An 857,298-nucleotide genomic window follows, 5' to 3' on the forward strand; every position below is an offset into this window, starting at 1 on the left:
CTTGGGTGGGTAGGCCTAGCGCCCGCGACAGGAAATGCCCCAATTTTTTGACAAAATACAGAGCTGTTTTTTGCAAAGTGCCTACCTGTAGATTTTGGCCTCTAGCTCAGCCGGCACATAGGGAAACCTACCAAACCTGTGCATTTTTGAAAACTAGAGACCTAGGGGAATCCAAGATGGGGTGACTCGTGGGGCTCTGACCAGGTTCTGTTACCCAGAATCCTTTGCAAACCTCAAAAAGTGGCTAAAAAAACAAGTTTTCCTCACATTTCGGTGACAGAAAGTTCTGGAATCTGAGAGGAGCCACAAATTTCCTTCCACCCAGCGTTCCCCCAAGTCTCCCGATAAAAATGATACCTCACTTGGGTGGGTAGGCCTAGCGCCTGCAACAGGAAATGCCCCAAAACACAACGTGGACACATCCCATTTTTTGACAAAATACAGAGCTGTTTTTTGCAAAGTGCCTACCTGTAGATTTTGGCCTCTAGCTCAGCCGGCACATAGGGAAACCTACCATACCTGTGCATTTTTGAAAACTAGAGACCTAGGGGAATCCAAGATGGGGTGACTCGTGGGGCTCTGACCAGGTTCTGTTACCCAGAATGCTTTGCAAACCTCAAAAAGTGGCTAAAAACAAGTTTTCCTCACATTTCGGTGACAGAAAGTTCTGGAATCTGAGAGGAGCCACGAATTTCCTTCCACCCAGCGTTCCCCCAAGTCTCCCGATAAAAATGATACCTCACTTGGGTGGGTAGGCCTAGCGCCCGCAACAGGAAATGCCCCAAAACACAACGTGGACACATCCCATTTTTTGACAAAATACAGAGCTGTTTTTTGCAAAGTGCCTACCTGTAGATTTTGGCCTCTAGCTCAGCCGGCACATAGGGAAACCTACCAAACCTGTGAATTTTTGAAAACTAGAGACCGAGGGGAATCCAAGATGGGGTGACTCGTGGGGCTCTGACCAGGTTCTGTTACCCAGAATCCTTAGCAAACCTCAAAAAGTGGCTAAAAAAACAAGTTTTCCTCACATTTCGGTGACAGAAAGTTCTGGAATCTGAGAGGAGCCAAAAATGTCCTTCCACCTAGCGTTCCCCCAAGTCTCCCGATAAAAATGATACCTCACTTGGGTGGGTAGGCCTAGCGCCCGCGACAGGAAATGCCCCAATTTTTTGACAAAATACAGAGCTGTTTTTTGCAAAGTGCCTACCTGTAGATTTTGGCCTCTAGCTCAGCCGGCACATAGGGAAACCTACCAAACCTGTGCATTTTTGAAAACTAGAGACCTAGGGGAATCCAAGATGGGGTGACTCGTGGGGCTCTGACCAGGTTCTGTTACCCAGAATCCTTTGCAAACCTCAAAAAGTGGCTAAAAAAACAAGTTTTCCTCACATTTCGGTGACAGAAAGTTCTGGAATCTGAGAGGAGCCACAAATTTCCTTCCACCCAGCGTTCCCTCAAGTCTCCCGATAAAAATGATACCTCACTTGGGTGGGTAGGCCTAGCGCCCGCGACAGGAAATGCCCCAAAACACAACGTGGACACATCCAATTTTTTGACAAAATACAGAGCTGTTTTTTGCAAACTGCCTACCTGTAGATTTTGGCCTCTAGCTCAGCCGGCACATAGGGAAACCTACCAAACCTGTGCATTTTTTAAAACTAGAGACCTAGGGGAATCCAAGATGGGGTGACTCGTGGGGCTCTGACCAGGTTCTGTTACCCAGAATCCTTTGCAAACCTCAAAAAGTGGCTAAAAAAACAAGTTTTCCTCACATTTCGGTGACAGAAAGTTCTGGAATCTGAGAGGAGCCACAAATTTCCTTCCACCCAGCATTCCCCCAAGTCTCCCGATAAAAATGATACCTCACTTGGGTGGGTAGGCCTAGCGCCCGCGACAGGAAATGCCCCAATTTTTTGACAAAATACAGAGCTGTTTTTTGCAAAGTGCCTACCTGTAGATTTTGGCCTCTAGCTCAGCCGGCACATAGGGAAACCTACCAAACCTGTGCATTTTTGAAAACTAGAGACCTAGGGGAATCCAAGATGGGGTAACTCGTGGGGCTCTGACCAGGTTCTGTTACCCAGAATCCTTTGCAAACCTCAAAAAGTGACTAAAAAAACAAGTTTTCCTCACATTTCGGTGACAGAAAGTTCTGGAATCTGAGAGGAGCCACAAATTTCCTTCCACCCAGCGTTCCCCCAAGTCTCCCGATAAAAATGATACCTCACTTGGGTGGGTAGGCCTAGCGCCCGCGACAGGAAATGCCCCAAAACACAACGTGGACACATCCAATTTTTTGACAAAATACAGAGCTGTTTTTTGCAAAGTGCCTACCTGTAGATTTTGGCCTCTAGCTCAGCCGGCACATAGGGAAACCTACCAAACCTGTGCATTTTTGAAAACTAGAGACCTAGGGGAATCCAAGATGGGGTGACTCGTGGGGCTCTGACCAGGTTCTGTTACCCAGAATCCTTTGCAAACCTCAAAAAGTGGCTAAAAAAACAAGTTTTCCTCACATTTCGGTGACAGAAAGTTCTGGAATCTGAGAGGAGCCACAAATTTCCTTCCACCCAGCGTTCCACCAAGTCTCCCGATAAAAATGATACCTCACTTGGGTGGGTAGGCCTAGCGCCCGCGACAGGAAATGCCCCAAAACACAACGTGGACACATCCAATTTTTTGACAAAATACAGAGCTGTTTTTTGCAAAGTGCCTACCTGTAGATTTTGGCCTCTAGCTCAGCCGGCACATAGGGAAACCTATCAATCCTGTGCATTTTTTAAAACTAGAGACCTAGGGGAATCCAAGATGGGGCGACTCGTGGGGCTCTGACCAGGTTCTGTTACCCAGAATCCTTTGCAAACCTCAAAAAGTGGCTTAAAAAACAAGTTTTCCTCACATTTCGGTGACAGAAAGTTCTGGAATCTGAGAGGAGCCACAAATTTCCTGCCACCCAGCGTTCCCCCAAGTCTCCCGATAAAAATGATACCTCACTTGGGTGGGTAGGCCTAGCGCCCGCAACAGGAAATGCTCCAAAACACATTGTGGACACATCCAATTTTTTGACAAAATACAGAGCTGTTTTTTGCAAAGTGCCTACCTGTAGATTTTGGCCTCTAGCTCAGCCAGCACATAGGGAAACCTACCAAACCTGTGCATTTTTGAAAACTAGAGACCTAGGGGAATCCAAGATGGGGTGACTCGTGGGGCTCTGACCAGGTTCTGTTACCCAGAATCCTTTGCAAACCTCAAAAAGTGGCTAAAAAAACAAGTTTTCCTCACATTTCGGTGACAGAAAGTTCTGGAATCTGAGAGGAGCCACAAATTTCCTTCCACCCAGCGTTCCCCCAAGTCTCCCGATAAAAATGATACCTCACTTGAGTGGGTAGGCCTAGCGCCCGCAACAGGAAGTGCCCCAAAACACAACGTGGACACATCCCATTTTTTGACAAAATACAGAGCTGTTTTTTGCAAAGTGCCTACCTGTAGATTTTGGCCTCTAGCTCAGCCGGCACATAGGGAAACCTACCATACCTGTGCATTTTTGAAAACTAGAGACCTAGGGGAATCCAAGATGGGGTGACTCGTGGGGCTCTGACCAGGTTCTGTTACCCAGAATGCTTTGCAAACCTCAAAAAGTGGCTAAAAACAAGTTTTCCTCACATTTCGGTGACAGAAAGTTCTGGAATCTGAGAGGAGCCACGAATTTCCTTCCACCCAGCGTTCCCCCAAGCCTCCCGATAAAAATGATACCTCACTTGGGTGGGTAGGCCTAGCGCCCGCGACAGGAAATGCCCCAAAACACAACGTGGACACATCCCATTTTTTGACAAAATACAGAGCTGTTTTTTGCAAAGTGCCTACCTGTAGATTTTGGCCTCTAGCTCAGCCGGCACATAGGGAAACCTACCAAACCTGTGAATTTTTGAAAACTAGAGACCGAGGGGAATCCAAGATGGGGTGACTCGTGGGGCTCTGACCAGGTTCTGTTACCCAGAATCCTTAGCAAACCTCAAAAAGTGGCTAAAAAAACAAGTTTTCCTCACATTTCGGTGACAGAAAGTTCTGGAATCTGAGAGGAGCCAAAAATTTCCTTCCACCCAGCGTTCCCCCAAGTCTCCCGATAAAAATGATACCTCACTTGGGTGGGTAGGCCTAGCGCCCGCGACAGGAGATGCCCCAATTTTTTGACAAAATACAGAGCTGTTTTTTGCAAAGTGCCTACCTGTAGATTTTGGCCTCTAGCTCAGCCGGCACATAGGGAAACCTACCAAACCTGTGCATTTTTGAAAACTAGAGACCTAGGGGAATCCAAGATGGGGTGACTCGTGGGGCTCTGACCAGGTTCTGTTACCCAGAATCCTTTGCAAACCTCAAAAAGTGGCTAAAAAAACAAGTTTTCCTCACATTTCGGTGACAGAAAGTTCTGGAATCTGAGAGGAGCCACAAATTTCCTTCCACCCAGCGTTCCCCCAAGTCTCCCGATAAAAATGATACCTCACTTGGGTGGGTAGGCCTAGCGCCTGCAACAGGAAATGCCCCAAAACACAACGTGGACACATCCCATTTTTTGACAAAATACAGAGCTGTTTTTTGCAAAGTGCCTACCTGTAGATTTTGGCCTCTAGCTCAGCCGGCACATAGGGAAACCTACCATACCTGTGCATTTTTGAAAACTAGAGACCTAGGGGAATCCAAGATGGGGTGACTCGTGGGGCTCTGACCAGGTTCTGTTACCCAGAATGCTTTGCAAACCTCAAAAAGTGGCTAAAAACAAGTTTTCCTCACATTTCGGTGACAGAAAGTTCTGGAATCTGAGAGGAGCCACGAATTTCCTTCCACCCAGCGTTCCCCCAAGTCTCCCGATAAAAATGATACCTCACTTGGGTGGGTAGGCCTAGCGCCCGCGACAGGAAATGCCCCAAAACACAACGTGGACACATCCCATTTTTTGACAAAATACAGAGCTGTTTTTTGCAAAGTGCCTACCTGTAGATTTTGGCCTCTAGCTCAGCCGGCACATAGGGAAACCTACCAAACCTGTGAATTTTTGAAAACTAGAGACCGAGGGGAATCCAAGATGGGGTGACTCGTGGGGCTCTGACCAGGTTCTGTTACCCAGAATCCTTAGCAAACCTCAAAAAGTGGCTAAAAAAACAAGCTTTCCTCACATTTCGGTGACAGAAAGTTCTGGAATCTGAGAGGAGCCAAAAATTTCCTTCCACCCAGCGTTCCCCCAAGTCTCCCAATAAAAATGATACCTCACTTGGGTGGGTAGGCCTAGCGCCCGCGACAGGAAATGCCCCAATTTTTTGACAAAATACAGAGCTGTTTTTTGCAAAGTGCCTACCTGTAGATTTTGGCCTCTAGCTCAGCCGGCACATAGGGAAACCTACCAAACCTGTGCATTTTTTAAAACTAGAGACCTAGGGGAATCCAAGATGGGGTGACTCGTGGGGCTCTGACCAGGTTCTGTTACCCAGAATCCTTTGCAAACCTCAAAAAGTGGCTAAAAAAACAAGTTTTCCTCACATTTCGGTGACAGAAAGTTCTGGAATCTGAGAGGAGCCACAAATTTCCTTCCACCCAGCGTTCCCCCAAGTCTCCCGATAAAAATGATACCTCACTTGGGTGGGTAGGCCTAGCGCCCGCGACAGGAAATGCCCCAAAACACAACGTGGACACATCCCATTTTTTGACAAAATACAGAGCTGTTTTTTGCAAAGTGCCTACCTGTAGATTTTGGCCTCTAGCTCAGCCGGCACATAGGGAAACCTACAAAACCTGTGCATTTTTGAAAACTAGAGACCTAGGGGAATCCAAGATGGGGTGACTCGTGGGGCTCTGACCAGGTTCTGTTACCCAGAATCCTTTGCAAACCTCAAAAAGTGGCTAAAAAAACAAGTTTTCCTCACATTTCGGTGACAGAAAGTTCTGGAATCTGAGAGGAGCCAAAAATTTCCTTCCACCCAGCGTTCCCCCAAGTCTCCCGATGAAAATGATACCTCACTTGGGTGGGTAGGCCTAGCGCCCGCGACAGGAAATGCCCCAAAACACTACGTGGACACATCCAATTTTTTGACAAAATACAGAGCTGTTTTTTGCAAAGTGCCTACCTGTAGATTTTGGCCTCTAGCTCAGCCGGCACATAGGGAAACCTATCAATCCTGTGCATTTTTTAAAACTAGAGACCTAGGGGAATCCAAGATGGGGCGACTCGTGGGGCTCTGACCAGGTTCTGTTACCCAGAATCCTTTGCAAACCTCAAAAAGTGGCTTAAAAAACAAGTTTTCCTCACATTTCGGTGACAGAAAGTTCTGGAATCTGAGAGGAGCCACAAATTTCCTTCCACCCAGCATTCCCCCAAGTCTCCCGATAAAAATGATACCTCACTTGGGTGGGTAGGCCTAGCGCCCGCTACAGGAAATGCCCCAAAACACAACATGGACACATCCCATTTTTTGACAAAATACAGAGCTGTTTTTTGCAAAGTGCCTACCTGTAGATTTTGGCCTCTAGCTCAGCCGGCACATAGGGAAACCTACCAAACCTGTGCATTTTTGAAAACTAGAGACCTAGGGGAATCCAAGATGGGGTGACTCGTGGGGCTCTGACCAGGTTCTGTTACCCAGAATCCTTTGCAAACCTCAAAAAGTGGCTAAAAAAACAAGTTTTCCTCACATTTCGGTGACAGAAAGTTCTGGAATCTGAGAGGAGCCACAAATTTCCTTCCACCCAGCGTTCCCCCAAGTCTCCCGATAAAAATGATACCTCACTTGGGTGGGTAGGCTAACGCCCGCGACAGGAAATGCCCCAAAACACAACGTGGACACATCCAATTTTTTGACAAAATACAGAGCTGTTTTTTGCAAAGTGCCTACCTGTAGATTTTGGCCTCTAGCTCAGCCGGCACATAGGGAAACCTACCAAACCTGTGCATTTTTGAAAACTAGAGACCTAGGGGAATCCAAGATGGGGTGACTCGTGGGGCTCTGACCAGGTTCTGTTACCTAGAATCCTTTGCAAACCTCAAAAAGTGGCTAAAGAAACAAGTTTTCCTCACATTTCGGTGACAGAAAGTTCTGGAATCTGAGAGGAGCCACAAATTTCCTTCCACCCAGCGTTCCCCCAAGTCTCCCGATAAAAATGATACCTCACTTGAGTGGGTAGGCCTAGCGCCCGCAACAGGAAGTGCCCCAAAACACAACGTGGACACATCCCATTTTTTGACAAAATACAGAGCTGTTTTTTGCAAAGTGCCTACCTGTAGATTTTGGCCTCTAGCTCAGCCGGCACATAGGGAAACCTACCATACCTGTGCATTTTTGAAAACTAGAGACCTAGGGGAATCCAAGATGGGGTGACTCGTGGGGCTCTGACCAGGTTCTGTTACCCAGAATGCTTTGCAAACCTCAAAAAGTGGCTAAAAACAAGTTTTCCTCACATTTCGGTGACAGAAAGTTCTGGAATCTGAGAGGAGCCACGAATTTCCTTCCACCCAGCGTTCCCCCAAGTCTCCCGATAAAAATGATACCTCACTTGGGTGGGTAGGCCTAGCGCCCGCGACAGGAAATGCCCCAAAACACAACGTGGACACATCCCATTTTTTGACAAAATACAGAGCTGTTTTTTGCAAAGTGCCTACCTGTAGATTTTGGCCTCTAGCTCAGCCGGCACATAGGGAAACCTACCAAACCTGTGAATTTTTGAAAACTAGAGACCGAGGGGAATCCAAGATGGGGTGACTCGTGGGGCTCTGACCAGGTTCTGTTACCCAGAATCCTTAGCAAACCTCAAAAAGTGGCTAAAAAAACAAGTTTTCCTCACATTTCGGTGACAGAAAGTTCTGGAATCTGAGAGGAGCCAAAAATTTCCTTCCACCCAGCGTTCCCCCAAGTCTCCCGATAAAAATGATACCTCACTTGGGTGGGTAGGCCTAGCGCCCGCGACAGGAAATGCCCCAATTTTTTGACAAAATACAGAGCTGTTTTTTGCAAAGTGCCTACCTGTAGATTTTGGCCTCTAGCTCAGCCGGCACATAGGGAAACCTACCAAACCTGTGCATTTTTGAAAACTAGAGACCTAGGGGAATCCAAGATGGGGTGACTCGTGGGGCTCTGACCAGGTTCTGTTACCCAGAATCCTTTGCAAACCTCAAAAAGTGGCTAAAAAAACAAGTTTTCCTCACATTTCGGTGACAGAAAGTTCTGGAATCTGTGAGGAGCCACAAATTTCCTTCCACCCAGCGTTCCCCCAAGTCTCCCGATAAAAATGATACCTCACTTGGGTGGGTAGGCCTAGCGCCCGCTACAGGAAATGCCCCAAAACACAACATGGACACATCCCATTTTTTGACAAAATACAGAGCTGTTTTTTGCAAAGTGCCTACCTGTAGATTTTGGCCTCTAGCTCAGCCGGCACATAGGGAAACCTACCAAACCTGTGCATTTTTGAAAACTAGAGGCCTAGGGGAATCCAAGATGGGGTGACTCGTAGGGCTCTGACCAGGTTCTGTTACCCAGAATCCTTTGCAAACCTCAAAAAGTGGCTAAAAAAACAAGTTTTCCTCACATTTCGGTGACAGAAAGTTCTGGAATCTGAGAGGAGCCACAAATTTCCTTCCACCCAGCGTTCCCCCAAGTCTCCCGATAAAAATGATACCTCACTTGGGTGGGTAGGCCTAGCGCCCGCGACAGGAAATGCCCCAAAACACAACGTGGACACATCCCATTTTTTGACAAAATACAGAGCTGTTTTTTGCAAAGTGCCTACCTGTAGATTTTGGCCTCTAGCTCAGCCGGCACATAGGGAAACCTACCAAACCTGTGCATTTTTGAAAACTAGAGACCTAGGGGAATCCAAGATGGGGTGACTCGTGGGGCTCTGACCAGGTTCTGTTACCCAGAATCCTTTGCAAACCTCAAAAAGTGGCTAAAAAAACAAGTTTTCCTCACATTTCGGTGACAGAAAGTTCTGGAATCTGAGAGGAGCCACAAATTTCCTTCCACCCAGCGTTCCCCCAAGTCTCCCGATAAAAATGATACCTCACTTGGGTGGGTAGGCCTAGCGCCCGCGACAGGAAATGCCCCAAAACACTACGTGGACACATCCAATTTTTTGACAAAATACAGAGCTGTTTTTTGCAAAGTGCCTACCTGTAGATTTTGGCCTCTAGCTCAGCCGGCACATAGGGAAACCTATCAATCCTGTGCATTTTTTAAAACTAGAGACCTAGGGGAATCCAAGATGGGGCGACTCGTGGGGCTCTGACCAGGTTCTGTTACCCAGAATCCTTTGCAAACCTCAAAAAGTGGCTTAAAAAACAAGTTTTCCTCACATTTCGGTGACAGAAAGTTCTGGAATCTGAGAGGAGCCACAAATTTCCTTCCACCCAGCATTCCCCCAAGTCTCCCGATAAAAATGATACCTCACTTGGGTGGGTAGGCCTAGCGCCCGCTACAGGAAATGCCCCAAAACACAACATGGACACATCCCATTTTTTGACAAAATACAGAGCTGTTTTTTGCAAAGTGCCTACCTGTAGATTTTGGCCTCTAGCTCAGCCGGCACATAGGGAAACCTACCAAACCTGTGCATTTTTGAAAACTAGAGACCTAGGGGAATCCAAGATGGGGTGACTCGTGGGGCTCTGACCAGGTTCTGTTACCCAGAATCCTTTGCAAACCTCAAAAAGTGGCTAAAAAAACAAGTTTTCCTCACATTTCGGTGACAGAAAGTTCTGGAATCTGAGAGGAGCCACAAATTTCCTTCCACCCAGCGTTCCCCCAAGTCTCCCGATAAAAATGATACCTCACTTGGGTGGGTAGGCTAACGCCCGCGACAGGAAATGCCCCAAAACACAACGTGGACACATCCAATTTTTTGACAAAATACAGAGCTGTTTTTTGCAAAGTGCCTACCTGTAGATTTTGGCCTCTAGCTCAGCCGGCACATAGGGAAACCTACCAAACCTGTGCATTTTTGAAAACTAGAGACCTAGGGGAATCCAAGATGGGGTGACTCGTGGGGCTCTGACCAGGTTCTGTTACCTAGAATCCTTTGCAAACCTCAAAAAGTGGCTAAAGAAACAAGTTTTCCTCACATTTCGGTGACAGAAAGTTCTGGAATCTGAGAGGAGCCACAAATTTCCTTCCACCCAGCGTTCCCCCAAGTCTCCCGATAAAAATGATACCTCACTTGAGTGGGTAGGCCTAGCGCCCGCAACAGGAAGTGCCCCAAAACACAACGTGGACACATCCCATTTTTTGACAAAATACAGAGCTGTTTTTTGCAAAGTGCCTACCTGTAGATTTTGGCCTCTAGCTCAGCCGGCACATAGGGAAACCTACCATACCTGTGCATTTTTGAAAACTAGAGACCTAGGGGAATCCAAGATGGGGTGACTCGTGGGGCTCTGACCAGGTTCTGTTACCCAGAATGCTTTGCAAACCTCAAAAAGTGGCTAAAAACAAGTTTTCCTCACATTTCGGTGACAGAAAGTTCTGGAATCTGAGAGGAGCCACGAATTTCCTTCCACCCAGCGTTCCCCCAAGTCTCCCGATAAAAATGATACCTCACTTGGGTGGGTAGGCCTAGCGCCCGCGACAGGAAATGCCCCAAAACACAACGTGGACACATCCCATTTTTTGACAAAATACAGAGCTGTTTTTTGCAAAGTGCCTACCTGTAGATTTTGGCCTCTAGCTCAGCCGGCACATAGGGAAACCTACCAAACCTGTGAATTTTTGAAAACTAGAGACCGAGGGGAATCCAAGATGGGGTGACTCGTGGGGCTCTGACCAGGTTCTGTTACCCAGAATCCTTAGCAAACCTCAAAAAGTGGCAAAAAAACAAGTTTTCCTCACATTTCGGTGACAGAAAGTTCTGGAATCTGAGAGGAGCCAAAAATTTCCTTCCACCCAGCGTTCCCCCAAGTCTCCCGATAAAAATGATACCTCACTTGGGTGGGTAGGCCTAGCGCCCGCGACAGGAAATGCCCCAATTTTTTGACAAAATACAGAGCTGTTTTTTGCAAAGTGCCTACCTGTAGATTTTGGCCTCTAGCTCAGCCGGCACATAGGGAAACCTACCAAACCTGTGCATTTTTGAAAACTAGAGACCTAGGGGAATCCAAGATGGGGTGACTCGTGGGGCTCTGACCAGGTTCTGTTACCCAGAATCCTTTGCAAACCTCAAAAAGTGGCTAAAAAAACAAGTTTTCCTCACATTTCGGTGACAGAAAGTTCTGGAATCTGTGAGGAGCCACAAATTTCCTTCCACCCAGCGTTCCCCCAAGTCTCCCGATAAAAATGATACCTCACTTGGGTGGGTAGGCCTAGCGCCTGCAACAGGAAATGCCCCAAAACACAACGTGGACACATCCCATTTTTTGACAAAATACAGAGCTGTTTTTTGCAAAGTGCCTACCTGTAGATTTTGGCCTCTAGCTCAGCCGGCACATAGGGAAACCTACCATACCTGTGCATTTTTGAAAACTAGAGACCTAGGGGAATCCAAGATGGGGTGACTCGTGGGGCTCTGACCAGGTTCTGTTACCCAGAATGCTTTGCAAACCTCAAAAAGTGGCTAAAAACAAGTTTTCCTCACATTTCGGTGACAGAAAGTTCTGGAATCTGAGAGGAGCCACGAATTTCCTTCCACCCAGCGTTCCCCCAAGTCTCCCGATAAAAATGATACCTCACTTGGGTGGGTAGGCCTAGCGCCCGCAACAGGAAATGCCCCAAAACACAACGTGGACACATCCCATTTTTTGACAAAATACAGAGCTGTTTTTTGCAAAGTGCCTACCTGTAGATTTTGGCCTCTAGCTCAGCCGGCACATAGGGAAACCTACCAAACCTGTGAATTTTTGAAAACTAGAGACCGAGGGGAATCCAAGATGGGGTGACTCGTGGGGCTCTGACCAGGTTCTGTTACCCAGAATCCTTAGCAAACCTCAAAAAGTGGCTAAAAAAACAAGTTTTCCTCACATTTCGGTGACAGAAAGTTCTGGAATCTGAGAGGAGCCAAAAATGTCCTTCCACCTAGCGTTCCCCCAAGTCTCCCGATAAAAATGATACCTCACTTGGGTGGGTAGGCCTAGCGCCCGCGACAGGAAATGCCCCAATTTTTTGACAAAATACAGAGCTGTTTTTTGCAAAGTGCCTACCTGTAGATTTTGGCCTCTAGCTCAGCCGGCACATAGGGAAACCTACCAAACCTGTGCATTTTTGAAAACTAGAGACCTAGGGGAATCCAAGATGGGGTGACTCGTGGGGCTCTGACCAGGTTCTGTTACCCAGAATCCTTTGCAAACCTCAAAAAGTGGCTAAAAAAACAAGTTTTCCTCACATTTCGGTGACAGAAAGTTCTGGAATCTGAGAGGAGCCACAAATTTCCTTCCACCCAGCGTTCCCTCAAGTCTCCCGATAAAAATGATACCTCACTTGGGTGGGTAGGCCTAGCGCCCGCGACAGGAAATGCCCCAAAACACAACGTGGACACATCCAATTTTTTGACAAAATACAGAGCTGTTTTTTGCAAACTGCCTACCTGTAGATTTTGGCCTCTAGCTCAGCCGGCACATAGGGAAACCTACCAAACCTGTGCATTTTTGAAAACTAGAGACCTAGGGGAATCCAAGATGGGGTGACTCGTGGGGCTCTGACCAGGTTCTGTTACCCAGAATCCTTTGCAAACCTCAAAAAGTGGCTAAAAAAACAAGTTTTCCTCACATTTCGGTGACAGAAAGTTCTGGAATCTGAGAGGAGCCACAAATTTCCTTCCACCCAGCATTCCCCTAAGTCTCCCGATAAAAATGATACCTCACTTGGGTGGGTAGGCCTAGCGCCCGCGACAGGAAATGCCCCAATTTTTTGACAAAATACAGAGCTGTTTTTTGCAAAGTGCCTACCTGTAGATTTTGGCCTCTAGCTCAGCCGGCACATAGGGAAACCTACCAAACCTGTGCATTTTTGAAAACTAGAGACCTAGGGGAATCCAAGATGGGGTAACTCGTGGGGCTCTGACCAGGTTCTGTTACCCAGAATCCTTTGCAAACCTCAAAAAGTGACTAAAAAAACAAGTTTTCCTCACATTTCGGTGACAGAAAGTTCTGGAATCTGAGAGGAGCCACAAATTTCCTTCCACCCAGCGTTCCCCCAAGTCTCCCGATAAAAATGATACCTCACTTGGGTGGGTAGGCCTAGCGCCCGCGACAGGAAATGCCCCAAAACACAACGTGGACACATCCAATTTTTTGACAAAATACAGAGCTGTTTTTTGCAAAGTGCCTACCTGTAGATTTTGGCCTCTAGCTCAGCCGGCACATAGGGAAACCTACCAAACCTGTGCATTTTTGAAAACTAGAGACCTAGGGGAATCCAAGATGGGGTGACTCGTGGGGCTCTGACCAGGTTCTGTTACCCAGAATCCTTTGCAAACCTCAAAAGTGGCTAAAAAAACAAGTTTTCCTCACATTTCGGTGACAGAAAGTTCTGGAATCTGAGAGGAGCCACAAATTTCCTTCCACCCAGCGTTCCCCCAAGTCTCCCGATAAAAATGATACCTCACTTGAGTGGGTAGGCCTAGCGCCCGCAACAGGAAGTGCCCCAAAACACAACGTGGACACATCCCATTTTTTGACAAAATACAGAGCTGTTTTTTGCAAAGTGCTTACCTGTAGATTTTGGCCTCTAGCTCAGCCGGCACATAGGGAAACCTACCAAACCTGTGAATTTTTGAAAACTAGAGACCGAGGGGAATCCAAGATGGGGTGACTCGTGGGGCTCTGACCAGGTTCTGTTACCCAGAATCCTTAGCAAACCTCAAAAAGTGGCTAAAAAAACAAGTTTTCCTCACATTTCGGTGACAGAAAGTTCTGGAATCTGAGAGGAGCCAAAAATTTCCTTCCACCCAGCGTTCCCCCAAGTCTCCCGATAAAAATGATACCTCACTTGGGTGGGTAGGCCTAGCGCCCGCGACAGGAAATGCCCCAATTCTTTGACAAAATACAGAGCTGTTTTTTGCAAAGTGCCTACCTGTAGATTTTGGCCTCTAGCTCAGCCGGCACATAGGGAAACCTACCAAACCTGTGCATTTTTGAAAACTAGAGACCTAGGGGAATCCAAGATGGGGTGACTCGTGGGGCTCTGACCAGGTTCTGTTACCCAGAATCCTTTGCAAACCTCAAAAAGTGGCTAAAAAAACAAGTTTTCCTCACATTTCGGTGACAGAAAGTTCTGGAATCTGAGAGGAGCCACAAATTTCCTTCCACCCAGCGTTCCCCCAAGTCTCTCGATAAAAATGATACCTCACTTGGGTGGGTAGGCCTAGCGCCTGCAACAGGAAATGCCCCAAAACACAACGTGGACACATCCCATTTTTTGACAAAATACAGAGCTGTTTTTTGCAAAGTGCCTACCTGTAGATTTTGGCCTCTAGCTCAGCCGGCACATAGGGAAACCTACCATACCTGTGCATTTTTGAAAACTAGAGACCTAGGGGAATCCAAGATGGGGTGACTCGTGGGGCTCTGACCAGGTTCTGTTACCCAGAATGCTTTGCAAACCTCAAAAAGTGGCTAAAAACAAGTTTTACTCACATTTCGGTGACAGAAAGTTCTGGAATCTGAGAGGAGCCACGAATTTCCTTCCACCCAGCGTTCCCCCACGTCTCCCGATAAAAATGATACCTCACTTGGGTGGGTAGGCCTAGCGCCCGCGACAGGAAATGCCCCAAAACACAACGTGGACACATCCCATTTTTTGACAAAATACAGAGCTGTTTTTTGCAAAGTGCCTACCTGTAGATTTTGGCCTCTAGCTCAGCCGGCACATAGGGAAACCTACCAAACCTGTGAATTTTTGAAAACTAGAGACCGAGGGGAATCCAAGATGGGGTGACTCGTGGGGCTCTGACCAGGTTCTGTTACCCAGAATCCTTAGCAAACCTCAAAAAGTGGCTAAAAAAACAAGTTTTCCTCACATTTCGGTGACAGAAAGTTCTGGAATCTGAGAGGAGCCAAAAATTTCCTTCCACCCAGCGTTCCCCCAAGTCTCCCGATAAAAATGATACCTCACTTGGGTGGGTAGGCCTAGCGCCCGCGACAGGAAATGCCCCAATTTTTTGACAAAATACAGAGCTGTTTTTTGCAAAGTGCCTACCTGTAGATTTTGGCCTCTAGCTCAGCCGGCACATAGGGAAACCTACCAAACCTGTGCATTTTTGAAAACTAGAGACCTAGGGGAATCCAAGATGGGGTGACTCGTGGGGCTCTGACCAGGTTCTGTTACCCAGAATCCTTTGCAAACCTCAAAAAGTGACTAAAAAAACAAGTTTTCCTCACATTTCGGTGACAGAAAGTTCTGGAATCTGAGAGGAGCCACAAATTTCCTTCCAACCAGCGTTCCCCCAAGTCTCCCGATAAAAATGATACCTCACTTGGGTGGGTAGGCCTAGCGCCCGCGACAGGAAATGCCCCAAAACACAACGTGGACACATCCCATTTTTTGACAAAATACAGAGCTGTTTTTTGCAAAGTGCCTACCTGTAGATTTTGGCCTCTAGCTCAGCCGGCACATAGGGAAACCTACAAAACCTGTGCATTTTTGAAAACTAGAGACCTAGGGCAATCCAAGATGGGGTGACTCGTGGGGCTCTGACCAGGTTCTGTTACCCAGAATCCTTTGCAAACCTCAAAAAGTGGCTAAAAAAACAAGTTTTCCTCACATTTCGGTGACAGAAAGTTCTGGAATCTGAGAGGAGCCACAAATTTCCTTCCACCCAGCATTCCCCCAAGTCTCCCGATAAAAATGATACCTCACTTGGGTGGGTAGGCCTAGCGCCCGCGACAGGAAATGCCCCAAAACACAACGTGGACACATCCCATTTTTTGACAAAATACAGAGCTGTTTTTTGCAAAGTGCCTACCTGTAGATTTTGGCCTCTAGCTCAGCCGGCACATAGGGAAACCTACCAAACCTGTGCATTTTTGAAAACTAGAGACCTAGGGGAATCCAAGATGGGGTGACTCGTGGGGCTCTGACCAGGTTCTGTTACCCAGAATCCTTTGCAAACCTCAAAAAGTGGCTAAAAAAACAAGTTTTCCTCACATTTCGGTGACAGAAAGTTCTGGAATCTGAGAGGAGCCACAAATTTCCTTCCACCCAGCGTTCCCCCAAGTCTCCCGATAAAAATGATACCTCACTTGGGTGGGTAGGCCTAGCGCCCGCAACAGGAAATGCCCCAAAACACAACGTGGACACATCCCATTTTTTGACAAAATACAGAGCTGTTTTTTGCAAAGTGCCTACCTGTAGATTTTGGCCTCTAGCTCAGCCGGCACATAGGGAAACCTACCAAACCTGTGAATTTTTGAAAACTAGAGACCGAGGGGAATCCAAGATGGGGTGACTCGTGGGGCTCTGACCAGGTTCTGTTACCCAGAATCCTTAGCAAACCTCAAAAAGTGGCTAAAAAAACAAGTTTTCCTCACATTTCGGTGACAGAAAGTTCTGGAATCTGAGAGGAGCCAAAAATGTCCTTCCACCTAGCGTTCCCCCAAGTCTCCCGATAAAAATGATACCTCACTTGGGTGGGTAGGCCTAGCGCCCGCGACAGGAAATGCCCCAATTTTTTGACAAAATACAGAGCTGTTTTTTGCAAAGTGCCTACCTGTAGATTTTGGCCTCTAGCTCAGCCGGCACATAGGGAAACCTACCAAACCTGTGCATTTTTGAAAACTAGAGACCTAGGGGAATCCAAGATGGGGTGACTCGTGGGGCTCTGACCAGGTTCTGTTACCCAGAATCCTTTGCAAACCTCAAAAAGTGGCTAAAAAAACAAGTTTTCCTCACATTTCGGTGACAGAAAGTTCTGGAATCTGAGAGGAGCCACAAATTTCCTTCCACCCAGCGTTCCCTCAAGTCTCCCGATAAAAATGATACCTCACTTGGGTGGGTAGGCCTAGCGCCCGCGACAGGAAATGCCCCAAAACACAACGTGGACACATCCAATTTTTTGACAAAATACAGAGCTGTTTTTTGCAAACTGCCTACCTGTAGATTTTGGCCTCTAGCTCAGCCGGCACATAGGGAAACCTACCAAACCTGTGCATTTTTGAAAACTAGAGACCTAGGGGAATCCAAGATGGGGTGACTCGTGGGGCTCTGACCAGGTTCTGTTACCCAGAATCCTTTGCAAACCTCAAAAAGTGGCTAAAAAAACAAGTTTTCCTCACATTTCGGTGACAGAAAGTTCTGGAATCTGAGAGGAGCCACAAATTTCCTTCCACCCAGCATTCCCCTAAGTCTCCCGATAAAAATGATACCTCACTTGGGTGGGTAGGCCTAGCGCCCGCGACAGGAAATGCCCCAATTTTTTGACAAAATACAGAGCTGTTTTTTGCAAAGTGCCTACCTGTAGATTTTGGCCTCTAGCTCAGCCGGCACATAGGGAAACCTACCAAACCTGTGCATTTTTGAAAACTAGAGACCTAGGGGAATCCAAGATGGGGTAACTCGTGGGGCTCTGACCAGGTTCTGTTACCCAGAATCCTTTGCAAACCTCAAAAAGTGACTAAAAAAACAAGTTTTCCTCACATTTCGGTGACAGAAAGTTCTGGAATCTGAGAGGAGCCACAAATTTCCTTCCACCCAGCGTTCCCCCAAGTCTCCCGATAAAAATGATACCTCACTTGGGTGGGTAGGCCTAGCGCCCGCGACAGGAAATGCCCCAAAACACAACGTGGACACATCCAATTTTTTGACAAAATACAGAGCTGTTTTTTGCAAAGTGCCTACCTGTAGATTTTGGCCTCTAGCTCAGCCGGCACATAGGGAAACCTACCAAACCTGTGCATTTTTGAAAACTAGAGACCTAGGGGAATCCAAGATGGGGTGACTCGTGGGGCTCTGACCAGGTTCTGTTACCCAGAATCCTTTGCAAACCTCAAAAGTGGCTAAAAAAACAAGTTTTCCTCACATTTCGGTGACAGAAAGTTCTGGAATCTGAGAGGAGCCACAAATTTCCTTCCACCCAGCGTTCCCCCAAGTCTCCCGATAAAAATGATACCTCACTTGAGTGGGTAGGCCTAGCGCCCGCAACAGGAAGTGCCCCAAAACACAACGTGGACACATCCCATTTTTTGACAAAATACAGAGCTGTTTTTTGCAAAGTGCTTACCTGTAGATTTTGGCCTCTAGCTCAGCCGGCACATAGGGAAACCTACCAAACCTGTGAATTTTTGAAAACTAGAGACCGAGGGGAATCCAAGATGGGGTGACTCGTGGGGCTCTGACCAGGTTCTGTTACCCAGAATCCTTAGCAAACCTCAAAAAGTGGCTAAAAAAACAAGTTTTCCTCACATTTCGGTGACAGAAAGTTCTGGAATCTGAGAGGAGCCAAAAATTTCCTTCCACCCAGCGTTCCCCCAAGTCTCCCGATAAAAATGATACCTCACTTGGGTGGGTAGGCCTAGCGCCCGCGACAGGAAATGCCCCAATTCTTTGACAAAATACAGAGCTGTTTTTTGCAAAGTGCCTACCTGTAGATTTTGGCCTCTAGCTCAGCCGGCACATAGGGAAACCTACCAAACCTGTGCATTTTTGAAAACTAGAGACCTAGGGGAATCCAAGATGGGGTGACTCGTGGGGCTCTGACCAGGTTCTGTTACCCAGAATCCTTTGCAAACCTCAAAAAGTGGCTAAAAAAACAAGTTTTCCTCACATTTCGGTGACAGAAAGTTCTGGAATCTGAGAGGAGCCACAAATTTCCTTCCACCCAGCGTTCCCCCAAGTCTCTCGATAAAAATGATACCTCACTTGGGTGGGTAGGCCTAGCGCCTGCAACAGGAAATGCCCCAAAACACAACGTGGACACATCCCATTTTTTGACAAAATACAGAGCTGTTTTTTGCAAAGTGCCTACCTGTAGATTTTGGCCTCTAGCTCAGCCGGCACATAGGGAAACCTACCATACCTGTGCATTTTTGAAAACTAGAGACCTAGGGGAATCCAAGATGGGGTGACTCGTGGGGCTCTGACCAGGTTCTGTTACCCAGAATGCTTTGCAAACCTCAAAAAGTGGCTAAAAACAAGTTTTACTCACATTTCGGTGACAGAAAGTTCTGGAATCTGAGAGGAGCCACGAATTTCCTTCCACCCAGCGTTCCCCCACGTCTCCCGATAAAAATGATACCTCACTTGGGTGGGTAGGCCTAGCGCCCGCGACAGGAAATGCCCCAAAACACAACGTGGACACATCCCATTTTTTGACAAAATACAGAGCTGTTTTTTGCAAAGTGCCTACCTGTAGATTTTGGCCTCTAGCTCAGCCGGCACATAGGGAAACCTACCAAACCTGTGAATTTTTGAAAACTAGAGACCGAGGGGAATCCAAGATGGGGTGACTCGTGGGGCTCTGACCAGGTTCTGTTACCCAGAATCCTTAGCAAACCTCAAAAAGTGGCTAAAAAAACAAGTTTTCCTCACATTTCGGTGACAGAAAGTTCTGGAATCTGAGAGGAGCCAAAAATTTCCTTCCACCCAGCGTTCCCCCAAGTCTCCCGATAAAAATGATACCTCACTTGGGTGGGTAGGCCTAGCGCCCGCGACAGGAAATGCCCCAATTTTTTGACAAAATACAGAGCTGTTTTTTGCAAAGTGCCTACCTGTAGATTTTGGCCTCTAGCTCAGCCGGCACATAGGGAAACCTACCAAACCTGTGCATTTTTGAAAACTAGAGACCTAGGGGAATCCAAGATGGGGTGACTCGTGGGGCTCTGACCAGGTTCTGTTACCCAGAATCCTTTGCAAACCTCAAAAAGTGACTAAAAAAACAAGTTTTCCTCACATTTCGGTGACAGAAAGTTCTGGAATCTGAGAGGAGCCACAAATTTCCTTCCAACCAGCGTTCCCCCAAGTCTCCCGATAAAAATGATACCTCACTTGGGTGGGTAGGCCTAGCGCCCGCGACAGGAAATGCCCCAAAACACAACGTGGACACATCCCATTTTTTGACAAAATACAGAGCTGTTTTTTGCAAAGTGCCTACCTGTAGATTTTGGCCTCTAGCTCAGCCGGCACATAGGGAAACCTACAAAACCTGTGCATTTTTGAAAACTAGAGACCTAGGGCAATCCAAGATGGGGTGACTCGTGGGGCTCTGACCAGGTTCTGTTACCCAGAATCCTTTGCAAACCTCAAAAAGTGGCTAAAAAAACAAGTTTTCCTCACATTTCGGTGACAGAAAGTTCTGGAATCTGAGAGGAGCCACAAATTTCCTTCCACCCAGCATTCCCCCAAGTCTCCCGATAAAAATGATACCTCACTTGGGTGGGTAGGCCTAGCGCCCGCGACAGGAAATGCCCCAAAACACAACGTGGACACATCCCATTTTTTGACAAAATACAGAGCTGTTTTTTGCAAAGTGCCTACCTGTAGATTTTGGCCTCTAGCTCAGCCGGCACATAGGGAAACCTACCAAACCTGTGCATTTTTGAAAACTAGAGACCTAGGGGAATCCAAGATGGGGTGACTCGTGGGGCTCTGACCAGGTTCTGTTACCCAGAATCCTTTGCAAACCTCAAAAAGTGGCTAAAAAAACAAGTTTTCCTCACATTTCGGTGACAGAAAGTTCTGGAATCTGAGAGGAGCCACAAATTTCCTTCCACCCAGCGTTCCCCCAAGTCTCCCGATAAAAATGATACCTCACTTGGGTGGGTAGGCCTAGCGCCCGCGACAGGAAATGCCCCAAAACACAACGTGGACACATCCAATTTTTTGACAAAATACAGAGCTGTTTTTTGCAAAGTGCCTACCTGTAGATTTTGGCCTCTAGCTCAGCCGGCACATAGGGAAACCTATCAATCCTGTGCATTTTTTAAAACTAGAGACCTAGGGGAATCCAAGATGGGGCGACTCGTGGGGCTCTGACCAGGTTCTGTTACCCAGAATCCTTTGCAAACCTCAAAAAGTGGCTTAAAAAACAAGTTTTCCTCACATTTCGGTGACAGAAAGTTCTGGAATCTGAGAGGAGCCACAAATTTCCTTCCACCCAGCATTCCCCCAAGTCTCCCAATAAAAATGATACCTCACTTGGGTGGGTAGGCCTAGCGCCCGCTACAGGAAATGCCCCAAAACACAACATGGACACATCCCATTTTTTGACAAAATACAGAGCTGTTTTTTGCAAAGTGCCTACCTGTAGATTTTGGCCTCTAGCTCAGCCGGCACATAGGGAAACCTACCAAACCTGTGCATTTTTGAAAACTAGAGACCTAGGGGAATCCAAGATGGGGTGACTCGTGGGGCTCTGACCAGGTTCTGTTACCCAGAATCCTTTGCAAACCTCAAAAAGTGGCTAAAAAAACAAGTTTTCCTCACATTTCGGTGACAGAAAGTTCTGGAATCTGAGAGGAGCCACAAATTTCCTTCCACCCAGCGTTCCCCCAAGTCTCCCGATAAAAATGATACCTCACTTGAGTGGGTAGGCCTAGCGCCCGCAACAGGAAGTGCCCCAAAACACAACGTGGACACATCCCATTTTTTGACAAAATACAGAGCTGTTTTTTGCAAAGTGCCTACCTGTAGATTTTGGCCTCTAGCTCAGCCGGCACATAGGGAAACCTACCATACCTGTGCATTTTTGAAAACTAGAGACCTAGGGGAATCCAAGATGGGGTGACTCGTGGGGCTCTGACCAGGTTCTGTTACCCAGAATGCTTTGCAAACCTCAAAAAGTGGCTAAAAACAAGTTTTCCTCACATTTCGGTGACAGAAAGTTCTGGAATCTGAGAGGAGCCACGAATTTCCTTCCACCCAGCGTTCCCCCAAGTCTCCCGATAAAAATGATACCTCACTTGGGTGGGTAGGCCTAGCGCCCGCGACAGGAAATGCCCCAAAACACAACGTGGACACATCCCATTTTTTGACAAAATACAGAGCTGTTTTTTGCAAAGTGCCTACCTGTAGATTTTGGCCTCTAGCTCAGCCGGCACATAGGGAAACCTACCAAACCTGTGAATTTTTGAAAACTAGAGACCGAGGGGAATCCAAGATGGGGTGACTCGTGGGGCTCTGACCAGGTTCTGTTACCCAGAATCCTTAGCAAACCTCAAAAAGTGGCTAAAAAAACAAGTTTTCCTCACATTTCGGTGACAGAAAGTTCTGGAATCTGAGAGGAGCCACAAATTTCCTTCCACCCAGCGTTCCCCCAAGTCTCCCGATAAAAATGATACCTCACTTGGGTGGGTAGGCCTAGCGCCCGCGACAGGAAATGCCCCAATTTTTTGACAAAATACAGAGCTGTTTTTTGCAAAGTGCCTACCTGTAGATTTTGGCCTCTAGCTCAGCCGGCACATAGGGAAACCTACCAAACCTGTGCATTTTTGAAAACTAGAGACCTAGGGGAATCCAAGATGGGGTGACTCGTGGGGCTCTGACCAGGTTCTGTTACCCAGAATCCTTTGCAAACCTCAAAAAGTGGCTAAAAAAACAAGTTTTCCTCACATTTCGGTGACAGAAAGTTCTGGAATCTGAGAGGAGCCACAAATTTCCTTCCACCCAGCGTTCCCCCAAGTCTCCCGATAAAAATGATACCTCACTTGGGTGGGTAGGCCTAGCGCCCGCGACAGGAAATGCCCCAAAACACAACGTGGACACATCCAATTTTTTGACAAAATACAGAGCTGTTTTTTGCAAACTGCCTACCTGTAGATTTTGGCCTCTAGCTCAGCCGGCACATAGGGAAACCTACCAAACCTGTGCATTTTTGAAAACTAGAGACCTAGGGGAATCCAAGATGGGGTGACTCGTGGGGCTCTGACCAGGTTCTGTTACCCAGAATCCTTTGCAAACCTCAAAAAGTAGCTAAAAAATGAAGTTTTCCTCACATTTCGGTGACAGAAAGTTCTGGAATCTGAGAGGAGCCATGAATTTCCTTCCACCCAGCGTTCCCCCAAGTCTCCCGATAAAAATGATACCTCACTTGGGTGGGTAGGCCTAGCGCCCGCGACAGGAAATGCCCCAAAACACAACGTGGACACATCCAATTTTTTGACAAAATACAGAGCTGTTTTTTGCAAAGTGCCTACCTGTAGATTTTGTCCTCTAGCTCAGCCGGCACATAGGGAAACCTACCAAACCTGTGCATTTTTGAAAACTAGAGACCTAGGGGAATCCAAGATGGGGTGACTCGTGGGGCTCTGACCAGGTTCTGTTACCCAGAATCCTTTGCAAACCTCAAAAAGTGGCTAAAAAAACAAGTTTTCCTCAAATTTCGGAGACAGAAAGTTCTGGAATCTGAGAGGAGCCACAAATTTCCTTCCATCCAGCGTTCCCCCAAGTCTCCCGAAAAAAATTATACCTCACTTGAGTGGGTAGGCCTAGCGCCCACAACAGGAAATGCCCCAAAACACAACGTGGACACATCCCATTTTTTGACACAATACAAAGCTGTTTTTTGCAAAGTGCCTACCTGTAGATTTTGGCCTCTAGCTCAGCCGGCACATAGGGAAACCTACCAAACCTGTGCATTTTTTAAAACTAGAGACCTAGGGGAATCCAAGATGGGGTGACTCGTGGGGCTCTGACCAGGTTCTGTTACCCAGAATCCTTTGCAAACCTCAAAAAGTGGCTAAAAAAACAAGTTTTCCTCACATTTCGGTGACAGAAAGTTCTGGAATCTGAGAGGAGCCACAAATTTCCTTCCACCCAGCGTTCCCCCAAGTCTCCCGATAAAAATGATACCTCACTTGGGTGGGTAGGCCTAGCGCCCGCGACAGGAAATGCCCCAAAACACAACGTGGACACATCCCATTTTTTGACAAAATACAGAGCTGTTTTTTGCAAAGTGCCTACCTGTAGATTTTGGCCTCTAGCTCAGCCGGCACATAGGGAAACCTACCAAACCTGTGCATTTTTGAAAACTAGAGACCTAGGGGAATCCAAGATGGGGTGACTCGTGGGGCTCTGACCAGGTTCTGTTACCCAGAATCCTTTGCAAACCTCAAAAAGTGGCTAAAAAAACAAGTTTTCCTCACATTTCGGTGACAGAAAGTTCTGGAATCTGAGAGGAGCCACAAATTTCCTTCCACCCAGCGTTCCCCCAAGTCTCCCGATAAAAATGATACCTCACTTGGGTGGGTAGGCCTAGCGCCCGCGACAGGAAATGCCCCAAAACACAACGTGGACACATCCCATTTTTTGACAAAATACAGAGCTGTTTTTTGCAAAGTGCCTACCTGTAGATTTTGGCCTCTAGCTCAGCCGGCACATAGGGAAACCTACCAAACCTGTGCATTTTTGAAAACTAGAGACCTAGGGGAATCCAAGATGGGGTGACTCGTGGGGCTCTGACCAGGTTCTGTTACCCAGAATCCTTTGCAAACCTCAAAAAGTGGCTAAAAAAACAAGTTTTCCTCACAGTTCGGTGACAGAAAGTTCTGGAATCTGAGAGGAACCACAAATTTCCTTCCACCCAGCGTTCCCCCAAGTCTCCCGATAAAAATGATACCTCACTTGAGTGGGTAGGCCTAGCGCCCGCAACAGGAAATGCCCCAAAACACAACGTGGAAACATCCCATTTTTTGACAAAATACAGAGCTGTTTTTTGCAAAGTTCCTACCTGTAGATTTTGGCCTCTAGCTCAGCCGGCACATAGGGAAACCTACCAAACCTGTGCATTTTTCAAAGCTAGAGACCTAGGGGAATCCAAGATGGGGTGACTCGTGGGGCTCTGACCAGGTTCTGTTACCCAGAATCCTTTGCAAACCTCAAAAAGTGGCTAAAAAAACAAGTTTTCCTCACATTTCGGTGACAGAAAGTTCTGGAATCTGAGAGGAGCCACAAATTTCCTTCCACCCAGCATTCCCCCAAGTCTCCCGATAAAAATGATACCTCACTTGGGTGGGTAGGCCTAGCGCCCGCTACAGGAAATGCCCCAAAACACAACGTGGACACATCCCATTTTTTGACAAAATACAGAGCTGTTTTTTGCAAAGTGCCTACCTGTAGATTTTGGCCTCTAGCTCAGCCGGCACACAGGGAAACCTACCAAACCTGTGCATTTTTGAAAACTAGAGACCTAGGGGAATCCAAGATGGGGTGACTCGTGGGGCTCTGACCAGGTTCTGTTACCCAGAATCCTTTGCAAACCTCAAAAAGTGGCTAAAAAAACAAGTTTTCCTCACATTTCGGTGACAGATAGTTCTGGAATCTGAGAGGAGACACAAATTTCTTTCCACCCAGCGTTCCCCCAAGTCTCCCGATAAAAATGATACCTCACTTGGGTGGGTAGGCCTAGCGCCCGCGACAGGAAATGCCCCAAAACACAACGTGGACACATCCAATTTTTTGACAAAATACAGAGCTGTTTTTTGCAAAGTGCCTACCTGTAGATTTTGGCCTCTAGCTCAGCCGGCACATAGGGAAACCTATCAATCCTGTGCATTTTTTAAAACTAGAGACCTAGGGGAATCCAAGATGGGGCGACTCGTGGGGCTCTGACCAGGTTCTGTTACCCAGAATCCTTTGCAAACCTCAAAAAGTGGCTTAAAAAACAAGTTTTCCTCACATTTCGGTGACAGAAAGTTCTGGAATCTGAGAGGAGCCACAAATTTCCTTCCACCCAGCATTCCCCCAAGTCTCCCGATAAAAATGATACCTCACTTGGGTGGGTAGGCCTAGCGCCCGCTACAGGAAATGCCCCAAAACACAACATGGACACATCCCATTTTTTGACAAAATACAGAGCTGTTTTTTGCAAAGTGCCTACCTGTAGATTTTGGCCTCTAGCTCAGCCGGCACATAGGGAAACCTACCAAACCTGTGCATTTTTGAAAACTAGAGACCTAGGGGAATCCAAGATGGGGTGACTCGTAGGGCTCTGACCAGGTTCTGTTACCCAGAATCCTTTGCAAACCTCAAAAAGTGGCTAAAAAAACAAGTTTTCCTCACATTTCGGTGACAGAAAGTTCTGGAATCTGAGAGGAGCCACAAATTTCCTTCCACCCAGCGTTCCCCCAAGTCTCCCGATAAAAATGATACCTCACTTGGGTGGGTAGGCCTAGCGCCCGCGACAGGAAATGCCCCAAAACACAACGTGGACACATCCCATTTTTTGACAAAATACAGAGCTGTTTTTTGCAAAGTGCCTACCTGTAGATTTTGGCCTCTAGCTCAGCCGGCACATAGGGAAACCTACCAAACCTGTGCATTTTTTAAAACTATAGACCTAGGGGAATCAAAGATGGGTTGACTCGTGGGGCTCTGACCAGGTTCTGTTACCCAGAATCCTTTGCAAACCTCAAAAAGTGGCTAAAAAAACAAGTTTCCTCACATTTCGGTGACAGAAAGTTCTGGAATCTGAGAGGAGCCACAAATTTCCTTCCACCCAGCATTCCCCCAAGTCTCCCGATAAAAATGATACCTCACTTGGGTGGGTAGGCCTAGCGCCCGCGACAGGAAATGCCCCAAAACACAACGTGGATACATCCCATTTTTTGACAAAATACAGAGCTGTTTTTTGCAAAGTGCCTACCTGTAGATTTTGGCCTCTAGCTCAGCCGGCACATATGGAAACCTACCAAACCTGTGCATTTTTGAAAACTAGAGACCTAGGGGAATCCAAGATGGGGTGACTCGTGGGGCTCTGACCAGGTTCTGTTACCCAGAATCCTTTGCAAACCTCAAAAAGTGGCTAAAAAAACAAGTTTTCCTCACATTTCGGTGACAGAAAGTTCTGGAATCTGAGAGGAGCCACAAATTTCCTTCCACCCAGCGTTCCCCCAAGTCTCCCGATAAAAATGATACCTCACTTGGGTGGGTAGGCCTAGCGCCTGCAACAGGAAATGCCCCAAAACACAACGTGGACACATCCCATTTTTTGACAAAATACAGAGCTGTTTTTTGCAAAGTGCCTACCTGTAGATTTTGGCCTCTAGCTCAGCCGGCACATAGGGAAACCTACCATACCTGTGCATTTTTGAAAACTAGAGACCTAGGGGAATCCAAGATGGGGTGACTCGTGGGGCTCTGACCAGGTTCTGTTACCCAGAATGCTTTACAAACCTCAAAAAGTGGCTAAAAACAAGTTTTCCTCACATTTCGGTGACAGAAAGTTCTGGAATCTGAGAGGAGCCACGAATTTCCTTCCACCCAGCGTTCCCCCAAGTCTCCCGATAAAAATGATACCTCACTTGGGTGGGTAGGCCTAGCGCCCGCAACAGGAAATGCCCCAAAACACAACGTGGACACATCCCATTTTTTGACAAAATACAGAGCTGTTTTTTGCAAAGTGCCTACCTGTAGATTTTGGCCTCTAGCTCAGCCGGCACATAGGGAAACCTACCAAACCTGTGAATTTTTGAAAACTAGAGACCGAGGGGAATCCAAGATGGGGTGACTCGTGGGGCTCTGACCAGGTTCTGTTACCCAGAATCCTTAGCAAACCTCAAAAAGTGGCTAAAAAAACAAGTTTTCCTCACATTTCGGTGACAGAAAGTTCTGGAATCTGAGAGGAGCCAAAAATTTCCTTCCACCCAGCGTTCCCCCAAGTCTCCCGATAAAAATGATACCTCACTTGGGTGGGTAGGCCTAGCGCCCGCGACAGGAAATGCCCCAATTTTTTGACAAAATACAGAGCTGTTTTTTGCAAAGTGCCTACCTGTAGATTTTGGCCTCTAGCTCAGCCGGCACATAGGGAAACCTACCAAACCTGTGCATTTTTGAAAACTAGAGACCTAGGGGAATCCAAGATGGGGTGACTCGTGGGGCTCTGACCAGGTTCTGTTACCCAGAATCCTTTGCAAACCTCAAAAAGTGGCTAAAAAAACAAGTTTTCCTCACATTTCGGTGACAGAAAGTTCTGGAATCTGAGAGGAGCCACAAATTTCCTTCCACCCAGCGTTCCCTCAAGTCTCCCGATAAAAATGATACCTCACTTGGGTGGGTAGGCCTAGCGCCCGCGACAGGAAATGCCCCAAAACACAACGTGGACACATCCAATTTTTTGACAAAATACAGAGCTGTTTTTTGCAAACTGCCTACCTGTAGATTTTGGCCTCTAGCTCAGCCGGCACATAGGGAAACCTACCAAACCTGTGCATTTTTGAAAACTAGAGACCTAGGGGAATCCAAGATGGGGTGACTCGTGGGGCTCTGACCAGGTTCTGTTACCCAGAATCCTTTGCAAACCTCAAAAAGTGGCTAAAAAAACAAGTTTTCCTCACATTTCGGTGACAGAAAGTTCTGGAATCTGAGAGGAGCCACAAATTTCCTTCCACCCAGCATTCCCCCAAGTCTCCCGATAAAAATGATACCTCACTTGGGTGGGTAGGCCTAGCGCCCGCAACAGGAAGTGCCCCAAAACACAACGTGGACACATCCCATTTTTTGACAAAATACAGAGCTGTTTTTTGCAAAGTGCCTACCTGTAGATTTTGGCCTCTAGCTCAGCCGGCACATAGGGAAACCTACCATACCTGTGCATTTTTGAAAACTAGAGACCTAGGGGAATCCAAGATGGGGTGACTCGTGGGGCTCTGACCAGGTTCTGTTACCCAGAATGCTTTGCAAACCTCAAAAAGTGGCTAAAAACAAGTTTTCCTCACATTTCGGTGACAGAAAGTTCTGGAATCTGAGAGGAGCCACGAATTTCCTTCCACCCAGCGTTCCCCCAAGTCTCCCGATAAAAATGATACCTCACTTGGGTGGGTAGGCCTAGCGCCCGCGACAGGAAATGCCCCAAAACACAACGTGGACACATCCCATTTTTTGACAAAATACAGAGCTGTTTTTTGCAAAGTGCCTACCTGTAGATTTTGGCCTCTAGCTCAGCCGGCACATAGGGAAACCTACCAAACCTGTGAATTTTTGAAAACTAGAGACCGAGGGGAATCCAAGATGGGGTGACTCGTGGGGCTCTGACCAGGTTCTGTTACCCAGAATCCTTAGCAAACCTCAAAAAGTGGCTAAAAAAACAAGTTTTCCTCACATTTCGGTGACAGAAAGTTCTGGAATCTGAGAGGAGCCAAAAATTTCCTTCCACCCAGCGTTCCCCCAAGTCTCCCGATAAAAATGATACCTCACTTGGGTGGGTAGGCCTAGCGCCCGCGACAGGAAATGCCCCAATTTTTTGACAAAATACAGAGCTGTTTTTTGCAAAGTGCCTACCTGTAGATTTTGGCCTCTAGCTCAGCCGGCACATAGGGAAACCTACCAAACCTGTGCATTTTTGAAAACTAGAGACCTAGGGGAATCCAAGATGGGGTGACTCGTGGGGCTCTGACCAGGTTCTGTTACCCAGAATCCTTTGCAAACCTCAAAAAGTGACTAAAAAAACAAGTTTTCCTCACATTTCGGTGACAGAAAGTTCTGGAATCTGAGAGGAGCCACAAATTTCCTTCCACCCAGCGTTCCCCCAAGTCTCCCGATAAAAATGATACCTCACTTGGGTGGGTAGGCCTAGCGCCCGCGACAGGAAATGCCCCAAAACACAACGTGGACACATCCCATTTTTTGACAAAATACAGAGCTGTTTTTTGCAAAGTGCCTACCTGTAGATTTTGGCCTCTAGCTCAGCCGGCACATAGGGAAACCTACAAAACCTGTGCATTTTTGAAAACTAGAGACCTAGGGCAATCCATGATGGGGTGACTCGTGGGGCTCTGACCAGGTTCTGTTACCCAGAATCCTTTGCAAACCTCAAAAAGTGGCTAAAAAAACAAGTTTTCCTCACATTTCGGTGACAGAAAGTTCTGGAATCTGAGAGGAGCCACAAATTTCCTTCCACCCAGCGTTCCCCCAAGTCTCCCGATAAAAATGATACCTCACTTGGGTGGGTAGGCCTCTAGCGCCCGCGACAGGAAATGCCCCAAAACAACGTGGACACATCCAAGTTTTTGACAAAATACAGAGCTGTTTTTTGCAAAGTGCCTACCTGTAGATTTTGGCCTCTAGCTCAGCCGGCACATAGGGAAACCTACCAAACCTGTGCATTTTTGAAAACTAGAGACGTAGGGGAATCCAAGATGGGGTGACTCGTGGGGCTCTGACCAGGTTCTGTTACCCAGAATCCTTTGCAAACCTCAAAAAGTGGCTAAAAAAACAAGTTTTCCTCACATTTCGGTGACAGAAAGTTCTGGAATCTGAGAGGAGCCACAAATTTCCTTCCACCCAGCATTCCCCCAAGTCTCCCGATAAAAATGATACCTCACTTGGGTGGGTAGGCCTAGCGCCCGCGACAGGAAATGCCCCAAAACACAACGTGGACACATCCCATTTTTTGACAAAATACAGAGCTGTTTTTTGCAAAGTGCCTACCTGTAGATTTTGGCCTCTAGCTCAGCCGGCACATAGGGAAACCTACCAAACCTGTGCATTTTTGAAAACTAGAGACCTAGGGGAATCCAAGATGGGGTGACTCGTGGGGCTCTGACCAGGTTCTGTTACCCAGAATCCTTTGCAAACCTCAAAAAGTGGCTAAAAAAACAAGTTTTCCTCACATTTCGGTGACAGAAAGTTCTGGAATCTGAGAGGAGCCACAAATTTCCTTCCACCCAGCGTTCCCCCAAGTCTCCCGATAAAAATGATACCTCACTTGGGTGGGTAGGCCTAGCGCCCGCGACAGGAAATGCCCCAAAACACAACGTGGACACATCCAATTTTTTGACAAAATACAGAGCTGTTTTTTGCAAAGTGCCTACCTGTAGATTTTGGCCTCTAGCTCAGCCGGCACATAGGGAAACCTATCAATCCTGTGCATTTTTTTAAACTAGAGACCTAGGGGAATCCAAGATGGGGCGACTCGTGGGGCTCTGACCAGGTTCTGTTACCCAGAATCCTTTGCAAACCTCAAAAAGTGGCTTAAAAAACAAGTTTTCCTCACATTTCGGTGACAGAAAGTTCTGGAATCTGAGAGGAGCCACAAATTTCCTTCCACCCAGCATTCCCCCAAGTCTCCCAATAAAAATGATACCTCACTTGGGTGGGTAGGCCTAGCGCCCGCTACAGGAAATGCCCCAAAACACAACATGGACACATCCCATTTTTTGACAAAATACAGAGCTGTTTTTTGCAAAGTGCCTACCTGTAGATTTTGGCCTCTAGCTCAGCCGGCACATAGGGAAACCTACCAAACCTGTGCATTTTTGAAAACTAGAGACCTAGGGGAATCCAAGATGGGGTGACTCGTGGGGCTCTGACCAGGTTCTGTTACCCAGAATCCTTTGCAAACCTCAAAAAGTGGCTAAAAAAACAAGTTTTCCTCACATTTCGGTGACAGAAAGTTCTGGAATCTGAGAGGAGCCACAAATTTCCTTCCACCCAGCGTTCCCCCAAGTCTCCCGATAAAAATGATACCTCACTTGAGTGGGTAGGCCTAGCGCCCGCAACAGGAAGTGCTCCAAAACACAACGTGGACACATCCCATTTTTTGACAAAATACAGAGCTGTTTTTTGCAAAGTGCCTACCTGTAGATTTTGGCCTCTAGCTCAGCCGGCACATAGGGAAACCTACCATACCTGTGCATTTTTGAAAACTAGAGACCTAGGGGAATCCAAGATGGGGTGACTCGTGGGGCTCTGACCAGGTTCTGTTACCCAGAATGCTTTGCAAACCTCAAAAAGTGGCTAAAAACAAGTTTTCCTCACATTTCGGTGACAGAAAGTTCTGGAATCTGAGAGGAGCCACGAATTTCCTTCCACCCAGCGTTCCCCCAAGTCTCCCGATAAAAATGATACCTCACTTGGGTGGGTAGGCCTAGCGCCCGCGACAGGAAATGCCCCAAAACACAACGTGGACACATCCCATTTTTTGACAAAATACAGAGCTGTTTTTTGCAAAGTGCCTACCTGTAGATTTTGGCCTCTAGCTCAGCCGGCACATAGGGAAACCTACCAAACCTGTGAATTTTTGAAAACTAGAGACCGAGGGGAATCCAAGATGGGGTGACTCGTGGGGCTCTGACCAGGTTCTGTTACCCAGAATCCTTAGCAAACCTCAAAAAGTGGCTAAAAAAACAAGTTTTCCTCACATTTCGGTGACAGAAAGTTCTGGAATCTGAGAGGAGCCACAAATTTCCTTCCACCCAGCGTTCCCCCAAGTCTCCCGATAAAAATGATACCTCACTTGGGTGGGTAGGCCTAGCGCCCGCGACAGGAAATGCCCCAATTTTTTGACAAAATACAGAGCTGTTTTTTGCAAAGTGCCTACCTGTAGATTTTGGCCTCTAGCTCAGCCGGCACATAGGGAAACCTACCAAACCTGTGCATTTTTGAAAACTAGAGACCTAGGGGAATCCAAGATGGGGTGACTCGTGGGGCTCTGACCAGGTTCTGTTACCCAGAATCCTTTGCAAACCTCAAAAAGTGGCTAAAAAAACAAGTTTTCCTCACATTTCGGTGACAGAAAGTTCTGGAATCTGAGAGGAGCCACAAATTTCCTTCCACCCAGCGTTCCCCCAAGTCTCCCGATAAAAATGATACCTCACTTGGGTGGGTAGGCCTAGCGCCCGCGACAGGAAATGCCCCAAAACACAACGTGGACACATCCAATTTTTTGACAAAATACAGAGCTGTTTTTTGCAAAGTGCCTACCTGTAGATTTTGGCCTCTAGCTCAGCCGGCACATAGGGAAACCTATCAATCCTGTGCATTTTTTTAAACTAGAGACCTAGGGGAATCCAAGATGGGGCGACTCGTGGGGCTCTGACCAGGTTCTGTTACCCAGAATCCTTTGCAAACCTCAAAAAGTGGCTTAAAAAACAAGTTTTCCTCACATTTCGGTGACAGAAAGTTCTGGAATCTGAGAGGAGCCACAAATTTCCTTCCACCCAGCATTCCCCCAAGTCTCCCAATAAAAATGATACCTCACTTGGGTGGGTAGGCCTAGCGCCCGCTACAGGAAATGCCCCAAAACACAACATGGACACATCCCATTTTTTGACAAAATACAGAGCTGTTTTTTGCAAAGTGCCTACCTGTAGATTTTGGCCTCTAGCTCAGCCGGCACATAGGGAAACCTACCAAACCTGTGCATTTTTGAAAACTAGAGACCTAGGGGAATCCAAGATGGGGTGACTCGTGGGGCTCTGACCAGGTTCTGTTACCCAGAATCCTTTGCAAACCTCAAAAAGTGGCTAAAAAAACAAGTTTTCCTCACATTTCGGTGACAGAAAGTTCTGGAATCTGAGAGGAGCCACAAATTTCCTTCCACCCAGCGTTCCCCCAAGTCTCCCGATAAAAATGATACCTCACTTGAGTGGGTAGGCCTAGCGCCCGCAACAGGAAGTGCTCCAAAACACAACGTGGACACATCCCATTTTTTGACAAAATACAGAGCTGTTTTTTGCAAAGTGCCTACCTGTAGATTTTGGCCTCTAGCTCAGCCGGCACATAGGGAAACCTACCATACCTGTGCATTTTTGAAAACTAGAGACCTAGGGGAATCCAAGATGGGGTGACTCGTGGGGCTCTGACCAGGTTCTGTTACCCAGAATGCTTTGCAAACCTCAAAAAGTGGCTAAAAACAAGTTTTCCTCACATTTCGGTGACAGAAAGTTCTGGAATCTGAGAGGAGCCACGAATTTCCTTCCACCCAGCGTTCCCCCAAGTCTCCCGATAAAAATGATACCTCACTTGGGTGGGTAGGCCTAGCGCCCGCGACAGGAAATGCCCCAAAACACAACGTGGACACATCCCATTTTTTGACAAAATACAGAGCTGTTTTTTGCAAAGTGCCTACCTGTAGATTTTGGCCTCTAGCTCAGCCGGCACATAGGGAAACCTACCAAACCTGTGAATTTTTGAAAACTAGAGACCGAGGGGAATCCAAGATGGGGTGACTCGTGGGGCTCTGACCAGGTTCTGTTACCCAGAATCCTTAGCAAACCTCAAAAAGTGGCTAAAAAAACAAGTTTTCCTCACATTTCGGTGACAGAAAGTTCTGGAATCTGAGAGGAGCCACAAATTTCCTTCCACCCAGCGTTCCCCCAAGTCTCCCGATAAAAATGATACCTCACTTGGGTGGGTAGGCCTAGCGCCCGCGACAGGAAATGCCCCAATTTTTTGACAAAATACAGAGCTGTTTTTTGCAAAGTGCCTACCTGTAGATTTTGGCCTCTAGCTCAGCCGGCACATAGGGAAACCTACCAAACCTGTGCATTTTTGAAAACTAGAGACCTAGGGGAATCCAAGATGGGGTGACTCGTGGGGCTCTGACCAGGTTCTGTTACCCAGAATCCTTTGCAAACCTCAAAAAGTGGCTAAAAAAACAAGTTTTCCTCACATTTCGGTGACAGAAAGTTCTGGAATCTGAGAGGAGCCACAAATTTCCTTCCACCCAGCGTTCCCCCAAGTCTCCCGATAAAAATGATACCTCACTTGGGTGGGTAGGCCTAGCGCCCGCGACAGGAAATGCCCCAAAACACAACGTGGACACATCCAATTTTTTGACAAAATACAGAGCTGTTTTTTGCAAACTGCCTACCTGTAGATTTTGGCCTCTAGCTCAGCCGGCACATAGGGAAACCTACCAAACCTGTGCATTTTTGAAAACTAGAGACCTAGGGGAATCCAAGATGGGGTGACTCGTGGGGCTCTGACCAGGTTCTGTTACCCAGAATCCTTTGCAAACCTCAAAAAGTAGCTAAAAAATGAAGTTTTCCTCACATTTCGGTGACAGAAAGTTCTGGAATCTGAGAGGAGCCATGAATTTCCTTCCACCCAGCGTTCCCCCAAGTCTCCCGATAAAAATGATACCTCACTTGGGTGGGTAGGCCTAGCGCCCGCGACAGGAAATGCCCCAAAACACAACGTGGACACATCCAATTTTTTGACAAAATACAGAGCTGTTTTTTGCAAAGTGCCTACCTGTAGATTTTGGCCTCTAGCTCAGCCGGCACATAGGGAAACCTACCAAACCTGTGCATTTTTGAAAACTAGAGACCTAGGGGAATCCAAGATGGGGTGACTCGTGGGGCTCTGACCAGGTTCTGTTACCCAGAATCCTTTGCAAACCTCAAAAAGTGGCTAAAAAAACAAGTTTTCCTCAAATTTCGGTGACAGAAAGTTCTGGAATCTGAGAGGAGCCACAAATTTCCTTCCATCCAGCGTTCCCCCAAGTCTCCCGATAAAAATTATACCTCACTTGAGTGGGTAGGCCTAGCGCCCACAACAGGAAATGCCCCAAAACACAACGTGGACACATCCCATTTTTTGACACAATACAAAGCTGTTTTTTGCAAAGTGCCTACCTGTAGATTTTGGCCTCTAGCTCAGCCGGCACATAGGGAAACCTACCAAACCTGTGCATTTTTGAAAACTAGAGACCTAGGGGAATCCAAGATGGGGTGACTCGTGGGGCTCTGACCAGGTTCTGTTACCCAGAATCCTTTGCAAACCTCAAAAAGTGGCTAAAAAAACAAGTTTTCCTCACATTTCGGTGACAGAAAGTTCTGGAATCTGAGAGGAGCCACAAATTTCCTTCCACCCAGCGTTCCCCCAAGTCTCCCGATAAAAATGATACCTCACTTGGGTGGGTAGGCCTAGCGCCCGCGACAGGAAATGCCCCAAAACACAACGTGGACACATCCCATTTTTTGACAAAATACAGAGCTGTTTTTTGCAAAGTGCCTACCTGTAGATTTTGGCCTCTAGCTCAGCCGGCACATAGGGAAACCTACCAAACCTGTGCATTTTTGAAAACTAGAGACCTAGGGGAATCCAAGATGGGGTGACTCGTGGGGCTCTGACCAGGTTCTGTTACCCAGAATCCTTTGCAAACCTCAAAAAGTGGCTAAAAAAACAAGTTTTCCTCACATTTCGGTGACAGAAAGTTCTGGAATCTGAGAGGAGCCACAAATTTCCTTCCACCCAGCGTTCCCCCAAGTCTCCCGATAAAAATGATACCTCACTTGGGTGGGTAGGCCTAGCGCCCGCGACAGGAAATGCCCCAAAACACAACGTGGACACATCCCATTTTTTGACAAAATACAGAGCTGTTTTTTGCAAAGTGCCTACCTGTAGATTTTGGCCTCTAGCTCAGCCGGCACATAGGGAAACCTACCAAACCTGTGCATTTTTGAAAACTAGAGACCTAGGGGAATCCAAGATGGGGTGACTCGTGGGGCTCTGACCAGGTTCTGTTACCCAGAATCCTTTGCAAACCTCAAAAAGTGGCTAAAAAAACAAGTTTTCCTCACATTTCGGTGACAGAAAGTTCTGGAATCTGAGAGGAACCACAAATTTCCTTCCACCCAGCGTTCCCCCAAGTCTCCCGATAAAAATGATACCTCACTTGAGTGGGTAGGCCTAGCGCCCGCAACAGGAAATGCCCCAAAACACAACGTGGAAACATCCCATTTTTTGACAAAATACAGAGCTGTTTTTTGCAAAGTGCCTACCTGTAGATTTTGGCCTCTAGCTCAGCCGGCACATAGGGAAACCTACCAAACCTGTGCATTTTTCAAAACTAGAGACCTAGGGGAATCCAAGATGGGGTGACTCGTGGGGCTCTGACCAGGTTCTGTTACCCAGAATCCTTTGCAAACCTCAAAAAGTGGCTAAAAAAACAAGTTTTCCTCACATTTCGGTGACAGAAAGTTCTGGAATCTGAGAGGAGCCACAAATTTCCTTCCACCCAGCATTCCCCCAAGTCTCCCGATAAAAATGATACCTCACTTGGGTGGGTAGGCCTAGCGCCCGCGACAGGAAATGCCCCAAAACACAACGTGGACACATCCCATTTTTTGACAAAATACAGAGCTGTTTTTTGCAAAGTGCCTACCTGTAGATTTTGGCCTCTAGCTCAGCCGGCACACAGGGAAACCTACCAAACCTGTGCATTTTTGAAAACTAGAGACCTAGGGGAATCCAAGATGGGGTGACTCGTGGGGCTCTGACCAGGTTCTGTTACCCAGAATCCTTTGCAAACCTCAAAAAGTGGCTAAAAAAACAAGTTTTCCTCACATTTCGGTGACAGATAGTTCTGGAATCTGAGAGGAGCCACAAATTTCTTTCCACCCAGCGTTCCCCCAAGTCTCCCGATAAAAATGATACCTCACTTGGGTGGGTAGGCCTAGCGCCCGCGACAGGAAATGCCCCAAAACACAACGTGGACACATCCAATTTTTTGACAAAATACAGAGCTGTTTTTTGCAAAGTGCCTACCTGTAGATTTTGGCCTCTAGCTCAGCCGGCACATAGGGAAACCTATCAATCCTGTGCATTTTTTAAAACTAGAGACCTAGGGGAATCCAAGATGGGGCGACTCGTGGGGCTCTGACCAGGTTCTGTTACCCAGAATCCTTTGCAAACCTCAAAAAGTGGCTTAAAAAACAAGTTTTCCTCACATTTCGGTGACAGAAAGTTCTGGAATCTGAGAGGAGCCACAAATTTCCTTCCACCCAGCATTCCCCCAAGTCTCCCGATAAAAATGATACCTCACTTGGGTGGGTAGGCCTAGCGCCCGCTACAGGAAATGCCCCAAAACACAACATGGACACATCCCATTTTTTGACAAAATACAGAGCTGTTTTTTGCAAAGTGCCTACCTGTAGATTTTGGCCTCTAGCTCAGCCGGCACATAGGGAAACCTACCAAACCTGTGCATTTTTGAAAACTAGAGACCTAGGGGAATCCAAGATGGGGTGACTCGTAGGGCTCTGACCAGGTTCTGTTACCCAGAATCCTTTGCAAACCTCAAAAAGTGGCTAAAAAAACAAGTTTTCCTCACATTTCGGTGACAGAAAGTTCTGGAATCTGAGAGGAGCCACAAATTTCCTTCCACCCAGCGTTCCCCCAAGTCTCCCGATAAAAATGATACCTCACTTGGGTGGGTAGGCCTAGCGCCCGCGACAGGAAATGCCCCAAAACACAACGTGGACACATCCCATTTTTTGACAAAATACAGAGCTGTTTTTTGCAAAGTGCCTACCTGTAGATTTTGGCCTCTAGCTCAGCCGGCACATAGGGAAACCTACCAAACCTGTGCATTTTTTAAAACTATAGACCTAGGGGAATCAAAGATGGGTTGACTCGTGGGGCTCTGACCAGGTTCTGTTACCCAGAATCCTTTGCAAACCTCAAAAAGTGGCTAAAAAAACAAGTTTCCTCACATTTCGGTGACAGAAAGTTCTGGAATCTGAGAGGAGCCACAAATTTCCTTCCACCCAGCATTCCCCCAAGTCTCCCGATAAAAATGATACCTCACTTGGGTGGGTAGGCCTAGCGCCCGCGACAGGAAATGCCCCAAAACACAACGTGGACACATCCCATTTTTTGACAAAATACAGAGCTGTTTTTTGCAAAGTGCCTACCTGTAGATTTTGGCCTCTAGCTCAGCCGGCACATAGGGAAACCTACCAAACCTGTGCATTTTTTAAAACTAGAGACCTAGGGGAATCCAAGATGGGGTGACTCGTGGGGCTCTGACCAGGTTCTGTTACCCAGAATCCTTTGCAAACCTCAAAAAGTGGCTAAAAAAACAAGTTTTCCTCACATTTCGGTGACAGAAAGTTCTGGAATCTGAGAGGAGCCACAAATTTCCTTCCACCCAGCGTTCCCCCAAGTCTCCCGATAAAAATGATACCTCACTTGGGTGGGTAGGCCTAGCGCCCGCGACAGGAAATGCCCCAAAACACAACGTGGACACATCCAATTTTTTGACAAAATACAGAGCTGTTTTTTGCAAAGTGCCTACCTGTAGATTTTGGCCTCTAGCTCAGCCGGCACATAGGGAAACCTATCAATCCTGTGCATTTTTTAAAACTAGAGACTTAGGGGAATCCAAGATGGGGCGACTCGTGGGGCTCTGACCAGGTTCTGTTACCCAGAATCCTTTGCAAACCTCAAAAAGTGGCTTAAAAAACAAGTTTTCCTCACATTTCGGTGACAGAAAGTTCTGGAATCTGAGAGGAACCACAAATTTCCTTCCACCCAGCGTTCCCCCAAGTCTCCCGATAAAAATGATACCTCACTTGAGTGGGTAGGCCTAGCGCCCGCAACAGGAAATGCCCCAAAACACAACGTGGAAACATCCCATTTTTTGACAAAATACAGAGCTGTTTTTTGCAAAGTGCCTACCTGTAGATTTTGGCCTCTAGCTCAGCCGGCACATAGGGAAACCTACCAAACCTGTGCATTTTTCAAAACTAGAGACCTAGGGGAATCCAAGATGGGGTGACTCGTGGGGCTCTGACCAGGTTCTGTTACCCAGAATCCTTTGCAAACCTCAAAAAGTGGCTAAAAAAACAAGTTTTCCTCACATTTCGGTGACAGAAAGTTCTGGAATCTGAGAGGAGCCACAAATTTCCTTCCACCCAGCATTCCCCCAAGTCTCCCGATAAAAATGATACCTCACTTGGGTGGGTAGGCCTAGCGCCCGCGACAGGAAATGCCCCAAAACACAACGTGGACACATCCCATTTTTTGACAAAATACAGAGCTGTTTTTTGCAAAGTGCCTACCTGTAGATTTTGGCCTCTAGCTCAGCCGGCACACAGGGAAACCTACCAAACCTGTGCATTTTTGAAAACTAGAGACCTAGGGGAATCCAAGATGGGGTGACTCGTGGGGCTCTGACCAGGTTCTGTTACCCAGAATCCTTTGCAAACCTCAAAAAGTGGCTAAAAAAACAAGTTTTCCTCACATTTCGGTGACAGATAGTTCTGGAATCTGAGAGGAGCCACAAATTTCTTTCCACCCAGCGTTCCCCCAAGTCTCCCGATAAAAATGATACCTCACTTGGGTGGGTAGGCCTAGCGCCCGCGACAGGAAATGCCCCAAAACACAACGTGGACACATCCAATTTTTTGACAAAATACAGAGCTGTTTTTTGCAAAGTGCCTACCTGTAGATTTTGGCCTCTAGCTCAGCCGGCACATAGGGAAACCTATCAATCCTGTGCATTTTTTAAAACTAGAGACCTAGGGGAATCCAAGATGGGGCGACTCGTGGGGCTCTGACCAGGTTCTGTTACCCAGAATCCTTTGCAAACCTCAAAAAGTGGCTTAAAAAACAAGTTTTCCTCACATTTCGGTGACAGAAAGTTCTGGAATCTGAGAGGAGCCACAAATTTCCTTCCACCCAGCATTCCCCCAAGTCTCCCGATAAAAATGATACCTCACTTGGGTGGGTAGGCCTAGCGCCCGCTACAGGAAATGCCCCAAAACACAACATGGACACATCCCATTTTTTGACAAAATACAGAGCTGTTTTTTGCAAAGTGCCTACCTGTAGATTTTGGCCTCTAGCTCAGCCGGCACATAGGGAAACCTACCAAACCTGTGCATTTTTGAAAACTAGAGACCTAGGGGAATCCAAGATGGGGTGACTCGTAGGGCTCTGACCAGGTTCTGTTACCCAGAATCCTTTGCAAACCTCAAAAAGTGGCTAAAAAAACAAGTTTTCCTCACATTTCGGTGACAGAAAGTTCTGGAATCTGAGAGGAGCCACAAATTTCCTTCCACCCAGCGTTCCCCCAAGTCTCCCGATAAAAATGATACCTCACTTGGGTGGGTAGGCCTAGCGCCCGCGACAGGAAATGCCCCAAAACACAACGTGGACACATCCCATTTTTTGACAAAATACAGAGCTGTTTTTTGCAAAGTGCCTACCTGTAGATTTTGGCCTCTAGCTCAGCCGGCACATAGGGAAACCTACCAAACCTGTGCATTTTTTAAAACTATAGACCTAGGGGAATCAAAGATGGGTTGACTCGTGGGGCTCTGACCAGGTTCTGTTACCCAGAATCCTTTGCAAACCTCAAAAAGTGGCTAAAAAAACAAGTTTCCTCACATTTCGGTGACAGAAAGTTCTGGAATCTGAGAGGAGCCACAAATTTCCTTCCACCCAGCATTCCCCCAAGTCTCCCGATAAAAATGATACCTCACTTGGGTGGGTAGGCCTAGCGCCCGCGACAGGAAATGCCCCAAAACACAACGTGGACACATCCCATTTTTTGACAAAATACAGAGCTGTTTTTTGCAAAGTGCCTACCTGTAGATTTTGGCCTCTAGCTCAGCCGGCACATAGGGAAACCTACCAAACCTGTGCATTTTTTAAAACTAGAGACCTAGGGGAATCCAAGATGGGGTGACTCGTGGGGCTCTGACCAGGTTCTGTTACCCAGAATCCTTTGCAAACCTCAAAAAGTGGCTAAAAAAACAAGTTTTCCTCACATTTCGGTGACAGAAAGTTCTGGAATCTGAGAGGAGCCACAAATTTCCTTCCACCCAGCGTTCCCCCAAGTCTCCCGATAAAAATGATACCTCACTTGGGTGGGTAGGCCTAGCGCCCGCGACAGGAAATGCCCCAAAACACAACGTGGACACATCCAATTTTTTGACAAAATACAGAGCTGTTTTTTGCAAAGTGCCTACCTGTAGATTTTGGCCTCTAGCTCAGCCGGCACATAGGGAAACCTATCAATCCTGTGCATTTTTTAAAACTAGAGACTTAGGGGAATCCAAGATGGGGCGACTCGTGGGGCTCTGACCAGGTTCTGTTACCCAGAATCCTTTGCAAACCTCAAAAAGTGGCTTAAAAAACAAGTTTTCCTCACATTTCGGTGACAGAAAGTTCTGGAATCTGAGAGGAGCCACAAATTTCCTTCCACCCAGCATTCCCCCAAGTCTCCCGATAAAAATGATACCTCACTTGGGTGGGTAGGCCTAGCGCCCGCTACAGGAAATGCCCCAAAACACAACATGGACACATCCCATTTTTTGACAAAATACAGAGCTGTTTTTTGCAAAGTGCCTACCTGTAGATTTTGGCCTCTAGCTCAGCCGGCACATAGGGAAACCTACCAAACCTCTGCATTTTTGAAAACTAGAGACCTAGGGGAATCCAAGATGGGGTGACTCGTAGGGCTCTGACCAGGTTCTGTTACCCAGAATCCTTTGCAAACCTCAAAAAGTGGCTAAAAAAACAAGTTTTCCTCATATTTCGGTGACAGAAAGTTCTGGAATCTGAGAGGAGCCACAAATTTCCTTCCACCCAGCGTTCCCCCAAGTCTCCCGATAAAAATGATACCTCACTTGGGTGGGTAGGCCTAGCGCCCGCTACAGGAAATGCCCCAAAACACAACATGGACACATCCCATTTTTTGACAAAATACAGAGCTGTTTTTTGCAAAGTGCCTACCTGTAGATTTTGGCCTCTAGCTCAGCCGGCACATAGGGAAACCTACCAAACCTGTGCATTTTTGAAAACTAGAGACCTAGGGGAATCCAAGATGGGGTGACTCGTAGGGCTCTGACCAGGTTCTGTTACCCAGAATCCTTTGCAAACCTCAAAAAGTGGCTAAAAAAACAAGTTTTCCTCACATTTCGGTGACAGAAAGTTCTGGAATCTGAGAGGAGCCACAAATTTCCTTCCACCCAGCGTTCCCCCAAGTCTCCCGATAAAAATGATACCTCACTTGGGTGGGTAGGCCTAGCGCCCGCGACAGGAAATGCCCCAAAACACAACGTGGACACATCCCATTTTTTGACAAAATACAGAGCTGTTTTTTGCAAAGTGCCTACCTGTAGATTTTGGCCTCTAGCTCAGCCGGCACATAGGGAAACCTACCAAACCTGTGCATTTTTTAAAACTATAGACCTAGGGGAATCAAAGATGGGTTGACTCGTGGGGCTCTGACCAGGTTCTGTTACCCAGAATCCTTTGCAAACCTCAAAAAGTGGCTAAAAAAACAAGTTTCCTCACATTTCGGTGACAGAAAGTTCTGGAATCTGAGAGGAGCCACAAATTTCCTTCCACCCAGCATTCCCCCAAGTCTCCCGATAAAAATGATACCTCACTTGGGTGGGTAGGCCTAGCGCCCGCGACAGGAAATGCCCCAAAACACAACGTGGACACATCCCATTTTTTGACAAAATACAGAGCTGTTTTTTGCAAAGTGCCTACCTGTAGATTTTGGCCTCTAGCTCAGCCGGCACATAGGGAAACCTACCAAACCTGTACATTTTTGAAAACTAGAGACCTAGGGGAATCCAAGATGGGGTGACTCGTGGGGCTCTGACCAGGTTCTGTTACCCAGAATCCTTTGCAAACCTCAAAAAGTGGCTAAAAAAACAAGTTTTCCTCACATTTCGGTGACAGAAAGTTCTGGAATCTGAGAGGAGCCACAAATTTCCTTCCACCCAGCGTTCCCCCAAGTCTCCCGATAAAAATGATACCTCACTTGGGTGGGTAGGCCTAGCGCCCGCGACAGGAAATGCCCCAAAACACAACGTGGACACATCCAATTTTTTGACAAAATACAGAGCTGTTTTTTGCAAAGTGCCTACCTGTAGATTTTGGCCTCTAGCTCAGCCGGCACATAGGGAAACCTATCAATCCTGTGCATTTTTTAAAACTAGAGACTTAGGGGAATCCAAGATGGGGCGACTCGTGGGGCTCTGACCAGGTTCTGTTACCCAGAATCCTTTGCAAACCTCAAAAAGTGGCTTAAAAAACAAGTTTTCCTCACATTTCGGTGACAGAAAGTTCTGGAATCTGAGAGGAGCCACAAATTTCCTTCCACCCAGCATTCCCCCAAGTCTCCCGATAAAAATGATACCTCACTTGGGTGGGTAGGCCTAGCGCCCGCTACAGGAAATGCCCCAAAACACAACATGGACACATCCCATTTTTTGACAAAATACAGAGCTGTTTTTTGCAAAGTGCCTACCTGTAGATTTTGGCCTCTAGCTCAGCCGGCACATAGGGAAACCTACCAAACCTCTGCATTTTTGAAAACTAGAGACCTAGGGGAATCCAAGATGGGGTGACTCGTAGGGCTCTGACCAGGTTCTGTTACCCAGAATCCTTTGCAAACCTCAAAAAGTGGCTAAAAAAACAAGTTTTCCTCATATTTCGGTGACAGAAAGTTCTGGAATCTGAGAGGAGCCACAAATTTCCTTCCACCCAGCGTTCCCCCAAGTCTCCCGATAAAAATGATACCTCACTTGGGTGGGTAGGCCTAGCGCCCGCGACAGGAAATGCCCCAAAACACAACGTGGACACATCCCTTTTTTTGACAAAATACAGAGCTGTTTTTTGCAAAGTGCCTACCTGTAGATTTTGACCGCTAGCTCAGCCGGCACATAGGGAAACCTACCAAACCTGTGCATTTCTGAAAACTAGAGACCTAGGGGAATCCAAGATGGGGTGACTCGTGGGGCTCTGACCAGGTTCTGTCACCCAGAATCCTTTGCAAGCCTCAAAAAGTGGCTAAAAAAACAAGTTTTCCTCAAATTTCGGTGACAGAAAGTTCTGGAATCTGAGAGGAGCCACAAATTTCCTTCCACACAGCGTTCCCCCAAGTCTCCCGATAAAAATGATACCTCACTTGGGTGGGTAGGCCTAGCGCCCGCGACAGGAAATGCCCCAAAACACAACGTGGACACATCCCATTTTTTGACAAAATACAGAGCTGTTTTTTGCAAAGTGCCTACCTGTAGATTTTGGCCTCTAGCTCAGCCGGCACATAGGGAAACCTACCAAACCTGTGCATTTTTTTAAACTAGAGACCTAGGGGAATCCAAGATGGGGTGACTCGTGGGGCTCTGACCAGGTTCTGTTACCCAGAATCCTTTGCAAACCTCAAAAAGTGGCTAAAAAAACAAGTTTTCCTCACATTTCGGTGACAGAAAGTTCTGGAATCTGAGAGGAGCCACAAATTTCCTTCCACCCAGTGTTCCCCCAAGTCTCCCGATAAAAATGATACCTCACTTGGGTGGGTAGGCCTAGCGCCCGCGACAGGAAATGCCCCAAAACACAACGTGGACACATCCAATTTTTTGACAAAATACAGAGCTGTTTTTTACAAAGTGCCTACCTGTAGATTTTGGCCTCTAGCTCAGCCGGCACATAGGGAAACCTACCAAACCTGTGCATTTTTGAAAACTAGAGACCTAGGGGAATCCAAGATGGGGTGACTCGTGGGGCTCTGACCAGGTTCTGTTACCCAGAATCCTTTGCAAACCTCAAAAAGTGGCTAAAAAAACAAGTTTTCCTCACATTTCGGTGACAGAAAGTTCTGGAATCTGAGAGGAGCCACAAATTTCCTTCCACCCAGCGTTCCCCCAAGTCTCCCGATAAAAATGATACCTCACTTGGGTGGGTAGGCCTAGCGCCCGCGACAGGAAATGCCCCAAAACACAACGTGGACACATCCCATTTTTTGACAAAATACAGAGCTGTTTTTTGCAAAGTGCCTACCTGTAGATTTTGGCCTCTAGCTCAGCCGGCACATAGGGAAACCTACCAAACCTGTGCATTTTTGAAAACTAGAGACCGAGGGGATACCAAGATGGGGTGACTCGTGGGGCTCTGACCAGGTTCTGTTACCCAGAATCCTTAGCAAACCTCAAAAAGTGGCTAAAAAAACAAGTTTTCCTCACATTTCGGTGACAGAAAGTTCTGGAATCTGAGAGGAGCCACAAATTTCCTTCCACCCAGCGTTCCCCCAAGTCTCCCGATAAAAATGATACCTCACTTGGGTGGGTAGGCCTAGCGCCCGCGACAGGAAATGCCCCAATTTTTTGACAAAATACAGAGCTGTTTTTTGCAAAGTGCCTACCTGTAGATTTTGGCCTCTAGCTCAGCCGGCACATAGGGAAACCTACCAAACCTGTGCATTTTTGAAAACTAGAGACCTAGGGGAATCCAAGATGGGGTGACTCGTGGGGCTCTGACCAGGTTCTGTTAACCAGAATCCTTTGCAAACCTCAAAAAGTGGCTAAAAAAACAAGTTTTCCTCACATTTCGGTGACAGAAAGTTCTGGAATCTGAGAGGAGCCACAAATTTCCTTCCACCCAGCGTTCCCCCAAGTCTCCCGATAAAAATGATACCTCACTTGGGTGGGTAGGCCTAGCGCCCGCGACAGGAAATGCCCCAAAACACAACGTGGACACATCCAATTTTTTGACAAAATACAGAGCTGTTTTTTGCAAAGTGCCTACCTGTAGATTTTGGCCTCTAGCTCAGCCGGCACATAGGGAAACCTACCAAACCTGTGCATTTTTGAAAACTAGAGACCTAGGGGAATCCAAGATGGGGTGACTCCTGGGGCTCTGACCAGGTTCTGTTACCCAGAATCCTTTGCAAACCTCAAAAAGTGGCTAAAAAAACAAGTTTTCCTCACATTTCGGTGACAGAAAGTTCTGGAATCTGAGAGGAGCCACAAATTTCCTTCCACCCAGCGTTCCCCCAAGTCTCCCGATAAAAATGATACCTCACTTGGGTGGGTAGGCCTAGCGCCCGCGACAGGAAATGCCCCAAAACACAACGTGGACACATCCCATTTTTTGACAAAATACAGAGCTGTTTTTTGCAAAGTGCCTACCTGTAGATTTTGGCCTCTAGCTCAGCCGGCACATAGGGAAACCTACCAAACCTGTGCATTTTTGAAAACTAGAGACCTAGGGGAATCCAAGATGGGGTGACTCGTGGGGCTCTGACCAGGTTCTGTTACCCAGAATCCTTTGCAAACCTCAAAAGTGGCTAAAAAAACAAGTTTTCCTCACATTTCGGTGACAGAAAGTTCTGGAATCTGAGAGGAGCCACAAATTTCCTTCCACCCAGCGTTCCCCCAAGTCTCCCGATAAAAATGATAACTCACTTGGGTGGGTAGGCCTAGCGCCCGCGACAGGAAATGCCCCAAAACACAACGTGGACACATCCCATTTTTTGACAAAATACAGAGCTGTTTTTTGCAAAGTGCCTACCTGTAGATTTTGACCGCTAGCTCAGCCGGCACATAGGGAAACCTACCAATCCTGTGCATTTCTGAAAACTAGAGACCTAGGGGAATCCAAGATGGGGTGACTCGTGGGGCTCTGACCAGGTTCTGTCACCCAGAATCCTTTGCAAACCTCAAAAAGTGGCTAAAAAAACAAGTTTTCCTCAAATTTCGGTGACAGAAAGTTCTGGAATCTGAGAGGAGCCACAAATTTCCTTCCACACAGCGTTCCCCCAAGTCTCCCGATAAAAATGATACCTCACTTGGGTGGGTAGGCCTAGCGCCCGCGACAGGAAATGCCCCAAAACACAACGTGGACACATCCAATTTTTTGACAAAATACAGAGCTGTTTTTTGCAAAGTGCCTACCTGTAGATTTTGGCCTCTAGCTCAGCCGGCACATAGGGAAACCTACCAAACCTGTGCATTTCTGAAAACTAGAGACCTAGGGGAATCCAAGATGGGGTGACTCGTGGGGCTCTGACCAGGTTCTGTCACCCAGAATCCTTTGCAATCCTCAAAAAGTGGCTAAAAAAACAAGTTTTCCTCATATTTCGGTGACAGAAAGTTCTGGAATCTGAGAGGAGCCACAAATTTCCTTCCACACAGCGTTCCCCCAAGTCTCCCGATAAAAATGATACCTCACTTGGGTGGGTAGGCCTAGCGCCCGCGACAGGATATGCCCCAAAACACAACGTGGACACATCCAATTTTTTGACAAAATACAGAGCTGTTTTTTGCAAAGTGCCTACCTGTAGATTTTGGCCTCTAGCTCAGCCGGCACATAGGGAAACCTACCAAACCTGTGCATTTTTGAAAACTAGAGACCTAGGGGAATCCAAGATGGGGTGACTCGTGGGGCTCTGACCAGGTTCTGTCACCCAGAATCCTTTGCAAACCTCAAAAAGTGGCTAAAAAAACAAGTTTTCCTCACATTTCGGTGACAGAAAGTTATGGAATCTGAGAGGAGCCACAAATTTCCTTCCACCCAGCGTTCCCCCAAGTCTCCCGATAAAAATGATACCTCACTTGGGTGGGTAGGCCTAGCGCCCGCGACAGGAAATGCCCCAAAACACAACGTGGACACATCCAATTTTTTGACAAAATACAGAGCTGTTTTTTGCAAAGTGCCTACCTGTAGATTTTGGCCTCTAGCTCAGCCGGCACATAGGGAAACCTACCAAACCTGTGCATTTTTGAAAACTAGAGACCTAGGGGAATCCAAGATGGGGTGACTCGTGGGGCTCTGACCAGGTTCTGTTACCCAGAATCCTTTGCAAACCTCAAAAAGTGGCTAAAAAAACAAGTTTTCCTCACATTTCGGTGACAGAAAGTTCTGGAATCTGAGAGGAGCCACAAATTTCCTTCCACCCAGCGTTCCCCCAAGTCTCCCGATAAAAATGATACCTCACTTGGGTGGGTAGGCCTAGCGCCCGCGACAGGAAATGCCCCAAAACACAACGTGGACACATCCCATTTTTTGACAAAATACAGAGCTGTTTTTTGCAAAGTGCCTACCTGTAGATTTTGGCCTCTAGCTCAGCCGGCACATAGGGAAACCTACCAAACCTGTGCATTTTTGAAAACTAGAGACCTAGGGGAATCCAAGATGGGGTGACTCGTGGGGCTCTGACCAGGTTCTGTTACCCAGAATCCTTTGCAAACCTCAAAAGTGGCTAAAAAAACAAGTTTTCCTCACATTTCGGTGACAGAAAGTTCTGGAATCTGAGAGGAGCCACAAATTTCCTTCCACCCAGCGTTCCCCCAAGTCTCCCGATAAAAATGATAACTCACTTGGGTGGGTAGGCCTAGCGCCCGCGACAGGAAATGCCCCAAAACACAACGTGGACACATCCCATTTTTTGACAAAATACAGAGCTGTTTTTTGCAAAGTGCCTACCTGTAGATTTTGACCGCTAGCTCAGCCGGCACATAGGGAAACCTACCAATCCTGTGCATTTCTGAAAACTAGAGACCTAGGGGAATCCAAGATGGGGTGACTCGTGGGGCTCTGACCAGGTTCTGTCACCCAGAATCCTTTGCAAACCTCAAAAAGTGGCTAAAAAAACAAGTTTTCCTCAAATTTCGGTGACAGAAAGTTCTGGAATCTGAGAGGAGCCACAAATTTCCTTCCACACAGCGTTCCCCCAAGTCTCCCGATAAAAATGATACCTCACTTGGGTGGGTAGGCCTAGCGCCCGCGACAGGAAATGCCCCAAAACACAACGTGGACACATCCAATTTTTTGACAAAATACAGAGCTGTTTTTTGCAAAGTGCCTACCTGTAGATTTTGGCCTCTAGCTCAGCCGGCACATAGGGAAACCTATCAATCCTGTGCATTTTTTTAAACTAGAGACCTAGGGGAATCCAAGATGGGGCGACTCGTGGGGCTCTGACCAGGTTCTGTTACCCAGAATCCTTTGCAAACCTCAAAAAGTGGCTTAAAAAACAAGTTTTCCTCACATTTCGGTGACAGAAAGTTCTGGAATCTGAGAGGAGCCACAAATTTCCTTCCACCCAGCATTCCCCCAAGTCTCCCAATAAAAATGATACCTCACTTGGGTGGGTAGGCCTAGCGCCCGCTACAGGAAATGCCCCAAAACACAACATGGACACATCCCATTTTTTGACAAAATACAGAGCTGTTTTTTGCAAAGTGCCTACCTGTAGATTTTGGCCTCTAGCTCAGCCGGCACATAGGGAAACCTACCAAACCTGTGCATTTTTGAAAACTAGAGACCTAGGGGAATCCAAGATGGGGTGACTCGTGGGGCTCTGACCAGGTTCTGTTACCCAGAATCCTTTGCAAACCTCAAAAAGTGGCTAAAAAAACAAGTTTTCCTCACATTTCGGTGACAGAAAGTTCTGGAATCTGAGAGGAGCCACAAATTTCCTTCCACCCAGCGTTCCCCCAAGTCTCCCGATAAAAATGATACCTCACTTGAGTGGGTAGGCCTAGCGCCCGCAACAGGAAGTGCTCCAAAACACAACGTGGACACATCCCATTTTTTGACAAAATACAGAGCTGTTTTTTGCAAAGTGCCTACCTGTAGATTTTGGCCTCTAGCTCAGCCGGCACATAGGGAAACCTACCATACCTGTGCATTTTTGAAAACTAGAGACCTAGGGGAATCCAAGATGGGGTGACTCGTGGGGCTCTGACCAGGTTCTGTTACCCAGAATGCTTTGCAAACCTCAAAAAGTGGCTAAAAACAAGTTTTCCTCACATTTCGGTGACAGAAAGTTCTGGAATCTGAGAGGAGCCACGAATTTCCTTCCACCCAGCGTTCCCCCAAGTCTCCCGATAAAAATGATACCTCACTTGGGTGGGTAGGCCTAGCGCCCGCGACAGGAAATGCCCCAAAACACAACGTGGACACATCCCATTTTTTGACAAAATACAGAGCTGTTTTTTGCAAAGTGCCTACCTGTAGATTTTGGCCTCTAGCTCAGCCGGCACATAGGGAAACCTACCAAACCTGTGAATTTTTGAAAACTAGAGACCGAGGGGAATCCAAGATGGGGTGACTCGTGGGGCTCTGACCAGGTTCTGTTACCCAGAATCCTTAGCAAACCTCAAAAAGTGGCTAAAAAAACAAGTTTTCCTCACATTTCGGTGACAGAAAGTTCTGGAATCTGAGAGGAGCCACAAATTTCCTTCCACCCAGCGTTCCCCCAAGTCTCCCGATAAAAATGATACCTCACTTGGGTGGGTAGGCCTAGCGCCCGCGACAGGAAATGCCCCAATTTTTTGACAAAATACAGAGCTGTTTTTTGCAAAGTGCCTACCTGTAGATTTTGGCCTCTAGCTCAGCCGGCACATAGGGAAACCTACCAAACCTGTGCATTTTTGAAAACTAGAGACCTAGGGGAATCCAAGATGGGGTGACTCGTGGGGCTCTGACCAGGTTCTGTTACCCAGAATCCTTTGCAAACCTCAAAAAGTGGCTAAAAAAACAAGTTTTCCTCACATTTCGGTGACAGAAAGTTCTGGAATCTGAGAGGAGCCACAAATTTCCTTCCACCCAGCGTTCCCCCAAGTCTCCCGATAAAAATGATACCTCACTTGGGTGGGTAGGCCTAGCGCCCGCGACAGGAAATGCCCCAAAACACAACGTGGACACATCCAATTTTTTGACAAAATACAGAGCTGTTTTTTGCAAAGTGCCTACCTGTAGATTTTGGCCTCTAGCTCAGCCGGCACATAGGGAAACCTATCAATCCTGTGCATTTTTTTAAACTAGAGACCTAGGGGAATCCAAGATGGGGCGACTCGTGGGGCTCTGACCAGGTTCTGTTACCCAGAATCCTTTGCAAACCTCAAAAAGTGGCTTAAAAAACAAGTTTTCCTCACATTTCGGTGACAGAAAGTTCTGGAATCTGAGAGGAGCCACAAATTTCCTTCCACCCAGCATTCCCCCAAGTCTCCCAATAAAAATGATACCTCACTTGGGTGGGTAGGCCTAGCGCCCGCTACAGGAAATGCCCCAAAACACAACATGGACACATCCCATTTTTTGACAAAATACAGAGCTGTTTTTTGCAAAGTGCCTACCTGTAGATTTTGGCCTCTAGCTCAGCCGGCACATAGGGAAACCTACCAAACCTGTGCATTTTTGAAAACTAGAGACCTAGGGGAATCCAAGATGGGGTGACTCGTGGGGCTCTGACCAGGTTCTGTTACCCAGAATCCTTTGCAAACCTCAAAAAGTGGCTAAAAAAACAAGTTTTCCTCACATTTCGGTGACAGAAAGTTCTGGAATCTGAGAGGAGCCACAAATTTCCTTCCACCCAGCGTTCCCCCAAGTCTCCCGATAAAAATGATACCTCACTTGAGTGGGTAGGCCTAGCGCCCGCAACAGGAAGTGCTCCAAAACACAACGTGGACACATCCCATTTTTTGACAAAATACAGAGCTGTTTTTTGCAAAGTGCCTACCTGTAGATTTTGGCCTCTAGCTCAGCCGGCACATAGGGAAACCTACCATACCTGTGCATTTTTGAAAACTAGAGACCTAGGGGAATCCAAGATGGGGTGACTCGTGGGGCTCTGACCAGGTTCTGTTACCCAGAATGCTTTGCAAACCTCAAAAAGTGGCTAAAAACAAGTTTTCCTCACATTTCGGTGACAGAAAGTTCTGGAATCTGAGAGGAGCCACGAATTTCCTTCCACCCAGCGTTCCCCCAAGTCTCCCGATAAAAATGATACCTCACTTGGGTGGGTAGGCCTAGCGCCCGCGACAGGAAATGCCCCAAAACACAACGTGGACACATCCCATTTTTTGACAAAATACAGAGCTGTTTTTTGCAAAGTGCCTACCTGTAGATTTTGGCCTCTAGCTCAGCCGGCACATAGGGAAACCTACCAAACCTGTGAATTTTTGAAAACTAGAGACCGAGGGGAATCCAAGATGGGGTGACTCGTGGGGCTCTGACCAGGTTCTGTTACCCAGAATCCTTAGCAAACCTCAAAAAGTGGCTAAAAAAACAAGTTTTCCTCACATTTCGGTGACAGAAAGTTCTGGAATCTGAGAGGAGCCACAAATTTCCTTCCACCCAGCGTTCCCCCAAGTCTCCCGATAAAAATGATACCTCACTTGGGTGGGTAGGCCTAGCGCCCGCGACAGGAAATGCCCCAATTTTTTGACAAAATACAGAGCTGTTTTTTGCAAAGTGCCTACCTGTAGATTTTGGCCTCTAGCTCAGCCGGCACATAGGGAAACCTACCAAACCTGTGCATTTTTGAAAACTAGAGACCTAGGGGAATCCAAGATGGGGTGACTCGTGGGGCTCTGACCAGGTTCTGTTACCCAGAATCCTTTGCAAACCTCAAAAAGTGGCTAAAAAAACAAGTTTTCCTCACATTTCGGTGACAGAAAGTTCTGGAATCTGAGAGGAGCCACAAATTTCCTTCCACCCAGCGTTCCCCCAAGTCTCCCGATAAAAATGATACCTCACTTGGGTGGGTAGGCCTAGCGCCCGCGACAGGAAATGCCCCAAAACACAACGTGGACACATCCAATTTTTTGACAAAATACAGAGCTGTTTTTTGCAAACTGCCTACCTGTAGATTTTGGCCTCTAGCTCAGCCGGCACATAGGGAAACCTACCAAACCTGTGCATTTTTGAAAACTAGAGACCTAGGGGAATCCAAGATGGGGTGACTCGTGGGGCTCTGACCAGGTTCTGTTACCCAGAATCCTTTGCAAACCTCAAAAAGTAGCTAAAAAATGAAGTTTTCCTCACATTTCGGTGACAGAAAGTTCTGGAATCTGAGAGGAGCCATGAATTTCCTTCCACCCAGCGTTCCCCCAAGTCTCCCGATAAAAATGATACCTCACTTGGGTGGGTAGGCCTAGCGCCCGCGACAGGAAATGCCCCAAAACACAACGTGGACACATCCAATTTTTTGACAAAATACAGAGCTGTTTTTTGCAAAGTGCCTACCTGTAGATTTTGGCCTCTAGCTCAGCCGGCACATAGGGAAACCTACCAAACCTGTGCATTTTTGAAAACTAGAGACCTAGGGGAATCCAAGATGGGGTGACTCGTGGGGCTCTGACCAGGTTCTGTTACCCAGAATCCTTTGCAAACCTCAAAAAGTGGCTAAAAAAACAAGTTTTCCTCAAATTTCGGTGACAGAAAGTTCTGGAATCTGAGAGGAGCCACAAATTTCCTTCCATCCAGCGTTCCCCCAAGTCTCCCGATAAAAATTATACCTCACTTGAGTGGGTAGGCCTAGCGCCCACAACAGGAAATGCCCCAAAACACAACGTGGACACATCCCATTTTTTGACACAATACAAAGCTGTTTTTTGCAAAGTGCCTACCTGTAGATTTTGGCCTCTAGCTCAGCCGGCACATAGGGAAACCTACCAAACCTGTGCATTTTTGAAAACTAGAGACCTAGGGGAATCCAAGATGGGGTGACTCGTGGGGCTCTGACCAGGTTCTGTTACCCAGAATCCTTTGCAAACCTCAAAAAGTGGCTAAAAAAACAAGTTTTCCTCACATTTCGGTGACAGAAAGTTCTGGAATCTGAGAGGAGCCACAAATTTCCTTCCACCCAGCGTTCCCCCAAGTCTCCCGATAAAAATGATACCTCACTTGGGTGGGTAGGCCTAGCGCCCGCGACAGGAAATGCCCCAAAACACAACGTGGACACATCCCATTTTTTGACAAAATACAGAGCTGTTTTTTGCAAAGTGCCTACCTGTAGATTTTGGCCTCTAGCTCAGCCGGCACATAGGGAAACCTACCAAACCTGTGCATTTTTGAAAACTAGAGACCTAGGGGAATCCAAGATGGGGTGACTCGTGGGGCTCTGACCAGGTTCTGTTACCCAGAATCCTTTGCAAACCTCAAAAAGTGGCTAAAAAAACAAGTTTTCCTCACATTTCGGTGACAGAAAGTTCTGGAATCTGAGAGGAGCCACAAATTTCCTTCCACCCAGCGTTCCCCCAAGTCTCCCGATAAAAATGATACCTCACTTGGGTGGGTAGGCCTAGCGCCCGCGACAGGAAATGCCCCAAAACACAACGTGGACACATCCCATTTTTTGACAAAATACAGAGCTGTTTTTTGCAAAGTGCCTACCTGTAGATTTTGGCCTCTAGCTCAGCCGGCACATAGGGAAACCTACCAAACCTGTGCATTTTTGAAAACTAGAGACCTAGGGGAATCCAAGATGGGGTGACTCGTGGGGCTCTGACCAGGTTCTGTTACCCAGAATCCTTTGCAAACCTCAAAAAGTGGCTAAAAAAACAAGTTTTCCTCACATTTCGGTGACAGAAAGTTCTGGAATCTGAGAGGAACCACAAATTTCCTTCCACCCAGCGTTCCCCCAAGTCTCCCGATAAAAATGATACCTCACTTGAGTGGGTAGGCCTAGCGCCCGCAACAGGAAATGCCCCAAAACACAACGTGGAAACATCCCATTTTTTGACAAAATACAGAGCTGTTTTTTGCAAAGTGCCTACCTGTAGATTTTGGCCTCTAGCTCAGCCGGCACATAGGGAAACCTACCAAACCTGTGCATTTTTCAAAACTAGAGACCTAGGGGAATCCAAGATGGGGTGACTCGTGGGGCTCTGACCAGGTTCTGTTACCCAGAATCCTTTGCAAACCTCAAAAAGTGGCTAAAAAAACAAGTTTTCCTCACATTTCGGTGACAGAAAGTTCTGGAATCTGAGAGGAGCCACAAATTTCCTTCCACCCAGCATTCCCCCAAGTCTCCCGATAAAAATGATACCTCACTTGGGTGGGTAGGCCTAGCGCCCGCGACAGGAAATGCCCCAAAACACAACGTGGACACATCCCATTTTTTGACAAAATACAGAGCTGTTTTTTGCAAAGTGCCTACCTGTAGATTTTGGCCTCTAGCTCAGCCGGCACACAGGGAAACCTACCAAACCTGTGCATTTTTGAAAACTAGAGACCTAGGGGAATCCAAGATGGGGTGACTCGTGGGGCTCTGACCAGGTTCTGTTACCCAGAATCCTTTGCAAACCTCAAAAAGTGGCTAAAAAAACAAGTTTTCCTCACATTTCGGTGACAGATAGTTCTGGAATCTGAGAGGAGCCACAAATTTCTTTCCACCCAGCGTTCCCCCAAGTCTCCCGATAAAAATGATACCTCACTTGGGTGGGTAGGCCTAGCGCCCGCGACAGGAAATGCCCCAAAACACAACGTGGACACATCCAATTTTTTGACAAAATACAGAGCTGTTTTTTGCAAAGTGCCTACCTGTAGATTTTGGCCTCTAGCTCAGCCGGCACATAGGGAAACCTATCAATCCTGTGCATTTTTTAAAACTAGAGACCTAGGGGAATCCAAGATGGGGCGACTCGTGGGGCTCTGACCAGGTTCTGTTACCCAGAATCCTTTGCAAACCTCAAAAAGTGGCTTAAAAAACAAGTTTTCCTCACATTTCGGTGACAGAAAGTTCTGGAATCTGAGAGGAGCCACAAATTTCCTTCCACCCAGCATTCCCCCAAGTCTCCCGATAAAAATGATACCTCACTTGGGTGGGTAGGCCTAGCGCCCGCTACAGGAAATGCCCCAAAACACAACATGGACACATCCCATTTTTTGACAAAATACAGAGCTGTTTTTTGCAAAGTGCCTACCTGTAGATTTTGGCCTCTAGCTCAGCCGGCACATAGGGAAACCTACCAAACCTGTGCATTTTTGAAAACTAGAGACCTAGGGGAATCCAAGATGGGGTGACTCGTAGGGCTCTGACCAGGTTCTGTTACCCAGAATCCTTTGCAAACCTCAAAAAGTGGCTAAAAAAACAAGTTTTCCTCACATTTCGGTGACAGAAAGTTCTGGAATCTGAGAGGAGCCACAAATTTCCTTCCACCCAGCGTTCCCCCAAGTCTCCCGATAAAAATGATACCTCACTTGGGTGGGTAGGCCTAGCGCCCGCGACAGGAAATGCCCCAAAACACAACGTGGACACATCCCATTTTTTGACAAAATACAGAGCTGTTTTTTGCAAAGTGCCTACCTGTAGATTTTGGCCTCTAGCTCAGCCGGCACATAGGGAAACCTACCAAACCTGTGCATTTTTTAAAACTATAGACCTAGGGGAATCAAAGATGGGTTGACTCGTGGGGCTCTGACCAGGTTCTGTTACCCAGAATCCTTTGCAAACCTCAAAAAGTGGCTAAAAAAACAAGTTTCCTCACATTTCGGTGACAGAAAGTTCTGGAATCTGAGAGGAGCCACAAATTTCCTTCCACCCAGCATTCCCCCAAGTCTCCCGATAAAAATGATACCTCACTTGGGTGGGTAGGCCTAGCGCCCGCGACAGGAAATGCCCCAAAACACAACGTGGACACATCCCATTTTTTGACAAAATACAGAGCTGTTTTTTGCAAAGTGCCTACCTGTAGATTTTGGCCTCTAGCTCAGCCGGCACATAGGGAAACCTACCAAACCTGTGCATTTTTTAAAACTAGAGACCTAGGGGAATCCAAGATGGGGTGACTCGTGGGGCTCTGACCAGGTTCTGTTACCCAGAATCCTTTGCAAACCTCAAAAAGTGGCTAAAAAAACAAGTTTTCCTCACATTTCGGTGACAGAAAGTTCTGGAATCTGAGAGGAGCCACAAATTTCCTTCCACCCAGCGTTCCCCCAAGTCTCCCGATAAAAATGATACCTCACTTGGGTGGGTAGGCCTAGCGCCCGCGACAGGAAATGCCCCAAAACACAACGTGGACACATCCAATTTTTTGACAAAATACAGAGCTGTTTTTTGCAAAGTGCCTACCTGTAGATTTTGGCCTCTAGCTCAGCCGGCACATAGGGAAACCTATCAATCCTGTGCATTTTTTAAAACTAGAGACTTAGGGGAATCCAAGATGGGGCGACTCGTGGGGCTCTGACCAGGTTCTGTTACCCAGAATCCTTTGCAAACCTCAAAAAGTGGCTTAAAAAACAAGTTTTCCTCACATTTCGGTGACAGAAAGTTCTGGAATCTGAGAGGAGCCACAAATTTCCTTCCACCCAGCATTCCCCCAAGTCTCCCGATAAAAATGATACCTCACTTGGGTGGGTAGGCCTAGCGCCCGCTACAGGAAATGCCCCAAAACACAACATGGACACATCCCATTTTTTGACAAAATACAGAGCTGTTTTTTGCAAAGTGCCTACCTGTAGATTTTGGCCTCTAGCTCAGCCGGCACATAGGGAAACCTACCAAACCTCTGCATTTTTGAAAACTAGAGACCTAGGGGAATCCAAGATGGGGTGACTCGTAGGGCTCTGACCAGGTTCTGTTACCCAGAATCCTTTGCAAACCTCAAAAAGTGGCTAAAAAAACAAGTTTTCCTCATATTTCGGTGACAGAAAGTTCTGGAATCTGAGAGGAGCCACAAATTTCCTTCCACCCAGCGTTCCCCCAAGTCTCCCGATAAAAATGATACCTCACTTGGGTGGGTAGGCCTAGCGCCCGCTACAGGAAATGCCCCAAAACACAACATGGACACATCCCATTTTTTGACAAAATACAGAGCTGTTTTTTGCAAAGTGCCTACCTGTAGATTTTGGCCTCTAGCTCAGCCGGCACATAGGGAAACCTACCAAACCTGTGCATTTTTGAAAACTAGAGACCTAGGGGAATCCAAGATGGGGTGACTCGTAGGGCTCTGACCAGGTTCTGTTACCCAGAATCCTTTGCAAACCTCAAAAAGTGGCTAAAAAAACAAGTTTTCCTCACATTTCGGTGACAGAAAGTTCTGGAATCTGAGAGGAGCCACAAATTTCCTTCCACCCAGCGTTCCCCCAAGTCTCCCGATAAAAATGATACCTCACTTGGGTGGGTAGGCCTAGCGCCCGCGACAGGAAATGCCCCAAAACACAACGTGGACACATCCCATTTTTTGACAAAATACAGAGCTGTTTTTTGCAAAGTGCCTACCTGTAGATTTTGGCCTCTAGCTCAGCCGGCACATAGGGAAACCTACCAAACCTGTGCATTTTTTAAAACTATAGACCTAGGGGAATCAAAGATGGGTTGACTCGTGGGGCTCTGACCAGGTTCTGTTACCCAGAATCCTTTGCAAACCTCAAAAAGTGGCTAAAAAAACAAGTTTCCTCACATTTCGGTGACAGAAAGTTCTGGAATCTGAGAGGAGCCACAAATTTCCTTCCACCCAGCATTCCCCCAAGTCTCCCGATAAAAATGATACCTCACTTGGGTGGGTAGGCCTAGCGCCCGCGACAGGAAATGCCCCAAAACACAACGTGGACACATCCCATTTTTTGACAAAATACAGAGCTGTTTTTTGCAAAGTGCCTACCTGTAGATTTTGGCCTCTAGCTCAGCCGGCACATAGGGAAACCTACCAAACCTGTACATTTTTGAAAACTAGAGACCTAGGGGAATCCAAGATGGGGTGACTCGTGGGGCTCTGACCAGGTTCTGTTACCCAGAATCCTTTGCAAACCTCAAAAAGTGGCTAAAAAAACAAGTTTTCCTCACATTTCGGTGACAGAAAGTTCTGGAATCTGAGAGGAGCCACAAATTTCCTTCCACCCAGCGTTCCCCCAAGTCTCCCGATAAAAATGATACCTCACTTGGGTGGGTAGGCCTAGCGCCCGCGACAGGAAATGCCCCAAAACACAACGTGGACACATCCAATTTTTTGACAAAATACAGAGCTGTTTTTTGCAAAGTGCCTACCTGTAGATTTTGGCCTCTAGCTCAGCCGGCACATAGGGAAACCTATCAATCCTGTGCATTTTTTAAAACTAGAGACTTAGGGGAATCCAAGATGGGGCGACTCGTGGGGCTCTGACCAGGTTCTGTTACCCAGAATCCTTTGCAAACCTCAAAAAGTGGCTTAAAAAACAAGTTTTCCTCACATTTCGGTGACAGAAAGTTCTGGAATCTGAGAGGAGCCACAAATTTCCTTCCACCCAGCATTCCCCCAAGTCTCCCGATAAAAATGATACCTCACTTGGGTGGGTAGGCCTAGCGCCCGCTACAGGAAATGCCCCAAAACACAACATGGACACATCCCATTTTTTGACAAAATACAGAGCTGTTTTTTGCAAAGTGCCTACCTGTAGATTTTGGCCTCTAGCTCAGCCGGCACATAGGGAAACCTACCAAACCTCTGCATTTTTGAAAACTAGAGACCTAGGGGAATCCAAGATGGGGTGACTCGTAGGGCTCTGACCAGGTTCTGTTACCCAGAATCCTTTGCAAACCTCAAAAAGTGGCTAAAAAAACAAGTTTTCCTCATATTTCGGTGACAGAAAGTTCTGGAATCTGAGAGGAGCCACAAATTTCCTTCCACCCAGCGTTCCCCCAAGTCTCCCGATAAAAATGATACCTCACTTGGGTGGGTAGGCCTAGCGCCCGCGACAGGAAATGCCCCAAAACACAACGTGGACACATCCCTTTTTTTGACAAAATACAGAGCTGTTTTTTGCAAAGTGCCTACCTGTAGATTTTGACCGCTAGCTCAGCCGGCACATAGGGAAACCTACCAAACCTGTGCATTTCTGAAAACTAGAGACCTAGGGGAATCCAAGATGGGGTGACTCGTGGGGCTCTGACCAGGTTCTGTCACCCAGAATCCTTTGCAAGCCTCAAAAAGTGGCTAAAAAAACAAGTTTTCCTCAAATTTCGGTGACAGAAAGTTCTGGAATCTGAGAGGAGCCACAAATTTCCTTCCACACAGCGTTCCCCCAAGTCTCCCGATAAAAATGATACCTCACTTGGGTGGGTAGGCCTAGCGCCCGCGACAGGAAATGCCCCAAAACACAACGTGGACACATCCCATTTTTTGACAAAATACAGAGCTGTTTTTTGCAAAGTGCCTACCTGTAGATTTTGGCCTCTAGCTCAGCCGGCACATAGGGAAACCTACCAAACCTGTGCATTTTTTTAAACTAGAGACCTAGGGGAATCCAAGATGGGGTGACTCGTGGGGCTCTGACCAGGTTCTGTTACCCAGAATCCTTTGCAAACCTCAAAAAGTGGCTAAAAAAACAAGTTTTCCTCACATTTCGGTGACAGAAAGTTCTGGAATCTGAGAGGAGCCACAAATTTCCTTCCACCCAGTGTTCCCCCAAGTCTCCCGATAAAAATGATACCTCACTTGGGTGGGTAGGCCTAGCGCCCGCGACAGGAAATGCCCCAAAACACAACGTGGACACATCCAATTTTTTGACAAAATACAGAGCTGTTTTTTACAAAGTGCCTACCTGTAGATTTTGGCCTCTAGCTCAGCCGGCACATAGGGAAACCTACCAAACCTGTGCATTTTTGAAAACTAGAGACCTAGGGGAATCCAAGATGGGGTGACTCGTGGGGCTCTGACCAGGTTCTGTTACCCAGAATCCTTTGCAAACCTCAAAAAGTGGCTAAAAAAACAAGTTTTCCTCACATTTCGGTGACAGAAAGTTCTGGAATCTGAGAGGAGCCACAAATTTCCTTCCACCCAGCGTTCCCCCAAGTCTCCCGATAAAAATGATACCTCACTTGGGTGGGTAGGCCTAGCGCCCGCGACAGGAAATGCCCCAAAACACAACGTGGACACATCCCATTTTTTGACAAAATACAGAGCTGTTTTTTGCAAAGTGCCTACCTGTAGATTTTGGCCTCTAGCTCAGCCGGCACATAGGGAAACCTACCAAACCTGTGCATTTTTGAAAACTAGAGACCGAGGGGATACCAAGATGGGGTGACTCGTGGGGCTCTGACCAGGTTCTGTTACCCAGAATCCTTAGCAAACCTCAAAAAGTGGCTAAAAAAACAAGTTTTCCTCACATTTCGGTGACAGAAAGTTCTGGAATCTGAGAGGAGCCACAAATTTCCTTCCACCCAGCGTTCCCCCAAGTCTCCCGATAAAAATGATACCTCACTTGGGTGGGTAGGCCTAGCGCCCGCGACAGGAAATGCCCCAATTTTTTGACAAAATACAGAGCTGTTTTTTGCAAAGTGCCTACCTGTAGATTTTGGCCTCTAGCTCAGCCGGCACATAGGGAAACCTACCAAACCTGTGCATTTTTGAAAACTAGAGACCTAGGGGAATCCAAGATGGGGTGACTCGTGGGGCTCTGACCAGGTTCTGTTAACCAGAATCCTTTGCAAACCTCAAAAAGTGGCTAAAAAAACAAGTTTTCCTCACATTTCGGTGACAGAAAGTTCTGGAATCTGAGAGGAGCCACAAATTTCCTTCCACCCAGCGTTCCCCCAAGTCTCCCGATAAAAATGATACCTCACTTGGGTGGGTAGGCCTAGCGCCCGCGACAGGAAATGCCCCAAAACACAACGTGGACACATCCAATTTTTTGACAAAATACAGAGCTGTTTTTTGCAAAGTGCCTACCTGTAGATTTTGGCCTCTAGCTCAGCCGGCACATAGGGAAACCTACCAAACCTGTGCATTTTTGAAAACTAGAGACCTAGGGGAATCCAAGATGGGGTGACTCCTGGGGCTCTGACCAGGTTCTGTTACCCAGAATCCTTTGCAAACCTCAAAAAGTGGCTAAAAAAACAAGTTTTCCTCACATTTCGGTGACAGAAAGTTCTGGAATCTGAGAGGAGCCACAAATTTCCTTCCACCCAGCGTTCCCCCAAGTCTCCCGATAAAAATGATACCTCACTTGGGTGGGTAGGCCTAGCGCCCGCGACAGGAAATGCCCCAAAACACAACGTGGACACATCCCATTTTTTGACAAAATACAGAGCTGTTTTTTGCAAAGTGCCTACCTGTAGATTTTGGCCTCTAGCTCAGCCGGCACATAGGGAAACCTACCAAACCTGTGCATTTTTGAAAACTAGAGACCTAGGGGAATCCAAGATGGGGTGACTCGTGGGGCTCTGACCAGGTTCTGTTACCCAGAATCCTTTGCAAACCTCAAAAGTGGCTAAAAAAACAAGTTTTCCTCACATTTCGGTGACAGAAAGTTCTGGAATCTGAGAGGAGCCACAAATTTCCTTCCACCCAGCGTTCCCCCAAGTCTCCCGATAAAAATGATAACTCACTTGGGTGGGTAGGCCTAGCGCCCGCGACAGGAAATGCCCCAAAACACAACGTGGACACATCCCATTTTTTGACAAAATACAGAGCTGTTTTTTGCAAAGTGCCTACCTGTAGATTTTGACCGCTAGCTCAGCCGGCACATAGGGAAACCTACCAATCCTGTGCATTTCTGAAAACTAGAGACCTAGGGGAATCCAAGATGGGGTGACTCGTGGGGCTCTGACCAGGTTCTGTCACCCAGAATCCTTTGCAAACCTCAAAAAGTGGCTAAAAAAACAAGTTTTCCTCAAATTTCGGTGACAGAAAGTTCTGGAATCTGAGAGGAGCCACAAATTTCCTTCCACACAGCGTTCCCCCAAGTCTCCCGATAAAAATGATACCTCACTTGGGTGGGTAGGCCTAGCGCCCGCGACAGGAAATGCCCCAAAACACAACGTGGACACATCCAATTTTTTGACAAAATACAGAGCTGTTTTTTGCAAAGTGCCTACCTGTAGATTTTGGCCTCTAGCTCAGCCGGCACATAGGGAAACCTACCAAACCTGTGCATTTCTGAAAACTAGAGACCTAGGGGAATCCAAGATGGGGTGACTCGTGGGGCTCTGACCAGGTTCTGTCACCCAGAATCCTTTGCAATCCTCAAAAAGTGGCTAAAAAAACAAGTTTTCCTCATATTTCGGTGACAGAAAGTTCTGGAATCTGAGAGGAGCCACAAATTTCCTTCCACACAGCGTTCCCCCAAGTCTCCCGATAAAAATGATACCTCACTTGGGTGGGTAGGCCTAGCGCCCGCGACAGGATATGCCCCAAAACACAACGTGGACACATCCAATTTTTTGACAAAATACAGAGCTGTTTTTTGCAAAGTGCCTACCTGTAGATTTTGGCCTCTAGCTCAGCCGGCACATAGGGAAACCTACCAAACCTGTGCATTTTTGAAAACTAGAGACCTAGGGGAATCCAAGATGGGGTGACTCGTGGGGCTCTGACCAGGTTCTGTCACCCAGAATCCTTTGCAAACCTCAAAAAGTGGCTAAAAAAACAAGTTTTCCTCACATTTCGGTGACAGAAAGTTATGGAATCTGAGAGGAGCCACAAATTTCCTTCCACCCAGCGTTCCCCCAAGTCTCCCGATAAAAATGATACCTCACTTGGGTGGGTAGGCCTAGCGCCCGCGACAGGAAATGCCCCAAAACACAACGTGGACACATCCAATTTTTTGACAAAATACAGAGCTGTTTTTTGCAAAGTGCCTACCTGTAGATTTTGGCCTCTAGCTCAGCCGGCACATAGGGAAACCTACCAAACCTGTGCATTTTTGAAAACTAGAGACCTAGGGGAATCCAAGATGGGGTGACTCGTGGGGCTCTGACCAGGTTCTGTTACCCAGAATCCTTTGCAAACCTCAAAAAGTGGCTAAAAAAACAAGTTTTCCTCACATTTCGGTGACAGAAAGTTCTGGAATCTGAGAGGAGCCACAAATTTCCTTCCACCCAGCGTTCCCCCAAGTCTCCCGATAAAAATGATACCTCACTTGGGTGGGTAGGCCTAGCGCCCGCGACAGGAAATGCCCCAAAACACAACGTGGACACATCCCATTTTTTGACAAAATACAGAGCTGTTTTTTGCAAAGTGCCTACCTGTAGATTTTGGCCTCTAGCTCAGCCGGCACATAGGGAAACCTACCAAACCTGTGCATTTTTGAAAACTAGAGACCTAGGGGAATCCAAGATGGGGTGACTCGTGGGGCTCTGACCAGGTTCTGTTACCCAGAATCCTTTGCAAACCTCAAAAGTGGCTAAAAAAACAAGTTTTCCTCACATTTCGGTGACAGAAAGTTCTGGAATCTGAGAGGAGCCACAAATTTCCTTCCACCCAGCGTTCCCCCAAGTCTCCCGATAAAAATGATAACTCACTTGGGTGGGTAGGCCTAGCGCCCGCGACAGGAAATGCCCCAAAACACAACGTGGACACATCCCATTTTTTGACAAAATACAGAGCTGTTTTTTGCAAAGTGCCTACCTGTAGATTTTGACCGCTAGCTCAGCCGGCACATAGGGAAACCTACCAATCCTGTGCATTTCTGAAAACTAGAGACCTAGGGGAATCCAAGATGGGGTGACTCGTGGGGCTCTGACCAGGTTCTGTCACCCAGAATCCTTTGCAAACCTCAAAAAGTGGCTAAAAAAACAAGTTTTCCTCAAATTTCGGTGACAGAAAGTTCTGGAATCTGAGAGGAGCCACAAATTTCCTTCCACACAGCGTTCCCCCAAGTCTCCCGATAAAAATGATACCTCACTTGGGTGGGTAGGCCTAGCGCCCGCGACAGGAAATGCCCCAAAACACAACGTGGACACATCCAATTTTTTGACAAAATACAGAGCTGTTTTTTGCAAAGTGCCTACCTGTAGATTTTGGCCTCTAGCTCAGCCGGCACATAGGGAAACCTACCAAACCTGTGCATTTCTGAAAACTAGAGACCTAGGGGAATCCAGGATGGGGTGACTCGTGGGGCTCTGACCAGGTTCTGTCACCCAGAATCCTTTGCAATCCTCAAAAAGTGGCTAAAAAAACAAGTTTTCCTCATATTTCGGTGACAGAAAGTTCTGGAATCTGAGAGGAGCCACAAATTTCCTTCCACACAGCGTTCCCCCAAGTCTCCCGATAAAAATGATACCTCACTTGGGTGGGTAGGCCTAGCGCCCGCGACAGGATATGCCCCAAAACACAACGTGGACACATCCAATTTTTTGACAAAATACAGAGCTGTTTTTTGCAAAGTGCCTACCTGTAGATTTTGGCCTCTAGCTCAGCCGGCACATAGGGAAACCTACCAAACCTGTGCATTTTTGAAAACTAGAGACCTAGGGGAATCCAAGATGGGGTGACTCGTGGGGCTCTGACCAGGTTCTGTCACCCAGAATCCTTTGCAAACCTCAAAAAGTGGCTAAAAAAACAAGTTTTCCTCACATTTCGGTGACAGAAAGTTATGGAATCTGAGAGGAGCCACAAATTTCCTTCCACCCAGCGTTCCCCCAAGTCTCCCGATAAAAATGATACCTCACTTGGGTGGGTAGGCCTAGCGCCCGCGACAGGAAATGCCCCAAAACACAACGTGGACACATCCAATTTTTTGACAAAATACAGAGCTGTTTTTTGCAAAGTGCCTACCTGTAGATTTTGGCCTCTAGCTCAGCCGGCACATAGGGAAACCTATCAATCCTGTGCATTTTTTAAAACTAGAGACTTAGGGGAATCCAAGATGGGGCGACTCGTGGGGCTCTGACCAGGTTCTGTTACCCAGAATCCTTTGCAAACCTCAAAAAGTGGCTTAAAAAACAAGTTTTCCTCACATTTCGGTGACAGAAAGTTCTGGAATCTGAGAGGAGCCACAAATTTCCTTCCACCCAGCGTTCCCCCAAGTCTCCCGATAAAAATGATACCTCACTTGGGTGGGTAGGCCTAGCGCCCGCTACAGGAAATGCCCCAAAACACAACATGGACACATCCCATTTTTTGACAAAATACAGAGCTGTTTTTTGCAAAGTGCCTACCTGTAGATTTTGGCCTCTAGCTCAGCCGGCACATAGGGAAACCTACCAAACCTGTGCATTTTTGAAAACTAGAGACCTAGGGGAATCCAAGATGGGGTGACTCGTAGGGCTCTGACCAGGTTCTGTTACCCAGAATCCTTTGCAAACCTCAAAAAGTGGCTAAAAAAACAAGTTTTCCTCATATTTCGGTGACAGAAAGTTCTGGAATCTGAGAGGAGCCACAAATTTCCTTCCACACAGCGTTCCCCCAAGTCTCCCGATAAAAATGATACCTCACTTGGGTGGGTAGGCCTAGCGCCCGCGACAGGAAATGCCCCAAAACACAACGTGGACACATCCCTTTTTTTGACAAAATACAGAGCTGTTTTTTGCAAAGTGCCTACCTGTAGATTTTGACCGCTAGCTCAGCCGGCACATAGGGAAACCTACCAAACCTGTGCATTTCTGAAAACTAGAGACCTAGGGGAATCCAAGATGGGGTGACTCGTGGGGCTCTGACCAGGTTCTGTCACCCAGAATCCTTTGCAAGCCTCAAAAAGTGGCTAAAAAAACAAGTTTTCCTCAAATTTCGGTGACAGAAAGTTCTGGAATCTGAGAGGAGCCACAAATTTCCTTCCACACAGTGTTCCCCCAAGTCTCCCGATAAAAATGATACCTCACTTGGGTGGGTAGGCCTAGCGCCCGCGACAGGAAATGCCCCAAAACACAACGTGGACACATCCCATTTTTTGACAAAATACAGAGCTGTTTTTTGCAAAGTGCCTACCTGTAGATTTTGGCCTCTAGCTCAGCCGGCACATAGGGAAACCTACCAAACCTGTGCATTTTTTTAAACTAGAGACCTAGGGGAATCCAAGATGGGGTGACTCGTGGGGCTCTGACCAGGTTCTGTTACCCAGAATCCTTTGCAAACCTCAAAAAGTGGCTAAAAAAACAAGTTTTCCTCACATTTCGGTGACAGAAAGTTCTGGAATCTGAGAGGAGCCACAAATTTCCTTCCACCCAGTGTTCCCCCAAGTCTCCCGATAAAAATGATACCTCACTTGGGTGGGTAGGCCTAGCGCCCGCGACAGGAAATGCCCCAAAACACAACGTGGACACATCCAATTTTTTGACAAAATACAGAGCTGTTTTTTACAAAGTGCCTACCTGTAGATTTTGGCCTCTAGCTCAGCCGGCACATAGGGAAACCTACCAAACCTGTGCATTTTTGAAAACTAGAGACCTAGGGGAATCCAAGATGGGGTGACTCGTGGGGCTCTGACCAGGTTCTGTTACCCAGAATCCTTTGCAAACCTCAAAAAGTGGCTAAAAAAACAAGTTTTCCTCACATTTCGGTGACAGAAAGTTCTGGAATCTGAGAGGAGCCACAAATTTCCTTCCACCCAGCGTTCCCCCAAGTCTCCCGATAAAAATGATACCTCACTTGGGTGGGTAGGCCTAGCGCCCGCGACAGGAAATGCCCCAAAACACAACGTGGACACATCCCATTTTTTGACAAAATACAGAGCTGTTTTTTGCAAAGTGCCTACCTGTAGATTTTGGCCTCTAGCTCAGCCGGCACATAGGGAAACCTACCAAACCTGTGCATTTTTGAAAACTAGAGACCGAGGGGATACCAAGATGGGGTGACTCGTGGGGCTCTGACCAGGTTCTGTTACCCAGAATCCTTAGCAAACCTCAAAAAGTGGCTAAAAAAACAAGTTTTCCTCACATTTCGGTGACAGAAAGTTCTGGAATCTGAGAGGAGCCACAAATTTCCTTCCACCCAGCGTTCCCCCAAGTCTCCCGATAAAAATGATACCTCACTTGGGTGGGTAGGCCTAGCGCCCGCGACAGGAAATGCCCCAATTTTTTGACAAAATACAGAGCTGTTTTTTGCAAAGTGCCTACCTGTAGATTTTGGCCTCTAGCTCAGCCGGCACATAGGGAAACCTACCAAACCTGTGCATTTTTTAAAACTAGAGACCTAGGGGAATCCAAGATGGGGTGACTCGTGGGGCTCTGACCAGGTTCTGTTAACCAGAATCCTTTGCAAACCTCAAAAAGTGGCTAAAAAAACAAGTTTTCCTCACATTTCGGTGACAGAAAGTTCTGGAATCTGAGAGGAGCCACAAATTTCCTTCCACCCAGCGTTCCCCCAAGTCTCCCGATAAAAATGATACCTCACTTGGGTGGGTAGGCCTAGCGCCCGCGACAGGAAATGCCCCAAAACACAACATGGACACATCAAATTTTTTGACAAAATACAGAGCTGTTTTTTGCAAAGTGCCTACCTGTAGATTTTGGCCTCTAGCTCAGCCGGCACATAGGGAAACCTACCAAACCTGTGCATTTTTGAAAACTAGAGACCTAGGGGAATCCAAGATGGGGTGACTCGTGGGGCTCTGACCAGGTTCTGTTACCCAGAATCCTTTGCAAACCTCAAAAAGTGGCTAAAAAAACAAGTTTTCCTCACATTTCGGTGACAGAAAGTTCTGGAATCTGAGAGGAGCCACAAATTTCCTTCCACCCAGCGTTCCCCCAAGTCTCCCGATAAAAATGATACCTCACTTGGGTGGGTAGGCCTAGCGCCCGCGACAGGAAATGCCCCAAAACACAACGTGGACACATCCCATTTTTTGACAAAATACAGAGCTGTTTTTTGCAAAGTGCCTACCTGTAGATTTTGGCCTCTAGCTCAGCCGGCACATAGGGAAACCTACCAAACCTGTGCATTTTTGAAAACTAGAGACCTAGGGGAATCCAAGATGGGGTGACTCGTGGGGCTCTGACCAGGTTCTGTTACCCAGAATCCTTTGCAAACCTCAAAAGTGGCTAAAAAAACAAGTTTTCCTCACATTTCGGTGACAGAAAGTTCTGGAATCTTAGAGGAGCCACAAATTTCCTTCCACCCTGCGTTCCCCCAAGTCTCCCGATAAAAATGATAACTCACTTGGGTGGGTAGGCCTAGCGCCCGCGACAGGAAATGCCCCAAAACACAACGTGGACACATCCCATTTTTTGACAAAATACAGAGCTGTTTTTTGCAAAGTGCCTACCTGTAGATTTTGACCGCTAGCTCAGCCGGCACATAGGGAAACCTACCAATCCTGTGCATTTCTGAAAACTAGAGACCTAGGGGAATCCAAGATGGGGTGACTCGTGGGGCTCTGACCAGGTTCTGTCACCCAGAATCCTTTGCAAACCTCAAAAAGTGGCTAAAAAAACAAGTTTTCCTCAAATTTCGGTGACAGAAAGTTCTGGAATCTGAGAGGAGCCACAAATTTCCTTCCACACAGCGTTCCCCCAAGTCTCCCGATAAAAATGATACCTCACTTGGGTGGGTAGGCCTAGCGCCCGCGACAGGAAATGCCCCAAAACACAACGTGGACACATCCAATTTTTTGACAAAATACAGAGCTGTTTTTTGCAAAGTGCCTACCTGTAGATTTTGGCCTCTAGCTCAGCCGGCACATAGGGAAACCTACCAAACCTGTGCATTTCTGAAAACTAGAGACCTAGGGGAATCCAAGATGGGGTGACTCGTGGGGCTCTGACCAGGTTCTGTCACCCAGAATCCTTTGCAAACCTCAAAAAGTGGCTAAAAAAACAAGTTTTCCTCAAATTTCGGTGACAGAAAGTTCTGGAATCTGAGAGGAGCCACAAATTTCCTTCCACACAGCGTTCCCCCAAGTCTCCCGATAAAAATGATACCTCACTTGGGTGGGTAGGCCTAGCGCCCGCGACAGGAAATGCCCCAAAACACAACGTGGACACATCCAATTTTTTGACAAAATACAGAGCTGTTTTTTGCAAAGTGCCTACCTGTAGATTTTGGCCTCTAGCTCAGCCGGCACATAGGGAAACCTACCAAACCTGTGCATTTTTGAAAACTAGAGACCTAGGGGAATCCAAGATGGGGTGACTCGTGGGGCTCTGACCAGGTTCTGTCACCCAGAATCCTTTGCAAACCTCAAAAAGTGGCTAAAAAAACAAGTTTTCCTCAAATTTCGGTGACAGAAAGTTATGGAATCTGAGAGGAGCCACAAATTTCCTTCCACACAGCGTTCCCCCAAGTCTCCCGATAAAAAAGATACCTCACTTGGGTGGGTAGGCCTAGCGCCCGCGACAGGAAATGCCCCAAAACACAACGTTGACACATCCAATTTTTTGACAAAATACAGAGCTGTTTTTTGCAAAGTGCCTACCTGTAGATTTTGGCCTCTAGCTCAGCCGGCACATAGGGAAACCTACCAAACCTGTGCATTTTTTAAAACTAGAGACCTAGGGGAATCCAAGATGGGGTGACTCGTGGGGCTCTGACCAGGTTCTGTTACCCAGAATCCTTTGCAAACCTCAAAAAGTGGCTAAAAAAAACAAGTTTTCCTCACATTTCGGTGACAGAAAGTTCTGGAATCTGAGAGGAGCCACAAATTTCCTTCCACCCAGCGTTCCCCCAAGTCTCCCGATAAAAATGATAACTCACTTGGGTGGGTAGGCCTAGCGCCCGCGACAGGAAATGCCCCAAAACACAACGTGGACACATCCCATTTTTTGACAAAATACAGAGCTGTTTTTTGCAAAGTGCCTACCTGTAGATTTTGGCCTCTAGCTCAGCCGGCACATAGGGAAACCTACCAAACCTGTGCATTTTTTAAAACTAGAGACCTAGGGGAATCCAAGATGGGGTAACTCGTGGGGCTCTGACCAGGTTCTGTTACCCAGAATCCTTTGCAAACCTCAAAAAGTGGCTAAAAAAAACAAGTTTTCCTCACATTTCGGTGACAGAAAGTTCTGGAATCTGAGAGGAGCCACAAATTTCCTTCCACCCAGCGTTCCCCCAAGTCTCCCGATAAAAATGATAACTCACTTGGGTGGGTAGGCCTAGCGCCCGCTACAGGAAATGCCCCAAAACACAACGTGGACACATCCCATTTTTTGACAAAATACAGAGCTGTTTTTTGCAAAGTGCCTACCTGTAGATTTTGGCCTCTAGCTCAGCCGGCACATAGGGAAACCTACCAAACCTGTGCATTTTTTAAAACTAGAGACCTCGGGGAATCCAAGATGGGGTGACTCGTGGGGCTCTGACCAGGTTCTGTTACCCAGAATCCTTTGCAAACCTCAAAAAGTGGCTAAAAAAACAAATTTTCCTCACATTTCGGTGACAGAAAGTTCTGGAATCTGAGAGGAGCCACAAATTTCCTTCCACCCAGCGTTCCCCCAAGTCTCCCGATAAAAATGATACCTCACTTGGGTGGGTAGGCCTAGCGCCCCCGACAGGAAATGCCCCAAAACACAACGTGGACACATCCCATTTTTTGACAAAATACAGAGCTGTTTTTTGCAAAGTGCCTACCTGTAGATTTTGGCCTCTAGCTCAGCCGGCACATAGGGAAACCTACCAAACCTGTGCATTTTTGAAAACTAGAGACCTAGGGGAATCCAAGATGGGGTGACTCGTGGGGCTCTGACCAGGTTCTGTTACCCAGAATCCTTTGCAAACCTCAAAAAGTGGCTAAAAAAACAAATTTTCCTCACATTTCGGTGACAGAAAGTTCTGGAATCTGAGAGGAGCCACAAATTTCCTTCCACCCAGCGTTCCCCCAAGTCTCCCGATAAAAATGATATCTCACTTGGGTGGGTAGGCCTAGCGCCCGCGACAGGAAATGCCCGAAAACACAACGTGGACACATCCAATTTTTTGACAAAATACAGAGCTGTTTTTTGCAAAGTGCCTACCTGTAGATTTTGGCCTCTAGCTCAGCCGGCACATAGGGAAACCTACCAAACCTGTGCATTTTTGAAAACTAGAGACCTAGGGAAATCCAAGATGGGTTGACTCGTGGGGCTCTGACCAGGTTCTGTTACCCAGAATCCTTTGCAAACCTCAAAAAGTGGCTAAAAAACAAGTTTTCCTCACATTTCGGTGACAGAAAGTTCTGGAATCTGAGAGGAGCCACAAATTTCCTTCCACCCAGCGTTCCCCCAAGTCTCCCGATAAAAATGATACCTCACTTGGGTGGGTAGGCCTAGCGCCCGCGACAGGAAATGCCCCAAAACACAACGTGGACACATCCCATTTTTTGACAAAATACAGAGCTGTTTTTTGCAAAGTGCCTACCTGTAGATTTTGGCCTCTAGCTCAGCCGGCACATAGGGAAACCTACCAAACCTGTGCATTTTTGAAAACTAGAGACCTAGGGGAATCCAAGATGGGGTGACTCGTGGGGCTCTGACCAGGTTCTGTTAACCAGAATCCTTTGCAAACCTCAAAAAGTGGCTAAAAAAACAAGTTTTCCTCACATTTCGGTGACAGAAAGTTCTGGAATCTGAGAGGAGCCACAAATTTCCTTCCACCCAGCGTTCCCCCAAGTCTCCCGATAAAAATGATACCTCACTTGGGTGGGTAGGCCTAGCGCCCGCGACAGGAAATGCCCCAAAACACAACGTGGACACATCCCATTTTTTGACAAAATACAGAGCTGTTTTTTGCAAAGTGCCTACCTGTAGATTTTGGCCTCTAGCTCAGCCGGCACATAGGGAAACCTACCAAACCTGTGCATTTTTGAAAACTAGAGACCTAGGGGAATCCAAGATGGGGTGACTCGTGGGGCTCTGACCAGGTTCTGTTACCCAGAATCCTTTGCAAACCTCAAAAAGTGGCTAAAAAAACAAGTTTTCCTCACATTTCGGTGACAGAAAGTTCTGGAATCTGAGAGAAGCCACAAATTTCCTTCCACCCAGCGTTCCCCCAAGTCTCCCGATAAAAATGATACCTCACTTGGGTGGGTAGGCCTAGCGCCCGCAACAGGAAATGCCCCAAAACACAACGTGGAAACATCCCATTTTTTGACAAAATACAGAGCTGTTTTTTGCAAAGTGCCTACCTGTAGATTTTGGCCTCTAGCTCAGCCGGCACATAGGGAAACCTACCAAACCAGTGCAGTTTTCAAAACTAGAGACCTAGGGGAATCCAAGATGGGGTGACTCGTGGGGCTCTGACCAGGTTCTGTTACCCAGAATCCTTTGCAAACCTCAAAAAGTGGCTAAAAAAACAAGTTTTCCTCACATTTCGGTGACAGAAAGTTCTGGAATCTGAGAGGAGCCACAAATTTCCTTCCACACAGCATTCCCCCAAGTCTCCCGATAAAAATGATACCTCACTTGGGTGGGTAGGCCTAGCGCCCGCTACAGGAAATGCCCCAAAACACAACGTGGACACATCCCATTTTTTGACAAAATACAGAGCTGTTTTTTGCAAAGTGCCTACCTGTAGATTTTGGCCTCTAGCTCAGCCGGCACACAGGGAAACCTACCAAACCTGTGCATTTTTGAAAACTAGAGACCTAGGGGAATCCAAGATGGGGTGACTCGTGGGGCTCTGACCAGGTTCTGTTACCCAGAATCCTTTGCAAACCTCAAAAAGTGGCTAAAAAAACAAGTTTCCTCACATTTCGGTGACAGAAAGTTCTGGAATCTGAGAGGAGCCACAAATTTCCTTCCACCCAGCATTCCCCCAAGTCTCCCGATAAAAATGATACCTCACTTGGGTGGGTAGGCCTAGCGCCCGCGACAGGAAATGCCCCAAAACACAACGTGGACACATCCCATTTTTTGACAAAATACAGAGCTGTTTTTTGCAAAGTGCCTTCCTGTAGATTTTGGCCTCTAGCTCAGCCGGCACATAGGGAAACCTACCAAACCTGTGCATTTTTTAAAACTAGAGACCTAGGGGAATCCAAGATGGGGTGACTCGTGGGGCTCTGACCAGGTTCTGTTACCCAGAATCCTTTGCAAACCTCAAAAAGTGGCTAAAAAAACAAGTTTTCCTCACATTTCGGTGACAGAAAGTTCTGGAATCTGAGAGGAGCCACAAATTTCCTTCCACCCAGCGTTCCCCCAAGTCTCCCGATAAAAATGATACCTCACTTGGGTGGGTAGGCCTAGCGCCCGCGACAGGAAATGCCCCAAAACACAACGTGGACACATCCAATTTTTTGACAAAATACAGAGCTGTTTTTTGCAAAGTGCCTACCTGTAGATTTTGGCCTCTAGCTCAGCCGGCACATAGGGAAACCTATCAATCCTGTGCATTTTTTAAAATTAGAGACTTAGGGGAATCCAAGATGGGGCGACTCGTGGGGCTCTGACCAGGTTCTGTTACCCAGAATCCTTTGCAAACCTCAAAAAGTGGCTTAAAAAACAAGTTTTCCTCACATTTCGGTGACAGAAAGTTCTGGAATCTGAGAGGAGCCACAAATTTCCTTCCACCCAGCATTCCCCCAAGTCTCCCGATAAAAATGATACCTCACTTGGGTGGGTAGGCCTAGCGCCCGCTACAGGAAATGCCCCAAAACACAACATGGACACATCCCATTTTTTGACAAAATACAGAGCTGTTTTTTGCAAAGTGCCTACCTGTAGATTTTGGCCTCTAGCTCAGCCGGCACATAGGGAAACCTACCAAACCTCTGCATTTTTGAAAACTAGAGACCTAGGGGAATCCAAGATGGGGTGACTCGTAGGGCTCTGACCAGGTTCTGTTACCAAGAATCCTTTGCAAACCTCAAAAAGTGGCTAAAAAAACAAGTTTTCCTCATATTTCGGTGACAGAAAGTTCTGGAATCTGAGAGGAGCCACAAATTTCCTTCCACCCAGCGTTCCCCCAAGTCTCCCGATAAAAATGATACCTCACTTGGGTGGGTAGGCCTAGCGCCCGCGACAGGAAATGCCCCAAAACACAACGTGGACACATCCCTTTTTTTGACAAAATACAGAGCTGTTTTTTGCAAAGTGCCTACCTGTAGATTTTGACCGCTAGCTCAGCCGGCACATAGGGAAACCTACCAAACCTGTGCATTTCTGAAAACTAGAGACCTAGGGGAATCCAAGATGGGGTGACTCGTGGGGCTCTGACCAGGTTCTGTCACCCAGAATCCTTTGCAAGCCTCAAAAAGTGGCTAAAAAAACAAGTTTTCCTCAAATTTCGGTGACAGAAAGTTCTGGAATCTGAGAGGAGCCACAAATTTCCTTCCACACAGCGTTCCCCCAAGTCTCCCGATAAAAATGATACCTCACTTGGGTGGGTAGGCCTAGCGCCCGCGACAGGAAATGCCCCAAAACACAACGTGGACACATCCCATTTTTTGACAAAATACAGAGCTGTTTTTTGCAAAGTGCCTACCTGTAGATTTTGGCCTCTAGCTCAGCCGGCACATAGGGAAACCTACCAAACCTGTGCATTTTTTTAAACTAGAGACCTAGGGGAATCCAAGATGGGGTGACTCGTGGGGCTCTGACCAGGTTCTGTTACCCAGAATCCTTTGCAAACCTCAAAAAGTGGCTAAAAAAACAAGTTTTCCTCACATTTCGGTGACAGAAAGTTCTGGAATCTGAGAGGAGCCACAAATTTCCTTCCACCCAGTGTTCCCCCAAGTCTCCCGATAAAAATGATACCTCACTTGGGTGGGTAGGCCTAGCGCCCGCGACAGGAAATGCCCCAAAACACAACGTGGACACATCCAATTTTTTGACAAAATACAGAGCTGTTTTTTACAAAGTGCCTACCTGTAGATTTTGGCCTCTAGCTCAGCCGGCACATAGGGAAACCTACCAAACCTGTGCATTTTTTAAAACTAGAGACCTAGGGGAATCCAAGATGGGGTGACTCGTGGGGCTCTGACCAGGTTCTGTTACCCAGAATCCTTTGCAAACCTCAAAAAGTGGCTAAAAAAACAAGTTTTCCTCACATTTCGGTGACAGAAAGTTCTGGAATCTGAGAGGAGCCACAAATTTCCTTCCACCCAGCGTTCCCCCAAGTCTCCCGATAAAAATGATACCTCACTTGGGTGGGTAGGCCTAGCGCCCGCGACAGGAAATGCCCCAAAACACAACGTGGACACATCCCATTTTTTGACAAAATACAGAGCTGTTTTTTGCAAAGTGCCTACCTGTAGATTTTGGCCTCTAGCTCAGCCGGCACATAGGGAAACCTACCAAACCTGTGCATTTTTGAAAACTAGAGACCGAGGGGATACCAAGATGGGGTGACTCGTGGGGCTCTGACCAGGTTCTGTTACCCAGAATCCTTAGCAAACCTCAAAAAGTGGCTAAAAAAACAAGTTTTCCTCACATTTCGGTGACAGAAAGTTCTGGAATCTGAGAGGAGCCACAAATTTCCTTCCACCCAGCGTTCCCCCAAGTCTCCCGATAAAAATGATACCTCACTTGGGTGGGTAGGCCTAGCGCCCGCGACAGGAAATGCCCCAATTTTTTGACAAAATACAGAGCTGTTTTTTGCAAAGTGCCTACCTGTAGATTTTGGCCTCTAGCTCAGCCGGCACATAGGGAAACCTACCAAACCTGTGCATTTTTGAAAACTAGAGACCTAGGGGAATCCAAGATGGGGTGACTCGTGGGGCTCTGACCAGGTTCTGTTAACCAGAATCCTTTGCAAACCTCAAAAAGTGGCTAAAAAAACAAGTTTTCCTCACATTTCGGTGACAGAAAGTTCTGGAATCTGAGAGGAGCCACAAATTTCCTTCCACCCGGCGTTCCCCCAAGTCTCCCGATAAAAATGATACCTCACTTGGGTGGGTAGGCCTAGCGCCCGCGACAGGAAATGCCCCAAAACACAACGTGGACACATCCAATTTTTTGACAAAATACAGAGCTGTTTTTTGCAAAGTGCCTACCTGTAGATTTTGGCCTCTAGCTCAGCCGGCACATAGGGAAACCTACCAAACCTGTGCATTTTTGAAAACTAGAGACCTAGGGGAATCCAAGATGGGGTGACTCGTGGGGCTCTGACCAGGTTCTGTTACCCAGAATCCTTTGCAAACCTCAAAAAGTGGCTAAAAAAACAAGTTTTCCTCAAATTTCGGTGACAGAAAGTTCTGGAATCTGAGAGGAGCCACAAATTTCCTTCCACCCAGCGTTCCCCCAAGTCTCCCGATAAAAATGATACCTCACTTGGGTGGGTAGGCCTAGCGCCCGCGACAGGAAATGCCCCAAAACACAACGTGGACACATCCCATTTTTTGACAAAATACAGAGCTGTTTTTTGCAAAGTGCCTACCTGTAGATTTTGGCCTCTAGCTCAGCCGGCACATAGGGAAACCTACCAAACCTGTGCATTTTTGAAAACTAGAGACCTAGGGGAATCCAAGATGGGGTGACTCGTGGGGCTCTGACCAGGTTCTGTTACCCAGAATCCTTTGCAAACCTCAAAAGTGGCTAAAAAAACAAGTTTTCCTCAAATTTCGGTGACAGAAAGTTCTGGAATCTGAGAGGAGCCACAAATTTCCTTCCACCCAGCGTTCCCCCAAGTCTCCCGATAAAAATGATAACTCACTTGGGTGGGTAGGCCTAGCGCCCGCGACAGGAAATGCCCCAAAACACAACGTGGACACATCCCATTTTTTGACAAAATACAGAGCTGTTTTTTGCAAAGTGCCTACCTGTAGATTTTGACCGCTAGCTCAGCCGGCACATAGGGAAACCTACCAATCCTGTGCATTTCTGAAAACTAGAGACCTAGGGGAATCCAAGATGGGGTGACTCGTGGGGCTCTGACCAGGTTCTGTCACCCAGAATCCTTTGCAAACCTCAAAAAGTGGCTAAAAAAACAAGTTTTCCTCACATTTCGGTGACAGAAAGTTCTGGAATCTGAGAGGAGCCACAAATTTCCTTCCACCCAGCGTTCCCCCAAGTCTCCCGATAAAAATGATACCTCACTTGGGTGGGTAGGCCTAGCGCCCGCGACAGGAAATGCCCCAATTTTTTGACAAAATACAGAGCTGTTTTTTGCAAAGTGCCTACCTGTAGATTTTGGCCTCTAGCTCAGCCGGCACATAGGGAAACCTACCAAACCTGTGCATTTTTGAAAACTAGAGACCTAGGGGAATCCAAGATGGGGTGACTCGTGGGGCTCTGACCAGGTTCTGTTAACCAGAATCCTTTGCAAACCTCAAAAAGTGGCTAAAAAAACAAGTTTTCCTCACATTTCGGTGACAGAAAGTTCTGGAATCTGAGAGGAGCCACAAATTTCCTTCCACCCGGCGTTCCCCCAAGTCTCCCGATAAAAATGATACCTCACTTGGGTGGGTAGGCCTAGCGCCCGCGACAGGAAATGCCCCAAAACACAACGTGGACACATCCAATTTTTTGACAAAATACAGAGCTGTTTTTTGCAAAGTGCCTACCTGTAGATTTTGGCCTCTAGCTCAGCCGGCACATAGGGAAACCTACCAAACCTGTGCATTTTTGAAAACTAGAGACCTAGGGGAATCCAAGATGGGGTGACTCGTGGGGCTCTGACCAGGTTCTGTTACCCAGAATCCTTTGCAAACCTCAAAAAGTGGCTAAAAAAACAAGTTTTCCTCAAATTTCGGTGACAGAAAGTTCTGGAATCTGAGAGGAGCCACAAATTTCCTTCCACCCAGCGTTCCCCCAAGTCTCCCGATAAAAATGATACCTCACTTGGGTGGGTAGGCCTAGCGCCCGCGACAGGAAATGCCCCAAAACACAACGTGGACACATCCCATTTTTTGACAAAATACAGAGCTGTTTTTTGCAAAGTGCCTACCTGTAGATTTTGGCCTCTAGCTCAGCCGGCACATAGGGAAACCTACCAAACCTGTGCATTTTTTAAAACTAGAGACCTAGGGGAATCCAAGATGGGGTGACTCGTGGGGCTCTGACCAGGTTCTGTTACCCAGAATCCTTTGCAAACCTCAAAAGTGGCTAAAAAAACAAGTTTTCCTCACATTTCGGTGACAGAAAGTTCTGGAATCTGAGAGGAGCCACAAATTTCCTTCCACCCAGCGTTCCCCCAAGTCTCCCGATAAAAATGATAACTCACTTGGGTGGGTAGGCCTAGCGCCCGCGACAGGAAATGCCCCAAAACACAACGTGGACACATCCCATTTTTTGACAAAATACAGAGCTGTTTTTTGCAAAGTGCCTACCTGTAGATTTTGACCGCTAGCTCAGCCGGCACATAGGGAAACCTACCAATCCTGTGCATTTCTGAAAACTAGAGACCTAGGGGAATCCAAGATGGGGTGACTCGTGGGGCTCTGACCAGGTTCTGTCACCCAGAATCCTTTGCAAACCTCAAAAAGTGGCTAAAAAAACAAGTTTTCCTCACATTTCGGTGACAGAAAGTTCTGGAATCTGAGAGGAGCCACAAATTTCCTTCCACACAGCGTTCCCCCAAGTCTCCCGATAAAAATGATACCTCACTTGGGTGGGTAGGCCTAGCGCCCGCGACAGGAAATGCCCCAAAACACAACGTGGACACATCCAATTTTTTGACAAAATACAGAGCTGTTTTTTGCAAAGTGCCTACCTGTAGATTTTGGCCTCTAGCTCAGCCGGCACATAGGGAAACCTACCAAACCTGTGCATTTCTGAAAACTAGAGACCTAGGGGAATCCAAGATGGGGTGACTCGTGGGGCTCTGACCAGGTTCTGTCACCCAGAATCCTTTGCAATCCTCAAAAAGTGGCTAAAAAAACAAGTTTTCCTCAAATTTCGGTGACAGAAAGTTCTGGAATCTGAGAGGAGCCACAAATTTCCTTCCACACAGCGTTCCCCCAAGTCTCCCGATAAAAATGATACCTCACTTGGGTGGGTAGGCCTAGCGCCCGCGACAGGATATGCCCCAAAACACAACGTGGACACATCCAATTTTTTGACAAAATACAGAGCTGTTTTTTGCAAAGTGCCTACCTGTAGATTTTGGCCTCTAGCTCAGCCGGCACATAGGGAAACCTACCAAACCTGTGCATTTTTTAAAACTAGAGACCTAGGGGAATCCAAGATGGGGTGACTCGTGGGGCTCTGACCAGGTTCTGTCACCCAGAATCCTTTGCAAACCTCAAAAAGTGGCTAAAAAAACAAGTTTTCCTCACATTTCGGTGACAGAAAGTTATGGAATCTGAGAGGAGCCACAAATTTCCTTCCACCCAGCGTTCCCCCAAGTCTCCCGATAAAAATGATACCTCACTTGGGTGGGTAGGCCTAGCGCCCGCGACAGGAAATGCCCCAAAACACAACGTGGACACATCCAATTTTTTGACAAAATACAGAGCTGTTTTTTGCAAAGTGCCTACCTGTAGATTTTGGCCTCTAGCTCAGCCGGCACATAGGGAAACCTATCAATCCTGTGCATTTTTTAAAACTAGAGACTTAGGGGAATCCAAGATGGGGCGACTCGTGGGGCTCTGACCAGGTTCTGTTAACCAGAATCCTTTGCAAACCTCAAAAAGTGGCTAAAAAAACAAGTTTTCCTCACATTTCGGTGACAGAAAGTTCTGGAATCTGAGAGGAGCCACAAATTTCCTTCCACCCGGCGTTCCCCCAAGTCTCCCGATAAAAATGATACCTCACTTGGGTGGGTAGGCCTAGCGCCCGCGACAGGAAATGCCCCAAAACACAACGTGGACACATCCAATTTTTTGACAAAATACAGAGCTGTTTTTTGCAAAGTGCCTACCTGTAGATTTTGGCCTCTAGCTCAGCCGGCACATAGGGAAACCTACCAAACCTGTGCATTTTTGAAAACTAGAGACCTAGGGGAATCCAAGATGGGGTGACTCGTGGGGCTCTGACCAGGTTCTGTTACCCAGAATCCTTTGCAAACCTCAAAAAGTGGCTAAAAAAACAAGTTTTCCTCAAATTTCGGTGACAGAAAGTTCTGGAATCTGAGAGGAGCCACAAATTTCCTTCCACCCAGCGTTCCCCCAAGTCTCCCGATAAAAATGATACCTCACTTGGGTGGGTAGGCCTAGCGCCCGCGACAGGAAATGCCCCAAAACACAACGTGGACACATCCCATTTTTTGACAAAATACAGAGCTGTTTTTTGCAAAGTGCCTACCTGTAGATTTTGGCCTCTAGCTCAGCCGGCACATAGGGAAACCTACCAAACCTGTGCATTTTTTAAAACTAGAGACCTAGGGGAATCCAAGATGGGGTGACTCGTGGGGCTCTGACCAGGTTCTGTTACCCAGAATCCTTTGCAAACCTCAAAAGTGGCTAAAAAAACAAGTTTTCCTCACATTTCGGTGACAGAAAGTTCTGGAATCTGAGAGGAGCCACAAATTTCCTTCCACCCAGCGTTCCCCCAAGTCTCCCGATAAAAATGATAACTCACTTGGGTGGGTAGGCCTAGCGCCCGCGACAGGAAATGCCCCAAAACACAACGTGGACACATCCCATTTTTTGACAAAATACAGAGCTGTTTTTTGCAAAGTGCCTACCTGTAGATTTTGACCGCTAGCTCAGCCGGCACATAGGGAAACCTACCAATCCTGTGCATTTCTGAAAACTAGAGACCTAGGGGAATCCAAGATGGGGTGACTCGTGGGGCTCTGACCAGGTTCTGTCACCCAGAATCCTTTGCAAACCTCAAAAAGTGGCTAAAAAAACAAGTTTTCCTCACATTTCGGTGACAGAAAGTTCTGGAATCTGAGAGGAGCCACAAATTTCCTTCCACACAGCGTTCCCCCAAGTCTCCCGATAAAAATGATACCTCACTTGGGTGGGTAGGCCTAGCGCCCGCGACAGGAAATGCCCCAAAACACAACGTGGACACATCCAATTTTTTGACAAAATACAGAGCTGTTTTTTGCAAAGTGCCTACCTGTAGATTTTGGCCTCTAGCTCAGCCGGCACATAGGGAAACCTACCAAACCTGTGCATTTCTGAAAACTAGAGACCTAGGGGAATCCAAGATGGGGTGACTCGTGGGGCTCTGACCAGGTTCTGTCACCCAGAATCCTTTGCAATCCTCAAAAAGTGGCTAAAAAAACAAGTTTTCCTCAAATTTCGGTGACAGAAAGTTCTGGAATCTGAGAGGAGCCACAAATTTCCTTCCACACAGCGTTCCCCCAAGTCTCCCGATAAAAATGATACCTCACTTGGGTGGGTAGGCCTAGCGCCCGCGACAGGATATGCCCCAAAACACAACGTGGACACATCCAATTTTTTGACAAAATACAGAGCTGTTTTTTGCAAAGTGCCTACCTGTAGATTTTGGCCTCTAGCTCAGCCGGCACATAGGGAAACCTACCAAACCTGTGCATTTTTGAAAACTAGAGACCTAGGGGAATCCAAGATGGGGTGACTCGTGGGGCTCTGACCAGGTTCTGTCACCCAGAATCCTTTGCAAACCTCAAAAAGTGGCTAAAAAAACAAGTTTTCCTCACATTTCGGTGACAGAAAGTTATGGAATCTGAGAGGAGCCACAAATTTCCTTCCACCCAGCGTTCCCCCAAGTCTCCCGATAAAAATGATACCTCACTTGGGTGGGTAGGCCTAGCGCCCGCGACAGGAAATGCCCCAAAACACAACGTGGACACATCCAATTTTTTGACAAAATACAGAGCTGTTTTTTGCAAAGTGCCTACCTGTAGATTTTGGCCTCTAGCTCAGCCGGCACATAGGGAAACCTATCAATCCTGTGCATTTTTTAAAACTAGAGACTTAGGGGAATCCAAGATGGGGCGACTCGTGGGGCTCTGACCAGGTTCTGTTACCCAGAATCCTTTGCAAACCTCAAAAAGTGGCTTAAAAAACAAGTTTTCCTCACATTTCGGTGACAGAAAGTTCTGGAATCTGAGAGGAGCCACAAATTTCCTTCCACCCAGCATTCCCCCAAGTCTCCCGATAAAAATGATACCTCACTTGGGTGGGTAGGCCTAGCGCCCGCTACAGGAAATGCCCCAAAACACAACATGGACACATCCCATTTTTTGACAAAATACAGAGCTGTTTTTTGCAAAGTGCCTACCTGTAGATTTTGGCCTCTAGCTCAGCCGGCACATAGGGAAACCTACCAAACCTGTGCATTTTTGAAAACTAGAGACCTAGGGGAATCCAAGATGGGGTGACTCGTAGGGCTCTGACCAGGTTCTGTTACCCAGAATCCTTTGCAAACCTCAAAAAGTGGCTAAAAAAACAAGTTTTCCTCATATTTCGGTGACAGAAAGTTCTGGAATCTGAGAGGAGCCACAAATTTCCTTCCACCCAGCGTTCCCCCAAGTCTCCCGATAAAAATGATACCTCACTTGGGTGGGTAGGCCTAGCGCCCGCGACAGGAAATGCCCCAAAACACAACGTGGACACATCCCTTTTTTTGACAAAATACAGAGCTGTTTTTTGCAAAGTGCCTACCTGTAGATTTTGACCGCTAGCTCAGCCGGCACATAGGGAAACCTACCAAACCTGTGCATTTCTGAAAACTAGAGACCTAGGGGAATCCAAGATGGGGTGACTCGTGGGGCTCTGACCAGGTTCTGTCACCCAGAATCCTTTGCAAGCCTCAAAAAGTGGCTAAAAAAACAAGTTTTCCTCAAATTTCGGTGACAGAAAGTTCTGGAATCTGAGAGGAGCCACAAATTTCCTTCCACACAGCGTTCCCCCAAGTCTCCCGATAAAAATGATACCTCACTTGGGTGGGTAGGCCTAGCGCCCGCGACAGGAAATGCCCCAAAACACAACATGGACACATCCCATTTTTTGACAAAATACAGAGCTGTTTTTTGCAAAGTGCCTACCTGTAGATTTTGGCCTCTAGCTCAGCCGGCACATAGGGAAACCTACCAAACCTGTGCATTTTTTTAAACTAGAGACCTAGGGGAATCCAAGATGGGGTGACTCGTGGGGCTCTGACCAGGTTCTGTTACCCAGAATCCTTTGCAAACCTCAAAAAGTGGCCTAAAAAACAAGTTTTCCTCACATTTCGGTGACCGAAAGTTCTGGAATCTGAGAGGAGCCACAAATTTCCTTCCACCCAGTGTTCCCCCAAGTCTCCCGATAAAAATGATACCTCACTTGGGTGGGTAGGCCTAGCGCCCGCGACAGGAAATGCCCCAAAACACAACGTGGACACATCCAATTTTTTGACAAAATACAGAGCTGTTTTTTACAAAGTGCCTACCTGTAGATTTTGGCCTCTAGCTCAGCCGGCACATAGGGAAACCTACCAAACCTGTGCATTTTTGAAAACTAGAGACCTAGGGGAATCCAAGATGGGGTGACTCGTGGGGCTCTGACCAGGTTCTGTTACCCAGAATCCTTTGCAAACCTCAAAAAGTGGCTAAAAAAACAAGTTTTCCTCACATTTCGGTGACAGAAAGTTCTGGAATCTGAGAGGAGCCACAAATTTCCTTCCACCCAGCGTTCCCCCAAGTCTCCCGATAAAAATGATACCTCACTTGGGTGGGTAAGCCTAGCGCCCGCGACAGGAAATGCCCCAAAACACAACGTGGACACATCCCATTTTTTGACAAAATACAGAGCTGTTTTTTGCAAAGTGCCTACCTGTAGATTTTGGCCTCTAGCTCAGCCGGCACATAGGGAAACCTACCAAACCTGTGCATTTTTGAAAACTAGAGACCGAGGGGATACCAAGATGGGGTGACTCGTGGGGCTCTGACCAGGTTCTGTTACCCAGAATCCTTAGCAAACCTCAAAAAGTGGCTAAAAAAACAAGTTTTCCTCACATTTCGGTGACAGAAAGTTCTGGAATCTGAGAGGAGCCACAAATTTCCTTCCACCCAGCGTTCCCCCAAGTCTCCCGATAAAAATGATACCTCACTTGGGTGGGTAGGCCTAGCGCCCGCGACAGGAAATGCCCCAATTTTTTGACAAAATACAGAGCTGTTTTTTGCAAAGTGCCTACCTGTAGATTTTGGCCTCTAGCTCAGCCGGCACATAGGGAAACCTACCAAACCTGTGCATTTTTTAAAACTAGAGACCTAGGGGAATCCAAGATGGGGTGACTCGTGGGGCTCTGACCAGGTTCTGTTAACCAGAATCCTTTGCAAACCTCAAAAAGTGGCTAAAAAAACAAGTTTTCCTCACATTTCGGTGACAGAAAGTTCTGGAATCTGAGAGGAGCCACAAATTTCCTTCCACCCAGCGTTCCCCCAAGTCTCCCGATAAAAATGATACCTCACTTGGGTGGGTAGGCCTAGCGCCCGCGACAGGAAATGCCCCAAAACACAACATGGACACATCCAATTTTTTGACAAAATACAGAGCTGTTTTTTGCAAAGTGCCTACCTGTAGATTTTGGCCTCTAGCTCAGCCGGCACATAGGGAAACCTACCAAACCTGTGCATTTTTGAAAACTAGAGATCTAGGGGAATCCAAGATGGGGTGACTCGTGGGGCTCTGACCAGGTTCTGTTACCCAGAATCCTTTGCAAACCTCAAAAAGTGGCTAAAAAAACAAGTTTTCCTCACATTTCGGTGACAGAAAGTTCTGGAATCTGAGAGGAGCCACAAATTTCCTTCCACCCAGCGTTCCCCCAAGTCTCCCGATAAAAATGATACCTCACTTGGGTGGGTAGGCCTAGCGCCCGCGACAGGAAATGCCCCAAAACACAACGTGGACACATCCCATTTTTTGACAAAATACAGAGCTGTTTTTTGCAAAGTGCCTACCTGTAGATTTTGGCCTCTAGCTCAGCCGGCACATAGGGAAACCTACCAAACCTGTGCATTTTTGAAAACTAGAGACCTAGGGGAATCCAAGATGGGGTGACTCGTGGGGCTCTGACCAGGTTCTGTCACCCAGAATCCTTTGCAAACCTCAAAAAGTGGCTAAAAAAACAAGTTTTCCTCAAATTTCGGTGACAGAAAGTTCTGGAATCTGAGAGGAGCCACAAATTTCCTTCCACACAGCGTTCCCCCAAGTCTCCCGATAAAAATGATACCTCACTTGGGTGGGTAGGCCTAGCGCCCGCGACAGGAAATGCCCCAAAACACAACGTGGACACATCCAATTTTTTGACAAAATACAGAGCTGTTTTTTGCAAAGTGCCTACCTGTAGATTTTGGCCTCTAGCTCAGCCGGCACATAGGGAAACCTACCAAACCTGTGCATTTCTGAAAACTAGAGACCTAGGGGAATCCAAGATGGGGTGACTCGTGGGGCTCTGACCAGGTTCTGTCACCCAGAATCCTTTGCAAACCTCAAAAAGTGGCTAAAAAAACAAGTTTTCCTCAAATTTCGGTGACAGAAAGTTCTGGAATCTGAGAGGAGCCACAAATTTCCTTCCACACAGCGTTCCCCCAAGTCTCCCGATAAAAATGATACCTCACTTGGGTGGGTAGGCCTAGCGCCCGCGACAGGAAATGCCCCAAAACACAACGTGGACACATCCAATTTTTTGACAAAATACAGAGCTGTTTTTTGCAAAGTGCCTACCTGTAGATTTTGGCCTCTAGCTCAGCCGGCACATAGGGAAACCTACCAAACCTGTGCATTTTTGAAAACTAGAGACCTAGGGGAATCCAAGATGGGGTGACTCGTGGGGCTCTGACCAGGTTCTGTCACCCAGAATCCTTTGCAAACCTCAAAAAGTGGCTAAAAAAACAAGTTTTCCTCAAATTTCGGTGACAGAAAGTTATGGAATCTGAGAGGAGCCACAAATTTCCTTCCACACAGCGTTCCCCCAAGTCTCCCGATAAAAAAGATACCTCACTTGGGTGGGTAGGCCTAGCGCCCGCGACAGGAAATGCCCCAAAACACAACGTTGACACATCCAATTTTTTGACAAAATACAGAGCTGTTTTTTGCAAAGTGCCTACCTGTAGATTTTGGCCTCTAGCTCAGCCGGCACATAGGGAAACCTACCAAACCTGTGCATTTTTTAAAACTAGAGACCTAGGGGAATCCAAGATGGGGTGACTCGTGGGGCTCTGACCAGGTTCTGTTACCCAGAATCCTTTGCAAACCTCAAAAAGTGGCTAAAAAAAACAAGTTTTCCTCACATTTCGGTGACAGAAAGTTCTGGAATCTGAGAGGAGCCACAAATTTCCTTCCACCCAGCGTTCCCCCAAGTCTCCCGATAAAAATGATAACTCACTTGGGTGGGTAGGCCTAGCGCCCGCGACAGGAAATGCCCCAAAACACAACGTGGACACATTCCATTTTTTGACAAAATACAGAGCTGTTTTTTGCAAAGTGCCTACCTGTAGATTTTGGCCTCTAGCTCAGCCGGCACATAGGGAAACCTACCAAACCTGTGCATTTTTTAAAACTAGAGACCTAGGGGAATCCAAGATGGGGTGACTCGTGGGGCTCTGACCAGGTTCTGTTACCCAGAATCCTTTGCAAACCTCAAAAAGTGGCTAAAAAAAACAAGTTTTCCTCACATTTCGGTGACAGAAAGTTCTGGAATCTGAGAGGAGCCACAAATTTCCTTCCACCCAGCGTTCCCCCAAGTCTCCCGATAAAAATGATAACTCACTTGGGTGGGTAGGCCTAGCGCCCGCTACAGGAAATGCCCCAAAACACAACGTGGACACATCCCATTTTTTGACAAAATACAGAGCTGTTTTTTGCAAAGTGCCTACCTGTAGATTTTGGGCTCTAGCTCAGCCGGCACATAGGGAAACCTACCAAACCTGTGCATTTTTTAAAACTAGAGACCTCGGGGAATCCAAGATGGGGTGACTCGTGGGGCTCTGACCAGGTTCTGTTACCCAGAATCCTTTGCAAACCTCAAAAAGTGGCTAAAAAAACAAATTTTCCTCACATTTCGGTGACAGAAAGTTCTGGAATCTGAGAGGAGCCACAAATTTCCTTCCACCCAGCGTTCCCCCAAGTCTCCCGATAAAAATGATACCTCACTTGGGTGGGTAGGCCTAGCGCCCCCGACAGGAAATGCCCCAAAACACAACGTGGACACATCCCATTTTTTGACAAAATACAGAGCTGTTTTTTGCAAAGTGCCTACCTGTAGATTTTGGCCTCTAGCTCAGCCGGCACATAGGGAAACCTACCAAACCTGTGCATTTTTGAAAACTAGAGACCTAGGGGAATCCAAGATGGGGTGACTCGTGGGGCTCTGACCAGGTTCTGTTACCCAGAATCCTTTGCAAACCTCAAAAAGTGGCTAAAAAAACAAATTTTCCTCACATTTCGGTGACAGAAAGTTCTGGAATCTGAGAGGAGCCACAAATTTCCTTCCACCCAGCGTTCCCCCAAGTCTCCCGATAAAAATGATATCTCACTTGGGTGGGTAGGCCTAGCGCCCGCGACAGGAAATGCCCGAAAACACAACGTGGACACATCCAATTTTTTGACAAAATACAGAGCTGTTTTTTGCAAAGTGCCTACCTGTAGATTTTGGCCTCTAGCTCAGCCGGCACATAGGGAAACCTACCAAACCTGTGCATTTTTGAAAACTAGAGACCTAGGGAAATCCAAGATGGGTTGACTCGTGGGGCTCTGACCAGGTTCTGTTACCCAGAATCCTTTGCAAACCTCAAAAAGTGGCTAAAAAACAAGTTTTCCTCACATTTCGGTGACAGAAAGTTCTGGAATCTGAGAGGAGCCACAAATTTCCTTCCACCCAGCGTTCCCCCAAGTCTCCCGATAAAAATGATACCTCACTTGGGTGGGTAGGCCTAGCGCCCGCGACAGGAAATGCCCCAAAACACAACGTGGACACATCCCATTTTTTGACAAAATACAGAGCTGTTTTTTGCAAAGTGCCTACCTGTAGATTTTGGCCTCTAGCTCAGCCGGCACATAGGGAAACCTACCAAACCTGTGCATTTTTGAAAACTAGAGACCTAGGGGAATCCAAGATGGGGTGACTCGTGGGGCTCTGACCAGGTTCTGTTACCCAGAATCCTTTGCAAACCTCAAAAAGTGGCTAAAAAAACAAGTTTTCCTCACATTTCGGTGACAGAAAGTTCTGGAATCTGAGAGGAGCCACAAATTTCCTTCCACCCAGCGTTCCCCCAAGTCTCCCGATAAAAATGATACCTCACTTGGGTGGGTAGGCCTAGCGCCCGCGACAGGAAATGCCCCAAAACACAACGTGGACACATCCCATTTTTTGACAAAATACAGAGCTGTTTTTTGCAAAGTGCCTACCTGTAGATTTTGGCCTCTAGCTCAGCCGGCACATAGGGAAACCTACCAAACCTGTGCATTTTTGAAAACTAGAGACCGAGGGGATACCAAGATGGGGTGACTCGTGGGGCTCTGACCAGGTTCTGTTACCCAGAATCCTTAGCAAACCTCAAAAAGTGGCTAAAAAAACAAGTTTTCCTCACATTTCGGTGACAGAAAGTTCTGGAATCTGAGAGGAGCCACAAATTTCCTTCCACCCAGCGTTCCCCCAAGTCTCCCGATAAAAATGATACCTCACTTGGGTGGGTAGGCCTAGCGCCCGCGACAGGAAATGCCCCAATTTTTTGACAAAATACAGAGCTGTTTTTTGCAAAGTGCCTACCTGTAGATTTTGGCCTCTAGCTCAGCCGGCACATAGGGAAACCTACCAAACCTGTGTATTTTTGAAAACTAGAGACCTAGGGGAATCCAAGATGGGGTGACTCGTGGGGCTCTGACCAGGTTCTGTTAACCAGAATCCTTTGCAAACCTCAAAAAGTGGCTAAAAAAACAAGTTTTCCTCACATTTCGGTGACAGAAAGTTCTGGAATCTGAGAGGAGCCACAAATTTCCTTCCACCCGGCGTTCCCCCAAGTCTCCCGATAAAAATGATACCTCACTTGGGTGGGTAGGCCTAGCGCCCGCGACAGGAAATGCCCCAAAACACAACGTGGACACATCCAATTTTTTGACAAAATACAGAGCTGTTTTTTGCAAAGTGCCTACCTGTAGATTTTGGCCTCTAGCTCAGCCGGCACATAGGGAAACCTACCAAACCTGTGCATTTTTGAAAACTAGAGACCTAGGGGAATCCAAGATGGGGTGACTCGTGGGGCTCTGACCAGGTTCTGTTACCCAGAATCCTTTGCAAACCTCAAAAAGTGGCTAAAAAAACAAGTTTTCCTCAAATTTCGGTGACAGAAAGTTCTGGAATCTGAGAGGAGCCACAAATTTCCTTCCACCCAGCGTTCCCCCAAGTCTCCCGATAAAAATGATACCTCACTTGGGTGGGTAGGCCTAGCGCCCGCGACAGGAAATGCCCCAAAACACAACGTGGACACATCCCATTTTTTGACAAAATACAGAGCTGTTTTTTGCAAAGTGCCTACCTGTAGATTTTGGCCTCTAGCTCAGCCGGCACATAGGGAAACCTACCAAACCTGTGCATTTTTTAAAACTAGAGACCTAGGGGAATCCAAGATGGGGTGACTCGTGGGGCTCTGACCAGGTTCTGTTACCCAGAATCCTTTGCAAACCTCAAAAGTGGCTAAAAAAACAAGTTTTCCTCACATTTCGGTGACAGAAAGTTCTGGAATCTGAGAGGAGCCACAAATTTCCTTCCACCCAGCGTTCCCCCAAGTCTCCCGATAAAAATGATAACTCACTTGGGTGGGTAGGCCTAGCGCCCGCGACAGGAAATGCCCCAAAACACAACGTGGACACATCCCATTTTTTGACAAAATACAGAGCTGTTTTTTGCAAAGTGCCTACCTGTAGATTTTGACCGCTAGCTCAGCCGGCACATAGGGAAACCTACCAATCCTGTGCATTTCTGAAAACTAGAGACCTAGGGGAATCCAAGATGGGGTGACTCGTGGGGCTCTGACCAGGTTCTGTCACCCAGAATCCTTTGCAAACCTCAAAAAGTGGCTAAAAAAACAAGTTTTCCTCACATTTCGGTGACAGAAAGTTCTGGAATCTGAGAGGAGCCACAAATTTCCTTCCACACAGCGTTCCCCCAAGTCTCCCGATAAAAATGATACCTCACTTGGGTGGGTAGGCCTAGCGCCCGCGACAGGAAATGCCCCAAAACACAACGTGGACACATCCAATTTTTTGACAAAATACAGAGCTGTTTTTTGCAAAGTGCCTACCTGTAGATTTTGGCCTCTAGCTCAGCCGGCACATAGGGAAACCTACCAAACCTGTGCATTTCTGAAAACTAGAGACCTAGGGGAATCCAAGATGGGGTGACTCGTGGGGCTCTGACCAGGTTCTGTCACCCAGAATCCTTTGCAATCCTCAAAAAGTGGCTAAAAAAACAAGTTTTCCTCAAATTTCGGTGACAGAAAGTTCTGGAATCTGAGAGGAGCCACAAATTTCCTTCCACACAGCGTTCCCCCAAGTCTCCCGATAAAAATGATACCTCACTTGGGTGGGTAGGCCTAGCGCCCGCGACAGGATATGCCCCAAAACACAACGTGGACACATCCAATTTTTTGACAAAATACAGAGCTGTTTTTTGCAAAGTGCCTACCTGTAGATTTTGGCCTCTAGCTCAGCCGGCACATAGGGAAACCTACCAAACCTGTGCATTTTTGAAAACTAGAGACCTAGGGGAATCCAAGATGGGGTGACTCGTGGGGCTCTGACCAGGTTCTGTCACCCAGAATCCTTTGCAAACCTCAAAAAGTGGCTAAAAAAACAAGTTTTCCTCACATTTCGGTGACAGAAAGTTATGGAATCTGAGAGGAGCCACAAATTTCCTTCCACCCAGCGTTCCCCCAAGTCTCCCGATAAAAATGATACCTCACTTGGGTGGGTAGGCCTAGCGCCCGCGACAGGAAATGCCCCAAAACACAACGTGGACACATCCAATTTTTTGACAAAATACAGAGCTGTTTTTTGCAAAGTGCCTACCTGTAGATTTTGGCCTCTAGCTCAGCCGGCACATAGGGAAACCTATCAATCCTGTGCATTTTTTAAAACTAGAGACTTAGGGGAATCCAAGATGGGGCGACTCGTGGGGCTCTGACCAGGTTCTGTTACCCAGAATCCTTTGCAAACCTCAAAAAGTGGCTTAAAAAACAAGTTTTCCTCACATTTCGGTGACAGAAAGTTCTGGAATCTGAGAGGAGCCACAAATTTCCTTCCACCCAGCATTCCCCCAAGTCTCCCGATAAAAATGATACCTCACTTGGGTGGGTAGGCCTAGCGCCCGCTACAGGAAATGCCCCAAAACACAACATGGACACATCCCATTTTTTGACAAAATACAGAGCTGTTTTTTGCAAAGTGCCTACCTGTAGATTTTGGCCTCTAGCTCAGCCGGCACATAGGGAAACCTACCAAACCTGTGCATTTTTGAAAACTAGAGACCTAGGGGAATCCAAGATGGGGTGACTCGTAGGGCTCTGACCAGGTTCTGTTACCCAGAATCCTTTGCAAACCTCAAAAAGTGGCTAAAAAAACAAATTTTCCTCACATTTCGGTGACAGAAAGTTCTGGAATCTGAGAGGAGCCACAAATTTCCTTCCACCCAGCGTTCCCCCAAGTCTCCCGATAAAAATGATACCTCACTTGGGTGGGTAGGCCTAGCGCCCGCGACAGGAAATGCCCCAATTTTTTGACAAAATACAGAGCTGTTTTTTGCAAAGTGCCTACCTGTAGATTTTGGCCTCTAGCTCAGCCGGCACATAGGGAAACTCCCAAACCTGTGCATTTTTTAAAACTAGAGACCTAGGGGAATCCAAGATGGGGTGACTCGTGGGGCTCTGACCAGGTTCTGTTAACCAGAATCCTTTGCAAACCTCAAAAAGTGGCTAAAAAAACAAGTTTTCCTCACATTTCGGTGACAGAAAGTTCTGGAATCTGAGAGGAGCCACAAATTTCCTTCCACCCAGCGTTCCCCCAAGTCTCCCGATAAAAATGATACCTCACTTGGGTGGGTAGGCCTAGCGCCCGCGACAGGAAATGCCCCAAAACACAACATGGACACATCCAATTTTTTGACAAAATACAGAGCTGTTTTTTGCAAAGTGCCTACCTGTAGATTTTGGCCTCTAGCTCAGCCGGCACATAGGGAAACCTACCAAACCTGTGCATTTTTGAAAACTAGAGATCTAGGGGAATCCAAGATGGGGTGACTCGTGGGGCTCTGACCAGGTTCTGTTACCCAGAATCCTTTGCAAACCTCAAAAAGTGGCTAAAAAAACAAGTTTTCCTCACATTTCGGTGACAGAAAGTTATGGAATCTGAGAGGAGCCACAAATTTCCTTCCACCCAGCGTTCCCCCAAGTCTCCCGATAAAAATGATACCTCACTTGGGTGGGTAGGCCTAGCGCCCGCGACAGGAAATGCCCCAAAACACAACGTGGACACATCCAATTTTTTGACAAAATACAGAGCTGTTTTTTGCAAAGTGCCTACCTGTAGATTTTGGCCTCTAGCTCAGCCGGCACATAGGGAAACCTATCAATCCTGTGCATTTTTTAAAACTAGAGACTTAGGGGAATCCAAGATGGGGCGACTCGTGGGGCTCTGACCAGGTTCTGTTACCCAGAATCCTTTGCAAACCTCAAAAAGTGGCTTAAAAAACAAGTTTTCCTCACATTTCGGTGACAGAAAGTTCTGGAATCTGAGAGGAGCCACAAATTTCCTTCCACCCAGCATTCCCCCAAGTCTCCCGATAAAAATGATACCTCACTTGGGTGGGTAGGCCTAGCGCCCGCTACAGGAAATGCCCCAAAACACAACATGGACACATCCCATTTTTTGACAAAATACAGAGCTGTTTTTTGCAAAGTGCCTACCTGTAGATTTTGGCCTCTAGCTCAGCCGGCACATAGGGAAACCTACCAAACCTGTGCATTTTTGAAAACTAGAGACCTAGGGGAATCCAAGATGGGGTGACTCGTAGGGCTCTGACCAGGTTCTGTTACCCAGAATCCTTTGCAAACCTCAAAAAGTGGCTAAAAAAACAAATTTTCCTCACATTTCGGTGACAGAAAGTTCTGGAATCTGAGAGGAGCCACAAATTTCCTTCCACCCAGCGTTCCCCCAAGTCTCCCGATAAAAATGATACCTCACTTGGGTGGGTAGGCCTAGCGCCCGCGACAGGAAATGCCCCAATTTTTTGACAAAATACAGAGCTGTTTTTTGCAAAGTGCCTACCTGTAGATTTTGGCCTCTAGCTCAGCCGGCACATAGGGAAACCTACCAAACCTGTGCATTTTTTAAAACTAGAGACCTAGGGGAATCCAAGATGGGGTGACTCGTGGGGCTCTGACCAGGTTCTGTTAACCAGAATCCTTTGCAAACCTCAAAAAGTGGCTAAAAAAACAAGTTTTCCTCACATTTCGGTGACAGAAAGTTCTGGAATCTGAGAGGAGCCACAAATTTCCTTCCACCCAGCGTTCCCCCAAGTCTCCCGATAAAAATGATACCTCACTTGGGTGGGTAGGCCTAGCGCCCGCGACAGGAAATGCCCCAAAACACAACATGGACACATCCAATTTTTTGACAAAATACAGAGCTGTTTTTTGCAAAGTGCCTACCTGTAGATTTTGGCCTCTAGCTCAGCCGGCACATAGGGAAACCTACCAAACCTGTGCATTTTTGAAAACTAGAGATCTAGGGGAATCCAAGATGGGGTGACTCGTGGGGCTCTGACCAGGTTCTGTTACCCAGAATCCTTTGCAAACCTCAAAAAGTGGCTAAAAAAACAAGTTTTCCTCACATTTCGGTGACAGAAAGTTCTGGAATCTGAGAGGAGCCACAAATTTCCTTCCACCCAGCGTTCCCCCAAGTCTCCCGATAAAAATGATACCTCACTTGGGTGGGTAGGCCTAGCGCCCGCGACAGGAAATGCCCCAAAACACAACGTGGACACATCCCATTTTTTGACAAAATACAGAGCTGTTTTTTGCAAAGTGCCTACCTGTAGATTTTGGCCTCTAGCTCAGCCGGCACATAGGGAAACCTACCAAACCTGTGCATTTTTGAAAACTAGAGACCTAGGGGAATCCAAGATGGGGTGACTCGTGGGGCTCTGACCAGGTTCTGTTACCCAGAATCCTTTGCAAACCTCAAAAGTGGCTAAAAAAACAAGTTTTCCTCACATTTCGGTGACAGAAAGTTCTGGAATCTGAGAGGAGCCACAAATTTCCTTCCACCCTGCGTTCCCCCAAGTCTCCCGATAAAAATGATAACTCACTTGGGTGGGTAGGCCTAGCGCCCGCGACAGGAAATGCCCCAAAACACAACGTGGACACATCCCATTTTTTGACAAAATACAGAGCTGTTTTTTGCAAAGTGCCTACCTGTAGATTTTGACCGCTAGCTCAGCCGGCACATAGGGAAACCTACCAATCCTGTGCATTTCTGAAAACTAGAGACCTAGGGGAATCCAAGATGGGGTGACTCGTGGGGCTCTGACCAGGTTCTGTCACCCAGAATCCTTTGCAAACCTCAAAAAGTGGCTAAAAAAACAAGTTTTCCTCAAATTTCGGTGACAGAAAGTTCTGGAATCTGAGAGGAGCCACAAATTTCCTTCCACACAGCGTTCCCCCAAGTCTCCCGATAAAAATGATACCTCACTTGGGTGGGTAGGCCTAGCGCCCGCGACAGGAAATGCCCCAAAACACAACGTGGACACATCCAATTTTTTGACAAAATACAGAGCTGTTTTTTGCAAAGTGCCTACCTGTAGATTTTGGCCTCTAGCTCAGCCGGCACATAGGGAAACCTACCAAACCTGTGCATTTCTGAAAACTAGAGACCTAGGGGAATCCAAGATGGGGTGACTCGTGGGGCTCTGACCAGGTTCTGTCACCCAGAATCCTTTGCAAACCTCAAAAAGTGGCTAAAAAAACAAGTTTTCCTCAAATTTCGGTGACAGAAAGTTCTGGAATCTGAGAGGAGCCACAAATTTCCTTCCACACAGCGTTCCCCCAAGTCTCCCGATAAAAATGATACCTCACTTGGGTGGGTAGGCCTAGCGCCCGCGACAGGAAATGCCCCAAAACACAACGTGGACACATCCAATTTTTTGACAAAATACAGAGCTGTTTTTTGCAAAGTGCCTACCTGTAGATTTTGGCCTCTAGCTCAGCCGGCACATAGGGAAACCTACCAAACCTGTGCATTTTTGAAAACTAGAGACCTAGGGGAATCCAAGATGGGGTGACTCGTGGGGCTCTGACCAGGTTCTGTCACCCAGAATCCTTTGCAAACCTCAAAAAGTGGCTAAAAAAACAAGTTTTCCTCAAATTTCGGTGACAGAAAGTTATGGAATCTGAGAGGAGCCACAAATTTCCTTCCACACAGCGTTCCCCCAAGTCTCCCGATAAAAAAGATACCTCACTTGGGTGGGTAGGCCTAGCGCCCGCGACAGGAAATGCCCCAAAACACAACGTTGACACATCCAATTTTTTGACAAAATACAGAGCTGTTTTTTGCAAAGTGCCTACCTGTAGATTTTGGCCTCTAGCTCAGCCGGCACATAGGGAAACCTACCAAACCTGTGCATTTTTTAAAACTAGAGACCTAGGGGAATCCAAGATGGGGTGACTCGTGGGGCTCTGACCAGGTTCTGTTACCCAGAATCCTTTGCAAACCTCAAAAAGTGGCTAAAAAAAACAAGTTTTCCTCACATTTCGGTGACAGAAAGTTCTGGAATCTGAGAGGAGCCACAAATTTCCTTCCACCCAGCGTTCCCCCAAGTCTCCCGATAAAAATGATAACTCACTTGGGTGGGTAGGCCTAGCGCCCGCGACAGGAAATGCCCCAAAACACAACGTGGACACATCCCATTTTTTGACAAAATACAGAGCTGTTTTTTGCAAAGTGCCTACCTGTAGATTTTGGCCTCTAGCTCAGCCGGCACATAGGGAAACCTACCAAACCTGTGCATTTTTTAAAACTAGAGACCTAGGGGAATCCAAGATGGGGTGACTCGTGGGGCTCTGACCAGGTTCTGTTACCCAGAATCCTTTGCAAACCTCAAAAAGTGGCTAAAAAAAACAAGTTTTCCTCACATTTCGGTGACAGAAAGTTCTGGAATCTGAGAGGAGCCACAAATTTCCTTCCACCCAGCGTTCCCCCAAGTCTCCCGATAAAAATGATAACTCACTTGGGTGGGTAGGCCTAGCGCCCGCTACAGGAAATGCCCCAAAACACAACGTGGACACATCCCATTTTTTGACAAAATACAGAGCTGTTTTTTGCAAAGTGCCTACCTGTAGATTTTGGGCTCTAGCTCAGCCGGCACATAGGGAAACCTACCAAACCTGTGCATTTTTTAAAACTAGAGACCTCGGGGAATCCAAGATGGGGTGACTCGTGGGGCTCTGACCAGGTTCTGTTACCCAGAATCCTTTGCAAACCTCAAAAAGTGGCTAAAAAAACAAATTTTCCTCACATTTCGGTGACAGAAAGTTCTGGAATCTGAGAGGAGCCACAAATTTCCTTCCACCCAGCGTTCCCCCAAGTCTCCCGATAAAAATGATACCTCACTTGGGTGGGTAGGCCTAGCGCCCCCGACAGGAAATGCCCCAAAACACAACGTGGACACATCCCATTTTTTGACAAAATACAGAGCTGTTTTTTGCAAAGTGCCTACCTGTAGATTTTGGCCTCTAGCTCAGCCGGCACATAGGGAAACCTACCAAACCTGTGCATTTTTGAAAACTAGAGACCTAGGGGAATCCAAGATGGGGTGACTCGTGGGGCTCTGACCAGGTTCTGTTACCCAGAATCCTTTGCAAACCTCAAAAAGTGGCTAAAAAAACAAATTTTCCTCACATTTCGGTGACAGAAAGTTCTGGAATCTGAGAGGAGCCACAAATTTCCTTCCACCCAGCGTTCCCCCAAGTCTCCCGATAAAAATGATATCTCACTTGGGTGGGTAGGCCTAGCGCCCGCGACAGGAAATGCCCGAAAACACAACGTGGACACATCCAATTTTTTGACAAAATACAGAGCTGTTTTTTGCAAAGTGCCTACCTGTAGATTTTGGCCTCTAGCTCAGCCGGCACATAGGGAAACCTACCAAACCTGTGCATTTTTGAAAACTAGAGACCTAGGGAAATCCAAGATGGGTTGACTCGTGGGGCTCTGACCAGGTTCTGTTACCCAGAATCCTTTGCAAACCTCAAAAAGTGGCTAAAAAACAAGTTTTCCTCACATTTCGGTGACAGAAAGTTCTGGAATCTGAGAGGAGCCACAAATTTCCTTCCACCCAGCGTTCCCCCAAGTCTCCCGATAAAAATGATACCTCACTTGGGTGGGTAGGCCTAGCGCCCGCGACAGGAAATGCCCCAAAACACAACGTGGACACATCCCATTTTTTGACAAAATACAGAGCTGTTTTTTGCAAAGTGCCTACCTGTAGATTTTGGCCTCTAGCTCAGCCGGCACATAGGGAAACCTACCAAACCTGTGCATTTTTGAAAACTAGAGACCTAGGGGAATCCAAGATGGGGTGACTCGTGGGGCTCTGACCAGGTTCTGTTACCCAGAATCCTTTGCAAACCTCAAAAAGTGGCTAAAAAAACAAGTTTTCCTCACATTTCGGTGACAGAAAGTTCTGGAATCTGAGAGGAGCCACAAATTTCCTTCCACCCAGCGTTCCCCCAAGTCTCCCGATAAAAATGATACCTCACTTGGGTGGGTAGGCCTAGCGCCCGCGACAGGAAATGCCCCAAAACACAACGTGGACACATCCCATTTTTTGACAAAATACAGAGCTGTTTTTTGCAAAGTGCCTACCTGTAGATTTTGGCCTCTAGCTCAGCCGGCACATAGGGAAACCTACCAAACCTGTGCATTTTTGAAAACTAGAGACCTAGGGGAATCCAAGATGGGGTGACTCGTGGGGCTCTGACCAGGTTCTGTTACCCAGAATCCTTTGCAAACCTCAAAAAGTGGCTAAAAAAACAAATTTTCCTCACATTTCGGTGACAGAAAGTTCTGGAATCTGAGAGGAGCCACAAATTTCCTTCCACCCAGCGTTCCCCCAAGTCTCCCGATAAAAATGATATCTCACTTGGGTGGGTAGGCCTAGCGCCCGCCACAGGAAATGCCCCAAAACACAATGTGGACACATCCCATTTTTTGACAAAATACAGAGCTGTTTTTTGCAAAGTGCCTACCTGTAGATTTTGGCCTCTAGCTCAGCCGGCACATAGGGAAACCTACCAAACCTGTGCATTTTTGAAAACTAGAGACCTAGGGGAATCCAAGATGGGGTGACTCGTGGGGCTCTGACCAGGTTCTGTTACCCAGAATCCTTTGCAAACCTCAAAAAGTGGCTAAAAAAACAAGTTTTCCTCACATTTCGGTGACAGAAAGTTCTGGAATCTGAGAGGAGCCACAAATTTCCTTCCACCCAGCGTTTCCCCAAGTCTCCCGATAAAAATGATACCTCACTTGGGTGGGTAGGCCTAGCGCCCGCGACAGGAAATGCCCCAAAACACAACGTGGACACATCCCATTTTTTGACAAAATACAGAGCTGTTTTTTGCAAAGTGCCTACCTGTAGATTTTGGCCTCTAGCTCAGCCGGCACATAGGGAAACCTACCAAACCTGTGCATTTTTGAAAACTAGAGACCTAGGGGAATCCAAGATGGGGTGACTCGTGGGGCTCTGACCAGGTTCTGTTACCCAGAATCCTTTGCAAACCTCAAAAAGTGGCTAAAAAAACATGTTTTCCTCACATTTCGGTGACAGAAAGTTCTGGAATCTGAGAGGAGCCACAAATTTCCTTCCACCCGGCGTTCCCCCAAGTCTCCCGATAAAAATGATACCTCACTTGGGTGGGTAGGCCTAGCGCCCGCGACAGGAAATGCCCCAAAACACAACGTGGACACATCCAATTTTTTGACAAAATACAGAGCTGTTTTTTGCAAAGTGCCTACCTGTAGATTTTGGCCTCTAGCTCAGCCGGCACATAGGGAAACCTACAAAACCTGTGCATTTTTGAAAACTAGAGACCTAGGGCAATCCAAGATGGGGTGACTCGTGGGGCTCTGACCAGGTTCTGTTACCCAGAATCCTTTGCAAACCTCAAAAAGTGGCTAAAAAAACAAGTTTTCCTCACATTTCGGTGACAGAAAGTTCTGGAATCTGAGAGGAGCCACAAATTTCCTTCCACCCAGCGTTTCCCCAAGTCTCCAGAAAAAAAAATACCTCACTTGTGTGGGTAGGCCTGGCGCCCACGACAGGAAATGCCCCAAAACACAACGTGGACACATCACATTTTTTCATAGAAAACAGTGCCTACCTGTGGATTTTGGCCTCTAGCTCAGCCGGCACCTGGGGAAACCTAGCAAACCAGCACATTTTTGAAAACTAGAAACCCAGAGGAATCGAAGCTGAGGTGACTTGTGGGGCTCTGATCAGGTTCTGTTACCCAGAATCCTTTGCAAACCTCAAAATGTGGCTAAAATAACACGTTTTCCTCACATTTCGTGACAGAAAGTTCTGGAATCTGAGAGGAGCCACAAATTTCCTTCCACCCAGCGTTCCCCAAAGTCTCCCGATAAATATGATACCTCACTTGTGTGGTTAGGCCTGGTGCCCGCGACAGGAATAGATCACACAACGGTCAATGTTGGTCCTTACGTGAGGCAGCTGTTGACCCTGGGGTGATCCATTCCTGACACAGGCACTAGGTGTAGGCACTCAAGTGGGGTAGTGTTTTTATCAGGACAGGTGAGGAGTCACTGGGTGGTAGGAATGTTGTGCATCCCAGCATATTCCTGTAGTTTGTGTGACAGAAATGCAAGAAAAATTGAGTTTTTTTCCCAACATTTCAGCTTTGCAGGGTATTCTGGGTAAGAAAACTTTGGGGAATCCACACAAGTCACACCTCTGTGGACTCCCCCGAATGTCTAGTTTCCAGAAATGTTTGGGTTTAGTGTGTTTCTCTATATGGCTGCCGATTCCAGGACCAAAAACACAGGTGCCTGCCTTACAAAACCAGTTTGTTTTGCCATAGATAATTTTGATGTCTCCACAATATGATTTGGGTGGTGGAATTTGGGGCTGAACTAAATTGGGGAGCTCCCAAGAGAGCACTCTCTCTCACTCTCTCTCTCTCTCTCTGCTTGCCGCCACATTCACCTGCTCTCTGGGTTGGCCTAACCCACTATTACCCAGTTGCACGAACAGCTTGCGAAGGGACAGCACGACTGTCCTCATCACCTCCCTCATAATGTACTGGAAGAGGAGTTATCGAATGGGACTCCTCTGACTGAAAAATCACTCCCAGAGTCTGCGCCATTGTCCTATCCCTCAGATGCTGTCTCAGTATCTGATGTCTCAGTCTCTGATCCTATGTCAGAGCGGTCCTCTATAACCCGAGTGCAGGCAGCAGTCATCCATCAAGATGCCATCTCTGCTATTGGCTAAACTGTTGCTCTAGAACACTAGCCTACGTAGACAGTCACAAAATCGATGGGGTGTGTGAGATACGTGCAACAGTAGAGGCCACCTTACCTGCGCTTCTTCCCTCAATCAGCACGTACTTTCAAGACACTCAAAAAACACCTTGTCACATACCATTCGTCACAGTCTTTAGCACCTCATGCGCCCAGTCCAACAATCATTATTGGTGCTCCCACTCCCTCCTCCTCGGATTCCCTCATTACCACCCAGCAAAAGTGCCCTTCATCTCTCCATAGCCGCCCTCCACCCCGCACATACATTTCATTGGTATTATAGCGCAGGTAATGGCTGACTTTACTAATGTACTCAGCTATTTACATAAAATACAGATTTGCTCTTTGCAGTAGGCATATAAACCTTCTGCGCTTCTTTATGGCACTAAAACTGCCACTAGACAAGTCGGACCCTTTTCCCCCCAGGGAAACCACACACATATTGACAAAAGTGATATATATATGACAGCCAACCACCTGAAACTCAACTCAAGCAAAACCGAAATAATCCTCTTTGGCCCACACAAAAACACCTGGGACCCCTCATGGTGGCCCACCACGCTAGGCCCTGCACCCACCCCCGCCAACCACGCACGCAACCTCAGCATCATCCTAGACTCCTCCCTTTCGATGACCCAACAAATCAACGCTCTCACCTCCTCATGCTTCAACACACTCCGTATACTGAAAAACATTCAAATGGATCCCCACAGAGACCAGAAAAACTGTCACTCACGCACTCATCAGCAGCAGGCTTGATTACGGAAACGCCCTATACGCCGGCACCACTCTAAAACTCAAGCGCAAACTACGCGCATCCAGAACTCAGCAGCATGACTCATCCTCGACCTCCCCCGACACGAACACATCTCTCCACACCTCAAATCCCTCCACTGGCTCCCCACTGACAAAAGGATCACCTTCAAGATCCTCATCCTCGCACACAAATCACTCCACAACAAAGGCCCTGCCTACCTCAATGAGAGTCACCTTCCACACCCCCACACGAAACGTCCGCTCAGCTGACCTCTCTCTCGCCTCTGTCCCCCGCATCAAACACACCACCACCGGCGGCAGATCCTTCTCCTACCTTGCACCCAAAACCTAGAACGCCCTCACAACCCACCTTCACAAGACCCAAAACCTACTTCTTTTCAGGAAGGGCCTCAAAACCTGGCTTTTCGAACAGTGAACCTCCCAGCCCCTTTCCCTCCCCCGTCTCCCTCTCCAGTGCCTTGAGACCCTCACGGGTGAGTAGCGCGCTTTATAAATCTTTGATATATATATAGATCTACCTCTATATATATATATATATCTACCTACATAGATATATCTATAGATATATATTAATGTACATAGATATATCTATCTACATAGATATATATATATAGATCAATATATATATATATTTTTTTAGTTGTTGTATGGTTTCACCCTACAACAACTAAAAAAAAATATTGCCCCCACAGGGGGTCACGCTGCCCACGGGCGACCCCCTGTCATTTTTTTTTTTTTTTTTTTATGTAAAAGACTGTGTCCCCCAGGATTGGGGACCATGGTACACTATCCCTAAGTTGGCCCCAGGGGTAGGGGTGTTTTTGGGCTTAGGGATGGGGCTAGGGGGGTTTGGGGGAGGAGGGCCGCATGCCCCCTCTTCTTTAATAAGATGTCAGCCCTGGAGGATGGGGTCCCCAAGGTCTCTTAAAGGCTCAGAATGGGGAGCCACGTGCCACCTCTTAATTATCATTGAACCACCCACCCATGCCCTGGTCCACCTGCGGAGTATTTTTTTGAAATGCATGGGCATTGTTTTAAAATTTTTACTGCAGACTGGTGGATACTCCACAGTTTGCTGCAAAATTAGAAACAAAAAATTGGCTCCAGGAGGCGACCCTCTTGGATCCCTCCACCGGGCCTAGTGCCCTCTTATACTTTTTTTCATACTTTTTTCTCAGGACTCAGAGCTCAGTCCTGAGTCCTAAGATTGCTGTTGTCACATCGTTGTTGATGTGGTGGCAGCCAATCAGACCTCTTCTTGAGATATGTCAACTCCGCAGATCCTGCGCAGTGTGACATTTTTGCCTTAATTACTCAAAAACTGCTGCACAGATTTACAATAAATCACAAAAGGCAGTCTTTCTGGACCAAAATCTAGCTTTCAGACAAATTTGGTATAAACTTGTACAGTGTTTTGGGCTGTAGCTGTGTCTGTGTCTAAAGTTCCTACTGAAAAATGAATGGAAAAACGTGTTTTGGCACACTCTTGACTCATCACCCGAAACTTTCCAGGAAGGAGCTGCGGTAAAAAGTTTTTGGGGGGAAAGTCTGTGAAGATTCGTCAAATGGTACCAAAGCTATAAGCAAACCATAAAATGCACAATCCTAACAATATTTACCCAGTGGTGACTGCCCCCTGTGTTTAAAAGTTATAGTAAGAACATAGTTTCGGTAGAAAAAGAGTTTTTTGACTTCCCTATATCTTTGGCGCAGCTTGACGAATTTCCACAAAATTTTCCCAAAACAATTCACAGTAATGTCAACTGCTGTCTGGAAAATTTCAGGGTGATCCGTGAAGGGGGGACCGATGAAAAACGGGTGGTCCAAAAAGGTGCATTTCCAATGTAAATTGCCTTAGGGATTTTGAACAGGTCTACAGCCCAAATCACTGGACGGAATTACACCAAATTTGGCAGAAAGGTAGCTGTTGGTTCAGAAAGCACCCTTTTTGTCTTTTGTTGTAAATCCATTCAGTAGTTTTTGGGAAATTAAAGAAAATCCAAATGTATATATATATATAGACGCGAAGGCTCCGCGAACCCTACCGATCTTGTGCTGAGGTCTGATTGGCTGCCAACAATTCAGCAAGGAAGTGTTGGCAGCCATGTTGGGACTCAGCTTCTGCCAAGTCCCAGGAAAAAAAAGAAAAGAGGCCAGGGTAGGGGCACCCTGACCCCTTAGCTCTGGTGCTGGGGTCCCAAAGGGACCTGCCTCCCCCCTAAGAGCACAAAACTCATTTTTTGAAAAATATTGCCAAGAGTTGCTGCGGATCAGCGAATCTCGTTGAAACTTTTTTTTTTAAAAAGAAGCATGGGCTCCCGTGATTGTTTAAATGGAACCTCTGGGCGGGCCAGGTCGCGGGGCCATTACAATTTTTAATGTGGATGGCCTTCAGGCCCCCCAAGCCACCCCAAGGACCACCATCTCCCCGGGGCTTTAAACAAAATAAATGCGCAGGGCTGCCAGGCCCCCCGTAGCAGCGGGGACTGCCACCTCCGTGGGGCACACATTCAAATCTAATTTGGAGGGGGGCCCTGGCTTCCCCACAGCCCCGGGGACCACCTCCTTCCTGGGGCACATATTTCTAATTAAGTGTGGGGGGGCCTACCCGGCCCCCATGCAACCCCGTGGTCCACCACCTCTTCAGGGCATATATTTCTAATTGAATGCAGTGGCCACCTGCCTCCCCACAGCTCCGCAGCCCTGGGGACCGCCGCCTTTCTGGTAGGGGGTCCGTTTTGGCACTCCTGCCCCACGAACCACCACCTCCCTAGGGCTATTTACATTGAAAGGGGGCACCACTCACCCCACTCGAGGAGCCACAGATGGCTTTGGGGACCGCCACCCCCCAGGTCTGGCTCCTGCTATGCCCCGGGGTGCCCCTCTTGGGACGTAGCTGTTTGTTCTGACTTGGCAGGAGTTTTAACAGCTCCCACCAAGTTAGAGCAAACACTCCGCTCGCAGTCAAACAGCTCTCCCTCACTGCGAGCAGAGGGTTCCTCTGGTTCCCTGTACACGGAGATGCAGGCAGGGAAACAGAGGAAACAATTGCTCTCACAGACAGGGAGCTGCTTTAGTACTTTGAAATGCAGACTTTCCATTAATTGCATGTGAATTTGCTTTAGATTTTTCTAATGTCAGGGGCTGCACGCATAACGCAGTAGCCCTTTTACTGTGGAGAGCCTTTAAGGGTACTTGCTGCACATGACAACTGCTCGTCGTCAGCTCCCTTTCCCCCTGTGCTCACCAATGGGGAAGCATTGTCCTCCTTCTGTTTCATTGCCTCCCAGAGCTCGGCATCCTCTCACGGTGGATTCTTGTTCTCCATCGTAGTCATCAGGTTCCTTTTCTTCAATTCCACATTCTGCTGCCATTAAAACCTGAAAAAGACAAGACACAGACATTATTTAAGCGGCAACCTTTACAGATCTGTAACAATTTATACTAAAAACAATGAAGGCCTACTTATATGAAGGAATCCTGTCGTAAAAGACTGGTGAAGTCAACCATTATTTTCTGTTCTTGTTTCTACCTAAGGAAAGAAAATACATTTATTATTGTTTTTCAGCAGAGTTTCTTATCCAAATATCAAGGACTTTCAATAAGGTTGCTATTTGTATTTATTTAGAAATTATTTTCTGTACAGTGACTTTTAGTTAGATTAATGATACGCTGTGTTTGTGATTTCAGGAGGTGAGAGACTATTATGCATAAGAATCATTATTTGACCCCAACCTGTTATTAGGGATATTTGTTTGATTACCTAAGTGTGTAACGCATATATACTTGAGTAGATGCTAGTATAAAATGTTATTTGCTTACCAATACCTGAGACAATTACCTCTGGAATTAATCATCTTGAATTTGCTTTTAGAAGTATTGCATAGCCAATTGAGCCTATGAGAAACAGCAGCTAAAGGAAAGGGAGAAGGGGCATTATGTAAATCAAGCGTGGATTACTTAAAATTGTGAAGAAGTTAAACTGAGTATGCTAGGCACTAAATGATGTTCTTATATTTACAGAAACCTAAAAAGACACCTGGCATCGCAAAGTGGAAGTCTGGTCTTTTCCCAGTCAAGGTTCGTCCCTTCATTCCCATGGGTCACCTGTGACTTCTTTTGGAGTCTGTTTGATTCATAGGGAAGTTGAGAACCACATTGTGCCCATTTCCCTGAAAAGTAGAGTCTGACATCTAGAGGCTGCTGCTGATGGTCTTGAGAAGGCACACTTCCTGCCAAAACACGAACCTCCATATTCACCTAGTGAAAACATGTTTGTTCAACTCCTTACCCACCCCTGACTGCTAACTGTCCTATGCTTTTATTTATGAAAAGTCATAATTTGGTCTTATCTGCCAGCAATAAAAGACACAAAAGTAACCAAATATATACTATAAAAAACAAATCATTTAGTGCTTCACAGCATTCTTTGCAAATCTAGAACTCTAAAGCTCTTCTTTGTCTGTACCATTCCAAAAGCCAAACCACAGCAGAGAACCTAGGGCCATATGTATCAAAGGGTTTTACCCATCCTGTGTCTATGGGCAAATGCGTTAGTACATACAGCCCCTAATGCCATTGAAAAGAAAGTAGGTGGCAGCAGCGAATTTGCTGATTGGAGCAGATCTCTTCCAGGTTGCAGGACCATCAACATCAAATTGCAACGCTGCAGAAAAAAAAAAATGAAAACTGGAATGGGAGAGATGATGTCAGACTTTAAGGTCTACTGGGGAAGTACAAGAATGAATTTACACGTTTCCTGCAATGCTTCCAACACCTGCCTTCCACTTGACAAAGAGAGGGGTAGTAGTGCTGTATCCAGACTGGCTCCCACCTAATCCCAAACTAGGCAAAATTTCACTAAATGTACAAACCTATTTTGTGACCAAAAACTCTTTGACTTACAAAATCACAAAGTTTGTGACTGAAAAATGGCTTTTTGATATATTCAATATCCATTTTACAAGTAAGAAAAGCATTTCCGACTCACAAAATGGGTTTACAAACCAATCCTGAATCACACCTAGGAAGGTGCAATTGCAGTCATAGAAATTCATTAATGACTCTTCAAGGAAGGTGATAACTAATGCACAAAAGGGAAGGTGCCCCCTTGGGACATTTTCCCCTTTTGAATGCTTTCAGTAGCAGGAGATAGGACTCTTCCAGATGTTTGTAAAGCAGCACCGGTTCCACTGAGAATACAGATGCAGAAATGGTTCTCTGCTGTTCCTCTGCTGTTCCTTGTAGGCTAGCTATCCCTCTATTTATAGCCAACCATGGATGGTGGCAAATAGCAACCTGCCTAATTTATATCCATTAGGCAGGTCAATCTGAGACCCCCTAAGACCTGTTAGTACAATGGGAATGTGCCGAATTAAAGACTGGTCACAAAACATTGGTGCTCAATTAGCAACCACCGCAGAGTGACCATGCAGATTTATACATTTTCTTGGTACCAGGAATGCAAGATAGATTCTGATGAAAGTCATGGCAAGAGAAAGGCTGCCGGATACCCTGTAAGTCATCATTTGAGGTTGGCCGGAAACAAGAGGATAGTAATAATGACCCCAACAATTGGTCCGATGATGATTGTAAAATGTAAGGAGGATCGGATAGTCCACTGACACTTATAGTAGTTCCAGGAACCAGACTTGAGAATTTCAGAATGGAGTCACAATGATCAAGGTCCCTAATTTCCTTTATACGTTTTGCAGGCACCTGGATATCATGACATTGCAGGTAAAAGCATACAGCAGTCTCAGAAACCAAGAACGAGGAAATGCTTCTGAGGCCAGACCTTTGGGATGCGATCATCAATTGAATAATTTGTAGGCCTGGGCATAGAACTCCACTCTACAGGCACAATTTGTGGAATTCGGGCACTTCGCGCTACATGGAGTAGCGCAGAGTTCCCAAATTCTGCACTCTGGAGCAGAGCAGAGTTAGTTTGCGCAGGCAAGATTGGGTTTTGGTGCTCTTTCACGAGTGTGACAATACTCCCAGCCTGCTACTGAGTATGCAAGACTTCGTGTTTCTTCCAGCCGTGCCAGCAGCCAAAAACAGGGCCACTTGCAAGCCCGAACTTACTTCTGAAGTAGATTTTCTACTCCAGAGCCACTCCATCTAGTCAAAAAGAGATTTTGACTAGATGTTTCTCCAAGGACCCTGCAATTTGTTCTTCAGATTGAGAAGCCTTTTTTTCACACAGGAAAGAAGTGTGTCAGATACTCCAACTTCCTCTTCCTGTCTAGCAGGCTACTCCCAGTGTTTTCTCCATCTCCTTGTCACTTTTCACTTGAATGTCAAGGTGGAAGGATCACTCTCTTTGTCTCCTGGATATACCTTTGGATAAGGACTTCGTTGTGTTGAGTCACATAAGTAAGTAAACTATTGTATAAGAGTGTTGTGTTTGTTTCCTTGGGTATGCACCAGTATTTATTTGGACTTTAATTTTATATTTGATTTTTAAATTTTATAGTGTTGGGTGGGTTGGAGCTTAAGTAGGGACCTAGGTATTATTTATTTTGCATTTTATTGTTTTTCATCTTTTTCAAAGGAAAATTGATGCACAGCTCAGTACCTTTTCTGCATGTATATAACATTTGCAATATTATTTTAGTATGTGGCCTAGTTTTCCAAAGGGCCATTTAGCCAGTAGGCCCAGTACTAGTAGTCATCAGTACATGAAATAAATGTTTCATTAGTATATGTTTTTTAAAATTAATTTAGGGCAGGGATGGCATTGGATTACATTTAAAATGTTGGCTATTGTTTAGATTTTATTTGTTTTCAAAATGTGTATATATTGTGTGGTAATAATATTTGATGGCATAGGGGGATGTTGTTTGACCATGTCGCTGGCAACCATCTTGAGCATGCAGCCAGTGTCCCTTTATCATAGGCTTGCATGTGTTCTTCGTTGTTCTCCTTGCTCCTTGCTGTTGTTGTTGTTGTTTGACCAGTGGCTGGCAGCCATTTTGTGCATGCAGCCAGTGTCCCTTTGCCATAGGTTTGCATGTGTTCTTTGTTTGCCATGCCTCCTTGCTCCTTGTTGTTGTTGTTTGATCATGTGGCTGCCAGCCATTTTGTCCATCATGTGGCTGGCAGCCATTTTGTGCATGCAGCCAGTGTCCCTTTGCCATTGCCATGCATGTGTTCTTTTTTCACATGCCTCCTTGCTCCTTGTTGTTGTTGTTTGACCGTGTGGCTGGCAGCCATTTTGTCCATCCAGCTAGTGTCCCTTGCCATAGTCTTGCATATGGCATTTGCTTGCCATGCCTCCTTGCTCCTTATTGTTGTTGTTTTATCATGTGTCTGGCAGCCATTTTGTCCATCCATCCAGTGTCCCTTGCCATAGGCTTGCATGTGTTCTTTGCTCTCCAAGCCTTCTTGTTTGCAGTTGTTGTTTGACCATGACCATCTGGCTGGCAGCTATTTCGTGCCTGCAACGAGTGTCCCTTTGCCATAGACTTGCATGTGTTCTCTGTTCTCCATGCCTCCTCCTTGCTCCTTGTTGTTTGAGCATGTGGCTGGCTAGCAGCCATTTTGTGCATGCAGCCAGTGTGTCTTTGACATAGGCTTACATACAAACATAATTAATTATTGATCTTTTTTTCCTCTATTTTAATTTTTTCTATTTACATTTTTACATTTTCTTTTAATTTTAATATTTTATGCCATTTTTTATTTCCTTTTTTTATTTTAAGTTTTCTATTTTAGTTTCATTTATTTTTTATATATTTTTTATTTTTTTACTTTTTTATATTTTATTTAAATTTGTAATTTTAATTTTTTAACTTCTTTGAATGTCTGTTGCAGAGCCCCTGGACAAGGTTATATATCCTCCAGAAATTACACAGCCTATGCCAGACAGGCCTGCACCCTCCCCAGAGCATAGCTCAAAGGGCAAAAGGAAACGAGGGGAGGTAAACTTAAAGAATAAACGGGCCCGTGTTTTGAACTCCCCCAATCATGCCGTGCCTATTCGGTCCAAGGACTGTACACCTGCCCAAGCTACTAATAATGACAGCCTAGACATAGCCTTCATAATAGATTTTATAAAAGATGAGCTCTCCAAAAAACTATACCCTATAACAACTCGCCTATCAGCTATTGAGGAGAAACTTGACGTTCTCATTAAACTTAATCAGCCAACTATCTCTTCCGCACTAGATTTACAATATTCGCAACAACATTTTCCCCCATGCCCTCCAGTCAACAGTGCCAGTAGCCTTCCTCTATCATCAAGCACGGTCCAAAATCTCCAATCACCTTGCCCTGATTCTTCGCATCAACCAGTGAAGGCTTCTACTGCTAGACTGGCCAATCCCCCTAAAACTTGGCACTTAAAGAGTGATCCCCTCTTCCCAAGGCGGACTGATGAAATTGCTTCTTCCATGAATACGGGCACAAAACTGCACAAGGATCATACCCACCCTTCAGCAGACCGGATGCATAGGGATTTAGGAACCAATATGAGAACTTTACACCTACCACCGGAAGCTTGCCCTTATGTGCTTGTTATCACGAATGTTCCTAAGCTTAAGGCTAATATTTCCGAATCATTTATAGAACTGAAAAATAAGGTCATCCACTGGCTACATAGATACGCTAGATTTGCTTTTTATATGATACCCTCAATATTAATGGTGAGGAGGGTGGGTCCACTCAAAAACCCCGGTACAGGGGACTGTATTGTTATTAACTTCGATGCGCCTTCCCTTGTCCAACAGCTTTCCTTGAATGTGTGTCATTCTAACCCTCTAGGGGGAGTAACCTCACTTTGTAGGCTCCAGGCTTTCTACCCTCACAAAGCTGTACCAGCTACTAAGGGGGTAACAATGTCACCCAGAGGTCCCACTAGGGTACAGATGCAGCCTAACTCTCAGCTGAGACGCAGCCCTTTCTCGCTCTCGCTTTCTGAAATTGATTGACTAAAAGCCAGCACTGAGTACAGTTCATTTCAGCCTCAAGGTTCAAATAATTGGGATAAAGAGTACCCTATAGTCGGAAATATTGAAACTCACGAAATAGGGCAAGGCAATTATGAGGTCGAACAAACCCCTACTGCAGACACCAGAGACCCTACGCCAATTTCTGCACTTGCTCAGCCAGATCTTTCTAAGATGGAAATTAGTATCTGGCTTTCCTCCTGTGCCCAGAGTTCTGAAATCTGTATTGGGGGTGCAAATAAGGAGCGCAAGGTGATTGAGACCAATTTAGCCACAGATTTATTAGACCCCAGTAAACTTGGATATTCACCACCATCTCAGACTCTCGAACTGCTCACGCCACCCCCCGATCTAGACGGGGCAAGAAACATATTGGGCAATACTGCAGTGGGAAATCCAAACGTGGCTGGTATAGATATGATTGAAAAGGGTATAAAACTTCCCCACGGTACTCCATTTGCAAGAGAGAACCCTGTGGCTGAAGCTCCCCAAGACAAAACAGATGGCCTAGATACCATCCTTAGTTGGAATATTGCAGGGTTGGAGAATAAAATGAACAACCCTGAATGGGGCAAATTCATAGACGAACATAAAATATGTCTTTTCCAAGAAACATGGGCACTGGAGCCCAAATACAGAATTGGTTACAAAAGTTAATGGGTCCCAGCAACTAAGGTGAATTCAGGGAGACCCTCAGGTGGGCTGCTTATATGGTCTAGCTGTTCCTTTAAATGTTGGATTGAAACAATTGACTTGGGCTGCCCTGATTTAATGGGTTTATCAATACCATCCCTCAGTGAGAAACCACTTTTAATAATCAAAATTTATAATAGGAGCCTGGGTAGCAAATATGAGTCCGACACATTGACTATTTTGGACAGCTTTCTTTCTTGTAAATCACCTTCCCACTTTATTCTTATTGCTGGAGATTTTAATTTCACTTTTGAACCCTACTTGCTGGCCCAGGAACTATACAAAGATGAAGACGCCTACTGGGGTATCCCTCAACTGGTATCAAGCAAAAGACCAAAAATAAATAGATTAACACATCAGGTTGTTGATATTACACTGGCACATGGCCTGCGGGCCTGCAATGGATGTTCCCGCTCGGACCCTAATCTTCACCCTACATTTAGGCACGGGACACAGAAGAGCCAGATAGACTATATTTTGCTTGACATCCGCCTGTGGGGCTATATGGTTGACATGAACATTGTAGAACATGAGGAAAGTGACCATGAACCGTTGATTTTATTTCTTAGGAACCTACTACCCCTACTTGAAGTCTCCTGTTCCAAGACCCACGAACAACAGTTCGCACTGACCAACAATAGACGAAATGTTAGATGGGAATCCCTGAGCACCGACACAGCCACCTTGGCATCTGTGTACAGGCAGTTGGCTGATCACATGGATCGTATATCTCAGCCTTTAGAAGATAGTGGTGGGCTTATAGCAGCCCACACACAATTATTTAATTCTTTAAAAAATCTTTTTACTAAAGAGTCTGCAAAAGAAGTTAAAAAGAAGTGCAACGCAAGGTTGTTCAACGCCACATGCAGGGAAGCACAAACTGCTGAGAGCTTTAAGAGGAGGCCAGTCAGATCATATAAGGGAAGCCAGGAAAGATTATAAACAGGAACAAAGTAGAGCCCGAAGGAGATGGGATGAATCTAGATGGGTTTCCCTCCTGGAGTCTGCTAAAATAAATGACACCTCGAAATTTTGGAAACTGGTGGCTGATGCCAGTGAAGAACCTAATTGTTCGCCTGGTGCCTCAATACTCCCTGTAGAGTGGACAGATCACTTTTCCCGATTATATTCTGGGATCACTGGTGTTACTACCAGGGAATTGACCCATACAATGATTACTGAGACCCCCAAAATTGAATTTACCCTGGCAGAAACCAAGGCTGCAATCGCTTCACTGAAATGGGGAAAGGCCCCCGGCCTTGATAAAATACCAGGCGATTTATACAAGACAAACCCAGATATATGGGCCCCATATCTGAACCTTATTTCCAATGCGGTAACTGCAGGAGCACCTGTCCCGAGCTCCTGGATGGGAGCAGAGATAGTTCCCATCTTTAAGAAAGGTAACCCCTCTAACCCTGTTAACTACCGCCCAATCTCCTTACTCGACAACTTCCAAAAACTTTTTGCAAAGCAAATTTTGTCCCGTCTAGAAGAATGGATTCTGGAAACCAATGCCATTTCTGATCTGCAAGCAGGGTTTAGGCCAGCAGTTAGTACCATAGATCAGGTGCTAAGATTTTTAACAATAAAATGGAAGACTGTGGAAGTAGGAGGGGGCAACCTTTTTGTAGTTTTTATTGATCTTAGAGCCGCGTTTGATTTGGTCCCCAGAAACCAGTTATGGCTGACACTAGCCAACATGGGTGTCCCACACGGCCTCTTGAAACTTATCACCCGACTACACGAGAATACTTATGCACAAACCAGGAGCAGTAAGGATGGTGATCTAACAGAAGCAGTGGCTATTGAGAGGGGAGTCAGACAGGGGTGTGTTTTGGCCCCCACCCTTTTTCTTCTATACATAAACAATTGTATTAAGTATTTAGCAAATTGCACTAATGACTCCCCAAAGCTGGCCGGGACCAAAGTTCCATGCCTACTTTATGCAGATGACACTATCCTCCTGTCTAAATCATCCATGGGAATCCAGAATCTGGTTAACCAGTTTGGTGTATTCTGCAGAGATTACGGGTTAGACATAAATGTTAAGAAAACCAAACTCATGATATACAGTGCCCCGAACAAGAAGCTTAGAGCAAATTTAAAGATGGATTCAATTCATCTGGAGAGGGTAATGGAATACGATTACCTGGGCATCAGACTATCTGATAAGGGCAGCTGGGATGCAGCTATAAGTAAAGGGGCACTAACAATCAGCCAAAGATGTGGAGTGATAGGACGTAAGGCTTGCACTGCAACAAGTCCCCCTCTGACCCTTATCTCTGAAATTTACAAAGCCCAAATCCGTGCCGCGGCCCTATATGGAGCGGAACTTTGGGGATCTCACAGACAACTGGATACACTTCAAATCAAAGAAAATAACTTCCTTAGGCACATATCCAGACTAGGGAAGGGCACGCCGATGCTCCCCCTAAGACTGGACCTGGGTCTAAATAGTATTAAAGATACAGCATACTTAAGACCACTTCTGTACTGGGTCAGACTATGGAAAACGGATGAACTCGAACCCTTCAGGTCAGCAGTTAAAGAACTATTGCAACCTTGCTATGGATGGGAAAAAGTACGGTGGCTAAGGGAGATGAAAGCGGCTTGGGTCAAACTGAATTTATCCCATTATTGGGAGAATCCCGAGATGATTCCTGGTAACGCTAAACGCCTGACCAAAGACCGTTATTGGGAAAAAATCCATGAGGAATCTCTCGGCTTAATTGGGTTAGGCCGGCTGACAGCAGAGTTTCTGCTGGTCAAGCACGAACCTCTGCCTGAAAGCTTCCTGGATCTCCCTATACCAGCCCGTGCTCGCTCTTTACTACTTCAGTTCAGATATGGAACATTGGCAGTCAACAGCTTCACGGCTCGCTGGTCGACCAATAGTTCTTTATCTGACAAATGCATAAACTGCCATCTATGCAAGGAAACTTCTGAGCATGTCCTATTTTTCTGTCCTCTGTACAAATGCCCTCGAGGGAAGTGGATTATCCCTCTGTGCAAAACACTGTTAACACAAAACCGAAACAGTGTATATAGAATATGCAAATATGACACTTCCATGCTGATAGTGAGTTCTGTTTCTAAATATTTGGCAGCAGCATGGAAAATCCGCAGTAGGATCATTACAGATCTTAATCCACCGGTTGAAGAACGGTCTAGAAGTTAGCGAACTAGCACCCTGTTATATCAGTCTGGGATTTTAAATAAAACTATTAGTGCGACCCATCGAGGATATAAGACTGTATCCCCGAGCATGTTGTCTAGTGGGTTACCCCAATTGAAGTGACTTATAGCTCCCCAGCATATATAATTTTACAAATGGCAAGATGCAATTTATTTGACCAACTTATTTAAGAGAACTGACTAACTTAGGGCTCCATTTTCCACTGGGTGACTTCTAACTTTTGCTAATAGGAGCTATTGTATGTAGTTTTTATGTCTTATTTTATGTATAAACCTGTTTTAGAATGGTTTTTATGCTTTTAACAATTGATCAGTATTATTTTAGCATTTAGCGTCTTGCACAGGGTAAGATTCAGAGACTATTTTGAGAGTCTTGTCTTAATTATTTATGAAACTTTTTTATGTAGTTTTACGAACCCTTTTTTTTTTTTCTTTATATATAAGCGGTGTATTAATTGCTAATGTCTTTTTTCTATTTTTCTATTATGCGATGGTTTATGGCTTCTATCCTTTTGTATGTATGATCACTTTTAACTTCTCAAATGGTCCAAATCTGGACCAAATAAACTATTGATTGATTGAACTTCTTTGTATTTTATTTTTATATTTTTTATTTTTTGTATCTTTAGTTTAACTTTTATTTAATTTTGCATTTTGCCTTGATCCAGCGATTCATTCCTCCATCCTTCAATCCACCAAAGATGCACAGCCTCACCATAGCATTCGGTTTCTTAGTGTAATTCCATTTCCTCCAGGACACCCTGGCTATGTAGCAAGGCAGAAAAATCTACAGGATAATTAATTTTGTTAATGATTCTTCCATTTCCCCTGGACCACCATGACACCATAGGTTATTTAAAGGATTATTCCATTTACCCTTGCACCTCTTTCTGACTACCCCAGGTGTCGCCTTTAAAACAGATGGAGATAAAGCAAAGAGCTAAATCTGCCTGTTGTGCTGTCTGATTTGAAATGTTATTTTTTTATGGTCTGGTGGTGTGGTTTGCCTTTACAATGTTTGATTAAATAGGAATATTACATAAGTAAACTATTGTATTAAGATTGCATTTCTCTGTACTATTTTCAACCTGCAACAATGCCACGTTTCACTAACTATATATTTTTCTTGCTTGGTTGTTTTTAGGGGCACAAGAGAAGAGACCCCACATCACCTGCAGTACTGCCAAAGAGAAAGCCTTACAGTTACTTCAGTCCACAGGCACTAAACTCTTTCACTTGTGCATCTTAGTGCCACTGCCAACCTAGAGCTCAAGATGGCCCCCAAAGAAAGTTGCTCCCAAGAGAGTGGTCAGTGAGAAGAAGCAGCTTTCTGTCAGTGGCATGCCAACTGCAACCATTTTTGGGAGACATGTGCCTGCCACACCGGCCTCCGGGGAGGAACCTGGGAGCAACACTCCTGCATCAACAGCACCACCCCAACCCAAGCACAAGACTATGGCCCTCATTACAACATCGGCGGTAAATCCCGCTTACCGCCGTGCAGAAGACCGCCAACACACCGCTGCGGCCGCGGAATTATTATGACCCACAGCTCGGAATAACAAAACCGACACCGTCACGCCAACAGGAATACGCCCACACTATCACGACCCACGAATCCATGCAGCGATCTTTCAGCCGCGGTATTCAATTGGCGGTGCACACCGCCGCACTCAAAATACACACACTCATACAAAACACAACCACATTGGACAAATTGAAATACACACACCTAATACACATACACACACCACTCCCACACACCCAATACAATATAAAACACACACCCACATTACCCACAAACCCTTACAACCAAAGATTTTTGAGAAGCAGAGAGACAGCAAAGCAAAGACCACACCAGCATTCAGAGGCATACAACACCATCACTCATACACCTTCAACACACAAAACACCTCACACCCCTAAACATCACCCCACACATCACAACACACACCACCTCACACATCACCCACACCACCCCATGGCACCGCAAAGACACCCCAGGTTTTCTGAGGAGGAGCTCAGGGTCATGGTGGAGGAAATCATCCGGGTAGAGCCACAGCTATTCGGATCACAGGTGCAGCACACCTCCATAGCTAGGAAGATGGAGCTATGACGCAGAATCGTGGACAGGGTCAACACAGTGGGACAGCACCCAAGAACACGGGATGACATCAGGAAGAGGTGGAATGACCTACGGGGGAAGGTGCGTTCCGTGGTCTCAAGACACCACATTGCGGTTCAGAGGACTGGCGGCGGACCCCCACCTCCTCCCCCAGAACTAACAACATGGGAGGAGCAGGTCTTGGCTATACTGCATCCTGAGGGCCTTGCAGGAGTAGCAGGAGGGATGGACTCTGGTAAGTCAAAGTTTTAACTACTTCATCCCCCACCCTACCTGCATGCTATCACATACCCCCACCCTCACCCTCACCCCCATCACTCCAACTCCTCACATATGTCCCACTATCACAAACCACACATCCCAACATCAAGCCCTGCATGCAACCACAAAGCATGGACACCCATCACCAATGCATGTCTACTACCCACACAGACCCCTAAACAATTTTCACACAAGGCCCTACACAGGAATGTAAGCACTGGGGTACAGGGTCACCCACCCATTACACACCATGGCACACACAGATGCAATAATCATGCCTTTACACCCCTGCAGGACCTCTACCCAACGTCACCAGACAGGAGGTTCCAGACATGTCCACTCCCCCCACAGAAGTGGCCCACAGTGATGACAGCAGCTCTGTCCAATTGGATCTAGATGACCAGCCCGGCCCATCTGGGACCTCGGGACAGTCGGTTCCCCTCACACTGGCACAGGCCACCACAGAGCCTCCCCCCTCAGGAAACCCCAGCACAGCACCCACCCAGCGGGCCCATACCTCTGTCCCCAGGACACGTCAAGCAGCAGTGTGTCCACCACTACAGGCAACCCAGGCTAACCCACCACCCCAAGAACAGCAGGGACCTGGGGGCAGTGGCAGTGGGCACACGGTTCAGGGGACAGAGGCACAGGAAAACCGGGGAACTGGGAGGTCTGCTGTGCGACAGGGGGAGGACAGGCCCAGGGAACCCACTCTCCACGAGGCCTTCTCCAACATCATGGGAGTGTACCATCATTCCCAGGAGACAATGGCAACGGTACTGGCCAAGTTCCAGGAGAGCCAGCGGCTGCAGGAGGAACAGTATTTGGGGTTCAGGGAGGAAATCAAATCCATCAACACCACCCTGGGCACCATTGTAGGGGTGCTGACGGACCTCGTGAACACCAGGAGGGACACTGTGGCACAACAAGGGGCCCCTGACACTAGCCTGGATGATGAACAGCACACCACCTCCGCCGGCGCTAGTGGACAGGAGGCACCGCCACAGGACCAAGATACCAGCACCCCACCCCCTGCAGATGCAGAACCACCCGCAAGCGGTCCCTGAGATCCAGAACAAAGACAGAGAACAATGCCAAGACCCCCGCCAAGCAATAAGACCACCCTGAATGTCATCCTACTGTCCCACTTTGTCACCCTGTCCATCCTTAAACTGCCATTGCTCCACTTCCTATGCCCCTTTGGACAATGCACCTGTGAGACAAATAGACTGGACTCTGCTATGGACATTCCTCCACCATCACCCCTGACCATTTACAAACCACTCCACTATTTTGCACTTAAATAAACACCCTTGAATCACAGAACAATCTGGAGTCAGTCTGTGCTTTCACTAATGTGTATTTGCAATAACTGAGGGAAATAGCAATGTTCATTGTATTGTCAACATACCTATGTCACACAGCTCTAGTCCATGAGGTAACATAGCAGAGGTCACACAGTGGGACCCACATCTGTGAAATCAAAAGGGAAAGTGACAAATCAGGGTCCATACACTGGGTGAAAGTGACAGACAGATGAGAGGTAGAACAATTTCATCAGATGTAGGAGGCAGTGATGTCTTCTTACCTGTGTCTCACTGGAAGTATTGCTGGATCACAGTGTTTCTGTTGTCTATGTCCTCTTCTTCTGCCTCCTCTTCTTCACTGTCCACAGGCTCCACAGCTGCCACAAGACCTCCTTCTGGACCATCCTCCTGCAGAAAAGGCACCTGTCGTCGCAAAACCAAGTTGTGCAGCATACAGCAGGCCACGATGATCTGGCACACCTTCTTTGGTGAGTAGTATAGGGAACCACCTGTCATATGGAGGCACCGGAACCTGGCCTTCAGGAGGCCGAAGGTTCTCTCTATAATCCTCCTAGTTCGTCCATGTGCCTCATTGTAGCGTTCCTCTGCCCTTGTCCTGGGATTCATCACTGGGTCAGTAGCCATGATAGGTTGGGGTAGCCAGAGTCACCTGCAAATGGCGAGGGACAACTGTTAGACACACACTAACCCTTATGGACAACCCCAGACCCAGACAACCATTCACACTGTATAGGGTCCTTATCCTCACCTATTAGCCACACATGGTGCCTCTGGAGTTGCCCCATTACATAAGGGATGCTGCTGTTCCTCAGAATGTAAGCATCATGCACTGAGCCAGGAAACTTGGCGTTCACATGGGAGATGTACTGGTCGGCCAAACACACCATCTGCACATTCAAAGAATGGTAACTCTTCCGGTTTCTGTACACCTGTTCACTCCTGCGTGGGGGTACCAAGACCACATGTGTCCTATCAATGGCACATATGATGTGGGGGATATGTCCCAGGGCATAGAACTCACCTTTCACTGTAGGCAAGTCCTCCACCTGAGGGAAAACGATGTAGCTGTGCATGTGTTTCAGCAGGGCGGACAACACTTTGGACAACACGTTTGAGAACATAGGCTGGGACATCCCTGATGCTATGGCCACTGTAGTTTGAAAAGACCCACTTGCCAGGAAATGGAGTACTGACAGGACCTGCACTAGAGGGGGTATCCCTGTGGGATGGCGGATAGCTGACATCAGGTCTGGCTCCAACTGGGCACACAGTTCCTGGATTGTGGCACGATCAAGCCTGTAGGTGACGATTACATGTCGCTCTTCCATTGTTGACAGGTCCACCAGCGGTCTGTACACCGGAGGATTCCGCCATCTCCTCACCTGCCCCAGCGGACGTGCTCTATGGATGAAAACAGCGATCAGAGGGTCAGCCAACACCGAGGTACTAAAAAAAACAACTTTGTTGCACACATTTGTCATTCTGATATGTACCTGTCTTAGTGTACATGCAAGGCCTAGATATGTGTGACACATTTAAAATTAATGCCTTGTGGCCCCCTGAAATGGCGGCTGCCTGACCTGTAATGTGGGACAAGGGGATATGAGGTAACTGCGCTGGCATTGCACACCGTCGCGGTAGGCGGTCGAAAACCGCGGCGCAATCCTGCATTGGTTAACATTGGACCCTATGGGTCCCAGGAGCCAATGAGGATGTACGCCGGCGGTGACGGTACGCACCGCCGTGGACGTGACCGTCATTTTCTCTCTGTTCACTCACTTGATACCTGATCTTCGACAGGAGAGGACCTACACTGCAAGTGCTGCTGTGACCTCAGTCTGGAAGCGACGATGGCTCATGTGTCTGGGGAAAGGGCCCCTGCCTTCACCACAGAGGAGTTGGAGAAACTAGTGGATGGGGTCCTCCCCCAGTACACGCTACTCTATGGTCCTCCAGACAAACAGGTGAGTACACTGCGAGCATGCTGTATGGGCAATGCCTGTTTGGAGTGGTGTGGATGTGAGATGGGGGGGTGAGGCCTTCATGATCCGAAGGTGAGTGTATGTGCGTCAGGGCAAGGGTGGGAACGTGGGTCAATGACTGTGACGGTCCGGACGGTTAAAGTTTTTCCTATTCCCCTGTACTATTCCTCTAGGTCAGCGCCCACCTGAAGAAGGATATTTGGCGTGCCATCGCCAAGGACGTCCAGGCCCTGGGGGTCCACCACAGATGGAGCACCCACTGCCGTAAAAGATGGGAGGACATTCGCCGCTGGAGCAAGAAGACGGCGGAGGCCCAGCTGGGGATGGCCTCCCAATGTGGGAGGGGTGCCCGTCGCACCATGACCCCTCTGATGTTCAGGATTCTGGCGGTGGCGTATCCAGAGTTGGATGGGCGCTTAAGGGCATCACAGCAGGCACAAGGGGGTGAGTAAAGTCACATCCACCTGACTCTGCGCGCATTGGAGGTGTCTGGGTGGGGGAGGTGGTCTGTGGGTTCCCCTAGGCTAGGGTGAGCCTTGAAGGCAAGGACCCTTTGTGAGGCAGGCTAAGTGGCACCCCAACCCCACCAGTAGTAAGAGCCATCTACACATAGTCAGGCTCCTGTGACTTCCATGTGTGCAGCTATCGGGCATAGGCCATGTACCCCATGCCCCTGTGATGAATTAGGGAACTCTAAGTGCATGGCGTAGTGCAGAGGGCTGCTGTGTCTGTAGTGTCCGCCAACGGTAGCGGTATTGCATGTACTGAACATGTCTTCCTACTTTCTTTCCCCCCCTTTTTGTGGTCTCCCTGTTCTTGTGTGCATTAGCATCATCAGGCGGAGGAGCTGTGCCACCGGAGCAGGAGGGAGCTGCATCCCACATGGCCCTGGAGGGCGACACTACGGAGTCAGAATTCACCAGTGGGACGGAGGGCGAGGGGAGCTCCACAGCGGGGACTGGAGCAGAGACCAGCGACACCGACTCCTCCTCTGATGGGAGCTCCCTTGCGGTGGCGGCCCCCTCTGTGCCCCCTGCATCTACAGGTACAGCCGCCACCCCCCCCTACCAGCACCGCCCTCCCAGCAGCCCCTCAGCGTGTGCCCCGTGGCCGCTCACCCAGGAGGGTGGGCATCTCCTTCGCCCCAGGCACCTCAGGCCCTGCCCCAGTCAGCGCTGCTGCCCTCAGTGAGGAGGCCATTGACCTCCTGAGATCCCTCACTGTTGGGCAGTCTACCATTCTGAATGCCATCCAGGGTGTAGAGAGGCAGTTGCAACAGATAAATGCATACCTGGAGGGCATTCATTCTGGTCAGGCAGCCCAACAGAGAGCATTTCAGACTTTGGCCTCAGCACTGATGGCAGCCATTGTCCCTGTGTCCAGCCTCCCCCCTCCAACTTCCTCTACCCAGACCCAATCCCTGGTACCTCAGCCTATCCCAAGCACACCATCAGACCATCATGCACACACCTCAACACACAAAAGTGGCTCAGGCAAACATAAGCACCACACATCCCACAGGCACTCACACAAGCATCATACCCATGCAGACATACCAACATCCACTGCCTCCACTGTGTCCCCCTCCTCCACGTCTCCCTCCTCCCTCCCTGTCACATCTCCACTCACACCTGCAAGCATTACATTCTCAGCCACTACCTCCATCACCAGCACGCCCATCACCACACACCGCTCATGTGCACTCACCACCCCCACTACCATTCACACATCCCCTGTGTCCTCTCCCAGTGTGTCTGAGAGCTCTCCTCCCAAACTACACAAACGCAGTCACACACCCACCCAACAGCCATCCACCTCACGACAGCCTCTAGCCCATGCACCTTCACCCAAAGTCAGCAAACGAACACCTCCTAAAACCACTACCTCTTCCTCCACTCCCAAACCCCCTCCATCTACCCGTCCCAGTGTGTCTAAAAAACTTTTCCTGTCAAACCTTGACCTCTTCCCTTCACCTCCCCTACCTCTTCCGTCCCCTAGGGCTGGCCTTTCCTGGTCCCAACCCAGCACGTCAGCCACCACATCACCAGGCACAGTGGTGCCGGGCTTCTGGAGTGCAGCAAGCAGCAGGGCTGCCAGTGTCCAAAGGAGCGAGCCCAAGGACATTCCCCCATCTCCTAAACAGAAGAAGTTGCCCACATCCCGGAGGGAGAAGGCTAAAACACCTGCCCCAAGGGCTCAGCCAGGACAACAGTTGGGAGTGGCAAGACAGCTGCGCCACCATCCAAGGTAGGGAAGGGCCTGAAAAAGGAAGGCAAGTCAACGTCGCCGCCAACCTGCATGGCGGACAAGACCGCCACCTGCACCGCCACATGCAGCGCCGCCACAGGCACCGCCGCCAGCACCCAAGATACTGGGACCTTCACCTGTACCGTAGACACTGTGCCCTTCAGCAGCAGCAAGCTCAGTGAGGCCGCCACCAGCACCGCCGCCAGCAGCAAGCCCAGTGAGGCCGCCACCAGCACAGCCTCTCAGGACAACGCCGCCAGCAGCAAGCTCAGTGAGCCCGCCACCAGCACCGCCGCTCAGGACACAATCGCCAGCACTGAGGTAAGAGCCCCCCACCAGCACCGCTACCCAATGAGCACTGCAAGCATCGCTGCTTCTGAGCCCGCCGCCAGCACCGCTAGCGGCCACGCCACTTCCTGAGCCAGTGGCACCACAGCAGACATGGCTGCCATCCCCAGTGGTCATTCATACGAGGCTGGTGGTCAGTTCCAGGGCCCTGGCCAGCTTGCATGCAGCACCACTGTCAGTGGAGTGTCACATCACTACCTCTGTCCTTGGCAGGATGAAGCACTCTGGGCACAAAGCCACCTCCAGAACCAGTGGAGACTGTTATACACTTGAGAGACTGTGGCTTTGCACTCCCCAGGATGCAGCAGTGGGCAAACCACCCACTGGAAAGACTTGTGAGACTGTGGCTTTGCACTTCCCAGGATAAAGCAGTGGGCAAACCACCCACTGGAAAGACTTGTGAGACTGTGGCTTTACACTCCCCAGGATGAAGCAGTGGGCAAACCACCCACTGGAAAGACTTGTTAGACTGAATGGCTTTGTACTCCCCAGGATAAAGCAGTGGGCAAACCACCCACTGGAAAGACTTGTGAGACTGTGGCTTTGCACTTCCCATGATAAAGCAGTGGCGAAACCACCCACTGGAAAGACTTGTGAGACTGTGGCTTTGCACTCCCCAGGATAAAGCAGTGGGCAAACCACCCACTGGAAAGACTTGTGAGACTGTGGCTTTGCACTCCCCAGGATAAAGCAGTGGGCAAACCACCCACTGGAAAGACTTGTGAGACTGTGGCTTTGCACTCCCCAGGATGCAGCAGTGGGCAAACCACCCACTGTAAAGACTTGTGAGACTGTGGCTTTGCACTCCCCAGGATACATGAATGGGCATGGAGCCCCCTCGTGGAGCTGGCATCGTGCACTCATCCGGCTGAGGTGCCCTCCCTTCCCTTGCCCCTGAGGTGCCTGTTTTATTTCGATCTGATGCCCCTGCAGTGTTCTCTCTGTTTGGATCGGGTATCTTGTGTGGGCCTCACCCATGCATTTTGGGCCCAGTGGTCCACGGACTATATGGTGCAGTACCTGGACTTGAAATCTTGGTGTACATATTTGTTAATAGTGTATATATATTTTTGAGTAATGGATTTTTCTTGATTAAAATCGTTGAAATAATTTCCTTCTGTCCTTGCATTCTTCCAGGAGGGGATTGAGGGGGAAATGTAACGTTTCAGCATGTAGTGGTGTGTGTTGTTGTTGTGGGTGAGGGTGGGGGTGTTGCGTGTTGCGTGTTGCGTGTGTGTGTCACTCTCTTTTCCTCCCCCCCTCCCCTGTGTTGTAGGTGCAGTACTTACTGTGGTCGTTGCCACCATTGGTCATACTCCTGGTAGAGGAGCAGGAAGACAATCGCAGGGAGTATTTGGAGTTCCGGCTCCATGGCATCCTGGTTCCTCGTGGGGTGTGTAGAGGTGAGCGTTTTCCCTTCCAAGTCCTGTTTCCGCCATGTTTTTGTTTGCGTTGAATCCGCCCCAGAAAAGGTGGCGGATTGGCCTGTTGTAATACTGTGGGCGGTACATTGTCTTCCGCCTGTCTGTTGGCAGTGACCACCATGCTGTTTGTTTGTACCGCCGTGGCGGTCAGAGTGTTAAAGTGGCTGTCTATGTTGGCAGTTTCCACCACGGTCGTGATTCAATTTTTTTTCTGCCGGCCTGTTGGCGGTGTTACCGCCGCTTTAACACAGACTGCCAGGGTTGTAATGAGGGCCTATGTCTGCCACTGAGGCAGCAACTGCAATCATAGCACCACCGACGAGTAGTGATGTTGAATTGGATTTGTCCCTTTTGCAAAGTAGTACCCAATCATTTCAGGAAACAGAGCAAAGTGGGTAGCAGCCACAGCCAGATATTCCCAAAGGTGGAGTAGAACAGGAGGTCGAGTTTCCTGCTGAGCAACAACCTCCTCTTTTAGAATCAATGGCTCCCATATCTCCAGCAAGAAAAAGGAAGGGTACTATTCCACCATCTTCTCCAAGCACCACTTCTGATGATGATAATAGGGATATGGAGTGGACCTCAGTACAGGCCGGGAGATGCCAGGAGAGGCAAGGGAAAATAAAAGTTCCAGAAAGCATTAGAATCATGGAATTGGATGATGATGATGAGGAGCCAGTGATTGTGGAAGCTGTCACAGAGGAGTCTGACAATAATATCCAACCTGCTCCGAGGGATGTGGCAGAGACCGCACCGCCAGCTCCCATATATGTAAGCCCACAGCAGAGACCTGCACCAACCCGTAACTCAGTAGAAGTATGCACTGCAGAGAGGCAATTGACACACCTACTTACACCCAGTTGTTCTTGAGGAATTGGCAGTGGCCCAATAAGAATGTACTCCTCCCCAGTTTGGGACTTTTTTTAGGATTAGCAAACAGGAGGACATTGCCATGTGCTCCATTTGCCTCACAGGTGTTTTGTCGAGGTAAGCCAGGTTCACATTATGGTACTGGAAGTAAGAGAACCCATATGAATAAACATCACAGAAACCAGTGAGAGGAGCCCCTTAAAAAAAATTTGCAATGTGGTTGCACTTGCAAAGCTGAGGAGAGCCAGGAAACGTCATCTACAACTGATCAAATCACAGTGGAAGGTGAGGAAGAAGAGGGTGACATCCTCATGCAAAACAGCCCTGTCCCCAGCAGTGCACCAGAATCATCCACCTCAGCAACCTCACAATGGCACAGGAAGACTCAGAGTCAGATGGAGACATCACAGAAGACGGTGACTACACCACAACGCACATTCAGTCTACTACCACCTACATCACAAAAGTCACCTGTGTCAGTGGCCCCATAAAAAGAAGAAAATCCAGGCTACAATTACCGGCATGTTTAGGCAGGAGGGTCCAACGACCGCAACCACCCAACAGCATGTTTGTACAATGGGAAGCTGACAAAAATGTTCTTCAGCCTACATACTCCAGTAAAGGGACAATATCAGTTAGCATACTATAACAACATTCATAACATAAAAGAACATGAATATTTATTTGTATCCTTGTTTTCCAGGTGATAGGGAAATATCAAAGTCATCTCAGTTTACAACTCCCACTCCATCTGAAAAAACAACAGCCCAACCCTTTAGCAGTAGCAGTAATAGCTGTGCCAACGATGAAGAGCTCAACAACCAACCTGTCCCAGCAGGTTTGGCTGACCAATGTCCTCAAAAGGTCCCTCTCCCTGAGGACACTGCATGTAGGCAATACAGCAGTATCCTGTCTCTATTGCTAACATTAATGCCTACACAAGCCACCTGTGGCGCCACCCCCAACAACTTTGACCACCACTGTCCACAGGCTCACAGCCACCACATTTGCTGAGTAACCAGGACAGTCAACACCTGTGGCCACCTAGTCACCATCACAGGGTGGTTTGGTAAGGGGTACGTCTGGTGGTCTTTTTGTTTTTGCTGTTTGTGTCAACTTTGCTGCCTATTTAGTGAGGGACCACCATTTTATGTAGCCAGTCTGTGTTTCTGAATATTAATCATTTTATTCTACTTTAAAGGCTGTTTTCTAGGAGCATTGATATGAGAAGAAGCCCACATCATTTGAGTTTATTGTTTTTTCCTAGTATATTTTTCCTGATTTAGGTTTTTCTGCATGTGCTTAATTGTAGTAGACTTTACAATACAGTTGTAGTTTTTAATTAATTTATTTGATTTTTGTCAGCCTACCTTGGGAGTACCATGGACCCTGAAGGTGCAAAAAGTATTTTGATTTAAATGTATTTGGTTCTGTGGCTGCCCATCCTCACCTAATCCCCTTCCCCCACCAACTCCCATAGAGGCTTCAGCTTTTATATAATTATTATGACATTGTTATGATGATGATGATGGTGATTATGGCATGTATTGCAAAGACATGAATTGCAATTCTCTCTGTCCTCATTTTCTTTTTTTTATTGCCTGCAAGTGCACAAGGGAATACTGACTCAGGCAGAGAGAAGTCTGCGAATTAGTGGACACCAGAGTCCAGAGATCCAGCTGCTAACCCATACAATAAGTAAAGAAGATGACCCTATGGAAGGAGGTTGCTGCCAGGAAAGTGGCCAGTGAGGAGAATAAGTCTGTTGCCACCAATGAAATCGAGCCCTCATTCTTTTTCCAGCAATGCAGCATACCTGCTGCTCCCACCTCTGGGCAGGAAGAAGTTGGGAGGATCACCACTGGATCAACAATGACACCACCATTACCACCAACACCAAAGTAGATGGCTTTCAGTCATTTAGTAATGACTGAGAGAAGTGACTGTAAAAAATTGATTTTTCCACGCAGCAAACTGAATCTTCTTCACAGGAAACCACAGTTTGCTACACCCGATCTTCCAGAGGGAGGAGCAAAGTAGGATGTTGACCTTGCTTATGAACACAATGTTTTTAGGACTGTTCGCCCATTAGACAAATTGTCTTTATGATCTCCTTCAAGGAAATGAAAGAACACTCTTCCTTCATCTCTAAGCTCCCCGTCTGATGATCTTGACATGGATTGGATCCAACTGAGACCCACCATGGGGGAGAAGGGAAAAGGATGGTTTAATGCCTTGGAAGTGATGAAGATGATGAACCTGTGATTGTTCGTGTGGAAAGTAGCACAGAGGAAGTGGATATCACATTTGTTCAACCATCTTGGAGTTAATATCCTCTGCTTATATGTTTTAAAGAACCCATAAACCTGCAGCAAGCACCACCACCCTTATCGCAGTCAGAAGCATCCTGGAGAAAGGCAAATCCAACTGCCTATATCCACCTTAAAAGTTTTTCAAACATTTTCTCTATATGAACGCTCTTCCCTACAGTTTGGGATTTCTTTACAATTAGTTCCCATGAGGAGCATATCGCAGAATGCTCACTTTGCAAAGAACAAGTTTGTTGTGCTAAGCCTGTGTACCGTACAGTACTGGAGGCCAACTGGTATATCTGAAAAAAGAATACACATTTGTGTGGTAAGAGCATCTCAAAAATATAATTGCTGGAGATACAGGAGAAGAATTTGAACTGATAGAAGGAGATGGTGGTTTGGAAGAAGGTGCCATCAGGCGAAGCAACCCTGTCACTTATTGTTTGCACACAAAAGGTGATGAGAGGAACACTAGCAATAAGTCTAACCTCTGTCAATCTCTCGGGTAGCATTCCAATCCATTGTTTTTGTGCCCACCATGCTGCCTCTGTTTGGTACCAGCCCTAAGTGGCAAGTGTATGCCTAGACATGGGTCCCATGTTCACTCTGCCATTACAGCAATGCGACACCTGACTGACAAGCCCCAATCAGGGCTCAACCAGCCTTGGGTTGATTCTGTTCCAGGGAGAGTCTGGCCTGGCAGTTGGGCTTCATTGTTCCTATTGGAGCAGGGTCAAGACTGATTTTCAAATGGCTGGGTCCAAACAGAAGTTCCATGGTGTGCAAAATAACAATGGACTGGAATGCAGCCCCAAGCAATTACCAGTGGCTGAGATTAAATCAGACATTCCATCTATTACTTTTTTGTATACTTCATTGTCACTCATGCTGCACAGCTATCACCTGCAGCAACTTTGACACGGACAAAGAAAAAGAGGGCTACAGTCACCCAAAGCGTGTGAGCAGCAAACCCGCTAACCATAGGTGACCTCACAAAGAAAACAGCCACAATGACTCACTATCAAGTTTATGTTCAGCAAGGAGTTGATGTACCACAAAACCAATGAAAATGTTCATTTATACAATGGGAAGATGGCCAGAATGTTAGCACTTGACCAACTGCCTTTTTCTTTGGTGGAAGAAGAGGAATTTTCTAGAATTTCTGGATGCCTTCTGTCCAAAAAAGAATGTTGCAAGTTGGACCTATTTTTGTCACTTTGACTGTGCCAGTGCTGCACCATCAAGTGCTCCAATTGGTCAGCTAGGCCATGAGGAAGAGTGCTGTTCTGTCTATCCACCTCACAGCAGACATGTGGACCAGTTGTTAAGCAACAGACTACATATTCATCGCTGCTCATTGGGTGTCCTTCAAAGGGGTTAAGCAAACGCTAGCCACTGGTTACTTTTGGAGGCATTCAGATGCATTCAATAGTTGCAATGTTCTCCATGGAAAAATCACTTACAGTCGCCAACATCTTGGAAGAATTTAATGCCAAAGTCTATGAATAGTTTCAACATAGAGGTGTTAGCATTGGATTTTTTGCAACTGACAATGGCAGTAATATTTTCAAATCAATCGCTGACCGAGAATCTTATATTTAGTGCATTCATCAAACTAATTGTGCAGGACTTCCTCAAAAAAGAACTACTAGTCAACACCATTCTGGCCTCCTGTCAGTGGATTTGTTCTCAATTCAATAATTCTTTCAAAGCCTATCAGCAGTTCAGGAACATACAGCATGCTAATAGAGGTCCCTGTAAAAGCCCTCATAAAGGAGATTCTGATTCATGTGAAACCTATCTTCTACATTGGTGTTCTAATTTACATGAATTAAATCATCAAAATTGTGACTGAACTAGAAGATGATTGTAGGAGGCTGGCCTGGCTTGTAGTGGGTCCCAGAGGTACTTACACCTTGTGCCAGGTCCAGTTGTCCCTTATTATTGTAGAAGAGGTGTTTCTAGCAGCTTAGGCTGATAGAAGGTAGCTATGGCAAAGCAGCTTAGGCTGAACTAGGAGACATGTAAAGCTCCTACGATACCACTGGTGTCATATGCACAATATCATAAACAAACACAATACACAGATATACTAAAAATAAAGGTACTTTATTTTTATGACAATATGCCAAAAGTATCTCAGTGAGTACCCTGAGTATGAGGATGAGAAATATACACAAGATATATGTACACAAACCAAAATGATGCAGGTTATAGCAAGAAAAGTAATGCAAGCAGTGTAAAGTTACAATAGATTCCAATAGGAACACATAGGTATAGGGGCAACACAAACCATATACTCCAAAAGTGGAATGCGAACCACGAATGGACCCCAAACCTATGTGAGCTTGTAGAGGGTCGCTGGGACTGTAAGAAAACAGTGAGGGTTAGAAAAATAGCACACCGCAAGACCCTGTAAGGTAGGTGTAAAGTGCACCTACAACCCCCAGAGAGCACAGAAGTCGTGATAGGGGGATTCTGCAAGGAAAACAAACACCAGCAATGCAACAACAGTGGATTTCCATACCTGAGTACCTGTAAGACAAGGGGACCAAGTCCAAGAGTCGCGACAGTGTCGAGAGTGGGCAGGAGCCCAGGAAATGCCAGCTGAGGGTGCAAGGAAGCTGCCACTGGATGGAAGAAGCTTGGTGTTTTGAAAGAACGAAGAGGACTAGGAACTTCCCCTTTGGAGGATGGATGTCCCACGTCGTGAAGAAGCTTGCAGAGGTGTTCCCTTGCAGAAAGACCGCAAACAAGCCTTGCTAGCTGCAAGGGTTGCGGTTAAGGTTTTTGGATGCTGATGTGGCCCAGGAGGGACCAGGATGTCGCCACATGTATGAGGAGACAGAGCGGGCGCCCAGCAAGTCAGGAATCCCTCACAGAAGCAGGCAGCACCCACAGAAGTACCTGAACAGGCACTTGGAAGAAGAGTGAACCGGAGTCCATGTGAAGTCACAAAAGGGAGTCCCACAATGCCGGAGGACAACTCAGAAGGTTGTGCACTGCAGGTTAGAGTGTTGGGGATCCAGGCTTGGCTGTGCATGAAGGAAATCCTGGAAGAGTGCACAGGAGCCGGAGCAGCTGCAAATCATGCGGTACCCAGCAATGCAGTCTAGCATGGGGAGGCAAGGACTTACTTCCACCAAACTTGGACTGAAGAGTCACTGGACTGGGGAGTCACTTGGACAGAGTTGCTGAGTTCCAGGGACCACGCTCGTCATGCTGAGAGGGGACCTAGAGGACCGTTGATGCAGTCTTTTGTTGCCTGCGGTTGCAGGGGGAAGATTCCGTTGACCCACGGAGATTTCTTCAGAGCTCCTGGAAACAGTAGAGAAAGCCGGCAGGATGAAGCGATACAAGGTTGCTAGTAGTCGTCTTGCTACTTTGTTGCGGTTTTGCAGGTGTCCTGAGCAGTCAGCGGTTGATCCTTTGGTAGAAGGTTAAGAGGGAGATGCAGAGGAACTCTGGCGAGCTCTTGCATTCGTTATCTGGTGATATCCCCAAAGCAGAGACCCTAAATAGCCAGAAAAGGAGGTTTGGCTACCTAGGAAGGAGGTAAGAGCCTATCAGAAGGAGCCTCTGACGTCACCTGCTGGCACTCGCCACTCAGAGCAGTCCAGTGTGCTACAAACACCTCTGTTTCCAAGATGGCAGAGGTCTGGGACACACTGGAGGAGCTCTGGGAACCTCCGCTGGGAGGTGCAGGTCAGGGGAGTGGTCACTCCACTTTCCTTTGTCCAGTTTTGTGCCAGAGCAGGGCTGGGGGATCCCTCAACCGGTGTAAACTGGCTTATGCAGAGATGGGCACCATCTATGCCCATCAAAGCATTTCCAGATGCTGGGGGAGGCTACTCCTCCCCAGCCTTCACACCTATTTCCAAAGGGAGAGGGTGTTACACCCTCTCTCAGAGGAAGTCCTTTGTTCTGCCTTCCTGGGCCAGGGCTGCCTGGACCCCAGGAGGACAGAAACCTGTCTAAGGGGTTGGCAGCAGCAGCAGCTGCAGTGGAAACCCCGGAAAGGCAGTTTGGCAGTACCTGGGTTCTGTGCTAGAGACCCGGGGGATCATGGAATTGTCCCCCCAATGCCAGACTGGCATTGGGGGGACAATTCTATGATCTTAGACATGTTACATGGCCATGTTCAGAGTTACTATTGTGACGCTGTACATAGGTAGTGACCTATATAAAGTGCACGCGTGTAATGGTGTCCCCGCACTCACAAAGTCCGGGGAATTTGCCCTGAACAATGTGGGGGCACCTTGGCTAGTGCCAGGGTGCCCTCACACTAAGTAACTTTGCACCCAACCTTCACCAGGTTAAGGTTAGACATATAGGTGACTTTCAGAAGGTTCAACCACTCCTAGAGCAAGCATTTTCTGAACCTCTTGTTTTATGCAGTCCCTGACATGGTCAGGCTGCCTATAGATTTTACTTTTGACAGGCATGCTGTCTCCAGTATCAATTGTGTGTTCACACAAGATGGGGTGCCAGGCACAGTTGAAAAGAGTTCAGAAAACTGTCCAAGGAGATTTATGCAGTTGTCTTTCTGTTCTGCAGTCAGACAATCTGCTAAAACTACTCCCTCCACTAAAGCATCATCTTCAGTGGAGGAGAAGAGATCAGGGAGAGGGTCACTCTCTTCTTCTTGTCCTTCATCTGTTGCCATGAGCAGGGTGAGATCAGCCCTGTCATAGTAGGGTTTTAGGCGGTTGACATGAATCACCCTAAGGGGACTCCTGGCAGTGCCCAGGTCAACCAAGTAGGTGACCTCGCCCTTCTTTTCAACAATTAGATGGGTTCCACTCCATTTGTCTTGGAGTGCTCTTGGGGCCACAGGCTCCAATACCCACACCTTCTGTCCTGGTTGGTACTGAATCAGAACAGCCTTCTGGTCATGCCATTGCTTCTGGAGATCTTGGCTGGCCTGAAGGTTTTTACTGGCCTTTTTCATGTACTCAGCCATTCTGGATCTTAGGCCAAGTACACAGTCCACTATGTCCTGTTTGGGAGATTTTAAAGGTTGTTCCCAACCCTCCTTCACAAGTGTTAGTGGACCTCTTACAGGGTGCCCAAAGAGGAGCACAAAGGGGCTGAAGCCCACTCCTTTCTGGGGTACCTCCCTGTAAGCAAAAAGGAGGCAAGGTAACAGGACATCTCATCTCCTCCTGAGTTTTTCTACCAGTCCATTAGTCTGTGGATGATAAGGTGTCGTGAATTTGTAGGTTACACCACATTCCTTTCACATAGCCTTCAAGTATGCAGACATAAGGTTGCTACCCCTGTCTGATACAACCTCTTTTGGGAAACCCACCCTGGAAAAGATTCCCAGGAGGGCTTTTGCCACTGCAGGTGCTGTAGTGGTCCTTAGAGGAATTGCTTCAGGATATCTTGTGGCATGGTCCACAACCACCAAGATAAACCTATTGCCTGAAGCAGCAGGAGGGTCAAGGGGGCCAACTATGTCAACCCCTACCCTTTCAAAGGGGACCCCAACCACAGGTAGTGGAATAAGGGGAGCCTTTGGTGTGCCACCAGTCTTGCCACTGGCTTGGCAGGTCACACAAGACTTACAAAACTCTTTTGTGTCCTCTGACATCCTAGGCCAGTGAAACAGGGGGACAAGCCTTTCCCATGTTTTGATCTGGCCCAAATGCCCAGCCAAAGGAATGTCATGTGCCAGAGTTAGGAGGAACTCTCTTTACTGCAGGGGAATGACCAATCTCCTGGCTGCTCCAGGTTTTGGGTCCCTTGCCTCTGTGTACAAGAGGTTGTCCTCCCAGTAAACTCTATGTGAGTCACTGACATCCCCATTTTGCTGTTTGACAGCTTGCTGTCTGAGACCCTCTAATGTGGGACAGGATTGCTGTGCCACACTCAGCTCTTCCCTTGCAGGCCCCCTCCACCCAAAAGCTCAGCAGTGTCTGCTGCCAGCTCATCTGGTGAAGGTTCTGCACAGGGAGGAAATTCTTCTTCCTCAGAAGGAGAATCATCTGTAGAGGGAGGGAAAGTGGGTAGGGATTTACCCTTGCTACCCATAGCTTTAGGGAGCACTTGGTCCATTGTTCCAGGATCCAAGTCACCCTGTCCTTTTTGCTTTTTGGCCTGAGCCCTTGTCAAAGCAAAAATATGCCCAGGAATGCCCAGCATTGCTGCATGAGCCTCCAACTCCACTTCTGCCCAGGCTGATGTCTCTAAATCATTTCCTAGTAGACAGTCTACAGGTAAATCTGAAGCAACCACAACTTTATTTGGACCAGTAACCCCGCCCCCCCAGTTGAGATTCACAACAGCCATGGGGTGGCTAAGAGTGTTGTTATGAGTGTCTGTCACTTGGTACTGGTGACCAAGTAGGTGTTGTTCAGGGTGTACCAGTTTCTCTATTACCATGGTAACACTGGCACCTGTGTCCCTGTAGGCCTGAACCTCAACACCATTTATTAGGGGAAGTTGCTTGTACTTATCTATATTAAGGGGACAAGCAACCAAGGTGGCCAAATCAATGGCACCTTCAGAGACTAACACAGCCTCTGTGGTCTCCCTAACAAGACCAACCCCAACTAAATTACCAAAAGTGAGCCCGGCTACTCCCTTGGATTGGCTATTAGTAGGTTTGCTCCCACCACCACTGCTATTACTAGGGGCACTAGAGTTTGCAGTAGGGGTTGTGGTAGTGGGAGGTTTGGTGTTTTTCTTTGGACAACTGGCATCAGTTGTCCAATGGCCTTTGACTTTACACAAATAACACCAAGGCTTTTTAACTTGATTTGAAGAGGATATGGACCCACCACCCCCACCAGAGGATTTTTGTGGGCCTGGTGAAGACTCAGTTTTACTTTTGTCCCCACCCTTGTCAGAAGACTTACCATCCTTCTTCTTGCCATCCTGGTCACCCCCTGTATGAACTTTTCTGTTCACTCTTGTTCTGACCCATTTGTCTGCCTTCTTTCCCAATTCTTGGGGAGAGGTCAGATCTGAGTCCACTAGATATTGGTGTAACAAGTCAGACACACAGTTATTCAGAATATGCTTTCTCAGAATAAGATTATACAGGCTTTCATAGTCAGAAACTTTACTGCCATGTAACCACCCCTCCAAGGCCTTCACTGAACAGTCAACAAAGTCTATCCAGTCTTCTGAGGACTCTTTTCTGGTGTCTCTGAACTTAATCCTGTATTGTTCAATGGTTAAGCCAAATCCATCCAAGAGTGCATCCTTCAAAACTGCAAAATTGTTAGCATCACTTTCTCTAACAGTAAGGAGCCTATCCCTACCCATTCCATTGAAAGATAGCCACAATATAGCAGTCCACTAACTTTGAGGGACCCCCTGTACCATACAGGCCCTCTCAAGTGCAGCAAACCACTTGTTGATGTCATCCCCCTACTTGTAAGGGGGAACTATCTTGTGCAGATTCCTGGAATCATGCTCTCTAACAGGATTACTATAAGAAATACTGCTGCTGCCACCATGGGGTCCTAACCCCAATCTTTGTCTCTCCTTCTCCAGGTCTAGGGATTCCCTGTCTAGAGCCAGCTGTTGCTGTTTAAGCTTCAGCCTGGTCTCTTCCACTCTCAACTTTTTGAGTTCCCTTTCTAACATGTGGTCTTCAGGGTGGGTGGTTTAGGAATGCTTGGACACTGAGGACAAATTGGAAACAACAGAGGGAGATCTGTCCCTAACAGCTTGGACTCTAACAACCGGGCCTCCAGGAATAAAAACATCCCTACTATGATGGGAGCTCCTATTACTACCAGCATTGCTCTGTGGTCTGCTGAGGGGCAGATTTGGAATAGAACCCTCCCCACCTCCCTCAAGGGGTTCCTCTGAGTCAGAATGGGAGCTATCTACTAACGTCTCAGTTGAAGTGCCTGCTAGGGATTTATCATTCTCAATGAGCATGTTATATAGAAACTCTCTTGTAGGGTTCTTTCCTATCACTAAACCTCTATCTAAGCAGAGACTCCCTAGGCTCTTGAAATTTAAATTGTCATAGGTAGTATTGACCATTTTAAGAGCAGTCCCCACATCAGACATGATAGAAGAAGGTTTAGAGACAGTGAGAAGAGAGAAAAAGTTTCAGGACTTTTTAAAGAACAGAGAAAAAACTTTTTCAAACTTTTTGAAACTTTTTAGAAGTTTTGGAGTACTTTTCAGCACTTAGTAGAAAGTGTAAGAGGAGAAAAGCAAAACTTTTTGGTTAAGTGTACATACACTGAACTTGCTTTGTATATTAGTCTCTTATGAAAAGTACACAATGACAAAGTGGTAAGTAGTTACAAGTACTTATCCCACCGCTGCACAACCAATGTAGGAGGCTGGCCTGGCTTGTAGTGGGTACCAGAGGTACTTACACCTTGTGCCAGGTCCAGTTATCCCTTATTAGTCTAGAAGAGGTGTTTCTAGCAGCTTAGGCTGATAGAAGGTAGCTATGGCAAAGCAGCTTAGGCTGAACTAGGAGACATGTAAAGCTCCTACTATACCACTGGTGTCATATGCACAATATCATGAGAAAACACAATACACAGATATACTAAAAATAAAGGTACTTTATTTTTATGACAATATGCCAAAAGTATCTCAGTGAGTACCCTCAGTATGAGGATGCCAAATATACACAAGATATATGTACACAATACCAAAAATATGCAGTAATAGCAAAAGGAAGTAATGCAAGCAATGTAAAGTTACAGTAAATTGCAATAGGAGCACATGGGTGTAGGGGCAACACAAACCATATACTCCAAAAGTGGAATGCGAACCACGAATGGACCCCAAACCTATGTGAGCTTGTAGAGGGTCGCTGGGACTGTAAGAAAACAGTGAGGGTTAAAAAAATAGCCCACCCCAAGACCCTGTAAGGTAGGTGTAAAGTGCACCTACAACCCCCAGAGAGCACAGAAGTTGTGATAGGGAGATTCTGCAAAGAAAACCAACACCAGCAATGTAACAACAGTGGATTTCTGGACCTGAGTACCTGTAAGAAAGGGGACCAAGTCCAAGAGTTGTGACAGTGTCGAGAGTGGGCAGGAGCCCAGGAAATGCCAGCTGAGGGTGCAAGGAAGCTGCCACCGGATGGAAGAAGCTTGGTGTTTTGCAAGAACGAAGAGGACTAGGTACTTCCCCTTTGGAGGATGGATGTCCCACGTCGTGAAGAAGCTTGCAGAGGTGTTCCCACGCAGAAAGACCGCAAACAAGCCTTGCTAGCTGCAAGGGTTGCAGTTAAGGTTTTTGGATGCTGCTGTGGCCCAGAAGGGACCAGGATGTCGCCACTTGGATGAGGAGACAGAGGGGGCGCCCAGCAAGTCAGGGGGCCCTCACAGAAGCAGGCAGCACCCACAGAACAGGCACTTGGAAGAAGAGTGAACCGGAGTCCACGTGAAGTCACAAAAGGGAGTCCCACGATGCCGGAGGACAACTCAGAAGGTTGTGCACTGCAGGTTAGAGTGTCGGGGACCCAGGCTTGGCTGTGCATGAAGGAAATCCTGGAAGAGTGCACAGGCGCCGGAGCAGCTGCAAATCATGCGGAACCCAGCAATGCAGTCTAGCGTGGGGAGGCAAGGACTTACCTCCACCAAACTTGGACTGAAGAGTCACTGGACTGTGGGAGTCACTTGGACAGAGTTGCTGAGTTCCAGGGACCACGCTCATCGTGAGAGGGGACCCAGAGGACCGGTGATGCAGTCTTTTGTTGCCTGGGGTTGCAGGGGGAAGATTCCTTCGACACACGGGAGATTTCTTCAGAGCTCCTGGTGCAAGAAGGAGGCAGGCTACCCCCAGAGCATGCACCACCTGGAAACAGTCGAGAAAGCCGGCAGGATGAAGCGATACAAGGTTGCTAGTAGTCATCTTGCTACTTTGTTGCGGTTTTTCAGGCGTCCTGAGCAGTCAGCGGTTGATCCTTTGGTAGAAGGTGAAGATGGAGATGCAGAGGAACTCTGGTGAGCTCCTGCATTCGTTATCTGCTGAGATCCCCAAAGCAGAGACCCTAAATAGCCAGGTTTGGCTACATAGGAAGGAGGATTGGCTACCAAGAGAGGTAAGAGCCTATCAGAAGGAGCCTCTGACGTCACCTGCTGGCACTGGCCACTCAGAACAGTCCAGTGTGCCACAAACACCTCTGTTTCCAAGATGGCAGAGGTCTGGGACACACTGGAGGAGCTCTGGGCACCTCCCTTGGGAGGTGCAGGTCAGGGGAGTGGTCACTCCCCTTTCCTTTGTCCAGTTTCGTGCCAGATCAGGGCTGGGGGATCCCTCAACCGGTGGAGACTGGCTTATGCAGAGATGGGCACCATCTGTGCCCATCAAAGCATTTCCAGAGGCTGGGGGAGGCTACTCCTCCCAAGCCTTCACACCTATTTCCAAAGGGAGAGGGTGTTACACCCTCTCTCAGAGGAAGTCCTTTGTTCTGCCTTCCTGGGCCAGGGCTGCCTGGACCCCAGGAGGGCAGAAACCTATCTGAGGGGTTGGCAGCAGCTGCAGTGGAAACCCCGGAAAGGCAGTTTGGCAGTACCTGGGTTCTGTGCTAGAGACCGGGGGGATCATGGAATTGTCCCCCAATGCCAGAATGGTATTGGGGGGACAATTCCATGATCTTAGACATGTTACATGGCCATGTTCGGAGTTACCATTTTGACGCTGTACATAGGTAGTAACCTATGTACAGTGCACGCGTGTAATGGTGTCCCCGCACTCACAAAGTCCGGGGAATTTGCCCTGAATGATGTGGGGGCACCTTGGCTAGTGCCAGGGTGCCCTCGTACTAAGTAACTTTGCACCCAACCTTCACCAGGTGAAGGTTAGACATATAGATGACTTATAAGTTACTTAAGTGCAGTGGTAAATGGCTGTGAAATAACGTGGACGTTATTTCACTCAGGCTGCACTGGCAGCCCTGTGTAAGAATTGTCAGATCTTCCTATGGGTGGCAAAAGAAATGCTGTAGCCCATAGGGATCTCTTGGAACCCCAATACCCTGGGTACCTCAGTACCATATACTAGGGAATTATATGGGTGTACCAGTGTGCCAATGTAAATTGGTGAAATTGGTCACTAGCCTGTTAGTGACAAATTTGGAAAGCAGAGAGAGCATAACCACTGAGGTTCTGGTTAGCAGAGCCTCAGTGAGACAGTTAGTCATCACACAGGGAACACATACAGGGCACATACTTATGAGCACTGGGGCCCTGCCGGGCAGGGTCCCAGTAACACATAGACTAAAACAACATATATACAGTGAAATATGGGGGTAACATGCCAGGCAAGATGGTACTTTCCTACAATGATCAATTACAAATTTGAGGCCTTAGCAGAACTAAAACTCTGCCTTCACTGTCGGACCAATAACAAGACATAAATGCAGCTGCAGAACTTACCAGTGGTAACACCATTGTCTGTTGCTAAACCCACAGCACCTCTACTTTCCAGATTAAAAACAAAGAAATAATAACACAACACAAATGCCTGCTATGCAAAAAAACAAGATACAAGTTTTATTTAAAGATATGGTGTCTGGGTAACTTAAATAAACTCAAATGGACCTATGTATAAGGCATAGATAAAAAAAACAAGTAGGGCACAGCTGTGACAAATTGAGTTGTTGGTTAAGTGGGGTGTTGACCTTGCCAAGCTACAGCCACAAATCCTTGCCCGGATGATCCACAAAAGTCAATAAATTAACCAGTGCTAATCCCTGTGGTAACTTGCCACAAAAGAAGTCATACGTAATTGAGAGGGAATGTGTGAAAACAGAGCACAGGAAAAATAAAACTCGAATTTAGAAAAATAGTAGGAGTACATTTTAATAAATTATTTGACACCAAAATGTCAAAAAGACAAACAGTAGAACCAGAGTTATGAATTTTTTTAATTTATGGTAAACGCCAGCACCTAAGTGACATCTAATTCTGCAAGACTGGGTCAAAGTAAAAACATATGGCTAAGTGGGATGGAGCAGAAGTCGGATAGGAAAAGTGGCTAGTGCCCAGTCAATTCTTACCTTCGGACTTAGATGAAATTCAGAAAAAAAACTTGTGAGAAAGTAGAAGTTCAGTGGGGCAAGGCTGCAGGCAGTGTACGAGGGAAAGGCGTCATCATTAGGGAGCTACTGAATGAACTCACTGTGAACATTTTTGTATGCGGATTTAGACTCTTTTTTGGAGGATTGAGGCTGTAGCCTCTGAGAGCTCCACGAGGCCAGATAACCCTTCAGAGACGGACTACTAAACAGGATTAACTGCTGCAGAGAAGAACTTATCAGGAGCTGCCATGAAGTCAGGTCAGGCCGACCAGCAATGGACCTTAGGAAGATAGACGAGCAGCTTGGTCCCAGTCTCCTCTCTGTTCTCAGAGCAGTTTTTAGCCAAAAAAAATCCTAAGTCCCAAGTTTTGGATTTTGGCTATCTGGGTACCTTTAGAACCACTTCCAAGGGCCCAGGGTGAGGAAGCACCACATGCAGGGTTGGGACTCACTCAGACTGAGCCCAGGTGAGAATTTAGGATGGTTGGAGCCTTTTCTGTCCCACTGCCTCTGATCAAGTGGCCAGCCAACTAGCCCTTGCAGTCACCCTGTTAGTCTTGGGTTCAGGAAGTGGAACAGGGCTCAAACAGCAGGGCATACCTCTGAGGGCTCAAGGCAGGCTTTAGGCAGCAAAGAAGTCTTTCAAGGTGCAGCAAAGCAGTCTTCTGAAATACACAGAGGGACACAGCAGCAGGCAGTTCTCTGAGAGTCCTTCCGCAGGTCCAGAAAATGAACTGAAGAGTTGGTCTGAGGGCCCTATTTTTATATCTAGTGCCTTCTTTCAAGTAGAAGAAGTTTCTAGATAATTAGCTTTGAAGTGCTTGGAATATCCTGACTACCCTGCTCTGGCTCAAGGCTGGCTGCATAAACAATTAATTGGTGTAAAGTCTTTAGTGTAAACAGCAGCCAAGTGGGCTGTGCCTAGCTCCACCCGCTAGTGATGGCCCACCCAGGGACACCTAATCCCTCTATGGTGTGACTGTCTAGGAGGAATAAACAAACTCCAACTGCCAACTATAATGTCATGTAACCATGGAGCAGGCTGGAGGCACAAAATAAGGCGAGAAAATACCAACTTCCTAAAAGTGGCATTTTCAAAATTGCGACTCAAATCTGACTTTACCATTAAAGAGAATTTTAAATTACAATTTCTCAAACACCAAGCATAACATCCTTACTGGCTCCCAATCAAGCACTTATTAAATGTAATAAGCCAACCCAATGTTATCCTATGGGAGAGATAAACCTCACAAACGTAGGAGGGGTGAAGGTAAAAGGTTTGGGGGTCACTCTGCAGAGCGGGCTAAGTCAAACAGCAGCTATATGCACTGATGACTAAGTAGTGCGCGTTGACAGAGAAAGAAAACCAATTCATTTTCAGGGTCAACCACAATCTTTACATTGGGAAATAAATGGTATCTAATTCAACAATGACACCTCCAGACCTTTTCCTGAAAAAACAAGATTTCTCCGTCCTAGGCCTCACCCTATGATTATTTTGACCTGACCATGCAGTGGAAGCACATTGTTGCCTTCTGCGTTTTGCTGCTCTCAACATGGCCAATGCACTCTGTTGCCACTGCCCATCTACCTCCTATGTTCCAGGTTGTTGACACTTCAACTGATGGTGCTCCAGCGCATGAGCCCAGACCTGACAATCCAGTGTGTCAACCCTGTGCTTCTGCTCTGAAAGAACAGCCCCTCCCCAGCGTTCTGCAGGACTGTGTACTGCCCAGCAGGCACCAAAGTAAGAACCAAGGGCAAGCTCCACTGCAAGCTGCTCCACAACATTAGCGTCTGGGGTGCAGTGTGAGACAGGCCTCTCCACATGGTTTCTAGGGCCCACATGCCACAGTCCAAAGACTGTTTTCTCTGCTCTGCCGCAGCGTTACTGCAACACATGATCTGAAATTGTGTTCCACTTTCATGCGTTCAAATCTTGCAGTATCTAGGTGAGGCCACAGACACTGCATCGAGTGTTCATAGCATACAAATACCTGCCAATGCCCAAGCGCCCCTACTAGGCAGGCTGCTCATCCTACACTTTGGTCTACTGGAGCCAGTAAACTGTCAGAGAACTAGGAGCAACCAAAATGCAACATTGTGCTCCACAATGCACACAACATTCAGTCATTTGTCATCGTGTCACCCCCCACAGTCTGTCACCGGCAGATTTTGTCACGACTCACGTGCTGCTTGCGCCTGGAATTTGCAGATCTGGTGGCGTGAATCTTCAATGTTCGGCTTTGGCCCAAAAAGGGGCGACTCTTTCTGGTAGCCACGGTGCTGTAGGCAATGGAGACACCAAGAACAGACCGTGCCCTTCAGAAAGTAGCGCCAGAGGGAAAAAAACCCTTAAAAAGGGGAAAAAACCTCCAAACAGGAAGACTCCTGGAGAAAAACAAGAACAAACAAACAGGAATCAAAAAGGAGCAAAAATCAGAAAACACAGAATGCTGAATCCAAAACCAAAAGGCAAGGAAATCAGGAGCGAAGACACTAACTGAGCAGAAAGTGTTGCAGCGCAAAGAAAGAGGAAAAACACAGCCCTTATATACCAAAAAACAGGAAGTGACCCACAGGAAGTAAAAGGACACCATCTTAGATAGGGAAACAATGCATAGAACAGAATAGTAGAGGAACCATAGAGAATAGGGAACAAGGAATGCTGGGAAAGCACAGGAATCTGGGAAGGAGGAAAAAACATAAAGAAAGGCACACAACAGACTGCAAAAAAGAAGAAGGACAAAGAAACGAAGAAAAACAGGTAAGAGGGTTCAGAGACCCCTGGGACAGTGAAAGGCAGAAGGAAGAACGAGGCCCCAAGCAAATCTGGGGCCTCGAAACGCGCAGGAGAGGCTGGGGTCTTAATAACGCGGTGCGCGGCCCGAGCCGAACGCCCGGCAGAAGTCGAGCTCTCGGCTCGCGCCGCACCACGCGGCGCGACAGTAGGTCCCCCTCCCGAAGGCCCAGGTTTAAGAGGGAATAAACGGTGAAAGCGTTGAATCAGGAGAGGAGCGTGAACGGAAGAGGCATCTTCCCATGAACATTCACTGAGAGGATAACCCTTCCAATGAATCAGATACTGAAGTCGTTTATGAAAAAGACGAGAGTCACAAATTTCCTGCACTTCATATTCAGGAGCATCATCCACAAGGACAGGAGGTGGACAAGGAAACTGACGTGAGTAAGGATCAGGCACATAAGGTTTAAGCTGAGAAACATGAAAAACCGGATGGATCTTCCATGTATGGGGTAAGTGAAGACGGACAGTGACAGGATTGACCAACTGGAGAATACGGAAAGGCCCATAGTAACGAGGTGTGAACTTGTTTTGAGAGAGACGTGAGGGCAAGAATTTGGAGGAGAGCCAGACTTTATCTTGCAGATGATAATTTGGATTGGTTGTACGTCTCTTGTCTGCAGCCTTCTTCATATACCTCTTGGTATGTAACAAATTAGATCGAATTAGTTTATGGAGTTGGAGAAGGCGTTTGGAGAAATAGTTAATAGCAGGTAGAGGAGAGTTGGATTGTGGAGAAGTAGGGAAAGACGTAGGATGAAAACCATAGGAACAGAAAAAGGGAGTGACCTTGGAGGCACTATGGACTGAGTTATTGTAGGAAAACTCAGCTAAAGAGAGGTAAGTGCTCCAGTTACTTTGGGTAGAATTGCAAAAGCATCGAAGATATTGCTCTAGTCCTTGGTTCAGACGCTCAGTCTGTCCGTTGGTCTGAGGATGGAACCCTGAAGACAAGGCTCTATTTATATTCAGGGTTTTACAAAAATGCTTCCAAAATCGGGAGATGTACTGAGGTCCTCTATCAGATATTATGGTATGTGGAAGTCCATGGAGACGGAAGACATGATCTATGAATATTTGACTTAGTTCTTGAGAAGTAGGCAGCTTTTTTAGGCCAGTGAAATGAGCCATTTTTGTGAAAGAATCCACTGTGACCATGATAACCCGGTTTCCTGCTGATGGTGGGAGCGAACACATAAAATCAGTAGAGATAGTATGCCATGGGGCCGATGGAACAGGCAAAGGCTGTAGTAATCCTGCCGGTCTGGTGTGAGGTATTTTGACTTGGGCACATATGGGACAGGCCTGAACGTATTTTTCCACATCCAGTTTCCAGGTAGGCCACCAGAAAAATCGTGAAAGTAGTTCTTGTGTGGCTTTGATGCCTCTGTGACCAGCTACAGGGGAATCATGGCTCATTTGTAATGCTTTCTTTTGCACCTCGTTTGTAGGGAGGAATATCAGGTCTTGGTAATAAAAATATCCTTGTTTCTTGTACAATAATGGTCTTAGTTCTTCTATGTCATGGTCCGATAGGTTGGCGTATTCTTGTTGTACTTCTTCCAGGAAAGACTGAGCCACTCCAATGATCTTACTGGGTTCTAGAAGATACTGGGATGAGGAAGGAGAACACTCTGGATATCGGCGAGACAGAGCATCAGCCAGAATGTTTTGAGATCCTGGAATATATGTAATATAAAAATCGTACTGACTGAAGAAAAAGGCCCAGCGGGCCTGACGACTATTCTGGCATACAAAATTTCTTAAACATTGTAAATTACGGTGGTCTGTCCTCACCTCAAATGGTTCCTTGGAACCCATCAGAAACTGTCTCCACTCAAGGCAGGCTGTTTTCAGAGCCAATAATTCCCTTTCAAGTACGGAATAATGTTGTTCAGCTGTGGAAAGGATATGAGACAAATAGAAAACAGGATGTTCAAGGCCATCATCCTCTTGTCGTTGGAGTAAGACAGCTCCGATGGCTCTCTCAGAAGCATCAGTTACTACTATAAATTGCTTGGTGGTATCTGGATGTCTTAAGATGGGGGCTTGGGTGAAGGCTCTCTTTAAGCTTTGAAAGGCTGCTTCAGCAGCCTCAGTCCAGACAAACCCCTTCTTTAAATTGTCCTTCTTTAAGGTGTGAGTTATGTGGCTAGTCTGACTGGCAAAGTCTAGAATGAATTGTCGATAGAAGTTTGCTAAACCTAGGAAACATTGTGTTTCTTTTATGGTAGAAGGAGAAGGCCACTCTAGGATAGCTTGTACCTTTCTTGATCCATAGCTATGCCGGTGGGACTTAAATGATAGCCCAGATATTTGACTTCCGTCATGTCGAACTCACATTTCTCTGGTTTGCAAAATAGTTGATGATCACGAAGTCTTTGAAGAACTTGTTTAACATGGGAAGTATGGAGTTCAGGATTTCTAGAATAAATAAGAATGTCGTCTAGGTAGATCACGACTGTCTGATTCAGTAGGTCTGAAAACACTGAGTCCATAAATCTCTGGAAGATTGCGGGGGCGTTAGTAAGACCAAACGGCATAACCCTATATTCAAAATGGCCAAATGGGGTCCTGAATGCTGTCTTCCATTCGTCGCCTTCTCTTATGCGTAAAAGGTGGTAGGCTCCTCGTAAATCCAATTTAGTAAAACGTTGGGCCCCTCTGATTGCTTCCAGTATGTCCCTGATGAGAGGCAAAGGATAACGATCTTTAATGGTAATTTTATTCAGACCTCGAAAATCCAGGCACGGACGAAGATCCTTAGTCTTCTTGGGCACAAAAAAGAGAGGGGCCCCAGCCGGAGACGACGATGGAACAATAAGACCACTCTGTATATTTTCGTCCAGATACTCCTTTAGAACTTCCTTTTCGGGTTCCGTGAGGGAGTACATCCTCCCAAAAGGAACAATTGTGCCGGGTTCCAATGGAATTGCACAATCATATTCTCGATGTGGAGGTAGCACAGGTTTTGACGGTTTTTGGAAAACATCCTGAAACTCCAAATAGTGGTCTGGGATCCCTTGGACCGTATTAATGGACATACCAGTGGCACCTTCAGTAGCTAAGGATCTTTTCGGAGACCAATACTTGTCGGAAGTAAAACAGTTCTCATGACAAAATTGCGAAGACAAAGAGACTGTCCGGGTAACCCAATTTATATATGGGTTATGTCTGATGAGCCACGGAATTCCAAGAATGATGGTATGGTTAGGGGACGTAATAAGATCGAAGGAGATGTGTTCTTGATGGTTTCCCACCTGTAGACTTAACATCAGGGTAGTGGTGTCTACAGGACCAGAGGATATCAAAGATCCATCCACAGTGTGTACCTGTTCGGGTACTTCTTTTGCTTGAGTAGGGACTAGGTTAGCAGCAGCCCACGTCTTGTCCATGTATATACCACTAGCACCACAATCTAGTAATGCCATAGTCTTTTCTTGACGACCGTCAGGAAGTTGTAACAGGACCGGAAAGATGAACAAGGCAGTTGTATTGTCATTAAAGGAGCTGATGGAAGGTATAGCTGTAGATCCCGTCCCCTCCCTTCTTACAGAGGACGGGAGGTGGCGTTTCCCGAAGGCCTGGACGGACGTACTGGACAGGTACGGAGCATGTGACCAGCAGAACCACAATACAGGCACAACCCTCTCTTGCGTCTGTCTTCTCGTTCACTAGCAGAGAGCGGACCTCGGGTAGTATCCACCTGCATGGGTTCCCCTTCGATGTCTCTAGCAGGAGTGCGAGGTTCCTCGGAACGCTGCAGGTATGCACGTGAGCTACTTGGCTGGGCAAACCCTCTACTCCTTTTCTTCTCCGATCTCCGTTCCTGAAGACGATATTCGATGGACAGTGCTTGATCCATCAGGCCACGAAGATCTTCCGCTCTGGTAGAATGCACTAGTTCATCCTTTATTTCTTCTTTGAGTCCTCTACGAAATAATGTTACCAGAGTACGTTCCACCCAAGTGGTCTCTGCCGCCAGCTGACGAAAACGGGTTATATATTGCAGGACGTCTTGGGAGCCTTGTTGGATGTCGCACAAGGCTTCTTCAGCGGAGGCTTCCAATCCAGGACGACTAAACATCTGTTTGAAGCGACTCACAAAGGCGGAATAGTCTGACAATACAGGGTCGTTGGAGGACACCATCGGGGTTGCCCAGGCCAAGGCTGGACCGGATAAGGCACTGATAAGATAACCCACCTTGATCCTGTCGTGGGAGAATTGAGTAGGTCGGAAGGCGAAATACACCGTTAAAGCATCCAAGAACTCGCGAAGCTTGGTTGGTTCACCAGAGAAACAAGGGGTAGAAGCGGAGATTGTCGGAACATCACTGGTGCGGAAGGCCAAAGCCTGTCGTAACGCAGCATTTTCATTACGTAGTTGTTGCAATTCCTGGGCTTGTTGCTGAATCGTGGTCAACAGAGATTGCTCCGGATCTGCAGCAGCCGCCACTGTATTATCCATGGTGTTTGAGGACGTCGGAATGGTTTGGCGCTGCAATCTGTCACGACTCACGTGCTGCTTGCGCCTGGAATTTGCAGATCTGGTGGTGTGAATCTTCAATGTTCGGCTTTGGCCCAAAAAGGGGCGACTCTTTCTGGTAGCCACGGTGCTGTAGGCAATGGAGACACCAAGAACAGACCGTGCCCTTCAGAAAGTAGCGCCAGAGGGAAAAAACCCCTTAAAAAGGGGAAAAAACCTCCAAACAGGAAGACTCCTGGAGAAAAACAAGAACAAACAAACAGGAATCAAAAAGGAGCAAAAATCAGAAAACACAGAATGCTGAATCCAAAACCAAAAGGCAAGGAAATCAGGAGCGAAGACACTAACTGAGCAGAAAGTGTTGCAGCGCAAAGAAAGAGGAAAAACACAGCCCTTATATACCAAAAAACAGGAAGTGACCCACAGGAAGTAAAAGGACACCATCTTAGATAGGGAAACAATGCATAGAACAGAATAGTAGAGGAACCATAGAGAATAGGGAACAAGGAATGCTGGGAAAGCACAGGAATCTGGGAAGGAGGAAAAAACATAAAGAAAGGCACACAACAGACTGCAAAAAAGAAGAAGGACAAAGAAACGAAGAAAAACAGGTAAGAGGGTTCAGAGACCCCTGGGACAGTGAAAGGCAGAAGGAAGAACGAGGCCCCAAGCAAATCTGGGGCCTCGAAACGCGCAGGAGAGGCTGGGGGCGCGCCGCGTCTTAATAACGCGGTGCGCGGCCCGAGCCGAACGCCCGGCAGAAGTCGAGCTCTCGGCTCGCGCCGCACCGCGCGGCGCGACAGATTTAGGACATGCCACATTCATTTTGAAAACTATGTCACAGCTATGAACGAGTCTGATTTGACAGAGAAATGATCTATTCTTCTTCATCTGATAGGGGAAGAAGTCCACAAAATGTTCCTGACTCTACCCAATACTGGCCTGAAAATGGACTACAGGGCATCTCTGGCTTCCCTATACAAAGTGTTCAATATGCTAGCAAATCCTCATTGTGAGAGGTTTATTTTATGCCAAGCAAAATATGGCCTATCAGAATCCATTGATACATTCTTTGCCTGATCGCAGTCTGTCAAGCAGGTGTGAATTCACAAACATTAACCAAGAGATAAGAGCACAGATCATTCACACTTGCCAATCATCCAACTTCTCAAAAGAAATTCTACGCACCACCAAAATATGACTATCTGACATGTTTACTGTAAGGGAATCACACAAGCTCACAAACGCAAGGGTTGTATGCATCGAATCGACCCTAGCCACCCAGCCCATCAAACTGGGCCCAGGTGAGCTGTGTGGTAAAGCACATGCCATCTCCAACAAACTGTCAGATAAGAAATAGAACAGAGCCTCTGGTTACTGTGGCAGTGTCAAGCACTGTTGTGTGTACTGTGACTCTGGTGTAGTACTACAAGGTTTGCTTTTCCACCAATGGGTTAACTTTGGTTTTAAGGCACCAGAGCTGAATGTAAAGGCCGGTTATTGTAGTCTTGCCGAACCCCACCCAATACATTGCTGAAGTGGAATCATTGCTTTTGGCTTGCTAATAATACCTAAACCGGGATCTGGGGCACAGTGGGACTGGAAACAAACCTATTTCACTCTTTACAATATCACACACACAAATGGCACTAAGAAGAATAGACACTTTTAACTAAAAACATTTATTGCAACTTGGTGAACCTGGTTCCTAACACATTTAAACCCACTACACAGAATAGACAAATAGGCACATTGTAAACAAAAATAACAAACTGAACAATTCTAGTATAGCTAAAATGGAATTTAACATTTAACACTAAAATCAACCTATATGCACTGTACTTAGAGAACATGGAAAGTGGAACTTGCAATTTATACTTTTGTACAGAGAAGCAGTACGCTCCATACCTTGTTGACACCCAAAGCAGTGGTCAAAGAGGTATAAAGGCAGTGTTCCCTGCTAAAGGAAATCTTAAACTGCAGCAGAGTGCTTTTTCCTGGACTCAGTTTGTCATCTGCATGAGGTGCAATGTAGCATCTTCTTGAAGCACGGGCAGCAGTCAAGCCTGTCTCCAGCAGTATCTTGTGTGATAATCTGGGCAAGAGACCTCTCCTCCCAAGTGGTCAAGGGGTAGCCGTATATATCAAAGCTTAACAGAGATTGGGATTTCTGATATAAGTTTAGCAATGTCTGATGGATTAAGATGTGCGTCTCAGATGTATCCTTATGAATATGTAAATGAAATGGATGATGATTCAATTACACTATTTTGGCTATGTGTCTGTGTTTGCTCTTATTTGACCCTGATATTGATAACTAGACACTTGTCCCGTGCTTAATGATGCATCAGGTGTGATATCTATATCACTGTCTGAAGTGAACACTTTCACAGTTCTTGGAGTGATAAGGTCAGATGACATCTACATCAATGGCAGACATGACAATTTGAGGAAAATGAGGAAATTATGACTCCTATTGCCTAAAATAAAAAACAATGTTGAATCATATTACCTATAATAGAGTCAGACCATAGGGGCTTTGCGTCCGCACAAGGAAAAATGTGCACTGCCAGGGAAAGATCAAACCATTTTGCTGATCTGCTGTCATTTGACAAACTGCCAACCAAACGTTCAACACTGCAACACAAGAAGCAACCCTCTACCTTTGAAGAATTCAGATGAAATTATGTCTTCAGACCAGGTGCATGTCCACCGAATAGCTGCAATCAATACCTTTTCCCTAGGCAAGTCAAAATTGCAACCTCAGTATGTATGAGTTGGTCATACACAGACAGAAAATTATCAGCATAATTGTCATAGGGGCAACTGTATATGCCACATTCAAGAATGACGGCTGGAAACTAAAGCCAAAAACTTTACTGAATCCTACTGCAACTCAAATTATGCATAAGGAAGCTCAACACTTATTTCACTGGCTAACATGATCAAAACAACAGTATCCTAGAATGGTCACACCATTTCAGCTTGATTTTCATAGAAAAGGTGAAAGGTGCCACTCTCATTAATTGCAGGGTGGAATTGCAGGGTGGCCAAAACACTAAAGCTCATCGTTTTCACTAACAGTCACCCCCAGGTTTGACGAGCATGCCGACGTCCTCAACTGCATCAGGTGCTTGAAAAGAAAAGGTGTGAATCTGCTCATTGACCATCCATCCAGCTCATTGCTCTAAGACCCCATTGGATACCGTCCCATGGATGAGACAAAGTAGAAGAACTAACAGAGCTGGAAAAGGCTGTAATAATGGGAAAATTGGACAGCTCCACTTCATGGGTGTCCATAATCATTGCGAGGAATCCAAAGAAACCCAGGGAAGTCTGCATAAGTGTGGAAATGACAGTCCCGAACAAAGCAATAAAACGAGCATCGCACAGACAGTCACATCATCATCACATGGTGTTCCAAAATTAACTTAAAGATCTGTTACTACAATATCAGACTCCACAGCTTTGTGCTGCATCACAACCTTCTCTACACATGTAGGCCTACATCGACAGTTTAACATCTGCATCTTCAGCACAGTGGAGGTATTTAAATACTGCTTCAAAGATGTGATGACCGGACTCTGTGAGTACTCAGTGTCAGCCATACATTTCTTGCCACACTCCCATCAGTTGTATAGCACAACAAGAGGCTGAGAGCCTTTTTAGAAAGAATCAGTTGCAGTGGTCTCATTCCACATAATGACAAATGTGAATTATACATCCAACATTGAATCCTTCAGCTATTGATTCTCTGTGAGAAGGTTTCCAGATTCAAAAAGGGCAACTGTCAAAACAGCCCCATCACCTAACAATGTGTCAGAAGGCCACACTTTATTGGGTATGACAGTCACTTTTTTTAAATAAAGTTTTATTGGTTTTCAAAAGGTAAAGCTACAAAACATCCCATACACACTAGATTCGCATCATAAATTCACGTGCAGTCTCCACTGTGGTAGGTAGCAGCCATTACATAAAATGTGCAATGCGGCATGGAGAATTATACATTACATAAAAATCAAACAGTGCTTCATGTCCCCTATCGTCCCCCCATACATACTAAGCATCAACAATCTTTTCAGGGCACAAATGGAAGAAAATACACACCAGTACTTGTTTAAGCTATGTCAAGGCAAAGCAGAGTCTAAAGTAGGTGAGTCGGTGCCTGTGCAGTCCTCCCTACGTCCTACAGCAGAAAGCATGGTACTCCATTCCCGAAGGTCGTCACCTAGTTTTTCATACGCAATTCCTCTGCCTCCCCCCATTCACAAACATCCCTAACCTACATTGTATGTTTAGGAGGCTCCAGAGAAAGCCAACAGATGGCCAGACGGCGCTTCGCTGGAGTGAGACAGAGTAGAACGAATTTTCTACTGAGTGACTTCTTGGCCGGGTTGGGTATGAGACCTTGTATGACTTGTTTCAGGGAAGGTGAGATGTGTCAACCGGAGGCCCTTTTAACGTCTTCCAATACTCGTTCCCAGTATGGGCTCAGCTTCACACAGCTCCAAGCCATGTGCACGAAGTTAGCACCTGGGGTGTCACATCGTGGACAGGCAGCTGGACGTGTATGATAAATTACATGTAGTCGTAGCGGAGTGAGATAAGTTTGATGTAAAAAAAATATACTGTGTTAATTTAAATCTGGAACTAGAGCTGGTCTGTCTCACCCCAGAAAAGATCTTCACCTATTCTGCCTCCGTCAGAGTGTCCAGGACCACCTCCTCCCAACGTGTCTGGACCCGCATCAGGGTGCCTGCCAAATTATTTCACAGTGCATGGTATATCTGGGACACTAACCGTCTCCCCTCTGGTTCCCTGAGGAGAGTGGAAAGGGTAGCCGAAGTCGGGGGGGATTCCGGGAAAATGGGCCCTAACTCCCTGGCAGGCGCTGAGATCCTGGAGGAACTGCCCTGGTCCTAAGTGAAAAGCATCAAAAGCTTCCGTCATGGAGCGAAAGCGACCCTCCGGACACAAATCCTCCAGAGAGACACAGCACACCTCCCTCCAGTGTCGGACCGTCATAGACTTTGTAATTTTGCGGAATGGCTGTAGGGCCCACAAAAGCGTGTCAGGGTCATAGGGTGCACAACGTATCACCTAACCTTATTTCCCCAAATCAGAGCCACATGACAAATCACATACGGGACGTCCTGAGGCAGTCTGGTTCTCCGCATTAACAGTGATGGCAACTCTTCCAGTTTACAAAAGCCTTCAAGCAGCTGTGTTTCCCATGAGGCATTCGGTGAGAACCAATATACTGCATGCTGCAATTGTGAAGCCATGTAATAAAATTCAATGTTCAGAACTTCCAAACCCCTTTCTCCCATGTATGCTGCAAAGTTGAGAGTCAGACTTTTTTGCGTTTATCTGCCCATAATAGGTCAATCATGATAGAGTCTATTTTCCGAAAATGTGCCCTGGGGAACATTGAAAAGACCCTTGTAAAATAAAAAGGCAACAAGAGAGTATTATCATTTTTATTATCGCGATTCTTCCCTTAAGATTCCGCCAGAATTTCTCCGATGACTGGAGACTTCCCACAACACTTCCTATATTGAGGTCATGAAATGCTTGTGCCATGGTTGCCAAACAAATCTCCAAATACCTCACATGATATCGCTTGATGTGGGAGGGCATCGAGCGGTCAGTCCGACAATGACCCCATGAAACTTTCTCAAACTCTGTCAGTAATACTATGAGATGTGGTAACGAAACCGATGGATCCCGAAGATACATCAAGGTGTCATCTGCATAGAGCGAAACTACATGTACCGTATCTCCTGTTCGAATTACCCACGGAATCAGCATTCGACGGAGGTGTGCTGTCACTGGCTCCATCGCCAATGCGAAGAGTAATGGGACAGGGGCACCCCTGCCTGGTACCCCTTCCAAGAATTAAAAGCAGCGAGTCAATCAGCCTCGTCTTCACCGTAGCACACAGGCCCGTATATAGGAGTTGTATCCATTGTATATAGGCCGCTCCGAAACCAAACCGTAGCAACACCTGCCACATATATGCCAGTGTAAAGAATCAAAGGCCTGCGCGATATCCAGAAAGGCCAACGCCATTCCTCTGGAAACTGTGTAGAATGGTATACATGGGCGAGCTGGAGTAAATTATGTAAGGTGCTGCACTTGGGGATGAACCCCGATTGGTCCGAGTGTACCAGGGAGAAGACATAGGGCAGAAGGCAGCAGACCAGAACAACGCTCAACACCTTGGTGTCGATATTCAGTAGTGAGATTGGACGGTATGCCCATGGCCAAGAGAGATCCTTGTTCGGTTTTGGAATCATGATTATAAGCGCCTCGCGCATAGAAGGAGAAAGCCAACCGAGAACCAGGGCCTCCTCAAAAACTTCCAGGAGCCTCTCTGCCAAAGCATTAGCTTATTTACGGTAGAACTCCGCTGGGAATCCATCAATGCCCAGGGTTTTCGAGGTATTAATTAAGCTGATCACTGAAGCCAGCTTCACCTTTGTAAGCGGGTGATCCAGGGTCTCACGTGCTTCCGACGATAGTACCTGAAGAGTTACCCTCGTTAAATATGCATTTACATCAGTGGCGCTTACCAGGGATGGGGGGGCGTAACAGGTAGCAAGGTGTAAACGGAACACGTCATTAATAGCTTCTTGGGAGTAGACTATTTGACCTATATCATCAGTAATGGAAAGGATAGGAGTGTGCGAGGTTTCCCTCCTGAGCAAACGGGCCCACAGCGTTCCAGCTTTGTCGCCCTCAGCGTGAAGACGCTGACGGTGGGCTGTATAAAATATTTTTCCAGCCATAGCCATGCTTCTAGTAATTGTTTACGAGTGTCAGTCCAGTCATCTAAATGGTCGGGACTGGTCGGGAGTACCTGTTCTATTCTCCCTAGGGTGTTTTCAAGCATACGTATGTCCTTATCTAATTGTTGCTGGAACCCGTGAGATGTCTTAATACAGACATCTCGAAGGACGGATTTAATTGCATCCCATTCGTGGCCCTACTACCCGTGGTGCCCCAATTTTCCCAAAAATAGCAGGTCAGGGTTTGCGCTATCGTTTGTTCAAAGGGCAGGTCTGCTAGGGCTTCTGCGCGCACACGCCACATCGGTATAGGTGAACTTCTGCCATGGTGTTCCAGGTCCAGAAGGATTAGAGAATGGTCGCACAAGAATTTTGGAAGATATTCCTTATTAATTATTGCAGGGGTAAGACTCTCTGAAGTGAAAAAGTAATTCAGGCGGCTGTGGGTGCCTGTTGCCGGAGTATAACAGGAGAACTGAAACGTGGTAGGGTTGCGAATTCTCCATACATCACAGAGTCCCAACTCATGTAACAGGGAGCAAAGGTCAGCAGTCATTTGTGGTTTAGTATGAAGCTTGGGTGGCACTCGGTCTAGATCACCAGTCAAGACACAGTTACAATCTCCCCCCCAAGATCAAAGCAGCATTAAGAAAAGGAGCAGCCACCTGAAAGACAGACGTGTAAAAGGTGGGACAGTCTACATTAGGAGCATATACATTAATTAAACAAATTTCCTTGCCATTGAGCAGACTATAAACATTCACAAAGCAACCCACAGGTTCAATAACATGCTTTTGGTGCACAAAGGGGACACTCTGGGCTATCCGGATCAACACTCCCCTCGCAAATCCAGAATAAGATGCAGCTTATAGTTGTCCCCTCCATCTTTTATTGATTGACCGAGTACAGTCTCCCCAAGTATGAGTTTCCTGCAAAAAAGCTATGGAAGACCAATAACGTTTCAGATAGGCATAAACCCACCTGCATTTCTCCAATTGAGCAATTGCCCTAACATTCCATTATATGAATTTAGTGTGTATGGCCATCTCATGTGGGAAAAGCGTTTATATATCTCCTACTAAACGACTCTGTTCTTCCAGTTGCCCTATGGGTAGCATAAATGAAAGCTGGATGTGAAGAAATCCATTTCAGACAAACGCACGAAACATGAACTGTTGAGACAAAACCCATTTCCCGATCCCCAACTGTAACTCCCCCCACCCTCTGGGCAGCCACACTAAGTACACCCACCAACCCTGTGGCCAGTAGCGAACCCGTAGGAACCGCCCCATTACCCAGTTGTCTGTATTCAACTAAGGTAAGAAAAACAACTGTGCAAAGGCTTAAGTGCTAAGCAAGAGGGGGGGACTCAGAGGGGTGCGGCTCACACGCTCCTCAGCCCCCGCACCATATCCCCCCACTCATAGGGGCAGGCCCCCACCCACACGGGAACAATAGTAACCAGGAGCAAAGACAAACATTTGTAAAGGTAACATGTAGAACATTTTCATGGAAAGCGCCCCGGACCTTGCCAAGCCCATCTCCGGATAACATAAAGGCGGTCATTACAACATTGGCGGTAAAAGCCGCTTACCGCCATGCAGAGGACCGTCAACACACCGCCACGCCCGCGGAAATCCGCCACAGCTATTATGACCCACAGCACGGAATCCGCCAAAATTCAGACACCCACACAAGTCCGACCACACCAAAGGTCAGTGATAAACTGGCGAAAACAAATCATCCACCATCAAGCCAACAGAAATACGCCCACACTATCACGACACACGAATCCACGTGGCGGTCTTTCAACCGAGGTATTCCATTGGCGGTACACACTGCTGCGCTCAAAATACACACACATTTACAAAACACAGCCACATTGAACAATTCAAAATACACACACCTGTTACACATACACACCCCACTCCCACACACCCAATACACTATAAAACACACACCCACATCACCCACAAACCCCTATGACCACAATAGAGAAAGAAGCACAGAGAGAGACACCACCATCAACAATACTAGCATCCACAGACACACCAGACCATCACCCACATAACTTCCACGCACCTCACACAACACCCCACTACATATCAGCACACTTATCACCACACACACCACCCCACACATCACCCACACCACCCCATGGCACAGCAAAGACACCCCAGGTTCTCGGAGGACGAGCTCAGGGTCATGGTGGAGGAAATCGTCCGGGTAGAGCCACAGCTATTCGGATCACAGGTGCAGCACACCTCCATTGCAAGGAAGATGGAGCTATGGCGCAGAATAGTGGACAGGGTCAACGCAGTGGTACAACACCCAAGAAATCGGGATGACATTAGGAAGAGGTGGAACGTCCTACGAGGGAAGGTGCGTTCTGTGGTCTCAAGACACCACCTTGCGGTTCAGCGGACTGGTGGCGGACCCTCACCTCCTCCCCCACAACTAACAACATGGGAGGAGCAGGTCTTGGCGATTCTGCATCCTGAGGGCCTCGCAGGAGTAGCAGGAGGAATGGACTCTGTTAAGTCAAATCTTAACTATTACATCCCCCACCCTACCTGCATGCCATCACATACCCCCACACTCACCCTCACCCCCATCACTCCAACTCCTCACAAATGTCCCAACATCACAAACCACACATCCCAACACCAAGCCCTGCATGCAACACCAAAGCATGGACACCCATCACCAAAGCATGCCCACTGCACAAACCCATACACCCCCCTAAACCATCATCACACAAGGTCCCACACAGGTATGCAAGAACTGGGGTACACGGTCACCCACCCATTGCACACCATGGGACACACAGATGTAATAAACATCCTTTTATACCCCTGCAGGACCCCTACCCAACGTCACCGGACAGGAGGGTCCACACATGTCCACACCACCAACAGAAGAGGCCCACAATGATGACAGCAGCTCTGTCCAACTGGATCTAGATGACCAGCCTGGCCCATCGGGGACCTCGGGACAGTCGGTTCCCATCACACAGTCACAGGCCACTACAGAGCTTCCTCCCTCTGGAAACACCAGCACAGCACCCACCCAGCGGGCCCATACCTCTGTCCCCAGGACACGTCAATCAGCAATGTGTCCACCACTACAGGGAACTCAACAACCACCACCCCAACAACAACAGGGACCTGGGGGCAATGCAGTGGGCACGCGGTTCAGGGGACGGAGGCCCGGAAAACAGGGGAACTGGGAGGGCTGCTGTGCGACAGGGGGAGGACAGGCCAAGGGAACCCACTCTCCACGAGGCCCTCTCCAACATCATGGGAGCCTACCACCACTCCCAGGAGAAGATGGCAACGGTACTGGCCAAGTTTCAGGAGACCCAGCGCCTGCGGGAGGAACAGTATTTGGGCTTCAGGGAGGAACTTTGTGGGGGTGCTGAAGGAAGTACTCAACACCAGGAGGGACACTGTGGAACAACAAGGGGCCCCTGACACTAGCCTGGACGATAAACTGCCCACCACCTCCGCCGGCGCTAGTGGACAGGAGGCACCGCCACAGGACCACCATACCAGCACCCCACCCCTGCAGAGGGAGAACCACCCCGCAAATGGTCCCTGAGATCCAGGACAAAGACAGAGAACGATGCCAAGACCCCCGCGAAGAAATGAGGCCACCCTGAATGTCAACCTTCTCTCCCACTTTGTCACTCTGTCCATACTTAAACTGCCCCAGCTCCACTTCCTATGCCCATTTGGGCAATGCACCTGTGACACCAATAGACTGGACTCTGCCATGGACATACCTCCACCATCACCCTCCCCATTTTGCAACCCCCTCCAATATTGAGCACTTAAATAAACACCCTTGAAGCACAAAACAATCTGGAGTCAGTCTGTGATTTCAAATTAGTGTATTATCAATGACTGTGGCAAAAAGCTCTTTCAATTGTAATGTCAACATACCTATGTCACACAGCTCTAGTGCATGAGGAATCAAAGCAGACACAGTGGGATCCACATCTGTGAAATCGTAAGGGAAAGTGACAACTCAGTGACCATACACTGTGTGAAAACGACAGACAGTAGAGAGGTAGTAGTGTTAAAGTACATGTAGTAGGCAGTTTTGTATTCTTACCTGTGTCTCACTGGAAATATGGCAGGATCACTGAGTCGCTGCTGTCGATGTCCTCTTCTTCTGCTTCCTCGTCTTCACTGTCCACAGGCTCCACAGCTGCCACAACACCGCCATCTGGACCATCCTCCTGCAGAAAAGGCACCTGTGGTCGCAAAGCTAAGTTGTGAAGCATACAGCAGGCCACAATGATCTGGCACACCTTCTTTGGTGAGTAGAATAGGGATCCATCTGTCATATGGAGGCACCTGAACCTGGCCTTCAGGAGGCCGAAGGTCCGCTCGATTATCCGCCGTGTTCGCCCATGGACCTCATTGTAGCGTTCCTCTGCCCTTGTCCTGAGATTCCTCACTGGGGTCAGTAGCCATGACAGGTTGGGGTAACCAGAGTCACCTGCAAATGGCGAGGGACAACTGTTAGACACACACTAACCTGTAGGGATAACCCCAGACCCAGACAACCATTCCCACTGACTTGCTTCCAGGTGCTCACCTAATAGCCACACACAGTGCCTCTGGAGTTGACCCATCACATAAGGGATGCTGATATTTCGCAGGATGTAGGCACATGCACTGAGCCAGGGAACTTGGCATTAACATGGGAGATGTACTGGTCTGCCAAACATACCATCTGCACATTCATAGAATGATAACTCTTCCAGTTTCTGTACACCTGTTCACTCCTGCGGGGTGGGACCAAAGCCACATGTGTCCCATCAATGGCACCTATGATGTTGGGTATATGTCCCAGGGCATAGAAATCACCTTTCACTGTAGGCAAATCCTCCACCTGAGGGAAAACGATTTAGTTCCTCATGTGTTTCCGCAGGGCAGACAACACTCTAGACAACACATTGGGAAACATAGGCTGGGACATCCCTGATGCTATGGCCACTGTTGTTTGAAATGACACACTTGCAAGGAAATGGAGCACTGACAGCACCTGCACTTGAGGGGGGATTCCTGTGGGATGGCGGATAGCTGACATCAGGTCTGGCTCCAGCTGGGTACACAGTTCCTGGATTGTGGCACGGTCAAGCCTTTATGTGATGATCACATGTCTTTGCTCCATTGTCGATAGGTCCACCAGCGGTCTGTACACCGGAGGATGCCGCCATCTCCTCACATGTCCCAGCGGACGGTGCCTATGAAGGACAACAGCGAGCACAGAGTCAACCAACTCAGAGGTACGTACCCACAGCTTACACAGAACACAAATCATAATCTGAAAAGTGGCCTGTATGTGTGTTGAGTCTAGGCCTAGGTATGTGTGACGCAGTTAAAAATGAAGCCATGTGGGCCCCTGAAATGGCGGCTGCCTGACCTCTAAAGTGGGACAATGGAATGTGAGGTAACTGCGCTGACGTTGTACACCGTCGAAGACCCCGGCGCAATGCTGCATTGGTTAACATTGGACCCTATGGGTCCCAGGAGCCAATGACGATGTACGCCGGTGGAGACGGTACGCACCGCCGCAGACGTGACCACCATTTTCTATCTGTTCAATCTCTCAATACCTGATCTTCGACAGGAGAGGACCTACACTGCAAGTGCTCCTGTGACCTTTTCTGGAAGAGACAATGGCCCGAGTGTCTGGGGAAAGGGCCCCTGCCTTCACATCGGAGGAGTTGGAGAAACTCGTGGATGGGGTCCTCCCCCAGTACACGCTACTCTACGGTCCTCCATACAAACAGGTAAGTACACTGGGAGCATGCTGTATGGGCTATGCCTGTGTGGAGTGGGGTATATGTAAGAAGGGGGGGAGAGTGCGGCGTGCATGAAACAATGGTGAGTGCATGTGCCACTTGGCAAGGGTAGGGATGGGGGCCAATGCCTGTGACAGTGCAGTTGGTAATAAGTTTCTCTTCCCCCCGTACAATTCGTGTAGGTCAGCGCCCACCAGAAAAAAGATATTTGGCGTGCCATCGCCAAGGACGTCCGGACCATGGGGGTCTACCACAGACGGAGCACCCACTGCCGAAGAAGATGGGAGGACATTCGCCGCAGGAGCAAGAAGACGGCGGAGGCTCAGCTGGGGATGGCCTCCCAACGTGGGAGGGGTGCCCATCGCACCATGACCCCCCTGATGTTCAGGATCCTAGCGGTGGCGTACCCGGAGTTGGATGGGCGCTTGAGGGCATCACAGCAGCCACAAGGGGGTGAGTACACTCTCATCCTGCTGATTTTGCGCGTTGTGGAGGGGTCTGGGTGGGGTAGGTGGGCTGTGGGTTTCCCTAGGCCAGGGCGAGTTTAGTAGGAAAGGTCCCTCCGTAAGGCAGGCCATGTGGCACCCCACCCCACCTCTGTAGAGTGCCAAGTACACCTAGTCATGCCCCTGTGTCATCCATGTGTGCAGATGTCGTCCATAGCCTAGTAGGCCATTTCCCAGGGATTGAACAGTGGAGCCCAAGAGCGCGGCTTAGTGCAGGGGGCTTCTGTGTCTGTCGTGTCCGCCAACGGTAGTGGTAATGCATGCACTGAACATGTCTTTCTTCTGTCGTCCCCCCCCTTTTTGTGGTATCCCTGTTCTTGTGTGCATTAGCATCATCAGGCGGAGGAGCAGTGGCACCGGAGCACGACGGAGCTGCATCCCACCTGTCCATGGAGGGCGAGACTACAGACTCGGAGTTCACCAGTGGGATGGAGGGCGAGGGGAGCTCCACGGCAGGGACAGGAGCTGACACCAGCGACACGGACTCGTCCTCTGATAGGAGCTCCCTTTTGGTGGTAGCAACATCTGTGCCCCCCGCATCTATAGGTACAGCCGCCACCCCCCGTACCAGAACCGCCATCCCAGCAGCCCCTCAGCCTTTGCCCCGTGCCCGCTCTCCCAGGAGGGTGAGCATCACCTTCGCCCCAGGCACCTCAGCCCCTGCCCCAGTCACCCCTGCTGCCCTCAGTGAGGAGGCCATTGAACTCCTCAGGTCTCTCACTGTTGGGCAGTCTACCATTTTGAATGCCATCGAGGGTGTCGAAAGGCAGTTGCAACAAACCAATTCATTCTGGTCAGGCGGCCCTTCAGCTAGCTTTTCAGACTCTGGCCTCAGCACTGATGGCAGCCATTGTCCCTGTCTCTAGCCTCCCCCCTCCAACTTCCTCCACCCAGACCCAATCCCCTGTAACCCAGCCTATCCCAAGCACACCTTCAGACCAGCATGCACACACCTCAGCACACAAGGGAAGCTCTGGCAAACATAAGCACCACACATCCCACAGGCACTCACGCAAGCATCACACACATGCAGACATACCAACATCCACTGCCTCCACTGTGTCCCCCTCCTCCTCGTCTCCCTCCTCCCTCCCAGTCTTGTCTACACTCACACCTGCATGCACTACATCTTCACCACTACTGACATCACCAGCACACCCACCACCACACCCCACTCACGTGCAGTCACCACCCCCACTACCATTCACACGTCCCCTGTGTCCTCTCCCAGTGTGTCTGTGACGCCACCTCCCAAGATACACAAACGCAGGCACACACCCACCCAACAGCCATCCACCTCACGACAGCCTCCAGCGCATGCACCTTCACCCAAAGTCACCAAACGAACACTTCCTACAACCACAACCTCTTCCTGCACTTCCAAACCCCCTCCAGCTACCCGTCCCCGTGTCTCCTAAAAACTTTTCCTGTCCAACCATGACCTCTTTCCCACACCTCCCCCACCCCGTCTGTCTCCTAGGGCTCGACTCTCCAGTTCCCAACCTAGCACCTCAGCCACAACATCTCCAGGACCAGTGGTGCCTGTAGTCACCGGAATCTGGAGTGCACCGGCCACCAGGGCAGCCAGTGTGGCACGTAGCCACAGCTGGGACAGTCCCCCACCTGTCAAGCATCAGAAGTTGGCCGGTGCCCGGCGGGAGAGGGGGAAGACTCCAGCCATCAAAGCCGCTCCCAGGTGTCCCGGTGGGAGTGTGGAGTCAGCTGCGACACCTTCAAGGTGGGGAAGGGCCACAAGAAACCAGGAAAGTCTGGGAAGAGCAGCACGGCAGAGGAGACCGCCATCATCCCCGCTGCCCAGGAGGCCACCGCCATCATCCCCGGTGCCCAGGAGGCCACCGCCATCATCCCCACTGCCCAGGAGGCCACCGCCATCATCCCCGATGCCCAGGAGGCCATCGCCATCATCCCCGCTGCTGAGGAGACCACCGCCATCATCCTTGCTGGGACAGAGAGGACGGCCAACACAAGCCCCGCTGGGACAGAGAGGACCGCCAGCACAAGCCCCGCTGGGACAGAGAGGACCGCCAGCACAATCCACGCTGGGACAGAGAGGACTGCCAGCAGCTGAGTCACTGCAAAGGAGCCCGCCGCCTCAAGCACCGCTGAACAGGGCACCGCCGCTTCTAGCACCGCTGAACAGGGCACCGCCGCTCCAAGCACCGCTGAACAGGGCACCACCGCTCCAAGCACCGCTGAACAGGGCACCGCAGCCTCAAGCACCGCTGAACAGGGCACCGCTGCTTCAAGCACCGCTGAACAGGGCACCGCCGCCACAAGCACCGCTGGCCCATGAGTGCCAAGGGCACTGACGCTACAGAGTCAGTCACGAGCAGGATGAAGCACTCTGGACACAAGGCCCCCTCCAGAACCAGTGGAGAGATACATCCACTACCTCTGTCCTTAGCAGGATGAAGCACTCTGGGCACAAGGCACCCTCCAGAACCAGTGGAGAATTACATCCACTACCTCTGTCCTTAGCAGGATGAAGCACTCCGGGCACAAGGCCCCTTCCAGAACCAGTGGAGAGATACATCCACTACCTCTGTCCTTAGCAGGATGAAACACTCTGGGCACAAGGCCCCCTCCAGAACCAGTGGAGAGATACATCCACTACCTCTGTCCTTAGCAGGGTGAAGCACTCTGGGCACAAGGCCCCCTCCAGAACCAGTGGAGACTGTCATCCACTTGAGAGACTATGGCTTTGCACTCCCCAGGATGGAACAGTGGGCAACCCACCCACTGTAGAGACTTGAGAGACTATGGTTTTGAGGCCCCCTCCATGGCTGATCTTTTGTCTGCAATACAAGCATCCAAATCGGACGTTGTACAAAAAATCAACGTGGTGGCCATTGAGGTTAATCTGCTCCGTGCAGATTTACCCAAGGTGTCGGTAGGCCTGGCACAGATGGAGAAGAATGTGGAAACGTTGCAACAAGGGGTGGGGGTGCTACACTCTAGAGTGGTAGATCTACAGAAGCTGTCAGCACGTCTAGAAGACAGAGTGGAAGATACGGAAGGCCGATCCCTGAAAAACAACCTCTGCTTTGTGGGGTTTCCCGAGAGGGCAGAGGGGTCATCTGCTGAATTATTCTTAGAAGAATGGTTGACAATGCTGCTCAAACCCCAAAAACTGTCAAACTTCTTTACGATTGAAAGGGCTCACAGAGCACTGCCCCCCCTCCCTCCAAGACCAGGGCCATGCCTAGAGCGATTATTGCTTGTCTGTTCAACTTTCGCAACTGAGATGTGATTCTTCAGTGGACAAGGGCCCATGGTCCGCCAATGTATCAGGGAACACTGATATTCATCTTTCCAGACTACACCCAACGAGTACAACATCAACGTAAATCCTTTCTTGCGGTTAAACAATGATTGCCTACCAGGAGCCTGAAATACAGCCTGTTTTTCCATGCCTAATTACATGTCCAGTATACAGATACAGTACACTTTTCTATAACTCCTCAGAGGCGAGCGAGTGGCTTGACTCGCTATCAAAGCTGCCGGACCGGGATCGACCACGGCGCACTGGAATGTGAACCGCGGGGCGGCCACGTCTGAACCGCCAGCCGCCTTCTGCGAGAGTGGTGGCTGAGGTCCATTCTCCGGGCAGGATTAGAGCATGCCCAGATGGTAGTCTGCGGGAGACAGGGGATCGGAGTCGACTGGATGATTCATCCCAGCAGAGCACTGGTGGCCCCGGTTCACCCTGTGACAGTGGCGATGGTGTCTGAATGTGATGGAAGCTGTCAACAGGAACATGGCCACGTAGGGTCTCCTTATGTAGCGGGCCCACAAGCAAAACACTGCTACAAGTCTTTGGTGGTCATTACAGCCCTGGCGGACGGTGTTAAAGCGGCGGTAAGAACGCCAACAGGCCGGCGGTAAAAAAATCGGAATTACGACCGTGGCGGAAACCGCCAACAAAGACAGCCACTTTAACACTCCGACCGCCACGGCGGTACAGACAAACAGTTTGGCGGTCACCGCCAACAGACAGGCGGAAGTCAAAGTACCGCCCACAGTATCACAACCTACCAATCCGCCACCTTTTCCGGGGCGGATTCACCACGGACAAAAACACGGCAGAAACAGGACTTCGAAGGGAAAACGCTCATTTCTACACACCCCACGAGGAATCCGGACGCCATGGAACCAGAGCTACACATTTTTCCAGCTCTCATCATCTTGCTCCTGTGCCAGGAGCACAAACGCCGGCTGCGAAGACAACAGTGAGTACTGCACCTACGACACAGGGGAGGGGGAGGGAAAAAACAGGGACACACACACGCAACACCCCCACCCTCACCCACTACAACACACACACTAATACATACTTATACATTATAGTTACAGCCCCCAACCCCTCTCCGGAAGAATGCAAAGACAAAAGGAAATGAGTGTAACCATTGTAATATAGTAAAATCAAGTATGCAAAAATATATATATATACACCATAAACAAAATATACACCAAGCTTAGTAGTCCAGGTAGTGCTACAATGAAGTCCGTGGAACCCTGGGCCCAAACGGTATGGGCGAGGCCCACACAAGATCCCCGACCATGACGGAGAGGACACTGCAGGGGCATTAGAGAGCAAGAAAACAGGCACCTCAGGGGAGGGAAAGGGGGGGCACCTCAGCCGGTTGAGTGCACAATGCCAAATCCACAAGGGGGCCACATGCCCACTGTTCAATCCTGGGGAGTGCACAGCCACAGTCTCTCAAGTCTCTACAGTGGGTGGGTTGCCCACTGTTCCATCCTGGGGAGTGCAAAGCCACAGTCTCTCAAGTCTCTACAGTGGGTGGGTTGCCCACTGTTCCATCCTGGGGAGTGCAAAGCCACAGTCTCTCAAGTCTCTACAGATGGTGGGTTGCCCACTGTTCCATCCTGGGGAGCCCCTACCCCACGCCCTCAGTAAGCTCAGAATCACAACCCAGGGCACACCCGGTAGGAGCAAGCCAGGCCCTCCGACGCACATGTTAGGGACTAAGGGTCCAGGCCAGGTACAGCCAGTCGGAGCCTCCACACCCCGCTACCGAGAGCAGAGGGCTCACCCCGGAGGCTTGTGGCCAGGGGGGTCTCAGGATTTTGAAGAATAAACCTGCATCGGGACGGGGACCTTCAGGGGCGCATCTAGTCGGCCATCTTGGTCGGCTCGTAATTCAACAGCCACTAAATACCAAACAGAATATGTCTCACCAAACTTCTACAAGAAATATTGAAATCCAGTGTGCTGTGTGAGTGGTCTGAAGAGCGGGACAAATCATTCTGTAGAACAAAGAAAGCAGTCTCCGCTGACACCACCACAAAGTTTTATGATTCCTGCCAAACAGACCTGGCCTAGACATTACATTGTCCCTCTGGATTTGCCTGAATGCTGACTTTTCCACCCTTCTTAATATCCAGCACCTTTTAGTCACTGTGGACAACTACAGCAAATACCCAGAAATAAAGGTGGCCAGGCCTACCTCAGCTTGTCAACTATTTTAGCTCCCTCAACATTGAGCATAGGATGACTACCCGAAGGTGGCGCCAGGCCAATTACAAGGATGAACAGTTCCTGCAAGCGCAGAATAGGGTACTCAGTATAGCCAAATTAGAAAGTTAGCACACTGAATGGGTTGTTTATAAATTCCTTCTGGATTATCAAAAATGCACCACAAACAGCAATAAGAAACTCTCCCTTCATTCTGCTCTAGCGCAAAAATGTCCCCTCGAACGCAAAATGAATGCGAGAATGTATTTTGCCCTAAAGAATAGCACCTAAAGCAAGAGCACATGAAGAGCGAGCATGAGTGTGATATGCACTTGCTCCGGTGAAGTCGCATCTGTACGTTCTCATAAATTAGTGTGATCCGTTTGTTCTAGCCCTTTCCTGGGACATCCTGGTCATGACTGCTTGCAATTACTCCCAATGTAGAATGTGAAATGCCTTTCGGATGTCGATCGGGTGGACCACCACCTCAGGGTAATAAGACAGAGGAGTCTCATCAAGGACTCAATCTAGCCGTCATATGTTGTAAGAGTTATTTCGCTGAGGGATGAATCTATTTTGGCGTATGCGAGTGGGTCTCCAAGCTATTGACCTATATATTATTTAAGATATTATAATCTAAATTTAACAAAGAAAGGGATTGGTAAACCGCCACAATGGTGATATCTCCGGAGGGCTTGGGGACAGAGACTAAGGGCCTCTCTAGCTGTGTCCAGAAGAGACCCACATTCCAATGCATTTGCGTACAATTCAAGTAGTTTCGGAGCGAGCATAAGTCTGGTAGATTAATATTCGAAGTCTCTACGGAGGTCCGACCTGCCTGGCCCCCTCAGTGTAAGCTGAGGTCAGGTATTAGTGCCTCTTCTGAACACATAGGGGGTCATTCTAACTTCGACGGGCGGCGGAGGCCGCCCGCCGAAGTTTCCCCACCAAAATACCGCTCCGCGGTCTAAAGACCGCGGAGGGTATTTTGGGATTTGCCCTGGGCTGGCGGGCGGCTGCCAAAAGGCCACCCGCCAGCCCAGGGCAAATCAACCTTCCCACGAGGACGCCGGCTCAGAATTGAGCCGGCGTAGAGGGAAGGTGCGACGGGTGCTGTTGCACCCGTCGCGTATTTCAGTGTCTGCATAGCAGACACTGAAATACTGAGTGGGGCCCTCTTACGGGGGCCCCTGCAGTGCCCATGCCATTGGCATGGGCACTGCAGGGGCCCCCAGGGGCCCCGCGGCACCCCCTACCGCCATCCTGTTCCTGGCGGGAGACCCGCCAGGAACAGGATGGCGGTAGGGGGTGTCAGAATCCCCATGGCGGCGGAGCGCGCTCCGCCGCCATGGAGGATTCTGCAGGGCAGCGGGAAACCGGCGGGAGACCGCCGGTTTCCCGCATCTGACCGCGGCAGAACCGCCGGGGTCAGAATGCCCTTAGGAGCACCGCCAGCCTGTTGGCGGTGCTCCCGTGGTCGGTGACCCTGGCGGTCACCGACCGCCAGGGTCAGAATGACCCCCATAGTCTCTCAAGGTGGGTTGCATGTTTTTCCCGCTCCTCTATCAAGGTGGGTTGGACCAGTGGTCGATCCAGAACCTTCCTCTCCAATACTCTGATATTGATTTCTATGGTGGAAAGGTTGGCATTTTCTGAACCCTTACTGATTGGGTGATGCAGTACGACCTTGAAAGCATCAGTGTGTGATATTGTATGGTGATTAATACAAAAATATTTGCCAAACGTATATGCCAGTGGGTTCTTGAAGGTTGGTTTGTGCAAATAAGTTGTAGGTAGCTGCCAAATGAGAATGAGCAATGCATGTCTGTCCCCGTGGATGCTAATGAGCAACAGATTGTGGTCCAATAGAGTACACTCAGGGACTCTATGGCCCATAATTATACTTTTTTTGCGCCGCATTTGCGTCATTTTTTTACGCAAAAGTGGCTCAAACTTGCAAAATACAATTGTATTTTGTAAGTTTGCGCCTTTTTTGCGTCAAAAAGTGGCGCACATGTGGCGCTAAAAAAGCATAAATATAGGCCTATGTGTGTGACTTGTGCAATGACCTCTAAGGAGCACACAAGTTCGTCAAGACAGACACACAGGTCATAAACCGGGGACAAGAAGGACTATTCTGTCCGACCTGTGTGCCTCAATTGCCATGCGTTATGGAGACCCCAGTGACCTAAACACTCCCTGAAACTAAGCACAAGTTTAACTGTTGGGGAGTCAACAAGGGGAGGAACTGATTTTTAAAAAGTGGTATCTGCAACACAATTATAGTCTCTCCCTACTATTAAGGGAGTGAGGGGTCTTTGGAGAGGACATATGCAAGCTGTGTGAGGAACTGCATCTGTACCACAATCGGAGAATAAACAATACCTACAGTGACCTGCAGCCCATTGAGCCTTTCCTCACTATCAATGTGTGCCTTCGTGACCTCCACGGAAATCCAAGCTTCACAAATTCGAGGGTCCCTCTGGAGAAGGAGGAGTAACTCGTGGCTGCAGAAAAGCCACATCAATGCCTCTGCACTTCAGGGTCACCTGGATTTTGTACCTTTTACTAACGGAACCCATCCCCTTGACATTCCAGGTGAGGAAGGTGTTGTCTGTTGCTCTAATCATCATTGTGGTAGTGACAATAACTTCCCCCTCAGTCTCACACCCCAACAAATAGTACCCTTATCCTGCCAGCGATAATGGCCCAATCCCAAGATACCTCCTAGCCTCATTACCTTCTGTTACATACGTCATCTCTGGTTGACAGTCAGTTTTCACTCTGTCCAAGCAGGGACTCTCACTCTAGTCAGGGTGAGGGAGACACACAGATCGGATAATCTCTGCTTATCCCCTTGATAGCTTGGCACAAGCAGTCAGGCCTATCTCAGAAGCAATGTGTAAAGTATTTGAACCAACACACACAGTAACACAGTGAAAACACCGCAAAAAGACTCCACACCAGTTTAGAAATATAGCCAATATTTATCTAAATCAAACAAGACCAAAACAACAAAAATCCAACATACACAAGTAAAGACATGAATTTTTAAAGTAAAAAGGGTCTTAATCCATAGAAATCAATGGATTTGTTGTTTAAGCATAAAGTACCTGGTATGCATCAAAAATAAATCTGCACAGGTGAGCGTGCGTCGGAAAAGCAAGCAATGCATCAATTCGTTACTCGCAAGTGAGGCTGTGCATTGATCCTTTCTCCGGTGGGTAAGCAATGCATCGATTTCCGGACCAGCAGCCTCGGGTCCGTGCGGTAATGTTGACAATTTTACTGCCTTGAGACAATGTATGGAAAATCCAGACTCAAGGCAGAGCTGAATCCACGTTGGTCTGTCGATGCGTTGATTACACCGGCACTGCGTCAATTTTTCAGCCATTGTGCAGGTGCTGCACCGATATTTCCGCTGCTTGGCTCTGGTGCGTGTATGTTCTCTCTGGTTCTGCCAGCTTTCCCCTTCCAGGAGCACAGGGACTGGATGTGGCACCACTTGGCAAGTCAAGGGGTCTCAGCAAGAGAGACCAGTCGCTGGTAGGTGAAGTCTTTGATGTCCTTGAGACTTTTTAACAAGAGGCAAGCTCAGTCCAAGCCCTTGGAGAAACTTCACAAGGAGGATACACACCAAAGTCCAGTCTTTGTCCTCTTTATGGCAGAAGCAGCAACTGCAGACCAATCTAGCAAAGAAAACACAGGAGAGTGGCAGTACTCTTCCTCCAGCTCTTAGTTCTTCTCCTTGACAGAGGTTCCTTTTGATCCAGAAGTGTTCTAAAAATCTGGGGTTTTGGGACCACTACTTATACTCATTTCTGTCTTTGAAGTAGGCTATCTTCAAAGGAAAGTCTCTGTTGTTCACAAGGTCCTGTCTTGCCCAGGTCTGGCCCCAGAAGGACTCCAGGGGATTGGAGATTGCATCATGTGAGGACAGGCAAAGCCTTGGTCAGCTCCTCCGTCCCCAGAGGTGGAATCATTTTCTTATAAAAAGAAGAGGGATGGGGCCTGCCCATCGTGGGCACACCCATTCCCCCAGCCAAATAAATGGGGACACAGTCTTTCTGCCCCCCTGGGGGGCAGATGGAGGTTATTACCCCTGATCAGCCCCACTGGGAGCAGGCAGCCCACTAGACACCAGTGAATAAAAAAATATTGAGGGTTGGGCATTGTTATGCTCCCACAACAGAAGCTGAAGTTGAAAACAGTCTTTCTGCCCCCAACCCCTGCAGACTAAAGCATCTCCTCCCAGTAGCAAGCAAAAGAACATTTGACTCTTTTGGGTGCTGATTTTACATTTGGGCCAGGAGAGCTTGACTAACTCCCAATATCGTCCCACTTGCAATGGTGAGCGGCTGCACTTTTTGGACTTGGGCACGCTGCCACCTGGAAAAACCTACCAGACTCAGGCACTTCTGAAAACTAAACTTCTGGGGTAGTCCAAGGTAGTGTACTTCACATGCAGCCCACATCATTTTCTTACCCACAATGCCCTGCAAACCTCCAACTTTGCCTGGAATCACACATTTTCCTTACATTTCTGTTATGGAAACTTCTGGAATCTGCAAGAATCCACACAATTACTACCACCCAGCATTGGCCCATCTGTACTCATAAAAACTCTGCCACACTTGTGTAGATGCCCAAAGCAGAGTCAGCATAAAAACACATGAAAAAACTGGCCTTTTGACCTGCTTTGGTTCCCACTCAATTTCTACAAGTTTTTGGCCTTTCCCTGTTGCAGGCACTTGGCCCACCCACAAAAGTGAGGTATCATTTTTAAATGGGAGAACGAGGGAACACTGGGTGATAGGAAGTTTGTGGCTCCCTCAGGTTCCAGAACTTTCCATCACAGAAATGGGAGGTAAATGTGTTTTTTAGACAAGTTTTGAGGTTTGCAAGGTATTCTGGGTAACAGAACCTGGTGAGAGCCACACAAGCCACCCCATCCTGGATTCCCCGTGGTGTCTAGTTTTAAAAATGTACAAGCTTGCTAGGTTTCCATAGGTGCAGGCTGAGCTAGAATCCAAAATCCAAAGCTAGGCACATTGCAAAAAGGGACAGTTTTCAGTGGAGAAATGTGATGTGTCCACAATGCATTTGGGCCATTTCCTGTTGTAGCCACTAGGCCTACCCACACAAGTGAAGTACCATGAAGGAAGTTTGTGGCTCCCCTCAGATTCCAGAACTTTCCATCACAGAAATGTGAGGTAAATGTGTTTTTTAGACATATGTGAAGGTTTGCAAGGGATTCGGGGTTATAGAACCTGGTGGGAGCCACATGTCAATCTATCCTGGATTTCCTTGAGTGTCTCGTTTTCAAAAATGCACAGATTTGCTAGTTTTCCCCTATGTGTCGATTGAGCTGGGACCCAAACCCACAGCTAGGCACATTGCAAAAAAAGGGTCAGTTTTGGGTGGAAAAATGTGATGTGTCCATGTTGCGTTTTAGGCCATTTCCTGTCACGGGCACTCGGCCCGCCCACACAAGTGAGGTAACATGTTTATTGGGAGACTTGGGGGAATGCAGGGTGAAAGAACGTTAGTGGCTCCCATCAGATTCCAGAACTTTCCATCACAGAAAGGTGAGGAAAATTTGTTTTTAGACACATTTTGAGGTTTGCAAGGGATTCTGGGTAACATAACCTGGTTAGAGTCACACAAGTCACCTCATCCTGGATTTCCCTAGGTGTCTAGTTTTAAAAAATGTACAGGGTTGCTAGGTTTCCCTAGGTGCTGGCAGAGCTAGAGCCCAAAATCCACATCTAGGCACTTTGCAAAGAAAGGGTCAGTTTTCAGTGGAAAAATGTGTTGTGCCCATGTTGCATTTTTGGCCACTTCCTGTCTCTGGCAATAGGCCTACCCACACAAGTAAGGCCCCATTTTTATCGGGAGACGTAGGGGAAAAGAGAATAGTAGAAAACGTGTTATTACCAATTGTCTTTCTCTGCATTTGTGCCTTCCAAATGTAAGACAGTGTGTAAGAAAGAAGTCATTTTGACAAATGCCCTCTAATTCGCATACTAGTTTGTGTATCCCCAAATTTGGAAATGTGAATAACCACTGCTTCTAAACTCCATATCTTCTGCCCATTTCGGAAATACATATGTTTTCTTGATACCTATTTTCGCTATTTATAGTTTAACAGATGAATTACTGTATATTCGTACGCAATGAAAAACCATTGCAAGGTGCAGCTCAGGTATTGGCTCTGGGAACAAACATAGGGTTCTTAATGAACCTACAAGCCCTGTATATCCCCACAACCAGAAGGGTCCAGTGGATGCAAAGTATATTGTTTTTGAAAATCTGCCATATTTACAAGACGTTACAGATGAAAAAGTAGACACAAATGGCTGGTTTTTTTAAAACTCAATTTCAATATTTTTTTATTTCAACTATTACTTTCTATACGAAAAATTTGAAGGATCTACACAAATGACCCCTTGCTAAATTAAGAATTTAGCTAGTTTTCGCGAAATGTATAGCTTTCTGGGATCCCTCATTGGTTTCACACCCATTTCTACCACTAACCGAAAGGAGGTTGAAAGCAGAAAAAATCGGAAAAATGGTCTGTGTCCCAGTAAAATGACAAAACTGTGTTGAAAAATGTGGTTTTCTGATTCAAGTCTGCCTGTTCCTGAAAGCTGGGAAGAAAGTGATTGTAGCATCACAAACCCTTTGTTGGTGCTATTTGCAGAGGAAAAAACTGTTGCTTTTATCTGCAGCACTTTTTTACCTGCTTTTCCCCCAAAAACTAAATTTTGCTGTATTGAAGCTAAATTTCTGGTCCCATCCAGCAAGAAAACACAAACCTTGGGTACCTTTAGAATTCCCAGGATGTTGGGAAAAAAGCCCGCAAATTTGGCAGGGATACCTCATGTGGACAAAACGTTATGCGGGCCTAAGCATAAACTACTCCAAATAGGAGTAGGGGGTAGGTGGAGCCTAGCAGCAAAAGGATGAAGGCGGGCAGAGAAGAGAAATAAATATTGTAGACTGGCTTACCGCAGTTCTTTCTTGACTGCAAGGAAAAAGGCCCTCTGTTGTTGGACTGCCATAGAATAGTCCCAGAAAATGGCAACCAAGGCATTAGCGACATGGCACCGGCCTGATATATGGGTCTTCTGTAATGTGAATTCTCTGTCCCAGTAGTGTAACAAACGCACTACCACAGGCACCCCTGGGGGAAGGTCTTGCCAGCACAGCCGGATGGAGTTTTTTCCAGCGGCGGTTCCTCCGTAAAATGGTAATACAATATTTTATTACCATTTTATTTTTTACTCTTTTGGCAAGCAGAGTGCGAGGGCAAGGCGGGTCCATTGTGTCACTGCTGCCAAAGACTGGCAGAAATGAGGAGTTGCCACTTCAGTTTGAAGTGCACATGTAGGATTGGCCGGCTACCTGGCATTTTGTTGAATTGATGTCCATGCAATCAGCCCATCACCCAGCAGCTTTAGGTAGGGCCTGCCCAACTAGAGGCCTTCGTACTTTTCTCTGTGGTCTCCCACCAGGTCACCATCCCCACTAGGGCAAGAAAGGCTCCTCTTCAGTGGCCGATGCTGCTAGCACTCACAGCTCCCTGGTGCTAATGGTACCTGACGTCATTGCTGGGTGTGTCGTCCAGAGGTTCCAGGCCCTCAGTTGGCAGGTGACAGATATCACAACAGCAGGGCTATGAGGGCATGGACATCCTCACTCCGTCCTTTGTTATTTAGTCCTGCACCATAAATGCACTATTTCAGTAAGTTGGGTGGCCCTCCATTGCAGCCCCTGCTGACAGCTTCCGCAGCCCCCGCTGCCAAACTCGTTGCCCACCCCCAGTAGGCTAGAGCCCACAATGGGTGATTTCAGGCCTGGCTATACCATTTGGGAGGATCAGAGGCTAGGGTTGCAAGAACAGGAGAGTGCAACCGTCTTGGTTCATGGCTAGCCATGCCCACCCCCTTTCTTGCTTGTTCTTTTAATACCAATGTCATACATCATACTCTGTACAACACTCTTTTCACTCTGTAGCTTCAGCAACCTTTTCTAAAGCCATTTTGATGTGTATAGGTAGAATTGATGAACAGTGAATCTAACAAACTCATAACTGTGGCAAGAACACATTTCTACACCTGGCATCTTCTTTTCTGGACCAGCCAGAGAAGCTAAAATTATATTAGAACATTGGAATGTTGGGAGCTCCATTGGAGACAATGAAATGCTCTGGGCTTTTACGGGCTCATAAAAGCCCGGAACATCAACATTCCAATGTTCTTTGTTCACAGCAACAGCTGTGAACAAAAGCCACACTGAGCCCAAGGGATAATAATCCCATCGGGCTCCATGAGTACTTTTATTTATTTATTAGACCATTCTGCCCTTTAGTGGTAGAATGTTTCTAATAGCATTATAGCCCTTCATAACCGGCCTATACAGCCATCAAAGTCCTGCTCCCTTGTTAAGGGCCCTCAATTTAAAACTGGAGCAGGCCTTTAATGGCTGGTAAAGCCCGCTATGGCAGACTCTAATAAGGCTATAGGAGACAACAGGCATCCTGATTTGTCTTATCATGTTTATGTCACTTTAAAACTGTATGATCCTGGACAGCAGCTCTTATTTTTCTTGCTCTATCGAATGCATTTGGCATAGTCGCACACTGCATTTTTTAGAAAAAAAGCTTAGTGCTATTGGCATTTAGGGCAATGGTCTGCAATGCTTTGAATCTTTCCTGCAGAACAGAATACATTTTGTACATATGGTCTCTTTTTGTTCCAATTTAAAAAAACTTAATTGCAGGGCCCACAGGCAGCCCCAATCTTTTCAATAATGACATTTCTCCTTTGGCTGATTTGATTGCCTCTTTTGGTTTCCAGAGTAATGGGCATGCAAAGGATTCCGAAAATAATAATCAGAATGGAAGGGACTCTGGGGGTTATTCTAACTTTGGAGGAGGTGTTAATCCGTCCCAAAAGTGACGGAAAAGTGACGGATTTACCACCAGCCGTATTACGAGTCCATTATATCCTATGGAACTCGTAATACGGCTGGTGGTATATCCGTCACTTTACCGTCACTTTTGGGACGGATTAACACTCCTCCAAAGTTAGAATAACCCCCTCTGTGTCAGAGTCACCAGATCCTCGGGGTCTGTGCACGTTCGCAACACTTCCACCACAAGACAGCTCCAATACTCTGATTAGATTGTCACAGAGTCTAAGAGAGTCCAAGTGGGGAAAAGAGGATTAGGAAGGGAACAGCTGGGAAGGAGAACTGTAGGAAGCAAAAAGGTTAAAACACACAATATCAAGATTACATCATATGAATCAATACTAGGCTATGACTCTAAGCATTGTCATTCTGAAAACATGGACAACCTAAGCATAGACTTAAAATGACTAGGCTTCAAGATGACTGGATACCTGTGAGGGAATCAAGAAAGGTTAAATGCAACTTTCAAATTCAAGTATAATCCTTTGCATGAGGATCAGGAAGCAATCTGAATGATTTCTAAACCATCATATGAATCATGTTTGAGAAACATATTAGGAACACACAACATTACATCTGGAACTCTGGCTTTTTTGTTCTCTCAAATTGCCGGAACATGAATTGCACACATTGCAGATTTTCACATAGGTAGTAAATACCATAGAATGATTGTGCACCATGAATAACACAAATTAGACTTTAGAAATAAATCATTCGACTTGCCAACTCGAAAGCTATCAAGTAAATGCCTTAAAATGGTAGCGCATAATGAACACCGTGATTTTAAACACAGAAAAGGAATCGCGTGGCTTGCCGATTTGAATGTCACCAAATAAATGTCAGGAAATGGTAGCATACAATGAGTAACATGAATTACACACAGGAAATGAATTGCGTGTCTTGCCGATTCAAGTACCACCATGTAACTGCCAAGGAATGGTAACGCACAATGAATATCAAGGGTTAAAGCACAAGAAAACGAATCGCTTGTCTTGCCGATTTGAAGGGCACCATGTAACTGCCAAGGAATGGTAGCGCACAATGAATAACATGAATTAAGCATGAGGAAAGAATTGCGCGTCTTACCGATTCGAATGCCACCATGTAACTGCCAAGAAATGGTAGCACACAACGAATATCAAGGGTTAAAGCACAAGAAAACGAATTGCGTGTCTTGCCGATTCCAATGCCACCATGTAACTGCCAAGGAATGGTAGCACACAATGAATATCAAGGGTTAAAGCACAAGAAAATGAATTACACGTCTTGCCGATTCGAATGCCATCATGTAACTGCCAAGGAATGGTAGCGCACAATGAATAACATGAATTAAGCACGAGAAAAGAATCGCGCGTCTTGCCGATTTGTATGCTACCTTGTAAATGCCATAAAATGGTAGCGCACAATGAATATTAACACACAAGTAAAGAATTGCGCGTCTTGCCGATTCGAGTATTCAGCATGCAACTGCCACGAAACGACCAACGCACATTCACACGCACAAGAGTAAAATTGTTTATCATGCAAAATTTACGCCCAAGAACTCGAGAGTCTTCGATAACAGGGTCGGGGGCCCAGCCCGACCTCCGTCTTACCGCCCTGATATAGGATCACCAATTAAAGTGAAAAGGGCAAGGCCTGGAGGATCAAAGTAGGCCACCGGAACAGGAGCTCAGGAAGTTGCTGCTGCTCTGCACCGGGACCTCTGAATAGTGAGCACATGGAGCTGGGCTGGCTCCCTTATATAGAGTCTTGGCCCAGCCCACAAACCACACCCAGGCATGCTGCAGGGAAAGCTTCTAGAAGGCCCTGGAAGGGGATCCCACCCTGACACAGTCTGAAAACCTGCAGCAGTACATAGCATGTGAACAGTATTTATATGCATGCTGAACATAAGTCTTTAAGATTAAACTCTGCAATGCAAAAGGTTAAACAACATCATATCAGCACAATGCATAAATTATGTTAGCTTTAAATTTTTTTTTTTTTGCATTCTAGTCGCCCGCCCTGATGTTGACACTCTGAGCTTTTGACAAGTTCAATTTAAAAGCTGCCTTGTGTAAGGGGCTGCATTGATGAATGCCAGTTCTCTCTGATTAAATTAAGAAAAAACAGAAATAGTGGGGCTTAGCAATTCTTCCTCTTGGTCCTCTGCATGGTGGCCTCAAATCATGAGGGACCAGACAATCACCGCTTGCAACTTAGGTGTTATATTTGATACTAAGTTGTCTTTTGAACCACACATCAAAAAACGTACGACTATGTGCTTCTTAATCATGAAGAAACTTAAAAGGATTCTCCCTTTCATCCCTCAGCAGTCTGGACAACCTTTAATTCAAGCTTTGATTTTAAGCAAGCTGGACTACTATAATGCCCTTATGTGGGTCTTCCAAGTTAACTGACACAGAAATTACAACTAATTCAGAATGCAGCAGCTAGACAGACTTTTAACCTGAGCATATTTGATAAAATGTCCATGTATTATAGGAAACGTCATTGGCCCCCTGTTCAGAAAAGGTGTGAGGGTAAGACTGTGTGCCTTGGTCATAAAGCTGTCTTTCAGACACATCATAATAACTATGTTTCTTATTTGTTTATAAAGTATGCTCCTACTAGATCTCTTTGCTCAGCCTCTCTCTATTTAATAGTTGTGCCTAAGTTTCAGAAGATAAGACTTGGACGACGTTTTCACGATCTGAATGCTTCTTACCGCGATTGTTTGTCAATCTCGAGGCACCACCTGGTCTCTTGATGGTTCTGGACTGACCAAGGTAAGGGCGACCCTTTCCAGTAGCCACAGTGCTGCTGCTAGAGTAACACCAAGCAGACAGTGACCTCCAGAAGAATTCCCAGAGGAAAAAACCCAGACCTGGGAAAAACCTCAGACGCAAGGAACTCCTGGAAAGGAGGAAAGAAATAAGTGAAGCGTAATATAAACTGTAAACAGCAATACTGCAGCCAAGAAAAAACAGGAGAAGTCCAAAAATCACCGGAAACAAGAGAGAGGAGCACCACCAGAATGGAAGTGTTTGCAACGCAAGGAACAGAAGACCAACTATGCTTATATACTGGAAAACAGGAAGTGACACGCAGGAAGTTCCAAAGACACCATCTTGAATTGGGAAAAGCCACATTTGAGTGAATGGAAAAATAGCCATGGTGTAAAAGAGGAAGCAAAGCATGCAGGGAAGGAAACACAGACTCCTGGGACGAAGAAAAGATGGCTAAGAGGAAAACCATAAAGAAAGAGAAAACAAGAAAAAGAAAAAAGGCAGAAAGAATAGGTAAGAGAGATTATAAGGGCAAAAAGCGGGCGCAACGCGAAGCAGCACCCAAAGAAAGATTGACTGGTCACGCTGTGGACCGAAAAATAGGCAGCGGCCCGGAATGCGGCTCAATATGCGGCCTGTGGCAGAAATGGCTGTCTAGGACTCAGACCGCCGATCTGACAGCGGTCTGCAAGTGGGGCGCCGCGGGTCCACGCGGCGTCACAGATGTGCCTTCTCAGTAGTCACTTCTCAAGTTTGGAATAAAGTCCTTATTGAGTTATGGACTGAGCTAAGCCATCTAAAGTTTCAGAAGGCTCTAGAAACATATTTGTTCAAATAAATGAGGTTGATCGGTTTATCTTTATCTTTAGAGCCAAGACACCTCCTGGTAATTGCACGCTTATTAAACTAATAGAAATAGAAAATAGTAATACTTTTGTGTGACCCATCAACTATTACAAAGGCTGTGTCTAGGCTGCAAAAAGAACATGAAATATGGAAAGAAACCACCCAAACTGTTTCCTGAGCATGAATGTGAACCTGAAATCCACTTGTCAGGAAGCATATTTAAAAGTAGGACCCAAATTACCCGCTTAGTTCCTATTTCTGGTTCAAGTCCAAGGATGGGAGTGCTCCATAGATCCATGCCTGGTGTCTGCCAAACATCTAGTGCCCCAGAGAGGAGGGGACATCACCTGAAATTTGCGCATCTTGCTGGACGATTTGTAGGTCTGCCTTTCACTAGTGAGCCTGCTTGACCTGCTGATAAGTGGTAGAAGTGTGTCTGACCTGCAGGAACAGATAGCCAGAGGAAGGAGAAGTCCAGCTGCACAGCCCAGGAGAGGCGCAACCCAGAAGACCAGACTGTTTGCAGGAGAATAATCATAGATGACGTGAGGCAGCTCAACTGTCTCTCGGCCGCCGTATGTAACTCTGCGCCTCGATGCGGCGTCTCTTTTTACATCCGTGGTCGGAACGCTCTGCCGATTCTCGGAGCGCCGTTCCCCGCGTTTTCTTGTCAATTTGGCAACGCGGCCCGGGAAGTGCGTTTTGCGCTCCCGATCGCGTTGCCCTTACCAACTGTAGGGCATTCTGGTCTTTTTCTTTTCTTTTCTTTCCATTTTCTTTTTCTTGCGTCTGTCTTCTGCCTTACTTCATGTTCATGTTGGTGTCCATATTGTCTTCTTCCTGTTTGCATTTCCCAGCATGTTCTTTTTTTTATATACTGCCTCTTTTTCCCTATTCTTTTCTATGGCCTTTTTCCCAATTCAAGATGGTGTTCTTTTCATTTCCTGTGATGTCACTTTCCCTTTTTCAGTATATAAGCCACTCAGTCTTGCTCTACCTTGCGTTGCAAACACTTCCCTTTGGTAGTGCTCTTCGCTCCTGTTCGTCGTTCCTGTTTTCGCCTTGGAGTATTTTTGCCTTGTTTTTTTCCCATTTTCAAGTCCTGTTTTTTCTTCTTCTTTTTAGGAGTTCCTGTTTGAGGTTTTTCCCCAGTCCCTGGTTTTTTTTCTCTGGGACTCCTTCTGGAGGGTACAGTCTGCCTTGGCGTTCCCTGTCGAGCGGTACCGTGGCTACTAGAAAGGGTCGCCCCATCTGGGATTATCCAGAACCTTCAGAAGACCGGGTGTGTTCTCCAATCCTGCATCTAGAGGTGAGAAGTCGAGTGCAGTTAGTGACAGATTGCAACGCCAAAAGATTCCGCGTTGTGAGGCAGCCATGGAAGGTCCACAGGGAGAGGTGGCAGAAAATACTCAAGCCATGCTGCAGACAGTCCAACAACAAGCTCAAGAGTTACAACAATTACGGGCTGAAAACACTGCACTACGACAGGTCCAGTCTTCCCGGTCAATGGATATACCACCCGTATCTGCCGCTACTCCTCGATATTCAGGAGATCCTCTGAAGATAAAGGAGTTTTTGGATGCCCTAACGGTTTTCTTTGCCTTTTGTTCACTTCAATTTTCCTCTGATAAGGCTAAGGTGGGCTATCTGATCAGCACCTTGTCTGGTCTTGCACTTGCTTGGGTGACTCCTCTGGTCTCTGCAGAAGATCCAGTCCTGACTAATTATCCTGCCTTCCTGACTCTTTTCAAACAGATGTTTGAGAGGCCTGGGGTGGAAGCAGCAGCTGAGGAGGCCTTGTGTGGTATACAGCAGGGCAATCAGGATGTTCTGCAGTATAACTTTTTTCAAACTGCTGGCAGCTGAAACCTCTTGGGAGGAACGCACCTTTATAACCTTGTTCCGCCGAGTCCTGCATGAAGAAATTAAAGATGAACTAGTACATTCTCCTCCAGCCTGTTCCATGAAGGAATTGATGGATCAAGTCATGAACATTGAATATAGACTACGAGAGCGCAAGATGAAGAGACGTAGAACGCAAGTCCCATACCAGTCTGGTAATTTTCATACCAGCAGTCGGCGAACGGAGGATGATCCATCTGAAGCTTCTCCATCCCCCACTGAAGAACCCATGCAGATTGATCTCATCCGTGGTCCATTAACTGAATCAGAAAGGGAGGATAGAAGGCGAAAGGGACTTTGTCTGTATAGTGGTAAAGCTGGCCTTCTGATTCGTAGTTGCGGGGTACGTCCATCAAGACCTGCGGGAAACGCCAACTCCCGTCCCCTGTAAGGAGGAAGGAGACGGGAGGAGCCGAAGTACCATTGATATGTTCCACCAGAGAAAGTGGGTCCACCCTGTTTATCCTCTCGGTCAAGTTACAAAGCTTTCAGGATCAAGAAGAACATCTCCTGACGCTCATAGATTGTGGAGCCAGTGGAATCTATTTGGATGAGACCTGGGCTACAAATAAAGGAATTCCACGTGTTCGTAAAGAGACTCCTGAGCAGGTACACACGGTTGATGGCTCTCCTTTAACCTCAGGTCCTGTGGTGGCCTCAACTCCTACACTCTGTCTGACATTTGGGGGGCACCAAGAATATGTTGCCTGTGATCTTATAGTCTCACCAAATCACACCATGATTTTAGGAATACCCTGGTTAACTCGACACAACCCCTATATCAATTTGGAAACGAGAACAATATCTCTAACGTCTTTGTTTTGTCAGGAGAACTGTTAGTCCACTAACTACTATTGGCCTCCTAAAAGGTCCTGTCAGTCAACTAATGATAATACTAACTCCATAAACATGATTCAGGGAGTCCCAGATTGTTATCAGGAATATATTTTTCAGAAACCCAGCAATCCCATTCTACCTCCTCATCGCATCTATGACTGTGCTATTTCATTGGTTCCCGAGGAAGTCGTACCTTTTGGTTGAATGTATTCATTGACAGACCAAGAAAAGAAGGTGCTCAAGGAATACCTAGATGACAACTTACAGAATGGGTTAATTGCTCCTTCTATGTCTCCTGCTGGGGCTCCTCTTTTTTCGTCCCCAAGAAGACGAAAGATCTGCGTCCATGTGTTGACTTTCGTGAACTCAATAGAATAACAATTAAGGATCGTTATCCGTTACCCTTAATTAGGGATATATTGGATGCCATTCAAGGAGCTAAGATGTTCACCAAATTAGATTTAAGGGGTGCCTATCATCTTTTACGGATCAAAGAAGGAGATGAATGGAAGACAGCTTTCCATACTCCTTTCGCACACTACTAGTACCGTGTCATGCCTTTCGGATTGACCAATGCACCTTCTGTCTTCCAACGATTCATGGATTCAATGTTCTCTGACTTATTAAACCAATATGTAGTAATCTATCTGGATGATAACTTGATATATTTCCGTGATCCTGAGCAACATACGGAACATGTACTGCAGGTCTTGGAAAGACTTAAGAAGAACCAGTTATTTTGTAAACCAGAGAAGTGTGAATTCCATAAGACCGAAGTGAAGTATTTGGGATTCAGTAATAATCAACATGGAATATCCATGGACCCTGACAAGGTCAGCGCCATCTTAGATTGGCCTTCTCCAGTGTCGATAAAGGAAACGCAATGTTTCCTTGGGCTATCAAACTTCTATTGCCAGTTTATTCAGAACTTTGCCCACCTACAAAGTTTCATTACCCAAACAATTAAGAAAGGGAATCTGAAGAAGGGCTTCATCTGGACCGAGGATGCTGAACGTGCTTTTCAAGAATTAAAGAAGGCCTTTACCCAAGCACCCATTTTGCGACACCCTGACATTATCAAAAAATGTATCGTTGCGACAGATGCCTCAGATAGAGCTATTGGGGCAGTTCTGCTGCAGAAACAAGACAATGATGAATTAGAACATCCTATCTTTCATCTTTCTCATATCTTATCAGAAGCAGAACGCAATTATTCAGTACTGGAGAGAGAATTACTTGCTCTCAAAGTAGCATGTAAGGAATGGAGGCATTTCTTGATGGGATCCAGAGATCCTTTTGAAGCCAGGACTGACCACCGCAATTTACAATATCTTCGGAGTTCCAGTGTCGCAACAGTCGTCAACAAGATGGGCTTTCTTCTTTAGCCAGTATGATTTCGTGATCACGTACATACCTGGCTCCCAGAATTCAGTGGCAGGTGCTTTATCCCGTAGATATCCTGACGTCGCTAAGAACTCTTCTCCACACATTATTGAGTCTAGTAGGATCATTGGCAATACACAGTGAGGTTACCCACTTATGGAACCAAGTATAGAATAGTGTGATGAATAGACAGTATCATAAGAGTCCATGGCTCATAGAGCAAGTTTTAGAGTCCATTGATGAATCCAAAAGTTTATTGGAAATATTCAGAACATCAAAGGTAGATTGCACTTCCAGCCACTTCCAGCCAACACGTGTTTCGTCTTGGGAAATGATAACATCCCTAACGACTTCTTCAGGGCTAGAAATCATAAAGATAACACACGAGTTAAGATCAAAGTTCTCAAACGCCCAGTTCACAACAAGTGTGTAACACAAAAACCAAAGGAAGGAGTTAGTGTTTATATTAACATATCAAAAAGAGGTTAGAGGAAATAGGTCAACAACAAAAACCCATCTAAAAGACGTTTGCTAAAACACCTGTGAATAATAAGAGAACACCAGCTACAACATGTTAACCTACACGTGAAAGACCAAAGACAGAACACCAAATAAAATCACCTATAGTCCATAGTATGTTAAAGTCCCAAAGAAAATTCAATTACACTCAAATACCTTATAAATCCACCAGAAATTCAAGAGACAAATAGTCATCAATATGTATCCATCCAATTACGTTCTCCAAACAAAACTGCTATCAATCTATGTTTCAAATCTAATCTGAAGAAAAGGGAGAAATAAATATGTTGCAATAAACTAATAGTTCGTGAAGGCAGATACTTTTATAGCTCTTACTTGTACAGAATAAACATTGACTAATAATCCATATTTGTGACACCCAAACAGGGATCATACCATACAACCGAGAGTAACTAATAAATCGTAGTAAACAAGTGCGAAAAAAATCTCCAAAGTGCCGATAATAACTTAATTTGTACATTTAAACTACTAGCATAATGTGCACATACCTAACAAGCTCCAAATATCATTATCGATAACTTACCCCAAATTATTCCATAAACATATAAGTATTCAAGAGAAAAACTGCGTCTTTCGGTATGGACGCCTAGCGTGTGCGCTAAACGCGTACACCCGAACCCGTAGGTTAAATATACTTCCGGGTTCGACGTCCCGATTGACCGGGGCGTTGACATCGAAGACGGACAGCCACTCCGTCTACCATTGTGGTTGTAATACAATTCAGTGAATCACACACACTAACCAAAAATACGAAGGAAACGAAAAATCGGGGGAGAGAAGAAAAAAAAGATACAATAAATCTTCATGAGTACGGAAGTATTTTGCGCAACACACATCAATTACTTAACCAATATCTAGACCCCACTATTTAAATTGAATTATCAAAAGAAATCAAATACAGCACAATAGCTGCTCGTTACACTAATGTTATAAGCCAAAACCACATTAAATAAAAATAAAATAAAATAAAATAGATAAGCCACCAGAAAAAATGCACAGATAAGGCACTTACACTATTAAAATACAAGTAAATAATAATCTTTCTGACAAACTGAATATATCATTTTGCCATTCCTATGCTATAAGTCACCTCCTATTTCAAAAGTCAAAAAGAAGAGGAATAAAGTCAAAAGGGGAAAAAGATCAAATCCCCACTTACTAGTTGTGAGTAATTGCACGTTTGAGAACCATTGATCATCACTTCGTATGTGCACAATATACGATGAAAGTCAGTAGTACACTAAAAGCACATTTGTGACACAAATTGTTTACAAGTATACAGGATAACGGATAATGAGAGCTAATCAATTACATCATACAGGAAGTAGTAGTTTTTCAGTCCCCTAGGAAGAATTCCAATTCCCTATCCGAATTCAATCCTGTTTCCACTGTTCTGAGTCTCATAATCCACAGTGCTTCTTGTCTGCGTAGACGCAACTCTCTATTGCCCGCTCTTGGATCACGGGGGACATGTTCCAGCCCAAAAAATTCAAAACATTTTTTGGTTGGTTGTGAGTCACAAGATAACATGTGTGCTACTAAGGGATATCTCACATCCCCATTCTTGAGTACCCGAACATGTTCTCCTATTCTGATTTTATGTGATCTTATAGTGCTACCAACATACAATTTAGAACATTTACACCGAATTATGTATATAACAAAATTGGAGTTGCAATCAATAATGGAACACAGAACAAATGTTTTACCGACATGACAGAATTCTTGCATTTTATGACATGCCCACCGACAAACCCCGCAAGAGCCACATTTGTAAAAACCCACCCCTCTCTGAGGTAACCATGTTTTTGTCGGGGAGATGGTGGTGTAGCTAGGACTCAGTATATTTCTCAAGGTTCTGCCTTTACGAAAAGATGTGGTGACTCCTCCAGTCACCACGTCCCTCAATGTCTCATCCTGCATAAGTAAATTCCAGTGCTTGTTCATAAATCTCTTTAGGATCAAGGAAGCATCATTAAAATCTGTTATAAATCTCACTACATTAGAAGTCTCCTTGGTCTCTTTTAGAACTTTGAGTTTTAAAGTCTCTTTTCTATCTATATGTCTGGCTTTCAGTCGCGCTTTCTTAATAATCTTATTAGAATAACCCCGTGCTGAAAACCTCCTTTCCATGTCATTCATCTGGGTCACAAACTCCGAATCTATGCTACAGTTACGTCTCGCCCTAAAAAATTCTCCAAAGGGAATTGATGCCACCTGATGTCTGGGGTGCGCACTTTCAGCATGCAGAATGGAATTACAGGCGGTCGCCTTACGGAAAAGCCTACTATGAATTCTGTTTTCAAATATAAAGAGTTCAACATCCAAAAATTCAATCCTAGCCGCACTATATTGGTACGTAAATTTCACATTCATAATGTTAGAATTTAAGAAACTACAAAATTCCATAAGTTTTGCTTCCCCGCCTGTCCAGATCATTATACAGTCGTCTATATACCGACCCCAAAACAGTATATGTGTTTGCCAGTTAGCAGAATTAGGGCCCCAAATCCAAGTGTGTTCAAACCATCCCATGAACAGGTTAGCATAGGATGGAGAGAACTTGGAACCCATCGCCACACCACATTTCTGTCGAAACCACATGTCGTTAAATAAAAAGAAATTATTAGTTGTTATCATGTTAACCATTTCCAATAACATCATAGTGTGATCCCACAAGCTTGCTGATCTTTTGTTTAGGAAAAATTTCAAGGCCTCTAAGCCCACATCATGATTAATACAAGTATAAAGAGATACCACGTCTAAAGTCACCAATAACATGTTACTGTCCCATTCCACGTCATTCAAAGTGCTAAGAATATGCGTGGTATCTCTAATGAAAGAAGGAAGATTATGAACCAATGGTTGTAAAAAACAGTCCACATATTCTGAAAGTTTCTCCGTAGGACCAAGTATGCCTGATACAATTGGTCTCCCAGGTGGGAAAGGTAAACCTTTATGAATTTTAGGCAAAGTATAAATGCACGGATAACGAGGATGGTGTATTTTTAGATATAGATATTCATCTTTATTAAGTAACCCTAGTTGTTGCCATATCATTAATTTGTTGTTAATCATATATGCAAGACTGGGACTGGATTATGTGTGATCCTCTCATAGCATGACAAGTCATTCAATTGCACCAAAATCTCATTATCATAATCTACTCTGTTCATGATGACCACATTCCCACCCTTGTCCGCTTGTCTAATGATGATATTTTTGTTCTGCTTGAGTTCTTGTAATGCAGTTAATTCCTCTGTACTCAAGTTACTGGAGGTATATTGATACTTATTCTTAGTTAAATAGTTATCAAAGTCTTCACAAACTATATCAAAGAACTTGTCTAGGGAATTCAAACCAAAGGATCTCGGAGTCCACCTAGATTTACTTTTAAGTCCACTAGAAACACTTCTGTTTGATGTAACATCTAGATCATCTAGAATTCTGGCAGTAATGTCAGGATCTTCATCACGTTCAGCTAGAGAGATTAAGATTGCAGTATCTCGAACATCCTCAATAGAAGTAGTACTCAAAACCGGAGCAGTAGCATCAATACTCGTGACGCTAGAGGAATTCTGTTGAAAGTATTTTTTAAGTTTCAATTTGTGGACAAATTTAAACAGGTCAATTTTAGATCTACAGGGGTCACCAAAGTTACTAGGACAATAACTGAGACCCTTTGCTAGGAGACTTTTAGTCCCTGTTGTCAATTCCATATTTGTCAGGTTCACTATATTGATAGATAACACATCATCAGAATTCATAACTTCTTGTCCCGAGATCTCGTTTTGACTCCCTCCATCTCTTTCATAACATTTACTCCTACCTCTCCTACCCCTCCTGGTTTTTTTGTATCTATTCTCCCTCTGTTTTGAGCATTTCTGCCTCGTTTCATCCTCATTAGTTCTAATAAAAAATTGTTACCACCTGAGGTTTCATGAGCAGAAGTACTGGCTCCTTCCTCAATTTCACTATCGCTTGTGATCGAGGTACTAACAGAAGTTGAATCAGAAAACTTTGACAGACCCGAACCACTGGGGACCACATTACTGTGAAATAAATGATCGTATTTATTAGAGAAAGTAAAAATTCTACCAGTCGAATAGTCTCTCTCGTCCCGTTTGAGTTTACAAGCTTTCCTCTGCATAATTTCTTCCTGATACTTAAGTAAAACTTGTTCTGGAACTTTGTAATTTTTCTCAGTGGCATCTTTAAGATTCAACCTCTCAATTTCCTTTTCAAGAATATCAATTACAGCCTGTAATTTATTCACTTTCCTCTCAGAGTTGATAATCAAAATATCCATAAGTTTCATAGAGCTACCAGTTAATTCCTTATCCCATAGTATTAGTAAATCATCATCCAAGTCATCGTAGGTGGGAAAAATTTGAGATCTCAAACCCCGGGGAATACGGTTGAGTTTCTTATATTGTTTTAATGTTGTCCCGTCCCACCATTTGGATAGCTCGTTCTTCTTTAACCTCTCTAATCTTATAAATTTGTTTCTAAGACCTTCCTTTTGTAAGTTGCTACCAGATAAATTCTGAAAAGTACCTCCTTTTGCTAAATTATCAAATAAATCTTCAGCTATTTTGATTCTATCCATGGTAGAGTAAATAATTAAAGGGTCAAACCCAAGCTGCCTCCTCAGATTAAACAAGAGAAAATTAATGGGGTGCAGAATGAGGAGATGAGGCGCTAAGGATGGCAAATTACCCTAAATATTATGACCGGGGAACCAAACAAGGGAAACACCCTACCCTTAGAGGCATAGATCACCTCAAAACAAGAACAATACACAGTGAGGTTCCCCACTAATGGAACCAAGTATAGAATAGTGTGATGAATAGACAGTATCATAAGAGTCCATGGCTCATAGAGCAAGTTTTAGAGTCCATTGATGAATCCAAAAGTTTATTGGAAATATTCAGAACATCAAAGGTAGATTGCACTTCCAGCCACTTCCAGCCAACACGTGTTTCGTCTTGGGAAATTATAACATCCCTAACGACTTCTTCAGGGCTAGAAATCATAAAGACAACACACGAGTTAAGATCAAAGTTCTCAAACGCCCAGTTCACAACAAGTGTGTAACACAAAAACCAAAGGAAGGAGTTAGTGTTTATATTAACATATCAAAAAGAGGTTAGAGGAAATAGGTCAACAACAAAAACCCATCTAAAAGACGTTTGCTAAAACACCTGTGAATAATAAGAGAACACCAGCTACAACATGTTAACCTACACGTGAAAGACCAAAGACAGAACACCAAATAAAATCACCTATAGTCCATAGTATGTTAAAGTCCCAAAGAAAATTCAATTACACTCAAATACCTTATAAATCCACCAGAAATTCAAGAGACAAATAGTCATCAATATGTATCCATCCAATTACGTTCTCCAAACAAAACTGCTATCAATCTATGTTTCAAATCTAATCTGAAGAAAAGGGAGAAATAAATGTGTTGCAATAAACTAATAGTTCGTGAAGGCAGATACTTTTATAGCTCTTACTTGTACAGAATAAACATTGACTAATAATCCATATTTGTGACACCCAAACAGGGATCATACCATACAACCGAGAGTAACTAATAAATCGTAGTAAACAAGTGCGAAAAAAATCTCCAAAGTGCCGATAATAACTTAATTTGTACATTTAAACTACTAGCATAATGTGCACATACCTAACAAGCTCCAAATATCATTATCGATAACTTACCCCAAATTATTCCATAAACATATAAGTATTCAAGAGAAAAACGGCGTCTTTCGGTATGGACGCCTAGCGTGTGCACTAAACGCGTACACCCGAACCCGGAGGTTAAATATACTTCCGGGTTCGACGTCCCGTTTGACCGGGGCGTTGACATCGAAGACGATCAGCCACTCCGTCTACCATTGTGGTTGTAATACAATTCAGTGAATCACACACACTAACCAAAAATACAAAGGAAACGAAAAATCGGGGGAGAGAAGAAAAAAAAGATACAATAAATCTTCATGAGTACGGAAGTATTTTGCGCAACACACATCAATTACTTAACCAATATCTAGACCCCACTATTTAAATTGAATTATCAAAAGAAATCAAATACAGCACAATAGCTGCTCGTTACACTAATGTTATAAGCCAAAACCACATTAAATAAAAATAAAATAAAATAAAATAGATAAGCCACCAGAAAAAATGCACAGATAAGGCACTTACACTATTAAAATACAACTAAATAATAATCTTTCTGACGAACTGAATATATCATTTTGCCATTCCTATGCTATAAGTCACCTCCTATTTCAAAAGTCAAAAAGAAGAGGAATAAAGTCAAAAGGGGAAAAAGATCAAATCCCCACTTACTAGTTGTGAGTAATTGCACGTTTGAGAACCATTGATCATCACTTCGTATGTGCACAATATACGATGAAAGTCAGTAGTACACTAAAAGCACATTTGTGACACAAATTGTTTACAAGTATACAGGATAACGGATAATGAGAGCTAATCAATTACATCATACAGGAAGTAGTAGTTTTTCAGTCCCCTAGGAAGAATTCCAATTCCCTATCCGAATTCAATCCTGTTTCCACTGTTCTGAGTCTCATAATCCACAGTGCTTCTTGTCTGCGTAGACGCAACTCTCTATTGCCCGCTCTTGGATCACGGGGGACATGTTCCAGCCCAAAAAATTCAAAACATTTTTTGGTTGGTTGTGAGTCACAAGATAACATGTGTGCTACTAAGGGATATCTCACATCCCCATTCTTGAGTACCCGAACATGTTCTCCTATTCTGATTTTATGTGATCTTATAGTGCTACCAACATACAATTTAGAACATTTACACCGAATTATGTATATAACAAAATTGGAGTTGCAATCAATAATGGAACACAGAACAAATGTTTTACCGACATGACAGAATTCTTGCATTTTATGACATGCCCACCGACAAACCCCGCAAGAGCCACATTTGTAAAAACCCACCCCTCTCTGAGGTAACCATGTTTTTGTCGGGGAGATGGTGGTGTAGCTAGGACTCAGTATATTTCTCAAGGTTCTGCCTTTACGAAAAGATGTGGTGACTCCTCCAGTCACCACGTCCCTCAATGTCTCATCCTGCATAAGTAAATTCCAGTGCTTGTTCATAAATCTCTTTAGGATCAAGGAAGCATCATTAAAATCTGTTATAAATCTCACTACATTAGAAGTCTCCTTGGTCTCTTTTAGAACTTTGAGTTTTAAAGTCTCTTTTCTATCTATATGTCTGGCTTTCAGTCGCGCTTTCTTAATAATCTTATTAGAATAACCCCGTGCTGAAAACCTCCTTTCCATGTCATTCATCTGGGTCACAAACTCCAAATCTATGCTACAGTTACGTCTCGCCCTAAAAAATTCTCCAAAGGGAATTGATGCCACCTGATGTCTGGGGTGCGCACTTTCAGCATGCAGAATGGAATTACAGGCGGTCGCCTTACGGAAAAGAATTCAGTGGCAGATGCTTTATCCCGTAGATATCCTGACGTCGCTAAGAACTCTTCTCCACACATTATTGAGTCTAGTAGGATCATTGGAGCTACTCAATCTTTTCAAGAACGTGTTAAATCTGAGTACCAGTTTCTTTCTACTTCGGAATGGGATAGAGTGACACCTTTTTTGCAGAAGAAAGCCGACTACTTCTATCATCAGCAAGCTCTTTTTTTACCTACCAAGAAAGTTCAGACGGAGGCATTACAAATGTGTCATGATTCCCCGATAGCCGGGCATCGAGGAATCAAGAAGACCCAGGAGCTGCTACAAAGATCATTTTGGTGGCCTTCGATAAAGACAGATACAGAAACCTATGTTTCAGCATGTCCAGTATGTGCTCAGACCAAGACACCCCGAACTAAGTCAGCAGGTTTATTAAGGACTTTACCGGTTCCCTCAGCTCCTTGGTGTACATTATCCACGGATTTCATATGTTCCTTACCTACCTCTTCTGGTAACCACGTAATCATGGTAACAGTAGATTCTTTCACCAAGATGGCACATTTCACAGCGTTAAAAAAGTTACAGACAGCCCCTGAAATGAGTTGCATATTCATGCGGGATATCTTTCCCCTCCATGGTCTTCCGCAAGAGGTCATTTCGGACAGAGGGCCACAGTATGTGTCACAATTCTGGAGAGCCTTTTGTGCCTTATTAAACATTGAGGTCTCCTTATCCTCTGGTTTCCATCCACAAATGAATGGTCAAACTGAACGAGTGAATCAGGAACTCCAACAGTATCTGAGATGTTACTGTAATGCCACTCAGAGTAATTGGTCGGAGTTTCTTGCCCTTGACGAGTTCTCCTATAATAACACAGTGCATAGTGCGACCAAGGCCACACCTTTTTATTGCACCTATGGATTTCATCCTAGGGCCATATCTACTGTTCCCAGTACATCCTCTTTTGTTCCTGCAGTCACTTCTTTTGCACATCGGATCTGCCAAATCCAGAGCCTACTTCATACAACTCTCTTAGCTTCGAAAAGAGCAATGAAACGAAAAGCGGATCGTTATCGACAAACGGCACCTTCGTATCAAGTAGGCCACAAGGTGTGGCTTTCCTCCAGATTTCTACTTTCCCGATTTTCTATCAATAAATTCAAACCACGTTTTTATGGACCCGTTCGGATTTTGCAAATCTTGAATCCTGTTGTTGTGCGACTGCAATTGCCTCATACTTGGAGGGTTCATCCAGTTTTTCATGTGTCCCAATTAAAGCCCTTTGTTCCTGATCAATACCACCGACAATTCCAGCTTCCTCCTCCTCTTTTCCTTGACAGCCAGCCTGAATATGAAGTCCAGGAAATTTGTGATTCCCGATTTTTTCGGCGCAGACTGCAATTTTTGGTTCACTGGAAAGGCTACCCTCACGGTGATTGCTCTTGGGAGGATGTCTCCTCCGTCCATGCTCCCCGTTTGGTTTGCCTGTTTTTTGCCCATCACCCTGACAAACCTGGGGCATCAGGGAGGGGACCTACTGTAATGCCGGGCCTCTACGTCTCTTTTTACATTCGTGGCTACTAGAAAGGGTCGCCCCTACCTGGGATTATCCAGAACCTGCAGAAGACCGGGTGTGTTCTCCAATCCTGCATCCAGAGGTGAAAAGTCGAGTGCAGTTCTTGACACCGTAAGTATTTCTATGATCAAGCAAGATGAGCCAAACCAGCTCACTGACCCCCACCACCAACAAAAGCATGCTCACTTCAGTGCCCACCAGCAGAAGAGGACAACAGACATGTGCTAGCTTTGTCTTCTGTACACTGAGACAGGGACCTGCACCAAGGACCAGAGCATGGAGGGTCAACTTTTAGGTGTACCAGGAACTTCCCCATCATAGTCAACTTCCCAAGGGTTACTGCCCCTGCACCAGGCCCGGTGCAAAGAGGAGGCAGAACCACTTGGTTGAGTCACTGCACCCAGTAGCACACCTGCACATCTACACAGCTTTAGGTTGGAGCTTGTTCTCAAATCTAACAAGCCCCCAACATCCCAGGTAAAACCATTGCATGAACTGAACATTTACAGTGAGCTTTCCTACAGATTAATGTGGAATCAATAATTTAGCAACAGCCCAACAGCCTAGCTTAAAAAAGAACTATTTAATATAGGAAATACAGACTGATCCGTGTCGCTAAGAAACCAGGCATTGAGCCTCCAACTGCACTGTAACTTAGTCTACTGTTTTCTATTTAGATAACGAACCTATGTGACATCTGTAGTACACATATCACACAAAAAACAAACGCGCCCCTGCCTCTGGAAACCCTTCTTCTAAACTAAAGGGCTCCACAGCTTGGACATAGAAAACGTTGTCTATTGTGAGTGTGATTCTAAGTCCTAGCCACCCACCGTTGAAGCATGCAGGGCATTTGCCAAAAATGTCATGCTTCATCGTTGACCATCCTGCGCTCGCCAAGTATACTGTAATGGCAGGCGGGCATTCGTCGTCTTACTGAGGGAAATTATCTAGGCAAAGGCAGAGAAGGGGGGACCACTCCAGCTAAAAATCCCTACCCACTACCCAGAGTGAAAGCTAACTTTATTCAAGGGCAGAGGAGAGATAATAAAAAACAGACATGTAAAGGAGATGCAATTCCGATGTCCTTGTCCCTCTTAGGTCGAAATGTTTCAGGCCTTCAATGGCGCCATGAGGGATCCAGGGCTTTTATCAGGACCAAACAGACCCTATGTGACCCTATCTTGTTTCCCACAGATATTAATTGTGCACATCCAATCTATAGCAGATCACTAATCTCTGGCCATTACTTATAGGCAAATATTCCTTCTTGTAGCAGTCCTATGACAAAAACATAAACATACATTTATGTGTAAAAATGTAATACAAGACAGACAAAAGTCACATTCTAAGACACAAAGGGGGTCATTCCGACCCTGGTGGTAATTACCGCCAGGGCCGGGGACCGCGGGAGCACCGCCAACAGGCTGGCGGTGCTCCCTTGGGCATTCTGACCGCGGCGGTTCGGCCACGGTCAGAAGAGGAAAACCGGCGGTCTCACGCCGGTTTTCCGCTGCCCTGGGAATCCCCCATGGCGGCGCAGCTTGCTGCGCCGCCATGGGGGATTCCGACCCCCTCACCGCCATCCTGTTCCTGGCGGTTCCGCCCACCAGGAACAGGATGGGGTTAGGGGTGTCGTGGGGCCCCTGGGGGCCCCACATTGTATTTCAGTGTCTGCATTGCAGACACTGAAATACGTGACGGGTGCCACTGCACCCGTCGCACACCCGCCACTCCGCCGGCTCCATTCGGAGCCGGCCTCCTCATGGAGGGCTGTTTCCCACTGGGCTGGCGGGCGGCCTTTTGGCGGTCGCCCGCCAGCCCAGTGGGAAACCCAGAATGACTGCCGCGGTCTTTTGACCGCGGTACGGTCTTCTGGCGGTTCCCTCCAGGCGGGCGGCTCCCGCCGCCCACCGGGGTCAGAATGATCCCCAAAATCTAAGAAAACAGACATGAACATAACGTTTGGTTGCCAGGGTCAACGTGATTGGTGGCAAAGTGAGATTGTCGCATTGGACATCCACCTGTGTAGAAATCATATTACATAAATATGACCCCTGCACACCTCAAATGGGCACATGCTTGTGCGAACCTCATTTAGCGCAGCGGTTAGCCGCAGGATGGTTCTCTCTTTTCTCCCAAAGTATTGGCCATCTTGAGGACTTGAGTTTCCTGAGGCCTACAGTCATAAGATGTTACCACCTACAAGAAAAGACTATAGGAGATTAATAAGGAAATTAACCAACATAAGGAATTCTTGACTCAGTCTTAAATAACCAAACTATAGAAAGATATAAAAAAATGTATCCATGAACCACTTACCCTTACGTCACAGATAAATACTATACCAACAATCCCAATAATATGGGGATCCAGATGAAGAAATATTACAAGAAAAGACTTACCCCACAGGACTGGTCATTCAGCTCTAGGAGCAGTGGGAGCTACGGCAGTGATGGAGAGAATCTCTGCCCTCCTCCCCAGATGGGTCCTCTCAATCCTGAGTTCCCAACAGGTTTCTAGCCCCAAACGTACCCACTATTCCCCCAAGGATTCTATTTTCAGTTCAACAGACCTTCTTTTTATGGAGAGGCTGTACAGACAAAAGTTAAGAGGAGGCCCGATGGTGCTGACTGCAGAACACCTTCAGATGGTCACAAGGAGCTTGCCCAAGGACAGCTGCTAGGAAAGTGTGAGTTGGAAACTGCCTCAGCAAATGATTCTGACCCATTACAGGATCAGTACAAACTAGACAACTCCCCGGTGGTCACTTTGAGTGAAGTCACTCTTAGTGAGCCTCGATTGGAAGTCTTGGAAAAAGGATTAGGGTTTGTCCCCACACCTAGGGTAGATAGATTCAGACATAGATGTGGACTGGCAGAGTTCCTCAGGAACATAAGCCCCAAGGACCTTTTGTCAATTCCCCTAAGAACAACTGTGAAGTTAAGAATACAGGCTTGGGGACTAAATCCAGCTTTCTGCCACCCACAGAGACAACTCCTGCGGTCGTTGTAGCTTTTGAGCAGGCAGTTAGCCACGAGGTGGAAGCCATTCAAATTGCAAATAGCTTTGATAATATATCAAAGAAGGAGAGGACAGCTCTCAAAGACTTGGAGCTTCACAAGAATATAATCATAAAACCAGCTGATAAAGGGGGATCTGTGGTCATCCTCCCTGTTGAAATGTATGACCAAGAATGTAGACAGCTGTTGGTGGAGATCCTGGAAGAGGATCCTACACCTCTTCTTTCCTATACCATAACACTTATAGTGGAGGAGGCCTTGAACCTGGGTTGGATCACCACCCAGGAGGTAAGCTTTTTGACACCTAAGGAACCGAGAAGGGCGTCCCACTGTGTTTGATATCAATTCCATCTTGGAACCATCATTGCAATTTTGTGATTGGTTCCTAAGACCACTGTAACCAAGATGCCCTCTTACTTAAAAGACACCAAAGATGTGCTTTGTCTCCTCAACAACATGAGCTTTGACTCCAATCTTGCCATACTTATGACTATGGGCATAGAGGCCCTAAAGACCTCAGTACCACAAGAATAAAGCCTCCAGGTCATTGCGGATATCATTAGGGAAACAGATGTAGGCACCATCACACCTACTGTATTCATACTTGATTGTGGAAGGCTGGACGTAACTGAATTTTTTTTGATATAAGAACATAATATACCACCGAATTAAAGGAATATCAATAGGAAGTACATTTACACCCAGCCTGGCCTGTCTCTATGTTCAACAATTTGAATGTGATCACAAAAATTGTATTTCCAGTCCATACTTTGCTAACATCAGATTATGGCATCAGTATATTGACGATGTTCTTATAATAAGGAGAGGAGATAAGACCCGCTATGGAATTCTTAACTTGGATCAATACTCAAGACCCCTTCCTTCATCTTACCTATACAATAGATAGAGACACCATCACTTTTCTGGATCTTAACATTAGGACTGTGTATAACACAATAACCATGGGGGTGTGTGAGTAACCTACTGATAAGAACAGTTTACTGCAGTTTGACACCTATCACACTAAGGGCCTGATTCTGACCCTGGCGGTAAAAACCGCCAGGGCCGTGGTCCGCGGGAGCACCGCCAACAGGCTGGCGGTGCTCCTTTGGGCATTCTGACCGCGGCGGTACAGCTGCGGGCAGAAACGGAAAGTCAGCGGTGTACCGCCGACTTTCCGCTGCTGCGCCGCCATGGGGATTGCGACCCCCATACCGCCATCCTGTTCCTGGCGGTTTCGGCCGCCAGGAACAGGATGGCGGTATGGGGTGTCATGGGGCCCCTGGGGGCCCCTGCAGTGCCCATGCCAGTGGCATGGGCACTGCAGGGGCCCCCGTAAGAGGGCCCCACTTTGAATTTCAGTGTCTGCTTAGCAGACACTGAAATTCGCGAAGGGGTCCTACTGCACCGGTCGCACACCTTCCACTCCGCCGGCTCCATTCGGAGCCGGCTTCCTCGTAGAAGGGTGTTTCCCACTGGGCTGGCGGGCGGCCTTTTGGCGGTCGCCCGCCAGCCCAGGGGGAAACCCAGAATGACCGCCGCGGTCTTTTGACCGCGGTACGGTCTTCTGGCTGTTCCCGCTTGGCGGGCGGCTCCCGCCGCCCGCCAAGCTTGGAATGACCCCCTAAGTCCCTGAGGGAAAACTTGCCCTTTGGCTAATTCCTGAGCATTAGGCGGAATTGCTCTGACATAACTACATACAATGAACAGGCTGACAGATTGGCAGAGAAATTAAAGCATGTAGATAGCCTTCCATAGAGATTTCACAAGCAAAGAAAAGGGCCTGTAACAACACTAGGGAGGCCCTTCTTGAAACTTGAAAGAACAGTCTCATGTACTAACATGAGTAACAACCTTTACACCAATGTCAAACAGGGTCAATAAGATAATTTCCAAGCATTGAAAATACTTAAAAGAACAGTTAATGAGTGGTCTCTCCCACTATTTTCATTCAAACGGAGTGCGAATTTGAAGGACAGTCTGCTACATACTCGTCCCCACAAATGACACACTGACACCACAAAAGGTACTAATATCCTCTGGGGCCTAACATGAGTAGGATGGCATTTTCCTTCTGGTAATTGTTTGGCATGCCCCTTTACTAAACACTGGAAAAATATGGATATTGGCACTGACCACCCATGGGTCCTTAACCATCACACTAACTGCAACACTGAGAGTGTGGTATTTATGATCACATGCCCCCGTAACAAGAGGTACATAGAAATGACAACTCAGATGATCTGATTGAGGATCAATGAACTTCGCAGCACGATCTAGTGCAAAAAGAGTGCTACTTGCATGACCAAACACAATCTGGAGAAACATCATTCAGACAGGGATCTCCTGTGGGGCATTTTGGAGGTCATTACACCCCACCTCGTGGGTTAATACAAGTCAGGTATTGCTAGAAAGAGATCAGCGTTGGGTTTATTGTTTGAAGACCCACAGATCCAGTTTGAACAATGAGATTCCCTGGTTACAAATACAGCCTTAATCTAATTCTTTCAGGCATCGCATCCTGCACTACTTAATAATTTGCTTTCACATACTGGTGCCTGTAAAGCATCGGGCAGTGATACATTTACCTTACATCTACATTATCTTGGTTCCTTCCAGAACCGAGTGGGTACTTGTAACACGTCTAAACACAAACGTTGGGAATTTGCGGCAAGAGTCTTTTTACCTGGGTGTTTTGGAAGGGTAGCATGGACAGGTCCGGACTCCATTTCCCATGAGGCAGCAGGGTTATATTTGTAGCACCACCTCCTACAGCACACCCCAAGACCACAGTCTGTGGTTGGCTTGTCACGATGCAGAAATTCGAGGGGCAGGCAACTCTAAAATATGCGAGACAGTAATTTGTAGAAGTAGATATTCACATCCCTGATTCTAAATACTAATTATGCATTTATGTGGCTTTAGTCTATTCACATGGGAGTGCTGGAATGATACAGTGGAAAGGACCACACTCCATATCCCATGAGGCAACGGGTTTTTATTTGCCGCACCACTCTCTACAGCACATTTTGAGACCGTGTTTCACACACTGGTGGTCCTCCTTCTTTTCTTCCTCTTGCGGCAGGCTTGCAAAGATGTAGGAACTTGGTGGGCAGTCCTCTCTAAAACTAGCCAGACATTAACACACCAAATTCTAACGAGGACAGGATACACTGCGACTACAATTTCTTTGGGTCATAACGCGTTGCACCACCTCTTTCATCACACTGTGTAAAGTATTTGTGCAACACACACACAGTAAAACAAGACCAAAATTACAAAAATCCAATCAGTAGAATTTGAGATATTCATTTTTAAAGAATAAAACAGAAAGAATGCTTAGAAGTCACTAGCGGTCAAAAGGTTACTTAAGGTCAAGAGGGATCAGTGCAAATACAAAGTTCTGGGCGACCACAATGGAGGGTAGGCCAGCTATAAAATCCACACAGGGTCCATTAAAAAGTCCCTTAAATCGAGCACAGTGCCAACGTCTAGGGCATTATGCTTTGGTTCCGATCTGTGCAGTTGGGTAGATGTGTTTCATTGTCAAACCTCGCAGTCTGGTCCCATGTCAAAGTCAAACTCCATTGAAGTAAATGCAATTTGTTGTTGTCGACTCTCACAGAGCGTCATCGTTGGGCTGTGTAGACAGTGAATCTACTGTCGTCGCAGAGCCTCTGCGTTGGCATCGAACGGTCGATGAGTCGACTCCAGCTTGTGCAGTGGTGACAATGTGTTAGTTTTTGCAGAAATCAACTGCAGAACCGGCATCTGAGGCCTAGGACTGGAGAGGGGCACCTCAAGAAAGGGTAGGACTCACAGATGACAGAGTTCAGCAGCACCAGTAGAGTTGCAGGCAGACTTTGATGTCCCTGAGACTGCAGGAAAGCAGGGGGCAAGCATGCGAGCCCACGGAGTTACTCTAGGTTCAAGTGAGATGGTTCCAGTCCTTGTCCTCAGCAAGGTAGATATCAACAGGCAGCAGGGCAGCTCAGCAAAGCAGAGAAGCAGTTACTTAGGACAGTCAGTGCAGGCAAAGTGGCAACCCTTTCAGCACAGCAGTCTTTATTTCAGGAGGGTTCTTCCCAGGTCCAGTAGTGCAATGATTTTAGGGGGGGTCCGAGACCCCGTACTTATACGCAAAAGTGCCTTTGACATAGGGGATGACATCAAAGGAGCTCACTGAAGTTCACAAGACTCCCTTTCAACCCAGCCGTGCCTGCCAGACTATCTGTGGGGGGTAATCAGTCCTTTGTGTGGGGTCAGGCCACTACCCTTTGAAGTGTAAGTCTGAGCCCCTACCATCCTTCCAGCCCAGAAAGGCTCATCAGTATGCAGATGCATGCAGATGTGGTTGAGTGTCATGTGTTGTGGCTGTCTAGAATGAATGTACAAATGCAGCTGTCTCCCAGCCCAGCCCAGAAGTGTATTGGAAAGAGACTGTCAGGCACACAGAGAAGCAAGAGCTGAAATGCCCACATTCTAAAAGTGTCATTTCTAAAATAGTAATGTTAAATACCAACTTTACCAATAAAGAGGATTTATCATTACCATTCCAGTGATAGGAAACATGATGTAACTACTCCATTCTGATCAGGAATTATAGCTTAAACATATATGAAGGAATTCCCAGTGCTGGAGCATGGGAAAAGCAGGCCTCACAGTAATAAAAAACAACTTTAGGAGTTGGTGTTTTTCACTACCAGGACATGTCAAACTTAAATGTATATGTCCTGCCTTTTGCTTACACAGCACCCTGACTATGGACTACCTAGGGCCTACCTTAGGGGGGACATATATGTGATAAACTGGGAGTTTAAGGCATAGCAAGAGGTTTTAAATGCCAAGTCGAAGTGGCAGTGAAAATGTACACCTAGGCCCTGCAGTGGCAGGCCTGAGCCATGCTTAAGGGCTACTGAGGTGGGTGGAACATTCAGTGCTGCAAACCCACAAGTAGCATTTAGCTTACAGGCCCTGGATATATAGTTTACCACTTTACATGGGCCTCGCAAGTAAATTAAATATGACATTGTGGATACACCAATATTTCCTTGTTTAAGGGAGAAGCACATGCACTTTAGCACTTGTCAGAAGTGGTAAAATCCTCAAAAGATGCAGCAAAAACAAGAGGTGAAGGCAACGTCTGGGGTAAGACCACCCTAAGGATGTCAGGTTTAACACAAGCCAAGTAAAATTCCATGTTCAGTGACCCGCTTAGAGCACAATAGATCATTATGGAATGTGTTTCTTGTGGCTGCCACACTGGAATCTCAACAAGGGCTCTCAAAACCTGCTTGTTGTATCTTATGATGCCTAACCCCAGAAGACTAGAATAAAAACAATGCCGTCCTTTATCACATATAGATACAACATGGAAATGAGTAATAGGCATGAGCTGTCTCTATTGGTACATTAGTAATTTGCCTGCACCTGTTTATTTTGAAGGTGTCTATAACAAGCTCATGCATGTGTAAGTAACTCCTGCAGGGAAAGCATTTAAGTCCATGATTATGAACCCTGTTGTCTGGCATAGCGTTTGACTCCTGATAATCTCAATATAGCACTAATTAGGATAACTGGGACCTGGGTATTAAAGCTAGAAGGATCATTTGCTCAGTCATGTTTCACCAAATCTTTTAAATCAGAACATCAGTACCAGTGGCTCCAGCAGTTCAGCACACATCCCTTGTCCCTTATGTATTCCCTAACCTCGATTGGCCAAAGAAAGGTTCCTCACATCTTTTGGTACCAGGCTCAGTACTATGACTATCAGGCCCCAGGCAAACCTCCAGATATACAAAGTTGAGGTAGTCTATTGAGTTGAAGACAAAATAACAACCAGAAGCAGTCTTCATTGTTCTTCAGTGCAAATATTGTTTGCTAATCCAAGGTTTCAGATTCAGTCCTCAAGAAAAAGAATACAAATTTGTTCTCATTTCTCAGTCCAAAATGTTTCACGATTCCACCAGGAATCTCCGATTTAGAATCACCTTCAATCTTCAATGACCCAATCAAGGATTAGGACTAACATATCCTTCTTAGAGGATGTCAAGATTTTCTTCAGAATTTACATCAATGACTTCTAGAACTGATGTTTCCAGTTCCCACAGTCAGATTCTTTAAGTCACATATGGAGTGCCCTCGAAGAACAAATGAGGATAGTTGCTCCTACATTTGAAGACAGCAGGTAAGGATCAGAAAGAGTCAGTGCGATGCTTTTAGCTCTGCCACAAAACAGCACAGAACAAATATCTCAAAATGGCCATTATGTGAAGATGAGTTCATCACAGTGCAGTGGTTCTGATTACATAACAATGATGTCCAAAATTAGTGATTCCCAAACAGCAAATTGCCATCCCAGTAGTCACAAAAAACATGCCACAAAACATGAAAAAACACAATACTCGCCTCCACCATACACCTGATGCCTTTTTATACAAAGGGACACAATGGTTTTTTGTGACCCCAGGGCACGTTGGTATTATAGAAGGGGCTGCAGGTGCCTGTGTGGCCCTTTTTATGGATCATACTGGCGCTAAGTGTGTACCAATGCAATCTCAAAGGCTAGTAGCCTGATGCAAATAAGGGAACTCTTTATCTTTGCGTCTGAGCCATATTACAGTGGGTGCAGAGGCACTGAGGCCATCAGAAGGAGCACTGACTCTGGGCATGTGGAGGTGGCTCACAGTGTGTCCCGTGAATGTGAAGTTTGGAATGAGGGCACTGAGATCCCAAGGACCCAACTAGATGTCTCACTGAAGGCGGGGGCAGAAATCCATTTTGGTATTTTCTATTTGAAAATAAAAAAGGAAATCTGTTTGATGCATGGCTCTGTCATGTTGATGGAGCCCAGCACCAAACAAGAAAAGTGGCAGGAACCACTTTGACAGCGGTTCCTGACACTGCTTTATAAAGGACCACTAGCTTGGCAATCATTTATAAATCTGGCAGGCAGTCCCTCCACCAGGGCGACACACTAATTTACTCCATTGTCCTGGCCAAACAAAGGGCTGTCCACCAGGAAATAAACTGCCTTTGTTGCATGCTACAGTAATGCAGAAATACTGGCATCCCCAGTAGAGCTCAAGAGATGCTGGAATTCCTGTGAGAGCCAAAGAAAAGACATGGGGTCTCACAAGATTTGCTGAAGATACCACAAGAATTGAACTCTTGCAAATGTATGGAGGCCTAAACGTGGTTGGACCACAAAAGATGCACTAGCACTTGATGATTATAAAGCTCCACCTGTTCTAATTTAAGAGACTTCGTTTACCTCTCTGGTCAAACTGTGAGTTACAGTTTTTAGTAAGGGTTTGTTGGCATAATAGGGCATTCCCAGCACAAAGGAGAAATGCAGGATTTCCACTCTGCGAGATGGAATGCATTGGTTAACACTATCCCACCATGTCATGGACAGGTCAACAAGGTGGGCCCTTGAACTTATATAGTGACTGTGAAGTACTGATTAGATACAGAGACTACTCTTTGCATTTGCAGCTCCCAACAAGGTCCTATCAATCTAAAAAAGGGAGAGCTGATGGTCTTCACATTCTTTGTGCATTGATGTTTTTGTGTATGCAGGGAGAAAATGGCTCATCATACACATGGTGATACTGTTGGCAGGTCAGACTTTATTTGGTTTCTTATCTCACGTTTATAAGGGAACACGTTAGAGATCCGATGGACCTTTTGACTACGTTTAAGATGTTCACACCATAAGTCCAAACATTCCATAAATATCATCAAAACAAACAATAAATCTCTTTAGAGTCAGTAACTTTCACACACCATTACCCATTTGGTCATGAATAACCACACCTTTAGTATAAATTAGAAAATGTATTTACCTAGATTAACGATGCTAGTATCACATAAATTAGTCTCAAAACCACATGGTATATATATAAAAACAACACTAGTTCATTAAGTCTTCTAAAGAATCTCAACTTGATTAAACCATTAATAATTAACCACTCCAAACCCAGAGTACAAATCAACAATAGTAATAATTGTGCAATGGAAATGACATTCATTTGAATTTCAGCAATTGAGTAACGTCAATAACAGAGTAATTTGATGGAAGAAACCTCACTATCTTCAGATTAGAATCAGCAAGTTTGGGCTTCAGGCAAAACATTTAGTCAACATGAATTTGGAAAAAATCTAACTATGGCTCAATCAAAAAGCAGCAGTTGGTACCTAGAAACAAAAGACAAATTAACAACAAAAACATGAGCATTTGTTATACCTCTACTCATGAATCAGCAAGATGTAATTATCTTTGTCAGCGGGACATTAGTACTATCAGCATCAGGACAGTGTAAGGTAAATGGTTCAGAATCGGGGACTCTAAGCTCTCCGAACTATTAGAAAGCAATGACTTAGGAATAGCAGCATTCAGCATCAGAAGTCTAAGCAAATTAAAGTTAAAGATTACAATTCTCTAAGTAAGAGAATCAAAGGCGAGTACACCTCATCAGTAGTGTAGGAAATCAAGAATGGGCAACGATAAGCTCACACCTCTTGATGATTTCAGGAAAAACGAGAATGAATAATAAGGTTTACACATCTCAGAGCGGTCAAGTTAAGTCAAGTCTCACGTTGTCATTGGTCAAAGAATCGTGCGATAGCCATTAGTACAATAAAATTAGTTTTTCGAATCTAAGAAATAACTAAACAGTCTTTCACACGTTGATGATTGGCTCTTTTTTTTCTGCGCACATCGTCCCACTCATCAGGAAACATTTTAGTATTCAGCCGTCCTTCCGTCCATTGTTAGTTCCTGTGAACATCACTTTCCCACACTTCAAGTTAACATATGTAACAGTTTAAAACATCAGGTTTCTACAAGCACTTCCTCACGAGAAACCATTTGCTACTGCTACGATTTGGTCAACCTTCAGTTAGAACAATACATCTTTATTTTTCTTTAAACATGAGATCATACTTTTATTCTGATGTTGCATTTTAATATGAGGCTGTGCAATACTCAGGCCCAGACCTAGTTAACTTAAGGCCTATAGTTAATTTAAGCAAATACATAGCATTTAATCGTAAATATGACACACTACTGCAAATTTTACATTCATATAAGTTCTGAATAAACATTAATACGCATTTAGTAAAACATTACATATTAGATAGCAGCCATTCAAGTGGGCACATTTTCGAGTTGCGCACTATTTTCTATGTTAATTAATTTTCTATGCAGATTCAAAATACTGAAATATATGAACTATTTATTAGTAATAAAGACAGCGCTCACAATACTGTTTTTGTTTGGAGTACCAAAGTAAGGGCTTGATTTAGAATTTGGCAGATGGGTTACTCTGTCACAACGGTGACAGATATCCCATATGCCGAAATATAAATCCCATAGGAAATAATGGGATTTATATTTCAGCAGAATGGATATCCATCACCGTTGTGACGGAGTAACCCGTCCACTGAAATCTAAATCAGGACCCTCTCCAGCTGTTGCTAAATCCATTTCCTAGTGCCCACTATGGTAGATCTTTAGGTGGGCAAGGTCCCCCAGGGCCTGATGCCTGGTAGTAATTAAAAACAGACATTGAAAATGGACCCAATTGGGCCTTATATTTATGTCCTTAACTTTACTGTTAATAACACTGATCAATTCCTGAACAATGAATGTAAAAAAAACGTTAAGGTGATCCATGTCAGCAATTTAGTTCTTGTTTATATATACAGTACGTCATATGGAGGAGTCAACTAACCCACAAATTGAGTGTGTTGGTTGGATTACTTCTGTGATAAGACCTCCTCAGTGTGGCCAGCTTGAAATCAGTGATGCCGACAATAGGATAGATGGTAATAGGCTGGGGTCTGGACTTTGGTTTTAAAGCCATTAACATGTTAGGCAGTGCTTTATTCCACTTAGCATTGAGATCAGGTAGCAAGCAGTCCAGTTTTCCTTAGCAAAATGTTATTTTTGTTTATTTAGAGCTTTTATATAGTGCTATGGGTCCCCTTTTGGTTATTGTTTTGCAGTTTTATGTTGTGCAGACTTGCCTACGGACATTAGAGAACTTTACACGAGAACTAGATGACGTTGCACATTTTATAGGCTCCAGGAGATTAAGCAATTAGCTGAGAATCAATTCAAGTCGAGTTAAGCCTGGGACTCCATCCTGATTCCATAGTTTCATGGTCAGTAGCTCTAGCTGTTAGGCCACATCGCCCCCATTTCTTGAGTGCATTATGCTAGCTACAGTACGGGGCATTTAGAGCAGTGGTTCCCAACCTGTGGGCCGGGGACCCCTGGGGGTCCGTGAAGCCTCCTCAGGGGGTCCGCGACTGCTTAGAAAATGTAATATTATTAGGTTCCAACTATCAGTAATTGTAATTGTAATTGTAATTGTAATTGTAATTGTATTTATATAGCGCTTACTACCCCTGACGAGGCGTCGAAGCGCTTTTCGATGAGTAGCACGCTACTCCGGTACCCAACAAGAATTAGTGATGGATTAGTATAATTTAATAAGGAGTACAGTTTTAGTATTATTATGAGTTAATTTGAGTTGCGGATATGAGAGTTTGTTAGTTAGATTGACTGGAGTAATGGAGGGGTGGAGGAGGAAAGAAATCCAGAAGTGTTAATTGGGAGTTTATCCTTCATTTGCTCAATCCAAAGGCTTGAGATGAATAAAAGGGGGGCGGAGGGGAAAGAGGATGTGGAAGGGTTAGGGAGAGCATAGTAGCAGGGTGAGATGAATGCAGGAGAATTTAGTAGGGTTGTGTGGGAGGTCACAGAGGTAGAGTGAGGTTTGGTGAGTTAGATGTGGGGGTGGAGGGATGAGCTTAGGCAGAGATATTTAGGAGATGGAAGTGGTCGAAGGGATTTGGGATGAGTCCGAGTGAGAATGGAGGATAGTTTGATAGAGACATGACATAAGAGCGATGAGTAGATAAGTGTGATAAAAAGAGAGCAGAAATTCATAGAAACATGCCAGGCACAGAAACAACATATATACATATATATATATATTTATACACACACACACACATGACTTATACACACACATCTGCACATACAATACATAATTAGAAACATGGGTAAAAAATACTTAGTCGTCCATCCATCATCCTGGTAAAAAAGGCGGGAACTCCCCTACCTACCTCGAGGGTGGACGGGGCGTGGCTCAGCGGGCGGAGCCCACAGGTGCTCCACAAGGGGAGAAACCCTCCACTCTGTGTCTCCAGCAGAGGAAGACAGAAACCGCGCGTCCCAGTCAGACACAGACCACGCTCCAGCACATCATCAGCTCACCTCCAGGAAGGATTCCAGATCCCCTCCGCCATGGGATCTCTGAGCGCACAGCCCCGCCCCGCCCCATCCCTGCTAAGCCCAAGAGCCAGGGTGGGCCGTCCTTTCCAGAAGGTGAGCTTCAAACACGGCATCTGCCGCGTCCACATTGTACACTAGGGTACGTGATGGGCCACGGGGGCAAAAGGTCTTCAGCAACCTTGTGTGCCCCCGGCAATGTCATTGCCACTATTGCGTCCCAGCGGAGAGTTCCTCGCGCCCCTGCGCATCAGCGACGCACCACGCTAGTCGGCGGCAAACGCAGTGGGGTCGCCTTGGAAAGCTGTCCATCATTCTGGCAAGAGGTGGGAATTCCCCTACCTACTTCGAGGGTTGACGTGGCGTGGCTCAGCGGGCGGAGCTTACAGGTGTTTCATAAAGGGAGAAACTTCTACTCTGTGTCTCCAGGAGAGGAAGATAGAAACCGCGCGTCACAGTCAGATACAGATTATGCTCCAGTACATCATCAGTTCACCTCCAGGAAGGATTCTGGATCTTCCTCTGCTATGGGATCTCTGAGCGCACAGCCTTGCTTTATCTTTGCCAAGCCCGAGAGTTAGGGTGGCTTGTCCTTTCCAGAAGCTGAGCTTCGACTGCGGCACCTGCTACGTTTATATTGGTAAGTGCTTCCTTTGAGGTTTAGTTTCTGTAAAATGAGCATCGTGGCCTACACAACCGGAGTATTTTCTACGAGTATGTCAGTAAGCGTTACCTAGCATGTTTTATATACCCTGTTTATTTTGTACATTAGGGGTACGTGATGGGCCACGGGGTAAACGTCTCCAGCAACCTTGTGTGCCTTTGGCAATGTTATTGTTACTAGTGCGTCTTTGTGGAGATGTCCTCGTGCTTCTGCGCATCAACAACACATCACCCCCACTGAGTAATGACTCAGTGGGGGTCCCCGGATTCCAATAATGATTCAGTGGGGTCCCCGGGCTCCAGTATTGATAAAATGGGGGTCCACAGAAGTCAAACGGTTGGGAACCACTGATTTAGAGTCCTGTCAGTAACAGGAGTGTCCTGCTCCAGTATTCATAAGTCAGTGCCCCTAGTGGGTAGAATGTCAGAATATAGAACACACAAATATCACCGTATAAAATATTGTAGCCAGAGCATCAAATACTGTAACATGATGAAGGTCATTATGAATAGATAAGGATATAAATCACCAGGGTAAATATAGATGAAATAAGGTACAGTAAACTTCAATTTACCATATATGCTGAACTTCACAACATTTTGGTGATTGATATTGTGGCTTAAATATTTTGGTAGCACAATAATTAAAACTCAATATTCAAGTTATATACTCCCCTTTGGGGTGGGTAGTTTACTTAAATGTTCTCTAGAATGATTTAGTTTTCAACCACTTTTTTTAATAGTTGGTCATTCAGTTATGTACTGAAGACTGGTTGCAGTGACAGTCACAGTCGGGGCTCCTTGAAACAGAAAGACCTACCTCAAAGTGTGTTCCACCCAACTGACTGATTGACAGTATCTACGAAGTACCCACCACCGACCTGGGACTTTTGGCATTGTGACTGGTTGCAACAGAATGCTTGCCACTGCTAATTGCAGATTTCTGTTGGATATGTACAGGGCAACCAGCTCCCACAGGTATCCTGGACCTCAACTCAATAAGCCTTGTTCATGGTCTAAAGAACTTTGAAATGTATTTGTCTGTCAACTGGAAGAGGGTGAAGTATGGTCAATGCAAGCTTCACCTGGTCATGCCACTGTTAATTCAGATTATTTTTGTAATTTTGTTCTGGAGTCTCTGACATCTGTTAATGGGATATTGGTTAGCCCAGTGAAAAAGATGGTAAAATAGACTAAGGGTGAGTTTAAGCCTCGCAAATGAAAATGTGTTCATGATAGACTCTGATGTTCCACAACTTTAGTATGGTAGGTATGGATGCTGACAGGACACTCAAAAGGCTGTGAGTTGGATTCCTGTCCTCCTACGATTAGGATTTCTGTTTGACTCTATTCAGACAAAGAAACTCTTTCATCAACAAAATACATGGTCCAGAAAACTGGAAATATTGGCTGGGTTCACCAACCTGCCTTCTAAATGAAAATTGATTTTACTGTCAGTAGCAAACAATTGGAGGTTTACCTGGTAACACTTGGTAGTCCATATGTTTAGGAGGTCAAGGAATGTTTCTATTATTTTCTTGGTAGATATGTTTCCAGGTGGCTTGAGGTATCCAAGAAATACTGTAGTTGTGAAAGGATGTGAAGGTGATTAGGTCACTGATGAAGATCAAATGAAGGTTACATGTTGGCAGTATACACCATGATGTTTTGCAGAGTATGCTTTTCTGAGTATAAGGCATAGCATTTCTTTAATGGAGGTTAAAGATTAGGTGTTGAGATGGAAAAATCCTCTGCATGGTAATGGGTGTGCACCCCAAGTATAGTGCCCAATTGTACTGATGTCTGGCTCCCTAATGCTGATTTGTTTTGTCAGCTGCAAACATTGATCATGTGTGTGCACCATGATATAAGCCTGCTTCACAGATTGTGGTATTGTTGGACCATGAGGGGAGCTCAAAGCTAATCCTTGCCCTACATCAGTTTTGTGTGAAGTGCTGTGCAGCGAAGGAGTGATGTATCTGTGCAGGTTGTATGTGTGCCTGGGAAGGGTACAATACATGTATAATGCAGTACTGCATAGTGCGTGCATGTTAAATGAATGCGCTGGGTGCATATGTGCCTATGAGTGATACAGTACATGAAGGATACAGTGTTGTGCAGTACATACATGTTAAATGAATGTGGTGAGTGTGTGTGTTTATGAGTGGTGCAGTACAGGAAGCATACAGTGCTGTGCAGTGCGCGTATCTGTATAAATGCACTGGGTGTACATGTGCTTTTGAATGGTACAATACATTGAGAGCCCTGGGTTCAATTTTGGGAGACCCAGGCCTGCATGTTGAAACATGAGGAGGTAGACAAATCCCCCAGACAGATTTGTGTATTGCTGCCTTCCTGTGAGCTAGGTGGGACACACACTGGAAAGGGGAGAGCCATGCTTCTCCAATACACTTAATAGGTGAGAGGTCACAAGGAAGAGGCTGAGGCACTTCTCAGGAAGGAGATGGGGCTGATCGAAGGGTCACAAAGAGTAGGGCTGGGGCCCTGAGCTACCCAATATACATATCATGTGTGGCTGACATCCAGGTGTGAACTCTGTTCACTCCCATGGACTGGTTGTGGGGCTATCAGCGTTGGAGTCACTGTGCCCCCAGACTGTTTTCATGAGGAAAAACAGGGCAGAGGCATGAGGACTTCAAAAGAAGCAGCCCCCAACATTCACATGAACTTCAAAGCCCCAAAATCTAAATCCTGATTTAGATTTCAGCGGAGGCGTTATTCCATCACAATGGTGACGGATAGCATGTCCACTGAAATCTAAATCCCATTGCTTCCCATGGGATTTAGATTTGAGCGGACGGGATATACGTCACCGTTGTGACAGAATAACCCCTCTGTCAAATTCTAAATCAGGCCATAAATCACATTTGATTATCAGGAAATAGACTATAAAAAGGGGAGTTTAAGACCTTAAAAATGTTGATCTGCCAAGAAGCCAGACAGGCTATGTGAGGAGGAGAAGCTCTGCAAGGCTTCTGTCTGTGAACAGGACTGGGAGTCAAGCCTACTAGTCTCCCTGCTGGGTGAGGAGACATCACCCAGGGAACCAAGTCCACCTTCCCTGGAGCCTGGAGCACCATCGCGGGCCTGCTTGCTAAGACCAGTGTGCTCTGTGAGGAAGAGGAGAGACTTGGAGGGAGCAAAGTCCAGTGGGGAGTCTTGTAAAGGGGATTACCAATGTGAGGTGTAAGGAAACAGCTTCTGTGCCAATCGAGTCATTGTCCATTTGCAGGATAAAGTTGGTTACCCCAGTATGCCAGGAGAAGGCCACCATGAAGCGAGCTGTGGTGAATGCTGTGCTGATCAGGCAGGAATCTGTGTGCAGTTAAGGCTCAGCAACTTCATAAGCAAGAAGAGGCTGCACTACGCAAACTTTGTTGAACGCTTTGCCATTTGGGCTGAGCCCTTGTACAGCTTAGGATCTGCAACTGTGTTTGCCAGGAGGGGCTGCCGTGCAGACACCTGCTGTGCTAAGGGGTTTGGTGCCTGTGTACAGTAGGGATGTGATGCTCCCTATTGCCATGGGGGTCACCGGATCTAGTCAGAAGTGAGCACTGTCCCTGAGAATCATCGGAGGAGTGAGGTTGCCATGGGAACCACCCATGCATCTACCACCAGACACAAGATAAGCAGTGGGAACATCTTGTCATCTTTGCCCCTTCATGGTGAGACTAAAAAGGCTTAACCACAACAATTAGCCACTAAGAACTTCCAGTCACCACAGGAGCATGAACACATGTGAAGGATATCAGGTAACAGTGAGTGCAGCCTGCCTGAGCCACACGCAGTGAACTCAACCAAACTAGCTGCTGCCACTCAAATGCCTGCAAATGGGTACACTCAGGAACCCCCGACCCTTCGAGCCTAACAGTGCGGGTAAGACTGAATTCGGACCAGTCAGCCCCAGGGGAACTTGCTAGCTAGAATAGCGCATTTGTGCTGGAACACTTTTGACTTTAGAACAGAATCAGAGTGGACTTTTGAGACTCAGACAACTGGTGGGTCTTACCCTGGATGTTGTCAATCGTGAATGGGGAATAACCACTATAACTAGAATGAGGAGGAAGTGGGACAGGGAACTGCCAAGGAAACACTAGAGCTCTGACCTCAGCGGAATGACGTCAAGGGAATTGTGTAGTTGCTTGTGAATGTCATATTTCCCTTTGTGTTGTTAGCAGTAGAAATAAAATACTTCTATGTTTCCAAAAAAGTGAGTATTTGGCTGGACAGACAATGATTTATTGTTGCTGCTGTGTGCATTTTGAGCTGTGAGCCTGTATTCACTCCACTGTATCTACACCTGCCCCTAAGGGAGCCTTGGACAGTTTCAACCATGCTATTCATGAGAGTCAAGTGTTAAACGGGTACTTGGCCCAGTTACTTATAATCTATAGTAGCCCGGGCCGCAGACATCAGGAATAAAAGGCATCAGACCTCATGATTAGGCTCATTAACCCCGGCTTGCCCCATGGCCTTCTGAAAGGGGTTCTGATGGTAGGTATTAATTTAAAATATATGTTTTTTAGGATGGAATGTGCATTGGGTAGTTGGTTTTAGTGAGCTGTTTGTGTGTGCATGTAATGTTGGTGACCGTGCAAGGGTAGTGTGGAAGCACACACATGATGGAGGCTACTTGTAGCCCAAGAGGTGAGTTCAAGCCCATCACCCATCCCAGATGCAAAAATGACCAAAGAGGACCACATTCATCTTCCCCCATAATTTGCTGTGGATACACGGGCAAACATACCTTAGGACGACGACCAGAGAAAGCTTGAGTGGTCTCAAGAGGCATGTAGGTTCTGATTGGTTCTTGCCTTCCTTGTTGGTGAGGAGGCACATGTCTTCACACTTCTGTGGTGCATGTGTGTTTCTGTGGTGCTGGACGGGTGACTTTCCAATATTCATTAACCTTTTGTGGATTGAGACTAAATTAGTCAGGACACTTTCCTTGTGTGAAGTCTCCTTTATAGTTGTTGTGCTTCTTTGTTAGTTGTAAAGGGCACCGTTGAGCATATAATTAATCTACCAGCAGTCCGTTGCAAACGGAGTTGCAAAAACTAAGAAGAGAGTAGGCAAATATCTCGATTGCTGTGTACAGTTTGAGTTGTGAACTCATTGTGGCTACAATCTTCGAATCACAGGAGTCAATTGACTTTTTAAAAACGTTATCTGGCCTTTAATTGCCTCTCATTTTATATATCAATGCACATCCTTGTTTTGGCCCCTCAAAATTATTAAATTAGTGCAGTGTCTTGCAATAGACAAATTTGAGAGCTGGCCTTCATCACAGCTTCAAAAAGTTGTCATCTACATGGGGGACACACAGACGCACACATTTGCAGATGCACACACGTGCGAACCCTTCTGTTGGTGATGCTATCTTATCTGATGATCAAAGATAAAGCTCCTAGACAGAATCGCAAGTTGAATGAGGCAATTTGGCCCTATAGACAGCAGATTAATAGCAAATAAATCAGCATAGTCAATTAAGTAAATATTTAAGCAAAAAGAAACGAAGTCTTCTTTAAGTTCGAAACTATGATGGTTTATTGAATAATTAAAGTACATTAAAGAAGCCAAACATAATAGTCACAATAAATAGCAAATCAATTTAGCAAATTAGTATTTCAATGCTCAGTAAAATGCAGCAGAGAGAGCAAGAAGTCAAGCCTCAGAGTAGAAAACGTCTAAATCCTAATCAAGAGACAAGCTAATGCATGTGCACTCTCCATGTCAGAGCCAGCCAGTCTTGGGCGCTCCTCCAAAGTCAGGTCTTAAATACACAATGAAAATCACAATGTCAGCATAAGGTGATCGTACATCATTTCACAAATTGCCAAATCAAAACACAAAAGGTAATACAGCATCATATGGCACCATTGCCAAAACAACCCCTAAATGTAAATTATACCAACCTGTTTGACCTAATGTCATTGGATGTTTCAGTACAAAGAGTTGCATTCAAAACAATGACGTTCTCACATAATGAATGGGCCTAAGGGAGTATTCAGAGGAAAAGTATTGAAAGTGTCAAAAGGCTTCCTCCGGAGTTCCTTAAGAACAGCAGTCACCAGCAGTACGTCCACACTTTAAATGTCTATCTTTTGAAAAAGTGACTACAGCACTTGGAGGAGGTTCCTGGCCAAATTCTCTGTGTGCACTGCACCCTGTTGGAGTCCCATTATGTGAGATTTAGAAATACGAAAGTGAAACATTTGAAAGAGCCAGGGGTCCCTTGTTAATCACAATGATACTGCATCAAAGTAGAATATGTAGCATTGATTACAGAACTGAATTTCTTGACGACAAAGGTTCGAAGATTTACTGTGCCTAAAAAGGCTTATTACATTTGCTGTATTTGTTTTTAATAATCAGTCCTGATTCGGTTTTTATCTGGTTCAGGGCCCTACATGATGTCATGAGGAAATAGCATTCACGTGTTACAGAAAATAAAAATGGGCATTCAATACAAAGGTCGTGGCATTAGCAGTGCAGTGTTAAAACACCAAGGAGCTCTGTCATGCCACTTCTGTTTTGTCATTCATGCAGCCAAGGAGGCCAAGGCATTAATTAAGATCCCTTCTTTTCCGGACTTACACAACAGAGGCAAGGATTCCCAGAAACCTATTAGAATGTAAGTCAATCCCCCTCAGCCAGAAATAGCAGGGGTCGTTCCTTAAGTATGGTGTGATCAAAGATGGCCACGAACATAACTCCCACTGTAATAACAGAGCATTGGCGCTCGACTCGGTGAGCTTCATTTTCTTTTATAAAAGATGAATAGTTCTTAGAAACTTTTAGATAAGGAGTGAAACAAAATGAAAACTTGCCACATATTAAAGGGAAGTTTAAAGGACAGTTGTTGCAAGGGCTTAATCTGCCGAAATATCACGTGGGAGGATTTATGGTTTAATATAATAAATTGGGGCACTTACTATGTTTTGTTTGATGTTGGCGGCAAAGAAACACAACTTCATATTTAATAGAGTATATTTCGAAGGATTTGATTGATTCATAGAGCACTAATGACGGATGGACGTCATACATAACCTCTGAGATTAAGGAAATCTGCGAGCTCGTTGTGCTCTTTAACGGACTTGAATGTAACTGTTCCAGTGGTCGAGACTACAGGCGTTCTGGAGTTCAGTCTTGTTCTCCAGCCCAGCCCAATAAATCCTTACTCGGATTTGTTTAAGCCATAAAACCACAATAAATAGCACACGAGGCACATTTAGAATCATAGACTAAAAAGAGCTGGATAATAACATTTATAAAAATCTCATTAATCAAATGCAAGTGTGCAAGTTATCACAACCATACCATGTTCTAATTTTCAGGGCTACACTTGTAAAAAACTGCAGATACTTTATGATGGGAGTTGCTAAATAAGACACATTGCAAATGTATAACTTCCAACATTTAGATCCTCAAATAAAGGGATAATAATTTGTTGCTATGAATATTTATACAGTTAGAAAAATAGCACAAGGTGCAAAGGGACAGATGTATCAAGCTCCTGGTTTGCATTTCTTAAATAGCGAATTTAAAGAAATCGCTTTTTAGAAATGCAAAAAGGGGATGTATCAAAATTGCGAGTAGGTATTTGCGATTTCTTAAAATTCGCAAACGTAATTTGCGATTAGCAAATACCGAATCGCAAATTATTTGCGAATCGGTATCTGAAATGCACAAATTGTGAAAACTGCAACCCGGAACAGCCTTATGACATCACAACCAGGAAGTGAGTCAGCCCATGCTATTTCCAGGAGCCACACCCACAGGAGCAGGCAGGGACACAGCCCAGCACCAGGGAGCCAGCTTTGTGATCCAGCCAGGACCAAATTGCAACATGGCCACTGATGGGAAGCTGAAGGACAAGGGAGACAGGAAGTGTAAGCTCAAATTCAGTCAGCAGGAATTGGAGGTGCTCACTGAGGAGGTTGTCAGGAACCATGACAACCTCTTTGGGAAGAACTCACTACAGGTCCCTGAAAGTGAGAAAAGGAAACTGTGGTTGGAAATCCAGACACAAATCTGTGCAGTGGGTGTTGCGCAGCGCTCTGTGAGGAAATATGCAAGAGATGGTATGACCTGCGTTCCCATGCCAAAGGGTAGCCAGCAGGCTAAAGGAGGCAAGGAGCACTGGAGGAGGACCTCCCACCCAGAAACCATCCACACCAATGGAAGACATGGTGGAGTTCACACTGCTTCCAGAAGCCATCAGTGGTGTCACTGACATTGACACCTCAGGGACACCCAGCACCAGCAAAAGTAAGGGCAGTATTGATGTGTATCCCCATATGTGCATGTACAAATGTCCCCTAGAAATAGCTATTAACTTGATGCAACGTGATAAGTAGTCCATGCCACATCTTACATACAACGCAACAATGCCTTATGGGAGTGATAGTCCACAATCCTAAGGTCAATAAACCACATTAAAAACAACTTGGTGTTCAGCCCCATAGAGAAACAACACACACGTCACAGTGATACTATGTCAGAGTACAAAATGTACTATTGTGCTACTTATTGTTTGATATAAATAAATAACATGCTGCACATTGTCATTGCAGAAGTCCCGGGCCCTTCTGCAGCAGAAGGTGGAAATGTGGGGGATGTTGAAACACAGCCACAATCCTACTCCAACACAAGTGAGTCTCTCAGTATTGCACCAACCAGACGTAGGGCAAGGGTGTTACCTCTCCCAGAGTACAACCTGGACTCAGATGTGATGCCGGATTAACTCCCCACACCACCCCAGAGGATAGATCCACAGGAACACAGCAGTCCCTGCCTCACCGTCAGTCAACTCCCTTCAGGAGGCGTCACGATGCAGGCAGATAGTGCACAGAGGAAGGAGAGGGCCCATCAATCTTTGGCGGCCTTGAAGCTTCTATGCTGAGAGTGCAGCGCCTGCAATGCAAACACATGAGGTCAATGCACAGGCAGTTGGTATCATTCAATCAGAACATGGGCGCAATGAGCAAGCAGTTGGAGTCACTGAATGAAGGATAGCAAACAGCAGCCGAAAACACAAGGACCTGACAAATGCCATTAGGGACCTCTGCACTGAGATTCAGCAGGAGTGTGTCAGCCACCGTAGGCACCATCACCAATTTATGAGAAGGCTTGATGGGTTCACCAGATCGGTCAATCGGCTTGCTAGCTCAACTGCCATGATCTGCAGTTGTGATGTTGCACAGGGCTTGGTGCAAATAACCAATGTCCTGGATGCAATGCAGACAGCATGCAGTGCTACAAACAGTGAACTGGGTGGTGGAGTTAGTGAGGAGTTCTCTAGCCTCAGCAGTCTTACAGCCCCTGTGATGGATCCCAGGCGTCGCAGTACCAGACACAGTACTGCCAGTGAACCCGCTACAAGAGGTGCCAGTTAGGCCACTGAGCACTCAAGTGGAGTGCGTGGACATAGGAAGTAATTTAAAGGCCTACAGGGGACAACTGTAACATGTAGCTGTACAGTTATACTATGATGCTAATAGTGTGACACTGTTATTTGCATATGGTAGCCTATAGTTCATGGCTATGTCCTATTGACACATACGTTACCTGAAGTCAAGGTAATAAAGTTGCCAACTACAGAAAGACATAAAATTGCAGTGGTGTTGTCATTACTTACATCAGAAATGGTTGTGCGTGATGTCAACACGTCATTGCCTGCACTCTGCTGCACTGGTCCTGTCTACTGGGTGATGGGGTGGTATGGGATCACCATCTTCATCTTAGTCCGGCTCCATTGTTTCAACAGGTATGCCCCTTCTCGTAATGTTATGCAACATTGCACATGTAGCCACAATTTAGCAGTTTGTCTCTGGGCTGTACTGTAGTGCCCCTCCATTCTTATGGATGCACCTGAAGCGACTCTTAAGGAGACCGAAAGTCCACTCTACCACACTGCAGGTTGCCCTGTGTGCAGCATTGTACCTCCTCTCTGCAGGCATTGCAGGGTTCAGGTAGGGGGCGTCAGTATATAGGTGCGCACTGCGTAGGCACTGTCTCCTGGAATGAACAGAGGGATAAATGAGTAATGTTGGAATCTGCAGTCAACATAACTTCAATGCAACATAGTCATCTATTACTTTATCCAGTAGGTATCCTTCGCCAAACTTCCCAGCTAGCAGTCTTGTGTGAATCCCACTCTGGCAAAAGATGTACGAGTCATGTGTGCTACCTGGGTATCTGGCCACAAGATCGGTAATGATGTTAGAGGTATTGCTAATCATCTGTATGTTTATGGAATTATGGTTTTTACGGTTGCGATAAACATACTCGGTAGCCGATGGTAGACAGATAGCTACATGTGTCCCATCGATGGCACCTATGACATGTGGGAATTGTGCAATCTGATAAAAATTGATTTTAGTTTGTTGTAATTCCTGTGGGGTGTTGGGGAATCTTATGTGCTCCTGTATTTTGCTCAGTTTGGCATTTAGAAATGCTTTGAAGACTCGTGAGGGAGCACTCTGTGAGACCCCTCCTGCTGCTGCTATGACCCCTTGATAGCTCCCTGATGCTAATAGATGCAGGGAGCATAATCCCTGCACATGGGTGGGTATGCTATTGGTCCTGTGTGTGGTACGCTGCTGTAGGGATTGTAGATTTGCTATCAGGTCAAGTATCATGGCTGAGTTTAACCTGTACTTCTCATATATCTCCTCCTCTGTCTGGTCAAAAAGGGTTATGTGCACTCTAAAAATGCACTCCTGTCTCCTCCTCCCTCTCCTCAAACCTGCCAAGATCCTCATTCTCCTTGCCATCACGTAGAGTGCAGCCATTGTGGAAGAGCGGGTGGGTCATTCTGGGCCTCTTTATATAAGTTGCACCTGGTTACCACCTGATTTCAATTTGTGGTAAATTGCATGTGCAAAAGGCCATTCTGCAAATTTTCGCAAATTGCGAATTTTTGATGCATCCCATTGTGACATGGTTTTGCGTGTCGCAATCTGCATTTCGCAAATTGCGCCAGAAGTTTGCAGATCACTATCTGCGATTCGCTAAACTGTGTTGCAGTTTGTGTCTTGCAAATAGCGATTCGGTATTTCATGTCGCTATTTGCGATACACTGATTGTGACATGCAAAACCATGTCATATTCGCTAAAAATCACAATTTTTGCAATTGCGTATTTTCACACTGTGAATGCCTTTCATACTTCGCAGGGACCATTTTTGCATTCGCAAACGGCCGATTTTTGCAATTCGCACTGTTTGCGAATGCAAAAAAGTTTGATCCATCTGGCCCAAAGTACTTTGTTTCATCACATTATCGCAAGGGTAAGCTAGAAGATTTCCAAACCAGATACCAGTCTTCGGAAAAGCAAATAAAAAGTGTAAGATATTCAACCTCATTCGGGTCAGATAAAACCTATACTCTTTATTACGAAGAAAAATTAAGTACGGTTCAATGTCATCAGACAGAGGCAACAGGGGATGTGATTGCACTGAGGATTTCCAGTCCTCCTTAACTTGTAGCTCTGTCATTGAGAAATTCAAAAACATGTGCTTCACTATCGTCTTCTTTATACCATGAATGCATTCAGGAACTGCAAAATAATTCGAGAGGCGAATGGGGGGCAACATATCAAGGGTTTGCTCAACATACTTGAGCCATGGAATAGCTGTCATTCTTGGCCCATGTGAAACTCCAAAGCAAAGTTTGGGGGAGGGGGTTTAATAAAATCAGTAAAATAGGGTTGACCCATTTCAGCATGGCAAATAGCATTTGAGCAGGATTTTGGCACTGACAAAAGACAGCGGATAAAATAATTTCCTACTCTCAAGGGGCTCCAGATTAATATAACCCCAAACTCCAGCCCCAAACCACCATACGAAGATACACTTGGTCTGATATATCAGTAGAATGACTTTCAGTGGACTGTCCACCGTCTTTGCAGCAAATCTGTTCACTGCCTCAATGGAATTTACACACTGATGTGCTCTCAGGGTAAACAGACGACTCCAATCTGCAGATATTGAGAAGGATACACCCAAATGGGTAAAAATTGTAACTCTCCCCAGCATTATGTTACCACTGTAATGAGTTCTAGTTTTGGCTGCTTTTGGGCCACAAGTCATAACAAATTGCTAAGGGTCTTGATTTAGAGACTGGCAGAAGGATTACTCCATCAAAAACGTGATGGAGAGCCCGTCTGCCATATTTCGAACTCCATAGGCACTAATGGGATCATAATATGGCGGATGGCATATCCGTTACATTTGGGATGGAGTATTCCCCTCCGCCAGGATCTAAGTCAGGTCCTAAGTATGATTAATATTTAAGTTTAGGTAATTTATAACAATGGCAAAACAGTCATATTATCATTTGCACCCATGCTCACTAATATCCTCACCCACTATTTAAGAAGTTTTTGGTCTTACTTGAAACATAATTTCTATCAATGTTTCCATGGTGAATTTCATTTTTTGTATTGATTTAAGTTGGTAGAGCTTTTGTGCGTTTAAATAAAAATGTGCACAAATAATAGTGTGCAGAGCAATGAATCTACACATGAATCCAGATATGTATACTGACCTAAAGCTACTGTAATTGAAACAAATTTACTACATGTTAACGTGTGTTTTCCTGGCTTAAGCTAACTAGACCTCAGTTAGGCCTCAACGCCATCTTGTTTAAAGTGGATGCTGTATCATTATGTTTATTCTCTCTTTAGATTTATACCTGACACCACATGCAGCAAGAAGTGGCTGTTTATTTCTGAATGACACAGTTCTCAAAGAGAGCCTACTGGAGGAAGCTTTTGTAACATTTTCCAAGGCATGTCTCCTTGCAAGAGGTATTACATCTATTCGCAATGGTTTAGTTATTTATGCAACTAGTTTGTTCTGACACCTCCGGACAACATTATCTCAGAAGGCCAAATCATTTTTATGTGGTGGGTTACTGCTGAAGTGATAGGGTAATATGATGGTTCATAACACTGTAACATGATTTCCCAGTAAGTGTAATGCTTTGCTCATACCATGCTGACTTTGCAGTTTCAAAGGATGTTGATGGAGAAAATTGCTTTATAAACCCTTGATTTTACTGTTTGCCTTTTACGAGGCATATTGCCCAATTTATTAGTGATTTTGCACCACAATGAAGACATTGTCTATCTCTAATTTTGCCTATTATTCTACATTGTTCTCATTACAGAGAGTCTTTATGCAAATTAGTTTATGCTTTTTGATTAGACTATTGCTGCATCTTCACTTTACTACTTTTGTATTGATTTTTTGAATTTTGTAATAAACCTTTATGGTTTCCCTAAATTCCACTCTAGAAATCAATTTTTGAATCGTCCTTTCATTATTGATTGTATTTTGAAATGCTGTTTTGAACCTTGTTTCTAGGACACATTGCCACATGATTTGAGGTTCACTATCCTAGATCCCCCCAACATGTGTACGTGCTATTGAATTATAGATTATGTAGAGGTACAGTGTGCCCACACCCTGAATATCTTTGCTTCCAAAATGACATAAATAGATGTTTTTCAGCATGAGAAGATGCGATATTGTCCATCCCATCTTCTCATGACATCACAAACGATCATGTGTGACCTCAGTGAGATCTAGTCAGAAGCCGGATATGGCACTCCAGTAAAGTGGCAGTTCATCTCACATCAGTTCTCTACCACCTGGCGCCCCTGCATTTCTTTCTTTCTTGCCCTCCTTGTGGGGGTCGCTATTCACTGTTTCATGGTCAGTACAGCATGATTTATGAATACTTCCTGAAAACGCCACCCATGTCCCACTGGTTAGCGTAGTATTGTGCTGCCTTTTATTACACTGCTGCTGTTTTCACCTCTAGCTGCCCTGTGAAACCTCAAGACGGAGGGAGAGGGCGAAGGCGAATCCCCTTCCCAGCGACACCAGCTGGCGGTCATGAGGCTTGCGGCGCTGATGGAGAGGGTACGCCTTGCTCTTGAGTGTGCAGAGGCAGGGATAATAGACCCGGAAGAAGTTTTCAGGGTGCGCATGCTTCAACTGTTACTACTGTTGGGGCGCTATGAGGAGGCCCTGCTCCTAGATACTGCAGACACCGTATATGACGTCCGTCGGGACGTTCGGAGGCGCCGCAAGCCTGCAGACAGACAACACTTGGCACATCAGCTGTACCAGGCCATTGAGGCAATTGCCAATGAGGAGGGTAATCCATGCTTGCCAGGAAGAGAGGGCACAAGTAGACATCAGTCAAATAAACCAGGAACAGGGTTAGATACCCCTGAGGAGATGGAATGCTGACCAAGGCCTGACGGACCACCCAGGGAGAGCAGGGGAAGGTGGCTGTGGAGGATCAGGTGAGATCTAGTTGCACTAGAGCACTCCCATACTACAGAATGAAGGATATGTGATATTCTGGACTGAGCAACAGAGTGGGCATGAAATAGGATGCTTGTGTTTCATTGGGTACCGTATACTAAAGTTTTTTGTTTGCTTTTATTAGCAGCTTTTAACAAGCCCTCCTCATGTTGCACTATAATGTATTTGTATTGCATTGGTATTTATGTAGCGCCTTCGATAACCTGTGTGAGAACTGGAGCACTTTCTGGGTGGTCCTGGTGCTTGATACTCCTGACCAGATTGTAAAGCACTGTTACTTGTATTGGGTTCCTTTTTGTTGCAATACACACATTTCTAATCCTTTAAAGCAGGGAACATGTCCTAAAAAATAAACTGAGGAGACCCACCAAGTTAGGCAGTATGCAAGTGACATCATGGTGTGTGACACCACAGTTGATGTCATAGTGTATGACATCACAGTGCGAGACATCACTGAAAGTGATATCAGATCTTAAGGCCTCACACATGTTCTGCAGGTCGATCATGAGTACACTTAAGCAAATTACGAGATTTAACAAGTGAAAGCTGATAAGTTTTTAAGCCTATAACTTGAGATCACTGTCCTCAGAAATTAACAGCCCAGATGCAGATTATGTTTGGTGTTTGACTAACGACAGTTGACAAGCCACTAAGTGCTACAAGCTAGGGCGATCAAAGGTAGCACCAAGAACAAAGCACAGCTCATGCATTACAATACAAATGCTAGAAACTGCAATTGTGACTGTAAACTTTATTAAGCAAAAAAAATACCACTATTATATACACTTATAATTATGAATACTTTGACCATTTAAAAAAATGTGCGTTGCACACTACATTTAGTATTCTGAGCATGGTGAACAATATTTTCCACATATATTAATACAGACATTAACGTATGACATTAGATTCCAAAGAGACAGAGGAGGGGCTTGAGATTTATGAAAATTAACAAAGAAAGACATGCAATACTAAGACAGTGCTGTATGGCATGAGAACAAGCTACTACACAGACCAGCATCAACCAAGGCCTGCTAGAAGGCAGTAAAAGGCACCATGTGCTACGCCTATTTATGATCCAGGTACCCTAACAGACATCTCCCCTAAGGCCTGAGCGTAAATGATGTCCATACCATGATTCATGCCAGTGCAGTTGCACACCTCAGTTTTTAAAAGAGCTGTGCAACCTGTACACTAACACTGCTTTCTCTGTATGCCAAGGTATGGGAATAGACGTCCGACAGTGCCATCATCAAGAAAGAGGTTATTAAAAGATATACAAGAATATGTGTAGTTACCTCGCTGCTTATTCGTGGAGCATAGGGGAGTGATGGAATTAAGTAGCCAAAAAAGTAATGGAACCCCCACTTTGAGCCAAATGGTTCAAATAATAGCACCAAGTAAGCAGTCCAACACTCCCCAGAAGAGCTATATATCCATTCATCCTTCCACCATTTCATTCACCTGTTCATAACCATTTCACCTTTATATTCTGTCATTTATTCTTTCTTTCATCCATCATTCAATATTTCACCATTCTGTTCAAGCAATTGCCATTCCATCGTCCATTCATGCATCTATTGTCTATGTATTGATCCACCCATACATCCATTATTTGACCTACCCCTCCATCACTAAAGCCTTTCATCCATCAATTGCTCCTTTTGTCCATCCACGATCTCTCAGAATTCCATTTACTCTGCCAACCACGTATCCTCTTAAATTTCCATTTACTCTGCCATCCATGGATTCATCCCCACAGATTTCCATTTACTCTGCCAACCGTGGTGGTTGAGGCCTTTTGCTCCTGATGTCCCATGACCCGACCTACAATGGATCCTGCTCAACTGGGCCAAGTTCGCTTCCTGCACTTGGCTCTTAGTGGTGGCTGTGGTTGAGCAGTCAAGGCTCCCTCAGCCTTTTCAAATACTTGCTGTCCAGCCAAATACTTGCTTTTATAAGAAAAAGTCGCATTTTATTTCTATCTCCACACTTGCAAAGAAAAACGACATTCAGAAGCAACAACACAATCCCTCTGCATCAGGAAATGAAAACTACTAGGCTGTACTCAAGAGTTCCCTTTTGGCTCTTCCGGATTCCATTCAAAATGTCTATAGTGCCGCAGCGCCTTCAGCAGTGAATCCCTTCAGGCCCCTAAGGCCCAGTCTCAGTCTTACCCACTCTGGCGGTGTGAGAATGTTCAGCGGTGTAGTGAATGCCCTTTTGTTAGGTGCTACCAGTACTGGATCCTGTATGGCGAGGTTGAACTGCTGACAATGGACGCAGCAGCACCGGGTAGTGCAGGCTGTTCCTGTCGAGCAGCGCTGTTGGTCAGCTTCAAGTGATCAGAGCTGCTCCAGCTCGGCATGCACAAAAGGTAAGATGCACTTCCCCTAGCAAGAGGAGGGTCAGTTCTCCAGGTCCCAGCTGGAGCTCCGGTGAGGGTGCGAGGTCCTAAGTGGCATCTTACAATCCTCGGGGAAACTTTCAGGTGCGGTTGGTGGGCTAGACTCGCTAGTCACATGAGTAAACCTTTAATCCAGCCATGACCCAAATGGTTGGCCACAGCTATACTGCAGCCCTTTCTGGCTTACAGGGTTGCCATGTAGCTCACTATTGGGTGCAGGCTCTTCAGAGCGATTGCTCTATACATAGCAGAAAAAAGTCTCAAGCTCAGGCCAAATTAAGTCACTGGTGGCCCCCTATGGCATTTGGGGACACTGCAACGAAGCTGTGTGCGATAAGCGCCCTCCATACAGCCATCAATACTTTGCACAGTTACGGCAGCCCTCTTTGGGTCACTGAAAACAGTCTTGCACACAGGCTGCAGCATGATTGGTACACAGCAGAATCCTCACACTTCACACTGAGAACCCTCACAGTTGGGCTGTCCACTGGACTGCATTCCCTCCAACACTCTCCTCTTCTTCACATGGCACACTGGTCTTGGCAAGCAGGCAGGTGCTGGTGCATCATACTCCAGAGCAGTTGGTCTTGGTTTCCCTGGATGATGCCCCCTCACCCAGCAGGGAGACTAGCAGGTCTTGGCCTACAGTCCTGGTCAAAGCAGAAGTCTTGAGGAGCTACCCCTTCTCACACAGCCCATCTGGCTGCTTGACAAATTTTTGGGGACTCAACCTCACCTTCTGATAGTCCTTTTCTAGACATCAAATGTAATTTAGGTCAGGGTCTTTGAGGTTTTATGTTGAGGGTTTACGTTTTTTAAGCTTGCACTTCTCCTTTTCATCTTCCTTCATGAAAGAGATCTACCACAGCAGGTAGAACTCCGAAGTTGATTGTGCACAACATAGTTATTTGGGAGGGACCAGTGCTTACACCTGGATGTCAGCCACAGTGATATGCGCATCAAAGGGTTAATCCCAGACTTCCAGTTCTATTCTTTATGATCCTTTTGTCAGCCCCATCTCCCTACCTGAGATGTGACAAGGCCTCTTCCTTGTGATCTGTCACTGAATCAAAGAGCAGTCTTTCGATTCATGTATTGTACTTCATGCAAACACACATACACACACATACACATAGTGTCCCTGTGCTTGCACTGCACAGCACTGCATCTCTCATGTACTGTACTTCTCTCAGGTATACATACACCCAGTACATGTACTAACCGCAAATGTACTGTACAGTACTGCTCCATCCTTATACTGTACCCTTCCCAGGCTCACATACAACTAACGCAGAGTCACCACCGCTGCACTGTGCTGTGCTCCACATATAGCAGATGCATGCCAAGGGTAAGTTAGGCACACAGCAGCAAAACTTTTAAAAGGGTGAGTGAGCCTGTAGGCCTCACCCCAGTAACACAGGATAAACTACTATAGATCACTACACGGTATACTGCCACCACCGCGCATGTGTTGCTTAGCTCCTGATGAAGGTAATAGTCTTCCACCTCTATTAGGGTAGCGCATTGGGAGCCCCTTCCGGTCCAACAATACCCCAGTCCATGAGACAGGTCTATGACATGGCGTATACTCATGATCCGTGTTTGCCTATGACAAAAAGTCAGCTTTAGGGATCTAGACCACAGTACAGTTGGGCACTAGAGTACACGTCTCTTACCTTTCAGAGGACCTTTCCATCCCAACAGCCATCTTTCCCCACCATCTACTCATTCAACATTCTATCATCCAACCATCCTTTCACCCACTCATCCACCCATCTTTCCCTTTTCTATCGACCCATTGTTCTTTCTTCTATATTGCATTAAGTATGAGTTTTTAATTTGCCAAGCTCCTGACAGAAGAGGCCCATAAGGAGCCCCATGTTCACTGTAGAAGCAAAAGTGGAGGTTGAAGACACCTCCGGATGGAATGCACCTCACTCCAAGCCCTGGGTTGACAGAATCTTTATACTGCTACTAATGAATCAGCATGCATATAGGTGGGTGAGCCAACAAATTAACAGGGAAAGCAAAGCCAGACCCAAGCCAAGTGTGTGGCTTGGCTGTAAGAGGCCATGCACAAGCTGAGCAATGAAAATATTTGGCATGTAAATACTGCAACACACATCATGTAAAAATATGGGTGGTCATTATGCTTTTGTTGGTCACCTGACAGCCATGGCAGCGGTGGTGATCAGTCCGCCACCAGGCCAGGGGTGAAGACTGCCATATCACGACTTTGGCGGTTTGGCCAAAGCCAAACTACTGAAACGCTGCCCATACCGCCAGGGCGGTCGGACCCCTGGGCCGTAGGCGAGTAACTCCGGCCAGGCGGTAGCCGAAATACCGCCATCGGATTATGGTTCTGTAGACTGCCAGCATTTTCATGGCAGTCGCACCACCATGAAAATGCTGGCAGTCATGCACCTGGTGACAGGAATCTCCATTCCTGTTGCCGGCAGACACCCCCCCACATGACCACACACCTACATAAATGCACCCCCACTCACCTACGCATTGACTTACATACACCCCCACGCATTCACACCCAAACACTCACTCAGATACACCCATTCACTTGCATGCACACACTCAGACATACACATTCACTTGCATGCACGCACTCAGACATAAACATTCAGTCGCATGCATGCACTCAGACATACACCCCCTCCCCCACAATCACACAAACATACACGCACTCACACACACGCACACACACAGACACCTCCTCCCCCCCGCATTCATACAAACATACACACACACACAGACACCCCCAGTCCCCACATTCACACAAACATTCATGCACTCACATGCACAGACACCCCTTACCCCCCGTATTCATACAAACACGCAGCCACCACTCACATTCACACAACGCTCCCCCCCACACCTTTCCCTTTCGGATGATCAAATGACCTGCTTCGGTAAGGTGGCCGTCCGGTAGGGGATGGGTCCCTGTTCTTTCCACCACCGGCACCACCCCGCCGTGCAGGAAATCACCACACCCTATTACGGGTCGTAATACGTGGGGCAGAGTCCTGTTGGCGTGGCGGTGCTGTGGTGGAAATCGCCTCTATTACAACATCAGCCAGGCCGACAGTGTCGGATTTCCATCCGTAATCGGGTGGAAATTGGGATGACGTCGTAATATGGCAGTCTTCAGACTGCCAGCACTGGCAGTCTTTTGGTGCCCCCCGCTTCCTGCGGACTTACAAAAAAAAACACTGAAGTCGTAATGCCCACCATGATGCACATTTGAAATGAAAAAAAGTGTATTTCTGTAACGTGCTCTACCATTTCACTTTTGTACATCAAATATATCACAGCATTGAGAGGTATTTAAAGTGCTAATTTTTAACATGAACATAGAACCATTCCCCTGCTTTGACGGGAATGCTACTAGTGAACTAAGAGACAAGAAAATTGTCATGCGTACTCCACATGTTACCTGAATTCTTCAGATACATAGGGCAAGGCTATAGTCAGGGCCACGGGTATCATGTGGCAGGGAAGGGTCAAACTGTGCAGCAGGGTTGAATAAATTATGCTGCAAGAAAAGGTAAATTATGTGGCAATATGCAGCACATTTTGTGATAGTATTACTTCATTTGTTTGTCATTTTTAAATTTGGAAACACTATCTGGGCATTAGTTGTAGCTCGTGAGAAACAGTTTAACACCGAAACATAGTAATAAGGTACAGAATGGTGGCCTGTCAACCTCTGCAAAGGTGCTTCCACTGTGCTACAACACATTTATACTAACTTTGGAACCTCTTGAGGTAGAAACTATTTTTTTGTTAAAATCTGCAGATTATGCTGCAGAAAATGGATAATGTGTCAAAGGCAGCAAATCTACAATTATGAGAAAACCACTGCGGCCTCACAATCGTATAATCCCAGTGTCCCTGACTATAGTCTATTAAATTAAACATGAGAGAGACGTTTAAGCAGCGTACACTCCAGATTTGTGTGTTTGAAGATGCCCTCATATGTAATAATGAAGCCAAAGAAAGCATGGTGAAATAAAATATTTGCCTAGAATCATAGTTAGGTCATGGGGAAGCAGGGACTGGTCCCTGTTTTTTTGGTTTAACATAGTGCAACCCACCTTATTCATTAACTCCTTTATTTCCGTCACAAATAACCTTAAAAGGTACAATACATACAGACACAGCTCATAAATATCCATTAGAAATATGACATACAAGTATAAAAGCAAAATAAGCAAACTAGAATCACAGAGAAACACCATAAAAGGATAATTGCTGCATAACTAAATTCATAACAGTTCCTAACAGCAAGAAAAATGTCTAACAAAAAGTAATGCATCTTAGTGCCAAGGATCAAACTCATGTAAAAGAAAGTGCAAAAGTGCAATATAAAATTATAGCAGCTTGCATAAATTTAAAAAATATTCTGTGCCGGCAATTTAACAAATTACTATAATCAGTGATTGTGAAAGGGGTACAAAAATGCAGTAATGGTACGTGACCAAGTTAAAAGCGTTTCTCAAAGAGAAAAAACAATTTCAGTTTTTACAACAGAGTGCCAAACCATGGCTAGAAAGGTTGCTGCAGACTATCAATCAATAAAACAATCAGGATTTATAAAGTGCGGCTAATCACTTATTCGAACAATCAGGTCTTGAGGGTCCTTCAAAATTCCCGAAGTGAGGTGATGGTCCGGAGGTGTGTGGGGAGGCTGTTCCAGATATTTGCTGCAACTTGAGAGAAGGAGCGTCCTCCACTTCTGCTTCGGTAGGTGTGGGTAGTATGGGCAAGTGAAAGGGGGGGGGGGGCAGAGCGTGGTCTTCTTGACGTTTGGTGGAAGTCTAGGTGGTGGCTAGTTTGCTATAATGTCCCAGAACAGTCCCAGTTCGCTATAATGTCTAAAAACCAGCCAGGTACACAAGTACTCTATAAAGAGAATAAAAATGTCACTGCAATAATTTATAAGAACCCAAGGTGACACCATCTTTGGAAACCCTCGAAGTGCTCAGTTAAGCACATATGGCTTCTGTTGCACAAACCTAGAGCAGTGCAACTTGAGAGAAGGAGCGTCCTCCACTTCTGCTTCGGTAGGTGTGGGTAGTATGGGCAAGTGAAAGGGGGGGGGCAGAGCGTGGTCTTCTTGACGGTTGGTGGAAGTCTAGGTGGTGGCTAGTTTGCTATAATGTCCCAGAACAGTCCCAGTTCGCTATAATGTCTAAAACCAGCCAGGTACACAAGTACTCTATAAAGAGAATAAAAATGTCACTGCAATAATTTATAAGAACCCAAGGTGACACCATCTTTGGAAACCCTCGAAGTGCTCAGTTAAGCACATATGGCTTCTGTTGCACAAACCTAGAGCAGTGCAACTTGAGAGAAGGAGCGTCCTCCACTTCTGCTTCGGTAGGTGTGGATAGTATGGGCAAGTGAAAGGGGGGGGGGGCAGAGTGTGGTCTTCTTGACGGTTGGTGGAAGTCTAGGTGGTGGCTAGTTTGCTATAATGTCCCAGAACAGTCCCAGTTCGCTATAATGTCTAAAAACCAGCCAGGTACACAAGTACTCTATAAAGAGAATAAAAATGTCACTGCAATAATTTATAAGAACCCAAGGTGACACCATCTTTGGAAACCCTCGAAGTGCTCAGTTAAGCACATATGGCTTCTGTTGCACAAACCTACATCACAGCTGCTCTAGAGACTAAGCCCATTTTAAAATATAGTACGAGCAAATACAACGGTTTCAGACGTGTCAGATTTTAATATGCGTAGTGCCTACTGAACCTGCTTTACTCCTACATTACAGTATAGGGGCAGAATTCACCTGGATCTCGTTTTTTATACTTACGACAGGGTTGCTCTGAGGAGTTATTTTGTGTCTCTATAAGACTACTTGACCCCCAAAATCTATGTTTTGACACCAAAATGAAGTATACAGGTCCTGAAATATTACATCATCACTGCAACACATCTGACATTTTAAAAAATGTGGCCCAGAAAACATTGGCCCAAATTAGAAAAGTCTACCCAAGCTAAATTACTTCTCTAAAGATTAAAAAACACAAATCAAAAATGAAAATCCCTGGAACTATTTTTTTACCGAGGTATATCAAGGGGCCAAAACTAAAAATTCTCCTGAAGACGTTTCTGTACCACTCTTCACCAGTGTCCGAGCAAGCATCCGGTTTGTGTGAAACACAAGTTATTTAATTCATTCACATTAAACCAATTATTTCAAATGTCAGTATGAATTGTTTGCCTTTTACTTTCTTCCAAGTAATATTTGTGAAAGTCAGATGTTTGTATTTCCCAGAAAGCATGTGACTTCCCGTCCATATCTGCAGAGGTTTCCAGTTAAAATCATGTCTTTACTGCCCAGTAGAAGCGGATTGTTATAACTTATAGTTGTAATCTTTGTTGTGCATTTCACTCGTGACATTGTCATTGTGTGATAACTGCACACCCTTATCTAGGGAGGAAGAGGGGAAGAGTGCATTAGACTCTGCAGATAAAGATTCAACTAAGGGCAAAGCTTTACAGAGTTCCCCCAAAACTGCCGGGTTAGTCTGCAACAGGCCTCAGTGTGCTTCCTGTTAGTTACAAAGGTACTTTTAGCTTGGCCACAAGTCTCACGGTCTTCCACAGTGAAGTTTGAGGTCAACATGATGACTACTGATTGCGAGTCTGGAGGGTACTAATAAGCAATTGGAAGTCTGTATATATTGCTAAATGTAACACCTTCAGCTATCCTGTCTTTTTAGCACCTTATAATTTGGGATTTGTAGCTTCTTTTAATAATTGAGATTATGGTTAGCTAGGCTGACCAAATTAATCTTTGAGAAATACACCGCTTTTCCATTCTTCAGTTTTATTTTCAGAAATCATTCATTGCCTCAGGTCATTTGGTGAACATTCTAAGTGCAGTACTTGGGGATAGGCGGCATAGGCCAAAGGAACAGATGAGAGAGCGATAAAAATGGGACAGGAAAGAAACGCCAGGGAGAGAAAAGCAAAGAATGTGAACAATAGGGCACCTCTTCCCCTATAACAAATAATAACACTTAGGCCCTCATTATGTTATTGGCGGTAACTACTGCCTACCGCCACAGCGACGGCCGCCAACATACCGTCGCCGTGGCTACCAGCCATCTACGCGTATCATGACCACCAACGGTATACCGCCAGAATGCTGGCGGAACACCACCGAAGGTTATGGCGGCGGACGGCGGTAAGGCAGTGCTGCTAACAGCAGCACCGCCACACTACGCCAGAAAACACCACTGACCGTATCATGACCAATGATACGGCCTGGTGGTGTTTTACTGGTGGATGCTGCTGCTGACCGCGGACCGTCTCCAGCCACAGGACCCCTGCAAGCAGGTAAGTCGGGTTCTCCGACAGGAGAGGAGAGTGGGGGGCGTTGTGTGTGCGTGGGGGGTGTGTGTGTATTTTTTGTAATGCATGCTTGCGGGTGTGAGTCCCGTTGAATGCGTGTGTGGATGAGTGATTGTGAGTGTGGTGTGTAGTGAATGCATGTGTGTGACAAGGTATGTTGGTGTGTGTTGCGGTGTGTTGATGTGTATGTGTGCATGCGTGGTGGTGGTGGGTATGCGTGTGTGCATGTAGGTATATGGGTGCGTGTGTGTATATGTGCGGGGGCAGGAGAGGGAGGGGGAGGGTGGGGAAGGGAGCGGGGAGACCCCTATCAGTGCCAGGGAAGGAATTCCCTGGCACTGATAGTGCCTACCACCATGGTTTTCGTGGCAGTAAGTTTGGCACGAAAAACATGGAGGGTAGGCTGGGTCGTATTCCTGGGGGTGGGATTATGACGGCCGCTGAGCGGCCGTTACCACCCTGGCAGTCAGTGTGTTAAAGTGGCGGTCTTTGATAGTGGTTACCGCCGGGGACAAAATCCATTTTTTTTTACCGCCGGCCTGTTGGCCTGTTGGCAGTATTAACGCCGCTTTAACACCGACCCCCAGGGTTGTAATGAAGGCCTTAATATAAAAAATGAATGGCAGGACATGTTGCTCTCACCCAACAAATTGTCAAAATGCAGTTTACAACTTGGGTGACCATCTTATAAAATTGGAACATCTTATAAAGTCGCACTTTGATACAGCATTAGCCAAAATTTAATTGTTGGAAAATGGCATATCTCTGCTTGTTGAATCTATAAATGTGGTAAGGCACCAGTCCACTAAATTTGTTGTCCCCACCCACGATCCTAAGCCTACAGTTGGTGCTGTTCTACCCCCTCCCTTATGTCTCTGACAGGCTAACAACATGACCTACCCAGCCAGAAGCATATACCACTTCTCTCGAAGAACGAAGCTGTGCTGGACAAACTACCATATCCCTGGAAATCATTAAGGGTCCTGGTGGGGTGCCGGGTAGTAATATACCATGCTCTCCAAGAACTATGACAACTAAAGACAATACAGAGAGAATAACAGTGTCAACACAGTCATGGGCTCACATCAAGCTTCCTCAAGTGATAAGTTAAATTTACACCTACCTCCACAGGCAACTCCGTATGTCCTAATACTAAAAAATGTTAACCCCTGCACAGTAACCATGTTGAGACATATGCTACCTTGAAGAATAAAAATGTTAACTGGCTGACAAATAGGGTTTGGAACTCTGATCGGCTCTCTAAAGACATTTTGTTAGTCTAAAAGGGTAAATTGGATTAGACACTCAAAAAAATCATGTACTGTGATTGCTTTGGAGTTCATTTTAAGAACCCAATTTTCGTGACCTTCATTTAAAAAAATATATATATATATTATAGCCCACAATTTATTTGTATCACAGTTGTTCCCATCAGCTATTTCTACAGGCCCATTGATGTTAATCATTGGAAACATATATCAGAGCACTCTGTGGTTAAGGCTTGAATTATGTTATGTATCATGTCAGAACCTATAACAGTTTTAAACGTTTAAGATCAACTAGTAGTTTAGATTGACTTACTGAATCATGCCAGGAGGACAAGAGACCTTCCCCTGAGTTCAGCGGTATAGAATATGGGACTACTAATCAGGGAAGGGACTTTGGATTTGAACTTCAGCCAACTTTGCAGCAATACTGCCAAGTGATTAAACCTGGGGGTAACACTAAAATAGGCACTTGGAACATGGCAGGTGTATCTAATAAACTAGGCAATCCTGATTGGTTGTCTGCTATTGCAAGATTTAGTATTGTTTGTTTCCAGGAAACGTGAGCTCAGGATACCTTTTATGTAAATAGGTTCACAACATATGTTACACTTGCACAACTCTCCAGAACTGGGCAAGCAAAAAGAGGACTAGCTATCTTATGGCCTGATTTAGAACATGGGTGATGGATTACTCCATCACAATAGTGACGGATGTCCTATCCACTGAAATCTAAATCCCATTATATGTAATCTGATTTAGATTTCAGCGGAAGGGACGTAGGTCACAGTTGTGATGGAGTAACCTGTCCACCAAGTTATAAATCAGGCCCTCAGTCTCCAGCCTTCTTCCAGTAAAATGTAGGTGGTTTGTTAATGATGATCTTTGTTTTCAACTGCTTTGTTTAGGAATTGATACAGGTACTGATATCATATTTTTTATTACAAATTATACAGATGTACTGGTAGGCCTGGATTTAGCCTTTGGTGAACACATTATTGCAATAAAGCATAAAGTTCATCTTGTTTGGGCTTGAGATTTTAATGCCCATTTATGCAGACATGATCCCAAGGCTGAGTGCAGTTTTGAAGATGATATGGGAGATGGACAAGTTCATTTTTCACATTCACCTATGGGGATGCTTTAAACACCCTATTGTGTCTATACAGTTTGAGATTTGATAGCGATTTTCAGCCTAGCAGTCAGAAGATTTTGTCCATCTTCACAGAAATAGGAGCTACGAGTATCATTGATGATGAGTATTAATCTCAGAGAACATTGTGTTGTTTATAAGTAATTTCTAAGTTATCCCTTCATGTCTGAGTGAACATAATATGATTGAAGGAAATCTCAAACTAGGGATCACCCGAAAGTTGATTACCCGATAGTAACCAACTTAATGTCTATTAGACCTAATGGGGTCTGTATTAAATTGTCTGGGATCTAACCTAAAATATACTTCTCTGACCTAATTTCCCAGAACAACAATAACTTTACAATCCGTTTAACAGATTATGGCAATCCCAAATAGATAGTAAAGTGATTTGAAGCTATCTGTTACACTATTAATGTGAAGTTAGCCAAAAATAATGTCCCACAGAGAAAATGTATTAATGATTGGTTTGATGATTCATGTAGGAAAGTGCACTCAAATTTGAAAAAGGTTTTAAAAGGTCATGCAAAAGATAGTGCTGCAATTGCACAGTGCAGAGCCCAATATCAGCATATTTTAAAAACCTGTAAGTCTATTATTGTCGTGGGTTCATTTTAGCACCTTGCTTGGGCACATTTATTTTAGCTTAGGCCTCCAGCATGCGCCCTTTTATCGAGTTATTTCATGTGTTTTTTTTATTTCATTGTAGCATGGCTTGCTTTTAGAAGGGATGTTTTATTCTCTAATCAGATGTTTTTTTCTGAGAAAGCATTGTTGTTAGTTCCTTAGCACAACATTTCACTGTGTACTTCTGTTCTAGGCTGTACATGATAGTGCATCTAGTATTACCGCAACAAGAGTATGGAGCCAGCCATTGACATTTAGACACATTAACATGTCAGGCCTGTTTTCAGAACATAACATGTTTTGTTATAAAAACATCACACAGGCCCAAGGAGGTTAGAGAGGTCTTGAGCCATCCTATGCTGTGTGTCACCTTGCAGCTTTGCTGAATCAGACCTTGTCGCTACAGCCAACTAAGGAGATGACCAGCAGCGACCTGTTCTCAGGTATGGGGTGAGGATTCCTTCCATTGACTAGTACGAGCAGAAAGGCCATCACTGCTGTGCTCTCACATAGATGCTCGGGGGTAGGTAGGAATTATTAGACATGTTTATTGCAGGATGTTGGGATTGTTCATCAGTTTTTTTCTAATGGTCGCAATTCTAACTATGATATGTTTCATCCTCCTAATAATTGCAGTTCATGTATTTTATCATGGATTGCAGTCTTTTCAATAAATCCATTGAAAACTGTCCTGCATCTCCTTGTCTGCCTTTGCTTGTGTGAGACTTGTGCTAATGAAAGAAAGGGGCGGGATCTGCCAACCGCAAGTCAGAGTGTCATATTTTATAGGCTGCCACAAATCCCCTTTACCCTCTAGGTTTTGGTGAGGGGCTGCTTGCTAGCCAAAATTCTTAGGCTCCAACCAGTGAGGGAATGGCTCAGTCATCCACACATGGTGGTGCTGCCACCCAAAAACCTGCAGTCTTGCCCCCATGGTAAAAGTCCTATGACATTACAAGGGAGGAGGCCTGTGCTAATTTGGTCAAAGATTGTGCTTTAAAAGATTTAAGGTTGCTCCAGTCCATTTGTAATCCTCCATCCTTTAGAGAGGAAAATTACCTGACCTTATACCAACGTCTTCCGGAGCACTAATGGATAGCCCACTATAACAGAATTGTTTCGATGACGTACATGGAGCTGTCATAGAAAAAGAATCTACACTGACCCCCTATGACTATCATTTAATTTTAAGTTTGGATGAAATCCATTATCTAGGAGTCATATAGGTAAAGGGATGTGTCCCAATAATAACCCTATTGATTTGTTTAAAGACAATGATGCGCTGTGGGCTCCTTCACTAACTAATGTGCAGAACTCTGTCAGCAAGGGAAGGCTCCCTTTCTCCCGGTCCAGAATGACGATTGTCCCAGTTTCAAACACAGGGAATTATGTGACCCTCAGTGCTATTGCCCAATTTCGTTGCTTGAAAGCTCAGTAGCAATTCTGGGCAGTGCGTTGTTGGAAAGTCTTGCAAATTGGGCAGGAGAGCATTCCATTATCTCTGATCTACAATGTGGTTTTAGGAAGGGATTAGCTACGTGTGCCCAAGTACACGAAAGCCAGGAATGGTTTCCTGTTGCTGGCCTTCATGGACATGAACAGTGTTTTTTATGGTGTTAACCACATTAAAGTATGGTAGATTATGTTTTTTTATGAGTGTTGACTATCATGCTACACACCTGTTAAATCAATTCTATCAAAATGTTACTGCTAGAGGCTGATTAGGTCCTGGAGGAGACTGTACCAGCCCATTTATTGTAGATAAGGGATTCAGAAAGGAGTGTGTTCTGGCCCTCTTCCTGTTTACATTGTATATAAATGTCCCTGAACAAGCTGTTTTGCAAACCAGCACTGATTTATCGAAGAAAGGTTCCAGGTTCATACCTATCCTATTGTATGCAGATGATGCAGTTCTTTTTGCCCACGCTGCAAATGGGCTACAGAAGTTGTTAGACTCATATACTGTGTTCATGGAATTATTTAATTTAAAAGTGAGTCTCTCAAAGACTAATGTTATGATTTGCGGGGAGAGTACTCCGAAAGTGAGGAAAGTTGCTGTTAATATACTGTGGTCCCTATAGTATCAACATTTTCTTGTCTAGGGGGCTTATTTGACAACCAAGGCAAGTGGTCACCTCAAATTGGGCTTACGTCCCATCTACTGAAGAAGACCACTACATTGGTCTTCCGTTTTGCCTCAAAATTGGGGTCCAGACCAATTAGAGAGATGCTTACAATATACAACTGCAAAAGCATATTGGTTGCCACCTATGGCTCTAGTATTTTGGGTTATGCTGATTGTCAGGTTTTACAGTGGGAGGAGAGTGCAATCCTTAGAAGACGTTTAGTTGTCTTACAAGCTCCCCAGCATGTATTTGTCATAAGGAACTGGGAATCCCTTATATTGAAGATATTATTAAATCACAACCAATGAAGCTTTGGTACTCCTTCTGGACAAAACCTGAAACTACCCTAAACAGGACATTAAATTAATTGCTAACTGTTGGTGTCTTAACTGATATTTTAAAATTGATTGGTTAGGATGTATTAGATTGATTTATAATTCCTTGGGTTTTACCCTGGGTTCCACCGATGAAAGTATTCTTCCCCACTCACAAAACATACTAAATTTTAACTTAGAGGAATCTGAAGAAAGTTATTGGAGATGCTAAGGAACACAGTGAAAGTGTCAAGAGTTCAATGTGGATTTAGCGTCTAATTCGATCTAGCCCTGGCTTGCAGTTTTATCTCTTGTATGTGTTAAATAGTCACCAATGCCATGTCTTAATCTGTTTCCCTCTGGGTATAATACATTTTATGGTTGCACTTCCTACGCCTGGATGTTGGTTTACAGGTGATAGATTATGCCCATGTGAAGGAATGTCTGCACAAAGCACTTTACATCAATTTTTTTATATAAAAAGTCGTCCAGAGCCCATTTTAAAAAGATTTTGTAATACAATTTAAGCAGTGTGGACCTGCTCTCATCTAACTAAAATCTTTGCATTCCCTTCCAACATCTCTGTTAAGCTTTGCAAAAAGTGCTCTGAAGATTAGGAACTCATTACTGGATATGCATGCAGACTGCATTTGATAATATTTTTTTACTTGTTTCTGAATTCATTATTTTATGCTAACTTTTATGGTTATGAAATATTAACCGAATAAAGATTATTTTGACTTTGATTAATGGCAGGTGAAAATGCACAAGAAACTAATAGTAATGACAGCTCCACCAGGTATAGATAATAATTCTTCAGTTATTCTCCAGGATGGTTTATGCAATCTTGTAGAATCTTTGTCTCTATCAGCTATCTACTCACTATTACACAATGGTAACTTAGAGCTCTTATCACAGTTCAAATCATGGGCATAGATAAAAGACTCTTCATTGGAAACATCACATTAATGTGAACCACCCACTTTATTGGAATCAAGTTGGTGAGGTACTTTTACATTTCAGACCTTGAACATTTTGAGACTTCTGAGAAACCAGACTTGAGAATAATGGCACCTTTATATAGTTGTTGCGTTTACCAACCTGTGTTCCTACACAGCCTTTGTCAACCTTGACAACTTTGAAAGGAGAACTTTTCATTAATCTCCACCTTTGAAGCTTGACCTTTGACTGTGTTCCTGCCATCATCCCCTGTGCTTATTTTATGAAAGAAAGAGTGCTGGTCCCCAAAGTTCAACTCAAAAGCTGGCAGCCAGAGCAATTAAATGTCGGCGCACCAAATACCAAGGGGCATATTTATACTCTGTTTGCGCCGGATTTGCGTCGTTTTTTTTAACGCAAATCCTACGCAAAGCTAACTCCATATTTATACTTTGGCGTTAGACCCGTCTAGCGCCAAAGATCTTGGAGTTTGCGTCATTTTTTAGCGTGGACACCTACCTTGCGTTAATGATATGCAAGGTAGGCGTTCCCTTCTAAAAAATGACTCCAAGGCATGTGCGCCTTATTTAAACTCCCGTGCAAAAATGACGCACGGGAGTGGGTGGGCCTTAAAAAATGACGTCCAGCCGCTTTTGCGTAATTTTTTAACGCCTGGTCAGGGCAGGCGTTAAGGGACCTGTGGGCTCAGAAGGAGCCCAGAGGTGCCCTCCCATGCCCCCAGGGACACCCCCTGCCACCCTTGCCCACCCCAGGAGGACGCCCAAGGATGGAGGGACCCATCCCAGGGAACTTAAGGTAAGTTCAGGTAAGTATTTTTTTTTTTTTTTTTGTGGCATAGGGGGGCCTGATTTGTGCCCCCCTACATGCCACTATGCCCAATGACCATGCCCAGGGGACATAAGTCCCCTGGGCATGGCCATTGGGCAAGGGGGCATGACTCCTGTCTGTGCTAAGACAGGAGTCATTTCAATGGGGGTTGGGAGTCAAACAAAATGGCGCAAATCGGGTTGAGGCCAATATTTTGCCTCAGACCTGACTTGCCCCATTTTTTGACGCCCAAGCTCCATTTTCCCCTACGCCGGCGCTGCCTGGTGTGGGTCATTTTTTTTGACGCACACCAGTCAGCTGCGCCGGCTAACGTCATTCAATAAATAAGACGCCCGCATGGCGCTTTGGAATGGCGTCAGCCGGCGTTAAATGTTTTGACGCACAACTGCGTTGGCGCAGTTGTGCGTCAAAAAGTATAAATATGGCCCCAAGTTCGGTAGTCTATAATCCACTACGAGACACACACTGTCCCTTTTTCTCGCTCTTGCAGGTTCCTGCTTTCCGATTGTGATGTATTTGTCGTCTTTTTCCTCCACCTTCTTTCCCATCAGAGTGCTTTTCCTTCTTTTGCACTCAGTAAATATCTGATACAGCAAAATGAGTGCCATTCTCCAAAAATGAGTACTAGTGCCCCTTCCCCCCATCAGCAACTACTAGCTCAAATAAGCAATGACCTGTTTGGACTTAAGGAGTTGGATAAATCCCTGCTGCTTTCATCAGCTTTCTGCTCACTTGATGCTCATGGATCAACAGAAAGTTGTTTTATTATCTGTTTTTAACCTACATGATGGCATTTGCTTACTACTTACCCCATCCTTGAAGACAACAACATGTTGAAGCCTATTTGACAGTCTTGCATACATCATGATAGCCATTTCCTGTACACCTTAGTCACCACCTTGGGAGCAGGGGTAGCAGAGTCTATGAAAAGCAAATCAGCAGTCACGGCTTGTAGTGGTACCAAGGGGTACTTACACTCTGCACCAGGTCCAGTTATCCCTTATTAGTGTAGAAGAGGTGTCTAGCAGCTTAGGCTGATAGAAAAGGTAGCTTAGCTGAGCAGCTTAGGCTGAACTAGGAGACGTGTGAAGCTCCTACTATACCACTGGTGTCATATGCACAATATCATAAGAAAACACAATACACAGATATACTAAAAATAAAGGTACTTTATTTTTATGACAATATGCCAAAAGTATCTCAGTGAGTACCCTCAGTGTGAGGATAGAAAATATACACAACATATATGTACACAATACCAAAAATATGCAGTAATAGCAATAGAAAGCAATGTACAGTCACAATAGATTGCAATGAGAGCACATAGGTATGGGGGCAACACAAACCATATACTCCAAAAGTGGAATGCGAATCACGAATGGACCCCAAACCTATGTGACCTTGTAGAGGGTTGCTGGGACTGTAAGAAAACAGTGAGGGTTAGAAAAATAGCCCACCCCAAGACCCTGAAAAGTGGGTGCAAAGTGCACCTTAGTTCCCCAGAGAGCACAGAAGTCGTGATTGGGGAATTCTGCAAGGAAGACCAACACCAGCAATGCAACAACAATGGATTTTCCAGATGAGAGTACCTGTGGAACAAGGGGACCAAGTCCAAGAGTCACACTCAAGTCGTGAGTGGGCAGATGCCCAAGAAATGCCAGCTGAGGGTGCAAAGAAGCTGCCACTGGATGGTAGAAGCTGTGGATTCTGCAAGAATGAAGAGGACTAGGAACTTCCCCTTTGGAGGATGGATGTCCCACGTCGTGAAGAAGCTTGCAGAGGTATTTCCATGCAGAAAGACCTCAAACAAGCCTTGCTAGCTGCAAGGGTTGCAGTTAGGGTTTTTGGATGCTGCTGTGGCCCAGGAGGGACCAGGAAGTCGCCAATTGCATGAGGAGACAGAGGGGGCATCCAGCGAGACAAGGAGCCCACTCAGAAGCAGGCAGCACCCGCAGAAGTGCCGGAACAGGCACTACAAAGAAGAGTGAACCGGAGCTCACCCGAAGTCACAAAAGAAGGTCCCACGATGCCGGAGGACAACTCAGGAGGACGTGCACTGCAGGTTAGAGTGTCGGGGACCCAGGCTTGGCTGTGCACAAAGGAAATCCTGGAAGAGTGCACAGGAGATGGAGCAGCTGCAAATCACGTGGTACCCAGCAATGCAGTCTAGCGTGGGGAGGCAAGGACTTACCTCCACCAAACTTGGACTGAAGAGTCACTGGACTGTGGGAGTCACTTGGACAGAGTTGCTGAGTTCCAGGAACCACGCTCGTCGAGAGGGGACCCAGAGGACCGGTGATGCAGTCTTTTGGTGCCTGCGGTTGCAGGGGAAGATTCCGTCGACCCACGGGAGATTTCTTTGGAGCTTCTAGTGCAGAGAGGAGGCAGACTACCCCCACAGCATGCACCGCCAGGAAAACAGTCGAGAAGGCCGCAGGATCAGCGATACAAGGTTGCAGTAGTCGTCTTTGCTACTTTGTTGCGGTTTTGCAGGCGTCCAGAGCAGTCAGCGGTCGATTCCTTGGCAGAAGGTGAAGAGAGAGATGCAGAGGAACTCTGATGAGCTCTTGCATTCATTATCTAAATAATTCCCCAAAGCAGCAGAGGCCCTAAATAGCCAGAAAAGGAGGTTTGGCTACTTAGGAAGGAGGATAGGCTAGCAACACAGGTAAGAGCCTATCAGAAGGAGTCTCTGATGTCACCTGCTGGCCCTGGCCACTCAGAGCAGTACAGTGTGCCAGCAGCACCTCTGTTTCCAAGATGGCAGAAGTCTGGAGCACACTGGAGGAGCTCTGGGCACCTCCCAGAGGAGGTGCAGGTCAGGGGAGTGGTCACTCCCCTTTCCTTTGTCCAGTTTCGCGCCAGGGCAGGGCTGGGGGATCCCTGAACCAGTGTAGACTGGCTTATGCAGAGATGGGCACCATTTGTGCCCATCAAAGCATTTCCAGAGGCTGGGGGAGGCTACTCCTCCCCAGCCCTGACACCTTTTTCCAAAGGGAGAGGGTGTAACACCCTCTCTCTGAGGAAGTCCTTTGTTCTGCCTTCCTGGGCCAAGCCTGGCTGGACCCCAGGAGGGCAGAAATCTGTCTGAGGGGTTGACAGCAGCAGCAGCTGCAATGAAACCCCGGGAAAGGTAGTTTGGCAGTACCCGGGTCTGGGCTAGAGCCTCGGGGGATCATTGAATTGTCTCCCCAATGACAGAATGGCATTGGAGTGACAATTCCATGATCTTAGACATGTTACATGGCCATGTTCGGAGTTACCATTGTGACGCTATATATATGTAGTGACATATGTATATTGCACGCGTGTACTGGTGTCCCCGCACTCACAAAGTCCGGGGAATTTGCCCTGAACAATGTGGGGGCACCTTGGCTAGTGCCAGGGTGCCCACACACTAAGTAACTTAGCACCCAACCTTTACCAGGTAAAGGTTAGACATATAGGTGACTTATAAGTTACTTAAGTGCAGTGGTAAATGGCTGTGAAATAACGTGGACGTTATTTCACTCAGGCTGCAGTGGCAGGCCTGTGTAAGAATTGTCAGAGCTCCCTATGGGTGGCAAAAGAAATGCTGCAGCCCATAGGGATCTCCTGGAACCCCAATACCCTGGGTACCTCAGTACCATATACTAGGGAATTATAAGGGTGTTCCAGTATGCCAATGTAAATTGGTGAAATTGGTCACTAGCCTGTTAGTGACAATTTGGAAAGAAATGAGAGAGCATAACCACTGAGGTTCTGGTTAGCAGAGCCTCAGTGAGACAGTTAGTCATCACACAGGGAACACATACAGGGCACACTTATGAGCACTGGGGCCCTGGCTGGCAGGGTCCCAGTGACACATACAACTAAAACAACATATATACAGTGAAATATGGGGGTAACATGCCAGGCAAGATGATACTTTCCTACACGGCTGCCAATCGATTATCCACATTCCATTCTGGTTCTGTGTGTGTGTGTGTGATAGTAGTCTTTATAATACACAGGACATGCCTGCCTCTTGCACCTTCACCGTCTCCAGAATGCAAAACAGGAATGGGAATAATTGAAGTAGAGGACTTTCAATCCAAACCTCTAGAATGGAAAAGCTAGAAACCAGAAAAAACCTTCCAGAGATTTCCAAACAGGCAAATTCAGGAACAAATGGACCCAGAAAGCTAACTGAAGGTAGAATTCATGGAGACGGAAGAAGCATTAGGCGATTCTTCTGGAGGGAGAAATAAACTATAACATGGAAAGTTGCAACACCACAGAGAATCTCTATGACTTTCATTTCAAATGGAAGCAAAGGGTATGGCCTGAAAGTCGTTTCACAAGATGGAAGAACAGTTATGATCACAGTTATGATCATTTTAATAAAGGAAATGGCAGAATGAACCTATCCAATTAGCATCTATTCCAAAGAGGAGAACCTGCTATGGATTTCACTGTTTTAAAAGGGCTTCCAACAGAGTACCAGTGACAGAGACCACTGACAATGGGCAGGAGCCACCAGACACTGGGAAAAGCAAGGGATTGTGGGAGCTCTCCCACAAGAGTTCACAAAATGCATACTTAAGGCACCATTCTGCCCAAAAAAACCTCTGTGCAAAGTGCCTGTCGCATCAGGCACATTGAATTGGGTGGTGGCCATCGGTATAAGGACCCAGAAGATCACAGCCATGAAGAGCTAGAGGAAATCAGCCACAAGCATTGGTATCCAGAAGATCACCACAGCAAATGCCAGGCACCCAGAAACAGCTGCCACACTTGTAACTGCCTATGCTTGGGAGGCCACAGCAGCAAAACAGGTGAGGTTAGCAGTTAGGTGGCTATCAGAGCCCAGACACAGGCATGAAGAGTCTGTCAGGTGGCCACCAAACCCTGGTATGGGCTTGTGGGTTATGTTGGTATCAACTGATGCTCTGGTACCGGCTTATGGTTCTGGCGGTCGCCAGTAGGTAGTTATAGGTAGTTATAGTTAGGACCAGTTAGGACCATGTTTCCATAGCAAAAGCATTTTTCGGCTTGCCTATTTTTATGGCTCTGTTTGATGAATCTTCACGAAATTTTCCAAAAAAAGTGTCCTGGTGATTCTTGTTGCAAATAGAAAGTTTTGGGGTGATTCGTCAAGCGAGGGCTGAGAAAAAGTGGGCTCAAAAAAAGGTTGCATTTCCCATGTTAATTTCCATAGGATTCTTTAACCATGACTACAGGCTGAAACACCGTACAAAATTACACCAGTTGGCAGAAAGCTAGCTGTTGGTATGCAGATTATGCTTTCGCTTATTTGATGTGAATCCGTTTAGTAGTTTTTGAGAAATTTAGGGGAATTCAAATTTGTATATCTCTGGCTCCAAAGTATTCGCAAACAAAGACGAGCTTGTGCAGGGAAATACACAGCTCCGATTGGCTGCCAAAACTTCAAACCAGGAAGTGTTGGCAGCCATCTTGGGACTCGGCTTCAGCCAAGTCCCAGAAAAAACAGTAAAAATAAAATAAAAGGGGCCAGGGTAGAGACACCCTGACCCCTGAGCACTGGAACACCCCAGATAAAATTTTGTAATAATTTTTTGCCACAAATTTGCGATATTTGTGCATTTGCAGCAACAACAAAAAAGTTTTTAAAACAAGTGTGGACTTCCCTGCTTGCTTTTCTATAGGCCCACGGGTGCGCCAGGGGCATTCAAAATTTAGTGTGGGGGCCTTCTGGCACCTGCTACTGCTTCAGGGACCACCACCTCCCTAGAGCTTTTGTTTCTTTATCAGCGGGGTGCCTGCTGCCCCCCTGCTGCCCTGGGGACCACCACTTTCCAGGGCTTTCCTTTATGAATATGCAGGGGGGGCCATGGTCCTCCTACTGCCCTGGTGACCACAACCTCCCCAGGGCTTTCAATTAGAAAATGCGGGTGTCTGCGGCCCCCCCACTGCTCTGTGGACTGCCACCTCCCCAGGGCTTCCTTTTCAAATATGGTGGGGGTCGGCTGGTCCCGGCACCCCGGGGACCACCACCCCCCAGGGCAAAGTGTAAAAAATAGAAAGGGGGTCCCTTGAAGACTCCCAAGCACTGGACACCACCACCTCCCCGGGGCTAAGTCCTTGTTGGAGAGGTGCCACGCGACCCCCCTCGTTGAGTCTCAGATGGCTCTGAGGACCTCCACTGCCCCCCCCCCCCAGGGCCAGTTCCTGCTATGTCCCGGGGTGCCCACCCCCGGACAGAGCTGTTTGCTGTGGCTTGGCTGCAGCGCTGCAGCCAAGCCAAGCCAAGCCACTGCAAACACTCTGCTGTTTGACAGCGGGCATGTAAAGCAGGTCCTGCTGCCAAACAGCAGAGCTTTCATCTCTGTCCCCTGGATGAGTCAAAGCAGCTCCGTGCTTGCTGAAGCACTGGCACTGCAGGGGAAGCCCCACGGCTTCCCCTGCAGTGTTAGGTAGCCCATAAGAGCAATTTAGTATAATTTTTTTGTTTATTAAAAAAATAAATAAATAAATAAGGAGGAACCGCGGGGGAGCCCTAAAGGGCTAAAAAAAATCTTTAAAAAAAAAACACCTTAGCTCAGTGTGAAGGTTGCAGATCTTCACACTGAGTTATAGGTGTTTGAGTTCAGCTGGACTCATTTAAATTTTTTTGGTTAATAAAACAAATTATTACATTAAAAAAATACATTTTTGATTTTAAATTGGAAACAATTCTTTCTAAGTATATCAGACAACAAAGACTAATAAACTCTATCTCTCTCCCTCTCACTTTCACTTTCTTTTTCTCTCTCTGTCTCTCTTTCCATCAATTCTCCCACCCACTCAGACACTTACCAACCCACTCACAGTCCCACTCAGACACTCACGCACTCACTCACAGACCCACTCAGACCCTCATGCACTCACTCAGACTCCAGTCAGACTCTCACTCACCCACTCAAACCCACTCAGATAGTTGTGCACCCCCTCACACACCCACTCAGACCATCACACACCCATTCACAGACCCACTGACACCCTGATGCACCCACTCACAGACCCACGCACATACTGATGCACCCACTAAAACACTGATGTATGCAGTCTCACACCCAGACAGACACTTATCCCTAGATACAGCGTCTCACAACTATTCTCACATCCAGAGAGTCCGCGGACAACCTCCGCAGTGTATGCGCAAAGGGCTGTGGATAGCATTGGGTTGGGTGGCTAGGGGGGTTGGCAGCAGGGACTGGCTGCAGTTCAGCCCCTCTGGGCAACCTCGACTGTGCACGGGAGAAGGCCATGCACAGTGCAAGGTTGGGTGCTTCTAAGGGGCTGGCCTCAGGGCCTGACCACAGGCCTCGTCCTGTGGTCAACTGCCACCACACACAGCCTTTGACCGCGCACGGTCCCTGCTGACCACTTACTGAATAAAGCATCTGATAGTGACTTCTGGCACTTCGGGAATTTCTGTATTCACCCACATGCTACTGTGCATAATTGCGGGAGGGAATACCTGGGTACTGAGGGTCTCAGTATGCAGTAGTAAGCCTTACTAATGCATACCACAGGGAATGAAAACACCCTCCTCAACATGGGGATCCCGGGGATTTCCTTGTCGATACCATACATAATTGCCTTACCATTGAGGGACTCCCGGGTTTCCATCTGGCATGTCATGGATGTGTGGTAGGCTGGAGTGAATTCCCACGGATTTCCTGAACATCAGGAGGAGATTGGCAGTTACTGCCAGCTATGAGCTGGTGGGTTGAGTGTCCTCTTGTCTCCATCATTTTGCCCCATCGCACCACGTAAAGAACTTTACACAGCAGGGGTTTTCAGGCTACTTAGGACATGAGACAGATAGTTCCATTTCCCTGGTGTTAACCCTAAACCCACTTCTGGTTTGGAAATGGCAGCTGGTTGGTAACACTTTAAAGGACAATATTGTCTATGTCAAGGTTTAAATCGAGGCCTTAGCAAGAAGATGAGACTTAGGGGGTTATTTGAATTTTGATGGGCGGGCCACTGTCCCTCCAGCATGGCAGAGGTATAACCTCCGTCAATGTGGTGGATGACCACCAATCATAGCTGTAGATTTCCACAAGCCTCGTGGAGATCTCTGTGCCTCCTAAGGAGTCACCACCAAGTTTCATGTGGACTATTTTTGTTTTTCAGAAACAAACTCCCAAACCAGGACTTTGTTTTAAAAAAACAAAAGGCTAACGACCTTGACACCCTAGGAGTTTTCTCTCAAGTTGTGGGGGTTATTTTTTATATTTTTATATTTGGGATCAGCAGGATTTTTCCGATGGTCCCAAACAAGAAATAGTCAAAGAGTCTGAGATTTTTAGACTAAGCCTGATGTCCATGGGGCTGTTAGTTTAAGGTTTTAGCAAGCATAAACAGGATTGGTCTGCCCAGCTCTAAATAAAACGGACAGCTGTCGGTTTGGTGAACAGGGTTCTCTCTGCCATGTTTGTGGCAGAGCACTCTTTTGGCCAAATGCTGAACACCCCCTTCAGTGGCCAAGTGTTTATTTTGGGCATTGAAAAGCTCGTTTGTAATCCTGCTTTGGGAACTTGACTACTTTAAATAACTTTATCAAATGGTAAATATGTGTATGTAAGGACATTTCAAAAACAGTTGTACGGGTATGCTGTATAATGCTGCCCCAGTAACATGATCCCACTCCAGGGGTGTAACAGAGGCCCCAAGCAGATCCCACGGTGCAGTGGGCGGGGGAGGGAGGGCAAGCTTATCCATACTGGTGGAGGCTGCACAGTCCCTACTGACGCGAGTGTGTGGGGGGGTGGGGGGGGGGTGGCTTCAGCATATTTTGCAGGTGCCCCCCATGGTTTGTTATGCAACTGTCCCACTCTCTCCTCCCAATCACATCTTCACTTCTGTATTCTAGCCTTATCTGCACACCACTGTTACCACCACCACACAACCACCCCATGTAGGAGACGTTCTACATTGTTGTCTTTTGTTGCCATTATGTCTGAAATATCTCCAGGATGCTGTGCTTTGGGTGACAGTCCACTTAACATTAACTCATTATTTCGTTCATATTTCTGTTCCCAATATGTACCTCCAAACTAGCTTGCTTAAATTTACAACAGGTCATTTTTTCATGTATTTTTATTTCCTGGTTCTTTGTAAAAAAAAAAAAAAAAAAAATTAAGTTCGATGTTTTAGTGAGGAATAAGCCTAGTCCTCCCTCTCCCAAATGAGTTGATGTATATAACAGCAGGTATGACCAGTTCTCCGAGGTGTATTGATTCAACAGGCAGCTAGGCAATGATTGGAATTAGTATTGCCTGTTGTCCCTGAAATAACAGCAGCCAGATGCTACTTCCCGCAACTGCTGCCTTAATCCTACCATGCAATCCACCGGTTCCTTTTTCATTTTAACTTTTTTCAAAGAAGATTTTTTTTAATTCGGTGCCCTATTAACATGACCTTGTAAGAGGCGACCAAGTTCACCTCTGAAAGGTTTGCTTGCATTGCCACTTTCTTGGGCTTTGGCTATTGGAGGATTGCAGTGGCGAGCACTCAGTGCTCACCCTTCGGAAGCGACTTGGGGGTAAAGCAACAAGATACAGACAACACTTGACGGTGAATAGATTGTCCAGGCACTATTATGACTATTTGAAAAGTATTATATTTTATTCTCAGTTAATGGATCAAAAAATTCCAAAATATATGTTGTTCCTACAGTAAGTTACTTCCAACACTAGATATACGAACAGTCTGGCTTTAAGAAGTATGGGAGAGGTGCTGTGCTCATTAGCACTATTTAAGAGGTGAGGTAAACACTAGAGGTGTCGCCCACGTTCAGTGTCTGGTCTGCAGGGCAGAACTGGAGATTTCCCTGTAACAGTTTGTATGAGTCTTACTGGCTTTCTGGCGGACGCATGTCTACGCTATGGCTTTCGTGTGTGTCCACGTGTACTTCAGGCGTGTTTCAGATGCACGCAGCCAGAGCTCTCAGTCGCCGCAAGTGCTTGAGGTGAATTCTGAGTCACAAACATTGTTAAGACCAACCTTTAAAATTCACAGCTGGTGCGTTTTGAGGTGTCAGGCAACCACGTCTATTCGTAAGGAGTCAACTTCCTAGGTGGAATACAGCATCAAAGAAAAGAAAGTGACCACAGTTTTAATGTGTGTAATTGTGGAAGTGTACTCCGGAAAGAAAGGGGGATATATTGTTTTGGAATTAATGTAAGCATGCTAAAATGTTGTTGAAGACTCCATCTGTTGTAGTTATTATGCCATATTTAATTAATGGTGTCTGAAACGTATAGGCTGAACTAGAGACCACCGTTGGGCATAGTATTGATCCCTTCTCTGCACTGTATGTAAACTGCTTGGAATGACTGTTATGGTTTTTATTAACTAGTACTAATACATTTAATCTGGATCTGAGCTCCTGTTCAGCCTCAGTCATCAGACGTCATGCGCCGAGATTGCTGTTGGAGGGACTGCAGCTATGGCGTTCTGATGCTTGCACAGCCATGGTCCTTCAAAGAAGGACATGCCCAACTTTGGTGCTGCTCCTCACAGAGGGATAGGTGTGCAGGCCTCAGGGCTGTGAAGCGACGTCTAGGCCGATCAGTGTGGCATTTGGGAACTATTCCGTTATAATAAAGATCATGGTTGGCTCACAGGCTGCATTATGATCTCTGTAGTTAAAAATAGCACCTCAGGGAAACCGCTCTACAAAAGCAGTTCTCCCAAAAAGGTTTTTGAGCTCTTCCCCCAAATTCCTGGTGGTTGATGACAGCTCTTGTTCTTCCCAGCATTAATCTCAGTTCGGGCTGGCAGGCCATTAGGGTCTCCCATCTCATCTATGCGTCTCCCATCTCATCTGTGGGAAGTGATCCTTATGCCAGTACCGGGGTCTAATTTGAGCCTGAGACCCACCAGGACTCATTTTTGGGGGCTTGCACTTATTACTCTGCATCAGACATTTCTGGAGAGCAAGAGAGGGAATGCATCCAAAGGAGGGTAAAAGAAGGAAGAGAAAGATTGTCACAAAGGGAGAAATCAGGAACCTGCAAGAGTGAGATAAAGAGCAGGGGAGCGCCTGGTAGTGAATTAAAGGAACAAATATGCAGCCTTGGTATATCACACTAAATATGCAGCCTTGGTATATCACACTAAATATGCAGCCTTGGTATATGGCACTGATATTTTTTAATAGCACCAACCGTTCACTTCTGAGCCGACATTTAGTTATCAGCACTCCAGCACTTGTTTTATAAAATAAGCACTAGCCAGTTAACCAGCAGCTGGAACTTGGTTCTGTAAGCTACCAAGCTAGGTTATCAGCAAACAGGAAAATCTACGTCTTTCTCTCCTCTAGTTCTCAACAATGCCAGCTTCTCCTCAACCTTTCAAATCAGATCATATTTTATAATGAAAGATGGCTAATCTGGTTGACCATTCTGTAGTCCTTGTTAAGCTAAGTGCAGAACATTATATTCACTGGAGGTAAAAGTGAACACATTTTCCTAGTTCATACAAGCAGTTTAAACCCTCAGAAAATGTGAGTGGAAGGAGACCCACCAGTGACACAGGATGGATGCAACACTTGAAGTTTTAGTAGAATCCAATCAGGCTAATTGTCATACTGCTCAAACTGTGGTTTGGTTTCTTAAAAATGAACATACCAATATATTCGCACACACCTACCCTCAGTGTAGGTAGACATCCAATAATTTCAAATTGGTTAGTGGAATCAACCTGTGACAGCCCTTCAGCCAGCCATTAACTAGTTGATAGCACTGGCTCCTCTTTGCCAGCACTGATCAGAGGGATGGTAATTCGCCAGTCTCACATGTTCAAGTATTGCTGTGGACTTGCCATCGGCCACAGTCTGTATAAAGATGATGCTTACTTCTAGACTGTTGTCTGACCTACCCCAGGTGGACTACTGACGTAAAAAAAAGGGACCTTGTGATGGTCATTGACAGTTTTGTGACACACAAGAACCTGCCAAAGGCAGAGAGGTGAAGATGACAAGTAGAACATAGACATAAAGGAAGCTAGTGCAGGCAGTGACCTCTATACCTATGTTGTTAGATCATACAATATGCCTTCTTGGGTCTCACATTTACTGAGGGGCCCACTGTCTAGGTTACCCAGCCTCTCATGTACACCTCATCCACAAACAAAGAACACAGGTGGAAGGATATAAATAAATTATGAAACAAAAAAGCAGGATTGGCTCACTCATTCATGATGAAGTATCTAAGGCAAATACTGTATTTTTCTTCTTCCCCAGAGAACATCTTTTTTCTGTTTGCAAGGTAAAAGCCAGAGTGAGGCCCCACCAAAATGTTGTGACCCAGGCCACGCAAAAGCTTCTGACAGGCCTGAATAAACCACAGACTTTGATGCCCCAAATACAGGGGATTGCTGGTCAAGACTTTACACTTAAAGGGTGTATGCTCTAATGGTATCCATGTGGACCACTGCACACCAGGATACAGTCTGCAGTCCAGTTTCTATCATTAGCAGGAGCCAACATTTGAAGGGGCACAACACTTATTAAGGACAGACTGGTCACCAGTCCTCTCCAGTGTGATCTGCAAAATGCTTTCACAAGGTGGAGGTTGACACAAATGTGCATCAAGTCCTCAGCACAGATTTACTTCATGACAGAGTCTCCCTTAAAAGTTCAGCAGATCAGTGACCCTGCTGAATTTGTTGATAACAGCATTATATTCTCTTTACTCCCCATTCATACTCTGCCGTAAAAAAAAATCAGCAGCATACTTCAGTCCCATTTCTTTGATAGTCCACTGGGCAATGGAGGAAGGGCCATGATTCTGAGTTGGGTGGTAACAAAAATCCTCTGAATTTTTAAAAAGTGTGAAATGTAGAGTCATTTCCTCCACCCTACTATCCCTGTGGTGGAATAGATTCCACCAGTGTACTTTACTCTAGATTTTGCATGGCCCCCAGAAATCGAAGGACCTCCAGGGAACACCCTATGGTACATCACGCACTGATTTGGGTTAATCCAATTGTTATAGGGGATTGAGGACGGCACCTCAGTTAGACAGTCCCTGACACATCAATAATTAAATAGGCCACTTGCACATTGTCCTTCACAGCCATTTTATGTCACTGTTCAAATTAGCCATAAAACTATTTCAGAAAACACATAGCCTCGCAGAAGGACAATTACATCTCAAATACTCATTATGCTTCTCCGTTGTAAAACACTGTACTTCTTGAATTACTTTTAAATTTCTTGCAGCTGATTTAGGACCAGAAAAACAAATAAACCACACCTGATACAGTAGAGAACACCTAAAGATAGGAGTGGCATAGCCCTCAAGTAGTCCCATCTCATTTGTTACATTGAGTACAACCTCACTTTGCACAGTCAAACTTAGAGGACAATACCTATGATGGAGAAAAAGTACGCTACAAGTCCCAGTATGCAAAGTGATTTTGGCAGAGAATCCGGGACTAGGTGACAGTGTCACATATGACAGCCACACTATAATCAGCTTGATCGGGCCACACAGCCAACCTTTTCACAACCAACATCCCCTTGCCAACAATACTTGGAGTCTTTGGTTGGAGATAACAGCCACAGTTTATTGTATTTTTAACCTATAACCATAGATCACAGTCTCCTCTCTTAGGCAGAAGATGCAAATGTCGCCTAACACTCTGATTGCACACTTGATATTTTGAGGCAGCTGAATCCAGCAAGTTCTAGGCTTCCTTTGCGACCAGTATGCAACCTCCTAAGTTGCCTACACTGTATCTGGGCTGCAAGTTGCTGTCTCTGCTTTGTGGCTACCTCGTGGCTCCTCTACTACCCCCTTCTAGTGCCCCTACCGTTAGGCATTCCAAGGCCCACCAATATGGCAACCGCACCCTTTCTTAGGACTTCCAGCCAACCTGTGGGTGTTCTTGTTACTGCTTACTGCTGCTGCCTCTTCTACGCTGCCAAGGGTTTGGCAACTCCTTCCTACTGCTCTTCATTATAGATGCTGCTTATAATAGCCTCCTAACTCCAGTGCTCAAGAGATGCTTCGGAGAAACATGTCCATGCCTCCCATGGGGGACCAGTTGTCTGAACTTGGCCAACTGCAATCGAGAGAGTGCACTAGCAGCATTAATACACTCTGGCCCATGCCTCGTCCTTATCTCTACATTCATGCTCTGCTAGCATTTCACAAAATAGATTGAGGACACAAAGACAACTAACTGGCTGTACCGTTGTTCACCAGCTGCAAAACTGCATGATTGTCTGCCATTACTATAGCGAATATTTGCAGTAATGTGATATTTCTTGTGATGCAATTATCCTTCCTAAGCTCAGACCACTTAGCTGTGCACAATGCAGTGCCCGAAACATTTGCTGCCTGCAGCACTGGTAAACAGCTCTAACTGTTCCAGCGTCGCCAATGGTTCCCTCCAGATCAAGGTACCATTGAAGTCTGATAGAAAAGCTATCCACATTGTTGACACCCCCCGCTATCAGCCTGACATGGTGAGCCTTTTTACTCACGCCCCCAGTGAGCTTCCTCAGCCGATTTGGAAAGATCCTGCCAGCTGGGATTACTTTCCCTGCAAAGTTAAGTTTGCTCGGGAGCCGCTGTATTTTGCCCAATGGTGCTTTCGCCTTGGCTGTTATGCTTTTTAATGCTTGCTCAGCTCGTCAACCATGCCTGAGGTAGCCAGTATACACTCTGAGAAGAGTAAAATCTAGTCTGGTCCCTAAGGTCAGCTGTGTTGTCTGGCCCACTGTCTTGCCTTGTGCTAGCAAGACCTCCAGCATATCTGTAAGTTGCAAAAAGGATTCAAGCAGGGTTTGGCATTGGCCCGAGCCTGTACTTCCACAATAAGGAAGTTGTGGACAGGATGCAAACTCCACCCTCCCTATCCGGGCCCATTGCTAGCAAGTACTGAAGGTCTCATAGTAAGAGTTTGAGATGGAGCAACCAATGGGCAAGCATTTATCAAAATGATAACCTCCTGCAATTGGAAGGCCAGGAGGTGAAAGGGGGAAGGAAGGATGCAGGGGTAAAAACCAGAAAGCTGATTAAAAAATGTCAGGATCTTTTTAGTGATTTACGGTGCTCTAAATTCCACAATGACCCTCTGCTGAATTCGAAACCATGTACTGCAGAGGTTTGTGAAATCAGAGCCAAGAGTACATTTCTCTGAGCTATAGCCCTTTGCAGTCACGGCTTGCACTGTGCGAAATAGGTGGGGCAGCGTGGGGGGCCTGATGGGGGATTCAGTGTGTATAAGAATTACATTTTTAAAAACCACTTACCTCCTCCGTTGTGCCGCTCCTCTCCAGTGCGCTCCCAGGCAGACTGGGAGTCTGTGCAGGTTCTCTCCAGCCCTGCAACTGTGCCACTGCTGGCGGGGGCAATGCTCCTCTGCCCTAATGGATGAGCCACCCCTGGCCCTTTGACCATGCTTCCTGGGCTTTTGGGTGCTTTGGGTCATCTGGCCCTCTTTGGCCAGTTTAAAGGGTGCAGGCCAATCGTGCGAGTGTGATGTTGCGCCCTGACCTAGATGAAGGGATTCTTGCTGACACACCAAAGATCCCCTCCCTGCTCTCCTACATTCCTTCTGCCCACCAAGAATTGTGGGAGTAAAGTGTTGGAGGGCACACTAGTGGGGGACCATCCGTTGACCCCACCAACCTCCACTGGTCGGCTCCTGTGCCCTCTTGCGTCTTAAACTCAGCCTCCAAAAGGCCGGCTGCGCCTGCAAGGCCTGCGCTTCTTTCCTGCGAATACATTCACAGCAATCACTACGAAAGGGCTTTCTGTGGGTATTGGGGGGGCGGGAGTTGTTTGACTGAAAATGCCCAGCACTCCATGAGTTCCAGATGGGATATTTGGAGCTCTAATTGGGGCGAGTCGTTGAGCCTTATTAAGCCCTCCTGAGACACATCTTATTGTGAGATCTTAATTCAAACACACAAAAACAACAAAGTACAACATAGAATACGCGATTTTTGCAAAAGCCCGAGAAGAAAAACCAAGAATATGAAGAAATAAAAGATATTTGAAAGTGTTCCTCTCACAGCAGGAAGTCAGCTGCGTGAATGGCTGAGTTGATCAAGGCTGAGCTGCCATTCTTTCAGTGTGTAGTTCATCATGTGTGACCTCTTCCCATTACTAACAGCTGCCTAGCGCCCATTGACAGACACAAAGAGCGAGTCTGCACTCTGCGATGAATGGGTGCTTTCTGGCTTGTCTGGAGCTCAGCTACATGCAGCGCACACTCTCCAAATCATTAGCAGTCGGCGAGCCCCAGGCAGTGTGCGGGCCTGGAAGCCAATGGATGTCAAATGGAGACGCCAGAGGGGAGGGGGAGTGTTCTATCGAGCAAGTTGACGGCGAAGAACCCTTAAGTCCTCAGTTCCATTGCTCGAGCTCATTTTGCGCTAAATGCGGATGTCCTAGTGGGAAGTTACAAAGTTCGCCGTGCGCGAATTAACCATAAATCTTTCAAATACTTACAATTGGACCAATGGTTTGCAAAGTCGTATGCCTGTGAGTAATCATGACTTTCGCGCCCCTTTAAAGTTGTTAACAGAGACAAAAGATGGCCCATTTTTGTATTTTCAAAGTTGTGAGGAAAACGGTTTCAAAGTTAACTTGCATAAAATAGCACATTCCTTTGCAGCACCACTCACAAGGAAATATTGTCTGTTTGCCAACAGGCATCAGGCACACATGCTGTAGACATCAAGTTCCATATTTATGGGCTTTTGACGGATGACAGCGAAGTCATCTTGCTGCGCTGTCCTGCATCAAAAGTAAAGGGCTGGAATGCGCCGTATTTAAGCAATCCTTTCCCAATGCGCTGGTGCCGTTTTGGCAGCCTAGCGCCAAAGCAAGCACCCTTGCACAAGGGGTGGTGCCTTCTCAATGGGGAAGGAGTGTTGCCCCACTCACTGAGCCAGCAGCTTAAAAAAAAACGATATTTTCCTATAGTTTTATTTTTCAGTTGCTAGCTCAGCCAGCATGTGCAAGGTGGGGCTAGGCCATGGGAGAGGGAAGGGGCGTGGAGGGTACCTAAGTGCGCATGTTAGTTTGGCGGGCTGTCTTAGGCCGGCCAGACTCACAAACACACTCGGTTTCTCCAACCCAGCTGTGTTGCACAGCCAGACTGGAGAAACTGCACAGACACCCATTCACTGTCTGAGTGGCAGACCAAGTCGCTCAGACCAATCCTGATGCTGTTCTCATGCTAGGCATAGCATCAGAGCAGCACCAGGATTGCATGGGGAGCCTTTGCTGGTGTCCCAGGGACTGCTGGGACACCAACACCATTGAGGGAAGAGGAGCTAGCGGCAGCAGCAGCAGCAAAGGTATGTTTTTAGGTTGAGCATAGCAGCGCGTAAGCACGGCTTTTCTGACGTGTTGGTATGTATCTGGGCTTTTATCCATGCACACCCATCACTATCACTCGTTCATGGGCTTGCCTTTCAAAAATCCTTTGCTTTCGTTGGTAACTACTTTAGGTTTGTCCCTCCGTAGGGTGGTTTTGTTACCGCCTTGGCCAGCGACCCTGTTACATGGATAATTGCACTTTTGCCGATAACTTTGACTGCAAGCGAACTTCTTTTTCCTTTTGTCTCTCTCTTTGCACTCACAACGGCATTTTCAATTGGCTTGCTTATGTCTACTGTTTTTCTTTTTATTTTCAGTTTCTGTGGCAAGAAAAGTACAGTTAGGAATTTACAACGCTCATAGCTCTACCTCAAGCAAACGTGAGACCCATTGCATTGCAAATTAATGTTTATTATTATTATTTTATTTTCACCCCTTCACCTCCTCCCCTTGAGATTTGCAGCGGCTGCCACTGCCTTTCACCATGGTGCAAGGGTGTCTGCATCGTAGGCAGGATTGTTTTTGTGCAGGAAGGGACACCTTCTGCACAAAAAAAATCCTGAGAGGCGTTTTCCTCTTTCAATATGTGCTGCAAAATGCAGTACACATAGAAAGAGGAAAAACAAGGAGAAAGAAACATATTTTTCCTCATTGTGCCTTTCATGGGGAGGCATAAGGTGCTAACGCATCCCCAGGTTTACAAGTGCTTGTAAATCTGGGGATGCGTCAAAATCCATGGATGTAGCGTGGGAACACCCACACCAACGCCCATGGAACACCTCCCTTGCGCATTGAAAGGCAATGCAGCGATTTGCGCTTGCACCACAGTTGTATCACAAAAAGTGACGAAACGGCGGCGCAAGGGGCTCATGAATATGCCGCCAAGTTCTAAAATAGTTGATTAGGGTAGGAACCCCCATTGTGTGAAGAAGGAACTGCTGCTCTCACCAAGTCACACAATCAAGATAGGAAGGCAGAGAAAAGCTTACCAGGGCACTATAGCCAACAGAAGCAAAGGTGCCAGCTGCCAGCAGTGCTTAATTTCTTAAAAACAAATACAGGGACCCAAAGCTTTTCTTAAGAATCTGTCACCAGTGCGGCAAAGCCTACCTACTCTTGGTTTCACTGAAAGCCGCTTTCTTCCACCGCCCTACACTTCATTTCAGTTTCTAAGTCGCTTATTGCAAGTCTCTTTTTCATCCTTGAATTCTCTTTTTGTCACTTTTTCCTATACTTCTCTTTTTCCCTCTTGCTAAAAATCTGATGTTGAAAAAATTACCTGCTCTCCACAAATGAGTGCCTGCGCCCAGCACCTGCAACCATGGAAATAAAATAAGTGTTGGCTCAGAACACCCACATTTTAAGCTTAACTCGCTCTTGCATTTTATCTGCTCTGTTTATGATTGGAAGCTTGCGCTGCTGCATCTGTGCTGTACCTGCTCTGTGTGTGAGACGGGAGCTTGCACTGATGTCCCCCTGAGTACCCCTTATAAGCACCAAGAATGCAACAAACATTGACAAAGCCAAAAGCTCTTGCCTATGCAATTGTATTTTAGCCATGTTGTACACCAGTGTCTACTGTCCAGCATTGCTAAAAGTTAGGGGACGGATAGATTGGAGTTGGGTAGAGTGGAATAGGGTAGATTGGGGGTAGAGTGGAGTGGGGTAGATTAGCATGGAGTGGAGTGGGCTAGAGTGGGGCAGAATAGTAGGGTGGATTGGGGTAGATTGGAGTGTGGGAGTTGGATAGATGAGGATGGTAGATTGGAGTGGGGTAGATTGGGATGGAGTGGGGTAGATAGCAGTAGAATGGGATAGATTAGACTGGGATATATTGGAGTAGATTGTACTGAATAAGGTGGGGTAGATTGGGGAAGACTGGAGCACATTGCATTGGAGTAGATTGGAATGGGGTAGTCTGGAGTGGGCTAGATTAGTGTGGATTAGAGTGGAGTGGGGGTAGATAGGGTTGGGCTAAATTAGAATGTAGCGGGGTAAATTAGAGTGGAGTGGGGTAGATTAGAGACGGGTAGCTTGGTGTTGAGTGGAGTGGAGTGGGGTTGATTAGGGTGGAGTGGGGTAGATTGAGGTGAGATAGGAGTGAGGTAGATTGTGGTACATTGGAGTGCAGTTGGGAGAACTGGAGTGGAGTAGTTTGGAGTGGAGTAGGATAGAGGGGTGTGGGACATATTGGGATGGGGTGGGGTAGACTGGAGTGGGGTAGATTGGAGTGGGGTCGATTGGGTTAAGGTTCGGTGGATTGGAGTGAAGTGAAGTAGTTTGGAGTGGAGTAGATTGGGGTAAATTGGAGTGGGTGGATTGGGTGGGGTAGATTGGGGTGGGGTAGTTTGGTGTGTTGTGAAGTAAGGTAGAATGGAGTGGGTTGGATTTGGACGAAGTGGGTTAGATTGGCCTGGAGTGGGGTAGATTTGATTGGAATGGGGTTGTATGAAGTGAAGTGGAGTGGGGTTTATTGTGTAAAGTAGAATGGAGAATGTGGTAGATTGGGAGTATTGAAGTGGGTAGATTGGAGTGGAGTAGATTGGAGTAGGGTGGAGTGGAGTTGGATAGATTGGATTGGTTTCGAGAGTGGAATGTGATAGATTGGGAAGAGTGAAGAGTAGTGGGGTAGATTAGGCTTGAGTAGGGTAGATTGGGTGGATTGGAGCAGGGTAGATTGTAATGGAGTGGAGTAAATTGAAGAGGGATGATTGGAGTGGGGTAGTTTGATTTCAGGTAGGTTCGATTGGAGTGGGGAAGATTGGAGTGGGGTAGATTAGAGTGGGGTAAAGTGGGGTGGGGTAGATTGCAGCCAGGTGGGGTTGAGTGGGGTGAAGTGGGGTAGAAATGGGGTAGTGTAGATTGGAGTCGGGTAAATTCAGATGGGGTAGATTGGAGTAGAGTGGACTGGGGTGGAGTGGGTTAGAGTTGAATGGACTGTGGTAGACTAGAGTGGGGTAGATTGGAGTGAAGTGGAGTGGGTATATTTGGATAGGGTGGATTATGGTACAGTGGAGTGGGATAGACTAGGAGAGTGGGGTAGATTGAAGTGGTGTGGGATAGATTGGAGTGGGGTCGAGTGGGCTAGAGGGGTAGACTGGGGTAGAGTGGGGTAGATTTGGGTAGAGTGGAGTAGATTGGGGTAGTTTGGAGTGGGGTTGATTGGAGTAGAGTAAATTGAATTGGGGTTGAATGGAGTAGATTGCGGTGGAGTGGGGTAGAAATAGAGTGGAGTATAGCAGATTGGAAAGAGGTAGATCGGAGTGAGGTAGATTGAAGTGGGGCAGATTGGATTGGAGTAGATAGGAGTAGAGTGAAGTGAGATAAGTTGGGTTAGTTTGGAGCGAAGTGGGGTAGATTGGGGAAGAGTGAAGTGCAGTGGAGTGGAGTAAATGGAAGTGCAGTGGAGTAGACTTGAGTGGGATAGATGGGAGTAGAGAGGGGTAGATTGCAGTGGAGTGCTACATTGAAGTTGAGAGGGATAGATTAGAGTGGAGAGGAGTAGACTGGAGAGGAGCAGATTGGAGTGGAGTGGGGTAGATTGGAGTGAAAGGAGTAGATTGGAGTGGAGAGGGTGGGGTGCATTAGGGTGGAGTGGGGTAGATTGGAGTGGGATATATTGGGTGGATTATGGTGGGGTACGTTGAAGTGAAATGGGGTAGACTGGAGTGAGATAGATACGTGTGGGATAGTTGGGAGTTGGGTAGATTGGAGTGGAATGGGGTAAATTGGAGTTGGGTAGATTGGGGAGTTAGAATGGAGTGGGGTAGATTGGAGTGGGGCAGATTGGATGAGGTTGATTGGCGTTGGGTAGTTTGGGAGCAGGGTAGATTGGAGTGGGGTTGATTGGGTGGAGTAGGTTAGTCTGGACTCGAGTGGGGTAGATTTGAGTGGCATGTTGTATATTAGAGTGAAGTTGAGTGAGGTAGATTGGGTATAGTGGAATGGAGTGTAGTAGATTGGGGAGAATGGAGTGTTGATGATTGGGTGGATTGGAGTGGGTAGATTGGAATGGGGCAGAGTAAGATAGAGTGAAATGGGTAGATTGGAATGGAGTGTGGTGGGGTGGAGCTGAGTGGAGTGGAGAGAGATTAGGAAAGAGTGGAGTGGGGTAGACTGGAGTGGAGTGGAGATGGGTTGTTTAGGGTGGGGCACCGTGGGGTACATTGGGAGGATTAGAGTAGGGTAAACTGTAATGGAGTGGGGTAGATTATAGTGAGGTAGATTGAAGAAAGATTATTGAGTGGGGTAGTTTGGAGTGGTGTAGATTGGAGTGAAGTAGAAAGGGGTAGATATGGGTGTGGTAGATTTGGGAGGGGTAGATTGGAGTAGGGTAGATTGGTGTAGAGTGGGGTAGATGGGAGTGGGGTGGATTGGGGTGGAGTGGGTTAGATTGGAGTGGAGTGAGGTAGATTTGGGAGGAGTGTGGTAAATTGGAGTGGTGTAGATTGGGGTGAAGTTGAGTGGTGGAGACTTGGGTAGAGTGGAGTGTGGTAGATTGGAGTGGGGTAAATTGTGGTAGATTGGAGTGTAGTAGATTGTGGTTGATTGGAGTGGGGAAGATTGTGGGGGGTGGGGTAGATTGAAGTGCAGTGGGGTAAAATAGAACGGAGAGGAGTTGGATAGATTGTGGTAGAGTTTGGAGTGGTGTGAAGTAAATTGGAGTGGGGTAGATTGGAAAGGGGTAGATTGTAGTAGGTGTACTGGAGTGAGTGGGTTGGACTGAGATACATTACAGTGAGGTGGATTGGGGGTAGGTTGGAATGTGGTACATTGGAGTGGATTGGAGTGTAGTGGGGTAGACTCAGGTAGTCTCAGGTAGAGAGCAGCAGAGTGTGATAGATATGAGGGGAGTTCAGTGGAGTAGGGGAGACTGGAGTGGGGTGGGTTTGATTTGGTTACATTGAGTGGAGTGGTGTTGTGTGGCGTATGGATGGTGTGGTAGCGCACTGCCATTTCAGAAACACATTTCAATTGAAATGCCCATTACATTTGCACCGCAATACAGTTTTACTGCACATAAACAACTATCGGTGCAAATGGCATCATCTAGTGTATTTGATTAAATTTAAATTTTTGTTCCCACCAAACCTCAGAATTACAAAGAAAATGTGTCTTATTTGTAACAATTCTGATATATTCTGAAACATCAGCACAGTTCATCTAATTGTTTTGTTGTGTGTTAAAAAAAGACAACACCCCTTCTCATCTTGCATGGTAACTCATCAGGATTGTCACATAAATTCTTTCACTTTGAAGTCAGAGAAAGAAAAATGAACACCAGGCTCCCAGGAAGAGAGAGTCTGACATTTGACCTCTGGCTTTGAATGCACAGCAAATGTGACAAGATAATTACAAGATTTAAAGGCCTGTTAATTGAAAGCGAGTTTGTGGAAGAATACAGTAAATGCGGTTTAGGCAAAAGGAGGGACAAACTGAACCTGGAGAGCCTCAAGCAAATAAAATCAGCAAGTAGAAAGCCAGAAAGTGTGAGTTACAAACTGCAAAGCCAATGGTAATCAACAGGTGAAATTTATTACCACGGTAACTTTCTGAAAGGTCCCAAGATGTCTTTAGCAAACCAGACAGCTGCGCTTTCTGATTGGCTGTGACCTCAGAAGGAAGTTCAGACTCCAAGCCTCCATGCCTCCATCCGCATTGCACTATTTAAAATTTAAAAGCCATGCTGGGAGGTTCATGTACTATAAAGCATAGCATCTGTGCAGAGAGGTCCTGGCAATATCAGTTGGGAAGATCTGATAATGTGCCATCAAAGGTATTTCACTGTGCTTAGATTTCTGCCCCATTATAAGTGCAGCAGCCATGTTGAGCGGTACTGGCACTTCCAGAATAAATACACAAGAACAACAAAAATGTGTGGATGGGATCACTTGAATTAATCTCCGACACTGGTAATTACTCTTTACTGCAATCCAGTCCATTTTTAGTAACCCTGCTGAGAAGTGCTCACTCTGTGCCTTTCCAGTTATTGCTGCCCTGCTACTTAGTCCACTTGCTGTGCTATGCCACAAGAAGGCCTTTTATAGTATACACAGCACAGGGCCAGACCTCAGTAACAAACAAGGACCGGTTGGCCTGAGCCTTTAGCTAAACAAGACATTCCCTTTTACCACAACAGTTATATTTTATTACTCCCAAAGCAAGATGGTGTTAATGTGCAAGACGATGCTGGTAATCCATAATTGACATTTCCCTAGTAAGAATTCTTAGAAGGTGTTTTTGCATTTTGGGGTATCCTTTAGACACTCTGGACTTCCATGGATCACGATTGCAATATATCCCCTGATGCACTATCTTCCAGTCAGATATTAAAATTTTAGACATGTTTCTGTTCTTGTCTCTTCTTTTGAGAAAGCTTGCCTGGCTTGGCACATTAGGTAGCATTCGAAAGTCTTTGGAGAGGGGAATGGAATGTTCAGCCACCATTGAGTCACAGTCTAACTTGCCTCAGTAATACAAGAGTTGTCATCTCTATGTCCTGTTTGTCAAGAAAGGAGTGTGCTGGTGCATGGTCTGTCCACCTATCATTTCCTCACAGGGTAGATTTGCAGATTGTGTTGACAATGTTTTTTGCTACTCAAGTACTTGACAGATCCCTTGTATGGATCCAGCTTCATAGCGGAACTTTGATCTTGTAGGAGGCCTTAGGCATGAGAAGCTCAAAACTGATACCCAGAGGATTTACTTGTTTGAGGAATGCATAACACATCACAAACAGATGACAAGGAGTCTCCTGGACATGAGTGAACTCAGTATCTCTGATCTGGTAAGAGCACCCTTAGACTCAAGAGGAATTGCAGAGCAATGGAACCACCACCACCCTCTACCATTCTGACATTTTCTGCTCTGTATTTTACAATGGACTTGTGAGTCTGTAAGTCCATTTGAGATGCTCCACTGTTTTAATGAGGTAGTACAGCTATGCGCTCATGTCTAGGGGTGTGCTCAAGTTGTACCCCATTCATAGTCAATGCTGATTACTGCCCCCTAAATGTATTGTTTCTCCTATAAGTGGTCTGTTGCTCCTGTTGATGAGACAACCACGGTCTCTTTGCACCTAAATATGTTCTACTCCTCACTGTGATTACACACTCCTCATAATGTTGCAGTAAGAACTATGTTTGCCAGCAAATGTGATTTTGCGCCTCAGGTCTTAAATTACTGGTTGTAAATGAGAGGTCACAACCTTGCTCATTTATCACCTAGAGCCTTATTGTCTCTGAAAGTGATTTTACACTGCTGGAGCATTTCAGGTATGCTCTAAATGAGGTTGACAGATCTTTTCACCCTAGCAAGGAGTAAAAGAGGTTAAGATCACAATGGGTCAACATTTAATTCACAGTATGACCAATTTTGCAACACAAGGAAAAGTCAAGTCGGAAATAAAGTTGAAGGGTTTTATTACAAGCTTATACTAAGGTTAATATAAACAATTCTCAAAAACAAACTATAGAGATATAGTATCACTATAGGGTGACCGAAATTGTCAGAAAAAGTTTCAACTCACTAACATGAGACAGACTAAACATTCAATAACTGTGATACAGAATATCACTAAGAGGACTTTATGCTTGAAAAATTAATGTTGTCCAACATGTCTAAGCACTAATGCACACTGAAATCTAAATAGCTAGCTAAACAATGGGAAATCTTTAAAGACAACAAGTCACTAAATGACATACTGGGCTACAAAACATCGGCACAAAAAGTAAAAAGGAAATAAAGGACCAAAAGAATTTGGAAAAACTACTTCTGGGGCAAAATGAACCTAACGAAGGCAAAAAGTAAGTAAATAGGGAAGGTGTTCGCATTTCAGAAGCTCTGTCAAGAGTCTTCTCATGGGTCAGGGCAAAAATCTAAGTTCGCTTTACAAGCCTTAGGAAAGTGTGGAGCAAGAGCAAAGAGGTCAGTCCCTCTCAAAGTCCAAGGGTTAGCTCCTCACGAGACTAACTGGAAATGGTAAATTAAAGTACAACGGGAATGATGATTTGTTCATGGGTAACGTCATATTGATGAAAGATGTTATTGTCCACTCATAGCACATCATACGATAGCCATCTGCAATATCAAGACAAGTTCCAAAGACTGTCATGGGAAAGTATCCATCTTTGCTCTCTTGTACAACTTTTGCAACAAATAACGAATGGGGTTGGTCTTCACAGTCTCTAATTCTCTGTATATCATTATCCAGGTTACTTTCTCAGACTCTCTATGAGTAAACCAATAGCACATCTATTTCCAAACTAACATTCTATGGGAATTACATCTGGAAAGAAATGATACTTCAGCAAAAAGAAAACAGCTTTTCCTACATTTTGCAAGACTGAGGCCTAGCAAATCAATATGGCTAAATAAAGCAAATAGAATTAAAATGGTACACTTTATTCATGTTTAGCAAACCACTTATAGATGTTGAAATTATAAAATAATTATTAATAAATCTTGTCAGTATTTCATGATGCAGTAAATTATAAAGGTGAAATAATTTGCTAATACATGTCATTAAGAATGGTGCGGGACTGCAATGTTCAGCATTAGCACATGATATTTAAAACATATTCATCAAGAAATTCATTATTGCTTCTATGAAAACTATTTCTTAATGTCATAAGGAAACAGTAAATCAAAATAAAAGGCTATACTTAAATTAGAATGGCTATACTGCATACATCAAATTACTAGGCTACAGTAAATGCACTTTAATATAGCCTTTCAGTGTACCACTTTACAGTTAGCTTGTTAGAAATTCACACATTATAATGTAAAATCTGCAACATATAGTTCATCATTGTGACGTCAAAGGTGACAGCCAAATCTCAGCCGCACCAACATTTAAAATGATGTGTACACCAATATTTAAATTGGCATACAAATGTGATATATCACATGAAGCTTTTCTACATGAATATTGATAAAGCTCCAGGGGTGGTTTTGCATCTCAATGTACTGTCAACCAAATGTTAAGACATACATATGTATACCGATCATGAAATCTTACTATTGCATTTTCTCTTTTTCTTGAGTAATGCACCTTGGCGTCATATTGTGGCTCTCCCAGGCTGATTCTCTTTCTCCAGGCACAATATTTTGTGTTATGTAATACAGATTTGTAGAGCAGGAGTGTAATATAGTGCTGAGCATGTGTGAGCCTAGCCATACCTAGGGCCTAGTGGATCTAAACGAAAAGTCAGGTCTTTATTTTCTTGTGGAATTCAAGAAGTGAGGAGGAAGTTCTTAGGTGTAGTTGCAGGTCATTCTATGATTTTTGAGCAATGTAGGAGAAGGCTCAACCACTAGATCTGGTTTTCCATATGCGTGGGATTTGTGCAAGTAGGAGCCCAGACAAGCAGACTTGTCTTGAAGGTTTGTGAAAGCAGATGCGATTGTTGAGCTATGGTGGGCTAGTGTTGTGGAGGGCCTTGAAAATATGAGTGAGCAGTTTGACTTGTACTGGTTTGTGAATGGGGAGTCAGGGGAGCTCCTTCAGGTGTGGTGTGATGTGAGTGTGACATGGGAGGTTCTGAGTGATTCTAGCCACCAAGTTCTGAATAGTCTGCTGTCTTCTGGTGAGTGTTTTGTTGATCCCAGAATAGAGGGTGTACCCATAGTCCAGTTTGCTTGTGTCCAGGGCATGGGTGACGGTCATCTGGGTGCTGATTGGGAGCCATTTGAAAATCTTCCCTCAGCATCTTCAGGGCATGGAAGCATGACGCAGAGATGGCATTGACTTGGGCGGTCATTTTTAGTTTATTGTTGATGATGGTCCAGAGGTTCTTCAGGTGGGTGGTTGAGGTGGTGGTCGATCCTAACTCTGTTGGTCATCAGGTGGAGTCCCACGGTGATGTGCTCTTCCAGAAGATCATGGTTTTGGTTTTGTCGGTGTTCAGTTTTAGACAGTTGGTCTCCAGCAAGTGGGCAATTTCATTCATGCAGGCATTAAACTTAAGCCTGGTATTGGGCATTTTATCTGTGAGGGTGAGAATGAGTTACAAGTGATCCTAATATTGTCACCATTCCTAAAACATCGAAGGCTTGCGGAATAGAAATACTACACATATAGCAGGCACAGAATGAGCCGGGTAGCACTGATATACTGCACCAACAATCTGTGCACACATAGGCGTTCCTGTGTTTGCACTCACTAGCAAATTAAAGCCAGAACTACTAGTGTTGCCAATGCTTGTTTGTTACTTATTCTTGAGAAGAAAAAATCCTTCCCAGATTCAGCCCAAACGCTGCCTGTGTCTTGAAATTACCTAGTGATTAGATCTTGCATTTGTGTTTTGTTGTAGTCTGGGTGTTGGCGTATCGCCTGCTGAATTTTATTGGATGGGGACGGAATTGTTAGCAGCTTTTATCACTGCTACCTTTACACATATCCCCACCCATTTTATGTAGCCTAAATCTTTGCTGTTTATCTTGCTAGCAAACTGATTAGATGGAGAGAGAGAGACATGCAAGTCTTCGGGAAGCATTACCAACAAGTGAAATAAGGGTTGTCAGGCTGCGAATAGCCTGAGAAGGGCGAGTGGGTTCTTCTGAATGGGTCTGACCTACCTGGTCTAGCCATGAGAACCAGCTTTGGTCACTCTCTTGAGTCTGCTGCCTCTTCGCTGTTTCAAGGACATAGATGCTTTCACTAGGCCTGCTTGCCCTACATACCTTTCCTTATGGGTCCTCACTCGTGGTCTTATGCAATTCCCATTCTTCACCCTCCCCATTACCACTGTGACTTCCTCTTTGAAGTCTCTGCCCTCCCTAGATACACTGAGGCCTGATGAATGCCCAAAGCATGACTTCCGGCTGTGACTTCCGGTGGAAGAATTACTGACAGTGAACGGACCTTGTGAAAACTGGCGCCAGTATCACGGAGCATCTTTCTCTGACTCATAAAGTCATTTGTCTCGAGCCGAGAATGCACAAATGGCTCTTTAGTTTTCAGAAGTCACATCATTACGTTAGTTATGAGAATCCCCTCTACTGTTCGTAGTTGCAGTAAAGTCGCATGCTGTCTGAAGTAAAAAAAAACTGTCAGGGGAGTCACCTCAACGTCTTCATTCTTCGCTTTGGAGATCCCTCCACCCACACGCTCTCCATAGTTATGTTGGCACAATTAGTGACTCGTGATATGCTCAGGTCCTTATCATCGACACACTTTACTGATCCTCTTAATCACCAATTAAATACCCCTGGAAACATCTTGCCACTGCGCCTGCTTTGCTTTTTTTGTCATTACAACAGCTAATGTTGGAAAGTACATTTCAGAAGCAAATAATAACACTGACTGGAATATCTTCTTCTCAACAGAGACTACCAACCGGGCCAGCGAGGCACTCGAGGCGGGTGACACTTGTCATCTGGACGATGGAGGGAGACATTTCAGACATATCCTGGTGATCGTTGGAGTGTTGAAAATAATATGACAAACAATATAAACGATGAAAATAAAATTGTTGGCAGAGGACTCATGATCATCAAAAATGCGTGCTACGGCTCGTCATTGATTCAATGAACGAATGAACCATTTATACAGTGCACAGCTGCCAGAAAGGCGCCCTGGCTCTAAAGGTTTTCACCGATTTACAGTTTGCTGTGGGGGTCTGTTACGATTTGCCATGTATTTCCAAATAAGGAATTTCGTCACTCGCAAATTTAAGGGGGCGGATTTGTGGGATATCCTGGAATTTCATACCTGCAAAATGTTTGACCCACTACAAATTTGTTGGTATGTGTATATTCGCGTGCACCTTGCATTCAATTTTCCAACACTTATTTGGGACACACGTATTAGAAGCACTCACTTATTTACTCCTGCGAAGGCCGTAGCAAGTACATTTTCATGGTGGTAATGTGGAGGGATCAACTCCATATTTAAAGGATTGTGGTGAAAGAGGTTCCTCCAAAAGGAAATATTCGCCACATGGAGAAACAAAACAAAATGAAATGTGCAAATTCACAGTTTGGGCCATATTTCCAAATGCAGAACATGTCACCTGGTGCAAATTCCACATGCTGACTTTTAGGCCCGAATTCCGAGTTTGTCGGAAATTCAGGTGCTTCTATCACACCAGATAAATAAGGATAACCAGGGGTACATTATTTACCGAGTGCCATAAATAGTATCTATAATGAGTTTTTTGGAAACACCGCACACGTGTTCCATGTTAAATTCCGACAGGTTAGACTTGCCACACTTTAATAACGGGTCAACTATTTAACGCACTTTGTAATTCTGATTCCAGTGCAAATGGGTTTATGGAGGGGTCAGAAAACACAGACCTGCTGTAATCGTAAAACTTTGATGTTCATTGTTTCTGAGACTGCTATAGAAAATCACTGTAAAAACCTGATAATTCAGAAATGTGCCACAAAAATAGAAGTAATACATTCCCCTTACCCCTGCCTGTATTTTTTTTTAAAAAATCGGGACTTCTTTTCCTCTCCGGAAAACAAGGTTGGTGCCAATGCACGGTCAGAAGTTATTTTTTCATTTTTATTTAAAGACTTGCTCTTAAATGCTTCTCCTAAACTTTGTCAGACTCCTTTTGTTTTTCTACAATGCATGGTTTGACGATTCCTGAGCCCTCTGCGGTTGTCATGGCTGGAGGTAATGTGTATCAAGAATAGTCTGACCTAGCATTTCAAATGGATGTTGCTACATAATGTTATAATTTCCAACTCATTGCTAAACAAGGCAATTGTTGAACGAGGCCTACATAAGAATGCTTAATATTATTCATTGCTAAATGCATCTTTTACACAAATATGAAGCCAGCTTCAGATCCCATCAATTTCCCAGCCCTTCATCTCCTCTGTGTGCCTGAAAAAAGAAAGAGGGTTGTGATTCCATCCTCATCCTGACACAATTTATTCTCATCCTATTTTCTTTACTACATTCCGAAGCTCTCTTTTCTAATTCACTGTAGAGATAATGTAACTCACCACCTTTTTTCTTTATCTGGACATTAGATTTCCTGCATGTGGCTCTTGGAACCTACAAGTGGCAAAACAAAATAGCTCTAGTTGCCACATTAGGAGATAGGCGGTTTCCAACTACCTACGTGTTCATTAGGCCATGTCTGTAGCTGCCACTTCTCACTGGGCTACATTGTGGGTCAATGTAAGAAGTAATTAGGTTGTAAAGTGGAACATTGATTCTTGAGAGCAGAGACGTTTTAGGGGATGGACAAAGTATGCAATTGCCCAGGGTCCCTTCTTCCAAAGGCCCCTCGGGTAAAGTGAGCGGGACAGTCGAAACCCCTGCCATAAGACTGCTCATAAAACCAGCTTATTTTTCTAATTTGACAGCTGAGCATGTGAAACAGAAATGTAGTGTCATGCATTCCCTGCACAGCCTTAATGTTTGCACCCATAGTCAGTTGGTGGTATTTAAATTTGAAAAATAATCTTTCCATGTCATGTCTCTCTCCCTTCCTCATCTCACATCTTCTACCTTTCCACCCTGCCTTAACCTCTCTCTCTCCCTTTTGCTCTACATTTGCCCTCTCTGCTCTCTCTAACTCAGCTTTGTTTACCCCACCTCTCTGTAAATATACCCAACATACCTCACTCAGATTTATCTCTCTGTGCCTCTTTATCACTCTGTGTGCCTACCATGATATATAACACTCTTGGTTCCCTCCCACTACTGCAACTCTCTGTGTACCTCATCCCTCCCTGTGCGTACCCCACTGCTATTTTTCTATCTGACCTCCTAGTGTCTCTCATCCATCTACTCCACTCCTCACACAACCTCATTTCTATCATTTCTTCACCTCTCTATCTTTTTCTTCGGGACTAGTATCTTAACTAGCCATCTCGTCACTATCTCTACTTTACCACACCCCCACCTCTCTCCTATTTCTCTCTCCACCGCGCATCTCTCTGATTACATCACCACTCGCTACCTCACCGCTGTCTCTCCCACTACTCAACCTCTCAACCTCTCAACTTATCCCACTGTTGGTTCACTACCTCCCATCTCATCTTTCCAGCTTTCTATCTCTGTTCCTTATCCTTTGCCTCTCTAAATACCTTACTTCTTTCTGGCTACCTCTATTTCTCTACCTCTACCACTTTTTCTCTATCATCAACTCCACTCTCTCACCTCTCTCTCTACCTCTATCTCTCTCTCTCTCTCTCCTTCTCCCTCTCCAACTCTCACTTTCTCTCATACTGCCCTACCCCACACACGCACATACATATACGAACACATGGATCTCAAAGTACATATGTCTCCATGTCAACTCACTCCCTCCACCTCAGCTATGTCTGTTTACCTCTCTTTATTGATCTCCTTACCTCACTGTCTTCTCCTCTTTCTCTATTGCCAACTCTCTCTACATTTGTATAAGTCTCGCTTCTCTTACCTGTATGTCTGTCAACTTCCTCGTTTTTCTCTACACCCCATTTCTCTTTCTGCCCTTCATCTCTATCCCTCCCTTTCTTTCTCCATTTCTCTCTTCTGCACTACTCTCATCACCTGAACCTTTTTCCAATACCTCATCAACTTGCTGTCTGTCTGCCTTCATCTCTTTATTGCCCTTACTGCTCCCTGTCTACCGCAACTACTCACTACGGTTACCTTTCTCTAATTCACTTCTTTTTCTACATTACCTCTCTCTCTCTACTTCACCCCTTGGAGTAATGTACTCCTCTGCCTCGCTCTACATTTTAAACTCCCTAGCTCTCTTTTTCTTTTTCTTCTTCTCTCGCTCTCTTTCTCTCTCTTACACTAAAACCTTACCAATTTTCTACCTCTCTTTCTCTATCAAACACTTCCTCTTTCTACCTCTATTTCTTTCAGACTGGTTAAATCACCTTTCTCTATTCACTTTACTTCTCTCGCTACCTCACATACCTTTGTACATCATCTCTATCTTTACAGCTTATAGATCTACTTCATGTCTCTCCCTATCCTGTTCTCTTTACGTCTCCGTCCTTCTCTTGTATTCTGCCCTGTCCCAATACTCTGTAGGACCACGGGTAACTGTGTAGCCAGGTAATTTCCAGCATGCTAAAAGGAGAAGTGAAAAGGCAGTAGGAAAAAACTATCGGATAGTAACCAATGCAATGGTGTAAAACCTTAGGGCAGTGCTTTGAATTTCACTGTTGAAGCGGGAACCCCGGTAGTGATTTATGATTACAAATATCCAGCATCTAAATCTACAGTTTCAAGTGCTAAATGCATGTTTGTCATTTAATCTTATTCACTAGTCAAACAAACATCTACCAACTCACTTTAGAATTGTTGTTCTACGGTGGGAGTAACAAGTTGGTTTGGCATTGAATTCCACATAAAATGTTGTTGCAAGTAAAACAAGTCCAAACCCAAGCTCAAAAAGAAATGGCTTTATCAATGCGTGTTCAAGCTTTCTTTTGATGCCATTTGGCTGGTGGACAACAGGCAGCTCGAGCTTTTGGTTGTTTTTGCATTCCCCTATTTCTGAAATCTTAACAAATAATACAATATTGTTTGTCATCATGAGGGTTTGAATGAGCTGCAAAGGGGTATCAAATTCAAAATTGTTCCAAAGGAGGTTCCCAAAATATATCTTGCTTGGAGCACCACCATTTTTTAGATTGGCACTGATTGAGAGCCCTACTTGAACTGGGGCAAGCAACCCGAACAGCCATACTGAAGATTGACTTGGCATTGATGGGATCGTCTTTGTCGCTTTTCCAGCTTGTCATGAGTGGCACTGTGCTAATCCAATGCTTAAAAACGGCTGAAAAACCGACATTTGTGGTCAGCACATTTAGAGTGTTGGTAGAGTTGTAAAGTACTCTATATAAAGGAGCTGCTCTCCATCTAAAACTTGGGACCCTCCTTCTCTTTTTTGGCTATTGTCGACTACACGTTATAAAACCCATATACGAATGAGGCCTCAAACACATGCAACACACCTGCTACTGCATGGGGGAAGTGAATGCACTCACAGGACTCCACCACACCCACCAACAGGTTAAAATCTCTACAGCTTCACACTTTGTGGAGACTGTAGGAACCACGAGCCCCAAGAAGTCTTGTGATCCAGGAAGGGGCGGAGGAGGAGGAGGGCCCTCATTTACCTCTGTGAAGTTCTGTAAAGCACCACTTCATCACTGCTGTGGAGGCCGTGTCTGGGCACAGCCCCGATTCCCAGGGTGCCCAGTGCCCGTGATCAGTGCCCGTCAGTGCCAGAAAGAGACAAGGCAGGGCCACCACCCTAAGCTCTGCTAACGGTCCTCAGCCCTCCTTGACTGGATTGAACATCCCTGCGAGGTAGTTTCCTAAGTGTGTGCACCCTGGCTGCTGTCTTGGTCTTTTACAACCACTGATTCGGAGCATGAGTGCATTCTTATATACCCCTTCTTTTTATGAATCAGCTGTTACAGAGTTTGGTTATAAGTTTTTGGGGCTGTTAACAAAAACACTTTTTCTTACAACTGGGAGGGCTATCTTTCAGTCTGTAGTATTTGTATAGTGTTTCTTACTAGCCCTGTTTTCCAGTTGTGGATCCAGAAGACTGGAATATATGTAATATAGAAATAATTGAAATCTAATATTATTGAAATCTTGTGTTGTGCTGGTAGAAATTAGCAGGTTGCAAAGGCCCATGGAAACAGTGACGGGGGAACTGAAGGCAACTGATAAATTTGCCAGGGAAAGAAATATAAAAAACTTGCAAAACATGCTGCAGAAAAATGCACAGTAATTTTTTTTAAATCGCTACAGTTTCACCAATCACATTTGTGTCACCAGTTCGCTGAATTTATTTGCTGCCTTGACTCTCATTCTGAGGATACATTATTTGGGAAGGAGAGAGGAATAAAAAATTCCTGCTGCTCCAAGATTATACCACGTCAAAACAATGGCTGTACTGCACTACCCGGCATCTGGAGTTTTCCAGAGGGTTAGTGGTGACACTAAGACCATCTCATATCAGGCACTGAGATACATCCCTGCAGAGTATACCAATTTGTTGCCCTGTCATAGTTAGAAATACTCCTGCTCTAGATCTTGCAGATCCCATATTAGATATGGGGACACTATGCCAGAAAGGGAGAGTGAATTGAGAACAATTCTACCTATCTAGGAGTGATAGAGGATATGTGTGACGGACTTATAGCTAATATCTGTCTTTTTATGAAAGGTGGGGTGAACAGAATGGCATGAGTGATGAAACAAGCACCAGTACCAAGAGTGAGGTGTTGAGTTCCTACCCGGCCTGACATTGCTGTTTCTTGGATTAGACTGGGCATGTAGCAGGTCATGCTGCATGGTGGTGAGTACAGTCACCTTTGGGTGGATGAGACTGGAGATGGGATCTAGGTCAGCTTCTAGAAAGAGCATTTGCCAACTATAGCCTAGAAAATCTCTGCTTCATCTGTCTTCTGTTATCCTACAATTTTATCTTGCGGTCCTACACAGTGTATTCCTCCATCACCAATGCATTGACATAGTCTGTCCACTCTTGCCACGTGGCAGGACCCCTAACATTGCGAGTAGGTCACCTGTGGGTGCAAACAACAGGACTAGAGGAAGACTGGGTATATTTTAGCTGTGGAACTAGGACACTTGACCGCTAATCTTGGCTTCATTACGTCACCTAACTATGATGATGATAAACAGTCTATTCTAAATCTGGACAAGGCCCATAACACAGGGAGATTTCCATGTGACAGCAAGTCCCTTGCCATCAAAATCACTGCCACCCTTATTGTGGTCTAGTTGGATTGTTAGACATGAGTTTCAATCCCGACCTCACAATTTGTCCGAATTGTGTGCTTCTGGGCAATCACTTTCTGAACAAATGCATCTGCTCCCATGTGAGAGTATTTAGAACCATATAAAAGCTGTGAGTAACTGTGTGGTTAAAGATACTGGATTTGATATTACCTCTGGGTGAGAGGCCAGTGTCCAGCCTCTCAGTATATTCACCATAATGATCCTACTTTAGCACTCACTTTAGCAAACCCTGCTTTAACAAATCATTTGATCCTGGGCAAATCATGCTGTCCCTGTGTCCACGTCCACTAGCCTGACAATATGCAAGCATTTTGAAACAGGCTTAAGGGAAGTAATAAACACCGACAGCGTATTCCTTGTACAGGACATGATTTGCATCTCTATCACCGAACATGCCCCTGACTTTGGATTGTGCAGGACTTGTTCTGTCTTGCTGCTCTTCCCTCCCAGTCACAAACAGGCTCTCCCTGTACAGCTCCTAAAGGGCTGAAGGAATGAACATTGGTGGCCTGCATTGCCTCTGCGTGAGCAGGAGGATAGGTGAGGTGAGGATGATTGCAGGGCATACCTGCATATTTCAGCACAGATGGCCACCCTTGTCGACCTCTATAGTCGAGGAATTAAGGAAGGGGCCCCCAAAGGCATCACTACCCATAGCCAGCTAATCTCATGTGGGTACAGAGGCAAGGAAAGTGAGGTCCAGAGCCTGTTCTGTGACCTGGAGGGGTGTGAAAAGTGTACTATCAGAGTTTGCATAGGACTACTGTCCATGCCCTGGGTTAGTCATGTTAAGCAGTAGGAGCAGCTTTTAGAGTGTGCTCTACCGGCCTTACTCTGATTTACACGGAACCCCACACATCTGCATTGACATTGAAAGTGCGTGTCCAGTGGATGTAAATGAGTAGCACATGTTTACTAGTAGGGCTATGTGTGTGTGGTGAAAGGTGGAGCACTGTGACCAGAAGGATCCATTTTGGATAGTCCCTAGTTTTGCATAGCACATGATGGAGGAGGGATAAAGCATCCCTAGACAGTGGAAAATTACTGTCTACATTCCAGTGAGTGGAGGGTGGAGACCCAGACACTGAAGTTAGGCAGAATGGAGAAAGGACCACCCTTAGAAATGAAATGAGGACCTTGTTAGCAAAGGACAACTAATTAGTTCTTCCCTAGCACTGCCATTTAGTAAATGGTAACTGGGACTGCAGTTTCTGCTGTTCGTGGTAAGAATGTGTCTAAGCAGGGCCTGTCTTTCTGTTTGCCCTTGTTAACTGCTTCAGGACGGCTGACAGCCAGGTGCAGAGATCTTGAACTTCATTTTGCCCTTGTTTTAGATACTCCTGAGCTGAATCAACATTATGCTACCTGTTATAAAAGCCATCACCTTGAACAAATGCTGTTTCTGAGAGACAGAAAATGACATTTGAAAGAGAAGCAACCCAAACTGGTTCCACAGTCTTAGACAGTAGGTTCATATCACCTGTCTTAACAATGAGAATAAATGAGAACCAAACCACAGCACTTTGTTTCAGCTCTGAGGATCTGAAAGTCTGCGTCGCACCCAGAAGCCTGATGCTGAGGTAGGGAAGGAGGGTACCTCCCCCTGCAGGAAAAGAGGCTCTCCAGTAGGAGATGCCCAGAAAGTTCTCAGCATAGGGAACCCCCAGAAAAAGGTGAATGTCCATGGGAGCGATGGAAAGGGTAACATGTGTTGTATACGGTCTCCCAGTCTACCTGAGAGGTTCACGTTATGAACAGCACCAAGCTATACAAGTGAGAAGCAGCATCATTTTGTCACTATGTTGTGTGCCCAAAGGTGTTGCTGCTGCTTGATGTCTGAACTGTTCCAAGAAGAAGGTCTATCATTGCTGATGCAGATGCCCTGATGGGCCTGGAAGGCAGGAGCTGCCAGAGATGATCAGCTGCTGAAGACCTGGCCCGGAGGCTGCAATAGCTGTCACTAAGTGACCATCTGCATTCGACTGGCAAGGCCATAACTGCTGAAGACATGTGCTGCTGTGAAGAAAATGGCATGCTGATTCCTTCCTGCAGTCTGTAACCCGAGAGAAGCTGGTGCTGGAGCACCGCATCCCTTGCAGCTGTTGCATCAGGAACCTCTTTGGTGAAGGCACCCGCCAGCACCACCAGGGCTGCAGCTCAACCAAGAAGGTAAAGCAGGACCCAAGCATACATAGAAAGGCTGAGCTTACACAGATGTCTGATGTGTGAGCAAGAGACTTTTTTTTGTGCATGTGGTTTTTTTTGTGGTGAAATCAATTGATCTGATCTACTCATTAGCCAGTGGAATAATCCAGAGCAAACTGCATCTCTGCTTGATTAAAGCCTATGGCCATATGTCATACCAGGGATCATAGGGATTAGAATTCCTACAGAGGGAATAAGTCATTAGAGAGGGTTGTAGCACCTTTCTGAGGATCGTACATTGCAACCATGCAAATGTACTTTTATTGAACTGTATTCTATTTTGTTTTTTTCTGTGCAATAAATACAGGTTCTTTTAAACTTAAGATGGTGTTGTGGCTAAGCGTACATCTCTCTGCTGCCTTAGAACCTGATGCTGTCACCAGATGTGCTATAAGAATTCTTAAGTGTCACCTATGATGTTATGTCATTCCATGCTATTCTGATCAGGTTTTCCCTTCATGTGGCTAGTTGGTGGTCCCTTCATCTGACCTTCTTTGCTTATTAATGGAAACAAGACTTCTCTGCGTTACTTTTCTTCATTTCGGAAGCGCAACAGCTGGACATTACATTATTGTCACTTCACAGAGGGAGAGCGAGAGAAGATCAACCTAGTTGCGTTCTCCCAATATCATATCTATAGACAAAAGGACAACCATGTTTTTAAAAAAGGACAAGGAAACTCCTTAGATAACCTACTGGAAAATCCAAAGATTTTGGAGTAGACTCCTCACCCACTAATTAGAGGCATGCTTCATCATCAGCGCCTATCCACACCCTAGTAAGATAGTACCACCAGAGCAGACTTGACCACAAATTATCTCACTTCCACCAATGACCTGACCAAAGACTCACTAGCCACACACTGCTGGGTAAATAATGCCCTTGGCACCTGAACATATAATCTTTTTCTGATTATGCTACAACAGCGTCTTGATGGTGAGGATATCAGGGTGGTTATTCAGGCAACAATTTACTGCAGGCTATAAAAGTACTCTACAAATCTAACAATCCTTCCAAATGGTTCACCTGCCCACACAAATAATCCTCAAAGTGGTACCAGCAATTAAGATAGGGTACCATCACTTCTATTTTTGTTTTAATTGTTGTAGTAAATGGCAGAATAATTTACAAAACATGAATTGGTTATTTATTAAGCTAAGATACAGTACGTCATTTCCTCTAAAATACAATATAATTGTCCCAGGAAGGCGTCCATGAATTCATTATTTATGGAATGTGGTGGGCACTTCAAGTCTGAAAATCCCTGACCAGAAACTGATCTTCGTTATCCATCCTCCTACAATATTACGTGGCCACACTAATGAGTTGCTTATGAAGAAGTTTTTGAAAAACAATTGTACACATTTTCAGAAAAAAGGCATAATCGCATGTATGGAAATAACATTTTCTGCATAGGTGAAAAAGATAGCAGTGGGCATGGTTCTCAAGTTCTCTGCTCTAGTCTTAGAAAGAGGCATAAATCGGCAATCACAGATTTTACTGTTTTGTACAGGTGCAGATTTATAAACTCTCCAATCTTATCTGGGTTATGTCAGCAAACCTGATCGTGTGACAGTTTTCCAATCATTATCCTGGAAACATTTTAAGAATAGCATTTTCCCAAATTTTCAAAAAAACGTCCAAGAACTACGGGTGGGGGTTTGCATTTCCACCTGATCTTTCTTTTACATGTTTTTTCTAGTCACAAAAGTGAATTTGCAGAAGTATGCCAGGGAAGCTGAGGCAACAGAGGTTTACAAGAATACTTCTGGGTATGACATATGACTTTCCCTTGAGGCTTCTATTCCTCCATGCAGAGTTCTTAATAGTGAAGGACTCTACAGTGAAGAACTCTGAATGGAGGAAAGGAGACTCATGTGTGTTGGACCTGGCCCTCTCTGCAGGGTCACACCCAAACATTTTTTCTTCACCCCTCCTGTTTTGCTGAATTTGTTTTTGTTGGTTTTAGGACTCTGTGCGCTTTAGCAGGCTAACCATTGCTAAAGTGCTTGCGCTCTCTCTTTTAAACATGGTAACATTGGCTTACACCCAATTGGCAATTTACTTGTAAGTCGCTAGTAAAGTGATAATACAGGCACACCGGGCTGTAACTTAAATGCTACTAGTGGGCCTGCAGCTTTTATGGTGTCACCCACTTAAGTACCCTTTTGAAATGTGTCAGCCCTGCCATTGCAGCCTGTAGTTTTAAACTGCCATTTTGACCTGGCAAAAGAAAACCTTTGCCAGACCTAAACCTTCCGTTTTAATACATGTAAGTCACCCCTAGAATAGACCCTAAACAGCCCATAGGAGAAGGTGCATGTTTTTTAAAGTTTTATATGTCTGTGTAGTCAAAAACTCACAAATTCATTTTTCACTACTGTGAGGTCTACCTCTCCCATAGAATAACATTGGGTTACCTTATTGCATTTAATAAGTCATAACACTTGTTTGGAAGCAGGTGGAAATGTCACGTTTGGTGTCTAAGGAATTGTAATTTAAAATCCACTTTAATAGTAAAGTTGGATTTTAAGTCTCTACTCTGAAGTTGCCACTTTTAGAAAATTGGTATTTTCTTGTCCTAACTATTTGGTGCCTGCAGCCTGTTCGTGGGTCACGTAACAAGGTGTATTTGGAAGTTGACCTTTATTTATTCCTCCCAGACAGCCACATAATAGATGGACTGGGTATTGGCAGGATGGGCCACCCTGACTTGGTAAAAGGGGCAGAGCTATCACCCGTCACACTTGCACTTCAAAGACATTGAATCAGACACTTTAACTGGTTCTGTGTTGCGGATGTAATGGTTACATCCTGCGGCACAGTGCTCCTCTGCCAAGGACGTAACCATTACGTCCCGGCACCAGAGCTCGAAGGTCGTGGCCCCCCCCCCCGGGCAGGGCTGGTACGAGACCCGCTTTCCCTTCCACCCAGACCCCCTTCATCCCCCAGTGACGTCTGATGACGTCAGCATGCGACTGCGTGCTAACTTCATCAGAGGTCACCTCCCATTGCGCTGGAAGCATTCTTCCAGCACAGTCCGGAAGAGAAATGCTAAGCATTTCTACTCCGCTTGGGAGGAGGGGGCAGGCAGGGACATCAAAAGAAAGGAAAGGCTTTTCCTTTCTTTTGATCATTTTGAGCATTTCTGCAGCCCGATCGTAAAGCGATCGGGCTGCAGAAATGCCCACTAGACACCAGGGAATTTGTTGTTGTTGTTATTTGCGTGAAAAGGGAGTGACCCCTCGGGCAAGGGTTACTCCCTTGGGGGGCATTTTTCCTAAGGCCATGTCTGCCCTCCTGGGGTCAGACAGCCCTATATTGATTATGCTGATCTGGCCCCAGCGGGGGGCAGAAACCACTAGGCACCAGGGATTTTATTTTTGTTTTTTTTTACATTTGGGAGTGACCCCTTAGGGAAGGGTCGTTCCACTGGGGGGCAAATTTATTGTAGGCCATTTCTGCCCACCTTGGGGGGAGATCGGCCTATTTTTCTTAGGCCAATCTGCCCCCACAGGAGGCAGAAACCACTAGACACCAGGGATTTTGTTTTTGTTTGCTCCAATTTCACGCAAGGGGACCGACCCATTAGGCAAGGGTCGCTCCCCTGGGGGTCAAATTTATTTTAAACCATTTCTGCCTCCCTTGGGGGCAGATTGGCCTATTTTTGTAAGGCTGACCCCCCCCCCCAGGGGGGCAGAAACCCCACCAGACACCAGGGAAGAATCTTCTTTAAAAAAAAAGAGGGTGGGGGCATTGCCATACCCCCACCCTCAATAAATGGGGACAAAGTTGTTCTGCCCACCAGTGGGAATATGAGGCAATTACCCACGATCCACTCCCGGGGGTTGGGGGGGGGAGAAAGCCTACTAGATGCCAGGGAATTAAAAAAGGAAATACTGGGGTGGTGGCTACCAACCAGTATGGGCATGGTTATGCCCCCACCCCAACTGAAGGGGCTAACAGTCTCTCAGCTCTCCCTTCGCACACTAAACATCTTATCTCATGGCAAGCAAGTGGATGTTTGATTATTTTGGATTTTGGTTTTACATTTGGACCATGAGAGCTCGCCTAACTCTCAAAATCGTCCCACTTGGAATGGTGAGGGCTGCACTTTTCGGCCTCTGGGTCGCTGCCATGTAGAAAAATCTACGAGACCTAGACAAATCTGAAAACTAAGCATCTGGGTGAGTCCAGGGTGGTGTGCTTCACATGCACCTCGCACCATTTTCTTACCCACAATGCCCTGCAAACCTCTAACTTTTCTGGAAAGCACTCATTTTTCCCACATTTTTGTGATGAAACCTTTCGGAATCTGCAGGAATCCACAAAATTCTTACCACCCAGCATTGTCGAATCTATATCGATACAAATTCTGCCCCACTTGTCATCCTAAAAACATTTTTTTCAAACTGCCCTTTTGGACCCACTTTGGTTCCCCCTCATTTTCTTCCCTGTCACATGCACTTGGCCCACGTACACAAGTGAGGCATCATTTTTACTGGGAGACTGAGTGGAACGTTGGGTAGCAGGAAATTTGTGCCGGTGCAGTGATCTCACACAGAATTTTGGAAACATCTGGGTTTTTTTCGCTAAATTTGAGGTTTGCTGACGATTCTGGGTAGGAAAACACTTGGGGAACCATGCAAGGCACTCCTGCCTGGAGCCCCTTGAGTGTCTAGTTTTCAGAAATGTTTGGGTTTGGCAGCTTTCCCCATTTGGCTGCTGAGCCCAGGACCCAAAGTGCAGAAGTCCCTCCGCAAAAACAGGTAATTTTGTATTTGATAACTTTGATGTGGCCATATAGAGTTTTGGGGCATTCCTTTTGCAGGCACTAGGCCTACCCATACAAGTGAGGTACAGTTTTTATCAGGAGGCTTAGGGGAATGCTGGGAGGATCCTCTCAGATTCCAGAACTTTCTGTCACCGAAATGTGAGGAAAAAGTGCTTTTTTGGTCAAATTTTGAGGTTTGCAAAGGATTCTGGGTAACAGAACTTTGTGAGAGCCCCACAAGTCACCCCTGGATTCCCCTAGGTGTCCAGTTGTAAAAAATGCACAGGTTTGGTAGGTTTCCCTACATGCTTGCTGAGCTAGAGGCCAAAATCCACAGCTACGTACTTTGCAAAAAAAAAGTCAGACTTCAATTTAAAAATGTGATGTGTCCATGTTGTGTTTCCTGTCGGGGGCATTAGGCATACCCGTGCAAGTGAGGTACCATTTTTAATGGGAGACTTGGGGGAACCCAGAATAGAAGAACAAGTGTTATTGTTCCTTTTTTTCTCTACATTTTTTCCTTCCAAGTGTAAGACAGTGTGTAAATAAGACACTATTTGAGAAATGCACTGTAATTCACATGCTAGTATGGGGACCCCGGAATTCAGAGATGTGCAAATAACCACTGCTTCTCAACACCTTACCTTATGCCCATTTTGGAAATACAAAGGTTTCCTTGATACCTATTTTCCATTCTTTATATTTCTGCAAATGAATTGCTGTATACCTGGTATAGAATGAAAACCCATTGCAAGGTACAGCTCATTTATTGGCTCTGGGTACCTAGGGTTCTTGATGGACCCAAAAGCCCTATATATCCCCACAACCAGAAGAATCCAATATACGTAATGGTATATTGCTTTCAAACATTTGACATCGCAGGAAAAAGTTACAGAATAAAACGTGTCGAGAAATGGCTGTCTTTTTCACCTCAATTTATTTTTTTATTTTAGCTGTTATTATCTGTAGGAAAACCTTGTAGGATCTACACAAATTACCCCTTGCTGAATTCAGAATTTTATCTACTTTTCAGAAATGTTAGCTTTCTGTGATCCAGCATAGGTTTCATACCCATTTCTGTCACTAACTGGAAGGAGGCTAAAAGCACAAAAAATAGTAAAAATGGGGTATGTCCCAGTAAAATGCCAACATTGTGTTGAAAAATGTGTTTGTTCACTTCAAGTCTGCCTGTTCCTGAAAGCTGGGAAGATGGTGATTTTAGCACCCCAAACCCTTTGATGATGCCATTTTCAGGGAAAAAAACACAAGCCTTTTTCTGCAGCCCTTTTTTCCCATTTTTTTAAAAACAAACATTTTGCTGTATTTTGGCTAATTTCTTGGTCTCCCTCAGGTGAACACACAGACTCTGGGTACTGCTAGAATCCCTAGGATGTTGAAAAAAAGGATGCAAATTTGGTTGGGTAGCTGTAAGAAGCTGGCTCTGTATATACTATCTCAAAATGAGAGATAGTGTGCACAGGGTCCAGGAGTTCCCCAAGAGGCTTGACAGAGGCAATAATAGATAATACTAATGCTCTATTTGTGGTAGTGTGGTCGAGCAGTTAGGCTTATCAGAGGGTAGTGTTAAGCATTTGTTGTACACACACAGGCAGTAAATGAGAACACACATTTAAAGACTTAACTCCAGGCCAACAGGTTTTTATATAGAAAAATATTATTTTCTTAATTTATTTTAGAACCACAAGATTCAGATTTCAAGTAAGTACATACATTTTAAGGTACTTGGCATAGGTAAATATAGAACTTTGAATGAAAACAGTAATATACACAGTTTAGCATAAAATGGCAATAAGCTATTTTAAAAGTGGACACTGCAAAATTCAACAGTTCCCAGGGGAGGTAAGTAAAGGTTAGTTTGTCAGGTAAGTAAAGCACTTACAAGTTCCGTCTGCGGGGCATAGGCAGCCCTCCGTTGGGGGTTCAAGTTAACCCCAAACACCCAGCACCAGCAACACAGGGTCGGTCGGGTGCAGAGGTCAAAGACGGGCCCAAATAACATAGGCACCTATAAAGACTAGAGGTGCTCCGGTTTCAGTCTGCGTCCTCAGGGAGCAGACCAGGGGTTTGGTAGAGCACTGGAGGTCCCAAACATGCACACAAAAGTGGCACAGGGGTGGCTGGGTGCAGTGTGTGAACAAGGCATCGGGTTTTGAATAGAAATCAATGGAGGGACCCGGGGGTCACTCTGGCGATGCAGGCAGGGCACAGGTGGGCGTCTCGGCCAGCCACCGTCTGGGCAAAGATAAGGGCCGCCTGCTGGTCACTCTTACACTGGTAGCTGGTTCCTCTCAGGCCTGGGGGTTATCAGGTGCAGTGCTTCTTACAGGCGTCGGGTTCTTTGTTACCGGGCAGTCTCGCTCAGGGGGATCCTTTGGATTCTCTCTGCAAGTGTCGTCGTGGGGATGCGGGGAGGTCATCTCAGGGTGAACACGTCGTTGGAATCGCCTGGGGGTCCTCCCTGCGGTCTTGGTTTCTCTGGACACGGGCCGGGGCGTGTTGGGAACTCACGCTTCAGGAGTGAGGTGAGAGTCCCTTTAAAGATAGTTTTTTCTTTGTTGCTTTGGACAGAGCCGCTGTCCACAGGAGTTTCTTGGTCCTTTGGGCTTGCAGGGCAGTCCTCTCAGTCAGCAGAGGTCCTTGGGCCCACTGGTTGCGTCGCTGTTGCAGGTTCTTTGCATCTGGATACAGGCAGGTAGGGCTGGGGCCAAAGCAGTTGTTGTCTCTTTATTCTCTGGGGTTTTCAGGTCAGCAGTCCTTCTTTTTGTTAGGAATCTGATTTCCTGGGTTCAGGGTCACCCCTAAATACTAAATTCAGGGGTGTGTGGCTATACCCTCCTTGTGCCTCCTCCCTTTGGGGGGGGGGGGGGCACATCCCTATTCCTACTGGGCTGAATCCTCCAAAACAAGATGGAGGATTTTCCAAGGAGGGGGTTACTTCAGCTCTGGTCACCTTAGGGGTGGGCCTGACTGAGGGGGTGACTCCTCCTTTTTTTCTCATTATCTCCCACGACTTGCCGCCAAAAGTGGAAGCTGTGTCCGGGGGGCAGGCAATTCCACTACCTGGAGTGCCCTGGGGCATTGTAACACAAAGCCTGAGTCTTAGAGGCTCACTGATAGGTGTTGCAGTTCCTGCAGTGGTGAGGTGTGAAGCACCTCCACTCAGTGTAGGCTTTGTTTCTGGCCCCAGAGAGCACAAAGGCTCTCGCCCCAGGGGGTCACCCCAGGGGGTCAGAAACTCATCTCTTAGTGGCAGGCTGGCAGAGACCAGTCAGTCCTGCACTGAAGGATTGGGTAAATACAGGGATTTCTAAGATGCCCTCTGTGTGCATTTTTTTTTATAAATCCAACACTGGCATCAGTGTGGGTTTATTATTCTGAGAAGTTTGACACCAAACTTCCCAGTATTCAGTGTAGCCATTATGGAACTGTGGAGTTTGTTTTGACAAACTCCCAGGCCATATACTCAATATGGCCAGACTGTACTTACAATGTCTAAGAATGGACTTAGACACTGTAGGGGCATATTTTTTATGCAGCTATGCCCTCACATGTGGTATACTGCACCCTGCCTTAGGGCTTTAAAGCCTGCTAGAGAGGTGACTCACCTATGCCACAGGCAGTGTTTTGTGTGCATGGCACCCTGAGGGGGATGTCATGTCGACTTTGCCTTTTTCTCCGCACGTACACACACAATCTGCAATGGCAGTGTGCATGTGTTAAGTGAGGGGTCCCTTAGGGTGGCACATGACATGCTCCAGCCCTCAGGGACCTTCCCTGGTCACAGGGCCCTTGGTTCCACTGGTACCTTTTACAAGGGACTTATCTGTGTGCAAGGGGTGTGCCAATTGTAGAAACAATGGTATATTTTTAGTGAAAGAACACTGGTGCTGGGGCCTAGTTAGCAGGGTCCCAGCACACCCTCAGTCAATTCAGCATCAATATCAGGCAAAAAGTGTGTGTGTGTGGGCGGAGGGGGTAACTGCAACAAGGTGCCATTTTCCCACAGTAGCTTATGTGGACAAAAAGTTATGAGGACCTAAGCACGAAACTGCCCCAAATGGCCAAAAAAAGGCTCAGCACAGGAGGGGGAAAAGGCCAGGCAGCGAAGGGGTTAAAGACATTGAACTAGACATGAATAATTTCACACTGAGCTTTTGTGACCCCAGATTCAGGGGAGCCAGGGGAGGGAGGTAGGAACTTGCAAAACCAGATATAGGGGGAAGTCTGGAAATGTCTCCAACTTCAAAGCTAGCACAAGGTACAAATATTGGACCCTCTGACCAACTCTCCGCATTACTTCTGGTCCTGTAGAAGACTCAGAATAAGGATTGCTCTGCTGCCCTGCTGCTGGAATGACTTTTTTGCTGTTCTGCTGCAAGAAAAACTGCCCTGCTATCCTGCTGCCTGAGGAAGGAAGTCTGGGCCCGCTCCTTGAACCCAGAACCACTAGAGTGACTCCAAGGGCTAGCTGACTTCCCTCCTGTTCTGAGCCACAGGGACATAATTGTAATTGTATTGTATTGTAATCGTATTTATATAGCGCTTACTACCCCTGACGAGGCGTCGAAGCGCTTTTCGATAAGTAGCACGCTACTCTGGAACCCAACAAGAATTAGTGATGGATTAGTATCAGGAAATAATGAGTCAGTTTTAGTATTATTATGAGTTAATTTGAGCCGCGGATATGAGAGTTTGTTAGTTAGATTGACTGGAGTAATGGAGGGGTGGAGGAGGAAAGAAATCCAGAAGTGTTAATTGGGAGTTTATCCTTCATTTACTCAACCCAAAGGCTTGGGATGAGTAAAGGGGGGCGGAGGAGGGAAGAGTATGTGGAATGGTTAGGGAGAGCATAGTAGCAGGGTGAGATAAATGCGGGAGAATTTAGTAGGGTTGTGTGGGAGGTCACAGTAGTAGAGTGAGGTTTGGTGAGTTAGATGTGGAAGCGGAGGGAAGAGCTTGGGCAGAGCTATTTAGGAGATGAAAGTAGTAGAAGGGATTTGGGATGAGTCAGAGTGAGAATGGAGGATAGTTTGATAGAGACATGACATATGATGATGAGTAGATAAGTGTGATAAGATGAGAGCAGGAATTCATAGATATCTAGTATAACAACCCACCCAGGAGCCATGCAATGATCCATGAGCATGCCAAGCATAGAAACAACATATACATATATATATATATATATATATATATATATATATATATACACACATATATATATATATATATATATATATATACACACACATACATACATACATACACACACACATGAATACACACACCTATGCACATACAATACATAATTAGAACCATGGGTAAAAATACTTAGTCAAACAGGTTTAAAGAGTGTGTGTGTGTATTTTATTGTTACGACATAGTAGCGATACATATTTTCTAAAGAAACTATAAATAAATAGAAATATACACATAATCTGAAAAAATATTTATCAACATAGGCATATGCAGTTCATAGTTGTTTGAATATGGTGGTTATGAAGGAAAGAGCCAACTCTTGAGTAGTTTTCTGAAGACAAGAAAGTTATCTGTGGCTCTTATAGTTGGGGGTAATGAATTCCATAGTTTGGCTGCTTGGACGGAGAAGGATGTACGACCTATAGTCTTTTTCTTGTATGGTGGTGTTCTAAGGCGAGGTGCCAATCTTGAGCGGAGGGTTCTTCCTCACATCACAGCCCTTGGAGCTCCTCATCAAAACCAACACAGGACTACACAACACTTCGTATCAAGGACACAAGGTACAATGCTCAACTGGACTAATCTGGTCCCTGTATCCGGCCCCCACTCCATCGCCGTCAGACTGAATTTGTGACTTTGTCCCGGACAGAAAAACCAGATGACCACATTTGGATTTGTGCTTTAAGGCCCTATACTTACTTTAAAACTTTGAAACTACATATCTTCGGTTCAATGTGGTGGCCCCAAATCGGGTTCCTGGCTTTCATCGGGGGCTGTATTCTGTTGAATATTGTCAGTTATTCTCACTCATACATCAGACAGACATCCAGCTCTCACAGATATCATGCCTTTAGGGTCGCGTTTCGCGAATACGTGATAGGTGAGGTCCTATAAAGTAAATATAGAAAAAACAATGCAAGAATTTAAAATGAACAGTTCATGTAGTTTAATGCTTTAGATCAATTTACAACGTGTGTGCTTGATTGTCACTGCAAAAGCACACACGTGAGACCCTTACACTACACCCCTAGCAATTCTAGTGGTGATCTATTCCCCTTTCCATCCAAGGATTTACTTCAACCCTTGCTGGTGTAAAGGTCCAATCTTTCCTGATGAGAAAGGCTTTGGAGAAAAGTTTGGGAGTACTCACCCATGTACATGAATGTACGTGTTCCAAAATATTCCAGGCAAACCACGCCTTGAAAATCCAATGTCTCACCACCAGGTAGAATTTACTACTGCAGGTTTTCATACCCTTGTGGCAGAGAAATCCACAGAAACCAATGCATTTACACACACTAGAAATCCCTTTGTGATGTCTAGGTAAGTGTAAAAAGCTATTTTGGCTGTAAAACAGATATTTAAGACTGAAATTATCTTTGTGAATAGAGGCCTTGCAAAAGTGCTTGCTAACTTTTTCTCTGCACCGGGACAACAATTTTCCATGTGGACAAACGCCTTTGCCTACACACCCACCAGTTTTAGAGGGTATTTCCTTCCCCTGTCCACTGTGGAAAGCAATATACTACTGCTATTGTCAGAAGTTAATGTCCAGGTATTTCCATGGCAAGAAGGGCACGAGGGGAGTTTGTGAATAACCAAAAAAGTCTCAGCCTCCCATCCTACAGGACGAGCATCACTCACTTTAGAAACTCCCTGTGACCTACCTTTTGCAAGTGCAAACAATACTTCCACTCTTAGAAGAAGCAATTTGACATTTATTTACATCAATCTTATCCTTGTACAAAGTATTTTTGGAATGTCAGTGTTTAAAGTTTGAAATTTCCTCATGTAGAATTTGGTAAAGGTTTGGAGCAAACTCCTAAGAGGTAGATTTCATTGAAACCATAAAGCCTATGCATGCCCGTTCTCACCTGATAGAAACATGTACTGAAAAGCTCCACCTTTCATTTGCTTCTCCAGATGAGAAGATATGTTCTATGAGGAGGAGCCCCTCCTCCTGTATTCCAAGTAAATATGGGAATGTTCCCTCCACCATTCCTTTGTGAGGAGCTCTCTACAAGTTGTATGTAAATGCCCATCCATTTGAGAGTTGGTTGGTGGGCCAGATGTATTGGCTTCATTATATCCGTTCTATGTTCACAGTATACCTTCCTTTCTTAAAATCTGTTTTTCATAACTCTCCAATCCCCCACCACCCAATCTTATTTTGTCAAGTCACCCTCACCGTCCTCACTTACTCTATATGGATGATTAAAAGAAATAGACATAATACCATGGAAACTGTAGACTATGGGGTTATTACAACTTTGGAGGAGGTGTTAATCCGTCCCAAATGTGACGGATATACCACCAGCCGTATTACGAGTTCCATAGGATATAATGGACTCGTAATACGGCTGGTGGTATATCCGTCACTTTACCGTCACTTTTGGGATGGATTAACACCTCCTCCAAAGTTGTAATAACCCCCTATGTCATAGCTGAAGGTGATGCCCCAGAAACAATATGTGTCAGTCCAAGGGACAAGGATTCTGTAGCCGACACAAGCACTTTGCAGCCTTTGTTGAGGTGCCTTGCAGATGTTAAAGACCAACCGGTCGAAATGTTGGTAGCACCCATGTAGGCATACCTAGTGTGAGAGAGAGGATGAGAGCTCCTGCGACAAACCCACTAATCCCTTTCCAAAATCCACAGGGCTCTGTCTCACAGTTGAGTGGTCTAGAAACATTGTGGTCAGACTGAGAAACCCAGTCAAAGGGCATATAGGGATCAGATACTTTGAGACAGCTGATATTTTTGGGAATACACTAAATAACATGTTGTGACCCTTTTGTTGGGAGGTTTATAAACCAGTTGTAGGACATTTCTGGATCGAGCTGAGCGGTGTTTTAGGGGTTCAAATGGGTAGCGTTTTTTGAGGACCATATGAAGGAAAAATACTTGAAAACTGAGATGGGCAAAAACGGAAACTTTAGAGGTAAAACAAGCTAGCCTTCCATTTAAAAATAATTTATATTAATGGGCAAATCAGGGAATTTTGTTTCAAAGTGAGGATAAGTTTGGAGGTGGGGTTGAAATATGAATAATACCTTTGCTGGAAGGGACAGTCCTCAGATAAAATAAAAGGAAATATATTAGCCAAAACCGGTGACATTTCAGTAAGGAAAGGTTATCACCCTGCTGGTAAAAACAGAGGTCCAAGCCAGTATCTACCGATCTGCCAGTATCTGATCAAATGTAAAGTAGATGTATGCAGGCTAATCCACTTAGATCACAATGACACATGTACCAATAAAATACAGTTTTAACTGGATGATACACTGTACTGCAATCAAAGGACATAGGGGGTCATTCCGACCCCGGCGGTCAAGGACCGCCGGGGCCGGGGATGCGGGAGCACCGCCAACAGGCTGGCGGTGCCCCGCAGGGCATTCTGACCGCCGCGGTCAGACAAGGAAAACCGGCGGTCTCCCACCGGTTTTCCGCTGCCCTGGGAATCCCCCATGGCGGCGCAGCTTGCTGCGCCGCCATGGGGGATTCCGACCCCCTCACCACCATCCTGTTCCTGGTGGCTCCGACCGCCAGGAACAGGATGGCAGTGAGGGGTGTCGTGGGGCCCCTGGGGGCCCCTGCAGTGCCCATGCCTTTGGTATGGGCACTGCAGGGGCCCCCGTAAGAGGGCCCCACTTTGTATTTCAGTGTCTGCTGTGCAGACACTGAATTACGCGACGGGTGCCACTGCACCCGTCGCACATACCTACTCCGCCGGCTCCATTCGGAGCCGGCTTCCTCGTGGGGAGGGGTTTCCCGCTGGGCTGGCAGGCGGCCCTCTGGCGGTCGCCCGCCAGCCCAGCGGGAAAGCCAGAATGGCCTCCGCGGTCTTTCGACCGCGGAGCGGCCATTTGGCGGCTCCCTCCAGGCGGGCGGCTCCCGCCGCCCGCCGGGCTCAGAATGAGCCCCATAATCTGGTAGGGACAACAAACAAATAGTTGCACATGCGTGCACATGCCATGCTCATCTTTCAGAGCAGGGTGCGTATAATCCGTAAATAAAGAATGTGGAATCGTGACTAAAGAGGCACTATGCCATTGTAACAAGCCAGAGTCAAACCAAACCAAGTTTTTATTTTTATTTTTATTTAATCCTGAGTCCTGAAACCAGGGCACCTTTACAGAGCCATGTTCGATTTTGGCATATATGAAGTTAGAATATTGGTAATTTGGAAAGGTTTCAAACCAAAGTGACAAAACTAGCAAAATGAATATGACACGAGCTAGAACGAGAACATTATCCTTTACAGAAAGGAGGCAGAAGTGAAATCAGGAGAATGCCCCTTCACCCACTAAAAGTGAAATTAAAGTGAAACGCATGTTTAAAGTGTGAACTGTTAAATTATTGAAGTGCGACCTTGAGGCAGTAGCTAAAGATCCATCAATATTTTATGTACAGATTGGATTAGTTCTTGGAGTGCCATAATTTTATTGAGTCTTTAGCTGATAATTGTTTTATCTTGCTATGACATTTGTGGGAAGAAGTATTTTTGGCTTCATTATATTGAACATTTTCAAAGCCTACTTTAGATATGTATTTTATTTTAATTCTCCTCATGATTTCTCTACTACATAGTTGTGCAGGTGCTACGAATTTCAATTTGAGCTCAGAATACCTGCTGTGAACTGTGTGCTTTAGGCTTCACCCGGGTACGAGAGCAATATACAAATACCAAAACTATACAAACCAATAATGTCATTTGAGATGTCATCAGTGATGTCATGAACACAGCATGGTGAGGTGGGAGCAGGGCTGGCTTTAGGACTGGTGGTGCCCTGTACGACAGTTTATTGTGGCGTTCCCCATCCCATGACCTCCTCCTCGGTTTCACTCACTACCACCTGGCAAATGTGCCCCTCATCTCGCCATCGTTCCCCTGTCACATACGTTCATGTGTTTTAAAGCACTTGTGAAGGCTGGCTTTATTAATCCACTCAGCTAGCCATTTAAAATATAGGGGCATATTTAAGAGCCCCTAGCGCCATTCAACAACACATTAGCGTCATTTTTTTATGCTATTGTGGCGTTAGAAGGCCAAAAACGCCATGCCATATTTACAAAGTGGCAAAATGCATGCATTGCGCCACTTTGTATCCATTTGCGCTACATTATGCTTGCGCCAGGCATAATGTATGTAAAGGTGGCATTCCCCCGTTAGGGGGGCCCAAAAAAATGTCGCAAAGAAATTGGACAGATTTCTTTGCATCATTTTTTTCCGGCACTTTTAACGCCTGCTCAGAGCAGGCGTTAAAAGGAGACTTCTGTTAGCTACAATGGGCCTCTCGGTGCTTTGCAGGATTAGCATCAACATTTTTTATGCTAATCCTGCAAAGCGTCGGACTAGCATTAGAAATTCTGACACTAGTCCCCTAACTACCACCATGTTGGGTCGTATTTTAAATACAGCGCACACATGGTGGCATTAGGGGAGTGCTAAGGGGTGCATGAAAAGTGGTGCAGCACTGTGTGCCCCATAGGGCAGTGCTTAATTTGTAAATAAAAATGTGCCGGTGCCCAAATCCCTCTTCTTAAACATGCGGCTGCTGCAATTAAATGTGTGAACACAGAATACAGAGGCAGCATAATCCTGAAGCCATATCAGGCCTCTTCAATCCATTTACAGGCACTCCCTGCCCTTCAGCTCACTCCTGCGGATTTCTGCTTTTTCCCATTGTGATGCTTTTTCGTTTTACTCTTCCTCCATCTTTTCTATATGTGTCTTTTTCTCGCAGTAAATGCTTGAGGCAGAAAAATAAGCCCTGGCCCTCAAAAATAAGTGCCGGTGCTCCGCACCAGAAACATCAAGCACAAATTAAGCACTGCCATTGAGGCATCTTTAAGAGCCCCTAGTGCCATTCTAACGCCACATTAGTGTCATTTGTTTACACTAATGTGGCGTTAGAAAGCCAAAAACGCTGGACCATACTTACAAAAAGGTGCAATGCATGCATTGTGCCACTCTGTAACCCTTTGCGCTACATTATGCCTGTGCCAGGCATAATGTATGCAAAGGGGGCATCCCCTCATTAGGGAGGGAGGCCAAAAAACATGACGCAAAGAAATCTGTCAGATTTCTTTGCGTCATTTTTTTCCCGCCACTTTTAACACCTGCTCAGAGCAGGCATGAAAAGGAGGCTTCCATTGGTTACAATGGGCCTCTGGGTGCTTAGCAAGATTAGCATCAACATTTTTTACGCTAATCCTGCAAAGCGTCGGACTAGTGTCAAAAATTCTGACGCTAGTCCCCCAACTACTGCCATGGTGTACTGTATTTTAAATGTGATGCACACATGGTGGTGTTGGGGGGTGCTAAGGGGTGCAAGAAAAGTGGCGCTGCACTGGGTGCAGCGCCACTTTTCTTAACTATGCCCCATAGTTCTGTTTTTTGCAGCAGGCATATTAACCCTCTATGCTACTTTATGTTGAGTCAAAGCTCCCACTAGGCAAAACTCCCATCCCTCTCTCTCTAGCAGGAACATTAATCACAAGAAGTATCTTGACATTTGAATCGTTTCTTGAAGACTAAACGTACAAGGAACTTTTCAGCAGGTGCTTTTAAATCGCAGGTTTTGGAAATTATTGCTAAACACAGCATCCCCCGGAGGTCAGCACCCGGTGCGGTCGCACTGCTCGCACCGCCCGACAGCCGGCCCTGGGTTGGAGTTATGGCTCATGCAGCTAACTACAACCAGCCAATTTCAGGGGCTTTAATTTGTTTTCATAACCGTGACCTCACTTTAACTATTTTTATAGTGAATATATATAGATCACTCTTCAGAATAGTGAGTTAATGGCTTGCACCAAAAAGGAACAGGTGCCCAGCTCTATGAAGAATGCCCTCCTCATTACATGTCCTTCTTTTCTTGCCACTATTCATGATAAAGAGGCCAGCACTCAGAGGTTAAAGTGTCCATGTAGTCCACTCAGCAAAGGGTAAGGCATTTCCGCTACCTCGTGCCCTTGCTCACAAAAAGTAATTTTCCAAAGGATACGCCAACTCCGCTCACAAGGGTGAATGTACATCAATTTATTGATCACATCAAAGGAATTCTCTAATAAATTGGCTTATACAACAAACGGGTGTCTTTGCAGTATAGTTATATTTGGGACCTAGTTTCCATAGGAAAAACATTTTTTTGTTTTGCTATTAACTTTGGTACCATTTGACAAATCTTCACAAAATGTTCAAAACTAGTGTGCCAGTCGCTTTAGCTGCTGTCTGGAAAGTTTCAGGATGATCTGTCTAGCAGGGGAAGACACAAAAGGTGGGGTCCCAAAACATGTATTCTCCCGATATACACCAAATTTGGCGGAAAGTTAGATCTTGGTCCAGAAAGATCTCTCTCAGTAATTTGGTGTAAATCTGTTCAGTAGTTTTGGAGTTATTAAAGAAAAACTATTTATGTGTATTTGGAGACACAGGTCTACAGCAGATCCTCCACAGCTCCAGGTGGAGTCAGGCATCCATGTGCCAATAGCAATGTCATGATTGGCTGGCTGCTAACTGAGAGGAAAGTTGTGGCTGCCATTTTGTTCATCGAGACTCGGTTCCCAACGAGGAAACTAAAAGCTAAAAGTGATACAAGACTAGGGTTTAGAGGTACCGTGATCCCATTAGACTGATGGAGAGGTCTATTAGGGAGCCCTAATGGGCAAGAAATTGTCCCAAAATTTTTTTTTAACCATGCGAGGTTCCGAGGATCCACCCACTCACAGACCCACACACCTGCTCACACACTCACAAACACATCCACTTACACATCCATGCAACCACTCACATCCCATACGGCTACTCACAGACCCTCAAAACAACTCACACACCCACTAACTGACCCACACAGCACTCACACACCAATTCTAACACTTGCACAACTATTTATACACACCCACAACCACTCACACACCCATACAACCACTCACCCATACTGCCACTCACAAACCCACAAAATCACTCAGTCACAGACCCACTCACACAGCTACTTACACATCCAAAAACCAATCACATACCCACTCACACACCCACTCAGAGACCCACAAAACCACTCACACACCCACACAGTGACTCACACACCTACTCACACACCCACACAGCCACACCCACGCAGCCAGTTACAACACAGACTCACACACCAACAACATGCTCACACAACCGCTTGCATACCTACTCACACACACAGGTTACAGGGGCGTTATAGTTAGGAAATAGAATTAGCTTTTTTTCAATGAATTTATAATGTTTTTTAAATGTTATTTCCTAACTATATTATCCCTGTAACCCTTGCTTTGTTCAGAAAAAATATATATACATACGTATGCACTTAGGAAAACAATGGTTAAAGTATCATTACAGTTAGGTGAATGTCAGTGACAACGTTAACATTTTGAACTAAATAAAGACACAGAAATTAACCACTTATGAGTCATTTGAGATGTCATCAGTGATGTCATAAATGACGGCACAGAACATATCATGAGTGATGTAATATGTGATTTCATAAGCGATTCATGGTGGGCTCACAAGTTATAGTTAGCTATACAATAACTGGTGAATTTCTGTTTTTTTTAGTTCAAACTCTTAGGGGGTGATTCTGACCCCGGCGGTCTTAGACCGCCGGGGCCAGGGTCGGCGGGAGCACCGCCGACAGACCGGCGGTGCCCCGCAGGGCATTCTGACCGCGGCGCTTTGGCCGCGGTCAGTGCAGGAAAACCGGCGGTCTCCCGCCGGTTTTCCGCTGCCCGTCAGAATCCTCCAAGGCGGCGCAGCATGCTGCGCCGCCTTGGGGATTCTGACACCCCCTACCGCCATCCTGTTCCTGGCGGTTCGCCCGCCAGGAACAGGATGGCGGTAGGGGGTGTTGCGGGGCCCCTGGGGGCCCCTGCAGTGCCCATGCCAATGGCATGGGCACTGCAGGGGCCCCCGTAAGAGGGCCCCGCTTGTATTTCACTGTCTGCATAGCAGACAGTGAAATACGCGACGGGTGCAGTAGCACCCGTCGCACCTTCCCACTCCGCCGGCTCGATTACGAGCCGGCTTCATGGTGGGAAGGTCGTTTTCCCCTGGGCTGGCGGGCGGCCTTTTGGAGGCCGCCCGCCAGCCCAGGGGAAAACTCAAAATACCCGCCGCGGTCTTCCGACCGCGGTACAGTATTTTGGCGGCTCCCGCCGGGCGTGCGGTGACCGCGCCCGGCGGGAGTCAGAATGACCCCCTTAATGTTGTCTCTGCCATATTCACCTAATGATAAAGTTACCTTAACCTTTGTTTTTTTTGTGAATTTCTAAGTTTTTTTTAAAAACAGAAACTGAACCTTTTATCACACTTAACTGTAATGTTACTTTAACCTTTGTTTTTGCCAGTGAATTTCTAATGTTTTTTACATTTTATTTTCTAACTATAGTGTAAATTATTTATATATATATATATATATATATATAGATAGATAGATAGATAGATAGATAGATAGATAGATAGATAGATAGATAGATAGATAGATAGATAGATAGATAGAGGGATATATAGATATATATATATATAGATATATTTCTTTTACTAAAAAATCAAAGTTTACTGGGATGCTATAGTTAGGTTCAGATTTTACATACATAAAACCATAGAAATTCAAGTGTTAAAGTTAGAGTTATTTCAAGTAACTATAACTTGTGCCCTCACCACGTACACTTTTCTCATCTATAACTATACTGCAAATATTACAGTGATATTATCAATGATGTCTTGGAAGATCTCATGAGTGATGCAATATCTTGTGTAATTGGCAGTGGATGGGGCGGCGTGAGTTAAAGTTATCTTAGGGCATGAGTTATAGTTACTTGAAATAACTCTATCAGCTGAATTTCTATGGTTTTGTGCGTGTAAAATCTGGACCTAACTATAACGTCCCCGTAACCTTTGTTTTTTTGGTAAATTTCTAAGGTTTTTTTAATTCTAGTTCCTAACTATAACTTCCCTGTAACATTTGTTTTTCCAGTGCATTTCTACAGGTTTTTTTAACGTTAAGAAACCCATTGCAAAGCACGGTGGTGGGTGGTTGGACTCAGAGCCAGGTTCCCTAATTTCCTTATTTATTGCGGTATTCTCAATAGAAATGTTTTTCAGTTTTTCACTTCAATTCCATGAAGATGGCCTTCCGATGTGGCACACTTCTGGCATAAATTCTGAATGTTAGCACTCTTGTTGCTGATTAGGACAGTGTAAGCTGCTGATCACCAGGGAGGTAACTGGCAGTCTGCTGCTGGTGGTGTTGAAAGCGCATGTTTCAGTCCACATGTCAGAATGTTTTAATGAAATAGAAGAGAAGGATATTTGAGAACTCACTTAAAATGTGCTAATTTTTCTTTCTACAGCACAAACCATAAGTTTGGTGACAAAATTAACCCCCTCATTCGGTTCCTTTCTAAAGGTTTTCAATTTTACCAGTTTGATTCAATCAAGATGGCTTCAGGTGTGCCACACTTGTGTCATAAGTAAGACCACAAGGGAATCAACTAAAAGGCTGCGCCTGTTGGAAGTACAAAAGGAAGATATTTTAGAACTCACTTAAAATGTGTCCTAATTTTCCTTTCTACAGCCGTAATCATAATTTTCCGACAAAATGACCCTCCTCATTTTGTTCTTTCCTAAATTAAATGTATTTAGTTTTACCAGTTTGATTCAATGAAGATGGCTTCTGGTGTTCCAAGTGTGTGGTTTTGTCATAGGTAAGATGTCGGGCTTCAGGTGTGTGGTTTTGTCATAGGTGAGAATGTTAGCACTCTAGTTGTTCTTTAGAACACTCTGGTAGGCTGCAGTAGAACACAGGGGAATCAACTAACAGGCTGCTCCTTTTGGAAGTACATGTTTCACTGTGAATGTCTGACCTCATTCTCATATGGCTGAGAAAGATAGTGTGAATTGACAGAAAATATGTTCTCATTTTAGCTTGTGGTGCACCTTCCATAACCTCTATGGGAAAATCATGAGAAAACTATTTTTTCTCAAACATGTGTCATGAAAACCTAGTATGGTAAAATCACCTTACAGCACACCACAATTCCTAAAATTAGTATGGTACCATCAACAAGTGATTTCTATTGTAACTAAAATGTGCTAGCAGCCTTTATACATTCTCCTTTTGTGTCTCTCAAAACCTGCCATTCACTACGACACAGTTTAATGGGGTGCTGTCATGTATATTGGTCCCAAGACGGCTGCCAGCACTTTCTAGTTGAAGTGCTGGCAGCTAATCGGACCTCACTATGAGATCTGGGCTTAAGGTCTGCTCAGATATATAAATTTGGTTTTCTTTAAATATCTTAAAAACTACTGAACGGATTTACACCAAATAACAAGAAAGCTGTTTTCTTGACAAAGAGCTACCATTCTGCCAAATCTGGCATAATTCCCTCCAGCGGTTCGGGCTGCAGTGGTGTTTATAATCCCTATGGAAATTAACATGAGTAAAAGACGTTTTGGGACCCCCTTTTTCTCAGCCCCTGCTTGACAGATCACCCCCGAACTTTGCAGACAGCATGTGAAGTGAGCATCCAATTGTTCTGGAAAATTTTGTGAAGATTCATCAAGAGGTGTGAAAGATATAGGCAAATCAAAAATGCTTTCTCAATGGAAACTACGTCCTAACTATAACTACCTAGTGGTGACCACCACTATATAGTATATATATATATATATATACATATATATATATATATATATAGGTACAACATAGATATGTGTGTTAGAAATGGGTTTTTCTAGTTGGCAGTGGTTTGTCCCTTGTTCAAGTAGGGATCCTCATTATGGTCAGGGTAAGAGAGTCAACCACCTAAGATACACTCACACACACACACACACACACACACAGTAACGCAATGAAAACACCACAAAAGAACTCCACATTGGTTTAGAAAATTAGCCAATATTTGTGTGAGTTAAACAAGACCATAACGACAAAAATCCAACATACCCAAGCAAAGATATGAATATTTATAGATTAAAGCTCAGTACAACGCATAGAAGCACAATAGCTCCAACTAGGGCTATCGTGGTGCCTTGACGGAGTCGTTCTGAACAGTCCAACGCCACTCATGAGGAAGTGCGGGCTGGTTAGAGTCGCCTTTGAAAACGATGAGGGAACAGAGATGTTGTACAGAGGTTTGGGGAGGTGAGGGGTCGCTCGAGCCGGTGCGGCATCAGTTCCTTACTGCTACCTGGGAGGTCAGACATTGGTTCCTTACTGCGAGGTGGGGGGGTGAGGCGTCAGTTTCTTACAGTTGCAGGGGAAGTGATGCGGAGTTTGTGGTGAGGCATCAGTTCCTTACAATCAGGTGAGGTCGATGAATCCAGCAGGTCAAGATGCGAGGCTTCGACTTCGCGGTGTTGAGATCCTTCCATGGGGCCACAGGTGCTGTGGAGTCAGGTGTCATGGTCCTCAGTGACACGGCACTCTGAACTCCCGCTGTGGTGGGACTTCAGACGCACTGCAGCTGCATCAGGCTTGCAGCGTTGGTCACAGTTGCTACAGTCAGTGGGGGTCCACAGCTCCAGTGCAAGCAGCATCGTGGAGTAAGACAGTGGCGCTAGTTCCGAATCCGTTCTGGAGTCAATGTACTTGGTTTCTTCTTGGTTACACCAGAACTCTCTCCCAATGGCCCAGGAACTGGATTAGGCACCACTTGGTGAGACAAGACTCTCAGCAAGAGAGCCCAGGTGCTGGCAGATGAAGTATTTTATGTCCCTTAGACTTCTAACAGGAGGCAAGCTCAGTCCAAGCACTTGGAGAACCTTTGGAAGCAGGTTATAGAGAGCAAAGTCAAGTCCTTTCACTCTCAGGACAGAAGCAGCAAGCAGCAGGTCAGCACAGCAAAGCATCAGGCAGAGTGTCAGTCCCTCCTACAGCATCTATCTCATCTTCCTGGCAGAATGTCCTCAGTCCAGAAGTGTTCTAACTTTGCAGGGTCAGAGGCCCAGTATTTATACCCATTTCTGCCTTTGAAGTAGGCAAACTCAAAAAAGGCTAAGAAGGTAGCCGAAACGCATTGTTCTTTGTCAACAAACTACCTTCACTGGACTACAGTGTGCCGCTATTCTTTGTCAGTGGAAGATTTTTGAAGAGTATTATAGGTGGAGGAGTGAGCAGCCACTGGCACCTACATCATGAGTAGGGAAGCGGCTTGCTTGCTGCCATTCTGTGTTTGTCACATATGAACATATATATTGATATATATAAATAGATAGATAGATAGATAGATAGATAGATAGATAGATAGATAGATAGACAGACAGACAGACAGACAGACAGACAGACAGACAGACAGACTGACAGACAGACAGACAGACAGACAGACAGACAGACAGACAGACAGACAGACAGACAGACAGATAGATAGATAGATAGATAGATAGATAGATAGATAGATAGATAGATAGATAGATAGATAGATAGATAGATAAATAGATAGATGTGTATATATATTCACTGAAAAAACAAAGGTAAAAGTATTGTTACAGTAAGGTGAATATGTCAGTGACTGCGTTGACGTTTTGAACTAAAAAAAATCATAGAAATTCACCAGTTGTAGTTAGCAGAGCTAACTGTAAGTCTTCATTTGAGATCTAATCAGTGATGTCATGAATTATGTCAAAGAACATGTCATGAATGATGTAATATGCAATGTCATAAGCAGTGCATGGTGGGGGCACAAGTTATAGTTAGCTGTCCTATAGCTTGTGGACACCCAAGCCCTGGGAACCGCCATCTCCCCGGAGCTTTTTTCACGTAGGGAGGGAAGCCACATGGACCCCCCTCCGGAGGCTTACAGAAGCCCCAGGGTCCCCACCTCCAAGGGGCTAAAGTGAATGTAAAGGAAAGTGTCCACGCAGACCCTCAACCCCATGGACCCCCACCTCCCCAGGGCCAATTATGAACTTTAAAATAGGGAAGGGGTCATATGTGGCCATGGGGACCACCACCTCCCAGGGGCCGGCCCCTACTAAAGAAAGGAGAGGGTCTGTGCAGCCCCCCTTCTGGTGCCATTTATGACCCTAAGGACTGCCACCCTGCAGGGCCAGTTCCTGCTACCTCCTAAAGTGCCCACCCTCGGAGACAGCTGTTTGCTTTTGCTTGGTGGGAGCTATGACAGCTCCCATCAAGCAAAAGCAAACACTCTGCTTCCAGCAAGCAGGGGCTGTCAAATTGCTCCCGCTTGCTTGAAGCAGAGTTTTAATCTCTTTACCTGCCCGAGATGAAAGTATTGCTCGCACATGGAGGGAACTGCATTTCTAGCAGCTCCCTGAGTGTGGGAGCAATGCTGGCTCCCACAGGAAGCAGGGAGCCGGCTGGGACCGCAGGAGCCTTCTGGTTCCCTCCACGGTCCTCTCACTTTCTCTCTCATTCTTTTCAATCCCATAATGGGTTGGAAGAGAGAGAGAGATTATAATTGCAATGCTCTCGCCATACAATAACTTCAAAGCATCAAACAACCATGATATTTGATTCAAATTTTATAGTTACGTTTGAATGCACAGTGGAGCAGGGTTACTTCTGGCCTACAGTTAAAACTCTTGTACTGTCACTCAGAAGTTTGATGTTTCAAATCCTGGTATCTCATTGCAGTGCGACTGTTTATTTACTCGTGTTTTGAGTCTTTTTCCCCATCAACAGCTTTGGTTTGGATGTCATAGATATGTCTGGACAATGCACAGTAAGAAGTCACCTGTGGCCTAGTGGTTAAAGTCTCAGACCATCACACAGAATGGTGAGGGTTTCAGTCTAAGTGAGTCAGACGTAATTTCTCAGCTTTAATTTATGTTCAACTTTAAATATTTAAGGTACATACACAAAGTTGATCCCACTCTTTTTACTTGTCAAATATTTTTTTTCAAATTATCAGAACATTTCTCATTCTATGTATATCATTAGTCAAAGCCTAAAAAATCTCTCTTTCTTTCTCAATTTCTCTTTGCCAATCTTTTTCTCTAAATGCATCTCTCTCCCTCTCTTTCTCAATCTTTCACTTTCTCTCTCTCTTGGTTTGTGTGGTTTTAGGAGTAGGATGCAAGGCCTGGCCTGCCCTGTGGCCTGTGGCTCATCCCAGCTATGCACGTTCAGAGGCTGTGCACGGACTGGGGCTGGGTGGCCAGAGACCTGGCCTGCATCCAACCCCTGCCATGCACGGCCAAAGGCTGTATGCTGCATAGTCGTATTAATGTAAAGTCATTAAAGTTACTTAGCATTTAAAAAAACAGAAATCCACTGAAAAAACTAAGGTTAGAAGGACTTATAGATAGGAAATAAAACTTTAAAAAACTTAGAAATTAGCTTAAAAAGAACAAAGGTTACAGGGATGTTGTAGTTAGACTCGCATTTCAAACTTACAAAACCATAGAAATTCAGCAGTTAGAGTTATTTCAAATAAGTATAACTTGTGCCCTAAGGTAACTTTAACTTGCACCCTCACCTTGCACTGCTAATTACCCCAACTATTACATCAGTCAGGACATCTTCTATGGCATCCTTGAAATTATCACTGCAACATTTGTAATAACATCATTGATGAGAAAACTGTGCATAGCAGGGGTGTGAGTTATAGTTACCTCAGAGCACGAGATAATAATGCACTTCCCTCATTGTAGATTGTTGTAATTGGTGCCTCGTGAGAGGATGATGGACTCTTGTTTGCCAGAGGTAAGCTCCAGCTTCCATTTTGGTCCAGGAATAGTATTTGGTGACACTGACAAGCTGCCAAAATAAAAACATTCTCTCTTAAGGTAAAATTGTCTGTCAATGTGATTGAAAGTTTGAATGACACCGTTCTCTCGAACAAATTGGTAAAACGGCTTTGTTAGGCTAAGAGGATCCAAGCAGGTCATGAAAGGCTAAAGAAAATGAATAGATCCAACAGCACAGGTACTCTTATGCTGCCCAGTGTGTGATAATTCCTTACAGACTTCCGGCTCACGTGGTCATCAGCGTGTTTGTTATATTGGCCAAATGAGTAAATTACTTTTATGAAAGTAGGTTACAGCTAAGTCAGCTAGTTACATCATGAGCATGGCCAAGGGTGAAATAATTACTGAACATAACTCGTGCTGAGCTTTAAAGGTCAGCGAAAGAAGACCTTATGTGCACAATTCACCGCTGTACTCTGCCTGCTCGCAGTTTCCATGAAAGTCTCTGGACTGTTTTTGGTACTTCAGCAACCTGAAGTTAGGAAAGATTAAATAATTATTACGAAACCCCTACTGGCTTTATTCCTACAGGTGTAACAACGTCAATTACAAGGCTTAATCATATTTTCTATAGACTCGATCATGTTCCCAGTTTATGCTCGTTTATTCATAAGGCAATTAATATAGTGCTAGGGATATACGGTTAATTTCTGAAGCATTTTTTTATGTCAACCAGGTAACAGAGTCCGAGACCATCTCCTGTCTCTCTCACAACCATGTATGTTATGAGTGAATACGGTTAAATGCTAAGTTGGCCTCAGTGAAATCTGTACCATGTTTCTGAAGTGCATGCAGTGCACACGGGATGAAGAACTACAGTTACGTGATCATTGTTGAACTCTTCCCTCCTCCCCCCTATTGTTGCTGGTGGGTTTAATGCCTCGGGGGCATGTGCTGCATGCCCTCATGTAAAGGGCAAAAGTCCGAATTGTGGGGAGTGGGTTGGGGTGAATGGAATTGGGTGCCGCCACCAGTGCCTCATTGTGAACACTGCCTAAAGAATCTGCCTTCCTCCGGGCAGCCAATCAGCTCCTCCTGTGGTCGTCAGCAGAAGCCACAAGCGAGCAGGTGCAGCTGTGACGTGTATCATCATTCGAACTACTCGGCAGACATCTTTATTGCCACATACTTTGCAAAGTAGACCTGGCAACCGTCCACTGGCGTTGAGATGTTTCCATGAAGGGTAAAACTTTTCCCTTTGCCCGCAACCATGGACAGCATATGCTCCTCCTCCATCTTGACATGTACTGCTGAAACAGGGCCGCTCAACTGCTGGAGCACCTGGACATGGCTGCGGAGTCTACGAGGGCTGCTTGAAAGTTAAACCAAGCCACCGTAGGAGGAAAGAGACGCCATGGCAGGCTATATTTCAGGTATTCCTCGAGATGTTAAGAGGTCCCCCCCCATTTGTTTGATATCATTGGCGGTCTGGGACAGAAAATACAAACTGTCAAGAAAAGAAAAGTACCTTCCATTATCAAATCAGATATCCAAGAAAAGAGATCAAATTGTGCAATTCAGGGCAATTTTGCACCTGTAAAAACATGCTGTGTAGGTGTTTTGCAAGGTATTGGACATTATACGGATTTGACCTTTCTGCAGGGACTGTTTATGGTGATACCAGAGAATTCATAGTAGAAGCTGGCCCACAGGACCATAAAGCAGGCCCACAATCCTCCAAGAAACTGGCCCCTGCACTGACCTATAAGACTAGCCCTTCTGGCACTCGGGGGCATATCTTCAGGGGTAGTATTTTGAGTGTGGCAGCCCCCAAAAAATACATTCTTGGCTTGTTAGTTGGTGTGGGGGATCTGATTTGGATCTGCTTTGTCTGTGTCGGTTTTTCTTCTATTTCGGATTTGACTAAAAGGTTTTAACTTGTTCATTTTTGTACTAGGAACTTAAATATATTTAGGCCTTGATTTACAAAGATATTGGGGCGAGGTTGCATCACCTTTTTGACACAGCCTTACGCAAACTCCTTTTTGATACTTATAAAGTCATGCAAAAGTCAATTTATGTGGCTTTGTAAGAAAAAGTATCGCAAGGCAGCACGTTTGCTGCCTTGCGTTACTTTATGACAGGTAGGCATTCCATGGGTGGTGCATTAATATTCAAGTGTATCCTCCCGTGGATTTTGAAGCAAACCCATATTTACAAAGAGTTGTATACACTGGTTTTGCACCAAAATGGTGTGCTTGCCTGAGCCTGGTGTAACAAGGAGTGATGTATCCTTGATAATTCCTTGTACATGTGCTGCTTTCTGCAGCACGTATACGAAGGGGAAAAATCCTCCAAGGATTATTTTTGTGCAGAAAGAGGTACACAAAGCTATTCCGATTATAACTCACACACACTTGCACTATGGCGCAAGGGTGCCAGAGCTGACTGTAGGCAGCCCAAAGTATGCAAGCACATCGAAAGAGCAGAACTGTGCCATTTCTTTGAAGAGATGCCCCAGTTCTGCTCTCTTCAGGTGATACAATGCAGCACAGCAACTTTGCTGCCTTGCTGTGCTGACTTGTGCCACTTTTTTTTTAATATGTCCCTTAATAAACAGTTTATCAAACAAGTAGCAAATTTGCACTAGAAGTACTCTCCTTAAATGTATGCAAATGTACTAATTTTTAGATTTCACAAATATTGGCCAGCTTGAAAAGTTACACCAGTCTCAAGTTTCCAGGGACACTACCAGCAATGAAACATCAAAAAAGGTGATGGGACGTTCGCTTGAAAATTGTCTAACCACTGGCAATCCCTCAACTCCAAAGAATTGTTTTTCATCCAATGTGCCACTCTAGACTCAAAGGGCCTACTTTATGATTTAGCAGATAGAGGAAAGGCAGACAAGTGGCAGAGGATTTTACTGCCTATACTTCACCTGCCAAATTTAGAGATGGCCTCCAGTGTGGTGAACATCTCTACACATTGGGAGGAACTGCCGTCTTTGTGGTTCCTGTCAATGTAGGAAAAGTTTAACAGATGACTCTGTCAGACATGACGGCTGGCTGCCATTAAAACCAAGCTTCCAAAGTGGGAGTTTGTGTTTTGAAAAAAAAAAAAAAAAATGACCCCCACCCCCAATACCGTTTTTTCTCTCATGATGTGGGGATCATTTTATTTTGTTTTACTGCCCCTCAATTCCGGAATGGTGATGGACAGTTAAAAAAAAGAAGCCATCTGACCAGCCACTCTAAATAGGGCAGACACTTGGATGGCATACTTCTGGGCACCTACTCGCTTGGTCCTTAGAAGGTTTTACATTGACAAATTAAGTTTTATTCTTTCTGCATAAAACACGCGGTTGGCACAAGAACACCTGTTTGGTAAGCTCTAAATCAGCCCCACAAACACACCTAATGCAAATCAGTACTGACCCTCCTCCTCATGGGAACCGTCCACCCCAAACCTCGGGCACCTCACACATTCACCCTGTGACCCACTGCTTTTTTAGTTGGAAATTTTGAGATTCCTGTCCCCCTAAATCTCTGTGACTAAGCTACACCCCTTCTGGCAATACTGGATTGGCCCATAGTTTAACAAAAAGGAGGGAGCCCCAGTGACCCCTTGTGAGCTCGGGTATCAACCAAAGTAAAGGTAATTGGCCAACAAGGGAGTAATTTAAACGTGTGATTCCTGAATTTATAGTAGATTATCTGTCATTACAGATGACAAAACTAAGCATAAAGCTTATGGCTGTAATGAATTATCGTATGGATTAGTCCAAAGGAAACAGGCGTACACAATAATAGAATTAACAGTGATCTCTATATGCTTTACTAACGATAGAGGATGCAAAACCAACAAATACCATTATACACTAACCGTGTGCTTCGGAATATAATTCAGAATTAATATTGCAAACCCATAGATCAATGAATGCACAGTTCACTCTTTGTCTGATTGGTATCAATCCATTATATAGGCAAGTTGATTTGTGGCTGAAGATCCAGAAATGTTTATGGAAATGCATATGAAAAAAGTGGACGCTGCGTTGATTGTTCAGTCTTGAATGTCAGCAGTGTGTGAGACCATCCTCAGGACCATGATGGTAAAAGGAATTTAAAGATGACCAGATCAACATGCATAATTCTGTGCAAATCACTTAATCTCCCTATGCCTAAAAAGTAATTGTGACCTTGTGTAATGTAACTGGTTCTCATGTAAAGCGGTCCTGTACCTTTGGGATGAGTTTGCGCTTTGTGAAACAGCAAAACGAGACAGAAAATTGTTGTATTTTGTTAAATGAGTAAACCATTAGGTTTCCATCAGCAGAGCTTCGGCTAGTTCCACCTTGAAACCTATAACTTTGCCACCTATCTAAAAAATGGCCTCTGGGTAAATGCGCCAGAATTTTGCATGGGGTTTCTCCCCTGGAGTTATGCAGTCAATGTTCAAAACTCCTATACTTCAGGCAACACTCAGTTTCCCAGGTCTATAGATTGGCTGGTCCACCATGATTTTTCTGTGTGAACATGATTGCAAGTCCCAGAATCCAAAAACCTGACGATGTGAGCTTCTCAAGGTCGGACCTTGAAAACCTGGGCGTGCGGGGCAATAGGCTCATTTGTAACTGATCAAATAGGACGTTACCAATGAACAAACAATACATGCATTTATGAAAATGGCAATGTTTTAGCAAGCATCAGGAAGCGGAACAGATGTAAGATAAACAGAAACAGCAAAAGTTGAGTAGTAGCTGTTTTTTCTTTTGGGGTTGGGGCGTGCGTGTTTGGTTTAATGTCACACGTTAATGGTTAAAAGTCTCAAGGTTTTTTGGGCGCTGAATGGTGTCTTGCAAGCCTGGGCGCTGCTCCGGTTTACTGCACGGCCGTCGCCCTCCCCCCTGACGGTCACCTGTGTAAATCCTGTGGGCGGAGCTGCTCCAGGTGGGCGGAGCCGGGTGAGAGACCGTGGGCCGAGCGGCTGTCACTGGGCATGAGAGCAGCGCGGTGAAGGGGACTGAGGAGGGCGCCGCGGGCACTGCTAGGATCAAGTGCCCTGCAGCAGAGGGATGGTCACGGTAAGAGGCCAGCGGCGCTGCGTGCAGCCTCTCAGCTTGTGGTTTTGAGTTGGAGGGCACTCTTACTTTTCATAAAAGCTCAGGCTGCAACTATTTGGACTGCATTTTTCAGCTAGTGAATGACGCCAACTTTTCTAATATAATCGTATAGGAGCTGCAGCGGGCTCGCGACGGTAAACACTGGGGCCAGCTGTTCCTCATTAGTTTATATCTATAGCTTTCTTTTTAAAATCTAATTTCCTGATGTGAAAAGACGTTCCCCTTTACTGTGGAAAGCAGCCGGGCGTTTGTGTGCGCGTATTTTTATTTTTGACAAAACAGAAACTAAGTATATCTCCTCCGTTGGGAAACCGCTGTCTGCGTGCAGCAGGTAAGTTTCTGGAAGTAGGGCGGCAGCGCCTGCTGCTCTGCTGTGGATGTAAAACAAACAGTTCCCTCCCTGGCCCTCAGCGCCTCGGTGTCCTGCCGGGTCGGGCAGAAGGAACGCCGAGTAGGGATCAGGGTTTGAGTGGTTCAGAACTCAGTCGTGTATGTCTGCAGGATAGAGAACAAGGTTATTATCACTTGAATGATGTACACGGAAGATATGTCGTGTATTGGGTAGAAGCGGACATGTTGCAGTTTCTAGCACTGGGCATCCTCACAAAATTGTACAGTGTGTAGGAGGCGAAAGCACTTGAAAATTTGTGGATACAGAGATATATGGGTTTCCCTCGTGAAATTATGTGCATCCTCCAGTGGGCAGTTCCCTTTGCATGCTGGTATTTGTAGTCCTGCGGTTCTAAGAAATCTGCCCTTAATCCGTACCGTGAACCAGTAGTGGACGAGTTGCTCACACGCCAACACTGGCAGAGCTCTCAGGTTTGTGTTTGTTGGGTTTTTATAAAGTTCTGTTGCGTTTTTATGAAGTTCTGTTTCATCCTGGTCCTTGAAGTTTTGCTTTTCCCGTTCTATATGCAGGACTGTCTAAGCACCACTGCCAGAATACAATAGGTTGGGGGTTTAGTGAGGGTGCGGGGTAAAGGTGCAGAGGATATTTTTAAGTGCGGGGGAGCGGGGGTGTCATTACTTTATCTTGCTGCAGCCACAAAGTAGTGAAGGGAGGTGTAGTGTACTGGTTCTGTGAGAATTCCCACCCACCCTTTCAGTTCGGCTTTGAAGATTGTGTTCCAGAGGTATTCTGGTGGGTTAGATTCAGTTTTGGTGCCACAGTAGGACTCCCTGTAGTTTCCCAGGGTGGTAATTTTGGGGGTGGGGAGTCAGGTGTGGGCGCATCCATCCCTTTGGGTAGAGTGACCAGATTTTGAGGAGCAAAAACCGGGACAGGTCAGACATAAAATAAGGACTAAAGACATTACTCACTTTTATATCTGGCCTGTCCCGTTTTTTGCGTAGCTTTGTAAATGTGTGCCTATACATGTTTGTGTGTATACATACATATATGCACACGTACAAGACTACATATATAAAATTAGCTGTGGCTTGACCTCCCACCCTGCACCCCCAACCCGCCTCCACCCACCTCTACCCACCTCTCTCTGCTCCCCACTCCGTCTCTCTGCTCGGAGCAGACAGAGGGACTGTGTAGCCTGACAGTAACAGATAAAATACTTTAATTATTTCATACTTTGTAGGTCTCTTTAACTTATGCATCCCTAGATGATCTGACCTTTGTCCTAAAAACCGGGACATTTATTTAATAATATGACCTTTGTCCCAAAAACAGGGACATTTATTTAAAATTAGGAGAAGCGTTGTTACACCAGGACAGTCCTCTAAAAACTGGAACTGTCCGGAGAAATCCGGGACGTCTGATCACCCTACCTTGGGAGAATAGTGAGACACAGGGGAGGGGAAGAGGAACTTTGAGGAGATGGAAACAGGGCTAAGGAGACTGCTTTTTGTGAGGAAGGTTTGGGTTGGGTGAGAGAGATTGCATTATGTGAAGGATGGGTTAAAGGAATTAATGACCTTGTGGGGTATTGGGTGTTTGTTTGGGAGGATGTTGCATAGGTTGGGGATTCAAGGGAGGGGGGATGTCAGCGTTGGGTTATGCTTTAACATTTTTAGTGTTTAAAAGTTTTAAATGAAGAAACACTGTTGATCTACAAGCCTTTCCTAGTAAGGTGGCCTTTTCCGCTTTGTCTGGCTTGTGGGCATGTTTTTTTATTGCACAATGATTATCTTTCCTCTCACAAAATCACTCACCCAGTAACTGCGCAAATATCTCCTCTATCAGGGCTTACTTTTGTGGGCAAGAGCTGTGGTTACAAAGAGGAGCACAGCTAAGGGTGTCTTATAGGGAGTACGTCCTCCTACATGTTTCTGCAATGTGACTAGTGTCAAACAAGGGCCCTGTGGGGGAATACCAGACACACACTTGCGTCCCTATTAATTTTCACATGCATGAGATATCAGATTGGTTGACTCAAGATGACATCTAACTCCATAGTTTCTTTTCTCGCTGGACTTTCTAGGCTGTCTCAAGTCCGGTGCGATCCACAGCATGGGGGCTCAGTCACTAGCTGGGGGATGTTAACAGCCTTGCGGTAGAGGCAGTGAGGGAGCTCTCCTTCATTTCTCCTCTTTAAGGAGACTTACCCTAGATGTCCGACCAGAAATGATCCAGGCTTGCAGCTCCAACCCAGCCAGACATCCAACAAGAAACCCAAGAAAGCACTACCATTTTGACTTGCCATAAGGCAGCACAGAGGGTTAATATGCCTGCTGCAAAGAATCTGTACAGTGCAGATCATAAATCTGTAGTTTATGTGGATAGCTGAGTGGATTACTGCTTTTTTCACAGAGATCCTTTTGTTACCACAGTTCATCGTATACAACCCTTATATAGAACAGTGACTGTTAACAACTGTCATCAAAGAGCTCCATGCAAATTTTATAAAATAGGCTAGGATGATATGTCCCGTTCTCCCACCCGTCTTCCATTTTCTAATCCTAGTGTTGCTAAAAGGATTCTTTTGGGTAGATATACATTCTTTTCAGCAAAGCCCACTTTACAATTTTTTTTAAAACTAGTGACATGGATGCGAGAGAGGACCTATGGAGAGATGAGGGGCACTTTTGACCAGTGGTAGTGAGGGAATCTGAGGAAGTGGTCTTAGAGAGGTGGCACCAAAAATGATTGTCATACAAGGCACCACCAGTACTAAAGCTCCCTCTGCCTCAGATGATTATCTGGAGAGGGAACCCAGATCACACCACCCCCCTCATAGTACCAAGCCCACCACTGGCCTCGTCAGTGCAGTCCCGTACTCACAGGGCGAGACCCCTGCATAATTTGTAGAGCAGAGATGGGGTGCCATTCACATGGCATGTGGAGTTATAATGGGACACATTTCCTAAGACCATGCACAGGGTTGTTTTTCCAAACTTTGACAAATAAGCACAGGTTTACAAGTTACAAGCAAGGTTTGAAAGTAGTGGCAGATAAGGGAGAGTTGAATGGGCCGAGTAAGTTATTTGTTTTGAACCACATACTTGAAAATACCTGGATGATCAAAGATGGAGCGAGTGTTCTTTAAGGGAGTGTACTTTATTTTCATATAGTGATGAGCAAGCTCTTATGTAAAGTGTTTGTTTTTGTGCGCGTTTTCGCAATAATATATTTGACATGGTGTAGGTGATGCACCCTGTCTACATACCTGGAACATCGACGCTGCCTGTAATTGAACGTGAATTTTTGGGGGCGGGGGGCGTGTCTCGCAATTTGTGTTCAGAAAGTGAAGATTAGTACAGAAAGGCCGCCTGCGAGTCGTGCGTTATTTAATTGCTAGGCCTACTTCTTGCTACGGACGCGAGGTGAAAAGCTACGCAGTTGTAACATTTTGGATAGTCACTGCTGTTGTGCAGTTCATTTTCCACTCCTGCGTTCTCATAAGTGATTCTGAACTCACGAGAAGCTCACTAACATTTCTAACTTATGTGGGAAAGGATGTCAGTTGGCACCGTTTGGAGCCAAGCGGGTTGTCCCCGGATTTTTCCACTACTTCTGTTTCTTGTTAACATGAATGTGCGAGGCTGCGAAATGTCACGGCTATCGAGGCCAAAGTGTATTTTCTGCTTTGCAAGTTGAAAACATTCTGTATTTAAATGTTCTTCGCATTCAAGTAATGTCCTTGGAAAAACGTGGTTTTGCAGTGAGTGCAAACACAAGGAACAGACAGCCCGGATAGTCTGAGAGGTACCATTGTTTTAAAGTAAACAATGTTTGTACTTTAGCTGCGATCTCGTTATCGGTATGCTACATCCAAGTTCGCCTTTAGCTGCCCTTCTATACTAGCTCAATTGTAATTTATTATCCAGTGTGCTTTCCCCTGAACCTGTTCTGCATAGGTTCAAATAGTGGATATTCTGGAAGATACAGTGAATTTTTTGTTGTGTTTTTCCTGCCTAAAGGATTGACCCAAACCTGCCAGCACACATGATGCCACTTGTAACATAATTAATTGCATCTCTCCTCACAGGGTCTCCTGGTGAAGAGCCGATATCGCACTAAGGGAAGGTGAGCTGGAAACCCATACTTGGAGAGGGTTTCCAGTATAGCTGATGCACACTAAGATTTTTGCACCTTCCATAGGGCATGTGTGTTACTTTAGAATCTTTTGTTTGTGTTTTTGGATGAGAGCAGGATAAGTGAGAGGTGAGCTCTAAGTCACGCCCCTCCTCTTGGCACACCCACCGAGTAGGCCCCACAGCAGCTGTTAAGGCAGTGACTGACTCAAATCCGTCCTCCTCCCACCTTGGGAAGCATTTAAAGGTTGGCAGGTCTGGTTGACCCAGAAATAGATTCTACATTCGTATTGTCAGTAGGGGAATCCACCTGTGCTGGGGCCGTGAAGAATGAGTAGCAGCAGTTGTTGTCTGTTCCTGACCCTCTGATGCCCAGTGAACCACCACGCAATCTTGTGTTCTTGGCAGCCCCCGGCCTGTCCCCTAAACTCTGCCTCTAGCGCTCTGCTGCATTGATTCTACTGCAGACAGCAGCCTTGTATAGTCGCCACAGATGGTCACAATAGGGCAACACAACACCAAAAACAACTTCTTTGAGCGGGACGCACCATGGCTAAGATGTTTTGTGCTGGGAAGTCCCAAACTGAGTTGCAGCAATACCTTACATCACAGGAGGATAATGTGGCTGTTGAGTGGGACAAGGGATTCAAATGCAACAGGTGAGACTCGGCTTCGCACTCTAGTTGGGCAGGAAGGCACTGTGGCAGTGGAGTGGGATTTTGATTAGGTCTGGTGGTGTGGAAGAGGGGACGGAGAACTGCTTCCTTCTAAATAGTTCCCCTTTGTATTGATTGCCCCTGAAGATGTCCTTCTTTATTTTCTTTACGCATCACATTTGCTGAGGGCGCCCATTAACAGTGGCAACAGTAAACCAGTTTGTTGGCTTTATAACACCTCACAACTTCCACATAATTGTATTTGTGGGTTTGTCCCTATCGCAGATTGTATATGGCCTACTGTTGTGTTTTTTATTTTTTTTAATTTATGTTTTTACTGTTCCTAATTTGAACTGCCCCACTAGTCTGCATATGAACTAAAGATTTGTTGGTGCACAAAGAAGTAGCCCTCACTTAACATTGAGATTGTTGATTGTACTTACTTGCACCGCATTGCATTTGAGTTTCCAAACCCTGTACCACCTTATAATGTTCGATATTTGGACTTCTAAAACCTTAGAGAAGGGTTAACTTAGAAATCCAATTCGAGGGTAATGCCCTGTGAGCTGTTGGGGCACCAGTGGTAAATATCACTACCTACTATAAATACTGCCAGAGTAACCACTGACTACTACAGGATGCAAAAATAATTCTTCGAGCACTCCCTTTACCCCATATCTGCAGAAGCATTCAGGAGTTGAACCTCCACTTTTGGATATATTGAAAAGAATCGGGTGAAATGATGCCTTGTACAAAACACTTTTCAAAATAAATTGATTAAAAGGCAATGGGTTTTACGGACATTTCTGAAGTTTGCTTGCACTTTGTGTCATACGCCCAACCATCCCTTGGGGCCTTTGAAAGCTTCGAGAGGATCACTCCCAAATAATTCAGAAAATAAATGGATTTGCAGTCTTTTTCTATTTCAATTTTCCTATCAAATGGCAAAAATGAAAAATGAGCAAAATAATTTTTTTTGCACACTGCAGCACCAACAGTGTCTCAGTGCTGTTAAATCCGAATAATCACAACCTGTAAATAGAGACTTCTTTATGAAAACAATCTCTGTTCCTCCAAGGAATCAGTTGAAACTTCAGAAAGGTTTTTAAACATGTCCTGCATTTAAAAGAATTAAATAAAAACATCAGGGAAGGGTTTGTACTGGGAGGGATAATATTAGCTTCCATGTTTTTAATAAAATCCAGGTTTTCAGCCCACCATGACTGTGGAAAATCCAGATTTTATGTCAAGACCGGGGGGTCAATATATCTGCAAGTTTTAAGCTTACCAACTAGACATCTTGCAGCACTCTCCACTGTCTTAAAATAAAAACATCTGAAGATAGCATCAGAAGACCAAGCAGCTCAACGCAAAATGTCTTGCAAACCTCCACCCACCATACAGCCATTTGAAGCGGCTGCTCCCCTCACAGAATGTGCACTAACCATATCCACGCCAGCTCTTTGCATATTCTCTTTCACCAATCCTGCCAGAGTCAGCAAAGAAACTGAATTAAGAGGATGTCTGAAAGAAATGAGCAACTGTTCCACTCCAGATAATCTCAATAAAATCGTTCTGCACTCATACTCTTTAACTCATCGCACAACACATAACGTTTGTTTTTCATCAAAGTGCGGGTAAAAAAATTTGTCTTATTTCTCTGTTTCAAATGAAAACATATACATTCTGGGGTGTATGATCTAAAGGAAACATCCAAAGCACAAACATCAGAAATCTATTGAAAAGACACTAAACACAACATTATAGTCAGTTTTATTGACAAATCCCTTAAACTGAAATCGCCATTCTCAATCCAACTTTCCAGAAAACTCAATACCCTAGAAACAACCCAAATGGCTGTATATCTAGTACCTGGAGGTTTAGCAATCCTAATGCTCCTTAATAATCTCTTCACCGTTACATCCGGTCCAACAGGGAAACCATTTACCAAAACATGACCAGCTGCGGTTGCTGATCTGTACATATTCACTGTCCTATTTGACAGTCCTTTAACAAATAATTCTGTCAAAATATGAATTACTTGACCAACTTCAACTGAAACGGGATCAAGATCCCTTTCCACACACCAGCAAAGCCATTTGTCCTATGCCTATCTATATGCCTTCTTTGTCCCTGGTGCCCAAGATTCCTCAATGAGTCTAGGAGCCTCTGATGAAAGACCTGGTTTCTTCCATAATCTCCTGAAAGACTCCATGCCACCAATGTTAACTGGCCTGCAGTGACCAGATTCTGTATTTCTCCCTGCAGACCTCGTAACATTTCTGGAAATATCAGTAGCATCACAGGGAAGTCGACACTCCTTTCCAACTTGATTGGATACAACGCCTGAGAGCTCCACGAAGGAGTTACCAACACTACTTTCTCCTTCCATCTGCAAAACAACCTTGTCACTCTCCGATCATGGAAAATGGAGGAAACTCAAATATGTGAAGACCTCTCCAGTCCTGAAAAAACACGTTTCCCTGTTGCTTCCAGGTCTGGGCACCAACTGAGAAATCTCTATACCTGAGCATTCAACCTGTTTGCAAAGAGAACCACCTGAAATGGACCCCACAAATTGTTCATCCTCCTGAATATGTTCCTGTCCAATATCCAGTTGCTGGAATCGTGGAAATTCCTTGAGTACCAATCTGCTGCTGAGTTTTTCAACCCTGGGATATGCTCTGCTTGCAAGTTCAGGCTCTTCTCCATACAGTACTCCCAAAAGATCTTTCCTTATCTGTCAGTCCCTGTGAACGTGGTCCTCCCAGCCTGTTGACCTACCTCACCAATGACACATTGTCCATCCTCAATACCAATGAACACTTGACTGTCTTTTCTGCAAAACACTTGATTGCAAAAGAACCTGCTAAAAACTCAAAACAGTTTATGTGCAAATTCCTTTCCTTCTCCATCCAACAACGCCCAGTCCTTAGCAATCCACAAATTGCACCCCATCCTTCCAAGCTTGCATCTGATTCTATAATCAAATCTGGATTCTTGCCAAAAATATTTCTCAACTACCATATCAATTCCTGCCTTGCATCCTGTGTAAGACAAAGATTCTCTGAGTACCTCAATCTATTCCTTAAGTGTCTTTCTTTCAATATCTGTAAGGCCCGATAATGCAAGGGTCCTGGGAAAATAGCCTGAATAGTAGAAGACAAAAAGCCTACAATAGGGGCTAAGGCTCTTAGTGAAACATTGTTCAACTTTAGAGTGTTTTTTATGTCTTTCCTTATACTCTTCAACTTCTCATTTGGTAACTTCAACACTCCTTCCACCATGTCAGTTATAAATCCATAAACATTTTATCTGCTGTCCTGGAACTAACTCTTTCCTGTTTACCACAAATACTAAATCCTCCAACAGTCACTGCAACCTTGTATGCAAAGTGGCCTGTTGCCTATCCTGATCCTTGATCAAGATATCCTCCAAATAAATTATCAGACTTATTCCCCTTTGTCTCAAATAAGCAGCCACTGGCCGAAGGACTTTCGTAAAGCACCAAGGTGCTGACCAAACACCAAAAGGCAGACACACAAACTTCCACAACCTCTTCTTCTATAAGAACCTCAAAAATCTTTGATGTTCCTCCCAACTTGGAACCGTCTGATAAGCATCCTTCAGATCAAACTAGGTCGTCCAATCTCCCTTCTGTAACACATCCCTCAACAAGTGTATTTCCTCCATCTTGAAATGGTGGTAAACCACACAATCATTTACTTCTCTCAAATTTATAACTGGCTTCATACCTTTGTACTTCTTTTCTACTAGGCATATATTGCTTACAAACCTGTCCACCTGATCCTTCTCCAACACAACTGCTCCTTTTGCAGTCAACTTTTGTATTTCTAAATCGCTTGACTCTATCTGATCCGAGGGAAACACCAGCTTCCTCTGTAAGCATCTTTTCACTGGTCTTTTTACAAACTCTATCTGAAATCCACAATCCGTCTCTTACACCCCAGGATCCCATGTAATCTGAAATCATTTCTGATAAAACTGGGCAAATCTGCTGGCCGATTTTAAGGGGGAAACAGAAGGGACTAATCTTACTTTTTGATCATCTGTTCCTTCATTCACCTTGGGTATTCCTAACCTGAGCTCCTTGTCTCTGGGGATAAAATCCACCACTGCGGGAAGACTGCTTCCATTGATAATTTCTGTAGCCATGAGGAAAGGAGCCTCTAGTGATACCTTGGCTGCGGCTGAGGAACCGACCCTTTGTTTTCCTGGCCATCCCAAAAATACGCTCCTGGAAAACCTTTTTTATTTCCCACTGAGATTGTTAGATTTTTGTAGGGAAGTAAATGCAACCACATATTTTGAAAGATCCTTAATAAAGGCATCATCAAAGAATAAGCCATTAGCAGAAACGCACTCTTCTTTATTGGCCAGATCCACCACCTTCAGATCTGTTTTTCATTTTTATAAAAATGATCTTTCTTCTCTTTGGAGATTGCGGTGTTAGCATTGCCTAATAGGCATGATGCCCTCTGAACACACTGGCATAGTTCCTCCACATCAATCCTATCCTCCTACACATACACCTCCTCATTCATGTCAAATCTCTTTGTAAGTGGACCCACCACATCCGAAAGCCTATCCTAACAGGATCTAATACTCTTGTCACAGCCCTTTCTTGGGGATCACGTCCACCTTTCCCAATGAACTCTATAATCTTTGCACCTAATTCTGGTGTCACTAACACTCTCTTGTCCAGAGAGGGTCTCAGGCACTCATACCTCAGTCTGACCCGTACATCTTTAGGAATCTCCCTCCTCATCCAGTGTTTGATACACTGAGCTACATGATCAGAGGGTGACGACTCTCGTGAGAGTGGATGATTTATCAGTGATAGGTCGAACATATCTTGACAAAAAGGATCCAGAAGAGACCCCCTTCTCCTTGTTATCATAACCATCCACTGGGAACTTTCCTTTCAAAGAAACATTGTCTAAATCCTCTGACTCAAAATCTGACGAGCAGCTAAGCTCCACTTCCGGCGGATTCATCACAAAGAGACAACCTTGTGTTTGCAACCCTTTGATCTTTTTCCACTCATTTTCTGGGCCTTTCCCTTGCCCATCTTGTATGCCCACGGCATCATCAACTTAGCTTTCAGAACAGCAAACATGTTCTACCATTGTAGATCTCGTTTTCTTTGCCAGTCCCTCACTGGCAATCACATGCATCCTCTTACGCAAAGCGTTGCCTCCGGTTTTTAAACCTGCTTTTGGTTCATTAGCAGATCAAAACCTTTCTTTCTCAACACTGGGGCTCTTTGATGCCAACATTTTCTATCCTATTTGAAACTTCCACAGTTATTTTCCCAATAGCCCTATTGAGTCTCTCCTCTAGACTCACTTGCTGAGATCCTTCATCTTTCTCCATGGTAAAACACTTAATATCCTTAAGCCTCGCAGACAAAAACTAGAATTGTATAATTCTTCAAAAAATTTCCCAGAGTAACACTCTACCAGTAATATAAGCATATTTTAAATCAAGCGTTTTGCTTTAGGAAATGTCTTTCCCTTAAAACAATTCACAATGTTGTGAAAAGATCAGAACTACTGTGCATTGTGCAATGCATCAAAATCGCTGAAGAACAAGTGTTCTGTCAGATATTAATGCGTTCATTCTGTTAGACTCTTCACATACAGCAAGTCAGAATGGCCAAAAGGCTGTAGAACTCTCCCAGTAAGCCATAATTCGGGTTAGTGGTCTAGACTGTAATGGCCGCTAACAGGCGCGCCCGTAGGCGTGATACGTCAGCAGCTAAAGAAGTAGGTTACAACCGTGTCTAGCTGTGCGGCTTGTGCGCAGGCATGCTTATTTAAAACTTCTCACTTTCCAAAGCATATTTTGCTCAAAAGCTGACAGATTCCAGCTTTTAGCACCACTGTTATTTACATCAGCATATTTTGAATACAAATTAATCTGCAGAAATCAAATGGTCACATAACCTAAACTTGTTAAACTAGCAATATATAACGATTGAAAAAGAAGTGAATCCCACACGTTTGCTAATCACAACTAATCATTTAGGGTTAACCCAGGCTCTTAACTCTGCATAATTATACTCAACCAAGCAAAAAACGACAAACTGTAATAAGTTCAGTAGGGAATTAAAATACTGTTAAATCACATTACCACATTTAACCTTATACTCATTTAACTTACATACTCAAACACAAATGAGCACACAGCACATATGAACTTGTATGAGTGAGCAGCAGCAATAAAAGAAGAGGACTGGTTGCTGAGGGGTTTTATTATGTTTGGAATGTTTAAAGATTTTAGATTCTATAAGTTTTAAGGATGATGCTGAGTGGTGGCAATAAAGGAATTTACTGCAAAATATTGGTCTCCGGGTCTTGACATAAAATCATTTTTGGAAAATGCACAATAGCATTTTGTTTCGGATCTCTGTTCCACCTGCTTTCATTTTTCATTCCAGTTCTTTTGAATATGTGAGTGACCATCTGCTTGAAGGGGACTAGAAGGGAAACTAAAGAGTTACACAGATCTCAGCCTCTCAGGCCTTAGACACCAGAGGTGACCATTGCTCTTGTGGGATAAGGCAACAGACCTGCCATTCAAGTTACTGAGATTATACAGGCCATAAACATCCTACAAGCTTAGGTCTCAGAAAGCATAATTAATGTCACAATTGATGCCTCCATCTGAGTAACGAAGCAACAACTATAGAAGCAGCAGCCCTTTAGCACTAAGGAAATAACATCCGAAATTAAGTGCCACCAAGTCTTTGCATGCTTTACCACGATGGTCATGCACAGTTGTCGCATCTGTTCAAGTGTCCAGCTGCCTCCTGGCCATTAATGATTGCACGTTACAAGGACGGATAGCGTGGATTTTCAGGTGGCGATAGGGAGGACAAGGTGTTAGTTTCATGGTGTTTGAGCGTGGACTTTAGTTTAACTGTTTGGGTGTGTTTGTGCAGTATTTGTTGGCTTTTTGCATAAACGATCCAAGACTTGTTTTTATATGTTGGTATGAATTATTGAAGGATGTTTTATGTGTATGACCAGTTATTGTATCCATTTTGTGCGAAAGAGATATTAATGTTAAATATGAACTTTCTACATTATAAAAGTTCTATGCCTTTCTATTTTCTAATCTGAATTTCTATTTGCCATGAGGCTCAATTCCTATGAAGACACAGTCGCTTCTGATAACTTCGTTCGGAGGTGTAGATATGGATCCTATAAATCAGAGTAGACCCCTTACCTGGAAAACACTGTTGATTTGTGTAATATTACGTTTTTAGGGCCTTTTTCAAGCATGCTTACGTCATGAACCAGATGTCAAGACATATCAAGCTGAGACTTTGTTATGCGATTTGTAGAGCACAGTGTCACCAGTGAGGGCATCTTGGCGCTGAACGGTTAAAAGGTTTGTTAGGTTCATGGAAACATAATTGGCTTTTCTCCATGATCCTCTGTCAGAAAGCATTCTGTACTTTGGATTCCTCAAAGAAATGTAAAAAAAAATGACAATTGCACCTTCTATTTTAGAAGCTGAAAAAAGGGACAACATAAACTCCTGGAAATACAATCCATACCGCATGTTGTTTAGCTTTCTTCTAATGAGCCACTGAGCGTGCGGAAGGAAATAACATTCTAAAGTGTTTACTGTTTATTGGCCAGTTTTTATTTTTATGTATTGTCAAGATGTGAAACCATGCTTCAGAATTCTCCAACGTTCAGATGAGAGGCACTAAGAAACGAGGGAGGGTCCATTTGATTTGTGCGAAACTTAACTTTAGCTTGTGACATCTGACTATTACAAGTCCCCTAAATACCATACAACCTCCCCAGAGTCATGCAGTTGTATATAACGGCTTATATGCCCTCACCTGACCACAAAAGCTACCGTGTTTGTAGAATGTTTCTGAAGATGACTGATGGATATTGACAGTCTAATTGTGGCACAGATACTCTTATTGGCTTGTCTTTATTTATTCTACTGTATCAAGATATGAAAACACACTTTAGGATGCTCTCATAGTACAGAAACGAAAGGCACTGGAAACCAAGGTGTGTCCATTTAGTTGTGTAAAAGCTCACTTCAGCTTGTGACTAATCACTCTTTCCTCAGTGCACAAAGTACCTCACAAGCTGTGAAATTGACTGCCTGCATATCCATCTTATCTTTGGCTGTTCAATTGTGCCCACCAAAAAGATTCTAACTGTAATTACTCTGCTGCCTGTGGTTGAGGGTGATTGATAAATATTCATCGTTTGATTGTGGCATTAATGCACTTAAGCGAGCGAATGTTACTGTTTTTGGAGCTTATATTTTTCTGTTCTACCATCCCCTCCAAAAGGATCTAAGTGAGCTCTCTGCAGCATATGGTATGATGATCTTTGTAAATTTATCTACGCTTGAAATGTTTGCGAACATGAATTTGCTGTCTGGGGTGCTTCTGGTTCTTTTGTGAGCCCTGCTAAGATTTTTTTTTTTTTTCACTCGCTCTCTCTCTTGCTCTCTCGCCCTCTGTCTTTCTTTCTCTCTTCTCTCTTCTCTTCCCTCCTCCCCCACTGGTAGTATTTCCAGCCTAGCTACTGATTTTCTGTAACTTTTGTACACAAGTTGCTGGGATCTGTGGGTCCTCTGACTTTACTGTTTTGTGATTTTTGCATGTGAATGTACCACCACCATGTGGTCATGTTATCTCCTTCTCCTCCTGAACGTTTTTGTGTTGCTCTTGCAGATGTCTCAGGTTGGATTTCTTTGTCAGGTATTGTGTCAGCCTTATGGTCCCAAGACTTTGTTGTAAGAACAACTTCCACACCCCCTCCCATTTTCTGGTTGAGTGAAGTTGTGGTGTAAGGATAATGAAATGATATTACAATCCTGGCATACTTGTGTTGGCTGATTACAGATCCAAGGGAGTAGCAGGGGCAGACATCTATCCACTGTACACCATAACACTGTATTCCAATCAAAAGGCTTCATACACATTTGACAGAGCACATTTATACAAATTGTAGTGTAGAAGTCTGTGTCGGATCTCACAGAAATAGTTCTTGGCCTACAGTTGTTGTGTATTTAATCTAGGCCCCTTAGAAAATACATTAATTGCTCACTTCCTTGAAGTTTGTGTGAAGACATATAGTCATTTTAAGAGTAATTCCTTTGTAATTGCGTGTCTTGCCACTTCAGTTTTTGTAGCTAAATTTACTTAATTGTACTATAGACAAGGTCTCTTTCAGCTGATCTGAATAATATGGTAAAGCCTTAAGGATGAGGTCATTGGTTAGCAAGCACACCTTGTTTACTTACCATAGGATTTAAGGGATAGACAGTATAGTAAGTATCTCAACCAATCAACACAAAGTCGTTAAAATCCAGTGGAGTGTTTTGTATGTGGTGTTTTTTAGCATTCCCCAAATAATCTACTTGAGAGAAATACTTCTGGGGATCACTGTTGTTTATATTAATTCTGAGTAGAACTCTAAAATTTTAAACATACACTGTTGATGAATCAGCATGGATATCTTAATTCATTTCAGTAGTAGATTTTATGTTAAACGAAAAAGTAGGTATGTGTGGCCATCAAGCAGGGATGGTACTTTGGCACTGCATAACAGTGCAGAACCTTTGGGATTTAAGAAACTGGTCTTGCAGGTAACTCTAGAGAATTATTTTTAAACGGTTAGTATATTTTACATATAGTCTGATCTGAAAAGAGGAAGATGGAGGGTTAGGCAATCCCTAGTTCCCACAAGTTCTTCCATTGTGTGGTGAGCATTAGTCTCTTATTTTTTCATATTCTTGCTTGGAATTTGGATTACCCTCCCATTGCAAATAAATAAGGAATTATTAGGTTACATTTAGTTATTAAACACGGCTAACCCTTTTAGAATGCTTCAATTAGATTATGTGAGAAATCAATCTACTGCATTATTTTGTGGAAGAGACTTTAAGTTCAACTTTATAATAATATGTGCACCATTGCCATGAATATTACCGTTGACTTCTTAGCTAATCCCTTGCCATAAGAACTACAGCCGATTTTCTAACTAATCCCCTGTCTCATCCTAATACCTCACCCATGAAGCAATACCTAAAAATGCCCTCGAATTCCCAGTGTCTTAAATTACCACATACAAACCTAAGTGCATCATATGATCGCCAACTGGATGTCTCCTCTCCATCCCTCCCTACAATAGAGCATGCTTGGGTGGGTTATCATTTTGCCCAAGCCACTGAAACTATGGAACAGAGTTCAAATACATTTGGAACACAGATTGACACCTCACCCTTGATAGATTACTCAAATATTGGCTCTTCTCATCACTCCTAGATGAAGAATTATGGACCACACGTAGCACCATGGAAATATCATTACATTCTGTGTTTTGGCCTTAGTACTCTACCCAAACCTGTAAACAAAGCTGCCAAGTTTTACTCAAAGTTTTAAATCTGCTATAGAACATCCATCATAGCTTGTAAGGTCAAAGTGCAAATATCTTGAGAAAGCAATGAAGTTGTTAAGCCTAAATTTAAGTGTAATAGAAAAATCAGTAAAAGTTATAATCCATACTTTAGATAAATACAATTTCCACCACTTTGTCCAAGCTTCAGCTAGCTGAAACGCATTGCCCACCTCACAGCAGTAGGCAACAACAAAGACCCCCATCCTCTCTATTAGTCTCTTCATCAGAGTTATCCATACACTTATTGAAGTTCTGTATGAATATTCCCCTAGTAATTTTAGAAGGCATTCACTATGGACAACTCTAAAATGGGTAATGGCTTAAGGAACAACATTTGCAATGCAACCAGGCTTGCATTTCTGAAAGTTAGAGCCCTTGGCGTTGAAAACATATTTTTTCACTTTTGATTTTTTTTTTTTTTGCAGTGGAGTGATGATATTTGCATAGCGCTATTGCCATTCGTATGACCTTTCGGCACTGGAGAACCAGAAAATGGGAAATAGGTTATGAGGTAGAGGAGACGAGTAATATGATGAAAGAAAAAAAATAAGTAACAACATCCTGGAAAAATTAAGTAAAGCATGTGAAATGTAAGCAGGAACAACATGGCTAGATTAACGCTTATACACTTTTAAAATGCTGGCTGAAAATAAACCTGCAACATTTACGATTCTAATGTTCACGAAGCAGGGAAAGGGTGCAGTACCATGGCTTCAATCCGAGACAAACGTAAAGCATTTACCAACAATATCTAGGGATTTTTGAAAGACAGGCCCAGTAACAAATGAAAGTGGTGGGCGTGAGATGAGCATGGTTCATGCCCCCAGAATAGACTACAACTTGTCAAAAAGCAATGCTTGCACTGCTATGCTCGACCTAAAAACACAAATTTTATGAGCAGAACCTATGACCAGCAAAGTGGTCTGGTTACACTCTGGGCATGAACGTGTAGCATGAAATCCAGGAAATATTTTGGTGGCGTTTGCCTGCATAAATCTGGATATTTAGCAGAGCCTCTTGTTAATACTGTGCCTAAGCCACCCTTGCTGTTGTCCATGGAATGTAAACAGAGGCTCTGGCAGCGGTGCATGGAGCTCGGAGTAAACAATATTGTGCCGATTTTAAACACTACACACCATATACCCTAGCACCCCCTTTATCCTGGGGTCAAAAGGCCCCCTTTAAGTTAAAAATTGTAGGTTTACTAATGCCTCTCAATACACATTTGCAGATAGTTCCTTATGAAGTAATGGCTTTTGGACAAACAAACACCACAAACAATTCGCAGAGCGAAGGGAAGCCGCTGCAATGAAAAGGCTCAAATTTAACTGATGTTTTTGAAAGCAGTACTTTGAACTGCAGAGTGTACGAGTTTTAAACTTGTGCTAAGGTATATCGCATATTAGCAAAACAACCGAGTCACCTATAAAACATATGTTGTTTTTAGTTCTTGTCTCTTCGTACTGTTTAAACACATGTTGCCTAAAATACCCAAAGGGCTGCATTTTCAAAAGTTTACCAGAACTGCTTCGCAGTGGCTCCAGAAATAGTTGAATGTTGAAATTATTGTGAGAAGGGATGGAGTGGCGGACCTCCAGAAGCGCCCCTCTGTGTGGGACACAGCTATGCCCTAGGCACGGTTCATCACACTACCTTTACCACTCTCTGTGGTAATGTTTGCAATGCACACAACTGCGGGGGCCACTACCTCCCTGGTGCTGGGGCCAGAGGTGCGGCCATAAAGGAATGGCCTGCTGTACCATGCGCTTCTAACTTCGGGAACATGATACACCTTTGTGGCTTAACCTGATGAATCCAGCACCAACAGCCTCAAATGGTGCAGTTGCAGCCCACCCATAGAAACTGGAGCAAGGGTGTAAGAGAGACAAAGCCAACATGAGTGTAAAATGGAGGCCTTTCACGAGGAGAAGGAGACACCATCTCTTCAATAAGCAGCCCAACACCAAAGAGCTGGAAACAATCCACTTCAATACCTCCGATCAAGGTCGCGCTGCATAAAACTTGAAAGCGACATGGAGGGCGACGCAAAGGAGAGAGACAAAAGAACAAAATAGTGCTCCCACACTAAAGTATATGGCCGGTTGTGCAATAATCCATGTAACAGGGTCAGCATGCAAGGTGGTAGCAAACCAGCCTCAAGGGGGAACAAACGTAAAGCATTAGCAACAACATCAAGGGATTTTTGAAAGGGAGGTCTAGGAACGAATCAAAGTGATGGGCGTGAAATGGGCATGGTTAAAGCCCACAGAATCGAATACAATATTTCGAAAAGCAGCGCTTGCCCGCTGCTATGCTCACCCTAAAAATGAAACATCTGGTTTGCACAACTCCTATCCAGAAAATCTTGCCTCAAATTGCTGAGCCACACAAGTAAAAGTTATGCCTATATAAACTACCCATTAATACCACTATTTTGCATATTGTGTTTGTTTTCCAAGAATGACATACATTCTGAGCATAAGACCTAAAAAAGTCTTCCTTATAACAGCTAGGATCCAGTCATCAAACCCCTAAACTGGTATTCTACTCTTATTAATGCAAAGGCTAGACAAAGTCTAAACTGAAGTGTCACATATTTCTTAACAGTACATTTTGTAAGAAGCCAGGCACTACAACAATTTTAAGAAGTCAGTCACAGTTATAAGCACAGGTCTTGCTCACATTCTGGAATTCTTTAACAATAAGCACTGCAAGAGAAATCGGTGGGAGAAATGGGCATTGCCAGTAGTCTAATATTTAGCCATTCAAAATTCATTGTTCTATCCTATTACCAGTGCTACAGTGAGAGCCAACTACAGAATAACTTATGTCCCTCTCCATACGTTCCAGCCACCGTTTATCACCCTGTTTCATTTTTCCTTCCCTCATTGGCATTTTGCCTCCCCACCATACACTTGACTACAAGAAATCACCAAACAGACATGCGTAAACAGAAACTCTCTTGGATGTCATTTAGCCACCACCCACAAGCTAACTGCCACTTGCCAAATGCTCATAGCCGGACTCTTAAATGTCCACACTCTGCCTTCCCATAGAAACTAAGTCTTTGCTATCTTACAGGGGAGTGATTGGGACCTCCTCTTTATGACTGAAACATGGTCAGATGGGTTCTCCACTAGAGTTTGCTCTGCCTATTCAAGATGGGTTTACATGACTGTAGCTGCTGCTATCTGCTGCAAGCACCTTCTGTGTACCACTATTGACTCTCATTCGAATGATAATGTGAATTCATTCATTCATTCATTTGTAAATGCACTTTTAGCTGCAGAGATTATCTATTTTTTTTCTTGCTCACTCCCCAATCAGGATGTTAAACCTGATGGGATGAGAAGATTCTAATGTTCACAACAAAGGAAATCCCAAATTGCAACAACTCACCCATATGCATGAAACACTGCAAATATCTTTACCCACAACAAGCTAATTTTACTTTCAAAGTAACCTACCTAAACCACTTATAACAAACTCCCCTTCTTCACCCTCTTTGAGCTTGGTGCTATGGTGAACATGCAGCTTTTCAAGCTGGCAATGACAGGAGCACTGCAAGCAGAGTGTAAGATATTTTAGAAGCCCAATGTATATTGGCATCCTGCTGCCAACCTGCCTATGTTGTTGTGTCTTTCTTTCATATCTTTAGGCTAAACTCCTTATCAAGAGTGATACTTGTATGTAAATTGTCTTTGTCCCTTGATCCATGCACATTATGAGTATGGTACAATATTATGTATCTTATTGCAGATCTCTATTTTCTAATTGTAATGTGAAATTGTGCAAGGTAACTATATCCAGACATGGGTGTTTTGTTTTTGTTGGAAAGTGGATTATTAGAAGCTGCAGGTAGGTACTTACAGGTGGTAATAAGGCCACAATCCCGCATAAGGTCCAGTCAAGGTCTCAATAATTTAATCTGTGCTCAAACCTTGGTAGCTTGGCTCATGAGCAGTCAGGCTTAATTTAAGAGACAGGTGTGTAAAGCATTTAATATCAACAAAACAGTAACTAAGAAAGACACAACACACAATAGAAATCCAACACCAATTTATATAAATAGGAAATATTTTTTTATTCAAAATTACACTAACACGCTAAAATTCCAATGTAGGGAATCCGATATATGAATTTTTAAAGATAAAATGTAACAATTTGATTTCTAGTGCCAAAAAGTGAAAAGCGCCACCCGTGGCTATCAGGTCGTGCTTGACCGGGTCAAAGTCAAAGTTTGAGACTGACCACAATCGAGCCCTGGTCAGAATCACTGAGCGGGCGGCCTCGGTCACAATTCTACCTTTTGACTTAGTCACTATTTTGGTTCTATTCTCCCCAACGTTGAGCGGGTCTCCTGGCGAGGCTGTCTTTCAAGTCGACTACGGCGGCTTGCTTCAGCTAGAGGTCTTGGTGAAGTTCTGGCGGTCCTGGACCTTTCAATTGGACTAACCTGAAATCCAGACTGGGTCGCGGTTTGACATCTGCAGCTTGAGTTTTGACAGTGGTTCAGTCACCTTATGGAGCTTTTTTCCCAAAAAGACTCCAAATGTGTCCAGACATCTGGATAATCTAAAAAAAAGTCGGTTTGGGGGCCTTGAAAGGTCCACAACACCAGCCGAGATTCCAGAAGCTCCCAGTTGCTCCTCTGAGAGTTGGGGCTACCCATTTCGCAATGCACCTGGTCAAATCTTTAAAAGTCTACTGGACACTGGCCAGTCGAGCTCTTCGTGCTGGAGTTGATGCTGGTGACTCTTAGTTACTCCTTTAGATCTGTTGCTTACAGGGAGTCCACTCCTGAACCTGATGTATCCATTCTTATGGGGTGACAAGCAGGGGGGTACCCCTGGCCAATGGGATGCAGGGTGCCACCCTCTGGTATGACAACTTCCTCAGAGTGTGGCATTTTCTTGTCCTAGAAAGCATTGATCTTTAAATTCCAAAATGAAGAAAATCTCTCCTGAAGCTTCAGATCTGACTAAGCCCACTCACAGGTGTGGCTAACTTTCCCCTACACTCCCCTTTGAACCATCTCCTAATCTAATTACAGGGCCCCCCATCTGGCTCTGGGTGCATGAAATGGGGGAGGTCTGGTTTATTTATTTATTTATTATTATTATTTTTAATTAAGAATCTAACAAGCTAAAGCCCAACGAGTGGAGGGCAACAATGTCAAAATGAGCAATTTGCAGATTGAGTGGTCGGTTAAGGGGACATTTCACATATAAAGCAATAAATATGCAACATATACATCATTGATTTACCAGTCGCTTCACATACCCACCACCAAGCTTACCTTACCTATTATGCTAGGCATCACCAATTTCCTGCACATATCAACAATGAGAAGTAGTAGTTGTTTAAGGATCAGTCAGCCATAGGAACACAGACATTATCAGAATGCATAGCTCTCCCATCGTCCTCAGGAGTCCCCAGCTTGCTTAGCATCCATCTGATATAGAATGTTTCATCGGAAATCTCATTCAGGTCAATGACTAGCTGGCTGAGCAGGCAATAGGGCATCTGGATGAGACAGCAGGTGGATGCGCAGGGGGTCCCAGATGTCCCTGGGCCTGCAGTTTACGGGCAGGGTTTCCGCATACAGTGTCAATTGGTCATTACTATAGGTGAGGTCAGTCAACTATTCCTTAAATTTAAGTGCCCATCCCCTCCCCCATCGACCAGCAATTCTCCTCTTGGCCACTAATAACGGCAGTGCTGTAAACCTCTTATAACAGGGCTCGAGTTGCTGTGAGTAGGGAGTGAGCGTAAGAGTTAAGCCTGTCATTTCCCTCAATGCCTCTTCTGTATCATGCCAATATTCCCCAGTATAGCTGCATTCCCATGCTAAGTGAAGGAAATCACCCCACCCACATTGCAGCGTTGACATATCATCCGGTAGTCCATATCTATATAGTGTACTTGGAGTATAGTAAGCTCTGTGTAAAAATTTATAGTGTATATTGCGAAGACGACTACTGGAGGCAACACTCTCATTATGGGCACAACATGCCGACCAGATGTGATCTGTCAATTCCACGCCTAGCTCAGCTTGCTATTTGTCATGGGCTCGGATGCATCCAGGGCTTGCTTCCCTTTGTATAGTGCAACAGAGAGCAGAAATCAGGTGGTGCAGTGATTCCACCTGCAGTAGTACATGTAGTGTCTTCAGTGTTCATGGTTCCTCAGGGAAACCGGGGGTGACAGATTTAACGTTTTGTCTAATCATGATGTATAGGTATGTATCTAGTGGAGATGGCTCGCTTTCCGCAAACAATTGCTCCTTTGTTTTGAATATGCCATTAGTATACAAGTCGCCTTAGCTGGAGCAGCCTTTCCGCCTCAGGAGTGTCCGGCAGGCCGCTTCGTGGGTGACTGGCAGCAGAAGGAAATAAGGAGGTGGAATGAGTGGGGAGTATAGTACAGGAGGCCCCTGTGTATCACACCGGGCTATGCCGTGCAGCCCTAGTGCATGCCACAGTGGAGTCCGCTGAATCCAGAAAATGTAGTAGAGTGCCGAGGTAGGATGTTGGGGTTAGTGGGCTCATATATCCCTCCTCCACAGCTAACTGCAGCAGTTAGGGGGGGGGGGGTTGAACCAATGTATAGCGTAATGAGTTTGTGCACCGTGGTAATATAATTCAAAGTTCACTGCCTCAAATCCACCTTGGGAGAAGGGGGAGGGTAAGGACATCCCATCCAATACGACCCTGCCCTTCCGTCCCTGCTAATTGGACCATTTGAGTGCAGAGGGTATGAAAACAGGTGCACCTGGTCTGAAACAGTATATTCAAAAAGAGGTATAGTAGCTTAGGAAATAGGACCGTCTTTATAATGCTTATACAGCCAACCAAGGACGAAGGTACAGATATCCACCTAGTGACGCTATCAGTAAAAGTTGATTGTGCAACACCATAGTTAGCTCTGAGCATTTCCTCTCTGTTTAGAGTAATCCTCACTCCTAAGTATTTGAGCTCGGTGGAGCACCATTGCAGTGGATAATCCAGGGTGAAGGGTTTTGTATGGGGCGTCAATGGGAAAATATTGGATTTCCCCCAGTTAATCTGTATGTCTGATATTTCCCCAAAATGAACAAATTTCTGAAGCACAAATTTCAAGCTAATCTGGAGTTCGTTCAGGTATAAACTGATGTCATATGAATAGAGTGACACCAGCAGATGTCTTGATGGATAGCAGATAGCATATTCCCGGTGTTTTGTTGTAGTTTGGCCACCAGGGGCTCCGCTCTCAACACCAAAAGAAGTGGTGACAGTGGACACCCCTGTGTAGTGCCCCTAGAGTTGCGTATTGGATCTGAGAGAGAGACATTTATGGGCACTCTCGCTATGTGTATAAGAGTACTATCCAGTTCAAAAAGCCATCCGGGAGGCCCATACAGCGGTGCATCACCATCAAGAAATCTGACTCAAGGGAATCAAAGGCCTTGGTAGCAGCGTCTAAAAAGATAGCCACTGCATTCAAATCTGGGTCTATGGGCCTGATTACAACTTTGGAGGAGGTGTTAATCCATCCCAAATGTGACGGATATACCACCAGCTGTATTACGAGTTCCATAGGATATAATGGACTCGTAATACGGCTGGTGGTATATCTGTCACTTTACCGTCACTTTTGGGACGGATTAACACCTCCTCCAAAGTTGTAATCAGGCCCTATATCCTGCATGACTGCAAATAATGTTCTCAAGTTATGTGAGGTTGATCTTCCTGGGACAAATCCAGACTGGTCTCGGTATAACCAGAAACGGGAGGAGCAAGGAGAGGCGATTTGCAAGCACTTTCACTACTATTTTAGCATCACAGTTGATAAGAGACCGAGGTCTGTCTGAATCGCATTCATCAATGGGTTTGCCAGGCTTCAGTAGGGCTAGGATCAGCGCCTCCTGCATAGTGGTGGGCAGCACACCAATTTCTCTTGATTCATTGTACACCTTATTTAGTATGGGTATCAATAACTCTGCGTATGCTTTATAAAAGTTCGCTAGGAGGCCATCCGGCCCCGGGGCTTTTCCCGTTTGCAACTGCATTTGCCTCTCGTATTTCGTCCTCTGTAAAATCAGCAGCAAGGAATTCACCCTGTGTATTACTAATCCAACCTAATACTACATTATCAAAGCAGCTGGAGAAATCCAGTTGCGACACCCTTCGACAACCATAAAGGCCCTCGTAGAAGCATGCAAATGTTAGGGGTATGTCTGCCGTGTCTCTACAAATCGTTCCCTCTGGTGTCCTGATTTCAAGAATATAATTTGTCGATGTATTACGAGTCATGGTAGCCAAGCTGTTGCCTGGTCTTCTTCCTTCCTCATGGGCATGGGCCCTGGCATGTTTACCTTGCTATAGGTGCTCCCTCTCTGCCTCTCCTTGTACTCAGTGAGGGCTTCCCCGGTGGTGGCCAGCATCGTAGGATCAACAGTGGCATCATAGAGGGATTCAAAGCATTTAAGCTCTGCCTCTAATTTTTAGAGTTCAATGTGAAGTGCGTGCAGCACCCTGCAACTCTTTGCAAGGCAAAAACCTCTGATGAGAACCTTAAAGGCTTTCCAAACTGTACTAATGTATGGGACAGAATCAATGTTTCTGCTCAGGAAATCTGCAGTTTCCTGTTTCAGTTCCTCTCGGAATAATGTGTCCAGGAGTATTTCTGGATTTAATCTCCAGGTGTAAGCTGCCAGAACTGATGAGCACATTCAGAACTAGCAGAACAGGTGAGTGATCAGAATATGTTCTCGCAAGATGATGGGCCTCCTGGATCTAGGGACCCAACTACTTTGAGACAAGTCGGTAATCTATACGGGACCAGCTGTTGCCTACGCCCGAAAGGAACGTACCCTCTCAGGCTTTGGGATTGATCATAGTCTAAACATCAAGCAGGTAATTTTTTTCCATGATGTCCGCGACATGCGTTGCAGCCACACTACGCGTTAAATTGGGTGGCCCCTTTCTATCAACCGCAACGTTTAGTGCCAAATTGAAGACGTCGTACCATAGTATAAGGGAAGGACCAATGTCTGCCATTAGTCCCCATACCCTATCAAAAAAAATATGATAATCTGTGTTAGGACCATAGCAATTAACTATTATTACGGCATGTTATCACAGTTTGCCCCTAACTATAGAGTATCAACCTTGATTATCATTGAGCGAGCCCTGTAGCTGGAAAGGTACCCCCTTTGCGGATAATGGTAATTTTCCCACATGTGTAGGAGGAGTATGTAGAATATTGCCGACATGTGGCCCATCTGGCGGCAAATGTTGCTCCTGCATTAGGTGCCAAATGCATCTCTTGTAACAGGGCAATGTGGATGTCATGTCTGTCTAGGTATGCTAATAAGTGTCTTCGCCTACGTGGATTCCCCCAGACCTTGTGCATTCCATGCGAGACACCTCAGTGACGCGTAGGTGCTGGCCGTACGTGAAGCAGCATTGTGTAGTTTACTTTGGCTAGGCATGAGTGTGACATGTTACAGTGTAATGGCTAGGGTAGTGCCCAGTCAAGGAGATACTCCCTGTTGTGACTTATGTCAGACATAGTGTAAATAACAAAACTTAGCAACTTCCCCAAATCTCACCCACCTCCCACTCTGATGGTCCAAACCTATCATGCATGTACCTTCCCTCCCACCATCAACAAATTTGCCAAACATCAACTGATAGATCTAGTAAAAGCTACAATATGATAGGATTAAAATGGGGAGGGGGTTGGGCAGATCTCTCCAGGAGCCAGGCGGGATCCCCCTCTCATATACTAGGGCCCCTAGGGGAAAAGGAATAACTGTAGCATTTTGTGATGGCCCGTGCTGGAGGACTCCTAGTTGAGCTGGAATATAGAACTTGAGCTCCGAGTTTGAGGGCCATAGGGAGCAGCCGCCCATCATAGTAGCCCATAGCAGTACTCCATAAGGATAAGCGGACCAAGATGTCAGTCAGTATCTGTGGGCGAATTTGAACCAGATAGTTTCCCCAGCATCTTTTTGCAGTGGGCCGATATATATTATATATTTTTTTTTTGCATTGAAATTTCTGGACCTGTTGGGGTTTTGCGAACACCTGCTTCTTCCCCTTGTAATTAATTTGCAGTCAGGCTCGAAAGAGCATTGCATACGGATCTTCGCCTGGCGAAGTTTTCGTTTTACAGTAAGGATTTTTTTCCGAGCCTCCTACACCATTATGGTAAAGTAGTGATAAATAGACCCAACATTACCATCCAAATTTAGGGGTTGGTGTTCTCTAGCCAGCCTTAGTGCAGTGTATCGCTCTTAATAATTTAGGATCCAAGTTATGATTGGATGTGCAGGGGTGCCCTGCACATCCAAAGTCATGAGAGATCTTTGGGCTCTTTGAACAATAAATACTTTGGAGAAGGATTCTGTTCTAAAAAGCGTGAGGAGGAGCTTTTCTATGTAGTCCTCCATCTTCTCTGTATTTGTCGTCTCGGGCACTCCTAGGATACGCAAGTTGTAGCGCCGTGATCGTGCCCCAAAATCTTCATTTTTTGCTGCTATGAGTTTCGGCACTTTATTCATGTGCAGAAGCTGTTGAACATGAGAGGTTGAGAAGCTTTCAACTGTAAAAAAGCTGTTGTTCTACTTTCTGGATCCGCACATCACGGTTCTCCAGTTGTTGCACCATGGTGTCAAGTCTGGTTCACATGGTGTCTATCTTTGCTTCTATGGATGTTAAACTGCATTTCATAGCCTCTAGTAGTCTTTCTATGTCTTCTTGCGAACCATCTGATGATTTCTCTGCCATCCCCATATCGCCTGCGTTGTCGCTAGCCTGTTTGGCTGGTCGCCTCGAGTCAAACTGCAGCTTAGATTGTCTCCCCTCAGTTTTGCCCATGTTTTCAGTGCAATGTAGCGCTGCAGTGGTGGCGCAGGTCCTCCAATACATAATTGTGCCTATTGTCCCCAACCAGCATTCCTCACAATTACCAGGCAGGTATATCTAGAATGGTTGGGGGTATGTGAGCTTCAGAGTTGGCAAGAGCAGCGCAGACATTCTGTCCTAGACCCAACGAGTAGCACCTGTACAGCGCACCATATGTTATGCAATGACACAGGACCTCAATATCAAAGGTGACTAAGCCCAGTTTGCGCCTCTCGATCGCTCTGCCAATATTATTGTGGGTCAGTCCTGCCATACCCCTCATTAAATGCAAGTGGAGCGGCACAAGCAGACCAGGCCAACAAAGGTTGCAGCACATATAAGAGCACAGATGGGCATCTGTGTGTGTTGTAGGTAATGGCACAGTGGGTTTGCTCAAAGGCTAATGGCGTCCCCCCTTTCCTCACACACTCCAGAGCTGCGCTGGTATATTACGTTGATTCTGCACTGTCCACAGGGGCCTAGTTTGAAGTACTTAGCGGGCTGGGTGGACCGATACTACAGTGGTTACTGGGGCGTGCAAGTGGCAGATCCAAAATTCAGTTCACACTTATGTTTTTTCCGAGTTGGCCTTTGTGGCCGTGCAGCGAGTGTCCCCTCCCCCCCACCTTCTCACTCACCGCCTTATGGTTCATCTGCCCTCAATGTCACCCTCCAACAGAGCAATGTGCGCAGCAAGCTGCGTCAAGCTTGCGCCCCCCAGGCCCAGCCACTGTGCCTCCACCAATTTTGTCTCTCATCCCTCGGTCTCGCTGTTCCTGAGTCCACTAATCTCCACACCCAGCAGACCTCAGTGCATCCTTGAGTGCAAATCATGATGCAGCAGGGCTCTCTCCAGCTCCTTTGCACTCTTGTGTCCACCAGTAGGGCCCCTTCTCAATTCACGGAGCAACCCAGGCTTCGCATGGCCGTCCTCTTAGGCCGGCTTACTGGCGCCCCTCGGGAGATCTAGTTTCTGTCCCAACTGTCTTTCCCTCCTTCAAAGACAAGTTTTGCCATCTACCTCCCCTCTTGCTCTGGCATCTGCTGCTGCAGTTCTCCTCCCACCAGATGGTTCCTTTGCCTCAGCCCAGGTCACTTCACACCTCATTAAGGTGGCTTGGTTCTACCTGCCAAAGGATGACCAATCGGGAAAGGCTACTACAGGGCTGATTTAGGTACCTTTAGGAAAGAGTTCTAAAACTCTTTCTCTGTAATAGTTATAATAAATCTAAAATTGGCAAGTGGTTGGATTTATTCTATTACATTGATGCCTTGAATTATATTTTTAGCTCACTCCTATCAAAAGTAAGACTTTATTCATTTTAAATAAAGCCTGGGTTACCCTGTGAAGCAAATGCACTACAATGGGGAAAACACAAATTGGCAGTTTTTCCTTCACCCAGCCTCCTAAAACATCTGTTGTAATAACCCTGCTTATAGGTACAAGGCCCCCTACCCCAGGGGCACCTAGGGGACACATTAGTGATGACTTTTGTCAAAACAAGGTAGTTTAATACTTTGGCAGTACCTTTTAATTCCAAAGTTAAATGTGCATATAATTTTAATTTAAAGCAGTCTGGAAAGCAGCGCAGACTTTTGAAATGACAGCAGGCCACACAGCACTGCACACATAGCTGCATTAAATATACTGGGCCTCTAAACCCATATGCTCTACCATATATGGGACTTATAGGTAGGTTGTCAGTTACAATTGGAATACACCTAATTACCATATATCTTTTTACATAGAGAACTGGGCTGGGTTAGCAGAGCCCTGGGCACACTCCGAGTCCATCACCAGTATCAGTCAAAAATGGAGGCAAAAAGTGAGGAGACATCTGCAAAAAGCCCAGTTTTCTCAGTGTTATTGTTTGACTAGTTAATCAATTAAAGTGTGTATATATATATATATATATAAGCTCATCTACTATAAGATTGGAAGTGGATTGTACTGTAAACTATATTCCTATATCTTAATGTGAAAAATACGAAAATTATTAAGAAGTGATGAAAAAAACATTCAGCAAACAATCTACCAACAACACCTAATCAACTACCAACGAACAACATACAGATACACGTTTCAACGGTGGTGATCTGTACATAAAGGTGTCCAAATTAATAAAGTGCTTCACGTCCCTGCTAATGGTAAGAAGTGCTATACAAAAGGAAGTGTGGTACTAGAATATCGTAGTCAGAATGCGGTCTGACATAAATAGTGTATTGTTCAGTATCGTTTGCAATAATTTTGCACCATTCGAGTTAATAATAGAAACTCTACGCCTAGTTTTCTGATGGTGGAGGTTCAGAAGTCGGTGTGAGTGCAAAAGAAAATCACTGACCAAATTAATGCAAATTCAGTTTCGATGACTTGCCTTCAGTGTAGAATAGCAGTGGTAATTATATGACTTGTTTTCTATAACCTAAACCATGGGTTCATAGCCAAAGCCAGTTCTCGGCGCTTAAGATAGAATCTTATTCCCCTACTCATCTTAAATCGTTGTTTTACTTTTGCGTTTTCTAAACCAGAGTGTTTCTGAAACAGAACAATGCACGTTAACAATCATCGAGACTCTGTTTAGCGTAAATTCACATTACGTTTTTTTTGGGTGAAAATATGGGAAAATTACGTACTTTTTGTTTAGAAATTGCGAAAAATGCACACATCACAATAAAACTGATAAATAAAATACTGTTTTAGGTCAACACAAGATGCGTTGTCGCCTTGATAAAAGCAACTGTGAACGAATTCTGTGATCTAATCTAATGGGGCAAAGTTGAGCGATGTGAAGATACGCCCATATACACCTGGGTTATATTGCGGGAAACTCGAAGACCCAGTTCCAGCCGCCATGTGTTTCTAGTTTGGGGGCTCGATTGGAGGGTCGGGGCCATACTGCTGCACTAGTCCATAACGATGCGGGCGTTCCTTCCCCTTTCTTTCTTAGCGTCATGGTGACGCAGGCCTTTAAACCCATGGGTGCAGTTCCCAGTTATTTTTGGTAAGATACTGAATTTTTCAGTGCCTACGTTACTTGACCTATAACTGTGCACTATTGATTTTGGTGATTAGCCTGGCGCTTTTTTTTTTCCTTTTTTTCAACGTTATCAGGGTTAATCGTGTGTTTTTTTTTGTTGTTTTTTTTTTGTATCAAAATAGTTTTTTTTATTGCTTTTCGTGAGTAGCACTTTGCGTAGCAATGAACCTTATCATATTGGGTGCGGTGCCTGAGATGCAATGGAATTACTAGTGCAGTGTGCATAGATGCGGTGGAGAAGTGTGGCTCAATGGTTAGAGTGGCAGAGCCTGAGGCAGAGATCTGGCTCAAGACCAGGGTTCAAGTCCCGCTTCGGCAGGTCTTGGGCTCAATTCCCCTTGACCAGATAATTCTCGCCTCGGTGCCTAATCTAATTCATGGGTCCCACTCTGCAACTCTGGGCAATAGCTTGCTTAATCTCCACAACGGCCCCAACAGCGCTTGGATGCCTGGCTTCACCCTGGGGGTGCTCAGGAGTGGGTGCCTCACAGGGAAAAGCCAGGAGGGGTTCCATAGTGGTATGAGTACAGCGCCTTGAGACCCTAACGGGTGAGTAGTGCGCTATACAAGTGCTAATTTACATTTACATTTACATTTACATAGATAAAACTTCATAAAATAACAGGAACACGTTGTTTATAGTTCTTGGCACTGCTGTACTGCTGCTTATTATTTTGTTAGTAACGTTATTGACTATTTTACATTTTCTGGTGTGTACGTAGCATAAGTGTTAGGCTGGAATACAATTAAGGGATGATATCTCCATCTCACTTCCTATGTGTGCAGCTGATTTTTACAGTACCTCGTGCTTCACGTTATGCCCCTAGTTCTTGTAAGCTGTAAAAACATAGTAACAACAGTACTCGGACCTGGTAGAATGTGTGTCTGTGTCAAGTAGGAGAGGAAGAGGGAAGAAAATGGGGTATCAAGTGCATGGAGGGCTATGGAAAGGCCCCTGCGCACAGGGTGATGGGCCTTTTGTGTCACACGCGGTGGGAATGTGGGTCTCTGAGTGGCATTGTGCTGGGTTAGTGTGGGTATATCCCCCGGGGCGGGGTTGCCCCGCTGGGCATGTGTCGAAGATTTATGAATGGTTTGCATGTGCATACCCCCTAAGGGAGTCTTTCATGTGTCTAGCCTGCACCACCCCAGGACGGCTTCCCAGCAGTCAAGACCGATAGCTCCATGCTGACCCCCTAATTTTTGTCCACAGTAACTCAGTCTCGGCTCTGGTCCATAGCTATTGCACATTTAGCCAGGAACAGTCTTAAGTCTGTACATTTGAGAGTTTGCTTGTGCTTCATTGAGCATGGCAAGAGATTGAGTAGACAGGGCTTGACGTCTGGCAATAGTTGTCTGCCTATGAGCACTTGGAGCATGGTTGTGATATGTGCCCAGTAGGTTTGCAGGTTCACACTGTGCATGGGCAAGTGTCTGATGTGCAAGGGAACATCCTGTCCACCCGTTTTATTGTTAGGTACGTTTGATGTAAGTAGTTGAATTAAGTGTATTTGAAGTGGGCCTTCCTTGTTACGCTTTTTAAAACGATAAGTAGTATGTATGCAGTGGCCCCTTATCACTACCTTGAACGTAACCCCCTTAAGCATCCTGGAACATGTCTACTCAGAGTTGTCTGAAAAGTATTGGTCCTTATGTCTGCCTGAAATGGGTTGTCGCAGGATGCTTACACTGGAAACTGCCACGTAGGGATCTGAGGCCGTGGGAGATCCATTGCAGTATGTTCAACAGGGGATCGTGATCTGACTCTGTTCGAGCCAAGATCTGGGTCTCCTCTAGTGCCAATGTTTTGTCATCTCCCAGGCACATGTCTAATCGAGTGCGGACCTTGTGTGGCTTTTGGATAGAGGCTCCATCAGATATTCTAGAGCTGTCATTTTAGCGCCCAAGTGGAGAATCTGTTGGCAAGTGCAGCATCAGGAGCCCCTTGTAATTGAGGATGAGTCCTGACCTTTTTACCGTACATTACTGCATTAAAATCTTCGCTCCACAGCCATGCTGATTAGACGTACCGGAGGCAGAGAGGTTTTATACAATGAACAGATGTGTCTGAGTAAGTTCCCTCCCCAGGCCAAACCATCCCATCCATGTCAGCCACAGTAATATGTAACTAAACAACAAAAGAGCACCCTTATGGGTGAGGATTCAAACCGCATCCCTTCAGGTAGGGTGTATGTCACGTGGTGCACATGAGGCGGGTGTTAATCAGATAGGTCACCAAGTGTGCCCCGCTCCCAGTGCTCAATTACACCATTGAGGGTTAAGGTTGTTATACATGTGGGCCAGTGCAGCTCACCTCGAATCGTGCACCTCCTACAGTGGAAGTTATGGGCTGTGTAGTAAAGAGTTAGTCATCTGGCAGTATTCCCCTGCCTAGTAGTTCTTAGCCCACCCACAGAGAGCACTGCCCTCCCTCAGAACACTTACAGGAGGGTCAGCATACATATACGTCACACATTAAACAAGTTTGTCGACAGTTCCTAGGTTACCACTGGTCCTCCCAGTAAACTAGCTATGATCCGAATCACCGCTGTCCGCACTGACACTGTCCAGTACTGTCATTAGAGTCTAGGGAGGGCCTGCGAGAACAGCAGTGAGACAGATGTTTCAAGACCAGAATACAGTCCGTAGCTGATAGCTCTTTTTTGGGTTTGTTCTCTGGACATGGACAACCCATTTGGGTCCTTTGGCGTATGTCTCTTCTGTGTGGACTTGATCATGTTGCATCACCAAACTTTGTGAGGGGCGTCAAAAAATGTGTCTTACAGTTATGGCAACACTTTAAGCTTGGTGGGGAAAAGAAGAGCATAAGAGAGTTCCAGCTTGTGTAGTTTCCATCTGACTGATAGAAATGATCCTCACGGTTTCTGAATTTCCAATATGTAAGCATTGAAAATCTGTACGATGCTGCTGCTCACTTGCCATGGGCCATTTTTTCCAGGCACACTGTAGGATCAGGTCTGTCACTGAAGTTAAGCAGTCTTATCACCATCACACGTGGTGGTGCGCCAGGCAGACGGCATCCTCCTCGGGACACTGTGGGCCTGCTCAACTGATAAAAATATTGTGGGGTGACTGCCTAATACCTCTGCTATTAGCCACTCTTTGAGGTACAGCTCCAGGCTGTGACCCTTCATCCTTTCTGATAACCCCACTTTACGTATGTTGTTTGAGTAAGATCTGCTTTCAGCATCCTCGCTGTGGGCTTGCAGCTTTTGTATATCTAGGTGTTATTCCTCCACTGTATGTTGGAAAGCTGCAGTGGTGGGGCGGCCTCTTGTAGTATCTTCTTACTTGTTCCTTTTAGTTTCTTGTGGTCTTCGCAAAGCAATGCAGTGTCTATTGCCACCACATCAATCTTAGTCTCGAGCACTTTACGTGTCCATGATAGCTTGTAGTATTTCCTTGAACTGGGTTGAGTGTGCATCCAGTTTGGTTTCCAGTGGCTAGAGAGATGGGCTGTCCACAAGCCTGGGTTTGGTCAGTGGAACCACCTGACATTTTGTCTAAGCCAAGTTTTCCTTGTTTGGGCCATACCATGCGGATTGTTGTGTCCAGTGTGTGGTGGAACCCAGGGGCAGGAGGCAATCGTAATGGGGAGGACTCTCCATAGATGTGCCAGGGACTCTGCAGCTGTGTACGTCTCTTGATTAAAAATATATATATATATATGAGGGTCCGCTTAACACCTCTCAGTCCTGACCAAGGGGTTGTTTGCTGGTGTGGCACCTTGGTGGGCTCACTACCTCATGTCCCCTGTCGTTCTGCAGAACTCGTGGTTGGGAGGGGGGGGAAGGAGTCGGGTCCCACGTTCCTACAGTTGCACTCTTCAGTCCCTCTGGGATGGAGAGTGGAAGGTGAGGATAGGGGGTCGAGGCATGTGTTGCCGTAATATTAGGGTCTCAGCCGCTCTCTCGGCCCATGCAATGGAGCGTCTAGTAAAGGGTGTGGGCCAGGTTTCATCCACTGTGAGATCCAGCAATGGCAGCAAGTACAGTGGCAGAAGCAGCTAGACTCAGTGCGCAGACTGTCTACAACTGTATGCTCATGGGGCTGCCCAGTAGCTCCCGCATGTTGCAGCCTGTGCTCTGGTGCAACCCCACAGAGCCAGTGGGGGCTGAGGGGAGCAAGCAGGCATGGCAGCACTGCCTTGGTTGCAGACAGCTGGTGTGATCTCTCATCTGGGGCCCGTCAGTCCCTTCATGCCACAGCCACCATGTTGCAGGCGTGCCTTCAGGGGTCTGCAGCTGTTATCTCCAGGCAGCGTTTCACACAGTGCTGACTGCTAAAGCCATTCAGCCCAGGGTGGCGTGGATCTCACTCCTGCATGGGCTACTTTCAGTGCAGTTTGACCAGAATTATCAGTGGAGTGGGGCTGTGTACCCGAGAGTTCCTCAGATCTGCGTCCTACACCGTGAGGTACTTGGCCTAGACCCCCTTCTGCTGTTTCTAAGTACTGTAAAAGGGCTACTATTACTGGTCTTAATAATAGTCTATTTACTGACCCTGAAAGAATTGACATCTTAGTCGGCCTTGTAGGGATTCAAACTCGAGACCAGCAGAGCACTACCACATAGGTATATTCCTCATGAAGGAGTCCGTGTGACCTGTGAAGCTAAAATACATTGCATCATATCTGTAATTTCAATTGGTCAGACAAAAGGTATAGGAAAACTCACATATGTCTTAAGGAGCAACAGAGCATCCTACAAGATATCATTTAAAAGAATCTGTTGAGTAAGCAAGTTTCACTAGATTTGAATCACTGTACATTTGGGCGAGACCTGTAGATGCTGGGAGAAGAGTAGCCATTTACAGATATTATCTAATTCACCACCCTTGCGCAGAAGCTGGTTTTAGCAGGGCCAGGCTTAATTAACTTGCATCCTGAACCTAGTTTGCAATTGTTTACTATTGCTTCATATTTGCTCTGTGAGTGTTTAGAAACTGTGAATTGAGGCAAGTTCCAGATATTAGAATTGCAAATTGTGTAGGTTAGAAGCCCAGAGTCTAATATATCCGAGGAGAGGTAATGGTGAAGGGCGAGTTCTTCTTTTTATCTTACGGTTCCTTTGACGCATGTGTCTGTGTACGTCAGTTAGGGACTTGCCAGGGGTCGCACTTGCGACTACTGGCTTGTTTCCTGCGACCTCTGGTACTGTCTTTGCGAACCCTGGAATCAGTGGAGAGGAGGGCAGTGCCAGAAATATAAGCTAAACAAGGCTGTAGTGAACCGTGTTTACTTTCTGTGCCTCTCTGCTGCATCACGTGCATGAGAAGGGATGAAAACTCAGCATTTAGCCATATGTAGCAAAGTAACAATAAACTTGCAAAACATATTTATTTTGCAAGTGGAGTGGACCCCTGTAAAAGGCATCTTTGCACTTCCTACAGCTCCTGAGCATGTGAAGGGGCAAAAAATACAGGAGAGTGTGAGAGGTTAGAGCAGAAAGAATATGAGGGGGAAGATAATGGGTGGAGGAAAGAAAGGGGGAACCACAGAGAGACAAGTAAGAGACAAACAAGTGTGGGTGTATAAGATTAAAGACGTCGGAGAGAGGTGACGAGAGAGATATAGAGAGATAGAGAGACATGAAAGAATGTGACACAAGTGAGAGGGATAGGTGATAGACATAGGCATGTAACAAACAGCTGAGCATTAGAGGGGGTGACGGTATGAGAGATGTGATATAGCTAGAGACAGCTTAGAAAAAGACCGAGGGGTAAAGGCAGGTATTAGAAAAGTAATATAGGCATGGATGGGTGTAAAGAACTGAGAGGGAGGGAGGTGAGCTTTGTTAGAAGGAGCAGCTCATAGGTGGACAGCTACGAGACAAGAAAGAAAGAGTGAGCTGAGACGTGAGAGCGGACGGGGTCTACCAATCCTTCAGGGGACCCATTTAGTCCAACACTAATGTAGTAGTGTGAGAGATGAGGGGTCCTCTGTTCACAATCTGCAGTGAGGCTCCATCATGTAGCTTTACGCCACTGCCTGGGAGAGGTGAGAGCCTGTTCAGAGAAGAGACGGGGAGAGTAGAAGGGGACCACTGAGGTATACAAGTGAGAAAGGTGATAGAGAAAATGATGAGAGACCGCACAGAGTATGAGACTAAAGCGCTAGAGAGAGATAGGTTAGAAAGCCAGGTGAGAGAAGTGGGATGTAGGTAAATGAGAAAGTGACAGCTAAAAGAAGGGAGACAGTTGGGCAAGTGGTATAAAGTGACACATCTGAATGGGGTACAGATGGGTTATAGGGGTTAGAGAGTGAGGCAGTGATGACAAGAGACAGGCAGGTTAGTAGTAAAAGCCGAGGAAGAGGTGATGAGGGGGAAAGGGAGAGCTATAAAGGTGATGTTGAGACGGGTGACTAAGAGAGGTAGGAGACTTGCGAGAGAGAGGTGTAAAAGAGACAGATGAGAAGGTCAAGTGAGAGAGGGGAAGGCATGTGAAGTGCAAGTAAGAAAGACTCATTTGGGATGGAGGAGGAGCCTGGGCGAGAAAAAGACAGCAGCAGGTGAGAGAGACTGGTCAGAGACAACACATAAGAATGTTGAAAAACAGACGGTATAGGGCAGGGCGACAGTTGGTCAAAGGTCGTATGAAGTCACTTCTCCTGAAGGCATTGCGGTCAAATGAAACAAGATGTCACTTCCACTACTGCTGGCACTTTGGCGAATTGACGTCCACGAGGGCGCGTGCATGTTGTATACCTTCTCTTCCGAGTTTGGCCCCATACAGCACTGGAGCACCTGAGCGACATTACTGCATGCCCTTCCGACGACTGTTCCTGTGGTCCATGATATACCAGCCAGTAGCGTAACGAACACTGAGTGGCGGGGCTGCAAGGTACCTGGAAGGGCCCCCCTCCCCCTGGACCAATTCAGGGCACCGTCTACTGCTCTGAGGGGCCCTCCTGGAGCTCGCCACCCCTGACCCCTGCGCGGTTTGACTTCACAGTGCGGTGGGCCCGACTCGTCTGAGTTGCGCATGACTAGATTGCGTCACGCAAGCATCAACTTGCCAGTAAAGCACCTACGCAGCCGGGTCCTTCTACCTTCCACCTCACTCTGCTTGATATTTAGTCTCTGGCACAAGTTACTTTCGACAGTAAGTTTCTCGTCATATACTGCTGCTTCATCCTTTCTGCAGCAATAGGTTCTGTCCCAGCTGCCAAACTAGCTAAGGCGCGGCCTGCAGCTTCCAACCTTGCTCAACATGGCCTTGCTTGTGCGGGTGGCACAGTATGGCGTGTACAGACAGGTGTGTAGGTAAGACTGGCTGTCCTGTCTGGGTCTATGGTGGAACATTGGATTATCTCAGGCTGGAGAGTTAGCAGGAGCCACTGTCTCCGCTCTGATGAGGGGTGCTTCATTCAGCAAAGATTGAGTCAATCAGGGCAAGTGGAGGTCGTGGCTGAATGACCGAGATCATTGCAGAGGGCACAGTTCGGGGGAAGAACTATCTGCACAAGACATTGCTTGTCTGCATCTTCCTTCGCCCCCTCCACCTTGGCGGTGAGAGCTGGCTGTACGCTGTGCCAAGGTACAGAATGCCAGTCTGTCCACATGCAACAGTTAAGCGGGTTGCGTGCGGTGCCAGAACTGGAGGTGTACGGAGGACGAAGAGTGCGGCGACCAGCGAGGGCCATTGGAGAGGCATGTAGCTCTGCCGTTGGGGCATGGCAGGGCCAGAGAGAGGAGTGTTCATTGGCTCTGTCACCATGACGGCATAAAAACTGTGAAACTGACATTCCATCGTCGTGGAACAAAAAATGTGTGTGCAATGCATTCTGCACTGTGAAGCCACAGCAGTCCGAGCCTTCTCTTATCTGTCCGATTCATCGGAAGATACAGCCCCCTCCTCAACATATCACAAACAAGGGAATACTAGCCTTCTTTGGCTTAAGCCCTATCCCTGTAAATAAAGTGCTGAGCTCCCCAGTCTCCACCACAAATTGAGCTAGGCGCATTTGGAATATTGACATAGAACCTTGTGAACTGATCTGTAAAAACTGGGCAAGCCAGAAGATTTTTATTCAATTTATGTTGCATGACTGTTATTTGACTATTAAAGTATAGGATTCTGAAACGTAATAGGTTTGACTCGCATAGCATTACGTGCATGCATGTTCAGTATGGGTGCCCGGAAAAAACCCATTTGCAAGGTGAATTCCAAATCCAAATTCTGTAAATCTGGCTCGAGATTTTACTTCACAAATGGACATCCTGGTTCACAGTTAGAGTATGTGGAACTGTACTCGTGCAAGTGGCATTTGTGGTCTACGTATTCCGTGAGTACGCTCGCATTTCACGAATCACAGATGTAGAGTCCTTTGCGTGGCATCGATATTTGTTGTTTCTTCATCGGGAGCGTGGGAGCTGTGTTTCAATTATTAAAAATATGGCTTGGGGAATCCCACGTGTGGTGAACTACATTCCCTAGGGTGAGCTCCCCTACATGCTCATCGGATGTCTCTTCATAGTAAGGTGGATACGTCAATATTACATATTTTTTAAACTTTGATGCATATCAACAAAGATGCAGCAAAAATAAAAAGAAAGCATTAAGTTACAATACGAGTACAGCATTGTATGTGTCAAAATTATATTAATTCGATTTCGTGCATCGCCGCCCGTGGTGTTCGCTTGCTCAGTGGGAACAAACCCTATGACTTGTGTTTCAGGGAAATAACGGAAAGGGGGGGGGGGGGCTCCAGGGGTTATCATCCCCAAACCTCTGGAGTACAATATGGGTGTGTTACTGACCTCCATGCAAGCACAGTAGTTTGGGCATCAAAATCATTTTGATGGGAGTCACTTGACTAGGTAGAAGACGGGACGTGCCTTCAGACCCAAACAAACACAACTAAACTTCTACCAGTGTAGAAGTCAAAAGAGTTACTGAGCCTTTAGACTTTACTAAAACAAGAACCGCTTTCCCCGTAGAGATGAAAAGAAGTATCCGAGGTTACAAACACAAGAAAAGAATAAAACCCTGCCCCTGGAGCAGTGAAAAGAGCTTGTGAGCCTTCATTATCAAATCTATCTAGTTGCAAAGCTATTGGTTAGGATGGCTGAAATAGCCGAGTCAGAGATTTGACAGACTAGGACGATGGGCTGGAAATGACGTCATTGAAGTGTTTCACATATGGCATACAGTACCGTCTGAGAATGAGACCGAAGGCATAGTTTCTGTATTAGGTCATGGAATTCCGAAGTGACTTGCAACACCCTTTTAACTTATAGAAGAGGGTGTTGTATTTGGTAATATATATGTCACACCATCACTCTTCCTACAAATCGTTTACATTCTTGGAGTCGTGCTCCTTCATATTAAAAGAGACAATATGGTTGCAGACATGAGGAATGAACGTGAAATCTGTATTGTGAAATTAAACACGTCACGAAAGTTAGCTGTGAAACATGTTAGAATCAGTTTAAGTAAATCATATTAAAACGGCTGAAACTTATGATGAGTAGTAATATGCAGAGAGATTATTTATTTGCAATAATATGTGCAAAAACATAAACATGTTGCCATAAGTCTCTCCTTTCTTCCGATCATTCTTCCTTTTAGAGAAAGTTATTATAATGGAAAGCCTGTTCTCGTTTTTCGTGTTTTAAATTTCAGGTGTCCTAATTCTCCTTGACTTGGCTTTCACCTTCTCTGATGGCTCTGACAAGAGGCAATGTGATGCCACAACCCACTTGTAAAAAGTTATTACCATTAAGCAGTTATGTCATTTTGCCATTACAGTTGACTAGAGACGTCACAACTAGACTGTAATAAGAATATTAAAGACGGGTACTGGAATTGCAGGTTTATATGTATTATAAGAAGCTTATTCCACTGAAAGCATACACAGACAGTGTGAAAACCAATTTAGATTCATCCAGGATCTAAAAAAGTGAAACAAACGATTGTACATCATGTGGAAGCAAGACGTATTGTGAACAACTATGGCGGCTGTTATGGAATACAGCATACAAATTCACGGAGCTAAAAAAAGGCAATCCGATAACGGGAAGCCATAATGACATCAGCAAGCATATGACCCACAAGAGGAAAACAAAAGAAGCTAAATAATTAATTGGAGCGGAACTGCGTTCTTCGGTGTTTTACATATGCATGTGAATGTGCCCAAGGCAGGGCCAATTAACATGGAACAAAGGAGCAAAAGTTCAGGAGGGGATGAGAAGGAAAAGGAAAGCCTAGAAATGTTTAACACACGTGAAACAGCTGGGCGGCTAATCAACACTCTATACCTCCTAGGAACTTTAAAAGGTCATTGCAAACCCAGTAGCAAGTCTATCCGAGTAACAGCTTGAGAACGGTGAAGTGAAATCTAGCTATAGAGAAGGGAGTGACCCTGCATATACTGGTTAGCACATTGAATCCCAAAAGTATGTTGGGGCATCAATAGGAGAGCAATCAGTTGAACAGAACCAGTTGCATCACCCCAGTCCAAATTCGTTCTTTAGATATTGTTAAAAATAGTGCACAATACGCAGGGAAGCAAAGCATTGTTTAATGCAAAATAATGAGCGACAAAGCAAAATTATTAAAGATATTTATCTTGTCAACTGACAGAGGGTCAAGCTAGAAAATGGTCGGCTGGAGCAATGCGCTAAAACGTGCAAATTTCCTTCTAGTATATATACATTTTCTCCAAATACAAATCAATGTGAGTAATTTGACAACAATTAATTCGTTTCAGCAGATTGTTATCTAACTATCTAACTGAACTTTTCCTCTGAGGAAGCACTGGACATCCTGGATGGGAAGGCAGCATTATTATCCACAAAGATGGACTATTTGTTCCACAAAATCCGGCTTCACTTACCAGGTTTGAAAACGAGGTTGCGCTTGCTAAAATGTGCCATGTACAACAGGAAACATCATGCTTTCTGCGCCTACCATGGCCTAAAAAAGGTTTTCAGCAAACACAAGACAGTGCAAAGCTTTTAAAGTGGAAAGAAAACATTGTTTACTAACTTCCACACGGTGTATACACACAAAGTGTTGTACGCATGAACGTCTTTAATATAGTAATTTCTCTAATTGTATATATTGGGTGTAATATGGCATAGTAAAATATACTTTACCAGGGTATTATATGTGTTGTAGAGTAGACACTGGAGCTCTTTATCAGTGAAGCATTTTGATGCAGTGCAGTGAGCCAAGCAAAAAACAGAGAGGTGTGAAAATGTGTGTTGCTATTGTTGCATAAATCACGATTTAGTAAAGTACTACCATTAGGTGGGTAACTATAAACACAAACTTTAGACTGTGGGAAGGTTTCAAGTTAAATACAAACGGTTGTCTCTGGACCTAAGGTAATTTAACATAGTTCTAAATTATATAGTGTTGATGACCAAAAGATGAGCTATGCAATTTAATAAAAGCTCAGTTTTAATGGAGGAGTTAATTCGATAAATATGCAAAAAAAATCTAGAAAATGGGTAGGTGCGTAAGGTATAAGACGTACCTTGGATACATACATAGAGGCAACTGTTGTATAAAATAAGTAGAGCGGGCCCCACTGACTGAATTGGGTCTATTCTGAGTGGTCAAGCTAGAAAATGGTCTAGTAGTGGGGCACTTAGTTACTATGGGCAGCATGCATGGTTAACACAGTCAACAGACTATGGCTTTGCGTCTTCAATTTTGTAATGATGAGTGAGCAGGGAAGGATGATGCTGAAAAAAGATTACTTTATGATTTATTGAATGGATTAATATTGCTTGGGTTTTCAGCTGGAAAATGTGCAGGCTGTTAAATTACATTTTGCAAGGTGACACTGAGTTAATGGATGAAAATGTCTGTCTCTTTCATTCCTTGGCTTTCTGTGGCCGGCACAGCCAGATTTAGATATTAACGGCCCAGTTACTGCACAAGTCCTTGCTTCTTTTGTGTTGTGAAGGGGCCCCTGGCACCCGTCTCACCATGAATGGACCACATGCTCCTGTACATATTACACATTTATCTGCCAAGCACTCTGTTCTTAGGCGGGATGCATAAGCCACAAACACTTTGCATTCTGGGACTTGCAGTTTCCCTTTTCCTACTATAGGTATGGGCAGTGCAAAATGATGATGGATTAAAAGCAGAGGACCTGCTGAAGATGTCACACTTGACTTTGGGCTTCTTGGTACAAATGCTACCTTGTGCACTTGGAATACCAGCCCCTCCTTTATATTATGTAACAAATAAACCACTGCTTATAAGGAATATACTGGGAAAGCCCCCAAAGTGAGATCTTTGGCTCCTTGTGTTTTCCTACATTAAATTGTCTAAGTTTTGGGAAACTACCTGCTTGTGGTGCATGGACCTCAAGGTGATAGAAAAAATGCTTACATCAACTTCTCTTAAGCACAGGTAATTCCTGTGGGCAGCAGTCCATTCCATCATTTTAGCTCACCATTGATATTACAGAAAGTGGCTGATCATGTGCAAGTCGGTCCTGGCCTGGATATTCCTCTAAAGTGGCAAACTAGCCTGAACTATTACTAAATGCGCATCTTTGTGAAAAATCCAGATGCATTCTCATCTGTCACTTTCTGGCTATCCCTCATAATACTACAGACACTTGCCGAGCATTACCTCGATCCTTCTTTGAAGTGCTTACTTCATGTACTTACCTAGAAGTCCTTCTTAGAATGTTCTTACCTCACTTACCTATAGATCCTTCTTTTATGTTCTTACCTCATGCATCTACATATAGATCCTTCTTTTACATGCTTATCTTATGCACTTAATTATAAATAGTCATTGTCGTCCCTTGGACTTCTTTAATTCTCCAATCTTCACCAAATGTATTATCGTCCCAACAAGTCATAATTGAACAAAGGACAGTTTACTTCTGTCGGAAGCCCACACTATTTGTGAAGCTGCATTTTTACTCTTGGCGGACCTTTGAATAAACCAAGCACTAGTAACCTCCATTCTGATGTAGGCCTGCCTTGATCAGTTTGATCTCATTACCCTCTGTCCAGTATCAGTTTACCCGTTTCCCATACCTTTGCCAAGAGGCTGTGACTGAATAACCCACAGCTGAGTGCCTTCAGCAGGTCCCACCCAGGACACTGCGCACCAGTGCTACTTTGTCCACAACTCTCCTTCTCCCTTCGTATTTGGGAATAATTTCCCTTCCTGTGGTGGTTGGAAGCCATGAAGAACCCTTAGTCCATCAAAGCAGTCCTTCAAGTCCTTGCCCTATTGTGACCGGATTACTTTAATTCACTGGTTCCAGACTTGCACTTTTCCTAATTATATGCTTTGGAACTTGTGCAGATTAAAGCACTCAGACTGAGAGCTGGACAAAAGTCAAGGTCAATGTCCATGTCATTGGACAAAGGTGCTGGAAGCGCATCTCTCTGGTCGTACCTCAGCGCCACTTTTTCCCCTGGAGGTAATCTCCGAATGTTGCATACGAACCACCTCACACTGAAAAACACTTCGTTTAAAAAGAAAATTAATGTTCCCCAGGCACAAGCAGCCTTCGTAAAGAGCATAGCGATGCAACTATCTATTCTGAACTCAAGGCTCACCTAATCATAGAAGTGACGTTTTAGAGTACTTTCTGGTTGCCACCCCGATCCACCCTAACTGCTGGAGATCTCTCCTTCTGTACCACACAGACACAACTGGTTTCGATCTCCCTCTAGATTCCTAAAACAGCAGTTCTAACCGAACCAGTACTCATCATGTCCAATTCCTTCATCCAGCTTCTCTTTCTGCTTCCCACAGTTAGATGGCTGTTGATTCCCATTATGCATTTGCGGCATAGAGTACCCCACAGTTCCTTTTCTGCAGTCTCCCCAGTACTTCCGCGTATCTAGAAAAAACGCATCTTCCATTATAAACGTCTTTGTGTCCCACTCCTTTATGGAAGGAGCTGGAACAGCACATTCTTTGCAGTACTTTTCACTACCTGTCTTTTATTTCTCAGACACTTTTTATTGCTGTGTGGGAAATCCTTGACCTGTAACTGGTAACCATTTTCAGGTTAACCCATGATAGTGTCACAATATGGGATGCATACACCCAAATGTCAAAGTGTTTCTAGAGTCAGGGAGAAATGAAGGTTCACAGTGCAACCCTTCATATCTGTTGATGAACCAGCAGGAAGTCTATTCCACCTCCACATACTCCATAGACATAAGTATGGATCCTGGGTATGAAATGGGCGGGAAAGTGACTAGACTATGTTGAAGACCCTGCTCTTCCAAGCGACCTTGGCAGCAAAGAATGAAAAATTTCCTAGCTATCGTAACGGAAAGTTTAAATTCTACTGAGGATATGGAGGTGAGGATTACACTTTTCTCTCTTCGCTTTATCGAACAGCAGCAAAGCAGAGATGTATAAAACTGCATTTCCCATAAGTACTTGGGAAAGAAAGCAACCAATATTCTAATATCTTTAACAAATGAACAGTCTGCTAAGTGCATAAAGCCCATCCTTGCTGTCAGCGTCTCCTCTTTCTTCCTGTGACCACGATCAGTCAAATTATTTTTCAGTCCTGTTTGGACCCCTCCGATCCTGTGAAAACCAGACGATAGGTCTCGTGTTTAGTAAGTCATGGTTTAAAGAATCATAACATCAAACCATAAATTCCACTTATAGTAACAACAAAAGCTACTCAAAACAATAACATTAACGGTTACATAGAACGGAGAATGCTCATCTTTACGATGAATAGCTGAGGGAGGGGAAATAAGTATATAATTCCTGGAAGGGTTAATCCTCGTCTCCGTGTCCTTAATAGAACTGAAACTTTCCGTTACGATAGCTAGGAAATTTTTCATTCGGTGTCCGGACGGGAGGCAAGGATAATGCTAGTTTACAGCTTCCCCACCACCAGCTTCACCAGCTTGAAATAAAACCTCTTGAATGTGGGATCCGAGGACCAATCTGCTGCATTAAGGGCGTCCTCCAGGTGCGCGGAGTGAGAAAGCCTTAGAGGCCATAGACCCTCTGACCGAGTGGGCCCCAAAAATGTTTGCATCACCCATCTCGCGATGGTTGGGGAGGACACCACCCAGAAGGGTATCCTCATGGTGATCCGCAGTTGGTTCTCCCCACTGGGGAGAATCTCCGCTGTCATGGCTTCATAACTCTTGATACAAGGCACAACACACAACTTTGGGGAATCTGGAAAGGAAGGGTAAGAAACCACATGAGAATTGCATTTTATTCTTCTAGATATGTGAAATTCACCCCGTCCAGGGTGAATACTCTACCTGTAATGTCCAGGGCCCGTATATCTGAGACCCGTCTGCATGACACCAGGCACAGCAGGGTAGCCAATTTGGCGGACAACTCCTTGTGAGAAAGGTACTTATTGATCTGCCATGACAAGAAGAGATTCAAAACCTTGTTAACATCCCAGAGGGCCGAGTACCTGGGCTCTGGTGGAAGCAATAACAGAATGCCCAGCATAAGCTTTCTCACCAAAGGATGCTCACCCACCAGGTGATCCCCTCCCCCACTGGTGCACGCCCGGCCAAAATATCTGACCTGAAGGTATTTATTGTCCTGTAGGCCAGGCCCTCTGAAACCAGGGAAGCCATATATGTTTTCATATATGTATGTTTCATTTAGGTTAGGGGGTTGTATTATATTTTTTTGGTTGATTCTATGTTGATTATATTATGTGCGAACTGAATGTTTAATTAGCTATAATAAATATCTAAATTGAAATATATTGTATGTTGTATATTTGAATTTAAGATTTCCATTCCTATGTTTGCTATGTTAATGGAGAGTAAACTACGTTATACTCATACCATCTTCAGGATGATGCAACACATCGCCTGAGATTTGGTCCAGCATTTGACCGCGAATGAACCCGCAAGGAGCTCGAGGCAGTTGATGTGCATGGCCTTTTCTTGACATGACCACTGTCCTCTGGTGGAGAAGGGACTACAAGTGGCACCCCAACCTGAGCAACTGGGGTTGGGCTCTATTATCAGGTCCGGGGCAGAGCCAAATATCGCCTGTCCATTCCAGGCCTCCATGTAGGTCAACCACCATTGTGTCCCCTCCTGTGTTTCCTCCGAGAGGGGAACCACCTGTGAGTATGTGAGTCATCTCCGGTGGTGCCTTGCTTTGAGGAGTTGGAGGGCCCAATAGTGGAGACGGTCCAGGAATATGGCCAGGATAGAGGAAAAACAGCAGGCCGACAAGCCTGGCTACCTGTCGGAGAGAGGCGGAAGATATGGCTGCCATCCTATGCAGTTTGTGATTGATCTTGTTGACCTTCCGAGAAGGCAGACTGAGAGTGGCCCTAACAGTCTACTACAAACCCAAGGAACACCTGGGATTGTTTAGGGGTGAGGACAGATTTTTGAGCGTTGATGATGAAGCCTAGCGTCTCCAAGAGGGCAACCGCCATTTGAAGGTGAGACAGCAGGAGACAGGGGCACTGACCCATGAGGAGGATATCCTCTAGGTAGACGGTGAGGCGCACCCCTCGTGCCCTGAGGAACTCCACCACCGGTCTCAATACCTTGGTGAAGCACCAGGGTGCGGATGAGAGACTGAAAGAGAGAGTTGTGAATTTGAACTTCCACCCCCTCCACTGGAATTGGAGGAAGCGGCAGTGGGGGGGCTAAGACTGGGACAGTTAAGTAAGCATCCTTCAGATCCAGACACACCATTAAGTCTTTGGATTGAAGGAGATCCCGAAGAAGATGGATTCCCACCATCTTCAAGTGGCGCTAAAACAACCACTCGTTAAACTCCTTCAGGTTGATTACAGGCCGTTGGTCACCATCTTGTTTGTCCAGTAGGAAGATATTCCTGAGTTAACCCGGCGAATGCGGCCGGGTCTCCACAATCGCACCTGTACAGTAGGTCCAGGACCTCGGAATCCACCATTTCCATGTCTGCAGGAGAAAAAAACAAAGATGGGGGACTCCTCCTTTGGACTGGAGATACGAAAAACTCTATGCAGGGGCCTTGCACCGTTTGGAGTATCCATGCGTCGGAGGTGAGAGATTCCCAGCTGGAAATGTACATCTGTAATCTGTCTCTAACCCTGTAGTGGAAGGATAATTGAACACTTGCCTTGGGATAGGGAGATGTGGGGGGGAGCAAAGGGGGCGGGATGGGGGGTGATTTGAAGCTGCCACCACCTCTGTATCCTCCCACAATCCCCTTTGTCTGGGATAAGGCCTGGTGGGGTAGAAGGTTCCAAACTTGGAGGCATCCTTATATTGGCCTCTCCTGGAAGCACTGCTCCTGCCTGGGGCCTGTGAATGTGATCAGCCGGCAGTGCACCCCCCTACCTCGGCCAGCCTGGGTAAAACCTGGAGGGGTGAAGATGCGCTTGACTGACATCTGGGCTTTGTGCACGGATGTCAATGTCTGCACTAACTTCCCCAGTTCACGGACAAAAGGGTCACCAGATAAGCCCCCCGGGTGAGGGGGCCAGCCTCCGAGGTGGCGTGATTCCCCCCCCCCCCCCCCAATTTGGGATCATTCGTACTGAGGAGTGAACAAAGTCTCTTCATTGAGATAGTGCAGTTCACATTCCCCAGAAAGATGAGCGCCCTATGGGCCCAGCCTAACAAAACTTCTGGGGATATTATGCTGCTGGAGGCTTTGTCATTCTCAGCCATAAGATGAATGCTTGTAAGCAGTCTGGCCATGTCCAGGAGCTTGACCTGGCACGCATGCCAGGACCTATCAATCCCTTTTTTTGGGGTCTTGCATGAACTTTCCCAGAAAAGTGGCTGTGCGGTCGTCAACCTCTGGGGTCAGACCCACCTTGTCGCTCAGGGATGGACGGGGGCACTTTGCCAGTAAGCAGATGCGGACCTCCTTATTGAAGGGCTTATGCCGACACTCCGCAAAGTATGTTGCTACCTTGTCTGCCGGGGTCCATTCGGCTGAGCATGGATACTGGAGGAGGTCTACCTTTAGCATGTCTGAAGGGCCCTGAATGGGGTCCTCTGCCATTGATTCAACACAGTGGACTGGGGGGGGTAGGGTCGGCAGGGGCGTGACCCTGACTCCTGACCGCCGTCTGAGGAGGGGGTGTCAGTGTCTCTAGTGGAGGAATCTGGGGCCGGTGAGGTAAGGAGGGCTTGGGTCCAGGAGGGGCCCGGAGTTGCATTGTGGTCCGTGGGGAGAGAGCGAGCCATGAAGGCCTTCTTCAGGCGTACAACTGTGTCAGTCTTTTCACCTGTCGAGTTGTCCCTCTTGCATTTAGGGAGGTGAGAGGGGGTGGCAGGCCCTGGAGATAATAGGGGCATAGGACCTTGAGGTTATTCCCACTCAAGGGAGGGTTCTGGCGCATATTGTTTAAGCTTCTGCTCCAGGGAGCCACCGCCTTCTGGACTGCAGACCATGATCCTACAGAAGTATTTACCCACGGGTAGGTAGATCACTTGTTCTTCCTCTGTAAAGGTCTCCTCCTCACTCATGTTAAATGCCCACATATGTCTGGGAGACCTGGAAATACCAGTGAGTGGGCGGCCTGTATGTCCTGGAGTGGGGGTTTTCCCACCTACAAGGATATTGCTAGTTGGTTGGCCTGGGGTTACCAGGGCGTTGCAGACGGATCTCTCGGGTGGGGGGTCTCCCAGCCTGTTATGGTTGCTCAGTGGCCAATAACCGGGTGCAATCCTACAACATAGCTCGCCTGTTCTGATTTTGAGGGCACTTCACCACGTGGACCCGGTGTCCTTTGACGAAGCGCGCAGCACTTCCAACAGGATACAGACCCTGACAGTTGGGCATCTCGCTCCAGGTGGGCAGGGAGCTAAGAATCAGACGCCTGGTCTGTCACGCTGGTTCAGAAACTGAATTGAACCGCATGCCAACCATGCAATAGCTACCAAGAGCAGCGCAAGTCGTGCTGTGATGCAGTGCCCTCTGGAGGTTGGAGGACCTTGCTGCGATCACCCCGAGTGTATTCAGTTGAGAAATCAGTAGAGGAGTGGCCGCTGAGGAGAGTCAAGCGTTCCCGAGCCGTGGAGAGTTACCTGCCGGAAAAAGGCACGTTAGCACTAAACAAGACATCATAATATCAGCAAAATCTGAAACAACAATAATTGGTAAACAAATAAGGAGGCACTAAGGCCCCAAGACACTTAGCTGGGCTGTGGGAGCAGCGAAGAAAGAGGAGGCACTGACAGCAAGGATGGACTTTATGGACATAGCGACTGTTCATTGGTTGAAGATGTTGTTAGAATGTTGGCTGTTTTCTTTCCCAAGTGCTTATGGGAAAGGTACTTTTATACATCTCAGCTTGGCTGGTGTTCAATAAAGCGAAGAGGGAAAAGCGTAATCCTTGCCTCTGGTCCTGGCATAGAATTTTAGATGCGTCCAATTAATCAGAGTCTAACAACTCCATATCAATTAGCTCTTGGCTTCTTTGCTGTCCCTAAATGTACTGTTAAACCCTGAGACTACTTTCTGACTCTGGACTAGATATTCTCAATGTACATCATACTGGAGGCCTACCTCCCTGGATTTGCACTCCTGAAGTGAAATCTTAAACTAGGCTCTCCAAATTGTACATTTTATGATTCTTCAATGACCCTTTGCCAACCACACCAACGGAGATTGTGTGGCTGGTAGTAGACCTTTTCTACAGCCACTCAGAGCACAATTGGAATCTGAAATGATTTCTACTTGTGCTGTTCGGACTTTGGTTAATTAAACTGATGTCTGTGTGTGGAATGCATGCTTAGACTTTCATAGGGGCTGAAACACTGTGAACTGACATAGTGGAATTTGACTGAGTTTCCTCACATGGTTCAATAAACATAAAAAGTTACACCCTTGACCGTGATAACACGAGGTTACAAATGTATCCGAACTTCGTCCAGGTGAGGAAGCTGGATAGGCATATGTCCATGTGTACCACAGGGGTAGTTTACACTTGGGTCATCTCAATGTGCTCGTGATGGCCACGTGTAAAATTAACCAGGCAGAATCCCTGTTTACTATAAGGGCGAACCTGTGCAAAATGCCTAGAGTCAACTCCCAAAACAAACGTGTGCATTATCGCCAGGAGCTTGGGGACACCGCCTTGAACACGTTGTGATAACCGGCGACATCTGCTGTAGCTTCAGGCACAGGCAGCTGTTCGTGAGCTGCAGGACTAACCACTCAGTCACGTTTAGCCTAGTTCCACCTAAGTATTGGAAGCTATATAGAAGGCGTTAGTCTAATGGGAAATGTTAAAAGGGGGTGTGGGAATCTCCTATTCTCAATATGTATAATGTGCATAAACTGAGGCACGTGCATGGTAGTGTGATGTCACAGTATTTGATGGCATGTATGTAAAGTGTGTGACAGATGCCTCAGACGTTGAGTAGAGGTCTTATGCAGACAGATTATTGCTGAACACGAAAGGAGCAGGATTTGCAAAGAACACCAAAAACGACTGTTGGGTTTGAAGAAATAGTGTAGAATTTAATTGTAGAATGGCTACAGTTGAGTGTCCGAAATGTATGTCTGTCTGTACTGAAGAGTATATTTGTCTGTGGATCTGGGTGTGCGGATATTAAAGGTATCCAGTTGGGTGTCTCTCTGAATGTTGCATGCTTGCTGTGCCAGATGGTGTGTTGTCTAATACTCTAGTGTAACAGCCTAAGGTCTTCATCGGGCCCTCACTTCCTACACAAGTGTTGATGTGTGAAATGCTATGGACATGGGTTTTATATGCACAGTAGGGCACCCCTAGAAGAGCCGGCGCTGCTCATGGCCAGCGCCTTCTCACAGAATCCTCCACCTTTTTAGGGTTGAGCCTGCGTTGCATGCGCTCGCGCATGCGTATCGCAGCGAGACGCTTTAGTGTTTAGAAAAGGCCTTGGAGCCCTGTTGACGTCACATCCGTGTTTTTCATTGGTTCGTGGGCTTGCCTATTAAAATCTGCTTGCTTTCATTAGTCTAAGGCATGCATACGTCATGCCTTTTCCGGTGGCTAGCCCTCCTCGAGCACATCAATGTTTTCTGTCCGGCTCGTGGACTACTTTTTCTCTAATTTACTAGCGCGATTTCGCTTGGCAGAAGTCGAGCGCTTTACATAGTTAATTGCACTTTTTCGGGTTACGTGCATAAATGCACTTTTGCCGATAGGTGAAAAGTCAGGTTATGAGTGTACAACGCTATCAGCTGTAACATGAGCAAACGTGAGACCCGTTGCATTGCAAACGCTTGTTTTAAAAAGTCGTTAGTTCTACGAATTCTAGCTGGGCAGCCCCCTCCCTTAGGCCTTGCAGCCATGGTGCAGCTTGCGAGGCCCAAGGATGGGGCCTTCCTCTCCTGGGTCCTGTAGTCAAGGGCCTTAAGGGCGCAATGACCCCCTTATCCCTGTCATCTCCCGTGGGCTGGGCTGGGTTTCTGGAGGATATTCCAGTTCTGTTGCAAGTATTTAAATTGCACTTCTAAAGACACTCTATGGGCACCTCCGTCTGTCTCTGCCTGTCTCTCTCTCTCTCTCTCTCTCTTTTTCTCTCTCAACGCAGCATCTGCACGATAACCGCTATTAGACTGGTGCTTGAAGTGGTCTTAGGTGTGAAGTGAGCGCTGCATGAATGAAAAGCAGGGCATCCTGCTGGGATAGCCAAAAAACAAGCATTTGTAATGCAATCTGTCTCGCATTTACTCCAGTTAGAGCTATTGGCTTTGTAAAATCCTGACTAGACTTTACTGCCACATAAATTGAAAATTAAAAGTAAAACCTTAGTTGACGAAAGCGCCATGGCCACCACAAGCATAAGTGCGAAGGAGCAACACAAAAGGAAAAAGAAGTTTGCTTACAGTCAAACGTATCTGCAATCGGGCAGTTATCTATGTAACAGGGTCAGTCTGCAAGACGGTATCAAAACCTCCCTAAAGCATGTAGCAATGATAAAGGATTTTTGAAAGGCAAGCCCACGAACGAGTGCAAATGATGGGCGTGGTTAAAAGCTCACAGTTCTAACAGCAGGTCAAAGCGATGCGCGCTCATCCTAAGCACGTGTTGCAAAACTGTGAGTCATTTTTCCAGCTATTGTAAATGTGTTTTTATTAACTTCCAAATATTTACTTCACAATGCCTTGAACATGTTATATTGACAGTATTCAGGAGTTGGTGGAGGGAGGACTAGATTCTTGCCTCACTAGAGTTTGAGCACAGCAGAGAAAGGGTTAATGTTTGGTCAGCAGTTCGAAGCTTATAACATGAAAGCAGCCTCACTGATAATCAAGCCCGATTTGGAAGGTGTAGAAGCTTATGGCGCTGGGAGCAGTATCGGGTAGCTTATAGAGGTGTAGTGGCAGCCGAAGGAAGCTTGAAGAAGTGTTATATTTTAAAATCAGAGTTATCCAGCTTGCTTTAAAATAACACACTGCTCAAAGGTAGAATGTCATAGTAAAGATTAAACATACATCTGTAGTCTACCACCAAAATTGGCTGGGTCGCCTGTTTGCACATTCAAAAGGTTGAGGGGTATGTATTACACATAATGGCATTCCGCACACGTGTGCCATGTCCTGTGCGTCCAGCTGAACTAAACGCCGCTGTCACTCACACTTTCTTGTAAGTTTTAAACCTTAAGGTGAAGTGCAAGAATGCTGCACTTCTACTGAATGGTCCACAGAGGGCAAACATACTTTCAGGCTTCATCGCAGAGCATTCAGATTAGCAGTCTGATAAAGCAACAAAGCAGGAATACACAAGGCAATTTATTAAGAATTCAGTTACAACATCTTTTACAATTGTTTTTATGTCATTGAACTCCACTATTCTCCTCGGGTCAGCCCATTTAAAAAAAACATTTCATTTTCATTAGTTAGCCCGTGGATACCAGAAAAAGCACAATTCAAAAATATGTTTCTACGTTGTATTCAATTTAATGGAATTATGCAGTACGTCAACGCATTGGTGTTATAGGAAATATGTGTCACGGTTTTGCTGCGGTAAAGTTGCATGGCACTCATTTGGCAGTTACAAGGTTAGGCACAACGGCTATAATTAAATGTTCCGTTTTTCACAGCTTCTGCTAATAAAACATGAGCTGGCCTTGTCATCTATGGTCAGAGCATTAAGAGTGATAGGAGGGGCGCCACCTGATGATATTATGGAAACAAGTTATTGACAAAACAAAAATGCCCATGAGTGAACATTCCCTGCCTGCTGTCATCTGTATCCTTGCAGGATGTGCCACCTCTCGTTCATGCCACTGGGGTTCCTTTCATACCCCCAGTTGTGCTCTACAGCTGCACAGTCGTTTGCAGATACCAACTATAGAGTAGCTGTTCAAGCTTCCCGCCCTCAGAAGGAACCAAAAAAGAAGGTGATAAAACATAGTCTGTCTTTTCATCCTTTTCTTGTTTATAATCTGAGCACTGCAGGGGACATCTCTGATTTCACTATGTCGGCTTCATCTTAATAAAGGAGGACAAAAACAAGCCTGCAGACTGACCCGGCTCTACCCCGCTCTCTCCTCCAATAGGCCCATGAGGCAGCAATAGAGTGGGAGGTGCAGATCGACCTCTAGGAACTGCAGGCAACGTTTGGCCCTGAATTTCCTTGCTCTCGCTCGTAAACACTTAGGGACAGATGTATGACCCCGAGTTTTGCGACTTGCAGTTTGCGAGTCGCAAAACCGTATGTACAACAGTGTACTTCACACTGTTTGCAATTCCCAATGGGGTCACAAATGACCTACCTCATGAAAATTCATGAGGTAGGTCGTAATTTGAAACCCCATTGGGAATGGCGGCACTCACAGGGATGGTGGCCTGCTGGGGTCAGCAGACCACCATGTCTGTGACTGCTTTTAAGTAAAGCAGTATATTTTTTTTAAATGCAGCCCGTTTTCCTCAAAGGAAAACAGAATGCATTTCGAAAACAAAAATGAAAAGTTTTTTCTTTTCATTTTCTTAGATTTTTTTTTTTCCTCTGAAAAAATGTTTTCGCGTGCATTCACAAAGGGGTTCCCTTTCGCAAATGGGTTAGCACTAATTTGAAACTGGTGCTAACTGTGATTGTTTTTGTGACCACATTCGCGGTCACAAAACAATCATACATCGGACCGCCCCTTGCAATTAGGAAGGGAACGCCCTTTCCTAATTGTGACTTGCAAACCCTTTTTGTGATTCAGTAATCTATTTACCTGTAGGTCTGTACATACCAAAATGATTTTTTCTCGTTGCAAATGGCCTGATTCTATGAATCAGGCTGTTTGCGACAAGAAAAAAGGTACGTACATGTGGCCCTTAGTGAGGCTGGTGCCTATATTTTTCTAAAACAACAGTATAACGGAACAGTTAGTGCTCCAATGATACAAGGTAAGCGCATCGCGATCGCCGAAAGCAAAGGAGACCAACACCTTTCTGAGTAAACCCACACAGTGGCCTCGGCTCTATCCCACCCACTCCTCCAATGACCTGGTGCAGAGCTCGAAGGTGGAAACAAAGACAAAGTTTCACACACATAAACATTCAAATAACGATTGCATGTGAAAAGTACAAATACCACCATATACACCCAGTGTAGTTGTAAACAAAATAAGTAATTTCAAAGTGCAACAGCCACCATAAGCGTGAGCACAAAGGAGAGACGCGAAAGGAAAAAGAAGTTCACTCACAGTCAAACCTATCGGCAAACGTGCAATTATCCATGTAACAGGGTCGGTCTCCAAGTCAGTAACAAAACTGCCCCAAGGAGGGACAAACATAAAGCATTTACCAATGTCATCAAAGGATTTTTGAAAGGCAAAGAAAGTGATGGGCGTGAGGTGGGCATGGTTAAAAGCCCGGATACATAGCAACAGGTCGGAAAAGCAGCTATGCTCGACCTAAAAAGGGAATTTTACAATGGGCGCTGCTCACTTCTTTTGAAGAGAAAAGGAGAAGAGCAGAAAACAGAGAGAGAGGGTGATTTTTTTTTTTAACAAATGTGAATAAAAAAGTAATATTAGCAGGTAACTCTAGTTGAGTATATGCACGCAGTGTCTCTTACTTTTCATGTAATTGACATGAAATTAAGGAATAATGAACAATTGGGCCTGAAACAAAGCAAGTAGGGGTGATAAAATTGAGGTGGAGGAAGGAGGGGTGACCCCACAGCCATTATTACCATCCTGAACAGAGCACAGTGAACCCTTCAGGCTACACTCAACTCGTGTAATTTGTGAAGCCAGGCATTCTTTGTTTCACACATCTGAAAGGGCAGCACTTATCTGCAGCATCATGCTTGCTCACATCTGATATCTGGGCTTCCGAAGTTCTTGAGGGCACCTATGGAGGTATGGTGTCCTCTTTTGATTTTAATGTAAGAATCGAGGGAGAGGCAAATCTAAAGGGGTAAAACAAACTAAAGAAGGTAAGAGGCAGGGGAAATGATAGCGTACACCAGAGCGGCGAGAGCTGACCTTAAGAGATGGGACAGGAAGAAAGAGCAAGACGCTGGAGGAAAGGGAGCTGGAGGAAGGAGTGATGTCCTGGTAAGGGCAGAATTGGCGAAAGTTTGGAAGAGTCTCGGTGAGTTAAAAAGGAATAGCATGCAAAAGAGAGGAATGTTAGAGGGGTAGAATCCACACAAGAATGTAAGTGACTTGGGTAGAGAGCGGGAGGGTGGAAGGAAAACAACAAATGTAAAGTAGCACAAGAGCAGTGGTGTAATGCAAAATGATGGGACCCACTTCTGCAAAATGTGATGATGGCCCCCTGAGTCTCCCACTTCTTCCAGATATTCATTGGCCCTGGGCTAAATGGGAGTCCCCTGATGGGTTGTGGCACCACTGACATGTTGAGGGTCCAGGTGAGCTGCAGGGGCCTGTGATGCGTTCTGGCCCAAGAGGTGAAGCAAGGTAAGAGGCTGGGGAAGAAGAGTAGTGAATATCAACAAAAGTAAGGGCGAGGAGGAAACTAGGGAAGAACCAGTAAATGGAGGGTAGATGTGAGAGAGATGAATCATGAAGAGTAGAGCGTGCAGTGGAGGCGTAGATGTGAGAGGGGCAGAACCATAGAGAAGTAGCAAAGGAAAATGGAGAGTTGGACATAAAGGGGACAGAACCAGTGATCAAAGGTGAAGACGGAGAGAAAGATGAAAGGTGAAAGGCAGTGCTTTGCTAGTAGATGTAGATGTAAGAAAGGCAGAAACATCAGGAGAACTCCAGAGGCATGGAGGGGGAATGCTGAGAGGTGGATATAAGAGTCTGGGACAACCAAGAGCAGGTAAGAGGCTGGGGGAGAGAAACAAGGGAGAGGTAGATTTTAGAGGGGTAGAACCAAGAAGAGAAAGTTAGAGGCTAGGGAGCGAGGGATGAGAGGGGAAGTGACCACAAGGTATGTTAGAGGTGGATATAATAGGGGCGGAATCAGCGAGAAAGATAAGAGACAGTAGGAGAGATAAGGTGAAGTGAAGACCATGGAAGGGAGAAGTGGTTATAAGAAAGGAGAAAACATGAGACTTGGTAAGAGGTGGGGGTGAGGTTGGGGAGGTTTAAAGAGGAGAGGTGGACATAAAGGAGCTTGACCAGCAAAAAAAAAGTTAGCAGTTGAGGAAGAAATGAGAGGTGATGGGCACTACATGGATGGGGCATGTTGATGTAAGAGGCTGATCAAGAAACCTTAAGAAGAGAAGAGAAGGAATGGTGAGAGCTGGATGTTGAAGGGCAGAATCTGTGAGAAAAGTAAGAGACGGAGCGAAAGAAAAGGTGAAGCTTACAGCATTGAGGAAAGAGGTGGATATAAGAGAAACATAATCATAAAGAGAAGCAAAAAAGCTGGGGATAGCGGAGAGATCGACTTAAGAGGGGCAGAATTCACAAAATAAAGTTAGAGGCTGGGAAGAGATGAGAAAAAGAGAGGAGCATGAAGGGGAAGAGGTGGTGTAAGAGGGGTAAAATTAGTGAGAAAAGATTAGAGTGTTCAGAAAGATGAAAATGGAAGATATAAGCTGAGTGGCAAGAGAGACCACAGAGAGAAGAGAAGTGGATGGAAGAGAGAAAAAATACCAAGAGAGACAGTAAGAGGTTGGATGAAGAGAGGATGTTGAATGTGCAGAACCAACAACAGAAAGTTAAAGGCATGGTGGGAGATGAGAGATGAAGAGTAGACAAGGGAGGTAGAGTCTGATGTTCGATGGGCATAATCAGCAAGAGGAGAGAGATGGCGAAATTGAAGAGGTGTCTGCAACAGGAACAGAAGCAGTAAGAGAAGAAAAGAGGAAAGGGGGAAAGAAAAGGCATAGCTGGCTTTAGGATGGTGGATCAAGCCGAGAAGATAAAGGCTGAGTTGAGAAGTGAAGAGTAGGGAGATGTGGATGTAAGAGAGGCAAAACCAGCTAGAAAATATGAGAGACTGGGTAGAAAAATGAGAGGTAAGAAGTGTGTGCTTCTAAGTACATTGATCCTTTTGCCAACGTTTGCAATTATTTCTTTATTTTCCATGTACAAAATTTGGTCTTAGTTTTGTGATATGTGTCATCCTTTACAAAGGTTTGTGATCTTGAACCATCCTCAACATGTCTGCGAAATTACAACCTGCTCTCTGTGTGCTCTTACTCCTCTTGACCTTTCTATTAAATCCTCATTCTCAAAAATCATTGAAAAAAAGTCAACCTCCAAATCAGCTTCATAGAAATTAATGCACTTACTGAATGCTTGCCAGTTGACTTCCGAACTTTCCATGAGTTTGAAGTAGCATATCATATGGTGTCAGAATGTTTGTATCTGATCTTGATCAGGAAGGTAGAACAGCCTTGAAGTTACTAAATTATAGTGTCATATTTGTCAGTTTCCCATCCAGTGCTTATGAACCAACTTGTACAACCTGGAATTTAAGATATTCCCTTGTTTTACCTCTATCCTATCTGAGACATCTCAAGCAATCCATCCCCTCCCTACAATTTCAATGATGTTCTAAACCTGTGACTTGTGAAATTCCTTGGACTTCAGCTGGTTGTTACTTATCTTTCCAAGTTATTCATGCAATCCTTTGGTTTCGTGCTGATGTTCTACACATTTTGATATCCAAATAATGATTTCTTTCAATGATAGTCTGGTATCTAACCAAGGAAACATTTTTGGACTCGAAACACAATCAGTTGCTTTCTGGAAAAAGGCAGATTCATTAAACCCTTATGGCGTAACATCAGGAGTCCTCATCTTTAAGGGACCTGGTGCCATATACAGTTGGTTGGATGGCCGGTCAACCACCTTGGTTGAATCAGCAAAGAAATATTGGATTCATTTTCTAACATCGTCTCTCTTTGTCTGAACAGCGGGTCATCTACTTACTTTTGCTACATCAATATGCAACACAATATAATGCATTTTAAACCCTGTCACTGCTGCAAGGCTGTTGTACAGCCAGTTGTCTTCTCACAACCAGATTACACAAATGTTCTCTGTCTTGGACTTTCCACCTTTTACATTTAGTACCCTTCAGATCATTAAGAACAGTGTTAGGATGTTCATCTGAGGCTGCTTCAGTTGCTGTATCATTTTTATTCACCTTTCTTTATTCTGTGGTTTCCTGTTACCCAACGACCTATCCATTTGCCATTCTGCAGTACATTAAAAGGCCCTCTTTTTCTTCAGCACAATATTATTCATTACATTAATTCCAGGAACCTATGCTCTGTGATAGCCAGGCCTCAGTGTTATCCTAAAATTAAGTGGGTAAATATTTGAGGTAGATTGTTCTCCTTTGTAGCTGCACAGGACTGGACATATCTCTCTTTTGAGCAATAGTGTTTCTTAAATCTTCTGGACAAAAATAAAACTGGCCTTTCTCTACATTAGTGCCAGCTGTACCCTTCCTTTGTAAATACCTTAGTGCCAGGATACCTTCTTCGTGTGATATTTTCATTCATCTTTTTCAATATAACTGTTAGACCTGACAGCCATAGGGTGGTCACCCCTAATTTTTTGCCTGCCTCCCTCCACTTTTTGGACACTGTTTTTGCTGGTTTTTAGACTCTGCGCACTTTACCACTGCTAACCAGTGCTAAAGTGCATATGCTCTCTTACTTATAAGTCCCTAGTAGTGTGCACTATATGTTCCCAGGGCCTGTAGATTAAATGCTACTAGTGGGCCTGCAGCACTGATTGTACCACCCACTTAAGTAGCCCCTTAACCTTGGCTCAGGCCTGCCATTGCAAGGCCTGTGTGTGCAGTTTCACTGCCAATTCAATGTGGCATTTAAAAGTACTTGCCAAGCCTAAAACTCTCCTTTTCTACATATGACACCCCTAAGGTATGCCCTAGGTAACCCATAGGGCAGGGTGCTGTGTAGGCAAAAAGCAGGACATGTACCTATGTAGTTTACATGTCCTGGTAGTGTAAGACTCCCAAATTCGCTTTTACACTGCCGTGAGGCCTGCTCCCTTCATAGGCTAACATTGGGGCTTTCCTCATACATTGTTTGAGTGGTAACTGCTGATCTGAAAGGAGTAGAAAGGTCATATTTAGTACGGCCAGAATGGTGATATAAAATCCTGCTGACTGGTGAAGTTGGATTTAATATTACTATTTTAGAAATACCACTTTTAGAAAGTGAGCATTTCTCTGCCCTTAAATCTTTCTGTGCCTTACAATCCATGTGTGACTGGGTTTAGTTGACAGCTCCTTGTGCATTCACTCAGACACACCCCAAACACAGGATACTCAGCCTCACTTAGATACATCTGCATTTTGAATGGGTCTTCCTGGGCTGGGAGTGTGGAGGGCCTGCTCTCACACAAAGGACTGCCACACCCCCTACTGGGACCCTGGCAGACAGGATTGAACTGAAAGGGGACCTGGTGCACTTCTAAGCCACTCTTTGAAGTCTCCTCCACTTCAAAGGCACATTAGGGTATATAAACAGGGCCTCTGCCCCTTCCAACTCAGACACTTCCTGGAGAAGATAACTGGAACCAGAACCTGCATCCTGCCAAGAAGAACTGCCTGGCTGCCCAAATGAATCTCCTGACTGCTTTCTGTACAGGACTGCTGCCTTGCTATTGCCCTGCTGCCTTGCTGCTCTCTGGCTGTGGTGAAGAAGTGCTCTCCAAGGGTGCGGATAGAGCTTGCCTCCTGTTTCCTGAAGTCTCAGGACCAAAAAGACTTCTCTCTCGCAACTGGACTCCTTGTGCGGCGAAACTTCGACACACAGCTTGCTAAAACCGACGCACAGCCAGTCCTGCGGTGAGAAATTCACTGCACGCTGAACCGGAATGACGCAGCGCAACTTCGCAAGGGGAAGATCGGCACGGCGCCTGCGGTGCGACCGGAACTTCGATGCACGCCCACCGGATCGACGCATAGCTGACCTGGGATGATGCAGCCCGATTTCCAGAGGGGAAATCAACGCAGCGCCTGCTGTGTGGAAGAAACTTCCACGCAATGACCCCCGGAACGAAGCAGCGCTTGTGACTTCGCTCCGCAAGCCCAGGATTCCACGCACAGACCCCGGGGTGTCAGAAAACCACCCAAATCTGAAGAGGATCCACCACGAGTGCCGGAAATCGACGCACAGCTGTCCCTGCGTGGAAACTAAGCAACGCATCGCTGTGTGCGGCCTGAGAAATCTACACGCTTCTCCTCCTCTGCGGCTCTTTGCGGAGATTTTTTCACACAAACCAGGTACTTTGTGCTTAAAATAGACTTTGTTTGCTTTTAAAAGACTTAAGACACTTGAAATCACTTTTCAGTGGTATCTCTACATTTACTTATTGCATCTTTGATCGTTTTGACCTGCAAATATCCAGATAAATATTATATATTTTTCTAAACAATGTGTGGTGTATTTTTGTGGTGCTATATTGTGTTATTGTATGATTTATTGCATAAATACTTTTCACATTGCCTTCTAAATTAAGCCTGACTGCTCAGTGCCAAGCTACCAGAGGTTGGGCACAGGATAATTTGGATTGTGTGTGACTTACCCTGACTAGAGTGAGGGTCCTTGCTTGGACAGGGGGTAACCTGACTGCCAACCAAAGACCACATTTCTAACAATACCAATAACTAAAGATATGTGCAATAAACTGCACCTTTTGGTAAGTAAAAAACAAAACGGGGAAAGTGAAGAAGCACAAATATCTTATACAAGTAGTTTGAATGCCTAATAGGTATCTGCCCACACATGTTTTACCGTGCATCATTTGTCAATAACTGTCCAATAAACTAGAGACATACCTGCTACTCACGAGTTGTACTGTCCCAAAGTGTATCAAAACACAACCTTTAGCAGGCTGCTGCATAGGGTCTGTCTGGCCATGTTCACTAAGACAGCTGAATCACTGACAAGTGCAGAATGACAATGGGCAGGCCTGGGCAAGCACAGGATGGTGTGTGCCTTTTGCCACAACAGATTATCCCAAACTTCAAGGAGTGACAGTGAGGTCTGGGGAAATACCTGCTTTTCACAACCACAGTTAGAATTGGCCTTGCTTGGGAGTTGAGGAAAAGGTGGAGTATACAGGAGAAGGGGGCTGCAGAGGGGAGCTGACTGAGAAGTGAGGGTATCATTCCATAGAGTACATCAATGCACATGGAGTAACCAACCAATCATCAAGCCTATGTGAGGAGGTAGCTAGTAGTTTCAGTGAGGCAAAATTGTATTGTTGATTGGAAGGACCAATTTTCTTTGATTAGGTAGCCTGGGGCATGGCCAAAATGAGTTGTGGATGATAAAAATTGTCTTTTTGGTAGATTTTGCCCTGGATATAAATTGTTGTCCCTTTTTTGCCATTTCATCTTCATAGCTTTAAGTTAGTTCAGCTATTTGCATCTCTTAAAATGGCATTTGAGAATAATTGCTGTGATTAGGTGTTCAACCTGCCGGTGTGGTTCAGCTTTGGGTGCTCCTGCTTGCCAATATATTAGCCAGCCGACCTGTGCATGTCATCTTATCTTCTGCAATGAGTGCTTTTGTTTGGTGGAGCACTTGCAGCTCACTCATCTGAGCCAGCATGTATCCCTTTGTGCTGATGCCCCACGTCTGGTGAAAACCAAATGTCTTAACCTTGAACTTCACTGGCACAATGGGAGGATTGAGGTGTCACCTGAAGACCCGCTCAATAGCTCTGGGATAATCTGTTTTGAAATTTTAATCCTGCACTAATCTGGAAACATCAGAGTAAAAATATCAGTTTTGAAAAGACTCAGGCTTAGCTTTTCAACTCAGTTTAATGTATTCTATTTCCACATAATAGAACTTTAAAATATTTGTACTTATTTTATTAGGGTTATTATTTATACACACTAGATAAGTAGCTTATTGCAAAGCTGTTTCAACAGTGCAAGAACATTAATTTTCAGTTGACACTGCCTATGATGTCACTTCCTGTGATATTACATTTTATGCAAATTAGAGGGGCATCGCATGTTTCTATCCTGCCCAAGGCTCCACAAATCCTAGAACCTACACTGACCCCTAGCTGTATATTATAAGGATGTAAATTAATGAGGAGTTCATTGTCCTATAAACTATGTGATCACAAGCCCTATTCTTTATATAGGCAAGGTTCTCAAAGGTGACCTGCATATATTCAAGATGGTGTTCATTTATTCTACATACCACCGAAAATGTATACTGGTGTGCATTTTTAATTCAGTGCATGCCTAGAATTGTAGGGAAAATTTTGTATTAAGACAAAAAAATGCTGTGAGGTGTAAGTTATCGCAGTCCTGTATCACCACGGGTTACAGCCATTCCTGTAAGCATCAGTCCTGTCAATCTGTATTCACTGGCCCTAGTAGATAGTTGGCAAAGTAAAAGTATTGTTTACTTGTGTGTATGAAAAATGATGGGTGTTGGACCTAGCTTACCTCCTGTTAGGTAGTCTAATGGACATTAAAGACATCATCTGCTAGTGCCTGGGCTCTTCTGCTGAGAGTCCCAACTTCCCAAATGGTGCCAACTCCAGTTCTTGGGCCCTTGGAAGGTCAAACTGGTGATCTGAAGGAGGAGTTCCATTCATCAACTTGTCACGCTGGCAGAAGCGATGCAGCGCCTGTCTTGTGGCTGAAAAATCAATGCAGCACATGTCTCACAGCTGCAGGATTGATGCAGCGTCTGTTTCACAATGGTCCCATAACACAGTGCGTCTGGATTTTCCATGCATCGTTCCTGGATGCAAACTTTTCATCGACCCGCACCGCTGTTAGGAACAGAGGCTGCGTTCCAGAAATCGGCACGTCGCCTTCCCTGCGAGGAAAGAATCAATGCATCACTTCCTCTGTCAGTAAGGAACCAATGCAGAAAGAAGCAACGAATCATCTCCCCTGCACAGTAAAGAACAGACGCATCACTTTGCTTTTCCGACGCCTCACCTCCTCTCTGGCCCGCATCTTTGCTTTTGACGCATATCAAGTACTTTGTGCTAAAGAGATACATCGATTGATTCGTATGTATTAAGACTTGCCTACACTTTTAAAAGAGATAGTTTGACTTCTGTATTTTGGATTTTTGTCAGTTTGTCTTGTTTTACTTGTGTAAATATTAGCTTTTTTTCTAAACTGATGTGGAGTCTGTTTGTGGTGTTTTTACTGTGTGTGTGTGTGTTTGTACAGATATTTTACACATTGCCTCTGAGATAAGCCTGACTGCTTGAGCCAAGCTATGAAGGAGGAGAGCAGTGGTTATCTTAGTGTGTGACTCCCTTACCCTTACTAGAGTGAGGGTCCCTACATGGACAAGGTGCAACCACTTCCATTTTCAATAATGGATTTATACTATTATGGTTTTTAACGATCATATATTAATCAATGTAGTAAAAAAGCGTAGTAGAGAAAAATAACTGCATGGAAAAAAAACAAGTGGTGTTGTGGTTACAATACGGAATTATGCCGACAGTTCAGCTAGGCAACCATAACATGCCCAGTTCATTGCATCTTACGTGTAAATGTTCACAACCTTGAGACTGTCACCTTCAGGTATGCCCAGAAGCCAAAGGTCACAGCTTGTGCTGACATCCCCAAACATGTGTGCTGTGTTGCCCACTGGGCCTACCCCTCAGTCCGCAGGGTATATGCTCCCTCTGCCCTTAGAGGTCTCTATGCACTGTCTTCAGATTTGAAATCCTCTGCCCTCTCCTCCTTCCACACATCTGGCAGGCTATGCCATGGTTCTAGCAGAGACAACCCTTGCCACTGACCATACTTGGCATGACATTTAGCAACGCCTAAGGAAGAAGGTGTACCCTCTTACCTTTACCTGGCCCTATGCACTTTCCATCAGCCTCCAGAGTGTATACCTTTGTGCTACACCCTCTCCCGAGTAGACTTCCTCACAGTGCTCGCTGGTTTCAGTGCCTAGTATTTGGCAATGCCTTGTGCCCTCCAGGCTTAGATTTCAAGCAGGAGGTTTGGTGCTCGTTTTCTAAGCACTGGAATTTCAATGGGTCTGTGTGAACAGGGCTGAATGCCAGTGAGGGAAGCATGCCGACTGCTTGATCTTTTAGACTGTTGTACAAGCCACTTGGGTGAGTTTGTGAGGATGTTTGTATTGGGAGAACATTGAGAATCTATTTCCAGCCTGGCCAGGCACTACAGCTTGTGTCTGAGTTTTTGGAGGAGATATCTGAAAAGTGCTGATCTGTTTAATGTTTTTATGAATGGGGGACACAGGATGCATGTTATAATATTTTGCAGGCCTGGGACTTGATAAATTGTATTATTTGCTTTGGTTTTATGTAGCACAATTTACATCTTGTGGTGGAGATTACAGGAGTTTCAAGTTGTCCCAGTCGGGCGAGTACCTTATCTGGTCCCAATGTTTTCCTTGCTTTTTGTGTCGTGTGAGTCTGTTCTTGTCCTGTGATGAGAAAATTCAAGTACCTCACTACAAATATTTAAAGGATAGGCTTGGCTGAAACAGCCACTTATGCTGAGTGACACATGCACTGGCTTTTTATTCTGCATCACTTTCTGATCGCTTCAAGGCGATAATTCCAACAACACCAGAGAAATGCAAGTACCCAAATATAAAATGGGGCTGCTTAAAATAATAGGTTTGGTTGAAAGTGTCAGGTGTAACAAGTATGTCTTTTATCCAGACATTGAGCAGCCTGTGGAATGGTGGCAGAACCAATGTTCAATTTGTCGCATATGTATTTTGAGTGTCAATGTACTTTTTTATGGTTTGGCTTGACAGCACAGCTGTCACCAGACAATTGTGAGAATCACTGGAGAGGGGCTTTGCCTCCACCCACATGTTGGGAATCAGGAGTAATTGTTTTGATTCTGCAGAAGTTGTGTGCTTCCACAAAAAAGTGCTTGCCCTTTTCACAGATGTGATCTTTTTGTTTATTTATCATGCTGGCCCAGCTTCAACTTTGAGAGGCACACACATGACATTATAAGGCTATAAAAGTGTCTTAAATAACTAAATAATTTATAGTGTTTGACTTTCTCTGACAGCAGTACAGATAGTAGGAAGGCAGTCACTAGCCTCATTGGATGTTTAGGTCTGGCTTGACAGTGCAGCTGTCACTAGATCCTTTAACCTACATCAATATTCTAGAGTTCTTTGCTTCCACACAAATACATAACCATTCCTCTGCTATTTACTACTTCACATTACCATAGAGCATTCATCTAAAGTCAGACCTGTTGGCATTGCTACTCTGCATGGGCGGCTGGTAACCTTAAAAGTTGGGAGGCGAGCAAAGTGCCCCACCACTTCCCCAAAAATAAAATAAAACACCCCTTCCGTCAAAAGCCCAAGATAAAATACCCCCTCCCTCCAAAAGCCTATAATAAAACAACCCCTCCCTCCAAAACCCCATGCTAAATTAAAATTAAAGGTACTTACCGACCGCAGCACGTCCTCCTTGGTGTTCTACAAACTGCAATCTGCTGTTGAGCTCCCATGACCAATCCAGGTAAAGCTCTTATGCTGTAAACCAGCATGAGAGAAGTCCCTGGATTGGATGGAGTGGGCTGGCCGGATGCTGCTTCAGGACCTAAAGGCCTGTGCTTGGTCTCGACCCAGCTGTGAGTGGAGAGCTTCAACATGTGCATGTCACTTTGGCCATCGAAAAACAGCTGGCTAAAGTGACATGCCAATCAGCAGCTAAGGACACCCCCCCATGTCTTTTGCCTTGGGGCCTGGGGCACTGCGGCACGCACATTGGGTAAGAAGATAAAATGCGAATTAAATTATTTAATTGCCATTTTATTTTTGTCACCCGTGGCGCCCAGTGTGCAGGGGGGCAATGCTCCCCTGCCCTCACTGAGAAACCACTGCTGCTACTCTGTCTCCGCCTCTACTCTACTTGCAGCTGTGATTTTTTTTTTTTCAATTTGTCAGCTCACGTTATTTAAAGTAGGTGACCAAATGTCAAGCTTTTACTTTTGCTTGCCACTGTCCAAAACATGGTGGTAAGTGAAAGTAAAAACATTTCAGTGACTCCCCCTGTCACGGGCAAAAACTCTCCTAGTGAAGCAGTCAGTTTTTTTTTTGTTTTTTTTATTTTTAAAAATAAAATCTTACCTTGGAGCTATCTTTTTGAAAATAAAAAATAAATTGATAGTGTGTTGTACTGCTTCACCATGTTGATGGAACCCGCATGGTACACTTTCAGTGCATTTACAGGAACCTCTGTAAAAACAGTCCCTGCTGATACAAGAGAGGTCTGCTGAGGCAGTGGTCATCTCTAAGTTTGGAGTGCTGTTACTCCATCCAGACAAACAGGGTAGACACTGGCTCGTAGGAGCATGGACTCCCTCTGCCTAGTCTTCCCTGCATATGATAGGCCCATTTCTTGATATCGCCCCCCCATGTGCCAAAGGTGCCTAGAATGTTCTGTTACAACACCTGGAAGTAGGGCAAGAGGTGAGACCGCTAGTGCCCTCTGCGGCCTATACCGGAAAGCTTAAGTAGTGGAAAGGCTTGTAATTCGAGGTGCAAGGCCATAGGCGAGGCATCCAGTAGCTTCTCATGGATTGGGCTAAAATTGTGGAACTCAAAATTAGATTTCTTCCACATTCCCAAACCGTCCCAGTCCACAAAGACTCAATTGGCTGAAGAAATGTTCCAGGGTGTGGTAGAGGAGTCCGGGGTGTTGAAAGATGGATGGCTTTCTAATGCCCAGTTGTATGAGCAGCACTGTGGCGTAAAGGATCCTTTTCCTTAATGCCAAAACACAGATCACCCCAAGTGCACTGAACAGAAGGCTTGGAATGCTCCTCTCACACTTCACGCTCTCTGTTAAAAGCAGCTGCATTGTAGCACTTGGTGCACTCTCATGCAAATGTTTTGAAGTGGAACTGGCATGATTGACTAACACAACACTGGCAAAATTGAAAAAGGGCATCCCTTGGCTTAATGAAGCAGTACCGTAATATTATGAGCAGCACCCTGGAATACCCATCTGAGCGTGGAGGAATACATCACAAGGGGTACAGAAGACATTTCTAATAATGCACAATTTACTGAGGTAATTATTCTAACTGGGCTTTCACTGCCAAACAAACTGTTAAGAACATGATATGTCATTTTCCACTGGTCGTGGTGTGAAACAGGTTTGCGTGCATGCGCCCCTGCTTTTTAATCTGCAGCTCTTGATGCTGTTAATTCTCAACTCCCCAAGATTAGTGGTCTTAGGCTCAGTCACTTGCTCTATGCTGATGATCTGGCAATGTTCCGTTATACCAAGATTGGCCTTCAATGACTGCTTAACCAACTTGCATCTTATATGCTTGTGAATCAATTAGAAGTTAACCTGCTCAAAACCAATGTGGTCTCCTTCAGTAGAAAAATGCATTTGGGAATGACTTGGTACTACAAGAGTACTAAACACGTTTCAGACCAGTCTTATAAATATCTAGGGGTGCATTTCGACTCTTGGGGTGGTTTTGTTAAGCATAGGAAGGAGATTGAACTTAAAGCTGTAGCTCTGCAGGAGGCCTTTTCTAAACTATTTAAAGCTCTAAAGGGGCCAAATCTCCTCCCTCTAATGGAAGTTATGAGAGCAAAGATTATCCCTTCATTGTCTTATGGTCAGGAAATTTTGCTGGGTGTAAAGGCTCTTGTTTATTAAATAGGCTGGTTAATAAGATCTACAAGAGTTTTCCACATACCACATCTTGCTTCTCCCAAGCAGGTGCGGTTGGAATTTGGGCTTTTGGATCAGCAGGCAGTAGGTGCTGGCGCCTTCTTGAAGCTTTGTCATAAGTTACGCCGGGCCAAGGAAGCTAGCTTGGAGGCAGTTCTGTGGCTGGAAATTAGTGTGTCGAAAACAAAGGGGTCTCATTTTCACTTTCTGGCTGATTGTAAATGGCAATTGAAAGCAGAGGACCTCTGGGCAAGTAACCCCTCCCATTTACTTTTCAAACTGGCTGTTAAAAAGATTATACAGTTAAACTCCTACCATTCAGATCGTACCCTCCTTGTCAAATGCAAGCATGCCTGGCCGGCAATTAATTAATTTAAGCCAGGTACTCCGTTGGCTATCTTTCTTGCTCATACGGGTTTCGTCTGAAAAAGGCATTTATGGCCTTAAGGATGGGCGATTGGGGTTTTCTGAAATATCTACCCACATGGCGGTTAAGTCCGGAGGAGGGGGTGATGTGCAGGGATTGTGGCTGTTGGAAAGAAACAATTGAACGTGTGGGTTGTTTGTGTCCAGCCCTTCTCTAGGAGCGTAGATCAAGTTGCTCAGACCAAATTTAGAGGCTCTGCGAGCAGTGGATAATTATGTTTGAAATTCTGCTTTGTGGAGGTCCGGTTATTTTTTTAATTGTAGGTTTTACAATACTACTGTGGGAATGATTTTACTGAGGTTTGTGTATATCAATTATTGAGTATTTGATTATGTACTTAATGTCTGCTTCATTGGCTCGTATGTGCAGTTGGGGCTCTTTTTATTTATTTTTTTAAAGATTTTTGCAAAGGTATTATTGTTTGTTTTTTGTTCTGATTGTATGGGATTTTATTGTCTGTACAATAAACTATTCATCGTTTTGTCATTGGTAATAGTTATGTGATTTCTCCTAGGTCAGATTCTAATATCAATATTTTGGTGTCTGAGGTAGCAGACAGTGGACCTTTGGCATATCTTTTTTGCTGCACCAGGATCTTTTGAATGCTATGTTCTTAAATTCACCATTGTCCCCAGAGATTTATTTGAGGGAGCATCAACCCCTCAAACTCATCTTGAGATGTTTGGACTTAGCTGCTGTGCTTGCTTGCTCAGTGATTGCAGTATCTGGCTGGTGCTAACCTTTTTGTTTTGCCAGGACTTCTAGTGTTGAGCTAGGGGATGATATTAGCCTATGGTACTGAGAGAGATGAAAACTCTTGCAACAACAGCTCTGTTACCATCATACATTCCTTTAATAGTGACTAGAAAGTTCTGAAGGACTAAAGAAGAGCAGATGAAGCCCTACCTAATAAAAGTGGGAACGGTGCAGAGACCGGGAACCATGTAGTCTGATTGATTTATGCCATATTTAAATAAATGGAATAAGGACAAGAAGTCACCTTTCACAAGAAGAATACATAAGTGTCTTGAAACTAAGGGATTGTGAATAATAATTTAATTGACTTTTCGGTGAGCAGTAAATTGGATAAATGTAAGGTGATGGACAAGATTTGGATGGATTCTAGTCATTTGTAAGTGCCTTTTAACACAGTTACAAGAGCAGCGCTAAAAGCTGTGGGGTGGAAGCCAGTATGTTAATCTTAGTTAGTAAAAAGGGCATTGTGAAGGGGCTAGAAGTTAAAGCATGACTGTTTTTAATGCAGAGGTCTCTCCTAGAGTTGCTGTTACAAAACATAATAATATGTGATGGCTTACAAAGAAGTTGGAGATATCATGCTGGAAGTGGCAATTACATTTCAGGGTTGTTAATGTATGTAAGAGTTAGAATAAATGGAGATAAGTACAGGATGGAATTGGAAATTTGGGTATTGTTATATTTTTAGAATACAATTCTCTTCAAATTGGCGATATTGAACTTTACAACCTCCCATCAGTCTACCCATCGGTCCTGCTAACATATGTAACATATGTAACATATGTAGGCTATTGTTTGCCGGCTGAAGACTCATCATTGACAACATCTGATCTGCCATTATTGCCTCAGGCAGCCCCTCCTTTGGAGGATTTCTCTTGTTTGCACAGTCAACGGCTAGCACTAATCCTAGGTGTACAACGAGATGTTAAGTTTGTTTCTTTACTGAACCAGTAGAGCATAACATCTGCCCTACAAGAAGTCCCCAGAGATCCTAGAATTTGTGTTCACAATCCCAGTGTCTCCTCTGGATCTCTTTTAAGTGCACTTATTTTGACTGATAACTGTTCTGTAGCACCTACCCCCCCGAATGATCTCCATCTCTCTCTCCCTTTTCATTCTCACCTCCCTCTACTAAATTTCTACTTTGGTGGTCTGCAGGTTTCACACTTCCGTTTGAAGAGCAAACCATAATTCAGTACTCCAACTTCATACTGGGTAGGAAGCTGTAGAGGGTACACAGTGCTAGTAGTGATTTAATGTCCATATCTGATCTGAGGCTTACAACCAGCCTTTGCTGTTTTATGTTATACCTCTGGAATTGCCACTGGTGTGCTCTGTATTGAGCAGTGGCTATATGTGCATCTACATCATGATTTTTACGCAGTCTACGCCTATTAAATCTCCAAATGTTCTCTGTGATCAACCCTTCCTTCAATAGTATTTTCCTCTTCTGGTTCATTGTGTAAAAAAGCCTTTCTTGTTGGGTTTTCGTTTTGTCCTCACATGGTGTGGACATGGCTAATTAATTAAAAATAATAAAGAGGAGGGATTTTTAGCTCCATGGTGCCCGAAGGCAGGGGCTCTCATTTTTTTGTGGTGTGATTGTGGGTTAGGCTGGCTCTGGCCAAAGAAAAAAGAATTCCTGGCCAATTAAAACGGGCTGGACATGGCATTCATGTCTGTGGCAGTTCTCCCGTGTGAAGGGCTTGAATGGAATGAAGAGACAACCTGCCGAGCGAAGGAGAAAAGAGCCTTGAAAGGAGCTGTAGCTAAGTAGTGCAACTAAGCTGTTTCTGCGAATTATTTAGTAACAAAGCGGGTTAGGCCTCCATTGCACGCAGCCAGTCACAACTTGATATTTGTTTAACGCCTCAAATTTCCCACACTGTGTGCCCATAGCTCACGACTTGAGGGAGCACTGGTTTCACCGGCAATATGTAGAAATGTCAGATGATAATGTGATTGAATCCTGCATGACACAGGTCCTATCTTTTGACACTGCGAAGGATGAAAGCTCCATCTTCAAGGGATGTGCTGCAGTAGACCGCAGGGATTGGCCACAAAAGTGCATTTTATTGTTAAGTCCTACAAAGCCACTCGCGGAATCTAGAAGGTTGGCGTTTTCTCTTTATGCAGCGGGAATTTCATATGATCCTTTCCAACTTTGAGACACAGCAATGCACTGGTTGGCAGTCTTAAGAGTAATCCTAGTATAAATCGGACCCATATTACCCCTTCCTCCTGTAACCAGAGCCCCCCACTCAGTTCTCACAAAGAAGAACTAAAATCATGTATCCTCCATAGAGATTCCACCTTTTCCCACCAAGGTGGATTGTGAGGTATGTAGTCGTGTGAGATATGTAGTCACATATAAATATTTTGTGTTAAGAAATCGTTCAGTTCGTAATACTTTAAGCTGATTTCAGTAACTCGGCTGCAGTAAATATTACAGAGCAATTCTTGTTTTTACATATTTTCTAGTCGAGCCATTAAATATTAAGTTAGATTAATCCATGTGGTGCAGCATTTATAGTAAATATTTGAACGTTTTATTCACAACCCCCAGTTAGGTTCATTTCATTCTAAATCATAAAGTGAATTACTCCCTTCTACAAAAAATAACCAATAGTACAATATAAAGTACTGAAATGCATATTATTTTTCTTATTTTTCAAGTGTAAATGCATTTTTTTTTCAAGGTTATGGCATTTTCGCTGCAAAGTGTTCAGGCTTTTAGAAACAAATGTTAATAGGTTACGAGATACATTTACCATAATTTACATTTTAACAGATATTTCTCATTTTATTTTGATACAGTACATTTTGTGCCCAGTTGTTTGAATTTCACTTCACCCAATGCCGCGCATGGCCTTTAGTAGGGCTCTTTGTGCAACTTCCCACCTTCCTTCTCAGCACCTACTGTGCACATCCTTTAGCTGGATTCAAGGACCCTCAACTGAAAAACAAACACATTCTATTGAATGAGGGAACGTTTTGTTTTTTGTCCATAGTGGGATCAATGGATACTTGGAGGATTTGCAAATCCAGATGAAATTATCTGCTGGTCCAACCTGAACATTTTTGTTGTAGTGGCTTTTGTGAGTTGACAGAAACCAAGCCTGTATCCTTATAAATAACAGTTGGTGGGTAATAAGAGGGAACAAGGAGCTGCCCTTGACTCGGGCAGTGTGGGGGAGAGCGGCAGTTTCCCCTCCAAAATAAAACAGACTACATTGTTGATGCATGATTTGTAGAGCTGCTGTTTTGGGTTTGAGGATCTGGTTCCTTAAAAGATATCTCAAATCCTGATCCTCGAAGCCACGCTTTGATCCTAGTGTCCAGAAATGTGAATATAGGCCCGAATTAAAGGATCCTGATCTGGGTAAAAAAAAGCGAAACAAAGTTTCATGCACACTACCAAAGACTGTACGCAGCTTGTTTAATGTGATCGGTCTTTGATTCGGGGCTTGGCCACAGTCTACAACCAACTTTTTTTGTGCATGATTGTATACGTGGACAGTATACACTCTGACATTTGGGCACCATGCCTGTTTGTAAGACAAGCCCTGCAGCCATCCACAACTGTGCGTGTTATAAACCCATGCACAGTTGTTTTGGGTGCAGCTGAAGTTGGCATAGGGTGGCTACATGCCATGCCCTGTTTTTAACCTCTGCTGTTCACACTCAAAAGGCATGAGCAGTGGGGCTTTGGGTATATGAGATGTTGGCACAAGGCCTGGCACAGTCCCAACCCCTGCACATGGTTGAGCACATAGGAGGTGGGAGCTGGGCTTTGCGACAGGCCAGGCTTAATGGCCCCCTTGCTACACACAGCCAAAGGCTTACAATCTGGAGGTTGGACACAGGACCTTGCTGCATGACAGGCCCTGCAGCCAACCCCTGTTCTACAGAACAAAGGCCAGGTATAGTAGGTTCTCCACAGTGTTTTACTGAAGGTTAGGTTACCTTTGAAGCCAAAAATATGAGCTATGCCTTTTTTATGGTTTGGTTTAAATCAGGTCAGTAGTAAAACTTTTACATTTCAAAACGCTTTGGGACGGGCTTTGAAGTGTTAAAATATAAAGGCATCTTGTTACTAATTTAGAAATTTGGCGGACCTTGATCCGCTAATGGTCCATGCACTCAAATTTGAAAAATAAATCAGATTAGTTGAGAGGCTGTATTTTCATTTATGTATCAGCCTATGCAAGGTTCGTGACCCCACCAACATGGTCTCCAGACCCTACCAATCTGATTGGTACTGTGTCATGAACTAAGCTTGTGAGCTAGAGTTGCAAATAAAGATTTCATTGAGGATCCAAAATTCCAGGAAGAGTCTCTCCCGAACCGAGGGACCACTTTCAGGGGAATAGAGGGTTTTGGGAAAGGGAAATATACTGCACACACAGTTTTTTTATCTTTATTTCAGGGCAGAATCCACAGGAACCAAATTAAACTGCATAGTCCCAAATCCTCTGATACGTTTGTGGACGCCCTAAAATGTAATTGAACCATTCTCTTCTACTACAGACAGGGCAACTATGCACCTGGTGAGTTTGTTACACAGTAGGCTGGGCATATGCATAAAAAACATTTTTGCATTCTACCATTCTATACACGTTCTCAATATCAGACAGATTCAGGGCCTGCAGGTCATAAAACCAAACCACGCTGCACATGGTCTGAGGCCATGGGCATCAAAGGGTTTGCCTTCCGTGGGTAGGTGCATGGTCTGGCTGCTGCCAGACCCTGGGTCAGCCTCCACTGTGCATGACCTTTTGCAGATTCTCAGTGGGGGCTCTACGGTCGTTTTGGCACTGCCAAATCCCTCCTGCACATGTCCAAAAGCCTTGTACAAGAGGGTATACCACACCGAGTGGGAATAGTAGAATAGACCGATTTTACTGAACAATTTGTTAAGGGTCACCTGTGTCTTTTTTTGTTCATAATATATTAATGTAAAAACTATAATTATCTGGAATCTTATATAAATATAAAATGAAATTGCATAATTAAAAATGTGTAACTTTCTACTCGACATAGATGTATCATCTGCCAACTCTTCCATTAGCGCGTGCCGCTTCTTTGCTCTCCAGCTAGGTTTATGCTGCATATCATTACCTTTAACATGCACGTTTGAACAAACGGAAATTCCCTTAAAAAGCATTTAGATTGAGGTGTGAATACAGGGTTTGTAGGTAGTGGGCTCCACCCTGAATGAATCTCACTATTGGCAAATTATGTGAAAAGGACATGAATGTGCTAACCACCAGTGTTCACCTTTTACGATAAGGATGCTGCAGTGCGGCTATCGTAAGTGTCTTTGGGCTGGTTACAGATTAACCTGAGCACATGTGGGGGCTGACTGTATGAAATGACCCTTCAGCTCAGCCGGGTATCTGCACACAGTTAGTCTGTTGAAGAGGGGAGCCCTGCAGGAATTAGTGATGACCTGGTGTAGGCCTTATAATGAGAGTGGCCATAGGCCTGTAGTACTTTGCTGGGCAGGCTGTGGGCTCAGTGCATTACACCTTGCCAGCAAAATCTGCACCACCGTGCTGTTTTGCCACGTTTAGGGCTAGAGATACCAGTCAGATATCAGTTTTAGGGTAAACAGTACATTGAATGCAGATTCATTTTTATTGTGATAACTGTACTCCTTATGACACTTTGAAAATGGTCCTATTTCCCTGGCTCAGCCATAATTAGATTCCAGACTTGTCCCATTGCTGGACCAACTTAATTACTCCGCTGGGCAGCAGGAGGATCAAAGGCCTTCCCACAGTAGAGTTATTAACAGTGCTTGGCCCAGTTCATTGGAATGGAATTGGAGGGGTAGGGAGGAAATTTGCATATGCTGATTTAACTCTTCACATTGTACCTTGCCTGGGCAAGCCCAAGTATTCAGAAATAAAGAAGGAAGACCAGGCTGCCGGAGCCAAACACAGGAGAGGCTTCCCATTGATGTTTTGGTGTGAAGGGTACAGACAACTGTTTCAGTTAGGGCTAAGGCTTTCAGGGAAGGTTTTTTCATAGTCAACTTGTAGTCACCATGTTTAAATATCCCAGAGTGCTGTGAAGGAGGTTTGGGAGGGGGTGGAGTGATGTTATGGCACTCCAGGATTGGACAGTGGTATCTACCTTTCTGGATTTTCCAACCACCTAAAAACTCCGCACAAGGGAAAGACACTAGGGAAGACACTGAACCTGGGGCTGTGATGCCAGAATAATGCCCCTCTGGAAGGAGGAAGATCCCTGAACCTCTGCAGGGATGGACTTTGGGGCTCTGGAACCTCAGCTGGCATCCATGACTAGGAGGGTTATGTTGACGGCAAGTGTCAATGCCCTTCTTTATGCCCCCTGAGGAACAATAGGGGGAATGGACCTGCTAGTGGACCTTGGGAGAGTTCCCTTGAGACTTCTGTGGTCTGTCCCCTGACTTTACTGCAGACACAAAGGTGCCCTGCAAGATGCTATGGCTATGGGACATGGGTAGTGTGGCAGGGACTGTGTTCTGCTTGTTGACTGTAAATGGAAGATGCCTTCCAAGAAAGAAAGAGCATCAGGAGCCCAGGGAGCTGACAGGGCGCTGATACAAGGAATATTAAAAATCAAGCTCCTCAAAGAGAAGCAAGGTTAGTGGCCAGGAGACCTGAAGGAAATCGTGCTGGTGGCTGGAGCTAGGTATCGGGAGAAAAATAAGGCAAACATCATGAAGGCAGGCCCTATGGGGCCTGAGAAAACTGCCTCTGAAGCTCAGTCCTGTGGGAGAACTACACAGGATGCTGGGTTCATTATAGTGATTTCTACAATTTCCCTGCGGAGGGCATGCCCCCGAGGGTTGGTGAATACTTCAACTTTTATTTTTTAAGAATTAGCATGTGAGGTGCTCCCTCCCCAGAGGATACTTTGCCCTAGATATCCCGTCCCTCAGATTCCGAAGCAAAGAAATGAAGAAAAAACGCCACAATGCCATGGGTTGATAGGTTCCCAGGGTCCCTCATCTCTCCAGAGACCAGAGGAAGAACTGCAGAGCCTGCAAGGTGCTTCACCTGTGCCTGTTCGGATGGGGGACAAATAATATGCACCAAGCCTCCCATCCGACACGAATCCTGCTCCCATCTGCGCTGATACCAGCGGGCAGAGCACAGAAGAGGTGACAGTCTGGATTGGAGCAGGCTCCCCTGCAGCCCAGAAAAGCACAGATGCAAGCTGCCCCATGAAAAAGGCAGAGGCACCCGGCCTCCAAGAAATGAAAAGTTCTAATGCAAGGTTTTGCGATTAAAATAAGTTACAACACAAAAGAAAATGAAATGCAAAGTGCAGAACAAGGTCACGTTCAAATAATCAAGGCCGGGGAAAGTGACAAAGCTGCTCATTCTATTTTCAAGCCTGAGGGCCCAGGAGTGCCTCATAAGCCCCTGCGAAGGCCTGAAAATTGCATACTGTGTCTTCTGGTGCCCAGCAGGAGCAGAGGCACCACTAATAGTTCTAGAAAGTGTTTAGGGCCTGTAGGAAATACAGCACATCCCCAGAATGTACCCACCTCAAAGTTGCTGTAGGTCTCCCAGCGGGTTTTATATATGTTGATGAAAGAGGCTCTCCCTGAGCCTGTACTTATGTACAAGGGCTCTGGATTGCTGGGACCTCTGTTAATTGGATGTAAAGACTCAGTGACGACAGTGGAAAGGTAGAAAGAAGACTGGAAATATTATTCAGTATAGAGCTTTACTTGACAATGTTGATGACTGACAATGAATGGTATTTTATGTTGGTACTCTCTCCATTGGTTTCAGTTGTGTAATATTGGTGACATATAGCATGCGTCTGCTTTTACTAATGTTGTGACACCATGACAAAGCCAGTAGGCATCCGTTTTCAATAATGACAACACCTGTCTTTTGTGATTTTTTGTATCTGTTATAGTTGGGGAGGGGGATTATGATTATGGGTTCAATGCTTGCTGGGTTGTGAACTGTACTGCGGGTGTCGCAAAAAATGCTTCCATTGTATATATTTGTAATGTGATTAATGCATAGTATTCAGTTGTGTAAGTAATACATTAATTTTCCTTCTAATAAGAAAAAGCAATGACTCAACAATGATTTACACCACACCCCCTGAGTAGGCCTTGGATTGCTTCCCTACCCTGAGAGATTTAAGTGCAACAAAGAGGTACTTTATTCCCAGTAAGGAGAAAGTTGCAGACTTATTACTTGACAATGACTTGCTTCCTTTGCAACTAATAATCAAGTTCCTTACAGGTTTCAGTAATAAAATCACTTAAATTTCAAATACGAATTACTCACCCAACTCCTTTCCCCACCCCCTGGTGGATTTGCACTAAATTTGCCATGCTGGACTCAAATCAGATGGACTTATTTTGGAACTTTGTGTTCAGATTTGCTGAATAGTTCCAGCGTTTTTAATATATATTTATATTTCTAATCCATGCAAGTGAAAATAAATGATGTGGCCAAATAATATGTTGGGGCCAGTGTACTAATACCAAAATTCACACTTAATTTCATTCATTATTGTTGCACAATAATCATAATTTCCGGAGCACAGTGACTGTAACTAACTAGAGAAAACAATGCTTATTGACCTACATATTCACTTTTACCATCCATACAGAAGGAAACAACGAGGGCCATATACACAAAGCTTGATTATTGGGACTTACTGTGTGGATTTAACCCCATGTGCTCTGCATATAGTTATACAACTTTACTTATAACTACTGCACATGAGAAGACAGCATGGCATAAACCAAGTGTATACATCTTGAGGGACCTCTATGTCAATACAGAGATTCTGTTCTTGAATGACTCCAGGGAAACCACCCAAAACCGTCCCCTTGACATATTTCTTTATTACAGAATATGGGGGTTCCAAGGCTCAAAAAATCTACTCGACCACTCCCTATGGTGGGTTTTATTTTATGAGGTCGAGCTATTTTTAGATACCACTTGACCCTTCTGGCAGTGGACAAAGAACAGGTGTTCTGGTCCCGCAGAAACTGAATTAGCAATTAAGATGCCTTTAAATCTTATTCTTGTTACATTTGCTCTGTAGAGGTCAAAAGTCAGTTTGTCTTCTTGCCATGCAAATACTTTTCCTTGCGACTGCAAAATTCCAGGATTCTGTAAGGTGAAGATGTGAAATGAAAGGCTTTTGGTATCAAGTTTTATCTAACCCACAACATTTATACAACTAAGTCAACTTTACAAACATTTCAAAATATGTTTCAGTAGCTGTGAAAGACCATTTTTTTCTACATCTGTGTGAGAAAAAAATATTTTAATAGAATTAAAAAAAGTCAGAACATTTTACTTGGTGATATGCAAATGATAAATGTTTTCTGAAACCCAATTTTCAGAGGTTATTGTTAATACACTATATAGGTTTATCAGTAAAGCTGCAATGTACCCTATATGTGGGCTAGATTTATAATACATGGAGCGAATGTTTAGTGTATTTAATCAAACAAAAGAGGATTTTTTTTTTTACAGCAGAAATGCTAAATTCACATATTTGAAGGTGCGGTTATATGTGAGAATGAAGAAAAAGGCGACTGTAAAATACAATATTTGTCTAGGATCACAACTTTGAGACACTTTTCTGGGGCAAGTACATTACAGTTAGGTCAAGTAGATTATTCAAGCTACTCGACCCGCAGGTCTAGTAACATTTTTATGATTTTTCGGGGCCTGGGTTTCCTTGGAGCTAACACATAAATTTCCCAGTGAAGCCGACGGCATGTCGGATACTGGAGACCCTTCTGGTGGCTTCAACCAAACAGCAGGTTATTTCCAAACTATATCGCTCCTCCTTGGAGGCTACCCCACCTAAAGCACATGCAGTATGTACCAGATGGGAGGAGAAGACTGGATTATAATTACCAGTGAAGATGTGGGCCATTTGCTGTATGCAAATGTACCTGGTATCACCCAGCAGCAGGCTTTGCAGTACACACTAGAAGTTTTTACAGAGGGTATATTACACGCAGCTGACAAACTACAGCGTTGGCCTCCAGCAAATCTCCAATGGTGCCAGGTATGGTCACCCTTACACATTTTCTCCACCTGGTGTGGTCATGCGCTGCGGGTCATTCACATTGGTCTGAGGTGCTCCCATCTCTTTCCAAGATGATTGACTACGAGGTACCTAGAGACCCGAGAATCACGGTGCTAGTATGGGTGTGGAACATCTCAGTGTCCTCTAAAAGATATACAGTCCTAGCAGTACTTTGAGCAAAGAGGCTGGTGGGGTGTTGCAGGGGCATGGGAAGTCACCCAAGTACAAGAACTGGATTGCGTTTTAAAAATATTGTAACAAGCAATAAGATCAGTATGCCATTGTGCTCCCCTGTCAAAGCAAAATTTGTTTGAAAGAGAAATAACAGTCAATACACAGTCAAAGAGATTAAGAGAAGACGCACACAGTGGCACACTGTGGGGTACTTCAAGCTTATCAAGTTGGGAGGAACCTTTTATAGGTTTCAACACCCATTGGTTTGCATTGCAAGCACTATTTCATCATCTATGAGATGCTGCAAGGCCTATAATAGACAGAAAAATAATTACATTTTAAAGATAAACAAGCTCATCAGTAGACTATTTTATAAATAGTTTTGACATCTTAAGTCTGCCCGTACTCATCTCTTATCTCAGTTTCAAGACCCCTGTTTGGGGCAAATTACATTTCATATGTAAGAACCTAGCCTCTCTAAAGGTCACTTTCCAGATACATGGTGTAAAAAGCTATAATTTTGAAACACATGTCACTTTTATCTTAACTAAAAAAATACTATTCTCACAAGTGAGTGCTCTTGCAGGATGATAATTGCAAATTAGCCAATTATTTTCGCGGGTTTCTCAGAGTTAAGGATTACAAAGCATACACAGAGTTGAGATAAGATGGCTTTGTGTGCCTACACTCTTGCACCTGCGTTTTATAATTAATTCAGCAAGACTAAAGCTTGGCATCTTAAGTGGCCTTTTGTACAGGCATGTGAGCATGTCTTTGGAAACTATTCTAAAAGCACAATTCAAAATGGAGGATCTATTGCTAAGTTTGAACAATGTTTCAGATCTAAAGGTCTATATTTATTTCTTCTTTCACACCCCCAACATCTAGGCACTGAGATAAATGTGGCCCCCTCACATTATTCCTCTTGACCACATCCACTTAGGCAGACGCACATGGTGTCTTGACCCCCAGGACACACATGATGTCAATACTACTATCACCTACTACACTTTTCCCGATACACCAGCGGTGCATACTTGTTATTACAGTACATTACTTGTACATTTATCTGTATCGTGGGGGTGTTTGGAGCGGAAATCTTTGATACATGCCTGACTGCTCATCTGAAGCATTATTGTGATGTACATTGCTGAACGGATACCAACAAGGCATAGAAGTGTCTGTTGTTTATCTTTGTTTGTTTTGTTTGATAACTAATAACAAAAAAATACCTGTACATGTGCTGAGTGTCCTATTTTATTTATTACATCATCCTTTTTATTACCATTGAGGGAAGGAGGAGGATTCATGACTCACTCAAGGCTTCACTTCTCGCAAATTATAGGACTTCCCCACAGACAACAGTGGTAATAAATTGCTTGTTATCTGCGAAGCTCTTTTGTGTGTGTGTGTGTGTGTGTGTGTGTGTAATTTCTCTCTCTCACACACACACTCGTGTGCACACTTTTCAGTGCTTTTATTGCACAGAATGCAGTGGTATAAGACCCATATTTCACAGGAAACTGTAGAATGTGGAAAATGTCACAATTCTTTGTGAAATATGAATTTCGCAATAATGCCATGCCCCAAACACACTGCAGTGCCGTCATTGGCTGGGGCACTAAGGTTAGGAGGCATAAAGGACCAAAATATGTGAGGTAATTGACAGTGCATGGCAAGGATGCAAGTTATAGTTACCTTAGGGCACGTGTTATAGTCACTTCAGATAACTCTAACTGATAAATTTCTGTTTTTTATTTTTTTATTTTTTTTGTTTAAAACGTTATGTTGTTACTGAACATTTCACCTAACTATACTGTTATTTTAACCTTTGTTTTTTAATGAGCTTGTAGGGCTTTAATTATAATACATAAATCCAACTCTCCACTTGCAGCCTACCCCATGCTGCACACGGCCTTCGGCTGTGCATAGTGGGGGGTTGGCCACAGTACTTGGGGCCAGGCCCTGTGGCCAACTCCTGCAAAGCCAACCCCACACCGCGCAGGGCCTTCAGTCGTATATGGTGTGGGTTGGCCACAGGCTCTAACCTGAGGCTAGTCCCTGCGGCCAACTCCCTGCGTGCGTTGAATCCCATGCTGAACACAGCCTTTGGCCATGTGCAGTGGGGGCTTGGCTGCAAGGCCTGGCCTCAAAGGCAGCCGAACACACCCTGCACATTGCCTTCAGCTGTGCACTGTGGGTGGTTAACCTCAAGCCCTGGCACTGGGAACCCCATTGACCGAGGCCCAGGCTAATATTTAGGGGAGAAAGAAATGCAGCCCTCCTCCCAGGGCAGATATTTGGCCCTGGGGGACCCCATTCCCCAGGCCCCAGTGACACTTTCAGGGGGAGGCAGGCACACAGCCCCCCTTGCTATGTCGATTGCAGCCCCGGAGACCCCGTGCCCTGGTGTCCGGTGTTATTGTTAAGGTGAGGAGGACCTCATCCCCTGGAATCTGACATTGTTGGGGGAGAGTGACACGTGACTCCCAAGGCCAGTACGGGTGCCTGAGAACCCATGCCCTAGGGCCTGGTATGATTATGAAGGGGGGCACATGCCCCTCTTCCCGGGCCAATTTTGGCCTTAGGGACCCCATCTCTTTCAGCCTGGCATGTTAATGTTGGAGGTCACTGGGGGAGCCCCATGGTGCTTGCGCCCTGCATCCATGCATCTAAGAGAGCAGTTAATAATGCTGCTCCCTCTGGGCAGGAGCAATATTTAGTTCTGTTTCGTGTCTGCTTCACTGTGGGCAGGGAAACAGATCTCAAGTTGGTTCCCAGCGGGTGGGAGCATTTTTCAAGGTCCCGCTTGCTGGGAGCAGACATGGTCTATTCAGTAGCTTGCCAGTAGATTTTAAAATGTTCCTGCAAAGTGAGACCAGTGCGGGCCGGGAAGACCCTGCATCCTCGGGGTGGGGACCCTGGGATATAACTACTGAGCCAGACTTTGGGGGGGGGGAGGGTAGGGGGTTGGCTCCCCGGGGCCATTAATGGCTCAAAGAGGGGTGGGGGGGGGGGGCAACATGACCAGAGGTGTTGCAGACACCATTTCTGGACTCTTGAGACAAGGTCCCCATGTCCTCATTAGTAGTCTGACACTCAAAAGCGTCAATAGGCAAAAGATGACCAGACAATCTTTTACAAATGGTCTTCTACTGCACAGTAACATGTGTTGATGTGTTTTAGAAACTTTTGATCCATTTGAGCTAGAAACATTTTTTATTTTTTTTTAAATCTGCAGATTTTCCAGCAGATACATTTTTGTCATTGTTACAGCATGTTAATATTTGTTTTGCTGTTCAAGAAGATGATGATGGAACATTATTACATCTTAGTAATTCTCTTCAATTGGCTGAAAGACCTGTCTCCAGAAGATTGTGGTGACATATACTCTGTTTCTGTGTTAGTTTGATGTTTGTGAACATTTGCTATAGTTTGTGGAACCAAACCTAAGATGTGATTTGCTGTATGTGGCACTTTGGGGTCATGTTTCACTTGCAACTCCATGTAGGTAAATAGCACTTGATTCAATTTAGGTGCACAGTGCCTCACTACACTCCATATAGGTCTGGTATGTTGCTTGTCATCTGTTATACGGTGCTTAGTATTTGATGTTTGTGAATATCATATTACATGTAGCAACAGTAAATAGCATTGACCGCGTGAAGGCTTTCCCCATGCTGAGCTCTATGTGTAGTCTCCAAACAGGCCGTTACCACTTGTTTATTAGTTGATGTGCATAGTGCCCAAAGTAGGATATAGTGTCAATTTATGATAACGTCACATTAAGTGTAGTGCCATATTGGAGTGCATATAGCACCTGGTTTGTGTCCCCATGTTGGTGTATCAGCCAATCAATCAGTGTTCCTGTAAAGTGCGGCTAATCACCTTTCAGGGTGCCAAGGTGCTGGGGGCTTATAGTGTCTTGTGTGCTGGGGCGTAGTTAAGTCAATGAGATTTGGAGGATTTGAATCTCAAATGTCCCAACTAGAAAAGCAGTAGGCCATAAGGTGAGTGGGTGAGATAACCAAGGTTCAGGATAAACTGTTCCCAGGAGGAGCAGAGTCTGTACTGATGTGTGCTAAGTGAGCCTTTAGGGCTAATTTAAAATTTAGCAGACAGGGCACTCTGTTGCTAAATCAATGGAGCACCCTGTCCACCAAACTCAGACTCTTCCCCCTGATTTTGAGTCAGGCAGACTGCACGTTTTATGTTGACGGATTAAATTGTACTCATGTACACGTGTGTGAAACTTCTTATGACAGCTTTGAAGAGGTAGGAGCCATCTTTGGTAAGCCATCCACCATTAGGCCCTATTTAGAGCAGATAACAGGATTGCTCGTGTTTAATTCTCTGTAACGGCCGTATTGGAGTTTGTTTTTGGAAAATAATAACCTTTGGAAATGTTTCGGCCAGTGTACAAAGATGTCTGGTAGACATCTCTAAATTGGGTGGCCACAGTAAACACAGGATGTCTGACGTAAAGCCCCCCCCTCCACCCCCCACCCCCTATCTACCTATCTGCTAAAAGCTAAATCAGGTCCTTTGTCTAGAGTGGCACAGTGTGTGAAAAGCAGTGGGCTGGAATGCTGCCCTAAATGATTGCCAGTGGTTAGACTAGTAACAAACATTCGTCCCCTCACCTTTTGGTTGTTTGATCATTAGTAGTATGCCTAGAAACCTGAGACTAAGGCAGTGTTCCAGGCTTACTACTGCCAACATTTGGAAATGCCAAAAAGTAGTACATTTGCATCCATTCAAGGAATACTTCTATGGGTGCAGATGTACTGCATTTTTGTTAAACCAGTGATTATATATTAATACATGTTTAAGTTTCTGATCCATAAAAATGAACAATTTACGCCCCTGCTTGTGTGTGATAGATAGGCTTGGCGAATGTGATATTGCATTTGCTGCCTTTGTGCTATGGTTTTTGCTTAGGCGGTGCTTCACTTAGTTTTACAGCAGCTACTTTGCATCTCCATGTGCACGTACAGCGCCTACTGTGTAATGGGGTGAAAAAAACACTTGATGCTCTTGGCCAGGATATTCCATCCTGTAGCAGCATTGTTTTTGAACCTTTACAGATCTATGCCTCCCAGATGCACATACACTAAACATTTAGCAGAACGAAACAGCTTAACGAAAATACACCATTCCAAGAAGGCACCACATGTAGCCTGGCACTATATGTATAAAATATTTGGTGTGCTTTCGTTCAGTAAATTTTGTTGGGGATGTTTTTTTTCGCAAAATGTGCATGTTCTTTGGAAACGATAATTAATTTTGGATTTTTTTCCCCCTTTTAGCCCGATCTCAACAACATTTTTCATGCTAACAAGTTGAATTTTGAAGGCAGTTTCCTTCCAGACAGGAGACTGTTCTACATTGCATCAGTGCTTTAAATAGAAATATAGAAGTTTAGGTACGCAGGATTTAGAGTACTTGTTTGCCCCTGAGAAGAGTTGGTACTCTCCCATTAAATGTATTGCAGCAGTGATGAAAAGTGTGGGTACTCTCCCCTTCAAATTAAAGTATTACAGGTACTCAGTACTGTACAATATCTGCCCATTTAAAGCACTGAATAGCATTAACACTCTTTCTGCATAGAGGCTCGGAAAGCTTTTGCTTCCTGACATTTCAGTCAGGTCCACAGTTGGGAGTACCAGGTGGTCTGGTGGAACAGAGGGCTAATGATCTGCTTCTGGAGATCCCGTCCAAACTCAATGCAGCCAGAGAGTGAGTCAAGAGAGCACAGAGAATGAGCTGATTGGCAGCTTCCTTTCTCTCCTGCAAGCAGTGACATAACAATAGACCTTGCAGCCCCTTCAGTGCAGTGGCGGGCCCCCACTAGCACTATCTGCACGAGCAGTGGGCACCGGGTCTGAGAGCTCCTGTCTCGGTCGGGGGTGTTGGTGGGGGGGTGGGTGGGGTGGGCCTCCATGTATTTTGCAGGGGGGAGGGGGGCACCCTCATGTTTCGTTACGCCACAGCCTGCATGTCCCTTCCCCCAAACTCCCACCTTCTCATTTCATTAGATGGCTGTGTTCTCTAGGACAGGCATGTTTTTCCCTGCATGTATGTTAGCTGCATTGGACAGAGCTAACAGACTTCCAGCTGGGATTTTGGTAGAATGGGAGCGAGCAGATTAGGACTAACTTTTTTTCTTATATGTGCAGCATACCTTGGTAACTTATGTGGGGGTGCAGACCTAGGGTATCTAGAATTCAAAAGCACGCCCAAATAATTGAGTGGATGAGGGGTCTGTTAACATCAAAGTCTACGAGGCTATGTGTCCCTAGAAATAAGTTTCAAAACACCATCTCCGAATACAATCAGTAAGGAAGGACTGGCTCAGAAAGGGAGCTTGAAATTAGAATTTAGGAAAACCATGAAGGTTTATTCCAAAAGTTCAAAGGCACAATACAGAAATAGTGGGTCTAAATGCAGCAATAATCTTATTGGAATACACAGAAATCATTTACCATGAAGGCTGGTAGATGCAAAATTATATAGGTTTGAGCAAAAATCTGAGAAATGCTAAGTTGCAATGTGCAGCATGATGAGTAAGGGTTATACACCATCCCTAATAGAGGGCAAAAAACCTCTGGCTCACCCCCCAAATTCAAGGGTTTAAATACAATTTTCTTGCATATTGCTAAAAACTGCAAGATCAGCATGGTATGAACATGTCTCTAACCAATCACATTTTCACAATTGGAAATGTCACATAACGTTTTCATCTTAGCACTAACCCACTACGTAAATGCTGATTCGCCCCTTCTAACCTAACTTCATCTGAAGGAGTTAGAACAAACTAGTTACATAAACAGCAGTGAACCTTTGTGGATGAATGTAATCGACCTTCCTTCCCGTACTTACATTTGTTTATTTCAAAATCGAGCGTGGAGGGAGGGATAATGCTAGCCTCTTTGTCTTTAATTAAATCTAGATCATCTATATTCTACACACTGATAATCGCCATTTCATTGCAAGACTGGAGGCTATCATTATGCATGTTGGTAGCCCTGAAGCACTACTCTAGACACATGCTCAATCGGTTTGCAATAATAATTAGCAAAAGTCTCAGCATTTGACCAATCTGCCACCTTCAGAATTTCTTCCAGGCTACCCCTTCTCCAATATGCTTTACTGGCCATAGCACCTCTCATTGAATGGGTTGTAAACGTATCCACATCCACGCCTGCTTCTTGCATCGCTCGTTTCAACCATCTTTCGATAGTAGTTGTGGTAACCGCTTTAAATGGTTTCACAAAAGATACCAGTAACTGATTCTCACCATGAGGTCTGTATTCCTCAGTTCTCAATAAAAAGTCTTATGCAGTGTACCACACACAAATTTCTACATGAATCAAATGTAGGATAAAATATAGTCTCTGAAATGATCTTAGTTCATTTTGTAATTTCAGATGTTATTCCCAGAGGACCATAAATCCTATTACTTACCTCTAAAGCCTTAATATCTGAAACTCGACGACATGATATCAAACATAGCAAAGAAACTAATTTTGTAGATAGTTTTTTTTGTATCAGAATACTTATTAATTTTCCAAGACATGACCATAGATAATACCTTGTTCACATCCTACAACTCTCTGTACCTAGACTTAGGAGGTCTTCTTAATCTTATACTTTGCATAATCCTACAAGCTAGGACAGTACACCCCACACTACATCCTTCCAGTAATTAGTGACCCGCAGCATTATCTGATCTATAACAATTAATAATTCTGTAAGATAAACCTTTTTCATATAACTCCACCAGACAATTCATGATAACAACTATAGGTTTTGCTACAAGATCCAAACCCCTTTCCATTCACCAACACACCCAGCTATTCCATATTCTTTTATACCTGCGTCTTCATACCTGGAGCCCATGATTTTCCAATAATTCTTCAGCCAATCCCAAAAGTCCTGCCACGGCTGAACAACTCCTGATATTCTCCAAGCAAGAAGTTTCAAAACCCCTGAGTGTACCATAGGATGATCTTCCTCTTCTATGCTTAACAAAAGGCTGTGTCTCGCTGGTAGATATAAAGGAATGTTGCATGCCTTTTCCAAAAGCATGGGAAACCAACACCGCAGACGTCCAAAAAGGAGTTACTAACACTAGAAGACAATTTTCTCTCCTATCTTTCTGTAATAATCTCTGAATCCTCACAAATGGAGGGAAAGCGTAAAGTCTCATCCCTTTCCAACTATGTTGGAATGCATCTACAGCAAAGACTCCCGGGTCTGGTAAGCAACTGAAATACCTCTTAGATTGACGAGTCAGCCAGGTTGCGAACAAATCGATCTCCAAAGGACCCTAAAGGGAATTCAGTTCTCGAAAAAGTTTTGGACATAACTTCCAATTTGTGTAGTCCCTCAAAAATCTTGAATTCAAGTCCGCAGACACATTTAACTACATTATCCTCCCTCACTTTGTTCATGAAAAGTCCATCCCGGGCCTAGCCTGAGAGCAAATTGCCACTGGAAGAAAACCTCTAAGGAAAACAGAAGAGTAATGATGAAAAATAACTTCTCCCTGAAGAATTTACCAAGCCGAAGAGGCTCTGAAAATTATATAAATCCCTCTTTCATAGGGTATAATCCCAGTTCATATAAAATCAAATAATCTCTTCTCTAAATGTATCCTAGTCTCTTCTCACACACATCAAAAATATCACAACTCCTAGCATAGAACAATTCCCAGACAATCAAAGGACTTGCACCGCTCCAATTAAATAAAAACCATCTGCAAAATAAAATACAGATTGAAAGTAAAGACTATACCTTACTCAAAAATTCTCAAAAGGGTTGTAAAAGTTTCATAACAGTATTTTGTGATGATCTAGCAAACTAATTTAAAACGCTGAGGCCTACAAATTACTTCAGAGTTCCCTACTTGGCCAGAATCCTCATACCTTTCCTTTTCATGGAGCCCTGTGGTAAGCCAATAAATGCATCCCTCACCCAGGGAACCTTTCTATCATCACTGAAAGCCAGTCAGGTCACACGGCTCATTAAAAACAAATCTTGTACCTCCAAACAGCCAACGTTTTGCCCAATATCACACCTCCTTTGGATTGGGAAAGCCACCAAAAGCATTGTAGCTCCCCAACTAAAATCTCAGACTGTCAGGGAAGGGCTACTAGCTAGCTATAAATCTGGTTTTAGGGCTGACTACTGTATAGAATTCTCTACCTTAAAAGTACTAAACAATGTACACTGCATCCTCAACAAGGGTGACACTTGCCTAATTATAATCATTGATCTGTCTTCAGCATTTGCCTTGATTGATCATGGCAGATGAATGCCAGTCCTTCAACATCACATGGGTCTAAGTGATAGAGTTCTAAACTCATACTCATCCTTCTTGATGAACCATCTGTTCCTTGTGAAAAAAATAGGGCTCACACTTCTGACCCAGCCAAAATATCATGTGGAGTTCCTCATGGTTTGATTCTGGACCCTCCTTTCTTCAGAAACTATATCAAATCACCTGTGTTGATACTAAAGGATGCCAGTGTAACCCTACATTAATGGTAGGTGGTGCAGAGGTGCACCCAATAGCATCCAACATACAAAACATTGCTGTTGTAAGAAATTTTTTTCAGTGTCTAAAAATGAATGAAAGACGATTTTCTGCAACTTAACAGAGATTTTAAAAAAAATGAAGTTTGTTTTTCCCAACCTCAGCAAAAATGAGGAGACATGCCACTCCTCAATTAACTCAGTTTGGAAGGCATGTGCCCTTCGCCAGCTTCTTTGGTCATATCTCTTGATTTTCACAATCAATACAATCCTCATCTTCCTCCTATAAATAAGATTGGAAAACCTGTGGATGATCATTTCCATCACATAAAGAAAATCTGGCATCTAATCCCAGATGAACTTCTTAAAATAGAGGCACTCATTATCTCGCAACTGGATTTAGGAAATAATATTCTGACTGTGCTCCCTATTTTCTTCTATTAGCCACCCTCCATTCATCTGCCAGACCATCTCACAGGGTAAAAAAATACTATCACGTCCATCTTTCAGAAACATTCACTAGAAATCCATACCAGCCAAGATCATATCCAGGCTCTGCTCCGTTACTCATGAGGCTATCTGTGAACTCTTGATCATCTGAGGAGGATCTAAAACTCAGAGAGGCGAGGACTTGATGTTCCCATATTCAAATTAACTACTGCCAACAATTAGTTATTTTCAGGGCTATTCTATCTGCCTGGAGCTAGCAACCACCAGCCATAGAATATTAACTCTACTTGTGGTCTTCAAAAACGGCTAAAAACTCATCTCTTCAAGCAGTTCCTGAGCCAGTGACCTACTGTTGTTCATGGAGTTGCTGACGGACCATGGTTACTGTCCGATGCAGTAGAACATAATGCTGACTCTGCTGATACCCCCTTATCTTTGACGTTGTAGAGTATTCTCTTTTCTGTCCCCTGACTGAGCGTTCTACCATTGGTATTGCGATTATCCGCACTCAGCTTTCTGATAGCCATTACAAGGAAGGCGTGAGAGTGCCGTAAAGGCAAAGTCATATAAATGTTTAAATAAAACAAATAAAATGTTTCTTCAGAAGGTCATAGTTTATATGTGCACCAGGGGCCATAATATGTATTGGGCACACTGTTCCTTTTTGCACCTCCTGGGTGCTTTGTGCAATATGACCCCAGATCTGTTTTCCAGTCCCCTGGAATGAAATTCCTATGAGAGAAATGAAATGAAATGAAAGAAGATGACAAAGTGTGTAGTTTTGTGAGGAGAGATGAATCAATTACAAGTTATAGGTAACTTAATATTGGTGAAATCGGCGATCTTGGGTTTCCTGGCGACTGCATCTACCATTGCCTCCAATCCTTCAAACTGTTGTGATATGATTGTACATCCCTGTTATAAGTGTCTTGCACTGCCAGAGAGGGTCCTCAATGCAGGTGTAAAATAGTATTAGTACTCCTGTCTAGTAATCTGCCCTTTATAAAGCACTTAGCTGCTTATTGAATACTGCTCCATTCTACAAAAATATCAACATTAAAAAGTAACAAAGTGAATACAATCCTCATATTCAACCCATGCATCTATGCATTTTTGTAAATTTGTTGATAAAGATGTGCTGCGTTAAAGATTACCTTCCGACATTTTCAGAAGCTGGAGTATTTCCAGGCCATTGCAGAATGTTAGTGGATCCACTCCCCTTTTACAGTATTTGTGTTCCGAAAACATAAAATCGTAATATGACACTTGCGATCAGAAAAAATTGTTCTATGAGCAAAAATAAAAAACACCCTAAAAACTTGCTCCAGGTCTCAAGCAAGTGGATGAATCATTTCTGACCTGAATAGTGCTCAAGTATTTAAAAACGTCCCTGCTCTTTCACAGTGAAGCTGGCCTTATAATAAATGTACATTAGCAGGTGCTCTACTACGGACAGGCCTGCCTTGGACACAAATTTCTCTGTTCCTCTGAGAATTTATTGTGCAAAACAAGCACCGTCCAAACAGTGCAAGTGGTCGTAAAGTTGAGCCGCTTCCTTTTACAGGCATTTGGCACCCGGGTCGTGGGCGAGCAAAGAGGGGACACACCAAGTTAGAATTTGACATTTTGCACATTTTGGAGAGAACATTACACCCATATACATATTCAGAGAAGTAGAATTTTCGTCAAGATAAGGTCACTTATGAATTAAAATAAATCCACCATTTTTGTGCAATTGCAGTATTGTAGGGTTAAAGTTATAGATGGAATGGGGGCAGTACAGTGGGCGGTTGTTTACGCTGCAGCGAGCATCTACAAACCCACACATTGTGGGTATTCACAAACGATTGGAAGTAGTTTCTCATTGTGAAAATGAGAGCACATTTGCTTCTGCCAAAGGCAGGATTCGGTGTCTTCCTTTGATAGGAAAGTGGAGAGGGAGGGAAACACCCAGAAGCACGACTCCAGAAGTACAAAGTCGTGAACAACCCAAGTGGAACCTCGCATGCGTGAACAATTACTTTGTTCTTCTGTGCCTTAACCACGCATGTGCTGAACAATGCACATGCGTGGTTAAGGCACAGAAAAAGGGAGTCAGCGTTTGGACAGGACACGGTCAGGTAAGTGGGGCTGATGCAGGGTTGGGGGGTTGTTTTTAGGGGTGGGGTAGTTTGGTCTTTATGGGCAGGGGGTCGGGTAGTTTTAGTTTTAGGGTTGGGGTGGTTTGTTTTTAGGGGCGGGGTGGGGGCAGGGTCATTTGAGTTTTTAGGGGTGGGGGGGCCAGGGTTATTTAGTTTTTAGTGTCGGGGTCAGGGTTTTAGTTTTTTGGGGCAGGGTTGGGGGTGTCGGGTAGTTTTAGTTTTTAGGGTTGGGGGTCGGGTTTCGTTTTTAGGGGTGAGGGGTCGGGGTAGTTTTAGCTTTAGGGTCGAGGTGGGGGGGTCGGGTAGTTTTTGTTTTGAGGGGTGGGGCTCGGGGTCGTTTTAGGGGCGGTGGGGGTTGTTTTAGTTTTTAGGAGTGGGTTACTTCTGGACATTAGGGGAGGGGGGGATAGCATGCTGGAACCATGCATGCCGTCCCACACATGCCTTTACTAGGCATGCCTTTACAATGAAAAATTGTTGTTAAGGCATGCGTGGTAAAAGCTTTCGTGGTAACAACACAGTTGTTGTTCCGACCGCGTTGTTTAGGCATGCGTGGTGCCAGCATTCGTTGTCCCATCATACATTCCAATGGGAGATGAGCTTGTCCGTCTTTTTAACAGATGGTATAAACCTTAATGATGCTGGAAAGGGAAATTGTAGAACCTTTTCCAGCTCTTCCGCATTTACCGTGGTGATGTACTTGAGTATATTGCAAACTTCTGTGGCCAGAGAGCATCAAATCGTACTTCTTTGCCAATTAAGTAGAAGGGCTAATCAAAAAAGCACGTTGTCGAACTAAGGAAAAAACGTGTTTCAAGGTTTCTACAGCCTTTGCAAAAGAAACTCGAGAAATAACAAAAGCTACTGCACAGACACTGAATCATTTCCTCTTTGTCTAGGAGTTTCAATCAGTATTGAGCTCATATGAGTCTGCAGACTATACAGATCATTGTAAAATCGCCCAGAACATCAAACATGATCCTGCAAGATTCCACTGCATACCTTTCACCATCACGAGGCTATAAACAAAAATGAGCTGTTACTGTTGATATTTACACTCGTGAGGTAGAGTGGTCAAGTAGGATATTTGAGCCGTGATGAGTGATCGTTTGAACTGGTTGATAATCATGAGGTTTAGACTCATCAGTAAAACAGGATGGATTGCCCGTTTCCAGTCTGTCCTGCAGTAGATTAACATACCTCTAAACTCTCACGTTTTCGTCAGACAACAATGGTTCACCCTTGCTTTCAGTATACTGTATTTCCAGTTCAGATTCTTTACTGATTTCTGTATGAAAATAGTTTAATAGCTACAAGTATGAATGCCTTGCACTTTGCAGCGAACTGAATCTTCAGTTCTCCCTACCCCTTCTGAGATGGTGAGTTGACCTCTTCCCATATTGAGCCTAAGCACCACCCATCAGCAACTGCATGCGCACATCTTCACCAACAACTGTATGGATATTACAAATGCAAAATATTTATGTCACGCAGGCAGTTTTTTACAGAAATCAAAAATATTTTGCTTGAGCTTTTAGTTTTTGATCTTCAACATTTGATAGTTAAAGAATTTTGCACATTTCCGGATCCATATTTCTTGACAGTTATACCTTTAAAAAATGCAAAATAAAGCATTATCTACAAAAAAATACCATATGTGCAAACGTATACTGCTGAATTTTCTAGCAGAGGAACAAACTATAAGTGCTTCCTTAAACAGTTCCATAGGAGTCTTTGCTGACTCACCAGGCTATTGTTTCAATCAGATTAATGTCATCACATCTCATTTTTAGGTCTCTTCTACAGACAGCTTGTATGCAGACCTTTCAATATTCATGGGTGGGTTTTTGGTCAACCTCTTGCTTCATATTGAATGGCTTTGTTGTCTAACATCACTGGTTTGATGTCTTTCTTACCATTTCTTGTGTTTGCCTGACCGGGAGGATTTCAGTCTCAGTGCTCGCATAGGATGAGTTGTATGTGTATGAGTGGATTTGTTTTTCTTATTTTACTTACAGTGCTCAGAATGCCGTTATTTCCTTGCTCTCAAAGCAAATAGCTCGGCCTAGAAGTATTGGCTTTGCCAGTGCTTGTTTCTGTTCATCATGTCAATAAGTGATCAGTGATCTTTTTTAGTGTGTAACAAACCAAATTAGATATACCTCCTTTTTTCGTTGGATTTGTGTTTAATTTCTATGTTATTGTGTTTTATTTAAATTATCAGTCTGAAGTCAAACAGCTTGTAGGTTATTCTTAGTTGGGGCTGTTCATATACCCAGCTATTTGCATGAAATGTTATATAATCAAATATAGGTGATATGGTCTTAACAAATATTACAGAAAAGAAAGTAAAAGAAAACATTTTCTGCTGCAAGACACATACACTTCAGAATGTATGGGGAATAAACGCAGCTGTTTAAGCCTTAGCCCTGTACAGAAGTCAGGTCTGTGCAGTGAAAACATTTAAAAGGGCCTCCCGGTGAATAATCTTATACTGGGTCTCAAAACCCAAATAGAACCCATCAAGCGCAAGAACATTCTGGACTGCCATGTTTTTGGTGAATGTTAGCGATATAATACTTGGCAAAGAACACAGTTTTCTTCTGTACAAGTGATGGACCCTTTAAACATTCATCACCCACATTATATTGGGTGCCGCGGTATGCTCGACCCTTCAAGACTCAGTGGCGCAGCTGGAATAATCTCTGGTGCTGCTAAAGCCTGCATCGTGCAGCATCTGGAAGTCCATCAGCCTTTATGTTTCAGGAATGGTGAAGGCCATTTGCAGCTGACTAACTGTACACATTCTGCGTTTTTTAATACTCCCTTGTGGCAAAGGGTTGTGTTCCACACATGGCTCCCATTACTAGCTTGTAAGTTATTTTTATGACTGTAGTGGACGAAAATACAAAAACAGGTTTGTTTATGTTTCTATTAACTTGTGGGTGTAGGTCCGTTCCACTTTAATGCATCTCAGAATTAGGTTATTTTCGTGTTTAATCTTCAGGAGAGTGCATATGTTAACTCTTTCGAGCAAAATGGGTCACTTGCAGTAAATTTTAAGCTTCAGTTTTCTTACTGGCCTCTCTAATAGATCCCAGGTTTTTATAACTTCATTCGAGGACACCATGTTACTTTGCACTTGGGGGAAAGTAATGCAGCAGAGAAGTCAGCGTTACTTATCAATGTATATACTGCCACACACTACATTAGCAATTCAAATGAATTATGTATAGTTTTGGTACTTACGGCCAGTGCAATATATGTTCTAGGAGACTGCTGTAGTTGGCACTACCTACTCACTGTTTTGGCAGCTGAGTGTCAGAGCCGACCACTGACAATCACTTCACTTCAGTGTACTTTATATTTTTGGTGTAACCTACAACTGCGCAGTACATTTTGAAATTCATTATGGAGTAGAAACTTACATTTTTGTTTTCAAATGAATTATACACCTCCGGTTAGAGGAGGGGTTCGTAGAGATTTTTCACCTTTCCTTTTTTCTGCTAAAAGGGTAAATTGCATATAAATCTCTTGCTTGTTCATGACTTATCGGCGGAAAAATATTCCTTTGGTGTCTGCAGACTTCCCCGTGTCTTGATGTTACACAAAGAGCTGTAGAGTTTCTCGCCGTCCTGTTCTGCCGCACTTGCTGCTGTTCCAGTACGCGGAACGTCACAAGACACGCAATAAACATCTGTTATCCGTCAGCAGCACCGACAGGCGCCCTTGGAGGCAGGTGCGCTCTACGGCAGTTACGTAACGTTGAAGCTCTGGCAGTGCGCCTCACCCTGGTTGGCTGCACACTTGGTTGGCTGCACACTCGTCAGCCCGCGCGCTTCCAGGTCTGAGGCAATCCAACGGCGTTGTTTATTTGGCCCTTCATCGCTTGCTATTCCTTCAGCTCTCGTCTGATCCGCTCCCCTCTGGCTTTCCCACGACTAGCGTTCCATGCAGGGCCAGGCTGGAAACCAATATCAACCGCAGTGTAGATGCTTAGTTGCCAATTTTTTTAAATTTCTTATGTCTGACAATTCCTTGGCTTCAGTGTGCCAATGAGTGACTGGGCGGCCAAACGAATGACGCTTTCTTGCAAGTAAACCCAGCCAATTAAGCCCGTTAAAAGTGAGAAATATCATAAATTAACTCCTTTTGAGGAATGGGATGCTCTCAAAAGTCGTGAAACTGTTGCTTAACACCTGCAACCAGAGGTTACTAACCTGTCTGTGCCAAGTCATGATAACTGACTTCCAGTCTGACTCAGCCATTCTGATTGCCTAATCTCTTCATTTGAGGCTGGCAGTAGAGGCAAGCCAGGGCCTCTGGTGCAGCGTCGAACTCGCTACGCGCATCTCTAAATTTGAGCCGGATGCCTGGCTCTGGCTCTACTCGACGTCCTCGTGGACCTTCGAGCCCCAAACGAGCCAAGCTTTCATGTGGGTTCTGCCTGCCACCCATCTGTAACACCATGCCCCAAGAATTAAAGACCAAGCATTAACATGTGATGGAAAAGGGGAGAGAGCAAGAAATACCATCTGGGGACTTTCACATGAAAACCAGTCTTAGCTTCCCCAAACTGTGTGATCCTTGGTGAATATTTTATTTCACCTAGCCTCCATTTTCCTCATTATCAAATATGAGAACGCCTTCAAATATTTGAGTTCAGTATATGCGTGGTACAAAAGCCTCTCTGGTGTTCTAATTAATAGACTATAATGTTGCTTCATGTATAATAAGAACTTAGGCCACATATAGGGTGCATCTGACAACAGACTTGCCTTTTAGCTTAATAGTGGCATGGTCGTTATATTGGATGCAAAAATGTTTCTTAATTTATGTTTAAAAACTATTAATTTTAGGAAATGGTTCCCAGTGCAGTGATGTAATCTGATGTACTAAGATGAAATGCTTCTTCATAGTAAAGAAATACAGTTTTCTGAATTTTGAATCGGCTAATAGGTTCACATAATGTTGATGGTGTTATTTACATGCCAAAAACATTTTCAGGGCTACTGCACGACCTGTTAGAGCTAAGCTGGACTCAACAACTCGGCTCCAGCTCTGCAGTCCCTGTTAATGTGGTGGCTCTTCCACCTTTAGATGCAAATAATGATTACCCCCTCTCACCCCCCCTCCAAAAGAACACGCTCATCAGACTCTTCCGGCCGGTCTCACCATGCTCTGTGTACTGCTTTTCTCTTCAGCTTGCTCGGTAGAGATTGGGAAGAGCCAGCAAGCCTGAGCCGGGAACTTGTTCAGATGTCCCTCTGGCTGCGGCTGTCTGGCAGTGCTGATAGCAAGCGGCGGACGCCAAGTATTGGCCTCATGTGTACCAGTGGAGCGCTGTGGGATGTTGCAGCATATGGCTTTTTCCACTGCTGCTGAGCCTGGAGTCCTGGGTAGACCGAGACAAATTACCTAAGTGAAGGGTTATTCTCAGGTCCAAAATATGGGGGTGGGGGAGAGGGTGGTATCTTCTGTAAGCACTACTCACCACCCGGATGAGGAAATCTTGGAGAAAGAAACATTCTGCACTTTACTGTAGTGACACCAGAGTGGCTTGCTCTGCCATCTCGGCGATAGCTCGAAAAACAATGCAAAATCGACTTTGTGGCTTATACTCTATAGGAGGATGTCATCCTACATGAGGTGTGCTGTGAAGTGATCCCGGAGGAAGCTTTCTGTTATTGTTGTAACCAGCCTAACCATTAAAGCAAACAGACCACTTTGCTGTGCCCTGGCTTTTCCGTAGCAACCAGTCAACTCCCCTCGGCTTGGGGTAGCACAGCAAACGTGAGATGGATGCTGAGTTAGCCACCACTGCGCTACTCTGGGAGCTGCAGCACCTTATGAGTCCTTGCGCATTTAAGGAGCTAGCTAATTATCTGTGACAGATGCAGATACCAGCACTACAATGCATTAGTCTAAGCCCTGACTGCACAAATGTTTGGACCAGTCCCATGTCCATGCTGCAGGAGGCAGATGCAAAGACTAGGGCCACATGGGCTTTGTTGGGTCATGGCAGTCCATCCTGCCATAGCCAGCAGCCCACCTAGGAAATGACAGAGTGGCAAAATTGGCATTCTGGTCCTGGGTCCTTAAGGCACTGCGGCTACACCTTGCTCCTTCCTTGCAACACCCACAAATCTGTGCAGCTGCCGTAGTTTCAGTGCTGGAAGTTTGTATAGTCTGCTCAATTCATCATATCCACACTGGCTGACTGTATCTCGCACCTAGATTCTAGCATTGGAAGAATTACATCAAGATCTGAGTTCTGACGGCGTATCGTCTTTCCAACCATTGGCTTCCCCTATTGTTGTTGTTGCATTGTGCATCGCGTAATGTTCTATGAACCATTTCCAGCTACAATGTATTTCAAGGGCAATACTGTTCTACCAGTAACTTGAACTGTGAGTTTTGTCTTTCACTAGTAAAGTCCTAATTAAGAAAGATTCATGCTGCAGTAATAACTTTGGAATCTCATTTTAATTATTCAGTTAATTATTCTACTCCTGCTGAATGCTCCAGTGGCTCAGACGTCTTGCCACTGGTTCAGTCCAACTGAGTCTGAGGCTGACTGGGCACAGGTGAACGATCCCTCAGCAGCTTCAGGACACAGGTCAGCATGTCTCTGGGAGACATCGAAGACTCCATGGAGCAGGTCGGGTGCAATATTCCCATGCAGTTGTATGATCAGAGTTAACATGGGCAAGAAAACAAAGCTGCGGTGCTCTACCAATATTCAGTTTTCATTTACAATTCCCCCTCTTGCACTATTCTGTTTGTGGAACTCAAGACGTGATAGTCATCAATCCATTCACTTCTCGAGACCTGTCATTTGTATAAGTCCCAGAGAACCATAATCTGATTTCCAGTCTTCATGATAATTATCATCACATGTTTACAAAGGAGCAGTATTCTTGCACCTAGTAAGTGGGAAATAGATGCACTAAAGATCTTCAGAACAACGAAAATGAGCAGAAGTACAATGAAAACTCAAGAACCTTCATATCTTTTCCAGCAAAAACACTTTTCAATTTTGACCAGATACTTTCTAAAACAGCTGCACTAACATATGCGTGTTATTCCTTCACGCTTTTTCTACTGTGGCCAATATGTTCATATAAGCCTAAGGAAACATCTGAGATAATTGTGTAAAATTCTTACCCTACGATTGCACACACCCCACCCTTAGTAGCCAGGACAAAATCGAAAGCCGTTCTGTTCTGCAACATCATAGTCTACTTGAGCGTCCAATTGTTTAGTAATGAATTCCAGAACAATGCCAGTGTAGTGTAAGGCCACCTCAAATGTTCTGGCAACTTTGTCTATTTTGTAACTCTATTTTGTAACATGGCAACCCCATTCTGTAGTTTGTAATGGTACCTGGGCTGTCTTTGGATTTGTTGCAGAGTGCCTGATGACTGGCACAACATAGGCAGGACAGCAGGATCCTGGGCAGTCCTTGGGGCAACAGGCATAGGCACCGCATCCACACATAAATTAGGTGCTAGGTCCATCAGATCTACAACTGCAGGTAAATAGAAGAAAGCTTAGAATGCTGAGCAATCAGAGAAATTGTAGCTTGTGGGGAGTATATCTATATGACATTCACCGTAATCCATAAAGATGAAGACTCTTCCCACTTCACATGCAAACCCATGGTCAGTATGAGTAAGATCAACTGCAGTTGGCACCATTCATATGTTGGCAAGGGTGGCTCTTGGCTTGAAGAAGGGAACTGGAAGGTGACATGTCACATCTATAGATGAGGTGTCCATGTGCAACTAGTGTGAGGCATTGTTCAAAGAGGATTTGAACCATAGGCACGCACTCATCCGAATCAGCTGGAAAATAGGTATAGAGCGAGCATGAAGAAACAGTAATAATCTGTCTGTATTGTTGCAACAATGATAAGAAAGTCTTATTAGCTTGGTAGTAGTGTTTGTCTCAGAAGCAGGTAGCACTCTCAGAATCTTTGCTTTCTTTATGCCTTTTGTTCACCCCTCTCCAGAAACAACTACACGGTGAACCAATCAGGTGGACTTGCAGCAAAGAGATTGAACCAAATCTATTAGTGAATCAGGTAGTTGGCTGGTACTAGGGTCTCTGGCCTTGTCCATGGCAGGAGGAGATGAATCACAATGAGATCTGTGTAGCTGAATTGGAACAGGTGGTTCTCCTAGCCTCACAATAGAAGTATGATGATCACCTGAGTTAGTGGTCATTTGATGGTTTTGCAGCAGGTTTAGAGCCATCTTGGCAGTCAAGAACAGGAGCAAAGTAGATTCCGGTGGTTGGTCCAGGGCTTTTCAGTTTGATGGTTTGCTTGTTTTATGATGCATGAATCCAGGCAGACAGTCCTTGGTATTTTAAAGCAGTATTTGTGGTTATCAGGATTTGGAAAGGGCCTTGCCTGTGGGTTGTATCACAGATTTCTGCTGATGAATTCTGATATGGTTCCAATCACAAGGTATCAGGTCATGGCAGGCATTGAGTGGGCAGTTAAGTAGTGCTGCTGGTACCTGAGAGGGGAAGTTTTTGATTGAGCGAACCACCTGTTTGCAGTATTAAATCCCATCCAGACTGGACAAGACTAGTGACAACAGAGGTGTAGTAGGTAGGCCCATTGATCTCCCCTTCAATATTTCACGAGGACTCAGTTGTTGTTATGGATAGGAATGGTTTGAATAGACCAGAGAGCCATGCGTAGAGTATTGGACCACTTCGGCTGTGTTTCACTAAAGAGCTTTGCTATTTTCCATTTCAAAGTAAAATTGAACTGTTCAACCCTCTCAGGTGACTCGTGGTAATAAGCACACAATAAATGTTACTTGATTCCTGCAGCTTTATATAGTCCCTGAACTACAGATGACACAAAATGGTTACCTCTGTCACTCCATGTCTAAGGGGTACGTCAAATCATGGTATAAATCCCCAAGTAGTTTTTAGCCACAGTGATTGCATCAACTGAGGCACATGTATAGGGTTCGATCTACCCGAAAAACATACATACTAGAATCGGGTTCTCAACATCAGAGCAACATTGAGGCATTTGAGTGACATTAATTTGAATTTGGCAAAGGCGGCCCCACATTGGTGGTTGGGCACCAGGGTTCGTTTTTACACTCCTCCCAATGTTATGGGCTTGGCAAGTGGCACAGGAATGACGATACTGTTGGGCAGGGGAAGGAAATAAGTGGCAAGCCACTGATACCTATGACACAAATCATGCCACTGAGGCTTCAGGGGGGAATGCCATGATACAGTCTGGCAAGGGCAAGAAGCAGCAACTTAGGTGTAGCCACTTTCCTTTTGTGTTCCTCTGCACTTCATTATGCTCATTGTTTTACAGTCCTGCTTAAATTAGTGTTTTTCAGCATCAGGTGCCCCTTTTTGTATTTCAACAAGATCTTTCATAGATGCAAAGATCTTTCAGTATCTTGGGATAATACAAGGTTCCTTCTGAGTTGGAAGACAACTCTTTTACTGCTTGATCAGCGAGGGAAGTTCACATTGAGTAGACTTATGTGCAGCACGTTTGGCAGGAGGAATTTTGAATTGCAATTGTAGTGTGTCAAGTAGTTCTACAACATAAAATATTTTTTTAACGGGCCGCAGCTTGGGAAAAGAATCACCCTGCTGCATTCAGAGTAGTCCCATGACTTGAGCAACCCCAAAAGCATAAATGGATTTGGCGAATCTGACAATCTACTGATTAGCTGCAATTTGTGTGTGTGTGTGTGTGTGTGTATATATATATACATATCCAGAATGAATGTTGGGCAAAGAACGGCTTTCAGTAATGTCATACAAAGGCCATCATATCTAGGGGCCAAGGATTCTTTATTTCTTACATAGGAACTATCACTATGATATATACAGTCACAGAAGGTAGAGAAGAATCAGTGAGATCAACACAAGGTTTAGTTTGGTTGGTAGCCACTAGCAAATAGTTGAGGGGTACCCCATCCAGAGTGGAGGGGAAATGAGGAGCAGGGTTAATTACAAGACCTTGTTCAATTCTTATGAGTTGCATACAATAACAGTGATTCATATTCTGACAACCTTGACATAGAAAGGTGCAGAGATTTCATCATCAACAACAGTGTGGTTACAGTACGGGCACAGCACTAAGCAGAGGAGAAACATTGTTATGTATTCAGAGGTGTCAATGAGTTGGGCAGTGGGCGTATGGAGGTAACCGTGCAGCTACAGCCTCAAGAGCGACTGATTATTAGGCAAGAACTTTCTTTTTCTCACTGTGATATTGGACTAGGACCACTAGAGCAAAACCCAGTCTCATGACAGTACAGTGTGAAAGGTTTTCAATATTCTGGTGATCCTAATGCTGTAGAACATGCTAAAGCTTGCCTCAGAGGCACACATGCTTTCTCTGCCTCCTCGGACCAATGCAAATGTTTAGGGGTAGCTTGTCACACAAAATGTTGCAATGGTTTCACAACCATGTTGTAACCTAAAATCTATAAACGTGGAGTATAAATTTGACTTATTTTCTGTGGTATTTCCCTCAAGTAAATGTAGATCTTCTGTTGCCTGCTTCTTTCTGTGGAGGGGTTTGTAGTGAAAATTTAACAGGGGAGTGGGAATAGGATCGCCTAAGGCAGTGGCGAGCTCAGTTCTAGATTTTCTAGTTTTCTTAGATCTATTTTTTTTTTTGTAGTTCTGCAGTTGTGCTGTCATGTGTCTGGAGACGACCAGTCTGTAGTTGTAATATGATTGAAAATGCAATGCTTTTGAAGATTTGTTCAAGGCTGAGAAAAGTGCAGGCCATCTTCTTGGCGTAATAATTATTTTGCTCTGATGTTCCAGGACTGAACCAGGGGTTGGCACCAACTCTTCCTCTTCACCCTGTCCTTTAGTCGGACTCACTGAAAAACATAGCTCTAGCGAACGCACTGCTGAGCAGCGTTGTGATTTTTATTTTATTTTTTATTTTTATTTTTTAGATCAAATTAACCCTTGTCTGTAGGAAAAAGGTCATGTTTTAGCGACTGCAAGATGGATGTGTGGGGCAAGAGGGGATAATCTGGGACTTGCAGTTATTTCACTGGTCTCGGCTATTAGATATTTAGAGCCATTTTGTGCCACCTATTGTAATTGATTGAAGATTGGAGAAATGGGCTGTGGCTGACCTGCTATGTGTGTTTGTTGTTCTGCCCAGATTTAAGCTATTCCTCAATCCATCGGATCTGTATGAGGGACGGCAAGCGTTCGGTCTGTTTGGTTGTTTTAGAGTTTTTATCTGATTCTGGTGCTTTCGTTTGAGTCCTTTTCTTAGGGTAACTGTGTAGAGAGGTGATTCTGATTCTTAAGCGACCAGACTGCATTGTGTTTAGACCATTGTACAAAACTCTTAAAGACTCTATGAAGTTACCAAATTAAAGAGTAGAGCACAGTAGATAATACCAAAAGATTTTGTGCAGATAGTGTAGTTTAGTATCTTGGATTTTGAAATAAAGACTTACAATTCCTTCCTAATAATAACCACAGGTAGGACTTGTGGGGTGAGATTTGTTAGGAGATGTTATTTATTCTACCCAACTGGAACAATTTGAGGCATGTTAAAGAAAGGAGCAATAAGAAAACAGTCACTCAATAGTCCCAAGGTTTTGCCCATGGAACTTCCTTGATACCAGGCTGTCTTGTTTTCATGGGCATCCTCCTGGGGCTGGTGAGTCCTCCTGAGTAAAGTGGCTAGATTTTAGGGCCAGAGCACAGCCACAACCCGCACCAGGGCCATCTTCACTGAAGAGGTATTGTCCATCCCTGCCAAGTTCCCCACTGTGACCTGGCTACCAGGGGTCAGCTTTAAATCTTTAGGGGAAGGGGACTTAGCGGCTGTGATCACAACTACCCGTGGCCAACATTGCTCCCATCATATTCTACAACGGTTAGTCTATCACACTGGTTTGGGCGATTGCACCCCCGTGGAATTGGGCAGGTCTTTGGAGGACAGATGATAGGACATGGAGTATAGGGGCAGTGAAGCAGCTTGGAATTTCGAGACTGGAAGGCCACGGGGTGCCAATCCTTCAAGTTGTTCCTAGAAAGACCAATTCCAAGACATAGGAAACTACAGCCAGGAGACGCTATGTCTAGGCTGTGACTCAGTTCCTTAACTGATTCAGCAGAGCTATTGAAAGGGACACAGACAAGAGGCAGGTTAACTGCAGGTAGGCTAAAAGTGATGGTGCTCAATGCTGAAGGGATGCACCTTCTAGTAACTATCAGCCACCGTAGGGCCCAGTATAGTTCTGATACAGATGTTCCACTACCTCTACCCAGACCCTAAACATCCTGCATTTCTTGTACAGGGGTCAGAGGAGTTCAAGGTGACAAAGGAACAGGGCCGCTCAGGAGTCCCAGATGTTGCTGTGGATAGGTCAGTGGCCCTGATGAAGTTACAGCTGGGACTGACAGATTGGCTTGTGCTGGTGGATTAAGTGAGAATCATCTCACACAGCACCACTCAGCGGACTTGGACCGCCCCACGGCCTGTAACACTTCCTGGTCATGGGCATGTCTGCGGGCATTCGGAAGATGTTGGAGCGAGTGTGGCAGCGTACACTTTTCATCAGAAGTACATTAAATAGAGAACAACTGGAACTGCAGCAAGCTTGAAGGAATGGCCACCTGTAAAGTGTACATTGTTATCAATTTAGTTCTTTATTTTAATATGTCAATAACCGAACTAAAGAAACGGATACAGGATCCAGTGGGATTTCTAATACCTATGTGTGAGAAATGCCGACTGCATCTATAGTTTTGCCTGAAAGATGTAATGAGAAGATTTTGGATGTCTTCAGAGTTGATCTACTAGCAACAGTATCAATAAGTCATGGTGTTGGCTTTCCATTAATGACACATTGTATGTATGGGCCCTGGTGGTTTACAGGGTTATGCCATTCACAGAGCTTTAGGCTTTTTTTAAGCGCTCTAGCAGGTGGGGTATTGGTTTTGTGAAATCTGCATGAACTCAGTTAGTTCAGATTGACTTTGTGAGTTCTGGGGAAATTTAAGGCAGTTTTGTTTCCAGTGCCCCAATTGGCCCCAACACATGAGGAACTACTAGTTTTAACTGAATCTCTCCTACCCCTCCTTTGGTTTCTTCTGGGTCTTTTGCCCTCTGCCCACCACTGTAATTTTGTCTTAGCTTAGATTCAGTAGATTATTTTGTTCTTTCCGGCACAACAACACATAGATTAGCAACGGAAACCAGTTCAGGAAGAGATTTAGTCTGCCATCCACGGCAGATGCTTGTTAGTTGTCCCTGCTCGTGGGGAAACAGTCCCTGTAAACATGGAGCTTCTTGAGCATTTTCAATATGTTTAGCAAAACCAGAATATCATTCAAATGCATATTTTAAGAGATGAAGATAATCAGATGGAGTGTCATCCTTTTTTCGATTGCAGTTATTAATCTTGTTCTAGTCCATTTTCACAGGACATCCCTTATTAACAGCATTCAAAAGTGCTTCTCTAGCAGCACCAAGAAAGACTTTCAGTGATCAATTTGCGTTTTCTAATAACATAGTTCTTACTTTGTTTGACATAAATATGTAATAGCTGATTAGCATCAGTTCAGTTAACTTTGTAACATTCAAATACTGCTTTTAATTCTTCACAACACTTTTGAGTGTTATCTTATTATATTAGAGTACTAGCGTTTGATATTCACTAGATAAGGGAATATAGACAAAATCTCGACCTCTTATTCTGGGGCCTAGGTATTTTCATAGTGTTATAGGAAAATGGGTAGACTTGGGCATTACCATTGGGGTCACCCTATTATTCTTTGCTACTGATGGGTGGGCATTTTTCTAGTTGGAGTATTCTCTCAGTCTCTCTTGCCCTGGCTCCCATGGTATGTCTTAAGTGTTCTAAGGTTATAGTCTGATTGCGAGTCCAACCCCTCTAATGTGATGTTCCATAACAATGGGATTGGACTGCGTTTTTGGTGGCAAGGAGAGTGTGATGGTGTCAGCTGGTCGTCTCGTCCTCTTGTCATTCAAGACCTCACTTATCACAGTCCCGGCACTTTCTAGCGTTAAATTTGCCTGTGCCCCTACTGCCAGCACATTGACTAGTACCCCAACATTGCCAGATACATCATGTGTTGCACCCCTAGTATTTTCCCCTGGCATGGGGAAAGCAAAACCTCCAGTAGAGTCTCCTTTTCCTGTTCTTCCTCTACCGCTTCTGAGTTCTCACTAGTAAGTTAGGGAAACATAAGGAAGAAGGTCGTGCAGAATGGGGCATAAGCCCTCCTCGGTAAAGTCAACAATTTCTCAGTTTCTTGTAGGTGTCTTTCAATCCCCTCCTTTGAGAATACTGTGTACTTTTCATAGCCTCTTTATTACAGTTTAGGAAAGGTGTCCATTGTTATCAGCTACATTTGTTTTTATAGTCATTTCAATCATTTCTTTAGTTTTTTTTTTTTTTAAGTGTTCAAGGTCAAAGATACCTTTTTTTAGCAAATACTTTTTATCCTCACTGCTGTTGCACTTAGTCATTGGTAAACCTGCATATGGTGTTTCCATATTAGTGGTAGATCACATGAGCAGGAGTCTCTTTTCTGGTACTTTTTGACCTTTAGATATTTCTGCAACTGTTCCCATACCACATTTCATTAGCATCCAGGTACACGCTTAGGGGTCTTCTTACCGTGAACCACAGCTCATCCCTTGGAGGAAGTGGGATACAAGAATATAAAGGGTTAGGGTTAGACTAACCGCTCTTTCCCATCTTTTCTCATGGAGGGGGTAGGAAAGTTCTTGAACATCTGTACACTGACCCACTTTCATTTGGAAATCTATGGCCTTTGACATTTGGGACTTGCAGAGGTTCCACGGTCACAGATTAGTGCACTTGTTTCCCTTACACATGTATTCATTTGCATCTGTGCAAGGGGGCCTTAGGCACTCTCTTGCCCTTCCTTTTCACACCCTTCTAGAGCCCCATGCCCTATATCATGGATTGCATGCATACTTTATATTCCTAATATCCCGGAACTCCCCTTTACCTATCCAAACAAGATTATCCTGTTTTCGCCTACCCTGATGACAATTTCAGAATCTGAATTCTTTAAATGTGTACAGTTAATAAACACGGTCTGAATTCCTATTTAGTTCATGTAGAAGTGCACTAGTGCTGTTGAATCTTCTTGGGCTGAGCTGTCATCCGCCCAAGCCTCCTCGGAGAATGCTCTGTCTTATCTTTAGGACCCGAGTTTGTGTTGAGGAATCCAGCTTTCCACCGTCAGTCAAGTGCGAACGCTTCTGGCACTTGACACATCAGTATTGGTAAAGGAAAAACTGCAAACGCATCATTCGAAGTCTTAATATGTTTATTAAAAAATATATATTTTTTTTTTTTTGTCACAGACTCAGTCAGATGGAGTGTCCCCCTGAGCTAAAAAGTGAGCTCCAGAAGCAACCACAAGACACAAGTAGATAGTGTTTCACAAACAGCCTTTCAATGCAGCTTACATGACCAAAGGGAATATTGCAGGTGAAGCCGTCTGAGGTCACGAGAACGTGGGAGATATGTCTACAAACATTTCAAGAACACAACATTTTGGCTGTGTATGCTGCCTAGCACTTTTTTCATCTAGGGAGCCACGATTGTGAAAGCGTGGCTTTAAATTGATTTACAGGGACAAAGCCATTTAGACTGATCATGATCAAGAGAACAAGACCACAGTAAAGTGCTTAATTTGTGCCAGTGTTTGCCGCACAGCTGCCACTGTCTGAAAACATGGGTGAATTTTGTACCTGTGTTTGATTTTTCATCTTAAAGTTTTGAATCAGAAAATGCTGTGCTTGAAATTGGAGGATTGAAGGATGGACATTGCTGAGATTGTGTGATTCAAAGTTGTCTATTGAAATACCATCTGTGTATGGCTCTGTGAATAACACCTGTGTAAGTTACAGTTTGTCTGTAATGCAACCTTAAGCTTAATTTGTGGTTGCAAAGGACTTGATAATGGCACTTCTTTTTTGCTTATCCTCCATTGACTGCAAGTGGGTTTTGGGGCCATGTTTACAATACCGTGTTGTTAAACAGGCCGTCTACTACTGCATGAGGCTCGGAGGAAAAAATTGAAACACTGTTGACCCACTACAATTATTGGTTTTGAATCCCACTACCTTTTGATAATCCTGATATATCTGCATTAAGGACTTTAAAACAAAACTTTATCTCTACATACTCCAACAACAACCATGTATTTCTTTGTTCAAAAGAGTAGAGGAGCAGCTGATTCCATCACGAGGTGTTTGATGGCATGCCCATATCTTGGTTTTGCCTCTCTAAGAGGCACTCCTCTGCTGTAACACTGTTGGAATATGGGCTGGCATAAATTGAAGGCTAGCATCCGCCTCCATTTACCAAAACACCATATTTGTATTGTGAAAAAAACTATTACACACACAAATGTAAGATAGCATGAGTTTATAAGACACCATCAGTTGACTTCATACTTGATGGGAGCAGTTAAAGCTTGTTGCAATCGGTCTCTATTACCTTGGGGCTCTGACATTTGACTCGCAGGCTCTTAGTGAGCGTTCAGAAATAGCAATCTTCAACTGAGGCCACAGATCTCTGTTGGATCTAAGCTACGGCTTGGACCTGGCCGCTGAGGTACATTTTATGTTTCCCGCTAGTCACTCAACTGTAACTTACGTTGTGAGATTTTAATCATTGCCACTGTTAAGCGACCCTTCATCCCAATTACACTACCTATCTAAGGGCAATAGGTTTTCCTCAGAGACTTTTCTCTACTTTGCTCTATTGATATTCTACTGTTCCCAGCATAAGCCCAAGTCACTTCCATTGAGTAACATGTTGATGTTGACACCACTGTGCTTCACAGTGCAGGTGATTTACTGTATTGAGTAATGCTAAATTTTACAATTTGAATGTAAGAAAAACGTTCTGTTTAGTATTGTCTAGCTACACAGCTTTTTGCTTTCTGGCAGTAGAATGTTCTGAGTCTTTTTGCACACTCCACTTGCTTTTCAAGGTGACCTGCCTTGAGTAATGACTTTCTAGTGTTAACACCAGATTTCTAGAGTGCCTAGGTTACTTGTGCCACATAGTCTTCATTTACTCTTAGGCTAGTCTTGGACATTGTACCCTGGCTCAACCTTACACTTACCCTCTTTTAGCCTTCAGGATTGTCATGCTCAGCCTACTAGCTTGCAGGGATGTCCTGCACTAGCTATGGTTTTCTTGGTGCTGTATACCTTCTGGTTCTTTATTCAACTTGACCATGCTCCATTGGACGTACAAAGACTTTTGTCTTCCAATCTGTGGCTTTCCACAACGTTGCTCTAATATTTGCTTGAAAGCTCGTGGCTTTTCATGGTTGAGTCTTTGTTTTGGAGATCACTACAAAGAAAAAGTAACCAGGAGAAACTACTAAATGTATAAGAGAAACTACTAAATTTATAATAAAATCACCTAAATTGCTACAATTAAAATGGAGGACAATTATCTTGGGTGTATTAGAAGACCGCTATTACACCTATGCTTATTAAGAATGTGTATCACAAATAGAGGGCACATTTATCAAGCCAAAGTATCTACGTTTTAATTCATAGGTAATTTTTTTTAAATATCCAGAATATTATTTTTAATCGGACGTTGTGAGGGTTAGCTGTGTAGACAACTAAAAAATGTGTTATGCTTTTTAATCCCAGGCTGCTGTGCTTTACAGTTAAATAATTTTAATGTGATGTTCGTACAGTTCATTTTTCTCAAGAGCTGCGGATGTCTGCTAGACTTGCTGACTGTTGTACATGTGTATCCTTCCAGGAGCCTGCAGTTGGGACCTTCGTTCCCGGTGGGCCCCATAATTAGGAGGTAAAATGGGCTGATCTCATTAAAATCACTTGTGGAAACTGAATTATGGTATTTTGTGTGTTACGGTGAACGTGCCATCCATCAAACTTACTCCCGTGGCATCGGTTAGTAGTAATAAATGCACAGTTTGTTTTTGGTTAATATAGACCATGTTCTGGCACGTAAAAGGAGAGAATAGTGGATTTTTTCAAAATCACGCTTTGTAGCAAGACATACCTCAGTGCTACACTAGCTTAAGCAGTGGAAGAATGTTTTTTGTGCAATCGAGCTATTCTATTTTTTTACCATTATATTGTCGCAGAAAATAAATGGATGATTAGGTGTTTTGGTGACCAATTTCTGTATTCTACTGCTTCCTATGGCTTATCTTCTTTGCGTTAGAAAAATGTATGTTTCCTTTTTTAGAGTTTAACAAGACTTGAAGACGCTAAAATAACTGCTTTTGATTTACAGTTGCACATTGGTGGTTCTTTGTGGCGTGTGTTACAAATGCTTTGAAAAAATATAAGAAATGAGGTCGTCCAGTAGCAATACAAGCTCAAAGGGAATCCGGTCTTCATGTAAGCTTTTCAGCGAATAATAATAAAGAGAAGTTACTTTAGAGGCAGAAGCAGAATTTTGGAATTAAGGGTACTTTACGCAACTCAGATTTTCTTGATTATAGTTTATTTTTGATGTTTTTTTTCGTACTCTGGGGGAGAAGCAGATTACCACAGGCACCACACACACTTTTTCCCATTTTTCCCATTTGCCACTTCCTTGCTTTGGGTCCTCAGCATTGAGGGACTCGCTCAATAAAGAGAGAACTGATCACTATTCGTTTCAGCGCTCCTTATCCTTTCCTCTCAATCTCATAACAATACATTATCCAGATGGTCCAAATGAGTTGCTGTTTTTAGGTCTGGAGTAATAGCACAGCTGTCTTCGTGACCTATGGCTATCAACTCTTTAAAATATACATAGCCTGGGATTTGACTCTGCCCAGAGCATTATTTGACTCTCACTTCGTGGTACTACCAGTCTGACGTATCATTTCGTCTTCTGTGGAGTGCTTGTAACGCAAAATTGCAATCAATGAGGGGCCACTTTACGTTTCAAAAGTACACCGAATCATCGCATATTTAAGTATTTATTTCTTACATGTGTACGAAAGACGATTCCGTTATTACTTTTTTGCTGCTGATTGCTTTTTGTAAAACCTAGTCCGAAATTGTGGAAACGTTTCACACAGAAGTATGTACTAACAAGTGCACATAAATCGGGGCATACGAATCAGCTGCTTAAAACAAAAAATCATTGGCAAATTCATTAAGTCTGGATTCAATGTTTTAATAAAAGGAACCAGAGACATGCACACATGCACTGGCACATTAAAACAAGACCTATTGGCTTTGCTAATGCTTGCTGATTTTGCTGTACAGTTAGCCAAACAGGCACATTGTCTTTGGTGTCATGGATGGAAGGCCGACACGTACTCAGTACTGCTGATATGTTTAGTTATTTGAACATGGCGCATCCAAAATACACATATGAAGGGCTGCATGTGTAGAGCTATTCTCTGACAGGTGTGGGCATCCCTCTCTTCTTCATGGGACTGCCTCATCACTGGGCATTTCCTCTCTCGTTCTTTTTCCCTCCAGAAGTGAGGGTTGACCAGTCTCGGGTCTGTCAGAGGGGTGGGACAGTTGTCAACTAGACAGTACCCACAGTGGGAGATGGGCTGAGATCCTGATTTCTGTGTATATTTATGTGCTTTACATACTTACAAAGGATTATCACTGGCAGGAGGCATGATCGAAACAGATACCCAGCGATTAAAGTCTTTTACCACACGGTCAGTCTTTATTGAGTCACTATTGTGTTCCACTGCCCATATATCTGTCAATCTATCAATTCATTTTTTTTCTTGTAATGTTATCTGTTGGAGACACTGAGATTCTCACCAATGGGATGTCCGTGGAAAGTGACCAAATCATCGTTTTGTTTTCCTAGCTCGGCACTTTCTCTCTCAACACGGCCATCCAGGTGCTTTTTCACATTGTGACATGTATATGTCATTGCTTACAGGCAGGACCTCTGGGCTGCGTAGGCCATGGAAGCATGAACAATAGGCAGGGTGAGGGAGAGGACTCTGCAGTCATTCTTACCTAGAAACTCCACTTGATTTCAGCTGGCACTTAAAAGTGGATATTGTTAGCTTCATTTGCTTTATATTTCTCTATATTAGAAGTTTTTAGTTTCAACAGCTACATTTTGATAGCTCTGAAAAGCTGCTGTTGGCAGTGGCGACACATGATTTCTGAAACGGGTATGACACCAATTCTCATCCTGAATTGCAATAAATGAGAGAGTGTGCTGCCTCACCTCCCTGAAGTGGAAGGCTACCCTTATTTAGATTAGATTGTCCACCTTGTGCTCTTTTCGAGCAGAGTAGGTCCTGCCCCTCCTGTGGTCATGTGCTTTGTCAGTCTGGTCAAGACTCGTCAGAGGAGAAATTGCCCTTTTACCCCTCCCATTCCTGGTCGTTTTGTTGGCCCCTGAAAAGATGGACAAGATTATTCCAAAGGTTAGCATGTTAGACCTTAAGTTAGAACTTAAGTTTCTTCCAGCTCTTTTTCGGATGGTGGATTAAGGCAGAATGGCTTCATTGTATGTTGTGCTGACATGGTAGAGGGGTACTATAGTTTGCAGGTAGATGGGCTGCTCACTGGTCCCCCAGTATGTTCCACATTTATGTTTAGTTTTTGATCTTGTTATTAAGATCTTATGGGTGTTTGGCTATGAGATGTATGTCTTGACCAGAATGCACCAGCATTTCTGTTTAAGTTGGGAGGTTGCCTTGCTGTCATGCAGCAGGGTGACAGCAACTTTTGAATTGAAAAAACTGAATGAGAATAACAGCAAATTACTGCTCATCCATAACAACAAGCATCGCTGGTAAGATGCTATCTGGGCCCTATTGCTAGACACCGCTCCCTTGCCAGTAGCCATGGTGAAGTCAACCGGACAGAGCATATATATGACTCCAGAAGATACACACCTTTGCAATGAGGAAAGCTGTAGGACTTAAACAATTGCATCATGTGTCTGACTCCAGCAAGAAGCTTTACTGGTTGCCTTTAAAGCAGAAAATTTAGTTCAAGACACTGTTTTATGATTAATGCCTAATATGGTACAAATCATTCCCACTTTACCAACAAATTTTCAAGACAGACCTTGGCAAATCGTCTTCGTTTCATCTTCTGCCTCCTCCTGAGTGTGCTTCATGTCAGATTGTCACTCTTGGGGAATGTGGAATGGTCAGCCATTGCATGTAAGCAGATTGCAGCACCATCAAGCTTTCCAGAAAGCAGAGAACACCTTCTTATTCTCTTAATCTTTGTGATTTGTTCTATGTTTTTTCAAAGGATCATGATAGCATCTGTAGCTTATTAGCTCTCTGGAGTGCAGGTGCGCTCTCCAAATACATAAAGAGGGCTTTACCTACTGAAGGTGCGGAAAGGAACTCTGCATTTAAAAAAAACAACAAAAAAAATGTTTTTGTTCAATAAAAGGCACTGCAGTGCCTTGAGAGAAGGGGAATAGATTGAAGCACAGTTTGGCTGCCTTGCACACCTTTGGCCTTTTGGACCCTGCCTAGACAATATTGCCACAGTGTGGACATAGAAAGTCAGTACCTTTCACACAGGTTTTTTGATTGAAGCTAAGGAGGGTCTTTCCAAGGATTTCTAGGTGGCAGTTGGTTTTGGACTGAAGGGGAGATTAGCACTGCAGGCGACTCAAAAGTCATTTGGCTTTTTAAGATAGATCGGGGCTCTCTGAGCTTTATAGCAGATAATTTGGTTTGCTCCAAAGTAAGTGAGATGTTAATCCATTTACGCCAAAGAAAACTGACCTTCATCCAAACAAACAATAATGCAAGGCAGAAACTTTGGTCTCTCTCCAGACAGAAGATCTGTATGTCCTTTGTGAACAATTGAAATCCGAGGCCGTGTTGATTAGTTACATGTTTTAAGTAACATAAGACTCCTTTAAACTGCAGAGGAGGCAATGGGGTTTCTGCATATGGCTCTTATAGTGGCAGGTGCTCCGTTTTTGGTTCACGTTTGTGCGTGATCTTTGATCAGCTTGACTGCTTGTCTCTAGCAGGTGATGAGAATTTGATGAACTACAATGTCACATGAGTGAGAGAAGATTAAGCACATTTATTGGTTCTTCAGGGTAATGTCTGTGTAAGTGGTTTATATGGACTGACGGGGTTCCTGCAGCTAGCCTGAATCCAGGATGATGATTCTGGAGACTGCTGTTGTCCTCTTTAAATTCTTGGAGCTGGTGAGTTCTTGTCCAACAATGTTGTTATGGTATCGAGGGGTAGAGCTTTGCCCGTATACAGTTATATCCTTTGGGACAGCAGTTAGTTTAGCAAGCAACATGTTTAAAGTATAATGTTTTGATTCCCAGGGAATTTAACCTCGATTTCTGGTGTGTTATGGGCCTTATTTATGCCCCGTGGTGGTATTCTGAGAGATGTCCTGTTCCACTTTGCCACTCTTAGGGCAGGAATCTGATTAGAATCCTTGGCATTCTACCAGCACCCAATAAAACAGCAAGTAGCTGAGGTTTTGCCACTGGGAGGGGACCTGGTTAAGAACATCCACACTCATTGGATTTGTAAAGTGTGGCTTACCACCCGGGAGGTATCCTTCACACTTCACTGTGGGTGATGTACTTCCTTTTGCCTCAAATATTGTTTGGTAACAATTGCGAGTTGAATATTGTAAGTACTCTGTGCCCATCACAGGCGCTACAGAAATCAGAAGATGTGCTCTCCATCAAAATGTTGCTGTGAAACATTTTCAGATTAATTTGAACCTCTTGCAGTTGTCCAGAATCCTCACTCTATGTGGGACCTATGTTTAGGTCTGTCAGTTCTGGCTCAGGCTCCCATTTAGCCTGTAACCATCAGTTATATCAAATAGGCAACCTAGAACGTTATTTTCCCATTATATTTAGGATAATTGTAGAGGTCATTGTAAGCATTTTCTTTTTCTAAGCTGTGCAGATAGTTGACACAAGCAAGGACAGACTCAATAGTCACTTCTCATTCATTCCAAAACTGTTAGATTTTCATTCAAGCAAGCGACTCTGCTCTCCTCGTTCGTTCCAAGCCGGCCTCACAATACAGAGAGGACTTTCTGTTCTAAGGGTGAGTTGGTCCTTTCGATTTTTTTATGGGCAAGGCTAAGCCTACATGTGCTGGAGACAGGCTCTTCTGTGGCAGCCCCTCGCTTGAGATAAAGGCATCCAGGACTTTGTTTGCTTTTGTGGTATTTTCTGCTTTAGAATCCTTTAGAATATACTTTAGAAGATTACAAACCTTCTAGTATTGTCCATAAGAAGAATATCTATGAACATATGGTGAGATCCTCTGAGGTAGCTGTCACTTATCAAACCCTTGTCTTTTAGGATGTTATCTGCAGTACAGCCACATGCACTACAGCACACATACATTCTGCAACAGTTATGCTAAGCTTTTGAGCAATGCCTACTTTGACTAGAGCATTCTTAAGAATGTGTTTTGTGAGCTCTGCATTTAAGCTTACCTTCCTTCCCTTTATAAAGTTCTGTCTCGCATGAGTCTTGACCAAGATGGACTGATGTAGCTAACTTCTTACTGTAGAGACTCTTCTGTTGGTGGGGGGGGGGGGGAGGGGGGGGCACTAAAAGTACTAAGCAAGTGTATCCCCTTTGCAGGCGGCACATAGTACCTGGAAGTGCGCAGAGGTCCATCCCAGTTCAAGTATGTACATTTATACAAGAGATGTACCAGTACTTGCCTTGTGGCCAGGACATCCCATGAGCCTTGAACGTTTGGGTCTATTAGACTGTTAGTGAAAAAAAAAAACATAAGTCACCATGGTAAGTAACTCTTGCCTATTTTGACATGTAATTTTTTTTGTGCATTTAGTAGCTTGCAGTTCTTCCCGTTGTTGGTGCTCTATTACAACATGGCAGTTGAATCATAACATTTAAATCGCCTTTTTATGAAACAAACAGGTCTTGAGGACAAAAGTAATACAGAAAATACAGTAACATGCTTCTGCTCAGTGACGAGCAGAAACTGTTTTAATAAGCATTTGGCAAGTATCAACATTTCCTATCCTGAGTGCACGTGAGGCCTCAAGTACTTCACAACAAATATAGATGAAAAGTATCATACTAATCAAAGCACAGATTATGAGCTCATCGTCAAAACTCGTGCTTCAGTTCTAAAGAGAAAATGCATATACACACCACGTCTTTTTAAGTTTAACTTGCTTCGTTTTATGTGACCCACTTTTTATTACAAATGTTAAACCATCAAACTGTTCATTTTGTGCCAACCAGCAGAAACCTAATTCTCCTCCTCAGGCGATTAAGCTGGAACAGTCTCTCAAATTTGTAAATGCCAGCCCCCTCCACTCTATGAATCAACGCATACCTACACACCTTCAGTCCTCCATTCTACTCTGTTAAATATTCCCTCTGGTAGTTATTGTTAAACCAGTGTATTCCACTACTTCTTAATACCCCCTTTGTCTGTACGTGTCTCCTCCCTCCCCCGTTTTACACTTTATGTTCCCTAACATATCTACCTGCATGGATGCATAAAGTACTATTTCAATGTTGATAGCAGGCCTTCTGTCACTTGTCCCTTTGGTCTGGACAATTATGTCTCTTTCATCTCATTCAAAATGGTGATTTGAGCTCAAGTCTTTGAAATTCTGCCTTAAAAAGTATTTCTCATACTCCTTTGTTCTGTGTGAGGCACCCTTCCAGTTTCCACCTTAAATAATATTTGTCAGCGTTACCAGTAGATGGTTTTGGATGCAGGCCAGCTCCAGCAAAATTGTAGCAGTTGTGGCAACTCATGTTTGTTGTTGGATAAAGAGATTGGGTGATGTGGAATTTACTTCAGTTTAAAAATTGACTGACTTGTGGTTCTTCTCCTTGCATGACCCTTTTTGACGTGTGGTTGGTTTTATGCTCTATCATTTTTTGGTCAACCAGTTAAAATTCAATCTTTCTCCAAACTGGAGGCTTCAATTGTGAAACATTACCGTTAGAATAGTAAGTTCAGTGTGAGTTCCTTAAAATTTAGTGGTCTGATGCATGCTCCGGCTGCGGTCCAGTGGAGAGAGAAACTGACTTATTGTCCACTCTGTGCTTTCAAACCAAGGACTTTCATATCCAGGCTTCGATGTCCAGGCTCACCTCCTTTTCACAATTACTTCTCAGTCGTAATCCATAACCAGTGACTTCTTTGAATGTGTCTGAAAGATAACTCTTGTACTCTCGAAGTGGTTACTTTACGATTAAAGGAAAATAAAATCTAAGTACATCTGCACTCTCAATGTAAATCTAATGTTTCTCTTTCTCTGGTTGTCTCCAGTTCCTTTTTCAGGGGGTCAGTTAGTCAGATGCAGCAATAATGTATGCACCTATTTACATGCAAAATTTCAAAAAGGTCTTACTGAGCTATACATTTATAGTAGATAAATTAAATCAAACTCTTTGAAATTTAGTAGGAACAACCATGGTGTTCAGGTTGAAATCTACCACACAGCCCATCTGTCTGGTTGCAAAGACATATTGGGGACATGCTGAAAGCTTACCTGGGAATGCATTGTGGCTTTTTCTTACAATTTTTTGTGTTTTGTCATTTTCATTTGCTTGACTTCTGTTTGGCTTTGTTCTAGCCCATCCAGAGTAACTTTGTCCCTTCCGTGGAATATAGTGTGGGATATTTACCACCTCTGTGATTGGCTTCCTCCATTCTTCTGAGTGCTCTTCTTTCAGATTTTTTTCTTTTTCTTGAAGCACTCCATGCCTCCATGAGAGTGCATGTGTTTTTCTGGTGCCTCCTTAGTATACTTCTCTCCTCCGCCCCTCACACACTCTCGAGCACTGCGTGATTCGGTTGACCCCTTTAAAGGCTTGAATGTAGGATCGGATCTTATCAAGCTCACTAGGCACACATGATTGCAGATTTTGCCCATTATGATGCCTGCTTTAGAACTATGCTTTGTGTATCAATCTGAAGATACAACTTTAAGAGCCACTAGCATACAGGATTTGATACATTAAGCTTTTAAGGCTGCTCAGCAAAAATGGGCTTTTATTTTACTGTTATTGAGGCACCTTAAACATGTGTAAATGTCCACTGATCACCAGTGTCGGCTGCCCTTCGTCATGCAGAATTGTCAGTGAACACAACTCAAGGTTTGAAGTTACATCTTGTCCCTCATTCTTAGTGATCCACACTTCAGTGGAGCAGAGCGTGAGGCTCCCAGGCTCCTTAAGTTCATTTGAAAATTGCTGGGACAGGGCAGTAAATGTTAGGTATTTTCAAAAGATACTTGGTTTCAGACTACTTTATAGCGGTCTGTAAACATACACTGCTAGTGTGCTGCAGTAAGTTATGAAACTACAGATCTAAAAGTGCATGAAACATCATATCCTGCCTCAGGGGCGTCGTTTGTGCATTTTATTTACAAGTTCAAGCGTGAGCCTGCATGAAATGTGGCGGCTGCCTATGTACTGCAGAGAGTGGCTAGAAGGCCCTGCCCGACGTGAATAAGATGCTTTATTTTACTGACAGGGCAATAAGCAGCTCTTGTGTTTGGAGGGAGGGTGCGGTGAGTGAGGAAGAAGTAGGTGTCTCGCAGTGAGGGAAGAGGCCTGGGCATAGTTGTCAAGTTCTCAAAGTCTGTGTGCTTGTGAAAGTACAGTATTTCTGCTTTGATCGTTTCACATTTCAGAGTCTTGTTTTTGACACTTTAAGCCACCTTTTATTTTGGAAAAAGAGCAATCTAATCCCCGAACTAACATTAATGTTAGAAACAACTAGTGTGGGCCACAGACAGAATATGTTTTGACTATTACCAGGAAACGTTTAGCTGCCTCTGAATTTCCTCTCTGTTTTAGAGAACAAATATCCCAAATTGGGGAAGAACAAAGTGGCAGATGAGTCACAGGCTAACTGTTAGACCTGGCAGCTTTTTGGTATGTCTCCCCTGTCTTTTTGCCGTCTGACCTCCTGCTTTATGGTTTACTGGACTCTGGTTTTGCTGGTTTATTGTCTCTGTGCACTTTACCACTGCTGTTCAGTGCTAAAGTGCAAGTGCCCCCTATGTAAATTGTATTGATGATTGGGTTATCCATGATTGCCATTTTTGATGTACTGGTAAGTTCCTAATAAAGTGCACCAGAGGTGCTCAGAGCCTGTACATCAAATGCTACCAGTGGGCCTGCAGCACTGGTTTTGCCACCAACAGTAGTAGCCCTGTAAACATGACTCGACCTGAAACTGCAGTGTCTGTGTGTGCAGTTTTAAACTGCCAATTCGACCTGGCATGTGTACCCACTTGCAAGGCCTAAACCTTCCCTTTTACTACAAGTAAGGCATCTAGGTACATGTAGACCCTAGGTAGCTCCATGGGTAGGGTGCAGCATATTTAAAAGGTAGGACATGTACTGGTGTGTATTACATGTCCTAACAGTGAAATACTGTCAGTTTGACAGTTGGGCTGTTTACACCTCTCCTCTAGGCAGTGACACAAAGGGAGGTGGGGTGTAGCCTGCATATCCTGATGAGCCATCTGTGCTGAGAGGAAGTGGAGGAGTGGTCACTCACACCTGAAAGGGCTGTGCCTGCCCTCAAACAATACAGTCTCCAAACCCCTGGTGTGTGTCAGGGCCTGGCCTGGACAATGAAGGATCTTGCAAACAGGTGAGACTTTGCTTTGAAATTCGCCAACTTCAAATGCAGAAATAGGTATAAGTAGTAGACCCAAAACCCCAGATTTTTAGAATCTTTCTGGAATCAAGAGGAACCTCTGCCCAGGAGAAGAGCTGAAGAGCTTGAGGATGAGTACAGTCCCGTTGCTGTGTTGCTTTGCTGGACTGGCCTGCAGTTGCTGCTCCTGCTTGAAAAGCGTGCAAAGAGTGAACTTTGCTGTGTGTCCTGCTTGAGGAAGTTCTCCAAGGGCTCGGAGTAGAGTTTGCCTCCTGTTGGAAGTCTTAGGTATATCAAAGACTTCAGTTTCCTCTTCCTACAGCACTGGGAACTGTGTTTTGTGCTGTTCAAGGTGAAAAATCACGTAACTCCGTCAACGACGCTGCTGGCCTGCACCGTGACCTGCTGATGCCGCATGGAGCCACACTGCCCCACTTCGCACTGCGAACCTGGTGTCACTGACGCCATCATAAGACGTCTTCACTGAGCCGCTGCTCGCACCGCGACCTGTCGCTCCCACACTCTGGCATTGCCTGCTCACACTGCAGCCTGGGCATCCCCGACAACACCGCTCCTGCTGACACTGCCTGCACTATGGCCTGTGGAACACCGCTCGTGAGGGTCACGAAGCACCATCCCGTCCTGCACCGTGGGCTTGGGCCTACCGATGACAGCGCTTCAGCAATGACGACACTGCTGCATGCACGTGACCTGGTGACACCGCACGTCACACCGCCCGCTACACACTGCAGCCCTGGTCTCACTGACACCGCTGGACGCCGTCACTGAGCCGCTGCCTGCACTGTGACATGAGGGCACCACACATTGCATCGTGCCGCTTCGCACCACAGCCCCGACGCCATCCACGCCAGTGCTCCCGACTTCAACAGCCCAGACTTCGATCTGCAACGCATGTGACTTCAAGGGCCCGATGACCCCCGCACCGACACTGCGATGCCACTCTCCAGAGCTTACCGCGAGGATCACGACGCCCTGCAATTCTAAAGGTACTGTTTGCTGGTCTCCCCGACACTTTAGCTGGCCCGCGATGCTGTAGCCGACCTGAACTGTTGGTTTTGTTGATCACGACGCCGTGATAGCCCTAGGTTGATCTATCAAATTCAAGAAACTGTATTTTAGAGTAAATCTTGCAAAATTAATATCTTTAGCACTGTATGTTGGATGTTTATCGTTTGTCTTGTTTTAGACAGATAAATATTGGCTATTTTTCTAAAACTGGTGTTGTGTCCTTTTGTAGTGTTTTCACTTATTACTGTGTGTTGTGTGCAAATGCTTTACACATTGCTTCTGAGATAAGCCTGACTGCTCATGCCAAGCTACCAAGGGGGTGAGCAGGGGTTATCTGAGCGGGTATCTCCCCTATCCTGACTAGAGTGAGGGTCCCTACTTGGACAGGGTGCAAACCAACTGCCAACTATAGACCCCATTTCTAACACTAACACTGTAGGAGTCTTGTCCACATAGTTGGTCCTGTTTTATTCCCTACTCTGGTACAGCTACAGTGCATAATGTGGCATCCAGACCCCGATGAGTCCTGTAAGTATGAACAAAAACCTACTTCTCCCTGCCATCACCCTGTCATGGGGGTCATACCAAACAGTGCCTTGACATACTGTAAGCTTACCAAGAACGTAGAGGGACTTGTTGCCTGCCCATTGCTTACTATTAGTTGCCTTTACTGTCATTCTCAAGTGCCTGTTTTTTATACAATGGCTTGCTTTATTTTTCTTTTGTCTGTCCCTCCCTGGAGCATGACAAATTTACTTGTGTCTTAGCGCTGCTCACTATTAGGGAGTGACTTTTTTGTCTTAAATACTCCACAAGAGTGCATATGCTTTCTAGATATCTCTCTAGTATGCTTCTCTTAACTCTCCTGCTCTTTATTGCTTTTGCTCGTCCTTGTTGCTTTTCTCCTGCAATGCTTTCTCATCTGTGTGCTTTTGCCTCTGCAGCTCCACGTAGCTCTTACTCGCTCGTGCTTATCTCCTACCACACTCCATGGTGCTTTCCCACTTGTTTACTTTCCCCATATGCCCTCCATGTTGTTTTTCCCTCCTGTGCCCACTGTATTGCTTTCCCCAGCCTTTATGGTAAATCCAACCCCCCCAGTCCCACTGTCTTCTTACTTCTGCTCCCCTGTGTTGCTTCCCCACAATGGTTGTACAACGCTAGTATGCGCACATAGACACATACACGTGCACATATACATATTGCCTACTGGCATCACCAGTAGGTAGTTATAGTTAGGACCTAGTTTCCATAGAAAAATCTTTTTTTTGACTTGCCTATATCTTTGGTACCGTTTGACAAAGCTTCACATTTTTTTTTTTAAAGTGCTGTTTAGGGTCTTGTTGTACATGGAAAGTTTTGGGATCATCAGTCAAGCGGGGGCCGAGAAAAAGGGGAGGTTATAAAATTAAAAAAAAGTACGTTTCACATGTTAGTTCCCATAGAGTCTTTAGACACGCCTGCAGCCCAAACTGCTGGACCAAATCTGGCAAAAAGGTTGCTTTTGGTCCAAAGATCAAGATTTTTGTTATTTGGTGTAAATCTGTTCAGTGGTTTTCGCGATACTAAAGGAAATCAAAATTTAAATATAAGGATGGAGCCTAAGCACAGATCTCATGACGAGATCTGATTGGCACTTCAACCAGAAAGTGATGGCAGCCATCTTGGGACCAATATACGATAGCACCCCATTGAAATGCTTTGTAGTGAATGCCAGCTATTGAGGGTCACAGAAAGGAGAACGTATAAAGAGTGATACCAAATTTTAGTTACTATATAAATAATTTTTTGATGATACTATATTAATATTAGGAATTGTGGGGTGTTCTAATGTGATTTTACCTTGCTGGGAATTCATGAATCCTGTTTGAGTGAGAGAAAACTGTTTTCTAATGATTTTCCCATAGAGGTAATGGAGGGTGCTCCAGATGCGAAAATGAGAGCATATTTTCTGTACGTTCACACTATATTTCTCAGCCATATGAGAATAAAGTCTGATATTTTATGTAGGGACCAGACGCGTAGACCATGCATTTCTTTCTTCACTATTTATTAAACAGCCAGTTCAAACTTCAACAAAAGAAAAAACCAGAACACTGCAATATCCCATGGTTCATAACACTGTATCCATGGTAACCACTGCCCAATCTAACAACAGTCTGATTGTCCATATATATTCCCCGATCTCCGAGTCCTTCCTCTTTCTTCACTGCTCAGAGCGTCAGTTAAGTCCCTATTAACCTTATCTGACTATACCGATTAAGGTTTTGAGTTATTATGATATGCTTTATTCTGCCTTTATTCATATTTAGCTGGCTTGGTGTAGTATTGCGAAACGATTGCACGCAGCAGGCTGCATCCCGAGTGCAGATTTGTTTCTTGATTACGTATCGAGTCCACCAGAGGGTGCTCTTTTACGCCACTTTTGTGGCCCGGATCGCGCACAGCGAAGCGTATTGAGTTACCGAGTAGCGTAAGATCGGTTTCGCTATGCGATAAGGGAAAGGAGCTCTGTTCACAAGCAGAACTCCTTCAACCCCTTCCAACCTCTGTAAGACACTGCATTAGCAGTAAGTGAAGGCCCACCAGTGGGCCTGGCCTCGTTACCGCATTAGTGGTTATTTTTTTATTCAGGAGCAAATTCTTCTAGGCTGGTCAGAGCACTGTTGGGGCTGCCCACATTAACTACAGGGCGTTTTGACCTGAAAATATTTCCCTTTCCCTACATCTGTGTGCTCACACCCTCTATTGATGCAGTCCCTGCAGAACCACAGATATTCACTCAACATGCCTACGGATGAGGGCCTCTCTCAACGCCGTCTTCCACCAGAAGTGGATGCACTCTTATCTCAGGCCAGTGCTATGGTACTGGCCCCTTTGCAGGAGAGTGTGGCCAAGTTAACAGCCCAGGTAACTATGGGGCAGGCATGTTTGGGGATATGGGGGTAGGCCCTAGTGGCAGTAGATCAGTGGCTCTCAAGAAATTGCGCAAACATGACGTGGAGCACCTGGATGGCTTTTATCATCTCACCATCATCATCTTCCATAAGATTGCGTGCACATTAAAGCAGGCACCGTTACCCGGGGACATATGGCCTGAAGAGACTGGTGACAAGATCAGCCCCGTATCTGACCCTGAAGAAGGGTTACCCATACAGGGAGAGGGAGACACAGATGGAGAGAGATCTTCTGATGAGGACCGTGACTCTGGTCATCCATGGTGACTGGCTACGGCCACGCCAGACCCTGACGAAGGGGACACGTCCACCTCGGACATGTTCGACCCAGAGGGTATTTATCACCCCATGTCTTCCGAGTGGCAACCGGACCAAAAAGTTGTGGAATATGTGACCAGCAAGATCTGACAAACTCTGGACCAGGATGTTCAAGCCAGACTAAGGGCCAAATGCCCTCGGCCTACTCTGGAGGGCAAAGTGGTGGCTACGCCGGATATTAATCCTAAACTGTGCACTTTCTTCGGGAAGTATACTATGGACCCTTAAAAGGGTATTGACCACTCCTTTAAGACCTGCCAAGATAAACTTTTAGATGTGTTGGAACCCCTGACACAGATTATTCAGTTGGTCGAACAGGCGAAGCACACAAGCAGACCCTGGCCACGGACATAGTGGCAGGATGGGCCCAGAGGGCAGTTTGCCTCCTGGGTAATGTCAATTGCGCCATCTCAGCAGAGAGGTGCCACTCCCTACTCATAAAAATTGACCCTAACCTCTGGGACCTCTCCAATTCGTAAGCATGGATGGTCGCCCAGGGACACCTGTTTGGCGATCCCTTTGTGAAAGAATTGGGGAAATTTGTAGCAACCTTTTCAGCACTTGATAACGTTTAAAAAGATTTTCCCCAGAAAGGTTTTTGGCGGGGCGGAAGAGGTAGCGTCACTCCTCCAGCCGTCCCAACCTGCAAGTCCCCGGAGGAGGCTACACCAAGAGAAACAATGGTTGGCTGGATGGCCGACAAGGAACATTCTTCCCCAACTGGGGAAGAGGTACGAGCAGACCCAACTGAAGCACCCGTGGCAGGGCAAACACCCTTAGAAGACCTAAGAGTAAGCATTACCCCTGTTTCCCCTTGAACAGTGGCGGGAGGTTGAGGAGGTATGCGCACAGATGGATGGACTTCACCTCCGATACCTGGGTGTTACCCATATAGAGTTCTGGGGAACCGCGTTACAAGGGGCACCACCAAAACCAAATTTTTTTCTTCTCTGCAACAGACATGGCACTGATAGATACAGAAGCGCAGGGGCTTCTAGTGAAAAGGGCCAATGACCGGTGAGTACTCCACCCAGGAATCTCCTGAGCAATATCTTTCTTGTAGCGAAAAAAGACAAAGGAACCATCCGGTCATAAGCTTACAGGCATTCAACGATTGGGTGGTCTACAGGCACTTCAAGATGGGGGGAACCCGCATGCTCAGGGATCTCCTTCCTAAAGGGAATTGGATGAACGGTTGGACCTCAAGGACGCATACCTCACAGTCCTGATCTTTCCCCCACACAGCCGGTTTCTACAGTTTATATGGTGGCAACAAATATTCAAATTCAAATCTCTCCCATTCAGACTGTCGTCGGCACCCTGGTGCTTCACGAAACTGCTCAAACCAGTGTTGGGGTGGTTGCTGCCATATCATTGTTGATGTGATGGCAGCCAGTCAGAGCTCTGCATGAGGTCTGTTGGCCCTGTGGATCCTCCACAGTGTGAAATATACAAAGTTTTTGAGCGTTAATTGCTCAGAAACTGCTTAAAGGATTTACACCAATCACATAAAGCTATCTTTCTGGACAAACATCTAGCTTTCTGCCAAATTTGGTGTAAATCCATTCAGCGATTTGGGCTTTAGCTTGGTCTAAATTTCCTGCAGAAAAATGAATGGTGGAAACATGTTTTGCCCCCTTCCCCCCCTCCCTTATTCTCAGCTCCCGCTTCACAGATCGCCCTGAAACTTTCCAGTTAGGAGCTGAGGTTAAAACATTATTATTTTTTTTTAAAGTTTTGTGAAGATTTGTCAAACAGCACCAAAGTATATGTGTGTGTGTGTGTATATATATATATATATATATATATATATATATATGTTAATATTCATATATATACATACGTGTGTGTATATATATTATTGTTTTTGGAAAATTTATTTTTTGAGTGACCCACCCAATCTCCCCCCTTTGTTTTATAACTCCTAACCTCTAATCCTAAAATGACACTTACCTCCCTTTACCTGTTCTCACTCCTAAACCCTAAAATCAGCCTCACGTTCCTTTACCTGCACCCACTCCTAAATCTTAAAATGACCCTTACTTCCCGTACCTCTCTCCCGACCCTAAAATTAACTGGATCTCCCTTTACCTCTTCTCTGTTGTAAACCTTACTTCTACCTGCACCTTTACACCTTTTTTTTAAGCAACATAAAAAATAATATTTAAAACAACACTTACCTGGTCTGTGAAGTACTGCATGGTTAAAACCTATAATAAGTACTTATAAACAACGCTTTTGCATATTTCAATTTCTTTTTAATTAGCAATCAAGCTCCGCAACAACAAAAGGAAAAAAGTGCTCCCATTATTTTGAAGGCATGCGTGGTCCACACATCCTCAAAAAGAGGTGGGTGGCAGTGCCAGAGGCTTTTGAGGGTGATTTTTCCTTTTAGTCATGCAGTACAGCATCGAAGGTGCTGTGCAGCTTGACAAAAAACAATGGCAAAGCCAAAAGTCCACAAAGATGAAACCTATTGTCTCGGCCAAGGCTTATTTCCTTTGAATCTTCCAAGCCAAAAGCTGGGGGAAAAGCTGTTTAAATGACTGTTAATGACAAGTTTGGGTGTGGAAGCTTTTAAATCCTATTGCAAGGTTCAGTTTGTTTCGTACTGGTTTAATACCATAAGCCCTACTGGTGCAAGCAAGGAAAATGCGCTCGTTGATTGCTGTTTGGGTAGTTTAGCACAGCAGTGTTCAGTGGGTCCAATGCCACTGCTCCTGCTGCACCTCTAATAGCACCCCCTTTGCATTGGCTTCAATGCATTGTACCGCCCTTTGGTGTGTCATGTCTATGAGGAACTTACATATGAAGTTTAAACGTTGATACTGTGCTAGAACCCATGTCTCTTAATCAGTTGGGTGTCAAGAACCCAAGGGGAGGTTAGGTCGGTCTAGTCTATCGTAGCAACATATTATCCAGCTGCATGCTGTGTGAATTTATTTATTTGCATTATTTTATGCCAAACACTCAAATCATGCATCTAACACAGGAAATTTGTTTTGGAGCAACACATTAGTATTTTGTCGCGCAGTGATGGCCGTTTTCAAACAGGAATCTCAGAGGAAAGAGGTGCGGGCAGGGCACTTATAATTTGTTGGTCAGGTAACAGAGATTCTGCCTCCAAAAGAGGGCATCCTGGTGATGTAATACTGGCATGATACAGAACACCTGTTCTGTGTTTCTTTGAGTGGAGCCATGATCAACAGAAACAAACCTGTCACATGCCAAATATTGGAGGGATTGTCTGTGGGTGGAGGAACTCTAAGCCTCTTCCAAAACATAGCTTGGTGAGTGCTGAAAGTATTTTCTCACGCCTTCTACTTATCATATACTGCATTGTTCTCTGTGTGCCAGGCAAGTCTGTGCCTGGTCGATCTGCTTTGCCCATGTACTATCTTAGCAGTCACAGGAGAGAGGAATCTAAGTGAACAGCACTGCTCTGAAAATACGTGTTTAGTGTGCAACTGTGGCAACACAGCTTCAGGGTCCAAGCAAGTCATTTGGGCAGTCTAGCAGATCATGCTTTTCTTGCTTGACTTTTTTTTTAAATTCTAATTTCAAAAGCTGTTGTTCATTGTGAAGCTAATTCATGTATCATATTCAGAGGGCAGGTTGTGATTTTTAGGTCTTGCCTACAAGCAGTTGTAACGTCTTGTGGACCAGCCTATTCGTACCATTGGTTGGCTTGCTTGTTACTTTCATTTGCTTGCTTCTTACTTGATGGCTTTTGTTCCTCTTCTTGTGTTTGTCCCTCTCCTGGAACATAGCTTTTTTTCCATTTGTCCCAGGTAAGCGATTGTGCTGCCAGAAGAGACGTCTGCTACCCTGACACTCCAGCAACACCGAGGGTTGCAGTGGAACCTACATAGTGCCCAGGGGGACACCAGAAGTGCTGTCAGCGGTTCGTGTACAGAGCAACAACTTCCAGGTCACGTAGATACCCAAAAGGATGGCTGGGACACCAGGAGGGGTCTGAACCGAAGGAGCAGAGAAGACCGTGATAGACACAGACTGAACTGCCTGAGACCACCACAAGCAAAGGCGAGGAGCGACAACGAGAGCAGCAGGACACACCTTCCTGCCACATTCCAGGAGGAACGTGACTTTCCCAGGTACGATCCCGACTGAGGGGGCGTTGGGCCAAATAAGGGTGAAAAGGGGGAGGGGGGTGCATGTGGCTGCTGGGGCTCATGTGGGGCCGAACACAGGGAGCACTAATTGTCACTTATTCTGAGCAAAACGCTGTACAAGGCCTTTGGGGCCAGGAACAGGGTGTTGCTATGATTCTCACGTGTGTTGCACATAAGTCGTTTGTGACGCTACCCGGGTCCCTCCCCTCACAACTAGATACACACACACAAAAAAAACCTCCTTCCCCTTATCAGAATAACTTGGACTTGCCTCTTACCTGAGCCCTTGTTTGTTCCACTCCAAGGTCCACTGCCTACCGAAAGTGACGCAGACGACGACGAGCAGCAACCTAGAAAAAAAAGGAGACAGAGAGAAAAGACTGGTTAGAAGCAAGAAGAAGGGTTATGATATAACACCCTCATCACTTTATGCCAAAATAACAGTACAATAAAGGAAACGTTGCTACAGTGAGCTGTGTAATATGTCTGTTCATAAGTGACTCCATCAGCATATCCAGAGGGATCACCAGTGCCCTGTGACAGTGGTGTCAAAAGTGGGATCCAGAGCAAGCACACATGGCAAGGATGGAATCCACAGTTACACTTGACAACATCATTAAGCAGCTGGCAGAGGGACAACAGCATTTGCAGTTGGTGATGGAGGACCAGGCCAAAGTGGCCCAACAGGACAGAGAGAACCTTCAAAACGCCTTAAAATCACAAGCCACGATCATAGCCCACAATCAACTAGTGTACGAAACAGCCATTCAAAAACTGACAGAAACCATCACCAGCGCCAAGGTCCACCTTAGCGTGCCGGATGCATTACCCCAGCAGTATCAAGTGGGGGAGGACTCCGATGCATTCTTCACTAATTTTGAACAGGTCACCACTTTGGTCACCTGGCCTCAAGAAAGATGGAGCCAGCTTACCGGGGAGTTTCAAACCGTGTATCAAGAAGCAAACCTGGGGGGTGACACTCCATATTCAGGAGAGAAAAAGAAAATCCTCAGATATGATAGTGAGCACTATAGAATTAAGTTCCGGAAAGAAAAGTGGAAGGCCCATGACAACCCTCGGGCACTATTCTTCCGGATACAGGACTTGGGGATCCGGTGGCTGACACCCCACATATCCACAAAGGAGGAGATCATGAATAAGATACTGTTGGAACAGTTTTTAGAGGCACTCCCGGGGCCCACCCGGAACTGGATCCGACAACATCCAGATGTCACTGTCCCCCTAGCCATAGATTTAGCCTGCGCCTACCACAGAGCGCTTGATTTTAGGGGGTCACAGACAAGGGGAGTCCTACAACCTGCTCTGGGCTGTAAGTCTACTTACCCTCCCAAACCCCTTCCTAAAGCCTCCCAAGAAGTCTGCACCGTGCCTCGACCTCTAGGAAAGGAGTTAGAGCAAGGCCCCCAGTGCTTCCAGTGTGGTGAATGGGGGCATATAGCTCGGAATTGTCCCCAAAAGGTACAAACTCCAGAGCCCAAGGAAGTGGGCCTCTCCCGGGGAAGAGTTCTGTATTCCAGTGGTGGCTACCAGAAATATCTCAAGGGCATGGAGGTAAATAACTAGCGGACAAGGGTTTTGGTGGATTCCGGCTGTAGACACTCCATAATGAGAGCTGGACTGGTATTGTCCCACCAATGGAAAGAGGGAGGAAGTATAATGATTACGTGTGTACGCAAAGAGACCAAGACATACCCTGTCGCAGATGTGGGGGGTTGCTTGTAGAGGTTATAAGAAAACGCTAAGGGTGGTGGAGATCTCCACATAATAGGTGAAATGATCATAGGTACTGATTATTGGAATTTTTCCCATCTGCTGGAGTCCACTGGCCCCACTGAGGTTGCTCAAACATGGTTAGAAGAAGACCCTTTTATAACGTTTCCTATTGAGGAAGGTAGGGAGAAAAGAAAAATGAGTCGTAGGGAGAAAAGAGAATAAGAAACAGTTCCTACCCCCAACCCTTACTAACGAAATCCCATTATTTTCCGCTGTGACCAATGACAAGGGAAGCCCTGGAAGTTTCCGAGCTAGTCAAAGGGAATACCCAACATTACTACATGCGTGGGCCCAGGTGGTTCCCGAAGAGCCTGGACAGGTAGGATTCTTTTTTTACGGTTAAAAGGGGTCTACTATACCGCAACGTCAAATGTAACTGTGAAACAAGCACACAATTAGTGGTTCCTCTCCCATATCAAACACAGGTTCTTCATCTAGCCCATAGTCAGATCGGGACGGGCACTATGGTCAGGAGAAGACAGAAGAATATCTCTTAAGAAGGTTTTACAGAGCAGGGGTCTTCTCGGACATGCGTAGGTTCTGTGTTACATGTCCACGGTGCCAGCTAATTAATACACCTCAGGTCGAGAAAGCCCTTTCAAGGCCCATAACCATAATTGAAATACCATTCTCCTGGGTGGGGATGGACCTAGTTGGTCTCTTGGTGGCCTCATCTGGGGCTACAAATACATACGAGTCCTTGTTGATTATGCCACCAGGTACCCGGAAGCTATACTATTGACCATCATGACAACAAGGATGGTAGCCCAAGCGATGATCGAGTACTTCTCTCGAGAGCGTTTTCCCAAAGAACTCCTGACCGATCAAGGCACCCCTTTTATGTCAGGTCTCATGGCCCAGAAATGTCAACTACTGGCCAGAAAACATCTAAGAACTTCAGTATACCTCCCCCAGATGGACAGTCTCGTTGAGTGGTATAATAGAACCATCAAAACAATACTAAAAAAGTATTTCTCCGACACTGGACGCGATTGGGGTAAAAAACTGCCTTTAGTCCTGTATACCATCTGAACACATATCCAATCCTCTATGATACACAGTCCTTTTGAATAGATATATAGTAGGCAGCCTAGAACATTCCTCGACATGGCAGCAGAGCAATGGGAAGCGGAAGAGGACCAGGGAAAAGGGGCCCTTGAGTACACTCCTAACCTCAAAGAGAGGGTACACATCTTATGGGAAGAAGTCAGACAGCAGATGGAAAGAGCACAAGAGAAGCAAAAAGGGGTGTATGATCAGAGAAGCAGAGTGAGGCAATTATGATTAGGGAGTAAGGCACTAATTCTCATTCCTTCCTCTGGCAATAAACTTCTAGAGAAATGGCAGGGCCTTTATGTTTTGGTAACCCAGATCACCCCTGTTACATATAAGCTGGCTGTTCCGCATACCTGTGGAAAGGGACATATTTACCATATTATTCTGTGAAAGAATGGGAGGAGGCAGATGAATTCCCGAACACATTCCAAGCCGCCCTCCTGATAACAGATGTACAACCACTTGAAATCACTTAACCCCCTCAAGGAAAGACAAGAGTCGAACAGACACCTTTTATAGAGGAAAAACTAACTAAGCAGCAAGTAAGACAGATAGAAGATCTCATCCATTGAAATCAAGAAGTTTTCTCCCAATTGTGTGATCCTAGGCAAATAGTTTAGAGTAGACTTTTTCTTAACTCTCACATATGATTGCACCTTCAAATATGTGAGCTCAGCATTTATGCAGTACAAAAAACCCTCTTGTTTGATTAAGTAGACTAAAGTTTGCTGCATGCATCACAAGAATCTAGCCCACATACCCATGAGGTCTAGCCCACATAAGCTAGGACTTCTTTTAACATTGCCATCAGCGCAGGAGTGTTTCTCAGTTTGTTTAAACACTCACTTTTAATAAATGTATTACTAAACCATGATGTGGTAACATATTGTCATCTACACACAGTAACTTTCCAAGAAATGTCCAAACAACTCTCCACTAACTTACAGCTTTACTGATACAACTATATAGTGTATTAACAATCTGTGAAAATTGAGTTTCAGAAAACATATCCTTTGCACAACAACATGTAAAGTATTCTGATTTGTTTCATCCTGTTAAAATATTTTTTCATCACACAGAAATATAAAAAAGGGGCTTTCACAACTACTGAGATATATTTTGAAATCTTTGCACAGTTGACTTAGTCATTTAAATGTTGTGTGATTGGAACAACCTGACACCCTATATCCTTTTATTTTGGGTTCTAAGCAGCAGGTCACACAATTCACCTTACAAAGTCCTAGAACTCTGCAGTCAGAAGTAAAATTAATTGTAAGAAAAACTGACTTTTGACCTCTGTCTGTGAACACAGTGTAAATGTGACATAAGAACAAGATTTAAAGGCATCTTTTATTGCCCCTCCACTTTTCAACTGAACAGAACACCTGTTCAGTGTCAACTCCCCAGAAGAGTAAGTATTAAAAATAGCTTGACCTTATCAAATAAGTCAATTTGAGTGCATTTTTCCAGCCCTGCATACCCTACAACTAAATGGGACATAAGGTAATTCCTGGGTTTAGCCGGCAACTACAGGCATTTATTCTGAACTTTTCAGAAGGAGCAGCCCCATTAACTGAACTCCTAAAGAGCCTGCGTCCCAACAAATTACCAGACCTAAACTCACAGCAGCGCGATTGCTTTGACTGGCTCAAGTCCGCTTTATATACAGATCCTGTGTTGAAATGTCCTGATTTTTCCAAACCTTTTGCCCTTAAGATGAATGCTTCAAATCCTGGTTTGGGTGTTTTCCCTTCTCAACCAGATACAACTAACTACTTTCACGCAGTAGTCTACATCAGCCGTAAGCTGTTACCCCCGGGAAACCAACAACCCCAGTATAGAGAAGGAATGTTTGTGCATCAAGTGGGCCATTCAGTCACTTCAGTATTATCTCCTGGGACGTCCTTTATTCTACTAACTCACCACGCTCCTTTGACTTGTTTTTCATGGCATAAAGACACTAACCCGTGGATTCTGCATTGGTTTTTAGCGCTGCAACCTTTCTCTTTCCAGACCTACCATCTCCGGGGTCGGTGCCAGACCACTGCTGATTTCCTCTCACGAGAGCTGCTGTCCTTGTGGCCCGATGGGCCATACCTGGAAGGGGGGCACTGCTCCAGGGAAGTGATTGCGAGGCCAGAAGAGATGTCTGCTAACCCTGATTCTGCAGCAGCTCCAAGTTTCACATTAGAAACTACAGAGTGCCCCAGGGGGACACCGGAAGAGCTGTCAGCAGTTTGTGGATGGAGCAACAACTTCCAGGTAACGGACGTACCCAAAAGGATGTCAGGAACACCAGGAGGGGTCAGAGCTGAAGGAGCGGAGAGAAGAGTGATGGACGCCGACTGGACCAGAGCTGTGACGAGACCACCTGAGACCACCCCGAGCAAAGGCGAGGAGCGACGACGAGAGCAGCAGGACTCACCTTCCCGCCACGTTCCATTTGGAACGTGGCTTTCCCAGGTACAGTCCCGACTGAGGGAGCATTGGGCCAAATAAAGGTGAAAAGGGGGGTGCATGTGGCTGTTGGGGCCTACGTGGGACCGAACATGGGGAGCACTATTTTTCACTTATTCTGAGCAAAACGCTATATAGGGCCTTTGGGGTTAGGAACAGCGTGGTGCTACGATTGTCACATATTGCACAGAAGTCGTTGGTGAGACTACCCGGGACCCTCCCCTCACGACTGGGCACACAACAAAACCCCCTCTCTCCCCTTCCCAGAATAACTCGGACTTACCTCTTACCTGAGCCCTTGTTTGTTCCTCTCCGAGGTCCACTGCCCACCGAGAGCAACCCAGATGATGATGAGTGGCAACGTAGGAAAAAAAAAGGACACAGAGAGAAAAGACTGATTAGAAGCAGGAAGAAGGGTTGTGACGTAACACCCTCATCGATTTATGTCAAAATAAGAGTACAATAAAGAAAACGTTGCTACAGTGAACTGTGTGGAGTGTCTGTTCGTAAGTGACTCTACCAGTGTATCCAGAGGGATCACCTGTGCTTGGTGATACAACTCTTTAGTGATTTTAAGTAAGCACTGTCACACACATTTTAATTTTTCTTTTTTACCGCCACAAGTAACGTCCGCAATCTTGGAATGGTAAATAAAAACAAATAAAATGGCGGCCACTTCATGCTTTGTGGAAGCCTATGCAAGGTGGAGTATGCACGGTGGAGTATGCACACGTTTTAATCAAGCTGGGCCGCCATAGTATCACGATGACTCATTTCGTGCATACACACTTGTACGTGATCGCACTATTTTTTCATTCTTTTTTAGGGTCGAGCCTGCGTTGCTCGCGCATGCGTATCGCAGCGAGACGCTTAAGTATTTAGAAAAGGGCTCAGAGCCCCGTCAACTTCACGTCAGTGTTTTTTATTGGTTCGTGGGCTTGCCTAATAAAATCTGCTTGCTTTCATTAGTCGAAGGCACGCATACGTCATGCCTTTTCCGGTGGCTAGCCCTCCTCGAGCGCAGCGACCAAGTACAGAAAACATGCGAGGCTCGCTGTTTTCCATCGGGCTCGTGGAATTCTTTTTCTCTAATTTACGAGCGCGATCTTGCTTGGCAGAAGTCGAGCGCTTTACATAGTTGATTTCACTTTTTCGGGTTAAGTACATAAATGCACTTTTGCCCGATAGGTGAAAAGTCGGGTTAGGAGTTTACAACGCGATCAGCTCTAACATGAGCAAACGCGAGACCCGTTGCATTGTAAATGCTTGTTTGTATTGCCAATGCTGCGCAGCTTCAGCAACAGATTCTTTTTTCTGATGCTGTGTAGCATTAGCAAAAAGCACTAGCAAAATTAATAGGTTGCAAAGGTGAAACCTCCTGGCTTTTGCAATTGATTGTGTGCATTTTATCTTATATGCCGATTCATAAGAGAGCAGTGGGATCCGCAGGCCTTCCTGGGGACGTGAGGCACTGCTTTCTGTAGGTGAGGATCAACAGGAATTGAGAGGATATAAACGGACTTTGTAGAGGAGGGCAGCTCAGGATGTAAGAGAGAAGTTCACCCAATATATATATTTTTTTTAAAGTTCAGTTTAGTGGTTTCCAAGTAAACAATGAGGGCTAGTTAAGTGTTAATTCTTATAAGTTGAAGAAGAGGGGCTAATTTTTTGGACATGGATGATGACGACGGAGGCGACTCTTGGTTAGAGGGATACGTTTAAACATAAAGATCCACTGGAGACACTTAATACCCACATCTTAGTGTTTACAGCATGAAAGCCAGCCTTGGGGCATCGCGTGCACCCAGGGGGAGCTTGTCCTGTTTTGGAAGGAGTGCAGTGGGCTCGAGGATAAAAACACTTGAAGGACAGTCCTATTTGGGATAATTCTGGAAACTAAAAAGGGTGTTAAGCTTCGACAGGAATCTGCCTGATAGCTTGAGCAGTTCACTTTTTATTGGCGTGACATTTGAATCTATGACTCTCTAAATGTGTGCCTCAATTTCAGGAATGAAAGAACTTGGTTGCCTTTTCTTCTTTTTAACACACGTCTTCCTGCAACACACTATGAGAATGGCCCACTATGAACGACATACCCCACTACATTGCTGCGCGTGTACGATTGCATAACATTATGACAGACTACAGACGGAACAAGTCATACAAATCAAAGCTCGAGACCTTCATAACTCAGCAAGCTGGGCTATATTACCTTGTGCAGACCTATTTAAGAAGCATCCTTCAGTGCTATTATGCATTCTATGCCTGTTCTCGTGCATTTTGAGCATGCTTCATGCGTATCGTTTGTCTCCTGGCCATTGTTAGATGGCATGGTAACTGCAGCTCTGTCTGCTCTCAAAAGGGGGAGATAGTCTTCTTTCATTAAGTGTCTATCGGGTAGCCCTTTGTGCTGCCTCCACGTTTGCATGCTTGCGTACCTAGGTAGCTGTGAGCCCAGTCTGGGATAGAACGGGATATCCCTCCAAAGCCTGAGAAATACAACAGTCACTAACATAACTGGTCTGGTAACTACATTTGGAAAATGGGATAATGTTACTTCCCACTGGACACACTACATAATCTTCAGATGACTGTAGAAGCAGCAGGACTGAGTGCTGTATGACATGACCTATGACCCTGATTGCTGAGGAGTCATCTTCAGTATCACATAGGGCGTGGAGCACTAATATGAGGTTGCGTCATACCACTGGTCATGAGCCTGTTGGGATTGTCCTGTCTCATCTGGCTGTGAATCTTCCCCCTATTCGTCCATATCCATTTCAAGTAGGTTCTGCAGCTTTGCATAACAAGGTCAATAGGAACATTGTGAAAGCTGACACATTTCTAGTGATGTAGACTTAACCTAATTGGTGGTCGCCAGGGTCTTGATTGCATTGGTTGAGGTTCAAAGGTATTTTAAACTTACCAATCATTTTGTGGTACTAAATTGGCATCATGTCTCCTTGACAAATGGTTGACTTTTTGTCCCTGCATTAGAGGCTTGGGTGACCATTTTCATTCTATTAGATGACTTCCACAAGATAATGGTGGCTGGCAACCATTAAGGATTGGAAAAATTAAACATTAGTTGCACTATGTATCAGGAGGGTCCCCGAGGATTGGGCAGTGTACTACTAGCAGGGCCTGGCAGAGTCATACTTCATATTTTGTCCCCTACTCTGTTACTGTTCTGATAATTTTTGAGGGTGCAAATTAATTTCTTCACAGGTGGCCACCAGATATATTATTCCTCCATGGAAGATACCAAGAGATTCAGGATGATATTAAAATGTACAGCCATGTAAAGGGGATTCACATTGCCTGTCTTGATTTCACGAGTGATCCCATGAGTACCATTGTCTTGTCTAACTTAAGGATCACTGCCTTAAGCAACAAGTTTAGTTGTCCACCAGGGTCCATGCCCAAAATCCTTCAGGAGTACATCAGAAGTCCAGACCGAGCTTTTCCCTCAGAGTAATACAGAGATCCGCTTATAGCATGGGCACTGGTATCTTGGCTAGCCTTCCCTAAAGACTGTCACATGATACAACCATCAGCCTCTTGCTTCATTAGGTCTTACACCCTTGGGAACAATGCATAATCCCGGATGTGGACCCCTTTTTTTTTTTTTTAACTACCACCTTGTGTACCAGCTTGATTAATCTCAATATGAGTGTGTGGGTACATAAAGTCATCAGGAGGTGAACCGCTTTGGATATGGCTTGCTATTGTCTGACATTCAGGAGTACTAGCTGGATCTGTGCTGTCTCTGGAGTTTAGTGGCAGTGCACCTCTAGCTAGCCCTTCCTCTTGCCATGAGCATTGATGGCTTATGGGCATGAATTTTCCGTGATGATCTTACAATGGTATCCTTCATGAACACCATAGAGATGGCTTTCTCTTTTATGGCCCCTTTCATAAGTTTGACTTACTGAACTCAAAGGGAATGAAAGAACATAGATGTTGAAAGTGTTAGTTTACAGGAATTTCCAAGCTAGGCATATCATCTCTGCACAATTTGAATGAACTAAGTGCCGTGCAATCATCTGGGCCAGTGTTCTCATGTAGATTTGTAAAGCAACCTCAAACTGAGAATAGCCCTGTGGGACCAAGCATGAGATTGGGTTCACTGTTGGAAACGTGGAGCCTATTCGGATTCGCTTGCTTTGATTAGCAGAAACAATTGGCATCAAAAGAGCTATACTGGTGATCCAGTGTCAATTTTCCAGGCACTCCAGTATTGTTTTATATCCTGCTGTACTCATGGCTCACACTATCCTGTGGAATAATGAATCAGGATTTGGATTTCTGGTCGTCTTGCATCGAGTGAGGAGAGCAAGTCTTTCCTGATGTTGGCCCTCCCGCCACCCCCTCTATTACCTATCTTCCTATCCCCTCACTCTACCTCTCACCCTCACCCACCTCTACAACCCCCCCTCCCCTATCTTCACAACCCTACACCTATCTTTCTCCCTAATCTCCTAAACCTCCTAACACTCTCCCCCCTCCACCCTTAAACCCCCCTCCCCCAGCTCTTCTCACTCTACCTGTCCCCCCCCTCCCTCGCGCTTTCCCGCCGCGACCTCCTGCACGCCCCCGCCCCCCAGCTCCCATTCGCCCCCAGCTGACCCCTCCCCCCCCTCCTACCTCATATGGCGGCCGCTGCGCGACAGTGGTAGCGACCCTTGACCCAAGGGTAGGTCGCTCCCCCTGCCGCTGCAGCTCCTCCAGGTTCCTGAGTTCCTGAGACCCACCCCACAGTAAGTACCCCCCACCTCCCAGCCCCTCGTTCTGCCCCGCGCTACTCACCCTCTCTCCTGCTCCTGCTTCTTTTCCTCTTTCCTTCTTCTCTGTTCCTCCTCCTCGCTCCTCGTCTGTATTCTTCTTCTGTTCTCCCCGTCTTCTCTCCTCTTCTCTTCTCTTCTTCCTCATCTTCTGCTATGGTATTCTGCACTCTGTTTCTTCGTTTTTTGTATCTCCCTCCGTGTTCTTCTGTCTTCCTCTGTCTTCTTCTGTCTTCCTCGGTGTTTTTCTGTCTTCCTCGGTGTTTTTCTGTCTTCCTCGGTGTTTTTCTGTCTTCCTCGGTGTTTTTCTGTCTTCCTCGGTGTTTTTCTGTCTTCCTCGGTGTTCTTCTGTCTCCCTCTGTGTTCTTCTGTATTCTTCTCTGTTCTTCTATCTTCCTCTGTCCTCTTCTGTCTTCCTCTGTGTTCTTCTGTATTCTTCTCTGTTCTTCTGTACTCCTCTCTGTTCTTCTGTGTTCTTCTGTGTGTCTTCTGCTCTTCCGGTCTTCAGTCCTTCCGGTCTTCTGCTCTTCTGTTCTTCTGTTCTTCTGTTCTTCTGTTCTTCTGTTCTTCTGTTCTTCTGTTCTTCTGTTCTTCTTGTCTTCTGCCTTCGGCTCTTCTGCCTCCTCCGTCCTCTTCTCCCCGCGCCTGCCCTCCTGCTCCTGCCTCATCCCCCTCCCCCACTCGCATCCCCCCCTCTATCTCCCCTATCTAACCCGTTCACTTTCTACCTCCCTCACTCCTCCTATCTAGCTATCTCTCCATCTCTCTATCCCACTATCCAACTCCCTCACTCTCCACCTCCTCCTATCTTCCTATCTCTCTATCTTTTTCCCTATCTATCGATTTCTCTATCTACCTTTTCTCTCTAACTATTTCTCTATCTCTCCCCCCTCCCGCCACCCCCTCTATTACCTATCTTCCTATCCCCTCACTCTACCTCTCACCCTCACCCACCTCTACAACCCCCCCCCCTATCTTCACAACCCTACACCTATCTTTCTCCCTAATCTCCTAAACCTCCTAACACTCTCCCCCCTCCACCCTTAAACCCCCCTCCCCCAGCTCTTCTCACTCTACCTGTCCCCCCCTCCCTCGCGCTTTCCCGCCGCGACCTCCTGCACGCCCCCGCCCCCCAGCTCCCATTCGCCCCCAGCTGACCCCTCCCCCCCCTCCTACCTCATATGGCGGCCGCTGCGCAACTGCGCAGCGGGTGCGCCGCTGGCGCGCCGGAGGCAAGCCCGTCTGCGCCCGTCTGCGCCCGTCTGCGCCCGTCTGCGCCCGTCTGCGCCCGTCCGCGCCTGGCCCGCGCCCAGCGCCATGACCCCTGGTCCCCAGCGCTCCCAAGCCCCGATGATCCGCTATGACCCCACCACCCTCCATGCCCTCAACCCAGGACGCTCCAACACCTGCTTCCAAGCTCACCCCAAACGCACCCATGGACCCTTCGCCTGCAACTCCTGCAAACGCATCTTCCACCACGCAACAACTACGACCACAAGCCCACGCGCCATCAACCACCTCAAGTGCATCCTAGTCAACGCTCGCTCCGTTCACAAACATGCCGTTGAACTCTGGGACCTCCTAGACTCCACAGCACCGGACGTCGCCTTCATCACGGAGACCTGGATGAACGCCTCCTCTGCTCCAGACATCGCCACCGCCATCCCCGAAGGCTACAAGATCTCCAGGAAAGACCGCACCAACCAAGTAGGAGGAGGTATCGCCATCGTCTTCAAAGACTCCATCAGCGTCACCACCTCCACTGAAGACTCCCCTCTTGCCGCTGAACACCTGCATTTTCAGATTCGCACCGACCCGAGGACCACCCTCAGAGGATCCCTCGTCTACCGTCCTCCCGGACCTCGCGCCCCTTTCAGCGACACCATCGCCGACTTCATCTCCCCGCATGCCCTCGCCTCACCGGACTACATCCTCCTAGGCGACCTCAACTTCCATCTGGAACAAAACAACGACCCCAACACCACCACCCTGCTCGACAACCTCGCCAACCTCGGCCTCAAACAACTGGTGAACACTGCCACCCACATCGCCGGACACACACTCGACCCTATCTTCTCCGCCAGCAAACACGTCTTCTTCAGCCACGCCTCCGCCCTTCATTGGACCGACCACAGCTGCGTCCACTTCACATTCCGACGCGAGACCCGCCACCTCCGCACTCAACCCATCCCTCGCCGACAGTGGAACAAGATCCCTGAAGAGCAACTCTTCGCCGCACTCGCCGCCAACCAACCCACCCTCACCACCGACCCCAACGTCGCAGCCCTCAACCTCACAAACTGGATCTCCAACTGCGCAGACAACCTTGCTCCCCTCAAACGCTCGCAGCGACAGAACAACACCAAGAAACCCCTCTGGTTCTCTGACACCCTCAAAGAATCAAAGAAAACTTGTCGCGCACTTGAGAAAGCCTGGCGCAAGGACCGCACCGCTGACAACATGACCGCCCTCAAGAACGCTACCCGCAAACACCACCACCTGATCCGCACTGCCAAAAGGAATTTTTTCACCGACAGACTGGACAAAAACAGCCACAACAGCAGAGAACTCTTCAGCATCGTCAAGGAGTTCTCCAACCCCAGCGCCAACGCCAACGCCGTCACGCCCTCACAGGATCTATGCGAATCCCTCGCCACTTTCTTCCATCGCAAGATCAGCGACCTCCACGACAGCTTCGGACACCAGACCCAACCTAACACCACCGAACCCACATCCTCGACCATCACCCTCAACAACTGGACCCACATCAGCACGGAAGAAACCAAATCCATCATGAACTCTATCCACTCCGGCGCCCCTTCGGACCCCTGCCCGCACTTCATCTTTAACAAAGCCGACAACATCATCGCCCCGCACCTCCAGACCGTCATCAACTCTTCTTTTTCTTCTGCTACCTTCCCCGAATGCTGGAAACACGCCGAAGTCAACGCCCTACTAAAGAAACCTACGGCTGACCCGAGCGACCTGAAAAACTTCCGCCCCATCTCCCTTCTGCCTTTCCCAGCCAAAGTAATAGAGAAGACCGTCAACAAACAGCTGACCACCTTCCTGGAAGACAACAACCTGCTCGACCCCTCACAGACCGGATTCCGAACCAACCACAGCACTGAAACCGCCCTCATCTCAGTCACAGACGACATCAGAACCCTGATGGACAACGGTGAAACAGTCGCCCTCATTCTTCTCGACCTCTCGGCTGCCTTTGACACCGTCTGTCACCGCACCCTAATCACCCGCCTCCGCTCCACCGGGATCCAAGACCAGGCCCTGGACTGGATCGCCTCCTTCCTCGTAAACCGCTCCCAAAGAGTCTACCTCCCTCCGTTTAGCTCAGAACCCACTGAGATCATCTGCGGCGTACCTCAAGGCTCATCACTCAGCCCGACACTCTTCAATGTCTACATGAGCCCCCTCGCTAACATCGTACGCAAGCACGACATCATCATCACCTCCTACGCCGACGACACCCAACTTATACTCTCCCTCACCAAGGACCCCGCCAGCGCCAAGACCAACCTACAAGAGGGTATGAAGGACGTCGCAGATTGGATGAGGCTCAGCCGCCTAAAGCTGAACTCTGAAAAAACTGAAGTCCTCATCCTCGGCAACACCCCGTCCGCCTGGGACGACTCCTGGTGGCCCACGGCCCTCAGCACCGCACCGACCCCCGCAGACCACGCCCGCAACCTCGGCTTCATCTTGGACCCCCTTCTCACCATGACCAAGCAAGTCAACGCCGTGTCCTCCGCCTGCTTCCTCACCCTCTGCATGCTCCGCAAGATCTTCCGCTGGATCCCCGCCGACACCAGAAAAACCGTGACCCACGCCCTCGTCACGAGCCGCCTGGACTACGGCAACACCCTCTACGCTGGGACCACCGGCAAACTCCAAAATCGCCTGCAACGCATTCAAAACGCCTCAGCCCGCCTCATCCTCGACGTACCCCGCAACAGCCACATCTCCGCACACCTGAGACACCTGCATTGGCTCCCAGTCAGCAAAAGGATCACCTTCCGACTTCTCACCCACGCACACAAAGCCCTCCACGACAAGGGACCGGAATACCTCAACAGACGCCTCAACTTCTACGTTCCCACCCGCCCCCTCCGCTCCTCTGGCCTCGCACTCGCCGCCGTCCCTCGCATCCGACGCTCCACGGCGGGTGGGAGATCTTTCTCCTTCCTGGCGGCCAAGACCTGGAACTCCCTCCCCACCAGCCTCAGGACCACCCAGGACCACTCCGCTTTCCGGAGACTCCTAAAGACCTGGCTGTTCGAGCAGCGATAACCACCCCCTTTGTCCCTAGCGCCTTGAGACCCGCACGGGAGAGTAGCGCGCTTTATAAATGCTAATGATTTGATTTTGATTTGATTTGGTTATCTTGTATTCAGTTTTCCACCATAGTATGAAACCTGTTTGCCTATTGCTTACCTGTAAATTCCTGTAGTTAGTGGGTTACCTCAGTCTCCATCATTTTATTAATAAGCAAGTTGTGGTTTCCTTAGCAGGAGGCATATTATTAACTGTTTATAGTGCTGGAGGTAGTCCTTCCTGGAGTGGGGCAGTTTTACAGCATGCCATCCCTAGGATAAGCTTCAGAAAGTGGTCCTTTATTTTAAAAGTACGTCAGGTCTCAAATGGCATTTTCTAGTCTCTCAGGGTTTCAGCTTATGGTGTGCCTTGCTCACTTTTTCAAGACTCACTACAGTGAAGTGTGATAGCAAAGAATGCATTTTTAAATGTTTTATTGGGTATTAAGTTGAAGTCTCCAGACTTTCTTTGATGTCAGACCAAACCTTAAGAATTAGATTTTTGAATGCCATTAGATTTTCACTGTTTATCCAACATTACAAAGACCTTCATTAATGCCTTCATCTTGGATACGTCCAATACAGTATCCTACTTTGTTGCTGGGCCTAATTAATTAGGGTTACAAAGTAATCCTTCTTTGCCTTCTGGGTTACTGTGTTTTCTTCCCTTATGTAGGCTTTAAAGATCTCCTTGTCAGGGGCATCTTGATTTTTTTTTTTAGTTCGTTTTACATTTTCTGATCTTTTCTTTTTGGTTGGACAGAGCCACTTGTTCGTAGTTTTACCAGCGGTTTTGTTTCTTTAACCTATAGAGTTGCCAATACATCAAGAGTACAGAAAATTATGAAGAACTCGTTTATTGGCTGTGTTTCAAAAATGTTGAGAAGATTTTGAAAACGTTGTGGACTCAGGCTGAATAAGCCTTTCTCCTGTGTCCAAGTTGGTTTGCAGTGATTATGCAGGAATATTGCTTTGGGATAAGTGATTAATCTGTGCAACAAGTGATCCATTGATAATTTTGATATATTGACTTTCTCTGCTGAGTTGATGTTGAAAGAGAAAACCAGATTCAACAATTTGACCTGCTGAATGGGTAAGGGAGAAGATTAATGAGATGTAGAGAATATAGATTTTCAAGAATCACTGTGGCCTGTTTGTTCCTTGGGGTTTCTACTTGGAAACCCGTAGGGCAGAACTCTACTCAGTAAAGCTTGACTCAAGAAGGAGAGCACCTACATCAGGATGGAACCAGTGAACTGCCACCCATAACATAGCACATTTCTCCACCTTGATCACATGTATTTCAAGTGAGTGCTTTGCTCCATAGTGGGGACAATCGTTGGTGACCTGCAGCTTTGTTTGTTGAGCTCTGCAGTGAAGATCTGGAAGTGAAAGGGCTGTTTAATCATACCTCCCCTTGAATGTTGGCCTTGAGTTTCTGGTTGGTAAGTCATTTAGTGAGGTTTGGGCCATTGCATGGCACTGAAACTGCTTTGATATGTACTCACTTGATCTTGGAATAATGTGGATAGGTGGCATGGTGGTCCTTAATTTCCTTGTGTCTGTTTCCCTGAGTTGACTGGAGAGCTCTGAATGGCGTGCCCCACTGAGGGGAGAGCTATGTTGAAGGAAAAGAAATTCAGAATTTAGCTGGATCAGTTTGAGCAGTTCACTCATCTTTTTTGCTTTATGGTTCACAGATTTTGAAAATATGCATCAACATAAGCTTGCTATGGGTGTCCACTCGAGCTTACTATAAAAATCTCTATAATATACACAAGCTTCCATGGAACTCTATTTACACTCAACTGCACACTAAGATCTCTTATTGATGTTAATCCATAGAAAGGAATAGTGTCTAAGAAGATGTTAGCCTACTGATTTACTCAAATTCATTCATGAAATTTGTGAAGTTGTAAATAAAGATAAAATGTGTTCTAGTTTTTCTCCATTAATTGTAAGGTGTATTGCCACATGCATTGGAATCTCTTCTGGAAGCATAGCACAATCATGCAGTATGACCTATAGAAAATCAAGAAGGAGGATGTCCATTTTGCTCCGAACACTCGCGGACCAACCTTCTCTGGTTTTATATTGATGTGGAAACTGAAGATGTTACCCAGTTGTTTCACAATCTCATTCCAGAATGATCTTATTTTACTAGTTTCATGCACCGTGTACGAGTGCTCCACTTGAATCTTCCCAATGTCATCCTGTAACCAGTCCATCATTGCCTTATTGAGTCGTGATACAGAATGTCTGATAATAATTCTGTAAATGTAAGATGTTGTGTGGTCTCTAGTTATAAAGGGGCATAGTGACTTGATTATACAAGATGTCATCTGTTTTAATAGTATTTTTGATTAGGCACGTAAGTTTCAAGATTTTAGAACTCAATTTTGGAAAGGCCTGACGTATCCTGTATGTAGGTGAAGGATAAAGGATGTTCATTCTCAAACAGGTTTTAACATCCACTTCATCCAATTCAGAGCAAAGGTGCTAATTTTGATTTTATTGTTATTCGATACTGGGGTTCTAAATCTGATTTTGGCTTTAACAGTTTTCATAAACGCATCAGACTTGTCTGGTAGGAATTTCCATAGACTGCTTCTTCTTATTGGGCCACTCAGAAGTATAAATAAAGGGCCAGACTGGTGAAAGAGATCTACCTCTAAAGCTAGCCATTTTGGGGGGTCAAAAGAGAACATTGCATTCCACAGCCGCCAAGCATTTTTGGCTGACAGAAATGTTACCTGGTAGAAGAAAACGTATCTTTTGGTATTCCACCTTGCTCCCTGTCTAACCTGAGTTTGTCTAGTGCAGCATGCTGCTTTTGTTGGCTCAATGAACTTTTAATTAGTCAGTAGACATAAAAATGATGCAATTAGTTTTAGTGTGTCTTTAATGGGATGTACACATCCCCGTCAAGATCAGAATTTGGGTGACTGTTTGGAATAATATTAGCGATGTTTTCAATAATTGTTCCTAACCTAATGGCCATGGTATCTTTCATATGATTCAGGAAATTAGGCCAAACGCTCAGTCGCGTCACTAGTACAGTGCACAGACTTGAATTCTGATTTAATTTCCCCCGAAGTTAGTGGAAGAACAGGGATCATTTGGTTGTAGGTTGACCGAACTATGATATATCCCATACGGTGGTCTTTTGTTTTAGTACATCTAGAGGAGTGTGCAAATCCTATGTTACGATTAGCAGCTCCAATGTGGCAGGCAGTCAATAAACAACTCACTGCTGGCTAGCTCTCTAGCCTTACAAGAGCAGGATGGCCACATCCCTCAACCCCTTAGCTGCCTCACTTGAATTCAGACAGACCTTAGCGAGAGACAGGTGCTGTCAGGATGAGGTGTCCTGAGGCAAGGTGACAGGGTGGCTTCTTGCCACCGAGGTTAAGGCGTAAACTGGCTGTGCGGAGGTCAGAAACGTGATGATGCTGGTAGGTGGCTGGGTGTTCAGCTTCCATGAGGTCGCTGACGGGCTAACCCTTTCTCATAGGTTCTTCTGAAGGAGTGATGCACTTCTCCAGTGGTCTCTACCTTCAGCGAGCTGCAGGAGCATGAAGGATATTCTACATAGCTGAGAATCCACTTTCTCTGGGCAGCTGCATCTGTACAAAGGTCTGGTTAAGTCGGGGCTACATGGTGTGTGATTTAGATTAAAATGAACCTGTTGTGCTTCGCTGTCATGAATGCTGTGAAATACCTGGTCGATGCCTGGGGGATGGTGTCGGAGGCCAAGCTAGTAAACTCCAGTCATATTCACTCTTATTTTGTTCTGTGATTTTTCCCGTTTTTCTGTGGCCCTCCCTACATGTGGTCCTCTTTCCTGGGCAGTCTCAAAATGGGAACATTTTGGAAGACAAAGGCTGTATTTTTTTTACCTTACTTAGTAATGCATTGAGTGATATTAGGCTATTTGCAAATAAAGACCATATTTACAATGAGCCGTATTGTACCTAAATGGATGGGTAGAGTCCCCAAAATAGGTTGTTTTCCCCTTTGCCTCTTTCGTTCGTTCACATATGTCATCCTTTCTTTTGCCCCTTCATGCATCAGTGGCTGCATTATTGTGATCAGTAAATGGCCAGATGCCCTACTGAGCAGATGGATTCAAAGACTGATATATTCAATTTCCCATTTGCGGGATACGGATACGGTAGTTGTAAGAGAATATCATGTCACATAAAAGCCACAGAAAGTTCATTATTCAAAATGTGTTTGCCCCTCCATTCTAGACTTCATTTCTAGACGCTTCAGCAATTACCATCAAAATACACTTCTTGTTTAACAACTCTGTAGTTCCACAAGTTGCATCGTGACCCTGTTTTCAGCTTGATTCCTGTTAGGTTTGTTTGGTAGCCGAGGGAAATATTTCTTATTGCATCACAAAATAAACATTTTCTTAAAATCTCATGCGTGCTTTTTGCATCAAAAGGCAAATCTGAACAACGTGGCAGTTACTTTAAAACACATTGACAGTGTTTGTAGGTTCCTCCTTAAGCAACCGGCATTAAATGCTGACTAACTAATGGTAAAAAAGAGAAAATCCTACAAGTCCTTCCCCTCCTCTAGGCACCTGGTCCGCACTGGGGTGTAATACAGGCCCTTGCAGCACCTGCGGCGCAGGGAGGCCCCCAGCACTGCAGGGGCCTCCATTCTGCCCAAGACCAATGAATAGCTGTTAGAGATGGGAGTCTCGGGTACCCTTTTCACAGCCTGCAGTGGAGCCCCATCATTTTACCTTACGCCACTGGGTAAGCGCAGGCAAGAGCTGTCCGAGAAGCGAGAAAAAAAAAACAATATCAAAAATCCAAACTAAAAATTAAGGAAGCGCCATGGGCAAGTAGGGTGTTCAAAGGCACATTTAGCCCTTGCCTTTCCAATGTGATGGTGCTGATCTATGTGTGTGTGTTTTTGGGGGTTAAAAAGAATGTGAGGATGGGTGTTACTATGATTGGTTGAAATGCTTTTTGAGGGATGACGAACAGTAGACAAATTGCAAGCATTCGTCTCTTCACCTTTAGTGCGTTTGATGTTACACCCTAAGTGGCTAAGCGTATGCCCGGACTTGGGTCCCTTGCTTACTGTGCCACTGGAACTCAGCTGCACCCGACCGCCAAGCCCCAGTCACGGTGAAACCGGTCTTGGATTGGTTGTGTTCTGCTTGAGAGAGGAACGTGGCTTGGCAGTTTGGGCTGGATTCCTCCCATTGGAGCAGGAATGGATGGTGGGAGAATGTTAAGCAGTTTCCCACTGCATGCCCTCTACATGGAAACATGGTGTGGAATTGTCAACTCCAACTGGCTTGGATGCCATTTAGGCTTACCTAACTTACCCTTTTCCCTTCAGTTCCAATGGCTGCTTGACCCAGTTTGTTTTCTGTGGTGTTTTTTTCAAGCATTGTTTAATGAAGGAAGTAAAGAAAATCAACAACCAATACAGCATAGCAGCAGTGTATGCCACATACATCAAATGGGAAATTACCAACTGTAAAGTTCGTCCATAAATATCTTCTCGTCGTTTCTGTGGGTCTTTTGTTTTATAAATTTATAACAACTAATCCTCTTAATGCATTTTGGAATGTTTGGCTTGTTTGTATCGTTGCATTTACTCTTCTTTTTACTAAATTCGAAGGGGAACGTTGATTGATGTTTTCACTGCAACGCTGTTAAAGTGTTGCTGAAATTCGTAATTCCATGGGTTTCCTCACAGAAATCTTCCTTGATCATAAGGTGCTAAATTACGTTTATGGGAATTCCCCCTCCCCTCTGCAGCTCACACCATGCAAGAGGCTCCAGTGAGTTAACAGCGCGTTCCATCCAACCAGCAAAGACTATGTGTATGCAGTTTACATTGAGAAACTAGCTTCCTAGCTTTAGTAATGCCAAACAGCTTAGAGTAATATATTAGCTATGGCCCTACAGCTGTGGCTTTGCCTGCCTTGTCAATTGTGTAAAACATCTGCATGTTGTTTTGCGATTTAGTACTGTCAGAATGAGGACTATGAAGACTCCTCTCTTGGCTCAACTTCCAAGTATGGGACTGCAGGAGGTGTGGGCAACCCCTTCCAGTAGCCACGATGCTGCTGATGCTAGGAAGTGTCGGGCAGCGAGTGCCCACAAAAATGAGCCCCAGGGAGGAAAAAAACAGTTATAGGACAACACAGCTGGAGGGATTGCAGGAGGATAGGGGCAGAAGAACGGAAGCAAAAGAACTGGAGCTTAGGACTGGAGGTAAAGAGGAGGAGCACAGGCCTGTAGCACATGGACTGGAGCAGAAATCAAGGGAAAATCCTGGGAAAAAGCTGGGGAGCGTAGCACATAATGAAAATAAACTTTTGAAGCATTGAGGCATATGGAAGTGGCAGAATACTCCTTATATAGAAGAGGAATAAGAAGCTAAACCATACATTTGCTGCCATCTTAATTTGGAGGAAAGGACCTCTCTCCAATCTCCCTTTCCACATCTTCAATTAGGGAGCACAAACATCCTCTTCCTGATTATCCCAGGGCCTCTTGGGAGCAGGAGCATGCGATATCTGGAGCACTGGTTGATGCACCGGTTGTGTCGCCTCCATGAAAGAAGAGTTTGAATGAAAGCCCACAATAGAGTCCTGGTGGCCGTCTGGTGAGTCTTTTGATGCAGTGGTTGCCGCTTTGGCAGCTGCTGCACTCCGTTCTCTCATGCCTGCACTGGAATTGTTTATCTGTGGCCGACGGGGAGTTCGCACCTAGTGGTGTGGCATTGCAAGTGCTCATCAATCTGATGAAGTTCTTGTGCTATGATGGTAATGGAGGGACATGTTGAAGCTTTCTTTTCGTGGACATTCTTGCTGCTTGTTCAAATCCGGTTCCCTTTCTGCATTTTCTTATCTTGTAAACAGATAATGATGATACACACCAATATTTGGATAGGTAATTACAACATTCCAAAAACATCAGATGCTCAGCCAAACTTTTTCAGTATATGCACCAAGTCTTGGGAATGATCAGTCTGGGCACTTTCCTACTCCCGTGAAGAATTGGCACCTTCCATTTGATTTCTAAATTTACAGCAGTGTGGTGTTCAGTCCTTAGCAGACCATCCTCTACATCATCTACCCTGGTCCTTACAAATGTATCTATACAAAAATGTGTTGGTTCCCCCCTACTGAAGCATGAGTGCTTCAGTGTTTTTTATATTATGTTTGTATTGATAAAATTGTGTTTCTTATGCGTCCTACTCTCGGAGAGTTAAGGGATAATGTATCAGTGGTGTGGGATTAAAAAAAATATCTACTTGTCCATGGGACAGGTTGCTTCTTAAAACTACTTGTCCTGTAAAAATATCTACTTATCCCTTTGGTGCCATGTAGTGCGGTGACAAATTATGACAGCAATCTCATTATGTAAGAGCTCTGGTAATAACCTCTCTGATTGTGCCAGGGCTACTACTATAGTAGGACTTGAATACTTGCAATTTCAAGCCCTACTATAGCAATTTCCTTATTTTTTCACCTTTCCGCACATCTACATACTGGGGCTGGAGGAAGCAGTAAGCAATAGTTCCAGGGCTGGATTGCCTTTGAGTTTGCAAACCTACTAACGTGCATGTTTTAAGGATTTTCACCTGCTCTTCTCTAATCTTTTCCCATAATGAGAAAGGTTGGAAATTTACTCCTGGAAATGGCAGAAGTAGAAGTTCTTCCAGGGTGGGGTTAAAAAGTAGATGGAGGGGAAGTGAACTCGTAAACGCTCAATAGATTTTTACATGAGCAAATCTACACATGTATATTTGTTCAGCTAAAATACAGTTCACAAATATTTTCTAGGAGTACGATTTCCTGGTCTACTTCTGCAAGCTCTTGTGAATACATGAAAGCCACTAACTTAAAGACGTATACCATAGGTGCACTTTTGTGACTTTCTTTAAGAATTGGGTCCCTAATTAGGTCTGGCATTAACAAAGTAATTTTGTTTTTATTAAAATTCTATTTCTCGCTCTATCGGCTGGCTTTTCAGTAAGTGATGCATTCTGCTCTTCCACAAGGAGCATATTGACACACAAAGTAAAGTAAAACTGGAGGGGCCACCCTGCAAAAACATGGACACCCCTCACCATCCAAACTCACTCAGTGCAGGTGCTGTGGTGTGGGTCCTTTGTTACGCCACTGGTTGCAATGTGTGCTTTTTGAGAACAAAAAATTATTTTACTTTTTGCCAGTGTTTGTTGCAATGGTGAGGGCCTGGCAGCTCCCACAACAATAAAGTGTTACAAAAGCCATGTCAAAACAAGACACGCATTGACAAAACCAAAAGACTCACAAAAAATGTTGGCTTGGTTGGCTTTGCCAGTGCTTGTTCATTTATATGCTTCCCATAATCTTGTTGAAAATGATTACACTGATTTTCCCTTAGGAATATTTTTTGAAATACTAGTGTGCAGCAACACATTTTAATAAATGTGGCTTCAAAGAAATAGCACCTAAAATGTTATTGTAGCGAAGCACTTGTTTTCCTACTTGCATTTTTTTTTAAACATTTTATTTTGAAAGCAAAGAATCATCACTCTTGCTTACAAGCTTCTGCAAACATTTGAATCTAATCAGAGAGCATTCTGGTAGCATTATACTTGGCCTCACATTGTTAAACTTCAAACGTTTGTATACTTTTTTTTTTCTTTCTGGAACTACTGTCATTAGTGCAGTGTGACCTTAAAACGGTTATTTATGGTGGTCACCCTAATAATGAAGGCTTTTAATTAATGAACCATAAATACAAGTCCGAACAGCATTAACTTATGGACACACATATTAACTCCACTGCAGACAGTCCTCTTCTTTGTAAACTGGCAGCCAAAGGGTTTGTGCTGCAGGGGGTTGGGCCTACTTGTCCCAAGGACAAAATAAACTTGAAAACATGTTGCCATGACCCCAAACAATATGTCCAGGTCGTTGGGTGATAGGAATTCCACATCCCTGATGTATCCATGGTGTTCGTTCTTTTGAACCAGAGAATCTGTTTTACGTAAACCCAGATTATGCTATAATAAAGTTAAAATAAAATACTTGAATTTTAGAATGTTCATAGTTTTCTTTTTCTTTCTTCAGGTTTTCGTATGTGTGAGCTTATGATGGTTGGGACTTGCCACAATGTAGTAAGTTCAAACCCATTCTAATAAGCCTGCAACAGCCTACATTTCTATGTCAATGTTTCAATTTGTTTCTTTTTGTGGTTGTGTGGATTGAAAAATGCTCATGTACACTAAAATGACATTGCAATATCAAAATCTTTGTGGTATGTGTATTACAACTTATATAATTGTCTATCATATTTAATGAATTTCACAAAGCTTTGCCTAGTTAGTGAGGCATTGGCGAAAAAGCATCTTTGAGTTACTCTACTCATTTTGCCTAACTATTAATAGTGTATGGTTTAAAAACTGATCAGATCAATTTAATTTTGCTTTTCTTGTTATTGTTTAGGTTTATTAAGAAATAGGTTTTCTCAGTTGATATTCAGCATTAGCAAGTGCTCGACCTACATGTACCGCAAGAGTACAGGCCTCATAAAACTGTTGGCAGGTAACTGCCGGTGTTGTATTAATACTAAAACTTTGAGGGCATCTCAACACATACATATCTTGTTTGTGGCCATTTATTTACCTATTTAATGCTGGGGATCCCAGCAAACTATACCATTTTAAAGTAATGACTTCCAATAGCATCCTTTGTTGGTCTCGACCACATCGTTGGCAAACTTGGGACTCTTCAAAGCCTCCAGAAAGAAAAATCATCAGTCCACTTTACTCACACTAATATTCTTAACCTTCCCTAAGTGAACCTCGTATCTGCATCTAAAACAGTAGTTTCTCTGAAAGTGACTAGACTCATAAAACAACCTTTTTACGAATAATACAAATTGCAGTGGTTTAAAGAAGAAATTGTCAACAGAGAGCATTGATCCGAGGTATTGCCTTTAGCATATTTTTCAGGACAATGTAAGCAATTCTGCCAACACTCTGGTAACCCTTTTTTTCAAAGGAATCTTATCCCTTAGAATTTTCTTAGGTGCCTCAGTATTTCGGCCGTTCAGCCTGGATGAATTGGGGCTGAAATAGACAGGGATGAATTATTTCTAAGACAATATACTAAAAGACGACTTAATTTTCGACATATGACCCATATAACTATCTGTTCAAAGTATTTAATAAAAGCTGCTTTCAGTGTAGTGAGTAAGGCAATTGCTTATGCTAGATGCCAGAACCTGAATCAGCCCATAGATGATAATCCAGAACACCTCTTGGAATGCCATCTGACGCCGCCAAGACTATCATCTGCCTTTTTTGAGTGAGGGCCAGAGTGAATGGGTTGATTTCAAAACACACTTGTGTGGCATAGTATTAATTAGTTGAGTCTACCATACTAACTCCTTTCCAATCTGTAAATGTGTTTTTCCAAGTGAAAAGTGAGTCGGGCATAGCTTGACTATACGGCCAAGTTGATTCACACACTTCTGGTATTCCCTTCTAGCACACAGGTGCATATCAGAAGGGCTGGGAAACTTGTTTGCATCCACAGGTGACTTCTGCTTTGCATTCTGGGCCATAGATATGGCTCCATTCTTTCGATTCAAACCCAACATACATTGAAAAATACTGTGCCCATTGAGCCTGAGGATCAGAAGAGATTCATTAATTCTATTAAATTGGAAGAGATGGACACATCCAACACCCCAGAGGGATACATTTCATTTAACTTTAAAATGTTACTTTAATCTGCTTCTTTCACCCACACTGTCTATATAAATGTATAAAGATTATCAATCATGTTTTCATATCAAAATTAACTTGCTATTTCGTAAATAATTAGGATTGCCACCCTCCACTCCCAGTAAGTGCCTATCCAGTTGGCTCAGCTAATCTTTGTGTTAAATATACCTCAGCCCACACATGTACAATTTCTCCCTTCTATATTTCCCTATTAGCCATTTTATACCTTTCAGTGCTCTTATTGGATTTAAATCTTGTAGACCGTGACAGAAGTTCTTCTGGGATCCTCCGTTCCGAAATCTGGTCATGAATACTATTACATATGCTATTGAAATGAATCTGCTTATATTTTCATAGAATATAATAGACCTCAACAGTCTAGTCAAGTGACAGAAAATGTTGGCACACTTCAAGATTATGAAGATAGATATTTGATGTATGCAAGAAAAAAAATAAAAGAATGAAAATAATATTAACTGAGGAATGGGGTGGGAGTAGTTCTGTATATATCTTTGGTGCAAGTAGTATATACAATTGAGTCACCAGCCTCCTTCTTAAGGTTCTTAAAACTACCCTAATTAGATAGAAGATGAACCTGACTAGACGCTGAGTATATGCACATCTCATGATAAAAAACATGGTTGATATAAATTTCATATGTATAAATGTAACAACATGAATGAATCTTTCCAGCTTCAAATCAGTTTTAAATTCATTTGAAAGGTCTTTTACAGTCAAACCGCTTATGCTGGCAGGGGTAACCTAAAAAGGTAATGGAGGGCTTGCAGCCAATAAGTTAGGGATGGGACTTTGAGTCCATCATTGCTCAAAAAAACTGTTTGTAGAATACACTAAAAACCTATAGCTTAGAGCTTGCCCATCGATTTCACTGGTTTGCTTTATTGCCACTCCTATTCTTTTGCTTCATAGTCAATAGCTTTCCTTCCTCTTCTTGTGTTTGTCCTGCCCCGGGAGCATAGCCTCTTAACCATCCTTTCGATGGATTGACTTGTATTCTTCACTGCACTCATTCAGGGAATTACTTTTTTCTTTGCCTTCCAGCACTCCACTGGTGTGCACGTTTTCTGGCTCTCTCCCTTGTGTGCTACTTCTCCTCCAAATAGATGCCCACAAGTTGCACCCCCTCCACTTCCTTTCTCCTTTGTGTGCTGCTTTCCCCATTGGATGCCTACTATACCACACACTTTCTCTGTTGCTCCCTTCTCTCCTACTCCAGTTTTTCTTTCTAATTGCTCACCACTGCCTAACGTTTGCTTGATGCTCTCCCTCCCCAATCACCTTGGCTCTTCACACCTGCTCCTTCATTGCTTCCCTATCCCTTGCGGTCCTTCCAGTGATTTTTTTTATTTTGGTACTTTTTTGGACGGCCCGGTAGCTCCCTTTTGATGCCAGGCCTCTCCTCTTTAAGAAAAAAAGTTTACTGCTACAAGGGGCATCCCGTATCTTGGACTGATAAATAAATGAAACCTCATTTGTAGGGCTCATGCATCATCACACATGCGCCTGCCAGCTGAATGACACGGAGACATGTTTCCAAGCTTCATTGCATCCCTTTTTTCTGTCTTTCTTTCTTCTCCTAGTGCTGTACAGCAACAGCCAAAATATTTTGTGTTTTTGCCAACGTTCAGACCATCAACAAAAGCACCGGCACAGCCAATAGGTCACAAAGGCGAGACCTATCGACTTTGCCCATTTTTTCTCTGACTCGGTGGAAATAATTTTAAACTTTTCTGATCTGAGTTCTGGAAGATGAAAAACGAATGATGCAGTTTAACTTTGAAGCTGTAAGATAGTAGCGTGAGAGTACGTGTTGGGCCGCCAGATGTAAGAATACAAACGGAGCCAAAGTCTGCTCCTTTCAAAGATGAGGGGCCCGCAGCCTTACAACTCCGGTCAGAACTGGCACGGACCTAATAAGTCTGCTTGCCTTAGAGATTTTGTTTTCCTGGGACTTGCATTTCCTGAGTTACCTTTACGCAGGACGAATCAAATAGGTCTGTAATGAAGCTCTCGAAGTGAAAAATGTCCCAGTACGAAAACATTTTTCCCGATCCAAATGGAAACATTCTGAATTGGGGCATTTGTCTTCTGCGCTCACTGTGCGCAGAAACCTTTCCAGTCAGTATGACAACAGGAAGGCTGAGTGTAAATGAAGCTCTGAGCCAGGCCTCGTGAAAGAAACATCCTATTTGGTTTGGAGATTTAATAGTTGTTGGCATTTCCTGTTCTTGTCCCAAAAGCCGCCTGTTCTGATTATGGGTGTGCCAGTTGTTAGAAGGTTCGCCGAGTGCTTCCTTTCCAGAAGCCTTAGGTTTAACAGCAGAGGGTTCTTGGGTATTTTTAGAAGCCAGCTCTGCCTCTGGGCTGCTCGGCGCTCATCAAGTCTGCCTGTCTCTTCGCCTCATGATCAGCTCCAGCGAAGAGGAGCCCTGGTGGCAGTGAGGAGGGGTGGAAGCGACAACAGTGGACTGCAGAAGTCACTTCAGTGGCTGTGGAGAGAGGGCGCAGCCCGACAGCTGAAACTGGCCCACTCACTTCTGCGCAGCCTTGGTCTGGTGACTAACCCACTGCAGACGAGGTGATGAAAGGGTGCGATTCCGTTCTGTTTTTTTTTTTTTTGTAGCATTATTTATTTATTTAAAATATATGCATACTGTGTCTCAAAGTCAGCAGGTTTGTTCTCTGTAGCAGATTTACAGAGTAGGAAAGTTTATTGGAATAATGGGTGTACGTTGTATAAACCACGTCTCTAAATGTGCTTTATGTGGAAAGCTAGCTCTAGACTTAGGTCGCTTTGCTAAGCCCTCGTCCACAACAATATCTTGGCCACAGTCCAACTAGTTTCCAGGATGGGTATGCAGCACTAACCTAAGGCTGATGACAGCAGAATTTTATATTGTGTTTGAAAGGCAAGTCAGTTTTTGTAAAGGGGAATCATTGTATTCCCTTTTAATAAAGCGTGTAGATTGGTGTACCTTCCCAGAGTCCATGAACAGGACTAATGTGAAAGACCTCCAACCCAATGTGTTTCACAATGGTGCGCAAGGGGTTGCCATTCGTTTCTCATGTTACCTCAAAAGCCCTCGGTATTGTAAATCACGTCAGATAGTTTTCATTAACAGGTGAAGGAATATACATTTATGATGGGGTATTTGCGAAAATTATTTCTGCAGTAGACATCAACTTAAATGAGGCAAAGTGATCCCTTTTATGTTCATCATGGCGGTGGGTTGTTGGAATAAATCCCACTTCTCAATGGTATTGCAATCCAATGAACGCCAGCTACTCCATATGAGAACATGGATATGAAAATATGACATTCAGACTTGACTGGTACTTCAACAAAGCTACTTCCTTATAAAAAATACACCCAGTGTCTACTTTTGGGAAAATCCCTACTTTTACCCTTTAACGTTATATGGATTCCATGTGCCTATCAGAAATAACCAAATAAAGAACAGAATATTTTTACTGTTATGATTACCAAATGAAGGTTAATGGATTGTATGCTTTAGCAGCAGTCATGTTGCAAATCCCACGGATTTTCTGCCGTCCATCACCCCACACCTCAAAATAGAAAGTGTGTAGAAAGAGAACATTTAAGCAAAATCAGAGGTGGTGGTTGTCTGCAAAAAAAACAGTGTTCTTCAGTATTGGATCTTTCATAAATTTACATGGTTGAATCATTCTTTACTGTCAGGCTGAAAGTGCACAGTATTTTGCACTGGCAATAAACGGTGTTAATTGGCTTGGGTCCAAACAAGCACATACATCACATTTGAAATGACCCATACGTCAGCCAATCAGGTGAAAACGTTGCACACTCTGCTGCCCCAAAGGCCACCATAGCTCAGATTTCTAAAGCAGTAATGTGTGAAGGAGTCTTCAAAAAGAGCTCTGCTCTTGTATCTTAGGCACTCTACAAATTCATCGTATCTGACGTTTTCATCAAATTCCTTAGGCTGCAGCAAGGCTTATGAGAGATGAGGAGAAGAGGTCACTTCACTCTTCAAAAAATGTGTTTTTCTTGTGGACAGAGAAAAATCTATGCTGATGGCCCCTATGTGCAGTGCATATACTGTTTGCACCCTAAACACAGTGCTCTTGCTGTGACATCTGCAAAAATCTTCCCTCTTTAACCCTTAAGTACAGAGAAAGGAGGATCTCCCTGTTTCTTTGCAAGACAAAAAGTATTCCACCTCGAAAGGGTGTCCCCCTTCACCAAGGGATGATTCGGTGTGGGTGTGGTACAGAAAAGGAGCAATTTTGAGCTTCCTGAACCGAAGTTCTCTACTGAAGCACTCCGTATTACTTTACAAAGGAAAAAAAATCAAATTTCACACAACATGGCATTTAAAAAGGCTTCAGAAGACTAAGCACAAAACATGTAATGAAAATCTGGCTTCGCAGACACCTTGTTGATGAGGAATGGTCGTCTGTCATCTAAGAAACAAACTGCTCCTTACCATGTTGGCACATACACTGTTGTCGACTGTTCCTGCTCTGCCAACAATGGCTCCTTTGATGATGTCCCCATTGATGCTGAAGATCCTGTCAGTAGCACCCCCATCAATGACAATAAATCCACTATGCATCGACACAGCTCCTTTGTTCCTCCAAATGAACATGCCTTAGAAAATATGTATATATCTACTGCTGTCATTGGAGATGCCGGTTTCATATTAATAGGTACAGACATTAGCTCCAAAAGTTTCCATGCACTTACTGGCACCAATCCTGGATTTTAAATGGGAGGCTGACATCAGTGACCAGGACTAGGCCTGGGACAATGTTCATGGTCCAACGGAGTCAGATGTCCAATATAAACTGGAGTATGAGGCTGAACAAATACAGAAAAAGTAATACCACCATTAGACTCCAATATATACACCTCGGAACTACTATTAGGGAGAATGTTTTTAAAAAAAGGCCCCTCAGTTACATCCTCAAAGCCGCTAATAGCGTAACCAACACTGCAGCCCCCTCGGCCTCTGTCGACTCAACCTATGCCCCCTCCATAACACCCTGTAGCAGTGCTCCCTACACCCCAGGATATGGGGAAGATGATGATGATGAAGAGGATGAGGGAGAAGACCAACATGCCTAAGAAAAAGTTGGGAAGGTTTCTATATAGGATCATGATCAAAGGATGTATAATCAAGAAGATGATGGTTACAGTGACCACTTGAAAACCAATGAGGTTGAAGGATTACAGTCCGAGTACTCTTTGGATGAAATTTTTTTGGTTCCATGCCCTTTTGGAGAAGGCAGCCAAAAATAAATGGCCTGCCAGTTGTGACCATGGAGCAGCAGTGCTTCATTTATGACTTCAGTGAACATCCTAAGAATTCCGTAAGGTTAATTCAAATCTTAGACTACATATGGAAAGAGTGGTTGCAACTCATGGAGACACTGGCTACAGTTCACAGTTCATGCCCTTCCTGTATAAAGAAAGCTATATAGTGCACCTTAATCTACGCCAGTGTGCCTCACAGGCCCACCAAAACCAGACTTTGAAATTGCTAATGCTAGCCAAAGATCCAGTTACCCTTAATGCTGCCCCTGAATAGAGATGGCATGCGGAATTACTGTGTTGACCACAGAGTAAGCTCAGTGACGGCAACCTCCGGCAAGGTGGCTAATACTTTGGCCAGACACAAACACTATGGCCCCCAAGGTATGGAAAACATCTCACTGCTGTTATCCCTCATTCTAGGAGTCTGACACAGTGAGTCAACATCCGTATTCAAACAAGGGGTGATTATTGGTGCTGCTGTGGATGTATACAGTCCTGGATTTTCTCAACTAACTGGAGCCAGTGTCCCCAGAAAATGTTGAATTACATCTTGTTCCACCAAGAGGAACAGGCTAAGATTTTCATTAAACCTTTTTTTTATGGTGCCACATTATTTGAAAAGCATATTGAGAATGGGTCTCCAACGGGTAGCTCTGGAGCTGCTGGCAGCTTGCCAACACCGTTAAAGTAGCCTGCCAAAGTGAAGTTCAGCCTAGTACATCATTTAGAGGTTTTATGCACATTAAAGAAGACACCACTGTTCATCTGAAGACCCTTAGAATGGTAGCCAGCCAAACCAATGGCAGGGCCTCTGGCCAACACACAAACACACTGTGTTGGTCTACGAGACCTTCCAATGTGACCATTTGTATCAGCTCTCAATCTAGCAAAGTCACAAGGAGCGATTGGACATATTATAAGCTCTGCCCGGTCAGTCACACTATGCGTGTGAAAAATGGGCCAGGAAGAACTAGCAGTAGCCAGAACAGGAGTCAAAGTGAAATCACCATAGTGTGAGCCAGCAGGAGCTACAAAGAAAGTGTGGGAGCTAGGTGCATGATCAGCTCAGGAGTTGAAGAGAGCAGCAGTTATATCCAGGGCAGAGATAGACTTCTGAGCCTCACTGGACGTTCATGTTTGTGTATATATTTCTGTGTACATTTTTTTATGACTGTGTCAGCATGTGAGTTTGGCATTGTGTGCCTCCTGATAATCATGGTCACTCCCTGAAGATGTGCCTGATGTCAAGGACAACTGAAATTAAATGTGGCTCTGGCATAATAAGTTAATCACCTACCTGTATCATATCTTACTAGTGCTCAGTTGGAGTGCCATTCTGAAATGGGGCCCCTTGCTAGAGGAAGGGGGGAGTGGTGCCTTTGCTCCAGCACCCCCACCTTGTTGGGCTTGTAAGAAGGACAATAAACATATTAACACTCAGAAGTAGCAGACCTGTCAAGTCCTGGTTGGAGGGCACAGGTCAGGCAGCGACCACTGAGCCCCAACTGTAGTGGTTGAGGTAGTTTGCCACTGACGTCCTGGGCAATTGCAGCGTGCGGCGCGTGGAAAGGACGGCGCGTGCAGGGCGAATAAAAGTTAAAATAAAAAAATAAACACTTAATTTGCTCGCAGCTGCACCGCTCCATCCGCTTCTCAGCAGGCACAGGCTCCCAGAGCAGCATGAGGGTTGGCTGGGAGCACCCTGCTAGGGCGCTCCCAGGCAGATTGGGAGCCTGTGCATGCTCCCTCCAGCCCGGCAACACAGTGCCTGGCTGGAGAGAGCCTACTGCGCATGTGTGTTTGGCCAGCCAAACATACATGCGCAGTGAAGGGGGGTGCAGTGCAGTCCCCCTCAGTGGACATCACAGCCTGTGGCCCCTCCCCTTTTACCAAAAAACAATAATAAACACAGTTTATTATTGTTTTTTGGTAAAAGATTTGCAGCTGCTGCTGCTGGTTTGGGGGGGGGAGGGGGCTTCCTAATGGAGGAGTCGCCCCTTGTCCTGGGTTTCATCCTACTATGCCCCTGCAACCTGGCCCAAGTATACCTCTTCTGTATTTGATTCTCAGGGTAGCGAGGGCGAGCAGTCGAAGCTTCTCAGGTAGATAAATAGAGAAGGTGCACAGGAGTTGTGAGTTTTAGTCTCAGAAGTGATACAAAAGATACAAAGTATTGTCCAGCCAAGTGCTTACCTTTAGTTAAAAGAAATTACTTGAATATCAAATTGAAATTAGATATACTCCAAAGATGATTAATTTATAGGGTTGCAACCTCAACTACGATCTCTTGTGAAGTGTGTTTACCCCCTATTGTGCCCTCTTCTCTGCATTCTTTCTGTTTAAAGTTCGCAAAGTTTATGATAGCTTAGGCAAAGTTACAGGTATTGGTTTTGATTAGGCACATGCACATATCGCTGTCATTAACCCGAATGGATAGATTGAGGGTCAGTTTAACAGTGTTTATGCTCAAAACGTTTGTACCAGCAAAGGTTTGTATTCTAGAGCAGGATTCAGCCTTACTAGAGTGAGGCACAGGTCTAATTTCATGAAAGCTTAGCTCCACATTACCTACTTGTTTCCCACTCAACAGCATTGTGATGAGCAAGGTTGGCTAGCATCGTCACTGATTTCTGCACCTGCACATTCCATCATCAGTGGAGAAGTACCGTGGCTAGTGGCCTCATCTCTACTTCTCAAGTATTGAGCTGCTCATCGGACCTGCTCGCAGGGTGCTTTGCTTTGGCTTTTGTGGCCTCTGGGCTAATGCAGCTGGGCACTCGTCTATGGGAATTGCTGCCTGTGTGTTGATGCAGGTAGGCACTCGTCTTCAGCAGTTATATAGGCTCTGGGCTGATGCAGGGGGTGCTCGTCTTTGGTGGTGGTGGGCTCTTTGCCAATGAAGGCAGGCGCTCAACTTCAGCAGCTGTGGAAGCTGGGCTAATGCAGACTGGTGCTCGTGTTTGGCACAGTGGCATCTAGGCCAATTTATTTTTTGCAGTTGCGGCCTCTATGCCACTTCGGCAGCTCCTCACAGGTGAAATCCTGTGGTGGTAGTGGGAACACCAAACCTTCATAGACCTGTGGTGGACATTCTAAAGGATAACATCTTCATGCAGCTCAGGACTCTGATTCAGGCCAATTTCTGGTTTGATCCCTGAAGGTATCCGGCTACATCTGTGTGTTTTCCCCATGCCAGGAACACAGTGGACTACTCTTGGAAGGCCTTTCCTCCTGCAGGTCCAGGCTCTCTGCTTCCTTCCCTGAGCAGGCAGGCATGCTGGCTGGCTTTTAGGCTGTCTGCAGACCCTCAGCTTTTTGAGCAAGTTGCAGACTTCTGGGAGATGGGCTGTCATGAAGACACATGAAGTCACATGGTCACATGAAGTCCTTCAATTTCTCTGCGGAGCACCTCTCTTCTTTGCTCAAGATTAACTTGGAACTGGAACAGTGGAGTCATTTGGATCCCAATTTTAATGTACATTTTCAGACTGGGGCTGTGGATCCGCTATCTAATGTTTCAGAACCGGTTTGGGTATGTTCTCTTCTAAATGTAATTTTCTGGCTGCTCATCAGACACAGCCTTTGTGCAAAATGACTCTCGCAGTAGGCAGCAATGATGAAGCAGGATTATTCAAAATAAGAGCACAGATAAATGTGTGCTCTCTTCAGCTTTCTATCATCAGCCTTCCTAAAATAGTATCCAGGAGCAGACACAAATAGTATTTAGGGCAGACCCTGCTAAGAAACCTCTTCAGAGAAACTGCAATCCCACTCCTCCCCCTCACCACCTATGGAATGGCAGTGCTCAGGAAGGACTAAGCATCAGCACTTCATTAACAAGATGTAGATCTGGATCTCCAACCTCCAGAACTAGAAATGAGACAGCACGCTTCCACTGTCCGGAGAAGCTGTATCCACCTTCGATACTGTGCTATGCTAGACCAGACTGTCACTGTATATATAGTTCTATTACCATATATGTGCTACATACTCAGTGCACATACATGCACTGGACACACGAAGAATTCCAGAGTTCACATTAAAGCGTAACTTTAATCGAAAGGAATAGGTAGACGTTGCTCTCTCCTGACAAATGGAAAACAGGTATGTTCATATTGAAGATTCATAAAACTGAGCATGCTTCAAAAGCTGCTTTATGTGACTAGTTATGGTTACACACTGTAGTCCTGTGTTACCTACAAGACCATGCTTTGTTTGCCCTTATGAGTCACAAAATATTTTCTGGACCTTGCATTACCAGGGACAGGCAAAGACATTTGGGCACACTGGATATTAGCATGGTGCCAGTGCCAAACATAAAGTCGATACCAATTCCTCATGCAGTTGGGCTCTCAGGCCATGGCTAAACCAATAGTTAGCATACAGGGCACAGTCTTGTCCCAACTACTACTTTTTAGGCCTCTGCATACATTTTTTGACACCTGCAAACTTTTGCCAAATTTGTGAATCTCTTAGTACATAAAATGTTCTGTAAGTTCTCATTGCAAGCATAACTGTATGCCACAGGAGAGTGGTTCATACAGAGCTCTTCTCTCTCAAGACAGTTGGTGGCTGACTCGTGTTCTGCCAATATCTCAGATTACTGTTTTTTAGGTTGAGTGTGCAAGCATTTTACCTGTTGGAAGTATTGTGGGCTTTTAACCACGCCCATCTCACGCCCACCACTTTCATTCATTCATGGTGCTTGCCTTGCAAAAAACACTTGATGTAATTGGTAAATGCTTTACATTTGTCCCTCCTTGAGGCTGTTTTTGTCACACCTTGCAGAGCGCTGTTGTTACATGGATTATTGCATGATTGCCGATTTACTGCAGCGTGGGCAAACTATGTTTTTTTCTTTTGTCACTCCCCTTCGTGCTGCATGGCAGCCATAGCACTCACAGCACAAACAGGCACAACAGCATAAACTCGATCTGCGGTATTGGAGCGATGGTCACATTGTTCACAGTTAACTAATCAGAGACATTTCTTGTGTCTCTCCCCTTAAAACACTTGAAATTGGTAAATGCTTTGCATAAAACAGCAATCCTCAAAGTGAAAGCAGCACTCCCTGCACAGCGACAGAGCTGATTTTACAATATTCACTGCACTCGGGAAACTACCCCCCTAATGTTTTGCAGGGCGTTACTTTTACAAAACATTTTTGCTCAGAACTCAGCTTGTGGCTGTCATGGGACAATGAGACCACCTTTAAAACGCTCTTTCTGTCTACATCATCTCTCGGTCCCCACACTACATTAGTGGGGACCCCCAAATAATCACAATGATTTGTGCGAAACGTTGAGGGGGAAATTATGCAATTTCACACACCCCTATTTACAATATCTAATGCTTTGATAAAACCATCACATCCTTTTTGTCAGTGGGATTGCTGTTTCCCCTTGTAGGATTCGGCATTCAATCTCTGGTATGCATTGGTGCCCCGTATACTCTTTTGATTAACCTATGGTGCAATTTCTGTGCCTTTTCTGGTTGACTTGCAAATGGGATTATAGGAGTGGGTCACCTTGCTTTGAAATGTTCCAAGATGGTCTCGCCTTTCATTTTAGTGTTTTAAATTAGTCGTTCCACTACCAGCACCAATGTTTTTTTCTCCACAAGTTTAGCTACTGTCACGTTTCGTAGAAGGGAAACCTCGAGTAATTTCCCCTTGAAAAATATGTAAGGTTGAGCTTCGTCCTGCTAATAAATCAAAGTCCGTCCCTGTACCGGCGAGAAGTCCTGGGTGAAATTACACAGAAGTCTCTCCCCGAGGAGAGCAGTTGTCACATTGAAGCCTGCACCCTGCTTTCTGTTTCTCTTGTGGAGATGACAGGCTGCCTGCAAGCCACGAGCCTTATTCCGTTTCTCCCCAAGTGTTGTTTACATGGCGAGCAAAAAGCCCTGAAAGGCTTTATGAAACGTAGCTAATTAGGGGCTGAGGCAACTTAAGCGAGTGACATGAGAACTGGACGTCTTGTCGCCTGCAAAAACTCCTGCAGAAGGTAGCATTTGTGAATCCTAAAACATTTTTACTTTTTGTAGTTTCTATGCCCACCGTTTAAAGCGCATATTTCGCCTTTCGAGCCTCATTTTATATGCAGTAGGAAGTCCAGAATTCACAAGTTTACATCGAAAAAAAGATCTGCCTGTGCCAATCCATTCTTTAAATGGGAGCCTCTTAAAGTAACCCTGCTGCCACCAAGTAAATGATGAAACCATCTCCTGTGCTCCGATCGTCTTTCCAGCTTACTGTGTGTCTGCAGGAAATCAGAAATGACCCTTTAGCGTGCTTCTAAAAACCCTTACAAAGTTAAAAAACACAAAAGCAGTAAAAATTGAAATAAAACAAAGTACCCTATTGTTTTGCGATTTTTGATTTTGATTTGATAGGATGACATTTTAAGAGTGAGTTAGTTTTTTTTTTTCTATTTTATTTGTTAGAATTTTGTAAATCAAACATTTACTTGTGCATTGCTGTGACTAAAATGTTGATCTTTTCAATGCTTAATTTGATTAGTGACCATAGAAAGTCTTACAGCCAGAACTTAAAATACAAGCAAGATAGCGTTTACTGCTACCTAACATGTTAAGGGTATTAGATTTTTCCCTTTGGTTTACTTTTTTCTTACACGTGTAATTTGTTGACTGTGAAAGTGAACGTGTGCAGATACTGTAATAATATTCACTCACTTCAGTGTGCATTCCTTGGTCTAAATTTTCATTGGGTGGGACTTAAGTACCTCATACATTCACAGGTACTAATGGAAATTTGTTAATGCCAGTGGATCGTTTTTGCGCTCATTTCCATGATTCACAGTTAATTAATAAAGCACTCTTCATACTGGGTTTGTTATCTGTAGTGCATGCTAATATAGTCTAGCAGACACTTCTGGTGGCTTTGAGTACTGCACAAGTTCTGGTTTCCTGATGCTTACCAAGTACGTTTTAGTCCTCCTTCGATCTGATTTATCTATAAATCCAAACTTTGTTCTAAAGAGAGAAAATGTTTCACTATTTTTGAAGTGTATCCATGGTCCAATTAGTTTTTAGGTGGATTATTGCGATATGTGATGCAGGTAGTTGTGAGCTATTTAGTTGTTTGTGTTTTGTTTGGAGAGACCCATATTCAAGCAAGCTTTGGCAAAACTATTTTGTCCAGCTCATAAATGAAAGCGCCTAATTGCTTTCATTCATGCAGTCATACAACTGTCCATTCATGCAGCCACTCATCCGTGCACTCAGGCGTCTGTTAATCAACTTTTGACTTGGTTAGATTCACCCACGTAGATGCTTACGGTCAATGAACAGGCAGTTTTAGTTATTAGCCCAACTTACAGGCTTTGTTGCTAGTGTGAGTACCGTCTGTAGTGCGATTTTGTGACCGGTGTGAGTACAAGTGGTGGTGGACACTGCTACTCTTTGAGGAGTGAGACAGTGCTGTCAGTTGTCTGAAACGGCTAGTCTGAGGGAGGCTGGGTACTGTCAGTTGTGTGAGGTTGCTAGTTTGTCAGGGGTGTCACTGGTGTCAAATGTAACAACTAATTTGTGGGGGTGGGGAAGACTGCTGTTGGTGGTGTGAGGCTGGGACTGCTAGTGTGTCAGGGGTGTGAAAGTACTCAAGTGGTGTGTTTCTGTCAGTCTGTGGTGGTTGTGAAGGTTCTGTCAGTATTAACTGATAGTCCAGGATTGTTGTCTATCGTATGTGACTTCTAGTCTGTGATTGGTGTGAGTATATGTTGGTGGTGTGAAATGGCTATTGTGTAAGGCATGTGAAAGTGCTTCCCGTGGTATACTTCCTCCAGTTTGTAAAGGATCTCATAGCACTGTCAGTGTGGGCTACTGCTACCCTGTCATGGATGTTAGTGCTACTGGTAGTGACTGCTAGTCTATGAGGGATATTGTGCTGCTGTTGGTGTTGTGTCTGTAAGGGGTGTGAGAGTGCTGTTTGCAGTGTGAGATTGCTAGGTTGAGAGGAGTGTAAGTGCTGGTTTAATATCCGAGAGGTGCTCTGTGATATGTGGGAATTATGCCTGTAGTGACAACCACTGCTTATTAGCTTTGATGATTAAGCAGGCTATTCAAACTCAGTTTTCGGTTTAATTTTCTCATGACTGATTTTAACATTGCACATAATCATTAATTTGAGCTGTCATTATTTATACAAGTTTTTCTTCATAGCATCATTTTTTGGATGGCCTTTCTAAAATTGTAGCAATTTCTTTTTTTTTATTTTATTTTGTATTCTGGACGTTTCTTTTAATAAGGTTCCACTTAATGTTAAGAGTTCCAGTTTCCCACATAAAGTGTGCACACTGCCTGGGGTACCCTGCTGTTCCATCAGTAAAAAGCAGGTTCATGAATCTTTTACTCTTATAGAAAAATCAATGTATTTACGCCACTAAAATATATCTTTAACACATTGCACTATAAGTAGCAGTTGTAATCCATGTATTCATTGCTTCCTTCTGGGGCTTGTTCTGAGGTAATGGATCCACTGAGTTTTTTTCTTGGTAGTTGATTAAGCCAGTTCCCACCTATTATTGGGATAGGGACATGATCAATATATTTTACTATTAGGTGGGATATAAAGTGTCTGTTTTCTTTAAAATATTTTTCAACCTTAAAAGTAGAATCCTCTCATCTTATATTGGATCTGGGTTAATTTATGCGTTCTTTAATTGGTCTAGTTGTTTGTGCTATGAGAAGTTTGCCAAGAAGGATAGTATTCAGGATCTCAATAAGAATGCACTAAAATTACTTAGAAAATACAGACAAAACATACCATTAGTAAGTGTTTCTCCATTGAATATTATAAGATTTGAAAAATCTGGGTGGGCTCAACAGAATACATCAGTGATGGTGAAACTGGTATATTGTTGAGAGTTTCCATAACTCCTACCTAAAGGTAACAGAAAATGTGACAAAAGTTAAGTGGATCAGGCATTACTTAGAAATCCCATTTTTCCTTTGTGGACAGCCTTTGAGTTGTTTGACAAATCTGTTCCAGATTTGATAGACACTGGCTCTGTTTACATTCGGTTGCAGTCTCCAAAATAGGCAGATATTGGTAAAGAGGATCAAATGTTTTTCTGTTAAACACATTTGGGTATGCCTACAACCCCTCCTTGGTAATAGTGGATGTCCACTGCATTCCGAGCTATTGAACAAATGTACACTAGTATATGCGTGAAACCAGAAAATTTAGCAGATTTGTGCCATTCTGTTCAATATTTTTAGATATGTTAGTAATTTTCAAGAAATTGTCAATCCAATTTTAGAAGGGTTAATTTTTGGTATATCTCTGCTCTTAAGATCTCCAGAGTCCAGAGAATTGTCTGTGCCTGAGGTTTTTCTCTCTGCTGGTCACGTAGAAACTATTGTATTTGCAAGTGTCCTTCAGATGCTTCCATGCAAAAATATTTTGGTTGAGTCCATGTACAGCAACCTTAGGGGTGACTGAGAGTAGTTTCTCATTCTTCTAAAGTTTGTGTATTCAGCCTGGTAATGATGTCCAATTTTGCATTCTGTGTCTGCGAACATCCAGGAAACAGGCAATGATCATGATCAGATGTCACTTGTGGACTTGACACCAAAGGAAATGGCCTACCACTCTATGGAGCTAAACATGTGACAAGCAGCAGACCTGATGAATGTGAAATATCGATTATGTCCCAAAGCCTCAATGCTTGTCCTGTTTGTACAGAGGCACATAGACTATGGGGGTCATTCTGACCGCCACGAACGACTGAAGCACCGCCACCAGGCTGGCGGTGCTTCATTGCAGCCGCGGTCGGAAAACCGGGTCCGGCGGTTTCCTGACGGATTAGCCCCGGCTGGGCGAATCCTCCATGGCGGCGCTGCAAGCAGCGCCGCCATGGGGATTCCGACCCCCTTCCCGCCAGCCTGTTTCTGGCGGTTTTCACCGCCAGAAACAGGATTGCGGGAACGGGTGTCCTGGGGCCCCTGGGGGCCCCTGCACTGCCCATGCCATTGGCATGGGCAGTGCAGGGGCCCCCTAACAGGGCCCCAGTATGCTTTTCACTGTCTGCTTAGCAGACAGTGAAAAGCGCGACGGGTGCAACTGCACCCGTCGCACACCTGCAACACCGCCGGCTCCATTCGGAGCCGGCTTCAGTGTTGCAGGCCCTTTCCCGCTGGGCCGGCGGGCGCTCCCTTGGCGGGCGCCCGCCGGCCCAGCGGGAAAGTCAGAATGGCCCCCGCGGTCTTCTGACCGAGGAGCGGGCAATTGGCGGTTCCCGCTTGGAATGACCCCCTATGTCTGTTATGCCTGGTCAGATTAGAGATCTGTATAATTTTGCTGTGTTGCACCAGAGCAGGCATCTCCAACGAGCACGTGTAGCTCCCAGCTACCTAAAAGTTGCTTTCCTGTGCAGCCAGCCTATTAAATTAGAAGCCTTTGCTTGGCTGAACTAATATAAGTCTAAAAAAATTGAAAAGTGTGCATTGAGACGTAAGTATTTGTGTTTTCAGAATTTATAAACTGAAGATTGAAGAAAAAAGTGGTTGAATCTATTTTCAAAATAAATTTAAAGCTGGCATTTCAATGTTAACTCAGTGGCGTTTGGGGGAATTATTACTTCTATTCTTACCTTTGGGCGGAGATGCTGGACATAGGGGGAAGGGGGTGGTGGTTTTCCAGCTGTGACTTTTGTGTATTACCCATATAGAGGCATTTCACACTGATAAAGCCTTTTAATATGGTATTTATATTACTGATGACAACTTTGCCTGATGCACTGCACTGAAGTGATTACTTCTTGCATATGGTTTGACTGATGTAATGTTGCCTGATGAGGTCACTGTTAAAACACAAGCAGTATGAGCAACGGGGGTGATTTGTATTCAACATACGTAGCTCTTATTACAGGAAAGGCTGGAGGGCCCTGCATAAGAGGCATGTTTTATTGCACAAAGAGCATGAAATACAAATGGAGCAATAAACGCAGAAGTATAACCTTAATTTCTTGTGTGCAGGTGAGGCAGGTCATTTCATAGCCGCTTGCCCTTTGGTCCTTTCAGGCAGGAACAGTGGCAGCACAAGAAGTGAGTGACCTGCAGAAAAGATTAATTCAGCAAATGAACACTGACCGGCCCGGGGGATGATCTCCTTTCATTAAAGAGGGGGTGGGCAGGCCAGGCCGTAATTACTATCTCTCTATTCTGGGGGCGCCGGAGGGAGGTTTTACAAGGCCGCAGTTCGCCGGAACTTCGCTCCTGACAGCTACTGTTAATTACATTGCTCGCACCACATAACGCAGGGAGTAATTACTTGGTGAACGAAGCTCCAGGGGTGTCAGCAGGTTTTCCGTTTTCGAGTGCGGAGAGTAGGGTACCATTAGCGCCGCAGGTGCAGTGACACCGGGGCTCAGAGGCACGAGGGGCCCACTGAACTTTGATTATCGCTGCATTGTATGGTTCCTTACACCAGGGCACACGACACAATGGCTACGCCTCAGTTACCAGGACAGCACGCCTCAGACCGGTCATTATTGCTATTCCAGAGTTGACACTGGATTTTGTAGCTGCATAACAAACTCCAGGTAAGCAGGATAAGTAAGTATACCGTAACATTCCTTAAAATACACATTTTCTTATGTTGCCTTGTTGTTTAGAGATAAGGAGTGTAAATCGGTTATCTCTGGTCATTCATCTTTGATACACCTCCTGCAGACCTCGTCCTCTACCATGGGCATTAAAGGGACTTAACCACTCCTCCCAATCCCACAACACCCCCTACCCTGCCAGGATGTCCGGTCCATGAACGCTTGAGCTGGAAGGAACAGCCGCCCTTCTTAGAGCTTTCTCTGTACTAGAAATTCAGCATCTCTTCCAGAGGTCTCCAACGTTTACCACGTCAACAGCCTTGCCACTCTATCCATTCAGTAACACACAACTCCCCTCTAGTAAGGGGAGTGAGTGGAATCATTACTTTAGTTTGGAGGATCGAGTTCGGGTGGACATCATTACAGTTATACTATCTTATTTATGTTTCTCACAGCTCCTCAGCATAGAGGCTGTGCCTCATTTTTATTTAAACCTGGTGCATTGCTATAAAAAAAATACATCAAACCTCCTTCCCCTTTGTTCACAATCTGCATTGACCAAATTTATCTGTGTTGAAAATGTGCCCTTTCTCCAGGACCACAGCAGTTTTTTGCCTTTTTGTTGAACTCTATTTTTGCTGGCTGTAGAACTCTGTGCACCTTACACCTGCTAAGCAGTGGCAAAGTGTTTGTGCTTCTCCTACCAACATGGTTTAAATGTCACACCCCTAATTGGACTATTTAAGTTACCTCCAAGTCCCTAGTATATAAGTCCTCAAAGTGTACCCAGATCTTGTAAGTTAAATGTCACCAGCGAGCATTTCAGTGGGCATGAATAAGGTGTGAACTTGCTCCCAGGACATGGACAAAAGGCCTTAGGTATGGGAGGTGTTGTGTCCCTTACAGGATGGCCTCTGGGCGAGGCCCAAGGGCTTGATTAACTGCAAAGAGGCCTATCCTGTCACATGCAGATGTAGCTAACATCCAGGCCTGCAACCTTCTTACATGTCTCCAGCCAGACCAGCTTTCATGTCACGGAGTCTGTTGTTGATATCACAGTTTCAGATCCTGCTGGAGTGTCAACTTGCTTTACTTTTACAGGACTGTTTTTTTTTTTTTTTCGTATGACATTTGGGCTGCACTTCAAAGTATGGAAACCGAATGCCAAACAATTTGTATGTATCTAAAGTCTTTTACTCAAAGCTCAGCTGTTTCCTATCATACTTCTGTCTCAGAGATTGTTCGGGGATACAGGGATTGCTGAAAACTGGATTTTAGTGTCAGTTGTGGGAGGACACTAGGATTACCATTGTATACACCCCACAAACTCCTAGCCCTCGGACTCCAAGTTTAGTGTGGCCGGAGACTTCCTCCATCTTGAAAATGGGCAAAGTGTAAAGGATGAGCCCCAGGAATTTTTATCTCTTGGCTAGGGTGTCCCCAAGGGTCATTCCCACCCATTAGCTTGTGCCAGGCATAAATGTGGCATCTTCAGGCCCCCACTCTTGAACCCTGAGTAAGATCAGAATAGGACTGAACGTGTTGTCCGCAACCTGAGAAGAGCTTTGGAGGACTGGAACTGCTTCTCTGTCTTGTATACAGAACTAAAAAGTGGACTCCAGGTGCCATAAGGCTGAACTCCTGTTAATACTACAGGGACACAACAAGCTGTGAGAGGCCTTTTCATGCAACTGGCCAGCTTCCCAGTGGCAACTGGACCTGGTCTGGACACTTCTTGTGGATTCTGCCTGCCACCGTGTGAGCCTGTAAGTGCCTCCCCTGCGGTCCTGCGGGGCATCAGAAGTGCATTCCTGTGCTGGATTGGGACTTAAAGGACTAAAGTCAGACGGTATAATCTTTCACTAGGATGAACCTGGTTATTGCATCCGACCCGTGCTCCATTGTGGTCTAAATCAAATTGCACCTATGTACTGTTCTACTGCAACCATTGACTACCATAGGAATTATGTGCTCCTTGGCACCATTCCTACTTAAACCTTTTAATATTCATATCTCCAGGTTCACTTAATGGATTTTAGTCATTTTGGTGTCATTTTGTTTCTTGAATGTTACTCTATGTTCTAATTCATTTTGGGATTTTTTTTATTGCTTTGCATTTTGACTATATTCCTGTTTATGTGCTGCATAAATACTTTACATATTGCCTCTAAGTTAAGCTTGTCTGTCCTGCGCCATATCTATCGGGGGGTTGAGTTCAGAATGATTTAGTGATTTTAGTGGTTCACCCTCATAAGAGTTGTGATTATTACTTGAGGGGGATACTTACCTCCCTCAACTAATAACCCAATTTCGTAGTAAACTCATGATAAGCATTGGAAGACTGTGCACTATTCAAAATAGTGTTAACAGCTGGAAAACAATCTGCTGGAAATGGTACGGTTGAATCAATTACTGGCCTCAGAAGTCTGGCTTAGAAGTCCTTTGTAGGTACAGGGTTTTTGCAAGTGCTGTCCTTTAAACACAATTAAGGCTTCAACACTGTTACAGAATAGTTTCATATGTTTCTTGGGCATACCAGACTTTACAAGGCAACATACTTAGTGATTTTACTGGAACAGTTTATGGTCTTCAATTCACCAACATGTTCATGTTACAGGAAGTGATATTGCTCATGACTTACCTCTATCGTGATTTCACAGAAAGTGCCATTGTGTGACCTTTGACCATTATGACAACCATATGACATTTGACCAAAAAGCCCTTACAGGAGTAACATCACATGGCCTTTGAAAAAGGTTTTACTTAAGGTTTCTTCAGTTCAGGCACATTTCTTGCATATTACCAAAGAGTTACATTGGCAAATTTGATAGGGATTTCTGCGAGAGGATTCATTTACATTATGATCTAAATAAAATACAATTTGAAAAGATATCTTCTTTGAGAATAGGCTAAACTGACCTATGCACGAGTGTAAACAAAATTAATTGAAAAAAAGATTAAAGAGAGCTATTTCCCTGCTTGTGCTCCCTTCCCCTGCCACTTCCTGTTTACCCTTTGTCAGCCTCTCTCACAGGTTTCTTTGAGATTCTACGGCGTCGTCACAATGTATCTGTCTTTTTGATGACTGGGACTCCTTCTCTTCTTTGTGTTATATGTCAGGTTGGTAGATGATATCTACTGAAGTGAGAGATGTTATGTGCCAGTTCTCGTCTGCATCACTAGTCAATGCAATTTGCTTCAGCTTGTTAAAGTGATTTTCTTAACGTGTACATAAAACTGTCAACCGTTCCATTTGTTTGTGGCTACAGTGGTGTGGTTCGCCGATGTTTAAAACTCATATATTTGGCAAATTGAATGAATTATTGGCTGTGAATGATGGGCAAATGTCTGTTTTTTGATGATTTTAGGAATGGCTCATGTTACAAACATTTAATGTAGAGCAGGTATGGCTGTCCTTGCATTGCTAACCAAAGCAAATTAACTACCGGAAATTGAAAGTACTTGTCCTTAACAATCAGTATGTGCTTGCCAGACTGCAGTGGGCCAAAATAAATCACTAGCATCGGTTTTTCAGGCCTATTGTGGCAGTACAGACCTCGGTGTTAGGCTTGGCTGTACTGATTATTTGACAGAGCTTTCATGTCCCAAGTGTGTTTTTCAGTAGCAGATCTAGGCTGGGTACCCATTGTTGCCTTTGTAGAGTTATTTTTGTAGGTAGCATACCCTGATGTCCTTCATGGCCCTGGTCAGCCAGCTGTTTTTTATGCTAACTGAATTTCAAGTTGTTTAATTGGGAGTATGAAGCCATATTCAGTTGTTGAGAGTTTGGCTTTTACATGCTGGAATACAAAAAGTTCTTGTTTGACCTCTGCTGGCGTTTCCCTATGACGAAAAACATTGTTCTTGGTTCTTCTCAGTACTTCTTCTAGGATTGATTCTTGGTCTGATGGTCTGGAGAGAGATAGACCTATGCTCGATCAATTATGAAGTTGATGTACTCCCTGACTCTGGAAGCCCTTTTTCATTTTGTTGCCAGTGAATTTGAGACATGTAGTCAGCTGGGTTATTGTTTTTGCCTAGCTTGTGTATTATGGAGTAGCTGCACTCATGTAGGCAGGGCCTCCATCTTTCTTTCAATGCTCATTGCCAACTTGGATTTTGGATTTCCAAAAATGATTTCCAATCGGTGATGATCTGTTATAGTGAAGTTTTTTCATACGTGAATTTGTGATATTGTTCAGACTCCCATTCAACCTCTAGACTCTCCTGTTGTGGTTGAGAGCAGGCCCTTTGGTGCCTGAAAGGCTCTGACTGACACAGCTTACGATGTGTCCTTGTTTGATTCCTCTCTTTTGTTGCACCACAAAGGCTCCTAGCCCTAACTTGCTGCCTGGCTGGTTTCCACTTTGAGTTCTGTGCATACATTGGAGGTCAAAGTAGAACATATCGGTTGCATTGCTCACTTCTTTTTTTGTTGGCTTGCATTGCTTGTTCAGTCTTTCATCCACTTGAAGGGATGCCACTGCTTTGTGAATTCCGTCAGTGGGCAGCTGATGGTGTTATAGCTTCAGATACACAATGAAAAACAGGTGGGCAGTAATGATAAGGACTATGAGTTGCTGATGAGTTGGTATATTATATAGTGGTATGACTTTGTCAGGGTCTAGGCCCATGCCGTAGCCTGAAGAAATGTGTCCAAAGAACTTGTGTTTAATTTTGTGGAATCCACATTTTTCTGCATCTAATGCCAAATTTGCTTGTAGCTGATATCAATGGGCTTGGTTTGAGTTCAGATATCATGGTCTTCTCAAGCAGCTCCAAATGTTAGCGTGGCATCCCTGTAGTTTATGGTGTTGATGACTAGCCTGATTACTTTTTGACAGCTTTTTGGATTGACTGAGCTAGTGAGGATACCCCAAATGTCAGCCTTTTGTATTAAAGCAGTCCGAGATGAGGTTTTATGGTTCTAATGTATCTTGAGTCTTTGTGCTGTTCTACCTGACAGTATCTTAGGTTCAGATCGAGTTTCTCTCGCACAGAACTGGACTAAGAATAAAAGTTTGGAGAAGACTGCATAGCCTTTTAGGAGCGTGATCGTCTCACTTGTGTAGTGCCATGGATGTTCTCTATTTAGGACTGTTTTGGGGACCCACATGTTAACACACAGACCCAGCTTTCTTACTGTGTTTCTCCTTGGGACTACCCCAAATGATGAGACTGATGGTATTGGTTCACTGGTATTTATTTGTCCCCAATGTCTGTTATGATTTCAGCTGCAAGTAGATCTTGAAGCTTACTTTCTGCTGCCTTTTGAGGTGCACTGGGTTCTTTCTTTGATGCTGAGACATGGGTTTTATGTCTGATGTGTAGCCATACTTCAAAGTGCCTCATTTTTCCAAACAGTAAAAAATTAGTAGTATTGCAGCACTGCTTGTCCATCTTCATCCATATATTACAAGCTGACAAGTAGTTTCAGCTGTTCTGCCTTTTAAAGGCTGAGAAAACAGCCTCTTTTGATGACACACATGAGAGCTTCTACCGAGCAAACTTTGTAAGCCAGAGTTGTCTTCCTAGGCACTTTAGAGGTTATCTGGCCACTCAGGGGTGTGCTCTCACATCAACATTCTGTATCTTGGATTGGGTTTTATTCGTTAGTATTCCGTGGCTGCAATATACCTTAACACTGTCCAGCACAAACAGTGCCACGCAATTTCCCTTCATGAGGTTTACTCAGGGATACTCCCTACTGGTGTTTTATCTGTCATCTCAAACAGATATTCATCATTTTCACAAGAATATGATGATGTGCAAGTGTGTGATTTTTGTGAGAGTGCTTGATGTGATTCAGTTCTCAATCTGAATGAGTTACTGATCTGGCGTAATATTGTGCAGGCACAGTGGTGGGGTTTCTCATCTTTGTCTCTCTCTTTTTCTCATTCCCTTGGACATTCTCTCATAGAGATTTTCTTTATCACATTTTCATCAACACGTCTGAACTATGGCTGACCATTTGTTTCGACGTCGGTATTCAACACATTTATAGCATTCTTGTTTTTTTATTGTGCAGTTCTGCTTCTGTCTTGCACATTTCTTGCCATAATATTTCTATCTAAATCTTCTACTGCATCTGGTCTTAGTTTTCTTTTTTGCTTGATTCTGGAGTAAGAAGCTCTGAACCTTTATGGATTGGGTCTTTTTTTGCTTATGTTTCTGTTTGGTCATGGAGTAGCATCACTTTTTGTATTTCTTCTTCAGTTGCACTTTTTCATAGCAACCAATGTCGAAGAGACTATAATTGACATGCCTTTATGATTCATAGACTGATAGCTGCCTCCACAGCAAACTTGTCAAACCCACAGTGTAGTACCACACAAACTAGGAAGGTATGCTATTATGTCACTCACAGGGAAACCTTTTCTTGGGCTTCCACGTCGAAACATTGTTTACAGTTTACTTGGATAAGAAATGTATATTGAGCACGGCTCGCACACTTTGATAGGTGGCTGTATGAACTGTTGGTAACATGTTGATGACTTCCCTAATGTCTTTGTCTGTCGCTTTTTTCAAATTAAGTAGCTTTTGTTTTTTCTTTTTTTCGCCCCAGTCTTCAATGAAGTTGTCAAACTCATTTAGCCCCTCAGCTCTCCTGAGGCCCATGCAATTCCCTTTGGCTGTTATGAGCTGGTCTGGAGGACTTAAAAACGATGTGGAACCTTTTAACCTTTGGCTTCGGTAGGGTGTGTGTTTTTTGTAAACACTTGTCCTATTTAGCTCATGGGAGGCCTGAGTTGATTTCTGGTTATCTGATTGAATTACTCCTATTGTGAAGTTTCTCTCCAAGTTGCTTCTACTTCTTTTTTTTAATCTTTGTTTCCTTTTTACTTTTCCTCTAACAAACCGGCCCTTTCATTGGCTTCTATTCTCCTGTTTTGCCTGGTCTCAAAATAGATGTTCTAAACGAACGTTTGCCTTTTAAATGGTTGTCACCGTTTTCGTTGAGCTTGTTCTCTGCTCATATGACTTTCTTTCAGAATATGAGTGATGTATCTTTCTAAGATGACTCCCATTGTTGGCTTTGCCATTTTTAGTCTTTGCTGACCGCTTTGGTTGGGGTTTGATGTCTTATCCCTTCTTAGGGTCGAGCCTGTGAGTGCATGCACTTGCTCATGCGTCTTGTGTGTGAGGCGCTGTTATGATCAGTAAAGGGCTTTGAGCCCACCTTATGCTCACCATTTGTTGGTTTGCGTGACACTCTCCTGTTCACCCTCGTAATTCGTCAAGGCATGTCTGGCATCATTTCCGTTCCTCGGTGTGGAGCAGGGATCAAACAGTAATTGATTTCAACTTATTTAGTGCCCGCTCACTGCACCAGAAATGATCGAGGTACAATTTTGTTCTAACTTCAAGTGCCCTGCATACAGAAGTCTTGTCACTGGCAAAAACCTGCCTAGTAGGCACAAAATTGCAAAGTTTTATGTTTTAAAGCTAACTTTATTTTATTTGGTTGTTATCTTTTCTCAGTTTTCACTTGTGTTTTTTTTTTTCCCCCGTGGGTGCTGTTGCCAAAGCATGACAATTAACTTGTTCGAAATGTGGGAGACCATTGCATTGCAAATGCTTGTTTTAAATGGTCGCCCTTTCGGAGTGCTTATGTGAGTTCTTGCAGGTTGAATATGGGATGGCCACCACCCATCGGGGACAGCTTGTGTGTTGGCCAGCTTGCTTCTCTGCTGCTTTCCAGCAGAATGCGTTTACACACCTGTTTTCTCTCCTCGTCCTCGACAGTATATGTTCTTCAGTGTGCAGTGTATCACAGTACTACCCCTTTTCTTCCTCATGCTTGCCAGTGGCTGCGGCTTCTGGTCTGTTGCAGTCAGCTTTGCATACACCCTTCTGTGTATGTTGCACTGCCCATGCCCCTTTCTCTCCCAGGCAGGCAGTTCCTAGTCCTGGTTCCACCCTTTCTTCTCACTTGCTCATGGAGCATTTTCTGCTCCAGGTCGTGGTGTCCTGTTACCATCTGGTTTCTGACCTACTTGGTCATCACCAATACCTTTAACTTTATTAGTCACCAATACAGTTTGCACATGTTCTTTTGTACAGCGCTTTGAAATACTTTACATTTAATGTATCTTTGATTCTTTTACAAACTATTTGAGTATTGTTTTGAAACTGCTACATCATATGCTTTCCATTTCGTTATCACAAATACTTTGGAGAGTGGACTGAAACCTGGATTGATGCAGTCTGCGTTATAGAAAACAATAAATAGATTACTAAAACATCTTTGATTTTTGACTTCTTTGAAAAACACATATGTTTTTTTCTTAAATAAGTCGTTTAATCTTTCTTATACTTGAAACCATGAATATAGTTAATCTGGAATTTATTTAAATTTATCATTTTTTAATGAATGCTCATGTTTGCACCGAAACAGAAACAATTTGGCCTTTGCAACGTAGAACTGTATTTTACCCACATGTGAACGTAAGACATGAAACCCAGTAGGCAGTCCATCATTATACCATGGGCTGTTTATGAAACTGGATGGGCTCTGCATCCTACCTGGGAAATCTCTGAACTTCAACTCACAAGAGCCTGCCTCTTTCGGTAAGGTATTTCCAAGTTGATTTAAGATCCCTTTGCTAAATGTAATCTCATTTAGCTACTAAAAACACATAGGCCCTCATTACAACCCTGGCGGTCGGTGTTAAAGAGGTGGTAATACCGCCAACAGGCAGGCAGTAAAAAAAATTTTTTAAAAAGGGATTTGGACCATGGCGGTTACCGCCATCCAAAACCACCACTTTAACACCCCGACCGCCAGGGTGGTAATGACCGCTGGGCTGGAGACTTCGGTCTCCAGCCCGGCGGCCGCCACAATCCCACCCTCGGGCTTACGACCTGGCCTACCGCCATGGTTTTCGTGACAAACATACCGCCACAAAAACCATGGCGGTATGCACTATCAGTGCCAGGGAATCCCTTCCCTGGCACTGATAGGGGTCTCCCCCGGCCCTCTCCCCACAGTCCTCCCCCTCCTGCTCCCACACATATACACACCCACACGCGCACCCATATACACACACGCATAGCCACCACCACCCATGCATGCTCACATACATACCCACACACCGCAACACAAACCAACATACCTTGTCTCACACATGCATTCACAACACACAACACACAACACTCACAATCACTCATTCACGCATGCATCCTCTGCGACTCACCCCTGCATGCACGCATACCACTACATACACACACACCCACAAACACACAACACCCCCACCTCCCTCTCCGGTCGGAGAACCCGACTTACCTGCTTGCAGGGGGTCCTCCGGCTGGAGACGGTCCGCGGTGCCTGCAAAACACCGCCAGGCTGTATCCTTGCGCCTGATACGGTCAGCAGTGTTTTGCTTGCGTGGCGGTGCTGCTGTCAGCAGCGCCGCCTTACCAGTATTCTGGCGGAATACCGTCGGCAGTCATGATAACGGTAGACGGCTGGTAGCCGCGGCGGGCCGTCGCCGTAGCGGTATGCGGTCGATACCGCCAATGTTGAAATGAGGGCCATAGTGTCAAAATGGCAGCCAGTCTGAACTTAGTGATGGTTGATCCAATGTACATTCATCCTAGTACAATGTTTTAAGGTTTGACATGTATGGCGCTTACTACTGCCATTCATGGTGAAACTGTTGTATTCTGTACTAGGTTTAAGGGTGTTTGGATCAGCACCTTTCTGCCATTGGCTTTATTTGCTTTGCAGCCTTCAGCCATTAGCTTGAGTCATGGTCAGTCATATCAGGGGTCAGGCCATTGAAGAAGTTTAGTGTCGCTATTGTACTGTTGGATCATGAATATGTCCTCCCACCACTGGAATGCACGAGGCTCTCTTTTACATGTGGAATCGGTCAACGAGTGGCCTAGTAGCACTGGGAAGCAAACACATCCTAAACATGGATGCTTCAGAAAATAAAGCAACCCTTTCTTTCTGCTGCATCCCTTTTTCAGATATTTTGTTTCTGATGCTTTTCTTAGTGCTTTAGTGCAATATTTTGTGTGCATGTCTGATCCACACCCCATACAAAGGTCAAATCGAATTGCTTTGCTAGTATCTGTTTCTTTTTAAAATACCTCCAGCTAAGCCTGTGTAGAATAGTGTTCAAGGTGTCTATTGATTAGAAAGTTACCGACTAGTTCCATTCCATTTGGAGTTCAGCAGTACAGCAGTATTCGCGTGTTTCCTGTTATTTGTGCATAGTTACAAGGATGCCTAGAAACATAAATAAAATGTTTTTGTGCACACAAAGTGTAATACACCCCTCTTACCTCCACAAAACTGATTTGGACTCTGGTCTGCCATATGAACATTTGGAAAGTCATACTCTGTGCTACCGAAACGTGCTGTAGTGCCACAGTAACTAATGGCAGATTACGTAATATAGAAATGCTGTTTGACGACAACAGTATATCTTTTCAAAACATTTTCTAACGTGGGAAGAGTTTGTTTACTTGTTAATTTTACAATGTCATTTTTGGAACCTGGAAACAAGTTGCAGTTTCGGGACACGTCTTAAAAAAACATCAAAGATGTTTCAAGATTCAATAAAGCTGTGGCACTCAGGTCTTAAAGTACGCCCTCAAAGGAAGGTATACATGATTACCTCATTGTTCATCTATGCATTAAACAACGTTTGTATAAATCACTGAAAATGTGATAAGAGGAAAACAGACAATTAGGTGACCTGCTCGCACCTTGCACTGGGTGGGGGTTGTTTGTGTGTGTGTGTGTGCGCGCCGATTGCCAGGTAGGCAGAGCAGAATTACCTCTTGGAAGTCCACTCTGCCCGATACACAGTAAATCACTTTTTCCACTGTTATTACTGTGTGTGTAAAAAAATACCCGATTTTTCTGGCCAGTAATTCAGGCAACCAAACCTCCTCCTGCATTATTTTTGTTGTCACGTGTTGTCACATGTGGTTAGAAAAAAAATAAAAAATCCCTTCCCCCCTCCTTCTCCTAGCTCCCCCTCCCCCCACTTCCCTGTTTCACCAAACCCCCCTCCCCCAGCGTCACCCCACCTTCCACTCCACCCACAGGACCACTACGCAGAACAAAGTGGTAAATGTTTGAAGTAAAACTGCGTGCAGTGAAGAGGTCTGTGTGGTTTTACGACTGGAAAAATCGGCCTCACACAGTAATTCCCTGTTCTATGGAGTCTTGCTCGTAATTGCACAGCGCTAGTGTGAAATTACCTCAGGGTAATGATAAAACCACATGCAGCGTTACCGCTTCTCTACTATTGGCCAACTTGGAATCATGACCTGAGTGTACGAACTACTGTATAGCCACTGTTACAGCCGCCCTGCAGTCGCTGTGCGTGTTAACTTGACAAGGGCGCTATGACCGGACAGGTGGTGCTGGTAAACACTGTGGCAGACATTAAAATATAAAAAAATGTCGCTGTTCACCCTTTAGTACTGCCGGCAAAATGATCTGTAAAGTGCACCATCTGGATCTTAGCTTTTTGCAACGTTTCCCATGTGGGAGAACCTCGGTGTTGCTGGAGGGGGCCAGGTTCACTTCCTGTGCTCTAAGGGTGCAATGTACTGCTGCTGTCCGTTTCCCCGGTTGTTTTTGAGATTGCCACCTCGGCCACAAGGAAGCATTTCTTTTGGAATTAACCATCTAGTTTCGTTTCCGCTCACAAGTCGGCCAGTTTTCCCAATTTAACAAGAGTTACTGTGTGGGTCCATGGCCAACAAATGCACTAGGGGTCACTGGGTGAGTTACAAAGAAATTTGGTTGACCACCCACATGTATAACCCATTATTCTCAAAGTGTGTGTGTTCAGGAAATGAATATAGCACGTATGCTGCAGGTGTAGGTCAGCGTGTATCCCTCTGAGGCCTTGAAAGTGGCCTTGACTTTATCTCCAGACATTGGCTGAGCTCTCACGGTTTAAGGTAGCCTTGGGCGTCACCTGACGTTTCCTCTCCTGTAGTCTTGCTCTTTGTTTTCTTGTTTCTTGACTCAGTCCAAAAGTAAAGGTTGAGGTTAGATAACGATTTACCAAAAAGCCACACCAATAGCTTCTGGATTCCTAAAACACCTCATCTCCTCCCAGCTTGTATCGGAAATCTAAAGGCCCTCACCCCCAGAGATCCGAATTCCCTGTTGTGGCTCTCATAAGAGTTGCTAACTCTAGCACGAATCTCAACAAATCCAGAATTACTGGATCACTTGCGATCCGCACCCTGAGTGCAGTAATGACACCGGTTTCCGAGGGCAAATCTTCCAGGTCCTCCCGATTTTGTACCCTCTAAAAAGTCCCCAATCACAGGTTTATATTTGTGGAGAAATAAGTTCACGCATATCATTCATCATTGCGTACTCTGCTGTAGGGTATCAACCTGTGATACCCTGAAAATACAGGAACCCCGTATTATGATACCACATCTTCTCGTAGCACCAGGTGCTGTATAAAAATCCCTTAATCGGGCCATTCAGTATGAGGGCCTCTGTGTTTTATTTGAAGCTGCATTTGTGCCATAGACTAGCCAGAAAGCAACATAGATGTTGTTTCAGAAAACCCCTCTTATGAATACAAACATATTTTTCTTTTTTGTCTCATTTGTCTTTTGATTAATTCGTTATTTTTTGTAAGTTTCTTTTTTTATAGCACAAACTTTACCCAAAGGCATTGGAGCGTTTTTCAGGAGCACCAGATTATATTAAAGAAGTTCAGACTTATTTTTTTATGTTTTTAGGGATGGGGCAATTTAGTGATTTGCCCAGAACCACGGGATGTTGAGCTGATACTGGGGCTCAAACCTGGTTCCAAGGCCCCATCTCTTCCCCGCTGTTCTAACTGAAAACTTCTAGAAGCAAGAACAAACGAGCATTTGCAATGCAACAGGTCTTGCATATTTCAAACAAGTTAATTGTCATCTTCTGGCAACAGGGATCCCGAGCAAAAAGAAAAGAAAACATAAGTGGAAACTGAGAAAACACGACTTGAAAGTTAGCTTTAAATATAAAACATTGGAATTTTGTTTGTCCTGCTAGGCACATTTTTTGTCAGTCTCACGCCTTCTGTTTGCAGGGCACTGGAAGGTAAAATGAACAAAACAGTACCTCGATCACATCGGGAGCAGCGGACGGGCACTGATTAAGTTAAAATTAATTAGTGCTTGATCCCTGCTCCACACAGAGGAACGGAAATTATGCCAGACATGGTTTAACCAAATTACAAGGCTGTAAAGAAGAGTGCCATGCAAGCCAACAAATGGAGAGAATCCGGCAGACTCCAAGCCCTTTACTGAACACAACAGTGTCTCACATGTGAGACGCATGCATTCGCAGGCTTGACCCTAAAAAACACATAAGCCACATACCAGCTGGACGCACAAGACGGGAAAAGACAACCTTCATGTTTAAAGGACTAGGAGGGTCAAGCTGCTGATAGGCTGGAAATACTCAGAGACATTAGAATGAGGACAGGTGAATCTAGTACCCCCTGTAATCCTTGTTATTCACTGTGGCTGTTTCATGTTATTTCTCAGCCTTAAGGCCTTTGGCGGTGTTGTTTGGCGGTTCCCAGCACGTGTAGGGCCTTCATGCATTCACTAGGTGAACGTGTGCTTGCTCCGCCTGCTGCTGCTTGAGTGAGTGGTCAGCCGCTGCTTGAGAGGTTGGTCGGTTCATCTTAATCAGATGCCTCTGCGGTTTGGCCTGCTGTGGGCCACAGGGAGCACTGTTCTCATTTAAAGCAAGGCTTGATGAGCTGTATTCAGTGCAGGTGTCTGCACCACAGGGGCGGTGTGCTGGCTTTTAAAGCAGCAGGACCAAGCACAATAAAACCTGATTTATAGTAGGAACAACACAATTCTGTGATCAGAGCAAAATCATTTGAAAAACAAGCCACCATGACGTAATGCATAAGGGATTATTTTAAACATTTGTTACAGATTTCTATCCATCCACTACTGACTACTTTTGTTGAGTTTTTAAAAAAAAATTACACAGCAAAATCACCAAAATCCATGTCAATTTGTTATATGAAACATAACAATATCTATATGTAAAGGGCCAACGTTCATGTTGTGTTTCGTGACACCAAGACACGTTAAAAGCCCGATTCATAAAGGTTTGTGCATATCGGAGTTTAACCTAATGGCCTTAATGCCTTAATAATCCCCCCAAGATATACTTTTGGTGAAACATCTGTTGTAGATCCCCAGGCATGTGCCTCTCAACCTTATCCCTCCGACTGACTTAGGTTAATGTGCAGTTTCCTGTTATATATTTACTTAATTTTTCCGTGTTATGGAAAACACTAATTTAAGTGACAAAAATCTATTTTTGCGCACCTCTTGAAAATACGGGGATGTTGTTACAACTATTTTTAAAGTAGATGGAACTCTGGAGAGCAACGTGGGTTGTAAAAAGCGTTGGAAATATTTGTGAAAACAGACGAAATCATGACTTCTACTGGTTTTAATCACACGTATTCTATTTTATTTGTATTTTTATAAAGCCATACTCCAGAAGTGTGTGTTAGAGCACAGTACGAGACGTCAAAGAGATGCATATAATCCGTGATGAATAACCACAAGACAGGGAGATCTCAAACTCCAGGGACTGACAGAGAACATTTGAAACACCAGCTCATAGTCTTCCCATTACAACAGACATCTCCTTGCCCCCCAAACCACATTTAGATGATTGCAGAAAATCCATACCTTTAGCAGATTTTTCATGGCCGACGTTTTAGCTACTGATTGCTTTTTTCAGATGTTACAGTTTTATAATGACTTGAAAGACACGCACAGACTGAATCGATGTGCGTTAAAATGCCAAAACAGCAAAATAATTCTGCCACAGAATGTCCTTCATTGTGCTGCATAATTTGCCCTTCCTTGTCACGTATATTATAGTCAACCTTGGCGCATAATTTGTTACACTACTACCACATAATCGGTCCTCTACTACAGCATAATTCCAGTGGTCCCACCAACACTTGAATATTTGGTGTCTTTAGGACCAAATCAGGCTGTTCTCACAGTTTGTGGAGTAAGGGTGTTCCTAGTGCTGCGCCCCATAGCAAAGATGCAACTGCCATGAGCTGTTGGTCTCTCTTGTGGGCACAGCTCTACTGAGGCAGATCCACAATACAGAGGGCTGCTGTGACACCTGGACTCGCCCTCCTAATTGGCATCCAAAATACCAGTCTACCTGCAGAGCGGTCTGAGAGGTGTGGATTCGTAAGAGCTAAAGACGAAATGACTAAAGTAAAAGGTCTTTATTGGCCATGGAATCACCAGGAGCCTTTTACAACAAGAAAAGAGCACTGAAACCCACTAAGGAAAAGAAATCAAAGGAGTAGGGTTTGATTGACTTTGTTTTGATGTATGTGTTTTCTTATGCTGCACATCATTTGTGAATCACAGCATCTGGTTTTTACACAGGCTTTGAGTCCTCACTGGTTTCGCGGTTAGCAGAACACTGTCTTCTGGTTGTGTATTTCCTTACCTTCAGAGCCTTGCGACAAGCCCAGGTCTCAGTGGGCCAAGTCATATTAGCAGAGTGGTGTTGGATAGTTGACGGGAAACCAGTGGAGTGGCATTGGGGACTTCCACAACAGCCATGCTAGGTATATCTGATTTTTCACGCAGTTAGTCCTAAGAGGACTGGGGTCCTGTGATCTTGTGCATCTAGATAGCAGTTGTGTGCCTGGGGGCCTTGGGATCATTGTGCCTTTGAAGATACAGCATTAATGTGGGAGGTGTGATGGTGATTTCAACGTGATAGGGTGGCAGTACTATCCGCGGACTGTTAACTGACAATTTTCTATCAGAATGCAACTCCCTGAAACCTAAGAAACTGTACTGTATTATTGTGGGATACATCATTATAGGGAGAAAGGTAAACTTGAATTACTCCTGGATACCAAACAGGACCCACAGTAAAGGAAAATAGCAAGCATTTGCAATGCAATATGTCTCGCATTGTCTTGAGTTAGAGCTGTTGGTGTTGTAAATTCATAACTGGTCTTTTCTTGCCACATAAATTGGTCAACCCAGCCTCATAATTTCGTCTTTTTCTGCCATAAAATTCCAGTGGCCCTGCATATAACTAAAGCACTTCCATTTACCTTCTTCCTGTATCTGCAGCAAAAATGAAAATGTTGCCATTTAGCATCCTAATTTAAATCTGCCTTGCTAATTCCAATAGAATACCACTTTCACCACCCCACCATCAGAGTTGCTGGCTGGCTAACACAATTTCCAAAACAAGACACCAACAAAGAAGCAATGAGAGAAATAATCTAGAAGGGGTCCCCCAAACACATCAAGAGTGTTCAAACAGTCATAGTGTAATACGGATGTTAAGTTGGCCTGAATCATGGTCAAAATTGTAATAAGGAGAGATTATTAAAAAATATACAATTAACATATAAACCTTTATCAGAAAAAAACATTTGGCATTAGACTGTAACTCTCAAAACACAATAACAAAAATATGTGTAAGAAACATGGTCATGTAACCATATTGTTAGCCCCGAAAGGGCATAACCCAACTAACAAGCATTTGCAATGCAACCGGTCTTGCGTTTGCTTGAGCTAGAGCAATTAGCATTTTAAACTCCTAACCGGACTTTTCTTGCCACATAAATTGAAAATTAAAATAAAACAATTTCACATAACTAACTGGACTTTTCTTGCCATATAAACTGAAAAGTAAAAGTTTCACATAAGCGAGCTGATGGCCGCCATCAGTGAAAAGCAGACACACAAAGGGAAATAAAAGTTCACTTGTAGCGAAAACTATCGGCAAAAGTGCAATTATCCATGTAACCGGCAAAAGTGCAATTATCCATGTAACCGGCAAAAGTGCAATTATCTACGTAACCGGCAAACGTGCAATTAATTATTTAACAGGGTCAATGTCATGCAAAGCGCTTGACTTCTGCCCATCGAGATCGCGCTGCGAAAAAAGAAAAAAAATAGTCCAGAAACCGGATGGAAAACATGGAGCCTTGTATGTTTTCAGTACTTGGTCACTGCGCTCGACGAGTGCTAAACACTGGAAAATGCACGACTTATGCACGCCTTTCACTAATGAAAGCGAGCAGATTTGAATAGGCACGCTCATGAACCAATGAAAGAAACTGACGTGACGTTGGCGTGGTTTGTAGCCCAAAGAGAGATTACAACACGGGACGGAGCGCTTTGCGCTCGCCCATAAAAAAACAGGTGGAACTAATGCAGTGTAACCATATATTTAGTCTCTAGAGGGTGTAGTGCATTATATATTTTCAGGGATAGCAGGCCTTATGAAATGATGTTACAAACAAAATCCTTAAAACATAAGCTACTCTCAGTTGTAAAACAAAAGTTCCATCCATGAAAGCCCTTAAAAGGACACTGAATGGTGGGAGGGGTTATTGTTTTGCGGTCCCCACTAACCTAGTCTGGGGGCCAAGAGATGTTGTAGACGGAATGAGCACGTCCTGCTGAATGTTTTGATGGTGGTCCCTTTGTCCTAGGCCCACCACAGGCTGAGTTATGAGCAAAAGTGTTCTGTCAAAGTAATGCCCTGCAAAGCATTATGGTTCAAGTTTCCCGAGTGCAGTCATTATTGTAGTATTGGCTCTACCGCTGTGCCTGGAGAGACACTTTTGCTTTGGTGATTTCTGTTTTATGTAAAGCATTTACCAATTTCAAGTGTTTTAAGGGGAGAGCCACAATAAATTACTCTAATTTGGTAACTGTGAACAGTTGTGAGCGCTATGGCCGGCATGCAGCAGAAAGGGGCGAAACAAAAGAAATAAATAGTTCGCACACGCTGAAGTATATCAGCGATCGTGCAATAATACATGTAACAGGGGCAGTTTGCGAAGTGTGACAAAAACAGCCTCAAGGTGGGACAAATGTAAAGCATTTACCAATTACATCAGTGATTTTTGAAAGGCAAGCCCATGAACGAATGAAAGTATAACAGGTCAAAGCGCTTGTGCGCTCACCCTAACAAGCAGAGAGACAAAGATGGAAAACACACAGTACCACAGCTCCTAGGGAAACCAGCTCCCCGAGTACATTCACTTTTACAGGGCGTGTTATCTATGTAAGTAGCAGTGTGGCCTAAATCAAGCACATCGAAAATGTTGTGCCTCAGAAATTGTTAAAGTCAGCGTGCTGCCTGGGAAGCTAAGGTGCAAGAACACCAAGCACAGTCTAACAAACTCCCAGTTTCAGTTGGTGACTCATTATCTACATATAAGCTGGCTCTGACTTTGGGGATTCCTGCACTGTCAGGTGGTGGCAGTGCTGAATTTGTAAAGAATAACATGCTAGTGCCCAAAGCTCTCTTCTGAAACAAGTGGCTGCTGCAATTAACTGTGTGAGCACAGAATACTGAGGCAGCGTAATCCTAAAGCCATCTCGGGCCTCTTTAATCCATTTACAGCCACTCCCTGCCCCATTAAACTCACTACTGCAGCTTTCTGCTTTCTCCCTTTGTGACTTTTTTCCGTCTTTCTCTTCCTCCGTCTTTCCATATGTCTTTTGCTTGCAGTTATTGCTCATGCAGAAAAATAAGTGCCGGCCCTAAAAAATAAGTGCCAGTGCCCCCCACCTGCAACCACAGCTCAAATTAAGCACTGGGTGGTGGGAAATGAGCGGTGTTTTCGTGGGCTGTGACTGAGAACGGCAAAGACAGTGGTTTCTGAGTGTGTATTGACTGGTCGTTAGTGTGAGACTGTCAGGAAGCAGAGAGCATGAAAGGTTTGGACAGGGTGACTGAATTTGAGGGAATGGATGCTTAGGAGAAAGGCCATGAATCGAGGGAAGAGTATTTGTGTCTTCCCGCCCTTCTACTGACCTCTGTGCCTACCTGTCACGGGGTCAGCGTTTCCTGGCCCGCATGTCTAAGCCTGTATGTCCCAGCGACTTAGCGTTTCTGTCTTGGAGGGCGTGCATTCACATCCATCCGGCCTAGTGTTTGTGTCCGTTGTGGAAAGGTGGTTTAGTGAGTCAAGTGCTTGTTTTGGCATCCGTTGTGACCAAGAAGCCACAGATTTAAATCCTGGCCAGACCAACCAATCATTCCGCCCCTCTGAAGTGTGTACATTGAGCTCCAATAAACGGGGCAATCGTAACCCCTGTCACTTAAGGCTCTTTATTTAAACCAGTCATATAGTTGCCCCTGGTCTTTCATGAGTAACCGATTGTGTTTACACGCTTTTGCAAACTACATTAGTAGGTCTTTCCTGGCTGGAGTGGTAGAACGCTATTTATGGTGTATCATAATTGTGATTAAATGCATATGCTGCCATGATGAGGCCTGCTGCCCCCTCTGACCCCTGTGCATATGCACAAACTGTTTGTGGTAAAGCAGATTTGCTTTCATTGCGTTTTAGAAGGAACCTGGGCCTGCAGTACAAAGGAGAAACATATGCCGCAAGCAGACATGCGGGAAAAGTATCTGTGCTCAGCGAGAGCAGTTTGTGGGAGATGAACGTTGTTAGCATTTATAGCAGAAACATCTGCTCCAGAGGCCATGTGGAAGGAAATAAGATCCGGTAGGCTTTGTTTGATTTGCAACAGGCTCACCCTATCCCCTTATCCTCTCTTGAACCAGGCTGTCTCGTAATCACCGCCCTCTGAGGTTGTCTCGACAATGAGTATTTTTGGAACATTGTTTTAGTCTGAATGTGAGAGTGAGATACGTCCCGATCCAGAATCTGTGAGGGCAAGAGCAACAGAGAAAGAAAACGAGAAACAAACATACCTGCATAGAAGCCCAATATAGCACAGGCCAACCTCTCAAAAGATAGGATTAACATCCAAGCAACGCTAGCGGACACAAACGAAGCTAACAGAAACAAACAAGGCCCAGCCAACAAAATGACATGGTCGAGAACTTCACAACGAAATAGGGTCTTACGGCCCTGCCTCAGATGAATGCAAGGTGAATGACAGTGTAGGACACAAGCATGGGTTAGAGTTCCTAACTAGTAATGCTGAAGTTTGTGTATCCTGGGGCCGTCCGTTTAGTTTCGAGCATTGTTGTGGTTTACTGCAAAGTGGCAATATGTGCCTGCTATGAAAAGGATGTCTTTCACGGTGCGCTTGAGCTGCCTACCCCTTGGGACCTGCTCAGTCTTTTAAGATGAACGAAGATGTTTCTTAGGTTTTGGGGAGTTTGAGCAGGCTCCTGGCTAGTCCACTTAGTTATAAAATACATACTTAAATTTGTGGACAAGATCAAGCGTGGAGGGAAGCTAAAATGTAAAGTGGATGGGAATTAAACTTAGTTCTCCAGGAAGACTAACGCCAGTAGTATGTGGCAAAAATGGATGACGACCTATTCATCAGAAAGGACCTGAATCAAACTAGAATCTGTCTCTTGATACCATTCACAGCCACAAGGAGCCAGAAGCATGACGGAGGTTGACATTCAGGGGGGAACTGGTATGTGCTGGAATCTAAACAGCTTAGCTTTGCTACTTTAAGGTTCCGTGAGCACCTTAAAACTGACTTTATCCAGGCCCTCTGCTTTCAAAAGACCCGTAGCCACAAAACTCACTCAACTTCTTTAAACACAGTTGGGTCACTTGATGGAACCAAATGCTTAACTGAATATCCTTCACTAGCTGATATACCAACATAGAGTGCAGGTTTTCGATACAGGTGTGCTGCCTTTCACTAGTGTAGTGCACCAAGAGCAGCTTGGAAGCAAGAATGGGGTCTGGTGCAATACACAGCGTGAACAATATGCTTTGCGCTAAGAACAAGACGGAAGTCTTTATGTCCGGCTCCACCCCCTCCACATGGGATGACTCCTGGTGGCCTGCCACTCTCGGAACCGCTCCAACTCCCACCGACCACGCACGCAAACTAGGATTCATCTTGGACCCCTCACTATCCATGAACCAGCAAGTCAACGCCATCTCCTCCTCCTGCTTCAACACCCTCCGCATGCTCCGAAAGATCTACAAACGGATACCCACTGAAACCAGAAGAACAGTCACCCAAGCCCTCATAAGCAGCAGACTGGACTAATGCAATGCCCTCTACGCAGGAACCTTGGCCAAACTCCAGAAGAGGCTGCAACGCATCCAGAACGCCTCCACACGCCTCATCCTGGACATCCCCCACCACTGCCACATCACAGACCACCTGAAAAACCTGCAGTGGCTCCGAGTCACCAAGAGAATCCCCTTCAAACTCCTCTCCCACACTCACAAATCACTGCACAACACCGGACCAGAATACCTCAACAAACGACTCTCCTTTTACACCCCAACCCGGCATCTCCGCTCCGCAGACCTTGCCTCGCAACCGTCCCATGCGTCCGCAGAACTACAACCGGCGGTAGATCATTTTCACACCTCGCCGCCAAAACGTGGAACACTCTTCCCACCCACCTGCGTCAGACCAAAGACCTCCTTACCTTCAGAAAGCTTCTCAAGACCTGGCTGTTTGAGCAGTAGCAGCACCTCCCTCCTCACCTTCTCCCCCTCCCCTCCTCAGCGCCTTGAGCCCCTCACGGGTGAGTAGTGCACTTTACAAATCCCTGCTTGATGGATTGATTGAACTTCCTTACACTCCCCTTGATTGGATGGGGTATCTGTGTTGCAGTGGATACATCACCTCTGATGAAGGCCTTTGGAAATACCAAATTCAGAGAGATTGAGCAAGTCACCCGAGAGAGACAGGGCAAGCGCACAGTAGAGTCACAATTTTGAGAATAGACCTAAAGGCGGAAGGAAACGTAGACCACCCGTCTCTCTTAAACAGACATTGATACACATGAACATCTGGAGCAGATGTTATTGGAGTCTGTGCATCTTGTGCCCCAATGACATCCAGTGGTGTAATAGGTGGTGGGGAGACTCAAGCCAGGTTGTTTGATCACATACAGTAGCAACACAGCGAAGAGACCTCTGAACAGCATTGTAGGATTGTTTGAGGGTTGGTTTGGTAAAGAACCACACATCTAAGACAACACTTGTTATTAAGCCTAGGAGGCTCCCAGAAACCTCAGCGAAGTTCTTGCAATACAGACTTTTTCCTAAAGGTGAAATTTAACGAGAGATGATCGGGTCCTGTTCTCAAGGTTCCATATCTGAGTTCAGCCACTCTATTTCAAAGATTCTTTCAAGGTAGAATCGAGAACTGCTCCAAAATTAGATAAACTAAATTTAACTATCCCCAAAGCAGAGTCAAGAGCTGACGTGAAACATCACCGAACGTCACAACAAAAAAGAACTCTATGGTTGACTGGATAAATTCTAGAAATGTGTTTTGGTTCCTAAGTTAAAGTCAACATAATCCTATGAAAAGACAGAGAAATTGGAGACTACTCAGAGAGCAAAATGTTTGCATATTTTGGATTTCCACTGGTGTGTGGAGGGCTTAATCTTGCACAGTAAATTCTGTAGTTGAGGTATTTTAATCTTTTGGTAGCAATATCACATTTCAAGTCGGCATCCAAAATATTTATAAATATATATATAAATATGTTGTCCTCATTATGCAATAGGAAGGAAATCGCTAGAGGAGGGACCCCTAAACCGCGATCCCCCTTATGTGCCACAACCTTATCCAACATCAGGTAAATTTAATTATGCTTGCCCTGGTGTTTACCCGGTTGGCTTCTAAGTCTTAATCACTGGATATCTTCTAAGTTAATCTCGGGCTGTCCCAGGTATCGTTCCTCCCACCAGTTCTTTACTGGTGCCCACGTATCTGCTTTCTTTTGTGTGAGAGACTTGCAATTGCTTCCCAAAACGCCTAGCAGAAAATGCCCATTCAGCAAAGTTCGGGGAACGCAAGGATACCCATTTCATACATATGTTTTCTTGCCAAGATAACCAACACAAATAAAAGCAATCTCTAGTTCTTGGGGAGTTTAAAAGTAGCCCCATCACCCACAAAATACCAAAGATCACCAGTGCAAGTCTTACCTTTATTTCTCTACCCAACAACCGGGATAGAGCCTTACCCACTTCATGCCAGAAACGTTGGAGCCTGGGACACTGCATAAACCTGTGCACATTATCCGCCATCCCTTGACAACATTCCACTTGATCTCCCAAACTCAACAACATTGCTATGCAATGTGAACAGATGTTTTTTGGTGAGAGGTGCAGATTTTACAGACTCACATAAAGTAGACCTAGATACTTGCCAGAGGTCATTCCACTCCAACAATGGGAGGTCCTCTGGCAAAGTGAAGTCTCCATCATTGCCTTGCACTATCATTCAATACCACTTAGCAACCTCTTTCTTTATGGGGGAGCTCCCCTGTAGTACTTTCTCCCCTACATCCTCTCCCCCCCCCTACGATCTTTGCGCACCCAACGTGCCCAACAGGACAGTTGATAATGCTTAAATCTAGATAACTTATCTTCAGTAATCCGAAATAAATTCTTCCCAAGGTATCAGGATACCATCCATAATGTTCTGGCCCCATCTGTTTATGCCCGTATCTTTCAATGGTCTTGCTAAACTGTCCTGCAGACATTCCGGAGTCCAGGTGAGGTCCAGATTGGGGTGAAATCACTATAATACGGTATTCCGCGTACTCGGCCAATTTACCCCCAAAGCCTGCATGTCCCATTCAGTGTTTCCAGCCTAACTGTTTTGAAAAATGTTGTGTTACCAAACTTGTAGAGGAAATGACCATCCCCCTATGGCTGGCCTTTTAGCATGGCCTGAAGCATAAAGCCAGTCTGAGAGTTGAAGTCTCCCATTAGCAGCACTCTGATGTCCTTCAGTTGAAAAGCCCAACATTAGAATTGGAGGTCGAGGCAGCAATACTGCCATCGCCCATTTTCCTGCAGAGTTTCTTCCAGGCAATTCTAGTTCCCCTCGAGCCCCAGATAAAGCTACTCACTTCTTGCAGTTTCTTAAACCATATACCTCTAAACTGCAATGGGATTGCATTGAAAAGGAAAGTAAACTTGGGTACACTCAATATCTTAATGATATTTGCTCTCCCAAAGATCGTGAGTGGGAGACATGGCCATGACCTCCGCAGTCTCCTAGTATTCATCAAATTTACATGGACCATCTTGTCCAAATCTTGTACTACTCATACCATAACATATCTAAATTTCTTCTTTGAGAGAGGGCTATCACACGGGGCTTTCCACCATTATCTCCGTTTTTTTTTTTAGGAGTTCACCAGATACCCTGACACATTGGCAAAGTCCTCCAATGTCTTCTGAATACTGGGATACGAGACAGCCAAACTAGATGTGTATAAACCATCAGATCATCAGCATATAACGACACCTTTCTGTCCCACCCATTATACTCAAAGGGCACTACACCTGAATTTTTCCTCATCCTTTTTGCATGCACCTCAGTATATAAGTTAAACAGCAGGGATGACCGCAGGCACCCTTGCTGGGTCCCTCTCTTTATCACGATTTGTCTGGTCAATCTGACATTCACAATAGACCTCCCAAATCATTATTTTTTATCACTTTTTTTAAATAGGGCCAGCTCACTCTATCAAAAGCCTTAGAAACATCAGTGGTTAAGATTGTTAGTGGTACCTTCCCATCAATTGCCATATCCACAGCTCCCACCAGGCCGTGCATGAGCTCATATAACTGCAGTTCCCTAGTAAAACCATTTTGATCCTCGTGCACCAGGTCCTCAAGTACCCTACCCAATCTCCTCGAAAAAATATGAGTATAGACTTTATAATCACAGATCAGCAGTGATATTGGTCTTTAGGATTTGCAGATCTTAGGGTCCTTACTGGGCTTTAAAATCACACAAATTATTGCTTCCTCCCATGGCCACAGTGAAGTGTTCTCCCATGAAAAAATGTCTACCAACAATCTAACAAAAAACTGCAGGATCACCTCCGCCAACACTTTATATAACTGATATGAGAGGCCGTCAGGACCTGAAACCTTCCCTTTTTTTAATTCTCTGATCACCCTCCTCCCCTCCCCCTGAGTTATCTCTTGATTTAGGAGCTCCTTCTGATCAGGCCAAGCTTTGGAAGCAGGACGCCCTTAAACTAATTCTCTGTTTGATTTCTTAGGGCTCCAAGTCCTCAGTATATAAGTCTTGATAAAAGTTTGCAAAAGCCTGTCCTTTGTCTCTCTCATCGACATACTGTTGTCTTGTATCCCAGTCTTCAATCCTCTTGATAACATTTCTTGTGATGCCCACCTTTGTCTTCGCGGCTAACTATTCCCACAGCCTTCCCTGTATTCGTAGTGAGGTAACTTGCTGGCTTCCCACTTTGTACGGCAAATACCTTCCAAATAATCAACAAGCTCCTCCCTTGCCTCTCTGATCTCTGACTTAAGATGCACTTGTACCTGTGCTCCACCATGGATGTCCCTGGCCTTTAGTGTCCTTGATTTTTGTTTTCTGTCTCCAAATCACTAAGTGTACGCTTCTACTCTTTGTTTGCTAGTTGCAAAACTTCTGATCCTCCCTCTAATGAAGGCTTTAAAAGTGTCCCAAATTATCTGCAGAGGCGCCAATCCATTAATTATCTCAAAATAAGCCTCAGTATCTTGTCTCAAATGACTAATTATCTCTTTAGCAAGCAGCAGCATTCTATCTAGGGTCCAGCTAAGAGGATCATGACTCTTACCCATATATAAAACTAACATGACTGCTGAATGATCAGACAAATGCTCAGGGAGATGATTCCCTGCTTTCACATTACTGGCCATTCTGATATCTAGAAGGAAAAAATCAGTTCTGGAAAACGACCATATTTCTTATGGAAAGTGAAGCTTTTCTCACTACCAGCCCTTTGTGTCTACACATCATATAGACCCAGATCTTTCATCAGCTGCCTCACTTGTGCTTGCATCCTTGGGGAATGAGCTGTTTTCCTTGTGGTAGGTTTATGTAAAACTGGGTCCAGTATTACATTAAAATCCAACCCAATCACTACTGATACATCTAATTCCAGCAATTATGAATATTGAGCCTGGAGGTGACCTGGATCATCTATATTTGGGCCAAAAAAGCATGCTATTGGGTACCATACACTGTGTACCTGAACCTTTATCAGCCACCTCCTGCCAGGATCTGCTAGGTAATCTCCCAACACAGACGTTTTATTCAAGATTGCCCCCCCCTTTAACGCCACACTTCTGGTTTGTACACACAAACTCCCTGATTCATCTCTGCCCCCTCAATGCTTGTTTGCACTCCTTCAGTAAATGTTTCTCTTGTAGTATTATATCCTCGGTTTCTGTCACACTTAGATACTCTACGATCTTCCTCCTTCTGTTTCCTTCTCTAAGCCTATACACATTCTACGAGAGAACCTTTAAGGGAATCCCTCTCTCGGTACCTGCCATTCTTTTTTAATTCTTTGTTTACCCAGAGCCTAAAGTAACTCCTGCCATGGCCTGCCCACCACCATCTAATGTTATGCCTTTTATCCCGATATGCTGTCACTGAGAACTTTTTTTTTCTCCCTCATGCTCCCTACTCTGTGCCACAACATCTTCACATCACTCAATTGTGCCGGCCCTCCGCCCAACTCCCCTAGGTGAACCTTCCCTGCTAACCTTTTTGATATCTCATGGGTGGATAGTTGCACAACTCTGAACCTCTTCACATTCAGCTCTGAGGGATCAAACCAGCCCTAACAGCTTTCAGAATACATTTGAAGACCAGCCACATCTTCGAGGCCTTCTCCTTCCCCTACACATTTGAAACAAAGCCATCCATTTAAGGAGAGGCTTCTCTTACAATGGAGTCCAGCAGTCCTTGCAGGTCCTGCTCTTAGGAGACATTGATACTTTTACCAAGGAATTCAGCTAACAATTCACAGAGAAGATACTTTAAGATGGGATACATTCGTATGACCTCCCTAGTTCTGTAAAATGACTTCTGGTCTCAGACCATCACTGAATACATTACAAATGCTTGTCCGTGAATGGTGCCCTTGCCTTTCAACTGGTTCTGTTTAATTGTTAGCTGCCCTCCTTTTAGATAGAACAGCTTGACAATACCTGGTCTCCTGTATATGCAGTGAGGAATTTGGGAGGAATCTTTACCTGTTGTTTTGCCTTTTAAAACTAGGACAATCATTTTGCTATGATTGCCAACTGTCAGGTGTACATTGGTTTTCAAAAGGAAGACTCCAGCTGAGTAGCTCCCATCCTCAAATTTCGAATCAGACAGTTGTGCTATCTTGAAATTAATAGTTTTTTAGCAATGTATTGGACTCTATTGATGGCAATTATGTCAAATGTCCAGGCAATTATGTAATTGATAAATTAATCCTGAAACTGTAAATATGTGAGAAAGTTACAAAGCTATTAAAGAGCGTAAATGGTTGAAATGTGCAACAAGTTACAACACTGTTTAGCGTAATCTGCAAAAGTGGTCAATGCGTTTGAAGTGTAAGAGGTATCCACATTTATGCTCGGACCAAAAACCTGGACTCTGAAGTACAAGAAGGAGTACTGGTATGCTAAAGTATTAAATATTTTGGGAAGTATTTATGGACCGAATGATTAAAAAATCTGACAAACCACTTAAAATTAATGTAGAGCTAGTTGGATATCTCTGCTCTGTCCGCCAAGTCAGTTTTGTTCGTTGTTAATAGTATGTTTACCTGTTATATATTCTAACATTGTAGCAAGATTACTTATCTTGCCAGACAACGGCACAATAGAGTTGGATTTGCGTGAGCTACTACATTTTGGCCATTGAAGTCAGTGGTGTACAGTTTTACATTATTGTCACTTATAAAGCTGTGCTTCATTAAGTGTGCGAGAAAACTGTCTGGCTTCCCTTTTAAGTACTATCATTTAACACATTTATATGTAAATGTAATTTTTTTTCAATGAGTCTTTGTAGAATTATTAAGGGATTCTGTTTGGTCGATTATTGGGTGGTAGCCATGTGATTAACCTTTGGTGCTTTCCAAGGTCTTGCTAAAAGTTTGGGACTGTTGGATTGAGCGAACTGGTACAGGCCAGGAAACTGAGAGTGAAAGCAATAACAAGCTGATGATTCCTCACCAGTAAATAAGGCAGAGGAACTTTCAGTTAGTCTTTTAAGAAAAAAAAAGAACAGTAATGTGTTGTTCTTTGTATTGTGTTTGTGTGGGGCATTGGATAGGTTATGTGAAATAAAGGTTTACAAAATACAGAGACGACAACTTGCAGGTTCCTTTGATCTGTACATGTTGCACTCATAAGGCACTTTACTAACATGAAACCAGATGTCCTAATCTTAAAGGAAACCATATAATAAAATGTCCTCAGTTAAAGCATCTTGGACCAAATACAAGGCGATTAGAGTGCAATTAGCATGTGCAAAACAGTCTCGTTTCATTATAACACAAGTTCAAAACTCATGGTCATTCAGGGTTTTAGTGCCACAATGACAGAATGGCAGTATGCCAGAATGAACATCAAAAGCGGTGCTTCACAAAAGCTAATTTTGATGGCCCTGATGGTGGTAATAAAAAGCATCTTATTCTGTTTATGGGGACTATTGGATATTTTGCAGGATGTCATATCGTCGTTTAAGATTTTAATCTGAAATTGAATTCCTGAAAGACAGATCCTCTGGCAAACACAACGACAATTGAATATTCAAGGTTCATAAGCAGTGAAGATCTTGCTAAGGGACTTTGATGTGTGTGTTAAATGATGTGACAAATGTCCAAACTAAATGGAAGCATGTTTTGTTCAGGTTGGTATAAATGCTACTTTCATATTAACTGTTTTTTAATAAGTAAGAATGTGATCGAGAGTAGTGATTAATAGATTAACCCCTGCATTTTCTCCGACAATGCAATAATAGGATTTAAGTTTGCAGGGTGTCATCTACCACAAAGTACGGAAGCGATAGACCTTTGTTTAAAGTTTAGATGTCCAACCTTTTTTCCAGTAACTGGTTAGTAACAATTACATAATTTATTGAAAACAATACAAAGTCCAGGAGCTGTTGAATATTCTGGGATGCCACTAAAGCCCCTGTATGTGGTGAATTCATGAGCATGGAGAATGAAACAGAGTGACTGCAGATGACCTAGGTGATTTCAAAATGCTAGGAATAGTATTTATCCCTGTAGCAAGTACCCTTGAAAACAAGAAATAATGAACAAGCTTCATGCTAAACAAAAACACAACTTACAGAGATGTGCTGCGAGCAAGACTATAAAAAATGTCAGGAAACAATAGTGATATAAATACAGGAATGAAATAGCAGAGACTTTTCCAAAACGGTGAAAATATTACGGAATAAAACATAACATAAATGAAATGAGAAATTGAGGACACAAACAATTTGGTAGTCTGAATTGATTAACTTATTGATGTTTTTCAAAAATATTACATAGCTTTACTCAGAACATTGTCAAAAGGATCAAGAGAGATTCGGAAAAAGCTAGTTCACATTACTGGATGTCCAAGAAACAAGGAGGAAAATGGAAAGTGTTCTTTTGGATGCTGAGCCACCTGTAGGACAGAACTACAGCATCATCTTAATGAATGGAAACCACCAGCTGCTGAGGTGGTAGATAAATATCTCATACTGCCACCCGCTGGACACAGGCATGCGAAACACAGATGGCCGTCTTGGTCTGCCAGCACGCACTTCTGTACCCTGGTGCTGCAGAGGAGGGTAGGCTGACCAGACCCACCAGTTCTACACAGCATCTTGGGAAGCCTTAAACATACACATTTCTCAAAGGCTCACCACGCTACATCTTGTGAAGGATGAAGATTATGAAGGGTCAACCTGGGGCACATGACCTAGTTCTGAGGCCAAAGTCTCATGTTATACCTAAACGGAAACCATGGTGCTCGCTGCCAACCATAATGTTATTCTGCAGGTAACCACCATAACAAGAATTGTCAGAACCAAAAGATCTCCCTTTTCTAATTTAAGTGGCAAGCTGCTGGCAAAAAAAACATTTTAAAATACTGGTGGAAAAGCAAATGCATATCTTAAGATATCTTAAAACTGTATATTGAATAAGAACAGTTAGCCGTGCATAGGGGGGAATAAATATGGTGATAATCAATTTTTCAAGAAAGTCGGTCGGAAGATTGCAAAGAGTTTGTGTAAGATCTGGCATGACATCAAACAATCTTTGAAGATTCCCCATATGCATGCATGCATACACTCCAGTACTCAATCCTAAACTACCAGAATGCTTCACAGCTCTTTCCTTCTCGAGATGGCACCAGTGTGGAATTACTCAATTAAAGGATTTGTTTGACTGCTGTGGGATAAAATGTTTTCTACACCTACAGGTTATTTCGCCTTGCAATGCAACACATTTTTTAAATATTTAGTAATAAGCTCTAACTTTTTAAATAGTGGCCACAGGCAATATGTCTGCTTTATGAAATTTAAATGCAATGACTTACTACCATGGGCAACTAAATGGTCTCTAGGACAGGACTAGGAGAAGAAGTAACAGTTAATTATATTACTAATATTCTTACACACTATTGTAGAAATATTAGCCCAACAAATTACAGAGTCAAGTATATTTTACTTTGTTCGATTTTATGCTACTCCACTTTAGCTCAGCAAGTGGTACAAGTCAACATATTTCTGTCCTCGATGCTTAAATAGCACAGCGGATAGCAAACATATGTTTGCGTTCTACCCTTAAGTGAATGAATGAATGTTGTACAATTTTGATTAGAATTGAACTTGTACAGCTTTCTGTGTTAATTCTGACACTCAGCACAATTCTATTTGGGAGTAAGATAAGCTAATAAATGTTCTATTAGTGGCAATTGCAAGGCTGATGGAAATCCGTTGATGCACCTACTCATGATGAAGGGAAGTAACTACTGCATATGGATCAGAATATCAGATGGCAAAAATAAGAGGATCAACCACTGACTTTCAACAGATATGGGGAAAACTGAGTGAATGTTTAGCTAAGGGAACTCTCTTCCTTTGTGAAATCTTGAGACTTAATGGATAAGCTTTGTATATGTATGTCTTATCCAATTTTTTTGTTATGATTAAATGTAAAAAATGCTTCTTAATGTAAAATAAAACGAAACCCGGAGCACAATTTAAAAATGAATAAGGAAGTGTCGGAATGTATAGAGAAACACTTGCCAAGGCCTTATTTACTATTTGGTCTTTAGCAATAGGCCAGTGAGCAGATTTATGGACCTTGAGGAGAAGTGTAATGCTAGGTACACTTTCTGCTACAGATGCCAGCTGAGTGTGTGCAGCAGATGGCCCTTTCTCAGTAGCAAAAAACCCTTTCTGTATCGAAGCTTGTACTTTCATGCAGTTTTTGAAATGCAGGAGATAAAACAAGCTCACCCTTTATGCTTTGCTTGAACTATATCCCAGCAAAAATATTCCTGTTGCTGTACGTATACAAGCTGGAGGGTGGGGGGAGAAGTGGTGCAAAGAGAGGCACTTATTTAAATAGAGAAGCAGTACACGAGGGGGAGAGCTATAAAACACTTGAACTCTCAGGCAGTGCTGAATGTAAAAACAACAGTTGTTCCCTAAATGTGAGCAGTGGAGTGATTGTAAAAAGAATATGGTAGAGGGAAGGAACTAACACAAGAAGGGAAAGGCAATTAATTGAATAAAAAGCTAGCAAAAGAGATTGACAATACTGCTAACCAGTGGGCTGTAAGAACAGAGGTGGTCTTTTGCAACCAGACAACTTGAGCTGTCTAGCTGGGAAAACCTAAAATTTGTAACTAACATGTGATCCCTTTCTCTCCTGTTCTGTCAAGGAACAACACTACTCCCCTTTTCTTTCTTAAACACACATAACACACCTTTTCAGCTGTATTGTGTCCAATTTTAGGCTTCGTCTCTTCTTACGGAAAGGACAAAGACCTGCGGTGATTTAATAGACCTAACATATCAACATTATCAGTGCCAAGTAGCTTCTAGGTTTATGTTACACACACTTGATTTAGGTACAAAGGGTGAAGACAAAAACAGACATATTTGTAGTTTTTGTGCAGCTGACCAGCGCTGCCTTAAGGTGTAAATCAACAGGAAAATTATTCCTCAAGACTGAGTCCAGTGCAGCAGAGGGCCTCCTACTTAATCTTTAAAGATCTCGGTCTCGTGCCATAAGACCTATACTGTAGTGAATGCATTATAAAAGTCCCAATTCATTCATTCGTATGCTGGCACCAAGAGTAACCATGGAGTTGCAGAGCACAATGCTTACCCTTTGGGTAATAGAGCATTGGGCCAGTTTAAAGTGAGGAACTTGGCTACTATCAGCATAATGTCATATACAGCCCCTGAAACTCTAACCTATCTGTCATATGTTGCCGCTGCAGGGTTTTCATCGAGGGGTGGTGGAAATGTGACATTTCATGATCCTAGCAGTTGCAGACATCAGCCTTTGTGAACCCAGTGGTCCTGCTCATAGCAGCCCTTTCATGTGCAGTACTGGTTTCTTCACACCAGGTGCCCATGCTTGTATAATGCACGTTATTTTGTATGTCTGCAGTGCTTTAAGTGGTATAAAAGAAGTGTGGAGGAGGGTGCTTCTTAAAGAGCGTGGCCAAATAAGCACTAGAAAATATTCACAAAAGTTATGGTCTATACAATTAAGTAGGCTGTGTACTCACTTGAACTAGAATCCTATACTTAATACGGCATAACTTCTAACCAGTATTTGGGCACCTCTATATGTGTTTTGTGTTAGTGCATCCAAACGTACCAGCGACGCATATTAACTCTGTCAATGCGTATTAAGGCTTTTTGTGTGTTTAAATGTCCGACAAATTAGCACCAGAAAGAATATCAGAGATAATAATTAGAACTGAAAATGATTCCTTTTTTAAATGATAAAATTCTGAAAAATTCTGAAAGATTGCAAATTAAAATCTACAAAGGTCTGTGGAAGAGCTATAGCCCTTCTTAAGTGTCTCAATCACAGCCGTTCTCTTCTTCACACTGCTTTCCTCTGCAGTGTATTACTCTACATTAGTCACTTGTCCCCTTTTTCACCCCTCATTTTCCTTGTGCACGCCTCATTATTGAGCCTGAAAAGTCCCTTGCATGGTGACAGGTGTGCACCCGTGCCCTTAGTGTCCCAGCTACGATGATAACTGGATCCTTGGTGCTGGTTTTTGATCATAGTGAACTCAGATACTGTGTGTGCACCATGACTTAGGCCAGGCTCACAGATTATGGTCTTGTTGGACTGGGAGGCGCGCCCAGGTGCTGCCTTCACGGTAGTGAAAGGCTTCTGCCCTTACCAGGCATTAAGTAGCACATGGTGGCATTCTAGTTCTGTTTTGGTAATTGTGATCAGTAGTGTGACTAGGACTTTTTATCTGTGTCTCAGGAGGTGGGCATACTTGTCCATTCCTACAGCAGTCTGCTCCTGTGTGCAGAACTCACTGTTGGCCTACATCATGTTAGTATGTAGCACTGTGCATTGCACATGTGTTTAGTGAGTGTGCTGTGATGTGTGTGCGCTGTGAGTGGTAAAATGCATGCAGGCTTGTGGGTTCCATATTGGAAACCCAGGGCCTTGGAAAAGCATGTGGAGTTGGAAAAGCCCCCCAGACACATTGTGCTACATTTAAGAGGGCTGTGTGGGACACTCACTGCAGGAAGGGAAAGTCAGGTTCTCCTATGCTCTTCAAAAGGGCTGTTTGATTCTGGAAAGCTCTGTGGTTCTTAGGCATATCTCAGGAAGGAGATGGGGCGGATAAGGCCATTTTTAAGAGTAGGACTGGGTCCTTAGTAATCTGGGCATATATCAGTGAGGCTGACATTCAGGTGTGCTCCTTAAGTAACTCCAGTGGCTTGTATTTTGGGGGCTATCTTGTTGTTATAGACAGCTTCCTGGGCTAAGTACGGGACAGGTGAGTGAGCAGTTCAGTGGAGGCCCTCGCATCCCCCAGCAACACAAACTTCAAAGCATGACACACTAAATGAAATCTGTGTCTGGAAATTGTTTTTATAATGGGAAGCTTGAGTATTCCAAATGGTCAGTCATCAAATGGTCAGTCGTGGCTGTACCTCCATGTGGAGCAACTCCGCAAAACTTCTGCCCTGTGTGACCAGGACCGGGAATTAAGGTCTGCTAGTCTCCCAGCTGGGTGAGGGGACATCACCCAGGAAAATCTATACCACCTCCCCTGGAGTGTGGAGGACCAGTTCCCAGTGACATTTTAAGGCATGGATAAAGTGGGTGCTGGCCCAGGGCCCCGGTTTTAACATGTTGCAGAAAATGTTGTGTTTGTTTTTCAACTCCATAAAAAAACTTCCATAAAAAAGTATCTTTCAGATCAAAACAGGACCTCACATATTAGAAATTGGAGTGGGTGACAGAGATTATTTGCAGTATTATTAGTGAGCGGCTGCAGTATTACCTATTAAAAACCAGTGGTACAATCCCTGGATATTGGATGGAAACACATTTAGAAGTTGGACCAGTGTGCCTGTGTGCTGTCAGTGTCCTTGCCAAAGAGGGCATAAAAGAGCTGTAATTGGATCTTAAATTCAAAGCTGTTTGGAACAGCCCCCTCCACCCCCCCCCCAGAATACATTTGGCTCAGGGACCCCAAATTCCTCAAGATGTCCCTGCCAGTGGCTGCCGGCCGAGACCAGAAGACCCTGTGGAGAGGTCAGTGCATGGAGGTACTGCAGATTAGTGGGGGATCTTGACGAGTGGATCTTGGAAGCAAGGTGCAAGATAATCTTTGTTGCATCATCTACTGTGTGTTGAGAAATGTCAGTGACCCTGTATGCCAAAGGGACCGTGGGGAAGATATAGATGCTGTTGTACCCATTAGGTTGTCTAGCCATGTGTTTAGGAAAGTTGGCAATGCCTTATGCCAGAGGTAGCTGCCATGAAGATATTGATGTTGTTGCAATGATTGGACAGTTCACCGGTGAGCTAAGGAAAGTGGACAACCCCGTTTGGCAGAGGGGACTTCTGTACGGATATCACTGCGATTTCACTGATCGGGCCCTCTTCACATGTACAGAAGAAAATCAGCAACCCCTTATGGCAGAGGGGGCTGCCATAAAGATATCACTAGTGTTGCACCAATGGGCCATCCATCCATATGCTGACCAAAATTTGGCGACCTTGGTGCTAAAGGTGGCCACTGTGAAGAACAAGGGCCATTGCCCTTGTGCACCATATGCCATGAGGGACAACCATTTGTGTGTACTGCTGGTCACCCTGAATGGCAGCTGATGCTGACCCATGTGCCCGGAGTCCCAACTGATTCATCAGAAGCTGATTGACAGCCCCCAACCTGCTACTGTGATGAAAGGAACAGCATCATCTATGGCTCACAGAAGGTGACCAGCTGCCTTGCCTGCAGCAAGACTTCTGCTAATTGCTGGCAGCTGCTTGGCTCCATTGCAGCGCTGGAGTGCTGAATGCTCCTAGGGTATTCCCGCATCACAACCCCAGTGGGAGCAGGTAACACTGATCGTCAGGCCAGACAGCCCAGGGGGACTTGCTTTGCCTCACAGCACATTAGCACTTGAACACTTTGACTGGTAAAAAGCCAATGTGCGACTTCTAAAACTCTTTAGCTGGGCCAAACCTGAATGGTAACTATGATAAATGAGAAATGATGACAGCCAGCCGACTAGAATGTAGGACTCCTGGGACTCCGGATACTGCCCTAACAGTACTAGAGCTCCAGCCTTAGAAGAGCTGTTTATATTGTTTGTGTGTTTGTTGTCTTTCACTTTGTGGTCATATATAAATACTATTTTTAGTCATAGAAGTGAATATCTGGCTGGACATTTATTGGGGTTGCTCAATGTATTTTGAGTCTTGAGCCTGTGTTTACCTTGTTCCTACCATCCCTCAGAGAGCCTTGGAGTGCTTGGCCTGCGCTGCCACTGAGATTCAAGTGCTGAAGAGGTAGTACTTGGCCCAGTTTCTCAGGACCCATAGTAGGGTGGGCCCCGGACATCAGGAGTAAAATAACTCTGCCACACAGTTGGACTCAGTAACTCCTTCTTGTCTCCTGGCCCTCTGAACGGGGATCTGACTAGGGGTGGGCGGAACTCGCAGAGTTCAACTGCACAGAATTCTGCAGAGTTGGTTTAAAACTCTGTGGAAATCAGTGGAGTTCTGCAAGTGGCTGAGAGCCGCCTGCCCTGGACTTAATGTGTCCGATCTCAGAAATGCTAAGCAGGGTCTGCCCTGCTTAGCGCTTCCGAAATCCGGTGCATTCAGGGCAGGGGGCAGCAAAAGCTGCTGTTTTCAGGCCTCTTGCGCCCGGGCCTGCCTTGTGTGCAGTCAGTTAGTGCACACAGGGCAGGCTGGTGAACAAGAGGCCTGAAACGGCAGCTTAGACAGCGAAAGCTGCAGTTTCAGGCCTCTTGTGCGCCGGCCTGGGCAGACGGGTGCACAAGAGGGCTGAAACAGCAGCTTTCGTTGCCTACGGCCCTGGCCTGAATTCAGGGCAGGGCTGTATCTGACAGAGAATTCTAGTTGCAGATTGCTTACCTTAAAATTTCTCCCAGGCTTCAGACTGGATTTGCAGATTTTTCTTCGAGCTGTACCCTTGTGCGCCGTTAGATGGCGTTGGTCGACTGTGAGCATAGTGGTCGCCATGATAACATTGGGGTCGCACATAGGCACCGCCTCGGCACGGTGACATCAGTTCTTTTCTTTCCGCGCCACGCGGAGAGAGCTACTCTGACTGTTTTTTTTTACCAATTTTGACACTTTTGTCGAGTTTTTTGGTGACTTTTTGGTGCGTCAAGGATGTCCCCGAAGATCGCTTTCAAACCATGCGAGGACTGTCACTGCATGATGTCGGTGATTGATCCACACCGGGTCTGATGTGGTGTTTGTAGCGTGACCACGACCCGAAGTCATGCTCCGAGTGCCGGGCCACATACCAAAGACTTCGAGGGACAGGTCGGCGCTCGACTCCACATCACTTCCAGTCTCACTCGAGAGGAAGGTCTTGAGACCGCTCGCGGAGTCACCACCACTCATCGTACTCCAAGTCTTCGGGTCACTCTGGTAAGAAGAAGTCAAAGAAGGCAAGGCATCCCTCGACTTCATCCCATCGCTTGGCTCATGCGACGAGGGAGGAGCATTGACTCACCGGGCCTTTGTCTGTGGAGCCTACTTCTGGGTCCACTCCACGCCTCCCTAAGTTTCTGGGAGCTGGAGCGACCCCTGCCCAACTAAAAGAATTTTATGAGGCCATGCATCTCATATTTGAGCAGTCCAACCCTTCTGTGGTGCCTTTCGGACATGGGGGTTCGGATAGGGGCTATTCGGGTTCCGCGCTGGCGGCTTCAGCCTCGGCCTCCTGTGGCCCCTCCAGATCCACTACCAGATCTGTGCCGATACCGGTTGTACCATCGCGACCTTCCCCGGCGCTGGCTAGGTTGTCGACGCTCCCGATGTAGGTTATGCCCACGATGATGTCGACCCAATCCTGATCCCCCTACGGCCCTGAGCCAGAAAGGCATCAGGCTACGCTGCTTCCAACTTGAATGGGGCCTACACATCCCAAGTCAGATTCAGACCCTTTTTCCTATAGGTACGAATATGAGGAAGGATCGGAGGTGTCGCTGGACCCTTATGAATACCAGCTGGACGACCCTAACATGGACTGGGCACAGGAATTGGGCAAGTCCAGTGATCTCAATACTTCCTCAGACTCTGGCATTCTTTCTCCGCCTACCATGGCTACAGCAGAGGGAGCCTCCTACTCTATGGCAGTCAGTAGGGTGGCTGAGGCGACGCTCCTCCTGACTTCGATGGGGCCTACTCATCCCAGGTCAGATTCAGACCCTTTTTCCTATGGGTACCAATATGAGGAAGGATAGGAGGTATCGCTGGACCCTTATGAATACCAGGTGGATGACCCCAACATAGACTGGGCGCAGGAATTGGGCGAGGCCAGTGGTCACAATACTTCTCCAGACGCTGGAATGCTTTCTCCTCTCTTCATGGCTACGGCAGAGGAAGCCTCCTACTCTATGGTGGTCAGTAGGGCGGCTGAAGTCCCTGGCCTCGAACTGCCCACTGTAGCGGTCAGGACTAATCTCCTGACAAAGGTGCTTTAGCCTGGGGCATCCGCTTCGGAACCTCTCCTCAATTTCAATGAAGCCCTCACTGATGTCCTTCTGGGTGCTTGCTCCATACCCAGCAGAGGGGCTCCTGTTAATAGGACAATCGCTTGCTGCCATCTGCCCGCCCCGAATGACCCTAAATTCCTGTCCCAACACCCCACACCTGAGAGCATTGTAATCCAGGCATCCTCGTCATCTAGCGCATTCCCATCCGCTCCCTCGGATAGGGAGTCAAAGAGGCTGGACCAAATTGGGAAAAATATGTTTTCTGAACACGGCATGCTTTGGGCAGTTATACCTACTCCTTGAGGGATATGGTCGCGCAAGTCTTACAGCAGATCCCGGAGGAGGCCCGGGCTGTCATCTCCTAAGCTGTTGCTGATGGGAGAGACACAGTGAAGTTCACTATTCGATGTGGGCTGGAAATGATTCATTCTCTGGGTAGATTGATGACGTCGACAGTGGCCTTCAGGAACCACGCCTTGTTTAGGACATCTGGTTTTTCAGGGGATGTCCAACAGACCTTTATGGACATGCCCTTTGATGGCACCCATTTCTTCAGAGACAAGGTGGACTCGGTGCTTGAGAGGTTCAAGGAGTCCCTGGCTACGTCTCGGTCCCTCTGCCGCTTGACTGCCCCTCATTCCCAACAGTCTGCCTTTTTTCCCTTTCGTGGCCACGGAAGAAGATCCCTGCCGCGTCCCTTGCCCAGCCACGGTGCCACCCACACTACTCAGCCCCTGTGTGGCTGGGAACACAAAACCCACAGGCTCGTGTGACAGGGAGCCAGAGGTCTGCCCAGTCTACCCCCACCCCTGCTGCAGCCCCTAAGACTTTCTAGTCCGCCCCACCATCTCAGACCAGTTTGCGGCAGGATTCGCCATCACCTGCCCCACCGGGAATCCATCACTACGGACAGGTGGGTGTTGCAGATTGTCCAAAGGGGCTACACCCTCCTCTTTGAGACTGCCCCTCCTGCCATGCTTCCATCCTATGGCCAGTTAACGGAGGATCATCTGGCAGTTGTCTGCGAGGAAGTTGCAACTCTCTTGGCCAAGGGAGCCATAGAGAGGTTCCCTGCACCAGAAATAGATTGTGGTTGTTATTCCTGCTACTTTCTGGTGCCCAAAAATGACAAGGGTTTACGTCCTATCTTAGACCTTCGGGCCCTCAATCTCTTCCTCAAGAAGGAGAATTTCAAAATGCTCACTCTGGCTCAGTTCCTGTCTGTCTTGGACCCAGGAGACTGGATGGTAGCATTGGACTTGAAGGATGCTTATTTCCATATCCCTGTCTTGCCTGCCCACAGATGCTACCTATGATTTGTGGCAGGTCATGAGCACTTTCAATTTATCATGCTCCCCTTCGGCCTTACCAGTGCCCCTCGGATGTTCACCAAAGTGCAGCTCATCTGCGCAGGCTAGGCGTTTCAGTCTTCGCCTACCTCGACGACTGGCTGTTGAAGGCAGATACACCCCGGAAAGTTATCTCCCACCTTCTGCACATGCTGGGGTTCACTATAAACATGCGGAAGTCACACCTGACTTCCTCTCAGACTCTCCCTTTCATCCGAGCTGTTCTGGACACAGTGCAGTTTCGGGCCTATCCTCCCGAAAAGCAAGTTCAGGATATTCAGGCTCTGGTTCTGCTGTTTCAGCCTCTATCCTGGGTTTTGGTGATAACGACTCTGAGGCTGCTGGGCCTGCTGCATCCTGCTAGCCACACATGCCAAATGGTATTTTCGGGCTCGGCAGTGGGACTTGAAGTTCCAGTGGGCGCAGCATCAGGGGAATCACTCCGACATGGTTCAGATCTGAGAGGGGACTGCGAAAGATCTGCGGTGTTGGGTTTTTAATCAGGATTGGGTCAACAGCAGATCCCTTCCCCAACCAGATCAGACAGTAGTGACAGACGTGTCACTCCTGGGATGGGGCTGGCACATGGGAGAAGCGGAGCTCAGAGATCTGTGGTCTCCGACAGAGTCTGGACTCCACATCAATCTTCTGAATCTCCGGGCGATCAGGCTTACATTGAAAGCATTCCTTCCCTCTCTCAAAGGGAAAGTGGTGTAGATGTTCACGGACAACACTACCGCCATGTGGTACTGCAACAAACGGGGCGAAGCAGGGTCCTGGACCCTTTGTCAAGAGGCTCTGCACCTCTGGACATGGCTGGCACATCAGGGCATTACCCTGATGGTTCAACATCTGGCGGGCTCTCTGAATACCAGAGCAGACAAACTCAGCCATCGATGCATAGCCGATCACAAATGGCCTCTCCATCCAGAGGTGGCGCAAGGTCTCTTTCAGCAGTGGGAAGAGCCTTGGTTAGATCTGTACACCTCCACAGAGAACGCTCAATGTCAACTGTTTTGCACGTTGGATTTTCCAAGGCAGCATTCACTCAGTGACACTTTTCGTCTTGAGTGGAACTCAGGCCTCCTTTACGTCTTCCTGCCCATACCACTTCTGTCCAGAGTTCTGAAGAAGATCAAGAACGAACGGGCCCAAGTAATCCTTGTGGCTCTGGACTTGGCATGGAGAATATGGTATCCAAAGCTACTGAGCATGGCCACAGATCCTCCAGTCAGACTGCCCCTTCGGGAGGATGTTCTGTCACAGCAACAGGGGTCCTTCACCCGAACCTATCCAATCTTTGCCTTCATGCATGGAGAGTGAGTGGTGGCAGTTCTGCCCCAAGTCTGTGATGTTATCTTGGCAGCCAGTCGTCCCTCCACCAAAACGGTATACACCTGTCCTTGGCATAAATTTGTGGCATGATGTACCGACAATACTGTTGATCCCCTATCTGCTACTCTCACTGAAGTTCTTTTGTTCATCCTTTCTTTAACCCAGCAGGGCTCTGCTTTGGGCACCCTTAAAAGTTATTTATCTGTTTCTTCAGCCTTTCTTAGATTGCCAGACCAACCTTCCCTTTTTAAGTCTCCTATTGTTGGTAGATTCCTTAAGGGACTCACCCATTTGTTTCCTCCCACTCCGTTTATCATGCCTCAGTGGGACCGCAATCTTGTCCTTGCTTACTTAATGTGTGCTCCTTTTGAGCCGTTACACAGTTGTCCTTTGTGGCTCCTTACTCTCAAAACTGAATTTCTTGTTGCCATCACCTCTGCTCGCAGAGTGAGTGAGCTTAAGGCTCTTTCTTCAAATCCCCCATTTTTCTGTTCACACTGACAAAATGGTGCTACGTAGGTGGGCCTCCTTCCTTCCCAAAGTAGTTACACCTTTTCATGAGGCCAGTCCATCACTTTACCTACTTTTTACACACCTCCACATCTTTCTCATGAAGAGGAGAGACTCCACTCTCTGGATCCAAAAAGAGCATTGGCTTTCTACCTCAATCATACCAAAGAGTTTTGGGTAGGTGACCAAATTATTGTCGGATACGTGGCTGCGAAGAAAAGGGAAGGCGGTGCAAAAGCATACCATCTCATGATGGGTACTACTTTGCATCAAAATGTGCTACGCTTTGGCAAAGAAGCAACCCCCTGAGGGCTAGCGCACACACTACACAAGAGCAACTGCTGCTACCACAGCATTGGCACGCAGAGTTCCTGTACTTGATATCTGCCAGGCAGCAATGTGGGCATCCCTTCACACGTCTACAAACCATTCAGTCAGGCTGCAGAGATGGCTACTTTGGTCGTTTGGTCTTGCAGGACTTCCTAGTATGATCTTGGTTCGCAGCCCACCACCAAGGATGGTATTGCTTGGGTATCTGCTCTAAGGTAAAGAATCTGCAACTAGAAGTCTCTATCAGATGAACAAGTTACTTAGCTCTGGTAACGATTATCTGGTAGACATATTCTAGTTGCAGATTCCTTACCGATCCACCATCCTACCCGCTTGCGAACTGATTTCTAGGGACAGGGACTCCCCATTCAGGGCCATAGCTCTGGTGCACCATTTTCAGTGTTCTTCATGGCTCCACGATTTGGAGTGGAAAGTCATGAAAAGAAACTGATGTCACTGCACTGAGGTGGTGCCTATGTACGATTCCGACGTCATCATGGTGACCATGACACCAATGTTGCCTGCGGAGTCGACCGATACCACCTAACGGTGCGCAAGGGTAATGCTCAAAGAAAAGTCTCCAGATCCATTCTGACGCCTGGGGGAAATTCTAAGGTAACGAATCTGTAACTAGAATATGTCTCTACAGATACCTTCTTACAGAAGGTAAGTAACTTGTTCTTCAGGCTTCTGGTGCACCAGTGTGTGCACAAACAAACAAGAAAAAAAACGAGGACTTACCTGGGTCCTCCCAGAGGGTCCTCTTTGCCAGTGGCCTGGCGCTGTGCCGCCCTTTGTCCCCTGCTCCCGGGCCCGGCCCGGGCTGCTGGCAGAGGGAGGCCTGGATCCGGAGCTGCTGGCACCAGCGAACAGCTCCATCACAGACGTGGGCCGAGTGTGCACTGCCGCCCAGTTATGGGCCACATAGCCCAAGGGCAGACTGTCTGTGCTTGCACTGTGTGGCCCATAACTGGGCTGCAGTGGGCTCTCGGTGAGCTCCACTCCGCTGGCGGGGCTAGCGGAGTTTTTGGTTGAGCTCTGTGCCAAAAACTCTGTTAGCTCCGCCAGCAGAGCGGAGCTCGCTGCCCACCCCTGGTTCTGACGCTCACACTTATTCTCCTTTGTGTGCATCGGCTTCTTTTCAGTCTCTGCTTCTGCAGGTACTTCCTTTAGTTTTATCCATTTCATCATTCCCTCTCACAAACACACAAAATATCCTTTCTTTTTGTAAACACTGCCTTTTCTTTTCCTTTGGCACTGGCAATATATTTCGACATCTGTGTACTTCCTTGATCCACTTTCTCATAGAATAGTAATTTATTGAGAATTTATTGAGTTGGCACATAATGTGACCATTTCTCTTTGTGCTCTGCTTGGAGGCCAAGTAATGAATGATCACGTAGCCAAAACACCTATATGACCCACTGACAGACACATGAGAAACTTGGCCTACCTTTACTTAACCTGAACTCCAGAGCTCTTAATCGTGCCTTATCATGACCACCCATCTACATCTTGATCTTACCCAGATACACAGAGCCGACTCCGGTTCACAGTATGCACTATGAAAATCTCATATGATGTGTGATAAAGTATTGAAACCCACCATGTGGAAAAAGGAAATAATCTTGGGGTATACGGGCACACGTGCCAGGCAAAATGAGGTAAAGTGTGTGAAATGTAAACAGGAACTGCGTTACTTATTAGGATTTACCCATGGGTTGTTAAGCTCATGGTTGAGAAAGAGATCGGAATTGTTGCTTGTGACCTTCACTGCATTCATATGGGGCCTGTTAGGGACCTGTTTCAATTTCAGTTTTGTATTATTGCTGCATCTCACCACCTGCTGGTTCCCATCGTCTTAAAGCCATATATGTCTGTGTTGCGACGATGTGATTGTCTCATAGCAGGACTGGACTAACATTCTTGTAGCTGGGGTCAGACGGATTCCGTGTGTGGGATGGGGAAGCAAGATTCTGATCCAGAACTGTTACAACTCACTATACATACCAGTGCCACCACCTGTTTTTCTGGGTCTCAGAACACAACATATCCCTGATACAGGGGGAGCCAAGCACTGTCCCCCCCACAGAGCTATCTTACGACATAGACAGAGTCTGCACTTGCCCAGGGCCCCACCTTCCAAGGGCCGATGTGGAAAAATGAACTTTCTCCCTTTAGCTCACCTGTCTTCTATAATTCACCCTCTCTCTTGCACACCGCCTACCCCTACCTCTCTTTGAGCAGTGTCATTTTAAGGATTTTTGGGGCACGCAGAAAGACCTATTTTAACTATTTTGTTTGATCCCCCCCCCCCTTTCAGAACGCCTGTTCAGCATCATGCAGCCTTGAAATAGCAGAAAGTAGTTAATAAACCCCAAATAGTTCTGAACAGGGGCCCATAAAATGTCTTGCTCGGGGCCCTGAATATCCTTAGGATGACACCTTAGCAGTATGAGGAACGACCAAGCAGCTAATAAAATGAGGTCACCCGTAATAGGGCAGCGACTGCGCGTGACCTGCTCAGATCTATTTTAGGCCCACCTACCTGTGACAGTGTTAGTGCATGCGGCCAGGTCAAACAGGCCCCATTTCACGGCCTTCAGGGTTTATGTGCCTGTAAAAATTCCATGCAGGGCGCACGCTTTTGCATTTAATGATTCTCTTTAAACAGCGCTAATCAGAAACCGCTCGCACGAGCACAGCTGCAATTACATGCATGACTGACAAACAGGGTTTTAATTCCTGTGCACGATTTTTTCAATCAATTCCCTGCTGACATTTCCAGGCAGAATGCTTAACATTTGCTTTAAATGGTCTGTTCTGACTTCAACAGCAGGTTTACATCTGTGTCCAGCCCCGGAGACGCACCGCCCAGTAGCGATAGATGGGACAGATCCCTGCAGGCAACAATCTCAGTTTCCGGTTTGAGTAGCAGAGGGCAAGCCGCAGAATTAGCAGCGTCTGTCCGAGCTATGTATATACTCAATAGGCTTCCATGTAATCAATATAAAACATTTTCTGGTTGGGAAATGTGCGTTTGATTGAAATCTATAGTTGCAAAAAAAAAGTTAATATGAAAAATGGGACGGAATTGATCATCGGTTTGCTCCGTCTTCTCCTTTCTATAGCCCTGGGCTTTGACGGCAGAGCAGTCAAACAGAAGTATTGTTTCCAATAAACTTAAAGTGGGCTTTGGGCCACTCTTTTCAACCAGTGGATTTTTCTGATTAGCCGTTGACTTCCTACTTAAGTCACGTGTGGGCTCAGCTTGGATAATTTAATTTCTCTCACCTAATGTTATGGACTGTTCAGGAATATATCCATTCCAATGGGGTTTCTAGATTTCACCGCAGAACGGAATATTTTACTTCTCCCTGTCTCTGCCCCTGGTTGCCCTTCCTCTTTCCAGAGTGTATCCAGTATGGCCCCTCATCCAAAATGCCACATCAACTTCAATATTACCTAACTGGTTAGGCCCAACCTAAAATGGCTGCATGCACAACGCCTATTGCCTGGAGTGCTTGCTCTAATGTAGCTGGGTCGCACCTTTCGCAGCTGCAGGGCATTGCTTAGAATAGATGTAACTCCAGTAGTCAGTTATGATGCATCTCCAGTAGGTCATTTTGAAGGTTAATGTCCTTATGTTCTTTTTCTGTGCCAAGACAGTGGACCAGTTGACTTGCGCCCCCCCTCCATGTCTGTGTTTTTTTTATGTTCATGATTTAATTGAGTTTTAATCACAAGTGCAAAATAAGGATTTGATCCTTAACAAAAGAAAAACAGCACAATTATTAGCTTTTAAAATAAACTTAGCATAGAAGCCCAATCTTTTGTTATTTTAATGCGTTCATGCCTCCTTCTAGGGAGTTTGAGTACCACTGCTGCATTTGGATTTTTTTTTCTATTACGTTTCTAAACATATGGCACAGAGTTCTGCAATATAAACTACTCCCAATTTCGCTACAGCATTTGTATATGGGACTGTAACGTTTTTGAACATGGACCTATAGTTTTATTAGACCAGTAAAGTCTTACGTTTATGGATCTTAAAAGCTGCAGGACGTTGTTTTTGCAGACTTCAAGGTTGTGTTCTTTGTAGCTTTTTTTTTTAGAGGGCAGGAACTTAATGCCTAGGACATCCATCTTAGTTTGAGCATTTGAGTATTATTAGGGCAGAAAGACGACTTGCCGCTTTTACCGAACCAAAACTGCTTGACATGAGAGCCATTATAACTAAGCATCTACACTGCGGCACTTTCTATGTAGAAACAATGAGTGTTGTTGCATGAGCTCTTCTCTTTGATGTGTTTGAACCTCCACCTGGGGATTCACGTATCACTGATCCAGTTGTATGGATTTGTACTATTACGTGTGTAAACATGCACTACTTTGTAATATAAGCATGCTCCCAATGTCCTTACTTACATTTTGAGTTCACAATATTTATATATTCGACTGTTAAGTTTGGAAACATGAATTTACAGTTTTATATGGCATTTATAGTTAGATTCAAAGGACATTGTCTCCCCAGCCTGCTGAATGGTTCCAGACCCAAATGCATAGCTGCAGCACCACACTGCTTTTGAGTCTATAGACTGAAACCTAACAGAGTATTTGTGTGTGCACGCACACTGAGGGCCTCATTACAAGGCTGGCGGTCAGACCGCCGGAGACAGGGGGTCCGACTGCCCCATTATGACCGTGGCGGAGCCGCCACGGTCAGACTGTGACACTGCCAGGTTGCAGCCACCCTACAGCCTGGCAGTCCCAGTGGTTGTAATCCTCCAGGGCAGTGCTGCAAGCAGCGCTGCCCTGGGGATTACGAGTCCCTATCCACCAGCCTTTCCATGGCGGTAAACAATGCCATTGAAAGGCTGGCGGAATGGGGGCGTCGGAGACACCTGGGGGGACCTACACTGCCCATGCATTTGGCATGGGCAGTGCAGGGGCCCCCATGCACAGCCCCATTGCGCACTTCACTGCCTTAATTACGGGCAGTGAAATGCGAGACGGGTGCTGCTGCACTCGACTCACCACAACATTGCCGCCGGCTCAATTACGAGCCAGCGTCAATGGTGCGGGGAGTGTTCTGCTGGGCCAGCAGGCAAAAACGTTGTTTTCGCCCGCTGGCCCAGCAGAACACTCCTAATATGGCAGGCAAAAGACCTCAATTACTGGCGGTCTTTTGCCTGCAGCGGCTTCGGCGTTCCTATGAAAGGACCACCGAAGTTGTAATGAGGCCCTTAGTGTGCTATTTGGCTTTATCAAAGCCCAACTGTGTGTATGTGTGAGCTCATGCATGCTTGCCTGCTTATTGATCTATATTTATAAGGGCATCTGCTTAATTGGCAGTAGGTACTGTCACGTAGGCTCTCATTATTCTAATGAGACTTCTGGATTTTGAGCAGCAAGATCGTACACAGTTTGGGAGACTGAGTCTGACCCACGGTGGGTGACACCTGTCGCTCCAAATCCGGGGTTTGCTCTGGCCAACTAGCAGTGCCTCATCCCTCCCGAAAGGTAGAGATGATTGGGCAGCCGAGCGCATCACTTATACTTCTCAGGGAAGTCGTGGTTACTCAGGTGTTACATCCGGTTCTCTCATTCACAATGCGGTCTCATATATAAATGACAATAAAAGCAGTATACGTTTTAAAGACTGGTTTATAAAACAACTGCATCTTAGATAGCAAAGCGTGAGCTGCAATAACCAGAATGACACAACATAACAATATTAAAATGGTGACGATGAGAGTGAAGCATAGGAATAATGCTATCATATTGCCACTAAAGTCGATGGACTATTTTCTATCTGAAGCATGATTTGAGCACGGCATGTTAAGCTCTAATCCTGCCTTTCAGGTTCCCCTGGGAGGACATCAACCCTCATACCTGAGCAAAGGCCTGTAGTCTGTGTTAGCATCTGCAGTGAAGCATTCAGCATACAGTTGTGGTTCCCTGGCTGGAATCTCCCTCTTAACGTGTAATGGGACTAGGAAGTGTTTTTATAATAACACAGCTAATGTTCTAAGAAAATGTCCCTACGTAAGGATGTGTATTTCCTACGAATGTTGGATACTAAACTTCTACCACGTTCAGCGGCAATGTACCAACCTGTAGCCTTGACTGAAGCACAGAGTGATCAAGAATGTGTTGTTTGAGAACACAGTGCTGGGCTAAGCAAAACAGTTAGATAGAAGAAATTAAAACAAGACCGTAAAACTGGTTATTGTAAAAATAACAATGCGAAGCTGAATAAAATATATCTAGGTCAAGGTGCCCAGCGGCCTAGTGTATCAAACTAACGTGCATGGAGCTATAACTAAAATGGCTGCACAACAGTACATCATGCCGACTTCCCATTCAAAGTGGGGAAAACAGGCAGGTTCTGCCCCACAGAACTCCAGTAAACTTATCCAAACAGAGTTTGCAGTAGGGTATAAAACTACATGTCAGAGAGGCAGGTATTTAAGTAGGTTCCCTTACTCCAAAGAGAGCCCAGACAACGAATCTGGAGTAGTGTTTGACAAGGCTTTATTTGAAATCGTTCTTGGGCTCATTTCATGCAAAAATATTACAGTAGATATCAAATGCAGTGTAGTGATTATGAAGTAATGGAGTGTAATTAATATAAAAGAAAACAGAATATTACATTATTTGAATTCCATGCTTCCGGAGTCCTGGATAATAATCATTAGCACTAAACTGTTTTCCATTGTGAGTTTTACATTACATTTGTTGCATGCTTGGGGCTCACAAGGTCAAGTTCTGTTTGAGAATCTAATGTGTCTTCTTCCTAGTCAGCAACTCTTAATGGAGAAACAACACGTCCCTTGGAAGTCGAAAATGCTTCATGCTCCCTGACGGAGATGACACTCTTCTTCTAGTGATTCTCTCAGCCATCATGAGACACTGTCTGCATGATTCATGATATAACATGAGAGAACGCTCATGGGAATTCTACCATACTAGCCATACAGTCTCACTATGTTTTTATTAAAACACCACACTTAGTATGAATCTATATCAACATAATTCACACTATCCAAACATACAATACATACCGTCATACAATAATAAACACAAATGCAGAAAAGTAATCAACAGTTGCAAATAAGGAACAACATAAGAGGATCCTATGTTCGGCATCTAACCAAAAATATCAGACAAATGACATCCCAGGAATGATAGTTGGCTTCCTTGTGAATACATGGATATAGATAACACAAGGCACTTCACAATTAGGTCAGGTTCTGATGTGCTACTGCATGTTTACATAGGCACACCCAAATGCTGTTTCCTTGTCTGAGTATGTTAAACCCCTGGCTATTGGCTTTGCCATTGCTTGCTTTCTTCTATTCACCCTCAGCAGCCCTTCTCTTACCTTTGCTTATGTCAATTGTCGCTGTCTCGCCTTTCCTGCTAATAAGGAGAACCGGACCTTGAATTTTTCATCCCTTGTTTTGGCCTGTGCCATTACCATTTGATGCTGACATGTTTTTCTTCAGCTCTAATTTGAGCCCAATGATTCAAACTGGTCCTGGCGTGTCTTAAACAAACCTACACTCATGAAAGTAGAGCCCTGTTTTCTAATCCAAGGCTGTCCTACTTGCACACACTTTGTATACTATTGTGAACTTAATTGTGTATCATTTTATGTTATAGTTTGAAATGTTTTTAATGTTCATATTTGTTTTATGTTGGCTATCTGCTTGGACATGGGCGCTATACACAAATACATTATTTAGTTGTATTCCATTTTAATTAAACCATTCAAATATTGTTTTGTTTTCTTTTTTCTCAAAACCCATACTATGATTACAGCCCATCATTATTTTTTTGTTATTTTTCAAAATTGTACACTAATTAACCCCTTACCCACCACAGATGTAATGGTGCTGAGACGCCACAGACGTAACAGTTACGTCCTGGCATAGGCCCTCGGGGGAAGCGCTCCCCCCGAGGACCTCCCCTACACACCCACCAGGACAGGGCTGAAGGGGAATTGCTTCCCCTGACCTCCCCGCCCCTCCAGTGACGTCTGATGACATCAGCGCACCAACGAGCGCTGACCTCATCAGTGGTCAACTCCCGTCGCGCTGGAAACTGGAAAGTTTCTCCTCGGTATGGGGGTAGGGGAGGCAGAGAGGCATGAAAAGGGAAGGAAAGCCACTAGACACCAGGGAATTTTTTTTTGTTGTTGAAATTGTCATAAGGGGTGGGGCCCCTTGGGCAAAGGCTGCTCCCCAAGGGGGGCATTTTATTTAAGACTATTTCTGCCCCCCCTGGGGGCAGAAAGGCCTATATTTATTAGGCCGATCTACCCCCAAAGGGGGCAGAAGCCGTTAGGCACCAGGGATTTTTTTCAATTTTTATTTTAAATTGATAAGGGAAGCAACCCCTTAGGCAAGGAGCAATATTTTTATTAGGCATTTTCTGCCCCCCGGGGGCAGATCAGCCTATATTAATTAGGCCGATCTGCCCCCAGTGGGTGCAGAAGCCACTGGACACCAGGGATTTTTTATTTCTTATGTATATTGATAAGGGGGGAGACCTCTTAGGTAGGGGTCGCTCCCCGGGGGGCAAATTTTTATTAGGCCTTTTCTGCCCCCCCCTCCCCCCAGGGGCAGATCGGCCTATATTAATTAGGTGGATCTGCTTCGGGTGGCAGATGCCATTAGGCACCAGGGATGTTTTTTTTTATTTTTATTTATATTGATAAGGGGAGCAACCCCTTAGGCAAGGGTCGCTCCCCAGGGGGAAATTTGTTTACTAGGCCTTTTTTGCCCCCCCCCCTGGGGGAAGATTGGCCTATATTAATTAGGCCGACCTGCCCCAGGCGGAGCAGAAGCCACTAGACACCAGTTTTTTTTTTTAAATTTAGATTGATAAGGGGAGCGACCCCTTAGGCAAGGGACGCTCCCGTGGGGGGGGGGGGGGGTGGGGGTGCAAATTGTTCCTAGGCCATTTCTGAACCCTTGGGGCAGATCAGAATATTTCTATTAGGCTGATCTGCCTCCCAAGGAGGGCAGAAACCACTTGGGCACCAGGGATTGGTGTGTGTGTATTTTGTTTGGGGGGGCAACCCCTTGGGCAAGGGTCGCTTCCCATGGGGGCACATTACTGTTGGCTATATCTGTCCCCCTTGGGGGCATATCGGCCTATTTTTGGAAGGCCCATCTGCCCCCAACGGGGTTAGAAAGCCCACCAAAGATTTTTATTTCAAAATAAGAGGGTAGGGGTATGGCCATACCCGCACCCCAAATAAATGAGGCCCAAGTTGTTCTGCCCACCAGTGGGCAGTTGGGGCAAATACCCTGTGATCCACACCCGGGGGGGGGGGCAGAAAGTCTACTAGATGCCAGGGAATTAAAAAAATAGTGTGTGGTGGCTACCAACTAGTATGGGCATGGTTATGCCCCCACCCCAACTGAAGGGAGTAACAGTCTTTCAGCTCTCCCGCCACACACTAAAACATCTTATCCCACGGCAAGCAAGAGGACATTTGATTATTTTGGGTTTTAGTTTTACATTTGGGCCATGAGAGCTTGGCTAACTCTCAAAATGGTCCCACTTGGAATAGTGAGGGCTCAACTTTTTAGGACGCTGCCATGTAGAAAAATCCACAATACATAGACAGATCTGAAAACTAAACATCTGGGTGAGTCCAGGGTGGTGTGCTTCACATGCACTGCACCATTTTCTTACCCACAATGCCCTGCAAACCTCCAACTTTGCTGGAAATCACACATTTTTTCCACATTTTTGTGATGGAACCTTCCGGAATCTGCAGGAATCCACAAAATTCCTACCACCCAGCATTGTCTCATCTATACCGATAAAAATTCTGCCCCACTTGTCAGCCTAAAAATGTTTATTTTCAAACTGCCTTTTTGGACCCACTTTGGTTCCCCTTCAATTTAGACATGTTTTTGGCTCTTCCCTGTCACCGGCATTTGGCCCACCTACACAAGTGAGGTACCATTTTTACCAGGAGACTGAGGGGAACATAGGGTGGTAGGAAATGTGTCGCGGTGATCCCACGCAGAAATGTGGGAATTTTTTTATTTATTTTATTAGCTAAATTTGAGGTTTGCTGAGGATTCTGGGTAAGAAACCATTGGGGGATCCACGCAAGTCACACCTCCCTGGATTCCCTCGTGTGTCTAGTTTTCAGAAATGTCTGGGTTTGGTAGGTTTCCCTATATGGCTGCTGAGCCCAAGACCAAAAACGCAGGCCCCTCCCCCCGCAAAAATGGCTAGTTTAGTATTTGATAATTTTGATGTGCCCATATAATGTTTTGGGGCATTTCCTTTTGCGGGCACTAGGCCTACCCACACAAGTGAGGTACCATTTTTATCAGGAGACTTGGGGGAACGCTAGGTGGAGGAAATTTGTGGCTCTTCTCAGATTCCAGAACTTTCTGTCACCGAAATGTGAGGAAAAGGTGTTTTTTTGGCCACATTTTGAGGTTTGCAAAGGATTCTGGATAACAGAACTTGGTGGGAGCCCCAAAAGTCACCTCATCTTGGATTCCCCTAGGTGTGCAGCTTTAAAAAAGGCACAGATTTGGTAGGTTTCCCTAGGTGCCGGCTGAGCTGGAGGCCAAAATCCACAGCTAGGCATTTTGCAAAAAAACAGGTCTGTTTTCTTTTGGAAAATGTGATGTGTCCATGTTGTGTTTTGGGGCATTTCCTGTCACGGGGCTAGGCCTACCCACACAAGTGAGGTACCATTTGTATCGGGAGACTTGGGGGGGAAAGCTGGGTGGAAGGAAATTTGTGGCTCTCACAGATTCCAGAATTTTCTCTCACCAAAATATGAGGAAAAGGTGTTTATTAAGCCAGATTTTGAGGTTTGCAAAGGATTCTGGGTAACAGAATGTGGAGAGAGCCCCACAAGTCACCCCATCCTGGATTCCCCTAGGTGTCCAGTTATCAAAAATGCACAGGTTTGGTAGGTTCCCTAGGTGCCCGCTGAGCTAGAGGCCAAAATCTACAGCTAAGCACTTTGCAAAAAAAACACGTCAGATTTCAATGTAAAAATGTGATGTGCCCATGTTGCGTTTTCTGTCGTGAACATTAGGCCTACCCACGCAAGTGAGGTACAGTTTTTATCGGGAGAGTTGGGGGAACACTGAGTAGCAAAATAAGTGTTACTGCCCCTTGTCTTTCTATACAATTTTTCCCTCCAAATGTAAGACTGTGTGTAAAAAAAAAAAAAAAAAAAAAGACGTCTATTTGAGAAATGCCATGTAATTCACATGCTAGTATGGGCACCCCGGAATTCAGAGATGTGCAAATAAACCACTGCTTCTCAACACCTTATCTTGTGCCCATTTTGGGAATACAAAGGTTTTCTTGATACCTATTTATCACTCTTTATTTTTCAGCAAATTAATTGGTGTATACCCTGTATAGAATGAAAACCCATTGCAAGGTGCAGCTCATTTATTGGCTCTGGGTACCTAGGGTTCTTGATGAACCTTCAAGCCATATATATTCCCAGAACAAGAAGAGACCAACAGGCATAACGGTATAGTGCTTTAAAAAAATCTGACATCGCAGGGAAAAGTTACAGAGTAAACCGTGGAGAAAAATGGCTGTTTTTTTACCTCCCTTACAATATTTTTTTATTTCAGCTGTTATTTTCTGTAGGAAAATCTTGTAGGATCTACACAAATTACCCCTTGCTATATTTCAGAAGTTTGTCTAGTTTTCAGAAATGTTTACCTTGCCGGGATCCAGCATTGGTTTCACACCCATTTCTGTCACTAACTGGAAGAAGGCTGAAAGCACCAAAAATAGTAAACATTGGGTATGTCACAGTAAAATGCCAAGATTGTGTTGAAAATTGGGGTTTTCTGATTCAAGTCTACCTGTTCCTGATGGCTGGGAGGCTGGTGATTGTAGCACCACAACCCCTTTGTTGATGCCATTTTCAGGAGGAAAAAACACAAGCCTTCTTCTGAAGCCCTTCGTTCCAATTGTTTTGAAAAAACAAAATTTTCGCTGTATTTTGGCTAATTTCTTGGTCTCCTTCAGGGGAACCCACATAGTCTGGGTATCTCTAGAATCCCTAGGATGTTGGAAAAAAAGGACGCAAGTTTGATGTGGGTAGCTTATGTGGACAAAAAGTGATGAGGGCCTAAGCGCGAACTGGCCCAAATAGCCAAAAAAAGGCTCGGCACAGGAGGGGAAAAGGCCTGGCAGCGAAGGGGTTAAACATAGTCCGAAAGTGAAAGCTAATGACAAAGTTACATACAAACTATTTAAACAAAATGTTGCAACACTTGGGAGGGTGATTGGAGAATTAGAACTATACCGTGAAAGTCAACTGACAAACGTCAAGAACGATTGACATTTAATTCACAGGTACAAAATGTATATTATTCCTCACGTCTTGGAAGTGGCAAACCAAACCTACATGTCTTTCAAACTATCAGGGTTCCATATTTCACAAAGAGTACTCCAGTTGCCACTTCTGATCACTGCCAGTGAGTCCATGTTCGAATAAATTTAGTCCAACGCTCTGAAAACCCACGCCAAATGTCGGTTAAACCTGAAGTTCATAAAGAAAATAATAACTTAATTGGGGTAATTATCTCCTGTGAACCACTGCAAGCATTTGGATAAAGGACAAAATCAAAGTGCCCAACCTAGCACTAAAACACACCTGGCACTTTCTCAACAATTGCATACGTGTCCTGGCCATTAATATTATAGTTTACTGGATGCCTCAATACCTCGTATGAAAGACATCAAAGCAGGAAGCTGGAGCTCCACTGCTAAAAAACAGGAATCTTCAAATGACACCAAAGACCATGCCACCCATTGACCTATACAGCCTCCCATTCTCTAGAAAGACCCTGGAGGCTGAGAACACAGAGCAGCTTCGTAACTTTGCACAAACTCAAAATATCTCACACAGCCTCTAGTCAAGAGGTAGAGTTAGACCGTTCAGGAGTATAGAAACTCCCTGTGCCAAAATCCTGCTTCACCAGATAGCTGTGCACAGCACAGTGGACCATGGCCTCCGTGCAAAGACTGGAACTGTAGGCTTCGGTCAGGGGTGCAGGCTAAAAGTGGATCGAGTCAAGCTTGGTGGACTGAAGTCAACAAGGGAGATTCAACACCGCCACCCGTCAGCCTGATTATCTTGTGCTTGATCTAATGTGGAGAAATCTAACTAGCAAGAATTAAAAAATCAATCTGTCGGTGGCTGCAGGCATTCCCCAGTATGTGCTGGTGTAGTCACAGGTCACAAAATGATTGAAGCACGTAGCGGGCACCAAAACAAAAGAAAGAAGAGCAAAGTAAGAAGTTGAGGGAAAGCTGCCAGCTGTCTTTATTAGTTTTATCCTTCCGGTTTTTTTTTGCCATGGGTGGTTCATGGTCCCGTCATAAGTGTAGGTACTCAATTAGTTAATCCTGGGAGTAGAACCGTACCAGCCCACGCTGTGGTATTTTTTGGACTAAACGTGATCAATGAGTCTCCTGGCTCTCAGCAGTCACTTTAGTTCGTGCAATCATTCCAGGGTTCAGAGCAAACAATACCTGCTCTTTTTAGGGTCGAGCCTGCGTTGCATGCGCTCGCGCATGCGTTTCGCAGGGAGACTCTTTCGTATTTATAAAAGGGCTCGGAGCCCTGTCAACTTCACATCAGTGTTTTTTATTGGTTGGTGGGCTTCCCTAATAAAATCGGCTTGCTTTCATTAGTCGAAGGCACGCATATGTCATGCCTTTTCCGGTGGCTAGCCCTCTTCCAGCGCAGCGAGCAAGTACAGAAAACATGCGAGGCTCACTGTTTTCCATCGGGCTCGTGGACTTTTTTTCTCTAATTTACGAGCCCGATCTCGCTTGGTAGAAGTCGAGCGCTTTACGTACTTGATTTCACTTTTTCGGGTTATGTACATAAATGCACTTTTGCCCGATAGGTGAAAAGTCGGGTTAGGAGTTTACAACGCGATCAGCTCTAACATGAGCAAACGCGAGACCCGATGCATTGTAAATGCTTGTTTTGGATGCATCTGTTTTGTGATTTCTTTACCTCTGTGAAAACTGGTGGCATTGTACGCGGTAGCCGTTTTCTGTATCATTGGTTCAGTGTGCAATTCTTGACTAAACTTGTGCACCAGAGAGCTTCTCGTGCAAACATATGTTGTGCTTCTAACTTCTGAAGACCCTTCCTTCAGTTTTGACGTGGCATAAGCCTCGGTTTTGGGTATTTTAGTAAATGTGGATGAAAAAAGACTTGTTTGTTTAGATAAATACGTCTTTAGAGATTTCTCAGAGTAAATACGAATCTAGGGCCAGATGTAGATAGGTTGAAAATTGCGACTTACAATTTGCGAGTCATAGCGACTCGCAAATTGCAACTCGCAATACTAGATGCAGAAAGGTGTCTCAGACACCTTCTGCGACTCGCTATGGGGTCGCAAAGGCCCACCTCATGAATATTAATGAGGTGGGTTGCATTTTGCGACCCCATAGCGAGTCCCTGCACTCACAGGGATGGTGGCCTGCTTTTGAATAAAGCAGTTTTTTTTCTTTTTGCAGCCCGTTTTCCTTAAAGGAAAACGAGCTGCAAAAAGAAAAAAAATACCGAAACCATTTGGTTTAGGTTTTTTCAGAATAGGCAGTGGTCCATAGGACCACTGCCTACTCTGAAAAAACATTTTTAGTGACATTCACAAAGGGGAAGGGGTCCCATGGGGATCCCTTCCCTTTTGCGAATGAGTTACCATCCACTTCAAGTGAATGGTAACTGCGAGTTGGTTTGCGACCGCATTCGCGGTCCCAAAGCAACTCTGCATGGCGATGCGGTCGCAAATAGGAAGGGAACACCCCTTCCTATTTGCGAGTCGCAGCCTCAAATTGCGAGTCGGTGATGTTGTGCATCGCATAAGGCCTTTTGCGCCTCGCAAACTGCGTTTTTCGCAGTTTGCGAGGAGCAAAAGGCTTGCTACATCTGGCCCCTAGTCCTGTTTAACTGGAAATGTGTGGGGTGAAATGTTATCAGCAGGACCATCTTTACTGTGTCATAGCACCCTTTTCTATGATGTCTTGTCAGTAGTCTGAAGAATGGGAAACTATTTAGGACCCGCATTCTTCGTGTGACATCGCATATGAAGAATGCTTCAGATTTTCTGTTTGGAGATAGAAGCATCTATTTCATATAACATTTTGAAGCAATTTGCGCGTGTCAGCAAACCGTGCTCTGTAATGATGCACATTTGAAACTAAATAATGCCAAGTCATCTGCAATTAGCAGAGTAAACGATTCCAAGAGAATAACCGCTAGATGGCGGTGGCTTCCTTGAAATCGGATTGACCCTCAAACAAGATAGCGAGTTTCCGCCTTATAGAAACAGCCTTGTAGCTATACTAGGACACGTGGGAAACAAAAATATAGATTGCCTTCATAACCCTTGCACGTTGATCACCGAAGACCTTATCTAATACTTGCGTTAGCTTAACACAAACCATAGAAATGAGTCACGTGAGACATGCTTTATAGTGGAAAAACTTAGCTGCATTATATTCTTGCATGCAGGATCACACTTCAATTCCTAGGTGATAAATCTTCATGACGGGGCATAAATCATCGTGACTTCATAAATCATTGTGACAGGAACTTAAATCACCTGCCATCGACTGGCCATAAAATGTGCGACAGGTCATAAATTACTGTCATCATATGTGCTTTCGATTAGTGCTTGAAATGGAAAAAATAAAGTGCAGGTACTCTGTGCTAGAGTACCTGCTTGTTTCTGAGAAGTGGCGGTACTCTCCAATTAAAAATATTACGTTTTTCTTGAGATGTGCCGGTACTCTCCCGCTCAAAATAGAAAAGTGTCGGTACTCAGCACCGGCCCATTTTAAGCACTGCTTTCGATCCTTTTACGACCTCTAATTGTTGTTCGTGGAATCATACATGCTTTCTTACTGCCCCCGCTTCTGCATATATGATGCCTGATTAAACAAGGCGGGCAGTGCCTTATAAGTCCCCCCCCCCCCTCTGACCCTGCAGGTTGCCCTGCCTGCCTCCCCTTTTGGGGGGCGGCTTCAAAGACTATCTGGGCCCCATTGGCGCGCTTGCTGCTCCTGCTGAGGGGGCTCGGGGAAGTTGTCCCCCTGTTCACGAAGCCGCCAGGGCGGCCCAGGAACGGGTTAGACTGGTCCTTGTGGGTCCCCTGCGACTGTTATTGCACAGGCCCTTGAAGCCCCTTTCGGGGGCAGCCTCTGCTATATCCCCTGCACTTGGGCAACATCAGATCTTTTCTTATACTTACGTTACCATAACACAAACCAAAGAAATTATTCACTTGAGACATTCTCTCTTGTGGAAAAACATGGCCGTATTTTTTTCTTACATGCACAATCACACTTCAATTCCTTTGTCTTAAATCATCACGACGGGTCATAAATCAAAAACACCAGTATCATAAACCACAGTGACAGGACCTTAAATCATCTGCCATGGACTTGCCATAAAACATGCATTTTAGTCATGTCCGGCAAGTCATTGTTGTCATATGTCCCACCAATCCTTTTATGACACCTTCTTGTTCGTGGAATCATACATGCCACTATTATGGGGTCAAAGATTCTTTGTTGGTTTCCGCTAGTGAGGGGGTTAGATTCTCAATGGTGTTTAGGCTTAGGTATTTTCTGCAAGGCTGTCCGGCAGGTCAGGGCTGCGAGTGCTGTGCTCTACTTACTTTCATTATTGGTCCCTATCACCTTGCCATAAGGCATCCCCACGTGAGTGGCCTTCCTTTGGCACACCGTCTTGCCAGTGAGCCTCCTTAACCAACTAATATCGCCCTTCTTACTGCCACGCCCCTTGAGAGAGTTTCGTCTCCAGACATTGCTTCCTTCCAGGGTCGGCCTCCTCTCCTTTGTTGTGTGTTTTTTATTTTATTTTTTTATGTACAGCATGCCAATGCTGCCCACAGATTGGCCTAAAACACACCCATCCCTTCTTTTGACATATGTACTCCATCTGGGGCGTACAGTTTTGGGCAACGCAGGTGTGTCAAACCATTCCTGATGCTTTCCAGTCCATTGGCTTTGCAATACTTGGCAGCCACTGTATTGAACTTCTGCCTGGAATTGTCGACTGCTCCGTTAGACACAGCACCCCGCAATGTGCTCTTGCAAATTATCTCAGACCAGATTATGGTGGTACTGCCGCATACTCTTGCCGACTCAGTCAGCCTCAGCCGTATGTCGTGTAGGAGGTTTTTCCTCCCCAACTGTGCGAGGTCATTGCCCACCAAGTGTATGATTAAAACGTCGGGGTGCCGGTATCTTGTCCAGTGTTGATGGCAGTTGGCTCCATCTCATCCCTGGGTACCCCACTACTTGATGCTCGTGGCCACCAGCCCTTTGGCTCACTTGCTGCCACCCTGGGTCCACCAAAACTGCATCTGGCGAATGAATGAGTGGCCGGCTACTCAGACTGTCCTAGGCCAAATCCCTGTTAAAATAACATGTAATCTGCCAGCTTCCTTCGTATTGTGTCCCCCTGATATATTACAGTAGCTGAGGCTGACATAGGTTTTGTAAGCATTGGAGCACCATCTGCCCATTTCAATTTTCTGGCCTTGGGCATCCCATGCTGTGCTGCTGAAATGGCTGCCCTTTCGTAAATGAGTGTGACCCAAACGTGGAGGATGGGAGACCTGCATGGCCCAATTCCTTTGGCAAAAGTGCAGAGAACTGGAATCTGCTCAGCAATTCCCCATTAGTGTACATGAAGAGCAGACCCGCTCCCACAGGACGCACTGCCAAGTAGTTGTTAAAACAGCACACTGGGCAGTACCTGGGGTCCTCTATGCTTTGGAGCTGCAACCATGACCCTTTTCCTGCTTGATCTGTTTTGGATCTCCTTAGCAGCAGCTCTATTCTTCCCTCCCCTAATCTGACATCCTCCATTCCTAGACATGGAGCATCCATATTCCTTCTCACTGGGGACACAAGCTCGCTTATGCTGAATACCCTGAAGAATGCCATTGTGAAAGCCGATCCGAATAGGGAAAACTCAAAGGTGTTTTCTGCCAAAACCCGGAAGCATCTTCCAACTTGGACAGTTTGTCGAAATCAATAGGTCACCTATTGTCCTCCTCCCTTCCTTCCAAATGCTTCCACCCCTTCATGGCTGTCTTGATGTAGTGTGAAGCTGTAGGGTCTCTGCCCACCCGCAGTTTGGAGAAATGTGCCACCGCTGTTACGTGGGCCTGTGACTTCTTCTGCTGGTAGGCCCACACAGAAGATCGCTCCAGTGCCCTGGCTGTGGCTTCAGGATCGCCTAGTGATTGCAGGCACCCCACCTCCCTTATGGTGTCCACGTACTTCTTGTACAGTCTTGCTGTACAAGGCCTAAGGGCTTGCTCGATCAGAATGGACAGGTCTGTTCCGCCAGCTCCTTCAAATCCTCTGGAAAGGGGGTCACTTCTGGCAGCTCCCGCAAATCCTCTGGAAAAGTCGTCATCCACTGCTGTGCGTGTTGTGCCAACCTTCTGAACCAGTTCCTCTGAGAACAAGAGCGTGCATCTTCCAGTGAATTCCTCTCCCTGGGACATGTCTTGCCCTGATGTCAAGGTTCCTGTTTAACTGCAAACTTACCAAACTCCTCATTAGTCTCTACGGATGTGAAATTTCTATAGCTCTACACCCAAGACATATAGTTTGGGGTCCAGGACAACAAGATTTAATGTTTATTTTGTCATTGGGACACGTAGGACCAACAACCCCATGCAGTACTACCCTTTGGCTGCCAGTTTACAGGGAAGGGAACTGTCTACAATTGAGGTAATATTTGTGTACATATGTTATTGCTGTTCAAACTTGTTTTTTTGGTTCATTAATACAAAGCCTTTATTATTAGGGTTAGCACTGTAAATAAAAGTAAGGTTACGCTGCACTACTGACAGTGATTCCATGAAAAATATTTGTACACACATTTGAAAAATGTAACAATATGAGGCTACCTGTAATGCTCCCAGAAAGCTCTCTGATTAGATGCAAGTATTTGCAGAAGCTTGTAAGCAAGATTGATTATTCTTTGCATTCAAAGTAATATGTTCAGAAAAAAAATGCAAGCAGGAAAAAACGATTTGCTAAATTACTGTGAGATTTTAGGTACTATTTCTTCTAGGCATCATTTAGTAAAATGTGTTGATGCATGCTAGTATTTCCCAACAAAATCATAATGGAAAATCAGTGTTACAATTTTCAACAAGAGTATGAGAAACATGAAAATAAACAAGCACTCGCAAAGCCAAATGGCCTGACATTGGTTGTCAGTCTTGGTTTTGTCAATGCGTGCCTTGTTTTGGCATTTTTTTGTAACACTTTGTTGTGGGAGCTGCCAGGCCCTTACCATTTTAACAAGCATTGGCAAAAAGCAAAGAAGTGTTTTGGTCTCAAAAAGCATACATTACCACAGTAGTTCCTGGCACTGAACAAATATTTGTGTGCCAGTATGCTCCTCACTCACAGTATAGCCAACTAATAGATAGAGAGAGAAAGAGAATTTTAATAAAAACAAAATGTCTTGGTTAATGCCAGACCTAGTTAGGGGACTACTTCTTAAAGAAAGTCACAAAAGTACACCCATGGTATATGTCTTTAAATTAGTGGCTTTCATGAATTCACAAGATTTTCAGAAGTAGACCAGGAAAATCATAATCCTAGAAAATATTTGTGAGTTGTATTTTAGCACAAGCAAATAGAAATGTGTAGATTTGCTCATGCGAAAATCTATTGAGCGTTTACAAGTTCACTTTTCCTTCCAGCCACTTTTCCCCCAACCCTGGAAGAAGTTTTATTCCTGCCCTTGTCAGAGATGAATTTCCAACCTTTCTCGGTGTGGGATAAGATTAGAGAAGAACTGGTGAACATCTTTAAAACATGCAAGTTAGTAGGTTTTCACAGATTCAAAGGCTTTCCAGTCCTGGCACTGTTGCTTACTGCTTCCTCCAGCCCCAGTGTGTGGATCTGCGGAAAGGTGGCAAAATAAGGACATTTCTTGTGTTCTAATCAGAAAGGCTGTTATTGGAGCTCTTACATAATGAGATTGCTGCCATAATGTTTTGCTGGACTACACAGCATCAAAGAGACAAGTAGATGTTTTTACAGGACAAGTAGATTTATGAAGCAACCTGCGCCATGTACAAGTAGATATTTTATTAAATTCCACACCCCTGTGTCTCAGTAGGTCTGGGCAGCAGGCTTACCCCTTATCAATTGCCTGCACCACCCCCCTGCTGTCAGACCACAGTGTAATTATCTTAACCTTCATCCTGATACTCCAAACTGCCAGGGCCACCACTATGGGGATTAGTATGAGAAAAGTTATGGTCTTTCTGATGCCCCATTCGTGCCATCTCCTGGGCCACTGCCCTGTGCACCACTCGCTTCCCAGTATTACTCAGAAGCCATGGCTGCCTGCCGTGCCAGTGAAGAGGGCTAACTGTGTGGTTGTCACCCAATCCTCTCTCCATATGAAGTATCCATTAAAACGGGCCGAAAAAGAAGCCCACCTGTCCAGGTCCCTTTTTATGTCTGCCCCTAGACTGATGTGGTGGTGTTTTTCCCTCAGGCCTGCCTCCAGTCTGGTTAAGCGTCAAGTGAACACTCGCTCAGCAGGAATGACCCTCGCGGTGAAGTTGAGCTTTCTTATGAGCCTCTGCAGTTCCCGCAGGGTCGCCTTCTCTCTGTTGCACAGAGCCAATCTCCTCCCTTGTTTCTAAGACTTTGGCCTCCGGCAGTCTGGATGTACTGGCCATGGAGTCCACGGAGCTTTGTAGTTGGACATACTGTCTTGTCCACCACCAAGGGGACCCCCAACTCCCCAGCTAAGTCATTGGAAGACCTTTAGTGTGTCCTTACACTCTCCCGTTCCTGCATGCCCCACGAACAAGAAATCATCAAGGTTGTGAAGTCTGCCTCCCTGAGGATGTCACCGGTGCAATGTCCATTTCAGGAACTAGCTAAACCGTTCAAAATGTGCACAGGATATAGAACAGCCCATTGGCATTGCCTTGTCAATATAAGCCTTGCCAGTGTGATGGAATCACAGCAGGTGGAAACTGTCTGGGTGTACTGGGAGGAGCCTGAAAGCAGACTCGATGTCAGCCTTTGCCATGAAGGACCCCCTTCCTGTTGCCTAACCCTACTGATCATGCTTCTGGGTTAAGCCGTCATTCACTGATGCTCCCTCCGGAAAGAAAAATGATGGATGAGTCTAAATTGACCTGCTTCTTTCTTGGTTACTACCCCTACTGGGGAAATTACCAGGTACTTGGGAAAAGGGGGGTGCAGAGTGTCCTCTATGCGCCCCAACGTTTTCTCCTTTTTTCATTTTTGCTTTGACCACATTTGGATGTTCCAGACAGATTTAAGGTTCCCTCCGTTGCCCTCCGTAATAGATCCCATGATTGGAATTGTAAAATCTTCTTCAAATCCCTTTACTAATAATTTAGCGTCCTCTATGTTGGTGAAACTATTGGCCAGCCTTCTAAGAACATGTTTGTTAATAGGGAACCTAGCTAGTGGAAAATGTCCCCTTCCCTTGGAGTCTCCACCTCCCCTGGGCTCCTGCCTCTGCTAGCACTTCTTTTCTTCTCTCTCTTTTCAGAACTGTGCTTGTTGCGTCTACACCCTGAGGCTAGGTGATCTTCCCCACAGGCTGAGCAGGCATGACCGAATTTGCAAGCTGTCCCCCATGTGCAATCTTCGGTGTCATATTTCCAGCAAATCGCTGGCAGACCCTTGGCCCTGGGTTGTCTTAAACCAAGGAATGGTTTATGTTTGTGTGTTGGTTTAAGCTTGTTGTGCTTACTCTTGAAATGGGAGGACCAAACGGGCTGCTCTTCCTTCCTCGCCCAGACATTGATTTCCTTGGATATCATCATTTTGCTGATGTACCCCGACACATCCTTCTCGTTCCACTCAATCTCAGGGTGCGCTTCCATCTTAAGCCTGAAACCTTTGTTGTACTCCAACCAGGCATCACCTGAAAATTGCCAGTGGACCTCATGTATCTTTGATTCATACAGCCACAAGCCGGTGACGCAATGGGGAAACATTTCAACGATGACGCATGCCATTACCCTGAATGCATCTAACCAATTGTCAAAATTCACCTCTTTCCTGACTCCTTTCCCCTTCTCACTTGTCCTCTGCTTTATCATTGCATAGTCAGTTTTAACTCCTCTATTTGTATCTCTAACAGTGTAAAAATGTCAATGAATTCCCTCCTCCAAGTTCTCTTTTGACTGCCAAGAGGATAAGGTTTGCTAGCCCTGTTGCCTTAGTTGTCATTGATGGTTGCCCTAGTGATGCCTTTGCATATGCCTCTGATGACTGCCATAATGCTTCTTGACTTCTTGTAGCTTGCATATTGCTGACTCCTGTGCCAACCCAGGCCGCAACCGTTGATGATAAACCGCCCTGCATGTGGCTCACTGCCCCCCATTGTGAGTGCCTGCCCAGGTGCTGAGCCCTTGCTGTTAAACAGTAGGGGTGCAAACAATTTCAAGCATTCCTTAACAATCTCACTTATATGTTCACCATCTGTTGTCTTGCGATTGGCATCGCCTGTCGAACCCGCCCATGCCGGGATGGCAGTTAGTGGGGGGTCTGCCTGCACCACCCCCATCTTGCTGGCCCCTTTACTTTGCACCTTACTCTCCTCTGCCGTTTCTTTGACCTTGACAGCACTTCTGGGTCGGTGGGGGGTCCCTTCTGTGTTCCCCATGGTATCTGCAGTTCCCCTGCCTTCTCGTTTGTCAGGATCCCCCTGTGGCTCCTCATCCAGTTTACGGCGTAACCAATCATTGTCCTTGACATACCTCTCAGCTGCATCCCCAACCTGCACAATATTTCTTCCATCTCATCTGGTTGCTCTTTCTGCCATTGCTCCTTTATGCCACAACTTGGCGTGGGGGTGTTTGCTGTGGGGGATCTGAGTCACGGCACCTGTGCGTGGTTGTCCCGGGCTTTCTTGTTGTGAGCTGGGTCACGTCACCTGCTACAGACCGCCACTTCAGAAAATGTGACTTTTATGTAGTATATAGGCAGAATATAGGCAGTTATATCTGCAGCCTACCAGGTCGCCAATAGTCCTAAAAATTGCCTAAAAGTCACTTTTTGCCTTTACTCGTGCCCCTTTAACTCACACAAGTCAAATGAAATAGTAGTCCCTGACCGGTAACGACTTGCCGACTGATTGTCCTTTGCATGTGTGTCTCTTTAAAACAATTGTGTTGTGTTCTTCTGGGCGTGTCCGCAGTTGGCCCGGTCCTTCAGCTCAGTGCTGCTGAAGCCGGTTAAAGGGGGGAAAAAAACGACTTCCCCGTTAAGGGGAAACTTGCCAGAGATCAAAGGGTGGGGCTTGCAAACCAGACTCTGAGGCAGGATTGTGCTTCTCGGCAGCAGGAGCAGGGACATGTCGCCTTGTTCTCGGGTCCCTTTGGCCGTGGTGAAATAAGGTGAGATATATATTCATTTGACTCAGCAAGGGCAGAGTTGTGTCGCCACTGTTGGGGGCGATCCTTTGCTCCTGAGCCTCGGCCGACTGTGGTAGCACGTAGAGTGCTGAAAATCCCTGTGAGGGCAAAGTCTTGTTGCCACAGTCTGGGGGCAATCCTCTGCTCCCGAGCCTCCGGCTGCTGAAACCAGAATGTGGAGCACACTGGCTACTTCCTACCTCACAGACAGTCATGCTGAACAAAAATGCTGCAATGGGTTGCTTGTGAGGGCAGGGTCGCGTCTGCCACAATCAGGGGCGGTCCTCTGCCCCGAGCCTCCGGCTGCTGCAAGCAGGAAAATTGAGCATACTGGCTGCTTACCCCCCACTTGGCAAGGTTTTGAACCCTCGTTCAAGGGCGGTCCCCTGCTCCAGAGCCTATGGCCGCAGTGCTGACCTCAGGGGAGAACAAAGAAGAGAGCGCGCAGGCTGATTGTGGGGGCAGAGTTGCTTCGCTGTGGTCGAGCAGCAGTCCGCCGCTCCACACTACCCTAGTGCCTGCCACCACGAAGGTGTTCTCACCTGGAGAAGAGTCGCGTCACCATGGGCCACGGCGGTACTTTGGCAACTACAGCCTGCCTGAAGGCAACAGTCGCTCTGTTTGTTCAATGATCTTGGTCCGATGTCCTTCTTGATGTTTTCCGCACTGCCCCTGCTTCCACGTATACGATGCCTGATTAAACAAGGGAGGTAATGCGCATGGCCTTATAAGCCACCCACTGGCCTTGCAGGTTGCCTAGCCTGCCTCCCCTATTGGGGGTGTTCAAAGAATACCTGGGCCCTCATTGGCCCTCCCTTTCGTGCCCATCTTGGCTCACTTGCTGCCCCTGCTGAGGGGGTTGGGGTAGTTGTCCCCCTTTTGAAGAAGCCATCAGGGAAGTGGAGAAACCGGTTATAGCGGTCCTTACGAGTCCCCGGCGGCTGTTAATGTGATGGCCCTCAAAGCCCCGTTCAGGGGCAGTCTCTGCTGGAACAGAGTTGGAATAATCATTGGGCACCCCTTGAAAGCAGGACTTTAAAAAAAAAGTGCCCTATACTAGCATCAAGAAAGATAACCTATGCAGACCATTTTTTGCATAAGTTAAGAATTTGTTTCCAAATCACATCACAGTTGATCCCCAAGCTCTCACTCCTAAAAGGCAAAATGAGCCCCTTGGCTTCAAACTATTTAATGACTACATTTGACAAGTCTTTCATTTCTTTGCACTTCATGAGACGAGTGATCTTTTTCCTTCCTGCGCCGTTTAGCCCTACCTGGTGTTCCTTCCTAATGTGCTTGATTGACATCACATTGTTGTAACATTTATATATGGTGTTTCTTCCCCCTCCCCCAGTCACGAACCGTTCTGATCAGAAAGCAGGGTGATGGTTGTAGAGTGCCATATATATGGGAAGTGTTGTGTGCGATGTTAGGAGACGTGGTGTTCTGTAAACATGAACCTTTGGCATCCCTGTGCCTCAGCATGAACTGCTGAGGAATAGTTTGAGATACCTACACAATTCCGATGTTCATTATAGCACAATCTTTTTAAACGTGGTAAAGCCAGGATGTTGGATCTCTCCCGAGTGCAAGATGTTTGTCAATAATATTATCTTGCCAGAAGTTTGAAATGCGAATGAGGTGCCCTTGGTATGAGATTTGTAAGAGACAACAGGTGGGAGTGGAGCCAGTCTAGACCGAGGTGGTCTGCCTTGATGGTCGGTACAAACCTTTGTTGCGGGAAGGGGTCCTGGCCATGGATGGCACACTTCTTTGTAGGAAGCCTCTAGCTAGCCACAGGCAGCCAATGTTGAGACTGAAGGGGGATGGACAGGTGTAACTTGGTACTGAGGTTGAGAAGCTGTCTCATAGCCACATGGTGTATTCTATGAAGCTTATCATTCCCTTAGCCAGATTCTCAGGTAAATGTGGTTGGTATTATCCCCCAAAAAAAGACCTAGGGTAATGTGCCTTGAACCTTTTTGATGAAATCTTGTATCGAGGAGGATTGGATATAGGCATCTTTGCTTGGAACTTCACCGTACGTACTTAGTTTCACTTGAGGTATGGGGAAGAGAGCTGTGGATCCATGATCACATCTCAGTTCCTCCCTTGAAGTGATGAGGATTTGGAGGTGCCACAAGCTTTTTTGGTCATATAGTAGAAGTGCGGTTGGTAGTCCATTTCCAAGATCTAGTATCAGAGTTCAGTAGTCGAAGTGCATTAAAAAACGTATGGAAACTTTGATCTTGACTGCATTGTGGGGGGATGGCGGGGGAGTGAGATGAAAGGCATAGCTAAAAAGACAAAAAACTCGGTAACTAGTTTTTTGATCTTTTACCTTATGGAAACTGGATTTAAAATAACTTTAAATTAACTAAATAAATGCAGGGTAAACAATTCAGCGAGAGATGCACTATTTTAAGTTATTAAATCTCTGTTGGTTAATGTGATTACTGCAGATGTCTGCGTGTAACCACAGAACCACAGAATTGAATCCTGGTTGGCACAGTGGGAAAGAGTGATTGGTCTATTTTTTTCTGCTACAAAGCCCTCCCCCAAGCACTGTGAACATGTAAGTAATTATTTTGAACTTGAATTACACAGTGTGAAATAGGCTTCCACAAAATGTGCAAAATATTTGGACATGTGAAAAAGTGCTTAAAAAATAAATACCTTATTAATACGCAGATTGTACTTATTGCAAACATTTTTAGAACTATCCATTAAAAGCATGCACTCCACAGCTCAGCTATTTACATCCTTATAACATCTTTCAAAAAGAATACACTCTTGTCATCACAAAATTTCAAGTGACAATATCAATTAAACATCAGTTAAAGCCAGTACTTGCTTCCAAGCAGCCTTTAGTCAACTGCACACATTGGTTTGGTACTTTTCTTTCGAGCCGCAGCCACTGGTGAGAAGGCTAGTTTATTGTTTAGCTATCTGTCCATCATCCTTCTTCTCCGCTCTGGAGACTCCCTCCTTTCACTTCACCAGGGGCATCTCAAATGTCAGAATTAACCGTCCTGGGACGGTTGTCAACACAAATCATGGGAACTGTTTTTGGCAAATTAAAAAACGAGAGCATGTTGTGCCCCTCAGAGCCTGCCCACTTTGACCTCTGTCACAGTTATGATCTCCCCGTAGAGGTAGTTTGTTCTGAACCATGTTTATTTATAATATAATAGTAATGTGGGCTGAGTCAAGTTTTTAGAGCTGTCTAGAATTCAAGATGCTTCTTGCCAGACGAGAGCTCCCTATCTTGGTAGCCTGAACTGAGAAGGAGTTTCCTCTTTGCTAGATTTGAAAGGGATAGCTATGAGTGGAGAATCCTAAGTTGGAGCGGCCTGGCTTGGTGGTTGGTACAATCTTTTGTGGAAGAAAGGGGATCCAGATCCGGAATGGCCAGATGAGCTATGCACCTTACTATGAGTATGATGCATCTTGCCACAGAAAACTAGTGCAGAGACTGAAGAGCATGTGAAACATCCGACATGACATTGAGGTTGAATAGTTCTCTCGCAGATGCATTATGGATTCACTGTAGCGCTTTAATCCCATGGTCTGGGCTCTGATGTACATTCCATAGGCATAGTCCAGTTGGCAGACTAGTAGGCTTGTAACTTTTGATCAAACCTTAAGTAACTAAAGATTAGACATATGCGGTTCATCAAGACATTCTTTTAATAATTGGTTCACTTGAAGTGCCAGGGAGCAGTCCGAATCCATTATGACTTCTAAATGCGGTGTGATAGTTAAGGATGTGGGCCAAGCCCTTTTGGCGACAGTATTAAATGCCATCAAATGTTGCTCAAATTTAAAATTTACATTCCACGACAGTTGTTGGAATCAAAATATTATAAAGAACTGCTTTGATCTTTGGAGGGCAAAGCAAAAAAGCAAGATAACCAGCAGGGATAGATCTGTATTAAATATCTAAGCAAAAACCTTAATTTTTTACTGAAAAATAATTTCTTTATTACAAGTAAATAAATTAAATCCTAGAGTTCAGCATCTCTTTTCGTGTAATTCGAACTCCGAGTGATCCGGCAGTAAAAATTTGGGTGATTAAGACAGCACTAATTCAGCTGCAGTCCTGCTTTTGATACAATTCGCTTTCCTAATCAAGGCACTGTCGTTTTTGTCCTGAGGAGGCCGTACTCGATAAGGCCGAAACGCGTCGACTATATCATATTAAGGAGTGACTGTTGGAACTTTAAAAATTCTTTGGACTGAATAATTCGGGGAGTGGATTGAACTTTCATCTCAATGAATAATTGTCTTCACTGAATAGGATATTTTCCTCCCACAGCGGTCACTACCTGGAATGACGACTGCTTGCCACTTGATGGTTAAGCAGCTTTTATTTTATGTATCACGGTGCTTTTTTGTTAGGTTCACCTTTTATGAAAGTGTTATTGTGATGTACAGGCAATTTGTGGACTCTAGGATTTAATTTATTTACTTGTAATAAATAAATGATTTTTCAGTAAAAAATTAAGGTTTTTGCTTAGATATTTAATACAGATCTATCCCTGCTGGTTATCTTGCTTTCTTGCTTTGCCTTTGTCCCCATTCCAGTTGGGTTACAGGTACTGCCCCTCCTTTGGTTCGTTTTCTCTTTGGTCTTTGGAGGGAGCCGATAAGACCTGGTGGTTAATTTGCGTATTTTATAACAATTTATTTTTAGTGTAGTAAGTCTTGTAACTTTACCCCTGATGAACAGTGTTGCCATGCCTGAACCATTGTCTATTTACACGTCAGGAATATCTCTTTAACTTTCCAAGTGCGAATGGTTTAGCTCTCCCGCTGTTCCAGTATTGCACCTTACACTTACTTTTCGGTGATGTCCTTATGCTTGCATGTCATCTGTGGATTGTTTCATATGTTGTCTTGCAATTCAGTTATTGCTGTAATCTGTCATTTGGACTTGTGGTTTCTATTTGTGTTTTATTTATATTGCTGTTAATACAGATTCACGAGATGTGTAATATTATTTCATTTGCCCCACTTTCTATAGCCTGTTTTTATACAGATACTTTTGATATAACTTTTCCTTTGATCTACATTTTTTTGTACATTTCCTCCTTTCGTGAACAGTCAATCATATAAAAAGCTGTATCCACTGTATTTAATGGGATATTAGCGAAAGTAAATATTTAGGGCCATATTTATACTTTTTGATGCAAAACTGCGCCGGCGCAGTTTTGCGTCAAAAATATTACCGACGGCTAACGACATTTTGGTGCGCCGTGCGGGCGTCAAATTTATACTTTGATGCACGGCGGCGCAAACCACAGGTGGGAGTCATTTATTTTGACGCACACCGCAGCGTCAAGTCGTAAAGCAAAACGACGTTAACACAGCGGAAATGACTATGGGTCGATTTAAGACCCCGCAAACCTGATATGCACCATTTTTTTACGCAATAGCATCAAAAAACCCTGCGAACACTGGCATTTCACCGGAGGAGAGCCAAAATGGATCCCAGATGCCACTACAGACCCCAGGAAGATGACAACAGATCAGGAACCAGCCAGTAGGACCCACACAAGAATCAGGACACTTTTAAGAAGAAAAGAAAGTGTCGCTTCAGTGCAGAGGAGCAGGAAATTCTGGTTAAAGAGGTGACGGAACACCAGCACCAACTGTTTGTCGCCTCAAAATTGCCAATTAGTAGGAGAGAGGCAATATGGCAACAAATTGCTGACAAGATTAACAGTGTGGCAGAAGTACGCAGAACAGTCATTGAGTGCAAGAAACGGTGGCATGACTGCAAGCGCAGGACCAAGGAAAAGATGGCCAGGAACAGGAAGGCAGCACTGCAGACTGGAGGTGGGAGTCCAACACACCAGGAGGCCCTGGACCACATGGAGGAGATGGTCGCAGCCGTCATCTCTGAGGAGATCGTCACAGGGATTCAAGGACAGGACAGCGCAGACTACCAGGAGACAACGCACATGCAGGGTAAGTCGCATGGGGAATTGAAATGCACTAATGTCAACTGCAACCGGGGGGAAATACCTACTACACATTGCATGTAAGTCATCATATACATGTAGTGGCATGGGTAAAGGGGCACGGCATGGGGGCATGGCCTGCACAGACAGAAGCTGGGGAACACCTTTACACTACACCAACAATAGTCCCATGGGGGCATGCTGCCATACCAACGATGGAGCAAAGGGAAAGCGACACCAGGAGGGAAGGGCACAACGTCAAACTGACATCCTGGCACACGTCAGCCACCATACCCCCCACATTAACTAGGGCCCTATTAACAACCTCTAGCCATACCGACAACTGGAATGTAACTGCGACAAGTTGCCACTACCACCTCCGCTCTGTGTGCAGCTCAAGTAGCCAATGGCAGTAACTTCCCCATGGATCATACACACCCAAATTAGAGGGTTGAGGATGACAACTTCAACAATCCCCTGAAAAAAGACAAAGGCCCCAGTACTGTCAAATGTCAATGCCCATAGTTGTTGCAAACATCAGCCAGTGTCAACAACAATACGAGCTACACAGCACTAAGGACATACCCATGCTGCATATGTCAGGGTCCATCCTGTGCCTGGGTCACAATGTAACATCCCAAATGTCATACTGCTCAGACAACAGCATTGAGGGGGAGTACACATGTAATTGGTCACTGAAATACACCTGCACAGTCAGAGGAGGAAATAAGACACTGATACGATTATCAGGGCAATCCAATGTACCACACATTCCCAACATCAGCTGTACACATTACCAATGCCAACATCCATATCGTGTCATAACATTGCTATGCATAGGATATGCTACATGTCAAATACATTTAAGTGGATGTGAAAGATCAGAGACTGGGGCAGGTCCAGATTGTTATGTGTGCTGCCAGGGCCATCAGTACACCCACAGCCAGTGAAAGGTCTCACCATGAGAATGGATGTAGACGGAGGGTTGAGTAGGACAAGAAGGTGGCAATTCACTATTTGGCCAAAACCAACACCTAGAAGAGATGATGCCGACAAGTCTAATAACTAAATAACATACATGTGACATGCAGGTGGGCCATAGGCCTGGGAGAATGCCCATCTGAAAGACTGGAGCAATAAACACGAAACAAGATCACAATGTGAATTCATCACAAGGCAGGCATGTCACATCACTCATGCCACAACACAGACACACTAATTGTACCCTGTTTCATTGCAAAGGAAGATGGATCTCCTGCGGATATGCCTGTCCCAGATTACCCTGATGACATGGATGACGAGCTGATAAACATTCCCCAGGAGACTATCCAAAAGGTCCTTGAAACCCTCCAGACCCCACCTTCAGTCACAAGGAGGAGCACAGAACAAGCAGCCATTGCAGAGGATCCACCCACCACCCCAATTGTAAGACCTGCCAGCTCCAATACAGCTGAGGACTCAGACGACACAGGCACCAGCTTTGAGAGAACTGTAGTCGGAGTACAGAGGGAGCTGGCCAGTGAGGTGTGGGTAGGGATGCAAACTATGGCAGCCAGCCTTGAGGGGGTGCGTTCGTGCATGATGTCATCTGCAGATCAGGCAGCAGCTATGCAAGCCCTAACATCTATCTTGCAGGAACAGCAAAAAACCCAGAAGGAAATCAGCACAGCTGTAATACAGTTGACCCAACACCTACAACAGCAATCCTGTCAACGCGTGCACGAATGCAACATTGAACCCCTAAGGGCCGACCTGGCTGCCTACCATCGTGATGTGGCTGCTATTCTCAAGAACCAGCAGATCCTCCTTGCTTGCAGTACTGCCGTTAAGACTTTCAGAGGTAGCAGCGACCGGGATGTCTGACTCCACGTCTTCTAACACTGAGGTGTGTGTTGCCCCTTCACAACCACCACCACCACCAAGGACAGAGGAGGCAACACACACATCAGAAGAAGAAGACATGGAACAGATCACCTTCACACGTAAAAGTACCCGGAAGCACTAGTCCCTGCCACATGGCCACCTATTACCAAGGTCCAGCGCTTTGTAACATGCCAGTCTTGAAACAACTGTACTTAATGACTGTTCTGCTTACCACTGTATATCTTGTCAGACTGCCCAGTGATTGTCTCTCTCCTACTCATTGGCAAATCCTGTCCCTCTGCACTGTCTGAAACATCACCCCAGCATGTCAAAAGCATTTCCGTAACCCCTTGTGTAGGATCACAATGTAAGATGTCACTCTAATGGACTCACAATCATGGACAATGTACAGATAGCACTACAGCACTTTTCAACAAATAGCACTTACACAACAAATCTGTCTCTGGGTAATGTGACATATCAACTGTGCAGTAGATAACTGAAATGTGCCTACTGTCAAATTACGTAGCTTGTCAATACAACTGTCCTGATATTATGTAGTCAGATAAATCTGCACAGTGGGGATGGCCCCACCTTGTCACTAAAGACGTGTAATGAGACAGTCAACAGGGCAACCTTGGTGTGCTGAGTGAGATGTCTCAGGTATCATGTTCCGGCAGGTGTCATTACAACATTTGTATACAGGTTAGCCTCTGCAATTCCCACTGCATCTGGGAACATCAAAGCCTCTGTGCTGATTATTCCCGCAGCTATTCACCACACACGGCCCATCAATATGTTGTGAGCAATATAATTCTGTGTGTGAACTGTCAGGGTCCGGACGTGTGGATTTTTCATGGACATTATCAGAGGTTGCTGGTTCTGCTGAAGGCCCCCTTCCCAATCCCTGCATACGGCCCTGGGACACTGTCACACTTTGTCATTCATGCATAAATGAGACCCAGACAAGGGATGGCCCATGCATTTTGGTTTTCACAGAGGATTTAACTAATATGGTACAGTTAAAAGACAGATGATGCTATACAATGTATTTGGGTATGCATTGAAGAAGCACATGACAAAATACCCCCTGAGGAATGTGAGGTTTGCTAACGCAAGTGTGGTACATATGTAGACACAGGGATACTTTAGTGTGACGCACAGACAGATGCCAGTCAGGCTGACAGAATGCAGGGTGAATCAGGATACAGCAGTTTGACAAGTTACATAATCAGTGGTCTGACTAAGACTGTTTGGAGGATGAACTAGACAGTTGACATGTCAAACTGTGTATGTCCTGTGTTTTTGAAGGTGACAAATGAACCCAAGGGCTGTGTTACACGGCTTAATTAGTATCAATGCTTAACGGTGTATTTGACAAAATGCCAACTCCTATGCTGTTCCAGGCATCAGCAGGGGCAGTGCTTGTTGAAATGGGTGGTGTGCATGGAGGTGATCACAGGTGTGGGCTGCATCTGTTTCTCACAAGTCCTGTAGGTGAGATTTGCATTCTAATGGCCAACGGACATTTTCACACGTGAAGCAATCTACAGGTGCTAACAGGGCTTGGAAACTAGAAGCCAGTGTATTAATTGACCTGACGTCCATGCAGTCAGATGTTCTATGACAATGGTATACCATAGGAAAGGGTGTAGCTCACAGGATTACTATTGTTTGTCTGTGTTTGTAGAGGAGGGAATATCAGGGTACACATCTTACAATTCCAGGGACCTCTTCAGACAGGTGGGTTGTGACCAGGTGAATGGGTGTGTCAGGAGTTAGGAAATGGGCTGACATGTACATGGAATGTCATGTGCGCAATGCTGCTCATATGTGTGACACTTGTGCTGTCTATGTACTGCTTCTATGGAACTATGGTCACAGATAGTCCTTGCAAAGATTGGATGCAGTTGGACTTACTGCTGTCAAGGGTCTGGTCAGACATTCCTGTTACTGATGCAAAAGCACATTGACTGCCTCATGTATGAGGCTTGTTTTCCCCTTATTGAGTGATGGTGTCTTAGTTGTGCGCCATATGCTGCGTTGGACCTTGATTTCAACATGTATGTGTGAAATAGGTGTGGTCCTCTGCTATTGGCCTTCAAAGGAGAAATGTACATGATGTATGTCATTTACAGTGTGTATGTGACCATTGTATGTTACGCATCACATTAGCTCTGGGATTTTCAGTGTCCTAATCGGTATATCAGCAATGCTCCATGAGGCAACACTCTTATTCTGATAGTTAGAGATGAAGGTGTGCAAAAATGAATAGCCAAACAATGATATGGTGATTATTATAGGTGTTTATTTAAATTAGTTCATAAAGTGGTGATGGTGATTATATTTAAAAGAAATTGTTCACAATATGTTGCCGCCTGCGTATACCAGCGGCCGTGTTCTGTAGTTCCCCCTCATGTTGCAGGCCAGCATCCTCCTCTTCCTCCTCTTCAGGCATGTGTGGCTCAGGTTCCAGGAGGGGAATGTTCCTTTTGATGCAAATGTTGTGCAGAATAGCACGTTAGGATGATCTTACAGACCATCTCCGGGGAATATAGGAGGCTACCACCAGTAATGTTGAGGCACCGGAACCTTGACTTGAGGATGCCGAAGGTCCTCTCGACTATGGTGCGTGTCCTCCTATGTGCGTCATTGTAGGCGCTCTGCTGCAGTACTCGGGTTGCCAATAGGTGTCATTATCCATGGCTGGATGCCATACCCCTGATCAGCTGCAAGAGAAAATGAAGGGGATCATGTTGATGTAGCTAGCCCCATTGAAATCACCTTTCATGGCAGTAGTTGTCTTGTGTTGTCTGTGACTCTTTTGTGTTATTATGTCGTATCCTAGGCTTGTAGGATGTACCATCTGCATCGTGTTGTTTCCTTGGCTGAACGAGTGTTTGGCTGCAGACCGTTTGTCAGCAGTATGTTTCGGGATTTGCAGTACAGTGTTCCCTCCCTAGCATTGTGACTTGTGATACAGGTGTCTGTGTCTCTTCACTGGGGGTGAGATGATAGTTCCATACACAGATTCATTTTGACAGTGTTGTTAACACGTTCATATCAATGCACCCTGGACATCCCATACCTTTAGACTTATGCAGTGGATTAATGTAAACGTCATTGGGACACTTACAATTTGCAAGGTGACATTTAGGCAACCCACTCCACACGTTGTGATCTTTGACGTCTTAACATTAGACTGTACACTAATTTCCGATGTGTGACAGGTTCAATGGTGACCTAAGAAACATGGCTAGCGATGTCACGACCTCAGTGTGTTCCTGTCGACATGTTGCTGTTGTGGAGAATGTGTTGTGTGTCCTAGAGGGTTGCTGTGCAGTGTGTATATAAGTAGGTTTTTGTACTTACCAACAAATAGTCCATTGCCATACCGTCCATCCTGGAAGTGTTCATTGATGGTGCAGTGACGGAAGATGAATGAGTCATGGACATTCCCAGTATATTTAGCCACGATGTTGGTGATCAATCCTTGGTGATCGACAATGGCCTGCACATTGATGGAATGTGTGTGCTTCCTGTTACGTTAGAGGTGTTCAGTTGCAGCAGGTGGCACAAGGCGTACATGTGTGCAGTTGATTGCACCAAGGACATGTGGGAAGCCACTAATGAGGTAGAACCCCTGTTTTGTTTCCTGCTGCTTCTGCAGTGTGTTAGGTAAGCAGATGTGGCGGGGTGTAAGTCCAATGATGGCATCCAGTACTTTGGGCAAAAAGGCAGAGAATGATGGTTGTGATATTCCGGCAACCAGGGCACCAGTTGTTTGAAAAGAGCCACTTGCCAGCATGTGAAGTACGGCAAGCAGCTTGGTTTCTGTTGGGACGGTGCGGGGTGTCAGCAAAGTGGGTGCCAACTGCGGCTCAATGTTTTGCAGCAGCTGCTAAATGGCCTGCCAGTTCAACCTGTACCTCTGGATGATGTCATGTTCCCTGAGGCCATGAAGGGTTGTTCTGGGGTGGAATATCCTCTCCTGCCTTCTGCGCTGCCTTTGGGGTCCCTGCTGGTGTTGTGGTAGCTGCTGTTGTAGCTGCTGGGCTCTGCGTCTGCGTGCACACTGGATAAGAATCACCTCCATGTCTCCCTTTTGCTGCTCTGCGTTTGCTTCTGTGTGTTCTGATTAAATACAGGTGTGTTTGCCCCATTTTAACGCCTGCCCTGACCCAGGCGTTACATTTTTACGCAAATCGGGCTGTGCGTCATTTTCCGGCTCCGCCTCCCTGCCGTGCGTCATTTTTGCCCGAAAGCATAAATACGACGCACGGCCGTTTAAGTCATTTTTTGGACGGGAACGCCTACCTTGCATATCATTAACGCAAGGTGGGTTGCCGCATCCAAAAAATGATGCACACAGCGGACTTTTGTCGTCCGCGGGCTCGGGCGTCAATGTTTAAATATGGGGCAATGTTTGCGCTGAATGTGCGTTAAAATCTTTTACGCACATTCGGCGCAGACGGAGTATAAATATGCCCCTTAGTTGCTAGTGGTAATGGTGAAGCCCTCACATGCAAACAGTGTAGCTACCATGCATCCTGGGTTGGCTCTTAAACCAAATGCTGTGAAATCATTCTATCACCTCAGCTTGTTTACCTGCCAAAAAAAAGGTGCAGCATCGGCCAATAAAGTACTAGTGTGTACTATCCAGGCAAATGCATTTATTTATTAATTGAAACAAAAAAAGGTCCTTACAGAATTTTGAGGAACGTTGTTAGGTGTTTTGTGGAGTGGTTGGTGGCAGTTTGATGTACTGTTTTCCTAATCCAGTGGTTCTCATTCCTCTCCTGAATCATCTTAAAAACGGCCTACCTCAATCATTAAGCAATACACCACCACCAACAACAAACTACACACATGGCAGAAAAGCTTTGTGTATCCTGAGCAACAGGGTCCACCAGAAATAAAGCTGCCTTTACCTTGACGTTCCCAACATCCCCGATAGCTCGTTCAAGTGAACATTTTAACACCTACCACTGCCTTCCATCCTACTCGCTAACTCAAATCTCATGTCTTCATGGGTAAACGTAATACTAATTCAGTTCAAATCCCCTCGCCTTTCATACTGTACATCCTCAACACATCCCCCATCAGTCTTTCATGCTACCGTGTGTCAAACCAAAATTTATTCTCAACTTAAACTGTTAACGGGCTTCTCATGTCGGGACATACAGGCGTGACACTCTTGTTAGTGTAAAAGGTCATTTATTAGAACAGGTTTTAAACATCATTACTCAAAACTTAACCATATTTCCTTTAACAAACTTTAACTTAAACAATTCCTTTTCCTTTATTTCCTCCTTAAAATATCTCCCTTCAATTTCCCTACCGTATCTACTCCCCTATTCTTCCCATGCCTTCCCTGCCTGTAGCCTACCCCTCCCCGCTCTGATCCTTCAAATCCTTGTTTTTCCCCCTGGAAGGGTGGACAAGCCCGCACCTGGCTCTCCACCCTCCCCCATCTCCTGCCATCCCTTCAAATTCACCTGTCCTAAATGACTATTAACCGCCCCTACTTACCCCTTCCTGCCTACCTACGATCTCCTCCTTCTGTCTTCCTAAGCTGGGTGGGTGGGTGGGTGGTCCTAAATAACAAAACCTTTCCTACCCTAAACGTCGGCGCGGTGAAGAGGCCGACCCCACCTCCACCCCCCCTATATACCCTGCCTAAGACCCACCCCCACCTAACTCTCTACCAATGAGGCGCCTTGCGCGCCACTTCCCTTCCCGAAAATGCCCGCGGAGAGACTAGACTGCGTCTCTTCCTCTCCGCGGGCCCCTCCATCAGGACATACAGGCGTGACACTCTTGTTAGTGTAAAAGGTCATTTATTAGAACAGGTTTTAAACATCATTACTCAAAACTTAACCATATTTCCTTTAACAAACTTTAACTTAAACAATTCCTTTTCCTTTATTTCCTCCTTAAAATATCTCCCTTCAATTTCCCTACCGTATCTACTCCCCTATTCTTCCCATGCCTTCCCTGCCTGTAGCCTACCCCTCCCCGCTCTGATCCTTCAAATCCTTGTTTTTCCCCCTGGAAGGGTGGACAAGCCCACACCTGGCTCTCCACCCTCCCCCATCTCCTGCCAACCAGGGAAACCCGTGAGGCGTTTCGCTGCCCCACCCTCTCTTACTCCTTGGTACACAAATTTGTACCCCATGCGCTTTCTAGCATCAGTCTCAATTCCATAATATAATACACATTGCCCAGTTGTGATAAATGTACCCCATCATCTCGAAACAACTCTTTTTCTTGTTCTTTTATGTCCCCGTGTCTCAGCACTTTGATCCCCTGGGCCCAGCAGAAAACCCTCATAGCTCTGTTCAATTTTTTTCCGAGCCCGCTCTATGGCTCCGTGATTGACAGCCCCTCTCCAAGCCCTTCTTGGCACAAATTCCGTCCAGATCAAGCATGTTCCACACAGTTTGTGTTTTAAAAGTTCCAGATCCCTCTGCATCATTTGAATCAAAGTGAGCCCCGATAGCTTCACCAGATCATTCTCCCCCAAATGTATCAATAACAAATCTGGACACCCCCAATGCGGCAAGTTACTCGTGATAAATGGAAGCAGGCTCCCCCACCTCATACCACTCTTGCCCCACCAGCGCACTTCATGGTTTCTGCTGGGCAGTCCCAATGATCTGCCGTACACTTGCTTCTCTGCAAATTTCGCCGCCCAATGTACAAACGAATGGCCGACCAACCATGTCGTCATCTTTCCCTTCTCTGGCCCAGCCACGCAACCTATAAAGAAAAAACATTGTAACAACTGCCTGGATATACAAGAAAAAAAACCTTCGCTCCCCTATTTTTCTTCTTCTGTCTGTGCCGTATTCTTCACGGCCTAACATATCTTTCACAGCACCTTGACTTCCATCTCCCTATGGCCTTGATCTTAGCCCAATCCCATCCCAAGTGCGCCGCCTCTGTTGCCGCGCCAATCCTAAAAGAGTGTGTTCCATAATCACCTGCGCGCCGCCCTATCCTTCCAAGTGTCATTCTCATCACTTGTAAAAGTTGGTAACTTGTTAGTTTCTTTCCTGACGCATGCATGAAAACGCCTGTTTCGCCTGCCCTTGGCCATCTGTCTTTGAACCTGACCCATTCCTCAAACGGGCAAGCTACAACCGCACCCCCTTTCCTCAACCATATCCATTTGCCTTTACCCAGTTGGTCAGTTTTTGACCGTCTTAACCATATCCCCAACCTGTCTCTATGCACGTGTACCTCTTTTCTCCTTACCCCAATTTCTTTTCCCACCCCCAACAACTCTGATACTCTAAAGGCGCCAAAAAACATCCACAACATACATAACCTAAACAAGCTCACCTCATACTCATCCCTACAACAAACTGGTAACACCTGTAACATCTCTACCAACATTTCGAACGTAATGGGCTCCCTAGCTGGCTTGTCTCCGCTCGCTCTAACTTTGCTCCATCCCCTCAGCATCTTACCCAATAAGTCATTTCGCGCTGGATCATAGCCAAAAAACAATTTGCCATAAAACGACACACCAGCCAATTTCCCCCCAATGGCAGCTGGAGATAAGCCCTCCCCGATCAAAAACAGCACGAAACGTCTAGTTCTAGCTTCCAGCCTTGGCAGGCTTTGTGCCCAGAAATTTCCCCAAAACCGTTCAAAAGATTGAAATTCCAACCATGCCATTCTGTAATTATGCCGCGTAGATACTGCTAATGACATCTCCACCAGCCCCGTGATCCTCATGCCCCCCATTCCCAGATGTCTGCCGGGACCACAGTCTTGTTCCGATCCGCTCCAGGTGCCAATTCGCGGAAACGCCGCCACTGTGAACGAGATAGTGAGTCTGCAATCTCGTTGTAAATCCCCGGTATATGTGCAGCTTTAAAAATAACATTCAATGACAGGCATAAAAGCATGAACTGGCGCAACAAGCGCAAAACTCTGAGGTCCCTTGCTCTCTGTCTATTGACCAATTCTACCACTGCCATATTGTCTATCTGAAAATGACTGTCCTGTTCGCCAATTCTTGACCCCACACTGCCAGTGCAACTAAAAGGGGAAAAAACTCCAAGAACGCAATGCTTCTCCCTTGCTGCATCCAAACTGCCGGCCATTCCTCCGCACACCACCTCCCGTCCCAATACAAACCAAAACCTGACGCTCCTGCTGCGTCTGAAAAAATTTGTATTTGCCATACCGTGTCCGACTCTCCAAAGGACATAGGCACTCCATTGAAATGTCTCAGAAAAATCTCCCACACTCTAATGTCTTCTCGTAACGACAATGATACTCGTATCCTGTGGTGCGGAAGCACCGCACCTGACATGGAGAGTCCCAAACGCCTACAAAATGTTCTACCTCCCCTAACTACCCTGCACGCAAAATTAAGGTATCCTAACAGCCGCTGAGCCGTTCTCAGGTCCATCTTGTGCAAAGTGCGCACCTCCTCTAGGCAATCTAGCATTTCCTGAACCTTTGCCGCTGGTAACCTAGCAACCAAATTTTGTGTATCCAGTTCAATGCCCAAAAAGGTTAGAATCGGCACTGGGCCTTCTGTTTTCTCGGGGGCCAAAGGCACACCCGCCTGGTGTCAGTTTTTGGAAGGCGTCCAGAGCCCGCCCACATGCCCCTGATGCCGCTGGCCCTACGAATAGGAAATCGTCTAGGTAATGTGTCACCCCCTTATGGCCGCTCGCCCTTACAAATACCCATTGTAAAAAGGTGCTGAAAGTCTCGAACAGGGCACATGATATCGAGCAGCCCATGGGCAGCACCCTGTCCACGTATATGTTGCCATCCAGCTGCATGCCCAAGAGGTCGAAATCTGCCGGGTGAATAGGAAGCAGTCTAAAGGCTGATTGAATGTCGCATTTTGCCAATTCCGCCATCCTGCCACATTTTAAAACTAACTTTATCGCATCGTCAACTGATGCGTAGATTACTTTAGAGTCCTCCTGGGCAATAAAGTCGTTGACCGACGTCCCTTCCGGCCAAGACAAATGATGAATCAAACGGAATTCTCCTTGTGCTTTCTTGGGTACCACTCCCAAGGGGGATATCATAAGAGTGTCACTTGGCCACCCAGAGAATGGGCCTGCTATTCTGCCTAAAGCTACCTCTTTTGCCAATTTGTCATGCACTATCTGCGGGCGATCTTTGGCTGACCGCAAATTGTCAGCCCATCTACGTTGCCGCGGGCCTTGGTAACCTATTCTAAAACCTTCTCTAAAACCCCATTCGAGTAGACGCGCCTTGTCCCTGTCTGGGTATCTATGCAACCATGGTAACAGAAAATCCAGTCTAACTGGTGTAGGCCCCTTTTGGCGCAGGAGTGCCATGCCCCCCTCTCCCTCTAGCAGCCCTCCACTGTTCGGCTGGGCTGGACAATGAGAAACATTGGGTGACTGGATGACGGCCCCGCACTTGGAGCAGTCATGCTTGAATCTGCATTGCGCCCTGGAACAAAAGCCTTTGTTAAAGTTCCAACAGGCCTCTGCCGTTGATCCTGTTGTCTTGGTAGTATTGCCCGCCCCCCCCTGGGCGGGGCGAGCTTGAAAGGGCTTATAAGTCACTGGCAGGCCACTCGCAGTGTGAGTGGACGCCGCTGTCTGTGCGATGCCATCCATTGCATCCACAATTCGGGGTCCACGTCACCCCACGGTTTTTCCGGATTAACACTCACCCGGGCCCTGAATTCCTCATCATAACTGAGCCATGCAAAACCTCCAAAATGCATCTGTGCCTTTCTAATTATATCCATGTATTTGAAAAGAGCAATAGCCCTGTCCGGGTATTTTTCGCAGTATATACTGGCGAATTTCAAAAAGGCCGATGTCCAGTTATCCATTGTTATCGGCACCCGAGGTCTACGCGCTAGCTCCCATTCCTCCTCCTTAGACCCTTCCTTTGACTGTATGTCCCTATGCAACAGTTTAAACACATCCACATATTCGTGTTTCCATATCTTGTTTTTTGTTTTTTCCGCTACATGCGAACCTAGGGGCATGGCTAAACCCATGTACGGCAGTCTCTTTCTGAGGCCTCCCCCTTCCTTCTCCTCCACTGTCTTTTCCCCCGTATCCTCCTTCCCCGTTGTAACCGTAGCACCCGTGGCTGTGCCTTCTCTGTCCTTGTTCTCGCCCGTCCTCTGAGTGTCACTATCAACTGCCTTCTCTAGAACTGACCCGTCACCTACCCCAATGGACCTTCTTGTGTTAGCCTCCTTCGGTAACCCACTCCCTTCGCCCCACACTGACCACCAGTTCTTACCTCCAGTGGTGTCTGCCAGACTCCTTGGGATTCTTTTTAGGCCTCTGCCTCGCGGCGTAGCTTGTCTACCGCCCACAGAGCGTTCCAGCGGAGCTGCCACCTGCAAAACAGACAACAAAGAGGTTGCGCCGCTCTTGCGCCCTCGCCCGCCCCCTTTGGTAACCGTATTCACCTCCCAATCCCGTATTTCGCCATCCTCCCATTCATCCCCCTCCTCCTCATAGTCCAGTTCAAGTTCATCATCTCCTTCCCACTGGCCTCTGCGCTGGCCGAAATCTCTAGTATTGGCCGATGTACTTGTACTTGCTTCCCCACCCGCATGACGCGTGCCATCGGGACGGTGTCCAAGGTCCCTCGGTGTGGAGAAGGCCGCTGCAGACCCCTCCAGAGCTTCGTGCCAACGCGTGTGGGCCGTATTGCGCCCAGTTGGCGTAGTCCGTCTCCTGCCAACCTCTGCCGCTGGCATTGATGCCCTTCTGCCCCCGTGACCGTCTGCGTCACCGGGTTTCACCGCGCCCACTGACCCCTCGGCCGCTCGAGCCTCTTGTCTCTGCTCTCCCCTTGCCTGAGGCACCCATACCCATGTTCCCCCTCCCTGTCCCGATTGTTGTGGCCCCGCCTGTCCCTTGGCCTCTCTGAGCTTTGGCGTTGTCTCGTTGCGGGCCTGTGCCTCGTCCCTGTCCTTGCAGAGCTGTGCCCACCTGGCCTCCGTTTCTGCCACCGCCTTGCGCTGTTCCCTTATCCTGGCTTCCAAATCCAACGTCTCTGCCTGGTCCCAGGCCACCTGCGGATGCGAGCTCCTGTCCCCCACGTTCCCTGCTCCCCGTGCTGCCTTGACTTTCCCCCCTTTGGCCTGGCGGGGCGCTGCCTTGGACCTACCTGGCCCGCCCCTGTGCCTTCCGGCATATTTTCCTCTTTTCTTGACGGGCGCCCTGAAGAAACCAGGGCTAAAGGTGTCCCCCCTGTGATAGGACAGATCTAAAGGGGCAAAATCACCACTGGGCCCGGCTATAGCTTGCTCTGCCTCCTTGCTGTAACTGACGTCTGCTGTCTCCCCCACCTCGGGGCCCCCCCTGCCCGCCGGGTCCGCGCCTGCCTGCGCGCTTGCTGTCGCTGCGTCCTGCTGGGCCTGGGAGTCCCCTACAAACATCAGCGGGCTCTGCGTCCTGGAGGGGGCCTGCTGCGTGATCGTGGCCTGTCCGGGGGCTAACGCCTCATCGTCTCCTTCCCCTTCAGAGTCCTGCGACTCGCAAGCCGCTATTGCGGCCGCTACCCGCCCCGATGCCACCCTGCTGGGGCGTGCCATCCCCACCCAGGCCTGATCTAGGACCCCAGGTCTCAGCAGATCCGCCCTGCCTGCCTCGCCTAGCACACGTAGTGCTGCTCTGACCGCCTCCGCGTCGTGGCCGGTGGCCATGCTGCAGCCTGCCCTCCGCGTGTTACAAACTACCCCGGGCTTATTAGCTGCGCATGCGTCCCCAATGGGGGTCTTGGTTTGGGCTATCTAAATGCTGTGAATGTATATCTATTATTATTATTATTTATATATATTTTTTTATTTATTTTTTGCCCCACACTGTCTGGCCCCCTCTGTTTGTGCCCTGCGCCGCCCCTTGCCAATGGGGGTTGGGCCGCTACCCTGCCTAAAACAGGTGCCCCGAGACCTGGGAGCCGAACGAGGAACAAGCTGTATATATATATTTTTTTTTTTGGTGCCCTGGCACGTGGCATAACGCTTTTTGCTGGCCCCTGGGGCCCCGAGCGCCGGTGCCGGCGGCTTGTGCCTGCCGGTTTGCTCTGCCCGCTCCTCCTTGTGCTGTAAATTGCGGCCAAAAACCCCCCCGGGAGCCGTCTCCCGTAAGCGCGCGGCTCCGCGCTGTGTTATTTATAAAAAAGGGGGTGGGGCCGCCTTCCCCGATCCCCCCGCTGGTTCTCTGTCGACGGAGCCGCTCCCCCCGTCCAGAAAGGCCGCCCGCACCTGCCGCCGATGTCCTGGCAAATAATAAAAGCGGGGAAAAATTACCAGGGACCCCGCGAGGCGGGGCGCCTGACTCTGAAAAAGAAAACCTCCCCAGCTGGCCTTGTGGCCTAAATGCCCGTCCCACTCCTTACCTACGCTTCCTACCTAAATAACAAAACCTTTCCTACCCTAAACGTCGGCGCGGTGAAGAGGCCGACCCCACCCTCCACCCCCCCTATATACCCTGCCTAAGACCCACCCCACCTAACTCTCTACCAATGAGGCGCCTTGCGCGCCACTTCCCTTCCCGAAAATGCCTGCGGAGAGACTAGACTGCGTCTCTTCCTCTCCGCGGGCCCCTCCATTTTGCAAATGAACAATCCAGCACCTATCTTTCTGTACATAAGAGCTCACTTTCATACCGATGTTTATTCCCCGGACTTTGCAGTCCATTTTGGCAGTCTTAAGTAGCAAAAGCTAAACAGGTTGCTTATTTACAATATGTGAAATTCCCCATCATATTGCTTAAAGTTTGTCCAGGTTCAAGCTCAGTCACAAGTTTTACAGCACCAGGGAGCCACGTGAGGGTTTCTTAGGTTCTGTATTTGTTTGCGAGTTTTTGAGTTTGTATGTGCTCTGTAAAGTGTTTTTTGCATGACGTACCATGTAGTCTTGGAATATCCGTAAAAAGCCCTACCTGGTGCATTTACATTAGGGAAACATACGAATAACTAGGAATAATAATTCAGGGGCATACCGCAAGGGCCATTTAGGACCGAATGAGAGGAAAACGCCCTTTCTCTTATTCGTGAGTTAGCCAGTAAAAGGCAGACAAAAATGGAGGCCCCTTACACCTCTGGTGCTGCTGCACAATTGATAGCTAAGCGAGTTTCATGTGTGTTTGAAGCAAAAACAAATGTAAAGGAATGGGCTAAAACCACCTCGTTCTTGAGCCCTTATACGCTTTTGATAAATGCTTTCTGTACTCCCACCACGGCTCTTTCCTTAGCATTTTTCATGTCCTTGTCTTTGAGAAAGAGCCCCAATGCCTGGCTAGTTGTATCCTGTGTCATCGTGTCCTATGACCCGGCAGTAGTTGATACCTGGCATAGCTTTATGCACGACCAAGAGAATAGCCATTTTTAGTGTTTATAGACCTTGACAAAGATGTATGTTGCTAAAGAAACCAGCTGCTGTCCTGCTGAACCATTGTAAAATGTAGACCTCGGAGTCATGGCCCACACTCCCCATATCCGAGGGGAAAGGATGTATGGAAGCTGTCCGTCACAGAGGAGCTGCAGTGGACCGCTCCTGGTACCGCGTGGGCTCTAGAGTGACGCATTCTGCAGAGCAGCGTCAGTTGCTATATGCAGCTGCCCAGATATCTGTCCCAGATAGTGCCCAGTGTGAATCGTGTGATATGTAGTGATAGTTTCCGTTTCATGACGTTTACTCTCATTCCAGGACCCAAGCTAAGCCTGATTTGGCTACAAGCTGCAATCTGCGCCCGGCCAAGGACTTTCAGTGTTACTGTGTTTGCCAGCACATTGCCTCAAGGTAAAACCTGGCAAAAATCTTGGGATGAGATAATGCACATTTTTAATTTGTTCACCTCAGAATAGGAGGAAAGTAATGCTGGAAGAGATAAACATTTTTCACATTGCAAATTGAGTCATGTGCCCACCTTATGCCAATGCACAAAGGCATATTGGCACTTGGCAAGATACGTGAACGGGAATTTTAGTGCTTAACTAAAGAATCCCCAGATCCTGTTCTTCCTCTTGAAACCCTACCTAAAACCAAAGCAACTCTCCTACTGTCACCCAGTTGTCCACTTCGTACATATTTAGGGAAAAAATTGGAGCAGCATTTTACTCTCCTATTCCAGGAGCGTATTCGAAGCCACATGTTGCTTCTATCTTACTAGCCTTGGTTCTACCCCCAGCGCAGCACTCAAACAGTAACTATTCACTTAGTCCACAATGGACATGATTCTGTCCTGTTCCCCCTACATTTGGCAGTGGCACATGACGCTGTTGTCTATCCTGGCTTTCTTGCAACCCTTTCTGCTCTTGTGGGCATTACTAACACTTTCCTGGTCTGGTTTGCTGCCTTTTTCCCCCAGGCAGACACATATGTGTAGACATGGAGTTCTCAAGATGACTCACCCTCTGTGATTTGTAGTATTCCTCAAAGATCCATAAATGTCCAATTATACTAAACCTCTTCTTAGTCCTCCACTGGTTGCGCACTCCCTACCCCTAATAAGATGTCTCCCTTCATCAATAAGCCCGACCATACACAACCTTTCCTGTAAGTGTCATTTCCTATTAAATCTAAATATCTCAGAGGTTGCCTTAGCAACATCCAATTATATATGTCTGCCATATAGCTGAAGCTCAACCCGAACAAGATTGGGTTAGTGGAACGGCCTCCCACTCCACACCAGAGCCTCCTTCTCCCTTCTTGAGTTCCCGAAGAAGCTGAAGATCTGACTCTTCCAATAACCAACCTATCCTAGACAGGGCTAGGCACACACAATTGCTCAGCATTAGGATACTCTTGTAGGTGATGCTGAGCTTTACAAATACACATATAACATGTAACACATGCAGTTCATACTCACAGTGGTTGTCAGCCTTCGATTACATATCCAAATGGCTGAACAATGTGAACCTCAATAGCTTCTCCCTGTGCATTATTCTGTGTGCCAGATAACTTCCATTTAGACACTTTGCCCTCCAAGGTGCTTAAACAGCTCAGCAAAGTCTCTTATACTCTGATTAAAGAGTAACAACGGGTTTGTCCCAAATGCGCTAATAGGAGATCTCTCAGAATCTCCAGTAGTTGTAACAGAAGCGGTGAGCCCTCCAGGTCCCTCTTCTGTAGATGTTGGTGAGAAACCGTTCGAGAGGGTAGGCCAGAAGTACTTGGCTCCCACCAAAACACAGTGGTATAATACACAGCTTCATCGTGGCGATTGAAAAAAAAAAAAAGAAAAAGGAACAAGAATGTCAAAGCAAAGTGTTTGTAAACGGGAATTTCATTTATAGAAGTATTCATCACGACTGCCCTGAATACTGAAAGACAAGATTTCAATATTACCTACCCTGCAGAAGTTGCCTGGAAGAAGACACATGGAGATGGCTGCAGCTATCCTTGGAGCCAGCACCCTATTGATATCAAACTGTATCAGAGCCTATGTCTTTTAACAAAAATAAAGTTGAAAGTTCTTTCATTCATTAAGGTGTGATAAAGAGGAACTTCGGAAGGACAATCTACCCGACTTGACTGATCTAAATTGGATCTTTTGGGGTTGATTTGAACTCCAGACTGGGGTGTTCCTTTTCGTTCCTCCTGGTTGATTTGCATTTCATGCCAAGACCGGAGGCTCATATTATGCTTTTTCTTTTCTTGTTCATTCAGTAGCAGCAGTCAAGAAACTACAATTCCCAGAAGGCCAAACACAAGCAGGCCAATGGGAAACAATCCGTAGTCAGTAATATCCACCAATCACAGGGCAGCCTACCCCTAAATACCTATCTTGACTGTGAACAGCCCTCTTTTCTTGCTGCTCGCAGTCAAGATAAGTATTTCAAAACTTTGCTCGCTTTCACTATTTATTATATTATTTCTTTATTAATGTATTTCATAGTTATTTTAGGTCTTATTGCGCTCACGCTTTCATTTTCTGTTTCGCTTTCAGTTTGGCTTCTATCCGCATTTTTCAAAGCGCGTCTTCCCTCACGCGTGCGCTGTTTTCCCAACTGCCGGCATTCTAAACTGCTGTTTTCTCTCACCGCGACTCCATTTATTGTCAGCGCTTGAGAGAAACGGCGTTTCCCTTCTATTTACCCCGGTTGAGGAAATATTCTCAAGCCTAAATTCTTGCCTGCACTTCGCTCCTTCTGCCTTGTGCTGCCGGGGATTCCTGTCACACGGACCAGCCCCTTTTCTCCACCCATAGGCGGAGCCAAGTTAGTTTTCCTCCGGTAGAGGAAATATTTAACCCTTTCTAACCTTTTCTCTCTTGCATTCAGTTTCTCTTATTTTATAATGGAAATGGAGGGCTCTCCCTTAACAAATGTTATTTCTGAGGAGGATGAACAATTAAATTAACAGTTAAATGATTTTATTAAATGTTATGTTGAGCAGGCTGTTTCAGACTCTATAAATAAACTGACAAAAAAATGTAGAAAATCCTGTACTAAGCTTGGTATCTAAGACGATTTTGGCCCAGTCTGCGGGGGAAAGCAGAAAATGCCTTTTTTCCAAAAACATTCCTAAAATGGCGTTAGTTGGTGAGGTTTCCTCACAAAAGGCAGAGGACGCGGCTCCTCACAGGCCTCCTTCAAAGGAGGGGTCTTCAAGTATTAAAACTAAATCTTCTCTCAAATGCTCAAGAAAATCCAAGCACATTACTGCGCCGATTATGATTTCTAGTATCCTTGATACTGATGATGATGCTCCGGATTCTGTCTCTGATGCAGACAAATCTGATGATGATGTGGACACTGTGTTTTCTCCTCCTCCTAAGAAAGCAAAGCTTTTGGCGCAAGAGGCTGTTAAACCTCTGGTAATATCTGAAGCAGAAGGGGTTCCTATGTTTAACCCAAATGACATTCACCATTCTAACTCCACAGAATGGTTTCCTGTGGATCACATGGGAGATTATGTTGCCTCCAGACTACCTACGTCTTTGAACAAGCAAACCAGGGCGAAACTCCGCTCTGAATGCCCTCGACCTTCTTTGCCTTCTAAGATTACATCTACTCCAGCCATTGACCCTTCTCTTATTACTTTCTTTACCGAGTTTGGCAAAGACCCACGTAAGGGTGTGGACAAAGCCTGGTCCACATGCCAGGACAAACTCTTGGATGTGGTGGGTCCTCTTACTCGCATATTCGATCTGGCTGAAGCTGCTCATGTAGACAACTGTTCCATCTACCCGGTGGACCTGTCCTTATGGGTCCAGAGATCCTTTTGTCTATTAGGAAATGCTAATGCTGCGAATTACCCATGAACGAAGAAAAGGCCTTCTCCTTAACTGGATCCCAAACTGGTCAATCTGGCAGTATCTGATCTGGACATCAAAGTAGAGGGGCTCCTTTTTGGGGATTCCTTCATCAAGGAGTTAAGTAAACATGTGTCAACTTTTGCCTCATTAGACAAAGCCCAACAATCCCTCAAGAAAACGTTTAACAATATGGTTTTTGCCAGGGCTGGCAGAGGCAGGAACCGCTTTGCCGGCCGTTCCTACAACAACCAGGGTTCCCGTGGTGCCTTCAATGCCTCATATCAGGAATACAGACCCCAATTTTATCCACAGAGAGGTTTCCGCAACAAAGGCAACCGAGGTTCCAGACTTTCATCCTAAACCAGTAAGTCCTTTTTCTGGCCTTCCTATCATAGGGGGTCGCCTTCTACTGTTTATCCCAAAATGGCAGTCGATAACATCAGATCCATGGGTTATAAACACCGTTCAGGGCTACACTATCGAGCTTTACTCGGAGCCTGTTCAGCTACAATTTCCTCAGCCTCCCAAATTCTCCGTAGAGATGACATTAGCGATTTCGTTAGAAATCCAGTCTCTTCTTCAGAAACACGCTATTGTTCCTTGTCAGTTAGACCCTTCAGGCTTCATCAGTTCAGTTTTTCTGGTTCAAAAGAACAACAAAAAGATGTGCCCAGTCATCAACTTGAAACATTTCAACCAGTTTGTTGTCTATCGTCACTTCAAAATGGAGACTATTTTCCATCTAAGAGATTCTCTTTTTCAGGGCGTTTGGATGGTTCGCTTGGACCTCCATGATGCCTACCTTTCAGTTCCCATGCATCAAGATTCCAGGAAATTCTTGCAGTTCGAATGGGCAAACCAAACTTATCATTTCTCCTCCGTACCTTTCGGTCTCTCTTCAGCTCCCCTGGTGCTTCACAAAACTCATGAGACCGGTTGTAGCTTTCCTCAGAGCACAAGGAGTCAGATTAATTATTTATCTAGACGATATCCTTATTATGAATCAGAACCGTCCTTCACTCCATTCTCATGTTCACTTGACTTGCACTCTTCTCTCTGATCTAGGCTTTCTCATAAACAACGAAAAGTCTTCTCTAGTTCCAGTCCAATGCATAGAGTTTTTAGGTTTTTCATGGATTCTGTCTCAGCCACACTTCATCTTTCTTCCGCAAAAGTAAAATCCATGAAGTCCGAGATTCTTCAAACCTTACGCAAGTCTCTTAAAGCTCTAAGATCTTTAGCAAGGATTGTAGGCCTTCTATCCTCTTCCATTCAAGCAATCTTTCCGGGTTCTCTTCATTACAGAGCCCTTCAAAGACTCAAAATACGTCATCTTCAAAAGGGTCTGACTTACACAAACAACGCCATCTTGGATCAAGATTCTCGCGCAGAACTTCAATGGTGGATAGACCATTTAGATGCCTTTAATGGCAGGACTATATTTGAATCAGCCCCAGATCTAGTATTAGAACCCGATGCAAGCCTGTCCGGTTGGGGAGCTCGGTGTGTTCCAATCTCGACTGGAGGCACATGGGGGGTCATTCCGACCCTGGCGGTCCATGACCGCCAGGGCCGGGGACCGCGGAAGCACCGCCAACAGGCTGGCGGTGCTTCCTGGGCTATTCTGACCGCGGCGGTAAAGCCGCGGTTAGAAAAGGGGAACCGGCGGTTTCCCGACGGTTTTCCCCTGGCCCAGGGAATCCTCCATGGGGGCGCTGCTTGCAGCGCCGCCATGGGGATTCCGACCCCCTTCCCGCCACCCTGTTTCTGGCGGTTCTTACCGCCAGGAACAGGATGGCAGGAACGGGTGTCGTGGGGCCCCTGGGGGCCCCTGCACTGCCCATGCCACTGTCATGGGCAGTGCAGGGGCCTCCTAACAGGGCCCCACAAAGATTTTCACTGTCTGCTTAGCAGACAGTGAAAATCGCGACGGGTGGCACTGCACCCGTCGCACCCCTGCAACTCCGCCGGCTCCATTCGGAGCCGGCTTCCTCGTTGCAGGGGCTTTCCCGCTGGGCCGGCGGGCGGCCTTTTGGCGGTCGCCCGCCGGCCCAGCGGGAAAGTTGGAATGGCCGCCACGGTCTTTTGACCGCGGTGCGGTCATTCGGCGGTGACCGCATGGCGGGCGGCGACCGCCGCCCGCCGCGGTCAGAATGACCGCAATGGTCTCTACAGGAGTCACAGTTGCACCTCAACTGTTTAGAGATGCTTGCCGGCTCCTTTGTGATCAAAGGTCTTGCAAGGGCCCGGGTTTGTTCAGTTCTTCTCAGGATGGACAACATATCAGTGGTCCGATATATCAACCATCTGGGAGGCTCAAGATCCAAACCTTTAGCGGAATTAGCGAAAGAGTTTTGGGAGTTTTGTCTTCAAAGAAGGATTTCTGTCCAGGCAGAATATATCCCAGGCAATCTCAATATGGTAGCCGACTGGCATTCACGCTATCTTCAAGATTTGAGCGATTGGAGACTTCATCCCTCAGTTTTTTACAGGCTATTTCTCGCATATGGGGCCCACTCCACGTAGACCTTTTTGTGTCACAACTCAATACTCAGTTGCCCCAATTCTTCAGCTGGCGTCCAGATCCGCTAGCTCTAGCCTTCGATGCTTTCTCTCAGGATTGGTCAACATCTCTCAACTACGCCTTTCGTCCTTTTATCATGATAAACAGATGTCAAGCCCAGATCAGATGCCAACAGGCAGTGGTAGTCCTTATAGCTCCCTTTTGGCAATCCCAATTTGGTTTCCTTCTCTACTAGAGTTGGCAATAGATTTCCCCTTTCTCCTTCCCTCCTTGCTGGACATTCTCACCAATCCCATCGTTCTTCCTCACAAGTTGATTTTAGATAACCTTCTTACCTTTTCAGCATGGAAATTGTTGGGGATTCCCAACCAGTCCCAGTTATTTCGGCTGAAGCTTCAAATTTCATTGAACATTCCTGGGCATCAGGTACAAAGAAGGCCTACAGATCAGCATTGTCCATATGGCACAGCTGGTGCATGGGAAAAAGTATCAACCCCCTTTCAGCAGATGTAACTTTCATAGTTAATTTCCTAGTAGCTGAAGCTAGTAAAGGTAAGTCATAGCGTACTATCAGTCACTACAGGTCGGCGATTTCTTCTTATCATCCTTACATTAATGGTAAGCCCATTGGTGAACATCCTCTAGTTTGTCGTCTGTTGAAGGGAGTAAAGTTTTCCAATCATCCTTTACCTAACTACAGTTCGTTGTGGGATGTTAATGTTGTTTTTAATCTCTTTTTATCTTGGCCAGATAACGGCATGCTCCCTTTGAAGAGATTGTCTGCAAAGCTAGCTATGTTGTTATGCCTAGTCTCATTTAAACGTCTTCCTGATGTTAGAGCTCTCGATATTAATGCCCGTCACTTTACTCCTTCTGGCGTTTTATTTAATGTTCATAGACGTACAAAAACTAATTTGGCAACAGTTTTTTATTCCTATTTTCCTGACCACGCTAAACTTTGTGTAGGTCAATGTCTATAGATATATGAACAAAAAACAGCCGATTTGAGATCTTCCTCAGCATCCCAACTCCTCATTTCCTTCAAAAAACCTTTCAAGCCTGTTTCCTCCCCAACTCTAGCCTGTTGGGTAAAATGGGTTATGTCCTTAGTGGGTATTGATACTTCCTCTTTTGGGGCCCATTCCGCTAAAGGTGCCATGGCTTCCAAAGCTTTTTGGGCTGGCTCTCGTTTGGAGGACATTCTCGAATCGGCTGACTGATAATGTGTTTAAAGTGTTTTATTGTAAACCAGTACAACATGCTTCTTTAAATGTTATTAATTTGCTTTAAACTAACATAATATGAGCCTCTGGTCTTGCCATAAAATAGATTTTCCTAGTAATTTATGAAGGAAAGTCTTAATATTATTAAAGACACTGAGGCGAGTATTATCCCACCTCAACAAATAATTTATATGATTGTTTTCCCTCCCTTTCAGCATCAGCTACTCCTTCACAAGCTTTATCATGAACATCACCCTTCAGCTGATCATCACTGCTCACCTTTATTTACACCGCCTTTACAGCATTGCCGTCTTCATCCGGTTGTCCTTTTTTCCACTTCTGAGATCCGGTTAATGAACTTTTGTCAAGACTTATTCGCTTTCGTTATGGCTTTTTGCATCATTTGTTCTATTTTACTTTTGTTTCATACCGTTTGACCCTCGCACAAGAAAAGAGGGCTGTTCACAGTCAAAATATAGGTATTTAGGGGTAGGCGGCCCTGTGATTGGTGGATATTACTGACTACTGTTTGTTTCCCATTGGCCTGCTTGTTTGTGTTTGGCCTCCTGGGAATTGTAGTTTCTTGACTGTTGCTATTGAATAAACAAGAAAAAAAAAAGCACAATACTCGCCTCTGTGTCTTTAATAAAATAAAGACTTTCCTTCATAAATTACTAGGAAAATCTACACTAGCTACCGAAGTTAGAAAATACAAATAGCTTAATTGATTTACTTAAAAATGTTTTTCCAAAAATAATCACTTTGTTTGTGGATGACATGGTTGGAATCGTTCCATACTGACATTACTCATGGCTTCTTTAACTGACTGATCAATAAAACAGGAATTATGGTTTGGCATATCAAACCAAGTGATATTAAGGTCACGGAGTATTAACTAGGCACTGATTCACTCACAGTAAATGAAGGCATGTACAAAGTACCTTTTGAGATGCTTACGGGGGAAGGTAAAACACATTGCTAAATTTTCCTTACCCCCTTTATTGTCACTGGGCAGGATAAACATGAATGCAATAAAACTCCTGCCTACGTGTTCAGTGCTACCTTGCAGGACCAGCAGTCCTAAAGGATCTTAGATGGGTTGTTATATGTGTTTTAAAATACATGCCACCTAGGATGTAATGGGAAGACGGCTGCAAAGAAGGGAGCTTGAGCCCTTGCAGTTGCATTAGTTAACCATTCAGCAAAAACGATGAGTGATGTTAGACTGGCTGTAATGAAACATCATATTTATTTTATTTATACTTAGTATTTTATAAGACAGTTAGTCACTTGAGTACCCATTCCCCATGCAAAAGTGCAAAAAACTAAAGAAACTGGAGCACTAACATTGTCAGCTTAGTTAGAGAGACAAGACAACTGTGATTGCTCTTTAGGTACATGCTGAAAAGCTGAGTTTTTTTAGTCTATACGGTATGCTAATGCGTTTGCAGTGAGTCTGAGCCCTTCAGGTAGATTGTGCCACTTTCTTGTTGCTGTTAAGAAGAAGGCTCGATTCTAGTCTTGGATTTTCTTTTTAACCTTTTGCGGATTTGGGTGGATAAATGAATATATTCCTTAGGACTCTTCATCCCCCTGAGGGTGCAGAGGTTTTTTTCATGTTTCAGGGTGATGTAGGATTTTATGCAAGATGCAGGATTTTTTGCATGATGCATGCCAATTTGAAGTTGATTCTGCCTCCAGAGAGGACAGTGCATGTCCTTTAGATTGGTCTAATGTGCTTGGATGTCCTCCCTTCTAGGACAGTGCCTGCTGCAACACACTGGCCAGCCTGGAGAATTACTAGGTAGTTTGGGGATGGCTTGCGAGTAGAGAACTTGAAGGTGTAAAGGCCTGAACCATGGATATGAAGTCAGGGTGCAGCATAGTAGGTGTTAGTTTTCTGAGAACGGACAGCTATGGATGCTTTTTGACTAGCTTCAAGGTGCAAAGCAAGAACACTTTTTTCTATATAATTTAGCAAAGAGTACAAATGAAGATGAGATTCACTGTGAAGTTTAAAATGATTTCCTTTTTATATATATGCTTTTGTAAACTGTTAAAGGAAGCACAGCCATAAAGTGTGGAGAAAAAATGTTACCAGGTAAGAAGCGTCAGCTGTGTTTTCAACCACGTCGTCTTTTTTTTCTAGTTAGAGAACACTGTGACGTTGTTGTTTAGGTTAAGCACGCAAGCGCTCTGACGTTTTGTAGTCTATCTGTGGACTTTGAACAATGCCCACTGAACACCCATCACTATCACTCGTGTGGGCTTGCCTTACAAAAATCCTTTGTTATCATTGGCAAATGCTTTATGTTTGTCCCTCCTAGGGGCGGTTTTGTTACCACCCTTGACATCGACCCTGTTACATGGATAGTTGCACGATTGCTGATACGTTTGACTGCGAGCAAACTTTTTTCTTTTTGTGTCTCTCCTTCGCGCTCATGCTCATGGCAGCCATGGAGCTTTGAATCGGCTCGCTTATGTCAACTGTTTTAACTCGAGCAAAAGCGAGACCCATTGCATTGTAAATGCTTGTTATTTCTCTTCTTCTAAAGTGCAGTATAAGAGTAATTTGTGTTTTTCCTTGCCCATTAAACAGACCTCTTGGGACTTTAATAATTAAGTAACGTATTTTGTACTTAATTTACTGACTTTGAACTTAAAAAGGCCTCCAAAAATATACCTGCTCCATGAGGACCCCAGCAAAAATGCAATTGGTGCCTTGACCTGCTGCCCTCTCTCTTTCGAGTTTGTGATAAGTGAGTGAGTGACAAATGGAGATGGAAAACGTTGATATACTTTCCCAATGGTTGACTGCGTTTTATAAATGATGATTAACAATACAGACAACAACATTTCAACCTTTCAACCTAAAATATATGCATGATATATATTATTTGCTTTTCCAGTGTGTAATTTGCGCCGGTGTTTGCCATTTCATGGCACAGGCACGTAATTCTTAACGCGTTCCCGTTTGATATGACAGTCGACCACATGGTGGCGCTGTCTGCCTGTTTTCGGTACAGCACATTAGTTTAGCATTTCATTACACTCTAAAATAATAATGACAGCATCTCCAGGCCACTGATGGCGCCATTTAGTATCACTGACAGTCTGTGGTACAAGCTGCAGTTGCATCCTAAGAGATACTTTGTGCCCCATCAAGGCTTCCTTGTTGTTGGGCACGGGGCAGGGCAGAGATAGATGTAGCGAGAACTTCAGGCATTAAGAGCATAGTGCAGTAGTGGTGAGCTGCAGAAAGGTGGTGGGTTTTGACGGCAGTGTTAGAAAGTGGAAGCAAAGTGATTACTTACAAGTCATCCAGTCAGGGATTGAGTTGAGGGATTTCAGGAGACTTGACTACTGAAAAAAGGGACTCCAAGGAGGGTATTTTGGGTGGTGCGTGGGTTGCATGTGCCTTAACAATTCTCAGAGGGTTCTAGTAGGAAAGGATTTTTGGCCCAATTATATAGGAGTGGTTCTTTGACAGATAGCCAGCCAGCTTGGTATAACGATTAGGAAGTGAGTGTCTGTCTACTGAGATTGAAAAATCTATTTGTGCTGTAATTTATTATTTTCTACATGGAAATCTTTCTTAAGACCTCTCTGTTGATCAGGTCCTTCACGGTGTTCAATGGGATTTTGGGACTGGAGACAGGAGGTAATCTCATAAACAGTTAGCACTTTGAGAGAAGGTCTTCCGGAGTCACACTTAATTCCCCCCCTGGGATGGCCTAAGCAGGTCGGTGAGAAGAGAATGGCTTAAATCTGGGTACACTGGAAGTATAGTTCTGGAGAAGTCATTCCAAGGTAACACAGTTCAATCCACGACTAATTGTGGTTAAACTGTGAGAATTATAAGACTGTGCCTGAAAGAATATAAATAACATGATTTGGCTTTTGACCACATAGAAGTGCAAATAACTAACAGACAGTGTAATGTCACATAAGGAGTGTGACTGGGAGGAACCAAAAAGGACTGTGTGCAGAGGTAGGAAAAAGAGCATTAATTACATTTGGAATGAGCATAGTGTCGGGTACTGCTGCTGCCCGCTCCTTGCCCGACACTCATCTGTCTGCCACTCAGATGTTGCAGTGGAACTTGGCCTTTGCGACTGAGTGCATGGCCCTCAGTAGCTGTGGTGACCCTGTTCCTGAACCAGATGGCGTGAAATAGGTCCGGCCGTCCCTGTTGCCACCTTCAAGACTCACAAAGACAAAAGTAAAAGTCCCAGAGTATCTAGTGGTACTCGTACAGTGACCACTTTGAAACAATGTGAGTTTATAAGTCCCGCCTCACTGTCCTCCCACTCTTGGTAGCAACAGAACAAAACGCAGCCTCCAGCTTCAGTTGTTGCACATCAGGGGCTCATCATCCAGGGACTCGCAGGACATATAGTGACCCTCAGGACTATCTGGCTGGTGCATTGGGTCTCAGTGTAGAGCGCACATGCCTGCTTGCGGCCCTCACTTGGACGGCTCCAATTCTCGAACCTTATATGATCACTTGGTGCCTTCAATCATTTTCTGTGCTCTGGATCTTAACAACCCACCAGGAGTTAACCACATCCCCTGCTTTTGTAGGAAGCCATGGGTGTTCATTCGTAAGGGAGGTACTATCTAGATACATACGAATACTGAGGTGTGCGTAGATTGTACACGCTGAAAAAGACCAGAACTAACCTTTGTTGTGTGTAGCACCCATTCACTCCAGAATGCTGCAGTGAGTGCTATTACAGGTCTCAGTAAAAGAGATCACACTTCTTCTGCTGTAAGAGGGTTAAATTGGCTCCCATTGTCAGACTGCATATGATTTGAGATCCCTTATATCCCTCAATAACCCCATAACCAGCTCACGTTAGGCTCTCTCTCATCTATGATCATTTCTTATCTGCCTCGCTGGTATATATGGAGGGAAGATGAAGCCCTGCCATAGGGTCCTCCTACACATAATCTTATTACCTAGTGGACATTACTATTTTGGAACGTGTATCTATTGCACATGAAGCTCCCTTTTAAAATCTTCATGATAAAAAACTGAAATCTGGGTGTTTCGCCAAGTGGTTTTGTAAAACAAGCGCCTAGAGGCTCGGTTGGGTAGTGTGCGCTTAACACATGCACTCAGTGCGTCCTCATGTGTCCTGCGAGGCAGGCGCCAGGGTACGTTGCTTCTCCCTAGCCTCGTTCAGGACCGGATGGATGAAGTAAAGGGTTTATTTTTGCATGCACCTCGGTTTTAATTTGACAAGGAGGTTAAATCCAGATGTTTCTGTAAGCTCTGGGCACACAGCACAGATTTTGTTTTTATTATTGCACCTTGAAGCCGTGTTTGAAGGAAACGTCGCTGAGTGGATAACATACAAAAGATGAACAGAACTGCACGTTGCAACTTGTGACTTAGGGTAGGCAATGCTTTTCAAAGGTGGTCCAAAAACACTTGGACAGATACTTGAGAATTGGCAAGTTATGCTTTGTCCCTATCTAAAATCCGTTCATATATTAGCGGAACATAAACATTATGTTTTATCATCCTAAACTCTGCATTCGCCCACACTAATTAAACCTCTGTAAGAAAATCTGGTGAGACGCGAAGGATAACAAGTGAGACGAGGCAGATTTCTGACGTATGGCTGCCGCGATGTTGAATTGTCACTCACGTAAGCGTTCCAGCGAGGCTCGCGTTTTGATAGCACAAGATGTCTAAATCTTCATAGTAGTTCGAAGAAGGGTCTGCTGGGTTTTCATTCTGATTATGCAAATAGCCACAGAATCAAAGCATCCACAAGCCTTAGGGGCACTGAGTCATGGGCCGCCATTTTCCTTCAGGACTTAAAACCAGACGTGCAGCAAACAGCACGTGCTTCCAGTGGAGACAGAAGGAAGGGGGCGAACCCTGGGTCTGTTTTCATGACATTGTGAGATTTCAGTACACCACTCAACAAAGGAGCGGCTAGATGTTTTGCATTGTCTTATCTATGTAGTTATATTTTTAAGTCTGACCTAGAGACCCTTTCAGCTGGTTTGCTAGCCTCAAATACTCAAAACAATTCCTTAATAAAAATACATACACATGTAGAGACTCCGCCTGAGCGCATGACTGGAGGTCTTTGTTGATTCAGTGTACCCTGTGGAAAATAATCAGTGTCATAGCCAAGGCTCTTTTTTGTTTAGGGTATCCCTAAAGTGTTGTATTGAGTAAGGTGGGCCTGCATTGGTGGCCGTGGTGTCTGATGATCTGCTCAAGACATAAGGTTAGAAGTTAGTACTATTGCAAGCTGCAAGAGACCTTTGTTAATGGTGAACTGCCCAATGCTAATAGGTTGGCTACTACAGGACAGGTTACTATGCTTTGTAATCCGAAAGCGTCCCAAAACTTAAGGGTGCTTCATTTCTAAGCTCTCAGTACAGCAGCACTCATGCTGTTTTAAGCAGGAACAGTTTAACATTTACAAAATCATTTGAGAATCTCCTATTCAATCCTGGGGCTGTGCAGTGGTGGCTGTAAAGATCATATCAACTGTACTGACAATCCATGGCATCACCTCAGTGAAATATGCCGTAAATGACTTTAGTGCTGCAGACCTATGGGTGAACATTGCAGGCACCGCGATTGTGTGTAATGAGAGAAAGCAGCCCAGTGCCACCACTATAAGTGTTAAGGAGGGAAAGTTTACCATGTGTTATATTGTGGCACTCTTGAGAATATAGCATTGATCCTGTCTGCAGTGAAGTAATAGGTGTGTGACCATTGCATTGATGCTGACCTTGTTTGTTACAGTTTTTGCCCTGGCAAGAGAGCCATTTGGTCTGTGTCAATCAAGCACTGGCCCCCAGGATAGGACAGGGACAGAAGATAGTCCCTGGAACCAAAATAAAAGTGTCTCCCATTAGTGAATTGGATAGCTGAAAAATGGCCATGTTTGCAAATTGGTGTACTTTTGAACTTGTAACGATGCATTGTATAGGTGTTTTGCAAGGTATAGAAGAATGTAGGGATTGTATCTTTCTTTGGGCTGTGTTTGTTTTATTGTCCAGGAAAAACAAGCCTAGTAGACCATGAAACAGGGCCTCAAATAGCCAGAAAAAATGGCCTGCACACTGCCCTATCACAGTATCCCTTTGGGCGCTGCCTGATTGCCCTACAGACAAGTCCGACCCCGCTGAACCTTTGATAAAACATGATATATGAGTGGTTAAATGTGTACTTGAAGAGCCAGTCCCTATTTCTGATGATGTTTTTCCTTAGATAGAAGTGAGTGTTCAACCCATGATTTATTCAGCAGTGTCCAGTGAAGAAGTCTGAGCATGTGGTTGCTAAATTGATTTGGAATTGTGAGGTCCAATCAAACATAGTGATGTCAGTAATGAAATGAGGTAGGGCTCTATCCGGAAAGAGAATAGTTGGATTTTCAGTTCTGGCTGGAGGCAGCTCATTGCTCACTCTGGATCTGAGCATTGGTTTTAAAGGAGTAAGATGTAGGCTCCAACACACTGAGCAGAGGTCTTGGATTCCCATCCAGGTGGATCATTGAGGCTCTAGAACTATAGTCTTAATAGGATTCTGATCCCTAGTAGTAAATGATTTACTTGATGCTGAGGGAATTAGATTTCCAGTCTTAAATTCAGAAGGATGTGTGACTTGGAGATTGATCCCAGTCGCAAGTCACAGGCTCAAGTAGTAAAATAGTGCAGTCTAGAGATGGTGCTGATTGATGGGCAGGTATGCTGGCTCTGTTTCTCACTGGCCAGAGGAAGTGGGGTGTTCAAGAAGTTCCATGTGAGGCCTGAGATTCAAGTCCATTCTGCAGTGTTGAGCATGGCGATTGAGTTTGAAGTGCATACCACACCATTCTATATTTTTCCAAACAAACATCATTTACTGTCTCGATCTATGCACACACTCTGCTTATCAGGCAAATGCCATGTTTTGGGTAAACTACTGACATTCCATCCTTTCACAGTCATTTGCAACACAGCACTCCTGTTATTTAGCTGCTAACAGTGACTATCTATTCCACGGTTTATCTTCTCTGCAAATTCTACATGAAGTCCTTTGGACACAATACACAACCCCGACCTCCTAAGGCACCCATTTAACAGGATTAATAGTGATCCTAAAACCCGGGGAAGCTGTGCTTGCAGCAAATGTATTGTGATGTCTTTTTGTGCTGTTCATGAATTTTAAACTGCAAGCCTTACTTTATAATCCTGTAACCCTTCTCCCCAACTCTGCCAACCACTGTGTAATATGTTGTATATTCTAATTCAGATGTATTCTGTGTACCCAAAGATAACAACAACCAAATTAGCGTACCCAAGACAATGATTACTGAGATTGGCAGCTGTTTAAATTATATGCATCTCATGCATATGCAAATTTTGGAATCCAGGTTGTGGCTCCCGAGAACCTGAATAGTACGTTGTTGCTCTAAACCACTATCAGTTCACCTCTTTTGCCACCCATGTTTAGGTTAACTAAATGCTTGCAGCCTGTGTGACCTTAATGAAGGCCAGAAAAAAATGTGTTTTTTCACCCACCAAACTCTTGCTACTCATAGGTTTAGGCACACACTGTGCTCTACTTCCGATAATATGCTTGGGTGATCTGAAAGTAGTGTACCTTTCTAGCTTGGGGTGCTGTATTGGCAAACCTGTCCGAACATATTCTTTGGAAGCAATCTCCACCCTGGAGCTCGTGGCTAACAATTTACGAAAGTACATTACTTTTCTTAGACCCTAAACTTCAGAAGAGTTGGTATACCCAGCCTATTAGCCTTTGGAAGCTATTAAGAAGCATAGGGCAACACAAACCGATCGGTCTGTTCTCTTTTCTGTGTGTTTTTGCCATAGGTGGAAAAAGCATCAGGTAGCAGATCCTCCAGTGCTAGTTTGATTTCCATTGTGCGGTTTATGGTATTGGATGCTTGTAATGTGGGGAGGCAAGGTGACACATGCACTGTTTTAGTAGGGGAAGTAGGAGTTTTAAAATGTTAACATGATGGGAGTGTGTTTTTGGTGTACAGATGGTGTGAAAGTGGTTGCAGTTCTCCAAGTGCTGACTTGGAACACCGCACATGGTCCATGTGCATAGGAGTAAATGGCTTTCATACATGCTGTGGGCTGTCTTAGGTCACAATCTGATGTGTATGTGTATGTCTGTATTCGTTCTCTTTAATAGTATTCCTCCTTCTAATTACGTTTGGCTCTGCTTCCCACCATATTGCAGCATATTTTGAAGTCTAACTCCGTGCTATCGGATAAGACCACCGAGATGCTTAAGATAAAGAGTAAAATTCACTATTGAGCATAAGGGACCTTAGGCCTCTCTGCAACTTCTTTAAAGACCATGAACCATCCAGTTTCACTGTATAACAGAGGATTGATCCATTCATTTTTCTAGTTCAGGAAAGGTATCCACCGTCTACTGTTTTGCCAGTAAAGACAAGTAAGATGAATGACAGTGTTTTTTGAAAAACCATTCAAACATAATTTTCTGACAATCGAGTAGGAGAGCGGGGATTGTGAGACTGAAACGCTGGGAATGTGGGCTTGATTATCCAGTGTAATAGGCCGGATCAAAATGTGGCACCAGACAGCCAATGCATATTTCATCTTGTGCACAGCTGAAGATTTGGTCTTGTGACAGCACTGTGAGTTGCTGTGAGCAAAGGGGAGTGCCCATGCTGATAGATCAAAAACTGGATTAGAAATATGATACGGCTGTGTCAAAAGAAAGAAGAATGTTAGGCTCTGGAAGAATCAAGCATAAAGGGATGTTATGCTACAGAATGAATAGTATACAAGCCCTCACATGGCGTATTTAAGTTGACTTTCCAGAACCCACTTCTAGCATTTGCTGTCCAGTTCTGATGGCCTCTTCTTGAATATTGTGTTTAGTTTCGGAGGCCTCATCTGAGGCACTGTGTCTAGCTTTGGAGTCTACCAGTGGCATAAACGCCAAGTTCTGAGACCCATCTTCAGCATTTTGTCCTGTCTGAAGTTCACTCTGAAAGGTTCCCAGTTTTGGAGGCATCTCCGCCACACCTCTGACATAATAAGGTGCTGTTCTAGTCAACCTTTGGACTGGAACAATGTATCACCATAGGCCTCTGTGTGTAGCCGGAGTATTGACTCCTCATTCTTCGTTTCCAAACCTGATCATCTTCCAGTTGATTGCCATAGAAGGATACTGGTGCTGTTTCACCTAAATGTAAAGTGAGAATGTGATTAGCTGGTGGATCCAACAACTGAGGGTCCTTTGAAGTCTATCTAAGTGGCAGATAGTAAATTAGTTCCAGATGGAGGCAGGTGCCTTAAACATACCCTTGGACGTGGGCTTTTCTCAGCTGTTGTGAAAGCAGTGTAGGTGTATGCACTGCTTTGTCCAGTCAGAGACCACTTTAGGGCGCTGCTCCTAAACGTTTGAGAAGGAGAGAAGAAAAGCCCAGAAAGCTGACCGGAAATCAGAGAGTAAGAAATGTGGCACTTTATACTGAATTCCTTTTAAAACCACATTCTTAGGTTGAAACTCTCTAGACTATTTTAATGTGTTATAGGATCCTGGATGATTATTTTTGTGTGCATGTAAGAGTAAAATGAGATGCATATGTTCCAAATATGGGGTTTGGGGCATTTTTCCATTAACTTGTGCACAATCACTTTAGAGTAATTGAGGTTTCATCCATGGTGGTGGTTGAATATCAAAGTACAGCGTTATTGCTCAGAAAAATAATTCTGTTAAGGAAAATTGAGTGGTACTAATAGTCACACGGTTTTGTATTTTGCATTTTACTTGCAGTACTGCTGCTTTAATATCGATGGTTAACGAATTCATTTGTTTTTAATTTCCGGTTAATGTGTTTCAGGTTGCCTCTAATCTGGTTTTCTGGTCATAAAGCTGTCAGAAGAGGCTATTATCGAGGGAATGGAACCGGAAATTAACAACGTAAGTACTGATATTGTTTTTAATTGGCATCTGGTGCACCAGCGAAATTCCGACCGCCTCCTTAATGCTTACTGTGTGAGGTATTTTATGGATTGTTGCAAATCTTCAGTAAATCTCGTTTTCCAGAGTTCAACAAATCAGGGACCAGTGACACCAAATTGCACACGTAGGAGAAATATGTCCCTTGTCCACCTGGGTTATTAATTTTTTCAAGCAAAATGTTTGCAGAAACATATTTCGAGAGCCTCAGCATTTTGGATTCGCAGGGAGGGTGGAAGCATTGCACCTGGTAAGTAGAGATACCGCCAAGGGCAGTATTGTTCAGGTGCAGAATTACCTGTTTAATAGATTTGTAAATCACGCCGCACAGCGGATGGCCGCCCCGAGGTGCTTTCAGTGAGACGACATGGAGACTGCAATGACAGTAGACGGTAGTAGCACTTGTAGAAGAGACAGGAAGCGATAGTGTTCCACTGACTTGACTATTCTGCGGTCTGCCAGTGCACAATGTTAGTCTTACTAAGGATCAAGAAGATGTGCACCTGCCTTGAAATGATCACTTGGGACCTGGCCTTAGGCCTCTGTCCCGACCATGGTGCCATGAAAAGTCTCCAAGGGGGCAGCACTGAGATGAAACCCAAACCAAAGACTGAGTATAAGGGAGAATCTTCCGACCTTCTTCATAAACGTCAAATGTCATTTTCCTCCCCATTCCGAGTTACATGCCTCAGAATGAGGGATACTATGGTAAGTGCCTCATTTTTAGTTACTGCTAGTCAGAACCACAAAACAGGAATTGTGCAGATTTTTTCTCACACAGGCTGATGCAGGTTTTACAAGGCAAAATATCTGAATTGAGAAAATGAACTAATATAGCTCATGTTGTAATCTTAAATAGGGTGCAAAATCACATTTCTGCCACCTCTGGGTTACAGGTGGCTTTGGGAAGAGCATTATTAAACAACAGTACAAAATGAAAATGTGGGTGCGAGTCAGTAATGGATTTTTGTTCTGAGTAGGTGAGGAGTGTAGACAAAACATCATTTTTGAGAGAAACACATGGTTGTTTCACGACCCTACATTTGTGACCCGACCCTGGCCTATTTTGGCTTCAGGCAATCATGATACATAAATTCAGTTCTGTAGATGAGGCCTGGAATAAACTACTATCACTGTTTTTGTTTTTCTATCACAAGGACCCCATCAGTGTATCACCGGGGCAGAAAATGGCTGAAAATAACCACACATCATTCAGATTGTACATATCAAATTTCCATCAGTGTGTGATTTTTGCGTGATGCCCAACAAGGGCAGCCAATGCCCACTCGACACTCATTCATGTTCATCAACCAGTTCCAGATCTAACCATTCAGGACATGTGTGTAAGGTGTGGTACAGCCTTACACGTCACCCTTTCATGTCAAATAACTAATGATAACACACATAACTTTGCATAATACAGCTTGGATAGCACCTGGATGGTTCCTAATAATCTCTGAACACATTAGAGAATGAATGGATGTTCCTGGATATACCACATTGTAGTCTAAATGGCCTTTAACTGCTTTCAGTCTTTGGTGGCTGGAGTAACAGGAGCAGGAACAGATTAAGAGATCGGTCCCTGAACACACAATTTGCTGACTTGTGGGAGGCTGTGATGTGATGCAGATATTGTTTAACAACCCAGCATTACGTTTCGTTTTGCTTTAAACATATATAGTTTAGGTTTCACTAAAAGAAATTTGAACACCGTTCTCATGCGTCCATCATAAAGCACTGTAGAGAAGAACACCTGGACAGGAACTATCCTGGTTGATATGGGTAGTCCGTCACATTGAACAAAGGTTGAGCGGATAACATCCAGGAGAAAAGTTATACAGTGCAGAGATGTAAGCTCCTAATTTTCCTCAACCCAACCGAGTTACCCGAGAGAGTTGGCAGGAGCTCCAGAAAACTGTTCAGAAATATGTGCCTGTGGAAAGTTAGATTTTGCACTGATTTCCCTCTGATATCGGAGTGATCAGCAGGTGCTTGATCCACACCTTCAGTTAACGAACGATCTGCCTTAGACTTTCAACTGATTAAGTTATGGCGTCAGTGGGGAAGGTCTTCTGTCGGGTCTGATGTCTGAACTTTTGGTTGCTTGTTCTCGAACATCACGATGACTGCCTGGTCTGATGGTTGAAGGTTTGTGAGAGAAGTTTGTCTTTAAGAGGAGAAGGGTGACGTGCATACAAAATTACCCCATTGCTCCTTTTTAACGTTATTGCTCCCCTATTTTTTCTCTGCTCATTTGTCCTTCTAAAGGTGGGCAGCCCAGTGTTACTAACATTTCGACAGTAGCTTTGACGGAAATGTAGATTTTTGATCTAAGACAAATTGAGTTTATTGTGTTTTTCCTTCTAAGGACATTGATGTTTTGCCCAACAAAGCAGGCTTAAACGTAAAACAATTCCTTAAGTGACTTGACATCTCATTCACGCTCGCTGAATGGGTCACAATAAGAGCATTCAGGCTGTCATTCAACAGTACCTAATCCAGCTCTCAGGATACTCACTCTTCCTGTGCTCGTGTCTGGAGCAGCCGGGGCAGAAGACAGGCTGTTGCAGGCTACATGGTAACAGGCCTGAAGGGATATATGGAAATGTTTTGAAGGTCGTTTGTGGTTAATTGCAGATAACACAGGATGCACCTGTTCTAAGCAAAGCACAAACAGAACAATTCCACTTGTTAAGGAAGGAGAGTGCGCGTGACAGCGGGTGGAAGGAGACTCGAGGGAGACAGTATGTTGGAAGGACTTTGTGGTGCCATGGTTCAGGCGCAACATCTGTCAGCAGGGCTGCCATCCAGGTCTGCCTGCAGTCTTGAAGCCATAAGATGTAAAGAGTTGAGTCATCCTACTGTTCAGGGACCGTTCTGGGATTTTGGGGGGCCTGGGTAGAAAGGGAAAGTGGAGGCCCCTCTAATTTGCATACAACCTGACACATCAGGGCTGTTTGCATCTCAGTAAATGCCCCTGCTCTCGAAGCTGCTTCGTTCAGCACCCACCTAGGCTGCAGCCTCTCCCTCTCAGTCACCTATAAGCACCTCATAAAGGGCTGAATGTGTGAGCTACTTTTCATCAGAAAAGGTTAAAACTGCTGTGGGACAATGGACGTCGGTGCCTCAGAATGGGCAGCGGGGGAGGAGGCCTGATTGCAGACAAACCTGAAGAATGTTTTTCCCTGCAACTGGGCCCATAGAAGGGCCGCCCCCTCCGCTAGGTCCCTCTTACTATACCATGGTTGCGTGGCCCAGGGCGGGGGGCCCTCCCGTGGGCAGAATTGCAAGGAGACACCTTGCTCTCAAATTAGATGAGCAGGGGGTCAAGAGAGGACCAGTGTGTTGTGGCCTGGCTGTGACTCACTGATGAGGGGCCCCAAGTTCATTGGCTGAGAATGGGGCACTGGGCAGGTGCACGCACTGCCCAGGCCTATCGCTGGCCCTGCTCCTGTGTGTATGTTAACAATGCAGGGCGATGGCTACCAGTAGTGCACCAGCTAATGTCTATATGTCTACCAAACCACAGTAATGGACTCGCCCGCAGGTCTCTTCCTTCCCCTACCCACAACAGGCGAGTATGGGTTAATTGGGTGATTCACTGACTACTTTGAGGAGCAATATTTTACAACACCTTCCCGTCACTTCTGCTGTGCAAGGGCCTCCACTCCCACCCAGACAGACAATAGGTGGGGACCAGTGCAGCTTAGTTATCCTGCCCTCTTGATGTCATCAGGAGATTCCAGCCTCCCTATTAGATCCACTAAGACCATTAGATGTCATCAGAACCCTTGCTCAGTGATTAGCTGTCTCAGCTCTCCGCAATCTGTCAGGCACAGAATGGTCTGCAGGGGCCTGCACTCTCCTGCAGAGAGTTATAGTTTGAGGGGAAAAACATACGGGGTCGGTGGGCCTCCTTATCGGTGGAAAATGATATTCTCTGTGCAGATAAGTTGCAAGGTGAGGATCTCCTTCCTACAGATAATAATAAAGAAAGCGATATAAACAGCTGCTTTTTTGCAGATCTGGTTGGAGACAGTAGAAATACAGCCTTGCTCCATTAGTATCGATTTCATGGATATTTATACTTTGAAAGTGATACTGTACCCTTGAAACTACAGTTTTGTGCCCATAAAGATATGCATTGCGAGTGAGTGGAATCGCAGAAGTCTTTATTCTTATATGCAATGACGACATCACATCAATGATGACATAACGTCACTACTGACCTCACTATTGACAACATTTAAGCACTTAAATGTGGATGTTTTCCACGTCTATTTACTGAGAGTGGAATATAGTTTTGTTTTCACGGTCTATGTCCTGAAGCAGCTGGCCACGGCTGATGCTTGTGACATGAGGTCTGTGGGGATGGCGTGCCTTGGTACAGGCCAAGGGGACAAGGTCGAAGGGCATGTCCCAAAAACACAGCCCACCACAGAGCCCAATGTACATGCCTAAATATCATGCCAGGTTTGTGTTCTGTACATGGCTCTGGAAATGGAATGTGGCCTTCAGACACAGTCTGCTCCTAGACTTCCTGTTCCAGGACGAGCAAACGGAACGTCTAATCATACCAAGACCATGCTGCTCAGGGCCTAATGCCATGTCCTACTGTCTCCGGAGGCCGGCAGGCTTTGCAGAGAACTTGGCTGAAAGTTGCATTTTGTGTCCAGAGCTGCTGGTCGTGGCCCAGAAGGTCACTCTTCGAACAGAGAGTCTTCTGTCAGGATGAGGTCTGTACTTGAAAGCCACACCCTGCTATTAAATGTCACTGAGCAACGATAAATGGAGAGTCCAGTGGACTAAGTGGCAGTGAGTCCCAATCGAGAGGGACTAACCCCTTATATTGAAGCTGTAGGGGGAACCTGGGAGGGGTATGAATATCCTTGGGAACCGGCAGAGAGACTTTAAAACAATTGTCTTTTTCTCTCTGTCTCTTTCACCGATAGCATCATAGATGACAACTCTGGTGACGTGACATTAATCAAACCCTCAATAACGTCATCAACAGTATAGCTTTAAGCCTCAAAAATATGGTGTTTTCCACAACTGTATGCTAACAGTCAACACACAGCAATTTCAGTATGCATTATTTGTGGGTTCAAATGTTTGTTGAAAGCTTTACTATAGCCTTCCAACAACAGTTAATGGTGTGTATTACTGATGCGTGAATGTGCAGCAGACTTTAGCATTGGGGTGCATGTCATTAGAAAGGACATCCTGTTGCCATTGACATAATGCACTACCGTTGAGACACTAAACAAATACCACTGTCTATTGTAAAGACGTCTGTAAGTATAGAATGTTGCTGAACACTTACAGAGACATTGAAAGACACTTTAAATACGTATTTCTTTGTACATTATCTGCATAACTTTTTTTAATGAGAGCGTGTTGGAGGTTTTGTAAATATCTTTTTGAAAAAGTGAATGGAATTTGCCTTTGCGCCCTTGCCATCCGTGTTGGCTGATTGGGCACAAGATATGGATTTTGGTTCCTGTATGTGCCCTTGCCCACCTAACCAGAGCCAGGTGGTATTCGACCACGCCCAGCCTGCTCCAGACTGAGGTCGAGGCCAAAGGCTCTGTGCCTGAGTCCAGTGGACAGGGCACGCCCCCATTCCTTGTGTCTCCACTCCACATCCCAGAGGGCGTGGCCTTCAACCTGACTCAACTGATTCTGAATGTTGTTCAAGGTACCTTTAGGGGCTGCTTCCCACGGCTGAAAACCTTCCGATAAACCAAGAGACTGGATGATGAGCTTTGTTGCAGGTGTGAAGACGACAAAATAAAGGCTTTAGACACACGATAAAGGAAGTAGGGCGAGAGTAGCTGTCCCTGGGACCAGTGTTTAATTTGTGCTTGTTGTTTCCGGTGCTGAGCACCGGCACTTATTTTTGAGGGCCGGGCCTTATTCTTCTGCCTCAAGCATTTGCTGTGAGTAAAATACACACAAGGGAAAGACGGATGAAGGGAAAAATGAAAAAGCGTCACAATGAGAGAAAGCAGAAAGCTGCAGGTGTGAGCTGAATGGGCAGGGAGTATCTTTAAATGGATTGAAGAGGCCCGTGATGGCTTCAGGATTACGCTTCCTGAGTATTCCGTGTTTACACATTTAAGTGCAGCAGCCGCGTGTTTGTGGAGGGCTTTGAGCACCGGCACCTTTTTATTTACAAATTAAGCACTGCCTGGGACACTGCACCTGAGAAACGTTTAGATACCGGGAAAAGGGGTTTTTCTTAAGCTGTATCTTGTCTTGTAAAAAATAAGAACCAAGAAAAAGCTTTTGTCTTATCGTAACAGTGTCCTCAAGATGTACAGACAGCCTACGATGACCATGGTACCTAATGCAGCCCCAAGAGCGTAAACACAACCAGTGCATCCACTCTTTTTTTTTTTTATCCACCATAGAACGACAGTTATCCTAAACATCCGGGAGAGTGCTCTCAGAACCGTGACCACAACAAACCCTGACTGGGAAAAGTCAAATATTTTGCACGTCAGGGCGGTTTTGCAAGGAATTGTTGGCCATTTTCCTTATGCTTTACAAGTAAAACGGGGCGTTCGCCTTTCGTACCCTCGCCCGCAGTTGCCTAGGTCTATGGTGATGCTCATCGCACAAGTGTCACAGTGTCCGGTTCCAGAGGATCAGAGCCTGTAGAGTGGGACTGGAGAGGAGCAGAGGTCGAAGTGGGCAGGTTTGGAGAGCCACGATGTGACCATACTTTTTTAATTTATGAAAAACAGTTTCCCTACATTTTATGAAAATACATCCATCCCTGGATGGTTAATTCCGATACTTTAAATGCTTTAGCAGAAGTGTCAGGTAGGGAGTCTCCTGTTCCATCAACCCAAAGGCTGGCAGACAGCTAAACAAGAAACAAGTATTTTTGCCAGGGTGCCTGCATCCCTGAAAGAAATGTAAATATAAACAACTGGTTAATCTGCAAATTTAAACGGTGCTTAGAAGCTGGTATTGGCTTTAATTAATGGAATCACTTGAAGGTTCCTGATGACACAGACTTATTATTTTTGAGTGATAGTGCAAGGATTTACTAGCTGAGCTGTGAAAAGTGCGCTTTTAAAGGACAGTTATAGAAAGAAATTTGGACTATGTACAGACTTTGTATCAATTTGAAGCAGCACAGAGCAGCGAGTTGTCTTACTGCATTGCGTCAAACAATGATAAGGCTGGCTGTTACTTCTTTGGCGCTCTGGTTACACACATGTAGACCTCTGCAGCACAATACATTAACTGATGAGGTTTTATAATGTACTGTAGAGCAGTTCCCACCCATGAAATGAACGTGTATTTATTTTTCATTTAAGTTGTTTGTTATATGTTGTTACCTGAAGGTAAAAGGTGAAAAAAATGTACAAAATATTTTGGGCCCTATGTACAATGGTAAAGTTAGACCTAACTATCTGCATCTTTATCTGGACTGTAGTGATCATTGCAGAAATGACAGCAAACCTATCTAAGTCGCCGAAACTAAAGTGTCTGTCTGGCGGAAGCGAGGGCGGACCATACCCTTCATCCTGCATTATGTAGTTCACGCCGATTTATATATTTTTGATATATTATTTTCTGAATTGTATTTTTAATATACTAAACCGATTGTGACACATGATTCCTAGATAAAACAGCTGTAGGGCTCTGTAATCAGACATGCTCGTGACCTTTCAGAATGGCGACTTGAAACCGGATTTAAGGAGTGGTTGTTTCTCTTCACGGCACAATATCCCGTTTAATATGAAGCAAGTAACACGATCCTCCCGCGTCGCCGATGAAATTAGTAAAATCCCTGTTTGCAGTGGTCTGAAGTCTTGTTTCAGTGTATGGTGCTCACAAAGGGGCATTTCATGAAGCTTTTGTGTCCGTAGTGTACTTAACTTCGAGAACTGCACACCTGGGTCGGTTTGAAACCACACTTTTACCTACATTTTAAGCCTGTCCAGAGAAGTCAACAGAATATGGGCCTCGCTGTTAAATGAAAAGCCAGGACTGGGGTAAACGTGTCCCGGAGGACATGCAGCCGGTCGACAACTGAACTCACATTTTTCGTGGTGCTTTTTTGCTGCATATATTCGTGCACACACTGAGAGAGGCAGTTTGTCCTGGCTTTTTTTTCAGAACCAGTGGCTCTCCCAGGTCATCAGTTTGCTCTTAAAGCAGTGGAGGGTTCTCCGTTTCTTTGTTTCAGAAGTGTGCTTCTATATTTATTGGTTTGCAACCTCTGATTCCTCATCTGCGTTTTAACACAATGTAAAACGGTCTTCCTTATTGCTGTCACCTAGGTGGGTGGTCTTTTGGCCGTGCAAGCACCACTCCTGTGGCCTGGCAGCGCCTCAGAGCACATAGGCCTGGCCTCTGTGCGCGCTGCCCTGGCTGTTAGTGGCCATGTGGGCCCAAGTGGAAGCAGCCAAACGGCCAAGAGTTTGTGCCCCCCGCATCTCAGGAAATGCATTTAAACGTCAGTGTGATTTAAAATATTTCCTGGGGTCTTGGCGACTATTCTCATAAACGTGCATCGCGTGGCCCCTCGCGAAGGAGGTAAAGCTAACGGATACCTCTCGTACGGTGAACATAACTGCCAAGTTTTCACTTTGTGTGACATTTTCATAATTTCAGTGTGAATATGAGTGACATGTCAACGACTCTGAGTGACAGTTTCTTGCGCGCAAAATCAAGAAATGAAGACGAATGAAACAAATATAAGAACTCACACCCTTTTTAGCAACAAGACACTCTAAGAAATGAACTTTTGGAAAGCACCAGAAATGGAAGGCATAAGATTTATTCTTAATGTGTAAGAAGTTAACCCCTCGCATTTTGGTCTCAGGCTCTAAAAGATAACATGCTTCTTGCCTAAACTAATGGGAATAATTGCGGTGGTCTAGTAGAGTTAACGCACATGCTGTAGAGTTCAGGTGGGTGACCTGTGCACTCTGAGGAACCGAGTTTGTGACTCACCTAGGTTGATTGGCAGGAGTGTGTGTAACTTCTGACTGAGAGTGTGTACTTGGGAGTGCAGCATGCCCCCTTGAACATCTCTTAAGTTCTGTCAGGCCGGCTTGGCGGTAGGGCCTCTGGCTGCCACAACAGGTGGCGATTTTAGACTCACTCGCTGAGTTCAAGCTTCTCTTTTCAATCAGCTGTTTGGCTGACTGCACTGCTAGCACTAACAAGTGCTAAAGTGGACTTCTCCTTGATATTTGGGCACCAACAGATCAAAGGAAAACAGCGCACAGCAATCCCAGCCCCTATGGCTGCGCGTGTGTGTCCATGGCCGGTGCACGTGCCGGAAAATAAACAATAGGCAAGGTGCGCCCCTCTGATAATGAAATGAAATATAGATTTGTATAGCGCAGCTTATCACCCATGAGGGTGATTTGTCCAGAATCACAGGACATTGTGCCAATGCCAGGGCTCGAACCTGGATCTCCAGCTCCCGGGGCAGTTGCTCTGACTGCTGCACTATATACTCTCATGATACTCATGAGATAAGTACTACAGCCTGAGACTGCCAGGTGACACCAATTTTCTGTTTGTCAATCAATCATTCAATCATTATACTTGTAAAGCACACTACATACCTGTGAGGGTCTCAAGGCGCTGGGGGGGGGGGTGTCTGCTACTGCTCGTAGAACCAGGTCTTGAGGTGTCTTCTGAAGGTGAGCAGGTCTTGGATCTTTCTTAGGTCGGTCGGGAGGGTGTTCCAGGTCTTGGTGGCGAGGTAGTAGAAGGATCTGCCGCCGGATGATTTTCGTTGGATGCAGGGGACGGAGGCGAGGGCGAGGTTGGACGAGCGGAGCTGTCGGGTGGGGGTGTAGAAGCTGAGTCTGTCGTTCAGGTAGGCTGGTCCGGTGTTGTGGAGTGCTTTGTGTGCGTGGGTGAGGAGCTTGAAGGTGATCCTCTTGTCGACGGGGAGCCAGTGCAAGTCTCTCAGGTGGGGGGGTAATGTGGCTGCGGCGCGGTATGTTGAGGATAAGTAGGGCGAAGGCGTTTTGGATGCGTTGGAGGCGTTGCAGGCGCTTGAACGAGATGCCTGCATAGAGTACGTTGCCGTAGTCGAGCCTGCTGCTGACGAGGGCCTGTGTTACTGTTTTTCTTGTTTCGGTTGGGATCCATTTGTAGGTCCTGCGAAGCATGCAGAGGGTGTTGTAGCAGGAGGAGGAGATGGCGTTGACCTGTTTTGACATGGAGAGGGATGAATCGAGGATGAAGCCAAGGTTGCGTGCGTGGCCAGTTGGTGTCGGTGGGGTCCCCAACGAGGTTGGCCACCACGAGTCGTCCCAGGCGGAGGGGGTGGGCCCAAGATTGAGGACCTTTGTCTTGTCCGAGTTCCGTTTCAGACGGCTGCTTCTCATCCAGTCGGCGACAGCCTTCATGCCCTCATGGAGGTTGGTTTTGGCTGTGTGTGGGTCCTTGGTGAGGGAGAGGATGAGTTGGGTGTCGCCGGCGTAGGAGAGTATGTTGAGGTTGTGTTGGCGGGCCACTTGTGCGAGGGGGGCCATGTAGATATTGAACAGCGTCGGGCTGAGGGATGAACCGTGGGGTACGCCGCAGATGATGTTGGTGGCTTCGGATTGGAAGGGGGGGGGGGAGGACTCTCTGGGTTCTGCCAGAGAGGAAGGATGTGGTCCAGTCGAGGGCTTCTCTTGGATCCCTGCTTCGTGGAGGCAGATTTTCAGAGTGTGGTGGCAGACTGTGTCGAAGGCGGCTGACAGGTCTAGGGAGGATGAGGGCGGATGTTTCTCCATTGTCGAGTTGGCTTCTGATGTCGTCTGTGGCGGCGAGGTGGGCAGTCTCGGTGCTGTGGTTCCATCTGAATCCGGACTGGGAGGGGTTGAGGATGTTGTTGTTTTCAAGGTAGCGGGTCAGTTGTGTGTTGACGATTTTCTCAATGACCTTCGCCAGGAATGGGAGAAGGGAGATGGGCCGGAAATTCTTGAGGTCCTTGGGGTCTGCCTTCGGTTTCTTGAGAAGGGCGTTGATTTCGGCGTGCTTCCAGCTTTCCGGGAATCTTGCTGTTTCGAAGGAGATGTTGATGATCTTCCTTAGGTGGGGAGCGATGGCTGTGTCTGCTTTGTTGTATATGTGGTGTGGGCATGGGTCTGACGGTGATCCTGAGTGGATGGAATTCATGGTCTTGCGTGTCTCATCGTCGTTGACGTTGGTCCATGAGGTCAGGCGGTTGGTACGGGTGGAGTTTGTGGAGGAGGAGATTGGTGTGGTTGAGGTGGTTGGGGTGTTGGAGCTGTCGTGGATGTCAGCAATCTTTCTGTGGAAAGCGGCGGCTAGTGCGTCGCACAGTTCTTGGGAGGGTGGGATGTCGTTGACGGTGGCGCTGGGGTTGGAGAGTTCCTTCACGATATTGAAGAGTTATTTGCTGTCGTGAGCATTGTTTTCCAGGTGGGTTTTGAAGGAGGATCTCTTGGCTAGCCTGAGGAGTTGGTGATATCTGCGTGTGGCGTCCTTGAGGGCTGTGTGGCTGACGGGTGTGCATTCGTGGAGCCATTTCTTCTTGAGGTTGCAGCAATTGCGCTTGGAGGCTTGGAGGTCGTTGGTGAACCAGGTGGCTTTCTTGCTGGTTTGGTTGTTGGTGGGCTTTTTGAGTGGTGCGAGGCGGTTGTCGCAGTCGTTGATCCATTGCCTGAGGGTGTGGGCGGCGATGTCAGGGCCGGTGGACGGTCTCTGAGCTAGGGCGTTGGTCAGCTGATCTTCAGTGACTTTGCTCCAGCATCGACGAGGTGGTCGCTCGGTGTGGTGGTGTTTGTTTTGTTTCTTGAAGGTGAAGTGGATGCAGTGGTGGTCGGTCCAGTAGAGTTTGGTGGTGCGGTTGAAGGCGATATGGTTGCTTGTGGAGAAGATGGGGTCTAGAGTGTGACCTGTGGCGTGGGTGGGTGCGTTGACAAGTTGTCTGAGACCGAGGTTGGCGAGGTTGGCGATTAGGGTGGTGGATTTGACATCGTTATTGTTTTCGAGGTAGAAGCTTAGGTCCCCAAGGAGGAAATCATCCGTGGAGGCGAGTGCGTGGGTGCTGGCAAGGTCGGCGATGGCGTTGCTGAACAGTGCCCTTGGTCCGGGGAGTCTGTAGACGAGCGTTCCTCTGAGGGTGGTGTTGGGGTCGGTGTGGATTTGGAAGTGCATGAGTTCAGCGAACTTGAGGGTGTCGTCCAGATGGGTGTGAACTTCGAGGGTGGCCTTGTGGACGATGGCTATGCCTCCTCCAATTCAGTTGATGCGGTCCCTGCAGGAGATCTTGTACCCGTCTGGAATGGCTATGGCGATGTCAGGCGCCGAGGAGTCGTTCCACCAGGTTTCGGTCAGGAAGGCTACGTCAGTGATGGTGGTGTCGAGCTGGTCCCAGAGCTCGATGGCGTGCTTGCGTGCGGAGCGGGTGTTGAGGCGTATGCAGTGGAGGTGGTTGATTACGGTCCTGGGAGGTTTGTAGGCTCTGTCGCAGGTGAAGCTACAGTTGCGGCAGGAAAAGGGTCCGTGTGTGCTTTTCGGAGTGGCCTGGAAGCAGGTGGTGCCTCGACCGGTGTTGAGTGCGAGGAGGGTGCTGGCGTCATAACGGAAACTGGCGGTGTGGCTGTTGCGGGGTCTAGGGGTTCTGGCGTTGGGCGCGGTCCAGGCGCGGACAGGCACAGACGGGCTTGCCTCTGTTGCGCCCGCTGTGTGTGACCGCCATTAATAGGGGGAAGGGGAAGGGAGGAGCAGGTGGGAGGTGTGGGCAAATGGGGGCGCGAGGTGGGTGGGGCCGCAGGGACGCAGCGGCAGGAGGGGAGAACGGAGCAAAAAGCGAAAAAAGGCGCAACAATGAAATTTAAAATAAACAGAAGGGCAAAATACGAGAGAAAGTGAAAATAAGGAAAGAAATTGGCAAAAAACACAGAGAAACACAGAGAAGGCAAAAGCACAGAGTACACGAAAAATGAGAGAAAGAGAAGAGATTGGCAAAACACACTAGCGCTTACCACTAGACACCAGTGAGGATCAGGTCCAGGAGTGCCTTGATCCCTTGTCAGCAGCGAGGGCGGGGTGGGGGAGACACGGGCACGGCTAGGTGGTGTTGTGCGCGCGGGGAGTGTTCACCTGGCCAAAACAGGTCAGGGGTCACTCCGTCAATTGAGAAGCAGCAGCCACGCGCACCACCAAAGAGACACATGCTCAGCCTCAGCTGTAATGATTTATGTGTTCGTTCCTGCAGCATTTGGGTAGAGTTTTAATAGCGGAACAGACACCATAATGAATAGAGGGCAGCGCGCCGGGGTCCTCGGAGTCTGACTAGAGTGTCGGGCTGCTGCATGATGATCTTTCTTGATGAGAGGGGCTCCAGCGGCACCAAATGGCTGAACAACTCAGCGGCGCTGCAAGGAGGAACATGTGGGCTCCAGTCAAACTTAAGACTTCATAACTGCCACTAGCTGCCACCGCAGGCGGCCCTCTTACTGTAGTCATTCTGGATGTCTCTGTAATGGGTATTGGGCGAAGCATGGGAGTCTCCTTTACACCATGATGATGTCATGTGAATCTATATGCCGCCTGCTGTGATGGGAGCCAGCGAGCACAGCTGAGCCAGCCCCCAGAGGCCTGCAGCAGTCTGAGACAGTCTGTCAGTCACTCAGAGAGCAGCCCTGCTTTGCTCTGTGCTAATAGCAGAGCACCAGCTTCACAGCTTCAGGAGGTGCTATAAATACGTGACTTTGCATTTCAGTGTGGTGATGCAGATAATCACACTGAAATGTGTTGGTCTGACCCCTGATGTGTGGTACTTGGCAGGGCTGGGTGAAGTATTTTTTTTATTTTTTTTAAAGAAAACTGCAATTCTTGGCCATTAGCTCTGCATTCGTTGCTTATGTTTGCTTGTAATGCACACTGTAGAATTAACCGACAAAAGATGTAATACATTATAGATGATACATTTCACCTGGAATGTTATTCGATTAGAGAGTGGCCGAGCTAAACATGCATAATGAATAACACAGCATGATGTTAGAGATATTCGGGGTAAATACTTTCAACAGGAGTAGAAGAGGTGTGTCTTGTGTTTCGACCAAACTGCTTCAGATATTGGGCTTGACTGGGTAGGTTGTTCTAAGGACAGGAGTTCTTCGTAATGCTAACTTATTGCATCCGTATGTTCTCTGGTCTCTACATCTGCAAGCTTCTTTATTTAGGTGGAGCCTACCAGGCAGTGCTAGCTGTCTGGTTTCAAAAGACTTATCGTGAGCTTACTAAGAACTTTCATGGATTTGCAGCTCATCAGTTGTTTTCCATTGGCTGGCTTTATTGTCACTCTCATTAACTTGCTTCTTATTCTGAGGCTTTCCTTGTCCATTTTGTGCTTCTCCCTCTTCTGGAGCATCACCTGTTTAACATCTCTCTGATTGGCTCAGTTCTATCCTTCTACTGTTCACATTTAAAGAACTACTTTTTTCTTTTTGCCTTAGGACGTCACAAAAGTACATGTATTTTCCAGCTCTCCCCTAAAGTATTTAAAGCCAATGCCCTATTCCTTACGATTTTTGTGTGGGCAGCTTTGTGCTGCACATACTGGTTCTTCCATTTTAGCACATCAGTCCATAGCCTACTGCCAACCTCGCAAATCCAGGGCAGGAGCCGCAGTCCAGTTCTGGGCTATATCACGCTTAGCGAGCAGAGTCCCCAGACCCACAAAATACCTCTCAGATCACTTTTCACCCAGGTCCTCTAGTAATCCCAGGAGACCAAGTCACCAGAGGCTTGATCACAAGAGTGAAAAAGGGAAGAGAAAGGGCCGTGTTGATCTTCACGAGGGTAATTGGTTTGTCTAGATCGGCAGCATCTGCCGCCACAAGAGTTCACAATGGCAAGTCCATGATTAGAGGGGAAGAGTATTCGCATGGTGGTCTCGGGTGATGAGCATTTAAAGTGTGACAATAGTCTGCAGACGCTGAAGTGATGTCCAGTGCCTCTGTAACCAGTTCCTGCTCAGGGACCCAGCCATAAGGACAACTCTATCCTCCAGGCCGCTAGTTTCCAGCTGTTAGAAATGGGTCTCTAGTTGGCAGAGACTTACATGCTTGTCCAAGTAGGGACCACAACCCTAGTCCTGGTAAATCACAACACAATCCAAATTATCCTGTGCCCACCCTCTGGTAGCTTGGCACTGAGCAGTCAGGCTTAACTTAGAAGACAATGTGTAAATTATTTGTGCAATACAGTAACACAGTGGAAACACCACAAAAATACACCACACAGTTTAGAAAAATAGATAAAATGTATCTGAATAAAATAAGGTCAACATGACAAAAATCCAGTAGGCACAAATTGAAATATCAGTTTTAAAGGTTTAAAAGACTATCAATCCTTAGAAATTAACAGTTGCTTCTTTGTTACACACAGTACCAAGGAAGTATAAAAAATAACAATACACAGAGACCGCAGAAGAGGAGATGCGTGGAAAAAGAAGGTGTTGCGTCAGATTTTCCGGCGTGGCACAGACGATGCGTCATTTCTTTACACGCTGCAAGGGTTTGTGTCGTTTTTCGGTGTGCAGTCTTGCTTCCTCACTGCGATGCAGGGATATTTTGACGCCCAGGGATGATGCTTTGAAAATCCTCAATGCACTGGAAGAAGGAGCAGGCGCTGCTTCGATCTGGTAGGGGATGAATTTTCTGTTGCAAGGCAGACGCTAAATTGAATTTCCAGTCGGTGCTGCGTCTTTCCGGTCGGCTCTGCAGCAATTTCTCAGCCGCGATGCAGGCTTTGCATCAATTTCTGCAGGTGTTGCTTCGATTTTTGATGCACAGGGAGTTTCTTGAAGAGGTGAAGTCTTTGTTGGCCCTGTGACTTCAGTAACAGGAGGCAAGCTCAATCTAAGCCCTTAGAGAGCACTTCAGGAGTAAGGCAGAGTCAGAGGCCAGCAGGGCAAAAAGGTGGGCAGCAGTCCTTCTCAGCAAAGCAGTCCAGATGAGTCCCTTGGGCAGCCAGGCAGTTCCTCTGAGGTGTAGGTCCGGAACTGTCTGATTTGGTGGGGGCAGAGACCCAGTTTATATACCCAAAAATGCCTTTGAAGTGGGGGAAACTTTAAAAGAGTGGTTTTGAAGTGCACAAGTTCCCCTTTCAGCCCAGTCCTGTTTGCCAGGATCCCTGTGGGGGGTTATCAGTCTTTTGTGTGAGGGCAGGCCACTGGCCTTTGAAATGTAACCTTGAGCACCTCCACCCTTCCTGCCCAAGAAAACCCATTCAGTATGCAGATGTGACTGAGTGTCCTGTGGTTATGGTTATCTGGGGGGAATGCACAAGGGGAGCTGTCAACCAGCACAGACCAGATGTGGATCGTAGACAGGCTTTAAGACACAGATGGCAGTAAGTGCAGAGAAATGCCCACTTTCTAAAAGTGGCATTTCTAAAATAGTAAAATAAATCCAACTTCACCAGTAAGCAGGATTTTCTATTACCATTCTGGCAATACCAAACATGACAGGGCCACTCCTTCCAGATTAGAATCTATCACTCAAAAGTGTTTGAGGGCAGGTCCAGTGCTAGTCTAAGGGAGGAGCTGGCCTCACAGTAGTGGAAAACGAATTTATGAATTTTTCACTACTAGGACATGTAAAACACACACGCACATGTCCTGCCTTTCACCTACATAGCACCCTGCCCTATGGGCTACCTTGGGCCTACCTTAGGGGTGACTTATATGTAGAAAAAGGTGGGGTTAAGGCTTCACAAGTAGGTTTAAATGCCAAGTCAAAGTGGCAGTGCAACTGCTCACACAGACCTTGCAATTGCAGGCCTGAGACATGGTTAAGGGGCTACTTATGTTGGTGGCACAATCAGTGCTGCATGCCCAAAAGTAGTATTTCATATAGAGGCATTGAGGCACATGTAGTGCACTTTACTAGGCACCTACAGGTAATTTAAATATGCCATTTGACTAGGAACCAATGTTACCGTGTTTAGGGGAGAGAGCATATGGACTTTAGCACTGGACAGCAGTGGTAAAGTGTGCAGAGTCCTAAAACTAGCATAAATGAGGTCAGAAAAAGAAGAGGAGGAAAGCAAAAAGTTTGAGATGACCCTTCAGAGAAGCCATTTTCCAACACCAACCAGTACAGAAGCTTATTCAACTTATCACCCCCTGCCGTAGACCCTACCCTAGGATGCCACCCAGTGCAGTCTCACTTCGTCAAGGCAGCGCTGTCAAAGTGAGAGTCTATCCAGTGCCAGTTGATCCGATTCAGCACGCTCCTCAGCTAGTGTGATGAAGACTTCCAGCCCCTTGATCTGTGACAATCTCTGATGATTCAAAGCACTAAAGTATGTACAAGCAACCCCTCGCATAAACGCCTTGCTGGCCACCCAAAGCGTCCCAGGAGAATCCATTGTATCTAAGTTCAGCTCCAAAAAAGTGTTGAGTTCTTGGAACAGAAACCCTGCAGCTTCATTGTCCACATGGTGTTAAGTGTTAAGGTGCCAGATTGGGCATTCCCTTCAGGTACCTCTGCCCAGGTAAGTGGTGACTGGGGCATTATGTGAAATACCCCTGGGAAGGATTCCCAACCCTGTGTTGAGAAGCAAGTTAGTGGCGGGCATGAAAACATAGTCCGTAATGATCTGGTCTTATGTGCAGCTGAAGCGAGAGTATACGCCTCTGGGCAAGGTTTCCAGGTACGCCAAACCTCACAGATTCCAAGACAAGATGCCCAGTCTGCAACATGGGAAACCGCAGGCCAACAAACATCGGATGCCCCCTAGCTGTGAGTGTCGGAGGACATTGTCATTTTGAAATCCCCACCCACTATGGTGACACCCCTGGAAAGGCCAACCAACACCTCTTTCACAGCGTCCAACATAGACACAGCAGATGGGGGGAACATAACCACACAGCAAATTGTAAGCCTACCCATTGAGCGCCCCCTCCACAGTGACGTATTTATGCTGTGGGTTTATTGCACTACGGTTGATCACTATTGGTAAGCTTTTGTGGATCAGGATATCTACTCCATGGGAGCCCCTAGTGTAGCTGGTGTGGTATACACTATTGTATCCATATAGGCCAGGAAGGGGCATTGGGAAGCAATAAAGTGCATCTCCTGCATTAGGAGCACATCAGGGGCATGATGTCTCGCAAAATACAACACTGCACTCCGCTTGATATGATCATTCAGACCATTAACATTCCATGTCAATATTTTAAGAGCCGTCAGGTCATGGGCTGGGGACACAGGTCTGGGTGATATTCATATGGGTATTCACGGGAAAAAGGACTCTGAGGATCACAGCCTGCCTATAACATGAGCATACACACGGCCAAACGAGCCAAATCACCTCAACCCACCCTCTTAACGTCCCCCACCCCACACCTCCACCGGAGATGACTTTGTCACCCCAACAATGTAAATCACAAACAGCAGAAAAACAACTTTTGGAGCAATTAAACCACGCCTTCCGCTGGAAATATGCATTGAAAAGGATATGGTTTTGATGGCACATTGATATTGTCAAGTCCAATGGAAGCTGCCTCAAGACTAGGTCCTGCCACTGTCTCCCTTTGAAGAGTAGGCTGAAGCCATCAAGTCTACCTGTGGAGGAAGTGGGAACCCACTGGCGACAGCGGCCCCACTGCCATTGTCCCGCAGAGGACTAAGAAAATCCGTGGTGGAAGAGGCCAGAGACCCTCCAGCCCTCATCTGGTGCTTACAGAAGCCCTTTTGTGTGCCCAGGCTTGCCCCACCCTCCAAGGCCTTCTCAGGGGGTTGACCCCCACCAAGGTGGTGAGTTGCTGTGCAAGAGTCGGCTTTTTATTGCCCATTCCCACGCCCCCCTCGGGAGTGTTGTAAAAGAAGAACTTGGAGGTGGGGATCACCCGGAGGCGGGCTGTAAAAAGGAGCATATAATGCAAGTTCATCACTCACAGCTTTTGCTTGACAGCTTCAAAGGATTTGTTTTGGTGCTGCACTAGGTGAGTGTAGTTGGGGAAGACTAGGATCCTGGTGGATTGCAAGTTCATGGAGGTCAACTTACAGTTGAAATGAAGGACAACATCCTTGTTCTTGTAAATGAGGATTTTTGCGATCACTTGTTGCAGAAGGCCCCTGGAGGAGAGGTCGCCGCAAGCGATCTGTGGGCCTATTCCACAAAAAAGCATGAGGGCAGGTGCCCCTTGGGGAGCCACAATATAATCTATTGCACTATCCAATGTCATAGGCGTGGGCCGACACACCTAGAGATTACCCCTTCAGGTCCAAACACGGGGAGGAAAGGAAATTATGCAAAGGCCCCAGCCCCATTTATCATAGATGCTGTAGGACTGCTCACCTGGAAGGCCCCGGTTGGGCTGCCATTTCCCAGGGAGAGGAGATTCTGGGAGGTGGGAGTCCGGGCCAAATCGACACTCTGCGGCCCTGCCAGCTCCCGCCCGTCCAATCCGCAAAGAGCGACAGGTTCTGTGGCGCCAGCACCACGCTGAGATGGCCCCGCCGAAAAAGGCTTCCACGGCCATCTGAGGCACCAACACTTAAGGCGCGCTGGGCCGTGACCATGCTGTGACTGTGGGGGGTGCATGCAGCCTAACACAAGGCCCCGCAGCCAAAAGAAGGAGTCAAGGAAGCCCTTGACACTGCGCTTCCAGTCCAGTGGCACCTCCTGAGTCCTGTACTCATCAGTCAGCAGGGAACGCAGAATGGGTCACGCCACCTCTAGCAACGACCCGAGGACCACCTTCTTGGCACGTCTCATGGAGACGTAAGCGCAGGCTTCTCCTCACCCTCACCGCAACCCCACGGGAAGCAGGTGACACCATCGGGACCCAGAGCCCAACAGGGGACAAAATACCCCCTCAGAGGGATGATAACAGAAACCAGCAGCAGGATGGATGCAGTTTCGACCGGTGAGCCAAGGTCCCGGAGGCACGTCCACATTCTTGGGCGACCTGTCCACACCCCTCACTTTCCTTTATTTTTTTACAAACCTATCCCAGATTAGTAAATTAAAAAATAACATCTATCCACATCTTTTTTTATAGGCAGACAAGTGTTATGACATGCACCTGCAAAATGATGCTGCCACGTCATTACAGCTTTTTAAAATTAGTTATTTTGGCTATGCTGCACAGCATCTGGCTGATGTTGTATAGCATTGCTAAAAGGCATTGGCAAACCCAATAGGTATAGGTTCCAAAGGCGAGACGTTACTGGCTTTGCCAATATTTGTTATAAGTTTGAAGTGGGGCAATAGCACATCCAGGGGGGGTCTATGTGTTGCTATGATTTTTAAAGAGGAAACAACAGAGGATAAAAAGGTGAAAATGGGCATTCCCATAGCATTGCATTGCAACTTCCTGCCCTGTAATTGTCAATCGTTGTTGCAAGCATGGCCGAGTGCTGCCCTTTATGCAAGTAGGTATGTTGATGATAGACCGGCAGAAGCATCTTAGCTGTCTGCTCCCCAGCCATGCATTGCTATCCCACAGGCATCCAGCCATTCCTTCTCCCAACAGACAGCAGTAGGTAGCATGCAGTTCCAATCCACAAAGTATCAGCAGTCCACACAGGTACAGTTTGCTAGATAGTAGCTTCATCCTATATCGTGTTCGTGACAATTGAAACTGTAGCCCAAGGAAGTGTTCAAAGATTTCGCAGCAACCAATGAGTTTGATAAACACTGTCATGATTTTTTCTGTCCTGAAGAGGCCATGGGTGGATTTAAGGATTTAAGTCACAGTCTATATAGTCTGTTGTGGAGTGTTAAACCTGTTGTGAGGGGAACGGGGCAGGCGGTACAGTACTGGACCCCAAATGTGATGGTTGAAGTTGTTTGACACTGGTCTCCTGAGGCCCACCCCTCAATGGATCTGCAAACTGTGCCAAGTAAACCCTTTTCCCACTTGACTCTTAGGGTAGCGAGGACAAGCAGGCAAGGCTTCTCAGGCAGGTACTGTAGGAGAGAAGAGCTCAGACCTCAACAGTTAACAACCATACACTGTAACCAGTTGTCCAGTCCAGTTTTTATCTTTCAGTTAAAAGAAAGTATTTCAATCACAGAGCAAAACATAATACAGTACCACTGGGGTACTCGGTTACAGGTGTGTAATCCCGTTTGCAGTCTTAAGTGAGAAAAAGTACCCCCATTTAGTTTCCTTCTGTCCTCAACCACTGGTGTGTAGCACGGGAAGAGGTATGATCACAAGTGCAGTTCACTCAAAAGTACCTCATAGTTTAGCATTCAGTTCATATTTACTAATTAATGTCCACATGGTAAACGTTTTATGGTCATATGGCAGAATTCGTCTGCTTTCTCAGTCTCTTGTTCTGCTCTCAGTTAAGGTCCCATAATTACCTACACTAATGTAGGTGCATCTTGGGCAGAGGAGGATGAGTGCATTCAGCGGTCTTGCTCCTGTGGCATTAGCTGTTTTCCTGTTGGGAGCTGAGGCATCCTCCTCATTTGGACATTGTGATATTAGCAACTATGGCACCATTCTGTTGGGCATGTGGCATGATGCCAATAACATTCAGTGCTTGGCAATTTCAAAGTCTTGGTGCAGTTCACAATAAGAACTGCTTAGCGAGTCCAGGGAAGGCTTCCTTTTATAGGTTGCTCGTGGCTTTGCTCCCTTGTAGTTGCTTGGGTCTGCTGGTTGGTGCTCATGCCGTGAACATGCTGTTTTTCTTATCCTGGACAGTCTCACCTCCAGCAGCGCTAGGCATTCTCCTTCCTTCTCTCAGGAGGCAGGCAGGCTTCTAGACCCTAGGCAGACCTTATGCTCCTCCAGCAGAAATTGCAGTCTTTAGCTGGCCTCTCCGCACCTCCAAGAGACAGACTATCATGTAGACCTTTGCCCTGGTCACACAGCAGTCCTTCAAGTACTTGCACTTAGTTGTATTCACATTTTCCATACAGGTGAAGTGGTGATATTGTTTTTGGTTGGAGGTTTTGGCTGGTTCTCCACCTTGAACTACGGAAACTGCAGACACATCCTTCATCCCTACCATCTACCAAAAGGCTGTGCTTAGGAAGAACGAGTTAGCAGCCCTCTGCTAACACAGACCTACTTGAATTTCTAAGAGAAGCCCTTTCTCCATCCTCCCTCGCTTCAGGGCCTGGGTTTACATCCTCCTGCTACAGGAATGCAGTCAGTACACTATCTGAGGAAGATGTATTCCCCTTCCATCTTGTGCCATGCCAAAACAGGGGTCATCCAAAATGGATCCCAGTGGTTCCAATAGTCAGACTCTTATCACAAACAGAGTCCTACTACCATGCATGTGGTCACATGAGTTTTATAAACACATACAAAATGCCAATGTAAGGCAATTGGGTTCACGTAGCAGTGGAACTTTAGACATGAGGGTTCAATAGATTTCACTTTGTCACAGGAAAAATGTCTGGTCACACTAATTATGCACAAAAACTTGACACCACTGCTTTATGTGAATTACCACGGGCGTGGACAGCAGACCTGTACCCAAAAAGGAATGCTTTGTGCACCCTTCCAGGTTGAAGAACTGGTTCTGAACCTCACATTACCATGGTCAGGCATAGACACATGCTAGATTAAGGTGATGCCAGGGCCAAACAAAAAGACAGGATACCAGATTTAAGTGCATTCAGGCCAGGAGTACATGTCAGTTTACCATGCTGGGGGACCCTCTTGTTCTGACGTGGAGGATTTGTTCTTGTTCAGTTAAATGTTTGCGCTGCTCCCAGCACACATCAAATGTTAATGTGTCTGGGCAGGCATCCATTCACTCACTGATGCTGCATGGATAGAAAAATATCAGGATTCTCCCAAGACAACAAGAGATGAAGGAGAAAGGAGGGATGCAAGTTATGTTTATTTCTACTAGCGCCCACCATGTTGCCAGATGCTCAGCCCTGCTCTACAAGGAACAAATGAAAAGAGTTGCAGGATCTTCAGTCACTCGAGTGAGTAATAAAGGGGACTGTTTTTCAAAGGACGGTTGTACTTTACACGTGCATGTCCCAGGTCTCCAGTGGTATGCAGAAACGTTATCAGCAAAAATGATTACTGCTACCACCCAATAAAGGATAATTTAACCATCTTCCTTCTAATCCTGCGGTGTTGCTGGGGATTGGGTTTCCACGGGGTTCCATAAACCGGGGGAAATCAGTAAAACTGCAGGGTGGGTTATTTGGTACATCAGGTTGTGCTAGGTAGCTTAGGTAATAGGAGAGGACTAGTAGGTCCAATAAGGTAGGGGTTCGGTAGGCCTAAGTGGGTTTTCAATTTTCGGTAGGAGCAGGGTTTTTGTGTATTAGCTCACTTGGCAAGATAGTTTAAGTGCAGTCCTTTATGCACTACACGTGTAATGGATTGCGCAGTTTTGCACAATTATCTTTTTTCCAGTTGATTGTAAGTCGTAGTGAAAGTGTAGCGGACAATGTAGTAAAACTGATTCAAATAAAAATACACACTGCATTTATGAGAAACAGTGGTACCTTTAGCTGAACACAGATGATTTCGAGAAGCAAGGCAACTGGACTTCCCTATTTTAGTTGTGCTCCCATATTCCTTCAATTTAAAAAGTGAGCTTATCTTTTGGGATCGTTTGAAGTAGTAGCAAAAAAATCTGGTTCCTAAATATTTTATATTTTGTTTTTCTCGATAGCTTGTTACGACTCCCACAGCGTTTGTTGTGGATTCTTAGCAGTCTCTGTTGTGAGGTAAGATGTCTGCCATGCTGTCTGAGAAAACCTCATTCATGCTGCGGCTGGTCGCTTGGGTGGGTGGTGGGGGCTGTGCTTTTCAGGCCTATTCTGAAAGAAGAGGCTCATAAGTGACACTTCTTTGGTAGCTGAAAAAGCAAGAGGGGTTTAAGAGGAAAGTTATCATTGACCTTTCCCTCGGCTCCACCCATCTGGGCCGCCCCGTCCTCTATCGTGATGTGCTATATTGTTGATGGAAAAGGCTTTCTAATCTTCGCTTTTCAATTGGGATTTCTTTTGCTGGGGGTCCTGATCCTTGACTTTGCTGACGTCAGCCCACGCTGAGGGAGAAAACAGTCGCTGCTTTCTTTACATCGTCCACTGTGCAACATTCAGCTCATAAAGCTGCGATTGATGCGAGGGGAAAGCACACGCTTTCATTCATAATACTTGCAACTTACCGCCTCATGGTGTGTGTAGGCCACCGTTAGGTAAAATATATATTTCTGTCACCCACTCCTTCCCATTTTCAATGGAGGGGGAGGGGCCTCTCCCCCTTTCCCACCTCCCTGCAGTCCGGCTCACTTTCCGTTCGCTGGAAGTATTAACTCTTTTCCCATTCGTCCTTTTGTTCATCTGTGCCTTGAGGTAGTTCCGCTTTTCCATCTCAAACCAGAGTCCAAACTGTTCTTTTCTTGCTACCGTTAAGTGTACCCCTTTTCTACTTGTTCCAGAGTCCTTGCCTTTGGTTTCAGAGGGCGCTTTTATTTTCCGCGCAAACACGAAAGGTTCCATGTCAAATGCTTAGTTTAGCATGGCCTTTTCAGACAGCACTCCTTACCCATCGGTTTGTTATGTTAAAGTGTTAATCACGTTTTGCTTCCACCCACCACTGCAAACAGGACCCGCTTGGCTTCCCTAACTGACTTATGACATTTGCACACAGTGTGCACATCTTCCGCATACGTAGCGCCATTCAGTGACAGAGACTGGTGGGCCATTGTCACCTTTTTCTAAAAGAAAACAGCTCCCCCCTTTTGCACACCTTTATTTATTTTTCTTTCATAAGGTTCCGGCATCTTCCCAAGCACCGATACCAGGCCCTTGATGCCGCCAGTAGTGCACCACATTTTGCACAGGCACTGCAAGCAGTGCCCTTCTTTAAATGGGTTTTAAAACCATTCCAAGTACACAAAGTTGCCTGCTCGTGGGTGAGTGACCAGAAATATAGTCTGCTTAAGATATGTGGATGCACCCTAGTACTTTGCCAAGTTCCTTAGTACTTTGCAGGCAAGCTGCTGCACTTAAGTTGCTGCCATCTTGTAATATTATAGTAGTCAGTGCTCTGTAGAAGTTTGCTTTTGATATTTAGTCGTTAGAGCTCAGGCACCACCTCTGCTCTTTGCAAACCATTACTCGTGACCTGCCTGACCTCTATGTATTTGCAAACATAGCCTCCCACTCGGCTTTACTAAAGTGCTGGATCTCTGCCATCCACAACAAAGCACTTAATAACAAATTACTGGGTGACGTGAACTTATTTATGAGCTCTGATTTACTCTTGTCAAACCTGCTCAGCTTTTCATGAGACATACTTTGGTCAAGAATAGTTCAGTCCACCTCTGACCACCCTTTCATACCTCTGTGCCGCAGTGGGAAGTTTCTGACTGTGTAATATTAGCATGGTTGGGACCTTCTATATTGTTGCATGTCTCTTTGCTGTCCGACACTTGGAGATTGCTTGCAAGAGTTAACCAGCCCTGTACCATTGGGAAATGTTCAGTCATAGAAGTTCTAGGGCTTCATTGAGTATGCCACTGCTATGTTGCAACTACCTCCAGCCCTACACTGTAGGGTCAGTGTAGTATTTAGATATATGAGGGCGCACAAGCCAAGGAAGATACTGCTGCTAACGTCTGTGTATAGGGTTCATTTGCTCTTTATAATGGTACGCCGTACTCCTTTATAGATTTCACTTCTTCTCTTTGGTCTTCGGGGAGCTTGGACAGAAATTTGGAGTTGTTCATATATGAGCATTTTTTTTAGTATGGGGTGTTTTGTAGTGGATAGGTTGATCTCAGTGTGTGAGATAAATACTCTTCATCCGTTCATTTCTGGAGCTGTCTTTCTCTTGGGAAATCTGGAATTCTCGCAGCCTGCCTGTCTCTGACAAAGATCTATTTATTGCGAGTTCCTACCCAATAACTTTTAAAAACCACACTAAGGTATTTTTAAGTTTCCCAAACCACTTCTAAACGTTTGTAAACCTGGACATACACAAATCTTGAATTCTGTAGGCAGATCTTTGTCTAAATTGAGGTTTTGGGTTTTGAACCCATTACAGTCTAGAAGAAACTGACAACATCATGCTGTATCTTTCCTGTTCTTGTGCATTTATGAAGGACAACTTTAGCAACACAAAAGGATGATGGACGGAGTGCTGAAACCTTTTTATCAGTCACCCCCAGTCACGATCTGGGTTAGATCCATCTTTCTTTTGGTCACCATGCCACCCCACTTTGGACCCAGCCATATGCAATTCAATCTTGACCCTGCTCCTCTTAGGAAGAGTCCAGCCTGAACTGCTAGGGCAGGTCCTCCCTGGACCAGAAACAAGCATCCTGGGACCAGTTTCACCCCTCATCAGCCAGGCTAACTTGAATCCAGTGACACAGTGCGCAAGGGACCCATGTCTGATCATACTATGGCCACTTAGCGCAACCTTAGCAACACAAAAGGATGATGGACGGAGTCCTCAATCATTTCAAATGCTCAACCCCAGACACAGATCTGGGTTAAATCCATCATTCTTTTGCTCGCTATGCAACCCCAGTTTGGACCCAGCCATATGCAAATCAGTCATGACCCTGCTCCCCAATATGGAACAGTCAAGCTCAAACTGCCATGGCATGTCCTCCCTGGATTGGAAACAAGCATCCTGGAACCGGGTTCGGGGTATCACCCCTCATCAACCAAGCTAGCTTGAATCCATTTATGAAGGACATCTATCTGGTCTCTTTGAAAACTCGGAAAAGAATAATGTGCAATCTGTCCAGTCCTGCACAAGGCAATTGAAGTGTTTTGTTCCAGGACAGCAATCTTCTATATGCCTACTTCAGTGTCAGTGAGAACCAGATAGCTGAGCAAACACATCCCCCCCCCCCCTCCAATGGTTTCTGTCACTTTTTAGGTCAAAGCCTTCTGGGCGACACATTCAGTGATTAATTTGAGCTGTGGTTGCTGGTGGGGGGCACCAGCACTTATTTTCTGCATCACGCAATTACTGTGAGCAAAAGACAGCAAAGAATGACAGAAAAGCGTTGCAAAGAGAAAAAGCAGAAATCTGCAAGACTGAGCTGAAGAGCAGGGAGTGGCTGTAAATGGATTAAAGAGGCCCAAGATAGCTTTAGGGTAATGCTGCCTTAGTATTTTGTGCTGGCACATTTAAATGCAGCAGCCACATGTTTCTTAGAAGACCTTTATGCACTGGCTCATTTTTATTGACAAATTACCCACTGGGCGTTTGCGCTGTCTGTTGCAAGACATATTGTCAGCTTACAGTGGGCTTAGATCCCGCCCGTTGTTTACCATTGGTTGGCTTTACTGTTACTCTAATTTTCATGCTACTTACTGGCTACCGTGTTTGGGCTTTACTGCCTCTTCTTTTGTTTATCCCTCCCCTGCAGGATGGCTAAATTTCTCGTTTCTTTCAACTGAACGCTTTTGGAACACTACTTTATTTTATTTGTGGTCAAGTCCTCCTCAAGACTACATGTGATTTCTGGTTATCTCTCTTTTGGACTTTTATTCTCCCCATCATGCCTTTCTCTCTCACCCTTGCGTTTCTGTCCCCCACCCACACTCATGTTGCTCTTTCCCACCCATGTGCTTTTATGTCAACCCATTCTCCTCCACATTGCTTTTATTTGTGTGCTTTTGTCCCCCCACCTCTTCTACATGTTGTTGTTTGTCTATGTGCTTCTGTGCTGTCCCTGCTCTTCTCCATGTTGCTCTCTCTCCTGCGTGCTTATTTTATAACCTCCCCCCCCCCCCATGTTGGTTTATTTCCCTCCCCCTCAATGCCTGTTAAAATAATTTTTTTTTAAAAAACCGAACAAAACGCTAGGATGTGACATCGTCATTTTGTAGGCACCCAACATGTATTCAAAATACATGTGCTAGTCTACAAAATGACATGGCCGTATGCTCCTTTTTGTGTAATCTTTTCATTGGCAAGGATGCCGTACAGAATGAACAAAAAATATGAATAGAGCCAAGAGGTCTCAAATTTGAGACCTGTGTGCTTTGACAAAACCTAATTAGGTCTGGGCTTGGACAGCGCACATGTAAACCGACCTATTGCTTGCAGTATATATAAAGTGGTCTTTCTAACTGCCCTGTTCAATCATTGGCTTTCTTTGGCCAGGTTTTGAACAGTAAATCAGATCAGTTGCTTACAATGTAGATCCATTGGCTTTTTTCGACCAGCATCTTTTAGACATTAGCTTGAGACTTTGTCAAGCACTACTTGTCTCGATCCAGTGGAGAATTCTTCTCTCATCCAATGCTGTTGGCTGTTTAAGAGTATCGTTCCACCTCCAGTTGAGTGCTTACATTGAACTGTATGAGGGAATACTTTAAAACTGTAGAGCTGCCGGCCTGCTCCTTCTGGTATCCTCCTGTGTGTCTTGCTTCATCATGCTAACTGCATTAGCACCTTAAACCCATATCTACTGCCTTAATCCCAGTGGTTTGCACTTTTATATTAATTCTGTATATTCAGCTGATATGGGGACATTCTGTCCAGTCAAATCTTTGTTGTGCATTGTAATGATATGCACAAGCAGAACATATTTATTACTTTTCCATTATCCATGACAAGCCAAAGAAAAGTCCAGTGAGACAGTGTTTCATGAACCGAGGTTTATATTCGGTCGAGAAAGCGTGTGGAGAACCAGGCCACCGCCACAAACGTCCTGAACTACTCCTGCCATAGGATGGGAGCTATCTGTGCCTCACCAGCAGTGATACAGTGATGCAGAAGGTGAGATAAAAAGCCACCTTTCACGTCAACACAAGCACCAGAATTAGAACTTCCTGAGTTGGTGCCAGAGCTGTCCCGGGGTTATTGCAAAGTTAGAAGCTGTAGTTGTACCCTCACCCCAATATTGCAATACAACCCTCACGCAGTCAGTTGCTGCACCTCTTAAGCAGTGTGACTTTATCTCTCACACATCCCAACACTCACCTACCGTGACTGACTATCGCTAAGCTTTAGCCTCCTCCTCTCACGCATGCATGTTCCCCAACCCAGTACACATCTTATCTGTCCCCTGTGTGCAATCTCTTGCCCTGCCTCTCAATCTGCCTTTTTTACAGTCTCCTTCGGTCCCATCTCTAATTGGAGAGCAGTGAACCAGGCTAAGGAGTGAACAGCACTGACTGATTTCCAGTCATAAATTCTTCCCCACCGCCATGTCTCCCGTTGCCTGGCCTTTGTAGGGAGAGATTTACAGAGCAAGTAATGGCTGCTTTTCTCCGTGCCTCCATTTGCTGAGCGCCACGTGCACGACAGCAACGCCCTCCATCACATCTGTCTGCCCTTCTCTTTCCCTCATGCAAGTTAATGAAAGACCAGCTTGAATGATTTGTAACATGTTTATCCTGGCTCTTGTGCAATTAATTCCTTTCGGCTCCAGCTGAGCCTCCTTGTGCCCCCATTCCAAGGTTCCAAAAGGGTTGAGTGTAAATCAATATGGCGGGTGGACTGGTCTCAGACTTGATCCGAATCCCCGTCTCCGCTTCTCAAGGACGATGCACGCAGCATCTGAGGCCTTTTGCCTGTGGCTGCAGTGCTTATAGACTCTGCAGTGGATATGTCCCTACCAGTGGCGTAGCGTGGGTTGTCAGCACCCGGGGCAAGGCAAGTAATTTGCGCCCCCTAACCCGGGGCAAGGCAAGTAATTTGCGCCCCCTAACCCGTGGATTTAGTCTCTTCGAAGATGTTGCGCCCGGTGCGGCCGGCCCCCCCTTCACCCCCCACGCTACGCCACTGGTCCCTACTCTGAGATACAGCATTGGCTTCATAAGTACTAGTCAGGCACTGCAACCCTCTGACAAAGTTTTTGGAAACGGTAAGAAAAGAGGAGCTAAATGAGAGGCAATTAAATATCTTACTCCACCCTGGCTCAGTTTGTATAACTAATCTGAAGTCTTTTCAGTAACATATCAGTGAGGTTGGTGACATGTGAGATGTCTACCTTGGAAGGAAGTGCACTAAGGACACAGGCCTAAAATCTCAGACATTATACTCATGGTTGATTTGTGAGAAATGTCATGAATGATAAACTGTTGGGTGTGTGCATTGAAAATAAGGAGAGGTGGTGGCGGAGGGGCTGTGGAGCTTTGTACATTGAGTGCACATGCACTTAGCTGTGCAAGGTGACATTAGTGCCCCGGAACTATGTCCATAACTCATAGGACAGAAACAGACAATGGATGAGGGTTCCTACTTGCAGATATGTCTAATGTAATTAACTAAAGGCATGTAGTGCCTCTACCTTAGAAATCCATAGTCAACTTTATTGACGATGCTTCGAAATCTTTTAATTAATTAACCATGTTCTTCATCTTACCGTTGATTTTTAAAGTAAAGCTTTTTACCTTTGCTTTTTAGTTCGAGCATAGCAGTACTTGCGCGGTGCTTTTCCGTCGTGTTGGTATGTATCTGGGCTTTTAACAACACCCACCTCACGCCCATCACTACCACTCGTTCGTGGGCCTGCCCTTCTAAAATTCTTTGTTATCATTGGTAAATAGTTTACGTTTGTCCCTCCTTGGGGAGGTTTTGCTACCGCCTTGGCCATCACCCCTGTTGCATGGATAATTGCACTTTTGCCGATATGTTTGACTGCAAGCAAACTTTTTTTTGTTACCTTTTGTGTGTCTCTTCACGCTGATGCTCATGTCGGTCATGGCGCTGTGAATTGTCTCGCTTATGTGAAACTGTTTTACTTTTCATTTTCAATTTATGTGGCAAGAAAAGTCCGGTTAGGAGTTTACAACGCTAATAACTCTTATTCAAGCAAATGCGAGACCCATTGCATTACAAATGCTTGTTATTGTTCATGTTTGTTTTTGGTTGGCTTTGCAACGATTATTCGTGTGATCTTTTTTTAGGTCATTCATTTTTAACAGTGACATTTGTTTTAACATTTTTGTTTTTATCTACTGGATCTTGATGTAATGCTTTTTACATAGATTTTTTATTTTCTACACATTTTCAGTGTAATGCCTTTCTCCTTTGAATATTTATTGGTGTTATTTTTTTTTTCCTATGTCTTTTCACGGCTTGATGGTATTTCTTGTTCTCTGCTTTATTTTTCTGATTAAAAATGCTACCTAATCCAGTTTGTTTATGTCAATTGGCCCAGCACTGCCTTGTCGTTATGCCAAACACATCCAGGATTGCGCACATTAAAGCCTGTTTTCTTCCGGGCACTGAGATATTGTTACTGTGCCAGCATGTCACTTTCTCACAACTAAAGCCTTTCCTCATATTCTCCACATTTTTCTGAGGGATTGGATTTCTTTGTATTTCCTCTTTTTGATTCTGGAATTCAGTAGACTCTTTTTCTCTAGCATCTGTGTTTCTCTTTCACACTACCACTTTTTAAAGTATTGGATTTTTTTTTTTTACCCCGCCCCTTTTTAGATCTAGCTTGACAGTGCCACTGTCTGCTAGACACATAGTCATCAATTCTTTAAGAATATATATAGAGAAGGCTTACCAACTAGAAAAGTATTTCTCCATCACCTCATGCTATTAGTTGCCTAGTATGACTTTCCACCTCCTATGGAGACCAATGCACGAGAGACCATTTAATCTCAAAAACACACTGAATCATCACCCAATACAATTGTTATCTCATATGTGTACTGTATAAAGAAAACAATTGTTTGAAAGTTTCAGTAAGGACTTAAATGCAAGCCAGAAGTATTGGTTTTGCCAGTGCCTCCTTTTTTCATGCTGTGCTTCCATTTTGTTTAGTAATGCAATCTTTCATAGCGCGGGCATTACACAAAACATAACATAAGAATTATAAGTTACATACGTTACAAATATCGATTGACAGGATTTGAACAGGTACGAGGCTAAATTAAGTATAAGTCATGGCAAGACTCAGAGCAAATAGAAGCCTGAGAGGGGTTAGTGCTGAGAAGAGAGATTAATTGAATTGCCATTCAAATAGAAGGACTTTCACTTCAGACTTGAATATTGTCAGTGAGATAGTAGTTTGTAAGGTCGGAGCTAAAGAGATCCAGACTTTCCCGGGGAAACCCTGAATATGGCGACTGCATGCTTTGTTAATTGTTCTCTTTTTGAGTTTTACTGTTCTTTATTATTCACCATTTTAACAGCATATAACCCCTGTAAGCGCAGACATGATGTGATAAGATGGCAGCAAATGAACAGACATATTGTATCTATGCTATATCACATATCTGGCTAGCAAAAGCTGGCAATCTGCTAACCATGAAAATGCTAATAAATATGTTTTTAAAAAGGAGTTTCATACTTTGGCAGTCTTTTGAGAAAAGGCTTGAGACATAACTCTTTGCTTTTTAAAGGTTGGAGGTTCAAGGAGCAGAGCTTATATATTCCATGATGGTCACTTCAAAATAAAGTTCTTTAACTCAGCAGTCAGTAATGTACTGTGGCGATGTGAAGTGCTTTGTGGGTGATGCAGGCCATTTTGTATAAGGCTCTGGCTTCAACTGGAAGCAAACACACAACAGTGCTGGGGATATATGGTAATTTTTTTTGGCCCCTGTGACGAAGCATGCTTCCACAGGCAGAATTGCTTTTAGTAGAGAGAGAGAGATTTTAGAAAGACCAGTCAGTAGGGAATTTCAGTAGACAAGTCTTGATAGCGCCAGAGATTGTGCAGACAATTTGAGATCTTCTTCCATAATGAAGTGATGAATTCCCCATAGCAGACCTAGTTCAAATATATATATTTTTTTGCAGTGGTGTTTATTTGTAACTTTAGATTGAGTTTTTTGTCAATGATGACTCTTAGGATTTGACACTGTTGACATGGGTAGGTTTGCAGTTCAGGATGCTGATTGAATCCATGAGTGCATTGGCAGTGATTAGTGAGATAAGGAGACATTCTCTCTTAGATGGATTATGTTGTAAGTGATATCCAGACTCAAACAGAAATATAATTGGGTGAGGAGACCTTGAGATACAGTTGAGTATCATTAGCTTATTGGCGGTAAAGGACCCCATAGTTCTTCAGAAAGTTTCAGAGAGGTTTGAGGTATAGGTTGTTGATGGTAGGGGCTATGGCAGATTCTCAGAGAACCCATGTGTCAAAGCAACGCGTTTTGAAAGGCCTGATTCAATTTTTAACTTCTGTGATCCCTCCGTTAGGTAGGACTCAAACCATTTGAGGGCCTATCTTTTAATGCACATATGATGCTTGAGAATATTAATAAGCCTACTGTGATTAATAGATCGAAAGCCACACATGGGTAAAGAAAGATTAGGACGCAAGAGTTGCCCAAATCCATGATGAGGAGTGTATCATTGATGACCTGGAGCAGGGCTGTTTCTGTGCTGCAAACGTGATTGAACCCTAACTGGTACTCATTTAAGAAGTCCTTGACGTGGATATGTTGGGTCACTTGCCATGTACACAGATTTCAGTGATTGTAGCAAGAAAGGGAAGGTTGTACACTGAGTGAAAGTTAGTGACTTCATCGTGATCTGCAGAGTTTTTTGAGAAGTGGGGTAATTATGCCACTTTCAAGGCTCTCCAAAGCACACCATGGCTGATGGAGAGATTCACCAGGTTTATCCACTATAGAAGCAGATGTCGAGCAAGTTTGCTGGCAATATTTCTGGTTACTGGATCAATAAAATGGATAGAGGCTTTGGCCCCTATTTTAGTGTTCAATAACTCCTACTCTCCCACTGTTGCCATGTGTTCTTACATATGCAGGCAGGGTTCTGGTTGATGTTGGAGATCAGAATGGATCACCAGCAATAGTTCATTTGATTTCATTTTGGTTTCTAAAAACTGTGCAAATTATTCTGATTTTGCTGTTGGATTAAGTGTGATAGACATTGTTGGGTTGTTAGCTGCTCTGACCAGTGTGAAAAGTTGTTTGGGGTGGTTATCGACTGAATTGAGGAGCTCTAAAGTGTGATACCTTTGCACTGAAGATGCTTCTCTTGTATAGTGATCTTGCAGTTCTGCGCTCAGCAAGATTAGTGATGAATAGTGGTTGTCTCCATGCCTTTTCCTGCAGTCTAAAAGACTTCCATTCCTCATATAGAGACTTATTCATTTGGGTGACAATTGTGTAGATCTTTTCTGTTTGCTTTCCAGTAGTGCTGCTTCATTAAACAGATCTGAGAAACATTCATTGGTCGAGTGGTTGATGTCTTAGTCAGGACTGATTGGTTGGAGTGGATTCTGTGCTCTAGTGCTAAGATTACTGAGATCCACGCTTTTAATGTAAGATATGTCTTTTTAATGTTTGACCATTGTAATGGAATGTGATAGGAGCATAGAGAAAGGGATAAGATGATGATATCACTAGTTCACCAGCCTTGGGTATTCTGTAGAGTACAGTTGTCACTTAGATATAATTTGGCCAAGAATGAAGCCTTTATTGTAGGTCGTTCAGAGGCTGTGTTGAGTTAGGTTATTTTCAGAGAGGAATGAAGGGAGGAGCTTCATTGTTGTTTCACTTGTGTCACCAAATTGAAGAGTAAAATCTCCAAGAAAGATAACTTAATCACTGCAAATGGATTGGCATGTCGTAAGTTCCAGATATTCCCCAGCTAATGTAGCTTTATTGCCTGGGTGATAAATAGCATTTAGCCTAACAAGGGAATTTTGCTGTAGGTGGAGTTCTAGAGCAGAGCATTTAAATGAGGGAAAAGAGTTATGAGAAATCTCTTCGCACCTGAGAGAGTTTCTGTCTAACTGTAATAACCCCCGGCACCCCTCCCCCATCCTCCCTTCATGATTGCATCTTGTGATGGAGTAAAGCTGAGGGAGCAGAAGGTCTATGATTCTGTGGGACGTGCCATTGAACAAGGACTGAGGGAGAACAAGAATATCAAGATTGCAATGGGTAATAGTATCCGCAATTTTCAGCTTAACCTTCACCACTGATCCACAGTTGGGGAGTGTGAAGCATATGACTGATTTGGTGGTAATAGTGGAGGGAGAGTCCTGGGATTTGATCGTAATAATGTTCCTGTTAGCCACAGTCTTTGGTAAGTAGGCCCAACATTTGGTTTTCTGCTATGCGATGCTAATATATTCTAAATGAGGTTGACCATGGATGGTGGGCAGAGGGAGGCTGCGAGGAAGAAGGGGTGATAGCAGAGTTCTGCAAGCAGGTTGCAAATCTATTCCCGTGAGATAGGAAACAGATCCTATCTGCATGGGGTATGCAGTTGCTCCTTGGTGTTGTGCACCAGTTATATTTATTCATCACCTAAAAGACAGCAAATGTACAACAGTAGTAAACATAGACCTTGGGTGAGACCGTGAATAGTCCAGGTGGGATAACTTTAAGTTGAGGAGATAATCATGTGCTCGAAAGGATTCAGACTGATGGAGTTGAAATAATGCCAATATAAAGTTTGCACCTCTGTCAAAGAGTCAGGATTTTAGCTGTAGATGAGAGCCGATAGGACTTGAGAGCTGTCAGGGAATGATAACTCACTGTGAGAGGCTGTCTTGGTATTTATACAGTTGAGTCAGTTATCTTGGTCTGCGTTTTACGTCTTAATTTCTGGCTTCTCCATATGGGGTTAGAAGGATAGAAGTGCCAGAGCAACAGTGTCAATGCTCAGGGCAAGAAAAGGTTGAAGGGATGGAGGTGCCAGTGGGCTGAGTTAGTCGGGTTGACGGGCTGAGAAGTGTGAGGGTTATCAGGGATACATATGGTTGAGAGGGAGTACCCGTTGTAATCATCAAGGGTATATGTATGAGAGAGAGAGACAGAGAGAGGGAGAGTATGGGAGGGAGTATCTTTGGAGATCATCAGGGATCAGTGAGAGGTCAATTAAGGACTTGGAGAAGAGGGTAAATCAGAACAGTGTTAGAAGGAGGGTTCTGTATGTCAGGCGAATGTGTGAGCTTTGGATGAGGAGCCATGCGCTGTCCCAGGAAAGTGAGCCTAGGAGCAGAGCTGCAATCATTATCATGTATACTGATGCGAATACTGTGTGTAAGGCTCTCTAAGTCAGGTTGTTGTGTGAGCTCTAGATCTAGAGTATTAAGGTAGGATGGAGGGATTGGTACATAGTAAGTGTGTCTGACTAGTTGCAGGAGCCTTAAAGGGCTTTTGTTTGTGGATAAGTGTGGTAAGAGGGTTTGCAGTGCAATTTTAAGTAGAACCTCGTCACTATTCTGAGGAGAGATGTAAATAGGTGAGCAAATAATAATATAAGTCAGTGGATTGAATCAAATTCCATACAGTGTTCTATATTAAAATAGTGACCGATCTATCAAGGAAAGAGAGCAAACCATTTAGTTTGCTGCCGTGTGGGATGTTTGAGGTGCAGCTGAGATGAATCCCCCTTTAGAAAATATTGAGACATTATCATGGGCTGAAGAGGAAGGGGAGAAGGTATGTATGAGCTTTCCATACTGTCCACTGTTGTAGTAGTCAGCGATGAATGTGAGCAGGAACTTTTCCAGGATTTTGTGCCTGAATTGGTTTGCAGATGCTTTAGACTGATTTGAAGGGCAGAATATCTTAACTGAATTGGTTCTCACCTTTTTCAAGGTTGTATGATATGGCTAATTGGTAAGTAGACATCAAGAAGGATGTTGAGGGGGATCAGGGTTTGGGTCCTGAAATTGGGTGGAGGGGAAATCAGCTCAACTGACCAGTTGAGAGGTATTTGGAATGTGCCATTGCCATAGATGTCAGAGAAAGGTAGTATTTGGACTCTAGGTTACCCAGCAGCAATAGAAGGAATCAAGGTTTAAAGGAAGGGCAGGATGTATTTTGCATCTGAGTAAAACATCACAACTTTAAATCTGGGTTTCAATTCATCCTATGCATTGTCAAAAATTGAGGTCTTTCGTCACTTGCTATTAGGTCGGGCAGTGAAGTTTGTTGTTCTACTTTAGTTTCCTTTGTTTTCTGAAGTCTCTTTCAGATTTCTTAACCTGCTTTATGATTGAGCTCGTTCCGACAGAAAGATGAATACTTACTTTTATGTTTATGCCTCAGATTTCTTTGCCCTCTTTCTATGATTATGCTCTCCAAGGAGGTCATGCATTCACAAAGGAGAAGTCTTAATTCTATGTTTGTGACCCAAAAAGGAGAGGTCTTATTTCTTTGCTTATTCTCCTGGATCTTCCTTCAGTCAGAATGGAGAAGGGACTTTTCAGAGTTTATGCCCTGAAGAGGAGGGGTCTTATTTCTGTGTTTATGCCCTAGGGACTACATGTAGTTGAAGTGGAGCAGGGGCTCATTCTCTTAGTCAAGTTTTGCTTTGTGGAGTAGCAATGTAGAACAGAACGCTCAATCAGTGAGATGATGGGGTCCTGGAAAATGGGACCTGAGACATCCTACCAGTCCTATGCTGGAGGTGGTTAGCCTGCCCGGAATCCAAACACCCAGGAGCGGGGCACACATCTGCTTGTCTGGTCTCCAAATGCTGCTAGTACAAGGTAGTCTGACTAGCATGTTGGGGCAGGGGGTGGTTGTCATGCTGGTGGCATCAGCAGAGACAAGGTACACATGATCAGGCAGGTGGGCCCTAATGCCCATGTGAGGCAGAGTTGTGACCTTGAGAGTGGAGGCAGAGTGCACAGGGCAAGGATGCCTCCACTCTTCGAATTGGAAGCACAGGTTGCATGGCCCAAGATGTTGTTGGAGGAGGCGGTCCCTGCAGCTTAGAAGGGAATGCAAACATCCCTTCACTTCATCTTATCGAGAAGCAGCCTCCAGGCAGATGGACTAGAAGGAGGGTCCACGCCCAAGCCCCAGGCATCTGCTGGAGTCTTTGTGAATTCCTGGCCAGTCCAGGGCTCTGCAGATGAATAGTAGGTAAGAACCCCCTACCTCCGGAACCCATTTCAGAGCTTCGCTTTTCGCTGCTGTAATTCAGTATTGCAGTTCACTCCTTTTCTCTCCTGCTATGGTAATACAGCAAGACAATGGGATTTGGCTTTGGTGGACTACATCTTTTCCCCCTGCAAACAAACTCATTGCATGATGACAGTTTTTTGTTTTTAAAGAACTTTTCCAAATTATCTTTTAAACCAATCAGTGACATGAAATGGCTACTATAATACCAGACACCCCTTTACATGCTGTTGCCACTGGTCCACAGAGAGAGCTGCTGCAGCTGGCTGTCATGCACGATGTTTTACACAGACAGTGGTTCGTCTGACTCACCTGTCACTTAGAGACGAAGTATACAGTGTATTACTGTGTTCACATCAGACATTAAAAAGGCTTGCTTGTGTGCTCCACTGATAGGCTATTTATAGGTTTTCTTTGAGAACGTTTTTGAAAGCTTTTAAACTGAACCAAGGTCATTAAGCATTCATTCACGCACTGTGTATCCTATGGAGGGAATGTACCCTGGGGCAAACTTCCAAGGCATCAATTGCTCATTGAATTGTCTCCTGCTTTGCCAAACAATACAATGAGCTTTCCTTCGAGGAAGCATCCATGTGACCTAATGGAGAATCATTGGCTTTCCAGCAGCATAGGCATGAGGTTGAAGTTCACAAGCAAGCGCCTGATCTAGAGCAATTTTTCTAAGCACTTATGTCGGCGGCTGCAAAGCACTCCTCAAAATCAGTTATGTCTGATCCACACTGCTGTGACTATTGTCATACTGCTAGTTTCCTTGTCTTGCTTTCATGGAAACTTGGAGGAATGCTGCCACTGAGTTTAACAAATTCCATAAAGAAAATATATTCATGCATGCAAATAAAGAGATCTTTTTGCATTGTCACCCCCACACATTTGGACTGTTGGTGCTGGTTTTGAGACTCAGAAGTGCACTGGGCCCTGCTGACCAGTCTCCAGTACATCTGCTGGGGCCCCTCAAAGTGTATTTGCTAATCCTTGATTGGCATATTTAACTTCTCTATAAGTCCATAGTATTTAATGCAAAGTGTACCAAGGACTAGTAAGATAAGTGTCTTAGTGACAAGAAGAAAACATTGATCTAGGTTTGCCATTGCAGCCCAGTGGGGCCGCTTCCAAACTGCCAACTTTACATGGCAAAGTAACCCTTTTGCCATTCCAAGCCTTTCTTTTTAATATTTGTAAGTTACTCCTGAGGCGGAGTGCCAGACATTAAAAGGGTAATGACAAATTTAAACTTTACATGTCCTGACAGAAAAAACGCACAATTGTCATTTTCACAATAAAAAGGCCAGTAGTCATGTTGGCTAACATGGGGTTTTACTTTCCCATGTGCTAAGTGCCAACTTCCATTTGGCACTACTGAATATAGTTCTTCGAGGTATCAAATTGTTATATTAAACTTGACTCAATGTTGAAGTTGGATTTAAAGTGACTTTTAATGAAAGTTTACTTTAGAAAGTCACCACTTTCTTGTCTCAAAGTTCTAGTAGCTGTTTCTGATTGAGTACAGCAGTTGTCACCCGAGAAAGCCTGCTGCCCTCCTGCCAAGAGGTATGAAGTGCTTTCAGGAATGAAGAACAGAAGGACTATTGGTGGGAGGAAGTGTGACCTGTTCCAGCAGGATGGTCAGAGATCTGTGTCCACACCTTCACCTCTGATAGGAAAATGTGACTCAGATTGCAGCCAGCCCTTCCAGTTAGCCAGGCTCTTCCAGGGGGGAACCCCACTGCAGAACTGGTTTTCCAGGGGGGGTGACTATTTATACTGAACACACGAGTGTACCCATTGCTGTTCCAGGAAAAAAAAGGCTCCCAACATCTTGAATTGGGCAGAGAGGTAAGCTGTGGGACTGGTTAGTGCCATCACCACAGAAAATGATGTACAAGTGGTAGGTTTGCCCATAGGAATTGAAGCGACATTGGCTAGTGAGTCCTTCCTACCCACAAGCTTGAAACTAGCATAAAAGTGCCACCCTTGGTTTTCTGACTCAGAACACCGCTGGGCTCAGAGAAAACAGAAGAAGGACTGCACCTTCTGAACCTGTGGTCCTCAGAAAGAAAGGCTGCACCAAGGAAGACTGCACCTGTGGTATCTACTGAGCCAAGACAAGACTTCAGAAAGAGAAGGGCTACTTTTGCAATTAAACTTGTGGAGAGATCCCCACGAATTGGACTTGTTCCCACTCATGCCAAGTGCCAGCGTGTTAGCCTCCTTTTAAAGCTTCATGGACACAAAATGTAAAGAATCGTGCACCTGCAAAGTGGCCAACGGACCAGTTTGCCCTAGAATTGCCCTGAACTCCACTGGTGTAGCCAAGAAATTGAGTTCTATCCCCCAAGAGGTCCCTCTCCGGTCCTAGACATTTGACTAACGCTGGAGTGGACTCTTTCTCACCAACTTGCCAACATAAAGCCAAAGATACTGGTTCCTGAGCCCAGAGTCTAAGGCCCATAGACTACAGTTACTTGCTGGTTTGTGGGTAACCTTGAACTGCCACAGAGAACCGGGGCTTTCATCAGACCCGTGGACTCCACCATTCCTTTGATGTCAAACCCAAAGCCAGACTCAAGCTGCAGAGAGGACTACGCCAACCTCATCATCAATGAGAAAAAGAACCAGAAATGTTTCTAAATGCAAAGGTGAAAACTGCCCGGGACCAGCTTGGTGCCTGCATCAGACCTTGACTTCTATCGTAGTTGGCCTGAAACTTTAACTTTGGTCCAGACACCTGAGTTTAGACTGCCACTAAGAGTGAAAAGCTGTGATTCACAAACTCTGTAAACCTTTCTCAGAATTTTTGGAGTGAAAAGCAGTGATTTATGAAAACCTTGCAAAAATCAAAACCTGGTTTCCTTCATGTAATTTTTTTTGTTTTGGTGTCTACTTGAAGAAAACAATATCCTCTATTTTTAGAAATTGTAATTGAGTTTTATTGTGTTTTGTTTATTACTTATTGATTCTTTTGGTACTGATAAATGCTTTACACTTGTTTTCCTTGAGTTAAGCCTGACTGCTCTGCCACAGCTAACCAGGACTGAGCTATGGTTTTATGTAAAGAAACCAAGCTGGAAATGTTATGGATTAGTGACATTATTGCCTGGTTGGGTCTCACAACCACAGGAACAAGTAATTCACTTTTCTCACAAGGTATAACTTATTTGTGGCATTTGCACTGATTTTGTAATAAGGACTCTCGTCTTCTGATGAGACTGTTGGATTTGGGGCGGCAGCACCTCTGCGTTGTAGGTGACTGAGTCACTCCCACACCAGTTGGCAGCTGTCGGCCCAACCCTCCTGGCTCACTAGCAGCATCTCAACAAAACAAAAAAAGGTGATTTGAGGCAGCCATGCATGGAACTCTGAAAACCCCTCAGGGAAAATAGTGGGGAAACAAGCCTTACCCTTTTCTTTCCAGATAAGAGTCGCTTACTCACACAGATGCAAGAAAAGAGATGCAGGACAGTTTTCAATGCAATCTATGATAAAATGCACGAGCTGCAATGATTAGGATATTGAGGAATAACAAAATCAGCATTGTGAAAATTAGAGATGTAAATGTGAACAACCCCAACATATAGTCATGCAATTCCTACCTAAAAGCCTAATCTCTAGCCCCTAAGCGAGAGCATGGCGATGTAAGCTAAATCTGCCCTTACAGTGTCCAAGAGAGCCATACCCCGATCCCATTACCTTAGTACAAGGGTCAGACCTCCAGTCTCCAGATTAGAACCGTGAAGACACAAAGGCTGAGGTCTACTGAAAATTGGCATGCAGCATGGATGGAAATTCTGGCTGGAACCCCCTCTAATGCTCTTTGTCCTACAAGATGTTTTTTATAGGGGACAGGTTTATGTTCATGCACAGAAGCCTGATGCAGATATGTACCTAAGCGCCGGACTGTTTACGCAGTCTTGGGGCCGGCAATACAAAATATTATTCTTTGTACCTCACATTTTGTTCTTGTGATTCTGAGGAAAAGAACATGATGCAAAGTATGTCATCATAGCACTGATAATGACGCTTTTGAAGAATAACAGCTGATACTGAAATTAAAACAGTGCCACTGAAAGAAGCGATAACAAAATTAATAAAAATTGAATACAGAAATACAGAGCATAATTACTGGGTAAAAGGGCACAGCCCACAAGCCTAAGCTAAACTATCACTGTGCCCAAGCGATTAACTAAAATGGACCCACAACAGTTTGTTTTGATAGCACAGACATGAAGCAGGCAGTGCACAAGGTGAGCACTGTGCCTGATAAAATAGCTATACAAAATTATTTCATGTTTGTGTGTTAAGAAATTCCTTTAATTGCTTGGTTTTTATCATTGTTCTGTGCATGTGGTAATTTGGTCCTTGCACACCCACGACCCCCTTCCCCCAACCCTCTCCTCTGTTTTTTATAACATAAATTTAATTTGCTAGTTGCATGCGACTTGGTAGATTTTAAGGTTCGTTTTGGAGTCTAGTGGGCAAAAAATCTATATTGTGTAACAAATGTAGATTTAAACCTTAAGCACCACTAGCCATCCCATTTATGTGGCACTACCCTGTTGCCAATAAAACCCCTTTCAGCAGCCTCACTCTGAAGGAAAGTGGTGTCCTGCGAGGTCTAACTTGCTCAAAAGCCTGATTGTATGCTTCTTTCTTTCTTTGTCAGTATGTTGCCAAGTCTCACACATGGATATCTCTTGCTTTTCAGCCACACCAAGTAAAGCTGCAATTTAAACTCCAGCCGTCCAGCAGGGCATGCTTTTTTCATGGAAGCCAGGCGCTCCAACATAGTGGCATCCTAGACATTACAGCAGTGTGTAATCGAAAATCTGTTCTAGAAATTTGCAAATATAGATTTATTTCTGATTTATAAATGGTGGAATTATTGGTAGACCTTTTGCCAATGAAGGGGGGAATGCTGCCTGACACATTATTAAAACCAGGTACATATACAATAATAATAGGAAGGAGATATTCTCCGTTGCACACCTCTCCTGCTGCCTGTTAAAAGTGGATTTCACCTCAGAATCATGGCACACACAGAAGGTGCAGACATATAGATGGTCAAAGGAGAGGTCATTTTAAGACCTGACAAACTTGATCTGTTGTTTCCCCCATTGTAAGTGGGAGTCTTCAAGGTCCATAATGTAAATTTCTGATGCCTAAAGCCAGGGCTAGGTTAAGTACCCCCTAGTGCCAGGTTCAATTGCTTTGGCAGATTTCATGCCTTGCTTTACCATTGACCTCGCCTTTTGTATAAATATAGACTGCACATATTGTAGCATCTCCATATTGAAAGTGCTTCGGGTTTAGGAATTGACCTCGCTAAGAGGTTCGAGGGCGCGTTACGTGCAGGGAAAAGCCAGTGACTAGGATAAGAGTGAAGTTGCATACTGCTGCAGTGGCTCTTGTAGTGCACGTGGGGGAGGTACACCGAAATCTGCACTCGTGGAGGGTGGGCGAAGTGCACTTTCCTATCCTGGAGGCCATTTTTGTACCAAAGCGACAAACTGGTCTGACTCTGCAAACAGAGCGCAAGAAAGACATTATGTGACGTTCTGTGGCCTGGGACAATGGGGTCAGGTAGCCGGCCATATCTGTTGTCCGTGTCAGAACCTGGGCTCTCCCTGAGAGCGCTGGAGGCTGGGGGGTTGCCACGAGGTGGTGACAGTGAATCAGAGACTTGTCATGAACATGAATCGATATCTCCCCTGGGATGCTGCTGTGTCATCATAGTTACAGGGTTTCCCTTCTGCTCCGAGGCAGGCGTCCGAAGACCCATCTGCCCGAGAGATGGTGAGATCATTGTTCTTATTTCTGAAGAGCCGTGCGTCACGGGCTCAGTTCTCCTGGAGCATTGTGTATACGGGTAACCTCGCACAGCCTTTGGACAAACATCTGCCAACACGCATCCTTTGCTGTTGCATTGGCAGCGTGGCACTAATGCACACAAACATTTACGCGCACTACCTCCCCAAGCCTCGCTTAGAATCACTCGTGCAGCCTGTTTGTGTTTCACTCCTCAGCCCCAAGCCACCCTCACCCTGAATCAAACACCCCTGTTCACTTGCAGTATTGCTTTCACCCGCTCACCCCTTGCTGCGCATCACTGTTCTTCCCGTACCCTCACCTTCTCATCCTTCAGCCACAGACCTTCACGCAAAGCGGCGCCTCGAAGCAAGTGTTATTGTCAAGGCTTAGGGTGTATTTATATACGTATATTGGAGGCTTTTGGGAGTGTCTAGGAGAGTCTGTCTGACACTGTCACTTAACATTCTACTATGATATTGCCTGCCCCATATCCTCCTGCAGTCAACAGGCAGAGGTTGGGGCCTTAGCAGACTTTGAAACTGAGAAACCATGTTTAAGTCCTAGCATCTGCTCAGCATCCTGTGATCTTGGGCAAATCACATAATTCACCTGAGCCTCCAAAGAAATTAATCTGACCTTCTGTATTGTTATCTGGTGCTCTTGTAAAGCTCCCCAACACTCCTGTGTCAAGTTTGTGCTATATAAAACTGTGAGGAAAGTGACACTATGCATATTTATTTTTGTATTTATACACTAGCATCATTCCATTTGTTAGAACTTACGCATGATGATACCTGCAAGTAAAAACAAAAATAACTGTGCGCCTTTTGCCAGTCTCTGAACACTACACTACAGGACCTCTCTTAAGTAGTGTAAAAGTACTGCACATATCTAAAAGCCATGGGTGAGTGTAAAAGGCCTAAGGATGAAGGGGACTTTCAGGGAATCTCAGGGTGAGAAATATTCCAAGAACACCCAAGAGAATACTGTGGAATAATTTTGGTTCCAGTCTTGACAAAAGTTACAGGCCCTATAAGGTTTAAAATACTTTTAGTACAGCAAATGTTTATGAACATTAGGTCCATGCTCCTAACTAAACAGTGTCTTGCGAAAGGTTGCGATCTGCGAACGTGGGCCACTTTTCTTTTGTTTGACTGCCCGGGCCTAATTATAGCCCCAATCCAACTCTGATGATGGCCGTTTGATTTCCTCTACATTTAGAGCTGAATTATCTACTGTGTAGTATTATTTGTTTCTGGGAAAACCCATTTTCTTAGGTCTTGCCTGCAGGTAGCTTTTAGCTGTCTGTTGTTAAATGTCTTTGTGGGCAATACCGATACGTGAACTGCGTTTTGGCTCAGGCATTGCTTATAGTTGACTGACTTGCTCGTCAGTCTCATTTGCTTGCTTCTTATGGTTCTTATTCGATGGCTGCCTTTTGTGTGTTTGTCCATCCCCCGGAGCATAGCTTCTTTACCATCCACTTGATTGGGTGATTTATAATATTCCATTTGCTTACACTGAGGGAACTTATTTTTTTTCTTTCAAGACTTCATGTGAGTACATGTGCTTCCGTGTATGCTGCCCATTCCTCAGATACCTGTCCTCTGAGAACTCTCAATGTTGCTTCCTTCTCACCCATCCCAGCTTGTCTGCTGTTTTCCCCTATGACCACACTCCCCTTTGCTCCTTCCCATGTTAACTTCTCTTTCTCAAGCCGCTTCACCTGCACCTCCGTTGCTCCCCAGCCCTTCCCTTCAAAGTCTATTGAAAAAACAACATTTAAAAAAAAACTTTTTGTAAGGGCCTTCCAGTTTGCTTTTGGGGTCACTCCATTCACTAAATACGCTTTCAACCATATTTAAATTACTTTTAATTACAGCTACAAGATTGTAGATGTGTATGTGGTATTTCTGTACAGCAAACATAGTCAAAAGGCAGCAGAGTGCTGTACATGGTCGAAGACAAGAACAAACTCATGGAGTGATAGGAGAGATAGCCGATTTGTCCACTATTGATGCACTGTGCTGTAGTGTTCTTTGAAGAGGAGTGTCTTCAGATATTTCCTAAATTGGAAATAGCGTTGGATTGGTCCTATTGAATATTGGGATGTTGTTACAGATTATGGGTGTGTCGATGGAAAAGGATTGCTGCCTTCTTTCTTTTTTACACTTCTTAGGCCCTGTTTGCGAGTATAGGTGCTGTTTATCGCATCTGATAAAAAAAATAACGATACCGCAAGGTGCATTATTTATTGGGTGCAATAAATAGCACCTATTACGAGCTTGTGGGGAATAACTTCTGAAATTTAATGCGGTTTGACGTATTAAATGCATCAAATAGTTATCTGATGCGTTAAATGCCTTCAGGTCTGAATGCACTGACCGACTTATAATTAGGCCCAAAGACTGCAGTCTTATGGTGTCCTGTCTGCGAGTGTGTTCAGAACCAACAGAGATGGGTAGCTTTTCTGCAAGATAAGTAGGAATGATGGTTGCGATGGCCTTGACAATGATAAAGCTGGTTTTGAAGATGGTGTGAGCCAGCAAGGGGAGTCAATGCAGTTCCATCAGGATAGGGATGATTTGATAATATTTCTTCAGGTTTTGAATGAAATATGCTGCTGTGTAGGGTGTGGCCCTTAAGTGGTGCCACTGTGACGTTTAAGGGGCCATGGATGTCATCACCATCAGTATGCAAGAATACGAGGGCTTGAATGGCAGTTCTGAAGTTGCTTTCTGGAAGAAACAGCTTCATTTTCTCTAAAAGATCACGCTGGTACCTGCCCATATTTCTTTTTTGGAATTGTGTTCTTTGAAGGTGAGGTCAGTATCCAGTGTGATTCAAAGTGGCTTGGTGGTAAGTGAAAGTTGGGGTTCGAAGATGTCAAGGACCATATCATGGAGCCAGCTTTGTACTGTTTCTTGTTTGTTGTTGTTGAATACTTCTATGCTGGGGGGAGCTCTGGATGAAGTACTGGCAGTGTTTGAGGCATGGGATGTCTGAAGCAGGGAAGACCTTTAGGCAGAGTTATGTATCATTAACATATTGGTGAATTTGATGCTGTAATCTGTCAGTAGAGCACCAGTGGTGCCATGTAGAGGTTGAAGATGAAAGAGGACAGTATGGAACTCTGGGGGACTCTGCAGGTGATGGGGAACATTTGGGACCATATCTGATAGTCTGCATATTGTATTCAACAGTTAAAGACAGATCCAGAGCCTAATTACAGGCATTTCCACCTGAGCAAGAGTCGTGTTCCTAATCATTTTGGATTTTGCTTCTTTCTTTCAAACTCTCAGCTGAAGAGGAATAGTATCTGACCGATTACTGTCTTGCACTTGGCATTATCGGTAAGAGAATACATCTACAAGAAGTAGTGCCAGGACAAGCATGGTTTGCAGGCTCAACTAGGAGACAAGCAAAAACGTAACAGAATGGATGATAATAAAATCTCTAAATTTAAAAATATATTTTTTTAAATATACAAGTTTGCAACATGGTGGATTTACCAGATTGAGCACTCCAGACATATGTACTTCATCTAAACTTTCTTACATCTATGAGGAATAATTACAGTAAAAATGATATCACTATGTTGTCTTTAAGTTAGTGCTTACTACTGCATTATTATTATTTTCTAGCACTGTAAGTAACTGATATAATTCTTGCTGAATCTCCGGTTATGAGAAAAAAGAACAAACTGGGGTTTGGTGAGCTGTATAATGAATATCTAGCTGATATTCTTGTGACTGCAACTGATTTGCTCTGTTAAAAACATTGAAATTCGAAGATAAGCAGAAGTCTTCAGTAGTTTTGTAGGTGACTGTGATGTTGAGATTCCATGATGGCTGTGAACTTATGGTAACATCTCCCTGCTTAGGTCAAGCTACCAAGTGTTAACTAAGGTATCACTGAAGCTAGTTTACTTATTTATGTCAAATTCTTTGGGCCTTGTGGGAGCCAAGTCACAATTCACCATGACCTCTCTCGTTACAAGGCCCGTTGGCAGCTCTGCTCATTCTTCAGACAATATAAGTACAAGGTAAGGAGAGTCGTCGCGATTTTGTCACTGGCTCAAATCCCTCTTTGTAGAAACCATGCATTTGACCTGTCACTCTGGTCAGTACCGCGCTGCGTCTGTGCGGGTTAGGAACCTGCGATTGACAATTGATCAGGGTCTCTTATTGGTGCCCTAAGTCGCTATAGCCATTAAAGCAAGTTTCTTTCAGCTACGCTGTCAAAAGAATTTCCATACTCAGCTGCTCTCAGGCGTTATTTGCAGTGTTCACCCTCATACTCACATTCTATGCCAGTGGGGCTATTTACTTCTTGATGTAAAAGTACTGCACAACACAGTAACATGTTTGCAGATGGACTTGTGTCGCAGTGACCATGTTTCCACAGTATCAAGATTGTCGTTATCGAGCGGCAGTATTTGGTGCGGGGATACGAGGGGACTGGAATCTTTGACTTCTCCTGGTATTCCAGCAACAAATGCCAGTGATTACAGGGGAAAAATGAATGGACCCTATAGAACTGGCTCCTTTTCCATACATCTCTTGTTTATTCTGAGGAGAAAACTGACTTTTTCTGCCTGTTCAAAGTAGGTGGAAAGTTTCAGCGGGAGGCCTGGTGTTAAGCTGGGGAAGGTGTGCAGTGGTAGAGCAGGATGTCCAGGCAAGCTTCAGCCTGCCTCAGGAAAGTGTTGCCTGCTCCAACATGCTGCTCCAGGGATCAGGTAGGAGCCAGGCTGTGATATTACCCGCAGCCCCTGCAGAATCAGAAAGGGTCAGTTGTCTCTGGACTGGGAATTATCGAGTTCAGTTTGTAGACCCAGTCATTTTTGTACTGCTACTTGTTATGAGGACCTAAGTGTGGTGCATAGCTTGTTAAAGATTAATGTATACGTTTTGAAACTTGCTTTATTGCTCATCAGGCATCCTACATAAGAAGCACTCCATTTTTAGTTTAAACCTTGTTCATTGTGCTCTAAATACATCACTCAGATCTTCTTGTACTCTGCTTCTTGTAAGTGTCCCAGCTATTCGAATAATCCATATAGGAAAGATATGCATCCATGGCCTGCATACTGAAATGTAAAATGCACAAGATACAAAACACCCAAAACCCTCGTGCCACATTATGGTAGTCCACGAGGAGCACAGCGGGCCTTTGTACCTGATTTTCATGCAGCCGGGACACTTCCATAGTACAGAAGGGGCTGCAGAAGTGTTGTGGCCATTTTTATAATATGCATTCCATAAGTGCACATTTCGCAGTTGTGTAATATAATGAGGACTGTTCCCTCATTTACTTGTCATTGCCCCATGCAAATTAAGGAACTCAGTTGCATTTTCACTTGTGCCATATTACAGGCACATTTAAACAAGCAAATAAGCTGGTTTTGCAATCTGGCTCCCTAATTTTCCAGGATGGTTCTCACCCTCCATACTACTTATTAGGCCAAGGCAAAGTCCCCTAGAATTGAATCGGCAAATATCTACAAGTTTCTAGTGAAAATATGGGTAATGTGAATATCAGCAGGTCAGCTGGGGCTCTGGGATCCTGCCACAAATTTATTAGGGTTCAGTAGCTCCTCGCAATTTATTTTGCCGTTTTTAAGCTTTAACAGGGAGGGACAGAGTCTACTGTAGCACTGTAACTCTCTAGGTCAAAGCCTACCAGACAGCACATCTGCCTGGTATGCTAGCAACATCTTAGGGATATTCGGAAAGCTTTCCTGGGAATGCATTCTGCCCGTTGCTTACCATTGACTTCGTAGTTTGTAACTCACATTTTGCTTACTTTCTGTTTGCGTGCTCTGTTTGGTTAAGGCTGCCCAGCTTGAGTTTATCCCTTCTGTTGCCCAACAGTATTCTTCCACCACTTCTGGATTTCTGTAAACAGCCCTTTAAATCTTGTTCTTATCTTGTCACTTTTGCTATGCATTCAAAGAAAGAGGTCAAATGTCAGGCCCTGTCTTCCAGGCAACTTGATGTATACTTTTCATTATCTGACTTCAAAGTGAGAGGCTTTATGTGACCATCATGTTGGCTATTGGGGGTGTGCTTGAGGAAGGCTGTACACTGTTATTTTTTTCTAGCACACAGCAAAATTTAAATGTCTGTAAATGAACTGTGCAGATATTTCAGAATATATCAGAATTATAAAACCACAAATTAAGCACATTTGTGGTATTTCTGAAGTGTGGTGGAAACAAATATTCTAGTACGATCAAAACAAATCAATACACTGGGTGATGACATTTCCACACATTATCGTTTTTGTGCTATATATTTTTATCAGTAAAGATGTCTGTTCAAATATAATCGCCATTTATATTGAAGATGTGTTGTCTGTAAGGGCAGTGTGCTACCACACCATGCATACTCAACTTTACTCCACTGTAACTGCACCACTCAACACTGAGTCACTGCACTCTACTCTGCGCCACTTCTCTACTCTACACCACTCCACTCTATGCTAGTGCACTCTACCCACACTACTCTATTATGCACCACTGTTGTCTTCGCCACTGCACTCTACATCACTTTACTCTGTGCCACTTCACTTTATGCTACTCTGCTCTGCAACACTGCACTCTATGCCACTGCACTATACTCTGTATCACTCCACTTCACGCCAGTGCACCCTATGCCAGTCCACTCTACGCCACAGTAATCTACTCTGTACTCTGTGCCACTCTTCTGTATGCCACTGTACTCTGTGCACCACTCCACTCTACTCAATCTACTTACTCTATCAGGCCTTGGAAAATCATAAAAATGTTACTAGACCTGCAGGTCAAGTAACATGAATGATGTACTCGACCTAACTGTACTTGACCCCTAAACATGTCTCAAAATGTGTGATCGTAGGCAAATATTTTAGTTGCCTTTTTCTTCATTCTCATATGTAAGTGCACCTTCAAATATATGAGCTCAGCATTTATGCTGTACAATAAAAATTATTTGTGTTTGCCCCACGTATAAAAAGAATCTAGCCCACACATGATCCATGACTCGCCTCTTAGTTTACTAATAGCCGTGCCGTCAGGGCAGGAGTGTTTCTCAGTTTATGTGTAAACTTTTAATAAATATATTACTAAAGCATGATGTGGTAGTACACTGTCATTTACAGACAGTACATTTCCAAGAAATATCCCAAAACCGTCTCACTAACTTGCAGCTTTATTGATAAAACTATATAGTGTATTAACAATATTCTGTGAAAAAAGGGTTTCAGAACACCTATTTATCCTTTGTACATCACCAAATAAAGTGTTCTGATTTGTTTTTGGCCTAAAAAAATATTTATTTCATCACACAGAAGTGCAAAAAAAATTCACTTTCACAGCTACTGAAATATATTTTGAAATGTTTGTACAGTTGACTTTATTTAAATGTTGTGTGTCTTTGTAGAGCAGGTCAGACAGTTCACCTTACAAAATCCTGGAACTCTGTAGTCAGAAGGAAAATTAATTGTAAGAAGAGGAAGTGACTATTGCCCACTGTCTCTAAACACAGAGCAAATGTCACAAGATAAGCACAAGATTTAAAGGTGTATTTATTGCTCCTGTCCCTTAACGTTCTGACTGAATCGAACACCTGGCAGAAGGGAGTGTAAGGCCTAAAAATAGCTTGGGGCAAGTAAGGTCTAAAAATAGCTCGACCCGATAAAATTTGACTTGCCATAGCAAGTGGACGAGTAGATTTTTCGAGGCATGTCGCTGCCACTGCACTCAGCGCCATTCCACTCTCCGCCACACCACTCGTCTCTGCGCCACTCGTCTCTGTGCCACTTCACTCTGCTCCACTCTACTCTGTGCCGCTCCACTTCACTCCTCTGGACTCTACTCTAAAAATAAACAGGGAAACCCAATATTTCACAAACAACAAAATGTTCCTAGGAGGTTTTATTCATCAATTACTTTGGTGTTGGTCAAAAGATCAAACTGTAATGCTTACACAAAAACAAAAAGTGGTCCCCTGCACCACTATACTCTATACCACTGCTGTCTACACAACTCTACTCTGCACCATTCTATGTGGCTAAACTCTACACTACTTTACCATACATCACTGCACTTTATCTAGACAGTCTAATCTGCAACACTGCACCCTCTGCCACTGACCTCTACGCTCCTGCACTCTAAGCCACTGCACACTACTCTGAGCCACTCTGCTATAAGCTACTTTACTGTAAGCCACTCTACACCAGTGCACTCTATGCCACTACACTCTACCCTGCACCATTCCACTCTACACCACTCCACTCTATTCCACTTCACTCTATGCTACCCTACTCTGCAACACTGCACTCTTCTCCCCTGAACTTTATGCCACTCTTCTCTACTCTGCCACTGCACTCTCTTTTGCACCATTCTACACTTCACTCTACTATGAACCAATCTACTCTATGCCACTCTACTCCACTCTGCACCATGCCACACTACGACACAGCACTCCATGCTGCGCTACTCTACACCACTGTGCTCTGTGCCACAGGTGTCTACGCCACTCTGCTCTAAATCACTGCCGTCAGCATAACTTTACTCAAACCCAATGACCTGTACGCCACTGCACTGTATGCCAACTACTCTGCACCATTGCACTCTACCCTACTATACTGTACAACACTCTGTCCCACTGCACGCTATACCCCTGCAAGCTATGGCACTCTATTCTACTCTGCGTCACTGTTCTCTGAACTATTCTACGCCAGCGCACTCTACGAAATTGCTCCACTCTACTCTGCGCCACTCCACTCTACTCTGTACCACTGGACTCTACTCTAAAAATAAACAGGAAAACACAATATTCCCCCAGGGAACTGGGTAAGTTACAATCAAACAACAAAATTACTTTGGTGTTGGTCAAAAGATCAAACTGTAATGCTTACACAAAAAAAAAAAGTGGCCCCCTGCAGCACTGTACTCTATACCACTACTGTCTACACCACACCACTCTACTCGGCACCATTCTATGTGGCTGCACTGTATGCTACTTTACTATATATCACTGCACTTTATCTGGGACAGTCTAATCTGCCACACTGCACTCTCTGCCACTGACCTCTGCGCTACTGCACTCTAAGCCACTGCACACTGTTCTGAGCCACTCTACTTTAAGCTACTCTACTGTAAGGCACCCTACACCAATGCACTCTGCGCCACTACACTATACGCTACTGTATTCTGCAACACTCCACTCTATGCTACTCTACTCTGCAACACTGCACTCTATGCCACAGCACTCTCTTCTGCACCACTCTACACTTCACTCTACTATGAAGCAATCTACTCTATCCCACTCTACTCCACTCTGCACCATGCCACTCTATGACATTGCCCTCTATGCTGCGCCACTCTACTGTGCACCACTGTGCTATGTGCCACGGCCTTTTATGCCACTCTGCTCCTAATCACGGCACTCAGCTTAACTTTACTCAAACCCAATGACCTCTACGCCACTGCACTGTATGCCAAATACTCTGCACCACTGCACACTACCCTATTACTCTACAACACTCTGTGCCACTGCAAGCTATACCTCTGCAAGCAATGACACTCTATTCTACTCTGCACCACTGTACTCTGCGTCACTGTTCTCCGCACTACTCTACGCCACTGCACTCTACGAAACTCTGCTCCACTCTGCCGTACCCCACTCTACAGCACTGCAGCCTACACCACTCTGCACCACTCTATTCTAAGGCACTGCACACTACGCCACTCCTCTGTCACTGCGCTCTGTCACTACTCAATGCCACGGCACTCTACCCTGCATCTCCACACTCTGTCACTGCAATCTGCACTGCTCTATTCTACTATGAACTGCTTTACTGTACACCACTACTCGCTGCGCTTCTCTACTCTGTACTGCTCTACGCGGCACCACTACTCTGTGCCAATCTACTGTACGCTACTGCACTCTGTGCTACTGCACTCTACGACAGTCCACTCTGAAAGACTGCACTTCCCACCACTGAACTGAATGCCACTCTACTCTGCACCACTTTACTCTATGCCACTGCATGCTGTGCCACTCTAAAGCATTGCGCTCTAGATCACTGCACTGTATGCCACTCTGTTCTACTTGCAACACTGTACTCTATGCCACTGCTCTCTGTAGCACTCTTCTCTATGCAGGTGCACTCTACTCTGCACCACTCAACTCTATGCAACTCTACTGGATTCTACCCCAATGCACTCTACACGGCTACGCTCTATAGCACGCCGCCCCACTCTAATCTATTCTGCACCACTGCACTCCAAACCACTGCACTCCACACCAGTCTACTCGGTGCCATTGCACTCTGAGCCACCTTCGTCTACACCTCTGCACCCTATCCTGCACCACTCCACTCTACCCTGAACCACTCTACTCTATGCCACATAACTCTACTCTGAAACAATCTACTCTGCCACTACAACCTACTCTGTACCACTCTACGCCACTGTCCTCTACTCTACTCTACTCCACTCTGCTCTGTCACTGCACTCCATGCCAATGCACTCTACACCACTTTACTCAAAACCAATGCACTTTGTACGCCACTGCACTCTACACCAATCTACCCTGCACCACTGTACTTTATTTCGTTTCACTCTAGGACACTCTACGACACTCTACTGTATGAAACACAACACTCTATGTCCTTTAATGCCACTTTTCTCCATTCTATTCTACGACACACTACTCCACTCTACTCTGTGCCCCTCCACTCTGCAATAATCTACTCCACTCAATGCCATTCCACTCTTCTACACTACTCCACTCTACTCTGCACCACTTTACTCTATGCCACTGCATGCTGTGCCACTCTAAAGCATTGCGCTCTAGGTCACTGCACTGTATGCCACTCTGTTCTACTTGCAACACTGTACTCTATGCCACTGCTCTCTGTAGCACTCTTCTCTATGCAGGTGCACTCTACTCTGCACCACTCAACTCTATGCAACTCTACTGGATTCTACCCCAATGCACTCTACACGGCTACGCTCTATAGCACGCCGCCCCACTCTAATCTATTCTGCACCACTGCACTCCAAACCACTGCACTCCACACCAGTCTACTCGGTGCCATTGCACTCTGAGCCACCTTCGTCTACACCTCTGCACCCTATCCTGCACCACTCCACTCTACCCTGAACCACTCTACTCTATGCCACATAACTCTACTCTGAAACAATCTACTCTGCCACTACAACCTACTCTGTACCACTCTACGCCACTGTCCTCTACTCTACTCTACTCCACTCTGCTCTGTCACTGCACTCCATGCCAATGCACTCTACACCACTTTACTCAAAACCAATGCACTTTGTACGCCACTGCACTCTACACCAATCTACCCTGCACCACTGTACTTTATTTCGTTTCACTCTAGGACACTCTACGACACTCTACTGTATGAAACACAACACTCTATGTCCTTTAATGCCACTTTTCTCCATTCTATTCTACGACACACTACTCCACTCTACTCTGTGCCCCTCCACTCTGCAATAATCTACTCCACTCAATGCCATTCCACTCTTCTACACTACTCCACTTTATGCCACTTGACTCTATGGCAATCTAATCCGCTCTATGCCACTCTACTCTACAACACTCTACTCCACTCTAAGCAATACCCTCTACGCCACTCCACTCTCCTCTACACCACTCCATGGTACTCTGTGCCACTCCACTGTGACACTCAGCGCCACTCCGACATTGTACACCGCTCAGCTGCACTCCACTCTGTGCCCTTCCACTCTAAGAAACTCCACCGTACGCCACTTTACAACGATCCATGCCACTCTCCCTTACCACACTCTCCTTTACCCTACTAACTTTTAACCATGCTGAACAGCAGCCGTGCAGGTGTACAACATGGCTAAAACATATTGGCAAAACCAATACCTCTTGCATTGGCGAGACCTATTGGCATTGCCAGTGCGTCTTAATTTTTTCTTTCCGTGTTCTGTAGTGCAGTGAATACATATAGTTTTGTTTTCTGTAACATACGTTATACTTAAAATGCCTGAACATCTGAATTACATGTTGTCTTATCTGGGCAACTGTGCCTTCTGTTTACTGTGTTCATGGGACAAATGGCAGACTCAACTACGAACAAAGTAGAAAGATTGCAGTGCCACATGGACATTTTCTCATTCGAGGGTGATCAACTATAAATTCAAAGTCATTTAAATAAAATCAGAAGGCACCCTGCCCTGCAGATTATTGCTCTTCCAGCATGTCACAAAACAGTAATGCATCATTTTACATTACCCGGCTTTGCTTCTCCTTCTTCATAGGACATAAAAATACAAATGTCGACTGTCCTTCCCCCTCATGAACTTGGCCACGACCGGGGGTATATTTGGGAAGCTGACTGAACTCTTAGTCATCTCAAACTTGACTGGGTCGAAGTTGAGACAAAATAATTTTGAATGACCTAATCATTAACTTAAAGACTTGGCAAGAGAACTTTAATGGTGAATATACACTGAATACTTGTTATAATATGCCACGCTTATTGGTTGGAAAATTAGTAGAACGTCAAGAATTGAATAGGTGTTTATGCTTTCTTTACTGTGCATTGTAGCATCCCCTATCTTAAGAGACTGAGTTGATCAGCAGAATTCCTTACTTGATATCTGTTTGAATAATTCGGTTGCCTAGATGCAAATTCACAGTCAAACCCAACCGAGAAGCTGATTGTTCTGACTGCAACCATTTTTGAAGGTTCATGGGGCATAATGATGCTGTGCTTCGTGCCCTCCTCCCATGCCTCGTGCTCCTGCAGCTTCACCACGAACTTGATGTTGTAGGATGGACAATTTGTAAGAGCTTTGCGTCGAGGAGAAGTTTGAATACATACCCATATAGTGTGTGTATATATAGTGTATCTTCCACTCAGGCGGGAGGGAATGTGTGTGTTGTGCATGGCTTTGACGTCTCAAGATTTGAAGGCCGCTCTGAGTGGCAGGAACCCCACGGGTGAGTTTAGCAAGGTGGGATAAACGGATTAGCTAGAACGCTTTCCAATAAAAATGTCTCCCTGATTTATCAAAACAACCCGAGTGTGAAAACCCTCCAGTTTCCGAGGTGGACTTTGGGGGAAGGGAGCCAACAATTCGCAGAGAGGGAGCTTAACTCTTTTATGTGAAGGAGAAATGACGGATTAAATGGCGGCAGCAGTCCGACCCAGCTGTGGTTTGTGTAGAAAAAGGCCCCATGTCCCGCCTCCGCTTTCTGTCCTCGCGCAGCCGCTGAAAGGAGTAAGAAAAGCAGTAATTACATGACCCCAGGAAAACTAGCCTTTCATAAGGAAGGCGCGCTTTGTGTCGGTGCACACCGTGCAGCTGTGCTGGGAGATCCCTGGAGCCGGCCATTAACGGAGGCCGCTGGCGGAGGGGGGCTCTCTTCAGTGACTGCCACCGTATTCACGGGCTCAGCCTCTTGCCTGCGGGCGGCACTGAAGAACATTTTCATTTCAGTGTTTGCACCACCCCACAAGTTATGAATGGCGTTTCGCGCCGCTCTTATGTTTCTGAAAGGTTTGTGGGAGTAGTAAACGGGATTCTGTTTTCTAGATGAATGTGTCCTACATTTTTCACAACCTGTGGAAGTAAAAAGGACGGAGTCTTGCCTTTGTCTTGTGCAGGCTAGCTAGAAAGGGCGGACAGTACCGTTTGATGCATTGACACTTTTTCGTTGCATTGTTATTCTGAGTTATGTAATCATGTTGTATCGTTTTTAGAGGAACCAACTTGCTGAATAGCATGCCACATACCTCATTCTTCAAGAGAAGGTCCACACTGGAGAGATCTAACAGTTGGGCCTTAAAAGTATTGTTGTCGTTGTTGTCCCACGCCAGCACTTTTCAGTGTTATTATTAGGTTGTGTAAAGGTGACCCAATTGAGTGAAAGTATACCCGGATGAGCAAAATGTTAAAATGAATTGATTTACGTTAATGTCCTGAACTGACAGATTTGTTGGAGTGGTATACCTGTCCTCATGCGTGCCAGGATGTGGTCATCTTGCATAATGCTTTTGCCTTTAGACATTTTTTATTGTTTCCTTACCTGTGGAGGCATGTCCAAAGTGAGCCTTAGTCTATGGAGCTCTGGCTGATCACAACTGGGAGACCCAAACATGGCTCAATCTGAACTACCTAATCCGTGTCCTGATCGGCCACCTGCAGGCCTTGTCCTATGCATTTGCCGCCCAGGTGCATGGGGCGTGCACAAGGAATACAGCAAAAGTCTCCAGGGTTTATATTTGATGCAGTAGCTTAACATTAAAACATCATATTATATCACCCAAAATGCTCGGATGTGTTGACTCTATCAAGGAGGGTTAGCGGCATGAGGATTTGGAAAAACACTAGGCCACAGCCCAGCTGTAATTTGCTCAGGGTATTTGGAGAGTGATTTGAGCCAGTAAAAATAAACATGGTCTTATTTTGGACTCAAGTACATTATACACAAAGAGTAGAAAAGTGCTTGCCCAACCTGGTTTGAGGTACATTGCTTTCTGTACTTAATTCATCTGAAGGATTGGCATTCACTGAATAACTGCAAATAACCACAGGACCACCGCACGTACCCAGGAGGACAAGGGTATCGTATAACAGAAAACAAAGTCCAACCAGGTATCAAAGCTTATAGTATGCCAAAGATTAGTAAAATAGTGACTAGGGGCCTGATTTAGATCCTGGGGAGGGGGATACTCTGTCACAAATGTGACAGATATCCCCTCCGCCGTATTACAATCCCAATATATCCTATGGGGATTGTAATATGGCAGACTGGATATCCATCACGTCAGTGGCGTAACAAAATTTGATGGGGCCCTTTACACAGTACAGGAAGGGCCCCCTCTCCGGACTCACTCAGGTCATTGTACTGTGCTGAGGGGGGGCCCTGGAGCTCAGGGCCTCTCCGCACCATGGGGGCTGTGGTGGCTTTTGTTACACCACTGCGTCACGTTTGTGACAGTATTCCATCCTCCAGGATCTAAATCAGGCTCTAATTCTATCTTATTACACTCAGTGAGCAAAAACTGTCATTTTATCTACGAAGACAATATGTCCAACATCAAATCCTTCTAACAATATATGCAGCAAAACATAAGACATATTTCCAAGTATCGCTTGAAATTTGTACAGTAAAACTGGGCTCGATAGTGCTTAACGTGCATGTGAAGCAAAAAAAAAAAAACACAAAATCTCAATAAAAGAGATCTCATTAAAGATAGTGGTAGAAGAGATGGTGATATTTGAACACATTTACAAACTGGAGCATGTGGATAGGTTTTTTGAAAAAGAAAATAAAGTGCTCCTTAATAGCCAAGTTGATTTCTGGAAAAAATCATTGCGCCACACAGTTTTCCTGTATACATTTCAAGGGATTCTTGTAACTACGTGCTGTGTTTCGCTGTGTTTATTCTTACAAAGTTTCTTTGTTACATATATGGTCTCCGTAGAATAAATTTGATACATCTTTTTATTTGCTTATTGATTATAATAAGATAGAACATTGTCACTATCTTACTAATCTTGGACATATAAGCTTTGATACCTGGTTGGACTTCGGATTCTATGTTAATCCTTTGAATATGCCCCGTGCCTATCCCTCGCCCCTGCCCTCCCTCCCGCACCTGACACCTGCCCTCCCTCCTGCAGTTGTGCTTGAACTTTGTAAATTGGTTGACTGTAGTGGTGAGGGGATAAGAAGGCAGTTTCTGTTGTCCAAGGTGATGAAGTTTCCAGGCCAGACCTGTCCTTTTGTCTTTCACCAATTACTGCTTCAGAGAGGGTGATGTCAGCCAGGTGCAGATATGTCACACTTCATTGTGCCCATCTTTGGGGTACTCCAGTTTGGAGACAGCCCCAGTGATAGCTTCTGTGAGAAGCAGCAATCCACACAAAAGACTGTGTGTGGCAAGCAGCCCGAGAAGGTCTCTTCAAATGAGAACACTCCACACCCCCTCTAGAAAATGTGTATTAAAATGGGATCCAAATGAATACACTTTATCCCAGTTTCAAGTCCTTTATGATCAAGGAAGTTAGCGCTCTGTAGAGTACTCAAAGGACTGCAGTGTGAACAAAGCTGGTCTCCGCTTTGACTACCACTATACCAGACGTAAGTAGAATCATTTAAAATCAGCATTTTGTGCAGGACAAGCTGAGCATCTGGTTAGTGCCTAGAAACCTTCTGACTGATAGAGGAAAGGAGTCTAGCTGGCTCTGTACAAGGAAAGACTGTCCATAAGGAGAACCCCAGCATGTCCCTGGACAGAGGGGTGTCCTCTGTCCAGGGACAGCCTGAGTACCAAGCCAGGGGTGACCTGTGCTGCAGAGGGTTGCCTTGTTTCTCAGAAGGTTTAAAACAGGCACCACAAAAAGCCTATGTGAATATGATATCCCAGTCTGGGCTGCAGCTGCCTTGGTGATTGTGTAGGCCAGGATGAGGTGGCAGTAACTGAGGTGATTGTGTCAGTCAGGTCTGGGCTGCAACTGCTTTTGTTGATCTTTGAGCCCTGTCAGGGCCTCAACTGCCCTGGTGATCTTATCGTACTGGTCGGGGCCTGCACAAGGTTTGGCATCTGCCAGCAGTCAGAAGGTGGGTGCATCTATCTCACCATCCCAATTGGGCTGCAGCAGCTGAGCCTGCACTTTTAAAGCAGAGTCGCCAGGGCTACTGATTGATACTGGACTTAACCCTGGTAGTCGCGTGAAAAGGGATTGCGGTCTCACTGCGTGTCTTCACGGACTGCCTCCAACTATGTAGGCTTCTTCCTGTTTGGAGGGGCAAGACTTGTCGAGTGTTGGGGACTAGGGAACTAACTTCCTACTCATTCCATCACCATAGGTAAGAACACACAACATAGAGGAACTCAATATTCATTTGACTTGTGGGGCACCAGAATCTACCCCTGAGACTGATGCTTATTCAATAATTACTGGGGTTTGGGGAGGGAGGGGGGACGCATATCAAGGGACACCTGGGTGGGAGATATAACAAGGGGGAATCAGCGGGTGTTGCACCACAAGGAAGAATGTGTATTATGAACTGAATTGTATAACTCCTGCTCGCACACTCCCTACCCTGGAAGCCTGTGGCTGTTCACCCTCGCTACCATGAGAGTCAAGCGCTGAAGGGGATGCACTTGGCTTAGTTTGCAGAACCATAGTAGGAAGAATCCCAGTAAACGAGTGGTAAACAGCCTCAAACAACACAACTGGGGCCCAGTAGCCCCTGTATACTCTGTGCTCCCCCGAACACGGTCTGACACGACAGTGTCCACTGTACTCCATAAGATAATTCAGACTGATTGGCTGGCCATTGATGAAAGGAGCAACAGCAGCAGAAAATCAGATATGGAAGAAAGCTTTTGGAGAACAAATGAACAAACTTGTATGTTATGACCAAGATGTCAGGAATGCTGGGCCTGTTCAACTAACAAATGCCACTAAATTCAAAGTGAGCAAAAGAAAAACCTAGGCTGTTGAGGAAACATCTGAAATGTTGTATTTCTATTGTTCTCCTGTTTGACCACTCTTTTGTGGTATACAATCTCCATGATACCTCCATAATGCTTCAAATGTCTGAAATGCTAAAGGTATTTGACTGTTCAATCAACAAAAGGTCTGTTAACCAGTTGATGAGCAACAATGTGTGAATTGTAGGTAGAGGTCACAGAATGGTCTGAACGTGTGTGGGAGCTTGTTGAGTTACAGCCTTCCGTAGGCTGTAAGAGGGATGTACAGGGTTCAATCAACTGATTACCTCCCTCCAGGTAATTAAGGTTACTGTTTCTGGTTTAGACATTCATATGATAAATGAATGCAGTCTTGTTTTGCTTTCCATAAACTAATTAGATTAACACTTCTGAAAACAATTAATTGTAGGTGAAATGTTCAGGACTGGAGACTGTCCGTAATTACCTGAAGTGCATTGGTCACTAAGGAGCAAATGGGTAGAGGCCCACCTCTTCCCCCCACTCTCCCGCCCCCACAATGCCAGTGGGGATTGCAGTCCCACAGAGCAGTGGGTAGACCCGTTTGAGAAGGTAGAGACACTCTTACCACAGTTTTAGCAGCCTGTGTAGTGGCATGGGAATGATTTGAGGCTAAAGGAGCATGTGAAGAATTGTCCCAGTGTGAGCTGTACAGGTTGTCCCGAGACCCAAATGGCTTTGCTTGCCCCGCCTGCCCTCCCTCATCCCGCTTGCTTGTCCAACATGCCTGCCCTCCCTCGCCCGTGCGGCTTCCCCTGCCCATCCCTCGCCCTGGCCGCTTGGCCCCACCCATCCACCGCCTGTGCCCCTTGCCCCCGCCCATCCCCCGCCCGTGCCCTCCCTCCTGCACCTGACACCTGCCCTCCCTCCTGCACCTGGCCCCTGCCCCAGACACCTGCCCTCCCTCCCGCACCTGCCCTTCCTTCCACACTCACCTGCCCTTCCTTCCGCACGCACCTGCCCTTCCTCCTGCACGACCCTGCCCTTCCTCCCTCACCAGCCCTTCCTCCCGCACCTGCCATCCTTCCCGCACCTGCCCTCCCTCGCCTCCATCTGCCCTCCCTTGTGCCTCTGCCCTCGCCCATGCCTGTGCCCACCCTCCATCGCTGGTGCCCTGTGCCCCCGCCCACCCTCCCTCGAACATGACCCTCGCCCACCCTCCCTTGTTCCCCTTGCCCCCATGTCCCTTACCCCTGCCCACCCTCCCATGCCCACCCTCCCATACCCCTCACCAACCCTCCCTCGTCCGTGCCCCTCACCAACCCTCCCTCGTCCGTGCCCCTCACCAACCCTCCCTCTCCTGTGCCCCCACCCACCCTCGCCCCTGTGTCTCTTGCCCCCCCACCCTCCCTTGCCCCTGTCTCTTGCCCCCCCACCCTCCCTTGCCCCTGTCTCTTGCCCCCCCACCCTCCCTTGCCCCTGTCTCTTGCCCCCCCACCCTCCGTTGCCCCTGTGTCTCTTGCCCCCCCACCCTCCCTTGCCCGTCTCTTGCCCCCCCACCCTCCCTAGCCCCTGTGTCTCTTGCCCCCCCACCCTCCCTTGCCCCAGTGTCTCTTGCCCCACCCACCCTTGCCCCCGTCTCTTGCCCCACCCACCCTTGCCCCCGTCTCTTGCCCCACCCACCCTCCCTTGCCCCCGTCTCTTGCCCCACCCACCCTCCCTTGCCCCCGTCTCTTGCCCCACCCACCCTCCCTTGCCCCCGTCTCTTGCCCCACCCACCCTCCCTTGCCCCCGTCTCTTGCCCCACCCACCCTCCCTTGCCCCCGTCTCTTGCCCCACCCACCCACCCTCCCTTGCCCCCGTCTCTTGCCCCACCCACCCACCCTCCCTTGCCCCCGTCTCTTGCCCCACCCACCCACCCTCCCTTGCCCCCGTCTCTTGCCCCACCCACCCTCCCTTGCCCCCGTCTCTTGCCCCACCCACCCTCCCTTGCCCCCGTCTCTTGCCCCAGCCACCCTCGCCCCCGTCTCTTGCCCCCGTGTCTCTTGCCCCACCCACCCTCCCTTGCCCCCGTGTCTCTTGCCCCACCCACCCTCCCTTGCCCCCGTGTCTCTTGCCCCACCCACCCTCCCTTGCCCCCGTGTCTCTTGCCCCACCCACCCTCCCTTGCCCCCGTGTCTCTTGCCCCACCCACCCTCCCTTGCCCCCGTGTCTCTTGCCCCACCCACCCTCCCTTGCCCCCGTGTCTCTTGCCCCACCCACCCTCCCTTGCCCCCGTGTCTCTTGCCCCACCCACCCACCCTTGCCCCCGTGTCTCTTGCCCCACCCACCCACCCTTGCCCCCGTGTCTCTTGCCCCACCCACCCACCCTTGCCCCCGTGTCTCTTGCCCCACCCACCCACCCTTGCCCCCGTGTCTCTTGCCCCACCCACCCACCCTTGCCCCCGTGTCTCTTGCCCCACCCACCCACCCTTGCCCCCGTGTCTCTTGCCCCACCCACCCACCCTTGCCCCCGTGTCTCTTGCCCCACCCACCCTTGCCCCCGTGTCTCTTGCCCCACCCACCCACCCTTGCCCCCGTGTCTCTTGCCCCACCCACCCACCCTCGCCCCCGTGTCTCTTGCCCCACCCACCCACCCTCGCCCCCGTGTCTCTTGCCCCACCCACCCACCCACCCTCGCCCCCGTGTCTCTTGCCCCACCCACCCACCCACCCTCGCCCCCGTGTCTCTTGCACCACCCACCCACCCTCGCCCCCGTGTCTCTTGCACTACCCACCCACCCACCCTCGCCCCCGTGTCTCTTGCCCCACCCACCCACCCACCCTCGCCCCCGTGTCTCTTGCCCCACCCACCCACCCTCGCCCCCGTGTCTCTTGCCCCACCCACCCACCCTCGCCCCCGTGTCTCTTGCCCCACCCACCCACGCCCCCGTGTCTCTTGCCCCACCCACCCACCCACGCCCCCGTGTCTCTTGCCCCACCCACCCACCCTCGCCCCCGTGTCTCTTGCCCCACCCACCCACCCTCGCCCCCGTGTCTCTTGCCCCACCCACCCACCCTCGCCCCTGTGTCTCTTGCCCCGCCCACCCTCCCTCGCCCCCGTGTCTCTTGCCCCGCCCACCCTCCCTCGCCCCCGTGTCTCTTGCCCCGCCCACCCTCCCTCGCCCCCGTGTCTCTTGCCCCGCCCACCCTCCCTCGCCCCCGTGTCTCTTGCCCCGCCCACCCTCCCTAACCCCGTGTCTCTTGCCCCGCCCACCCTCCCTAACCCCCGTGTCTCTTGCCCCGCCCGCCCTCCCTAGCCCCCGTGTCTCTTGCCCCGCCCGCCCTCCCTAGCCCCCGTGTCTCTTGCCCCCGCCCGCCCTCCCTTGCCCCTCGTGTCCCTTGCCTCCGCCTGCCCTCCCTTGCCCCGTGTCCCTTGCCCGCCCTGCGTTGCCCCCGTGCCTCTTGCCCCCCACCCACCCTCCCTTGTCCGTGCCTCTTGCCCGCGTCCACCCTCCCTGCCACCTCTCTCCCTGCCTGTGCTGCTTGCCCCCACCCGCCCTTTCCACCCATGCTGCTTGCCCCACCAACCCCCCATCTGTACTGCTTGCCCCCGACCCCCATCCCCTGCTGCTTGCATCCACCCAGCCTCCCTGCCCGTGCTGCTTGCCCCTGCCAACCCTCCCAGGTCCTGCTGCTAGCTACCTCCCGCCCTTTCCCGTGGGCGTTGCTTGCCGCCATGCCCCCACCCTCCTACTCTGGTTTGTGTTGCATGACCCTACCTGATCCTGACACTGCTGACTGCATCATGGTGCTTTTAGCCCCCATGCCTGTCATTGTCCATGTTGACCGCCCCACCTGCCCTCCGTGTTGCTCCCCCTATGTACATGTTGTTCCTTTGTTGTTGCTTGCCCCTGCCTTTGTTGTCCATGCTATAGCTTAGTGCCATCCACCCTCCCTCCTTCCCCCAGTTGACATGTAGTCCCTCCCAACCCCCTCCTTCTGTGGTTTGTGTTGCCCCCTCCCCAAAAAGGTGCTATGATGCAGATTGCACTGGATGCATCATAGTGCTTTTTTTTCCACAAGCACCTTCCATTGCCCGTGTTGATACCCCACCAGCCCTCCGTGTTGCCTCACTTTTCTTCCATTTTGCATCCCACTATACATTTTTTTTTTTAAAGCCCTTTGCTGGCCACTCATAGTGCTTTTATATCCCACACCCTCTATTGTCCATGTCCACCCCCCAAACCCCACCCACGCGCCCTCTATAGTTGATGGAGAATATCCTCCCTTACCACTCCACTGTGGACACATCAACCATTTCTCTCATAACATGCGGCAGATGTAATGTCTTGCAAAACGCTCCTCTTTGACCATTATAATTTCGAGGCTAAAGTACAAAATCACACCCTTGGAAAAAGCATTTTGGTTCCTAGAATTTTGGAACCATGACATTTAAGAATCTTCGAGAATTGCTAGTAAAGATGAAAGGCCATTTGATCATAGGTTTTAGTCCTTTTAATGGAAATATTTTTATTTCACATCTTCAAACTGTATATCACCTTTGCAGCCTGATGTAAGTACTATTTGACAAATTTCATTTGACATTTGTAGGTATTTCTTTTACCTATCAATTAGCATATACTATCTTCTTACTATTCAGATTACTAATAAAACAGACTTCCTTTCGGTCTGAAGAGAGTCCATCCTTTCAATTCTGTACGCATCCATAGATGTGATATTACAAATATCAAGGAGCTTGGCACCTTTGATGTATTTAATGACTTTCATGTTCCATTATTTGATGAATGTTTGGTTTCACCCAAGATGCCTGTGAATTTCCCATTCAGTCTATTTCGTTACCAGTGTTATTTTATCACTGTGAATTACCAACCTAACGTCCTTTTGTATCTAAGAGGGTTTTACAGTCCACTGTGGCTTATGCCAAAAACAAATGGCAGTAACAGGACAAACTCTCGTTGCCTTTTGATTCAAATACATGAGAAAACAAGATAGGGCAAAGCCAATAGATCTTTGTTTCTTAGATGTATTGGTTTGCAGATGCTTTGCAACATCAGGTAAAATGTTTTTGCTGATGCTGTGCAGAATTTCCAAATACAAAGAGAGAGGACAACGTGAACGTACATGTACGTGTCATGACACTGCAAATAGTTACATAATTTCCTATATGCATACATGGATGATGAAGTTTGCATGTGCATGCAGAATGGCTCAAGTGCCACTGTTTTCCTTTTATTATTTACTGTTCCAAGATAGAGGAAGGACACCAGTCTGAGTGGTAAATATGAAGAATTCATTTTTTTATTGCACTGAATTTTGAAAACAGATTGACCTCGCAGCTCTGAACAGATGCCAGGACCCAGAGAAAAAGTTAGAAAAATATAAAATAAAAACATGCTTTGGGCCGGAAGCGGTGGTGGAGAACACATGGGGAAGAAGTCAGGGCAGGTGGGAGCACCAGGGCGTAGGTGGGGGAACAATGGGGAAGTTTCAGGTGGGTGGGAGGAAGGAAAGAAAACAAATCAAACAACGAGCTAGAATAGGGGGAGGAGCAAGCAATAACTTACACACTTAAAGGGGATAGGTATTTTAGAGAGAAAGTATCATATGACGGAGAGAACAAAAAAATACATGCACGTACGTGACGTGTTTAAAGAAAAAAAAGTAGATCCTCAATGTGAGAAGTGGAAGGATAAACGTCATCCAATCAAATGATGGTAAAGAAGCTATGCTGCAAGAGAGGGATAAACACAGAAAGAGGAAGTGAAAAGCAAGCAAATGAGTGACTAGAAAGGACACTAAAGGTAAGCAACGGACTGGCTCTCTCTGTACGTTTTTGTTATGGTCCACAATAGGTTTTTTGACAACAGACAGAAGGCTGTCTGAAGGAAACACCTAAAAGAAGTATGTTAGTGTCAAGATTTTAAACATGAATTGCAATATCCATAAGCATATAATACTGCTTCAAAATGGAGATAAGGAGGTGGCCGTATGTTTTACAGAGATAAGAAGTCTAGCGTAGAGCAGAAGACTGGTGTAAGTGCAGTTGAACCGAGATTGTCAGTTTTAGGAGATGATGGAGCTCGATTCCTCTAGAAGTCACTAGACCGTCATTGAGAATGAGGAAAACAAAACCAAAATGTAATAATAACATGTAATTCTGAACACTGAAGGTAGGCACCAAGCTCAATAAAAGCAGGTGCTATTGTGAGGGAGATAAAAGAGGGGGGGGAAGCTTTAGGCTGCACTCAGCTGCCCTTGGTTATCTCCGTGCTTTACAAATATCATACAGGCACTGAAGATGTGCCCATTGGCTTGCATAGTCTGTATTTAGAAATACTGCAGATGCAGAGCGCCCCTCCTCTGCTAGTCTCAGAAAAAACAGAGGTTCCTTTTGAAAACCCACTATGTACCTGAGAGGGATTCAATTTCTTCGGACCCGTTGTTGTACTGCCCACTGCCGCACAGTCGAAAAAAGGCTGTCTTGCATTTTTACAGAATATATGATGGATCGACTAATCCTAGAACCACGCATGCCTAAACAATGCAATTGGAACAATGACCGTGTTGCTACCACGAATGCCTTTACCACGCATGCCTTAACAACGATTTTTTGTTGTAAAGTCATGCCTACTAAAGGCATGTGTGGGACGGCATGCGTGGTTCCAGCGTGCGACCCCCCACGTGCCCCAACGCCCAGAAGTACCCCACCCCTAATACTAAAACTACCCAGGCCCCCCACCCCTAAAACTACCAACATCCCTAAAAACTAAAACAACTCCGACCTTCCACCCCTAAAAACAAAACTACCCTGAGCCCCTACCCCTAAAAACAAAACTACCCCGACCCCCACCCCAATACTAAAACAACCCTGACCCCCACCCCAAAAATAAAACTACCCCGACCCCGCACCCCACCCCTAATACTAAAACTACCCCGAACCCTGCGCCTAAAAACTAAAACTACCCGACCCCCGCTCCTAAAACTAAAACTAAAACTACCCGACCCCACTCCTAATACTAAAACAACCCCGAACCCCAACCCTAAAAATAAAACTGCCCGACCCCCCCAACCCGCCCCTAAAAACTAAAACTACCCCGGACCCCCACACTGCCCCTAATACTAAAACTACCCGACCCCCCACCCCTAAAAACTAAAACTACCCTGACCCCTACCCAGCCCCTAAATCTACCCCGACCCCCTCACCCTGCCCCTAAAACTACAACTACCCTAACCCCCTCCCCCGCCCCTTAAACTATCCCAACCCCCCCCACCCCTGCCCATAAAAACACACCTACCCCACCCCCCACAGCTGACTCCTAAAAACCTGAGCTACCCCGGCTCCCGCAGCCCCTAAAAATGTAACTACCCTTGCCCCTAAAAACTACCCTCTAATGCTGCCCCAGCCCAAGCTTCACTTACCTGACTGGGTCCACTCCAGATGTTGACTCCCTTTTTCTGTGCCTTAACCATGCATGTTCGTTGCTCAGCACCTGCGTGGTTAAGGCCCAGGAAAATGATGTTGTTCTTCACGCAAGCGTTGTTCCGCTTGTGTTGTTCATGACTTAGTTGTTCCGGAGTCGCGGTTCCGGGTGTTTCCCTGTCCACATTAGGGTGTGTGAATTTGGTCGACTCAAAACGTTGCAAATTTTTTATTAACTTGGTGAGCATTGCAAATAGAAAAGCTTGTAAGGTTTTTTAAGTAGGTGCAGCTCCAGAAACCGTCTGCAGCAGCAGCAAACCTAGTTCACTGCTCCGGGGTGCCGAAATGACAGTGGCAGACCTGGTGCTACTCGGCAGCCGTCACTGGCCCTAACCGGGCACATCTCCAGCCAAATTGGCCCTCTCCACCAATGTCCCCTTGAACAGGCCTCACGCACCTTCTGAGACCTGTCCCTATTCTCCACTCGCTTCACACTCTGCACCTTCCTGGATCTACAGGTTTTACCACCCATCCACATATCATCCTGGAGCTCCAACCTCTCTCGTCTTTGCTGTTCACCGTCCCGTCCAATGGGTCAAAGGGCATCGTGGGCGGGAAAGATTTGCATCAGACACAATGCTAGAACCTTGCATGACTTTCCTGACATAAGGCTTCCAAATTCACCTGGATTTGCAGGTGAAGGTTTTGCCTTCACCTACCTCTGTTCTAAAGACCACTCTAGGAGGGAGCTATTTTGAGCCACCTAAAGACATCCGAAAACAGCTTACGGAAACTGAGATTTGTCACTTTAAGGAAACCCATGAATATTTACGGGTAATATTTTTTTCCGGTATATTATATTTGAATGCTGTTTTAGATTTCAGGAAAGCAAAGGTGCTTCTTCCTAAAATGTTTAGATGACACAAATGCTGTTGTACTCTGAAATGTTTAAACCAAAATTCAGTGAGTTTTCCGATGGCCTCCTCCCACCCATATTTTTTATTTTTTTATGTTGAATACATGCCAAGGTAGTCAAATTATTTGGTATATAATTTGTTTTACCTTTTTGGCATTTGCTGCCAAAGGAACTGAGTTAGATTGACATTCAGATGTTTTAGATTCACAATGAATGCTTACATGATTTTTCCTGGGAACATATGGTATTTCTAGACTACTGTATATTACTGTTCCTGTATACCCTATATGTTTTTATACATTGTTTGGTAATGTTAATGCATCTCAACGCTGTGCGTGATCCAAGGTGGCCCCAAGCTATGCTTGCCAGTGGTTACATGTTCGTATCAATAATTGAAAAATGTCAACAGTATTTATTAAGTTTCATATTAATGTTTTAACGGTCGAATGTTAGTCTTTATATTCTCACTTTAATGTCGATCTCTTTCAGTTCATTACATTTATGTTGTAGTTTTATAATGTGCTGTGCGTCGCCTTATGGCGGCTCCCAATCCACTGGTGTGATCCACTTGTTGAACACGTCCGGAACCACATTCCTGATGAAGGTGTTGACAGGGAGCGTGTGTGGATGTGGTGCACGCCTGAAGGCAGACAAGATGCCAGTGGATTGCCAGAGCCCTGTTGCCAAGGGATAACGCCTCTTTTATCTGATGGGTGTCTTTTTTTTTGTGCTTATCTCCAGTGTCATCTGGCCAGTCTTCCTCACTCAGCCATTCGTGAAAGTCATGATGCTCGGGAGTTTGTGGTGTAGTGCGGTGTAGATTCATTTCTTGGTCTACTTTCCTCCATATTCATCTTCAAAAAGAATCGAGCTTTGCTAAGGTCAGAACTTTTTTTTTTTTATTTCCTTTATTTGTTGTGTACATGTTTGTATGTTTGCTGTCCTTTCGTGGGGGGTGGGGGGAGGGTGTCTGCGCCCTCTCTCGTGCACAAGTGCACTCAAAATTAATTTACTTTTTTCAATAGCATCTTTAATTATTTCACTGTTAGGCTACATTTGGAAATCCTCCACTAATATTGGTGTTGTTTTGCCAGAGACTTAATACCGAACTTGCTAGGGAATGATATCCAAAGTCAGCCTTGATAAAATGCTTGAAACTACCCCGCACTGCAGGACGCCAGGACTAGAATGGGGCTTTGCGGGATAGTTGGGTCACGGGAGCCCATCCCGCTCTGCAGCCAGCCCCGATTCTTGGCCCAGTGCGTGTGCACACAGCCAGTCCTTCTGCCCTTCGAACTTGGCAGTCACTTGGAATATGTCCTGGCAGTTCTCAACGATAGATAACGTGATGTGTTTGCGGCCTGGGCAAACATGTGGAACCTGCTTCAGATCGGTAGTAGAGGTGAGGCTGAGCTGTCTCTGTTGCCTGCGGATGTGTCCGGCAGTTGCCATTAGGCTGCAAGGTGTTATACGCCTCCTTCGGACACCCTCAACTGTTGTACAGAAATGCTGCTACTAAATATACGCACAAGTTGTACGTTTTGTAATGTTTGAAATGTATCAATGACAGCAGGAAAACGAATTGTATCTCTAGAGTGCCCACGTATGTCCATGAACGATGATCCATCCGTGATTTAAAGACTACCTACTGGTTATATGTTATTTCCATTTAGATTTCTTGTGTGTACATTTTTTTGATGATACTGTGAACATGCAACCCTCCTGGAACTACTTTGGACGCCCTTGCCTTATTTAATGTTTCATCTGTACTTTGAAATGACACTTGCAGTGAATGGTATTTTATGTTATGGTGTGTGCCAATGTGTTGTGAAATGTGATGATGACAGTGAAAAAAAGGAACCCTGTTAGTGGACCAGCCTCTTCACAACAGTCAGACTAGTTTGAGAAGTAAATCCCAGACCAGAAGATGTGGCCTGAAATATTTGCATATGGTGCATTTTGACAGCTGCAGCCTACTTGTGTATAGAGTTTATTACAAATAGAGCATGATGGCAATGAAGAGAGCTTCCACCTGGATTCCTGAGAGCGGGTACATGCTGTGCCTCCATTGAGATCATGACCATCAGAAGTGTGTCAGTGACAATGTGGTAGAGTTCAAAGCATGATCCACACCTTACATGGTTTGAGTATGCCTATGGTCATGTGTTTTTCACGTGCCTTCACAGGTTCTAAGCCCTGTGCGCTGCAAGAACTTTGAAGAGCAGCTTTCTAGATATTTAAAGATGGTATCTCCAGAGTTTATACAACACACATAAAATATTTGGCTGTTTGTTTTTGTTTAGGGCTGAGAATCTCTAGGGTGTAAGGGCACCCCATCAGGCATGCTTAGAACCTGCCGCTGGTTTCCTCATCTGCCTAAATGCTTGATTGAGGGCCAGCAATTGTAAATATAGAGTAGTAGTGGTTTGAAGTATTGTAGGAAGTTGGCTCTGTATGCACTATTTCAAAGTAAGGAATAGTATGCACAGAGTCCAAGGGTTCCCCTTAGAGGTAAGATAGTGGCAAAAAGAGATAATACTAATGCTCTATTTTGTGGTAGTGTGGTCGAGCAGTAGGCTTATCAAAGGAGTAGTGTTAAGCATTTGTTGTACACACACAGGCAATAATTGAGGAACACACACTCAGAGACAATTCCAGGCCAATAGGTTTTTGTATAGAAAAATATCTTTTCTTAGTTTATTTTAAGAACCACAGGTTCAAGATTTACATGTAATACTTCAAATGAAAGGTATTGCAGGTAGGTACTTTAGGAACTTTGAATTAGCAGAATAGCATATACAGTTTTCACATAAATCACATATAGCTATTTTAAAATTAGACACAGTGCAATTTTCAACAGTTCCTGGGGGAGTAAGAGTTTAATTTTTGCAGGTAAGTAAACCACCTACGGGGTTCAAGTTTGGGTCCAAGGTAGCCCACCGTTGGGGGTTCAGAGCAACCCCAAGGTTACCACACCAGCAGCTCAGGGACGGTCAGGTGCAGAGGTCAAAGTTGTGCCCAAAACGCATAGGCTTCAATGGAGAAGGGGGGGCCCCGGTTCCAGTCTGCCAGCAGGTAAGTACCTGCGTCTTCGGAGGGCAGACCAGGGGGGTTTTGTAGGGCACCGGGGGGGACACAAGTCCACACAGAAAGTATACCCTCAGCGGCACGGGGGCGGCCGGGTGCAGTGTGCAAACAAGCGTCGGGTTTATAATAGAAAGCAATGGGAGACCAAGGGGTCTCTTCAGCGATGCAGGCAAGGGGGGGGGCTCCTCGGGGTAGCCACCACCTGATCAAGGGAGAGGGCCACCTGGGGGTCGTTCCTGCACTGGAGGTCGGATCCTTCAGGTCCTGGGGGCTGCAGGTGCAGTGTCCCTACCAGGCGTCGGGTTCTTAGAAGCAGGCAGTCGCGGTCAGGGGGAGCCTCGGGATTCCCTCTGCAGGCGTCGCTGTAGGGGCTCGGGGGGGCAACTCTGGCTACTCACGGTCTCGCAGTCGCCGGGGAGTCCTCCCTGAAGTGTTTGTTCTCCACAAGTCGAGCCGGGGGTGTCGGGTGCAGAGTGCCAAGTCTCACGCTTCCGGCGGGAAACACGAGTTGTTTCAAAGTTGCAGTCTTTGGTGAACAGAGCCGCTGTCCTCGGGAGTTCTTGGTCCTTCTAGATGCAGGGCAGTCCTCTGAGGCTTCAGAGGTCGCTGGTCCCTGTGGAAAGCGTCGCTGGAGCAGTGTCTTTAGAAGTGGGGAGACAGGCCGGTAGAGCTGGGGCCAAAGCAGTTGGTGTTTCCGTCTTCTCTGCAGGGTTTTTCAGCTCAGCAGTCCTCTTCTTCTTAGGTTGCAGGAATCTGAGTTCCTAGGTTCTGGGGAGCCCCTAAATACTGAATTTAGGGGTGTGTTTAGGTCTGGGGGGTTAGTAGCCAATGGCTACTAGCCCTGAGGGTGGGTACACCCTCTTTGTGTCTCCTCCCTGAGGGGAGGGGGGCACATCCCTAATCCTATTGGATGGAGGATTTCTAAAAGTCAGAGTCACCTCAGCTCAGGACACCTTAGGGGCTGTCCTGACTGGCCAGTGACTCCTCCTTGTTTTTCTCATTATCTCCTCCGGCCTTGCAGCCAAAAGTGGGGCCGTGGCCAGAGGGGGCGGGCAACTCCACTAGCTGGAGTGCCCTGGGGTGCTGTAACAAAGGGGGTGAGCCTTTGAGGCTCACCGCCAGGTGTTACAGTTCCTGCAGGAGGAGGTGATAAGCATCTCCACCCAGTACAGGCTTTGTTACTAGCCACAGAGTGACAAAGGCACTCTCCCCATGTGGCCAGCAACATGTCTGGTGTGTGGCAGGCTGCTAAAACCAGTCAGCCTACACGGGTAGTTGGTTAAGGTTTCAGGGGGCACCTCTAAGGTGCCCTCTGGGGTGTATGTTACAATAAAATGTACACTGGCATCAGTGTGCATTTATTGTGCTGAGAAGTTTGATACCAAACTTCACAGTTTTCAGTGTAGCCATTATGGTGCTGTGGAGTTCGTGCATGACAGACTCTCAGACCATATACTCTTATGGCTACCCTGCACTTACAATGTCTAAGGTTTTGCTTAGACACTGTAGGGGCATAGTGCTCATGCACTTAAGCCCTCCCCTATGGTATAGTGCACCCTTCATAGGCAGTGTGAGGTTGGCATGGCACCCTGAGGGGAGTGCCATGTTGACTTAGTCGTTTTATCCCCACTAGCACACACAAGCTGGCAAGCAGTGTGTCTGGGCTGAGTGAGGGGTCCCCAGGGTGGCATAAGACATGCTGCAGCCCTTAGGGACCTTTCGTGGCATCAGGGCCCTTGGTACCAGGGGTACCAGTTACAAGGGACTTACCTGGATGCCAGGGTGTGCCAATTGTGGAAACAAAAGTACAGGTTAGGGAAAGAACACTGGTGCTGGGGCCTGGTTAGCAGGCCCCAGCACACTTTCAAATCAAAACTTAGCATCAGCAAAGGCAAAAAGTCAGGGGGTAACCATGCCAAGGAGGCATTTCCTTACAAGTATCAACTAACTGCTTGCTTGCCAAAGAAAAAACTATTGTTTTTCCTTGTGTTGGGGAGAATTTCAATCAAGCAGGTCCTGACAATGGAAGACGCATTGGCCTACCTAAGATGGATTGGTTCATTAGCACCAGCAGACACCTTTGCAATCCTTTACAGTGATTGAAGTCTCTATGGTCCTGAGGGACTGAGTTCGAGTTGATGGGGGTAATTGAACTGTGACCTACTGAAGAACTGAGGATAAAGGCTCACAGCATCATGTTGGACTAGGTTATGTAAGCTGTGTGCAGGATGTGTGCATGCCAGAGAGGTGCTTTCAAGCATCTGAACCTACTTGCAGAGTGCAAATTGGGCCAGTCAGGAACCTCAGAAAGCAGTGTGGTGATGATGTGGTTGGGATCTGTGTGTTTGGTTTGACATCCTTCAGCAGTAACATGGGTTTCCTTTCTCCCTGTTTATTTATTTTCAATGGTTGAGGATGCCACTTTCACCAATATGTTTTGCTGTCTGAATATAGGAAGTCCACTGGCTAGGATCGGCGCACAATCACACAAACAGTGCTGTAATGCTGCTGGCTAGCTGCATAAAGAAACCATAGGGTCTCTTTCTAGCAACAGAAACAGAAGTTCCATTAAGGGCATGGCGAACCCCATTATCGGCTCACATTCTCCATTAACAGGTAGAACTTACATTGTGGACGGTGAACCAGAGGGAATTTGCATCACTCCCTCGCCCCCACTTCGAGAGGCTCATAGCTCAGATGACAAAATATAAACATTCTGCACCCTTCTATTTCATTTTAGAAACCATTAGACACTGCTATGTTTCCACCATCCACCGGGCAAGATTCTATGGTAAACAGCTGTTCAACACTCCTAAAGACCAATCTTTGATGTAGTCCTGAATTTACTTTCCCCTTAATCAGTACTGCCCATCGCCATTTTTCTAGTTTCCCAGGGATCGCAGACTCTCTGTCGGGTACCAGATTAACAGACGTCTTCAGTTACTAACACCCAGAATCCTTTTTTAAATCTTTCTTTATTCTTCACTTGTTAGTTGTAACAGGCTATTAAGACTAAAAGCTGAGATTATGGTTCTTATTTTCCGCATCACGTATACTCTGTGTGGTCGTGAAAGATAGTAATTAACTCATAATTCAGCCTATTTAAAGTATTATCCCCGTGAAAGTTCAGTTGTTTTCTAAAAACGTTTTTCTATACATATTAAATTAGCCAACATTTCCAGGCTCCAAGCAGCCATTCCAGGTTAACGTGGTAAAGTGAGTTTTTTAAAGTTGTGCCCAGGTGAAGCGCACACAACTATATGTTGTTGTGCGACTGATGAGAGGTACACAGTTTCAAGGAGCTGCCATTCAGGCACATATCCATTGGGGGCGTCATGGTCTTTGTTCTAACCGTAAAATAACGTGTTGAATGTCAGATGTTCATTTTTAGAGAACTCAACACTAATCATTTTATCGAGTTTGAAAGATTGAAGGTCTAGTTGCCCCCCTGGGATTTAAACTTGTGGCAGACCGCGACCGCTGCAGTGGGTGCTTTAGTATACTGAGCCACATGGCCCGGCATAATTCAAAAATTAAGAGCTCTGTCTTAGTGAGGCTTAGTTGGAAAAAGTTGTTGTACAGCCACTGGGCAGTAATTCTCTCAGAAATTTTTATTGAATTTTTCAAACTACAGTAACAATAAGACAGACACAAAATAACATTAAGATTGTCACTTTAGGGCCCTTAAAGGAATACAAGGGTATGTGTCTCTTTGGTGGTGGTTTGGGAGGGAGGACGCAGGAGGGTGGAAAGGGGAGGGAAGTGGGTATGACTTCTTGCATGGAGAAAGGTGGCTGCTGGTCCTTGCCTGTCTCTATAGTTGAAGAGATGGTGTCAGTTCTTGAAGGAAGAGAAGAGTTGCCAGTTTTCCCAGTGGAAGAGCTGATATAATTTCTATTGGAGGGTGTAAAAAGCACATTCCTAGGAATAGCTTCTTTGTGCGAATACAGTATCTGAAGCCTTTCCCTCAAGATAATCTTCCTGGGGAGTACGGGGGGAATCTCCCAAATTTCATACAATCCCAATAGGTTGTACACATTTAGAGATGCTTTCAGTGTGACTGTTGCGGTAGAAATGGGTTTTAAGCTGAGACTTATTGGATGCCCTTTTTCTGCATCCAGGAAGAACTTTGCCTAATTCCGACTCAGTGCACTGGCACAGATGCAACCTTGCACCTGGGTAGACTGGGGCTGCACGGAGTAATCCAAATGTGAAAAATGGAAAGCATGTAGATTTTGTAATTTCCCCCACAGGCTCCTCTTGTTGAATTTTCTGAACCGTCTTACCCGCGCACCACCAGCATCTGGGTTAGTCCCTGTTATCTCTCATTACAATCTGTTACCATCTTTGCAATGTACCCAGTCATCCCATCTATTTATGTAGCCTATTTAGTCAACCTCACTTCCTTTAACCAACTTGTGCAGCTGCTCCTAAGTCAGGTTTATTAAGGTTCGTCGCTGTTGTAAAAACGTTTAGTTCACCATCTACTCTGTGTGCACACTCCTCTGTCTCCTCCAAACCTTTCTTTGTGAACCCAGCACATACACAAACTTCTCATCCAAACCATGCTCTCTTTCGCTCTCATACACAAACTTTTCCTTTGACACTTGTGCATGGTGACCCACTAATTTACATACTCCTCCCCTGCACATACCCTTCTTGTTCCACATTGTGTATGAAGTCTTTCTCCACCCTTCGCACACACTGGTCCTCCATCAGTGTACAGACTTCTTCTCTCAACCTGCTTATGTATCTTTTCCTATTCTACACACATGCTCATGTAGTCAGTGCGGTTTAACATCCATCCCTCCCAAAATACACTCGCTCCCCATTCTCCAACCCACATACACACTTCCTTCAGCCCACCCACACACAATCTTTCACACTGATACAAATACTCAGCTAGCCCAAGCACACACTGATCTATCCCCTGTACCCAAACGTGCATTTATGCAACCCTTATTTAACCCGACCACGGTCATTCTTCCAGTGCACACCCTTAACAAAGCACACTTCATCTATTCACCCTCCTGCTGAAGGCTATCCAGCTTCTGCAGCACATTATTCTCGAAACGTTGTACAAAAACCATCCAAGCCATTAAAATGTTAATCTTTCAATAAATAAGTCTGCTCTTCCAGCATGTACCTGTGCGTGCAATACTGCAACTGATGTGCATAATCCTTATCCAGGCCATTTAAACAAGGATCCCCCAATCCCCGTTGAACCCCTGGAAACCCTATCATTCCAGCCTTTGCTCACTTGTGCTAACCAGCCCGCTCACTAACACATCTTCTAACTTATACATGCATTAGTTTCCGTTCCTATAACGTAAAAAACCTAATTTACTGGCTCATTGCAGGAAAGATGAGCTTTATCCCCAAACCACTCTAAGACCTTCCTCTGCAGTCGATACCACTGTCTTCTGACTCTTTTGACGCTATGTTGTTTATGATATGAAATGTCCCTCCCATCTTCTGCCAATCACACAGACACTTCCCACCTGCTTGTGAACTATGCAGTGGAGTGCTATGTTATATTTAGTCACAGAGCTCCTTTAATGGTGCTAACGCAAGCATGGACACACCAGAGAGTGCGCTATAATACCGTTCTGGAATAAATGTTTGATGGAGATCAGAGCACACAGCCCATCTGCCTTGGTTTGTCACTTACCAGCTTTCAATCTTTAGGCCTCATATCATAGTATCTGCCCTAGAACCGGGGTTTTGATGTCAAAATACGAGGTATGGGGTGTATCAGTGGCATTTGTGACAGGTTATAAGATATGTTTCAGTTGCATATATCCTACATAGCAAGGTCATTGCTTCACTTCGGGTAGATATAGTGCACAGATAGGTGGCATGAACAAGCCTCAACAGCAATTCTGATGCATGAGAGAAATGAGGGGTATCGCTCCTGCCAGGATATTGAGGATATTCCAGTCTCATCTTTCCCTGACGGTCTACATCAGCCAACAAGTCAGTGTGATCTGTGAGAAATTCCAGATAAGGTGGATAAAACTGAATGCTGACAAAATATATACGTTTTATAGCACTTTTCTCCAAAGTGATCTACAAAGAAAAACACCCAAGTAATGATGATTAGTGAATAAAGTAAAAATGTTTTAGTAGCATTTGCTCAATCTCAATAACTAATAGACAAGAGAAGCTACCTTAAAAGTTTCTTAAAAGTCATTATGTTAGGGGCAGACCTCACAGACAAAGGAAGCACATTGTAAAACATAGGAGCCACAAGTTCAAACAAGACAGTGCACAGAGTTCTAAGCGAGTTGCTGAACCTGTTCTTGCTTGGCCAAAAGGCTGATGCGAGTGCATAGTCGACACAGGACAGCAGGGTTGCCAAGACGAGGAGATCTATATTATAGAGCCGGGGTTGTTTGTAAGCAGGCCATTTAATCTGACAGTGTGCATGCATCGCACATGGAACCAGTGTTCAAGGGTGTATCCATCAAGGAGGAGTTTGTTGATAGTCTGTGTAATCTACACAAGGATAGCCAATGGTGACTACCAAGGACTATAGATAGTAATATAAAAGTAATAGAAGTGTCGAGGTACCTGTGAAATAAGCACCTCGGAATCTTAAGAGAATGGCTCAATGAGTGCTGTATCATATCTCTGATTGGCCAGGATAGCAAGAAGGGAGAGCAACACCTGAATTGTAATCTGCAAATTCAAGGCTTAGATATTACTACGTTCCTTTACACTGCAGCATCCTTGACGGCAGTGATGCAGTTTTTAAAACAAAAGCTATGGCTTTAGCTGAAATATAGCATCACAAATTATTTGCCTTTAGGGAGAGAAAGGCTCACCCTCTTAAAGGTTTATTTGAGTCTTCCATAGCCCACATTATAATTGAATTCTTTGTGACATAAATATATTCAGGCATAATACTTTCTGTGCCACAACCGAATCACAAAGGTTGATATATTCTGAGTTCAGTGCCTGAAAATAGGAGACAGAGGGCCACGATAGGTGCACTTTAGTATACCAGAGAACAGAGTGGCTGCAAAAGAAACACGTAAAGCATTATATTGATGAGATGCCTCGGAAAATGGCATTGCTACACAGAATCATGTCATACCTTATCAGTGCACATGTGGAGGCAGAAATAAAAAATAGACATCCGCAGACATCATTTGAAAGGTTAAGGGAGTCACCTTTCTTTGATAGTGATTACAAATCAATCATGTCTTATCTGTGGAGATAGGAATATGTGTAGACTTGAAAAGGTCACGAAAGGAGAAAGGCTCACTCTGAATGCGGTCGACATCTTAACAGAATTTCATGGTGCACAGTGGTTTTTGGACATTCGATCTGGATGCTGGTCATACCCAGCAGCGATTGAGCTATAAATATTGTGATATAAAAATCTTTTCCAAACACTTGGGGATGAGGCAATACAAGAGGGCAAGCTTTTTTTCCATGAAAGGGGTATTCCAAAGTGCCATTGAGAAGGTCACAGGCCGAGAAGAGTGATAGTTATGAGTGATGACATGCTCCTTTTTTGTGACAGCAGGGCTGAGTATGAAATGTTCTGTATTCTCTCCATGAAATTCGACACCGTTCCAGGAAAAAACTATTTTTTTTACTTCTTTAGAGATACTTTTCTGATCAGGTTGTGGTGGCAGCTCCTAAGAAAGCAGGTGGACCATCATGAGCTGCAGAACCATAGAGCAGTGGTCCCCAACCTTTTGACTTCTGTGGACCCTCACTTTATGGTTCCTGGAACCCAGGGACCCCCACTGAATCATTATTGGAATACGGGGACCCCCCACTGAGTCATTACTGAAATCTGGGGACCTAATTTGTTAATATTGTTCCATTTTCTAAGCAGTCGCGGGCCCCCTGAGAAGGCTTCATGGACATCCCGGGGTCCGCGTACCACAGGTTAGGAACCACTGCCATAGAGTATGAATACTATCAAACTTCCTAATGGTGGTTAATTATTGTGGGTACAACATCCTAAATCTGATGATCCTCCCTGAGTTACCGCAGGAGTTGCTTGGAAGTCACACATATTAAGAGATCAGGGGGTCTCCAAATGATGAATGATGTACTGTTGTCTAATGTTAATGCCACACTGATAGTTTTCCTGCATTTCTTGCCAAAACACAGCCCAGTAGCAGGTGTTCTGTACCTACTGGCACCAAGTACTATGTCAATGTGCCAACCTGAGGCAGAAAATCAAAAGGGCTGCAACTAATCTACAACCCACTGAGCATTACTTAAGTGAGAGGAGTTTTATGTAACAATCAGTCCTGTGAGATATTACAAAGATAGTTAGTGGAAACCAAACTTTCTTTCATCATCGTAAGGCACACTCAAGTACACTAGGAACCCAGGAATACATTTGCAAGATTTTCTTAAAATCAAAACCCTATCCTTGTGCATACAATGTGAATAGTAATTGTTATTAAAACAAGCAAAATAGTGGTAATAATACTTATCAGGCCGAAGGACAACAAACAATACTGTAACATTGTAGTTGCATCTTAAAGCTTATTTATATTGATATTTTTCACACCGCCTTACTTTCACCTAGCTAAGATAAACTTAGCACCAAAGGTGGCCTACTTTGAGCTTCATTGATGGCCCACACCTGCATACCTCTTCTAAACAAACATAATTTTCACACAGATAAGCCTGCTGAGTGAAGGCTGGGTGCACCTCCTTGTAGCCTTCAGTGAAGGAATGTGATTTTAGCTCTCTCTGGCCCTTCTGTCTCGAGTCCATAGTAAGAAGTTCCTCTCTGTCTCATTACACTCTGTCCTTAGTTAATATATTGTATGTGAACACTGTTGAATATTTTCAGAATAAACAATTAGTAGAAAGGCCCAGGCACCACTTCACTTGCTTATATTCTGTGAAACTTTGCTTGTTGTTTAAAAACAAAACATGAGAAACTGTGTTCATTATTTAAAAACAATTGTTGGAGAAGATACATTGATCCATCCAGAAAAACATGAATATTTTCAAGAAGACTTAATTATCATGCTGTAGTGAATAACAACATTAATAAATGTGCATTTATATTCGACACTTACCCCTAAATAAACAACATTTATAATTCAAAAACGGGTAATACATAGAAGAGAATATTATATGATAATTATAACATCACTTTAATGCAAAATGGAAGATAAAGTTGATGATGGTTATCAGCCCAGTAGAATCTTCACCTTAATATAGCTGGAGAGCTGTTAAGCATTTTCATCTGTACATGAATAGGCAATTGTTTAAAATCAGCTGATTTGACAACCAGCGCTGCTGCCCATACCAACAAGCGAAGGGCACCAGTTCTACATTCAGATCTATCTATAAATGGGTAAGGTGGCAGTCTACTTATCCAGGAACCTCAGTCCAACCAAAGGGAAAGAATGCATGGAGGCTCATGTTTGCCTCATAGTTGATGTAACCTAGCTCAATGATGTATGGCTGACAGAAATTGGGGAAACCACAAGGTAGATAAGTTGCAGTAGGCAGTCATTCAAGCACATCATGAAAACAGGTGGAGGCCCTTTCATGGAATGCACCGTACCTCTGAAGGCCCGAAAGGTCATAGTAGCATTAATGAATGTAAGGTCTGAGCTAACAGTAGTTAAAGGACTTTTCACGAGTAGCATGAGAATCCTGCCTAAATTCTTAGTGCCACAGAAAGAGCTTGTAGCCCATAAAGGCCATCAGGATATTTCCACAACCAAAGCACATATTAGGGAAAAATGATAGTCCTTGAATCAGTTGAGTAGTTGAGGAAACCATGATTCAGTATTTCTGGTGCCAGACTGCAGGGATAGCAGCTCATTCTGGTCCTGTGCAATCTACAGAACGGAGCTAGGGACCCCTGAAACACCAGAGTGGATATTTGTGCTACATGGCAACTGATATACTAAATTTGAGTTCCAGTAGCGCACAGCTCCAGTGTCAATATTACAAAATAGGACAGGCACCTAGAGCACAAAGATCATCAACAAATACTTACTGACAATATGCCCACCCACCTTTCACGGAAAATAGTTTTATGGGTACCTGAGCAGAAAAGAAATCTAACACACATAACTCCAAGCAGGTATTGGCCACAGGTGATGCAGAATTATGTATGAGACTGCTCAACAGTCGTATGTGTTAAGTAAAAGCAATAGCTCGGTATCAAACTTTACATACTTCGATTTCTGTAGGTGTGCTTCTCCTCTCTTCATTCGTGCACTAGATGCTCACTGGCAGAACTCCTGAATGTCTTCGCTCCACAAAGGGCCACGAAAGTAAGTTGTACCTTTACCCATGGACAGTCATGGTTCTTAGTGCAGCCATGGGCACAGTATGTGCCCAGTGTATTTGTATAATACACATTCTGCCATTGGAATGGCCACATATCGATAGCAACAGTACAGAGCTTTCAACTTGGTTTCAGCCATCACAAGTGATAGTCTGGGTCAGCTTGTGCTGATGTGTTATCTGCATTGTGAGTTAGTGCTCTTCTTAGTTAAGTGGTTCAGTCTTCTCCATTGAGCTGTGGGTGAATGATTTTGGCATTTACGGGAAATTATACAAGAATATTTTTTATTTGCTTCTGAAAATAGAAAGCATCTGTACCCAAGCCCGTTGCCTGACAGACAGGATGTTTGTGTGCACATTATTATTGACAATGACTGTTGGATGCCATAATTGCCAACTATTTGGCCGATCTGTGGCTGATTGGGTGAAGTTTAAGAGTTGTGTTAATGTTTTTCTGTTGGATATTAGGATTGATGTATCTTAGGGTAACTGATACCCAACCATTTCCCTCATTATAAGGGCCTCTACAATCTCAATTTGGCCAGGATTTAGACTATTAGGTTACTCGCTTGTCATAACTAAGATCAATTTATGGTGCCATTTTAGGATAATCAATTAGATGTAATACCAACACTTTCCCATAAGTTAGGGCACAATATTAATGTTTCATGTAATAAAGATGAACTAACCAACCATAATGTAGTACATTTTGTTTTGTGCTGTGTGATAGTTCATTGTATTTGCTAATGACGTCTTGTATGATAGGCTACCTTGTTTTATTGAGGCTAGGTATTTCACTTACTTTCACTCTGATAACAGTTTTGGAGGAGATCTTCCTTGGAAACTTCTAATACGGTGACTTCTGGTCAGCTGAATTTTAAGTAGCAAAGATTGTAGATAGTACAGGTCTATTCCAAGCATAGACATTTTAGTGCTTCTTTGATCAGTAGGTATTACAAATATTAGTAGGATTCACCCAAGTGTGGTTTAGGAGAGTCCCGAGATAGACTCAAGTCCCATGAAAGATATGTGAGTGGTGCATCATGGTGAGGAGGAAAAGAATAGATAATTACTCAGGTCCCAGGAAAATATTTGTATTGTCCACCCAGTCAGCAGTAAAGAGTACAGAAAATTACTCTGGGCATCATTACAAGTTTAGTGGTCGGACAAGCTAAACGGCAAACTTGCGGGGAGGACGCCACTGCCATGGCGGTGATGACCTCCAAGCGTATTAGTGTTCCCGCCGGGCTGACCGGTGGGAACATTGTAATATATCGTTCCCACTGGGCTGACTGACGGGAACAGTGCTACGGTATTGGTCTCAGCTCTATTAAGGGCGCTGAGGCCAATACCGTAGCAAACCAGCACCACGGGAGTGTGAGCATTGTGATGGTCCTGGACAGGAGGCCATTCTGATGTTGCCATCTCCATGGGCAGAGCAAGGGCCCCACGGTGACCCCATGCATTAGCTTTCCAACAGCCATTCCTTGGCAGGGTGACCACCATGAAAAGGCTGGAGGAAAGCTGAGTTGTAATCAGCGTTGCGGCGCCGAGCCCAGCTCCACCGTGGCTTTGTACTACTCAGTCCGCTGTCAGCAACGCTTTTTCTGGCAGTGGCGGCGGTCTCCTGGCGGGTCAGCCAGCCAGGGTTGTAATGTGGCAGTCAGACCGCCTGGAGTGCGGCGGTCTGATCATCACCCGAGTGTGGCAGTATTCAGACCGCCACACTTGTAATGAGGCCCTCTTTTTCTAAAGATGCTTTTTCTGCGATTTATCAATAGGCAGTACAATGATGTTGAAAGTCACTCGAATCCCGCTCAATATTTTTCTGAAAATCATCTTTATATGGAGCAAGAGGAACAGATAGATTTAATCCATTTTCAGGGAGATATTTGTAAGGTCCAACCAGATGAGTAGAAGAAATGAAGCACATTATGCAGTTCCCAGGAGAGGTATGAATGAGGTCCACCCCACTGATGATGTGTACTAGGTTCCAAGAGTGTTATTTCTCTGCGATTTGTTTGGACAGTCCATCAAAAACTGGAGTAAAGGGATGCAGAGAGATGCTCAATTCCTAAGGAACTATCTTGTAGTCCACCAAAAGGTGATTTAAGAAGGAACACAGAGAGACTCAATTCTCACGAAATTTTTGTGAGAGAAGGATGGGTGTGCTTTTGCTTCTAAATTTACACATGCCTTCAAGAAATAGGTCAGACAAAAATAACCATGCTGAGCCTCCTTAGATAGTCAGGGAGCTTTAAAGAATAACATAAATATTTTCTCTGTAAAACTGTACTAAGTTTTTGAGAATGTTTGGGGAGTTTCAAAGAAGCAATTCTCTCTCATTCAGTACAATAGTTACTACCCCAATAAGGACCATTTAAGGTATTTGAGAGGGATGTATGACAGAACCATGCCTGCCATTACCACGCACCTGCCTTTACCATGCTTCCATGCATGCCTTTACAACACAAATTTTTACCACGCATGCCTTTACAACGAAATGGTAAGTATAAACCATATATATATATATATATATATATTTGCACAAACCTACCTGCAAAATAATCACATTTTTATTGTAAAGGCATGCGTGTAAAATGATATGCATAGTAAAAAGGTATCTTGTAAGAACTACTATTATGAGGCAAGTAAGAGTCATCAAATTAATCCCTTCCAGTCGCCAGACGCTCAGGGGACACTGTTGATTGTTTCCTGCAAACACTGTTTTTGCACAGTGCCACCGGAGGCCTCACATCAGTGCGGATGGCACAGTGAAGTACTTTTTGTTCTGTGCCCAGAAAACGCTAGAGATCCTAATTGCCATCTTTTGGAAGAGATTTTATCTTTAAACCAAAACATCTTTTAAATCTGGTTCTCAAGCACATGCAAGCTCTAGAGAGTGCATGGTTTCTGAACTTTATGAATAATGTGTGGCACTCCCATGCGTGTGCACTCAGGGCATACATTTCAACCCAGTGAGTTGTCATGTGTTAAAGTTCTACTCCTTGCCGCTAGAAACTTGGACAACAGACCACCTGAATTTCATTTGACCAGTGATGCTGCCATCTGCAGTATCCTGTCTAATTTAACTTGGGGTGGACTCATGGACCTCAAGGGTTCCTACTTTTCGTAAGTATCACCAAAGCTCACACCTACATCTGCCATCCCATTGGCCAGTTGCCACATTCGTTCTGGGGTAGAAGGCGCTCTGAAAGATCAAATGCATCTAAATAAGTGCCCTACATGTCCAAGGAGAAGTCCAGCACTGGCCACTGGCTTACAACATGGAGTCCAACATAGGAGGGGCAGCCTAGGTCTGGGACATCTGGTGTTGACCCAGCTGTTGGGCAGATCAACCACAACACATTTCTACCCTTCCAAGGGTCTGGCTGGAGTAATGTATTTTTCTCATGTAGCAACAATTGATGCAGCACACCGGGCTCTGGCTCCATTAGAGGCCCAAGTCTTGGAAGGCAGAGAAGTAGGACTGTGAAGTGCCAGGCGCTTGAAGAGAGCATGTTTGGCACCCTCATGGTGTGCAGTCTTGAAAGGGGCCTCATCAATAGTTCTAGCACACACCATCAGACCATTAAAGGAGGTAATATGGAACAAAGGTGCGCGAGGCAGGAAAAGAGGCCACCAGTGCAGGAGGTGGGAAGTTACGTAGATCTTAATTTGACGCATGCTTCATCTACCGGCTCTTCTGAAGTCCGCCAACTGAGAGGAATTTGGCGTATAGTGGTTAACAGGTATAGTTATTTTACCGTTCTGGATTTACAATCAGCTTTGTATTTTAGGACCCTCTTCGATTTCTATGCTTCCCCGATTGCCTAATGGACCGGCTCTGCGTGAAGCAGCGCTTTTGTAGGCACCAAAAGATTGAATTGTTTGTGCTGTACAAGCTGAAGATAAACATCTGGAATGACCCTGAAGATCTCTATTTTCAATCTGCTTATCCTTTGCGTCTCCTTCTTTGCCCACTGGCAGTGCCACATTTGCAAAGTGCCTTGCTGTTCCTCCGTGTGACCTTTGCAGGCTCTCTTCCTGTGCATCTGCCTGATTTATTAAGGGAAGTGGCATTGCAAGTAGGAAAACGTTAGCAAGACGGGCCTGGTGGAAAGTTGGAATACTGTGAAAGGAAGAAAGAGTCATTCATGAATGTTTGCATTTCAGTTGGCAGTGACTGCACGACCCAGCACCCGGCATAGCATTGGTTTCTTCCTTGTGTACAGTTGTAACTATGTCGTTTCCATAGTTTTGGGAGTAAAGTTATACCTTGCCATAATTTTAGAAGCAACTTACAACTTTCATCCTTAAAATCCTGATACCTTGCAGTGGTTCTTGATTTCTTGTCCTTGGCACAAGCTTCTGAATTTTGTGGCTGAGTTCATATTTTCCAAGCCTTTTCTGTAATTCTGGGTGTCCTGTTGCCCTCCTTTAAGCCGTCTTCTTACCTGGAAAAGAGGCAGGAGCCGCGACTGTAAGCAGCAGCGGGACTGTTTGTATGAAACGTTAGGATGTGGTGAATGCAGCGCCTGTACTTGCTGGGGGTATTGGGTATCCCACAGTGCTGCGGGCCCTCCAGTCTCGCATGCCGCTTTTTTTTATCCAACATTAATTCTAAAATATTTATATAGGGCTGGACTCAGCTATGTTGTGTTATTCACACGTCTACATCCTTGCATATTTGCCGTCATCCGCTAGTTTCTTAGAATCTTGGCTTATGTTGTGTCACAGTAGGCTAAATGTGTGCTGGCTGTGGGGTTCCCCAGTAGTAGGGTGTCGAAGGCTCCTCAGGGGAAGAGGGGGGAGCTTTATTCCTTGTGAACTTCCACCAAGCCAATGTCATTGGGGCTTGTGCCTTGTTTTGTTTTTTTCTAATTGGTTTGTTTTAATTGTATTCACATCATCAAAGAGCATTTGTCACTATAATCTTTATGACTTTAGTCAGAAATCGACAATAATATCATGTCCGCTACTATACATAAACACTTAACAACATCCTCTAGTTGGTGCACATATCACTTTCAATCTCCAGTTGTGCACTTTGGAACATATTTGAGCCGCCCTTGTCAATCACCTTGACTTGCACTTTGGTTAATGTGTGCATATTGTGTCTCCCTTTCCTTTATATTCAGAGAGTTGTAGTCTGGTTGTGACTTTCCAAACGAAATAAGCCGTGTTTAAAACAAAAGTGCCTGAGCCTAATGTTTTTCTTAGTTCACCCTCCCGTGAGGGATGACTGTCACCTACGTCAAGGCAGCAAACCAAGCAATCCTCATGTATGGAAAATGGACTACCTTCTGTCCTTGCAGCCGGTGGACCTTGCTATGCCACTGCCATCAGAGTAAGGAACCTTGGAGAGGTTAAGGACTCTGTTCCATCACTGATACCACTGTTAAACCAAATCCTATATTTACCACCTAGGGATCATGAGACTTAAGGTCTCTTTCCTTGAGTTCTCACAAGGGTTCCAGCTACAATTGCTTTAATGCTGTCTTGGCTAGACTATGCCAGCAGAATATACCTTAGGGTTTGGGTTTATTTTTTAGCATACTGCACTGCTTCCAGAATACTGCCAGAAATCTACTACTGCATCGCTGTTCTATAGTCTTATAGCCTGCTGCCGAGGGCTATACTGGTTGTTAAAGGCCCTGAACCTGATTTAAAGGCCCGAGCCGCAGGACAAGGCCTATAATGAGGGAGAGGGCCTTTAACAATAGGTATAGTCTGAGACATAATAGCTAAGGGCTATGAGGCTATTGGAACATTCCACCCATAAGGGTAGAATGTTCTAAATTAAAACGGGGGAAACATGAACACAAACATTGGAATGTTAGAGTTCTGGGCTTATATCAGCCTTTATAAGGCTGGAGCTTTGCACACTGAGCAGTTTATAGCGCAGGTCAATCTTTTTGTAATGCAACCAAAAACGTGCCATCCTAGAAGAAACCTTAGATCAAGAGCAGGGGTGGCTCAATGGCTAGGGAACGTTGCCTCCCTTTCTAAGCCAGGAGCTAAAGAATAAAACAATATATCATTATTGTTTCATTTTTCAGCTCCTAGCTCAGAAAAGAGCATGTGAAGGAAGGGAGGGGTGGGGCTGGGCCATGAGAGGGGGGGAGTGGAGTCTATGCACTTCAAAGTGTGTATGTGTGTTTGACCAGCCGTCTCATGCCAGCCAAACACACAAGCGCACTTAGGTTTCTCTAACCCAGCCATGCTACACAGCCGGGTTGGAGAAACTGCACAAGCTCCAGTGCACTGTCTTTGGAGAAACTGCACAAGCTCCAGTGCACTGTCTGAGTGGCAAAAGAAGCCGCTCAGACCAATCTTTGTGCTGGTTTCCTGTTAGCTTTAGCATGAGAGCAGAACCAAGCTTGCTGGGGAGCCTGTGCTGGTGTCCCAGTGAATGCTGGGGCACCAGAAGAGCAGAGGATCAAAGTGGCAGGTGGTGGCAACTGTAATTTTTTTTTTATTTTTTTTTATTCCTCCTCTCCCAGTCCCTCCTCGCACCTGCCCCTCCGCTTGAGATTTGCAGCCGCCGCCACAGATCTAGAGCAGCAACTCTTCTGACTATTCCCAGGTAAAGAAAGCCCGGCATGGCCAGGACATTCTTTTCAGTGCAGACCACAACCTGGATAAGGAGGCTCTTGAATCTCTCAGAATTATGATGAGCACTTTAATCATGGTGTGTTACACCTTCCTTTATGAACTACATCTCACCGCCAGACCACCGTAAGTGGACTATCAGCTTGCAGTAAGAGAAGCCTCAATGAAATAAGTAGTAATTTGAGACACCTACTCAATGCGCGGTAGCAATCTATGGATGCCGCCCGCCAAGATCTGACCGCCATGCGGCCGCACCCCGGCCGCAGCCATTTGGAGATCCCCGCTGGGCCGGCGGGGATCACGGCCGCAACATAGGAGCCGGCTCCAAATGGAGCCGGCGGTGTTGCGGCCGTGCGACGGGTGCAGTTGCACCCATCGCGCTTTTCACTGTCTGCACAGCAGACAGTGAAAAGATGCATGGGGCCCTGTCAGGGGGCCCCTGCACTGACCATGCCAGTGGCATGGGCAGTGCAGGGGCCCCCAGGGGCCCCACGACTCCCCATTCCGCCAGCCTTTTCCTGGCGGTGCAAACTGCCAGAAAAAGGCTGGCAGTCAGGGACTCTTAATCCCCTGGGCAGCGCTGCAAGCAGCGCTGCCCAGGCGGATTAACACCGCTGGGGCAAAAGTGGCGGAATACCGCCCGCCCCGGCGGTGCGACCGCGGTGCTTCCGCCGCGGTCGTAATACGCCTGGAAGCACCGCCAGCCTGTTGGTGGTGCTTCCGTCGTTTTAGCCCTGGCGTTCCCGTACCGCCAGTGTCAAAATGACACCCTATATGAGGAAATCATAAGCTCAGGAACACATATTGAAAGTGTTAACAAAGTGGTGCCCTTCCAATTGGACACTCTTTAGTGTCACAAAGCGTCAAGTCTCAATTTATGAAACTCAATTACACCTCGGGCCCTCTCGTTCTCTACTCGGTGCTTTGCATAAGTCACGTTATACACATAAACTCTACTGACACTGCATAGAAGCCTGCCTTGAGGCACAATTACGCATATCTTCGGGCAACACCAGAGGTAGCAACACTTTATGTACATGTCAAATGCAATAAAATAGTTTGTCTACTAGCCAGTTTCCAGTTCAAACTTTGCAACATGCTACTTAATGAACTTTAATGTTTGGCAAGGCTAGGGAGGTCTTCAAACCACAATAAATGTGTTACTGGTTTCCTAAATGTCAGCTCTGTTGTAACCCGTGCATCCAAGCCTACGGCTTAATTTGGAAGCCTACACATTTTGTGGTGCCCACTCACCAATGTTTCTGCCCTGAAGTTACTCTGCTAAGTTGTAAGACTAGAGCCCTCACTTACCTAACTACATTTCAGTTCTTTACTTTCTGTTCCACCAGTAAGTGCCAGTTGTCCCTATGTAGTTTTATTTCACATTTCTTGGGTTCTCTGTAGTATGTTTTACTGCTTAAATTCCTGTACTGATGTTGCTGCTCCTTTATCTAATCCGTCCCCTCACATTGAAGTGTAGCAGATTTTTCCAAATGTGTTTTTTACCCCTATGTGTTTTCGATTTATTCGTCAACCCTGCAGTTTTCATAACGCTGTATACATACAGAAACGACCAAAAAGGATTACTCATGGTGCAATGAACGTGATTACTTAACATACGCTACTGACATTACATATCGCTGCCTCCAAGCATGTCACTAGTGTGCGACCACAGAGCCCTACTTGCGCCAACCTCCTCTTTAAGAGTGATCTCAACAGGAGATCTGTGTTATGTCTTGGCGTGAGGCAGTAAGACAAGCTTCCCTCGGACGACAACGAGAATCGTTGCGGAGATGTCTAGCAACCACTGATAAAGCCCTCTTTCGCATTAACATGGTAGAGGTGTTTACACCTCAAAACTTTTTTTTTATGATAGCCCATGAGCTGTTGAGGATGTAGCCAAAGCTGGGAACAATAGGTTCGCATAGAGCTATGAAATGTAATACCCCCTTTCAGGTTTCCGGGCACAAACCTTCTCTGTCACTCGCCGTCATGACCCTGCAAAAGTTACTTGACCCCCTTCCATTTTGTTTTGCGGTTTGCCATGTCCCGTTGCTGGCAGGCACAGCTGAGCGCGCGCCTATTGATATTCTGTGGAAAAGTCAAAGGCCATGAGGCTTCACTACAAGTGAGCTTTATGGCAAAGAAAATGTATTCAGACAGCCCCTGGGGTTGTCAGCGACCATCGTTGCATTTCCAGTTTTTTCTGCGTGAAGTTCGTGGCAAACATTTTGGCTTGCCGGAATTTGTGTAATTGTATTTATATAGCGCTTATTAGGGCAAAAAGTGTTATAATTCCTCACATTACGGATAAAGAAGTTAAAGGTAATCCGAAACAACGGGACAGAAGAGCTCGAGACTGCTTTCGTTGACTTGTTAGTGTTTTGTTACCACCTAAACCGAGGCTGGTTGAAAAATACTTGGAGACTTGATTATGTCACAGTAAGTACAGTTACTGTCAGGTACTGACTGCCTGCTTGTCTTAAATTTTAAAGGGAGAGGCAGCGGCTGTACCCTCAACAAACCAGGAGAGAGAAGTCTAGTAGGACCAAGAGCAAAGTCCTTCAGCAACCAGACAGTGAATCCACAGTAATTGTCTTGGCATCCTGTTCTCTTACATTTCAAGTGTGCCCGAGGTGTATATGGAAGCCCGGAGACAGGGGTCTGGTATGAGATCAAGTATTGGTAAAGCCAACAGGTCTTTGTAATCTGAGAGCTAGTGCCTTTGGCAATGTCTGTGGAATATATCTGTCACCGCAATCAGTCTTTACTGTGTTATTGGGAGCAGGTTATGTATCTTTTAAGAGATTGAACATGGTACAGAAAGAGGAACCCCCAGAAACACCTAAGCATTGGGAAGTAACATGGTGTAGACGCTGTGGTGTTTAGAGAATTAGCACGAGCGCTCATGCAGAAAGCAAGCATCCAGGGGGAGGGGGAAACAGCTCAGAGCGCTGGGAAAGAAGCTCAGAACAAGTTCAAATCCTGATTTTTACCAGCTGCCAGGTTGTCTATACCCGGTGGCAGGGGAGCATTAAACACGTGGAGCAGAGGTGGGGTGAATGCTGCCTCTCAATTGCTTCTTACCCTCACTCTTGCTTTCTCTTCTCCAAGCATTAATAGTAAGGATGAGCGAGGATCTGCATATTTTAGCATTCCATCGCTACAAGATAACAGTGACTCGAAATTTAGGGAGTGGCACGTTTTAAGCAATGACAAAGGAGTCAATCTCTGGCAGGTGCTTTACCAGACTTGTGTACACCACTGTCTAGGTCTCTCCCATTAACGGTGGGGTGTTTTAGCAATACATATTCAGTTCTTTTATTTCATTAGTGTTCTAATGTAGCAGAAGAGAAAAGATCTGAGACAAAGTAGTAATAGCACAGCTGTGGTACCGAAAGATGAGGTGATGTTCTGCATTCGTTCATTTAAGATACACACAAGTTGAACAGTGAAGAAGATACCTTGACACACGTTAGAGCTTTTTTTTTGACAAATGTCCATGAAATGGGTTGGAGGTGCAGAGAATGTGCATGGATTTAAGATAACACATTAGAGCTATCTTAAAACATGATGGCCTATGAAGTGAATCGGGGGCACAGTCTTGTGGGTAGAAGAATCCAGCTCGCAGCATTGGGAAGATCTAGAAGCAGATAGGGAATGTTCAGTGTCAGTACACAAAACTACTCTTCGTGCATATTTAATAACCAAGTTCAAATTAGATGTGCTGAAGAGTATGCACTTTTAGAAACAAATGTCAATTTGTTAGTCTGGGCCATAAGAAAACATTTGTGATCAGAAAAGTAGTTTACTGTTACATTATGACGTTAAAAAGTGCTTGCCATACAAAGATTAGAAGCAATTACTTCTATGCTACCCAAAAACAGTTAATGTGTTCACATGTATCCACCAGCTTATCTTAAAAGTTAATAACCCTGGAGTTCATAAAGCTTTAAAAACAGTGTTTTGTGATAGTAACTGTTTACGAGTCTGTGTGCTTGTTTCTGAATAAGGTAAGAAATGGTATGCTATCAAATAACGAGAGAGTGCACCTGCACTCACCAAGCAGCAAAGCACCCATGTTGCAGCAGCTCCAATCGGAGCACAACAGCTGGTCTTTTCATGCTACGGTCACATTATGACGTAAAAGTTCTTGCTATACAAAGATTAGAAGCAATGACTTTTTCTCTACTGAAAAACAGTTTATATGTGTTCAAGTGTATCCACCAGTTTGTCTTAAGAGTGAATAGCTCTGGAGTTCATGCAAGTTTCGGAAACAGTGTTTTGCGATAGTGGCTATTTACAAGTCTAACCGCAAGCTTGTGTCTGGATAAGGTTTACATTGTATGCTATCAAACAAAAAGAGAGAGCACCTGCACTCACCAAGCAGCAGAGCACCCTGGTCGCAGCAGCTCCGATCAGAGCACAACAGCTGGTCTTTTGCTTCGGCAGATGAGGAAATTAAAGAGAGCAGAGTTAAAGCCAAAGCGGAGCAAGAGGACTGTTAAAGGGTCAGGCACCAGCCATTCGGAGGAGGAGGCCATGATCAAACTGCTGAGACTCAAACCCATTTGAGTGTGTTTTGCTCAACCTGGAAACACGTTCTATTTTGAATTACATTTGCTGTGGGTGTGCATTTTAAAGATAATTGTTTCTTTGCACTTCACATTCTTCAAAAATAATCATAAGCACAAGCTGACTTTGACAGTTAAGGACGAGGAATACACAAAAAAGGCAACAGCAAACATGGGCAGGGAACAAAGAAAAAAACAGTCCCATAAAACGAACACACAAACAACCAAAGCATAAAGATACAGTACTTGGGTGGTGCTCCGTGGAAGGAAACAAAATACAAAAAGGAGGGACAAAGAAGAAGGATTTACCACTAGCAAGTAAGCTTTTTTAAAGGACAATGGAAGGTATTAATAAAAATGCAATGAGTGGGCTATAAACCACAAAGTATATACAATGTCTTGAAGCGACAACGCAAGCGATGTCTAGCCGAGTCCTTCAGTAACTAGGCAGTGTATCCACACAAACTGTCTTGCCATCCTGTTCTCTCTCCTTTCAAGTGTGCTCCAAGGGATATATGTAAACCCAGCATGTCTGTCAAGCATGATTTGACACTGTAGTGTCAAAAAGGATGCCCACTGCCCCCTCTCTGCATATTCTGTGGAGTTCAAAGGAGTTATCTCTGCCCATTCATGTCAGCCTATCGTTTGAATCTGGGAGGCATTTTGCACGAATTCATAGGTCCTTATCAACACTTACAATTAGGTTGACTTTTTACCCATACAAAACAATAAAAATTCAGCAGTCATAGTTATACTTATACTTATGTTAAGAAACTATAACTTGTTGCCCAAAGTTACTTTCTGGCACGAGTTATAGTTTCTTCAGATAAGTATAAGTATAAATATACCGGTTGAATTTATGTGGTTCTGTATAGGTAAAATGTAACCCTAACCATAACGCAACGGAAACCTTCACTTTTTTCTGTGAATTTCTGTGGTTTTTTTTTAACATGCACGTTAATATAACCACTGTGATGCTTGGCTTTCTGCTGTGTGCGGTGGGCCACAGGGCCTGCGTACAGCCAGGCCTGAGGCCAACCCTCCCGCGTGCCCCCAAACCCATGCTGCGCACAGCCGATGTGCAACAGTGTGTTATGAGTTGGGTTTTTTTCCTCCATTTTTTTGTCAGATCTTTCAGACGTTTACACCGCGGGGCCGCGCTGAGCCCCGCTGCGGATCCACTGATCAGATAAAAAAAAAGTAACTTTTTGTTTAGACCCCTCCACGTGTCCTATGGGGTTAGGATACCTTTATCCTGACCCCTTATATGTTTTTGTACTTAGTTTCCCATCCGCTAGCGATGCGAGAAAGGAAAATGGCAGCCGTAACTTTTCTGTCAGGTTGAGGCCAGCCAATCAGTGTCTTGCTTTCCCCCCAGATCCAAAGAGGAACTGTGGATCATCTGGGGAAAAAAGGGCAATTTGTGGCCCCTGCATGTGTCATGTGATGTCAGGACACCTGTATTCTGACCCCTTATATGTTTTACACTGTTTTTACCCACCCCCCCCAGCCAATACAAGAAACAAAACGTTGCCTGCAACTTTTCTGTCAGGTTGCTGCCAGCCAATCTGGGCCTTGCTTTTCCCCTGGATCCACGGAGAACCAGAGGAGGATCTGAGGACAGTCTGTGTCACTAGATATACAAAATTATTTTTCCTTTAATAACTCCAAAACTACTGAACAGATTTACACCAAATCACAAAAGGCATGCTTTCTGGACCAAGAGCTAGCTTTCTGCCACATTTGGTGTGATTCCGTTCAGCAGTTCAGGCTGTTGTCGTGTTCAAAAACCCTATGGAAAATTGCATTGAGAAAACAGGTTCTGGGACCCTCCTTTTCCTTGGCCCCCCGCTTGACAAATCACTCTGAAACTTTCAAGACAACAGCTGAAGTGAGAGGCAAACTAGCTTTGATAATTTCGGGAAGATTTGTCACACGGTGCAAAAGTTACAGACTGAGGCCAATCCCTGCAGCCTATCCCCTTTGGCTGTGCATGGCAGGAATGGACAACACGGACTGGCCTGTGGCCTATAACCAACCAACCTTCCCTGTGGCTGTGCGCAGCAAAGATTGACCGCGGGGCCTGGCCTACTCCCTGTAACTACCCAACCCCACGCCATGCACGGCCTTTGGATGGACTTATGGAACCTACAACCATGGATCATCTCTATCTGTTATGAAAAAACTACAGCGCATCCAGAATTCCGCAGCCAGGCTACTATTACATGTAAAGCCGCAAGCCCACATCTCCCCTGCCTTGAGAGCACTACACTGGTTACCCGTTGCCAGAAGATGCACTTTCAAGCTGCTTTGTATCACACACAAAGCTATACATGGATCAGGACCGCTTTTTATCAGAAATAAAATAACCAAATACATCCAACAAAGAAACCTCCGCTCAAGATTGGCACCCTGCCTTAGAACACCACCATACAAGAAAAAGACTATAGGCGGTACATCCTTCTCCGTTCAAGCAGCCAAACTATGGAATTCATTACCCCCAACTGTAAGAGCCACAGATAACTTTCTTGTCTTCAGAAAACTACTCAAGAGTTTGCTCTTTCCTTCATAACCACCATATTAAAACAACTATGGACTGCATATGTCTATGTTGATAAATATTTTTTTCAGATTATGTGTATATTTCTAGTTATGTATAGTTTCTTTAGAAAATATGTATCGCTACTATGTCATAACAATAAAATACACACACACTCTTTAAACCTGTTTGACTAAGTATATTTTACCCATGGTTCTAATTATGTATTGTATGTGCATATATGTGTGTATTCATGTGTGTGTGTATGTATATATATATATATATATATATATATATATATATATATATATATATACACATGTGCGTATATGTTGTTTCTGTGTCTGGCATGTTTGTGGGTCATTGCATGGCTCCTGGGTGGGTTTCTATACTAGATATCTATGAATTCCTGCTCTCATCTTATCACACTTATCTACCCATCATCATATGTCATGTCTCTATCAAACTATCCTCCATTCACACTCTGACTCATCCCAAATCCTTTCTACTACTTTCATCTCCTAAATAACTCTGCCTAAGCTCTTCCCTCCGCTTCCACATCTAACTCACTAAACCTCACTCTACTACTGTGACCTCCCACACAACCCTACTAAATTCTCCCGCATTTATCTCACCCTGCTACTATGCTCTCCCTAACCCTTCCACATACTCTTCCCTACTCCATCCCCCTTTACTCATCCCAAGCCTATGGGTTGAGTAAATTAAGGATATACTCCCAATTAACACTTCTGGATTCTTCCCTCCTCCACCCCTCCATTACTCCAGTCAATCTAACTAACAAGCTCTCATATCCGCGGCTCAAATTAACTCATAATAATACTAAAACTGTACTCATTATTTCCCGATACTAATCCATCACTAATTCTTGTTGGGTTCCAGAGTAGCGTGCTACTCACCAAAAAGCGCTTCGACGCCTCGTCAGGGGTAGTAAGCGCTATATGAATACGATTACAATACAATATACCCGAGTGATAACCACTTAGTGGATTTTGGACATAATTTGCCACAGTGAAGTAGTCTTTTAGTGTGGCAAATTACAAATAACTAGGGTCAATCTGACTAGTAATAATGTCATTGTATTTCATAGGTTGTTGTGATCAATGATATTGGCATGGACTAAAATTCAGTTGATACACAACGTAGTGTACTCCTTAATGGTGAGTTAAGGAACTATGTCTCCATGGGATTTGTGAATAGCAAGTTACACTAAGATATTGTTCATATTGACCGACGAGTGGCCTGGGTTTCTGTGTCCCTATTTATGCAGGTACTGAGCCAGATGACTTGGTCCTAAAGAGACCCTTTTACTTAATTGGAGTTGAAACGTTAACATTATTTCCCTTGGTTCTTAGATCTTTTATGATCCACATCATGCAACAGTGGATGCACATGTCTGATACAAAACTGTGTATTGAACCAGAGAGCATTTATGGTGTCTTTTGTATATATTGTGTGTATTTATGCACTCGCTTAAGCACTGTGTAGTCTACAATTTCATGGTATTAAGTTGTACTGCCATTTACATATTGGAGAATATATAACAGAAACCCTCAGTTTGTTTTTTTGTGCATGCAATCTAATTGTTGACTGTCCACTGGATTGTTGAAATAATGAATTTATAGTTGGTCTCTCTAGACATTTTGTAGGAGGTTGACCCAAGCGAAAGAAAGAAACCCACTGCGGACTCTGTTTATACAGCTATTACTGAACCGGTTCCCAGTGGGCATATAGGGTCGTCCTTGTTACCTTATATAGATTGGAATTAGAGCAGTATGACTTGCCTCTATGATTCACCCTCCAGTGAGGGGACCCTTACCCTCCCAAATGGAGAAGACATGGAATGCTGTCCCATGACTTTGTGTTCATATTTTTGTTTCTTCTTACAAGCACTTCAAGGTAAATGCAAGCCGGATTAGAGTCTGTGCCCCACTTTTCTGTCTTAGTGAAGCTACAGTGTAATGGTAAGGAGGCTTCCGTCCATACTGTCAGTAGTTTACAGTGTCCTGGGAACTGCGCCTGAGTCAAAGCATTACATAACTCCTCTTTGCGCCTCAATACAGTCTCTTGCACTTCTTCATATACACATTTGAAATCCATATCAGACTGAGGGGAGACTCCTCACAAGGAGAGCTGGAAAGATCTTGAGTTGGGCAGTGTTTGTTTCCTACCCTACTACCTCATACTGTTTGTGCCACTGTCCCATAATTGACTTTGGTGCATCAGATCTCCATGGTGAAGGAAAGGCAGGGAAGTGACTGCAAAGGTCTTTCTGATGGAGAACAATGTGGACTCTGCTGCAAAGCCAGAGCTGGAAAATACATAACCAGGGATGCAGGATAAATATTCTGCAGAAGAGGAGCCAAGAGATAGAGCATTAGGAGCAGCTCCATGGTAAACTGCAAGGCAGCGTCAGTGCCAGGTTGGAAATCTGGTGGGGGAGTATTTCCATGGTGGTACAGTCCTGAAAAAAAAATGTCTAGGTGTGTAGACTTTGGCAGACCTCCACCGCTGTTAGAGGAGCTGGACCCTGCTTGTGTTCTGTGTTTGTTACTCTAAGTGTTCTACATTTAATGGTGATTCTTAAGTTGCAGGAATTGGTACTTCTCACTCAGAACCCTGAAAAGGTATTTTGGGTTGTTGCTTGCTGGGTACAAAAAGCTAAGTTTTTATCTGCTTTTTCCTTACATATTATAGGATTTTTTTATCAGGAGAAACTGTTCTGAATTCCCAATTTCACCATTTTCAATGCCCTGCCAGTCAACATGACATCACTCACGAGTCATACCCTGTCACCGTAAAGGAAGATCGTTTTTTCATCCAGACCTGTAGTGGTTTGTTATTGTCATCCACGGTTATGTGGTGTAATAAACCCTACCGTGAGAACACGATGCAGGTGCAATACATTATAATGAATCACTCTAGGTAAATTTTCTGTAATGATTTCACGTGTAATGTAAATATCACCAATCCATGTTGTTCATTACTGCTTCTGAGAAAAGTGGATTATGGGTTGGGGTGATTGTGAGACCTCACCAAGCAATATTGCCACTAATTCGTATCGGGTCCGGAGAGGTTTATTTAAATCAAACCTTAGCTCAGTCCTGTCTGGCTGTGGTACAAATCAGTTGGCTAGACACCAAAATGACAAAATCAGATGAGATGAATGGAAGAAATGGATTTTGCAAGATGTTCATAAATCACAGCTTTTCACACTTAGCTGTAATGTATGAGCTTCACGTCTGGGTTAGATGTGGGCATCAGGTTGATCCTAATCAGGATTTTACCCTCACAGAAGTGTTTCTGGTTCCTTTTCACATCGATGGGGTGGCCAGCGAGGTCCTCTATAGCTGAGTCCAGCTTTGAGTTCACCACCCATGGATTAGCAATGTCCAGGGGTCCTGTGAAAGCATTGGTTCTCAGTGGCGTTTGAGGCTACCTACAAACCAGCATTTAGCAGTAGTCTGAGCCGCAGACTTTGGGCTGAAAAACCATTATGTTTAGCTTTGGCTCACAAGTTACAGTCCTGTGGTTAGGAAATGTACATTCTACACCAGCCAAAGGTCTAGGACCTGAAAGGGACCTGTAGGGGGCTAGTATTCGATCAGTGGATTAGAGGGCAAGGCCAGGGCGAAGTGGTGAGCTGGGCACCTTTGAGGTGCAGGGCTTCTTTAGCGTTTGTGCCCCTGAAACTTCACAGGAGGCTAGGCAACTAGCCCTTGGAATCCACTCACTGGTCTTTGGCAAGAGTGGGAGCAGGACCAGTCCTTGGGGTCCAACAGCAGGAGCAGTCCTTCTCTTTCTGAAGTCCTGTCTTGGCTTAGTAGGTGCAGTCTTCCTTGGTGCAGCCTTTCTTTCTGAGGTCCAAATGTTTAGCCGATGCAGTCCTTCTGTTGTTTCTGAGTCCAGCGGTGTTCTGGGGCTGGAAGCCAGTGGTGCTACTTTTATGCCAATTTTCAGTTTAAGGGTGGGAGGACTCACAAAGCAAATGGGCTACTATTCTCACTGGTTGACCCAACCTACTTTTACAACATTTCCTGTGGTTTTGGCGTAAAACAATCCCACAGTTCATCTCTCTGTTCAGATCCAAGATTTTGGGACCCCTCTTGCCTAGGACAGAGCCATGGACTCACCCTTGAGGTGTCAAGTATAGTGAGCCACTCCTCCTGGAAAAGTGGTTCTCCAGCAAGTTTCCCCATCTGGAGAAGTTCGGCTTGTCTACCTCCACAAGGAGCAGTCAAGCTAAGGTTCAACTCATATTTGTCTCTCAGAGGTGGTAGTCCCTTTGAAGCTGAGCCATCCACAGCCACCACCCTTGGGCCCTCTTGGCAGGAGAAGGTCACACCTCTTCCCTCAAGCAGACCCTTTGTTCCACTTACTGAGAGCGCTCCACACCTCCTAGCAGGAGGGAAGCAGGCTGTCTTGGGTGACAGTTGCTGCAGTTAATCAGACGTGGCTACTAGAAGTTTGGAAGCAAGAAAGTGGTAACTTTCTAAAAGTCGCCCTTGTATTTAAATTTACGTTAAACCAGAGTTCAGCATTAAGTCAGATTCAGTGTAACAATTAATTTGATACCTTGGAGTACAAGGTGTTTTGGTCCCAATTGGAAGCTAGCACTTAGTCCCTGGACTAGTGAAACTCCATGTTAAGCAATAGAGCTACTGGCCTTGCTACAGTGAAAATGACAAATTTGAGTTTCCACTGTCAGGACATGTAAACTTAAATTTGACATGTTCTTTTTTTTATATATATCTGGTACCCTGCCCTATGGACTACTAAAGCCTGCTTTAGGGGTGACTTATAAATATTCAAAAGGAATTTGGGCATGGCAAAGGAGTTGTTTTGCCATTTGGAGTGGGCAGTTTAAAAGTTAGCCAACTGGGCTACAGTGGCAGACCTAGAGACATGTTTTCAGTTTATCACAGCAGTGGTAGCACAATAAGTGTTGCAGTTCACTGCTCACATTTTAACATACTAGTCCTGGGTATCCTTGGCACCATATATTAGGGACTTATTGGTAAATTAAGTATGCAAGTCAGAGATCGCACTTAGGCTTTGAGGGGGTCAGAGCACATGCTCTGGGGCCTGGTCAGCAGGGCCTAGTGCACTTCAGAGTCCAAACAAAACAGCAGCATCAGTCCGAAAAATAGGGATAGGGGGTCATTGAAAAAGATCCCTTTCCTTACACTGCTTAAATGAACAACCACTCAATTGCCAGGGTGATGTTGTTGGAGCATAAACTGTTAGGATTTGTGTTACTTTCTATTTTCTAGGACATGTAGCAGACACTGATGGAGGCTAGAAGCAAAAAAATCGAATCTAAAGTTAGAGCATTTATGCTCCTCGTCCTAATGTAGACTTCCTGCTCTATCCCAAGAGTATGGAACCACCAGTCACCTCGAAGACAAACTTCACTATACTGTGCTTTCAGATGCATAGCCAATATGGCAGAAGCTGGTGGGCAGGGAAGAAAGACGTGCGCACAGAAGTATGATGGGCTTGACCAGAAAACAATACTGTTGCAGCCTGTGCTGTCTTCTCCTGATGCCTCTCAACAAAGTGCCACCGCAAGAGCCTGCAAGGCTTAAATCACAGAACCAGTTTTGCAAACTGCTTCAGGAACCAGCAGCAGGCTTGCAGAATGATGTGACTGTGCAGCTACAGGGTGCATTTAGCAAAAGAAGGCCCAATAATGAGCTGTGCACAGGTGAGGAAAGACTGACACCCTGAATCTTGCCCACCCCCCATAAGTGACAGGTAATTATGGGGGTTTACTTTTGGACAAGCTCTGCCTACCATCGAAGGCAGCAAGCAAAGGTGTGGTAGCGCTATCCTTTATTTCTTTGCTGTAGTGGACAGCAGCAGGCGATCTCGGGACCCCAGCTAGCACATCTACCCGCAGGACCACTTCCTTCCTGCCCCAGATTACCTATGCCAAGGAGTGACCACTGCCCATTGGGGTCTGGCGGCTTCCTGCCCGTGGCCCGCCTCCTCAGGATCCTAGCTACTACTCAACTCCCAGAATGCAGCTTGGTGGGGATATATCAATTAAATAATTGTCAATAGTGAATTATCAATTCACTTTATGGCTCGATTTTGAGTTTCCTTCCAGTTTGGAGAAATGTTTAGGCTAATCTTAATACATAGCAGCGTTTTCAAGCGCACCTGAAAGGTCCCTTTAAGTCTCTACCCATCAGACACCCCCTCCCTACCCCCGGCGCCTTCGCGACCCTCATCCCCTCTCCCCCTGCAATTACTCAGTTGGTGGGATGCATCATCTTATTACCAACATTACACATCATGGTCCGAGGCATCTGGTACATCAGAGTTTTCTACGAAACCATGCAATAGCTATCAGCAAAGGCATTGCATTCATCTATTGATTGCTTTTAACTCCACCACATCTAATTCGGCGATAGTGCGTTCCTGGGACAGGCCGGAGAAGCATTAAATGCGCGCCCTTTGGATGATGTAAGCTTTCCACTCACCGCCCTCTTGACTGAAAGCCTTTCTCTTGTCAGAATGGTCTGATGGTCCCCTCCAGGCCCCTGTCGCACACAAGGGAGCAGCTGCTAATCACAGATTACTTCCAACCTCGTCCCCGCTAATCAAAAACTGTGAGAGGGCAACACATTTCCACCCCCCAAAAATGAGCTTTTTAGGCCCTCTCTCTCGGATGAGAAGCCAGGTTTCATCGTTCATTCATCTGCGCTGCCGCGGCAAATATGTCACGCTCAGAGCTCCCAGGAGTTCTGCTGTGTGCTCGTTTCTCACCCCAGGGCAAAAAGCTTTCAGTGCAGGCTCCGCAAGGGCAAGACGTCAAGCTCTTCTTAAAGAGCCATGAAAAAATGAAAGCAAATGGGCGACGGATTGGAATTTGGAGCTATCTTATGCCTACAATTGTTAATGTTTGCACTTAGCATTTCCCATGTCCTGCCCGCCTTTTATAACCACCAGTAAGTAAACATGCTGGGTTAGAAATCATATGTAGGACACTGCATCCGCGTACACTCGGACTTTCCCCTAGCTAACATTAGCTAATCTCCGGCACCCTGTATCACCGTCCACTCACCTGAAACCACCCAGCCCCCACTTATGATCACAGATAACTAGTATTAATATAATCTATCACAAATTAACCAGAGTAAATGCCTGCAGTTTTTTCATGCAGCGCACATAATTCAATGCAATACCCACTGGATTAACCGCTATCTTTGGGTTCCTAGAGTATTGTGCTACTCACTGTAAAGTGCTTCAATAGTAAGTGCTATACAGTTACAACTAAAAGTGTCTGTCTGGCCCATGCTTTGGGGAGGAGAGTTCAGACTGAATACTTACTGCCCTCCTACCATCTACACGTGGTGACTCCCACATCCCCCTCAGAGAACTGAGTACACACTAGAGAGGTGGTGATACAGGGGTTTAGCCACAGATACAGGTGGCCTATTCTGGTGCCACCAGTTGGAAACCCTCTGGTTAAAAGATCGGTACTTAAAGAAGGGCCTGGATCAGAATCTCTTCTATCCCATTCTGAAGGTTAAAGGCTGTGAAAATGCAATGCCTCTTCCCATGCAAAGAGTCCATGGTTTCCCAGCTTCTACTGAAGAAAGAAGGGAGTAGAAGAGGCAGATTGTGATTTTTTTTAGACAGCTGAGTCAACCACACCACTTTTACCAAATATCCACAACCCTCAGCGGCAAAACTGAACGCCCCTCAAGGTGCTGTTAATCAGTCACTTCTAGTGCAGAACCCTTATCCAGCAGCTTTAACTCAATATTTATAAAGCACACATTCCTGATGTAACCCATTATTACCAGTCCCTTTAGTCTTTAGAAAGAGACGACCATTCACCTTCTCACCCACCTGGTTCTAGGCCTAATAGATGGCCCCGCCATTAGGCTTGTTTTTTGGAAGTTGGCCTCACCGTTTGCCTTGTTTTATGGAGTATAGCAAGCCAATGCATGGACGAGGGCGCAAACATAGGCTGCATATTGAATGCTCTGTATTTTGGCATGTATGTTGAAAAAGATAAATCAGGAATTTTGTTCCCCTCTAACACAAATAGATCAGAATGGATCTGTACTAAAATTGTCACTAAAATGATTATCCTTACCTGTTCTTCAGAATGTGGTGCTGTATTCAGTATCAGAAAGCTTATGAGCATCCTGGGCTACCCTCTCCTGTGTTTCCACACAGTATGTATACAGCTTCTACTTCGAGTCAGTCTTCTCCGGCTCCATCTGGGGATTTGTTATATCTGGACCAAGCTGATCTAGTCACCACTGCCAATGGTGCCGTCTTCTTTGTTTCATGCCTTCCAGGTCTGAGGAGCCTCTTGCTTGCTGGTGTTCTGTGAAGGCGCTCCCCGCCTCTCACAGTGCTGTAGCACAATTCTTTCTGGTCATATAAAGCTGTTAGTTCCTTTCTCTGATGTCCTAAAAGCACTCTTCTGTGACTCTTTGAGGTTGGCATTTTCCTTCACTGAAATAAATGTTTACTGCAGCAACAGAGAGTCACATCTAGTTGGTGAGGACCAAGCTGACATAAATAAGTCTTGATTAAACGTAACATTGACAGCCAACATGACAGAAAAAAATGGTTTGTAGTAGTGTGTCATCTACTTCTACTGTGAATAAAGCCCCAGTGAGAAAGTTCAGAGGATGAAGACATCTTAAGACTCCGAGACAATAATAAGTAGGAAGAAGTGGGTAAAGGATGTGGACATGGAAGAAGGAGAAGGAGCCGAAAGAGAGCACATTTGAGCATGTCCAAAAATGTAGAAGGAGAATGCAAACACAGGAGGAGTGGAAATGGTGAACAGATTTGGCAAGAGACGAAGTGAGTGTCACTAGCTGTGATTGGCCAATGAACCACACCTGAGGAGGGGGCCAGGAGCATGTCTTCTCTCCCATCTGACACTGCCTGATCTTCCCATTAACCTCCTTCTGACAGCTTCTGAGAGGCCCTTCTCTTTTGGATGCCTCCATTCTGCCTCCTCCTGGTTGCCCAGTGACTGTTTTGCAGATGCAACACCAAAATTGTTCTGTTTTTCTGTAGTGCCTTTGCCTGGCAGGGCATTGAGTGTAAATGCTTTTGCCACACACTCATCCAGTTGTTGGGTAACGTATAGTGTTTAGTTGAAACAAAAAACACTTAATTTGCCCATAGGAAGCAAGACAGTGGACCTGTAAAATCAGGGATATCAAATCAACCTAGTCAAAGTGCAGCAATGACAAATAAAATGGCGAGACAGACTTTTTTGTTGGACGTTGGGTTTTCTAAGAAAGAAGAATGGAATCAAAGGCTGCAGAATCGCAGGGATATCCCCTAATTGCAGTGGAGTGTGAAAGACATAAGTCAGGACCAAACTTGACCAATTGCACAGAGAACAAGGGGAGCTGAGACTGTAAGAGGGGGGATTATGGACGCAGGAACTATAGACTTCTCACTTGTGTGTTTTCTCTCTGAAGAGAGCATGAAAGGAACCTGGACTCCACCAACATTCCAACCTCTCTTTACAACCACCAATAGCTCCTTTTGAGTGGGACACATAAACCGCTGTGAACACCTACAGGACACGGTGGGGTAACTATAGAGAAATCTGCATGTGGTGGGGTGAGAACAAAAGGGCAGGGCGATGGCCTACAGAATCCTGAGTAAGAACTAGCCTGGATGAAAGAAGTATGTCAGGGAGGACATTCTTTAATTTGGATCCGACAGGTATGACAACGGCATGCAGTGACAACATTTACACAAACCAACCTGCCAGTAAACTCATCAGGATGGATTTCGTTAGGGTTGTTTTCCTAGATTGTATAATGGCTGTTTTCTTATAACATCGGTTGAAAAAACACATATTCTCTGCAGGCAAAGGCCCTCGCGTGGCTGAAATGTATTCTAAGCAGAACAGTCCAGCGCCTTATCATCTAACACCACCAATTCAAATAAAATAAAATGGAGGCACAACACCACACTCCTGTGACACAATGTGGGTTGCAACGTGTGACTGCCCAAGACATTAAACGCTTCCATTATGCTTCAACTTTGGCAACACATCAATGAGGCAGACCCATAAACGCATACCCTAGCACACAATGCATCCACAAGTAGTGAACACACACTGCATGCATCACACACACACACACAAAACCGGTGGCCTGCCAGTTACCACCAAAAATGGGACCAATGCTGAACAGAGGGCAATTGGCAAACAACGGAACACGCTGTTAGGCAACCAATAACAAATGTTATGACACACCACTCTGTTCCAACCGACACAGCCTCGAAGGTCAAGCTTATATGAGCATACTTGGGTTGCTAGCCTGCTACTCTTGTTGGCCAAGGGAATTGTGCTGGTAACATTCTCTATCAAGCTAGTTTAGCTAGGCTAGTAACCTGCTGATCAAATGTTCATTCTGACTGGTTAGGGAAAAGGTTACAAAATAGCTCGCCCTCCTTGTCATCTTGAGACGCGTGGCAACATACACTTCCTTGATACTAAATATGCCCACCAATGTGGAGAAGTGTGGCTCAATGGTTAGAGCGGCAGACCCTGAAGCAGAGATCTGGCTCAAGACCAGGGTTCAAGTCCCGCTTCGGCAGGTCTTGGGCTCAATTCCCCTTGACCAGATAATTCTCGCCTCGGTGCCTAATCTAATTCATGGGTCCCACTCTGCAACTCTGGGCAATAGCTTGCTTAATCTCCACAACGGCCCCAACAGCGCTTGGATGCCTGGCTTCACCCTGGGGGTGCTCAGGAGTGGGCCCCTCACAGGGAAAAGCCAGGAGGGGTTCCATAGCGGTATGAGTACAGCGCCTTGAGACCCTAACGGGTGAGTAGTGCGCTATACAAGTGCTAATTTACCTTTTCTTTCTCATATGCTATATTTTTTTGTCAACCTGCCAGGTCAAAGGCAACCAACCCACTGGCAAAGTGTCTGTGAGCACAGCATTCACTTGACCTTTCCAAACTTAACATCTTTCTATGGGGCGCTTCACTCTTGTTTCTAAGCACTGTAAGCAAAGGGTGCTACTATTACCCTGCTTATTGATACTCAGTGTGCCCACTTGAACCTGGATGGGTGGATTCAATGCATGGCGACCCTTGCCACTTCCCCTGCTGCTTGCATGCATGCATACATACATCCACCAGAGCGCCAAAAACCCTTTGTGTATCAAGAAGTCAATCACAGTATAGCACTCCCATCGCATGCCTCTTACTAATGACCTCAGCATGTCAAAAATCACATGCTTATCCATCCTGTCCCTCAAGATGTGTTGTATTCTCTGTAATCAGCGCCTCACTAAAATGCGGCGAATGTCAACACAACACTTGCAGTACTATCTGCAAGATCCATTGACCCTGCCTGCACCCTTCTTCCTTGCCATATGCTCGTCCAGGCCTCCCCACCTGCACACACACATATCCATCCAGAGTCGCAGTCCACTCTAGCTACCGATATTGTCGTACTAGGTCGGTGCCACCCACGTGAGCATGGCCACCATCGCATGCTCGTTCGTGCTTTTCTGCGCACATGCTAAGTTGCTCTCTATCGAGCCTCCAAGGGCTGTGCAGCGATGCATTCTTAGACAGCCCTGACTGCAGACACGTGCATTGCCGGACAGCTCACAGCGCCAAGAGGCCTCGCCAGTGGCAGACATACATGGTGCAAGTATAAGGAACACGACAGAATCCACTGGCCACGAGTTCCGACATTGCACACGTGCACCCTTCCATGATCCGTATAATAGCAACATTCTTGTGGAGAAATAGTAAAATTAATTATGATAAAACAGGGTTTCTTCTACTTACGGGGGCTCGTGGCATCATGTATTGGTGCTACAAAGCTCATAAATATAGACTAGCATTTTTGGTTCATTTCACGTAAATATATGCAGGTACCTCCTAGACGCGTGTAATTACATTTCTAACCGTATTGTTTCACCATAAAAAGAAATTGCAATGTTTCCTCTGGGAGGAGCTGAATTAAACATGTTTTACAGGTTCGGCGACAAGGGGAGCCCCCTCGCCAGCATATGTCGTGGATGCTGTGGGCACTGTAGCTTTAAGAACTGTTCCGTCTGCTCTTGCTCTCCCCCGGGGCCTCTGGGGGGCGATGTTTCGGCTGCGCGCGTGTGCAGGGCTCGGAAATGTGTGGGGGCGTGGAGCGCTGGAAGAGGGAGGGCACTGGGCTGTCCGAGGCAGCGAGGACGGAAAGAAGTCGATTCAAACTTCCATCACTTCAGGACCAACTTGGGGCAGGAGCCGAAGCCCTCGCGCTGCCAGGCGGGGGCAGGGTGCGCACAGATCCCCGGGAGAGAGCGAGTCCGGTTAGTTCTGGAGCCCAGAGCTGACCCACAGGAGGCTCCTCTTCGTCAGGGGCAGGTTCAAGCGCCATGGAGGAGGAAGGCAGTGACGGTAAGGCGGGGGGATTCAGGAGACTGGATGAGGGCAGTGTGAGGTGCTCGGTATCCGGCCCTCTTCCCTCGGTTCCAGCGGCTGCCCTGGCTCTGGGATGATGCGGGGTGTTTGTTGGACCCTGCCTCACTGAGCCTTACACATGCCGGCTGCGGGAGGAGGCCCTCCGGGAAAGCCCCGGCGGAGGATGCACGGAGCACTCGAGTTATTTGTCTGGGTTTGCACACGGGGCAATGTGACCTGTCCCGAACAGAATGACCTCTAGATGCTCCCGGGTGACAAGATGGTCCGTTTTTAAAGCGTCGAATATCCAAGTTCAGTCCTTTCCTAAGAACACAGTGTTTTGAGTTAAGATTGTAAATAGGGAAACTAAGTAGCCCAGGATTACTCCATTTTTGCCAGATGAAGAAGCCTAGATTTGCTTTTTCATGGTTTGGCCTGTATTTATCGCTACGGGCTGTCTATAATATGAGATTACAGCTTGCTTTGATGATGTCAGTTCCTCACGTTTTTGCTGAGCAAATACAGTTATTTAAGGCCTGTGTAATTACTGTAAGTGGTTGTTAGTCCAGCGTCCTGAAACCGCACTTTGGAATTATGTAAGCGCAAATGATTTTGTTTGTGTTTGTTGTGATGGCACGGTGTATCTGCGCAGACACACTCCATTACCGACATTCCAGTTAATCCGCTGCAAATAGTTTCTGTCGGCGCTAAACCAGTCTGAACGTGAATTGAAACCCTTTGCAGGAACTTCCAGCTGGACAGGTCACCGGAGACTTCTCTGGCTGGGTATTTGTATCATATCCCTGGAAGTTGCTTTGCTGCTCTCCACCTGAGGTGCCCACAGAGCGGGCGCGAGAGATGCCGTTTGTAAGCGGCGAGCTGCTGTGGGGATGTCTGCGCTGCTTTAAGTGCCCCGGCCCCCGGAGGGGCGAGGGCGCATTACACGCTCCGCCGGTGACGCTGCGAGGAGGGCAGGCCTCACCTGGCACCGAGCGCGCATGGCTGCGCTGATGTGTCTCAGAAATGCCCCCGAGCCCCTGACTGAGCTCTTATCCCCGCCCCCACTCTCGGACGGAGCCGCGGATATTGTGTTACACCGCTCTGGCTTCAGAGGGATGGAAAGGCGCTTAACGCTGCTTGCAGATCCGTGCGCCCACACCTCTCACATCTGGACAGTTGTACTTCGTTTTTGGCGAGGTGAAGCAGAGTCAGTGAAATAGAGCCCCTCTCGTGAAAGCATTCCGTGGTCTTCCTGTTTGGTTCACTGTTTACCATCGCATTGTCACATAATATACAATTTGTTTTTATGTAGCGCCTTTGTAACTCTGCATATTACAGGTGCAAGGCGAACTTCTGCGATCTAAGCCCTACTTTATAAAGGGTCTGTTTGTGTGTGGGGTTGTTTTTGACCAGTTGTCTTCAAAATACAGGTACTCGTTCCAAATGGGACAAGGGGGCTCAAACATGTCTGGGTTGAGAGGCGGCAAATGGGGGAAGGTTGCGTCTCTAGAAAATCAGAATGATTGACTTGGTGTGAACTCTCGAGATTGAATCGTCAGTCTGCTGGAGCTAGGCCGAGTCAGTACATTATACGCGCACCTCAACATCAAACGCGCGTTGGCGATATCTTTCGAAAGATGTGTCGGCGGAGATCAGCGCGAGTTCTTAACTGATAGTTGTGATTTAAAAAGCGATGCAAATTAGCGCGCCGCCTCTTTGCACCTCTAGAACTTTTTAGCTTACTGATGCTGCGCGCGCTTTCACAGCGTTTTAACGTTTTTATTTCGAGAAAATAAGATTTGATGAACGCCATTGTTTGCCTGCATTTGTTGGAGTATTTCTCCCTCCCGTCCCAGAAGGCACGTAGACTTTTCTATGACTCGTATAACTCCTTCACACGTCTCTGACTCCTTCGCCCGGAGAGCAGTGCAGAAGTGTAACCACCGCTACGCCGCAGGTTATCCTCCATGGTTGTGGAGATTGCATCTAGAGCGTCCTATACAGAGGTGTGACGTTTGGTGACGAGCCGCGGCCCAGCGCGCCGAGTCTGCATGCACAGTCCTGGGTCTTGGCATGGTCACTGAATTTGATTGGCTGATAAGTTTCAGCACTGACTTCTGCAGTTACCGAGGGACTTCTGTTGTTGACCATGTACTTACTACCCATTAACTTTATACCCCCCCCCCCCCCCCCGATCCAGCTCACTTTTTAGCCCAATAGCGAATGGGCTGGGCTGGACTGGCCTGACCTTTCTGGGACTCGACCCACCCTGCAGGCTGGTCTCAGTCTCTGGATCAGGCGTTCACCTCACATAGGTAATTTAACAATGTAACATTCTGTTACATGTGGGACTTTACATAGTTAAACCTTCCAGACGTATAGAACCCTCCCGCCCTCATGATTTTTCCACTGTTATTCACATTTTTGACAACTTGACTCTTGACTGCAGAAATGCTCCTTCTGTGTGGGAGATGTTCCCTCTGTGTGCCCTTTGTACTGTTTGGACGGGGGAGGGGTGGGAATCCGAAGGAGTCGCACCAGATAGCACGCGGCCTGTCTGACTGTGTATGGCGTTGTTTACACTGGCTGGGCCCGCAGTGTGACTGGCGAGCCGTCTGCCGGCTCAGTTTGCAGGCACTTCTGGAGGGGCGCCCCTCCTAGCAGGTTTACGGTGGTGTCAGCAGGGCTGGCCCCTGGGTGCCCCTTTCATTGTGCTGTGTCTGTACCTCCATGTCGACACGTCCCAGCACGTCTGATCTGGCTGTTGCGCTTTCTGCTTTTTAGCGAAAGTAAAACGGCTTTTAACGGACCCTTGGGTTGCTTTGTTTGACACGGATACTGTAGCCCTGACAGAGTAAACCATAGCGCGTCCACATTCCTTCCCCCCTGCCAACCATGATATGGTACAGCCCTATAAATAACAGTGCGCCAACTTAAGTGCAGCTTTCAGTCTTGGGAATTCACGTAAACATTCATTATACTGAAAGTGTTGTCATAGTCGAGCCCAGCACAGTCATCCAGGTTCTTAATTTGAAAGCGTGTTAAGTTGTAATTCCTCTGCCCTTAAGGCCATTATGTGTTATACAGACTTTGAGAGCGCATTATCCTGGTGCTGGGCAGGTGTGAGTTTAGCCCCACCAAGGGCCTGGTGGGACTACTCAAAAAGACAAGCCTTAAGCTTCTTGCGGAATTGGAGAAGTGGGCAGGAGGCCTTTAGGTGTAGTTGCAGATCTTCCAAGTTTAACGAACTATGTGGAAGGCTTGGCTTCTGGATCTGGTTTTCCAAATGCTCGGATTTGTGCAAGTAGGGACGGGGAAGTGGAGGAGTCTGGAAGGTTTGTGAAAGCAGATGCAATTGTTGAAGTATACTGGGGCAGTGTTTTGTAGTGCCTTGAATGGTGGATGAGGAGTTTGAATTTTGCTAGTTTGTGAATGGGGAGCCAGTGAAGCTCTCCCAGGTGCGGTGTGGTAATATTGCTGTGTGGGAGGTTGAGAATGATTCTAACTGCAGAGGTCTGAATGGTCTGCAACCATCTGGTGAGTTTTATGTTGATCCTGTCATAGATAGTCTTTCCATAGACCACCTTGCTTTTGACCAGGGTGTGCATGATGGGGTTTTAGGCTCTGATTGGGAGCCATTTGTAAATCTCCCTGTGCATCGTCTAGGTATAGAAGCATTAGCCTGTGACACAATTGAATTGGGCGGTCATGTTGAATTTGTTGTTAATGATGATCCTGAGATTCTTGGTGTTGGGGTGGGTGTCAGTCCTAGCTCTGTTAACCACCTGGTGGAATCCTACAGTGATGATCTGTTCCCGAAGAACATGATTTTAGGTTAGTTGGTGTTCAGCTAAGGCAGTTGGTCTTCATCCAATGGACGATTTCCGTCATGCAGGCATTGAACTTGATCTGGGCTCTGGACGTCTTACCCGTTAGGGAGAGAATGAGTTGCATGTTGGTGTATGAGAGGACGTTGATGTGAGAGCAGAGGATGTTCGTTAGAGGGATAATGTATCCATTGAAGAGGGTCGGGCACGGGAAGGATCGTTGTGGAACTCCGCAGATAAGGCCGCAGCTGTTTGAGGTGTACGGTGCCAGGCTGACTGGGTCCTTCCAGTCAGGAAGCGGCTATAGGTTCCTACTGTGTCTCATTTGAGATTATAGTATCATTATCATTCTTTTCGGTCATAGATCCCTTTTGTATCAGAGTGCAAGATTGTTGTACTAACACTGTCGGATTTGTATCAACTAAAAGCTTTTTATGTTGTATAATAGAATGTACTTTTTTGGATTTATCTCTAATTGTCTAAATTGTATTATATTAGGACTATCAAAGTTTTTGAATTGTAGTTTTTGTATTCCTAATCATGGATGTTTTAGCCTGTTGTGAATGTGGGATGACTGGGTTAGGTGAATGTTATTGTCCCTTTTCTACTTGGTTTTATGTCTTTAGTATTTTGTAAATGAATTTAATAAAATCATTTATTGTCAATAGAATTCTCATCTTGCTATCTAGTTTGACGTGTAGTCCAAACCGTGCATCCAAGAGTTGTTGTTTTATATGACATACAAAACTATGGTTATTGATATTTATAGTGATACAGTACTTGAGGAATATCAATCCTGCGGTAATTTTATGTGGCTCTTAATTTAGATTCACTCTAAAGCAGTAGGTCCATCAGAGTACATGTCCTTGGATTGTGACGTCATGTAGGTGTTCGATGATGATGGGATGGGAGACTGCCCAGTGCTGCAGTGAGGTCTAGAAGGAGGAGAGCTGCAGTGTCTCCTGTGTCAAGTCATGTGGATGTCATCCCTGTTGGCGATGGCAGTTTCCTTGCAGTTGTAGAATTTGAAACCAGACTGAGTGTTGTCAAGGAGTTGATGGCCGTTGAAGTGCCTCTTAATGATCTTCTCTTAAGACCTTGGCCAAGGGTGGTAGTAGGGGGATTGGTCTGCAGTTGGTGAATGTTGAAGGGCTCTGAGAGGGTTTCTTCAGCAATGGTGGGAGAGTTCTGTGTTTCAAGCATGTGGGAAAGTCTCAGAAGAGGTGGTGACATTCATAATGGGTGTAAGTATGGCGCTAATGGGTTTCGGTCCCCTAGAGTAGGAATGTTAGGGTCCTTGGGGGCCCCTGAGTGGTTGGTCTTCATGGTGGCCAAGGTTTCTTTTGGGGTGATGATGGGGCCATGTGGTTAGCATTTTAAAAAAATATATATTATCAGGTGGAGTTTGGCGAGAGCTCCGTGGGTTCAGTTGCAGACTGAAGTTGCTGTAAATGTCAATGATTTTGTTGCTGAATAATTCATATCGATTGTTTCCTCAGACCCAACTGCACTGCAAAATACAAGAGCTAAATATATGTCCTTCACAACTGCTGGCCTTCCAAGTACTGAAGAACTATGACCAAGTCATGTAGCAACCTAAAGATATGTGTGTAATGCAACATCCTGCTGCTAAGAAGTGATTCCATAACAGCTAGAACTGAGCTCCCCAGCATAGACTAACTGCTGTTCAGGAGTTACGAGTTACTCTTTTATAAGGATCAAGGAAATGTTTTTGTAATCCACCTTGCTCTGTGCAGTTGTTCCATTTGTGTGGCGCAGGAGCTTAACATCTGGCTAGTTGTTCTTGCTTAGGTACATACATTTACACATGCCTTGAAGAAGGTCAGTTGGATCCACAGCGTAACCGAAACACTGTCAGTTTATTTTAAAACTTTGAAAGTGTGGATTTGCAACTACTGCGGTCCATCTCCCAGCATTGTACATCTATGTATCAGTGTCACTCCTGTGTCTCCCAAACATGCTATGCAAACAGACCTAGGTTTGGATGGATCCTGTGCCATGATGCCCTTATTATCTGTGGCTGTACCTTTTAAAACATACAATGTTCCTGTAATAGGTTTTGATGAATATGAATACAATTGATATTCTTCATGTTATAGCTTGCACATTGGCATATCTTTAAGACACATTGAGACCTCCCAAGAGCTTCATGCTTCAGTCATTTAATCCCGTTATCTGGGTAGCGCAGACTCTCAACAGTTTCATGTCAGGTGTAGCGATCAAGTGCATAAATACCCCCTCAAACACTGAAAATAAATTCCTCCTGGATTCTTTGCTTAACACTTACTCACCCGAATTTTGGTATGAATATTCTCTTGTGCTTTTCCAAGAGCAAGGCCGAAATATTAACTTACAGTCACGTCATTTAAAAAAATGAACTGAATTTAGGGATCTCTTCTGCTTTCATATTAACTGCATGGTTTATACCTGGCAATAATCCGTTGTTAAACTGGCTCAAACAAAATTACTCTGAAAGAAAGTGCACTGTCTCTTGTGCATGGAAGTGGTGGCCTAAGCAGGGCGCACGTTTGCCTCGAGAAGTGCACTGATGTGGATGTGCTCTGATGCAACCCCCACTGCCAGTACTCGGGCCTACTGCTTGCTCCGCCCCTGCCCGTAAACATGGCGGCCCTTCAGCAGTAGTGCTGGGGCTCCCATCAAGGCAGTGCTACTAGGGTACCAGGCGTCTCGACTCCCGCCCTGCAAGAAGTAGGTCAGCAGCGGCGCAGGCGAGGAGTTCGCATAGCTGTCACAAGCCTCTCGCCCTCTCAGCTAGCGACATTTTTAAGGGGAATTGGAATTCTTCACTACTAGTGTAATTTAAAAAATAAGAGAAAACGGAGTGGAGCCCCAGCAGACGTCCACAAGGACAGGCTGTCTATGTGTCCCCGACACGGATTTTGCCAACACTGAGGCCAGGGGTCGCAAGAGTCAAGCCAGGGGTCTCAGAGGCGACCCCTAAATGACGTCAATAGACAAAACGCTGCACTACAACGCACAAAGAAGTGCTTGGCAGAGAGGAAGCTGGTGTCCTCAGGTGGGTGAAATGCCGGCTTTGCACTTTGGACACCTACCTAACTTCTGACCTCGAAAACCTCACGTGATCACATTGTGGGATTCCGAGTAAATAGCTTCATCTCAAGGTGCCTCGCTTCCTCTTGCTGAGAAAAAACAATATGCTTCGAATTGTCAGCATGACGTGCGTTCAATGACTGTTCCAGCGGAAAATTAAGCGGAACTCTCGCCAGATCGCAGAACAGGATAGCTTTAACAAGGATGCACTTGAGGGGGATACAAGCATTGGATATCAAAAGGCACAATAAGTGAAATCCTAAGACCACGTCATAAAAGGCTACAAGAAACTCAAGGTTCAGAAAAGAAAGTTAGACCTTTTCTTAGGACGCAAACTGAGAAAGTCTCATGGCACTTCCAACCAGAAAGGACCATGTTGGCAGCTCAACCTCCTGTCAAGCGCAGTAGGCTACACTGCAACTCAGGCACAATCAAAATAAAGCTTTCCACACCCAACCCTCAAGGGAAAATATTTTAAATGACATCATGCCCTCTTTTCAATTCTACCATATCTCTGCAAAACAAACAGAAGGCAGAACCACATAGGCTCTTAGTGTTGGGAACTACTCCACGCCCTAAAGTGTCCAGAAAAGAGAGAAACTATTAACAGTACTCCATTTGCACTATCTGAACCCCCTGTGTTCTTGATGGATGCCCCATGCCTGGGGCCGTGGGGAGGAGTGGAAGGTCATGCCCACTCATCTCCACAGTCAAGCCAACCTTACGGTTCAGATGGTAGTCTATAAACCGTCTTGAGTTCATAATCAAATGGAGATTAACAGCCAGCCTTCCAAAGTCAGCTGAAGAGTCTGGGACTGGCCAGGAGATGACCTCCGATGTTAAGCGGGAGTTGGAACCGTTGTTTGCCTTTTTCGCAGTAGTAGAGGCCAAAACGCATTTCAGGAATCCTCTCTGCGGGACTGTGCTGATTTCCGCATCTCCAGTGATTCCCTCTCATCTGAGAGTATGCCACATGGCCATCTTACATGTAGTCTTGCTTTAGAATATTTCTCACTGGGGTTGTCTAAGATACCATGACACATGCAACACATTTTCAGGTTGCACTTACCAATAGTATTTCTTCTTTGTCTCCGGAGGAAACAGTTTACAGTTTTGTTTCAGTAAATCTAGAAGTTGATAATCATGTAGTTTTGTTTTAGCCTTCACAAGTTTGGCCGCGACAACTCATAGGTTCTTGTTGTCTTCTCACGGCAAATTTGTGATTAGTTTTAACAACTGCATGTAAAGACAAGAACGCATTAGGAGGATTTTTTGACTCCGCCATCTCAGAATGTTTCTGATATTATCTGATCATCACAGCAATGATGAGGTGCATGTTCTCCCAATGGCGCTTTGAAGCAGTGCGCTCTGGATGGTGCCAAAACTGTTTGCAATAGTAGATACCAGAAGTGGGAGAGGATTTAAGAACCCCACATTTTTATACCGCCACAAAAGCCATATCTAGTTTTTACCTTCCTCTGATAACATGAGCTTCAGCTGTGAAAGAGTGCATCATTACTTTTAATCGGAGCACAGTGACAATGAATTGTGACATGCCCACAGCATACTTTCAGGTGCAAACCAGATGCTTAAACAAGACCTGCAAAGTGCCTAATGATCTCAAAGATTTAGCTCCTCTGAAAGATATTGCAGTGTTGTATTTCAGATAATCTATGAGCCAGAGAGACGTTGTAATACCCAGAAAGTTTGGCCTGCCCATGTAGAATTAGTCTCTCAAGAACCACCAAATGTTTTCATGAACCACAGAGGGCTCCTTAAATATAATATGCTGAGCACCACTTGGCTGGAATGGCACTAGAATTTTGCACCCAATTTAAGTATTCTGAGCCTCTCATTTTTTTTGTTTGTTGCTTTTCTCTATACTAAAGTGACCTGTCTTAAATTACTCCTCAAGTGCAGAAGAGGTCAAAACACGTAAAACGGAATTAGACTGACCGTGTGTTAGACTGTTAGACTCCTCCTATAGCTTTTCTATGCAGGGTTGTTCAATATATGATCAAGAGGCTTGTAAATCCCTCACTTCCAATCCAGGAGAATTTAAGCTCGGTCCCAGAACTCGTTCAAGGGAGCCATACTGATAACAGGTGGTGCTGGGCCTCAACTATAGAGAGTAGGGTATTTTGCCTCTGATGTCCTGGGGTCCGTCCTACTGTGGCTCTGCAAATTGGGCGAAGTGTAACCCAGTCGGCACAGGCTCCGTGGTAGTGATTGCAAACAGCCACATGCTTCTCAGGGTGGTAGTGTGGGGGTGCTGACGCTTAGTACTCAACAATCACCCAATAGTGCAATAACTGATTCTCCAACTTGGTACTTTATAAAATAAAAGTACTTTATTACACACAAAAACGAAATACTAAACAAGCAACAGTGAGCAGGGACAATTAAGTAAACTGGGTGGTGAGGCTACTGCACCCTCCCTATAAGCCGCGGTCTCCTTTAGCAGCGGTGAGGTTGAAGACTCTGAGGCCAATAATTTCAGGTAACCTGGAGTCGCATTGGCCCCAAAGGGTAGGTCTGGTCAGTCACCCTCGTCAGCTTCTGCATGCTGGTTGTGGTGTGAAGGTGGAAGTGGGTAGCACTAGTTTCTGAGTCACAATGGAATGGGATGAGCCATGGTCGTACTTCTTGGTCACAGTGGCACGGCTAGCTGCTGTTCTGCAGTTCCTGGCCAGAACAGTCACTCGGAGAGTGATGCCTGCCAGTACCTGAGCCATGCAGATTGCTCTCCTCCTTCCTGTGGCAGAACTCACCAATTGTCTCACCAGGGCCTCACTTCATTTGGCTCTTCCTAGACAGTCACATCTTCTGCACAGTTGGCAGGCTTTCCTCTCCTTGCATGCAGGTTGCTTTATAGGCACCTCAGGTCAGATGAAAAACAACTTCAAGCAATTCAAGATTCGAGGTCATGTCCCCACACCTCTGGGAACGTGGCTGTCAGGCAGACATCAGCTCTGGTTGCACAGCAGTCCTCTGAGTACTTCATTGGTCATAGAGAACTTGAGACTGGAACAAGCAGCAGATCAGTGGGTCCAATTTTACTACAATAATTGTAGGCAGAAGCTGTGGATCCACTGTCTGCACTTTCATTTTGGTTTAAGGTGGTTCATTTTTCAGGTGTCCTTTCCAGGCTGCTGTCCAGACACAGCATTTGTGTAGGGTGATGCTTATGACAGCATGGTAGTCTCCATTCTGGAGCACCCACAACAAAAGCACAAACAGGTGTGAGCCTTTTTCACCTTGCTTTCTTCAGCCACACTAAAGGAAATACAAAAGGCTGACCTCGCCTACAGTGGTTTCATACATCTTGAACAACAGAAACTACAGTTCTGCCCTTTCACCCACTATCTATCAAATGGCAGTGCTTCCAGAAGACTAACCAGCATCCCCTCTCAGCACAAATCATATTAATATTATCAGTGAAGCTTCCCACTTCCCATTTTTATGTCTAGGTATCTTCCATCAAGATTCAGGAATGTCAGCAATACACTTACACTGACTGAGAAAACAATTACCCCTCTATCCTGTCCTCATGGCCATGCTCACTCCTGTAAACCGTGCAGGCCTCATCCACAAACATGCACAATATACATTTGCCATTTTAATGCTAGTATCTGGGTTAGCTCGTTGAAGAGGAACTTTACAGGAGTGACCAGTACACATCCACTTTGATGACGCAGATAAAAAGTTCTGGTAATGGATATGAATTCACAAAACGTGGTATGCTGTCAGTAGTGCTATATGTACTAAACCCGTGACAGTGACAGTAGTCGACAGTTAGTGCAGGGTGGATACGCTTGGTGCGCCCCTCCAGGTGGCAGAACAGGTGCAGGACTTCACTCAATGGACAAGGCCTACACCTCTGCGTGCACACTGAACACACACTAGAATAGTGTGAGAATATGGCTAAAATAAAAAATCAGGTTACCCGATACTCGCACTGAGGGCTTGTGAACATGCAGGAGACATTCTCGTCCCAACACTCGGCATTAAGGACTTTGAGCTTAGATAACAAATTATGATGGGGTGCTGGGGAAGATGATCTTCCATATAAATTATATTGTGAGCCATACTGGCTGGTAGACTCAACTGTCCAGTTTTTTATTTTTCTTTCATGTTGTATTTGTGATTGTCCCCCTTTTATAGTTTTCATATCACTTTCTTGTGACTACAGCCTAGATGCATAGGTGATTAGTGAAGAAGTATAGAGTTCTTTCTGATGTTACATGGACATCAACAACACGAGTACAGTTTCTTCAAAGCATACATTTCAAGTGAATTTATCTGTCCTAACCTTTGATATTTTTTTTGGGGCCAAATACAGTGCATCCATAGGCTGATCCAGCCCACGGGCAATCTGTTGCTACACTTCCCTATATTTCTATGATTCATGGGAAGCTGTACAGTTATGGCCTTTGCCACCAGCAGCTCTTGGCTTGTGAAATTGCAAGCCTCTCCACATCCACAGTGAACCTCTTGGACTCTGCTCTAGAGTGTGGGGGCAGTCTGCTAGCACCTTAAATCCTCACTGCTGTGGTATCCAGAAGCACTACTTCTCCCTCATGGAATCCAACCCGCACATTGGCCTGGGATCCCCCTTTCCAAAGGAAAGAGATGCCTTTATTTTGAAAGATGTAGCTTTTTTGTTCTGATAAACGTAAAGGGGGTTGGGGGGAGGGGGGGGAGGTAAATGCATACTTTTAAATTACATAGTAAAATGAGAAAGGGGGCTGAGTTTACAAAGTCATGTCTCTTATTCTGGTAAAAAAACCTTCCTTTTCAGTTTCTCAATTATTGCACATTATTGTTGCAGTATGCTTTAGCGTAAATTGTGTCATAACAGTAAGACCATATGTATTCTAGTACATATCATTTTAATAAAATGTAATATTTTAAAAATAGTTTAGGAGCTTAGTTGGCTTGTAAACAATATGTCATGTTGCAACTGGCCTGGAAGGAAGGTAAGATGTTACTGAAACAGAAGTTAGTCGCGTAGGGTTGTGTAACTCCAGAACTAAATTGTGGCAATTTCTGTGACTGGTGGTGAGCACAATCTTTTGAATGTGTCACTTGGGATTTGTACCTTGTCTTTAGTGGGGTGTTCATTTTAGTGGTGTTCTTTCTACTTGTGATTCTTTAAGGGCTTTTCAGCACCTAGGCATTACTGCACTTCTACCGCACTCAGCAGCCCCTCTCACCACCACCACTGAAATACCTTCAGTAAAAAGTCTTTTGATTACAAAATAAATAACAAAGCAAAAGGAACGTTAAAGTATTGGATCCACTAAATGTGTTTAGCAGTGGGATGGACAGCCCCAATCTAGGCATTGGAATTCACTGGGTTCTTGGAGCCTTTTTCTCCCTTTCTATATAAGACGAGGACGACATCGACATCAACTCCAAGGGGCAGGTGCCATCACTCCCCAGTGAAATTTCCACTGGAAAGGAGTGGGTGAAAAAAAAATACCTACTTCATCTCCCCATGGGGTGTGTCCTGCCCAAGGAGTAACTCCCTGTGTAAGTATGTTACATACACAGGGAGTAAACACTGACACTGAAACATTGGAGGGGTTGGTCGGAGGATGTACAAATTCTCCACCATACTGAAGGCGGCTTATGATGAGAAACACAAATTATTGAAAGCTTCATTAATGTTGGATTGACTAAAAGCGTGAGCGAAAACATCATTGCAATGCATAGAGACCGTGAACCTGACTAGGTGTACATTGTCAGAACAACTGCGCTTCGAAAAGCTTTCCAAGAAGACCTGTTGGACCCCCACGTAAGTCATCCTCTCCAGGCTTCAGTAAATGGTATTGAGCACAGTGGAGTTATGAGATTAACAGTGAATTGAAACTATGTCTGTCCGTCTTAGTTTGGCTTTCAGACAAGACCTTGGGAGCAAGGATACAAGAATCCACTAAATAGTGCGCGAGCAGAACAAGGGGAATGACTCAGAGTGGCAATGCAGGGTGCAACAAAAGATCAAAGAAGAGGGATTAAGGAACATTAGGGGAGAAATGGGAGGAGAATGAGACGGAGGAAATAACGACTTGACTGAGGGTGGAAAGTGAGTTATGGGTAATTGGGCAAGTGGTGGATGGAGAGGGTTGCAAATGGGTAATGGTGCAAAAGCTGGAAGGTTTGGGGTGAATGTCAAAGGTGTAATGGGGCAAATGGACTATGGCGGAGGATTACGGTGTGGTAAGGGGTATTTTGGAAGTGCTGGATAGTACTTCACAAAAAATGAAGGGGGAGGCGATGGAAAGGGGGGGGGGGGGGGGCAAAAAACGAACGATGCCACAAGTGTAGGGCGCAGTATGGCTGCCTTCACTTTGGCAAGCAGAAACGTGAGAGCTAAGGGGTCGCATAATGGACAGAGATGTAAGCAGCACAGAGAAGGGGTTTGCCTGCGGGTGTGTGACATGTTGTGTTAAGAAGGGGAGGGCAACTGCTGTAATTTAAGAGGAAGAGAAGAGAGTTCTTACAAATTACTTCCGATCAAAGGAGGCTCGTCTGGTGGGCGGGGGCGGGGGGGGGGGGGGGGAGGGGGAAAAGCAAAGGCTTTGCTTTAATGTGGAGCAGGTGCAGGCGAAGCAGTTGCAATGCATAAGGATAATGCACATAAACGGCCTGGATGCGGGTCTCATGCGAGCTGGCGGGTGAAACAAGGCACTGAAAACTTATGTAAAGTGAAGACGGTGGGTGGATTTAATAACCTTTATTGTTCACAGTACGAAATTTGGCAGCACTCACTGTCTGCACTCTCTGCAGTGTGTGTGTGTGTGTGTGTTCACAGCTGTGCACACAGACTGATGTAGACCCCAGTAGGTTTTTAGCATGAGGGTGACCGGAGCGCCCTCTCACTGTTTTATTTTTTAATTGTCTATGTACCAGTCAGTGTCTGCGCGAGTCATGGAACACAAGACATCCAACTGGTGAAATGACAACAGGGGGGTTCCTGCTGAGGCAGACACTGGACTGGCCTTCCGAGAACGGCTCAGTGTTGACCTTTTACCATTGCCTTTTTTGGTGTATTCTACCTCCGATGGAATAAGTGTATTACAAAACATTAAGGGGTATTTTACATCTCACAAGTTCACTAAATCATTAAAAACTGGAGCAGATGTACAGAATTATTTTGCAATTGCAAACCCTTCAATTCCCACAATCACTGAGTTTGTTACCGCAAAATTACTCTTCATAATTTACAAAACCCCTTTTATAAATCAGGAACGTTTTTCCTACTTATAAAATGGTTTTTGCGACCCACACTAATTACCAATTTGGAACGGGGCGTTCCTTCCAAACTGTGATTTGTTAATTAATGTCTCAATTGACCACTTGAAAGAAGGCGATAACTGAATGCAAAGGCTAAGGGGCCCCCTTGGCACCCCTTCCACTTTAGGAATTGTTGGCAGCATCTGGGATTAGGCTGGGGAGTAGGGAGTGGTTCATGGGATCAACGCCTGCTTCTCCTGATATTTTTCCAAATGGAAAGATGGTATGTTTTTTAAAGCAGCAGTGGTTCCTTTAAGGAACATGGGATGCATTAAAAAAATCCATCTGGGAATCCTACACAGGGATGGTGGTCTGTGGTTCCTTGCAGGCCACAATCCCTGTGTTTGTAGACAATCCCAGGGAGGAGGGAGAGGAAGGTCGCATATTACATCCTGACTATTCAGTATACATTTGGAAGGTCATTCTGTAACCCCTCCTGTGAATGATGACATTGCTTTGAAAGTTGTTAGTATTCGGGTCGCTTCACAAAATCTGAATCTAGTCGTATAAATTAAGTACACAATTTATGACACTTTTGACAAGGAACTCCTAATAGGTATTGCTCTAGATTATTTATCTCTTAAGTGCATTGTATTGTACACAGAAATAAATATTTTTTTGTTTTTTTTCCCCCTGCAGCAGGCTTTTAAAAAATATTTAGTCACAACGAGCCAGACCCATTGGGTTATTTGTTTTTGCTTAAGATTTCTTTATATAGCGCTACTTTACCTCATGGATGTCAGTGCTTCATGTGTTCGGAGGAAAGGTCATATCTTTGTATCAAAGAAAAACTTTCCCGTAACTTTGGTAATTCTAATTATTACTGATATATATATATATGTCCATACGTACCACTGAAGGCCAATGTTTTGATGTCAAATTTTACTATTAGATGCAGAATTTATTATCCAGAGCCTTTCCCATTCCAGTGGAAATTCTAGTGGAGCTGATGGATAGTAGGAAGTGTAGCCCATCTCAACATATGTATCTCATCCCTGTCATCCCATTCCCCAAATTCCCTAGTTCGTCCCATCTTGTTAAGAACGCCTACTCCTCAGATGACTGCAAACTAAATGTGGGTTGAAGCCCAGAAGCATGAGGGGCGGTGTATCTGATGATTGGGTTGCAGCACTGCAGGACTCAGCTGCAGTAAGGCTGCTCTGACCTGCTTTAGTGCCCTGTTAGCGCCACAAGATAAGGTAGCTGGACTTTGGTATGTACAAAAATAAGGGAAAGAGGCCACTGTTCATGGCACAACTTGGGCATAGATCCATACATTACAAGGATCTGTGCTTCTTAATGTCCATAATCTTTACAGAATGTTTCTGTTGATGCCACATTTTCCTTCCCCTCTGTAATTGAGCTCAACATTTGAAGTAGCAGATACTTTTATAAATGTGCTGCAGAGCTTCTGTGACTATATGTAAATCCAGGCTGTATAGGCATGTCTCAAATTCTGGATGCATTGTTACCTATATGGTAATTCTGGGCGGTGGGTGGTCCTTCGTCTTTCATATCAAAGCTGTTCTGTTATGGGAATGTTGGGCAGAAATGGAAGTTTTCCCTTTTTGAATTTTGGAAGATTTTCAAAACCATTCTGATAGAAAAATATTTAACCTTCAAACTGGTTGACGGACTACATCTTTTTGACAAAAAAAAATGTATTTACCCAAACAAAATATATACTTTTTAAACTGGGCATCAAATTCCAGCTCTGGTTTGTTACCTTTTCTTTTTTAGTACTTTTTATCGCATTTGTATGTAGAAAGATAGGTTGTTACCATTACCACAGGCCAACACTGCAGCCACGTAGCATATAAGGAACTACAAGCATATATGGATCATTGTAAACTGCAGAGCCAGCCGTCTCTCATTTCAAAATATGGCATAATGTGTCATGCCATAGTAGGCCTTCCACATCCCCCATAATCTCCTCAAATTTGTGGGGGCAGCCCCTGTTTTTATACTCTGCATTTCCCGGTGCCATAAACTGTTCTGCTGTGTGGGGCATATCTTATTCCCCTATTCTCATACAATATCACACTTAAAGATTATAAGTCCCAGAGAGCACCTTAAAGATTATTCCTGGGAAAAATGACATTGTTTGGGATGCATAGGATTATGAATGGCTGTGTTAATGGCTTATTGGCGTCATTGATCTTTCTTCGCTCTGCCCCCACTTCAGTCCAGTATGCCTGGAGTGGCCTCTGTTCCCAGATTCTGTGTAGGAATGTCCCTTCTTTCTCACCCATCTCAGACATATGGCGCTCATAGGGTAAAGTCCTTTAATTCAGAAAAGGGTCAGGGTGTGGGAGGAGCAAAATTCGTCAGGTTGTGTTTCAGAATAGTTAGGGTATTTCAAGTTATGAATGTCCTAAAAACAGAAGATATGCTGTTTTCTTTGAGGATGCCAGCGGATGTATTTTTACTCCTTGTTTAAGTGGCCAAAAAGTTCCACATTAATTAGCAAATTACCTTTAACTCCTGCATTATCCTAAATTATGGCATAACTTTAAATAAAAAGGTTTCTGGGAAAAAAATGGAACAGTGCACTACATTTTAGTGGCGGTTGAGAGATCCCTCAACCTCATAGGGTTTCACTTACCATTGTCCAGAGTCATGGCAAATGATTAAGTAGAGCACACTGCACAGAAAACTTTGGCTAACTGGTAAAATAACTCCCCACATCCTGGACACACCCCTGCTGTGCTAGTGACATCATCCTCTAAGTCTGCAGGATAATGAAAGACTTCTTTGGAGGGCAGTCGATATACCTGGGGCCACAGACATGGAATATGTCTCTCCATTACACAAGAGAGCCCTCCATACCAACAGACCCCTTTCATGACTCGTCCCACAGACGAGCAGGACCCACCAGCACATCAGGACAGACTAATAATATACTGCTCCAGGTGATGCCCAAAATCCTTCATTTTTCAGAAACCCAACCTTCTCAAAAAGGGTTACTGCCAAACACCCGGCATGAAGTCCCTCCTCTATGAAACGCCCTCTGGATAGTTCTTTCTCTGGAAAAAAGATGTAGGATTGGAGGTAGAACTCAAGATGTGGTCTCAGCGGCAGTGCGCTTAGCGACTTCTTGCGATCTCTTTCGCTTCCTGTGCAACGCACTGCTTTCCCTCAGTATCCTTGGCCACCTGAAGGGCAGCCAAAGCATCTGTCCTATAGTTCATAATAAGCTCTTCTCCCATAGTTTTACTAGATTCCGGGTTTTGTCCATTCTTTCTCTTCCTTTCTCGGCCCCCTTTCCCTTCACTTCCAGCTGTTGTCCTTTTATTAGCATTAAGGCTTGGCTGCCAAAGCCTCAGATAAGTTAAATATCATGAATTATTCATGTGAATGTGGTCTCCTTTTCAAGCAGAATGATTGCGAGCGAGTTCATGTTCTCAATAAGTGGTTTACGCATTACATCAAGCACTAGCTTGTAATATTAGAAAATCCAGACACATTAACTGTTTGTCATGTGTCAAGTTACATGCACATTAGTAATGAAGTGCAAGATCATCATTTTATTGAAATACTATCACTAAAAATACTTTGAAGATACTGCTTGAATTATGGAACTCTAAAAGGAATAAATGTATTACGGAAGGACTTGAAACCAAAATCTCGTCTAGGTAAAAAAAAACACCAAAAAAAACATATCAACCTGTGCTTTCATATGGTTGTATATTGTGGTACACAGTGATAGATCCGAGATCAACAAGAAAATAATAAAAACTTGTTTGGCCGGGTAAGCGCTTGGTTCAGGACAAAGCAGAAATGGTGGATATGGGGACACTACAAATAGTGCCGGCTATCCCACTGAAGCAAAACGAGGAATAATTAAAACAAGCATTGGAAAGCCTTTAAGCTAGTCTTGCATTTCCACTCATTAATCAGACCTACTGGCTTTGCCAGATGTGCTTGGCGTGCTAAGTTTGTATTTCAGCTTTGGCTTAGTGGCAGGAGAATGGGAGTTGCCAAGCGTGCTGAAAGTTCAGCTGCCCAGGGGCTGTATGTGGTTGCTAGGGGCACCAACAACTGTTCCTCTAATGCAAATCATTAAAGCAAACATCCCTATGGCATCCCCAGGGATTGCTTTGTTTTGCCATAAAGTGAATCCGTAAGTTCTGCAGTGAAAAAATATAATGGAGGATGACTGCTTTTGTAATATAATGCATGTATTGAGGGTAAAGAATGTGAGTGAAGTGTGAGGAAATAGTACGTTTTCAGATATTAAATAAATCCTCATGCATTCCAATGGAAGTGTGTCCTAGGAGGTGGAAGGATACAGCCAACCAGCCAGTCACATGATGGTGAGACCGCATTCTCATTCTGGTTGATCGAAGATGTTATTTTAAATGTCTCAAGGCAATGGCTTGAGTGGGCTCATGTGAAGTGGCTGACTCAGGCCACACTAACACCAGAGGTGTGGGGGGACGAGTGCACAGTCCCTTCCATCTAAAGATCCGGATCCCTCATCTCTCAAAAACCAAAAATCATATTCAAACACTTTAATGCTTTCTGCATCTGTGTGTAGTTTAATTTAATAACGTGTTGACCCTGATGGGGTAAGGGCAGAATGATAACCAATCACAGTCAAAGCAGTGCTTGATTTGTAAATAAAAAGGTGCCGGTGCCCAAAGCCCTCCTCTTAAACACACGGCTGCTGCAATTAAATGTGTGACACGGATTACTGAGGCACCGTAATCCTGAAGCCATCTCGGGCCTCTTTAATCCATATAAAGCCACTCCCTGCCCCTTCAACTCACTCCTGCAGCTTTCTGCTTTCTCTCATTGTTTCGCTTTTTCGTTTTTTTTTTTTTTTTTTTTTTGCTCCGTCTTTCCCAAATGAGTCTCTTGCTCCCAGCAATTGCTTGAGGCAGAGGACTAAGCGCCGGTGCTCAGCACCGGAAACAACAAGCACAAATTAAGCACTGAGTCGAAGGCTAATGATAATATTTTAAGTGTTTTAACCAACCACCCCACCTCTCCACTCTCCTGACCTCAGAGTCTTCTTTGACTCGTTATGTTGTGCTCCCCTCCTATTTGTTGGCAGCTTCAGATAGTTTCTGTCCAGGGAGAGTGGAGAACATGACTGGGATTATATGTCAACACCCCATCTCGTGGTCTTATTTAACATTTAAAAGCACCATTTGTAAAATCATAAGCAGACAAAATCACAAGAAATATATAGTAATTCTCATAAATAATAATAATGAATACTCCTGTAATAAAAAGAGCAAGTGCATGCTAATTTCACTATAAAATACTACGGGTCTGCGGTCATAGTCTTATCTCAGCCACATCCCTTCATCTCCAATCTCTTGTCCTGTGTTTCATTCAGCGACACAAACGTCATTGTAGTGGTTAGAGGCACCCTTGCAGAAATGCCACATCTGTAGTATTCATCAGTCGCCAGAGCGTCATATGAATGCACAGCGCCGTCTCCCAGCATGTGTGAGTGCTAGTGGCAGCAACGTAAACTGAATTCGAGAAACAGTCGGCACGCACCCTGGGGCAACTATGTAGGTGAAGGAAACAGGGGTAAAGCTGCAAAACGCAGAGGGTCTGTGGCATACTGTGACTCAGACACTATTCTTTCAGTTGTATTTATTTCATCCCATTAGACAGGTCAGTGAGTGGAGCAACTCAGTGCCCTGATCTGTGTGAGGCCTGCAGGATGGAGGTACAAATCGTGGCCCGGCCGACTCATCCCTCATGTTTCCAGTGCTAATAAATATAGAACTTTTTAGGAGTGACCTTTACTTACAGTAGATTGAACGGGCAGGACTGTGCTGTCTCTCCCTAGAAGTGTTTTTTATTTTTTTTTACTATGCTGGAGAAGCTTGGTCTCTTCTTAGAAGAGTCAGATGCTGAGTTTAGGTTTAGAATCAAGTTAGGAATGGATGAACAAAAACATGCGTTGTCAGTGTTATGTAGATGATCTTGGCCGAGCTTTTGCTTCACCTGCCCTATACCGGAAAATTCTCCGATATGAGAGAGAAATCCACCAATGGAATATCGTCTACGATATAGTTTGGTGGAGGGCAGCCGGTGATTTCTCTTTTTTAGAACTTTCTCCATAAGCCGGAAGTTTTTTCATCTCTGCGTCAGTCTAAATCCAGCTTCACAAGGTGGGAGAGCTTTGGCCCACGTCTTCACCATGTGTACAGGGGGCAGCCTGGATTCACTCGGAAGCTACATTTATCTTCACACGGAGTGAGTCCATGAATGGTAGACTGGAAGCCTTGGTGACACACATGGTGTATTGATTCTAAACAGATTCACCACACATGAAAGCAAACAAAGGGTTTCTTTCAGACTATTGAATCCTGAGCAGTGTGCTGGGGACAGGAACACCTAGAGAGAGTAGTTTTGGGAGACACTCCAATAGAAAAGGCTCAACTGAGGGTGATCTCTGTTTATTATAAAGTGTGTTTTCTCTCAGTAGTAATAAGCCTCTTTTCTACTGAAAGAGACTGTTCGAGCCATGAGTGTTTCTAAAAGGTTATAGAAAACCGAGGGCTAAACGTGATGGAATGACAGTCACATTTCATATATCGTGCTTTGTGGGAGCACCCCATTTGTTTGGTTGTGGTTTGGGGAGCTAGAGCAGGGGTACTTTCCCAAAGGTGGAACCGATCACAGTGAGACAGTCTCAAGGCGCTGTGGTGGAACGTGAGATTCAGATCTCTGGGTGCGAGCCAGGGATGGGTGCGGTGAGTGGCAGTGCAAGGCAAACATTTACCTAGCCCTTAAAGGAGTGGTGTTGTAAAATACTCATAGCATTGCAATTAATCCAAACTGCATTTCCAGTCCTTACTGTTAATGCTTGTCATGGTTTGGACTCTGGTGTTCCTGACTCCTGCGTTCGATTTTAGAGAGACACCCTTTATCTAAGATGTGCACAGGCTCTTCCCAAGCATGGGGCGAGAGAGAGACTCACCCATTAGATGCTGCTCCGAAGACATCATCTCCCCCTGGTAAAATGTCAGTTTGGACATCGGTAGTCTAGTGACCCCCAGACTGACGAACCTACAGTTTGCTAAAAGGGAAATCTGACAATCTTCTAAAAAACGGACCTGACCTGGTTTTAAATACCAGGTGTGATAAGAAACTAAATCTTGCTGTTCAACAAGCATTAGGAATTGTATGAACACCTTATTAAAAATATGAAAAGGAATGGAGTTTCCCTCTGCCAAAAAAAGAGTGCGATACTCTCACTGTAACCATTGCAATGAATAGGAAGCTGGAAAGTAACCTAGACCAGGGACAGGAAGATAAAATAGAGTGAAATTGGTAGGGAGGAATTGTGATGGGAGTGTGACTTGTGTGTGGGGGGAGAAAATTCTAGAAATAAATGGAGGGGAAAGTCAGTGTACGCTAGGAAGTTGAGACATACACTTCACAAAGGTAAGGCTCATAGAAGCATTTGCCTCCTTGGGTAAATAAAAAAGTGCCAAAAGAATGTAAACTCAGTATTGACATTTTGAGCACATTATTTATTTAGTCTTGCAAACAGAGTTATAGGACTGTTTTTACTCATCACGTAGAAAACACCGAAAGGACGGAAGATGGAGCCTCAAACTTAATGTCCTGGAGCTGCAGCCTGCCCTATGTAGACCACCACGGCAGCCCCTTTATCCCTCAAAGGACAGTTGGTATCTTGATAACTGGGGGATGCTTGTAATCACCCCATGTTTCAAGTGTGCAACAAATTGAGAATTCAAGACCCCAGAGACCAACTTTTAAAATGCTGAGCATCAGATCTCCACGTACTGTTTAAATTAGTGTTATTTCTGGTGCGGCTTGTGTTATTCAAGCACTGATCACCCATGAATCTACCCTACCTTACTATTTGTCAGTAAGTTGAATTAACTTAAATACATTTTCTTCCCAACTTAAAAAATAATAAACCGCGTGGCTCTCCTTGCTGATGGACGACAGTTAACATGGCTTATGTGCAGATAACAATGACGGGGGCGTGGGAAAGCCGGGAGTGTTGCATGCCACGCAGTTGTTTACCAGCAGCGTGTAGTTGGACTGGGTGGTGACCGAGACGTGATTGCCCTTATTTTGCTTTTTCTGTCGAGTGTGACATTAATTGCACTTTTTTTTTACCTTTCTAACTTCCTGTTTAAATGTGCTCAGCCAGTAAAGCTTCTCGGCAGGAGAACTCATCAGCTTGGGATAAAAATAGCGTTCTTGGGAGAGAGAGGGAGGGCGTGGCGGGGTTATGCTGCGTTCCCTTTGGAAAATGTCAACAGAATGAAGACGATTTCTGCCCTCTGCATGCCTTCGAGCTACTGCAGATCTACATCATTTAAAACGTTAAACCGCTACTTAAAAACGTTCCGTTGGTTTAATGGAACTGAAACATCGCGCCAACGCAGTAAATACAACATTAATATGCACGCCGCCAGCCCGGGGTGCGGACCACGACCGCGCAGGCGAGCGTCGCACAGGCCGGCATCCATTTTGCCACAAGTCCTTACCGGTTGGGTTTTCCAGACTGTGCCACAATCCCTGTGGTGGGGTTTGCCGAGCAGGCAGAACATAAATGGCATATAGGAAACGAGTAAGCTCTCTCGTTCCGGGGGCTTTGTTTCTGGGTGTGGACGTCAGCAGTGCCTGCGTCTGCGGCTTACTCCGCTCCGGTCAGAGGAAGGCGACCCTCAGAGCCGCTCCTGTTCCCAGGCGGGGAGTGCGGGGTGGCCGTCTGGAGAGCCAGGCCTGTGGAGCGGGAAATCTAACTAACTACAGTTTTACGACTTCAAAACCTTGATATCCCACAAAGCCAGCCCCCCCCCCCCCCCCCCCCCCCCACCCTCAGTTATAGTGTAGGAAGTAGGTTTGGTTCTTCACTTTGTTGATGATGAATATCTGCCCCGAGGTCCCATTCCCTGTCTGTAGCACTAGCATTTTTCATTGAGCCTTGTTTTTCCACTTCTATCGTTTTAAGTATGGGCTAAAACATCCTGGACGCATCCTGCTGTGCTAACAGACACTGATTGCCTGAGCTTGTGAAAGAACTAAGGCTAAGTACTACCTGTGGTCATGTTTTCTGTCTCCAATATACTACGGGGCATAGTTGCTTTATCCCTTCACGATTTCTGGGTCTGGCCTGCCATTTTCTTCCTGGTTTGTTGCAGGACTAATATTTTGACATATTTGGCCTTGGTGTCAAATGTATGCAATGTATGCCTCGCACTGGCTTTAACTGAGGGAAAACCTGTTTTAAGAAGTGTCACATGCGCTATATACAAAATAAAGATGAGGGGTGATGAGGCAACATGGTCTAAAGTATTGATGTCTGTCACAAGAAAAACTAAATGTTGGACCAGTCCGACATAAAATATGTGTCTGGCTGAAAAATGCAACAGTTTTCTCTAATACAGGCCAGCAATGACGTGTGTGTCGCCTGCAGTGTTAAATTATGTGCTTGTAGTAACATTCAGATCTACAACAGTATATGTGCTTCAACAAACATAAAATGTATGTTATTAAAATGCAATAAACAACTTAGTGCACACAATGAACAAAGACGCCTAGCCAACTCATAAAGGTATAACAGGACGATGTTCTTCCATTCCATTAATGAATGTCGAATAACCCAGGTTGATAAACAACATCACAGGCTGCATACTAAGTTATTAGCGAGCTTTTAGTTCTAGCCATATGCCGTCCTATCAAGATTTCCAGTAAAACCACGTTTGACTGGCTGCTCCAGTCCAGCCTTTTCCGTTGCATTCTGGGAGTTGTAGCTTCGTTTATCCCAATATAAAAACAAGCATTTGCAATGCAACGGGTCTTGCATTATGTTGAGTTAGAGCTATTAGCATTGTAAACTCCTAACTGGACTTTTCTTGCCACATTAAATAAAAAAAAAAAATGAGTGTGCGCTGTGTAATAAAGAGAAAAAATAGTCCAGAAACCATACGGAAAACATGGAGCCTTGTATGTTTCCAGTAGTTTACCGGTGCTCTCGAGGAGGGCTAGACACCGGAAAAGGCATGATGTATGCATGCCTTTCACAAATGAAAACATGCAGGTTTTAGAAGGCAAGCCCACGAACCAATGAAAGTGACTGATGTAACATGGGCGTGGTTAAAATCCCCCTAAAGAGAGATTAGAAGAGGGACGGAGCGCTTTGCGCTTGCCTCTAACCAGGACTAAGTACCAGAATGCAAAGAGAAACCCAGACTTGAGCGGAGAGTCAAGCAGAGGAGTGGAAAACTGCAGTTATATGTAGGAAAATCTCTTGCATAGGGTTAGTGGATTGTGTTAAATCTGTTTTTAGGTTAATATTACATTGTTTTTTACTCTGAACGTTCCAACTGGCGTTTGCTTGCTTTTGACTGGTATGTGAAGGTTCTATTAAAATAATGTAGAAAGAGTAAAATAAAATGAATACTTGTTCCTTTCCAAGAGTCTGGGAAGTCCAGAGGGGCTGGTTGTCTTCTGGCAGTCGGTCAGGTCCTGGTCTCGTGCTATTACAGCTGTTATTGGGTATGGCTTAGAGACAGCTTGCTCCCGAGTAGGCTAAAGAATCATCAATACACTAAAGGTGTGGGGTGTAACTGGACTATTAGGCCCTCTTCAAGAAGCGCTAGTTAGGTGCATATTTTCCAGGTAGAAATAGGTGTAAGGAGTGGCTGTGTCTTTTGAGGGAGTTCCCTTTACGGACTATGTGGTCTCACACACATTATAGTGTCATGCTTCATCATTTGACCACATAGCCCCACCCAGGTAAGATGATACTACCTGGGCGGACTCATCCTCGTTGTTAAAAAAAATACTGAGGGAGTGCTGAAATTAAATCTGAGTGGATATTACAGGGATCCAGATAAGGAATTGGTAAATAAAATTACCTTAAAAATCACCTGTTTCGATTGGAAATAATTTAATATAGGTGTTTGTAGGTAAGATTAAAAACTGTGGTAAGGACTCTGTTGAGAATGATGACTCACGGAGTCTAAAAATGAGGGACCAACATGTTTCTGCCCACACAAAGAGCTGGAAAGTCTGGGGCATTCGTCAGGGTCGGGGATCCCTATAGGAAAAAGAGCATGGAAGCATGCTTGAAAGATAAAGTGAGTAAATGACAGGCCTACCTGAACATTTTGTTCTATGGAGGGGGAGGCCCTGCAAAACAAGGCGGATTGCCTCTGGTCTGGAAAGTAACAGATGGGGGGGTACCCCTTATAGTCAGACTCACTCCAAAGGTTTTATCCGGTGTGAGCACCTATGGTCTGTTTCCCAGCCGCTCGAATTCAGTGCCATGCCTGGTAAGCCAGTCTCTGCTTTCTTCTTGTGTATTTTTAATTTGTTTTTGCAAGAGGCCAATTTGTACGCCTTTTTTTTGTTACAAATATCTGCGAAACACCTTTAGACTGTATCTTTTCTACGTTCTATTCCCTTTCCACTTTTAATGTGTGTTGCACAGCTTTTCAAAAGAAAAACAATTTAAACAAAACACAGGTTTGCCAAGACCAGACTTATTGGCCTTGCCAGTGCTTGTTTAGCTTGTTCATAAGTTGCATTAAGGGCCACAGTGCTGGCTTCCAGTGATTTTGTGGCAGTTACTATACCTTTGTACAAGATTTGTCTTATAAAACCCTCTAAAATGAGAGTTCCTGAAGTCTCCTTATAATGTTGCTCAATTGCTTCTGTAGTTGTATGATAACCCGTGACAAAGGTTTTCATTTCACCCTTGGAGCAGGTTTTAGCCTCTGTTAATTGTGGAACCGTTAATTCCTTGCTTTCTACCTTCGATTATTTTTAGGTCTGGCCTAGAGACTGCTTTGGCTGTTATACCTCATGTTCTGCCAAAAAATAAATTAAAACACATAATAAAATACATATGTGTTCATGTAGGCACTTTAGGCAGCCGTCTTCATCCATTGGTCTGTTCAGGTGTCATTCACAGTTTAATTCTGTCCACTACAGCATAGGGTATGGGGCTACGGGATCTGTCAGCTTCATCCATTGTCTCTCTTACACTGTTAGAGAGCACATTTGACCCAATGACATAGGTATGGCCGTCTGAAAAGAGCTCGGTATGCCTGGATGGCTAGGCCACTTATTTAGTTTTATATATTTGCATATTGCCTAAGTCCTTAAAAGAAAAAAAAAACTATAAAAAGTGCACAATTGCAAGTCTAGACCTACTATCTTTACCAGTGTTTGTCTTAAGCTGTAATGTGTCAGTTGTGAAACGGGTTTATAGTTCTGTTTTTAATCTGTGTTCATTCCCCTGTTTAATTCATTCTTGGTTTTCCTGCATCTGTTTTAAAGTACTTGTGCAATCCATTTGATATCTGTTTCTCTTTTGCAGTAGACAACAAATCATACGACTGATCAAACTTTTATTGAATGTTATTTGCAATTGGCCAATTGGTGTTTTCATTTTTTCAGTGGGCAAATTACATCTTGCTTGTCGTGTTTCACAAGTTTCTATCCAGTCTCCTGCACCCTTTTCTTGTTTACCTTGCCCCCCCATTTCAGTATCTTAGAATAGCCGGTTTGTGACACAGGTGGTTGTGGATAAGATTAATGTTTTCTAATGATTCCACTTTGACCATTGTCCTTCAAAATATTCATATTAAATACAACCTATTTGAATTCTAACCAGCTGAAGCACAATATTTCTGAAACTCAACTTTGCATTTTTTCATCAAAGCCTGTAAGCTTTTTATGGTCGAGCCTGTGTTGCATGCGCTCGTGCATGCGTATCGCAGCGAGACGCTTTACTTATTAGAAAAGGGCTCGGAGCCCTGTCGACGTCACGTCAGTGTGTTTGATTAGTTTGTGGGCTTGCCTAGTAAAATCTGCTTGCTTTCATTACTGGAAGGCATGCACACGTCATGCCTTTTCCGGTGGTTAGCCCTCCTCGAGCGCAGCGACCAAGTACAGAAAACATGCGGGGCTCACTGTTTTCTGTCGGATCGTGGACTACTTTTTCTCTATTTTCCTAGCGCGATTTCGCTTGGCAGAAGTTGAGTGCTTACACAGTTAATTTAACTTTTTTACGTACATAAAAGCACTTTTGCCGATAGATGAAAAGTCGGGTTAGGAGTTTACAACGCGATCAGCTCCAACATGAGCAAACGCGAGACCCTTTGCATTGCAAATGCTTGTTAGCCTTGGAGTCGTCTTCTTCCAAGGTGGCGTGCATGGGAGCCCACTTTGATTTTGAGAGAACTCTGGTTCTGTGGTTCGACAGTTGTAAGTGGCTGTTGCATCAGGTTAAAAAAATTAAACCTTTTTGCTGCTTCTTAGCACAAAACGTGTTTTTGTGCTTACTGTAAATTCACACAGACTACAGCGGTGACCTTTCTCATGATTTAGCGGGAAGCTTCCTTTTAAGAATTATACAGTTGTGGCTCTATTGGTAAACGTGGCTCGAAAGACGAGAGTTCGCATCATACAGGCTACGAAATCCAGCTCTTGTTTCCAGTGGCTCAGTCATTTTTTGTGCTTTACCATTTTCTGCGTAACACATAATGCCATCATTACTTTATCCCCCATGTCTCACGATCCCTCGGCATCTGCCTGCCTGCAACCTTCTCAGTAAGGACAAACGTTTATTTCGAATTCCCTGCTTCAGACTCGCTTCTAAAAAAAGATGTACTCCTCTGGGATCCCTCAATGTGGAACTCTTTATTTAAAGAGGGCTGCGTCAGGAAAGTGTGTACTTTCAAATACTGAACATTTCACTTTGCCAATGTGTAACCCGTGGGTGCCAGCAGGTTGCCTAATCTAGAAATTCCAGTGTAGGATGGAGGTTTGCTCGTGTATGATGACACAGCATACCTCACCCAAAGCACGATGGGATGCCGTAAACAAGTATATCCACCTCTAGAATGTGTCCTTCATGCACATCTGCAATGTAGCTCCTTTGTGCATGTTCTCTGTTTGTATTTGAGGCTGCTGGAGTACATTGCATCAGCACTTCCCTATGAGAAAGTCGTTTTATAAGTAGTCAGGCCAAAATAACAACTGAAAAGGGTTTTACAGAAGTAATTTTAGTTACATTTTAAGACCCTTGGTGTTTGGTTGTAATTTTCCACTGAAGTTCTGTTACTGCCCCTGGGAGACTGGGTTATTTCTGGCTCCGCAAAGCTCCTCTAGAAAATCACACACTGTGTCCAGTGCCTGAGGGTATGGTGAATGAATCAATAAAGATTTGGAATGTGATCTGCACCATATTCAGGGGAAGAACAGTAAGTTTGTTTTGTGGACCAAGGTCTGGCAGGAGGAGCAAGCGGGTACGGCATATTCCCTGACAGGAGAGTAGAGCTTGCTGTCCTTTTGGGGGGGTGGGGGGGGGCAGGTTTGCCTTCGCGGTCTGGATGAGCCTGAAACAGGTGCTTCCTTTTGCCGCCTTTTCCCACAACACACAGCCCTCCTGCCATATTGCCACATTTCCTTTCACTTCGACCTCCTGGCACCCGCCTGTTGTGCTTTCCCATATTCCACCCTTGCCTATTCCTCTTCAGAGCACGCCTGCCAACTACGGAAAAGTCAGATGTTATTGTGAAAATGTGTGAGTATAGCATTGACTGTTCTTTTCGCAAGTAAATACACCCTGCATGATTTTCTGCGGAATGCTCCATTTTTTTGTCCATTAGAGTTAGTTTTTGTTGAAATACATATATAGAATTGGACATTGATGATATAGTATTAGGATCAAGATATCATTTTCGAAGTTCATTTTGATATTTTTTAATTGTTTGTTTCATATAACAGTGCTCCACCTAAACGGGTATCATAGTACTTTGTGGAGAACAGGTTAAGCTGGGTCCAAAGCCCACATCATTCCAAATGTTGGAGAACGGGAAGAGGAGGGTAGAGAAGATAAGGGAAAGGAGGACGAGTGACAGGGGAAGAGACAACAGATGGACAACACACACTACAACAGCAGAGAGCAGAGTTTTGTTATATTGATCACCGATGGAATATATTAGCCTCCCAGAAAGCAGCAGCCTGTGTAGGGAAAGACTCCGCAATGGGTATGTTTCTAACTTGATGCAAAGAGAGGTAGTAAGGTTTTTGGTGGTTTTCTTCAACCTTGTTGATAAATGTCCCCATTCCTTACGACCTCTGAGTTGAGGGTAGTGGGCACTTTTAAGGAGAAGCCAGAAAAGGATGATGACCTATTTAAAATCTTTGGAACGCAATACAGTCTTGCCTTGGAGTCCGTAAGATGAGAAGGTGATTGTGTGAACGGAGACAGAGGTCAGGCTTTCCACCAACTTCTTGAAGTCGTACAACTGTGAATGTTCTACAAATGTGATCTGGCACCCTTAAAGAATACTTGCAGCAATTTTATGTATAGCGAGAAAAATACATTGAAATTATAGTGTGCTGGTTTTAAGTAGTATGTGGTATTATAGCAGGACTCCAGCAACTGGTAGCTCAGACTTTCCAAAGACTTTGAACAAGCTTTGGTAATGCTGACACAATAATGAATGAGTTTTTGTCTCATTGATGGATTTAGGCCTTCAGTAAGTCACCAGACATGCACTCTGCGGCTCATCTTTGCACTCACGCTTTCATTTATCTATCCACTGACTCGTTCTTGCATTCACCGCCTGACGCAAGCACAATAATGCACACACAAACTCAATAACATAAGTAAGATAAAGGAATACTGCTTGAAAAAAAAACATGCTGCCGCCCAAACATGGCAGAAATATGTTTGCGGTAAGAAAACTAGACATAGCAGAGGGTGTCCAATTTGCAGTGGTATTGTACATGTTCTGTTTGTTACTTTAAAGTCCCAGTATGGCTGCCATGTTTAGCACCAATGTATTGGCTGTCTTGCAATGATGAATTAATGATACACTATGGAAAACACCATCCCATAATGGTTGCATGGTATAGAGGAAGTGGCCTCACGAGATGCAGTATTCTGCGGGTAAAATGAGCAGCAACCTAGTAGCCTATTAGCATTGCCTGGGGAGCTGTAGAAAAAGAAACAAAAATAATATGAAGGAGAGCTATAAACTGAGGAAATTGAAAACTATGGGACTGGCCAACTAGCCCCAACACTGAAGACCTGCTGTGTTGGGTGCATTACCTACCCACAACGCAGCCATCAGGTATACCATAAAATTACAAACATATACAACACTACGGGTGTAAAAGCAGTATAAAATCCACCCTAATAGAGCCTAATAAGCAACAATACTCAACTGTTAAAACATGTTAGTGTTTTGCTAATCTCCACCTTTAAGGTGCTTTATAACTTATGTTGTGTCTCATGGAGGTATAGTAACCAAAACAACATCAAATAACAAATATGCTAGCTTGGGGGGGGGGTGTAACAGCAACTATATTGCAGTGGAAACAAGGTTCACCTCAATACTTAAAACTCTTTGCTTGACCTACAGGTAGAAGAGTAGGGTACAGTTGCTTCTGGCAATTACCGGATATTTACCATAATATCGATTTTTATTTAGGTTCTCAGTGGTGTTCTTTTAGAAAACAAAAAGCCGGACTGAAGTGTCCTATATCTTTGTACAGGTGAGTTGTATCCTCCCTCCGATGGTGTGCACACAAATTCCCATAATCCTCGTGGGGCATGAACAGATGACCAATGGGTACTGTATTTTCTACAATGCCATTTGTTTTTTTGAGCTCAACATACCATTAAGATTGTTACTCCCCATGACCTTCAAACCGTTTGTCGGTATTAGGCTGAGGAGTTCTGAAAAAAGGCTAAATAGGTTTGTGCTCGGTGAGGTTCTTTGAGAGAGGCATTTGTTTGCCTACATTGACTACATTTACAAATTGGAATGACATTTAGATTATGACTACATTACCTTGAGTATTTTACCTTGAGGAGTTGAGAGTACACGTAACACGTGTTTTCTTAATGTTCTAAAATGTGTTATGGGTCAACAGGTCATCTGTTTAGTGCCTAATGTTGAATCACAATGGTTCTTTTTCTACCACTGGACAAGAGTTCCAGTGGGAGTTCATATACTGGGCTTAGTGGATTGCCTTATCATCGAAAGGGGGCCCTTGTGAGGACTAGTGGTATTAACAATGACCACCAACTGATGGGCATGGCATCTCCTATTTCAAATGTACAGCCTCCCTTTTGTCCTAGTACTTCTTAGCCCCCCCCCCTGCTCTTTTGTGGTGGTGCTTCTGAGTTAAGAACATGGGCGGATTATTATGACTTCAGCTTGACTGGCATGGATCTGTATTTTCAAAGACATATCGGCTAGAGGAGCCCCTCTTTGGCATGATTTTCTTGGCCCTTCCCCATCCACACTTATAGAAGTCCAACAACCTACAGGTTGTCGTTGCAAATGACCTGGTGCAACAAAAGCATTTATGCTTTAATGCTGTTGTAACTGTGAGCTGTTAGAAGCTGCTGTGGTGAAACACCACTTGAGCACATGAAAGTGCCAAGGCGGCCACCTACACAAACCCCATGGATGCCTCTAGTTTTCAGTTTCTTTTATTTTACAAGCTCCTGAGACTGCTTATTGATGGAAAACCGCTGCATGAGATGCCCAAATGTTTCTTTAAAAAGGCCACGCTATTCTCAAAGAGAATACTTATCTCTTTTAGGAGAGAGCTTGGGCCAGCTCAAGGCCTCAGCTATTCAAAAGCCATTCTGGACAAAACATGCATACAACTTGGAATGACCCCCTTCATAAACTCTGTGGGTGCCATTGTGCGAGATGGCTCTGTGGAAGCACCCCCTTCCAAGCACAAACACAGAAGTGACAAGGTGGCAGCTGTTGGACACATTCATGAAATGTCAGAGGAGCAAGGTCATCTCCCCTCATCAGGTGTGGACTGCCATCTTATGCAAGCATCAGTCCTGGAAATGTTGAAATGTTGAGGTTCCCCCTGGTGGTAGCTGCTAGAAACGTCTCTATTTTGCTGACCACTTTACCTGCCAGCTACCAAACGAGGGTGAAAGCACTGCCTTCTGTCCCCAGACCTTGGATCCGATGCTTATTTAGGCACGGACCACATGCAGCATGTCCTTGTCAGACATGTGCAGTGAACAGTGAGGTGGCCATAGTGAATGGATGACAAACATTGAAAAACTCAACTGTGTGTTACACTGTTTTCTGTCTCCTGCTTTCCTGAAGTTTTTTCTGTGGGAATATTTAGCAAAAATCTATTTATCCAGCTTTCTTCTCACTTCCCCCTAAGAACTCTTCTCCATACGTCACTCTGATAATCCTTTCTTACGTCCCTTTTGCTACATTAATTCCAAAGTGTAATCAACTCTTCTCCTTTGATGCACTGCATCGCCTATACTGGCTCTTGAACTAATCATTGCTCTTATGGACTGTCTCCCTTGCTTCATTTTAGCTCTGGTCTTTCCCCTGAGTAAACCAGCCAAGGCCACTAACACCCAAGCCTCCAGACACCTCCCTGTTACCTAGCACAGTAATCGGTCCCCTTTGGTTATCCTCATAGATGTGTCTGCTGTCTTCAACACTCGACCACAGTGCCCTCTTTTCCTTCTTAACTAGGCCTCTGGTATGTCTTCTTTCATCTTGTTCTCTGTTCCCTGTTGCTTCTTCAGCTCACAACCCACCTCACAACCGTGGGTTTCATACAAGGCTCCAAACTACGTCCTCTTCTGTTCTCGCTTCACGTCTTCTTCCAGGGAGATATTATCTCCTCATTTGGAATCTCCTACTGATTATTTTGTAGATGCCATCAAGCATTTATTTTCTGACTCTTTCTCCTCTATCCTTAGTGCCAACACAACTGACTCCCTTACTGTGTTTCTCCTCTGGAGGAGTCTGTGGTTGGCTCAGCTTAACTAGATCAAAACTGAAAAACATTGACATGCTTCATCTTCCATGACTCACTCCTTTCCCATATCCCTCCCTTTTGACATAAAAGTCCTTTTAACCGTATCTGTATCCTCCTTTCTCAACTTCATTGCTACCACTGCCTGTCTCCTTATGTTCTGCAGGGTCGTGAGCTACGGCTACTTCTACTAAACCAGGGCCACAATTACATTTTGAGCTAGAGCAATTCTGACGATGGCAAAAGCTTTCTTGTCAACTTATTACACTACTCTATGCTCCCTTTTGGTAAAAGGCTTAAACTTTACTAGTTGCATATTCTTGATCCTCGTCTGTGCTATCATAATCTCTTCTTTCTTTCTTGTAATCATTCGATGGTAGGGCTCTCTTCTGTCTTTGTTTTTTTAGATTACTTCCCACTAGTTTGAATGTCCAGTCAGAAATACAACCACTGATTTACCACTGTCAGCCGCACTGCACTGCCTCAATATTGAATCTCAACCAATGGGCCTTCCTACTGAGATTACGCTCTTTTAGGGCCATCTAGAAGCGCTACAGTGTCGATCTCACTTCATTAGTGCTTACTGATAAATCCAGTAGAGGAATCAAAGCACACACATGCAGACCAGCTGCTCATGTTAAATTCAACATTACTCACACACCTGAAAGTGCACACTGGAAGAGGCTGCTCTAAGAGTGAAGAACCCGGCAGCTGGAAACTGTACTTATATGTTGCTATGCACACAACACCTTCACAGGGAGTAACACACAACATCCAATATAACACATTAGAAGCAGCAGTGAGCACACGTCAGGCATAGCTGGTTGTTCCATATAGTTGTCTATCATTGAGTTCACACCACTGCCCAACAAGGAACAATAAATAATCACAAACCTTAACAGACTACATTAGTCAGAACAATAAATAAAAATCCAACACATCTCAGCAGCTCCATATAGTTGGCCCGAACAGTAGCCTTCCACTAAACAGTATACCGTTCACACACGCTAGACCAACACTCTACTCACAGCTAGTCCGATTATAGTGGATGCTGTATATAAGAACAGGAGGAGCGTCAACAGGAGGATTCAGCAGATCCCATGGAACCGCTGTCCTTCTTCTATATCACCCAGTATCCAATGGGGTCCAAAGGCTAGTCTTATTTATCTGTCGGGAAAATAACAAGTTGCCATGCTCTCGATGACCTCAGACAAATACATCGTGCTGGGCTTAGGCGCATAGCAGACCTTCCAGATGGTATTTATTTAATATGGCGGCCTCTGGGAACAGACAAGCACACAGACACGCCACTAACACACACACACACGCACACATACACACATTCACACAAAGCCATGCTGACACACACTAGACAATACTAACGCACAAAGCAAGCAGAATATTAAATCACATCTGCACTACTGATAGTCTAAGTTAGTCAGAAAATACTCTGGGTCTGTGATGGAATTCTGGAGATAGGGACTGAATGGCAATGCAGCGTCACGTAAATGTATGTAAAGTAACATAACGACGACTGCCCATTTAGCACTGGAACGCCCTCCCACCAGACTGGAGGTCATTTACCGTTATACCCCTAAATAACGGCTTTTGTGATCAAATATAAGACCCACAACGCAGACTCTGTCCGCAGTTGCACGTCCCAGGCCTCTTTACCTCTACTGTAGCTCCCTGAAGTGTCTTCTCCTGTGCCATGAGGTTCGCATTTACTCGTGCGATGTATAAACGCTACCCCCCCCCCCCCCCCCTCCTTCTTCATTCCCTTCTTCGGTTTATACCTCTGCCGCTCGTGTTCCCTGGTACCCTCTCGTATACACTGAATGCGGCACTTCTTGTCTGCGCGCTGTCGGCAGCCCAGGCCCGCGCACTATCCGTGTGGCGCCCGCGGCCTCCATTTTATTGTGGCGGACTAATGAGGCCTGTTCTCATTGAGATGCTAGAGGTTTGCCTGCCCTGATGGGGAGGATGGAGTCACTGTTTGAACAGGCGTGTTCAGGGCTTCCTGGCATCCCAGGAACAGACAGGGTTGCGCTTCAAGTGCCAGAGAGAACAGAGGCAAGATTGATGTGGAAAGGAGACAAGAGCACCGGCCAGTACAACACGGTGGCTGTAAGAGCGAGGCCTTTCGGGAATTTAGAGGCAATTAAGAGGAAAAAAGCAGTGTTTACAATGGTCTTTTTAGCCAAATGGTGTCTCACTTTTTTTTACCCTGCTAGCTCTTAGAGTTTTTTATGGACTCAACAACTTGGAGGAATTTAATTAAATTAGCCATTGATCTGTGGAGAGGCAGGACGTTTGTCTAGAAATTTCTAGGTTATGGTTTTTGTTGTGATGTGGCAGTCTATCCTCGTTGACGCTTTTATTGGGATAAATTGCAACAAACTAGGAGCAGGAAAGAACCGCCACCCAAGTTGGTCTGGGATTTTTCACAGGCAGTCACAAGCAGTGTGGCGTCGTAAAATACCCTAGAAACACTGGCTGAACGCATTAGGCAGACAGGTCTGGTGGGAGCGAGACTGCAGCAGCATAATTACACTAATTTCATTGTGCGTCGGTTTGGCAAGTGAGACGAATAATTTGGTGCCGTATAATTTTTTTTTTTTTTTTTTTTTAAATGTCACAGTTGTGCGCTTTTGCAGCTGTTGCTCTCCCTCTCCAACCACAACTTGTGTTTTGGAGTAGGGGCTATGGGCGGTGATCGGCACGGCCACCAGAGTTGTGAATTCTCACCATTAGGAGGTCGAACTAAACACGAAAGCTTAAAGTGTCGAAACAGCAATGCTGTTAAAACAATTGGAACATTCGCCAAAATGGCGTTTTGAGTTAAATAGTTATACAAGAGTAGTATATGCATTATTTCCTTTCATTTAATTTCAGTAGATTTTCTGGGATAAAGTGGACAAAAGCCATGTAGGGTCTGATGTTCTTCTGCCTCTGAGCTCTCTTTCCTGCAGACCAGTGTTACCTCTGGCCATGGAACGAGACCAGGGCATTATACAAAGCCCAAAGCGAATCGTCTGAGAGACCAGGTACATATGCAGCCTTGACCGAGAAGCAAGGCCCACACAAAACACACACACAGACACCCTTTATTATTTTTGCCTACTCGAGGTTGTCAGGGCCTTTCTTGCAGGGTATATACAGTTGTAGCCAAGACTACTTTCCATTCACTTTCTTTCCCATAAGTTTTGTTCTGCTTTTGCTTTTCTCCCATTCACTTCCAGGCTGTGTAATGAGAGTCCTGCCAGACCCATGCTTCAGGAGTTGCCAACTACAGATTATACCTGGACTGACCACCTTAGTTGACCCCTTGCACATAACTTTTACCTGCAAGTTGTTTTCTGGTAGGATTTCTTCAGGATGTGGTCTCCTCAGATAATTCAAGAATTTGTCATTTACAAGTGAGAGGTACATAAAGTACTTGCCACCCAAACTTCTGTCCGGTTGATGTGTTCTTTCCAGACAGGTGCACTTCACCCAGGAATGTTTTATTATCAGATGGTGAATCCCTCCCCCCACCCAGCCCCCGCCCAGTGATCACTATATCATGGTGGTGCCAATGGGCTTAGCATGCCCAGCATTGGGTCTGCCCACGATCCATTCAGAGCCTAATATTTGGCCCTTCACTGATATTCCCACATGGCCAGCGGCAGCCTTAACACAGTACATTCAGGTTGAGCACTTCTGAATCCATTTTTCAATCAGAAAACATTTCAAAGTGGTGGTAACGGAGATCCACCCCTGGGACCATCCCAAGATACTCAGTAAGACTTGAATACATTGTGTCAAATACCAAGACTCCTGGGGCCGAGTTTTCCGCATGGTTCTGTTGTCGTTTTGTAGTAGTATACTTTGGATTTGGCCATGCCACACCCGGAGCTGTTTCCCAAAGGGGCATTTTTCTGAAAGAAATTCCCTGGAAAAGTAGTAAAAGGCCTGGGTCTCCATCGTCTTCTATGTCTCCATCTTCTCTTGTATCTCCATCTTCAATTCACCTGTGTCTCCATCTTCTCTTCTCCTATGTCTCCATTGTCACTTCCTCAGCACAAAGTCCTTGGATTCCCTGGGCGAGAGGGTCTATCGGAGTGACGCTCTGCCTCTCCTAAAGGCCATGGCCGGTATGGAAGAGTTAGTCTGCAGTATATGGATGTGGACAAGAACTTAATTTCTTACATCCTCTGCATCTTCGAGATTGGCAGCTGCTTTGTAGGCTGACGTCACCATGTTCTGCTCTGTATGGAACTGTGTGGACACAGTCACTTGTCTTGCTGTTCGTAGACAGGCCAGACTGCCTGCCATCAGAGAAACAGAAAATCACTGCGGACCATCCTTCCTGGTGGAGAGGTCATTCTTTGCTCACTGTAGACAGGGCCTCCTCGCAGTGTGAAGTTGCAGTGCAGACCCCTTTGTCACTCTCGTTGCCTCACCAAGCGTGAGTCCCTACTAGCCTCAGGCCTAAAAGTATGTCCTTCCGTAATATGTTTGTGTGTAGTGCGACATCAATTAGCACTTTATGATAAATTCAACTCGTTGATGTAGAAACGAGATGTGCATGTGTTTATAAAAGAAAGAAAGAACTGACTTTACCGAGACTAGTTGCCACAGACATTAACGGAGTTGTCACTAAGGAAGGGTCTCAGACTAAGGACAGTAACCAATTTACAGTCTGTCGTTATGTACTGGTGTGGACAACTGGCGGATAAGCTGGCCCCTCGGAGCGACTGTAGTCTCGCCCCAACAGAAGAACCTAAAGCACACTATCAGGTTGGGGGGCGAAAACGTTGAGCAGCTCGGCGGGCCGTTGTGCGTGAAAGGGTTAATTTATAAATACTGATCCCATCTCATTGGGAGGAGGCGTGATAAATATCTGACTGCTTGCAAGCCAGGCCTGCAAAGGCCCAGCAGGACACGGAGAAACACAATGGGATGCGCTATCGGCGGAGACGTCTGCGTGTAAACACTGGAGGAGGAAGACGTCCCTCCACAGGCCGCAGAAGCTGGCACAACAGAAAGAGCCCTCTGGGTGGAAGGTGGCACAGACTGTGCCAGCCAGAGCCCGTTTGGAGGGCTGCAGGCGGGACACCTGGTGACAGTGTTTGGACACCAGGCGCACAGCACAGGTAAGCTTTTATGTTCAGATAAAATACACATAGCAGCTTAACCCCTCTCTGGCAGAGCTTGTTGTGTACATACTCAGTGTGGTTATGAACGATGTATGTGTGCGCGTGGGGGTGGGAGTCGATAGGCAGCATAGGAGCGAGCCGTTGGCGCCAAACCAGCGGCGTGTCCATGAGGTAGATACTTTCAGATATTTGCTGAACATTAACAGTTCTCAATTCTATCTGCTTTCACTAAAAAATATTAAAGAATGTCTAAGAAACGGTGCAGAGCCCTATTAGGTAGACGTACAAAGTCCTGTCTGGAATATCTATTTAGCTGTAAAAAGCAGACAAACGCGTTGTTCTGGAGGATTTCCTCGTCCCGGAAGTTCGCTCCTAGTTCCTCATCAGTTCTCAGCCAGATATTCCGCATTTATGATGTTGCATCTCGCTTCCAGACGGGCTGTCTGGTAGTTTTCCTTGTCCCCGTCACCTGAACTCAGCGCGGCCCTGGAGCTCACGTAGCAGGATAGTTAACGGCGAGGCGCGCTGTGTAGTCTGCCGGATTTTGAGTTAGTTGGCAGTTCGGCCTCCCGGGATTGCCCCTCTCCCCACGCATTAGATAACAGCGCTCGGCAGACTTCCTGTTTTCTTAGCGAATACAGCAAGGCCAGGGCTTCTAAAACACGGCCTCAGGACAGGGTTTCGCCTGCAGTCCATCATTCTGACCTACATGGACTTGCTGCAGACCCTCCACCATGCCTCGGGAGTGTTTCTTTAAGAAATGCACGGTGGCAGGGGCTGCAGCCAAGGAAGCAGTCCACGTGTCTGCAAATGTAACCATGTTACTAGCAACGGGGTTACCCTGCATGAGCTCCAGTACCCCTAAGTAAAAGTGCTAACCTCATGCTCAGCGTGTTATCTTTGTAAACTCGCCGTTCTCACCCCCAATTCTTTTGAGTTGAATCTCATTTTTTCCCCTTCTTTCTTCCACTAATCCTTATTTCTTCTCTTCCCCTCCAACATCAGTGTTCATCCTACACCTTATGCTTTTAGCTGACATACTTTCAAAATGCCTCTCTGGTGTCCTTTGTTGTGTCTTTACCTAATGTGTTTTCCTGTTCTATGGCTGGATGGCTTCCTTTAACCTTTTAGCTTTTTTATACCCTTTTGGTGTTTTTCTCATTGAATTTGTTTGCCAGAATACAGATTAGGTCTCCATGGTGCTCTCTTTACATATGTGTCCTGCATAATCCACCAGTTTCTTTTTCTCGTTGGGTACACCTATGTCGGTTTATATCCGTATTTTTTGAGTATGAGTAACTTCAAAAGGTCAGAAAAAGCTTATTTAAGAAACACTCAAGCTTTGCATCTCTTTTTAAGGGCCGAAGCGTTGAATCTTGTAGATTCTTGTACTACAACACACACATAATGACTAGTTCCCTTAGCAGGGGTGTCTTTTGCTCCTACAATATGTCTCTGTCGATAACTCTGAATAAACCAGAAGCTGGATTCCAGAAGAACGTTTCTAAAACACAAGCACTCAAAACAAGATAAATAAATTGTGTTACAAACTCGTTTGAGAATGTTTGTTTTCTGCTAAGCCCAACTTTGTAACTGTTTTATCCATAAAGTTCATAGAAGTTTTACCTTTGAGCTTTCAGGAAAGAAAAAATAATGGCTTGTTGGCATGTAATATTTTGAAAACATTTTGAGTTTTCCTTCCTAAAGCTGCAATATTTTTTTTCTGTATTGCAGCCATGTCTGTGTCAGTAACTCTGTTCAAATATCCAAGCATCATGACGGTGCCGCATAATTTACCTTTCTTTGCCATATAATATAGTCACTGTTGCACATAATTTGATCCTCCATTGTTGCATAATTCTAGTGACCAAAACAATACCAAAAACAGCATCAGCGCTGACTTGTTACTTCAGAAACACCTAAAACATAGCTTTAATTGAAAATTTAGTTAGTGCAGTGAAGTAGTCAATGCTATTTTTTATTACTAATGTCAACAATCCTACCTTTAGTCCTGGTCTTGAGGCAGGTCTTGTTTGCCACCTCGGTAGTACATCCATTGAGTTTATTCAGACAACTAGCATCTCTCATCAGTACACAACACTTAACACCTCTCACCAGTACACCTATCAGTCGCTAGGGATGTGAACTTAAACATACCCCGCACACATAGAAAGGCATTAAACCCACATAATAGTTAAAGATCCCTTGAAATGTAACGGCCACCTGCAAGCAACGGACCTCTCGGCAGAACTAAAGAAGCAATAGCCTTCGACATATGCGTTCTTGCACGTAATGCTACTCACATATCCATAAGAGGATCTGGGTAGCCATTGGCCAATCCATCACTAAACAATACAAAGGTTTACTTGTACCTTTCTGCACGGTTTGCAGTACAACTGACCAACAAACATAGCTAAATCACCTATCAACAAACCACTTTGACTCAGTTCAATGGGAATAGCAAGGCATCCTCATTCAGAAAGTTATTTGCCAGTAAGCAGGGGATGGAGATGCGCTGTGCATTGTGTGAGGATGCCCCTATTGCTCTGCTTTCCTACATCTTTTAATGTCTTCATGGGTTGCCAGTAGAGTTATAGTTAAGATCATGTTTCCGTAGAAAAAAGACTTTTAGACTTGCCTATATCTTTGGCACTATTTGACGAATACTCATGAAATTTTCTAAGGAAAAATATGAGGGTGATTCTTGTTGCGCATGGGAAGTTTCAGGGTGATTTGTCAAGCGGGGGCCGAGAAAAAGGGGTGGGTCAAAAAAGTTGTGTTTCCTATATTACTTCCCATAGGATCTTTGGACACGACTACAGCCAGAACCGCTTGACGGAATGACATGAAATTGGGCAGAAAGGTAGATTTCGGTACGCAGATTGTTTTTCCATATTTGATGTAAGTCCATTCAGTAGTTTATGAGAAATTAAAGAAAATCCAAATTTGTATATCCGAGGTCATGAATAATTTGTGAATTTTCACAAATATGAGCACGAATAAAAGCACTGTAATTGGCTGGCCATGACCTGAACAGAAAGTTGCAGGCCGCCATTTTAAGGTCCCTGGACACAGTCCCTGGGGCTGAAAAACAAAATGAAAAGTAACATAAGGGGCCAGGGTGGAGTTACCCTGACCCCAGGAGTGTGATATACGGGTGTTTGAGGTTCAAATTATGGGTTTGAAATTATTTTTCTTCACCACACATGATTGTCGCAAATAATCAACATTAATCGAGAATAAAAAAAAAAAAAAAAAAGACTCATTCATACACTAATTCATTCACTCATACAGGCAGTCAAACATATGCCCCCTTTCACACACCCACTCAGACCCACTCATAGACTCCCACGCCCACTTTCAGTCCCACTCACTCATGCACCCACTCACAAACCCACTCGGACCCTCATGCACTCACTCACAGACCCACTCAGACACTGATACACCCACTCCCAGCCCGACTCAGACCCTCACACATCCATTTTCACACCCAGACAGACACTCACACACCCAGAGACACCCTCTCACACAAAGAGACCGGACTGTTCGGCTGTGCATGCTGCGGGGTTGGGTGGTTATGGTGGTTGGCTGCAGGCCCAGCCCTGTGGCCATCTCCTGCTACTCACAGCCTTTTGGCCAACTGCTGCTGCTCACGGGCAAAGGCCGTGTACGGCGGTGGTTTGATTAACGTATAGTGATAAAAGTTACTTTACATAAAAAAAAAAAACATAGAAATTCACAGAAAAAAACAGAGGTTGCAGGGGCCTTATAGTTAGGAAATAGAATTAAAAAAAAAAAGTTAATTAAAAAAAACAAAAGTTACAAGGACGATATAGTTAGGCTCACATTTTAAACATACCTGTTTTAGTTTGAGTTATCTTAAGTAACTATAACTCGTGCCCTAAGGTAACTATACCTCGCGCCTTCGCTATGCACTGCTAATTACCCCAAAAATTACGGCACAGATTACAACTTTGATAACATCATTGATAATATCAATGTAGTATTTGCTGTAAAATGTTTGACAAAAATACTGTGCATGACAGGGGCGCAAGTTATAATTACCTTAGGGCACTTGAGATAACTCTAGCTATAACAGGTGAATTATACTGTAGTGCCTGTGTCACTATTTCTGTATAATACAGGGGAGTGAAAATGTGAGACAACCAAAGTGATAACCTTTATGGAGTTATTTGTAACTCATTTTTAGAAGTGTAAGATGGGCTTTCTTGATGTGCATGCCAGGATTTAGATGTATCCCTCACCTCTTTCACTGGTGAGGCACTTTGTTGCACTCTGTTAGTCCAATTTGCAAGGATTGCTCAGGTACAAATTAGGAGATACCACAATAATCTTAGATTCTCAGAAGTCTTCTTGTACCATATTCTGAAAGATTGTCAATTCCGAAGATGTGGAGATGCAATGGACACCTTACAGATGCTATGTGGAAATAAAAATCATATAGATTTGTTGTTCCCATGTGAATTGTCAGGGAGCTACGTCTTAGATCACTGCATCTTTTCGTGCTGCATCTGATGTTACTCAAAACCACTTGGAGGAAACCATTCAGTGATTAATGCTTTGGTAGCTTTAATTCAATGTCGTAAGTGGAAGGCTTTGCTTTTTTGTCCTTTAGAAGCTGAAGCACAACCAACGTCCTCATCCCCACCTAGAAGGCTTAGGCACACATCAAGTACTCTTTGATTCTCTCGCCTTCCTCACATAAGACCACTTTCAGCCAGCACCCAGGCCAGTGATTTAGACCGAATTATGTGAACCCACACTCTTTTAGGAGTGTCTAAGTGAATACCTGCGCGTGTGTTCCACCAAAGGGCCAAACTAACTAAGTAACTGACTGGGCATCGTAGGACCTGGAAGGGCTCAATGCCTGATCCCTGCCACCTCTTCAGCTAGATATGCCTGTGTGTGTTATGCAGTCATCTTCCCCCACCCCCAGTTTGCTGTTTGTGCAGCAACCTCACAAAGACGGCTAGCTCAGTGTTGGCTTCAATCAGGCTCAAGAGCCATGTTTGATTCCCACTCCTTCACCCAACTGACTCGATGACAGCATGATTACACCAGCTTCGACTACAGACGGGTCATATTTATTCACAAAATAAAATATTATAAAACTAAACATTTCTCAACCACTAAAAAAAAAATTTTTTTTTAAAAACATGTACACAGTTTTGATTGCTTCAGAGTACGCTAACACAATTCAGGTTGGCAAATTCCAACCACTCGACCCCAGGTTTCAGGTACCTCACACATGGACCTGACACCCAGCAGGTTGATAAATGCAGATCAGGTATCACGCCACTTCCTTTTTACGCCTGCAAGCCAGATTACCTGCTCCCCTTTTCTAGGTGTTGGAGACCCAGACCAGGCCATCCTCACTACCTCAGCCCCTACCATCAAAATGAAAAAGTAACCTTCCTCCCTAAATCAGCCAGAGAATCTGGCTCCTTTTTGCTTTCAAATCCTGTGGACATAACCCACAAAGGAGAAAAGAACAAAAAAGGGTACAAGCAGTGGCAAAGCCAATAGATTTTTCCTTTTGGACCTATTGACTTTGCCCCAAAAAAGTGCGATGGCATGGACATGTTGTATTAAAGGCATGCAAATGCATCTGCACATACAAAACGATGCAGGTGCCAATTTTGTTATTGATCCGAGATGGATTGGATAAATAAAAATTAAAAAATTGAAAAAAGTAGTGCAAGGGGCATTCTTTTTGTTTTTTATGTATAAGGTGAAGGGGCCAGCAGCAATTTGCTACCTGGTCTTTCCTCCATAACATAAAAAAAAAGGGGGCCTCCTGCAAAATGCTGAGCGTGTCTCAGTGTAATTTGTTGACACTGGGACACATTCAGCAGCACCTGTACATTGTCTGCTTTCGATCCAAGCAACAACATGAAGGCGGGAGGGGTCTTTCATAAATCAAGCTCCAGCTGGGCCCATCACAAAGGGCAAATGTAAGGGACCTTCAGGCCTCTTTTTGTTGGAGTATACTGCCTTGCACCCATCTGGAGCCTAACATCTAGATGTAAATGCAGTAAAGGGAAAACTAAGGCTCGCAGCTTGTTAGCACTTCACAAGTACTTAAGAGAAGCACACTTTGACTTTGCAGTCCCTGTATGCAAGCCATGTGCAGGTACTGCTGCAAGAATGTCAAATGTGTTGGTCTGCCCTGGTATTTACACAAAATGACAATTTAAATACCTCTATGCAGGCTGTCAGAGTGCTTTAAATCAAACACAGTCATTACATTGATATTCATTCACACAAGTTAGTACATCAATGTTCAGGCTATGTTACATAAGACAGTAAGGGTTACAAGGTGTAGGAGTCATAATATTGTCCTATATAGCTCAATGCGCTACATTGGAATACAATTTCTGAACTGCAAGTAACAAAACTATCTCTGTGTTAAAAGCAGTAACCCACTTACCTACCTACAGTAAAAAAAAATCTGTCCTCTGCATGTTACATGATGTGCTTTGCAAGAGACACATTAACCATATATGCTACTTTGAGTTAAAAGAGGCACCAGGCAAAACACAGATCTTTCCAGCAAGTATGTTAGCCACCAAAGTTATCTTAACATTATTATTATTCTCTCAGTTTTAGTAGAAACCCAAAGATCTCTGCCGCAGGTGCCTTAACCCCATAAGATATTGTCAAATTCAGACTTTGCAACCAATTAAGAAGAACAGATTTACTGTCCCGTTTCTCCTTGTTGCCAGTTTCTTTGTGGCAGAGTTTTTAAATTTAAAAACAAATACATAAATTGAAGCGCAGAGTTTGCTTTACGGTTGCATCACTTTTCTGGTGCAACCCTGAGGCAAAAACTATTTTGGGATTTATAGTGCCACACGAATTCTGGTTGAGTTAATTTGTTTACAAATAAAAAAAACATGAGCGCAAGGCAACACATTGCCCTGAACTGCATTACCTTGTGTCAGGTAGGCGTTACATGCAAATAATGTTTGTATGTATACTCCTAATGCTCTTAAATGCACTTGTGATAGACCTACTATACATATGTGTGAGGCCTTTAGATCTAATGTCACTTCTTATGATGTACATAAACAAATTAAAAACTCCCTTAATGGACTTGCCAATATGAGGGCACAATTATGGTACTGTGGAAGTAATGTATGCACCAAATTATCAATGACTGTACAAACATATGTAAATCTCACCTAGAATAAATATTGTTGTGTGATTTAAAGATGAATAAATTGTTTTTAACGATGTACTGTAATGAGAATTTTTAAACAATGTATGATGATGTATAGAAATATGATCAATTTGTAAATGAACAAGAATTTATTTTAAAGAGTTGTATAAAATAAATGAAAGAAAAATGATATATAAAAAAAGTTGATTGTTGAGGGTATTTATTCTAGGTGAGGTTTACATATGGCTGTACAGTAATTGATTAAATTTAATGTAATTGTCTGTAATTTAGTACGTTTTTATTTAATGCCAAAGTTTAATTTTCCCTGAGTCGGCACAGTACTTTTTTTTTTTTTTTTTTACACATTTGCTCGCCCTACCACTGTCAGTTCATGACAGTCGCCACTGATGGTAAAGACGCCCAAAAACTGTTGGAGTAAGATAGACTACTTCCGGCAGTACCCCATTATGCAGACGCTTCCTCAGCTTCGTGTTTTCTTTCTGCAGAATTCTCCACCGTGTAAGTGCTAAAAATGAATTACCAAGGCCTTTAGAGGTCTTGTTTCTTTTAAGATTTAAAGGCTCTTGTTCTGTTACAGTATATAAGAGTGACCATTTACATAGTATTACAGGCTGATTTGCTGCTACTAGTTTGAGCTGTTGATGCCCATCTCTGTTGTACTGAGTTGCTCACCCTCAGGAATATGAAAGGCCGAGTTATTATGCCAGACCTTATACCTCTAAGCCAGTGGTCTTCAAACCTTTTAATGCCGAGCCCCCCCAGTTGAAAAATTAAAATCATTGTGCCCCCCTCAGAATTTTTCACAACTATTTTAGAAAGATGGCAATGTTTAAATATGTCTAAACCTATTTAAACATTGCAGTTAAGTATTGTTACCTTTTTAAAACTGCAATAACATGCTTCTGCTTAAAACAAAGGCATGTTATCTGTATAATAGTTCTTTTGGCCAGAGTTTGGCGCCCCCCCCTGGGATCACCTGAGGCCCCCCCTAGGGGGGCCCACCCCCAGTTTGAAGACCTCTGCTCTAAGCTGTAGTTCTCCAGACAGACGATAAATATACGAAGCTGTCTTACCTATGTTTACGAGACCTTTCACTGTTTGCCCCCAAATGCATCTAATGTAGGAGTGAATGCCGTCTTCGAGGTGTCTCCAGTTACTGTAGTGTGTTTCTTGGTCTCTGAATTGTGTATTGCCTGTTTTAGTTGGGACATTGGTGGTGATTCATTCTCTTGGCTTCCACCATGCTTCCAATCCTTTTCATGTAATACCTGTGTACACCCATCTCTGCTTTCCACCGGTCTGCTGGCTGGCGGCCCACCTGGCATGCAGTTCTCGTTGATTTCTCCACCTGAGGCACAAGTGCTTTGTGGTTCGGCTCCTTTGTATTTGCAGGATCTGAGGTTCTGTTCACTGAACTGTGTATTTTCATTCTTAAAATAACTGTATGAAGGATTTTCATTTTTAACACAAGATAAGGTTTAGCATTTATAATAGCATGTCAAACAAGACCACAGATATTTTTTCCGCATGAAAAGGCAAGAAAGCAGAAATAATGCACACTGCCCGTTGTGGGGAAAGCTGACCCCTCCTCATCCTACGCGAATCTAATATTGGAAAAGCATCATCAGCATAAGCACTATTGGGCAAGGAGTCGAGTTAGTCTCAGAGGACAGGGGAAGTGAGAGGAATGGCGAGAAACAAGAGTAGAGTAAAATCCAAGTATCCATGGATCAGGTTGTTTACAACAAAGCAAAAGTGCAACTGTGGTATAAAGAACTGAACCTGTAGTGAGACCCTCAAAATCAGATCTACTTGTAGCAGTGTGCGCGTCTTCCCTTTAATCAACTTTTAACGTGCAGTTTTGTGTGGATGTGATCCCTAATTACTTATGCTGTTGAATTCACTTATTTTTGGCTAGTATGTTTTGGGTGTAAGATTTTCGCTTCTTTCACACCATCCATTTTTGGTGTTACACTTCAATTTCTAGTTCAGTCTTTCTTTAATGCTGTTGTCAATTTTTAGTGGAGATAATTTTCTTGTAAGTGCCACCGTCTAAATCCTTCTGTAATGTGCTGTAATGAGAGCAAAGAGGTACTTATGCCGAACATTACTGGCCTCGCCCAAGCTAACTGCAGAACGTGCAGTGCCCCAAAAAGAGTCACTGAATATTGCACAGCTCCTCGCCATAAAACCTCCCCAGAACAGATGCTTTGAAGTGAGCTAACGGCTACACTCTAGTCATTCGTCCTTTTGATAGCAAATAGGCCGAATGGAGAGTGTTTTGTGAACTAAATTTGCGACCACTGCTCTTGGAACATCAACCCAGATAGCAGGTTGCTAACAAAATCAACTTTCCAGTAACTGTACGGCTTTAATATTCGAATTCCATGTATTACTAGGGTTTCCGGTCTCAGTGTCCGAGACAATCTGGCTGCCACTGTCTCCTTTGTTGCATGTGGCTGATGCGTGCGTTGAGGAGGAGGTGGTGTATCTCACCCCTTAATCCTCATTAGCAGAAGATCCAGCCAGTTCCTACATCGTGCACTACTAGCGTCTGGCGAACCACCGTAAGCTGGATATCATTCCACAAGCAGTGAACCCAGCAGCATGCTTAGTAAGTGGTCTTTCTTGTACACTCTCTTGCGTGCACGGGTATCTTTCTCAGCTTTGGATGAAATGGCTGATCATGGTAGGTTTGTGAGTCAGCAGTCGCCTTATGTAACTCCGCTGTGCAGAGCAGCATGTTGTCTTTCCTTCACCTCTAAGGAGATCCACTTCTCAGGCTATTCCTTACGATTTTCTCCCAGGCCCTGAAGCCTCCTGTTACAGAAGTCCTCTCGGACATGGCCTTCTGGGGGATACTCCACAGAAGAGACAGTGAGTTCCTCACTGAACTCTTAAAAGCCTTGGCCAGGAAGAGAGTTATGGTAGTCAGGAGAAAGCAAGAAAAAATGAGTTTTTGGGCCCATAGGGAACAATGATCATCTTTTATTACCTTTTCTGTTTCTTTGAAGTGGTCCTTTGCTTTTATGTGAGCAGTTTCCTTCATTTATTCAGCCTTCTAGCAGCTGCCATCTTAGAACTGGGACTCTGTGCGGGTTAGGAGGAGCAGCGATTCATGCAGCCTGTAGAGGGTTGTTTGTGATGATGGCACCATTCTGATTGTGCTTGTCCCTTATTTAATGCCAACTTGAATCCTCTAGAGGTCCCTTGCAAGGCTTTTGGAGAGCCCCATCTGCACTTTTAGGTAGCTCTTAACTAATGCATGTACATTAAATACATAGCCCCTATTGCATGAATGTATGGTCTGATCCAACTCAGTAGCTGCCGTCTCTAACAAAGGTCTGTAAGAGACAGCCATTTTTCCCAGTCTTTTGGTGTTGGGAGAGTTTGCAGGGGGAAGTGCTGACTGGTAGTACCATTCGTGTTATTTGCAGTGGATGGGCAGAGCCAGATCAGCACAGGAGCATACTACGTTCAAACTCAGCCCCGCCCCCTATATTTACCAGTTTCAAATGTCTATTGGAAATTACAAGGACTTTGTCAAACACCACACAAACTTTGACCAGAATTCACCTTGCCTTCATTTGGTAAGAGTATATAAGGGATACGGGTGTCCACTGAGACTCAAAACTATCTTGTCTTCAGAAGACTACTCAAGAGTTTTTCGTTCATAACCACCATATCAAAACAGCAATGGATTGCCTGTGTTGATAAATATTTATAATCTGATTATGTGTATATTCTAGATATGTATAGTTCTTTAAGAAATATGTATAGTTACTATTTTATAATAATAAATTATAGACATACTCTCTAAGCCTGTTTCACAATTGTATATTTACTCATGGTTATATATGTATATATATATATATATATATATATAAATATATGTGTGTGTGTATGCACGTGTGTGTGTATGCACGTGTGTGTATATGTATATATATATATATATATGTGTGTGTGTGTGTGTGTGTGTGTGTGTGTATACATATATATGTGTTTTTTATTCTTTGCTTAACATGTTCATAGGTCATTTCATAGCTCCTAGATAAATTGTTATATTAAATACTTATAACTCCCTGCTTTCTTTTGCAATTAGCAAATTTTATCTTAACTATTTAACAGCAAGCATTTCGCTATTGAAAAAGTGATCATTGCTCACCTTCATTTTATCAATAGCCTCCCTTCTCAGCAGCTGGAGTGCTGAACAGTTTATTGAGTCCTTTTAAGAGCCAGGCCACTATTTTAAATTCGAAAAGGTCACCGGTGTCAAAGGTCGTTGCATCTAGCATCTGCTTAGCTATCAATAAGTAACATGGGATTCCCCAACCAAATTGGAAGCAAGCCTCTCCCATTTGGTGGCATTATGACTTTTATCTCCGACCACAGCTTCTAGGTGCACAAGAAACGGGTGCTTTTCTCCCATCACTTATAGTGATAGCTCATAATCCAGTATGTACGTTTAATACACAGACAGTTGTCAATACGAGGCCGCATCGCAGATGGAGAATTCCTTCTTCAGTGCTGTGGTGGCATTGCTGTTAATTTTTTTTCATTTTGTACTCTGTAATCAAGTATTTGTTTAATAATTGGTACCCCAGAGTTTCTTTTTTTAAGGAATGATCTTGTGGCAGATATCGAAGTTTATTAAATTAGCTTGCCTTTGTAGTAAACGGATATCAGCCTAAAACAAGCATTTGCAATTGAATGGGTCTTGCGTTTTCTCGTAAACTCCTAACCAGACTTTTCTTGCAGATAAACTGAAAATGAAAAGTAAAACAGTTTCATGTTGAGCGAAAAACAGACACACAAAAGGAGACAGAAGTTTGCTCACAGTGAAACGTATTGGCAAAAGTGTCATTATCCATGTAACCAGCAAAAGTGCAAATATCCATGTAACAGGGTCGATGTCATGCAAAGCGCTCGACTACTGTATAGCGAGATCGCGCTGCCTACAAAATAGAGAAAAAGTAGTCCAGAAACCATAGAGAAAACATGGAGCCTCGTATTTTCAGTAGTTGGCCTGTGTGCTCGAGACAGGCTAAACACCGGAAAAGGCATGATCGTATGCATGCCTTTCACTACTTAAATCAAGCCAATTTTAAAAGGCAAGCCTACAAACCAATCAAACTGATGGGCGTGACATGGGCTTGGTTAAAAGCTCACAGAGGGATTACACCAGGGACAGAGCACTTTGCGCGCTCGACCCTAAAAATCAGGCACTATGTATACTGTTGCTGTTTATGTGAAGAGTGCACAAGCTCTTGCATAACACAATATTAAAATATTCTAAACCTTCATCATTCAAATATCATTTTTTTGCAATAGTGACAAAGTCAGTTAATACAAGACGCCCACGTCAAAAGTGGCTATTGGCAGTGCGGGGAAACTGAAAAGCAAAGCTCAGAGACGGTAGCTCCGTAATTTGGCCCAAAAGACTCTGAGAGTTAAATAAACGCTTCAAATGGAGCAACCGTCGGAATGTGTTTTGGCTCTGAAAATAAAAAACGGACTAGTGGCGATGCAGTTCCTGGAAATATTTACACACGCACACGGAACGCATGAGTGCTTCTTTTCAGTGAGGTTTAATCAGGCTGTCTTTGAAACAAAGGGAAGAAAGGACTGCTTCCCCCTCTCTTAACCAAGCCGAAGGAGGGGGTCGGGCAGAGGCGGGACGAGGAAGGGAGCGAGAGTGGGAAGGAAACCGCAACCTTTCTCAGACTAGATTCATTCTTTTTAGTGAAACACAGAACGACTCTATTTCATTGTTAAACAAATGCTTCTGTAAAGAGATTCATACATGAATACCGTTATTTTTCCTCAAGCTATATTTGCAGAAATAATACTTCCCCTTGCTAATCTTTCTGCATCTCTTTGGCAGGAACCGAAAGATCTTAATACTTGCAGTATGTTTACCCATGTTCCAGTGATTTTATACATGTAGACTGTTGGAGCGATAATCGCTTAAAGGAACATATATTTGAATTTATACCATGGCAGTGAAAAAAGTGATTCAATCGCTCGTTACTTAAAAGCAATTATACTAATAAACACACATTTATTACTGCAGTGAAAGGGTAGCATTCGAGTTTGTTACCACCGTAGAGCAAAATGTGACTTTAAAAAACACTCTTTACTGTCACACAGATGACATGTAACAGTTATTTCCCATTGGGAATCAGCTCCTCCTTGGCGACCCTCTTCATTTTGAACAGATGAAGCACCAAAGCAAGGGATTGCACACTGCATGTCACTTACACGTTTAAAACCTTTTCGAGAGGTTACACGCACATGCCTATCTAGAGCCTAGTTACTTGGGCTGTGGCTGAGCTGCTTCAGAAACAATGACCTACTAGACACCAGCTAAATCTCATTACATGGAAAGCCAAAGAATCAATACAAACTGAAGGTGTCCGAATGACCACCACAGGCCCTCCAGTATGCTGACTTGTAATGTCATCTAGGTGAGAATGTTGTTTGAACTTGTACATTCACTCACTCATCCACCTACACATTCCTCTTGCACTCCTACGCCAGAAATCTCTCTGTGATCTACACGTCACTTATGCCTGAACTGTACATGTTCAGTGAGCAATGAAAGCTTCCACTAATCTGCCCTACTGGATCTGTTCTGCAGGGAATTTAATATTCCACTTCCTGCCTTTAATTATATAGAACCATTAATGCACTGATCACATTTGATCCCGACTATTTCATGCATTAGTATGGCCTTGCACCGTGAGGTATTTAGGCTGTACTGTCTTCCCAGTGAAGAAAAGAGTTTTAGAGCACCTTAGAGCGATTCATAACTGTGACAAAACATATCCAGTTTCTCATCAATTCCAAGAGGTTCAGGGCAGTAACATTGAATTCCTATCCTATTTTGTTAGTGACAGGGGGGCACGATCAGCAAGTGGAGGAGATTGAGATAGAACCCTATGTCTCCTTGAAGTAGTGAACTGCAAAGCTCCAAGGGTCCTGAGAATGGGCGAAACCATGGCAGCCAATTTAGGTTGAACCTTAATACGAACTTTGATGTTTGTTTATGAGATCTCGAGACAAAAAATACAACTTCAGGAAGCCTGTCCTTGTTTGACAAGTTGTTTAACTTTTTTTTTCTTCAAAATAACACTACTTACCAGACTGATAAATCCATCTTGAAGAAGGTCTTTGATTTCTTTTTTGTTTTATTCCCCTAAACTATTTTTTTTTTCTATAGATCATATGTGTCCTTTCCTCTCTTGGGGTTTCTTTTTTTAGAGTTATTGCAAAATACACCTATTTCTTCCCTTTCTGTTCTTCTTAATTTTATTTTTAAATTCTCTTTTTTTCCCTCGTGTTTCAATATAGATCCGTCATGTGGGTGAGGTGAGGGGTGGACACAGGCAGTCTTTTTTCACCTTAAGTTGGCAAGTACTCAATTTAAGTTTTAGTCTGGACTGATTTTCATCAATCCTGTCTTGTTAAACTTAATTTCAACAGGGAAAATGTGGTGGTGTACTGCAGATGCACAATTCTGTCTAGCCAGCTAGGTTGAGTGATCAGGCTTTGAGAAGTGACTTGCAAAATTCCTGCAGCAGCTAGAAGGAAACACTTGTCATGAGAAAACAAAAACAAGTAGGGGGCACAGTTCGTGAAAATGAAGGGGGTGGGTAGACAATGTTTATCTTCCACAACATTTCCATGATTTAAACTGCTCCATTACAATCATATGGGTCATACCTCCCATCCCCCCATTTAGGGTTCCAGTTGCGAAATGTTTGCTACTGGTAGGATTGCACACCTTGTCACTTGGGGTTCTGTGTTTTGTGTCCCGGGCTTTCGTTTGAAATCCGAATGCTTTCTGGAAGCTGTGGTGTTAGCTCACTTACATCTCACTAATCAGACCGAAATACCAGAGTGGCCCCTGAAAAGTATCCCAAATAAAATATTAAGTGACTGTGGATCTGGAAGAACGATGGGAGTATAGAGACGGATTTTGCAAGTGAGGAACTCTCCACAAATTATGTTATATTTCATTTGAAGGACCTTGGACTGAAAGAAATGCACTAAGGCTATTTGTGTGGAGTCAACTGAGTTGCCGCAAAACTTTGTATCTCATTGGTCTAAGTTACTCCAATATAAAACAAAACACTTTGAACTCTTGAAAAAAAAAAAAAAAAAAGAAAGAAACATAGCTAATGTACTTTAATTTTAGTGTAAATGCTCATCATCTACTGTTTTTCTGCTGGCTTCACCATTGTCTTAAGTCACGCACAAGTGTAACTATCACAAAAAAGTGCTCCTACCCCAGACAGAGACTACAACATTGCAGAACACATGGTAGAAGTTGGCGGTGGCATTCAGTGAGGTAAGTATTTGCTGCCTAGGTAATTTGTATTTAAAAAGTCCTTGTGAGTGTTTGTAATATTTTTTTAGGTAATAGGTGCAGGGGTGCGGGTTCCCCTGTATCAGCAGAATACTACACTGCAGTTAGGAGCATAGTTTGAATGAAATAGGACAAACATTGTCACCACGCTCAACCTTCTTGTTCCTGCACACAAAGACATCTACTTCCCAAGACTGTTTGCAAGGAGGGTTGTTCAACCCTAAGCACTCAGACTTACACTAACCTGAATAACAAGGTCACCTGCTTGGATGTCTTGATCTGTAAAAGCAGAAATGTATAAACTCAGTTCATTGTTTTAGAAACTGTACAGAAATAACCCCCCCAGTGCAGGTAAAATAGACTTTGCTTTAAAGCAAGCAATGCCTATGTCTCACAGTCACTGACATTTCATTTAAACCCAAGTGTATTGTGTCCGGAGCACAGCGTGTTAATAATTTGTCATCTTAATAGCAGCTAATTAGCCTCAGTAAAAAGACTTGCAAAACGAGCTACTCGCTTGTTATCAGCAGTCGCCATGCACTGCAAAAAAACACTTTGGTGAAAGATCGTTTTGGGTTTGTCCGTCATCACATGGAGGTACTCAGACCACCCATCAGACATACTGATACTCCACCAGTGGCCACAACACCAAACCACCATTAATTTGCTAGCTGCAGCTCCAGAACCACGGTGTTGAACTTCATAGTTAGCGTTCTAGTGACTGAAAAGTACCTGGTGATTTTTGCCCTTGGGTATTTTTGTGGAATTCTATGCAGTAACATATCTGGGTGGTAATGAAGCTCATAATAACTACAGTCTATATCCTCATTGACAGATATGCGATCTGGTTGATACATTTTATTTTCAGTGATCTGCCAGTCGCTTAAAATTATATATCAGTTGGTTAACCTTGTCTGTGTAGATGTTCACCTAGGAGTGCCCACCGTGTTGCTTCTGTTTTTCCTTCAGAAATTAACTTCTCTTTGTTATAACATGATCTAAATACGAGCCACAAGCAGCTCGTCGGGAGGAGGTTTTTTAGAGCATTGAAGAGGTGATCTAAAATAATTCTGCTATTTAAAGAGACAGTTTGAACAAATCAAGACACTGAGCCATATACATAACAAATGATCATTTCCTGAAAGTGACTATCAGTTTATTTCAGTTACTTCATCATCTGGGTCCTGGTAGCAAAGCTGCAGCCCCTGGTAAGTCTCTTCCAATCTATTAAATGTAATGTTCTCACATTGTTGCAGTAGACGTACATTCAAGAGGGTATTCCCAATTACATTTGAGGTGTGTCACTAAGCTGTGATGGAATCGCCATCCACAGTGTGTGGTGTCATCACAGAAGCATGCACACATAGGCTTACAGGTACCCACGAGTTACAGGGAACTTCTACCACCAGTAAGTTGAAAAACATTTATGATGCCTCCCAGAAGGCACATGAAGATAGGGGTATGGAAGGACCCATGGATGAGAGAAGCCCATATGCACATTGTGTCTATTTGAGCTAGGCCGTGCTAACAGAATGGGAGCATTTACACCCTGTACCTGGTCCTTGACGGTGTGCTAACAGTGAGACTCACGGATTGGCAAAATAATCCTTTACCTAAGACTTGTGGATTGCCCTCCATAGGTGCTTGCAATGTCTGTTTGTCCCTGCTCCAGCTCCGGGCACTAAGCCATTTTTAGGTCTGGCTTGAGAACACAGCTTTCCCATTACCTGATGTGCTTTTCAAGTACTACTGAGAGAAGGGCTTACGTGCCACCCACAGGCTCGTTCACTGGTGAACCGAATTTTGTAGGGCCTAAGTTGTGTGCTTCCACTAAAGAGTGCTTCTGTTGCACTTCTTGGTTTATGTAAAAGCTTAATTAAGCTCAATACACCAGTTGACTCAGTTGAATATGGTGGAAAGTCAGTGATCATGGCTAAAGACCTGATCTGTTTATTATGAAATTTCACTACATCTGACATTGTTATTCTGAAAAGCATGTTAACATTACTGTGCATGAAAGTCTGCGGAGATTAATTTTGTTACATGGATCCTCAGAGATTACCATAGTAGGCAAATGTTTGGTCTTGTTTACCCACTCTGACATACCATGGAGTTTTTCCCTGTAATGATTTTTATTGGACCCAATTGAAATGGCTTGCTTATTGTTTTAGAGACTATTTTTTCAGCATAATTGGAATTTTATAACTGTATGCATGATGGTTTCAAGTTTGTGTACTTTTGTAGGCTAGCGTTGAATATGGTATCAAGCCAACGGTAAAGGCTGTAGGCTAATGAGTTAATTGGGTAAAGTTATTGCTGGTTCCATAGGTTTGATCTTTTATTATGAAACCTTATGAAACGTAATCCCTTGGCTACTAAGGTTGAGCATGTCCAGACACACTAGGTATCCGGACAGATTCTATGATGAAGCATACTACTTGGAATCCCAGTGGGTAAAAGACATTCTAATACCAAAGGTTGATTCCCTTTGAGCTGGCATTGAGAGATAGGCTAAGCATGGTCGGGGTTCCCTCCTGTTGTCTTTGTATGGTAAGATGTTTCTAACCCTATATCACTTCTCACTTCCTCCTCTTTGGAATATAGTATTTGTAAAGCACCCTATCATCGTGAGGGTATCCTGACACTGCGCAGGTGTGTGTGTCTAGCCCTGGCTAGGCGAGGTTGGTTAATTGAAAAGCTCACCCCCACCCTCTTCAATGCATACATGATCCCTCTAGCCAACATCATCCTTGCACAGGACCTCAACATCCTCTCCTGCAGTGACCCCACACAGTTCATACTCTCCCTTTTGGACAAAACCTATAAGGTTGTATCAGTGGTTGCTTGTAAGATTCAGTTGGGGAATGGATGAATGAATGGGTGAGTGCAAAAGTTGAGTAACAGAGTGCATATATGAGGACTTATTGGGTGTCTGAACCCATTGGTAAAACAAAAGTAATTTTCATTCATAAGCAGATCGATTGGCATTTCCAGTGCTTATTCGTGTAAAGGGGCACACTGCCCTGGTGTGTGCACTGGAAAGACAGTGTCCATGTGCGCCCAATCATCTCTTTTGATAATTGGTTACATTGTACCACATACCCATCTCAAGCTGGTAACACTTTAAACAAGATGACCAGTAAAGAACATCAGCCCTAAAATTCTTATAACGCAGAAATGCATGCTCCTAATAAGATAATGGGAATCTGAAACTGACATGTCACAAAAGCATACATTTTAATTGACTTCCCAGGCTGAAAAATAGCACCGCTTGTTCCTTCAGTTTACGAGGATACGGATGGAGGAGGCCTTGGCAGCAGGTATGGCTGGGCACTAGGCAATGTTTTGTATTTGTGTTGACACCTTTTCTAGCCCACTTGTATCTGATTAACGCGGCCGATCCCCGTTGCTGCTATTCATAGCGGTGTGTACAATAGCTGCCCTGGGAGTGGCCTGCGGTGCTCATTCTTTGTGCCAGCCGCGTGCCTGCAGCTGTCCATGTCTGTATAAGAAGCTCCCAGCAACACTGGCAGTGTGAGTCCACTACTCACGAGGAGCGATAATACTGATAATTGGACCTTTAGGATAATTGGCTGCACGCGCCTACCCTGATTTAACTAACAGTAGTACTTAGCAGTAAAGAAGTACCGGGGCCCAGGGCATGGCTTGGGATTCAGCTTGCACCACCTACTAACCCTGCAAGTGGTGCAAAACGCCAGGACCACTGACGTGGACACGCAGTTAGTATTGATTTAGTGTATATTCATTTCTGTATTGATGTGCTCTGATGAAAGCGGGCAGACAGCCGCCACCTTGTGGGGCCTGTCATAGGAAAGGCTCAGGTGTTTGGCTCCTGACTGGAGGTTGCAGCAGCAGAGGCCCCCGGATGTAGCTAGGTTTTCGCAAGATGTCCCAGAGCTTTTATGCCCAAATTTATATTCTCCATGCTATACACCCCGCATTAAGATTAAGAAAACTGTTTTTTATCACATGCCATTATGTTTAGTGAGATTGTAGTCCACTGCGTGTGAGAACATCTGTGTGTGTTGTGTGTTTTTTTAAGTATGGTTGTCACCAGGTGCCCACGCTGAGTTGCTGTGGTCATTGTGTAGGACAAATATCTATATAGGTTATCAGTGGTGTTTGAATTGACAGCATGCCTGTTTGATCATTAGCTGTCCATCCCTCCTCATACATACGTTGTACATACAACATACGTTGTCTTGAATTGCAAGGCATGGCATATGTTCTAACAGCAGTTCACACTGTGCTATAATAGACACCTAAAACGTGTGTTCCTCCTGACTAGCTCTGCAGAAGTGTGTGCCCAGACTAGGCTTGGAAAGACACGAATCTCTTTCTTAATGCCACCTTTCTTATATCTGAGGTAGAAGATGCAGTGACCTTAGCATGCGTTCTAAAACTGGAATCCTCCCCCCTTTTGAAGATACACAGCCTAAATCGTTCCCCTGTGCACTCAACCACTGCACTTTGCCAAGCCCACAACGCCTTTATTTTAAGTGGGACCCGCCTAAAATCTGCTCCTTTTCAATGTAAATCAATAGGGAAAATAATTTCCCCTTATTTTTTTTTCTCCAAAATCTCCCGCTTATCAGGCTCAAAATGTTAGCATGTATGTAAGTTATATGTAAATGTGCTAAGTGGCAGCACCAGAAATTAATGTGCAGTATATAGCTCACATTTGCAAGCTAAATGCCAAGGGTTTTCCCAACATATTCTTTTTGGATCACACAAGGATTCCAGCAGCTGTTGTGACATTCACATGATGTGATCAGGTTGCTGGCCAAGTGTTCCCAATGTAAGCAGAGGAAATCCAGATACTCGAGGGAACCACTGACTATGTGAAAGAGTTTAATTTAGATCCATCTGTATGTTATGCTGATGTCCTGAAATCTGTCATGGATCTAACCTGTTTGGATATAGATTGGCCACCTACGCTCTTGGCCTTGTTTCCAACCTGCAATATTAATAATAATAATGATAATGATAAAGCAAGCTTGCTTCTGTTTGTAAATAAAGCCCCAAAACAGCAGGAGTGTTGTTTTTTTGTATTATTATTATTATTTGTTTTAAAAAGAGTCATTCAGCAAATGATGTCACCATAGTTATCTACACCCAAGCATACATCATCAAACAGATAAACGTCTACAATCCCTATTGCTGAGTATTGTTAGAGGTGCAAGACTGGGTAAAGAGAACTGTTTTTTATCTAGCCTGGATCCCCCTTAACTTCCTTAAGTACAGTCTCAGATCTCCACACATACATGCAGTGGCGACCTGCAGCTTTAGGAGGGAGGGGGGCGGGCAGGAAGCACACACACACACACACACATTCTTTCACACACAGACACGCACGCACATCCATTGACAACACTCATAACATTCAAACATGCACGCACGCACCAAACATTCATTTTAAAAGTTCACATACACTCATTCTTTCACACACACACACACACACACACAGACGCACGCAGGCACATCCATTATCAACACTCATACCATTCAAACATGCATGCACGCACCAAAAATTCATTTTATAACATCACACCCACTCATTCTTTCACACACGCACACACGCAGGCACATCCATTAACAACACTCAAACCATTCAAACATGCATGCACGCACCAAACATTCATTTTATAACATCACACACACACACACACTCATTCTTTCACGCACACACGCACATCCATTAACTCTCATAACATTCAAACATGCACGCATGCACCAAACATTCATTTTAAAGCATCACACACACACACACACACACACTTACCTTCAGCTTCGAGGTCCCACGAGGGTTGGGACTGCTGCCTTCCCTCATTGGCTGGCAGTAGTCCCAGCCTCATCACAGAGTGGGATGGGGTCAGTGAGACTGCTGGCCCCACCCCATTCTGTGACGAAGTGTCACTGATTGACACTCGCCCTGGGCGCTTCAGGGCTTAAACCTGAAGTGCCCAGGTCGGAGTCAATGGGTGACGCTTTCCTCATCACCCGGGGGAGGGCCTCGAGGCACCTTTGCTGAGCCGTGGAGGTCACGGCCATAGGAGCTGTGACCTCCTCAGCCCAGTAAAGTTCTTCTCAGGCAGCCAGGAGTCTGCGCAAATCGCGCATGGCTCACTCCTGGCTGTCTGAGCTGAAAACAAAGAGTGTCTGTCAGGCTGGCCTTTGTTCAGCTTGACAGACACTCTTCATGAGGGGCAAAAGGAAAGGTGGGGGGGCTTGGCCCTTCTGCCCTAAAGGACGGGCCGCGCCTGCATACATGGCTGAAGCAGACATGTACTTTAAATCTATCATGCCAACATTATCCTTTTTTCCCCATGTAAAAACATTGTGTGCTCAAAATCCAGAAAGAGGATCTCAATTCTGGTAAAGAAAGATTCTTTGGGGTTGTTGATAGCTAATCTATTGAATCAACTCAAGAACGATTGGATGACCGAGATGTAATTAGTTTTGAGATCTCGCAGAATCCAGGAGCTAAAATAAAATCTGCTTTTTTGTTCAAAACGCTACAAACTCTGTTAATTTACGCTTGCCCTATACAATTTGCCATCACACTCCCACAATCTGTTGTAAGATGTGACCAATTTAAGTGAAGTTATTTTTGTGAATTTTTACGTGCACTGACTTCTAGGACGTTACTTGACTGCACTGTGGGGCCCCACAGTTGAAGTAATTGCAATCATTTTTAGCTGTTGTAGGTGAAGTGACTTTTTGTCCTGCTCCTCTTCTGCATCATTCTATCACTCCATTCCCATTGAGTGGAAGCAATCTTTGCTTCTGTAGGGGAATACTGCGTCACACCAATAGTGGCCTCCTAAATGTCTACTTGGACTTGCCTTGACCTACAACTGACCCAGCATGCATTGCTTCTTGGAGGAAGGACTTGAGAACATACTTGAAGATGGGTGCTCAAGTGGGGGGTGCTGTAGGCCTGTCAGCTGGAGGCGTTCTGTGAACCAGAGTTGCCCTTGCTGCCACAACGTCTTTGGATATTATTAAGATAACCTCACCAAATACTTAGTGCTGCTGTTTATGTTCTTGCATCTCTTGGCTTGATATTAACACGGTTCCAGTCACTAGGCCCCGCCATTTTGCATTGCGTCATGAGCAAGCCGTTTTTAGGTCGAGCGCGCTAGCGCACTGACCTGTTGTGATCTATCTGTGGACTTTTAACCATGCCCACTGCACGCCCATCACTATCACTTGTTCGTGGGCTTGCTTTTCAAAAATCCTTAATCATTGGTAAATGCTTTACGTTTGTCCCTCCTTGGGACGGTTTGGTTACTGCCTTAGACATTGGCCCTGTTACATGGATAATTGCACGATCGCTGATATGCTTGACTGCAAGCAACCTGCTTTTTTCTTTTGTGTCTCTCCTTTGCGCTCATGCTCATGGCGGCCATGTTCCTTTGAATCGGCTCGCTTATGTCAACTGTTTTACTTTTCATTTTCAATTCAAGTGGCAAGAAAATAACCCCCACACCTGGCCCACTCCACTTAGTGCAATTTCCCATATACGTTTATGAATAAACTCTCATCAGCTGTGTGTATGCATTTTGCTGTGGGAATACTTGGCCATTTTATTACATGCATGGACTGTTGCAGTACATAATTGACCTTGTCAATCACAGTGGTCAGGCATAAATGAAGATGACAAAGCCATAAATCATTATTACAGTGTCATAATTCATTCTGAGTGCCACATATCGTTCCTGGCGTTGTCATACATCATAATTAGGAGACAGGTCATAGATCACAGTTGGCAGGTCATACATCATCTCCGCTATACATAAATCATTTTGCCAAAATGGTTTACATGACCTAAATCATCTCCGCTATAAATCAGTCAAGTCCTTGTTATCTGCTTGTCATAATTCTGATACCTTTTGTTGTTGAGGTCATCCTCTATGCTGCTTGTTGGAGGTCATCCAGGTTTGTTGGTCTTTTGTTGGTTCTTTCTCTGATCGTGAGGGGAGTAGCCGCTTACTGCTTACTGCTGTTAGGCTCAACTTGCTTTAGGCTCAACTCGCTTCCTTGTCTGTCCATTTTGTGTCCTGCCTAATGGCACGTCTGGGTTGCGAGTGCCGTGCTCTGTTTACTCCCACATTGGCCTACTTACCCTACCGTAAGGCATCCCAAGGTAAGTGGCCTTGCTCCGGCACACCGCCCTCCAGTGTGCCTCCTTTACCAACCAACATACCCCTTGTACCCCTGTTCACATGCTCTCTCAGCCCTGCAACAATGTTGCTGTACTGGTGTGGGTGGGTCTCGAATTTCTTGTGCGCTGCCCCTGCCTCACGATGTACCTTCTGCCGGGGCAGCGCCGTCCTTTTAACCCCCGTTCACCAGCTGAGGATGTGGTGTTGTCCCCTATAGGGGCTTTTAAAGGAATCCTTGTTCTTGCTGGGCCCTCATTGGTCCGATGACTTCGCACCCACCTTGGCGCACTTTTGATTCTCCTGAGGGGGGAGCGGCATGCCCATCCCTTTGTTGTTTTGCTGGCCGAGGCGGCTTGAACTAGTAATTTCTGGGTCCCTGGTGGCTGTTATGGCGCTTTCCCCTATTGCCCACTTCGGGGCGGCCTCTGCCATAACCGCCGCACTTGGCCTACTCCAATTAGTGTGATTTCCCATACACATTTATGAATAAACTCACATCAGCCATGTGTGTGTATTTTGCTGTGGGAATACTTGACCGCAGTTTTATTACATGCTTGGACTATTGCTATACATCATTAACCTCGTCAATCACAGTGGTCAGTCATAAATCAAGATGGCAAGGCCATCAATCATTATTAGTGTCATAATTCATACTGAGTGCCACATATTGTTCCAGGCATGATTATAAATCATAATTAGAAGACCGGTCATAAATCACATTTGACAGGTCATACATCCTCTCCACCATACATACATCATTTTGCCAAAATGGTTTACGCCACCTAAATCATCTCCGCTATAAATCAATCAAGTCCTTGTCATCTGCTTGTCATAATTCTAATTTGTTGTTGAGGCCATCCTCCGTGCCGCTTGATGTGGGTCATCCAGTTTTGTTGGTCTTTTGTTGGTTCTTTCTCTGATCATGAGGGGGCTGTCCGCTTACGGCTGTTAGGCTCAATTCGCTACCTTTTCTGTCCATTTTGTGTCCTGCCAACCAGCAGGTCTGGTCTGCAAGTGCTGTGCTCTGCTTACTCCCCCATTGGCCTACTTACCCTGCCGTAAGGCATCCCAAGGTAAGTGGCCTTCCCCCGGCATACCGCCCTCCAGTGTGCCTCCTTTACCAACCAACGTACCCCTTTTACTGCCACGCCGCCTGTGGGGCTCACGTTCCCAGGCAGCTCCCCATTTCGTCTTTTGCTTGTTCTTCCACCTTTCAGTGCAGCCCCGGGCTGCCTGTCCGGCTCTCACCAGTGCACCTCAGTGTCCCGGCTGTCAGACCTCCCAAGGATCACTGTTATGGCAATGTATTCCTTTCTGATGGCCTACCGGCTGCTTTTATGCTTTCGATGACACCGTTTAAAGGTGCTGTCTCCGCCACCTTGGCGGCAGTCTCCTGACCTTTGCCTTCTCTTGTGATACTGTCCTTGCATATTTAGCCCAGATTAACTGAATGCCTCTGGGATTCTATTTTGCTCCCTTTGCCTTTTATACAGGACATTTCTCCCCTGCTCAGGCATACCATTATTAAACGGTTGGACCTCCAGGCCTTTGCTAATATTGCTTTACAGGGGGCATGAGCGATATCTTTTATCCTGCCTATCGTTATTCCTTGTTCTCCCCTTACAACACTAATCATCCTGTTCGGGGAGAGCTAGGGGTGTTACCCCCGAGGCTGAGATAATCCTCCAATGGTCAGTTCACTCCCGTTTTAAATGGTTAGTCATGTGGGGAGTGTTACATACTTCAGGTGATATCATTACTACCGCTTCAATTTGTAGTGACTTCCATGCCCTTTTTAATATTAAGTCTTGGCTTGGATTTATAGGATGCTGCTAGGGCCGGCTTCAGGAATGGTGGCGCCTCCCACGTCCAAAGACCTGCTTCTTTGACGATTAAAATGCTTGTAACCCAGTATGGTGCCAGAGCCCCATAGTTTTCCTGCGTACTGTATTGAGGCAACGTATCCTATTATCTATAAATCCATGTCAGGAAATGTTACTTAAGATACCAAATGCCTCCAATGTGTTGTACACATTCTTCCTCCACACAACAATGTAATGAGTGCCCAGGGATGTATGAGCTAGGGATTTAAAGTCACACCCCAAATGGATTTGGCTTGTACCCAACAGGATGTATTTACACACCAACACCTTTCTTAGCAATCTTGAGATCATTATAGACTTAGGATGGCCAAAAGTTCTAGCCTACACAATACACAAATGACTGATGGACCCCTGTCAATTTGTCAGTGGTTACTCACCTGTTTTCAAAGAAAAAACATTAAATACAATTGAGCGCTGGATTAGCAATACTAGGCATGGCTGAAAGAGGGTGAATCATCTTGGGCTCTCTTGGTTACCTTCCCCACACACTTCAAATGCGCTCTGCTCCTTCAGAGTTAAGCGCAGGTGCGATTGTATCCTCTTCAGCCTCTCAGTGTGTTGTTTCTGCTTGCAAATGTCATGAAGTAAGAAAAACAGGGGGACAGTCAGACACCTGTTTTAAAATGAGCACTGCAGCCCACTGTCACCAAACCAAACCTGCTCAATGAACTCCCTTAACAGTTTGCACCTTGAAGTAAAGTGTTTGCTTCTGTTAACTTCCCCTGCGTGGCCTGAGGGCGTGAGCATGCAGACGTTCCACTGCAGAGCATGGTGTGGTTGAGGCCTTTAACCTCTCGGGTGCCTTGGACGAGTTCACCTCGTCCAAGGCACCGGTTCCCGGGTGCCTTGGACGAGGTCACCTCGTCCTACACCCGGGAACAGGGGGGAGCGCTAGCGCTCCCCCCCTCTGTGCTCCCCACCCACCCCACCAAGGCAGGGATGGAAGGGGAAGCCCTTCCACCCCGACCCTCCACCCCCACCCCCCCTGTGACGTCAGCGCGCATCGCACGCTGACAATCACAGAGGGCCTCCTCCCATCGCGCTGGAAGCTCAGCTTCCAGCACGATCGAAAGAGAAATGCAAAGCATTTCTCTTTCGATCACGTGGGGGAGGCCCAGAGAGGCTTCAAAGGGAAGGAAAGGAATTTCCTTCCCTTTGAAGTCTCTCTGAGCGTTTCACGCCCACTAGACACCAGGGATTTTTTTTTTCCTAATGGAATGGACATAAGGGAGCGACCCCTTGGGCAAGGGTCGCTCCCAGGGGGAGCATTTTCTTGGAAGGCCAAATTTATTTTAGGTCATTTTTTTGGGCGCCATTGTCACGCAGGGGGAGCGACCCCGTAGGCAAGGGTCGCTCCAGGGGGGGCAGTTGGGGGTTTGGGGGGGCAAATTTATTTTAGGCCATTTCTGCCCCCCACCTCCCTGCCTCCCCCCCCCCCCCCCCCCCCGGGCAGAAACCTCTAGATGCCAGGGCAATTTTTTTTGGTGTTTTTTTTTGTTTGTTTGTTTGTCTTTTTAGAGATGGGGAGCGACCCATTAGGCAAAGGTCGCTCCCCTGGGGGGGGAAATTGTATTTAGACTATTTCTGCCCCCCTTGGGGGCAGATCGGCCGATTTTAGGTCAATCTGCCCCCAAGGAGAAACCACTAGGCACCAGGGATTTTTTTGGGCGCCATTGTCACGCAGGGGGAGCGACCCCGTAGGCAAGGGTCGCTCCAGGGGGGGCAGTTGGGGGTTTGGGGGAGCAAATTTATTTTAGGTCATTTCTGCCCCCCCTGGGGGCAGATCGGCCTATTGTTATTAGGCCGATGTGCTCCCAGGAGGGGGGTTAGAAACCTCTAGGCGCCAGGACATATGTTATTTTTGTGTTTTTTTTTGTTTGTTTGTTTTTTTAGAGATGGGGAGCGACCCATTAGGCAAGGGTCGCTCCCCTGATTTTTTTTTGGCGCCAATGTCACGCAGGGGGAGCGACCCCGTAGGCAAGGGTCGCTCAAGGGATGGAGGGTTGGGGGGGGGGGAATTTATTTTAGGCCATTTTGGCCCCCCTGGGTGCACATCGGCCTATTATTAGGCCGATCTGCCGCTGGGGGGAGGGGGGCAGAAACCTCTAGGCGCCAGGGCAAATTTTTTTGTTTGTGTTTTTTTTTTTTTTTTTTTTTTTTTTTTTTTTTTAGAGATGGGGAGGCACCCATTAGGCAAACGTTGCTCCCCTGGGGGGCAAATTGTATTTAGATCATGGCCGATTTTAGGTCAATCCGCCCCCAAGGGGGCAGAAACCACTAGGCACCAGGGATTTTTTTTGTTGTCGCCAATGTCACGCAGGGGGAGCGACCCTGTAGGCAAGGGTCGCTCCCGGGGGGAGGGGGGGTTAGGGGTTTGGGGGGGGCAAATTTATTTGAGGTCATTTCTGCCCCCCCTGGGGGCAGATCGGCCTATTGTTAGGCCGATCTGCTCACAGGAGGCGGGGCAGAAACCTCTAGGCGCCAGGGCAAATGTTATTTTTGTGGGGGTTTTTTTTTTTTTTTTTTAGAGATGGGGAGCGACCCATTAGGCAAGGGTCACTCCCCTGGGGGGCAAATTGTATTTAGACCATTTCTGCCCTCCTTGGGGGCAGATTGGCTGATTTTCGGTCAATCTGCCCCCAAGGGGGCAGAAACCACTAGGCACCGGGGATTTTAAAAAAAACAATTTGTGCCAATGTCACGCAAAGGGAGCGACCACGTAGTCAAGGGTCGCTCCCGGGGAGGGGTTGGGAGGGTGGGGGGGCAAATTTATTTTAGGCCATTTCTGCCCCCCCTGGGGCTGGCTGAGCTAGAGGCCACACAAGTCACCCCATCTTGGATTCCCCTAGGTCTCTAGTTTTAAAAAAATGCACAGGTTTGGTAGGTTTCCCTAGGTGCCGGCTGAGCTAGAGGCCAAAAGCTACAGGTAGGCACTTTGCAAAAAACACCTGTTTTCTTTAAAAAAAATTTATGTGTCCACGTTGTGTTTTGGGGCATTTCCTGTCACGGGCGCTAGGCCTACCCACACGTGAGGTGGTATTTTTATCGGGAGACTTGGGGGGAACGCTGGGTGGAAGGAAATTTGTGGCTCCTCTCAGATTCCAGAACTTTCTGTCACCAAAATGTGAGGAAAACGTGTTTTTTTTGCCAAATTTTGAGATTTGCAAAGGATTCTGGGTAACAGAACCTGGTCAGAGCCCCACACGTCACCCCATCTTGGATTCCCCTAGGTCTCTAGTTTTAAAAAATGCACAGGTTTGGTAGGTTTCCCTAGGTGCCGGCTGAGCTAGAGGCCAAAATCTACAGGTAGGCACTTTGCAAAAAAACACCTCTGTTTTCTGTCAAAAATTGTGATGTGTCCATGTTGTGTTTAGGGGCATTTCCGGGCGCTAGGCCTACCTACACAAGTGAGGTATCATTTTTATCGGGAGACTTGGGGGAACACAGAATAGCAAAACAAGTGTTATTGCCCCCTGTCTTTCCCTAAATTTTTTCTTCCAAATATAAGAGAGAGTGTGTAAAAAATACATCTATTTGAGAAATGCCCTGTAATTCACATGCTAGTATGGTCACCCCGGAATTCAGAGATGTGCAAATAACCACTGCTCCTCAACACCTTATCTTGTGCCCATTTTGGAAATACAAAGGTTTTCTTGATAGCTATTTTTCACTCTTTATATTCCAGTAAATGAATTGCTGTATACCCAGTATAGAATGAAAACGCACTGCAGGGTGCAGCTCATTTATTGGCTGTGGGTACCTAGGGTTCTTGATGAACCTACAAGCCCCGCAACCAGAGGAGTCCAGCAGACGTAACGGTATATTGCTTTCGAAAATCTGACATTGCAGGAAAAAGTTACAGAGTAAAACGTAGAGAAAAATTGCTGTTTTTTTCACCTCAATTTCAATATTTTTCTTTTTCAGTTGTTATTTTATCTAGGGAACCCTTGTAGGATCTACACAAATGACCCCTTGCTGAATTCAGAATTTTGTCTCCTTTTCAGAAATGTTTAGGTTTCTGGGATCGAGCATTGGTTTCACGCCCATTTCTGTCACTGACTGGAAGGAGGCTGAAAGCACAAAAAATTATTAAAATGGGGTATGTCCCAGTAAAATGCCAAATTTGTGTTGAGAAATTGGGTTTTCAGATTCAAGTCTGCCCGATCCTGAAAGCTGGGAAGCTGGTGATTTTAGCACCGCAAACTCTTTTTTGATGCCATTTTCAGGCGAAAAAAACACAAGCCTTCTTCTGCAGCCACTTTTTCCCATTTTTTTGAAAAAAAAAAGAATTTTTCACTGTATTTTGGCTAATTTCTTGGCCTCCTTCAGGGGAACCCACAAAGTCTGGGTACCTCTAGAATCCCTAGGATGTTGGGAAAAAAAGGACGCAAAATTGGCTAGCTTATGTGGACAAAAAGTTATGAGGGCTTAAGCGCGAACTGCCCCAAATAGCCAAAAAAAGGCCTGGCACAGGAGGGGGAAAAGGCCTGGCAGCAAAGGGGTTAAAGGAATCATTATTCTTGCCTGGCCCTCATTGGCCCAGTGACTTTGTGCCTGCCTTGGCACGCCTTTAATTCCCCTGAAGGGGGAGCGGGATGCCCATCCCTTTGTTGTTTTGCCGCTGATGCGGCTTGAATTAGTAATTTCTGGGTCCCCAGTGGCTGTTTAGGCGCTGGTCCCTGATGCCCCTTTGGGGGCGCCCTTTCCCAGTCCAGTTAGGAATTTACAACGTTAACATCTCAAACACAAGGCCTTATGCACTAAAAACTTGTTACTGCTGTGTGGGAGCACTGATACTTCAACTGAGGCCAGTCTTCCCAGGGATGGAGAGATGAGATCCAAAAGGCAGCTCATTTGTTTTCCTCCCTGATTACACCCTAGCTCCGATTTGAACTTTTGGCACGTCAGGGAGGACCCAGGGTGTTGCAGAATGCTTTTAAGAACCCAGCACACATCTGGCAACGATTTACATCTCAACCAGAGCAGTGCGATCCTGTTGTGTTTAATCACTGGTGCTGGGTCATTCGCCGGCCTAAGACGATGGAGCCTCAGAGGTGTCAGGTATGAGAGCAATAAAAACATTGTGAAATGAAGACAGCCCAGAGCCTGCAAAAACACCCCGACTGTGTACTGCAGGCACCGGCTGGAAGGGAAAGAAACGCGCTGTCGGCTGAAGGTCATCCTTGTGTGATACCGGGAGGAGCACAAGCCGCCGCCGTGATCCCCGGGCTGCACCCGTGAGGCCTCCTGACAGCTGTGAACTGTTAGTGTAGACTTCACCTCGCAGGTAGCTGGAGATTCATGCGCGTGACGTGCGCATTTACCGAAAGCTCGGAGAAGCCAGGGCGTCCAGTGCTCCGGAGCTGAAGCCTCAGCCCGTGTCCTTTAATGCCGCGGTTACCCTCAGTGCTCGGAGTATTTCTTTTTTTTTATTTTATTCAAGAGGATCATTTCAGCCAGTCTCAGGAGTGAGCAAGGACTGCGGGGTAGTGAGAACTTGGATTATGTTCTCTTCTGCTTTAAATGGCCGGCTCACTCTTGCAAGCATCGATGGAGATTGCGTTCCTCTCCTTCACTAGCGTCATCTTTATTTTTACCCCATGCAGATGGTTATTATTGATTCGAATGCTTTTCATTTCTTGCATAGAATCGAGAAATGTGAATACATTTGATTCAGAAGAAAATGTTATGATGGCAATTTAAGTTCACACCTGCTTCGTGGGAAAGTGTTAACAATATAAAAATGTAGAGCAAAGGTTAGGTATTTCCACTTTACCAACTTCTAGGAATCACCCGATAAAGACTTTACGTATTTTTCTTAGTGATTTTATTATTCATAGTGGATTACAATGGGTTTTCACAGGTACGATAGGAAACACCTACGCAAACAATGTTTAAGTTCTACAACCGAAATGTTCTATGAATTTCCTATAGGAGTCTTGCTAGGAAATCGGCTGCATTAAGAACTCACAAGCAGTATGATGCAAAGCCAAACAACTGCAGACCGAGGCAAAACAATATTGGCTGCCAGTCAAACAGCTGTCGATTAAGTAAATCTGTTGTCAGGAAACTTTGGAACCAAAAACAGAAATAAGCCTGGGCACAAAGAACACAAAAGGCCACTGGGTAAAAATGCCAGCCAGAAGCCATGCATGGCAATGCCCTACAAGGCAGTAAGACAATATCTCTCCATTGCTCAATTGTTTATAATAGTGCTTCAAGTAAAAAGAACATAAGAGACTTGAAGTCAGAGTTCAATGGGGGGTTTCTGAAGGGCACCTAGTTTAATTGGCAGCCCCCAGTGCTTAATTTGTAAAAATAAATTGGGTGGCAGGTCCTGAGACATTTCTCAGGAGGCCCCAGGTTCACACTACTCGCGGGCTGGGCCAACACTGCTAAATGTAAACCATCACGCAGTACAAGTGTGATATCTTGGACTACTGCAGGTCACCTCAAGCTGTATGGATAGCCTGGACCCTCAGGTTTTTTATTTTTTAATGTGTATTCAAAATTGTGTTCACGAACTGTTCTCAAAAATTGTCTGACACCACCACCATGTTGAGGGACTGTTATAAATAAGCACAAGTGTTAAGAGATAAACACCAACATAAATTAAGTGTTAGGATGCCCCAGGAAGGCGAAAGAGGGCAGTGTTTTTTTTTTTCAGAGATGGGTTTTCAGGAAAATCTGCATGCCCCTAATGTTACATCATGTTCTGATCCAAGATTAGAAGGAAAGGTGAAACCTCAAGCGTGGTATCTTGAACAATCCACCACAGAAAGTCCTCTCAGATCCTGAACACGCATTTATCATATAAGTTATAAGAGGAGGAATACGACTTCCAGGATGATCATGCTACCACAGCCCCCCACGTTCTATAAATTAATTTACTCAGACCTTTCCTGATTTTTTAAGGCCCCTGGAATCAGAAGAGGTGTCAAAGAGAAGACACAGGATTGTGGTATCATATTTATTTGTTGTAACCCTATGTATGTATGTGTATGTATGCATTTGTATGGTATTTATAGAGTGCTAACCTAGCCAAAAAGCTGTTGAGTGCTGTACATGGTCTAAGATAAGCATTACGTCAACAAGTAATAGGAGAGGAAGCTGGGTTATGGGTGTTTAGCGGACTGTGATGTAGTGCTCTTTAAAGTGATGAATCTTCAACTCTTTCTTCAATTGGTGCAGCTTTAAAGGCAGTCATAATGGATATGGGGATGTTGTTCTAAATTCTGAATGTATAGATGGAAAAGGCTTCCTGTCTTGTTTCTTTTGTTTTTTATTATTGTTTTTTTACACTTCTTGGTCTGCAGTCCAATAATGTCCTGACTGCGGGTGTGTCGAGAACCACCAGAGATGGTGACCCTGTCTGCAAGATAAGCACAGGGTCATCTAGTGATGGCTTAGTAAATGATTGAGCTGGTTTTAAAGATGGTGCTGTACAGCAAGGGGAGCCAATGAAATTCCATCAGGATGGGAGAAATGTGACCATCTTTCTTCAGACCTTGGATGAGATATGCCGTGGTATATAAGACACCCCTATCATGTGCCTGGGTAGAGTTTGGGAGGTCATTGATTAGGGCAGTACCACTATCCAGATACGAGAGCACGAAGGACTTAACAGCAGTTTTGAAGTCGATTCTGGAAAAAATGGTTTGGTTTTCTTTAGGAGAGAGAGCTGATCTAAGGCCATCTTTTTTTTTTTTTTTTCTTTCTGTTGCCAAGCTCCTGAGGGCGAGGTTGGTGTCAAGGGTGACTTGGTATTCGGTAAACGTTGGGTTTCAAACCTGTCACTGTAAATATCACTGAGCCAGGATTGTGCAGTTTGTTTTTGGCAAATAACAGGGACTCTATTCGGTCTTGTTAGAGTTGAGCTTCAGGTAGGCGCTTGACATCCAGGTCTTTATGATGTGCAAGCAGTGTGCGAGGCATTGGATGTCTGAATCAGAGACCACTTTCAGGGAGCACTGTGTATCAGCATATTGGCGAACCTTGATGGTGTTATCTGTGAGTAGAGCACCAAAGGTTTGAAGATGACAAGGGACAATTTGGATCTCTGGCGGACTCCACAGGTGACGGGGATCTTTTGTGGTCTAAAGGTACCCCTTATGACAAAACTGGTGTTGGTTAGAAAGGAAGTAGGAAACCAGGACGGACACTGCTGGTGAAACGCGTTCAAGAATGCAGGGTGCATAGGAGGGTGGATGGTCAGTAGTGCTTCATGCAGCTGAAAGATCCAGCAGTACCAGGAAGCAGGGGCCATCTTCATCTGTGGTCAGGAGGCCATTGTTTATGATGTGTAAAGTTGGGCCTCTTGCTGCTTCATGATCTAAAGCCATACTGGTAGTTGTGTCCAGGTAAAATGAGTAATCAGTATATGTACCCCTTGATGAGGAAGTGGAGATAGGCGACCTCTATTCTGAAAGTTGATAAATATTACCCAAAACCCCCACAAGCTTCCTTACAAAAGAAACAAGATGAAGTACACTCTACTCATCTGCTCTTCTACGACCCGGGATAGCGATCATCCTCTAAGTCGGTACCTTGAATGTCCTTCAAGATTGAATTCCTCATACTGACTAATCCATAGGTCAAGTGAATGAAGCCTAACCCAGCAGCAGAGCCGGCCAGTCAACTATATAGTCTGTAGAAAAGGCATTCAAGGCCCTTTGATCTGGCAAGCTCTCATCCAAGCTGACCTAAAGAGAATTATCACACAACAATCTGGGATCCTCTCTACTCCTGTCCCACTTAAAACTGCAGAGTGGATTAGGAGAGGGATCTCCATAAGCCTCAAATGGAGGTTCTGTGAACAGGATCTCTCATGGGACCGCTTTCTGTAGAAGGATTGAAATCATCCACCACCGTATCTCACTGGAGCTGGCATCGGCATTAATTAAATTGTTGAGCGTAACTTTAGTACATTTGAACTGCCACTATTATTGCATGATGTATTGGCATACTTTTTTATGTGGTGCTTGAAACTTTGTTGTACAGCTGAATAAAAAGAAATACAATTTTGCGAGAAACAAAAACTCCTACATATTAGGCTGTGTTTATATCTTTGAATGTCTTACAGACTCTGACCCTAATTATGCACTCAGTGGTATTTGTCTGAAGGTATCTATAAGCGCATGCTGCCCTGTCTGCCCTCTGCATTCTTGTACCTTTTCCAGACCCACCTGTGAAAGCTGTCACCATCTGTGATTGCTGTGGTGGAAAACTAGGCTGCAGTGCCATTACATTATAGATGGGTGAATTCATAGTTCTTGTTATAGAAGTCAAGATACCAGTGGCTATCAGCTAGGCATAACCCATGGAAGCTATCTTACTAGCACAGTATTACTAGCTGATGTCTTAAAAATAGGATTAAAAAAATGTTTTAATGATATACCCGTTACATACAATGCTAAACCGACACAAGCTTACTGCATATCACGTTTAGCTTGATAAGAGTAAACCATACGTTACACATGTTACATTTTAACATACAGATGTGTGAGTATTATTCTCCTCTTAATTCAAAAGTTTGCTACCAACATCATGGAAATGCAATTCCCTAACTTTCCATCTTATGTGGCAGATTTTACATTGTAGTCACACAGTTTAAGCATCTACTGGACAGCCAACGTCTAGCTGCTTCGCCGGTCATCAAATGCATCATGATCCCCAGTCGACTGGGAGAGCAAATACTCTCATAAAGGCCCCCAACTGTCCTTAAGGCAGGCTGTCACAGTCTGCGTCCTGAATATATTTCCAATTGCTGGATGCAGTTTATAAAGTCCGCTAGCTATGCTTTGAGGGCCCGCACCTAAACATGTCCCTATTGTTTAGCATCCTGCCACTTGGTCAGCAATAGGTCTAGTGCTGTAAATTTCCTGTGAGCTTTGAGTATCAATTTTACCCACCTCAAGCCTGCGGTTTTGAGTTCCGGCGTAAGAGATTTGCCACTCCTTCCAGCGATAATGTCTCCCACTTCCTGCCTCTGTTGGTATATTTTAGGATATGCCCAAGAGTAAACATCCTGACTCCAGAGCACTGCGTCTCTGACCATTAGAGCAATCTCAAAGATTTCCTTTCCACAAGCTCAGAGGAGTCTGATCTATCCTATGGAGATAGCAAAAGTGGATTATACATAGTTTACTGTTGGATGGCTGAAAACAGTTTGCGTACAGCAGTACTCTTAATCCTTCTCAAACACTAGTCTGGAATTCTGAGTTCTATCTGTGTCTTCCTTTGGACATGCAGATTATGGTTTCTTTTTGTAGAGACCTATAAAAGGAGGTAATTTAATGTGCAGAAGTCATTGCAGATATTAACAGCATCAGTAATTTAAAAGAGGAGGCTTCAGAAGAAAAGTTGGGGTAAGCACTTTACTAGTTACCTGGAGTCAGTAGTGTATAAAATATATCCAATACTGTGTGGGAGACTTTTTCTCATCACTTGACTTAAATCTGTAAAATCCCCATCCTTATAAAGAACTGCCCCATTGTGCAAGACCGGGATTAAAGAGGAACACTTCTGACATAAATTTGATCTTCAGCTCCACGCTTTCAGGAACATTTCTCTCCAGTGTTCATGGCAGAGGACATGCACTTAAAGTCTCTACCTTCATCATCTTAACTTTTTCCTAGGATCCGAATGATGTAAACTCCCTCTTTTATTCCGTAGAAGAGCACACTCATTGTGACAGTTATTCTTGCCTTTGGGAGGTCACTCCTATGGCTAGTTCTTATATTTAGATGTACCAACCTAAGCTATGGATGGCAATACCATGCCCTAGTCGATCAGTTGCTCTTTAGAATAAAAACAGCAAGGCTAAACATCAATTTTTCCTTCTATCCAAATCGCTCCAAAGGAGGGGAGGATAGAGAGGACCTCTGCATCTGGGAACATTTCACAGGGTATCTCCTTGTGGTGTTTTCACAACATGATTGAAGCATGGCCCTTATCCTGCATCCCAGGTCTCTTGTATTGTCATAAGACACATCCTCTCTGACTGACATTAGAGTTGTGAGAGAAGCCTGTGCCATTCCAGCTCTTCAACAGACTCAACTCAAAAGATTTAGCTTCTTCAGAAGCACATGCACTTTGTGACTTTCATTGGCAGGTCCCATAAGACACATATCCCTTCTCTTCTTTTGTTACCTTTTAAACCCAGATCCAAATACCAGTAGAAGCTGAAGATACACACCTTGTAGCCTTTTAGGGCCCTTAGCTCCCAGTAGGACATCATTTGTAGCAGCATGAACATTATCATATGTCATGAACCTAAAATCATTTCTGGGAATGTAGCATGAGATCCTGTGCTGAGGAAGGTCTCAGCTTTATATGCTGCGGTTATAGTTTTACACATTTTTCCTGGGGTTGAGCCCAGTGGATGATCCCTAATACTGTGTGTGGGTTAGAACTTTGTGTGTGTGCATGTGTATGATGCGGTCTGTGCTTGTGACATCAGTTTGGCAAGCAATATCCCAAGGGTTCAGTTCAAAGCTGCTCTCTGCCAGAATTCTTGCAGGCAGGAGAGGAGAAGCAGTAGGACATGTAGGGCTGTTTACCCCAGTCCGGTATCATGTCACCATGCTAGGCTTTGAAACTCCCTGGGTTGTAGGTGAGTTTCCCCTCATACCACTCATGAGCGAGGTCACATGCTGCCATAATCATGCGTCAAACTGTTCGAGCCATTCTATTTCAGTGAAGAAACCTTGTTGAGAGACAGGCTCTGTAATTAAATAATTACAGACAAACTAAAATTGTTGAGGAAGTACACCATTATAAATGTTTAATAGTAATATCCTTGGTTAAACATATTTCGAGGTTGAAGAAACATGTTTCATCTTCCTCTGTCAGTTAAACCTCTAATGAAGAAATACATCTGTATTAAAAAAGCGGTTTGTTCCTTTTTTGGAACTTCCTCAGGGCTTCAATTTTTAAGTATAATAATTAGAATATTTTGTAGTCAGTCATAATACAGTAGCATAACAATGTACTCCAACCCCAATATTATACAATCACTTATTTGGTATATACATTATTTAATGTCTTTATAGCTGAGGTACAGATTACATACTTATTTCCATGTATATTTCAAACATGTTGTTAAATTCCATTTGCTGAGTAAGCAGATTTCCAAAGGAAAGCTATTTTGTAGTTTGTAAAATGTATACATTGTTTCCAAAAATATTCCACTGTTATTCCATCTTTTAAATACACATTGTTAAAATCTAGTTAAGCACGTTAATTCTGTTTTAAACAATTACTTTGCTATTTCTTGTTAAGGTCAGATTAACCAAGACTTTAGGCCTTTATCTCCAATCTCAAGGTATGAGGTTTCTGAAAACGTATTCAGGTAGTTCTTGCTCACAAGTTACAGTTATACTTCTTGGAGGGGGCCGAGGTGTTAGCCTAAAGTGTAAGGCATATTAACCTTTCAATACCCATTAACAGATTTCTATTTTCATCGTAGTCCATGTGTTGACAGCTCATAACTTCATATACTGCCAGTTGATAAATTCCAGCCTAAAGAAAGTGCCACAGGAGTTCCACGTTTCCCTTAAAAGTAGTTCACCAATATTCCTAAAATTAAAATATGTAAGATATTTCATTACAGAGTTCGTTTTTGCAGCGAGTCCAATGCCACCAATTTTAGGAAATTGGTGAAAGGGATTTGATGAACTACTTTGTGACATCCAGAAGTCTATGTGGCTAGTTCTCAGTCTGCTGAGAGTTAGATGGTGTAAGAATTACTTGAATGCGAAATTTGATGACTTGTCATGTTGACTTTAAGAACATGTTTCAAATATACATGGAAATAAGTAGTTACTCTGTACATTTGCTACGAAAACATAAAATAATGATTATAACAATTTGCTAATTTTATACATATATTGGTGTCAGAGTACATTTTTATTGTACTCTTTGAATTATGAAAGGTTACTATATATTGTAATTATTGTATTAATAAATTGCAGTCCTGAGGAAATTCCAAACAAGGAATGTAACGCATTGGGTGGGTTGACAATGTTTTTAACAGAGGTATTTCTTCACTAAGGAGTTTTAAAGACAGAAAATGAAGATGTATCATGTTTGTTCAACCTGAAAAATAGGATATTGTAGTATTAATTTAATGTGAGATGCACCAAACATTTATACATAGGTGTGCTTCCTCCACAACTTTTGGTTTTCTACATATGACAATGAAGGTCTTTAGGTGGCCTGACTCTTAAAGGTTAAGTACCTGAATTGTAATTATCTTGATTCATGCACATGCAATGTAAATTCACCCCACCATCTTTGTTATTGGTGGTAATCAGAGATGAACTATCAAGATTCCTTTGCACATCAGAGTCACCAAGTTGACATACTGTTTACAAGTATGACAGAATAAATGATGAAGCAAATGGTTAGACTTCTGCCCAAAGTGATAGTGAATGCTTATTTAGGCTCCCAAGGTCAGACCTTGTCTGGTCTCATTTGAACTGATGTAAAAAGTTGAACCTACTTTTAGGATGTGAAAAAGACTCTTAATATGAAGGTCAGTCTAGTTGGTGCGTTGTACAGTACTGTGTAGGGTGCCCTTTATTCACGTAATACATTATGTTATATGCAGAATTTCTGGCGGGAACAGCAATGGTGACATTTTATGAAGCTCTTATGTCTCCTTGGATTTGAGACTCATCGGACCTCTCCTGCCCTTCCCCCCCCCCCCCCCACCCCCCCCCCCCCCCCCCCCATCCACCCCCGACTGTTTCTTTAAAGGAGGTGTAACATAAACAAATGTCTTAGAGATTTGGACTCATGTCTCTTACCAGTCATAAAGACTGGATGTTAAATATGTCTGTATTACATTTGAAACACTGAAAATCAATAAATCCACCTACCTTCAAGAGGGTTGCAGTTTGAGGAACAATTGTCCGAAGCAAGTTTCAACATCTATTATAAATCCAGCAAACAAAAAAAGACTAAGCCTCCCAACCAAGCCGTCTCTGTCCTGCCAAGTTTTTGTAATTGCCTGACAGAAAACGTTGCATTTAACCCCAACCCTCTCCTGATCTGGAAAGAGCTAAGTTTCACATCTTCTGTTTGTACCTCAAAGACTTATTCTGTTCCCCTTCTCTTAATCTTTACTTTAACTGTGGTTTGTCCCACCTGAACTGTAGTTCTTGCGTTTGAATTTGTGCGTTTTTCTCCACAATGTCAGTTTCTTCGTCAAACTCTACCTTGAGGTCCGTTTGCTTATTCTCTTTAATAAGAGCACTAGGCCCCATTTTTGTGTACTGCGGCAGTGTTGCGTGGCTGCTGGCTTGCATACATTATATAGCGCTTCTAGCATTGGGTGCTACAGAGGGACGCTGCGTGTCTACGGGAGATTTCATTACCTGAAACTGCTTCTGTAAAAATAGTAACCCCAGTGCTTTTTGGTTCCAGAGAAAAAGGTGGAATTACGAGGAACTGTGGTCTCTTGGAGCAGGAACCAGAGGGCCCGGAGCTCCTCGGAACCTCTATTTTTTGTATTTCCGGGAACATTGGGCCTGTTTTCAGGGCTGGGTTCTCTTCTAGCTCATTTTGACTTTTAGGAGGAGGTGATGGCGGCTATACTTCCCGGTTGTTTCTACATTCAGAGAGGGAACATAGGCTATCTTTTCCACTCTCTGGACGTAGGGCCTCAGGGTGGTGTTTGATGTGGAGCGAGTCCTCTTCACCCCCGAGGGGTCCTGCTGTACCCTTCAGCGCCCGTCCTCGCCGTCTGAAGTGTGTAAACTGTTGCTGAACAGTCGCTGTTAAAAAACAAAACACTTGCTCCGAAAGTGCATCCCTTGCTCAAAGATAGATCAAATATATATGTATCTCCCCTATGAGTTCTCCATCAGCTGCTGAAGTCATTAGGAATTCAGTCACTCCTACTAGAAGCAGACTGGGGAATAGCTGCATGTCAGTCCAGTAACTGACACTTATTGGGCACAAGTATTGCTCTTCAAAGAGTGTTGCATGCATCTGTGTAATGTGTATAACACCTGCTTGTAAAAAAAATAATTAAAAAAAATCACTGCCCCTGCCCCACGCAATGACCAACATATTTTTTCTTATTGCAGTTGCTTTCAGTTATTCCTTTTAAAAATGCCAGTGAACACATTATAGTCAATATGCTATTTCCAGGCTGGTCTACCTATGTGTAAAAGTGGCCACAGTTCGACTTCGAGAGTCATATAGATCTCTTCTGACCCCACCCACTCCATGCTTGACACCTAAAAGACATGCGTAACATAAACATCACTGTAAGCCCATTATAGAGTGGCAGGCTCGCTGACATTCTGTTATCTTTCATTAAAAGCACAGCACTGTTTCAGCATGATCTTTGTCAAAGTTCTCCAGAGGGACAGTACATAGTAAATGTTCCTCTTGTTATCTAGAGACTGTGCTGTCCTCTACCCTCCCCCGATTCCCCCAAGATCAATTCTCGCAACCTCAGGTGGACACCACCCCCCTCCCCCTGCCACGCCCCCCAAGGTTAATTTGGGCCGGTGGTTTCCGGTGCTCAGAAGCAGAACTTAACTCTCAACACTGGTACTTTTGAGAGTCCACAACATGGTGGTGCTGTTTATCTACTTTTTAGATGAGCACAACAAAGGTGAGTTCAATTTTTCAATATGTAGTAAGATGAATATCTGACACCCATGCCATTCTTACAGCTATGATTGCCTAGACTAGTCTGAACTGTCATATTTGTATTTGTGTGATGGTGGTGTAGGTGTATTGGTACTGTCATTTTCAGTGTTGACTGGGCCATTGAGTGATGAAAGCTGTAATGGTTTCCTGAGAAGGGCCCTGGCACTTACTTTTTTTGTTTGTTTTTTAAACAAATTGAGCACTGCCCTCCACACACAGTTTGAAGGCTTGTAGTGTACACTAAGGAGATGTGTCCTCTGATGGTGGTTCTACTGCTAGAGCCTGGTTATCTCAAAGAGCCAGAGAGGGCCAATATATGTTCAGCTTTGAAGTGGGGGTGGAGATTTGGCGTGTTCTTTAATAAAAAGTATTGGCTGTGGTGCAGCAAAAATAAGGCAATGGTAGTTGCGACTGTTTGACACATTTGGCTAATGAAACTGCATATCATTGGTGGCTAATAATCCTCAGACCTGCATCTATCGTTTCATCCTGTTGCTTATTTCTGTCCCTGCCTGTGCAAATAAGGGTTCCGCCTGGTGACTGGTTTTGTGTGGACAGCTGAAATTAAATGTAGTGTACGTTATATATTCCCCACAGGTGCTTTGGTATAGCCAGTGTGAGTTTCTTCAAGAGGGCTGGGAAGCGTCGCCCCCTGGCCCGCTGCGAGCCGCTCTAAGTGTTAAAAATAAAATAGCAAGAAATTAATTAATTGCCATTTTATTTTTAACCAAGGTGCGCAGCCGCCGCCAGCCTGCCCCCGAGCCAGGAGGGCGTGTCATCTGCTGCCAATTGGCAGCATGGAGGACTGGAGTAGTCGTGAACAGACACTTCAAAGTTTGCATGTCACTTTGGCCGGCTGTCTTGTGCCAGCCAAAGTGACATGCGCACTCTCAAGCTCTCCACCCAGCTGTCTTTGGAAAGCTGGTTGACAGCATGAGAGCAGCGTCTGGATTGGTTAGGGGGGAGTTCTTCTTTCCACAGTCTTTGAAAAATAGCGAGGAGAACACGGAGCCCGTAGGTAAGTACAGTTTAATTTTATTTAATTAATGTAAAATGCGAAATGCATGTACTTTAGTATGTTTTATTTTGGAGGGGAGGGGTTTTGATTTAAGTTTTTAAGGGAGGGTTTTTTGGGGTTTTTTTTTGCATGGGCATTTGTAGAGCGGGACATTTTTTTAAACATTTTTTGGCAGTGGTGGGGCCCTTCGCTCGCCCCACCACTTTGAAAGGTCACCAGCCTCTCCTGGGTATAGCGAAAGCCGGATGGTGGTGAGGCAGGAATGTTGTGTTTTGGGACCTCAGCAGGAATGGTGTCGGTCTGTCAGGACGCTCTCTCACCTCAAGGAGTAAACAGTGTGACATAGACATTGGTAAGGCCCGCCTTTAGCATGTTTGAGTTGGAGGTGCACAGGAACCCCTACAGGGGCACAGGAGCAGTCTTCTTCTGACTTGGCTCCAAAGAAAAGTGCATTTAAACTTTTTCTGAAGGCTACTGGCGGCCATGTTTGGATTTTGGCTGGTTTTCTTCTCATAACTATTTTCTCTTTGCCTCTTCCCCCCCTCCCATTTTTTTTTAACCCACGGTTAAAGAGAACGAACGGGAGAGGACACCAAGGGCCATATGTACGAACACTTTTTCCCATATGCAGAGAATGGGTGAAAACCTTTGCCACATCTGGCCCCAAATTCGGTTTCATCTGGTGCGCTATGTGAGCAAAGACCAGCTCTAGTCACTTTATACCCAAAAGTTATTAAGATTACTAGTAAATAATGTAGAAAATACTTTACTATTTTCGGATTTAACTCTGCGCCTCCCCCCAGGCTGCCAAGCACGCGCGCTGCAGCCAACGTTTTCTGTTGCAATGAGCATGCTCTAAATCACCTGTGATATTTATTAATCACAGTTGCTGCTTTCATGCTGTTCCGCCACGGGAAGTTGGTGTCTGTAACAGGTGCTTTCCATCACGGTTGCCTGAGGGAACATTTTTTTGTACCAAGCTGTCACTGGCAAAGGGGGAGTTGATTTGTGGGAAGCAGGTTGCGGTTCCTTGGGCTTTCCATAATGTGGTTGAGTCACGCGAACTTAGCTGGGAGGACTGCTGGCAACAACATTGCTATTAAAAAAACATAGAAACGACCACACTATAGAAATGTAAACAACTGAAGGTAGATAAAAAAAAAGCCAGCGAACCTTTGATGTGAAGGAAGTGCAGGGAGTCAAAAATGTTTTTAGTTACATTTGTGGGGAAGGAAAGGAACAGTGAAGAGCCACGGGTTTAAGTTAAAAAAAAACCTTTATGGCATAGGCACTCCAAAATATTTTCACTTTTGGCTGATGTGGTCCATTTTTATAAACTCCTAAAGGTCATTTAAAAAAAAAAAAGAAAAGTTGGTTTTGGTGGGGAAGTCTACATTTTAAACTACTTTAGATTTTGTGTGAGTTAGGGGCGGTATCCAGAAAAACTGCTCGAAACAGTGCTGAAGGAAATATATTCCTGACGAAGATGGCTGCAAAGGGGTGCATCCATGCCACTTGTAGAACGGAAGCTAAAAAAAACAGAGAATCGCATTAATAAACCAGTGGGATCTTAACCAACGCATTCTGCATTCACTGTCCTTTAAGATTGGTTTCTGCTTTTAATGTTCTTCTAATACTATGTCTTTCAGCCATTTTAGGGCCCATCTTTTGAGGCCTTGTGTCGGGCATGATGGTGCAGTCAGTCATTCACTCTGTTACATCGAGGCTTTTCGCCGTCTCATGCTACACGTTTGCTTCTCCTGGGGTAGCCCTGAATACAGTGTGACAACGAGCATTGGCAAAGCCATTATGTCTCGCTTGCGTTTTGTGTCCTAAACGGATCATTAAAAAAACCTACTGCAGTGAAAAAATAACGAAAACATTTGTATCTTATGCAGTGCCTTTATTAAATAATTAGATTTGTCATAATTGAATGTTTTAAGACTTAAAATAGTCCCTCATGCTTCTGAATGTGAGCGTTCCAGAGGAGGCGGAATGATACATGAAACGACCAAATAGCACGAGGAAGGGAGAATACTGCTTTTATTGGAGCCTACGCCCATTCTTTGTATAATTTAAGGATCTGCCAAATGCAACAAGTTGATGGCATCTGAGTTTAAAAAGGAGTGGTAAGGTTTGTTTTTCCTTTAACTAGAGCAAGGAAATGTCACATCTGGGAATAGGTTTCATTGTGTATGCAGTGAACACAGGAGTAAGACGGGAAGTGGGGTGGGGCCAGCATCTTTTTTCCCGTTGTAGTCTCTGGGAATGTTCCAGCACTGCTGCTGCCATTTCAAGCATTGGTACTGCACCACTGGTCGATTGCATTCAGCATCCCTTTCTTAGAGGGCCAAGGATTGGATGTTGGAAGACCATTGCTGATATCCCATCTCATGTATATGTCTGTTTCCCCCCATGATTTCTGCATCATATCCATACTAAAACACGGAAACATCAGATATAACCTGCACTGTTTAGGTGTTCCGTTTAGGGCTTCATCAGCTTATTAATGCTAAGCAGTCATAATGGGGTTGTCAGAAGCTGTCCGAAGTGCCTTGATTCCCCTTGATGTACCACTCAAAAGTTGTATATTGTGCCATAAAAATGCCCAGACTACTGCCGTAAATTTCCAGCAGGATGTGGAATTGTGCTCCTGAATTATGCGTGGTGGCCAACTCTAAAGTCAAAGGGAGCAATGTGCAAAATCTTGGCCTCAATGACTAAGGGCAGCGACACCTGAGAGATTCAGAGTGGGCTCTCAGTTAAGAGTCTGTTTTGAAATGCCTAGCATTGCAGACTGAACCAATGGCCAGTGGAGTAACATAATCTCCCACATCCCCTGCGGTGCAGGGGGAGTTCCTTGAGCTCCAGGGGGTCCCCTCAGCACAGTACACTGTGCACAGGTGGTAGGCTCCAGGTCTGTGAGCTCCTGGCTGGGTCTGGGGTGGGCCCCCTCCATTTACTTTGCAGGGGGACCCTCACATTCCTGTACAGCACTGCCAAGGACGAATCTATCTTTATGTCAGCTGCAGATGACACAGTATTATTTAGTGTGTAAATGTGGTCGGACATTGTGTTCATACCATTGTTGGCAACAGCTAGAGCTTTCTGCTAATTTCCCTGATATATTTGCTTTAATCAGGCAGTGGCTTATTTTGGGAAAAATTTCAAATTTAATTATACAATGAATATAAGAAGCACTTTCTGCTTTGGCTGGTGATGATATCAAAGTGTTGGCTAGTGCACTTTGTGTGGTGATGATATCAAAGTGTTGTGTGCTGACGTAACAAGGGTCAGGCTTGCTTCATAATCACATGTGGAGTTTACAAAATGCGCATGATAACCATTCGTGTCCACTATCCACAATAACCACACGTTTGGACCTGAAAGTGTTGAATTAAAGGTACCGTCCAGGACTCTCCCCTTGAGCTGTTCTTCAGTGACATTTGGATATCTTTTGCCATTTTTCAAATTTAACTGGTGAGGGAATACAGGGCGCATTCATTTAGTTGATTTTCCCAAGCCTAAGCAATGTGTTTGTTGTATAGTTTTATTGAGTAATATATCTTAAAACGGAATAAGGCATGCTCTAAATAAAGCTTCACTACCCTGTATTCGCCAATCTCTAGTTCCCCACATACTCTTTAAGTCAACCGACTCCAACCAGTATTCATAGCCTTCTATCGCCAACTGGGAAACAAAGTAATCAGAATAAATCAATTTTGTATCAGTTAACAAAATGTTCAGCAATTTTGAAGGTGGCAGTATAAAATAATATGACTCAGCATTTCTGACATCCAGTAGTGCCAGTAGATTGGTATGTATCAGGAGTTTTTAAAGGTTCCCTATTTCTTAAATTGTAGCGTTTTTCAGAGGTCTCTGATGACAGAGATTTTCCTCCTCCTTTTTTTTTTTGTGTCTTTTTTTTGTTTTTGTTTATTCCGCTGTTTTGTAGAACCCTCATGTGCTTGCTTGGTAGAATCCTTATTGAATTTACCTTGTAGTTGTGGTTTACCTGGTCTGACTTCCAGACTATACCGTCCTATGCTAGTAGAGGTCTCAGTGATAATTTTTGGCAGCTCAGGTTCTTGATCCTGCACAGGACAACGTCCTGGAGCCGCGGGCGAACTGCCACTCCTGTCCAGTACTGTTTCTCCTTTAAGATTACCTAATATCCCCAAGTCCAGGGCAGGGACAGCCCCATATTTGTCTTGAATCTCTTAACACTTCCAGGAGGCTTGCAAGTGTTGGTGTACCGTGTGGTGTGGAGTGCAGCAAATACTGCACCCCATGTGGAGCAATTGTCCACTGAGGGAACTATCCCAAATAGCAAGCAGATTGTGAGAATTATATGTTTATCTTGCGGTCCCGTATGAGGAAATGCCTCCAAAGTGCTCTTGTGCTAACCAATATAGAATTTCTTTAGAATGGTTAGGTACCTTACCCATTATTGAGTGCACAGTTGCGGGATTAATCCCTGATGTAGCCACATGTGGGTGTGCTGGAGCAGCCCGTGCTAGGGCGGTATATAAGGTCTGCATTATGAATTGTATTAAGCATCTAGGTATTTCTAGTAAATTAGCATATATACGTCTTACTTCTGCTACCGCCACAGAAGCTGCATTAGTGTGTGGTATATAAGTAGCCAATTCTGGCCACTTAGGACCATCATTACTTAATGGACCAAGGCCAACATTTTGTGGGACGTGTAGTAGGGTGCCATCAAGCCAATTTTGGTGTCCTTTAAAATATAGTGTTTTTTCTAAATACGCATATGGTCTGTATTGTCCAGGTTCATGTGCTACAGTGTAGTGATTAAATGTCTGTGTGTTCCCTTCTGCTCCTGGAAAGGTGACCCAAGAATTCAAATGTTCAGTTCTGTATGCTTCATGAACCTTAACTACGAACGTAACTTCCCCTCCCTCATCTGTGAGGCCATGATTTTTTAAATGTGTTGTGAGGGGCAGTCTCATGTTTGCTTCAATTGCTACCCATTGAGTGTCTGCCATGTTTTAAAAAACGGTCAAAAAACGGTCAGTTCAGAGATAGAAACACCAATTTGGGGAGATCCTTTTTTAAGGTTCAAGCTTCAACAACCTACAGTTTAAACTAACTAGCTGAGGAGGATATTCCCTAATACAACAGACGTCTCTGTATAAGGTAATTAGAGTGCCTTTAGCACGCAATGAGACGGAGATCTTGGCAGATCTGTAAAATAGTGCCTAATCATTGTTTGTGGTGCCATGTCATAGGACTCTCGTCATGGGGATGAGACTGCTGGTTTCGGGCGGCAGCACCACCGCGTGTGGGTGACTGAGTCTTATCCCACACCATCTGATAGCTGTCAGCCTAACCCTTTGGACAAGCTAGCAGCACCTCACCAGAACCCAAGAATAAAGGTAATTTATGGCAGCCTGATGCATGACACTCTAAGACTTATCAAGCAAGTTCTGGTGGAACAGATCTTACCCTTTCTCTCAGTTACACAAGACTCATACGGGCAAAAGACAAACAGAAACAGGATTTAGTTCAATATCTTTTTTTGAAGCAACTGCATTCTATGTATACAGGTATGAATTGTGATTATTAGAACAATGAAACCTAACACTATTATTGCAGTGACCAGAAAAATGAAACCGATTAAAAACGTCCCGACATTCTGTCACAATAGTGAATCTAGAAGCTGTACCTGCACTACTGAAAATCTACATGAGAGCAATAGCAGTGTTAGCCTGCCTAGTCTCTGCAAGGAAACTAAATCCCCATATCTGAGCGCTAGGTAAACGGGAGGTCTGTTGGTCTGCTGACAGTCCTCCCAAGTGAATGGAGAGAAAATGCCGGATTCAGCAGGGCTGCGATTACAGATACAGCATAAGATAGCTGTCTCACTGGAATGTCCCTTCTGCCTAGTTTGGGGGCAGTGTGTTATTTTATAATAAAACATGTTGTTGTTCTAGGAACTGCCCTGATGTGAAAATGTGTCTTTTCTGTGTAAGGTAAACATTATACTCTATGGACTAGCAATACTCAGTGTATAATCATGAACAACCTCGTACAGCCTTGGGCTGAGCACAAGAGGAGATGTCCTGCAGAAGAACTAATAACAAATTCTGCGTGGAAGGGCAGCTGATAACAATAGTAAAACATCTCCGCTAAAATGAAGCTTTTGCTAAAAATAATAAAACGGAATAAACTAACTAGGCAAATTCGGCACAGGCCTAGAGCTAAAATAAATGTGCCCATGCAACTTGTTAAAAAGTGTCTGCCACCCAGAACTGTGTATCAGGAGGTGGAGATCTGTTTTGGGTATGTTGCCTTGATTTATCTCTGTGGTGAAAACACTTGTATTTTATGTCAAAGAATCGGTCATCACCCCTTCCGTTTTGATTGAATCATCCTCATCCTCGTGCTTTGTGATCCAGCTTGCCTACCCCACTGGTAGGGAGATCTGTTCATGTGGTTTAGTGATTTCCTCCTACATATAATGAATCTAAAATACAATGTAATGTAATGTAATATAATGTAAATATATGAACTAGAAAATGAATGAATGAAGGAAATAGGAAATGGAAGGAAAGTAGACCAATAATGCGTTTTCCACTGCCAAATACAGTAAACATTCCTGTTGCTCGGCACCTTCAAAACAAGCATTAGTTGAGAGGAGGGACTCGATTATAAAACAAGACCACTAAGCCAAATCACTTCCAGGCGGCGTGTCGAGTATAGAAACAGTTGCCTGTTCAAGCCACCTCAGAAGGGAAACAGGCATCTTTGTTGCACTTTTAAAGAAATGCGAGTCAAAAAGAGACAAGGTCCAGGCGATCCCACCACTAGCATGCCAGTGATGCTGGGGGGACTTACGTCCTCGGACTGCGACTCTGGTGACGCCGTGGACGGACCAGATTGATTTGTTCCCACAATGTGAAGCTTAATGTTTGTGGCTTGTTGGCTTCTTGCTTCTGCGTTGCCTTCCTCTATCCCTATGCCCAGCTCCGTATTGTTCACGTGCTATTTACACTTATTGATTGTTTGGTTTGGAAACACCCTGGAATCTTTTTTTATCTTTTTCTTTCATTTTCACTTTCAGTGTAAAAAATATATATATATTTTTTTTTAAAGAAAGAAAAGTGAGTCAGTCTCCGGCACGATGTACTCTCAAATATTGTAGGCTACGAAATGATTACGCCTTGATTAAGAGTCTGGTAAGGGAGCAGTGGTACATACCGTTCCTCGGGAATCGCCCTTTTACACCCATCTCCCAAATGTAAACCTGTTCCCACGTTTTAAGGAATGGGTCTGAGCTTCAAGACCGCCCTGCGTTGCGCTCGGGGATGTTTTCCTGTGGTTTCCTGGCACCCACTGCGTCCAGACACCCTCTTCATCTGTGAATTTTAATGGACGATCGATCAAGTCATGAAAGTAAAAATAAAATAAAATATATCTGGCGGCAGAGTAATGGCTCGCAAGCGCTATCACGCCGCCTTTGCTCCATTTGAGCGCACTTTGCCAAGAAAGCAAAGCAGACAGAAAGCCCTCGGGCCCGAGGGGGCTCCTATATTTAGCCCACGTTAACTTTCGCCTTCTGCCGAGCAGTAAACAAACAGCAGTCGGCACTGCAGTGCTAGAGACGAGAGCCGGGCCCATTAGCGCGCGGAGGGGGGCGCCATTACTCCTCCGCGCGGGACCTCTCACAGCCAAGCAGCAAGAACATAGGAATTCACGGAGTTCACGGTATCCTCCCACCCCGTACGCTGCCTGCCCACCGCGACCTTTCCTCGCCTAGCAACTCCCACCAAGACAGCAAATGAGCTCATTTCATTGCCCCTTTGTCTTTTCAAGGTCATGGCGAAATATGGCAAATGCATCAACCACAGGACCAGTGGTTCTGTGTTGTGCTCCCGCCCACGAGGAGGCATTCTGGCGCTTCGGGAAAGAGTGCCATAGGTGGAAACTAGTAGAACGTTTGCTAAAATAAAGTCAAATTGTAGCTTTTTTGGTGGACGGCCTTGGAAAGTGTTACTTTTGGAGGAGAGGACTGAGTGCAGGAAAGCCTTACTGCACATCTTGATTCAAACTAGAAATTCCCCCAAAAGGACTTGATCGTTTACATTCATAATGTTAATTCTAGCCCCCCAAAAATCCGATTGATATGAAGTTACTAATTCCTAAGCAATGTTTTGGGCAGCGTTCGTGCATACTACTACTGTGTGATGCCCATCTTTCAAGATTTGTCCGGCACTGGCGAGCTATAAGTTAGTGTGGGTGCAGGAAGGCGGGGAGGTGAGAACTATGTGGGGACACGGACCTAATATGACGAATGGATGGAATAAGTATATGTATAATACACAGAATACAAAAATTTGTCTCTTGGGAGCGGATGTTGAGATGTGCTTAACAGAGTAGCAAAGTGTGGGTCTCCTTGGGAAACCAGGCTGTGGCTAAAATCTAACTGAACTGTAAGGTGGGTCAGTAGCCACACCTATTTATTAAACATGCATGCAGTGTGTGGCACATATCTTCACATCTAAAAGAACTTGGGGCTTTGTTGAGTTCGGAAACCCAGGCGGCAAGGTTACCAGAAACTGGTCACAACCAAGTAACTTCTGGATTCAGGACTTTACGGTATTCAACTTTTGTGCACAGTCAGGAAGAGCAATCCGAAAGTTCCAAAGTTTCTTATCAGTATCTCACCACCCAGTTGTATCGCTGATTACCCAGGTTTCTGCAGTGTGCTTCAGACATGCATCCACAGCACAATTTTAATCTGTCTTCATCTCTGATGCCTGTCAGGTTTATCCAGGGAGGAGAACAAACTCAGTATTGCTGAAAATCCTAGGGTTTGGGATGGGAAGCACCAGGATGGTTGAGGAACAGACAGGAGAGGATTATGAGCATGTGTCACTGAAGAGATGGACGTGCAATAAAGTCAGAAGAGGGCAGCCCAAGCAAGATACTAAGACACAACCCCATATTACATTATCTGCTGCAAAAAGGCCCCAACACAGCATACACAATACTTTATATATCTATATATATTTTATAGTGCTATTACTAATGTAAGTACACAGACAGGTAGCTGGACCACATGCAGATAGTGGTCTGTGCGTATAGTAGAATTCCTGAGTTCTATCTACTCTGTAGCCAGGGTGGATTATTAGGGGGGGGAGCATAGCCTGGCCAAAATTTCCTTCCTAGAGTCCAACCGCAGTACTGAGTTCAGATGGCCCTCCTCTGTCTTCTTATTTTGAGACCGTCATCTTCTAAGCTGTAACCCTTCTTCCCACACCAAATTCATCTCTATGTTCCTGTTCCGGTGATTGACATGAACAATGCATTAGATGCGGCAATCAGCTTTATTGTCAAAGATAAAACCATATCACCTTCAGCAACACATTTACTCACTTAAAAATTAAAAAGCATCCTCATGCTCAGGACTAGGCCGAGCTCCCAGAGAGAGATCAATCCAACCTCATCCAGATTGGCACGCTACCTGTAAAGAGAGTAGACTGACTATTGCAAAGGACACTTTCAAGTTACTTGACTAAGCAGGGCAAACACCTACCATTGCCGAGGCCGGCCAACCCTCCCTGTCCTTAAATGCCTGCGAGTTTTTACTTTTTCAATGGGCCCTTCTGACTCTCCTGCGCTATTTGAGCATCTCACTCTCTGACTGCAGCTCAGTCCAGGGAATTCCTTGCAGCTATCTTTGCCTGCACATAGGCTCTTTTAGGATGTTCGTTCCCACTGTCTCTAAACATGTCTTTTGTCATTTTTGGCATTTCTGTATATTTACTGATATTGAGATTCAGCCTGCACTGGCTCTGCCTTTAGCCAAGTCTAGCCGTGTGGCTAGTAACGAAGCAATGGGCACTTCACCAACTGAATGCCTTGTGACAATAACCACCCCTTTGTGCCAATAATCACCCATTCTGGGCAAGGTAAATGCTTTACCTTTCCAGTAATGTAAGTTTTTAACACTAGTACCATGGAGTAATAAGAGAGCATCCAACCATATTGTGAAACTTACAATAAGGCCACCTTTGAGTTAAACTCATCAATAACCATGAAGTTGAGAAAAGGAAATGTGATAGTCTGAGGAAGATGTGCTGCTGTTGTTTTATGTCTGATGCAGAGCCCTCTGCCAGTCTCCTGAGCAGTGGTGGTGTTTTCCCACGTTCTGTTGCTGGTCGAGAACCAAGCCCGAGGAAGGGTCTGGGCAGCAGGCATGTGGGCCTGAGTGTAACTAGAGCGGGTCAGTTTTCCCCTATAATTTAAGTAATGCAGACCTGTCTGTACGTGCTTTGAACTGTGTGGAATGTGGGGGGCGGCTGGTGCTATCTGCAGAGCTGTTCTGTTCCAGAGAGGCATTCCTCGAAGGCTATGGTTCATATAGCAGCATGTGAAGGGCAGAGAGTGAACTAACAGCCTCCCACTCAGGATCAAACTAGGAAGGTTTCTCAGGTCTTGCTTAGAGACTGCTTTCAGCTGTCTGTTGCGGAAGAACCTCTTGTATACCATATTTGAAACTTAACAGTGGGCATAGAGACATCCAATTACTTACCATTGTTTGGATTTTTCATGTCATTCTGAGTAGCTCGATTCTTATTTGTTGGCTTTGCTTCTCCTTCTTGTGTTTGTCCTCCATCCCCCTTGTACCCTTCCAACTGCTCACATTCAGAAAACTTATTTTTCTTTCAGCACTTTGTTCAAGTGCATGTTTTTTCTTGCTGTCTTTCTCGTGTGCCGCTTCACCACTGAAATTCACCCCACCCACATCACGTATTGCTTCTATGTTCCCCCTCCCATCTCATCTATTGCTTCTCCTGCCCCTCCCGTTCCCTTTGCACTCCACTGCTCTCCTTGTTGCTCCCCCTTCCTTCCTCGTCTCATTTGAGTTTTTTTTTCTTTAGTTTGTTTTTCCTTTGTGTTTTTTTTTTTTTTTTTGCTTTTTCTCGCCCCCACATCCTTTATTGCACCTCCCACTGCTTCGCTCATTCACTTAGACAACATCTCCACCACCTGCCTCCCCATCTCATTAAAAACAAATGAAGGGTCTGACAGCTGGAATGTGCTGCCAGGCTTCCTCTTTGTACAAAATCTGCTCTGTGCACTTTTATGTTTTTATTTACTGGGCTTCGGTGCAATTTCTATGTTTTTACTTACCATTAAAGATGAGCATCCGCCATCTTGGAACAGTGAATAAATGCAAAAAAAACCAAAATGAACAGCATGTTATAATGACTCACATATGCGCCTGCATAGTGACCAATCTGTATCTATGCCTCATTACACTTTTTTTTCTAGATCTGTTCGCCATCAGCACTAACTTTTTTTGTAGATGCTTAAACAGCTTCAGAAAAAATAATGGCAAAGCTAATAAGTCTGTAAACGTCAGACCTATTGGCTTTGTAAATGCTTGTTTCGAAGTAGAGTACACCACAGTGACACACAGCCAACCAAATCACTCTTGGAGAAGCAGTGTAAAGTGTAAGTACTGAGCTCCATGTCATTTCTCTGGTTTTAAAGTTACAGGTGACTTGCCAATTTTGTAACATATTATTTGCTATGTGAGAGGAGGTGGAGGCTCAGAGGGTGAAGGACATGGAGATCAGGGAGCTTTATTTTAGGCGTCACCACCTGTGTAGCTTATTGGGACACTAGTGGGGCGGAGCTTCGAGATGGGGCAGGGCTTTTAGCCAGCACAGCTGGAGGGGTAGGGCCTGGACAGTGGTAGCCGCTTCTCTCCAGGCCAAAACACAGACATGGCTTCTGCAGCCACCTCCTTGGGTGCCCAAGGAGGTTGGAAAATCTGTGATGAATTTCATAATGCAGAGCCACCACATACGAGCTTGGAACCCACTCTGTGAAAGGATGTCCAAGCTCACCTGTTGCTTACCACAATATATCAGCTGTTTACAGAGTGACAGTTTGAGGTATGCTGATATTGTGTAACATCTGAGTACTGTACTCCAGTGGTTCCCGATCTGTGGTCCAGGGACCCCTGGGGGGCCACAAAACCTCCTCAGGGGGTCAGTGACTGCTTAGAAAACTAATATTAACAGATCAATAAAGTGTATGTAAAGTGCCTAATTGTACAGTTGAACATTTTAAAACATACTGTAAATGTCCGAGGCTGAAAAGTAAATGAGTATCCTCGGATTGATTCATGGGAGAATGCAGGTGTATGGACAATGTGTGGTTTCAGTTGAATGTAGAAAAGCTACAAGCTTCCTATCAAAATTACATTTCTTGTTATTTTATTTGCTTGCAAATTAAATAAAATGTTATCATTTGTGTATGTGTTTGACGCAATGCTTGTTTATTTATTTTTTGTGCATTGTTTTGCTGTTCAAATCACCACAATGTTTAGGCTGGGGCCCCGGCTTCCAATAATGACTCAGTGGGGGTCCCTGGGTTCACTAATGATCCAGTGGTGGTCCACGGGTTCTAGTAATGAAATAGTGGGGGTCCACAGAAGTCAAAAGGTTAAGAACCACTGCTGTACTCCATCTAACTCCATTTTTGAACACCTCTTTCTTTTTCCCTTCCCTCTGCGGTTAGTTGTGCATTTCACCATATATTTAATTTATAATAGAACATGAAAAAAGAGAAAAAAAGCCTTCACTAAGAGGTACAGACTGGGATTTGTCAAGGCCACAGTGGAACAGTTGTAAGTGTTGGAGGTCAGAAGTGTGGGGGTGGGCTCGAAGGCGCTTCACCGAGTAAACACCGCGAGACAAAGGCCACAGCTGGTGTGCCTCTGCTGCAGGAAGTGGCACGAGAGAGGACGCTGCGTCTTATCTTAACTTTCCAGCAGCGGCGGGACCACCCTTTCCCTTATCTGTCAGCACATTTCTAGCCCTTCAAAGCAGCCTTGCCATCTGTCTCCTGCCTCCCTCCAGCCCGCCAGCACCGATGCATTCTCTCTCGGCTGCCTCCACGTGTGGGGGCGAGGTTCACTCGAGTAGCGCAGCATTCCGCCATGCTTACCTTTTAAATGTTTCAAGAGCATCACCTGCAGATGAAACATTTGGGTTTCAAAATGTTTGAACGAATTCCACCGTGGCATGGATGTCGACTCATCAATTCACCTAAATGTCAGAGGTAGGGAGTGACATTGCGCGCCCATTGGACACCCTGTGACATGAGGGGCAGAACCCTTGTCCCGCCTCTAGCCCCTGAAAAGTCTCACCTTTGCTGCTGGAGGGACTAAGGGGGAAGAGAAGGAATGCAAACTACAGACCTGTGTGCTTTCTTTTAGTTCTGGTTTTCAGACCTGAGACATTGATACAAAAGGACAAGGCAGAGGGCCCTCTACCCATGATCGACGCCCTTGCAGTGCAGCATTGTTAGGCCTAACGCTAGTGTATTATTGGAATTAGCACTTGTGCAGCACACGGTCTCACTTAGTATGGCATCGCAACACCTATAATTTGTCATAGGTGTGACTTTACAAGCTTTTCCACTGCAACCCGGAGTCTGATTGTTTTTGTGTGGTGTGGGCTCAGTATGGCGAGTATGTCATTTGCATTATGGAATCAAAATCCATTGACATAGGTACAGAAAAAAGTGGAATTTTCAGTGGCACTCTTCTCTTAGTTTATGCAAAGAAGTGGAGCGCAGCACGCCACACCCGATTCGAAAGGCACAATGTGCCTGGGACGCCCTGTGTAGAGATCATAATATGGACCTGCTGTCCACGGAATTCTTGCAAACATCACAGGACTCACTCATCACGAGTGATACTCACTCATGGCACAGTATTGATTTTGAACAGTACACACATAGAACCTCACTCCTGGAAAGCACCCTTTTACGTGTGAAAGTACCTTGAAAACGTTTGGTCTAAAACCATCGCTATTATTTCGGCACTTGTAGTCTTGTGAACACTCAACTTGTGCTTGGAAACAGGGTCCTGGGAGGAGGAGAGCGGTCCACACAGAGGAGGCAGCGAAACCAAGAGCCAGCCAGCGAGGTGGGGTAGACAAAAAACAGTATGTCATGAATTAGGCTAGGATGTTTCCAGTTGGGTCACAAACACCTCCCTCTCAAACGAGGTTAGCGTGGGTCATATTTATAATTAAAGAACATTTCATGAAAACACATTAACATATTTGTCAATATATTTCTAATTTCTTTTGCGCACAATACATATCTCTACAGTATTTACCGAGCAGAAGATCAGGGAATGTTATGCGAACTAAGCTTGGCTACCATAATCCCATTCGATCCCTTCTCACACACAGCAAAAGCACCTGCATATCAGGTGATTGGGGACCATCCCAGGCTACCCCCAAACGTGGGTTTGTGTCCCAGATGCATCTCCACGCCCCACGTAGCAAGGGTGGGGTTCACCCTGCAGTAAAGTCAGGAGTTAAAACCCCGTGCCCTACAAAATGCATTAATCCTTTGACCGCATCCCTGAGGCGGTATACACATAGAATACAAATGTACCAATCATACCCTTAGTTGTATAAAGTTTTTGATTTAGAGCAGAAATGTTTTAAGCAATTGGGTTATAGCCTACTCTGCCTCTACCCTTAATCCTTAACTTTAAAATACTATCAAAGTAAATGCACCCAAGTCATACCAAACTGTTTCGCATAGGGACTACTTCAAACTCTAAGTAGATCCCCTAAATGCAGCAGCTCATCAAGATGGGTGGGTGAGACTTGAAAGGGAAAAGGAAAGCACAGTAAGGAAAAGATATGTGTAGCATGTATTTTATGCAGACTTATATGGTGCAAAAAAGTTTTGGAGTGCATAAATGACAGACATAGAGGTACGTGGGCAGAGAGAGTGAGGTAGGGATCAGAAACATGCACAACACCATAAACACTAGGGTGGAGGGTAAAAAAAAAAGGAGAGAAGAGCAACTAGTGTATTAAAGCTGGAGAATTGACAGAATGGAGGGAAAAGTTTAGCTATAGTTTTGAAGGTAACAACATCTGTCTTTCCTTTAGCATTTGCACCAGGAATATTGCTGTTTGTGTTGTTAGTAACTGCCGTCAGTTCAATGAAGGAAACATTAATTTGGTTAGCCACAAGGGACACTGAAAGGCTGAGTTGCTTCTCTCGGAAACTGGCCTTCCATTCGCAAACTGATCTCATCAGTTGACTGACAATTATCTATGTTATTTATGTAGAGCAAGGAACATTATACAGGTACATGTATTTTACTAAAAAAAAAGGGTGTAAATTATACAACCCTAAAATCATACTTGTAGTATTTTATAAAGGTGTACTGTAAACACTTCTTCATACTGTTCTCTCCTCTCCTGTGGTGCTTTTATTTATATTATAATATTTAGACTGGCCTGTGCACTTGGTGAGGAATCTTGTTTTGCAGTAATGGGTTATCCATAGCAATATCAGTATGTGCTAGTGGCAGACTGTGTATTTGTGCGTATATATATATATATATATATATATATATATATATATATATATATAATCAAGACCTTGTTGGTTGAAACCCGTTGTTGTTATTAGTTGCTAATTATAAGAAGCAATTCAAAGAATCCTGTGAGTGCTGTGTTGTTGACTTTGTGTCAAACTTGTGTGGTGATATGTATATATATATATATTTTTTTTATATACAGTGTCAAATTACCATAGGAAATAGATTGTTTTTGGTTTGGTAATAACTTTGGCGCTGTTTGACAAATCTTCACAAAACTTGAAAATAAAAGTTCATCCACCTTGGCTCTTACTGGAAAGCTATGGTGTGATCTGTGGGGTGGGTCTTAAACTGCAATTTCCTTTTGTAATTTCCATAAGAATTTTTGAACAGTGCTACTGAGAAAACAGCTGAATTACAACAAATTTAGCAGACAGCTAGATCAATACCCAGTAAGTGTGTTTGTTGTGATTCAAAATAAATCCATTCAGTAGTTTTTGAGAAATTAAGGCTCAGAATTTATGTATATCTGGACACTTAGGTTTGTGTGACTCTTGTGGGAGTCCCACAGGCACACAACTTCAAATAATAGAATTGATTGGCGGAGCGGGTCGATCATACGTGATTGTGTGGTCTCAAAATGATGAGAAATGTTGCAGTCACTGTTTCACGCCTTGGGGAGTCGGTCCCCATGCCCTGAAACCTAAAAGAAAATAATGTATAACAGGGTGCAGGGTAGGGGTACCCTTACACCTTGGACCTTGCGGGGGGTCCAAAGGGACACCCTGTCCGTTAAGGTCAAAATAAAAAATAAATAAAAAGTTTTCTTTTTTGGGCCCTGCAGGAGTCCAGCAGCCAAACCCCCTCCCGTGTGCTTTGCAGGGGATGGGTAGCCGGGGGGGGTGGGGGGGAGGGGGGGGTGGGTGGCCACAGATGGTTGGGTGCAGGGCCTGTTCGCTGCGGTGTTGGCTGTGCGTCGTGGAAGGTGTTCAGCCGCAGGAGGTTTGCGTAGTTACAGATGGTAATAAGAATTATAGTTTACATTAAAAAACCCTCCCTAGAAATCCACTAAATAAACAATGGTTAAAGTAATGTTATATTTAGGTATAGTAAGAAAATCTTACTTTACCTTTAAAAAAAACTTCAGAAATTAAATGAAAAACAGCAACAATAAAGTGAGGTTATACTTGGCTGAAAATATCAGTTTAAACATAACATTTTACTCTAAACAAACACATTCAAACTCACCAGCTATAGTTAACTCAAGAAATTATAACTTGCACCCTCGCCATGCTTATTATCTCACATATTGCAACAAAAATGATATGTTTTATGACATAATTTATGATAACACTAGGCATGTTGGGGGTACAAGTTATTATAGTTTTTTGATGAAAATGAAACTGGTTAAATTCAGTTGTTTGTTTTCTTTCCATTTTTTGTTTAAAATGTTACGTTTGAACTGACATTTTGACCTAACTATAAAATCACTTTAACAATAGTTTTTTTCACTGTTAAAAAATATATATGTAATATATGTAAATAAAATACGTGGCATTCTGTTCTCCCTGTATAAACATTAGTCTTCGATTTCTTTGTAATCAGTGACTTATAACACACCCAGTCATGCATTATAAAGAAATGGTGTCAGAACTCTACTATTATAAGTTATTACAGTCCAGTTCAGAGGTCACAAAGTCTGCTGCCAGAGCCAGCAGCCTGGATGAAATACAGGTCAGGTCACAGAGCAGCTGTGTAAAAGGGGTTTTTCTTTCTTCTACTCTATTTTTATAGATTACAATGACAACTATAGAGAACATGTTTATTTTTTGCAAACCTTAGCTAGATAGAGAAAAGCTAGATTCGTTCTGCATGTTTCTACACATTCCCAGCTACTGCTGATTTTTTTTTTCTTTAAACTGAATTGTATTGAACTGCCTAATTACTGTTTGCAACAAATATCTAGCAGATATTTGATGTGTTTAATATTGCACTAGAGGTTTCATTTTTATTCTTAGTTTTTGCAAAAATTGTCACTCTTTAATGTGAAAGAGTTACTCGCCAAGGTTTTAAGTCGTTTGTGGTGAAAGGTGATGTGTGATCATGTATTATATCGGATAAAGTACCTTGGTGTACATGATAAGGATATTGCAAGTCACAGCTGAGTTCCATAACCTTATAAAGGAACTCGGCCTTTTTTTTTCTGTACGGTTATAGAACTCCTCAGTGACTTGTAATAAATATCCTTATAATGAACAGCATGGGGTACTATATATATATATATATATATATAATATGTCAAACATCTCAAATTGCTGTGTTTAAAGTTTCCTGTAAACTGACATCTTCAAGTAGAATACATAAAGAAAGTTGTGTGGTTTTGTAAGCACCATATAACATCATCATTCCATTTCCTTTCGTTCCAGGTCTCACTTGCAGACTGGGGCAAAGTATAAATCGACACCATGGCTATTGTCCAACCATTTCCGTTGACCATCGACCAGAGATCTGAAGCCAGTGGGACGCAGCTGCTTTCGGCCACAAGTTCACCCACCACCCTGACCATTATGGGAAGTGTCAGCAGCCTCATCTCGGGAAGATCATACCATGACAAGCAGTGCAAGGCGAGCGAATTCAGCAGCAAGTGCCGAAAGTCTGCCCACGTGACCAACTTCTTCAAGCAGCAGGAAGGGCTTCTAAAAAATGGCTACAGCTCCCAGGATCCCCTGTTTCATGGTTTACCAACTAAAAAGACCTGCTCGGCTGGGGCGGCGGGCAATGGGAGCTACACCTACTTAAATGATGATTTTAAAGGGGACTGGAACGAGGATGTGTGTCCCAGCAGCCCAGGCAGCGACACAGAAGACATTCGGGAAGAGCGGTCCTTGAGCGGTCACTTGAGGGGACCGCCACCCAAGCTGATACCGGTGTCAGGGAAGCTGGAGAAGGTGAGGCGCTGTTGAGTCGCTATTTGAGTTTTAAGAAGAGCGCAGGAGCAGTTGTTAGGTGGTGCAATCACTGTTTACGAAAAGTCAATGTTTCCATTATTTTCTGAAAAAAATTACACGGTTAAAGTGAGGGGGTTTAAAACTCCTCAAGGAGACGGTTTCATGGTGTGGCTATGATTGCACCTTAATCGACAAATTAACCAAGATTTCTAGAATTTGCACTTACAAGCCACCACACTTTGCTTCAGTACCCTACCCACAGACTATCCAGGACACTGTCGCTAGAGCAGCGGTGGAGAGACACAAATAGTCTCACACCTTGTCCATGCTGTGACACTGCACTGGTTGCCTGAGAGCTGCAGATTACCACCTGCACCTGCACACACTCAACACCCTGAGCAGCAGTCTGACATCCAGTTACCACAAAATCTATACCCTGCCAATAAAAGCACCCAAACATCGAGTGCACACAAACATCGCGAGGGGTCTACAAATCCATCAGGAATGCTTTTCTTCTAAACTCCTGAAGTTTTCAGTGCCTACTACAGCTCTGGTTACCGTAAAACGCACTGAGATGGAAAGGAACAGAAAACACACTAATTTGTGCAAATTATATAATATTACCCAAAACGCAGACACGTTTTAAATCTTGGGCAACGTAGGCTCTGGCCCAGGACCCCAGCCTTTCAGGGGACACCTAATAGAGCCAGCTCTGTTCTGCGGAGTCTTGCCCTGATGACACCGAATAATTCTTAAGGGGATTGTTTTAAGTACCGTTTCCCTTTAATTTATGCGGGTGATGTGTGAGGGTGTGTTGCATACATTTTGCAGCGTAATGTTGTGTTTGTTTCATGTAACATCCAGAAAAAAAAAGTTATTTCAGATCAAACGGTGGCCTCACTTATGAGAAGCGGGAGGATGTCACAGAGATTGTTCACACTAATATTAGTGAGCTGCTGCTGCGGTACAGCATTGAGAACACACAACGCTATCCCTGATCACTAGATGTAAAGACTTTTAAAATTGGGACCAGTGTGCCTGTGGCCTGGCCAACGAGAGCCTGGAAAAGCTGAAGCTGGATCATAATTTCATAGCTATTCCGAAAAGGGCCCCCAAGATCCTTAAGATGCCCATGCAGAACAGAAATGTCCTTCCTTACTCATGTCCATTAAAACATACTCCCCGAATGATTTACTGCTAGCTCCAAATCGTTGGCAACTCTAAATTGGCAAGTAATGCTTGCACGAGTGCATGCTCGTCGTGGTGCTGCTTTAATAATTAGGAAAGAGTGTTTTGCCTTAGAAGCTATAAGTGCAGAGCCTTTCAGCGACAGAGAATTTTGGATCACTTGCCCTTTCTGCATTGTCGTGGGTTCCAGAGCATGGCTCATAGTGTGTGCGCAGGGCACGCTGCACACTCGGTCTCACGGTTAAGAGACGCCAGGATTTATACTTGCTCGTTCACAGGGCGGGAATGTCAGCACGGGCCAAAATTGTGACTATTTAGAATAGATTAAGCCAGGTCTTTCCTTTTATAAAGTGTTGGAACACTGCCATCTGGTGGACAGTACGTCAGCGTTTTTCCACAATAAAACAACTGAATCCCAGTATTTACTTTTTTGCACTAACATGTAGTTATGCTGGCTAAATCTCTTCTAGATTCACATGCTCTTCGTCAATCTGCCATCTTATGTCTTGGTCCAGAAAATACTATTTTGTAACCTAAAACTTTTTGTTTTTGTTCGTTGGCGGTAAGAGACATGACAAACTTGGACAGAACATGTATCGGACCCTTCAGGTCTAGGTCTGCTCTCTCTAGCCCTTTCAGTTCTTTTAGAATTACTTTTCTAGTTCACAAGTAGTCTAACCAGCAATGTTCTTTTTATGTCTCTGAATGGGTTCTTCAATACTTGGAATCGGGAGCCTATTTTATTTTCAGTTTTGTTCCACATCAGCCCAGAAATGAATGTTTCTAACTTGGTTTCTACATTAGATCCCACGTGCAATCTAGTTGTTCGCGTGAGCGCCCTGGTCTGCAGCGCTGTAGAAACAACCTGAAGCGCATCTATCCATGGGAAGGGCAGCTGAGAGCAGGGGCTACCTTCACAAGTGATATCAAAGCCAGTCTTGCTCTCTGCTGAACATTACTGTAACTACCGACACTACGGTACTCTGGAAACCTCCTCCGAAATATGACAATCGGCCTTCCCTCCGTAGCTAGCCTCCTCCGTGAGGTATTTCATGCCCAGTAGAAGAGGCTGGCTTCCTGTGGATGCATATGAATATCACTCAGATTTCTTCCACCTCTTTCATGCTTTTGTGAGCTCCAATATTGCATTTATATCCTGCACTCCACTTCTGTTCCTCATCGAGAGGTGTTTCGGACTTTCTTTAGAAGTAAACTACTTGAATTGCTAATTGATTTTGCCAGTGGGTCTTTTTTAACTATTGTGCTAGAAGAGGGAAGCCCTCGTGACTTTGACTTTGTGCTTAGCTTTGTCTCCAAGACACTTAGCATTCAATTCCAGCTTCCCATTCCCTTCTCTGAGAGCCTCCTTTCACTATTGTTTTGATCTTGTGTGGGAGTTTACAACTTTAGAGGCACAAGGTTCCCCATTGGCAGCGTGGTTGAAAGTCTGGTAGCAGCATCCCTCCCATTGGGTTTAAATTTGACTGTAAATTGAAGATGTGGAGATGCTTATGATTAAATGGGCCATAATCATGTCCACGTCATTGTGTCTTTCATTGTAGCCTAGGAAGCCATCTGTTATTTTGCAGCAAACAACCCATTTATATGTACATGTTTTTTGATGGATCTGTGCCATTTCCTTCATGTGGTGGTGCATCCTTGACACGCTTCCATGCCTCAGCGATATCTCAGGATGGCCCCAACAAGCGAAGATGCCCTGAGCAGTGCTTGAAATGGAAAAATTAAAGTGCAGGTACTCTGTGCCAGAGTACTTGCTTGTTTCTGAGAAGTGCCGGTACTCTGCAATTAAAAGTATTACGTTTTTCTTGAGATATGCCAGTACTTTCCCTCTCAAATAAACAAGCATTGGCAATGCAATGGGTCTCACGTTTGCTCATTTTAGAGCTGATAGCATTGTAAACTCCTAACCCGACTTTTCACCTATCGGCAAAAGTGCATTTATGTACGTAACCCGAAAAAGTGCAGTTAACTATATAAAGCGTTCAACTTCTGCCAAGCGAAATCGCGCTAGTAAATTAGAGAAAAAGTAGTCCACGAGCTGGACAGAAAACAGCGAGCCTCGCATATTTTCTGTACTTGGGTCGCTGTGCTCGAGGAGGGCTAGCCACCGGAAAAGGCATGACGTATGCATGCCTTCGACTAATGAAAGCAAACAGATTTTATTAGGCAAGCCCACGAACCAATGAAAAACACTGACGTGACGTCGACAGGGCTCCGAGCCCTTTTGTAAACACTAAAGCGTGTCGCTGCGATACGCATGCGAGAGCGCATGCAACACAGGCTCGACCCTAAAAAGTGCCGTTACTCAGTACCGGACAGTACACGCTCATTTAAAGCATTGCCCAGAGTGCGAAAAATAATGTTGGCCAGTATTGCGGTGGCTCTGTGCCAGTCTAAGATGGGTCCATGCCGCTCACCTATGATGTAGGAGAGGTGGTGCGTCAAAGAGGGTTTTACTAGTCAAGCTGTTCTTGAATTATTTTGTATAAGGGTTTCCAACTGTCTGAGTATAGTATAAACCTGGGTAGACCAAGAGAAAAAACATTTACTAACCCCAGCTTTAAACATGGAAGATGAATGAAGGATTATACGTACTTATTAATTGCCTGCACATTTGTTCATTGAGGTCCAGGTGAGAACTAATCACACCAGCATCGGGTTTCTTCGTTTTAAACTTGTGTAATGTTTTCCGAATGGTAAAGTAGCTTTCAGGTATGCGCCTAAACTAGTCTTCGCTTACTAATGGGGTGTTGAGAAAATACTTAAAGGGGAATATACAATTCAGTGTACAGTCTCATGGTAAAACTTGCAGATTTATTCTCTAGCAGCATTGATACAAAATAAAACCATTTATCTTTATTGCTATAACTGGTAAATGGTGTATGCACAAAATATGTTTTGTCAAAGCAATTACGTGATTCAAGCTTGTGCACGGGGTTGGTTGTGTGTAGGTGTTTGCACACCTCTCTCTTTCTCTCTTTTATATCTCTCTGACATGTTTATGTCTATAGTGTCTGTTTTGACGATAAACTATCATTCTGTTCGTCTCAACCACTGGGTTCTTCCATCTGAAGGCATTCTCCATGCTGGTCCCTCCCAGCGTGTGCTTGTATCTTCTGCTATAACTGGTAAATGGTGTATGCACAAAATATGTTTTGTCAAAGCAATTACGTGATTCAAGCTTGTGCACGGGGTTGGTTGTGTGTAGGTGTTTGCACACCTCTCTCTTTCTCTCTTTTATATCTCTCTGACATGTTTATGTCTATAGTGTCTGTTTTGACGATAAACTATCATTCTGTTCGTCTCAACCACTGGGTTCTTCCATCTGAAGGCATTCTCCATGCTGGTCCCTCCCAGCGTGTGCTTGTATCTTCTGCCTGCACAAGGCCCTGTGTTAGCGCAGCTCTGAGGCTTCACGACCTCGTATTTAAGGAAGGTTTGCTCACGAGTAGCCCTGGGAACTAACTGGATTTTAAAAGTTGTGCAGCTTCCTCACGAGAGTCCACTGCTGATGTCTCTGCTGACAATTAGAAAGTACGGTTTAGCAGGTCGGGCACATGGCAGGGTTGGTAATCGATGGAGCTTGTGCAAGGAAGATTGCTGTTTGTTTGTTATTTCGCAGGTGAAAAAAGTGTTCCACGCAGAACTGAGCTCAAACCTACAAACTAGGACAATCTGTACCTCAACAGTTGTCAGGGTACAGTGTTTTCTCAGGTCTCTGTTACACCAGTTGCTAGTCAGTTAACACAACTATTCTCTCTATCTATCAAATTGCATTTGAGCCTGAGAGTTCTGCTTCTGTCAAGAGCAGGGAACTCACTTCCTTCTGTCAAAAGGGTTGATCCAAGGGACGAGTGGAAGGCAAAGTGGATTCAGAAATTCCGCAATAAATAATTTACCAACGCCTCTCACCTGGTCTTTTTGCAACATTATATTTATTCAGTAATTATAATTGCAAATAAAACAGTGATAAAGCCAGCAAAAATAGTGCAAAATAGAAAATCAGCTGTATGCTTACGACACCTACATTGTCTAAAGGAACGATAAACAAGCCAAATTCCAAAGGTATAATCAAATAGTCACTTCGAGTTAGTAACACATTGCCCTGCACGAGAAAACGTGTGCCGACAGAGCCCGTACAGTTGTGTCGAGTATGTGTGATCCTAAGCTCAAGCGAGCCAAAAGTCCAAATGTTCCAAGCAAGTGAAAGGGAGCCTGCCAAGCAAATGGAGCTCGAAATCAAAGAATCAAATGAGTTTGGGGGTGTAAAGCAAAATTATTCTAAAATAAACTGAGGCAGTAAAGAGCAAATGTGCAAAGTTAACAAGAAATGAACATCTAAATGAAGTGACCTAGCCAAATGAGTTCAAGCAAAAAGGAGATTATGACAATAAACTCATATCCATTTATACTGATATGAACAGTACATGGTACTGCAGAAGGAAATGTGACATTTTTTAATGCCTAACATTCTGCCAGCCGCGAATTTAGGAAGAAAAAAATTACACAAAAATGAAAATATTTATCTTGCCTTGTCTGAACACTTGCACTCTTTATTATTCTGCAGCCATTCATTATTTATGCAATCTTTTCACCAGAAACAGAATAACAACTAGAAAATACATTGTATTAATTGATTTCTTTGCACAACTCCTTTCTGCACGCATCATGCAAAAAGGAAGCCTGACATGATAAACCATGAAACCCTTTACAAACACTCTGCAGGCTTTGCCCTTGAAAATCTAATCTTGTTACCCAAGTAAAAGATAAAACAGAATAGCAGAAACCAGCAGATGAAATGTTATTTATAATATTTTTCTGTTTCACATAGACTAATGCGTGCACTTTTATGCATGTTGTACATTTTAAAGGGCTGCAGCTCAGCAACTTAAGGTCTAATAATTGTTAATTGGATCTGTCAGTGACACCCAGCAGTTGCCACTCTCCTTTTATCTGAGGGTTACATGGAAGAACAAGGTTGCTAAGTTGTATCACCATAAAGGAAGAACAAGTTGTTTGGCACAAAAACACCCCCAGGCACTGATCTTGAATGATTGGAATCAGAGGAAGATTGTGGGCGTAAGAGGACCCAATACCACAGGCCAAACCTGCAGGAGTACAGGAGCAGCAGGAGTACAGGAGCAGCAGGAGTACAGGAGCAGCGGGAGCAAGGACCTGTGCGTTGATCAATCGCCCCACTTGGATCGGATCTCCACCATAAGAAAGCGTGTCAAGAACTGGACCCAGCATGTGGATAATCCATGCTGCTGGCAATGTCTGCAGGTGTTACGCCACAGCAGTGACTGCTACAAAGCCTCCTGACTTCTCCAACAAACTGCATTTTCCTCAACAGCTTTTGAATGCAGCTTCCTTCCAACTCTGTTTCCAATTCTGTTGTAACTTGAATTCTTTGTAGGCCTGAATCGCAAAATGGTTGAAACCATCCCAATTCCAAAAAGAAACTCCTGCATAACCATTAGTATTCATTACTTTAACCTGCCTCAGGGTACACAGCAGCCAATGTAATAATACATTTACTTCAAATGTTTAAGATGGCAGCCCCGAAAAGCCTCATCACCTTACAGTAATTGACATTTGCAATCTGCAGCATAACTGGTAATTTTGTAGAATAGTGTAAAAAATGCATACATATACGTTTCATAAGCTATGAAGAATGTGCTCAAACATGCTGCCTCTCAATCTCCGATTACTGGGATTGTCAGAGCTGTAAACAAGTTATTCAAATACACCATGAGTATCTCTATAGAACAGAATTGAGACCTAAGCAATATCCTTGGCTCCAACGCCAGAAAAAGCAGAAATGATTCCCTTCTGCAATTTTCCACGTATCAGGTACTTGTATACATGGATAACCGCAGACGGTTGTTGAAGTTAGTTTTTAATTTCCTGACCATCTTGAACTTTACCTACTGATGCAACAGTTGGCTTTATGGGGGGTTGCACACTATCACCACAGCTTGAGGCTATTACTGCAGTGCATCAAGAATCCTTTTACTTGACCGCATAGCCACACAATGTGCTAGATAACATATCTTTTTCCTTGAGTTTAGAGTCAAATGTTTACAGCATCTGCTAGTATATCCAATCTGACAACTTCAAATGACCTCTCTGAAAAAGAGTTTATATTTCAAATGAGCCAAAGGAACCATTTGTCCTCCATATATTGACCTGCCTGTCAGGTCTGACAAGATCCTGGTTTCCAAAGGACTTGCAGTGGCCAATAAACTCCTCTCCATCGGCTAAGTTTGCAGAGTTTTGCACACTCCACGTAATGCCCGTAACGCGGAGTTCCGATAAAACACTGACAACCGTTCATAGCACAGTTTTTTCTTGCATGCGGCTGGCCAACGTTAAGTTGGCAAGCACAAGCGCAAATTTGGGTCTCCTGCACAATTTTCAGGTGCTAGAATGCCACTCTGTTTTCTCAATTTGGGCGGCCACAGCAGGTCGTGACCATTGAAGTTGAGAAAGCTGCCTCTCGAGTACCAAATCTACTCGAGCAACAGAAAGAAGCAATGCCCTCTGCTACGCCATGTCAGGCAGTTCACACTGATTTACAGCGTAGGACAAGCTCCTGACACTAAAAAGCAGTGTGAGGTGCCGAATCCCTCCTGCTCGTGGAACTTCGCGGAATCTCGTGGGACTCTGCAAAATCTTGCAGAGTTTTTATGTAACTCCACAAATTTCTACGGAGTTAAACTCCATTAGTTTCACCCACCCCTACAAAAGACAGGCTGTGAGATATCCTTCTGGTAAACCAACAAAAGCAGTTTCATTCAGAGTGAAACACTCAGTGGCAATTTCCATTTTTGATGCTGATTATCAACGACTGTAAAAAGAGAAGATGAAAAATTGAGTCACCCTAAAAGTAAAAGACCGAAAATGAAATTTGAAAGCGCCCACTTCAAACCTACATGTGGATGGCCAGCAAGTACCCAATACTTCACCCACCAGTGCAACATGATCACCAGAAATGTAGAGAAATGCTGATCCACTTTATGAAATGCATACTGAAGAGCAGTACTTAAAAGCATGGTCTGAACTCCATTTTGTGTTAGGAGGGACTTGCAAGTTCTAATCTCGGATAAAATCTATTTGGAAAGAAGAGCGATAGTGCCTGGTAAGGGAATAAAGTTAACTGGGGGAGGGGACACTTGAACATTGGTCCATCCAGCCATCAAATGAAGACACTGTTGACATTGTGTACCTCTGTTCCACCAGTCCTTTTGGTATTTTGGAAGTTTTACGAGGTAAATGAAGGGAGGCCCTGATAAGGCCTCTCGGGTGAGGAGCGGCACATCATATGTGCTCACTTTACTGAACATGATTACTGTCAGTGTGCATGGCTCTTCAAGACGGAGTGTGATGGTAGCAATAAAGAGTGGCAAGGCTGGCTTTTTCTAACGTGATCCTGCCAGTAAGAGTCGCCTTCTGGCCTCTGTCACTTCTTTTTAGGTCTCGCTTGAGACAAATGTGCATGTGCTGTTGCTTGTGATAATCTATTGTTTCTAAACAAAAACAAAAAAAACTCTATAGAGGCTTTTAGCGTGCCTATTATTTACTATTGAATGCCTTAATTGTCTCATGTTTTCTCCCTTTTTATTGATGAATGGTTGTCTGTCGGCTTCACTTCACCTCTGTGTTTTTGTTTTCTTCCCTGAAGCATGGACCAAGTGCTGATTGCTTTCGTGATTAGTTTTCATCTTTGCTTGTGCTTGGATTGTGGTACTTTTTGGTGGCTGTGTATTGTTTGTTTGTATGTTAATTTCACATGCTCCAATCCCAGTCTAGCCTGTTTTTTTTGGTGATTTTGTGTCCCTTGTTTTGCTCCTTTTTCTTGGGCCCACCACTTATCTCGCTCGTTGTTTGCTTTCAAATGATTTCAAAACTTTATTTTCCAGTAAGCCACTTTTCTCCAGCCAGTCTTTTCTGAGATGTATAACAACAACTCAATTTATTTACATTTTAATAAAGTTTCATATTACAGCATTCACCAAGGATGGGTTTGTTTATGACTTGTTCTCGTTTTGGTCACATTCCATGTAATCAGTGCTTAATTTGTGCTTGTTGTTTCCAGTGCTGAGCACCGGAACTTATTTTTGAGAGCCGGGGCTTAGTCTTCTGCCGCAAACATTTACTGCGAGCAAAAGAGGAAGGGAGAAATGAAAAAGCATCACAATGATAGAAAGTAGAAAGCTGCAGGGGTGAGCTAAAGTGGCAGGGAGTGGCTTTAAATGGAATAACGAGGCCCGAGATGGCTTCGGGATTAAGCTGCCTCAGTATTCCGTGCTCGCACATTTAATTGCAGCAGCCGCATGTTTAAGAGGAGTGCTTTGGGCACCGGCCCCTTTTTATTTACAAATTAAGCACTGCATGTAATGCTGCCTTCCCTCCCAGTTTGGGAAAGCCTACGCAAGTTACATCTTTTTATTGTACAAACTGGTGATATTGGTGCTTGCCCAAGTGCATGTGTATGTGTGCTGCTGGCAGTACACAGGTTGTACGCCTCAATAAAATGCCAAATCATATGCATACCATAATAATATACAATATAATAACCGGCAATGGCATACCACACTGTGCCATATATACAATAACAGAGATAAGATGCCATACAATGCAATAACAATCCATAACATGACATACAATACTATATAATCACATACTTTGCAATACAATATAATGCCAGTCCATATAATATATACCGTATCATATGATACCAGGCCGTGTCATACCATACAATATAATGACAGTCCAAATAATATACCATAATATGTAATACAAGGGCATACTGTGGCCTACCATACCATAACAACCAGTTCCATGCCATGTTATCGCATGACAGGTCTTACCATTCCATACCACGCCATTAACATACCATACTGTACAATGAAAGGGCATACCATATCATACTATCCAATCAAGTCACCCTCCCTTCTTTTTACCTGTACCCACCCCTGAACCCTCAAGTCACCCTCAGCTTTCCCTACAGAAGGATCATCCACAAATTGTTTTTCACCCTCCTGCCTTCTGAACCCGTTTTAGTTGGGCTTTGGGGCTCTGCACATTTTACCGCTGCTCTCCCCTTTAAACATGGGAGAGTTGGCTTATGACCAATTGGCATATTTAATTTACTTGTAAGTCCTTAGTAAAGTGGTACTACATGTACCAAGATCCTGTAAATAAAATGCTACTATTGGGCCTGCAGCACTCATTGTGCCACCCACTTAAGTAGTCATATAAACATACCTCAGGCCCTGCCATTGCAGCCTATGTGTGCAGTACTAAATTGCCATGTCGGCCTGGCAAAATCAACCTTTCGCCAGGCACAAACCTTCCTTTTTTAATACATATGTCACCCCTAGGGTGGGCCCTGAACAGAACAGAGGGTATGGTGCACTGTATTTAAAAAGTTGGAAATATACTTTAAAGTTTTCTATGCCCTGGTAGTGAAGCACTCTTAAATTTGTTTTTCATTACTGCAAGGTCTACCTCTCTTATAGGATAACATTGGAGTTACCTAATACATTTAATGAGCTGTAGATTCCAATTGCGCGCAGATAGACAGGCCGAGGTTGGTGTCGAAGCAATTGTAACTAAAAGCTCTCTTTAATGGTAAAATCTGTTTTTTAGTCACTCTCTGAAATTGCCACTTTCAGAAAGTTGGCATTTTCTTCCCCTAGCCATTTGATGCCTGCAGCCTGGTCCAGTATTACATGATTAGGTGTAGATGGCCGTTGGTCTTCATGTATTGCTCCCAGATAGTGAGACAAAGGGAAGATAGGTGTTGGCAGGATGGGCTACTCTGAGTTAACAAACGGGGTTGAGCTGTCATCTACCACACTTGCACATCACAAAGACTTTGCTTGAGTACTCTCACAAAGCGCTTGTCACTAGTGTGAAGTGGCCCCAGACAAGCTAGGGCCAGTGCAGGGAGGAAGGGATGCTTGACACCTCGGGGTGGAAACCTCTAGAAGCTTCCTCCACTGCAAAGTGGGCACCAGGTTTAAATCTCAAACCTCAACTCTTCAGTACATTTCTGGACCTGTTGACTCTTCTAGGAAGAAGGACTGTTGTGCTGCTGCAAAGATTGCCAATCTGCTGGACTGCTGCCCTCTTGCCTGGTGAGAAGGACTGGACCTGCATCCGTTAAACCCAGGACCCCAGAGTGACTCCAAAGGTTAGTTGCTTGGCCTCCAGACTAGAGCCTCAGGGACAAAAGGCTCCAACAACCTTGAACTCAGCCCCTCGCTGACGGCATCCTTGATGATGATGGAGGAATTTGCATTGCAGGTTTGCAGCTCCTAGGAATAGCTGCTGCACGACATATCCTTGACGCATGACTCTACAGCAAGGATTTACCGTACTTTTGCTCAGAGGGCATAACTGGGTCCCTGTAGCCAGCCCGTGGTCCATCACGGTCAGCCTGAACTTGAGATTTTGACCAGGTCTGGCGCGACCAGAGAAATCCAGTTGCGCTTTGTGCTTTTTGACCATATTTTCACTGAAATCTTTAAAATTGCATTTCTCCTGTTCTACTAGTTGGAATTTTTTCATTTTGGTCTTTATTTATTTTATACATTTTATTCTATTTTTCTAAATTGGTGGGGGATTTTTCTTGTGTTGGACTTCACTTTCACTTTTCACTTTATTACTGTTTGAAGTGATGCATAAATACTTTACGTACTGCTTCTAAGTAAAGCATGACTGCTCTCTGCCATACTACCAGAGGATTAAGCACAAGTTAATTTGGGGTTTGCTTGTGACTTCACCCTGACTAGGACTGTGTTTACTGCTTGATTAGGTTTTCACCCTCCTCAATCAGTAACCCAATTTCTAAAACCACTTCTGAGCCCTCCAGTCACCCTCACCATCCTTTATTTCTACCCACCCATGAACCATCAAGTCATCCTCGCCTCCCTTTACATCTACCCACCCCTGATCCCTCAAGTTACCCTTACCTCCCTTTACCTCTACACACCCCTGGACCCTCAAGTGAGCCTCACCTCCCTTTACCTCAGCCCACCTCTGAACTCTGAAGTCACCTCCCTTTGATTCTGCCCACCCCTACGCAATCAAGGGGACCTGCGTGGTAAAGGCTGCGAGATAAAGGTGATTTTCCCTCAGGTGAGACACAGATGTTTTACACCTGTCCACCTCTCGCCCCCTCTTCATTGTTTTCTCCCTCCTGTGTTGCCAGGAAAAGTGACCAGTGGTCCCACCACTGGGTGTCAAGATGCTACAAAGATGCAAATAGCACTGCGCTCCCTGCCCTGCATGGCCTTTTTGGCGCTGTCTTCATGCTGGGACAAAACTGCAAACTTTAGCTCAGACAGAAGATAAACGATTTTGTTTGTTAAGAAGGCAGAGAATAATACCATACTAAGAAAACGGATCACCGCCCCTCGCTGTCAGTGCTGGCCGCATCATCACACTTTTTCTTCTAACTTTCAGCCATGCTGCACAGCATCCTGAAGTCTCGAGGTGCTAGATGAAGCTGGACCATATTTTGTTTTCTCACTGTAGGAAAAACCATCAAGTAGGGGGAAAACTGGCATCCAGGACCCAGCTACCATTATGAAAAGTAGTAGGCACCAAGCTTAATTAGGAATTGAGTTTTGTGATTTGGGCCAAGGTTGGCTTCTCCAAGGACTACAGCATTTCCAACTCCCTTTCAGGAAGATCCACAAAACATTTTTGAACTTTTTTCATAAAAGGAACCATAAGAGGTTTTCCGATGTCCATAACACAGGGTGTCATCCTAGTAATTGCTGAAGGTTGTTGGAACACCCAGAATAATTAGCTGCTTTCTAAAGTATTATGTAAATTATTGCATGTGATTGAGTGAAGTACTTCTTTGTCAAATGCTAAGTAGTGGGTGGGCATTGAGGTATTGATTCATCAATCTTGTGTCCTTCTAAATCACCAAACACGTCAGTAAAGAGCACGTAACTCAATGAACAAGGTGAGAGGTGGTCTGTGAGGCGGCATGGCTCTGTACTTCTAGCTCCAAAAGAAAGCCATAGAGTTTTTATGCTTAAGTGCTCCACAGGCTGCGTCACTCATTCAGGTTCAGATACATCTGTAGACTAAGCTTAAGAGAATGCTGATATCACATATGCCTGGATTAGTGGTGTGTGAAATTATAACTCCACTGCTGAGGTATGCAAAGGTTTCAAACTTTACAACTCACTTTTGTAAAACGTCTCCAGTCTGTAAATGTTTCCACCAAAACGTCTGTTGGACATTTTTAGTTGCTGCAGAATTTGACCCAAGTGCAAAACCTGATATTGTGTGATTTTTCCACAAGCCCTGTTTATGTATATATGTTTGTAAAGTTGACAAATCCCCATCTTAGAAATTAACATGTTTTAAGTTTCCGTTTTGTATAAATGTGGTGTTTTCCGTGCAAAGCAAAATTATGTTTGATAAGATATTTGCTTTGCTTTGAATCAGTGATTTCTGCAAACAGGAAGAGCAGAACCATGTTTTCTTCTTCTGAATACTCTGTGGACTACAGTAGCTTTTTGTTGTTTTCTTGGGTACGTAGTGCCAGTAGAGCGGTATGTCTAACCGCTAAGGAAGACCCTTTAATCAGAGTAATCCTCATAATCCCTGTAAATAGTTTAAAATAGGTTTCTTAATTCTGTATCATCCAATGAGGCACTGTCTGTGTGTGGTGTGAATCATGTTCAGAACTGTTTGTTCTCTGGTATTTCACCATCATTGGTCTGGGCAGAAGTCAGCGCCAGTCGTGTCTTAAACTCGTACACCCCACATTTATTTATATCGAAATGAAATTGTATTTAGTGCCCTTCTGATGTCTTTAGTGTCTTTCCTAGTTTAAAGGATTCAGACAAAATATTTCAATCCTCTTTGAACTTAAGTTTCCAGAGTATTTATCATATCATTGCTTTGATCGTGCTCTGTAACTAGTTATCCACTTACTTTGCTAGTCATTTTCAATGATTCTTTAAGTTTTGTTAGCTTAAGTTTCCTTATAATGAACTCTCTTTAAATAAAAAAAAGTCATGCATCACAGACAGAGTATGGTAAAGCACTTGAACGGGCTGTGCAAGCTAGACTTCATTTAAGATGGCAGAGAGTTGCTTAATGTGGTCACTAGTGGCTTCCATGATTGGCCGCTGTTCATCATGAATATGTGTATGCACTTACAGTAAGCATCACGGCTTTCGTAGCTTGGATCTCTTCCATTGATGCTCAAAGGAACTGGGTATTCTGAAAATTGCCATGAGAGGCTCCATTTGCATGAGCACTTGCAGAGTGTAGATTGTGTGATGTCGTCGTCATATTGGGTAGATGTGGGCTCCAAAAAGTTAATGTTTTGTGACTATAGGGAGACAAAGCCCTCAGATGTCATTCTAGAATGTTCTTATTTTTTTTAAATGTTAAGGGAATTCGTTTTGGACCTGAAGTAAATTATTTAGAACGGCATATGTAGGTTGAGCAAAAAGAAGGCACAACATTGGTGAGACTAAAGGATGTTGTACTAATGAATTACTGAAGATATAACTTGTGGTGAGCATGTTGATTACATTTGCGAATCGTTTCGATGATACTGTAGAGCACAATAGGTTAGTTAGGCCTTTTTAGCTACTTACTGAAATCCAAAAATATTTCTAGAGTTAATTCGCAGCCTTCTTGCAAAAACACATCAAGATAGAGGCCTAACCTACTAACCAGTCATCTTGCTACTCACCCGGACTTGGAGTGACTAGCATGCAAGACAGATGCACATCAGCTGCACATGGCATAGTCTTTGGCTTGAGGGACCATGTTCAGTTGAATCTAGGCAGAGTTAGGCCAAGAGTGCTGTTCACATTTCCACTGCAAGTCTTTATTGCACATGGCTCTGCAACTGACACCCTCCTTAAGGTCAGACCATGATAGCTTTATATGTCACAGGAGGACAAAAAATCTATTTTCATCATAAACGATCCCTACACCACTAATGTTGAAGTCAAAATGGCCACTTAGCTGAAATGACTGCTGACACTCTACAGGGCCATTTCTCATCTACTCTCCAAGCTGCGCTAGGGCCGGTCTGAGGACTCTTCTTACACCCCAAACGACCACATAACCTGAGTATATATGATGTTTTAATGTGGTTAAGATCCAGGAAATACAAGGGCATGGAAAGTTCAGGAGAAACCAGAAACTGTATGAAGGGGATCTCAGCAATGGTCTTCTGACACCCACACCTTGTCCTCCAATGAGAGGGGATGATGAAGACCGTTGACCAGTGGTGCATTGCCAAGACTTGAAATGACAGGTGCGGTACCAGAACATTCACAGAGGCTGTAACCGAAAACAAGGTCTAGGCCCCACCCCACCTTCTGGTTTTGTTCCTTCATAAACACTGAAACCTATCTCTAGATGTGAACTTTTCCTTTCACTTTTGTTAAACAAGCACTGGCAAAGCCAATAGGTCACTCCATAATAGATATAGGCTTTGACAATGTTTTGTACCCCAGCCATGCTGTACAGCAGTGTGTCTAAAACTAATGTAAAAACTCGCTGTGATGCAGCTTGGGCTAATACGCTTTTTAAAATTTTGTTATTAGTACATCAACGCTGCATCATAGTCCCTTGTTAGGTATATATTTTTAGCCATGCTCCCCAGCAGCCACTCTGCTATACCACATGACTACAAATCATTGCCAGAATATGCAATGCGCATGCTGTACAACGTGAACAAAAGGCAATGGCAGAGGTTGTAGTCTCAAAGGTGAGACAGATTGACTTTGCCAATGCTTGTTAGGTTTCAGATCAGATAATTTCCCTATGTGTGAATAAGAACAAAATATTACATTTGGCCGAAAATCCTATCATGTAAAGCAAATGTGTCCATGTCTTAGTGAAAATACATTTGGAAGCAGATAACATCTGTTGTCACAATAAACATTCATTTCCAAGGTGAAAAGGTCTTCTTTGAAGTGTGTAGCATAGTAAAACATAGTTACAAATAGCAAGAGGTTCAAAAAGGAAGGACGGAAGAAGAAAAAACACAATGGTGGCTTAATAACTGCGCAATTAGTAGAAGGACAGCAATCAAGCTGAAGCAATCAATACATGCTCCATGCTTCAGCTGAAAGAAGAGTAAATTATGCCAGCATGCGCTGACCAATTAGAAAACAGTAAATGGGAATGACAGTGAAGACGTCAATTTTTAAGCAATGGTCAGGCTCCAAACCCCGTGTTATACACAATATATCTGGCAAGCAAGGGAGCATGCGATGCATGCACTGTCACCAGCTAGACCTAAAAAGAAAAAAACAACCTTCTTTAAAATGTAAAAACATCCAGCTTGTTAAGCCTGGCTTGACAGTGCAGATGTATTGTTATCAATTCTTTAAAACATACATAGAGCGGGCTTGAATCCACACAAAGAAGTATTTTCTTTGACGTCATGCTACTGGCTGTTTTTTGCATCATTCCACCTCCAAGGATGTGCTTACATTGCAGAGTATTCGGGGCTGTTAGATTTGCTAATGCCGGTTTAGAATATGTTAACTGTGGTATTCACATACGGTTTGGGGCTTTTTCAATTGACAGAATTAATAAATAAGTTCATTTTAAAAAGACAACGTGCTTAAATCATTATCAGGTGATTTGCTTCAACGAAGTAGAATTTCTGTGATAAAAATGGAATATGTTATCTAGAGTTGGGACTGACTGGGTTATTCTGTTAGCTGGCAAAAGGGGCAGGGGTCCTATTTCTATCACTTAACAGAAAGATTATGTGAATAGAATGATAGGAGTCTGATGGAAATTGACAACAAACTTGCTGTTATCTTTTGTGAGTTATTCTCAATAGTTAATAATCTGATCTATTTTATTGAAGTTTTGATTTTTATGTTGACAACAGTATAGTGCTTTGTCATGCTAATGTGCCAAATAGCGCTAGCAGCAGAGGGGGTAAAAAGGGACCAGGTGAAATGACCGGAGAGGGCAAGATACAGTGCGTGAGCGGGGATGCTTGTGGTCATTCCCAGATCACTGTTGTCTAGACGGAGGGAGCAATAAGGCGCTGTTTGTAGCGGCCTGAGTGGTAGGTCAGTAGGTTGGGAGAAAGGCGGAGAGGTCAAAGTGGAGGTGAGGACAGGAGGGAAGCCAGTAGGAGTTGGGTGAGGGGAACTAGGAGAAGAATTGGACTCCGGCAGAGTTTAGAAATCATCGCACACAGAGAAGCTCTAAACAGCAGGCAGCCATCGCACCACATCGTTTTCACTCGAGGTATTAATAAACGTGATTTGTGGTTATACGTGTGTCCACATTTAGGCCAATGTTTTAAGGTAAAAGTAGTCCGATGAGTTGTTTTAATATTTCACCAAGAGTGAATTCACCTCAGTGCCGTATAAATATATTATTTGGAGGTTCTGATATCTGTGGGAGGGAGGGAGGGTGGTTGATTGCTCTGGAGAGGTATTTGTGGAGGAGAGCATTTGCAGCACTTAAAGATGGGCGAACGAGAGAAGGCATACCAGCTGTCATTTTAAATATTTAAGGGGCCTGGCAAGTCAAAGGCTTTAAGGTGCTGGAGACAGAGTGTGATAGAGAGCGAGGGGAATGACAGTAAGGCTCAGGCTTAAGGTACTTATTTATCGAGATACTAACAACGAAATAGCTCCCGAGTATCTTTTCCAATAGTAATCAAACAGATAACAACTCAGTCAGCAATTCCAAATGAAGTAACCACGAAGTTCCTTACCATCCTGAGCATTCTATAAAATGAGACAATGTACTTCATGCTTAAATAGTAACTGAGAAAACATTATTTTCCCAGAGAAAATATAACATCTCCACTATTTCAGGCGCACAAAATAGAAGGGAGCAAAAAATGACGGCTCGCTTTAAGGCGTGTGAGGGGTTGGTGTTAAAACCAACTTCCATTGCATTTTCATCTGTGCACAACATCTTCAATAACATTATTGAAAAATGTTTTGTGCTGAACGGCAGTCAATCAGCTCGGTAACAATGCAGCGGAATAATTTGGTACTGTTTTGGCTGTTCTACTCTCATGTTGAATACCAGGGGAAGGGGACCAAAAAAATCCTTAGGAGCAATAACCTCTACAAAAGTTCATATTGTGCTTCTGTTGGTTCAACAGTGGTGAGCTGGAGTTCCATGAAAAGATGTATACTCATTTCGACTGCTGTCGACGTTAGGGTCTCCCAGTATGAGGAATTGGTGTCTCTTCTTTAAAAAAAATAAAAATAAAATAAAATTCTATCAGTTCATCTATCCAAGGGTCATTTGTTGGCAGCGGGTGTTGTGTTAACTGAGTCATTGCCCTCCCGTGTCTAAGCCTAGTTTATGTGAGACATCCTCACTCGTTCAGTTCCTTGTTGCCCAACGGGGTCTTACTAAAAGTTGTCAGTTCAGGACACTGCTCTGCAGTGGTAGGTTCCTCCGATTGGTCAGAATCTTAGTAGCTGAATCATTATCCACCGTCATCTGAGCCTAGTCAGTGCAAGACATCTGCATGTCCTGCACTGAGTTGGCTCAGATGCAGTTGGATAATGATTCAGCTACCACAACGCATATCAACTCATCACATGATGTGGTGTACTGACTAGGCTCAGATGTGGGTGGGTATTGACTCAGCTACCACACGCCAGCCAGTCGGAAGACTCACCCACCCACTACAGAGCATTGTCCCACACTTAAGCATGTCAGTTAGACACCAACCAAGGACACTGTTTCCACGGGTCATGTTTTTTTCCCCTTCTAACCTATGTGTATGGTACAGTTGAGATGTTACCTTTTCTCTGGTTAGCTTTGAAGCCTGAACTAAAGAGACTGCTTTTATACAATGATCAAGAACTGAAGCATCATTGTGATTATTTAATTTGGAACTACTAGTTGATTCACTGGTTCTATGATTAAAGTTATAAAAGATACTAGAGAGGTATTTCCTTATTAGTATTTATGTTCATAGGGTCTAGCCTCACCTAGTCCTATAGCGACTCACCTATGTTCTTGAACTCCAGGTACTGAGATGGGCAATTTCTTAAGGCAAGAAACGCTTAATGTGCTGCCCGTCGGATTAGTAGGCTTTGACTGAGTCGTCTTAATACGAGGACTGAAACAACAGACTGAGCAACGCTGTGGTGCAGGGGTAGAGCTGTGTGAAGGTTTCCAACACGGAAGACATCAGGAAAGTGTTGAATCAAAAGTAGGTGAATTTGTCAGGATTTGGATACTAAATTGGAGTATGCAATAATCAGAGTTGGTGATCTATAGGAGAAACCGAATGGTCAATACACCACAGAACAAGCACTGGCAAAGCCAATAGGAAATGACTTCGCAAGTGTGTAATGTTTTTGCAAGCATCTGCACTATGCAAAAATATAAACTATAATTAAAAATAAGAGTGACACAGCAACACACAAGCCATTTCTTGAACGTATGTTAGCTGTGCACATGTGAACAGGCAAACTGCTGTCACAGTGAAATCAGCCAGTGAACGAAGTGGAATGGCTATTTGCCCTCTGAATGCTGTGGTTGGAGGCAAAACAAGCATTTGCAATGCAATGGGCCTCGCGTTTGCTTGAGTTAAAGCTATTAGCTCTGTAAATTCCTAACTGGACTTTCTTGCCACATAAATTGAAAATGAAAAGTAAAACCGTTGATATACGCGAGCCGATTCAAAGCGCCACGGTTGCCCATCAGCGTGAAGGAGGGACACAAAAAGGGAAAAAGACGTTTGCACGCAGTCAAACGTATCGACATAAGTGCAATTATCTTTATAACAGGGTAAAGGGCCATGACGGTAACAAAACTGCCCCAAGGGGTAACAAACGTAAAGCATTTATCAATGATACCAAATTATTTTTAAAAGGCAAAAGCCCATGAACGGGTGATAGCGATGGGCGTGCAATGGCTGTGGTTAAAAGCCCCCAGATAGATAAAAACAGGACAGAGCGCTTGTGCCCTCAAACTAAAAATGAATGACACTTATGCAGGCGAATGGATGATGAAGACCCTGGATGTATGAGTTTATGATTTTTCGGAAAATATGAGGCTGTTAAATACTCCTAAAGCTGTTTTTAGGGATAGGCTAGCATGTGCTGTATGCCATGGTGTAGGTACATTGTTTGCACCCTGATTATGTGTTAGTATTGGAATACAAGGCTTCATCAAGCCATGTCGATGTAGAATCAGTAGCCTAATTACTCTAGTACAACCAATTACAATTATTTAGCATTAAAAGACCTATGGTCGTCTTTCTGGACCAAAAAGGCCCAGCAGGTTAATCATGGCAGTTTCTGGCTCTGCGTTACATTGACAATGCAGGCTTTACCTTTGTTTCATCCACATCCCCTCCTCTGCTTGCTGCTGATGAACTACGTAAAGGGAAATGAGTAGAAATTACAGAAAGTAAGCAGCTACAGTACCCTGCTTACTTCCTGTTCCTACCACTGCCTTCTTCACTCCTGAGACCAGTGATTTGATAGGCAGTTTCTCTAGTGACCCATGCTGACCTTTTGGAAAAAAATTGACAAGGAAGAATGGACTGCTCTGATCCGCTTCGACCACACACTTATCAATAGACTGCACTAGATCGGGATTAAGAGAGACGCACTCAGATGGATTACATCATTCCTCACTGGACGAACGCAGAGAATCCGCTTACTTACCTTCACCTTGAACAACCGAGCACCATCTGCAGTGTCCTCCATGGTCCATCCCTCAGCCCCATTCTCTTCAACACCTAAATGACGCCTCTAGCCGACATAGTCATAGCTCACGATCTCAACATGATATCCTACGCCGACGACACCCAGCTCATCCTCTCGCTCTCAGCAGACCCCACCACCAAGACCAACTTCCACAACTGCATGAAGAACATCACAGACTGAATGAAGGACAACTATTTGAAACTCAACATTGACAAGACTGAAGTGCTGATCTTTGGCAACCACGCCACCCTCTGGTGATGTACCAAACTCGTACCCACTCTGACACCCAAAAACCACACCACAACCTAGGCATCATCCTGGACAGCAAACACACTATGAACATCCAGTCAGTGCAGTTACCTCCGCCTGCTTCACACTCTCAGCATGCTCCGAAGAATCGCCAGATAGCTCCCCGTTAAGAGACAATCATGCGGAGTCTGATTACAACCTGGCTGGACTAGGGCAACGCACTGTACGTAAAAACCACCACTGATCTCATGAGAAGGCTCCAGATGGTACAGAACTCAACGGACAGACTAATTATCAATGTGCCCATACAAAGCCAGGTCACCCAACACCTGGGGAACCTCCACTTGCTCCCCATTCAGGAAAGATGCCACTTCAAGCTATTGACACATGCCTGCAAAGCCCTCCACGACCAAGGACCAGCATTTATGAACCACCGCCTGAACTTCCACCAACCATCCAGAAAGCTTTGCTCCGCCTCCCTTCCCTGGGCACATACTTCATGCATCAGCTGCAGCCAAAGCAGAGACTGCTGCTATTCCCACCTCGCCACCATGCCCTGGAACGCTCTCCACTTCAGAACATCACTCTCGTTATCATACTTCACGAAGAGACTCAAGACCTGACTGTTCGACTAAGCCCAGCAACCTAGTGTCTGGATACCTTCACAGGTGATCAGCCGCTCTTTAATAATACTGATTAATTGATTGAAAATTGCATCAGCCCTAAGTCACTGCCAGGTCCCAGGTGTCACTCACCTTGAATGGCTAATGACCTCTAGTCTCTGGGCATGATGGTCACGCAGTGCTAAAGCACATAGCTTCTGAAAAAAAGAATGGCCAATATGATAAAATGTGCCACTCATACTGAGCACAAATGACTGGGCATTTGAGCAGATGCTGTGACTCTTAAGGTTGTGTGTACATACCTACAAAGACATATCTAAGCCTGTCAGGAAACATGTATATGAATATTTACACACACACTTTCTCTTCATGATTGCCCTTTGCAGGTAGCCCTGTAAGTTTTTTTTTATGTGGTCCATTGTGTGCCCCTACTGAAAATTACATCTAGAGACGGGCAGGCATGCGGAGACTGAATTCAAGTCTCAAATTCTGTGATCCTAATAATTCAAGACACCGATGGCTCAAAGGCATAATGTGGTAAATGGGCAGACCCAGTAGCATAAAGCAGGCTCCTGCAGCCTTTGCATAGCAGGGCGCACCCCAAACTCTCAGGGGGCTCCCAACCTTCAGTGGGCCTCCATTCAGCCCAAGGCCTATGAATATCTGTGAGATATCACATTCTGTAATGGTGGGGGTCATAATTTTTCTTATGCCGCTGGGGAGACCGTGTAGTTTGCAATCCTTAAACAACCAAATCTGTTGGGGGTGTAAAGATCTATCTGGATCAGAATGTTAGAATATCTTGTAGAAAGAGAGGCAAATAAATGTAATGCAATAGTGAGAAAAGTGTGGCACATTCACAGGTTTATGGGGCACGAAATAAACTAAAGTATGGTGTTCTTCCTCTTGTTTTTGGGACCCTTGTTGTCTGTCATATGCTTTCTCTGGTGATTTGGGAATGGACATTTGAGAACAGGACCTCTTTGTCAAACCGTGATGGTGTGCGCGATGAACCTCGGCTGCCATAAAGGTCGTGGCATATTTAGGTCTGTCCTTTGGTTTCTTGGCAGTTGCGGGTGTGTTGTATATTATTTTAGGGCACTGTTCCATTAATTTTTTACCCCATGACACCCCTTTGTCTAACGCTTGAGGTTGGTTTGGACGATTGTATGGCTTTGCCAAGAAGATATTGGGCATACCCTGGAGTTGAGTGGGTAAAGAAATGTTGTTGCTCAACCCTTTCGACGGACAGACCTTGACGTTCTCCCCTAAGCTCTGAATTAAAAAGGAGGAGTAAACCATCGTCACAAAAATGAACATTCATTAGCTTGCATGATACATACCTGCTAACCAGAACTTAACATGTTCTGTAATTTTTGAAAAACGGAATATACGTTAACAGTTTTTCCTTTACTTTATTCCCATTTATCCACAAATGTAAACTTTTATCATGTCAGGTTGTATTACTGTGAATGGAGTTAGGATGATTATGCAGGAAGGGCTTCTGGAGGATATTGTGAGGTTTTACCAATGATGTAATTGGAGCCTTTCTGTTCTGAAGACACAGTTGTGATAATACTGCTGTTATATCATATATAGAAGTAGCTTTAACGCTCCATATCAGCTAGTAAGACAATATGGCATATAAGTACCCCTGGTACCATGTACTGCCTTCTTATACCTGACGAGCTTCTTTTTTTCTAGTTCCCAGTCACCTTCTCTACAAGCTTAAAATGTAGCATGTTAAAGATCGTGCAAGCTTTCTGGTGTAAGTTTGAACACTTGATGCCAGCACGCTGCGCAGTGCCTAGCAGGAAGCCCGGCAGCAGCCACGGTGGTCTGTCAGTGCAGCTAAACTCCCCTCCTGGCCCAGCTGAAATCCTTTAATCTGGTGAGATACCTTGGCGCTTACATCACGGAGCAGAGTGCATTCTGAGGTGGCTCTCATACCTTTCTGTGGGGAAGAGGGAGGGTGCTGTGAGGAATGCGGCACTTGTCAGGCCTTTATCAGAAAAATATCCAACCTGCCATTCCGATGCGTGGAGGTTTCTCGTCTTTCGGACGCATTTGAGTTTGCTGCGCAATGAGCTCACTGTTCCGCCCTCCTCGGTGCCCGGGAGATTGTCTCTGCCTTCCAGGCTGGCTGGCGATGCTCACATTTGTCTACATTGGACACGGGAGTTTGTGCAAATAATTTTAAAAATGCAAATTTGAGGTAAGGTTGTTTTTTTTTTGTCATTTTTCACACGTTGTCGGTGTAGTGTACACTGCTTGGGCACGGGGCAGACATGCTATCGAGCTTGTCGGGCAGGAAGGATTATCCCAGCGGTGATTAGTTTGTGTTTGCTAGGTGGGTCCGGGGGCTTTGGAGGCCACGTCTGTGCACGCTGAGGTAAACTTCTCCATGTCCTCGCAGAAGTAGGTGCTCTAGTTAAACCTATGTTTTTTCATTCAGGAATAATGTGCATATCTTTGCTTCGCATGCAGGTTAGCCAGTGTTAAGCAACGCTAAAAATGCTGTCTTGATGCTGCAATCATTATGGTGTGCACCTACGAAATTGTCCAGAGCATCGTGGCAGAGAGTATTAAGTTAAAATAAAAAACCCAGCGCTTTCCATCCGTAATGACCCGTTGTGAACTCTGACCTTCGATACTCGTAACCTATCTGTAGAGTTTAAACTGGTATTATCGTTTTCGAGTATTGCACCTAGTCGACCTATGGGCACCGTTTAATTGTTTATTCTGTGTTGCAGAACATCGAGAAGACCTTGATAAGGCCTACAGCGTTCAAGCCTGTTGTTCCCAAGAACAGAAAAACGTCCCTGCAGTACATGGTGCCACGTCCTCCCGGGGTGGCCCTGACGGAGAGCCAAGGCAGCCTCAACCTGCTCTTTGGAGGAAATTCTTTGGGTGGCCCTGAAAAGCACAACTCCTTCAGCTGTAGAACCAGCACTCACTCAGGCAACCTGTCAGACTCCGGGCGGAACTCTTTGTCTAGCCTGCCCACCTACAGTACAAGCTGCAGCCATCACCAGGAGCCGGCCAGCACCTCTGCTGGGCACGCTGCGTTGGACAGCCATAGTACCATGAACGGGGTCCCAGAGAGAGGGGCGAGGGGATTGCAGGGTCCCTCAAACTCGGACAGTGGACGCTCTTCATCCAGCAAGAGCACAGGGTCATTGAATGGGAGGGGGAATCCGTCATCGGACAGTGGGTCTTGCGATCGGTCTCCTGTGAACAGTGATGAGGTTCTTATTCATGAGCTGGAAGAGAAGCTTCGTGAGCGAGAGATGGAGCTACAGCAGCTGAGGGACAATCTTGATGAAAACGAGGCCGCAATATGCCAGGTAGGAGACTTAAATATGCTTCCACATTCAAGATTCTGGCCCTCAGTGGGTAGGAAGCCCGAATGTGCCAATGGGCCATTTATCATCAGGGTCTAAATGTGACGGGAGGGTGAGGGGCACCAAAGACTGCAGGCGACAGGAAGGTCTTGGAACAGACACCTGCATTCAGCCTGTTAGCGTAACTTGGTTTTGAGTATTGCCCTTTATGTGGGTCTGGCCTAAATCTGAGAGTAGCCTGAGGTTGCAGCTGACCAAATGGTGCAGGCAGCCCTTGTGTGCCTGAAGGCTGGGTGTGTTTTCAGTCTACATGTGTCTACATACAGAATGTGCAGGTAAGCATCTGCAACCTGGAGCAAAAGATAGCCAAAGAATGTAGTGGCAAGTGTGCAGGCACCCTGACTGTGCAGGTGTCCAGTGAAGGCAAGTGGTGAGGTGTCTCTCTGCACAGAGTTCAGTTTCTCTGAAAATGCTGACTACCTGCGAGTGTGAGCAACATGAGTGCCGGGTAGTCTGAACGCGTGACTAGTTTGAATGTGTAGGAACCCCACCATGTGCATGTAGGCAAGCTATGAAAAGGACGTAGGCATTACATTTATAAATGTGGGGCTCACCTTGAAATTAAAATGTTCTGTTATGTTTATAAATTTACAAGCAACTTGCATAAATAGTGTTTAGGTTTAATAATCTAATTGAATGTATATTTAGAGTAGCCTTCTTGAGCTATGAAAGACATTGGTAGTTGGTTGGTGGAGATGCACTTCTAGTAAAAATAAATAAATATATAAATATAATGCAGCAAGCAGTTATGCCACCAGTTCCATTTTTATCATCTCCACCAGGGTTACCCCCTTTCGAGTGGGAACAGTGGAAAGAAGAATTCAAAACATATTTAGATGCCGTTAAAGGTGAAATTTTCACCCCGAAGAAGACTTTTGCATTGTTGAAACATTTTTTAGGAATGGAGGTGAGGAAGGTGTTAAAACATTTACCATGTGTACCTTTCACTGGTGAAGGATATGAAATAGATGAATATGAGTCAGTCATAAAGGCTCTAAATGCACATTTCAAGAAAAAAAAGAATGTCATAATGGAACGTCATAAGTTTTACAGGAGACTGTAAATGCCAAATGAATCTATAGAAAACTTTGTAAGTGATCTTAGAATGTTCAACTCAACGTGTGATTTTAAAACATTCACAGACGAGGTTATTCATGACCAAGTGGTGGAAAAATCCAAATAATATAAAAATTCAAGAAAAATTACTGACAATTGAGAATCTCACATTAGAAAAAGCTGTAGAAATTACTAGTACAATTGAATCCACAACAAAGTTTATGGAGCAAATGAGTAGGAGGAATGAAGTACAGAGTTTACAATCGCAATATAATATCAAGCAAAAAGAAAAGAGGATTGCAATATCCAGTGAAAATAAAAGGAAACCACTTGAATGTTATCATTGTGGTAGTAAAAGACATTTAGGTAACTCTCAATTGTGTCCAGCGGTTGACAAATGGTGCAACAAATGTAAAAAAAGAAAGGTCATTTTACCTCGTCACCAATTGTGAAGTATTCCACAGATCCATGTATGTTTCGCCAATCCTTTATTCCAGTTAGACATACACAACCAACAGGGCGGCAACTGACTCATCTTCAGAGATCAACCTTCCACCCCAAGCTTCCACATTGCACCTCACATTCTATCTTACCCATGAGCCTAATACAACATATATTCATCTAAAAATTCGAACAACCCTGGTGCTTCTCAGTGTGCATCTCTATCACTAAGCAGACATTAGGAAAAGCTGGTTCAGTTGTGTGCAGTATTGTCTCTGTGGTTTCATAATTGTTAATTTCGCCTGAATTTTGATTAAACTGAGCTAGTGGGCTAAAATAAAGCATAGAATTACTCTGCAGGACATAGTTCATTCGTTTTAATTGTAACATTAAAATCCCTGGCAATGTTTGCTTTTAGGATTAAAAAAATACAGAAAGGGTACAATGCTTGCAGTACACGAGTCTGAATAAACAATTAAGATTGTGTGGAATATCCTAGCTTTTTCCTCCATCCAACATAATGACATAAAGACAAGATGCTGATTCCTACCAAAATTATGAAATGAGTCTTTCTAGTGATTTTTTGCACAGTGCAGCATTAATAAATATTACAGTCCACAAAAACCCAGTAAAATGCAAACCCTCTGGCTATCCTAGCTCTAAGGCCCTATCACTTAAATCAAACTATACGATTGCTGATGTAAGAGTCTCTGCCACAGTTTTGGGCTGACTAGTGTCTTAAATAGGTGAAGAGTTGGATTAGTGAGCTTTTACTAGCTCAGACTATAGTAGATGGTTGCTTGTAAGACTTTAAAGCCATGTTCTGTGCTGCTTGCAGCACAAAGAAAATAAACATTAAAGCATAACACAGTAACCTACACAAAGCAATGTTACAACACAATTTATAACATGACCAAGCACAACACAGAAGGCAACACAACCCGTATTGTACAAAAACACAGCAGCACAAAAAGCACCACCACTACAACAAGATACCAGACAACAAATATGAACAAACTTTATTGTCTGACATTACCACCTCAGAATCCTGTTTTCATAGTATGGTGGTAGAAGATGTTTTCACTATGCACTGCGTTAACTTACCACCAAAGACACGACACACGCTTAAAAACAATAACAACATTTCATATTGGCTCTATGGAGATGCCAGTGAGAGCACATTGGTTCCACCAGAAGTAGAAGTACTTAAAATGATAAATTATTTATTCAGAGAGGGGGGGAAAAAGCAATTTGTTTTTGCCAGTTTGTGCAGTCCTCTGTTGTATGTAACCTGTTGATGCGCCTGGATACCTTTTTGGATGATTAGTGCGCTATACAAATCAATATAACATAGCATAACATAACATAACCTGTAACGAAAAACAACACCTAACATGAACAAAGCAGTGAACTAAAAATGCGATCTTAAAAAACCTGCAAAAAATGCGGTTCCGTTGTTGGAACATTCAGCACCTAATTCATGGGTGACAAATCCCTTCATGAAGAAGAATATAGAAAAGTTGTGTTTTTTGTGGACATCGCATAAATAAAACTGTCATTTTTCAATGCTTGTTAGATGGGAGTTCTTTACTGAAATGAGGGAAACCTGCCACATTCTCCTTCACGCTTCATGTGCCTCGGTTTAATAGAGATTATTCTCAAAGTACATTTAAAAACTGAATAAAATAAAATGTGTTCGCATTAAAAGCTTTTTTTTAAATGATAGTAAAGAGACAAACTGTTCCGGGGGCGCGGGGGGGGAAATAATTGTAGTGTTTCTGGATTAACATGCCTTGTTGCAAACTCTGAAATGCATTCTATTTATTTGAGAAAAGTATTTATTTGTTCTTTATACCGGCGGTTTGGGTACAGATTCTCCTTTTAAGCACTAGTAAGTTTACAAGCCAAAGTCCACCTTGTAGATTCCTTCCTGGTGATTTGGGCCCCCTTGTGTGTCCAGGGAAATTACATCTATGCCTTCTGGGAGGGCTTATACTCATCAAGAGAAGGTGCGATGGTGACTGCCTGCAAAGGCATCACTAGCGGTCTTACATAAATATCATTATTTGGATCTCTTTCATTCAGCCTGTTACACAGTCATTTCCAATAGAAGGAAGTGATGGAGCACTGTTCTGTGCAACTCACAAGAGAAAGAGTTAAAATCTGAAACTATATTCTGCCTCTTCCATGTCTGTATTCTGCCTGTGACAAACCAGCTGCTCTCCCTGGTCTCCATTCCAGGAGTTTTCATTTTCCGGTGTTCTTTTTGAGGTCTTAAATTGGCTATGAGTTTCTTTCCAAGGCTCCTTCACAGAGGCGCGCACCTCTCCTGTGTGTGGAAGACTGGTAGGAGAAAGCTTCCTACCCTGTGGTTGCCTGTCTCTGCCTCCATCAGGTGGAGTCCCTACTCTACAGGCCCAGCCTGTCTGCGAACAAATCTAAGTACTCTTGCACTAACTCAATGTGTTCCCCTTCAAAGAGATATGTTGAGACTATGGGGGAAGATATTTTTTCTCATAAAAGGTTTCTAGCCATCCAGGAATAATCCTTACATTTTGATACTTGCATCTCTAACACTGTAGTTTCAGAGATCTCCAGGTGCCTTGGATCCTTTGTTCAGATGGTCCCTTTCTTCTGACTCAGGGTAGCAAAGAAACTTGCAGTCCTACTGCTTTGGTTTCGAATCGAGATGCAACATACAAAGCATCTCATTACTTGATCAGAGAGGCAAGACTTTTTTTTTGTATATATGTTTATGGTATTTTTCTAGTGTGAAACTAGTCAAAGATCTTGAGGAAATTATCCTATTTATTTGGAATTCTTGTTCTGCTCAGGAGTTGGGAGATGGGAATCATTGCAGATTCATCCCTCTGAGCATCGATGGGATGTACCTTGAATCTGTTGTGCGTCTGTCCTCACACCCCCCTCAACAAGGAACAATAGTTCTGAAGTTTAACATGTGGGTGTTAAAGTCTGTTCTTCCATCACTTAGAAACAGTAGCGTGCATTTACTGGTGCGATGATACTTGGTGTCAACAAGGAGGGTGCTCAGACTTTCCCCGTCCCACTCTCTGTAAGGTAACAGTACATTTGTGACAGTGAGCATTGAGCAGGACTTTAGAATGTGCAAGCAGAGAGCCTAAGCACACTGAATCATAAACCACTGGAATGAGAGGCTGACAACAAGGCCATGGCTTTTGTATGGAATACCCGGTCATTAACAAATACATCACCTTGTCTTCAAAGAAGTCACAAAGCTTCATCTCTGCATCTTTTATGGGGAATGAGCTGAGCTTGCTTCACTTAGACATGTTTTTGTTTTCATTTTGTTCTAGGACCACAGGTTTCTATAGGCATTCCTACCAATTCTTCTCACACCAAAGACAGTTCACAGGCAATGCACAAGCCACAACTGTAGAACATAGCTTGAGGTTTTCAGGTGACACATCTGGGTTTCAGGCCTAGTGAAACTTGTAAGAGAGCTTCCCCTTTTTGACATGTGATTTGATCTTGTTTAATCAGCAGAAAGGCCTAACATCCTAAGTGTGTCCACTTTTTCTAAGACCAGCTACTTGGTAAATTACTTTTAGGCTTATTAGTGTGTCATTCTGAAGATTATTCACATAATCCTTGAAAACACTTTACCCGGCTTTGTTAGGATGTTGGTTAAGTGATGAGGCCTTACCATTCAAACAGCCATAATCATTCTCAGTCGGACGCATGGTCCTGGTTGCCTCCCCTTTATCAATTGTCACAGGTTTTATACCAGATAGGGTGTCAGTTTTTTCATCTCTTTGTGCTTTAGTGCTAAATACTGATCGCCAACTGCCCTTAAAATGCAGCAGCTCTTATAAGGCACTTCCTGCACTTCTAAGAGGTAATATAATTGTCTCATGCTTTCCTTTTTTGTTTTGACTAGTGCGGATATACACATTTCTCCATATCTTGGTTTATCTTCACCTTGCCGAAGTATCCTAGCTTCTACCCTGCTCTTATGTCCAGTTGATATAAATTCTGCGTGTGCCCTGGGGAAAAAAAAACCTTTTACATCACTTCTGTTGTGCTGGAAGTGCAGCCCCCACAGGGTGGTATTGTAGTCCCTAACCAAGTCTTGATAAAGCTGCACTCAACTGCCCTTGAACAAGATCTGTGTCTGAGGCCTACTGCCTCTTAGTAATTGCTCTCTGATTGGATACAATAACAACTTCATAGCAGTGTCTTCCAGGTGCTGTGGTAGATGTTTTCCCTCACTTTCTGCACTTTTTCCGGACCGATCACAAATATACCTTCTTTTCTTAAAACGTATTCGAATATGGGCAGGTACGTGCCTTTCTTCTGTTTCCTTCTTTAGGTTTGTGACCTGAATATTGCCCTGTCTTCACATCCCTAAATGCAACTGACTACAGGGTTACTCTGGCTCATCTCCATCGTACCTTATATTTTGCTGTTACCCAAGCCATTTAGGAGTCATGTTGATCTTTCGGCACACATGCAGACCCTGGAGCCTGACTGTCTCCTCTCAGCTCCTTAAGTAAATCTCATATACTGTGCCCCATTTTACCTTGATCATTTCAAGGCCTTTCATCTTCTCGCACATGTAACTGTCTTGTGTGATGACAATCTCCAAGGAGAAAGGGCCGGGTCCCATCTCTCATTTGCTCCTACTAGTATCAACCAGGGGCACCACGCTGGGGCCCTGTCTCCTCCTGCTGCTGTCCCACAGTACAAAGATGACATCTTGTCTCTCCCCTCTAGGTGTAGCTTGTTGCTTTTTTCTGTCCAGCTTTGAGCGTTTCTGCTCCAATCTCTAGGATTCAGGTTGTGTCCCCCACCTAGCTCTTATTTCCCAAGAAACACTACTGCTCTGGCTACCCACCAACAGAGAGCCAGGTGCCACACCATCTCTTCAGGCAGCACGGGCCTTGCTCTGTTTACGGCACTTCTGCCTCCATGTGAGCACATCAATGTTTTCTCATATCCCTCTGCATTCCAGCAAACTTGCTTTTGCAGCGCAAATCTTTTCTGGATTAACATGCTGTGCATTATTCTGGCATCTAGTAGTTGGGTCTGCATTGTTTCGCCAACTAGTGGTTGGGTCCTGAATTCTCTTAACTTTTTAGTCTTTTTTTTGTACTTCCTTTGTTTTTTGTTGTTGTTGGGTGTCAACGGATCTGTCCATTTGATGCTTCCTGGGGTGTTGTATCCCCTCCTCTGGAAGTTCCCACCTTTGGTCACCAGCTTCAGATTCTTTTTTTGTTTTGTTATTCCCCATCTTTTTGGTGGAGGTGGCTTGTGAAGCCAGAAAATCCTTCAAGCTACAAAACTACACCTACAGGAAAGAAACATTAATTTCTCACTAAAGCCCAGATGCCTCTACCAGAAAAAACCCAGCCTTCCATTGCACCCTGGAGTTATGGAATGGATCACTTATTTGGCTGCCATCTTCACTTTTCCACCATGATCTCTTTTAATTTTATGTGGTGCCTGGACTGTTTGGTCTGCGCATTGTTTTCTTTGTTCCACAAGTGACTTTAATTAATAGAACTTCTTAACAGGTAGGTTTCGCTTCACAAAATGTAGCCTTAATGAATCCATCCCCTCTTCCTCCCAGTCTTTGTCCCTCGCGCAAACTGTCTTTGGATCACCACATAGGGAAAGATGCTTGGGAATCCCTGGTAGACCCCTTTTCACCAATGCGCACCTCTCCCACAAGGCTCAGGTGAGTGGGCCATGTCTGTTTTTTCTTTTTAAGGTCTAGCGCACAAGCACTCCTTCCCTGTTGTAATCTCTCTTTGGGCTTTTAACTACACCCATGTCACGCCTGTCACTTTCATTGGTTCGTGGGCTTGCCTTTTAAAATCCGCTTGATTTCATTAGTGAAAGGCATGCATGCGTCATGCCTTTTCCGGTGTTTAGACCTCCTCAAGCGCACCGGGCAACTACTGAAAACATACAAGGCTCCATGTTTTCAGCCTGGTTTCTGTACTACTTTATCTTTTTATTTTCCACGCAGCGCGATCGCACTGGGTTTTACATAGCATGCTTGTATTTTCGGTTATCAATTTCAGCACGATTGCGCTGGGTTTTACATATCACGATCACGCTCGTTTTTTTCTTTTAATTTATGTGCAAGAAAAGACCAGTTAGGAGTTTACAATGCTAATAGCTCTAACTCGAGCAAATGCGAGACCCGTTGCATTGTGTTTTTTTATTGCCCGAAAGAGTGTACAACCAATGGACTTTAAAGTCCCTCCCGCTCATCTCTTAGTCTATTTGCACTGCCTTCTAAGGCATCCAGCCCCGATGTGCATGTGAAGTAAGATTTTGAGTGCATCTTCGTCTGACATCTTCCAAATTTGGCCTCTTGGGGCCCGGTGGCTAGGAGCAAAGTTCCTGCTAATTTCACTCCCCTTGCAGACTCCTTGATTGACAGCCCAATCCACATCCCCCTTTTGTTCAGCGACCGGAGTGCATTCCTTTCACAGAATCACCGAGTACACTCCCTTTCTTCAGTTTCCACACAAATTGGTTGGGCCGGAAGCACTATTGGATGGCTGAATGTGTAGTGCCCGTTCCTTTGGGTTGCACTCTGTCACTCCTGAGGTTGTGGTACAGTTACTTGTATAAAGTTTTCATTCCTGAGTGTCCATCACATGCCATTTAATTGTGCCTATCTGAGCCTTCAAGGACTGCGCTTCTGCTGCTCCTGGGTGGAATTTACTCTAAGTACGCAACAATTATTCTGAGGGCTGAGGCCACGATCACCACTATAGTGTATCACTTGTTGAACCCATTGATCTGGCTTATTGTTAGCTTCTAAAAGACACAAACTGCTGTTAAGATGATTAAGTACCCACATGCATAGCAGTGTCCATTTTCACACTTTCCACAGCACTTCATGGTTAAGCGTCATTTTTCAAGCATGTCTTTAAACATCACACACTCAATCCAACATTTCCAGTGCAGGGCAAACCACATCCAGCACCCTTTTCAACCCAAAAGTTGCATATAAAAGCATAACATCCCCTTTGAGAGGTTATGAAGAGCTACATAAATACTACCCAATACAACACAACACCGCCACGGACTGTGGTCGCTGGCTATTCCTCTGATGGCCATTATGAGTTCTTGGGATAATTATTTCCTATCACTAGCACTTCCTATGTCAGGGGAGACTGTTTCTGGTTAGATGTTTTTATAGCGCTAATGGGTGCATAGTGCCTTCATTGTTTCTTTTGTAGAGCGACCTCTGATGGAGATGCAGCCCGAAACAAAAATTGACCACCAAATCCTAACTAATTGGGCTCCTAAAAAGTGCCACACTGCCAGAACAAATTTGTTTTGACTGTTCCCTTTTCTGTTCTCTTCACTCTTTAGTTTATACTTTTATTTTCCTTTCCTGTTACAACAGAAGAACATCAATGGTTAGTGAGTTATGGTAGCCCAGAAATACAATAGGTTATTTGGGAAAAACAGCTGTTATGATTATTTTGTACAACAAATATCTCACTCCCCTAAGAATATTGGTCATTAAAATGACTGAAGCAGACAACATACTTGACTAAAGAAATGTGTTCACCAGGAATATGAAGCATATATATATATATATATATATATATATATATATATATATATATATATATATATGTGTGTGTGTGTTTAAACTCCAAATGTAAAGATAGTTTAGTCTTGGTCAAAGTTAGTCTTAATAACTCAGCATTTCTAAATGTTTAGATTTCTCTAAAAGCATCTTGATCTGCTTATCTATTTCTTTCAGAGGTACAAACAAAGGCAATTTAAAAGTATCAAACCAGGGGGAGATATCTAAAGTTTCACCCATTACGATGACCAGTTGCGTAGATATATAGTTCTGAAGATGTATGGCCACTTCTACATGTTGCAGATCATGCTGCAAGCATGTGTAGTAGAGTATTTTTACCTCCTTCTTTTGTTTCTTTACAGGTGTATGAAGAGAAACAGAAACGCTGCGAACAGGAAATGGAGGATCTGCGGCAAAGTTATGCCATAAAGATGAAGCAGGCTTCGCAGAAGGCGCAGAGGCTGCAGCAGGTGCTGCAGCTGCAGATCTTCCAGCTGCAGCAGGAGAAGAAGAAGCTGCAGGAGGACTTCTCCCAGCTGCTGCAGGAACGGGAGCTGCTGGAGAAGAGGTGTGCCTCCTTCGAGAGGGAGCAGACGGAGCTGGGGCCACGGCTAGAGGAGACCAAGTGGGAGGTAGGTAGAAAGTGGTACCAGGCACCCACTCGCACAAAGGGCTGGGAAGACCAAATTAGACATACATGGGTCAGGTGCCTAATAGGTAAGACAGTCAAGGAAAGTGAACTTTCGTGTCTTACACAAGTATTAAGACTGGCTGTTAGGATTATGATGGCTGCATACTTGAGGAGTTCTAGAAATACCAGAAGATATCCTGAATGACATAAGACCAGTTTCTCCCACTATTGCAGAGAAATGTGTTAGATTAGAAGGTGCATTCTGATCTATTTTGCTGATTTGCAGCATGTCTGAGTGCTTAAAAGGATGTTGGCTACACTCAAAAGTATTTTTCACTGGGATGACCTCCGTTCGTAGCCTTCAACAGTAGTATCCTAGACCAGCCGTTCTTAAACATTTTCGCTTAGGAGGAGCCCCACAATTTTATCATTACTGGAACGCGGGGATCTCCAGTGAATCATTATTGGAATCTGGGGACCATCACTGAGTCGTTAGTCGAAACCGGAAACCCTGGCCTAAGTATTTTCTGAGAACACGCATTCATCAAAACAGGAATTCATCAAAGAAATGCACATGAGGAAATATCTTAATTCACAAACAAATATAAAAAGTCAAAATTTTAATAGGAAGACTGGAACTTCTCTAAATTCAATTGAGGCCAATTATCGTTCGTAGTATATTCTGTTTGATGCACTTCCTGTTTCTTTTATCCAGTGCCATCTCTAATTTTTAATCCTCCCCGCACTTATCTGTTGTTCCCCCGCTCCTTGTCCTTAAATTTTTTTTAAGAGGGCCCAGTAGCCTCAAAGTGCTGTGGGGCTGGTGTTTTTGTGTTCTATGCAAACATGCCTTGCATACGTTTGATTTACCATTGTAAAATGGCAGTCAGTCATGTTGGAATGGTAAATAAAAAATGGAAAAAAAAAAATAGCTGCCGGTGTGTCGGCACGCATGACCATGTATGCAAACCCAAGACTATCTTCGAATAGCATTTCTTTAATATAAAACCTATTCCTATATGGCCACCAATGTGTGCAGCAGTGTAGACAGACAGCTGGACATTTTGGTATGAAGTAAAGCCAATGCAGCCTAGCATTGGTGAAGCCAGTAGTTCGATCTTTTAGAGCTGAGACCTATTGGCTTTGCCAGTGCTTGTCTTATATGTCTTTAAATCAGGGTTCTCCAGTGAGAAGCTTGTGAGCTACAGATAGCTCCCAGCTACCTATAAGTACCCCTCTGTGTGCAGGCCAGCCTACCAATTAGAAGCTTTTGCCGAGTGAATACATTTATACCAAAAACTAAAGGCGTATATTTGAAGAGAAGAAAATATGTGTATTTTCAGAACTGATAAGCTTATTCTTCGAGAAAATTGGTTGTGCTTCAAAAATATATTTAAGAGATAAAGGGGGTCATTCTGACCCTGGCGGTAAATACCGCCATGGCGGAGGTTGGCGGTAGCACCGACAACAGGCTGGCGGTGCTCCGCCGGGCATTCTGACCGCGGCGGGACAGCCGCGGCCAGAAGCGGAAAGCCGGCGGTGTACCGCCGACTTTCCGCTGCCCTTGGGAATCCGCCATGGGGATTCTGACACCCCATACCGCCATCCTGTTCCTGGCGGTTCGCCCGCCAGGAACAGGATGGCGGTAGGGGGTGCCGCGGGGCCCCCGTAAGAGGGCCCCACAAAGAATTTCAGTGTCTGCTTTGCAGACACTGAAATTTGCGATGGGTGCAACTGCACCCGTCGCACCTTCCCACTCCGCCGGCTCCATTCTGAGCCGGCGTCCTCGTGGGAAGGGTGTTTCCCGCTGGGCTGGCGGGCGGACTTTCGGCGGTCGCCCGCCAGCCCAGTGGGAAACCCAGAATGACCGCCGCGGTCTTTTGACCGTGGTACGGTCTTCTGGCGGTTCCCGCTTGGCGGGCGGCGGTGAATCACCCCCAAATTGTCCAGGGTGAAAGGAATTTATTACAAGTATTATAACCTTGGTGCCAGGTACAATGCAACTGTGGGTGTTATGCTTTACCCACTCAGAGGCATTCCACATTGACAAAGCATTTTTGCACTAGTGCTGGCAACTGTGTCTGTTGAAGAGAAGTGATCACCAGGCTTACTCTTGCACAGGGTGGGCAAAACTGTAATCATCTTATGCTGTCACTGTTACAAACTTATAATTTTAGTAGCTCTCCGTGATTTTCCTTGACCATAAGTAGCTCTTATTACAGACATGTTTGGTGACCACTGCTCTAAATTAGGAATACCACGACAGTTTCTGTTCCTCTTTTAAATTCCTTGAATACTTTTAAGTTTAAAACCTGTTTTAAGCTCACCCATTATTCAGTTGTTGCTTTATCATGATTCGTAAATTGTAGCAACTGCTGCCTTTTGCTACATACAATTTGTAACACAATATATATATATATATATATATAGAGAGAGAGAGAGAGAGAGAGAGAGAGAGAGAGAGAGAGAGAGAGAGAGAGAGAGAGAGAGAAAAAAAAAAAAAAAAAAACAAACAAACAAACAAACATCTTACCGAATTCTGAATGTAACTTTTGAGTGTGTCCTACGAAGTTTGGTCAAGGTGTATCCTTGCTTGAGAATGGGCAGTGCACCTGTGGTCTAACAAAGAACGTTCAAAGGCAGAGCAGCAAAATCACCTAATTACAGTGTTATGTTCTGCACTCTGTTGAAAATCCTAAAAAGCAGTTTATGGTTCAAGGTCACAATTTAAGACTATACCAATATCCTGCTAGTAGCTGGGCTGGCTAAGGCTCCTTCCTCTTCAAAGCACGTGGGTAGGGCTTGGATCATGCAAATATTGCCTGAAACTTCAGGCTGCTAGTATATATCATGTATTGTCCATTCAAGCAGGCTTTGCACAATGTGTAATTTTTTTATGTTGTAGGTGTAATTTTACACATGTTTAATATACGTGTGCTATTTTGCAGGTCTGCCAGAAGTCTGGGGAGATATCACTGCTTAAACAACAGATGAAAGAGTCTCAGGCTGAGCTGGTCCTGAAAAGCAACGAGATACTTCTCCTGCGATCCCAACTCCGAGATGCCAGGTCCGAGCTGCAGGCCAGCGAGGAACAGATCCAGGAGCTGCAGGACACCACCCACACCAAAACCTTGGAGCTGGAGGTGTGTGAGAATGAACTCCAGCGTAAGAAGAATGAAGCTGAACTGCTGAGGGAGAAAGCAGGAAAGCTGGACCAGGAAGTATTAAGCCTCCGAGAGGCTGCAATAGTAGGCACTCGCCATGGGCTGAGCCTTTACCATGAGCAAGAGGAGGCTATGTTGATGTATGAGTGCGACGAGGCCAAGGCGCAGCGTCAGAGCGTGGACATGCTTCAAAGTTTAATGCAGCAGGTGGAGAGGTATAGGGGGGAACTGATGTATGAACGGCGGCGGAGTGAGGAGCAGCTGGAGAACTTTGAGGATGAGCGCCGCACGTGGTATGAGGAGAAGGAGAAAGTAATCCGGTACCAGAAGCAGCTCCAGCACAACTACATCCAGATGTACCGGCGTAACAGGGAGCTTGAAAGGGACATTAGGCAGCTCACCTTGGAGCTGGAGGCCAGGGAACTCGATGAATTTGACCTTCATGGGGCAGAAATCCAATTTGAGGAGATTGCAGCCACTGAAATCTGAAGGCAGTAGCTTCAGCATCACCACGTCTGCCTTTCAATAGACCTATGTGGCCAAATGGCCATTGTATAGCACCTGCCAAACAGTCTACGAGGACATCCAGGGTCTGCCTCCCAGCTAATCACGTGGACTATTATGCAATTTACACATACCATGTATATATAGAGCAATGTCTATACATAGCATATATGCTTTGTATAACTTCTGTTTGAGCTTGATTTTTTTTTTTTTTTTTTTTACCTTTACAGATATTTTTGCAGGTATTTGACGTAATCCCACAATGTGTAACCAAATAGCAATTAGGAGCCAAACCCAAGATCGAAGCTGGCATATAGGACCAACGCTTGAAACATGACGGTGTGCCTGTGTAATGGAGGAAATGCTTACCTATCTTCTGCCTGCTATAAAGATGGGAATATTGGCAATGTATACTGTTTAAAGACGACTCTTCTATTCCGGACTTGTGGTTTTGAGACCAGGTATTGGGGAGAAGTGGAAACTGCTATTTAAAACTGTTTAAGAGAAAACAGAAATCATCTTTTTAAAGTCTTTTAAGTTTCAGTTTTGAGTTGGACTCTGGGAACCTTCTGTCCCTTGGGTGTTTTTCTTGAGACGTTCTCATTTGTTTCTGAATGTGGGGTTGTCCATGCCTCATCGGCAAGGTGAACAATATGTGGGCTTCAGCGCTTTGTAAGTGGATCCAGAGTGAAATATCTTCCACTTGGTCAAAATTAATTCCAGCCAGCTGTTGCCTGCTGTGCGTGGGACTGTTTGTCCCTCTTCCGAGGAATCACCTATAACTAGGGGAAAAGGAAGGTCCATTTTGTTTGACAGTATAGATTTATTCACAACTGTCCCAAGACTACTTTCAGTTAAAACGTAGTTGGTGAATGTGTTGTAAAAGAGTTGTGACGTTGGGTCGATATTTCTGAAAATACCAGAAGCCTTACAAGTCAATAAACTTAACAGTAGCCCTTCCACAGTCAAATTTCTCCGTTAAAGAACACATGGGCTATGTTATGAGGTTTTTGACACTCTAGCTGAGAAGGCCACATGTACAAGGCCAAAAATGCTCGTCTTCTAGTGGTTGAGGTGGTCTTGACTGAAATCATAAGTTTGGACCAGCTGGGACCAAAGCATTTTCTGTGATCCCTGTTTCCCTCTTTTCAAAGTGAAGTTGAGAAACTCCAATTTAAATTATTTACTGGAATTCCAGTTCTTTCAGTTGCTAGAAAGACACACATTTCATCATTTTGCTTCTTGGAAGCACAAAAAGCATGAGAGGAATAGTTGCCCTGCATCCTTTAATGAAACGGTCAAGAGTCAGTGAGCCCATTCTCGGATAAGACATTCAAAATCGACAATGAATCCAGTCTTCTCTAAGTTCGTAGCACTGACTAGCAGATTAACCCCAAGTTCTAACTCTCCAGGCATTCATTAATATTGGATTACTCCTTGGAACTCCTGACCAATACGTGATTTGAGCATTTAACTAATATTGCCACCCTTTTTAGGAACTCATAAACATCTGTCTGCTATAGATATCCTCACCTCTAATGGTCTGAAAACACACAGTTAGGCCCCCTTTCCATGGTCTTGCTGTATTTTTGTGAGTCAGTTCCCTGCCTTTTAGTAGTCTACATTGACTAGTCACCATGGGTGCCAATGGTAATTTTTCCATGGCTACAGAGGACACACTCCCAGCTATTCATCAGTGTGGTCAATAGATTACTCATTCGGTAATTGAGTGACCTTTAAATTTGCCTTCACCTGTCACACAGCAGATGTATTCCTTTCCTGCTGACATGTCATGTTGCAAAATGGTTTGCGCTCTTTTCATCTGAATAGCTTTTCTGTCGGTGAAGCTTAAGGCATCATGTCTGGATCAGGCGCTTCACTACCTTCCAAAGCCCCTGTAATCGATTGCACAGCCCATTCAATTAGCTTACTTGTGCATCCTATTAAAACTTGCTCTTGATATCTCTTATCGAGATTAAATTTCACCAGGGTGAATTAATAATTGTTTGAAGAAGATAGCAGTGAGAATGACATTCGTCCCTCGGTTATGTAGCACTGGGTGAAGTGGTATAGCTATATGATCTAAACCAAATTCATAGACAAATTATGTATTCTCTCCTCCATGGGTCAAGAGACATTAGTTGACTTCCTTATGTATGGAAGCCTCTGGCCATTTACCTTGCTATAAATCACTATCTTTGTATTGCCCACGATCTTGATTGAGAAATTCAACCTATTTGTCTGGCAGTTCTGTAAGTAGGGATGATAAAATGGGGACCAGTATTAACAAATAAATCCAGTGCCAGGAACGTGATGGTAGAATATGTCAGAACCACTGCCATGTGCTCACCTAATTCTTTAGTGGTTCTGACTGGGTTCCTCCTCATTTGATCATTAGCGCTGGTCCATTTCACATCAACTTGAGGAAAAATGCAGCAGCAACCCATGTTTCTCATTTGGGCCTGTATTTATACTTTTTTGCACCACATTTGCGTCATTTTTTGACACAAAAACGTCGCAAACTTACAAAATACAATTATATTTTGTAAGTTTGCACCGCTTTTGTGTCAAAAAATTACGCAATTGTGGCGCAAAAAAAGTATAAATATGGACCTTGGTGTTCTTCTTGCTGTCAGTTGAGAATACATTGCTGCCTTCAGAAATGATCGTACAGTTTCAGGAAACATTACCCATTTTCTGACCTAAGAGAGTTCATGTGCTCGTCTTGAAGCATTTAGCTGATTCAAATCTGAGTGGGATCAGATAAGCCATCAATCATCCATGCACATGCTAATAAATACAGTGCTCACTGCAGACCTGTATTTGGGGGTATGAACCTCTGAAGGAGCTTTATCTTCCAGGTCTCCACTTCTCAGACCTCAATAACAACAGAGTTTGTACTTTGTGACCCAACAGACGTCAATGATATGTGCAGCCTCTTCTGAGCGGGAAAGAAAAAGTTGCACATGAATATTCTAAAGTGCTGAGATTCTGAGATCTCGTCCCAGTTCTTACCCAACTAGCTACAATGTGCCCAGCCTTCTTCAGAATTCTTCCTCCTGTCTCGGATAGAATTAGAGATCAATCACCTTCCCCCTTTAGTTTTTGATCATAAACTCTGGGTTTGAGAAGAGCAAACGTTTCATGATCTGAATATGTCTGTATGCGACATCTGGTTATTTCCGGGCCTAGGAATTACTTCTATAGGCCTTAAGAAAAGACAAAGTCCGATTTACGTTTTACCATTTTGCCCTGATGCAACTACTTGATTGGCCCATGGGCCAGAATCTCATTAACAGGTTGAATAATATAATTGTTAATGTAATGGCTACATTGGTGATCAATGCAGGCATTCAGGTGCCTACCTGTGAAACTTCTGAGCTAGGGAAGCTTACACGCGTGATTTCACGATTGTCCTTTTTTCGTCAGGTGTACCCAGGGGAAGCAGCATTTTGAAGGACTTCGGCATATCATTGCTACTTTGTGGGATGCACATTTGCTGTTAGTTTATGAGTATGGTTTTTGTTGTGCTAGATGGCTGCTGGCAAAGCACCTATTGAACAAGAAGAGCCTGTAAACAATACAGTGCTTTTGCTTTGGATGATACAGTCTTTCTGCTAGGCCAGAGCTGCTGAATACTCACTGCTGTTTCAGAGCAGCATGTGTGCCCGCTGGGTGTTCTTTTTAAACAGCTTTAATTGTTAGGATTGTGACTGCCATTTGGGAGTGTTGCCACATGGTTATGAAAGAAGTACGTCTGTAGGGTATGTCCATTGTAGGTTATTGAAGTTTTTTTGTTCTTTATATCTACCAGGCTAACTATCTGCTTTTTAAATTCCTTATTTAAAACCTGTTGATACATCATTAACAATTGTGCCAACTTTAAATATACTACGCTCAAACGTTGTGTTCTTCCAGCAAAAACAGGATGGCTGGGTGAAAAGGCAATTGCCAAAACAGAGTTATGTAAGTACATTAACAGTTTTACATGTTCCATACATACACACTATGTCGTTTTTGTGTTGTGAGGTTTGCTCCTACATTGTGAGAATTGTACAATTGCAGTACATGAAGGACACTGTCCAGTAGTCTTGCATGGGTATCGAAAATTTGTAAATACTGTACCATAAGAAGTATTTTTTTTCGTAAAGAAAGTTATCAAAGAACGGTCTAATTTTTGTAACCAAAATAATGGTTTGCACCTTTCTTATCTCGCTAGTGTCTTCTCTCACCAGTGTTTTCATACCATAAGCCATTTGACTTAACAGCAGTCCAATACTGTCAGTCGCTTTTCATTGTGAGAAAGGTAACAAACTAATGGCCTCACTAGTGACTCTCGGGGAGTTTTCTTCTGCGCGAGGGAGAGGATGAATTATTGAGGTGACCGAATTCAGTCTGATCTCAGCCACTTAAACTGTTCTATGTAAGTGCTTGAGATTAGAGTATATTAACATTGCTCCTATAGCTTGTGAATAAAAAATGAACAAAAGCCAATACATTTTTTGCATAATTTCGAGTGATCTTGGGCACATTGTAATAATCTTTTGAAACATAAACATTCTTATCGCAGAGTCTTTCCACAAGCGACCTACGGAGTTCTTCGGAGTGAGATGATTTGGTCCTTCTGCCTTTTTTTGTTTAGATTTAGAGCACTGAAGTCGTACCCATAATGATCAAAGAGAAAGGATTGTATTTCTAATGGTTGATGATGGTACGAGGGGCATACACCATACTTCAGATAACTGCAGAATCAGAATGCATTAGTGCTTCCTATTTGAGCCTAAACAAATGCACAAGAAATTGCTGGCAATTAAATAAACCCTGTATACATTTAAGGTTTGTTTTTTTAGCCCTACCAGTTATCCCTCCTGCAGGTATGTGCGATATTAAAGTTTATTTCTTGTGCCATCAGTAGGTTCCGAACAAACACTGGGGAAAAATAATGGCGGCGATCCCATCCATCTCTTGTGTTTGCTCCAGAACATTTTTGCTAAAAGAAATCTGCGGTATTTAGCCTGCGCCATGACTGTGGGCCTAAGCGGTTATTGTAAAATGGTAATATTGGAACTCACTGCAGAAATAGTGGGCATTTTGTGTTCTTAGTTGACCTTTGATGCACAGACCCAAACTCCAGTGATAAGTTGATGCCCTTGCTGTTGTTTCCATGAGGAGAGAGCAATTACCTGAATAAGATAATAAATATAAACAAAAGGTATCTGTTTTTGCCTTATGTATGTTTGGTACAGGCCTCCTAATTAAGAGTAAGGATAAAGATATTGTGTCTGTTCCTTGCATAATTAAATTACGCGGATATTGACAGAATTGTAGTAGGCACGTGCTATTAACTTAGATAAGTGGACATGTGATGGTCAGTATTATTCTGCTGACAGTCTGTACCCTTATAACCAGATGAAGTCTATTTCTTTATGATATTAATGATTGAAACAAAGTATTACAGAAGGGCCAGGTTATTTTTGAATGAGACATGTGTGTGTTTTGTAGCAATGTAAAGGACAACAGCTGCTGGTGGCTACCTGTTTTGCCATTTCTGATCGCTGAACTAGAGTTGTAGATTCAGAATTTTTGTAGTGATATGTTCATAACTTTATAATGGAGATTAAAATGATTATGTACTACAGCCTCAAATACCTTCATGGTTGGCCAGTGACTAGGTTAAAACTATGTCCACGTGACTGGTTTTCAAGTCTTCGACCCACAAAAAATATAGTATTTGCATTAGCGTTTATAGAGATGTACAGTTGAAAGTGAAAGATATCTGTTTATGCTTGAAAGGTAACTTTGAAGTCAGTTACCTTGTGCAAACAGGTGCAGTTGAAATTTGTTAACCTTACAATCAAGAATAGAGGAACACCATTCTGCTCACAGCCATCAAATCACCGATTTTGAAATTAAGTATTTTTTCAATTATTTTTTAGAACACTGCCTCAGTATTGTGGACATTGTTACCCCATTAAGAACATTATTCTCAAATCGTCTTTCTTTTTCAAATCAGAGTCTGCCTGTAGGCAATGAAGGAGCCAGGACACTCTTTGCCTTTTCTCAAGTGCACTTGCCATTTACATTATTTATGCTTGTCTCAATATTGCACCTTTTTCTGGTATTCATTTTGTTAATGGCTATTGAAAATGTACCTTGGATGCAGTGCAGAAGGGGAAGTTGCATCGAACATGATATAGAAGGAAGCTTGTCTAAAAACAATCCATGTGTCAGAATGTTTTTTGTTTCTTTATTCAGGACTTGCTTTGTCGATATGCACTGTGCTTCCTTTCTCCACCTAATTAGCATTTCAGTATTCACTTTATTTGTACCTTATTTGTAACGGCAGTCTGTGCTTTGAATAGCAAACAAATGTTATCTTTGTGCATTGAGTAGCAAACAAAGATTATATTTCATCATTAAAAGTGGTGCATACATTGCAATCTCTTTAAACAACTATGCTACCAAAAATATGTAATGAAAAAATAAAGTCAATTATTTCTTTGTTCAGGTCAGTCTATGGTGGATTTTCATTTGGGTCTGTTATTTGTTTAAAAAATGTTTATGCCAAGGGGAACATAAATATTAGACATTTAACAATCCTCTCCTTTTATTGTAGCCACACGTCTCATACCCGAAGCTCTTTTTTACCCTTTGATGAGGAAAATTATCTTTGGACGTCCTTTGGCATTTACAACAAATTTCCGTTTTTAAAATAAAATGGCACCTGCTGCGATTAATGCCAAACATTTTATATTCCATAACACTATAAGGGCCTCTATTTCATTCATCTTCAGCCATTGGCTTTTTTCATTCAGGACCCTTCAACCATCGGCACGGAACATATGTCAGCATGGCTCAGTCAGCAGGTGTACCTACGTCTCACCTACTTGTGTGTGTATCATTCCACCTCATTTGGAATGCCTAGTGGTCTGTTTCACTTCTAAATAGTACTTCCTCTCACATTTTAATTCTTTCTCATTCACAAGTTATTACAGAACCACATAACATACTGAGAGGACCAAATAATATATTTTACCCACCCTATTGAATCATAAATTAAAGTAGCAACTAGTGTACAATCCTCAAAGCAATAAGAGTGTCTGGGCAATATCGTCCTTAAATGCATTTCCAATGTTAGCTATACCTCATCTTTATCCACACCAGCCTCCTTCGTGGATAAGCCTTGACTGTTCATCGTCAGTCCCACTGAGAGTCAAAGCTTAAACAGAAGGTGCTTGACATTCAGTGAGACTGCAGTTATATCTGATTCCTGGAACAGACAATACTTGTTACTCGAACGCCCAGGAACTCCACAGTTCTCTAAGGCACGGAGAACTGCTTGATGTCCTTGAACACTCTAAATCCTTTCTTTTCTGGAATGGATATGGATAAGCTCCTTAACGTCTTGGGTTACCTATTAATGCCAAAATGGTATCTCTGAGGCTTCGTAGCTCTTGGGCACCTGGCATGCTCACGTAAAATGTAACATGAATGTGTGTGATAGTAGGCCATTCCTGGGTTTCAGCCCACCTCCTTGTGCTAGTTTTCATAAAAGGGACAGACAAGTGTTTACCATCAGGAGTTATTTGGGGTGTAACCCTTCCCTAAGATATACAATCTGTAGTTTGGTCCAGGAACTCTCATTACGGTATCTGGCATGTGATTTCACCCAGTACCAGCAGTACTGGAGCAACACTCATGTCTTTAAATATTTAAAGTGTTATTTACACCATTAGTCCGCCACCTCCCACTTTGTATTCTTTTATTTACACATTTACTGAAGATGGTGATATGGACCATAAATACAATTTTATAATAATCCAGTAGCTGTACATGGAAAAATTAAGGTTTGTTTGATTTTTCAAGGGATGGCGGCTAAGGGAAAAATATTGACCTTAATATTCAAAATTCACAAAACCCTCAATACTTGGAGCTTCAGAGTGCCTATGCAGGTGCTTTGACTGGGTTGTGTTACAAATGGTCAGGGAGATCATCTGCTTCTTTATTAAAGCGTGTGTGGAATGGCTGAAGCGTCTGTATGACCCCATTCTGAGTGACCATATTATTGCTTGATGCAACAACATGTGGTTGGCTGGTGTGGTCATCAGTTCCTGTCTGCCTGTTTTATGTTGTGAAAGGAGAGTGAAGGTGGGACTTGGAAGCCAATCTCAAGAGAATTATTTTGTGATCTTATGAGCATTTATTAGGTGCAGGTAAGACTCTGAGAGGAAATTATTTGTTTTGAAGTCTAGTGCGTTTGACCTTAATTGTTCCTGTCATGCCTAGTTTGCTACTCTGCTTTGCTGGCATTAATTATTTTTAAATCTGATTCTTACAGTTTAAGGTGGAACAGCACTTCATTGTGAAGGAGTTGTCCTGGGTTTAGAAATCTGTGCATGTTATCCCTTGTTATCCAGAAGTAACGTGACTGTGCACCCCCTTTAAATAATTGGCATATTAACCTTGTCATAAGCCCATTATATATGATACAAAGTGTACACGTCACTCCTATGTAGCCCTAGCAGCCCACAAGGCAGGGTGCATGGTATTTAAAAGTAGGGCATGTCGAAATTTATTTTTAACATGTCCTTACAGTGACTAGAACTGAAAAGCTATTTTCGCTGTGGGAGTCCTAGCTGTCTTATGCACAAAACCAGAATATATATTAAAATACTAATATTGCAAATTGGGAATGATAGTAGTTAGAAAAATAAACAACTGTTTTTAATAGTTATTAGAACACTGGAATATTGAGCGCTCAATTAAAGACAATGGGCTTCTAATGGCTGGTAATACCCTAGAGCATTAACATTCCCAATGTTTGTCGTTTAGAGCAACAGCTGTTAACAAAGGCCTCAAGGAGCTTGAGAATATTTGAACCCCCTCTGGCTCAGTGAGGCCTTTGTTTTACTAATTAGAACATCTAGCCCTTATGGGGCGGGGTTTTCTAATAGCTTCATAGCCCACGGAAGCTGGGCTATACTGGCCATTAAAGGCCCGCTCCGTTGTTAAAGGCTCATGCCGTCGGCTCGGGCATTTAATGGCTGATATAGTCCACTACAGTGGGATATATAGCTACATAAAAAATTCAATTCAGTGTTAAAGTCAGATATTTAAAATTCACAAAAAGTAACTTTTTCCCTTCCTGAAGTTCCTAGAGGCTAAATTGCATTGGGTCTCTGCCTTGCCCCAGTCAGTAATTAGCCTTGAATAGCTGTAAATAGGTTTGAAATACCTACCATGAGCAAACTCACAGGCTGATCTGAATGGACAGTGATGACTCATCTGAACCCCACATAATATGCAGCATGAGTTAGTAGGCATCATTTTTTACACTACAGTGTGATATCTTGCTTACGATGACTGGTGGGTTCACATATAATGCTAAGGAACATTTCAAAGGGGAGGAAAAAGGCTCTTCTTTTATCCTACCAGACTTCGGTCCTTGGGTTTACATATAACCCTCGGAGCACACTTGAAAGGGGAGAGAAAAGGATGCCAAGACAATTCTTAAGGATTCTCTGTCTGGTTGGTACCAGACTTATGTCACTGGGGTTTATTGTACATTTTAGCGTTAGATGTACAAGGACATTTGGATTACCGTAGTACACTCCCCCATAGCCCTCAGAACCCTAGCTTAGTGTAGCCAAAGACTTTCACCATCTTGAAAAGGCCCAAAGTAGGTAGGGTTGACCATAGGAACATTTACCCCATTGGTAAGGGTGTGCCCAAGAGTTATACTCGCCAACTTGCTAGTGCCAAGCAAAGAATGTGGTACCTACAGGCACCCACTTCAGAAAATGAATGGGAGCTGTAAAAGATCAGAAGAGGACTGGACATGCTGTGATTGACCTAAGAGGCCCACTGAAGCACTAGACTCTCTCTCTCTTGTACCCAGGACAAAGAAGTGGAAAAGGCTGGCCTTCTATGCAAGCTATAGGAATATAGTAAGCTAAGCGAGTAATTTTTCTGTAAATCTCAACTGGCCAGTGGAACCTGGCCAGGAACCTGCTATTGGCCTCTGTCTGACATTCTGTGAGACTGTTAGTGGCTCCTTTGAGATAACTGGGGGTTTTAGAAGTATACTCCTGTGGTGGTGGCTTGTGACTATCATTGGAGCGTTGGGCTTTTTGACGCTATTTCTACTTAAAAGTTTTTTTTTTTAAATTCTCTTATTTAATTTGGTTTGAGTTTTTTATTTTTGTACTGTTTTGGTACTGCATAAATACTTTACACATTGCCATAAGTTAAGCCTCCCTGCTCTGTTCCATAGCTACGAGGTGATTGAGCTCAGGTTAATTTTGTGACTTTGAGGGCTGACCTTGACATGGGTTGTGATTAATCCTTGAGATAGGCAGTCACCCACCCCAAATAATCTGATTTTTTACACCTAGCGTAGATCATTTCCTCAGTGGTGGAGAATGATGTATTTCCTTCACAGTGAAGAGCTTACATTATTCTTTGCTCCTACTTTGATTGCTGTTGCTACTAATAGTCTTCCCTGACTGAGTTAATATATTAAAAGGATGGCACGTTACCTTACTGGCTCAACCTTTAATGAATCTGTCTTGAATCCTGTCAGAGTCACAACTTCACAATGAGAGCACATCAATTTAACACGGAGACCTTGTATGGTCTTTCTCCTTCAGAGGGAAGAATTCTTATTTCCTCTCCTGATGTACATGTAATCTATGTGAGGGTAACGTTTAGTAATCATATGACTGTAACCCATACAGGAAGAGTAATGTTATTGCAGTGTGTTATTCAGGTCTGTGCAGTCTCACAGTAATACTGAATGAACTGCAGAGCCATGGTTATATATCCTCCATTGTGTACATTTGTATGACATAGGTATGTAGGAGTCCAATTGTGCAGAATATTTAGGAGCCAGCCAGGGCAGAGATCCTTTGGTGGCATCAATATAATGTTGATACTGATGTGAAAGGATGAACAGTTTGGAGTAGGAGTTTTGATTGAGAGGATTGGAAGAGGAACACTTTAAGAACAAGCATTGGCAAAATCAATAGATATCGCATATGCAAGAGCTATTGGCTTTGGCAGTGTGTTTTAGCCATGTACACAAGTGAGGCTTCTGTTCAGCATGGCTAAAAGTTAGTGACGTAGGGTTCAGTGGGATAGATTTGAGTAGAGTGGAGGGGAGTAGGGGTAGAGTAGGGTATATTAGAGTGGGGTACATTGGAGTGGGGGAGTTTGGTAGATTAGTGAGATAGATTACATTGGGGTGACGTGGGGTAGATTGGAGTGGGGTAGACTGAAGTTGAGTAGATCAGGTTAGATTGCGGTAAAGTGCAGTGGGATATATTAGGGTAGTGGGTTAGATGAGGAAGCGTGGGGTGGATTTGGGTAGATCGGAGTGCAGTAGATTTGGTGGAATATAGTAGGGTAGATAGGAAAAGAGTGGGGGTAGTTTGAGTATGGTAGATTTGGTAGAGTGGAGTGAGTTTGATTAGGGGAGTGTCATGAGGTGGAGGATATTGGGATGTGTGGGGTAAACTGGGGTAGATTTAGGTAGAGTGCAGTAGATTAGAGTGGAGTAAGTTGGTATGGGGGAGTGGAGTAGATTTAATAGGGGTAGAATGGATTGGAGTGGGGTAGATTGCAAAAGAGTGTAGTGGATTTTGGTGAAGTGGGGTAGATTGGAGTGGACTACATTGGGTGGTTTATGGTAGGGTAGATTGGAGGGAAGTAGGGTACAGTGAAGTGGGGTAGATTGGTGTGAGATAGATAGGAGTGGGGTAGTTTGGAGGGGTGTGGATTGGATGCAGTAGATTAGAGTGGAGTACTTTGGGGTGGGGTTGGTTAGATTGGACTGGAGTAGATTTGGGTGCCATGTGGTAATGTGGAGTAGAGTGGGGTGGGGTGGATTGGTGTAGGGTGGAGTGGAATCGAATTTGGAGTGGAGTGAGAGAGTTTGGGGAAGAGTGTATAGTGGGTTAGATTAGGGTGGAGTGGGGTAGACTGTAGGGGGATAATTGGAGTGGGGTAGATTGGAATGGAGTGTGGTAGTGTGGAATGAGGTAAATGGGAGCGGAGTGGGGTAGATTGAGTGGACTAGAGTGTGATAGATTGAAGAGGAGTTGATTAGAGTGGGGCGGGTAAATTGTAGTGGGACTGAGTGGGTGGATTAAGGTAGTTTAGACTGGAGTGAAGTGGGGTAGACGAGTGAGATAGATGGGAGTGGGGTAGAGTGGAGTAGTTTGGGGTAGACTGGGGTGGGCAGATTGGAGTAGGGTAGTTTAGGGTGGAGTAGGATAGATTAGAGTGGGGTGGGCTGGGCTGGGGTAGATTGGAGTGGGGTAGATTTGGGTGGTGAGGAATAGATTGGATAGAGTAGAATGGAGTGTGGTAGATTGGGGTAGAATGGAGTGGGGTAGATTCATTGGAGTGGGGTGGATTTGGGTGGAGTTGGAGGGATTGGATTGGAGCTCTGATTGGGGCGGTTTGAGATAGATTGGAGGAAGAGTGGCGTGTAGTATATTAGAGGGGGTAGACTCTAACAGAGTGGGATAGTTTGGGGTGGTGATGAGTGGAGTGGGCAGACTGGGTGGGGTAGATTGGAGTAGGGTAGTTTGAGGTGGGCTAGGGTAGATTGGAGTGGAGTGCATTAAATTGGACTGGAGGAGGGAAATTCGGGTGGGGTGAATTGGGGAAGAGTGTAGTGTAGTGGGGTAGACTGGATTGGGGTAGACTGGAATAGAGTGGGGTAGATTGGAGTGGGTATAGTGGAGTTGCGAAGACTGGAGTGGGATAGATTGGATTAGAGTGTGGTGGGGGGGTTGGAGAGGCAAATGTGACAAGATAAGAACAAGATTTAAAGACCTGTTTACTGAAAGTGAGTTTATGGAATAATACAGTAAATAAGTTTTGGTCAATAGGAGGAACAAACTCAAGCTGGACAGTCTAAAGCAAGTAAAACCAGCAAATAAAAAGCTAGAAAATGCGAGTTACAAAGCCAACGGTGAGCAACAGGTGGAATGCATTCCTAAGTCCGCTTTCTGAATACCCCAAGATGTCTTTAGCAAACCAGACAGCTGTGCTGTCTGGTAGGCTTCGACCTAAAAATCAGCTCAAGAATGAAGCTACAGGGGCAGAAGAACCACATAATGCCTTGGGTAACGTTCATAAGTTAGTCCCTGTGGTAACATAGTTTTCAAATTACCTGAAGTCTCTTTTGTACTAGATCTGAGCGAAGCTCCATGTTCCTGAAAGAGCCACAGGTGTTTGTTTTAGTGAGCTGATCCCCCCCTCCCTCGTCAAAAAGAGCTGGAGAGGAGGAGTGACCCAAGATGCATAGGTTTCGGGGGAACCATCCAGGATTCACAGAATTATCCCCAGGTTTGCTTGGTGAAAAGACAGGAATTGCCAAGTGCGACTGATCATATTGTGAGATGTGGCGCAAAAAAGTTGAACAGGTGTTACTAATTAAGAGTTTTGAAGGCAGTGCATAAATGAAGTTCAAAGTACTAGTTTATCTTTTTGTCCAGCCTCCAACCTAGAAAACTGAGAAATGCATCACAGTGTACATTTGAAACGCAGACCAAATCAGGGTTCATTTAATATGGCAGTAGAGGCATCTGTATAGTTCCGTTCTGCAGAGTAGTATGGCCTGAATAGTTTGTTGCCTTGTTCAAGTTAAATGTACAAGTTACTTACCTTCAGTAATGAAATATCTGGTAGAGACATATTCTAGATGCAGATTCCTTACCGCCCACCAGACAGTTTTGAATGTGAGGAGCCGCAAGAGACAATTATGCATTGGCTCAAAGGGAGTACACATCAAATAAGTACAAGAGTAATATCCCAATGAGGCATGATAAATGGAGTGGGAGGAAATAAGTGGGTGAGCCCTTTTAAGAACCTGCTCACAATAGGAGATTTAAAGAGAGAGGGCTGATCAGGTAGCCTAAGAAAGGCGGAAATGGCAGACAAATGCCATTTAAGGGTGCCCAAAGCAGAGCCCTGCTGGGCTAAAGAAAGAATGAACAGAAGAACCTCTGACAGATGGACAGAAAGGGGATCAAGAGATTTGTTGGTATACCATGCCACAAATTTATTCCAACGACAGGCGTACACACTTTTAGTCGATGGATGCCTGGCTGCCAAGATAACATTGCAGACTTCGGGTGGAAGGGCAAATGCCGTCAACTGTTCCCACTCAATCTCCACGCATGAAGTCGGAGGTTGGACAGGTTCGGGTGGAGAACCGTCCCCTGCTGCTGTGACAGAAGATCCGCTCGAAGAGGCAGTCAGTGGAGGAGCAATGGACATGCTTAATAGTTCTGGACACCACACTCTTCGAGCCCAGTACGGAGCCACCAAGATACCCGGTCGAACTTGAGTTTCTTGAGAACTTTGGGCAGAAGAGGGATAGGCGGGAAGGCTTAAAGGAGGCCGGCGCTCCACTCGAGACGAAAAGCATCTCCGAGCGAGTGCTGCCTTGGAAACTCAAGCGTGCGAAACAGCTGACATTGCGCGTTCTCTGCAGAGGCGAACAGATCTAACCAAGGCTCTCTCTACTTGAGAAAGAGACCTTGCGCCACCTCCGGATGGAGACGCCATTCCTGATGGACTGTGCGTCAGCGGCTGAGTTAATCTGCTCTGGCATTGAGAGAGCTTGCCAGATGTTGAACCATCAGGGTAGTGCCCTGATGTTCCAGCCATGTCCAAAGGTGTAGTGCCTCCTGACAAAGGGTCCAGGACCCTACCCTGCCTTGTTTGTTGGAGTACCACATGGCAGTAGTGTTGTCCGTGAACACCTGCACCACTTTCCCTTTGAGAGAGTGAAGGAATGCTTTCAACGCAAGCCTGATCACTCGGAGCTCCAGCATATTTATGTGGAGCCTCAACTCCGCCGGAGAACAGAGGCCTCTGATCTCTGCCTCGCCCAGGGGGCCGCCCCAACCCAGAAGTGACCCATCTGTCACTATAGAGAGATCTGGATGGGGAAGGGAGAGGGATCTGCCATTAACCCAATTTGGAGGTCTTTCGCAGTCCCCTCCGTGATCTGGACCATGTCAGCGAGAATTCCCTGATGCTGCACCCACTGGAACTTAGGTCCCACTGCAGAGCCCGCATATGCCATCGGGCATGTGTTACCAGCAGCCTCAGAGTCAGTCTCACCGAAAGCCAAGACCGAGGCTGAAAGATCGGAATCATAGCCTGAATGTCTTGGACTCGCTTGTTGGGAGGATAAGCCTGAAATTGCACTGTATCCAGAACAGCTCCAATGAAAGGGAGTGTCTGAGAGGGAATCAGGTGTGACTTCTGCACGTTTATAGTGAACCCCAGCTCGTGCAGGAGGTTCGCCGTAGTCTGATGATGGGAGACGACTGTCTGGGGTGAAGGCGCTTTCAACAGCCAGTCATCAAGGTAGGGGAAGACTGAGACCCCTAACCTGCGCAGATGAGCTGCAACCACCGTCATCACTTTCGTGAACACCCAGGGGGCACTGGGAAGGCCAAAAGGGAGCACGGTAAACCGAAAGTGCTCTGGACCTACCACGAATCATAGGAAACGTCTATGGGCAGGCAGGATGGGGATGTGGAAATAAGCGTCCTGCAAGTCCACCACAAGTCAGACCATCCAGTCTCCTGGGTCTAAGGCAGACAGAACCTGAGCCAGGGTGAGCATTTTTAACTTCTCTTTCTTGAGGAAGTAGTTCAGGTCCTGAAGGTCTAGGATAGGATGTAAGCCCTTGTACTTCTTTGGTATCAGAAAGTAGCGGGAATAACAACCACAACCTACTTCTGGCACAGGGACCCTTTCTATAGCTCCCTTGGCCAAGAGAGCTGTGACTTCCTGGCGGAGAGGCACCAAATGTTCCACCGAAAGATGATGGAAGGATGGTGGCATGTGTGGTGGTGCAGATTCGAAAGGGAGGGAGTAGCCCTTCCGAATGATCTACAAAACCCACCCATCCGTGGTGATATGTTTCCAGTGGGGCAGGTGATGGTGGATCCTGCCACCAACTGGGTGGGGGTGAGGGGACGGACTAGGAGGGTTTGGAGACTGCAGCGGGGCAGAGGTGGACTGGACAGACCTCTGGTTCCCTGTCCCACGGCCTCGTGGGATTCCACGTCCTTGGCCACACATAGGTTGGCCAGCATGCTTGGCACGGTGGCCGGGTTGAGGACGCGACAGGACGCCCCTTCCGTGTCCACGAAAGGGACGAAAAGCGGACTGTGGTGGGCGAGTGGCAGAGGAAAGACTAGGGGACTGAGCCGTAGCCTGGGAATCCTTGAATCTCTCCAAGGCCGAGTCCACTTTGTCTCCGAAGAGACAGGTGCCATCAAAGGGCATGTGCATGAGTGACTGTTGGACATACCTTGAGAAGCCAGAAGTGCGTAACCAGGTGTGGCACCCTAAGGCCACTGTCGTTGCAATCGATCTGCCCAGAGAGTTGGTCGTATCCAGGCCACAACAGATAGTGAACTTTGCCACGTCTATCCCATCTTTTAATGCTTGGGAGACAATAGCACGGGCCTCCTCCAGTATCTGCAGCAGGACTTGCGCAACCGTATCCCACAGGGAGTGGGTATAACGGCTCAAAAGACATGCAGTGTTCAAAGACCGCAGTGCGAGGCTGGAGGAAGAAAACAACTTCTTGCCAAATTGTTCCAGCCTTTTGGATTCCCTATCCAGGGGTGCGGAAGGGAATGCGCCTGAAGAAGAGGAAGCCTGGATAACAAGACTCTCAGGCGTGGGGTGTTGTTACAGGAATTTTGGGTCGTTCGGTGCAGGCCGATGGCGGCGAGCGATAGTCCTGTTCACAGGAGCCCCTGGGTTGGGTTTGAACCATGTACCCAAAAGGACATCGATGAGGCCTCATTGATTGGTAGAAGGGGTTCTGAAGTAGAAGCCCCAGGCTGAAGCACCTCCGTCAGGAGATTAGACCTGACTTCCACAGTAGGTAGCTCAAGGCCGAAGACCTCAGCTGCCCTACTGACCACTATACTGTAAGTCGCTCCCTCTGCCGTAGCCACGGTAGGAGGAGACAGCATGCCAGTGTCGGGAGAAGTATCCAGACCACTGGCTTCGCCCAAATCCTGTGCCCAGTCCATAGCAGGGTCATCCTGGTATTCATAAGGGTCCATGGACCCCTCCAATTGCTCCCTGTATTCCTCCCCATAGGAAAAAGGGTCCGAATCCGACCTCGGGCGAATAGGGCCACTGAAGCTGATGGCGGCGTCTGCCGACGCCGCTCCGAGTCGTCAGGGATAAGAATTGGGTCGATGTCGATAGTGGGCACTACCGACGTCGAGAGCGTCGATAATCGACGGGAAGGTCTCTAAGGTGCGACAGGGGCGTCTGTGCGGATCCTTGCACGGAACCGGAGGTGACTTCGGTGGCCGGGGCCGAAGCAGCCAGTGTGGAACCCGAAGGCCCCTCAGCCAAACCCCTTGGGCCTGAAGGCGCCATATCTGGGTCGGCCCGCCCCGCCCAAAGATGAGGCGCATGGCCTCGTAAAACTCCTTTAGTTGGGTGGGGGTCGCTCCGGCTCTGGGAAACTCAGGGAAGCGCAGAGTCTACCCAGTCGCAGGCTCCGATGACGGAGGCCTATTGCGTGGACGCTTGTTCCACGTCGCGTCGGCCGAGCGACGGGGTGAAGTCAGAGAGTGATGGGACTTCTTTTTCTTACCTTGACCCGAGGATTTTGAAGACCAGTGGTGATGACTCTGTGACCGATCTCAAGACCATCCTCTCAAGTGAGACCGGGACCTACGCGGAGTTGCGTGCTGGGCCGCCATTAGCTTTAGGGACTTCTCCCTCAAAGCTTTTGGGTGCATGGCCCGACTCTCGGAGCACGAGTTTGGGTCGTGGTCGCGCTCGAGGCACCACAGACAAACCCGATGAGGATCCGTCATCGACATCGTCCAATGGCAGTCCTCACAAGGCTTGAACCCAGTCTTCGGGACATCTCGATGCACCAAAGTCGCACACAAAACTTCGACAAAACGGTTGAATTCAGCCAAAAAATAGCCAATGTAGCTCTCTCTGGATCAGCGCGTGGCGCGGAAAGAAAAGAACTGACGTCACTGCGCGAGGGCGGCGTCTATGTACTACTCCCAATGTCATCACAGCGACCACGACGCCTACGGAGTCGACCGATGTCACCTACTGACGCACAAGGGTATTGCTCGAAGAAGAAAAATCTCCAGATCCAGTCTGACGCCTGGGGGAAAATTCTAAGGTAAGGAATCTGCAACTAGAAGTCTCTATCAGATAAACAAAATAAATAAATATCCAAACAAACGGCGTGGACCGTTGTTTATTTACCATCAATGTGTGTTCCTTTAGTGTCTTTTCCCAACTGGTCAACAGTGAGAGGAGACTAGTGACCTTACATAGGGTTCGGTAGATGGGGTACTTTGTCAAAATAGGGCAGATAACCCATTTGCCATACAACAGTCGATTAGGCTATAATGAATTTATATTTGATGTAGGGAGTATCCGTCACATTTGTAACTGATTAGCTGGTCTAGGTAACGCCCTAAGTCTTTACAACGGTTTTAAATATTGTTATGTTCAGCAAGTGGAGATGCTTATTAAGTAAACATGAAGGGACAGATTTGTAAAGAAAACATGCTATATTTCATATAATCTATAATCTGCTAAACTTTGGCATTAGTTTTCTTTATCCCTGTGCTGGCGCACTTAAATTTCCCTTATGCCAGTGCACACACACTTGCTCTCCCTTAATGCATAGCAGCGCAAAACATGATTTGTGCTGGAAAGCAAATCCCAAAATCAACACTTTGCACCAGTTTGCATCACTTTCATAATGCAGAGTTGATAGAATTAGCATGAAGTTTCTGTTTATCATTTACTTGCGGAAATGGCCATTATTTACGCCTAGTGGGATTACCAAAGAATTAGGTTGACATAGCACAACCCATGACTGAGACTGTGTAACCATCTTCTGTTTTACCTGCAATTCCAGGGATTAGTGTATATATGGGGATGGTCACTTTCTGCCAGTAATCACCATGTAGGACAGTACTAATGTAGCCTTCAGAGGTCAGTAACCATACATAGACATAGAAGAAAACAAAAAGAGTTCACTGCATACAGGTAGCATCTTAGGTGGTAGTTGGCGTGCCCTGTCAATTTTGTGTCAAAATGCCACCAGGAATGTTTAAATGAAAAAAAAAAAAAAAAGGAGCAATTGTCATCTAGTCTACTACTAAGTCATGTATTTGCGTATTGTTTAATCTATCCTTCTTTTGTTGCCTCAATGGTATTTTTGATTAATTTGTTTCCACATTTTTTTTTATTTTTTATTTTTTTAAGTGAGATACCAACAGCACCCTAATAAAAATGGAACATCTGATGTGGACTTCTAGCTGCCGATTCCTCACCTTTTGAATATTCCCAGGGCATCAGTCTGCATTCAGAAACTTTTTTGTAGAACCTCTGCATGCCAGAAGGTGGCAGCATGCAGTACTGCACTCATGCTGTTCTTCTCTGGAAATGATATTAGCAGCCTATGAAAGCGCCACTTCTGGGTACTGTCAGGTTCCTTTTTTACCACACCCCTAGATGCAGATGTGATCCTTCTCTCATCTCTGAGACTGCTTTTTCTCAGTTATGTCTTCAAATTTTTTACAGTGTGCAAAGGATGTCACCCCACCCCACAAAATAGGTGTTCAGCCTTGTAAGGACTGCCACAAACAGATGTCTGTGACAGATACCTACCAGGTTTGCCTGTGGTTTCTGAGGTTGGGCTATGAGTTCAAGACCTTCGGGGACTGTGCGTTGAAGAACTTGAAGGTCATGAGGGAATGCGAGGTGAAACTTTACATTGCCAAGCCCAAGAAAGACAACCTGAGTTTCTAAGGCCTTCAGCCCTGCTGTACCAAATTAAAGAGTTTCACTCAGCCGTGCTCCAGCTTTTCAGTTCTTTACCAACACACTGTCATGTGCCTTTGGCCTCATGAAGCCAAGAGGTCTACCACCTAGAATATTATGGTCTGGTTCACCCTTGGGCCAACTGAAATCTCTGATTTTGCTCTTGACTTCAGTACTGACGCTGTACTTGGTACCCTTACCAATCCAGGCCCAGGCACACTGATGCTGACTTCACCATCAGAAGAGCTGGACTCAGTTGTCCATTCCCATACCGACTCAACACCGTTCCAAATTTGACCGATGCTGCATCCAAATCTGACAGAGGTTACTGGTCTCATCTTACCACCAGGAAGGCAATACCCCTAACATTCTCTTTCTGGCACAGACTCAGACAACGATCCTGATCAGTGTGGTTAGTATGCTCAGCCCTATGCCAATACAGCTGGTATGAGGACTTGCAAGATGCTAGTGGTCTGGACACCTCCCCAGAGTCTGCCTTTTCGCCCCTCCAGGCCCAGCCCCAGCAGAATCTGCCTCTAATGGCACGATCATAAGTAGGGCACCCGAAATCTTCGATATTCACCTACCCAATATAAAGGTCAAAACGAACATCCAGACCGAATTCTTTCAGCCTGGCCAGACTTCTTATGAGGCGCCCCTTCAATATAGCCTTAAACGATACATTTCTAGGGGCCTGGGCTACACCATGTACTGGACCTCCGGTTAACTGCCATATTGCCAGGTACCACTGCCCTGCCCCAGAAGACCTGGACTTTCTCTCTGAGAACCCCTCTCCAGAGAGTCTTGTAGTGCAAACATCCACTAGGTGGACCAACTCTTTCCCCAACACTCCCGCAACAGGAGATCTAAGAGAGTGGAGACTTTGGGGGAAATGCTTGTTCTCCTGCGCTAGTTTGGCTCTGCGGTCATTCAACACCTCATGTTTACTGGGCTATTATAACCATGCCCTTTAGGAACCCATCTACCACCATCTGCCTAACAACTAACATAAGACCATCTCTCCATTTTGTGGCAGCAAGCCCAAGCCCTTTTATTCAAAAGGGATATTAAGAGGGCACCAGTGTCAGAAGTAGGATGTGGTTGATATTCACACTACTTTCTGGTGCCCAAGAAGAGCAGAAGTCTTTAGCCAAATGTGTATCTCCCCTTCTCAATCAGGAAGGAGAAAGTCAAAATGCTCATCTTGGCCCAGGTCTTGTCTGCTCTCGACCTTGGAGATTGGATGGTGGCGTTGAACCTGCAGGCAGGATGTTTATATCCATATTCCCGCCCCACTGGCTCTCCCTGCGGTTAGTGCTGGGAAAGGAGCATATTCAGTTTACTCTGCTCACCAGTGCCCCTGTTGAGACGGGGCCACTCACCTGAAAAGCAGGATGTCTGCAGGGGCGATGGTATGCCTGACCTCCTGGAACACCTCTCGGCACTTAAGGAAAGGGGGAGTGGAAGAGAAAGAGACAAAACACTGCCACGTCTTGCCGGTCCAGCCAGGTACCCCTTATCTTCGGGGGCAGGTCGTTGTTGACAGAGTGATAGTAGAGTTAGTGCACTCAACTTCCTTGAAACTGAATCTCTCTTTCTGATATGGGCACAGGAGCGGTAGAAGAAAACCGGAATGCTCCAGCACTTTTCTTGGATAATAATAACTGTTGGCACAATTACTAACTCTGCATTACAAAAAACCCAAACTGAGTACCATAACAATAAGTACTGCAACACTAGGGCAGGCTTCACAGAGACTCACTGTTGCACACTACAATTAGAACTGTGGTTGCACTTATGTTCAAGAAAGACGAACAAGGGCATTAATTATATCACATATAACTTTCCTGCATGCATAGGGTTAAACTAAAAGGAACAAAAACAATCCAAGAAATACAAATGTCCACTCTGGGCTTAAACAGTTAGGGTGGCACAGTTTGGTTTGGTTTCACTGTGTGTGTGAAAAACCCTTCAAAAGCAAATTCCTCAAATCTGAAACACAAGCATAAATGACACAATTTAAATCCAAAAGTTATGCTATTAGAAAAAGAAAAGTCACGTAAATGCTCTTTTAAAATTGCACTGTCACGTTTTGTAGTACTTGAGCTAAAGCAGATTTCCTGAAGCACATTTAGGCAAGTATCTACAATAATAATGTAGAATGTTCAGAAATGCATTTGTCACTTCAAGAAAAGCACTCTGCCAAAATACGAGGTCTGAAATACACCAGCTGCTGTAGGAAAGCGCGGCGCTCAAAGAACAAACTCCCTGGAGAATACTAGTCACTTAGCTGCAGTCTTTTCCGGAGTGCTGGAGGAATGCCTGGTGTCAGCTGGTACAGGAACGAAGAAAAGAATTGCCTCAAAAGTCCTGAATACGACGATCACACCAGGGGCTGGACCTCCAAATCAGATGCTGAGATCAGGAAGCAAAACAAGGCCAAGCAGGGAGGCATGCTTCACTCTGCTATTATATATATTTATGTCACCACACCCAATTAGAAGCACATGTCTACACCACACCCAATTAGAAGCACATGTCTACACCTGCTCACATTAGCAAACAAGCATTGGTAAAACAAGCATTGATAAAACCAATTGTGTAACACAGCACATTATGTTTACTTAGAAACATGAAGGTTTAACCAAGAACAGAGATATGATTTAACCCTAATCCCTGGGGATGCCTACAGATAATGCAGGAGGCACCCTGGGGATTCCTGACAGCCCGTTGGGTGATTTCAAAAGTGATAGTGGTGGTGCAGCACACCTTTGGAGATCAGTGGAGCCAGTATTCCTGTACCTCGACGACTCGCTGCTAAAGGCAAGCTCGACCCAGCAGTCGTCAACCACCTCCAGACTACAGCAAACCACCTGTCATCTTTGAGGTTCACTATAAAAGTACTGTAGTCACACCTCACTCCTTTTCACACACTCTCCTGCATCAAAGCCATTCTGGATTCGGTTTGGGTTGTGGGCGGGCATCTGGGAGAGGTGGAGATCACAGGAATCTGGTCTCCGAGGGAGTCCTGGCTCTGTATCAATCTTCTGGAGCTGAGGGTGATCCATTTGCTGCTGATAGCCTTCCTGCCAACCATCATGGGTAGGCTGGCATAGGTGCTCCCGAACAACATCACTGCCATATGGTACTGCAACAAAAAGGGCGGGGTGCCAGAAGGCCCCATACCTCTGGAAGTGGCTTGACCACCAAGGAATTTTCCTTGGTAGTGAATCAGCTGGCGCGCTCTTTGAATGCCAGTGCAGATGAACTCAGCCACCGGCGCCTGGCTGATCACAAATGGCGACTACATCTGGAGGTTGACCAATGTCACTTCCACAAATGGCGAGAACCTTGGCTTGATCTATTCGCTTCAGTCGAGAATGTGCAATGTTAACACTTCTGCACATTGGAGTTTCCAAAACGTCTCTAACTCTGCAATGCATTGTGCCTCGTGTGGAACTAGAGACTCCTGGATGCCTTCCCAATGATATGACGCCTGCCCTTAGTTCCCAAGAAGATCAGGGCAGACCGGGTGCAAGTCATTTTAGTGGCTCCAGAACCTGGCAAAGAAAGTATGGTATCTAAAACTCCTGGGCTGAGCATCTGTTCCCCAATCAGGCTGCCCCTTTGGGAGGGGCTGCTGTTGCAGCAGCACGGTCGGTTCCTCTGGAGGAGGGTGAAGTCATCTTGGCAGTCAGGGGTCCCTTGATAAACACTATATAACCCTGCACAGTTAAACATTATCTTCTGTCCTTCTTATGTTTGCATTATCAGCCATTGTTTAAATCACCTGTGATGCATGTTTTGAAAGAGCTGCAACATTTGTTTCCCCTGTCCCCAGTTGTGATGCCCTAATTGGACCTCCCATTGTCCTTGCGTATCTGATGTGCACTCCATTTGAGGCACACTACAGTTGTACTTTGCCACTTCTGACCCTCAAAACTGTGTTCATGGTCACCGTTGGATCTACACGGCATGTGAGGGCTTCAGTTTCAGTGAGTCCATCCACCAAGCACCACCTTTCTCCCTGACCAGTTGGTTCATTGTATTACGGCATCCTTTCTAGTCCTGGTCCCTTGATATACCCCTGTCAAAAAAAATGTTGTCTTAAGATTTTCATTTTTGATTTATGTTTTTGTATCATTAGAGAAGTAATTTAGCTTGGGGTAGACACTGCTAATCCGGGCCAATGATTTTCTGGACTACAGTTTAGAAAATGGCGGATGTGTTGCAGGGATGATGTAATATTTTAGGAACCATGAGACCAATACACTTCATTTTGGAGTTAAAACGTAGGTTTCGGGGGTCAAGTAGTGTTACAGAAACAGAAAATAATTCCTCAGAGCAACCCTTCTGCCATTTTCCAAAATGGTGGCTTTATAGTGATGTATTTTAGCCATCATATTGGTAATTTATTTTAATTTTGTTTTTGTTTCAGAATTTCTGTTGATTCAAATTCATAAGCAGGTGCTAGAAGAGGATATTTGCCTCCTGACAGTGTTGCTAACTATAAAATCATAGGACTCCTTCAACAAAGAAAAATGCCATATGCCATACTAATCTGAAAAAAAAGCTAACATCAACTGCGACTGGACAGAAGAGAGTTTGAGATGCTTCAGAAATATGACAAGACAATGTTCACAAAAGATTGAAACTGATAGATGAAGAGTATCAAATATTTTATCATCGTAACAAGTGCTACAAGTCATATAGTATGGTGAAAAGTCTGTAAAAAATCGCCAAAAAATAGCAGAAACCAAGAATCGGAGGGGCATATTTATACACTGATTGCACCGTATTGGCATAATTTTTTATTTTACGCAAATGCAGCGCAAACTTAACTCCATATTTATATTTTGACGCTAGACCAGTCTAGCATCAAAATATTAGAGTTTGCACCACTTTTTGGATGTGTAAACCCACTTTATGTCAATGAGATGCAAGGTAGGCGTTCCCATCCAAAAAATGACGCTATCCCCATAGCACCATATTTACCCCCTCCCGTGTTAAAAAATTACGCACGTGTGGGAGGCAGGCCCAAATAATGGCAGTAAGCTTGCTTATAGCCATTATTTAGCACCTGAGTCAGACCAGGCGTTAGGGGACTTGTGCCCACCCCAAGCCCCAGGAACACCTCCACCCACATCAGAGGGACACCAGAGGATTGAGGACCCCATCCTAGGTAAGTATAGATAAGTATTATAGTATTTTCTTAAAAGGTGGCATTAAGGGCCCTAACTCGGGTCCCCTTACATGGCACTGGGTGCAATGGCCATGCCAGGGGACACTGCTCCCCTTTGCTGGCTATTGGGGTGGTGGGCATGAGTCCTGTCTTTGCTAAGACAGGAGTCATGTGTTTGGATGGTTGTGCATCTGGACATGACGCAAGGCTGCTTAGCGGCATTTTTTTTGTTGCCTCTAACCAGCCTAGCGTCAGCTTGCGCCATTCTGTAAATACGGTGCCTGGCTGGCGTTGTAAAATGACGCAAGCTAGCACTAAACTTATTGCCGCAAAACTGTGTTAGCGCAGTTTTGCGTCAAAAAGTATAAATCTTGGCCTTAGTCTTCTGAGAAAGTGATGACAAGCAAACCCAATGCCCATCCACTTAGAAGATCGATGGCTGCCCCTCATTCACCTCCAACAACTAATCAGAAAGCAGAGGATCTTAAATGTGTTATCTGTGGTTTAGCCAGAACAAGGGCCAAAGGGATTGAAGAAAGAACAGAGTCTGTGAATCTCAAAGGGCAAACACGTTTTTTATCTGCAGCTAGTTTATTCCAAGATGAAGTTTTCAGTCAAGTAGCTGATCTAAACAGTGAGCTGAATGTATTTGCAGCAGATTTATATGCCCACCTGAACTGCATTCGAAAATATGAATGTACAATGAGCTCCCAGCAGCAACGAAACCACCAGCCTTCAGTTAAGTGTGCACTCTTTGAAAAAGCAAATTAGGGCCCATATTTATACTTTTTTAGCGCTGCATTTGCGTCATTTTTTGGCGCCAAAACGGTGCAAACCTACAAAATACCATTGTATTTTGTAAGTTTGCACCGATTTTGCATCAAACAACGACGCAAATGCGCCGCTAAAAAAGTATAAATATGGGCCTAAGTTTTAAAGACACTCTTGAGTGCTGGCTACAGGTTCACTCTCGGTGAGATCAGAGAAATAATGGTCAACTTTGATGAAACTGTATTGATCCATAATAATGAAATAAAGATTTTCCCAGTGTGAATGTACAATGAGAGAATTAGTTTTTGGTCAGTCTAACGAAAAGAAAGAGCCACTTATGGTGTTCTCAGCTGATATGACTACTGAAGTTCTTGCTGACAAAATAAGATCACAGGATGCAGTAAAATCAGCAGGAACCATTTCAAGAAACATTCTGAAAGATTTATATTTTGGACTTCATGATAAATTTTGTGATGCCCCAGAGTTCAGCGAATCATGTAAGTCAAGAAGTATGCCTGATGTTGTCTTAACATCTTTTTACAACATTGTTTAATATCCGCAAAGTAAAACTGTTACAAACTAAAGTTCTTGAGTTCGGAACAGAATCCAACAACATTGATGATGGCTTTGAAGATATAAGCAAAGAAGTGAAAGACAATCCCATGAACCAAATGGACTATGCTGTGCAAATGTACTGTTTTTTTCTAAATCATAGTTTTTGAATTACATCATGGCAAAAAGAAAACCCTGCTACATGCAGTCTTTGACAAGTGCAAAAGTAGAGAGCTAATCATTTCACTGAATAGGATTAGTGTATCAACAAGCCATAATGACATAGTACAGAGCAGGAACTTGTTAGAGGCTCATGCTGTAAAATCGTGTGAATCCCACAGCACATCACTTCCAAGTCCCTTTACAAAGAAAGGATTTACAATTACTTTATAATTTTGATTTTGAAGACAGCGCTTCTTTGTCTGGGACATCTAGCACATATGATACTGCCATGGTGCGTTTTCAAGACTGTACCAATGAAGTAGCTGCTGGAAAACAAGCTGTGTCAGCTGTAGGCCTAAACAAACAAGACTGCAAACTTATAACCCACCTGCATTGCCAACGTGTGCAAAATCACTACAAGCCATCAACATGTCCCAGTCTACCAGAAAGTTTCAAAGTTGCTGAGGACATGGATCTTCTTCTACCTGATGCTTCAGTCTGCAAAGCTTATTTAACTGAATTTATCATATTGCTTATTTGGTGCAGACTGAAGGATGAAACAAAGTCTGTTCCTCTATGGGCTGGAATTCATGCTCTGATCTCCCAGAATACCGTTCCACTGAAGAAGGTTGGGTTTTTATCAGTAATACCATCTCAAATCATAAACTACGCAACAGTATACACAGCTCTAACAAATCTCCAAAATGTGCATGCTCAGCTTGAAGACCAGCCTATGCTGGCAATTTTCTGCGATGAAGGTGTTTTCCGTATTGCAGCTGACATTTGTATAAGCAATCCAATATAATTTGATGATCTTTATCCAATGATGTGATTCTCCATATGACAAAAATTGTGTTGCGTTTTGCAGGAAGTTATCACAGTGGATGTGGCATAGACAATGCACTTATTGTGGATAAAAATCTTTGGAGGCAAAACTATCCAGTCAGTATTGAGTGGAACTCATTATATTTGCTCGTTATAAGGTATGCTCATCATATCTGAGGCCTTAGAAACAATGCTTTGAAATGCTTTCTTCAACAAGAATGACAAATTTGGTCTTGCATATCTTATCTCAGAAGTGAACAAGGCACAGAGTGCACTTCATTCAAACAACATAACATAAAGCCAGGCAATGTTCAATACAGCCAGTTGAAAATCAGAAAACCACAATAGTAGAGTTTGTCAAATAATGTGATACATGCTGATTGGGAAGGTGATTGTGAAGACTGTGGAGTCACTGATTAATGTGTTTCATGAATTTGATTGCATAAACTAGCTGAAATATGGGTTCGGGTATTTAAAAGAGTGAAGAAGCTAGAGGTGGAAAACCCACACCTCTACAGAAAATTCATCCAAAGATATTTTGTGGTGAAAAGGACATTTCAATGCTGTGACTCCAGATATGAAACTGAAAGAGACAATCCAGAAATCACTGAAAAGCTCCAAGGGATTTGTTGGTCAGACACATAAAAGTTGATATGTTGCTCAATGGCAGCTAGTTGACCATGAAATTATTTCTATTTGCAATGTTTTCAGAGAGATGACAAATTCAAAATTAATGAACCGTCGTGAAATTGTTCCTCACCACGAACTTGTGGGAAAGAGAGGGGAACATTTTAATAAATATGTTTACAGCCTGCTTAATTTCATGAAGCATTAAGAAAACCCCTTTGAAATTACTGAGCCTGTGCGACTACACAACTTTGTGACCAAACAATATGTGGATAACGAGATAAGGATAAGTCTACTAGATGTCCTCGAACATGGATCATAACTATACGCAGAACTGAAGCAGGAAAGATTTGTACTGAAAGAGAAAAAGCTGTTTGACATAATCACTAAACCTCAACCTCCACGCTTTAATTGCCATAGTTTGAGTTTTCAAAAAAGGTTATAAAAAAACGTTTACAACAAAATAAGAACAAGTTTCACAACCACATAGAGAGATGAATGTAGCAAAAGAAAAGGGTGAATTTATCAAGAACATTCTGTCATGTGATCTTTTTCCAGCAAACACATTAATGGAGATTCTGCAACCCAACCAGTGAAGCACAAACTTGTACAAGAGCTTGAAAAAAACCTTTCACCTGAAGAATTTCAATGTGGAAAGGTGTCCTCAGTGAAGACTGCTGTTGTTGTGGACAATTGCGAATTGTCAAGATTGTATCCATTCAAAATTTCGAAGAGGTCGTTCAAACTGTTCTACAGATATCAAAGTCAGTGTGCACCTTGCAAGAACTGCACATTGTCTTTGACAGGTATCTTGAACTATCTGTCAAAGAATGTGGGAGAATCAGAAGAATGTCTACAAGTGGAACAATTGACCTTGCCTGCATCGAAAATTGGACACCTATAAATGTTGGTCTTCAACATTGAACAAGATGAACATAGAGAGGTTAACTCACCAAAACATTGCTTATGCTTCAGTGAACACTGAGGAGCATATTTATAGTCTGTTTGCCACTTTTGTGCATCATTTTCTTTGACGCAAAAATGGCATAAACTTAACTCCATATTTATATTTTGACGCTAGACCTGTCTAGCGTCAAAATATTGGAGTTAAATTTTTTGGATGCGTGAACCCACCTTGCGTCAATGAGATGCAAAGTAGGGGTTCCTGTCCAAAAAATAACTCTAAGCCTGTAGCGCCATATTTATCCCCCTGGGCAAAAATGGCACACGGGTGGGAGTTGGGCCTAAATAATTGCGCTAAGCCTGCTTAGCGCCATTATTTAATGCCTGAGTCAGACCATGCGTTAGGGGACCTGTGGACCCAGATCCATGGCGAAACACTATAGAATAGGCCCATAGGTGCCCACCGCAAGCCCCAGGAACATCCCCACTCACACCAGAGGACGGAGGCCCCCATCCCAGGTAAGTATGGTACGTATATATTTTTTTAAGTGCCATTGGGGGCCCTTGCATGGCACACCCTGCATGGCACTGGGTCCAATTGCCATGTCCAGGGAACACTGGTCCCCTGGGTATCACCATTGGGGTGGTGGGCATGACTCCTGTCTTTGCTAACACAGGAGTCATTTTTGGGTGCTATTGCTTCCAGAAATGATGCTAGGCTGGTTAACGCCATATTTATTGGAGTTCACCAGCCTCTCGTCATTTCTGGTGCCCTAACGCCATTTCCCCCTACCGCCACCCTCATCTGGTTAGCATCTTTTCTTTTGACGCTAGCAGGTCCTTACCGCTGGCTTTCACCATTCCTGAGCGCAAGCCGGGCGGCATATTTGTGGAATGGTGCAAGCTAGCAGTAAACCTTTTGATGCAAAACTGCATTTGCACAGTTTTGCGTCAAAAAGTATAAATATGGGCCCGAATTTCCAATGTTTGCAAGTAGGATGATGGTCAATGAGGAGTTGGTGCCTGCAGATATATATACAAAAGGTTCTGCCCATATTGTTCAAAAACGTAACAGCAAATTGGAGGAAGCCAACCTTCGTATTGTGCCACATGTTGAGTGGGCTGTTCAAAATGGTTCCAATCGAGTCTTTGTACTGTCAAATGACACAGATGTTGTTATTGTGCTACTAAGGTTTGTTGCAATGTCCATAAGTCAAGGATTGTCAGAGTTATGGATACGTTAAAAGAACAGACAAGAAAAAGACACTTAATCATGCTTCATATTGTGCACAAGAAACCTGACCTAGAGATGCCCAGTGTTTTCTTTATAAGACACATATTCTTATGGGTGATTGCACTATGAGCACAATTGAAACTAAGCTTGGAGCTTTAACTGCTGCACCTGTGAAGTTTGTAAAACTATTTGCTGAGACAGAAGATGAATGACTTTAAGGATGTAGAAAAATACCTTGTGCATGTGTGGAAAACGAGTTCTGTCACATATTTGATGATCTTTGGCACAGTGAGTTCAAGAGATAGGCTCTGCTAAGTGACCTTCCACTGACGTCATATTCTGTGCATGTACACATAGAAAGAGCATTCTGCTTGATCAGATGTGTAAATGTTTTGAATCATGTATATGTAGAGAAAGATGTGTGAATTTGGTTGGGAA

The 857,298-nt window shown here is 44.9% G+C and overlaps 1 protein-coding gene across 11 annotated transcripts; it reads left to right on the plus strand.

Annotated features, from left to right (window-relative positions):
• Positions 1-305,918: 305,918 nt before the first annotated feature.
• LZTS2 (leucine zipper tumor suppressor 2) lies at positions 305,919-833,242 on the plus strand. 11 transcript variants are annotated; one of them, XM_069239523.1, is made up of 11 exons: positions 305,919-306,068; positions 433,004-433,327; positions 433,651-434,917; positions 438,209-438,658; positions 456,874-456,920; positions 580,195-580,274; positions 650,482-650,621; positions 787,606-788,127; positions 812,689-813,282; positions 822,799-823,068; positions 826,016-833,242. In XM_069239523.1, exons 8-11 carry the CDS (start codon positions 787,645-787,647, stop codon positions 826,718-826,720), a joined length of 2,052 nt encoding a protein of 683 aa, XP_069095624.1. In that variant the 5' UTR covers positions 305,919-306,068; positions 433,004-433,327; positions 433,651-434,917; positions 438,209-438,658; positions 456,874-456,920; positions 580,195-580,274; positions 650,482-650,621; positions 787,606-787,644; the 3' UTR covers positions 826,721-833,242. The 11 variants fall into 11 exon arrangements, with proteins under 11 accessions (XP_069095624.1, XP_069095623.1, XP_069095627.1 ...); XM_069239529.1 differs by lacking the exon at positions 433,651-434,917 and adding an exon at positions 415,083-415,130 and having other exon boundaries at positions 305,920-306,068; XM_069239522.1 differs by lacking the exon at positions 433,651-434,917.
• The last annotated feature ends 24,056 nt before the right edge of the window (positions 833,243-857,298 follow it).

Source organism: Pleurodeles waltl, chromosome 6 (genome assembly GCF_031143425.1).
Source record: "Pleurodeles waltl isolate 20211129_DDA chromosome 6, aPleWal1.hap1.20221129, whole genome shotgun sequence".
In the NCBI taxonomy this organism is placed as follows: domain Eukaryota; kingdom Metazoa; phylum Chordata; class Amphibia; order Caudata; family Salamandridae; genus Pleurodeles; species Pleurodeles waltl.

Excerpts from the sequence above, each read along its gene's own strand:
- LZTS2 (XM_069239523.1), top strand. The coding sequence starts at position 787,645 with ATGGCTATTGTCCAACCATTTCCGTTGACCATCGACCAGAGATCTGAA. Across the intron at positions 788,128-812,688 it reads TGTCAGGGAAGCTGGAGAAG|AACATCGAGAAGACCTTGAT; the intron begins GTGAGGCGCTGT and ends TCTGTGTTGCAG. Across the intron at positions 813,283-822,798 it reads ACGAGGCCGCAATATGCCAG|GTGTATGAAGAGAAACAGAA; the intron begins GTAGGAGACTTA and ends GTTTCTTTACAG.